This window comes from Bacillus rossius, chromosome 2, assembly GCF_032445375.1.
Source record: "Bacillus rossius redtenbacheri isolate Brsri chromosome 2, Brsri_v3, whole genome shotgun sequence".
Taxonomy (NCBI): Eukaryota; Metazoa; Arthropoda; class Insecta; order Phasmatodea; family Bacillidae; genus Bacillus; species Bacillus rossius.
Window position 1 is genome coordinate 74,670,883 of NC_086331.1, and position 874,808 is coordinate 75,545,690.

General features: G+C 37.6%; 2 protein-coding genes across 3 annotated transcripts in view; both read right to left on the reverse strand.

Annotated features, from left to right (window-relative positions):
* LOC134529379 (tyrosine-protein phosphatase 99A-like) overlaps positions 1 to 86,359 on the reverse strand; it is a 242,332-nt gene extending 155,973 nt beyond the window's left edge. The window contains exons 1-2 of one of the 2 annotated variants that reach the window (XM_063363375.1): positions 85,917 to 86,359; positions 25,802 to 25,996 (exon numbers count right to left, since the gene is read on the reverse strand). In XM_063363375.1, coding sequence (XP_063219445.1) covers positions 25,802 to 25,996; positions 85,917 to 86,040 — 319 coding nt within the window. In that variant the 5' untranslated portion in view covers positions 86,041 to 86,359. The remainder of the gene's footprint in view (positions 1 to 25,801; positions 25,997 to 85,916) is intronic. The other variant, XM_063363376.1, reaches the window with a different exon arrangement.
* Positions 86,360 to 178,357: 91,998 nt separating this feature from the next.
* LOC134528907 (protein sidekick-2-like) lies at positions 178,358 to 674,330 on the reverse strand. The gene is made up of 8 exons (XM_063362572.1): positions 674,327 to 674,330; positions 673,375 to 673,674; positions 474,713 to 474,836; positions 442,101 to 442,282; positions 386,150 to 386,337; positions 242,569 to 242,683; positions 239,067 to 239,259; positions 178,358 to 178,436 (listed from the first exon to the last, which is right to left on the reverse strand). The coding sequence occupies exons 1-8, from the start codon at positions 674,328 to 674,330 to the stop codon at positions 178,358 to 178,360; spliced, it is 1,185 nt and encodes a 394-aa protein (XP_063218642.1).
* Between the last annotated feature and the right edge of the window lie 200,478 nt (positions 674,331 to 874,808).

Consider the following 874,808-nt stretch of genomic DNA (forward strand, 5'->3'; position numbering starts at 1 on the left):
GACATATCCTTGGCCACCATACTGCTGGGTGCACACCAGGTATAGCCCCCGTCACCAATCTGATTGAGGTACACCAGGTATAGCTCTGACCACCATGCTGATGGGCCTGCACCAGGTATAGCCCCAGCCACCACGCTGCTGAGAGCATACCCAGTATAGCCCCACCCACTACTCTGATAGGTACCCACCCAGTATAGCCTCCGCCACACCGCAGATTAACGAACACCTGTTATAGCCCCAACAACCACACTGATAGGTAGAGGTACTCGTATTTCGTTAATGACGAAATCGCAAAATTTTACTAACGATTTTGGAACTACATTCTAAGCACTTACAAATGTGTTTCCAAACGCCTATTTTGATTTTACAGCATTTCGTTTTCACGAAATAACTGGTGATGGCGCGAAATTCATTACTATTCGCGATATTCTTGTTGTTTCACGAAATATCCGCGAAATGTCAGAATTTTAACGCGATATGAATATTAAGTTTCACAATAATACTTTTGCAGCAAAACATATTTGTTTAATAAACAAAAACATTGTCAGCCATCTTTATTATGAGATACGCCATAGATAAGTTGAAGCAAAATAAATACCAAAGACTCGGCCTGAAAGCGGCAACCATTTATCAGCGTTCCTAGCGGGATGTGGATGAAGATAGCCGTTTGGCCATATTCGTTTCCGTTGCAGAGATACATATCTCTGTTCCGTTGTTGTATTGCTTGTAAATAATAACAGAGAGGTTATGGGATTTTAACGTCGAAATACGCCGGTCATGTGAAATGACCAAATGAGGTTTGAAAAGATCCTACGTTCCATGTAAATAGTTAAATGTGAACGAAAATAGGTAGTTGTGGTTTGTATTGTTTGAAGTTTACTTGATACGTCACAATGCCTATGGTCGTATCAGTGTTTGAACGAGCTAAAGAATACGAGCATGAAGGATTCATTGTTTTTTAATAAAGAAAAGCGGATAATGATGTGTAAATTTTGCAATACGGCAATAGATTGTAAAAGGAAAATACTTGTGAAAAACACTGCAAACAGCGAGCATCTTATTTAGAGAAGAAAAAAGTCAAACATTACCATCAGGTTGTGGAGTCAAAAGGCAAGTGACACTCGAGGATAATATTTTTCTCCATAAACGAGCAAAGGAAATTAAAGTCAAATTTGCAAGCGTTACAGTGCGTGCATTTGTTTCTGCAAATATTCCCCTAGAGAAGCTAGATCACCCAGCTATGAGGGAATGGTTAAATGAATACATGAAAGGTAAGTCAAGGAAATGTGTTACAGTTCAAACGTCCTAATAAAAACAATTTGATGGGAAAGAGGCCGGAAAATGTGTAGTAAAACAAAATTATATTTAATTTAAAAAAAACTTTTGAGCCTGAAATTTTACATGTACTATAATCATTGAAATTAACTAATTTTTTAGGGAACCCTTTCTTACATGTTTACCAAACTATTTAGCCAAAGTGGCCAATTCTCCTGACAGGAAAACATTAATTCTATAAAGTTTTGTGCAGGAACATAGCATAGGCCTATTTAATACTCAAAATGTTTAAATACATAAACACAGACTGTAAAATTCTAGACACTATTTGTGATGTAAAATTTAAGTACAGTAGAGCACCCCTCAACCGGAATCATTGGGGGGAGGTCTATTCCGGTTATGGGAAAATTCCGGGTAAGGGGAGTTGCGGTAGAGCCAGCCTCCGGGCCCGTTGATTCAAGCAAGCTGGCAGGCACGTGTTTCTTATCTCTGTGGGTGGGTGTGTGCGTGAGCAAAGAGAACAAGAAGAGGGTTCGGGGGAGGTAGTAGGACTACAGCTGCAGTGTTGTGTTACTTCTGTGTTGACGTGCTAGTGATTCACACTTCCGGAGAGTGTATAGTCACTGCCACACACAGTTTACATTTCACATACACAAGAATACCACTTCAAGCATCTCGTTTAAAAACACAGAGATAGAGAAATACAGGTAAATGTAGACTGTTAAACCATATATTAACGTATAAATATGTACATAATACATATTTGTACACTAAATTATTGTCCACAAACTGAAAGCAACACACGTTGGAAGTAAATGTTACTCGCTATCACGTGTGTCAGCGTGTGTAGTGGGAGTCGGTGTACATACTCTTGGGCCGGCCGGAATTTTCCGTTTACTTGACATAGTGAAACAATAAAACTACTTATAGCATAAACATCTTTATAGTAATTCACGTCCAACGCGAAAACCAGCTGTGTATTTACGCAATGTGCGGGAAAGGTGGCTATAATTATCTCTCTGACAGACATGCGCGCGCACGCCTAAAAGACATGTACAGTCAGGCAAAAACGCCTCGTTCCAGTGCAGAAATGTTTTGGAGATGTTTTGTAAAGTTTTAATACTTTTTGGAAAATTAGTTCTGGATATCGGGAGTTCTGTTTGTGGGAATTACGGTTGAGGGGTGCTCTACTGTAATGTGTATATAATCTACTAGATAACATTTCTACTTCTGTAAGGCTTATGCAGGAATCTAGTGATTGCTGTATCAAGTATCATGTACAACTTTGTGTGTGTATCATGAAATTAAATAATTAGTAGAACAAATGAACTCATTTTACAAAAACAAAAAAATTTTTTTATCGAAATATACCACCGAAATACTTTTTTTTTTTACCAAAATATAGCACCAAAATCCTATAGTTTATTTACCGAAATCAGGCAGTTTTATTTACCATTTTTCATGGGCTCTACTGATAGCCACTCACCAGCTACAGCTCTGGCACCACGTTGATGGCTGTGAACCAGGTATAGCCCCGGGAACTACAATGATAGGTGCGCACCAGATATGACCCCTAGCCACCCTGCTGATGGGTGCACACCAGGTACATGCCCAGTCACCATGCAGATATAAGCCCACCAGGTATAGCCCCGGTTACAATGTTGATGGGTGCGCACAAAGTATAGCCTCAGCCACCACGCTGAAGAATGCACTAAGTAATAGATAGCCCTGTCACTACACTGACAGGCGTGCACCAGTTATAACCCTCGCCGCAATGCAGAATGGCACACAGCAGGTATAGCCTCGACCACCTTGCTGAATTACGCGCACCTGGTAATAGCCCCGGCGACTAAAATGATAGGCGCGCTCCAGGTAAGGTCCCGGCCACCATGCTGATAGATGCATATCATGTACAACCCCAGCCACTATGCTGATAGAAATGCACCAGGTACAGCCCTGGCCAGCATGCTGATACATGCACACTAGGTTAAGCGCGGCCTTCAAGCCGATAGAAGCACACCACGTATAGTCCTGGCCTCCAAAATGATATGCACGCACCATATATAGCCCTGGCCACCATGCTGATAAGCATGCACAAAGTACACCAATCCCTCACTTAGCATGAGTAATGTGTTCCTAAAAATGTTTGTGTTATTCAAAATCATGTATTCTGAAGCATTAGTCTCCATAAATAGTAAGGCTAATTTACTTAATGTTTTCCGAAATTTCTATATGTAATATAAATGCATAGAATAACAATCAACAATAAATATGTCACACAATTTATCTTTACAAGCCTACCATAGAATACTTTGTATGACAAATACGACACCGCGTAACGGGTAATAGATGGTTGTGTACCTACTTATCATCAGTCTGCTGGTTAGGTTGCCCGCCCGGGTGTGACCAACTCATGTCACGACCTTTCAACGAACTTTCCAAACCATCCTTTACTGGCAGTGAAACCAATACTACTGTCCAAATGTTTTCATCTAAATTTTTCAAAAATTAAAGTACTTATTCATGTATCAGCACTTGGTTCATACCAATCCTGTCAGACGCATGATTTATTTTTCATTGCACAATTCATTTAACAAACTTTTCCATGTAAATCATCTGTTCATTTATGTTCCAGTATCTAATGTCAAATATAATCCCGCTAGTACAATCAACAGCATCAGACTTATATAAAATTTGATAGAGTCCTTATTTTGTATGTTTGTGCGCACAGTGGACTTGCTTAAAACAAATTTCCAACCAACTAAGTGAGGCATTCATAACATTCTGCACATCGTAACACTTCTACTTTTGTCTCAAATACTTGAACGTAATGCATTATGCTCTCACTTGGAAGCCATGATTCCAATATGATTCCAACTGAAGGATCTTGTGCGTGTACAGTTACTGGCAGACAAATGAGCAGACGTTGCTTTGTGTTGTGCGAATTCCCTGCAAATGGCTAGACTGAAGTTCATCACGGCCCTGTCTGTAGCTGTGCGACAACGGTACAGCCCGGCGGCACACGCGCAAACTTAACATTTAGTCCTTTACACTCAATAGCAGCAACTGAACTTGCTATAGCTAATGTTTGTACTACAGTCGATAGCATAGTCAGACTTGAGCGTGCATCTCTTCCCCCCTCATATAGCTAACTGTATGCCACGGTAGATCTGTTGTTTACTGAGTTGAAGCAGACTTTATGACATCATGCTCGAGTTTTTTAAAATTAACATTGTGCTAAATGAATTCGCACAATTTGAAGATGTGCTAAGTGACGGATTGGTGTATTACCCTTGTCACCACTCTGATGGGCGTGCATTAGGTAGAGCCCTGACCACCACGCTGATGAGCGCAGAGAACATGTATAGCTCCTATCACCATGCTTATGAACATTTAGCAAGCATAGCTCCAGCATAAAATACTGATGAGCGTACACTAAATATAACCCCAGATACCACACCGATGGGGACACACCAGTTATATCCCCGGCCACCACGCTGTTAGGTGCGCACTTGGTACAGCCTCAAACCACATGCTCATGGGCATGCACCAGTTATAGCCCCTGTCACCAAGGGGATAGGAAGGTGCACATCAGGTGTAGCCCCCAGACATTACGCTGATGGGTATGCACCAGGTATTGCCCCTGTCACCACGCTCATGGATGCACACCTGGCCATCATGCTGATGGGTGCACACCAAGTATAGCCCTCACCTCCATGCTGATGAGCATGCAAAAAGTATTACACCTTTCCCCATGCTGATGGGCATGCATTAGGTAGAGCCCTGGTCACCACACTGATGAATGCACAACAGGTATATCTCCTATCATCAAACTAATGGGCATTTACCAGGTACAGCCCTGGTCACCACACTGATGGGTGTGCACCAATTATAACTCTGGCTACCACCCTGATGGGTGTACACTAAATATAGCCCCAGCCACCACACCGATGGGTGCGCACCAGATATATCCAAGGCCACCAGGCTTATAGGTGTGCACCAGATATAGCCCCGGTCACCACGCTGATAGGAGCGCACCAGGTATAGCCTCGGTCACCATGCTGATGGGTTTGCACAAGTTGTAGCCCCCGCCACCACACTCATAGGTGCGCACCAGGAATATCCCCGGCCACCACGCTCATGGGAACGCACCAGGAATAGCCCCAGATTAAAATGCTGATTAACACCCCTCAGGTATAACCCCTGTCCCCACACTCACCGAAGCATGCCAGTATAGCCCCAGCCATGTGTGCACCATGCATATGGGCACGCAACAGGTGTAGCCCCAGCCACCATGCTAATGTGCGTGCACCAGGTTTTCCCTAGCCACCAAGCAAGCTGTTTGCATGCACCTAGTATAGCCCCCTGGACCAAGCTGCTGGGCACACACCATGTATAGCCCTGGCCACCATGCTGATTGGCATGCACCAGATATAGGCCCGATCACCATGCTAATGGGCCCACACCAGGTATAGTCCTGATCACCATGCTGATGGGCCAGCAGCAGGTGGAGACCCTACCACCATGCTGAAGGATGTGCACCAGGCATAGCCCCAGCCAAAACACTGATGGGGGTGCACCATGTATAGTCCCAGCCACCAAACTGCTGGGTGCGCACCTGGCATAGCCCCAGCCACAATGCTGTTCATTTTGTGTTCTGCAATTTGCTAAGAGTGAATCTGTAATGCCAGTTCAATGAGCATTTAAATTAAACTTTAATTATAATCCCCCATGTAGCTATGTATATGCAATTTGAAACAACTGGATGTATTTGTAAAGGGAAAATCCCGGGACAACCAAAAGTGTCTATACAGGATGTTGACCGTGTCAGAGCATCTTACCTGCGTATTACTAAGAAATCTGTTCGGAAAGCAAGACTTTATCTTCAGTTGCCAAAGACGAACATGTGGAAGGTTTTAAGAACACATTTACACATTCATTCATACTGGTTAAAGTTGCTACAAGCTTTAAAGCAAGATGACTATGGTGTACAGTGTAACTTTTCAAATTAAGTGTTCGAGCAGAAAGATGACTTTCTTGATTGTATGGTTTTTAGCGATGAGTCAATTTTTCATCTAAGTTGGAATAAATATTCATAATGTTCATATCTGGAGGTCAGAACTTTGTCATGAACTTGTAGAACACCTAAGAGATTCCACAATATTAAACACTTCTGCCCAGTGTCCCGATGAACCATTCTGTTTCAGTGAAGCTACCGTAACAGGGGTGGCTCATCTGGATATGTTGAAAGAATAGCTCTTTCTCCAATTACTAGAGGGTGATCCTGTACACTTTATTTGGCAATAGGATGTAGCCCCTCCCCAATAGGAATACATTTGTAGGAGAGTGGTTGAACGTTGAAGTCCCTAACCGTTGGATTGGTTGTAATGGTCGAGATTACAGAGCTCTTATTCGCTGGCCTCCACGCTCACCTGGCATAATGCCATGCGATTTATAAAAGATTGTGTCTACGTTCCATCGCTACCAAATGATTTGCCAGAGGTAGGTCACAGAATCGAAGAGGCTTATTGCTTCTATTACTTCAGACTTGTTAACCAAAGTGTGGGACGAATTGGACTTCAGGTTGGATGTGTGCCATATAACTAAAGGTGCACATATGAAACATTTGTAAGAAAAATGTTTGATAATCTTTAATTTTGTATACAATTTGTTGTAAATAGTCTAAATTAAACTATTATAATACACCACTGAAACTGAGACATTCTTTTATGGACATATTGTATATTAAATTATATTCTCTGTACGTCGAAATAGACAGTATGTTATAAAACCTAAGAAAATTTGATTTAAACATAATTAGTAAAATGAGTTACTAACATTTTTATCATGCTTTTCAAGAGTGAACTGAAATTACTTAATATTATATGTTCATTTAAAACCAACAATTTTTATTAAAGATATTGTAGCGTCGGGGTCGCCGCAACTTTTAAACACAGCGCGTCAGCGCGGGCGTTGGCACTTTGTCCACTCCTTCCTTCCCCCTCCTAGTGTATGCTTGCTTGCTCCTCGCCTCCTCTCCTCCGGTTGGCGCATGCGCGCAGTGCCGCACCTAATCTATTTAACCTTTTAAGGACGGATACCGGCACGGGTCCTGAATTTATTCGTATAACGAAGTAAAGTGTGCTATACATCTTGTATGATGTTATCTATGGTTTGGCCCTAGAATAAAAATACCGGAACATTGTTTCGGTTATTTACATCTTCTCTACACATGTTAATCTATGGCTATTGTTTGGATCCCGAACGTGGTGTGTTGGTAAATAAACACAGTGGAGTAATTATATTTTCGTTGCTGTTGTGGAATATTCCATAGTTGACGAAACATGTTTTAGTGTAAGTTATACTTATTTTACAGCCATAAAAACATTTTCCCGTGGGAAAGACTTGTAATTCCACACATGTTTATTTTTGTAATTTATTGCTGTCACGAGTAAATAAAAATGTCACGTAGGACACTGCGGCCAAAAAAAAAACAAATCTCAGCGAAGAAATTTGTGTAAATGAAGACAGTGAAAGTGACTATTTCCTGAGTGAAAGTGAATGTAGCGAGACTTTTCGGAAGAAGAAACAGATGCTGAATCGGAATTGGAGGATTGGGCGGCTGGAAAAGGTGACTGCAGTCGACGGCCTGCAGGCAGACCTATGGAAAATAATGTATTTACATGGAAAGAAGGTAACTTTGTGCCCACTGTACATGCTTTTGATAATAAAATGTCTGGAATTTTGGATGACAATGTCACTGAAAATACATGCTGTCCGGAATTCTTTGAATTATTTATTTCCCCAGATATGTTAGGTAAAATAGCTGCGGAAACTAACCGGTATGCAATGGAAAATATTCCGAATATCGGTGATCCAGGAACTAGCAAACAAAAGCCATGGACTGATACAGACTTTGAGGAAATGTATGTTTTTCTTGCAGTTACGTTCCTGTTCACAAGACAGAAAAAACTCTCTATAAAAGAGTACTGGTACACTGATCCTCTCATACACACACCAATATTTGGTAACACTTTATCTCGTGACAGGTATATTCTGTTACTGAGATATTTGCATTTTTGTTTCAATTAACTGCAGCCAGTTGGAGATAGACTTTATAAAATTCAGATGGTTATCAATGACTTGAAAAGAAATATGCGTGAGGTTTATTACCCATTTCAGAACCAGGTAATTGATGAAGAACTTGTACTTTTCAAAGGTCGGCTATCATTTCAACAGTACATTCCCAGTAAAAAACATAGATTCGGCATAAAACTTTTTGTGTTATGTGATTGTGAAACAGGGTTCATCATAGACTTCATTATTTATACAGGTCAAAGCACAAACATCACCCTTTTAGATACGCTAGGTACTTCAGGGTCAGTAGTGTCAACAATGATGGCTCCATTTCTAAATAAAGGGCACACACTGTTTGTTGACAACTGGTATACCAGTCCACAGTTGTTCCAGTTTCTGCATGAAAATAAGACCAATGCTTGTGGCACTGTGCGAAAGAGCAGAAAACACATGCCGAAAGTTACCAAGAAGCTAAAGAAGGGAGAGCATGAGGCTATGCAATCACAGAACATTTTGTTTGTACGTTGGTTTGACAGAAGAGAAGTTACTTTACTGACCACAATGCATAATAATGAAATGAAGAATATGGGAAAGAAGGACAGATCAACAGGAAATGATATTCTAAAACCAAGCTGTGTTCTAGAATATAACATGAACATGGGGGGCATTGACAAATGTGACATGTTGCTTAGTTCTGTCCAGCCAGTGAGAAAAAGTACAAAATGGTACAAAAAATTATTTTTTCATTTTGTAGACTTTGCATTGTTGAATGCATATGCACTTTACAAAATGAAAACAGGAAACAATTTGAGTCTGGCAGACTTTCAACTCAAAGTTGTCTCAGAACTCTTGGAGAAGTATGCGAAACCATCTGAGAGGACAAAGCGAGGTAGGCCATCACTGCGAGAAGCACCGACAAGACTTTTGGGGCAGCATTTTCTAGAGACAATACCACCCACTGAAAAGAAAATGCACCCTACCAAGCCATGCAGAGTTTGCTCACAAACACGATATGGGCAGAAGAAGCGAAAGGAGACGCGGTACCTGTGTGAACAATGTGCTGTTCCCCTGTGTCTGATACCATGTTTTAAGAAATATCACACACTCTCAAAGTTTTAAAATCAAAGACAGTAAATAAATTTCAACAGTAAATTAATTTTTGTATAAAAATAGCAAATTCCAAAAAAAAAAAAAAAAAAAAATTTTTAATTTTTTGTTGCCAAATTTAGTCTAATACATGTTTTTGTCACATGCCATAATCAGTACTTAAGGCTGTTAGGCCCAAATTTATTTATAGCATATTATTTTGTTTTTATGTTGGCCTTATACATACAAGATTCTGTGCAAAACCGATTTGCGCTATAACTTATAGTTTTCTCATAACTGGCACTCAAAGTTAAAAAATATGGCATTTCTTGTAGAGATTATTTCAGTAGCCGTTCAATGTAATTTATGAAATTTTGGTAATTTGCGAGTTCATTATGCATACTATTGAGTGATGTATTTTAAATTTTTTTTAAAAAATAATTTATTCGTGTACTTGAGCCAGAAAATGAGAAAATTTAAGTTGTTTCTAGATCCAAAAATATTTGTTTAAAATATATAAAAATACCATTACGAAATACTAATCTCAATATACTTTCATCTAAAATAACAAAAATGTGACTTTCACTATATGAAAGCTGTGAGCCTCTACGAAAGAAATGTAACCCCTGGAATTCCAAAATATATTGAATGCAACCCGCAACACTAGTGGTGCCGCGTTGTCTCGCTCGTCTTTTCCCTCTTCTCGGAAAGAGCACGCGGACTTGGCCCGGTGTTGCCAGGTACCTGTCCCGTCTCTGAGTATCCTCTCTACCTGCTGCTAGACCGGCTGGCTTTCTTCCATCCCCATGGCAGTGTTAAACGAGTTTACAGGTGTAGTGGTCAGTGGTTTATAGCTTGCGGTTTAATATGTCAAATGTATTAGTGTAGTTAAAATAATTGAACTGCTATACAATAGTGATTTTTGCTGGTGCGATGGCACCGCAAAAATTAAGAAACGGCAGTACATAGTACAGATTTTTTAAAAAAGTATACCCCTGTTTTTGCTACAACCCCTTTTAGCAATATTTGATTTTATCAAAAAATGTTTCAGGCAAATTTTTGGATAATAATTATAATTTTTGCAAACAATTTTATTGGTTTTCATAGCGTATCTACTAATGAAGTTATGAATATTTTTTCCTATAACACTAATTCTTTTTCACGCCTTGCAGTTATGGTTGTATTAGAAATGTATATAGTAAAAAAAATATTTTTGGTATTACTGCTACGTGTTATCATATGTTAAAACAGATGCGTTATTTATTATATTATGGGAGTAACTGCGATTTTTTTTTTTCAAAAAATATTCCCCATTTCTAACCAGTTAGTCAAATTTTGCCCGTAACTAACTCGACCGAGATTTTCCATTACTATATTTTATATATGTTAGGAAGTAATTTGTGCAAATATACGGTAGTTATTGTTTGTGTATGTGTATATATACATGTATACACATTTTTACTTGATGATGGTTATGTTATTTTCGGGATCATAAAACGATTAAAAAAATTTCCGAAAGCCGCTCCAGGGGAACGGCTGCAATAAGTAGGTAGCTTTTTTTTAAATGTAGGCTCTACCCAAAACTGGCAATTATTACAAATGTGTAGGTGTGATAATGTAAAATGTTATAAATAACGATATGGGTTCTTAAAATGATTCTTGTTTAATCAGAATTCCAATGAAAAATAATATCTCCTGAAATTCGTAATGTGTTGAGAGATTTGGCAACAGCGCGCTCCATGTAAGTCGTGTACTGCAATCTAAGAGTGGGACGGAATTAAGTATGTGAGTATACTGAAGCCTTTGCCAGTTTTTCATTTACTGCATCAGCGTTTTCCATTTTCACACAATAATGTAGTTTTCTAGGTTATTGAGTGAAAAATGTGTTATTAGCTTATAGGTGTTCGGGGTGTGTCCAGATTACTGCGAAACAATAACATATGTAACTTAAATGTAGGCGTGTTTAAGGTGTAACGACCTAAAATAAATTCGCAACATTTTTTTGTCTCCTAATTCATTACAGACGTAGCCTATGCTTTCCATAGGAGTCACACACAATGTTGGTTATTTGTAAATGTTGTGAATCAGTTGCATACGTGTCGGGCATTAACAATTTCCAACCGAAATAACTTAGTATAATTTGAATTTAATTAATGAATTTCTACACAGCATGCCAAATTCATAAAAATCTTTAATTTTCTATTCATGTTTGCTCAATTTACAGCAGCTAAATTTAGAAATATTTTACCGTAGGACTTACTATTATATAAAAAATTACAATTAGTGTGTCTTTTTGATTATTCAATCGAATAATAGGCTATTGTGTGAATTGTTCCTGTGTTTATGAAATTGTATCTAAAAGGATGAATGTACATAAATATGTGTACATGTGTATACATGTTAAGGCGCACTTAATTACATTTGCCAATTTAGCAGTATCAACAATTCTATGATAATAATGTGTTTTAATAATTAGATACATTATATTAAAAAAGGTGTTTTTAATATTACATAAAAAGGTATTTTTGCCTCAGCATATTTATATCATTTGTTTGTTTCCATGAGTTTTTTCATTGTAACCATGATTTTTTTTTAATTTAACTGGAAAATAGGCAAAAACCTTGAATGGGATATGCCTCTATGACACTGCATTGTCTATTAATTCACTTTTTTATTACTTTTAGCATGCCATATGAATTCAGAAGCAAAAGATAACCTGTGCTAAATTTTAATACAATGAAATAATGCAATAAAACTATTTTTATTTGATATATTTTATTACTAGTTATGGATTGCAGAGAATAATTAAATCAATTTTGAAGATGTATAATTATTTAATTTAGGTACCAATCGTTTCTCAAGGTGCTAATGCATTTTTGCCATATATATTTATAATCTAAATGCTTCATACAATTTGAAAGTATTCATATAATTTCAGATGAACATTACATTCTGCATTGTTGAAGCGTCAAACAACTACAGCTTGATATTGATTGTTAATGCATGGTAACCTCTTTTATAAAAATCTGCTAAATAATTTGCAAAACTTATTTAAGATAGTATTGTATTAAAAAACGATTTAACTTTATCTGCTTCCTAATGTATAAAAGATATATTCGTGAAGATCTAAACTTGTATTCTCAATGCTGCAGACATACTGAATAAATCAATTTTATGTGTACAATGCTTAGTATGATTTTTTTTTTTAGATACAATGATACGGGAAAATTGCAAAAGGTTAATGTTAATACAAAACTTATTTCACGAAGCGATTAAAAGACTTGTTTAAAAACACATTTAAAACTATATATATATTTCCGTGCCATGTTTTACCCAGTTACGAATACCTGGCGTTTTTAATTTCTGACTTCGTTTATTCATAAAGAAAATGGCAGTTATTTACGTAACCATTAAATAACCATACATATGTAGTAGTAAACATTATCTGGGGGATACATTTACATTACATGTTTAGACAATAACCGTAGCTTAGGCTGGTATTTATAGTCGTCCCTTGAGCAATGTATTGAGACCATCTTGGCAAAGACAGTCTTGTTTCTCAAGATGGTGATTTCCACCTCCGTGTTTCATAGTCCCTGAATAAGATGAGCTTCATGAAGACTGCATGCTCAAGCAAACGCTTGTTTCACATACTTCCTGCTTGACGAAGAAATATCTTAAGACAGCCGAAAACACACGAGCATACACGAATCTTGCCAACTGGACTCGTTTGTCAAAAATTCTGCTACTTATCTCACAGAGAACTGAAATCTTAGAATCCGATGTTTTGAGATAAGATACCGCATATACTTATTAGATTGATAAAATATCAGATTTAAATACACAGTAAAATGAAATATTAAAATTAAGGTAGAAAAATTTTATGCTTAGAAAGTTAACATTAAGTTTGAACGAATCTGATATTGTAAGCTACGTGTACATAGTAAGAAATCTAGAATCTTTTAAAACCCTTTTTATTATTTGAATCTTTAGCAGTAATTGTCCTTAACATTAAAATTGCTTTCAAACAAATATTTAGGACAGTGTTCAGTGTTTTTGCAATAAAATGTAATGTATTTGACTATAATGAGTTAATTTTGTGTTTTTAACACTTATTTCCACCTCTTGCAGTGAAGACTGGACGTATAAAATAAATTATTTTCAACAAAAGTTTAATTTCTTAAACTCTTATTTCCACCTCTTGCAGTGAAGATTGGGCATATATTTTCTGTTCCAGCCCCACTTGGTTATTCTTGCAGTAATGTTTCGTCTTAACAGAAATTATTTCAGAAGAACTTTTTATATATTGTTTGAAGATTTACAATAACTTGACAGAAATTTAAGTAAATACGTTATGATTTTTTTTGTCTTTTAATAGCTGTTTTCCACCTCTTGCAGTTAATATTAGAAACATAGATTATGAAAATTTATTTGGTATTACTCTTACGAAATCTAACATCACACAGATGCAATACTGGTTTTATTAAGGGAGTTATAGAAAAATCTGAATTTTCAAAAACCTTTCCTCCGATATATCACCTCTGTAACAGCTAAAATAGACAGTTTTTCCCCATTATTTAAAATAGGTAATTTATTATCTCCCACTCAACCCTCGACAATTGTTTTAATGCAAATGCACATGCCATTATAAACTTAAATCTAAAGTGGAAGAAAACCATCTAATTTTTTTATTTAGGCAAACAGGCATGTAGTTAGTCCGTATGGAGTGTTCGTTTATTTATCAGTAATATATAACATTCATTTCCTTATATATTATAATTAATTTTTATAGTTCAAGTTACTTGGCATAGTATAATTTATTCTTGTTATAAGTACAACATTTGACACAAAGCTAAACAGACCATTTTACTGAGCTATTATTTAAATATAATATTATAATAATTGGATACAAAAAATAATTTTTTAATCTGTTTCTTAAAACTGTGTATTATTCACTAATATTTATTTTAATTTTTTTGATAGTGTCGAGATTTGAAACATCTCAACCAGCTCAGCAAATAACTGCTCTATCAATCGAGCTACCGATGCTGTCATAAATTTTTGATAGAGATAATAATAATATCAGTATGTGCCATTATATTTTCTTATTGTTTTTAATTGATTTTAGTCATCATGAATATAGATTACATATTTCTGACAGTGATTTATACATCAACATCATTAAATGCATCGTCTTCCACATTCATAGTAGGTACACGTTCTGCTATCAGTATGTAAATAAACAGGTCTGTTTAGAACTATAATATGTAATCAACATTCACAAACAAACCCTAGAATTATTTAAAACACATATCAAATTAATACGGCACTTCATACAGTATTTATATAAGTTTAAAAATACGAGGTTTACAAGAAGCAGCCATTTTCTTCACTGCACTCTGAACAAGCAATTGCTTGAGATATGTCTGCAGTGGTCTTGGCCAAGACGGTCTTATTTGTGTTCATAAGCAATGTCTCAGTGACTATGAAACATGCTCCTGCGATGGTGTTCTCAAGCAACAACTATGAGACAGGAAAATGCTCTCTCAGAAACAAGAAATATGGGACAACCATAAGATCGTCTTCATCAAGACTGTCTTGTTTTTGATCACTTGAGACAATCTCAAGAAACATCTATAGCACACAAACATTTAAAAACGAATGCATAAAGAATTTCTTGACGAAGGAATTGCTCAAGACATAAATATGAATACCACCCTTAGACACTCAGTACATAAGTGGTGGTGAACCACATTAAAAAATTAATAAAAGGATTGGATATCACACATAAAGATCAAGTCATTATAGATTATTTATGGCGTATGTGAAAGCACACTATAACCTCTAGGGCTTTTGATAAAATTACAGCGTATTTTAATAAGCCTCTGAGGCTACCTTGTTTAAGAAATTTATTTTTTTGAAATTCAAACGACAGTTTCTAAACAAATGGAAGATGTTGTCTTTTTCAGGATATTATTTTACCCTCTTTGCGCTCTAAATAACCTATCAGCTATTAAACCTACCTTTTACCCTAAAATTATATTATTCAGTATTCAGATATTCCTAGTAGTCAAATATAAGAACAAACATTCCTCTTTCGAGGCACCCCAAAGAATAAGCATGACTTGTTCTTACAAAAACTACTCATTACAAACTGCAAATGTAGTGAGACATCATAAGTTTTGGTTTTGCTATTTTTCTTGGTTGTTTTAACAATGGATTTGGCCCCCAGCATTAGTAACATAAATGTGTATATTGGACAAAACTTTAACTGTCAAAATATTTGAAAATAGTTTCTTTACTAAAAAGTAGGAAAATAGTAGTAGGCCTACACATGTAGAATATCCATAAGTTAGTTTGGGTTCAATAATGCAATGTAGCCTAACAGGAGTAATTTTGTGACCTCAAAATATTTGTGCAGTTTCTCATTCTGTGTATTTTGAGGTGCTTACTTATAAATAAATTTTAAAATTGTGTGTTAAGGCTTAGCTGAACATATTTGAAATCCCTGCTTACTATCTGATCTTGTTTTAAATCATTCTGCTCAACGGCGAAACTTACGTACTGAGACATGTCCATACACTATTGCGGAGAAATGTTAAAATATTGCAAACTTTAAAATGTTTCTGACATATTAATTATTATTACTCTTGTTCACATAGAGCAAATATACCGATTACAGGAGCAAGCAATTTAAATATTATACTTTATATAAGACGATATGACGTTATTGCACTAAACTATACTACTCCGCTCTCATTGCCAACTTGACCGGATGTTTACTAAATAAGTTTACGTTATATGCATTTATGGGCAGGAGTTATTTAAAGGGTGAATTTCAAAAATGTTAATTAATGGTCTGCCATCACAAAAACATTACTTGCCTATAACTGTGTAGCTTAAAATTTATTTTAAACCAATATTTTTATAGCATGTGCATATGATTTATCTGTAGGCCTGTAAGTATATTAATCAAATTATATAACCACTTTCTGCTGTATAATTATTTACAGAAACCTCTAAAATATATTTTATTTAAAAAATACTGCTGTGTGTCTTGATTATAACTCAAACCACTTTCAAGAGCCATGTCACCAAAAATAAATTAAAAACTTATTTGATTGAAATACTAACTAAATGCGTGGCTAAAGTATTTTGTTAGATAACATTCATTCATTATCTTTAAAAATGAGATTTGAATCGTTGGCCAATAAAATATCTTACCGAAGGCCATTTATTAAATTAACGAATCTTGACGATTTGCTCCTAATTTGCGTTCTTTAATTATTCACTTTAGCAAATTATTGCGTTTAACTATACTAAAGAGTAAAACCATTTTCTTATTGCTTAGGTACATGTTTATCACTCTTCCACAAGCTGTTGCGCTTCACACTGAAAGCCACTGTCTGGCTTGTCTAGCAGCAAAAGGAAACGCAGGTAGCTGAAGTCTTCGAACAGAAGGCAGGGATGATTGACCGCACTTCCAAGAATGCCCCTCCTGCTAGGTTTACGTTTGGCAACATGGCATCCCGCCCCTTTCATGCTACGGGACTCCGGAGATTATCTTCCACGGGAATGCCCGAGCCTAATAGAAAGAGAGGTCCCAAGCAGGACAGAGACGGAGATAAGACCGACCTTTTCTACCTGAACAATACCACTAGCGCAGACACTCGGAATTCTCCAACAGTGGAGCGGGTCGGGTGCCGTTAAAGGGTTAAACGGCTGTCAAAGTGTAGTTCGGTCTTGTCTTGGTAAATTTCTTGGCTAGTCTCTTTCGGCAGCTCGAGTAGCTGCATTGTCTTTGTAATCCAGCATGTAGTCAGTTAGGCTTAATTTGTACGACGTGCGAGAGTGACCTCAGGGGGGAAATGAAAGTGTTGTTTGGCTTTGCGAGTGAGGCGGTGGCCCTTGCCCTAATGTAAGCTTATGTAAATTCTTGTCTGTTTTGTTTAAATTCCCTTTCGGTCGCCACCTAGAAAATTATGTTTGGATTTACTTGAATAATTTAACTTCACTTTCACTTTTCTTTGTAATTGTTCTCCCCTGAGACGTCGACGTACGTAAAACGCCACATTATTTATTTATTTTAGAATGTAACTTACGCATGTAACGCACATTATGTAGTAGGTTTTCCCTACATAACGACTTTGTTGTAATTTTGCTGTTTTCAACGCGTCTACCTTGTGACGCCCCCTTTTGATGGTCCGTAATGGGACAGTGCACTGTTTGGCCGGCGTAACTCGTAACTTGTTCTCTATATTGTGTGGCCTTGATAATGGCTCGTTCACTTGACATTTGGCTGTGTTTATTATCAATTTAATGGATTTTGGATATTTTGATAACCTAATTGGTTTTTCTGTCTCACATGTCCATTAATCAATTTTTTGTGGCCTAATAAAATGCCAAGTTAATAATGTGAAATAATTATGTTATTATGTCATCAAATACCATTCCTCAATCCTTGCCATGCTATGGCCTCCCTCCTCGTATCCTAGCATTAGGCTTTCAACTGCGCAACTCTGCTAGGGATTGAGAAGGTTAACGTGTATTTGTTCTTTTTTTGCATGTACCATGGGGACTCCGGCAACCGGTTGGATATACTGTTTGCGGAGAGACGACCTAATCCAGGTCCTAACCGAGGAAGCTGTTCCGTCCGAGGAGGACGCAACTGTAGCTACCCTTCGTGGTTTGCTCGTTCAGCACGTGCGAGGTGCCTGGGAATTGTCAGAAGAGGCAACGTCTCGGCAAGTCCCCACCCCCGCTAATCCTGTTTTGTCTAATTCTAGATTTAATGAAAGGTTTTCTTTTAACTTCTCCCTCATCTTGAATGTTGTGAACCGCGTGCGGTTCTGGATTTTTTGATTGCGGCTGCACGCTTAGATGGGTTAAAACTAGTCTCTGAGGCGGAGCTTCTGAAAGCTCTCTTAAGCCTCTGTGGTGCGGCGTTTCTGCCACTGCGCACTGACGTCATAAGTCGGAATTTAACTTTTGCGCAGTTCAAGACGTCTGTGTTAAAGTTCGCCTGTCCGCCACGTGTCTTGGAAACGTGTAAACGTGAGCAAGTATTCAGGTTTCAGAAGCCTGATGAGCCCTTATTACAGTTCATTAATTCTGTTGCAGCCTTTGCTGAGGTGCTGGAGTTGAACCTCCCTGAGGCTGAATTAACACAAACTATAGTAGGCAACGTGTCACTGCTGGTGTTACAGTATAGCGCTATGCTAAGCCCTCCTTCCAGTCTGAGTGCTCTCCGCAAGTGGAGCTCAGACGTGGAAAATAGATTGTTAGCAGTTCAAATGTTTCAGGAGGATTTTCATTCCATGCCTACGCCAGGTAGTTTTGCTTCGAATTCTAAAATCAAATCTCCTAATTTTCAGCCCGCTTTGCATGTCAGTTCTGAACCCTATCGCGCTATGCGCGCAACGCGACACGTTGAGTGCACGGCTAGTGTTAGTGATCCTTCTGCCGCGGCGAGTCTTGCCGCCGGCAAATGCGCACGGCCCATTCTCTAATTGTCCCAAGTGTGCCAACTGCTGTACCTTCGGCCACGCGGTGTCTGAGTGCACGCAGCCCGCCGTGAGCCGCGAACAGCGAAAATGTTTCCGTTGTAAACGCACAGGGCATTACAGAAATCAATGTCTGGGAAACGGGCCCTGACAGGGCGTGCGAGTGGTCGCCACAGTCGTCGCATGAGGAAAGCCGCTCATCATTTGTTCAATAATTTTGTACACGTTCGTCTGTTTGGCTAAATTATTCCGGCCTTAATAGATTCTGGTGCTACCCGTTCTTTAATCAGGTCTGAATTATTCAATGCATGTTGCATCAAATCTCAGCATTTGCTAAGCCGTGTAAGTACTGGCTCTGACGTAAAAATTTGTGTCGCCAATGGCGTGATTGTTACGTCAGACGTTGAAGTTGAACTTCACTTAAAAATCGCGAGTTTTTCATGGAATTGACGATTTAATGTTGTTCCGGGGTTATGTCACCCGCTCATTCTAGGATTAGATTTTCTGGGGAAAACTCGATGTTTGTTAGACATCGCTAATCAGGAACTAGTATTCGGCTTTCATCCTTCAAAGAAAATTAAACTCATTCATCAGGACTCCACTCCTATCGTCATGTCGTGCGCCGACAATTCTGACGTCATTAATAGATTTTTAGGTGACAACACTGTTTTGTTGCATAGTGCTGCTGGCTCTAAGAAATTCAAAAAAGCCCATGTTGGGCATCTAAAGAAATTTAATGTGTAATCTTGATGGTCTGCTGCTGTTCTGGCGTTCGCGCCTGGCTTTGTTTTTTTTTTTTTTTTTTTTCAGTTTCGTTGATTCTGTTCCCCCCCACCCTTTCCCGTCGCGGACGCCAAGCCTACAAGAGGATTCGCGCTGCTGTGGACCTGACACTCCTTAGCCTGCCCGCTCCGTCGTGATCGCTGGTGCCCGTCCCGTTGGCGGCGCTGCGTCTACGAGGCCGCCCGCCTCTTTTGCCGCCTGAGTTCTTGACTGCATCATTGCGAGCCATCCGGAACGTCGCGTACGCATGTTGCTGTGCGGCCCTTCGCAGGCTCTAAGGGCAGGTGCCCGCCCTGAGGAGCCTTCTTCGAGTCGCCGCGGTATGCTCGATGCTGTGCCTGGCTGAGCGATCAGCCGTCTACTCTGCGGTGCTGGCGTGCCGACGCGCTGGCGTGCGACCCTCGTCCCGCTCGTCTGGAGCCACGACACAGGCCGTGAACGAGTCCGCTCGACACACGCGGTCGCAATGGAAGTCCTCGCCCCTCTGAGCAAGCAACTCGCTCGACAGGGGTGCGAGGTGAAGAGCCGAGTCAGCCAGGCGCCTGTTCGCAAGCAGCTTTGGGGACGCCTAATGTTGCTGTGCCCGGAGGCGCGTCGGCCTGTCGACATACGAACTTTGGTGCTCGAATCCACGTATGAACATGAACTTTCTTGGGACGTCCCGCAAATTCGAGATTAATCTTCAGCGCTGAAGATGCCATCTGGTCAATGTAATTGGACTTTGTAATCATTCAAGAAACTTTGGCCTATGTATTTGGCGTATTTAATCACGTGTATTTTGGACTGTATGTGTACATGTTTGAAAATTATTAGTTTGGACTGGCAGTCAAACCTTTTCGTGGACACTTCAAGTATTTTTGTAACCTATTTGACATTGGAATTGACATTGTGGTGGTGCTTGCGAGGGTGGCGGTCACGGTTGTTCCAGGGCAGGTGAGTTGTAGCGTCGGGGTCGCCGCAACTTTTAAACACAGCGCGTCAGCGCGGGCGTTGGCACTTTGTCCACTCCTTCCTTCCCCCTCCTAGTGTATGCTTGCTTGCTCCTCGCCTCCCCTCCTCCGGTTGGTGCATGCGCGCAGTGCCGCACCTAATCTATTTAAACGGCTGTCAAAGTGTAATTCGGTCTTGTCTTGGTAAATTTGTTGGCTAGTCTCTTTCGGCAGCTCGAGTAGCTGCATTGTCTTTGTAATCCAGCATGTAGTCAGTTAGGCTTAATTTGTACGACGTGCGAGAGTGACCTCGGGGGGGAAATGAAAGTGTTGTTTGGCTTTGCGAGTGAGGCGGTGGCCCTTGCCCTAATGTAAGCTTATGTAAATTCTTGTCTGTTTTGTTTAAATTCCCTTTCGGTCGCCACCTAGAAAATTATGTTTGGATTTACTTGAATAATTTAACTTCACTTTCACTTTTCTTTGTAATTGTTCTCCCCTGAGACGTCGACGTACGTAAAACACCACATTATTTATTTATTTTAGAATGTAACTTACGCATGTAACGTGCATTATGTAGTAGGTTTTCCCTACATAACGACTTTGTTGTAATTTTGCTGTTTTCAACGCGTCTACCTTGTGACGCCCCCTTTTGATGGTCCGTAATGGGACCGTGCACTGTTTCGCCGGCGTAACTCGTAACTTGTTCTCTATATTGTGTGGCCTTGATAATGGCTCGTTCACTTGACATTTGGCTGTGTTTATTATAAATTTAATGGATTTTGGATATTTTGTTAACCTAATTGGTTTTCCTGTCTCACGTGTTCATTAATCAATTTTTTGTGGCCTAATAAAACGCCAAGTTAATAATGTGAAATAATTATGTTATTATGTCATCAAATACCATTCCTCAATGCTTGCCATGCTATGGCCTCCCTCCTCGTATCTTAGCATTAGGCTTTCAATTTGTAAGAATAATAAATTTCAAATCCTAGTCATCAGCAAATTAACATAATAAATAAATATAGTCAAAATGCTTCTAAATGATGAATATTTTTACACTCTTTACAAATTTAAAACAAAATGGTTTCATTCAATCTGATAGAATAATAGTTTTTATAAAATATGTGAATTGTTCTAATTCACTTCTTATTAAAATTGATGAAGTATTCAGTAAAATCATAAATGAATATTTCTTACATGAGTATTTTCAGGGTATGTTTTAAAACAAATTATTATAAGAGATGGCAAGTGAAAGACCATTCTGCCAGCCAATATTATTTATTTGGTTTTGTACATGCCTACCAACAGCTAACAAGACTGTAATGGTAAACACCATACAAAATACAATTACATAAACAATGACAATGTCACAAACATGAATACAGACAGAGAGGGGGACACAATTTCCAAACAGACTATCTACTGGACAACTTAAGATAAATAAAAACTAAACAAAGTACTTGTTATTGAGAGGATACTCATTTTTTTTTTTAACTTATCTTATTACCTAATATTGGCAAAAAATTGTTATTTTATTAAATTGGATAACGATTCCATACATAACATTTTATTATTTAATTTACAAAGGTTCCTTACTACTATTAAAAGATGGAATCTGAATGCCTGTGGTTTCAAGAACATAATGATGATTTAAGTTATATTTAAAGCAAATACAAACAAATATTGCATCTAATCTTTCCCTTCCAGTTGAAATAGAACCTAGAAGGGAATCTAAATCTACATTATCATCATTATTCTTTTTGACTTAAGAATCTGAGTAATTTATTTGGACTTTATCAAGATTTCTAATAGGGTCAGTTGGGGTGGATATGATACAAAAAACCAAACCTTTTGAATATTATTTTAACTAAGAGCACTACAACACTGAGAAAAATTACGCACATTTCTTAGGGCTTTAGAAACCTAACCCTAACTTAATAAAAATTTAGATTAATTAGTTAGATTGATAAAAAATAAATTTAGTGTATAATATTCACCCTGCGATTGGGGGGAATTTGATACACAGGTGGGGTGAATGAGATACATCATTATATCCTACTTCCTAGCAACGCTATCAGTGTGGTGGGGTGCGTGTGAGACAGGTCAAATACATGTGTATCACCCACAAAAAATTTCATGACAATCAGTTTAGTGGTCCTCGAGTTCTGACATAAAATATTAAGTCATGTTACAGAGTGAATATTTTTCCTCTATATTAAAGAAGCATACATTTTGTCACAGTACATAAATGCGACTAGTGACTAGTCAAACAATTTATACACGTACTGTCCAATTATTGAACGATCTTCTCAGTCAACAACAAATTGAAGAAATACTGTGGTCCTAATAAGGATTTTCTCTCTATTTATAATAAATACAACAATAGCAAAGGAATAAAAGCAGCTAACTACAAACTAAAATAGGGAATGCTTAGAAATACACAGTTCTACATGTGATGTTAAATTATTCATATTACTCTAAAACATAAACATAGGAGCCTACATAGAACAATAAGTTGTACAAATTGGAGTATAACAATTTGTTTATGTTCAGGTTTACCAACATACAGAAATAGCTTTAAGGTAAAAAAAAAAAAAAACAAAAAAAAACAAGGTTGTAATGACAACGTACCTTTCAAATTCAGCAGTGGAAAATAGAAATAGTATAAGCACTTTTTTATAAAAGTACCTAAAATTATGGTATCACATTCACCCCATGCTGTGTATCACATTAACCCCATGTTCTGTATCATATTCACCCCAAAACTTTAGGCAGCAATAGGAACTAAGATATAAATGTTAGACTATCTTTCTAAGCATTAAAACATAGAGGATACTTTCCTGCACCATTTAAAACTATAATTTTGAAGCTATGCTCTATGCACACAAAGATATACAAAAGTTGCTGGACATGACATGAAAATTTTTTGGTCGAATTATTTCTTGCTTGAGACTTTTTCATTTCCTATCAAATGTAGCTAAAGGTTTATAACATTCATTATGGAATGGGGACGTATAAATAAGAGGCAAGCAAATGTATTTTCTTCAAATTTTTTGTATAGCAAAAAGTAAATTTTTTTTTAATGTATCATTTCACCCCAAGTTTTACACTGTATCACTTTCACCCCACCCAACCCTATACTATTAATGCTATTCCAAATTATAGATCCCTATTGAAGTCTTCTTACCTGAGCTATACAGAGAAACAGTAAGGAATCAGGATTAGATGCATTATAAGTAATAAACTTGATGAGGCCAAGTGTTGTATTAGAATTAGATACTTGTGATTCAATATGAAAGTGAAAGAATAACTTAGTCTAATAAGACAACTAGATCTTAAAAATATTGAGATTTCACAATTGACTGTTTTCTATTTTATATGCCAAATAAAGGGGGTGAATTTTTCTGGAGAAAGTTATCATAGGAGTTCTGTCATAGTTAAGATTTACAAAGGTTTAAACTACACAATTTTACAAATGTAAAAATATAACTTTGAAGTAAGGTCAATAATGAAAAGAAGTAATTTTTCTAGTGAATTTAAACCATTTGCAAACTATGTGCCCGTAGAGTAAAAATAATGCATAGAAATTAAACAATAGATTTAAAATGAACACCTAAAATTTAAAGTAAAATAACAAAGCATAGTACCAAAAAATTTATCAATTTTCTTTTATAACAGTAAAAGACAATGACTTAACTTAAAATAAACATGGACACTAGTATCAGGAGCGTATTCAGAATTTCGTTTCGGAGAGGATAGAATCACTTTGCCCGCTGTTTGTTCAATTCTTTCCATTTGTTGATGAGAATGACCAATTTTTTAGGATTTCAAGGGTGTGGAAGGGGGGGGGGGGAATCCCCCACCCCATGCCCCCTGTGTACGGCACTGACTAGTATTTATATTGTTTTTTGCCCCGTTTTATTCTGTAAAAAACTGTTTACTAAAAAGTTCATAATTTATACTTGTACCAATGTTTAACTAGTGAAGTTTCACCAGTTCAGCTGGGCTTGCTTGCTACTCTACACTTGCAAAAGCAGTCAGAGGATGCTGAGTTCATAACAACCAATCACAAGCAAGCATCAAGGTAATAGTTTCTATGTGACATGTAATCAAATGCAAGCTATGTTCCAGTGGCTGTCATGGCTGTATTTTACACAGCTTCAAAATTCATCCGAATAAAATGGGGTGTGGCTGTGTCATGGACACAAGTGTTGTACGTGAATACGTGTACGTAACAGGTAATATTTTCTATACAAAATATAAAATACACTATTTTATTTATGTTATAATCATGTTTGAACTCTAAGAAGTCGCGTATGGGCAAACATGATATATTTTTGATTAAATATTCTTTTTATTTTAACACCACATATATTCACTGTACAACTATTTTACACTGTTTTATATATGCAATAGATAGATTTTGATGAGAGCTGACGATTGAAACTCAAACGAACGTCGTAGCTTCTCCATGTAAAAAGTTATACTAAATGTAAATCTCGAAATGCAGCAGAACGACCTCAGAATGACGGTGCTTCCCCCTACACCGCACACGACGCATCACAGTCCTCACTTAACGTAACGAATTCTTTGATCCTTTAGCTATCCAGTGGTGTAATTAAATTTTGGTTTTGGATGATGATGATAGATATGTAGCTGCAAAACCAAACTATATCCTCCGATTTTGTTATCATTGGTTTTTTGAGTTGCTTCCCATTATGGAAGCAATTTTAAAGACGTAGTCATGCCAAAATCCACCAATGTTGGTTAAACAATCACTGTCTGTCATGGCCATACGTGCCACTAACATATTGCAATGTTTAGTGCCCATTACATCTGTAAGTGTGAGACTGCAAGTTAGATGTATGTATTTGACACTTAAAACTATTTTACACCTGAATTAGCCATTAAAGGACTTGTGAAACACAAAAATAATTAATATACATATTTATATTTCAATAAATTATGATTAATGATGGCATGAAACTGAAAAATTTACATCAACAACCAACTGTGATAAATCTGTGGATTGGATAAACGAATCACAAAACTGGAGGGTTCTACTGTAATTACTACACAGATAAATCATAAAATAGTAACCACCAAACACAAGCTTAACATACACATCAGAAGAGTTAGAGTACTCACTCAAATCAGAAAGAACATATTCAATTTCAGATTTCCCACTTGCATTTACAGTCTTGACATCTGTGGTGTTGGCATGTATGAAATATAGGTGATAACCCAGAATTTTGCCATTTGGGTGTTCTGGCTCACTCCAAGACAACTCTATTGTGGTTGATGTAGCACGCAAAACAGTCACATTTACCGGTTGGCTTGGAACTGAAAATAAAACACAGCAGTATTAACTAAATTTTCATGCAATAAAAACTTTTTTCTTACCATCAAAAACTGAACATGTAAAAATTTTTTTTTTCAGTAAAAAGGATGTCATCAAAAACAATGTTTTAATAATAATCTGTAGATAGCAAAAGAAATTTAAAAAAAAAAAAATTCATGAAATTAAACTGGTGACAACTGCTAACAGCTAAAATGATGTTATTAATTTAATTTGGTAACATTTCTACTAACAACTGGTTCAAGATAAAAAAAAAAGATATAATGTGAATGGAATGAGTAATGAAATCTTGCTCTACAATGTTGGTGGCTAAGTATTGAAGTTACTCTTTGAAAAGATAACTTTTCTAATATCCATAATATGCAAAAATTCCTAACAACACTGTTTGATTCACTTTGATGTTAGGCAGAGCACACAAAGGAATGAGTGACATTCGTGAATACCAATCAAGCACAGGATTATTTTGAAACTGTAATGAAAGTTACATCAATCTATTTGCACCTATTCTAGGTATATAGCACACAGGCAAATGCAATCTCGTGCTGTTCAAAAACGTTACTTGTGAAAGACACTGCTTGATTTTAGACTGCATAGTGGAGTTACAACATTTTTATGTTATTTACAAAAAAATTCAGTTCTTGTTAAAACAAGGCTGTAAACAAAAAAAAACTTGCTGTGATATGACTTTTCAAAATGATCCATGTTTATAAACAAACCGGAAAATTTTTTATTTCATAAATCTCCAGTTGCATTATACAACTGCAATTTTTTTTCATCATTAGTTACTTAGTTGTGATGTGATGTATAAGCCCTTTGAAATGGCCTAGTAAGTACAAATAAACATGATCAGAAAATGTTCTACAGTAAGCAAATAATTTATAACAATATTTTAAGTAAAACTTCTAGGTTTTTTTATGACAAAACAAGGTCAGCGCTAATAGTAAAACTGTATATTAGTACGAGCTTGTAAATGTCCATTACACTACACACTGATATCGAACATTAAAAAGGTATGTATAAAGAGGTAAAAAAATGACATATCTACAGAACCAAAAAATTTCACAAATATAACGATGAGGTTAAAAACATTTATTTATCAAAAGATAAATACATGTAAACTAATGACTATAATTTTGAAGAAAAAATGCCAAAGAGTACCCACAATGACCAAATCAAAATTATTTTATCAAAGTTAAGTAATATCTAAAATTATTGTAAATTTATTATATAGTAGATTTTTCTATCTTTAAATTTATGACAAATTATATCTGACTAGTTGTCAGAAAAATTAATCGGAAGTGATCTAAAGAAAACATTTAAGCCAAGCCATGTGCAATACCAAGGGAACTGCTGCAACTAAAGCTCTACCCACACAGGCTGGCCCTTCAGACATGCAGGTTAAAGACGTAAAACCCCTTAGCTACCCTACAACTAATCCATTTTCACAGAACTTGAAGGAAATGGTGTACGATGGTGGCAGTATATTCACGCCCCTACGTGATTGTAATTATTTTAAACTTTATTTGGGCTTAACTTCTTTTCAACATCAAGGTCTTACAACTACTCCACATTACTTAATTTGTACTATTATGGAGAACTAGACTCTGCAACTTGCAAATCCAACTATAACATGCGAATGGACCCATTAGTATATAAAACATTCAGTGGGCCACACAATTGGCAAGGCCGAGGATAAGATAGCTGTACAAGAAACCTGCCTCCAAGAACACCACCACTCCTTCCTTCTTCAGCAGAGGAAGAGCCAAGTCCAACCCAACATGGAAAACTCCTGAAACTGGCTACAATGGCAAGAAGTGGAGAATTTCCACTAAAATGTAGCAATCTGAATTCGAGACTTTTCCTGACCTAAATCGAAAACATTTTTGACTAATGTCTACTTTGTAATGTCACACAAAAAAGTTCAGTTAGTTTTTTAACAAATACAGATTTAGGAAAATTAATTTTGAAAATTGTTGGTTTAGCTTATCACTTAATTCAGATTTGCCTAAAGTTATTCTCTCGCATACAAACTTTATATTTTTATACAGATAATCTGAAGACAGTTTTTCCAAACAAAACCATATATTTCAAGTTGTATTTCTAAGTTCAGTTAAAAATGTATTTACTAGCTTATTTCAGAAACAACATAAGTCACTGAAACCTAATTCTTCAAGCAGTACAAAAATATGATTATAGTGTAATTGTTGCATGAACATTACATTTTGTACGTATTCTTGTTCATAATTGAAACTTAGCTGTACTTGTGTTAGAAGAAATAACAATTCTAGGTTACCTTTTTTAAATTAATAAATGCAATTGACTTATGTTGTATCTGTAATAAAATATAGTTTTCATGACCATCTACAAGCTCCTAGTAATAGGGAGACTGATGTTTCTATTGTTTCCATCTGTGCGCCTACATACGTACAGAAGTTGAATTAACTAAAACCGACAAAATAGTTTCTGAAATAACCTATTGATTTCAATAATCCATGACTTGAACTATTTTCACAATTCCTGAATCTTTATTAACCATGCTTAAAATAGTATACTTAGTTCCAGAGGCCCAAACTACCCTTATAGCCACCCCCATCTTAAGCATGGACTAAAAGCAAGACAAAAATGAAGGTCTTCTTGAAACCAATATCCTATGCACCATGGGCGTAGATCCCGGGGGGGCCAGGGGAGCCCGGGCCCCCCCTGGAATTAATGGGCCCCTCCTTGGGGGGGCCCACTTCGTGATTTTAAAGTTAATGGTGTACACAACATATATATATATATATATATCAGATTATTATTTACAACGACGACAGACACTTTGACATGCTTTACATTCCTTCCTTCGAGTTCCGTAGTTATTTTCCCTTACCCCTTCTACGAAAGCCATGGTATGGAGGTTTCCAGTGAGAACTTTGAAACCCTTAATTCCTAGAAACCGTTCATTCCAAAGGACGAAGCTAGGGTAGGGTTCCGTTAGCATTTCCTCCCCATTGTTACCCACACTACCTTGTCCTCTGAAACGACAGTATTATAGATTTCAGTTAGTCTGTTTTTAAAGTGGTTTTGTTCTCGTGTGCGCCAGTCTTCTGCTTTCTTGGCAAACATCAACATGGATAAGTTCGTGACGTGGAAGAAACGGAAAACAGAATCTGATTCTCACCTGGTAAGCTTGATTGTTTTATAAGTAGTGACTATTATTTAGGTAATATATTTTATTTAAGTGATTATGTAACGTTATTTTTTCCAGTAAATAAACAACTTAATACTTTAACAGTAATTATAGCAGAATTTAGTTTATTTACGAACTGAAACTTATATACCATTTTCTGCAATTTTTTAGCTCATCTTCATTCTGTAAGGCTAGCTGCTCTGTACGTTACATGTGAATATGAATAATTTTTTTCCTCGTCATTATGGAATTTAAAATCACTCCCCTTTTATTATCAATCGATAATTTTCACAATTCATGGCCGATAATCACTTTATAACATTTGTTATTTGATAACTGCAACACTGCACGAGTAAACAGAAGTAAGAGTGAGAAAGAAGTATTTAAACGTTACACATCCGTATTTAAGTTAATAAGGAAGCAAACGCGTCTCTTTAATAACTAATCAAGCGGCATATTTTAACTAAATAATTCACTGCCAAAATACTGATTATACTAAATATAAGCCGAGAAATGTATGTGGTTCAATTAGCTGTAGGATAAATTTCATAGTTCTATCTCAGAGATTTTTCATTTGTGTCATTAAGTTTTTTTCTTTTTTACCTGGTTGATGCCTTTACTAAATAAAATAGTCTTTAAGGGTTTTAATATGATTCAATCGTTCATTTGATGTTGATCCGTTTATTAGCTTTGGCGCTTTGGGTTTTTAGGGTGCATCAAAAACTGTGAACAAAGAATTTCACGAACAGCATTTGAATCGCAGTAATTATGTGCTGTGGCATAAAAAACCCGACAAAGTGCGAGTCGAACTCGCGCACGAAGGGTTCCGTCCCATTATCTATAAAAACGGCAAAAAAAAAATCATGTCTGTTGTATGGGAGCCCCACTTAAATATTTATTTTATTCTGTTTTAGTATTTCTTGTTATAGCGGCAACAGAAATACATCATTTGTGAAATTTTATTCTGTTTTCACGTTTGTTGTATGGGAGCCCACCTAAAATATTTGTTTTATTTTAATTTAATAATTTATTTTTAAATTGAAATTAGAATAACACTTTTGGAAAATGGTAATGTATGGGTGGGGTGTTATCTATTTGCATTATATTCACGTATATTATTTTTATAGATTTTTTCATGGATATTTTATGTATTTAGGTTAGCAAATTTTTCGAACATGTTTGAGAGATCACTTCTTATAGTCATTAATTAATAATTACTAAAACATATGTTGTTCTGCTTTATTGTTAATATCACTTATGTAAAAATAAAGTGTATAACATACGAGCCTATCATCCAGAGAAGACTTGTTTCGGTTGACCTCTAGCGCAAAATTCTTAAACCACAGAATTCACGGGCCCCCCCTGGAAATCCTACAGATTTGCGCCCATGCTATGCACCAGTTGATTGTAATATGAAGTGTTTTCAATTCCTACAGATAAAGTATAGCCACAATGATCAATGTCTAAAAACTCATCATCATCATTAACAAAAAACACTAATTTGAAGCACAAGTACCTCGTAGAAAACTGTTTATGGTGACCAAAATAGAAAAGATCCTAATAAAGATTCAAAAAAGCAGCTGATTGGGCATATGACTTTCAAGCCTTCTTGAAAATACAATTTTCTAAATGACCAACTTTGATAAAATCTGTGAAAGTGCAGTGCTAAGTGAACATTTGTCTTTTTCTACTTGTTACCATGTGAATTGTTCTAATACTGCACCATTATTTGACTATTTAGCTGAATACATGATCGGTTGCCCATATCCTTAAAACATTTTTTAATTAATAAATACAACTGACTGTACTTTACTTCTTACAACAATTTTTCATAATTTGTAATGCTTTTTATTGTACAATTTACCTGGACTTCATGGCCATTCCCTTTCTTATTAAATATTATTGAATCCAGTACAACTTTAATATATTTTTTTTTGCAGAGCAATCAAAGAATTGTAAGTTCAATAAAAAACAGAATTTTGTGACTAACTAATATTCATTAATATTTAATTGCTGCACAAAAAAAGTCATTTTAAATGTATGAAATCTCACAAAATTGTTTTTTTTATTTCAACTAGATTCTCGAAAACTCTACGGTCTTAAATATCACTGACATAATCTAACTACAACTTTCACTTTAGTAAGCATTGCCTAGCCGTGCAAAGTACATTTTGGCAAATAACTTAGTATTAATGTCAGATGCTTAGTAAAATTTACTTTCTTAATTTATCTCACTTATAATTTTTATCAGTAGCAACTTTCAAAATTTACCAAATTCTTTAAATCACTTAAATTAAAACACATTACAAAATAATACTACAATTCTAATTTAAGATGGAACAGTAATTTAAAGAACAGACTTTAAATAGAAATAAAGTAGGCCTATATCAGTGGTGATCATAGCATGCAGGGCACACCTACTTACTTGCATTATTTCAGCTCTAATTAGTCTCTTTTGTTAATTAAATTATTAAACAGTAATTATCCAGGAGAAGGGCAATCCCAAAAAAAAAAAAAAAAACAATTAGAATCAGAAAGTTGACTGTATTCTACTTTACAATACTGAGAGATTATTATTTCAAAAGAGTCATATTAAAAAATTTAAATACAGGTATCTCATAATATACTAAACCAAGTGGACTATATTCTACTTCACAATACCGACAAAATATTTCCCAATGCTTCCTTTTAAAACATTAAACACTGGTATCACAAAATAGACATGACCGGGTGGTACTGTATTAACTATACGATACAGAGAAATTATTTCAAAATGTCTCACATTCTAAAAATTAAACATCAGTATTGAATAATAAACTTAACTGGGTGGGGCTGTATTCTACTTCACAATACTGAGAAAATATTTCAAAATGCCTCAATTTAAAAAAAATAAATAAATACTGGTATTGCAAAAAAAGGCTACACCAAATGGGACTGTAGTCTACTTTAAGATACCAAGATAAATTATGTGGAAAATTCTCATTTTCATTCAATTAACTACCAGTTAGCAAAATAAACTAGATGGGGTTGGCATATATTCTATTTCACAATACCGAGAATATTTATTCACGAAAATTCTCTTTAACAACACATTGAATACTGGTATCCCAAAACAAACTTAGACCAAGTAGAATTTTAATTTGCTTTATGATACCCAACAACTATAATAATTTAACAAAATTAAGCATGCAAACATTTTTTTATTAGCCTACCTACCCTCACCAAACTTTCACTTTGTTGTTATCATTTTAACAATAGCAAAACTAACATTTTGGAAAACAAACCTTTTTGCAATAACTAATAACTTTTATGATTGACATAACCAAATAATTTTTTTCTCAATATTCCCAATACTTATCATATTCCCCAAGTGAATACGCGAAAAATCCTGCCTTTACATTACTCTGACACTAACCTAAATTTTTCCACACTTATCCCATTTTACGTAGCATTTTATTTGTTTCAACAGACCTCCATCACACGATACATAGTTCCTTCCATAATATATTTTATTATTTATAAAGTAGCTGAAATAACCTAATCAACTTTTCACTTCTTTTAAATTATTACAACATATACTCAAATAACGTATTATATAGCAAATTTCACCTACTCCTCTCAAATCTTATTCACTCACACACTTATTTCTTACAAACACCGGAATGTCCATTTCAGACTTAATTTGTTTTGGACTTTTTTTTGTCCAAACTTTTTTTCCTTTAAACCTATTCCAACATACTGTATTTAATTTTAACACACATTTGTTACGCCCTTTTCCTCTAGTTTTCTTAACACTTTACTAATCATTAAACAAAATACACATCACAGCTCCTGACGTTTCCAACTTTTAACATTTCTTTTCATTATCTATACAACAAATATTACACTTCACATGATCACAACCATCTCTATTACTCAGTACACACTTACCTTTCTTGGCTTTACAACAATTATCTTTCACTGTTGATATTTCCCTCGTAGATATTCAGTGTACGTCAAAATATTTCTCAATTTAACAACACATTTAAACTTTTTCTCCTTCCTCTCCATACTAAATTTTCCTCTTCACATTTTATCACTTAGTGTCACAAAACCACACTATTTATTTTCTACCAAACCCGTTTAATTTACATAACACTACTTACATCTAAGAAGTTCCATGAGAATGTGGACATGGTGGAAAAAAATTACAAGTTTAGTTATTAACAAACTTAAAACCAATTCTGAAAGCTAAAACTTTGTACTTTTTAATTCAACATCACTTTTATTCTTAGAAAAGTGTTGGAATTAAAAAAAAATTCATATAGAAACACAGAAAAAAAAATTATTTTTAGGTTTGAAATGCGCAGATTTTTTAACTATTAAAAATAATTCATTAAAGGTCCATACAAAGATTAAATATTTATGAGAAACATTACAATTATCTTGATTCAACACAAGCCAATAGGTTAAAACAAATTTTTTAATAAATAATGTTTCTAAAATACTTATGTTCAAACGGCTGCATTCTGTCATTCCGTTACAGGAAAAACACATTTTTTCCCATGAAAACCAACAGAAATTTTAAGCAAAGTTCAAAATAGGCAAGTAAATATAGTTTAGTGTATAAAGAAATACACCTATAGCAAACACTTAGAAATTCATTTCAAAAGCACATTTTTAATATGGTAACGGAATGACACAAAATGGTAACAGAATGACATAAAATGGTAACGGAATGACCATAGGCCTACTACTTTGTTACATTTTTATTTTGTTGTTTATTATATAGTTAATTGTTTGAGACATAATTGTTTGCTCTACTGGTACCAATGTTAGACATGGCAAATGTACACAATGATCCAAGAAAAGGCGGGAAAACCGTTTTAACAAGAAAACTTTAGACAATCAGCTAGGTACTTAGCACTCAGAACCTAGAGAGAATTCAGAGAAAGCAAGTAAGTATTTACTTACATTTCAATAAATAACAAAATATAAAGCTCATTTACTTATTCTGAAAGCAGGAAATTCTTTTTATTTACTGGTAAGGTAAGTGCAACGGTACTCGTCACTGCTCCAATGGTCGTCACTAGCAACTTCAAATGTAAATAATAGAGAAATAGCTCAATATATCACCAACTTAAATATTGACAAAAATTTGGTCGACTTTCTAGCTGAAATTACCACAATAGTTTTCGGAACAAATACTATTTTCAATCAAAAAAAGTCTGTGCATCAAAAGTTCGTAGAGCAGTGAAGATAAATAGGGGAATTCCTAAACTAAAACACTAAGGAGGTAAGTGCACATTTTTACTTCTAATTCTGTAATTTTTCATGTTTATTCGTGATGTTTTGTGCTGAATGTGTTGGTTAAATGTTCTTGAAGAGGTGAAAGTGTTTATTTAAAAAAATTCGTTTTCTTTGTATTATTTAGTTAGGGTGACGAAAACTGGATCAATAAAAACCTTGTATTGCTAGTGTTCGTCATACCTGACGAGCACTGGTACATTTAATATTTTATTTAAAGTTGTGCTAAGTTACACCCAAGAGATCTTAAATAATATTGGTTCTTTGTTGTTGATAGGCAAAGTACATTATTATGATCAGATCCAGTAGTCGTCACCTATGACGACTTCCGAAGCATGTGTATGACGACTTCTGGGTCGGATATTACATTACTTTATTGATTGCAGAAATTGTGTAGGCATTGTTGTTTACATTAATTTAGGGGTCATTCGATATATATTTTGACATTAATAAGTAAATTAAAAATTATGTGTCTCATTCTTAAATTACAGGGCAAAATGCCAAAACGGAAAATACTGTTGTATGAAGAGTCAGCCATGGAAGCTGCTCTTAAAGATGTAGCAAATTGTATGAGTATAAAACGAGCAGCGGAAAAAAATAGTGTGCCAAGAAACACATTGTCCGATAAACACAAAGGCAAATCGCCCTTGGGTAGGAAGATGGGCCCCGATTCATTTTTAAATTTTACTTCTGATACCGCATAACATGCTATGTTATGTTGCAGCAACGAATTGAGTCGTATTGCGTACGCGTACAGTATGACGTCGCGTAAATAATAATAAATAGAATATAAACAATTAACAATATTTGATAATTAAACAGTTTCTGTTAACCAAGAAACAATTAAATCTCATTAGAGCGGCTTTATTATATTATCTCTTTTAAGATAAGAACAAAAAAACAGTGAAAATACGCGATAGTGAAAAACAAAAAACATACATATTTCTAATTTGTAAAAAAATACTTTGTTACGTTGTATCTGTTCCAATCTAAAACTTTGTCTACACACATAATACCTTTAATAAACAGTAAAAAAAACTTGGACGAGGAATTTCCAAATTATACTTTACATAATAAACAAACATCGTTCTTTGTAACATAAATTCATCGACTATGCGTGCGCATGCGTAAAACATACGAAAAATGCGAGTAACAAAATGCAGCCATGTGTAACGTTTCGTTACTCGTTACTAGACGGCGCACCCGTTACTCAGTACCGAATACATACGGTTTGCTACAGCTATATATATTTTCATGTTAGTTGTGCTGTCCCTCTTTGTTCCATGAGTGCTGTAAGTAAATTCAAAATTTAATGAGGATTTTTCATTATATTACTAAACAATCTTTATGAATTGCCATTTTGATGTTTAAAATATAGTACCAAATAAAATTTGAAGCCCAAATAGGGGCGACTGAAAAGTATCCAATCGGAATGGTTACCATTCCGTAAATTATACATCCTCATGTGCCCAGAGCAATCCGGAATGGTTACCATTCAGGATTTACTGGCAAATATCGTTTAATTGCAAAACCTGAAAAGTATCCACTGTATGAATGGTTACCATTCCGGCTTTTACTGCAAATGTGCTGCTAGAAAAAATCCGGAAAAGTGTCCGCAGTGTGAATGGTTACCATTCCGGATTGGATAGTTTTCAGTGTTCGTTTGCAAAATACGGAAAAGTATCCGCTGTCGGAATGGTAACCATTCCAGTTTTGTGTGCGCAGATATAAAAAGGGGCGACTGAAAATTATCCAATCGGAATGGTTACCATTCCGTAAATTATACATCCTCGTGTGCCCAGAGCATTCCGGAATGTTTACCATTCAGGATTTACTGGCAAATATTGTTTAATTGCAAAACCTGAAAAGTATCCACTGTATGAATGGTTACCATTCCGGCTTTTACTGCAAATGTGCTGCTAGAAAAAATCCGGAAAAGTGTCCGCAGTGTGAATGGTTACCATTCCGGATTGGATAGTTTTCCGTGTTCGTCTGCAAAATACGGAAAAGTATCCGCTGTCGGAATGGTAACCATTCAGGTTTTCCTTGCCAATGCACTTAATTTAAAAATACGGAAAAGTTCCCGCAGTGTGAATGGTTACCATTCCGGGTTTATTTGACAATGCACTTACTTTAAAAATCCTGAAAAATGCCCGCAGCCTGAATGGTTACCATTCCCGTTTTCGCCGCTGTTGCACGTCTCATAATAATCCTGAAAACTATCCATTCGGAAAAGTATCCGCTAAGGGCGTGCAGTTGACTCATTTACCCGTTGCTAGATGGCAGCAGTGTTATCTGTACACGAGAGATGGCATGCACAAAATATTTGTATATGAATTTATGATCAATTATAATATATTTTCTTTTAGAAAGATTTACTACCCATATCTGTGTTGCGAATAACTGGTTAATGTCAACTGAAAAGAAATATTTAGTGTGAACAATATGTTTTGTAAAATATCTCTAAAAATGTCTTTTAATTAACGGGACTGGACTTGTCATTATCCTAAAAACACGCAATTAAAAACACTGTACGTATTTTAAATTTAATTTTTTATATTTCAGAAACAATATGCCTACTGCCAAATTATACTTGAGTGTTCATGAATACAAAAATATCTAAACTAATGGAGTTCTTAAAATCAATTTTGTTTGGGCAAAGGCAGAAAGTACATAAGTGATAATAGCTGTATCCGAATAGTGGCCTAATGGATCCCTTATCTAAGGGATCCATAGATAGTGCATCGTAATGGAAGTGGCCATCTTTGAGTTGTATCCGAATTCTCACAAAGGATGTCGATGCATCCTCTCATGCGTCCATTAGTTCGAGATTTTAAGGGACGCGATTCTCACATCCACTGATATGTCCATACATCCCTTAGCTTTGTTATTGTGACCATAACCCTTTGAAAACGAGAGTGTGATACGATATAGTTAATAAAAATGGATTTTGAACTTGAAGATAATCACGTAAAATGTAACTATGGTACTTATAAATACTTATACTATAAGTATATGTTACATAATTCACATAAACAGTAAATTAATTTTATTTGTAGGAACAAGTGCCCGATTCAAATTTTCTTCTATATTTTAATTCCCAACAATAATTTAAATCATCTGAAATTGTTTAGAAATTTGAATGTTCATTTACGTTTTACTTGCCCACCTTTAGATGTCATGAATATAAAAGGCCAATCCACATTAGTACAATGACAAACCAACAGGCAGTGCTAGCTGTATAACTATTCGGATATCGTACATACTCTAGAATGAACCTTTAAATTGTGGGTGCATTTGTTTTGGGATTTAGGGACGTGAATTTAATGGACGCATCCCTAGGTATTCGGATACAGCTAATATTTTGTTCATCAATGTAATAACAGTGCTAGCACACACAAATTTGAGCATGTAAACTATTGTTTACTTAACAACGAATTTTTTAAAATTTCATTTGAAGGCTAGGTAACAGAAAAAACTCAATAACAACTTGCTCATCAACACAAATATATTTTTGACGTGACGTCTTATAAATTGATGAACGCCGGCTGCACGCACGAAAAAGTATTGTCCCGTTACGCTTATTGTCCCATTATGCCCATTGTCCCGTTACGCTCATTGTACGCTTGCGCCGCATCTATCTTTCTTCCACTCGATTGGAACAACCATCGATTTGACTTTTTCGAGGCACATTAAACTTGAAACACTCCCATTTTTTTCCTACTATTCCTATCATCGTCCTATCCTTAACAGAATAACACAGATTGGAAGAAGTTAAATAGCAAATATGTATAAAAGTTATAGTTAAATTAATCTGTTCGTTAAAGTAATAAATATATTTGAATTAATGAGTGCACATAAAAGTAAATTTATCAAATAAAATTGTAGATTTCATTTCACTCCTTTGTATCCATACAAAATAGTGATAATTCAATAAAAATGATTCAATTTTATTCATAAAAGTATGCAATCATTTCATTAATGTTTTGTTATGACGTCACATTAAAAACTATCGTCCGTAAATCGATCTTACAGACAACCAATTTTTTTAGTTTAGTCCTACATTGTAACATTTGGAACTGGTCTGAACCTGGGTCCGGAATGAGTTTATCGGCAGTCTTGTCACCAAGGTTGTCTGTGCTGTGGAATCTGGGTTTAAGGCTTGCCATTAACACTGAGAATCCTACTAGCCCACTAATACTATAAATGCAAATGTGAGTTGGTTTGTTTGTTATACTTTTACGCCTTAACTACTCAACCGATAAACATCAATTTTTCTTACACGTTGTCAGAGGTGCAGTAAATGACATAGGATACCCGTCATCAAGAAATAAATTATAGTTTAAAAAACAAAAAAGAACTTTAATAGCAAATCTAACAAATATATCGCTGGACGTAGTTATTTTTTTTTTAGTTTATATTTTCACGTTGCGTAATGAAAAAAATTCAATAGCACTACATATTTTAATTTGCTTTTGACGTTAGCACTGCTTCCAAATTAATTGTCATCAGATTTATGTGTCTAAAATCTTGGAAAGTAGCCTTAATTACTAATACTTATTGCCAGATATTGGTAGGTCAAACAAGTCTTCAGGATTAGTTAAAAAAATTATTATTTTAATTTTTGATACACCCGCGCCCAACTTTCACCTCCTCTGGTGTTTATTTTCGTAAATATGTTTTCGGAAAACTACAAAAATATAATATTACTTTTTTTTTTATCCATCTTGTGTATGTATTCCTTTGCAAACTTTTAAAATGTACCATCTTATTAGTATGATCAATTACTTATTTAATTAAAATTTTAAAAAAATTAAATTCTTCTACAAATGATCACAACGGAATTGGTAACTTAACTGACGTTTCACTTAACTAATGTTTGCTTTAATAGGTGAATGTGGGGACACAGGGAATGGTTACTTGTCATAATAAACATAATGAACAGTTTAATATTGTAATTAGATCTTTGTATAAATTTCATTTTCAAGAAGTAATGTGAAAATAAACAATATAGATTAATATCAGTGGGTTTTTAAATCTTTGTTTTATCTTATAACACTAATTTCTTAACGTTTAATAAAATATTCTCAAACCTTTGGCGGATGTCTTCTAATTTCGTTATTACTATATTTCAGCGTGTTTTCACAATCAATCCACTTGCTTGATTTTTTTTTGTTTGCCGGTAAGTTACTGAACAGAGTTCAAAGTTTGTGGCACACAACGGAACAGTTAAAATTCTTTCACGAAAGTTGAATATAATAATGCCACGAAAACGATAAAAATATGAACGCGTTTTGAAAACTGGCTTGACTTCTGCTAGTTCATAATATTTTAGGTGTATGGTAAATAAATATTGACAGTTCGTTGGTGTCGTTCCCTTAAAAACATTTGGAAATTTAAAATGACCTGAAATATATCTGTAACTTGTGGTTAGATTAGACATTTTTCCTTTCGTAAATATGTCCACCCAGGGATTATGGCAACGTCGCTGTTAGTTACCTCTACCATCCTTACTATATTACCAGTTTCTACAGTGCGACTAGTTGCCTAGACCCCACCTTGCGAATTGTCATTTCCGGCTGTTGGAAGGAGGTGCCAGCGACGTTCGACCATACGAATTTAAACCACGCCTCAGTTATTTGTAGCAGCCAACCGAAGGCCAGTCGCACCCCTCAGCAACAACCTCAACCACCAACCAACTCTTCTTATTCAATGGCATTTCCACTTGCAAAATGCCGAAATATCATCGGTTTCTCACTTATTCCGATCAATGGAATTAAAGATTACATTTAATGTTCATATTAAGGTGTTGCGCCTTGTTAGGGACTTGTTGTTCTTTTATCCATACAAGTTCTTTGACGATACAACAAGCCCATTTTTTTTTAAATTTATGTGGGGTGAACAAATTCCCATTTTCGCTGCTGGTGCACATCTCTTAATAATCCTGAAAACTATCCTGTGATGGGTGCAGTTGACTCATTTACCCGTCGCTAGATGCAGCAGTGTTAACTGTACACGAGAGATCGCTTGTGCAAGTCAGTTGCATATGAATTTATAATCAAATGTAATTTATTTGCTTTTAGAAATCCATAATCCAGTGAAGTATCAAAACCGTTGCATGACTTTTTCTCTCCCTACCTCCACCCCCCTCCCCAATGGGTTTTAAATAAACAAGAAGTCAGCATCTCACACAGACCTGTGATTTCACACGAACATTGTTTGCATTTCGGAGATACCTGGATGGGGATGAGTCACGTAATTGTTGCACTAATTCGCTGCCAGCCTCGTGTTTAAAGTGTTGGCGAATAAGGGGATTGGGAGGGGGGAGTGAAAACAAGGTGGGGTGAACTTGCTGGCTAGCACAAAATGACTGTTTAGTGTTTGCAGACCAGCTAAGACTAAATCTGCAATGTTATTATTTAGCATTAACACATCCTCGTATACCAAAATCACAATAACATAAAACTTCAATAAATCACAATAAGAATTACTTAACACGTGAAGTAACAATGTACGTAATAGTATTATATCGATTTAAAGTGATTCGCCTATTGCTTAGAAATGGCTAAGTTATATATATATAATGGTTTATTGTACATTTTTAATTATCTGTTAGGGTGATTCTTTGTTATGGCTGCCGTTATCTATCTCGGTCTCTGCAAGGCCCGTTCTACAATTCCACGGATGCGGAACACGGATCACGTAAGCCGAAACGTAAAGTAGCCTGTGTTTATTCCACAGTGGGACGTATCCGGTCACAGAAACATACGGATTCACGGAAGAAATCTCGTCAACTCCCAACTATTGCGTGCCCGAGAATCCGTATATAACCAATAGGAAGCAAGTATTTCGGCACCATTTTGGTTTAGAAGAAAACGGTGGAGATAAAGAACTGAACAAAATAAGTTTTCGGAACTTTATCTTTTTTTTTAAATATTAATAACTAATAAGGTATAAACATTATAAACATAAAGTAATATGCATGGTTTTTGATGTATTTTGTAATCGTAAAAGCATTAACATATTAATTAAATATTATATATAATTATAAAACAATAAACAAATATCAGAAGCACGTTGAATATTTTATAAAACGTAGGATTTGTTTGTTTTCAAAAACAATTATCTTTGGTTTTTCAAAGGTTGCCATTCATTACTTTTGTGTTGTAGAAAACAAATTTTTGTCCCAGCCGTCTAGTTTGCTCCGCTTACGTGTTCCGTGTCGAAGCTTTTACGTGTCTGTGTCATTGTAGAACACGCCTAAGAACGAATCGGGCTACGCCACGTGTTTCGTATTTCAACATGTATGCTCATCTACGAGGCATTTACGGCCACATCAGTATCGTGACACCTGATGTAGTAATGAAGGGATGGCGGAATGGAAGAACCGAATCTATTCAGTAGTTAACAGCAGCCTATACTACTTTTGCTAAAAAGAAAAGTCGGGAGTGACCCAAAAGTTAATCGCACTCCATTTTTTTTTTTGCAATAAAGTGAACGGTATGACCGTTTGTGTTTCAAAGTTAAGTAATTCTAAGCGCCTAATTATAGTATCATTATTATAGACCCACTGTTTATGATAGTAATGTGTAAGAAATGCTGAATGTAAATTATTTAATTTGAGAAAAAACGGCACAATTGAGGTAAATGTGGTTAATTTTTGCGTGCGAGGTATTGGGACGAGGGAGCGATAAGGCGACACGGTTATACGCACCAAGTGTACCTTCGCCTCAACACGCAAGGCTCTGAACTTAGTGTTTTTTCAATGTGTTGTTCTTGCCTAATATGTGACTTTCAGTAGCAACCAAATAATAAAATATTTATTTATTTGTCTTTGGAATGGCGATGTTAAGGCATAGCCTTCTCTTAATATGTATAAAAGTTCAATGCAAGACAATTAAGTAGTTTAATGTATATCTTATTGATATATTTTGAAATAGGGCTGTCTGAAAACACAGTTTTTGACTGTTTGAGGACTCTGAAACTTTATTTATAATACGCGTGATGTCTTGAAAGTAGGTCTACATACTCGTTCTCGTATGAAGTACACAAGTTGTTGACAATAGGTAGAATGGTCTCGTAAAGAAAACGTGTATTTCGTACACATTTCTGTACACAAACGTACTTTAAAAAAGAAAATTAAAAGGACTGAACAAAAATGAGTAATTAAATACCCTGGGCGCTTGTTCAACTATAATACTGAGCTGGGAAAACCATAGAAATGACATACAACAAATGTTAATTCACTAATAAATATGAAAGGTTTATTTTATTGATTAAATAAATCAAAAGTACAATCAGTCTCCAGTTAATAAATATGAATAAATTAAGCTCAAATATTAACTAACTAATGTTGATCACAATCTATAGAACAGCTTGTAGAAAGTCAATATATTTCAGAAAACAAAAAAAATTAAATTAATTATTTAATTTATTAAAATATGTCAGAGTCTAATTGTTAATATTATAAATGTTCCGGTTAGCTCAAGCATGAGATCCAAGCACTCAGGACCTCTAGACCTGTGTGAATAAGACTGTTTGTGTTGTAGAAAATTTTTTTTATTAAAGTTAATGTTTACTCAATGCACATCACTTATTTACCATCGGATAGTCAAAGTTTACTGTCTCAGCGTTACGATTACTGCAAAAATACGTTGGCGTCCCTAGTGATTAACCACGACAGCCATACCTGGTTGATAGTAGAAAGTTGCCAGTTATATTACCGTCGTAACTCACGGTAAAATGCGTCCCGCAACTTGACTTAAATTGTTGTGGTAACTCACGTTTTTCTCTTCGGAAAAACGTATAATTCGTAGTAAAATCACTTAATAATAGTCCGCCAAACTATTATATTCCCAGCGGGAGTTATCTTGAAACACACGTGGCGTCATTTAATCACTCTTTTTGACGTGACAACGTCTAATAAATCGATGAACGCTGGCTGCACGCACGAAAAAGTGTCCCGTAACACACATTGTCCCGCTACGGATGTCCCACTACGGATGTGTCCTGTTATGCTCATTGTACATATGCGTGGCATCTCTCTTCTACTCGATTGGAACGACCATAGATTTGACTTTTCAATCAAGTTTTTGTCATTTGAATTATTAATATTATGTAATTTAACGATCGTCCACCGATTTTCAGCACAATCGGTACTGTTATTTAAAAGTAATGTTGCATATTCAAATACGTTTTTAACAAACAATGGTGTTTTACAGTTACACATAATAATTCAAATTACACCCGGGATCTTTTCCACAATGTTTTAAAAAATATTGTAATACATTATAAATAAGTTTGGTGTATTTGGGATGCGTATTTATTATAAAACCGTGTTATAAAAACGAAATAATAATATTCCCCTACCGTGCTTTCATCTACTGTGACGGATGCGAACCGAATGAATCGCGATATCTATCCACTATCGCGGGAACCAGGCACTACTTAATACATATTTTCCTTTGTTCATCGCGATGGGCGTTATTATTAATGAATTATAAATAAAATTTCGTGGCCGGGGCCACAATTTTATATCATTTTGAGCACTGGAAGAAATAAAAACAAAAATATTCTCGACGGATTTTAATCTCTGGTTTTCATTGCTTATTACAACAACAATTTCAGCAATAAAGGTAAATTATGTTTGCATTTTAAAAATCTGATTGCTAGTAGAATTTCAAGTATTTATTCTTTTATTATTAAGAAAAGTAGCATCTATCGGCGATTGCAGTGATAATAGGTTAGATATTTGATTACACTTTATTTATATGAAAACTTGTTCATAATTAAATTTAAACAAAAAGTTAATATGGTTTTCATTGCTTATTTCAACAACAATTTTGGCAATAAAGGTTAAATATTCTTGCATTTTAAAAATCTGATTACTAGACTAATTTCAAGTATTTATTCTTTTATTATTAAAAAAATTAGCATCTGTCGGCGAGTGCAGTAATAATAGGTTATATTAAAATTGACTAAAGAATTTTGGTGATTTATATAATTTATGATAGATATTTGATTACAATTTATTTATATGAAAACTTGTTCATAATTATATTTAAACTTTATAGCTGAATGCCAGTTTTTAAAATTAATTACAAGTCATTTACATGTGAGCTGTTTCGTCGACTGTTTATAAAGTGAAGTGAAAACTTACTGTGGTTTTCATTGCTTATTACAACAACAATTTCAGCAATAAAGTTTAATTATTCTTGCATTTTAAATATCTGATTACTAGTATAATTACAAGTATTTATTCTTTAATTATTAAAATAAAAATGATTAAATTTTATTCATTAAAGTATGCAATAATTTCATCAATGTGTTGTTATGACGTCAGGTTAAACTATCGTCCGTAAACCGACTTTACAGACAACCAATTTTTAGAAGTCGCCACACTGAGAATTACAGCATATATTTAATCATTTAATTCATACATAATTACTAGGTTATTAGATATATCAAATTACATTTTCACTTTGAAAACGCAATAAACAAGCTACTCGGCTAAAGGAAATGTGCATATATGAACAAAAGCTAATGGTTATACTGAAGTCCAGCCAAAAGTGTGATAATTTTGCCGCACAGAAACATGATATTTAGGATTTACAGAGCCAATTATTACTCAACTAATCTTCAAGAATAATTGCTATCATACAAACTGCTATGCTAAATAAATCTCATTGATGCACAGAGCAGCTTTGTTTACTACTGCAAATGGCTATTGATTATTGACACTGTAGAATCTTGTGGTAAAAATATAACACTGAATATTATTTTTCAGCAATGGTAATTATTTATGTCAAAGGCAAAAAAAAAAATTATCAGATTAGCATTAAATTACGCAGGGCTGTTGAACGTATTACAAGAACAGCAGGCCGCACATACATCATGTCTGCCAACATTACACAAGAAGTACGAAAATTTGAGCACGGGCCTTTTAGTCACGTGTAAATTTTGAATTCCCGCGGTAATGTGGTCTGGCATGTACGTCATACGCGATTGACCAATAACAACAAAATAGCGGGATGAAAGGACCTAGTTATATAGGCCTTAATTAATTACCGAAATATTATTACTAACTTTCTGCCTTTGCCCAAACAAAATTGATTTTAAGAACTCCATTAGTGTAGATATTTTTGTATTCATGAACACTCAAGTATAATTTGGCAGTAGGCATATTATTTCTGAAATATAAAAAATTAAATTTAAAATACGTACAGTGTTTTTAATTGCGTGTTTTTAGGATAATGACAAGTCCAGTCCCGTTAATTAAAAGACATTTTTAGAGATATTTTACAAAACATATTGTTCACACTAAATATTTCTTTTCAGTTGACATTAACCAGTTATTCGCAACACAGATATGGGTAGTAAATCTTTCTAAAAGAAAATATATTATAATTGATCATAAATTCATATACAAATATTTTGTGCATGCCATCTCTCGTGTACAGATAACACTGCTGCCATCTAGCAACGGGTAAATGAGTCAACTGCACGCCCTTAGCGGATACTTTTCCGAATGGATAGTTTTCAGGATTATTATGAGACGTGCAACAGCGGCGAAAACGGGAATGGTAACCATTCAGGCTGCGGGCATTTTTCAGGATTTTTAAAGTACGTGCATTGTCAAATAAACCCGGAATGGTAACCATTCACACTGCGGGAACTTTTCCGTATTTTTAAATTAAGTGCATTGGCAAGGAAAACCTGAATGGTTACCATTCCGACAGCGGATACTTTTCCGTATTTTGCAGACGAACACGGAAAACTATCCAATCCGGAATGGTAACCATTCACACTGCGGACACTTTTCCGGATTTTTTCTAGCAGCACATTTGCAGTAAAAGCTGGAATGGTAACCATTCATACAGTGGATACTTTTCAGGTTTTGCAATTAAACGATATTTGCCAGTAAATCCTGAATGGTAACCATTCCGGAATGCTCTGGGCACATGAGGATGTATAATTTACGGAATGGTAACCATTCCGATTGGATAATTTTCAGTCGCCCCCTTTTATATCTGCGCACACAAAACTGGAATGGTTACCATTCCGACAGCGGATACTTTTCCGTATTTTGCAGATGAACACGGAAAACTATCCAATCCGGAATGGTAACCATTCACACTGCGGACACTTTTCCGGATTTTTTCTAGCAGCACATTTGCAGTAAAAGCCGGAATGTTAACCATTCATACAGTGGATACTTTTCAGCATTTTCAATTAAACGATATTTGCCAGTAAATCCTGAATGGTAACCATTCCGGATTGCTCTGGGCACATGAGGATGTATAATTTACGGAATGGTAACCATTCCGATTGGATACATTTCAGCCCCCCCCCCCCCCCCCCCCAAATAGTACAATATTATCATTCTGGATCCATGAATTAAAACTAATGCAGCCGAAATCGCACATGACGACTACTGGCACAAACATGTGACGAACACTGGCAAATTTGAAAATTTGCATGATGACTACTGGCTCGAAATCACCCTTTTTTAAAAATTATAAATCTACAAAAATAATTTGTTTTTATCGAAGAGTGTTTGATAGCATTGTAGAGTAAAGTTTGTTTAAAAACCAACATGTAGGGGGCAGTAATACACCTACGAGGTTATGTACAAATTTTTTTTTTTCTAAAACTCTTCTTAGCATGACGACTACTGGTACATTTACCTTAATTGCCATATAACCTCAATGTTTATTTTCAAGTATCCTAATAAACTTTATTTCCTTGTTGCAGAGGGTGCCCTGCCTCTCACAGCAGCTGAGAAGTTGAAGCAGTACCGGCAACAGTTGAAGGAGAAAGGCTTGGGTGATGAAATGAAGAAAAAAAGATAAGGAAAGAAAAAACCAAAAACGCTGAAATTTGACTTCTGCTCAGCTGAAGGTGCTGAGAAAAAAAGAGAGAATTAATCAGAAGAAATGTAGAAGTAAGCTGGCAAACATAGTTGAAGAAACTATTAATGATCCCCACAACAGTAGTGCTACCAGTCATTATAAATCTAGGGCAACATTATAGAAAGCTGTTAAACATGATTCTACTCATTTACCTAATAGTCCAAGTAAGTGCAAAAATGTTGTATCCAAGCTTGCTCATGGACTTTTGATTAACATATCTTACAGGAGAAATAAAATTGAATGTTTACAACTGGGTACAGAAGAATCTGTTACTACATTTTATGTTCGAGATGACATTTCATGGCAATCTCTAGGAATGAAATATTATGCAATTGTTAATGCTAAAACTGGTGAAAAAAGTAAAGTTCAAAAGAGGTTCATGATCATGACTTCAAAAGAAGTTTATGCCAATGTAGCATTGCAGGAAAGTGCCTTTCCCAATTTTTCTTAAGTTTTTATGAATAATATGTTTTAACAGTAATACAGCATTTAAGTTGTTTAAATAATTTTCAGGCATCATAACCTAACTGTGGTACATGTGGTAAATCATCTAAACTTACAATTGATCTTTTCAAATAACTTTAATGATAATATTTTACCATTTATAATTGTTTTCCAGATTAATATTTATGTTTGCTGTTGTTTTATGAATGTTCTCTCTCAATTAATTACCGTTTCTTATATTTGTGTATTGTTAAAGCCTATTTGCTTTATTATGAAACAGCCATGTAACTGTAAATTTACCGAATTATACCTAAATAATTATGTTTTTGAGTTTTTTAAAATGGTTTTTAAGCTTTAAATATTTTGTTTATATGCGCAAATGCACTGTAACGTATTTTTCTTTTGTAATCTTGTTCGTGGGATGATGCAATCATGAGAGACAGTTGCATGGCAGTTAGAGTGAGAAAGAAAGGGACACAGTGACACCGAGGTGATAAAACGATAATGATGCATCCGGTGTAAGGCAGAGACAGAGCAACTAGCGTGAGAAAATATTTTGGGAGTCCCCGATTTTGATGTGGATTTGAAGAGACAGATCAAGGGAAGCCCCGGGTTATGTGTGTATATAGGGTTTTTTCATGTATTGTAATTTGTTCTGTGATTGGCTGGTGTTGGAGGGAGTGTTTGATACGTGATGTGATTGGCCGAAAGTTACGTCATGGTGCAATCCTTGGTCTCTCCTGAGACCCGTGTGTCGTTTTGGTATTTTAGTCATCTACTGCACAGCGGCTTAGGAGGTGGATAGTTGAGTAGGTGGCTCAAAACATTATGATATTATGAAGACTGAAAGAGTCAATTTCGCGGATGTGGTCCGGGCGTCACCGGTTTATAATCAAACTTATTTTTTTTTTTTTTTTTTTTACATAAATTAGAATTTAGTGACTACAGTCGTCGGTAATCGCCCAAAACATGACAGTAAAATTCGTCATTGTTTCCGAGGACATTGTCTTTCGGCATTGTACCGAAAAGTTGAGTGCAACTGCAGGACTTAACTTCGAACTGTTTTAATATTCAATTTTCGGTCAGTCAGTGTATGATTCAAATTAATGAAGCTTATTCGTTATGAGTAAGGAAAATACTGTTTCAACTTGTAAATGTTGTGGTCGCAAGATGGCGGCAAATGTCTCGTGAATTCGTAAGGTATAAATAAATAAACAGTGAAAAACATTTTTGTGTACGAGAGACATCATTGAAATTCAACATCGCCCATACTAATATTCTGAGGGAAACATAACCTCACTTTTTCAGCATCCGAGTATGCAAGTGTATCCTGTAAGTTATCCTTCAAAGACTAAAACGTGAAATATCTGAGCTAGTCCGGGGGTCTTTGGAGTGTAAGAATTGGCACCCACACGTGGGGCATGAATTTAACATGCTCTGAGAAGAAAAATTGAAAAAATTACGAAGAAAAATTTGGAACAAAATTCGGCAAGTGAGAAACATTTTTGGAACATGGAACTACTGTGAACTATGATCGTCGGCTGTGTTGTTTGCCGCCTGGCTGAGTGAACGAGAGAAGTTTCTGCACTTCGCCGAGATTTCGTGAACTTCGAGTTGAACGAGTGAACACCGGCAGCGGGTTCTAGGTATCCAGTACCCAGTACGAGATCACCACGGGACAGGTGCGTTGCTGACTTCGCAGTACTTCCAGAGCTTCGCGTCGCAACGAGGTATGGGACACCGATTCATAGGAAAATCAGCAAGGTTTTTTAAATTGAGAAAATTTCTAAGTAAGTATTTATAAATATATATATATTTTTTGAGGTTAGGTACATGTTTTTTGTTTTGAAGGGAAAAATTGTAAGAAAATGAGTAGCACTGCAAGTAGTAGCGAATTTTTGGGTTTTTCTGAAAACGCAGAAAAACGGGAAGCATGCCGATCTTAAATATGGAATTGTTAGAGGGAGAAAATTTGTCAAACCCTCAAGAAAATATGGATTTTTCATGTCTCCCGGGAGTTCCTGGAAACTTAGAACATCCTGCAGAACAAGTTCAAAATAAAGTCATGGGGGGGTCAGACGTGGCGAGCCTTTCTATGTTGGAAAGATTAATGGAAATGACAAAAAATTTGGGAAATCAAATTGCACAAACTGCACTATGGGCCTATGATTGGCTGGAGGTTGCAGTTGAGAGTTCACTGCGCCGACCAAAAGAAAAAATAAGAAAAGTGGCTGGTAGCCTAACTCAAGGGGCATCAGAGGTCACTCACGCTCTGAAAGCAGCGTGCTCCGTTAGGACACAGGCGAAACAGACTTAGGGCGGAATTCATAGTGGTGATATAAGCAATACTTGAAAAAAGTACTGCTTATATGCATGCTTAAGTATGGCATTAAATTCATAGCGAACAAAAAGAGCACTGCTTATTAGGACTACTTCAAGTAATACTTCACGAAGCACTGCGTCAAATAAGTACTGCTCAATACGAATTCACAATCATGAAATAAGTTTGCCTTGTTTCGCAAGTATTCATAATCAAATAAGCCATGCTTATTCATTGATATAAGTAATACTTCATGAAGTCGGCTATCTAGGTGACTCAAGTACTGGTACGGATTTGTTTGTTGTAAGGAATAGGTTATGTAAGGTATTAATTCCCGTTAATTTTTCCATATATTAAATTAAAATTGAGAGAGTAAACAAATTAAATTTGGTAAAAAGAAACGAAACAAATAGTTGCCGCTTAGTTTTGTAAACAATACAGGCTACGTACATAACCTCTTCTGCAGCTAGTGTATTGTTTCACTACCACGTGGTTAACTTCACCCGCGCCATCTAGTAACGAGTAACGAAACGTTACACACGGCTGCATCTCGCTAGGTACTCACATTTTTCGTATGTTTTATGCATGCGCGCGCTATTCAATGAATTTACGTTACCGTACAAAGAACGATGTTTGTTTATTAAGTTAAGTATAATTTGGAAATTCGTCGTCCAAGTTTTTTACTGTTTATTAAAAGTATTGTGTGTGTAGACAAAGTTTGAGATTGGAACAGAAACAACGTAAGAAAGTATTTTTTACAAATTAGAAATATGTATGTTTTTGTTTATTATTATTGCGTATTTAAGGTTTTTAGTAGATAATATGAAAAAGCCGCTCTAATGAGATTTTATTGATTCTTGGTTAACAAAAACAGTTAATTATCAAATATTGTTAATTGTTTATATTCTATTTATTATTATTTACGCGACGTCATACATTACGCGGCATACAGTACAGTACAGTGCTGCAACATAACATAGCATATGCGGTATCAGAAGTAACGAGTAACGTAACGATACGATAATGAGTATAAATTGTTATAGTAACGAATACATACAGGTACGCTTTTTTTCGTTACTTTTACACCTCTATATAGATCACAGATACAAGATGGCCAACATAATTTAACAACACAAACATTAAAAACATATTTATGTAATTGTAAATTCGTTTTTAATACATGTTCATATTTGTGTTATTCAAGTTCACTATCAAATAAAGTATAAATATCATCTTACGTATTAATTTCATTATTTTAATCGCATATATGGTTTGAAACGTGGGCATTTTTATTTTCAAACAGGTAAACTATGTATTTACAGCAGTATATTTGCTTGCGTTACGTTGGCACAAAATTCGTCCTTTACTTTTTGAGATACTTCATGAAGTACAGCATGGCCAATATAAGTAGTGCTTGTTCAAGTATTACTTCGTCAAGTATAGGTTTATGAATTCATTGCTGGAATAAGTACTACTTGAAGAATAAGCACTACTTTATAAAGTATTACTTATTCGCCAAACAAGCCTTCGACTATGAATCCCGCCCTTAGGGTTAGTTCACTAAAGTCCCTCAAGAGGGACTAGCTTAAGCCTGGCCCTAATGGGACCAACGGGATCACCCTCTGTCAGGCTAAAAGGGAAATAGAGAGAGGTATGATGGCAGCCGGTAGAGGTCTCGCTACAGCGCTGAAATAAAGTAAAGTAGTTGGCATCTTCGCCAAGGCAGGCCTTTCGCCGGCCAGCGAGATCATCCTTGATTCCGGCCGGGGTTGGGTGAGTAAATTACCTGTAAGTATTTTACACGTAATTTACATGTAAAATACGTATGTAATGTAAAAACAATTTTCTTCATGGTGTAATTAACTAACATTAAAATTAATGGTTTGAGACAAAAAAGAACATTACTTCAATTATTATTTCTGTTAAGGTTTTACATACTAAACAACACATTTAGTGCAAATTGAATTCAGTCATTCATATACAAACACAACTTAGTACTCTTCAGACATATATTTCACTATCTAATATCTACACATACTACATGATTGTTTAAATTATGTTAATCAGTTTTAAATGTGTTTATGAAAAGGTGTTTTTTTCCACCTTTAACTTTTACTTGTTTGATCAGTGTTATGCTATGCTAAATCTCTTTCCTTGATATGATAATACGGAATTTCTCACTACACCTCACTCTATGCATCAATTACAGTTGTTTTCTGAATAACTTCTGATGGTAAACTATTTTAACTTTTGTAAACACAACACAATAATGATAAGTAATAAGTTACTTGAATTCAAAATAGCTTCTTTTATGGTAATAACAATATTTTTAAAATTCCAACATTCACTAATTATAAATTAACGAAGCGACCACTTCACTACATTAACTAAGGGTAGTCAATAATCATCACATGCTTGATCTATCATTTTAAGAGAGTAAATAAACCTGCACTAGTTTTTTTTGATTTCTCAAATGAAAGGCGATTCCTGTTGGCATTATGGACAAACGACCAGTTGTAAAAAACTCTCTCCAATTGCGCAGATGATGCTGGAATGTTTAGTACTTTGTTAGCCATATCTGCTAGTTGCTTATGGTGCCTCATTGCAAAAAACCAAAATGTTTTTGGAGATTTAATGCCTTTGTTGATAAGTTCACCAAATATTCCAGCCTTTTCCCGACACTGTTGAAAACTTGAGAGACCTTCTGCATCCAAAGTTTTCTGTATGAAGCCTTCCACTTGGTTGTGGTGTTCTTCATTAAGATTCTGACCTTGATACTGTGGTGAAGTACATTTGCTGACATGCTGTATATATTTAGAGATTGTTTTCTCCGCTTCTCAAGATGATGATGTTTGCCATTATGGCCATCAGGTAACTGTAGTGACATCCACATTTTTACTGCATCAACAACACTGCTGTCTGACTTTTGACAAGCATTAATGAGCTGGCTTACAGGATCCAAGAGCGCAATTGTATCATTTACTTGTGAAAGAAAATATTCATCAAATAAAAGACATTTCACTTGTGGTAAAATTTTGGCTAATTCATCGCTAGCTGCCAATTTACGCATTGCTGTAATGTTGCTTTTCAGAGAAGCACAGGCATCTCGTTGAGAGCACCAGCAAGTGTCCACTGCAAGACAAACTCTAGAACCACTAAAAGATAAAAGTTGGTGCTGCTGATCTGGATGTTTGAATGTTTTCAGAACTTCATTTACCTTTGAAGACACTTTTTTGGTAGAAGGTACTTAGCCAACAGATTTGCAATGTGAGAGTTACAGGCAGAATGCCATAATTGATGGCATTTGCTCATATTAACCATGTTGCTGGCATTATCAGACACAGTACAATATATATGTGTGTTATACAGTCTCTTAGCTTTTTCAGATGCCTCTTCTACAATTTCACATAGTTTTTTTCCTGTCTCTGACTCACCTGAAAGATCAAAAGCCTCCAAAAACCAACTTTTTGGTTTTCCAGTACTTGCATTGACATTGTGTAGCATTGTAACAACATTTTTAGTATTATTGGATTAATTTTTCCACCCATCAATGAATAAAACAGAGTCAGGCTCAACATGTTTATGTTTAGATTCTTCCTTGTACACGTCATCAAGTAGTCTGTTAGAAATTACTTTTTGCCCAGGGGATTGGTAGGCAGGGTGCAATTTCTGCAGCATACCTGCCAACTTTGGCCAGTCCAAAAGCGGGAGGTTTTTTAATGGAGGGGGGGAGGGAGGGAGGGGGCAGGAAAAATTTGTTTATTTTGTAAATTTTGAAAATTATTTTAAGAGTAAACCAGCATGATTAGCACAAGCAATGGGCAAATTGTGTTCTAAAATAAAATACGTTAACAAACACTCTGCTTTTGTCACACTATCTTCTTTCCGACTTGTGTCACGAAAAACGTCTAATTTCTGATTTGATGCCATAGCATTGACGGCATGTTTCTTCGTATTTATATGCTTCAAAACAATGCATACAAAATACTCATCAAGCAACTGCTTCCACAAAATAATATTTTTATGAATACACCGTTGAATAAATTCGGAGACTGTACTATAATGCTACCTTTACACTTCGTCTGTGAGCACAGACGCGAACAAAGGCGAATTTGTTCGGGGACGAACAAACAATTCACACATAGCTGGCTGACAAGCCGAAGAGAATTTGGGCACGAATGTAAACAGTGTTATCATTTACTCATTATTAATCCACTCCGTCTTTATTTCAAACCAACACCACCGAAAATACAGTTTACAATGTTGACAAAACACGCCATCTTGGAAAACAAATGAAACCTTTTTCTGGTTGGCTAATAAACACCAATGACAAACGTGTACCAAAACAGCTCCCATAATTATCGTAAATAACGTTTCTTTCTTAGATGTACGCTTAACCAAGCGTTTTAGCCGACAATTGTAGGCATTTAGGCTATTAAAATAACTACACGTTATGGTACGAACCGTAGTTACTATACGATTGTACGGAATAATGGTACAAACATATTAATTCTATAAATTTATTGCATTAAAAACTTCAAGAGAAACAGAACCAAAAATCGGGAGATTTGAATGACAAATCGGGAGGGCGGGAGAAAGGGTACAAAATTGGGAGTCTCCCGACTAAAGCGGGAGGGTTGGCAGGTCTGCTGCAGCATGTCCTTAAAATGCATACTATCCACAACAGTAAATGGAATGTTGCAACCAAAAACAAATTTAGCAACAGCTAAGTCAATTTTTTTTTATTCCGAAGGATTCATAGTGTCAATATAACTTGTTATTGTATCTCCAGATGTTGAGCTGAGGGAGCGATTTGTAGGTTGGCTAGCAGAACCAGTAGACTCCTTATCCAAGTCAGTATGTGATGTTGAACTGTCACAACAGCTGGTTTGTAGGTCCTCCTGCTGCAAAGGATTGTCCACCATCTCTTCATCTTCGACTGACATCTCGAGTGTACAGCGGGGCCGGGAACATTCTGCGAGTGTTTGCTCTTGTGGATTTTTTCTACAAAAGATTCTTCTATGAGCTTTGAAACGCTCCTTTGCAGTGTTTTTACTATCACTTCACAGAAGCAACATTTAGCACTATTTTTATTTTCAACTTTTATATGAACAAAACTAAGTTCTCCATATATGTTATGAAGTGGTCTGCCACCACGATTCATTATTAGAAGTTATAATAAATCTCAGATTCTCACCACAGAAGGACTTGTCTTGCTAACATAACATCTGCTACATTACTGAATCTGTTTCTTGTTAGCCAAATTTGGTCTCGAAGAGGAAGTGTGTCTCACTGTCACTGTAATATGATATGGTTGGGAACTCTGGTGATATGTGAGTGTGACATCCATACTCGCCTCTTGCCTTTCCATGTAGTGAAAAGACAACAATGTTCCTAGAATACACATGATACATTACTTGCCTTCCACAATCATATCAATTGCATGCTGACATCAAGCTTTGGCCACCACTTGTGTAGAAAGACTTATATTCTACATTAACAGGCTCCAGGCCACATTTAATAATATTATTAAAAATATAAAATAGCAACAAAGGTTTTTTTTTACGTATTTTACCTTTTTTACATTAATTACGTGTTTTTTTACGTGTATTTTACATGTGTAGAAAACAATTTTTTACACGTCAAGTCCCAACCCTGATTCCGGTATGCAAGAAGGCCGGGTTAAAGACCCTGGTCAGTGCCCTCTGTGTAGTTCGTGGAAAAGATGGACTTGGGGGGGGGGGGGGGGGGGAATCTGCTAGTTCGTGAGAAATTTCTTAGGGCGGGCGCCCATATGTGCCCAACAGCCTTGGAACATTAGAATGGGGTATGACTGGAGCTGCTAACCTAAGCTGAACTCTGGGAAGAGGGCTACCCTGGGAGGACGCTGAGCAAAGCACTTTCAGTCACGAAGCCAGACACAGTTATTTGTCATGTTCATGGCCTGAGGTGGGAAGAAAAATTATGTCTTATTACTTGCCTGGCAAAATCACACCTGGCTCTGGGTTGTAGAGTTGGGAAAACATAGCAGGACTTTAGCAAAAAAAAAAATCTGGATGAACAATGGGCTAACAAAGTTTATATCTCTACTAATATTATAAAGCTGAAGAGTTAGTTAGTTAGTTTGTTTGAACGTGCTAATCTAAGAAACCACTGGTCCGATTTCAAAAATTATTTCAGTGTTGGATAGTACATTTATCGAGGAAGGCAATAGGCTATATTATATTATCAATAACATTAGGGATCCTTACTAAAAGTCCAATTTAGAATCAAATGCGTTGGAGGGGGTTAGATACAACATGCAGTACACGTACAAAGTGTGTGTTGACAATGCCGCAGGCGCTAGAAGTTTATTTCCTATTGCCTATTAACATTGTTGCCACGCACTAGATGCCTTATCATTCTTAATTTTCCCATACAAGTAAAAAACACCCGTGTGATATTAACAACGAAGCAATCAGTACCCTCATATAGAATACATAGAGATAGTGTGAGGTATATATGTAGATATAAAGAGATAAATGGGTGATTCTACAATTATAGGATATTTCTGTATACCTAAAAATAAAAATGTCAAATACGTTTTAAAATTTCCAAAAAAATAATTTTAATACTTTAAGAGGTACATCATTATGGCATGGTATCAGCAAAGCTTAAATATTTTTATATGTTTTTGTTTTCATTTTTGTATACTTTCACAACCATGTAAATGACATGTGGGCATGTTAATGACATTCATGAGCATGTGAATGATCAGATAAACAGCAAATACAAAATTAAATGCAATTTGATTGATTAATATAAAATGTTTTAATTATACTCTGAAACAAACTCTTGCTAGGATTACTTTGAAATTTAGCATAAGTTTTTTACACTTTCACAAATTTTAAATTTAGTTTAACACTTAGGGTCTTCGCAGTACTTCACTACAGAGTTTATCAATTTTTGATTTTTCAGGCACTTTGAATTTGGTTGATGATGCTGGAATAGGTGGTTTGATCATGCACAAAATTCCTTCTCTTGGGTGGTAGTTAACAAAAGTATTTTTTCAGAACATCTGGTGCTGCTGCCAAGTTCAATATTTTGTGACACTTCATGATCTATCTGCAAACTTTCTTCCCTTGAATGGTGAGAGACAGTGTCTAAATCACTTTCTGGAGGTGAATCTTGAAAAATTTCTTGCAAACCTTGCTTTTTCTTTCTGTATGCAGCTGTTTCTTTTCCAGTTTTTGCATTTGTTCCTCAGCTCTCTATGAGACATGTCCTTTACAAATTTAACCAACACCTTTTTCTTTATTTTTTATGTACCCCTTCTTCTCTTTTGATTTATGTTGTTCATTTTTTGTGCATCTTCCCTCAACTACTTTCTTCTCTCCCTTTCTTTCAATTTTCTTCTTTCTTTCTTTGTCATTTTCTGTGAGCTTTTTTTCAGGCATGTTTTCCACGTCCTGAAAAAAAGTTTAGTTTAGTGTATTGCATCCAATATAAAGTACATGAGTGATAGGACAAGTAAGAATTGATTACAAATTTTTTTTATGATTAATAATGAACAAAATTATTTTTATTTGCACAGGTAAATCAAATGGCATTTGTAATCAGTTGTCATAAGAGGAAGGTTTACTCATTATTTGTAAATTAAAATACTGTTCACTTTTAACTTTATATACACTGTACACATAAAATCTTAAAATTGATATAAAACTGAAATAAGGCATTACATCCTTGACTCATCAACACATGCACACACACACAAAGCCATTTTTACACTTTATAGTACATAATAGTAGGCTACAATTGTGAAAATGTCATTCGCATAGCTTATAGGTCATTCACATGCCCAAATTTGAGGCATGTGGATGACATAGCCAACCAGCCATGTGAATGACAAAATGGTTGTTTAATGCTTCTACACAAGCCAGTTTATAAGGCAACTATGTAAAAATTTGGCCAAATGCCTTCAACTGGATGGTTTACCCAGAAGTATTATCCAAATTCAGTTATATTTCATATTTAGCTATTAAAATAAACCATGTTAATGATAGTAAATAAAAGCTCTCACCTTCAAAATGGATTAAAGTTGGTAGTTAAACACACAGTTCTTGAAATACAGTCAGCAACAACTTGCGCTAGTTAAGAAGAGACATCCATGTTGGTTTTCAGGCAGTGTAACCAGACATAACAAATTTCCTTTCTTAGAAAAAAATAAATCTTCTTTTCAGACATGTTAATGACCAAAAATCCCTAGGACAATCACTATATTAATTTTAAAATAGTTTTTTGCCCTTTCATAGTTTGTTTAGTTAATATTTTCTTATAGCATCATTTTAAATGAAAATAAATAATAATATTAACAGAAAACAGATAATTTCCAGTAGAAATCTGTGAGAATGTGAAAAATTACGTGAATGGGACAGGACATGTGAATGACATTTTAGGAATTTAAATAAATTTTTTTTAATAAATAAATATATTTTGGAGAAATAAATTTTTGAAAAAGTCAGTATAAACTAAAACCTAACTGTGGGGGAAAACCAATCTTATAACATTGTGTAATGGAGGCTTAAATTACTTTAAGACATGAATATTCCCATATTTGTAGAATCACCCAAATACAGATAGAGAGATACATAGATATATAGGACTATAGATGTAGATAGAGATAAATATATATTTAGAGACATGGATAGTTTATTTGTATATGTGTAACTACTTCAAACATATTACAAAACAAAACTGAATGAGGCATTGCAATGCATGCCGAGCATTAGCTAGATAATGGAATCATTTCAATATTAGTAATCCCTTATTTTTCAGTTTTTTTTTTCTATATTGCTTTATAGAGTCTAGATTACTTACAGACCAGGTAAATAACTATAAACTGGCAGAACGTCTGTCGGGATCTGAAAGTGATATAAATTATTTTGCACACTTGACATTCAAATTAAGACAATTACTAACTACATCTGATCTCTAAAAAGTTCCCCTTCGCCCTGTGTTCAGCCCGGGCAACGCTGGGTACTGCAGCTAGTTAGGGAATATAAGTGAAAATAAATTTGTGAAAATTACTTCAAATTTGTGACACAGTACCTATCTTAGTATGTTAATGAAACAACTTCTAAACATATAATTTTTTGTTTTGAGGATTATGCTGGCATAATTATTTGCTAAAATGGTGTGTACACAAGTAGTGAATAAAGGTTCTGGTAAATACACCTATCCCTCACATAGCACATTATCAGATTGCGCAGATTCATTTAGCAGGATGTGAATTTTATTGTCCCCATCTTGAATAGCACATCTGTAAATTTCAGTTAGTACGAAATCTCATTAGGCAAAAAAAAAAAAGTTGGGCACGACGCCACGAAGTCTGTTTCAACTTCTGTAAATAACAGATGTGCCGTGGCATACAGTTAGCCAAACAAGGGGGGAACAGATAGGCGCGCAGGTATGTCTACGCTATTGGCTGTTGTACAAACATCAGCTATGGCAAATTAAGTTGCGGCTATGGAGTGTAAAGGACCAAATGTTTTTACATCCGCGCGTAAACCGCCGTGCAGTACCATTGTCACCTGGCCTCAAACCAGGCCGTAAACTCAGTCTAGCCAGTGGCAGGGAATTCAAACAAAAGCAACGTCTGCCCATTCAGCTGCCGGTAACTGTACGTGCTTGATCACTCAAAATGCATTGTGTTCAAGAATTTGAGACAAAACTAGAAGTATTACGGCACTCAGATTGTCATGAAGGCCATGCTTATGTTAGTCACACTTTAGTTTTAATCAAGTCAACTGTGCGCACAATCGTTCGAAATAAGGACTCTTACCAAAAGTTTATATAAGGCTGATGCTGCTGGTTGTACTAGCGGGAATATATCTGACATTATATACCGGAACAGAAATGAACAGATAATTCACGTGGGAAGGTTGTTAAATGAAAGTTGCAATGAAAAAAATAATCATTGGTCTGACAGGATTGGTGTGAACCAGGTGGTGATATGCGAATAAGCACTTTAATTTTTGAAAAATTTAAATGTAACTATTTGGACAGAAATATCGGTTTCACTGTCAGTAAAGGATGGTTTGGAAAGGTACGCGACGTGAGTTGAAGGTCACGCCCGGGCGGGCAAGTCAGCCATCCGACTGAAGATAAAGTACATAACCATGTATCTCCCGTTACGCTGTGTCGTATTTGTCATACAAAGTGCGATGGGAGGCATATGAAGATAATTGGTGTGACATATTTATAGTTAAATGGTATTCAATGCATTTATATTACGTAAAGTATATTTTCCTACATGATTTTGGAACACATTAAATGAATTAGCCTTGCTATTTATGAAAACTAATGCTTCAGAATACGCGATTTCGAATAACACGAGCATTTTTAGGAATGAATTAGTCGTGCTAAGTGAGGGATAGGTGTACTGGCAGACTGCTTAGTTGAGTATGCAGTTGCTGTTCACTGTGCTACCGCTCTCCAGCCCTTTCCATATTTTTGATGAGTAAAGTGTGAGAGTTTCACTGTTTCTAAACTGAGAGCTCATAGTATTTAAGGTTCCTTTTTATTTTTCTGCAATTGTGCTGAGATATTATATTGGTGCTTCTATAACAAGTATAACTTTTTATATATCTAGTCTGTTTTTCTTATTATGAGCTTGTATTACAGCCTTGTTCATTTTTTTACATTTAAACAGCACATTAAATCTAACTTGCCTCAGCCTAGTTGTTTACGTTGTGACTACCTTAGCCCTTTATTCCCCCTGTGGTAAGTGGAAAGCGAGGTGGTACCAAGAAATTGGCTGCGGGAGTTGAGGGAAACCAGGAGAGCCATATAGCCAGCTCTGAATTTAAAATCTCACTAGTTTTATCTTCATTGCAGAACGTGCCGCAGTTAATCTCTTACGAGCCTACGACACCACTAAAGTTTATTGTGGGAGCTAACAAAATAAAGTGAAGCTACCTTTAGCAATCTGACATTGAGTTGATACAAGGGCTACCGTTTAGGTGCTCAGGTGTTGCTCTTGAGGCGTTGTTGGATGGGTTATTTCGCGGTGAGAATTGGGAGGCTATTAATGGTAGGTTATGGGTGATTTTGTGTCCTGCAAGAGAAAGAAGATTTTAAGTCTGATGTCTTAGACGTTTTCAGAACTGAGGGGAGCGCATGGTGGAATTTATACAGAATTTACGGGATGTGCTTCCACGTTCGGAAAGGAATATACTGACGACCAATTCATTAAGTTGGTATTGGAGAGTATGGTGCCTGATATCAAGCAAGAGTGTTCGTTTTTGCGATGCCCTAAGAGTCTTGAAGAGTTAAAAACTTTGGCCTTAGAGGTAGTTAATCTTGTGTACACTTGCCATCTTTTACATGCAAAGGTGTCAGTCAGATGACCTAAATAAAGGTCCTGCTGAGAAGTCCTGTAGTAAAATTCCTGTTCACAGTAACTTTTCGAAGGATAGGAAGAAAACAGTAACGTGTTTCAAGTGTCACAAGCTAGGACACATTGCTACCAAATGTCATAAATGTGGGAAATTTGGCCATACATATAGCCAGTGCCTGGAAAAACCTTCTAGCAGGAGTAGTGCGGGTAACAGTGGGGATGGCGAAGGAAATACCACTATAGGGAGCCAAGTATCAGTCATCAAATACAGAGGACCAGGTAAAAACTATAATAGTTTTTGGGTGAAGACTATCATAGATGATAAAATAACACTAACTATGGTGGACACAGAATCCTCCAGTAGTTTTACTAGGCAGAATTTTGGTAGCCTCTTGGTTCAGCTTAGGTTAGCAGCTCCAGTCATATGGGCGCCCGCCCTAAGACATTTCTCACGAGCTAGCAGATTCCCCCAACCCCCCCAAGTCCATCTTTTCCACGAACTACACAGAGGGCACTGACCAGGGTCTTTAACCCGGCCTTCTTGCATGCCGGAATCAGGGTTGGGACTTGACGTGTAAAAAATTGTTTTCTACACGACATGAAAATACATGTAAAAAACCACGTAATTAATGTAAAAAAAGGTAAAATACGTAAAAAAAAACCTTTGTTGCTATTCTATATTTTTAATAATATTATTAAATGTGGCCTGGAGCCTGTTAATGTAAGGTAATTTCTACACTTTATAGAAATAGATTTATTTATTTTATTCACGCTTAACATTTTCATCATTTTAAATTATGGTTCGCTTATTCTATGCAATTGTGTGTGGTTTGAAAAGTATTTTGCTTTGTCTATGATTATGATTTTATCTTTGGTCATAAACCTTAAATTTTATTTTAATTCATTTTTTTCTCTGCATTTGTAAAGAATAGGAGTTTTCATTACTTAATTTCTGGACAAACAGTTCATGTTTTGTCAAAATTTAGAGAATCGCGTTGTTATTAACAAGATAGAGAAAAAAGGTTCTTTTAGAATGTTCGTCAGTAAGCACGTTTTTAAGTTAGATTCTCAAAATATCTACTACAAGAAATATGACAATATTAAATATTTCAAGCTGGATTGCTGAAAATTAGAGAAGATTTATTGATATTTGCAAGAAATTAAGTGGATTTATATAAAATTATTTACGAAGAATTACCAGTTATTATCAACAAGTCCTGAACCATTAGTTGCTGATATCGACGTGTAGAAAATAACTTACCAGGAATATATAATTTTGAGGATAATCTAAAATTGACCTGCGAAAGAATAATCGACAAATCCAATGAAGGTTTGATGTCCGAGTCTACTTCTGTCCTGGCCAACAATGACTGACTGAAGGAAGGTGTGGAAGAACGTTTCGACTCGACGATGGAGTATCCAGAAAAGGACGATCTGTGAGCCAGTCTGACGACCAGCCCCAGGAGACCGTTCGAGAGGAGTGCCCGAAGGACTGTTTCTACCAGTAACGGGAGTGATGGAGGTCGCTGTCCGATGATCACGCCGTGCAGTGGTCACCGAGTATTGCCTACTTTCCTTGGTGTGGTTTGCTGAAACCGAGGTTGGTTTGTCCCAGTCCCGTCACGTCGCTGTATAAACTTTCGTCGTTACGTTCAAGATTTCTATCCACGTTAATAAACAATCATTCATTCAAAGATACTTAAAGAATTGAAAGTTTAACTAAAATTGTAACTCCTATTCTGCATACATACTAACTTGACTAATTTAATTTATCGTATATTATACCGGGATCCCAGTATTAGTTTTAGACGTAGTACATGATTGGAATTCATTTTGGAGTGAGTCACTATTGAGTAGGATGTTTACCCTGGTGTAGTATGTTATCAATGAAACCCAGAGGTTTGCTCACCGTCTGATTACTAAACGGCACACACTCATATATAATTGATTTTAGCTTATTGTAACTTTCAACATGAACTAAACTTAAAAGTAGAGATAATTTTTAGTTTTTTTGATCTGAAGTAACTGATTTACAACTTTGCCTAAATATTAATTTTAGGAACTTGATTACCACTTTGCACTTGGATTGATAAGTAACTAAAACCCCTGAAAGAATTCCAAATATCTTAGATTAGCAAATAATTTTACTTATACTATAGTGTGACTTATTAATTCTGTGAATCGAATATGTTGTATGATTGTTATGTCAACGATACAACAACACTTTGATAATACACTACCATTTGTTACAGATATCACATACTATTATTTACCACAGATAAAATAGTTACACTAAGAAATATTTTCAGTTTGGATTCTAGTAGGGTTAATTCACACTTTTCAATTCGTTCATCCTGGCAGGACACAACAGATGTTAGGAAATTGATAATAAATAATTAAAAATTTCTGTTTGACACATTAGTGGGTTCCGTCCACACCGAGAAAGGCCAGAACTTAAGAACCGGTTGATGGTGCACAAGGGTATTAAATTGCAGATGGCTAATGGTGTAAGCAGTCAGGTCAAGGTTTCAATGCTCCTCCATTTCAAAATTTGTAAATTCTCCTGGAACAGGAAGTTCAGGGTTTTGCCTGAGCTCATCAACAAAATGGTGTTAGGGCTGGATTTTTTTAGAGGAAACCAGAGCAGTATTGGATTGCACTGACCGTAAGTTAATGTTTGGATTCCAAAAACAATTAATTTTACATTTACTTCATACATCTGGAAATGGCTTTGTCATCAAATGAGCCCACATCTCAGCAGTTAAAAAATTTATACCATCTTAGAAACTTAGCTCATTTGGTTGGTTTTCTTTTGATAAGCATGCAACTTATTGTTTTTAGAGTTCTTACCTACACATTTACTACAGATCTCCCAACAAAAATTATACCAGTCGACTGCTATTTGTCTTGCAACTCCCAAATCATGCATTCTCAATATATGGCATGCTTTCACCCCCACATATACGTCTCCTTTATTATCAAGTGTGATTTCTCAAACCAACTGCCTTTCCTTACGCTATCTAGGCCACTTATTATCCCTCATACCTGCAAATCATAGTGTCCTCGGTGCACTTCTCTAGCACTGTCCCCATTTGCATGTCTCTTCCACAACTTACGCATACGGGTGATTCCATGAAATTCAGGCAAATCTATGTCCGTGGCACTTTTCACCCTATTAAATTATTATTTTAATTATATAATTTTATTATTAATATATCTAGGTAATAGGAAGAAGTGTATTTTCTTTTATAAGCCTCAGTTTGTTTGAAATAATAATATATTGCACTTCTAAAATCCTTTCTAATGACCCAGAATGTCTGTGCCTAGCTGTGTCTGTGCACTGAAATAATGTATTTGGGCTTTAATTTAGTTGATATACTTTTATTTTTTTTACTTCTGTTTGAAATTAAAATATATACATCTAATTACATCCATTTAATACAATTAAAAAAATCACATTTCCTTAAGTCAAATTACTTAATGTCCGCGAATCTATGCGTCAGACCCTAGCCGCTTACGGATTTAAAAATTATGCGGTTTAACCTGCGAATGAGTGAATGTAAATCAGTTGATTTTAAAGTAAGACATGAAGTTATCTGCAAAAGCCACTGTCTTTGTGTTAGCCATTTTATAAATAAGTGCAATCACGGTGGATGTTGTGCAAGCACATGTTCCAGTCACTGTGTCAGTCCCTAAGTAAATAATTTTATTTTTACATAACAGGAGATTGTTTTTAATCAATTATTATTTACTGGTGCTTTGTCAGTCCTGTTCGGTAGATGACATCAGATATTGTGGTATTAATTATCGAACAGCGTATTCCTTAGTTTTACTCCGAATCATCAGACCCTGAACTGTCAGGCCCTTGCCACAAATGTGACCAGGAAATGACGGTGTGGTCAGGGACTGACATCCATGTCCAATTAGTGAAAATAAATTCTAATAATGTCATGTTTATACGTGCTCCTGGTGCACTGCATGAAAACTGTACAGGAATAAATTTTTCTGCTATTGAGGATGCCGAAATCAAGAAAGTGAATAACCTGATCAAGGAGAATTAAAGTGAAATGAATTATTTTAAAGGAACACTCCTGATGCATCAAGTAACGGGTGACATATATAGTCTAAACAAACTAATTATGAAATAATTGAGCTGTTTCTTTAATAAAACGTGTGATTGTTACAAATTAGGCACTCTGAAATACAAAAACCAATCAAATCACCTTCAAGTATATGATGTTTTTTACAAATTCTTAAGAAGATATACCTTTACTAAACCTATATAAAAGAGTAACTAAAATTGCACAAGCAGACACTAGTAAGGATCAGAGAGATAAACTGGAAGTGACTTATGGCAGCGGTAATTACATTTTAGTCAAATTGTTGTTGAAAAACAAAGAATACCGTTATGCTGCAATTTGCTTAAGTTAAGATGACAAAGAAAGAGAATTGATGGTAACGTTTCTTAAAGTATGTAATGAAGAAGGAAAACTCTTTAAATTAGATGATGACGATGTTGCCAATGTACCTTACCGAAGATGTGATTGATAAACTGCCAATTCCAAGTTTGATTGTCAAAGGTGATTGGGTGTATTACAATTTAAAAAGGATTTTAATGTTTTCAAAATATGAGATTTATATTTTGATATTATATCTAATATTGTTACTAATTAGGTAAAATAAAACTGCAAAGTACAAATAATAGTCTTATTAGTTTGTATTGCAAATTACTATTTTTTATACTATCTACATATTAAGAATGTTGATTTTTGTTTTATTTTTCTATGGATCCATAGAGCATCTTTAAAATGTTATATTCTACCATGTAAAGATAAGTATTAATTAAAATGTAAGGGCAAGCTTAGCTGTAAAAACCTAAGACTGTTGTAAGGGTTTGATTAACTTACTTCAGACAATTATGCCCATAAATGTCTGATTACACTAAGAAAGCAGCATTATTATGCAATATTTTTGTAATAAATAGATAATGTGAGATTGTTTTAACATGTGCTACAAATAAAATTGAAACAACATGTACATACATACTATTTTATTACAAAAGCAAAATTTTTTGTCAGTCCCTACATGCGTACATTTAAAAAAATTCTAAATTTCTCATAAAATCCTACATAAATTTACTGGACCTTTTCAATAAACATAGCAAATGTATCACCCATTACATACACTAATGGGAAAATCCAATGGAATTTCAAATATAGTTAAAACAAATTATTTCAAAAAGTTACCCTAATTTTATGGAATCATCAATACATATTTTATTGCCACTATTACCAATTCCTCGGCATACTTCAGCTTTCTGTACTCCTATTACACACCCATTAGGTAAGCCAAATTAACAGCGACCCCTGAACTCACATTTTGCCTACCATCACCTGCACCAGTGCTACTTCCAGTACTGCTACTGCTCGAAATCTCATGCCTCCACCTAATGCTTCTAACAAAACTTGTACTCGCAAATCCATTATTAAGAATAATAGATTTGGATTACCTTTCCTTTTTATAAACAAATCACCTTCCCCACCCTTCTTTAATTTCCCTTCCCCTACAATTCCCTTATGTCAACACATTCATACTTCTTCGAAGCTTTATATTTATACCATTTGCACTATTTAACATTTCCGACTTACCTATAATACTAAATTATTTTCATCTCACTTTCTAATTCTTCACTTCACATTTCATAATTCAAAATAACCTACATTGCAGCATTCCCGCTTAAACTTACAAAAATACCCCTCACATCAAAAACAAACGAATACACTAACAACAGAACAATAACCTCCAGTTCTACCAACTCATTAACTTTCATACCCAACTCGCTACCATTAAAACAATAACATTCAGTTCTACCAACTCAATAACTTCCATACTCTATTTCCAATCTCTTTGCCCTACTAATGACATCATTAATTTTTCCCTCCGTTATTATCTAACAATAGGAATCTGGTATCGCAAAATAGACTTCACCCACATGTTCTTAGAAGGATATGGTTTCCGCCATGTTAACCTGGAACAAGATATTTGCATGTCATTTGAAAATTGGATTTTGTAAGCAATTGTATGTCGTCGTAAAGGTGAGTTATTTTATATTATAATACTTCTAAAGAAAGCTTCATTTTAAAAAATTAATTTTTTTTTTTAATTTACAGCAGTTTTACGAATTATTCTTTAAGAGGGTGTTACGATAATTAAATTAGTTTACTATTATTTCACAGTTTCAACTAATGGCTAGGTTAGATATTGACAAATACTCTGATATCATGATATGTTTGCTTGGGTTGGATAAGCTACATTAACCCTTATCCGGAGACGTGGGGTCTCCGTGACCCCAGCAAAACTTTAACTTGCTGCCATCTATGTGCAGTTCAAGGCACTTGCTTGTGGTACCATCTACCTTTCGCTTGGATATCACATAGTCTCCTCCTGCAGTGTCAGATTTGTTTACGCTGTCTGGCGCTAGATATCAGGTCGCAAAGATAATTTGGGGTCGTAGTGGTACCACGTCACCAGTTATGTTTCTATCTCAGAAGTGATAAAATGGCTTCTAAACGAACATGTGTACGTGTGGGCGATCCAGATTATGACGAAACTATTTCTAAGTGGTTGAAAGATATTTTTAGTAACTTAAGTGATCAAAGTGTGTGTGGAAAAGCAATGTGTGATGATTAAGAGCAAACAGTGACTTTTCGTACAAATTTAATTTTTTCAAACAATGTTCGACTAACATATTTTATGTAAAAATGCCATTTTCAAAATATGTAAGTATGCATGTGCTTTCTAGTTGGCTAGATTATATATTTTGTTGTGGTTTAAGCATTGGTTATGCAAGGAAAAAATTTTGGGGGGAAAAAAGTAATTTCTTTTTTTGGGAAAATTTATCTGTTGTAGATTTTATGAAAAAGTCTTATTATTCATAGAAGTTTTCTATATTTTGTTTTGTCACTATATCTATATTGAATAGCAAATAAAACTTTTAGGCTACCATCTGCTTATTTTTTTTTTAAAAGCAATTATTACAAATAGGCATTTTTAGATTTATTTGAGCAAGCACCAATGGAAAAAATTGTATTTTATAATTGGTAAATAATTATTTACTAATTTATTTTTTAATTTAATTAATAAGTATAAAAAATGCATTAAATAATTTTACATGGAACAAAAATAATTTCTAATCAGTTAATTTCTACAAAACATTTTGGGGTCTGAGGGGCACCACGTCACCAGATATGTCAAATATTTTCACGTCTCCGGCTAAGGGTTAAAAACAATTAAAAATAAAGTAGACAGTTGGTTAGGTTAGGTTACCAACAGTAAAAATACTGTAAAACCATTTGAACAGTTTGTTAATAATCACCAATAAAAAACCAAAACCAACCGTTCACATGGTTTTAGAGTATTTTTAATTTAACAAGATAACCAAACTTAACTAACTAACAATTCACACAATTGCACAGTATTTTTTTTTATGAAGATAGCCTAACCTAACCAACTGTTCAGATTTTATAGAATTTTTAAAATGAGCTATGTTTTAATTATACTGAACTTATTTTAAGACATGAGAGCAAGATTGTGATTGTCTAAAAACCTTTCTACTCAGTGATCATGCTGTCTTTCAGAAAGTGTCATATTAATTACACTGCAAACTAAGCTGTTACAGTGGATTCTAACTTAGAGTGCATTTGTTAAGTATTCAGAAGTGTTTCAATAAATGCTAAAATATGTTTTATTTTATTAAATTATCCAATTTTGACGTGACGTCTAATAAATCGATGAACGCCGGCTGCACGCACGAAAAAGGATGACTCGTCCCGTTGCGCACATTGTCCCGTTACGCTCATTGTACGCTTGCGCCGCAATTATCTCTCTTCCACTCGATTGGAACAACCATCGATTTGACTTTTTCGAGGCACATTAAACTTGAAACACTCCCATTCGTTTCCTACTTTTCCTATCATCGTCCTATCCTTAACAGAATAACACAGATTGGAAGAAGTTAAATAGCAAACATGTATAAAAGTTATAGTTAAAATAATCTCTTTGCTAAAGTAATAAACATATTGAATTAATGAGTGCAAATAAAAGTAAATTTATCAATTAAATTGTAGATTTAATTTAACTCTTTCTTTGTATCCATACAAAATAGTGATAATTCAATAAAAATGATTCAATTTTATTCATAAAACTATGTAATCATTTCATCAATGTTTTGTTATGACATTGTCACGTTAAACTATTGTCCGTAAACAGACTTTACAGACAACCAATTTTTTTTAGTATGTTTAAAAGTTCAAAGAAGAGTTTCTTATTGTATTGTGTATTTTTAAGTTTGTTTTAGTGTTTATATAGTGTAGTTTTAATATTATTTATACCTTCTTTTGTGTAATGGTTTCATTTTGTGGGTTATCGACATTGCATTTTGTTGTTTCAAACTTTCAAGTGTTTTCTATTTAAGAGTTTTAACTGCTGAGTTTGGAGCCATTTTCTCTATATGGAATAATTGAGAGAAGAGTATTTAACACAATAAAAAATACACGCAATATATGGTGGAATGAATAATTTACACATTATTATTATTATTATTATTGTGAACGGGATGAGTTATTTAACTGTTTTTTTTGTCTTTATATAGTTTCTTTGGTCTAGGTTGTGTTAAATTTCTGTGAAGGGTCTAGATAATTTTTTGTTACATTAATAATTAATTTCAGAGTTTGATGTACAATATTATGTAAAATTCACTATTTCAAGAATATCACACTAAATGAACCGTTTTAATGTTCGTCTGTGCAGAAGCGCTGATGCCACCATGTTTGAGTCCCTACTGTGCTTGCACACAGCTTGCGTTAATATTGACAGGGACCTTGAAAACAGAACGTGCTGCAATTACAGTACAAAATTATAGTTTTTTTGTTCCAGCTGGATTTCGGGAACTTGGTAGTGGAAGTGTGCAAAAATTGAGTGGTTTAGCAAATTGAAAATGAGTAAATATTTATGGAACATAATTACATTTACTGTAAATTACCTATTAAAACAAATTAAGTAATTTTCCAATAAATATTTTTTAAACTTTTAATGGCTTCTAACCCTAAAATAAATTTCCCTTGGCTTCAAGGCTCTGCCCACTAGCCAGTATCTCAGAATCCAGTACAGAATTTAAAACACTGCTATAAATAGAGGAACATCATGTCCATTCTAGAATGTGGTACCAGCAATTGCAGAAGGTTAATTCACGGAAAAAAAAAATGGCAAGGGAAGTGAATGACATCATAAGAGTACACGAACAAGAGAATATATTTTAGGGCTTTTTCAGAACTTGATATCTGTGTACTTGTGCATAAATTAGTATCAATGTTAAGGAGGAAATTGATGTTTGATTCTTTTTGAAGTTTGTAAGAGAAATGGAACAGCAGCCAACGAACTAGTGGAAATTGTATAAAAGCAACTGTAAAATTAAATTAAAGCAAAAATGTTATTTAGGTGAGTTAAATACAAGTAATTAATATATGTAATAGTATAAGTGTAATGTAAAAAAAATTATACAGTATAAAGTAATGTAAATATTCTAATATCGCAGCTTGTAAGAAAGACATTTGAACTTGACGGGGGGCAGGGGGGGGGGGGGGGCATGATGCTTTATAGAATTTTTGAAAGAAGTAAGTAAATTGTATGAATCGAAAGATAGTCATTTAAATAAGAGTTGAAAGAAATATGTAAGATATTGAATTTTAAATGATAGGTTTTTTTTTCCACAAGAAAGAAGAATTTATTTTTGTGGGAAAAAATAATAATTTTTTGCAGGAGTTTTGAACATAGTTACCAGTTATTTTGACAGGTTAATAAGTGATGAACGGTTTCAGTTAGGGTTAATAAGTTTATGTTAAGTATGCAAGGATGTAGAAAAGTACTTAAACTTAAAAAGGTTTTCATGTGTGGTGTGCGAAAATGCAAGATACAAATAGAGTTTAATAAGCTTCAATATGAAAGGAGATAGCTGAAGAGTGTGGATGTAAAAAGAGTGTTACAAATAGTCAAAAAAATAGTAAAAAATATTTGGTCAACTCTTTGGTCTAGTCTAGTTGACAATAACGATATTTAAAAATGTGTGAAAAAAATAGAAACATGTTTTTATTGGTATTGTACAGTCCCAACCGATGTACTCTATTTGGCGATACCAATGTTGAAATTTTTAAATCTGTGAAAAATTTAGAAAAATATTTTTCTGAGTATCATGAAATAGACATAGCCGGTGTACATAGTCATACCCGGTGTACTCTATTTGGTAATACTGGTATTTGAATCATAAAATGTGGAAAAATAGTTGAAATATTTATTTCTTGGTATTATGAAATAGAGGGGTCATTCCATGTCAAGTGGTCTAAATTTGAGAAAATTGTTTTTGTGACCATCTTCAATCTTGATGAAATTTGGGGTAAGTCAATACCATTACTTAGGAGGATCTTACACAAAATTTCAGTTTGATTGGCAGTATAGTCTGCGTTCTAGAGGCTCCTGCACAAAGATGGTCGTTGCAACACCAGCGTGCACCTGAATAAAATGGCAAGTTTGAAATGCTATTGTGGCACAACTACAGCAGCTAGCATCCTGAAAATTGGTAACCTAGGAGAACTTTTTGTGCTCTACACAATGGTAAGAGTATCACTCCTTTATTGCTAGCACCTCCCAAAGTTGGCCAAAATATTCATTACCTTAAATTTAAAACTGACTTTTGCTGTCCATAACTTTACAACAGTGTTGCCTGAATCACTGTGCTTCTGCTAGCTAATCAAGACCATAGCTGCTGTAGGTTTTCCAAAAGAGCAGCTTCTAAGCTTATTATATTTTGCAGATATTTGCCTCTAAACTAGGGATTTTTGTTTTACCCACTGAATTTTACCCTTTTTTAAACTGACATAGCACAAAACTATCTTCTCTGATTAAGTTCTTTCTGGCATGGTTAGAAAGAGCAGCCTTTTTGCTTTAAGAATCATCTTGATTCATTTTTGTGTCTCAATGTTTAAGGTAAGAACATTTACTTTAAAAATTGCCCTTTTTTAGATACCTGACATAGAACGCTGTGACAAAATCAGCATTAAAGATAGTGAATTTCCAACCACTTAAATTATTTGTACTCCTTAAAATGATGAGGTATTAATATACAAGCAAATTTTAATATAAAAGCATAAGAAAACTATTTTTTTTATTATTGATCATGTAATAATTGACTAGATGTGATACTACACATAAATATAAAATGGTTAAGGCAAGAAAATTTTCTTGAAAAATACCTATTGTTTGAAACGACAAATTGGGGTATTTGATGGATCTGACCAGTTAGAAAACAATTATCTAAGACTTAACATATATTAAGAATTATATTACAATTTGACGGTGTACTAAAATATTGTGTTCAATTTCATTTACAGACTGTGTTCAAGACTTCTTCCTGTGATGGCATTAGATCTTTCTATTGAAAGTTTGCAGAAATTCACCATAGGTAATAATGATGATTCACTTTGTCATAATGTATCATTCCATTCACATAAGGCTGGTATAAAATTTGTACGTGAACTGAAAACTGAAGATCAGATCCTTTTGAGTTGACGATGTGGATTAGAATTTTAGAATCATCAACTGTGTGTCTGCATCATGAAGCACTGCTGCTTACAAATTTCACATTGATGCAGAAATCATGTTGCAACCCTTTTGGAAAGCTAAACCATTTTGAAAAAAAGAGTCTGGAACCCATTGATGTAAAAACAGCAGACTACTTGACAAGTCTAACCAAAAACCATGTAAAGCCAGGCCAAAAACTATGCCCATCCTGCAGAAAGGAAGTGGCAAGCCACAAAGAATCAGCTGCATCTCCATCTTCTACTTCGGATTCAGATGATGAAACTGTAATTTCAGAAAAGGTGAATACAAGTCAAACAGCCATTGGTATTTCTCCTGTAAAAATCTCACGACTGATATCATCACAAGATAATATTACATATGCAAAGAAAAAGCTGGATCAAGTGAAAACAACACTTACAATGCGAATTTCTACCCCTGGTCATCTTCACAGCAATGAGATTATAGAGCCAAGTACAAGCATGCAATGTGAAAATTGTTCAGAATACTACACACTTTTAGAAGGGCTAAAGCAAAAGATGAAACTGGCAAGTACAAGTTATCAAGAAAAACTACAATAATTGACTCTAGTTCCAGCAAAGTGGTCTATTAAAAATATAGCAGAAGAATTTGATGTTTCTGAAAGAATGGTGAAGAAAGCAAGGCAGCTGAAAGAAGGTGGTCTGTTGGCAATGCCTGGAAAAAAACAGGGAAAGAAGCTATTGGATGAAATAAAACAAAGAGTACTTGCATTTTAAGAAGATGATGAATTTACTCGATTGTGCCCTGGAAAGAAGGACTATGTTTCAGTAAGGCTCTCAGAAGATACTAAAGTTCAAGTGCAAAAGCGACTGATCCTTTGTAACTTGAAGGAATTGTATGCAGAATACCGAACCCGATATGGATCTGAAATAGGATTTTCTAAATTTTGTGAGCTTAGGCCAAAATGGTGCATTACTGTCAGTGCATCCGGGACACACTCAGTTTGTGTATGTACCATTCATCAAAATGTGAAGCTAATGCTGCAAGCCAATCCCATTAAAGACGACTACAAGTGCCTCATCAGTAAGACAGTTTGCAGCTTGGATTCAAAAGATTGCATGCTTCATCGTTGTGAAGAATGTCCACAGAATGAAGAATTGGTAAAATTTTTGCAAAAGTATTTGGAAGACAACGACCGTGAAGACACAATTCTATACAAGCAGTGGGTGCACACTGATAGGGATACATTGAAATCCAAACAGGACACTAAATTGAAGATTTCATTGAAGCCTTAGTCAGCAAAATTCTGAAACTTTCTTCCCATCACTACATTGCTAAATTTCAAAGTCACCAACTTAAAGCCACAAAAGAAAATTTGAAATCTGGTGAATTAGTTATATTGATGGATTTTGCCGAAATTATTCCTTTATTGTACAAGATGCAGTTCAAGGTTTTCATTGGGAAAACAGCCAAGCTACATTGCATCCCTTTGTAGTGTACTACAAGAATGCCAACCAATTGCAAAGCATTAGCTTTTCTATTATCAGTGATCGCCTGCAGGATGACACAATCGCTGTGCATGTCTTTTTATGCAAGCTAATAGATTATCTAAAGAACATTGTTGGTGAAATAGTGCACATATACTACTTCAGTGATGGCTCTGCTGCACAATACAAGAATTACAAGAATTTTATGAATTTGTGCCATCATGAAAACGATTTTAATTGTACTGCCGAGTGGAACTTTTTTGGCACAAGCCATGGGAAGTCACCTTGTGATGGCATTGGTGGAACTATTAAGCGATCAGCAGCATGTCCCAGCCTTCAACATCCTGTCAACAACCAAATTTTGACAGCACAAGATCTGTTTAGCTATTATGTGCAGCAGATCAAAGGGATCAAGTGATTTTTTATTTCCAAAGAAGAAATTGAAGCAGTTTCCTTACAACAAGAACAAAGGTTTAAAGACGGCCGTACAGTAGCAGGAACCAGGGAAAACCATCACTTTGAGCCCATTAATGAAGCTACAATTCGTGTTAGCAGTTTCAAATGATTCCTCTTCATCATTTTTAGCCCATTTGAACCCATCTGCTGTAGTCAACCCACCAACCCTATCAATTGCAAGTCTTCAGCCTGGCTAATATGTTGCCTGTATTTATGAAAACAAATGGTGGATTGGCAACATTTGTGAAATTTCATTTGAAGAGCATGATGTTCTTATCAACTTCATGCATCCTTATGGAATTGCAAGATCATTTTACTGGGCTCCTAGAAGAGACACCTGCTGGATACCAAAACAGCATATTATTGCCAACATTCCAGCTCCTAATGCTACAGCAATGGGAAGGCAGTACACTTTAACAGAAATGATGCTGTCAAGCAATGAAGATAAATTCCAATCAATTGTAAAACAATAATTCCATCCGCGTTTTCCCATTGGTCATTTCATTATTCTTTACTTGAACAGTGCATCACTCTGGCTTGGCAACCATTAACCCACCACTGGCTTGGGATCCATGGCAAGAAACCCCTGGTGGGCTAGGGAACCCATGGTAAAGAGACCCACCCGTGGCTGGCCTAGCCTGGCTATCGGGCATGACCCCTAGGCGATGAGGATATCAATTCATGCTTTCGTTGAGAGAAGCATATCTTTTAGAGCATGAACTGGTAGTGGTTCAGCCACCATGTACCAACGCAAGGATTTAATGTTTATAGTATAAACAATTTCCCTTCACGTCTAGTCAATTATTACATGATCAATAATAAAAAACTAGTTTGCTTATGCTTTTATATTAAAATTTGCTTGTATATTAATACCTCATCATTTTAAGGAGTACAAATAATTTAAGTGGTTGGAAATTCACTATCTTTGATGCTGATTTTGTCGCAGCCTTCTATGTCAGGTAGCCAAAAAAGGGCAATTTTTAAAGTAAATGTTCTTACCTTAAAAATTGAGACACAAAGATGAAACAAGATGATTCTTAAAGCAAAAGGGCTGCTCTTTCTAACCATGCCAGAAAGAACTCAATCAGAGAAGATAGTTTTGTGCTATGTCAGTTTAAAAAAGGGTAAAATTCAGTGGGTAAAACAAAAATCCCTAGTTTTGAGGCAAATATCTGCAAAATCTAATAAGCTTAGAAGCTGCTCTTTTGGCAAACTGACAGCAGCTATGGTCTTAATTAGATAGCAGAAGCACAGGCATTCAGGCAACACTGTTGTAAAGTTATGGACAGCAAAATTCAGCTCTAAATTTAAGGTAATGAATATTTTTGCCAACTTTGGGAGGTGCTAGCAATAAAGGAGTGATACTCTTACCATTGTGTAGAGCACAAAAAGTTCTCCTAGGTTACCAATTTTCAGGATGCTAGCTGCTGAAGTTGTGCCACAATAGCATTTCAAACTTGCCATTTTTTTTATTCAGGTGCACGCTGGTGTTGCAACGACCATCTTTGTGCAGGAGCCTCTAGAACCCAGACTATACTGCCAGTCAAACTGAAATTTTGTGTAAGATCCTCCTAAGTAATGGTATTGACTTACCCCAAATTTCATCAAGATTGAAGATGGTCACAAAAAAATGTTTAGACCACCTGACATGGAATGACCCAGAGTAGTCAACCCCACTCCATTCTAGTTCGCGATACTTGTATTTAATAATGGACAAAAATGTGAAATTAATTAATTGTTGGTTAATAAATCTAAATTCTAGTTAAAGATATTAGAAAAGAGCAAGGGGGGTATTCCAACATAACAAACGTTTCGGTTTCACACAGTTTGCAGCATGAAAATATTTTCTGGAAAAAACAATTTCAAATCTGTGTGTCATTCCAAGATGTATAGGATAGTTAATACATAAGATTATAATATTAACAAAATTACCTTGAGCTGGCAGGTGTAATAGGATACACTTTGATGTAATGTAACAAATGTTTCAAGAAATGACACACATTGTAATTGTAGAAAAGTTTTCTCAAATCTCTGTTCTCTTTTTATTTCATGCTATCGAAAAAATTAGATTTTAATTATAGAAAACTATGAGAACAATTGTACGTAATGATTGTTTCTATTTTACATATACACACTGAAAAAAAAAAAATTCAAACAGAATGTAACAAACAGTACAGCTCTGTAACAAACGTTACACAGTCAAATAAAACCTTCTTCACTCAACCTGTACAGCAAAAGTTTTCTTAAAAATGAACTTTCCTCGCACTTCCTGTGTCTTACGCAATTTGCACAATACCAAATCTGCAGAAATATCATCGAGATCATCATTTTGTGGATACACGAAATATGTGTTCTTTCCTTCTCTCCGTCGCATGAATTGCACTTTCAATGTGTTGTTCATATTATTAAGATTACATGTCCAACGTAGTTCTGTCCAGTTTTTGGATAATGAACCATTACATAATCACCAACTGCTAGTTCTGCAGATTCTGTATTCACATCAGTTACAGTGGATGTAGATGTGCTTCCATTGTCAGTGTCATGAAAGATATGACACTGTTTGAATGGTTTATCATCACCTGTATTTGACAAGAGTATAGCTGTGTGTGGAACTGCAACCTTTACACACCGGGCTTGCTGTATTCCTACTGCTGGCAAAACATGTTCCCATTTTTCTTCATACTTGGCTGCTATAACTTCAATGTGACTGAAAGAAACGTAAAAACAGTGTATGTTCTTAGTGTTACATCTTGCAACATCGTAAAACTGTTCAGCATTTTAGACAGTTGCATTACCTTGTGGAACTATCCTCCATACAATGCGCTTGAGGGTACCTCCAACCCCATCATGTGGACCCTTGCCATGATATGACTCTTGATAGTTCCACTCGACATTGCATCCTACAATATTTGTTAAAGTACACATATATGACAGTACCTTTCGATTCTTGAAATGTTGAGCTGCACCATCAGTCCAAAAATAAATTTTAGTAATGGATGAGCACATTAATGAGGACAAATAATTCATTAGCACTTGATTGAAAGCTGCAACTTCAGTGGTACGATGGTTCCGAGTATCACTGTTGACTGCTAGACATACAGTTTTAATATCACTGTTTTCAGAGCACCGGAAGTAACACACTGCAGTGTATATTGTAGTTGAAGTTTCGGGTGAAAAATGGTTCCAATGTACTGCCATAACTTCGCTCTGGAATTTTGCTGTGTAGTTCTCTGCAAAATCTGATAGGAAAATGAGTTGTCCTGGCTCTAGTGAATCCTTTTGCTGCTGTTGTTCCTTCCACTGTCTTCTTTTATTATAAATGTGGCCAGTAAGTTGATTAAGTTCATACTTGAATACTGAAGACAATTCATTTATTGTTAGTACTTTTTCGACTAGATGCCCACCTTCCCACTGCTTGATACGGACTTCATGACAGTCATCATCAATTTTCTTTGCCATTAGAGCTGCAATGTCACCACATCCTTCACATCTCCTCTTCATGCAATTTTTATCTTCTACGTTGCATACAGTTTCCTTCAGCAGTTCTGTGGTAGTTCTCGGTTTCTCATTTGTTTTCCGTGGTGTTGAGGAAATCAGCAGCTGCATATTTTCACAGTATGGACAACAGCACACACACTGATCTTTATCAGAAACCAACTTAACATGCTTTGGTCTCATTGCACAGAACATTGATAGGCCTATCTTTGCATCAGGATTGTGTCCTTGAAAAAATGCAAACGCCTCTTTTAAATTATACATGAGAAGCCTCTTTTGCTTGTGCTCCTTCTTTCCGTCTTCATGCACTGTAACAAAATCTTTCTTCCCTGGAAGAAGCCGTGAAATATCATCAGAGTTGTAAAATTCTTGAACTTTTGATGTAGTTTCTTCAGTTATTGCCAAGGAAGAGTGTCTGCTTTGTTTGACTGGCAGCAGTGGTACATGGAATGATTCAGCAAGTCGTTTCACAACAGCGGTTCGTTTTGTAGGGCTGTTAGGCAAGTTTCTTTGTGCTCTTTTGACTGCTTTTCCAAAAGAATTCATACTCTTATATGGTGCACATACAGCAGTCTGCCCTGAAGTACACAAGTTTAAAAGTAATGCTTATTTTCTGTTTCGAAACTTCTGCACTCTTTTCCGAGTAGCCTCCCTTTCTGCTGCTTTCTGTGATTTGGATTTTGGTTGTTTTCTAACTTTCTTCATAATGTTTCGACATTTTTCTAATCTTTTTGCATTTCTGTCTGGACCCATCCGTGCTCTGTACTCCCGCATTCTCTGTGCAGCTGATTTTGGTGCTTTATTTTCCATTCTGAAAACACACGCGCACACAGTGGTTTATCTTAATTATTTTACTATAATATCAGGTCCAAACAAACTATGCAAGCTACACTATGGTGCTACAAGTTTAACACTACTGCTTCCAAGTATCCATTTATAAACAAACAAAACTACAAAATGCAAAAGATCGCTAACTTTGAAATTGTTGTATTTTGTCTTGCATTCAACACCTAATTGTAAACAAATACAACCTGGAAACTATTTACTAAATAATTTCTAATCCTGGCCTAAGTCAATACTTAAATATTTTAGCCATTTAAGTCATACAAGTGTAACAAACGTTACAGTAATATTATGTAACGTTTGTTACTATATATGTAATGTTTGTTATGCAATTTTGGCATATAACTACACAATTGAGAGGGGTGAACCACCATCAGTTGTTAGTATACATAATAAGGGCAGATAATATGAAGTATCTTTTGTAAATGTACATTTGTTTTCATATAGCATTGTCAAACATAAGTTTTTTGTAACAAACTTTACATAACTAAACACTTATCTTTTACAGTAAATATTTATTTCCAGTAGGTTGTATTATTGTAAATTTTTGTATATATACACGTACTAAAGAAATTAGTTTCAAAACTGAAATAACATTTGGTTTTACAACATTAATATTTATGGACATAAAAGCAAAACAACAATGTACTGATACTAACCTTGTCAACTGTGGTGCATCCATCTTGTACTATGCATGCTGGGAAAAAACATATGCTGGTTCTATATTGAAGAAAAAATATTTTTTTATTTAAAGGCATACAGTTAAGAATCTTTTGGTGTGCAGTTACAATTATTTTCATTATTTTTAAACATTTCTCATTTTGTCCCTTTTTTCATGGAATGACCCTTGGGTCAAGTTCAAAATACCATACCGGCCTTACTATTGGTCAGAAATAAAGAAGGCGAAATGTATGATGGCATGGAAGTTGGCCAATGATAACAAACTGTATTGCAGAATGATGGAATATAGTGTGTGTATTATTGGCAACAGCAAAATCCCAAGAAGCGCCAATATTTAGTTGTGCCGTGAAAAAAATGTTAGTGTTAGTTTATGAGGGATCGTAGAATGAGAAGGCATGAATTAATAAGTAGAATTAATGATGTTTATGAAGTGAAAAAAATAAGTACACAATAAGTAAAGAGTAAGTAGGTACTAAGAAATTTAATGGAGATGTGTGGAAATAAGTCATGAGAGAAGAGCAAGGATGTGTTTATTTATATTAATATAACAGTGCAGTGTTGAGAAATAATGTACAATTGTAGTAAAGAGGAAAGAGACAGTTTGTGTTTCGTGATACAGAAAAAATCAATGGCGGAATGGCAAAATTTTTAGCCATAAATTTGATATCCACAAGAGAAATGTTGACCATAAATGATTATTGCCATATGGCCAATACAGGTATATGGTGTTTAAAGGCTGTTAAATGTTTGCTATTTGCAGTTGCGTTTTATGTGCCTTTGTTTTGATATGTTAGGCGAGAGGTGTGTTGTTTGCAAAGTTTGGTAAATAGTTTATTTGGTTACGTGAATTATTAAATGTAATAGGTAATGTAAAAAAGGCTCTTTTACTATAGGATAGTTTTGCAACTGTTGAAATGATAAAAACAAAGCAAAAGATTTGGTGAGGGTAGGTCAGCTAATATACACACACACATATATATATATACATACATATATATATATATATGTGTGTGTGTGTGTGTTTGTGTGTATGTGTGTAAAACATTGTGATATGGTAGAGATATTGATGAAGTCTGAAACAAAGTTGTGCTGAAGTAATTACGACTTGTACGTTCTCACGGCATAAGTGCGAGAATGGGTGTTTTGGATTGGGAAGATTGACATATGCTTGTTTTGCAAAAGATATTGTTGATGAGAAAAGTAAATTAGTGTAAGGAATGTATTTTTGAAAACGTGTTCTATAATAAAATTATAATATGTATCTGTCAAATATAATAAACCTGGCAGGATTAAAGTGTATAATATGATACCGTAGGAAATATATCATTGGTATAGTGTTCTATACTTGAATAGGTATGACTGAAGTATAGAACACAATACGGTGGGAAATATTAATTCAATATTGTGTCCTAAACTAGAATAGGTAGGGCTATTGTATAGAATACGATAACCGAGAGTTAGTTTGATAGAGAAACATGGATTGTGCAAAACTAGCATGTGAATGTTCCCCACCCAAAACCCCCATATTCCTGTGCTTGTCCTGTAAGAATATAGGGGTGGTAATGACCTCAGCACCACCACGTTTGGGATGTCATCGGGATCTAGACTACTCCCAAGAGTAATTATAAAAAAACAACATAAGTGAAAAATAGGGATTACAATGTTCCCCGCCCAAAAACCCAATCTTCCCACACTTATTCCGAAAGAATGTAGCAGTGGTAATGATGTAGACGATGCAATCTTAGTGACGTAATGAATAATGGTATGGCGTTGCAATCTACAATAGTCCGAGAACATCAGTAGTGCTCAAAAATACCATTTTAGGGGAAAAAAATGTTTTTAAAGTGTTTTCACTACACTAGGAGGTAATACTCAAGACATCGTAGCTTTTTAAAAAGGATAGAAAAAATCGGAAAACATGGTTTTCACAAACTGCAAATATCCCTAAATTTACTCTGAAAAGATGGTTTTGTTCTTCCAACTAGTTTGTGAAATTATTAAATTTTTATATCTTACAATACCTGTGCTTTAACACTGTTGCCGCAATTCATTGTTTACCTGCGAAAAATAGTAATATATGTGTTTCTTATACTTCAGACATTCCTGAATTAACCTTGAAAGGAAGGTTTCATAATTCCTACTGGTTTGTGAAAAAATAACAATTTACAGATTACATTACAATAGGCTACTTATGTATTCACACAATCGCCGGCATTCATTGTTTACCCATGTGAGTTTTTTAAAATTATTTTTTGGAGAACTTTAGTCAATGTAAATGTTGTAATAATGAAATTCATTTAAATAATGACTGTATTGCAATTGTAATGAATTTTTAAAGCTTATATTTCATGTTTGTTGTTTTATTAGAAAAAGTATTGTATTACAAAATTTTTGTTTTGTTACATACCAGATCTAGTAAATGAAAGTCCCTGATTTTTCCAGGTTTTCCAGGTCTAAAACTTAATTTTTCCAGGTTTTCTTTAACACAATTACGACATTCCATGAAACTGAAAAAACTGCATAACAGTACATTGACGGGTTTCAAAGTATTTCAACTTACTTAAATTAGTAAAAATATTACCTTCTTCCAGACATGGCCAAAGTGACTCAATTGATGGCAAATAAAACATGCTGCTACAAATATTTCACACACTTTCTTTTGCAAAAAACATTAGTAAGAGGAAGCTCCCGTCAATTTCGCAGTGACTCAACTTTTGCGTCTATTGCACTTACTTCAGAACAAGCCAAATCCAACACTCGAGCCTTCTTAAACTGCAATGCCTTGATCTCCTCTTCAACTCTTCTTTTTTCTGACTTCTTCTTGTCTTCTTCCTTTTCTTTTTGTTTTGTTTGCAGGGCTTCCTTACGCCTACAACTGGCATTTCTTACATACTGTAACATGGACTTGGTGATATCAACATGCTCTACACCTCCAGAACATTGAACACAGTCGTACACTTGTCTTTGTGCAATCAGTGTTTCTTCCTGCAAGTTTTCAGTCAGCAGATTAGAATTTACTGAAAATCCTCTTTCCAATGATGCATTTCCATGGGAAAGTAACATCATCATCCTCACAAACTTTAGAAGGCCTGTTTTAGCAGCTATTGTATGTGCCTTAAGAATGAGCATCCACAAGTGATCAAGGCACCCGTCTTATCAAAAAAAGACGAGAACAGTGCTTCAGAATCTTGCGAGGAACATACCAACTGATATGATCACTCAATGTTATCAGCTTCTTGTCCTGATAGCCACCTGTTTCGAAGACAACATTCTAAACTGTACTTCACACGCTGTTTCCTCACACTCGAATTTAAAGCCACAGACGGACATAAGCAGGAAATTCCCTTGGTAAGTTTGTACTTCAGGGGACTTTTGTCTTGAAGTTTTTTTACCATAACCTTTGGACAAGTCCTAACATCAATTTTCAGTAACAGGACAGACTTTTGTGGTACTTTCTCTTTCTTGATGGCATGGCATACTGCATAACCCAACATGATATTGTTAGCAGTCAATATATTTTCCTGGTTATCTACATCCAATCGAGACACATTGCGTTTCTCGTTTCTCCCTAAAGCTCTTCAGTACCTCTGATTTCACAAACTTTCCTGCCAAAGCTAATAAAATGTCTACCAGTGAATCATACATACAGAAAAGGTGCCATGGGTGATTCACTTTGGAACATTGTAAGAAAAAATTTAGGTCTGATGCCAAAGAGTGGAAGAATGTAAATTTTACTTCTAGAAGATTATCTTCAAGAGCACTTTTCACTACATTGAAAGACAGATGAAATAGAAACTTCACTAACAAATTTCTTTAGGTGGGGTAACGTTTTCATGGCACGCTCAGCAACTGCAGTATTTTCTAACCATCTGATTGCACAAAATATCTTGGGTAAAAGCTCTGATCTAGTTATTCTAATGTAATATGCCCTCCTTGCAGGTACATGCTTAAACAAAAAGTAACTGTGCCTCAAAAAACTAACAACGTCCCATTGTGTAGCAGAAATTCCAGTTTTGAAAGCACCATGGACCGTATAAAGCCCACAGCAACCAATTTCTAGCAATGATGGCGAATCTTCTCCAAAAGTGACTGTGATATGTATTTTCAAAGCTAACAAAAATGCCCAGTTTACGTTGAGGGCATTCATAGATACTTAAAATTAAATGCACCTGTCGGTGTAATCCAAACGCGGGAAGCACATGCCGCAGCACGTCACGTCAGCAAGATAACAGACCAGCTTGAACAGTTTGTATCACGTGATTTAACGTCACTTCCGAATCCGATGGTAAATAAAAGAAAATGGACGTGGGAACTGTTCGTTATTTGCCATTCAAAAATAAAAATGGGAGGGGATACACTTGATGCTACGTCAATGCAAGCTGTTCAATAAACAAAAAAAGTATTGCCAACTACAACCTACAAAACAAAAATTCCCTGATTTTTGAAAAAATTCCCTGATTTTTGAAAAAATTCCCTGATTTTTGAAAAAATTCCCTGATTTTTCCCTGATTACAATATTCCCAGATTTTTCCAGGTTTTCCAGGTTTTCCAGGGTCAGTAGACACCCTGTACATTGCATTTAAAGTACCTACAAACTATTTTGAGTCACGTTGTAATGGGCGAGTATAATAGGATGCAAAAATTAATTAGAATAGGATTAATTGTTAACGTTGTTCATTTTCTGTGAACAATACGTGCTGTAGACTTAAGTAGCTGACACATTGAATTTTGCAGTCTTTCCTGATGGCTTGATCGTGTGGTACATGATGCTTACTGTTTTAATTCAGTACATCGGAAGATTCTGCACATTAAAGAAATTGTGAAATAAGAAAGAATTTTGCTTGTAGATTTTAAAAAAAAATTCTTTTTTTTTGACTTACAAACATAATTCAATATTATATGACAATATATTTTTTTATGTAAAGGAACTTCCAACATAATGAATTAAAACAGCAAGCATCATGTACCACAGAATCAAGCCATAATGATTATATCATCAGGATATTTCGACATACTGAACAGAAAACAGCAAGTATCATGTACCACATGATCAAGCTGACAGGATCATGCAATCAGGATCCAGGGATAAACTTCTATATACGAAACAAATAAATTAGCACATTTTTTATTCTCCATAGTTGACTACTGTTAGCTGAACAAAGATATACACGATCGTGGGTAAACAATGAATGACAGCAGCAGTGTCAAAACACAGGTATTGTAATGTAAGCTTTAAACTGTTATTTTACATGAACCAGTAGGAATTGAAAAACCATCCCTTCAGGGTAAATCTAGGGACGTGTAAAATGTGTGAAAACCCTGTTTACCAAATTTTTTTTCTTTTAGTTCTAAAAAGCCGCGAGTCCAAGTATTACCAACTAGGAAATTACAAAACTAAAAAATGAGGCTCTACATCAGAATTACCCCCATTATACCCCTCCCAACTCAACATTTTTAAAAATAGTCGAAGTAGTAAAACATACTTTTTCTGGTTAATAAAGTACTTAAAAATAACTAGGTATTAGGAATTTTTTACCAGAACAGCCCTACACTCCACAATAACCCAACTTGTATTTACCAACTTCCATGTGAATCAAAGGCTATCATTAAGTATGATAAAAACAACAAAGAACGTGTCCTATGCACTTTTGAAGGAAATTAATTGAGCAAACATATTATCTTTCAAGAGACTACCAAGCAACTATAAGCCTAAGTGGAATATTAATCTAAAATATAAAACAATATATTTATATATAGGTACGACTACCTAACAATGTTAAAAACAAAGAGACTTTCAAACGTATTCGTAAATAACGTCTACTTACTTGTCTCAGGTTCTGCATTAATGTGCGGCTGAAGTAGAAAGCACATAACTACACCCGCTGAGATGTTGACTACAATGAATTTCATTTTTTTCGTTTGAACGAAGTAATCTTTAATTGATTTCATACCCAAGTCTTACTACACTGAGTTCTGTCCACAATATTCCAAATAAATATATTGTAAACAATGACATTTTCTCACCAACACACAAATGAAACTGCAAAATATAATTTATTTCTTAAGATCAATAAATTGCTTTCCGAAATACGTTTTATACGAGAAACACGTTTGTTTAAAGCTAAAATTCCACACCCGCATTATTTCAATAAACACAAAGTCCAGCTTCTACGCCGGTGGGAAGGTCTATGTACACAATAAGTGCCAACAAAACAGAATACTATGGGGCCATGACACTTTTAACAGAAAACCATAGAAAACAAAACTTAACGTGGTAGACGGCAAGAACATATCGACAACCAAATGGTTAATTTCACCACACTGTCATTAAACTAAACTTTACTAATATAGTAATAAAGTAAACTAAAAATGATTTAACAACTGTTAAGTTTTTCTCTTCACCCCGCATTTCTTGTGTTTCTCTAAATTAAGGTACCGTCAAACGGGGCTGCTTTGGTCCAACACGTAAATAACTTATTATTTTGTGTACAAAACAATCAATACAAGATAAATAATTTTTGGGCTTGAAAAATAGTTTTTACTTATTCTTAGCCAAAACACACATGATATATGGTATTGAAATATGGGGCAATTGTAGTAATAGTATTAAAATTTTTAGATTGCAAAAAAAGCCATACGTATTATATGTTTAGCTGATACAAGAGCCTCATGTAAACCTTTATTTACTGAGTTGAATATATTGATAGGTTGCTCTTATTTGTAAAAGCTAATATACATCATTTTGTATAATCTGAACATACTGGAACATATATCACAAGATATAACTATAAACTGAAACCAAAATTCCACAACACAACTTTATTTTCAAAAGGAGTGCAACATAGAGGTATAACACTAGATATTTAATAAACTACCTAAAGAAATTATATAACTACAAAATTTTAATGAATTTAAAAAAGTTGTTAGAGAATACATCAAAGGAAAAAATATTTATTTAGTTGGTGAAATAAACTCTTTGTAATGATTATGTAAATAATATGTAATTTGCTATATAATTGATAGGACATCCTATAAATGATTCAGAGTATATTAAATGATAATGATGCCGCCGTCGGTGCTCCCTCTGAGAGCACAAGCCGCTATGTGTCCTCAACACCTGAGCCACTGCTAGTGCAACGAACACGCCCGCGCGTGTGTCTTAGTGCAGCGCCTTGAACAGTGTGACGTCAGTCACGGCCAGCTAAATGCCCAAAGCGCCCGGCCGGGTGTGGCAATGCGCATCAGATGTCTAGTGCACATGTGAATCAATTATTAAACAGAAACTAAAACTTTTAATAAGTATAAAAATTGTCTTTAATTAATTAATGGTTGTGTCAAATATTTCCGCTCACAAAACTGGCCGGCATCGCCTTCCCGCGCTCCGTCGTTTTCCCGCGGGTTTTTCTCCCCTCCCTGGCCTGGTTGCCAGGGAGAGTCGGCAGTCGCCATCCAGCACTCGCCAGGGCCGGCAGCCCCGCGCACGGGGAGCATCCAACTTTCACGCCAATATCCACGTTTAGCATCAATACGTAATTATCTCCGAATCATCTTTCTACAGCTCGCCGGTCGGCCCTAACCGGCCGTACGAATTGTCGTGCGGTCCATAGTTAAAGTGTGCGACCCGAATACGGGTCTTTTAACGTACTACGTAATTATTGTGTTTCAAGGCAGCCCTCCGTGGTGCCTGCGCCTCACGCCTTAAGATCTCCCCACTGGGAGTTAGAACTTTGCCCACGCAGGGTGGCATTGCGCCAAACGCGTAACTTAATTTACGAATGCCTCAATCCCTGGGACGTGGAACGGACGTGAACGAGAGACCACGCCAGGTCCCGTCGCGCCTGTTCCCAGTTTAAACGTGGCACACGCCACTGCGAGAACCAGTCTCGCATCACGTGACCATCATAAGTCCAGGAGCCGAATCCATTCCGAGCCCGGGATGCGCTCATAATTATTTAGTGTTAATTGCCATGTTAAGATTAGTGTGTACCATCATCATTCATCCGTGCATAATTCAGTGTTATTTGTAAACCAGCGTAAACATTAGCGGATCCATATCTCAAGTGTATTATGGACTATCACGTGTCAGGCACCAGTCTTGCCGCGTCACGACCCGCCGTCACTGTAACTCAGGTTAGCCTGCACCCCTCGCTGGGGTAGTCTTCGGAACACCGTGAGACGTTAATCAGTGCTGCCATACGAGGGCCGTGTGGGCGGAGTGAAGGTTGACGACGATACGGCCAGCCGCGTGACAGTGCCTTGTGCGACTAGAAGTGCTGTAACGTGTGTTACCGAAATAAAATAATCAAAGTCACGTGTGTATTTTACTAATAGGGCATCCTGGGAGGCCATAACAGCCCGGGGGCCCTTTGTCGACACATCCCTGCCTGCAGCCACGAGGTCAGGAACCCCGCCCTTGAGACTAAATTTCCTTGCTAACATTTTAATTAACATAATTTCAGGACAGGCAGCGGGGACGGCGTCAATAAATAAGTAATGTTTGTTGTATTGTGTAAATTGTGAAAATTGTAAAATTTGTAAAATTTGTGATTATTTGTTGAGAGTGTAAATTAGCAAAATTCATTATAATTGTAAACTTGATTATTTTATCGAAATTTTAACTTTGTTTAATTTTTGTTTATAATGTGACAAGGCCTATGCCCCTTGATCTGTTGGCTCATGTGGGGATCTGCAGGTGGATAAAAAAAAAATACTCTGAGGGTAATTCAGTAGTTTGAAGTAAATTTAATTTTTTGTTATTGGCAACACTGGAGTTTTTTTACACATTTGTTTGCATGTGAAGATTTTTATCCTACAGCTTTCTCCTGTGTAGCAATTTTGAGAAGAGTGTAAAATAAGGTAATTGTCAATATATAACCTTTAGTAGGTAACCTGTTACCAATGCTTGATCATAGTTTTTCCTGAATTTTTGTGTTTTGACTGTAAATTTAAAAGTTTTCACAAGTATAACCTAAAAAATAGGTTTTCGGGGTTACTTTGTGCCAGGCCTAGTTTGGATCAAAGTAACCCCAGCTCATAGGCGTACCCAGGGGGGGGGGGGGGGTTGGGGGTTGAAACCCCCCCCCCTTCCCCGAAAAGTCTTGGCGACCATTCCCGTCTCAACTGCAACTCTGGAGAGGACATTTTCTTGCTTAAGAAGATTAAAATCCTATCTGCGGAACACCATATCTCAGGACAGACTGAATGGATTGGCCTTACTGAATGTCCACTACAACATCCACATCGACCCGGAGAATGTGGTTACGGAATTTGCCAAAAAAAATAAAAATAATAATAATAATAGAAGAATTCTTCTGTAAAATGTTTGGAGGCTTAAAAAAGTTTATTATAAACAATTATTTTTTGGTGTTTATGGAGTTTTTCTTAAAAAACAGAAGCCCCCTTCCCCAACCCCCCCCCCTCCCTCCCTAGAAATATCTGGAAGAACCCCCCCCCCCCCCCCCCCCGAAAAAAAATCCTGGGTACGCCTATGCCCCAGCTACTTACAAATAATTTTTTTTTTACCACGAAATCTTTTAAGACATGTTTTTAATAACTTTCTTCAAATGTTACTGTTGTAAAATATTATTTTAGTCGTTTTTGTTCCAGCTGCTGATAACAACATGGCAAGAAATTACAAAAGCAAGGCAGGTTCGAGAAAATATGCCGATTACAATGCTGAGACCTTGCAAGCTTGTTTAACGGACATAAGAAGTGGAGTAAGAACACATAGAGATTCAAGTCAGTATTATAATATACCTAGAAGCACAAATATAAATAACCTTAAAACAAATGAGGTGAAAAGCATGGCCATCCCACAGTGTTTTCTTATGAAGAATGTTCATTTGAGGCTCTCTCCCAATAACAAGCTGTGGCATCTCTCCCAAAATCTAAGGAAAGACGCCATACTACACCAAAGTGTGTTAACAGTGATGATATATCAAAATATACTACCATAGTATGTTCCAACAACGGAACAAACACATACAACTATAATATTGAGATATATTTTAATTTTTGTTTAATAAATGCAAAATAACAAACAGATAATCAAATATTTCAAAGCTAAAAACAATACTTACGAGTGAATAAACGCCAGCGCAGTTCTTACTCGTTCACAGAAGCGCCTCTGACTGCGAGAGGATTACTGTACCATCTGTCGGGATACTATGGAAGCAATGACCGCACCATCTAGTGAGTGAACTGAGAACTACGCTGAGTGTGGCATCACTCCCAGTGTGGCGTCTATCCCGCATTTACCCTATTTGTATTAAATAACCTGTAACTTAAAAAAAATGTTTAAAAAATGACAAGATTTGAGCCACAGATATAATTGCTAATTGTTCTCTGTGTCCGAAAGATAACACCCTAAAGCCACGTCCAGACGATGCGATTTTTCGTGCAACTTGCGCTGTGCGCTCTTGCCTCTAGCGCATGCAATATTGCACGATGAATATTGCAAGATGCACATGCGTGAAGAGGCAATGCTCTCTCCCGTCTACACGCTGCGCTGGACGCAAGGTGTGCAGTTGAAATAATGCCCATCGATAGTGCGGTGGTATCTGCAGTTTGTGTTACAAATGTAGCAGTGTCTCGTTCAAGAAGAATAAGACTATGACAAGAAGAGTTATTTTAAAGCAGACAAAAGAACATGTTGCGAGAGCTTCAATGGGACAGAGAAGTGCTGTTTAGTAACTTTACGCGAATGTCGCGACAGGACTTTGACATACTGTTAGAATTAGTGAGACCATTGATCTGTAAGCAAGACACCGTAATGTGAGAAGCGATTCCTACAGAAACGCGGCTTCTTCTGAGAATGAGATTTCTAGCCACGATATATTCTTACCACGGCCTGAAATATTTGTTTAAAATGTCAGTGCAGAGCATCAGTGTCACTGTACCAGTAACTGTTAAGTGCATCACACATGTTTTGAGGGAGTACATAAAGGTAAGTCACTCAAAAATACAATGAAATACATTAGTTATTGATATATTTATTCGGTGAATGCAACCGAGACAACAATGTTACGATTTTAAATATAATACACTATATATAAAAATAAAGTAGGGATACAAAATATAAGAATACCGGAATGCATTCAATAAATTTATGAACATATTACTCAGGCACAACCACATTGCTACCACTGCTGTTGCCGAAACCATAAACTGCTTCGTCATGATTAGGCACACGCAGCTCTATATATTGCTCTGACGATGAAGAACCCGTGCAACTTGTGCTTGGCAGGTAATTTAGTAGTTGGAATGGAGAGACGACTGATTGAACAACATCCTGTGACTCGATCTCAAAGAGAATGTTAGTGATACGGTTGTATGCAATGTTTTGTAATCGAGTAGATGGTAGGTTCCGTATCTTGTGAACAACAAAGTCTGTACTTGACAACTCATCTCCCCCTCCTTCAGTGGCGTAGCCAGGATTTGTGTATGGGGGGTGTTAAGAAGCATGGTGCCCCCCCCCCCCCCGAATTAAAGCAGGGGGTCCGGGGGTCCTCCCCCGGGAAAATTTGGATTTTAAGGTGTAAGATAGTGCTATTTTAGTAGTTTTCGGTACTTAAATTTAAATATTGTAATGGTAAAAATTTTATTAATTTTAATATGAAATTTGTTTGAGTGATGAATAAGAAATTAATTAAAGATTTGGTGCTAAGGGTTGGGGGGGTGTTTGAACCCCTAACCCCCCCCCCCCCCTGGCTACGCCCCTGCCCTCCTTCAGTATTGGAGATTTCACATAAACAATTTTTTCACTGTTGGGAAATATAAATAATGTGGCTGACACAAGGGTTTTCTAAGAGGATTCACCCTTAATTTACAACAGGACTTGGTACGATTTTATTATACTTGTGTAATGTTATTTAATTATTCGTTTCCTGTGTGTACTGTGTGTACTGTATGTTCAGTGCGTTTTTTTTTGTTAAATGTGTGACGTTTCGTTAAATGCGCGTATTAAAATTTGTAGTATATCTTTTTTTTTTAATAGTCTATAACCTCTTTGTCTTGATAAAACATTTTTCAGGGAATCTTGGTCTTCTTGGAAGCGTTAAACATGTTATGTTGGTTTAATTCAATATAATTAGCTGACGTCGAAAAAGGTCATGCGGTTCGGAAAAGCCTGGTCTATATGTCTGACATTGTTCATGACCCGGTCTCGCGGTCCGAAGACTCTTGGTCTATATGTATGTATGGCTTTGTACATGGACGTTTTAGACTATTTAGAGGTTATTCTAAGTATCAAAAAACTAGACTTTTATGTTAGGCTTATCGACAACGTATTTAATTCGTAGGACAGGTATATTGTCTTGAGTTGTTTTTCGTAGAGTTAATGATTAATAAACACCGAGAAAGGTAACGGAAAACCGAATATAAAATTTATTTAATATTTAGTTACACTTGTCACTGACCGAGAAACAAACCAAGGACAGGAAACCATCGATTTAATATGTAAATTAATGAGTGATGTTTTTCGGTGATTTTTGGGATCAAACAGAATTTCTAGCATTAAAATTACGGATTTTCGAGATGGTGGACATGATGTCATACTAGTTTACAATATATCTACCTTGACATAAGTGGCGTGGGGTCAGTCTGCCAGCGGTTTCCATGGAGGAAGGAAAGGTGGCTGTTTTTTTTTGCCCTCGTAGGGTCCGAACCAAAGACTCCTATCTCCATGTCGTTAGTGTATGTTTTTAAAATATTTTTTATTAAAGCTTTATTAATGATTTTTGTTATAAATTTAATTTTTTTTCATTAAAATAGTATAACAAAGATTTTCAAGATGGTGGCCGTAACAAAAGGTGCAACGATCTAGAATACAATATGGTGGTCGTAACGTAAAGTGTATCGATGACATCATACTCAACCAAATGGAGTGCGTAAACACACGCAACATTTATGGAATCCAATATGCCGGCCGTAACGATATGTGCAACGGTGTTTTTTTAAGATTTTTATTAATATTTAATTAATTTTTTTACATATTTAAAACAATTTTCCGAATTTCTAGCATTAAAATTACGGATTTTAAAGTTGGCGGTCGTAACTGAAATTGCAAAGGTGATGTCATAAATGTTGACGTCAGAGGTTTATTGGAGGCCTTAAACATGGATGCTTAAGCCTCAATATGGACATTTCTAGTCGCTGGTATTTTAAAGGACTAAAAACGGTAAATTTTCCCTTGAAAGTGGAATTTTTCCCTCGAAAATAGATTTTTTTTAAAATTTTTATAATTTTTTTTGGTGGAATTTTTTTCTAAAAATTGTAAATTTTGGTGAATTTTGGACAAATTTTGGCTAATTTTGAAGGTTCAAGGTCATGGTCAAGGTCGGAAGTCAAGGTCAAGGTGATCTTAGATGGCCGCCGTGACGTTACTATCCAGGATGTCGTCGACAATCTTCAATCCACACCCTGAACCCTTTGCCAGTTCCGCCATTAACACACTACTGATGATGTTTGAATCAATTCGATTTTACTGTTTAGAAATGTCAAACACCATTAACGGAGCCTTGTTTTTAAAACTGTTGGGACTCAAAATGGTGACTGTCCACTGAAACTTAGCATATGTACATTTTATATGCGTGAAGAAATCTGCCGTGTTCAAAGTATGTGTTTGTTTTCACGCATGGGTAGTTTTCGCTGTTTAAATATATTTTTCTTTACATTACGTATTTGACAATTATCGAACACGGAGTGGCTTACTTCTGCACTGAGTTTTCTCCCAGTCTGAAGCCCGACGATGATGTATATTGGTTTTTCCGTAGCAAAGCTGGACTTTACTATCCAGTTAATATGCTGACTTTGAGGGAAGCCAGCCGGGCGAGCATGGTTCTCTTTTTCGCCCGTCATAGGGATGACGCGTCATCAGTATGACGCTTCGCTACTAAAAGCGAGCATGGATCTTTTTTCGCCTTCTGGAAGACGCCTTAGTTACGACATGCCCGTCATACGTAAGGCGCAATGGCTTGTCAGTCGTAGACCCGTCATAGCCGTCATAACCCCGCCATACAGCCGACTACGTGTGTAACTTTCATTTAATACTGGGAAATAATTCTTTCAAATGAGTTAAATAATATATTTTCGTGATATTTAAGGTTTTGCCTCAATTCTATTTACTCAGAAATTACGTATGTGAAATATACGATGTATCTAAAAAAAAAAGTTATGTTTTTCTCTGAACAAACTTCGAAACAATTTGTTTCCGATAATAATCACGCCGCATAAATAAACAGTGTCTATGTTTCGTGTGGATAAGACACATTGATTCTTTTTTCTCGTTATTTTTAACTGCACAATACTCAGTTTAACAAAATATATCATACTAAAAAAACTGCCAATCTGCCTACTTTTGTCATATCACTTAATAAAAAAAGAAAGGTCAGGACAAAATAACGTAATATTTCAACTAGATAGAAGATAACATCACATTAGTTAATTATTCTGTATAAAAGTTAAGTGTAAAACACCTATAAGCGTGTGGCTTATTAAACTTCTAAAAACAACTCATTTCCCCTTCAGCTTCCATACGTGTAATAAAAAGAAATCACTTGTAAAAATAAAATACATGCATTGATAAGGTTGAAAATACACAAGAATGCCGCTGATAAATACATAGTAGTCTGATGGTTATTTTAAACTTTCGTTTTATCGCATTTTAAACACAAAGCATTTCCTCCAAACATTTAGTGACTTTTAGGTTAGGCCTACTCCCCACCCTCGTTGGTGGCTAGGTTTGCTCCTGCTGTATCGCACATTGAAACGTCTTTTATTCACCTAAGATTCGCTCAAATACTTTCAGTATGATAAAATGGTAACGATGTAGGAATAATAGTGTTTCACGTAGAATTGAGAGGTTTCGTGTTTATAGTTCATACGAAAATTGTAATTTGTGAGAGGAGCGGCTTATGTGAAAAGAAAGTAATTAATTCCGTTAAAGGGTATTTTTAGTTCCTCTACTCTTCTGGTAGTTATAAAATGCAGACACAATACTGTCAACTACAGTTTACTTAATAAATTATATTCAGGCATTTAATTAACAACACCGACTTCGTGTTATATTGTTTCAAGCTTGCAAGTTGCTAAATATATAATATTATCAGCGTATTCACCCAATACATATGCTACGGTACAAAATAGTGTGAATAAAACTTGCAGTGCAATAGAAAATATGCTATAAACAAGTCTAAGGATAATGTAATTAAATATAATAGTAGTATTTCTTGAACAGTGGGACGTATAGCACACAGAGTTGTTTCGGTACCTTCAAATCGGCAAATTAACTTTAACGGTGACGAAAATTACCAAATAATGATTAAATCAGATCTAGTATTGTAATGTTTCACGTCGAGTCACAAAAGTGTATTAAATTTTTTTTTTTCATCATATGATTTAAAGTAATAATAACTGACCATTGAAAACAAAATTAATAATAACGGGCAACACGTTTCACAAGATCGCTAAATAATATTTTCATATTAAAAACTACAAACTTTCACAGTTTCTAATGCACTCCTTAACCTTCTTATATACTATTTAATAATCATAAACGACTTTGCTATGTAAAATGATTTTATTATAAGTTATTTTGAGACTGAGACGTACGGGTGTTTTACTGAGCAAAAAATAGTCTATAAAACATATTTACGGAAAACCAACAGGCGTACAATGAAAAATTATATAAATATTGAATATAGTTGTGGAAAATATATAATTCGATAGACACATCATGCCTAAGTTTTACGAATGTCCACAATCTTGTTTTCGTGTAGGTAGTTTTCTATTGGCTGTAAATTGCTAGCAGATACACCAACTGCCAAATAAAACACATCCTTTCTATAAACTCACTGCCAACATCTGCATATTATCGATTGCCAACCCGTCGTAGGTAAGGCGCCTTAGAGATGACGGGAGAGATATGACGATGGGATCCGTGCTCGCATTTTCACGCGGCCGTCATAACTCCGCCGTCATACCGGCGACGCGTCGTCGCTATGACGGTGGCGAGGAAAAGAACCATGCTCGACCCACTGGATACATTTTCAGGCTCCAGGACCGGAATGGCACGTCAATGTTCATGCCATTTTCTACATTAGTCAGCGTCAGCTTCTTGATACGTTCGAACATGCTGTCTTGGACTTGAGGCATTCTCCACTAGATATACTCCGATGTTAGCGAGACATCATGTGGGTTTTATTCAGCAGCGACAACTGCATCAATGTGAATGATGGCTTGAAGAAGTACGAGCTGTTGTTTCGAATTAATGATTATATGCTTGTAGTCTTCGGCGAATCTGAGAAGCATGGACAGCTGAACACAAACTTCGAATTTTCCTTCGGCATATTCATCCTCGAGACCCCAACCTGCCATCTTTGCGGTAGACAGTTTGTTCGGCGTCAGTAAAATGTATTTTTTCATAGCGAATGTAATGCCTACATCTCTCTTCTGGTCTACACCGACGTCATTGAGTACATATGTAATGCGATCGATTAGGTGAATAATACCAGTGCTGGATATTGTCGTGGTTGTCGGATGATTGCAATCTGCCTTTGTCAGCGTACCTCTTATACATAGAAATGACTTCGAAGGTAGAGTACAGATATTTTTATGCTGTACAGCAATGGGTACTTTAGAAAGTAGCGTGTACGACCCGAGCAGGAAAGACTGGTACTCATGCAGTTCCATTTTCGTAATTATATCATCAAAAATTACAGATTCTGCCACGTTGAGGATTCTATTGTTCATATTTATTCAGCACTTGTCCAATACTGAGAAAAAAAATTATGCTGTCAGGTATTAATTCCCCTTCATCTGGTAGAGAACTGGTCTTTTGCATGCCAATGCGATTGTTTTTTAAAACTTTCCAGTGTCACAAACTTAAGTTACTGCCCATCGCTACAAGTGCAGACGTAAAGTAATTTCTCCGTCTTAAAAATTTATTACATGACCTCGCTGGTCAACGATTCTGAAGACGACTTCGTGTGCAATTTTAACGATGACTCGGACGTAAATTTCTTTGTGGTACTTCAACCACTTTATATCCTGGCGGGACCATTGGCGAAAACTTATGTAGTATGTTGTTTATTATTCTGTTGCGATACGTTCCACTTGCCAAAATGCAGTTTATTCGTATGACATTTACGGGCAATATGTTTACTGCTTGCGTAGATTGGTACGTTTTTCCTGCATCGTAAATATTTGGTTCGAATATATGTAATGATACTCCGCGAGTCCCATACACAATTCTCCTTATAACTCCAAACGGGAAATGGACCAGCCGCAGCTCCGAACTATGACCCGTCAACGTAAGTGTTATTGACATGACTGACTTATTTTCATAACTGAACAGATATTTTGTATTCTTTTAAGAAGAAAGTGAAGGCACAAGTGTCAATTGTTTGTTTGGTTAGGCGACTCATCTGTTTCGTAATTATAGTACAGTGTAGTAGATCGGCCCAGGTACCGTCTAAGTTAAGGCGGAAGTCTCAAATTACTGAAAATGTCGTGTTTCTCAGCCTTTTTGCCTGACTTTACGTTTGATACCCAGTGCGTGTTAAGAACTGTCGAAGTATCTAAATTAATAACGGCACTCTTACGAGTATTAGCCTTGCTAGGTAAAGTGTCTCGCATAAACAAACATCGGAAATTACATATTTTCAGTTTTCGAGCATATCCTACTTTATTAAATCTCTATTTGTGAGCAGAAATTTCGGGATTGAACTTAAGAATTTTTCACTAGTTTCTTCTTCATGCCTTGGCATATTTTGTGGGGTCGTAAGTAGTAGTATAGAATAGGGCATACTGGCACTGGGTCCGGGGCGTGGTACCGGTGCCAAGCCACATCTCTGAATGTGATGTCATGGCGGCCATCTTGGATGAGCATAACGGGACACAGCGTTACGGGACGAGTAGTACCGTGACCTTGACCTTGACCTTCGACCCTCAAAAATTGCCAAAAGTTGTCAAAATTGGGCAAAATTTGCCCAAAATTCCTCAAAATTCGCCAAAATTTTCATTTTTGTGGAAAAAAAATCCGCCAAAAAATCTCAAAAAATTCCACAAATAAAAAAATATGATTTCGAAAATCCTCAAAAGCCGTTTTGCCTTAGAAAGAACCCATATTCCTAAAAACGGCTTAAGCATCCATGTCTAAAACCTCCGATAAGCCATTTCTATGAATAAGGATACCATGACCACCATCATGGATTATGTCGTCACCGTTGCAATTTCCGTTACGTCCGCCATCTTTAAAATCTTTATTTATTATCCCATTTTTAATGAAAACAAAATTAAAATTAAAAAAATTCAATTACTAAATATTTAGTAATAAAAAATATTAAAAAAAACAAACATTTACGACATGGAGCTCGGAGTCCTCGGTTCGAACACGGTGAGGGCAAAAAAAAAAAAAAAAATTGCGTCCGATTCTTCCCTTATGGTGGCTGCAGGCAGACTGACCCCCACCACTTATGTCAAAGTATATATCGTCACCTTGTATGACGACATGTCCGCCATCTTGAAAATCCGCAATTTTTATGTTATAAAATCGGGAATATTTTAAAAAGCTTTTAAAAAATTAATTAATTGAATTTAAAAAAAATCTTTTAAATACCATTGCACTTTTAGTTACGGCCGCCATCTTGGATTATATAAATGTTGCATGTTTCGATAAGCCCCGCCATCTTGGTTGAGTACGATGCCATCCTTACACTTTACGTTACGACCGCCATGTTGGATCCCATTAATGTTGCAATTATCGTTATGGTCACCATCTTTAAAATCTTTATTAATTATCCGATTTTAATGTAAAAAATCCAAAAATTCATAAAGAAATTCACTCATTACAGTAATGATTGATTTAAAACTTGGGTTCGAAACCGTTAGGAGCAAAAAAAAAAATAAAATTTTTTTTCGAAAGATCCTTTTCCGTGGAAGCTACCGAAACTGACCTCACACCACCAATAACAAGGTATATATCGTCAGCTGGTATGACACTATGTCCATCATCTGGTTTTCGTCCGCTGGAGACCGCCATCTTGTTTCCATATGCTGGAAGACACCATCTTGTGTGTGTACTCGCCTTACCATCATTACCATCATGCTAGTTTTATTCTAACCCGCTAGAGATGCAGTAATAATTTATTTATTACTACTGAGGTGCCCACCATATTAAAATTTGGTCATCATCTTGGATTCGTGTAATAATTTAGCTAGAAATTTGGGATGAAATCCAAAATTCATTAAATAAATCACTCATTAATTAAAATATTGATTAGATCTGTTCCCGTCCTTGGTTCGATTCTTCACCAGTGACAGTTGTAACTAAATATTAAATAAATTTTAGATTCTGTTTTCCATTACCTTTCGTGGAATTTATTAATCATTCACTCTACGAAAAACAACTCCAGACAATATACATGACCATCGAATTAAATACAGTACCGCTATGCCTTACATGTAAGTCTAATTTTTCGATAATCTGAATAACCTATAAGCCTTTCATGTACAAAGGCATCCATACACATAGACCAAGTGTCTCCGGACCATGAGACCGGCTCATAAACAATATAAGACGTATAGGCTAGTCATTTCCGGACCTCATCACCTTCTTCGTCTTTAGCTAATTACAGTCAATTAGACCATCGTGAAATTTTTATACATACTAAAGGACCAAGTGACATTGAAAAATATTTTAGTAACACCAAGAGGTTTTCAACTAGTGAATATTCAGTCACTGCATTTTTCACTACGCGCAATCAACAAAAAAGGAAGCACCATCAACGAAAAGTCAGCTCATTTTGGACGCACCGTCAATAAAAAGGAAGCAATTTCTACAAAACGAAAGCTCATTTAACGAAAAGGAGGTACATTCTCACGTACATGCAACTCGGTAGGATGCGATAGTCAATGTTAAGTTAGGATATAATGTCTCCATCAGTCTATGAATCTATCACTTTGCAGTTGCATAATTCATTGGCTCCAATAATCATTGGTTCCAATATTCATTGGCTCCAATATTCATTGGCTCCAATAGTCATTGGCTCCATCAGTCATTGGCTCCAATATTCATTGGCTTCCAATAGTAATTGGCTCCATCAGTCATTGGCTCCATTATTCAAAGACTCCAATAGTCAATGGCTCCTACAGTCATTGGCTCCAACTGCATTTTGTATCAACAGTTCCAATGATATTTGGCTAGAATGCTACGAGTCTAAGAGACTATGAGGCCACAAGGCTACGTGTCTAAAAGGATATAGCTGGTTACGAGTAATACCAACATGGCTGCGCGACTGCATGGCTGAAAGACCGCGTGGCTACGAAACTACGTGTCTTTGAAGCTACAAGGATACAAGTCTACTCGGTTCCAAAACTTCCATCAGCTCCAACACGCAATGCACGCAATGTACGGGCAATACATGCAATTTACGTGCGATAAATGTAATGATCACACAGTATACACAGGAAACGAAATGAAGAAAAAGTGCACATAGGAAAAAACGAAATATATACACAGTACACACAGGAAACGGAACGTACACACAGTACACACAGGAAACGAATTGTACACACAGGAAACGGAACGAACACACAGGAAAGGGAATGAACACACATACAGTAGCGGAAACACAGGCTTAGTTGGAAATCAGAACACAAGAAATAAAACATACTTATTTTAAAATATAAATATTTCATTTATTTTTTAATAGTACACACATAACAGATAAACAAATGATTATTGTATGTAGCCAGCTTTCCGCAGTTCTTTAAGTATGGACGATACTTCCTCGATATGTGAGAAGTTTCCTCTACGAACAGATGCCACCAACAGTCTTAGCTGGTCAACCATTATGATTGGATCTTTCCATGATGTGTAACCAATCTCTTCTACCACCATATTCCTTGCACGTTTATAATAAATATTATGATCTCTGGTGTCTTCTGTTTTAACACCAACGTCAGGGTGACTTTCATCATCGAGCAAGCTATCATCATAAGCCTGATCAGATTTATTTATTATAACACATCGTTTCCATCGTTTCGGTCTCAGTACACCATCACAGTCTTCGATCTTGTTTGCTTTAGATGCTTCAGCACAGTCTTCGATCACGTCGCCAGTTTCAGAGTCACTGTAGCAATCTCCGTAGAAGGCATCGTCTTCACCCAGATTTCCGTAAGAACTCGATATCGTTGATGTCGAAGTGTCTTCATCGTCTTCATGCTTCCTTTTTAGGAGTCAATCATTTTTACAAAGTATTGAGGATCTACTGAATATAGGCTTGAATGTATTCTCACTTTTCACGGTGTTGATACTTCCATTAGTTTCAGTCTTCCCGAAGCCATCATCATCCTTCAATTTATGTTCTTCGTCACGATCGGGTGAGCTAAGACCATCACGCTCAGGATAAGGAAAATTATTGTCGTGATGCAGATCACTCTTCTTTAGTCTAGTGGATCCATCGATGTACTCTATGCCGTAAGTAGGCTTGGCTTTACATGTTCTACCATGTCTTTTTAAGCTGTCAATTCGTGGTAACAACCTGCTACATCGATTACAGCTTAACATTTTGCGCAGTGGGTTTTTAGCACAATCATTCTTCTCATGACAAAATCCTTGCCACAGTATCTACAGCGGCTTTCTTCCGATTCAGCTACAGATAACAAACCATGATCCATGGTAGCTTCCGTGACTAATGTTAGATACAAACTGTCAGTTTTTCCAATTGGAACCATTTCTTAAATATAATTTTTTAAATATTTCATCAGCGAGATTTAAGTTATCTAATGCAAAGCAAATTGATGCAAGTAGTTCTGGCTGTCATCAACAGATGTCGACACATTTTGCTTGCAGGTAAATATTATTTATTTTATGCGGGATGCGGAATGCTCACTAACGATCGCAAAAGAAGGATGGCTTCACTAAGAACCAAGGAGAAGGAAGTACGTCTTGCTTATTAGTGATTTTTTACTTAATGAGTCATGTCATTTTATTCAGAGTTCAATTTAATTAATTGAATTTCTGTTAATAAATCATCACTTGTAATATTTTTATCAGGTAGAATTCAAAGGAAAACACCATTACTCAGTCATATATAATAATAAGCTCTGAGACATCGGATAATCACTAATAAGCAAGACGAAATTCTTTCTCCTTGGTGCTTAGCGAAACCATCCTTCTTTTGCGATCGTCAGTGAGCATCCCGCATCCCGCATAAAATAAATAATATTAACCTGCAAGCAAAATGTGTCGACATCTGTTGATGACAGCCAGAACTACTTGCATCAATTTGCTTTGCATTAGATAACTTAAATCTCGCTGATGAAATATTTAAAAAATTATATTTAAGAAATGGTTCCATTTGGAAAAACTGACAGTTTGTATCTAACATTAGTCACAGAAGCTACCAAGGATCATGGTTTGTTATCTGTTGCTGAGTCGGAAGAAAGCTGCTGTAGATACTGTGGCAAGGATTTTGTCATGAGAAGAATGATTGTGCTAAAAACCCACTACGCTAAATGTTAAGCTGTAATCGATGTAGCAGGTTGTTAACACGAATTGACAGCTTAAAATAAATATACTTAGTTTAAAAAACTAAAGAAACATGCTTTTAAAGATTATCAAACTAAAAAGTAAAAAATAATTTTAAAATTTAATTTATGACAATAGTATATAAGCAATACTAGTATAAATGAGAAAAAAGCTTGAGGCGCTTTGTGCCATATTTTTTGTATATTAAGCGCCCCATGCTTTTTTCTCATTTATACTAGTATTGCTTATATACTATTGTCATAAATTAAATTTTAAAATTATTTTTTACTTTTTAGTTTGATAATCTTTAAAAGCATGTTTATTTAGTTTTTTAAACTATATTTATTTTTAACTTTTTAGTTTGATATTCTTTAAAAGCATGTTTTTTTAGTTTTTTAAACTATATTAATGTATAATTATCATAGGGAAATGAGTTGCCGACACTACCTATTACCATCTGAGATAACTATTTGGAGTTGCAACGTCACAAAGAAATAGTAAAGTCTCTCCGAATCATTTACAGTTAGATGTATGGATATAATCTTAGAATTTACCGGAAAAAAAAAGAAACTTCTTTTGTTATTCGGCGTGGCCGGGAGTAGAACCCACGATCGCTGAATCCGAAAACTGACGTCACAGAAGTCGCGCGCCTTAGACCGCTCGGCTAACGAACATAATGAAATTGGTGGGACATTTCACAGTGATGAGCCACTCACTCTTAGTCGAAAGAGTTACAGACGGACAGACAAACATACAGGTGAAGCTAATATAAAGCATGTAAAGACATGGTAGAACATGTAAAGCCAAGCCTACTTACGGCATAGAGTACATCGATGGATCCACTAGACTAAAGAAGAGTGATCTGCATCACGACAATAATTTTCCTTATCCTGAGCATGATGGTCTTAGCTCACCCGATCGTGACGAAGAACATAAATTGAAGGATGATGATGACTTCGGGAAGACTGAAACTAATGGAAGTATCAACACCGTGAAAAGTGAGAATACATTCAAGCCTATATTCAGTAGATCCTAAATGCTTTGTAAAAATAATTGACTCCTAAAAAGAAAGCATGAAGACGATGAAGACACTTCGACATCAACGATATCGAGTTCTTACGGAAATCTAGGTGAAGACGATGCCTTCTACGGAGATTGCTACAGTGACTCTGAAACTGGCGACGTGATCGAAGACTGTACTGAAGCATCTAGAGCAAACAAGATCGAAGACTGTGATGGTGTACTGAGACCGAAACGATGGAAACGATGTGTTATAATAAATAAATCTGATCAGGCTTGTGATGATAGCTTGCTCGATGATGAAAGTTACCCTGAGGTTGGTGTTAAAACGGAAGACACCAGAGATCATAATATTTATTTTAAACATGCAAGGAAGATGGTGGTGGAAGAGATTGGTTACACATCATGAAAAGATACAAACATATTGGTTGACCGGCTAAGACTTTTAGTGGCATCTGTTCGTAGAGGAAACTACTCACATATCGAGTAAGTATCGTCCATACTTAAAGAACTGCGGAAAGCTGGCTACATACAATAATCATTTGTTTAACTGTCATGTGTGTACTATTGAAAAATAAATGAATTATTTATATTTAAAAAAAAGTATGTTTTATTTCTTATACTCTGATTTCCAACTAAGCCTGTGTTTCCGCTACTGCATGTGTGTTCATTCCGTTTCCTGTGTGTTCGACAGTTTCCTGTGTATTCGTTCCGTGTCCTGTGTGTACAGTGTGTACGTTCCGTTTCCTGTGTGTACGTTCCATTTCCTGTGTGTACTGTGTGTACGTTCCGTTTCCTGTGTGTACTGTGTGTACGTTCTGTTTCCTGTGTGTACTGTGTGTACATTCAGTTTTTTCCTGTGTGTACTATTTCTTCATTTCGTTTCCTGTGTATACTGTGTGATCATTACATTTATCGCACGTAAATTGCATGTATTGCACGTACATTGCTTGAATTGCGTGTTGGAGCTGATGGAGCTTTTGGAACCGAGTAGACTTGTATCCTTGTAGCTCAAAGACACGTAGTTTCGTAGCCACGCGGTCTTTTAGCCATGCAGTCGCGCAGCCATTTAGGGATTACTCGTAAGCAGCTATATCCTTTTAGACACGTAGCCTTGTGGCCCCATAGTCTCTTATACTCGTAGCATTCTAGCCAAATATCATTGGAGCTGTTGAGACAAAAGGCAGTTGGAGCCAATGACTGTAGGAGCCAATGACTTTTGGAGCCAATGACTTTTGGAGTCAAAAGACTGATGGAGGCAATGACTGATGGAGCCAATGACTATTGGAGTCTTTGAATATTCGAGCCAATGACTGATGGAGCCAATGACTATTGGTAGCCAATGAATATTGGAGCCAATGACTGATGAAGCCAATGACTATTGAAGCCAATGAATATTGCAGCCAATGAATTATGGAATTGCAAACTGATAGATTCATAGACTGATGGAGACATTATATCCTAACTTAACATTGACTATCGCATCCTACCGAAGTGCATGTACGTGAGAAGGTACCTCCTTTTCGGTTAATGAGCTTTCGTTTTGTAGAATGTGCTTCCTTTTTATTGATGGTGCGTCCAAAATGAGCTGCCTTTTCATTGATGGTGCTACCTTTTTTGTTGATTGCGCGTAGTGAAATATGCAGTGACTGAATAATTACTAGTTCATAACCTCTTGGTGTTACTAAAATATTTTTCAATGTCACTTGGTCCTATAGTATGTATAAAAATTTCACGATGGTCTAGTTGACTATAATTAGCTAAAGACGAAGAAGGTGATGCGGTCCGGAAATGATTAGCCTATATGTTTGATATTGTTTATGAGCCGGTCTCATGGTCCGGAGACACTTGGTCTATGTGTATGGATGCTTTTGTACATGAACGGCTTATAGGTTATTCAGATTATCGAAAAATTAGACTTACATGTAAGGCATAGCGGTACTGTATTTAATTCGATGGTCAGGTATATTGTCTTGAGTTTTTTTTGTACAGTGAATGTTTAATTAATTTCACGAAAGGTAATGAAAAACAGAATCTAAAATTTATTTAATATTTAGTTACAACTGTCACTGGTCAAGAATCGAACCAAGGACAGGAACTGATCGGATCGATATGTTTATTAATGAGTGTGCCGGAAATTTGGTTTTTCGACATCTTTTTTTACATTTTATTATAATTTTAAATTATTTTTGTAAATTTTATTTGCTCTATAATTTGGTTTCTAAAGGATGATTTACTCTTTGTTAGGCTTGTGTACCCCCCTTAGTAAAACTTTGTGCCACTAGTCTGAAGCAACTTTCCCAGAGACGTATCTGATATTTTGCAGATCTAATACTTTGCTGGCTGCCAGTTTGACATTTCCCTCGCTTACAGGCACGTCCCAGGCCTGTAACGTTACTTCACTTCATGACTAAAACTGCATACAGCAGCTCTGGACGAGCTGATACCATTTCTCAGAGGCGAGCTGACCACAGCCTTTACCGTCACACATAGGTATTAGGTTCTCTCCTCGAAAAGTACATCATGGATGCTTGTTCCCAGAATCGTTGCGTTTTCTGCCCCCCCCCCTTACTCCACCCCCCTTTCCGTTCTAAGAATTCGCCTAAGACCAATGACCGGCCATAAACCCTAGCAGACAGTGACCGTCTTCAAGGACGCCTCGCATAAAAAATGTGTGTGCCAAGATGGACCACCCCACGACATATCGCGGCAGAAACAGTAACTTATTATCTTGGCCGCCAGAGTGTAGCACCTGACTGCCCCTTTAACCCTTGGTTTAAGCAGACGCCTTGGGCGAGTTGATTCTTTTTTATTTCAGACACCCCTCAACAGGTAGCGCTAAGGTCGGCCAGTGCTACCAACTTCGAGACATCAGTCAGAGTTTTTTTATGACGCCCACTCGTGGAACTTCGGAACCTTTCGGTCCGAACTCCCAGTCCCCCCCCCCCCCCCTCCACTTTTGATAGAACAGTTACTTTTAATTACGAGACACGGTTCTTCGAGAGACACTTCGCGTCGCGACTGCAGACGGACCATTTTGCGATTATCGGCGAGTCGACGAGACACTGCAAGACTTCCATCCGGCCGCAACCGACTATGTAGTCGCTTATATAAGGGATGCTATCCCTGTAATTTTTTAAAGTAGTTTAGTCCGTCTGGTTAGTACAAGAGGAATAGTTATTTTTCTTTTAAATTTATTTCTTTTGAAATGAAGAAAACGACCCCGCCCAGCAGCGCATTCGTGGGATCCCGTTCCTGGCTGGCGACGCATCGGTAAACAGAAGCCAACTTCCCTGTCTGGTGAGTGACGATCCACGACTTTCCTCAACCTCCCCTTAACTTTTCCGGGCATTTTCTGCCCTGTATACTGTCTGTGTACAAGTTCTGATCAGTTTTGATTCGGACTGTTCCAGACAGGGTCCAAGAGCCGGACGCCGAATTGGCATTTTCATCTCCCTTCCTCAACAGGACACAACCGCCATGGCATCATGTACCCGCGTGAGCTCCGGGGAACCAAGCCCCGACCTCCGGCGCCACTGTATTGTTCAACCTTTGTTTGAACTTTCCTAAATTACGACATCAAACTAAGTTTATCATACAAACATAATTTGTGGACTTTAAGTACATACCTCAACTGGGATGGTTTCAATATATTTGTATTTTTTAATTGGTTTATGTATTTTTAGTAAATAAAACTTTTTTAATTACATGTACGGCCAGCCCATGATTTTTTTTAATATACCTGAGAGCTGTTTAATAATGTAATTAATATTGTACACTAATATTTTCTTCTATCTGTTATAAATTACCTTTAATAAATTTGACGTGATTATATTCAGACAGAATCACACCTTGTTTCTGTTCATTACTAATAACATTGTGAAACCTAAAGATCCACCCAGGAAAACAAAAATGGTAATCAGACCGTGGTTTGCTGCCAAAAAAATGGTAGTAGAGCATGGTTTATATTTTATTTGTGTGATTTCGTCTCTTAACAATCCCAGTAAAAATAACATAAAGTAAATGAAATTTTTAGATCTTTGATTTTTTATAGAAATATTTGAGCAAGAATCTTTATATTTTTTTAGCGCGAATATAAGTAACATTAATTTTCATTTCTTTCAAGCAATATTAATCTAACTTTCATGCAAGACGTCACCTAGCACCCTACAGCTGTCCCTCCCGCGGCATGTCCTCAGATGTGACATACACAAGGTCACAGACACCCCTCCCCCCTTTCACCATACCCGACGGCAGAGGGCTGCGGCGTCTGTTGACAGCTGTAATCTTGCCACGCATGCGTGATAGCACGCAGCCTTATACTCCCCCTCTTCACCCGTCCTTCACCTGAAAGGACATTACCCTTTTCGTCGGCGGAAAGGCAAAATATTATAAGTACACGACCCACTGATTATGCAGAGTCAGGGCGCAACCAAATAGTTTAAGTGTTAATTTAAGTTTAAGTTAAGAGTGTTTTGTGCATTGCATGTCAACCTAGAGTAAGAGTTATAGGTTCTAAGAAATTTTAAAATAAGTTAAAAATGATCACTCCGGAGTATCTCCTTAAGGACGAGATAATTTATGAGCTCACACTCCGGGGACAACCTACCTCAGGAGATGTCCAAGAGCTCAGGAAATGACTCAGAGCTGTTTGCCAGAAACAAGTACACCCAATTGCTTGGAATGTACATTTGGACCCGCTAGAGGAGTTCAATATTGTCTGTGGTAAATTCCAAGACATAAGCGCTTATGTTAATGATGTGCACAACGAAACAAATAAAACAAACATATAAAGAATCACCACACGACTTAACCACGTTGCCACTAAATTCCACAACCTGTCCATATTATCAGGAGGTAAATTGAATGGTGTCTACACCAAAGAAATTGACAAATGCCAACAACAGATACCTGACCTCACACATAAGTTGAGTGAAAAACTCATCACCATACAGGACCCACTCTTCGAGATGCCTGGTACAAGTACACAGCCTGAAGCAACACCGACAGAAATACCGGGACTACAGACCAAGGTCACTCTGGTATCTCCATTACCAGTATCGTCCCCGCCTCCGCCTTCATCGCCGCCACCTGTTTCCTTTACATCAATCCTGTTTTCTGCAATCACTACTATTGGCTACCCATCCACCCACATGTGGTTTCCCTCCGCCTCTATCGCGAGGCCGATACCCCAGCCAGTCACCAAGGTCACCTACACTCGACCTATTCCCGAAGTTATCGCGCACCCCTCTCACCTCACCCAACCAATGTACCTCCCACCAAACATGGTGGGAATGTTTAACCCATACCTCCAGTTCCAGTCAGCATTTTCATCCTTCCAGACCACCCCAGAACTCCACACTCCCTCTGCGGCCGTTGGCACGCAAATCTCACCCCTACCTCAGGTAAGTGCATCTAGCACCGCGACTTCTCTTGCATAGTCCACCGCCATGACAGCTATTCCCCAACCAGACCCACAAATTCCCCAAGTCAGCCCTTCAACCTCGTACCTCCCTCTGGCACCTGCAGCACCACTCCCTCCACACAACCCTAATCCTGCACCAAATCACCCTCCACCACCACCTGGCCAAGGTCAAGAAACCCATTTCTACAGTAAAATCGCCCACCCAGCAAAAAGACTACTCAGCAATCTCCCGGAAACCAATTGATTGGATCCTAAAAAACTGATTGAGTTTTTGCGACAGTTACTCAAACTACACCAAAAATGCAACCTACCAGACATAGAATTGTTTGAGATAGTTTTTCCCCTTACCCACCCACCTCTCAGTGAACGAACCTCATTGGCAATAGAAAATAACCTAACCTTTGATCATTACCATGCTGACATATTAGATTTTTTTTATTCTGGCGCGCATGCTCACACACCTGCGACTAGATTGGTACAACAGGCTTCAACAGAAAGACGAACCATTAAGTAAATACATTGCTGACATTAAGGAAGCCGCTCGAGTCCTTCGATTAGGCGCCTCAGAGTGCGAAATCGTTTCCAATATCCTAGATGGAATTAGCCCTGCAGAAAGATCGCGAGCAGTTTTTAGAGCAGACCACATACATTTGCGGAGCTGGACCGTTTGTGTATACATGCCACTAATGTAGAATTCGCCGACTACCAAAGGAATCGTTACCCGAGTTCCCTTGATCGACACCCCATTCTGTCAGTATCACAACCTCAACTGAGAAAAGATAACATGAGCACAATTCACAAAACTAAACAAAATGATTACAGTCACCATCAGAGTGGATATAATCATAATCAGCAACAGATGCCATTTTGTAAATTCTGTAAAAGAACCGGGCATGTGATTGAACAATGCCGCACTAAGTACAGACAGAAAAATTACTACAACAACAATCACAACAACAACAACAAAAAAAACGAGTAACGAGGTGGCCAGAAAGCATTTTCTCTGTGCCACCTAAACAAAAATCATATCCAGATAATTCATGCAATACAGTCACTACTCCACATGCACCGAGTAGATACAATAACAGATTTAATTACCACCCAAAGAGTAATCACGACATACAACAACAAAAATACACAAAAAATTCAAATAGGTCACAAAAGTCAAACAAGTCTCGTAGAAGGAAAAAACGCAATATGTACACAAATTCAAATAAGGTAAAAAATTCTACCGACCCTAGGACACATTGTGAAAATTGCATAAATCCAAAAAATTCAGGCAAGAGGACATGTCATAATATCTTTGCAGGTATACCAACAGTAATACATTATGCGAGCACTTTAATTGGCAAACACGAAATTCCAGGACTGATTGATACAGGCTCAGTCCGAAGTTTTATTTCAGCAAATCTTTTCATGTTTTTCAAAGGGAGAAATTGGTTCAGGAAATTAAACCAGTAAAAATACAATGTTTCACCTCATCAGAGCAACCATTTAAGGTTATCCAAGTAGCCATCATTAAAGTTAAAATTGAGTCATTTACCTGGATGTTTCCATTTTTAGTTGCACAGGATTTAGCTACTGATCTAATTTTTGGATCAGATTTCATTTCTAAAACAGGCTTAGTAATTGATTTGCGAGCAAGAAATTTCAAGTTCAAATTTAATAAATCTGTTGTTATCCCATTTTTATCTAAAATCCAGCATCAGAGTAATGTAAATGCAACACATACCGAAGCTGAGGATGAGTGTGAGTTATCCTTGACTCACCTCGACACATCGCAAAGAAACGCAGTGTAAAATCTATGTCATAACTTCCCAGATGTCTTGACAAAAAAACTAGGTCGCACTCACTTAGTGCAATATGATATAAAACTTTTGGATAAATCCCCAGTCAGATGTCACCCGTATCAATTATTGGGTCCCAAAATGGAAATCATTTGCGAACACATACAAGACCTATTGGACAAGGATGTTATTGAACCATGGACTTCCAGTTTTTCCTCTCCAGCATTTTTGGTCCCCAAAGGTCAATGTCACCGCTTAGTTGTGGATTTTCAAAAAATTAACAAACAGATAGACATAGAAATGGTACCATTACCTGATTTGAATTCAGCTTGCCATTGGTTTAGCAAAGCCAAATATTTTAGCGTTTTTGATCTTAATTCAGCTTACCATCAAATACCATTAACACCAAAATCAAAACACATCACCGGCTTTTGCGTGCCCTGGAAGTTGTATCATTATAAGTAGTTCCATTTGGACTAGCCACAGGCGCACAGGTACTGACTCGTCTCCTAGACCAAGTTTTCGGCGATTTAAAATTTAAATTTTTATTTAATTACCTTGAAGACGTTGTTGTGTATTCCGAATCTTTTGAAAACCACCTAGCTCATTTGTCTGAAGTTCTCACCCGGCTGCGTAAAGCAGGACTTACAGTAAACACGAAGAAGGTTAAATTCGCAGTTTCTGAAATTTCTTTCCTAGGACACATAATTTCCAGTAGAGGAGTAACAATTGACCCAAGCCGCACTCAAGCCATCGCAGATTTCCAACCTCCAAAAGATCCAAAAGGAATTTCTAGATTTATTGGAATGGCTAATTTCTATGCCAAATTCGTCCCAAATTTTGCAGAACATGCAGCCCCTTTAAATGCTCTTCGGAAGAAAAACACATCATTCAATTGGGGTCCTGAACAAGACATATCTTTTAGTTATTTGAAACAAGCTATAGCCAGCCCACCTGTTCTTCGAATGGCGGATTTCACTAAACCATTCATACTACAGACAGATGCATCGAGTGTCGCCATTGGTGCAGTACTATCACAAGAGTTCGATGGCCACAGGCAACCAATAGCTTTCGCCTCTCGCACCCTAACTGATCAAGAAAAAAAATCGTCCTCAGTTTATGAACTCGAGGGCCTAGCAGTTGTTTTCGGAATCGACAAGTTTCGGCAATACCTTGAACACAGGGAATTTTTGAGACCGACAATCAGGCCCTTGCTTGGCTTTTGGCTCACCCCAAGCAACTAGGAAAACTAGGCAGGTAGATAGCAAAAATTTCCTCACTTAAATTCACTATTCAACATATCAGAGGTACGCAGAATATTGTAGCAGATGCTCTTTCTCGAATGTTCGAGAATCCCTCCAAATCTAATCTTCAGGAGGAACCCTCAGTTTCATGTAATGCTCTACTCACTGATTTTCCTTTAGCGTTTTCAGACTTACAGTGTCACCAAAATTCAGATCCTTTCATTTCAGATATTATTCAGCAAATAAAATCAGGTACACCGCCAAAATATTGCAAGATTTCAAAAGGTCTCCTGTATCGACGAACAGCACAATGCAAAACTTACAGAATAGCCCTTCCTCAGAATTTAAGAGAAATGGTTTTAGAATATTATCACAGCTCACCCATTGGAGCACACCTGGGCACATACAAAACAATTGACGGCATACACCGCCATTTTATTTGGGATGGAATGCATAAAGATATTGCTGAGAAGGTAAAATTATGTAAATTATGCGCCCTGAGTAAACCAGCACAGAAAACACAATTTGGATTTTTAACATCAGATGTGGCCGAAAGGCCTATGCAAAAATTATTTATAGATTTTGTTGGCCCCTTCCCCCGTTCTAAAACTGGACACACCATGCTTCTCGTAGCTATTGATGCATTTTCTAAATTTGTATGGCTCATTCCCCTCCGGCGAGCCACCGCAGAAATCACAATACGATCATTACAAAATAATATTTTTAAAATATCAGGCTTACCTTCAATAATTGTGTCAGATAACGCATCACTATTTACATCCAGACTTTTTTCAAGAATATGTGCTTTTCCCATGGCATACAGCATGTAACCACTTCTCCCTAATATCCACAGCCTTCACATGCGGAGCGTTTTAATAGGAACCTCCGAACCGCTTTAATAGCGTATCATGCGAACTCGCAGGATAAATGGGACACTGATTTGGTCTGGTTACAAATGGCTTTCAACTATGCCCGACATGAGGGACACAAAACCACACCATTTGAAATCATGTTCACGTATAAACCCAATAATACACTTTCTAATCTCTGGTCACTACAACAGCTTCTCCCAGATAATACTCGCAACATAAAAGAGGTCTGGAGAAGAGCTCAGCATAACCTGAACTTAGCCCATGCGGCAAGCAGGCAGAGATATAATAAAAAACGTTCGCCTAATCCATATAGAGTAGGTGATATGGTGTTGTGCAGATCATACCCACTAAGTAAGGCGATCGACAAGCGATCAGCCAAACTTGCTTATCGTTGGAATGGCCCGTGGCAAATCCAGCGCTTTTTAACCCCAGTAACGGTCGCACTAGCCGACCCAAGTTCTGGTACGTACATAACGCGCGCGCACATTTCTCATCTAAAGAAGGTGCACCCCGACTTATATTAGGTGCATCCCTCTACTCCTATTCGAGGAGTCTTAAACAAAGCTTCGGCATGCCATCTGCAACACGCAGTGTTGACAGATAAAAAAATCCTAGGTTCTAATTATATGTAATAAAAATCCATGGTACTAGTTTGTAAGAGTGTTTACATTTCAGATGTTTAGTATTAAGAATGTTTTAGGATAAGAAATTATCTTTAAGTGGCGCAACTTAATACACAAGAACACTTAGCATGTAAGGTACACTTAGTACATAAGAGCACTTAGAATGTAAGAACACTTAGTATATAAGAGCAATTAGTTTTTAAAGTTGTTTTGAATGACCATGTTACCTAGTAAGTTCATCAGGTATTGTAAGTAGTTTAACTAAGTCGATTCTGGTACAAGGTAAGTATGCCAGGTTTCAATTATTTCATGTTCGGTGTTGGTTGCTTACCCTGGCTCCGCGTTTCAGTGGGGGAGTATGTGCCGGAAATTTGGTATTTCGACACTTTTTTTACATTTTATTATAATTTTAAATTATTTTTGTAAATTTTATTTGCTCTATATTTTGGTTTCTAAAGGATGATTTACTCTTTGTTAGGCTGGTGTACCCCCCTTAGTTAAACTTTGTGCCAGTAGTCTGAAGCACCTTTCCCAGAGACGTATCTGATATTTTGCAGATCTAATACTTTGCTGGCAGCCAGTTTGACATTTCACTCGCTTACAGGCACGTCCCAGGCCTGTAACGTTACTTCACTTCATGACTAAAACTGCATACAGCAGCTCTGGACGAGCTGTTACCATTTCTCAAAGGCGAGCTGACCATAGCCTTTACAGTCACGAATACATATTAGGTTCTCTCCTCGAAAAGCACGTCATGGATGCTTGTTCCCAGCGTCGTTGCGTTTTCTGCCCCCCCTTACTCCACCCCCCTTTCCGTTCTAAGAATTCGCCTAAGACCAATGACCGGCCATAAACCCTAGCAGACAGCGACCGTCTCCAAGGACGCCTCGCATAAAAAATGTGTGTGCCAAGATGGACCACCCCACGACATCTCGCGGCAGAAACAGTAACTTATTGTCTTGGCCGCCAGAGTGTAGCACCTGACTGCCCCTTTAACCCTTGGTTTAAGCAGACACCTTGGGTGAGTTGATTCTTTTTTATTTCAGACACCCCTCAACAGGTAGCGCTAAGGTCGGCCAGTGCTACCAACTTCGAGACATCAGTCAGAGTTTTTTTATGACGCCCACTCGTGGAACTTCGGAACCTTTCGGTCCGGACTTCCAGTCTCCCCCCCCCCCCCCCAACTTTTGATAGAACAGTTACTTTTAATTACGAGACGCGGTTCTTCGAGAGACACTTCGCTTCGGGACTGCAGACGGACGACCATTTTGCGATTATCGGCGAGTCGACGAGACACTGCAAGACTTCCATCCGGCCGCAACCGACTATGTAGTCGCTTATATAAGGGATACTATCCCTGTAATTTTTTTTAAGTAGTTTAGTCCGTCTGCTTAGTACAAGAGGAATAGTTATTTTTCTTTTAAATTTATTTCTTTTGAAATTAAGAAAACTTCCGCGCCCAGCCGCGTATTCGCGGTATCCAGTTCCTGGCTGGCGACGCATCGGTAAACAGAAGCCAACTTCCCTGTCTGGTGAGTGACGATCCACGACTTTCCTCAACCTCCCCTTAACTTTTCCGGGCATTTTCTGCCCTGTATACTGTCTGTGTACAAGTTCTGATCAGTTTTGATTCGGACTGTTCCAGACAGGGTCCAAGAGCCGGACGCCGAATTGGCATTTTCATCTCCCTTCCTCAACAGGACACAAGCGCCCTGGCATCATGTTCCCGCGTGAGCTCCGGGGAACGAAGCCCCGACCTCCGGCGCCACTGTATTGTTCAACCTTTGTTTGAACTTTCCTAAATTACGCCGTCAATTAAAGTTAATCATACAAACATAATTTGTGGACTTTAAGTACATACCTCAACTGGGATAGTTTCAATATATTTGTATTTTTTTATTGGTTTATGTATTTTTAGTAAATGAAACTTTTTATAATTTCATGTACGGCCGGCCCATAATTTTTTTTTCTGAATATACCTGAGAGCTGTTTAAGAATGTAATTAATATTGTACGTTAATATTTTCTTCTATCTGTTATAAACTAACTTTAATAAATTTGACGTGATTATATTCAGATGGAATCACACCTTGTTTCTGTTCATTACTAATAACATTGTGAAACCTAAAGATCCACCCAGCCAAACAAAAATGGTATTCAGACCGTGGTTTGCTGCTACATGAGTGATTTATTTAATGAATTTTGGATTTTATCCCAAATTTCTAGCTAAATTATTACACGAATCCAAGATGATGACCAAATTTCAAGATGGTGGGCACCTCAGTAGTAATTAATAAATGATTACTGCATCTCTAGCGGGTTAGAATAAAACTAGCATAATGGTAATGATGGTAAGGCGAGTACACACACAAGATGGTGTCCTCCAGCATACGGAAACAAGATGGCGGTCTCCAGCGGACGAAAAAAAGATGGTGGACATAGTGTCATACCAGCTGACGATATATACCTTATTATTGGTGGTGTGAGGTCAGTCTAGGTACCTTCCACGGAAAAGGATCTTTAGATTTTTTTTTGATTTTTTTTTGCTCCTAACGGTTTCGAACCAAGTTTCGAATCAATCATTTCTTTGATAAGTGAATTTTTTAATTAATTTTTGGATTTTTTACATTAAAATCGGATAACTAATAAAGAGTTTTAAGATGGTGACCATAACGATATTTGCAACATTAATGGGATCCAATATGGCGATCGTAACGTAAAGTGTAAGGATGGCATCGTACTCAACCAAGATGGCGGGGCATATCGAATCATACAACATTCATATAATCCAAGATGGCGGCCGTAACTAAAAGTGCAATGGTATTTAAAAGATTTTTATTTTTAATTCAATTAATTAATTTTTTAAAAGCTTTTTAAAATTTTCCCGATTTTCTAATTTAAAAATTGCGGATTTTCAAGATGGCGGACATGTCGTCATACTATGTGACGATATATACTTTGACATAAGTGGTGGGGGTCAGTCTGCCTGCAGCCACCATAAGGGATGGATCGGATGCCATTTTTATTTTTTTTGACCTCACCGGGTTCGAACGGACTCAGAGCTCCATGTCGTGAATGTTTGTTTTTTTTTTTAAATATTTTTACTAAATTTTTAATAATTGAATATTTTTATAATTTTTAATTTTTTTTCATTAAAATTCGGATAATAAATAAAGATTTTAAAGATGTCGGACATAATGGAAATCGCAACGCTGACGACATAATCCAAGATGGTGGTCATGGTATCCTTATTCATAGAAATGGCTTATCGGAGGCTTTTGACATGGATGCTTAAGCCTTTTTTAGGAATTTGGTTTCTTTCTAAGGCAAAATGGCTTTTGAGGATTTTCGAAATCATAATTTTTGATTTGTGGAATTTTTTTGAGATTTTTTGGCGGAATTTGTTTCCACAAAAATGAAAATTTTGGCGAACTTTGAGGTATTTTGGGCAAATTTTGCCCAATTTTGACAACTTTTGGGCAATTTTTGAGGGTCGAAGGTCAAGGCCAATGTCACGGTACTACTCGTCCCGTTACGCTGTGTCCCATTACTCTCATCCAAGATGGCCGCCGTGACGTCACATTCAGAGATGTGGCACCACGCCCCGGGACCCAGTGCCAGTATGCCCTATTCTATACTACTGTAAGTAAAGTCCTTTGTCGTTTATTTTATCCATAGCAATATCTTCCATGCTGGTATTGTGTCTTTGTGCTTCCTTTAACTACTTGCTCTTGTTCTTAAAAGTGTTGACTGCCCGCACTTTACCACTTGTTACTTCATTTCATTCCAAATACCTACTGTGAAATAAAAAAAAATTGAAATTTTATTGGCTCTACAATATGACATAACTGTTGCGCATGAATATATATTTAGCTTGCTTTGGCTGTTATTATGTTTGTGGAAGAAAGATGACAGTTACTCAACAGTGTTAATTCACACTCAAACTTGAAAGTTTAAGACCTCGATGGCGGCATTACCATCTGTAACAGCGAACTTGATGAAATCTGTACCATTATCAATAAATTTTTTTTTTTAGCCCGGTCTGACCTTCACCTACAACAGCAACTAAGTCGAGGACTCTGACTGCAGCGACATCGATGACAACCGCCGATCCCGATGACAACAGCTGCGGATATTTCAGCGTCAATGACGCTGGCAAATCAGGAGATTCCAATTAAAGGTGTATTGTCATCACAGACAGCACTAGAGGAGAATTTAATGTGTGTAGTGTCTTTAGCAGCAGTTAAATCAATAACCAAGGAGACAGCAACTGATGGTGTTCCATCACCCTACTGTAGGTATTATGATAACATAAAAAAAATTGAAAATTCGTGGTTACACAATACAAGATTGTAATAATATATCTGAACACATTGAATATCAGTGTTACAGGTATTGTTTTCAGTTCAAACAAAAGGCACATCAGGAATTGGGACAGACTGGTAGCGCATTCGTTGGAATCAAACTGTTTATTCTTCGTCAAGAAGTATGTGCATATGTGCAATGCAAGGCATCATAAAATATACCACTGTATTTTTTAACGAAACTAAGAACTCTGAACTGTATGAAAACTATTGTAAACAACTGTAATGTGTAACTTCCCTGAAAATATATATCAAGACATGTAAATGAACTGCTTTGTACTCTAGGAAGACTGTAAAAATAAATAAGAGTTATTTTACATATGTTTCCTCGCAAAAATTACATAACATTTTTTATTTCTAATTTTGTTGTTTTGGTTCCCGAACCTGTAATTTTTCGGAACTTTAAGTTAAATTATATATATTTTTTTACCTAAAATTACATTTTTTGTATTGATAAAGGATATAACAGAGGTGATCATCAATCATCATTTTTAACAAGTGAACTTTTGATTATTTCTGGATTTTTTTTTCCGAATTTCTAGCTTACAAATTACAGAATTTCAAGATGGCGGCCAAATTTCACGATGGCGAACGCCACATTAATAAATGAATACTGCATCCTAGCGGGTAAAGTTTAAACTAATATTATGGCAATGCCATCTACCAGACGAAAACCAAATGGCCAACATGACATCATACAGGCTGATGTAAAATCTGCCTTGGCAGTAGTGGTGGGAGGTCAGACTGCCGGTGACTTCCAGAGAGGAAGTACCCGTCACCTTTTTAAATTTAATTAGCTCGCCAGGCTCCAACACAGTAACGTTTATAAATTTTAATATTAAAAATTTAATTGAATAATTTTTATATAAACTTACAAAATTTTTCTATTAAAATCAGACAATAAAATATGGATTTTAAATATGGTGGATGATTTACAAAATTACAGAATTATATTTTTAATTAAAAAAAATTCCCATCAAAATTTAATAATATTTACGGATTTTAAAAATGGTGGCCTTAATAAATGTGCAACGTTTCTAGAATCAAAGATGGTGACCATAACAAAAATTGCAATGTTAGAGAGTGGAGCACTCAATTCCAAGCTGGTAGAACATTCTAGAAACCAAGATGGCAGTAAAACAAAATGGCGAATCCAAAATGGCTGCCATGTTCAATGTCAATGTCAAAAAGGAATTTTAAGGTCATACAAGATGGCCGTGACCTTATAATCCAAATTGTCGTTTACTCCTACGGCTCCTTAAGGACACTGGCCCCGGAGACCCCAATATATATTACTCACCATCTTTGTTTCCACTGTTTGTTTCTAGAGAGTGCCATCATCGCTCTGTTTCGTGCACGTAAGTTTGGTATTCCATTACCTACCAATGTTGTTATAATCCCTATCGACATATAAAATTTAATTTTTTATATAAAATAAATTGGAAGCACGGTGATTCGAACCATGACAGCTCAGACCATTGATTTAGGAAACATATGCCTTTAACCACACGTTCATCGAATCATTTTCCAGACTGAGGATTAAATAACGGATATAAAATTAACACATATTAGGACTTGTCTTTATTGTTAGTTTGAAGAAATAATAGTATTACCTGCTAGAGGGTTCTGCCATCATCTTGTTTTCCATAGTTGTTACACGAATTGCCAGTATGCTGTCCACACATCGTCTGATAAGGAGCACTGTGGCCAACTTGTTTTCAGTACTCTCTACTAGGAGTGCTAGTAAACACAACTTCTGCCAGAGTGCACAGTCGCTATATTGGTCCAAATTTTACCCACAAGAAAAAATAACTATTGATTGGCAATACGCTCGCAATCTTGATGGCCGTCTTGGCTGCCACATTAAAAGTCTAAAATTATTTAGCTATAAATTCGGGAAAAATTCCAAAATTGATCGAAAAATCACTCATTAATATACTGATTTTTTTCGATCGATTCATATAGTTGGTTCGATACTAGACAGATACAAAATTAATTAAATATCAAATAAATTCAAAACGTGACAGGTTAAAGAAATAAATCAGCACATTTTCACAAACATTATGTAATATGCAAGTTATAATATCCTACAATAATATACGTGAAACATAAATTGAACATTATATATGCATCTACTTCAGTAATGGGTCGAAATGACTAATTCTCATCTCCAGTCTGTCCACCGAAGTTAGCATCCAGCCAGATACTTTTCCTATGTATCTTTTTCTTCCTAACAGAGATTCTCGGTACTAGTGTGTAAAACAGATTGTTCTGTATTTTTAGAATTGTAAGTGGCATTATGAATTGTCTAAACAACATCTTAATAGCACACTTCTTCAATTAGTCCCTAAGTGACTCAGGTTTACTGTGTATGAGTCAAGCCATAAAATATTTTTTTTTAGAGATCCGTGTGTCGTTACTTCATCTGCAAGCTGGTTATTTATTTTCATCTTGATATCGTCAAAAAAGTACAAATGTCTTTAGATAAACCTAAGTAATTTAAATAAAAAAAGCATTTAAACCTTCCACATAATTAAGATATAGCCAGGTATAATCCATTATTATTTAACTGTTATCTACCGAGCACAGTCTTGGACCGGCGCGTCCATATAGGCGAACTAGGCAACCGCCTAGGGCGCCAAGTAGATGGGGGCGGCGCAGCACGACACATAACAGCTGATATAAAATGTTTAACGATTATTGAAACTAGATGAAAATGGATTTTTGTAACAGTTTGGAATGTTTATATTGATATAAGTAATTATTTAAAGTCCACGGTGACCTGTTTATGATTTGTAATAAGTAAAAAAGTAAAAAAAAAAACACAAGCCTGCTTAGATTTGATTGTTGACAAAATCTTAGGCTTACGTGATGTATTTTGAGGCAAGGAAAATGTTTTTGGGGTTTCCGGCCCGGGGGGGGGGGGGGGGGGGGGGGGGGAGAATGGGGGCAATTAAGGTTTTTCGCCTAGGGTGCCAATTTACCTTGCACCGGCCCTGTGTATGCATACTCCAACCTAAACCGAGGAGACAAAATGTCCGCAGCTAGTTCCACAGTAGGCAAACAGACTTTACATTTACAGTTTTTGGCATGTAGTCTCAAACTGTCAATACGAGTAAACCAAAGATTACACTTATCACAGCGACACTTCTTGCGAGAAGGTGTTTTCGCACATTTATTCCTCTTGTGCCTTCTTTTGAATCATGAACAAAAGCAAACGACATATCAAAGTAGCTGCAAGTATGTCTATTCGACGAAGACGAAACTTTCAGACCCGAACCAGAATACCGTTGTAACTGCTGTTTTACCAATTCCCGATATACTATTAAGCGCATCAATACAACGCTGTTGGACAGAAACATTTTACTTTCTTCCATGCAGCACATCCTTTCAATGTCTTCAAGTGTTTTTTTTTTCATATTATCTTCTTTGACTTGTAGCATTTCTCACAACCAAACTTTTTGCGAGGATGATTATTAGCCCAATCTCTCTTCTCGTGTCGACAGAAATTACAATTGTTATAGAACATCTTTCCACAGAGGTGACATCGATGCTGGGAAGACACCGTTGCACCTTCAGTGGACAGCACTGAAACTAGTGATACTGAATTCATTGAAATCTCCTTTGCTAGCGAAATATCATTCATCGAGGATCCTCTGCAGACAGCAATAAAGTCTGTTCTGCTGGTGGAACCACACCTGTTGAAGTCTTCTCTAGTGCCGCCAATGACGACGATACACTTTCCATCGGGATCTGCTTTGCTGTCATCGTCGCTGCCATCAAAATCTCTTGTGATGATGGTTCAACATTCCATCAACTTCTGCATCAGGGGCGAATATTCCATGGAACCAAGGGAACCATTGGTTCCCTACTGCTGACAAATAAATAAAATAAATATATTACTACTTGTCTACTGTCGGAAATAATTCAACTCGTATTTTTTGAACAGCTCGCCCTCACACTTTGTGTGGGCGCGTTCGCGCGTTGAACTTCAGCTATCGCTTCATCTCTCACGCCTCTCTTTCTCTCTCTGCCTTCCCTGCTCCCACATCCCCCCCCCCCCCAGGGATACAATTGCTTTCTGCGCCTTCATTGGTGGCCGACTCCTCTCCGCCTTCGCCTTCGGGTGTTTCCGTGAGCACTCGGCTTCGGCTTCCGACCTGGGGAACCAAGCCAGACGGCTGGTTCCATCGCGTGACGCATGGCGTATTCTCTAGAGAAATTGTGTGCTTCGCGTTGCGTAAAATAACTCGCCTGACAGCCTGAAAGCAGATTTACTACATTAAGAATACGTACTTTATAATACTTAATTACGTCACAAGTTTTTGGTGAAGAGTTTCATCAAATTCAAAAGTGGCCACATAGCTACAGCATTGTTGAACTCACTCATTGCGGTAGGCTTGGCCAAGGGAACCAACAGTCTATTCTGCGGGCCCTGGCCATGGAGGGGATTTTAAGGGGAGTGCGGTGGGACGAGGCTGTCGCAGTAGGGGAGGGAGCGGCAGGAAACAGACGCGCTTGTGACTGCGTGGTAGAAAATTTTAGAGGTGTAAAAGTAACGAAAAAAGCGTATCCGTATTTATTCGTTACTATATCAATTAGTACTCGTTACTATCGTATCGTTACGTTACTCGTTACTTCTGATACCGCATAACATGCTATGTTATGTTGCAGCAACGAATCGAGTCGTATTGCGTACGCGTACAGGATGACGTCGCGTAAATAATAATAAATAGATTATATACAATTAACAGTATTTGATAATTAACAGTTTTTGTTAGCCAAGAAACAATTAAATCTCATTAGAGCGGCTTTATTATATTATCTCTTTTAAGATAAGAACAAAAAAAAACGTGAAAATACGCGATACTAAAAAACAAAAACATACATATTTCTCATTTGTAAAAAATACTTTCTTATGTTGTTTTTGTTCCAATCTCAAACTTTGTCTACACACACAATACCTTTAATAAACAGTAAAAAAACTTGAACGACGAATTTCCAAATTATACTTTACTTAATAAACAAACGTCGTTCTTTGTAACGTAAATTCATCGAATATGCGCGCGCATGCGTAAAACATACGAAAACTGCGAGTAACGAGATGCAGTCGTGTGTAATGTTTCGTTACTCGGTACTAGATGTCGCACCCGTTACTCAGTACCGAGTACATACGGTTTGCTACAGCTCTAGAAAATTTACTTGTTTCATCTTTTGGTGCTAAAAGTTTCGAACAAAAACGAGTTTTAATTTTGCAAGGTAGACCTACAGACATATCGTGTATGGTAACAAATGCTAAATCAAGCGGTGTGCATTGCAAAAGACACTTCAAATCTAATAAGCGAAATAGCCTAACAAAATGACCATACATGCTCATGCTTGAAAGTGACTACCAAAATCATAATTTCGTGAATTTTGATATAGGTATGCTGGTGATGTGTTTCCGAGCGTATCTTTCACTGTTTCACTGATTAAAATATCTTGCTTCGTGTAACGACGATTGCTCAAGTTTTAGTCATACCAGCTTTTTAATTTTATTATAATATAGGAAATGTTGACTTAACATTTTGAAGAGAAACTCTTAGGCCTAGCTTTCATCGACACTTAAAATTGTTTTGCTGCGAAAGCCGCCTTATTAGTCGAGGCAACAAAAGAAAAATAGATGAAAACATACTAATAGACCCATTGGTCGGTGGTGAACGAGAGGTGGGATGGCTGTTTAAAGGTACAATTCATAGCTTTTGCTTAAGTATTTTCCAAACTATGGGTTTTAACAAAAAAAAAAACATTTTGATACAAAATTAAAGAGCATAAAATTTCCTACAAAAGAGATACGTTAAACCGCTTAAATAGCACCAATTTGCACCTTAAAATCAAATTTTTCCGGGGGAGGACCCCCGGACCCCCCCCCCCCACCATAATAGGGGGTGACAGTGAACATACTTGGTTCCCCCACTTTGAAATTCACCCTTCGCCACTGTTCTGCATAGTTGTTGTCATTATCATGGAGGTCTATGCCATCAATGGTAAAACTTCCAACATGTTCGACACCAAATATGGTAAAGATACAATTGCTTTTACTATAATATGTGCATACTTAATTTATATGTCAGATGATACAACTAGGTGATTCTTACACCTTCATAGCTAGTAACAAACTAACGATCACCAATGCCAGTGTCGTGCTTATATACTTACCGTTTCTAATATAACATACGAGGCAAAACAAAAACCTTTTTCATTTATACATGAATAAAAAAAATAATACATTTTGTATTAATTTGTAGAATATAATATTTGTATTTACCATAAAATAAAGATTAACCAATCATATTTGAACAGAAAGTCCCATAGTGATCAAAACTAAATCCATGTTGTACATGTTAAAGGACCAATAATCTCAGAAAAATGCTACTTTAACAAGACGAAGAGGTGTCAGTCCTGAGTACAGACTTGGTGATGTACAATAAACGAAAAAGACTTACATTTTGACGAACATTCGACAAAAAACAAATTTGGAAGCACATTATATCAGGAAGCACATTTAGAAGCAAACTAAAATAAGAAGTACCCTTAAACAAAGAGAGTACAAAAAAGGAGCACCCCACAAAAAGAAAGCACAACTGGTAGGACACTCAAAATAGAAAGGAAATTTGTAAGCAAATTTGACAAGAAGGAAGCACATTTGGAAGCACATTAAAAAATAAAGCACATTTTAAAGCACATTAAAAAATAAGCATATTAAAATAAAATTTTACTCAGTAAGAAACGATTGCTTCGGCAGGATACGATCCCATCAGAATATGGTTGGATACTATAGCTCCAACAGTCTTTGGCTCCAACTGTCTTTGGCTCCACCTGATCCAAGTATCTTTTGGCTAAAAATTATTTGGCTCCAACTACGTATACTAGCTACAAACGCTCCAACTTCTCCAATAGCTCCAAATGCTTCAAATTCAAACTGTTACAATTACACCATCATTTTGGCTCCAACTGCTCCAGTTGCATTTTTAATACATCTGGATACAAGGTTTCAGTGCTAAAATACTACGTGGCTACAATAAAATAAGGCTACAATACTACAAGTCTACAATAACACGAGGCTATAAGCAGGGCCGCAACTAGGGGAGGGCAAGCGGGGCATACACCCCGGGCGCAAAGCTGTGGGGGCGCCAAAATCGCTTTCATTGTAATTCCTACTACCTCTGGTAACTGGTAAATTTTTTTTGCATCGAAGTTACAGTAGCACAGAAACTGTTACATGTAGGTATGGAAAATGCTTAAATAGCACCATTTTTCCGTGGGAGGACCCCCGCTTTATTGGTGTGGTATGAGCAAAAAAAGAGGGGGGGGGGGGGGGGCGCATGAATCCATTCATGCCCCGGGTGCCAGAGACTCTAGTTGCAGCCCTGGCTATAAGACTATGAGGCTACAAAACTACGAAGCTACAAGGATATGAGGCTACGAGGCTATGCGGCTTAGAGGCTACGACGCTACATGGCTCCATCTGGTTACAATAGCTCCATTGTAATTTTTGATACATCTGGCTTCAAAGCTACATTGCTAAAATGATACGAGGCTACAGTACTACGAGACTACAAGACTACGAGACAAGATCACGAAGCTACAAGGATATGAGGCTACGAGACTATATGTCTCCAACTGGTTACAATACATTGTATTATAAACTCGTATTGTAGCCTCGTAGTCTTTTAGCCTCGTAGCCAGATTTAGCCAAATACAATTGGAGCATTTCTAGCCAAAATGCAATTAAAGCATTTGGAGCTAAATTGTCATTGGAGCAATTGGAACAGTTCGAGCAATTGAAGCAGATGGAGCTATTTGAGCAGGTGTTGCTTTTGTAGCTATGAATTAAACTAAGCATAATAAATTATTTTTGGTACTAAGAAAATAAATACGAAAATTACCAAACCACAATTTTTCCAGTTTGCGAAATTCAAACCCTATGTTGGTAAAAAAGGTAGGTGTGTTTGTAAAACAAATAAAACCCTAGATTTCAAATTAAATTGGAATTAGAAGTCAGAATCTTAGTATAAATAACGTAAATAATTAATTATGTAACGTATTTTTACCATTCTTCAATATTCGAATCCAATAACAGTAAAACGGGAACACGTTGGTTTTTATTGCAGTAAATCATATATCCAAGCAAATTAAGACTAAGATACGAAAATGAGAAAGAATAATGTACAAAATTATGATTTAATATCATCTTTTAACATTTACCATTTTTCTATATCCGACCACAAAAGGTGTAAAAAGCAGTAACTTTTTTACTATAAAAGTCATATCTCTGAAACTAATCACCAGGCCGTAAGTTATGTGGTATGATTTATAAACATGCAAAATTGCCCACTCTATTTATTACAATTTGTTGAAGTTCTATTTTTAAAAGGTGAACTATTTTAAATATGGTTTTAAAATAAAACATATTTTCTATCAATTCAAACTTAAGATGTTGGAAATAATAAATAAACATATGTTTAGCTTACTTCTCTTATTCAACGTTCTCGGAATTATCATCTTTTGATATGTAACAGTGGTTAATATAATTTGAAGAATAAAAAAAGTTAATAAAACCAATAAAACGTTATTAGCAACATATATTCAAACTTAATATAAATATTAAGTTTACTATAGTTATTTTGGAATTCATATCTGCGGTGAAAAAAAAAAAAAAAATAACCTCATGAGTTTGGTTTTTGTTTGGTAAACGGATATTGCCATATATTTAGATCTGAATTTTTACATTTGTGTTCGTGTGGGAAAAGGACAGGTGAAAAACTAAAATTTTATTTAAGTAATGCAACCTAAGTTTTAACTAATATACTGGATACTAAATTTTATTTCATACTCTTCAATACATATTATAAAAGAAAGTCCTCCCGCCACATCTGTCTTGTCTGTCTCAAAAACTACCGAACGGATTTTCATACTATTTTCACCAATGGACGGTATGTTTCATGAGGAAGGTTCAGGTGCACAATTCATTATGGTTTTGTGTAAATTGGCTGTGTGGAAATAATTTAATGCAAGATTGCTGTCTGGTAGACATACAACCTGTGAGTGTAATTTCTCTAGGGCCACCAAACCGTTACTTTTATTTCTATCACTAACCCTTCAACGGCGGTTATCTCAACTACAAAAAGAGAAAACAAATCCAGCTAAGCGGATTATTATCAGGTATGATGATAATTGAATATGTAAACCAGGACCGTTAAATTTTTAGTCAAGCGGTAAATCACGCGTTTACATTAAGTAAACTGAATTTCGAAGTGAGTGGACTCATTACGCGTTGTCTATCTTAGAGTATTACACAATCAACGAAAAGGAATCAAAATCGGAAGCACAATCAACGAAAAGGAAGCATAATCGGAAGTACATTGGACAAAGAGGAAGCACAATCAACGAAAAGGAAGCACAATTGGAAGCACAATCATAGAAAAGGAAGCACAATAGGAAGCACATTCGACAAAGAGGAAGCAAAATCAAAGAAAAGGAAGCACAATCGAAAGCACATTCGACAAAGAAGAAGCACAATTGGATGCACAATCAAAGAAAAGGAAGAATATTCAAGAAAAGGAAGCACATTCGACAAAAAGGAAGCATAAACAACAAACAATATGTACATTATGAACGTAAATGCAACAAAAAAGGAAGCACATTTTACGAAAAGGATACGTTCTAAGCAGTAAGATACGATAATACAGTATTGTCTACGCACATTTAAAAAGAAGGACTTACATTGTGCAAAAATTCAAATCAGTAGGATGCGATCATCAATTTACGTTATGATATAATGCCTCCAACAGTCATTGTCTCCAAAGCTCATTATCTCCAACAGTTATTGACTCCAACTATCAGTGGCGGATCCAGGATTTTGGTTTGGGAGGGGCTTGACCCAGTTGAGGCTAGGCTTTATCAAGGCAAACACTAAAACAATAGTGGATCCAGATGCTTTTGGAGGGGGCTTGAGCCCCTTAACCCCCCCCCCCCCCCTCTGGATCTGCTACTGCCAACTATCATTGGCTCCATCAGTCTTTGGCTCCATCAGTCGTTCGCATTTTCCCATGATGCACGAAGACATGAGCGAAGCAAACGTGTACAGAATCCTTCTCGCACGAAGTTAATAAAAATAAAGAACATTCGTAAAAAAAGAAAGCACATTTGGAAGTGCATCCGACAAAAATGAAGTTCATTTAATGAAAAAGACGCAGCTTTCGACGAAAATTCATCTCAGTAGGATACGATCTCATCGCAGGGAAACGATATCGTTGCAGGGATACGGTGCAAGGATACTATCTTATCCAAATGATGCAAACGCAGGGATACGTCGCAGGAATACGATCTCGTCGAAGGGATTCAATAAAGGGATACAATGTCATCACAAGGAAACGATCTCACGTAGGGCTCTGTAGCAGAGATACCATCTCAATGGAGGGGTACAATATCATCAGAGATATACAAACTCAACAGCAGAATACGATATTATTGACTTGACTACGTGCTATTAATGAAAAGGCGTCCATACACGAACAATTAACTCAAAATACGATCCTATCAGTTTGATAAGGTCACCAATATACAGTAGGCTCTAACTGCTCTAACTGTCTTTAGCTCCTACTGCTTCAACGACATTTGGTTACAAGACTACCAGGTTACATGGCTACGAGGCTACATGGCTACGTGGCTACATGGGAACAAGACTGCGAGGCTACGGGACTACAAGACTACGAGGCTACGAGACCACGAGGCTACATGGCTACATGGCAACAATAGCTACTTTGTTTCGAAACTTTAATTATACGAGGCTACGAGACCACGAGGATACCAGGCTGCAAGTCTACGAGACTACGAGAACACGAGGCTACTAGGCTACAAGTGAACGAGGCTCGAGACTACTTATCTCTAATGGTCTTTGACCTCATTCATTCGCGAGAGTTAATTTAATCATGCAAAAGAACTTGTTGCAAGAAAGTTTTATAGGAATGGGGCACCACAGGCTGAAGCTGGAGCATGGTGCGTGGTGCCGATGTTCACTATCTGGGATTGTGATGTCACGGCGACCATCTTGGATGACCTTGACCTTGAAGTTTACATTGAACTTGCTTTTGACTTCCATCCTGACCCTGGCGGCCATTTTTATCCACCACCTTGAATTCTGCAAACATTTCATCGAACACCCCTATCCATGAATGTTATAACTTTCGATATGGTCGCAATATTGGCTTCTTATAACATGTCCACCATCATAGATCTGACGTCTCGGCCACATTTTTGGATTCCGACAACAGTCGCCATCTTGTTGTATGCTGGAGGCCACCATCTTGGATGATGGCGTGACTGCCATCTTGGTTTTTTCTATTCTGCTGGAGGCCGCCATCTTGGATAACGGCATATTTTTTTCTGATTTTTGTTCCTAGAATCGCTGCACATAATGTCGATGCTCTATTACTTGCCAATGTTTTTGTGGTCCTTATCGAATCAATAAATTTTATTTACTTTTTACAAAATACATTGGAAGTATTGTGATTCGAACCATGATAGTTATGACCTCAGGGATGGAAAAAATCGCCATTAACCAGATGGCCATTGAGCCAATTACCACACTAACAATTAATTAAAGTAGAAAGAAAAAAACACACACATATTCGTACTTGTAATTTTTCTAATTTTAAGGAAGAATAAATACCTGTTAGAGAACGAGCCACCATATTTATTTTGTTTAAAACATGCTACCATGAGCGCTAGTTAACACCACCTACGAGAGAGTGCTGCCACCATCTTGTTTCCAGTAATCGATACCATGAGTGCTAGCGTACACAAAGCCTGCCAGAGTGTGTTACCGTCATATTAGTTTAATTATTATCTACTAGAATCAAGGAGTCATGTATGCAAAGACAGTCAACTGCCACGGTATTCACCATCTTGAAATTGGGGTGCCATCTTGGAAATCTGTAATTATTAAGCTAGAAATTCGGCCAAAATTCTAAAAATAATTTTAAAAAATCGCATTTGAAAATAATAATTGATTCGATAGATACCTGTCCTTGGTTTGATACCTGGTCAATGCAAATAGGTAATGTTATGTAAAAGATATTTATTCAATAAATTTGGCAACAAATCCTAAAAGCAGCTTAGGTTCCTAGGTTTCCAGCCTCCAGTAAGTTGTTGATGACATATTGGCTGCCATCTTGAAAATTCGTAATAATTAACCTAGAAATTTGGGAAAAATTCTAAAAATCATCAAAAAAATCTTCTACTAATGTAAGATTGACTCGATAGATTTCCGTACTTTTTTTATTCTCAGCTAATGAATAAGAGTAACTTAAGCTTAAAATAAATTTTAAATTTTGTTTCCTATTACATTTCGTTGTGTTTATTAAACATTCTTTCTACGAAAAACGACTCTATACAAGATAACGACTTGTTCTAGAACTCTATTCTTGCTGAACATAGGAGAAATTCACAAACTGATGGCATTTTTTTGTAATTCTTTTTATTTATTTTTATAATATTTTTTTTTATTATTCACTTATCTTGATTTAGGAATTTGTGCGTTAGTTTTCTCCGTATGCTCCTGATTATTTCTGTCAGTATTTTGTTGGTTTTTTCCACGTGTTTCTGATTATTCATGTCATTATTTGGTGGTTTAATCAATGTATTTCTGATTATTCCTATTGCTATTTTATTGATTTTTCTCAGTGTGCTTCTGGTCATTCCTGACTAGACTTCTGTTGTTTTCCTCCATATACTTCTGGTTATTTCTGAGAAAACAATATCTGCATAAAAAATTTACTTAATGGGACAAGCAATTTTATTAAGAGTTTGGTTTGATTCGCGAATTACGGTTACTATATCAGCACTTACAACATTTTTATCAGGCGGAATTAAAACAAAAAAAGTATCCATCGCGCAGTCAAATAAATTGCCTTGAGATGGCTGATAATTACTGTTATGAAAGACCAACTGCCTTTCCTTGATGTCTAGCAAGGTCCCCTTCTCTTGCGATCGTGAGCATCCCGCATCCTACATAAATGAGCGACTGTCTGTACAACATATCAACAAAAGAGATTAATTACTCAGGTGACTACTAAACCTTGAGAAAACTGAGAAACACTGACATGCGAGATGAATTTTTTTCTCCTAGATGTCTAGCGAAGACATTCTTCTCTTGCGATCATGAGTGAGCATCCTGCATCCGTCATGAAAAATAAATAATATTTACCTCCTTGCAACATGTGGCGAAATATGTTATTGAAAAGCGGAACTACATGCTAAAAGTTCTTTTTCATGAGATAAATTAACTATCGCAACTAAATGGAGTCAAAGATAGAGATATGTAAGTAGTATACAAATGCATGTCCTGGCACACGGGTTCTGGGTGAGGAGAGTGTACGCGGCCATCTTGGATATGTGACGTCATGGTGGCCATCTTGCATAACCTTGACCTTGAACCTTGACCTTGACCTTTGACCTTCAAAATTTGTCCAAATTCCCCAAAATTCGCCCAAAATTCGCCAAAATTCGCCAAAATATCCAATTATTTTAAAACAAAATCCCGTCAAAAATTCTCAAAAAATTCCACAATTCAAAAATTAGGATTTAGAAAACCTCAAAATACTTTTTGCGTTAGACAGAATACAATGTCCTAAAAGAGGCTTAAGCATCCATGTCCAAAGCCTCTGATAAGCCTCTGACATAATCTAGGATTATGACCGCCACCTTGGATTATGATGTCATCGTTGCAATTTCCTTACCACCGCCATCTTGGAAATCCGTAATTTTTATGTTAGAAAATCGGGAAATTTTTTATAATTTATAAAAAATTATCAATTGAATTGAATAATAAAAAATTAATAAAAAATATTTTAAAAAATTATAAAAAATGTACACTTACATCATGGAGCTCGGAGTCTCGGTTCGAACCCATTGAGGGTAAAAAAATAAGAATGACGACCGAACCTTCCTCCACTGAAGCTGCTGGCAGACTAATCTCCCACCACTTATGCCAAAGTATATATATATCGTCAACAAATATGACGTTACGACCGCCATCTTGAAAATTTATATTTGTTATCCGATTTTAATGAAAAAAGTTTTAAAATTTATAAAAAAGATATTAAATTTTTTATTTAAAATAATTTAAAAATACCATTGCATGTTTAGTTACGGTCGCCATCTTGTAAATCCGTAATTTCAATGATAGAAATTCCGAAAAAAATCCAAAAAAAATTAAAAAAAATGTTTTTTTCAAACTTTTAGTTATTTAAACGATTTCGGTTCTAGGTTCAATTTCCGGCGAGGTAAACCAGTAATTTATTAATATATTTAAAAAATTCTCATTAAAAAGTAACAAAAACCTCTTACACGACACCCGACATTTCGAATTATGTCACAACTGTATCAATTAACGTTACAGAAGCCATCTTGAAAATCTTTATTTATCATCCGATTTTAATGAGAAAAGTTCAAAATTCATCAAAAAATTTACTTATTAGAATACTGATTGATTAGATCAATTCATGTCCTTGGTTCTAAACCGGTAAGGGCAAAAATTTAAAAAAAACGACAGATCCTTCCTCCACAGAAGCTACCTAGACTGACCTCACACCACCAAAACCAAGGTATATATCGTCAACTGGTATGATGTAATGTTTGCCATCTTGTCTTCGTCCGCTGGAGGCCGCCATCTTGTTTTCGTCTGCTAGAGTGTACTGACGCCATGTTAGAATAGTTTTCTGTATAATACCTTTGACCTCGACTGTTGGCATTAAACTTTGACCTTGACCTTTTTTATTATTTTTTTATTTTTATTATTTTAAATTTTTTTCTGATTTTTATATCAGATAAATATGTGTGGCGTATTTCTCCGTGTGCTCTCGATTATTATTGTCAATATTTTGATGGTTTTCTCTGTGTGCTCCTGATTATTCCTGTGGTTTCTCCTAGTGCTTCTGGTTGTTTCTGAGAAACCGATCTATGCATGAAGGATTTTTTACTTAATGAGCCATGTCATTTAATTCAGAGTTAAATTTAATGAATTGAATTTCTACTCATAAATCATCACTTGTAATATTTTTATCAGGTGGAATTCAAACGAAAATACCTTTACTTAGTAACATATAATAATAATATACTCTGAGACATCTTAGAAACACAAACAGGAATGACGAACTTCCTTCTCCTTTCTTGGTGTCTAGCAAAGCCATTCTTCTTTTGCGATCGTCAGTGAGCATCCGGCATCCCACATAAAATAACTAAATAATATTTACCTGTAGCAACATGTGGTGTCATCTGTTGACAAGAATCGACACTACTTTAAACAGGTTATTTTGCAGGTCACGCTTCAGAGCTGTGGGAGGTTCATTTACCGCCTCTGGATTTAGACGGAGAATGGTGTATCGGACTTGTAGATTTTCAAACGTATAATACCATACCGAATATCGACGAGGAAAATTGTAAGATCTGCTTCCTGAAAAGCGATAGGACCGCTCATGAAATACAGTTACCTGTTGGCTCTTACGAAATTGACGACATTGCAAATTACATCAGGGATATGTTACCACAGGATGTAGACTTTCAACTGTGTGGAAATCCAAACACTCAAAAAAGCATTCTAACATGCAGTGAAAATGTCGACTTTACGAAACCTGGCACCATAGGTACGATGCTCGGATTCGAACCAAAGGTGTATGATACTGGAAGAATGTACGAATCTACGCGTGCAGTAAACATCTTGACTGTGAATATCATATGAATAAACTGCAATTTGGCAAGTGAAACGTATCTCAACGGGAGACTAAGCAACATGCTGCACGAGTTTTCGCCGATGGTCCCGCCAGTATATAAACTGTTCGAGGTACCGCAAAGTATCATTTACATTCCAGTCGTCGTGAAATGCGCTCACGAAGTCGTCGTCAAAATCGTTGACCAGCGAGGGCGATTGGTGAATTTTAGAGACAAAGAAATTATATTATGTCTGCACTTGAAGCGATGGGCCTAAAGTTTGTAAAACCGAACAGTTATAAAAGAAATCGCATTGGTGTGAATAAGAACAGTTCTCTACCAGGCATCGGCGCATTAACACCTGATAGCAAAAAGTATTTTCTTAGTATTGGACAAGTGCCGAATAAATATGGAAGACGAAATCTTGAACGTGGAAGATCAGGTCATTTTTGATGACAGCATTACGAAGATGGAATTGCACGAGTACCAGCCTTTCCTGCTCGGACCGTACGCATTGCTGTACAGCACCAAGATATCTGTACTTTACCTTCGCAGTCATTTCTACGTATAAGAGGCACGCTGACAAAAGTGGATGGTACGCATCCGTCAACGACGTCAATATCCTGCAATGGTATTCTTCACCTAATCGACCGCATTACATATGTACTCAATGGTGTAGAGGTAGACCAGACGAGAGATGTAGGCATAACATCTGCTATGAAAATTACCTTTCGCTCACGCCAAATGAACTGTCTGCTGAAAAGATGGCTGGTTGGGCTCTTGAGGATGAATATAAGCTTCCGGTTTATGCCGAAGGAAAGTTCGAAGTATGTGTTCCTCTGTCCATGCTTCTTGGATTCGCTGAGGACTACAAGCATATAATCATTAATTCGAAACAAGAGATCGTACTGCTTCTAGCCAACACGCACATTAATGCAATTGTCGCTGCTGCAGAAAACCCTCAAGATGTCTCGCTAACACTACAGTCTATCGAGTGGATGCTACCCCACATCCAAGTAAGCACCGTTGAACGAGTCAAGATGTTGAAGAACATAGAAAATGGCAAGTGCTTCGATGTTCCATTCCGATCCTGGAGCCTGGAAACTTATCCTGGCTTGCCTCATAGTCAACGTATCCATTGGATAGTAAAGTCCAGCTTCGCTACGGAAAAACCAAGATACATCATCGTCGGGCTTCAGACCGGAAGACAGCTCAATGCAGGAGTAAGTCGCTCCGTATTCGATAACTGTCAAATACGTAATGTAAAAATATTTTTAAACAGTGAAAGCTATCCATATGTTGATATGAACATGGACTTTGAAAGTGGAAAATTTCGTCTCGCATATCAAATGCACGCCAAGTTTCAGCAAGTATACTATGGGGGGAGACAGTCGCCGATAATGAGTCCCGACAGTTTCAAGAACAAGGCTCCGTTAATGGTGTTTGACATTTCCAAACAGGATGATCGAATAAATTCAAGCATCGACTGTAGGATCGAGATATCGACTAGCCGAAATGTTCCACAAAACACCTATGCTTTCGGTCTGAAACTTCACGATCGGCTTGCATCGTACAATTGTCGAGACAAACTTGTGAAAATTCTGACATAAATACTGTTTCGTTTGCGATATTAATTTAGTTACGACCGAGCATTGCTAGTGACAAGATGTACTGCAACCTGCAAGGTTTCCAGAGCCAAAATGGATTCGTGCTCAAGGAAATTAGCGTCACCTCCGGAGACAAGACTCGAATCCCGTACGTTCCGACCTCCGTATCCCTGGAAATTATTAGACGAAAAAAGTAAACGCACTAATGAATGGCTATGTAAATACTCCGATGGCCTGGAGTGGGAAGAAGGTAAAATTCCGTACCACCAAGTAAAAAACACAATTGAAAATTAATTATTTAAAAACGAAATAATTTACGTTGCGGGACCTGAGCAGAAGAAATGACTGAGCAAGTTGTGTGATGCGTCAGTTGAAATTGTAGACCTACAGACCGACTACGGCTGTCCTTCCCTGCGCAAGCTTAGTGCAATATACAAGTTTGAACGTGTCTGTGCCTGTACAAACTCGCAGTTAATGCAGAAATGGGACACACAGTGTTAGTAGGAGCCTGCATATAGAAAAGGCGTACATTCGTACGTGCCTTCAGTTGTCGTTCGACCTGCAAGAAGATGTTTACGTTTCATCCTGCTAACGTGTACGTGAGCGTAAGACCTAGCTTCAGCAGTGTCGAGTACAGCTACGGGGATGCCGGGTATCTACGTACATATACAGAAACCTGTGATGGAGGCGCTCAGCATTGGCGGTTTGTGCACTTTCCTGTGTCCTACGTACCGACTCAGCAGCTATTAATTGTTGCGAACCTGGAAACTGTTCCGTCTATCACATGAGACCACACACAATCCTTCCTGCTAGCATCGCTGAGGTAGTCGCCTCGTCTACACGTGCAACACCAAACATGGGCGTGTTGCAACCTGTTGCGACCTGTGATGATTCTACGCAGACGTCCAAACGGCGTGCGTCTCGTCGTCGAAGTTCAGGCAGTGAATCTGCCCCAACTAACACTGCATTAAAGCCAAGGCACAGACGTGGTCACGGACGTCATCGACCATGTCTCACTAGAGTTGTCGATGGCGCAGAAGATGACCAGCTGGAAACCTGTGTTCTTGATCCCGTGACCTGCGAACCAGTTGGAACCGGAGTCGACGAGGCAGTTGGAACCGGAGTCAACGAACCAGTTGGAACCGGAGTCAACGAGGCAGTTCGTGCGTCATTAAAGACTTTGCTTACGAAAATGCTTAATTCGATAACCTTATATGCATTTATGTAATTTTTATAAATAAATGTTTAAAACTTGAACTTGTGTGTTTTTATTTCTATAATTTTTAGGTACCTAAGGAAAATTATTTTTAAATACAGACAATATTTTTATTCATGTAGTATACCAGTAGACCGCGGGTATATAAGCGAGGTTCAGACGACTGGGCCCTCAGTCCACCTCTGGCCGCGGTGCAGTACGGACCGGCTCTCTTCAGTAAGTTTCGTGAGATTTAGTTACTGCTCCAATGTCGACCGGGATAGACTGTTTACAGTCAGCAGCGGGGACCTCGATGGTAGCAACGTTGATGGAGTCGGAGATCCCGATACTGGCTGCCAAGGAGACAACGATATGTGCTGTTCCACCATCAGCTGAAGTTTCAACATCAGCATTGAATACTTCAATTAAAGAAGAGCGTTCATCACGTCAGTGCATATACTGTGGTGCGTCATTCATTACCACTTCAAGCGCGCGCAGACATGAAAGAAGTAGTTGTATGAATAATTTACTGAAAAGAACAGAGTTTCAATGTAACACGTGTGACAAACAATTTGTACGACATGATAACTTGAAATGACAGCATCTTATAACCTGCAGGAGGTATCCGACAATCTCTCGAAAGACATATAAGTGCGACATATGCAATAAGGTTTTTTGCATTGTAACAGTCTGGATAGTCACAATATTATGTGCATAGGAAAAGAAACAAGTGCTAGTATGCTTCCATACCATCAGACATCCTCATTTATTGCTTTGCCTGAGACAATAGTCAACAAAAGAGCAGTAGTCAATTGCCAAAACTGGAAGGATCAGTTTTGTTTTTAATAGAGTATTTTGGCAAGGTTTGTCGAGGGAAGTAATCAAAACAGTGTTGATAAGAGGTATTATGCTTTGGCGAATAAGTTCAACTTTGATGGTCTGTACTATCCGCCACCATTAAATCAGATATATATTTTTGAGAAAAATATCCCTGAAGTTTCAGTTGATGTTTATGCGCTAAATGAGGACAATAAGTCCGATTCGGTTAACCCAGCAAGAAAGAAAAAATCATTTCGATTTGTTTCTTGTGACAAATGAAAGCGGTGCTGCACACTACTGCTACATCAAAAACTTCTCCCGACTTGTGAGACCTCAGGTTACAAAACATGGACGTAAGATTTATGTGTGTAAAATGTGCTTTAAGTATTTCGCTAATCAACCTCGAAAATCAGGACTAACAGCTATACAGAGTCTTGAGCGGCACCAAATAAAATGTGAAAATAAATCTTGAGCAGAATTTGTTGAGGTTAATCAAGACTTTAGTAATTTGTCTGTTTTTTTGTACTTGTAGAAGTGTAGAATTAGGGTAATTAAATTTTTGTTTTTTAAAAGAACTTGTGGTGTTTTTAGTTTCTCAAACCTGTCACTTTTGTCGTATTTTATTTAATTAATGTTGTTTTGTATCACCCAGGGATCGTATCGATTCAATATGTAAATTAATGAGTGATTTTTTCGGTGTATTATGGAATTTTCCCCGTTTTTCTAGGTCAATAAATACAAATTTCTGAGATGGCGGACAAAACGGCTTACTTGAGGCTGGTAGTAGAGGATTTTAAGCCTCTTTTAGGATTTTGAACATGATTTATTGACATTATTATTTTTACATAAAATTAAATTTTTTGGCATCGTCCAGGGATCGAACCAAGGACAGGAATCAATATAATCAATCAGTGAATTAATAAGTGATTTTTAATAAATTTTGAACTTTTTTTCATTAAAATCGGATAATAAATAAAGATTTTCAAGGTGGCGACCGTAACGAAACATGCAACATTAATAGGAACCAATATGGCGGTTCTGTCTTGAACAGGTGATGATATTATTACTTAGAATTAAAAAAAATTACAATTCCGAATATGCATGTTATTTTTATATATACCTTATTTAATTCTCAGTCTGGCAAATATCTCGATGGCCGTGCGGTTAAAGGCGTATGTTTTCCAACCTAGAGATCAGAGCTGCGATGGTTCGAATCACAGCGCTTATTATGTATTTTGCATAAAAAATTAAATTTAATATGCAGATAAGGACCATAATAGCTATGGTAGGTAATGGAACCTCGACCTTATGTGATGAGACAGAGAAATGCTGGCGCTCTCTAGGAACAAACAGCAGAAACAAAGTCAGCGGTATCCAAGATGGCGGCCTCCAGCAGAACAAAAAAAATCAAGAGTGATGCTGGTACTCTGTAGGAACAAACAGCAGAAACGAAGTTGAAGGTATCCAAGATAGCGGCCTCCAGCGGAACAGAAAAAAATCAATATGGCGGCCATGATGAAAATTTTATCATGAGTGAGTGGGGTGCTCGATGACAAGATGGCGGATCCAAAATGGCCGCCAGGGTCATGGTCAAGGTCACGGTCAAAGGTCAAGGTCACGGTCATCCATGATGGCCGCCGTGACGTCAGAGAAATCGGCCGGTTCCACGGCACCGGCACCACACCCTGAACCCTGTCCCAGGAGGAACTAAACTATACTACTAAACAGTATTCGTCAAGGTTTCCTGTGCAGCCAGCACTGAAGTCATTAAGCTCTATTCTGCTGGTGGTATTATGACTGTTGAAGACTCCTCCAGTGTTGTCGTCGTTGTCAACGGAATCTGCTCCATCACCGTCGACGCTGACGTCAGGTTTCACGTAGTCGATGGTACAACCTCCATCGAGTTCGCCGTTAAAGCCGGTAAAGATGCCATATAGTTCACAAGAACTTGTAATTACGCAACTTATGCACCAGATGAAACAAACTAGGTGATCCTTACACCGTCGACGACAGTAACAAACTGAGCGACCTGATGTCTAGGACTCGCTTATATACATGCACCCGATGGGACAATATGCTAGTCAAATCAAGAACCATATACTATAGTACACGAGTCAAAACAACATTAAAATCAGAAGCCCATATGATCGAAAAATTGGATGCGGTGTGATACGTTTTCATCTCAGGAATTAGATCTCACCAATATATACGCTAAGCTCCAAGAGCTCCAATTCGCGCCATCAGTTCCATCTACATTTGGCTCCAATGCTCCAATGGCCCATAAGGTTCAAGTGTTCCAAGAGCTCCAAAGCTCAATTCACACCAACACGCGATGTTCACGCAATTGACACGCAATGTACGCGCAATACACGCAATGTACGCGAATTTTCAAGATGGCGGACATAAGAAACGTATCTACTAAAATCTGTTTTATGTAGAACATAGGTTGCTTTTAGGATTTTGATTATGATTTATTGATATTATTCTTTAAAACATATAATTAAAAAAAATGCATCGTCCAGGGATCGAACCAAGGACTGGAACTAATCGAATGGATCAATAAATTAACGAATGAATTATTTTATGATTTTTGGGAATTTCATCGAAATTCTAGGTCAATAATTACACAATTCCAAGATGGGGGATGTGACATTCTAGGTGGCGATATATACCTTGGCATTAGTGGTGGGAGGTCAGTCTGCCGGTGGCTTCCATGAAAGAAGGATGTATCGTATTTTATTTATTTTTGACCTCGCCGGGTTCGAAGAAAGGGTTTGGGTGCATTTTTAAAAATATTTTATTAAAATTCGAATAATTAATTAATTTTATTAATTTTAGAATTATTTCATTAAAATCGGGTAATAAATAAAGATTTTCAAGTAGGCGTCCGTAACGATAATTGCAACAATATAGAATCCAAGATGGTGTCCATAACGAAACGTACAACGATTATGTCATACAGGTCCAAGATGACGGGCGTAACGAAATGTGCAACATTTCTAGATCCAAGATGGCTACCAGAAAAAACGTGCAACAGTTTTTTTTAAATAATAGTTTATTCAATTTTGATTAATTAATTTTTTTATAAATTTTAGAATTTTTTATTATAATCGGATAATTATTACTGATTTTCAATATGGCGGACATGTCTTCATACAAGTTTATATATATATACATATATATACACATATATACATATATATATGAAGACTGCCATGCCAAAACGTTGTAAGTGCCATTGACTAAAATGTTCAGGAGAAGGAAAAATGTGATGCACTCCCACTATGGCACTTACAACGTTTTGAGATTCACATAACATAATTTGCCACTTGGAGCGCCACAATCGTCACCAATTTTTAACACATGAAAAAGCATGGCACTTACAACCTATTTTTACAGGAATACACATTTCGCCCGGTTTGGCACTTACAACGTTTTGGCATGGCAGTCTTCATATACACACACACACACACACACACACACACATATATATATATATATATATATATATATATATATACACTGGTATAAGTAGTGGGAGGTCAGTCTGCCGGTGGCTTCCATGGAGGAAGGACCTGACGTCATTTTTTTTATTTTTGCTTTCTCTGGGTTTGAACCGAGGACTCTGAGCTCCAAGGCGTAAGTGCATGGTTTAAATAATATTTAATTAAAATTTGATTAATTATTTTTTTATAAATTTTAGAATTTTTTCATTAAAATCGGATAATAAATATAGATTTTCAAGATGGCGGCCGTAACGGAAATTGTAACGATGACGTCATAATCCAATTGGTCATGATATCATATTTCCTAAAAACGGCATATAGGAGGCTGTAGAAATGGATGCTAGAGCCATTTTTAGGAATTTGTATTCTTTCTAAGACAAAAAGCATTTTGAGGTTTTAGAAATCCTAATTGTCGAATTAGGAATTTTTTTTGAGAATATATAGAGAATTTTTTTTACAGAAAACTGTATATTTTGGCGGATTTTGGAGAATTGTTGGCCAATTTTGGTAAAATTTGGCCAATTTTGGCAAAATTTTGAAGGTCAAAGGTCAAGGTCATCCAAGATGGCCGCTTTGACGTAAAAATCCAAGATGGCGGTTGGCACCAAGTCCCACGCGCCGGCGCCAGTGCCCGGAGCCCCTTTTCTATACAACTAATAGCTTATTTCAAGATGTGCCTGGCTACAGACTGGATGTGCCTAACCATCAACTGGATGTGTCTAGCCAACAACTTAATTTATATGACCTCCAAATTGATGTGTATGGTTAATCCACTGCCGTGTAGAAATACCCTGAAAACACATGTCAGTAGGTAAAGGACTTGCTTCGCCTTTTTAGAAGACTGGTGAAACGCTAATAATTTACTTTTTTTTTTACTTGGATAAATTATGTAACAAATATTTAATTTGTAATTTTGTTATTTTTTCTTCAACCTGTCCTTTTTTGGGTAATATATATTACCATATATATATATATATATATATATATATATATAAATAACACATTTTTGTATCAGACAAGGATCGAACCAAGCACGAAAATCGACGGAGTTAATCATAATTGAATAAGCAATTTTGTTGATTATTTTTAAATAGTTTCCCAAATTTTTAGGTCAAATATTATGAATTTCGAAAATCATCAGTTTACTGGAGGCTGATAGTTAAAAAATGTAAGCCCATTTTAAGAATTTTTCTCCATATTAAATTATAGATAGAAATATATTTTTGACCTGAAATTAAATTTTTGTATCAGTCGAGGATCGAAGTAAGAACATGAATCGATCGAACCAGGCATTAAAATAATGGAATAATATTTTGATATTATAATAAATTTTCACGTATTTATATTTTAATAACTAAGGATTTTCAAGATTGTGGCCACGACAATTGACAAATTGGCGGATATCGTGACAGTGTACAGTGTGTTTTTAAGTAGGCCTATACTGCACTCTAGTGGATATAATTCAAGCAAAGGAATCGCTTCGCCTTCTACGAATACTGTATACATCGAAAAACACTTTTATTTTGCTTGTTTTTTTGTTCTTGTAGGATTTATGTAGTAATAATTAATTTTATTTGTAATTTTGTGCTTTGTTTTTTTCGAACCTGTCACTACAATGCTAAATTTTAAAAATAAATACTTTGTACCTAAATTTTTATTTTTTGAAGTAAGCAAGGAACAAACAAAGTATAGTAATCGATCGAATTATTCATTATTTAAACTTTTTATCTTTTGATAATTTTTGTAATTTCCCCCAAATTTCTAGCTAAAAAATTACGAATTTACAAGATGGTGTCCAAGATGGCATCATCAGCTTACTGGTTGTTTTTGGATGAGGAATTTTAGCCGATTTTAGGATTTTTCACCATAATTTATTAAAAAAAGTATTTTTTGCCTAAAATTAACTATTTTTTCAGCGAGCAACGACCGAACCAAGGACGGGAATCGATGGAATGAACAGCAGTTGGTAGATGAGTAATTTGACCCAATTTTAGGATTTTTCACCATCTTTTATTAAATAAGTTTTTTCCCTAAAACTAACTATTTTTGCATGAAGCAGAGATCGAACCAAGGACAGAAATCAATTGAACCAATAATTATTTTAATAAGCTATTTTTTGAGGATTTTTAGAATTTTTTCCGAATTCATAATTAAACAATAACAGATTATCAGAATGGCTGATTTCGAGATGGCGGATGTGGAGTCATCTAAAATGTCCACCGACGTCATCATAGTCAACAAGCGGCGGACACGCCAGAAAATGACTGATTCCCCACGATTGGCAAGTCAACAAGCCATCAAGCCTTCAAGCCGTAGTCCGATAAGAATAACCGAACAAACATTTCTATACTATACCAGCATTTTTTAAAAAAGTCAAGATTTAATTTATTCACCTATTCTTGCTATGTTGAGATGTTGAAGGTAATATGAGACATATTCCCTCACATTCGTAGTTTGAGAGAGATTTTTTATTTGACAACCACATGAAGACAAAGCAGCAGTATAATAAGTATACATTGTATCCTTGGTACTACATTTGAGAAGAACAAAATCTGGACAAACTATGACACAGACTGTAACTGCACGCACTGGTAACACCGGATGGACAATCGGACGACCATTCACAAAAACTGTGTGACAACATCGGATGGCCTTTTGGATGACGATTCATGGCAAGGTTGTGACAAAGATTAAAAGAAAATTTAATTCACATGTAAATTTTTATCATACAACACATCTTCTGGCCACTGTTCCGATTATAATGTGGGACTTCCGGAACCGACTCTTTTATCGGTGAATGATGACGACCGTAGATTTTCTAGGATCAGTGTGTGTGTGTGGTGCAATATACATGCATGCCCATTTAATCCATATGCGGTATTGGAAGAGGATATGTTTACTGTGGCCGTTATAATTGTGATAAATTATTCGCCCGCACAATGTTCTTATCGCATTTCAGAACACGAAAATTTTCGTATCCGCCAAATAGCAACTATCGCTTTTTTGCGATACAAATTCACCCCCTCCCATTCTCATTTAAGAAAATAGTTGGCTTCAGGTAAATTTGATCATATGGAAGCAGACGTGGAATTAAAACGGAAAAGTGATCACTTGTCACCGTTTATGTTGATAAACATTTTTGTTCAACGAATAACAATCTTCGTCACTAAGTTGAAATACATTGTCTCGGCTATAATATTCATGATTAATATTTTTGCTTTTACTTATCCGTGCTATAAAGTAAAAGACTTAAGCTTATTCAATAACAGTTTTCTAAAACTATCTTGAACATATTAAAGTTGTTTTCAAATTTACGTAATATCCTACATGTAATACACACATATACAACAATGACTTAACAAGTGTCTAGAATAAGCACAGAGTAGATGTATATCAGAGAAACTATTAGACAACAAATAGAACAAACGTTAATATTCCACAGAATTGATACCTGTCATGCGCAAAGTAGAAATTTATTATGCTATTATGCTTAAGCACCTCATTAAATAGTTCATGAAAAGCACAGGAAGCTGCTCGGACAACAAAATGTGAGTAGAAGTAAATCCAAGGCGAACGAACACAAGGGCAAACATTAAACAAATTTAATTACTTTCAAAAAGAAGTAGAATCAAGTGTATCAGGTGGTGATTCAGTTAAATAGATAAAATGTAGTTTATTTCAAATATTTTACTGTTTATTTGGCAATATAGTTTTTATTATTTTCTTTTTATGGTGGTTTGGTACATGTAAATTTTTGTGCTTAATAGTGTTATAATGGAACTATATATTTTAACAGTATTATAGAACCAATAACTGATTAAATAATAAATTGGACCTGGTTAGTTTCAATAATTAAAATATTATACACAGCAAAGTTACTGGGGCCCCGGCCATCAATACTATCGTTTACAAATAAATTATTAAGTGAACCTGAAATACAAATTTTAAATTTTTCTTTGACTAACTAAAATATCTCATAATCAAGTTTTAACAAAAAAAAATTAAAATTTTATTTGGATGTTTTATGGTTGAAATACTACCTTAAACATTTGTTGTACAATCAGTGCGGGACTATGTATTATTTAGGTAACAATTTCTGATTTAACGTTATCAGATATCGGTGATTGTTCGCTGGCACTGACTAGAAGCGAGTAGAAGAGTTGGTGGCTCAAATGTTAGCCAACTATAAATTCTGTGTCAAAATTAAAATGAAAAATTAAATTTTAGATCAAAAATAAATCGGTGCCGATAATCCCAGATTTGCGGCTCACACCCCCCTCTGAAAGGCGGAGCCAGGGTAAGTGACCGAACAAGAGAGAGGAATTATAAGTGAAGTACCTACTTACTCTCTAGACGAATATCCTAGCTAAACTGCCCCATATGAAAAATTACATAACAGGCTAACATGGGTGGTAATGTTTTACTAACAAGCTTAATAACTAAGCGGTGCCTCTTAAAACAAAACATTTTAACATAAAACACCTTAGTGTAAACATCTTAGTGCTAGCCATCTTAAAAACTAATACCACACGTTTTCAATACTTATAATTAGGACCTATGAATTTTTTTATGTTGTCAAAACTAAGTGTTGAGGATGGCATGCCAAAGTTTTGAGTGAAACTCTTTGGAAAGGAGAGAAGAAGAAGGCACATATTTCATGTTAGGGTGCACTTTCTTCTGGTGGGAAGTGTGTACACGTGTAACATAGGCACCAGAATAGGGTTGGCAGATATGACAGTTACTGGTGTTAAATAGCATTGGATTTGCCAAGGACCACTCAAACGATAACCGAGATTGGCTGATTGCTTACTATCGATCGCCTTGCTTTGTGTGTGTGCTCTTTACAAAATCATATCACCTACCCTGTAGGGATTGGGTGAACGTCTCTTATTATACTTTCTCCTGCTCACCTCATGGGCTAAGTTCAGGTTTTCCGTTGAGCTCTCCTCCAGTCTTCTTTTACGTTGTGAGGGTCTTCAGGTAGTACCTAATGTAAGCACCAGAGATTTGAAAGTGGATTGTTGGGTTTGTACATGAACACGAGTTCCAATGGTGTGGTTTTATGACCTTCATGCCTGGCATAATTTAAAGCCATCTGTAACCAGAGTTCGAATGATAGGCTATTAAAGCATCGGAAGTTCCTTTTGAAATGCTTGGAGTGCGAAGGCTGTCGATAGTATGGGTAGGTGGTTACATGTTGAATACCGTGGGAAAAACACATGTTCTTGAAAACTCTTGATGCAAACTGTGTCATTTTATCTGACACTATTTTTGAAAGCAATCTGATATTTTAAAAACCTGATTTTGCAATGTTTGTATGGTTGTTATGTGGTGGCTCTCCTGAGCCACACAAATTTAAAAAAGCCATCGATACAGAAAATAAGCCTGGAGTGTTAAGTTTTGGAACATGGGAAGGGTCCCACCAAATCTATAAATAATTTTTGCATGAGCCTTTCGGCCACATCAGAAGTTAAAAATCCAAATAGTGTTTTTTGAGCTGGTTTACTCAAATCACATAATTTTCATAATTTTACTCTTTCAATAATGTCTCTGTGAATACCGTCCCCGATCAAGTTTATGCACATGCCTTCTATCATTTTGTAAATACTCAAATGAGCTCCAATAGGTGAGGTATATAGTACTGAAAAACCACGTCCCTTTGATTTTGAGGAAGGACTATTCTGAAAGTTTTGCATTGTTGTGTTCGTCTATACAGGAATCCTATTGAAAGCATGCAATATTTTGGCACTGAACCTGATTTTATTTGGTTTATAATATCCAAAAGGTGTGGGTTTGAATTTTGATGAAACTGCCAGTCTAAAAATGTTAAAGGAAAAGCAGTGAGGTGGGTGGGGCATTAAATTGGAGAAACTTTTGTAGATTAGAGTTGGAGGGGTTCTAGAACATTCGAGAAAGAGCATCTGCCACGATATTTTGCAAACCTCATATATGTTGAATTGAAAAATTTAAGAGAATAAATTTTAATGATCCATCTGCCAAGTTTACTTAGCTGCTTGGGGTGGGCTAAAAGCCAATCAAGGGCCTGATTGTCTTTCTCTAATAGAAATTCCTTGTGTTCAAGGCACTGGCGTAACTTACCTATTCCAAAAATGACTGCAAGAAACTCGAGTTCGTAAACAGACAAAGAATTCCTCTCTTGATGAGTTAGATTACGAGAGGCAAAGGCCATTATTTGTCTGTGACTATCTTACTCTAGGACAGGACAGCACCATTGGCAACACTCAAGGCACCAGTATGTAGAATGAATGGTTTAGTGAAGTCGACCATTCAAAGTGCAGGTGGACTTGGTATTGCTTCTTTTAAATAATATAATGCTTTGTTTTATTTCTGACCCCAATTAAAAGGCGTGTTTTTTTTTCGGAGGGCATTTAAAGGGGCTGCATGCTATGCAAAATTAGGAATAAATTTTGAATAGAAATTGGCCATGCCAATAAACCTTGCAGTGCTTTTTGGGTCTTTCAGTGGTTGGAAATTTACTATGGCTTGTGTGCGAGATTGGTCAATCGTTACTCCTCTACTAGAAAAAAGGCCCAGAAAATAAATTTTGGAAACTGAAATTTGAGTAGCCCATTTCCTAACACCACTATGTCCAAAAAAATAAAAAAATGGGATGTCACTGCTATAGACTCGTGCAGGTTCAAATACTCATTCTGACAAGAAAATACTGCGTTGAAATCCACATTCTCCATGTGTAAAATATGACAGAAATATGACACTATTTCCAAAAACCTCTTTGTCCTCTCGAGTCCATTTTCAAACACCATTTTGTTCAACATAAAATGTGTTTCCAAACAACAATTTGTCCAATACAACACCATATACAATCAACACAGAGTATTCCAAAACTAGCTTTGTCCATTCTCGTGCACGAGAATATAGTTATAGCAGTAATTTGTGCTGCAGCAGGATATTGATTTCGAAATGTATTTGTTTCCATGATGTTGTCATTTATAAATATTATTTTCAAACATTGGTGACCCTAAATTAATTTATGAAGAAGAATGATCTTGTTTTTATTGAGGTTTCATCGTTGTGTTAACAGGTTGTGTGTATGTTGGCGGTTTTCTGTTGTAAAACATTATAAATCGTAAAATGGGAGAACACATATTAAAGGAAAGGCAAATTACACCAGCCATGCCAAACAGAGGGAGGAAGAAGCAGCGAGATACATACAATTGGCACAAAAACATTTTTAAGCGACGAAGGTAAGAGGGGTAGTCAGATTTTTATGAATGTACATATTTTCTTCATGAAAGTATACATGTAGTATTTCTATACCACTTATAAATAGTTTATAAATTACCATTAAAGGTATATGAAAATATTACAGACAAATTTTAATTTTGTTACAGGCATGTTTCGAAGAAGCCACCATCACTGCCAACATGCTGTCATCGCTCATCTGCTGCCCTACAGTGTAGAAAATTAAATCTCCAGAATGTAAGACGTTTTCATCAGAGATTCTACTCCACGAGTAGCAAAGTGGAACAGGACAACTCCATCCTCAAATACTGCACTGCGGAAACACAAAAACGGGAAAGGATCAGAGGGGAAGGTAAGAAGTATAAGAAAAAACAGGTATCCACCAAGATCTTTGTTCCATGTTTTAGAACACAGTCAGGTACATAATTAATAAGGGTATGTCAAAAGGCTTTTGTGTCGATTCTGGGTGTAAGCAAAGATAGAGTGAAGAGAATAAACAAATATTATATAACTACAGGAAAATCCCCTGAGGAAAAAACGAGGGGGAGTTAAAAGGTCTGCAAAATACCAATTCATAAAAGATGCTGTTCGTAAATACATCTCCTCATTGAAATCTGTTGAATCAGACTACTGTAGATCACAGACCTCCAAGTTATATTACTTACCAAGACACTTATCTATAAAGAAACTGTGGAGGGGATACAATTCACTGCAGAGTGAGCAAGGTGTAGCCCTGAAGGTCCCTTACGAGTTCTTCAGGGTAATAATTGCAACTGAATTCAATATTAACTTCAAAACACCTTCTTCTGATAAGTTTTCTTATTGTCTTGAATTAGGAACAAAAATTAAGTTGGCCACTACACAAGATGAAAAGAAATCCCTGATATTTGAAATCAGAGCCCATAAATTGAGAGCATCTGCTTTCTTCGAGTCTCTCCGGCGTGAAGAAGAGGACCAATTAACATTGTCATTTGACTGTCAAAATAATATGGTGTTATCCAAGCTTCCTGATCAAGCTACCTATTATAGTAGACAACTGTACCTCTACAATCTTACTATATGTAAGGGAACATCGACATCGAAACAAGATAAAAGTAACAGTATCATATACACATGGCTCGAAAATGAGGGTGCATAGGGGTCAAATCAGATTGCATCAGCTGTCTGTTATATATTACAAAACACTGACATGGAAGGGATCACCACAGTTCGCCTCTTTGCTGACGGCTGTGGTGGTCAGAATAAGAACTCCATCCTTATTGGAATGGTTTGTAAGTGGCTTACACTGGCTGTACCTTACGTTAAAAAGGTTATCATAACCTTCCCAGTTCCTGGTCATTCATATATACCTACAGACAGGATTTTTGGTCGTATCGAGTAAGATGTAAGAATGATTGAGACTATTGTGAGGGCTGAACAGTATGTATAGAAATTCGCAAAGAATGGTACAATGATCAAACCTGGGAATTCATACGGATTCTCTTTTTACAACTGGAAATAATCTGTGTGCAACATTGTTAAGCCAACAAAAGCATGGCATTTTCAGTTTGCCAAAAGCAAAAGATTTATAGTTACACGTTCATGTACGCATCGTTGTAACATATCAGTGAGAGGTGAACCATTCTATAAGACAGACGTTGGAAATGCCAGTGGGATATGCAAAAGAGGCATGAGAGCAGAAAATATAGTATCTGAACTTCTAGTTGATGATGTCAAAATTAAGCCTTGCAAATTAAATAACATTGACAAACTCCTCTCAAAACACAATGGAAAAGGCTGGAAAAACAATGCTGAGCTGGATTTTTATGCACGCTTGCTGGACAATGGTGCTGTTGTGGACAGCGACCCAATTGAAGGTAATAGCGATGATAACACAGATAATGAAACAATGGACTTTAATGAAGGACTGAGTAAATAAAATGCATTTTTGTGTCTAAACATCAGTGTACATATTTTTTTTTCAGTGTGAAATGGTGAAATTGTGTATGTTTTTGCAGTATTTGAACTTATCTGCATGTAATTTTAATTCTAGTTCAATAGACAAAGGTGTCATCAGTTAAAACTGAACATTAGAAGTCAATGACAGTGATGAAACACAGTGACATTATACAAATGGATTTACAGTCTGCTGAAAGAGGGTTCATTATTAAATGTATTATTTGTAATAAACATTGTTGCCACATTTTGTTTACTAATTATTTACAATTAGAAAAACAAACAACATTAAATCACTATTGCGTAGTTCATTTTCAAACAGAGCTTTGTCCAAGTACTATAGTTCCATAACTCATTTTGTCCTAAAATGATTTCCAAAAGTAGCTTTGTCCAAACTTTGGCCCTTAATAACTTAAAAACTATAGGGTTTACACTTATATTCTTTAATTGGATCCACCTGAAGGGCGACATGAACATCTGAGATCATTTATGGTATCCACAAACCATTAGTTTTGTGTGACAGTGTTTTTGCTCTTTATCTCAAAATGTGTTTTGATGGACATAGTGGTGTTTGGAAATGGGCTACTCATTTTTCCTTTTTTTGGATTTCCAGATAGCTCTGCTTTATGCAGTTGGTTGAGGACTTCAGACTAGTAAGCAATATATTCTTTTAGAAATTCTTAATTAACAACCACATCAAAAGGTAGTGAAATACAAATTAAAATTATAAATCACTGAAAACCTGGTCGAGTAGATGGATTAAAACTTGTGCACCTATGGCTACGCCAAAAGGAGCTACCTAGTATTGATTCAAATTTCATTGTACACAAAACTTGGTGATGCGTTTTGACTCAGGTGTGTTATTTGATGATATACAGAATTGAGATCAAAAACACTAAAAAATTGGGATTTGCTAAACCAATGACAAGCTAAATCTCAATCTGGTAATGGAATAATATCTATCTCTATCTGGTGGTTGACCTTTCTATAATCCATGACTACCTGGACCTTGACCTTGACCTTTCGGCACCAAAAACGCAGGAGATGCAACATAGGAGGTTGATGGTTCAATCACATCATTGGCAACATACTTTGTATGTGTTTATGCATCATTTGCATCTTGGGTCCTAATATTTGATAAGGATGACATCCGACTGTGGATTTATCCAAAAGATTTATCTCATATTGCGCTAAATGTGTGCATCATAGCTTTTTTGTCGAAATATCTGGAAAACTGTGACAAAAATTTGAATTGATTTTATTTGTTTTGTGTTGAGGTGGTCCAAGAACAACTCATTTCCATCCTCAACTCCAGTCTGAGTTGCATTAACATTACTCTGATACTTTACTTCAAGAGACAAAAAATTTGAAATTTCTCACCTGCAAATCAATTACCAAACCTGTTCTGGCTATTAAATTGTACCCAAAAATTAAATTGGATCCAAAATTGAGATAAGTTGATATGTCCTGTGATACTAGAAATGGAAAAGTTCAGGAAAACAAAACAATTTTAATTTTAATAAAGGCAACACTGTTCACTTTTATTGGTTGCTCTAACATGGTAAAGCATTGTATATTTATTGTTTTAGTTTTCTGAACTAACTTGTCTTGATGTAAACCCTGAAGATGTCCTAAAATAAAGCAGAGTACTGAGCCAGTATCAATCAGTCCTGGAATTTTTAAATTACCAATTAAGGTGTTGGCATAGGACAAAATTGTGGGTACCTTTGCAAAAATATTTTGACAGGTCCTCTTGCCAGGTATTTTGGGATTAATGTAGCTTTTGCAATGTTGTGTGGATACTATAGAATTTTTTTCTCTATCCAAGATTTTTTCCTAATTTTAGGATTGCGACCCTTTAAATGCCTTTACATTTTTTTGTGTAATTTTTGGTTTTCTGTTTTTAGATTTTGTGCAAAATTCATTGGAGTTATGTCTTTTTGGTTTCCAAAACTTTAGTTAGAATTTGTGAACTTGTTGCTTGTTGGTTCAGATGAAAATTTGAATGAGTAATTAGCTTGTGTGTTCACATTAGGTGGCCCAGAAAATCTTTTTTGGGCCCACCTCCTCACTGTTTTTTTTTGTTGTGAATAGTTATTTTTTCTGTTTTTACTCCAACACTCTTCCAGTGTAGGTATGGCCTTATCTGTAACAGTAGGCACCTACAATAAGGTTTTTGCATATGTTTGTAAAGAGACTTGGCAGGCTGGTAATTGTTAGGCCAATTTTGACATTGTGGTTGTATGTGGTTAGACTTATTTTCCTTACCTACTTTAGGGTTCTTTTGGGCAGTGGGAATTGGTTGTCGGTTTTGCTGGAAATCCGCGATCTCAGCATTGGTAGTGAACATAAAGACCTGGTAAAGTTCTGCGAAATTTTATGGTCTTGGCTGGAACACTGCATGTTAGCGCTCTGCTGGATTTATGCCATCAACAATTGTGGAAACTATCTCTCTCTCGGATACGCCGAGGCTGAGAACTTGGGCGGCCTCTTTTATATCTGAAATATAATGTGGCTTTTTTGTTGCAGTCTGTTATACCAATCTAGCCTCAGGTTCTTGAGGATACAGGCTGGAATAAAAAAACTCAATACATCAGCATGATACTGGTTGAAGGTTAGATTATTCTCTATTGCCATGGAGGTTCCTTCACTCAGTGGTGGTTGTATTAGGAATTATTAGTCGAAAAATTGTTTATCAGGTATGTTACCTTTTTGGTGCAATTTAAGCAGGTGATGTAAAAATGAAATCAGTTTTGTTTGTTATAATTCATTGATCTCGAAGGAAACCTGTTTTGATAACCTTTCCACTGGGTGGGAAATTTTTCCATTTACCTAATATTCATATCCTTGGGCTTCAGGAGTTGGGATCTGGGTTTTCACAAGGGTGGGATCAACATTCTGTGTCTGTGAGGGATGGGAGTGGTTTCGTGGGAGGTAGACTGCAGGGGCCAATGGGATGTAGGTGATTGAAGGAATCACCTGTGTTAGCTACAGATCTGACCGAAAAATAGGTGAAAAGGTCACTGACTATGGCACAATAGCTGCCAAGGCAGATGGGAAGGCCTGAGGTAGGGGTGAGCCTTCAGTACCAAAGGCCAAGGGGTGGTTTGGATCGATAAGAAGGCTGACTGAAATTGATGGTAGGGGTTGTAGGTAGCTGCAGAGGTGAGAGGAAGGTATGTTGTTTGGGAGGGGAAAGGGGTATGAGATGAGCTCGGGAATGGGGCGAGTGTAGGTTACTTTTATGGCTGGATGGGGACTGGTGCCATGACAGTCGCAGAGGAGAACAACATATGGGACGATAGGTAGGTAAGAGTAGGGAATGACAGGGTGTTCGGGAATTGGATTAAGGGAAGGGAAATTGGTAGGGGTGTTTAAAGCTGAAGAGGTGGTGATAGTCATAAGGGTGAAGCAAGGGTGGTGTTAGATGGCAGTACCTGTGGGTTTGTTTTTGAGACCTTTGGGTGTGGTGCACTTGATTAGTTTAACAATATCATGTTCGTTGCAGGAATTTGCCCCTGGGCACTGTTAATCTGAACTGCAGGATTGAGAAGTGCCTGCACTAGTGAGACGAGCTTGGTTCTCAAACTGTGAGGCCTGGAATTTGCTGTTGGCAGTTTTTTAATAGTCTTCTTGTAAATAACATTAAATTTATTGTTAGATAACACAATGGAGTTAGTAATCCTAGCGGCAACATGGGCAAGTCATGTAAGAATGCGTAATATGTTGGCTTTATTCATCTCTTTGTCGAAACTATTAGTGTAGCTGACGATATCAAGGAACTTACTGCAAGCAATGTTAAATTCTTCCAGAGGGTCCAATGTAAAATTCGCCAGTGATGGCCAGATCTACTCATGACAGACAGCCCTGAATCATTTTTTCAATGTCTAAGAATCACCTGAGGAAGGTTACCCACAAAGAGACAGCTTATATGCCGCCTCATCTTTTAAAAGATACTCTGGAGTAATCATTATAATAATGAGGATATATACCTTTAAACACAACAATGAAACTTAACTGACAAATATAGCTGTCAGAATATGCTAAGAATTAAGGTTAACCCTTAACTTTAGACTTAATCACTATACACAGGAACAGACTTAACTTAAAAATATTCTAGTAATTTCATATCACAAGCAATTTTAGGAAGTTCGTCGGACCCTGAGTCACACCAATCAGCGGCAGAAGTAATTATGACTCGTTTAACTCGCTCGGAGCACGAGGGAGAATGTCCGCGGAGCCGATAACCAGTAGAGAAGAGGAAGGGGGCGTGGGCATGTCACTGCCATCGGCGCGCGCGCGTGATTATGTGTGATGGCTTTGGGACGAGAGTAAGGTCGTATGTGGATCCTTTACTTGTGGTTGGGTGCGAGAAGGGAAAGATGAAAGGAAGGGGTGTAGAGAAGCAAGTATACACGATAAGACACGTCGCGTGGTGGTGAGCAGAGATGCCGGGGGTCAAATAACTGCTTAGGACATAGCAGCCAACAACAGAAGTCAAGTTGGTGCCACTGATCCCAAAATGTCAGCACCCTATGGGCATGGAGGTGAGTGTGTGTACACACCTTTAAACTGGAAAATATCTGCCAACACGAAGCACCATGCTGTCCAAAAAAATACCTAAAAGGTTTTTCCCCAATTTTAGTAAGTGGGAAAATTTTTGATAAACAAAACTTAATGTCGCGAAATGAAACTATTGTGCACCAGTTCGCAGTGTACATCTTTTTCATACAGAGTGAACTTAAATTTTAACTTACAAACAAAATAAAAAATAGCTTAAATTCCTATAGAAACAAAAGTAGTAATATAAACCAGGGTATGCTTATAAACAAGCCACACATTGCCACTATATGTTACACCCCTTATGTTCTCTTAATTACACCATCAAATAGTTCATGATAAGCCCAGGAAGCTGCTAGGGCAAAAAAAGTGAGTACAAGTAAACCTGAGGCGAACACAAGGGCATACGTTAAACAAATTTAAATATTCTCAAAAAGAGGAGAATAAGATGTATCAGGTGGTGATTCAGTTAAATAAATAAAATGTGGTTTATTTCAAATATTTTCCTGTTTATTTGGCAATATAATTTTTATTATTTTCTTTTGATAGTGGTTTGGTAAATTTTCGTTTTTCGCTTAACAGTATTAGAATAAAACTATGTTTTAATAGTATAAGAGCACCAATAACTGATTAAATAATAAATTGGATAGCATTAGTTTCAAAATTACAAAATTACACACAGCAAAGTTACTGGGGCCCCGGCCATCAAACCTTTTGTTTACAAACAGATTATTAATTGAACCTAAAATACAAATTTTTTACTTTTCTTTGATCAACTAAAATATCTCATAATTAAGCTTTCACAAAAATATAACGTTTAAATTGTTTTTGATATATCATGGTTGACACACTGCCTTAAAACATTTGTTGTCCAACCAGTGGGGGCTATGTATGATTTAGGTAACAATTTCTGATTTAACATTATGAGAATTATATCGGTGATTGTTCGCTGGCACTGACTAGAAGCGAGTAGAAGAGATGGTGGCTCAACTGTTAGCCAGATGGAGAGATGTGTGGAATTAATATCAATTAAATAAAGATGAGGATGTAAACTAGTAGCTTAATTAAGCGATGGGCTGGAGAGCCAGCGATAGACCCTGAACTCTTGGACCATCTTTTTGACTCCACATTCTGGGGGTGGAATGATAAAAATCACTCCCTCTGGAGATGCACTAATGCTCTCGGGAGCGACGCGCGCGTCATACTAACGATTACCTAGTAAAAAAAATAACACAATAATCAACTAAGAAATAAATAGGATAGGAACCACTCCCGGACTCCATGGGACCACATGCCTTAAGCGAGTCGGCCAGTCACCACGAGACTGATTCGCGAAAGTTTTCACGGGCCAGAAGCATCGAAAGGAACCGACCATGGTGATGTCAGAAGGACCAATCAATTGTCCCTTGGGCTGCATGTAGTTAAAACTCGTGCTAGGAACTCGGAGGCCTGGGAAGCGGGGGAACTGGCCTCTGATTGGCTGGAGGTTGCGGCCGAGAGATCGCTCCGACGAGCAAAAAATAAAAATAAGTGGTTGGTAACCTATCTTAAGAGGCATTGGAGGTAACTCTTGTGCTCCGAAAGCAGTGCGTTCTGTCGAGACACAGGCAAAAGAGACTAGGGGGTTGGTTCTCAAAAGTACCACGATGGGAGGGTGTAGTTGACTCTCGTAAGCTTGGTGCTTATGGGCTCAACTGGGCTGCGCTCTGATGGGCTTAAAGGGAGAGAGAGCGGTGTAGCAGTGGCTGCTAGAGGCATCGCTACCCGCAGAACTAAAGTATAGTAGTTGGTGTCTTCGCCACAAGATGGTGAAGGCAGACCTTTCGCCGACCAGCGAGATGTCCTAGATTTCGGCTTGCTTGGAGCCGAGGTTAAGGGCCGGTAAGTGCTCTCGATGAAGTTCATGGAAAGGCATGATGGCTTGGAAAAAAATGGGGGGGGGGGGGAAGGGGGTAATCTGCTGTCTCAAGTGGTCTTGACCGGAGCCCATATTGTGCCCAGCAGGTCGGAAACTTCAAACAGGACCATGACAAGAGCTTCTCACCTAAAGCCAGCTCTCGGAATGGAACTGCCCTGGGAGCATGCTGAGGAAGGCACTAGGGACCACGATGTTAGACAAAGTTACAAGAAGTGGTCGTGTCCCGAGTGGAAACAAATCAGTCGAGCTGCTTGCGCCACGAAGGGTTTGTAAACTCTCAATTTAGGTGCTGGGAACCTCTCGATGGATTTTCGCGGTGGAAAAAGATTTAATGGGATAGAAAAATAAGATAACTAAGTTTACATTAAGCTATAAATTCTCTGTCAAAATTAAAATACAAAATGAAGTTATAGGTTAAAAATAAATCGGTGCCGATAATACCAAATTTGTGGCACAATGATATGTATTAGATTCTAATTATTTATAAGTAGTTTCTTTAAATGCTACCATTATTAATTTTTTGAAGTGATACAATTATAAGAACTACGGTTTTATGAACATGTATGAAAAATGTATATTTTAATGATAAGTGGAGTAGGATAATTAATTCCAAAGAGATACGAGTTTTCAAGACCAAGTTTTAGCTTTATAGTATAGGCATAAACAAAAATTATTCTCAAACGCTCTTGCAATTAAATATTGTTTCTATGCCATATATATTTCTACGGGCAATAAAACTGTAAGGTGAAAATCAAGACTCTTCAACGTACATTGTAAAAATGGCTAGATGTTTAAATATGTAGAATAGAAGTAACATGACAGCCTTGGTTTATGTGTTAGATAACAATCTCAAAAAAATAATATGTGTTGTATACGCTATTGTGTAAAACTTTTATAAAATTTTTTTTATCATGACTAACAGTGCACAGTGTAAATAACTTAAAAAAGAGCCGTGCATTGATGCTGCTGAGCTAAAGAGTAGTGTCGTTTGAATGGAAAATACATAAAAACACAAGTTGTACATCGAAAATTATAACTGTGTTCAACTAAAGAAGGAACTGTACAGCAAGTACTAGCACCCATCTGATAAAGCAGTAATATGGTCTTACCTTTGTTGGCACAACGATGAAACGGAAGATTGAACTGGGAGTGACTTGGAACCAGGTCATTAATACAACTAGCTGGCTGATCTGTTCCTTATGCTCTATGATTCCAGATGTATTGAACCCAATCTAAAAAGTGTAGGCTACTAACATGACCTTGGCTAGCATTAAAAATTGCGAATATTGTGAATAGTTGATAACTATACAAACATAGTGAGTATAAATTATTTTTAATCGTTTGTCATTATCTCATCTCGATTGATATTTATATTTATTTTCTTAACTCTATGTGAATAAAAATTTTTCGAAGCAACTAAAAAAAATTAAGTTAGACAAAAATTATTTGTTCGAAAATGTTCTTGACAATTATTGCTCAGATACTTAATAATGGGGATTAAAATATTCATTAATGGTAAAATTACTTTACATATTTAACACAGCAACATACCCCAAATATATGTATTCAAACTTCAGCAAACACAACCGTTATGAAAGGGCCTCTGGGTTTATTAAGACAATATCTTGTTACAGAAACACCACACACTTCACAACTCGCGGCCCAACTAACTGACTCATTTCATCAAGAATCTACAACAAAATAACATTTTTTTCTTATATTACATAGCATACTCAGTACAATAATTCATAGTAGTTTTTTTTATCTTCCTCTTCTGATATGGAGGTCCGCCGTGATCTTTATCACCAAGGCGTCACGGTCGTGTCGCGAAGACCTTTTCTTCGAGACAAAACTTCCGGCATGACTCACTTTGTGATCTCCGTGCCGGTGATGAAGGGGCTGGGAGCCCAGAATAATCCTGGAAGATCTATATACTTGAGCACCTGCTAATGACCAGGAATCTTTAAACCATTATTCTAGCTTTGTTCTGGTGCTAGCCACGAGGGCTGCCTTGATGCCACGAATATGTGGATGCAAATAGTGTTTCGAGCAAAATAAAGTGGATTTCATTTGTGTGTTTCGATAAATTATTTAATTTTTATTAAAAAAATTCCATTAATGATCTATGTATAGCTTAAAATTATTAAATGTATATTAAGTTAGAAATATTACTTTTCAAGCGATCTTCTTAAACAAAAAACCATTTACGATACGTACCCAAATATTATTAACTGACGAATTTTTGAAAATTTCTTCTCACAGCGTTACACAGGCTATTGTATAGCTGTCAAAAGCTTTAACCATTTTTAACGTTGTATTAAAAAAAAATTCGGAATCAAAATTCTTCAATTTATAATAAATACACTTTAATCAACATTATCATTGATAAAAATTGGTTAAGTGTAATGAAGAAACTATTCTTTAGCATTTTTGTGCTACAAACTATAATTTATGAACATATGTACATGATATACTATATAAAGTGTCTCCTATCATACAAAAATGTGTCAGAGTTTTGAAATGGTTAAATTCCTCAGTGTTTAACAGTGAAAAAATTGAATAGTAAGCTGTTGTCAGATTTTTTCCTGTTATTTCTAGAATTTTAATCAATCAGTACTCATTTAAAAGTTCTTTTGTTGTACATAGATATATTAAAAAAAACCCTGCGTTACACATATTAAGTCATTTCGAATCAATTGTTAATAGTTTTTTTCAGATTGAAAGAATTTTTAGGAAGTAATATGATTATCTTCATATTAAAAATTACTCAGTTACAAAAATATACTCTTGTTCTAAATATCAATGAGTAAGTAATACATTAACTGTGACACGCTATAAAATCAAAAGTGGGAAATACGTGTCCACATAGCTACAAATTTCAAATGAAAAAGTATATAACTGGCACATATATGACTATTAAAAAACTCAGTATTTCTTGCGTAAGAAAAACATAAATCATTTGCAATCCTCTATTTAATTATTTACTCAATATAAAATATTTATAACAGTATTTTAAAGTTTTTTTTGAAAATATTATTTAGCACTATATTGAAAGTATGGACACTGTACCACTGTATACATATTGAGGGAATAAATATTATTTGGCATATTCAAATAAAATATTTGACAGTTGAAAAAATATTATTTTTCTTAATGGTTTTCAGTAACTGGTCGTTTGGTTATGCTGGCACTATTTTCTTCAAAAAAACACCGATTAAAAAAAGTTTAGAAATATCAGTTTCATGTATAGTTGCTTGAAGGAACAGTGCAATGCTTCACCCCCCCCCCCCCCCAAATTGTTACGTTTTCCAATAACACGAAAATCCGATTTTTTGAAAGCTCCTGTCTCCCAAATGAAAAATTTTAACGACTTACTCATGATCATATACGGCGAAAAACGCCAACTTTCATCCTGCAGAATTCTCATACTTAAATAACTTTCCATCAAGAAGTATACTGATACTAAGAGTTTTTCAAATTAGCCTATATCCTTACTTTCCAAATTTAAAGTCAACATATTCGCATTAAAGTGGTTACTGTACCCTCAGTATAAACAGCCGAGTTAGCCAACAAAGTTTAAATCTTATCAAATGGCTATAGTAGTATAATTTGGGCTCCTGTGCCTGGGGAATTAGTGTGGAGCGTGTGTTCTACCGCCATATTGTATTTCTGACATCACGGAGGCCATGCATGTCCTTAACCTTAAACCTTGAACTTGACACCAGCGGCCACTTTGTATCCGCTATTTTTTTTCGCCAACTTGAACTCTGACATCACGTCGGCCATCTTGGATGACCCTGACCTTCAAAAATTTCTGAAATTCCTTAAAAAATGACTCTAAATTCTTAGAAATATCCCTAATTCAAGGGAAACATTCCAGTTTTGAGGGGAATTTTCCCATTTATTTTTCAAAAGTTCAAAAATTTGAAATTCGGAATGCCTCGAAAGACTTTTGCCCTTGAAAGAACCAAATGTACTAAAATCGGCTTAAAACTCCTAAAAGCAAGCCGCGCTAAGCCGCTGACCTTGTCTTTGACCTTAAAATTGTAATTAATTTAGTTTTGAAAACATTATTATTCCGAATAAAAGACCAAAATATTAAAAAATTGTTCACCTGAATAGTTTATTTACAAATTCGATATTAGTCTTCGGTTCGATTCCCAGCGAGAGTAAACATAAACATGTAATAAATAATTAAAGTATTAAAAATTTATTAATTACAATTAAAATAAATTTTAATTAAAATCTTGCCTACGTCCCACCCACCACCTTGGATTTAGAACTTCTACGATTTTAAAATTCATCCGCTATCATGATAATCCGTATTTTTTAATTTATAAAATTAGGAACAATTTTAAATATTTACAAAAAAAATTCATTTAAATTTTTATAAAAATTTGCACTTAGGCTATAGCGTCCTCGGTTTGAACCCGGCGAGGTCATTCGATTAATAATGGCGGCGGATCCTTCCCTCCTTCACACAATCCACCGGTTTGGAGACTGGAGGAAGGAGACTGACCTCACACCACTAATTCCAAGGTAAATATTACTTCGACCTGTATTAAGTCATGGCGGCTATGTTGTTTTCTTCTGCTGGAGGCTGCCATTTTGGATAACAACATATTGTTTTCGTTTGCTTGAGGGCGTTACCGCCAAATTAGTTTAATTTTCACCCGCTAGAGTGAAGTATTACCAGGCAGCAAACTGTTGGGATCTCCGTCATCTTGTCGGCCGTCCTGGCCGCCATTTTGAAATTCTGTAAATATGTAGCTAGAAATTCGGGAAAAAATTGAAAAAAAATATTCATCAAATAATCATATTTAAAGTAGTAATTAATTAAGTTTTAAATCAGTAATTGATTCGATCGCATTGATTAAATATAATTGCATTAAAATTACAATAAAAGAGACAGGTTGGAGACAAAACACAACCATATTACAAATAAATTATTTATTGAGTAAATTCTACTCTACTACAGGAACAATTGCGAAAGTTAGCAATCTATCAAACCTTTAGTTCTGCATTGGTCTGAACTGATTATTTCTCAACTCCAGTTGGTTCACTGAAGACACAGACCAGCCAGATACTTTACTGATATATTATTTCTCTTCCAAACAGAGTTTATCGATACTGTGTTTAACAGATTGCTTTACATAATCAGAACTGTAAATATGAGTATTCATAGTCTTGAAAGCACACTTCTTCACTTGGTCCCCAAACGGATTTGGTTTACAATATATGCAGTCCAGCCACAAGTTATATTTTAAAGGTCCTTACGTTGCTACTTCATCAGTAAAATTTTTGATAATATTCATCTTAATACTGTCACGAAAAGTACAAATTTCTTTCAACTCGCTAAGTGTTTTTAAATAATAGAAGTTTGATGGGAGTTTAGATGGCCAATTACTCCACTTTAGCATGTAAACAATAAACAAATGTTGCACTCCAGCAAATGAAAACTAAAATCGTGGATCCAATATGACTGCCTTGTCTTCATAATGGCAGAAATAATATGTTTATTTTTATTAGTCAGTCTGTTTAGTGACATTGTTTTTATAAAGCTGCTGTTTATTTTTAAAAGTACAGTCGCCAAGAATCAAACCGAGGACTGAAGGTCCACGACATGAGTTCTTCATTTAAGTATTTTAATAATTTTTTCTAAATAGTTTGTACTTATTATTAATATTTTATAAATAGTTTAATATTTTTTAGTAAAATAATTATAATTTTTTTATTTTTATGAACAAATGTGTTATTGGTGTTATAGGCTATTCGAGTTATATTTCAGTTGCACGAGTCTTAAGCCACTTTGCGGACTTATCAACCCTTCGACATTTTTTGTGGATCCAAACGGGAAATTGTTCTCTCAAAACGGGTATTTTTTCCTACAAAATAGGGACGTTTATTATGAGGAATTTTTGAGTCGTTTTTGGGAAATATTGTGAAAAATCTCCCTAAAAAATATTGGTTGTCTGTAAAGTCGGTTTACGGACGATAGTTTAACATGACAACGTCATAACAAAACATTGATGAAATGATTGCATACTTTTATGAACAAAATTTAATAATTTTAATGAATTATCACTATTTTGTATGGATACAAAGGAGTGAAATGAAATCTACAATTTAATTGATAAATTTACTTTTATTTGCACTCATTAATTCAAATATGTTTATTACTTTAACGAAGAGATTATTTTAACTATAACTTTTATACATGTTTGCTATTTAACTTCTTCCAATCTGTGTTATTCTGTTAAGGATAGGACGATGATAGGAAAAGTAGGAAACGAATGGGAGTGTTTCAAGTTTAATGTGCCTCGAAAAAGTCAAATTGATGGTTGTTCCAATCGAGTGGAAGAGAGATAGATGCGGCGCAAGCGTACAATGAGCGTAACGGGACACAGCGTTACGGGACAATTTGCGTTACGGGACACTTTTTCGTGCGTGCAGCCGGCGTTCATCGATTTATTAGACGTCGTCACGTCAAAATCCAAGATCTCGGTCAGTCATTGACCCTATTTACTATCCATAGCCTGTAGCCTGCGATAGAAAGAAAAGTTACACGTTACTTAAAATTAAATCATTTTCGTTAAACCAACAAAGAAAGGAGGTCAGCTGCCAAATATAAAACTGAAATTGTATTCGATCTTAGAAACATTTTGTCATAATTGAATTTATTTTTCATAAAAATTATCATGATTATTTAAAAAAAAAGAACCATATGTTCATAAAAACGAATATAACCAATTAAAGTTTCCATGGTCAAAACCTATTTCTCAGTAACATATCTCAATTTTTGTACAACTTGTAACCTGAAAGCAGCTGACAACGAACTAAATCAAATTCTAATGAGATTCATTTAATGGGCAGAGATTTTTGTCACATCCATATAATATAAACACAATTGTCATTGCACATTTTATTTTAACCTATATTCATGTAAGGTAATTATCGCAAAAAACCAAAATGCATAGCAAAAAGTTTCAGCCCCTGAAAATTTATAGTACTTATCGTAGCAACACATCTAATTGAGACAAATTATTTCAGTTACAATCCGCATATAAAGCTAGGCGATATAGCATATATTTTTAAAGAATTTAACGATCAATTTGAAAGTATGAGTTTGTTCTTTACTGTTCATAGAAATACCAGGAACAAATTTTTGAATATTCCAGATATTGTATCTAGAAATAATGTGCAAAATTGTAAAGGATAATTTTTTCAGAAAACAGTACTAGCTAAAGATGAAAATTAAAACTCTGAATCTGCATCTAATTTCATAAATTACACTATTTACTTTAATTCGATTATATTTTCAAAACTGTATCAACTTTCAATATTAGGTGTAGGCTGACAGTATTCGTAAAAAATTTGACTCTTTGACCGGGTGAGAAATTCGTCATCAATTTGGATTTTATCAGAAACTTTGCTTCGATGATTAATTTAATTTAATTAGAACTAATTTACACTGATGTGTAAACATCAGTTTTTCAGTTATTGGTTTTAAGCTGAAGGCTTTTTTCTGGCAGCTAGTAAGTAATTTTTAATATATGTAAGTGACCGTAAAATGCACATTTATGGCATCATTAATTTAAATTAATCATAGGTACAGTGATTTAGTGGCAAATGCATTGGTAGAGGTTGAGGGGAAATACTTCTCCCCTCCGCAAAAATCCATAAAAACCTTTAATTCCCATCAACAAATGGAAGGAATTTGAAAGCACACAGCGGGTAGAGTGGTTATGATCCTTCCCGCGAAATTAAATTCTGCGTATTCTCCTGCAATGTTTGGTTGGATATCGCAGGCCATAGAGGCAGGCGTATTCAGGTGTGTGAGACATAATCATATTAAGAAGCACTAAAATACACATTATCTGATTCTTGGTTTCAAACTCAAATATTTTATAATAAGCATTACCTCTGAAAAATTTCTCAATGATCACAACTCCCTGTGTAACTGGTGGGATGCAGGCAACGCACATAGCTGTAAATAACAGCCACTCCGGCACCAGAAGTCAGGTTGAAGAGCCCAACATCATCTTGGATTTGCGGTGGCATGGCCACCGTCATGACCTTGAAGATATAGCCTTGTTAAGAATAATTTCACCTTTTTTAAAATAAAGTTTTATATTATCAATTATATATTTAAATGCTTAGACACACTGAAAGAGATGTCAGTACAGACTCTACCAACTTTACCTGATCTACGGTCATATTATATAAGAAAAAAATTTAATAAAAATTAAGATATCTTAATGAAATACTAAAATTATTAAGTTAAAACCCAATTACGCCATGGAGTGCAGAGGTTCTGGGATCGATTCTTGATGTGTGCACTTCTATAAAGGTCAAAGTGTTATCTTCCACCATGATGACACCAGGCAGACTAACCATACCCACTGCTGCTGAGACGTGCCAACCCCTGACATAGTGACATCACGGCTGCCATACGTGTTTCCCTGGTATGCTAGAGCGGGCTAGGGTTCGCAGCTGTCTTGTTTCGCTTATTACACGTTAGACTGAAACCTGTTTAGTCACCCTACAAATTGACATATATGAAATTTTCTGCCATTTTTTCGTCCAGTTTGTTTGGGAAACTAAATAAAAAAAATAGGAATGAAATATTAAAAATGATAAGAACTCATTTTCAAAAATATTTTTTTTTGAATTAATTAATCCCCACATTTGGTATCTCTTGACCATTTAAATTATGCAATTTAGTCCATACATGTGTTTAAAAAGTATTTTTTTAAATGGTTATTGGTTTAAAATATTCTATTACTAATCAAAATATATTTATACTACAAATAAAGATCGCAGGCTTTCGCGCCAATGTCTGGAGTTGCTTGGCTTCTGGGATGTAGCCGCTTCGAAGGCAATGGCCTACAACTCGGAAGCCAAGCAATTCCTTATGCAATAAAAGTTGAGGTCTTGGGAGTCAGACTAGTTGAGATCACAAAGGAAATATATGCTCATATTTAAACTGCCACATCGCTGAGCAGTCTCATCATCCTATCTACAAGCAAGGTCTCTAAAATTAGGAAGTAATTTTTTTAAAGTAGGGTTATTACTGCCTACCACGAGGCCTACCATAGATCCATACTAAGTACTCTTACTGTCCCACATCCTGTATGCTTTACGCCTATCATAGTATCATACTCACAAGGGAAGGGTCCGAGTCGGGGCTCACTGATTTGGCTTAAACTGTGCGAGTAGTAGCAGAAAGGTGCTCTTTCAACGTCGTAAAATATCTAGCTTCACTGGGCCCTAGCAAGGGAGTAAATTTTTTTTTAAATATTTCACAGTAGAGTTTGATGTACATTTTGCGCAACTTATCCAGTCAGCTGCGTCGCGCAGTCGTCAAGCGCATTGTCTAGAATCATATAAGCTTGGGTTTGTTACCCACTGATACCTTTCCTTTTTATTTTCAATTTTAATTTTTTCTCACTTTATTGAACTATTAATTAAAATTTAAAGTTTTATATTTAAAATGCATATATTAATTTTAGTAAATGTTACTGCAATTTAGTTAAAAAATATCTAAATATAAATTGTTTTAAATTATAATTTTTAATTGCATTGTATTATTGCATGGCTTGTGATTTTAATTTTGTCCTAATGGCAACGTTTAACAAAGTTTTATTGTCATTATATCCCCATTGATACTCTTTCTTTATTCTCTTTCGTGCGTTCAGAGCAAAATACTCTGGTAGCTGTTTCCAATACTCTACAGTTGGCCATTACTATACCTTTTTTCCTACAGTTTGTAACAATCTCTACAGTTTTGAACAGCGTCTCGCCACGTGGCTGCAGTGATTTATTATAAACGTATTATTTCATGGATAATGGAAAACAATTTATCGTTTCTTCTGATAATAAATAAAAAGCAGCGTAGATAATTACTTGCTATAATATCCGTAAATGTTTATTTTACACAAAATCACATTCAACTGTGTCATTTAACTGTTAAAATATATTTTAATTCTGTTATTAAAATATTAATACAGTGAGGAATAAGAAAAAGGAAAAAAAAAATACCTGTAAGTACCACAATGCAATTAACCATTGTGCCACGCTATGAATTAATAATTCCAAAAATAATATACCTCAAACTCTGCTTCAAAAATATTTAAAGAACTACTTCTCGCTTCCTAGGGACCAATGAGGTCAAATATTATATAGTACGTTGAAAGGAGCACCTATTTGATTCTACTCACCTAGTTTAAGCCAAATCGTGAGCCCCGACTAGGACCATCCCCTTGTATTTCTTCTACCTACTATGAGACCAATTGGACGGTGTTATGTAAAAATGGTTCAACCCACAAACATTTTCAACTGAGTAAATTGAGCTCAAAGTCGAACACACAATAACCGGTATCGTGGCAGTGCGTTGAATGTTTGGTCGCAAGATGGCACAGTAGCAAGGAATGTCGGTTAAAAAAAATTAGCTCAATTAAAAGTGTCATTTTACCTACAGAATTATTTCAATAACTTTTTTTCTTTTTGTTGGTTAACTCATTTTTGCATAACACCATCCAATTAAAAGTTCTTGTTCTTGTGAGCCAAGAGTTTCCGATGCGTATTTATGAGTCAAGATTCTCCATAGAGTCATACTCAGTATTGATTCTGCCTGCTATAAACCGTATTAGTACCTACTAGTTCTCCTGTTTATGAGTCAAGAGACCCCGAAACTTGAAGTTTAGCTACGTTAACTGTGACAGTCAATTTTCTATAAACGAAAATTTTCAAAATACCTGTCAAAACACGCAGGAAAAAACTTTTCCCGATAAGTGAAGGATATTGATGCCATCTTGGTTTGGAGACTTGCTATGACGCATCAATGAGTGCAAATGTCATGAACTCAACGACGACATTATCGGCAAGATATCCTTGTAACTTCTGTGGTAAGGCATTTGTTTGCATTCGCTCGAGATGTAAAAAGACACGAGAAAAGAGAGTGTGGGAAGAAGCCACCATCAGGGCATTTCGCTGTGACGAGTGCCATCTGTTGCTAATACTTGCTGATAGTTTTCGGGGGAATAGGGGAAAAAAATGAGGGCTAGTTTCGCATTCCTACTACTGAACAGCTAGTTCTTCGTTCTGTACACATGTACCGACTCGAAGAGTAGGAATTATCTGGTGCCTTGGCCTCGCCCCAGTGTGCAACACGACCTACAACTTTTCTCGGCGTGTTCTTCCTGGTTTTATTTTTAACTACCGTTTTTGCTTTTTTTTGTTAATAACGGATGGTTATTTTGAAAGTCAAATGGAGTTTTGGTAAAAACGTTGTGTTATTGAAGCTGTGTTCAGACAGTAGCTGCATAGGAGCGTGATTCCGGCGTGCGGCAGGCTCAGCCCGGCTGGCGTTCGGCCGCGCGCGTCCGGTTAAGCCTGGTGGTGACGAAAACTGCGCTATCGAAAACGGTTGGTAGACTAGGTTAGCGGGCAAGAGCACAGTCTGCTGTGGTAGCGCATTCTTGCGTAGGCTGTTGCCTAGTCGCACCGCACCTTTCTCCTTCTTCTTGTTTTAGACTGGGTTGATAAACTATGCTAGGAATGCAACAGCGCATCATGCAACCAACACAAATAAAAAAACACAAACTTACAAAGCACACAAGTTTCAAGATGTCACCAAACCCTTTTGATTAAAATTTTGAATAGTAGAAAATATATTCTAATCCCCGGAATTTTTTTTAATAATTCATATTTATCACAAAAACAAAAGAAATTTTGGATAATTAAACTTTAAACAATTATTTTCAAAAATTGTGTAATATTTTAACAATTGTAAACATAATATGTAGTTTAATGTATATACCACCGTCTTTAGAATTTTTTGGAATACTTATCTTCAACTTGACCGTCGAAAAGGCAAGATCAAATGCAAGAAAGTTGCATGTTTAAGAAAATTGCTTTGCACTATTGCGCTTTGTGTATTTTTAAAAACTGTATTGGTGGGAGCAAGGGGGTTCTGAAACAGGGGCTTATGTGGGGAGAACGATTAAGTAACAGTGTAGATAAACAAAGTCCCCAGAATTGGGGGTCAGTGACATAAGTCAACAAGCTGTTTGTTTACAAAAATGTGTCATATGGGTACTCAAAAGACTCGTGGAATGGAGGGGATGACAATGGTGATGTTATATGCTGGCGGCGGCCTTGGTTCCGAAACTTGAAGGCAGGTGGCGCCATTGGTATTTATTTAGTACAAAAATGTTGCGTCGGGTGATCCCCGAACCCGGAGATACAAACGTGTCGAGGTTGACAGGCAGAGACCTTAGGCAAATTTTTAAAATGAAAATTATTTTAGCTGCGTTGAGAGATTTTTGGTAGGGGCAAAACTTATGGGTTCGAGTCACTGAAATGCTAGCGACGTATTGCGCCAGACTGGCGACGCGCAGCGGCCTGTGTACATGTATACGCATATACAAACAAATACATTGTATGTACTCGACTGTATCATGTGCGCGTTTGACTCTTTTGGATGGGTAAAATCTTGTGAGTTCGTGTCACCTACATGCTGTAGTAGCAGTAATATAAGTTAAATTTACAACATGAAAAGTTTAATTTGTGTATACTGGGCTTTGACCAGTGAACACATGACCTAGGTCGGACTTCACTGGTAAGTCATAGCTAGGTAATAAAATTGTATGTAATTTGGACATACCACTGACATATTTTGTGACTAAAAACTGATCTAAGGATAAATTATATCATGCTGACATCATACTGATATAATACCAAAATTATTTTCTTATGTACATTTTACTTAGAAATGATGCCATATTACACATTTAAAAACTAAGTTTTAAGTTACCACTTCTGTCGACCGTCCCCATTTATGCCAATTATTTTTTAGGTTTAGTTTATCTAGAACTTATTACTGGTAAATACACTTTACAGAATGAGGTAGAGAAAACATTTACAAATAGGTTAAATTATCTCACATTAAAACTAAAACTACCAATACAAAAGTTCAAAATAGGGAAAGGTAATGGCAGTACCTCCTTTTTAAAGTGTTGTTTTTGACCAGAGCCGACCTGAAATGTCGAAACTGGGAGATGAAGTCCAGCATTAAATAGCCTAAGGGTCTGGAGTTGTGAGCACGTAATTAATCATGTTTGTCATCAGCCACACTGCAGCTCTACTCTTCACAGAAGGAAATGCCATTATGTCAAAGTAGCACATATTGTCTGCGCATACATCTCTCGGTGGTATACCTAGAAGTATTCCAAATGTTCATTGATAACACTCCCACAATGGGCGCGAGAAAGAGTAGTCATCATACACTCGATGTAAAGCCATGTCATAGCAGCCACAGAGTTCACACTGGTTGTCCTGGGTTAGATTGATTCGTTTCCTTCGATATTTGATGGAAGTCAGGTCATTTACGAAAGCAAATATTGTGGCATGGAGATGAGTGACTAATTATGGATAGGTAATATTATTCCATATTTCTGTCCACTGCTGTGAGAGTATCTTTGTCTTGATTTTCGGTATGGTGGTTATTGTCCGATGAAAATCATAGATTTGACTAGTTGACACTTTCTTTTCATTTGTGAGTTCTAAAATGGCGGATCTCAGAATTTCGGCGACTGCCCTGAAGTGTCGAGAGACCCTCTACATTGCGCCCCCTGCTTCCCATGCTTCGGTGTAGAGGGCTGATTAATGTCCATCCTTTAAGATGAGCTGTATGATGGACTTCTGGAATAAAGCTATTGCTTTCTGCTTATGTTCTATGAGCCCGAGACCCCCTTTAACGACAGGCATCATTAGTTGATCCCTGCTGACTTTGAAAAGGTAGCCTTTCCAAATGAAACATCCTATGTACTGCCTGATACGAGCTGCTACTGCTTCTGGCATTGGAAACACCTGTGCCATGAACCATAACTGGGACAGTGAGTAAGAAAGTGTTTATAATGTATATTTTCTGAATAGTGTCTAGATGTCTGAGGTGTTATTCGAGCATACCACCATGTACATTCTGAACAACTTTGTCTCAATAGTATTGAATTTGTTGCTCAATTCGGTATTGAAGATTATTCCAACTGATTTACCGGATCTGTGGGTGTGAAGGGAAGTGGCGGAGAGATTATGTCAGGTTATGCTTTCAAGTTAATTAGTTTTCTTTTTGTAAAGTTACATTTTACCTTCATTGCTTGATGATAGGCGCATAGGCTATAATGAGCAGCTGTTATTTCCTGTGCACTATACATAATGATTGTTACATCGTCTGCATAGTCAATGGCATTAATACTCAGGCCTGAGAGAATGGCATTGAACTTCCTTATAAGGGACTCAAATTATAACAAAAAGCACCATAAAGAGTAGGTATCCTTGTCTGACCGATGTTAGGATTTGAAATTGGTTGCAGTATCTGCCATTGATAGACATCCTCTAAGTTAGGTTCCCACCGAACATATTGTTACGACCTGGGGAGAACTGAGTTCATAAGGGATAGTCCAATTAAATTTTATTACAGTTTTATATATTACTAATATTTACATTGCTAAATAATAATTGTACTTAATAATGTCCGATAAACAAATCCTAGCACTTAAAAATGTTTGTTAGCAAGTCATTCAATGTCTGTCAAGTTACACAGTTCGCACTAATCATTGCAGTTAGGCTCAAAAGTGGTTCGCCCCTTACCTCGCGCCTATCCACATGCACAGTCTCGCGCCTCTCGGTCGCACACTCTCGATCCTGCCTATCTGCATCGTGCCACTCTCGAGGAGTTTCCTTCATCCTGTCCGCCGATGTCACACTTCCCTTCACTCACAGAAATTTCCAGACTCTTGGAACTCGCTCGGAAATGTCGCGGAACTCCCGCGGAGGCCGGCATCACTGCTTAAGTACCTGTGGCGCCCTTCTCTAACCGACGAGAGTTGCTGTGAAGAGTCGTGTCATCACGGGCCGACCCGATGCCCGAAACGTCCAGAAAGGTGGTGTTTATTAATGCCACAACGCGCGGCAGCCCGCGGAATTCTCAAGCACCGAGGAAGGATTAAGCAGAGAAAGGGGGAGGGGTGGTGAGGTAGAGCCACACTAATGCACGCATGATCTCAGACTACCGCTGGAGGGCCTGCTCAAGTATGTGGCATGCATCGCGGCTCTGCTTCCCAGTTCGTAACACTGCCTACTCCTTAAACCTGTTCGTCCCAAACAGGTAACACTGTGATGTTGTTGACCAAGCTGCAAAGCCATCCTACAAGTGTACTAGATATGGCCCACTTCTTGGCTGATGTAACATCGTGGCTGTCCTCCAACTCTTCGGGACCGTAGATCCGCTTTGCGATTACTATGGGTCTCGCTCTTCAGCGCTAGCTGTCATGTCGCTTCCCTTTCTCTCTGGGCAATTTCCCATTCTGGGCATCTCCATTAAACATGCCCTTCGCGCCACACAGAACACCAAAAGGCGACTTCCTGCTTTCTTAACCTGCGAATTGTCACCCTCCTTAATCCTACTGTCGCATCGATGTCCTTCCTCCTTCGGTTTACTCATCAGATTCAGGCAGTCATGCTGGTCATTACCTCATTCTCGAAGCGCGAAAAACTATGGGTGACTTCTTGTTTGTTGGATCAGTAGATTCTTCTCTAGTCCAAATCATTCCTTGACAGAATTGTCATTCCCTCTTGGATTTCCTACCCCGATTGACACACTCGCGCCAGATGTGACCTAGTTCTTTGCAGACGAAGCACCACTGTCGTCCCATTGTTCCCGAGTATAATCTCTTTGTTAGTACTCGAGTGGCCATTCGCTTGGTGGTACGGTTCTATCACAGCCTGTCTAGCACTAATACTCATGTTTCTTGAGGCAATGCAGGCACCTTCAATTTCCAGGATGTGAAAAAGAGCATCGCGGATATTTTTGTGACGCGCCAAACTAAAAGTTTACCGAACTTCCTCATCTCTGAGTCCGTCTATAAAAGCACTGGTGGCTAGCTGCTGGTGGAACTCGGTTGGTGCTTATGGGTAGGCGAGGTGCACAAGTGCTCGATGTTGGCTTCGAATTCTTGGAGTGTTTCTGAAGATCTCTCTTGATGCATCTTGAAGGCTGTTCTATACACCTCGCCTATGTGTCAGTCGGCATACCTCAACTCAAGGACCTCTACTAATACTCCATAGTCCTTCTGGTCTGGTACTGGTATAGTCTAGTGTAGAACCTCGCAGGGCCAAGATAAGTGCTGTAGCCTCTTCTTCCTCGTCCCAATCATTCACTTCAGCAGCTGCCTCGAACTACCACCTGTAGAAAGCCCACGATGATCGGCCATTAAAGTTGGGTGGCTTGAATTTTGGATGACCAGTTGAGCCTTCCAGCTTCATGTCTCCAGAAGAATTACTCCATTTCGTAGCAGATGTAGCTTCCTTGATAATCCTAGGCACTTTTTAGTTACAGCTGATACTCGCTGTTCGAGTTGAACTAGCCATTGCTAAACAAACACTGAACTTTCTCTTCCAACTGAATACTCACTTCATCCATCTTATTCTTTAATTCTTCTTGAGCAGCCACGATTTCATTATGCATAGCTTCCTGACCCCTCTTCATCGCCTCTTGGTTCTTCTTCATGTCTTCGATCTCGATCTTCATGGCATTCTTAATCTCTTCTTGGCAGTTCTTCATTTCGCTCTCCATATATTTTTGACTATTATCAATTTTATCCTCCATTTTCCCTCTTGGCCCTTTTTTTTTAACTCGGCTAGGGAAGCCAATATGTTGTTCAGTTCGTCAGCAGCCATCTTTTTTGTCCACAAACACTACCAGTCTGTCACTATCACTACTGTCCTAAGATCTTCAGTGTAATTTGACATACAAGCGAACCTAAACTTCTGTTGAAAACTAACACTAAAACTTTACTAAAACTACACTCAAACAAACTACAGTTTCTAACACTAATTTTAATACAAAAAATCTTAATTCTAATTACTTTTTAATTTTCTATTAACTATTTGTAAATTATTTAATAAGGGCTTCCCAAAGTCTGACACCAAAATATTACGATTTATAATGTGGGGAGAAATGGGTTCGTAAGGGATAGGCCAATGAAGTTTTATTGCAATTTTATTAATTACTTATATTTATTAATAATAAATAATTGTACTTATAATGTCCATTCCAAATCATTAGCACGTAAAAATGTTTATTTTCAAATCACTCAATGTCTGTCAAGTTCCGCAGTTCGCACTTCTCACTGGAGCTAGGCTCAACAGTGTTGCGCCCCTTACTTCGTGCCTGTCCACATACACAGTATTGTGCCACTCAGTCGCACTCTCTCTGTTCCGTTGCTCTGCATTGCGCCACTCTCGAGGGGGTCTCTCATCCTCTTCGTTGATGTCGCACTTACCTTCACTCGCGGAGCTCTCCGAACTCTCGGAACTCGCTCGGAACTCACTCGGAACTCGCTCGGAACTCGCTCGGAGCTCGGCACTCACGCAGCACTCAGCAGATCTCACGCGGCAACCATCACGGAACTCCATCACCGAACTGTCGCGGAGGCCGGCGTCACTGATTAAGTACTTTGCGCCCTTCTCGAACCGACGAGAGTGGATGTGACGAGTCGCGTCATCCCAGGCTGACCCGATGCCCGTAAAGTACAGTAAGGCGGTGTTTATTCACGCCATTGCGTGCAGCGGCCCGCGAAATTTCCAAGGATGCTCAACGATAGATAACAGTTCCGAGGAAGGATAATTCGGTGTAAAGGGGGAGGGGTGGTGAGGTAGAGCCGCACTAATGCGAACTGACATCAAACTGCTGACAGCTGGAGGGCCCGCTCAGGTATGTGGTACGCGTTGCGGCTCTGCTTCCCAGTTCGTAACAATATGTAAAATTGCTAATACTGTTTGTGGGAAGCATTGTTGCTCAAACAACCTGTCCAGGAATGTCCAGTTCATCCTGTCAATGACTTTCTCTAGATAAATTTTCAGCAGAACATTTTATGTGCCATTATTTTTACAGCCTAAAGTGTAGTGGTGCCATTTGTAATGTATGTTCCTTCCACTGTACAGTGTTGATCAGGACCGATGGCATTCGACAGCTGGTTTTTAATATGATTAGCATACACCCATGCAATTAGCTTTTAGTCAGTGCAAAGAAGTGTGATGGGCCTGTAGTTGGATATCTCAAACAGTTTATTCAGCTTGGGAATTCTCTCCGGTTGTATACACCCAGGCATATTCATTGGATATTTGTTTGTGCCATTTTGCAGAATTCTCCTTGAATTGTCGACCAATAATGCAAGAGTTTTTGCTTTCAGAGCACGTCGAATGATGTGTGTGATTCTTCCTATGAGGTTCGGCCTCTAGTCTGTGCTGTGCTTCGTCACTGAGTCTGCTGTTGTAACTATAGAGAAATGTTGTTCCAGTATCCTAGTCAATGTCATGATGAACATAAAGCTCCTTATATGTTCTCGTAAATGCCTCTATTAGTCTTGTGGAGTCGGTTATTACCATACCATTCTCATTCGTTATCAAGGTTATTTGCCTTTTGGTTCGCATCTTCCACTACCGCATAAGGGAATGGATGCTAATCCATTTTTATTGGAGGAAACATTGTTTTTTTATTAAAGTCAAGTAAAATCTCCATATTAGCTCGATGGATGGAGGATGGCCATTATTTTGTCTTTAACTCGATGGGATTTCTCCCTCACATTGATACCAGCACCGATTGTGTGCTTAATTTTTGCAGTGCCTTTTCAAACAATTATAGAATAGAGTCCTATTCCCATCTACATCGTATACTATGGTTCTTAAATAGTTTTGCGATGCCTAATTTGACACAACTTTCCAACCAATCTGCCATGTTCATGTACCTGTGCTGCTGTCTCAACCATTGTGGCCAGTGACTATGAAACTTATCGTCCACTTCTGTTTGCTCCAGCAATAGTGTCTGTAGTTTCCAATAATTCCTTACTGTAGTTGGTGATACTTCTGCGGCCGCCACTGTGCATACTACCATGGTATGATCTGTAACAGCTACTGGTACCACATCATAGGTTCTTACATTGTTATGCTGTGTTCATGACAAATAAAACCTATGCAAGAGTGAACTAGATGTGTATGCATGAAATATGTAATGTGGTTTTCGTATATTAATGATATCGACCAAGTATTCCCCAAAAAGCTTTTTATAAAGCAACCTATAGAACAAGATTGAACAAACTTTGAATCATATTACCTCTATTGCTGTAACAAGTTCTTGCAGTGCAATATTTAAATGATAATGGCCACCCATGTGATAGACGGGTTTATTTATGCAATTGAAATCCCCATCCCGAATGAGAACCATGCCATAATTTCGTATAAAAAGAAGAATTTCGTTTCTAAAAAATTCTTTCTGCTCCGATATGTTTTGGGTAACTGACGACCATATACATGCATGCACTGTCCGATAACTCTTTGTCCAGACACACTTGAAGGATTTAGGGCTATGAGCATGCCAGAGATTATTTTTCCGGATGCATATTCCTTGATGTGTATGAGCTCTAAATGTTTATTTTTGACAATAATAGTTTCTCTACAATAAGTTCTAATGTTGGGGTTATCATTGTATTGATCGAAATATGTTAGCTGACCTAAGTCACATGCTTGTAGAAATAGTACATATATTGCTTGAGCACATACCATGCCATATAGTGCATGCATTTTATATGGAGTTACAATTGTGCAAATGTTAACGAATACAATCATAAAAACTTTTGTCATTCACAATAGTCTCCTTATGATTTGCTATTTCTCTACTTCCTAAAAGCTTTTTTGTGCTGTTATTGGCTTCCTTGTACTGCTCCATCACTACTTTGACGATTTGAAGTGAATGTTCACAGGCTGTCTGGTGTGATGTTTTCACGACCTGTTGGGCTGCGACTAAATTATGTCCTTATGCTTGCTAGGGGGGCTTCTCTGCCAAATGACTTTTTCCTTGGGTTAGACTTGCTTGTGTATATCTGTTGGGAGAATTCGGACACATATCCATCCTCTAATTCAGCTTGTTTGTCTAGTTGTGGTTCAGGAGCATCCATTTCCTGTTGTGTTTTTCCAAGATGTGGTGTTGCATTTGCTGAAAACAAATTGTTTACTGTGACCATCTCAAGTGTTCTTCCATCCTGTCGTCTAAAGTCGGCATTTGTACTGGCATCTTTAGTGATACCCCAGATGTGGTAAGCCTGTTCTGCATCTCGCTCAGTTCTGCAGCATGACTGCTCTGTGCTCTGCCCTGCAGTGTCTATGCCCATATTCCCGGTGCTGCTGCCCACTCCGGCAGAAAAGTGGGGCAGGCCACTCAGTGGTGGCCCCCCTGCAAACAGTTGCTGTAGGTCTGTGTTTGGCCACTGTAGACTCAAAATTGGTGCCCATTGATTTTCATCTGTGAAAATACATGTTTTACAATGCCATTTTCACAATCCGAACCCCTATCTTGTCTTGAACTGTAGACTCCCCACATTTCATCTATTAACAAGGTTATTTTCCCATAAGTCATAAGGGAGTATACAGTAACTTCATTAGCTACTTCAATTGGAATGTTGACTCATGGACAGTTTTATAGTTAACCAGAATTAGTTCGATGTCTACACTTACTGTCTCACAATTAGCATTGTGGATCTGGAATTTACCACCAGTAGCTCTTATTATTCTTTTAAAGTGAATAATTTATGTTTACTTTTAAAAAATTGCACCTTCGTCACCCATCCACCTGGACAGCAATCAACTCGTCATCTTCAAAGCCCAGTTTCTCACCCAGCCAGCAAAACAGATCCACAGCGAGTGGTTTGGTGTGACATTTAACTAAGAGTGTGTGAATACGTGGTGCTGGTTTGCGTATTTCCATAGTGATATGATGGAATAAATGAAGTTTGTGAAGCGAACAATACTTGTAGGGCCGCACGACTCTTAACCTGCTCTTCCACACACAGTATAAGTAACAACGCACCAGACAAGTCACAAAGCACATGTCCGCTCACCTCGCGAGTTCGGAGTGGACTAAGCTACTTGGCTCTTAGATAAGTTGTAGAGTAGAGAAATAAATAAGGAATATATGTTTTCAAAGAATGTCTTCAAAATAATAGTACAAGTGATGTATGGTAGGGAGTGCCACATATGAAATGTCAAACACAGTTTTCCAGAGGGTGCCATCTTTAATACCAATCCAGGCTTTTAGTAGGTGCCATAGTCGGAAATTTCAAATGGCCATGTATTCTGCTAGAGGGTGCCACATTCAAAGTTCAAAATTTGTTACCCCGAGGGCACCACATTTTAAAATTCAAATACTATGTTGCAGAGACTGCCAACATCTTTAGTGAAAACGTTGTCTGCTAGGAAGCGTCATCTTGGATGTGCTTTTCAGCTGCTAGGACTCGTTCCCATCCATACATAGAGTGCACAAGCAATGCGCTATATTCCTTCGCCATCTTGGATAAAAATTAACGCTATATTGGATGGATAGTTGTAAGCCTAATGTAGTTAAGGACTCGTTCCTTTACATGCAAAGAATGCAGAAGCAATGTGCTATATCCTCCAACAATTTGGATTCAATTCTATGCCATCTTGGATGGAGAGGTGGAAGCATAATTCACCTAAGGACTCGTTCCTTTACATGCACAGATCGTACAAGCAATGTACTACATGCCCTGTGATCATACATTGAAAGGGATGCCTTCTTGGATGGAGAGATGTAAGCATAAAATGGCAAAGGATATGTTCTTACATGTATGAGAAGCATGCATAATAGATTTCCTTGTTAACATCCTTATGAATATGCTTAGTGTTACACATATATATTCATATCTATTTTAAATTATATAAGCATAGTATTAGATATTGTAGTATATATGCTTATAAGTGAGCAGGGTTGTAAGAAGCATAGTATCTTTACTAAAATTGCGGCATTGCTGGTGCTAGTCACTCTTTGTTTTCCTTGCACCTGGCATGAAGTTCTCTTGCGCGATCGCACCCGGTGGGTTGCGGTAGTTCTCCCTGCAGGCATCCGAGCGCAGCAGGAGCTGGTGTTTGCCGCGTGGTTGTTGCGCTGGGCCGCTGCTCAGGTAATGCCAGGGGTCGAGGGCTGTAGCAGAACGTTTTGTTCTTTGAGCAGGTGTAGTTGATGCTCTGGTTTTCCATAGTGGGAGCCCAAAGTTGGTAGTATTTTTTTAGCTGTATTTATTTATTCTGTTGACTTTTTGAGAATTGTTAATTATGGTTTATGCTCATGAATGTTTGTTCTTGAACTTTTCTGAAGTAGAAGGAATAAGCCTGGATAAATATATAACGAGTGTGGGTGGAACCGTGTTTGATAATGGTGTTGCTGCATGCGATGTACACTATGCAGAAGATGGATAAAATTTTTGGATTTGAGTGTCACCACTATGTTCGCTACGCAGGATGGAAATAAAGATCATAATGGCCCTTGCTAGAGGAATTACTAGATACTTTTTCTAGTTGTTATTACGTTCTGCTGCTACGGATTTATACGCATTATTGATGCAGCGGAATTAGACGAGGATTGGTTTAGAGGATCGTTCTGTCAAAAGGGGGGACGTGGTGCTTTCCTATGTACTAGAACACAAGAGCATGGTTTGCCTCTCGTGGACTATACTACAACATGAGGCAGTAGATCACTGATGGAGAGTTGTCCTTTTGGCGAACATCTTCACTTCGCTGTGTTTATGAAGCAGCTTGGACAATAATTTACCACACGCAGTGGCGTTCATTTCGTGGCAGTGTTGGAGTTTGCTGATCAAATGAACCTGGGCTATGGGACCGGGTCGCAGCTGGTCTGTTTGCCGTGAATGAGCTGAGCCAGCAGGTGGGATGAGAGATTTCTCCTATAGATGGTCTTGTGGTGTCATTCGTCGTCTGATTCTGTATTTTTTGAATTTCTTGCTACTTTCTTTCTGCTTCTGGGATAGTTTAAGTCGAAGACAGTACTTTTGCAAGTGGAATCGTAAGAAAATGTTTGCTGGCAAATTGCTGAGTTTTGGCCAGCGTTACTGTCGGTGAAGGGCACCACAATAATGTCTGCATAAAATAAATTGTTATTAATTTGGTGAAAATTATTTCTCTAAGAGAACCATTTCATATTTTTATTTAAGATAGAAAATGGTATGTTATACTTGTGTTTTATAGAAGTATTTACAGAGAAAAATATAAGTTATAATTTTTAATAGAGGGATTGTGTAATACAATCATCAATATATGCCGGAAGTTATTCAATCTTCATAAGTGAAACTATTAATTTTTATAGTATCCTATCAAATACAGAGTAAATAAAAGTGATATTTTATTGGTAAGAAATCCAAGTGGGTGATTATATATGTAACCCAATTTTTATACTTTGCATATGATTTTTTGAAAGTTAGTGGACCAATCCCTAACGCTAGGGATTTTATGGTTTGGAAATGTGGTTATGCAAATGGTATATTTTGTACATATTACGATAAAAAATTATATTTATCTCCTGTGATCTTTATACTAAATATATATAATCTTAATTATTTATAGGTATTAATCGGGGGGCACGGCAGTGCCCCCGCCTAGTCGAGCGCGAAGCAAACACTGCCGTACCATCCTTTACTGGAACCATTTCGCCGCATTTTCAGGCCCTTATTTGAAAACCTCTGGATAAGACCAGAACGCAGAAATTTTCGTCATCCAGTAAGATATAAAATCACATACTTAAAATGATATTTCAAGTCTGTAGGTCATTTAGTTCCGAAGTTAAGCGAAAGCAAAGTTTCGCATTTATGACACTCACTCACTCACTCATGATCATCAGAATAGAACTAGTACTTCCCATAAATTCAGAGAGCTGAAATTTGGTACAGAGTTAGGGTTTAATGGCCACATAAAGGGAAAACTATAAAAACTAGGATAATCGAAGATCTGGAGTACCTGGTGACCCTTATTTGAAAACACAGGAGCCTAACCAAACTATTAAAGATCGACATACCTCCTTTACAAAAAATATTGAACTTTGTTTGCCTCTTCATTTAAAGTCAAAAATCGAAGGTCTGAAGTATCTGATGAAGAACCTTCAGCTTGTCTCAGCTGTATTAGAGATATGGTAATGCCCCCTTCTACTATTGGTACATAAAAACATCGATTGTCATTGCAAAGATCCAGCGTAGTGGGACACATCTTCTAATTTAATCTAGCCTATTGCTTCCCACTGCTGGGCGAATGCCTTCCCTTCTGCTTTTAATACGCATATAAATAAAATTAAAGGAAAACTCTGGATAAGACTAGACTGGCTTTTATACTAATACTTACAAGTTTACAAGAAGAAATTGTCGAACGGTTAACTTTATTCTACTCGAACATTACACAAATTAAATAAACAAATTACACTAAAATATTAATTAATTTCGCTCAAAATTTGTTCAAAATATAATTCATTTGACTAAGAGTGGCGGTGATACCCGCACACGTCGCTAGATGGCACTGACTGTAATTTAAAACGCGCTTACGTTTGTTTTTCCGATAACCTTATATGGCGAAGTGGCAACCGGCCGCGTTACAGTCGTTTACGACATTATTCTACTGCGCTTGAAAACGTTTGATAGGGATTAGGAGGGATTATTTGCATTTCTTTGCTTTCGCTTATTATTTCGTGAGGTTTGCTAAGGCTAATTAGCATGTTGTTATTATAACAATTTGAAGATTTGAATAGGTTAGGAAATTTATAATTAGTGACGGATTACTAATTATTACTTAATTATTAGATTTAAAAGTACTTTTAATTGAATACTTTATTTAATTGTTAGTTATTTAGTACTCTTAGTTTTCTAGGTTTAATTTACAGTTAGGCAGTACTTCGAATCGCGTTCGTGTTTATAAGTAAGTACTTTTCTAGTATTCTAGGTTTAGTTTATTTAGGTAGATATTACTTGGTTTCGTTTAAAAATATCATTAATATTGCTGTATTTCAGTACTAGGTAGGTAAAACCTTTGGTACAAAGTTCATTGATAATTAATTATATTGACACTTGTCTAATAATTAAGAGTTAACGTTTTGTTTATAGTTTGTATAGATTGAGTAGGCTGAGTATAATATTATCTTTGAGTTTTTTTATTAAGACGAATAGAAGTCTTAAAGATATAGGTTATTATTGTTTTAGTCTAAATATTATCTGTATTTCTGATTTGTTGTCCATATACTATAGGTCGTTGAGTTTATTTGTGTTTGATTTCGCAAGATAATATCGTAAAAAAATGTCGATAATATTAAAAGACGACGATGAACTTAGTGGCTACCAAGTAGTTGATATGCCCAAAGACGGGTCTTGTCTCTTCCATTCAATATCTTTCTTGGTGTATGGTAGAACTGACTCAACTTGCAGTATCATATCTGCTATAGTTGCATACGTTGCTGAACATTGGGACGAAATGCAAGTGTACACGTGTGATGCTGATGGTGACGTATACACGAGCGCGCAATCCTACACGAACGATATGATGAAACCCACTACCTACGGCTCAGCTTCTGAGCTTATGGCTGCTGGAAAAATCTTTACCTTCACTTTTGAAGTGTATGATAACGGTATACTAAGAGGTTCCTTTGGCGATACTGGCCAAAAAAAAGTGTTTACGTTTTACCGGTAGTTACTTAAGCGCCCACTAGGCGTAAATACCGCGCCGATCTTTCAGAAATTAAACCGTCTAAACCGTCTAAAAGAATAAATAATGAACGCGAATGGGCAATACGAAAAACTGTTGCTACTGTACGAGAATCAGAACCGGAAAAAAAGAAAAGAAATATTTGTAATAATAAAAAAATTCTTTTAAAAAGAAAAAAAAAATGTCAAATAAGAAAATCTAATAAAATAAATCAATATGCCCACGTTTCTACAAAAATAAGTAAAATCCCACCAAAAACATTCTGTAAAAAAATTAGCCAAGTTTCGATGGAGCTGCTTGTTTATCTCTAAAAAGTAATGAAATATAGACAAAGTCGTGCCAAGTCTAAGGTTCCTTACTGCGATTTCTTTATTATTATAGTTAATGTTGTGTGACTTGGCCGTTCAAGGGTACACAAGGGTACAAAACCAGGTGCTCCATGACACAATTGCACCAATCTGTCGCCAGAACCGCTACCCATTGACGATGGAAAATTGCCACTTGGAAAACATTGATTCAATAACCAGTCAATTGAAGGCTTGATAAAGCTGCGTATTTCAATAATAATTATGTGTAGGCGAGCCTGAAACAAACAGTATAAAAATTATTTCCAGTACAGACAGACTTATAAACATTTATAGAAGTCCGTCTGTACGTCTATTTTATGTTAGATCGGTGGTCGATTTGACGCTCCAAAAAGAAGAGAGCAGAAGTCAGCATTATCAATGCTGAATGCATGTGTTGCACTATCAACAACAGCCTAAAATGAGACACGAGCGTCCAATTACCAATACCAGTATGGGCCATTATCTCGCTTAACAAACAGATATAACATTACGTGTAAACAAAATTAACTTGTACCCACTAACGTATAAAGAATGTTCAATGGCCAAGTCACACAACATTAACTATAGTAATAAAGAAATCGCAGTAAGGAACTTTAGACTTGGCACGACTTTGTCTAGATTTCATTACTTTTTAGAGATAAACAAGCAGCTCCATCGAGACTTGGCTAATTTTTTTACAGAATGTTTTTGGTGGGTTATACTATTTTTAAAACATAGCTAATTATCGTATGTTCTTATGCGAAGATATGCCATGGATCACTGTACTTAGTAGTATTTGTAAATATATTTTTGCATTATACATCTAAAAGACTGTGGAACATTGAATAGAAACTTATAATGACATCTTTGTGAGTCTATGTGCTGCTTCATACATTAGGACAATGGCAAATCTTGTTAATTTGAAAAAAATGGGGTTGATTCTTGAAGTGATATGATTCAATTGGATGAGCTGATTATTTTTGGGGGAATATATTTATTGCAGCAGGCATTGTTTGGTAATAGTACACTGTACATGGTGTAATTGAGTGTATTGTGACGTAGCGGAGAACACATGCCTCTAATAAATTGTATTTAAAACCCAGAGGTGTTTATTCCAAGGCAATTTGATGAATTTTACCAAAGAGAGAAAATAAATGATGGAATGTTTTCAACTCTGTACACAGAATCATTTTTTAAATAATAATAAATTGTCAATCCTGAGAACCTTGTCAACCTTGCTGAGTAAGATACTTAACACTAACATACATATTCTAGTCCCTTTTTATATACAACCTTCTTGTCTAGGTGAAGCTGGAGCTCCGGTTACCAGAGCTAGGAGGAGGTGGTTACAAAATAAATGTAGCATAATGTCCTAAAGTGATAGTTTTATTTGTAGATAAAATTTAGAAATAAATAAGTATATCTCATTAATCATAGTTCCGTCCTGATTAAACACGCATATGCCTATAGTACTAGCCAATCTTTGTTTATTAATGTTCCTATAGTAATAAATAAAATAAAGACAGGCATACAAGTGTGTAGTGGTAGCTATTATGTGACAGTCCTGACAGTCATACATTATTATAAAAAAAAATGGTCTATTGAAATACATGTGTGTATAGGTAAAATGCTAGGTCTGGCTTATTGTGTTTATTAAATACTTGTTAAAATTTTGTTCGATAATTTTTCATGATGTTATAAGAAAGGAGAGTGTTTGTTCTCAGTTATAGACATAGCATTGGAAATTATTAATTAAAATAAAAAAATTAATTTGAATAAATTATTCTTATGAGGATAAATACTGGAATATTAAGTAACTTAGCTATCACCTTCAGTTATTACTAATAAATGTACACAAAAATATATTCTAAAATTGTTGTGTAAACAATCTCTTCTTCCCAAAATGGTGGAAGGCTCTCTTGTGTGTGTAAGCTGTAAAAATTATAAATCTTGTTCCTGAAATTATGTGGGCAAAATCCATTCCTTTATAATTTTTATTTTATTCTTATAGTGTTTGATTCATTTTTCCTCGGTTGATGCATTAGACTGGCCCGCAACGATTCGATGGCCTGTTGTGGAAGTTCCCATGTGGCGGGCAGCTGGTTTGAATTTTAAGTATAAAACTGTTTCTTTTTATAGACTCTGTACTGGCAAAACACCGCGTCAACTGTTCACAATGCCGCGCTAGCGCCCTTGCACAACGCTGCCGGCAGCAGCATTTGCCGCCAGGAGGGAGAAAGCTGTGTTCATTCTATTTCTGGTGTGTCACAACACAGTACTCATCAGCATGCAAACCAGAACATAATATCTTGCAGATAGCTTTACAATTGTCGGATAGAATTACAATAATTTATAGAGCTGTAGCAAACCGTATGTTTTCGGTACTGAGTAACGGGTGCGCAATCTAGTACCGAGTCTCGAAACGTTACACACGAATGCATTTCGTTACTCGCATTTTTCGTAGTATGGAACAGTTCACTAGTTCTACACTTTATCTATTAAATAAAATTAAATTTAGAATGACTTAAACACAAGTCTGGTTAATAATACGGAAAAGAGAAAAAATGCACCTTACGCAGTTTGGTATGTAATGTATAAGTATGTTTTCTACAAATTACGAATGTTGCGACGCCACGACGTCATACTACACGCGTACGCAATATGACTCGATTCGTTGCTTTATCATAACATTGCATACTATCTGGTATCAGAAGTAACGAGTAACGTAACGATACGATAGTAACGAGTACTAATATTGTTATAGTAACGAATACATACGGGTAGGCCTACACTTTTTTTCGTTACTTTTACACCTGCACTAATTTAGAATGGGTTGCATCATCGTTAAAAATCCCTGGATTTAATCCATGTCTTTGCCAAAACAGGAGAACCTTTCCAAGACACGAAGAAACATATGTACACCACACTTTCGATGAATAAATGAACTTAATACAGATTATCTTAAATACCTCATGAGTCCAATGCTCTATAATCCCTTTATCGAATATTGCCTTGTGTTTTGAAATACCAACATGGTATCCTACACAAGATTAAGGTCTTATAAAATCAATTTAAATGACTAATTTGTAAACAGTTTGTAGCAAAGAATTATCCTTATTTGTTCGAAGCCATACAAATTCTGCAGTGGAACCTATTTTGTAGACACATAGAACTTTCGGCATACGTTTAAGCCACTTATAACTTCCTTCAGCTTGAAATTCACAATAAAGCAAATGCTTTGGCAAACTATGAAATCGATACAAAACAGAGAATTTAACCTCACTTTTGCTAAAGTAGTGATTGAAAGCATACATATGAACTGATGCTTTAAATGTCTTATTATAAAATTATGCTCCTGCATCATTTTTAATAATTTTAAATTACCCTGCCTCTTTCAGATTACATTTCATGGTTGCGCTGACTAGCAATTTTGTCTTTTGTTTAACTGGAACTGCATATGCTCATTTGCTGTACACATCTATACCCGGCAGGATATACTTGAAACCATTGTTCACTTTACTGTATGATAGCATTTCACTAAGTCAATCTGTAGCAGATCATGGAGGCCAAAAGTTAACAATTTTCTACGAGGAAATTTTCTACAAAACCCGAGATGCAGTTCATTAGCAATCCTGAGCTGAGCGCTGCTATTTTGCAATGTATCCTCATTCCTAAATCTTCAAGGATCGATAAGATGTTGCTGCTGTGTCCAGTATGGCCGGCAGCTCGCGATGATATTAGTAACCTGAGTCGAGCAATCATTTCATTTGGGTTATCCCAATTGATGTATTGCAAATCCAACGTTCTTTTGTAACGATCCACTCTTGTTGCTGTGAGTCAATATGTGGAAACAATCTCTCAGTAATAGCGAATTTTGCATGTGAGAAGCGTTTATAGAGATTCATCATAATATTATTCTTTTTAAAATAAGAATTTGTAGTTTTGAGTAGATGCGCTTATTATTTTAAGGTTGACTTTGAGTATGTATGCTGTTATCGATGGTACAACAATTATAATAATCCAGGGGCAGGTTGTATTAATTAATTTTTGATGCAGATTATATTTTCATTATGTAAAAATAACCTTGCATCCCCTAGAAACTAATGGTTGTTGTGCTTATAGAGACCATTGGTCCCATCCCCTTGGAAAAGGCTGTAGCTCTTTAAATTAGAATGCACTTCGTCTTAAGGATCACCTTCATGTGGAACACCACGATGCTTAGTAGAACTTGCACCCAGTATCAGTGAATCATCACTGTCAGCCGTTTCTAAATTCAGGTTCAAAGTAGCAGATTCCGAGGGCTCTTTATTCAGACATGTTCGTTAACACTACTCGCGATAGGCTTCATGACCAATGAAGCTGCTCCAAGCATATCCAAACGTGAAATAACAGACTGGCATATATGTTTATTAATTGCCTCATCCTCCATTCGCGATTGCTTTGCCAATATATGTATTTGGGATGTATAACATGGTATAATGCATTCATTCACCATGGCAGACATAACTGAAATTCACCTTGTATCATAAAGCCTTTTTTATACAATGTCCACAATACATACTGAGATATAGGTACTGAAAGTTTGTTAGTTTCGATGGCCGAAGGATCTAGAAGTAGAGGGTGGTGGTGGATTCGGCATTGTAGATGGTGGTTTTGGAGGTGTATGTTTCCTAGCATTAGGCTGCATGGTCAACACACTGACAGAAATCAATCCATCAAGACCACTATTTACAATACCAATAGTTTAAGCCAACTGAGAATCCTGCTGTGCGATATCGGTGCTAATAGAGGATAGTATCTGTAACACCTCTGCCAAGTTACTGTTTAATGCAACTTTTACTTTTTCTACGATCAAATCCTTAAATAAATAAAGCTTCTTCTCCAGGAACGAAGTATTAATATCACCCAACTTTGTCAGCAGGCCCAAAATTAGAGCATAAAAGTTTATTCATTGACCGCTGTTCCTTCGCTTCCACATTTTGTACAAACTCGAGAAGTCCAACCTGCACATCTCTTATGATATTTAATGTTACATTAAGCTCTATAAACTGATGCATCACCTCATCTGACAACACACACTGCCTTGGTGGAAGCTCCCAAGACTGAGTGAGTCGACATAATGTTTACTTGCATCATCCCCAGAATCCCAAGGACTGCCCAGATATTTTAAAATCATTATACTTAAGTCACAATTCCCATAAATATAGCATGTTTTACACAAGTCATGCTGATGTATCAGAGGACCACACGTGAATTTTGACATGTAGTTCATCCTTCAGTGATTCACAACAATGAAATGATCGAAACCTCAAAAGTACCTGAATTTTTGTAAAGGACAATCCTTTACGATAATGAGAAATCGCTGCTGATCTTCCCAACATAATGAACACATATCTTTGAATTCTTGAAATCCAATGTAACTTTTGATATGATCATCGTAAGCATGATGTAAATTAAGTAAATCCATGCTATAAAGCACTATTTGTTTAAATTATCTCGAAGAAGATGTTTAGCTATTCTGCTCAATGATTGACCTAGGTAAAAGCTATCGATATTTGTATGTCGGCCCATAGAAAAATAACGTTATACAGTGCCTTGTTTTTCACACATAATCACCGAATTACTCCTGGCTTTGCTAGTAGGCACCACGTGTGAATTTTCTGTAATGGAAAGCATTCTAAGCATTTCACAGCTCTGAGAGCTGCAGCCAAGCATTCATACTTTGGCTGTAGCAATGTTTTTGAATACAAATACAAAGTCTCATAGTGAATACCATTTGGTTCCCCCAGGAAACTCATTAGTAGGGTAGGGCGGGGCTAGTTGAGCACTTTTTCACTTGAGCAGTTATAGCGCCTCAACGATAAGTATTACTGGCTTGTTATGCATACTGAAGAATTACGAATTTATCCGTTTGCAAAAGTGTCCATAGTAATTTATTTCTTACAAGTCGAATTTAAGAGCAACAGCTGTTTAAATGCAGAAAGTCAAGTATGCTCAACGTACCCCATAGGTGAGGTAAGTTGAGCAAGTATATGGGGCAAATTGAGCACTTAGAAGTCTAGCCAAATGATGGATTGAATGTTTACTAGACATGAAATAATATTTCTGTTTGATAATCAACTTTTATTTATAGTCTTTTAGTGACAAAACAACTAAATTAAAAGTAATTTTCTTTGAATAATAAACTGAAAATTGAATCAAAAAAATATCAACGTATCTTAAGCTTAACTTTGGAATTAGTTTCAGTCTTTCTGATCAAATTCAGACTTGAATATTTATATAATTATCAATAAAGCTTATCTTAATAAGAAAATATTAATATATAAAATAACATATAAATGAGATATAGGAAACTTAATCGTCGTTGTCACTGTTGCAATTGTAACAAGTTTTTCTTTAAAGAGTCCTCTTGCGTGGGAGAAAATACTTGCCTCGGTGTTGCATAACCCATGGATGAATCACCACCTTCGTTTAATTTCTTCAAAAATCTGGTCAAAGTCATCTGTTTCATACCGAATTCTTTTGCGGCGGCATTCACGCTTTTTCCCTCATCGTTGACCGCCTTTGCAGCATCATTTAAGTTTTGAGTAGAGTAAGAAACATTAATATGCTGTTACGTGTTATGCGTGTAAGAAGGAGAAATTAGGAGCAGAGTTAATTATTAACATTATTAATAAATTATAATTAGAGTTTCACATGCCAAGAAATAATTTCTGCAGTCCGGAATCGAAACTAGCTAAACAACTAGCAAGTAGCGATTAGAGTATGAATTCTCTTGATGAGGCATATCAACTCAATGATATCAGCTATTCTCAAAGTGATAATCTAAGTGATAGACGTTTAGCCAGTGGTATATTAGCGCACAAGGCAGCACAAATAGCAATGAATACAAGAACAAAATCTGGTGAAAACATCGTAGTTTGGAGTGTCAATAAAATAAAAATAGTTAAACATAAGATAGGTGCCAGTTTCAGATATAAATCAGCAAAAAAACCTGCAAAAAGGTCGACCAATGCCCTTCATCTTACCGACGCTGGCAGCGGTATGGAGTTTAATTAGTGGAGCTGCTGGCATAGCTAAGACTGTGAAACGGTCTGAGTGGCCAAGTGTATAAGAAGGAGAAGTGGTAGAAAATGGAAGCGAAGATATTGAATATCCTGTAAGCCCGCCCTCTGACCACCACTGATATTAAGTTAGCAACTAAAGAAAATATATTCCTCAGTTTAGAAATGTGTTTATGAAAGCTAAATTATCTATAACATACCATACCATAATGAGTGCAGTATTAGTAATTTAGATATATTTACCAGACCTGGAACACACTGGACAGCACACAGTCAAAGCTGAATGCAACATAATATATCCATAGTTTTGGGACCTGCCACCTCCTTTATAATTGCAATACTCTCTACACAAAAGTAAAATAAAATAAAATTATGACAGAGAGAAAAAGTTAAATTCATAGAACTGTGGCCAATTGTGCATAAAGTTGCTTGTCTCTGTATAAGAAGCACAAGCCTTAACAAAGACCGCACAGTCTTGATCTTACTACCAATTTGAAGAAAAAAATCCATAGTGCCTCGCAACATATCCTGAAGTATACACTTTGTTGGAAACTAACCTGGATATATCTTTCATACTAATACTTACTGGAAACCTTTCAGAACTTTGTTCGATGCATTTGCCTCTGATAGATGTAAGTGATGGGTCATGGCAGCTAGCCCTTATTGATTTTACCATTTACAATATTATATCCCGAACGTGGACCAGAGCAACCAATTCTTCAGATACATTTTAAAGATTGAAGAGGCCTCGATTTCTGGACATTGAAATGTATTTTAAACAACACCTACCTGAAAATGTGACATTCTCTTTGAAAGTAATTCAAACACTGTACTCTGCAAAGCAATGCATAGATTGATTTTAGTGGCAGCCACACCCTGGCCCCAATGCTAGGTTTTGAACAAAAAATTTATGAAGCAAACCAAATTCGCAATTCAAGTCAGCTGGTAAATATTTTCCCGATATACATTATTTTAATTACAGCGAATATTAATGGTCACTGTTTCATTAATGGGAAAACAAACAGCACCATACGCGAGTTTTCGCTGAATGTTCCTCCAATGTTCAAGCTCAGTAATGAGCCACAAACCCTCATTTACAGTCCAATCACCATGCAACAAATACAAGAGTTGTTAATCAGGGTGGCTGTCCAGAATGGTAAACTAATTAATTTGACATTTGAAAAAAAAAATATTGGGACTAAGGTATTTTGGTTTGCATAAATGTTCAGGAGTAAGCAAGCTTAACATCTGAAATGTAAGATTTCTTAAAAAATATATGTTTTAAAGTATTTACAAATGTAATATCGTATTCTTGACATCAAGCAGTCACCACAGTTAACAATCACATTAAAAATATGAAACGCATACATACAAACCATAAAAAGCCGGGCCATACAGGCCAAACTCTGAGCTTTGCACAGCAATACCAAATTCTAATGTGTATACACACATATCCAAGTAATTTCGGTGAATTTGAGGTGCTTTCACGAAAGCAAATGAGAAAAAAATCAGATAATGTAAAAATTTTAAATAAAACTATTTTACATATGATTAATCGAATATTGTTAGAACTTAATTGTGTAATGGTTAATGAGTTTCATGAGTTTGGACTTGTGACAACAGTGAAAAATTACTTAACATTAACACATGGTGAATAACACATAAGAAGATGTCAGGATTGTGTCCCAATGACGATTTCAGTTCAGTTTGCATCTTACAGTACAAGGAGAGTTCGAAATCTGTTTCCTTTGAAACAGTTACTGGGCTTTGCAGAATATTATATACAAATATTAATACATTGTTAACAGGTGCTTGTTATAGTTATTGCAAATAGTGATATTAATATTATTAGGTACACGAGTAATCAGCTACAACAAGAGACATTAAGCCTGCACTCCATTTACTGGATTTTCCTGCATGTAACTGTGTGTCCAGCCCAGCACACAAATCTGTTGAAAATGTTTGTATAAAATACGCAATATAGAAATTGCTTTAAAATTGTGAGGACAGAAGTATACCCAAGTTTACTGCACACACAGAGTATCAGATGGACAGTAAAATCAAACTTCTCCAGCAAACACCCTCATTATATAATAGTGGCATTACAAACTGCCAAATTATATCTACATTTTATAATTATCATCAGTAGTATATATTGGCCGGTCCGACGCCTGTGTTCACGGGTGAAGATTGAGGATGGTGTCAGTGACCGACCTCTCTGACGTCACGACGGCCATATTGTATGACCATAACCTTTAAAATTGACTCATATTGACTCAAAATTCCTAAAAATGTCCTATTTTCTCAGAAAAAAATCCCGTTTCGAAGGAAAATTTCCTGTTTTTGTCCTTAAAAATGCCATCGACTTCGAAATTCCTAAAAACTACTTAAATTCCACAGTGCTCTAAGCCGTACCTTGTCAATTAGGATGTTATGGCCACCTTCTTGGATTACGTCTTCAAAGTTGCAAATTCCATTACGCCCCGCCATCCTTTTCTATGATTGTGCTTCCGATTGTGCTTCCTTTTCGTTGATTGTGCTTCTGATTGTGCACCTCTTTGACGAATGTGCTTCCGATTGTGCTTCCGATTGCGTGTATATAAGCAAGTCTCAGACGAAATGACTTTCAGTTTGTTACTGGCTGTCTAGTTTGTCTCATCTGGCGCATAAGTCCCGTTCTTACCAGTTCTTGTGATCTTGATGACATCTTTACCATCTTTATTGTCGAACTCGATAGAAGTTATATCATAGACTACGGAAACCCTGACGTCAGCGACGACTATTTTGGTGCAGATCCCATTGGCAACATCGACGACAACACTAGAGGAGACTTCAACAGTCGTGTTACCGCCAGCAGAAGAGAGCTTAATGACTTCAGTGCTGGCTGCTCAGTGTGGTTTTATTATCAATGAACTAAGCATTGCCAAACTCTGAGGGTAATGTAATAGGTCAACTTCATCCCAAGGTTTTTTATTTTTTATTTTGGAGGTCCCGATTGCCTAATGGCCTTGGGACAATCAGAGAGCAGTTATCCCCCCCCAAACTTGGCTTAGTTTCACCCATTTTGTCCCCTCCTTTTCGGGAATCCTGCAGTCGTCTTTACTATGCTTCTAAGCTTGCTCTAAGGAGGAGTTACCACGCTATGCTTGACACAGTCTGGGACATCATCTGGGCTACTCCCAATATCATATTCACCTTTCGTGTCGATGAAACCGCCAACAGTCTTGTCAATGAGGATGTAATCTCGGTACAAAGAGATTTATTTCTATCCTTTATTTTCTATTTGATATGTAGTATTTAGTAACGCCATGGTTGATCATAGTCAATCATTCTTCCATGGCTGTGTTCATCATTCCGTGCTTCTGCTGTGAATGTGGCCATCCTCTTGGTTTAGTTCCCGTTTCATTCCCACATGGTGATAAGCAGTACTCAGTTTCTCTTTTCCTTTAACATTTACCTCAATCTTTCCTGTTTAATTTCTTTTCTCTGTTTATGAACTTTTACAGATTTCACTGTTGATCTTCTGTTCCACAGGGGTTCGCAGTGGGGGAAACAGTATCTAGTCTTTGCGATGGACCTCTTTCTCAGTTCCCTCTTTGATCTCTGAAAATTTCTTCCGCCACCCTCATGTTTCTATGCTCAGCAGCGAGTCACCCCACATGCATATGCAAGTAGACAAATGAACTGAATTGTATAGAAAGATACTATGTTTTAAATGAAGAAATTCTACCCTAAAAATTTAATTTGTTACTTGTATTCCCTTAGTAATTTCTGAAAAAGCATATTGTGAAGTGTTATAATTAAAATTTGTATTTCAAATTTTGACAATGCTTTAACACAAAGTTCCTATGATTGTAAACTTTTGAGTAATTTTAGAATGGCCAGCCGAGTAGTTTCTTTGTCATTTACCTGTCTGATTATATATACATATTGCTTATTGATAAAAAAAATTGTCATCTATGAGCATGTTATAACCAAAAGGCTTTCAGTGTTCATAATTGCCTTATGTTCTTTATGTGTGTGATGACCCAGCGGACACCATTTTGCTAAAATGAAAATAATATTCCCTAGATTAAAGGAAGTATTTACAAGCCATTTTCTCTGACTTTTTATTGTAGTTAAGTTCCAACGATCCACCTTGCTCTTACCAATAAGATGTGGGTGTCATACGTAAAAAAATTTATTGTGCCTTTTTGGCTTCTGCCTCTACTGAGTTGTATTGTATGTTTCCATATGTAAATGCCTTCATATATATTAATTTAAATAAAACCAAAGGGGACATCATATTTCCAGATGATATACAGTTTGAGTTAGCTTAGAGGAAAGGAGATTTCCATAATGTTTTTTTATAATCCATGGAATTATTTCAGACAGTCTTGGTACCTCTAAATGAAGCTTTCCATAATGTTATGTTTGGCCAGAATGTGAGTGATCTGGACCAGCGTCGGACTGGCCATATAGTCGAGGTGGCATTTGCCACCCGGGCCCCAGCCCGCGCGGGCCCCCCACGGGCCTGGCTTGCGGGGCTTGCGGCAACCGTAGGATAGGCTGGGTCCCAGCTCTTGCGACCTGAATGTAAAACTAGATCAGATAGTTAGTTCATTAGAGAGAAATGAAATAGAAAATTTCGAAAAATGTTTGAACCTGAGCAAGCCACCCCCTGAAACTAGTTTTGAATTTTTTTATGAACTGCAATAACGTTTGATCGAATCAACTTATTTAGATGTGTATCATGATAGCGTAATGAATTACATTTTACATTGTTTCATGTATATTAAAAAAAACGAAATTTAAATTCTATATGTTCTTAAAAACTCGATAGATTTGGTACTGCAACATTTAAAAATAACAATTAACGAACGTAACGTATTTATTCACTCTCATATCATATTTTTGATGAAACGGAACGCATTACGCAAGTAAAGAATCTTGTGGTTGGGGAATCCCCGACGTGCGCTCCTGGCTCCTGGCATCGTATTCCATTGTTTTGCCGGTTTTTATTGCCGTTATCGCCAATACTCTAGTTAGTGAAAGTTCATAATATTACGTATTTTTGGAATTTATTGATGGTTTTTTATGTTTTGATGTGTGATGCGTGTACTTTGTTTTAACTCTCCTTATATTATGTTAAACACTTAATACATCAAAAAACTGAATTGTCCATTACAATGGAAAAGGTAAGTTGCATATTATTTTAATTGCCTTCTGAAAAAAGTTACTTTGGGGCCTTTGTACATGTCTAATATTAAATATGTATTACTTATTCAAATTGATATACTTAATGGTTTCAGTCACATTCAGCGGCATATAAATACAAATCTGGTTCCGAGAAACAGAAAAATAAAAGAAAGATCGAATTACAAACAGCGGCTTCGAATCCAAAGCCATCCAGGCTTTCCCTCACGTCTACATCTCAAGAGCTTGAAGATCCTCAAAATCGGAGCGAAACGCAACCAGGTTAATACAGTTAATGCAGTTGTTTTCTTTTCTAATGTAACAAATATTTACATATTTGCTAGTTTTACCTGTAGTTTCACTTTTTAATTCCTTTTTTATATTCAAAAATTTGTCAAAATTACCTGTTTCAAGCCAAAGTTACGTCTTTTTATATAATTTTTCAGTTGTTTGAATTTTAAGCTACAGGTAGGTACGGAATATTTTAGAGAATTCTCAATTTTTAGAAATCTTAATGTATTATATACAAAAGTCCTGGCTGATTAACTCATTAATGCTCAGCCCAAACCCTCAGACCTAGATAGCTGAATTTTTGTAATGAGGCTCCCTTTACTCGTATTGTTGTAGAGGAAAAAAGGCGGATTTTTATTAAATTTCCGAAACCATGCAACAGATTTCATGAATTTTTGTGAATGTGTATAGCTATCAAATATGTATATACAATTTTTTTTATAGGACCCTCATCATCATCATCATCAATATTTGAGTCAGACGAAAAATTGGATTCAGTTTCGCATGCAAGTACTTCAGAACTGAGCATGGCAGCGGCAGCTGTACGGATACTAATCACGCAGGAAACAGCATCACAAGAAAGAAATGCATGCATTTCTAATCTTAAAGACACAATTACTTCAATTTCTAACGATACCGGAGCTAGTGCAAATATCGATAGCGTAGCGCTAAAGCCACTTACATTTACAGACGATGATTACAAGTGAAATTCACAAACTTTCTGAATTTGCTCTACCAAGAAAAAATGCTACGACTGCTGAGAAATTAAATTTAATATATGTTCACCCTATCCAACCTTCAAGTGATAAAAACAGTTTGCCTTTTGATGGAAATCGGGTTTACTACCGAAAGTTACCAACAGGAACTTTAATTCGACGAGGATCTGTCTCTTATTCTCTTGAATTAAATATGCTATTTTGTACTGCCTGCATGTGTTTTGCATCTGACGACACAAAAAAAAAGGAGGAGGAAGAAGTCCATTTATTGATGGTGTTACTCCATCCAAAAAATATATTTATGAGCAACTCGTCAAACACGAGGAAAGCCACAGTCATCAGTTAGCCGTGGTCGCCTTGCTTACAGCAAAAAAAAGGGGGAATGTGGAACAACATCTCACACGAAAGAATATGTAAGATATTTCCAATAGGCGTCTGGTCCTAAAAAGAATAATTGATATAATACTATTTATATACAAACAAGGCATTGCTTATTGTGGAAAAAGTGAGGCCTTGTACTCATTAACGGATATCGCTGACGACAACCAGAAACAGAATCACGGAAATATTTTAAATTTAGTTGTACTGTTGTCGAAGTATGTTCCAGTTCTTAAGGCCTACATATCCGAGGCAATTACTGAAAGTTAAAAAAAGAAAAGACTCAGGAAAAGGTAAGGGTCGAGGTAGGCTTGTTACCTTTTTGTCAAAAACCACTATAAATAAATTAATAAATATATGTGCACGTCAAGTTAAACAAGAAGTCGTTATAGAAATCCAGGCGGTGAAATCTTTTAGCCTCAATGTGGATTCTTGTCAGGATGTTGGTGTTGTTGACCAGGCTGCAATTTGCGTACGCAATGTTAAGAATGGGATCCCACAAGAACGGATGCTCAGCATGGTCCCTGTCCGGAAATCAACAGGAGATTACCGAGCTATTGTAAGCAATGAAGTAGCCCAGTTAGGCTTAGATTTGCAAGATCTTATTAGCGTGTCATTTGATGGCGCCGGAAATATGGCAGGCAGGTATAATGGTCTTCAAGCAAAACTGAAGGACGAAGTGCCAAAATTAATTTTCACACATAGTTATGCACATGTTTTAAACTAAGTGCCAGGAGGCGCGACGTCAACCTGTACTGAAGCAAAGAATTTGTTTGGGCTCTTGGAGTCCACCAGTGTATTCATTCATGAATCATTTAAGCGCACATCTCTATGGGTGGACGAAATTTCAGAATTAACAGCTGGACAAGACAAATTGAGACGATTACAGAATATTGGAAAAACGAGATGGTAGGCTAAAGACAAAGACTTTACCACTATTATGGAGAAAACTCGATACGTCGCGTTAATAAAAACTTTATAAGTGCGATATCTTCGAGCACGGAGTTCGAGCCAAAGGTTTAGTTTCTAGCAAAGGCATTGATGGATTCCTTTTTGAAATTTGAAACTATACTGATAGCCTTCGCATTCAAGAAAATGTTTGACCTATCAATCCCAGTAAGCCAATATCTCCAAACCCCTACATTGGATTATCTTAAAGCTTGGGGATTCATCATATGTTTAGATATTAATTTACGATTATATTTAGATACTTTTGATGATGTTTTCAAAGCTGCAAATTTATTTTTACCCGACGTTCAAGACTTGATGCACGCGGCAAACATTGATCTCGACATACAATCCACGTTGCCGTTACGAATAATTTCTAAAAAAAACCGAAGAAACATGATGAGTTATGCCAAGATGAAGCAACATTATTGGCTACAGACCCAAAGAGATTCTATTCTATTTCTGTCTACAAAGTCATTATTAATACAGCTTTAGTTAAAATAAACGAGAAATTCACCTGCAACGAAGATTTAATGAAAGTTTCAGCTTCTTTGGACCCGAAAAACTTCAATAAAATCAACGAAAATGGGATTCGTAATGACGCACTAAGTCTCTCGCATCAATTGCAAATGTCGATCGAGAGTTGCTGTCAAAAAAATGAAATCTTTTGCAAATAATTTTAATGAACTGTCTAAAAATGAGCACATTTCACCTAGGCAACATAAGCAAGACTCAGATTTACAAAGTGAAGAAGAAGACGACGAAGATGTTTTAGACTTAGACCAAATGGACGCCATGTGTTTTTCCAGAAGTGGTTTGGACGTCTGTCAAAGGTGCATACCATGTGCATGAAAACTTTTATCACAGTATAACATGCATATTAGCACGTACACCACCTTATATGTTGCATATTGTGTAATTCTCACAATTTCATTCACGGAAGTGACTCGTGAGAGACGATTTTCAGCGTTGAAGCGCATTAAAACGAGACTTCGCTCTCTATTGGAGCTGAAAGTTCTACTCTTTAAAAAAAAAAAAGTTGATTGGCTAGCTTTATATAGTATTTTTTATACTTATTATTTTATTTTATTATTGATTGATATATCCAACATCTTATATTTAATATACATGTTTGAATTGTGTTATACACAATACAAAAGCCAATAATAGGACATCATTGCCAAAGTAACCAAGCACTCAATGGTTGCTATTTTATGTAAGTGTAATTTAAAAACAAAACAATATTTAAAGGTATGTAGTAGGTAATGTACATGTGTATTAAATAATAGGAAAAAATAAAAACCTACAGTCCATTAATGTTAGAGGAGAGACTATATATTTAATATCAGTCTCTTGTGTCAAACAATTTACAAAGAATGCCTTTCTTAAATGTGTGTTTTATATAATTAATAATTATTGGAATATCTGTAAGGTTACTATACTTTGACCTTGAACTGAGCTCGAGTTATATGAAACTCGCCTATTAAGGGAGGTCCTTTTATACTGGTAGTGGGTAACCTGATGTGCTATCGTCCGTACCTAATAATTTATTACATCGTTGATAATTAAGTTTTATATTTTGTTTATCTCAATTTGTGTATCTCAGTATTTTCCGATAGTATCCCATCTACCATCATCTAGTCTCGGGCCCCGGGCTTGTGGTCAGCCACCCGGGCCCTTCCGGCCCAGTCCGACCCTGATCTGGACTATACATTCTTGGGACTATAAATTCTTGGGATATAATCCATTGTACCACGTCGAAAAAATATACACTTAGCTATCTTATGGTTGATTCTTGTTAGCTGTGTGATATATTCGAGTCATTTTGTTCCATTGGTTAACAGTATGATTCATTATATCCTTCTCATTATATAACTGCTCACTCGCTCGCATGGGACGATTTTCTCAGTAAAACCGATGCACGATAATATACCTCTTCCTAGAGTCTGCCATGTGGAGGTATGAAAAATGTAAGTTTTCGCCTTGCAAAAAACAATTCTATTTATATTTCCAATAATGACCTAAGCCTACCATCATTTCACATCTGTTATTTCAATGTAAATGCATCGTATGCTCACACAATATTGGACAAACATTTTTTTAACTATTTACAATAGGTACCCAGGGATGAAAATGCAAGTTGGGATTTCAGCATGATACATAGATTTTTACATCTTATTGTATTGAAGTGGATTTGACCTTTCCCGATGATTGTCATGACCAGCTAACAGATGTACTTCTGGCCCTAGGAATGAAATACTGCCAAATGGCCATATGAATAAACTACTTTTATGTCTCATGCTAAAGAAATGTTGTGTTTTCCATGCTTAGACACTGCACCACTACATTCGGTATTGAGCTATCCTTGACACTTTTAATCTCATCTTACATTGTGAACAGTCCACCTAGATGGTGAAGTACATACATTTTAATTGCGAACATCGCGCCCAGGCTGTGAATCCCTCCAAAAAGATAGTTCTTTAAATTATCTCTAATGCAGTTGATAGGAAAAGTCATAAGGCCAATGGTGTCAAGGCCAATGTACTGCGATCATTCCTGTTTCCTTAATACCTGGGTTGTTTGCTTCAAAATTCCTGGCTATTTGGCATTCAGTATCATTCACCAATGCAAGGCCACACTGTGTTTACAGAGCAAATGAACAATGAAGCACTTTTTTCAGGAGATGATAAGAATTGGCTTTATAAAGATGGTGTCAGCACTTTGCCTTGGGGGCATAAAACTTTTCGATCTACTTCAGCTCGTACCTCGCCTCATCCCCCTAAATATTAGATGCTGCTCTGAGCAGAGTTGTAGGGAAAAGAACCGCACTCCACACATCCTCCTTTTCTTGGAGTGTCCACCAGGGTCGAATGCACATGTCATCGTTCCATTGCCTCCCCAAATCAAATCTCGAGGATGGTTGTTGGAAAATATTAGCAACCTCTTGCTCAACTTTCTCAGTTGAATCAGCCATGAAACATGCACCACTGATCTTTGAATAGAGATACAAGTGTTGTAATGGTTCGGTTTTGTTTATGTTTAAATTCCACTTTAGTTTAAAATTGTCAATAACATATTAATTTTTTTAATCAGTAGATAAACTGTTTTATTAAATTTAGCAGTAGCTTAGTTGTTAAAATCACTTTAGATTTTTAATTTTAATTTATAGCTACAGTGTTTTTCTAAATTATAGATGTTTGCAATAGCAAAACGGATTTATTAAATTGTTTTAAACACTTTTTAATATTAAAAGTATATAGTAGTCAAAAGTATTTTATTAAATTCACCAATAGCTATCTTGCTTTATTATATTCTCATATTTTTCATTAACCATCCAGTTTTTCAAATTGTTTTAAACAATACCAAGTATAAATTCTATATTCTAACACTTCTAGTGAATTATGTGAATGGAAGCTTTAATTTTGTGACAATTCACAGTTCCATAATGGAGAAGATTATCAATCACCTGGTGCCCTCATTCTTCGAGGATAAGTTGCAGGAAGCAATTTCTCACTGGATACATCTGTCCAATTCCTCAGTCGGTTACAATAACAGCTTTGTACTTGAGATGCCATGCCCACTGTCCAACCAAATTGTCTAAGGCACTCAACTATGAGAACATTATAAATTATAATATATATTTTATATTATAAAATATAAATTATAAATGAATGGATATTGCCTACCTAATTTAAAAAAAACTAGCTTTATATGTATTTTTTCATACAGCATACACACTGCAGAGAGTCTTCCACTGGTTTGGGATGAAGGGATTGTCAACACAATACTATTACTATATACTTTTGAGAAAACTTATTACATAACTAAATGTGATAGCTTAATTACTTAATCTTGCAGTCTTTCTCCTTATAAGAACATGATATTTAATTCTGCTTTATATTTTAATTTCTAAATTAAAATGCTACGCTTAAAACTGGGAACTAGCACTCTTATTACTTATAACACTATGAAAACTTATCTAACAGCATACTAAAAAGTATTTAATATTCATAATATGCCAGATATAACAGTCTACTAATAAGTTTACCTAAAATAATCGGTGTTTTTTTAATAACAAGGTATTACTGTTACAGAAAAGTGATCAATAATGACTCACAAAAATGAGAAGGCACAAGTGTCCACAAATTGTTTGGTTAGGCAAATGTTCGGTTTTGTAATTGTAGTACAGAGTTGTCCCACACAGATACCGTCTATGTTGTGACAGAGGTCTTTAAGTACCGAAACATTCGAAGTACTCGGATTTTTCCCCGGACTTAATGTAAACTACCCAGTGTGTGCTATGACTGGTAGATGCATCTAAATTAATAATAGCACACTCGCGAGTCTTTGGCTTGCTAGGTAAAGGTCTCGTATAAACACACCTCGGAGACTACGTATTTTTAGTTTTCAAAAGTACTTAATTTAATCTATATTGATGAGCAGACATTTTAGTAGAGAACTTACGATTTTTTAATCATTTATTTCTCATGCCTCGACTAATTTGTGGGGTCATGAGTAAAGTCTTGTGCCGTTTTTTTCCATGGCAATGGTTTCATGCTGGCACTGATTCTTCGTGCTTCCTTCAGCTGCTTTCACACCTTTTTAGAAGTGTTGACTGCCCACACTTTACCATTCGTAGCACCGATGAGGCCGCCTAGTGTGCATTTTTCCGGTAAAAGTATTGGTAGAAATACACCAGTAATCTTCTTATTGAGAGTATGACTTTTTTGATTGTTTTTTTTTTACTTGGTCTTCCAGAGCCTTGTTCGAAGAGCACCTATTTCTAATTTGGTCTGGCCTTCATGATTTTTTATACGAATCAAGCCGCGATTTTCTCTCTAAAACCTGCATATGGCGGTTTACTTATCTCTTCGGCTTCCTTTGCCAATATCTCATCAGCTAGGTACCTTGATTCCAAGTACTTTCTGAGGGAATAGGCAATATCGTACTGCTTGCACTTCTTGTCAAAATAATTAATGCCCACATCGCCTGAAGCTAGTCGTTTAGTTAGTCTCATTCCTGGACAACAAAAACTGTATCCTGGATTGTGTAGCTCGAAAGACAGATTCTGTATCACCGAGTTTACGAGTCCCACGCCGATCGGTTTTTTGTTCTTACCTCTTCGAGGCATTATACGCAACTGAGCCTGAAGAATAAATGTGTTTGTTTTTATACCATTTTGCCAGTATCATGCAAGATGTCAAGTAAGATGTGTCTTGGCCCATGTGGATCACGCAAAACCTTCTATTGAGTTTGTTGGAATAACCAAACGGCCTTCAGTTCAAACATATGTACCTCTATTCCAAGATGTTTAAACAGACAGAGTACCAGCTTCTAGCTACGATTCTACGATCGGTGGATGGCCTGAATTATTTTACACTAGCTGCAGTACCCAGCGTTGCCCGCGCTGAACACAGGGTGAAGGGGAACTGTTTAGAGATCAGATGTAGTTAGTAATTGTCTTCTTTATTTGAATGTCAAGTGTGCAAAATAATTTATATCACTTTCAGATCCCGACAGACGTTGTTCTGCCAGTTTATAGTTATTTACTTGGTCTGTATATAATCTAGACTCTATAAAGCATTATAGAAAAAAAAGTGAAAAATAAGGGATTACTAATATTGAAAAGATTCCATTATCTAGCTAATGCTCGGCATGCATTGCAATGCCTTATTCAGTTTTGTTTTGTAATATGTTTGAAGTAGTTACACATATACAAATAATCTATCTATGTCTCTAAATATATATTTATCTCTATCTATATCTATAGTCCTATATATCTATGTATCTCTCTATTTGTATTTATCTCTTTATATCTACATATATACCACACACTATCTCTATGTATTCTATATGAGGGTACTGATTGCTTCGTTGCTAATATCACACGGGTGTTTTTTACTTGTATGGGAAAATTAAGAATGATAAGGCATCTAGTGCGTGGCAACAAAGTTAATAGGCAATAGGAAATAAACTTCTAGCACCTGCGGCATTGTCAACACACACTTCGTACGTGTACTGCATGTTGTATCTAACCCCCTCCAACGCAACTGATTCTAAATTGGACTTTTAGTAAGGATCCCTAATGTTTTTGATAATATAATATAGCCTATAGCCTTCCTCGATAAATGTACTATCCAACACTGAAATAATTTTTCAAATCGGACCAGTGATTCCTGAGATTAGCGCGTTCAAACAAACAAACAAACAAACTCTTCAGCTTTATAATATTAGTATAGATTTAATGATAATACAGATTTGGTGCCTTTTAGTGAAGCAAGAGCCAATTCAGTGATGGTTTTCGACGATTTCGTTTGCAAAAAGCACGGCATAATTCAAAATTAATTATTCATGAGCAGACATGCCAAAGTAGACTGCATTTACCTGTGTCAGGTGTACACTCGTATAACGAAATATTTACTATGTGATAACGCAAACATCATATTACTTTTTTGCATGGACGATTTTAATTTCTGTCATGCTTAACACGATCACATTAACACCGAAATGACTTTGCAGGAATTCAAATACATGTGCTCCTTGTGCTGAAAATACGAGCACAAATTTTTGGTTAGTCAAAGGCTAACATTTATAGAATGGTAGGTATAGACAAGGTTTCGTTCAGTTTATCATCAAACATGAGTCACAGCATTTTGAAATTTGGCATAGCAGTTGTGACTTACATACTGTTCTCGAGTCTCACTAAACCGATAACAGGAAATACATTTTTCTACCTGCTCAAAAAGTATAAAGCATGAAAAATAATTAATAGAGTACCTGGTTGGCATCAATCTGCGCCTGAAAGTTTAGGATTCTCAAATTCGTGACATTATATAAATATTCGATGCACAAACATGCGAAGATTTGAGGTCTTTTCAAAGTAGCCTGAATGCATCACTAATTCACTTGAAAATGAAAACAGATCTTGCTAACCACAGGGAAGAAGTTTCTGCAGATGAATAAAAAATATAAAAGGAAGTCTTGCAATATGTTTTCGTCCAGTACATGTCAGACCAGGCCAGTGAAATTCATCATGCTATGCAATATGTTCGTGAAAAATATCTACATGCTAGAAGAGCCAGACTTTACATGTAATGGAAAATGAGATATTTAAACCAAACAGTAGTCATAAGGACAAACTTAAAAATAAGAAAGAACCACCCATCACTGTGAAGACAGAAGTTGATGAAGAGATGCCAACTGTAAAGAAGAGGAAATATGTGCCAGATCGAGAAGAATAGGACTTTACGAATAGAGAGTCTATGCACAAGAAAAAAAATACGGAAATGTGGACACCAAGTTACTTGAGATCTTTCACGAGTCGGAATGATGACAAGACCTATGGAGAGAACAAACAAATAGTAGATGGTTCCTCGGTGCTAAATAAATATACTTTTTTTTTACCAGAAAATATCATATGGGTACAAGAGTACAAAACATACAGGACTACAAGTCTGTACGAATGGCTGTTTAATCCTAAAGGTTATTCGAACAAAGTTTTGCAGGAGTACAAGAAACTTCTAGAACTATCTCATGTGCAATTCATGATAATCATCCAGAAAGTGACATATTTAAAGACAAAGATCATGAAAAAATCTACATGCTCACCGATCTCTTCAGTTAACTAGCAGTATAGGATAAAAGTTTAAAAACATAGAAAGTTGTCAGAACTTTGACTAGTGTATTGGGACGACCAAAAAGAATAGGTTGACAGGTTAAGAATTTTATTTGCTTCGCATAGTGCAGTAAACTATTTGCACATTAACGAAATAGTCTCCATACTCGAAGAATTAAGGGAAGCTGGCTACATTCATTGAGTCGAACCAGAATCGCTCGCAAACTTCACGCTCTTGCAAGACGAAAATACCTTCGGCGCAAAGTCGTAGTGCTGGGAATTTATTATATATTCCAGGCAAACCTTGTTGAAATGATACCATATTTCTGAATTAATAAAGGTTTCAAGTAAATGTTGATAGTCATCGATGTGTATAGCAAGTTTGCTTGGGCCAGACCTATGAAATCGAAGAATACAATCGACACAATCAAGGCCATGACAGATATTCTTTGTTATAGACTTGTACTGTCTCACCTGAAATGTATCTCGGCAAAAAAAATCTATAATGGTAGCTTTAAGGCTTGGACGAAGAAGTTTAGCATTAAACACTACTCAACATTTAGTAATGTCAAAGCCCCTGTTGTCAAAAGGTTCAGCCGAACATTGCGCACCAAGATATGTCTACAGTTCACTGCTAACGGAAATTACAAGTGGTTGGATATCTTGCCGAAACTAATAAGCGAATACAATTCCACGGTTCATTCTACCACGAAAATGAAGCCCAAAAAGTAAAGTACAATCATTTGCATTGAACAGTGTTTTACAACACAAAGAAGAAAAATCTATGAAAGACTATGCTAACATCGATGACATTTTGATAGAATAAATCATAATTTAAATCAGCTTTTTTGATGATTTCTGGAATTTTTTCCAAATTTCTATGTTAAAAATTAAAGACTTTCAAGATGACGGACAAGATGGCGGGGTGCTCTGGCAAATAATAATACTGCTCTCTGGTGGGCAAAAATTAAACTAATATGGCAGCAGTACCCTCTTGCAGATAGAAACAATATGTCAGCAGCGACTTTCAGCAGACGAAAGCAAAATGGCCACCATGATGTCATATTGGCTAATGTAATATTCTGCTTGACATTAGTGGTGGGAAGTCAGCATGCATGTAGCTTCTGTGGAGGAATAATCTGACGCCATTTTTAACCGATTTTCCTTGCCTGGTTTGCACCGAGGACATTAACGTAAATTTTACTACCAAAATTTTATGAAGTAAATTTTCTATGATATTTAATTTTTTTAACATTTAATTAGGATAATAATTACGTATATTAAATATAGTGGATGATTTTCAAAATGGTGTAATGATTTTTTTAAATTAATTTTATTAATTTTATTTAAAACATTTTTTGCGATTTTTCTGCTGAAAAATTATGCATTTTTAAAATTGTTGCCTAACGAAAAGTGCAATGTTTGAGAGTGAGGTATTTAATTCTTAGGTGGTGGAAAGATTTAGATTTTAAAATTGCGGAAAGTTCTAGAATTAAAAATGGTGCATAAAAAATAACCTTCGGGCTCAAGGTCAAAGGTAAAGGTCACGGTTTACCAATATGGCCAATGTGACATCATAATCCATGATTGCTACAGTAACGAAAAGCACAATAGGGACATTATCATCCAAGATGGCCACCATGGTGTCAGAATTTAGTATGGCGTACAACGACATCTCGCACCTTCGCACCTTAAACTGGACCCATGTCCCTACCAAAGTATACTACTGGCGCCCTCTGGGATACAAATTTTGAACTTTAAATTTTGTTTGCTCTAGCAGACGACATGGCCATTCAAAATGGCCGACTATGGCGCCTACTGAGAGCCTAGGCTGGAGTTATAGATGGCACTCTCTGGGAAACTGTTTTTTATCTTTTTCATGTGGCATTTCCTACCATACATCACTAGTAATATTGACGTTAAGACATACTTTGAAAGCATAAAATCCGCATTTATTTATCTACTCTACAACTGATCTGATTGCCAAGTGGCTAAAGTCTCTGCCTGTCTCCATTGACATGTTTCCGTATCCGGTTTCGGGGTCACCAGCCACAAGATATGTGCACAAAATAAATACCACTGTTGCCACTTGCCTTCAAGCTTCGGAGCAGATTACATCATCATAATCATCCCCTCCACTCCACGATTCGTTTGAGTAACCATATGGCTCATGTTTACCAACAACCTCTTTACTTATGTCACTGCCCCCCATTTCTTGGAGCTTTATCTACACTGTTGGTTTCATAGTTACCCTCAGTAGCCACTGTTTCATAACGCCCACGTTCCCATTCTACCTGGTTCTCTAAAATGTGATTTCTGATTATTTTGTGTCTTGCATTTCTTAGGTAGCTTATAAACCTGACCTTAGTAGTTGTAGCGCGCAAACGCATTTGGCGCTGCTACAATTTTAAAGTGGGATCTCTAAATATTTTCGAGGACGGACTACCCTCAGAAGATAGGAAGATGTAGCCAACCATAAACTAAGTATTTTGCTACGTCTCTTATGTTGGTTTAAAAAATAAGTGTAGACGTGACCACCATGACCAGTATAATTTCTGACACAGCATTTCCATCTCCATCGTAGAATTATTTTGCTCTTTATTTTTCCTTTTTTTCTGTTTTTGTTTCTTCGAATGGCTGGATGCCAGTTTTGAGTACTTAATGAAATTTGTCTACTTATGACAGTAAAATAAAGCGTATTCGGGCTTTCGTAAGCAAGGGACTAGCTTGCCTTGTGTGATGATATACATTTTAGAGTTTGATGGAATGAAATAGATTTGTTTGCCTGTTTTTAAGCCAAAAGAATTCAGTAAGTTTTAAAATTAATAAATATTATTATTATTAGTCCTCAAAATATTATTACGAACGCCAGAGACCAGACCGCGATGCCAGGTTTGGAGCTGGCTTGCGGCCCCGCACGGCCAATGACGTCACATGCCATCCATTGACTTCAGGCATGCTACGCGTGCCTGGCTGTATTACAAGGGGTCGTCGCTACTCCATCCCCCCCCCCCCCCAAGCATCAGCGCTGTTATCTAACCCTGAGCGGCCTTGGGAATTCCGCAGGCCACCGCGTGAACCATCGATGCTATTCTCGACGTTTCGGGCGTCAGGTTGGCGCGGGATGACGCGACTCGCCCCAGCCGACTCGTCAGTTCTAGAAGTGCGCCACATACTACTTAAGCAGAGACGCCGGCCTCCGCGGGGGAGTTCTTGGGCGGCAAGAGTTCCGCGACAGTTTGTGGCGAGAGTGCTGTGCGTGCGGTGAGAGTTCGGTGACGGAATTTGGTGACAGAGTCCCGCGACGGAGCACCCCGATGAGTTCCGCGAGGAGTGCGGCGTGAGTTTGGCGACAGTTCTGAGCGTATTCCGAGAGAAGGGAAGTGCAACATCGGTCAAGAGGGGGAGAAACCCTCCCCCTTCCCCCCTGAGAGTGGCGCGACGTGGAGTTCGACTGGATCGTGAGAGTGTGCGACTGAGTGGCGCGAGACTGTGTGTGTGGACAGGTGCGTGGTAGGGGCGAACCAGAGTTGACCCTAGCTGCAGTGCGGAGTGCGAACTGCGGAACTTGACAGACATTGAGTGACTTGAGAATAAACATTTTTAAGTACAATTATTTATTATTTTTGTAAATATCAGTGTTTAATAAAACTGTTATAAAAACTTAATTGGGATATCCCTTACGAACCCAGTTCTCCTCACTTTATTAAATCGTAACAATATTATGGTTATTTTTATTGAAGAAGTTATTCATTCCTTCGGTTATTTGATGATTACGAAGAGGGTTTCACTGGTTTTTAAGTTTTTATTGATTTATTTGAGTAAACTATATGTTAAGCACCTTGCTATCCACTTTAATGAAAGACCCAGGTCCCCCCTCATGTTTACACAACGTTGCTAGTTGTTAGGCATCTAAAAAAAGACGGAGGCTTTAGGCATTGTGTGCCATTTACGAGCTGTGGTCTTGTAATGGTCATCTGAGTAATGTTCGATCAAGGAACATCAAGCAATCATCCCATTTCAATTTATTACATTTTATCTCATCTTCATTTCGCTGTCACCGACTTACACGCATCCCCATTTATTCACCCTGCATATATAATAAATAAAAATTAAGTCTTCCTTGCATACTTTTTATTGCATGGGTGTCTGAAACATACATCTATTATTAAAAAAGCCTTTATTGACCAGAAAAAGTACTTTTTTATGCTAAGGATATCGTAATTCAGCTTTCAGTGGTGTTAGAAAAAGACGACTGTTAAAAGTATATGATAAGCCTGGGATGTACTTATGGCAAGCATGGGCAATTTCACTAAGAGCCGAGCAGAATCTCATGAAAATACTTTTTGTACCATGTTGAAGAGTTTGTAAATCACAGCACTGAATACATCTGTTGGAAAGACGAATAATACCAGGGTTAAATGTAGTGTACGGAAACTTAGCCAAGTGTGTATTTTTCAATTAAGAAAAAAACAGGCTAAGCTCAAAAAATACCAGTCTTGTTTGCCTACTTCTATACACTTAACAAGTCTTGTAATGAGTTGGTGGTTGGCTTATGATAGCCTGACATTGCATGAAACTCTAAGCAGAAAAAGGTCTTCAAAATTAGTTTAGTTGCAATTTGGATTCCCGATATATTTCGTCAATTTTCAAGAAATTGGAGCCGAAGTCATACTAGTTGTATATATTGGCCGGTCCGGGGACTAGATTTTGGCTGAGAATGGAGGGTGGGATTTGCCATTATGGATTCCGACATCACAGCAACATAATACTTAGATGACATTTACCTTGGCCTTTGACCTTTACATTCAAAATTTGCCAAATTTTGACAAACAAATCCTCAAAGTTTGAAAAAATTTGTCTAAATAATTTGCCAAAAACCTGCAAAAATGTCCTGTTTTTAGGAAAAATTTTTTTGCCATAAATTCACAAAAAATTAAAAAACAATTTTTTCTCTTATTTTGAGGGAAAAATTTCCTTATGAGGGAAAATTTACCGTTTTAGTCCTCAAACATGCTAACGGCTTGGAAATTCCCCAAAGTAAATTCCCCGGCGAGAAGCCGTTCTAAGCCCAAAAGGTCATGACCTCGATCATTAGTATGTTACGCTATGTTGAATTATGATAAATGCGTTGCAAATATCGTTAAGGTCGCCATCTTGAAAATCCTCAGTTTTTATGCTAGAAAATCGAAAAATATTTAAAAATTTATAAAATATAGTTGATAAGAAATTTAAATAAAAATCATTCTCCACCTTGGATTATGAAATCACGGCTACATATTGAAAATTATTATCGAAAAAAAATTCGGAAAAAGTTTTAAATTTATAAAAATTTTGAATCAAATTATAATAAAATTTTAATTTTAAAACGCATTAACGTCATGAAGTCCAGTTCAAAAATGGTGAGAACAAAATAAAAAAGACAACAGATCATTCCTCCACGGAAGTCACTGAAGACTGACTTTCCATCACTAATGCTGTAACGCCCCTCCCTCGTGTCTTGCAAAAGGTATTTAAGTTCCTTATCAGAATCAGGAAACACTTTAAATTGGCAATCTGATTTACATGAAATTGCTGGAATCGAACTGGTCAAAAAAGAATAACAGAGGTGCACGAGAGAGAGAGTATACAAGAAATTTCATACAGCCCCTGAATGGCTTGCAAGGAGCTGGAGGATCGTTTGGTTATGAGCTTAAATAAATGTCAAGATTTGGGTTGCTAGGATTATTTTTGATTTATTAAATTAAATCATTCAAATTCTTTTCTTTTAGTTTGCTGGTTGAATTGTTATAAACAACATTATTTCTTAAAACACAGCAAAAAATGTTAAGTTGGCCCGGGCCCTACACAGAATTATACCAGTTATAAATTAAAGTTAAATCCTTCCTTAAAAACAATATAAAATACATTTATAAATACAAAACAAAAACTAAATTTAAATTGTCTCCCAGCTGGAACTTGTTAATTTTATTTGGGGCATGTTGCCGGTGGAAGGTGGGAAATTCTCTGCCCAGTTGCCCGGGACGAAGTTAAGACCAGAATGGTGGTATTCCAGTTGATGACCGGCTAATGGGGCTGAATAATGGAGGCTTGGCCTGCACTCCTGGAGCCGTCAGGTTGGTGGAATCTTGGCGGTACTCTTGAACCCGCCTACAGACCAAACCAATCAAAGAAATTAGGGCTGATCTGTAGGCGATTAAGGGAGGGGTGTAATTCGCCCTCGTGTAGGGGTGGAATCAAAAAGGGGCAGTGGTGAACACTTACCGAAGCGGGGAGAACTCAGCCGTCTCGGTACCGGGTTGGTGCCCGTCACGCGAAGATGCGATCGTTCGCGGAAACCATGTTCTTGAAGCTTAATAAATACAAAAGAATTTACAAATTTTTTTAACTGCTCTGGGCAGACTACCGACGATAAATGTAAGACTAAAGTAATAAGGCCAGGGTGCCTTTAATGAAGGTAACTACATTCTGCAGGCGGATGACGGAATTCAGCGAAATGCGTGTGAGGTGCAGATCAGCGGAGAAACCCACCCGTCTGCTATGTTAAAAAGCTGCCCAGAGAATCCTCCTTGATCATGAGGACTTCCTAATTAAAAGCGGGGGTTGTGCCCTTTGGGTCCAGGTGGAGGGGGATTATTTGATCACTCGAACCCTCAAGCGCATGGTCGACTCCAGCGAGTTGCCTCGCAAAAGGGGGGGGGGGGGGGGGGTTACAGTGCAGCGCTCTAGCGGTGGTCCGGGGGAAGGACATATGGTTAGTTGGTGCGAGCTGTCACTTCTGGGGCGCCCAAAAGTTTTTTGAAAGGCCTCCCCAAAATGGCGGACGTTTGGGGGGGGGGGGGGGGGGAGCCTTGAGCGGGAGCAGTGACCGCAAGGGGTTTATGACCGCTCGGGGTCACCTCAGGCAGGGTTATAGGCGCGGGGAGAGGAGAAATTTCCACTTGGGCGATTGAAATTCGCGGCGAACGAAACGCTGCTACGTGTCTGCTCCGGCTTGAAGACTGCTGATGGCCATACTTCCACGAAGTCCGTTGGGAGCGACGCCAGTGCTCGCCACAGCTTTTCTAGTCACGAAATCGTGTAGGGTTTTGAGACGCCGGGCCTGACTGGAGCCGGTAATAATAGGAGATGGCTGCTTAACGCAGCTTCGGCGAGCTTGAGAGCTGAAGGTGAGAAGGGGGAGAGGGGTGGAAAGGAAAGAACACGCTACAAAAAGAATTGACCCGGCCGTACACTGGGCTGAAAAAGGCCGTAGACCAATGAATTTAAGTTTAGTTTTTTTTTTTTAAATTAAAAAACTCAATTATTTAACCCTTAGCCGGAGACGTGAAAATATTTGACATATCTGGTGACGTGGTGCCCCTCAGACCCCAAAATGTTTTGTAGAAGTTAACTGATTAGAAATTATTTTTGTTCCATGTAAAATTATTTAATGCATTTTTTATACTTATTAATTAAATTAAAAAATAAATTAGTAAATAATTATTTACCAATTATAAAATACAATTTTTTCCATTGGTGCTTGCTCAAATAAATCTAAAAATGCCTATTTGTAATAATTGCTTTTTAAAAAAAAATAAGCAGATGGTGGCCTAAAAGTTTTATTTGCTATTCAATATAGATATAGTGACAAAACAAAATCTAGAAAACTTCTATGAATAATAAGACTTTTTCATAAAATCTACAACAGATAAATTTTCCCAAAAAAAGAAATTACTTTTTTCCCCTCCAAATATTTTCCTTGCATAACCAATGCTTAAACCACAACAATATATATAATCGAGCTAACTAGAAAGCACATGCATACTTATGTATTTTGAAAATGCCATTTTTACATAAAATATATTAGCCGAACATTGTTTGAAAAAATTAAATTTGTACGAAAAGTCACATTTGTTTGCTCTGCAATCATCACACATTGCTTTTCCACACACACTTTGATAACTTAAGTCACTAAAAATATCTTTCAACCACTTAGAAATAGTTTCGTCATAATCTGGATCGCCCACACGTACACATGTTCGTTTAGAAGCCTTTTTATCACTTCTGAGATAGAAACATAACTGGTGACGTGGTGCCACTACGACCCCAAGTTATCTTTTCGACCTGATATCTAGCTCCAGACAGCGTAAACAAATCTGACACTACAGGAGGAGACTATGTGATATCCAAGCGAAAGGTAGATGGTACCACAAGCAAGTGCCTTGTACTGCACATAGATGGCAGCAAGTTAAAGTTTTGCTGGGGTCACGGAGACCCCACGTCTCCGGATAAGGGTTAATAAAAAAATGGTGCCTATAATGCACATGATTGGCACAATGATAAGATATATATATATATATATATATATCGCCGGATAGTAAGTCACATCCACCATCTTGTTTTCGTCTGCTGGTGGCTGCTATATTGTTTTCGTCTGCTGGAGGCTGCTATATTGTTTTCGTCTGCTGGAGGATGCCATCTTGTTTTCGTCAGCTGGAGGCCGCCATATTTATTTCTTCTGCTAGAGTGTGCTGCTGCTATCTTATTTTCGTCTGCTAGAGTTCACTGCAACCATATTAGTATAATTTTCACCCAATAGAGTGCAGTTATTATTAATTATCAGAGCGCCCACCATTTGTCACCTGTCTTGGGAGTCTTCTTGGAACTAGATTAATATTAAGCTAGAAATTCGGAATAAATTTCAAAATACATAAATAAAATCAGCAATAAACAAAGTGATTGACTTTTTTGAACAGAGTGCTTGGTTAAAACCTTGCCCGATGTAATTAAAGGTTAAAAATACTCTTATTTAATAAAATATGGCGTAAAGTCCGAAAAGCAACTTAGGAACCTAGTCTAACAGCCTCCAGTAAGTCGATGATGACATATTGGCTTCCATATTTGAAACCCACAATTTTTGTTAATAAATATTTGGTAAACATAACCAAAAATATTTTAAAAATGTCATTAAAATACTTATTTATTATAACAATGTCCTTCCTCGGTACGATACTTGGTTAAAACAAAAAAAATAATTGAATACATCAACAATTTAACATAAAAAATACAGGTTAGAAAAATACAATTTACCTATAACATAATTTCAAATCTACTACAGGAACACTAGAGAAAGTAAGCAAACTAATAAACAATTAGTTCTGCTTTAGCTTGAACTGACTAATCCTTAGCTCCAACCGGTTCACTGAAGACAGAGACCAGCCAGATTTATATCCTAAATAGTCTTTTTGTTTCCGAAATATTTTATCGATACTTTGTTTAACAAACTGCTTCACATCGTCGGAATTATAAATGGGAGTATTTACTGTCTTAAACGCACATTTCTTCACTTGGCCCTCGAATGGAAATGGTTTGCCATATACACAGGCCAACAACAAACTTTACTTTAAAGATCCGTACGTTAATACTTCATCTGTAAGCTGAATAAGTTCTGGTTGATATCATTAATAAAAGTTCAAAATTATTTTGATTCAACAAATGTATTTATATAATAGTGGACTTTCAACGTTCCACGAAATGCTGATTTCACCAAGTGCGATCCATTGTCATTTACCTGCAATGGACCAAGCACAGTCTCAGGCTTAGAATCTGGTCCAGTCCTCATCTCATTCGGTTGCTGAACATATGTTTTGGTGCTTCTCCAATCAAAAGCGACGAGTTGAAATGTCTGCAGGTAGTTCAACAGTAGGGACAAATAGTAAATACATGTCAGCCAAACATTGTATTTATCGTCGTGATTTTTCATACGAGAAGGATTCTTTACACCATTGATCTTCTCATGTCTTAGTACATCATGGGAAAATACGAACGACATATCACAGTATCTGCAATGATGTCTAGTCGATGAAGACGGACCATTCAGACACAAACCAGATTCTGATATTATTGCAGTTGAATCAATCCACAGTGTACTCTTAAGCACATCGATGCATCTTTATTGCAGCGAAATTTTATTTTCTGCCGTGCACCTCGACCTCTGCAAGTCATCAAGTGCGTTTTCTTATTATATTTTCTGGCAAACTGCCTATGGCATTTCTCACAGCCAAAAATTTTGCGAAGTGGATTCTTAGCACATTTTCTCTTCTCGTGTCAACGAGCATTACTGTTGTTTGAGTAAATCTTGTCACAGTAACGACATCGATGCTGGGAAGTCCTGTTGCAGCCAGAACTGCAGGTATTAAAGTTGCTTCTGATGGTGGAACCAAACCTGTTGAAGTCTTCGCTAATGTTGTCGGTAGCTATGATAAACATTCCATCGAGTTCTGCGTCGACATCGGCGTCTATGCCATCTATGTCTGCGTTGATGTCGACCTGTTGACATCAGGGTCCCAGATGTGAAATGTACACAGTCTATCAAGGTCTGCGCAGTTGTTGTCGTAAATGCCAACGTTTAACACATCACCGTCGTTGTCGCTGCCAACTGGTTCGTCTCCGTCGTTGGTAAACTGACCAACGAGCTCGACCTTATAACAGCAACTAAATAACATCTAACGTACTAAGGAGAGAGACGATTCACACTGCGCAGCTGCAGAGGAGGACTGAATGACTATTGACCTGGGATTCGCTTACATATCTTTGACCGACGGTATAATGTGCAAGTCAAAACACGAAATATTTACTTTAATACGCAAGCCAAAACAAAATTCTTAAAATATTGAACATAAGAAATGGACACATAATATACACATAGTCATTACAAGAAATGAACACTTAACGAACATGCAATGATCTTGCAATATTCACACCGAACACGCAATGAAAACGCAATTAACACACCGAACATGAAATGAATTTGCAATGTAAACATCGAAAACCTAATATACACACAGGACATGCATTTAACTAAATGGACGTAATTTGAACGAAATTCGATAAAAAGGAAGCACATTTAACTAAAAAGGACCCACATTAAACTTAAAGGACATACATGTGCAGGAACATTTTAATCAGTGGGGATACGATCACTTCGCAGATATACGATCTGGTTAAAGGGATACAATTTGGTTACAGGGATACGATCTCGTGGCAGGGATACTATCTGGTCACAGGGATACGATCGGTCGCAAGATGCGGTGAGACAATGCCACAAACAGTCTTTGACTCCAAAAGTATTTGGCCCCAACAGTTATCGCCTCCAGCTGTCTTAGGCATAACTGCTCCATCAACATTTGGCTACTGGACTACGAGGCTCCAACTAGCTACTAGTCTATGAGACTATAAGTCTGTAAGGTTACGAGTGTACACGGCAATAAAAGCTACTTGGCTACAAAGCTACAAGTCTACGAGGTTAAAATGTCTTCAAGTCTACGAGACTACTGGGCTACAGGGCTACAAGGCTGCAAATAGCTACTAGACTAAGAGGCTACGAGATTACATGGCTATTACGGTCTTTGTCTTTATTTAAGCTGCGTTTGTTAATTTATCTCATGCGAAAGAATTTTTTCCAAGTATTTATGGTTTTTCAAGAAAAGATTTCGCCACATATTGCATGGATATAAATACTATTTATTTTTCGTGTGTGATGTATGATGCTCACTTGCGATCGCAAGAGGTGGGCTTCGCTAGCATCAAGGAAAAATAAGGTTGTTTTGCATGATAGTGATTCTCAGCCATCTTAAGGAATATTATTTTACTGAGTAATGATTAATTTTTGTTTGAATGTCAATTGATAAAATGATTGTAAGTGATGGTTTCGTGACAGAAATTTACTAATTAAATGTAACTACAAATAAAATTTAATGTCACTTTAAGTAAAAAATTGTTGATGCAGAGATAGATTTATCAGAAATAACCAGAAGTACACGAAGAACATAAGCAGAAGTTGCGCCAGGAATAACCAGGAGCACACGAATAAAACTAACAGAAGTGTCGCAATGAATAACCAGATGAACTTGGAGAAACCAACAAAATATTTGCAGGAATAATCAAGCGCGCATAGAGGAAACCAAACAAATATTAAGATGATTAATCAGGAGCATACGGTAAAAACTAAAGCACATTTTCCTAAATAAAGTACAACGAATCACTATATATACATATATACACAAAAAGAAATTCCAAAAAATTCTGGCTTATGCTTGAACTCTATCCTTGCTGAACAAAGGAGAAGTTCACAAACTGGCAGAAACAGTTTTTGTAATTTTTATAATTTATTTGTTTGGGGAAGTTTCTGTTAGTTTTCTCCGTGTTATTCTGGTTATTTCTGATAAATTTATTTCTGCATGAAAATCTTTTACTTAATGAGCGATGCAATTTTATTCTAAAATACATTTAATTAGTGCATTTCTGTTACTAAACCAGGAATACTATAATTTCATCAGGTGGCTATCAAACAAAAATAAGAATTGCTCAGTCACATAATATGCATTCAGAAGGCTGTGAATCACTATTATACAAGACGAACTTCCTTCTTCTTGATATCTAGCGGAGCCTACATTCTCTTGCGATCGTGAGTAAGCATACCTGTTCCCACGTGAAAAAAAAATTGCCTCCAAGCATTATGTGGCGACATTTGTTGTTTGAGAGCAGAACTACTTGAAACAAGTTATTTTGCATGAGATAAATTAATTCACGCATCTGACCAAGAGAGTAAGAGCCATGTGGTTTCGTAGCATTGTAGACTTGTAGCCTAGTAGCCTCGTAGTCTCGTAGCTAGTTGATGCCTAGTAGCCCTGTAGCCTCGAAGTCTCGTAATATCATAGCGTAGAAGTCTCGTATACGTGGAGCCATTTTTAGCCTTGTAGAATTGTACCTTCGTAGACATGTAGCATATGTTGCCATGTAGCCTCATTCCCTGCAGACTTATAGTCTCATAGACTTGTAGCTAGTTGGAGCCTCGTAGTCTAGTAGTCATATGTTGATGGAGCAGTTATGCCTAAGATAGCTCGAGGAGATAACTGTTGGAGCCAAAGAATTTTGAAGTCAAAGACTGTTTGTGGCATTGTCTCATACCGCATTTTGCGACCGAACGTATCCCTATAACTATATCGTATCCCTACAACGAGATTTTATCACTGTAACCAGAATGTATCCCTGTAACCAGATCGTATATCTGCGATGAGATTATCCTTGTGTCAAGAACGAATCCCCGCTGATTTGAATGTTTGTGCACATGTTAGCCCTTTTCGTTAATAGTGCTTCCTTTTTGTCGAATTTACGTCCAAATGTGCCTTCTTTTGTTGTTAAATGTGCTCCTTTATTGTCGATTTTTCATTCAAATGTGCATCCTTTTCGTTAAATGTGTGTCCTGTGTGAAAATTGCGTGTTCGGTGTGTACATTGAATGTTCATTGCATGTTCGGTGTGTACATTGCATGTCCAATGCATGTTCCTTACATGTTCATTGCCTGTAATGTGTGTGTATTACTTGTCTATTTATTTTGTTGAATGTGCTATATTTTAGAATGTTGTTTAGGCTCGCATATTAAATTAAATATTTCGTGTTTTGACTAGCACATTATTCCGTTGGTCAAAGATATATAAGCGAATCCCAGATGAATAGTCATTCAGTCCTCCTCTACAGATATGCATTGCGAATCGTCTCTCTCCTTAGTACATTAGATGATATTTAGTTGCTGTTATAAGGTCGAGCTCGATGGTCAGTTTACCAACGACAGAGACGATACTGTTGGCAGCGACAACGACGGTGATGTGTTATCCGTTGGCATTTACGACCACAACTGCACAGACCTTGATAGACTGTGTAAATTTTACATCTGGGACCCTGATGTCAACAGGTCGACATCAACGCAGACATAGATGGCATAGACGCCGATGTCGACGCAGAACTCGATGGAATGTTTATAATATCTACTGACAACATTAGAGAAGACTTCAACAGGTGTGGTTCCACCATCGAAGCGACTTTAATACCTGGAGTACTGGCTGAAACAGGACTTCCCAACATCGATTTCGTTACTGTGACAAGATTTACTCAAACAACAGTAATGCCCGTTGACACGAGAAGAGAAAATGTGCTAAGAATCCACTTCGCAAAATTTTTGACTGTGAGAAATGTCATAGGCAGTTATCCAGAAAATGTAATAAGAAAACGCACTTTAACCCTTTGAGGCACACAGAAATATATTAAAAATAAATTAGAATCTATTGTGTAACTTTTAGCAGACGTGACGGAAGGAAAAATTAAAGCAGCCAATGTTGCCTGTTCTTGTAAGGATCGCCAGATAGCAGCACAAGGCTTACTCACGCGAGATATTTCGGCAATACCACTGAAACATTGCGAATAGTAACCTTTTTTCAAAGTGGTATTATAGAAATACCACTACAAAACAAAGAGTTAAGACATGCAGAGGTCGAGGTGCATGGCAGAAAATAAAATTTCGCTTCAATAAAGATTCATCGATGTGCATAAGAGTACACTTGGGATTGGTTCAACTTCAATAACATCAGCATCTGGTTTGTGTCTGAATGGTCCGTCTTCATCGACTAGATATCCTTTAAACTACTGTGATATGTCGTTCGATTTTCCCATGATGCACTAAGACATGAGAGGAGCAAATGTGTAAAGAATCCTTCTCGTATGAAAGATCACGACGATAAGTAAAAGTTTGGCTGACATGTATTGACTATTTGCGACAGAATGCGAAAAACTGTAAAGGTGAATTCATTGTCCCTACTGTTGAACTACCTGCAGACATTTCAACTCGTCGCTTTTGATTGGAGACTCATATGTGTACAAGCCACTAACACATATGTTCAGAAACCGAATGAGATGAGGACTGGACCAGATTCTAAGCCTGAGACTGTGCTTGGTCCATTACAGGTAAATTATAATGGATCGTACTTGGTGAAATCAGCATTTCGTGGAATGTTGAAAGTCTACTATTATATAAATACATTTGTTGAGTCAAAATAAATTTGAACTTTTATTAATGATATCAACCAGAACTTATTTAGCTTACAGATTAAGTATTAACGCACGTATATTTAAAGTACAGTTTGTGGTTGGACTGTGTATATAGCAAACCATTTCCATTCGAGGGCCAAGTGAAGAAAGGAGCGTTCAAGACAGTAAATACTCCCATTTATAATTCCGACGATGTGAAGCAGTTTGTTAAACAAAGTATCGATAAAATCTTTCGTTAACAAAAAACTATGAAGGATGTGGATCTGGTTGGTCTCTGTCTTCAGTGAACCGATTGGAGCTAAGGATTAGTCAGTTCAAGCCAAAGCATAACTAAATGTTTATTAGTTTGATAACTTTCGAAATTGTTTTCCTGTATTAGAGTAACAATTATGTATAAAATTGTATTTGAAAAAAAGTGTTGTTTTTTTACACACCAATCATGTTTATGTTAAATTGATGTGATATTTTATTATTTTCATGTTTTTGCATTTAACAAGTATTTAACTGTGAACATTTATCGTAATAAATAAATTAGCACATTGATAAGATGTTTTCAAATATTTTTTGAATGTTTTCCTAATTTTTTGGTCCAATATTGTGGATATCTAAGATGCTAGTCAATTTTTCTTTATCGAGTTGCTGGAGGCTTGTAGACTATGAACCTAAGATGCTTTTAGCACTTTCCACCATAATTTATTTAATAAGAGTATTTTAACCTAAAATAACATTTTTTCGATCAAGCAATAATTGAACTTTGCACTGTAATCAATCTCATTAATTAATTAATTGCTGTTTTTTATGTATTTTGGAATTTTACCTGAATTTTATGCTTAATAAATACAGATTTCTGAGATAGTGGCCAAAACAGCCGAACAATGGCGGGCCAATAAATAATTACTGCACACTATCGCGTAAAAATTAAACCAATTTAGTGGCAGCAGACTCTAGCAGACGAAACAATATGAGTAGTATATAATAGGGGTTCCGGAAACTGGGTTCTGGGTGTGGAGCTGTGTGTCCGATCCGCCATCTTGGATTGTGACGTCACGGCGGCCATCTTGGATGGTTGTGACCTTGACCTTTGACCTTGACCTTGAATTTGATCCTCAAAAATCGCCAAAATCCGCCAAAATTGGGCAAAATTTGCCCAAAATTCCTCAAAAATCGCCAAAATTTCCATTTCTGTGGAAAAAAGTCCCACCAAAAAATCTCAAAAAATCCCACAAATTAAAAATTTCTCTTTTCGAGGGAAAAATTTCCCGTTTCGAGGGAAAATTTCGCGTTTTTAGTCCTTAAAAATCCCAGCGGCTAGAAATGTCCATATGTAGGCTTAAGCATCCATGTCGACAGCCTCCGATAAGCCTCTGACGTCATCATGGATTATGACGTCACCGTTGCAATTTTCGTTACGGTCGCCATCTTTAACTTTTTTATTTATTATCCGATTTTAATGAAAAAAAATACAGAAAAAAATATTTAAAAAAAATAAAATTAATAAAAAAATAAAAAATAACAAAAATTAATAAATTTCTGGCTTGTACAAGAACTTTATCTTTGCTCAACAATGATAAGTTTACAAGCTAGCAGAAACTGTTTATGCATTTTTGTTATTTTTTTATTTTTTTTATTAATTTTATTTTTTTAAAATATTTTTTTATGTAATTTTATGATATCAAAGAAAACATGTGGTGGTTTTCTCCGAGTACTTCTGATTAATCTGGTCAATATTATGATGGTTTTCTCCGTGTGCTCCTGATTATTCTTGCCAATATTATGATGGTTTTCTCCGTGTGCACCTGATTATTCTTGTCAATATTTTGATGGTTTTTCCCGTGTTCTTGCAATCATTCCTGTGGTTTCTTCAAGTGTTTCTGACTATTCTGAGAAACCGCTCTCTGCATGGATTTTGTTTTGTCTAATGAGACATGTCATTTTATTTGGAGTTACATTTAATTCGATAATTTCTGCTACTAAATCAAAACTTGCAATATTTTTATCAGGTGGAATTAAAAAATATCATTACTCAGTCAAATTAATATTACACCATGAGAAATATGTAGAGCACCAACATGCAAGACGAACTTCCTTTTCCTTGGAGTCTAGCGAAGCCATCCTTCTTTTGCGATCGTTAGTGAGCATCCCGCATCCCGCATAAAAGAACTAAATATTATTTACCTGAAAGCAACATGTGGCGACATCTGTTGTTGAAAAGCAGAACTACATGCATAAAGTTCATTTGCATGAGATATATTGTCTCTCGCTGATGAAATATTTAAGAAATTATATTTAAGAAATGGTTCCAATTGGAGAAAACTGACAGTTTGTATCTAACGTTAGTCACAGAAGCTACCATGGATCATGGTTTGTTATCTGCAGCTGAATCGGAAGGAAGCCGCTGTAGATACTGTGGCAAGGATTTTGTCATGAGAAGGAATGCTAGACGTCATGAGAAGAATAATTGTGCTAGAAACCCACTACGCAACATGTTAAGCTGTAATCGATGTAGCAGGTTGTTAACACGAATTGACAGCTTAAAAAGACATGGTAGAACATGTAAAGTCAAGACTACTTATGGCATAGAGGACATCGATGGATCCACTAGACTAAAGAAGAGTGATCTGCATTACGACAATAATTTTCCTTGTCCTGAGCGTGATGGTATTAGCTCACCCGATCGTGAGGAAGAACATAAATTAAAGGATGCTAATGGCTTCGGGAAGACTGAAACTAATGGAAGTATCAACACCGTGAAAAGTGAGAATACATTCAAGCCTATATTCAGTAGATCCTCCCTTCTTTGTAAAAATGATGGACTCCTAAAAAGGAAGCATGAAGACGATGAAGACACTTAGACATCATCGATAGCGAATTCATACGGTAATCTGGGTGAAGAGGATGTCTTCTACAGTGATTGTTACAGTGACTCTGAGGCTGTTGACAAAGGCATAGACTGTGATGAAGCACCTACAGCTGACAAGATCGAAGAATGTGGCGATGTCCTGAGACCGAAACGATGGAAACGTTGCGTTATAATAAATAAATCTGATAATGCTTATTATAATCACTGGGACGATTGTGATATAAAAAGTATTTCTAATATACAAGCAAGTAAGATGGTGGTAGAAGAGATTGATTACACATCATGGAAAGATCCAAACATATTGGTTGACCGGCTAAGACTTCTACATGGCTCGCTTTGTGCAGGAAACTATCCGTGCATCAAAGAAATATCCTTCATACTCAAATAACTGAGGAAAGCTGGCTACATACAATAATGGCTTCTTTTACTTGTATTTGTGTAATGTTGAGAAGTAATAAAATATTGAAAGTAAAAATTTAATGTTTTTATTTCTTGTATTCTCATTTCCAACTAAGCCTGTGTGTGTGTTTCCGCTACTGTATGTGTGATCATTACGTTTCCTGTGTGTACTGTGTGTACGTTCCGTTTCCTGTGTGTACTGTGTGTACGTTCCGTTTTCTGTGTGTACTGTGTGTACGTTCCGTTTTCTGTACTCTGTGTGTACTGTGTGTACGTTCCGTTTTCTGTGTGTACTGTGTGTACGTTCCGTTTCCTGTGTGTACTGTGTGTACGTTCAGTTTCCTGTGTGTACTGTGTGTACGTTCCGTTTCCTGTGTGTACTGTGTGTCCGTTTAGTTTCCTGTGTGTACTGTGTGTACGTTCCGTTTCCTGTGTGTACTGTGTGTACGTTCCGTTTCCTGTGTGTACTGTTGATAGAATCAATAGACTGATGGAACCAATGAATATTGGAGCCAATGAATATTGGAGCCAATGACAAATGTGCGGCCTTTTCGATGATGGTGCTGCCTTTTTCGTTGTCGGTGCTTCCAAATGTGCTGCCTTTTCGTTGTCGGTGCTTCCATATGTGCTTCCTTTTTTTTGTTGATGGTGCTTCCAAATGTGCTTCCTTTTTTTTTGTTGATGGTGCTTCTATTTTTTTAATGTTGTTTTGACTCTAGTATTTTTTAGTAAATTGTTCTTGATTTGACTAGCGTATTATTATAGTAAATGGTTCTTGATTTGACTAGCGTATTATTCCATCCGGTGCATGTATATAAGCGAGTCCTAGACAGCAGGACGCTCAGTTTGTTACTGACGTCGACGGTGTATGGATCACCTAGTTTGTTTCTTCTGGTGCATAAGTTGCGTAATTACCTGTACTTGCGAACTCGATGGCATCTTTACCGACTTTAACGTCGAACTCGATGGAGGTTGTACCATCGACTACGGGAACCTTGACGACAGCTACGACGGAGAAGGAGCAGATCCCGTGTGCAACGACGATGTCAACATTGGAGGAGATTTCAACAGAGGTGATACCACCAAAAGAAGAGACTTTAATGCCGGTAGTGCTGGCTGTACAGGAACCCTCGACGAACGCTGTTTCGCCCTCGATGGAGACTTCAATGGATGGCGAATCGTCAACAACTAACGAACATCGATGTCGTTACTGTGACAAGATTTTCTCAAACATCAGCAATGCTCGTCGACACGAGAAGAGAGAATGTGCCAAGAACCTATATCGTAAAATGTTTGGTTGTATTAAGTGTCGCAAGCAATTTAAAAGAAATGCTAATTTGAAGCATCACTTGGAGTCATGTAAAGGTCCTGCAGTGCGGCAGAAAGTAAAGGTTTCTATACAACAACGATGCATTGATGTGCATAAGAGTATGCCTGGAAATGGTACAGTTGCAGTAACAGCGACATATGGTTCGGGTTTGTCTTCAACTAGGCATCCTTGTGGCTACTGCGACATGACGTTTGCATTTGCACATGATGTACGGAGACATGAGAGGAGTAAATGTACGAAGAATCCTTCACGCATGAAGTTTCGCTGTGACGAGTGTCATAAATGGTTTACTCGAATTGATAATTTGCGTCGACATGTGATAAACTGTAAAGGTGAAGTTCGTGCGCCTACTGCTGAACTACCTGCAGCAATTACGACTCCTGAGTTTAGATTGGTGGCTCGTGAGCGTACAAGTAAAAAAACCGATGTGCAGCAACCGATTGCTGTGGCATCTGAACATGAAAATAAACCTAAGACTGTGATCGGAGCATTACAAGTGAACGATAATGGCTTCTACTTGGCACAGTCTGCATTTCGTGGAACATTGAAAGACTACTATTATCCAAGTACGTTAAGTGAGTCTAAGGACATTTGTAATTTTCTTGATGATATCAGACAGGACATAATCAATCAGCTTACTGATGACGTAGCAACAAACGGACCTTTGAAATATAACTTGTGGTTGGACTGTATATATGGAAAGCCTTATCCGTTCGATGACAAAGTGAAGAAGTGTGCATTCAAGACATCGGCTGCAGTAATTTACAGTTCTAACGATGTCAAGCAAACTGTTAAACAAGGTATCCAGAAACTCTGTCAAGAAGAGGAGGACTATGTCTGTAAAGGATCTGGTTGGACTCTTTCTAGTATAAACCGATTGGAGCTAAGAATTAGTCATTTCACGCCTATGCGGACCTAAATGTTTGTAAGATTGCCAACCTTCGCAGATGATCCTGTAGTAAAATAGAAATTATGTAATAAATATTATGTTTGTAAAAGAACTTGTAGTGTTTTTATTTTCGAACCTGTAAATTTTTAGGTATTTTTACATAAAAATTAAGATTATTTGTATCGCCTAGGGATCGAACCAAGGACTGGAGCGGATCCAATCAATATGTAAATTAATGAGTGATTTATTTAATGAATTTTGAACTTTTTCCCGAATTTCTAGCTAAATAATTACGGATTTTCAAGATGACGGCCAAATTTCAAGATGGCGGGCACCTTAGTAATAAATGATTACTGCACTCTAGCGGGTAAGAATTAAACTAACATGTCGTCAGCGCACTCTAGCCACCGATACAATGATGATGGCTTCCAGCATCGAAGACAAGATGGCGGACATGACGTTATACTAAATGACGATATATATGCTTTGAAAAAAAGTGGTGGGAGTCAGTCTGCCTGCATCCACCATTGAGGAAGGAGCCTGTCGCCATTTTTAATTATTTTTTTGCACTCGCCGGGGTTCGAACCGAGGACTCCGAACTCCGTGTCGTAAATGTTTGTTTTTTATAGGAAATTTATTAAAATTTTGTTAATTGAATTTTTTTATAAATTTTAAAATTTTTTTCATTAAAATCGGATAATAAATAAAAAAGTTAAAGATGGCGACCGTAACTAAAATTGCAACGGTGACGTCATAATCCATGATGACGTCAGAGGCTTATCGGAGGCTGTCGATATGTTTCCTAAGCCTACATATGGACATTTCTAGCCGCTGGGATTTTTAAGGACTAAAAACGCGAAATTTTCCCTCGAAACGGGAAATTTTTCCCTCGAAAAGAGAAATTTTTAATTTGTGGGATTTTTTGAGATTTTTTGGTGGGACTTTTTTCCACAGAAATGGAAATTTTGGCGATTTTTGAGGAATTTTGGGCAAATTTTGCCCAATTTTGGCGGATTTTGGCGATTTTTGAGGATCAAATTCAAGGTCAAGGTCAAAGGTCAAGGTCACAACCATCCAAGATGGCCGCCGTGACGTCGCAATCCAAGATGGCGGATCGGACACACAGCTCCACACCCAGAACCCAGTTTCCGGAACCCCTTTTATATACTACTAATATGACATCAGTGCACATTAGTTGACGAAAGCCAGATGGCGGCCTCCAGCAGATAAAAACACGATGGCTGCCTTCAGCTGACGAAAATATGAGCAGCCTGCAGCAGACGAAACCAATAGCAGCCTCCCGCAGACGATAACAAGATGGCTGACATTACATCATACTACTCAGAAATATATATATTTTATATATATACCTTATCATTAGTTGTGGGAGGTTAGACTGTCGGTAGCTTCCGTGGAGGAAGGATCTGTTATCATATTTATTTTTTCCTCACCAGGTTTGAACTTTAGACACCATGACGTAAGTGTTTTTTTAATTAAAATTGTATTAAATAGTTTTTTATTAATTTATTAATTTTTTCGATTTTGTAGTATAAAAAATACGGATTTTCAATATGGCGACCGTAACAATAATTTCAACGGTTACGTCATAATTCAATATGGCGACCGTGACATGTTAATGGTCGAGGTCATGACCTCGTTTGCTTAGAGCGGCTTGTCGCAGAGATTTAAGCCACTTTGGGGATTTTTCAAGCCATTGGCATTTTTGAGGACTAAAATGGCTAATTTTCCCTCAAAACGAGAATTTTACCTTTGAAATAGGGAAAAGTTTCATTTTTAAAATTTTCTCAGATTTTATGGCGGAATTATTTTCCTAAAACTGGAAATTTTAGCGGATTTTGTCAACATTTTGGTAAATTTTTAGGTCATTGTCAAAATAGTAAAAGGTCAAGGTTATCAAATATGGCAGCCATGATGTCAGATTCCAAGATGGCTGATCCCATCATCCATCCTTATCCAGAAGCCAGTACTCGGACCGGCCAATATATACTAATCATACTACCTCGAAGAGTTGGACAACATACATCGAAGTAACCCTGCTTATAATGTATCTTTGTCCTTTGCCAAGCGGTGGAACTTCCTGCTTTGCTTTAATTCGTGGGTAGACTACGTAGAAATAAGCAAGCGTTTAAGGACAACAATAAATCGTTTAATAATGTCTTGAATGTATGAACGTTTAGTAAAGTAGCATTTAAATAAAAATAAATAGCCTTTAATAATATAATGATTTAATTTATTACAACTAGTATTTGTAGGGCTTGTGAAGCAATAATTCCAGTTGAGGGAAATTGTGTTTTTGGTATTTCTAAGTCCAGTTGTTTCAGAGGCTCTTCACACATATGTTTGTTTTTTAATTTGGCCATGCCATATGTCGTATGGTTTATATTATTTTATTTTACTAAGAGTAATATTTACTCTTACCCAGCATGAACACTGAAGGCTCCATGGTTCGGAAACCCTTATCAGCCAATCAATTGTTATATCCATTAAAGTAAGCGTAAAGCGCATCATGTATGGCTGAACAGCATGCCTTTGATTCGGAGACTTTCATCCTATATGCTTGTAATTTTCTTTATAGTAAACCTGAAACGTACTGAATATGGCCATGTATTTTTCTCTTGGGTAGGCGAGTTTCGTTTCCGAAGGCAACAGAGTTTGGAGAATCTTGGCCTTTGTGATTAGATATTGTCCACCAAGGAACTGCAAAAATTGTGTATTTTGCATTGCATACTGACACAACCGTAACTCATTTACATTAGGTTACGAAAGTGATAATCCCATTACTTGAAACTTTATTGGTTTGCATGATGGTCACGTGATCTAGATGGTGGACTAACAAACAAACACAAGGTCATGAGTTCGATACTCATCTAATTCATCCATACTGTTAGAATTGTGTACTAGATAAATTAAAGGTGATAAAATTGAAAATAGTTTGAAACTACATTTCGTTTATTTACAACTTCAAACCACAATAAAATAAAATAATTTTTCATGTAGTACATATTAACATATTCATTGTTAATTTAAGTTTACTCAACGATGGGGTAATTAAACCGATAGATGTGTAAGAATACACACGCATGCATATATAAATGTATACATCACCGAGTAAAAGTACACCAAAAATAAAATTATGACATATTAACCGTACCATAGCAATTGTACTTTTACGCTTTTGATAGTATTTTTATTTTAACACAAGAGTAAAAATACACCATCACATGTATGTGTAGAACTACACTATTGTCGGTGGAGACTCTGCTGCCGTTAGTGTAAAACTAAACAATTATTTTATAATGATGTTATTTCAGTAAATTGCACCATATATCATAAAGCGTGACACGTATGGACCTATGGTGTGCATAATGCTTATCGGGTGTGGCTCTATGGTAGGCAAATGACATAATAATTTAATAAGGTTGGTGCCTTGTGTAGATTCAGTGTAGTTAATGACAATGATCAGTTTCATCGGCAATGTGGCAGTAGAAATAAGATTTACACATTTTCATTGTTGATCTGATCTAAAATTGAAACAAGACCTCGACTGTTGTGGCATAGGTAAATATCGTATTTCATTAACAGTTACGATTTTTAAATTATTACATAAAAGGTTTTCTGGATAACAATTTTATTGACTTTTAAATTTTTTGCAATTTTTCCCCCCGAATTTTGATTTTAATGTTTATAGGTATTCATGGTGGCCTACACAATGGTAGACAAAATGCCACAACAAAGTGCAAGTTAGCGATAAGTAAAAAAGATAGTGGTGGACACTAGCACGCTTTAGAATATGATAAGTGAAACATACATGTTAGCTAATGTAGCAGCCGTGACGTCACGATTACTAGGGTAGGCGTATTTGCCTCAGTAGTAATGGTTGGGGGTGGTCTGCTTGGTGTTATTATCGTTTAAGGTTGCTATGTAATATTTTTATGAGTGCACCCATCAAAAATCTAAATAAGTACCGCAGTTATCCTGCTTATAAGTTTTTTCATATTCAATACATTTAAAGATCCACATTTTAAAAATTAAATTTAGAGCGAATACAATTGAAATTTTTTTCAATTATGTTTACTGTTGAATCAACTTAAAGGTTGTGGTAAAAGTCATAACTAAAGATGGAGCCTTTTGAGGATTCTGTTTCTTTAAAGGATTTTGGTTCCCTAGAGAAAACTTAAAGATGAACTTTTTTTCACCGTGGAAAGGAGGAACTTTTACACCCCAAAAATTGAAACCTTGATGTTATAAAAATTAATTTAGGATATTTTGAGGGGTTTAGAGTCATTTTTGGAAAACAATGTTAAATTTTGAATGTCAAGATAGCGGCCGTGATAATAAAAATACAAGATGGCGGTCAGCACCTCAACCTGAATCCTGCTGCCGGTGCGGCTATTACATACTACCAACATTTGCTTGTGAATTAAATGGTATGAACTATTTATTTACTGCGAAAAATAGGCATTTAATAAACATTTAAAATGAGAAATTTTTATATGTGTGTAACATAATTTAAAATTACCTATTGCTGACACAAAAATTACATAATACCTAATACTAGATGGTAATAGTAGCAATAATAAAAAAGTATAAAAAACGTTATTGCAAGTTAAATTATTTTAGTAGTATACAAATGGGCATCATGCGCCTGGCTTCTGGCTAAGGATGGAGATTTTCATAGTTCCTCCGAGCGCAGAGATTCTCGTGAGGTGTCTGTGTCCACCATTTTGGATTGTGACGACACGGCGGCCACATAGAATGACCTTGACCTTGAGATTTAATTTAACATCTTACCTTGACCTTAAAAAATTGGCCCAAATTTCCCCAAAATTAGCAAAAATCTGCAAAATTTCCAGTTTTTTGGGGAAAAATCCACCAATAATACTCAAAAAATTTGAAAAAAAAAAGACTCTATTTTGAGGGAAAAATTCCCGTTTCGAGGGAAAATTTCCAGTTGTATTGCTAAAACTGTCAAAAATTCGTAATTCAAAATACCTCAGAAGAAACAACCAACATTCCCCAAAGAGGCTTAAATTTCCTGACGACAAGGCCCCCTTTAAGTTTCTGGAGGCCATTTTGGATGACTTTTACCCTGAATTTGACCGTAAAATTCAATAATTTATTTAGGATCAAAAATTTAAAAAAATTTAAAAAATATAAAAATACTGCCTACATCAAATGTCCAGTTACTTTATCGATTTAGAATCTTGGTTCCATTCCCAGAGAGAGTAAACATGTAATTTAAAAAAAATCTTAATAAAATAAAAAATAAAAATTTATTACGTTACAACCGCCATCTTGAATTATGATTTTACGTTTGTAATTTTAGTAACAGCCGCCATATTGAGAATCTGTTATTATTTAGCTATAAATTCGGGAAAATTCTATAATTCATAAAAAATGCGTTTATTTTACTGATTGATTCGATCGATTCATGTCCTTTGTTCGATACTTATTCGATGCAATAATTAATTTTACTTAAAAAATAATAATTACAATACTTATTGTGGAAAGTCCTAAAGAAGCTTAAATTCCTCATCTACCAGCCTCCAGTAAAAATATGATAACCTATTGCCGACATATTTAAATCTCAAAATAATTACACAAGAAAATCAGGAAAAATCCCAAAACTCATCAAAAAAAAAATTATTAAAATAATTAATCATTCGATTAATATCCATCCTTGGTTCGATTCTCGACCAGTGATAAGAGTAACTTAAACTTAAAAAAATAAATTATGTTTCCTATTACACTTCGTGAAGTTTGTTAAACATTCTCTCTACGAAAAAAAAATACCCTATACATGATACCTGGCCCACGATATCAATACGTTGTCGCTTTGCCTACCATGGAAGTCTATTTTTTTTTCAATGCATGAAATTCATTCCAACCAGTTAATGTACAGTGCTATACAAAAGCCAAGCTACTTCGGTCCACTAGACCAGGTAATTTACAGTGTCAAAAGTAAAGACCAGACGTCTCCAAACCACAAAACCTTCTTTTTCGTCGATAGATAATAGATCGAAATTCAAGCAGTCAAAAAGTCTTGGAACTGTCAGACCTAAAGTATCGATAAAATAAATTACAAGTCATTATACCAAGAGAACATGTTTTTCGCTTGCTGTCGAACTAAGAATCCCTGAATAATATTTTATCAAGACCAGGAGGTTTTGAACCAGTAAATATGCAGAGCTACTACAGATTTGACTACGAAAATTCAACGAAAAAACAAAAATTCAACAAAAAAAACACAGAATACTCACAATGGACACAAAGTATAATGTTACGATTTACCGCGGGTTCGTAAAGGATAGCCCATTTAAAGATTATATTAGACTACACAGTTTTATTGATGGCCACTACACTTATAATTAATCTTCTAAAATGGCAATTAATCAATTGCACTTAAAAAATGTTGCTTCCCCCAGTCACTCGTTTCCCACAATCCACACAACTCGCTGGGCCGCACCTCTGGCGCAACTCTCGCCGCAGCAACCCTCATGGATCTCCACCGCGGGACTCCGTCACCGCACTCCGCCGCTTCCGTCGTAGCTCCCTTCACCGAGGATCCAATCGACGCCTCGCTCGGAACTTCGCTTGGAACTCCGCCGCGCCCGCGACACTATCGCTCGGAACTGAACTCTTCACCCTGGAACCTTCGCCCAGGGACTTCACCACTCTATCGCCCGGAAACTCCGCTGCGGGAGAACTCCTGACTCCACTGAACTCGCTCACTCCCTGCCCTGGAACCTTCGTCCAAGGACTTCGCCACTCTGCCGCACCCGCGGCACTATCGCCCCGGAAGCTCCGCCGCGGGAAGGCTCCCGCCTGAACTCTCTCTCCGAACTCCCTTTCTGAGGCCGACGTCCTCTTTTTATATGTCAGCCACCATTTCTGGAACTCACGAGCGCGGCTGGGGCCAGTCGCGTCATTCCGCGCCGACACGACGGCAGAAATCTCTCGAAACACGTGTCGGCGGCTCGCGTAACTCCGCAGCTGTCAGGTTTCGGATGTAAAACTAACAGCGCCGCGCGGGGAGCTGAGGGCTGGAGGAAGGGGAAGCGGCGACCCAGGCGCGCACTGCACATCTCATGTTACGGTGGCATGTGATGCATCCCAGCTAGCTCTGCACCTGCGCGTGACGTGGCCTTGCTCACGTTCGTAACAATACACACAGTACCACAATAAATGTACAGTACACACAGTAAACACACTACACACAGTACACACACAGGACACGCAATAGACAAACAGTACTCACAAAGAACACACAATGGACACACAGTACACTAAATGAACTTACAGAACACACACAGTCCACACAATGTATTTAAAGTACACACAGTACTCGCAATGGACACAGTACACAAAATTAACACACAGTACATACAATGAACACACAGTACACACAATGAACACACAGAACACACACAGTACTCACACATGACATGCAAATGACACACAGTACACACACAGGACATGCAATAAACAAACAATACATACTGGACACACAGTACACACAATGAACCCACAAAACACAAACAGTACATACACAGGACATGCAATGGACACTTAATACACACACAAGACACGCAATGAATGCACAGTACACACAATGGACATGCAATGGACACGCAATGGATACACAGTACACACAATTAATACACACAACACCCACACTGGACACGCATTTCACTAAAAGAGAGTACATTTGAACGATAATTCAACTTGGTGTGATACGACCTCATCTGTAGGATACCATTCCATCAGTATAATACGATAATACAGACATAATTAAGGACATTTAACGGAAAGGACGTGCATTTCCAGTAGGATGCGATCGCCAATTTAAGATATTATATAATGCACCAACAGTCTATGGCTCCAACAGTATTTTGGCTCCAAACGTCATTGGCTCCAACAGTAATAGGCTCCAACAGTCTTCGGCTCTAAAAATTCTTGGGCTCCAAAAGTCATTGGCTCCAGCAGTCCTTGGCACCAAAATGACTTTTGCTCCAAACGTCATTGGCTTCAAAAGTAATTGGCTCCAGCTGTATTTGGCTTCAGCTTTCTTAGGCACAGCTGCTATTTGGCTACGTGAATAGGAGGCTACGAGGCTACGAGACTACAGGATTACAAGACTTCAAGGCTTTAAGACTACTAGGCTACAAGTCTACGAGGCAACAAGTAAACAAGTCTACAAGTCTATGAGGCTACGAAACTTCTTGGCTCGAACTGTCTTTGACTAAATCAGCTGCGAGAGTTAATTTATCTCATGTAAAAGAACTTGTTCTAAGTACCCCCGATTCATGCCAACAGATGTCACCAAGTGTTGTGTTTGAGGTAAAAATTATTTTTTTCTTTTATGAGGGATGCGGAATGCTCACTAACGAACGCAAGAGAAGGAAGGCTTCGCTAGACAACAAAAGAAGGAAGTTCGTACTGCATGTTAGTGCTTCTCAGACGTCTCAAGGCATATTATTCGACTGAGTAATGGATGATTTATGTTTGAATTCCAACTGATAAATATATTTTAAGTGATAGTTTGGTAGCAGAAATTAACAATTTAAACGTTACTTTGAATAAAATTGCGTGACTCGTTTAATAAAAATATTCTTTGTGTACATATTGAATCCCCAGAACTAACCCGAAGCACTCGAAGAATAACAGCAAAAGTTTCGACAGGAATAATAAGGATCACACGGAGAAATATAGCACACATTTTCCTTAATTTCAGAAAATCACAAAAAAAATTAAGATAAAACAAAAATACAGAATAATAAAAATGTTAAAAAAATTATGTAAATAATAAAAAAATAACAATTCTGATTGAACTAGAACTCCATCGTTGCTCAACAAAGGAGAAGTTCGCCAGCTTACAGAAGTTTATTTTGTTATTTTTTATTATTTTTTTAAATTTTTATTAGAATTTTCATAAATATTTTTATTGTGTCTACTATTCGGTAAATTTTTACTTTATTTTAATTTTTTTCGTCGATTTTCTGATATGAAGGCAAACACATGTTAGTTTTCTCCTTGTGCTACTGATTAGTCCTGCCAATATTATTACGGTATTACTCGTGTGCTCATTATTCCTGTCTAGACTTCTGCTGATGTTTTACGAGTGCTTCTGGTTATTTCTGAGAAATAAATCTCTGCACAAAAAGTATTTAACAAGTTCTTTTTTAGGAGATAAATTAACTCTAGCAGCTGAATGTAGTCAAAGACAGTTTGAGTCAATTAGTCTCGTGGCCACGTAGACTTGTAAACTTGTAGCCTCGTAGACTTAAATCCTAGTAGTCTTTAAGCCTTGAAGGCTTGTAGTCCTGTAGTCTCGTAGCCTCGTAGCCTCGTAGCCAGTTAAAATCTTGTAGTCCTGTAGTCTCGTAGCTTCGTAGCCTCCTAATCTCGTAGCCAAATAGCAGCTATGCCTAAGACAGCTGGAGCCATAGACAGCTGGAGCCAATTATTTTTGGAGCCAAACACCGTTGGAACCAAAATACGTTTTAGGAGCCAAACATCGTTGGAACCAAAATACGTTTTTGGAGCCAAATACTTTTGAAGCCATTGTATTTTGGAGCAAAAGATAGTTGGAGTAAAATACATTTATAGAAATCAAAGAATGTTGGAGCCAATGACTGTTGGAGCCAAAATACTATTTCGAGCCAAATACATTTTTAGCCAAATACTTTTTGGAGCCAAATAACTTTGGAGCCAAAGACTTTTTGGAGCCAAAGACTGCTGGAGCCAATGTCTGTTAGAGCCAAAATAATTTTTGGAGCCAAATACTTTTGGAGCCAAACACTTTTTGAAGCCAAAGACTAATAGAGCTTAAGACTGTTGGAGAAAATGACTGTTGGAACCAATGACTGTTGGAGCCAATGACTTTTGGAACCAAAAGACTGTAGGAGTCATAGACTGTTGGAGACAATGACTATTGGAGCCAATGACTTTTGGAACTAAAAACTGTTGGATTCATAAATTATTGGAGGCATTATATAGTATTTTAAATTACCGATCGCATCCTCTGAGTGGATTGTTCGTGGAAATGTATGTCTTTTTTTTAAATGTTCGTAGTCAAGTCTGTATTATCGTATGCTACTGATGAGATCGTATCATACTGATGATATCGTACCACACCAAGTTAAGTTTACATACAAATGTACTTTCTTTTATAAAATGCGTGTCTTGTGTGTGTCCGTTGTGTGTGTTCATTGTGTGTACTGTGTGCCCATTGCGTGTCCATTGCATGTCTAGTGTGTGTACTGTGCATTCATTGCGTGTCCTGTGTTGTACTGAGTGTCTATTGCGTGTCCTGTGTGTGTATTGTGTATCCATTGCGTGTACAGCATTTCCGTTGTGTGTCCAGTGTGTACTGTGTGTGTACTGTATGTTCAGTGTGTGTACTGTGTGTGTATTGTGTGCGGAATTTCTGTTCAGTGTGCGTACTATTTGACCATTGTGTGTCCAGTGGGTGTACTGTATGTTTACTGTGTGTACTGTGTGTGTACTCTTTGTACTGTGTGTACTGTGTGTTCAGTGTATGTACTTAAGTACTGTGTGTAGTGTGTACTGTGTGTGTTCTGTGTGTGTTCTGTGAGTTCATTGTGTGCACTGATTTTTTGTTGAATGTGTGTACTGTGTTACTCTTTTTGTGTGTACTGTATGTCCATTGTGTATATTGTGTGTTCTTTTTTGTTGAATGTGTGTCGGTTCGTGGAATGTTCTTAGTCAAATATTTAGTAGATCTGAATATTTACTCGTTCAAAACCTCTTTGTCTTGAAAAAAATGTTTTTCAGGGATTCTTGGTCGTGCAGTAAGCGCAAAACATTATCCCTTGGTATAATTGCGTGCAATTTATTTTATCTATACTTTAGGTCTGACAGTTTGAAGACTTTTTCTTGATTGCTTGAAGATTTTTATATTCGCTATCGACGAAAAATAAGGTATTGTTGTTCGGAGAAGTCTGGTCATTACATCTGATACTGCACACGACCTGGTCTAGTGGACCAAAGATGCTTGGCCTATTTGTATAGCATTGTACATGAACAGGTTGCAACGCATTTCATGCATTGAAAAAATAGACTTTCATGGTAGGCATAGCGACAACGTATTTATTTCGGTGGACAGGTGTCAGGTATAGAGTCATTTTTCGTAGAGAATGATTAAAAATCCCACGAAGTGTAATAGGAAAAATATTTAAAATTTATTTTAAGATTTAGTTACTTTTATCACTGGTGGAGAATTTAACCAAGGATGGATATCAATTAAATCATTCATTATTTTAATAAGTAATTTTTTGATGATTTTTGGAATTTTTCCTGAATTTCTAGGTAAATAATTAGAGATAATATGAAGACGGCGGTCATATCGGCCTACTAGAGGCTGTTATGAGAAACTTAAATTATTTTAGGATTTTCAATATGATTTATTAAATAAGTATTTTTTTGTTTAATTTTTTTTGCATTGATAAAATATCGAACCATGAACAGAAATCCTACGATTCAATTAGTAAATTAATAAGTGAATTTTTAATGAATTTTAGATTGTTTCCCGATTTTCTAAGTTTAATGTTTTTGAATGTTCAAAATGGTGGCCAATATTTTATCATCTGCTTACTGGAGGCTGGTAGATGAGGAATTGAAGCTATTTTTAGGACTTTCCCCAATATATATTGAAATTATTATTTTTTACATAAAATTATTATTTTTGCCTCTAATAAGTATCGATCCAAGGATTGGAATCGATCGAATCAATCATTATATTAATCGTATATTTTTTTATTAATAACAGAATTTCCCCGAATTTCTAGCTAAATAATTACAGATATTCAAGATGGCGACCGCAACGAAAATTTCAACTGTGACATAATTTAAGTTGGCGGATGTGACGTAAGAATTTTTTTATTTTAATTTAATTTTTATTACGCATATTTTAAATTTTTCTATTATAAAGTACATATTTACTCATGCCGGGAATCGAACTAAGTATCGAAATAGATAACGTAACTGAACATTTGAAGTAGGCATTTTTTAATTTTTTTTCTTTTTTTCAAAATATTTTGTTTAAAATTAAATATTTGAATTTTAAGGTCAAATTCAAGGTCAAGGTTATCAAAGTTGGCAGTCAGAGGCTTAGGGGCGTCTTGTCGTCAGGAAATTTAAGCCTCTTTGTGGAATATTGGTTCTTTCTAAGGTTTTCTGAGAATTTTTGAATTCCGAATTTTTGAAATATCTAGGAATAAAGCGGAAAATTTTTCCTCAAGACGGGAATTTTTCCCTCAAAATTGATATTTATATTTTTCAAATTTTTTGAGAATTTTGGTGGAAATTATTTTTCAAAAAACTGGAAATTTGGCAGATTTTTACTAATTTTGAGCGAATTTGGGATAATTTTGAAGGTCAAGGTAAAATATTAAAGTAAAGGTCAAGGTCAAGGTCATCCTATATGGCCACCGTGTCGTCACAATCCAAGATGGTTGTCACCGAGCTGACACCTCACGAAAATCTCTGCGCTCGGAAGAGCTATGACAATCTCAATCTTCAGCCAGAAGCCAGGCGCAGGATCCCCATTCATATACTATTGATTTTCGATATTAAAAGTGGACCTAACATATAATTCTACTATTTTTGATCAAATCTATAAATGACATCAATTGAAATGGTGTTTTGTTTTAATGATTTTGAATTGGCAATAATGAGTCTAAGTTAGTAGATATGTCTCCGATATTTTTACACGTTTGGTCGTGAGACTTTCTTAAGACAATGTTTAAAATTGCACAAAAAACATAATTTTTTAAAAGAATATTGTAACATACATTGGCGGACGTATATAGGGGTGGTATGGGAATAAAATATATCCTTCCCTAAATTTATGAAAAAAAATTGCAAAGTTATTAGTTAAAATGGTATGTCACTGTGTGAGAAGTCAGATCACCCACGGCTGCTACTGTAGGCCCATAAGTCTGTGTGTAAGCGTCAATATTAATGTAACTATTATTAATAAACATATTTAAAATTTAAATTTTTCGTATTTTTCTAACCACGCTTCCTAACTAAACCGCAAAAATTACTTTAACCGCCACTGGTTACAGAAATATGATTTTTGGCTGATAAGTTGAATGTCATGGGATTTTTTTGCAGCGAATGTAGGACAATTGCTCAGTTCTTGGGATAGGTCAAAAGTTATTAATATTCTATATGTAGCAATAGATAACTCTAAGCTCAAGAAGGAGAAAAATCTATTTTCGCGTGTGAATGTTAGAATATTTATATTTTGTTTGCTTGTATCGAGGTAAAAAGTAAACCAATAGGCATAGGTTGTTAAAAAATAAAGAAAAAGAGTTGTAATTCCATTTTTACATATTCTTTGATTGGAAATCTTACAAAGAACGTCTATAAAAAATAAACCACCTGGCATTGAGACGTTAAGACGCGTGATCGGCTACCTTCAGAACTCCTCTGAATACCTATATATATAATATCGAGATGTGTTTAAAAAGAAAAACCGAACTTCTGCACTATAACATCTTTATAGTTCATTGTAAAACATGTAAAGCATTGTCCACCTCAAAGTAGTCCCCTCCACTTTCAATACAACGTTCTCAAAGTTTCTTCCAATTTTAGAAAGCCTCCTTCCTGGAACGCACTTTCTGGGATGGCGCACAGGTCTCTTGTCGAATTGTATTGGATTTCCTCTATGGTTTGGAAGCGACGTCCTTTCAACGTGGTTTTAAGTTTAAGATACAGATAAACGTCTGCCGAGGCTCGGTCCAGAGAATAGGGTGGGTGGAGCACAACGGGAGTGTTGCCAGATAGCTGCGGACAAGGAGAGACGCGTGAGCAGGTGCACTGTCATGATGCAACATCCAATTCTGGTTTTCTCATAACTAAGGCATACCTCAAACGCGCTTGGATTCCCTGGTAGACTTTCTTATTTACCATATGACCACTAAGGAAAAAAATCCTGATGAAAAATGCCTTTGCAGTCAAAAAACACAATCAACATCAGCTTGATCTTTGACCGACTCATGCGTGCCTTATTTGGACTAGGTGACCCTTTTCCCTTCCACTGAGACGACTGCACCTTCGTTTCAACTTCATAGCCATAAACCCACGTCTCGTCGCCTGTTGTGATGTTCTCAAGGAATTTTTCATTGGCATTGGTAGTGTCAGGCAGTTCCTGGCTGATTTCAATACGGGGTGGTTTATGATCGTCAGCCAACAAACGCGGCACGAACTCTTTCAACATGTTCATCATCTGTTGATGTGGAAGGTCGTCCAGGTCTGGGATCGTCACCGACCGACATTCTGCCGTGTTCAAAACGCTTAAACCACTCATAGCACTGAGTGCGTTTCATTCAGTTCTTCTCTTATGCTTGGCTAAGCAACTGAAATGTCTGTGTAAATGTTTTGACAAGTATGAAGCAAAATTTCACACTCACATTGTTATTCAATCTCTTTCATTGTCACTTTGGCACTAATCCGACGACCGACTTTTGCATGTGTTTACTTCAGCGGCTGTAACTCGCCAACCAACGGTCAAAGCGAAATGCGGCAAATAGCAGTTTGTGAATAAATCTGCCACTAGTTGCGCTCAGTAGCCGAAGCGCGGTTCCTCTGCCGGTTAGCGCGTTATTTCAAGAGCTCTATTTCATTTTGAACACACCTCGTGTACATATATATATATATAAACGTATATTCCGGGTAATGCTAGAAGAAGAAATAAACCTAGCTTTACCCAGATTAACTTAGCATTATCCAAGTTGGTTTGTGCTACATATATACATATAGAGCACTACCACCTCCTAGCTCTCAGTTGATTTTCAACCCTTAAAAATTATTGCTGCAATGCAGAGCCAAAGGTCGGTACATAATAGGATGCCAATCTACTTGATGTATTAAAATTTTATATAATTATAAGACTCTGTGTGTTTGGTTGATTATTTATTAATATTTGTTTAAGAAATATTTTGCTATAAAATGAAATTTTTATTACACCAGTGCTTAAAATCTGGGACTATAGTTTAAGGTTTTATTTATTTTAAGAAATCAGATTAAAAGTATATGATTTTAGGTAGCGTTATATTATTTATTTTATCAAACAGTAGTATTTTTCAAATATAAAACCATACGATTGAATATATTTTCCTACATACGTTTATACTAATTTTTATTTTATTACTAGCTGCCCGACCCGGCTTCGCACGGCTATACTAATGAAAAAAAATTAATCCACATCTTCCATTTACAGAAATGGTAAATAAAAAAAATTCAGTGAAAATTTATTACAATGCTGTATAATGTACCGGAGAGAAAATGAATAGCACCGATGGTTTCCCGGCTCGTGCACGCAACGTACAACTGATGTACCCGTACTTCGCTACGGCAGTCTACAGGCAGATCACTCTTGCGCCGCTCATTATACATGCCCCTCCTTGTGGGTACGCCACTGCCGCGCGATGCCCGTTGCCATGGAGACGCAGAAGGCATGAACAATGCAAAATCCTGTTCTCATGCAGACAAAGTACCCACTGTTGCCTAGTTTCAACCACCCATGGGATTTAATTTTTGGATAATGTCATCCTGCGTAACATAAGGAACATTACTGCGAAGTTTCAAGTCTGTAAAATATATACCTATACTTGAAAAAAAGGAAATTTTTTGGTATTTATAGTACCCGAAAAATTTCAACGGTGATGAGGACTGCACTAACAATGAAATAGTCGTTGCCATAGAGACGAATGAAGCATCATCAAAGCAACAGCCGTTGCCATGGTGATTTCCTACCAAAAACTGGAAATTTTGATATATTACGCCCCTGAAATTCCCCTTGGGATCGGATTTCCGCAGAATCCGTTCTTAGTGAGAGTCTACATCACAAAATGAGTAACTTTGCTAAATTTCAAGTCAATCGGGTGTATAGTTTTAGAGATCTCGTGATGAGTGAGTCAGTGAGTGGTATTTCGCTTAATAAACTTTTAGCGCCTGCGGCATTGTCAACACACACTACGTACGTGTACTGCATGTTGTATCTAACCCCCTCCAACGCATTTGATTCTAAATTGGACTTTTAGTAAGGATCCCTAATGTTATTGATAATCTAATATAGCTTATAGCCTTCCTCGATAAATGTACTATCCAACACTGAAAGAATGTTTCAAATCGGACCAGTGGTTCCTGAGATTAGCGCGTTCAAACAAACAAACAAACTCTTCAGCTTTATAATATAAGTATAGATTTTCTTCTTTTTGGTGCTAGTGTTAATCTCGGAGGCACAACTTTAAAAGAAATAAAATGTATTGTTTTAAAATATTTCAGAAGTTCAGAATTGTTTCAATTTTTTCTAAACTACAGGCAGCGTGTAATTAAAATAAACATTACAGAAATAGATATGGTGGTCACAAGCCTTACATGGCCAGCTGGGCAGGTCAATGGCTAGATCTGATCGAATAACGCCACTCAAATTATTAATTATAAACTTGTTTTCTATCGCTTTGTAACCGTTATAAACGAAGAAATTTTACTGACGAAACATTACATTACACAATATCGCCTGGTTTAACATAAAATTTAACTTATTAAGTATTTTAAATATTAGGTACATATTGGTGATAATTAAAAAAATTTTCTACGACTTTTAAGTGTATGCATGTTTACTTTTGGGTAAATCAAGTATGACGAATATTTTAAGTTTCGAGTTGCTGTTGGTGAACACAAAATGGACGGCGGATGCCTGACAAATGCCCAAGAAGCAACAGGGGATGACGAAGGTCAAGGCCAGTGAAAGACAAGGTTGTGTCATTGAGGCAGAAATGTCATATGGCCGTTCGAGTATTTCCGTAAAATGACGTATTTGCTAGACCTTTGTATGTTAATAAAGGAGACTAATTACATGGGAATTAAATGCAGTTATAGTTTGTATTGGAGGTAAATTGACTAAGACGCGATGTACTGGTAGTATTCAATAATAAACTTGTCAAACGATTACAACTGACAGATTACAGCACACATTTTGTACGATAGACTACCGAAAAAAATGATGCAATGGAATTATATGCAATTTAGATTGTATTATAATTCCATTAACGTATCTTACGTTTGATTATTTGAAAGAAAAAGGCGATACAATATACTTCAGAGAAAAATTTGAATATTTGTTCAAAATAATGTCTGTTTTGTTTTAACAAACTTGTAGGCAAGTTAACAAATATCAATTTAAATAATTATTCAGCACTGGTTAATGTATAATGCGACAGCGATCCAGAAAATTTCCAACCTTTTGCAAAACATTTTTATTAAAACATGATAATTTTCAAACAGGAGTGTTGTGGTACTGCCGACATCGCACGTTAAAATGAATAAAATGGTCACATGAAGCTAGAGAACGTGCAATGACAGCTCGACAGCGGCATGAGACGACCGGGTGCTCGTGGACCGTGGACGGTGGCGGAGGCAGCTAGGCGTGGCAACAACACAACGACAGCACGTGCTCCAGTTGACGAGAAGCTCGCGGCCAGCGACTCCCCCGCCACGTCACAACAACACACCACATGCCGCAGACGCAGGCCTACACTAAACACTGCGGGCATGCAACATGTAGTGTAGAAGCCATCTTACCGCCTTCATCTGTCATTACCAGGACAGTTGTGCTGGGACCAGGTCCTTCCGGGTTGAAAACCTGGAGAGACACCCGGTACTGGGTGTATGTCTCCAGATTCGTAATGGTGTGGCTCTGCGAATAAAATATTTCAACACTCGTTTGAAATCCACAGTCTTCCACCCAGCCATTCACTTGAAGGGTACAATCTCAGCTAGTCTATCGTCTCATTCCATTAATTCTCGTGGAGGTTTTTCTAGCTGCGTTTGGTAAATGGTAAACGTTTTCACTAACGTTCACGTGCTTTAAAAATAGTTTGATAACAAAAAATATTTTAAACAAATTTATTATTCAAAACACATCGGAAGCCAGACCACTTATGGTAGTCAGGAAAATGTTTATGTTATGGTGGGTTGCATGCCAGTAACTGGACAGTTTTATATTTCGCAGAGCATTAGTATAAATACTGAAGGAAAAATGAAAAAAAAAGATATATATGAGCGAGTCTTTCAGTACTCGTCGTCAGTGATGTGTAAACATCTAACCTCGGTAACGAGCGAATGTATGTGTTCTAGTGTTGTTCATGTTGCAAATAAATTTATAATACAACCATGGACATGAAAAATTTACATAGAATTCTTTAAAATAATGCCGAGCGTGGTAATTAATTTGATAAATAAAATATTAGCTCTTTAATTACCAAAATTTCTGGATGCGCATCACACACGTGATTTCAGCACCCGCCGCTAGAATACGCTGCCTGAATCGCAAACGTTGCTTGCCACCATCAAACGCAGATATCAGCCACGAATGAGATAAATGATTATTCTCCAAAACTAGTAATGGCAGGTATGTTTCCGATTAAATAACTGGTTATTTGAATGGTTAACGTCATCAGTTAATCGGCATGAAGGTCTGTTTTCAAACATTCACTATTACAGTTATAAAGAGCGACTAAAAATCATTACAGCCATGAATATTAAGGCGTGATTTTAATACTGGCATTGTGGTTTTCCTTATTTTCATTCAAAAGAAAATAATATTTTGTTACGTTTACAGATATAATTATACATAATTTGATCCCAGCTCCTCATTTATTTGCATAATTATGTCATACTTTATAATGCCTTAATAAATGACACATTTTACATAATTAAGCTCATATTCCGCTTAATTTTGACGGCTATAAAAAAACTTAAAACTCTTAAAACCAAACAGTTACGATATAATGAATAATTGCCCCTTCCTTATAACTGTAAAATAAATAACAATTGTTTAAAATGTGGATCGCGAGCAAAGAACAGTTTATGTCGACCGCGTGCACAGAACAGTATATGTTGAACGCGAGCACAGACATTTTTCCGTCAACTGCGAGCACAAAACTGTCTACGTCTATAGCGAGCAGAGAACTCTGGTATAAAAATGTACTTTAAAGATTTGCTTATATTTAAAGAATTTAAAAACTTCTTAATAACTTAAAGAATTAAAAAATGTCAACTACTAAAGAATTATTTTATAACCGAGAACTGTGTAAAAGGAAAACAAGGTAAAGAGAGATTCCTTCGGAAAATAATTGTTCCTGTTTGAGAATCGATTCTATCAATAGCAAGAACTGGTTATTCGCTAATGAAATGCACATTTCGTAATAATAAGCGGTGTAAGTAACAGTTTTTATTTGCTCGCTAGATAGGGCGATGTATGCTACTGTACAATTCAGAATTAGATTCACTTTATTCGATAACCGGTTATCAGAGACCCAGAAACGTAACGAAACGGTCATTGTTTCATAAGCGTTGTGTATACCGGCTATTGTAAATTCCGCTTATCTCTAATAGCAGCACGAAACAATTGGAAATTTAGACAATTAGGAACGCTCCAATAAAACCCCGGCTTTGACCTGATTTTCGACAAGTAATTTTATTAAAATTTTGCCAATCTTGTTAAAATTCATGAAACTCCGGCATTAGACCTGATTTTTCTTGTTAAAATTCACTAACAGTTAATGATATAAAGTTTCCGCACTAGTTAAAAGATATAAATCAATGGCATTACTAAAATGTCAACAAGAAACATTATAAACTACATTTCATGACACTTAATTTATGTTTGTTTATTTATTTTTGCTAACACGACTAAAATATTTCTGTAAAAACATCCTACAAACAAGCCTTTACCTTTTTGAAATGATTTAAAATTATTATTGTATGATGAATTTTAGTTTAAATGTTAATGAAAAATTCTCATTGACGAGATATTAACCATATCCCTGAAATTTACCCACTGTGCTATTACGCCAATTGGAAATTAGAGAACTTTATGTGATATAATGAATTTCATGCAAGTCTTTATGTATATTTAAAATTAAGATTACTTTTTACTTTGACTATACTTGTTTACTAAATATATTGCAGGAAGGTTTCAAAATCTTAAAGTTTCATTTGGCACACCAATACATTGCTATGTACCTTAATGTTTACGAAAGTGACTTACTACGTGTTTGCGTTCTACACGTAAGTCCACCATATTTGTGTCACATTTCCGTTCATAAACTTCCGTTTAATTTTTCACGTTATTACTCCTATAAATGTCGTATACCGATAGCTTCGATGTTTACACATAAAAACATTTCCTTTAATAATTATAACAGATTATTATTTCTCTAATATTTTTTTTGTTTAAAGCCTGCTTGGAACCCAAGTCCGAACAGCCTAAAAACGGCACTACGTGAAACATGAAAACATATTTTCAAGGAAGGTAGGATACATTCTGTAACGTACTATTAGTGACAAATGTGAAATAATCACTCAAACCTACCTAAAACAAACCAAGAAAAATGTTAATAGGTATAGTAAAATATATATTGTTTAAAAAAAATTATTTCAACCATTAAAGCTGATATAAAATACATTAAAAATCATTGTAATTAAGGGTCACCGAAAATACATAATGCTTATAAAGGCGTGCAAAATCAAGAAGTCAATAAGGTGATAACAAACAGTGATCAAACAGTGCTAGTGAACACAGCATAACAATTATGTTAAGGATTGAAGGAAAAAATATATAAATGTTAGTACTGATTCGGCCATTAAATTAAAACAAAAAACTAACAGCCACATAATGTGCTGACGATAAAAAATATATATTTTACAAACAATAAAAAAGTATCGTTAAGGAGCTAAACAAAAAATTATTGTGTTGAACAAGAAACATACTAAGACCATACTCATACGTACAAAATGCTAATGCGAACTGAATCCAAAGCACAACTGACGCGTAAATAAAAGAGTATACACGACGGTGATTTTACATTAATGGCACACAGACTATAGTTATAAGAATCCAATAACAATATACTTTTTACCATAGTGCACCCAGGTACACAGAAAACGGCAAATATACAAGTGCACAGGAATAGACCTAAAACCCTATACTTAAAATACACAATTTATACAGCCCCGTAAAATGTATGCACACTATTAACATACGCTACTACTAAAAGCTATATTAAACTGCAACAGAAGCTCAAATAAGGGGCAGAGAATAAATGCAATGCAAAAACAGGGACTAAGTGCCACAAATTCCACATTAAAAGGAACAAGGATAGATCCAAAATAGAAAAATACATTAAAGACGGCATTGGCACTGCTCGAGAGCTAAAAACGGCCGAACAGTACATAATTTAAATCATACACGAGACTGATGACGCGTCAGGTAAGAGACGGGCATCAGAAAACAGATAATTAATCTGCCATAAAAACCAAGTACGGCTCTCATATGGCTGAAAAAGTATAAAGAAACAAACTGCAAAAACCAGATAAAATAAATTTGTAAAACTAAATTGTAACCAATATTTACAAATAAATGCCAACGACTTGAATGTGAAGCAGACAAGGCAAAAAAATTCCACGTATGTACAAGAAGCACATTCACAAAATTACAAAAGTGCCAATACTCGACATAATACTGACTTTAGCAAGGCATATAATACGAAAGAGCCTTTTAGTAATTTGTTGAATAAATTTCATTTAGGCCTGTAACGATCCGCAGCCAAAATTTATACTTAAGATTTTTATTAATTTGCGAACATTTCTGTAATGAAACAAACGACCCTAATGCCAAAGCGAGCAGTCGAAGAAGAGGGCTGAAATAAGTAATACTGCATTAAGACTGAGGCCTCAGATGCAAAGCTATTTAAGTCTTAAGGAAGCTCTAGCTGTGCATGCGCGATAACATTAGAGAAAAAGGAAAACATCACTAACAATAAAAATAATAAGATTGCCAAGGAGAGGATGGTAAAGGGAAGGGAGGGAGATTGGCGTACGCCCGATTTCTTAAATAGCAGAAATCGCTACAAATTCCCCTCCCCCGAACACAAAACCGTCCATGCCCTGGAAACAGACAATGATTTAAAAAAGGGGGTGTTGTCTGTAAAGTCGGTTTACGGACGATAATTTTACGTGATAACGTCATAAGAAATCATTGATGAAAAATTGCATACTTTTTAATTTTCAAATATTTATTACAGTTTTTGCAAATTTAATTTAAATAATTTGTTTAAATATAATAACGAACAATTAGTTACATAAATAAACTGAAATAAAATATATGTCAATAAATTGTTAATTTGAAATGACGAAATTGGACTAATAAATAAATTTTTTTAAATTGCTGCTTTTAAAAAGTCCGCCTTAACCTGTTTGATATTATAGAAGATTTTCTCTCACGGTGGTTGGCCGGTTCTTGCACGCTCGGCTCAGGCGGAACGTGACAATGTGTCATGCTTTCTCGTGCGTGCAGCCGGCGTTCATCGATTTATAAGACGTTATCACGTCAAAAAAAAAACACAGTGCGTGAAATATCAATGAAAAATTTTTTAGTGCTGAAGAGTAGACTTCCCTCGCTCATACACGAGGTCTTTGGACGAAGATGATGATTTTGCACGAACAGTGGGGAGAGTCTCCGGTCAGAGTTCAGCCGACGAACATGTGAAAGCTCTGGCGCGAGGAAGACAAAAAAAAAAAACGCACCTGGGTGTGTGGCTACTCACTCTGCTCATGTGCAAGGCAGGCAGTAGGAATGCAGGGGCAAAGTTTTCAAAAATGGCAGGCGGCCGAGGAGTCACGTGTTTTTGTGTGCACCAAAGCTGGTGCAACCATTCCAGCAGCCGTTGAGCGTGCTAACAAGGGTTGTCAGATGGTGGTGGCAGGCAGTTTCCCAGGCTCTTAGAAACATTATGACAGGGGGAGGGCAAGCTCCCTACTGCAGTGCTTAACCAGGCAAGTTCGAACAATCGACTGCGCCGAACTGGAATCAGACAGGAGCTCTTCTCCCAGGCAAAGTGACGTTCACGAGGCGGCAACGATCAGGTTCGTACAAGGACTTCAGTCCAGAGGTAGAGGCGCCAGTCTCAAAAATGCATAGGAAATTAAAGATTTTGGCTAGCAGGGCAGGTCCAGCCCCGAAGTTGGTAACAGCGAATCCAAGACAGATAACAGAGGCAGGTCCGGCTAAAGGAGGAGTGAGCACGGTTTTCTCAGGCATGAAGTACTAGGCAGACTGCTGATCAGAGGTGTGTGCGAAGTAAATTATTTGGTAAAGAATGATGCAACACAAAACCGTGATGTCGTGGAGACCCCGACGAGATGTCTTCTGAGTTTCTGGTAGCAGGCATCGGGAAGGGTAAAGAATGGAAGCATATGAAGCTTTAAGCAAAGGGAACAAGCGTAAACTCCCAAAAATAAAGACAACAAAACTGAAAAATATCTAAAACAATACTTATTAAGGTTGGTAATGTGGGGTTTTGTATGTTTCCCCTCTAAAATTCACCCTCTAAAGGAGCTCTGTATTTAACTCCAACACCTAATAATTTTGAACAGGTTATAGAAGGGGACAACTGCTTTATACTCAGTTGTCAGCCAAAGAAGGTTAAGTGAAACCATGGCACATATTTAAATAGTTTACAAAGAAATCATGTGACTTCCTGGAAGCATTGTATTTATGGACCACAACATCACGAGCCTTTTTCAGATTACAGGTAACATCCCCCGGACTGAATCCAAGGAAGGCCCTCAAGCTATATACTTTAACGTCATTTATGTAGTTTAAGATTTACTTAACAGCACTAAAAACATTGTCTAGTACCCTTCTTAAATCCTGATAGCCAAAACTTATGCCCATAAGGATCCAATTGAATTGGAATTGTCCCCAAAGAGTAGAGAATGCAGTAAAATTGCGGGAGTCATAATGGAGGAGGCACTGATAGAAGCTATCAATCAGTTCCATTACTGAAAATATCTTAGTTTTTCTTAGTTGTTGCTGTGCACTCTATATGGTAAGGAGTGAAAACAACTTCACTACGAATCTCATAATTTATAATTTTACAAATGTATACCATCCTGAATTACAAGGAGTCATTTTTCAAAACTAAGAACATAGGGGTACTGTTCTCTTAAACTAAAGGGATCATTTTACTGGTCTTCAACAGCTTGTCAACTATTGCTCTCAAAATTTGAAGTTTAGGCGGAGATGCCTTAAAGTATTTCGCACATGTGGGAACCTTATTTTTCAGGTAAAACCTGTGCGGTAATATGTCACATTTACCAATGTTTTCGTGATAATATGTGGGAAATAACGGATAAGAATGGCCATAGCTTTAGCCCTGGCATTGAAGGTCAAATCAAAATCACATGTCATGACAATAGGCGCACTCGATTAGTGGGCCAGTAAGACTTTGATGGCAGGAGCAGAGCTAAAACATAGCTTATGAGCTCCAAAGTCCAATACACAGCTTGTATTCACCAAGATATCAAGGACTGAAATGAAGTATATCTGGGGAGCAACAGTACATCTCCAGTTACAGAAAAACCTAGTAATTTTATATGGAGAACTGCAGAAGTAGTGGAAAGCAATATTTCGCCATTAGCAACACATTTGATCACCTCGCGGACTGCTCAACACACCCTGGATCACAGTGGGAAATTTCTCAAAAAATACTGGAATATAAGTATTACTTATAAGTTATCTGGTGGCCCACGGGACAACTAAAGTGGGATACACACAGCCTAGAACATAGCCAGGAACAAAACTAACAAAAATTTGAAGGAGGGGCTTTGAGAAATTTCAGATTTTGACAGCCACTTATACTTCCAGTAGATACTGGTTTTCCAGACAGCAGTATTGGTAGTGACCTATCCTCTTACATCTTAAACATTTTTGTCTGGGAAATATCCACTCAAAAATTATGCCAGTGTTTCACTACATGCCCGAATGTGGAGCAGTTAGCGCACCTATGAAATGTGCCACACATATCCAGTACATTAACCTGTCCAGGACAGCTCATGGTCTCTCAAGGTATTATTATTTCTCTAAGAATTGTTTTTGTTTGAAACCTGCTTGGAACCCAAGTCCCAGCAGCATTCAAATGAGTTTAGACAAAACATAAAAAAATTATCATCATGAAAGGTGGAATCCTTTCGGTTATGGATTATGAGTGACTAGTGTAAGTTGATTACTAAAACATACCTAACACAGGCCAACAAAAACTATATATTAATAGGTAAGGTAAAATACCAAATTTAATTCAGCCATAAATGCTCTCGATATAAGCTAAATGATATATAATTGTGAAAAAGGGGAACCGAAAAAACAATGCCTACAAAAGCATGCAAACTCAAGCACTTTACAATATGACAAACCACGGTGATAAAACAGTACTAGTGAACAGAGCATAAAAATTTATTTTAAGGATTGAAGAAAAAATATATACACATTAGTAGTGAATCTACTGTTAAATAATATTACCAATAAACAACAGTACATAATGTGTGAAGTAAATACATAGAATATGCAGACAATAAAAACCTATCTTTAAAGAACTCAACAGTGAAATATCGTGGTGAACAAGGAACATACTCGCACATACTAATGCTAATGAGAGCTTAATCCTACGAAAATTGACACATTTATAAAAAAAACATATATATACTGGTAACTTCACATCATTGGCACACAAAATATAACTACCTGAATCCAATAACAATATACATATTACCATAGTGCAACCAGGTATAAATAAGATGGTTTGGGAATAGACAACAATCTAGCCGTAGAATACACAATTTATACAGCCCTACAAAACGCATGCACACTGTCAACATACACTCTACTACGAAACGTCATAGGCATTACACCGGAAGCTCAAATAAGGGGCAGAGAATAAAGGCACTGCAAAAATAGGAATTAGGGTGCCACAACTTGCACTTTACGATAAGTAAGGTTATTAAAAAAATAGCGAAATATATCATAGGCTGCCAGCGAAAATTCTAAAATATAAAAAGACTGCAGTGGTGAATATTCAAAACTAAAATCGACCAAACAGTGCCTACTTTAGGGCATTATTGAGACTCATGACGTGTTAGACAAGAGATGGGTTACTCTGCACACAAGAAAACTGGGCACCAGAAAACAGAAAACTTAGGTGTCATTAAAATCAAGTAAAATACTTATAGAGTTGCAAGACTAGATTGAAACAAACTGCAAAAACCAGATAAAATAAATTGGTAAACCTAGAGTGTAACTAATATTTACAACTAAATGCCTACTACTCTAACATGAAGCAACATACAGAAAACTACGAACGTGCCAATACTCAAAATACTACCAAGGCATATAATAACACAGAGCCTGAAACAGCGAATAATTGAATAAATTAAAAAAAAGGACGTTAACACCTCTGTAATAATCTGCAACCAAACGTTTTACACATAAGTTTTTTAAATATTTGCGGACATGTAGATTGTGGAACAAAAGTCCTTAATGCCAAAGCGAACAGTCAAAGTAGAAGTCTGAACTCAGTAAGATGGATGTAAGACTGAGTATTAAATGTAAGGCTATTTAATACATAAGGAAACACTGGCTGCACATGCGCGAAGACACGAGAAGAGTGGGAAAAATCACAAAAATAAGTGATGCCGCCTAGGAGAGTAGTAGTAGGGTAAGGAAGGGAGATTAGCATGCGTCCAATGTCTTGAATCGGTCGTGCTAGCCGACATCTCTCATTTCCTACACATCATTGAGGCTGGCACACTCCACCTTTGGACTGCTGCCTTTGCACGAACCTATGCGTTGCCGCCTCGCAAACATTGCTTTGCCTGGTTGAATCACTCCTGTTTGGTTCTGGTTCGGCGCAATCGATTGTAAGAGCTGACTTGTTATGCACTGTGGTAGGGCACTAGCCATTGGCCTGTACTGACGTTCCTGAGTGCCTGGGTAGCTGTCTGCTACCGCCGCCTGACGCACCTTGACAGAATGCTCATCGGCTGCCAGAATGGTTGCGCTAGCCTCGGTGTACCCAGGGACCCGCCTGCCATCATTGAAGACTTCGCCCCTTTGTTTCTACCACCTGCTGTGCAAGTGAGCAGAGTGAGTAGCCGCATACCCAGGGGCGAAATTTTTTCGTCGTCCTCGCTCCAGACCTTTCACCTGTTCGTCGGCTGAACTATGACCTGAAACTCTCCCCGCTGTTCGTGCGGAGTCATCGTCTTCGTCCAACGACCTCGCGTAAGAGCGGGGTAAGCCTATTATTCAATGCTGAAGACTTGTCTGATTGATATTTCATGTACTGTCTTTTTTTGTATCTCATCTATTCTCCCACTCTGAAAATTTATGACTGTCAGCGATAAGTACCTTTCCAGGACATGGGCTGTTTTATGTGAGGGGATTTTTAGTAATTTCTGTTATTCAAGTCTTTGGGTGCATGCCAAACACCTTTACTTCTCCTCCTCCACCAATCCTTGGCAACATCACGTATTTTCAAAGTGACTTTTCAACCATTTCTGAAGTCGTCGTGCATGCGCAGGCAGTGTTTCCACATGTCTTAAATGGCCGTGCACCTGAGACCTCAGACTTACTTTGGTCGTACTTATTTCAACCTTCTACTTCAATTGCTCGCTTTGGTATTAAGGACGTATGTTGTATGACCGACATGTACGCAAATAAAAAAAACCATAAGTGTAAATATTTGGCTGCGGATAGGTACAGGGGTGTTAGCGCCCTAAATGAAATTTATTCAACAATTAGCTATATCAGGCTTTTTCTAATTATATGCCTTATTAAGTCAGTAGTATGTCGAGTATTGGCACTTTCGTAGTTAAGTGAATATGATTCTTGAATTTTGCAGTATATTACCTTGTCCGATTAACGTTCGAGTCGTTGGCGTTTGATTGTAAATATTGGTACAATTTAGGTTTACCAAATAATTTGATCTGTTTTTTTTTTCAGTTTTTTCCGTCCAGTGTTACAACCATTTGAGTATTCTACTTAGTTTTTCATGGCACTTTAGTTTTCTGTTGTCTGGTGCCCAGTTTTCTTGTGTGCATAGTAACCCATCTCTTGTCTAACACGTGATGAGTCTCATTTATGCCTTAAATTATGCAAAGTTTGGTCGATTTTATTTTCCGAGAATCTCCACTGTGGTCTTTAATATATTTTTAATTTTTTGATAATTTCCTGTCTTATTTTAATAAGCAATTTATGGCACCTTATTCCCTGTTTTTGCTATGCGTTTATTCTTTGTTCTATATTTAAGCTTTTTGTAATGCCTATAGCTTTCTGTTGTTATGTATGTTAAGAGTGTGCATACAATATGTGGAGTTTTTCAAAGGTTTTGGTTTATTCCCATGCACATATGTTTGCCACATTCTATCTATATTAATTATGTACGTTTCTCATTGCACAATGATTAAATGTATGTTGTTTTAAATATTTATATTCTGTGTGCCATTGATATGAAGCCTACACATGCCTTTATTTACGCCTCATTTATGCGTTAGATTTTAATGTTGAGCTCCTGGGTGATATGTTTTTATTGTCTGTATAGTATATTTTTCTTCAGAACAAAATATACTGTTAGTTTTTGGTCTTATTTTTGAATGGCAAAACATTACGAATATTCATATATTTTAAAATTCTTAACATAATTATTTATGCTGTGTTCTCTTGAACTGGTCGTTCACTGTTTGTTGTCATCTTGTGACTGCTTGATTTTGCACGCATTTTAAAGCATTTTTTTCGGCAATCCTCGTTTGCAATGAAATGTCACTTGGCTTATATCAACAAGTGCATTAATGGTTGAAATAAATTTGGTAAATCAATTGATATTTTACTTTACTTAGAAATACTTGTTTGTTTTCCTGTGCTAGGTAGGTTTTAGTGATTAACCCACAATAGTTATCCATGAACCGTAACAGAATAGATCCCACCTTTTTAAATGATACGTTTTTATGCTTCGCCTAGAGCCGTTTGAAGGCTGTTCGGTCTTGGGCTTCAAGCAGGCTGCACATTTACTAAGCTTTACGACACGTAAGGTAAGGCAAAATATGTAGCTTTGTTATGATGGACAGCTGAAGGAGAAACTTCTTTCTAACAAAAAGTTGCATTGTCGAATGCCCAAAAATTAACAACCAAAAAAACAGTGTTTTATCTCCCAAGCAGTTACTGTGCTTTTATAAAAAGAAAGAATTTAATTTATGTAATTTTTTTCTTGTAAAACGGGGATTTTTCGATATAATTCGGCGAATAAGTGAGCTAACATGTTTTTAATATTAAGCACAAAGATTTTGTAGAGTGTAATGTATTTGCAGCTTATAAGACATGCATTTGTTTTGGATATATTCGATGGCAATTTTTTTTTCTAATTCAGTAATCCTATGAACTGAAAAATCTTGCTGAAGGAGGTCTATTTGTGGAGCATAGAAATATATACAAAAACTCTCAAAGGAAAAAGCAAGAAAAAAATTGTTTTAAATTTAAGTGACTTGCCACCGAATCATATTGAAATGAATTTCCAATAGTTTGGCTAAGCCTTGTCCAGTTTTTCAGATTATTTAAAAATATTTTGGTTCAGTAACATACCCGATATTGACGACCACAGTTTCTATGATGCAAACATAAATTCAACTCTTTCATACAATGTTTTAGTAATACCAACTGTGTAACCCAATTCAAATGATAATGAGAATAATTTTTTCTATGATGACGGAAGACTAATTAACCAAGTTATTATTAATATAAACACTATGTTTATATTGAGATAGAATTGAGAAAAGTTAATTATTTTATATGGTGTACCTTTAAACAATTATAAAAAAAAATGTTTTCTTCGCTTTAGTTTCCCAACGATAAGTAATCGATGTTTGCTCAATGTACTTAATTGGGAACACTAATAGTAGTATGTAAATGGGCATCCGGGCACAGGCTTCAGGCTGTGGTGCCTGTGGTGCCGACCGCCATATTGGATTGTGACGTCACGGCGGCCATCTTGGATGAGTGTAACGGGACAAGTTTGACCTTGACCTTTGACCTTGACCCCGGCAGCCATTTTGGATCCGCCATCTTGGATCCGCCATTTTGGATGACGTAATTGTGTTCTCGGAAATTCCGGCATTTTGTTTTCCACCATTTTGAATTATGACGTCACCGTTGCAGTTTCCGTTACGGCCGCCATCTTTAAAATCATTATTTTTTATCCGATTTTAATGAAATTTTTTTAAAAATTATAAAAAAAATTAAATAATAAAATTTTAATAAAATATTAATAAAAATCATACATTATCGACACGGAGTTCGGAGTCCTCGGTTCGACCCCCAGTGAGGGCAAAAAAAATTAAATATGGCGACAGGCTCCTTCCCTCGTGGTGGATGCTGGCAGACTGACTCCCACCACTTTTTTTCAAAGCATATATAACATCTTCTAGTATGACATCATGACCGCCATCTTGTCTTCGATGCTGGAAGCCATCATCATCATTGTATCGTCGGCGAGAGTGCGCTGAACATGTTAGTTTAATTCTTATCCGATAGAGTGCAGTAATCATTTATTATTATTGCTGTGACAACCGCCATCTTGTCATTTAGCCGCCATCTTGAAAATCCATAATTATTTAGCTAGAAATTTGGGAAAAGTTCCAAAATTCATTAAATAAATCACTTATTAATTTACATATTGATTCGATGGATTCCCATCCTCGGTTCGATACCCGATAGATGCAATAATGTTTAATTTTATGTAAAAGAAATAATAATTTCCATAAACCATGTTCAAAATTCATTAAATCAATTTGTAATCTATATACTGATTGATTAGATCGACTAAGGTCCTTGGTTCAATCCCAGGATGATACAAAACACATTTAATTTTAAAAAAGTATCACTAAAGTGTAAGGTTTGAGAAATTAAAAACACCACAAGTTCTATTTAAAAAAAATTTATTACATAAATTCCACACTACTACAAGTACAAAAAAATACACAGGCAAATTACTAAAGTCTTGGTTATGATTTATTTCCGCATTTAATCTTGTGCTGTTCAAGACACTGTATAGCTGTGAGTCCCGATTTTCGAGGTCGATTAGCAAAATACTTAAAGCAAATCTTACACATATAAATCTTATGTTGATGTTTTGTAACCTGGGGTCTCACAAGTCGGGAGAAGTTTTTGATGTAGCAGTAGTGTGCAGAACCGCTTTCATTTGTCACAAGCAACAAATCGAAATTATTTTTTCTTTCTTGTTTGGTTACCCGAATCGGACACACTTTATTATCCTCATTTAGCGCATACACATTAACTGAGACTTCAGGGTTATTTTTCTCAAAAACTTTTATCTGATTTAACGGTGGCGGATAGCACAGTCCATCGAAGTTGTACTTATTCTCAAAAGCATAATACCTCTTATCAACACGGTTTTGATGACTTCCCTCGACAAATCTTGCCAAAATACTCCATTTAAAACAAAACTGATCCTTCAAGTTTTGGCAATTGACTACTGCTCTTTTGTTGACTATCGCCTCAGGTAAGGCAATAAATGATGATGTCTGATGGTATGGAAGCATACTATCACTTGATTCGTTTCCTATGCACATAATCTTGTGACTGTCCAGACTGTTACAATGCGAAAAAACCTTATCGCATTTGTCGCACTTATATGTCTCTCGAGAGATTATCAGAGACCTACTGCAGGTTTTTGATGCACCACAATATTTGCATTGATGCGATGTACGCTCTTCATTAATTGATGTCTGGAATGCAGATGATAAAACGTCACCTGATGGTGGAACAGCACGTATCGTTGTCTCCTCTGCAGCAGGTATCGGGATCTTCACAGCTGTCGACACCTCAGCCATTGAGCTCTCCGCTGCCGTGGTCTCCTCTGCAAACGGTATCGGGATCTCCAACTCCATCATCGTTGCTGCCATCGAGGTCCCCGCTGCTGTCGGTAAACATTCTGTTCCGGTCGACATAACTAAATCTCACGAAACTTAATGGAGAGAGCACGTCCGTACTGCACCGCGGCCAGAGGTGAACTGCGGGTCCAGTCGTCTGAACCTCGCTTATATACCCGTGGTCTACTGGTATACTACATGAGTCAAAATATTGTCCGTATTTAAAAATTTTTTATTAGGTACCTAAAAATTGTAGAAATAAAAAACACACGAGTTCAAGTTTTACACATTTATTTATAAAAAGTACACAAATACATATTAGGTTAAGGATTCAAGCATTTTCACAAGCAAAGTCTTTAATGCCGCACGAACTGACTCGTCGACTCCGGTTCCAACTGGTTCGTTGACTCCGGTTCCAACTGGTTCGCCGGTCACGCGATCAGGAACACAGGTTTCCAGCTGGTAATCTTCTGCAACGTCGACAACTCCGACAAGACATGGTCGGTGACGTCTGTGACCACGTCTACGCCTGGGCTTTGGCTCAGTGCCAGTTGGGACAGATTCACTGCCTGAACTGCGACGACTAGACGCACACCGTTTGGACGTCTGCGTAGAAGCATCACAGGTCGCAACAGGTTGCAACCCGTCCATGTTTGGTGTTGCACATGCAGACGAGGCGACTACCTCAGCGATGCTAGCAGGAAGGATTGTGTGTGGTCTCATGTGATAGACAGCACAGTTTGCAGGTTCGCAACAATCTACCAGCTGCTGAGTCGGTTCGTAGGACACAGGAAAGTGCGCAAACCGCCAATGCTGAGCGCCTCCATCACAGGTTTCTGTATATGTATGTAGATACCCGGAATCCCAGTAGCTGTACTCAACACTGCTGAAGATAGGTCTTGCGCTCACGTACACGTTAGCAGGATGAAACGTAAACATCTTCTTGCAGGTCGAACGACAACTGAAGGCACGTACGTAGGTACGACATTTATATATGCAGGCTCCTAATAACACTGTGTGTGCCATTTCTGCATTAACTGCGAGTTTGTACAGGCACAGACACGTTCAAACTTGTCACATGGCTGCACGTCGTATATTGCACTAAGCTTGCGCAGGGAAGGACAACCGTAGTCGGTCTGTATATCTACGATTTCAGCTGATCCGTCGTCACACAACTTGCTCAGCCATTTCTTCTGTTCAGGTCCGGCAACGTAGATTATTTCGTTTTGAACTAGTAAATCTTCAGTAGTGTTTTTCACTTGGTGGTATGGAATTTTTCTTCGTCCCACTCTAGTCCGTGATAATATTTACATAGCCATTCATTCGACCGTTTACTTTTTTCGTCTAGTAGTTTCCACGGATACGGAGGTCGGAAAGTGCGTGTTCGAGTCATGTCTCCGTAGGTGACGCTAATTTCCTTGAGTACGAATCCATTTTGACTCTGGAAACCTTGCAGGTTGCAGTACATCATGTCGCTAGCAATGCTCGGTCGTAACTAAATTATTACCGAAAACGAAACAGTATTTATGTCAGAATTTTCACAAGTTTGTCTCGACAATTGTACGAAGCAAGACGATCGTGAAGTATCAGACAAAAAGCATAGGTGTTTGGCGAAATATTTCCGCTAGTCGTTATCTCGATCCTACAGTCGATGATGTTTGAATTTATTCGATCATCCTGTTTGGAAACGTCAAACACCATTAACGGAGCCTTGTTCTTGAAACTGCCTGGACTCAGTATCGGTGACTGTCTCCGCCCATAGTAAGCTTGCTGAAACTTGGCGTACATTTGATATGCTAGAAGATATCTTCCACTTTCAAAGTCCATGTTAATGTCAACGTACGGATAGCTTTCGCTGTTTAAAAATATTTTTACATTACGTATTTGACAGTTATCGAATACGGAGCGACTCACTCCTGCATTGAGCTGTCTTCCGGTCTGAAGCCCGACGATGATGTATCTTGGTTTTTCCGTAGCGAAGCTAGACTTTACTATCCAATTGATACGCTGACTATGAAGCAAGCCGGGATAAGTTTCCAGGCTCCAGGATCGGAATGGCACATCGAAGTTCTTGCCATTCTCTGTGTTCTTCAACATCTTGACTCGTTCAACGGTGCTCACTTGGATGTGGGGCAGCATTCACTCGATAGACTGTAGTGTTAGCGAGACATCTTGAGGGTTTTCTGCAGCGGCGACAATTGCATTAATGTACGTGTTGGCTAGAAGCAGTACGAGCTCTTGTTTCGAATTAATGATTATATGCTTGTAGTCCTCAGCGAATCCGAGAAGCATGGACAGAGGAACACAAACTTCGAACTTCCCTTCGGCATAAACCGGAAGCTTATATTCATCCTCGAGAGCCCAACCGGCCATCTTTGCAGCAGACAGTTCATTTGGCGTGAGCGAAAGGTAATTTTTCATAGCAGATGTTATGCCTACATCTCTCGTCTGGTCTACCTCGACGCCATTGAGTGCATATGTAATGCGCTCGATTAGGTGAAGAATACCATTGCAGGATATTGACGTCGTTGTCGGGTGCGTACCATCCGCTTTTGTCAGCGTGCCTCTTATACGTAGAAATGACTGCGAAGGTAAAGTACAAATATCTTGGTGCTGTACAGCAATGCGTACTTCCGATGGTAGTGCGTACGGTCCGAGCAGGAAAGGCTGGTACTCGTGCAATTCCATTTTCGTAATGCTGTCTTCAAAAATGACCGAATCTTCCACGTTGAGGATTTCGTCTTCCATATTTATTCGGCACTTGTCCAATACTGAGAAGATACTTTATGTTGTCAGGTGTTAATGCACCGATGTCTGGTAGAGAACTGTTCTTATTCACGACAATACGATTTCTTTTATAACTGTTTGGTGTTACGAACTTTATGCCCATCGCTTCAAGTGCAGACGTAATGTAATTTCTTCGTCTTGAAAATTCACCAATCGTCCTCGCTGGTCAACGATTCTGACGACGACTTCGTGTACGCACTTCACGACGACTGGAACGTAAATGATACTTTGCGGTACCTCGACCAGTTTATATCCTGGCGGGACCATCGGCGAAAACTCGTGCAGCATGTTGCTTAGTCTTCCGTTGAGATACGTTCCACTTGCCAAATTACAGTTTATTCTTATGACGTTCACAGGCAAAATGTTTACTGCGCGCGTAGATTCGTACGTTCTTCATGTATCATACACCTTTGATTCGAATCCGAGCATCGTACCTATGGTGCCAGGTTTCGTAAAGTCGACATTTTCACTGCATGTTAGAATGCTTTTTTGAGTGTTTGGATTTCCACGCAGTTGAAAGTCTACATCCTGTGGTAACATATCCCTGATGTAATTTGCAATGTCGTCAATTTCGTAAGAACCAACAGGTAACCGTATTTTATGAGCGGTCCCATCGCTTTTCAGGAAGCAGATCTTGCAGTTTTCCTCGTCGATATTAGGTATGGCATTATACGTTTGAAAATCTACGAGTCCGATACACCATTCTCCGTCTAAATCCAGAGGCGGGAAATGAATCGCCCGCAGCTCAGATGCGTGACCTGTCAAGGTAAGTGTTATCGACATGACTAATAAATTATCGTCACTGTACAACCTTTAAGTAGCAATTTTTATTTGTCAGCTAATTTTTGTTTGTTAAAAAGCGAAGACACAAGTGTCCGCAATTTGTTTGATTAGGCCTCTGTTCCGTTTCGTAATTGTAAAACATCGTAGTGGTCCGGCCCCGGTACAACCTTAGTTCTGGCGGAGGCCGTAAATTTCCAAAACTATCGTAGTACTCGGCCATGTTTCCAGTCTTTACATAGGCTACCCAGTGCGTGCCTCGACCCGCCGACGTGTCTAAATTAATTATGGCGCAGTCACGTGTCTCGCATAAACACGCAGCGGAAATTTGGTATTTTCAGTTTGCGTGCGTACTTTATTAAATCTACGTTGGTGAGCAGTCGTTTCGGCAGCGAACTTAGGAATTTTTTCATTCGTTTCTTTTTCATGCCACGACCTGTCTTGTGAGGTTGCAAGTAGAGTCCTGCGCCGTTTTTTTTACCGATGGCAATGGCTTCCATGCTGGCATTGTGTCGCTGTGCTTCTTTTAACTGCTTGCGCTCATTCTTCAAAGTGTTGACTGCCCGCACTATACCGCTCGTTGCACCGATGAGGCCGCCGAGAGCACCCAATGCAGGCAAAATCAAAGGAAGAAATCCTCCTATAATCTTCTTGTCGAGAGTCTGTATTTTTTGCTTGGCTTTTTGCAAGCCTGCACCAGTCTTGCGTTTGGTATTGCGTGAGTTAGTCTTTGACTTGATGGAGCTGGTTCGACGAGCACCCAGTCCTAATTTCGTCTTTGCCTTCATGATTTTGGAAACGCCCCACGCTGCGGTTTTCTCTCCTAGTCCCGCGTTCGACGATTTGCTTATTTACTCGGCTTCCTGTGCCAATATCTCGTCGGCCCGGTGCCTAGATTCCAGATCCTTGCTTAATGAATATGCGATATCGTGCTGCTTGCACTTTTCGTCGAGAGAATTAATGCCCACGTCACCGCGAGCTAACCTTTTCGCTAGTTTAGTGCCGGGGCCGCAAAATCTGTAGCCGGGAATGTGAAGCTCGAATGGTAGATTGTTTATCAGCGAGTTCACGAGTCCCGCGCCAATGTGTTGTTTGTTCTTACCTCTTCGAGTCATTACGTACAACTGACCTAATATTAATAAATACGATTGCTCTTATAGAATTCACGGCAGTACGATGCAGGTCGTCAAGCAAGACGTGTGTTTGCCAGTGTGCATTACGCAGGACGATGAAACTTCCGCCGTACGTTGCATCATAGCGGGACCGTCAAACTGTGGCAAGACGTGTGTTTTACTGAGTTTACTGGAGGAGCCAAACGGTCTTCGGTTCGAGAACGTTTACTTGTATTCCAAGTCGTTGCAACAGCCAAAGTACCAGCGCTTGGCCGCTGTTCTTCGCTCGGTGGATGGTCTGGAGTATTTCCCGTTTAGCGATAATACCGATGTGGTGTCTACCGACGAAGCAAAGCCTAATTCCGTGTTTGTGTTCGATGATGTGGCTTGTGAGAAACAAGGCATAATACAAGAGTACTTTTCCATGGGCAGACACGCCAAGGTAGACTGCGTTTACCTGTGTCAGACGTACAGTCGTATTCCAAAACATCTCCTACGAGACAACGCAAATGTCATAGTTTTGTTTCGCATGGACGAACTTAATTTACGCCACGCTTACGACGATCACGTAAACACTGACATGTCATTTCAGGAATTTAAAGACATGTGCTCCTTGTGTTGGAAAGAAGAACACGGATTCCTAGTAATAGTCAAAGACTGGCCTCTATATAAGGGCAGGTACAGACGAGGTTTCGATCAGTTTATCGCCAAACATGAGTCATAGCATTTCGAAATTCGGTCGTAGCAGTCGAGACTTACGTACTGCTCTCAAGTCTCATGACGACGTTATCCGCAAATACATTTAGCTACTGGCTCAGAAAGTAGACGGGGTGAAAAAGGAATTACTTGAGCACCTCGTAGCCATAGACCAGCGTGTGGAAGCTTCGGATTCTCGCATTCGCGACATGATCGAAGTATCGAATGCACAAAGACGTGACGATCTGAGGACTTTTAAAAGTAGTCTGAAAGCATCACTATGTCACTTGTCAACAAATTCAGATTTTACCAAACACAAGAAAGAAGTTTCTGCGAACGAATAAAAAAGTATAAAAGGAGGTCTTGCAATAAGTTTTCAGCCAGTACAATGTCGGACTTGGCCAGTGACCTTCATCGAGCTATACAGTCTGTTTGCGACAAATATTTACTTGCTAGACGAACCAGACTTGCACGTGAGATGGAAAATGAGGAGATATTTAAACCAATCACTAGTCGCCTCGACGAACTTAAAAATAAGGAAGAACCAGCCATCATTGTGAAGACAGAAGTTGAAGATGAAATGCCAACTGTAAAGAAGAGAAAGTATGAACCAGATAAAGAAGAAGAGGACTTAACAAGTACAGAGTTCATGCACAAGAAAAAAATACCGAAAAAGGGACATAAAGTTAATGCAATGGTCCGACCATACCTGATATCGTTTACGAGCCGGAATAATGACACGACCTACGGAGTGTACCGAAAACATAATAAGTGGTTCCTCGGTGCTAAAGAAATAGACTTTCAACCAGGAAATATCGTGCGCGTAGAAGCGTTCAAAACACGCGGGACTCCGGGTCTGTACGAATTGCTGTTTCGCAGGGAGCCTAAAGGATATTCTCACAAAGACTTACAAGAGTACAAAAAACTGCTAGAGCTAACCAATGCACATTTTCGCGATAACGATCCAAATAGTGGTGTATATAAAGACGTAGATCATGAAAAAATCGACATTTTCGCTAATCTCTTCAGTGAACTAACAATACATGGTGAAGGTTTAAAAAAGCTAGAAAGTGGTCAGAAATTTGACTATGTATATTGGGACGACCCTAATGAATTAGTTGATCGCCTTAGAATTCTACATGCTTCGCTTAGCGTAGGAAACTATTCGCACATCAACGAAATAGTCTCCATACTTGAAGAACTGAGGGAAGCCGGCTACATACAATGAGTCGAACCGGAATCGCTTGCGAACTTCATGCTCCTGCTAGACGGAAATACCTTCGTCGCAAAGTCATAGTTCGTGGAATTGACGATTTATTCCAGGCGGACCTTGTTGAGATGATACCGTATTCCCGATTGAATAAAGGTTTCAAGTACATGTTGACAGTCATCGATGTTTATAGCAAGTTCGCTTGGGCTAGACATGTCAAATCAAAGACTGCAACTGACGTAGCCAAGGCCATGAACAATATTTTGCGTGATGGACGTGTACTGTTGCACCTGCAAACGGACCTCGGGAAAGAATTCTACAATGCGACCTTTAAGGCTTTGATGAAGAAGTATGGCATCAAACACTACTCTACATTTAGTAACGTCAAAGCCTCCGTTGTCGAAAGGTTTAACAGAACTTTGCATTCCAAGATGTGGCGACAGTTCACGGCTAACGGAAATTACAAGTGGCTTGACATCTTGCCGAAACTAATAAGCGAGTATAATTCCACTGTGCATTCTACCACGAAAATGAAGCCAAAGGACGTAAAGGAAAATCGCCTGCTTCAAACAGTGTTTTCCAACACGAAGAAGAAAGATCCACGAAAGCGTAAACCTAACGTCGGCGACATTGTGCGAATCTCCAAGCAGAAAGGTATCTTCGAGAAAGGTTTCACTGCGAACTGGAGTCCCGAACTTTTCCGTGTGACACATGTTCGTGAATCAGAGCCTAGGACCTACTACCTCGAAGATTTGGACCACAAACCTATCCATGGCGGCTTCTATGCCGAAGAGATTCAGCCTACGTTGTATCCCGATACGTACTTGGTGGAGAAGATTATAAAACGAAGAAATGGACTGTCTTACGTCAAGTGGTGGGGCTTTCCACCTCGCTTTAATTCGTGGGTGGCAGATGCAGACGTCGAGAAATCCACAAAACTTTAATAATTTGTCTGTGTATTTTTTTTGTACTTGTAGTAGTGTAGTATGTATGTAATAAAAGTTTTTTTTAAAAGAACTTGCGGTGTTTTTATTTTCTCAAACCTGTCACTTTTGTGGTACTTTTTTTAAATATTAAAGTTGTTTTTTTTATCGACCAGGGATCGAACCAAGAACCGTAGTCCATCTATTCAATCAGTATATTTATTGTCAATTTATTTAATGAATTTTGGAACTTTTCCCGAATTTCTAGCTAAATAATTACGGATTTTCAAGATGGCGGCCAAATTTCAAGATGGCGGGTGTCACAGTAATAAATGATTACTGCACTCTAGCGGATAAGAACTAAACTAACATGGCGTCAGCGCACTCTCGCCGACGAAAACAAGATGGTGGTTTCCAGCAACGAAGACAAGATGGCGGACATGACGTCATACTAGGTGACGATATATATGCTTTAAGAAAAGTGGTGGGAGTCAGTCTGCCTGCAGCCACCATTGAGGAAGGTGCCTGTCGCTATTTTTAATTTTTTTTGCACTCGTCGGGTTCGAACCGAGGACTCCGAGCTCCGTGTCGTTAATGTATATTGTTTATAAATAATTTATTAAAATTTTACTATATATTTTTTTTATAATTTAAAAAAAATTCATTAAAATTGGATAATAAATAAAAAAGTTAAAGATGGCGACCGTAACGAAAATTGCAACGGTGACGTCATCATCCAATATGGCGGAAAACACAATGGCGGAATTTTCGAGAACACACAATTACGTCATCCAAAATGGCGGATACAAGATGGCGGATCCAAAATGGCCGTCGGGGTCAAGGTCAAGGGTCAAGGTCACACCATCCAAGATGGCCGCCGTGACGTCACAATCCAATATGGCGGTCGGCACCACAGGCACCACAGCCTGAAGCCTGTGCCCGGACGCCCATTTACATACTACTACTAATACTTATTATTCTCTTTAACTACCAGAAAAAAAAGAGTCTGCTTGCAACAACCACTTGACAACACATCACTCGCAGGTGACTATCACACATGCCAGAAAGTGACACTTTAGAGCAGCATATACCACCCTTTTTCGTATCATGTCTTCTAACATTTAAATTGTTGAATTTTTCAGCTCACTATAGTATTTATATGATAGCCGGAGCTGACACAGGGTTCAGGGTGCGGTGCCTGTGCTGACCGACCTCTAATGTCACGGTGGCCATATTGGATGATTATGAAACCATTACACTTTTATTTACGGTGACATATTGAATTCTGACGTCTCTGTGGCCATCTAGGATGACCTCGACATTGACCTCGACCGCAATATTCAATTCTATAAATTTCCGCCATTTTTTCTCCACCATTTTGGATTCTAGTACATTCGGCGATCTTGGTTTCTAGAATATTGCAGTTTTCGTTACACCCACCATATAATATGTTGATGATGTCCCTGTTACGTTTTCTTTACGGCCGCCATCTTGAAATTCCGTAATATTAAAGATAGAAAATAGGGAAAAATTTTAAAATTCATAAAATTATTTCATTATAAAAAAAATATTATTCCGCCATATTGAAATTCATATATTTGCACTAGAAATTCAGGACAACTTTAAAAATAAAAAAATATTTAAATATAATTTCATTAATTTGTTGGTGACCTTTGGCCAACACAATAACATTTGACCTTGAACACAAAATTTGACCTTGACATAAACCTTTGACCTTGACCATGGCTTTGACTTTGAACTCTAACCTCAGATACAACTTGAATTTAACCATCTTGGAACTGAGAACTCCGATCCCAGAATGTTTCAATTTTCATTACGGCTGCCATATTAAAAATCCGTAAGTACTGTCCAATTATAATGGAAAAATTTTAATATGTATAAAATTATTAATACATTGGTATAATAATATTAACAAGAAGGTACTAGTTGTGAACCCAGTGAAGTCAATCGATTAAAAATGTCAAATGATCCTTCCTCCACAAAAGCCACTGGCAGACTGACCTCCCACCACTAATGCCAAGGCAGATATTACGACAGTTGGTATGATATCATGGTGGTCAACATGTTTTCGTCTGCTGGAGGCTGATGCCAACATATTGTTTTCGTCTGATAAAGGAAACTGCCGCAATATTAGTTCAATTTTGACCTCATGGAGTGTAGAAGTCATTTTTACTGTGGCATCCACCAAATTAGCATTTGGCAGCCATCTAGGAAATTTTTAATTACTAAGCTATAAATTCTAAGAAAATTCCAAAAATCATCAGAAGAAGGCACCCGTTAAAATAATGATTGATTCGACCACCTTAGTTCGAACCTTGATGGAAACAAAGTTATTATTGTAGGGGAAACTCACTTATTTAATAAATCATATACATAATCCTTAAAGTGGCTTAAATTTCTCATCTACTAGCCTACAGTAAGACGAAAATAACATAATTAATGTCTTCTTGGAACTTCCCATTAAGTGACTTAAAAAGTAAAAAAAAATTCAAAATTCATTACAAAAATTGCCTGTTAAAAACAAATTATTGATTCATGTCCACGGTTTGATACCAGACAGTATAGAGTAAATTAAATTGATTTATTATATATTAAACAGTCTAAGGTCTGGGATTCAATAACTTAATGACAACAATATTATATAAAACATAAGAACAAAGGAGTAAGCATACCTGACAAGTGCCAGCCACTCTAGTAGTAAGGACCACGTGTTCTTTAGCTACCCATCAACTCTGTATTTATTTTCTTGCCTCATTAAAAAAAATTCCAATCCATTGGAAGTTAAAAGTAATTAAGTACGACTAGTTAAGTTCTAAATTCGAACACGTTAACCACATAGTTTATAAACATTTCTCAAGGTTAAAGACAGAGGCCGTCCGGAATAGAATTGTCTGCAAGCGCACTGGGAAAGATTCGCAAGCTTTCAGAGTGTCAGGTGACCGAAAATCTTGCCTCAAGACACACGGCACGCAGGGCATTGCTTCCTCGCTCTCCCACTAACAGTAAAAAGGCTTTTAAATCAAAACCAAGTACATAAAAAGTTCTTGTTAGAATCAATTCAAAGTACAAAAAAACAAACAGAACGAGAGTAAAAAAACGAGCATACGTATGTAACATTTGCGCCCCCCCAAAAAAATTAATGTACATACGAGAGTCTAACCCAGGCCATGTACCACAAAAAAAATATCGCCACGTGTTATAAGCTAAAATAAATTTTCATACTGGCCAAGCATATCCAAACCACGAGTCATGTTTCGACGAAAAACTTAAACAGGTCATGTTCAATGTCAGGCGCTTAGACAAGGCATCAACGAACCACGAGGAGTAACATGGCATTACTACAGTATTATTGATACACATTTTTAAAAAGTAGCCCATTTAGGTGCACATTTAAAAGGAGGAAGTCTTTTAGAAAGCACATTTAAAAGAAGTAGGCACATGTCGAAAAAAAATTTAAAAGAAGGAAGGACATTTGTAAGCAGATTTAAAAGAAGGAAGTACATTTAGAAGCACATTTGACAAAAAGGAAGCACAATTTAAAGCTCATTCGTCAAAAAGGTAGGACATTTGGAAGCACATTAAGAAAGGAAGCACATACAAAAAAAAATGAAGCACATTTTGGAGCAACGTAGTTACAAATCAGAATTCGAGAAATTAAAAAAAAAATATTTGAAATATAAAATAAAATTTAGTTTTTAAATTTTATTCAAATGAAGGTAAAACAAGCCATTATTGTATGTATCCAGCTTCTATCAGTTCTTTGAGTATGAAGACTACTTCATTGAGGTGCGAGTAGTTTCCTGCCCCTATCGAAGCCATCAGTAGTCTCAGACAATCGAAAAATATGTTAGGATATTTCAATGATGTATTATTGATCTATTATGTTGCTGTCATCTTCCTGGAATGTTTGTTAATAATTTTTTTTGGTTCACAATCATCCCAGTGATCATCATAAGCTTTATCGGGATTTTTTTATTTAATCAAAACATCTTTATCTTTTGGTGTCAGGACTACATCGATCTTGACAGCTTTAGGTGTGTCATCAAGTGTTTGGTCTTGTCACCATTCTCAGAGTCATCGTCGCCATCATCGTAGAAGCTAGCATCTTCACCAGGTTTACTGTAAGAGTTCGAAATCGATGACGTCGAAGCTTCTTCATCGTCTACAAGTTTCTAGGAGGGTATACTTGTGATGTACTTGAATGTATTTGCACTTTTCGTGGTAATGATACTTACAATTTCATCATTCTTCCTTAAATAATGTATGTTCCACAACTTAAGTTTTCGGGCGAGATCAGGAGAGTTAGGAACATAATAATATTGAAGATAAGGAAAATTATTATCGTTATGAAGCAAATTTCTCTTTAGAATAGTAGCTCCATCGTTGTCATGTATCTTGTAAGTGAATTCGGCTTTACAAGTTCTACAGTGTATTTTTAAGCTTCCTCTTTGCATAAACGACTTGCTACTCCGAACAAAACTTATAATTTTGCGTAGTGAGTTTTTAAAACAGTAATTCTTCTCGTGTTTTATAGCATTCTTTCTCAGGACAAACTCGTTGCTGCAGTATCTACAGCAGTGTCCTTTTGATAAAACTGCAGGATCAATGTTAGTTTCTGCAACTAATTCCAGTTGCCAACTGAGGGTTTTAAATTTGATCTTTTACTTAAGTAAAATTTTTTAATATTTCTTCAGCGAGAGCTAATTTACAATTTTGAAAGACTCCTGGCGAAATAATTCTGCGTTTCAACGACAGATGTTACTACGTGGTGTATTGAGGTAAATTCTGTTTATTTTTTATGTTGGATGCGAGATGCTCGCTCACGATCACAAGAGAAGGTGGGCTTCGCTAGACATCAAGGAGAAGGAAGTTCGTCTTTCATGATAGCCTTTCTCAGACATCTTAAGACTTAGTATTTGACTGAGGAATCAATTTTTTTTTGTAGTCGAACTGATAGTGTTTATCAGCTGTCCCATGGAAAATAATCGTCTGAGTAATGTACTAAGTAATGTACTGCCTGTTATCAAACCGTGGACATGAATCAATAAATATTTTAACAGGCGATATTTTTAATGAATTTTGGACTTTTTAAATTTTATAAGTGTGCTCCTGATTATTTCTTACTATATTTTGATGGTTTTCTCCATGTGCTCCTGCTTATTCCTGTGGTTTCTTCAAGTGCTTCTGGTCATTCCTGTGGTTTCTTCACGTGCGTCTGGTTAATTCTGAGAAATAGATCTCTAGATATTTTTTTTTTTACTTAAAGAGGCATGAAATTTTATTTATAAGTTACATTTAAATTGTGAATTTCTGCCACCAAATTATCTAACTAAATATTTTTTATCAGTTGGAATTCAAAAAAGTAACATCTATTATTCAGTCAAATAATATGCCTTGAGACATCTGAGAAGCACTAACATGCAAGAAGAACTTCCTTTTCCTTGATGTCTAGTGAAGCATAACTTCTTTTGCGATTTATATTGAGAATCCCGCATCCCACATAAAATAAATAAACAATATTTACCTAAATGCAACACGTGACACCATTTGTTGTTTAAAAGCAGAAATACTTGCATCATGTTTCTTGTATGAGAGAAATATCTCTTGCTGATGAAAAATTAAAAAATTCTTTTTAAGTAATTGTTCCAATTGACAACTTAAATTTCATCTGTCATTAGTCGCAGAAGCTAACCTGTATCCTGGTTCGTGGTCTGTAGCTGTATCAAAACGACATCGACATAGATACTGCAGTAAGGAGTTTACCTTGTGAGAAAATGCTAAACGACATGAGAGAAGCGAGTGTATTTTGGTTCCATACCAAAAAACATTTAGTTGCAGTCAGTAACAGAAATCCTTTGGTGGAAGATATTTCTTGAATAGACATTGCAAGACCATTACAACTAAAGTGACTAAAGATAACAAAGACTTGGATACAACACCGAGGAAGAGGAACGATGGCAAAATATTAGAGAACTGTAATGATTACGGATGATGTCAAAATGCTATTGCTAAAAATATTAACCTAGATCAAGATAGTAATTTAAATTAATAACTAATGGAGAAAGTATTAATTTCATGAGACATGAAAAGGTATTTACACCAAATTCTAGTCGTCTCCATGAAAATACGAACAAAGGAAAACGTCCTGAATCTGACAATGACGAAGATTGTGATGAAACATCTGAAGCTGACATGATTGCAGACTATGATGACACATCTGAGGCTGACATGATCTAGGACTGTGCTGACGTACCTGAAGCTCATAAGTTTGAAGACTGTGATGAAGCGATGAGATCAAAATGTTGGAAACGTGGTGTTAAAATAAATTATTTTGACCAAGCTTGCGATGATCACTGGGTCGTTGACGAATGTGATCAAGAGGCTGGTGTTAAAACGGAAGACTCAAGAGATCTTAATAATAATTATTATAAACATGCAAGGAAAATGACAGCAGAAGAGATTAATTAAGCATCATGGGAATATCCTAACATATTAGTTGACAGGTTAAGACTTATACTTGCTTCACTTTGTGCAGAAAACTATTCGCACATCAAAGAAGTATCCTTCATACTCAAAGACCTGAGGGAAGCTGGCTACATACAATAATATCTTATATTACTTGCATGTATATAAAATTGAAAAAAAATATATATATTGGATTTAAAAAGTGACTGTTTCAATTCTTGAAAACTGATTTCCACCGAATGCCGAGTTTTTGTAATACAATTTCAAACAGTTGCTCCGTATTGCTTGCACGGTTCAGCGTTCCTACCCCTCCTTTCCCCTCCCCTCGCCATCTTTCCCCTCCCTCTCCAACTTCCCCTTCCTACCCCTTCTCTTCCTCCCTTCCCCACCGCCTCACCAGCGCCCTCCGACGAGTGGTTTACCGGGCCTATATATACTCGGCTCCTAGCTTATTCGTGGCAGTCTCTCGGTAGTCTGACTCGAAGGCTGTCACTGTGGGGGTGGCGCTGCGTTCTGGTATGTACTCTGCTGTGAAACTTATCTTCTGTATTTAGTATGCTCTAATATTCTTGCCTGCGCGTTGTGGCCGCGCCTTCACCTTTGTATTTTTGCCATGATATGTAATGTTTCGTAATTGCTATCTATGTTGGACCCTTCAGGTCATTGTTTGAATTTAGTTTCTTTTACTCACGCCGAGTACTACCTGTAGCTTTGCGTAATATTTCTGCAGTTGTATATGGGCATGCCACGATGGCATTCGACACTTCTTGTCAAGCCGCATTATAATCCTTTCTTGATTTTGCCTTCAGCCTAGCAGCCCATATTACATGTGCTATTTCTAATGCTTCGCCACCACGCCCGCTTTACTTTCACATTGTTTTAAATTGTTTTAATTTGTATGATTGATTGTATATATTCGTTGTGGTTTCCCGTGGGAGCGCACGAGCAGCGCATGATTATAATAAATAATTTATATAACCTTGTTAATATGTTTTCGCTCGAAAGGCAATTTTCTATGAATAAATATTGTTTTTTCGTAATCCCTTTTTATATTTTTTCCATAGCACCTGCTGTCCACTGCCGATGGGGTTTACTGTAAAACCCCCCTCCCCCCCCCATCAATGCTTTCGGTCTTAGTCGTAGCTTAAGGCGACTACAAATTTCTTAGTTAATGATGTAAAAATCATTACCATTGACAGCCAAAATGGAGAGTAATAATAGACATACAATTGATCAGGCCAAGTTCGATCATAAATGTAATTGAAATCATTTGGAGCTCAATGTAGATGGAGCAGTTGCAGCACTTGGAGAATTGGAGCTCTTGGAGCAATTGTGTATTTAGAGCTGTTGGAACAATTTAGTATTGGAACTTTGGTGCACTTAAAGCAATTGGAGTACTTGGAGCATTCGAGCATTGACGTTTGGAGCCAATGGCTGTAAGAGCAATTTGAGCAGTTGGTCAATTGGAGCAAATAGAGCAGTTGGAGCTGTTGAAGCATTGGAGCAATTTGAGCACTTGGAGCTGTTGGAGCAGTTGGAGCTGTTGGAGCAATTGGAGTTGTGGGAGCAATTGAAGCATTGAAGCATTGACCTTTTAGCAATGACTGTTGAAGTCAAAGGCAGTTGGACTTAAGACTGTTGGAGCCAAAGACAGTTGGAGCCCAATGCAGTTGGAGGCAAAGACATTTGTACTTTTATTGAAGATATCAGGCAGAATATTATCAATAAGCTTACTGATGAAATACCAAAATACATGTCTTTAAAATATAACTTGTGACTTAACTGTGTAATTGGTAAACCATATCCGTTCGAGTACAAAGTGAAGGAGTGTGCATTCAAGACAGTGAATACTCCCATTTAAAATTCCGTCGATGTGAAGCAATTTGTTAAACACAGTACCGAGAAAATCTGTCGGGAAGAAAAAAAATACTATGTAGGCTAAATATCTGGCTGACCTCTGTCTCCAGTAAACCAATTTGAGTTAAGAATTAGTCATTTCAAGCCAATGCAGAACTAAATGTTTATAAGATTTCTAACTTTCGCAAGTGTTCCTGTTGTATAGGATCTTTGTAATAAATTTTATGTTTGTAAAGGAACTTGAATTGTTTTATTTCTCGAACCTGTCACTTTTGTGATATTTTAAGAAAAATTATTATTTCTTTTGCATTGACATAGGATCGAACCAATGGCAGAAATCTATCGAATCAATCAGTAAACGAATGAGTTATTATTTGATGAATTTTGGTATTTTCCCCAATTTATAGCTAAATTATTACGAAATTCGAAGATAGTGGGCACCACAGTAATAATAAATGAGTACTGCATTCTAGCGGGTAATAAAATTAAACTAACATGACGGCAGTGCACTCTAGCAGACGAAAATAATATGGAGGCCTCCAACAGATGAAAACACGATGGTGGACATGACGTCATTCTAGCTGACGTTATATATACCTTGGCATTAATGGTGGGAGGTCAGTCTGCCGGTAGCTTCCGTGGGGGAAGGATCTGTCGCCGTCTATTATTATTGCCCTAACCGGGTTAGAACCCAGGACGTAAATGCATTTTCCAAAAATTATTTTTTATTGCAATTTCATCAATTTTTTTTTAACTTTTAAATTTTTTCCCATAAAAATCTATTAATAACTACGGATTTTCAATATGGTGGCTGAAACGAAAATTTCAGCAATTATATCACAATTCAAGATAGCGTGTGACTTAAAATTTTTTACCGCTTTTTTATTTTTATTAAGGTTTTTTGTAGTTTATTTTTAATAAATTACATGTTTATTCTCACCGGGAATCGAACCAAGTACCTAAATAGATGAAGTAACTAAATATTTGAAGTAAGCAATTTTTTTATATCTTGTGGAATTTTTTTCGAATAATAAGTCAAAAATTAAAGAATTTGAATATTATGTTCAAGGTCAAGGTCAAGGTCCTGATATCAGCGGCTTAGAGAGGCTTGATGCTAAGGAATTTAAGCTTTTTTTTTTAGGAATTCGTGTTATTTCTAAGGCAACAGCCTTTTGAGGTTTTCGAATTCCTTTTTTTTTTTTTAGGAATAAAACGGGACATTTTCCCTCATAACAGGAATATTTCCCTCGAAATCGGGAAATTTTTAGTAATTTTATGTCATTTATGTCAGTTTTGAGGAATTTTGAAGGTCAAGGACATCAAAGATCCCGCCGTGACATCACAATCCAAGATGGCGGTAATCGGCTCCGGCTCCACACCCAGAACCAAATCCCAGCTTCAGCTATTAAACACTACTGACGTTTCATGTTTCCTTTTGGGAAATATTTATTTTTAATCAATCCTATTCTATTAAATAGAATACAATATATGAAGGGCTTCGTGCAGTATAGTGACAAGCCACACTTTTATGAAAAGTGAGTTTTTATTATTTTTAGAGCCAGGGTTGCTGTATATATCGTGTGTGCAAAATGTTAGTAAATATCTCAATAGATAGCAGCAGTACCTCAAAATCATCTTAATGCTCAACTGCCATTTTCATGTGTTTCTCTTCTATAACATAATAAGCCACAGTTAAAGATGGCTGACATCAGTGAACACATGCCACAATGTAGCTCAAGAAAACGTGTTTCTGAGGTAAGTTAGGACAGTGACGATGTAAGTAATTGTTCCGTTTTTTAATGATAGTAATGCGGATGAAACCTACAAAACAGAGGATGACAAATCTGCAAGTAATTCATCTGATGTAAGTATTAATTGTAATTTGTGGCTTATCATACTCTTGCTTCCAATGGTATTTACGTACTGTCACATTTAATAATATGCCAAAATATTAATACAATCATGAATACAATTGCGAATTTTATCCCTATGACTAGATAATAAGTTTTATTTACATAAGTATGTTGTAAATTTTGTTATATTGTCTGGATAATTAATAAACTTGTATATAAATATCCCCGGTGTGAAAAGAAGTGTGGCATATCATTATCTTGCTGGTATGTTTACATTAGCACAGCATTATCACACAACAATATTAGTATTTATTATTAAATTTTTATATAAAAAATAGGAAAGAGTGCTGTTGCTTAGGAGTCTTCAATCGGCAGTTGGCAGTAGCCAATATATTGATTGCAACGAGCAGTCGTCAAGTTATTGATGTAAATGAAAGTTTAAAGGCAAAAATATTAAGGTTTAAAAAATCGATGTTGACGAGATGTAAAGTCCACTTACCTTACCAAAATAAGAACTGGCCAGTAGTGGCTCTTTGGAATCAACTCATCAAAGAACAACGCCTTAAGGAAATTCATCATTATTTTCTTATAGCTGGACACACACATATGCCATCTGACAGAGATTTTGCTTTAATAGAGAAGTGCCACAGGAAGGTTTCTCAAATATTTTCACCAACAGAATGACTCGATATAATAAAAAAAGCAAACAGAAAGAAACCCTTGAAAGTGATAAGTATGTCACAAGTTGATTTTGTTAGTATGGATAGTCTTTTAAAAAATATAAGGAAATCTAAGGAAACAAAATGTAGCCAGGTAGTAAAATTTTCTTCCGCGCTTGCATTCAAGTTCACTTCTGAAAAAACTAACTAGCTTCTTCATTAAGCATGCAGTGAATGAACACTACAAAGAGGTGAATTTGTGCAAGGTTGGCAGCCCTACGGGAAAAAAAATTGTTATCTGCTGAGGAAATATACAGCACCACTGAAAATTAACAAGAAGAAGTTGGATGATGTGCGAAGCCTTCTTCGGTTTGTTCCTTCTGTCCACCACAACTTCTATAATGGACTTCAACCTGATAGTTCTACGGATGTTGACGCAGATGTGGAACTGTTGACTTAAACTTTGTTATGTAAAAACAATATACTACTGTATTTTAATTGCTATTTCCACTTACTGCCTATTTGGTATTGCTGTTTGTTCGCGTAATTTAAGTTAAATAAGTCGCACTAATGTTATAGTAACTGATCAGACATTTTCCATATGCACCACATGTGTTTATCACATATATAATTTGATAATTAAAGCAAGGCAACAATATGACATGCCTCACATACATGTGCATTATCACAGTATTATTTATCTACATTGAGCAACTTATGAGATGAGCAATAAAGTGATAAGCCACAAATATTTACACAAATGAAAGTTAAAAAATACTACTGGTCTCAATTTACACCATTGGTGATAATACAAGTGGCCAATATGCTTTCTAATAATTAAGTTAGATAATCATAAATCCTCACATTAAATAAAGCAATAACAAGAATTATAGAATTTGGTAAAAGTTTAAAATGGCTATATCTCTGTTTGTGCATGATGTGGCTTGTCACTATACTGCACGAAGCCCTTCATATGTACTAAAAGAGTTCAATGTACACTACATATTCCATTGGTGCACTGAAATATTTTTGTACTTTTACAAGAATTGCCTTTGGAAACACTGTTGTCAATTTTTTTTTTTGGAAAACTATATAGTGGAGCTTTTTAAAATCTATCTTGTGAAAAATTCAAATTATTTTTAGAGTGTGAACTTTTATTGGTTTTGGAACTACAGTCGCTAACTGTAAGTTCCGGAAACATGATATTTCTGGTGCTCTTCAGTCCACTCATACGCACAAACGAACACACACACACACACACCTACACGGCAATATGCCAGTTCCGAAGCCAGGAAGTTATTTCCCTTGTCTTCTAAGAAAGGCAACATTGGAAAAACCCAACACGTAGCCGAATAACTGCGCAGCTCAGGAAGCCCGACGGGCGCCACTTTGACGGCCAATCAGAACTCTGGATGATGCTGGCGCTAACTGTAAGTTCCAGGAACATGATTTTTTCTGGCACCCTTCAGTCCTCAAACACACACGGCAATATGCCAGTTACAAAGCTTCCTACTGTCGGTGTGGTTGAATTTTTAAGTCCTCGTGTATTTAAGTGTTGTTGCATACATTAACGAAAACATGCATAAGTTTGTTACTAAAATTAAGAAGCATAAATGTGAGGAAGAATCAACAAATTTACAATTAAATGAATATGAAAGTAATGTAAAAGTACGAACTCAGTGCATTGTGTTCCTGAAACTGAAAGTGCTGGCTCTTGTGTTACTTTTAGTGACGCAGATAAGAATATGTTTCCAAATCAGCCACTTAAACTGCAGAGAACTTTCCTGTTCAAACCCTGAAAGGACGAACCCTGCAGTTTCAGATTTCGTGGTTCAAAGACACCAAATGGATAAGTATTGAACAAAACGTGAGTGGTATTATTTGTTTATACTGCAATATATATTGCCATTTAAATCCAGACAAAATACTTGTGAAGAAAAGGGAGAATTCCTTTACAACAAACGGTTAAAAGAATTGGAAGAACGCTCTGGAAAGATTTCGTGTTCACGAAAAATCTGATTCTCATAAACAAGCTGTTTTAAGTTATCTTCAGTTAAGTCAGCCTATAAAAATGCAAGTAAGTTCTGTTAAACAAGAACAGAAAATAGCTAACAAATGCCTTCAAAAAATATTTAGCTCTATTAGATTTTTAGGGAGACAATGTTTGGCAATAATGGGTGGATGAACAAACAGAGAGAGATAAGTTTACTTCAGGAGAAATTAAGAATGGGATGCTTAATATGATGGCAAATGAAATTGTTAGGTGTGTTTGTATCAGTGTTCGTTCACAAGATATTCCAATATTTTCTGTTTTATGCAACGGTACCCGCGAGAAATTAATTATATGCATTCGCTGGGTAGACGCGGATCTTGAACCACATGAAAGTTTTCTAGGTCTTTACAGCACAGCTGACACAACAGGTAGGGCTATAGAATCTGTTATATCGGATGGATTAACTTGACTTATTCTACCCGTCAGTATGATTCGGGGACAGACATACGATGGCGCTGCCAATATGAGTGGTATATATAATTGAGTGCAATCGTTAATTAAAACGAGGCAGCCATTAGCACTATTTGTACATTGTGGTGCTCACTGTGTGAATATTGTGATAGGGAAAGTTGAGAAGTCTCTGCCTGTTCTAAAAATGCAATGCAATGGGCTCATAAATTAGGTGTCTTGTACTCTCAGTCATTTAAAGTTCAAGAAAGGTTTATTTCTGTAGTTGAATCTAAATCTGAAGGTACAATAGGTAATGCCAGTAAATTAAAAACACTCTGCCCTACAATATGGTTGTACAGAGGTATTCAAATTCTATAAATGGTAGATACATATGATATCATACTAGAAACATTACAATAAATTTCTGAAACTAAAAAGCAGCTTACAAGTTCTTCTGGTCTATTGGCCCACTTAGAATGCGGCACAACCATATTTGGTCTATTATAAGGGCAGAAAATAATTGGCATGCTAGAGATTCTCAATAACTAATTTTAAAGTTGGGTACAAATTGTTTCGGGATTGATTAAGGATGTTGAAATTGTTTCAGAAATTATTCAAAACATTCGCAACAAAGAAAGTTTTGAGAAAATAATGCAAGCAGCGAATGACAAAATAGAACAATACAATTTGAATCCCATTTCATTGTCAAGAATGAAGAGAATACCAAGAAATAACACAGGATCGGGAGAACATTGGGTTCCTGAAGACAGGAAAGAATATTTTGCCATGATTGATGCAGCCCTGAAAGATTTAGACTCGATATTTGCTCAGTCCGATCTCTTGCGCCTTCGGCAATTAGAAGATACATTGTTATCAAGTATGGACGAACAAAACCTTATAAATCTACTGCAGCCTACTTGAACCAAAAGTTCAAACTGACTACAAATTGACGAAGATTATTGCGCAAAATGGGCGCGCACGGAATAAATAAGTATTCCCCTTCAGTTAGGGGAAATGGCAGAGAGCTTAAGTGTTTTTAAAGTGTTTAGCGAAGATCATCATTTTAATCATACAAATATTATTAACAAAATATTTAACAAACAGAGCAGTATCTTGTAGCTGCTGACGATTAGAATAGAGATATCAGGTAAATACATTAGGCAAGCCACCAGAAATAATTAGTTCGCGATAGTACGTCCATGAAAGGAAAATTATCTAACAAGTGTGTTAGTATCAAAACGTACAAGCATAACAACTTGATTTGAATAGTACAAAAAAACCGGTGTAGTGAAACCAAGGCGTGATTGCACATAGAAAGTGCGAAGAATCGCCAGGTTAAGCGGGCTAATTAATAACCGTCAATGAGAAAACACAGGGTGCATTAAAAGTTATGTAGTAATACGGGCTACAAATGCCATAGTAAGTATAAACAATATGTCATATAGTTTGGCAATTTACAGAGGCTACGAATACGTTACAATGAGTACAAAAAGTTACATAAATAGAAACGAGACGCGTCACTAAAAACCTAACGGGTGGTTCGGTGTAGTGGGCGGGTGGCATACATTCGGCCCAAACACGATATAGGTTCGCACAAAAGACAAGTTAAAGTTACAGAACAACGAGACAAACAAAGTTAAGCAAAAATAATTACGTGCCCACAAAAACAAGCGAAGAAACCTATATCGGTGTGGCATGAGACGATGGTAACATTACAAGGGAGCAAAATAAATTTTTTTATCAACGTGGTGATGCAAACCACAGTAAAACGCAACTGGCAGCATGACATGACACAAAATGACAGCCCAAATCAAAGAGCCCAAATAAAGTAATGGCTCATGCAAAATTACGCAGTGGCGAAACAAGCTGAAAACTAAATGGCTTAGTAAATGTGTTACAATCCGAGGAACAGCATGATTCAAAAATGATTAAATAGCCTAATGTTATCATCTGCCACACACATCAAGATTTGCTGGACCTTCTCAACCTGGACGAATTATCAGACAGATTTATTGCAGCCAGTGACCGCCGCAGGACAATCTTCGGTCCAATCAGCATTCCAAAATAGGTAAATAAAGTGATATAGGTTCAGACAATTCAGTAGTGTATGTCAGTACATGTAAGATTTTTTTGAGTTGAATGGTGCTCTTAGTTTATTATCTGAGTTCATAATTCAATTTATGAATGCTGTAACATAACTTGCCCCCTCCCCCTTTTTTTTTTAATTTATGACGTGCGATGGCTTGAACCTTCTAAAACCGTGCTTAGCTGCTATAAGACGTACATTGTTAGTTACAGTGTAAGTCTTTATTTGTATCATTTGGTTAAACATAATCGAATATTTCTCCAACTGGCTTCATTAAACGTAGCTTTGCAGCCATGTAGCCTGGGTACAGTGCAGTCGTGTAGGCTTCATATGGTTACAAATGTAACCTTGTAGACTTCATCTGACTGCAAATGTAGCCTTGTAGGCTCAATCTGGCTGAAAAGTAGACTTGTAGGCTCCTTTTGGCTACAAATTTGGTCTGCGGGAGAAGCCGGTGTAAAGAAAACGATGATTGATCTGCACCTAAGCTGACGTTGAATATGCAGCTAAGATCAGCAGTTTTAAAGATTTTTACTTTTAAAATTTTCTCATTTACCACGAATTGTCGCATTAAGAAAAATGTGGTTCAAATTGAAACTTGGCGGAGGCACTAGCATTTAAATAAATTCCTTTTTTTATGTCCCCCCCCCCAAACTTTATGTGCGAAAGACGCCCATGCTATAAGTCATTGCTGGAGTGAAACTATAAATTGATCTGACCATAACTGCAATTTTAAAGACTTTCATTTTGTAAAGACTGATTTAAGAATTTATAAATTTATACATTTATTCTTTTTAAATTAGTGTTAAGTGACTTTTTTTTATTAAATTCAGTCCATAGTTCTAAAACATTTAAACTTCTCCCACAAAATGTTCTGTATCGGATGACGAAACTTTTGATCTAGTCGGTACTGATTTAACGCCTCGCAGCTGGTTGACTCTACAGAGTGGGTCTGTAATTTTAAGTCTACGTTTCCCCCTGTGCTTAAATAATTTAACAAAACTGTGCTGAAGTAAAACAAAAACCACCAAGTTACTTTTCAAATGGAATTTTTGAGTTATATACTTATCTACCTAAAATAATTTATTTAATAAACATATTGCCCTTTTTAATTTTACATCCCATGCAAATCCACCTCGTTACATTTGGTGGAGGCACCAGGCAGGTTTCAATATATGGGTGACCTTTACCAATTCTTTAAATTAGATTTACAACTTTATTCTCTTCACATAGTAGGATGTGTACGTGTTTATGTAGATGAATTATTTCAGATATTTTTAGGGTTACAGAAGATTTTTTACATTGAGTTTACATATTTAAGTGTTCACACGATCGTTTGGATGAAATGTTTACCTGCTAATGAGGTTGATTTCTTTGAATTTTATTGGATGTTTACCTGGAATTTATTAGGAGAGAAAAACTGTTTATTGAATACTTGGAAAGTTTGAACAGACTACTGATTTTATTCAATTTTAATTGCTAACGGGAGACTATGTTAATGTTGAAGTTTTAGGTGGATGTAGTTCGACAAATGGAAATCAAGTAATTATACGATTTCATGTAGCTTTTATTTACATATATTATAAGTTTAATTTAAGTAACTGTATTTAGGTTTAAGGTAAATTTTTAATCCTTAAGTTAAAAGAGTCAATATTTAAAATTATTTTAGTTTTTAAAGTGCAAATTTTTTCTTACTGCTTGTAGAAGATGTTAGTTTTATGGATTAAGGTTGTTGATAATAAAGTGAAATGGAAGTGGAAATTTAAAAAGGGGAATAGACTTTAATATTGTCCATTTAAAAGGGCCTTTGATTGCAGAGAACATAGTTATTATATTTTAAAGAAAAATTTTAGAGTTATTTCAGACGCTAATATTCGTGGACGCTCGGTATAAGTTGAATGGGACGTGCTGCTTTATAGCGGCATGCAGACGTATCGAAGGAGTTGTTTTCCCAGCAAGAGACAGTTGCGTGGTCTGGGGCTCGATTCTGAAATGCACACTGCGAGTAGGCGGTAGTTGTGAGTGTTGTCGGGCTTCCAGCCTGCGGGCCGTGTCACCTCATTCTCTAATACTATCGACAAGCCACAGGCGTTCTTTAAAAACCAGAGTGTAATTTTGCAAACTCCCCAGTGGTAGGCTATGCCTATGACCGTGCCTGCTATTTAATTAGTTCATGTGTGTGGCCAGTGATTGTAGCCTCGTGCACAGGAGCTTGGAAATTGACGAACGGTTGTCATGAGCGACGAGCTGCGGTTGAACTCCCCCTGTGGATTGTCGTTAGTATTTGAGAAAACCACAATCGGCCCACGGGCGGGAGTAACCATCATCGCTACCTCCAAACCAAAGTCACCATCATGGTGGACGCACATGCTGCAACATAAAACTATATTATTCCAATTTGTAAACATCAAGGGGTGCACCAATCGTATTGGTGAGCTAAATAAAAAAAATTTGTTGTCTGTAAAGTCGGTTTACGGACGATAGTTTAATGTGACGTAATAACAAAACATTGATGAAATGATTGCATACTGTTATGAATAAAGTTGAATCATATTTATTTTAATAATAAAAGAATAAATACTTGAAATTATACTAGTAATCAGATTTTTAAAATGCAAGAATAATTAACCTTTATTACCGAAATTGTTGTTGTAATAAGCAATGAAAACCACATTAACTTTTCACTTCACTTTATAAACAGTCGACGAAAGAGTTCACGAGTAGATGACTTGTAATTAATTTTAAAAACTGGCGTTTAGCTATAAAGTTTAAATATAATTATGAACAAGTTTTCATATAAATAAATTATAATCAAATATCTATCATCAATTATATGAATCACCATAATTTTTTAGTCAATTGTAACATAACCTATTATTACTGCAATCGCCGACAGCGTAACGGAACACAGCGTAACGGAACAATGAGCGTAACGGGACACAGCGTAACGGAACAATGTGCGTAACGGGACACTTTTTAGTGCGTACAGCCGGCGTTCATAGATTTATTAGACGTTGTCACGTCAAAATTTTTAGTATCAAAATTATTCTCGAATACAAAGTGTAAATCTAAAAAAATCATAGAAAGAGTTAATCGCAACTTCAAAAATACGTTAGAATTTTCATTACTTTACTGATAACAAACAATTTGTTTGCACTTTCTGATTTGTCTTTCAGTCGGGCGCGAGCAGCCAAGGCGTTTGCCTCGTGCTGCAGGAGCGGGTTCCGGCGGAGTTTCGCGCGGTCGAGTGCCGCGGTACGCGACGAGGCGATGTCTGTCACGCGAAAAAATACGCTACGCGTAACCTTTACGTCACGAACAAGTGCCATTCATATTCACCAATGGCTAGAAAATATATTACGTGTAACTGAAGATGCCATTGAGGCGCTACAACTTGACGGTTATTTGAACTGTGTCTTTGTGAAGTTTATGTCTAGTATGCGCGCGGACAAAGTATTACAAGTGACGGGGGGATCTTCACAGCTGCTGGCGTCATCATGTGAAGTCATCCAGGTGAAGATAGAAAGAGAATTATCGAACCAAAAGTAAGTCCATGTTGGGAATCAACCGGTTGAAATTGATAAACTTCGTATCAGTGAAAATTTGGTGACGTATGGCATAGTAATCTCTCTACAGGACGAATACTGGAATAGGAATACACATACAGGGTGAAGACAGGCGTTCGGCTAGTTAAAATGGCTTTACAAAAGGACATTCCGTCTACATGCAAATCAACCGTCACCGAGCTTTCGTGACGTATGAAGATCAACAGAAAACCTGCAGTGTGTGTGTGTGACGAGGCAGGGCATTTCCGGGCATACTGCCCTCAGTTGACGAGAATGAAGCAGCGCCATCTTAGGCCTTGGAAACTGCAGAGAGACAAAACTAACAACGCAGAAGAGGTGGTAAACACATACCATCACGTGGCTGGAACCCCGTATGATTTAAATGAATGTCCTATGCTTCCACAGGTCGGCACTGAACCTATATAGCCACACATACAGCGGGCAGTAGCATCGGAAGAAGAAAATGTTCACACGTCTGCCGGCTGCTGTAAAGAACAGGATTAGCTCAGACACGCCTACACCCTTTGACTGAAGAAACGACACGGAGGAAGACACGACAACAACCAGCATGGAAACCACACGCCAACCGGAATCAAGAGTGGGCGACGACTTGGCGCACGAGACGAATGCCACAGCCGCCAGTGAGTGTCGCGGTGGCGCCGTGTCGGCAAGCTCACTGGAAGTGTCAACACATGATGCAAGTAGCCATACACCGGGCGAGGCAGGTCCGCAGTGTGTTCTGGGGTGGGAAACTGCCAGCCTTATATCGCAGCCAGCGCACAGTGAGAACACACTGCCGCGACGAAGTGGACACTCGGACTCGTCGCGCGCGGAGCAACTGGAGACCAGACCGACAGCCCCACGGAACCAGTCAGACAGCACCTTGAGCTGACTTCAAACATGTGCGACAAGAAGATGGCGCCACCTGCTGCAATGCACCAAGAAGTGTCACTGGGGACGGCGGTGACGTCACTCCGGGGACCGGCCCCGGACCGAGGAGCGGCAGCGCAGCTGGTCTCAGGGGCCGATAGTGGCCTCCCGGATACGAGCCGACAACAGCCGGACAGGGATATGGCTGGTAGGAGTGGTGAGGAGGGGACCAGCGACTGGCTGAGCGGCCAACATCGCGGCAGTCAAAAAGTAAGAGCGAGTGCTAGCCGTCCTTGGAGCCCTCGTGCGAGCTGGCTGAATTCCCTGGAAATAGCGAAACGGGCCATTGATACTGTGAAAATTCGTAAAAGTAATAAGAAAAATAAAATAATATAATAGCAGCTCATAATATAGCAACTCTTAACTTAGCCCGAGTTTCAGTGAGAGCTAAAGTTGTCTAATTAGAAATAATTATGAACCAGAATGCGATCGACATTTTGCTCATTGAAGAAATTGTACCAGAAATAGTCAATTAATTCCGCAACTACAATTTGTATGAAAATATTAGTTCAAATGCAGTGGGGACTGAAATTGATACGAACCCGGAATTGAACTGGAATAGCTACACCGTCATCCTAACAACTATACAATGTCTGGAGATTTACGGGACTTCAGAATTATAAACTTTTATGCCCTCTTATGGTCGCAAGGAAGGCGGGAACTGGATTTGCTGTAAAACACAAACATTTTGCAGTTCCTACAATGTGCTAATCAACGCGTTGTGCTCGGAGGGGACTTATAATTGTATTATAGACCACCGAGATCACGTCGGCGGAGTTTACCCTGTTAATATGCCGCTGCAAAATTTAGTTAGAAAACTACATCTAGAATACATCATCACTGTCTTGCACAAATCATCCCACTATACCTTTGCCACCACAAACAGTATGATTGGGCTTGGCAGGTTTTACGTTTGGGAAAGCCATAAAACAGACGTAGATTTATATTTTGTACTTCCCATGTCTATAATTGATCTTCTCATGGTTATCATTAAAAATAAAGCATTCAATAAGGTCTGGCACAGAGGGAAAGGATTATGGAAATTAAATACGAAGCTTTTGTATGACCCTGGAATTAAAGATGACTTCCGGAGAAGCTGGGACACATGGCGAAACTGGCAGATTAGATACGCAAATATCTGGCATTGCATTCAGCCAAACATGAGACGTTTCTTTCAGATTCACACGAGAAACATAGCGGAGCAAAATCGTAGGACTCTTTATTTTCACGAGAAAATTTTTAATGAGTTGAAAGAAAAAATAGATCAAGGACACGAGATATTAGATGAAATGCGAAAAGTGAAGTGGAAAATTATGAATATGCAGTGTCAGAACTTAAATGACAGGAAAATACTTTTGAATGATCTGTCAATAGCCCAACGCGAGAAAAAGAGTCCTTATATGAGTATTAAAGAACAACTCAGGCACCGTCAGTCTCTCATAAGGCAAATATGTGACACTGACGGAAATGTTCATGAAGACCAACACACAATTGCGAAAGCTTTGCATACCCACTATTCAATTATGTTCAAAAAAGGAAGATACACACAATCAACTTATTCCCCAAGCTTTGCGACACTGCGGAAAGCATCTTAGTCACGAACAACAGCGACACCTAAAACTACCGGTAACCATAGTAGAAATTGCGGGAATAGTAAAAACACTACCTCTTAGGAAATCACCAGGGACAAATGGTTTTGGGTATGAAATCTACACCCAATATTGGGACATTATTAGTAATGAATTTTGTGACATAGTACGTTGGGTTCTGCAAATGAATGAATTGAGTGCTACACAAAAAGAAGGTCTTATTGTTTAAGGAAAAAGACGCGATCCTCAGCTCAAGTAACAGACTATAGGCCGATAACTTTGGTAGCAACGGACTACAAAATCATCATGCGTGTACTCGCCAAACGTCTTAGGAGGATCATGTCTAGTGTAATTGCGCCCAGTCAAAACTGTGCGATACCCGGCCGCATAATTATTCACAGCCTCAGTGCGCTCAGGTACGAGAAGGTACTCGTGATAACTAAAAGAAAAACACAACCATTATGCATTTAGACTTTGATAAAGCATTTGACTGAATAAGCCACGAGTTTATGTCAGCAGTTATGCATCATATGGATTTTCCGGAAGTTTTAATTAACAGGATCCAAATGACATTTATGGGAGCTGGGTCACGTGTACAAATTAATGGGTTTTGAATTGCTCCTACTGAAATCAACCGATCTGTCCGGCAAGGATGTCCGTTATTCGTGATCTTGTTTGCTATTGGGTTAGAGTATGGCTTAAAATGTACGCTGTAAAAAAATATTATTCATGACAATGTAAAGCCCAATTCATAATAATACTGGCACCGTGCAGACAATACATTTTATAGTGCAGAGTATAAAACATCATTACAAACAAAAATTGGTTGACAATGTAATCATAAGTGGCAATAAAACAGTAGCATAACAAGAGAGAAATTTATTTAAAATAATGAAAGAAAACAATAAAGAGAAAATGAATAGATATTTGAAATAGAAAATAATAAATTAATATATAATTAAAAAGGTAAACGCAACTATTAAAATGCTACTTTTAACAATGTTATGATAGAAATACATTTGATTAATGCATGTTATAGTTTAAATAGATAAGTTAAATATTTACTTTGACGACATTGTAAGTAAAAGTAAAATTATTTACAAAATAAAAGTGAGAATAAAATTATGTTATGGTGTATATAAATATTAGATACAGAAAGGTTATGAGCTAGATGCAAGACGTATTCAAAAATCACAAATATTCATTGAAAAATTATTAAATATGTAAAATAAAACTATGCATATGTATATGCATATTTAATTTTAAGTGTACAATACATGTGCTAGCAGGAAAAAATATATATTAGGGATCTAACTTTACTTATTGAAGGTGTAATACAGTTGTAAATAATAATGATCAAATATGTCATGTGTTTCAAATAAAATTTAAATGGTATAAAACACACACAAAAAAGGAAATTATGTGTTATATGAATGCTAAAATTACTATAGATTCAGGTGAGAGACGAACTTGTCATATTTAAGTAAGTGAACTCTCAAAGTGAAAGTTATGTCATGTTTGTCATTCAATATTTTCTGAATGCTCCTTCAATATTTATTGATAGCTAGTTCTACATTTATTTTCCACAAATACAACTCTATTTTAAAATGCAAAAATAATTATTTATTTGGCTTAAATTATTTTTTCATCTAAGGATATAATCGATAGAATTATTTGCATGTCAAGTCAGTGGGTGTGACAATTCTCTTATAGGTTCATGTATTTCAAAATTATCTGTTTTCATTATTTAAATCGGTGCATACCAGCATTCTATTTTATCAACCCTCCGCACACACATCCATCCCCTTTCTCTTATCACCCTTATGTACACATCCGGGCTTCGGACCACTCAGGAGAGCAACAGACAACACTTCTTTAATATAATATCCTGTGAATGCGGGCACTACTTTCAAGACAGCATAGGATGTATGTTTATATTGTCAAGTGCATCCGGTATAACTCCCCTCTGAGACCACTCCAATTTTTTTATTAATCATCTATAAATACTTCCAGCCACACTCTCGCTTCCCAATGGGGGACACCCTCTCTTTTTATCTATCTTTCAACATACCACAGGCATTGCCCAGAAAGCTCATTTTATTTTATATTATTATATCTAAAAAAACATCGCGCATTCCAGAGCAGCACATGAGAGAAATCTTTGACGATATCACCATTACCAATGAAAATTTTGAGATGACCGAAAGTTCGTCGTTAAGGCGATGGTGGTAATTATTTTTAAGATTGACACGACCAAATTTAAGGGCATGTGGACCAGGCTAGACTCTTGCATCCAGGGCAAAACTTGCTCCGCCTAGTTCGACCAAACACAAAGTCATGGCCCGCTCTAAGCATAGAGAATGCTGTCGTTAATTACATGGTGACTAAACCACTACTTCAAGGCGTTCTTCACACCTCAGTCTCTAAGGAGGTCACCACGTGGTTAACAAAATGGGCATGTGTTTCGGTAAATATTTTTATTTGACATGGCATTGTACACCATCAACAAAGACTAATAGCTAATTACATTAATATCAAGGCACTGCGACACGCAATATGAATACTTGGGACATCCATGCCATGCCATGTTGTCAGTCATTTTTTTTCTGTGGAGCATGTACGTGATACATTTGTGCACTCTGGTGGTCAGAAGCTAATTGGGAGAGGGATGGTGTCAGTTGGCCAGATGCAGCACACTGGCGCCAGTATTGTGGCCATTAAATATTAATTTATAATGGCACCACCCAAGGGTTAGTAATTAAGAGTCATGAATTTAAATAACATACAATTATTTAACATGAAAACCCTTAATAATACATTAAAATAAATTAGCACACAAGTACACATTACCGGCAATCAGGCGCACACACAATCACATCTTAAAAGGTGGTTTAAATAAGAAATAGTTTCCGGCCAGAGAGACTGAGGGTGATGAAGGGACACGCCAGATCTGTAGGAGGAGCGCAGCCATTGTTCGATGTCTATGTCAACTATGATTTTCGGGCTTGTTATTTGGTAAAAATAATGTGGATTTATTCACAATATAATTACAGAGAGTCAATCTACAGACCTAACTCTTACGAAAATGGAGAGAATTTAGGCATACATAAAATATTATGAGTTAAATGAAAATGGTGATTTACATTAAATATTAAATGATTTTAGGACCAATGTTTGCGCATTACATTTTTTAAGTATCATGAAAAAGAAAAGTTTTTTTTATCAGTCATAATTACATAAAATACATTAATGCTAACATGTCAAGTATTAAAGGAAGTACACATTTAAACTGACATTGTAAATTTGAAACTGGAATTAGAATTTTTTCTCTTAAAAAGAACACATGTTGCACAATAAATGTTTTTGTTTATTTTAAAACACACACTAGACGATGTAAAAAATAAACATTGTAGGTATGTACTGAGCTAATAAAATCATTTTTTTAACGAAAAAAAAATCGACGAGGGTGATCTGAGCACCTGCCTCGAAGCTGCGTTCAGCATTTTCACTCACTGCGCCAAGGTGGTTGAGGTCCCCGGCTTGTATTAATACCTGCTGGAGTCGGAAATATCTTTTGCTCACACTCAGTATATTGCTTTGATATATATTTCAATGGTTTAAACCATACAGACCAAAAAATATATACGGTTTAATTGAAAGTTTAAACTAATTTACATGTTATACAGTCGGCACAGTTAATTATTTTATTTTCGTAGTAAATTTTTTAAAAATGTTTTGTTTTTTACATAACTGTAATTATATATATTTTTTTATATCTACCAGCCTGTACGTCAATGTGTTGCAGTGAAAAATTTTGCTTCGTTTAGCAGATGTGATTGCACCATTCACCACACAAAAAAAAGAGTTTTGGAGGGTTTATCTTGAGGTGGTCTCCACATCAGACACGTATGAGGGTTATTAAGAAAGCGTTTTCTTCCTGTGCACCATTCGAAATAATTATTTTCATACTCTCTTCGTCGATATTTATTGAGATTGTCAACAGCGAGGGACACTTTACAAGAAGGCATAGATTTATTAGACAGTTTACATCCTCATAGTGAAACCAGTTTAAGCGCCTGGCAGTTTTGCAATGTTAACATGCCATTGCGCAAGAAAATATGTATTTTCTTGACACATTTTAAAATATGCGAATCTGAAGGTACTCTCAATGATTACACATTCATTGGAAGCTTACTTAAAATTTGACACAATTCTCGCTTAGTGCGTATTTAAAAGAAGCATGCTTTGATGTTGTAAAACTAAGTTGTGCACTTTATTTTATCAGGCCTAGGATCAGAGTGTAGTGAAGAGTAAAAAAAAAAATATTGGGTGTACAGATTTCCGGTTTAGCTACCACATTTAAAGCAAAATTCTAATTCTTCACAGTTCATTTCAAATGGTCGAAGGCCATATTTAAACCAATGTGTACGGTTGCATAAGAAACAGACCTGCTGCCTCACGCCGCACCGTGAAGACTTCTCACTGTAATCAGGTGGCCAACACGATGGCACTCAACATAACTTGTTGATGGTTTTTAGCTCTGGAATTCTAAGAATGTAGTCTGATGGCTGTAGGATTCTGAGCATACAGTTTATACATAGAGCTGCTGCAGGGCATATCCCATGACATACGCCCCTCGTCCATGATGGTTCAGAGCACCTGGCCATTGCGCTCTTCTTCCTATGAGATCACCATGTCAGAGATTTTTGCCGCAGCTGGCAGGTTACAGAACCATAGTAAGGTAAGAGCTTTATCGTCATCGCCACTGCTGCGTACTTGAGCACTTCTATGGAAGTCGGAAACACTGTGCCCAGGCACAGTAAGTGAACTGCACATTCATCGCAAGTGCAGGTTAGCATTGAGAAGCTGCAGTTTTGTTTGGGTCAGTCTGAAGTCCTCTGCAGTCTGCAGTCCACAACAGCACACATGCAGTTGGTAAAGCCTTTTTGGCATTTGTAATCTTACTCAGTGGTAGCTTGTACACACATGCGAATAGTGTCTGAATATATCAATCATTCCTGACATTAATTAAAAAAATTAAAATCTAACTACTTCTGTACTAGCACAATTATAAAGGCTACCGATCAACTGGCTTTACCAGAAAGCATCGAGACATCTCAAATATGGTTATTATATAATTAAAGTTGATTAAATGCAATAAATATGGCCACAGGTGCATTCAAGATGGCAGTTTTTGGAATTTTGTTACAGTGCTCCAGCAGCCAACACCTCACCAGTGAGGCATTGAGCACATAGGATAACAGACGGGTGCTTTGTTTCTTAAGAGTTAATATATATTTTTTTAATTTTAATACAGCCGTATTCTTCTTGAAAGTCTACAATTCGTATGTGTTGAGGGCAGTTTTTATTAATCAATATTTTTGTTCGGCCCCTGCAGCAGTTACAGATCTATTTAGGTGTCTGGCCAAGATGGTGGGTGACTAAGCATTGGTGGAGTTCATCTTGCTATCGCAAACTATGGAACTGTTTTTTGAGCCATACATTATTTATCGATGTTTCCAGGAGAGATGCTTCCATTCAAAAGGTTGTGAAAATAATCGGACAAATCAACTCCCTGTGAGCTAATCTTTTTTTTTTTTTGGAAATTATATCCTTGATTACTAAAATATTTACGTCGCAGTGATAAAATCTTTGTTTTTACTCGGCTAAAACAGTAAGATTGACTATTGCAACTATCACAATCAACTATTGAAGTTTCTCTGTTGCAAAGCTTGGTTTTATAGATTAGTTAGTATTCTGTGCCTGTGACAAGTTTGAATATGTTTCAAAAGACTATGATCTGGATGATAAATCTATATTCTAACCTTTGGCAACCATCTAAGCAGCATTACATATTGTGTTGGGTTAACAGTTGTGTAAGAGACGAGCCAATCACAGGAGTTAAGAGTGAGTGTCACTTATATGTGAGTTCTCAAATCTACAATGACATTAGTGTACGTAGTTGGCTATGCTATAAATAGTTATTTCTTCAAATTGACGATAATATGCTAATAGACTTTCACGAATCAGAGTAGCTGACTTAACAGAATACAGATTTCTAATAGTCTATCTACAGTAATGGGCAGGCTGTAGTTTTCTATGAGATTGCATCCCTTCATTTTACATTAGGTTTTTCATCACAGTACAAGAAAGATAATTTTTCATCATTATGCAATACCTAAATCCAAGTTTTCATAATTTTTAACACCGTGGAACTTATAAACTTTAATAATTTGTTTGTAAAATACATTTTTATATATTTTACATTATCCTTCAGCTTAATTAAATTCTTCCCAAAAATGCCAGTTAGATTTAGAGATTAACCAAAATAAATCCATATTATGAATTATAATTCTTATTAGATTTTTGTTAGTGACCAAGAGCCCGTACAGTTTTGTCCCTATTAATTTTAACCCCTCCCCCCCCACAAGCACCAAGATTTCAGATATATGTTAAATGATTGGGAATGACACGGTGTGATTAAGCATACCATTTCTTTGTATGCTTTGCCAGTTCTCGTTGTAAAAAAAAAGCCTAGTTTTGTTTTGTTTGTGTTTGTGTTGGACTATCAGCTGCTCAACTTTAAGGTAAAGGCAGACCCATATTTCTACTTCTCTATATAAGGGTATTATTCTAGTATCTGAGTCGTGGGAAATACTTTACCAATTTTCGACCTGAATTCTGTGTTCCATCAGTATACCTTGGAGGAATACAGTAAACACTACACTGGGTTCGTGACTCCCTGGGGTCATTAACAATGAGAAAGGGGCATCAACTTTGGTGGCCAGTGTTTATCAAGGATCTTGCATTCACTCCGGGAATAATTCAATTTCGACTTAGTTGTGTTTTTTATAAATGAAATCCATTTCAACATACACATTTGAAGTGCATCTGCAGCATGTGCTCAAAGTAATGGAGAAATTGCGTAGTGCTGGATTCTCTGTCAATCAAGAGATGATTGTGTGGACTAGTGGGCAGATAAAGTTTCTTGACTTTATAGTATCAAATGGATCCTGAGGAGATCACCCAAAATGTTTATTGCGTGCCATCCAAAAATGTGAAATTGGTAATGCATTTTTTGAATGTGAGGTTATTTTTCTAAGTTTATTCCCAACTATGCAGAGAGCTGTGTATTGCTGAATCAATTGAAAAGAAAGGCCATAGTCTTTGAGTGGTGAGAAAAACAACAGGAAACATTCCAAAATTTAGAGCATACCATTTCGCACCTGCCAGTACTTCTCTACCGAATTTTAATGAGAGGTTTGTTTCGCAGGTCGATGTCAGTAACCTATTAGTGGGGGTACTGCTTTTACAAGGATAAAAGGGTCAGAGTAAGCCACATCCTGAATAGTGGTGAATATAAGTACATCATGTACAAAAAGGAAGTGCTAACATGAATTTTGGGGGTGGAGCGATTCTCTTGTTATCTGGAGCATGCAGATTTTGACTAAATGACAAATAACAAGGCCCTCAAATGGCTTTTTTTTATCCATGCCAATTTGGCAAACTGGGACACTGGATAATGCACTAAACACTTTTTTGTTTCAAAATAATACCCCTCAGATGCAAGGAAATCTGTGTTGCCGACACTCTATTGCACATGTATAACCCTGCAGAATTTGAGGTGATAAATGAGAGCAAAGAAAGTGTAAAATCCGAAGAAATGTGTACCACAATTCACCCAATCCCAAAATCTTTCATCAATATCGCCCAATGGCAAAGTGATGACCCCGAAGCGAAGCAATCTGAGATAAAATAAGAATGGGAAAATCCAAAAAAAATAAATAAATTAATGGTTTTTAAAGGAGTCATTCAACAGATCCATACAAAAGGTAATAGATCTGTCTGGGTGCCCAAGTCAGTGGAAAATGTGATCTTATAATATTTTCATGATTTCCCAGTGGAAGTCACATGGGTTGTGCTAAAGCAGAGCTCAAATTATAAAACAAAATTGCAGGGTATGCATGAGGATATCTAAAAGTATGTCATGAAGTACAAAGATTATCATTTGCCCAAACAACCGAGAAACTCTAAGATGGGCATGTACTTGGTTCTGACTTCCAAAAATTGCATGGGAGAGAGTGTATATGTCTATTTTTGGTCCCCTCCTACATTTTAGCAAAGAATGTAACAGTATCTTGATATTGGTGGGTGGATTTTTCCATATTTTTCGTTCTCATGCATCTACGAGACTTGAAGACAAATTCCATCTGTTTCAAACTTAAAAAATGAGATATACAGAGTCTTTTGTAGCCTTGAAGTTCTGATTCTAGAAAATGCCTCATTTTTTACTTTGTAAAGTATGAATATTCCCTTTTTCCATTGAGGGATTAATCAGGTATACAAGCCTGTATTACCCATGCCTAAAATTATTAGGGCATAGTTACCAATTAGTTAAGGTAGCACCAACCATTTCCCACCATAAAAAACAGAGGGAATGGGACACTGAGTTGCCAACACTCTAGGTGGATTGGAATTCAGTGCCTCATGGAGCAACTGGAAAATCACCTAGAATTGTGATGTTTTGTTGGGAGTTGTACCGCTGGAGAGCTTTCTCCCAGATTTCTTCGATGAGTCAGGAAAAAAGTAGGAAGAGGTTTAAAAAGAGAATTAGTAGGCTCTTGTGAGAGCGCATGACATCATGGAAAAGAATTCCAACAAAATAGATCAGCATCTAACATCGCTAAGTGTGACCTTGAAGTTTATCGAAAAGTTATCCAGAGTAAGAAAGTTGATTTTATTTCTAGTAAATTGAGTCCAGTTTTTGATGGTCCATATCAGGTATATTCCTTTTTGATTAATATCATGTTCAATTTTGTAGATCATGAGAAAGAGCATGTCACCACGGAAGCCCATATTTCTGCAGTCAAAAGGAATTATTCCATCTTAAGAAATTTCTTGTTTCTCGATCATCAATTGCTCCCTGAGTGACATATATTCTAAATTCCATTGCGATTCTTATCTTGTAGGTTTTTGATAGTTATGATGCTTCTTCTGGGGTTAATTCCTTTTGTTTGGGTGTGATAGTTTTTGAGTACGGATTTCATGGTTCTTCAATGTATGTCAATGGTTGTGATGTTTGTGAGTATGCTTTTCAGTGGTGCTGATCGATCTGTAAGTATCTCCTGTTTCTTATGCTTATAAGAGTTTTAGCATGGTGGCTGTGACGAGACTATGCTTTGTCACTTTGTTTGGCATTTGTTAGCGTGTTTTCCATGCTAGCTAATTGCGGCAGGATGCAGATAGCGCTTATCTGTTCTTATGCTTGCCAGTGCCCGGTTTCCATGTATGTCAATGTTTGTAAAGTTGTATGAGAGTATGCTTTTCAGTGGTACTAACTAATCTGTGAGCATCTTTTTTCTGTTTCGACTGCCTAAGGAATTTTTAGGCATATTGGCTGTGACAATGCTATGCCTCACTGCAATGTTTTACATTTTTTGGTGGGTTTTCCATGCTAGTTTATTGTGGCAGGAAGCAGGCAGCACATACTAGGTGTAAGCTGTTGCTTTGCTCATAATTTGATTTGTCTATAGCTTGGGAGCACTAACCCTAGGCATGAGTCGGGCATATAGTTTATTGTGGTGGCCGATAGTAATGCCACTTGAAGAACGTGGGTATTTAGCGACTGGCAGCAGAAGTGATTGGACATCGAGCATTAAATCAATGCAGCTAGATCATAAGTCAAGCAAATTGTTTCGAAAAATCTTTTATCGATGATGCTGATTTTGAACATAATTTTAGTTACTGTTGATGGGATCCAAAGATTTGTTGAGTGAAAAATCCTGCAGAGTGCTTCGCGCAGCTACAATTAACAGCTACATTTGTTATATTATATTGTAATTTGTGGCTTTTAGGAAGTCCGGCATTGCAGCGTTAAAAATATAGGCAAGGCAAGACAGGTTGACGTTGCTGTGAGCCTCAACCATCATGGCAGCTGTGTCCAATTACTCAATCACTGTCAGTAGCTGACCAAGTAAACCCAATACATCAATTGTAAGTATTCGTAATTATTTTATTTATTGGTGTGTGGGTCAGTAGGTGTATTATATTTAATTGCACAATAATAAAGAAACATAAGCTGAGACAAGTAAATGAGGCCTTAAAAATTAATTTTTTTTGAGATAAATAAATTAACTGATGCATCAGATTTCAAACAAAACCATGAAATAGTTTCATTAAGAATAAATTTTTTTTTGGTTGAGGCATGGACATATCAGTATATTTTTAAGTTGTTTTAGTCTTAGTTTCTTTTGAAATGTAACTAGTTTAGCTAATAACTTATAAGAAGTGGTTATTAAGTGGGAAAGGTAGAACTTTGGACACCCCTATGAATACCATGCTTGGACTCGGTGGTGTGTTTCGAGCGAGCGCCGCATGGCTGCACGACGGTAAGTCAAGTGGACAGCGCAGGCGGTGGCCGGGACTTTATCATGAGCGGTGGAGCCGGCCGGTCATGTCGCCCGAGGGCAGCCACAGGAAGTGCTGTGGGCGGTCGTGGACATGGATGTCTGGCCTAGGGCAGGCCCAAGTAACACGGCTCCGAGAGGGCAGCCTACGCCGGCAAGAACTTCATAAAGTTAGTTTGTTCCATGGCGCCCTACCGATAGTTTCTTCTGGCCAAAAATTTCAGGCGAAAAACTTTTGTTGTTTGAGACATAGTTTTGTTTGGTTTATCTGACAGTTAAACTGTGATGAATGAATGTGAGTAGGCTGGCGAGTAGGACGAGGAAATAGTTTGTAGGTGCAGCACTATTATCTGAGTGCACGCATTTCGTAGCCTCCGCACGCTGTTGTTTGGTTTGGTGACGCAGACATTAACTTTGCTACTGTATTTTGGTGTAGCCCCTTCGTTGTGACTATGTGTATTTTAGATACGGAACTTTCATTAGTATGAGAGAACCTTGCTGAATATTGTAATAAATACGGTGCATCTAGGCGCCCCAGTATACTCAGTGAAATAAATTTTGAGAGCTGTGGCGAAACGGCATTTTTATTCCCGCTGTTATGTTGATACAAGAATCACGTAAGGACTAGTATGACTGTGCACTGTAGTGTACTAGCACTGCGTGAGTGACTGTGTGCACCGGGGTCAAAACTTGAGCCACACGCTGTACACCCCTGAAGGGCATCGTCGCCGTGGAGCCATGGAGTTTAATGCTACCACATCGCAGCGCACCCGCACATGAGCTGTTGGCGGGCTAGGACTCATATTTGCAAGTCGTATGTGTTTGTTATGCTGCGGGTTGACTGTTAATTGCATCCAAGAACTTGTTTTGGAATTTAAAACAAGAGTTTAGATAACTTTGATTTAGTTTAGTACATGCATTTAGATATAAACATTTGGAGACTTAAATATTTTTAATTGTTTTGTATGATGTTAAGAAATTTTTTGTAGTACAATGCTGTTGTAGAAGTTGTGGTACTATGTCTTTTCGCAGTATTTTATATATTTTATCTTCTATGTTAATGTTTGCAAGCCATGGCAGAAATGTGATGAGTATTTATGAGTTTAGTTTGATCAGTAAAATTTGGATGTCAGAAGCATTTTTGGTAATTAAAGCACCACAAGTTTATTTACTTTTTTTTAAATATATTTTTGGTAGAAGTTTAGTAAGCCTGCTCCTCCACAAATCTTTACAGTTTGGTTTTGACTCGGCTAGTTCTGGTTTGACTCAAACCGAAAACTCACTACAGTCAGGTAGGGGCAGAAGAAGATGTGAGTCGTTGAGTCAAGGGGCCGACATTACTCCTAGCTGGGTGGTTTGTTTGCCGTGCCTCCCTAAGACCAGGGGGGAGGGGGGTGGTTTACATTGTTTAATTTTAAAAAAATACTGCTCGGGAACATTGCACAACAAGGTTGCGGGGAATATCTTCTTCTGGTATTCTACATTTTTGTGCAGTTGTAGGATTACTTATGTTGTTCGCAGCAATATATATATATATATAGTTTATGACAGTTATGAAGTATAATCTCGGTACCCAGTAATAGTGGTCATTGTAAGTGCAAAACCTATGAGAGGCTGGGTAAATCAAACATAATGAAATTTTAGAATGGACGAGATAAGATTTTGCTGCATTTTTAATGGATGTGTCCTTCATGGGCAACATAACTAGATACTGGATGAAACACCATAGTCTTGGTGGAATTATAACTGTGGTAAAAAGGTTTTTAATAATACCTTGTAATATTGTACGAGTACCTAGGGTGAAAGTATATACTTTCCATGCATATGAAATATAAAATAATCTAAGAATATGTGAATTGTTAATATTTTATATAGATACATTGAATACCATGTTTTTACATAATTAAGTAGTACTTTACGTTGCTATGATAAGATGAGCATCCATTTTTGATATGCATTTAAGTTAAAGTGAATCAATGGGACCTGTACGATAGTGGTTTGGAAGTGTTAGTTATCATTTAAATGTGAGATTTTTGTGGTGTATACCAAAGGGATTGTGAACCAATTACACACAGATGAGATGATTCAAATAAATGATGAATATAATGAATTAAATTCAAATGTTCCTGTACTGTGGGCTGCAAGTTTAATGTTTGATGAGGCAGTTCAGCACTCGAACTTATGTTTAGTCCGTAATAACATATGATATTGAAAAGCATGTTTGTTCAGCAGCAGACACAATAATGTACTACAATTTCTATAGTAAGACAATGTTCCCTTTAAATAAAAGCCATGATTTAGATTTGATGATTAGTAATAAATTATTGTACATTTCACTCTGTGAAGTTGACTTTTTAAAAATTATATTAATAGTCTGGTGCATTGTTTGCCTTTTTGCTTGTTAAATTCACCTTTCTTGAATAGGATGAACAATTATCTTAACTCTTACTTATCTTACTACCTAGACTATTTCCTAAGAAAATACTTTTTTGTTTGGCTGAAAACACGATAGTTACAGGCTGGTAGCAGACCATTGTTTTGATTCATTGGCTTCTTGGTTATGGGTCTAGCACACTACGACTGTTCCTCTTTGCCTCTAATTACCTTACTTCCAGGCAAATAAAAAGAGAGGATCGAGTAGACAAAAGTAGTTACTTAGTAAAAAGAATAGGTAGTAAGGTAAGTAAGACATAAAATTACGTCCTTTAAAAAAGGCGAACTTTACAACAAAATAGGCAACATGAGTAGTATGTATTGGCCGGTCCGAGCGCTTGTGCCGGTGCGAGGTGTGAGGTAGGGTAAATGAGCGACATACCTCTAACGTCACGATGACCATCTTGAATGACATTTACCTTGACTTTTGACTTTGACGGCCATTTTGGATCCGCCATTTTGAATTCCGACATCGAACTCCCCACTCTCTAGCATTGCAATTTTCGTTAAGGCCTCCATTTTGAAAATCTGAATTTATTGTCCTATTTTTATGAGTAAATTTTAAAATTAAACAATTTTATTATACAGTTTTAATAAAAAATTACGGAGTCATATGTTCGAACCCGGTAAGGATATACCTTATCATGTGGTGCCTGCTGCCAGACTGACCCCCACCACTTTTTTCCATAGCATATATGAAATAAACATCCCTCTTCCCATTTTTTTCTCCAAGCCACACACCTCCCCCCCCCCTCCCACAACGGTCCACTCGTCAAAGTTTATGCCATAAATCCGGCTCACTAACCCAGGGATATTCAGATTGCTACAGTTCCTCGCCCTTCACCAATCATGTACCTGGAAAAAAATAGTTATCCACAGTGGCCTTGAGCTTTGACCTTTACCTTGAGCTTTGACATTGGCCTTTGACATTGACCTATGACCTTGACATTTTAACTAGACCTAGACCTTGAAATTTTAACTTGAACTTTGAAATAGATGTTAGAACTCGATTATCGACATCTAATCCGCCATCTTGTATTATACCATCAAGATATTGCACTTTTCGTTACGGTAACATCGCCATCGACTGCGTCACTTCATGACATTGCATTTTTCGCTACGTTGACGTAATCAACAGCCAGACATTTTGATGTTGCACCTACCTTTATGGTAGAACATTACATCTTAAGAATTTTGAATTAAGTCATGTCAACCATTTGGTTTTCGTCTGCTTTGTGTTTTCATCTAGGATTACGATGTCACAGCCACCATCTTGTTTTAGTTTGCTGGAGCCCATCATATTGGATTCCTGCATCACAGTCACTTTCTTTGATTCTGACGACATAGCCCCCATAATTGTTTCGTTTGCTTAAGGTCACCATCTTGAATGACTTTGTGTCCATCACCTTTGATTTCAGTACCAGCTACAATGAGTGTTAGCGAACACATCGTCCATTTGAGTGGGCTATCACTATATGGGTTTTATTTTTACCTGCTGGAGTGCAGTAGTATTAATTTCCACGACATTCGCAGTAGTATTAATTTCCACGCCATCCGCCATCTTATCACTCGTCTATCACCATATTGAAATTATGTAATTAATAATCTAAATTTCGGCAAGAAAACACTTAAAATAACTAAAAAAAATTACCTATTAATATATTGATTTATTAGATCGATTTTCGTCCTCGTTTCCAGACTTTATCAAAGCAAAAATTAATTCATTCTCTTAAAAATTTAATTAATCATCCTCACTTTAAACAAAGACTCCTACCGACTGAAAAAACATGTTACTCAATAACATTATGCCTACAATGAAGGCTGTATTCGATGTACCTTATTAATACTATAATTTCAAATATTAGAATATAGGATAAGTGTCTCCGAACCTCGAAGCCATATCATGTACAATGATAGAAATATAGAACAAGCATATCCGAACCTCTAGTACGTTTCTTTCAATATTTGACATTCATTGCAAACAAGCCATGAGCAATGCGAGGCATATAGACCAAGTGTATCAAACACATCAGAACTTCGCCGAATCCTGTCATATCTTTCAAAACAATAATGACTTATTTCAAGCAGACAAAACAAGAGACTCCGAACTACCGTACTTAAAGTTGGATATAAACAATTACAAGCATAAATACCAACTAACTAAGCATGTCTTACACTAACCATAAGAACAAGAATCCCGGAGATATATTATAACTAGAACGAGAGAGTCTGTACCATAAAATCTTCAGTTCCGGCTAAAGAATTGACGACACTTATTTTACGAAAATGAGACACATTTGATCAAACATTAAGCTCGATAAGATACGAACGACATAATACATTGGGTTACGATAGGATGTAACATAATACAATAGCATCTGACTCTAACATCATTTGCCATCAGTGAAAGTTTTTACAACATTGAGTTTAAACTGTAATATATATATATATATATGTTAACTATAAGAACCAGCTATGCTAATATTTTCCATGCCACAGGAATGCTTTTGATACAATTTTTTAAATTTAGCTATGTAAGAATTCTATTAAGTAAGTCGTATTTATTTTATCTTTAAAATTAGTTGTACAAGTTTTCTAAAAAAATAAACATCAGACCAAATAAATTGTAATTTAAATTCTACAAATTTCGCACTTCCTATTCCATGTTTCGTTGAAGATGATAAATATTTTGCAATTTTGTGAACCAAAAAAATGTCTTAGCCTGTCGATCAATCCATTGGGATTGCCTCTCAATGTGCAATATGTATCTTCCGCTTATTCCATCATCTTTAAGATATGTTATTAATATTCAGAGATTCTCCAAGTATCATCACTATCACCAGCCTCAAAGTCATCATCATGAAATTCATCAAATCGTAGCTAACAGAATCAAGATCATGAACACTATGATTTATTTTATCATGTCGTTTCCATGTGACTGTTGTCAGAGATTTACCACAGTCTTGGCAGCTATACATTATTCGATATTGTCCTCAAATACATGACTACTCCATTCTCATTTTCTGTAAAACCTAGTGTTTCCACTAATATTTAATTCTTCACCACGTACCACAAGAAATTAAATCGATGAAATATATAGGAAATAAAACAACTAATTACTATTAATTTAATATTGGTAAATCTATCATATTAAATTTCGCCTGCAATTCTGTGCCGCGTTTCCTCGACAGCAAGAGTCTTAAAACTTTTCATTGAAATCCATGTAGTGTTCTTCAAGTGTGTGATAATTAATTACCAGTTACAAGCAAAAATCCGTTCTGATACTAACATTTGCTCACTAGATAACAAAAACAATTCCTGCACAGGACCTTACATGTTTCATTAAATTATCGCTTAGTCCAATCTGTTTACCATATTTAGTATTTTTTCAAAGGACTCTCTGCTCAAGATTTTCTTATCCTTATCCCCGAAAACAAACATAATTATAATAAGGAACAGCTAGTTAAGAGATAGCACACAAACTAAGTGCTAGTCACTCATACGCTAAGGGCCATGTGTTGAGCACCTACATCAGGCATAGAAGCAACAGTTTTTTTTCCCTGCCCAATGTAAAAAAATAACTTCCAATACACGTGAAGTTAAAATTATTCACGTACGAATATTCAAAGTACCTTAATTTAAGCTCGTTAAACACAATGTTTTTTTAAAAATTCTCAATGCTCGAGACAGAGGCTGCTCGATCGAGGCACGCATACCGACGCTTGCTAATGAAAACTGACAATACGCGCAGTATTTGAAAGCTTGAAGAATGCCGAGGCAACCAGATATTCCCTCGAGACATACAGCACGCCCATCTCTCTACACGTAAAACACCGGGGAAATTATCGTAATCCAGCAAATGTGAAGTACTTGCTAGATCAATTCAAAGTACGCAACACTGAACCACAGCAGAAAAAAACCCACGAATTTATAACTTTCAACAAATAAAATGAGTAGAACATATACCAGAGCTGACACAATGTAAGTTATAAACTGGAAAAAAATTACCGCGAGCTACCTTCCGCCATAATACATTTCTCATGTACCCAATATTCTTTTTAGGAATCAGTGATGAAGTGGTAACATGGACGGGAGTCACTTGTCAAGTATGTCGTATCCGACAGAAGCAAACACCAGGTCATTTACTAGTTTAGAAAATTGGTAAACGTAATGATTTTAATGTCGGCACAGTAATGTACAATTATACATGACAAGTTAAATTATATTATTTGAATTTTAATGAGTCGCAAAATAATACACAGAAATAAATCTACCAGCTTCGCTCTAATGCAATGAGATTACCTGAGCCAGCTTCGTGGTATATTCATCAAACGAGCGCACACAAATTATAGGCTAAACACACGTACATATTCATTTAAGGAAACAATTTCTCCTCATACACGATTCCCATAAAAATATTAAAGCATGCAGATGACATATTGAGGCCAAAAATGATGTTCTAGGTCCTACAGAATATTTGTTAAAAAAAAAAATTCAACAAACGAGACGAAATAAACATTACAGATTTAACTTAATTGAGGAGTAGGTTAGGAGATATAATTTAATTTCTTTCAGGCATAATTATATTTTAATTCACACATACATACAGTCAAATCTGGAAATTTCACATATAATTTATATACAGTTTAAAATCTATGATACATACATCTTCTATTCAAAAATTACTTTAAGTTCGTTTAAAGAGTGAAACAAACAACTATTTATTACAGATCCTGATAAAACTGTTCAGGAATGTTACGCTTTAGAGCCCGCAGGTGTTGATGTCAGGTCCCTACCTTTACAAACTTTATAATATTGTTTCAAGTAAAATTTTCGTGTAACATGTTCACCGCACTTTACACAAATAAATTTTGCACTGTCAAGATAGCTTCTAAAGCCTTTATTGTCATGGATTCGTGAACATCGTCGTTGAACAGCGGCATTGAATCAACAGCGAACAATCATATTCCGAAGCTTTAGCTGTAGTTTGCAAAGTCGTCACCCCCGCTTAAGATGTCACAGCAGCTTATTTCAATAAGTATTTATAAGCCTTATCATATGATGATTTAGTTGTTAGAAATGTTGGAAATCCTTCAATATTACCATAAATTCCTCGATGTACAGCTTGCAAATGAACGTTGCTTCTACAGTGTTTAGTCAAATTTCTTTTCTGTGTGAAATTCACATCTCTTTTGTCACTCATAAATAACGCATGATTATCGCTCCTTCAGTGGGATCTAACATACTTGACTAGCGACTCCCGTCCATGTTACCACTTCATCACTGATTCCTAAAAAGAATATTGGGTACATGAGAAATATGTTTTGTCGGAAGGTGGCTCGCGGTAAAATTTTTACAGTTTATAACTTACATTGTGTCAGCTTTCACAGTATGGTATTAAGTTAGACTCTGGTGAATGTTCTACTCATTTTATTTGTTGAAAGTTATAAATTCGTAGGCCTTTTTCAGTACTGGTTCAAATCTGCGTACTTTGAGTGATTCCAGCATGTACTTTACATTTGCTGGATTATGATTATTCCACGTCTTTCTTGCATTTGGTCGATATTTAAATATTTTGTCACATTAACTACACAGATGACACGTCGGTAGATTCTGGGTCATCACAGGCTCGGAAAGTATGGTACTTCCAATGTAAAACTGCTGAAGCTCAATAAACGAGTTCCAGACTGTCGCATGAACTGGAGATTTCACAGTTGTCGATGACAGTACATTTGTACGGGATAATGAAGCAGCTGAACTAGTGAAGTCTAATGCATGAGCTGGACATTGTTCAAAAAATGTTTTATTCACCAAAGCTGATGTAATTGCAAGTATCAAGGTCTCCTCTGCTATAGGTAAAGTAGGCATTGAAGTTTCTTGCAGAGACGAGGCAACAATTACAACCAACATCGGGATCTCTAGATATGTTGGCTCCGATGCCATCAGGACCTCTGGAGCTGTCCTCGTCGCTGACATCGGGCTCTACGTCGTCGATGTAGCTGCCATCAGGGTAACCGGTGACAATACTAGATCTTTCACCAAAATCTATGTAGCTTTTGGCTTCGCCACCATCGGAATCTCTGCCACTGTCAACGTCACCGACATCGAGGTCCTCTTTAAAGATGTTATAGATGCCATCGAGTTTACAAGAATACCTGACTTAATGTCAGACGAGCCAAACTTGATATCCTCAAACCGACATAATCAGTCAAAACTGAGAGGTGTGCTACCTAGGCAATGCTTTTATACTCACAGTAACTGGTATAATATGTAAGTCAAAACAGCAACAATTTTATTTTTGTATAGAGAATTTTTTTATGAATTTCAAGCAAAGTTAAATTGAATTTATGTTGAAACATCTAATCACACAGTTTAAATACCCAATACATTTAACCTTACTAGAGAACGAAGATTCTTAGCCAAGGGACCCATTTAGTTCCAAATGCAAATCAGACAAGTCAAATGATATTTTAAATACACACATTACTACGATATGTTACCATTTACCATACTAGGACCAAAACAAGAAATTATACCTGCCATCCCCAACTCAGGAGGCCTTCAAGTGTTATATACCTAGAGTCAAGACATGAGCTATATCGAAAAATATGGAACCAAAATTTACAAAAACCCGAGGCTATCAGTATCGATCCTTGCTACGACTAATAACAAAAGTCTCCGAATCAAAAACCATACCCTACATTTATAAGAAACGTTTTTCTGTTTGTCATACTACACATCGATAAATACTTCCGTAAATAGCCCAAAATCTTATCAGGTGACCAACATTCGTTTACATACATACAGTATACCACACACACACACATATATATATATATACATATATATATATATCAACTCATATACATTCTACAGTCGTCTTCAAACACATATTCATTAGTCTACTTGAATGCACTCAGACTAAACACATCACTAAATTAACTCAAATAAAAAAACCTTCATTTGTTTACATTCAGGCAATCATTGCCATAATGGTTGCTAATTATACATGTCTGACAGTAGATGTATTCAGAATATTTTACACTTATATAGAACCTAAAGTCTCTGAACCACCGAACCTTCAAAACCTAGCAACACATGCCCGATTCTGAAAAAAAAAGTAATTCGAAGCTCATGTACCATGAATGAAACTCAATTGGACACTCATTTCCCATCATCGACACTCAATCCAACGGTCAATTTCCGTCATTGGCATTCAATTAAATGATAATTTTCTATCATCGACACTCAATACGACACTCTTTTACATCACTGACCCTCAATTGAATGCTCAATTTTTATTATTGACAATCAATTCGACACTCATTTTCCATCATATACACTGAATCAAATGGTCATTTTTATTCATCTACACTCAATTAAACACTCATTTCCCGAAATAAACACTCAATTCGACACTTATATTCCACAATCGAAACTTAATTCGACGATTAACCAAGCACATCCAGATGTTGGCTAGATGCCTTCAGTCAGTGGTCAGGCATGAAATCAGCGGCCAGGATCATTCAGATTGTGGCCAGGCATGTCAATTCGGCAGCTAATCATATCCAATTGGTGTTCAGACACATCCAGATGTCGACTAGACACCACCAGTCAGTGATATGCACATCAGCTGGTTGGCCAGGCACATCTAGTCGACAGTCAGACAAATCCAGTTTTTGGCTAGACACCTTCAGTCAGTGGCCAGACACATTCATTGTGTGACCAGCCACGTATTTATGTAAGCTATTCATGTCAAGTTGGTTGCCATGCACATCCGTCGTTTGGCCAGACACGCACGGCCAGTCGGTTGGAAAGGATATCACGCCCAACTGATGTCCAGGTGTGCCAAGTCGGTTACAAGAAACATCAATTCTGTGTTTAGGAATGCATGTCTAGAAGGTAGTCAGCCACATCCAATTGGTAGCCAGGCGCATTCAGTAGATAGTCAGACACATCCCGTCAGTAGCCAAGACGTATTTTTTCGTTATTCGGCGAACATTTTAAACAGTTCATGTACAGAAACATGCGCATAGGCCAAGCATCTCCAAACCAAAAGGTATTACTCATCGTTCCGAGACCAACATTTCAAACAGGTATTGTTTAAAGTCATGCGTATAGTCCAGTCGTCTCCGTAACACAAGCTCAATCATGTCCTGAGTACAGACTTATAGATGCTCATTTGCCATAATATAGGAAGCACATTCGTCAAAAAGGAAGCACATTTATAAAAGGAAGCACATTTAGAAGCACATTTTTACAAAAATTTAACTTTGTAGGATACATTCTCATCACAGGAATACGATCACATAAGTAAGATATGGTTGCTTGCAAGATGCAGTATGATACAATGCCTTCAACTGTCTTTGACTCCAACAGTCTTTGACTCCCAAGCTCCAATGTTCCGAAGCTACAATTGTTCCAATGATCCCAGTGCTCCAACAGTATTTGACTCCAACAGTCTTTGAATCCAAAGCTCCAACTGTTCCAATGTTCCAATACTCAAAATGATCCAATGCTCCAATGCCCCAACGCATCATTGCCCCAATTTGCTCTGACTGCTCCAATTCCTAAAAACTCCATTCAGCAGCGAAAGTAAATTTACCTTATAGTAGAAACCTGTCGCAGTAGTTCCTAGTCCCGCCAACATATTTCACCACATATTGTGTTGAGATAAATATTATTTATTTTTCATGTGGGATACGGAATGCTCCCTCACGATCCCAAGTGGAGGGCTTTGATAGAGCTCAAGGGGAAGGGAAAACTTCTTGCATAATAGTATTTCTTATCTCTCACAATACATTGTAATCGACTCAGTAAGGTATCTTTTATTCGATGTGTTGTACCTGTACAGACAGTAACTGTTTTTTTTGTTGGATCTGGGATGCTCTCTCACGATCGCAAGAGATTGAGGGCTTCGCTATATATCAAGGGAAAGGGAAAACGTCTCACATTATAGCGTTTCTCAGCTGTTTCAAGGCATAGTAATCGACTGAGAACTTAATCTCTTTGTTTGATATGCAGTACAGGAAGTCACGGGTTTTATGTAGGATGCAGTTTGTTCCCTCACGCTGGCAAGAGAAGGAGGGTTTCTCTAGAGCTCAAAGGAAAGGGACATTTAGACGACTATATATTAATATGCCGTGCATTTTAATATACTTAGCATATAGCTATGCTAGTCATATTATATCAAATATGCTTAGCATATATCTGTTACCGATATGCATACAATGTTTATAGCTATGTTAGGCATATTAAAATATTAATTATGCAAGCATACATCTATCTAAATGTATTCAATGAACTGGTTTTACAAAAATCCGATTGGGTTTCTCCGTGTGCTGATTATCTGTGGCGAGACTTCTGTTGATTTTTTCTGTGTACGCCTGTTATTCATGCCAATATTTTTTGGACTTCTAGGTTGTGTTACTGATTATTGCTGAGAAAAATTTTACTGCATGCATATGATTTTTTTTTCGGAGGAGACATGCAATTGTACATTTAATTTTGTTTGATTGCTGAAATCCTGTAATTAAATCAACACTGAAAAGATTTTTTAGTTTGTGGAATTCGAAAAAAAAAATAGATTTATTACTGAGTCGATTACTCTGCCTTGAGATGGCTGAGAATAACTATAAAGGGAGATGAATTTCCATTTGCAACTGTAACTTATAATACGCAAAAAAAATTTACTAGTCTTACATCGTGGTTAATCGATCAAAAAAAAATCATCGAGACTCTTTGTATTGCATCAACACGCTCTTAGGGCGGGATTCATAGTCGAAGGCTTGTTTGGCGAATAAGTAATACTTTATAAAGTAGTGCTTATTCTTCAAGTAGTACTTATTCCAGCAATGAATTCATAAACCTATACTTGACGAAGTAATACTTTAACAAGCACTAGGGGAAGGCGGGGCAAGATGGGGTGGTTAAGGGATTTCGTAATATATTTAATAAATTATTTAGCAGAATATGTTTTATTATGTATACATGTTAACATTGTCTTGTTTTCTTTCAAACGCATTGGTCAAAATGCTTATAACTTTTTACATTAACGGAAAAATTTCGTTTTCTCAGAGAGTGGCAAATGCCCCATCTTACCCCGACCCCCGGGGTAAGATGGGGTGGTTGTTGGGGTAAGATGGGGTATGAGTAAAAAGTTTTAAATGTGAAAGGCTTACATGTAATAATTAAAGTTTCAACATAATAATGAGTTATTATACATAATTACATAAAAACATTAGGTATTATCGCTCACAAGAACTTTAAAAGTACCTATTAAGTTTGAAACCTTAAAGCAATAAAGTTTTGAAACAAACCATTGCCATTAAACACACGCTTATAAGAAAGATTTTCATTTTCTTGCTAATAAAGTTTAGATTTTACTAAAGTGAACCATTTAGTTTTGCTTACAATGTTCACAGACAAAACTGACTTCATCATCTTCATCTTCCTCTCCGGCACATGAGCAGTGTGCCCATCTGTAGCAGTGTCTACATGACACCCATCCTTCATTAGACTGAGTATAAAAGTAGCCGCAGTACAAACATTCTGTATCACAATTTCCTTCACTGTCTGAGCTATCCACATCCTTTTCCGATGAAACATTTTTAGATTTTATTTTTCCTGCTCTTCTCTTGGCCTTAATCCCCTTACACTTTTTTGGCAAATTTTTCTTCAGTTTTTTGTCAGATAGTGTTTTCTTCTGTACTGTCTCATTTTGCAGTTTGCCCTTCCCTGAAAGTTTGTCTTCGAGTTCTCTTTTATAAGGAGAACTTGTAATTATCGCTGTTTTGCCTTTTCGACATCCTACCTTCCTAACGTTTCTTTTTCCTACATGAGGAATGGGCAATATTCGATCTGGAGAAGTGGTGAAAACACTCATCTTCCCTGAGTCACTGAGGATGGAGTCGTCTTGGTGGCTCGAAGGCACAAGATGATGTGAACATCCAGGTTCGTTGTTGACTTGAGACCTACCAGGGTCAGCTGTTGTTGCCTCGCTGAGTGCACATTCATTACTGACAGTAGGATAGGTGTGGTCAGTAGTGTTTGATGCATGAAAAGCTGAGTCAGGAAAAATATCTGAATCAAAAGGATAAATTCCTGTCGCCTTGAAGCTGTTTATGGCATTGCTCATTGTTGCAGCTCTAATGAAGGCTTTTCCTAGAATCTCAGCAATCTGAAACATAGTGACCGCCTTTCCTGGGTGCGATCTTAACCAGTTTGTTGTCTCTTGGTCATAATATGTGCTAAGAGGTTTCATAACTCCAACATCAAGGGGTTGTAGTCTGTGGGTGCAGTGAGGTGGAAAACACATTATAACCACCCCACATTCTCTGGCTTTATCGAGAATGTTTAAGTTTTGAACATGAGTTGAATGCCCATCCAGCAGGAGGAGAACTGGACGTTCCTTTGATGCACCTGAAAACTGCACAAAACTCTCAAACCAACTTTCAAAAATATCTTTCTGCATCCAGCCAGAAATGTGGCACTGCGCCCACATTCCAGGAGAGAAACCGTTTAGCAGTTCGGACTTCATCCTTTGCCTTGGGTACACCAGAATGGGTGGCATAAATGTGCCGGCAGCATTCATGCATAATTCAACAGAAACTGTTTTCCCTCTGTCAGCTGAAGTCAATGCTCCAACCTGCTTTTTTCCTCTAGTAGCAATAATTTTAGATGTCGATTTGGGAACAGCTGAAATTCCAGTCTCGTCACAATTGTAAATTCGGTCTGGTGTAAAGCTGTAGCTGTCATAAAGTTCTCCCAGCAACTTATAAAACTGCGAAATATTTTCTTTGTTGAATGCTGTAGCACGAGCTATCGATGTAGGCTCGGGCTTCCGAATCGACAGATCAGGATTCCTTCTCAAAAAACCGGCCAGCCAATCTGCACCTGCTTCCTGCTTTTCTTTATTAAAATTATGTTTCTTATTATTTTTTTCAGCTAGCTGAAAAGCCAATTTTTTCAAATCATTTGTTCTGAGACCAAATAGCCGACTTTCCATGTGCTTTACATAAGTTGCCAGCTCCTTTTCTTCGTCCATGGTAAATACGGTGGTCATGGGACCTAACTTTTCTCTCACGCTTTCCACATCTGTCATCTCATTCTGCTCATTTTCTGTTCGATGTTTTCGTACCTTACGTTCCAGTGTGGTTTGTGGAACATCGAATATTGAAGCAGCCTTGTAGTAACCCATTCTTCCGCTCAGAACTTCATTCACTGCTTTCATCATAGAATCATCTGACCAAGCTCCTCTGTCACTGGTTCGTTTATAACAGCGAACCATTTCTGGAAAATAAAAATAAATACATTCAATTCACTGGAAAATTCCGAGTTTATAAACAGAACTATGAACATTTAAAGAGATACATTTCTTATTAATCTACTTTTGAATTTTGGATGATTTACATGTAATAATTAAATTTAAAACACAATAATCAGTTACGATATGTAATTACATAAATTGTCGGAAGACTACAAACATAAAAAAAATGCTTGCATGGATTTTAAAATTATAAATTTAGAAACCAATGAACAATTAAAATTTCAAATATACCTAAACATTATAAAAGAACAACAGTTTGTAATAAAAACCCTCATTTTCATATTAATAAAGTTTCATTTACAAGAGTGATCCATTTAGTGTCACGCGCAATGTTCACAAACAAAATTTATCTTCAGGATTAATTTTTTATTTATGTAGGTCAATACTGGCATCTTACCCCGGGCATTCGTCCCCGTCTTGCCCCAAACCACGCCTTATAGGTTATACCGACTTAGATTAGTACCAACGAACGATAAAATTATAGTAAATACTGCATTTAAATCCATAAAAGGAGCACTATTGATGGTATGATAAATTTTATTTAGATATATTAAAGCAACTTACCGTTGGATGATAGTAAAATGCTGAAAATTACATCAACGTCGGCGAATAATGCAAACTTGTATGTGTGTCATGAACAACTGAAGAGAAAATGGCTCCAACGCTGGTATTGCTCTCTACGATTACTTTGATTTAGTTCCAACTGTCACCGCTAGATTGCAACAGCTGGCAGGTTTGGAAGTGCCACTACCCCGTCTTACCCCATATCACCATCTTGCCCCGCCTTCCCCTACTTATATTGACCATGCTGTACTTGATGAAGTATCTCAAAAAGTAAAGGACGAATTTTGTGCCAACGTAACGCAAGCAAATATACTGCTGTAAATACATAGTTTACCAGTTTGAAAATAAAAATGCCCACGTTTAAAACCATATATGCGATTAAAATAATGAAATTAATACGTAAGATGATATTTATACTTTATTTGATAGTGAACTTGAATAACATAAATATGAACATGTATTAAAAACGAATTTACGACTACATAAATATGTTTTTAATGTTTGTGTTGTTAAATATTGTTGGCGATCTTGTGTCTGTGATCTATATAGAGGTGTAAAAGTAACGAAAAAAAGCGTACCCGTATGTATTCGTTACTATAACAATTTATACTCGTTATTATCGTATCGTTACGTAACTCGTTACTTCTGATACCGCATATGCTATGTTATGTTGCAGCAACGAATCGAGTCGTATTGCGTACGCGTACTGTACGCCGCGTACAGTATGACGTCGCGTAAATAATAATAAATAGAATATAAACAATTAACAATATTTGATAATTAACTGTTTTTGTTAACCAAGAAACAATAAAATCTCATTAGAGCGGCTTTTTTATATTATCTCTTTTACGATAAGAACAAAAAACGTGAAAATACGCGATGATAAAAAACAAAAACATACATATTTATAATTTGTAAAAAATACTTTCTTTCGTTGTTTCTGTTCCAATCTCAAACTTTGTCTACACACACAATAACTTTAATAAACAGTAAAAAACTTGGACGACGAATTTCCAAATTACACTTTGCTTAATAAACAAACATCGTTCTTTGTAACGTAAATTCATCGAATATGCGCGCGCATGCGTAAAACATACGAAAAATGCGAGTAACGAGATGTAGCCGTGTGTAACGTTTCGTTACTCGGTACTAGATGGCGCACCCGTTACTCAGTACCGAAAACATACGGTTTGCTACAGCTCTAGATCTATAAGTGGGTGAAGTTAACCACGTGGTAGCGAAACAACACGCTAGCTGCATAAGAGGTTATGTAAGCTTGTATAGTTTACGAAACTAAGCGGCAACTATTTGTTTAGTTTCTTTTCCCCAAATTGAATTTGTTTACTCTCTCAATTTTAAATTAATATATGGAAAAATTAACGGGAATTAATACCTTACATAACCTATTCCTTACAACAAACAAATCCGTACCAGTACCTGAGTTACCTAGATAGCCGACTTCATGAAGTATTACTTATATCAATGAATAAGCATGGCTTATTTGATTATGAATACTTGCGAAACAAGGCAAACTTATTTCATGACTGTGAATTCGTATTGAGCAGTACTTATTTGACGCAGTGCTTCGTGAAGTATTACTTGAAGTAGTCCTAATTAGCAGTGCTCTTTTTGTTCGCTATGAATTTAATGCCATACTTAAGCATGCATATAAGCAGTACTTTTTTCAAGTATTGCTTATATCACCACTATGAATTCCGCCCTTAGTCCCCTCACCAGTCGCTAAATGTTCACGCCAATCAAGTGGCGTTCCTATCGGCCACCGCCATAAGCTACCAGCTCAACTCGTGCCGTACGCTGGTGCTCCCAAGTGAGACCCAGCCTTAACAATAACGAGCAGGGCGCTATCACGCATCCAGAATGCACTGCCTGCCACCCGCCTCAATAAGCTAGCACGGAAAACACGCCATTAAACGCAAAACAATGTAGCGAGGCGTAGCTTCGACACAGAAAAATTTATATTATATTTTGCAGCTTAAATTTTTTTACTTTTGTTTATTAACGATTTTGAAAAGGATATGTATATAAATATATATATATATATATATATATATATATATGACACTAAGACACTTACACATGAACTGCACGAAGAAGTACACAAATTTGGATTTATTAAAATTAATATCTTTTATACTTCAAGATGTCTTTCTCAACTTAAGGAAGATGAGCGAAAGAGAAAAAGAGAGATTTAACAGTTTTGAGTTTATACATTTTTTAATGTCAAACAATTTACCATAACTTTTTTTGCGACATCATTCCCGCACTCAACCCAACATTTCCACCTACATGCTACATACAAGTGAAGTTACGTTCTCCAGTGTCATTTATAGTACCACAAATACTAGGGTGGAGTTTGGAAAAGGTGTGAAGAGGGTGGGGAAGGTTCGTCATTAATCAGGGTGAATGGTAGGAGAAATTTTTCTAATTAATTCTGGGATGAATGTGAGGGCTTGGAGTGTGTACCATAATTTTTAACAACGAAAAACCCTTATACGCCAAAAGGAAAGAGGTGCCACTTTGCCTAAGAGTAGGTGGATGCTGCAGTTGAATAGGCTATAAGGTATACTATAATTTGTATCAAGGATGCACCATAATTATCTCAGAGGAGAGGGATGAAAGGTGAAACCATCTCAATGTTTCTGCGAAGTAGGGGAAGGTGCGTTGTTGGGGAGGGGAAGGATGGGGAGTTGTAATCACCCAAAGGCAAGTGTCACGCTATGCATTTGTCCCACTGCAGCTAATCCGAATGTGCTTTGCCTGAATGATCTGAACGAGTCATACTGTTCTCAACGAAGGACACGAAGATGCCACTCCACTTCTTTAATAAGTACTAGAAACAACGAAAGTGAAGAGATTAGAAACTGCTGGATCAAAGCTAAAAAATAACTAAAAAAAACTATTGATGTGTTTGTAGACAGAGTCAATTTTGCAGAGGGAGTCAATAAAGTAATTATAAATCAGTTGTTTTCGATGTGATAAAAACTTGTCTTTAAGCTATTCAACCTAATCTTTAATTTTTATTTAATACAAGATAAACCTATTGAAATGAATTGACAACACTATTCTCAATGTTAATACACACATTATAAATCATGTTTCGTAGTATTCCGAATCCTTGGTAACTATAACATAAAAATGAAACCAAATATATGTTATATTAATTTTGTTTACATGGAAACGGTACACGCTGATATTTTATTAATCTTTAAACATCCTCAAATTGATACGTATTCGATTTTCATTCTTGCTTATGATAATTTGAATTTTATATATTTAACAAAATACAAACATCTGTACAATAAGAAGGTTGCAGTATGTGACAGTATTACAAAGACTGCAAAATAACATTGGAAAAAAAATAATACACCTTTCATAAAATAATACCAATGAAATATTGAAGACACACCAAATAAAATAATATTAATTTTATTGGCATTTGACAAATACCCAATACATATCAATCTAAATGTAGAAAATGACACTAACAATGTAGTAAAACTAACTAATCTCTATACATAAGTAACCGAAAATGAATTTAAAACTTTAATAATCGTAAACTTTGCCTGTTCCTTTTTGCTTGTACAATAAACTGTGTAAATTATTATGATAATGAAACAATTTTTATAATTGTGGATGTTTATGATTTCGTAAAAGTTAAGATGTAAGAAGGTTTTGACCAGCGACAACTTAACACAGTATATCATAGTAATTGAAGCTGTACTTTGTCAGAGAATTTATACTGTGTCCTGGACAAGAGGCGTCTTTGTCTAGGGAAGACAAAAATTATTCGTGGACAAAAACGGAATGTTAAAAATGTGAGTGGAGTCCATGTGCGACAGAAGTGGAACATCTTGCTTATTAGTTAAATATAGAGATAAATTACAATTTTTTTTTAATAGAACAAGAGATAATAATTGAGAATAGTAAGGGCGCGGGTATGATCTCAAATTAAATAACACTTTTCCACATAAATAAAAAAATTGTGGATTTTTTGAACAAAAATTGTACTAAAATACTTGTCTCAAACATTAAAACCAAATTTGATTTTAAATAATTCTTAAACTTGAAGCTTACCGATAATTAGTGAGATTATGCAAGTAGTACCATATCATAGGGCATTCTGCGGCAGGCGGCAGGCGGTGGATTGATGATTGTTTGTCCGCCATCTTGGATTGTGACGTCACGGTGGCCATCTTTGACTCAAAATTCCTCAAAATTCCTCAAAATTGACTCAAAATGACTCAAAATTTCCCGTTTTCGAGGGAAAATTTCCCATTTTATTCCTCAAAAATCCCAGCGGCTGAAAATTCCTAAAACTGGCTTAAGCATCCTTAACTCAAGCCAGCGTTAAGCCAGTTTTAGGATTATGACGTCACCGTTTCAATTTCCGTTACGACCGCCATCTTGAAAATCCGCAATTTTTGTTAGAAAATCGGGAAAAATTTTAAAAATCATTAAAAAAATTAAATAATCGTATTAAATAAAAATCTTAAAAACCACTGTTGCAGTTATCGTTACGGTCGCCATCTTGGATTATATAAATGTTGCATATTTCGTTACACACGCCATCTTGGTTGAGTACCATGTCATTCTTACACTTTACTTTACGACCACCATATTGGAACCTATTAATGTTGCAATTATCGTTATGGTCGCCATCTTGAAATTCAGACGCCATCTTGGAAATCAGTATTTTTTATGTTAGAAAATCGGGAAAAATTCCTAAATTCATCAAAAAATTAACTTAATAGAATTATGATTGATTATATCGATTCCCGTCCTTGGTTCGAAACCGGTGAGGGCAAAAAATCAAAAAAAAAATCAGATCCTTCCTCCACAGAAGCCACCTACAGACTGACCTACAACCACCAATAACAAGGTATTTACCATCAGCTGGTATGACATCATGTCATCCATCTTGTCTTTGTCCGCTGGAGGCCACCATCTTGTTTTCGTCTGCTAGAGTGTGCTGGCGACATGTTAGTATAATGTTCTGTTCTCCATACCTTTATCCTCTACTGTTGGCATTAAACTTTGACCTTGACCTTGAACTTTGACCTTGACCTTGAACTCTCACCTTGACCTTGAAATTTGACCTTGAACTTTGACCTTGAACTTGAACTTTGACCATGGCCTTGAAATTTGACCATGACCTTGATCTTTGACTTTGACATTGACGTCATCATGGATCCGTCATTGTGTGTTCAGTACATGCTACCAGGAGCTACCACATGCTAGCGGTCATTGCCACCATCATGTTTTCGTCTGCTGGAGGACATCTTGTGTGTACTTGTCTTTCCATCATGCTAGTTTTATTATAACCTGCTACAGTGCAATAATCATTTATTATTACTGAGGTGCCCGCCATCTTGAAATTTGGTCGCCATCTTGAAATCTTGTAATTATTTAGCTAGAAATGCGGGGTGAATTTCAAAAGTCTCCGAAAAAATCAATTATTAATTTACAAATTGAATCGATTGATTCCTGTCCACGGATCGATTCCTGACCAGTGAAAGTTTTAACTAATTATTAAATAAATTTTATATTCTGTTTTCCATTACCTTTCGTGGCGTTTATTAATCATTCACTCTACGAAAAACAACTCAAGTCAATATACCTGACCAACGAATTAATACAGTGCCGATTAGTCTATTATGAAAGTCTAATTTTTCAATAATCTGAATAACCTATAAGCCGTTTATGTACAAAGCCACACATATAGATCAATTGCCTTCAGTCCATGAAACCGAGTCATGTCATTATCAGACGTATCGGCTAGTCATTTCAGGACCGCATGTCCTTCGTCGTTAGCTAATTAAATTCAATTAATCCATCGTGACATTTTTATACATTCTAAACGACCAAGTATCCTTGAAAAATATTTTAGTAACACCAAGAGGTTTTAAACTAGTAAATATGAAATCACTACATTTTGTACTACGCGCAATCAACAAAAAGGAAGCACCGACAAAGAAAAGGCAGCACCATCAACGAAAAGGAAGCACCGTCAACGAAAAGGCAGCACATTAGAAAGCACCGACAGTAGTATATAATAGCCGGTACTAGATCAGGGTTCAGGGTGTGGATTGAGATTGTCGGTCCGCCATCTTGGATTCTGACGTCATGGCGTCCATCTTGGATGGTTTTGACCTTGACCTTAGAATTTGACCTTGAATTTGATCCCAAAAAATCGCCAAAATCCGCCAAAATTGGGCAAAATTTGCCCAAAATTCCTCAAAAATGGCCAAAATTTCCATTTCTGTGGAAAAAAGTTCCGCCCAAAAAATCTCAAAAAATTCCACAAATTAAAAATTTCTCTTTTCGAGGGAAAAATTTCCCGTTTCGAGGGAAAAATTCCCGTTTTTTTGTCCTTAAAAATCCCAGCGGCTGAAAATTCCTAAAACTGGCTTAAGCATCCTTAACTCAAGCCTCAGTTAAGCCATTTCTAGGAATAAGGATACCATGACCGCCATCTTGGATTATGTCGTCACCGTTGCAATTTTCGTTACGGTCGCCATCTTTAACTTATTTTATTTATTATCCGATTTTAATAAAAAAAATTAAAATTTATAAAAAAAATTCAAATAATAAAAATTTAATAAAAATATTTAAAAAGCATACTTTTTCGACACGGAGCTCGGAGTCCTCGGTTCGAACCCGACGAGTGCAAAAAAATTACGACCGATCCTTCCCTCGTGGTGGGTGCTGGCAGACTGACTCCCACCACTTTTTATCATCATCTAGTATGACGTCATGGCCGCCATCTTGTCTTCGATGCTGGAAGCCATCATCATTGTATCGTCGGCTAGAGTGCGCCGATGACATGTTAGTTTAATTCGTATCCGCTAGAGTGCAGTAATCATTTATTACTGTGACATCCGCCATCTTGTCATTTGGCCGCCATCTTGAAAATCCGTAATTATTTAGCTAGAAATTCGGGAAAAGTTCCAAAATTCATTAAATAAATCACTCATTAATTAACATATTGATTCGATCGATTCCCGTCCTCGGTTCGATACCCGATCGTTGCAATAATGTTTAATCTTATGTAAAAAAAAATAATTTAAATAAACCATGTTCAAAATTCGTAAAGAGACTCTAAATTCACTACGACCACCATCCTATCAGAAATCAAGACCACCATATTGGAAATGCGTAATTTTAATGCTAGAGGACCCGGGAAAAAGTTCAGAAATCATTAAAAAAATTTCCGATCAATATACTGATTAATTAGATCGACTAAGGTCCTTGGTACGATCTAGGATGATGCAAAAAAAATTAAATATAACATCAATTTAACATAATAGTAACAGGTTCGAGGAATTAAACACCGCAAGTTCTTTTACAAACATAATATTTATTACATAATTTCTATTCTACTACAGGATCACTTACGAAAGCCAGCAATCTTATAATCATTTAGTTCCTTAGTTCCACAGCGGTGTGAAATGACTAATTCTTAGCTCCAATCGGTTTATACTAGACAGAGTCCAGCCAGAACCTTTACAGACATAGTCCACCTCTTCTTGACAGAGTTTCTTGATACCGTTTTTAACAGTTTGCTTCACATCGTTAGAACTGTAAATTACTGCAGCCGATGTCTTGAATGCACACTTCTTCACTTCGTCATCGAACGGATATGGCTTTCCATATATACAGTCCAACCACAAGTTATATTTAAAAGGTCCGTTTGTTGCTACATCATCAGTAAGCTGATTGATTATCTTCTGTCTGATATCGTCAAGAAAATTACAAATGTCCTTCGACTCACCGAACATATTTAGATAATAGTAGTCTTTCAACGTTCCACGAAATGCAGACTGCGCCAAGTAGCAGCCATTATCGTTCACTTGTAATGGTCCGAACACAGTCTTAGCTTTAGATCCATGTTCAGACGTCATAACAATCGGTTGATGGGCACCTGTTTTTTTGGTTGTACGCTTTCGTGTCTCCAATCTAAAGCGAGGAGTCGAAATGTCGGCAGGTAGTTCAGCAGTAGGAGCACAGACTCCACCTTTACATTTTTTCGCATGATGTTGCAAACTGTCAATTCGAGTAAACCATTTAAGGCACTCATCACATCGAAACTTCATGCGAGAAGGATTCTTCGCGCATTTGCTCCGCTCATGTCTTCGTGCATCATGGGAAAATGCGAACGACGTATCACAGTAGCTGCAAGGATACCGTGGTGATGAAGACGATCCTTTCAGACCCGATCCAGATACAGGCGTTGCAACAGTAGTACCATTTCCAGGCATTCTCTTATGCACATCGATGCATCGTTGTTGCGCCGAAACCTTTACTTTCTGCCGCACAGCAGGACCTTTGCATGCCTTCATGTGCGTTTTCATATTATCTTTTCTGGCAAACTGCTTATGACATTTCTCACAAACAAACATTTTACGATATATGTTCTTGGCACATTCGCTCCTCTCGTGTCGCCGAGCATTGCTGTTGTTTGAGAAAATCTTGTCACAGTAACAGCACCGATGTTCGCTAGTTGTCAAATCAGCATCCATTGAAGTCTCCATCGAGGTCGTATCGTCGATCGTCGTGGTTTCCTGCACATCCAGCTCAGTAGTCATTAAGCTATCTTCTGCTGGTGGTATCACATCTGTTGAAATCTCCTCCAATGTTGACGTCGTCGTCGTTGCCAACGGGATCTGCTCCACCATTGTCGTCGCTGTCGTCAAGGTTCCCGTAGACGATGGTACAACGTCCATCGAGTTCGGCGTTAAAGTCGGTAAATATGCCATCGAGTTCTCAAGAACAGGTAATTACGCGACTTATGCACCAGATGAAATAATCTAGGCGATCCTTACACCGTCGACGACAGTAACAAACTGAGCGACCTGCTGTCTAGGACTCGCTTATATACATGCACCGGATGGAATAATACGCAAGTCAAATCAAGAACCATTTACTATAATACCAGAGTCAAAACAACATTAAAAATAGAAGGACCATCAACGAAAAGGCAGCACATTTGGAAACACCGACAACGAAAAGGCAGCACCGACAACGAAAAGGCAGCACATTTGGAAGCACCGACAACGAAAATGCAGCACCGACAACGAAAAGGCAGCACATTTGGAAGCACCGACAACGAAAAGGCAGCACCGACAACGAAAAGGCAGCACATTTGGAAGCAGCGACAAAGAAAAGGCAGCACCGCCAACGAAAAGGAAGCACATTTGGAAGCACCGACAAAGAAAAGGCAGCACCGCCAACGAAAAGAAAGCACATTTGGAAGCACCGACAACGAAAAGGCATCACCGCCAAAGAAAAGACAGCACATTTGGAAGCACCGACAAAGAAAAGGCAGCACCGCCAACGAAAAGGAAGCACATTTGGAAGCACCGACAACGAAAAGGCAGCACCATCGACGAAAAGGAAGCACATTAATTGGTCATTGACTCCAATATTCATTGGCTCCAATATTCATTGGCTCCAATATTCATTGGCTCCAATATTCATTGGCTCCAATATTCATTGACTCCAATATCCATGAGCTCCAATATCAAATGGCTCGAATTGCTCCAAAAGGTTCCATCAGCCTTTTGGCCCCAACAGTCTTTTGGCTCCGATAGTCATTGGCTACAATATTCATTGGCTCCAATAATCATTGACTGCAATATTCATTGGTTCCAATATTCATTGGCGCTAATATTCATTGGCTCCAATATTCAATGACTCCAATATTCATTGACTCCAATATTCATTGGCTCCATCAGTCATTGACACCTACAGTCTTTTGGTTCCAAAAGTCTTTTGGCTCCAAATATATTAGGCTAGAATTCTTCGAGTTTAAGAGACTATGAGACCACATGGCTACGAGTCTAAAATGATCTAGCTGGTTACGAGTTATACATGGCTTGCGAGGCTACAGAGCTACGAAGTTTCTAGTACACAGGTTTACATGACATGGATAATCAGATGCACTCGGAGAAAACCACCACACGTTTTCTTTGAGTGCATCTGATTATCCATGTCAATATTATGATGGTTTTCTCCGTGTGCTCCTGATTATTTCTGCTTTCAATTTAAATTTTTTCAATTTAAATTTTTTTATTAATTTATTTTTTCTGTATTTATATGATAACAAAGAAACGTGAGATGGATTTCTCCGTGTGCTCCCTATTATTTTTGTTGATATTATGATTGATTTCTCCGTGTACTCCTGATTATTCCTGTGGTTTCTTCAAGTGCTTCTGTCTATTATGAGAAACCGCTCTCTGCATGACGGATTTTTTACCTAATGAGTCATGACGTGTTATTTAGAGTTACATTTAATTCGAGAATATCTGTTACTAAATCAGCACTTGCAATTTTTTTTTACCAGGTGGAAATAAAAATTAAGCAACCATTACTCAGTCAAATAATATGTCATGAGACATCCGTGGAGCACTAACATGTAAGACGAACTTCCTTCTCCTTGATGTCTAGCGAAGCCATCCTTGTTTAGCGATCGATAGTGAGCTTCCCGCATACCACATAAAACAACTAAATAAATTATGACTCAACACAACACGTAGCGACATCTCATGCTAATAATCGAGATCACATGTAACAATTTCTTTTGTATGAGGTAACTTAATTCTTGCAGATGAAATATTAAAAATTAAATTTAAGTAATGTATCTAATTTAATTAATTCAGTTTGCATCTGACCATAGTCTCAGTAACTAATATGAATCCTGATTCGGTGACTGTTGCTGTATCGAAAGGACACAGGTGTAAGTTTTGCAGCAAAGAATTTATCTTGAGAATGAATGGAAGACAACACGAGAAGAATGACTGTGATAAAAATCCACTACGTAATATGATAAGTTGTGTTCGATGTAGCAAGTCGTTTACGCGGAGAGAGAGCTTAAAAAGACATGACAGAACTTGTAACGCCAAGCCTGTGTACAAGCTAGAGGACAACGATGGCTCTACTAGACTAAGGAAGAGTGATCTGCATTACGACAATAATTTTCCTTGTCTTGGGAGAGATTATGATCGTGGCTCTTCCGATCTCGACAAAGAACTTAAATTGAAGGACGATTATGATTTATGGAAGAATAAAGACAATGGAAGATCTTTAATGTTAAAAGTGAGAATACATTCCAGCCGAATTCAAGTAGATCTTTCCTACTTTGTAAAAATGATGGACTCCTAAAAAGGAAGCATGAAGACGATGAAGACGCTTCGACATCATTGACATCGAATTCTTACGGTAATCTGGGTGAAGATGATGCCTTCTACGGTGATTGCTACAGCGACTCTGCGGCTGTTGACAAAGGTATAGACTGTGATGAAGCAACTAAAGCAGGCAAGATCGAAGACTGTGGTGGTGTCCTGAGATCGAAACGATGGAAACATCGTGATATATTAAATAAATCGGATCAAGCTTGTGATGATCATTGTCTCGATAATGATAGTTACCCTGAGGATGGAGTTAAAACGGAAGACACCAGAGAAAATAATATTTATAATAATCAAACAAGTAAGATGGTGGTAGAAGAGACTGATTACACTTCATGGAACGATCCAAACATATTGGTTGACCGGCTAAGACTTCTACATGACTCGCTTTGTGCAGGAAACTAATCGTGCATCAAAGAAATATCATTCATACTCAAAGAACTGAGGAAAGCTGGCTACATACAATAATGGCTTGTTTTACTTGTATTTGTATAATGTAAAGAAATAAATAATTGGAATTATAAAAATTTAATGTTTTATTTTTCTTGTATTCAGATTTCTAACTAAGACTAAGTTCTCGTAACTTGTGCTTCGAAATGTGCTTCCTTTTCGTTGATGGTGCGGCCTTTTCGTTGATGGTGCTTCCTTTTCGTTGTCGGTGCTTTCAAATGTGCTGCCTTTTCGTTGGCGGTGCTGCCTTTTCGTTGTCGGTGCTTCCAAATGAGCTGCCTTTTCTTTGGCGGTGCTGACTTTTCGTTGTCGGTGCTACCAAATGTGCTGGCTTTTCATTGATGGTGCTGCCTTTTCGATGACGGTGCTTCCAAAATGTGCTACCTTTTCGTTGTCGGTGCTTCCAAATGTGCTGCTTTTCGTTGACGGTGCTTTCAAATGTGCTGCCTTTTCGTTGACGGTGCTTTCAAATGCGCTGCCTTTTCGTTGACGGTGCTGCCTTTTCTTTGTCGGTGCTTCCAAATGTGCTGCCTTTTCGTTGACGGTGCTTCCAAATGTGGTGCCTTTTTCGATGCTGGTGCTGCCTTTTCGTTGTCGGTGCTTCCAAATGTGCTGCCTTTTCGTTGGCGGTGCTGCCTTTTCGTTGGTGGTGCTGCCTTTTCGTTGTCGGTGCTTCCAAATGTGCTGCCTTTTCGTTGGCGGTGCTGCCTTTTCGTTGTCGGTGCTTCCAAATGTGCTTCCTTTTCGATGCCGGTGTTGCCTTTTCGTTGGCGGTGCTGCCTTTTCGTTGACGGTGCTTCCAAATGTGCTTCCTTTTCGATGCCGGTGCTGCCTTTTCGTTGTCGGTGCTTCCAAATGTGCTTCTTTTTCGTTGGAGGTGCTGCCTTTTCCTTGTCTGTGCTTCCAAATGTGCTTCCTTTTCGTTGGTGGTGCTGCCTTTTCTTTGTCGGTGCTTCCTAATGTGCTGCCTTTTCGTTGACGGTGCTTCCTTTTCGTTGATGATGCTGCCTTTTCTTTGTCGGTGCTTCCTTTTTGTTGATTGCGCGTAGTACAAAATGTAGTGATTTAATATTTACTAGTTTAAAACATCTTGGTGTTACTAAAATATTTTTCAAGGATACTTGGTCCTTTAGAATGTATAAAAATGTCACGATGGATTAATTGAATTTAATTAGCTAACGACGAAGGACATGCGGTCCTGAAATGACTAGCCTATACGTCTGATAATGACATGACTCGGTCTCATGGACTGAAGGCAATTGATCTATATGTGTGGCTTTGTACATGAACGGCTTATAGGTAGAGACCGGAAAAATTCGCGAATTCAATGACCTTCAGGATAGACTCCAAGATCCTCTATGTACTCGGACAAATTACATTTGCTCATTGGCTACTGACTCGTGACAACTATTAACTAGAATGCTTTTGATTCGATACTTCTTTCGTTGAGGATTATTCATTGACTCTGATTCCTTCAGAGAACCGGTGGTCCAATTACTGAAGCAGCAAAAGGTTAAATACATTTGGATTCTAGCATATTGCGAAATGAAACCGCGAATTTTTCCGGTCTCTACTTATAGGTTATTCAGATTATTGAAAAATTAGACTTTCATAATAGACTAATCGGAACTGTATTAATTCGTTGGTCAGGTATATTGACTTGAGTTGTTTTTCGTAATGTGAATGATTAATAAACGCCACGAAAGGTAATGGAAAACAGAATATAAAATTTATTTAATAATTAGTTAAAACTTTCACTGGTCAGGAATCGATCCGTGGACAGGAATCCATCGATTCAATTTGTAAATTAATAATTGATTTTTTCGGAGACTTTTGGAATTCACCCCGCATTTCTAGCTAAATAATTACAAGATTTCAAGATGGCGACCAAATTTCAAGATGGCGGGCACCTCAGTAATAATAAATGATTATTGCACTGTAGCAGGTTATAATAAAACTAGCATGATGGAAAGACAAGTACACACAAGATGTCCTCCAGCAGACGAAAACATGATGGTAGCAAAGACCGCTAGCATGTGGTAGCTCCTGGTAGCATGTACTGAACACACAATGACGGATCCATGATGACGTCAAGGTCAAAGTCAAAGATCAAGGTCATGGTCAAATTTCAATGCCATGGTCAAAGTTCAAGGTCAAATTTCAAGGTGAAGGTCAAAGTTCAAGGTCAAAGTTCAAGGTCAAGGTCAAAGATCAAGGTAAAGGTCAAAGTTCAAGGACAAGGTCAAAGTTTAATGCCAACAGTAGAGGATAAAGGTATGGAGAACAGAACATTATACTAACATGTCGCCAGCACACTCTAGCAGACGAAAACAAGATGGTGGCCTCCAGCGGACAAAGACAAGATGGCTGACATGACGTCATACCAGCTGATGGTAAATACCTTGTTATTGGTGGTTGTAGGTCAGTCTGTAGGTGGCTTCTGTGGAGGAAGGATCTGATTTTTGTTTTGATTTTTTGCCCTCACCGGTTTCGAACCAAGGACGGGAATCGATATAATCAATCAGAATTCTATTAAGTTAATTTTTTGATGAACTTAGGAATTTTTCCCGATTTTCTATCATAAAAAATACTGATTTCCAAGATGGCGTCTAAATTTCAAGATGGCGACCATAACGATAATTGCAACATTAATAGGTTCCAATATGGTGGTCGTAAAGTAAAGTGTAAGAATGACATGGTACTCAACCAAGATGGCGTATGTAACGAAATATGCAACATTTATATAATCCAAGATGGCGACCGTAACGATAACTGCAACAGTGGTTTTTAAGATTTTTATTTAATACGATTATTTAATTTTTTTAATGATTTTTAAAATTTTTCCCGATTTTCTAACATAAAAATTGCGGATTTTCAAGATGGCGGTCGTAACGGAAATTGCAACGGTGACGTCATAATCCTAAAACTGGCTTAACGCTGGCTTGAGTTAAGGATGCTTAAGCCGGTTTTAGGAATTTTCAGCCGCTGGGATTTTTGAGGAATAAAATGGGAAATTTTCCCTCGGATCGGGAATTTTTCCCTCGAAAACGGGAAATTTTCCCTCGAAAACGGGAAATTTTGAGTCATTTTGAGTCAATTTTGAGGAATTTTGAGGAATTTTGAGTCAAAGATGGCCGCCGTGACGTCACAATCCAAGATGGCGGACAGACAATCATCAATCCACCGCCTGCCGCCTGCCGCAGAATGCCCTATTTATATACTACTTATGCAGCTTAACTAATTGTCTAAAGGGACATGTGTAGTCTGATGTAGGTATTCGTCACGTGAAAGTGACAAAATTGCATATGAATAGGTCCTAGCTCAATGATAATTTGTTGAGCCACAGTCACACACAGTTGCACACCGATCAAGAAATATTCACGCCTCTTAGTGGAACTCAGCATATTTAAACACTCGTGACCTCATAAATATAATACGGTGTGTGATTTAGTTCTACAAATAATAATTCGTGACAAATAATACACCTGTAAAAATAAAATTTGAAAATCATTATATCAGCAGAAAGATTTAGTTACACAAATAAAACATTTCTCACATAACACTGTTTAAAAAAACTGATTTACACAAATAGTTAAATTAATAATACATACATGGAAGAACAATATTTTCTTTCGAATATGGCCCGTGGCATGGTGCACAACCGTAAGCTCGAACCCCGTTGTGTTGCCCTCTGCCCAAATACTCGGGGTGGCGTCAGGCGAAGGCAGGTCCCTACCGCCACTACCCACCTATCCCTGAAGCATGACAGGGTTCAACCTCAGTCGCACGCCACCACATGGTGCCCGCTCAAGGCTGCTCCAACGATCACCGACCGCGCCAACGGCCCCGGAGTGGGGATAGCGTTACGTCCATCCCCAAGAAACAAGTGCGCAAGTGCGCGAGTGCGCAAGAGCACAAGAGCACAAGAGCGCAAGAGCGCAAGAGCACAAGAGAGCAAGAGAGCTATAGAGTAAGAGCGCAAGAGATCAACAGTGCAAGAACGCAAGAGAGAATAAGAGCGCAAGAGCGCTAGTATGCTGCATCATTTCTACCTTTCCCTGCCATATACTCTATCGGTTTCCCAACCACGTACCTAACTATTCCCCTCCTCTCCCGGTTCCCCCTCCACATCCTAGCTGTTTCCCCTCATGCGATCGAATTTTCGTAATGCTCGAAAATTGTTTTCCCTCAGCAAAGGCGTTTCACTTCAAAAAACGTCCATAGCATTTTGTGGCAAAATATTTTTTCCACCGCTTTTCCGAGAGTGCAAAATGCATGTCTTTTAGTAATGCATTGAGTAAATTTAGCAACATTGAACTTGTTAACAATATTGACCCAAAAAACCATGGAGTTGAAACTGGTTACCACTGCGGTACAAGCGTAGTGTGACAGCGCCCATTTAACTACACGAGTCTTCACTTATCTCCGGCAAGCCAGTTGCCCCTAGGCGTCGCTACACTACGTGGCTGTGTACGGTAGCTTCGGCAGTCCCGCACGTGTGTGAAAGATGTCATATCAGCGTTCCATGAAACAAGGTCGGTTTTACCACTGCGGGAGAAATGCGTAGTGTGACACCAGCCTAATGCTCTCTGGGAATTATGGAAGTGTTATGGGAAGTGGCGCAAAATTTGGAGAGGGATGATGGTGTATTGTTATTTTTACCAAAATATGGGTACAGTATCCCCAGGGTGTACCGTAGGGTACCTAACCTTTTAACACGCTACCCCTACGGTGTACTTTAATTTCTAATAAAACGTATTGTAATTATTGAGTGTAAACCGAAAAAAAAAGGCTCGTTCCCCCTGCTTTCCTTACCATGAAAAGGGAATAAGAATTTTAGAAAACGATCGTAAAGTGGTTTCGCAAGTAGGATATAGTAAATGACAATGAATTTGTAGTCATGCCAGTAACATACAAACAGAATAAAAATATTTAAATATTATATTAGTTTTAATTTCTGTTAGAAATGGTTTTGAAGAGAAAGAAAAAGTATACATTAAATTTTATACAAGTATGCCAGAAGATAGTGACGATTTAGTTTCCAAGAAACGCATGTTATTATCTTGGGGGTAAATTATATCATGACATAACAACATCTGTAGCTCTAGAAGAAGCAAATAAAATATGAATTTGAGGAGGCTAAAGACACATGCACTGTGTCGCTCTAGATATAAGAAGTTTCACTATCGATGAGAGGACGTAGTTTGTATAAAAATGAATTTCGCCAAGTCGAACACGAAAGTATTTCCAGTTATTAGAGCTACGGAGAAAAATTGGCGCAAGTAATATAACTTATTAACGAAAAAACATTTTAGCCATTACTATAGAAAACAATAATTTACACTAAAACTGCAAGTGTTTGGTAACACGTGATGGCTAGAAAACCTTAACGTTGGACTATGAATGAAACATTTTTTTTGTTTCTGTACAACATTAAATTTTTGGCTAGTATCGTAAATCCTGAAATGACAACATGCTCGGCCGTTGAAAGAAACCAAGTGTAAAGGGGCAAATAATGTTGTCGGGACACCTAACTTTTTTTTTAATGTACAACTATTCTAACATTTAAGATAACATCTTAAAACCCTTAAATATTACCGTGGTAATAACTGCAAATGTTATATGCGTGTATCGCATAAATTGGAAGGTTTTCTATAAATAATATTAAAAATAGAGTCGTAATTTCGTAGTAATATTAAGGCAAAACCAAACATTAAAAATAAATCTCAAAGCAACCCCCTTCCTTTCCCGGCAGACCGGGCACCGGGGATGTTTCCCCTGTACTCTTCCCTTCTCCATTAACTTTCACCCTTCCTTCGCCACCCCCCCCCCCCCCCCTTCCCACATTCCTCGCCGAAACATCACTAAAACGGCAGCCCTGTTCACATGAAATTATGAAATCAATAAACAAGAAGTTTTAAAATTAACAACTAAGAGGCGTCGACAGAAAATGCACTGAAAAAAAAATTCCTTACTCGAACGCCTGTTAATAAATTTAACTCGAACTTCGTTATCAAAACTGACAAAATGACCGCCAGTTTAAAATTACATATGAAATATTACTTGCTGATAAAGGCAAAATAAAATTTAATTGTCAAGAAAAAAGTTATAATAAATAACCCATTCACAATTCCGGGAAAAACTTTTTTAACTGGTATACAAAAGATAAAATAATTGCTTATGATATTGTCACGTGCACCTAGCCGGTGCCACCGCCATTTCTGTCACGATCCACCTTCAGAGGGGGGGGCGAGAATCGTAGCTCTTTACATAGAAACAACTCGCTTGGCATCAACTAGTCTTAACTTCATAAAATACTTTACTGTACCTAGGATCATAGGTTCGTCATCCCGTACAGGATGTCTGGTGAGAGCTGAACTAAGGAGATTTTGCAAAATAACATAATACTTAATTAAAATTATTTTATTCTTAAAGTCAAATACTCAACATCATTTTAAAGAACATTTAAATAGCGGGATTACAATTTAAAACAATAATCTCTTTACTTCCTTAACGATTGAACGACCTTACAAGAGAGAGAATGAGAGAACTTCACTAAACACTTCCCTAGTCCTTCCGAATACCTCAAATCATAATTAATACTTAAAATTAAAACAAAGATAAGTCCATACTCACATTTTCCGAAAAGCCTTTCTTGATCGATTACTTAAAACTAACGTAGGGGCCTCTCCTGCCCTTAAAATCCGAACGAACATTACATTTTAAAAAATTATAACTAAACGACTAGTGACAAGGGCCATTGCCTCCGCCCGAAAGCTTGAAGATGACTACATTATGACCTAACTTAAATTAAACGACTCGTGGCCTCTGGCGTCGGCCATAGCTTCCGCCCGAAAGCTTGAATTCCTACATCACGAACGAACTAACAACTCGTGACCACAGGTGAGACGCATAGCCTCCGCCTGAGTGAGCCTGAATTCCTACATCACGAACGAACTAACAACTCGTGACCACAGGTGAGACGCATAGCCTCCGCCTGAGTGAGCCCCGAGTCACCACTCACTTGCGCTTAAATTCGCGCGCCCTGCCGCGCCTACCATAACAAAAGCTCGTTATTGAAGTCAAATTTACTAAACAACTAACTAGAACATCTGGGAAGACTACCCCCCCTCTACCCCAATGTGCAGGCCACACCGCGCGGCTTGTTACGACAGCGCGCCCCAGTAACTGCGGCCCGTGGCTGCGCCAGCGCGCGGCCAAACAAACAAACAAAATTCTGCAAGCCCGCAGCGCGCCGCGCCGGCCCCGTGCCCCAATTACATGGTCACGCCACTTGCGCTGACGAGTGAACAGAGCAGCCAGCCCAGAGTCCCGTCAGTAAAGTCCCTAAATTTGATTTCAACAACCCTGCAAAATTTCAACCCGCGACATAACCCTCCCCTCACAGAGCTCGAGCCCCATCGAGCTACCTCAAAATTACAAATTGTCTTTTTCCATTAAACCATAACTATAAATTCCTCATTTCACAAAAATAATAATTTTCTTAGTTCCTTGCTGTCTGAACATACATCTAGATTCTGCATAAGATTTATTTTAAAACAACAAGTATTCATAAAATTAAATGTAAAACTTTTATCTGGTTTGTTCTCACAGGAACCTTCAGAGGCTCGAGTTCTCAATTCTAAAAAAAATTGTTCTGTTAGTGAAGCTCTCTTTACAAATTAAATTACTGTTCTTAGTTTCTCAGTATTCGTTAAACAATGTGCAAATTCTTGATAATTATTATTATTTTTTTTTTCAGTTTCCGTTTATTACCATACTTCTTTCGTTCTTCAAAAAAAATTAAGTGTCCTTACAGTGTTTCAATTAATTAAACTCTTATCTCGTGAAGGTTGGTGCAACTCCTCGAAGTCAGTGTTGTCGAGAAGAGTAGCTCCCTGGGCTGGCCATCAGCAAACACCACTCAACTCCAACAGCTACTGGACTGGCTTCCAGGGCAGCTCACAACTTCTCCCCACATCTGCTTCGGAGTTGTGCCATCCTCATCACGAACAGATTACAATTCTGAAACATCATCAACAGGCATTACCATCACGCCTGACAAATACAAAACTAACTACTAAACTGCAATCGATGGGCAAGGATGCAAACACACAAAAAAATAAAATTAATTAATTCAACTGCTAACATAAAGTATCCCACCCTTAGCATAATCTAATCAGGCAAATAATTTGATAGGAAAAACTTAAGGAAGGGAAACATGACCTCCAATGATTTTCCCTAACTCTTGAGTCTTGATCTTCTCTATACAGCAAATAGTCCCCACGAAGTAACTGGGTTGAAGGTCAGTTCACATGACCCACCCATAACCTCTTCTACTCTTCTTTTCTTCTGGGGGCAACCACAATGCCCACCAATCTCTCTCCATGGTGCCGAACCAGCTATCCCATGAGAGTAAACAACGTAGTCAATAGAAGCGCAGAGGGGAAACACCAATCTCTGGCTTGTCGAGTCATAAAACTGCTTTATCTTCTTCTTCTTCTGAGTAAAAATATCTGACTAACCTTGCTTCTATTCTTCCAAACAGTAAAAGTTCATCAGGTATCTTCATGAAAGAAACATTCTAACTAATAATTCTTCATTTTTCTTCTTCTTTATTTCTGTTAGTTGTAATAGAAGGCCATGTTAGGGAGGTTATAGGGAAAAAGAGTGGCCAATTCCCACCCCATCACCCACCTAGATCATGACTAATTAACTTTTAAATTTTCTATTTCAAACCAATAAAAAAAACATTTTTTTATTCAAACTTTTAAATTATAATTACTTTTACTTCATAACCTCAAAAGCTAATCAATAATTCTAAATGAAATTGTGATTTACTGCATCCTTGTTCCATCCGATCTGTTTGTTTATAACCTTTCTTGTAAAGTATAAAATTTTCAAACATTACTAATTAAAAAAAAAAATTAAATTCTGGTGTCCTTTGAGTTACAATTAACTTTACTATTTCTTAGCTTGAAATAATTTAAGTTTTCAGAACTATTTCATTGTCTAATTCACAACACTTAAAAATCAACTCAAAACAACAAATCATCAAAATCAATAAGATCATCTGACCTACCTATCAGTACTGTGAACTTGAACTGTTCGTACACATTTATAATAAGCTATTGTATTTAAATTCCAACCTAAATAAGGTTTAAAAAAAACTACTAATCCCTCTGTACATTAAGAAAATTAACTTTAAAAATTAAACTTAAGGTATTAGTTCTTTTTGACAGCTACCACAACTCACTAGTTCCATCACATTACTATAACCTAAAAAGTTCTGTAAATAATGTTTATAACAAAAAAAAAACTCCAGTTACTGTCTTCCATAAAAAAAAATAAAACTTTACATGACCTTATTAATCTCCACTTGTAAGTCCATGGCTGCCAGCTTTCTCTTCTCTTGAATCTTCAGTCTTGGCTCTTGTTTCAGTGATCTTGTATCTTGTCTCTCGAACTCTTGTCATCTTGTAAACTGGACTGCTGCTCAGCTCATCTTAAGGAATCTGTAACAGTTTCAAAAATACATGTTAATTTAAATTACATAATTCCTGTTCTTTGGTCCTAAAAAAAAATTGTATTATTAGTACACATTACCCTGAAACAACATTATTATTCATTGTTTATTACTTAAAAAAAATGCTTTACCATAAAATCCTTTTTTGTTCTTTTCATTAGGCCTATTTATTTTCCTTCTTCTTAATTAAATTCTGCTTCAAATGTTAATCCTAACTTAAGACCTACCATCTATTTATTATTCATTACCTACATTATTTATGTTACCCTAAAATTCCCATAAGTTTCTAATACTTCCTATCAAAGACATTCTCTCTAAAAAAAAATTTACTTGTGACTCTTAACTTAACAAACTTAAAAAAAACTTTTACACTAGACTTAACTTATTATTCATTCTTAGTTACTAAATTTCTATTTGTAAACTTTAGTACTTACAAACAAAAACTGCCTATTTCTCTCTACCTCTTAATCTCTTTCAATTATTACAATAATAATGTTACCTTGCATCTTTAAACTTTCTTCTTTTCAATTAAATTAGACATCTCATAACAATAAAAATTCTGCCTATACTCTTCTTATGGGTGTACAAACCAACAACAAAATTTCAAATTCTCAAGTTTCCTTATATTTAAATTATGCAATGCACATAACCTCTGTGGTGCCTGTACCCTTTTAGGCCTACCACCTTCTCCTCTCACAGCATGACAACTCTTATTCCTCGGGGTCTGTATTCACTGTTACAAATCAAATATCTCAAAAAAAATTAAAAACAAATTTATTATTTTAAGAAAACAAAAATTTACATTGAATTTACTATGGAGCCTGGAAATCTTAATGTCTCACAGCAGCTAACATGACTAAATCCCATGGAACCCCAGGTTTACATAACCTGTGCCCAAAAATTTAAGCATACCAGGCTTTCTCTGCACTGGTTTTACAGCATCACACACTATTTAGGGCCCCTGATCTGCCATCAGTCCCAAGGAGTTTTCCCACAACCCCTCTCTACACAAGCGCCTACCGCATTCCTCTCAATTGGCTATCGGTTTTACGGCATTCTTTTGGGATCCGACCATCAAGTTAGGGCTAATCGAACATTAAACCTCCATACTTCCAAACTAATGTAAATCAATTAAATTTTCTCTGTAAATTCTAAAAATCAAAAAAAAATTATTCCAACATGCCAAAGAAACTTCCAAAAAAAATTCATAATCTTATCTTCAAACCATTAAAATAAAAATAAATAGATTACTCTGTTTTCTCCTTAATAACTGTAAACTGTCAACAAATATCATGTCGTAAATTTTAACTATGCTTACTGACTCTTAATCAAAAAATCTCATTTGTCCTAATTAATAAACAACCGATTTCCTTAAAATCTCACTGTATCTCTCACACTCAAACTTCACTGGCTGAATATCTCAATAAATTCAAAAACAATTATCTAAACTCTTAAAGAAACTCCTCCCCAATTATTCAAATTACTTCACCTTATTTTATTTCATTACTTAAAACACCTTACTCAAAAAAAATTAATTAATTATCTAGCTATCTTCCATTATTATTTATTTACCGAACAAAACTTTCTCCTAAATTAATTTAGTAAAATTCAATTTCACATTAGGCAAGTACACTAACTCTCTACAGCAATGTTTCTCATTTCCCTCCTTCCTAACTGAATCCAATCTTACTTAACCTCCAGGGAATTTACCTCACAAAATAACCAAAAATTTCACTGTAGTGCCTATCTGCTATAGGCCCACTACACAGGGGGCTCTAACCCCACCAACAAACTTCATTGAAATGGTACCCTATCCCATACAGGATAGCCACTTCGGTACTACCATGGGGAACTCCTGCCCCAAACTACTCACAACTCTCAGGATTCTCCTGACCCTTAATTCCGTAGTCAGCCCATCTCCTATGGTCTGCGCTACAATTCCCTTTCTTCCCAGGGACACAACGCCTCACCTTAGGGTCCCTCGCCCTAATGAAAACATTAATTTTGTCTCTCTGTTCTTTTGGAGTAAATTCCCTCTACACACAAAATCTAGCCTTCCCAGTTTTCTTAATGCTTATCGATTTTATAGTGTACCTCCTTAATAATGTTTACAAATCCCAAAAAAATATTTTTAAAACCGAGGTAGAATTTAACTAACAAAAACATAAACAACTTACAACGAAACACTTCTAGCCTATACATCATACACTTCTTAAATTAAATTACTTACATACTGAAAGTTCCTCTTCTCCTAAAACACACTTAAATTTAAATTTATTTAACCAATAGTCTATTTTCTTATCGCTAAGTTACCGTACAGCTGATCAAAACAAGGTCACGGCCTGTCCACGTCTCCGTATGAGCCCGTGACGTCACCGAATTCCATCAGGTGCGCCAACCCTCGCTTGCGGTTCCTCCGTTCTCCGCTAGGTCTCAGCACCTCCCCGTCACGTGTTCACTCTGCCACGTCCACTGACGTGTCGTTCTGAAACAACTCTCAACATTTTTCTAATTAAAACAAAACATCACTATAAATTCTATAACTCTCTTTTACATAAACTCTCGTTTTCTTTTTAATTCCTTTCTAACGTTTATCCTTCCCTCGACTGATTTAATTCGTACGTCTCGTCTCCTACGCGCACGAAAACAAAACAAACTTCTCTTGAAAATAATTCCTATTTACGACAAAAAACTTTATTTTAAATTATAATTCTCTTAACCTACAATCTTAAAATGAACTTCAATTAAATTAAACCACTTGCATTATCTCTAATAAGCATTTAACTTATAACGTATTCTCCTCACGTAATAATCCCCGATATAAATCTACAATAAATTCAACGACTTAAAACAACTTATCACTATAAACTTTATCCTTACAAGTATACTCAAATAAACATCTGTTACGTCAAAAAAAAAATCTCAAAGACTTCCTCCACTATAGACTAAAATTCCGTAATCCTCTCCTCAAGTAAACTCTTAATAACCTGCTATCAGAAGCTGAAACTAACTTAATAATAAACATAAAAATCTACCTCTCTCTCTCTCCAGAAATAGAACCTATCCGGCGAACTCTACCATTTCTGTCACGTGCACCTAGCCGGTGCCACCGCCATTTCTGTCACGATCCACCTTCAGAGGGGGGGGCGAGAATCGTAGCTCTTTACATAGAAACAACTCGCTTGGCATCAACTAGTCTTAACTTCATAAAATACTTTACTGTACCTAGGATCATAGGTTCGTCATCCCGTACAGGATGTCTGGTGAGAGCTGAACTAAGGAGATTTTGCAAAATAACATAATACTTAATTAAAATTATTTTATTCTTAAAGTCAAATACTCAACATCATTTTAAAGAACATTTAAATAGCGGGATTACAATTTAAAACAATAATCTCTTTACTTCCTTAACGATTGAACGACCTTACAAGAGAGAGAATGAGAGAACTTCACTAAACACTTCCCTAGTCCTTCCGAATACCTCAAATCATAATTAATACTTAAAATTAAAACAAAGATAAGTCCATACTCACATTTTCCGAAAAGCCTTTCTTGATCGATTACTTAAAACTAACGTAGGGGCCTCTCCTGCCCTTAAAATCCGAACGAACATTACATTTTAAAAAATTATAACTAAACGACTAGTGACAAGGGCCATTGCCTCCGCCCGAAAGCTTGAAGATGACTACATTATGACCTAACTTAAATTAAACGACTCGTGGCCTCTGGCGTCGGCCATAGCTTCCGCCCGAAAGCTTGAATTCCTACATCACGAACGAACTAACAACTCGTGACCACAGGTGAGACGCATAGCCTCCGCCTGAGTGAGCCTGAATTCCTACATCACGAACGAACTAACAACTCGTGACCACAGGTGAGACGCATAGCCTCCGCCTGAGTGAGCCCCGAGTCACCACTCACTTGCGCTTAAATTCGCGCGCCCTGCCGCGCCTACCATAACAAAAGCTCGTTATTGAAGTCAAATTTACTAAACAACTAACTAGAACATCTGGGAAGACTACCCCCCCTCTACCCCAATGTGCAGGCCACACCGCGCGGCTTGTTACGACAGCGCGCCCCAGTAACTGCGGCCCGTGGCTGCGCCAGCGCGCGGCCAAACAAACAAACAAAATTCTGCAAGCCCGCAGCGCGCCGCGCCGGCCCCGTGCCCCAATTACATGGTCACGCCACTTGCGCTGACGAGTGAACAGAGCAGCCAGCCCAGAGTCCCGTCAGTAAAGTCCCTAAATTTGATTTCAACAACCCTGCAAAATTTCAACCCGCGACAATATCACCGTATTTTATTTCAGTAATAAATACTTGTAATTTATTTTATTTTATATATTTTAATGAAAAATTATACTTAGTTATTTTAAAATACCTTTGTGAAATCTGCTAAGAATTATTTATAAAATATATGCATTGGAGCAAAATTATTTAAACAACAAAAAAATTTAAATATAAAAAATGAATCAAAATTTAAAAAAATAATTTAAATATTAGAACAATTGCGGTAATGTTTATTATTAACCCTTCTAGTTAACTGGTTTGCACCAAAATTGGAATATGTAATTTTTAAGTCATAAAAATAAATTTTCGCTGAAGAATAGTTTAGGCTTACTAGCACGTTACAAATTCCCCCGTTACAATTTTGGTATTTAGTTCAAAAGTAAGCATAACATCTGAATATGATTGAACAAATGTTAAATTTATTCTTATAAAAGAATAAATACATAATTTTGTACACGAACATTTTATATGTTTAGGCCTCGATATTTATTTGAATAATTATATTTAACATATGTCTACTAGCAGTGTGAAGCCATATAAAAAAGGTTTTCACATAAAGGCTAAAACATATTTTAGAGTTCAAGCGTTTAGTTACAGTAGTCAACAAATTTGAATTAAAATATATTGTCACGCCTCTAGATTTGTTTGTTTGATGTGACTGAGAGTCGATCATTTCATATTGTTTCTTCGCGGACTACTGCGTGACGTGCGATACAACAAGGCTATTGAACCCAGTTTGTTGATTCGCAGAAAGCAACAGAGAGAGGTAGCGTGATCGATCCGCCGACTGGCAGGTTGACAACGAAGGCTATTGCAACGAATTACGGGACCTTTTTGAGAACAATTTTTATTTTTTTTTTTATTTGGGAGTGGAGAGGGAGATAGCCGGGCGGTTAGATGAATCGCGTGGAGGAAGGATCGGGTTCAAAGTCGAAAGGAGCAATTTGACACGGCAGCGAAAATATAACTATATATATATATATATATATATATATATATATATATATATATATATATGTGTGTGTGTGTGTGTGTGTGTGTGTGTGTTTGCGTGTGTACGTGTTATTTTTTACCCCCGTACTTATCTACAATATATATGTTAGTCACTGCTGTAACAGAAAAATGGTCTGGTTAGGCTCGTAGTTCAAAAATTAACCATTTTTACAAGAAACATAAAATAATTTTAAGTGCTTTATAATATATGCCACAGCATATATGTAGCACTTTTTAATTAGTAGTACATTTGTGTCGGTCCAAGGACTGGTGATGGTGTTCATATGGAGGATGGGGTCCGCCATCATGGATTGTGACATACCTAATGGCGCCATCTTGGATGACTAAAACCTCAACCTCGGACCTTGACACCGGCTGCCATCTTAGATCTACCATCTTTGACTCCGCCATTTTAAATTATGATGTCATCGTTGCAATTTTTGTTACGGCCGCCATCTTAAAAATGATTGTCAGAAAATTTTGGAAAAATTTAAAATTTATATAATACAATTTTAATAATGAAAACTTCAGCTATTTTGAAAATTTACCATCATGTTGAAAATCCATAATTTTTATCCAAAAATTGAGAAAAATTTGAACTAAACAAATTTTAATAAAATTTTAATTAAAACGCAATAATATCGTGAAATATTTTTCTCAAAGTTCTATTAAACCTACCGACAACATATGCTTTGACTCTACTAAATGTAGAGTAGTGTTTGATGCCAAACATCTTCATAAAAAACCTTGAAGGTCGCATTGTAGAATTCTTTGCCAAGATCTGATTGTGGGTGCGATTGTACATGCTCATGATATTAGGAAAGAGAGAAGGTAAAGGCGCGCGCATCTTTCCCCTTCCCTGAGCCAGGCACGTGACGTCACGTGGAAACATCGTCTCCCGCCGAGCCGGGAAGGGAGTGCTGAGCGACTGCGGATACTTCCTCGCTGCTCTGTGGCTTGCTCGAGTCTTTGCGGCGGGAAAATGTCACATTGTGCTGTGTTAGGGTGTAACAATGCCAGAAGGAACACTACAGATGGCATCAAGTTTTTTCGTTACCCTACAGAAGAAAAAACTGCCAAGAAGTGGGTCGTTTCATGCAGGAGGTCAGATTTTATAAACACTAAAACAGGTAACTATAGCCAAACAATGTATCAGACACCATTTAAAATATTCGTTTTCTTGTTTTTTAATAATGATATATTTCCTTTCCAACAATTCAGCACGTATATGTTCAGTTCATTTCGCAAGTGATGCGTTTTACAAAACTCTTCGGCAGAAATTGCTGAGTTACTCACCAGTACATTCGATGAAAATACGGAAAGATGCGGTTCCGAGTTTGCTGTTGCCTAACAATGAAGACACAATGCCCAGCACAAGTGAAAGGGTTGTAAGGCAGAATATAAGAGTTAAAAATAATATCGTGCGAGATATGCTACTGGAATCAAGCAGATCAAGGTGAGTTCAATTTCCAAATATGAATTAACCTAGTTTCTTTGCCAATTTTTGTAAGACATTAAGAGAAGGTTTTTAACTCTTGTAAACCTATGTGTGTAGGTCTATTAAGATAATTACATAATAGATAACTTAGTGTTTTGGCGAGAGAGTAAAACATTTAATCATAACCAGTACATTCTGTTGTAATGAATTGCGACTACACTGTAGTTGCTGATTATACGAGGCATGAAAATACACCGTGTCCCATTGTTTTCTACAATAATAAATTGTTTGAATGGAGAATAATTTAAATGAGTTTATCGTGTAGCACAGTGTTATGCAAAGTCAATTTCATTTGTTATCACTGTTGCAGTCCACCATCGAAGAAGCGACGGGAATGCGAGACTTCTGTAATATCTCATATTACAGGTAGCGAGGCACCTGTGATATCAGAGGAGACTACGAAGAAATTGCATCTGCGCATCAAAGAACTGGAGAAGCAGGCAGCACAAGTAATTGTTGAAAAGGAACATGTCGAGAGACATAATGTAACCTTGCACGGAGAGGTCGAGGCATTAAAGAGGTGTAATGTGAAAGAACGTCAAAGTAAAATTCATGATATTCTATCACGTTTTTTTACACCAGGGCAAATTCATTACATATTGCGTCCTGAATGTCGCATTAGTTGGTCACCAGAGGATATAGCATCAGCAATATCGCTTAAAAGTGTAAGTTCAAAAGCATATAGGTATTTACACAACAAGTTAAAGTATCCATTGCCCGACATTAGTACTTTCCGAAGATGGGCTAGGCAGTTTAATTGTGATCCTGGCATTTTACTTGACGTTACGGCCCTCATGCGAGCAAAAGCCAATGAACTCACTGATTTTGGAAAAATCACAGTGTTGTCTTTTGATGAAGTGAAAATTTCCAGTGAGATATGTGTTGACAGAGCGAAAGGACAAACTGTAGGCCCCTAAAAATATGCGCAAGTTGTCATGGCACATGGCTTGCTCGGTAAATGGAAGAAGTCAATATACTATGATTTCGATCAGTCCATGTCCGAGCATATATTATAAGAAATTATACTTAAAGTACAAGAATGTGGTTTCCAGGTTGAAGCAATAGTAAGCGACATGGGTGGAGGAAACAGAGCGTTATGGAAACCGCTAGGAATTAATACTAAAAATAATAGTTTCTCGAACCCCAGTGACAGCAGTACAAAAATTTTCGTATTTGCAGATGTTCCACACCTACTGAAGTTGGCAATAAATCACTTTTTAGATAAGGGATTTGTTACAAATAGTGGCGGGAAAGTAGATACAATATTTGTTGAGCAATTGCCAGAGAAATCAGTGCACAATTTGAAATTAGCGCATAAGTTAACACAACATCATTTAGAGGCGAAAGGCAGTGGCCGGCAAAAAGTTAAAACGGCAGTTCAGCTCTTATCGAATAGCGTATCTCAAGTTTTAGGTTACTTAAAGGAAAATAATTTAGGGACAGAGATTCCACCGCCACAGCGAATTTTTGTAAAATTTTCAATGACTGGTTCGATGTAATGAATTCATCACAGCCTGATAATGCTTATGGCTCACATAAAAACCAGCAGGACAAAGTTTTACATGAAATGACAAAGCTCATGGAAACTATCAGGGCAAAATGAGTTAAGAATAAATTGCCTTTCCAAGAAGGTATACAAATTTGTAATAAATCCATACACGATTTATTTCACTATTTAAATTAATTTTTACGTTTTCGATATGTGACTACAATTAAGCTGAATTAGGACATCCTAGAATTTTTTTCTTATATAAGAGGCATAGGACACCAGAATAATCATCCGAATCCAGTTGACTTCAAATATAGAGTGCGAAACTATATTCTGGGTAAACACTCTGCAGCAGTATTTTCTACCAAAACAAACACGGAAGACAAAATTTACGAGACATGCTTAATACATTCATCTGCTGGAATTACGAACTTCGACGTAGCGGAACCGACACAATTACTGTTACATAAGGAAATGAATTTAACCTGCAAGTTACAGAACACAGTCAGAGTAAATACTTGAACTGATTCGCTGGTTACATACATGACTGAAGTAGAACTACCAAGCGAGGATATAACTTCAAGCGAAGGGTTAAAATACATCGCGGGTTATGTGGCATTTCGTTTCAAAACTAAGTATCCTGAGCTTGGTATACTTTCATTAGAATCAGATAGCAGTAGCTGGATTAGTTACCTTTCATATGGTGGCCTTCTTATTTCGAGTTCCGAACTTATGAATGCCATCAAAATTTCGGGAGATAGATTTATTGCCATGCATGGCGAGTATGTTTGCAAGGGTATTAAAGTTTTTGAAACACTCACTAATGATATCATGAATGCAATTGATGGGAAAGTGCCACGAGAAGTGATACACTGTTTCGTCAGAACTAGGACTTACATTAGGGTTAGACAGCTGAACATGAAAGAAAAAAACTCAGAAGACGAAAAAAGGAAACATTAGAAATAAAATGAAGAAAACTACCACATAATCATGATGGTATACTAAGATAAGTTTAAGTTAACCGTGTCCATGGTGGAAATATGGTGTACAGTGCACAATGCCTAGTGTTATTGTTTCGTTTGTACAGTTATGACGATCAAGCATAACATATAGTAACATACTAAGACAGATAGTTTGTTAGCTCCATTGTGTAATTGAGGTGGGTCTTTAATAACTTTGTCATTTATATTAAATGATTTTACTTTATTTATATTTTAAATTTATATGTATCAATTTTAAAATGTATTGTGTAAAGTTGTATTGTGACTGTCGCCTATCTAAGTTTTTGTAGTGATTTGTATATAAAAAATTGTGCCATTATTATTTTGTCTCTGTTTAATTTTAATGAACTAGTTAACTTGTTTTTTTTTTTTTGTGAAATCTTGGATCAAAACAGTTTAAATATAACAATTTTCAATAAACAACTTGCACAAACAATAATAAATTTTGTACGCGACTAAATAATTTTAATTGTATTCCCTTAAATCTCTTTAACAATTTAACTATTAGTGTGATTATTAGATTATTATTTGCATTATAAAACACATCACACTATTTTTGACTATTTTGTACATTAACTAGAGTTTAAGCATGGAGGTATGAAGTAGAGTAGTAGTCATGTAGAATAATTGCCGTGTTATTAGCTGAAGCCAAAAACCGTGGCTACCAAAACAGTGGCGTTGTCATAAGAAAAGCATTGGAAATGGCATTGTTGTTATGATAGCCAGAATAGCCTCGGCAGATAGGCAAAAGTGACATTACTTTATGGACTATATGCCTCATCCTCCTCTTATTCTTATCTCCATATGTTTAAGACTACAAAAAATTGTTATCTTTAAATATTTGTGCAATGGGAGTGCATAACTTGATGTAAGCTTTTGGACGTACGCCATTGCTAAGCACATGTATGTCTGTAGATGAAAACTACAAAAAACCAAAAGACAAAAAACACAAAAAAAAGCAAAAAAATTGCTGTTGTCAACATGATATATACACCACATTATATTCCATAACAGGAATACGGTCAACAAACTAAGAAAAATAAAGAAAAATGGCCAAAGAGAACGAGCACAATAATATTTAACCCAGAAAAAATTTAGCACAACAGTTGAGACGAGACAAAAACACACCAAAACGAGAAGACGAAACAAACACAATAGTTTTCCAAAACAGTAACAAGCGACGTTTCGGGAACTGCTATCTGCTCCCGTCCTCAGGATGAGATGCACATGGTACGAAAACACAGGTGCGCCTGAGTAGGGGCTGGTTAAATTGAGGGTACATCAAGCTTACATCAAGTCACAAAATTATTGTCTGTGCTGACCGGCGAAATTTACCGTGTCAAGCAGGCGGGTGAGTTAGTCCGTTTTTATCCGAATCCGAGCGCCCTGCATTCCACATGACGTCTTGCGCAGTAGCCCAAGATTCCAAACCGCTAATGCCTGCCCCTTGGTACATGCCCATTACGCAAAAGTCTCTCATAACTAGAGACCGGAAAAATTCGCGAATTCAATGACCTTCAGGATAGACTCCAAGATCCTCTATGTACTCGGACAAATTACATTTGCTCATTGGCTACTGACTCGTGACAACTATTAACTAGAATGCTTTTGATTCGATACTTCTTTCGTTGAGGATTATTCATTGACTCTGATTCCTTCAGAGAACCGGTGGTCCAATTACTGAAGCAGGAAAAGGTTAAATACATTTGGATTCTAGCATATTGCGAAATGAAACCGCGAATTTTTCCGGTCTCTACATATAACATTGGTTACGTTAATTGCGTTCTTAGATTTCACAGGTCTGGCCCAAGCGAACTTGCTATAGGTACACATCATTGACTGTCAACATGTAATTGATACCTTTATTCAATCGGAAACATGGTATCTTCTAAACAAGGTCCACATGGAATAAATCATCAAGTCAACACACTGCGACTTTGCGACGAAGTTATTTTGATCTTAAAAGAAGCGTGAAGGTCGCGAACGATTCCAGTTCGACTCATTGTATATAGCTGGCTTTTCTCAGTTGTATAAGTATGAAGACTATTTTGTTGATGTGCTAATAGTTTCCTGCACTTAGCGAAACATTTAGAAGTCTTAACCAGTCGACCAATTCATTTGGGTCGTCCCAATACACATAGTCAAAGATCCGACCACTTTCTAGCTTTTTAAAACCCTCACCATGTACAGCTAGTTCACTGAAGTATCGGTGGGAATGTTGATTTTTTCATGATCTTCGGTCTTATATATGCATTTTTCCAGATCGTTATAGCAAGAATGGGCTGAAGTAAGCTCTAGCAGTTTTTTGCACTGTTGTAAATCTTCGTGAGAATAACCTTTAGGTCCACGGCGAAAGAGCGATTCTTACAGACCTGGAGTCCCATATGTTTTGTTTTCTTCTACGTGCACAATATTTCCTGGTAAAAATTATATTTCTTTAGCACCGAGGAACAACTTATTATGTTTTCTGAACACTCTATAAGTCATGTTATATTCCAACTCGTAAAAAATTCAGGTATGTTCGCACCTTTGCATTAACTTGGTATCTGCATTTTCGTAATTTTTTCTTGTGCATAGACTCTGTATTCGTAAATACCTCTTCTTCTGGAGCTGGTTCATATTTCCTCTTCTTTGCAGTAGGCATTTCGTCATCAACTTCTGTCTCCACCGTGATGTCTGAATCTTCCTTATTTCTAAGTTCATCTAAATGACTAGTAATTGTTTTAAATATTTCTTCACTTTCCATCTTATGTGCAAGTCTGGTTCTTCTTGCAAGTAGGTATTTTTCACGAACAGACTGAATAGCACGATGAAGGTCACTGGCCAAGTCTGACATTGTACTGGCTGAATATATTTTGCAAGACTTCCAGTAATACTTTTTATTCGTCCACAAAAACTCCCCCCACCCTTGTGGTTTGCAAATTCTCTTTTTGTTATCAAGCGAAATAGTGATGCATTCAGGCTACTTTGAAAAGCTCTGAAATCGTAGCGTCTCTGTGCATTGATATCTTGATATATTCGCGCATTTGAGAATCCGAAGCCTCTACTCGCTGGTCTATGGCTAGCAGGTAGTCTAAAAATTTGTTTTTAGTTTTTTCTACTTTCTGACCAAGAGCGAAATATATCTGTGTATATCGGCATCGTGCTACTTGATAACAGTATGCAGTTCGGTAGAACAACTGTTGCGACCGAATTTAGAAATGCTATGAATCATGTTTGATGATAAACTGATCCGAACCTTGTCAATACCTGTCTTTATATAGAGGCCAGTCCTTAACTATAACTAAGAATCTTTGCTCATATTTCCAGCATAAGGAACATAAGTGTTAAAATGAATGGAAATACATGTCTATATTTATGGGATAGTCATAAGCGTGGCATAAATTAAGTTCGTCCATGAGGAAAAGTACTACGGCATTCGCATTTTCAGGTAGAAAGTGTTTAGGAATTCGACTGTACGTCTGACACAGGTAAACAAGTCTTATTTTGCGTGTCTGCCCATGGAAAATTACTCTTGTATTATGCCTTGCTTCTCGCACACGACGTCATAAAAAATAATAACGGAATTGGCTCTTGCTTCACTAGGAGGTACCACATATGCATTATCATTAAACAGAAATAAATCTAGGCCTTCCACCGATCATAGAATCGTAGCTAGGAGCTGGTACTTTGGCTGTTTCAACATCTTCGAATAGAGGTAAACATTTTTAAACGTAAGACCGTTTGGTTCTCCCAGAAAATTCAGAAGAATGTATGTTTTGCCGCATTTAGATGGGCCTACCATAATGCATTGTACAGTATAAGGCAATAACCAGCCGTGCCGCAATTCGCATGCACTGACTTCATCGTCCCGCGTAATGCGTACGGGAAAACACACTTCTTGCTTGACGACTTGCATTGTACTGGCAAAATTGTATAAAAGTAAACACATTTATACTTTCGGTTCAGTTGTGCGTAATGACTCGAAGAGGTAAGAACAAAAATCACATCGGTGCAGGACTTTTGAACTCGCTGATAAACAATCTGCCTTTCTAGCTACACATTCCAGGCTACAGGTTTTGTGGTCCAGGAACGAAACTAGCCAAAAGACTAGCTTGAGATGCCGTGAGCATTACTTCTCTGGACGAAAAGTGCAAACAGCACAATATTGCCTTCTCCCTCAGCAAGTATCGCCAATCAAGACACAGAGCTGACGAGATATTCAGGAAGCAGAAAATATTAGTCATTGGCCTGACACGGGAATAGGAAAAATAATGGCGGCATGGGATGTATCCAAAATCATAAAGGCCAAGACTAAATTAGCATTGGGTACTCGCCGAGCCAGGCTTTGCAATCACAAGTGTAATACTGGTGTAGGCGTGCAAAATGGCAAGAAAAAAAAGACAGACACTCGAAAATAAGATTTTTGGTGGATTTCTAGCGCTACATTTACCTGCATTGTGTGCTCTCGGTGGCCTCATCGGTGATACGACTGGTATAGTGCGGGCATCTAACACTTCGAAGAAAGAAAGCAAGCACAAAAACACAATGCCAGCATGGAAGCCATTTATATGGATAAAAAAATGGCACAGGAATCTACTTGCAACCTCACAAATTAGGTCGAGGCATGAGAAAGAAAAGAGTGAAAAAATTGTAAGTTCTCTGCCGAAACATCCGCTCACCAATAAAGATTTAATTAGGTATGCTCGCCAACTGAAAATACCACATTTCACAGGAGTTTGCAAGCTAGATAATTTACCTGGAAAGCCAAATTCTCGTAAGTGTGCCATTATTAATTTAGATGCGTCGACTACTACTGCCGAGTACTACGACAGTTTCGGCAATTTGAGACTTCCACCAGAACTACGACAGTATTGTCATGGGATAACGCTGTGCTAAAATTACGAAACCGAACAGTTGCCTAATTAAATACTTCGGTCACTTGTGCCTTCGCTATTTAACTAAAAATAAAATTGTGGCTAAATTTTTTGCTTATAAAATAAATGTACAGGTATGAAAATACATCAGTAATGTCCATTACACTTACATTTGAAAGGTCACGCATCAGAGTTGCAGTTGGTCCATTTGCCGCTTCTGGATTTAGATGGTGAATGGTGATTTGGACTCGTAGATTTTCAAAAGTATAATACCATAGCGAATATCGATGAAAATAACTGCAAGATCTGCTTCTTGAAAAGTAATGGTACAGCTCAAGATATACAGTTAGTTACCTGTTTTCTCTAACGAAATTGACAACTTTCAAATTACAAGTTTATGGGATTCCATTCTAACATTCAGTGAAAATGTCGACTTTACGAAACCTGGGACCACAGGTACTATGGTAGGATTTTAACCAAACGAGTATGATGCAGGAAAAATGTTCGAATCTATGATCACAGTAAACATATTGTCCATGCAAGTCATTAGAATGAATTGTAATTCGGCAAGTGGAACATATCTCAATAAAAGACTAAACCACATGCTAAACAAGTTTTCGCCAATGGTCCCACCAGGATATAAACTGGTTGAAGTGCTGCAAAGTATCACTTGCTTTCCAGTCATCGTGAAGTGCGCACACGAAGTCGTCATTACACTTCGTCCACACCTTAAGCAATGGGCATAAAATTTGTGACACCAAGCAGTTATAAAAGAAATCACATGGGAGTGAAAAATACCAGTTTTATACCAGATAACAGTGCATTAACAATTGACACAGTAAAGTTTCATCTTAGTGTAGGAAAAATGCCAAGCAAATATGGAAGACGAAATCTTCAACGTGAAATATCCAGTTATTATTGACGATAGAATTATGAAAATGGAACAGCACGGGTACCAGCTTTTCCTGCTTTGGCCATACGCACTACATTCAGAAGTACGCATTGCTGTACAACAACATAATATCTGTACTTCACCTACGCAGTTATTCTACATATAAGAGACACGCTGGCAAAAACAGATGGCACGCTTCCCACATCGACGACAATATCCTTCAATGGTATCCTTCACTTAATCGACCGCGTTACATATGTTCTCAATGGCATTGAGGTAGACCAGACAAGAGATATGATAATAAAATATGCTATGAATAATAACCATTCGCTCACATCAAATGAATTGTCTGTTGCAAAGATGGCTGGCTGGGCCTTCTAGGTAAAATATAAGCTACCTGTTTATGCCGAAGGAAAATCGAAGTTTGTGTTCCTCTGTCCACGCTTCTTGGATTTTCTGAAGACTAGAAGCATATAATCATTAATTCAAAAAATTTATTTTAACTACTTCTAGCCAACACGCACATAAATGCAATTCTCACTGCTGCAGCAAATCCACAGGATGTCTCGATAACACTACAGTCTGTCGAGTGAATGCTGTCTCATGTCCAAGTCAGCATGGTTGAAAATATCAAGATGCTGAAGACTGTAGAAAATGAAAAAAAAAAAAAAAATTGATGTACCATTCCGATCTTGGAGCCTGGAAACATATCCTGGCTGGCCTCAAAGTCAGTGCATCAATTGGATGGTAAAGTTCGCTACAGAAAAACCAAGATACATCATCGTCAGGCTTCAGACTTGAAGACAGCTCAATGCAGGAGTTAACTTCTTTGTATTCGATAACTGCCAAATGCATAATTTAAAAATATTTTTTAACATTGAAAGCTACCCATATGTTGTCATGAACATGGACTCTGAAAATGGAAGATTTCTTCTCGCATATCAAATATATAATAAGTTTAAGCAAATATACTATGGCCGCGGACAGTCTCCGATACTGAGTACCAAAAGTTTCAAGAACAAGGCTCCGTTAATGGTGTTTGGCGTTTCCAAACAGGACAATTGAATACATTCAAACATTATCGACTATAGGATCAGGATATCGACGAGCGGAAATATTCCACCAAACACTTATTTTTTTTTGTCTGATACTTTACGATCGCATTGCATCGTACCGTTCCTGAGACAATTTTGTGAAAAATCTGTCATAAATATTGTTACGAACACAGTCAGGATAGTGACATGCGCCAGGTTCGGAGCTGGCTGGCAGCCCTGCACGACCACGGGCACCACGCGACGTGTCATGTACCGTCAACTGACGTAAGGCGTGCCAGGCCACTGGCGTCATGAGCTGTGTAACGTCCTACCACTGACATAAAGCATGTTACGCAAGCCTGGCAAGATTACAAAGATCGTCGCTACCCCCTCCCCTCTCCGTAGCACACGCTTTGGGATTACCGCGGGCTGCCACGTGGAGTGGCGAGAATGGGCACCACCCTTCTGGACTGTTCGTGTGTCGGGTCGGCCCGGAATAACATGACTCATCACAGCCCCTCTCTTAGTTTCTGGAAATATGACCCACGAGTACTCAAGTAGCGACGCCGGCCTCCACAGAAGTTCCGTCCGAGTCGGGAGATCCAAGAGGTCCGCAAAGCAAAGGGAAGTGTGACATCGGCGAAGAGGTTGAGAGACCCCCACCCCCTGAGTTTGGCGTGACGCGGAGTTCGACTAGATTGTGAAAGTGCGGCGACTGTGTGGTGCAAGATTTCGTGTGTGGACAGGCGCGCGGTAAGGGGCGAACCACTGTTGAGCTCCAGTGAGGAGTGCGAACTGCTGAACTTGACAGACATTGAGTGACTTGAGAATAAACATTGTTTTAAGTGCCAGTGATTTGTGAACGGACATTTTTAAGTACTATTATTATTGATTATTTATGTAAATATTCGTAATTAATAAAACTGTAATAAAACTTAATTCGGCTATCCCTTACGATCCCATTTCTCCCCACCTAGGTCATAACATTTTGGTGTCAGAAGTGGGATAGCCCTAATGAAATGATTAACGAATAGTTAATAGCAAATTAATAAAATTAAAAATAATTACTTCCCTTTTTTACCCCTTCAGGTATGCAGTTATCATTAGTTCATTAATACAACTCCTAATGCATTTACATGAACTTCCACTGAACTGCTCATTAAAATAAAAGAACATTACCATCCTTCCTCTTCCACTTAGTTTGGCCAAAGAACTCAAACCTTCTTTCACCGCAAGTGTTTGTCGCTGTATTGCCAAGATTGTTTTTTGTCTGTATGTTCTGTTCTTGTTACAACTGTCTCGTTGTTATCAGCCTATTGTTTTGCTGTGCTGCGATATTTTTTCCGACTAATTCCTACCCCGGAATTATCTCTGTGTTGACTATGTATTTAACATTTGACATCGGCTGATTTCGGCTGGTTTTCTGTGTGTTTGTTTTTTAGTTTATCATGTACATTCTTGCGGTGTCTCTATGACACACAGTTAAAAACAACAATGGCGTATGTCCATGAATATTTTAAATTCTTGTTGGTAACCATGTTAACCATGACGAACCCGTGGTCGCTGTTTGTGATCCATGCATTGGAATCATAAAACCTTTTCTAGGATCATAATTCTTGTGTCCATAGACGATCATAAATAGTATTAATGTTAAAAAGTTAGCAGAGCAACAGATTATATTATAAAATATTCCATCCAGTTGACTTCATGACCACTACGTTACATTATTGCAGCGTATTTAAACGTTTACATGTAATAGGCTGAGGTAAAGATCAAAATGAATTTTAGGACAATTGAAAGGCTATATTACTAAATGAAATTTTTTCAAATAATTTTGTAACACATTATTAAATAAGACAGTTGCATTACCTTTAAACCTAACACTTTTTCAGTTTTATAAGCCATTTAATATTTCCTATTTTTTCAGAATGTTAAAAATTAAACGTGGCAGCTAATTATGCATAATGCTTACCATACCTTTATATATTCAAATAATATAAATATAGGTAATATTGTAAAGTGAATCCTCCAAAAATTTCCAATACTATTACAGTGTTTAACAAAAATATAAAATATGTACCTGAAACAACTCCTTAAGAAAAGTATAAGATCAACTGAAAACATGTTTATGTGTAGTAAAAAAATGCATACAAAGTCTTACGTTTTATTCATACATAACCACCAGGGCAGGAATTGTAAAAGTTGTAGGTAATACACTAACATAGTTTTTTTTAGTGTATGTTATACGTGTGAAATTCTTATCTCCCGATATACAGGGTGTCCGTGATAGACCACACTTTTTTTTTTTGGATCAGATAGAGAATAAATTTCCGAGACAGGAAGTCTTTGCCGATTTTTGATCCGACCCATAGGTAATTAGTAATTAATTAAAACAGTTAGAAGAGTGGGGGGACTGTGCTTACAGGGAGGGAGAGAGAAAGAGAGAGAGAGAGAGAGAGAGAGAGAGAAGCGCGAAGTACTACTGTCTCCATGGGCGCAAATCTGTAGGATTTCCAGGGGGGGCCCGTGAATTCTGTGGTTTAAGAATTTTGCGCTAGAGGTCAACCGAAACAAGTCTTCTCTGGATGATAAGCTCGTATGTTATACACTTTATTTTTACGTAAGTGATATTAACAATAAAGCAGAGCAACATATGTTTTAGTAATTATTAATTAATGACTATAAGAAATGATCTCTCAAACATGTTTGAATAATTTGCTAACCTAAATACATAAAATATCCATGAAAAAATCTATTAAAATAATATACGTGAATATAACGCTGTCCGTCCGTCTGTCTGTCCGTCTGCCACCAGGCTGTATCTCATGAACCGTGATAGTTAGACACAAATACTAAAAACATAGTAAAATAAATATTTAAGGAGGCTCCCATGCAACCAACGTGATTTTTTTGTTCGTTTTTGCTTGATATTGAAAACGGCAACAGGTAGACGCTTGAAATATTCACAGAATATTTAGTTATATATTCACTTTAAAATAAATGATTAGATTAAAATAAAACAAATTTTTAAGGGGGCTCCCATACAACAAACGTGAAAACAGAATAAAATTTCACAAATGATGTATTTCTGTTGCCGCTATAACAAGAAATTCTAAAACAGAATAAAATAAATATTTAAGAGGGGCTCCCAATCCCATACAACAGACATGATTTTTTTTTTTGCCGTTTTTATAGATAATGGTACGGAACCCTTCGTGCGCGAGTTCGACTCGCACTTTGTCGGGTTTTTTTATGCCACATCACATAATTACTGCGATTCAAATGCTGTTCGTGAAATTCTTTGTTCACAGTTTTTGATGCGCCCTAAAAACCCAAAGCTCCAAAGCTAATAAACGGATCAACATCAAATGAACGATCGAATCATATTAAAACCCTTAAAGACTATTTTATTTAGTAAAGGAATCAACCAGGTAAAAAAGAAAAAAAAACTTAATGACACAAATGAAAAATCTCGTAGATAGAACTATGAAATATATCCTACAGCTAATTGAACCACATACATTTCTCGGCTTATTTTTAGTATAATCAGTATTTTGGCAGTGAATATTATTTAGTTAAAATATACCGCTTGATTAGTTATTAAAGAGACGCGTTTGCTTCCTTATTAACTTAAATACGGATGTGTAACGTTTAAATACTTCTTTCTCAATCTTACTTTTGTTTACTCGTGCAGTGTTGCAGTTATCAAATAACAAATGTTATAAAGTGATTATCGGCCATGAATTGTGAAAATTATCGTTTGATAATAAAAGGGGAGTGATTTTAAATTCCATATTGACGAGGAAAAAAATTATTCCCTGTATATTCACATGTAACGTACAGAGCAGCTAGCCTTACAGAATGGAGATGAGCTAAAAAAAATTCCAGTAATGGTATATAAGTTTCAGTTCGTAAATAAACTAAATTCTGCTATAATTACTGTTAAAGTATTAAGTTGTTTATTTACTGGAAAAATAACCTTACATAATCACTTAAATAAAATATATTACCTAAATAATAGTCACTACTTATAAAACAATCAAGCTTACCAGGTGAGAATCAGATTCTGTTTTCCGTTTCTTCCGCGTCACGAAATTATCCATGTTGATGTTTGCCAAGAAAGCAGAAGAATGGCGCACACGAGAGCAAAACCACTTTAAAAACAGACTACCTGAAACCTATAATACTGTCGTTTCAGAGGACAAGGTAGTGTGGGTATCAATGGGGAGGAAATGCTAACGGAACCCTACCCTAGCTTCGTCCTTTGGAATGAACTGTTTCTAAGAAATAAGGGTTTCAAAGTTCTCACTGGAAAACTCCATACCATGGCTTTCGCAGAAGGGGTAGGGGAAAATAACTACGGAACTCAAAGGTAGGAATATAAAGCATGTCAAAGTGTCTGTCGTCGTTGTAAATAATAATCAGATATATATGCTGTGTACACCATTAACTTTAAAATCACGAAGTGGGCCCCCCCAAGGAGGGGCCCATTAATTCCAGGGGGGGCCCGGGCCCCCCTGGCCCCCCCGGGATCTACGCCCATGACTGTCTCTAACGGCGCGCCAAGAGTATAAGGCCCGGTGCACACGTGCGGAAATTGTCCGCGCGGTGCCGCTGCGGCGCCGGAGATGCGTTCTCTGAAGGCTTGACTGATAAGAAATAATGCACACTCAACTACGGCACCGCAGCGGCACCGCACGTCCATTGCACGTCCGCTGTGCTTACATTTTTGTCCGTATCTCCCACAGGAACGCTGCGGCGCCGCACGTCCAACTACATTCCTTAGTATATTGGTGTCAATCGAGCAGTGCACACGTGCGGTCGATTGCCGCAAAGTGAGATGGCAGCATCACGTGAATTTGAAGACATATTAGATGTTGAACTCTTCATCGCAGAAGTTAAAAGTTATCCAGAGATATGGAACGTAGCCGTTGAAGAATACCATGACCGTAATAAAAAAAGAAGTGCGTGGATCAACATCTGCCGTAAATTTTGCGAATCGTTTGACGAAAAGGATGACAAGGAAAAAAACGAAATATGTAAGTATACATTATACTTTATTTTAATGAATGCCTATAAGCTAATCTATATAAATACAGATAAGAAAGAAGTGTTTTAATAAACTCACAGTATTTCAGAACAGGCTGTATGATTAAATACATTTACAGATGTGAAACATGTGAGTGAATTTTTAACGTTAATGTACGTACATAATGTTAGGATACATGCTAATGAAATATTATGCGCTAACAATAATTCATCAAATGACTGGACACTCATACGGAAATAATTATGAAATTTTTCTGCATTGCCTTTCAGGTCTGAAAAACATTTTACAAATCTGCCTCTCAAGAGTCTTGAGTCGGTGAACGGATGCACCCAATGTTTTTTAGTTGTATCCAATAAACATTTGTATACTAGGTACACAAAGAATACCCGTTTACGTTTGTACAGATCCATCTCGTTAGTCGGCATCGTTCAGACTGTGCGGTATTTGTTCGTACTGTGTGAATGTGTTTCTGCGGCAACGTTGCGGCGCCGCAGCGGCGCCGCGCGGACAATGTCCGCATGTGTGCACCGGGCCTATGGGAGCAAGTAGAGTAAGCGAGCATGTGTGTGTGTGCGTATACAGAAGACTAACAGCAATAAACAAATTGCTCGAACTAATGTTAGAAACAATTGACGTTTACTCAGACACACATACACGCACACACATTATATCGGGATATAATAATTTATATATATATATCGGGATATAAGAATTTATTTATGTATATATTAAATTGATACTAACACAATTAATTCCATTTCCCTCCAATATGAAGTAGAAGTGGACTGATCGTCACTTCAGTACCTCGAACGCCACGCGCGCGCTCGTTCCTGGCTTCCCCTTTCCCCTTCTCCGTCCTTTTTCATTCTGTCTGCTGTGACGTAATCCCCCCCCCCCCCTCTCCATTGTTTGCTTAGCGATCGTGGCGCCGCCACGTAGTTTGTGCCGTGCTCGGCTCTTGGTGCTCTCGCGTGGTCTTTCGCCAGCTACCTTCCTCGGATGCGGTGCAACTGCTGCTTCTCGTGATGACTCTCCGTTACCGGTAGTGTACTTGACTTGATTGTGCTGTCCGCGTGGTGGCCGTGGGTTATAAGCTAAAGATAAATGGTGCCTTCTCATGTGAACCTTTTTATTAGTATGGATTGTTTGGCTGCCACTATCTAAATTTAACCTGTATTTTTGTCCTTGCCTTGAGAAGCACCGTGCACTACGGATCGCCCCTATTAGATTGGGCCTCGGGGCCGTCATGGCAAGTTGACCATGCTTCTAATTTTTGCCGTTCTTGTCCGGCCTTCCGCCATGTTCCCCGCCTGCCACTGAGAATCCGCTCACGGTCGTGGACGGTTTTGTCAGACCTGATTCGTTTGTTGTTATTTTAATTTAGTCTCGGATCTCAGTGGGCTGAGTGGCGTTGTTTGACCGTGCGGCCGCGGTCCGAGGGGGTAGCACGACCCGCGCGTGGATCGTTTCTTTGGATTGTTTTTACTATATGTTTTTGGGTATTACATCCGCCTATTGTAGAGCTGATTTTTGGCGATTTTCATATTTTATGAGGACGTTAATTTTGCTTATATTTAAATTTGCTTTAACCCTATGTCAATTGATTGCAAAGATTATTGTAGACTCATATGTATGCTAGTGAATAAAGGGAAAATATGTGGGTTCCCCGACTGCTACTCTTGATGTGTGGTTGCATCAGCCTTATTGATAGAAAAAAATATATATTAATATTCGCTATTTCTGTTTTGCTGATTCTGGTGTTTACTGCCTTTGGGACACCTGCCCGCACACACCCGTCCTCTTGCATCCTCCCCTACCAAAAGGGGACCCATTCGTCTGCAGGTTGTGTTGTGGGGCGGCTTCCAGTTAGCACGCCGCCACAAAGTGAATTTAGAAAAAAGTTAAACACGCGCTTCTTTGTTTCGAGTGTATATTTGAACAATTTTTTTTTCATTTCTCGTTATATTGGATTTGGACATATGCATGGATTGACTTTAAAAAATCGATCCTTTTTCATGGAAAAAAAGAGTAAAAGAATTTTAAAATTTTTGAAACAGTAGCATCTTTTTTATATTGTAGATTACTCTTAGCAAATTACTTATCTTTTGTTTTGATAAATACTTAAAAAACCAAACTTACATTTTTTCCAGCTCTCCTCCCTTTTCCCATTTGTTTAAAATTATATTAAAAAAGGCCCATTTTCAGTTTTACAGTTAAATATGTTTAAAAATTTTCATATCTCTCTTAATAAGGACTTAACAATAAAACATGCTAAAACATAGAGAAGGTGATTTTTTTGTGTGTTAAGCTATGACCATATTCTTACTTCTTTAGTAGCTTTTGGCTTCTGAAGACTGTTTATCAATAACTTTCACCCTTATGTTCGATATGTATTATTGTTTGTGGTTCAATTGATAATGTATACACCGAACTCTTTTACTAATAATTGAATTAATTCACCCTTGATTTGAACCATAATACATGTAAGTATACTGATGATCAAAATATAGTTCAATCATTTTAAACGTAACACATTTAACAGTTTGAAATAGCAAATATGTGGAAAAGCTATAGATTAAACCAGAAAGAAAACGTTATTAGTATAAATAAGCTATATTTTTGGGCTAACATTATTTAATTAATTTCTCGTTTAAGTTATGGGTTTTAAGGTATGTATTAAAAATTACGAAATACATCAGTAGTTGTTATTTTGAGCGGGTATGTGTCGTTATGCCTAAAGGCGTTTTGCCTAATTTTAGGCAAAACGCCGTTTAGCAAAATGCCGTTAGACAAAACGCCGTTAGGCATAACACCGTTACGCTAATCGCCTTTAGGCAATTCGCCGTTAGGCAAATCGGCGTTAGGCAAAACGCCGTTAGGCATATCGCGGTTAGGCAAAATGCCGTCAGGAGAATTTCAGTTCAAATTTCTATCCGAAAATACAAAACCCATTGAATTCCATCACGTGGTTTACATTCTGTTCTTCATTTTACATTTCAGGTAATCACGCTTGGTTTAGCCATTCCATTGAGCTCAACAGAATCATCATAAGTTAACCATTTAAATATAGTTAAGGCTGCCACCTCCCTGGAAACTATATTTTTCAAGTTGTTCGTCGTGAGAAATCATTAACAAAATTAACTCTTAAGGGTTCTTGTTCGACACCACGGGCACCCCTTTCAAACCTGGCACCTGGGTCAGGCTGCCTCCCTTGCCAGAACTTCCTAGATCCGTCCTTGAACTTACCATTTCAGACGAAAGAAAAGTTCCTATACAGATGTTTATGCCATCATGTGGAAGATTTTTTAACCATCAGCGAGAACGGCAGAAAATGCTGCTAGCTTGTTTGCATCTACGAACTCTAGTATAACATTTTAGAACTACAACACACAAAGATGCTCTCTTGTGAGCAAAAGTGAAACCTTCGAACAGTTTTTTTTTATTAAAGCAAGAGTATGCGCTTATTTAGGATAACACAAAAATTATTAAAAAGTAATTTAATAGTATTTTATGACGAATGATTTAATTGATGAAAAATATCGGAAAAACCGCCCTTAGGCAAAACACCATTAAGCAAATCGCCGTTAGGCAAAATGCCGTTAGGCAAATCGCCATTAGGCAAAACGCCATTGGCCAAATTGTAGTTAGGAAAAACACCGTTAGGTAATTCGCCATTAGACAAAACGCCATTAGGCAATTCGCCATTAGGCAATTCGCCATTAGGCAATTCGCCATTAGGCAAAATGCTGTTAGGCTAAACGAGGTTTTGTCATCATAGTAACATTTTAGGCAAAACACCGTAAGGCAAATCGCTGTTAGGCAAAACGCCGTTTGGCAAATCGGATTTCGGCAAAATGCCGTTAGGAAAATCACAGTCAGGCAGAACTCCGTTAGGGAAAACGCCGTCAGGCAGAACTCCGGTAGGGAAAACGCCATTAGGCAAATTGCCTTTTGGCAAATAGCCGTTAGGCAATTCGACGTTAGGCAAAACGCCTTTAGGCGAAATGACTTTAGGCAAATCGCCGTAGTGAATTCATGTTTAGGCAAACCGCCTTTAGGCAAATCGCCTATTACTCTTTTGAGCAAGTCAATATTATCTTTGAATATATATACTGTATAGAAGTCGCGAGTGGATAGGATTTACTCTACGTTTTTCAGATGCGTATGATGAGCAGCTTGGGAACTTCGCCGCTGCAGTGCGCTGCCGTAATGCCCTGTATCGTCTTAGTTCTTATTTACACGTTAGAGCGCAGCTCTGTTGCCCGCTGTCATTCCCCGCACCCCTCACCTATCATTCACTGCAGCTCACGGTCGTTCAGCGGGAGGGGGAAGGGGTGTTTGAAGAGTTTGACACTTGTCCGCTAGGGACCACCACAAGTCGATGCCCTAGAGATGGTGGCGATTGCGGCGGTGAATTAACCAACTACCTCAAAACCGTATTAGAAATTTTAACCTGGGCTGGCGACTTCTATACAGTATACATATTCAAAGATATTATCGTTAGTATTGTTAAGAAGACTGGAGACAAGGCCGTGACGCACACTAGTTGCTTGAGATACCTGGCGGCCTCGCATAGTCCCTGACGTCACATACATACCTTCGGGGATTAAAGCAGCCCAGCCTCACCACACTCCTGCCCCGGTTCCCTCCTTCTTCGGCGCTGTTTTCTATCCCTTAACAGCCTGGGAATTCCGCATAGAGTGTCGGGAAGCGCGTTTATTCTCGATGCTTCGAGCATCGGATTGGCCAAAAATGACATGACACTTCACAACCACTCCAGTCGGCTTCAGAATGACTGCTAAGGGTATAAAAGCGGCGAAGCCGGCCTCCGCGGGAGTTCCGAGGGTGCCAACACGCAAGTGGAGTGAAGTGCGACTTTGGCGAGGAGGACGAGAGACACTCCTCTCCTTTTTTGAGCGGCGCAGCGAGACCGTGTGAGTGCGATTGAGTGGCACGAGACTGTGTGTGCGGGCAGGTTGAGGTAAGGGCAAACTACTGTTGAGCCTAGCTCCAATAAAGAGTATGAACTGTGGACTGGATATATATTTTATGATTTGTGAACATACATTTTTAAGTGCGAGTTATTTGTGAACCGACATTAAGTGTGGTGTTTTAATTAGTAATGTAAATACTAGTAGTAAATAAAAGTAGATGTATTTGGTTTGTATGAGGACACCGGAGGACGGAGGGGGATTAGGGATTATGTCACTTCCTTCGACCATGCACACACGAAAAAGTGTCCCGTCACGTTCATCAGCCATGTACGCACGAAAAAATGTCCCGTTACAGTAGTTGGAAATAGGGGGTTCAAGGCCAGGCGGAGGATCCAGGATCCGACCTTGAACATTGACCTTGACCTTTAACTATGACCTTGAACATTGAATTTGACCTTGAACATTGACTTTGACCTTGAACATTGACTTTGACCTTGAACATTGACCTTTAACCTTGAACCTTGACCTTGACCTTTAACTATGACCTTGAAGCTTGACTTTGACCTTCAACATTGACTTTGACCTTGAACATTGACCTTGACCTTGACATTTGACCTTGACCTTGACCCTTGACCTTGAAATATGACCTTGAACATTGGCCTTGACCTTGAAATTTGGCCCTGACATTGCAATTCGACCCTAACCTTTAGCCGTACGACCCTCGATGTTGCCAACATGATGACGTCATCTAATCCGTATGATATCCATATGCTAACCTAACCTAACCTAACCTAACCTAACCTAACCTAACCTTACCTAATCCATATGCTAATCTATGCTAACCTAACCTAACCCATGCCAATCTATGCTAATCCATGCCAATCTATGCTAATCAGTATGCAAATATATGCTAATCTGTATGCCAATCTATGCTAATTCGTATGCCAATCTATGCTAATCTGTATGCTAATCCATGCTAATCCATGCTAATCCATCCGCCATTTTGTATTTCTAGAAATTTCCACCAACTTCGAATCGTGACGTCACCGTTGCACTTTTCGTCACGGCCGCCATCTTGGATTCGAATTTTTTTTGAACTTCAACTTTTTGAAATTCGATGTAAACATCAGCCGACATCTTTTGCCTTCCTTAATGCATACCTAAGGCGCCACATTTGAAATTAAAATTATTATACAGCCGTCATCTTTAATTCCAGCACAGACTACCAGATGGCGCCAAATTAAAAAATTAGTTGTCAGAGGCGCCGCCATCTTGGTTCTCAAGTTGGCTGGTAGATGCCGCTAGTATCGCGCGCCAAATTCAAAATTAGTTGCCAGAGGCGCCGCCATCTTGGTTCTCAAGTTGGCTGGTAGATGGCGCCACCATCGCCATATTTTAGTTCATATAATCGAAACCAGATGACACCACCGTCGCCATCTTTAGTTCCTAGTGTTGCTACCAGAGGGTGCCACCGTCGCCATCTTTAATTCTAAAAGTTACCGCCTGAGCGCGCCACCGTCGCCATCTTTAATTCTTAAATTTACTGCTGGATGGCGCCAAGTGTTATGTAGTCAGTCGAGACAGGTCGGGAACGAGTCGAGACAAGTCTAGACAGTCGAGACAAGTCGGGGGACAAGACGAGACAAGTCGGTAGCCTGTATTCACCAAGTTCTACGTTGCCGTCACTGCCACCAGGGTATCTGACAAGTCCTAATTAATATACTCATACACATCCTACCTCTATGACTTCTACAAACAGACTGATTGTCTGCGTATAATTACAATTTACCATTCTCTAAGACATTTATAAGTATCAGTACCTTGGGGGATATAGGTTATAAGAATTAAAAAATAATAAGTAATGTGTAGGTAAAATCTTATATATTAAATTAAGAACATAAACTGAAACAGAAACTATACAACCAAAACAGAAACTATACAACAAAAAAAGAAACTATACGACAAAAACGGAAACTATTAAAACAAAAAAAAACAGAAACTATACACCAAAAATGGAAACTATACAACAAAATGAAAACTATAAAAAAATTGAAACTATACGACGAATGGAAACAACAACCAAACTGCCAAACTATTTACAACAAAAACTATTTACAGAAAAAAAATTATTCATCGCCTCCGATATAGCCGTGGGGGACCGTGCGGATACCGTCTTCACAGATTAAACGTTTGTCGTCCTCCCACGTTATGGCTAGCTTATTGCTGTATTAGCTGTACAGCACATGCTCTCTCGACCGTATGGCTCTAACACCTGTCCTCCTTGTGTGGTGGTCTTGCAGGGCATCCAGGTAATCACCGAATGTGATGCGGTTTTTGACCACACAACGCTGGATGCCCTTAGCCTTCTTCTCGACCTTGCCACCGCACCTGTATGCATAGATTTTGGCCCGCAGACTGACAAACTCGCTCATTACTTCTCCCCCACATTCATCTTTGAATTTGCCAACAACTTTCTTGTTGATGGGGGAGAAGCATGGGTGGTCAGGAGGGTAGCAGCTGGTGTCGAATTCAGACATGAACTTAGGGTCCGCTCTTAGATCATGGTAGAAGTCCTGTGTCTGAATCTCATACACAAAGCTGTCTGTATCCATATATGCCAGATGAATATTTTCCTGATATTTCGGTTTCATATTATTATAGTGGAAGTCGTACATAAGTGTTTTTGATAGATCAAGTACTGCGAGTCCAGCATAGATCGGCTTGTCGAAAATGATGGTCTCATGGTTCAGGTGGACAAGACTCAAGTTTGGCTCATACATTGTGCGGTCCTTGAAGGACGGACGACACACCAACTTCTTAAAACGCTTCTCGGAGCACACCAACTCCATTTTGAGCCTCCGTCTCTTGTTCTCCATTAGTTTGCCAAATGTCGAGTTCACAGCGAGCTTGAAGAACTCCTTCTCGAACTCGTTGTCTGCTGCTTTGCGCTTGTTGGTGTTCAGCCGAATATAGGGCTCCAACCATGCCGACTGCTCAAACTGAAGAACTTTATGTATACTTATGATTTTTAGACCATGCGATACTGCTTGCTGTAGGTTTTTGTAGTGAACGATGTAGTGCTCTTTATTTTCCAGCGTTGTCATCAGCTTTGATTGCTTTGAGCCGGGCGGACACTGATTTACGGGAAGAAAGGGCAGGTCTTTGTGACTTTCGTGGAGTTCGAGAGGGTATTCCACATCACACTCGATAATGTAGCCTGTGGGTGAATTTTCCGGAATAGACATGACATCAATTGATGTGTCTGTCTATTGAAAATGACGAATGGGGAGCGGCAGAGACATCGCCCACCCGTACAAGTTGTTTGCATCAATGTACTCCAGGAATGTGGATGGCTTGGAAGCATCATGTGTTTCTGGTACGTAGGCATTATTGGCTACGCAATGACGTTTAATGCTTTGCGCTACACCACCGCGAATACCAGCCTCCACAAACATATACATGTCATAATCTGTGAGTAGCTCTAGCTGTACACCTGTGGTTCTAAGCATCGCGTCGAAAGCGAACCCAGGACAAGAAATGTTGTGAGACGGATCTAAACTATATGTTTCCAAGCAAAGACTGCGGAAATTCTCGAATACGTCCGCCAAAATCAGAACATCCGTCTTTAGGTACAAGTCAGCGTACTCCCCTAAGGTAGCACACTCTAACTTGTCCCAGACATTTTGTGCGTGAGCGTAATCTGCCTCGGAAATACCAGAATCAGTCAGAATATTAAAGAACTCATCGATGGATGGAAGACTAGTATCGTCTAGTCGAGCAAAAGAATCAACGAAGTCGTAGGGGAAGACTCCCTTGCGGGTAACCAACTCCAACTCATCAGGAGCGAAAAACTCAGCAGTACTTATAAACTTGTCTGCAGGCAAGAACTCGGCGAGCGAAGCGAGACCCCGACTCATAAAACGGAACGTATCGACAAACAGAATGCTGAACTTATCATGTAACTTCTTGGAAAAAGTTATCAGCTTCTCCTCTGAATTCGGAATGATGAAGATGTCTTTACTATCATACCCCAACTTCCTGATAATGAAGTTCTGATCGTATGCCAGGTTGCGGAAGAACACAATCATCTTTTTTGGTCTGCGTCTGAGAAGGTTGCAGTCATTACATGCAGGCCCAATAAATTCACCGGTGAAGTGATTGTGGTCACAAACTTTCTTTACAGCCCCTCCAAACTTTCCCCCACAGTAGCAACAACACCTTGCTTGCAGAAAAGCAGTGTTTTGTGCATGTGTGAGCAGAGTCATAGTAACATATGTAGAAAATATTTTCTGTACATCATGTCCAATCTCCACAATGCGGGATATGAATTTATCTTTTGCGTCACACCCCCTGTATATTTCAGGCTGTGAAGGAAGTGAAGAAGTTAGGTGTGCAGGAATGACGGAGTTATCTGCTTTCACATAAATGCAGTAGCTGTATGCTTTATGCTTTTGGTACTGCAGTGTGTATGGCTCATCAGGATTCGGGTGACATGTATGGATTTTCTCCAGAATAGCTTCAAAGTCGCAATACACCACGATGGGCATCTTATCACTGTGATGGAAGTTTTTGAACTTCAGAACAGGTGGCTGGCCGTTTTCATCAAGCTGTGGCATCTGCATCCTAACAGCAGCATGTTGTTTGCAGAGCTCACTGTGTTTTACCAAACACTGAAGACCAGTGAGCCCGCTAACCCTATCCCGATCATCGTAATGCTTGAAGCATCTTTTGCAAACATGAATAGCATCATGATGTGTAGTGATTTGGAACCGAACCAGGGCAGAAAATTTTTTAATGAATGTGAAATGGGACGAATTGTCATTGACCAAGAGCAGCAGATCGAAATGATGTTCTTTCTCTTCAGGAGCGACTCATGCAGGAACAACATTCAGATTTTCGTCGATACTGTAAATGTTGATGGAGACTCCGGGGTTCTGTTTTTCAAACAGAGGTATTTGCTTGATTGGAGTAGGGAAGTCAATGTTGTTGAAGTTGAATTTATCTTCCAAGTCGTGGTAGCGCTGGTTCACACGTTCAGGATGCTCACCTTCCACATACTTGACAAGAATTGACCACTTAAAGCACATGTGGTCTTCAAGATTTTGCGGATTGATCACTGCGTATTTGTCTTTGATGCATGTAGGTAATTCGATGTAGGAGCTGGCACGGAGTGGATCGAGCTTGTTTATTCGTAGATGAAGTCGCTTAACGGCCGACAAAGTCCATCCGGACCCCTTCCCCATGTAGTCTTCCTCCTCCTTGCAGATCTTAGAGATGGACACGGTAACTGCCTCCTCCACCTCATGAACTGCGTAGAGGGGAACATTCATGGTTTTGAAGGCCCTCTTGTCTTCGCTGGCATCCGTAGGTTTTTCGTAGTCGCACTCGAGCACGATATTGAATTTGAGAGGTCCGTTCTCTTCAACCTCCTCTATGAGCTGGCTTATTATATTTGTCTTGATGGAGTTCAGGTATGAGCAGATATCCTTGGCAGTACTTCATGTGTTTTCTGCCACGTATGTCTTCAAGTTGCCCTTGAAACCTACTTCAGCAGTGATGAAGCCGTAGGTATTGACCAAACCCATGCCGGTCACCACCTTTGTTCGGCTGGTCGAAGGCTTGGGCTTAACTGCAGGCTTAACTGCTGCCATCCTCTGCTTCTTTGTCGGAGGCGGAGCAGGACCCTTACATACCTTGATGTGGGCTTTCAAATTATCTGCTCTGGCGAACTCCTTAGCGCAGTTGTCGCAGGAATGTGCTATGCAGTTTGGGTTGAGGCCACAAGCAGACTTCTCATGACGTCTAGCAAAATCAGTGCGGGTGAAGACCTTATCGCAGAAACTGCACCGCATGCCTGATGTCGTGACGACAGCTCCAGCACATGTTGACAGGTGCTGCTGCATCTTGTCGCTGCGTGCGACCATCTTGCCACATAGGTGGCACTGCTGGAAGTCACGCTGCTGGTTCTCGGCACACAGGCGCTCATGTCGGTAGCGGTTGTGGGCCAGCGAAAACACGGCAGGACAGAAACAGCATTTCTGCACGGTAGATGCCATCACAGCAATCTTCAGACTGGTCTTGATGTACGGAACAGGCGAAGGAAGTTCGACGTACGGAGAACTATAACAAACGAATAAAGAAAACAATGTAGCTAGATGTTACACGAAAAAGTTGCAAACATAACCTCAAAACTCTAACCCTCAATCTTATTAACACAAACTGTTAGCAATGTTACTAAATAAAAAATTTGCAAACATAACCTCAAAACTCTAGCCCTCAAGCTTACTAACCTAAACTGTTAGCAATGTAACTAAATAAAAAAGTTACAAACATAACCTCATAGCTGCTCCTTCATGTACAATCCAAAAAATGGTATAATATTTAAAGTACTGGTAAAAGTTAAAGCTGAAAAAGTATTCAATGATATCTAAAAATGATTGATTACATAACCTCAAAACTACTCTAATGCACATCCCAAAAATGCTAGAATATTTAAAGTACTGTTAAAAGTTTAAGCTAAACAATTCCTGTTTACCCACACATAAGTGTACAGAGAAAAAACTAGCTATCTTATAACCTACAAAAAAGCTGAGAAACATAAAAATATTAACGAAACATGTAGCATACCTCAAAAACCGATGAAGTGGAGCTGCAGAAGATGATGTAGCGTTGGCGGTAGGAATCGTGGTAGCAGCGAAACACACACGAACTAACTTACTCAAACTCTAAGAACACACTAAAGCTCCGACAGCTAATCCAGTCCTTTTATAAGCAGTTCTGCTTTTCAACAACAGATGACACCAGGTGTTGTGTTGAGTCATAATTTATTTAGTTCTTTTATGTGGTATGCGGGATGCTCACTAACGTTCGCAAAACAAGGATGGCTTCGCTAGACATCAAGGAGAAGGAAGTTTGTCTTTCATGTTAATGCTTCTCAGCTGTCTCAAAGCATATTATTTGTCTGAGTAAAGTTATTATTTTTTAAATCCACCTGATAAAAATACTGTATGTTCTGATTTATTGACAGAATTTCACTGATTAAATGTAACTCTGAATAAAAATGACATGACTCAGTAAGTAAAAAATTCTTCATGCAGAGATAGAACTCTAACAAATAATCAGGAGCACTCGGTGAAAACCATCAGATGTCTAGCCAGGAATAATCAGAAACACTTGGAGAAAGCCATCAATATAATATCAAGATTAATCAGAAGCACTCGGAGAAATCCATCAGATGTCTAGTTAGGTATATTCAGAAGCACACGGAGTAAACCGCCATAATATTGTCAAGAATAATCGCAAGCTCACGGAGTAAACCACCATAATATTGTCAAGAATAATCAGGAGCACATGGAGAAAACCACCATAATATTAACAATAATAATCGGAAGCACACGGAGAAAATCATCATAATATTGACAAGAATAATCGGAAGCACACGGAGAAAACCACCACAAGTTTTCTTTGATATCATAAAAATACAGAAAAAAATATTTAATAAATAACAAAAAAAATCAATAAAAATTTTTAAATGACAAAATAAAATACAAAAATACATAAAATTCTGGCTTGTACTAGAACTATATCTTTGCTCAACAATGAGAAGTTCACAAGCTAGCAGAATCTGTTTATGTATTTTTGTATTTTATTTTGTCATTTAAAATTTTTTATAACTTTTTTTTGTTATTTATTAAATATTTTTTTCTGTATTTTTATGATATCAAAGAAAACTTGTGGTGGTTTTCTCCGTGTGCTTCCGATTATTCTTGTCAATATTATGATGATTTTCTCCGTGTGCTTCCGATTATTATTGTTAATATTATGGTGGTTTTCTCCGTGTGCTCCTGATTATTCTTGACAATATTATGGTGGTTTACTCCGTGAGCTTGCGATTATTCTTGACAATATTATGGCGGTTTACTCCGTGTGCTTCTGAATATACCTAACTAGACATCTGATGGATTTCTCCGAGTGCTTCTGATTAATCTTGATATTATATTGATGGCTTTCTCCAAGTGTTTCTGATTATTCCTGGCTAGACATCTGATGGTTTTCACCGAGTGCTTCTGATTATTTGTTAGAGATCTATCTCTGCATGAAGAATTTTTTACTTACTGAGTCATGTCATTTTTATTCAGAGTTACATTTAATCAGTGAAATTCTGTCAATAAATCAGAAAATACAGTATTTTTATCAGGTGGATTTAAAAAATAATAACTTTACTCAGACAAATAATATGCTTTGAGACAGCTGAGAAGCATTAAAATGAAAGACAAACTTCCTTCTCCTTGATGTCTAGCGAAGCCATCCTTGTTTTGCGAACGTTAGTGAGCATCCCGCATACCACATAAAAGAACTAAATAAATTATGACTCAACACAACACCTGGTGTCATCTGTTGTTGAAAAGCAGAACTGCTTATAAAAGGACTGGATTAGCTGTCGGAGCTTCAGTGTGTTCTTAGAGTTTGAGTAAGTTAGTTCGTGTGTGAGTTTCGCTGCTACCACGATTCCTACCGCCAACGCTACATCATCTTCTGCAGCTCCACTTCATCGGTTTTTGAGGTATGCTACATGTTTCGTTAATATTTTTATGTTTCTCAGCTTTTTTGTAGGTTATAAGATAGCTAGTTTTTTCTCTGTACACTTATGTGTGGGTAAACAGGAATTGTTTAGCTTAAACTTTTAACAGTACTTTAAATATTCTAGCATTTTTGGGATGTGCATTAGAGTAGTTTTGAGGTTATGTAATCAATCATTTTTAGTTAACATTGAATACTTTTTCAGCTTTAACTTTTACCAGTACTTTAAATATTATACCATTTTTTGGATTGTACATGAAGGAGCAGCTATGAGGTTATGTTTGTAACTTTTTTATTTAGTTACATTGCTAACAGTTTAGGTTAGTAAGCTTGAGGGCTAGAGTTTTGAGGTTATGTTTGCAAATTTTTTATTTAGTAACATTGCTAACAGTTTGGGTTAATAAGATTGAGGGTTAGAGTTTTGAGGTTATGTTTGCAACTTTTTCGTGTAACATCTAGCTACATTGTTTTCTTTATTCGTTTGTTATAGTTCTCCGTACGTCGAGCTTCCTTCGCCTGTTCCGTACATCAAGACCAGTCTGCAGATTGCTGTGATGGCATCTACCGTGCAGAAATGCTGTTTCTGTCCTGCCGTGTTTTCGCTGGCCCACAACCGCTACCGACATGAGCGCCTGTGTGCCGAGAACCAGCAGCGTGACTTCCAGCAGTGCCACCTATGTGGCAAGATGGTCGCACGCAGCGACAAGATGCAGCAGCACCTGTCAACATGTGCTGGAGCTGTCGTCACGACATCAGGCATGCGGTGCAGTTTCTGCTATAAGGTCTTCGCCCGCGCTGATTTTGCTAGACGTCATGAGAAGTCTGCTTGTGGCCTCAACCCAAACTGCATAGCACATTCCTGCGACAACTGCGCTAAGGAGTTCGCCAGAGCAGATAATTTGAAAGCCCACATCAAGGTATGTAAGGGTCCATCTCCGCCTCCGACAAAGAAGCAGAGGATGGCAGCAGTTAAGCCTGCAGTTACGCCCAAGCCTTCGACCAGCCGAACAAAGGTGGTGACCGGCATGGGTTTGGTCAATACCTACGGCTTCATCACTGCTGAAGTAGGTTTCAAGGGCAACTTGAAGACATACGTGGCAGAAAACACATCAAGTACTGCCAAGGATATCTGCTCATACCTGAACTCCATCAAGACAAATATAATAAGCCAGCTCATAGAGGAGGTTGAAGAGAACGGACCTCTCAAATTCAATATCGTGCTCGAGTGCGACTACGAAAAGCCTACGGATGCCAGCGAAGACAAGAGGGCCTTCAAAACCATGAATGTTCCCCTCTACGCAGTTCATGAGGTGGAGGAGGCAGTTACCGAGTCCATCTCTAAGATCTGCAAAGAGGAGGAAGACTACATGGGGAAGGGGTCCGGATGGACTTTGTCGGCCGTTAAGCGACTTCAACTACGAATAAACAAGCTCGATCCACTCCGTGCCAGCTCCTACATCGAATTACCTACATTTATCAAAGACAAATACGCAGTGATCAATCCGCAAAATCTTGAAGACCACATGTGCTTTAAGTGGTCAATTCTTGTCAAGTATGTGGAAGGTGAGCATCCTGAACGTGTGAACCAGCGCTACCACGACTTGGAAGATAAATTCAACTTCAACAACATTGACTTCCCTACTCCAATCAAGCAAATACCTCTGTTTGAAAAACAGAACCCCGGAGTCTCCATCAACATTTACAGTATCGACGAAAATCTGAATGTTGTTCCTGCATGAGTCGCTCCTGAAGAGAAAGAACATCATTTCGATCTGCTGCTCTTGGTCAATGACAATTCGTCCCATTTCACATTCATTAAAAAATTTTCTGCCCTGGTTCGGTTCCAAATCACTACACATCATGATGCTATTCATGTTTGCAAAAGATGCTTCAAGCATTACGATGATCGGGATAGGGTTAGCGGGCTCACTGGTCTTCAGTGTTTGGTAAAACACAGTGAGCTCTGCAAACAACATGCTGCTGTTAGGATGCAGATGCCACAGCTTGATGAAAACGGCCAGCCACCTGTTCTGAAGTTCAAAAACTTCCATCACAGTGATAAGATGCCCATCGTGGTGTATTGCGACTTTGAAGCTATTCTGGAGAAAATCCATACATGTCACCCGAATCCTGATGAGCCATACACACTGCAGTACCAAAAGCATAAAGCATACAGCTACTGCATTTATGTGAAAGCAGATAACTCCGTCATTCCTGCACACCTAACTTCTTCACTTCCTTCACAGCCTGAAATATACAGGGGGTGTGACGCAGAAGATAAATTCATATCCCGCATTGTGGAGATTGGACATGATGTACAGAAAATATTTTCTACATATGTTACTATGACTCCGCTCACACATGCACAAAACACTGCTTTTCTGCAAGCAAGATGTTGTTGCTACTGTGGGGGAAAGTTTGGAGGGGCTGTAAAGAAAGTTCGTGACCACAATCACTTCACCGGTGAATTTATTGGGCCTGCATGTAATGACTGCAACCTTCTCAGACGCAGACCAAAAAAGATGATTGTGTTCGTCCGCAACCTGGCATACGATCAGAACTTCATTATCAGGAAGTTGGGGTATGATAGTAAAGACATCTTCATCATTCCGAATTCAGAGGAGAAGCTGATAACTTTTTCCAAGAAGTTACATGATAAGTTCAGCATTCAGTTTGTCGATACGTTCCGTTTTATGAGTCGGGGTCTCGCTTCGCTCGCCGAGTTCTTGCCTGCAGACAAGTTTATAAGTACTGCTGAGTTTTTCGCTCCTGATGAGTTGGAGTTGGTTACCCGCAAGGGAGTCTTCCCCTACGACTTCGTTGATTCTTTTGCTCGACTAGACGATACTAGTCTTCCATCCATCGATGAGTTCTTTAATATTCTGACTGATTCTGGTATTTCCGAGGCAGATTACGCTCACGCACAAAATGTCTGGGACAAGTTAGAGTGTGCTACCTTAGGGGAGTACACTGACTTGTACCTAAAGACGGATGTTCTGATTTTGGCGGACGTATTCGAGAATTTCCGCAGTCTTTGCTTGGAAACATATAGTTTAGATCCGTCTCACAACATTTCTTGTCCTGGGTTCGCTTTCGACGCGATGCTTCGAACCACAGGTGTACAGCTAGAGCTACTCACAGATTATGACATGTATATGTTTGTGGAGGCTGGTATTCGCGGTGGTGTAGCGCAAAGCATTAAACGTCATTGTGTAGCCAATAATGCCTACGTACCAGAAACACATGATGCTTCCAAGCCATCCACATTCCTGGAGTACATTGATGTAAACAACTTGTACGGGTGGGCGATGTCTCTGCCGCTCCCCATTCGTCATTTCCAATGGACAGACACATAAATTGATGTCATGTCTATTCCGGAAAATTCACCCACAGGCTACATTATCGAGTGTGATGTGGAGTACCTTTCGAACTCCACGAAAGTCACAAAGACCTGCCATTTCTTTCCGTAAATCAGTGTCCACCCGGCTCAAAGCAATCAAAGCTGATGACAACGCTGGAAAATAAATAGCACTACATCGTTCACTACAAAAACCTACAGCAAGCAGTATCGCATGGTCTAAAAATCATAAGTATACATAAAGTTTTTCAGTTTGAGCAGTCGGCATGGTTGGAGCCCTATATTCGGCTGAACACCAACAAGCGCAAAGCAGCAGCCAACGAGTTCGAGAAGGAGTTCTTCAAGCTCGCTGTGAACTCGACATTTTGCAAACTAATGGAGAACAAGAGACGGAGGCTCAAAATGGAGTTGGTGTGCTCCGAGAAGCGTTTTAAGAAGTTGGTGTGTCGTCCGTCCTTCAAGGACCGCACAATGTATGAGCCAAACTTGAGTCTTGTCCACCTGAACCATGAGACCATCATTTTCGACAAGCCGATCTATGCTGGACTCGCAGTACTTGATCTATCAAAAACACTCATGTACGACTTCCACTATAATACTATGAAACCGAAATATCAGGAAAATATTCATCTGGCATATATGGATACAGACAGCTTTGTGTATGAGATTCAGACACAGGACTTCTACCATGATCTAAGAGCGGACCCTAAGTTCATGTCTGAATTCGACACCAGCTGCTACCCTCCTGACCACCCATGCTTCTCCCCCATCAACAAGAAAGTTGTTGGCAAATTCAAAGATGAATGTGGGGGAGAAGTAATGAGCGAGTTTGTCAGTCTGCGGGCCAAACTCTATGCATACAGGTGCGGTGGCAAGGTCAAGAAGAAGGCTAAGGGCATCCAGCGTTGTGTGGTCAAAAACCGCATCACAAACGGTGATTACCTGGATGCCCTGCAAGACCACCACACAAGGAGGACAGGTGTTAGAGCCATACGGTCGAGAGAGCATGTGCTGTACAGCGAATACAGCAATAAGCTAGCCATAACGTGGGAGGACGACAAACGTTTAATCTGTGAAGACGGTATCCGCACGGTCCCCCACGGCTATATCGGAGGCGATGAATAATTTTTTTTCTGTAAATAGTTTTTGTTGTAAATAGTTTGGCAGTTTGGTTGTTGTTTCCATTCGTCGTGTAGTTTCAATTTTTTTATAGTTTTCATTTTGTTGTATAGTTTCCATTTTTGGTGTATAGTTTCTGTTTTTTTTTGTTTTAATAGTTTCCGTTTTTGTCGTATAGTTTCTTTTTTTGTTGTATAGTTTCTGTTTTGGTTGTATAGTTTCTGTTTCAGTTTATGTTCTTAATTTAATATATAAGATTTTACCTACACATTACTTATTATTTTTTAATTCTTATAACCTATATCCCCCAAGGTACTGATACTTATAAATGTCTTAGAGAATGGTAAATTGTAATTATACGCAGACAATCAGTCTGTTTGTAGAAGTCATAGAGGTAGGATGTGTATGAGTATATTAATTAGGACTTGTCAGATACCCTGGTGGCAGTGACGGCAATGGAGAACTTGGTGAATACAGGCTACCGACTTGTCTCGTCTTGTCCCCCGACTTGTCTCGACTGTGTAGACTTGTCTCGACTCGTTCCCGACCTGTCTCGACTGACTACATAACACTTGGCGCCATCCGGCAGTAAATTTAAGAATTAAAGATGGCGACGGTGGCGCGCTCCGGCGGTAACTTTAAGAATTAAAGATGGCGACGGTGGCACTCTCTGGTAGCAACACTAGGAACTAAAGATGGCGACGGTGGCGTCATCTGGTTTCGATTATATGAACTAAAATATGGCGATGGTGGCGCCATCTACCAGCCAACTTGAGAACCAAGATGGCGGCGCCCCTGGCAACTAATTTTGAATTTGGCGCGCGATACTAGTGGCATCTACCAGCCAACTTGAGAACCAAGATGGCGGCGCCTCTGACAACTAATTTTTTAATTTGGCGCCATCTGGTAGTCTGTGCTGGAATTAAAGATGACGGCTGTATAATAATTTTAATTTCAAATGTGGCGCCTTAGGTATGCATTAAGGAAGGCAAAAGATGACGGCTGATGTTTACATCGAATTTCGAAAAGTTGAAGTTCAAAAAAAATTCGAATCCAAGATGGCGGCCGTGACGAAAAGTGCAACGGTGACGTCACGATTCGAAGTTGGTGGAAATTTCTAGAAATACAAAATGGCGGATGGATTAGCATGGATTAGCATGGATTAGCATACAGATTAGCATAGATTGGCATACGAATTAGCATAGATTGGCATACAGATTAGCATAGATTGGCATACTGATTAGCATAGATTGGCATGGATTAGCATAGATTGGCATGGGTTAGGTTAGGTTAGCATAGATTAGCATATGGATTAGGTTAGGTTAGGTTAGGTTAGGTTAGGTTAGGTTAGGTTAGGTTAGGTTAGGTTAGGTTAGCATATGGATATCATACTGATTAGATCATGTCATCAGGTTGGCAACATCGAGGGTCGTAAGGCTAAAGGTTAGGGTCGAATTTCAATATCAGGGCCAAATTTCAAGGTCAAGGCCAATGTTCAAGGTCAAATTTCAAGGTCAAGGTCAAAGTTCAAGGTCAAGGTCAAGGTTAAATGTCAAGGTCAAGGTCAAAGGTCAAGGTCAATGTTGAAGGTTAAAGTCAATGTTCAAGGTCAAAGTCAATGTTCAAGGTCATAGTTAAAGGCCAAGGTCACGGTTCAAGGTTAAAGGTCAATGTTCAAGGTCAAAGTCAATGTTCAGGGTCAAAGTCAATGTTCAAGGTCATAGTTAAAGGTCAAGGTCAATGTTCAAGGTCGGATCCTGGATCCTCCGCCTGGCCTTGAACCCCCTATTTCCAACTACTGTAACGGGACATTTTTTCGTGCGTACATGGCTGATGAACGTGACGGGACACTTTTTCGTGTGTGCATGGTCGAATGAAGTGACATAATCCCTAATCCCCCTTCGTCCTCTGGTGTCCTCATACGAACCAAATACATCTACTAATAAATCTGTATAAATCTTTATTGGGCTATCCTTACGAACCGGTTTTTCCCACTCGTAACAGTATTTTCATAAACTTTACTAGCTTGAAGTAGCTTGGCTTCTGGGTTGTAGACGAGTCCTTGGCAAATAATTCACCGACGTTTCGGTCAACATTGCAGTCACCATCATCAGGGAGCAGTTACCTACTGGAATTATTTACCAGCTTGAATTTTTGCAATGGGATTCTACTTATTTGGAGAAGTTCCTACTATTTTTAATTCACAGTGTACATGATCATCCCGATGGTCACTCATCGGAATTTTACAAATTGAACGCTGACGCCAAGTTTCGTTCAGGTCTCGTACTCCAGTACCAGGGTCTCGTTGCATGATATTACTAATATTATTAGTAGACTTTATAAGTTACAAGTAACTTATAAATTGCCAGTATTTTTTTCGTAATAGAAAACAATTTTCTAATAATATTGATAGAAGTCTACAAGTGCATTTTACAAGATACAACAAATTTCCAATCATTCAATTGTTGTATTTATGTTTTGCCAGTTTTATTTTGAGGATAAGGTTTTTAATAGTTGTGTGAAGTGTGTAGTTGTGTTTTGGTTAATTGAGGATGGGAAAGCGCGATGAACAACGTAAAACGAAACTCTGTATCCTACAAAAATGTTAAAGAAAAACGAGATTAATTGATTGGTGCATTTAGCAACGCACTTACAAAGCAAGATAAAGTGCAAGTATTAAAAGAAACACATTCATACACGCACGCATTAGGCGTAATTCCATCATCCAAAGATTGGACATTTTTGAGGGAGTTTGGTTGCCAAATTTGTGGAAAGCTACAGTGGTAAACACAATCATTTAATGTGCTCAATAATTAAGTCACTAAACTATTATGTTTTCAAAGAATTCTAATTGCAAAAAAACACAACCTATCCTATTCTAACATGGCTTTGCTACCGGCAGAAGACAAATAATAAGTCCTAAAATTGATTAAAAAAATTGTGTATATGTGAGATTTATTTATTACTTAATGCGGTATTGGTTTAATTATTTATTAACTGTTTAGTTATAAAATTGGTATTATTAAGTTGCTATAAAAGAAATTTTCTTATTTCACGGCTATTCCATATGAAAAAATTCCGAAAAAAAAGTTTTATTTTTCATGCACTAACGACTTACCTCGATTTATCTCAAAAACGGTGTTTCAAAATTTCTTATGGTTTCTGAGAACCACATGATCGGCAACGCAATCAAAGCACAAAATGCACAGGCTGACATATTGTTTCGTAAGACACGAGGTTCATTCATGTTTTAGGTCATTTGGCACTAACATAATGAAACATGAACGAAGCACCACACACATAAATACAGTTAAAATAATAATCACATTTTCTGTCAAAGAATGCTTCTTGATTTACTCTTGGTGAAACAATGGGTATTAAAGATCCATCAGTCACACCATTAATGTGAGAAAAATTTTGTTTGGTAGAAACGACTATGTCAGTATTCTGTTTATGTCCGGGAAGCGTTATTCGAAAGTGCACAAGGAACTAGAGATTGTTTGTCAGCCAATCAGAGACGCGCCTAACTTCACGCCAGCCACGCACACGTCAGACGCCATGCACACATGCATGCACACACTCCTTTCTCCTCTTTTCAAGAACGCTGGGCAGATGTCGCGAAAGGAAGGAGTTTAAAATTACTCGGGTTTTGTTTGGCTTAGCGGCTGGTGTCACACTCGAGCCAATCTTAACAAATGCATTGTTGGAGCAGTAAAAAGTTGAAGGGTACTTGTTGCAGATCTGCAAATAACCTCCAACCCACGCATGAATAAACTATAAAAAAGTACCCTCACAAAATATGTACCTGAAAACAAATGACAATGTCCTAAGCTGGATTAGGAATGGCTACTAGAGGTGTGTTATTGTAGGTATAAGCAAAGTTAAATTTTATCTTGACGTCATCTTTACTATCCTTTCAACTGCAAATAGGTACATTATAAACAGGTACAAAATAGTTTCTTTCACAAAATACATAGTTGAATAATTCTGATATAATACTGATAATACTGTATAATACTGATCCCTGTAACTAAAAACCATAACTTGCACAAATTTATAAGCATAACATTAAACTATTATAGTTTACAGTATAAAGTCCCGCAATCGGACTCTCGCAAACCAAAACTAGCTAGCAGTGAATGTCAAAAAGAGAAAGAGTCAAATAGATACAGCACATTATGCCACAAACGGCCTAACTTGTTAACGTAGACCAGACTAATATATAACTGGCACAGCATGATACAGTTACTACAAAAAAAAAAGAGAAAAGAATTGAAAAATTAATTAACCACAAAACCGTACGTACCACGAGACTACTCGACATGGTTACCCTACTGCAGAATGCCAAACGTAATTTCCAAGTGGCAAGCCGAAACAAATAATTTAGAAGAAATATCAATAAGCTACATAACGATCACCTGACGTTAAGAACAGGGCCACAACCTGTTGGTGCCCAAGCACACAAACCCAAGTTCCGCGAAGAAGCTTACCATGTCGAGAGCTCGCCAGCACCGTACCCCTCACAGACTTAAAAGGTTACAAAAGGAACTACATGCTGCTCGAATGCAAAGTGACCCGACACTGTCGGTGGCTACAGCCTCGAGACCTAGCACCTAAAATCCTCGAAAGCAGCGCCCCAGAAGGGGAACCGCGCAAGAGCAGTAAGCCAGAAGGGTGGGGGATCAATTACCAATGGGCCGGAGAAGGAATCGTGACGTTATTAAAGGGGAAAGAAGGGGGAATGGGTAGGAGGGGTGACAACTACGCCACGCCGAAGTCGAAGTACATGACGTTGTCATTACAAAGTGTTTAGCGAAATTCACGTGAAATTAATGAACATTCATTCAGTTAAAAACACCACTTATAATTTATTATGAGGGAAGGGAATATTCTGTATGCTGTACTAGAAGTTAACGATGTCAAGCCTCGATGCAAAAATATAATTTGATGACTAGGCGTAACGAAAAATTATATTTTACACGTATCCCTACAATTGTGCATAATACCCAAAACATTCAGTAAATTTTACAAACATTTGCAACAGTGTATCGAAGTTTAGAAAACAGCCATATTTTCTCGCGAATACATGCATCTCAGTCAACTGCCTAATGCCAAGGCAGATATTACGTCAGTCAGTATGATGTCATGACAACCATCTTGTTTTCGCTTGGTGGAGCCTGCCATCTTCGACCCGATATATTGTTTTCGTCTGTTATATTGCACGGCTGCCATATTAGTTTAAATTTTTACCTCTAGAGTGCAGAAATCATTTATTACTCTACGGACCGCCATATTGTCATTTGGGCGACATCTTGAAAGTCTCTAATTATTAATATAGAAATTAGGGCAACCTCCAAAAATTAGTAAAAAAAATACTTGTTTAAATAATGATTGATTCTAAGGATTTCTGTCCTTGGTATAATCTTTGCTTGGTGCAATAAAAGATAATCAATTAAAATTACCCAAAAAACGCTAGGTTCAAGAAAAATCACAAAATTACAAGAACAAATATATATTACAGAAATTCTATAAGTACAAAGAACAAACAATGTACTAACGTTTATCGATGTATATAGTCTTCTTATAAGGCAAAGATCGTCCTTTGCATGCTTTGACATGTGTCAAGGCTCTGTTAATGGTGTTTGATATTCCAAACCAGATGATCGAATAAATTCGAACATCATCGATTGTAGGATCGAGATATCGACGAGTGGAAATATTCCACCAAACACCTATGGTTTTTGTCTGATACTTCACGATCGGCTTGCATCCTACAATTGTCGAAACAATCTTGTGAAAATTCTGTCATAAATACCCTTTGTGAGATTTATTTAATTACGACCTAGCATTGTTAGCGTCAGGTTTTCAGAGCCAACAAGTATTTGTGCTCAAGGAAATTCCCGTTACCTACGAGGATGATGGCAGGGCTCGAACTCGCACCTTCTGACCTCCTTACCCCTGCAAATTATTGAATTAATAAAGTAAATGCTCGAATGAATGGTTATACAAATATTAACATGATCTGTAATGGAATAAAGTGAAAAACACAACTGAAGATTTATTATTATAAAAATAAATTATTTACTTTGCTGGATCTGAGCAGAAGAAATGGCTAAGCAAGTTGTGTGAAGCATCAGTTGAAATAATTGTCGATCTGCAGACTGACTAAGGCTGTCTTTCCCTTCGCAAGCTTAGTGCAATGTATGGCGAGCAGCCACACGACAAGTTTGAACGAGTATGTGCCTGTACAAACTCGCAGCCAATGCGGAAATGGCACTCGCAATGTGAGTAGGAGTCTGCACATATAAAAATCGTACAACCTTTCGTGCCTTTAGTTGTCGTCCAACCTGCAAGAAGATGTTCTCGTTTCATCCTGCCAACGTGTACATGAGCTAAGACATAACTTGAGGAGTGTCGAGTACAGATACTGGGATGCTGGGTATCTGCGCATATATACGGAAACATGTGATGGCTGCCTTCAGCACTGGCGGTTTTTGCACTATCCTGTGTCTTACGAACCAACTCAGCAGCTGCTAGATTGCTGCAAATCTGGAAACTGTGCCGTCTATCACACGAGACCGCACACAATCCTCCTGGCCAGCATCGTCGAGGTAGTAGCCTCGTCTGCACGCGCAACACCAAACATGGACGAGTTGCAACATGTTGGGACCTGCGATGCATCTACACAGACGTCCAAACGACATGCGTCTCGTCTAGTTGTCAGTGAACCTGTCTCAACTAGCACTGAGCAAAGCCAATTCGCAACCGTGGTTACAGACGTTGTCGTCCATGTCTCGCCGAAGTAGTCGTTTTCGAAGATGTCCAGTCAGAAACCTGTGCTCCTGAGCCCATGACCTGTGAATCAATTGGAACCGGAATCGATGAACCAGTGTAAACCGGAGTCGACGAAACAGTACTCCGAGTCGATGAGACATTTCGTGCAGCGTTAAAGGTTTTGCTTACGAAAAAGCTTAATGACTTAATCTAATATGCAATTGTGTAATTTTTCTAAATAAATGTGTAAAACTTGAACTTGTATGTTTTTCTTTCTGGAATTTTAAAGTACCTGAATTTAACCCAATAAAAATTATTTTTTTAAAATAAAGTTAATATTTTGACTCATGCAGTATACCAGTAGGTCGCGGTTATATAATTGAGGTCCAGACGACAGAACCCTTAGTCCACCTCTGGCCGTGGTGCAGTACGGATCGGTTCTCTTCAGTAAGTTTCGTGAGATTTATTTGCTGTTCCAATGTCGACCTTGATGGACGATCTACCATCGACATCAGGGATCCAGATGGCACAGGCGATGACAGCAGCTACGCCGACGACAGCGGAGAGCTCAATGGCAGCGGTGCCGGCAGCCGTGGAGATCGCGTCATCGGTACTATCAACTACAGGCATTTCGATGCAAGCTGTGATACCTATATATATATATTTGTGCTGTTACATCGGTTGAAGTTTCGCAAGCAACTTCCGAGACTTCAATGGATGGTGGACTTTAATCGCGTCAGTGCAAATACTATGGTTCATAATTTACAAAACCAGCAGGTACTCGTAGACGTGAAAGAATTGTGTGTCCAAATAATGTACTGCAAATAACACCGTTTAAATACATCAAAAGGGATAATGTAGTTAAACGTTAAACGTTTTAATGTACTGCAAATAACACAGTTTAAATACATCAAAAGGGATAAAGTAGTTAAACGTCCTGATAGCTTATACTGACATTATTATATCTGTACTGGATCTGTTATGTGCAGGCAAGAACCTGTTTGCAAATATTGTGGTAAAACCTTTGTGCATGCACAGCATGCTAGATGTCATGAAAATGGGAACTTCTCACTTAAAACATCGTTACGTTCGTCACTGTGCGATCGGTGTGGGGTCATACACCGTTGATTTGACTGTTTGGTAGTCCATTACAAAAACTGGGAAGGTAGAAACTTAAATTTCATTGGCTCTTCAATTTCACATAACTGCCCTTAAAAGCATGTATACATCGATAAACGCTAAAGACTTTAGTAATTTGGTTTATTTGTACTTGTAGTAGTGTATATATTATGTAATAAAATTTATGTTTGTAAAAGAACTTAAGGTATTTTATTTCTTGGAGCTGTTTTTTTGTTATTATTTTTTTAAAAAATTACCCTTTTTGCTTTGACCGAGGGTCGAATCAAGGACAGGAATCCATAGATTCCATCAGTAAATTAATGAGTGATTTTTTTGATGAATTTTGGAATTTGTTTCCGAATTTATAGGTTATTTACTACGAATATTCAAGATGGCGTTCAGTTTATGTCATCGTCGGCTTACTAGAGGCAGGTAGTAGAGTAATTTAAGCTTCTTTTAGGACTTTCCACCATATTTATTGAAATTAATATTTTTTACATAAAATTAATTTTTTTTTCATTCATAAAGTCTCAAACCAAGGATAGGATCTGATCGAATCAATCAGTATATTAATTGCAATAGTTTTATGAATTTTGTGATTTCTCCCAAATTTATAGACACATAATTAAGAATTTCCAAAATGGCATCCAAATTTCAAGATGGCGGGTGCCACAATAATAATAAATGATTACTGCACTCTAGTGGGTAAAAGTTAAACTAACATGGAAGCAGTGCATTCTAGCATACGAAAACAATATGCCGGCCCCCAGCACACGAAAACCAGATGGCGGACATAACGTCATACAAGCTGGTGATATATATATATACCTTACCATTAGTGGTGGGAGGTCAGTCTGCCGGAGCATTCTGGGGAGAAAGGATCCGTCGCCATTTTTAATCGAATGACCTCACCGGGTTCGAACCGAGGACTTCATGATGTAAGTGCTTTTTTAAAACAATATTTTTTTAAATATTGATTAATTACATTTTTTATAAATTTTAATTTTTTCCCATTAAAATCTAATAATAATTACGGATTTTCAAGAGGCAGCCGTAACGAAAATTGCAACGTTGACTTCATAATTCATAATGTCGGCAATGGCATTCTAATTGTCAAGGTCGTGACCTCGGAGGCTTAGGGAGGCTTGTAATTGCGGACTATTAAGCCTCTTTCCGGACTTCTTAAGCCATTGAAATTTTTTATTACTAAAACGGGAAATTTTTCCTCAGAACGGGAATTTTTATTTGAAATAGATTTTTTTTTTTTTTTAATTTTTTAAAGTGTTTCAAATTTTGGCAAATTTTTAAGGTCAAGGTCAAGATCAAGGTCAAAGGTCAAAGTAATTTAAGTTGGTCACCGTGATGTCACATTCCAAAATGGTGGTCGGCACCTGGCACCACAGCCAGGAAGCCGGGAGGAACCAAAATATACTACTGTTACCTTAATTATCAATCAAATTTTTTGAAACCTGTTCTAAACCTCCTAAATATTATCTCAAATGTTGGTCCAAAACAATTTTTTTATCATCAGTGTTTGTAGGTCAAAAATTTCATAACTACCTTAGTTATTGTATGAAATTCTATCGATATATTCAATTCTGAATGCATTGAATTAAAAACATTCAAAATATTTTTGCTGTGTGGGATATAAGAATATTTTCAATATATTATTTTGGAATGAGGGGAATATGTATAATTATATTTAAATTAATATCTAAAAATGTTCCAGTAGTTTCTAAAAAATTCCATAAGTATCCAGAACGTTCCACAAGAAAATGCTATTTCGAAATCTGCACACGTAGGCTGAAGAAATATTTTTTTATTACTGCTTTGTTTGTTGTTTTATAAACAAGCTTCGACTGAAAAATGCCTGATATCTGCAAAAGTGCATACGCATATAAAATAACTCTTTATAGTCACATACAATAATTAATGCTTAAATGGCACTTATTAATAATCAGCCATGCAACTAATATTACCATATATCAAAGTATTTTTGTGTGTACTTCACTCGACAGGTCAAGTTGTTAATCTAATAATCCGCCAGCTTATTCGGTACATTATAAGTATTTGTTCGAACATTGTATAGTTATGAAATTCCAAACGGTTTTTTAAAATACACATATTAGTTAACAAGAGCTACATGAAATAAAAACCAATTTAGATGAAGTAAGTTATTAAATGTTATTAACATAGTTTACGTTTTTTATTCTGACAGTAAAATTTAACAGTTTAATTTTTTCAGTTACTTTATCCTGACCCTGAATGATTTGATTTACAGTTTTGATTAGTTTGACATACTAAAATATAAATACCACAAATAAATAATGCATGAAATTTAAAATACGTTTTATAGTGCACTCTTCATCACAAATTGAAATCACATACTGGTATGTGTGTGTGTGTATATATATATATATATATATATATATATATATATATATATATATATATATATATATATATATAGGTATATATTTTTATAAAGTACAGTAGTCTGTCTTCGAAATGTACCTAATTACTAAAGGCTATTAAATACTTTAGTATGATGGTTTCTCTTGAAACTTATGTAAAATTTATATTATACTAGATAATGCCCGGCATGCGTTGCAATGCCTCAATCAATTTTTTTTTGTAATTTTTTAAACGTATACTAAACATCTCTCTTCATCTCTCTAATTCTCTATCTCTCTATGTATATCTCTATAACTCTCTCTATCTTTCTATTTATATCTCTATCTCTATATATATCTTTCTAGCGGACCCGACAGACATTGTCCTGCCCAAATGTACTTTTTGTGAGATATGGATATGGCGGTAAGTATTTCTACGCTGGACATTTTGTATTTTCTCATTATGCCCTTCTCTTGGGCACGCCACTGCCGTTACCAAAAACCTTTCCCATGGTTACGCAGAAGGCAACAACAATGCAAAAGCCCATTGCCATGGAGGCTAATTATCAACAATGCTTAGTTTTTTTGCTTTTAAAGCGTGTTATTTTTTAGTTTTTCTTAACTCAGAATCGAGATCAAATATCCAATTGTGAATCTAAACCATCCTCGAATCCCCGTGAACTCACACACAAAATTTCATCAAAATCGCGTACAAACAGATAGACAGTAAAAGTACTGTTTTATTATAGTAAGATAGATAGATTATTCTTACATGTTCGCATCCATGCAGTATATGAAAAATCAGCATGCATAGCCCCACACCTATAACTATACGTATCTGCTGCCCACGACTTTTTCCGCATGGAATTTTGTATTATCTTGCACCATTTAGAAATTTAAACATTATAACATAACAGTTGATACAGTTGTAGTAGTTTTCTTATGTTCAAAAATGATAATTTTTCTCATCTCTATTTCAGTCTTTGCAATAAAAATATGTTACTACCTAAATTTTGAGTAAATATGTTTCTACTTTCAAATGTAATGACGGGAAGACACTTCATAAAATGTATTTGTAAACCACACTTACTGTTTTTTCCGTCTTGAGCTAGAATGTAAAGATTGTCTGCATTACTGACCCGCGAGCAAGCTACATACATTTCAGAGAGAGAGAGAGAGTGAGAGAAAGACACCTATTGAATGTCTATCTAACTAAATTTTTTATGAGAGCATATTTTCATTAAATAAATCATGAAATCATTCAACGATAAAAGCTGTTTATTTAACTAAGCGGACGGGTTCGCTCCAAGGAGAAAATTGACGCGGCGAGACCTCGCGGACATAGAGAAATGACACACACTCACTATTTGTGTGGCTATGAAACATGATTTTTTTCTGCAATTTAAAATGTAATATACAAAAAGGGTATTGAAAATTGAAACAAATATGGCGACACTATAAACTGTCAGGATCTTTATTTTTTTCTTACTCTCTACTTAGTTCCTTACAATAGCAAAACTTAATGGCTTCTAATAATGCGTTGCAATTTTTGCTTTTAAAGCGTGTTTTTTTTAGTTTTTCTTAACTCAGAATCGAGATAAAATATCCAATTGTGAATCTAAACCATCCTCACTATTTGTGTGGCTATGAAAAATGATTTTTTTCTGCAATTTAAATTGTAATATACAAAAAGGGTATTGAAAATTGAAACAAATATGGCGACACTATAAACTGTCAGGATCTTTATTTTTTTCTTACTCTCTACTTAGTTCCTTACAATAGCAAAACTTAATGGCTTCTAATAATGCGTTGCAATTTTTGCTTTCAAAGCGTGTTTTTTTAGTTTTTCTTAACTCAGAATCGAGATAAAATATCCAATTGTGAATCTAAACCATCCTCGAATCCCCGTGAACTCACACACAAAATTTCATCAAAATCGGTCCAGCCGTCTAGGAGGAGTTCAGTGACATACACACGCACACAAGAAATATATATATAAAGATAGTAACTATGTAATGCAATATTATTTGTTTGAAAATTGTGATAAATAATGTTATTTTGACAACAATAATCGAAGCAAAAATTCTTAGTATTTTTTTCTATTTTATTTTTTGTTTTTCAATATGGCTTTTAAGACTAATTTTTGTGACAGATAATGTTATATGTAAGGGCATGAAAATCACATTTTTATTATTGAAAATGGGTAAATGAAATAAAATAAGTAAATATAGTGAATGAGGAAATAATCTGTTGGAATGATTCGAACTGCTGTGTTGTGTGTTTATGTAGCTTCAAATTCTGTGCAATATGTGTGCAACTGTGCTATTCATATGATGTTAAGGTGATACTGCGAATGTAGCCTAAGCTTTAATTGTTTTAACTTCCACGATTGTAGTAATACATGTAAAAGAGGAACTTCCTGTTCGTCTATGAAATGTTCAAATTTTAGGACTTCTGGGGACTATGGACATTTGTAGAAGCTTCAGATAATATTCTATGCATTATGTTAAAGTTTCGTGTCAATCTGTATATCTGTATTTATTTAGTTGCAAAAGGTACCGTAATATTTGTCTGCAAGTCATTTTGTCACTATTTCGTCACTTGGGCCGCGACCGTGCTGCCATCTGTGATCATTCGTGGCAACCAACTGTAGGAGATGTGTTCCAGCAACTGTAAATCGAGTTTTAACAAGTTTGTCAATATAGATAACTCCGTACAATTATATAGTTTGAGGCTTGCCATTGTAAACTACAAGTGAAAACTATTTATAACCCCTTCAATTATATATTATATTAAAAAATATTTATATTGCGGGTCGAGCGTTAGTCCCCTGCTCGACGTGCGTGCGTGCGTAGCGTCAGGCACAGGCGTTGCTTGGGTGAAGTCACGCGCTTCTCTGATTGGCTGACGCGTCCCAATCTCTCGCTCCATGTGTACTTCCGAAATACGCTTCCCGCGTATAACAAAACATACTACTTAATGTCTTCAGACCATGTAACTATTTCATTAAATCATTAATTTTTTTACAACATACGCCACTTTAGCACCTGTTTTACAAACATTAGACTTGTGTACACCATGCATGTCTGCCGCCGTATGGAAATAAGCTCCAATACCTAATTGCAGTGCATTTTTATTTTTCAGAAGATAAAGTACCACCCTTTCATGTAAGAAGCTGCAATCTCAATACAATTTTTGTATCAGTAATTCCACTTTATTGGGCCTCATCCGGAATCCATCATTGCACTCGTCATTATTTTCAAAATCAAAATTCACTCTTAACCAATAATATTTACTTCTCCTATTCATACGCACCGCCCTCTGCCGATACCGCATTCGAAAGCCATCTTCTTCATCACTGGAATAATCTAGCCACAAATTTTGCAATGTAACATTAGTTCAAGATAGAAAAAAAGCCAATAACCTCACTTGTATCTTGTATCCTGAAAATATAAGGAAACTGACACACTTACAGAAAATATATTGGTTTGAACTTATTACGTTTACATACTTGTAGAAAACAATCAATTAATCAACATGTACTAATAAAATTTGTTAAGATTTTTGGTTTTATATCTTGTAACTTGCAGATTTGTATTTTTTTTAATTGTGCAACACAACTCTACAAGTTACAAGTACTAGTATTAATATAACTAACTCGTAATTTATACTGCAACAGGCCCGTGATCACTTATAGCACACCTGGGCAGTGTTGGTCCTAGACTTGGTGAGGAACTTCGCCTTTTACTCGTACGAGACCTTTCCCGGAAAATAAATTCTTTAAAACTATATTATAAGCCAATATAGAACATAATTTTGACGATGATTTTGCTAATTTATTTTAAGAAATGTCTTTATTTTACAAGTGCTTGAGGGCCGGCACGGGGCTAGCCTTGAAGCCGCCCCTGCACCTGGATAACGGTCAGTTCAACGTCATTCTGTTCACATTCCTTAACTGTTAGGGTTGACGTTACCAGACTTTTGGAGATTCCCGCAACTTCCAGTAACTGAACTTGGGGGTGAAACCAGCTCTGCTTGCCACGGCACGACGTGAACCAGAATCCACGGGTGCCACACACAGGGTGAGAGAAAGAGAGGCGCGGAAGAAACTCACGTCTACGTTTGCGTCTCGGATGTAGATCTCCTTGACGGACTCGTGCCGCTGCTCGCGCGGCCGGTACTCGATGCGGTAGCCGAGGAACTCGCCGTGGATGGAGTCGCGCGCCGGGGCGCGCCAGCTCAGGTAGATGGACGTGGCACTGGTGTTGTGCGCTGTCGTGATAGTGGGCCGGCCGTCCGGCACTGCAACAGCGGCGCGCACATAACTACGTCAGTGGCTTTACTTAGGGCGGGATTCATAGTCGAAGGCTTGTTTGGCGAATAAGTAATACTTTATAAAGTAGTGCTTATTCTTAAAGTAGTACTTATTCCAGAAATGAATTCATAAACCTATACTTGACGAAGTAATACTTTAACAAGCACTACTTATATTGGCCATGCTGGGGGCGACTGAATTGTCTCGACCCGGCGTAGTGACTATTCCGGAATCACTAAGTAAAAGAACGGATTTCCATCGAACGGAATAGTGACTATTCCGTCTACGAAATAAATTCTGAAAGGTGACTCGGATTTGTACCGACACGGAATAGTGTATATTCTGCACAATCGTAGGAATGACGGAATTGTGTCGAAACGGCGTAGTGACTATTCTGTTTATCTACAAATAGCACACGGAAAAGTGTCGAAATATTTTAGGTGAATTCCAGTGACTAACCTGTACACCAGAACCATACCTATCCGGAATTCTGTCGAAACTGATATTTTAAAACTAGTTCATATAAAATGACGGTAGATTGCAGGCTTATCCTGTTTGAGCAATGCTGCTACCTGGCAGTGAAACTAAAAGCTATGAGTTTGACTTGAAGTTGAAATACTATCCACGGTGTATCGTAAGGGTCGCAAAAAACATCAAAATCAAAGTTTTCATAATAGGATTATAAATGCCATTAACATAATCTTAGTATCAGGTTTATTTCCACGTAATTTAAATACAAAAAAAAGTCACATACCTATAGATGAAATAATAATTGGTTCATAAATAATAAAATGGCAGTTAATGTTAGGAAAACCTTTTATACATGATTATATTAAAATATAATTATACATCAGCAAATCTGGATATAAATTTGAACTATTATTAAATCCAAAAAGTACACATACAACAAATAAATTGGGCTTAAATATTGACTGTACTTTAATTAAATTATTGTTCTGTACATGTTGTATACAAAAATCTAAAATATTCCCTGTACCCGTACTTATATTTTAAAACATATATAATTTTTTTTAGTTAAATTCGTATTTTTTAATTTTGATATGCACTCTCATTGGTTGCCATTTGTAACGTTTCCTTGCATTGTGGAAGCAGCAGATGCGACAATGAAATGTCAGGGAGATCCTTCTCCGTTTACGTTTTCGGTGTCTCCGTTTTCGTGCCATTGTAGAACGGGCCTGAGAGTGTATTTCAAGATATATAAATAATAATAATTTTATTTTTTTTTAAATCTAAGAACGGGCAGAATTTGCAAATATATAAAATTAACGACAAATTAATAAATAACACTAAAAATGTTAGTTTTTTCAAACAGATGTTAACGTATTTAGAACATAAACAAACATGGCTTCCACCACATCCAAATACTTGGCGTCTATTGGTCGCATGGAGCAACGTAAACGGAAGAGCTCAGCATTGCCGAGCTAATCCGTGCGGGTCCGTCTCCGTCTGCGTGCCGTTGTGGAAACTCTGTTCCGTGAGATCCGTCTCCGTTTACGTGATCCGCCTCCGTTTCCGTGCCATTGTAGAACGGGCCTTAAAAAGAACCGTATAATTATGTTTTTTACAACTGACTTTCTGAATTATGAACATGACTTTTGTTGCCTTATTTTGGATGTCAGGTGCCACAGGAATGAAATTAATTATGAAATGAGAATTGAAATCGTTAGAGTTAATACATTTTTCGCAGTTGGAGCTTTGTTTGCAATAACATTATTTCTTAAATCACGCCTTATTTGAGCCGTGAGCCGGCTGGTGTAAGCAATTTAGCATTGCGTACATCTTGGATACAACTGTTTCTTAGAACATGCTGGGATTCAAAAACTGTATTTGACACTTCATCGTCGCGTTTAATAGCTCCCTTATATTTTCTGAAAGCAGTATCCCCTCGAGCCATCAATAACAAGATGCCGGTGTCATCTGTGCAGACGGAGGACGCACCACACGCCGGGTTTATAAGAATAACTAGACCACTTTGTTAAGCAAATCAGTTTTATCAAAAATGTTGATATTTCTGTAGCTAGAAACTTAGGTGCGCGAATGGAAAAGCATGGTAAATAAATTGTGGCGTGATATACCCGGTGCAGGGAGATACCCATGGCACACAACTTTGTTAGAATTAGAGGTGATGATTAGGTTGTGACCACCGTTATCTCCACTAACCACAGCGTTAAGCGGAAAGGGAGGTAGTAGGGCAGTCTGATGGAAAGAAAGAATCCTAGGTCGAAGTAAAGTGAATTTACTACCTGTACTTGTTCACAAAATTAATACTGTACTCATCAACAATTACATTGACCGCTTCCACAGCAAATTTACACTGATCACTAAATATTAGTAGGAACATTCATAAAAGTAATCAATTATTCACTTTAATAAATCCATTACTTTTACCAAAAATAATATCGCACAAATATTAAATGAAAGTATGGAGGGGTTGAAGATGGTAGTCGCAGGCCACACCACATGCCTCAGACTGAGTCAATTAATACCAACTCACAATTATTAATAACCAGACTCCAAATACAGCACAGGTGATGCCAGAATAACTTTGTACTCCCCCCCAAGAATACAAATATAATAAGGCGCATACATACAGTACAGGCTGTGTAAAATACTTGCAATAATAAATACTTCACATAATTAGTAAAACATCAACTTAAAATCACTAATTACCACAAATGTACCAGCATGTATCTTAACAGAACTAATTTTAACATTACTTCCTTCAGATAACCAAATCTTTAGAGTGTGTATACATAATGGAATATAAAAAAAATAAATTGCTTCAGGTACATGTTATAAAGAACAGTTAACTGTTAATAATACAAGGTAAGATACTTTAAAACTTGTAAACGAACGACGTATGCGTATATAAATCTCTCTCAAAGTTCAATATACTTTTACATCAATATTTTATACACACATGTTGTACCCGCCTCAAGGTATAATATAACCCTCTTCTTTTTCACTACAAAAAAAATGTAGGAACACATCAAAATGCCTGCAATATGCACCATCGAAAAATCCATCGATAATATATCTTTCTGATTATTTAATTTTCCTCAATGAAAAAAAATTAACTTTCTCTCTAGTAGCGCTCTCAAATTAAAATATGTTACTGTATCTTACACCATATAGTCAACGCTCACCAACAGCCAAACTTGAAAATGATAATAAATTACTGAAAATATAAATGGCTGACTGTGACACTTTTCATTTAACTTGCGGGTAGTCTTAGCAGGTTCACTCACATCTTGAACTCCAAAATCGGGGAAGTTCTAAAACTAAATGCAGAAAACTTACTTTGCTCCCCAACATCGATCATCATGAGTAAAGGAAAACTGCTCAAATCCTCGTCGACAGTAAACGAAAACGCTTACATAAAGCAGGTCTCCAAAACATGCTTCAAAAAAAAGCAACCTGGCCGATAATGCAGCAGTGCCAGACCAAGCGGAACTTCCTGGTTTAATGCGGTAACCGTCCACCACGATAAATTACATTAAACTCGTCACGTTTGCTGTAATCGGAATTGAAGTACAACCAGGCACCAACCCGTTTCACTGCAATAGCTAGCAGCACGAACTCGTTGCAAACACTACTCGTAAACCGTCATGCTTAATATTGCTATAGTATTCTCTGCAATAGCTATTAGCATGCACTCGTCGCAAACACCACTCGTAAATCGTATTGCTTAATACTGCCATAGTATACAGTGGCTCAACTCCACTCGTTGAAGTTACATCGTCGACAGACCGCCCCAAAAACCGCAACATTTTCAATTACAACTCGCCATACAGACACAAACCTCACAAAAAATTACTTCCCTAGCCCTACCAACAGCTGGCTACGGCAAACAAAAATTTCTCCATCGTGGCGCTATCAGCGCGCAGCATACAGAGACCTCCTACGACAAATCAGAGAACTACGAGGCAAGGCTAGTTCAAAACCACCTCACCAGAATGTGTAAGCATTCACATAACCAGCGCGGTCACAAAGAAAACAAATATGTGACGAGCGAAGCTAACGTCACAGCGTCAAGCCACTAACTATCCAGATAGTAAAATAGACTTGAATCGAGCTTGAATCAAGCATGCCATGACAAGCCTACAAGTTTGAATCAAGCTTGTCATGACAAGTGTGTTAGCTTGAATCAAGTTTGATTAAAGCTAACTAGTTTACACTTAATAAGCTTGCAGCAGCAAGCCTGCCATGACAAGCTTGCAGCAAGCTTGCATTAATGTGATTGAATCAAGCTTGCAGCAGGATTGCCGCTACAAGCTTGCAGCTGGTTGCCATGACAAGCTTGCAGCAGGCTTGCCTTGACAAAATTGCAGCTGGCTTATCATGACAAGTTTGCAGCAAGCTTGCCGCGACAAGCTTTAGCTGGTTTGCCATGACATGTTTGCTGCTGGTTTGCCATGACAAGCTTGCAGCTGGTTTGCCATGACAAGCTTGCAGTTGGTTTGCCGTGACAAGCTTGCAGCAGGCTTATTGCCTTGACAAGCTCGCAGCTGGTTTGCCATGACCAGCTTGCAGCAAACTTGCCATGACAAGCTGTCAGTGGCTTGCCACTAGATGTCATCAGATGCTTGCTATGCAGCAAGCTAGTAGTGATGTGCTTGCAACAAGCTTATAACAAGTGTGCTTTCATATGCTTGTAGTAGGTAAGTCTGACTGAAATTATTATACTATCAAATTGGTTTTGCTGCAAATTTGCATAAAATTTCAAGACTGCCATTAGTTGTCTGAAGAATAAAATAAATTTTATACAATCAGTGCAACACTGCTGCTGATACAGGCGGAAGAACACATAATGCTTATATTGTTCTGTCAATAATCATTATTGTACATCATTCTACAAAAAGCCAGCTGCAAGTAGGTAGAGTTGACTATGCTTAATAAAATAACATACCGAATGTTTACCGCTGTAGACCTTGTGCGTATCACCGAAAATTTGCATTTAAGTCCTAGATGACAGCGACTTACATCAGTCTATTAAAATGCTACCCATTTGTACTGTTTTTAATTTAGACTGTCCATAAAATTACCAAAATAATCTTGAGACTCTAATACATCCATTAATGTTGTAAAAAGCATAAATGGTTAATATATTAAAGACTAGCCGAACCCGCCCACTTCACTGGACGTGAAATAAGGTAACTGCATTGAAGGCAAATAATTAAGTAATGACTGTTATATGCAAGACCCCATTAAAATTCGTATAGTAGTTGTGTAGAACACCGCGTACAAACAGAGAGACAGACAAAAAAAGAACTACTGTTTTACTATAGTAAAATAGATAGATTATTCTAACATGTTCGCATCCATGCAGTATATGAAAAATCAGCATACATAGCCCTATACCTATAACTTACGTAGCTGCTGCCCACGACTTTTTCCGCATGGAATTTTGTATTATCTTGCACCATTTAGTAATTTAAACATTATAACATAACAGTTCATATAGTTATAGTAGTTTTCTTATGTTCACAAATGATAATTTTTCTCACCTCTATTTCAGTCTTTGCAATAAAAATATGTTACTACCTAAATTTTGGGTAAATATGTTTCTACTTTTAAATGTAATGTCGGGAAGACACTTCATAATATTTCTTTGTAAACCACATTGACTGTTTTCCCGTCTTGATCTAGAAAAACCGCGAGCAAGCCACATGCATCTGGCCGTGGGAAAAACAATAAGACCTTAAGTCTACACCAGCTGCCTTAAGGCTCTGACCCTGAGACTTATTTATTGTCATCGCGAAACAAACTGCTATTGAAAACTGTGTGCGCTTGAACCCGAACGGGAAGTTATTCGGTATGATCGGTATGCGTGGTATGAAAACAGTTTCACCTGAGCCACATCCAGTAAGAATCTCAGCTTCGATTATATTTCATTGTAGAGCAGTTACTTTAAGTCGAGTTCCATTGCACAATTTTGGGGGAGTAAGGTTCCTCAGAAGCATTATTGGAACACCGACTTTGAGAACAATTTTGTGAACAGGAAGACCACTTGCACTGAGAGAACTCAAAAACTCAACTGGATAATTAGTGGTGTCGTCCTGATAAATGACGCTGTTAAACGATGTGTAAACCACTTCAGCCCCATTCAATTCGTTTAAAAATTTTTCATTGATTGCAGCAGCTTGGTCATTTCTTGGAGTGAGTATGGCATGTTCACATAACCACGTATGTTCCTGATGTTGTATGTTTGACAGATCCCCGAATACCGAACATATGAGTTCGTCTTCCGAAGATACGACTCTTCCAAGTATTTCTGGAAGCGCCACCTGACCGTGTTGCTCAGGGAGGGCACCTTCTCCAACTTGAAATAGAACACCGAAAAATTCTTCCGCATGAGAATTACCACCCAGCTGTGCTCTCATGTTAATTGTTAATTGCAGTTTTTTTATTTGAGGCCAGAGGTAAGAATTCTTCAGTGAAGCTTTGATTTCATCGGCTCTAGTCCCTCGACTTACAACTGGTAGAGTTTGCCGAAAATCTCCAGAAAAGAGTAGTGTGACATTCCCCATTGGCCTTTCATCGCGCCTAATGTCCCGTAGTGTCCTGTCCACAGCTTCAACTGCTCTTTTATTCGCCATCGTGCATTCATCCCAAACAATTAGAGAGCAATCTTGTAACACTTTTGCCATATCACAATTTCTTGTTATCGAACATGTTGGGGTTTTATTAGTGTCTAAATCGATTGGAATTTTTAACTTAGCATGAGCTGTTTTTCTACCAGGGAGTAAAGTAGCTGCAATTCCTGATGAAGCCACTGCCAGGGCAATCTTACCTTGTCACCTGATCTCAGCGAGAATTGCTGTTGTCACGAAGGTTTTTCCAGTACCACTGGGGGCGTCCAAGAAAAATAGCTTCCCTTCATTATGAAGTACACTTCGTGTGACTGTTTGAAATATATCCATTTGTTCTAGATTGAAACGACCACACTGGCCATTTACTGTGGTGGTCAATGCTGCAGTATTGTAGCTAGTCTCAGCAACATATTCGCGATTGAGGCGTGGTTGATAGGGTAGAATTTGGGGAACAGGAAGGCCATATTCACTTACGGAGTTTACCCCAATCGAAAACACAATATCTTGAATGGAACAAAGGCAACTATTAATTGCTCTTTCGTCATTCGTATCAATTTCCTTGTCTGAATTGTGTTGTAGGAGGCGTATGAAGTCTTCAGAAAGATATGTCTTGTATTTTTGGCATAATGCCAAAGGATCTGAAACACCACAGAACACCAACATCACAGCGAACAAATGACGCATGTGTTTGGGACTATCGCTGACACAGGCCTCTTCAAGAGTTTCGTCCCAATGTTGGTCTCCTTCAAGCAAATGGAGTGCCCTGCAAGCTGCTTGAAATGTTGCATGCTCTTCGCCATTGACTTTTTTCAAAAAGGTAAATGAAGTGGGCCCTCGAACAGAATGCAACAACATGCGCAAGTAATAGCATTCGCCATTGTTGGGGTGAACTGTGTACACTCGCCCTAAATCAGCATCTCTACACACTCCTGGAAATCCCTCCACCAGCTGACCATGTCGTCGACGATTGAAAACACGTCTTCGCTTGTCAAAAGTGTAATGAGATGGTACTTCTTCGTATGTTAGCGTTTTTGCAAAGTCATCTTCTTGACACAGCTTGAAAAAAGCCAAAAGTGAGGTTTGCCTAGGATTTTCCACATGGTCTCTTACATTTCCAGGGTCAAAATATATGCGCTGACCATTTTGCAGATGAACATCCAGATGCATGACCGTGGGATGTCGCTCGTGTATAGAGAATCTTAGTATTCGCCATATGGCTTCAGAGGTACTTATGTAGCGTCCGGTTTGGTACCTGGTAACTTCGTCTCGGTCGGTTCTTTGCAGAGCAAATGCCGCTTGGTCGCTCCCTTTGTTTACATATTTACAAATGTACTTTATTGCTGAAACACTGTTGCAAATTTCCACATTAATGTGTACACAAAATGCTTTAGGCACTGGGTCCTCTTTGGGATCAGGAAATTCGGCACTTATAAAATTGTCGATATCAATGGGACGTATTTTTTTATGCAACCAGAGGATATGTGCGTGAGGAAGGCCGCGTTTCTGCCATTCGACACTGTAAGGTAGTGGAGGGTAAGTGTGCGCAGGCGGGAAAGTGTGCGCAGTGATGTTTTCCAGTAATTGGTAACACTGGTGCAGCAACTGACATGCTAGTATTGTAGCGAGTTGGGAAAGAAGCAAGAAGAATGAACAGCGAAGATTCCTAATCGAATTCTGCGATTTGTACAGGTAATATACTAGTTTTCACCGTACATAATGTAATATTTTGGTATGTTAATATAAGGGCTTAAGCCTTTGAAAATAATTCAATCGTGTTCTCGCAGTTGTCGCGTAAAAACTGACAGGCGTAGCTTACGTTTGCTGTAGCTCACTTGTGAAAATGTTCCTTCTTATGCCATCTAGAGGGATTTTTATGAACTAGTGTTGCAGGCGTGCAAGTGTGCGCACCATTATTGTTAATGCGCACACTTACCCGCCTGCGTACACTTTGCCTCTCGTTCCCGAAAAATACATTCAATTAGTTTATTATTAGTATTTTGCTATTACATAATTCCTGTATTGGAATCATAGGTTCATATTATTATTTTTTTCCAGTTGTAGAAGTTGAAGAATTGGAGGATAAAATAACAGGAGAAGAATCAAAGACGCTAGAAAGACACAAACGTGTCAAAAATATAAATCATTCCAATTGCTGCGGTACTTCGTCAGGACCAACTATCTCAGTCACAGCGATTTATCCCTTGCCCAAAGCTCAAAAGCAAACCAAAAGGAAAAGAATTGGGCAGAAATCTGAGATTTTAACTGCAACACCTTACAAAAATTTGCTCTTAGAAAAAAGAAACTTAAAGAAGAGGAAGAAAAGAAAAAAAAATTGAAAATGTGAAAGCAAGAGCTGAAAGAAAGATAATCAAGTCAAACACTCAGTTGTTGAAAAACTACAAAGAAGAGAAATGTGAAATATCGAAGTTACTTTCAGCCAAACGCAAACTAACATTCAATACGAGAAGTGCGTCCGATCAGCAATCTCCTTCACAAGACTTCATCTGCCCTGGATGTGATGAATAATGCAGTGATGAGGACTGGGTGCAATGTTGTGAGTGTAGTGAATGGTGGCATGAACTTTGCTCATCTTATGAAGGGTGCGGAGTTTTTTATTGTGATTATTGTTTAAAGAATATGTGATGATTTTGACTATGTGTGAGTAGTGTGTGTAGGGAATAGTAGCATCAGATTTATTTGTTGCATAAAAAGAAATTCTAAATGTTTTAATTATCAAAATAATATTTTACATTTATGTATAAATGTATAAATGTTCGTCCAGTACGATTTTATGTGTAAAAGTGAATACAGTGGGTACAGAAATATAAAGTATACAATGTACAACTGATAAGAATTATGCGCACACTTACCCGACATGCTGCGCACACTTACCCACCCACAGAGGGTAAGTGTGTGCAAATGCCGACTTTTACCATTTTGCTCATCAAAAGAGAATCTCCTGCTGTACAATTACTTGGGCTCTCCAGGACATTCTCCAATAATTGTTCTATCATCCTGTATTATCAATTTTCTTCAAATGCGTATTGGTAAATATTTTTGCCAAATATTCCACTAATTGCGCACACTTACCCTCCACTACCTTACATAAAACACAATGCTGACCCAAAAACATTTTCTTTAGTGAGTAAATCCACCAATAATTTCAATTTTAAATGGAATACTCTCGCGACCACATCATGACGATCGTAAGAAGCTTGACCTGTCAAAAGTGCTTGTATGATTTCAGGCCATTTTGGGTTTGTGGTAAACGTGATGAATAGATCTGGGCGGCCATATTTTCGGACATAGCAGAATGCATCTTGCGTACGCTCGTGCATATAACGTGGCCCGCCTGTGAAGCTGGATGGAAGGATCACTAAACGGCCGAGATTCTCTAAGTCAGCACCTTGTTGCATAGCATCTCGTAAATGCACATATTCTTCAGCGCGCAATTGTTTTTGGTTGGTCCATATGTACACTAAGCGCTCCGTCTCGATTTTAACATACATATCGACAATAAACTGACTGAACAACCCCCGAAATCATTGCAAGTAGACAAAGCTATCGTGTCTTACTTGCAGAAGAAAAGCATAAAACTGTTGCGCTGATACTTTTTTATTCAAATTGGGCTCTCTTGTGTTGGAATTAAATTGAGGTATCCCAAAGTTGTATCCATTTTCGCCATGGCAATACATTAATGGGTACTGCAATGTGCCATAAGCCTGGTGTGTTTCGCAGATGCGTTGAAAGCGATCATCTCGAGTGCGCAACACGATATCACGACGTTCACATTCTTTATCTACTAAAATAGCTGCAACCTCATTTGTGACTGGAGCATTGTATCTACCACGATGTTCGGTAGTAGGTCGGTTGTCTGCGTTAATGACAAATTTGTAATCATTGTTTTTTTCCTGGTGGAATAGATTTCAATGCGGATTTAAAACTTAACACATATAGATTCACTTGATGCAGCATATTTTGAAGAATAGTGATAAGGGGACCATTTAACTGTGGAAAATTTTGGTTCCTAATATTTGCCTGTTCTTTATAGTCTGACACAAAATATATCAGAAGAAACTTTAGCTCATTTTCAGGCAGCAGCGAACCTATAAGTTGGCAAACCTGACCCTGAAACTTGAAAGTAGGCATGAAATTTCCCTCTGATATTTGTTTTACTCCAAAGGATGTCATTTGAAAGGCACTATTGAATGCTCGAACATTATCTAAAAAGTGTCGTGATTGTGGATGGTCACCATTTAGTAGTGCCTTCAATAATCTCAGGGGGGTTGTTAAAAATTTCGATATTCACTTTTCCATTAGAGCAACACATCCCACTTGTTTCTTTTTGCCACTTCATAGCTTTACAAAATGTCCAGATAACAATCATTCCCCCGATTGAAGCAAAGGTAGCATAGTTAATCATTTCTGTATAAGTAAATGCACTCTTTTCTTTATCAACCCAAGGAAGGACTTCATGCTCCGTAACTGCTTCTTGGGTATCATCAGAGTCTTCATATGGAAAGGAAATTCTATTTAGAGAGTACCGTAATTGATCAACATTCAAGTGGCGCTCACAGTCAGTGCTCAACCTGCATTCTCTTTCTGTGAAAGTCTCGGAGGCGCGAGACAACCTATGGCGCTCACAGCCAACTGTCAGTCGAGATTCGCGTTTTGTAACTGTTTCCGAAGTGCGAGACAACCTGTGGCGTTCACGGTCAGTGCTCAACCTGCATTCTCTTTCAGTGAAAGTCTCGGAGGCGCGAGACAACCTATGGCGCTCACAGCCAACTGTCAGTCGAGATTCGCGTTTTGTAACTGTTTCCAAAGTGCGAGACAACCTGTGGCGTTCACGGTCAGTGCTCAACCTGCATTCTCTTTCAGTGAAAGTCTCGGAGGCGCGAGACAACCTATGGCGCTCACAGCCAACTGTCAGTCGAGATTCGCGTTTTGTAACTGTTTCCAAAGTGCGAGACAACCTGTGGCGTTCACGGTCAGTGCTCAACCTGCATTCTCTTTCAGTGAAAGTCTCGGAGGCGCGAGACAACCTATGGCGCTCACAGCCAACTGTCAGTCGAGATTCGCGTTTTGTAACTGTTTCCAAAGTGCGAGACAACCTGTGGCGTTCACGGTCAGTGCTCAACCTGCATTCTCTTTCAGTGAAAGTCTCGGAGGCGCGAGACAACCTATGGCGCTCACAGCCAACTGTCAGTCGAGATTCGCGTTTTGTAACTGTTTCCGAAGTGCAAGACAACCTGTGGCGTTCACGGTCAGTGCTCAACCTGCATTCTCTTTCTGTGAAAGTCTCGGAGGCGCGAGACAACCTATGGCGCTCACAGCCAACTGTCAGTCGAGATTCGCGTTTTGTAACTGTTTCCGAAGTGCAAGACAACCTGTGGCGTTCACGGTCAGTGCTCAACCTGCATTCTCTTTCAGTGAAAGTCTCGGAGGCGCGAGACAACCTATGGCGCTCACAGCCAACTGTCAGTCGAGATTCGCGTTTTGTAACTGTTTCCAAAGTGCGAGACAACCTGTGGCGTTCACGGTCAGTGCTCAACCTGCATTCTCTTTCAGTGAAAGTCTCGGAGGCGCGAGACGATGACTGACATTCCCACTGAGAGCTTAGTCGTTCGTTTCTTTCTTCATTAGTTTCTTGTGATCTAATAGTTTTCAATCTTTTTGCTGCTATAGTATTAGAAGATAGATTAGACCTTTTTCGAGTCATTTTTTTTACAAACCTGTAAAACAAACAAAACATATGTAAAGCCATGTAATGTTTAAAAATATATTACATTAAATCCAGAAAAAATTAACAAAACTACAAAGATAAATTTGTAACCATCCACAATTATAGCAAGATTCAGAAGGTATATAGTTTATTGGTGAGATATTATTAAAGTTATTCTCAACATTTACTCGGCAGCTATGCAGATTTCAAGTTTTAAAACAAAAGATAAAAACTTAAACATAATGTTTTGGTTCTATCGAATTGGAAAATAGATAATGTGTAATATTATTGGTGAATATTATACAATGTAACCTACTTTACGTACTCATTCATTTCAGCTATTAAGTATTTCTTATCTTTGCTGGCAGTTTGAAGAGATGGAAACCAACCCGAAAACAAACACAATAATAAAACACAAACTTGCAACTAAACACAACCTTACATATTGTAACAATTCCCAGAAAACACGCAACCACAACAAACAAAGATCTTGATATGAATAAAGGAAATAAATTTGTAACGATTCATAGATTGATTTTCAGAGAGAGAGAGCGAGAGAGACACCTATTGAATGTCTATAAAACTAACTTTTTTATGAGAGCAGATTGTCATGAAATAAATCATGAAATCATTCAACGATAAAAGCTGTTTATTTAATCAAGCGGACGGGTTCGCCCCAAGGAGAATATTGCAGCGAGACCTCGTGGACATAGAGAAATGATACACACTCACTATTTATGTGTCTGTGAAACATGATTTTTTTCTGCAATTTAAATTGTAATATACAAAAAGGGTATTGAAAATTGAAACAAATATGGCGACACTACAAACTGTCAGGATCTTTATTTTTTCTTACTCTCTACTTAGTTCCTTACAATAGCAAAACTTAATGGCTTCATATAATGATTATATTGTATGTCATAAAATTAAGATTTCTTTTCTTTCCTTGAGCCAATTTTGATGAAATAAAGCTTATACTTCTTTCTCTGCTACGTTCAAGTTAACTTGAAAACTCCATTAAAATTCGTATAGTAGTTTTGTAGAACACCGCGTACAAACAGACAGACAGAAAAAAAACTACTGTTTTATTATAGTATAGATATTATATTAAGCGATTCATTCAGGACATATTTTTTTTTTATCTTTGCCACCCAGATAAAAATACGATTTACACCAATTTGAAGAGTCCAATGTGAAAAATGTCCATATAAATGTTTTTTCTTATAACTTCAGTTTTAAGACAGTATATTTATAAAGAGTCTAACGTAATTAGTTGGCTCATTAAAGCGGCCCGAGCGTTGCAGTGTACTGCGGCCGTACTGATCTCTCACGGCCACCGCCGCGCCGGCGCGGCATTGCGACACACTGCGTACTGCGACACTCATTCAACTTGGTATTATTTAGGGATTACTTAAAACATAGCTAATTCATATGATAGGGTGTATTTATGTTACATGTATTGAGATATGCATTTTTTTCTTATATGAATTTTTTTTTATACAATAAGAGCCCGTCTACAATAGTTCGAACCTATGCGTGATCCGTGTCCTTATCCGAATGTGAGTGACGTCACATTGTCTCACCGAAAACTGCCCTGTCCACAATTGAAGGGTTTCTGGCAAAAACAACTAATGTCAAAAAAATGAAATTTTCAGGAGAAACAAATAACTTTCTAAATGTGATTCTATGTTAAAATTACATCTGGGTACTTTTCCATACACGTGTATACAAGAAAGAAATAGTTTGTTGAAGTTTCTAATGTTGAAATATTATAATTAGCCTTTTTAAAATTATATAGTTTCTGACGTTGGTTGTTTCTGCCCACAATTTTCATGGGGGAAAAATCCATACCTTAAATTTATCAGATAATGCAGCAGAGATTCTATTTGTACATGTATATTTGAGACAATGGCAATATCTCAGTTTATTTAACAAAATTTGTTGATAGACAATTTTAATTTTATGTATTTCTGATAGTTTCCTTGTTTTTGGTTTTTACATCACTCATGATTGAAAACTGAAAGAGAAAATAGCACAGTAATGTGATGGTTCACTAAAAAGTCTTCACTCGATGCATCCATCACTGTTGTCATCTTCATCTATATCAATATCGCTACTAATACATTCTGGACTCTCTTCCAGCTGTGTGTAAAACATCCTGATTTCTGGCCTCTGAAGGAATGCACACAATCGTTTTAAGTCCTGCATCTTCTCTGGTGAAAGATAAATTGGACCTCCATACAATGGGGTTAGTTCTATACTTTCAGGAAGCACAGTTTTGTTACGAATGTGGCACTTATCCCAGTGGCCAAAGTATGTATTCCTTTTCAAAAGATAGGGGCAGTTATCTACGATTTCCATCAGGCGAAGATTTCTGAGAGTCAGGGATGGTCTTGGAATTTTTAAGAAGTAAGGAGCTTGTGCAAGTTTGAAATCATAAAGCATTTCCTGGGTCACAACGACGACATCAAATGGAGATGGTCGGCTGCGACAGCTATTGATTATTTCATTCCAGTAATTTGGTACTTCTGGTGAAGTAGTTCTCTTTTTATTCTCATTCAGTGCAAAGTCTTGATCATTTGGAAGAAAGGAGTGGCCTCTCATCGGAAAAATGTGAGTTAATTTTTTGAAGAGATGGAGGCAGTGAACTAGTATGTATTGGAAATAGACCATCGTATGATTTTTATTCTGTCCAGAGCATCCATTACTCAGTAGAACTAGATGATCAGCAGTGATGGTTTTGCTATTAAAAAATTGTAACAAAACGGACGTTACTTCATTTGCTCCCTTCCTTCCTACTGTTTCTGTATAAACATACATCGTAGCTCAGTCATCAGCTAAATCGTGTACGCCAAATACATAATACCATAGTTGCCTAGAGAAGAATACATCACTGGTACGTATGTGGGGCAATGGCAGGTTCTGCACGAAGTCAAACGACATAACCATGCAAGTCCCTTCTATAGCAGCTTGCTGTATGCTCTCTTCATTTCAAAATATTTATCGGCCTTCCTCTGATGCAACTCTTTCTTCTGCATTAGTATGTTCTTTTCTATTTGTAAATGTAATGCATCACATGTACAACACAAACCTCTAAATGCCCAGAACACAACATGGCAGAAATGCTGTCATAGAACATACAGGGTATAGAAGTGGTTCTTCCTAGCCTGATTTGAAAACTTATTACCTACAGCACTGTGGTATTAGTTTTCCAAACTAAACATTTCTTAGCGGGAATTTTGAAAGTAATTTATTTTTTTCCATTATTATTTATTAGTATGGAAGAGTAAATAATGTAAATAGTTTAATTTCCGGATTTAACAAAATCCATAAATTGCACTATGCACACTAATGAATAATGATAGTTTTTATATGTAAAGGATAATTTATATGTACTTTATAGCAAATAATGTTGTTAATATTATTTTAAATGTTAATCATGACTGTTTATAGCTTGTAAGCAAAAACAACCATTGTCATGTGACTATGGCTTTTCTTACTGGAAAGCCAGTTGACATTGGTTGTTTTTGCAGAAGTACCAACATTTCATGCACCTGTATCTTAGTGACTATGGATGTTTTTTGTGGAATATGAAATGTCCATAGTAAAATGACACAAATTTTATTCCCATCCTACTAATAACTCAATTTTGGCATTTTTTTGACATTGGTTGTTTTTGCCAGAAACCCTTCAATTGCGATGTCCGATGTCCGAATGTATTGATTTCAAAAGTTGTCACCAGAGTGCAGTAAATGTGCCAAACCAAATGTTTTTGTTTATTGTTTTGATACTTTGTAGTTTGAGATTGAACTTATGAAAGTTATGTAAGTTATAAGTGACTTACAACACTTTCCATTTCCTTCAATAACAAAAACAAACACCAAGTTTTCAAACGGGAACCGGAAATTCAAATATCGTGAGTGTTCTGTTCTTTTTCTGTGTCCGAAGTATACAGGTTGGGACAAAAAGTTCAAATTGACGAATGTATTTGGACCAGGTAGGTTCGGACCTTCGCCCACTAAACGCATGACGTCAGAGGGTCACGTGGACCAATCAGCGACAAGTGTCCTTCGGACACAGTTTAGGACATTGCTATTGTAGACGCGCCATAAAATTAACAATAAAAGATTTCTACTTGGAATTTGTAAATGAAAAACTCTAGAGAACCTCTGGTTTTATATCTGCATGGATTTATTCTGTTACAAAAATGTTATTATTTAAAATTATTTTTGTAGCAACAAATTATTTTTATATCTGATACATCGTTTTATTTTCGATCAGAACAATGCAAAATTTTAATGTAGCCTGCAATCGAAAATATTAAAAATTATATATTTACTTCTTTAAAATCAGTTCACTACATAAAAATTAAATAAAACGATACATCGTAAATGTATTCTGAGTTTCTTTTCTCACTTTTATAACATAATTCCTATAATAATAGGTTTTTTTTTCCAGAAAATAAATTTAACACGAGTTGTGTTGTAAAGCTGTGTTGTAAAATGTATAGGTAGCATTACATATTTAGTTTTTTTTATAAGTTAATGTATTTGAGTGCTGCGCCTAGCTGACGTCGTTGGATTGCTAGTGGCAAAGAGCGGTGGTGGATGTTTTTGCAAGAGTTTGACCGTATTTTATGACCCCACCTGTGAGAGGGTGTTCGTCCCAGAAATCCTTACGGTTAAGGAAACTAGTCATTCTCTGTAGTCACGTACGGGTGTGCTACTCGCGCAATATCGTCAAATATCACAACTTTCCGGGACGTTCGGTCATTTCTCGGTTAGCTATGGTTTCACCATAGTAAACGGAACAAAATATTGTCTGTAGTGATTTCATATTCCTATTACCGTAGCAGTATGGCGTTTGATGAAAAACCAAGTTTGCTGTATACTGAGAGCCTACTTAAAAAAAGTATTTATGGAGTTATTAAATTATTTACGAAAAACAATTTTGTGGATCGTTTGGGAAATTATCATTTAGGACTTAACTGCTCGTTATTGGTGTGATCACAAGGGTTACATCGGTAAACTTTTGACATGTTACTAAGAAACGTTCATTCTACAACTGTACAAAGTTTCTTCTTTGGGATCATTTTCAATGTATTGAAACCTTTGTTTCTTAACAGCGAAATTCGTCCCGACCCGAGCCAACCTCGGCAACCTCGCAGTAGTACACACTACGCGGCTCGGATCACTTCGGCGGTCAGACAAATTGTACCAGACTCTCAAAAAATAAATTAATAAAAAAATTTAAAATAAAAACAAAAAATACATAAAATTCTGGCTTGTAGCCTACTAGAACTCTATCTTTGCTCAACAATGATAAGTTTACAAGCTAGCAGAATCTATTTATGTATTTTTTGTTTTTATTTTAAATTTTTTTATTAATTTTTTTTATTTCTAAATATTTTTTTTCTGTAATTTTATGATATCAAAGAAAACGTGTCGTTTTTCTCCGTGTGCTCCTGATTATTCTTGCCAATATTATGATGGTTTTCTCCGTGTGCTCCTGATAATTCTTATATATATTTTGATGGTTAATCCGTGTGCTTGTGATCATTCCTGTGGTTTCGGTCAAAGTCACACCAATGAGGAGCCAATGACTGTAGGAGCCAATGACAGATGGAGTCACTAGACTGATGGAATCAATAGACTGATGGAATCAATGAATAATGGAGCCAATGAATATTGGAGCCAATGAATATTGGAGCCAATGACAAATGTGCGGCCTTTTTCATGATGATGGTGCTGCCTTTTCGTTGTCGGTGCTTCCAAATGCGCTGCCTTTTCGTTGTCGGTGCTTCCAAATGTGCTGCCTTTTCGTTGCCGGTGCTTCCAAATGTGCTGCCGTTTCGTTGTCGGTGCTTCCAAATGTGCTGCCTTTTCGTTGTCGGTGCTTCCAAATGTGCTGCGTTTTCGTTGTCGGTGCTTCCAAATGTGCTGCCTTTTCGTTGTCGGTGCTTCCAAATGTGCTGCCTTTTCGTTGTCGGTGCTTCCAAATGTGCTGCCTTTTCGTTGTCGGTGCTTCCAAATGTGCTGCCTTTTCGTTGTCGGTGCTTCCAAATGTGCTGCCGTTTCGTTGTCGGTGCTTCCAAATGTGCTGCCGTTTCGTTGTCGGTGCTTCCAAATGTGCTGCCGTTTCGTTGTCGGTGCTTCCAAATGTGCTGCCGTTTCGTTGTCGGTGCTTCCAAATGTGCTGCCGTTTCGTTGTCGGTGCTTCCAAATGTGCTGCCGTTTCGTTGTCGGTGCTTCCAAATGTGCTGCCTTTTCGTTGTCGGTGCTTCCAAATGTGCTGCCGTTTCGTTGTCGGTGCTTCCAAATGTGCTGCCTTTTCGTTGTCGGTGCTTCCAAATGTGCTGCCATTTCGTTGTCGGTGCTTCCAAATGTGCTGCCTTTTCGTTGTCGGTGCTTCCAAATGTGCTGTCTTTTCGTTGTCGGTGCTTCCAAATGTGCTGCCGTTTCGTTGTCGGTGCTTCCAAATGTGCTGCCTTTTCGTTGATGGTCCTTCTATTTTAATGTTGTTTTGACTCTAGTATTATTGTAAATGGTTCTTGATTTGACTAGCGTTTTATTCCATACGGTGCATGTATATAAGCGAGTCCTAGACAACAGGACGCTCAGTTTGTTACTGACGTCGTCGGTGTAAGGATCACCTAGTTTGTTTCTTCTGGTGCATTAATCATGTAATTACCTGTTCTTGCGAACTCGATGGCATCTTTACCGACTTTAACGACGAACTCGATGGAGGTTGTACCATCGTCTACGGGAACCTTGACGACAGCTACGACGGAGAAGGAGCAGATTCCGTTGACAACGTCGATGTCAACACTGGAGGAGATTTCAACAGATGTGATACCACCAGCAGAAGATAGCTTAATGACTACTGAGCTGGATGTGCAGGAAACCACGACGATCGACGATACGACCTCGATGGAGACTTCAATGGATGCTGATTTGACAACTAGCGAACATCGGTGCTGTTATTGCGACAAGATTTTCTCAAACAGCAGCAATGCTCGGCGACACGAGAGGAGCGAATGTGTCAAGAACCTATATCGTAAAATGTTTGTTTGTGAGAAATGTCATAAGCAGTTTGCCAGAAAAGATAATATGAAAACGCACATGAAGGCATGCAAAGGCCCTGCTGTTCGGCAGAAAGTAAAGGTTTCGTCGCAACAACGATGCATCGATGTGCATAAGAGAATGCCTGGAAATGGTACTACTGTTGTAACGCCTGTATCTGGATCGGGTCTGAAAGGATCGTCTTCATCACCACGGTATCCTTGCAGCTACTGTGATACGTCGTTCGCATTTTCCCATGATGCACGAAGACATGAGCGGAGCAAATGCACGAAGAATCCATCTCGCATGAAGTTTCGATGTGATGAGTGTCATGAATGGTTTACTCGAATTGATAATTTGCGACGACATGCGAAAAACTGTAAAGGTGAAGTCCGTGTGCCTACTGCTGAACTACCTGCAGAAATTTCGACTCCTCGGTTTAGGTTGAAGGCTCGTGAGCGTACAAGCAAGAAAACCGATGTGCAGCAACCGATTGGTATGATGTCTGAACAGGAAAATAAACCTAAGACTGTGTTCGGAGCATTACAAGTGAACGATAATGGCTTCTACTTGGCGCAGTCTGCATTTCGTGGAACATTGAAGGACTATTATTATTTAAATACGTTAGGTGAGTCGAAAGACATTTGTAATTTTCTTGATGATATCAGAGAGGACATAATCAATCAGCTTACTGATGATGTAGCAACAAACGGACCTTTGAAATATAACTTGTGGTTGGACTGTATATATGGAAAGCCATATCCGTTCGATGACAAAGTGAAGAAGTGTGCATTCAAGACATCGGCTGCAGTAATTTACAGTTCTAACGATGTGAAGCAAACTGTTAAAAACGGTATCCAGAAACTCTGTCAAGAAGAGGTGGACTATGTCTGTAAAGGTTCTGGCTGGACTCTGTCTAGTATAAACCGATTGGAGCTAAGAATTAGTCATTTCACACCGCTGCGGAACTAAATGATTATAAGATTGCTGGCTTTCTCAAATGATCCTGTAGTAGAATAGAAATTATGTAATAAATATTATGTTTGTAAAAGAACTTGCAGTGTTTAATTCCTCGAACCTGTTACTATTATGTTAAATTGATGTTATATTTAATTTTTTTTGCATCATCCAAGATCGAACCGAGGACGGGAATCGATCGAATCAATATGTAAATTAATGAGTGATTTATTTAATGAATTTTGAAAGTTTTCCCGAATTTCTAGCTAAATAATTACGGATTTTCAAGATGGCGGCCAAATGACAAGATGGCGGGTGTCACAGTAATAAATTATAACTGCACTCTAGCGGATACGAATTAAACTAACATGTCATCGGCGCACTCTAGCCGACGATACAATGATGATGGCTTCCAGCATCGAAGACAAGATGGCGGACATGACATCATACTACCTGACGATATATATGCTTTGAAAAAAAAGTGGTGGGAGTCAGTATGTCTGCGTCCACTGTGAGGGAAGGATCGGTCATCATTTTTAATTTTTTTGCACTCGTCGGGTTCGAACCGAGGACTCCGAGCTCCGTGTCGTAAATGTTTTTTTTTTAAATATTTTTTATTAAAAATATTATTTAATTTTTTTATAATTTTAAAATTTTTTTCATTAAAATCGGATAATAAATTTAAAGATGGCGGCCGTAACGGAAATTGCAATGGTGACATCATAATTCAAAATGGCGGATAACACAATGCCGGAATGTTCGAGAAAACGAAATGACGTCATCCAAGATGGTGGATCCAAGATGGCCGTCGGGGTCAAGGTCAAAGGTCAAGGTCACATCCTGATAGAGGCTTAACTGAGGCTTGAGTTAAGGATGCTTAAGCCTCTATCAGGACATTTCTAGCCGTTGGGATTTTTAAGGACTAAATCGGGAAATTTTCCCTCGAAACGGGAATTTTTCCCTCGAAAACGGGAATTTTTTTTCTTAAAACGGGAAATTTTGAGTCATTTTGAGTCATTTTTGAGGAATTTTGAGGAATTTTTGCCGCCGTGACGTCACAAATCCAAGATGGCGGACGACAATCTTCAATCCACCGCCTGAGGCCTGTTTCCGGACTGGCCAAACTATACTACTCACATGTTGCTAGAAAACGTGATGTTACTACTGTTTCAAATTTCAGTTTGGAGCAAATTTTACAAAGATTAAAATTCTTCGATTACGTGGGAGTGGAAGTGGCCCCAGCGCTTGAGGCTGTGGCTCTGTCGCAGTGCGTAGACGACATTGATACGCTCGGAAGGCTCTAGTGATCCAATAAGTTAAGATAGACCTTTAAGAGATATGTCGCTGTAAAGCCTAAGAATTATACAACAACTTTTGTTTAAGAAATATTTTCGTAAGACGCTTTATTTTTAACTGAATAATAATTTTATTTCCTTGACTGATGTAAAAAAAAACTTATTTCATTACTGAAACAATTTTTTTCTTACCTTTTATACTAACACTTAGAACTTTATTCATTATAAATGTGTTTAGAAGTGTCTATTCAGGCTTATCTGAACACTTTTGAACGCCCTGCTAACTATCATATTATTTATCTTGTTTGGTATCCTTCCGCCCAGCGGTCAAATTAACGCTGTCAAGGGCCTAAAACTCGTGCCCAAGCGTCTATTACGGGAAATGTGAACACATTACAACTTTTAAAAATTAACTACACACTAATTCTTACGCAAGTTTACATAAAGCAGTCATACACCGATTAGAGGTGTCACCAATTTATGACATTTTTTTACACATAACAACTTTAGCGCGTTCGTTAACAATTTTAGCGGGTATTTACCAGGTGATTTTTAATTTATATTGAACGCATTTATGGGCAGAAAATATCTCTCAAGTGTTCAATTAAAAAGTGTTTATATAGAGTGTGACTTCACTGTATGCAGTCACATATACCTTTACCTGTAACTATTTTTAAATGGAGTTTAAATAGGATATAATTAATATCCATATGGTTTATATATAATACTCGCTGCAGTATTCAACGTTTCCCAGGCTGAACCCAGGGTGATATATTGTCCGCGAGTTAAAACGAAATGATACTATATGAGAGTGTGGTTGACATAGAGAAATAACACACAATTGCTGTTTGTATGTCTATGAGCCGTTGTCCTATAAAAAAACTTTTAATTTGAAAAAAACAAACAAATATTTAGGTCATTAATTGAGATAGAAACTATCATATCCCTCAAGTTGGACTAAGTTACGTATATGTGCAAAATTTCATTGAAATCGATTAAGTAGGTTTGGAGATTAGCGTGGACGAAGATCGTGACACGGGATTTTTATGTATAAAGATATATCAATAAAAATATACAGCATTCCAGCTGTATATTTATATTCAAAATCACAACGACTAAAATTATGTTATTTAAAAAATTCTGCTGTCTGAATATGCTTGCTCATATCAGCCTCAAGGGCAATATAATATTTTATAGTTATTATAAATCAAAATAACTGAATAATTATGTAACTAAAGACCAAAATTTTCAAACAGCTTTCAATCGATCTTAAAAGTTCTATTTTGAATGTAGTGCAATAAAATGTCTCATAGAAAACTCAATTATTAAATTAATAAATTATTGTCTTCTTATTTTTCTGAGACATTTGCCCAGAATTTACTTACGTTAGAATGTGGAGCCATAACTATAATTTAATTTAGTACTACAACCATTTTCTTATTGCTTACATGAAATAACCTTTGGCAGACCACGGCCATCACTGTTTTCAAACCACGTTATTGCGCACTGCTTCACAAGAAAAAGTCAGCTATAACTCTGCCACATTAACAGAGGCAGCGCACTGCAAATGTGACCCCACCCAATCAATATTTACAAGAACAATATAATATTAAGAAATAAACTCTTAAGTAGGTTTTTTTACAAATGTGAACTGATTTATTTCTATACAGAGTGTATCAAAATTCATGTTACAACGATTGAGGGTAGAAAGCTCTTATTATTTGCAACCATTTTTGCCAATAAACATGTTGCCGGAAACGCGTAGTTAAGCCCCTGTAGCCCCAGAAAGAGTCAGCGTAGGCAACCCGTTGGGCTTTGTGCGAGACAGACGATGCTGTGGTGAATTACGTGTTTACGACGCCGGGCAGCGCTTGAGAGGACTGTACGATGTCGAATGCTGACCCCCGCCCCTTTTTACTTCCGTTGGTGGCGCCCTCACTTCTTTTCTTCCGTTCGTACCGTGCCATAGCACTGCGCAGCGTGACATCGCAGTGTCACAGTGTGTTTTGATATCACTGGTGGTCTGTCGTTAACTGTTCTGTCGTACAAGCAAACTCGTGGTGTCATTTCTTTCGCTGTGGTTCTGAAAAGGGCGACGTTTTAGTGGAGCTCAATGGAGTACACGTTTAGTGAGAACACGGACATGCTGCTTGTTTACGGGGAAGCTAGACAAAATGGACGAGCCGACCGTCGTCTGTACGAAGAACGATATCCGGGTCGTAGGATTCCAGCTCACACCATGTTTGCAAGACTTACTCAGCGCATGCGTGATACTGGTACATGTGCCGTCACAAGACCAAATGCTGGTGCTCCATGCAGGGTTCGTACTCCCAGTTTTGAAGATGTACTTCAAAGATTTGAGGAGAGTCCGGATACAAGCACAAGGGCAGAAGGTTCCGATATGGACGCTGACAAAATGGCTGTTTGGCGAGCTCTTCATGAGCAACTCTTGTACCCGTACCACCTTCAAAAAGTGCGACACATGGGTCTGGCGGACTATCCTCTTCGCATGAACTTTTCTCGTTGGTACATTCGAAGAGTATTGAGGAACCCCGAGTTAGCGGTTTTATTCAGCGATGAAGCCAAGTTCACTCAAGACGCTATTCTCAATTCGCACAACAGTCATGTTTGGAATGATGTCAATCCGCATGCAATGTGTTTTACAGCTCGCCAGGAACGTTTTTCAGTTAATGTGTGGGCCGGTATTGTTGACGGCGTACTCATCGGGCCTTTTTTCTTCCGCCACGACTTACCGGCGCCGGATACCTCCACTTCCTTCAGAACGAACTACCAGGTCTTCTTGAAGAGGTTACATTGCATGTCCGACGTGTGATGTGGTACCAACATGACGGGGCACCACCTCATTTTTCCCTGCAAGTGCGAGAGTATTTAAACCAAACATTTCCAAACCGATGGATTGGACGAGCGGGCCCTGTCGCATGACCGCCAAGGTCACCGGACCTAACCCCGTAAGATTTCTTTCTGTGGGGTTACGTAAAAGGGTTTATCTACGCTACGCCAGTAGAAACGGTAGAAGAGCTTACACAGCGAATCATTGAAGCGTTCGAAATCATAAGGTTGACTCCACACATGCTCCAGCGTATCCGTGAAAACATGATTCGCCGTTGCCACCTCTGTGTCGCTCAAAGTGGGCGTGTTTTTGAGCCGTTGCTTTAGGCTATCACGTTGTTAAAATGTATGCAACGATTTCAATGTTGTGAAACAAAGCCGAAGCTGTCATTGATTTCAGAGTGAAATTAAAATCTGTGCCACGATTAAAAAGGTTATTTCTCTACTCGAACGCCCGCACATCCACAACATAACACTCTGCAACGGGTTGCCTACACTGACTCTTTCTGGGGCTACAGGGGCTTAACAACGCGTATCCGGCAACATGTTTATTGGCAAAAATTGTTGCAAATAATAAGAGCTTTCTACCCTCAAGCGTTGTAACATGAATTTTGATACATTCTGTATATGGAAGGGCCACGGGGTGTTGCGCTTCGTCCCGGAAGCCATAGCCTGCCTTTGAATTCGTAAGCATCGTCTGCAGTTTGAAGTGCATTTCGATTTGGAACCGCTGTAGACAGATAATTTAAAATAAAATTTTTTATTCTTGGTAAAATATATATGCACCTATTTGAGATACCAGACGTTTGGGATAAGTTACAATTGAACCTTAAATGTGCAATATTACAGCTCGTAACCTATAATTCTTACTCAAATCAGAAACGAAGGTATTTAACTTAAATATAAAAGATAAACTAGTTTTGAAATAATATCATCTAATCCAGGCCTTCATAAAATGGCATTATAGTTAAAATTATATATATATAATTATATTTATGAAGGCATGAATGACAAGCGAATTTAATCAGAAACACATAAGAATAATCAATATCCAAAATTTAAAACAAAATATTTTTTCCAAAAATTTATTTATTTTTTGTAGGTACAATTTTATTCTAGGTATCTTCTCATTTCTTACACGAAAAGAATAATTCTGTATTTCCAACTCCTTTTGCAATACATCATAACCTATTTTCCCAGCGAAATATTTTTTGCGCCAACACCTTCTACTGTGCTCTGATTGGCGCTTCTCTTATGTATTAAGAAAAAATATAATGTTAAGTCTTGTGTCATCATATGGTTCGCACACGACCCGTCAAAATTCCTACACGACAATCATAAACCGTTCCACTAGTATACATAGTCATATGTTAAGTGCACGACTTATTCTTAATTCATAAGTCTTAGCTTTCAATCGTAAACTAGCGCAAACATGCAGATTTCTCCAACAGTGGAGCGAACCCGGGGCCGTTAACATGAGAAACATACAGCTGGTTTAAATATTAATATTTTTGAAGAAACTTTTTTTTGCAAATAACTTCAGATAAAGGCAGTTAACACACATTGAGCCTACCCCACACAAAACCATCAAATAGGCCTATACATCAGGAGAAACCTAAATGTTAGACACTACAACTGAAACAAATGTTTTCATCATAGTAGGCTATTTGTTTGTACTATTTTCGAATTCCTCAAAATTGAGAAAATCTTCTCTTCCAACGATGGTCTTTGTAAAAAAAAAACCTCGCTTTATATATTAGACAGAAAATAAATAACTATAAACACACATATACCTTACTATAATTTTATCGTATTGCAAAAATAATGTTTTGAATTGATAGTAATTAAGTAAGCATCAGACAAATAACAATAAAAATTTCTTCTAAAAAACCGACTTTCCGCCTTATTTTCAACTCATTAAAATACCAAGAAACGAACTAAAAAGCTGAACAAAACTTGCTGCCTACTCTTGCAAATTTGTTTTAAAATCTGCGTTTTTCAACTAATAAGTATATATTAGCAACTTAAATATTACACAATTATTTTAAAATCGTTCTTAAAAAATTGGTTGTCTGTAAAGTCAGTTTACGGACGATAGTTTAACGTGGCAACGTCATAAAAACATTGATGAAATGATTGCATACTTTTATGAATAAAATTGAATCATTTTTATTTTAATAATAAAAGAATAAATACTTGAAATATTACTAGTAATCAGATGTTTAAAATGCAGGAATAATTAACCTTTATTGCCGAAATTGTTGTTGTAATAAGCAATGAAAACCACATTAACTTTTCACTTCTCTTTATAAACAGTCGACGAAACGGTTCACGTGTAGATGTAAGTTGTGTGCTGCCGTTGTCTTTCTTCTCCTCGGACGCATAGGCCAATCGAGTGGAAGAGAGATAGATGCGGCGCAAGCGTACAATGAGCGTAACGGGACACAGCGTAAAGGAACAATGTGCGTAACGGGACACTTTTTCGTGCGTGCAGCCGGCGTTCATCGATTTATTAGACGTTGTCACGTCAAAATTAATTAAATAAATCTGTGGCAACATAAAAATTGCATACATTTAAATATCTTTCTTAAAATTGTTTAGAAATTAGTTGAATTATAAAATATTGCTGCTATATAAAATGCAAGAGAATCGGCAAATTAATTTAAATTTTAAATATAAATCTATCAACATAAATTTCACATAAGTTAGCTAAATTTTGAATTCATTAAAATTTCAGTACTGGACATGATGTGGCAGTGGCGAACCCAGGGGGGGGGGGGGGGGGTTGGGGGTTTAAATCCCCTCCGAAAATGTGAGAAAAAAAATCTAGATTGGAAAAAGTAAAAACATTCCCAGTCCCAGCAAAACAGGTACAATGGTCTATGGGCAGTGCTCAATCTACCAAACTTTGTGAGATGTTTTCACGTCAGTGTATAGGTAGGGGAGGGTGGGGCACAGTGAAACAGAAATTATGTTTTTCATTACATGAATTTTTTATTGAAGACTGTAAGTAAAATGTATATACAGATCATACGAGAGTAGTTTTCTCTTTCACATACTATAGGTACAAAATTTTTAAAATCAATTTGTATAGTCCAAAATTTAGTTTAAATTATCTTCCACGTTTGTTTCACTGTACCCCATACCTGGGGCACAGTGAAACACACCATGGGGCACACTGAAACATACTCTCTCTTTACAGCGACATTTTACCAGCTGATGCTTTAAACTATTTCAGTATGTTGTCCACAAATACTATTTTTTTTTAAATAGGATAACAGACCAATATTAATAAAACAGAGCTTCACTTGTAATCAAAACAGACAAAATGATTAATATAAATCGTGAATAAATGTACTATCTTCATAATTGTCCACAACAATGGTTTATTACTAACTAAGCCCATATTAAGTGAAGTAAAATCAATTCCGAAAGTTATATAACCTTGCTGTCGCATCGTTTTACCACCACAAATTGATGCAGGGAGAAGCATCTTTATTTGCCTGTGATGCACTGTTGCCACATCTTCAACTTGTGGTTTCATGAATGTGTTTGCCTTCTTAGAACTTGCTCTGAAGAAACTCACTTCGTATTCATCGTCACTGTCCTAATCTCGCTCAAATTCTTCGAAAGCATCTGGCTTTAGTGATGATAGCATATTCTCTACAAATTCTAATTCATTGTCTAAATCAACTAGCACCATAGCTTCAGTACCACCATCGCTAGATTCAAAATCCTCATTTTCTCCTTCGCAAATAATTTCCTCTTCACTATTTTAGGCTTGGCAATGTTTTTTTTTTTTTTTTCGTTTGTGCTCGTGCCTTAAGTTCTGGTGTGCTAGTAGCAATAATACTTTTTCCTTTCTTGCGGCCTTTCTTCTCATTTTTCCTTTTACTAGCTTTAGGATAACCACGTACAAGCTCAGGGCTGAAATTAAATGTTGTCCTCGTGTCTTGGATAGGATGTGATTCAGACGATGCTTCTTCATGTGCATAGAGCGTGGTTCAGACAGATTTTTTACTGCTTCGATATGATTTGATTCATTGTCATGCCTACTAGTTGACTGCCCTTGTTCAACTGCTTGAACTGCTTGGATAAGATGTGATTCTTTATCATGCCTACTAGTCGACGCTCCTTGTCCTTCGATTGTTGGCTGTGGGTCTTGTTCCAGGGGTGCTTCATAAGGTCGGTCAGTAACAAAACTGCAAGCAAAGTCTGCTTCAGTAAATACGTACCTGTTGTAAGGGAAAATGCCTGTTGTACGAAAAGCAGCAGTTATAATTGCTGGCGTCATTGCCTTTTGATGAGCTACACTCACTGCACCAGCAACATTGTAGATGGAGAAGGTTTGGTCAGTGTGTTGCATTAGCCAGTTGTCAACAGCAACATTATAAAATGTTTTAAATGCTTTGAAAACCCACACATCTAGAGGTTGCTACTTGTTTGTGGAGTGTGGGAGGAATGTGAGCACTGAGACACCATTAGGCTATTCTTTGCTAACTCTAGAACTCCAATAGACAAGTGGCTCTCGTGGTTGTCATAGAATAGCAGTGTTGGAGCTTGTTTCGAGCTTTTAGTATGCTGTATGAAGTGCTGCATAAATCGAAAGAGTTTTATAGAGGAATTTTTTTTATCTTACATAATATATTTCTAAGTGCTGATTAAGGGGGCACACTGAAACGTTTCACTGTACCCCATCCAGGCATGTTTCAGTGTGCCCCATAGGTAGCGAAAGTGAAAACTAGGTTGTGACATTGAAAAAAAAATCACAAGATATACATTTAACTCACTTGTTTTTTAGACAGTACTTAGAAGATTCCGCTAAAATTAACAGATATTAAAAATTCACTCACAATTATTTTTAATAACAAATAATGTAAACATTGGCAAAATTACTTTTACTGCAAAAATATGCTACAGATAACGAACGAAGTATCCTCCTTATGGCAGCCATGTTGAAACTAGTTTAACATGTACAAGGCAACAACAGAACTTGCCACTAGGAGCGCCAGATGTGTTCGTGCCAACTGTCCAAAATTATCGCGTTTGTTTCAGTCTGCCCCATGTTCCACTGTGCCCCACCCTACAAATTAGTTTGTGTTATATAAAAACTAAGAATTGTTTCTGCGCTACGTTTATCTAAATTTTTTCATAATTTTGAACTGTATTTTTTGCAGTTTTAACTAGACATTATATGTGTGAATTTTATACCCTTTGTTTTTACTCGTAGAGTTAACTTAATTTGTGTGTATGAATGCAGTAAAAAGCAAACCATTATTGTCAGTGATTTAATTTGCACAGAATGTGGACTTAAATGCATGCTATGATTCTCATGGTATTAAAATAATACTGATTTTGAGCGGACGAGACTCTGGGTTTGATAAAGGTATCTTTGTTTGATTCTTGTCTAAAACAAAATTTGATACCATACTAAAAATTATTCTTTTTTCTACCAGCAGTATATTTAATAATTAGATACAAAAACTTCTTAAATAGCACCAATTTTCACCTAGAAATCCTAATTTTTCCGGGAGAGGACCCCCAGACCCCCCTATTTATTTTTGAAACAGGTGTTCCTTCATAAAAAAAACTTCAACCCCCCCCCCTTCCCCTACAAAAATTCCTGGGTGCGTCTCTGTGATGTGGTAACATGTTTTATAATATTTTGCAGAATTAAAAAAAGCTGAACCTATAATCAGCTTAATGTTACAATAATAGCGTTACCGTATGAATTCTACTCATCTTGTTAGTAAATATAATACAATATCAGAATATCTTTATTGAAACAGGGCTCGCGCGTCTACCACTAATAAATATAAGTCAGTTTTATAATTATCACATCACCATGTGCGGGACACTACAAATATGTGCAACATTTTATTATACAGCATAATACATGCCGTACGTGATCTAGAACTCCTGTCGATCTGTGTCAACCGATTATAATTCAAGTTTTTGGTCTGGTATTGTGGAACAGGAGATTGGCAGTTTTGATGTTTCAGAGACAGTTATTTTTTATATTTAAAAGAAAAATTTATTCTGTATTACACAGAAAATAAAGAAACATAGTCAGTGTATGAATTGACAACTTATGCATTTAAAAAGTGCAGGCATAAAATAAATCATGTGTGCAAATAGAAACCGAGATACACAATAAATTATAAAATTATAAATGGAAAAGGGTATACTGGCGCAATCTGCTCAGTGGTAATTCGCAATGAGCTTAGTTATGAGTAACATGACAGATGGCGTTGCTAAACTACGCGAACACTGCACTCTAACGTCGTTATGTAGGTACTACTTGAAAAATTCAGATTCGAATAAAATCCGGATCGGACCATGTTTGACCAAACTACAGTACCAACATGAATTCCATCGAAACAAATTCGACACTTTTCCGCATACAACTAACCCGACTTCCACCATACCCAGAATCTTCACTACACGGAAATGTGTCGAACCGGAATAGTGACTATACCGGGTCGGCACAAGTCCGTGCCAACTTGTGAGATTTAAATCTTGTATGGAATAGAGACTATTCCGCCTAAAAAATGGCAAAACACGGATTTGTGTCTTACCGGACTATTCCGTTTTTGCCATTATATAGGCGGAATAGTCACTATTTTTTTCTACACAAATCCGCGTCCCCGCCATGCTGTACTTGATGAAGTATCTCAAAAAGTAAAGGACGAATTCTGTGTCAACGTAACGCAAGCAAATATACTGCTGTAAATACATAGTTTACCGGTTTGAAAATAAAAATGCCCACGTTTCAAACCATATATGCGATTAAAATAATGAAATTAATACATAAGATGATATTTATACTTTATTTGATAGTGAACTTGAATAACATAAATATAAACATGTGTTAAAAACGAATTTACAACAACATAAATATGTTTTTAATGTTTGTGTTGTTAAATTAGGTTGGCCATCTTGTGTCTGTGATCTATATAGAAGTGTAAAAGTAACGAAAAAAAGCGTACCCGTATGTATTCGTTACTATAGAAATTTGTACTCGTTACTATCGTATCGTTAAGTTACTCGTTACTTCTGATACCGCATATGCTATGTTATGTTGCAGCAACGAATCGAGTCGTATTGCGTACGCGTACTGTACGCGGCGTACAGTATGACGTCGCGTAAATAATAATAAATATAATATAAACAATTAACAATATTTGATAATTAACAGTTTTTGTTAACGAAGAAACAATAAAATCTCATTAGAGCGGCTTTTTTATATTATCTCTTTTAAGATAAGAACAAAAAAACGTGAAAATACGCGATAATAAAAAACAAAAACATACATATTTCTAATTTGTAAAAAATACTTTCTAACGCTGTTTCTGTTCCAACCTCAAACTTTGTCTACACATACAATACATTCAATTAACAGTAAAAAACTTGGACGACGAATTTCCAAATTATAGTTTACTTAATAAACAAACATCGTTCTTTGTAACGTTAATTCATCTAATATGCGCGCGCATGCGTAAAACATACGAAAAATGCGAGTAACGAGATGCAGCCGTGTGTAACGTTTCGTTACTCGGTACTAGATGGCGCACCCGTTACTCAGTACCGAATACATACGGATTGCTACAGCTCTAGATCTATAAGTGGGTGAAGTTAACCACGTGGTAGCGAAACAACACGCTAGCTGCAGAAGAGGTTATGTAAGCCTGTATTGTTTACGAAACTAAGCGGCAACTATTTTTTTCGTTTCTTTTCCCCAAATTGAATTTGTTTACTCTCTCAATTTTAATTTAATATATGGAAAAATTAACGGGAATTAATACCTTACATAACCTATTCCTTACAAAAAACAAATCCGTACCAGTACTTGAGTCACCTAGATAGCCGACTTCATGAAGTATTACTTATATCAATGAATAAGCATGGCTTATTTGATTATGAATACTTGCGAAACAAGGCAAACTTATTTCATGATTGTGAATTCGTATTGAGCAGTACTTATTTGACGCAGTGCTTCGTGAAGTATTACTTGAAGTAGTCCTAATAAGCAGTGCTCTTTTTGTTCGCTATGAATTTAATGCCATACTTAAGCATGCATATAAGCAGTACTCTTTTCAAGTATTGCTTATATCACCACTATGAATTCCGCCCTGTGAAATATCCCTGTTTTATTATTGTATTTAAATTTTTCTTTAATTTTTAGATCTGGTGTGGTTATAATAGAGGGGTAAGTGACAATTGTTGGCAGATAAATGTACCTCCGAGCGCAGGGTGCAGGGTAAAGAGCCATAGCCGACCAACCTCTGACGTCACGGTGGCCATCTTGGCTGAGAACGTAACCGTTACATTTTTCGTTACGTTCGCCATATTTAATTATGATGTCACGACGGCCATCATGAATGAACTTGACTTAGATCTCGGCCGCCATATTGGATTCTAGAACATTGAACTTTTAGTTATTGATGCCATCTTGAAAATCCGTAATTATTATCCAATTCATATGGGAAAATTTTAAAAATGTATAAAAAATTAATAAAATTTTCAAAAAAGAACGTGCAATATTTTAAAAATCATCCGCCAACTTGAAAATCTATTAATGTTTACCCTATAAATTGGAGAAAAATTTCAAAATGTAGAAAAAAATTATTTAAATACGATTTTATTTTGACACTTGACCGTTGAACATGTATTCTGACCTTGACCTTTGAACTTGAACTTTTAACTTGACCTTTGAAATTGACCTTGGCATTTACATTTGATATTTGACATTGACCTTGACATTGACATTGAAATTTGACCTTGATATCGAAATTTTACATTGGCATTTACTTAAAACTTGACTAATACTTTATCTGGACCTTTGAAATTGAACTAGACCTGTAACGTTGACCTTGACTTCATCTAGACCTTTGACCTTGATTTAGACAGTAACATTGACCTTAAACTCGAACTTTGACATTGACCTTGATCTTTGACCTCGGATGCCATTTGGAATTTAACCATATTTGTATCGTGTCCTCCAATTTCCGGATTTGGCAAATTTCGTTGCAGCTGCCAAGTTGAAAATCCGTAATTATTATCCGATTTTAATGGTAAACGATTATAAATTTAAAAAAATTAGTAAAATTTAATAAAAAAAACATCACAGAGACCTTGGTAAACCGGGTGATTTAATTCAATTAAAAATAGCGTCGGATCATTCCTCCACAGAAGCCACCTGTAGACTGACCTCCCATTACTAATACCAAGGCAGATATTACGTCAACCAGTATGATGTCACAGCGGCCATCTTGTTTTCGTTTGTTAGTGACCGCCATAATGTATCTGACATACTGTTTTCGTCTGCTAAAGTGTGCTACTGCCATATTAGGTTAATTTTTACATTCTAGAGTGCAGTTATTATTTATTGCCAGGGCGACCCGCCATCTAGTTGGCCATCTGGCCACCATCTTAAATATATATAATTTTAAGCTAGAAAATCAGGAAAAAATAAAAAAAAACATCAAAAACTTACCCATTAAGAATAATGATTCATTCAACCGATTACTCTGCTCATACTTACATTATGCAAAAATATATATTCTAGGTAAAACTACTTATTTAATAAATCATGTTCAAAATCATAACACCGGCTTAACATCCTAATTTACCAGCCTCCAAAAACCAGATATGGCACTCATTTTGGAAATTTATATTTATTTACCTGCAAAATCAGGATAAAATACCAAAAATTCATTAAAAAAATCACTTTTTAAAATAATTATACAGTCAATAAATTCATATCGGCGGTTTGATTCCAGGCAGTACAAATTGCATTAAATTTATTTATAAAATATTTATCAGTATAAGGTCTGAGATACAAAACTAATAAACATCAATATTAGATTAAACAGAATGACAGAAAATAAGTTAGCTTACACCAAGTGCCAGTCACTCATGTAGTAAGGACCATGTGATCAATACCCACCTGCCAAATTTGTATTTTTTTCTTGCCATGCATATAAAAATGACTTCCAATACATATGAAGTCAAAAATAATAACGTACATCTAGTCAAAAGACCTAAGTTTTAGCTCGTTAACCAAAAAGTTTTTTTAAAAATGCTCGACGCTAGATACAGAGGCTGCCTGAGCGAGGCCCTTCTGTCGTGCGTGCCACGCCCTGAAAGAAATTTGCAAGCTAGCAGAAGTGTCGGGTGGCCGTCCATCTGACCGCTCGCTCGAGTCAAGCGATGCTCCGATCATCACTACAATATGTAAAAATTTGGTAGAAAAAATAACCCAGTACATGAAAAGTACTTGTTGGAATAGCTTAAAAGTTCGAAAAACGTACCAAGAGTACAACACTAGTCTACAAAGTAACTTTTTCGCACGGAAACATTTTGTAGTGCAAATACCAGATACCACCCCAGACCATATGCCACATAAACACAAATTTTAACAAAAAAAACCGACTTATAAAAACTATTCCGAAACAAATTAATATGCACTAAAAAGTAAAAAAAAATGCGTATTCTTCTACAACTTAATAATAAACTTACCTTTTCTACTCATAAATATGTAGGTACGATCTATGTGTTTACCACGCAAGAAGGTAGGTAGGTACCTACCCACTTCAAATCTAACTCAACACATACCTATGAATAACAATGATAAAAATATTTTTTAGAGTTCTAACATGAAAATTATTAGACTACTTTAAAGTCAATCAATTTATTAAGATAAAATAATGTTTTTAAAATTATTGTAATTTTTGGAGGCGGTGTCAGCCAAGGTAGGTTTGTAACTACATACATAGTTATAGGAAGGGACCGGAAAAATTCGCTGTTTCAATGGACTTCAGGATAGACTGCACATTCCCCTGTACGCTCGGGCAAATAACGCAAGTTCATTGGCTGCTGACTTGTAAGTCGTCTCAGCTGGTTTGTTAGTGATTCGATCCTTCTTTGGTTGAGGGTTTATAATTGGTTGAGATTTGTCCAGATGAACAGTAAGCCAATAGCAAAATCATCCAAAAGATATATTTATTTGAATTTTAGCCTATCGCTGAAAGAATCGGCGAATTTTTCCGGTCTCTAGTTATAGGTGAGATGTGCGCGACTTGACGAGGCGAGAGGCGAGAGCGGGAACTGTCAAGTGGACACGCCGGGCACGCGCCGCGCCAGTCAAGAGAAAGAAGCGATACGAGTCACTTGATTACGAACCGTTTAAGATTATTTTCTCGTTCTATATCCGCACAGTCCTTCTTACGGTAATTCCTTGTGTTTAATTTTGGCTATATTTTCGAATCACCGTTTGCTACATTGTCTCAGCATAGTGTCGTATTAAAGTTCGTTTGTTTGGTTTAATTAGGTATTGGTATTTATGTCGTTTCAAGGTCTCATATATTGTCACAGTATATTGTCGTAAAAAAGTTATTTTGTAAATGGGTTTAATTAGGTATTGGTATTCTGTCACAGTACTCACAGTATATTGTCGTTCGTATAAAAGTTAATTTGTAAAAAGAAATATTTATGAAAGTATTCTCGTATTATTATTGCTAGGTATATTGTATTTTTTCCTTGGGTGACACCGACTCCAAAATAAAAATAATTGTAACTAAATTATATTATCGTAATAATTTGATTGACTTTTAAGTAGTCTAATACATTTCATTTTACTTAAAATACATAAATTCATTTATGTTTTCTGGCCTATTTATAAAGGCATACTTCTGCCTAATTTCTGCTCTCGTGTTTTCAGTCAATGTGTTTTTCAATTGTTTATCGGACATTTCTAACCCCAGGACATTGGTGGATTCAGTTATATATTGCACAAATTCAAATGTACTTCACCTTCCTTTTAAACCTGTAACCAAATCCCTAACCAAACATTGCTGTATCATCTTGGGACATAGAGTATGCCACAAAATGTCATTAACATCATCCTAAATCACATTTTCCTGAATACTCCATAATTCTATTCCTCTGGCCACACCTTCACAACTGCCGGAAACACATTACATTAATCCCACACCATCCTAAAAAAACCTTTTGTTCACAAATCTTGTCCACGCCTCAGCAAAATTGAAAGATATTTTTAGCATTTCCATCACAAAGCCTAAGTATTTCCGTTAACTGTTTAATTTTTTATTATTCATATAATAGGTACTACTCAAATATTTAATATGCGATAATAATTTGAATTTCAGCAATTCATCATCTCCCTAACTCCACTACAAACCCAGACGCATTCAGATTCCAAATCAATTCTGTCCTTTGAAAAATTTAAACTAAGTTCACAGCCATTATCACAAAAAAAAAAGCCAAATTACCACTTGCCCAATGCGAATGCACGCAGACTGACATAGTTTGCGGGACCTCCTCTCTGGCAGAGCCAAACAATACAATCTTAGAACCCAGCAGCTTTGCAAATTACAGAAAGTTAAAATATTCAAATTTATTTCAAAATGCATATCTACGCATGAACCAAACCTAGGTGCTAAGGTAAAAATTCAAGTTATCAGAAAATTTCAAAAATTACTACTTTGGATTGGGCATTAGTAGTAGTGTTTGGTATGTTCTCGCAGAGTGTATTTGTTAAGGGACTACGATTTTGGATGGTAGTTTCTTGTAGTCGCTTACCAATCGTAAGGATTCGGTCATGTGCGTTTGTGTTCGCCTTTCGTGGTTTATGATCAGGACCTCAGAGGTAATTTTTACAAATCCACATCCACCATTTTGGAATCCACAATTTTTGAAAATCTGTAATTATTAAGCTAGAAATCTGGAAAAATCTAAAAATCATCAAAAAAATTAGCTTATTAAAAAACTTATTGTTTCAACTAATTTTTCTGTCCATGGTCCTAACATTGCTCTAAGGAAAAAGAACAACTAATTTTAGGCAAAAATACTAACTTAATAAAATATGGTGAAAAATCATCCTTGGTAAATGCAAAATGTTTATTTAAGAAAAAAAATTAACTAATAAAAAATGGCGAAACAAATACAACAATTGCCTATATTCCTCATCAACCAGCTGCCAGTAATATACTGATGCCATCTTAGCTACAATCTTGAAATGTCGTAATTATTAACCTAGAAATCCGGAAACATAGACCAAAATTCATTTAAAAAAAACATTTACTATTTACTGATTGATCGATAGATTCATGTTTTTTGTTCGATACTTGACTGATGCAAGAATTTAATTTTATAAAAAAATTATAATTTAATATGGTGAAAAAATCCTTAAAGCTGCTTAAATTCCTTACCTAACAGCCTCCCGTAAACCGATGATGACATAATACGCTCCATATTTGAAATTAGTAGAGGAAAGGATACAAATATGGAATACCACGATATCTTATGAAGTAGGTGGTACACTCTCTCGGTGGCGTTGTGAATCACGACGGCCGCACCAGCGCTGCTCGTGCGAGGAAGCACAGCATTCTCCTGATTACAATTTTTTTGTAAGGTGCCATTTGTATTTTTAAAGAAATTGAAACTTTTGCAGGTATATACGGATAATTTAATTACAATATTATTGTAAGTTATTAGGATATGTGTAATAATATGTATCGTAAATTACATGGATGAGTCTTACTAAACATGTACCCTACCTAATTATAGTTTTATAAAATCACAGTTGTGCCTCTTTTGTCATTACAAGTATTTCAAAATGGCTAGGTGACTAATATGGAATACTAGGAGGGTTAAAAAATGGAATACTATTCCATATTTGTGACCTGATGTTCTATATTATGTTTGTGAAGTTATGGCGCGGGGAAATATAAAAAAGAGGAGAAAAGAAAGCATTGGAATGCATAAATAATTAAAAATATAAAATGAAAAAAAATAAAAAAATACATAAAATTCTGGCTTGTACTAGAACTCTATCTTGGCTCATCAATGAGAAGTTCACAAGCTAGCAGAATTTGTTTATGTATTTTTCGTAATTTTTTTCATTTTAAATTTTTTATTATTTACTTTTATTTATTAAATATTTTTTCTGTTATTTTATGATATCAAAGAAAAGTGTAATGGTTTTCTCCGTGTGCTCCCGATTATTCTTGTCAATACGTTTGCTCCTGATTATTCTTGTCAATATGATGATGGTTTCCTCTGTGTGCTCCTGATTACTCTTGTGGTATCTTCAAGTGCTTGTGTCTATTCTAATAAACTGCTCTCTGCATGAAGGATATTTTACCTAATGAGACATGACATTTTATTTGGTGTTACATTTAATTCGTGAATTTCTGCTACTAAATCAGCACTTTCAATTTATTTTTACCAGGTGGGATTCAAAAAATAAACAACCATTACTCAGTCAAATAATATACCATGAGACATCTGTAAAGCACTAACATGCAAGACGAACTTCCTTCTCCTTGGTGTCTAGCAAAGCCATCCTTCTTTTGCGATCGTTAGTGAGCAAACCGGATCGCACATAAAAGAACTGAATAATAAAAAACCTGTAAGCAACAAGTGGTGTCAACCGTTGACAATAATCGACACAACTTTAAACAGTTTATTTTGCATGAGACAAATTAACTCTCACCACTGAATCGATATATTGTAGTCAGTTAGAGTCATGTAGTCTCGTAGCCACGTAGTCTCGTATCCTGGAAGCTTCGTAGTCCTGTAGCCTCGCAGTCTCGTAACCTTGTGTTCTGGAAGCTTTGTAGCTGTTGAAGCTTTTGAGCTTTGGAGCATTTTGAGCTGTTGGAGCATTTGGATCTGTTGGAGCTGTTGGCACATTTGGAGCTGTTGGATCTTTGGAACAATTTGGAGCTCTTGGAGCTGTTGGAGCTATGAACCTTTGAAGCATTTGGAGAATTTGGAGCTGTTGGAGCATTTTGAGCATTTGTAGCTTTTGGAGCATTGAAGCTTTTGGAGCATTTGGAGCTGTTGGAGCATTGATGCTTTTGGAGCATTTGGAGGTGATGGAACATTTGAGCATTTGGAGCTGTTGGATCATTTGGAGGTGATGGAGCTTTTAAGCATTTGTAGCGGTTGGAGCTGATGGAGTCAATGACTTATGGAGCTGATGGAGCTAATGACTATTGGAGCCAATAACTTATGGAACTAATAACTGATGCATTCATAGACTGATGGAGACATTATATACTAACTTAATATTGACGATAGCATCCTACCGAGTTGAATGTACGTGAGAATGTACCTCCTTTTCGTTAAATGAGCTTTCGTATAGTAGAATGTGCTTCCTTTTTATTGACGGAGCATCCAAAATGTGCTTCCTTGTTGATGATTGTGCTGCCTTTTTGTTGATGGTGCTTCCAAAAAAGCTGCCTTTTTGTTGATGTTGCTTCCAAAATATGCTGCCTTTTGATTATGCTTCCGAAATGAGATTTCTTTTGGTTGATGGTGCTTCCAAAATGTGCTGTATTTTTGTTGCTGGTGCTTCCAAAATGTGCTGCCTTTTTCGTTGAATGGGCTTCTATTTTTAATTATGTTTTCAATCTAGTATTATAGTAAAAGGTTCTTGATTTGACTAGCGTATTATTCCATCCGGTGCATGTATAAAAGCGAGTCCTAGACAGCAGGTCGCTCAGTTTTTACTGACGTCGACGGTGTAAGGATCACCTAGTTTGTTTCTTCTGGTGCATAAGTCGTGTCAATTACCTGTTCTTGAGACCTCGATGGCATCTTTACCGTATTTAACGTCAAAATGGATGGAGGTTGTACCATCGACTACGTGAACCATGTCGTCAGCGACGACGACGGTGGAGCAGATCCCGTTGGCAACGTCGACGTCAACACTGGAGGAGACTTCAACTGTCGAGATACCACCAGCAGAAGAGACTTTAATTCCAGTAGTGCTGGCTGTACAGGAAACCTCGACGAACACTGTTTTTCCCTCGATGGAGACTTCCATGGATGGCGAATCGACAACAACTAATGAACATCAATGTCTTTACCGTGACAAGATTTTCTCAAACATCAGCAGTGCTCGTTGACACTAGAAGAGAGAATGTGCTAAGAATTCTCCTCGCAACATGTTTGGTTGTGAGAAATGTCATAAGCATTTTTCCAGAAAAGATAATATGAAAACGCACTTGAAGACATGTAAAGGTGCTGCTGTGTGGCAGAAAGTAAAGGTTTATATACAACAACGTTCATTGATGTTCATAAGAGTATGCCTGGAAATGGTACAACTGTGGCAACGCCAGTAACTGTACCAGGTCTGAAAGGCTCGTCTTCATCACCACGATATCCTTGCAGCTACTGTGAAAAGTCGTTCGCATTTTCCCATGATGCACGATGACTTGAGTGGAGTAAATGCAAAAATAATCCTCGCATGAAGTTTCGCTGTGATAAGTGCCTTAAATGGTTTACTCGAATTGACAGTTTGCGACATCATGCGAAAAAATGTAAAGGTGAAGTCTGTGCGCATGCGGCTGAACTACCTCCAGACATTTCGACTCCTCGCTTTAGCTTGGAGACACGCAAGCGTTAAAGCAAGAAAACCGATGTGCAGCAACCGATTGCTATGACGTCTGAACATGAAAATAAACCTAAGACTGTGTTCGAAGCATTACAAGTGAACGATAGTGGCTTATACTTGGCACAGTCTGCATTTCGTGGAACATTGAAAGACTACTATTATATAAATACGTTTAGTGAGTCGAAAGATATTTGTAATTTTCTTGACATCAGACAGAACATAATCAATTAGCTTATTGATGACGTAACAACAAACGGACCTTTGAAATATAACTTGTGGTTGGACTGTATATATGGAAAACCATATCCGTTCGATGTAAAAGTGAAGAAGTGTGCATTCAAGACATCGGCTGCAGTAATTTACAGTTCTGACTATGTGAAGCAAACTGTTAAACACGGTATCCGGGAACTCTGTCAAGAAGAGGAGGACTGTGTCAGCAAAGGTTCTGGTTGGTCTCTGTCTAGTATAAACCGATTGGAGCTAAGAATTAGTCATTTCACGTCTATGCAGGGCTAAATATTTATAAGATTGCTGGCTTTCGCAATTGTTCCTTTAGTAGAATATAAATTATCTAATAAATATTATGTTTGTCATAGAACTTGCGGTGTTTTATTCCTCGAACCTGATACTTTTCTGGTATTTTAATTAAATTTTTTTTTGTATCGGCCAGGGATCGAACCAAGGAGAAGATTCGATCGAATCAATAAGTATTTTATTTCAAATTTATTTAATGAATTTTGTTTTTTTTTTTCCGTATTTCTAGCTAAATATTTATACGATTTCAAGATGGCACCCAAATCTTCGGATGGTAATGATGTTAAGACGAGTACACACACAAGATGGTGACAATGTCCTCTAGCAGGTGGTGGCTCCTGGTAGTGTGTACTGAACACAAAATGTCGGATTCATGATGGTCGTCAAGGTCAAAGTCAAATTTCAAGATCAAGATCAAGATCAAGGTCAAATTTCAAGGTCAAGGTCAAGGTCAAATTTCAATGCCAACAGTCGAGGTCATAGGTATGGTGACCAGAAAATTGTACTAACATGTCATCAGCACACTCTAGCAGACGAAAACAATATGTCCAGTGGACGAAGACAAGATGGCGGACATGACATCATACCAGCTGACGACATATACCTTGCTTTGGTAGTGTGAGGTCAGTCTAGGTAGCTTCCATGGAGGAAGGATCAGTCGTTTACTCTTGCCGGAAATCGAACCAAGGACTGAAATGGTTTAAATAGCTAAACATTTTAAGTAGACGACTTTTAAAATATTTTTTGTAATTTTTTTCGGAATTTATAGCATTAAAATATTGGATTTTCAAGATGGCGGACATAAAGATAATTGCAACTTTAATAGGACCCAATATGGCGGTCGTAACGTAAAGTGTAACGACGACTTCGTACTCAACCAAGATGGCGGGCGTAACGAAAAGGGCAACATTTATATAATCCAAGATGGCGAGCTTAACGATGAGTGCAACAGTGGTTTTCAAGTAATATTTTATTAAATTTTTATTATTCTTTTCGATTGATTAATTTTTTCAAGATTTTTAAATATTTCCCCGATTTTCTTACATACAAATTACGGATTTTCAAGATGGCAGACATGATGTCATACTAGGTGACGATATACATACTTTGACATAAGTGGTGGGGGTCAGTCTGCCAACAGCCACCGTGAGGGAAGGGTTAGATGCCATTTTTATTTTATTTTTTGCCCTCACCGGGTTCGAACCGAGGACACTGTACTCAATGACATAAGTAGACATTTAATTTTTTTAAATAATTTTTTATTAAATTTTTATTAATTAATTTTTTTTTTAATTTTACAATTTTTCCCGATTTTCTAACATGAAAATTACGGATTTTCAAAATGGCGACCGTAACGGGAATTGCAACGTTGACGTCATATCCCAAGAAAGCGGCCATGGTTTCCTTATTCCTAGAAATGGCTTATGGGAAGTTTCAGACATGGATGCTTAGCCATTTTTAGGATTTTGAGTTTTTTCAAAGGCGAAAAGTATTTTGAGGTTTTTCGAAATCATAATTTTTGAATTGTGGAGTTTTTTGAGAATTTTTAGCGGAATTGTTTAAAAATAATGGAAATTTTGTCTAATTTAGAAGAATTTTGGGTTAATTTTGGAAAATTTTGGCAAAATTTGGCAAATTTTGATGGTCAAAGATCAAGGTCAAGGTCAAGTTCAAGTTCAAGATCACGGGAATCCAAGATGACCGCCGTGACGTCACAATCCAAGATGGCGGTTGGCACCTCAGTCACCTCACCCTGGAGCCGGGCGCCGGACCGGCTATTAAATACTGCTATTATGTTTCGGGTTTTTCTTTGGCAACTTCACAATTCAGTTCTCTTGACGGAGGAACGAAGCACAAACAAAGTGTCTAGATGTGTATCAATTTGTAAGAAAAAGTCTGTCACTTATTTGTATAGTTCAGCTAAGCCACTACTTGTACATAATTTGATGGCTACTGGCATAGATTTTAATTGAAAGGATTCTATTGTCATTTTGAGTACAATTTTTTCAACTTACCTTCAAATATTAAAAATAAATTTTTTTCTCAGATTATCGTGAAACTTAAGTACATAGGGTTTTGGTCCTGCGATAGGAGACATGTTAACTACTGTAATTTGAAACCAATTTCTACGCCCTTGATTGTTCTGACCCAGAATTATTTTTTTCATGTTTTTACAGCATAATAGTACGGAAAAATAATCTTTGTTTCCCAGGAATTGGATTAATATTATTTCCTTATGGTAATATGTAATACTTGGCCGTTATGTATAATCACTCTTGCCATTAAACATGGCGATTCCTAGGTCCATTTAAAAGAAAACTTAAGGTACTCTCTATACCGCAAGAAACTAATACAGACATTTCTGCAAAGGAAAAATTTTCCGTTTCCAAGGTGTAACGGGATTGATGGTAGATTTTGTCTGGAGAATATTTGACACAGGAGAGGGTATTAACATTTATTGGGATACAAACAAATTTCTTAAAATTTTTTGTTGAAAAAAATTAACAACGTATTCGATCACAATGTGCAATGTTGAAGAAAAACCTGAAAAACCTGGGATAGCACTGTAACTTCAATACTGGGCATCGTCATATACATATAACATTATGTACATACAAGCGTGGTGAATATGTGTCAAAAATCGTGGATAATGGCATAGCAGTCCCAACTAAGTGAAACTATAATAGTTGGCCGCTGACAGAAGGGGTAACTAAACACACCGTTAATATAACTGCAGAGTTATCTTGATCTTGTTCATGCACCTGAGGTTACAAATAATACTAGATACAGTAAAGAAAATAATCATCCTTCAGACATCAGAAAAATAGTAAAATGCTACAATTGCAAACTTCAAGGCCACATTTAATGTAACACAATCCACATTCACAGTTACAACTACATTAAGTGTGTAAACAGGAACACACACCAAAATAATGCCGAACTAGTAATTATGTTACATGTTACACATGTGGGCAGAAGGGCCATAAAAATTCCATTGATTGTATTCAAAACAGAACGAACAAAGTTGGCGTGCAGAGAAAGGGCTGTCATTATTTATAGTTCAGGCGGCGACAAGCTTGTAAGAAACTATCTCGATATTTATCTAAACAATGCTTTTAAATTGTACCAATGCAACGAGTAGTTTTGTCAGCCAGCAATTTGTAAGTTCATTAGTTACAAAAAAAATCATAAAAGTAAAACCCAAAGTCTTCCTGGATTTAAAATTTCAATGGCAACTGGAAATACACTTCAGGTCTGCACTCAAATACTGTTGCACTATAAAATATATCGATATTATTGGACGGCAAGCTTCTTGATCGTGCTTAATTTGATCAACAACATTTTTTAGGGTTGGTACATGTTGTCTCGTACTTTACTGTTGCTCTATAAATGAAAAGTTTTGCATGGAAATTTTCCCCAAGCCACGGGTAGAGACAATTTTACAATATTTAGGCAACATAAATATTAAACTACATAAAACTCGAATGCAGCCATTTACCACTGTGTCCTAATACCTAACAACATTAAGTATACTGGGTTCATAATGCCGCGAGGCCAATAAAAATGGAATAGAATACCATTTGAAGTTAATTTTCGGGCATAAAATGAAGTCGCGTATTTTGAGGGAAATGTTTGAGGATCTCTAATACCATTTTGAAGTCATCTTTCTTGCACAATATTTGTGTCTTTTCCGAGACATTTGATGAACATTTACAACATGTGAGCAATGTGTTAAATCGCATCCGGGAACCCAGTTTTATGGCAATACAACATAAGATCCACTGGGTGAATCAAGAAATCACATTCTTGGATTTTTTTTTTTCTGACATCCATCGATAATGAACCTCGAGAAAATTTCAACCTTCGTGAATTTTACAGTTCCCAAAAAAATAAATTTATTTATGCATTATTTGAGGCTACTGGTGGTACTTTTCACAATTAATAATAGTTAAGGCATTACATTGAGCCCCCTTAAACATGCTTAAGAAAAAAGTGACTCATTTAGTTGCGGTGCTAAAAATCCAAATTGTTTGATAGACTGAGACTGGTATTACTAAGTGCAATAAACCATTTGCCCACAAACGAAATAGTTTTCATACTTAAAAACTGAAGGAAGCAGGCTGAGCTGAACTGGAATCGCACGTTAACTTCACGCTACTGCAAGACCGAAATACCGTCGTTACAAAGTCATAGTGGGTGTACTTTATCATTTATTCCAGGCAGACCTTTTTGAAATGTTAAATCATATTTTAAATCAATATACGTTGACACTCATTGGCGTGTATAGCAAGTTTTCTTCAGACAGACTTTGAAATCAAAGAAACCGAAGAATGATGTAAACCAGGCCATGGCAGACATTTTGTGCGAAGGGAGCATTTTTTTGCAACTACAAACATAAATCTGCAAAGAAACCTACAATGCGACTTTCAGAGAGTTTATAAAGAAATATAGCATCAAATGCTGCTCTTTATTTAGTAATGTCAAACCTTTTGTAGACGATAGTTTTAACAGAACTTTGCGCACTCTGCGATGTGGTAACAAGTCCATGACTAATGGAACATGTGTTTTATATATCTTGCTTAGTTTTAAAGTTAGTAAAAGTTCACCATACATTCTACCACGAAAATTATACTAAAATACATAAAGGACAATAGCCTGTATTAGATTGTGATTCCCAACATGCAGAAGAAAAATCTATGTAATTTCATAGCTAACGTTGATGTCAATGTGTGGATCTCCAAGCAGAAAGGTATATTCGAGAAAGGTTTCACTGTTAATTAGAGTCCGAAAATTTTATGTGACCTACGTTCTTGAATCGGAGCCTAAAACCTACTACCTCGAAGATTTGCATCACAAGCCTATTCACCTTAGCTTCTGTGACGAACAGATCCAGCCTACGAAGTATTCCAAAATGTACTTGGTGGAGAATGTTCTTAAACGAAGAAATGTATGATTCATGTCAAATGGTGGGGTTTCCAGTCTCACTTTAATACGTGGGTAGCATGTTAGTAGTGTAGGATAGCCGGTCAGGCGCCAGGCGCCAGGCGCTGGTGCCAGTGCCGAATCAATGACCTATTGCTTTGACGTCACGGCGGCCATATTGGATGAGCTTAACCTTGACCTTTGACCTTCAAAATTTGCCAACATTTGTCAAAATTTGCCCAAAACCTTCAAAATTCGCCAAAATGTCCAGTTTAAAAAAACTTACAAAAAAATTGTTAACTCAAAAATTTCTCTTTTTTCGAGGGAAAAATTCTCGTTTGCTTCCTAAAAAATTCAAAAATTAGGATTTCGAAAAACCTCAAAAGACTTTTGCCTTAGAAACAACACAAAATCCTAAAGGAGGCTTAAGGATCCATGTCTAAAGCCTCCGATAAGCCTCTGACGTCATCTAGGATTATGACATCACCGTTAAAATTTCCGTTACGGCCACCATCCTATAAATATTTATTTATTATCCAATTATAATAAAAAATTCTTAAATTAAATAAATTTAATTAATTAAAATTTAATAAAATATTACTTAAAAACCACCGTTGCTAATATCGTTACGGTCGTCATCTTAGATTCTATAAATGTTACATGTGTTTACACCTGCCATCTTGGTTGAGTATGATGTCATCGCTACACTTTTTGTTACGACTGCCATATTGGATTATAGATCGTTGCACTTTTCGTTACGGCTGCCATCTTGAAAAACCATAATTTTTATGATAGAAATTTGGAAAAAATTTCCAAAATTGTAATAAAATGTTATTAATCAAATTTTAATAAAATACTATTTAAAAATGCACACTCACCTTGATGTCCTCGGTTCGAACCCGGTAATAGAAAAACTAATAAATAATGTCGATAGATTCTTCCTCCACGGAAGCCACCTGAACACTGACTCCCACCACCACCAATACCAAGGTATATATCATTAGCTGGTATGACGTCACATATGTTATATTGTTTTCGTCTGCTGGAGGCCTCCATCTTTTTTTCGGCTCCTAGAGTGTGGCCCAATCATGTTAGTTTAATTTTTACCTGCTAGAGTGCAGAAATAATTTATTATTACTGTGGCACCCGCCATCATGACATTTGGGCACCATCTTGGTAATTTGTAATTATTTAGCTAGAAATTAGGCAACAATTCCAAAAATTCATTAAATAAATTTGCAATTAATATACTTATTGATTCGACCGATTCCTGTCCTTGGTTCGACCCCTTGACGATAGAAAAAATAATAATTTTATGTAAAAATAATAATGTCAATAAATCATGTTCAAAATTCTTATAGAGGCTTAAAATCTTCTTCTACCAGCCTCCAGTAAGCCATTATGACCCCCATCTTCGAAATTTGTATTTATTGGCCTAGAAATTCGGAAAAAATTCCCAAAATTCACTGAAAAAATCACTCATTTATTTGCATAATGCATCGATGGGGTTTGATTCTCGGTCAGTGACAAGTGTAACTAAATATTAAATAAATTTTATATTCTGTTTTCCATTAACATTCGCTAGTTTTTCGATACTTAGAATAACTGTAAAACGTTCATGTACAAAACCGTACATACATATAGACCAAGCGCCTTCAGACCACGTGACCGGGTCATGAACAATGTCAGACATATAGACCAGTCTTTTCCGAACCGCGTGACCTTCTTCGACGTCAGGTAATTATATTCAATTAAACCAACGTAACATATTTTACGCTTACAAGAAGACCAAGAATCCCTGAAAAATGATTTATCAAGACAAAGAGGTTTTGAACTAGTAAACATTCAGAGATACTACAGATTAGAATACGTGCATTTAACAAAACGCCACATATTCAAGAAAAGAACACAGAACATACAGTACACATACTACACACTGGAAATGGAAAGAACACACAGTACACACAGTACACACAGGAAACGGAATGTACACACAGTAAACACAGGAAGCGGCATGAACAAACAGTACACACAGGAAACGGAATTATCACACAGTACCCACAGTACACACAGGAAACGGAATGAACACACAGTACACACAGAAAACGGAACGAACACACAGCACACCGGAAATGGAATTAATATTTTATTAAAATTTAATTAATTAAATTTTTTTATAAATATTAATTTTTTTCATTAAAATCAGATAATAAATCAAGATTTTCAAGATGGCGGACTTGACGTCATACTAGCTGGCGATATATATACCTTGACATATGTGGTGGTAGGTCAGTCGGTCGGCGGCTTCCATGGTGAAAGGATAGGTTGCTATTTTTATTATTTTTTTTTTTTTGCTTTCGTCTGGTTCGAAACTAGGACTCCGAGCTCCATGTCGTAGGTTTAATTTTTTTTAAATAATTTATTACTAAAATTGAATGAATTAATTTTTTTATGATTTTTAAAATTTTGTTATTAAAATCGGATAATAAATAATGATTTTCATGATGGCGCCCGTAACGGAAATTGCAACGGTGACGTCATATTCCATGATGACGTTAGAGACTTATCGGAGGCTGTAGACATGGATGCTTAAGCCTCTATATGGACATTTCTAGCCGCTTGTATTTTTAAGGACTAAAAACTCTAAATTTTCCCTTGAAACGGGAACTTTTCCCTCGCAAACGGGAATTTTTTATTTATTTTGAGTCATTTTTGAGGAATTTTGAGGTGTTTTTTTGTCCAAAATGGCCGCCGTGACGTCACACTCCAAAATGTGGTTCGGCTCATCGGCTCAAACCCTTAAACCCTGGCGCCGGTCCGTCATTTACATAATACTCCTGTGCAATATAGTATTCTTGTGACAAAATCGTATTCCTGTGACGAGACATTATCCCTGTGATGAGATAATATCCCTGTTATTACATCGTACCCCTCCGATGAAATCTTATCATACCAAATTCAGTTGTTCTTCCTGTTTTGATTGTTCTTCCAAATGTGATTACTTTTTGTCAAATTAATGTCCAGTGTGTGTATCGTGTTTCTTTTGCGTGACCTGTGAGTGTTCTCTGTTTCCATTGTGTACTGTGAGTCCATTGCATGTCCTGTGTGTGTACTGTGTGTTTATAACGTGTTCATTGTATGTCCTGTGTTTGTACGGTGTGTCAAGTGTATGTGCTGTGTGTCAAGTGTGTACGGTTGTCCATTGCGTTTCCATCGTGTGCCCTGTGTGTGTACTGTATGTCCATTGTGTCCTGTGTGAGGATTGTGTGTTTGTAGAATGTTTATTCCGTGTCAATTGTGTAAATTGTGGGTTCATTGAGTTTTCATTGTGTTTACTGTGTGTCTATTGCGTGTCCTGTGTGTGTATTTTGTGTACATTTATTTTGTCAATTGTACTTCCATTTTCGCTTCCTATTCATTGATAGTGTTACCGATAAAATTTTTTGCTTCCTTTTTGACGTGGCAACGTCTAATAAATCGATGAACGCCGGCTGCACGCACAAAAAAGTGTCCCGTTACGCACATTTTTCCGTTACGCTGTGTCCCGTTGCGCTCATTGTTCCGTTACGCTGTGTCCCGTTACGCTCATTGTACGCTTGCGCCGCACCGACAGAAGTGAAAACTTAAAACTTTGTTTATAAATGTGTAATATGAAATAATTTCAACGTCAAATGTACGTAAGAAAATGAATCTGATTACTAGTATAATTTCAAGTATTTATTCTTTTATTATTAAAATAAAAAAGTAGCATCTTTCGGCGAGTGCAGGAATAATAGGTTATGTTACAATTGACTAAAATGTATGGTGATTCATATAATTGATGATAGATATTTGATTACAGTTTATTTATATGAAAACTTGTTCATAATTGCATTTAAACTTTATAGCTAAACGCCAGTTTTTAAAATTAATTACAAGTCATCTACACGTGCAATGTTTGGTCAACTGTTTATAAAGTGAAGTGAAAAGTTAATGTGGTTTTTATTGCTTATTACAACAACAATTTCGGCAATGAAGGTTAATTATTCTTGTATTTTAAAAATCTGATTACTAGTATAATTTCAAGTATTTATTCTTTTATTATTAAAATAAAAATTATTCAATTTTATTCATAAAAATATGCAATCATTTCATCAATGTTTTGTTATGACGTCACGTTAAACTATCGTCCGTAAACCGACTTTACAGACAACCAATTTTTTAATGTGTATCGATAAGTCTGTAGTCGGGAACCTTGTAGTTCGGAGATGCCTGATTTAAACGCCTGACATTGAACACGGCATGTTAAATATATTGGTAGAGTATTGTCGAACATTATTTTTCGCTCGCAGACGCTTGTCCTATACATATGATTTTGTAAATTAACTGTTTAAAATTGTCGCTGATTATCGTCGAAAATCAGCTATTGGCTACTGGCTGGATGTTTCTGACAACCTACTGGATGCGCCTGGCTACATAAGTGTTGTGGCTGGCCACTAACTGGACGTGACGTGATAGCCTTTCCGTGCGTATCTGGCCAACTGACAGATATGCATGGTCACCGACTGGGCGTACATTGCCACCAACTTGACGTGTTAGCTTGACCAACCGACTGGATATACCTGGTCACCGACTGGAGGTGGCTGGTTAATCGACTGTCATGTGGAGATGCCCTGAACATACATGTTCAGGCGGGCATGCGTGGTTTTGCCTAAAGGCGTTTTGCCTAATTTTAGGCAAAACTCCGTGTAGCAAAACGCCGTTAGGCAAAATGCCTTTAAGCAAATCGCCTTTAGGCAAATAGCCGTTAGGCAATTTGACGTTAGGCAAAACGCCTTTAGGCGAAATGACTTTAGGCAAATCGCCGTAATGAATTCATGTTTAGGCAAACCGCTTTTAGGCAAATCGCCTGTTACTCGTTCAGGCATGTAAAAGACTCGCTTCGCCTTCTAAGAAGGCTGTAGGCATTGAGAAACGGTTGTAATTTATTTTTCTTGTAATAATAGAATTTCAGTAATTAATTGTTTATTTGTAATATTGTTGTTTTATTACTGGAACCGGTATTCTTTGTGTTATTTTTAATTAAGTAATATATACTTTTCATCGAGTAAGGATCTAACCAAGGACGGATATAAATCGAATCAATCATTATTTTAACAAGATATTTTTTTATGAATTTTTACTTTTTCCCGAATTTCTAGCTCAATAATTACGGATTTTTAAGAGAGTGGCAAAGATGTCTGACAAGAGGGCGGTCGTTCTGGCAATAAATTATTCCTGCACTCTAATGGGTAAAATTTAAACTAACATGGTGGCAGTGCCAATGGTCTCTTAAAGACGAAAAATAATTTTTGATCCAAGATGGCGGACTTGACACCATACTGTTTGGCCTTTATATAACTTTAGCATTTGTGGTGGGAGGTCATTTTACTGGGTGGCTCCCGTGGAGAAAGGTACCTACACAATTTTTTATTTTTTTTTTTTGCTTTCGTCATGTTTAAATCGAGGAATCCTTGCCGAAAGTGTGTTTTTTAAATAAATTTGTATTATAATTTTATTTATTATTTTTTTTTATGAATTTTATAATTTTCCTGATATTCTAGTTTCATAATTATGGATTTGCAAAATGACTGGCCTAACGAAAATTAAAACGATGGGGTTTGGAGAGTTCGATTCCAAGATGGCGGGGGTGACGTAAGTAAATATTTATTAAAATTTTATATGAATATTCATTTAGAATTTTTAAAAAATTTTATTCATAAGTTACATGTTTACTCTCACAGCGAATTGAACTGAGGACTGAGATAGTTTTGATTACTAAACATTTTAAGTAAGAATTTTTTTATAATTTTTGGATTTTTTGGGGGGAATATTTTTGGTTGAAAATAAAAGATTAGATACAATTTGATCGTCAAGGTCAAGGTCATGCATGACCTTTGATGGGACATCTGAGGATTTTTGCCACTCTCCGAGGAATATTTCCCCTCTATGAGGAATATTACGCTTCTCCGAGGAATTATGCCCCTCTCCGATGAATTTTGGACTATCCAGACCAGATGTTTTGGGAAACATTTATAAAGGAAAATGTTTCCTAAAAAAGTCAATTTTCCCCTCTAAATAGAGAAATTACTAGGAATTTTGAGGAATTTTTAGTTAATATGACCGCCGTGACGTCAGAGTGGTCGGTCATTGACGCCATCCCCAATCCTCGCACCGGCACCAAGCGCAGGAACCCCATTACTATAGAACTTGTGCAGAATGAGGGTTTTAACCAAGACTGCAATCGATGAAGTCAATCGAATTATTAAAAGTAATTTTTAATATTTTCTAACATACCTGCTCGATCATTTCGGTTGATAATTTTGAATTTCAAATGACAATTAATATGGCCTACAAGATGTTGACTGCAATGATACCAACAAACTGATGATTAACACTAGTGGACTCTAGCGGGTAACATTTGAAGCAAGATGGTGACCTATACTATTGTACTCTAGTAAACGAAAAACAGTCCAAGATGGTTGCCAATTTGGCTCCCATGGCTACATAATAGTAAGAACAATATGTGATTTGATATAAGTAGAAGTGGTAGTAGTAGTGGGGTCAGTCAGCTTGTGTGCATCGTGTAGGAAGTATATGTTGTAATTTTTTACAGGCACTTCCATTGGGGATCGAACATAGTATTTTCAAAGTCCATAGTGTGAGAGTTATTTAATGAAATATTAAATACAAAATTTTAATATAAAATTATATTTAATATTTACTAAAGAGCCCTCACTTTGATTGGAACTGGGAAATATAAAGATCATAATTTGTGAAATAAAATTATTAAATAATTTGTAAATATTTATAGAATTTTTAAAATCGGTGTTTAAATTAGTCTCGGGGCGAGATTAAATGTCACCAGTGGCCAAGGTCGTGTCCTAGAGGCCTGAATTTTTAATTTTGGGTAATACTTAGCCTCTTGTGGGAAATTTCATGCATCCAAACCTTTTGGAGAGTAAAACTGGAAATTGTCTTTTTAACTGGGAACATTTCTTTTAAAATAGTAATTTTGGGTGATTTTTGGGGACTTTTGAAGATAAAAGACACAGGAATCCAAGATCGTGGGCAGGCCCACACCGCATCCTACGCCTACGCCAAAGTATACATAAGCATACTACTAAAAAAATTGGATGACGTTAAACTTTAAAATATTACATATGATATTTAAAAAAAAATTCTTAGAGAAGGAAATAATGATTTCGAACTATTGTGTAATATAATGTAAACCAAATAAACCATCGTTAAGCAAATTAATAGTTATATTAAAATTAAATATTGATGCATTAACATTTGTTAAAAGAATTTGTTGTCAAAATCTAGAATGAATTTTTCGATTGTTATGGTATCGTGTCTATTGCGCTACCGAATATTCACATAACTTAAAAGTTTCCTTAAATTTTTTTAAGGAAAACGAATAAATTATTACTCCATGTTAGTTAAACGACCTTTTGGGCATTTCAATATGGAAAGTAACGACGGACGAATATAAGTCTAATTTCGCGTCCCTATTTTTATTGGAGGAGTATAACCTACTACATTTTGGAACGGATAGTCATGTTATCAGGTAACCTGAGTTTCGATTAATTTTTTTTTAATCAGATAGGTCACCCATCCACAGTTTGAGGACGGAGTTTGTCGCTTCTGAATTGGTGTGCAGCCGCGAACGTCCGGACAGGCCCTTTATCAGGACGGACGCAGATTCGGATTTGAGAGTGTGAAAGAAAATCATTGTGTTTTGTGTATACAAAAGGACGTGTTGGCCGAGGGGCTCTTTTGTGCTACACTAATGAAAAGCTGGGAAAGCCGCTTGCACGGGATAGGAGATAAGCTTCTGTCATTGAGGCAGATGGCCGCCATCGTGTACAGCACGCATTAAAAGTTTAGGACCATTAGTAAATTTTTGTCAAATACTCTCGTGAAATTAAATTGTAGTGAATCCCATGCAATAAATGTTTATGTTCTTACTGACGAAACAAATATTATTTAGTTTTGAACTCATTATGATAATTTACAATTCGCCAATTTTTTAAATAGAAATATTCGATAGCATGGTAATGGTACATTGTATTTTGTGTTCATATTTAATGGCATACTAGTTTACACAATAGTTGACGCTATAGTTTTGATGAAATAATTGTAAAGTTTTAAATATAAACGCCATTAATTTAATTACATATTTTTGTAAAGCTTTTAAATAAAGTAATTAAGTATTACGGTACTGTTCTGGTTTCAATAGTTTATACACACAAATACTTGGTTTGACCATAATAACATATTAAAAACATGTTACATTTTTTTTCCCGTTTGTTGAAGCCAAGGGAAATAATTTGAAAAAATTGCTAAATGAAACTTAAATTTGGTACGAATGGTAAATGATTGCATTTACGCAATATTAAGTAAACTGCTATTTCATAGAATTGGAATTTTGGTAAAAGATAAATAAAGTGTACTTTTTAATTTTTTTCAATAGGAATCTTAATGGTAAATATGATGCCAAATTATGCGGCTGCGATGTAAGTGTAAAATGTTTTTTCGGAAGGCTTTGTGAAGATAGCTGCATAAATGACATTTTGCTCCTTATTCCATAACTGCGTCCATAATGTAATGAATTATGCTGAAGGGTAAATGATATCTTTAAATATTCAAATTTTACCTTCGTTATGGTAGAAAACAAACATCAGGAGATATACAAAGGCCATGACATAGTGCGTATTGCCAGTATTATTTCAGTTGCAATCATCCCCAAAAATTAATTCAGTAATAAACAGCAATTACTTTATAAGGAAAACTATTTGTAGCTGTCAGCCACTATTGACTTCAGGCATGCCAATGCATCATATAATATGTTATAACGCAGTTAAACTTTGAATATAAAATTATAGAAAAATAACGACTTAAAATTGGATGAAATAAAGGTGGCGTATTTTGGTTTCTATCTCTACTCTTAACGTATCATCATAATCGTTGTAATCATATAAATGAAAGTTTGGTGAGATGTAAATGAAGAATTCATGGAATGAGTGGGTGGAACTTCCGCAATGTTTCACTTTTGCGAAAAAATCCGGGACTCGAACCGGGATCGTCTTGGAAGGAGGCTAGTGATCAGACCATTTTTTTTTAAGGTTTTCCATTGATATGTTTTTTTTTTTACCAAAGAGCAAATTATGACTTTTTTCATCAGATTAACGTATTAGTTAGTTTTTTTTCGTTTTACAGTTTACTCGCTGGGTGTTAATAGTCGTGACTTGGCCAGACGAATACAAATGCGCATCCATGGCTTACCCGGGAACCGAACCCAGAAGCCCCGGCAGCGCAAACCGCGGAGGCCGCAAGGGACTCACCTTCGCGCAGCGTGACCATGTAGTAGGACTCCTTGCTGGCGCGGCTCGGGCCCATGGCGTTCACCGCCAGCACGCGGAAGCTGTACACAGTGTAGGGCAGCAGGCCGCCCACTTGATGGCTCGTCTCGTTCGCTTCCGTCACGATGGCGTTCTTTTGGTCCCAGTCGCCTTCCTCCCCGACCCTGCGCACACAGGTCCGCGCTCTTCAACATTCTCTCCAACTCAACACGAGGCCACTGGAACCATGTTTATCTACAGATACGCATTGAATTTTTTTTTCAGAATTCGTACTCTTGAAGAATGATCTTTGTATACTAGCATAGACCTCAAATAATGCTTTACTTCACGGTAACCAATCATTTTTTCCAACCACGAGAAGGTTTTTCATGTATACAAGGAAAGACATCTCATTAGTACAAAGATCAAGTTTTCTGGAAGTACGAAGAACAGTTTATTGGTCATGAAGGTCTGTTTTCAACCATTCGCTATTCCAATTGCAAAGAGCTATCAAAAACCCATCACATCCCTTAAAATTATATCGTAATAGCTGCCCGACCCGGCTTCGCACGGCTATACTAATGGAAAAAAATTAAGCCACCTCCCATTTACAGTAATGGTAAATAAAAAAAATTCAGTGTAAATTTATTACAATGTTGTATAATGTACCCGAGAGAAAATGAATAGCACCGATGGTTTCCCGACTCTTGCACGCAACGTACAACTAATGTACCCGTACTTCGCTACGGCAGTCTACAGGCAGATCACTCTTGCACCGCCCATTATACATGCCCCTCCTTGTGGGTACGCCACTGCCGCGTGATGCCCGTTGCCATGGAGACGCAGAAGGCATGAACAATGCAAAATCCTGTTCTGATGCAGACAAAGTACCCACTGTTGCCTGGTCTTAACCACCCATGGGATCTAATTTTCGGAAAATGTCATCCTGCGTAACATAAGGAACATTACTGTGAAGTTTCAAGTCTGTAAAATATATATACTTGAAAAAAAGGCAATAAAAACAAATTAAACACAGAGAGATGAAAAAAACAACAATAGTTTAGGTTTGCGATTTAAAGTGATAAAAAGTATTTAAATACTAATTGAACTCTTATGAGGGTACTGATTGCTTCGTTGTTAATATCACACGGGTGTTTTTTACTTGTATGGGAAAATTAAGAATGATAAGGCATCTAGTGCGTGGCAACAATGTTAATAGGCAATAGGAAATGAACTTCTAGCGCCTGCGGCATTGTCAACACACACTTCGTACGTGTACTGCATGTTGTATCTAACCCCCTCCAACGCATTTGATTCTAAATTGGACTTTTAGTAAGGATCCCTAATGTTATTGATAATATAATATAGCCTATAGCCTTCCTCGATAAATGTACTATCCAACACTGAAAGAATTTTTCAAATCGGATCAGTGGCTCCTGAGATTAGCGCGTTCAAACAAACAAACAAACAAACTCTTCAGCATTATAATATTAGTATAGATTTAAATGCTGGTATTGTAAATTCCTTTTAATCATTCAAAGGAAAATAATATTTTTTTTTACTCTTGCAGATGTAATTATGTACGTATAATTTTATTCAAGCACCCTGTGCCAAATTAAGAAGAAATTTCTACTGACTGAAGGAACCACACATTCCAAAAATTAAGCTCATATTCCGCTTAACTAAACGCACACATGTAATAATATTAATATTTTATATGTTAAAACTAAACAATGATCATACAATCAATAACTGCCACTTCATTATAGTTGTCAAAAAAACTGAGATTTGACTGAAATGTCGATTGCAAGCACAGAACTGTTTCTGTCGATCGCATGCACAGAACTGTTTACGTTGATCGTGAGCAGAAAACTCTGGTATAAAAAGTTATTTTGAAGATTTGCTATTTATTACTTGAAGAACTATAAAACATCTTAACCACGAACCTGTAAATATCAACAACTAAAAGATTATTTGTAAATGAGAACTGTGTGAAGGCAAAGAACGTTATAGACAGTTTCGTCCAGAAATAGTTGTTGTGTGAGAATCGATACTTTTGATAACAAGAACTGGTATTTCGCTAATAAAATGCACATATCGCGATATCTAGCAGCAGCAAAAGGGTTTAAGTAACAGTATTTTATTTACTCGCTAGATCGGGAGATCTTTGCTTTCGTACAGTTGACTATTATATTCTCTTCTTTTCAAAAAAACAGGCTATCAGATACCCAGAAACGTAATAAAACATTTATTGTTTCATAACCATTGTATATATCGATTATCGTAAATACCATACATTTATAATAGCAGCACGAAACAAACTGAAATTTTAAACTGTTAGAAACGGCTCCAATAAAACCCTGGCTTTGGACCTGAATTTCATATATTACCAATCTGATATTTAAATAATGGTTCCAATTTAAAACTATCAGTAAATATCTGCTATTAGTCTCAGTAAATAATATGGATCTCTGTTCGATGTCTGCCACTGAATCGGAAGGACACAGGTGTAAGTTTGGTAGCAAGAAATTGATCATGAGAAAGATTGATTGTGTTAAAAATCCGCTACATGAATGTTGTGTTCGTTGTAGCAAGTCGTTTACGCGATGAGAGAGCTTAAAAAGACACGACAGAACTTGTAACGCCAAGCCTGCTTACAAGCTAGAGGACCACGATGGAACTATTTTTCTAAAGCAGAGTGTTCTGCATTACGACAAATATTTCCTTGTCTTGTACGAGATTATGTTCATCGCTCTACCGATCTCGACAAAGAACTTAAATTGATGGACGTTGATGATTTATGGAAGAATGAAGACAATGGAAGTATTCTTAACATGAAAAGTGAGAATACATTTGCGCCGTATTAAAGTAAAACCTTCGTACTTTGTAAAAATGATGGACTTTTAAAAATGAAGCTTGAAAACTTTGAAGAATCTAGGAAGTCAACAATTTCGATCTCTTACAGTAATCTGGGTGAAGACGCTGACTTTTACGACGATGGCGACAGCGACTCTGAGGTTGGTGAAAAAACCGAAGTCTGTGATGAAGCACCTAAAGGTAGCAAGAACGAAAGGTGTGATGATGCCCTGAGACCGAAACGATGGAAACAGCATGATAAAATAAATAATTCTGATTAAGCTTATAACTAAGACTGGGAAGATAGTAATCTTAAAAATATTAATAACAGACATTCCAGGAAGATGACGATAACAGAAGAGATTGCAAATATGCGATACGAAGATTTTAACATATTGGTAAATCGCCTGAGACTGTTGGGGACATATTTGCGTAGAGGAAACTACTAGCATATCGAAGAATTAGCATCCATACTCAAAGAACTGAGGGAAGCTGGTTACATGCAATAATCACTTGTTTAACTTTCATGAGTATAATATTGAAAAAAGAAATCCATTTTTTAGATTTAAAAATGTACTGTTTTATTCCTTGAAATCAGATTTCTAAGACTGAGATCTCGTAAAACAGCTTTTTTTATTGTGCTTCCAAATCTGCTTTGTTTTTTATTCTGCTTCCTTTTAGATGACAGTGCTTCCTTTTTATTGATTGTGCTTCCAAATGCGCTTGCTTTTCGTTGATTGTGCTTCCAAATGTGCTTCCTTTTTGTTAATTGTGCTTCCTTTTCGTTGATTGAAGTAGTGTATAATAGGGGATCCGGGCACAGGCTCCAGGCGGAGGATTGCTCTGACGTCACGGCGGCCATCTTATGACCTTGACCTTTACCTTGACATTCAAAATATGTATGTCCAAATTTGCCCCAAAATTCGCCAAAATTTCCAGTATTTTTTTAAAAATTCCGCCAAAAATTCTCAAAAAAATTGATCATCCAAAAATTAGGAATTCGAAAAACCTCAAAAGAAGCCTTAGAAAGAATGCAAAATTCTAAAAGCGGCTAGAAATTCCTAAGAGCAAGCCGCTCTAAGCTGTCGAGGTCATGACCTTCAAAATTAGAATTCCATGACAACCATTTGGAATTATGACATAACCGTTGCACTTTTCGTTACGGCCCCCATCTTGAAAACATTTATTCATTTTCCATTTTTTATGAAAAAAATTTAAAATTTATAAAAAAATTAATTCATAAAATTTTAGTAAAGCATTATTTAAAAAACGCACTTATGTCATGTAGCTCGGAGTCCTCTGTTCAAACCTGGTGAGGGAAACAAAATAAAAAATTGAAGCCATCGGCAGATTGATCTACCCCCACTTATGTCAATGTATATATATCGTCAGCTAGTATGATGTAATGTCCGCTATCTTAAAAATCCGTTATTTTAATGCTATAAATGCGGAAATATTTTTAAAAACATTCTAAAAAATTAATTAATCAAATTATAATAAGAATAATTAAAAAAACGCACTAACGACATGAAGCTCGGAGTCCTCGATTCGAACCCAGCGAGAGCTAAAATATAAAAAATGGTGACCGATCCTTCCTCCACGGAAGCCGCCGGCAGACTGACCTCCCACCACTTATGTCAAGGTATATTTATCGCCAGCTAGTATGACGTAATGTCCGCCATCCTGTTTTCGTCTGCTGGAGGCCACCATCTTGTTTTCGTATGCTAGAGCATGATACCACCATGCTAGTTTAAGTTTTAGCTGCTAGAGTGCAGTAATCATTTATTATTACTGAGACAACTGACATCTTGACATATGGGTGCCATTTTGGAAAGTCGTAATTATTCAGCTAGAAATTCGGGAAAAATTCCAAAATTTATTAAATAAATTTTTAATTAATATACTTATTGATTAAATCAGTTACTATCCTCCGTTCGATCCCTGGGCGATGCAAACAGTTTTAATTTTATGTAAAAATAACAATTTCAATAAATCATGTTCGAAGTCATAAAAGAAGCTTAGTTTCCTAGCCAACCAACATCCTAAGAGTCGTTATGTCCGTCATATTGAAAATTCGTAATAATTAACCTAGAAATTCAGAAAAAATTAAAAAATTCAAAAAATAATTTATTAATTAACGGACTAATTAAATCGATTAAGGTCCTTGGTTCGATCCCTGGGCGAAACATAAAAAAACTTTAATTAAAAATACCACAAATGTTACAGTTTCGAGAAATAAAACCCCTTATGTTCTTTTACAAAATACAGTTCATTACATAATTTATATTCTACTATAGGATCACTTGCGAAGGTTAGCAATCTTATAAACATTTAGGCCTGCATAGGCGTAAAATGATTAATCCTTAGCTCCAATCGGTTTATACTACACAGAGACCAGCCAGAACCTTTACTGATATGGTCCTCCTTTTCTTGACAGAGTTTCTGGACACCATGTTTAACCGTTTGCTTCACATCGTCAGAACCGTAAATAACTGCAGCCGATATCTTGAATGCGCACTTCTTTGTCATCGAACGGATATGGCTTTCCATATATGCTGTCCAACCACAATTTATATTTTAATGGACCGTTTGTTGCTAAGTCATTAGTAAGTTGATTTATTATGTCCTGTCTGATATCATCAAGAAAAGTACAAATGTCCTTCGGCTCACTTAACGTATTTAGATAATAGTAGTCTTTCAATGTTCCACGAAATGCAGACTGTGCCAAGTAGAAGCCATTATTATTCACATGTAAAGCACCGAACATAGTCTTGGGTTTAGTTTCATGTCCAGACGTCAAAGTAATCGATAGCTGCTGATCTGTTTTTTTGGCTGTAGGCTTACGAGTCTCCAATCTACAGCGAGGAGTCGAAATTTCTGAAGGTAGTTCAACAGTTGACACACGGACTTCACCTTTACATTTTTTCGCATGTCGTCGCAAACTGTCAATAAATGTTAACCAAACATGACACTCATCGCAGCGAAACTTTATACGAGAAGGATTCTTCTTGCATTTACTCCGTTCATGTCTTCGTGCTACATGGGAAAATGCGAACGACCTATCGCAGTAGCTGCAAAGGTACCGTGATGATGAAGACGAGCCTTTCAGACCCGATCCAAATACTGACGTTGCTGTAGTTGTGCCAATTCTCGACATACTATTTTAAACATCAATGCATCGTTGTTGCAGCGAAACCCGTACCTTCTGCCGCACAGCACGATCTTTGCATGTCTTCATGTGCGTTTTCATATTATCTTTTCTGGCAAAATGCTTATGACATTTCTCACAGCCAAACATTTTGCGAGGAGGATTCTTAGCATATTCTCTCTTCCCGTGTCAACGAGCATTGCTGCTGTTTGAGAAAATCTTGTCGCAGTAACGACACCGATGTTTGTTAGTTGTTGACGAATCACCAACCATTGTAGTCTCCATCGAGGGCGAAACATCTTTCATAGTGGTTTCCTGTGCAGCCAGCGCTGAAGTCAATAAGCTCGCTTCTGATAACGGTACAAAGACTATTGAAGTCTTCTCTAGTGTTGACGGCGACGTTGCCAATGGGATCTGCAAAGCCATCGTCGCTGACGTCGATGGTACAACCTCCATCGAGTTCGACGTTAAAGACCGTATAGATGCCATCGAGTTCGCAAGAACAGGTAATTACGCAACTTATGCACCTGATGACACAAACTAGGTGATCCTTACTCCGTCGACGACAGTAACAACCTAAAAGTCCCGCAATTTTTTTTTTCAGGCTACACACCCTTCACGCTGAAGTCAGTCTCGCACAACCAAAGTGATTGCGAGCCCTCCTACCCGTCTGAGGACTCGCTTATATACCCACAACCGTCAGAATAATATGCTAGTCAAAACAATTTACATTAATACACGAGTCAGAACATTATATAAAAAAGAAGCTCTCGCAAAAAAGGTAGCAAATTTGATAGCAAATTCGACAAAATAATTGAACACCCAATGCACGCGCTTAACACGCAATGATTACGCAAAGTTCACGCAAGGTACACGCAATACAAGCAATTGACACGCAATGTACACGCAATGACTATGCATCGTTCACGCAGGTCAAGCATTTAATGAAAAGGACATTTGGTCGAAATACTACAAAATTTAAGCGCATTTAACGAAAAGGAGGTGCATTTTTATGTACATTCAACTTAGTAGGATGCGATCATCAATGTTAAGTTAGGATATAATGCCACCAACAGTCATTTGACTCCAACAGTGTTTTGGCTCCAACAATCAATGACGTCAAATGTATTTGACTCCAAATAGTCTTAGGCCTAGCCGCTTTTTAACTACAAGACTAGGAGTCTACGAAGATACGAGACTACAGGACTACTTGATTACATGAGTACTTGACTACGAAGCTACAAGTCTACAAGGCTCCAATTGCTGCATATGTCTTTGGCTAAATTTTCTCTTTGGCTCCAACTGCTCCAGCAGCATTATGTTATACGATTACAAGGCTACTTCGTTACGTAGCTACAAGTCTACGAGGCTCCAAGACATCATGACTACTCGACTACGAGTTTACAAGGTTATGAGACTACTTGACAACGAGTCTACCAGGTTACGATAATGCAAGGCTACAGAACTACGAAGCTTCCAAAACACAAGGTTACATGATTGCGAGGCTACAGGACTATGAAGTATCCAGGACACAAGGCTACATGGCTACGAGACTACTTGGCTCTAACTGTCTTGGACTTCTTTTAGCTGCGAGAGTTTATTTATCTCATGCAAATGAACTTGTTGTAAGTAGTCCCGATTCTTGTAAACAGATGACGCCAAGTGTTTCTTGCAGGCAAATATTATTTTGTTCTTTTATGTGGGATGCGGGATGCTCACTAACGATCGCAAAAGAAGGATGGCTTCGCTAGACACCAAAGGAAAGGAAGTTCGTCCTGTATGTTAGTGCTTCTCAGATGTTTCATGGCATTATATTTGACTGAGTAATGGATTTTTTTTTAAATTCTACTGATAAAAATATTGTAATACACAACACCGGGCTACATGGCTATGTAACTGCGAGGCTACAGGACTACGAAACTTCCATAACACAGGGCTACGTGTCTACGGGACTGCTAGGTTGCGAGAATACTTGGCTCCAACTGACTACAATAGCTCCATTTAGTGGTGAGAGTTAATTTATCTCATGCAAAATAACTTGTTTAAAGTAGTGTCGATTCTTGCCAACAGACGTCACATCTTACATGTAGGTAAATATTAGTAGTATGTTTGGTGGCGCCGGCACCAGGCTTCAGGCTGTGGTTTGTGGCGGTTTCTGCTGCCTTGGAACCTACATCTCCGATCGATGACATCATGGCGACCATCTTGGATGACCTAGAAATTGACCTTGGCGGCCATCTTGGATCCGCCATCTTTAAATCGAGCACCCTCTCACTAATGATGAAATTTTCGTAACGGCCGCCATATTGATTTTTTTCTGTTCCGCTGAAGGTCGCCATCTTGGATACCGTCAACTTTGTTTCTGCTGTTTGTTCCTAGAGAGCGCCAGCATCCCTCTTGATTTTTTCTGTTCTGCTGGAGGCCGCCATCTTGGATACCATCGACTTTGTTTCTGCTGTTTGTTCCTAGAGAGCGCCAGCGACACTCTGTCTCATCACATAAGGTCGAATTTCCATTACCTACCAGAGCTATTATGGTCCTTATCGACATATTAAATTTAATATTTTATGCAGAATACAGTGCTGTGATTCGAACAATCGCAGCTCTGACCTCTAGGTTGGAAAACATATGTCTTTAACCGCAAGACCATCGAGACAGTAACCAGACTGAGAATTAAATAAGGTATATATAAAAATAACATGCATATTCGGACTTGTAATTTTTTTAATTTTAAGTAATAATAGCATCACCTTTTCGAGACAGAACCGTCATCTTGTATTAAGACGTATTTGTTGCAATTATCGTTATGGGCGACATCTTGAAAATATTTATTTATTATCCGATTTTAATGAAAAAAGTTCAAAATTCATTAAAAAATAACTTATTAATATACGGATTTGTTAGATTGATTCCCGTCCTTGGTTAGAAACCGGTAAGAGCAAAAAATAAAAAACAACAGATCCTTCCTCCACGGAAGCCACCTACAGACTGACCTCCCACCACCAATACCAAGGTATATATCGTCAGCTGGTATGATGTCATGTCCGCCATCTTGTCTTCGACTGCTGGAGGCCATCATCTTGTTTTCGTCTGCTAGAGTGCGCTGACGCCATGATAGTATAATGTTTTGTTCACCATATCTTTTATCTCTACTGCTGGCATTGAACTCTGACCTTGACCTTGGACTTTGACCTTGAAATTTGACTGTGACCTTGAGTACCATCTCAGATCCGCCATTTTGTGTTCAGTACTCGCTACCAGGAACGATAGTTAACATATATTACCTGCTAGAGGACATTGCCATCATCTTGTTTTCATCTGATGGAGGACTCCATCTTGTGTGTGTGTACTTGTCTGATAGAGTGCATTACCATCATACTTGTTTAAGTTTTACCCGCTAGAGTGCATTAATCATTTATTATTAATGTGACACCCGCCATATTATCAATTGGGTGCCATCTTGGTAATTTGTAATTATTTAGCTATAAATTCTGGAAAAATTCCAAAATTGATTAAATAAATTTTCGATTAATATACTTATTGATTCTATCGATTCTTGTTTTTGGTCTGATCCCTGGTAGATACAAAAATATTTAATTTTATATAAAAAATAATAACTTCAATAAATCATGTTCAAAATCCTAAAAGAGGCTTAAAATCCTCTACTACCAGCCTCCAGTAAGCCATTATGACTGCCATCTTGAAAATGTGTATTTATTGACATATAAATTCGGAAAAACAATCCAAAATCCACCGAAAAATTCACTTATTATTTTACATATTGAATGGATGGATTCCTGTCCTCGGTTTGATTCTTGACCAGTGTCAAGTGTAAATAAATATTAAATAAATTTTATATTCTGTTTTCCATTACCTTTCTCAGAGTTAATTGAACATTCACTCTACGAAAAACAACTCAAGACAATATACCTGTCCGACGAATTAAATACATTGCCGATAAGCCTAACATAAATGTCTAGTTTTTCAATACTTAGAAAAACCTCTAAAACGTTCATGTACAAAGCCATACACACATATAGACCAAACGTCTTCGGACCACGAGACCGGGTCATAAACAATGTCAGACGTATAGACCAGTCATTTCCGAACCTCACGACCTTCTTCATCGACAGCTAATTTTATTCTATTAAACCAACCTAACATGTTTAATGCTTACAAGAGAACCAAGAATCCCATCAAAAAGGAAACACAATTTGGAAGCACCATCAAAAAAAAGGAAGCACAATCAACAAAAAGGAAGCACATTTTGGTAGCACTATCAACAAAAAGGTAGCACATTTGGAAGCACAATCAAAAAGGCAGCACATTTGGAAGCACAATGAACAAAAAGGAAGCACAATCGGAAGCACATTCGACATAGAGGAAGCACAATCAACCAAAAGGAAGCACAATCAACCAAAGGAAGCACATTTAACGAAAAGTACGCGCGTTTGGAAGCACAATCAAAAAAACAGCACATTTGGAAGCACAATCAACAAAAAGGAAGCACCATCGGAAGCACATTCGACATAGAGGAAGCACAATCAACCAAAGGAAGTTGTGTTACGGGAACTAACTTTTAGTTAGAAATCAGAATGCAAGAAAGAAAACATTAAAGTTTGACTTTAAATATTTAATTAATTTCTCAAAATTATACAAATGTAAGTAAAACAAGCCATTATTATATGTAGCCAGTTTCCCTCAGTTCTTTGAGTATGAAGGATATTTCTTTGATGCACGAATAGTTTACTGCACAAAGAAAACCATGTAGAAGTCTTAGCCGGTCAACCAATATGTTTGGATCTTTCCATGATGTGTAATCAATCTCTTCTGCTACCATCTTCCTTGCATGTTTATTATAAATACTTTTAATATCACTATCGTCCCAGTAATCATGACAAGCTTTATCAAATTTATTTATTATAACGCGATGTTTCCATCGTTTCGGTCTCAGGAAATTGTCACAGTCTTCAATCTTGTCAGCTTTAGGCGCTTCATCACATTCTATGCCTTTGTCAACAGCCTCAGAGTCACTGTAGCCATCACCGTAGAAGGCATCGTCTTCACCCAGATTACCGTAAGAATTCGATATCGATGATGTCGAAGTTTCTTCCTCGTCTTCATGCTTCCTTTTTAGGAGTCCATCATTTTTACAAAGTAGGAAGACCTACTTGAATTCGGCTTGAATGTATTCTCACTTTTCACTTTAAGGATTCTTCCATTATTTTCATTCTTCCATAAATCATCAACATCCTTTAATTTAAGTTCTTTGTCGAGATCGGAATAGCCACGAACATAATTTCTCCCAAGGCAAGGAAAATGATTGTCGTAATGCAGATCACTTTTCCTTAGTCTAGTAGATCCATCGTTGCTCTCTAGCTTGTACGCAGTCTTGGCGTTAAAAGTTCTGTCATGTCTTTTTAAGCTCTCTATTCGCGTAAACGACTTGCTACATCGAACAAAACTTATCATATGGCGTAGTGGATTTTTAACACAGTAATTCTTTCTCAAGATAAATTCTTTGCTGCAAAACTTAGACCTGTGTCCTTTCGATACAGCGACAGACACGGAATCAGGATTCATAATAGTTGCTGAGACTAATGCAAGATGCAAACTGAGAGTTTTAACCCTTTATAGGTTAGTGGTTACCATACTAACCACTAACGTTTAAGGTCAATATCTCCTAAATGGCTCATACATATTGGACGCTACTGCTGCCTTTCTAGTGCGCATTGATCCCTTGGCAGCAGTTGTAAGCAATGTTTTTCCATTTAGGTGGTTACAACATTGACCACCACTTGTTCAGGGCAGCCATTTTGAGGATATTTTGTCGCATACTTGTCAAACTTGTATTTGTTTCGTGAGTTTGTTCTACTCTGAGCTTGTGCTTATAGTTTGTGCGTTATATTTATAATGTATGCTGTTGAAAAATAATTTGTCGGCATTTCTCTTTATTCAAATTTTTTTTCCACTCATAAAATTGGCCAGTTTGAGTATATATGTATGTAAATATGTTATTTATTTATTTATTTTATGGTTTGATGTTGGTAGAGTTAACCATCAGCTGATTAAGGTAGATTAATTATAAACATATTTATGCATAAGCACATAATATATTTACAATGAAGTGCTAAGATGATATTTATCCTTTTTTGCAACTAATTGCATAGTTTTTGGAAGTGGTCACTAAATGAACCACCATCGCCTTGGAGACTGGACAGATCAGAAAGGTTATGTAGCCTTTTGACATACTCTGGACTTATGTGTTGAGGAACTGAAAGATGTAATTGGTATTCTTATTATTATGGGATTTCATTCTCTGCCAAGCCTCAGAATGTACTAGTCCGTTGATCCAAATTTCCGTGTGTCTAGATTAGCTGACATATTACCTTTGAAAAGATTCTTGGAAATAATTCGGTTTATCCATTTGAATGACAATTTTGCTATGCCAAGTAAATATCAACCAAACTTTAAAAGACTTTATAAACTAAGACCTCTAATTGTCCATTTTAATTATATTTTCAAAAAAAATTCAATCCTAGTCGGTTTTCGTTTGTGGATGAAAGCATGATAGGGTTCAAAGGAAGATATAGTCTGAAACAGTATCTTACAATGAAACCAGTAAAGTGGGGTTTCAAAGTGTGGGTAATAGCCTGCGCAGTTTCAGGTTATATGATCAGTTTTGAAGTCTACCAAGGCAAACGTATTGGGCCAGCTGATGGTACTCTTGGTGAGAGGACAGTCTTATCTCTTGCAAGGAGTTTTGAAATGCTTGGATATTGCATATTTTTCGACATGTTATTTTGCTCTATAACTCTTTATCACAAAACTACTGCAAAGGAGATTATTTGCTTGTGGAACAATTATGCAAACACGAAAGCACGTTCCTAAGCATTTGCTCAAAGAAGACAAAGCCCTCAAATTTTGAGAATCTGATTATGTGGTCAGCGGTGAGATTTCTATTACTAAATGGAAGGACATAGGGATAAAATCTGTTGTTGTGATTAGCAACATGCACAGTCCAGAAGACTTGAGCACTGTTGAAACAAGAGATAAGCATGGAGTAAGAGAAACTGTGACTTGTCCTAAATGAATTAGCGATTATAATATGTACATGGGAGGTGTCGACAAGTTCTATCAGCTAATGCAATTCTATTCCATTTCATGGAAGTCAAGAAGATGGTGGATGAAAATATTTTACTACTTTCTGGATGCTGCTATAGTGAATTCTTATATTCTCTATAAAGAAACCATTAAGTTGAACAATACGAAAGAGGAACCTGTCTCACACCTGTCTTTTAGAAGTATGTTAGGAAACCAGCTTATTGGAGACTTCACCTGTAAAAAAAAGAGAGAGGCTGAAATCTCTCCTGTTGTCATCAACAAGTCCAAGTTTTCTCGCAACAAATTGTCTGGTGAACCAAAACTACAACTCAAGAACGTCGGTGACCATGTACCGGTAAAAGGAACCATGAGAAGATGTGCCCACTGCAGCACCAAGAGAAAACCAAAAAGAAGTTCACTTCTGTGCAGGTCTTGCTCAGTAGCCCTCTGCAGGGATTGTTTTGCCCCTTTTCATGGACAGTGAAGTGAATGAAGCTGTTAGAGAAGAAGATGGGCTGGAAGAGAAAACAAAGACAATGCTTCTTTTTTGTCTTTTTCCATACAATTGAGCATAGTAAAGGATAAAATTGCCGTAAATACAGTTAATAAATGATGTACAATACAAAGATATTGAGTTAATGTGTAAATATAGTGGAGAGAAAACAGAGTAGGAAAAACTGTATTTTTGTACCAAAACAGAAAATTATAATGAATTGAGTTGATGTTTTGTTATTTTTTGTAATGAAAAGTAATTGTAAATTGTAAAAAAAAATCAGTTGAAAAATTCTGTATAGTAACAACATTTTCTTAGGGTTTTTTGATTATGTAAGACATTTGCCATCTGTCTTTGTACTGAGAGAAAGCAGAGAAGACAAAATTGTTGTTTTGTGTACACATATAACACGCAATAACTATTTATGACTTTTTAAAATACTTCCTGTGAATGTAAATGCAGTTTAATTCAACATGTTTTATGAAACATATTTGTTTAGGTATTTTCAGTTGTAGTATATGTTTATTTCTTGTTATATTGGCAGCGTGAATAAAAGTAAAAATGGAAGAAAAAAGACAAATTTATTATTGTGTAAAAAATCTAAAAATGATAATATTGTCGTTACTTTGTTGTGCTTTTGTTTGTAATATTTTATGTCAACTAGACAAGTTGCATTGTTGTAAATAAATATTTTGGTTATAATGCACATTTGCGATTTGTGGTTATAGCGAAATGAAAAGAAGGTAAAAACGCAATGTTTTTTGGTAACTGTTTTTAAATTAGATCCATTACTTAAATAGAATTACAATAGATACAAATAGATACAAAAGAACATGTTGCAAGTTGTCCCGATTCTTGTCAACAGATGACGCCACGAGTTGCTTGAAGGTTAATATAATTTAGTTCTTTTATGCAGGATGTGAAATGGTCACTAACGATCGCAATAGAAGGAAGGCTTCGCTAGACAACAAGGAGAAGGAAGCTCGTCTTGCATGTTAGTGCTTCTCAGTTGTTTCATGGCATATTATTTGACTGAGGAATTTATGTTTCGTTTTTAATTTCAAATGATAACAAATGTTGTGAGACACAACACAAGGTTTCGAGGCTTCGAGAATACATGGCTCCAACTGGCTAAAATAGCTCCAGCTAGCGACGAGAGTTAAGTTATCTCATACATAATAACTTGTTACAAGTAGTCCCGATTATTAGCATGAGATGTCTTCTCGTGTTGTTTTGAGTTATAATTTATTTATTTATTTTATGTGGGATGCAAGATGCTCACTAACGATCGCATAAGAAGGATGGCTTCGCTAGACACCAAGGACAAGGAAGTTCGTCCTTCGTGATAGAGTTTCTCATCCGTCTTATCACATATTATCGGATTGAGTAATAATTGTTATTAATTCCACCTAATAAAAATATTGCAAATGCTGATTAGTAGCAGAATTTCACTAATTAAATGTAAGTCGGAAGAAAATGTAATGACTCGTTAAGTAAAAAATCCTTCATGCAGAGATATGTTTCTCAGAAATAACCAGAAGCAATTGAAAAACCCACAGGAATAATCGAGAGCACACGGAGAAAACTATCACACGTTTTTCTTAGTAACAGAAAATAACAGAAAAAAATTAAAAATAAAAACAAAAAATATTTAAAAAATTAAAAAAAAAAACTGGCTTGTACTAGGACTCTATTCTTTCTCGACAACGGAGAAGTACACAAGCTGGCAGAAGCTGTTTTTTTTTTGCTTGACATGTCATAGTAGGGTAGACTGGGTAAGATTGTGCCAGGGTACGGTCATGACATTCGTCATTCGTTGTATTGGCGAAACTATAAGGAATACGGGGGCGGGTGCAAGGGAAGAGAGGAGCGGCGTGCCTGTCCGCACGTGTTTCACAGTATTGCGTCAGTCGGCGGGCGACGTAGCGGCTTGCAGAGTACCACATTACTATTTTTCCATGAAAAGTAAGTTTATTTGTTTGATTTCTTTGTGTGGTTGTGGTTTTATTAATACAGATAGAGTGATAAGTGTTTTTTTTCTCGTAAAAACTTAAACATGAATGGTTAAATAGCAGTGAATACTTTGAACGTAGGTTATCCGGTATAGTCATGGCAATTGTTTTTTTTTTTTTTGCGAATGAATGCAATGGCTACGGTTGTGCCATGTTTTCTGGGTACATGTGTGACATAAGTAAACAATTTTTTTTTTTTTTGCTTTTAGATGGATTAAATGCCAAGGAAAATGTAAGTTTTGGTCCCACTTTGAGTGCACAGATGGTAGTCGCCATTACATTTGTCATAACTGTGAAGAGTCTGACTAGATCTCAGTAGGTTACTTTTTTAGAAGTAAGAACTTCCTTAGATTGTATTGATTTTGTTTTTGTTGTTGGATGTTTACTTATACAATTGTTTATTTAAGCTCTTATACAGCTGATTATAATTTTAGTTAACTATTGGCTGATTAATATGAAGACTGTTAATAATTAAAAATGATATAGAGCCTTATTATTTATAAGTAATACAAATGTTACTTTGTTTCCCTATTTTACCACAAAATTATTGTATGGCATTTATTACGTGCCTTATATGTGATTTTAGACTATTTATGTGTATTTTAATCTTAAGATGACATAACGTTTAGTAACCTATTGGCTGATTAATGTGAAGACTGTTAATAATTAAAGATGCTTCAAAATTGATGCAAATCTTTCTTTGTTACCGACGTATTTCATCACAAAATGATTGTATGGCATTTTTTACGTGCAATAAAGCTGATTATAGACCATTTATGTGTATTTTTTAACCTGTCACTTTTGACCCCAGGCACTGTCACAACCGTCCTTGGGGTGGGGACGATTGTGACATTATCTTCTTTTTTTAAATGACTCCTCAAAGTTAACTTTTGCACTTATAGACAAAATTGTAGTAATTATATGTAGGCAAATGTCCATTTCAATTTCAAACACACCTTACTTCCAGCTAACTGGAATACTTACGAAATTATGGGCGAACAAATGAAAATTGGCAAAACCGTACCCAGTCTCCCCTACTGGCGAAATTACATAAATTCAAACACATGTATACCTTTAGCTCAGTTGTGCACAATGTCTCGCAGAGGTGAGAACAAAAAACATATTGGCACAGGTCTTGTAAACTCGCAGATAAATAATCAGCCTTTTGAGCTAAACATCCCAGGGTACAGATTCTACGATCCAGTGTCGAAACTAGTCAACATGAACATAAATTCTCTTGACGAAAAATGCAAGTAGAATTATATTGTGTATTCCCTCGGCAAGGACCTCGAATCAGTCACAGGGCTGACGATATACTGGCACAGAAAGCCAAATCTATAAGTAAATCACCGGATGTAGGACTAGGAGAACAAATCGGGGCATGGGGTGTATCAAATTATATGAAGGCCAAGACTAAATAAGGAAACAGTACTAATCGGAATCGAGCAAGCAAGAGCAAAGCTAAGGCCTACTTGCGCAAAACGTTTGCAGGTGACTCTCAATAACTACTAGAGTATTTGTACCATAGCTCTTGCTGACACTGGGTCTCCTATTCTGGCTTATCGGTGCTACAAGAGGTCTAGTGCGGGCTGTCAAATCTTTAAAGAAGTAGGGCAAGCTTTGGAGGAAGAACAAAGACACAATACCAAATTGGAAGCCATTGGCATGAGAAAGAAGTGAGTGACCAAATCCTAAGTTATCTGCCGAAACGCCCGCTCACCAATATATATTTAATTAGTTTCGCCTGTAAAATAAAGATACGACATTTCCGAGCCGTGTTAATGCGAGGCAAATTACCTAGAATGCCAAATGACTCGGAAGGGTTAACATGTTTTTAATTTGGACACTATAGCAGGCCATGACATGCATTGAGTGGCATACACAAAGTCTGGAAGAAATGGCTAGTACTATAGCAGTTTCGGTCATTTAAGGCCTCCACCAGAACATAGACGGTATCTATGCGGGACTACGCTGTCCTACAATGAGGAAACCTAATAGTCACCTAACCAAACCAACTGGTCACTTATGCCTGAGGTCTGCTTGTTCAAAAAAAATAAAATACTTTTGCAATATTGAAAAATGTTTAGTCATGAACTTAATACTTATTCATACAGAATATTTTTCGGAACTGCGGTCAGTCCATTTCACAACTCTAGAGATGGATTATGTATAATGTATTTAAATCAATGATTTTCAAACATATTGTCACGATCCACTTTCAGAGGGGGGAGAGAATCGTAGCTCTTTACATAGAAACAACTCGCTTGGCATCAACTAGTCTTAACTTCATAAAATACTTTACTGTACCTAGGATCATAGGTTCGTCATCCCGTACAGGATGTCTGGTGAGAGCTGAACTAAGGAGATTTTGCAAAATAACATAATACTTAATTAAAATTATTTTATTCTTAAAGTCAAATACTCAACATCATTTTAAAGAACATTTAAATAGCGGGATTACAATTTAAAACAATAATCTCTTTACTTCTTTAACGATTGAACGACCTTACAAGAGAGAGAATGAGAGAACTTCACTAAACACTTCCCTAGTCCTTCCGAATACCTCAAATCATAATTAATACTTAAAATTAAAACAAAGATAAGTCCATACTCACATTTTCCGAAAAGCCTTTCTTGATCGATTACTTAAAACTAACGTAGGGGCCTCTCCTGCCCTTAAAATCCGAACGAACATTACATTTTAAAAATTATAACTAAACGACTAGTGACGAAGGCCATTGCCTCCGCCCGAAAGCTTGAAGATGACTACATTATGACCTAACTTAAATTAAACGACTCGTGGCCTCTGGCGTCGGCCATAGCTTCTGCCCGAAAGCTTGAATTCCTACATCACGAACGAACTAACAACTCGTGACCACAGGTGAGACGCATAGCCTCCGCCTGAGTGAGCCCCGAGTCACCAATCACTTGCGCTTAAATTCGCGCGCCCTGCCGCGCCTAGCATAACAAAAGCTCGTTATTGAAGTCAAATTTACTAAACAACTAACTAGAACATCTGGGAAGACTACCCCCCCTCTACCCCGATGTGCAGGCCACACCGCGCGGCTTGTTACGACAGCGCGCCCCAGTAACTGCGGCCCGTGGCTGCGCCAGCGCGCGGCCAAACAAACAAACAAAATTCTGCAAGCCCGCAGCGCGCCGCGCCGGCCCCGTGCCCCAATTACATGGTCACGCCACTTGCGCTGACGAGTGAACAGAGCAGCCAGCCCAGAGTCCCGTCAGTAAAGTCCCTAAATTTGATTTCAACAACCCTGCAAAATTTCAACCCGCGACAATATAATACTTTATCGAATATCGATAAAGATAACATTAAGATATGCTTCCTGAATATTAATGGGGCCGCTCAAAAATGTAGTTGCCTGTTGATGCTTAAAAAATTGAGAACATTGCAAATTACATTAAAGAAAATTTACCACCAGATGTAAACTTTGAACTTAATTGAAATCCAAACACCCAAAAAAGCATTTATACATACAGTGAAAATGTCGAATTTACGAAATCAGGGACCATAGGTACCATGCTAGGATTCTAGTCAAAGATGTATGCTGCTGGAAAAACATATAAATCTACTTGCCCGTTAATGTTGTAATTATAAACTGCAAATTGAAAAGTGGAAAGTATATTAACAGAAGACTAAAAACATGCTACACGAGTTTTCGTCAAAGGCTCCTTTAGGATATGAATGGTTAAAGTGCTGAAAAGTATCATTTATGTTCCAGCTATCGTTAAAAGTGCACACAAAGTCGTCATCTGAAATGTTGACTAGTGAGGACAATTGGTAAATATTTGCAGAAAAGAAATCACACTTTGTACTTGAAATGATTGGCATAAAGTTTGTAACACCGGATGGTTATAAAATAGAGCTCATTGGCGTGCATAAGACCAGTTCTGTACCAGATAATGTCTTCGTTATCTCAACAGCTTTGTAGCCAAGCGATTTTTTTCGATTAACATTATTCTTTTTCATCGCCTCAGGTGTCCATAGGATATCTTTGAATGAAATGTTTAAACTAGGTTCTGTGCCATCACAGGATACAAGAGAAGAGTCAATTGAATCACTTGTTCCCGACGATGAGTCTTCTAAATACCTTAGTTTGTCAGCTATTTTTCGAGTTTTCTCTTTTACCTGCCCATGCTTGCTCTCTTTTGGGTTAACTGGGGCTGCAGACTGTGATCCTTGTGCTGTTTCATCTGGGTTTTCTATTCTGGTAAGTTCTGAAGGAGTGTAAGCACTCTCGTGGATAACAGTAGGGTCAAATGGGTAAATGCCAGTTGCAGAAAACCCACTTGCTACATTACTAGGCGTAGCAGCTTTGGTCCAAACCTTACTAAATATTTTCCCAAAAATACTTTTGGTTATTGTGCGGTCTTGAATGTTTGTCTGCTTTGACCAATGTAGTGACACTTCATCATCCCAAAATGTTTCATGAGGACCGAAAACAGATTTATCAAAAGGCTGCAGCTAATGTATTGTGTTGCTTGGTAAGCAGAATAGTGTGATTCCGTAGGCTTCAGCAGCTTCCACAATGCATATGTCCAAGTGTGATGATGCACCATCAAAGATAAGCAAAATGTTACCTTGTGGTTTGAATTTCGCAAATTATTTTGAAAATATTTTTTACAAAATAGTTTTTTAATTTAACCTTTTAAGAAGGTTTTTAAAAATGTTTATTCTACAATAAATAATCGTTTTAGTGTTTTACAAAAAGCTTTAGTGCTGCAACAATGAGATAAAAATTTCAGAAAACTGATGTTCCAAATAAGGCCCGCGGGCCTTATTTGGTTCTTCAAAGTGGGCCTTATTTGGAGTTTGTGGCAAACACACACTTTCTTTAAGTGTTTTACTCACAGTTTAATACACAACAAGAGTTCAGAATATATAACCATACTAACATATTCTATAAACTACGGGCTTTAAAATGGTACATAGATACTTTGTGTCAGTAACATTACCTTAATGTGAAGTCGTTTTTCACGATTCGTCGAAATTAGTAACCACAGCCAATACGAATTCCTTGCTGGTCTCTAATGCGTGTAAAATGGCGAACAGTTCGCGTCCCAACAAGTAGTACCTGCACTGACCTCTAGATGCCAGAGGCTGTCCGCAGCATGTCTCGTCCGGTGAAAACCTCTTTGCTATCCTAGTAAACTCAATGACGGGCCTTATTTGGACCCGGGCCTTATTTGGTCAAGGTACCTTATTAGTAATCTCTTATTTTTCAGATTTTTTCTATATTGCTTTATAAAGTCTAAATTACATACAGACCAGGTAAATAAATATAAACTGGCAGAACAACGTCTGTCGAAATCTGAAAGGGATATAAATTAATTTTCACACTTGAAATTCAAATTAAGAAGACAATTAATAACTCTACCCTGTGTTCAGCCCGGGCAACGCCGGGTATTGCAGCTAGTATCAAATATATGCCAAGTATCAGCAAGCGTACTATGGTTGCGGACATTCGCCGATACAAAGTCACAACAGTTTTAAGTACAAGGCTCTTCAAATGCTGTTTAACTTTTCCAAATAGTCAGATATAATAAATTCAAACATAATCGACGTGAGATCAAGCTATTGACAAGAGGAAATATTCCCACAAACATATATGCTTTCCATTGCAAATATTACCGTGACCTTAAGTGGGTTGAAGGTAAAACTTCATACCATTAAATAAAAAAAACACTCTTGACGATTTGCTACTGGCATAATTTAATTCGCTCAGCTGAGCAGAAGAATTGCTAAGAAAATTTTGTTTTGTAGGTGCTGAAACTGTATACGTGCAGGCCGATTACAACTGTCCTTCCCTGTACAAGCTTTGTGTAATATATGGTGAACAACCTCAGGTTTGTGACAAAATTTAACGAGAATTTGGTTGGTGCAATTCGCAGCTAAAAATAAAATGGTACTCCGAGTGTGAGTAGAACTTGTTTGAGCCCATTTATATAAATGTTTGCAACTGTTCGCACCTTTAGTTGTCATCTGTTCTGCAAAAATAATTTTCCTTCCATCCTAACAACGTGTACATTAGGTTGAGACCTAGCTTCAGCAGTGTTGAGTACAGCTACTAGGATGCTGGATATCTGCACACATATAAGGAATCCTGTGATGGAGGCGCTCAGCACTGGGGGTTTTCACATTTTTCTCTGTCATACGAACTGACTCAGCAGTTGCTAGATTGCTGTGGACCTGGAAACTAGTCCATCTATCACATGAAACTGCACACGAACATTTCAGCGAGCATCGAAGATGTAATGTTTTTGTCTGTATGTGCAACATCAAACTGTACAGGTCAAGACTTAGTGCAACATTTTACGACCTGCGATGCATCTACACAGATGCACAAAAGACTTAAATCTCGATGTTGCTCAGACAGTGTTTCTGTCCCAACAAGCACCGAGTCAAAGTCATATCGTAACAGTAGTCACAGATGACATCGTCCATGTCTCACAGAGGTAGTCATCACCGAGAGTATTACAGAAGATGACCGGTCGGATACCTGTGATCCTGAGCCAGAGAACAGAAAACCAGTTGAAAATGGATTTGATGAAGCTGTAACCGAAGTCAACGATGCAGTAGCTGGATTTGATGAGGCAGTCCATGTAGCATGCCTGTGAATATGATAGACTTTAAGTGTTTTAATTCTATAGTTTTAAGGTACCTGCAGTTTTACCTAATATAATATATATTTTATAAACAAAATTAAACTGGCTGTTGTTTTGACTCACATTATATACCATCAACTGTAGGTATAAATGTGAGGTCCATACTACAGGACCCACAGTCCTCCTCTGACTCTGGTGCAGTGTGTGTCATTTAGTTAACTAGTGTAGTGTGTAAGTCACATATCAACCTATTATTGTGAACTCGATAGCACCTTTACCATGATCAATGCAGACCTTGATAGAAGGCCCACCATCAACAGTGCTAACCCTGATGGGAGCAAAGCTTGTGGCAAAGGAACGTCCCAGTGGAAGGTCTAACATCGTTGTCGGAGACCCTGATAGCAGCGAAGACGATGGCGATGCAGATCCTGACGACGATGATGCCGGCAACAACCCAGAACTCGAAGGAATTCGTACTATTGACATCGGGGACCCTCATGACAGCGATGACGATGGTGAAGCATATCTCAATGACAAATATGCTGACAGCTAAAGAGATCCTGGGGGTGGCTGCATATACTGCTCCAGCACTTCAGAAGATCTCAGTGAATACACGTTCGACAGCAACAAGACGATGGTTGTCAATGTGCCAGAAACAACAATAAAGGGAGCAGCAACTGATTGAGTTCCATCACAAACCTGTGTCTACTGTGACAACATCAAAAATTTGAAAATTCGCGAGCATTTAATACACTATTGTTTTCCTGATTTTGACAAATAACTTAAGTTGAAGGACGTTAACGGTTTAAGTAAGACTAAAACCAATGGAAGTATCATCACCATGAAAATTAAGAATACATTCAAGCCCATATAAATTATATACTTCATACTTTGGAATATAAATTGAACTTAAAAAGGAAGCATTAAACGATGAAGAAGCTTCGACATCAAAACCTACAAACTCTTACAGTAATTCGGGTGAATATGCTTACTTCTACGATAATGGCTACAGTGACTCTGAACGTGGTGATTAGACCAAACACTGTGATGAAGCAACTAAAGCTGGCAAGATCAGAAACTGATATCTAGCCGTGAGACCAAAACAATGGAAATGACATTATAAAATAAATTATTCTGATCAATTTTACGATGATCACTAGGATGATAGTGATATTAAAAATAATAATAACGAACATTCCAGGAAGATGACGATAGCAGAAGAGATTCATTATATTGTGGCGGAGACCCTCGGACTCCGTCAAGATCTCCAAAATGTCACTCAAAATAAAAAGAATAAATTAACATCTTAAGATTTAAAAAAAAAAAACATTTAAGGGGGGGGGGGGTGGGGAAATGTTGCAGTAGAGCTAGTACAGGGACGTCTAACCTCCTTGGGACAGGGGGTGTAGGGTGTTGACTGAAAAAAAAGTATTATTTATACCACATCGTTTCAGGTTTATTTCCGGTAAACTATGGCCAACACATAAATAAATAAATAAATTCAACCTACTATTTTCACAATAAATAAATACTTCTTGGAAATAAATAAACAATAATTTATCCTATTCTTAGTATGAGTATTAACTTTTAGAATGAAATGATTAATGTTTACAAACACCTCGACCCATCCTCCACTCCAGCTAAATTAACGAAAGGAATTTAACATTTCTGGATACCAAACTGCCTGCTCTCCTGGAAAGAAACAAAAAGTTAAGCCATCCTAGCACGATTAAAATTACACCCACATGCTTTATATTACTGAATTGTAAACCCTATCTTAAAAAATTAATTATAAGTTTGCCTTTACTTACAACACATTCTCCGAATGGCAGCACGCAGCTACCAGCCAGGGAGGCTCCGACAGTCCTCAAACACCTCACGGAGAGGAACCACCCCGGGCTCACCCTGGGTGGCCCATTTATTAATTCTCCCCTACATCGATAACGATCTACGTGGATGCGAAACGTGGTCAAACGACGCTCTACCCTCTCCAACGCCAATGCCAGACTGGCATTCCTTCCGCCAGATTGCGACACAGCCACCAGCGCGACAGGCGAGCGCGCCTGCGCGAAACAGCAACGTAACGAAAATAAACGAGGCCGGCAAGTGCTCCCGGAGATTCCTGGCCGAGGTGTCGTAACCCACCTGCTCTCAGCTGGTCAGGCATCGAGCTGCAATCACGCCACCTGTCCCAGAAAAACCGAGAATGTTCGCAAACTACCGCGCCGCGAAGAAAAAGAACAACACCCGAGGGTTGCAAGCAAGCATCAGGCGGGCTCACAAAGCACCACTGCGCAAAACCAAATTTAATAATTTTTTTCATGTACAATTTTACAGCGTGACAATATGCCATAAGAAGATCCTAAAATATTTGTTGATCGCCTGAGACTACTGATGGCATCGATTAGTGCAGGAAACTACTCGCACCTCAACGAAGTAGCCTACATGCCCAAATAACTGAGGAAAGCTGGCTACATACAATAATGACTTGTTTTACCATTTGTATAAAATAAAAAATATATATATATTATAGTTTGGATTTCAATAATTAGTATTTGATTACTCGATTTCGGATTTATAACTAAGACTGAGTTCTCGCGACTGTGTGTCAAATGTGTGCATTGCATGTTCACTGCATGTCGGTGTTTGTGCATTGCATGTCAGGTGTGTATTGCATGTCCATTGCATGTCCAAACTGTGTATTGCATGTTTATTGCATGTCATGTTTGTGTATTGAGTGTCCAGTGCATGTACAGTGTGTGTAATGTGGGTTCATTGCAAGTCATGCATGTATTGTCTGTTCATTGCATGGTCTGTGTGTATTACATATCCAGAGATTACTATGTGTCCATTGTGTTTCCTGTGTATGTATTGCATGTAGATTGTGTGTCATGTGTGTGTATTGTGTGTCCAGTGTGAAATTTGTGACCATTGCATGTGTTGTGTGCGTACTGTGTGTTTTATGATGTAATGTGTGTGAAATTTGTGTTCTTTGCTTGCCATGTGTGTATTGTATACCCAGTGTTTATTGTCTGTCAATTGTGTGCTCTGTATGTATTGCATGTCCATTGCATATCCAGTATGTGTATTGCTTGTCCATTACCTTTCCAGTGTGTGTATTTCGTGTCCAGTGTGTGCTTTGTGTGTATTTCGTGTCCAGTGTGTGCATTGTGTGACCAGTGTGTGTATTGTGGGGTCTTTTTTTGAATGTGTGTCCTTACGTTAAATGTTCGTTGTCAAGTCTGTAGTCAGCTCTGAATATTAAGTAGTTCAAAACCCTTGGTTTTGATTAAATATTTGTCAGGATTCTTCGTCCTTTAGTATGCATAAAACTTGTTTTTCTGGGATAATTGCGTGTAATTGAATTTATTGACACTTTAGGTATGGCAGTTTGGAGACTTTGTCTTGACTGCTTTAATATGTTATATTTGTTTGAATATACAGCAAGAATCGACGAAGAAATCCTTGTGGTTCAGAGACATCTGTTCTATATGCATGATATTGTACAAGTTGGAGATAAAGGTGTGGACCGGTTTTAAAAGGCTGTTTTAAAAAATGGAGTTGATGTACTTGTGAACACCTCCACTTCTGACTGAGGGGGATATTTCTGCTGTGGTGGAAGGGATATTAGGTAAATATTCCGAACTATAGACTTTGGAGCTGTGTGAGCGAATAGATGTGTGAATAGAGAATTTGATGGATAGTATGGAAAGTACTGCGGCGCGGGCAATTGTGAAAGGGGTTCGGTAACGCCCTATTGAATAGCATTGTTTTTGCGAGGGGAAAAGATGGTGTGTAGGAGCGTGTTTTTTATTAAAAAGTTCTAAATATCATTCATATTTTATTTACTTCGAATTTCTGGCTCGATTTAAAAAAATATATACTATTTTCATGTGATATGAAGTGCATCTCGCAGAGGAGAGTGCTTCATCGGCGACGCCACTCGAACGAATGTATAACGGTCGAATGGAAAGATGGCAAAGAGAATAGGGGTGGGGATAGGTACTTAGTGTAGCATGCTGTATGCTAGTTGTGAGGGAAAGGGGAGAGGAAGAAATGACACAGTAGTGATGCTTTGGAAATCTCGTGTGCCTGGGTTTGTCTACTCTTCAGTTTTCGTAACGGCTAACAACTGACTCTACCACATTTATTTAATTAAATTTAAAGTATCTACAATTTATTTATTCATGTAGAATAGAGTTATTCATTTGTGCATTTTACTTTATTAGTATCATTTATTTTTATGTGAATAGTGTGACTGAAAATGTAAAGAAGACGTATTGAATTAAGAGGCTATCTTTATAAGTATGTAATTAATTTTTTTATATAAACTCTGTGTTTTGAAATGTCAAAAGCACTTATAGACTTGTGAGATAGACTTTATAAGCGTAATTTAAGTTCGACTGGAGTATTTTTTTTTTTGTAGTTACAAATTATTCAGCTGGAGATCTTGATTTAACGTCACGTCTAAAAATAATAAAAAGGTAGACGCAGATAAGAGATGATATCAAAGGGAATTTGGGAATAAACCGCCAAAACAGGGCAAAAAAATGCCAGTAAACGGATGCGAGAATACAGGGCACGGAAAAATAATACCTTTTTTTATTTGAGATCATACCTGCATCCTTAATTTTCTTAATTATTAATTACTTTCCAATAAAAATACTAATAATATATCTCTATTTATACCAAACAAATAAGGAGTTTCCCTTCTGTCACGCGTGGACTCCACGCAAAAATTATTTTTATCCGAAAGGTTGGTTTTCGCACGTCCAGGTTTTCGCAAGCCTAAAATCAAAGTTTGGTTATGTTAGGTCACCCACATTTAAAAATACTCTTAAATCCGGAAAAAGCATGCAACCACCGAACATATTGGCGGTTTTTTTTTTCGCCCACAAAGTTGTCCGAGCGAGACGTGAAGTTGCAGGAGCGAGCGGCGAAATATGTATGTGTTTGGGACTGATCAGAAGTTAGTGAAATGAAGGCTTCCCATGGCTCGACATGAGAGCGCGAAGCCTCACATCACCATCAAGCGGAAAGTGCACTCCGACGATAGAATGAATAGAGCGGTAGATAGTGTTTCGTTTCTGCGCACCGTGTAACCGTATAGGCAAATCATTGGTTACCCTTATGCTGGCAATGGTAAAATCCGAGCGCCAATGTGAAAAATATTCTATTTTCCAGGTGTGTGGCATTTGATAGTTTTCGTTGGGGGTCTGTACTCATTTTTTCTGGTGATGGGGAATATCCGAATGCAAAATTAAATAATGAGTTTTCAAACCATTTCGATTTACAGGATGAGTTGTTTATACTATCTAATTGAAAAAAGAAATCTTTATATATTTTTGCTGCTAATTTGTCAAGCAAACATGGCTTGTTTTTGCAGGTAACGTAGAGGTTGGCGATAATATTTTTCGTCTGTACAGTTCAGTCAGAATTTTTCTTTTATATTTACAGGTTAAATTAGTATAACACAAATACTAGATAATGGTGTATTATATTAAATAATCAAAATAAATTCCATACTTCATAAAACCTGACCTTCAAATTATTTGTAACTCAACATAAATTTTTGTGCAATTCGAATTTTGTTTTTACGCTTTTAGTGGAGAAATATTTTCTATGATGTCAAATGCAGAATTTGCTGTCTGACCTATTTAACTTAAATATTTCAATTACACCAGTTCTAATTAGACAAATGAAATCCAAACAAATGTTCCATCGGTAATTGATGTCACAGGTCATGTGAACAAATCAAATGCCATAGGTCCGGCTGCACCATCAGCTCCAACGGAGGAGATATAAGAGTCTGCTATTTGTGGCATGTGCTTTATATGGACGCGATGAAATTTTCAGCATGTGTTTTTCTTCGCAGGCAAGTTTTCCCTACAGCACACTTCAAAATCCTTCAGCGTGTATCAAGTTTTCCGGAGATATCATAAAAGGTTTCAGTTATTTCGCGCTAAATGTTACGTTTCATTAAGAACTTCTGGTTCATCGAGAATAATTGCCGATATTCTAAACTGTTATTGTAAAATAAGTATATGATGGATTTACGCGTGTAGCGTCTTAAAGTATTTATAAAAGTTTAAGGTTTTAGAACTAGCTGAACTGGAACTGGCTGTCTACATAGTCATCAGAACTTGATATCCGCGCATTTATTACACGCCTCACTTGCGGGACCGGCTTGTATGTACACCCTCTGTAACACAGTCTCGGTCGTTAAATGCATCACGCTTTTGTAGCAAGGGTTGCAAGATCGATCGCAAAACCCCAACATGAATCAAGTTCGTGAGTTACGAGTCGGTATCAAAGATGTTCGAAGCCCACTTCAACCCTATGTGCATAACCATTCGACGCAAAACCGTACTTTACTTTTCAAAATAATACAAAGAACACTTACAAACAACATAATTTGTTTTTAATCTATCATTATAACCGCAATAAGTAGAATACATTATTATTGTGCTTTTTTTAATTCTGCTTTTTGCCACAGAAAAAACATTGCCTTCGAATTCCTCAGAAACCATTGACATTATTTCAAAATACATCCCAGTTATAAAAGAGATCTAATCTCGTCGCTAGGAGTTAGTACAAATATTTAGAGTGAAAATAAAAATGGGGCTTGGTATATTAAACCGTTTCATTATATCTGAAGAAATAATTATTCCAAGACTTAAATTACGCAGATCACCATTACACTATCTATGTATCAAATTACTTTATTAACAGTTTCTTGATTTTTCTCACCAGAAAACTCATTGCACTATTCACATTACACACATCATGAAACCTGCAAACGTAAAATATATATGATTCGATTCAGCATTTGTTGATAAATATTAAAAAACCAAAACTTTTTATTGCTATCGTCCACATGTTTAAAACCAATTAGAAGACGCAACGAAATTCCAGTGAGGAGTTGAACCTGCGTTGGTTCGAGACTCATCTCTCGCAAGACATAAATTTACTTGCAACAAGTCTGTCCAGTAGTTCGGAGCCATCTATAATCTTGGATATCCCGTTACATTTAGCCTAGGTGAGTGGTGTGACGCTAACACTCAACTTTAAACCTTTGTGGCTTTTATTTATTATTTTTTAATATGTGCTTATAATATTAACCGTTTTGTGCAATACAGTTTTTCAGAGGACGGCGCACAATTTAACATAGAAAGGGATCTTATCTTAAGTTACTATAACAAATTCATTAGAGAGAACATTATGTGTTAGTCGTTTACACAATATCACGCCGACATCTCTCCACGGCAGTCCGGATTTCCTGACAAATACTACTTAAGATATTTGGTAACTGAGAGACGTAGTAAACGCTGCCGAATTTGAGTGAGTCTCCTCGTACTGAGACCATCAAAATATCTATACGCCAGGATCTACATCGTTTTTTATAGTCAAATTGTACATATCTCCATAACCCATATATATTAAGTTGTGAATTATTTTGGCAAAATTTTTATGTTTTGTCTACATACCCCAACGATTTTTTAAACCAATTTTATAAGTTGTGACATTTAACAATTCCCATAGATAGTAACTTTTTAAATGAAAGACATTTAAAAGTTTTACAGCTATAAAATATTAGTTCATTATATTAACCCATGTCACGTGAGAATATCATCTTTACAAATACGTCGTTAAATTAATTTCTTAAGAACAAAAACTTAAAAAAAATTAAACAGAGAGTATGTTACAACTCATTTACTTTAGCGAAGGCTTTTAAAATTCCCTCTCTATAGCAGCAACTATGTTATTCCTGTAAATGCCCAATAGTGATTTAAAAACAAAATCACTAACCACGTAACACTCAACGTTCAGCTGACAATAATTTAATACATTATTTGTTTTTTGCGGATATGTGTACCTATTAATGGAATATTGCTACCTTACAAACAAAAACTATGCAATTGGTTTGCTTCAAAATATTTTCCTTTACTGTGGAGAGGGTTTACCCCAACAACATTCTTGTGCATAGCCTTGTAAACAAATGTTCTTGTAATATTTTAATCTTTGTTTATTTCAGATGGCCAGCCTACGAAAAATACTAAAACCTTGTTCTGCAATTGAAAGTTTCTTAAGAAATATTTGACTCTGGAACAATCAAACATCTCACAGTCCTAAACAACATAATGGTTTGTATTTTCGTGTTAACTTCCAAGCAAATTTTTCAGGATATGTATGTAAACATTAAGAACAGAGATGTCAATTTTAATAACAGCAACGGCCAGGGAACATTTGTATGTTATCCTTGCACTCTCTACTTACTGTATAATATTGGAGTACGATACATGAGACAGCTAATGAATATGTTGTATGAATTTACAAACATGCGATAAGGTATCCATTCACGTGTGACATCGACAGCAGAAAAGTGCTGCGGTGGTTGATGCATAAAAAAGTCAAATTCCCGTAACAGTTCCGAGAAAACGCTACTGCTTGCAAACGTTTATCAGCTACCGGCTCCATTTCAACAAACAACAATGGTACTATGCATTGTTAATTTAATTTCATGTTAGTCGACAATTCATGTGCGTTGTATTTACTACAAGAAAAAGGTTAAAATTGTTTCACTAATTCAAGTGATAATGAAAACGTTTTATTTTTGTATGTATCTCATTTATAAGATTCTCAGTACCATAAAAAATGAAAAAAACATTAATCTATGTGTATACAAATAATGTAAACAATGCCTAAATTTATAAATTGCATAGTAAAGATTTGCTATAAACTGTTTATCAGCAGCTACAGCGTATAAAACCTCAAAATTTATAACTCAAAAGAGGGCCGATACAACACAGATTGAGTAAAATTTATTTCTTTTATTCATTTTTTCATTTTCAATTATCTTAAAGGTACTAAAGGTTTTAGTTTTATAAATTGTGTGACTAAGATTCGGTTTCTGAGAAATGTTTATTTGTGCATCAAGAGAATACAAAAAAAAAAAAAGACTGTTGGTTAAAAAATATATTTAAATTCTATTCAACTGTTAAAAATTATTAAGTGTATTAAAGGAAAGTAACTTCTCCATGAATATAAGTGTCGCACTTAAGAGGCCACTCCAGTGTTTCAAGTGCACTACGCAACCCGCGTTAACCTTATAAGATTCAATGCTATTTTCATTTTTCTTATAACTAATTAACTAATATAGATTTCGAAATGATGCTTGCATGATATGTAAGACAACGATGCTCTTATCAAAGCCCCTTTCTTCAAAAACGTGCTTAAATTATGGTTTTATACTAATATTTCCTAATATTAATAAGTGTATTGTCTAGGTTTGAACAATAATTTATGCACGTTTTTCAAGAAAGGGGCTTTGATAAGAGCATCGTTTTCTTACATATCAAGCAAGCATCATTTCGAAATCTATATTAGTTAATTAGTTATAAGAAAAATGAAAATAGCATTGAATCTTATGAGGTTAACGCGGGTTACGTAGTGCCCCTGAAACACTGAAGTGGCCTCTTAAGTGCAAGAAAGTAAGAAACTTTGTTCTTGAGGGGCTCATATTTTTTGTTTGTAATATCAATGGTGTTACTCACCTTTTGAAGGCTTTCGTAACATCCTTCTCAAACTTGTCAGCCATAATTTAACAATTAAAATTTGTGGAGCTTGATAATCCGCTGACATGTATGTCATAGTACATCTTTTCGCAACGCAGTTAGTGAGATTTGTCACATTTTCCTACGGGAATCGGCTTTAAAATATATTGGGGTTATATGTGTCACTTTTCCTTAATATTTTGGTAGTTTTTGCGATCGATGTGCCTGGCCATGAGATAGTCGAGATGAGCAGACTACATAAATGTCTTGAGTGAGAATTTTTCCTCCCCTACCTGGTGCTATCTTCATCGAAAATAGACAATCAGGCAATCAGTTTACCAAAATATACTTTTAGGATGCAGCATGTGTAGTATGAACTTCAGTACAATGGCCACTTCCAACGTTTTATTTTTGGGACATTATTATTCGACTTATAAGAAAAGCGTCATTTTAAAAAGGAAAAATACTTTATTCTTTTCTAAATAATATCACCTTGTAACTATCATTGTAGTTTTTGTAACCTTAAAATATAGTTTAATGAAAACATTATTTAATTTTACCATTATATGAAATAAGTAATTGTTATACTCAAAACTGTTGTCTACACCATAAACATTGTTTTTTTACAGCAAAGTCTAAAGAAATATTTTGTATGGCTATACAAGTCGGCAGAAATTTTTGTACCATTTAACTTGTACTACAGTCTGGAGCACCATTGAGCGTAAGGGCTTAGTTGTTTTCCTGACATGTGTCTTGGTTTTGGTTAACCTAACCAAGACAGAGGAGGTATGGCAGAAATCCGGCTGTTTTGCGGGCCTACTGACCTGACTTGAATGATGTAGTGCATGATGGGGCTGTTGTGCGTGTCCTGTGGGGGTGCCCAGGACAGGTTGACCGCTCTGGACGTGAAGCCCATGATGAGTGGCCGGCCGGGTGGGTCGGGAACATCTGCCAACACCATGTCATCAGTTATGTCAACTTTTTAATTAACTCTGTTTTATATCATGTCAAAACGAGATAAGTAGTGAAGACCTGCAAAATATATGTTTTATTTCCTAAAGCCATACTATGAGTTTGCCGGTACTAATTTTGAAAGACGTTCACATAAGACCATGCGAAGTTTTACATCTCTTGAAGAACAAGAAACTTTAGGAACTACATAAAAATATCCATACTACTCAACTATTTGCAATCCGAACAGAGAATCAGCTGCCAATGAACAGAATACACTGACTTATTTAAGTACAAGTGAATGGAGTTGAAACTAGTACAACAGAATGAAAATATTTTGTCAGGTCTGTAGTCAGGTAAGACAATTCTAAGTGCCAAAACTATTAAAGGCTGCAGGTTAATATCCAGAAAACGTATGGCACTTTAGGTCAAAATACCCACCAAATAATAGTTTAATTACAAGTTGGTTGAATCATATGAGTTAAACAGTATATAGATTAAAATTAAAAATTTTGAAGCTCCTTTGATAGACTGCTTGGCTAATGGATGGCCACCTTATGTGGTAAATGATGTTTTTGTGTAAATTTAAGTAATCAATTACAGAGTATCCTACCACATCAGGTGAACCAGCCATTTCACTGCTAGAAAAATTCATTTCCACTTGAAAAAGAATAAGAAAATAAAAAAAATTATATCGTGCAAGGAAACAAAAGTAATTTGATGACTTAAAACAATGTATGTATATAGCTTACATCACTGCTGTTTACATGGGATGTCATGGAAAAAAAATTAAAAATTGACAAAAAAGATAAATATATAACACAAATATGTAAAATACCTAGACATTATAGTGTATCTCGGGGAAATATTTTTTCTAAATAAATTTTCCACAGAATTCTCTTTGATACACAAAGTTATGTTTCTTACAACACTTCTGAAGGCAGCATTAAGGTTTAAACATACAAAAACTTAATTAAAATACAATATCCATGGCAAGGTTAACATATAAAAGATACTGGAACATAATGTGTAGAGTGTCTCGACAAAGAAAATTTTTATTTGATTAATTTATTTCTACTGAATTCTCCATGCTCTCTAGGCTATAAACTTCAGTTGATATGGTTATATTCCCCTTATGTTTATTTATTTATGTATGATGTCCATTCTTGAAACTTTTCCATGATATTTAGTGTAAACCAGCAATGGCGTACGTACATGAAATTATTATTAAATCAATAATCCAAAATGTAAAAAAAATTGCTCACCAATTCCTTTGCCCTGGGTCAGTAATAACAATCCCAGCACCCTGGGAGGAGCTAAATTTAACAAATGCTGCACATACATGAACCAAAATTTAAGTGAAATTGTAATCAAGGGACTAGCTCTCGTATCTAGAAGGGTGCTAGTAAAATTATATCAAGCAGTAATTAAATCTGTAAACACTTAAGAAGCTAAATAGAAGAATCCGGAATGGCATTGGCATTAAGATAAACAAAATATCTTTTAACAATTCACTATAAGCATCATAAAGTATATTCAACATCTCTTACAGGGAAAACCTAGCATGGCCTTGAGTTGTTTAGCAAAATAAATACTATAACAGAGCTTAACCTAATAAAAATTTATAAAAAATGTAGCAAACAAAATGTACTAAACAAATTACATACAATGAATTATGGCTACCCTTTACAAATTTTAATAAACATTAAAGCCAGGGCTTACATTATTAAATGACTCATTTCAGTGAATACAAATATATGCGAGTGCAATGATTTTTTTTCATCCAAAAAGATACATAAAAAGGTCTCGTAAGATACAGTGGCTAATTGTTGATACATCCACACTTAGATTCGGAGGATTTTAAACATTCTTATTAACAGTCTTGCGAATCCAAAACCAACAACAGTGTTCTGCTTTCACTTGTAATTTTGAACATACCAAGGGGCTTTGCATTTTTGCGGTAAAATTCTTTCCATTAAACTGGCGGAAATGTAATGTTTCCCACTTGCGGACTTATAAACAATGTGCCAACACATACTTGTACGTCAGTAGCATGTAGTGGGTTTCTTCTTTCGAGTGTGTTAAAACTATAACACACTCCAGTAGCACAGAACGTGGCCGGCCATCAACTGTACCCCTAACTTAGGGTGCAAGTACAGGAACCCCTAGGCCTCACTCATAACCAACGACAACGACATTATGCATTCGTCGTTAGAAATCATACGGACACGTACTATGCGGTACGTGTGACATTATCAGAAAACACGTCACATTCGCATAACCCTGGTTATACTTTTATTCCGTGGAGCGCGCCGGTCGTCAGCACACTCACACTTCAAGTCATTTTTCTCTGTAAATAACTTCGTGCGGAAGCACACATAACTATCTTCTGGCCAAAACACACACGAAATAAAAAAGTTCTAGAACTCGTTTACGCTTACCTGCCTATTACTTAGATAGCCATAATAAAATATTAAGCTATAAAAGTATCTAGCTAAAAATTATCATAATATCTATAATTAAATAGCGTAACGATTTATTATTATAATGAAAAATAAATAATATTTCGTTGTGTGGAAAAACTACTAGGTTCGTAAATGGATAACCCATTTAATGCTTTTACTAAACAGATTTATTTATTGCCACTATTTACGTCACTAACAAATAATATTCTAAAATGGAAAATAATTAATTACACTTAAAAATGTTGCTTTCCCAGTCACTCGATTCTTACACACCGCACACCTCGCTGGGCCGCACCTCTGGCGCAACTCTCACCGCAGCACCCCTCGTGGACCTCCGCCGCGGGACTCCGTCGCCGCACTCCGCCGCCGCCGTCGCACTACCCTTCGCCGAGGTTCCGCTCGACGCTTCGCTCGGAACTTCACTCGGGACTCTCGCTGCACCCGCGGCACTCTCGCGCAGAATCTCTCGCCCCGGAACTCCGCCACGCCCGCGACACTATCGCCCGGAACTGAACTCTTCGCCCTGGAACCTTCGTCCAGGGACTTCGCCGCTCTGCCGCACGCGCGACACTATCGTCTGGAAACTCCGCCGCGGGAAAACTCCCGACTCCACTGAACTGAACGCGGAGGCCGGCGTCCCGGGCTTATATAGGCCCAGCGCCCTTCTAGAATTCACAAGCGCGGTTGGGGCCTGTCGCGTCATTCCGCGCCGACCCGACGGGAGAAATCTTTAGACACGCGTCAGCAGCTGCCAGGTGGCGCGCGAAACACCCCAGCTGCGAGGTGTCAAATAACGCCACAAAGGCAGAGCGTCGCTAGGGTAGCGGAGGGAAGGAGGGGGGAAGCGATGATCCTTGTAATCTACCAGACGCGCGCGGCACGTCTCACGTTGCGGCGGCCACGTGTCAGCCAGCTCTGCACCTACGCGCCGCGGCCCTGCTTACGTTCGTAACATTAGTTACAACATACTAAATACAATATAAATTCTACTAAACCTGATATGTTCTCCGAAATTCTAGACCATTTATGGTCGTACAAACTTAACAGTCATTTCCTTTAGGCTTGTTTCCAAAAACTTTGTCATTTACAAAAAGAAACTATATATTTAACATAAAAAATTACTCAACTTAATAGGCTAAAAAATAAGAATTGAGCCACAAGTTTAAAAATTACTAACATAACTAGACAACATACTTAAATTTTAAAACCAGCACGAAACCAGATGTTATAATCCATTTTTTTAAATTAAGTTAAAAAAGACTTTTCCAGTGTGTGTTTCACCTATCAAAATATTACTAAGAGTATAAAGTGAGGAACTGGGTTCGTAAGGGATAGCATAATTAAGTTTTATTACAATTTTATTAAATACTAATATTTACATTTCTTATAAATAATGTTACTTAAAAATATCTGATCAACGATTACTTGCATATAAAAATGACTAGCTGCAGTACCCAGCTTTGCCCGGGCTGAACGCCGGGTGATATATTTTCCGCGAGTTACAGCAAAATGGATAGCGATATGTCCAGTGTGGTGGACATTAATAAATGACACATAATTACTGTTTGTGAATCTGTGACCTATGGTTTTCTGTTTACCCATGGCGATCGATTGAAAGGTTTAGAATTTGATGCGCTACAGCGCCATCTAGCGGCGAGTTACAAAAAAAATGGATAGCATAATAACCTTCTCCATGATAAAAACACTTCGATGTGCCAACATTCATGGCGATCGGTCAAACGGTGTAAGAGTTTATCGACGTCATATATGCTAACATCCAATTATATATATATTCTTATTTTGCGGAAAGTGTATGTCCAGGACCTCGAATGGTTTGGAACACTCCATCTCGAAAGAATATATATTTAAAAATCCTGAATTAGTAGAAATTTTGGGGCTTTGTTCCCAGAGGGGGGCGAGGGGTTCGAGGACCCTGAATGGCTTGAAAACACTTAAAATCGAAAGAGAAAGATTTTTAAAATTGTTTAAACTTTCGAAACTTTGGGGCTTTAACCACCTGGGGGGGGAGGTGATGTTGAGGACCCCGAATGGCTCGGAAACACTCCAAATCGAAAGAGATATAAAGGAATATAAGTAGTATAGGAATGGGCATACCGGCACAGGGTCCAGGGGCGTGAAGCTGGAGCCGGGTCAATGACCGATTGCACTGACGTCACGGCGGCCACCTTGAATGAGCGTAACGGGACACATCGTAACGGGACAAAATGTAAAGGGACACAGCGTAATGGGAAAAGTAGATCACGGCGGCCATTTTGGATCCACCATCTTGGATCCGCTATTTTGGATTACGTAATTGTGTTCTCGAACATTCCGGCGTTGTGTTTTCCGCCATATTGGATTATGATGTCACCGTTGCAAATTTTGTTACGGTCGCCATCTTTTACTTTTTTATTTATCATCCGATTTTAAAGAAAAAAATTAAAAAATTAATAAAAAAATTAAAATGATAAAAATTTAATAAAAAATATTTAAAAATCATACATTAACGACACGGAGCTCAGAGTCCTCGGTTCGAAACCGACGAGTGCAAAAAAAATTAAAAACGGCAACATGCTCCTTCCTCACAGTGGCTGCAGGAAGACTAACCCCCACCACTTTTTACCATTCATGTATACCATCAGGTAGAATGACGTCATGTCCGCCATCTTGTCTTTGTTTGCTAATAGCCATCATTACGTTATCGTTGGCTAGAGTGCGCTGATGACATGTTAGTTTAAGTCTTACCCGCTAGAGTGCAGTAATCATTTATTACTGTGACACCCGCCATCTTGAAATGTGGGCGCTATCTTGGAAATCTGTAATTTTAATGCTAGAGATGCGGGAAAATGTTCAAAATTCACTAAAAAATTTGTAATCTATATACTGATTGATTAGATCGACTAAGGTCCTAGGTTCGATCCCTAGCCGATACAAACCAAATTTAATTTAAAAAAAATACCACTAAAGTGTAAGGTTCGAGAAAATAAAAAACACTGCAAGTTCTTTTAAAAAAACTTTTATTACATAAATACTACACTACTACAAGTACAAAAAAAATACACAGTCAAATTACTAAAGTTTTGAGGATTCCTCGATTTCTGCATCAGCCACCCACGAATTAAAGCGAGGTGGAAAGCCCCACCACTTGACGTAAGACCGTCCTTATCTTCGTTTTATAATCTTCTCTACCAAGTATGTATCGGGATACAGCGTAGGCTGAATCTCTTCGGCATAGAAGCCGCCATGGATAGGTTTGTGGTCTAAATTTTCGAGGTAGTAGGTCCTAGGCTCCGATTCACGAACATGTGTCACACGGAAAAGTTCGGGACTCCAATTCGCCGTGAAACCTTTCTCGAAGATACCTTTCTGCTTGGAGATTCGCACAATGACACCGACGTTAGCTTTACGCTTTCGTGGATCTTTCTTCTTCGTGTTGGAAAACACTGTTTGGAGCAGGCGATTGTCCGTTACGTCCTTTGGCTTCATTTTCGTTGTAGAATGCACCGTGAAATTACACTCGCTTATTAGTTTCGGCAAGATGTCAAGCCAATTGTAATTTCCGTTAGCCATGAACCGCCGCCACATCTTGGAACGCAAAGTTCTGTTAAACCTTTCGACAACGGAGGCTTTGACGTTACTAAATGTAGAGTAGTGTTGATGCCATACTTCGTCATCAAAGCCTTGAAGGTTGCATTGTAGAATTCTTTCCCGAGGTCCGTTTGCAGGTGCGACGGTACACGTCCATTACGCAAAATATTGTTCATGGCCTTGGCTACTTCAGTTGCAGTCTTTGATTTTACAGGTATAGCCCAAGCGAAGTTGCTATAAACATCGATGACTGTCAACATGTACTTGAAACCTTTATTCAATCGGGAATATGGTATCATATCAACAAGGTCCGCCTGGAATAAATCAACAATTCTACGAACTATGACTTTGAGACGAAGGTATTTTCGTCTAGCAGGAGCATGAAGTTCGTGAGCGATTCCGGTTCGACTCATTGTATGTAGCCGGCTTCCCTCAGTTCTTCAAGTATGGAGACTATTTCGTTGATGTGCGAATAGTTTCCTACACTAAGCGAAGCATGTAGAGTTATAAGACGATCAACTAATTCATTGGGGTCGTCCCAATATACGTAGTCAAATATCTGGCCACTTTCTAGCTTTTTTATACCTTCGCCATGTATTGTTATTTCACTGAAGAGATTAGCGAGAAAGTCGATTTTTTCATGACCTTCGTCTTTATATACACCACTATCTGGATCGTTATCGCGAAAATGTGCATTGGTTAGCTCTAGCAGTTTTTTGTACTCTTGTAAGTCTTTGTGAGAATATCCTTTAGGCTCCCTGCAAAACAGCAATTCGTACAGACCCGGAGTCCCGCGCGTTTTGAACGCTTCTACGCGCACGATATTTCCTGGTAGAAAGTCTATTTCTTTAGCACCGAGGAACCACTTATTATGTTTTCTGTACACTCCGTAGGTCGTGTCATTATTCCGGCTCGTAAACGATATCAGGTATGGTCGGACCATTGCATTAACTTGATGTCACTTTTTCGGTATTTTCTTCTTGTGCATGGACTCTGTACTTGTTAAGTCCTCTTCTTCTCGATCTGGTTCATAATTTCTCTTCTTTACAGTTGCCATTTCATCTTCAACTTATGTCTTCACAATGATGGCTGGTTCTCCCTTGTTTTTAAGTTCGTCGAGGCGACTAGTTATTGGTTTAAATATCTCCTCATTTTCCATCTCACGTGCAAGTCTGGTTCGTCTAGCAAGTAGGTAAATATTTTTCACGAACAGACTGTATAGCTCGATAATTGTCACTGGCCAGGTCCGACATTGTACTGGCTGGAAACATATTGCAAGACCTTCTTTTATACTTTTTTATTCGTTCGCAGAAACTTCTTTCTTGTGTTTGGCTAAATCTGAATTTGTTGACAAGTGAGATAGTGATGCTTTAAGACTACTTTGAAAAGTTCTCAAATCGTCACGTCTTTGTGCATTCGATACATCGATCATGTCGCGAATGCGAGAATCCGAGGCTTCCACACGCTGGTCGATGGCAACAAGATACTCTAGTAATTCCTTTTTCACACTTTCTACTTTTTGAGCCAGTAGCGAAATGTATTTGCGGATATCGTCGTCATGAGACTTGAGAGCAGAACGTAAGTCTCGACTGCTGCGTCCAAATTTGGAAATGCTATGACTCATGTTTGACGATAAACTAATCGAAACCTCGTCTGTACCTGCCCTTATATAGAGGCCAGTCTTTCACTATATTTAGGAATCCGTGTTCGTGTTTCCAACACAAGGAGCACATGTCTTTAAATTCCGGGAATGTCATGTCGGTGTTTACGTGATCATCATAAGCGTGACGTAAATTAAGTTCGTCCATGCGAAAAAGCACTATGACATTCGCGTTGTCTCGTAGGAGATGTTTTGGAATACGACTGTATGTCTGACACAGGTAAACGCAGTCCACCTTGGCGTGTCTGCCCATGGAAAAGTACTCTTGTATTATGCCTTGCTTCTCGCACATTACATCGTCGAAAACAAACACGGAATGGGCTTTTGTTTCGCTTGGAGGTACAACATCTGTATTATCGCTAAACGGAAAATACTCCAGACCATCCACCGAGCGTAGAACAGTAGCTAGGCGCTGGTACTTTGGCTGTTGCAACGACTTGGAATACAAGTAAACGTTCTCGAACCGAAGACTTTTTGGTTCCTCCAGTAAACTCAGCAGAACGCACGTTTTGCCGCAGTTGGACGGACCCGCCATTATGCAACGTATGGCAGAAGGCAACAGTAAGCCATGTCGTGATTCACGCGCACTTAATACATCGTCTTGCGTAATGTGCACGGGTAAACACACTTCTTGCTTGGCGACTTGCATTGTACTGACGAAATTGTATAAAATTAAACACATTTATACTTTCTGGTCAGTTGTGCATAATGACTCGAAGAGGTAAGAACAAAAAACACATCGGTGCAGGACTCGTGAACTCGCTGATAAACAATCTGCCATTCGAGCTACACATTCCCGGCTACAGATTCTGCGGCCCCAGCACTAAACTAGCGAAAAGGTTAGCTCGCGGTGACGTGGGCATTAATTCTCTCGACGAAAAGTGCAAGCAGCACGATATCGCCTACTCGCTCAGCAAGGATCTGGAATCCAGGCACCGGGCCGACGAGATATTGGCACAGGAAGCCGAAGATATAAGTAAATCGTCGAACGCAGGACTAGGAAAAAAAATCGCAGTGTGGGGCGTATCTAAAATCATGAAGGCAAAGACGAAATTAGGACTGGGTGCTCGTCGAGCCAGCTCCATCAAGTCGAAGACTAACTCACGCAAGACCAAACGCAAGACTGGTGCAGGCGTTCAAAAAGCCAAGCAAAAATTACAGAATCTCTACAAGAAGATTATAGGAGGTTTTCTTCCTTTGATTTTGCCTGCATTGGGTGCTCTCGGCGGCCTCATCGGTGCAACGAGCGGTATAGTGCGGGCAGTCAACACTTCGAAGAATGAGCGCAAGCAGTTAAAAGAAGCACAGCGACACAATGCCAGCATTGAAGCCATTGCCATGGGTAAAAAAAACGGCGCAGGACTCTACTTGCAACCTCACAAATCAGGTCGAGGCACGAGGAAGAAACGAATGAAAAAATCCTAAGTTCTTTGCCGAAACGTCCGCTCACCAATATAGATTTAATAAAGTACGCTCGAAAACTGAAAATACCATATTTCCGTGGCGTGTTTATGGGAGACACTTTGCCCAGCAAGCCAAAAACGTACGAACGTGCCATCATTAATTTAGACACGTCGGCGGGTCGCGGCACGCACTGGGTGGCCTATGTAAAGTCTGGAAAAATGGCCGAGTACTACGATAGTTTTGGAAATTTACGGCCTCCGCCTGAACTTAGGTGGTACCTGGGCCGGTCCACTACGTTGTTTTACAATTACGAAACGGAACAGAGGCCTAATCAAACAAACTGCGGACACTTGTGTCTTCGCTTTTTAACAAACCAAAATTTAACCGCCAAAACAATTGGTACTTAAAGGTTGTGAAGTGACGATAATTTGTTAGTCATGTCGATACCACTTACATTGACAGGTCGCGCATCTGAGCTGCGGGCGGTTCATTTCCCGCCTCTGGATTTAGACGGAGAATGGTGTATCGGACTCGTAGATTTTCAAACGTATAATGCCATACCTAATATCGACGAGGAAAATGGCAAGATCTGCTTCCTGAAAAGCGATGGGACCGCTCATGAAATACAGTTACTTGTTGGCTCTTACGAAATTGACGACATTGCAAAGTACATCAGGGATATGTTACCACAGGATGTAGACTTTCAACTGCGTGGAAATCCAAACACTCAAAAAAGCATTCTAACATGCAGTGAAAATGTCGACTTTACGAAACCTGGGACCAAAGGTACGATGCTTGGATTCGAATCAAAGGTGTATGATACAGGAATAACGTACGAATCTACGCGCGCAGTACACATTTTGCCTGTGAATGTCATAAGAATAAACTGTAATTTGGCAAGTGGAACATATCTCAACGGAAGACTAAGCAACATGCTGCACGAGTTTTCGCCGATGGTCCCGCCAGGATATAAACTGGTAGAAGTACCGCAAAGTATCATTTACGTTCCAGTCGTCGTAAAGTGCGCACACGAAGTCGTCGTCAGAATCGTTGACCAGCGAGGATGATTGGTGAATTTTCAAGACGAATAAATTACATTATGTCTGCACTTGAAGCGATAGGCATAAAGTTCGTAACTACGAACAGTTATAAAAGAAATCGTATTGGCGTTAATAAGAACAGTTCTCTACCAGACATCGGTGCATTAACACCTGACAGCATAAATTATCTTCTTAGTATTGGACAAGTGCCGAATAAATATGGAAGACGAAATCCTCAATGTGGAAGATCCGGTCATTTTTGATGACAGCATTACGAAAATGGAATTGCACGAGTACCAGCCTTTCCTGCTCGGACCGTAAGCAACAACCATCGGAAGTACGCATTGTTGTACAGCACCAAGATATTTGTACTTTACCTTCGCAGTCATTTCTACGTATAAGAGGCACGCTGACAAAAGCGGATGGTACGCATCCGACAACGACGTCAATATCCTGCAATGGTATTCTTCACCTAATCGAGTGCATTACTTATGTACTAAATGGCGTCGAGGTAGACCAGATGAGAGATGTAGGCATAACATCTGCTATGAAAAATTACCTTTCGCTCACGCCAAATGAACTGTCTGCTGCAAAGATGGCCGGTTGGGCTCTCGAGGATGAATATAAGCTTCCGGTTTATGCCGAAGGGAAGTTCGAAGTTTGTGTTCCTCTGTCCATGCTTCTTGGATTCGCTGAGGACTACAAGCATATAATCATTAATTCGAAACAAGAGCTCGTACTGCTTCTAGCCAACACGCACATTAATGCAATTGTCGCCGCTGCAGAAAACCCTCATGATGTCTCTCTAACACTACAGTCTATCGAATGGATGCTGCCCCACATCCAAGTGAGCACCGTTGAACGAGTCAAGATGTTGAAGAACATAGAAAATGGCAAGATCTTCGATGTGCCATTCCGATCCTGGAGCCTGGAAACTTATCCTGGCTTGCCTCATAGTCAGCGTATCAATTGGATAGTAAAGTCCAGCTTCGCTACGGAAAAACCAAGATACATCATCGTCGGGCTTCAGACCGGTAGACAGCTCAATGCAGGAGTAAGTCGCTCCGTATTCGATAACTGTCAAATACGCAATGTAAAAATATTTTTAAACAGCGAAAGTTTTCCGTACATTGACATGAATATGGACTTTGAAAGTGGAAGATTTCTTCTCGCATATCAAATGTACGCCAAGTTTCAGCAAGCTTACTATGGGCGGAGACTGTCACCGATACTGAGTCCCGACAGTTTCAAGAACAAGGCTCCGTTAATGGTGTTTGACGTTTCCAAACAGGATGATCGTATAAATTCAAACATCATCGACTGTAGGATCGAGATAACGACTAGTGGAAATATTCTGCCAAACACCTATGCTTCTTGTCTGATACTTCAAGATCGGCTTGCATCGTACAATTGTCGAGACAAACTTGTGAAAATTCTGACATAAATACCGTTTAGTTTTCTATGATAATTTAATTACGACCGAGCATTGCTAGCGACAAGATGTACTGCAACCTGCAAGGTTTCCAGAGTCAAAATGGATCCGTGCTCAAGGAAATTAGCGTCACCTCTGGAGACAAGACTCGAACACGCACTTTCCGACCTCCGTATCCTTGGAAACTACTAGACGAAAAAAGTAAACGGTCGAATGAATTGCTATGTAAATATTATCACGGACTAGAGTGGGACAAAGGAAAGATTCCGTACCACCAAGTGAAAAACACTATTGAAGATTTACTAGTTCAAAACGAAATAATCTACGTTACCGGACCTGAACAGAAGAAATGGCTGAGCAAGTTGTGTGATGCGTCAGTTGTAATTGTAGACCTACAGACCGACTACGGCTGTCCTTCCCTGCGCAAGCTTAGTGCAATATACGACGTGCAACCACGTGACAAGTTTGAACGTGACTGTGCCTGTACAAACTCGCAGTTAATGCAGAAATGGCACACACAATGTTAGTAGGAGCCTGCATATATAAATGGCGTACATACATACGTGCCTTCAGTTGTCGTTCCACCCGCAAGAAGATGTTTACGTTTCATCCTGCTAACGTGTACGTGAGCGTAAGACCTAGCTTCAGCAGTGTCGAGTACAGCTACTGGGATTCCGGGTATCTACGTACATATACAGAAACCTGTGATGGAGGCGCTCAGCATTTGCGGTTAGCGCACTTTCCTGTGTCCTACGAACCGACTCAGCAGCTAGTAGATTGTTGCGAACCTGGAAACTGTGCCGTCTATCACATGAGACCACATACAATCCTTCCTGCCAGCATCGCTGAGGTAGTCGCCTCGTATGCACATGCAACACCAAACATGGACGTGTTGCAACATGTTGCGACCTTTGATGCTTCTACGCAGACGTCCAAACGGTGTGCGTCTCGTCGTCGCAGTTCAGGCAGTGAATCTGTCCCAACTAGCACTGAGCCTAAGCCCAGGCGTAGACGTGGACACAGACGTCACTGACCATGTTTTGTCGTAGTTGTCAACCTGGAAACCTGTGTTCCTGATCGCGTGACCGGCGAACCAGTTGGAACCAGAGTCAACGAACCAGTTGGAACCGGAGTCGACGAGTCAGTTTGTGCGGCATTAAAGACTTTGCTTGTGAAAATGCTTGATTCCTTAACCTAATATGTATTTGTGTACTTTTTATAAACTTGAACTCGTGTGTTTTTTATTTCTACAATTTTTAGGTACCTAATAAAAAAAATTTTAATACAGACAATATTTTGACTCATGTAGTATACCAGTAGACCACGGGTATATAAGCGAGGTTCAGACGACTGGACCCGCAGTTCACCTCTGGCCGCGGTGCAGTACGGACGTGCTCTCTCCAGTAAGTATCGTGCGATTTAGTTATGTCGACCGGAATAGAATGTTTACCGACAGCAGCGGGGACCTCGATGGCAGCAACGATGATGGAGTCGGAGATCTCGATACCATTTGTAGAGGAGATCACGGCAGCGGAGAGTTCAATGGCTGAGGTGTCGACAGCTGTGGAGATCCCGATACCTGCTGCAGAGGAGACAAAGATACGTGCTGTTCCACCATCAGCTGACGTTTCATCATCTGCATTCCAGACATCATTTAATGAAGAGCGTACATCGCATCAATGCAAATATTGTGGTGCATCAATAACCTGCTGTAGGTCTCTGACAATCTCTCGAGAGACATATAAGTGCGACAAATGCGATAAGGTTTTTTCGCATTGTAACAGTCTGGATAGTCACAAGATTATGTGCATAGGAAAAGAATGAAGTAATAGTATGCTTTTCATACCATCAGACATCATCATTTATTGCCTTACCTGAGGCGATAGTCAACAAAAGAGCTGTAGTGAATTGCCAAAACTTGAAGGACCAGTTTTTTTTTAAATGGAGTATTTTGGCAAGATTTGTCGAGGGAAGTCATCAAAACCGTGTTGATAAGAGTTATCATGCTTTGGAGAATAAGTACAACTTCGATGGACTGTGCTATCCGCCACCGTTAAATCAAATAAAAGTTTTTGAGAAAAATAACCCTGAAATCTCAGTTAATGTGTATGCGCTAAATGAGGATAATAAGGTTTGTCCGATTCGGGTAACCAAACAAGAAAGAAAAAATCATTTCGATATGTTGCTTGTGACAAATGAAAGCGGTGCTGCACACAACTGCTACATCAAAAACTTCTCCCGACTTGTGAGACCCCAGGTTACAAAACATCAACATAAGATTTATATGTGTAAGATGTGCTTTAAGTATTTCGCTAATCGACCTCGAAAATCAGGACTTATAGCTATACAGTGTCTTAAACAGCACAAGATTAAATGCGGAAATAAACCTTAACCAAGTTTTTAGTACTTTGTCTTAAGTGTTTTTTTGTGTACTTGTAGTAGTGTAGTATTTATGTAATAAAAGTTTTTTTAAAAGAACTTGCGGTGTTTTTTATTTTCTCGAACCTTACACTTAAGTGGTATTTTTTTTAAATTAAATTTGGTTTGTATCGGCTAGGGATCAAACCTAGGACCTTAGTCGATCTAATCAATCAGTATATAGATTACAAATTTATTTAATGAATTTTGAACTTTTTCCCGCATCTCTAGCATTAAAATTACAGATTTCCAAGATGGCGCACAAATTTCAAGATAGCGGGTGTCACAGTACTAAAATGATTACTGCACTCTAGCGGGTAAGAATTAAACTAACATGTCATCAGCGCACTCTAGCCAACGATAACATAATGACGGCTACCAGCAAACAAAGACAAGATGGCGGACATGACATCATACTTCCTGATGGTATATATGAATGGTAAAAAGTGGTGGGGGTCAGTCTGCCTGCAGCCACTGTGAGGAAGGAGCTTGTCGCCGTTTTTAATTTTTTTTGCACTCGTCGGGTTCGAACCGAGGACTCTGAGCTCCGTGTCGTTAATGTATGATTTTAAAATATTTTTTATTAAATTTTTATCATTTTAATTTTTTTTATAAATTTTAAAAATTTTTTCATTAAAATCGGATAATAAATAAAAAAGTTAAAGATGGCGACCGTAACAAAATTTGCATCGGTGACGTCATAATCCAATATGGCGGAAAACACAACGCCGGAATGTTCGAGAACACAATTACGTAATCCATGATGGCGGATCCAAGATGGCGGATCCAAAATGGCCGCCGTGATCTACTTGTCCCGTTACGCTGTGTCCCATTACACCGAGTCCCATTACGCTGTGTCCCGTTACGCTCATCCAAGATGGCCGCCGTGACGTCAGAGCAATCGGTCATTGACCCGGCTCCAGCTCCACGCCCCTGGACCCTGTGCCAGTATGCCCATTCCTATACTACTAATATAAGCATAGAAAAGAGAAAGAATGTAGGTAATTACTGTACTCATATCTACCATAGTAACAATATTGACAAATAGAAAGCTTATTACCTACCTCTGAATAATTATCTAAATAAATTAATAAATAACTGTATGATTAAGAATTTACGTACATACATAATATTAAACTTCAAACTATACACACCAAAAAAAAACTAAGGATGTTTGTGAAACTATTTTTTATTTGTCATAATGTTTAAAAGATTTAAAGGATTTGTTTACATGTAAAACTGTGGTGGCAATATTCTGCTTATCCAAAGGAGTATAGAAATTAATAGAGATATCACTACCTGTATACACCACAAATCTTTGAATTAAGTAAAAAAAAAAAAGTCCAAAATTAAACAAAAAGTATTAATAACAACTAATTTGACAAACAATTTATACAACTGGAATGACAATGTTTACATCCACCTGAAATTTAATAGAAGTAGGAAGGTAAGAATATATATAAGAAATTAAATGAAATTAAAACATACATAAATAAAATTATCTCACACTCAACCAAACATAATGTTTAATATGAAATAAAGGAAGATGGCAATTACACGTAACTAATATAATTAATAAAAAAAATCAACTTTCCTGAAAAAGTAAAAATCAAATTTTTCAACAATATATAACATAATTGATAACAATTTCTGGTCTTCGGTCTCAGCAGCCCTAAGACTCTTGACGCTCAGCAGATAAATTATAAACACTAAACCAAACTCCTTGCAAATAAGTAGGAACTGTAAAAAAAATAACAATATTGACAAATAGAAAACATTAGTTGGCCCTACCAACCTATGAATAAATTTTGAAGAAATTTATAAGTTTAAGAATTTATGTACCTACATAATAATAAACTTGAAACTAACCACACAATAAAAACTTAAGAATATTAGTGAAACTAATTTTTTTATTTGTCATAATACCTAAAATACGTATGTTTCCAAAATGAAACAAACTATAAATAATGACCAATTTGACAAAAAAAATTGTACAACTCGAATGACATTGAAAACACACGGGAAATTTAAAAGAATTATGAGTGCCCTAGGTAGGGAGAAAAAAAATATATAGAAGAAATTAAATTTAAAAAATGGGTGCGTGTACTTAGGTACGCGCATGAGAAGTTATACTTCTTTGGCATCATTAAAAAATAGTTATTAATTGCATGCAAAAATATTGCGTGGAGTCCCTCCGCGTGGAAGAAGTGAAACTTCGTAATGTGGAAATGAAAATAGCAAGGGGTAGAAACTGATTTTTAGTGAAATCATATTGTATCACTTGATGTAAGTTTTTGGACATACGCCATTGCTAAGAACTTTTTCTGTTTGAAGAAAAACTAATAAATAAAATAAATAAATAAAAATACTCAAAAAAAAGACAAAAAACACACAAAATTAAGCAAACAATTGCTGTTGTCAACAAGGATATGAACACCACAAAATATTCCGAAACAGGAATATGGTCAGCAAACAAACAAAGAAAAACAAAGAAAAATGTACTAAGAGAACGAAAAAATCCCCACAAATGATGACAACACAAAAATATTGAAACCCAAAATAATTCAGCACAACAGTTGAAGCGAGACAAAAAACATGACAAAACGAAAAGACAAACAAACACAATAGTTTTACCTAAACAGAAACAAGCGACGTTTCGGGAACTGCTATCTGCTCCCGTCCTCAGGCAGAGACGCACATGGTACGGAAACACAGGTGACAGAGACCTATTGAATGTCTATAAAACTAACTTTTTTGTGAGAGCAGATTTTCATGAAATAAGTCATGAAATCATTCAACGATAAAAGCTTTTTATTTAACTAAGCGGACGGGTTCGCCCCAAGGAGAAAATTGACGCGGCGAGACCTCGTGGACATAGAGAAATAACACACACTCACTATATATGTGTCTATGAATCATGATTTTTTTCTGCAATTTAAATTGCAATATTCAAAAACTGTATTGAAAATTGAAACAAATATGGCGACACTACAAACTGTCAAGATATTTATTTTTTTTCTTACTCTCTACTTAGTTCCTCACAATAGCAAAACGTAACGTAATGGCTTGAAAGCTATTGCTCGGCAGACATAGAGGAATGACACTAACAGTTTGTATATCTATGACACACATTACATAAAATTAAGATATATTTTTTAACCCATTTAAAATTTATTTTTTTTAGACAAAAGATAGCCTATGTCCATCCCCAGGATATAATCTATCTCCTTGACAAATTTCATTACGATCCGTTCAGCCGTTCAGCCGGGAAAAGGTAACAAACAAACAAACTGACAAACAGACAGACAGACAGACAGAGTTACTTTCGCATTTATAATATTAGTAAGGATTATTCGCAAGTCAATCAATATCTGTCCAGTTCCACAGTTCGCACTCCTCGATTGAGCTGGGCTCGACAGTGATTCGCCCCTTACGTAGCGCTTTTCCACACACACACAACCTCGCACCACTCAGTCACACTTTCACGGTCCTGTTGCTCCTCGTCGCTCCGAATCTTAGGGGGCCTCTCACCCCCTTATCACCGATGTCGTACATCCCTTCACTCGCGGAACTCTCCGAACTCTCGTAACTCCCGCAAAGACCATCATCGTCGCTTATATACCCATGGCGTCCTTCTCGAAGGGACGAAAGCGGCTGTGACGTGTCTTGTCATCCCAGGCGGACCCGACGCCCGAAACAGCCAGAACTGCGGTGGCTATTCACGTCACTCCTCGCGGCGGCCTCTGAAAGCCCGGTATTCTTAGGCCATTAAAGATGACAATAGCCTGTGGTGGAATGGTGCGCGGGGAGCAGAAGGGGTGGTTAGCGAGGACCCTTGTAATCTGGCCAGGAATGCGTGGCATGTCTTACTTCAATGGTGGGCGCATGAATTCAGTGGCTGTGCGTGGCCACGCGTCGCAGTTGTGTCTGCATTTGTAATAATATTATTTAAGCAGTAAAAACCCTTAGTATAAAAATGACCTACATCGAAAGGAAATATCTAAAAGACTAAGTGAAGAAAAGGCAAAAGTATACAATAAATTTAAATTGCGAAGCCTTAAATTATAAACACTCAAAATAACAAAGAACTTAGTCTAGACATAATAGAAAAACACTAAACAAAATATAATAATTTTTCACTCGCTAAAGTTCTCAAAATAAACTATAAACTAAACCATAAAATAAAACAAAAATTTAAATTTAACCACAATACATCATAGCAAACATTTAAAATAGGCATTTAGTTGGCTAACATGCACTTGATGTACTGGGCCCTTACTTTACTCCGCGCCATTTCCAAAAAACTGTGTTGTCTCTGCCTCAGACCTCGGACTGTTCACCTAAAACTTCTCCAGGTCAACTCCCCAAACATTAAAGAGGTGGTGGCACAGGTCTCTGCCCAAAAAAATCTTTAGCTGGGGTAAAGTGGATAGAGCTATGAAGTATCATGTTAAAAGCTAAAAAAAAAAGTTTGAACTCTCATCCTATTTAAGTTAGTCCCTTAAGTGTAAAATAGTTAAGACTTTTTTAATGTTTTGGTTCAGACTTTCCACCACATTCGGCTTAGGGTAATATGAGCTAGTAGTAATGTGTTAAATCCCCATAATAAAAAAGTATTCTGAAAACTACTACTAATGAAGTAAGTGGCATTGTCCGATACAAGATCCTCAGGACTACCGCACATGACCCATACCTTCTCCACTATTGCCTTGATGATTTGCACACTCTTCATTTCATGCAGAGACAACAATATGCAAAACCATCAACCAATACCAACAAAAAATTATCTTCTTTATTAGAACTACGCTGCGGGCCAAATACATCACTCCAATGGCTGACTATTTTTTTCTACTGCGTACAAACCCACTTTGCTGTTTCCCAGTTGCTAAGCACATTGACATAAATCATAATCTCCGACATTTTTAGCTTCATCATCCCTCAATTTCGACCAAAACATTCTCCGAAACCTTTCCTAAGGTCTTAACGATATCTCCATGGGACACATCACGAAGTTGTGGAAATGCCTAAACAACATATTAGGCAAAGTTTCCACGACATACGTTTGCCTTACATGGTCCTTAACTATGTACAGAGCTAGTTAGTATTACTAGCTCAAAATATTCGTACCTTGGTTCTTATAATTTGCTAAAAATCTTACACTTTCCTCATCCTTATCTTGCCATTCTTTGATGCTCGTAAATTTTCCAGGAAAATTTTCCAGAACATTACAACTTAACACATCCTCTAAATTCAACTCTCCCTCTCCTTCCTTTCCAATCGGCCTCATCCCCCTCTAGCCTTCTCTTAAGCAAACTCCTGCCGATCGTACATCCGAGATAATGCATCTGCTATTGCGTTTTCGCTTCCTTTAAAAATTTTTATTTTGAATTTAAATCTGGATGGATGTATCCACTTTCCGATTTCCCCTTACTTTCATGGATGGGAGAACCACAACATAAGGACTGGTTTTCGGTCTAGAATTCAAAATTCTGTAAGCTTACAGAACTTTTCAAATCTCTCTAAAGCATAAAGACAGACTAAGGCTACTTTTTCATAGAAACTTTAAAGGTGCTAATAGTTATTATTTAAGGTCATACTAGGAAACATAATCGTCTGCAATCCCAAATCCTCTTCTTGTAGAAGAACGGCACCTAGTGCTAAAGTAGTATAGAATATTATGTCCGAGCGCTGGGTTCTGGGTGTCCTGCTTGGTGCTTACCGCCATCTTGTAATGTGACATAATTTTTTGACTTAAAATGACTCTAAACTGACTCAAAATGACTAAAAATTTCCCATTTTTCCGGGAATAATTTCACTTTTGAGAGAAAATTTCCCGTTTTTGTCCTTAATAATGCCATCAGTTTAAGAATTCCTAAAAACGCCTTAATTTCCATATCCACAGCCCCCGATAAGCCGTTTTTAGGAACAATGATGCCATGAACGCCCTTTTGGATTATGATGTCATCGTTGCAATTTCAGTCACGGCCGCCATCTTAAAATTCTGTAATTTTTATGCTATAAAATTGGGGGAAAAATTTTAATTCATAAAAAAATTAGTCAATTATAATAAAATATTATTTTTGAAAAACGTTCTTACATCATGGAGTCCTCGGTTCGAACCCGGCTAGAGCAAAAACAAATTAGTCAGGTCCTTCCGCCACAGAAGCCGCCGGCAGACTGACCTCCCACCACTAATTCCAAGGTATATATCGACAGTTAGTATGACGTCATGTCCGCCATCTTGAAAATCTGTAATTATTATCCGATTTTAATGAAAATTTTTTAACATTATAAAAATATAATTAAAATTTATATAAACAACCGTTACAATTTCCGTTTAAACCGCCATCGCGGATTATAGAAATGTTACATTTTTCGTTATGCTCCGCCATCTTGAAAATTTGTAATTTTTAATTTAAAACTTGGAAAAAATAACACTTTAAAATTTTATTTATTTAAAATTTAATTAAATATTATTAAAATCATGCACTTATGTCCTCGGTTCGTACCCGGTGAGGACAAAAATGAAAAAAATGGCAACAGATACTTCCTCCACAGAAGCCACAGGCAGACATACCTCCCACCACTAATACCAGGGTATATATTTATTACAAAGCTATTATGAGGCCACGTCCGCCATCTTGTGTTCGTCTGCTAGAGTGCACTACCACCATGTTAATTTAATTTTTGTCCGCTAAAGTGCTGTATTTGTATATTATTACTGAGGCGTTCGCTATCTTGAAATTTGGGCACCATCTTGGAATTGTGTAATTATTGACCTAAGAAAATCGGGAAAAATTACAAAATCATTAAATAAATCTGTTATTCATTTACTGATTCATTATATCGATTCCTCTCCTTGGTTCGATCCCTAGGTGATGCAATAATTTTTAAATTTATATAAAAATAGTAATAAAAATAAATCATGTTCAAAATTCTAAAAGCAACATAGGCTCATAGTATACCAGCCATCAGTAAGTCTTTGTGTCAGCCATCTTGAAAATCCGTGATTAATTATACAGAAATTCGGGAATGATTCCAAAATTCATCAAAAAATCACTAATAAATTTACTGATTGAATATATACTTTTTCTGATACTTGATCATTAATTTAAATAAAATATCACAGGTTCGGAAATAAACACCGCAAGTTCTTTTACAAATATAATTTTATGACATAATTTCTATTCTACTACAGATACACTTGCGAAAGTTAACAATCTAATAGAAATTTTGTTCTGCATCGGCGTGAAAAGACTAATTCTCAGCTCTAATCGGTTTGTACTAGATAGAGACCAGCTAGATCCTTTACTGACATAGTATCCCTCTACTTGACAGAGTTTCTGGACACCGTGTTTAACAGTCTGCTTCATACCGTTAGCACTATAATTACAGCAGCCGATGTCTTGAAAGCACTATTATATACTTTGTCCTCTTACAGATATGGCTTACCATATTCACAGTCCAACCACAAGTTTTATTTCAAAGGACCATTTGTTGCTACGTCATCAGAAAGCTGATTGATAATTTTCTGCCTGATATCTTTAAGAAGATTACAGATGTATTTCGACTCATTAAACGTATTTAGATATTAGTAGTAGTCTTTCAATGTTCCACGAAATGCAAACTGTGCCATGTAGAATCCATTATCATTCACCTGAAATGCACCGATTACAGTCTCGGGCTTAGTTTCATGGCATCATAGCAATTGGTTTCTGAACATCTGTTTTTGTGCTTGTACGCTCACGAGTCTCCAACCTAAACCAAGGAGTGAAAACGTCTGCTGGTAGTTTAAAAGTAGGCACACGGATTTCACATTTACATTTTTTCGCATGCCGTCGCAAACTGTCAATATGTGTAAACCAAACATGGCACTCATCGCATCGAAACTTGATGCTAGAAGGATTCTTCGTACATTTACTCCTCTCGTGTCTCCGTACATCGTGAGCAAATACAAACAACATATCACAGTAACTGCTAGGAAACCGCAGTGATGAAGACGAGCCTTTCAGACCCTAACCCGATACTAACGTTGTTGCAGTTGTACCAATTCCTGGCATACTCTTTTGAACATCAATGCATCGCTGTTGCAGAGAAACCTTTATTATATGTCGTACAGCACGACCTTTGCATGTCTTCGTGTGCCTTTTAATATTATATTTTCTGGCAAACTGCTTAGGACATTTCTCACAACCAATCATTTTTGCGAGTAGGATTCTTAGCTCATTCTCTCGTCTCATGTGGAGTAACATTACTGTTGTCCAAGAAAATCCTTTCACAGTAATGGCACAGATTCTGGGAAGTCGCTGCTGCAGCCAGCACTACCGGCATTAAAGTCTCTTCTGCTGGTGATACCACAACTGTTGAAGTCTTCTCTAATGTTGACGATGACGATGACACACATTCCATCGAATTCTACGTCGACGCCGTCACGGCCATCGTGGTCTTCGTTGTCGTTAAGGTTTCAGCTGCTAACGACGTCTCTGCTGTCAGGTTCTGCACTGCTGGTGGTAAACCATCCACCAAGGGCGTCGCCATAGTCGTCGTGACCATCGAGGCTGTCGTTAAAGATGTTAAAGATTCCATCTAGTTCACAAGGCTATCGGAATTATGTATCAGACCAGTCAAACTAGGTGATCCTTACACCGTCGTAGTCAGTAACAAACTGAAAGTCCTGTCGCCTAGGACTCGCTTATGTACCCACAACCAGTCGAATAGTATGTCAGTCAATACAAAAACCATTTACATTGAAACACTAGTCAAAACAACATTCAAAAAAGGCAGCACATATGAAAGCAAATTTGACAAAAAAATGGGCACACAATACACGCACTGGACACGCAATGTGTGCCTGGAAATTCAATGTACACACAATATACACGCTATGACCGCGCAATGTACACACTAGATACGCGATGTACACGCAATGACCACGCAATGTAAGCACCAAACACGCATTGCACACACCAACACACGCAATGGACATGCAATGACCACGGAAAGTATGCACTGGACACGCAATGTGCACGTAATGACCATGCAATGTACACAGCAAACACGTTATGTACGCACTGGACACGCAATTAACACACAATGTACACACACAATGTACATGCAATGACCACGCAATGCATGCAATGATCACGCATTGTACACGCAATGATCACGCAAAGTAAGCACTGGACACATAATGTACGCACTGTAAACGTAATGTACACGCAAAGGCCACGCAATGTTCACACCCAACACATAATGCATGCACTGGACACGCAATGTACACATAATGACCGAGCAATGAACACACCAAAAACGCAATGTATACATAGGGCACGCATTTAACGAAAAGGACATTGACATTTGGACATAAATTCGACATAAGGGAAGCACATTTAATGAAAAGTATGCACATTTAGATGAAAAGTAGACAAAAAGGAAGCACATTCAAGAAAAGGAAGCACATCCGGAAGCATACTCGACAAAAAGGACGCACATTTTGAACGTAAATTCAACAAAAAAAAGGAAGCACATATAAAGAAAAGGATGTACATTTTCACAAACATTCAACTCAGTAGGATGCAATCACCAATTATACATAGGATATAATGCCTCCAAAATAAATTTGCTTCAACAGTCATTGGCTTCAATATTCTTTAGCCCCAGCAGTCATTGACTCCAACATTAATTGTCTCCAACAGTCATTGGCTCCAAAATTCATTGGCTCCATCAATCTTTTGGCTCCAATAGTCATTGGCTCTAACAGTCATTGACTCCAATAGTCATTGGTTTCAATATTATTTTGCTCCAAAAAGTCTTAGGTCTAGCTGCTATTTTGCCATTAGACTAGGAGGCTAAGAAGCTACGAGACTACATAACTACAAGACTATTTAGCTTCAACTGGCTACGAGGCTGCAAGTCTACAAGGCTACTAGACTATATAGCTACAAGTCTACGAAGCTACAAGTTTACAAGACTACATGGCTCTTAAGTGTATTTGGCTCCATTCAGCGGCGAGTTTTAATTTATCTCATGCAAGAGAACTTGTTGTAAGTAGTACCGATTCTTGCTAACAGATGTCATATCGTGTTGTGTTGAGGTGAAAATATTTATTTCTCTTATGCGGGATGTGGGATGTTCACTAACGATCGCAAGAGAAGGTGGCTTCGCCAGACACCAAGGAGAAGGAAGTTCGTCTTGCTTTCTAGTGCTTCTCAACTGTCTCAAAGCATATTATTTGACTTAGTAATGGATGTTTCTTTTTTGAATTCCAACTAATAAAAATATATTTTTATTTAGGGAATTTGGTAACATAAATCCACAATTTAAATATAACTCAAAATAAAAATACATGCCTCATTAAGTAAATCATTTTTCATGCAGAGATATATTTTTCATGAACCAAAGGAATAATCAGGAGAACATGGAGAAAACCATTAAATTATTTACAGAAATAATCAGGAGCACACTGAGAAAACTAACACACGTTTTCCTTAATATCAGAAAATCACAGAAAAAGAATTTATAAAATAAAATTTACTGAAAGTAGCAAATATAAAAAAAATTAATGATAAATTACAACAAATTCTGCCAGATCGTGTACTTCTCCGTTGTTTAGCAAGGTTAGAGTTCAAGAACAAGCTGGCAAAATCTGTGTTTGCAATTTTTTTTTTTCATTTAAAAATTTTCATTCGAATTTTTATTTTTAATATTTTATTTTTATTTTTTCTGATATTAAGGAAAACACGTGTTAGTTTTCTCCATGTGCTCCTGATTATTCCTGTCAACATTGATGGTATTCTGCGAGTGCTTCTGGTTATTCCTGTCGAGATTCATGCTGATGTTCTCCGAGTGCTCCTGGTTATTTCTGAGAAATCGAACTCTGCAAGAAATTTTTTTTTACTTAAGAGTCACGTCATTTTATTTTGAGTTACATTTAAAATGTGAATTTTTGCTTCCAAATTATCAGATGGAATTGAAACAAAAAATAAACAATTATTTATCATTAAAATAATATGCTTCGAGACAGCTAAGAAGCACAATATGAGGAACGAACTTCCTCCTCCTTGGTGTCTATAGATCCATCCTTCTCTTGCGATCGTAAGTGAGCATCGATCATCCCACACAAAGGAAATAAATATTATTACCTCAACACAACATAAGACGACATCTGTTGACAAGAATCGGTACTACTTGCAACAAGTTCTTTTGCACGAGATAAATTAACTCTCGCCGCTCAATAGAACCAAAGACAGTTAAGAGCCATGTAGTCATGTAGTCCTGTGGTCTCGTAGGTTCGTAGTATCCTAGTCTTGTAGCCAAATAGCAGCTAGGTCTAAGACTATTTGGAGCGAATGACTTGATGCCAATGACTATTGGATCCAATGAATATTTGAGCCGAAAGACTGTTGGTAACAATTATTATTGGAGCCAATGACTTTTGGAACCAATGACTATTGGAGCCAATTTCTATTGGAGCCAATGACTATTGGAGCCAATGACTGCTGGAGCTAATGATTATTGGAGCCAATGACTGTTGGAGCCAATCACTATTGGCTCCAATGAATATTGGTGCCTAAGATTGTTGGAACCAATGACTATTGGAGCCAATTACTGTTGGAGCTAATGACTATTGGAGAAAAAAGACTGTTGAAGCCATAGAATATTGGAGCAATGACTGTTGGAGCATTTGAAGCTTTGGAGCACTTGGAGCAATTGGAGCACTTGGAGCTGATGTAGCAATTGGAGCCATTTAAGCTGTTGTAGCAATAATTGGAGTGTTTAGAGCTTTGGAGCATCTAGAGCTGTTGGTCAATTAGAGCAATTCGATCATTGAAGAATTAGGAGCAAATGGATTTTTAGAGCCTATCGCATATGTAGAGATCGTATTCTTAGGATGAGATCGTATCACACCACGTCGAATTATCGTCTAAGTGTGCTTTCTTTTTGGCGACGAATGAGAATCGATAAGTCTGTACCCAGGACATGATTTGCCTCATGGTTCTAAGACGAGTGGTTTATATTGGCGTGACATTGAACTTGACCTGTATAAAATATTGATCGCATATCGTATATCACCTCTTGGTTTGGAGATTCTTGACCTATGCGTATGGTTTTCTACATGAAATGGATTAAAATGTTTACCGAGTACCGACGATAAATATATTTTGGCTACTGACTGGATGTGTTTGACCACCTACTGGATGCGCTTGGCTACCAACTAGACATGACTTGTCACCATATATCGTACGTACCTGAATGCTGTATAGACATCCTTGGCTACCGAATGGGCATGTTTGGTCACCTACTGGACATTCCTGACCGACGAATACATGCCTGGCCACCAACTAATCGAGCCTTGTGACTGACTGGACATGCGTAGTTGATAACTGGGCACTTCGGCCAAAAACTGACTGCACCTCGACGCCAATTACGAGCCTGGCTACTGAATAGAAAGGCTTAGCTACCAACTAGATATGTTTTGTCACCTCATGGATGTGCTTTCTGGCTACTTAATATACATTCCTGGTCACAGACTGGAGGTAGTCTAACCAAAAACTACTAGCTGTTTTGGGCTACCGACTGGATGTGCCTGACCATTAACTGATCGTGTTAGCCTGACCACAATCTGGAAGTGCCTAACCACCAACTGGACTTGTCTAACCAACAAACTGATTATAGTTGTACGCTAAATACATGCCTGGCCACAGAATATACATGCTTGGCCACCAACTACACGCGACTTGTCACCTACTGGATGTGCCTGAACGTCAAATACAGGCCTGGTTACGGACTGAATGTGCCTAACCACCGAATGGGTGTGCCTGGCCGCCTATTACGTGCCTGGCTACTGAATAGACATGCGTGGTTAATCAACTGTTATACATAACTGACTCGAAAACATAAGTCAAGGCATGCAAAAGACTCGCTTCACCTTTTAAGAAGACTGTATAAATCGAGAAATGCTAGTAATTTACTGGTTTGTATTTTTAGAATGTATGTAATTAATTTTATGTTTGTAAAGGAACCTGTCACTTTTGTGGTATCTTTACATGAAATTACCTTTTGTCCATGACAAAGGATCGAACCAATGACAGGAATAGATTGAATCAATCAGAAAATTAATTGCAGATTTTAGTAATGAATTTTGGAAATTTTCCCGAATTTCTAGCTTTATAAATAAACATTTCCAAGATGGCACCTAAATTTAAAGATGGCCGGCGCCTCAGGAATAATAAAAGAATATTGCACTGTAACAGATAAAAATTAAATTAAATAGGTGGTAGCACACTTTAACATATGAAAACAAAATGGTGTCCTCGAACAAACGAAAACAAGATGGCGGACATGATGCCATACTAGCTGGCGGATTATACACCTTGGAATTAGTGGTGGGAGTTCAGTTGGTCAGTGGCTTTCTTGGAGGTAGGATCTATCGTAATTTTTTATTTTTGACCTTACCGGGTTCAAACCAAGGATGTTAAGTGCATGTTTTAAATAATATTTTACAAACATATGATTTAATAATTATTTTAAAATTTAAACATTATTTCTAAATTTCTAGCATAATATGTACCGATTTGAAGCAGTTGGCACCTTTTCCTTGCACGGCCTGGCACTCCTTTCCCTCCTTTCCCCTCTTCTCCCTCTTCACCTATCTCCAAGTAGGTCTTGCCCTTCCAACTTCCCCTTCCATCCCCTTAGTTTTCCACCCGGCCTCTTCACCAGCGCTCCATAGCGGGTAGTGCGGCCTTGGTATAAGTACCGCCCCGCTTGGGCTGTGTGCTCACTGTTGTGGATTCTTTCAACCTCGTGAGAGTCATTCGGCTGGCTGGGCTCTCCATGTGGTACTTACTCGGCGATGATGATTAATCTTCCAGATTCTTGCTTGCGCGTGGTGGGTGCGCCGCAATCCTTTTGACCCTTAACGTAAATAGTTACCATTCGCTTGGAGCCTTCAGCTCAAAGATGGATCATTAGTTACTTCTTTGCTTTTCACGCCGAGTACGCTCAGTACCTTTAGCATGTTATAACGCCGTTCACTAGGAGCCTAGTCACTATGTCGTCTACTTTGCTACCATTGTTTTATCTTTCTTGTTATGGCGACGCGTCGCTGTTGTTTGCCTTGTACGGCTTTGTGTTTTAAATGTATTTATCGTCCCTTTATTGCCGTGGGTTGTACTTACCCAAATCATTAAAAATTTTATTGCATTGATAGCTTATCGTAGTACTCTTTTGGCTTGTATTAATTTGGCAATAAAGAAAATAGTTCCTTTATCGGCTATAACGTCACTGGTCCGCAGTGCTTGTATGCGAATCAAGGATTCTGATTTACCTATGTTTGCCACTTCATGTATTTGCGTTCATTCATATGCATACTTGTATTTATTGTGTTTGATACTAAATATTATAATTGAATTTATACTCACGGACTAAAGAAGATTATATTTTTGGTACTCATGTGTTTAACACTACTTAGAACTTGCCTTCATTCCTAACTTTAGGAACCCGATCATTTTTTCTGTGTTTGAGATACGCACTTGGTGGAGTTAGGTCGAGGCCCCTCCACCCAGCTTCAACACTGCACAACTCTGCTACGGCAGTTCTAACGTGTTGTCTTTGTTTTGTTTTGCATGGTCATGGCCACCCCTGGAGTGAGTTTGGTGTATCGCCTCCATCGCGATGAGTTTTTGCGCTACATGGAAAAAAACGAACTTCCAGCTGACGTGGGCGATACCGTGGCCGACATGTGTGCTCGCCTCGTGCGCTTCTTGCGCGATGCCAGCGACATGCCGTCTGGTGGCGACGGGGCGCCGGATAATAACTCCTTTACCCAGAAGCTTTTTTTTTAATATCCTTAAATCCCTTCCCGTGTTGTGTGGTAGTGATCCCAAGGGGGTTATTAGTTTTTTCCTTGAGGTCGAAAATCTGTCCAAATTAAATTTTGTGTCTGCCGACGCATTTTGAATGCGTTACTGAGTAAGTGTAGTGATGTGTATGTTAGCTGTCTCACTGAGGCTATTGTTCAGAAAATGACTTTCCATGAATTTAAGCAGTCTGTTCTTCGTACTGTTTGTTCCCTCGTGTTTTTAACACCTGTAAACGCGAGCTTATCTTCCGATTTCAGCGGCCTGATGAGTCTGTTACCCAATATATCGACTCTGTTGTCGCTTATGCCGACGTCCTGGAGATAGGAACCCCCGAGTCGGAACTTGTTCATCTTATTCTAGGTAACTTCTCGGCACACGTTCTTGTGTTGTGCGGTGTGTTAGCTCCCACTTCCACCGTAGATGGTTTGTGTGCCTGGGGCTGCGAGGTAGAGGCTCGTTTAGAGGCTGCCTCAAAATACGAGGCGGTATTTTCTGCTCCCGTGCCTCCTGTGTCGCGTGCCCGTGACACCGGGCTTCATGAAGTGATGTTTATATCTAGTATGGGCACTCGAGAAGCTCAAGTCATTGATTCTCGCGCCGCTAGTATTTCTCAGGGCTGTTTCTCCTCTAGCCCCCTTCGCTACGATTCGCTTGTACAGCAAGCATTGACGCGTTGTCAAGCTGGTCCGCGCTCTCGCGCCTCGGCCCGCGGCGCATGTAGTGTAGCCGCTCCCGCTGCCCACTCGGCACGTGTCTCTGTTCACGCTGCGCAGCAGGTTCAGCCTGTCCCTCAATACACGCGCGGGCATTGCGCCAACCATTGTGTCTTTGGACACGTTACTGGGGATTGTTACAAGCCTCATGTCAACCCTAATAACCGTCGGTGTTTTCTATGTAGAAAGGTGGGACATTACAGGGCTAATTGTCCGGAAAACTCCGAGTAGCGGGATGGAAAAGAGGCAGTTTCCGCTGGTTCATCAAGAAAGCCTCTTCTCCTGTTTATTTACATTTCTTATATGTTTCTATTCACGAGTGCCTTTTTCCCGCTCTCATTGAATCTGGAGCCACGAGCTCTGTCATCAGTGACGAATTTCTTCAAAATTTGACCAAAATGTTCCCTAAATTTTCCTTTCACATCTTTACCGAGGAGCAGATTAGTATTTGTGTTGCGAATGGCGAGTGCCTTCGCGCTAGTAAATTTGTTGTCATACATTTCAAAGTGAAGCACTTTTCCTGGAATTTGAAATTTATCATTGTTCCCGGTATTTACCCTAATTTTATTTTGGGTTTAGATTTCCTTAGTAAAACACATATTCTTGACGTAGGTCGGCATGAGCTTCGTTTCGACTTTTCCCCCTCGGTTAGAGTTCCCTTAAGGTTTCAGTCTGAATGGTCTGTTGTATTTTAATGTCGTGGCACCGACGACTCCGTGCAAGAGCGCGCCATCGCCGACCTTATATCTAGATTTTATGATGTTATTACATCTAAACTCGGAAAATGTGATCTTTTTCCCTAAAAATTTCATCTAATAGATGAGCTTCCTGTCCGCAAAAGTACCATAAAGTGTCGCCCCCTAAACTTCAGGCCATGCGAGACATTGTCAATAGGCTATTATGGCAGGCATAATTTCTCCATCAACTTCAGATTATAGTACTCCAACTTTCCTTGTACGTAAGAAAGATGGCGTAAGCTGGCGTATGGTTCAGAACTGAATTCCATTGAACCATAAGATATCTAAAGACAACGTATACCGTTTTCCTACAGTCGAAAGCATTTTTCAGCGTTTAGGCAAGGCCAGGTATTTTTCTGTCATCGATTTAAATCAGAGTTTCCATCAGGGTTTATTTGATCCTAGTTGCTGCAAATACACTGCCTTCTCTACTCCCTTCGGCCATTTTGAATTCAATCGCATCCCTATGGGAGTTAGATTTGGTAGTCAGGCTATGATCCGTATTCTCGACCACATTCTACAAGATCTTAAATATAATTATGTGTTCAACTATGTTGACGATATCATTGTTTACAATTTCGCCGCCTAATGCGCCCCGTTGAACGCTCTTAGAAGAAAGGATGCCACTTTTGTTTCTGGATCTGAACAGGAAGAATGGTTTCAGGCCCTGATGGCATGCATGATGACCCCTCCGGTCTTAATTCTTCCTGACTTCAGTAAACAGTTTGCCGTTCAGGTCGATGCCTCTTCCTTGGTGCTAGAAGCCATGCTGGGCCACTTAGAAGATGGAAAAATTAGACCTATTGCCTTTGCTTGCCGCTCGCTATCTAACTCTGAACGATGCCTAGGGGTCTATGAGAAAGTGGCCTTGGCTTGTCTCTTTGCTCTTGAAAAATTCGAGACTTACTTAGATACCAGTGAGTTCGATTTGTTTATAGATAACCGTGCTCTTAGTTGGCTTTTTAATCATCCCCATCAACTTGGCAAACTTGATCGCTGAATCCTGAGACCTTCAAATTTCAGTTTGTTATTCATTATGTCCTAGGCAAGGAAAATAATATCGCAGATTCTCTTTCTCGCATTTTCTGCTCCGACGAATTTGAATCCATGAAATCTGTTCCACCTGTTGCAATTAATGTCTTTGCTACCTCTCTGTTTTTTCCAGAGTCTTACTTTAATTTCAGGGATTGTCAGACTCAGGATCCTTTTTTCAGTCAGTACGTAGGGATCTTAAGGACAAGAAGTCAGTTCTGTATATCGATGAGCAGGGCATGCTCTATTTCGTAGGAACATCCGTCAGAGCTCGTAAAGCAGTAGTTCCGGCCATATTAACCCTGAAGTGGTCGCGCGTTTGACACATGTCACCTACGCCACTTTGTTTACTCGGAATTCCCCACTCCTCCAACATATCTTCCCACACCCTTCAGTACCTTTCAGGCTTTACTACTTGAAGCACTCTCTTTGTTCTCGGATCAGTTGGATCACAAGTGGAGAAGTTAAAGTACATTCTAAAGTGCTAGTTGATTGCTGTCCCCCATGCGACCTTGCATGCTACATTGAGAGGTGAGACTTTTCATATTTGAGAATTTTTTTTTAATTTTTACCATTATATTATATTTATCCGCATAAAATAAGCTGTAATTTTTATTTTTTATCATGTACAGTGTGTCTTTATGTTTTTTTAAATCATAATGCTACATGATGTTTACTCTATAAAAAAACTTGTCAGTTGTAAATATCTTATTTGTTCAATTATTTTTCTAACAGACTATGTCACTAACAAAGAGAAGAAAACCGGAAACATCAACTGATGTAAATGTGTGGCTGCAGTGGCTGAAAGAAGTGTCCAGTGATGATGATACTTGCAATGCGGAATCTACATCAGAATACAGTGATCACCTTACCAAAAGTGATCATAATAGTGAGTCTGAACAGTCAGTTGATGAAGATGACGAGCACGATGATGGTAAGTCACATTTTTCATGTTATTATTTAGGCAAAGATGGTAAGACAAAATGGCTGAAGGCACTACCTAAAAAAAAAATGTTAGAACCCAGTCAGAAAACATTATCACTTACCTGCCAGGACCTAAAGGAATAGCATCAAAAATTGACTGTGAGTACCAGTTACTAGATTTATTTTTAGACAACAATGTCTACAAAATTATTGTACAGTCCACCAATGTTTACATACATATTATGAATACTAGATATGAAAGAGATAGAAATGCAAGAAATACGGATGAAACTGAAATAAGAGCATTATTTGGGCTGCTATTATTGATAGGAAGTTACAAATGTTCACGAACCAATATCCATAAACTCTGAGACAACTCAAAGGGAAACGGATTAGAGTCATGTTATCTCTCTATGAGTGAGCAAAGGTTCCGATTTCTTCTACGGTGCCTCCGCTTTGATAACATACATGACAGAGCTTCTCGAAAGGAAATTGACAAGTTAGCAGAAGTTAGGGAAGTATTTGAAAATGCCAAAAAAAATTTTTCCAAGCATATGATCCCTAGCGAATATGTTACTATTGATGAACAGTTACTTTCCTTCCGAGGTATATACCAGTTTAGACAGTACCTGCCTAAAAAACCAGCAATATATGGCATCAAAACTTTTGCTTTAGTAGATGCAAAAATGGCCTATACATTCAACTTGGAAACGTATGTGGGGATTCAGCCAGAGGGACGACTCCGGCAGAGTAATTCACCCACAGACATAGTACTTAGGTTGGTCGAACCTATCAAAGGCTCTTACAGAAATGTATCTGGAGACAATTGGTTCAGCAGTATCCCATTGGTATTGGCACTTTCAGAAACTATGGGACTCACATATGTTGGTACACTACGAAAAAACAAAAGCGAAATTCCCAAAGATTTCTTACCAAATAAAGAGCGTAATGTATATTCAACATTATTTGGTTTTCAAGAAAACATGACACTGCTATCATACTGTCCAAAAAGAAATCAAGCTGTCCTGCGTGTATCATCTCTGCATCATGATGCCAGCATAGATAAAGAAACATGTGAACTGAAAAAGCCTGAAATTGTATCATTTTATAATATGACGAAAATTGGCGTCGATTTACTAGACCAACTAATTTAAAATTATGATGTTTCAAGAAACACACGCAGATGGCCCATTGTTGTCTTTTTCAATTTACTGAACATTTCTGCACAGAATGCATTTGTCATATTCCAAGCAAATTCTCAAAATAAACTAAGAAGAAACGAATTTCTGGCAAGTTTGGCGTGGAGGATGGTAAAACCACAAATTCAACATAGGTTGACAGTGACACAACTACCAATCGAACTACGGCGACGTGCATGTGACCATCTCGGCATCCAACAGTCGGATCCAGTCTCAGCAACAGCGAGAGAGGGTTTCCGTGGTCGCTGCGTTGCATGTGGACGTCAGTGGGACAAAACAACTCGAAAATGGTGCCAAAAATGTAATAAGTGGATGTGCTTCGATCATTTGAAGAATGTATGTGCAAATTGCTTTTGAAGTGTTTTCAGTCAAATGTGTGATGTTTCAAGAAAGACGCAGAGGTGGCCAACGATGGTCTTTTTCACTGTGTAAAAATTTCTCCAGTGCTGCCTTTAGCATAATCCAAGAATATTTGCAAAACAAAGGATACATGACCCAATTATTTTATGTTTTATATGCTTTATATATTCTATTTTATGTAGTATATAATTGTAATAGTTAAGTTTTTAAATAAATAATATTGTTGTGCTTTAGTTTATTAATAACACATTGAAAGTAATAAATGAATGTAAAATATAAATTGAAGATAGTTAAACAAAACAAAAGTTAAATGCAAGTCCACAGCGACACAAATACCTATTGAAATTGGGCGACATAATATGTGCCATCTTATCCTCTTCAGTTAGATATAATATGAGCAACAGGAAAAGAGGCCTCCAGAGAATATTACTCTGCATATTGAAGTCGGAGCGACAGCAAAAACTTTGAAAATAGTGCCAAAAATGTAAAAAGGGGCTAAGTGTAGATTATTTTAAGAATATTTTTGGAAAATTCTTTAAAAAATTTGTTTGCTATCTAATTTTAATTAAAATATTTTTTTCTCACTGCATTTTGATTTATAAATGTATAGAACATGTACTGTTGATGTATTAATTCGTTCATATGTTTAAATATGTAATGTAATTCCGGGTGACAACTGTCAACCATGCGACCTATGATGTAACATAAAGGAACGCGACTACCCCAGGGTTAAGGGCCATGATTCTCACTTACTTTCATTCTTCTCCCTTAGGGGGCCATCTGGAAATTGACAAGACCCAGCACAGAATCTCTGCACATTTTTTCTGGCCAGAGCTCATAAACGATGTCTGTCAATTTGTCCGTACTTGCGTCGATTGTCAGATTGGAAAGCCTCCTCGTAACTCCAGAGTGGGCCTTTATGCTGCTGACCTTCCGGTTGCCCCATGGCATGTTTTGCACATAGATATATTTGGTTCTCTCACCCGCTCTAGGAATGGAAATATTTGTCTTTTGGTAATTTTAGATATTTTCACTAAGTTTGTCATCCTTCTTCCTCTTAAAAAATATGAGGGCAACTACTATTGTTAAAGTTCTTACAGATCAGGTTTTTAAGCTTTTTGGTCCTCCATTCATTAAAGTTTCAGACAACGCTCCCTATTTTCAATCCAATGTTTATAAGAATTTTTGGTTTGAATGGGCAGTTAAACCAGTCTTTAGTTCAGCTTATTTTCCTCAGGGTAACATGGTGGAGCGTGTCAATAAGGTCCTTAAGAGCATCTTAATTTCTTTTTATCGCTCTGACCAAACGTTGTGGGACACCAACCTTGCCTATATACACATTTGGTTTGAATTCTGCCCTTCACTCCGTCTCTGGATTCCCTCCTTCCGTTCCCTTCTTGGGCCGCGAGCTCACTCTTCCACTCATGAACCAGTGGGGACTGCCCCCCCCCCCCCCCCCCCACCCCGACACCAGCCTTGACAGTACTCAGTTAGAATGTGTGCTTCATCTTGTTGACTGCAATCTTGTTAAGGCCCGTCAGGCTGTTGCAGATGCCTACAATAAGAACAGCATGGGAACCTCGTGTTGTGTTGAGCTTTTGCACTTCCTTGCTTAGCAAATAAATTAAATGTAAAGCTCCTTCCTCGTTTTGAAGGACCTTATATCGTGGATAGGGTCCTGGGCACAAACACTTTGTTTTTAAAGTCTAATAAATATAAACGTAAGTTTCGTAAGGCCCATGTGTTCCAGGTTAGCGCATTTGTCAGCTAGGTTATTTTCCCTTTTTTGGGCCTTGATATAATGATATTTATACATATATTTGTTTTGGAATTTGTGTTCGGTGGTCAACCACCCTCTTTCATTTTTCTGAGGTTCATTGTTTGGCTTTACTTGTGTGTGGTGTTGCGGCTTTCCCTTTTTTTCCCAGTCTTCGCGCGCTTCCCCCTCCCCTGTACCCCTCGCTGGCCGTGCTCGACTTCTCCCAGCGTTCTTCTGGATCACTGCCTTGGCCACGCCGAGAGACATCTCTACGGGGCACCGTCGTCATCGCCTCCTCCTGCTCGGTGCCGCCTACCCGTGAAAGCCACTTCTTCTGCTTCAATCCAGCCTGATGGGCCGCTGCCCAGCGTGGTAGTTCGGCTGCGGTGTTATCCACCTGGGACTCCTGAGTGCAGCCACGTTGATTCCTGCTGAGCACTCTCTGCTCCATCGTGAGTCCGCAGGCGCCCTGTAGCCCTTGCCTTGTGGGACTCCCGCTCCTAGGCTGTCCATTGGCTATTCGTCCTGCTTTGGACTCATCGTGACCTGCTGGAGTCCCCTCCCATCTTTGGGTGGTTGCGACTCGCAGGTCCCATCCTACCTACAGTTCTGGGACTTGCACTGCCCTCATCTCTCCGAACGTTGATTCGTCGCTTCATGCCTGCCTGCATTTCAGAAGACTACGTTACGTCGCTCGCCTGACCGCCACGGCGATCTTGAACTTTCCTACATCGCATCTTCAAGAAGATCTTGCTCCTTCTCTGATCTGTGGCTCTCTGGGCAGGGACACTTTAGGGAGGGGGGTTGTAGCAGTTGGCACCTTTTCGTTTTTAAAATTTTCCTAACCTAAGTTAAAACTAAGTGTGTAAGGGAGGGGTCTAGGTAGGGAAGACTCTAAGTGCGTCTCAGGGCAAGCCCTATACACTCTAAACATGCGGGTTTTTAACCATGCAGAAAAGGTCACGTGCATCATGTGCTAGGAGGGGATTGGCCAGCCATGGCAGACGTTTTCGCCATGACTAACTCCCCTCACTCTTAATTCTAGACTAAAACTAGATAAGTTGGGCCCAGGTAAAACCTCCATAGACAGAGGGAAAACCCTGGGCACATACATGCGGGATGCAAAGGTCATGCATTATTACAATCAGGTGGATTACAGGAATAGAAGGATGGTCCTGGAAGAAGAGTGGGGCGTGGTAGAAGTTCTACTTTGCAAGGGGTGGGGCACTTGGACTTTTAGTCCGCATTGGTTTGGTCAGGTCTGGTCTTTTGGGGGCGGCTTATGCCGTTTCCCGTGGCACCTTTTCCTTGCACAACCTAGCACTCCTTTCCCTCCTTTACCCTCTTCACCCTCTTCACCTATCTCCAAATAGGTCTACCCCTTCCAACTTCCCCTTCCTTCCCCTTAGTTTTCCACCCGGCCTCTTCACCAGCGCTCCATAGCGGGCCTTGGTATAAGTACCGTCCCGCTTGGGCTGTGTGCTCACTGTTGTGGATTCTTTCAACCTCGTGACAGTCATTCGGCTGGCTGGGCTCTCCATGTGGTACTTACTCGGCGATGATGATTAATCTTCCAGATTCTTGCTTGCGCGTGGTGGGTGCGCCGCAATCCTGTTTGGCCCTTAATGTAAATAGTTACCATTCGCTTGGAGCCTTCAGCTCAATGATGGGTCATTAGTTACTTCTTTGCTTTTCACGCCGAGTACGCTCAGTACCTTTAGCATGTTATAACGCCGTTCACTAAGAGCCTAGCCACTATGTCGTCTACTTTACTACCATTGTTTTATCTTTCTTGTTATGGCGACGCGTCGCTGTTGTTTGCCTTGTACGGCTTTATGTTTTAAATGTATTTATTGTCTCTTTATTGCCGTGGGCTGTACTTACCCAGATCATTAAAATTTTTATTGCATTGAAAGATTATCTTTGTACTCTTTTGGCTTGTATTAATTTGGCAATAAAGAAAATAGTTCCTTTCTCGGCTTAATGTCACTGATCCGCAGTGCTTGTATGCAAATCAAGCATTCTGATTTACCTATGTTTGCCACTTAATGTATCTGCGTGCATTCATATGCATACTTGTATTTATTGTGTTTGATACTTAATATTATAATTGCATTTATACTCACGGAATAAAGAAGCTTATATTTTTGGTACTCATGTGTTCAACACTACTTAGAACTTGCCTTCATTCCTAATTTTAGGAACCCGATCATTTTCTCTTTGTTTGTGATATGCGCTTGGTGGAGTTAGTTCGAGGCCCCTCCACCTAGCTTCAGTTTTTCAAGATGGCGGGCGTAACGACATTTGCAACAATTTTAGAATCCAAGATGGCGACTGTAACGCAATGTCTAATGGTGTTTGTAAATATTTTTAATTAAAGTTTGATTAATTAATTAATATTTATGTTTTTTAGAATTTTTTCATTAATATTGGATAATAATTACAGATTTCCAAGATGCCGGCCATAACGGAATTTTAAACGGTGGCGTCATTTTCCAAGATGGCTGTCATGGTATCCTAATTGAAGTGTGGCTTAGAGCGGCTAGTCGTTAAAGAAATAAAGCCTTTTTAGGAATTTTCTATCAAAAATGGAATTTTTCCACCAAAATAGAGTTTTTTTTTTATTTTTCAAATTTTTTGTGATTTTTGTCGGAATTTTTTCTAAGAAGACTAGAAATTTTGGTGTATTTGGGCAAATTTTAGGCAAATTTTGGGTCATTTATGGCAAATTTTGAAGGTTAAGGTCGAGGTCAAATGCCAAGGTCAAGTTCATTCAAGATGGCTGCCGTGACGTCAGAGAGGTCGATCTCTGACCCGCTCTCGGCTCCACAAACTTAAGCCTGCGCTCGGACAGGCCAATATATACTACTTTGGATGTAACTTAACTATGTACATCTGAAATTTTGCTCCTTCATGGCTCTGATGGATTGACATCAAGGAACTCTGTCTCACAAATACCAACTAGTTTCCCTGATTTTGTTGGGTCATCATTACGTTCTGTGATACTATGGCTCTGAATAGTCACTTCAACTGCCATATTTTATCCTTGGCACGCTTTTCCTAACGAGTGACTTGCCTTATTAATAAAGTTAGGAATTCACACTGGTGTGTTTTCCATATTGAACTTAAAACTACGTTTATTCCTATCTTCTCTCTGTGATGAATTAAACACTCGTGTATTTTTACCTGACTTTCATTTGTGAATAGTTAGGGTAAAACCGCCGTAATTGGACCACCGCTTAAAATGGAACACGGCTGTAGCGAGGAGGCATATTAAGTGATCTGCCATCTGTCGGCCTACGCGTGAAGCTAGTGTGCCGTGGAAGTAGGAGGGACAAAGGAAACTGTCCACGCATTATGTTTGTAGTCGTGGTCCGTGAGTGTTTAGATTTCAGGAAGTTGATGTTATTTTCATTGTAATTGCGTAGCAAAGTGTAAAATGCAATACAGCATGCACGGTGAGTTTGTGCCCATATGTTTTAAGAGTTATTTAGGTGTATAGTTTGAGTGTATTGCACAGAAGGTTGGATGAAAACGTGTTTGAGATCAACAACAGAGTTCAAAATATGGCTGATATGCTTAAATTGGACCAACAGTATTTTCCTATATTGGACCAGTGGTCCATTTTAAGCATATTGCATAATTGTTTCGTCCAAATATCGTGCCACAGATTATCCTACACTGTGCAGGTTTATGTTTGCTAAATCACTTATCGACTGTCCCAAAAGGAACTAAGGAACGAATATTCAATTTGCATGAGATGAAATTTATGCAATTTTTTAAAACTCAATAATTCTGTAATTTATCTACATAGTTGGCTGCAGTTTCCGATATTTTTTTATACATTCATGAGTCTTTTTGTATGGAGAGAGATTACTTGTTATACTACACCTGTCGTTATGCGAAATTACTTTTTGCAAGAATAGTTTTTTTTCAAATTCTCTAACTGTTCATCATGGCATGTCAGTATCTAGTTAGGGACATGTAAATTTCGCGATTTTTTAAGGACAAGTTAAATTTGCAAAACGTGTACTTTTAAGTTTAATTTTGCAATTTGCCTATAGATTTTGAGGCTCACTTTGCAGTTTTCTGAACCAATACAATATCCAACATAAGAAAGAGCATATTATGTTCGATTTTTTTTGGCTGGGTCATAATGGGAATACATTGAGTATGTAGCCAATATGAATGTTAGAGTTTCTTCATTTTGGTAGTGTAGATTTTAGCCAAGAGTTCATTAAACTCGCGAAAATTTCATGTCCTTGTCAATAGTTATGTTTATTCTATTTACTCTAAATAGTATTTTGTTATTTTAGGTATGCTGAAACGCAAGAGGTATGGCTTATGGGAGGAGGAAATGATGGAGAGGGCTTTAGCTGCTTATCGTAATGGTGACATGGGTCTAAACGAAGCAGCGAAAACATATCAAGTCCCGAAAGATACTCTGAGTAGGCATTTAAATGGAAACAATGTTAATGCAATTGAGCATAAGCAACATTTTGGTCGATGCGCTGATTTGCCTAAAGAAATAGAAGATGATTTAGTTAAACATGTATTGTTTCTCGAAGAACGATTTTTTTTGGTCTAACCCGCATTGATCTTCGCCAGTTAGCATACCAGCTTGCAGAAGCTAACGTAATCAACCATAGGTTTAACAGAGACAAGGAGATGGCTGGAGATAAATGGCATTACGGTTTCCTTGCTCGTCACCCAGAAATATCATTGCGCCAACCTGAGGCAACATCAATGGCCAGAGCGAAGGGATTTTCTAAAGACCAAGTCATGCAACTTTTTGATGTTTTGACATCTATTTTTGACAAAAATCAGCTTGATGGAACTGATATTTACAATATGGATGAAACAGCTCTATCAACAGTTCAAAAGCCACAGAAAGTTTAAGCTAAACGAGGAAAGCATCAGGTGGGTGCTATAACAAGCTGCGAAAGAGGCACGAACACAACCGGAATTTGCTGCATCAATGCTGTTGGCATGTTTGTTCCACTTATGCTTGTTTTAAAAAGATTGTGATTTAAATATGAACTTACTCGTGGTGCTCCTGTCGGGTGTCAAATTGCCTGCACTGAAAGTGGGTGGATAAATAGTGAGGTTTTTCTAAAGTGGCTTGAACACTTCGTTGCAACAACAGGTCCAATGCCAGACAAAAAGGTTCTTCTAATTCTGGATGGTCACACTACCCACACGAAAAATCTTGACGCAATTGAATTTGCCAGGAAGAACGGCGTGATTTTACTTTCCTTGCCAGCTCACACAACACACTGTCTTCAACCATTAGATGTTAGTTTCTTTAAGCCACTTTCTGTTTATTATAATCAAGCAAGTGACAAATGGTTAAGATCACATCCAGGGAAACTATCACCCAGTTCCAAGTCAGCGAAATATTTGGTGAAGCTTATGGTAGGGCAGCATCTGTAGCAAAAGCTACCAATGGCTTCTCTAAAACTGGGATTTGGCCAGTTGATTTAAATATTTTCGAAGACAGTGATTTTGTTAATACGGTAGGAAACACAGAATATGAAAATGTAGAAGAAACCCTATCTGAAGCAATAATGTATTCAATACTAGACCGTGAGGCCTGCATGAATCCTCCTCCTAGCGTCACTGAACGGGAAGTCGTTTCTCCACGCAGTGGCAAGTTTACGAAAGCTGGGGAAATATCACCACTCCCATCATTAAGCCAAGGCAGTTCTGGGAATGCACGGAAGAGGAAGCCTTCAGGTGCAGCGGTACTTACAAGTTCGCCGTACAAGAACGATTTACTTACTAAGAAACTTCGCGATACGCTGAGTTGTTCAAGGGACATAACCGTTGAGTCATGTGAAACATATTCCGATGCATCCTGGTTTTGTGGAATTTGTGCTACAGTTGAAGAACGTGAAATGATTCAGTGCATGCGTTGCAAAAAATGGACTCATGTGGACTGTGCTTAAGTCAAGCCACGTGCTTAAAAGTACTTTTGTTATAACTGTCCATAAGAACATTCACTTTTGTTTATTAATATGCAAGAAATAAGGTACATACGTTTTGGTCCAATATAAGAATACTATAGTCCAATTTAGGGCAAGCTATTCCTTAATCGGAACAAACACATTTTGAGAAACTTAATTTTTTTATAGATAATTAATGTTAAAACACCATGTGTTTATTATCTACACGTTGCTAACACATTAGCGATCAACATATTTTTTTATGCGGTATGGTATTTGTTTTTGTATTTTGTAGCATTAAACAAATTAGACTGGTCCAATATAGGCTGTCTTACCCTACCTTGTTGGTGCTTTCTGGTTTTCTGTTTGTCCCCTATGTTCCTGTTTGCACTGATTACATTCTATTCCTCTGTGTATATCGACTGATTGATTAGCTGTATTCGCCTGACTAGCATCGTGGCATTCTGTTTGGTCGCCATTTCATGCAATTTTACAATTATTACTGTAATTACTCTTTATTATACCAGCTTCTCTGGATTATTTTATTCCGTAGTTATTAACCTGTGGCGTACTTGATGTTCCCGTGCTGTCATTATTTCGCTGGTACCAAGTTTGAAATATTATCTTTCCTACGTTCACTCGTATCTTTTGGTTTGCTAGTTCACTCCAATTTCTCCATCCTATCGTACGCTAACAATTGTTCCTTAAAATCTAATATGGTTCGTAATTCCCTGCCTGTCAGTTGCATCTGATACTTTATCGGTAACTAAGCTAAAATTAAGGCAATAATTTCTCCGTCCTTCATATTGCTGTCCATGTACCTCATATGCTCGTACATGTCACTAGTATGTGATTCCAAACTCCTACCCTTTTATGTTTAAATTGTTCTGCGTGTAACTGTATCCTCAATTCACACTGTATACGTGCGTTTCAAAACTGCTGCAAAAACGAATTCTGAAAAAACCTCGTTTTCCGTTACTTTTTGGTTATAATTCCAACCAATAATATGCAATTATTTCAAACAATTCCAAGCACACTTCAGCTTATCCGACATGAAAATGCTCTTCATATAATCGCAAAAATATTTTCTGATTCTCATTACTATTGCCAGGATATGTGAGATGTTACGACACACCTGCAGCACACGTGCGGGCTGGCCTCGCTGAGACGTCAGCGCAACAGCGGCGTCAGCGCGAAATACTGGGACAGCGCTTCGGAACGAGGTTGGCCACCGTTACGAAAAGCAACGGGTGGAGAGGGGGTAGGAACCAGGACTGTCGACGATGCCGCGGACCTTAGTTCTCAAATACGGCAGCCACGCCCGGTGGGGGTGGCCGTGCCGAGACGGAACCCGGTGCGCGTCGCGTGTGTCTCACCACCGCTTCCCGCCTCGCCGAGAGGTCTGCCGCGAGCGCGAACCAAGATAGCGGAGGTAAGAGACTCACAGGTGTGGTAGCGAGGCACCTAGATTGACTTAAGTATATTTTATAGACTATAACTCAACGGGTGACGGCGTTGACTATTGTGATAAATTGTAGTAAATTGAAGTGGAACTAAAGTTAATGACGAGACCTTATTTTATAACTTCTTATTCACTTCAAGTCCCCAAGTAAGAAAGAAGGTAATAAGACCTTCAATAAGACGCAGCGACATAACAGGGAACATTACCTAACCATTTTCTTGCTGGATGTGTATCGCTATAAAAGGATCAATCGTCATTTGCATTATCTACAGTGCTAGCAGTATTTGTTTTTTTGGGGCGAATTTCTGTTGAACACAGTATAATAACCTCTTCCTGATTAACTGCTCTTTGTAATAATATGTCAGTATTCCTGGAATTACATACTGCATGCACTGTGCTGTATAATTTCTTTCTCTAATTCGGTAATTTTAGTACCTAATTGTTCTTGAGTATCGTGCATTGTTTGTAACCTGATTTCTGTATGTTTAGCAACATTTTCTAACGTTTCTATTCTATCATGCACAACTGTGAAATTCCATTGGTTTTTCCCTCTGAGACATAGTCAAATATTCACAAATCTGGATATTTTTGTTCGACATCCTATTCAAAACAGTGTTTACTACTTCTACAATGCTATTTAGGATTCTTGCGTGTTATAATTTCTCCTGCTGTTCCTTTCTTTCTTTCTCCTGTTCATTTCTTTTGCGTTCTAACTTCTCCTGCTGTAAAATCCTTAACAACCTTTCGAAACTCAGTACCGTGTCTGTGTCTACCTGATTTTAATGTGGAATCTCAACGACTCTTATGATTGTCTCGCTGTCCTGATCGTCATCGAACATTTCTTCATGTCTATCTACCATTGTTTCTGTCATATCTCTCTGAGGTTGGCCTAGATCGGTCTTTGTTTACCTTAACAAAAAATGTGTACTCCTAGGACATGTTCTAATCTTGATTCATGTGCTGTTCTTACTCGTTACTGACACTTATTGTATTGAACTTGTAAATATTTTTAACCCCACGTTGGGCGCCATTTTATCTAATATATTTAGTATTAAACTGTAAGCTGTAGAAATGATTTAACCTTTATCAGTGGTATTGTCTTAAACAAAGAAACTTGTGTATTTACTTTTAAACGAAAAAAAAAAAATCTTACAGATAATAAGAGTCTCCACATATTCCAGTGTACCCGGGTGCCATATTTATGTCTGAATAAATAAACAAATAAATAATTTAGAACAAAATTTAAATATCATTATTATTTAAAATTTCAAATCATAAGCATGATGTTACAAAAGGTATTGAGAATGTCAAAGTTATCATCTCCATTGAAACTTAAGACCAAAACAATAATTGACAGTAAAAAAGGAATTACATCATTCGCAGAGATCTCAGTTTTGTATTTTAATATTAGTTAATAATTACTTTCCTAAACAAAATGACCCTACTGTGTGTGACACTATATTTAACTTGATTTTAGTCACCAGTATAACTTGACCACCGTTTAGCATACAAGTTATATTCAAAACAAAACGTTATTTTTTCTCAAAATTAAGCACTCCGCAAAAAATATATATGTTGTGTACATGTTAAACTTTGAAAGTATTTGAATTCTGTATTTATTATATAATAACTTGACATAGTTAACACTAATACGTTACGAAATGATAAAATCAATCAAAACATGGTGAAATCAAATATCAACTACTTAACCAAACCAACCAAAATAACTATTTTCAACTGTAATGCTCAAATACTAACACAAACCAATATTTAATCTTAAAATGAACAAATAGTTAAAAATTGTTTCTAACTAAAATGTGCATTGTTAAAATACGTCTTACTTGTTCGAAGAATGAATACAACTTTTATTCTACATCATGTTCAACACGATGTCCTTGTAGTATCGGCTATGGTAAATCAAAATGCCCCTCTGACGTCTACTATCTGGTCAGGATACCTCAGCAAACAGACGTCATTCGCCCTGGACGAACTGGTCGGCGAGATAGGCTGATGCATTCCTTTTTCCTTCTTTCCTTGGTTTAGACCTCGGAATGATGACCTGTAGACTGCGGTAGATCTACTTCCTTCGGATTGCTTTTCTTGTTATTCCCTTTGGAATTAATGGTTATTCCAAAATATTATTCGTTATTCCAAAATATTTACGAGTATTCTTCTACGCATCTCGCACTGGATATACATTGGTTGATTTCTTGATTATAATTGCTATATACTTCTTCTATAACAGTCATGTAGCTGTAATGTCGAAGAAATTTAGGTATCTATTGTTGAAAATGTTAATTTTTACTCAACAAAATGCACACGCTGCCAATGTAAGTCGGTTCTTGCGAAACATAAATTTTATTTAAACTTCTTGATGTATTGATTTGTCTAAAATAATATTATTGTCAGTTTGTTTCTAAATCTATTATTTAAAATTCCTCAATTTTATTTTGTTATCACTACCCTTGCCAAGGGCTAGTAATAACCGCTCAGGTACCCTGGTAAACTAAAGTGGCGCACACATAAACAAAAAAATTCAAGTGCTGCACTAATAAAATTAAGTAGCTCGCGTGTATTAAAAGGGTGCCAAAAACATTATACTTAAAAGCAATGAAAATTATAAAAAAATCTTAGCAGAAAATTAGGGAGTACTGATAGGAGACAGTATTTAAAGAAAAATTGAAAATTATGTTTTCGGCAATTTACTAAAGAAAACCTGCCTTGCTGTTATAAGAAAAAATATACATGGGCATTTGTTTCTATGAAAAAAAAACATACATGTAAAACGGCCTTAGTCTATTAAAATAGCGGTAGTTTAGCATTCATTTAAAGATTACGAATAAATATTTAAAGATTACAACAAATGTAAACATAAGGACTATTTACATTTTGGCTACCTTTTAAAAATACTAGATATTAAAATGTCTGCCCGGGCATTAACTGTCATATTTATTTTAACTGTTTATGAGTGCAAACAATGTTCCAAATACGTTAAACAGGCCCACAAAACGAGGGCGACAATTTTTGATAGCATTTTATGCTTAAGATTGGTGCATGGAAAATATTAAAACGAAACTTTTTTAATAGTATACATTTATTGTTTGTCTTTCTTTTTAAGTGAAAAATAAACAGAAGTTATTTTTTAAATAATTTGTTTACTAAGTTATTTTTTTATTTATTTTCTTTACAAATTTACAGTAAAATGAGAAAACCTAAAAAATGTTAATATTATGTTTAGTTCACGTGATGATTGTACAAATAAACAACCAAACTAAGATACAGAAAAAAAAAGGTTTTGTTGTTAAATTTGCAGTTAAGTTCTGAAAATTTCCATGGCTCATTGATGGTCTATTGTAGAAGATATTTATCAAAAGAATTTCAATGAAATGGCATATTTCACTAGACCAAATTCAATTAGTTCGCAGCCTAGTTCGGTGACAAAAATGGATTTAAATTCATATGCGACAGCCGTTTAATATAATCACAAAATGAGAATACCTAAAAATCATACATCTGCCAAACGAAAATGTGTATTTACTCAGCCAGATTGCGACTATGAACCCAAAGCTACCGAAACCGATATTTCTGCAGAAGAAATTGAAATGAAGAAAATAAGATTCTCGATGCGGCTGGAAAATTCAGTTAATTCTGAAGATCTGTGTCATGAACTGTAAAGAAAAACTTTGGGCCAACATTATCATGTTGTGTAGAGGGAAGCTTAGACTAAATAGACTAACAGCATCTTAATTTTTAAAATTTTTCCAACTAAAAACATACACATGTTGCCACAAAGTAGTGGTTACAATAGTAATCCACAAAAAAATCAACATAGAAGTAATAAGGTAGGGAAGAATGCATTAAAGTACCACAATTATAGTGTACGAAAAGAAGGTCCAAGAAAAATGTAATGTTGTGGACTCTTTGTTCATCCATCTCATGCTTATCTCCAAGCAAGTCCTCATGAAATAATTGAAAACAGCACTATCATAAAAGTTAAATGTCTGTCTTCTAGTAATAACATGAAAGTAAAAAAAAAAACTCGTCAGAGAAATCTAAACGTGAGGCTTCCAAATTAAAATCGATAGCTGTTCAGACTAAAATATAATGCAAAATATTGGACAACAAAAGAACACACACATTTCTCTATCAGATCCAATGACAAATAAACATAATGTTACGAACGTGAGCAAGGCCGGGACACGTGCAGGTGCAGAGCTGGCTGGCGGCCGCCGCAACATGAGATGCGCCGCGCGCGCCTGGAAGATTGCAAGGATTGTCGCTTTCCCCTCTCCTTCCCGCAACGCCCCACGCGACGCCCTGCCTTTGACACGTAACTGATACCTGGCAGTTGCGGAGTCTCGCGCGCAACCTGGCAGCTGCCGACACGTGTTTCAAGAGATTTCTGCCGTCGGGTCGGCGCGGAATGACGCGACTGGCCCCAGCCGCGCTCAAGAATTCGAGAAGGCGCCTGGGCTGACATAAAAGCCGGAGGACGCCGGCCTCAGAGTCAGTCGGAGTTCAGAGTCAAACTTCAGTCGGGAGTTCTCCCGCGGCGGAGTTTCCGGGGCGATAGTGCCGCGGGTGCGGCAGAGTGGCGAAGTCCTTGGACGAAGGTTCCAGGGCAGGGAGTGAGTCAGTTCATTGGAGTCGGGAGTTTTCCCGTGGCGGAGTTTCCTGGCGATAGAGCGGCGAAGTCCCTGGACGAAGGTTCCAGGGCGGAGAGTTCAGTTCTGGGCGTTAGTGTCGCGGGCGCGGCGGAGTTCTGAGCGAGGCATCGAGCGGATCCTCGGCTAAGGCAAGTGCGTCGGCGGCGGCTGAGATCCACGGGAGGTGTTGCGGCGATAGTTGCGCCAGAGGTGCGGCCCAGCGAGGTGTGTGGATTGTAAGAAATGAGTTACTGGGGAAGCAACTTTTTTTAAGTGCAATTGATTATTTGCCATTTTAGAAGATTATTTGTAAGGGACATAAGTAGTGGAAATAAATAAAACTGTAGTGTAATAAAATCTTTAATCGGGCAATCCTTCACGAACCCTGTAAATCGTAACAATATATTTTTAAGAGATAACATTGTTTCATACGTTTATTTTGTGACTTCGATACAGAATATGTCCACTTTCAATGCGACAACAATTTTTGGAGAAAACATGCTTCAGAGGTTAGAACGGTTTTACTTCAACTGTGTTCTACCCAAGATTGTTGACCCGAGGCACTTACGAGGACCAGGGTCATATATAGATAGGTAAGGCAAACTTCCCATCCTTGGCCTTGGCGTATCTCGTCCGCTTAGTGAAGCTCGCGGTGGCCTGCGAACTAACGGCGCTTGTAGTAGTTCAGCCCGTTTTTAATATTGTGCTAAATGGAAGTTTCGTATATTATATAATATAATAACTAATTTTGTTTCAACTTGGCAGAAATTTTTTCCATATTAGTATTGTTTTTCGTTTGTTCGGGTGCTTGGTAAGTGTCTAATCCGTACCAATGCCTTAAAATTTATCCACATTTCTCACTTAAGCTGAAATTGTGTGAGAGAAAGCCTGGCTCTTGTATTGTGCCCGGTTGTAATGAAGGTTACGGATAAAAACAGTCATGTTTCTACCAATACTAAAATTTTATATCTCATACATAGTATAAAATGGATTTCCTTGTGGGTTCATTATTGTTATTATTAAATCTATGTTAAGATTCTTATATGTATAACTCAATGTGTAAAGTAATCCATTACATGTGTTAGCTTTCCTTGCACGGGTGAAAATTTTGCAATATCCATACGTGAAGGTGAAAATATATTAAAGTTCTACAAAAAAGTTTTTAATTTCAAACATAATCAAGTAATTTCTCAAAATTAATTTTAAATTGAAAATCAGATTCTGCGCACCAAACATAGCTTGAAAATGACGATATTAAAATATCATTCATTCAAAAAAGATAAAAAAAATTCAATTAATTATATTACCTAAACGTTTTACTAGATATTAACGAAGCTTTAAAATATACACGCTAAAATTAGGATAATTATATGGTTGCCTTTAGGTTATGACAGAGCTTTAAACAAGAATTACTAGATCTAAAAAATCGCATTTTAAGAATTACATTTGATTGGAGATTAAAATTTATACTAAATGAATATTTTTTATTTAAATATGCAATTAACATTTAAAACATACTTAATCATGGGAGATTCCAGTTAGTTTGGAATCCGCATGCTCAATACTCAACTTTTAACTGATAATTGTGGCAAAGTTACAAGTTATTTATATGCATTTAACCACTACAGAGCATCCAACTAAATAAAAAATCCCAGACACTGGCCGAAGTTTAAAACGAAACACAGTTTTAAAAAACATGCCCATATTTATAAGACACTCCCATTTAATACAATGTTAATGATGGGTTCAACTACTACTATCGCCGTTAGATCTCAGGCCGCCGCGAGCTTCACTAAGCGGACGGCCAATGAAGGTAAGTTGCCAGACCTATCTATATAACCGTGTCGTAAACTGAGGTACTGAGAGCCAGAGTCGCTACACACATAGAAGAAGCAAAATCAACGAAAAGTAACAAATGAAGTGAAAACATTGTTACACGTTTTTGTCCTTTAATCATGTTAGTAGATATTATTGTTAATATATAATATGTTGCATTGGAAAATTGAAAACATAATTTAGAGAAGGGAATGAACACTAATAGTACATATTTCTTTTGTTACTTCATCATGTTTTTCTACGTACCTTAATGTTATCGTGGTTTAATTTCTTTAAGTTAAAAATAACAGCTTGAAAATAAGACCATTCTATTTTTAAAAAAAATAAAATGCAGAGAAACAGAAACGTACATTTTGTAGTGATGTTATGAGGCTTGGTCTCTACATGTAATGCTCCACGCTAAATAAAAAGACTTTTGAAAAATAAGAACTAAATTTTATCTTAATTTAAATGCCGGTGAGTTTTATTTTAATGTATTAACGTAATAACTGCACTGAAATTTGTAAAGGTTTAATTGTGGTATGCTGAGATTGAAAATTTCAACTTTGTGTTGTGAAATAAGTAAATATCCATTTACTATGAAAAGAGTGCATTCTTTCCTGAAAGTACGACGTGGGCCGAATCAACAACAAAAAAATGTATTTACGCTTCAAAATTAAATGTTTATATTATAGTAAGTATAAGTCCCTAAATTCTTGCAGGGGATGTTTTCAGAAGTAAAAAACACATTTGTATGAAAACAATTAATATTTGGAACCAAGAATAATAAAAAAAAACATTAACCTTTCGTTTGTACAAAACTTTAGGCCACCTAAAATTACATCACCTGTCGCACAGAAACAGTTTATCTAAAACAAACCTTACGTTACCGGAATTTAATCACTAATAAAATTAGGAAGGTCTATGCTGAATCCGCACAAACAGCCGGTTCCATTAGTAGATACAATAAATACCTTCAATATTATTTAATACATATAACTTTAAACAATGTCAAATTCTTCTTAAAATACAAATTGATTATGCAAGAGATACTGCAATGAGTTAAGAAATTTTTAGGTATGCAGGTATTCACTTTATATTTAGGTTAATACAATATATGTGCTTTCATTTTTAATTCTTAGTAATATATGGCTGTATATGTATACACATAAGTTTTGTACCTGTTATTAAAAATTAAATCTCTTACTGTAACCTGTGAATGTAAATGCTGTGTAAGATTAAACAAATCACATTTGTTTTGCACAATGAATTTGTCGTACTCCATTTCTTTGTATTGATTAAAGTTCCTACTTATTGTAGAGGTAAATGTGCTAAAAAAAGGTAAATTATCCTTTCCCTTTTATTTAATCGTCAATTGCCTTAGCACAAATTAATATAACAGCAAAATTCATTATGAGATATCCTCTCAATAGTCACCACCTTATAGTCAAGGCCACGGACTCGCCCACGATGTCAGAGCTAGTGAGTACCTCAAACACGGCGCGGGGACTCGAACAGGAAGTCACTGCTGGTCACCGGTCTGTATTAACAACTTTATTTAATGAATTTATTGCAGAATTTAGGCATGGAAAAGCTCACAGTTTCAATCATGTTTCACGATGTGGTATGGTACAGCAACAAGTCGAATCGACCGTCTAAACATGATCCAGCTTCTCGAAATATAATCTCAAAGGTGATCTTAGCCGTGGGTAGTCGACACCAGGACTCTTCCCTCTGCCACAACCCCCTCCACCCCCCCTTCCCGGGGACGGAAGCAAAGGACTGATGAAAAAGAAAAAAGAAATCTGATAGCTTTCATCTCCTCCGCTCTCGGAAGAACCGTATCGGTTGTGCGAGGGAGTGAGAGCGAGATAGAACCTGCTAGTCCCTCATAGATGGCAGGCCGCGCAGGGAGCATCATCTCAACCTTCCCGTCCAAAGGCCATCACGCCACTGACGCGCTGGACCTCCTGACCTCCCTACACAGTAACGGCGACCTACAGAGGCATCCAGCCAGACACTTTAGTGATAAACTGTTCCCAATTTCATTTTTTTTTTCGGTGCTGTGACCGTTTTTTTAACGTGCACCAGTCGCCGTAAGTCACTTACGGGGGAGATTTTGAACCATGTTAACAACGGCGTTGCGAATCCAAAATTCAACACCAAAAAGCGTTTCTTACAGGTATGTTTCCACAGACGCAAATTCTTGTGAGCTGACACGGTAAACACTGTAATGTGTTCCTAGTGGTGTACATCCAAGGGCTATCCAACTCTTACATTTTGAACCGTATCTACAGACCGGTTCTTCAAATGTAGCACGGGCATGCTCAACCCCCAATCGCACAAAAAATGACAAGACGCAAATCCACGCACTCGTAGACATTCACGAACCGCAACCACGCAACCACGAAATCGTGCAAAAACATTCTTTTATCTTTTTTTTTTAAAAAAAGCATGCTTGCCAACAAAAAGGTGACACTCCGTCACCCGGTTTAACGTAAATTTGTAACACGTCCAACATAACGCACTCTCTCTCCTGCCGGCACGTGGGTAACTGCCAACCTTGCCACGTAAGCGCGGAAGCACACGTGACCACATCACCGTTAGCACACTCTTAATGAAAATAGTTCTCGCACACTTATATGATAAGTCTACCTATAATTAAGGTCAACCAAATAATAAAATGTAATACAAATCTCTAGCTAGAAATAAATATAAAATAATACTTTAAAAATATTTACAACATATTAGCTACAATATAAATAGTGATAAACCAGATCTTTCTCGTTGCTTCCAGATCGTTTGAGGTATTGCCAATTTAACAGTTACGTCATTGGGACTTGTTTATAAACAAATCGTCCGATATAAAAATACATTTCGAACTAAACATAGAAAATAATCATAACTTAAAGGGCCAAAAAAAATATGAATTACAACAAAACTGCTATAAACATCAACGTGAATATAATTAATAATTAAACTTTAAAACGAAAAATGAAACCAGGGGTTTCACTTTGGTAACACCAGTAATATGCTAGCTTATTAAAGAATTAAAAAAAAATCCTTTTAATCTGTAACATAAATTAGCTTCTAGCTGGCAATAGTCATCAAATTCAACTTATTTTTCAAAAGATATTTCAAGTTCAGTCCGATTTAATGTTCCAAATATAACATAAGAAAGATTAATCGAAAACACAGCAAGTTTAATATATATCTATATAAAAAAATTGGTTGTCTGTAAAGTCGGTTTACGGACGATAGTTTAACGTGACAACGTCATAACAAAACATTGTTGAAATGATTGCATACTTAATGAATAAAATTGAATCATTTTTATTTTAATAATAAAATAATAATAACTTTTCACTTCACTTTATAAACAGTCGAGTGGAAGAGAGATAGATGCGGCACAAGCGTACAATGAGCGTAACGGGACACAGCGTAACTGAATAATGTGCGTAACGGGACACTTTTTCGTGCGTGCAGCCGGCGTTCATTGATTTATTAGACGTTGTCACGTCAAAAATAGATTATTTGATATGAATATCATTGCTCTGTTTGCTGATATTCCAAAGACTATCAAAAATTTTTAGACATCAAAGCAAGGAGGACGATTATTAAACTAAATAAAATCATAACATAAATGTCCATAGACACCTGTTACAAATTTAAGTTATCTTATACAATATATATGTATATATACAGATATATATAATACTAAGGCGCACAACTGCTACCTTCTATAAGATACATAATCACACTGCAACTTATCGATTGCAGAGAAGCGAATATATCTGTATATAACACAATTCAAAGACACGTGATTTGGAACGTGTACTTTTTCGTTAGTTATTTGAAGCTTTGGTGTTGATTATGTTTCATTCGTGATTATCGCAAGCTGTGAGTAAGAACTATTTTTAGTACTTACAAACAATGTGCCACCTTAATGTTATTGTTCACATGATTCTAAATTAGCTGAGAGTTATTTACGGTAAGAAATGATTTTAGAAAAATAATTACCTTGTATATTTTTCTCTTAAAGGGAATTAAAATATTTGTGAGTTGTATAAAAAATTAATGGCATCCTTAATGCATGTGTCATCTTAGGTTTTTTTTGTATATTTGTGAGCTGTATAAAAATAAGGGAGTAGTGCATGATAGCCGGTCCAAGACCTGGTGCTAGTGCGAGGAGCTGGAGCCGATATTCAACATCTTGGATTCTGACGCCATTTGGATGACCTTGAAATTAACCTTTTACCGTGACCTTCAAAATTTGCTGAAAATTCCAAAATAAATAATTTAAAATTAATCATAATTCAAAAAAATTTCCAGTTTTTAGGAAACATTCCACCAAAAATCTGGAAATACCAGAAATTAACAATTTCTTTATTCTAGGGGAAAATTCCCCGTTTTACTCCCCAACAAATGTCACAGGCTAGAAATTTTCCAATAGAGTTTCAAAACCCTCATTTACTACCCTTAAATAAGCTTCTGGATGGGAGATTTGACCTTGAACTTGGACTCTATCTTGGATGACATCACCGCAGACATCTTGAAAATCCGTAATTATTGAGCTAGAAATTATGGAAAAATTTTAAATATTTAAAAAAATGTATCTAATAAAATTTTGATAAAAAGTATGTATGTCATGGAGCTCAGAGTCCTCGGTTTAAACCTGGTGAGATTATTCTATTAAAAATGTTATCCGATCCTTCCTCCACGGAATTCACAGGCTGACTGACCTTCCACCACTAATGCCAAGGAATATATTATGTCATTGCGAATGACATCATGGCAACTATATAGAACTATATTGAATCCAATATGGCGGCCGTAACGAAAAGTGTAACGATGACATCGTACTCAACTAAGTTGGCGGGTGTAACGAAACATGCAGCATTTATAGAATCCAATATGGCGGCCGTAACGAGTTTTGCAACGGTGTTTTTTAAAGATTTTTTCCAAAATTTAATTATTTTTTTTAAAAAATTCTAAAAATTTTCCCGAATTTTTAGTATTGAAATTACGGATTTTCAAGATTTCGGACATGATATACCAAATATCGTTATATATACCTTGGTATTAGTGGTGGGAGGTCAGCCTGCCAACGGCTTCTGTGGAGGAAGGATCGGTCGCCAAATTTTTTTGCCCTCACCGGGTTGGAACCGAGGTCTCCGAGCTCCATGTCATAGGTGCGTTTTTAAAATAATTTTTATTAAAATTAATTAATTTTTTTATAATTTTTAAAATGGTTTTCAAAAAAATCGGATAATAAATAAAGATTTTCAAGGTGGCGGCCGTAAAGGAAATTGCAACGGTGACGTCATAATTCAAAATGGTTGCCATGGCATCCTAATTTTCAAGGTCGTGACCACGTTGGCTTAGAGCGGCTAGTTCTTAGGACTTTTAAGCCGCTTTCAGGATTTTGTGTTCTTTCTAATGCATAATGAATTTTGAGGTTTTTCAAAATCCTAATTTTTGAATCATCAATTTTTTTTTAATTTTTTGCCGGAATTTTTTTCCAAACCACTGGAAATTTAGGCGAATTTTGGGTAATTTTGGTCAAATTTTGGCAAATATTGAAGGTTAAGGTCATGGTCAAGGTCCAATTTCCAGGTCAAGGTCATCCAAGATGGCCGCCGTGATATTAGAATCCAAGATGGTGTCGACATTCATCAATCCACACCCTGAACCCTGTCCCCGGATGCCCTATTATATACTACTCTTGTCTGTCTTTTAAGTTAACTTGGGTTTACAAGTATTGTCGTGTCTTTTTAAGCTATCTCTTCGCTTAAATTATTGCTTCACCGAACACAACTTTCATTTTGCATAGTGCATTTTTAACACAATAATTCCTCTCGTGTTTTATGACTTTTTTTCTCAGAACAAATTCCTTGCTGCAGTTATTACACCTGTGTCCTTTCGATAATGCTACAGACATCGAACTGGGATTCAAATTAGCTTCTGCGAATAATACCAGATCTAAATTGAGAGTTTAAAAATGTAAAAATTATTTAAATATAATCTTTAATATCTCGCCAGTGAGAGTTAATTTAGCTCATAAAATAAACACGTGTTGTGTAGAGGAAAATATTATTTATTTTTTATGTGTATTATGGAATGTTCTCTCTAGGTCACAATAGAAGGATGTATTTGCTATAAATCAAGGAGAAGGAAGTTCGTCTTGCATGTTTTACACAAACAGCTGTCTCATGGCACAGTTATCGACCCATTTGTGTATTATATTTTGCTTGAATAGCATTATAAAAAATATTGTAAGTTCTGACTTGGTAACAGGAATTCGCCAATTAAACTAAATAGTATCATGTCCTACTTTGAAAAAAAAAATTTATGCAATGTATGTTTTCTCATAAATAACCTGAAGCACACAGAGAGTACCAGCATAATTCTTGCCATAAATAACGTAGAGCACAAGGAGAACCCTAACAGCAGTCTTGACAGGTGTATATACGGAGAAAACCAACAGAAGTCTTAAATTTCCAGCTCAGTGAATGTTAATTTTAGATATATGCTTGCTATTTAATATAATAAATTGCCTAGAATTTTTTGCTAATGCATATTAGTAACAGACATATGTAATGAATATTATTATGCAAGGCATACTATATTTATATTAATCATATAAATGTAACATTGTTTGAGCTTCATTTTTCAAGACTTCTGTTGGCGTTCACTGTGCGCTCCTGGTTATTACTGGTTAGAATCATGTTGGTGTTCTCCGTGTGCACCCCGTTATTTATGGTAAGAATGCTGTTGGTGCTCTCTGTGTGCTTCAGGTTGTTTCTGAAAAAACACTCTTTGCATGCATTTTTAATGGGACATGCAATTATATTCAAAGTTTCGTTCGATTAGCGAATTACTGTTACCAAATCAGTAAATTATAATGAAAATTAGAGCGAAATAGGATATGAGACTGCTGAGAAACACAATCATGCAAGAAAAAACTTTCTTCTTTCCTGATGTCTAGTGAAGCCCTCCTTCTCTTGCGACCGTGCGAGAGAATTCCTCATTCCACATAAAAAATTAATAAGATTTTCATTAACACAAAACATAACACCATCTGTTAGCAGAAATAGGAATTAATTGAAACAAGTTTCTTGTATGAAATAAATTAACTCTCGTGGACGAAATTTTAAAAATTCTATTTGAGTACTTGTTACATTTTAAAACTCTCAGTTTAGAACTGGTGTTAGTCGCAGAAGCTAACACGGATGCCGGTTCAATGTTTGTGGCGTTATCGAAAGGACACAAACGTAATTTCTGACGAATAACTGTATTAAAAATCCACTACACAAAATGATAATTTGTTTTCGGCGAGGCAAGTTGTTTACCCGAAGGGAGAGCTTAAAATGACATGGAAAATTTTGTAAAGCCAAGTCAACTTACAAGATAGACAAGATAAAGGGAAACGATGGAGCTACTATTCAAAAGACTAATATGTTGCCTGACGAAAATTATTTACTTTATCTCGAACGTGATTATATCTACTGTTTGTTGACAAAGAACTTGAATTGCTAATGGATAAAGGAAACCTAAATACATGGAAAGTATGCTATCCGTGAAATGTGAGCATATATTTAAACTGATTTCAAGTAGATCCTCCATAACTTCGGAAAACTGATGGACAGTTAGAAAGGATGCTTGAAGGTGAAGAAGAATTCCCCGTCGAAGATTTCGAAATCTCACAGTATTATAAATGAAGATGGAGATTATAATTAATATGCCTACCTACGATGTTGGTGATAGTGACTTTTAAGCATGTTTTAAAAACTGATGTCTTATAAATGATGAACTTAAAAATATAAATAGTAAACATGACAGGAAGATGACAACAACCAGAAGATATTGATTACAAATCAAGAGAAGATTCTAAAATATTGGTCGATTAGTGGTAAAAAAGTTTAACACATCAACGAAGTAGCCTCCATACTTAAAGAAATGAGGGAAGCTAGCTAAATAAATTATTGTTTGTTTCACATGCCTATACATGCAAATCAAAAATAAAATAAAATTATTATTTAAACAATTATTTATTTATTCCTAAAATCTGATTTTTAGTACTTATTTCTCGTATTACAGCTTTCTTCTTTAAATGTACTTCCAAGTTTGCTTCATTTTGGTCGATTGTGCTTCCTTTTTTGTGTGTACTTCCAAATTAGCTTCCATTATTTTAATGTGCTTCAAAATGTGCTTCATTTTTTTTAGTATACTTTCAAATGAGATTATTTTTTTAATGTGCCTCCAAATGTGCTTTCTTTTTGCCAAATGTGCTTCCTTTTTCGAATGTGCATCAAATTGAGCTTCCTTTTTTAAATGTTCTTTCAAATGTGCTTTATTTTTGTGAATGTACTTCCATATGTGTTTTCTTCTAGTTGGCAATGTAGTATTAAAAATGTGCACCTAATACAGCATTAATTGTAGGCGTAGTGTTGCCTGGTAATAATTTTTTTTTCGAACAGCAGTCTTTTATATAGTCAGTTTTCTTAGTAAAAGTGATTAATAAATTTTAAGAAAGGTAATAAAAAAATATTTTAGAGTTTAAAGTACTTTTTCCCCTGGACCAAGCATTCGAACAAGTACTGAAACTGTTCGACATAATCACTATTTTAGTAATAGATTTTTTTTTTTAAATTTCAGAATTTGTTACGAATTTCTAGGTTAATTATCACGAATTTCCAACTGGTGGTCAATATTTCATCATAGGCTTACTGGAGTTTGGTAGATGAAGAATTGAAACCTATTTATTAAGACTTTTCACCATATGTTATTCAATAAAATATATATTAAAATAAATATTTTATTAAATTTTACTTAAAATAAACTTTTTGCATCCTGCAAGGATTGAACTAAGGATTAGAATCGATCGAGCCATAAGTTAATTAATAGCTGATTTTTTAATAACTTGTGGATAGTTTTCTCAATTTCTAGCTTATCAATTGTAAAAGTTCGAAATTGAGGCCAAGACGACCGACATTATAGTGGATTTCAGGACATTTGACTGTTTGGTAATATTGCACTTTAACGGGTATGAATTAAACTAACATGATAGCAGAGCCCTCTTGCAGATGGGAAAAATATAGTGCAACCAAGATGGCCGCCATGTCATACTGGCTGACATAATATATTCCTTGGCATTAGTGGTAGGAGGTCAGTCTGCATGTGGCTTCCGTGAAGGGAGGGATCAGTCTACAAATTTAATCGATTAACCTCACTGGGTTTTAACCGAGGACTTAGAGCTAAATGATGCAAGTAGGTTTATATTAAAATGTTATTATATAACAGTAGTATAGGATAGCCGGTACTGGATCTGGCGCCGGCGCGTGGATTGTGATTGTCGGTCCGCCATCTTGGATTCTGACGTCACGGCGGCCATCTTGGATTGTGACGTCAAGGCGGCAATATTGGATAAGCGTAACGGGACACAGCGTAACGGGACATAACGTAACGGGACAAGTAGATCACGGCGGCCATAATGGATCCGCCATCTTGGATCCGCCATTTTGGATGACGTCATTGTGCTCTAGAAAATTCCGGTGATGTGTTTTCCGCCATATTGGATGATGACGTCACCGTTGCAATTTTTGTTACGGCCGCCATCTTGAAATTTGGACGCCATCTTGAAAATCTTTAATTACTATCCGATTTTAATGAAAAAAATTCCAAAATTCATCAAAAAATTAACTTATTCGAATTCTGATTGATTATATCGATCACCGTCCTCGGTTCGAACCCGGTGAGTCCAAAAAAAACTAAAAATGGCGACAGGCTCCTTCCTCAATGGTCGATGCAGGCAGACTGACTCCTACCACTTTTTTTCAAAACATATATATCGTCAGCTGGTATGACGACATGTCCACCATCTTGTCTTCATCCGCTGGAGACCACTATCTTGTTTTCGTCTGCTAGAGTGTGCCGATAACATGTAGTATAATTATCTGGTCACCATACTTTTGTCCTCAACTGTCGACATTGAACATTGACCTTGACCTTTGTACTTGACCTTGAACTTTGACATTGACCTTGAACTTTGACCTTGACCTTGAACTTTGACCTTGACCTTGAAATTTGACCTTGAAATTTGACCTTGACCTTGAAATTTGACCTTGTCCTTGAAATTTGACCTTGACCTTGTAATTTGACCTTGACTTTGAAATTTGACCTTGACCTTGAACTTTGACCTTGCCCTTGAACTTTGACATTGACCTTGAACTTTGACCATGACCTTGAAATTTGACCTTTACCTTCAAATTTGACCTTGACCTTTAAATTTGACTTTGTCCTTGTCGACCATCATGGATACGACATTTTATGTTCAGTACATGCTACCAGGAGCGACCACATGCTGGAGTACACCATCTTGTGCGTGTACTTGTATTATAGAGTACATTTCCATCTGGTTAATTTTATTCTAACCCGCTACAGTACAGTAATCATTTATTATGGAGGTGCCCCCCGCCATCTTGAAATTCGGCCGCCATCTTGAAATCATGTAATAATGTAGTTAGAAAAGCGGGAAAAAATCCAAAATTCATCAAAAAATCACTCATTAACTTACATATTGATTCGATCCGCTCCAGTCCTTGGTTCGATACTCAAACGATGCAATAATGTTTAATTTTTGGAAAAAAATAATAATTTCAATAAACCATGTTCAACATTCTTAAAGAGACTTTAAATCCTCTACTACCATCATCCTATCCGACATAAAGACCATCATCTTGGAATTTTCGTAATAATTAAACTAAAAATTCAGGAAAAGGTTAAAAATTCATTAAATAAATTTGCAAACAATATACTGATTAATTAGGTCGTCTAAGGTCCTTGGCACGATCCTGGACGAAGCTAAAATAAATTTAATTTAAATACCAGGAAAGTGTAAGGTTCGAGAAATAAAACACCACAAAGTCGTTTACAAACATAATATTTATTACACAATTTCTATCCTACTACAGAATCACTTGTGAAAGCCAGCAAACTTATAAATATTTAGCATTGCATAGACGTGCAACGACTACTTCTTAGCTCCAAATGCTCCAGCAGCTCCAAATGCTCCAACAGCCTCCAAATGGCTCCAACAGCTCCAAATGCTCCAACTACCTTTTCTTTCAACAGCTCCAAAGATATTGGGCCACAATGCTACGAGTCTAAGAGACTACGAGGCTACAAGGCTACGAGTCTAAAAGGATCTAGCTGGTTCCGAGTTATACATGGCTGAGAGACTGCATGACTAAAAGACCGCACGGCTACGAAACTACATGTCTATGAAGCTACATGGATACAAGTCTACTCGGCTCCAACACGCTATGTACACACAGTACACACAGGAAAACGTAATGTACACACAGGAAAACGGAATTTACACACAGGAAAACGAAAAGTACAAACAGGAAAACGAAATGTACAAACAGGAAAACGAAATGTACAAACAGGAAAACGAAATGTACAAACAGGAAAACGAAATGTACACACAGGAAATCGGAATGTACAAACAGGAAAACGAAATGTACAAACAGGAAAACGAAATGTACAAACAGGAAAACGAAATGTACAAACAGGAAAACGAAATGTACACACAGGAAAACGAAATGTACACACAGGAAAACGAAATGTACAAACAGGAAAACGAAATGTACACACAGGAAATCGGAACGTACACACAGTACACACAGGAAACGGAATGATCACACATACAGTAGCGGAAACACAGACTTATTTGGAAATCAGGATACAAGAAATAAATCATACTTTTTTAAAATATAAATAATTCATTTTATTTTTCATTAGTACACACATGACAGTTAATCAAATGATTATTGTATGTAGCCAGCGTTCCGAAGCTCTTTAAGTATGGTCGATACTTCCACGATATGCGAGTAGTTTCCTCTACGAACAGATGCCACCATCAGTCTTAGCCGGTCAACCAATATGTTTGGATCTTTCCATGATGTGGAATCAATCTCTTCTGCCACCATCTTCCTTGCACGTTTATTATAAATATTATGATCTCTGCTGTCCTCCGTTTTAACACCAACCTCAGGGTTACTTTCATCAACGAGCCAGTGATCATCACAAGCTTGATCAGATTTATTTATTATATCACGACGTTTCCATCGCTTCGGTCTCAGGACACCACCACATTCATCGGTCTTGTCAGCTTTAGGTTCTGCATCACAGTCTTCGATCACGTCGCCAGCTTCATAGTCACTGTAGCAATCACCGTAGAAGGCATCGTCTTCACCCAGATTACCGTATAAGAACTCGTTATCGTCGATGTCGAAGTGTCTGCATCGCCTTCATGCTACCTTTTTAGGAGTCCATTATTTTTACAAAGTATGGAGTATCTGCCAAATATAGGCTTGAGTGTATTTTCACTTTTCAAGGTGTTGATACTTCCATTAGTTTCAGTCTTCCCGAAACCATCAGCATCCTTCAATATTTGTTTCTCGTCACGATCGGCGTGCTACGGCTTCCATCATTTCTATATTAATAATATTATTTGTCTTAAAATCTCCGCGTCCGTGTCACTATCACAGACGTAAAGACATCATCTTCGTAGCTGTCATCAATATTGCCATGAGCTGCATCAATATCACTCATTTTATGATATCGTTTCCACATTTCAGTTGTCAGTGATTTACCCGCAATCTATGATCTTGTGAGCTCCATTCTCATTTTCTGTAAAAGCTAGTGTGTACAGTTATATTATTTAATCCTTCAACCCATCATCCCAAACCCAATTAAATCATCTTAGTATATAGAAAAAAATCATCAAAGTTCCTTTCATTTAATCATAGGAACCGCTTCATCCCTTTCACCTTTAGTAGGTATAGTTTCTTGAGCCCAAGAGTCTTTCATTATATACCATGCAGTGTTCTTCAAGAGATCTGGTATACCACCATTTCCACATACATATCCATACTATCATTAATTTGTTTACACAAAAAAAAACCTTCACGTTATTTTTACACGTTTTATTAAATTACCACTTCGACTAAAATAATTACCACACATAGTAATTTCTACAAAGGACACTTTGTCCAAGACATTTTAACTCGCATCTGTCTGAAAACAACCATGTCCCATCTATATCAAAAAGTAAACGAGGGTTAGTGGAGATAGGTCAAACAAGTGCTAGTCACTCATAGGGTAAGAACCATGTGTTCGATACCTATCTCAGTCATTGTAGCATCTATGTATTTTTCTGACCTCATGTAGAAAATATGTTCCAATGCATACGAATTTAAACTTATTCACGTGCGACTAGTCAAAAGTACATAAATTCAAGCACGCCAACCGCAAAAAAATTCTCAAGGATAGAGGCAGAGACTTCTCGATCGAGACACGCCTACCATCACCTGCAAAACAACATTGACCTCTCGCGCGGGAATTGCAAGCTGGCAGAATGCTGCGACACTCATATGTTTTGCTCAAGACATGCATACATCACGTCGCTAGCCTTCCAACTCATTACATGTAAAACTCCAGTGAAATCGTAATCAAGCTCATGTAAAGTACTTGACGGAACCACTTCAAAGTATACATCACTGAACCAGAGCAGAAAATCAGCCTACGAATGTATATCCTGCTACCTACAAAAATAAATGTGTAGCACATATACGAGAGGAGTCGATTCCTACATACCATACTCAATACTCTGATAATTATAAGCAGAAAAATATTTTAAATCAAGACCTTAGCCAGTATACATTCATTTTCCCATGTTGTAAAAATTCATGTTAGTAATCAGCAACGAAGGAGTGAGTAACTTGGACGAAGAAACGCTTTCCAAGTATCCGGAATCTTACTGATACAGCCCATCCAGTGCACCAGCATACCCCGAAGTGTGGTCAATTTATAAACATTCTTTTATTTTTTAATATCACCTCCGTAGTGTACACCAATATATGACAGGTTACGATTTAAGACCATAAATTTCCCACAAGCCTGTTAGTTTTATTTCGGGAAGTAATAAATTATTTCTCAAAAATAATAAATCAAGTTCTTAGTCAGATTTGCTCTAATGCTACGGTATTACCTGTACCAGCACTTTACCAAAACATCTCCCATAAAAAATCTGAAGAATGCAGATGACATACACAGTCAAAAATAATTTCAGCAAAAAAAAAAACAGTCTTCATCATTATTGGTAAAACAAAATAATTCACACAAACAAGATAAAACGGACATTACAAACCCGACCTAAATTACGTGTCACATGTAGTGTATTACATTAAGATAAACGATGTAGGTTAGGGAAAAATAAATAAAAAATTCTTTAATTCTATAATTTATTTAAAATTGTACATTTATACACAATAAAATCTGACATGGTATAAATATCGTATACATTTCTCAGTCCGTGCGACATTCATTTTTATTAAAATAAATTATTATAGTTCGTATTAAGAATGACAAAATACAAATAATTCATACAGATCACGATACATCAGTTCAGGAGTGTAACACCTTAGAGGGCCTGAAATTATGCTAGAGACCTTCCTTTACAAAATTCATAATGTTTTTTCAAGTAAAATTTTCGTGTAACCTGTATACCGCACTTCTCACACAGAAATTTTACACGATCAAGATTTCTTCTGCAGCCATGCTTTTCATGGATGCGTGTACTTCGTAGTCGTTCAAATCGTTTACCACAGTAGCACCACTGATACAGATATTCATCGCAATTACCATCGCTTCCCCGCTGTACAACCTGCAAATGAACTTTGCTTTTACAATGCCTAATCAAATTACTTTTGTTTGTGAAATGTACACCACACGGGTCACACGGAAATGTCACACGATTAGCGTTTCTTCTACAGACATGATTTTCATGTCTTCTTGCATGTTGTCGGTATTTAAAACTTTTGTCACAGTACGTACACAGATGTCTCGTCGTTAGACCTTGAGTTACCGACGGCTCGGAAAGTATCTTACTTTCAATGTGCACTGCTGTTGTAGGCGACGAAGTCCCGTATGTTGCATGAGCTGGAGATTTCCCAGTCGACATTGACAGATCATCTGTACTGGATGCCAAAGAATCTGATGTATACACGACTGTTGCAGAAGCTGGGAATTGCTCACAAAATGTTGTATTTACCAAATGCGGTGTAGCTGCAGGTATCGGAGTCTCCTCTGCGTTCGATAATGCACACATTGAAGTCTCTTGAAGTGAAGAGACAGTAGATACAGCCATCATCGGGATCTCTGGAGATGGTAGCCACGTTACCATCGGAATCTCTGGAGCTACCCTCATCGTTGTCATCGAGATCTGCTTCGTCATCATCACCTCAGTCGTCAGGGACCCCGGTGAAGACGCGAGACCCTCCGTCAAGATCTATGCAGTCGTTGACCCCGCCACCATTGGGATTTGTACCGATGTCGACGTTGCTACCATTGAGTTCGGATACACATCAATATTCATATACAAGACTTATATGCAGACGAGCCAATCCATCAGATCTGCACTGCACTACTACAAGAGGTAGACTGAGGGACCTGCTGTCTAAGTCTCGCTTAAATAACCATGTTCGCTTGTATAATAACCAAGTCAATACATCATCCATTGTTATTACTTAAAAAAAAATTAGGAATTTCAAGGAATGTGAATTTAAATTATATATACAATCAACTAATCACACATCCTACATACACGGTTAATTTAGACTTAATAGAGGAGCAAGAGTCTGTAATTAATGGAACTTTCACAACACAAACAAAATTTAAAGTAGGTACCCAAATTTAAATATTATTATGTAGAGCTACACATAACATCCAACTGACTCCAAATGACTACAACACATGATTAAAATAATTTATACGATACCAGGCTAGGTCCAAAGTCAATTTTTTTTGTACCTCTCATCTACAGTTCAGAGAACCTTTAGTGTTGATAAAGCTACAGCCAAGACATGTCCAGTACCATACATCTTCAAAGCCTTCAAAGTCGATCCTTGTTAAGCCTTACGACAAAAGTCTCCGAAACAAGAGACCTACTCTACAAGTTTACTGGACATTTTAAGCTTGTCATAGCACACATCGATAAAAATCTTCGTAAATAACCCAAAATATTATCATACCACTAACATTCGATTTATGCACATACAGTAGGTCACCAACATATTGGTCAACACATGACCATTCTACATTAAGCTCCTCACTTACTTATATCAGCCTAATCGACTACACTCAGCACACATAAACTAAAAGTAGTCAAATAACATCCTATTATTTATTTACATTTGAATATTTAACAGCATGCCGACTGCTAATTAAATAAGCCTGACAGTGAACATGTTAGCAAAGTTTACGTTTATATAGGACCAGGAATCCATTGAACCTTCAGAACCTAGCTACACATACACAGTGCTGGATGCAAGGAATTCTACACTCATTTGTCATCACTGACACTCATATTACATCATAGGCACTTGAGTCAACACTCATTTTCCATCATTAACATTCACACAAACGCAAATTAACCACCATCGGCACTCAATTCAACACTCACTTTCCATAATCTAAACTCAATTCGGCCCTCATTTTCCATAGTCTACACTCAATTCAACACTCATTTTCCATCATCGACACTCAATTCGACACTCATTTTCCATCATCGTCACTCAATTCCTCACTCATTTTCCATCATCGACACTCAATTCGACACTCATTTTCCATCAACTACACTCAATTCGACACTCATTTTCCATCATAGACACTCAATTCGACACTCATTTTCCATAATCAACACTCAATTCGACACTAATTTTCCATCGTTGACACTCAATTCAACACTCATTTTCCGTCATCGATACTTAATTCTACATACTCCTTCCTTCTTCGACACTCATTTTCCATCATCTACATACAGTAAAATGGAAACTTTCCACACACACACAGAGATATATATTAATATATTCATACTAAACTCAATTCTTTAAAGTAGCAAACACATGAACTTTATTAGGGCATGAATAACGACACATTTTAATAACAATTTTTAAAACTATATTTATATAAAAAAAAAAAGTATAAAAATCCGTCAGTCAATAAACATTACTTACTTATTATATATACCCTGAAATTCTAAGTTCATCAAGAATACCCCTCGTTTCTTTGATAACTGATAAAATTTCGTCATCTTGCGAAACAAGTAAAAGTCGCAACCTGTTCACCAACACGTTCGGGTCTTTCCACGATATATAATCAATTTCACTTGATGACACCATCTTCTTCGATTGTTTGCTGAACATATTCTGAAAATCGTTGTAATAATGATTATGATAATTTGTATCATCATCATCACTGCTGTCCACATCTTTATCAAACACACTGACATCTTCATCTTGCATATCCCAGTATTTCGAATTTTTTGACATTGGAGTACCGTCATTGGCATCAAGCTTACTTGCTTATTTTCCAAAAAAAATATTCCAATGTCCGTAGAAGTCTACTATAAGACGTCTTGTCACTTTTTCTGGAGATGTTACTTTCATTATCTTCTACCTTACTTATATCTCCAACACCATTTAAGATATATCCTTTCTCAAGACCTGGAGAGATTTTAACACAATCGCTTTTAAGACTAGGTCGATCAATTTCATTGTAAGACATACTGTCCCCGAGCATATCGTCTCCATCTATGTACTTTATTTCCTGAACAAGCTTGGCTTTACAAGTTTTATAGTGTCTTTTTAAATTCTCTCTTCGTGTCATCCGCCTACCACACTTGCCACAACTTAGTATTTGACGGAATGGACTTTTAACACAATCGTTCTTTTCATGTCTACGAGCATTATAGCTTTTATCAAAGTATTTGCTACAGTATGTACAATGTCCTTCAGATCGAGATCGATATTTGAGTATCGTACCTTCACTAGACTGTACGTACTCCATAATGGTTGAATAGCCACTAAAAGTATTATTTAGGTACTTCGTATTTTTATGTATGAACATTCATCAATTATTTACGAAAAAAGATTTTTTTTCTCATTTTGACTAAAAAAACTCTTGTTCCACGTAGTTTTACTACCCACCTTCATATTTCCTCATATGTTATGTTGTAAAAGCAGCCAAAGTTGGTTGTAGGCTACGGAATGCTCACTCACGATCTGTTGAAAAAGGTGTGCTTCCCTAGATCTCAAGAGGAAGAACATTGACCTTATTTAAAAATTAGTGAATAATATCATGGCCTAGCAAGAATCACAAGATAATCGATTCACATATTAGCAACCATTATGTATCAGTTGTCTGTATATGCAGTCTCTGTTTTCTGTATAAGTAGACAATGTTTCGTGTGGGATGCGGGATGCTCCCTAACGATCGCAACAGAAGGAGGGCTTCGCTAGAACTCAAGGAGAAGGGAAATCTTCGTGTGTGATAGCTTTTCCCATTTGTTTCAAGACATAGTAATCGTATGATTAATGAACTTTGGTTTTTGTGTGATTTCCACCTGTTAAAATTATTTTTTAAGTGTTGATTTGATAATATGACTTCGGAAATTTATACGAAACTCTGAATAAAATTACCTGTCTTAGACACCAAGGACAATACAGTTTGTCTTTCATGTTAATGCTTCTCAGCTGTCTCAAAGCATATTATTTGTCTGAGTAAAGTTATTATTTTTTAAATCCACCTTGATAAAAATATTGTAAGTGCTGATTTATGACAGAATTTCAATGATTAAGTGTAACTCTGAATAGAAATGACATGACTCAGTAAGTAAAAAATTCTTCATGCAGAGATAGATCTCTCACAAATAATCTGAAGCACTCGGTGAAAACCATCAGATGTCTAGTTAGGTATAATAAGAAACACTTGGAGAAAGCCATCAATATAATAACAAGAATAATCTGAAGCACTCGGAGAAATCCATCAGATGTCTAGTTAGGTATAATCAGAAGCACCCGGAGAAAACCATCATAATATTGTCAAGAATAATCAGGAACACACGGAGAAAACCACCATAATATTGACAAGAATAATCAGGAGCACACGGAGAAAACCACCATAATATTAACAATAATAATCCGAAGCACACGGAGAAAACCACCATAATATTGACAAGAATAATTGGAAGCACACGGAGAAAACCACCATTATATTGACAAGAATAATCGGAAGCACACAGAGAAAACCACCACAAGTTTTCTTTGATATCATAAAAATAGAGAAAAAAAATATTTAAAAATAAAAATAAATTAATACAAAAATTTAAATGACAAAAATATAAAAAAAATTAAACAGATTCTGGCTTGTACTAGAACTATATCTTTGCTCAATAATGAGAAGTTCACAAGCTAGCAGAATCTGTTTATTATTTTTTTTTTTTTTTGTCATTTAAATTTTTGTATTAATTTATTTTTATTTTTAAATAATTTTTTTTCTCTATTTTTATGATATCAAAGAAAACTTGTGGTGGTTTTCTTTGTGTGCTTCCGATTATTCTTGTCAATATTATGGTGGTTTTCTCCGTGTGCTTCCGATTATTCTTGTCAATATTATGGTGGTTTTCTCCGTGTGCTTCGGATTATTATTGTTAATATTATGGTGGTTTTCTCCGTGTGCTCCTGATTATTCTTGTCAATATTATGGTGGTTTTCTCCGTGTGTTCCTGATTATTCTTGACAATATTATGATGGTTTTCTCCGGGTGCTTCTGATTATACCTAACTAGACATCTGATGGATTTCTCCGAGTGCTTCAGATTATTCTTGTTATTATATTGATGGCTTTCTCCAAGTGTTTCTTATTATACCTAACTAGACATCTGATGGTTTTCACCGAGTGCTTCAGATTATTTGTGAGAGATCTATCTCTGCATGAAGAATTTTTTACTTACTGAGTCATGTCATTTCTATTCAGAGTTACACTTAATCATTGAAATTCTGTCATAAATCAGCACTTACAATATTTTTATCAAGGTGGATTTAAAAAACAATAACTTTACTCAGACAAATAATATGCTTTGAGACAGCTGAGAAGCATTAACATGAAAGACAAACTGTATTGTCCTTGGTGTCTAAGACAGGTAATTTTATTCAGAGTTTCGTATAAATTTCCGAAGTCATATTATCAAATCAACACTTAAAAAATAATTTTAACAGGTGGAAATCACACAAAAACTAAAGTTCATTAATCATACGATTACTATGTCTTGAAACAAATGGGAAAAGCTATCACACACGAAGATTTCCCTTCCCCTTATGTTCTAGCGAAGCCCTCCTTCTGTTGCGATCGTTAGGGGGAACATCCCGCATCCCACACGAAACATTGTCTACTTATACAGAAAACAGAGACTGCATATACAGACAACTGATACATGATGGTTGCTAATATGTGAATAGATTATCTTGTGATTCTTGCTAGGCCATGATATTATTCACTGATTTTTAAATAAGGTCAATGTTCTTCCTCTTGAGATCTAGGGAAGCACACCTTTTTCAACAGATCGTGAGTGAGCATTCCGTAGCCTACAACCAACTTTGGCTGCTTTTACAACATAACATATGAGGAAATATGAAGGTGGGTAGTAAAACTACGTGGAACATGAGTTTTTTAGTCAAAATGAGAAAAAAAATCTTTTTTCGTAAATAATTGATGAATGTTCATACATAAAAATACGAAGTACCTAAATAATACTTTTAGTGGCTATTCAACCATTATGGAGTACGTACAGTCTAGTGAAGGTACGATACTCAAATATCGATCTCGATCTGAAGGACATTGTACATACTGTAGCAAATACTTTGATAAAAGCTATAATGCTCGTAGACATGAAAAGAACGATTGTGTTAAAAGTCCATTCCGTCAAATACTAAGTTGTGGCAAGTGTGGTAGGCGGATGACACGAAGAGAGAATTTAAAAAGACACTATAAAACTTGTAAAGCCAAGCTTGTTCAGGAAATAAAGTACATAGATGGAGACGATATGCTCGGGGACAGTATGTCTTACAATGAAATTGATCGACCTAGTCTTAAAAGCGATTGTGTTAAAATCTCTCCAGGTCTTGAGAAAGGATATATCTTAAATGGTGTTGGAGATATAAGTAAGGTAGAAGATAATGAAAGTAACATCTCTAGAAAAAGTGACAAGACGTCTTATAGTAGACTTCTACGGACATTGGAATATTTTTTTTGGAAAATAAGCAAGTAAGCTTGATGCCAATGACGGTACTCCAATGTCAAAAAATTCGAAATACTGGGATATGCAAGATGAAGATGTCAGTGTGTTTGATAAAGATGTGGACAGCAGTGATGATGATGATACAAATTATCATAATCATTATTACAACGATTTTCAGAATATGTTCAGCAAACAATCGAAGAAGATGGTGTCATCAAGTGAAATTGATTATATATCGTGGAAAGACCCGAACGTGTTGGTGAACAGGTTGCGACTTTTACTTGTTTCGCAAGATGACGAAATTTTATCAGTTATCAAAGAAACGTGGGGTATTCTTGATGAACTTAGAATTTCAGGGTATATATAATAAGTAAGTAATGTTTATTGACTGACAGATTTTTATACTTTTTTTTTTTTATATAAATATAATTTTAAAAATTGTTATTAAAATGTGTCGTTATTCATGCCCTAATAAAGTTCATGTGTTTGCTACTTTAAAGAATTGAGTTTAGTATGAATATATTAATATATATCTCTGTGTGTGTGTGGAAAGTTTCCATTTTACTGTATGTAGATGATGGAAAATGAGTGTCGAAGAAGGAAGGAGTATGTAGAATTAAGTATCGATGACGGAAAATGAGTGTTGAATTGAGTGTCAACGATGGAAAATGAGTGTCGAATTGAGTGTTGATTATGGAAAATGAGTGTCGAATTGAGTGTCTATGATGGAAAATGAGTGTCGAATTGAGTGTAGTTGATGGAAAATGAGTGTCGAATTGAGTGTCGATGATGGAAAATGAGTGAGGAATTGAGTGACGATGATGGAAAATGAGTGTCGAATTGAGTGTTATCTTTAAAAGATTTGTGCAATGGGAGTGCATGACTTGATGTAAGTTTTTGGACATACGCCATTGCTAAGAACTTTTTCTGTTTGAAGAAAAACTAATAAATAAAATAAATAAATAAAAATACTCAATAAAAGACAAAAAACACACAAAATTAAGCAAACAATTGCTGTTGTCAACAAGGATATGAACACCACAAAATATTCCGAAACAGGAATATGGTCAGCAAACAAACAAAGAAAAACAAAGAAAAATGTACTAAGAGAACGAAAAAATCCCCACAAATGATGACAACACAAAAAAAAAACAAAAAAATATATATATATATATTGAAACCCCAAATAATTCAGCACAACAGTTGAAGCGAGACAAAAAACATGACAAAACGAAAAGACAAACAAATACAATAGTTTTACCTAAACAGAAACAAGCGACGTTTCGGGAACTGCTATCTGCTCCCGTCCTCAGGCAGAGACGCACATGGTACGGAAACACAGGTGCGACTGAGAAGGGGCCGCCGTTTCCTCATATGCTCGGCCGGGAGCGTGTGACAGCGATACCGGGAACTATTACGTTCCCATAACTCGCTATGTGGTCGCCAATATAAATAGTGCAACCCCGTCACTTTGATCGAATCATTGGAAACGTCGGCGGGGCGCGATGTGTGTGATTTTAAGATTAAAGGTGGCTCACGGTCCAGAAGAAGTAAAATAGCTGTCGCATGTTGCTTGGCTCTATTTTTAATAGTGTAGGTGTCAGGCGGGGGGAGGTCACCCTTTCCCCTCAGTTAGTTGGCTAACTGATGCATGAGAGTGTCGTGATGTCTGTATTTAGAGGCGTGTGGAGTGTGCGCAAAAATGGCCTAATTAATTTCGTTGTGTGAGTGTAGTGTATAGCTCCAAGGCCGCACATACCCGGCTGACCAAGCAGGCATATCATCGTGTAAGTTTACCGATGTGTAGGAGAAATTACATAGATTAGTAAACACCTGGCCGCCTTAAGGACCGAACTATTGCGTTCCAGTATAGTTCGGTCAAAGTTAGGCTAAACCAGTATTGCTGTAGTTAGCCCCCAGGCTGTTGTCTAAACCTGAAAAATAGAGAGTGAAATTAGTAAATGAATGTCATCCTATTCTATTATTGTTCGAGCAGAGAGATGCCCTCGTCCAGTTTTTTTTTTTTTTTTTTTTTGTCGCAATTCAAAAACCCATGCCTTCCGAAACGCGGCCGGCACTGGAGGTGAAGCCTGCCAGGCGGGTCTCGCCCTTCAGGCATACGGAGTCAGCCCTAACACACAGGCAGTGGACCGCTGCATGGGTCAAAACCTACACCTGCATGCTTCGGACCATTTCGAATTAGCAAGAAAATGAAAGTTACATTAATGAATTAATTAATAATGGCTGGGGAAAACAACTAGCAAGGACTAGTGGAGGAGGTGGGGGAAGGAAAGATTTGGTAATTAAAGGAATTTGGGCCTGCGGTCGAGTTGTCGCTGGTTTATAATTAGAGCCCCGCTGGGTCAAAGGTAGTGTTGACGCAATAAAATAGAGCCCCGCTGGGCCAAAAGTAGTGTTGACGCAATATTTACGAGTCCTGGGCATGTCAATCATTGGCTAGTCCAATGTTGATTATTTGCACCGCAGGACGTAGACAGGCACATCAGGGCCAGAGAGAAACGTCTGCTATGTTTGCTAAGTTGCCCTGCGTACATGGGATGTGTGGATTCTAGTATAACCTGGCTTAGGCAAGTCGCGGTTTTTTAAACTGTCGCTGTGCAGCTGGGTCGTAGTCCGGAAGTGAATTCATATAAGTATTGGCATGTTCAGGGAGCTGGCCATAAAAAGACCTGTTTTGCCGTTTTATATATTCCTCTACATATTCTACTTTGAGTAGCTGGTGTACTTCTAGTGTGCTGGTGTACCAGCCGCAATCTGCAATGGCTCTAAGAAATTTATTTTGAGTGACCTGTACTTTATCGATATGGCATTTTGCTGCATAGCCCCAGATTTCGCAAGCATATAATAATTGAGGGCGAACTATTTGTAAATACAGCTGTAATTTTTTCTTTCTAGGAAATTGGGGGGCCTTAAACATTGAGTATAGGCTGCGCAAAGTGCCTCGCGCAAACTGTGTCACCTTAGTGGTGTGAACTTTCCAGGTGAGCCTGGTATCTAGAGTTAAACCTAAATATCTAGCCGATTTAACAAATGGTATGGCTTGATTAAAAATTTTTAATTCGCGGTCGGGGGCGGTGTATTTTTTAGTTAAAATTAAAGTTGTGGACTTGGCTCCATTTATTTTAATGCGCCAGCGGGTGTACCATTGTTCGAGTGAGGTAAGCTGCCTCTGAACTTTGGTTAAAGCAAACTTCAAATTCGGGGATTGATATATTATTGCAGTGTCGTCTGCATATAATTGCACGTGGGCATGTTCCCGCGGGATGTCGGCTGTGTAAACATTATAGAAAAAGGGTGAGAGTGGGGACCCCTGCGGCACACCTGCTGTCAGCTCCCGAGTGGATGATTTCGCCCCCTCTATTGATACAAAAAATTTTCGACGCCATAAATAGTGGGCCACCAGATGAATATACGTGTCTGGAAAGTTAAATGTAATTAATTTTTGAATTAAGCCAGGTATCCAAACTTTGTCGAAAGCTTTTTCCGCGTCTAGCATCGTTGCGACAGTAAATTTCGCTCGTGAGTTAAAACCGTCAGTGGCCTCTTCAATGAGCTTAATTAGGGGGTGAGAGGTAGAGTGGCCCCTTCTAAAACCAAATTGGTTATCTGGAATGACTTCGTGTTCGTCCGAATGGTGTTGAAGTCGTTTGAGTAAAATTTTTTCGAAAATTTTACTCATGTTATTTAGGAGGCTAATAGGTCGCCTGTTTTGTGGTAGTGACGCATTTTTTCCCGGTTTCGGAATGGTGATAACTTTAGCTAGTTTCCATGACGCTGGGTAGGATTTAAGAATAAAAATAGCATTTATTATTTTAAGAAAGTATTGTATAGCCTGAAATGATAATTTCTTTAAAGTATCAAAATTTATTCCGTCAGGTCCGCCTGCTTTATTTTTTGGTCGCGAGTGAATAGCTTCTAAGAGCTCTTTAATTGTTACGAGTTCCGGCTCGGCTTGTGGAACGATTTGTAAATAGTTATTAACAGCTACTGTCGTGGTCCTAGTAAACTGAGGCTCGTTTATGTCCTCGTTTGGTGAAAATTGTTTTTCAAAAATGTCTGCTATAGCATTTGCTTTATCTATCGCGTCATATTTAATGCCCGCGTTTGTAACAATGGCCGGTGTGGAGATAAATTTATTTTTCCCTCGTAAATTGCGTGTGAGCCGCCACATTTGCCGAGGTTGAGTTGCGCACTCTGTTATTAAGTTTCCGTATTTTTCTATTTTTAAATCTTTAAGTTTTCGCGAGACTTGAGCTTTAAGGCGATTGTATTCAGTCCTAGCTTGCGGTGTTCTCGTTCGTTGATAAGTGTTGCGCGCCTGCCGTTTTAAAACGATTAGCATGTCTACATCTGGGTAATTTATTCGCGTAAATTCTCTTTTATTCACGATTTTCGTGTGTTTTTTGCGCACGTCTGTAATTGTGTCGGTGAAAAGTTTTACGTGAGTTTCGAGCTCATCTGCTGTGTCTATCGCTGGAGTTTCTGTAAAAGTTAATTCCAGGTCTTCGCGAAATTTGTCCCAGTCGGGAATACCAAAAGTGCGGCTAAATATCGCTGCGCAAAATTGAGCATTAAAAGTTAATTGAATAAGTACCGGAAAATGGTCTGAGTCAAGCTCATATAATTTTTCTGAAATAACCTGCGCACCTGGTATGTTTGTAAGAGCTATATCTAATATGTCAGGCATGCCACCATTCGTTGGATAGCAAGTTGGCGAGCCTGGAGCAAAAATTTCGTAATTATTTGCTACCGAATGATCTAATAATTTTCTGCCTGCTGGGTTAGTATTTTTGCATCCCCAGTCTTCGTTTTTGCTGTTTAAATCGCCTGCGATGAAAAAGTGTTGCTGTGGATTAATTAATTTATTTAAATCCCTAGAAAGTAGTGGCTTATCTGGGGGTTTATATACTGCCGACATGCAGACATGCGCATTTTTATTACGAATATTTATGCTGGTGGCCTCTAGGTGCTCTAAGCCAGTTATTTCTATCGGATGGTGATGAATCCCGTGTTTAATTAATATGGCTGTGCCGCCCCCACGAGTGGCGCGGTCAGTGCGGTAAGTGGTGTAACCACAAATATTAAATCGATGATGCGGTGATAGGTGAGTCTCGGTAATGAATGCCACATCAATCCCATATATTACAAGGCACTGTTCCAACTCGTACGACCGAAGGCGGAGACCACATGCATTAAAGTTTAGGAGTTGTAGTGTTTTCCCCATGTTTACTGCCATTTACTGGAGCACTGTCGCGAGTGCTTCCAATAGAATGGTTTGGCGGTATTTAATGCTCTCGGTGGAGCGGATGCGTGCGTAATACGGTTCGAGTGCCTTCACTAAATTCCAATAATCGCACATGCGCAAGATCTCTGCGAGTTCCGCGAGGCTAGTGATATTATTATTTGGCTGTGCTTCTGGCGCGGTTTCTGTTCTATGCTGCTGGCTCTTCTCGACGCGAGCCTGCACGATTTCCGTTGCCGTGCGCCGCGGTGCGCTTACGCCTGACGTAGCTGCCGCGTATGACGTGGAAGCTACTGCCTGTGTTTGATTTATGCCCGGTTGGCTGGCCTGCTCGCTGGGCCGTGCGTTTCGCGGACTGCGCTCTGTTGTTGTTGTTGTTGCCCGGTGCACGTGTTCCCTGGTGGGCGCGGGGGGAGGGGGAAAACTTTCCCGCGTCGGTGCGGCCGGCTGTGCTCGCGAGGCTGTGCGCGCAGCTTTCTGTGCTGCCTGTTCCGCGGCGGCCTGTCTCCGCGACTCTACGATCTTCAAAAACGCGGGGCACTGTCGCCAGGCCGCGGTGTGGCCTGTCTCTTTACAGTTCGAGCACACCTTTGGTGCCTCCTCTGGGACTGGGCATTCGCTGCGGGGATGCGAACCCGCGCACCTGATGCATTTAGGTACTTCTGAACAGTTTCCGGTGGTGTGTCCGAAGGAACTACACCTCTTACAGAGCGGGACGTCTTCCGCGCGAGTCGTGTACCGCTCAATCTTTATACCACTTGTGTAGTATAGTTGTTTGACGGCGTAGATGTCGTGCGCGCTAGGTGCCACGCACACCACGAATGACGGTGTTGGCTCGAAAAACTCTTGCCCTGAGTTGCGGTCTGTTAGCCGCCGACTGAGCTGTTTGATGAAATTTACTTTAAACCCGAGCGCGGTGAGCTCCTCAGAAATCGCATCAACCGGCGTGAATTTACTCAAATTCTTTATCACTACTTTTTCCCCTCGCTCGCTGGGCTGGGAGAAAGTGTGGAAAGGCACATCGTTTGCCTTAAACCAAGCGGTCGCTTTGTCTTGGTCCAATTTGCCATCAAAAGTTATGCGCACTTCTTGACGCTTCGTCAGCGTCATTCGGTTTTTGATGCCGAGTCGCGCGAAGGCAGGGCCCAAGCTGCCGATTGTCTGACTGTTGCGGATTACGAATGGTACGCGTTTGTAGCGCGGAGCCTCGTCAGTCGGTGTTCGTTGTTGCGGTGTCGGTACCGCTTGTGACGCATCGCTATTACGCCTGCGTTGTCTACGCTCAACAGTGGTGAAGCCACTGTTGTCGTCCTCGGTTGTGGTGGGCTGGAGCCCTGACGGTTTTTTAGACTGAACAGAGTGTTCAGTCTCTGAGTCGCTGCCCTCATGCGTGCGCTTCGTCGCGGTGCCGACCTCCATCTCCTCGTCGCTACTACTCATCGCAAGTAGGTGCCCCGCCTTGAAAAAAGCAGGGCACACAACAGGCGTATCGTCCGACCTAACTAGCGTGGTATTCCTATCTGTTCGCCGCGTCCTAGCTACCTATCGAACCTAGCACCTTACGCACTGGCCACTGACCTGAGCTTCCTTTTTAGGAACGCCAGGCTAGGCAAAGAGAGAGGCTGACCCTTCTCCGACCAGCACGCGGTAAAGAAAATGAGAAGGGGCTGGAAAATGAGGGTATTTATCAGAGAAAGGGCTACATCTTGCTCAGCCAATGACAGACGAGCTGTCTCCCCATCGGCTGTGCACCATGTAGTTAAAGCGGATTGGTTATGGTGGGTTGAGTATTGGCTATTGTTTTGTGCTGCAGTGATGTTTCTCTCTTTATCAAAGGGATCCACATATTTTTTAATTCAATGCTCTGCTGGCTGAAAATATTTTTATTGCTAATAATGAAGGCTGATTCTTTGATTTTCCTTTTTATTTTATCGGATTCCTGTATGAGTGGTGTGGAGTCTTCCCAGAGAATTTTGTGGCTATTTTCCCATGTATGTTCAGCAAGTCTGGATTTTAGGGTTTCACCCTTCTTGCAGTTGTTTTTGTGTTCTTTGATTCGGGTGGATAGAGCTCTGCCAGTTTCACCTATGTACATGTGGCCACATTCACAGGGGATTTGATACACACAGTTGTGGGTTTGTAATTTTTCTGTGGCTGGTTTCACCTTGGTAACAATACTTTTAATAGTAGATTTAGAACGGAATGCTGTTTGAAGTCCATATTTATTTCCTAGGCGTCTTATTTTTTCTGAAAGCCCTTGAACATACGGAATAACTAGGGTTCCTGCAGGTTTCTCAGTTTCTGTGGATTTGAGTGTTTTGTTGGATTTCAAATGCTGTTTGATGGTGTTGACAGGGTAACCATTGGCTATGAGTTCTTTTTTTATATGATTGTGTTCAACCGCAATGGATTTCTCATCAGAACAAATAATCTCAGCTCGGTTGGTTAGTGTGTGAATTATGCCAGTTTTTGTTGTTTTGGGATGGTTGGATGCAAAATTAAGGTATTGGCCTGTGTGCGTAGGTTTCCTGTATACTTTTGTTTCCAGGCTGTTGTTTTTTCTGCTGACTAGTACATCCAGGAAAGGAATGCTACCTTTGGTTTCTTTTTCATATGTGAATATTATTGATGGCCTCAGAGAGTTGAGGTGGTTCACAAATTCCTCCAAAGTTTCAGGTCCATGTTGCCAGACAGTGAAGGTATCATCCACATAACGGAGCCAGATTTTAGGAGGCCTATTACTTTTGCTAAGTGCTTCTTGCTCAAAGTTTTCCATAAATATATTGGCCATAAATGGTGAAAGAGAAGAGCCCATTGCCAAGCCATCGGTCTGTTTGTAGAAAATATCCTTGAACTGGAAATATGTTGTGGTGACACAGAGGGTAATCATTTCCATGATGGATGGGATTGGTATTATAGTTCTGTCCTTTAGGGTTGGATCAGCTTCCAATTTGGCCTTGACAATGCTGAGTGTTTCGGCTACTGGCACATTAGTGAAGAGGCTTTGGACATCAAAACTCACCAGGGTATCGTTGTTTTCTATTTTCAGTGTTTTGACTATAGAAATAAAATGATTAGAATCTTTGACAAATGTATCTGTCTGTCCTGCTAGTGGCTCAACAATTTTCAGGAGATATTTTGATAGTTTCTGGCATGGGGAATTACAACAACTGATGATCGGGCGCAGAGGCATGTAGGGTTTATGAATCTTTGGAAGACCGTAAATGTGGGGTGCTTTACTGCTGTGTGGTGTCAGTTCTGATCTAGTTTTTTCTGGGATGTGATTCTGATGTTTTTTTAGAGTTTGGTACACTTTTCTTTCAATGCTGTCTGTGGGGTCTTTTACCAGTTTTGTATATTGATCTGTGGTGATCAAATCAGTAATTTTTTGCTCATAGTCTGGTTTGTCAAGTATGACTGTAGCACGACCCTTATCGGCTGGGAGGATTACAATGGTATGGTCGGATTTCAGAGTTTTGATGGCCTTGAGTTCATCAGGCGGCAGATTCGGTTTAGGCGGACCAGCTGAAGTGATTGCTGTACGCACATTCCAACGAAATTCATCTTGTTTGGCGGCAGGAAGTTTGTATATTGCACTATCAACAGATGAAACTATGTCAAGTGCAGGAATGTGTCGTGGAGCAATGCTGAAATTGAGGCCTTTTTGCAAAACATTTTCCTCGCTATTGGACAGCTTTCTTGAAGATGAATTAACAACAGTGTTGATGTTCTGTGTTGTGGGATGTGTTTTTGTATTCATCATACTCGTCAGTTTGGCTAATTTATCTTTTTGCTTCTCTTTGCACTGTAGAGACCTCTTTTGGACAAGATTCGTGATGGACTGATAGATGCGACTGAAATCTTTAGTATTGAGGGTAGACTGAATTTCAAGCTGTAGTGCCGAAATTTCATTGTTCAAATGTGATTTTTGGCAGTGATATGCGGCAATTCTTTCACTTAGAAGCTTTTGGCTGGCTTTCCGGGTTATTTGTTGAGCCTGTTTGCTGTTGACCGGGGATTTTATTGTGAGTCCTCTAGGAATGACTCCCTTACTGCGACATTTCCAGAGAAAAGTCAAGTTATTCGAACATTGTGATAAATCAATTAATTTCTTTTCCAACTTCCTCAGAGAAATATGCATACCGGGTCCATACCGGGCATTAATGTTATCTTTAAAAGATTTGTGCAATGGGAGTGCATGACTTGATGTAAGTTTTTGGACATACGCCATTGCTAAGAACTTTTTCTGTATGAAGAAAAACTAATAAATAAAATAAATAAATAAAAATACTCAAAAAAAGACAAAAAACACACAAAATTAAGCAAACAATTGCTGTTGTCAACAAGGATATGAACACCACAAAATATTCCGAAACAGGAATATGGTCAGCAAACAAACAAAGAAAAACAAAGAAAAATGTACTAAGAGAACGAAAAAATCCCCACAAATGATGACAACACAAAAAAAATATATATATATATATATATTGAAACCCAAAATAATTCAGCACAACAGTTGAAGCGAGACAAAAAACATGACAAAACGAAAAGACAAACAAATACAATAGTTTTACCTAAACAGAAACAAGCGACGTTTCGGGAACTGCTATCTGCTCCCGTCCTCAGGCAGAGACGCACATGGTACGGAAACACAGGTGCGACTGAGAAGGGGCTGGAAAATAAGGGTATTTATCAGAGAAAGGGCTACATCTTGCTCAGCCAATGACAGACGAGCTGTCCCCCCATCGGCTGTGCACCATGTAGTTAAAGCGGATTGGTTATGGTGGGTTGAGTATTGGCTATTGTTTTGTGCTGCAGTGATGTTTCTCTCTTTATCAAAGGGATCCACATATTTTTTAATTCAATGCTCTGCTGGCTGAAAATATTTTTATTGCTAATAATGAAGGCTGATTCTTTGATTTTCCTTTTTATTTTATCGGATTCCTGTATGAGTGGTGTGGAGTCTTCCCAGAGAATTTTGTGGCTATTTTCCCATGTATGTTCAGCAAGTCTGGATTTTAGGGTTTCACCCTTCTTGCAGTTGTTTTTGTGTTCTTTGATTCGGGTGGATATAGCTCTGCCAGTTTCACCTATGTACATGTGGCCACATTCACAGGGGATTTGATACACACAGTTGTGGGTTTGTAATTTTTCTGTGGCTGGTTTCACCTTGGTAACAATACTTTTAATAGTAGATTTAGAACGGAATGCTGTTTGAAGTCCATATTTATTTCCTAGGCGTCTTATTTTTTCTGAAAGCCCTTGAACATACGGAATAACTAGGGTTCCTGCAGGTTTCTCAGTTTCTGTGGATTTGAGTGTTTTGTTGGATTTCAAATGCTGTTTGATGGTGTTGACAGGGTAACCATTGGCTATGAGTTCTTTTTTTATATGATTGTGTTCAACCGCAATGGATTTCTCATCAGAACAAATAATCTCAGCTCGGTTGGTTAGTGTGTGAATTATGCCAGTTTTTGTTGTTTTGGGATGGTTGGATGCAAAATTAAGGTATTGGCCTGTGTGCGTAGGTTTCCTGTATACTTTTGTTTCCAGGCTGTTGTTTTTTCTGCTGACTAGTACATCCAGGAAAGGAATGCTACCTTTGGTTTCTTTTTCATATGTGAATATTATTGATGGCCTCAGAGAGTTGAGGTGGTTCACAAATTCCTCCAAAGTTTCAGGTCCATGTTGCCAGACAGTGAAGGTATCATCCACATAACGGAGCCAGATTTTAGGAGGGCTATTACTTTTGCTAAGTGCTTCTTGCTCAAAGTTTTCCATAAATATATTGGCCATAAATGGTGAAAGAGAAGAGCCCATTGCCATGCCATCGGTCTGTTTGTAGAAAATATCCTTGAACTGGAAATATGTTGTGGTGACACAGAGGGTAATCATTTCCATGATGGATGGGATTGGTATTATAGTTCTGTCCTTTAGGGTTGGATCAGCTTTCAATTTGGCCTTGACAATGCTGAGTGTTTCGGCTACTGGCACATTAGTGAAGAGGCTTTGGACATCAAAACTCACCAGGGTATCGTTGTTTTCTATTTTCAGTGTTTTGACTATAGACATAAAATGATTAGAATCTTTGACAAATGTATCTGTCTGTCCTGCTAGTGGCTCAACAATTTTCAGGAGATATTTTGATAGTTTCTGGCATGGGGAATTACAACAACTGATGATCGGGCGCAGAGGCATGTAGGGTTTATGAATCTTTGGAAGATTGTAAATGTGGGGTGCTTTACTTCTGTGTGGTGTCAGTTCTGATCTAGTTTTTTCTGGGATGTGATTCTGATGTTTTTTTAGATTTTGGTACACTTTTCTTTCAATGCTGTCTGTGGGGTCTTTTACCAGTTTTGTATATTGATCTGTGGTGATCAAATCAGTAATTTTTTGCTCATAGTCACATCACAATGTTCGAATAACTTGACTTTTCTCTGGAAATGTCGCAGTAAGGGAGTCATTCCTAGAGGACTCACAATAAAATCCCCGGTCAACAGCAAACAGGCTCAACAAATAACCCGGAAAGCCAGCCAAAAGCTTCTAAGTGAATGAATTGCCGCATATCACTGCCAAAAATCACATTTGAACAATGAAATTTCGGCACTACAGCTTGAAATTCAGTCTACCCTGAATACTAAAGATTTCAATCGCATCTATCAGTCCATCACGAATCTTGTCCAAAAGAGGTCTCTACAGTGCAAAGAGAAGCAAAAAGATAAATTAGCCAAACTGACGAGTATGATGAATACAAAAACACATCCCACAACACAGAACATCAACACTGTTGTTAATTCATCTTCAAGAAAGCTGTCCAATAGCGAGGAAAATGTTTTGCAAAAAGGCCTCAATTTCAGCATTGCTCCACGACACATTCCTGCACTTGACATAGTTTCATCTGTTGAGAGTGCAATATACAAACTTCCTGCCGCCAAACAAGATGAATTTCGTTGGAATGTGCGTACAGCAATCACTTCAGCTGGTCCGCCTAAACCGAATCTGCCGCCTGATGAACTCAAGGCCATCAAAACTCTGAAATCCGACCATACCATTGTAATCCTCCCAGCCGATAAGGGTCGTGCTACAGTCATACTTGACAAACCAGACTATGAGCAAAAAATTACTGATTTGATCACCACAGATCAATATACAAAACTGGTAAAAGACCCCACAGACAGCATTGAAAGAAAAGTGTACCAAACTCTAAAAAAACATCAGAATCACATCCCAGAAAAAACTAGATCAGAACTGACACCACACAGCAGTAAAGCACCCCACATTTACGGTCTTCCAAAGATTCATAAACCCTACATGCCTCTGCGCCCGATCATCAGTTGTTGTAATTCCCCATGCCAGAAACTATCAAAATATCTCCTGAAAATTGTTGAGCCACTAGCAGGACAGACAGATACATTTGTCAAAGATTCTAATCATTTTATTTCTATAGTCAAAACACTGAAAATAGAAAACAACGATACCCTGGTGAGTTTTGATGTCCAAAGCCTCTTCACTAATGTGCCAGTAGCCGAAACACTCAGCATTGTCAAGGCCAAATTGGAAGCTGATCCAACCCTAAAGGACAGAACTATAATACCAATCCCATCCATCATGGAAATGATTACCCTCTGTGTCACCACAACATATTTCCAGTTCAAGGATATTTTCTACAAACAGACCGATGGCATGGCAATGGGCTCTTCTCTTTCACCATTTATGGCCAATATATTTATGGAAAACTTTGAGCAAGAAGCACTTAGCAAAAGTAATAGCCCTCCTAAAATCTGGCTCCGTTATGTGGATGATACCTTCACTGTCTGGCAACATGGACCTGAAACTTTGGAGGAATTTGTGAACCACCTCAACTCTCTGAGGCCATCAATAATATTCACATATGAAAAAGAAACCAAAGGTAGCATTCCTTTCCTGGATGTACTAGTCAGCAGAAAAAACAACAGCCTGGAAACAAAAGTATACAGGAAACCTACGCACACAGGCCAATACCTTAATTTTGCATCCAACCATCCCAAAACAACAAAAACTGGCATAATTCACACACTAACCAACCGAGCTGAGATTATTTGTTCTGATGAGAAATCCATTGCGGTTGAACACAATCATATAAAAAAAGAACTCATAGCCAATGGTTACCCTGTCAACACCATCAAACAGCATTTGAAATCCAACAAAACACTCAAATCCACAGAAACTGAGAAACCTGCAGGAACCCTAGTTATTCCGTATGTTCAAGGGCTTTCAGAAAAAATAAGACGCCTAGGAAATAAATATGGACTTCAAACAGCATTCCGTTCTAAATCTACTATTAAAAGTATTGTTACCAAGGTGAAACCAGCCACAGAAAAATTACAAACCCACAACGGTGTGTATCAAATCCCCTGTGAATGTGGCCACATGTACATAGGTGAAACTGGCAGAGCTCTATCCACCCGAATCAAAGAACACAAAAACAACTGCAAGAAGGGTGAAACCCTAAAATCCAGACTTGCTGAACATACATGGGAAAATAGCCACAAAATTCTCTGGGAAGACTCCACACCACTCATACAGGAATCCGATAAAATAAAAAGGAAAATCAAAGAATCAGCCTTCATTATTAGCAATAAAAATATTTTCAGCCAGCAGAGCATAGAATTAAAAAATATGTGGATCCCTTTGATAAAGAGAGAAACATCCCTGCAGCACAAAACAATAGCCAATACTCAACCCACCATAACCAATCCGCTTTAACTACATGGTGCACAGCCAATGGGGAGACAGCTCGTCTGTCATTGGCTGAGCAAGATGTAGCCCTTTCTCTGATAAATACCCTCATTTTCCAGCCCCTTCTCAGTCGCACCTGTGTTTCCGTACCATGTGCGTCTCTGCCTGAGGACGGGAGCAGATAGCAGTTCCCGAAACGTCGCTTGTTTCTGTTTAGGTAAAACTATTGTATTTGTTTGTCTTTTCGTTTTGTCATGTTTTTTGTCTCGCTTCAACTGTTGTGCTGAATTATTTTGGGTTTCAATATATATATATATATTTTTTTTTTGTGTTGTCATCATTTGTGGGGATTTTTTCGTTCTCTTAGTACATTTTTCTTTGTTTTTCTTTGTTTGTTTGCTGACCATATTCCTGTTTCGGAATATTTTGTGGTGTTCATATCCTTGTTGACAACAGCAATTGTTTGCTTAATTTTGTGTGTTTTTTGTCTTTTTTTTTGAGTATTTTTATTTATTTATTTTATTTATTAGTTTTTCTTCAAACAGAAAAAGTTCTTAGCAATGGCGTATGTCCAAAAACTTACATCAAGTCATGCACTCCCATTGCACAAATCTTTTAAAGATAACATCAATTCCCGGTATGGACCCGGTATGCATATTTCTCTGAGGAAGTTGGAAAAGAAATTAATTGATTTATCACAATGTTCGAATAACTTGACTTTTCTCTGGAAATGTCGCAGTAAGGGAGTCATTCCTAGAGGACTCACAATAAAATCCCCGGTCAACAGCAAACAGGCTCAACAAATAACCCGGAAAGCCAGCCAAAAGCTTCTAAGTGAATGAATTGCCGCATATCACTGCCAAAAATCACATTTGAACAATGAAATTTCGGCACTACAGCTTGAAATTCAGTCTACCCTCAATACTAAAGATTTCAATCGCATCTATCAGTCCATCACGAATCTTGTCCAAAAGAGGTCTCTACAGTGCAAAGAGAAGCAAAAAGATAAATTAGCCAAACTGACGAGTATGATGAATACAAAAACACATCCCACAACACAGAACATCAACACTGTTGTTAATTCATCTTCAAGAAAGCTGTCCAATAGCGAGGAAAATGTTTTGCAAAAAGGCCTCAATTTCAGCATTGCTCCACGACACATTCCTGCACTTGACATAGTTTCATCTGTTGAGAGTGCAATATACAAACTTCCTGCCGCCAAACAAGATGAATTTCGTTGGAATGTGCGTACAGCAATCACTTCAGCTGGTCCGCCTAAACCGAATCTGCCGCCTGATGAACTCAAGGCCATCAAAACTCTGAAATCCGACCATACCATTGTAATCCTCCCAGCCGATAAGGGTCGTGCTACAGTCATACTTGACAAACCAGACTATGAGCAAAAAATTACTGATTTGATCACCACAGATCAATATACAAAACTGGTAAAAGACCCCACAGACAGCATTGAAAGAAAAGTGTACCAAACTCTAAAAAAACATCAGAATCACATCCCAGAAAAAACTAGATCAGAACTGACACCACACAGCAGTAAAGCACCCCACATTTACGGTCTTCCAAAGATTCATAAACCCTACATGCCTCTGCGCCCGATCATCAGTTGTTGTAATTCCCCATGCCAGAAACTATCAAAATATCTCCTGAAAATTGTTGAGCCACTAGCAGGACAGACAGATACATTTGTCAAAGATTCTAATCATTTTATTTCTATAGTCAAAACACTGAAAATAGAAAACAACGATACCCTGGTGAGTTTTGATGTCCAAAGCCTCTTCACTAATGTGCCAGTAGCCGAAACACTCAGCATTGTCAAGGCCAAATTGGAAGCTGATCCAACCCTAAAGGACAGAACTATAATACCAATCCCATCCATCATGGAAATGATTACCCTCTGTGTCACCACAACATATTTCCAGTTCAAGGATATTTTCTACAAACAGACCGATGGCTTGGCAATGGGCTCTTCTCTTTCACCATTTATGGCCAATATATTTATGGAAAACTTTGAGCAAGAAGCACTTAGCAAAAGTAATAGGCCTCCTAAAATCTGGCTCCGTTATGTGGATGATACCTTCACTGTCTGGCAACATGGACCTGAAACTTTGGAGGAATTTGTGAACCACCTCAACTCTCTGAGGCCATCAATAATATTCACATATGAAAAAGAAACCAAAGGTAGCATTCCTTTCCTGGATGTACTAGTCAGCAGAAAAAACAACAGCCTGGAAACAAAAGTATACAGGAAACCTACGCACACAGGCCAATACCTTAATTTTGCATCCAACCATCCCAAAACAACAAAAACTGGCATAATTCACACACTAACCAACCGAGCTGAGATTATTTGTTCTGATGAGAAATCCATTGCGGTTGAACACAATCATATAAAAAAAGAACTCATAGCCAATGGTTACCCTGTCAACACCATCAAACAGCATTTGAAATCCAACAAAACACTCAAATCCACAGAAACTGAGAAACCTGCAGGAACCCTAGTTATTCCGTATGTTCAAGGGCTTTCAGAAAAAATAAGACGCCTAGGAAATAAATATGGACTTCAAACAGCATTCCGTTCTAAATCTACTATTAAAAGTATTGTTACCAAGGTGAAACCAGCCACAGAAAAATTACAAACCCACAACTGTGTGTATCAAATCCCCTGTGAATGTGGCCACATGTACATAGGTGAAACTGGCAGAGCTCTATCCACCCGAATCAAAGAACACAAAAACAACTGCAAGAAGGGTGAAACCCTAAAATCCAGACTTGCTGAACATACATGGGAAAATAGCCACAAAATTCTCTGGGAAGACTCCACACCACTCATACAGGAATCCGATAAAATAAAAAGTAAAATCAAAGAATCAGCCTTCATTATTAGCAATAAAAATATTTTCAGCCAGCAGAGCATTGAATTAAAAAATATGTGGATCCCTTTGATAAAGAGAGAAATATCCCTGCAGCACAAAACAATAGCCAATACTCAACCCACCATAACCAATCCGCTTTAACTACATGGTGCACAGCCAATGGGGAGACAGCTCGTCTGTCATTGGCTGAGCAAGATGTAGCCCTTTCTCTGATAAATACCCTCATTTTCCAGCGTAAAACTATTGTATTTGTTTGTCTTTTCGTTTTGTCATGTTTTTTGTCTCGCTTCAACTGTTGTGCTGAATTATTTTGGGTTTCAATATATATATATATATATTTTTTTTTTTGTGTTGTCATCATTTGTGGGGATTTTTTCGTTCTCTTAGTACATTTTTCTTTGTTTTTCTTTGTTTGTTTGCTGACCATATTCCTGTTTCGGAATATTTTGTGGTGTTCATATCCTTGTTGACAACAGCAATTGTTTGCTTAATTTTGTGTGTTTTTTGTCTTTTTTTGAGTATTTTTATTTATTTATTTTATTTATTAGTTTTTTTTTTTTTCTTCAAACAGAAAAAGTTCTTAGCAATGGCGTATGTCCAAATACTTACAACAAGTCGAATTGAGTGTCGATGATGGAAAATGAGTGTTGAATTGAGTGTAGACTATGGAAAATGAGGGCCGAATTGAGTTTAGATTATGGAAAGTGAGTGTTGAATTGAGTGCCGATGGTGGTTAATTTGCGTTTGTGTGAATGTTAATGATGGAAAATGAGTGTTGACTCAAGTGCCTATGATGTAATATGAGTGTCAGTGATGACAAATGAGTGTAGAATTCCTTGCATCCAGCACTGTGTATGTGTAGCTAGGTTCTGAAGGTTCAATGGATTCCTGGTCCTATATAAACGTAAACTTTGCTAACATGTTCACTGTCAGGCTTATTTAATTAGCAGTCGGCATGCTGTTAAATATTCAAATGTAAATAAATAATAGGATGTTATTTGACTACTTTTAGTTTATGTGTGCTGAGTGTAGTCGATTAGGCTGATATAAGTAAGTGAGGAGCTTAATGTAGAATGGTCATGTGTTGACCAATATGTTGGTGACCTACTGTATGTGCATAAATCGAATGTTAGTGGTATGATAATATTTTGGGTTATTTACGAAGATTTTTATCGATGTGTGCTATGACAAGCTTAAAATGTCCAGTAAACTTGTAGAGTAGGTCTCTTGTTTCGGAGACTTTTGTCGTAAGGCTTAACAAGGATCGACTTTGAAGGCTTTGAAGATGTATGGTACTGGACATGTCTTGGCTGTAGCTATATCAACACTGAAGGTTCTCTGAACTGTAGATGAGAGGTACAAAAAAAATTGACTTTGGACCTAGCCTGGTATCGTATAAATTATTTTAATCATGTGTTGTCATTTGGAGTCAGTTGGATGTTATGTGTAGCTCTACATAATAATATTAAAATTTGGGTACCTACTTTAAATTTTGTTTGTGTTGTGAAAGTTCCATTGATTACAGACTCTTGCTCCTCTATTAAGTCTAAATTAACCGTGTATGTAGGATGTGTGATTAGTTGATTGTATATATAATTTAAATTCACATTCCTTGAAATTCCTAATTTTTTTTAAGTAATAACAATGGATGATGTATTGACTTGGTTATTATACAAGCGAACATGGTTATTTAAGCGAGACTTAGACAGCAGGTCCTTCAGTCTACCTCTTGTAGTAGTGCAGTGCAGATCTGATGGATTGGCTCGTCTGCATATAAGTCTTGTATATGAATATTGATGTGTATCCGAACTCAATGGTAGCAACGTCGACATCGGTACAAATCCCAATGGTGGCGGGGTCAACGACTGCATAGATCTTGACGGAGGGTCTCGCGTCTTCACCGGGGTCCCTGACGACTGAGGTGATGATGACGAAGCAGATCTCGATGACAACGATGAGGGTAGCTCCAGAGATTCCGATGGTAACGTGGCTACCATCTCCAGAGATCCCGATGATGGCTGTATCTACTGTCTCTTCACTTCAAGAGACTTCAATGTGTGCATTATCGAACGCAGAGGAGACTCCGATACCTGCAGCTACACCGCATTTGGTAAATACAACATTTTGTGAGCAATTCCCAGCTTCTGCCTCAGTCGTGTATACATCAGATTCTTTGGCATCCAGTACAGATGATCTGTCAATGTCGACTGGGAAATCTCCAGCTCATGCAACATACGGGACTTCGTCGCCTACAACAGCAGTGCACATTGAAAGTAAGATACTTTCCGAGCCGTCGGTAACTCAAGGTCTAACGACGAGACATCTGTGTACGTACTGTGACAAAAGTTTTAAATACCGACAACATGCAAGAAGACATGAAAATCATGTCTGTAGAAGAAACGCTAATCGTGTGACATTTCCGTGTGACCCGTGTGGTGTACATTTCACAAACAAAAGTAATTTTATTAGGCATTGTAAAAGCAAAGTTCATTTGCAGGTTGTACAGCGGGGAAGCGATGGTAATTGCGATGAATATCTGTATCAGTGGTGCTACTGTGGTAAACGATTTGAACGACTACGAAGTACACGCATCCATGAAAAGCATGGCTGCAGAAGAAATCTTGATCGTGTAAAATTTCTGTGTGAGAAGTGCGGTATACAGGTTACACGAAAATTTTACTTGAAAAAACATTATGAATTTTGTAAAGGAAGGTCTCTAGCATAATTTCAGGCCCTCTAAGGTGTTACACTCCTGAACTGATGTATCGTGATCTGTATGAATTATTTGTATTTTGTCATTCTTAATACGAACTATAATAATTTATTTTAATAAAAATGAATGTCGCACGGACTGAGAAATGTATACGATATTTATACCATGTCAGATTTTATTGTGTATAAATGTACAATTTTAAATAAATTATAGAATTAAAGAATTTTTTATTTATTTTTCCCTAACCTACATCGTTTATCTTAATGTTATACACTACATGTGACACGTAATTTAGGTCGGGTTTGTAATGTCCGTTTTGTCTTGTTTGTGTGAATTATTTTGTTTTACCAATAATGATGAAGAATGTTTTTTTTTTTTGCTGAAATTATTTTTGACTGTGTATGTCATCTGCATTCTTAAGATTTTTTATGGGAGATATTTTGGTAAAGTGCTGGTACAGGTAATACCGTAGCATTAGAGCAAATCTGACTAAGAACTTGATTTATTATTTTTGAGAAATAATTTATTGCTTCCCGAAATAAAACTAACAGGCTTGTGGGAAATTTATGGTCTTAAATCGTAACCTGTCATATATTGGTGTACACTACGGAGGTGATATTAAAAAATTAAAGAATGTTTATCAATTGACGACACTTCGGGGTATGCTGGTGCACTGGATGGGCTGTATCAGTAAGATTCCGGATACTTGGAAAACGTTTCTTCGTCCAAGTTACTCACTCCTTCGTTGCTGATTACTAACATGAATTTTTACAACATGGGAAAATGAATGTATACTGGCTAAGGTCTTGATTTAAAATATTTTTCTGCTTATAATTATCAGAGTATTGAGTATGGTATGTAGGAATCGACTCCTCTCGTATATGTGCTACACATTTATTTTTGTAGGTAGCAGGATATACATTCGTAGGCTGATTTTCTGCTCTGGTTCAGTGATGTATACTTTGAAGTGGTTCCGTCAAGTACTTTACATGAGCTTGATTACGATTTCACTGGAGTTTTACATGTAATGAGTTGAAAGGCTAGCGACGTGATGTATGCATGTCTTGAGCAAAACATATGAGTGTCGCAGCATTCTGCCAGCTTGCAATTCCCGCGCGAGAGGTCAATGTTCATTTGCAGGTGATGGTAGGCGTGTCTCGATCGAGAAGTCTCTGCCTCTATCCTTGAGAATTTTTTTGCGGTGGCGTGCTTGAATTTATGTACTTTTGACTAGTCGCACGTGAATAAGTTTAAATTCGTATGCATTGGAACATATTTTCTACATGAGGTCAGAAAAATACATAGATGCTACAATGACTGAGATAGGTATCGAACACATGGTTCTTACCCTATGAGTGACTAGCACTTGTTTGACCTATCTCCACTAACCCTCGTTTACTTTGTGATATAGATGGGAGTAGTATATAATAGGGGCTCCGGAAACAGGATTCAGGATGTGGTGCCTGTGGTGCCGACAGCCATCTTGGATTTGTGACGTCACGGCGGCAAAAATTCCTCAAAATTCCTCAAAAATGACTCAAAATTACTCAAAAATTCCCGTTTTAAGAAAAAATTTCCCGTTTTCGAGGGAAAAATTCCCATTTCGAGGGAAAATTTCCCGTTTTATTCCTCAAAAATCCCAACGGCTAGAAATGTCCTGATAGAGGCTTAAGCATCCTTAACTCAAGCCTCAGTTAAGCCTCTATCAGGATGTGACCTTGACCTTTGACCTTGACCCCGACGGCCATCTTGGATCCACCATCTTGGATGACATCATTTCGTTTTCTCGAACATTCCGGTGATGTGTTTTCCGCCATTTTGAATTATGACGTCACCGTTGCAATTTCCGTTACGGCCGCCATCTTTAACTTTTTTATTCATTATCCGATTTTAATGAAAAAAATTTAAAAATTATAAAAAAATTTAAATATTAAAATTTTAATAAAATACTTATAAAAAATATATTTTTACGACACGGAGGTCAGAGTCCTCGGTTCAAACCCGACGAGTGCAAAAAAATAAAAATGGCGACCGATCCTTCCCCCGCGGTGGCTGCAGGCATACTGACTCCCTCCACTTTTTTTTTCAAAGCATATATATATCGTCAGGTAGTATGACGTCATGTCCGCCATCTTGTCCTCGTCTGCTGGAAGCCATCATCAGTGTATCGTCGGCGAGAGTGCGCTGACGCCATGTTAGTTTAATTCTTATCCGCTAGAGTGCAGTAATCATTTATTATTGCTGTGACACCCGACATCTTGTCATTTGGCTGCCATCTTGAAAATCCATAATTATTTAGCTAGAAATTCGGGAAAAATTCCAAAATGCATTAAATAAATTTGTAATCTATATACTGATCGATTAGGTCGACTAAGGTCCTTGGTACGATCTAGGACGATGCAAAAAAATTAAATATAACATCAATTTAACATAATAGTAACAGGTTCGAGGAATTAAACACCACAAGTTCTTTTACAAACATAATATTTATTACATAATGTCTATTCTACTACAGGATCATTTGCGAAAGCCAGCAATCTTATAATCATTTAGTTCCGCAGCGGTGTGAAATGACTAATTCTTAGCTCCAATCGGTTTATACTAGACAGAGTCCAGCCAGAACCTTTACAGACATAGTCCACCTCTTCTTGACAGAGTTTCTGGATACCGTTTTTAACAGTTTGCTTCACATCGTTAGAACTGTAAATTACTGCAGCCGATGTCTTGAATGCACACTTCTTCACTTTGTCATCGAACGGATATGGCTTTCCATATATACAGTCCAACCACAAGTTATATTTCAAAGGTCCGTTTGTTGCTACATCATCAGTAAGCTGATTGATTATCTTCTGTCTGATATCGTCAAGAAAATTACAAATGTCTTTCGACTCACCTAACGTATTTAGATAATAGTAGTCTTTCAACCAGTGGCGTAGCCAGGATTTGTGTATGGGGGGTGTTAAGAAGCATGCCTTTCCCCCCCGTATTAAAGCGGGGGGTCCGGGGGTCCTCCCCCGGAAAAATTTGGATTTTAAGGTGTAAAATAGTGCTATTTTTAGCAGTTTTTGGTTCTTAAATTTAAATATTGTAATGGTAAAATTTTTATTAATTTTAATATGAAATTTGTTTCAGTGATGAATAAGAAATTAATTAAAGATTTGGAGCTAAGGGGGGGGGGGGGGGTTTGAACCCCTAAAACCCCCCCTGGCTACGCCCCTGCTTTCAACGTTCCACGAAATGCAGACTGCGCCAAGTAGAAGCCATTATCGTTCACTTGTAATGCTCCGAACACAGTCTTAGGTTTAGTTCCATGTTCAGACGTCATAACAATCGGTTGCTGGGCATCTGTTCTTTTGGTTGTACGCTTTCGTGTCTCCAATCTAAAGCGAGGAGTCGAAATGTCGGCAGGCACAGACTCCACCTTTACATTTTTTCGCATGATGTCGTAAACTGTCAATTCGAGTAAACCATTTAAGGCACTCATCACATCGAAACTTCATGCGAGAAGGATTCTTCGTACATTTGCTCCGCTCATGTCTTCGTGCATCATGGGAAAATGCGAACGACGTATCACAGTAGCTGCAAGGATACCGTGGTGATGAAGACGATCCTTTCAGACCCGATCCAGATCCAGACGTTGCAACAGTAGTACCATTTCCAGGCATTCTCTTATGCACATCGATGCATCGTTGTTGCGACGAAACCTTTACTTTCTGCCGCACAGCAGGACCTTTGCATGCCTTCATGTGCGTTTTCATATTATCTTTTCTGGCAAACTGATTATGACATTTCTCACAAACAAACATTTTACGATATAGGTTCTTGTCACATTCGCTCCTCTCGTGTCGTCGAGCATTGCTGCTGTTTGAGAAAATCTTGTCACAGTAACAACACCGATGTTCGTTAGTTGTTGTCGATTCGGCATCCATTGAAGCCTCCATCGAGGGCGAAACGAAGTTCGTCGAGTTTTCCTGCACAGCCAGCACTACCGGCATTAAAGTCTCTTCTGCTGGTGGTATCGCGTCTGATGAAGTCTCCTCCAGTGTTGTCGCCGTGGTTGTCAACGGAATCTGCTCCTTCTCCGTCGTAGCTGTCGTCAAGGTTCCCGTAGTCGACGGTACAACCTCCATCGAGTTCGACGTTAAAAACGGTAAAGATGCCATCGAGGTCTCAAGAACAGATAATTGACACGACTTATGCACCAGAAGAAACAAACTAGACGATCCTTACACCGCCGACGTCAGTAACAAACTGAGCGATCTACTGTCTAGGACTCGCTTATATACATGCACCGTATGGAATAATACGCTAGTCAAATCAAGAACCATGTACAATAATACTAGAGTCAAATCTACAAAATTAAAAAAGAGGATCATTTTATCGAAAAAAATTCGATCTCTCCAATATACGCCAGGCTCCAAGAGCTACAATTCACGTCATCAGATCCATCTACATTTTGCTCCTATGCTTCAATTGACCATTAGCTGCAAGTTCTCCAACAGCTCCATCAGCTCCAACACGTAATGTACGCAATGTACGCGCAATACATGCAATTTACGTACAATAAATGTAATGATCACACAGTACACACAGGAAACGGAACGTACACACAGTACACACAGAAAACGGAACGTACACACAGGAAACTGAACGTACACACAGTACACAGGAAACAGAACGTACACACAGTACACACAGGAAACGGAATGTACACACAGTACACACAGGAAACGGAACGTACACGCAATTTACGCAAAGTACACGCAATGTACGCAATGTACACAATATATATGCAATGTACACACAATGACTACGCTTCGTTCGCGCAGGACAAGCATTTAATGAAAACGAAGCACGTTTGGACGGAAATTCTATAAAACGAAAGCTCATCTAACGAAAAGGAGGCACATTCTCTCGTTCATTCAACTTGGTAGGATACGATCGTCATTGATAAGTTAGGATATAATCTCTCCAACAGTCTATGAATACAACAGTTTATATTTCCATTAGCCATCGACTCCAACAGTCATTGGCTCCAACAGTCATTGGCTCCAACAGTCATTGCCTCCAACAGTCATTGGCTCCAACAGCCCCAAATGCTTAACACAGCTCCAAATGGCTCCAAATGCTTGGCAGCTCCAAATGCTCCAAATGGCTCCAAATGCTCCAAACAGCCTCCAAATTCTTGACAGCTCCAAAAGGCTCCAAATGCTTAACACAACTCCAAAAAAAGGCTCCAAATGCTCCAATAGCCTCCAAATGCTTGACAGCTCCAAATGTCTCCAGCAGCTCCAAATGCTCCAACAGCTCCAAAAAAAAGGCTCCAAATGCTTAACACAGCTCCAAATGGCTCCAAATGCTTGACAGCTCCAAATGCATAACACAGCTCCAAATGGCTCCAAATGCTCCAAACGGCCTCCAAATGCATAACACAGCTCCAAATGGCTCCAAATGCTCCAAACGGCCTCCAAATGCTTGACAGCTCCAAATGTCTCCAGCAGCTCCAAATGCTCCAACAGCTCCAAAAAAAGGCTCCAAATGCTCCAACAGCCTCCAAATGCTTAATACAGCTCCAAATGGCTCCAAATGCTTGGCAGCTCCAAATGCTCCAAATGGCTCCAAATGCTCCAAACAGCCTCCAAATGCTTGACAGCTCCAAAAGGCTCCAAATGCTTAACACAGCTCCAAATGCTTCAAAAGGCTCCAATTATCGCATCTGTCTTCGTCGGCATTTTCTCTTTTGCTCCCACTGCTCCAACAGCATTATGTTATATGATTCCATGGATACTTTGTTACGTAGCTACAGGTCTACGAGGTTCCAATGCATCATGTTTACGAAGCTTCCAGAACACAAGGTTACGAGACTGCGAGGCTACAGGACTACGAAGCTTCCAGGACACGAGGCTACATGGCTACGAGACTACATGACTCTAACTGATTACAATAGCACCACTCAGTGGTGAGAGTTAGGTTATCTAATGCAAAGCAAATTGATGCAAGTAGTTCTGGCTGTCATCAACAGATGTAGCCACGTGTTGCTTGCAGGTGAATATTAATTAGTTATTTTATGTGGGATGCGGGATGCTCACTAACGATCGCAAAAGAAGGAGGGCTTCGCTAGACACCAAGGAGAAGGAAGTTCGTCCATCCTGTTAGTGCTTCTTAGATTTCTCAGAGATTATTTGACTGAATAATGATATTTTTTTTTTTTTAAATTTCCACCTGATAAAAATTTACAAGTGCTGATTTATTGGCAGAATTTCAATAATTAAATGCAACCTTGAATAAAAAATGACATGACTCATTAAGTAAAAAATTCTTCATGCAGAGATCAATTCCTCATCAGTAACCAGAAGCACTCGGAGAAAACCATAAGATGTCTAGTCAGGAATAATCAGGAGGACACGGAGAAAACCATCATAAAATTAGCAAGAATAATCAGCAGCACACGGAGAAAACCAACAAAATATTAACAAGAATAATCAGGAGCACACGGAGAAAACCACCAAAATATTGACAAGAATAATCAGGAGCACACGGAGAAAACCGCCGAAAGTTTTCTTTGATATCATAAAATTTCAGGAAAAAATAGTAATAATAAATTTAAAAAAATGAAATAAAAAAAATACATAAAATTCTGGCTTGTACTAGAACTCTATCTTTGTTCAACAATGAGAAGTTCACAAGCTAGCAGAATCTGTTTATGTATTTTTTTTATTTTATTTTTTTTAAATTTATTATTACTATTTTTTCCTGAAATTTTATGATATCAAAGAAAACTTTCGGCGGTTTTCTCCGTGTGCTCCTGATTATTCTTGTCAATATTTTGGTGGTTTTCTCCGTGTGCTCCTGATTATTCTTGTTAATATTTTGTTGGTTTTCTCCGTGTGCTGCTGATTATTCTTGCTAATTTTATGATGGTTTTCTCCGTGTCCTCCTGATTATTCCTGACTAGACATCTGATGGTTTTCTCCGAGTGCTTCTGGTTACTGATGAGGAATTGATCTCTGCATGAAGAATTTTTTACTTAATGAGTCATGTCATTTTTTATTCAAGGTTGCATTTAATTATTGAAATTCTGCCAATAAATCAGCACTTGTAAATTTTTATCAGGTGGAAATTTAAAAAAAAAAATATATCATTATTCAGTCAAATAATCTCTGAGAAATCTAAGAAGCACTAACAGGATGGACGAACTTCCTTCTCCTTGGTGTCTAGCGAAGCCCTCCTTCTTTTGCGATCGTTAGTGAGCATCCCGCATCCCACATAAAATATCTAATTAATATTCACCTGCAAGCAACACGTGGCTACATCTGTTGATGACAGCCAGAACTACTTGCATCAATTTGCTTTGCATTAGATAACCTAACTCTCACCACTGAGTGGTGCTATTGTAATCAGTTAGAGTCATGTAGTCTCGTAGCCATGTAGCCTCGTGTCCTGGAAGCTTCGTAGTCCTGTAGCCTCGCAGTCTCGTAACCTTGTGTTCTGGAAGCTTCGTAAACATGATGCATTGGAACCTCGTAGACCTGTAGCTACGTAACAAAGTATCCATGGAATCATATAACATAATGCTGTTGGAGCAGTGGGAGCAAAAGAGAAAATGCCGACGAAGACAGATGCGATAATTGGAGCCTTTTGAAGCATTTGGAGCTGTGTTAAGCATTTGGAGCCTTTTGGAGCTGTCAAGCATTTGGAGGCTGTTTGGAGCATTTGGAGCCATTTGGAGCATTTGGAGCTGCCAAGCATTTGGAGCCATTTGGAGCTGTGTTAAGCATTTGGAGGCTGTTGGAGCATTTGGAGCCTTTTTTTGGAGCTGTTGGAGCATTTGGAGCTGCTGGAGACATTTGGAGCTGTCAAGCATTTGGAGGCCGTTTGGAGCATTTGGAGCCATTTGGAGCTGTGTTATGCATTTGGAGGCCGTTTGGAGCATTTGGAGCCATTTGGAGCTGTGTTATGCATTTGGAGCTGTCAAGCATTTGGAGCCATTTGGAGCTGTGTTAAGCATTTGGAGGCTGTTGGAGCCAATGACTGTTGGAGGCAATGACTGTTGGAGCCAATGACTGTTGGAGCCAATGACTGTTGGAGTCGATGGCTAATGGAAATATAAACTGTTGGATTCATAGACTGTTGGAGAGATTATATCCTAACTTATCATTGACAATCGTATCCTACCAAGTTGAATGAACGAGAGAATGTGCCTCCTTTTCGTTAAATGAGCTTTCGTTTTATAGAATTTCCGTCCAAACGTGCTTCGTTTTCATTAAATGCTTGTCCTGCGCGAACGAAGCGTAGTCATTGTGTGTACATTGCATATATATTGTGTACATTGCGTACATTGCGTGTACTTTGCGTAAATTGCGTGTATGTTCCGTTTCCTGTGTGTACTGTGTGTACGTTCTGTTTCCTGTGTACTGTGTGTACGTTCAGTTTCCTGTGTGTACGTTCCGTTTTCTGTGTGTACTGTGTGTATGTTCCGTTTCCTGTGTGTACTGTGTGATCATTACATTTATTGTACGTAAATTGCATGTATTGCGCGTACATTGCGTACATTACGTGTTGGAGCTGATGGAGCTGTTGGAGAACTTGCAGCTAATGGTCAATTGAAGCATAGGAGCAAAATGTAGATGGATCTGATGACGTGAATTGTAGCTCTTGGAGCCTGGCGTATATTGGAGAGATCGAATTTTTTTCGATAAAATGATCCTCTTTTTTAATTTTGTAGATTTGACTCTAGTATTATTGTACATGGTTCTTGATTTGACTAGCGTATTATTCCATACGGTGCATGTATATAAGCGAGTCCTAGACAGTAGATCGCTCAGTTTGTTACTGACGTCGGCGGTGTAAGGATCGTCTAGTTTGTTTCTTCTGGTGCATAAGTCGTGTCAATTATCTGTTCTTGAGACCTCGATGGCATCTTTACCGTCTTTAACGTCGAACTCGATGGAGGTTGTACCGTCGACTACGGGAACCTTGACGACAGCTACGACGGAGAAGGAGCAGATTCCGTTGACAACCACGGCGACAACACTGGAGGAGACTTCATCAGACGCGATACCACCAGCAGAAGAGACTTTAATGCCGGTAGTGCTGGCTGTGCAGGAAAACTCGACGAACTTCGTTTCGCCCTCGATGGAGGCTTCAATGGATGCCGAATCGACAACAACTAACGAACATCGGTGTTGTTACTGTGACAAGATTTTCTCAAACAGCAGCAATGCTCGACGACACGAGAGGAGCGAATGTGACAAGAACCTATATCGTAAAATGTTTGTTTGTGAGAAATGTCATAATCAGTTTGCCAGAAAAGATAATATGAAAACGCACATGAAGGCATGCAAAGGTCCTGCTGTGCGGCAGAAAGTAAAGGTTTCGTCGCAACAACGATGCATCGATGTGCATAAGAGAATGCCTGGAAATGGTACTACTGTTGCAACGTCTGGATCTGGATCGGGTCTGAAAGGATCGTCTTCATCACCACGGTATCCTTGCAGCTACTGTGATACGTCGTTCGCATTTTCCCATGATGCACGAAGACATGAGCGGAGCAAATGTACGAAGAATCCTTCTCGCATGAAGTTTCGATGTGATGAGTGCCTTAAATGGTTTACTCGAATTGACAGTTTACGACATCATGCGAAAAAATGTAAAGGTGGAGTCTGTGCCTGCCGACATTTCGACTCCTCGCTTTAGATTGGAGACACGAAAGCGTACAACCAAAAGAACAGATGCCCAGCAACCGATTGTTATGACGTCTGAACATGGAACTAAACCTAAGACTGTGTTCGGAGCATTACAAGTGAACGATAATGGCTTCTACTTGGCGCAGTCTGCATTTCGTGGAACGTTGAAAGACTACTATTATCTAAATACGTTAGGTGAGTCGAAAGACATTTGTAATTTTCTTGACGATATCAGACAGAAGATAATCAATCAGCTTACTGATGATGTAGCAACAAACGGACCTTTGAAATATAACTTGTGGTTGGACTGTATATATGGAAAGCCATATCCGTTCGATGACAAAGTGAAGAAGTGTGCATTCAAGACATCGGCTGCAGTAATGTACAGTTCTAACGATGTGAAGCAAACTGTTAAAAACGGTATCCAGAAACTCTGTCAAGAAGAGGTGGACTATGTCTGTAAAGGTTCTGGCTGGACTCTGTCTAGTATAAACCGATTGGAGCTAAGAATTAGTCATTTCACACCGCTGTGGAACTAAATGATTATAAGATTGCTGGCTTTCGCAAATGATCCTGTAGTAGAATAGACATTATGTAATAAATATTATGTTTGTAAAAGAACTTGTGGTGTTTAATTCCTCGAACCTGTTACTATTATGTTAAATTGATGTTATATTTAATTTTTTTGCATCGTCCTAGATCGTACCAAGGACCTTAGTCGACCTAATCGATCAGTATATAGATTACAAATTTATTTAATGCATTTTGGAATTTTTCCCGAATTTCTAGCTAAATAATTATGGATTTTCAAGATGGCAGCCAAATGACAAGATGTCGGGTGTCACAGCAATATTAAATGATTACTGCACTCTAGCGGATAAGAATTAAACTAACATGGCGTCAGCGCACTCTCGCCGACGATACAATGATGATGGCTTCCAGCAGACGAGGACAAGATGGCGGACATGACGTCATACTACCTGAAGATATATATATGCTTTGAAAAAAAAAGTGGAGGGAGTCAGTATGCCTGCAGCCACCGCGGGGGAAGGATCGGTCGCCATTTTTATTTTTTTGCACTCGTCGGGTTTGAACCGAGGACTCTGACCTCCGTGTCGTAAAAATATATTTTTTATAAGTATTTTATTAAAATTTTAATATTTAAATTTTTTTATAATTTTTAAATTTTTTTCATTAAAATCGGATAATGAATAAAAAAGTTAAAGATGGCGGCCGTAACGGAAATTGCAACGGTGACGTCATAATTCAAAATGGCGGAAAACACATCACCGGAATGTTCGAGAAAACGAAATGATGTCATCCAAGATGGTGGATCCAAGATGGCCGTCGGGGTCAAGGTCAAAGGTCAAGGTCACATCCTGATAGAGGCTTAACTGAGGTTTGAGTTAAGGATGCTTAAGCCTCTATCAGGACATTTCTAGCCGTTGGGATTTTTGAGGAATAAAACGGGAAATTTTCCCTCGAAATGGGAATTTTTCCCTCGAAAACGAGAAATTTTTTCTTAAAACGGGAATTTTTGAGTCATTTTGAGTCATTTTTGAGGAATTTTGAGGAATTTTTGCCGCCGTGACGTCACAAATCCAAGATGGCTGTCGGCACCACAGGCACCACATCCTGAATCCTGTTTCCGGAGCCCCTATTATATACTACTGATGGGACATGGTTGTTTTCAGACAGATGCGAGTTAAAATGTCTTGGACAAAGTGTCCTTTGTAGAAATTACTATGTGTGGTAATTATTTTAGTCGAAGTGGTAATTTAATAAAACGTGTAAAAATAACGTGAAGGTTTTTTTTTGTGTAAACAAATTAATGATAGTATGGATATGTATGTAGAAATGGTGGTATACCACATCTCTTGAAGAACACTGCATGGTATATAATGAAAGACTCTTGGGCTCAAGAAACTATACCTACTAAAGGTGAAAGGGATGAAGCGGTTCCTATGATTAAATGAAAGGAACTTTGATGATTTTTTTCTATATACTAAGATGATTTAATTGGGTTTGGGATGATGGGTTGAAGGATTAAATAATATAACTGTACACACTAGCTTTTACAGAAAATGAGAATGGAGCTCACAAGATCATAGATTGCGGGTAAATCACTGACAACTGAAATGTGGAAACGATATCATAAAATGAGTGATATTGATGCAGCTCATGGCAATATTGATGACAGCTACGAAGATGATGTCTTTACGTCTGTGATAGTGACACGGACGCGGAGATTTTAAGACAAATAATATTATTAATATAGAAATGACGGAAGCCGTAGCACGCCGATCGTGACGAGAAACAAATATTGAAGGATGCTGATGGTTTCGGGAAGACTGAAACTAATGGAAGTATCAACACCTTGAAAAGTGAAAATACACTCAAGCCTATATTAGGCAGATACTCCATACTTTGTAAAAATAATGGACTCCTAAAAAGGAAGCATGAAGGCGATGCAGACACTTCAACATCGACGATAACGAGTTCTTATACGGTATTCTGGGTGAAGACGATGCCTTCTACGGTGATTGCTACAGTGACTCTGAAGCTGGCGACGTGATCGAAGACTGTGATGCAGAACCTAAAGCTGACAAGACCGATGAATGTGGTGGTGTCCTGAGACCGAAGCGATGGAAACGTCGTGATATAATAAATAAATCTGATCAAGCTTGTGATGATCACTGGCTCGTTGATGAAAGTAACCCTGAGGTTGGTGTTAAAACGGAGGACAGCAGAGATCATAATATTTATAATAAACGTGCAAGGAAGATGGTGGCAGAAGAGATTGATTCCACAACATGGAAAGATCCAAACATATTGGTTGACCGGCTAAGACTGATGGTGGCATCTGTTCGTAGAGGAAACTACTCGCATATCGTGGAAGTATCGACCATACTTAAAGAGCTTCGGAACGCTGGCTACATACAATAATCATTTGATTAACTGTCATGTGTGTACTAATGAAAAATAAAATGAATTATTTATATTTTAAAAAAGTATGATTTATTTCTTGTATCCTGATTTCCAAATAAGTCTGTGTTTCCGCTACTGTATGTGTGATCATTCCGTTTCCTGTGTGTACTGTGTGTACGTTCCGATTTCCTGTGTGTACATTTCGTTTTCCTGTTTGTACATTTCGTTTTCCTGTGTGTACATTTCGTTTTCCTGTGTGTACATTTCGTTTTCCTGTTTGTACATTTCGTTTTCCTGCTTGTACATTTCGTTTTCCTGTTTGTACATTTCGTTTTCCTGTTTGTACATTCCGATTTCCTGTGTGTACATTTCGTTTTCTTGTTTGTACATTTCGTTTTCCTGTTTGTACATTTCGTTTTCCTGTTTGTACATTTCGTTTTCCTGTGTGTACTTTTCGTTTTCCTGTGTGTAAATTCCGTTTTCCTGTGTGTACATTACGTTTTCCTGTGTGTACTGTGTGTACATAGCGTGTTGGAGCCGAGTAGACTTGTATCCATGTAGCTTCATAGACATGTAGTTTCGTAGCCGTGCGGTCTTTTAGTCATGCAGTCTCTCAGCCATGTATAACTCGGAACCAGCTAGATCCTTTTAGACTCGTAGCCTTGTAGCCTCGTAGTCTCTTAGACTCGTAGCATTGTGGCCCAATATCATTGGAGCTGTTGAAAGAAAAGGTAGTTGGAGCATTTGGAGCTGTTGGAGCCATTTGAAGGCTGTTGGAGCATTTGGAGGCTGTTGGAGCATTTGGAGCTGCTGGAGCATTTGGAGCTAAGAAGTAGTCGTTGCACGTCTATGCAATGCTAAATATTTATAAGTTTGCTGGCTTTCACAAGTGATTCTGTAGTAGGATAGAAATTGTGTAATAAATATTATGTTTGTAAACGACTTTGTGGTGTTTTATTTCTCGAACCTTACACTTTCCTGGTATTTAAATTAAATTTATTTTAGCTTCGTCCAGGATCGTGCCAAGGACCTTAGACGACCTAATTAATCAGTATATTGTTTGCAAATTTATTTAATGAATTTTTAACTTTTTCCTGAATTTTTAGTTTAATTATTACGAAAATTCCAAGATGATGGTCTTTATGTCGGATAGGATGATGGTAGTAGAGAATTTAAAGTCTCTTTAAGAATGTTGAACATGGTTTATTGAAATTATTATTTTTTTCCATAAAATTAAACATTATTGCATCGTTCGAGTATCGAACCAAGGACTGGAGCGGATCGAATCAATATGTAAGTTAATGAGTGATTTTTTTGATGAATTTTGGATTTTTTCCCGCTTTTCTAGCTACATTATTACATGATTTTAAGATGGCGGCCGAATTTCAAGATGGCGGGGGGCACCTCCATAATAAATGATTACTGTACTGTAGCGGGTTAGAATAAAATTAACCAGATGGAAATGTACTCTATAATACAAGTACACGCACAAGATGGTGTACTCCAGCATGTGGTCGCTCCTGGTAGCATGTACTGAACATGAAATGTCGTATCCATGATGGTCGACAAGGACAAAGTCAAATTTAAAGGTCAAGGTCAAATTTCAAGGTCAAGGTCAACTTTCAAGGTCAAGGTCAAAGTTCAAGGTCAAGGTCAAAGTTCAAGGGCAAGGTCTAAGTTCAAGGTCAAAGGTCAAGGTCAAAGTTCAAGGTCAAGGTCAAATTTCAAGGTCAAGGTCAAATTTCTAGGTCAAGGTCAAATTTCAAGGTCAAGGTCAAAGTTCAAGATCAAGGTCAAATTTCAAGGTCAAGGTCAAATTTCAAGGTCAAGGTCAAATTTCAAGGTCATGGTCAAATTTCAAGGTCAAGGTCAAATGTCAAGTTCAAGGTCAAATTTCTAGGTCAAGGTCAAAGTTTAAGGTCAAGGTAAAAGTTCAAGGTCAAGGACAAAGGTCAAGGTCAAGGTCAAATTTCAAGTTCAATGTCAAAGGTCAAGGTCAAATTTCAAGGTCAAGGTCAAATTTCAAGGTCAAGGTCAAAGTTCAAGGTCAAGGTCAAAGTTCAAGGTCAAGGTCAAAGTTCAAGGTCAAGGTCAAGGTCAAAGTTCAAGGTCAAGGACAAAGGTCAAGGTCAATATTCAATGTCGACAGTTGAGGACAAAAGTATGGTGACCAGATAATTATACTACATGTTATCGGCACACTCTAGCAGACGAAAACAAGATGGTGGTTTCCAGCGGATGAAGACAAGATGGTGGACATGTCGTCATACCAGCTGACGATATATATGTTTTGAAAAAAAGTGGTAGGAGTCAGTCTGCTTGCATCCACCATTGAGGAAGGAGCCTGTCGCCATTTTTAGTTTTTTTTGGACTCACCGGGTTCGAACCGAGGACGGTGATCGATATAATCAATCAGAATTCGAATAAGTTAATTTTTTGATGAATTTTGGAATTTTTTTCATTAAAATCGGATAGTAATTAAAGATTTTCAAGATGGCGTCCAAATTTCAAGATGGCGGCCGTAAAAAAAATTGCAACAGTGACGTCATCATCCAATATGGCGGTAAACACATCACCGGAATTTTCTAGAACACAATGACGTCATCCAAAATGGCAGATCCAAGATGGCGGATCCAAAATGGCCGCCGTGATCTACTTGTCCCGTTACGTTATGTCCCGTTACGCTGTGTCCCGTTACGCTTATCCAATATTGCCGCCTTGACGTCACAATCCAAGATGGCCGCCGTGACGTCAGAATCCAAGATGGCGGACCGACAATCACAATCCACGCGCCGGCGCCAGATCCAGTACCGGCTATCCTATACTACTTATAACTTTTTTTAAATTAAAAATATTTTCCCAAATTTCTAGCTTAATATTTATGAATTTTCAAGATGGATACCGTAATGTCATACAAGATGGCTGAAGTGCCATCATCTAAGATGGCGTCAATGGTTGCAACTAATTTCACGACTAGATAGCTTAAAACATCATTATGATATGTGTACGTATTCTGTTAAGTGCAAGCAGGAACCTGTTTGCAAATACTTTGGCAAAATCTTTATGCTAGCACAGCATGCTAGATGTCATTAAAACTGGAACTGTACAATGAACGCGTCGTTACGTTTGTCACAATGCAAACGGTGTGGTGTGCTATACCAACGCCCTGAATATTTGACAGTCCATTCCAAGTACTGTAAATATACAAACTGAAATGAATTGGTTACAAAGCGTCACATGACTGTTGCATATCAAAATATAACTAGTTTGCCTTGGGTGTGACTCATAGTTCGTCTTTGTTTAAGAAAGAGTGAGAACAGCTATTCAACATTGTTGCTCGGACTTGAAAGTTGAATACCTAGATCGTAGCATTAAAATCTTTAATTATGAACTCGATTACATCTGCACCATCGACATCGGTAACCCTGATGGCAACGACGACGATGGTGACGGAGATCCCATTGGCATCGGTGTTGACAATGACGAAGGCGATGATGCAGACTCTTTTGGCAGCGGCGTAAGCATTCACACCTACTGTTCCAACATAGCTTGAGATTTAAATGCTTGCAGTGTCTTCTGCAGCAGCGAAATCAATAACAAAGGAGGCAGTATCTGACGGTATTCCATCACCCAAATGTACACACTGTGACAGTATTAAAATTTGAAGATTCGCGATTACGAAATAAACGATTGTAATAATAAATCTGAGTGCATTAAATAATAGTGCAACACGTGTTGTTTCCAAATTATATGCTGTAAAAGATTAAAAAGACATACGAGGAAGTGTCATGAAGTGGTTGCGCATTTATCGGGACCAAAATGTATCTTCCGTGGCAAGACGTTGTGGCACGTGTTCAGTGCGAGGCATAATTAAATGTATCACCATCCTCTCAATTGAAACTGAGAACTCTGTACTGTGTGCTGAATGTGTTAATCAACTGTCATGTGTAGATGCCCTGAAATTACATTTCAAGGTAAAATAGGACTTGCTTCGTACTCTTATAAGACTGTATAAATCCAGAATATTTAGTATTTTGCTTTTAATGGTTATAATAGAAATTATCTAATACATTTTTTATTTGTAATTTTGTTGTTTTATTCCTCGGACCTGTTAATTTTCTGGTATATTTAAATAAATTAACTTTTCTGTATTGATCAAGGATAAAACCGGCGATCGATATCGATTAAATTAGCCGTTATTTTAATAGCTGATTTTTTTTGACGAATTTTAGATTTTTTCCCGAATTTCTAGCTTAGTAATTAAGGGCTTTCAAGATGAAAACCAAAGTTAAAGATTGTGACCATAACGAAAATTGCAATTTTCGGGGATTGGGGCGCTTGATGTCATGATGGTGGTATCCAAGATGTTGACTGAGTTTAAGGTCAAGTTCAAGATCAAAGTTCAATTTTAAATCTCAAGGTTAAGGTCAACATTAAGGTAAAAACCAAATTTTAAGGTCAAAGTTCAAGGTCAAATGTCAAGGTAAAAACTTAAGGTAAATTTTAAATGGTGAAAACCAATAACAAAGTTCAAGGTCAAATTTGAAGGTAAAATTTCTAGGTCAAATGTCAAGGTCAAGATCGAATGTCAAAGTCAAATATTAAAGATTGAGGTTAAATTTTAAAGTCAGGGTCATCAAAGATGGCCACCGTGACATCATACTATCTGAACATAATTAGTGGTATTAGTGGTTGAATGGTAGTCTGCTGGTGGCTCCTGTGGAGGGAGGATCCGTGGGCATTTTTTTAATCGAATGACCTCGCCGGTTTCTAACCGTGGACTCCGAAATCCATGAAGTTAGTGCGTTTTTCAATTAAAATTTTATAAATTAATTTTGTATAAATTTTACACTTTTCCGCGATTTTAGTTTGTAAATATAGGATTTTAACATGGCGGAGATTAAATTTTTTATTAATTAAGTTTTTATTAATTTAAATGTTTTTCAATTATTTAGATAAAAAAGTTTGATTTTCAAGATGGCAATCGTCACAAAAATTGCATCGGTTACACTACACTTCAAAATGGCGGTCATGCCATCCTATGACCTAAGAGGTTTAGGGGGCTTGCTTTTAGGAGTCTTAAGCTGCTTTTAGGAATTTTCATTTTTTAAAGCAAAATTTTTGAGGTCTTTAAATGTCAAATTGATTGTAATTATTTTTTTGGAGTTTTGATCCTTTGATATGTAATTTAAGAATTTTCCAATAAAACATTTTTTTGGCGGAATCTTTTCTTAAAAACTAGAAATTTTTGCGAACTTCTGCGAATTTTTTGGTAATTTTTGAGTAATTTTTGGCTAACTTTGAAGGTAAAGGTGTAAGGTCAAGGTCATTAAAGATTGCCGCTGTGACTTAACAATCCAATATGGTGGAAATCGGCTTTAGCTCCACGTTCCGACTCCAGCTGCTGAAACTACATCACTATACTACTTTTTGTTAATATCTAAGAAAAAATAATTTCCCAATTGTAAACCAGTCACTTGAACACTTTAACACCTGCAAGAGTCACAAATGATGAAATAATATATTATATTTAAAAAAAATAAAAACAGAGTTTGAAATCTGGATGACCGTTACGGTAACCTTGACTGCGGTGTTGGGGAGGGGAGGGAGCTTCAGCGCGCACGCGCAGAGAGCGTATTCCGAGACTTTCACTTCGCATACCACTCTGACTGAAAAAACTGACAAGTCCACTGCGTGCTACCGTGACGTGTTTCATGTTTATAGCTAAGCAGAGAATAGTAAACTGAATACGTACTAAACGTAAGCTCTCAACAAGTTCGAAGTATTGGTTACATCTTCTGATTTATAAAATACTAGTTATTAATTGTAACGTGTTCTCTCGCGACGTTTTTTTCCCCCACGTGCTGAATGTAAAAATGCCGCCTTACGGTTTCTAAAATTAAACAGAAAAAAACTTCATTTGCAGGCGCGAGAGGGAGTGTTTAATGTGTTAAATTTTATGGAAAATGAAGCTTGGAATGGTGTGATGTCGTTATCTATTCCTCTTGAACAAGTGCAATTGCGAACGGTCCAAGCAACGGTAGTTTATCGTGCTACTGTACAACGTATTTCAGGTAATGATTTTTTATTTATATTAATCACTGATAGTAGTATAGAATAGTATTTCCTAGATCTGGCGCTGGCGCGTGGTGCCGGTGCCGGTGTCCGCCATCTTGGATTTGTGACGTCACGGCGGCAAAAATTCCTCAAAATTCCTCAAAAATGACTCAAAATGACTCAAAATTTCCCGTTTTAAGAAAAAATTTCCCGTTTTCGAGGGAAAAATTCCCGTTTCGAGGGAAAATTTCCCGATTTAGTCCTTAAAAATCCCAACGGCTAGAAATGTCCTGATAGAGGCTTAAGCATCCTTAACTCAAGCCTCAGTTAAGCCTCTATCAGGATGTGACCTTGACCTTTGACCTTTGACCTTGACCCCGACGGCCATCTTGGATCCACCATCTTGGATGACGTCATTTCGTTTTCTCGAACATTCCGTCATTGTGTTATCGGCCATATTGGATGATGACGTCACCGTTGCAATTTACGTTACGACCGCCATCTTTAACTTTTTTATTTATTATCCGATTTTAATGAAATTTTTTTTAAAAATTATAAAAAAAATTAAATAATAAAATTTTTAATAAAATATTTAAAAAACAAACATTTACAACACGGAGCTCGGAGTCCTCGGTTCAAACCCGGTGAGGCAAAAAAAAAAATTAAAAATGGCGACCGATCCTCCTCCCGTGGTGACTTTTGGCAGACTGACTCCCACCACTTTTCTTAAAGCATATATATATCGTCACCTAGTATGACGTCATGTCCGCCATCTTGTCTTCGATGCTGGAAGCCATCATCATCATTGTATCGTCGACGAGAGTGCGCTGACACCATGTTAGTTTAGTTCGTATCCGCTAGAGTGCAGTAATCATTTATTATTACTGTGACACCCGCCATCTTGAAATATGGCCGCCATCTTGAAAATCCGTAATTATTTAGCTAGAAATTCGGGAAAAATTCCAAAATTCATTAAATAAATCACTCGTTAACTTACATATTGATTCGATCCGCTCCAGTCCTTGGTTCGATCCCTGAATGATGCAAAACATTTAATTTTATATAAAAAATAATAATTTCAATAAACCATGTTCAAAATTCTTAAAGAGACTTTAAATCCTCTACTACCATCATCCTATCAGACACCAAGACCACCATATTGGAAATTCGTAATTGTAATGCTAGAGATTCGGGAAAAAGTTCAAAATTCATTAAATAAATTTGTAATCTATATACTGATTGATTAGATCGACTAAGGTCCTTGGTTCGATCCCTGGCCGATACAAAACAACTTTAATTTTAAAAAAGTACCAGAAAAGTGTAAGGTTCGGAAAATAAAACACCTCAAAGTCTTTTACAAACATAATATTTATTACACAATTTCTATCCTACTACAGAATCACTTGCGAAAGACAGCAATCTTATAAACATTTAGCCCTGCATAGACGTGCAACGACTACTTCTTAGCTCCAAATGGCTCCCAAAGCTCCAACAGCCTCCAAATGCTTAACACAGCTCCAAATGGCTCCAAATGCTCCAAACGGCTCCAAATGCTCCAAATGTCTCCAGCAGCTCCAAATGCTTGACAGCTCCAAATGCTTCAAAAGGCTCCAAATGCTCCAACAGCTCCAAAAAAAGGCTCCAAATGCTCCAATAGCCTCCAAATGCTTAACACAGCTCCAAATGGCTCCAAATGCTCCAAACGGCCTCCAAATGCTTGACAGCCTCCAAATGCTTAACACAGCTCTAAATGGCTCCAAATGCTCCAAACGGCCTCCAAATGCTTGACAGCTCCAAATGTCTCCAGCAGCTCCAAATGCTCCAACAGCTCCAAAAAAAGGCTCCAAATGCTCCAACAGCCTCCAAATGCTTAACACAGCTCCAAATGGCTCCAAATGCTTGACAGCTCCAAATGCATAACACAGCTCCAAATGGCTCCAAATGCTCCAACAGCTCCAAAAAAAGGCTCCAAATGCTCCAATAGCCTCCAAATGCTTAACACAGCTCCAAATGGCTCCAAATGCTCCAAACGGCCTCCAAATGCTTGACAGCCTCCAAATGCTTAACACAGCTCTAAATGGCTCCAAATGCTCCAAACGGCCTCCAAATGCTTGACAGCTCCAAATGTCTCCAGCAGCTCCAAATGCTCCAACAGCTCCAAAAAAAGGCTCCAAATGCTCCAACAGCCTCCAAATGCTTAACACAGCTCCAAATGGCTCCAAATGCTTGACAGCTCCAAATGCATAACACAGCTCCAAATGGCTCCAAATGCTCCAAACGGCCTCCAAATGCTTGACAGCTCCAAATGTCTCCAGCAGCTCCAAATGCTCCAACAGCTCCAAAAAAAGGCTCCAAAAGCTCCAACAGCCTCCAAATGCTTAACACAGTTCCAAATGGCTCCAAATGCTCCAAACGGCCTCCAAATGCTTGACAGCTCCAAATGTTTCCAGCAGCTCCAAATGCTCCAAATGCTTGACAGCTCCAAATGCTTCAAAAGGCTCCAAATGCTCCAAATGCTCCAAACGGCCTCCAAATGGCTCCAACAGCTCCAACAGCCTCCAAATGCTTGACAGCTCCAAATGTTTCCAGCAGCTCCAAATGCTCCAAATGGCTCCAACAGCCTCCAAATGCTTAACACAGCTCTAAATGGCTCCAACAGCTCCAAAAGACTCCAAATGCTTCAAAAGGCTCCAATTGCTCCAAGAGCTCCATCTTCAATTGGTTCCAACTGATTCCTATTACTTTTATCGAACTTGGCATGATTACTAACATGTTTTTATCAGTATACATTTTGACTGGCAGTGGTAACGTTTTTTTACACCTTTAAGTTATAAGTTTTATTTAGAAATCAGATTTCGATAAATGATAGCTTCCATCTGGAAAGAAAATATAATAATTTATCTTCAAGTTTATACACATACATTTAATTTAATCCATTATTGTATGTAGCCAGCTTCCCTCAGTTCTTTGAGTATGAAGGATATTTCTTTAATGTTCGAATAGTTTCCTGCACAAAGCGATCCATGTAGTAGTCGTAGCCTGTTAACCAATATGTTAGGATCTTCCCATGAGGTATAATCAATCTCTTCTGCTGCCTTCATCATCCTTGCATGTTTATAATAAATATTATCTCTGGTGTTTATCGTTTTAACACCAACCACAAGGTCACTTTCGTCATCTTGCCAGTGATTATCACAAGCTTGATCAGAATAATTTATTTTATTACGCCGTTTCCATCGTTTTGGTCTCAAACCACCATCACAGTCTTCGCTCTTGCATGCTTTTGGTGCTTCAGTACAGTACTCAATCATGTCAGCCTCAGATGTGTCACCACAATCTTCAATCATGCCAGCTTCTGATGTGTCACCACAGTCTTCAATCATGTCAGCACCACAAACTTGATCAGGATAATTTATTTTATTACGTCGTTTCCATCGTTTTGGTCTCAGACTGCCATCACAGTCTTCGATCTTGCCTGCTTTAGGTGTTTCAGTACAGTACTCAATCATGTCAGCCTCAGATGTGTCACCACAATCTTCAATCATGCCAGCCTCAGATGATTCATCAAAGTCTTCGACCTTGTAAGCTTCAGGTGGTTCTCCATCTTTCACATTTTCATGGAGACGACTAGATATTGGAGTAAATATATTTTCATTTCTAATGTGGTTACAACTTCCTTCGTTTGTTTTAAATTTTAAATTATTATCTTGATCTAGATCAGTAATTTTAGCATTAGCTTTTTCGCCTTCGTTCCTCTTCCGCGATGTTGTAGCCCAGTCTTCGTTATCTTTATTCATCTTAATTGTACAGGTCTTGTAATGTCTATCCAAGTAATATCTTCTACCAAAGGATTTCTGACACTGACTGCAATGAAATGGTTTTTGACAAGGACCCAAATTACACTCGCTTCTCTCATGTCGTTTAGCATTCTTTCTCAAGGTAAACACCTTGCTACAGTATCTACAGTGATGACGTTTTGATACAGCAACAAATCCCGTTTCAGGATTCATATTAGTTATTGAGACTAATGCCAGATGCAAACTAAGAGTTTTAAATAAGATATGTTACTTAAATAGAATTTTTTAATTATTTCATCAGCGAGAATTAATTTATCTCATTCAAAGGTACTTGTTGCAAGTAGTTCTGCTTTTCAACAACAGATGTCGCCACATGTTACTTGCAGGTAAATAATATTTAGTTCTTTTATGCGGAATGCGGGATGCTCACTAACGATCGCAAAAGAAGGATGGCTTCGGTAGACTCCAAGGAGAAGGAAGTTCGTCCATCCTGTTAGTGCTTCTTAGATTTCTCAGAGATTATTTGACTGAGTAATGATATTTTTTTTTTTAAATTTCCACCTGATAAAAATATTACAAGTGCTGATTTATTGGCAGAATTTCAATAATTAAATGCGACCTTGAATAAAAAATGACATGACTCATTAAGTAAAAAATTCTTCATGCAGAGATCAATTCCTCATCAGTAACCAGAAGCACCCAGAGAAAACCATCAAAATATTGTCAAGAATAATCAGGAGCACACGGAGAAACTACCATAATATTGTCAAGAATAAACGGGAGCACACGGAGAAATCCACCATAATATTGACAAGAATAATCAGGAGCACACGGAGAAAACCACAGCAAGTTTTCTTTGATATCATAAAATTTCAGGAAAAAAATAATACTAAAAATAAAAATAAATTAATAAAAAATTAAAAAAAAATAAAATAAAAAAATACATAAAATTCTGGCTTGTACTAGAACTCTATCTTTGTTCAACAATGAGAAGTTCACAAGCTAGCAGAATATATTTATGTATTTTTTTTATTTTATTTTTTTTTAATTTTTTATTAATTTATTTTTATTTTTAGTATTATTTTTTTCCTGAAATTTTATGATATCAAAGAAAACTTGCTGTGGTTTTCTCCGTGTGCTCCTGATTATTCTTGTCAATATTATGGTGGATTTCTCCGTGTGCTCCCGTTTATTCTTGACAATATTATGGTAGTTTTCTCCGTGTGCTCCTGATTATTCTTGACAATATTTTGATGGTTTTCTCTGGGTGCTTCTGGTTACTGATGAGGAATTGATCTCTGCATGAAGAATTTTTTACTTAATGAGTCATGTCATTTTTTATTCAAGGTCGCATTTAATTATTGAAATTCTGCCAATAAATCAGCACTTGTAATATTTTTATCAGGTGGAAATTTAAAAAAAAAATATCATTACTCAGTCAAATAATCTCTGAGAAATCTAAGAAGCACTAACAGGATGGACGAACTTCCTTCTCCTTGGAGTCTAGCGAAGCCATCCTTCTTTTGCGATCGTTAGTGAGCATCCCGCATCCCGCATAAAAGAACTAAATATTATTTACTTGCAAGTAACATGTGGCGACATCTGTTGTTGAAAAGCAGAACTACTTGCAACAAGTACCTTTGAATGAGATAAATTAATTCTCGCTGATGAAATAATTAAAAAATTCTATTTAAGTAACATATCTTATTTAAAACTCTTAGTTTGCATCTGGCATTAGTCTCAATAACTAATATGAATCCTGAAACGGGATTTGTTGCTGTATCAAAACGTCATCACTGTAGATACTGTAGCAAGGTGTTTACCTTGAGAAAGAATGCTAAACGACATGAGAGAAGCGAGTGTAATTTGGGTCCTTGTCAAAAACCATTTCATTGCAGTCAGTGTCAGAAATCCTTTGGTAGAAGATATTACTTGGATAGACATTACAAGACCTGTACAATTAAGATGAATAAAGATAACGAAGACTGGGCTACAACATCGCGGAAGAGGAACGAAGGCGAAAAAGCTAATGCTAAAATTACTGATCTAGATCAAGATAATAATTTAAAATTTAAAACAAACGAAGGAAGTTGTAACCACATTAGAAATGAAAATATATTTACTCCAATATCTAGTCGTCTCCATGAAAATGTGAAAGATGGAGAACCACCTGAAGCTTACAAGGTCGAAGACTTTGATGAATCATCTGAGGCTGGCATGATTGAAGATTGTGGTGACACATCTGAGGCTGACATGATTGAGTACTGTACTGAAACACCTAAAGCAGGCAAGATCGAAGACTGTGATGGCAGTCTGAGACCAAAACGATGGAAACGACGTAATAAAATAAATTATCCTGATCAAGTTTGTGGTGCTGACATGATTGAAGACTGTGGTGACACATCAGAAGCTGGCATGATTGAAGATTGTGGTGACACATCTGAGGCTGACATGATTGAGTACTGTACTGAAGCACCAAAAGCATGCAAGAGCGAAGACTGTGATGGTGGTTTGAGACCAAAACGATGGAAACGGCGTAATAAAATAAATTATTCTGATCAAGCTTGTGATAATCACTGGCAAGATGACGAAAGTGACCTTGTGGTTGGTGTTAAAACGATAAACACCAGAGATAATATTTATTATAAACATGCAAGGATGATGAAGGCAGCAGAAGAGATTGATTATACCTCATGGGAAGATCCTAACATATTGGTTAACAGGCTACGACTACTACATGGATCGCTTTGTGCAGGAAACTATTCGAACATTAAAGAAATATCCTTCATACTCAAAGAACTGAGGGAAGCTGGCTACATACAATAATGGATTAAATTAAATGTATGTGTATAAACTTGAAGATAAATTATTATATTTTCTTTCCAGATGGAAGCTATCATTTATCGAAATCTGATTTCTAAATAAAACTTATAACTTAAAGGTGTAAAAAAACGTTACCACTGCCAGTCAAAATGTATACTGATAAAAACATGTTAGTAATCATGCCAAGTTCGATAAAAGTAATAGGAATCAGTTGGAACCAATTGAAGATGGAGCTCTTGGAGCAATTGGAGCCTTTTGAAGCATTTGGAGTCTTTTGGAGCTGTTGGAGCCATTTAGAGCTGTGTTAAGCATTTGGAGGCTGTTGGAGCCATTTGGAGCATTTGGAGCTGCTGGAAACATTTGGAGCTGTCAAGCATTTGGAGGCTGTTGGAGCTGTTGGAGCCATTTGGAGGCCGTTTGGAGCATTTGGAGCATTTGGAGCCTTTTGAAGCATTTGGAGCTGTCAAGCATTTGGAGCATTTGGAGCTGCTGGAAACATTTGGAGCTGTCAAGCATTTGGAGGCCGTTTGGAGCATTTGGAGCCATTTGGAACTGTGTTAAGCATTTGGAGGCTGTTGGAGCTTTTGGAGCCTTTTTTTGGAGCTGTTGGAGCATTTGGAGCTGCTGGAGACATTTGGAGCTGTCAAGCATTTGGAGGCCGTTTGGAGCATTTGGAGCCATTTGGAGCTGTGTTATGCATTTGGAGCTGTCAAGCATTTGGAGCCATTTGGAGCTGTGTTAAGCATTTGGAGGATGTTGGAGCATTTGGAGCCTTTTTTTGGAGCTGTTGGAGCATTTGGAGCTGCTGGAGACATTTGGAGCTGTCAAGCATTTGGAGGCCGTTTGGAGCATTTGGAGCCATTTAGAGCTGTGTTAAGCATTTGGAGGCTGTCAAGCATTTGGAGGCCGTTTGGAGCATTTGGAGCCATTTGGAGCTGTGTTAAGCATTTGGAGGCTATTGGAGCATTTGGAGCCTTTTTTTGGAGCTGTTGGAGCATTTGGAGCCATTTGGAGCTGTGTTATGCATTTGGAGCTGTCAAGCATTTGGAGCCATTTGGAGCTGTGTTAAGCATTTGGAGGCTGTTGGAGCATTTGGAGCCTTTTTTTGGAGCTGTTGGAGCATTTGGAGCTGCTGGAGACATTTGGAGCTGTCAAGCATTTGGAGGCCGTTTGGAGCATTTGGAGCCATTTAGAGCTGTGTTAAGCATTTGGAGGCTGTCAAGCATTTGGAGGCCGTTTGGAGCATTTGGAGCCATTTGGAGCTGTGTTAAGCATTTGGAGGCTATTGGAGCATTTGGAGCCTTTTTTTGGAGCTGTTGGAGCATTTGGAGCCTTTTGAAGCATTTGGAGCTGTCAAGCATTTGGAGCTGCTGGAGACATTTGGAGCATTTGGAGCCGTTTGGAGCATTTGGAGCCATTTGGAGCTGTGTTAAGCATTTGGAGGCTGTTGGAGCTTTGGGAGCCATTTGGAGCTAAGAAGTAGTCGTTGCACGTCTATGCAGGGCTAAATGTTTATAAGATTGCTGTCTTTCGCAAGTGATTCTGTAGTAGGATAGAAATTGTGTAATAAATATTATGTTTGTAAAAGACTTTGAGGTGTTTTATTTTTCGAACCTTACACTTTTCTGGTACTTTTTTAAAATTAAAGTTGTTTTGTATCGGCCAGGGATCGAACCAAGGACCTTAGTCGATCTAATCAATCAGTATATAGATTACAAATTTATTTAATGAATTTTGAACTTTTTCCCGAATCTCTAGCATTACAATTACGAATTTCCAATATGGTGGTCTTGGTGTCTGATAGGATGATGGTAGTAGAGGATTTAAAGTCTCTTTAAGAATTTTGAACATGGTTTATTGAAATTATTATTTTTTATATAAAATTAAATGTTTTGCATCATTCAGGGATCGAACCAAGGACTGGAGCGGATCGAATCAATATGTAAGTTAACGAGTGATTTATTTAATGAATTTTGGAATTTTTCCCGAATTTCTAGCTAAATAATTACGGATTTTCAAGATGGCGGCCATATTTCAAGATGGCGGGTGTCACAGTAATAATAAATGATTACTGCACTCTAGCGGATACGAACTAAACTAACATGGTGTCAGCGCACTCTCGTCGACGATACAATGATGATGATGGCTTCCAGCATCGAAGACAAGATGGCGGACATGACGTCATACTAGGTGACGATATATATATGCTTTAAGAAAAGTGGTGGGAGTCAGTCTGCCAAAAGTCACCACGGGAGGAGGATCGGTCGCCATTTTTAATTTTTTTTTTGCCTCACCGGGTTTGAACCGAGGACTCCGAGCTCCGTGTTGTAAATGTTTGTTTTTTAAATATTTTATTAAAAATTTTATTATTTAATTTTTTTTATAATTTTTAAAAAAAATTTCATTAAAATCGGATAATAAATAAAAAAGTTAAAGATGGCGGTCGTAACGTAAATTGCAACGGTGACGTCATCATCCAATATGGCCGATAACACAATGACGGAATGTTCGAGAAAACGAAATGACGTCATCCAAGATGGTGGATCTAAGATGGCCGTCGGGGTCAAGGTCAAAGGTCAAAGGTCAAGGTCACATCCTGATAGAGGCTTAACTGAGGCTTGAGTTAAGGATGCTTAAGCCTCTATCAGGACATTTCTAGCCGTTGGGATTTTTAAGGACTAAATCGGGAAATTTTCCCTCGAAACGGGAATTTTTCCCTCGAAAACGGGAAATTTTTTCTTAAAACGGGAAATTTTGAGTCTTTTTGAGTCATTTTTGAGGAATTTTGAGGAATTTTTGCCGCCGTGACGTCACAAATCCAAGATGGCGGACACCGGCACCGGCACCACGCGCCAGCGCCAGATCTAGGAAATACTATTCTATACTACTACTGATCAACTTTTAGACTTTTTTAATTGTTTAACTTTCACGAAATGAAAAATTATAAAGCGCATACATTTTGCATAATTAGCTGCCAAAGTTACATTTTTAACGTTTTTGGGTTGTACAAATAAGGAGAATTTAATTTATTGCAGAACTGAAATTTTTTAGGTTTAACTGTAATGCCACTGGCTACTTCATTATATGGTTTGCATTTCTATCACAAAAACTCATTTCATGTTTCTTGGCTGTCAAAATCGTAACAAATTTGAGAATTTTGAAATGCCAGGTAAAATTAATTAATATTTTCTGGAAAAAAATTCAAACCATTTTTTGAAGTAGCCAGTGGCATTGCAGTTAAACACAAAAAAGTTTCAGTTCTGCAATAAATTAAATTCTCCTTCTTTGTACAACCCAAACACGTTGAAAATATAACTATGGCAGCTAATTATGCAAAAAGTATGCGCTGTATATATTGTTTTATTTCGTGAAAGTTAAACAATTGAAAAAATCTACAAGTTTATCTGAAATTACTGTAAATATAAAACCTTGACTTCAAATTGGAGGCACCCGATTAAGAAAGAATGTCAACACATTAACGAAGATGGTGAAGGATCGTTTAAGACGCCTTACAAGAAAAGAAAAAAATCTTCGAAATGCGAACTGGATGGGTTTGACGAAGGAATAGTTCGAAGGATAATTTATAACATTTATATCACAGAAAAATGTGCGCCAACAGTGCCAAAGCTTAGGGAGAAATAGAAGATGGAGAAAGGGTTTCAAAGTTGCGATAGCACCCTTCGTAAAATTTTGAAAAAGTTATGCTTTTAGTGTCGTAAAACTAAATATCACCGCCTCATTCTTAAAGGAAAGCATGATATCAAGCAGAAAATAATTAACTATATACAGACCATTATGCGTTTCAGAAGTGAAAACAGGAATATAATCTATCTAGATTAATCGTATGTGTTATCCTCGCATGTGGAAAAAAAAAAAAGCTGGGCAGATGAAACATTAAACGGTGTCCTTCGGCCAGTAACGAAAGGGCTACGCCTAATTATGATACATTCTGGCGGTAAAGATGGATTCGTGCCAAACGCCCTCGTTATGTGGAAATCACATCAAGTTACTGGTGACTACCACAACCAAATGAACCAGACCAATTACGAAAAGTGGATTAGGAAAATAACTCGTACCGATCATGCCAACTAACAGCGTCGTGGTATTGGATAATGCACCCTATCACAATTTCCACGTAAACAAACCGCCAACATTTTCGTCAACAAAAAGTGACATGAAAAATTGGCTACGAGAAAACACAATTTTATTTACTGAAGTCATGCTGAAGCCAACATTGTACGAACTTATTAAGACAAATAAGCCACGACACATAGTGTATTCCGTCGACCAAATTCTTGGAAGTTTTGGTTACACACCGCTCCGACTACCACCCTGTCATCCCAACTTGAATTCCATTGAAGGTATTTGGGGTAAAATTAAGGGTATTGTTGTATCACAAAATGTGTCCTTCAAAATAGATGACGTGAAAAGACTTTGCGAAAAACAATTTAACAGCATGGAAAAAGAAGACTGGATTCCATTTTGTAATTATGTTGCAAAAGTAGAGCAGGAGTATTACAGCCGGGATGTTCGTTTACGACATTGAAATCGACAAAATAATTATTACACTTTGCAGTGTCGACAGTAGCAGTGAAGATTCGAACTCTACCGAAGATGAAATGGAAGGAATTGGAATTCTTGAGAAGAGCGAGTAAATTGGTGAATTTGTTGTTACTAATCAATAATAGACTGTAAGTTAATGTTTTTGGGTTGTGTATACTAATCATTTTATAAATTGAAGAAATCGGAAGTTCTCAATATTTTTTGTAAATTGGTGAATTTAGTAATTTAGTGTCTAGACTCGATGTTTTTGGTTTGTGTATACTACGCCAGCTTGTTCCCCTTTCCCCTGCAGGCTTTCTGAACGTTCTTGACGTCACCCGAGCTTCAAGTTATCCTGCGGGCAGTGTAACTGCACAGCAATTTACGGGGAAAAATTTCTTTTCTTCAAAAAATCGTAGTACACTTATACTTGTATTCGTTATTTATTTTAGGTTTATTTCGCTTGATGGACGGGAAATTATTAAAAATAACGCAGCTGCCTAAATATTTGTGGTAAAACATGTGAACATTGCTATGGTTACGCTACGGAAGTCACTGCTGTTCTACAAATATATTTTAGGTTTTTAATTAATCTAAATAATTAAAATACAACAAATTATCTCATTACTAACATAAATAACACGCAAAGTAGAAACACACAAATAAAATTTTGTATTTTACTTTAACAATTTAAAACCAAATATTATTCAGTAATTTTGGTTTCCATCTTGAAAATCCATAATTTTAAAGCAAGATAATCGGGATGAATTTTAAAATTTATAAAAAAATCTAAATATATTTTAAAATATTTTAATAAAAATGCACTTACGACTTTGAGTCCCCGGTTTAAAAAAGTTCCATGGATCCTTCTTTCATGGAAGGCACCAGTAGACTAACCTCCCACCACTAATGCCAAGGCAGATAGTACGTAAGCCATTATGAAGTCATGTCAGCCATATTAATTTTGTCTTCTGAAGGCCACCATCTCGTATCCAAAATATACTTTCCGTTTGCTAGAAGTTGTTGCCACAATATTAGTTTACTTTTTACCCACTAGGTTGCAGGAATCATTTATTGCCAAGGCGCCCGCCATCTAGTTAGCCATCTCGGCCAACATCTTTAAATTGTGTAATTTATAAGCTAGGAATTCGGGAAAAAATCCAAAAAATTAAAAAAAAAAATCGCTTGTTGAAATAATGATTGTTTCGATTTATTTATGTCCACTGATTGATAAACAGGCAAAACAGAGTTAATTAAATTTATTAATTATATAATATACAGTCTAAGGTCCAGAATACAATAACTAAAAAACATCAATATCACATTAAACAGCAGAACAGAGGAGGAGTTAGCACACACCAAGTGTCACTCATGTGGTAAGTACCCTGTGATCGATACCCACCCGCCAACATTGTGTTTTTTCTTGCCTTGAGTAAAAAATAACATCCAATGTATGTGAAGTCTTGAAAATCAAGCTCAGTGAATGAATTTAGATATATGCTTGGATATTTGATATTATAATATGCCTAGCATAGCTATATATTTTATGCTTAAGCATATTTGTTACACATATATGCTAAGCATATTATTATACGAGCAAACTAAATAAATAAATATATTATTCGTGTAAAAGTTAAATTCATTGAACTAGATTTATAAGACTTCTGTTGTTTTTCTCCGAGTGCTCCCGATTTTTTCTGGCGATATTGCTGTTGGGGCTCTCCGTGTGCTCCTGATTATTTTTGTTGAATTTTTTTGGTTTTATAAAATTAATTCTGATCATTCCTGCTGTGTCTTCTGTTGGTTTTCTCGATGTGCTTCTGGGTATTTCTGAAAAAAATATTTTTGCTTGAAAAATTTTTTACTTGATGAGACATGCAATTTTATTCAAAGTTTCATTTGATTAGTGAATTTCTGTTGCTAAATAAATTCTTAAAATAATATTATTAAGTTGAATTCAAATAAAATTAATATTCATTACTGAGTCAAATAATATGCCTTGAGATGGCTGAGAATAATTCTCACGCAAGACGAAATTCCTTTTCCTTGATGTCTAGCGAAGCCATCCTTTTCTTGCGATCGTGAGTGAACATCTTGCATCCCACATGAAAAATAAATATTATTTACCTCCTTGTAACATGTAGTGACATATGTTGTTGAAAAGCAGAACTTCTTGGCCATGAGTCTTTCAAAATTTGATAATTAGCTCTCGCTTAGGATTACTCAAATTCGCATTTAAGTATTTTCTTCTAATAAAAATCAAAGTATGCATCTGGGATTAGTCGCAGAAGATAATATGGATCATAATTAACTGCCTGTAGCTGTATGAAAGGGAAACCTCTCTAGTTACTGCAAGGAGTTTGTCCTGAAAAATAATGCTTGCCAACATGAGAAGAATGATAGTAGTATATAAAATAGGTTCCGAGCCCAGGGTTCCAGGAGAAGAGAGCTGGTCCTGTATATTGGATCGTGAAGTCACAGTGGGCATCTTGAATGACCCTGACCTTGACCTACAGAATTTGATAAAAATTGGGGCATGTGTCGTTTTGCCTAAAGGTGTTTTGCCTAATTTTAGGCAAAACGCCGTTTAGGCAAATCGCCGTTAGGCAAAACGCCGTTGGCCAAATATGAGTTAGGCAAAACGCCATTAGGTTAGGTAAGGTTAGGTTAGGTTAGCTTAGCTTAGGTTAGGTTAGCTTAGGTTAGCTTAGGTTAGGTTAGCTTAGGTTAGCTTAGCTTAGGTTAGGTTAGGTTAGGCTAGGTTAGGTTAGGTTAGGTTAGGCAAAACGCTGTTAAGCAAATCGCCATTAGCAAAATGGCATTAGGCAATTCGCCGCTAGGCAAAACGAGGTTTTGTCATCATAGTAACATTTTAGGCAAAATGCCGTTAGGCAAATCGTCGTTAGGCAAAACGCTGCTAGGCAAATCGGAGTTAGGCAAAACGCCGTTAGGCATAACGCCGTTAGGCAAATCGCCATCAGGCAGAACTCCGTTAGGCAAAATGCCTTTAGGCGAAATGACTTTAGGGAAATCGCCGTAACGAATTCATGTTTAGGCAAACCGGCGTTAGGCAAATCGCCTGTTACTCAAAAATTGCAATAAAAAATATTCAAAATCCCCCAAAGTTTGCAAAAAATCCGCCAAAATCCCCTAAAATTTCCAGTTTTTAGGGGGGAAATATTCCGATGAATATTCTGGAAAAAATGAGAAAAATTAAAATTTCCCTATAACAATACAAAAATTCACGTTTTGAGGGGAAATTTCCCGTTTTATTCTCAAAAATGCCAGTGGCTTGAAAAGTCCGCAAAGGGGCGTGAATACCGCATCTACAAGCCGTCATTAGCCACTGAGGTAATTTCCTTGACAATTAAATGCCCCGGTCATTTTTGATTGTTATGTAATATTTACAAATTTCTTTACTGCCACCATATTGAAAATCCGTTAGTAATAAGGTAGAAATTAAGGGAAAATTTTCAAGTTAATAAAAATTTTACTATCTTGGAATATGGCATTACGGCCGTCAGCTTGAAAAATCATAATAATTATTCTAGAAATATAGAACTAACTTTTAAATTTACAAAAAAAATCAAGAAATCAAATATGAATAAAATTTTAATAAAAAACATACATCATGGAATCCTCAGTTCTAACCCAGTGAGGGCAAAAATAAAAATGGCGATGGATACTGCCTCCACGGAAGCCACCGACAGACTGGCATCCCACCACTAAAGCCAATCTATATATTGCATCAGCCAGTATGATGTCTCGTCCGCCATCTTGTTTTTATCTTCTGGAGGCTGCCATCTTGGATACGACATGTTTTCGTCAGTTAGACTGTGCTACCACCATGCCAATTTAATTTTTCCCTGCTAGAGTGCAGTAATTATTTATTTCCAGGGAGTCCACCGTATTGTTTGCCATATTAGCTGCCATCTTGGAAAATATATTTATTAAGCTATAGATTCGGAAAAAATTCCAAAATTCATAAAAAAATCACTTGCAAAATTGATGATTGTTTTGAACGATCATTGTCCTTGGTTCGATCCATTATCTATACAAAAAAAATAATTAAATATACCAAAATAAAGGAAAGTTCAGAAAAAAATAACTTCGTTACAAATAAAAAATTACTATAGAATTTACAATCTACTAAAAGTCCAAAAAACTAATTAGTAGCATTACTCGATTCCTACAGTCTTCTTAGAGTACGAAGCAAGTCCTTTACATGTCTTGACATTTCTTTTTAGGGCAGTTCCACATTACAATTGATAACTATATTTTTCACACAGATGTCCACAGTTTCGTTAAAAAGATAGTGATATATTTCATGATGCCTTGCCGGTTTTATGCATACAAATGTCTTGCCACAGAAGATACAGCTTGATTCTGGTACATGTACAACCAGTCATTCACAATTCCTGATGTGGTCTTTTATCTTTCATAGGATATAAAATGACTACGTCACATGTTGCACTGATATATAATGTGCTTTTAGTTATTATTACAATCAGTAGTGTGTAAATGGCGGTTCGGCGCCAGGGTTCCAGGAGAGGAGCTGAGGAGTCGACCGCCATATTGGATCCCGACATCATGGCGGCTGTCTTGGACGATCTTGACCTTTAAACTTTACCTCGACCTTGACCTTCAAAATTTGCCAAAAATTACCCCAAAATTCGCCAAAATCCGCCAAAATTTACAGTTTTTTGAAGAAAAAAAATCTTAAAAAATTATAAAAATAAAAATTTCTCTATTTCGCGGGAAAAATTCCCGTTTTGAGAGAAAATTTTCCGAAATAGTCCTCAAAAATGCCAATTGCTTCGATATTCCTAAAAACTGCTTAAATTCCTTAACGCCTAGCCGCTCTAATCCGCACCTTCTCAACAAGGATTCCACGACCGACATCTTGGATTATGACTTAACAGTTGCAATTTCCGTCTGGCATTAGTTAAGTAAGGTGTAATATTTCTGTGTTTTTGACTTAAATTCGGCATACCACCAAAATTCCTAATTCAAAAATCAAAACACATCACAGGATTTTGCATACGATGGAATTTATATCATTACTAGGTCGTACCTTTCGGGTTAGCAACCAGTGCACATGTGATAGCTCATTTGCTCGACCAAGTAATGGGAGATGTCAAATTTAAGTGTATTTTCAATTATTTGGATGATATAGTAGTTAATTCAGAACGTTTTGAGGAGCACATAGCCTATCTCACGGAGGTACTTAAGAGAAGGCGCAATGCTGGCTTGATGGTGAACATAAAAAATGTAAAGTTCACAGTCAAGGAAATATCATTCTTAGGTCATTAAGTTTCTAACAAGGAAAGTAATCATTGACCCAGACCATACCCAGGCCATCATGGAGTTTAAGCCTCCAAAATATGCTAAAGAATTCACTCGTTTTATAGGAATGGCAAATTTTACTCTAAATATATTATAACACAATTTTGCTAAACATGCAGCCCCTCTAAATTCATTAAACAAAAAAATGTGCAATTTTATTGGGTACCTGAACAGTAATTAGCTTTCCTATTTCTTAAACATGCGATTGTCAGTCCTCCAGTATTATGTATGGCATATTTGACCAAATCTTTTTCCTACAAACTGATGAATTTAGCTTAGCCATTGGAGCGGTATCGTCCCAGGAACTCGAAGGTGTCGACAACCTATAGCTTTCGCCTCGCGAACACTCACCCATCAGGAAAGAAAAGCCTCATATTTATACAAACTTTATTTTCCGCTGTTGCATTTGGCATCGGCAAATTTAGACACTTTTTGGAACACAGAGAATTTCTTCTATAAACTGATATCCAAACCCTTGCATGGATTTTAGCACATCCTAAACAGTTAGGAAAACTGGGACGTTAGATTGCCAAGATTTCTTCCCTCATATTTCAAATACAACATATTCGAGGTTCACAAAACTTTTTGGTGGACACCGTTTCTCGAATGTTTGAGAAATCCTCGTATGAAATTCTTCCACATGCCCCTAAACATGTTGCCACATGCTTCTCACAGAATTCCCTTTGGCATTTCAAGACCTTCAGTCTCACAATCAATCAGAAGAGTAGATTTCCAATATTATTGCCCAGGGTAAAGCACGTTCACCTCACAAGCTTTCGAAAGGAGTTTTTGTATCGACGAACTCGGCAGACGATATCATTAAAAATATTACTTCCTCAAAATTTAAGAATGATTTTCCACTATTGCCACACATCCCTTCTTGGTGCACACTTGGGCATTTACAAAACTATACGAAACTTATGGCATTTTATTTGGGACAGCATGCACCATAACATTCTGGAACATATCAAACTGTGCAAACTCTGCCCCCTCAGAAAACTAGCCCAAAATACCCAGTTGGGATGCCTGTCTTCTGAGATTGCTGCCCACCCAATGCAGAAGATTTTTATTGATTTTGTAGACCCTTTCCCTCATTCAAAGAATGGACACACCATGCTCTTAGTGTTCATTGATGCATTTTCGAAATTTGGTTTGCTCATTCCTTCGAGAAAAGCTGTATTAACTACCACAATTTTCAGCTCCAAAACCAAATTTTCAAGAATGCTGGCTTACAGTCCATAATCGACCCCAATAACAGACCCTTTTTTACCTTGAAACCATTTAAAAACCTGTGTTTCTCCCTTGGCATCCAACATGTAACCACATCACTCTATTACCATAAACAGTCACATGCAAAACCTTTCAACGTGAATCTCCATTCTGCGCTCATAGCCTATTATGCCCATGCACAGGATATGTGGGATACAAATTTGGTGTAGTTACAGATGGTATTCAATTATGCCTGCCATTAAGGACACAAAACCAACCCATTCCAACTCATATTCACGTATCAGACAAATACACATATCTCCTATATGTGGTCCCTACAAGACATTTTGCCCGATGATCCAAAAGGCATACATGAGATTTGGAAGAGAGCTTAAAAATAATCTTAATCTAGCTCATGAAGCTAATAGGCACAGGTATAATAAGAAAAATTCTCATAACCCTTACAGGGTAGGTGTCATTGTGATGAGCAGAGTGCATCCTTAGAGCAAGGCAATTGACAAGAGGTTAGCCTAGCTCATGTATTGCTGGATTGGTCCCTTACAGTTCGAGCATTTTTGCCACCAGTTAAAGTGACTTTGGCGGACCCAAGTTCTGGTGAGTATGTGACAAGGGCTCACATCTCCCACTTAAAGAAAACACACCCTAATATAAAGTAGGTGCACTCTTGTTTGGTCCTTCACAAGGGAGTCTTTCTAAGCTTCGGCATGCCTAAACATCATGAAGAGGTTTACCCAACCAGAAATCCTAGGTATAAAATGATTTTCATACAAAACCATGGTAGTAAATATATGTATGCTAGCAATCATTGTCTTAGATTTGTGTGGCACCACTCTAGTTTATATGTTTATGAACAAGAGTTTGTTTTATTTTTTTCCCATATAAGTTAGGGTTATCTTGTTTGTAACTAGGTTAGAGGTTAGCTACCTATCTAAGTGTTAAGGGTACAGGTAATGACTCCAGGCTCCGCCTTTTAGCAGTGGAGTATTGCCGCGAAATTCAGACATTTCTCTCGACACCATAATTATTTAAACATTTTGTTCTTTGATCATTATATTGAGGCCCTTACTTAATGTTTTAAACATTTGTATCCTAAGGGGACAGTTATATTTAAACTTTAGCCTGGGGGTCTGACCACAGGTACCTGCCAGAGCTTTCTTCTTCCCAAGCTGTGTTTGCAGCACGATTCCTGTTCCTCCCATCTTCCTGCAGGTCCTGGAGTGTAATTTCTCCTATCATTGCCACCAGCAGCACGCTCCTGCACTTGAGCGCCTGCAACCGTCTGCACTTGGAGCACGGGCACGGCTTAGGCTCTGCAAATTTTGTCAAAGCGCGTGTATCATCTGTTGGTCTGCCAGAGCACACCAGGGACACCAGGCACACCCTTCACGACGTATGTTTTTTGCTGTACTTCTCGGAAGCCAGATCTGGCAAATAGCCAGATCGCCTCCTCAGCATCTCCCCCTCATGGGTCTCCAACCTTTACCCAAATTAGCCCCCGCCCGCAGCTCCATCATACGTTAACTCTCGGTGCCCTCTAGAACTAAATATAAGAATGCTACCTCCGCTTTGTCCTGTCAGGCAGTGCCCTTCCCTAGACCTCGTCTTCCAGTGGTAGGATATACCACGGCATCTCTCAGCACCACCTAGCAGCATGTTTGCCAACTATGATCGGCGCAACTAAGTTTATTGCGTCATATCTGCCACCAAGCGCCACAGCACGGATGGTCCTCCGATAAACACCCCCTCCTTTTTTTGGCCTACATTCTGGCAATGCATGTATATCTAGCCCTCCGGACTGCTTTCAACTCCAGGTGGAATGTTACAAAAGGCCCGAAACTTCTCTCGGTCCTCGGCCAGATCTTAGAGTGAATCCTCCGAACCTTCGCTGTAATCAAATGTGACGCCGCACTCGTCTAAAATCCTTTTCGTGTATCAGTGCTCAATGAAACATTTCAATACGAAATGTAGTCCTAAAACTAATGGATGGACTTCCAAAGCTCTGTTTATCTTTAATTATGTAATTTTAGTATACTGGTATTTGCTATTTTTTCTTTCGATATTCTACTCACATGTCATGCTACATGGCTGAGCATGGACTTTGTTGTGTTTCACAATCTTCTCATCATGTCTTAATCACTCGTTTGGCTATCCACATAATTGGTATGTGAAATGTCTTTTTTATAACCCCGACATCCCTTTAAATTTAGTTTAGTTGCGACTTGTGAGTCGTAGCAATTTGAATTTTGTCTTCGTGCTAATCACACTGAATTATTTGTGACGCAGTGGGTCCAAGTTTCGGCCTAATTCAATGGTCTCTCCGGTATCCTGACTTTTTGAGGGATTCTCGTGTCAGCGCATCCTTGTGATGTTTCCTCCCAGGAGCATTCCAACACATCTGCTGAACGTCCATTTTTAACTGAAGCATCTACTTTCAGTAATATATATATATACACACTTTACCATTGAAGCACTGAAATTCTTAAGAACACCAAAAAAACCATATACCAAATATATTTTGTGTATTGTTGTAAAACCATAATGTTAAATGAGCGTTTTTTTTTATTTTTGTTGTAAATGAATTTTCTGTACTCTGAAAATATGAAAAAAAAAAATATCTCTTCTGACCAGTACAATATAATGTAACAAATATAATTGTAGTTTCTTTCTTTATTCACAGACTCTGGTCATAAGTAATGCTCCGATCCACTGAGTATTAATAATGTTTAACACATTACTTTTAAATAATTGTCACATGTCTCTCAAATCTCCGTAACTCGGCATGTTTTCAAACACTATAAAAATACGATTCAATAATGAGAAATGACATAACATCAAAGATTTCGAATTCCTACAGTAATCCAGGTGAATATGTTGACTTTTACGATGACCATGACAGTAACTGTGAAGCTGGTGACAAGACCAAACACTCTGATGAAGCACCTAAAGAAGACTGTGATTCAGCCCTCAGACAAAAATATTGGAAACAACGTGATAAAATAAATTATTCTAATCAAAGATTACAATGATGACTAGACGATAGTGATCTTAAAAATTGTAATAACAAACATTCCAGAAAATTGATATTATCAGACAGAAGTTATGGATTATACATCATGGAAGATTCTAACATATTGGTCGATCGTCTGAGACTACTGATGGCATCGATTAGTGGAGGAAACTACACGAACCTCAACGAAGTAGCCTTCATACTTAAAGAACTGAGAAAAGCTGGCTACATTCAAAAATAACTTGTTTTATCTGCATTTGTATAAAATTAAAAAAAAATTGTTTTGGATTCCAAAAAACATTGTTTTAGTTCTCGTAATTCGATTTGGAGCTAACGCTGTTTTCTTGCAATGCTACTTCCGTTTTTTAATGTGCTTCCTTTTTTTCATGTGCTTCAAAATGTTTTTCCTTTTTTTTTAATGTGCTTCCAAATGTGCTTTCATTTTTTAATGTGCCTGCTTTTTTTTAATGTTCTCCTAGATTTGCATCCACATGTGCGTTCGTTTTTTGAATGTGCTTCCTTTTTTAACTTGCATCAACTAGACTATAGTAATACCGTGATTAACTTCGTGGTTCAAAAATGCCTGGTCCAAACACTTGAAATTTTACATGGCCTGTTTAAAATTTTCGTCGATTATCATTAAAAAAATATCTCTTGGTTCGGAGACACTTGCCCTAAGCGCATAAGTTTTTACTTACATGATCTGGTCTCTTGTTTCGAAGACACTTGGTCTATACAAATAACATTGAACATGACCTGTTTATTATGTTCCTCGGAATATACATTGTGGTTCCGAATCGTTTGACCTGTAAGAAGATTGGTCGTATATTTTTATTCGTGGCAATGTCTTATTTGTGGCAAATGGTCTTGGTTCAACTCCGGTATATGCATTAGAAAATTTTTCGGGGCAAGAAAGGTTTCTTTGGAAGACTTGGTGTTCTACTGTCGTTCCGTTTTCTTGCACTATGAAGCCATTCCAACAAGTACTTTCCATGTACTGGGTTATTATTTTTAACATGTTTTTACGTGACTCGAGCGAGCTTCTGGAGAGCTACCCGATGCTTCTGCTAGCTTGCAACTCTCGCGCGGATGTCCATTTGCAGGGGCCGGTAGACGTGCCTCATCCAGGCAGCCTCTGTCTCTAGCCTTGAGAATTTCTTTAAAAGTTTTGTGGTTAACGAGTTTGAATTTAGGTACCCTGACTAGTCGTAATTGAATACTTTTAACTTCACATGTACTGGAAATTATTTTTTCAATGCAAAGCAAGAAAAAAAATCAATGTTAGTGGGTGGGTATAGATCACATGATCCTTACCACATGAGTGGCACTTGATGTGTGCTAACTCCTTCTCTGTTCTGCTTTTTCTTTGTGATATTGATGTTTTTTAGTTATTGTATCCTGGACCTTAGATTGATTAGTAAATTTAATTAACCCTGTTTTTCCTGTTATCAAACAGTGGACATAAATAAATCGAATCAATCATTATTTCAAAATGCGATTTTTTTGATAATTTTTTGGTGATTTTTTCTGAATTTATAGCTTAAAAATAATTGGTTTTTTCAAGATGGTGGCCAATATAGCAAACTTGATGATGGTCTACATGGCAATAAATGGTTCCTGCACTCTAGTGAGTAAAATTTAAACCAATATGGCAGCAGCGCCCTCTAGCATACAAAAACCATATATCGGATCCAAGATGGAGGCCTCTTGTAGACTAAATTAAAATGGCCGCCATGTAGTCATAATGGCTAAAGTAATATCTGCCTTGGCATTAATGGTGGGAGGTCAGTCTGCCGGTGGCTTCCGTGGAGGAAGGATCCATCGTCATTTTTTGCCCCCACTGTTTGCTATCCTAGGACTCAAAGACGTAAGTGTGTTTTTATTAAAATTTTATTAAAATCGTATTTAATTTTTTTCCGATTTTCTAGCTTAAAATTATGGATTTTTAATTAGGAGACCATAACAAAAAAGGCAACGATGTTGTCAAACATGTCCAAGTTGGCGGGTGTAGTGAAAAGTGCAACGTTCGGTGATTGGGAAATTCGATTTCAATATGGTAGAATTCAAGATGGTGGTCGTAATTAAAATACCAACGTTCTAGAACCCAAGATTGCGACTGTAATGATAACTGCAACATTCGGAGATTGGGACGTTCTTTTTCAAGATAGCAGAATTTAAGATGGCGGCCGTATTGAAAATTGCATCGATGGCGTCATGATCCTGGCTTAGCGGCTTGATTTTTTATTTTATTTTTAAGGACGCTCGAGTCGCTTTTAGGACATTTAAAGCCGTCGGCATTTTTTGTTATTAAAACGAGAAATTTATCTTTGATACGGAAATTTTTTTCTCTCGAGATACAATTTTTTTAATTTTTTAATTTTTTATCTGATTTGTTGGAGGAATTGTTCTAAAAACTGTAAATTTTGGCGACCCTAGGCAATTTTTGAGTAATTTTTTGGAAATTTTAGAAAATTGTGAAGGTCAAAGGTCAAATGTCAAGGTTATCCAAGTTGGCAGGCGTGACGTCAAGGTGGTCGGTAATTTACCTGCACCCTAAACCTCAGCCTGAAGCCTGTCCCAAACTCGCCATTATGTAACTACTCTCGTTGTCCTGCATTTTCCTCAGAAACACCGTGAAGCACGTATCGCGCAGTAATTAACATTTCCAATATCCAATATGTATTTCTTAAGCACACTTTGCATATCCCATACCTATTTTCAGAAGAAGTTCGTACTTAGCCCTAGTGAATTTTTATTTTTAGGCTAGCTATTTTTCTCGGTGCACCGCCAATTTATCTAAAGGAATACAGAATGTTCATACATTGGTTGTAACAAGCAGAGAGGTTAGCAGTAGATTCCAAAAATGCATTTTACTAGCGCGAACTTGCTAAACTAAACAAAGTGAAAAATAGTAAGGAAAATAATTAGGTATCGAGTTCCGAATAACAATCAACACATGCTGAAGTTTCTATTACATGCAAAATGTTCAATTAGGTAATGTTCGTTAACCAAAATTTCTTGGAATACTAATTATTGGCTATATAGTAAAAAAAATCTTAGTGAAGAATGATTTTTAATCATACTTTTGCTACATTCAATTTATTCTTAAGTCAAAATATGATATAATAGTTTCATATTCACATAAAAAGTTATTTTTTGATGAGCTTAAAATAAACATGTACATCATATATATCATTACTTGTACTTTATTAACGATCCAGTAATAAGAAATTATTATGAAAATTTGTGTTAATTTATGTAGTATTTAATGAATGATCTTGGGCTTATATGTACACACTTAATTTGCTGGCACAGAAAAAGCGGCGAGTTGATTACCCAAATATTCAGCTTCACGCTGCAATAGTACGTCCAACGAGTCACTGGACCGAGACGCAGTGCGAATGTCAGGACGGTGCTCGACTTGGGGAATGAAGGCAAAGAGTCACCACGATCATCTTCCGAGAACTGGCCAGCGAGCAGGCTACTAGAGTGTCTACGCCTTGCCAAGTACGTCGTCACCCACAAAAGCCGCGACCAGGAGTCACCACGACCAAAGAAGAGTGCGGCTGTAATTTGCACCCACTGTGTTCGAAGGGTGATTACTAAAATGATAGTGCGGAACAACGACAATTAGTTGCACGGAATTTAAGAAACGTCTTCTTTTAATGACAGTTCAAAGAATAATATTTTCGTAGGCTTTAATAAAGCTTATACCTAAATATTTGTAAATATAATCTAAATTGTAAAAAAGTATTTTAATATACATGTTATTGCTGAATAATTTATTTATAGATATATGTTGATAATGCGTTTTAAATTAATTGTTGTATTCATTTATGAATGTTATAAATATTTTTATAAGTGTTTTGATATAAGTATGTTGTGATAGAATATTTCAGAGGCTTGAAAAATTAATTAAGTATTCTTTCACTCTAGAAATATTTGCATCAAATTAATAAGTATTGTAAAAAAAACTATTTCTGTTATTTTATTTTATTAACTTTGTATGTTGCAGCAAATTACAGGCTTAAGAGAATGCGTGTTCTTCAAAATTATAGTAATTGAAATAGAGAATATGTACGTTTATTTTGTTTTGTGAAATATAAGTTGAAAATAAACCATTATTTACGCTTAACACTTTTCTCACTCGTTATTCAAAAACAACGTCTGGTGTTGCAACTTCAACGGTACAGCACTGGGCAAGAACCAGACGACAAGCAATAGGCTTCATATGCGGAGATTGGTGTGTCGGGGACTGTCGCGGCGCGGACGAGTGAGTAGTGCGGGACAGTGTGGTGGGGCAGAGGTGCGAGGTCACAAAATTATTGGCCTATAAGTTGACTAAGAATTGGGTCTAAACTGGCAGCAGATGTAATACTGAAGCGACTTAACGTTCATATCAGAGAAAAGTATGTTTTTCGAATGAGCAATTCCCTTTTTCGTAGCTCGCAATCAACTGCCCGTTAAAATATCGTTATGACAGAGCTGCTTTCTTTTGTAATAGTTATATTTTTGCAACGTTTAATGATATAGAAACAACCTTTCATAGAGCATTACACGTAGGATTAACATATTGTTACGAATATAATGGGAGCACGGCTGCGAGGTGGACCAGTGGAACTTCACGCGGTCATCTGGCCTGTAGGCCCGGGTGAGGCGCGGCCCATTGACGCAACAAATACCTTGGCGGATTAGCGGCCTGCTCTCACTTTCTTCCTTTCCCCGCTACCTCCTGTAGGGGAGCCTTGTCATCGACCATGAGCAATCCATTTGGAGGGTTCTGCGGACTCCCGGGGGCCGCCCGTGCAATGGCACTGTCATGGGAGCTGATGACGCGATACGCCTAAGGATGCAAGACCATTCCATAATGGGGGCTGAGGGGTATAAAAGCGGTGATACCAGCCTCCGAGCGAGTGGGAGTTCCAGCTGCGCCGTGGAAGAGGACAGACATGTCTCGAAGCAGCTCCTGCAGTCTAGCCTATTAAGCCGTTGATAGCACTCCTCAGTGCTATCACAGCTGAAAGCGAGACCACTCTTGAAAGGTGCCTGTGTGCCTCGTGCGCACATGCGGTTACAGTTATTTCAGGAAAGGTATTGTATTGATGGCAGACAAACTCAGCAACACCCGTTGTGTTGGAACCCCTGTAGCCCAGCCACTAACCCGGCTAACTAGTCCCGGGGGAGTGGTCGGTGGGTGAACCTGAGCCTTGGGAATGACTGAACAAGTGAACAAGCGACATGGACGAAAGCCCCTCAGGCAGTGTCGACCAGCCTGGTTGGACCACAGCCAAAAACAAGAGGGCAAAGCGTGCCCACAGCGACCAAAATGCGGACAGCGATGACGAGGGGGTCCCGCTCCTTACCACGCCACCCAAGCGCCTCCAGCGCCCGCGACCAAGGCTCCCAAAGTGAAGCCACTATTCGTGTTCCTGGATGCAGGACACCAATACCCGATGGTTTATCACGCCATCAAATCAGCTCTGGCAGAGAAGTTTGTCTGCCAGAACCGCGGCCGTGACGAGCTGATCATACACACAGCCAGTATCACTGACGATCACCTAGCCATCAAGGCCCTAGAGGCCATAGGATACCAGCATTCTGTCCTTCAGCGGGACTAAATGCCACCACACTCCCCCAAGACGTCCTGCAACAGGAGTTCCACGCAGCTAATATTCCAGTGCAGAACTGTTGGTTCCTTGAGAACCGACAGCGTCGCTGGTTATCGAGGTACCGCAGAGCTGCGACTCAGAGCGGATCCTCGCCTTGAAAGAGTTCGCCGGCAAGGCCATCCGTGTGGACAACTACAGTCGCCCCTCTGTCCCTAGTCAGTGCAGCAAATGCCAGTGGTTTAATCACGTTAGCAAGGTCTGCAGGGCCGCCCCCTTCTGCAGGTGGTACAATGGCACGCACCGCGCCCCCGACTGTCCTCTGGCCGGGCAACAGGAGCACAAAAAGTGTGCTCTCTGCAAATAACAGCACTGCGCCAACTAAAAGGGCTGCAGTGCCTACAAAAAAGAAAGCCGCAGGCACATAAATCCCCCCCCCCCCCCTCATGTTAGTAAGGAACGCGAACAACAGTCTCGTCGCGACATGCTCGCGAACCAGTGAGCTGCAAGACAGTCCGCTCACAACAACCAGGCCCCTCAGGCTACTTCGGTCCACCGAGGCTGAATCCCTGGGGACCGCCAAGGTAACCCCGCCTCCAACCTTCGGCCAGTAAATTGCCCAGCCAGGTGACAAAAGGTTCGCGCCCCTGCAGCAGCACCTGAGTCCAGCAACAATGAACTGGACTACCCGGTGCTTGCAAACAATCCCTGGCAGCGCAGGCCAAGGCAGAAGCAACCAAAACAGCCCAAGAAAAATTTGACTGGCCACAAAAATGGCTATGGCAGGCCCTAACAACTTGCCTCAGCTGCCCCAGCTGCCCCAGCTGCCCCGACCCAGCAAAGACCCCCACACGCCCCGCAGCGAGCGGCGTTAGTCGCCGTGGAGACCATGGCTGTTGACGCAGCCCTAGTGTAGGCAACTCCCCTACCCACACCCGCCACCAACACGCAGGTGCCACAGCTGGAGAATGTTCAATACATCCTCCAGAGCAATAATGCCATAAGTGCCAACGCCTGAATACAAAATGCCATCGGCCCACTGTGCCAGCTGATGGTTATTTGGCTCGATCTAGCCAAATCCATGGCCGACAAGATCCGTGCTAGCATGGATTGTCTCTGTGCGCTTGCCGACACCATTCATGGAGACAACTAATTTGGCCCTAAGTTGCAACACAACCCATGCCAGTAGTCTTAACTTACATTCCCTTTTATTCTGGAATGCATTCGGTATCAAAAATAAATTACCGGAATTTATAAACCACCTGGATAAACATAAAATAAAAATAGCTGCGATAAGCGAAACGCACTTAGCACCGACAGACATATTAACAATTATAAATTATGTCATTTACAGGCGTGACCAAACCACGAGAGGCAGTGGAGTAGACTTGGCATGTACATTAGGTTCACACCTCAATTAAACATCGATACTCCCCTAGGCATATAATACCGTTAGGGCGTGGTCTTGGTTAGGAGAAAGATGGGTCTTTTACATGTCAGACACTGTTACCAGTGCCTAACATGGGTTCCAAGAACAGGGAAATAGATTCGCCATTTACAATCTCGGTATGTTACTGGAGAGCGCCCGGCTAGGTCGAGAGGTTGAGGAGATCCATTCCAACTTCGGCCCCACCGACCCGCCCCCATCTCCGCCGTAAACCCCCAGGCCTCCCACAGAGCCAGCCCCCTCTTAGGGATCTGAGTAGCACCGACATGGAACCATACCTCTCACATCCCTGGGACCCCTCGGTCACCCAGTTATCTGTGATCCAGCTGAGGCCTATCCAACCTCTACTAGCTCAGAAGGCTAGTACCCGAGCTTAAGTAGCTCAACACTTCCACTCGTCAGCAGGGCGGGGACCCCTCAGAGTGTTCTCCAAGCATAGGAGAACCACTACCACCATGTTTCCTACTCCAATCCTGATCCTGAGAAATTAGAGGAAATCTCAGCAGGGAATTATCACAGTAAAGGATCAGTCCCATGGCACCCTTCATCTTCAGGTATAGTGCTTTCCCGGGCAGCCTCATGGCGGCAGAGCACCCCCGAATCCGGACATGGATGTCCTTGGGTACTTCAATATCAGCATATCTCCCGTCCGAAGGTTACAGCTGTGCCAGAGCCCGGGTAGGTAAGGTAACACCAAACCAAAGATTTCCTTAATTACCACCCCTTAGATGATCCACCGCCCAAAGGTTACAGCCTTGCCAGAGCCCGGATGCCCGGACTGGGAGTCAACCCCCGCCTCGCTACCGCCCTTCGCTATTTCATATGCATCATGGATTCTTCACGTTGAATCCGATGCTTTGAGACACCACCTAGGGTTTGGGAGTCCAAAACCCCCCAGTGGACTTTCTGCAGGAGCAAGGCGTAGTCACCCACCCACAGCTTAATAATCCACCAGAATTCCTGTTCCGACATACCGAGGAAGTCTGAGGAGTGGGCACCCCCGGCATTTCCCATATTTGTTTAAACACTGGTGCCACGAGAAGGCTATGGGTTGCCGTAAGCGGGAGAGGCTATATATTCGCATCACACACCCTTTTTGAATCTTGCTGAGAGCATCACTCAGATACTAGAGCCGACTACAGCTCCGACACATCATAGATCCGCTCTTCATCCCTTAGAGTCGACGGGAAACCCTATGGGACACAAGACCCCTAAGCCAGCTGGCAACCTGGCAGTCCATACCAGCGTTAGGCACTCTGCTTGCAAGCTCCCAGACTTTCAAAATTTAGAAGCAATTGGAATAAATTTAACTATGAACCACCAACAAATAAAACTAATATCAATGTGTGCGACCCCAGGTAGGTCCCTCAGTGTGGCGGATCTGGATGCCCTGTATGGGGCAGCCCCGAGCTTCCTCTCTGTAGATGACATAAACGCGAAACACATAGAGTGGAACTGCAGGCGCGCCACAGCGAATGGTATGCTCCTTTATACCCACCAGCTAAATAAAAACTATCATGTTCATGCTCCATCCGAGCCTACACATGACTTAAGCAGATCCAATAACTGGTCCGATATACTAGATATCCCTCTACACGGGATTCGAACTCGAGGTTGTACAAGACATGTTGTCGAACCATTTCCCATTTCACTTGATCTTCGACGACGCAACTCTAGACTCAAAACCCCCGCGTAAAATTAGGGATTACAAGAACACGGACTGGCAACGTTTTAAAAACTATTTAACGATAAATCTCCCTGGCATGGCCAAAATTAGCATAGAAAATAGCGAAAACATAAATTCCGCCACAAGTTCATCCCAGAAAATGAGGCTAGGTTAGCGCATGACAAACTGCCAGAGTACATCCGCAGTTGGATTTCACAAAAAAAAAAAAATAGCCAGTCATGGAGACTTTCAACAGAAGTGAAAACTTAAACTTTGTTTTTAAATGTGTCATATGACATCATTTCTACGTCAAATGTACGTAAGAAAATGATTAGGGTATTATATTAGTACGATGTCAGCATCATATAATTTATCCTTCCATCATTTTTTAGTCACAACATATGTTAGTGGTATGTAAAAATTACGTAAAAATTCATTACCTAGCTATGACTTACCAGTGATTTCAGAACTAGGTCATGTATTCAATGTATTCGCGTGGTCAAATTAACATCACTTACTGCTACTACAGCATGTCGGTGATGCGACCTCACAAAACTTTACCCTTGTACACAGGCCGCTGCGCGTCGCCAGTCTGGCGCAACACGTCACGAGCATGTCGGTGACGCGAAACAATAAGTTTTGCCCCTACCAAAAATCGCTCAACGCGGCTAAAGAAATTTTCACTTCAAAAAGACTGCGGCGCAAATATACACGGTGTCGTATGCATCAGACGAAACGCCGAATAAACGAACTACAAACAGTAATATCGAACGAAATTTCACTCTGGCGAAGAATCCAGTCGGAAGCGAAATTCTCAAGCCTCAAATTCCACGACTGTAGTGCTTGGACAATGCCGAAGCGACTTTTAAACAAATCGGATAAAATCATGCTCCTCCAAAAAAACAATGGCGTAGCTTTCCAGTCCCTCTACAAGGCACAAGCTTTCGCTGATGTCTTGGAAATAGCCTTTCAGCCAAACATGCAGCCTTCTGACAGGTAATTCAAAGCGCAAATTTACCACGAACTTCGTGTAGAATTGCGACAACCCACAGTCTCCGAACCCTTGGGAACCCTAGCACAGAAAGTCAAGCGAGCTATCAGAAAAATGAAGCCACACAAAGCCCTTGGGAATGACATCATACAGGCTGTCGTTCTCAAACAACTCCCGGACAAGGCCCTAAAATATTTAGCTGAATGCATAAATGCAATTCTCAGACAAAATATTTCCCCCTCCAGTTGAAGTAAGTTAAAGTTATAGTCTTCCACAAGCCGCGTAAAGATAAATCATTACCCCAGAACTACAGAACAATCAGGTTATTAAGTACTGTGTCGAAAGTTGCAGAGAGTATTTTACTACATCGACTCAATCGACACTTTCACAATAACAACCTACTGCCTAATGAACAGTTCGGCTTTCGCAGTACTCATTCGACAGTATACCAGCTAGTACGTCTCACAGAAGAGATGACAAATAAGAGCAGGAGTGTCACAGGGTAGTATCTTAGGCCTTATACTCTTCAATATATATGTCAGTGACATGCCACACCCCGCACACCGCCTAGTAAAGCTGTGCTGCTATGCAGAAGAAATGGTGCTGTATAGCAGGTCCCATCTAGCCACAAACCGGCTACAAGTCACACTCACCGAGTTTCAACAGTGGTATACGACCTGGTGAATCAAAGTGAACACAACTAAGTCTGAAGTATTCTCATAAGACTCTGAATTGCTGCAACATACAGAGTTCATAGAATAAAATATCATAAATTAATTTTTTTTACAATTCTTATTAATGTGATGCATATGATATTTCTAGAGTGAAAGAATACTCAATTTGCGAGTAAACACTGAGGTCGGTTCCATCTGGTCCTAATGTTCTTTCACTTTATTTCCCAACACAATTATGTTGTCCAGGTATTCTAGGCATATTTTCCAAGTCAATATTTGCAGAAAAACCTCTCAAAAGTGGCAGGAGCATTACATAACCCGAATGGTATCACAGTTTACTGGAACAGCTCACTCTCTGTTTTGAAAGCAGTCTTCTTTTTATACTCGGGTGCAGTTCCACTTGCCTGTAACCACTTTTTAGGCCGGTGTAGAGAACCATCTGTTGCCAGAGAGTGTATCAAGTGTGTCATCGATACGTGGGAAGGGGTAGCTGTCCTTTTTGGTGATATCATTCACATTCCAGTAGTCCACACAGAAACTCAGTTGACCATCCTCCTTCGTCACTAAAACGACTGGGGAAACCCAAGGGCTCGCTGATGATTCTATTAAACCACCCTCCATCATAGCCGATATCAACTTCCCTGCTTCTTCCTGCTTTGTCAGAGGCAGCCACCATGGTGCTTGTCGGATTATCTCTGCATCACCTTTGTTGATATGATGGTATACCAGGCTTGTTATCCCAAGGTCAGTATCCCCTAAGGAAAATACATTCTGGTTGCATACAATAAATTCTGTTACTTCTTCTAGTCCTCCATCTGTTATATAATTTTTTTCATCACCTTAGTAGATATACTAGATTTGGGTTCAGTGGTTGCATATCACATCTAATAGGCGAGGAAAACTCACACTGGTATACCCAAGAGACTGGTTTGCAGCTAGCTATTGGGTCTCTTTGTTTAAGATCCCTTGTTCGAGAATCGAAGTTGGCCACCCTGACTGGTACTACCTCGCCGAACCTTGCAATGCTTCGGGAGATCAGGAGTGTCTTTAATCTTAGTGTCATATCTGGATCTATCAGGTAGCATATGCTGACCCTACGGTCTACTCTTATCCTATCTGCTATTATCTGCTCATGGTTTTCTGGAATTGAAACAGATTAGCTAACTTCCACTTTTATTACAGGAACTTGCAATTGATCAGGGGTAAACAAGGCAACCTCTTCATCTTTAATAAGAATTGCCTGACCTTCCATGTCAATAACGAATCCGTATCGGTTCATGCTGTCCACTCATAAAAAATACCTCATCAGTGATATCAGCAACAAGAAAGGTTTGTGTGAATCTCCAATTTAAAATCTGTACCTCCAAATCCAGGGGTCCATGCGCAGGTGAAGTGTCTCCGGTGGCTGTTATGAGTCTGTTTGGAATAGCTGTTCTCTTCAGACTTTTCCTACTTAGTGTATTTGTGAAGACTAGATGCCGATGCCCCTTTATCAACGGTAAGTAAACACTGACTGTCATTGTCCCATCCATTAAGCAACAACTGTCATGGCATCTAATATGTACGGATACAGGAAAAATCTTAGGGGCTACCATTTCAGTGTACAGCTGGCATGCGACACCCCTTACACCAGGTACTGCTCGTTCCCCTGTTGTTCTTCCTGCTTCTCTCCTTGTTGCGATTTCTTCCTGCATGTTGGGTAGTCCCACTGGATGTGTCCTGGTTCATTGTAGACGAAGCACCGCGGGCATCCTTTAGCTTTTCTGACCTGGTTATTTGGTGTGTCATTTAACAATTCCTTTAATGACCTGAGAATATCTAATTAGTTAGTGGTGTTTCTGGCATTTGATTCATCGTAGGGCTCCAGTCCAGCTCTCTTTGTCCTGATGCTTGTGTTTCTTGAGGCAAGGAGTGCTTTCTCGATTTCCTGGGTATGTACCAAAACCTCGCAGCTTTTTTTTGTGCCAGACCAAACGAAGAGTTTGCTGAACCTCCGAATCTGTGAGTCCATCTATAAACACACTGGTGGCTAGCTGCTGGCGGAACTCTATTGGTGCTTCTGTGTAGGCAAGGTGTAAGAGTCGCTCAATGTCGGCTTCAAATTCTTGGAGTGTTTCTGAAGATCGTTGTTAACATGTTTTTAGGACCATTCTATGCACCTCGCCCATTTTTCGGTCACTATACTTCAGCTCAATGGCCTCTACTAATACTCCATAGTCTTTCTAGTCTGGGACTGGTATGTCTGCAGTAGCTCTAGTGGAGACAAGTGCTGTAGCCTTTTATTCTTCGCCCCAACCATTTACTTCTGCAGCTGCCTCAAAATGTATTCTGTACACAGTCCACGAAGATTGAAAATAAAGTTGGGTGGCTTGAATTTTGAGTAACCGCTGGAAGTGCCCGGTATCTTAACATCCTCGGAGGAACTCTTAAGGTTCGTAACAGCAGAGGTATTTTGTTCAGCTGTCGGCACTCCTTGGTTACAGCTTCTACACGCCATGCAGTGTCCTGGACAAGCTGAATTTCGTTTCTTTTCGGCTATTATCAGTTTTATTCTTTATTTGTTCTTGGCTATTCTTCATTTAACTCATTTCAGCTTGTCCCTTTTTCATTTCCTCCTGGCCCCTTTTCATTGCACTCATATCATTTTTTAACTTGGCTAGGAAAGCCATTACATTCTTAACTCGTCAGCAGCCATCTTTCTTGTCCACATTCAGGACCAGTCTGTCACTATGACTACTTTCTTACGATCTACAATTTTATTTGACCTACGAGCTAACCTAAACTTCTGAGAACTAACTTTAACTTTGCTACACCTACAATAAAACTAACTACAGTTCCTAACAGTCTTTTTAAAACAAAATATCTACATTCTAATTAATTTTCTTTATTCTTTATTAACTTTCGTACATTATTTAATTAAGTCTTACCCATTTCTGACACCAAAATGTTGCGACCTATTGTTTGGGAACTGGGTTCATATGGGATAGCCCAATAACATTTTATTACAATTTTTATTAATTACTAATATTTACATTGCTAGTAAATAATTGCACTTAAAATGATCGATCACCAATTTACCTCGTACCTGTCCACCCACATAGTCTCGCGCCACTCTCGAAGGGGTATCTCACCCTCTTCGCCGATAAATCACTTCCCTTCACTCGCAGAACCCTCCAAACACTCAAAACTCGCTCGGAACTCCCGCGGAGGCCAGCGTCGCTGCTTAGTTGCCTGTGGCGCCCTTCTTGAACCGTCAAGAGCGGCCATGACGAGTCACGTTATCCTGGGCCAAAACGACGACCGAAACATCGAGAATGGCGAGATTTATTCGTGCCATTCCGTGCGGCGGCATCTGTAATCCCGGAATTCCCAGATCACTACAGGTGATAATAGCCCGAGGCGGGATGAGGCGCGTTGAGTGGAGGGGGGAGGAGTTAGCGAGTATCCTTGTTATCCGGCCAGGCAAGCGTGGCATGCATTACGTCAATGGACGGCGCATGACGGGACCACGGGCCAGACTCGCTGGAAGGCCCGCTCAGGTACCTGGCACGCGTCCCGGCCTTGCCTCCTAGCACACATGTAACAATATTTATAAAAAAACACTAAATATATTTTAAAGTATAATATACCTAATTTTTGATACAAAACTTGATGCTGTGGTCGTTTGTATGCACTGCGTGTTTTTTCCCAGTTAAATTCATATATACATATATAACAAATGCATCACATATTTCATTTTTCCCAAACTTTGAAACATTTTCTTATCGCCATGGTGAAGACTCGCAAATGGAATGCGATTATATGACCGACAAGATGGAAAGGAGTTGGAAGTTTCGCGGAAAGAATTTGAATATTATTTCCCAGACAAATGATGAGATCGGCTGCTGCCTTCTGTCTAGATCGCGTTTGATTGCGTCACGTGGTATCAACCTTGTAATTTGGTTATTGGTTTTTTGACTTTCAAGAAGTCTCAGATTACCAATGATCCAATTCTAACGTGATTTAAATGTAAATTGTTATGCATTACAGCGGGGCATCAAATTATTACCTAGGTACTCGATTTTGTTTGCACGTCTCTTTGCTTTACGCCATGATGAGGTCATGTTCGCGATTATAGGTACTAAACAACTATCGACTTGTGAATCCCTTGCGCCTGTCTACATGCTTTGTTGAAGCTACAAAGTAAAAATTATGCGTAAAATGGTGAAAACTCGTACCTAGAGTTTGTGTAATTTTACACAAATGTTTCTAGAAATTCAAATTGTGCTGCTGGGTTTGCTAAAAATACGAGAATATACTACTTTAATTTCAATAAAAAACAAAATAAGCTACACTTTTGTTGTCTTTACTTCGTAAAATTTTTAATATGTAATATTTAAAATATGTTAAATACGTAAATTGTTAAATTAATAAATGACCCATTTTTGTCCATTCATTGTATGGTTTAAACATGCCTAATTCATTGTAAAAGTTCATAATATGTGTAAAAGAAAATTTAGGGTTAAAGAACTGAAAAAAATGTATTTTCCTATTCAATTAGACAAAATACTATTTAATTTACATTATTTAAAGAAAGTGTCGTTCCTTTATTTTAAGATTTATTAGCGATGGTAAAAAATTGTTATAATAGTCAGTTATAATATTTTTGTGGGTTCGGCACTCCACTAGTTCACTCAAATTATAAAATGTGTTTACTTAATTAATATAAGATTAATATCGTTGTACAGTTTTAACTGTTTTTTCAAAGCTGACAAAAAAAAATTGAAGTAGTTTAAACAAAAATTTTAAATATAAGTGTAAATTTACTGAATGATGAAGTAAGAATAGCTGGTATTCGTGGTAAATTTACACTTGCATGTACATACAAAGTTAGCTATATAGAACTGAGTGACATTTTACCAACAGCTATTGCATATTTATCCGACCATAGCAGTCGTAGTCTTATACTTTTCATATAATTTTTAATTGAGCACAATAGTAAAACTACACAAACATTTTTTTTGTGGTGGTGGGGGGGGGGGGGGGTAAAAATAGACATACATCGATGTAAATAATCACCTTTTATACAGTGTATATCCAGACATTCACACAGATGGTGAAGTAATTAAAAAGCCATCCTCTTTTCTCAATTTTACCAATCCTTTTCTCCCGCTATATCATTCCTTTCTTGCTCGTTACTCGTGGAATGCGGTACGTAGCACTGCTTGTTGAGATGGCGTAATCGCAGGCTCACCGGCCCGCTGTCAGCTGCTTTGATCACACGATCAATGGGAAAGATCCCAATTCTGTGTCCTGTGCCATGTTAACTACTTTGCAGTCAGTTTGAAAGCATCGAAAAGTTTTAAACATTCAAAATGTTTTAAATAATGTAAAGGTTTGAAACAATCTTAAGGTTTTAAACAATCATAAAATTTTTAAACTATCGAAAGGTTTCAAAAAATCAAAAAGGTTTATAACAATCGAAAAGTTGTAAACAATTCAAAAGTTTTTAACAATCGAAAGGTTTTTAACAATCAAAAGTTTTAAAGAATCAAAAGGTTTTTTACAATCCAAAAGTTTTAAAAATCTAATGCTTTGAAACAATCGAAATGTTTTAATAAATTGAAAACTTTGAGCAATATAAAAGTTTTAACAAAAATAGATGTTTTAAAATATTGTAAGATTTCGAACACTCGAAAGAAACGTCGTCCATACAGTTGCTGAGTAACAAGCGTGTTTAAAGTTAGAATACAATGCGGGAGTTACAGAGTACTAAATGATTTGAGACTTGCATAATATTTACTTTGAATATTTTCTTTTAAAACTTTCTACATGATAAATGAACGATCGTTTGAACAAAATCAGTATTATAAACCACAAAGTTAAACTACAAACTACAGGCAAGAAATTTTTTGACGAAATACACGCTAGTAGATGCGTCTTACGCAGTTATTCTGAAATGATTTTTTTTATGCGTAACATCTTACCTCTCGGTATACGACATTTGGTGGGAGTAATTTCGTGAATGCGACGGAAATATTTAACATGATGTAGGGAGAAGCGGACGCCATTCAATTTTTCGGTGCGAGCTAGAGTCAGCGCTTGTGCTGCAGCTTGTCAGCGAGCTCAAAGGTTTCTCATGGCGTTTGAAAAGAGAAGGGCAGAAAGATAAAGAAGACACGGCTATTTACCGTTCGTTCCGCTAACAGTTGTCTTGAACAGCGTGACACAATGCCATGAGGCTTTTCTAATACGTTTTAAATTCGTTGTGAAATGATAAATGTATTCTAACAAATATAAATTAAATAATTTTAAATGGGTTAAGTCAAATTACGTGTAGTGTTAATACATAGTTTGTGATACGGATTCATTACTGAAAGTTGTTTGAATAAGGTGTATATTAATAAATAAATACTGTAATTGATATTATAATATCGATTTTAATTTGAGGTTCATTTCTTTCAATGCCGTGTTAATTATTCGTTTCGAAATTGGTATATAACAAAGACAACTAATAAATTATTAAACAAATACTTTCCTTGGTAATAATAATTTCCTTTATCTGTAAGATTATGATATATATTTTTTTAATTTGAGATAGTCAGTGTCAAGTCTGAACAAGTTGGTACTTGTCATTCGGCTTCAAGAGCCAGAAGAGTAAGGTCGTGTTTACCGTATCTGTCACGCATCATGGAAAGAGATCCGGACTTTACGCGGATTCGTCTAGCCTCGGGGTGGAATTCAAAGTCATAGGTGTGCCCAACCAATAATTGCTTTCCCAATTGTTGATTTCTTAGCGAGAAAATTATTATCCCTGTGATTGGCGCTATCTTTTTCGCTCCTAGCTGGCCATCGTTTTCTCACGGTCGTAGAAGGGCGTGTCCAATTATCTGCGTTCATGTCATGAACACAGTGAGAGAGTGTGAAGGTTTGCATTCGAACTTAACGACAAAATTAATGCGCGATATTTACGTACCCGGAGTCGGGTATCTCTATTCATGGATTTCGAACAACGCGCATTAACAATAAATTTTGTTTGTGAAACGGAGACCAGAAAAATGGGTCGTGCTAAATTGACAACGTTTTGACACGATTCCCGACATTGAGAGGGCCACTAAGGAGCAGAAGAAGGTCCTTCCGAAAAACCTTCCAGAAATGCTTCCAATCATGTAATCACCATTCGAATAGGTGATCATCGCTAGCCAAGGAGAGTATTTAGAAGAAGATTAGTTAAAATTGTATGAAAACTTATTAATTTTTTTGTAATGAAACTATTCATCGTAATTTTTGATCACAACCCGTAAATGTTCAAAAAATATTAATCAAACTAAGGTTAATCTGAACATTATTAAATAAAAATACTTATAAAAACTTTAAATAAATGATTTTAAATATTGTACTGAACAATTAAAGAGTTTGTCAAAGGAATGCATAACAAGTTGGTATTTACAAGTGCTAATTGCAACTCTAATAATTTAAACCGTTAGATAAAATACAATTAATTTTTAAGAAAATATGGTCCAATAACTTTGTAATAGTTCAAACAAATTATAGTTAATATTCTTTTCTTAGTAATTAAACATTATGATAATGGAAATCAATGAAATCGTAAGTAACTGAAAACTAATTTTGATGTAAGGAAAACATTATTTGGAACTATGATAGAAGTTAATTTTTTGCTTGAATTGTGATAGAAAAATTTTCTGTGTCCAAAACAAAATTTTAGACAAACGTAAGGCGACTAGCGAATTACACAAGGCTGAATTTGACAACATGACACCGTGACTCGCAAGACTTCCGAACCAGTGGAGCAACACGTCCAGACTGGCTTGCAGGACGTGTGATGCGCTCTCTCTCTCTGGTGAGCCGCTCGGCGGAGCGGACATGTGCATTTCGCCGAGATCCCGCCGCGTCTGGACAACAAGCGATATTATTCCTAGCCAAAGATAATCTTAAGTGTGTTTGGGAGGGATCCAGTTTATGGGAGGACCTAAGCATGTCTCAGGCCGAAGCCTATACACATTAACATGCTGGGTTTAAACCATGTGGTAGTGGTCACGTGCATCATGTGCTACTGGGACTTATAGGTCAGCCATGGCAGCGAATGGCGCCATGACTCACACCGCTTCTACATCCTAGCCAAAAGCTAGCTAATGTTTCCCAGGGAAAACCTGCATAAACACTGGGAAAACGCTGATCCGGGTCATGCGGAAATCAATTAACATGCATTAAAGTAAGCAATAACACTACTGGATTATGGGAAAAAGGTCCAGGTGAGAAGAGTTGGGTGGAGATGAAAAATTCCTAACATGCAGGAGTTGGGCGCTTGGACCTTTGGCCCACAATAATTTGTTGGGATCATCTGGGTTATATTTACCAGGGGAACATGCACCCCCAGGAGCGGGCGACTACACTCGTCGACCTCCCCAAGCTGCCCAGTCAGCTAGGTACCTGTAAAAAAATTGGGGTGCTGTAAATATTCCCTTCCCATAGCGCCGGAGCCGCGGCTAGGCCAGTAGGACAGCCTCGGTACTAGCAATATTTACAGTGTCAGGAGGTGGCAAGGCAAGCCCTGCAAGCGGGTAGACCAACTGATTCGCCGGCAGCTAAGGCCTGGCTCGATGGCCAAGAGCATAAGTGCTCTCGGCGGTGGGCAGACGATCGACTAAACCGGCTCGAACTGCGGGCGCACGAGGATCCAGGCAGCGAAGCGATGCTCCATTGTCGTCTTCCTTCTGCCATTTAACAGCAGTGTACATTTCAAGCCAGGGTGGAGAGAAGTTCTCGTGAAGCCTCGCTGCCCAAACTCCTCGAGTCGGTTAGTAGCACGCCGCTCGGGTCTACTACTGCCAGCCAGACAGTAGCCCCAGCCAAAGTCCCCTGAAGCTGTTCGTTTCCGTTGTGCGCGCAGCATTCCGCAGCCCCGCAATTTCCAGCCCGCAGTTCGCTACACTTCGCATCTTGTGCACTTAGAGATCCCCTGCGTTGCCTTCGCCGACGAAACTGCTTCCTGCTGCGCACCGATCTTCATACGGGCTGCCTTTCACCGCCGATTGCCAGAGTAACGACCCCGCCATTCCGGCCAGTAGTCCACGGACTGATATTGGTTATTCACAGTCACTCCAGCGAGATTGCCACTCTCGTGCTGGGATTCCCGTATCCGCCACCAGCGGGACGCGGTCGATAGCAGATGGCACTGCTAAGTCGCCCCCAGTTAGCCCACAAATAACCCACGCACTGCCAGCTTTCAGTAACCCAAAATGTCGCAGGTCACATCCCGGCCAGCAGCCTGCAGGAGAGATGCGTACACCCCGAGAGACGATACCCGACGACGGAAAGCCTGATATTAAATGACCCCGATCAGTCCCGAACATATCGGAAGTTTGCCGCTCACTCGTGTAAAAAAAAAGTTTAACCGACTCCGAGTGGCGACAGGTCAAGGAGGTAACCTGTTCAGGGCGTACGTGCATTATAACATGTAATAACCAAGTGCCTAGTTTGTAAGTTTGTTTGTTTTCTTCCTTCTTTGGTTTTGTATTCTGCTGGAAGCTGGGTGGATGGTTAGTGTAGTCACTCACCACCAGGGGCTCTAGCGTCCCGGGTTATTAGAATACTGAAGTGAAATAAAGAACGAAAGTGGACCTAGTGTCCAAGTGCCCTAATCCCTGCATTTTAGACTATTTTATGCCCCAACCAACTCATCATTCAGAAAGACCTCTGTCTCCAGTATTATCCTACACTTAATGCATGCAAACTGCACACTTCATGGTTGTGCCCAGAGTTTTCCCTGTGTCTATGCAGGTTTTACCTGGGCCCAACTTGGGATAGTTTTAAGTAAGTTTTTCTAATTTAGAGTTACTCATGCCTTCAATAGTTGCCATGGATGGCTAATCCATGAACAAGCACACGATGCAAGCGACGCTCTTTCTGCATGGTCAATACCAGCATGACTAAACGTATATGATTTGGCCTGAAACACACCCGGATCTTGCCTAAAAATAAACTTATGTTTATTAAGGTTTCTAATAATAAATTTTAAAAACACCATTTTGTGATAACTTAGATATTTTCACGATTTTAGAGTGTTTTAAGGTTCCTAACCCAACCCAAACAATTTTTCATTATAGTAGTGATTACATGAACGATATAAATTATACCCTCCCGAAAAAAAATAAAGCATTAACTCTCAATTTCTTTTTTGTTTAAAAGATAAAACCTAGCCGATATTTAACTTTATGACAAACAAGAATTTTAATAATAATATGAGGATGCATGTATACGTATTTTTCGGGCATCTGATTCGATCGAGGCAAATATATCACAGGTTTCTGTTTTCAGGCACACGTGCAGTCTTGCGCGCCTGAGAGGCTGGACGACCCGGAAACATCTCTCGGCCAAGAATTCCACAAGGCGACTTTCAAAATTTTATTTATAGTTACGGAATCACTCATAATTCCTTGTTTATTTTTGTCAAAAAATTCCGTAGTGAAAAAGTTCAAGAGAATGTTACGTCACACGATGTGCTGAGAGTTTGCAGCTAAAGAAAACATAAATTGTTGGATATTTGGCGGAACTTAATTACACAGAAAATAATTATCTCTACTTTTACAAAAGATTCATTTGGAAACTAGTTGCCAATAAATAGTTTTTAATGCTACAAGAAAAATATTGTAACTCTGCAGAACCCACGGCTATGGTTATTTTTGAATATATGAAACACGTTTCGACAACGTGCTTATTCGCGATAGATTATTTGTTGTATATGCCGAAGACATCCAGCCTACGATGAAACTCAATAAATAATTTGTAAGGAATATTCACATACTAAGAAATAAACGATCCTATGCCCAATAGCGAGTTTTAATATTTCATTTTGATTCGAGGAAAGCATAATTGAAAATTGAGAAATGCTCAAAGTAGTAGACCTTGCTTCCTCCCGGCTCTAGTGCCGATACGACGATTGAGGTCCGCCATTTTTATTGTGTTGTCACAACGGCCATCTTGGATAACCATGACCATAAAAATTCCACAAAACCAAATATAATTTCTTATTTTAGAGGAAAATTTCCTGTTTGAGAAAAAATTAGCCATTTAGGCTCCTAAAAATGTCGGTGGTTTTAAATGTCCCCAAACTACCTTAATGTTTCCCCTCTACCTGCCACCAGTAAGACACCAAGCAGGGGAGAGGGGACTTATGTATTTGGGCTCGAAATCTCTTTTTCGAACCCATGGAGGTAAATGCAATAAAAATTAACAATTAAAATAAAAAATCACCTAAATTATTCTGAAAATAAAATAAAATAAATGTTTTAAATGTAATAAAGATTATTGGAAAATCCCTAATGTCACTTAATCCGAAGTCGTTTATTCAAATCAGATGAGTTCAATATATTTTTATCAAACTTAATAAATACAAATAAATTAAACATATAAACAAATTACATTATAAACACATAATTTGTTTTGGCGGTAATAGTTTTGTTTCTCGGTGTAAGAATTTAAAATTAATATGTTAAAATATCCTGCCTCCATGAAGAATAACAGCAGAATAACCACCAGCATTAAAACTAAGGCATATATTACTCCCACTTGTGTGATGTCACGACAGTCGTAATGGATGCTACTATGTTGAATTCTCTTGTCATCTGATAGAGTGGCCAAGTTTTAGATTGGATTTTTTGTTTTCCGATAGAGCGCAATAATACCAATTACCATGATGTCAGGCATCATATAGTGCTTCATGTTGTCAGCCATCTTTGTTGACATCTTGGAATTATTTAAAATTTATCCGAAAATCCTGGAATAAATAATAAAAGTAAACATTTTTTAAATAAATTGATTGATGTTATCGATAATCATCCTCGATTCAGTCTTTTTTCAATGTCAAATATAATTTTTACTTCAAAATATTTATTTTTGATTTATTTCAATGTCTCAAAAACAGCTTAAATTCCCTCAAGTAGTCAACAGCAAGCCATCGATGCCATTATGATTAGTGTATTAAAAATGTATATTATCAAAAATAAATTTGGTAAAGTTACAAAAATCATCTAAAGAGATTGATCAGATTCCACATCGCGGAAAGATTCACAAATATTAGTACACATGTTAACCTCTACTTGCTTCACAAAATGACGAAATCTTAACTATTACCAAAGAAACATGTTCTATACTTCATAAACTAAAGTATGCAGGCTACATACAATGATTGACTTACATAACCTGCATGCGCATTAAAATTTAAAAAAAAATCATATTTTTGAATTTTTAAAAAAATATTATTTATCTCTCATAATCTAACTTTTAGACAAAGGTTTTAAAAAACTGTTGTCAATAACAAACAAAGTAAATAGTAATGTGGAAGCTCTTCTCTTCGAGCCATTGGAACTAGTTGGCGCCACTGAAGCGATTGAAGCTAGTTGGAGCCAATAGAACCATCGGAGCCAATTTAAGCATGCATTGACCTGGAACCAATTGTAGCCAAATGCAATTGGTACCTGTATGAGCAATTGGAACTTTGAGGTATTTAAAAGTTCTTGTAGTTATATTCGATTGGAACCAATTAAGGAAATTGGAGTTATTTGGAGGCACTGAAGTTGGTTTGAACCTTTGGAACAATTGGAGCCAGTGGGTTACATTGAAGCTAGTTGGAGACAAAGTCGGAATCCAGTTGGAGCAACTAAAGTTATTAGTAGCCAATTGGTGGAATTAAACCCAGCTAAAATAGTTGTAAGAATTCGAGCTATTTGAAGCCAATGGAGAAATTGAAGTTATTAGAGCAATTGTAGTCAGCTGAAGCCATTGGAACCAGTTGGAACCAAATGCGACTGGAGAAATTGGAACTAGCTGAAGCAATGTTCGACTAGCCGTTTGGAGCCATAGGAGGTAGTTGAAGCCAAAGTTGATTTGTACCATTTGGAGAAATGGGAGCCACTGTAGCCAATTAGCGGTATTGCAACTGGCTGGAGACATTATAGTTAGTTTGAGCCAATTGAGTAATTGTAGGCAAATGGATGTATTGTATAATACAACTGGAGTAATTACAGCTAGAGAGAGCACTGTTAGAATGACTAGTTGGAATAGTTGAAGCTTGTTGGAGCCAAAGTCATTTGGAAACACTTGGAGCAATTAAAGCCATTGTATAAATAGACAGCATTAAAAAAACTAGTTGAAAAATTGGAGCAATTGGAACTTCTTTAAACAATGATATGATATGACCGATGAAGAATACAAATTATTCTTTGGTGTTGGTTCTATAAATAGAAAATTTTTGGTCTATATGCTTTCAATACCCATTATACTTAGTATGTATTCGTAAACTAAACCAGGTAATTCCCATTCTGTATGTTTGTCAGTTTGAAGACTCTCGTTCTATGTGTTCGAAATTGGTTATGTAATGTTTGAAAGGTAAGCCAACTATCGAATGAAAAAACTTCATTAGCTAGGTGTGAATAAACAGTACCTATGTAGAAATTGGTACTGGCTTAGAGACCAGGGTGTGGATTGCGATTAATGGATACGCCGTCTTGCATGATGCCACGACTGACATCTTGTATGACGTCCTTGACGTCCTTGACCTTGACCTTTGACATACACCTTAACCCTAGCATGGCCCCAGCTGCCATCTTGAATTCCACCTTCTTGTATTCTAGAGCACCCCATAATTTGTAATTCTGCCAGCGTGTTTTCCAGAACATTCCATAATATTGGATTCTGTAACTTTCCATCATCTTGAATGACATTATGGCGTGGGTGGCATCTTGAACATCTTTACATCTGGGTCGAAATAACAGAATTTTTTAAACAATATAAAAACAAAATTGATAAAAATGTATTATGTATGAAACATATCAACAAATGTTTGTGTAAGCGACATATGTGTGCGTCGAGTATTGTCGCTTGGAGGCAGGCTAGCCACGCTGCTTGCCGCCTGGTGGCAGGCTACCCGCCTGTAATTGTCTCCAGTTGGCCGGCCACCCGCTACTTCTACCATCGCCGCGCGAGCTCGTCTCCACTGCGCCGGCCATGACGTCATCACCCGTGACCAAGTGGTGACTACTGCATAGAGCATTCTGGAAATAAATGTACGTTACCAGGCTTGCGGCTGTAAATAGGGGACCCCAGCAAGCCACAGCGCAGAGATGGAAGAGAATCGACCGACCAGCACGACAGAGCAGGCTTCACACCGCACCGACTGCAGCCTGAATCGCTACCGCGCAACGTCACGCTGCCAGACGAAGGGCCGGTGAAAATTCAGCTGGACTTAACCAACGACGAGTGGTTAGACATCATATGTTATTCTGCAAAACGGACTTGTCCCATCTCCAGCGGGGACGGCCACAGAACAGGGAACGAGTACGGAGGTGTCGAAGAGGTAACGAACGGAGCCTGGATGTGCAACGTTGCAAATATCTCCCCACGCGCGGGAATTCAAATTCTTCCTGCCCGCAGCGACAGACGAGTCTCGTTCTTCCAGCCTCTGCCTCTAGCCTTGAGAATTTTTTTTTCAAAACTTTCTGGTTAACACGCTTGAATTTAGGTATGCAGGGTAAAGGTACGTGACTTTTCTTAATTTTATGTGTAGGTATATATATATATACACGATTTCCTACACTATTCAGAAACATATTTTTAAGTTGCTTCTATACTTGTGGTAGGTATCGAACACATGGTCCTTACTACATGAGAGATAAGCACTTTGTGTCTGGCTATAATTTTTCTTCACAGTCCTGCTATTTCATGTGATATTGATTTTTTTTAGATATTATATCCAGGGCCTTAGACTGTTTAATATATAATTAATCATTTTAATTAACTCAGTACTCCCTGGTATCAAACCGTGGACTTGAATCGATCGAATCAATCAATATGTTAATAAGCGATATTTCAAATAATTTTTGAAATGTTTCCGAAATTTTAGCTAAATTATCACAGAATTTCAAGAAGGCGGTCAATATGTCATCATCGGTTTACTGGAGGCTGGCAGGTAAAGCATTTAAGCCCCCTTTAGGAACTTTCACCATATTTAATTGAATTAATAATTTTGGTGTACAATTAATTATTTTCCACCAAGTAAGAATTGAATAGAGGACAGGTATCCATCGAATCGGTCAGTAAATCAATTATTGCTATTTTTGTAAATTGTAATTATTTCCGAATTTCTAGTTTAATAATTACAGTATTTCAACCAAACGGTTGCCATGATGTCATACTGGTTGACGTAGTATCAACCTTGGGATTAGTGGTGTGGGGTTAGTCTGTTGTTAGCCTCCGTGGAAGATGTATTGGTCGTCCTTTTTTTGTCCTTACCGGGTTCAAACCGAAATTCCATGAAGTTTGTACTTTTTTAAAATTGCATTAAAATTGTAATTAATTTGTTATGATTAGTTTAATTTTTATCAATTTAATTTGGTAAGTATTTGTGAATTTTCAATATGGCAGCCATAACTAAGATTGCAACGGTGACGTAATCAAAAATGGTTGGCTGAGGTGAAGGTCAAGCAAGGTCAAAGCTTCCCTCCAAAAGCTCACTGGAGGCTTGTAAATGGTGAATGTAACCCTCTTTAAGGACTTTTGAAGCCTCTGGTATTTTTTGGGAAATAAAACAGGAAATATTTCCTCAAAAAGGAATTTTCCCTTGAAATAGGGAATTTTTAATTTTTCTAATTTTTGACGAAATTTGTTTCCCTCAAATCTGTAAATTTTGGTGTGCTTTAACGAATCTTTGGCAAATTTGGTCAACTTTATGTTTATTTTTAGCAAAATTCAAAAATTTTGAAGGTCATCCAAGGTGGCCGACGTGACGTCAAAATCCCAGATAGCGGACCATATCCTTTCTTACCCTGAACCCTGTGCCAGTACTGCCATTTGCATACTAGTAAGGTGCAACGCAAATACAGCATTCAACGCTTATATAAACCAATACAAACATGAAAAAATTTTAACAGTAGTGCATCAACAAACGATGAACGAATAATAAGTGTAAGTTTTTGACTTGTGCCAATGCAACAACGATGTGACATCACAACCTGAGTGATTGTTTTTGGAAAGAGCCAGAATTGGTGATTTGGGACCAGCGTTCTTTATGTAGAGCATTAAGTTGTTGAGGTAAAGTCTTGCTTCGGACACGTATAAAGAAGAAATATTTCTGTACTTTTATATAATATTCCTTTTTGGAAACCAGTTGTTAAGTAATTGGTCGTAATAATAAAAGAAAGTTAATGTAAATTTGTACAACATATTGCTATGGTTATATTTGAATATTTTAAATACACTTTTCTAGATAATACTAAGTATTACTTACGAAAATTGGCACACAATCTCATATATTTTTATGTTTCATTTAAGCATATTTTTTTAACCAATGGAAAAAATAATTGAATATTCAGAAGTTTGACTTTCTTTTGTTTTACCAAGCTTATATACATGCGCAGTTAATAGTGGAAAGCAATTCAGGGAACGGTTTACAAGTAACTCTAACAACGCATAAATGCCCGGGTAAGAATCCGAACCCAGTATTACTGCAAACACTATTTTTTAGTGATAAAGTAATTTCGTGTAAATGTACAAGTTTTCAATATCAATAAGTTTACATGAATATTTCTGTTCTATTTACAAAAAAAAAGTTATAGTATTGGCTTTAAGAAAGAACATCGCTCCGAACGAGGTGTTAAGTCTTAAATAAAAATAGAAAATATGTTATTATTTCTTCATACATCGATTTTTGTGTCTCGCTAGGATTTTATGATTAAAAAATGATGTTGATATTCAAGAAATTGCTAGTCTTCTAATTCTAGTTCTGGTAATTCGTGACGTGTTAAATTACCCATTCTCCAATGACAACAATTCGTTCAAATGTGTAATAATGGTATGAATTCAAGCGTGTTTTCAAGTAACAAAGCGAATTATCATGTCTCCATAAATCACTATTGCTTGAGCTATAGTTTCATGCGGTGTGATATTAACTATTGTAATGAAACGGGTTAGGTAATCAATTGATTTAATCTCGAACTAGAGCCAAAGTTTAGTTAGGTAGTAAGTAGGTGCAAGCATCATATCACTTTGTTAATTAGTTCACTCTAACGGTTCGAGGAGGCAGGCCTGTCTGATGCAGCTTGCGTTATCCTCTCAAAACAGTTAATTGCCAGACGCTGTGTTGTGTAAGCTTGCTAGGTAATAAGATTGGAACGTTGATAGCGTCATTAAGGATAGTTATGTTAGCTGGTGTTCCCCCTTTATACGCCACCCTATTAGAAAAAAACTATACAATTAACAGTTGTCGCTTTCTTTAAAAATACATTATGATGTAAAGAAACACATTATTATGTACAGGTTGTTTACATATTTTATTTTTAAAATTTAATATAATTTCACGGCGGGGAAAACCCTATAATAGGCTATGTGGTCTTCACATTTCCCTTCCTCTCTCACCAGTCCGGGTATTTTTACGCTCCTATGCGTGTTTTATTGAAGAAAAGTATTTTTTGTGTCCATGCGTTATTTTAACTATTTTTAGCTTTTGAGTAAAGTCTCATTTCTTCCATGCACTGCTCACTATTTTTTATCTTGCGGCATTGAAAATTTTAAGCAATTTTGATATTATTGTGTCTAGTTGCGCATTAAGTCTCACAAATTATTAATTTCAAACAATACTCTTTTGACCTGATGAATTTTTCTTTTAATAATATTATTTTTGGTTAGATTAGCGATGAGGTAGCATCATTTTGACTTGCTTCTGGAAAATAGTTTATTTATCCGATAACTGCTTTACAGTATCAAGAAAATAGCTGTCTGAATCCTTACACAGGGATTGGAGGGCTGAATGCTGAAAAATAAATAACTCTCGTATTAATTCAAATGTACATATTTTATTCAAAGAACGTTATTACGAGTCATATACAAAGAAAATTTTTCCTTAAATTGAAGATTTCATTTCTTTTACACTCTTCTTATTAAAATCAAAAAATTACATTCCTAAATGAATAGCATATTTATAATTGGAAATAAATAATAATTAAAAAGAATAAATAGAAAAGTACCATTTAACTTTATGATGTCAAAAACCACAATCGTTCAGACTAAGAATTGTTTTAATAAACTTAATTGCATTTTCAAGATCCTTTTTAGATAAGGTATCTAATTCCACTACCTGACTATGATCGACGTCACGTTGCGCAGTACAACAAGTCCACAAGTACTTCGATTGAAAAGACTTAACCTAGCAAGAAAGAATTAAAAAATACTTTAACATCACTATAATCCTAACATATCCAACCAACGTAACTTTTTCAAATTCTTTATCTTGTCGATTACCAAGATCTTGACAGCGCACGTTTTCATTTATTTCCCAAAAGTTTGTTTTTCAAATAAAATAAAAATAAAAATTGGTATTATACTTAGGTTCATCCCCAAACAATCATTTATAAATTTTATTAGTAAATTACCAGATACTTTCATTAAAAGACAAAAAAATTGTCTTCGACGGTCATATTTCACAAATGTTTAATCATCCATTTTTTAAGTTTACTTCTACCTCCCTATGGCCAATGTCTTTAAATTAGGTACTATAGAATTTTATTTTTATCTTTTCAACACACACATCCCGAGGCGTGTTAACTATTAAAGTTTTGGTTTCAAAAGCACAATACCGTCACGCCGTCTTATAACTTTATAAGTGTGCGCTCACGCACAACCTCGTTGCCGGGCAGGATGACAATTTCCAAGATAAACAGAAGCTCTGAGGCTTTCTCCCAACCGCTTTCAAATAATCCTCTCGTCCCCAAATAAACAAGGGAAAAATTTTCTGATGGAAAAATTAGCGACCGTTTAAAAAACAACCCGGTTTACACAACACGTAACTGGCCGAGCGGTGTTCGCACTGCCACTGCCACCGAGCTTACATAGTTCAAACAATGGCACGCCAACACTCTCCCGTGAAGACTGTCGCCTGCGTGTTACGGGTGCGCAGGGCAAACAGAAGCATCCCTCAGATGTTAAAAAAAAAAACTCTGCTTGCACCAGATTAACCAAGCTTGCGACATTACGCGTCATCACCTGGCCACACCAAGACACAGTCACGTCAAGTACCGAGGCAAACATAACGCAACACTACATTTTCTCCAGCTCAGCAGAGACCCACATAGCAGCTTAAAAGTGACCCAACCTGCGCCCAACCTAAGCTAAGTATCAGAGTGAGAAAAGAAACAAAAAAAATTTATATTTTGAAAAATTTTAACTACGCGACAACAAGAATTTAATAAATTGTCACAAAGAAGAACCGAAGTATAAAGTTTTCTCATCAATGACACCCACGGTTCTGTTAATTTAGTGTTTCGTTCGCTGTGAATTCCCGGAGCGACATAAAACTTTGGCAGCTTACTTGGCATGAAAGGCACGTCCACGCCTGACGCTGTTTGACCCATCGTCGTTAGGACTGTGCGACTCCCGGGAAGTGAAGTCAATAGTCACGATCATTCACGTGTCGATGTACCTAAGTGCGGCGTGTCCACCTCATAGATATCCTAACGTTCTCGACGTATCTATTGGTCTCAACGTGTAAGCCTTGACATATTCGAGCTCGAGGTGTCGCTCTCTGTGTCGACCACAATGTGTCGATCTTGAAGTGTCGTTCTCGATACCACAATGCTTAGATGCTCATTAAGATTGTTTTAGTGACGTTTAATTTTACTTAACTAATTCACTACTTACAGAAACCGAAATTATATTATTTAAAAAAAATTAACATATCGTCTGAAAATATTATTCCTAACATCCTATCCTTGAGATCTTTGATGTGAAATGTGCCAAATTCCAAAATACTTAGTGCAGACCTATCGGAGTACCTAAAATTTCAATATCTTAAACGACTTGTTATACGGCTAGTAAACTGAAGCTCTAGATGGTTTATATAAGACATGGTAAACAGTAAAGTTCTTGGAAATTACCATAGAATAAAGCTTATTCAGAGCGAACTCAGCTTTTTTTGGGTTAACTCCAACCATTTATGAGAGGACCTTTTTTTTTTTGTAACAAAATGGGGAAAATGACGCCACCTCCAGCCGTAATTAATCCTGGGGGGAGGGTTTTACATATAACTAGTTACCCCGTTCCAATTTTTTTCTTCACTCAACATATTAATATTAAAACAATACTTTTCTGCAAGAAACGTTTTACAGTTACATAGAAACAAATCTTGCTTGAATAGTAGATGACCGACATGTTTTCGGAGGCCCGAAGGCCAACGCACCCGCCTTCCGCCCCTCCCAAATGTGCGCCCTTTAAGGGTAGATTGGGAGTCTGCTTACAGATCTGTATAGTCCAGAGCCCCTTCCTACTGAAGCTACCAGATCCAGAAAACATGTCCCCTCCACCACTACGGTACCCATAGTGGCTTCATAGGAACCTGTAGACTGAAATCCCCACATGGGGCTAAATGCAGATAAGGGTTCTAGTCAGGTGCTTTCACAGTCCAGCAAAACCAACACCATGAGTTATATATATATATACATCTACTATATGTCCTTTACATGCCATTATATATTGATAATGTGTCCACTACATGTACATTATATATTGATTATATTCTTTTATATTGATTATATATCCATTATATACCCTTATACAAATTGCCGGACATGCTTCAGCACACTGCTACCCATCAGTCATCCAGGTATTTCCATAATTAAGGACTATCCACTGGGGCCAGGTCCCCCATAAGGGCCCTGACTAACCAGTAGTTAGTCAATTGATCCTGGTGCGTGCCTTATCCAGGAATACATATGCCAAGTATCTGTGTAGTAGTTGAATACTACTCCGCTAACAGCTGCAAGGAAGAACTGCTCACGGAGCCAGTGGCTCGGTTTCGTCTGCCACTTGAAGTCTCGCTATGACTCTCCGAGCAAATTCACGGAAGAGAACCCAGCTCTCTCTCCGCGCCACCACATTTGCAAGGTCGTAGTCACACCCAATCAGACCCAGGTGGAACTTCAGCTGTTCACGAAGATCCTCAACTTTTTCACAGTTATGCAGTACATGTCTGACATCATCCACTGTGTGGCAGTGCCCACACAGCGGATTCTCTGCTAGACCAAATTGGTGTAGTTTGGCCTTGAAGTTACCATGCCCAGTAAGAAGTTGAACCGTGGCTCGCGTCAGTTCTATATGCTTGCACTGAAGCCGATCTTGTACATTCGGGAAGATCTCATAGGTATGCCTACCTTTTTCACTAGCTTCCCATTTGCGCTGCCACTGCCCCATGGTCACTTCCCTGAGCCTTATATGGTCCTCTGGCCTGAGGGTGCCCGCAGCTTTCAGGGCAGCAAGCTGCCCTTTTTCAGCCACGAGCAGATCCAGTGGGATCGCCCCAGCGATAACCTGCAGAGCGTCATTGGATACAGTACGGTAGGCCCCGGTAAACGCAATAAGGGCAGCACGCTGCGCCGACTGCAGTTTCCTCCTCATGTGTACTAATCCTGAACGATGCCACCATGCGACTGCGCCATAAGTCATGATTGGGATGAACACCCCCCTGTACAGACATGCCAGCGTAGGCGACGATAGACCCCGGTTGGTCGGGGACAATCCTCGGAGGCGATGAAACATCACCACAGCCTTTTGGGAAACGTACTCCAAATGCTTAGCAAATAAGAGCCGATCATCCAGTAAGACTCCCAGATACTTATGAGTGGTGGTAAATTTCAGGCGCTCACCCTCCAGGCTCACATGTGGGTAGTGAGCCCAGGCTCCGCTAAACTTGCCCTTTAGCATCATGCATCTGGACTTTCCCGATGAGAACCGAAGTTTCACCGAGTCGGCCCAGGATGAAATCTGCCCCAATATCTCATTACATCGCCACTCAAGAGCAGCCCTGGAACCACCTGAAACGAGAATAAGTCCATCATCAGCATACCCAAAGATCTCGCAACCCTCAGGCAGCCGGATCCGGAGGAATCCATCGAACAGTATGTTACACAACAAGGGTCCAAGCACGGAGCCCTGGGGGCAGCCCTTTGACAAAGTCTTTTCTACTTCCGCATTCCACAATTCCACCACAGCTATGCGGTTGCGAAAGTAGTCACACAACAAGGAGTAGAGGTTCTGAGGACACTCCAGCTCTCTCAGCCGGCTGAGGATCCCTGGCCACCACGCTGTGTCAAAGACACTGGCGATGTCCAGGAATATCCCCATCTGGTATTTTTCCGTACATCGCTCCACACTGCTGAGGAGGTCATGCAGAGCGGTTTCCGTTCCAACACCAGATCGAAAGCCGTACTGACAGATGTGCAGTCCCCCCACTTGCTCAAGGTGGTGGGTGAGCCGCCTGTTAACTAACTTTTCGAGGACTTTCCCCAGGACTGGCAGTAGTGTGAGAGGCCGGTATGACTTCGCATTAGCCGGGTCCTTCTCATCACCTTTGTAGAGGGCTCGAAGGATGCCCTTTTTCCAGGTCTTCGGAAATTTTCCCTCAGCGAGGGATTAGTTGTATAACTACAATAGATGTTCTGAAATCCTGGGGTAGACCCTCTTAAGTATTTCTGACGTTATTTTATCGTGACCAGGGGCTTTTCTGTTTTTCATCTTGTTGACTGCATCCGTAAGCTCTTCCCTGTTAAAGGGAGGAGTGTCCTCCGCATGATATGGTTCTAAGATGTTCATTCTGGTATGCGTATGTGAGTTGCTCTCCCCGACAAGGGAGTCGTCAGGGAGAAGCATTCCCATCTTCTCAGCCGAGCTCTCCACTATATCCGTGCTGAACTGATTATCTATGTTCAATCCATGCATCGCACCGGCCACTCGAAGTAGATGACCGACAGTTGTTCGTGTGCAAATGTTCGAAATAATGCGTTGAAGTGACGAGTGAACAGCCCTCCACCCCTCCGACGCCCTTCACATCGCACGCCCTCTTCCTATTTCCTCTTTTGTTTCGCTTTACCTTCTGCGATTGGCACCCCTGTAGTGCAGGAACGGGCAAGCCAAGATTGTTGTTCCAATCCTCGAATCCTGCGGTTAGAATTCGGAAGTATTCGAGCACTAGAGATTATTCTGAATGCAACTGCAATAACTTTTCACTCAATGTAATTTATAGTTGGTATAATTAGCTAACCTGTTAAATTTCAAAAGACATATTTTAAAGCACCAGAAATATAAAGAAACTCGTAGTTTCAACTCTCTGATGGTTGAAACATTATTCCCACCTTGCAACCCCTTTGATTTAATTTTCATTAAAAAAATTTCAATAAGTCTTAAGTAGTATATAATATTTCCTCCGAGAACAAGAGTCGAAGTGAGGTGCCTGGTACCAGTCCACCATTTTAGCATGTGACATCTGGTGGCTATTTTTGATGACCTTGAGCTTGACCCTGGCTGCCATCTTGAATCCACTATCATGGATTCCACCATTTTGAATTATAACATCACATTTGCCATTTTGTTTTCCACCATTTTTTATGTTAACATTGAGCCATTTTGAATTATGATGTAACCAATGCAATTTTCGTTATGGCCGCCATCTTGAAAATCCGTAAGTAAATTTGTTAACAAAACTGCTTAATGCATTGGCATAACATATATTGGTGTTTTATTTTTAAATTTGTGAAACTTGAAGTTTGTGCATTTTTATTTCTAGAGTTTTCAAGTGCCTACATTTTAACCTATTAAATAATAATTAAAGAAAGCCGTAGTTTTGAATCACGTAGTAATTTAGCAACCATGGATAAATAAGCAAGTTCCAGATGACAGGAACCTCAGTCCTCCTCTGACCGTGGCGCAATGCTGATCGGCTCTCTTCAATACATTTCGTAAGATTTAGTTGCTGTTCCAATGTTGGCTTTGATGGATAGTCTACCATTGACGATGCACACCCTAATGACAACGTCGCCAATGATTATGGACATACCAAAGTCATCTGTACCATAATATGCAGAGGTTGCAGCTGTGGTTTCACCAGCAGAAGAGAAATCGGCAGGTGCTGTTCCATAGCTTGAAGTTTCGTCAGCAACCTCGGAGATTTCTACGTACGATGGACGTTTATCGCACCTGTGCAAATACTGTGATGCATCATCCTCCACAACTTCAAATGTCCGTCGGCATGAAAGAAGAGAATGTACAAACAATACACAAAACGTAGGGTAGCCCGGGGCTATATCGATCATTTCAGATTCAAACCCGAAATTCTGTTAAACAAACAATATATGTTATTTTTATATTGAAGGACATGACACACAGATATCTTAGCTACACATTAATATACTTTAAAGAGTTTCCAAAGCAATCCTAATGGGAAATAAAAATTTAAAACTTAATGTGTGTAAAGTACAAAATTTTTCACATGTGCGGGGTAATTCCGATCACAGTTGGGGCTATTGCCGATCACTGACAGTAACATGTTTTTCAGGTGCATTTTCCACAGATAAATTGTTTTTTACCAGCAGCACCTACACAAATCACGCGAAACCACTTTTTTCATTTCTGGCACCGTATCCAGTCACCTTTTGATGCACTCTGTTTGGAAAAATATCCTAAACTACAGAAGTCACAGGGAACATTTTCCTCGTCCTCGTCCGAGATCTCAATGGAAGACTCTTCATCACTAATAGAGAATATTTTTTTGATGACTTTCTTCTTTTTTGGCCTAGACGACATACTGGCTGTAGGTGTACTTTTCTCTCTTGAAAACTTCTTTTTCTTTTTTTCAACTGCCTGTTTGACTCCTTCGTCAGATGTTAGGTGGCGTGGTCCAGGTTTCTTTCTTGTCTGTTTTCTAGTCTCACATTTCTGAGGTGTTGGCATTATTTCTGCAAAGGGTGACTCTTGTTTTCCAGCAGGAGACATTGTTTGAATGGATTCATTTGAGGTTTCTGGGGTATGTGGAATTGACAAAATACAAAAACACAAATCAAGCAATTTGCTTAGTTTGATTTTTTGTCTTTTGTGTCTTTTGTAGTTTTCTTCTACAGACATACATGTGCTTATCAATGGCGTATGTCCAAAAGCTTACATCAATTCATAAAACATTCAAAGAGACATTAATTCAGGTAGGCCATAAAAAAATTGTTTCAAACAAAATGACATTAACATTTTTTTTCAAAAGTAGCCTAATTAACGAATGAGAAGCTATGGCACGGCCATTTATATTGTTTGTCACAGCAACAATAAGATGGAATTAACTGAAAGTCTCTTAACACAAGACGAGTGGTTTTACCAAGCAATAGTTTATGCTGATCCTAAACCAATAGGTACCTATTAGCATTACGTAGGTTTAATCAGATTTTATAGAGCATAATTTTTAACTGTATATTTTACTGGTTATATTTTACATGGTTGCTTACTTAAATAATCGTTTCGTTGGTTAGTTTCGGCAACATTTTGCATACTGTTAATGATAATGACAACTGAATATTTTTTCTGAACTAAATATTAAGAAAACGTTTCCTCAGCTCAGGCAGGGTTCGAACCCAAGCCGTATAGATTCCGAGCCGCGCATTAATACCATTTCACCACCTTAACAACTATTACTACATTAACATTAAATGTAAATATTAACATTTTTGTTTAAAGAAAGCAATTATTTATCAAAATAGAAACAAAAATAGATCATGTTGCATTACTTTAACAAACATTGGAGCAAAACTTAATTTTCCAGCAGATTTGATATGGTTTTTTTTCTGTTTACTTAACACATTTTTATTGACTTCATATGAGTTCTGCCACAATTCTACGATTTTTCAAATTAATTAATAAGTATAATCAAGTGATTAGTCTAGTCTCAGTATTAGTGATCGAAATAGCCCCGAATGTAACCAAATTCGAATAAATTAGCCACCCTACAACCACTCAGAATTATGACAAAACTATAATGTACGATAAAACGGAAGTCTTGCAAGTAAACACACCTGATTAACCCACGACGAAAAATTAGGTCGTTTAAGAGTTATGCCTTAATTTGTATAGCTATAAAGTTTAATTTGGCTAAATTTTTCAGTTGTGGTACATACCTTCACCGAATAAATCCAACGTCGCAGCCGAATCTATGTAGCAATCGCAGACACATTACAATAAACTTCTTCCGCGACCCTTACCTAACAACTGTACACAACATGGCAAAGCCAATGCGCAAGATATGTGCGCAGTGTGACAAAACACTTGGTGTGTTCGGAATAGCCCCATGTTCGAAATAGCCCCGGGCTACCCTACTGTTTTAGTGCAGCAAATGCAATACACTAATTTCACGACTAGATGGCTTGAAACGCCATTACGAAATCTGCTCTGGAAAAGTTAAGTGCAAGCAAAATGAATATTTTTTTTGTGTTGACTCAAGTATTATATCAAAAACTGCGAGTATATAAGTGATGCCCAGACGATAAGAACTTCAGTCTACCTTTGGCTGTGGTGCAGTGCGGATTGGCTGGTTGGACTTGTTTGTCATAATAGTCCAGTATCTGGTTATTCTTATGAACTCGGTAGCAGTATAGGAAAGTATTTCCGAGCCCTGGCTTCTGGCTGATGATTAAGGATTGCCATAGTTACTCCGAGCGCAGAGATTCTCGTAGGATTTAGAGCTGTTGGCCAATTAGAGCATCAGAGCTCTTGTAGAAATTGTATCTTTGGAGCTGTTGGATCAATTGAAAAAATGGAACACTTGGAACTTTGGAGCACTTGGAGATGTTTGAGCAATTGAAGCATTGGAGCATTGATTGACCTTTGGAGCCAATGACTGTTGGAGCCAAAGAAAGTTGGAGCCAATGACTTTTGGAGCCAAAGACAGTTGGAGCTAAAGACTGTTGGATCCCAAGACAATTGTACTATTATTGACGATATCAAGCAGAATATTATAAATCAGCTTATTGATGAAGTATCAACGTACGGGCCTTTAAAATATAACTTGTGGCTGGACTGGTTGTATGGTAAACCGAATTCGTTCGAGGACCAAGTGAACAAGTGCGCATACACGACAGTGAATACTACCATCTACAATTCGGATTATGTGAGGCGGTCTGTTAAATACAGTATCGACAAATTCTGTCAGGAAGAAAAGACTATGTAGGAAATGGCTCCGGCTGGTCTCTGTCTTCGGTAAACCTTTTGGAGCTGAGAATTTATCAGTTAAAACCAATGCAGAACTAAATGTGTATTAAAGTGTTAACTTTAGCAAGTGTTCTTGCAGAAATGTAGTATATATATAATAAATTATGTTTAAAATAGTGATGTTTTATTTCTTGAATGTGTCACTTTTATGGAATTTTAAATTAAATTTGTATTTTTTAAATTTACCGGGGATGTTGATTGAATAAATTAGTACATTAGGCCTAATTAGTATTTTTTTAATGAATATTGAATTTTTTTCATAATATATAAATCTTAATTTCTAATTTTCAAGGTTGTTGTCAATATATGTGATCATTGACCTAATGTAGGCTGGTTGACTAGGAACCTAAACTGATTTTACAACATATTATCAAATTTATTAAAATTATTTTTTTTACTAAAATTGAATTTTTTTTGACAGTTGAGTATCGAACCAAGGACAGAAACCTATCTAAAAAATAATTATAATAATGAGTAATTTTTGATGTTTTTTGGAGTTTTTTCCGAATTTATAGGTCAATAAACACAAATTTACATCACGGTGGCCATCACATTATCATCTGCTTACTGGAGGCTGGTATATAAGGAACTTGAGCTGCTTTTATGTTTTCGAAAATTATTTATTGAAAAAGAGTGTTTTGTACCAAAACTTACCTTTTTTGCATTGATCAAGTATTGAATCAAGGAAAGGAATCGATCGATTGAATCGGTAAATTAATAAATAATTTTTTGGTGGTTTTTGGAATTTTTCCCGAATTTCTAGGTTAATTATTACGAATTTTCAAGATGGCATCTAAATTTCAAGATAGTGGATGCCACATAAATAACAAATGAGTACTGCAATTTAGTGGGTAAAAATTAAACTAACATGTTGGTAGCACACTCTAGCAGACGAAAACAAGATGGTGGCCTTCAGCAGACGAAAACAAGATGGCGGACATGATGTTATACTATAGCCCGTTCCACTCTTAGATTGCAGTACACGGCTTATGGCGCGCGCTGTTGCCAAATCTCTAACACATTACGAATTTCAGGAGATGTGTGTCTTTGTAATTCGGATCGAACAAGAAGCATTTTAAGAAATCATATCGTAATTTATAATATTTTATACTATTACACATATAAATTTGTAATAATGCCACGTTTATATGTAAATTTAAAATAAAAACTACCTATTGTAGACGAAAATTCCTTATAGTTTTCTTTTGTGTTCTAAAAATCCCATATATATATATATAATATCACATTTTCATGGGCCCGATAAGTGCCGTATTTTTGGACAAGTCATGTCCAAAATGATAAATAAAATACGGTAATGGAAATTCTCGGTCGAGTAAGTTATGTGAAAAATCCGAACAATTGGGTAGAAATAGGGAAGTTTTTTTGAAAAAACAGAAAAATCGCAACAACTCCCATAATATGAATAATATCGTATCCGTTTTAACGTATGATAACTCGGAGTACCTAATGCCAAAAAATGTTTTCTAAATAAATTTTTGATACGACCAGCCATAGCTGCATGGGTTCGAAAAAAATTTTCACCGGACAAAAAAAAACGTAACTGCCTTAGTAGACACATTATCAAATCTGTTTAAATTGTTTGTAAATATCATAATTATTTTCCAAAACTTTGTCTAAAACAATGTTTGATAAGATGCTTGATGCTGAGAAGGATAGAAAAATAATTTTGTACCATGATCGCTATTAAATTCCTTCGTATTTATTTCATACATTTTACTTATTATGTTCAAGTTTCGATTAAAATATTTTTGTAGCAACCATTACTGCAAGGGGAAGAAAAAAATATGGGTTTAAGGATATAAAAATCCCTTTTTGTTCTAATGTAAAGAAATATAGGAATCATCAAAATCTTCCTGCGCCTTTAGGATGTGCCGATAAGGATTTTTTTTTTAAACTTTAACTAACAACAAGAATCTGTTCACACACATTTCATTCATAGTAATTTATACTATAAATGTAACGTTAACTTGATGAAGAAATTAATAACATCACATACCTTTTAATCACTATCACTACCGCTGACCAACGTTGATACCCCTGCCATAAGAGTAGCACAAAGCTGACCAGAAGAATGGGGTTGGGGCGATGGAGATGACTGGGATGAATTGGATGAGGCTAAACTTATCAAAAACCTTTCCTCGTCATCTTGAAGTTCGTCAGCTCTCCACAGCTATTCTTCCATGTTTTTCCCAGTTTGTACATAATTTTTCCAGTTTTCTTTTGATACGTGGTCATAACCCTTTGTTATTAAGGACTCCATATCATGTTCCTTGAAAGTTGTGTTATGCAGTCTTACGAACGATTTCACTTGGGCCCATACCATTTCAATAGGGTTTAGCTCGCAATGATACGGGGGCAAGCGAAGTACAGTTCAACCTACGCATTTGGCTATTTCTTGTACTTGTGCCTTTCTCGTCCTACTATGTGTAGCAATTCCCGCTTAATCATACTGGCATCATAAGGGATGCTTTTCTCCGTGAGCCACTGTCTTATATCCCCCGCATGCCAACGTTGCACGGGAATAGGTTCACACATCCTGCTATGGTATGACGCATTATCCAAAATAATAACAGGTCCCTCTGGAGTGTTTGGCAAAAGTTGTTCGGCAAACCACTTCATACCCATCTGAAGTAATTTCATCATGAGCATCAGCTGTGTTCTTTTTGCACAAGAAAGTAAGGACAGCATTTTGAACAAAACCGTCCTCATTACCTGCATGCACTAATGCAAAACGTGCACCTCGTTCTGTAGGAGGTTTAAGGCATGAACTAAGGCCTTCAATGGCTGCCTGCCGAGCGCTCTTCACTGTTGTATCTTTTCATGCCTTTTCCACACTGAGCCCCACATTTACCCAAGATTCATCTGTATAGATAACTGGTTTTTCTAATTCCCTAAATCTTTTTACTTCTCTCAAGTAGGTATGCCGCCACCGAATTATGTCGTTACGTTCTATGAATGCTTCCTTGTTTCCTCTTCTTAAATACTCAAACCCATTGTCATGAAGTAACATATGCAAGGTGGTACGAGAGAAATCTGGCAGTGATTCGTCACTATTCACTTTTGCTAAAATGACATTTAAAGTGGGAGGAATGTTAGCAAACAAAAAAAGTGTGAACGAACCGACGTAGCCCACTCTGCACAATGCCATCGTAAGTTTGTTTTTGGCAATTTTTCTGTTTGTCTTTCCTTTTTGATTTTACCTTACCAGGCGTACTTAGGGTACCATGTCGCTGCAGTTCCGTCCTTATGTTGTAAATGGTTCGTTCGGAACAGCCGGTTGCTTTGGAAGCTTCCCTAATTGCATTGCACACACTCATATGTTTTGAAAAATACTCAAATACCTACATTCAACACAATCTTGCACTCCCTCCCGCGTAGCCTACCGATATAATTTATTTTCGTTGTTCTATCTTACATATTTTATATGTACGTAATACAAATAAACGTAGAAAATAAAATCACGTATGTTAATACATAATTTGTCAAAATTATAACTGTAACGAGTCACCGGACACAATGCGTTGCTTCGTCGCGAGACGCGATACTAACTGGCAGGCTGGTTTTCAGAAATGCGTGTCTAAGGAAATACATGGTTGACTAAGGAAGCCATGTATAGGAAATTTCTTGCAGGAAAGAACCCCACTTATCTAAACACACGACCCTGTTTCCTCTTACGATGGCAGCTTGTGAGAGAAGCCTCTATTGTAGCGCGCTCTTGTACTGATAAGACACATCTTTAACAGCTATTTCCACGGAAACTGTAGAAGCAATAGAGATGGAGCTGCTATTAAAAACTAATTCAATTAATTTTGAACATTTTTCACGCTTTCGTCCCCCATCTATCTTTAATAGAAAAAAATGTTTCCGCTGGTCAACGTTTTGATGTGTCAGTTTGTGAGAAAATACATTTCATTATATTAAAAAAATTATTTATGTGAAACCTGTACAGTTTTTGTATTAACATTTGTTCGGTGGCGTCCTAATGCATTATTTTATCAATAAAAAAATCTGAATCACATGTAGGGTTTTTTTTATGTGAAACATCTCGGAATACTTTAAAACAGTTCGCAGTGAATAAATTATGTTTTTTAATTTTTTCGGACACTCCAAATATTGTTAAGTATTCAAAATAAGCATTGCCTGATGCGTATTTCGATGCTATACATTATGGAAAAAAAATTGGTCCAAAAATTAAAATTTTAATTTTGTTTGATATTTGGCAACAACGCACGAAGAAACAAGGACAGCGCTAACGGCAATCGGCGTGTGTTAGAGAGAGAGAGAATGCGCCCATTTACTTCCACACTGCAATATAAGAGTGGGATGCTCTATAGCTGGCAATACCTTGGCATTAGTGGTGGGTGGTCAGTCTACGGACGGCTTCCGTGGAGGAATGATCCGTCGCCATTTTTAACTTTTGCACTCACCAGGTTTAGAAATGAGGACTCCGAGGTCTATGAAGCAAGTGCTTTTTTAAGTAATATTTTATCAAAATTTCATTAATTAAATAATTTATAAATTTTAAAATTATTTACATTAAAATTTAATAATTACGATTTTCAAAATGGCGGCCGTAAAAAAATGGCAGAGTTCTAGAGTCCAATATAACGGCTGTAACTAAAAGTCCAACGATGACGTCATACACATCTAAGATAGCGGGCGTAACGAAAAGTGCAACATTTCTATTAATTAAGATGTGGCCATAACTAAATTTGCATCGACGATTTCTTAAATCAATATGGTGAAATTTATTAATTATTATTTTATTATTTTTTTTATAATTTTCAAATTTTTCCCGATATTCTAGCATAAAAATTTCGGATTTCCAAGATGATTACCGTAACGATAATTACAGCGGTTATGTCTTAAGTCAAGATGACGTGTGTGATCTAAAAACATTTAATTATGTTTTTTTTTTAATTTTAATAATTTTTTTTAAATTTTTTTAGTAATAAATTACATGTTTGCTCTCGCCAAGAATCGAACCAAGGATCGAAATCGATAAAGTAACTAAACATTTGAAGCAGGCGATTTTTATTATAAATTTTAATATTTTTTTTTGGAATTAAAAGGTCAAAAATTAAATAATTTGTATTTGACGGTTAAGGTCAAGGTCAAGGTCATCCAAGATGGCCGCCAGAGTCTAAGGGATGACTTGTAGATGCGGACTTTAAGCATCTTTGCGGAATTTTAGTTCTTTCTAAGGCAATGTTTTTTTGAGGTTTTTCGAATTTCTAAGCATTGAATTTTTGAGGAATAAATCGGAAAATATTTCCTTAATAACGGGAATTTTTGCCTTGAAATCGAGACTTTTATTTTTTTAAATTTTTGGAGATTTTTTGGCGGAATTTTTATTAAAAAAATTGGTATTTTTGGCGGATTTTTGCAAATTTAGGCAATTTTTGAAGGCCAAGTTCATGGTCATACAAAATTCCTGCCGTGTGTTCACAATCACAGATGGCGGACTACGAAAGCCAGAAGCCAGAGCTCGGAAATACTTTCCTATACTACTCTCAATGACATCATTACCATCATTATCGTCGAACTAGATGGAATCCCTACCATCAACAGCGCAGACCTTGATGGCACGTTGGTTAAAGCTCCAGGGATCCCAATGTTACCGACGGCGGCATCGACGATGCAGATCCTGTTGGTAACAGCATCAACAGTTGCACCTACTGTTCTAGCAGAGCAGGAGATTTTATTGACTGCAGTGTTTTCAGCAGAGCAGACCTTGAAGACTTCCGTGGTTGACATTTCACAAATGTTGCAACAGTAGTCAACAGTGCCTGTGACGTCGATAAAGGAAGCCGCCACTGGCGGTGTTCCATCGCCTAACTGTACGTAGTGTTATAACATAAAAACTGGAAAATTCGTGATTAGGTATTACGCGGTTGTTATAATAAGTTTGAACGCATTTAATATTAGTGCAATTGGTGTTGTAGTCAGTTTATACGCTACAGAAGATTAAAAAGGATTATGTGGTTTTGCAAAGGTGGTTGAATATTTATCAAAATCATGCTGTATATTCTGTGGCAAAAAAATTAGCAAATATTCCGAGAGTAAAATATTATGAAATATATCACTGTCCTTTTAATAAAATAGAAAATTCTTTGCTGTGAGAAAAATGTGGTAACCATTGAGTCAACCTGATAAATTGAAATTACATGTCAAGGTATGCACAAATCTTCCTTCAAATTCTAAGAAGACTGTATAGATCGAGAAATTTTAAAGACTTAAGTATTTTTTTTTGTATTTGTACTAGTGAATAATTTATGTAAAAAAATAGGTTTGTAAAAGTACATGTGGTAATTTATTAATATAACCTGTCTCTTTTATGGTATTTTTAATAAAATTATCTTTGTTGCATTGACCAAAGATCGAACCAAGTACAGGAACTCATCGATTAAATCAGTAAATTAATAAGTTATTTTTTGATGATTTTTGGATTTTTTTCCGAATTTCTAGCTAAATAATTACAAATTACCTAGATGGTGTTCAAAATGTTATAATCAGCTTACTGGAAACTGGTAATAGAGGCATTTAATCCTCTTTTAGAACTTTTCACTAAATGTATTGAAATTAATAGTTTTATATTATATTTAAATTTTTTGCTGCCATCAAGTATCAAGCCAAGGCAGAAACCACTTATATTAGGCAATGTATTAACTACATATATTTAAAATGGATATTGTAAATTTTTCGAATTACTAGCTTAATAATTGAAGATTTTTAAGATGGCGGCCAAATGTCAAGATGGCTGATGTCACAGTAATAAATGAATGTGGGTAAAAATTAAACTATTATGTCAGCAGTGTCTTTTAGCATTGAAAACAATATATCGAATCCAAAATAGTGGCCTCTCACAGACGAAAACAAAATAGCGGACGTAACGTCATACTATCTGGCGATATATATAATTTCCATTAGTGGTGGGAGGCCAGACTGCCAGTGGCTTCCATGGAGAAAGGATTCGTCGCCATTTTTAATATGTTCTCACTGGGTTCGGACTGAAGACTGCGAGTTGCATGATGTGTGTTTACTAATTATTTTTTTATAAAAAATTGATTAATATTTTTTATAATTTGTAATTTTTCCATTTAAATCGTTTAATATTTTTGAAAATTGCAATGGTAATGTCATAAATAATAATGGTGGAATCCAAGATGGTGGATTCAAGATGGCCGAATGGTCAAGTTCAAGGTCAAGGTCATCTAAGTTGGTAACCATGATGCCACAATCCAAGTAGGCGAACCAGCACCTGGCATCTCATTCCGAATCCTATCCTCGGAAGAACTTTAATATACTACTGCCTTAGGCGATATAAACATAGTAATGACTCCTATAGTCATTTTGATTTCCACCACATTAAAATCCAACAATTTGATTTCAAGAACTCTCTGCTATTTAGTTTTCTGCAATCTTAAATATTCATGCCACTTAAACCATTTTGGATCATGACATCAAATCAGACATTTTGGGTTCCAACATTTTTATTACGATCATATTACCATCATATTAAAAATAAGTAATAATTATTCGCAAAAGTTTTGTAAAAATTTTGAATTTATAAAAATAATATTCAATAACAATTATTAAAAATAATTAATAAAAAAGATGCACTACATTTTGAAGTCCTGGGTTCAAAACCCTAAGAAGCATATGTATATTAAAAAAAGTTACTGGCCCCTCCTCAATGTCTTCAATCATACTGCCCCCTCCCCCCAAAAAAAATTAATATCAAGAAATATATTACAAATGAACTATTATAATGTTACGGTTGTCATCTTAATCGTAATCATGTTTTCATCGTCCAGATTTCCCTACTGCCACCATGTTAGTTTAGTTTTTACCCACTAGAATGCAGTAGTATAATTTATTACAAGATAGTTAACAATAATTGTTTCATTCCCTTTCTTGTTAGACATCTTGAAAATCTGAAATTAAAACCTAGAAATTCAGAAAACAATTAATTCTAAAAAAGTCATCTAATAATCACTTTATTATTTTGTAATTAATTCAAGCTAATCGTATCCTTAATTCCATCCTTGATCAATACAAAAAGCTCATTTGGGTTTAAATTTACTTGTTTTATTAAATATGGTGTACTATTCTATGTACGTTTAAATTCCTAATCTACCAGCCTCGAGTAAGCCGCTCAGGCCATATTTACCACCAACTAATATATCTGTATTAGCCTAAAAATTCAAGAAAATTTTCACAAATTATCAAAGAAATCGCCTATTAATGAATTGATCTATTCGATTGAGTCCTGTTCTTATTTAGTGTTAAACTTGAATTAAGGTAAATAAATAAATAAATAATTAAAGACCATTTCCATTTAATATTTTACCATTAATGTGACAGGAGTAGTATACAAATGTATGTCCTGGCACACGGGTTTTGGGCGAGGAGCGAGGAGCTGACCGATCTCTGACGTCACGTCCATCTCTGACGTCACGGCGGCCATCTTGACCTTGAACTTTTACTTTGACCTTCAAAATTTGCCAAAATTTTCCCAAAATTAGCTAAAATTTCCATTTTTTTTGGGAAAAAACCCCCGACAAAAATTCTCAGAAAATTCCACAATTCAAAAATTAGGATATCAACAACCTCAAAATACTTTTTGCCTTAGAAATAATATAAAGTCCTAAAAGGGGCTTAAGCATCCAGGTTTAAAGCCTCTAATTAGTCTCTGACGTCATCTAGAATTATGACCCCCATTTTTGATTATGACGTCATCGTTGCGATTTCCGTTACGGCCGCCATCATGAAAATCAGTAATTTTTATTTTAGAAAATCGGGGAAAAATTATAATTTGTAAAAAAATTAATCAATCTAATTGAATAATAAAAATTTAATACATAATTATTTTAAAAAAATATAAAAATTTACACTTACGTCACGGAGCTCGGAGTCCTCGGTTCGAACCCAGTGAGACCAAACAAATAAAAATGACGACCAATTTTTCCTCCACAGAAGCCGCTGGCTATATGACCTACCACCACTTATGCCAAAGTTTATGTATCGTCAACTAGTATTAAGAAACGACCGTCATCTTGAAAACCTAGATTTTTTATCCGATTTTAATGAAAAATGTTTCAAAATTAAAAAAATATCAAAATTTGATAAAAAAAATATTTTAACGAATACCGTTGCGTGTTTCGTTATGGCCGCCATCTTGAAATTCCGTAACATCAATGCTAAAAATTCCGAAAAATAATTCCAAAAAATAATTTTAAAATTGCCAACTTAAATGTTTAGTTATTTAATCGATTTCGGTCCTCGGTTCAATTTCCGGCAAGAGTAAACCAGTAATTTATTAAAGTATTAAAAAAATTCTCAATTAAAATAAATAATAACATCTTACGTCACAAACAACATTTTTAATTATGTCTGCACTGTATCAATTATCGTTGCGGACGCCATATTGAAAATCTCTATTTATTATTCGATTTTATGGAAAAAAGTTCAAAATTCATTTAAAAAATTTACTTATTAAAACACTGATTGATTAGATCGATTACCGTTCTTAGTTAGAAACTGGTAAGAGCATAAAATAAAAAATTGAGCCAGTTCCTTCCTCCACGGAAGCCACATAGACTGACCTCCCACCACCAATACCAAAGTATATATCGTCAACTGGAATGACGTAATGTCCGCCACCTTGTCTTCGTCCGCAGTATGCCGCCATCTGATTTTCCTCTGCAAGAGTGTGCTGACACCATGTTAGTAAAATTTCTGTTTACCATAACTTTGACCTCGATTGATGAAATTGAAATTTGACCTTGACCTTGAACTTTGGTCCTTGACCTTAAACTTTGAACTACCCCTGAAATTTGACCTTTACCTTAAAAATTGACCTTGATTTTGAAATTTGACCTTGACCTTTAACTTTGACATTGACCTTGATATTTGACTTTTACCTTGACGACCATCATGAATTCGTAATTAATTATTTAGCTAGAGATTCAGGAAAAAATCCAAAATTCATTAAAACCTTCTCTAAGTAAAGTAATGATTTATGCAAAACTTGGTTCAATCCCTAGAAAATATAAAATTAATTTAATGTAACATCAATTTAGCATAAAAGTGACAGGTTCGAAAATAAAACAGCGCAAGTTCTTTTACAAAATACATTTTATTACATATCTTTTATTCCACTACGGAAACACTTCCGAACGTTAAAAATTTCATAAACATTTAGTTCCGAATCGGTGTGAAATGACTAATTCTAAGCTCCAATCGGTTTATACTAAACAGAGACAAACCAGAACCTTTACTGACGTAGTCCTCCTCTTCTTGACAGATATTCTGGATACTGTATTTAACAGTTTGCTTCACATAGTTCGAACTGGAAATTACGGCAGTTGATGTCTTGAATGCACAATTCTTCACTTTGTAATCGAACGGATATGGTTTGCCATATACACAGTCAAGCCACAAGTTATATTTTAAACGACCACTTGTTGCTACGTCATCAGTAAGCTGATTGATTATGTACTGCCTAATATCCTCAAGAAATTTACAAATGTCTTTTAACTCACTTATCATATTAAGATAACAGTAGTCTTTCAATGTTCCACAAAAAGCAGACTGAGCTAAGTAGATGCCATTATCATTCACCTGAAATGCACCGAACACGGTCTTAGGTTTATTTCCATGTACAGATGCCATAGCTGCACATCTGTTTTTTTTTTGTTTGTACGCTCACGAGTCTTCAACCTAAACTGAGGAGTCGTAATTTCTGCGGGTAGTTCAACGGTAAGCACACGGACTTCACCATTACAGTTTTTCGCATGTCGACGCAAATTATTAATTCGAGTAAACCATTCATGACACTCATCGCAGCGAAACTTCATGCGCGAAAGATTCTTCGTACATTTACTCCTCTCATGTATTCGTACATCATGGGGAAATGCGAACGACATATTACATTAGCTGCAAGGATACCGCGGTGATGAAGACGAGCCTTTCAGACCTTATCCAGATACTGACGTTGGCGCAGTTGTGCCATTTCCAGGCATACTCTTATGAACATCAATGCAACATTGTTGTATAGAAACCTTTACTTTCTGCCGCACAGCAGGACCTTTACATGTCTTCATTTTGCAAAGATGATAATTAACACATTCTCTCTTCTCGTGTCAACGAGCATTGCTGATGTTTGAGAAAATCTTGTCACAGAAACTGCACCGATGTTCGTTAGTTGTTGACGAATCACCATCCATTGAAGTCTCCATCGAGGATGACGAAAGAGCGTTCGCCGAGGTTTCCTGTGCAGTCGGCACTGAAGTCATTAGGCTCTCTTCAGCTGGTGGTACCACGACTGTTGAAGTCTCCTCCAATGTTGACGTCAGCGTTACCGTTGTCGATGGTACAAGCTCCATCGAGATCGACGTTAAAGACGGTAAATATGTCATCAAAATTCACCAGATGAAACAAACTAGGTGAACCTTACATCGTCGACGTAGTAACTATCTGAGCAACATGCTGTCTAGGACTCGCTTATATATATGAACCCGATGGAATAATATTGAGTCAAATCAAGAACCATTTACTATAATACACGAGTAAAAACAACGTTAAAAATAGAAGCCCATATGATCGAAAAAAATTTTCGATGCTGTGTGATACGTTCTCGTCTCAGTAATTCGATCTCACCAATGTACGCTAGGCGCCGTAAGCTCCATTTCGCACCACCAGGCCCATATACTTTTGGCTCCAATGCTCCAATTGCCCATCAGCTTCAAGTGCTACATCTGCACCATTTGCTCCAACACATAATGTTTACGCATTATACAAGGAATGAACGCACAGTACACACAGTGCACACAGTAAACGGACCGAACACGATATATTCACGCAATTGACGCGCAATACACGCATTGTACACAAAATGTAAGCAATGAAAACACAATGTTCACGCAGTTCAAGCATTTAATGAAAAGGAAGCACAATTGGAAGCACAATCATGGGAAAAGGACGCACAATTGGAAGCACAAATACAGAAAAGGACATACAATCGAAAGCACAATCACCGAAAAGGAAGTACAATCATCGAAAAGGAAGCACATTTGGATGAACAATCACAAAAAGGAACCACAATCGGAAGCACATTGAACAGAAAAGAATCACATCCAATGAAAAAAACGCACATATTCACGAACATTCAGCTCAGTAGGTTGCGTTCGTTAATTTTATCTTAGGATTCATTGGCTCCTCCGTCAGTCATTGGCTCCAACAAAAAGAAATGGATTAAAAATACAAAAAGTGGTTCTAGCAGCTTGTGAACTTCTTATTCGTTGAGAAAGGATAGAATTCTTGTATAAGCAAGAAATTTTGTATTTTTTAATTCATTTTTTATTTTGTTTTTTTATTTTTATTTTTTTAAATTTTATTATTATTATATTTTTTCTGTGATCTTTCTTTTAATAGGTAAACTTATGATAGTTGTCTCAGTGTGCTCCTGATTGTTTTTTTTTTTTTGAAAAAATTTTTTATATAGATGGTTTTATCAGAGTGTTCTTCATTATTCCTGCTTAGAGATCTGATGGTTTTCTCCAAGTTCTTCTGATTATTCCTGGCTAGACATCAGATGATTTTTTCCGAGTGCTCCTGATTATTTATAAGAACTTCGATCTTTGCATGAAGGGTTTTTTACTTAATGAGTCATACTATTTTATTCAGAGTTACATTTAATTAGTGAATTTCTGCTCCTACTAAATCAGCACTTATAATATTTTTATCAGGTGGAATAAAAAAATATATCATTACTCAGTCCAATAATACATATGTCATTAGATGGACGAGAAACACTACAACGAAGGACGAACTTCCTTGTACTTGGTGTCTAGCGAAGCCTTACTTCTTTTGCTATCTTTAGTGAGCATCCCGCATCCCACATAAAAAATATATATATACATTTACCTCAATACATGTGACGCCATCTGTTGGCAGGAATAGGCACTAATTGCAACAAGTTCTTTTGCATGAGATAAGTTAACTCTCGTTGATTAATGAAGTCCAAGACAGTTAGATCCAATTAGTCTCGTAGCCACGTAGCCTTGTGTCTTGGATGCTTCGTAGTCCTATAGCCTCGAGATAACGTAACCTTGCGTTCTGGATGCTTCGTAGTCGTATAGCCTCGCGATCATGTAACCTTGTAGACTCGTAGTCGCGTAGTCTCGAAACCACATGGCTCGTAGTTGCGTAGTCATGATGCCTTGGAGCCTCGTAGACTTGTAGCTACGTAACCAAGTAGCCTTGTAATCATATAACATAATGCTATTAGAGCTGTTGGAGCCATGTATCTTCGAAGCCTCGTAGCCTTGTAGTCAAATAGCATTAGGCCTAAGACTATTTGGAGTTGAAACTTTTGACGTCATTGGTTGTTGGTGCCAAAACACTGTTGGAGCCAATGACTAATGGAGGAGACAACGAATCCTAAGATAAAATTAACGAACGCAACCTACTGAGTTGAATGTTCGTGAACATGTGCGTTTTTGTCGTTGGATGTGATTCTTTTCTGTTCAATGTGCTTCCGATTGTGGTTCCTTTTTGTGACTGTGCTTCCAAATGTGCTTCCTTTTGGAGATTGTGCTTTCAAATATGCTTCCTTTTCGATGGTTGTATTTCCTTTTCGGTGATTGTGCTTTCGATTGTATGCCCTTCTCTGTATTTGTGCTTCCGATTGTGCGTCCTTTTCTATGATTGTGCTTCCAATTGTGCTTCCCTTTCATTAAATGCTTGAACTCCATGAACATTGAGTTTTCATTGCTTACATTTTGTGTACAATGCGTGTATTGCGCATCAATTGCGTGAATATTTCGTGTTAGATCCGTTTACTGTATGCACTGTGTGTACTGTGCGTTCATTCCGTGTATAATGCGTAAACATTATGTGTTGGAGCAAATGGTGAAGATGTAGCACTTGATGTTAATGGGCAATTGGAGCATTGGAGCAAAATGTATATGGGCCTGGTGGTGTGAAATGGAGCTTATGAAGCCTAGCGTACATTTGTGAGATCGAATTACTGAGACGATAACGTATCACACCGCATCGAAATTTTTTTTTCCATCATATGGGCTTCTATTTTTAACGTTGTTTTGACTTGTGTATTATAGTAAATGGTTCTTGATTTGACTAGCATATTATTCCATCGGGTGCATGTATATAAGCGAGTCCTAGACAGCAGGTCGCTCAGTTTGTTACTGACGTAAATGGTGTAAGGTTCACCTGGTTTGTTTCATCTGGTACATAAGTCACGAAATACCAGTTCTTGTGAATTAGGGGGCATCTTTACCGTCTTTAACGTCGAACTCGATTGAGCTTGTACCATCGACAACGGGAACGCTGACGTCAACACTGGAGGAGACTTCAACAGTCGTGGTACCACCAGCTGAAGAGAGCTTAATTACTTCAGTGCTGACTGCACTGGAAACCTTGCGAACACTGTTTCGTCCTCGATGGAGTCTTCAATGGATAGTGATTCGTCAACAACTAACGAACATCGGTGCCATTACTGTGGCAAGATTTTCTCAAACTTCAGCAATGATCGTCGACACGAGAAGAGTGAATGTGCTAAGAATCATCCTCGCAATATGTAAGGCTGTGTGAAATGTCATAAGCAGTTTGCCAGAAAATTAATATGTAAACGCACATTAAGACATGTAAAGGTCCTTCTGCAAGGCAGAGAGTAAAGGTTTCTATACAACAATGTTGCATTGATGTTTATAAGAGTATGCCTGGAAATGGTACAACTGCGCCAACGTCAGTATCTGGATCGGGTTTGAAAGGCTCGTCTTCATCACCGCGGTATCCTTGCAGCTACTGTGATATGTCGTTCGCATTTTCCCATGATGAATGAAGACATAAGAGGAGTAAATGTATGAAGAATCTTTCTCGCATGAAGTTTCGCTGCGATAAGTGTCATGAATGGTTGTGCCGTTTCAGTGCCAATTTCAGGCACAAATGTACGAATTTAAATTTAATTTTTAATTTTTAAAGAAGAAAACCAAATAATAAATTTGTAATTTTTATTTTATTAAATTTTGTTTCCATTACTGTACACTCCGACGTAATCTTGTGCAACCCAGTGCACCTGCGCTTGTTCGCAGGCTTCAAACAGATACTGTTTGCTGACGATTTGCGATCGCAGCATCCCGGCCGCGGTTCGCGTCACGCCTTCCCTATGTAACGGGACGACTTTCGCGTTAGCGAACGCTACCCCAACCCCACTGCTAGCAACTTTCATTTCTCGGAGGCAAGCATACGTAAGGGTTTTGCAAGCACGCCTCTGGACCAAGTTACAGCCAGCGGCGACGCCTCGAGACAGTTCACATGACGCCTTTCCCAGGCGACTTAGCAAATTTAAATCCCCCTTCCCTCATCACCCACCGGTGGCTTCACGGGAACTTCAACCCGGAGCATCGACCCCCAGTGAACCCAGGCGGGGACATTGCCTTCCCGAGGACATTCCCACTTGTCAAACAGAGCCCTCAGCGAAGTCTAGCGGCGGGAAAAATCCCTAACCTTGCTCTGAGCACTGGTCGCGAGCGCGCCCACTGCACTCTAGCGGACGTTACTGTGACCCTCCAGACAGGTTCTCATCTTGGCCACCAGAGTGCAATACTCATCCCTCCCATAAGAGACAGCTTGTCACAATCGACCTTGACAGCAGTCGCAGTGCGATTGCGATTTTAGTTCGCCTAAGACTCGCATGAAAGCGCAGCAAACAGGTTGCAGTCTGCTTCGCCCCTTCGGGCATCTCCGGATAGCTTCGGGCAATCACCACCACCCCCTTCTTTGGCTGGGGGCAGTTGCTTACTTTAATTAGGCGCCCCGACGCCATTTCTAAAAGATTCGGCGGGCAGCATCTGGTCTGTGCGGACCACGCCTCGCGATCCGCGAGAGTCAATCTCTGTTGTTCGACCAAGACTCAACACTACGTCATGTAGTCGCCAACGTCAAGGCATAGAGGCCTCAATCTTCTTAGTTTTAAATTTTGCTGCCCGCAATAGTTTTTTTTGTTAATCTAAATTTATTTCATTTTCTCTAACCATGATTATCGAGAACTTCCGTGCCGCGAGCTGCTTTCCCTGCTCCTGGAGGCAGCCGACATGAACTTCACCCCACTGTTTTGGGTAAGTGGTCGTCATCCCTACCCCCCCCCCCTTTTTTTTGCCATTCACTGGGCATAGTCTTGCCCGGGCTTAGCCGCCTGTTAAACAGTCTAAGTAATTTGGGACTTTGGTTGCAGGTGGGGTTCAAGTTGAGTTCCAAGTTGAGTTCCAAGTTGAGGTCCTAGTTGAGGTCCAAGTTTAGCTCCAAATTCAGCCTCCAAGTTTAGCTCCAAAATCAGCCTCCAAGTTGAGCTCCAAGTTCCAAAATTAGCTGCAAGCTGCAAGCTCCACTCCAAGTTTAATCAACCGAAACCTCCGGTGCCAGGACACAGGACATAATTAAATCTCAATGTAAATTTTTTTTGAGCCTGCGAGCTAACTTAAAACCAGTATTAAATTCCAGAGGTATTATGGTGTTACTTATATATGTATTTTGTTGCCTTGGGGCTCCCTCCATTTTGTAATCACGATGTTTTAATACCAATGTAATTAAAAGATAAAATCAAAAGTAAATTAGTTAAGTAAAAGGGCACTTATATAAATCAAACCACCAGTCTTGTTATTTCATTGGTATTCATCCCCCGATCCACATAGCCTACTTGAGTTGCTAGGAGGTTATAAATAAAATTCTTTTATACGACGTCTGGGCACCTCTGTGTTTATTGTTGTTATTGTTTTGTTTTCTGGGCTGACGCTTCCAAGGCCTTAATTTAATTATTCACTTTGAGTGTTTACCTGCAGCCCAGCATTCGTAATAAAAATGGTAGCAGAGCATGGTTTCTTACTAAAAATGGTAGCAATTAGCATGGTTTTATCTTTGCTACAACTTGGTAGTATTTAACATGGTTTTGTTTATATGTATACCGAAATAATAATTTTAATTTTTAATTTGAAATTTCATTTTTAAATTTGAAACATAATGTAATATATAACTAAATGGTTTTTCGAGTTTCTTTAGACTCAGATTGTATGACATATTGTTGTTAGTCCTAAAACTGGCACCCCCTTCTTTATTCTTAAATTCATTTAAGTTAAAATTCTGTTTTCCCTTTGACCGACGGTCGCGTATTCTTCTCCACGCGGCCCAAGGCCGGCTCCAGGCCTCGTCTCACAGCTGTTGGCCTTATCACTAAGACGTGCTCAACCATTGTAAACAACACCCCCTCCCCCTCCGCATCTTATCTCTCACGGCACGCGTTGTCGCGTCGAGTTCAGTTCACCGCCCTGTGCGTCCTGCACGACCTTCGCAGACCACTGTCTGCCTGCCGTGGCCTTGTTCTTGTCTTTTCTCGAGCAGCAGAAGTACCAAATTAATGTTGACTAAACTAATATATTTTTCATTATTTTGGGCACATACTTCCCGACCTGCTGTGGTACTGATGATATAATTAAACTAAGCTAATTTAAGAGTGTCTTATGTATAGAGTTTAAGGTAATTTTAAACAATAAGTTTAAGTTCTGCGTGGGTTAGTTTTGAACAACTCACACAAAAAATTTAGTTTATTTGTTTTGTATTTGTAAGATTGTACCAATTTCAAAGAAAAGTAATTGCAATCATGCCCACCCCGGAGTACCTCCTCCGTGACGAGTTAACATACGAACTCAAGTTTCGAGGCTTATCAGACCTCGGCGACTTGGCCACGCTCCGAAAAAGACTCCGAGCTGCTTGCGCCGAGGAAATACAACCACACATTACGCACCTCATAAACCTAGACCCGTTGAGTGAGTTTAATTGTGTTTGTAGCAAGTTCTCTGACCTACACAGTTACATCACTTATGTCGGAGAGGAAACAAACAGAAACAACATTCTCCGTACGCTAACTCGCTTGACACATATCGGCACGAGGTTTACTAACCTCAAGATAGTAGCCGCAAATAAATTAAATGGAATCTACCAAACTGAGATTGACAAATGTAGGCAGCAGATCCCTGCCCTATGTTTCAAACTGCGGAGTAAGTTGGACACACTTGATCAAACATCCCTAGAACCTATAACTGCAGCTGCAGGAGCAGAGTTTCACACTCAAGTACCGCAACCTCCAAAACAAATGGAAACCGGAGGTAGCCCAGTCCCTACACCCCCTACTTTACCCTCCTCCCCTCCATCTCCACCAGTAACACCACGCCGTGAGACATTTCCTGTCATCACCGCAACAGCCATTAACGAGCAGTTTTCTTCCGCGAGTGTCATGGCGACTGGTGATCACCAGAGCACCAAGGTCACCTACACCCATCCCAGCCAATCGTTCGCAGCTCACCCTTTCTATCGCCCCAAACCCATATACCTCCCCTCCACCTCACACGCCATTTTCAACCCCTATCGGCAATTCAGGTCCACCTTTTCATTCCTTCAAACCTCCCCGGAAACCCACCCCATCTCCTCGGCCATTGGAAGGTCAGCTTCGCCGCTGATAAATTTCACTTCCGACCTGGCAGTAACTTTGCCACATAACTTATCCGTGCCACCCGGTGACCGAGTAGAGTCACAACTGCCATACATCAGCCCCGCCACCTCATACCTGCCATTGGCCCCGCAGGTATATCAGACTCAAAATCATCCACAACCTCAACCAGCTCCACCTCCACCCCCTAATCCAGCACCGAACCCGGTACCTGTATTCTCTAACTCAAATCAAGCAGTTGGAGGTAGTTTGTATGCTAAGATTCCACATCCCGTGGAAAGGCTCTTAGCTAATTTTAAGGAAACCACAGGATTGGAACCCAGAAATCTAATCGAGTTTCTCAAACATTTATTTAGGGTCAAACAAAAGGCTAATCTTCCGGACAGGGAACTGCTGGAAATCATTTTTCCCTTCACACAACCACCCTTGAGCGAGCGATTTACGCTCGCGATTGAAAAAAATTATTCATTTGATCAATTTCACGAAGATATACTAAATTATTTTATTCCAGCCCGTTTGATGACCAACATCAAGTTGGAATGGTACAACAGGCTACAACAAAGAAATGAAGCCTTACCTAATTACATAGCAGACATCAAACTAGCCGCTCAAATTCTTCGGTTGCGAGTGTCTGAGAGTGAGATAGTCTCTAACATACTTGATGGAATTAACCCTCAATAAAGATCGCGGGCAGTTTTTCAGGCCCGACCACAAAATTTAGCCGAGCTTGATCGCTTGTGCATCTCCAACACAAATGTAGAATACGCAGACCACCAGCGAAATCGAGAAGCTAATGTCTACGCCCACAACAATACCAGAATAACAGAAAATAAACAGCAGTATTATAACAAAAATTCGCAACAAAAAAACAGCAATGAACAAGTCGCTAAGCCTCAAAATAAAGATGAACGGATACCTGTCTGCAGGTACTGCAAAAAACCCGGGCACTACATTGAACAGTGTCGTGCAAAAAACTATCGCCCAAACTATCAAAATTCGCGAGACTCAAAAAACGTATAAATCGCTGGCCAGAAAAAATTCTTTCTGAGCCAGCCGCCCAAACAACAGTTAGAAATTTTTCCCTTCACACCGGCCCTAAAGCAAAATTCGACCAAAAACTTCAACAAAACACAGCTTCCCCACACAGAGAAAAAAATAAACTAAGAAAACAAAAACAAAGGCGAGCTAAGAAAAACAAAGCTCGTCAAGTCAATCAAATGGAACATTGCAACACTGTTAGGCCTATGTGCAAAAGATGTAATTGTCCGCGAACTACAGACAAAAGAACGTGTCATAATATTTTAGCTAATCTACCGACAGTTCTACCCTATGCCAACACAACCGTAGGAAAACAAGAAATCCCAGGACTAATTGACACGGGATTAGTGCGCTCGTTCGTGTCGGGCAAGTTCTTCAGAAAATTACAAGATAATATCATTCACAAAACACAGCCCATAGATTTATACAGTGTTTCACAGCGGCTGATAAGCCTTTGAAAGTAAAGTTTGCAGTTATTGTTAAAATTAAAATTGATTTGTTTTCGTGGACTTTTCCATTTTTGGTAGCTGATGATTTGGCCACTGATTTAATATTTGGTTCTGATTTTATTGCAAAAACTGGCATTATAATTGATTTACAAGCACGTAAATTTCATTTCCAATTTAATAAGCAAATTTTAATTTCCTTTGTATCCCCCGACACGCAGAGTCAGACTCATGTCAACACCCTCCAGTCAGTTTCGAACGGGGAAAACAACGTTTCACTTGCCCATCTCAGTCACGGACAAAGAAAAGAAATAGAAAATTTGTGTCACAGTTTTTCAGACGTTTTAAGTGAGAAATTAGAACGCACTCACTTAACTCAATATGAAATAAAACTTTTGGACAAAACCCCAGTTCGGTGTCATCCATACCCTCTGTTAGGACCAAAAATGCAGGTAATGCGTGAACACATACAAAAACTCTTAGAAAAAGACGTCATTGAGCCTTCAGCCTCAAATTTCGCTTCCCCAGCCTTCTTGGTACCTAAGTATCAAGGTCAAGGTCACCGCGTCGTTGTTGACTTTCATAAGGTGAACCAACAAATTGAAGTAGCAATGACGCCATTACCAGATCTAAATTCAGCATGTCACTGGTTCAGTAAAGCCAAATTTTTCACTGTGTTTGACCTTAATTCGGCTTACCACCAAATACCACTAACCCCAGAGTCAAAACACGTCCCGGATTCTGCGTGCCATGGAATCTCTACCAATACAAAGTAGTACCCTTTGGTCTAGCCACTGGCGCACAAGTGTTAACACGGCTTCTAGATCAAATTTTCGGCGATCTAAAATTCAAGTCCGTTTTCAATTATTTGGACGACATTGTCGTTTATTCAGAAACTTTTGAAGAGCACCTCGCTCATTTGCATGAAGTCCTTAAACGACCACGCCATGCCGGCCTAACGGTCAATACCAAAAAGGTAAAATTTGCGGTACAAGAAATTTCTTTCTTAGGACATCTAATATCTAATAGGGGAGTAACCATAGACCCAAGCCGAACACAGGCGATCAAGGATTTTCAGCCCCCTAAAGATGCTAAAGGCATCGCCAGATTTATCGGCATGACAAATTTTTATTCTAAATTCATACCTAATTTAACTGAGCATGCAGCACCATTGAATGCTCTACGTAAGAAAAATTCAGTCTTCAATTGGGGTCCAGAACAAGACAAAGCATTTTCTTTCCTCAAACAAGCGATAATTAGCCCTCCGGTGCTCCGAATGGCAGATTTCAGTAAGCCGTTCATTCTTCAGACCGACGCCTCCAGCGTAGCCATAGGCGCAGTTCTCTCACAAGAGTTTGATGGTTGTAGGCAGCCTATAGCTTTCGCCTCCCGCACCTTAACGCACCAAGAGAGAAAAGCCTCTTCGGTGTATGAACTTGAGTGCCTTGCTGTAGTTTTCGGCATAGACAAGTTCCGGCCATATTTGGAACATAAAGAATTTCTGCTGGAAACCGATAATCAGGCCCTTGCTTGGCTTTTGGCTCACCCCAAGCAATTAGGTAAATTAGGACGCTGGATTGTCAAGATTGCTTCTCTTAACTTTAAAATTCAACATATTAAAGGTTCACAAAACATCGTGGCTGACACCCTTTCTCGAATGTTCGAGTCACCTTCCAATTCCTATATTCAGGAACAAATTCCTATTGCCTGCCACGCATTGCTCACAAATTTTCCGCTAGCCTTTTCGGATTTACGATCCCACCAAAATTCGGACCCGCAACTGTCTGACATAATTGCGCAAATAAACTCAGGTTCACCCCCAAAATACCACAAACTATCTAAGGGAATTCTTTATCGAAGGACTCAGCGATGTAAGAATTTTAAAATAGCCTTACCTCAAAATCTCAGGGACATTAGTTTTCAATATTATCACTCATCACCTTTAGGCGCACATTTAGGCATTTTCAAAACTATTGAAAACATCCGCAAGAATTTCATCTGGGATGGAATGAATAAAGACATAACCCAGAGGGTCAAACTATGCAAGTTGTGCAATTTGAGCAAACCTGCCCAGAAAACACAATTCGGATTTTTGAGTTCCGATGTGGCCGAAAGGCCCATGCAAAAACTTTTCATTGATTTTGTGGGACCCTTCCCAAGGTCAAAAGACGGAAACTCGATGCTTCTAGTATGCGTAGATGCATTTTCAAAATTTGTGTGGCTAATCCCTGTTAGAAGAGCCACGGCCGAAATCACCATTCGAGCCCTTCAAAATTATATTTTCAAAATTTCCGGGGTACCTTCCATCATTGTTTCCGATAACGCCACAAACTTCAAATCGACAATTTTCAAAAACATGTGCTATTCACACGGGATTCAGCACGTGACCACGACTCCCTACTACCCCCAGCCTTCACATGCGGAGCGTTTCAACCGAAACCTCCGGTCTGCCTTAATAGCATTCCATGCGAACTCGCAGGATAGGTGGGATTCCAATCTCGTGTGGTTGCAAATGGCTTTCAATTCCGCCAGACATGAAAGTCACAAAACAACACCGTTTGAACTCATGTTTACATACCAGCCCAACACCCCACTCTCTAATCAATGGACGTTAAAAGAGTTACTACCAGACGACCCCAGGAACATTGAGGAAGTCTGGAGTAGAGCTCGTAAAAACCTGAACTTAACCCACGAGGCAAGCAGGCAACAATATAACAAAAGACGTTATCCCAATCCCTACAAAGTAGGCGATTTAGTGTTGTGCAGAGCACACACACTCAGCAAGGCGATCGACAAGAGATCAGCCAAGCTTTCGTATCGTTGGAATGGCCCCTGGCAGATACAACGATACCTCACGCCAGTCACGGTCGCTTTAGCCGACCCCACCTCCGGCGAATATCGCGCGCGCGCACACATATCTCAGCTGAATAAAGTGCACCCGAACCTAAAGTACGGGCACTCTTCACTGTTTTCCTTCTGCAAGGAACAGCGCCAATTCTTCGGCATGCCAAACTCAACAGACAGTGTTGTTATCAAAAACCCTAGGTCATAATTATAAGTAATAGAAAAAACCATGGTACTAGTTTATAAGATGTTTAAGTTAAGGAGTATTCAATTAAGATGTCTAGTTTTAAGTGGTGCCACTTATTCAATAAGTTATCTGTAAGTTTTAACTCTATTTAAACGTGAAAAAATTCTTATAGGTTGTAAGTAGTTTACTACAGTAGATCCTGGTACAGGGTAAGTCACTTATGTTTTTGGTGACTCAAGTTGGCCACCCTGACTCCGTCTTTCAGGGGGGAAGTATGTTCCGTTTCAGTGCCACTTTCAGGCACAAATGTACGAATTTAAATTTAATTTTTAATTTTAAAGAAGAAAACCAAATAATAAATTTGTAATTTTTATTTTATTAAATTTTGTTTCCATTACTGTACACTCCGACGTAATCTTGTGCAACCCAGTGCACCTGCGCTTGTTCGCTGGCTTCAAACAGATACTGTTTGCTGACGATTTGCGATCGCAGCATCCCGGCCGCGGTTCGCGTCACGCCTTCCCTATGTAACGGAACGACTTTCGCGTTAGCGAACGCTACCCCAACCCCACTGCTAGCAACTTTCATTTCTCGGAGGCAAGCATATGTAAGGGTTTTGCAAGCACGCCTCTGGACCAAGTTACAGCCAGCGGCGACGCCTCGAGACAGTTCACATGACGCCTTTCCCAGGCGACTTAGCAAATTTAAACCCCCCTTCCCTCATCACCCACCGGTGGCTTCACGGGAACTACAACCCGGAGCATCGACCCCCAGTGAACCCAGGCGGGGACATTGCCTCCCCGAGGACATTCCCACTTGTCAAACAGAGCCCTCAGCGAAGTCTAGCGGCGGGAAAAATCCCTAACCTTGCTCTGAGCGCTGGCCGCGAGCGCGCCCACTGCACTCTAGCGGACGTTACTGTGACCCTCCAGACAGGTTCTCGTCTTGGCCGCCAGAGTGCAATACTCATCCCTCCCATAAGAGACAGCTTGTCACAATCGACCTTGACAGCAGTCGCAGTGCGATTGCGATTTTAGTTCGCCTAAGACTCGCGTGAGAGCGCAGCAAACAGGTTTCAGTCTGCTTCGCCCCTTCGGGCATCTCCGGACACCTTCGGGCAATTACCACCACCCCCTTCTTTGGCTGGGGGCAGTTGCTTACTTTAATTAGGCGCCCCGACGCCATTTCTAAAAGATTCGGCGGGCAGCATCTGGTCTGTGCGGACCACGCGTCGCGATCCGCGAGAGTCAATCTCTGTTGTTCGACCAAGACTCAACACTACGTCATGTAGTCGCCAACGTCAAGGTATAGAGGCCTCAATTTTCTTAGTTTTAAATTTTGTTGCCCGCAATAGTTTTAATTTTGTTAATCTAAATTTATTTCATTTTCTCTAACCATGATTATCGAGAACTTCCGTGCCGCGAGCTGCTTTCCCTGCTCCTGGAGGCAGCCGACATGAACTTCACCCCACTGTTTTGGGTAAGTGGTCGTCATCCCTACCCCCCCCCCCCTTTTTTGCCTTTCACTGGGCATAGTCTTGCCCAGGCTTAGCCGCCTGTTAACCAGTCTAAGTAATTTGGGACTTTGGTTGCAGGCGGGGTCCAAGTTGAGTTCCAAGTTGAGTTCCAAGTTAAGTTCCAAGTTGAGTTCCAAGTTGAGGTCCTAGTTGAGGTCCAAGTTTAGCTCCAAATTCAGCCTCCAAGTTTAGCTCCAAAATCAGCCTCTAAGTTGAGCTCCAAGTTCCAAAATTAGCTGCAAGCTGCAAGCTCCACTCCAAGTTTAATCAACCGAAACCTCCGGTGCCAGGACACAGGACATAATTAAATCTCAATGTAAATTTTTTTTGAGCCTGTGAGCTAACTTAAAACCAGTATTAAATTCCAGAGGTATTATGGTGTTACTTATATATGTATTTTGTTGCCCCGGGGCTCCCTTCATTTTGAAATGACGATGTTTTAATACCAATGTAATTAAAAGATAAAATCAAAAGTAAATTAGTTAAGTAAAAGGGCACTTATATAAATCAAACCACCAGTCTTGTTATTTCATTAGTATTCATCCCCCGATCCACATAGCCTACTAGAGTTGCTAGGAGGTTATAAATAAAATTCTTTTATACGACATCTGGGCACCTCTATGATTATTGTTGTTATTGTTTTGTTTTCTCGGCTGACGCTTCCAAGGCCTTAATTTAATTATTCACTTTGAGTGTTTACCTGCAGCCCAGCGTTCCTCCTCGATGGAGTCTTAAATGGATGGTGATTCGTCAACAACTAACGAACATCGGTGCCGTTACTGTGGCAAGAGTTTCTCAAATTTCAGCAATGATCGTCGACACGAGAAGAGTGAATGTGCTAAGAATCATCCTCGCAATATGTAAGGCTGTGAGAAATGTTATAAGCAGTTTGCCAGAAAAGTAATATGTAAACGCACATTAAGACATGTAAAGGTCCTTCTGTAAGGCAGAAAGTAAAGGTTTCTATACAACAATGTTGCATTGATGTTTATAAGAGTATGCCTGGAAATGGTACAACTGCGCCAACGTCAGTATCTGGATCGGGTCTGAAAGGCTCGTGTTCATCACCGCGGTATCCTTGCAGCTACTGTGATATGTCGTTCGCATTTTTTCATGATGAACGAAGACATGAGAGGAGTAAATGTATGAAGAATCTTTCTCGCATGAAGTTTCGCTGCGATAAGTGTCATGAATGGTTTACTCGAATTGATAATTTGCGTCGACATGCGAAAAACTGTAATGGTGAAGTCCGTGTGCTTACTGTTGAACTACCCGCAGAAATTACGACTTCTCAGTTTAGGTTGAAGACTCGTGAGCGTACAAACAAAAAAAAACAGATGTGCAGCTATGGCATCTGTACATGGAAATAAACCTTAGACTGTGTTCGGTGCATTACAGGTGAATGGTAATGGCATCTACTTAGCTCAGTCTGCTTTTCGTGGAACATTGAAAGACTACTATTATTTAAATACGATAAGTGAGTTAAAAGACATTTTTAAATTTCTTGAGGATATTAGGCAGTACATAATCAATCAGCATACTGATGACGTAGCAACAAGTGGTCGTTTAAAATATAACTTGTGGCTTGACTGTGTGTATGGCAAACCATATCCGTTCGATGACAAAGTGAAGAAGTGTGCATTCAAGACATCGACTGCAGTAATTTCCAGTTCGAACGATGTGAAGCAAACTGTTAAACACGGTATCCAGAAAATCTGTCAAGAAGAGGAGGACTATGTCAGTAAAGGTTCTGGTTGGTCTCTGTCTAGTATAAACCGATTGGAGCTTAGATTTAGTCATTTCACACCGATTCGGAACTAAATGTTTATGAAATGTTTAACGTTCGGAAGTGTTTCTGTAGTAGAATAGAAGATATGTAATAAAATGTATTTTGTAAAAGAACTTGTGCTGTTTTATTTTCGAACCTGTCACTTTTATGCTAAATTGATGTTACATTAAATTAATTTTATATTTTCTAGGGATTGAACCAAATTTTGCATAAATCATCACTTTACTTAGAGAAGGTTTAAATGAATTTTGGATTTTTTCCTGAATCTCTAGCTAAATAATTACACGATTCCAAGATGGCGCCAACATTTCCTAATGGTGGGCACCTCAGTAAAAATAAATGATTACTGCACTCTAGCGGGTTAGAATAAAACTATCATGATGGTAATGCACTCTATAAGACGAATACACACACAAGATGGTGTCCTCCAGCAGACGAAAACAAGATGGTGGCAATGTCCTCTAGCAGTTGGTATCTCCTATGGCATGTACTGGACAGAAAATGTCGGATCCATGATGGTCGTCAAGGTCAAAGTAAAATACAAGGTTAATGCCAATGTGTTACGCAGTTTCGCACTTTTCAAGGTCAGGGTCAAATTTCAAGGTGAAGGTCAATTTTCAAGGTCAAGGTCAAAGTTCATGCTAACAGTCTAGGACAAAGTTATGATGAACAGAAAATTATACTTACATTGCATCAGAACACTCCAGCAGACGAAAACAATATGGCGTCATCTAATGGACGAAGACAAGGTGGCGGACATGACATCACACCAGTTGACAATATATACCTTGGTATTGGTGGTGTGAGGTCTTTATATGTGGATTCCATGGAGGAAGGATCTGCCTTTTTTATTTTTTGCTCTTACCGGTTTCGTATGAAGGACGGGAATCGATCTTACCAATCGGTATTCCAATAAGTTATTTTTTGGAACTTTTTTTCATTAAAATCGGATAATAAATTAAGATTTTCAAGATGGCGTCCATAACGATAATTGATACAGTGGTGACATAATTAACAATATAGTGTGTGACGTAAGATGTTTTATTACATTTAATTGAGAATTTTTTTATACATTATTTAATTACTGGTTTACTATAGCCAGAAATAGGACCGAGGACCGAAATCGTTTAAATACATAAACATTTGAAGTAGGCAACTTAGAAATTTTTTTGGAATTTTTTTCAAAATTTACAGCATTTAAATTACGGATTTTCAAGATGGCGGCCATAGCGAAACACGCAACGGTATTTGTTAATATATTTTTAATAAATCTTTATTAATTTTTTTTTTTTATTTTAAAACTTTTTTCATTAAAATCGGATATTAAATATAGATTTTCAAGCTGGCGGTCGTTACTTTATACTAGTTGAAGATATATATATATATACACTTTGGCATAAGTGGTGGGAGGTCAGTCCGCCAGCGGCTTCCGTGGAGGAAGGATCGGTCGTCATTTTTATTTTTTTGCCCTCACCGGGTTCTAACCGAGGACTCTGAGCTCCGTGATGTTAGTGTACATTTTATGATATGTTTTATTTAATTTTTATTATTCAATTCGATTTATTAATTTTTTTTATAAATTATAATTTTTCCCCGATTTTCTACCATCAAAATTACGGATTTTTATGATGGCGGCCGTAACGGAAATTGCAACGATGACGTCATAATCCAAAATGGGGGTCATAATCCTAGATGACTTCAGAGGCTAATCACAGGCTTTAGACCTGGATGCTTAAGCCTCTTTTAGGACTTTGTATTCTTTCTAAGGCAATAAATTTTTTTGACGTTTTCGAAATCCTAATTTTTGAATTGTGGAATATTTTGAGAATTTTTGACAAATGACAATGTATCTATTCCTTTTTGGTTTACCAGACCGCAACAATACAACAAAACTAGTGGAAAAAGCAAATTAATTCTGAAGTTACAGCTACTGATGTATTTTGGTGATATAAGTAGTCTTAGATTTCATATGACTTTCTGTTGCATCAACACGATGTTCAGATATCATAAACGCCATCCTGTCAAATCTTAAAGTACCTCAGTTATTGAGACAAGCACTGGTTTCGATAGACTGTATGCATTTAAAACATCATCCGTGAAACCTCTTGTGGGTATGCCACCCATCAATTTAAAATACCTATTTGCGGTGTGTTTAATAATAATGTCTGCGGATTATGTACCACTGCAGAACTTATTAGTGCATAAAATGGTGCAGTATCCAGTTTCAAATTCTTCTTATTGTGACTGGGTCATTTGAAAGGGTAGGTGAAACATCTGCCCCAAACATGTATGTCATGCTTGTAAGTAATGAAGGTGTCAATTAGATAAAAAGTATGAGATCCTAAGTTTCACAACCTTCAGATACCACTTTCAATCACCTTTTCTCTCTGACACCATACGTTTTGAGAATAACAGTTATCAATTTTAAGTACTGAATACATAACTTGGATGTAGCTCCACACTCTTTATACTTCTTAAATTCTGGTTTGAATTTCGTTGTGAAATTAAAAATATTGGTGTTAGAGTAAATAATTTATTTAATAGAGGGTGATTACCAAAGTATTTTTAAGGTTTTCAATTCCTTCCTTCATTTTTGGAGCCGTGACATGTCACCAAAAGTCGTATATTACAAGACAATATCCACCAAATGGGCGTTAAGACAAGTGTGAGTTGAAGAGTGAGAAGGAGAAGGAAAGCTGGATAACAAAAATGGAACAGGAATCCCAAAACCAGGGACGTTCCTACCTATTTGAAAGGCCCTAATTTAGAAAGAGCTTCAAAATTAATTTTCACGTTTCAAAACTTCAGCGACATGCCTTGGAAAATACAAATTTTAATTCATGTGTTATGTAGGTACTACTATTTATTTAATTTTTGCCTAGAAAATATTTTTTAGCCACAATATATTGATAATTTTCTCAAATTCACCAAAATAAGGTCATAACCTTTACAACAATGACTCTGTCGTCTTGTAAGTAGTGATATTCCGTTTAGAAAGAAGCAAACTATTTAAAAAAAAGATACATCACTCTACCTATGTTGCGTAAATTGTCTCTCCTTAATTTGGGCGGACTCTGCAGATCTAGATTTCTACTGCGAAGCCAACGTTATGACCAAAGTTTCATGAATGTACAAAAAGGTTTTGTTTATTTGGTTGATTTGGGTGTATTTTTTATGTACTAACTGGGAATAATAGAGTCCCAATAGTGAAATAGCTGCTACGACACGCGGTGATTAACACACATAATTAATTATACTAAGATTTTCTAAACATAATTTGTATGTCCTACATGAAATTGTTGTTTACTAACCAAGAAGGCTTTCGAAAGGGCATAAAAATATTTTCTTTTATAAGTGGGTACTGATACGTACTCTTGAGTCAGCTGACTTGAGAGTAAGGAAATTGATCGTGTGTATCTTGCCATGAAAATATTTTCTTTTGTCTGGATAGCAACATAGATACGAATATAGTTCTGTCATTTGGAGTTGTTCTGCATAGAGACCAGCAAAATTATGGTAAAATCATATACTCCACTTAATTGTAGTTTATTAAGTCGTTGTCTTCTGTTCATTGGATACTGCCTTCTGCACGAATTGCGTGGGATACTGTAGTCTAAATATTTGATGTTGTTTTCGGTCTTTTGTCATTCAGGACGGGCCATACTACCCATAATACTAAGATAATGTCGTTTAAATGGGTAATTGTAAGGGCCTCGTATTTTTCGCGAAACTATCTGAACGCTTATTGGACTGAAATAAGTATACCCACACAAGCAGTTACTGCGTTGTAACTGGTGACTGTCTACAAAAGATACGAATGCCTTATTTGACCAGGCAATTAATTCAGGACGCATTTGATTTCATACTAAATGGCAATAGTAAGCATGCACCTGATAGAAACTCAACTAATTACTAAACACAGGCGATGCTACAAAGTTTTAACTCTCAACTAGTCTTGAAATCTTTTCGCGAAAAAGAAAATTCTTTTAGTTATTATATGTATTCTTGCGTGGCTTTAAATAACAACGCGAATTTAGCAGATCAGGAGTGCTTTTCGATGTTTCGAGCTGAGCTCATGTCATGTTACTCGTCTCATGTTTGAATGTTCTTAAAGGTATCACCAGTGGTAACCAAATCCCAAAAGTTATAGTTAATAAACACTAACAACCGTACGAAATGTTTTACGAACACAGGAGACCAAGTGCTCATGGTTCGATCTCAAGACAACGCACTTAAGTGAATGTTAAAATAAAGTATTTAACACAGCTACACCAGCACTTCCCAATGGTGTAAGCGATAACTATGTGTGATGTTAGCCAAGCTGGCCGACGTCTGCTGTATGCTGCCCGGCAGCAAGAAATATTTAAAAAATGAGGGCAGATAATTGAAATTGAAACAGTTGGACCATAATATGTTTTTTAATGTTTATTAATGTTCACAGAAAAGTTATTGAGAGAACGGTTTACAAAAACCTGAAACTAATGTAGGTACTGGGACACGCAAATCAATAATGGCTGGGCAATAATTCAAACCCAATATAACTTTGAACATTTATTTGTTACGATGAGTGACGAACGCTAGGGAAGTTAATAAAGGATGGGGTGGGGATATCAACCCCCGAATTCATGAACAATTAGCTAAATATCAGTGAAGACCATATGTTACCCTGTGATAATCCACGTCGTTTACAGCTACTACTATAGGCCCTTACGCCAGCGTGAAAGTGTAAATAGTAAAGTAAAATTTTGTGAATACATGTCGCACCCTGAGTACAAGACTATCGTTACTCAAAAAATTGAGTTTATGAAATATTTCTACCATAAGCAGGAAAATATCATTATCTAGGCACTGCAAGACTATCGCAATATTAAATTTACTTTTACGGGACTTATGGCAAATAATGTAGTGTTGCACTCTGGAAAACATTATATAAGAATATGTTCAAGACTATGGCATCTGAGTTGTGATAGTATTGCACTGATTTTTGAGTTACGATAGTCTTGTACTCAGGGTGCGATGTGTTCTTATTTTAAATTGTTTTGTCTTTGTTGGCGATAGAGTTGCTATGGTGTGAATGTGCGAGTGTAGGACCAGGAGAGCGGCGGGCCCGAGGGCTGACCTTGCACGACGAGCCGCACCAGCGCCTCGGGCTGCGGCCGGTTGTTGACGAGGCAGCTGTAGACGCCGCTGTCGCCCGACTCCACGGGCCGGATGCGCAGCGCGAACGAGCCGGGCTCCAGCGACAGGCGGCGGCGGTGCTCCCACACAGTCGTGCTCTCGCCGGCGTACTCGACCAGGCGCGCGCGCGCCCGCCACTCCAGCGTGAACACGAGCGAGTGCTCCGACACGCCCGGGCAGGCCAGCGTCACGTTGGCGCCCGCCTGCGTCACGGCCGTCTCCACGGGCGCCGACGCCGCCTCTGCAAGCACAAGGCTCGGTCGTTGGGCGCAGTGTCATAACAAACATTCCATTGGGTTAACACCAACTAAGCACAGCACTTTATTGTTGGGTATAGTGTGACCGGTTGACATTCATATATTAATCATCGTTTGTATGTAACACAGTTGTTGATATTTTAATAAACAGTAATTTCATAACAAACATTTTATTTGGTGAACCACAATTTAGCACAGCGCTTGGTCGTTGGGGACAATGTGACCTGACAACATTCATATATTAATCATCGTTTGTATGTAACATACTTTATATTTCAATATACATTAATTTAATAAAAAAATATTCCATTGGTGAGACTCAAGTAATATTATCATGTCGTTGAGCACAGTGCGACCTGGGGACAATCCTAAATTATTCAAAGTTTTTGTGTAAAATACCAGGCGTGTCCGGAAAGTAAGTACCGTTTGGTGACTGAAAAAATAAACTCACGAATAAAATGTTTTATTGAAAGTTTTGTTTTATTACATATCCACATCACATTTTTACATAGTCGCCATTCTGTTCCAAGCATTTTTCTCAACACTCTACCAGTTTATTTAACCCTTGTGCATAGAAGTTCGCCGGCTGGAAATGGAACGGACACCTCGGCCATAGGCACCATGGACTTCGAATACGCATTGCGTTTAGCCTAAGTACAGGCGCTTAGTAAACATCTCCTGAAAGATTTAAATTAATCTCCCTACTCGAGTCTAAAAATGATGGCTACCGTTTTTGACGTGACAACATCTATTAAATCGATGTACGCCGGCTGCACGCACGAAAAAGTGTCCCGTAACGCACATTGTCCCACTACGATGTGTGCCGTTACGCTCATTGTACGCTTGCGCCGCATCTCTTTTTCACTCGATTGGAACAACCATCGATTTGACTTTTCAATCATGTTTTCGTCGTTTGAATGATTAATATTATGTAATTTAACGATCGTCCAGCGATTTTCAGCACAATCGGTACGGTTATTTAAAAGTAATGTTGAATTTTCAAATACGTTTTTGTACGAAAAATGGTGTTTTACAAATACACATAATAATTCAAATTACACCCGGAATATTTTGCACAATGTTTTAAAAATATTGTAACACATTATAAATAAGTTTGGTGTATTTGTAATGCAAATTTGTTATAAAATCGTATTATAAAATCGAAATGATATTATTCCCCTACGGTGCTGCCATCTACGGTGACGGACGCGAACCAAACTAATCGTGCAATCTATCCGCTTCCGCGGCAACCAGGCACTCGTTAATACATATTTTCCTTTGTTTATTTCGAGGGGCGTTATTGTTAAGGAATTATAATTAAAATTTCTGGCCCGGGGCCACAATTGCATATCATTTTGAGCACTGGAAGACATAAAAACGTAAAATATTCTCGACGAAAATTAATGTCGGCCCCAGCGCACCACGAGCGTCTGGGTTGGAGATTAAAGCCGAAATTCTTTCTTTAACTTACTAATACTTATTTTATTAACTGCAAGGGCATTTTTATTAAATTCTACTTTTAATTTCACGACGAGCAAACTTCGTCGTTAAATATGTAATTGCAAAAAAACGTAAAACATTCTCGACGATCTTGAAGTTAAATAGCAAACATGTAAAACATTTATAGTTAAAATAATCTCTTCGTTAAAGTAATAAACATATTTTAATTAATGAGTGCAAATAAAAGTAAATTTATCAATTAAATTGTAGATTTCATTTCACTCCTTCTTTGTATCCATTCAAAATAGTGATAATTCAATAAAAATTATTCCATTTTATTCATAAAAGTATGCAATCAATTCATCAATATTTTGTTATGACGTCACGTTAAACTATCGTCCGTAAACCGACTTTACAGACAACCAATTTTTTTTGGGACAAAAAGTTCTTCATTCTGTTTGATTTAATGAAACGTCAGTCAACATTTACAGCGAAATGTACAAAATACAATTGTCAACTGGATGAATTTCCAGGCAGCGTAAATAAATTGGGTTAAATAAATTGATAGAGCGTTGCGAAAAGTGCTTGGAACTGAATTGCGACTATGTGAAAATGTGATGTAGATATGCAGTAAACTGAAACTTGCAATAAAACTTTTTTTTTCACGAGTAATTTTTTATGACCAAACGTTTCGGACACACCTGGTATTTTATGACATTTCAAAGAGCAGTAATTTCACAACAAACATGCAATTAGGTGAACCACAATTAAACACAGCAATTGGTCGATGGATACAGTGTGACCTACCGAAATTCCTAAATTATTAAACGTTTAAATGTTGTTACGGGTACCTGCGTACCCGTTTCCCGAAAAGAGAATCTCCGTCAGTGACGTAGTCAGCCCGAAGTTGCTTGGTCGCGCGAGTTTGAAGTGTGCGGACTTTGGTCATGAAGCAGTGGTGCCACTCGGCCACGATCGGGAGAGAGGCGACTTGGCTGGAAGTAGTGGAAGTCCGCCATCTTGTCTGGGAGTGTCTAGAATATTCGATTATAATCTGATCAAGAGATTTTTCCGTATAAATAGGGCTGCCTGAGCTTACAACCTGAACCGAGTGAGGGGAGCCACCGAGGAGTTGGTGTCCGTGCTCGATCTCCGACCTACGACCGCACCAGCATCGCCGCCGAGAGACTGCAATGTCAACAAGAACCGCTGTCGCCGCCACCCGAGAATATTCAAGTGCGAGTTGGCTTGGCAAGACAGCTTGGATTACTATAAGCCTTCACGGGACTTTAACTGTCGTGGAGCAGAGAGAGGATTCGTACTTAGGTATTGGTCGATAGTTTGGATCCGCAAAGCCGTGTAATGAAGCAGTGGTTATAACGAGGTGGAACGAGATGGCGAGTTGTGGCTGTATGCGTGGGCTTAGGCGATAAGCGCTGCGCGACCAATTAGTTGGGACTTAGACATACAAAAATTCTGTACTACTGGAGCCTGACTCGTTGGCCTGGACGAGTTTCTCTTGAGATCGGACGAGGTTCACGAGTGCCCGTCGCTTAGGGGATTTTCACTACAGGCGGATCCATTCGTGTCCGAATTGCAAGGAAAAGAGGCTGCTGCTATCGGCGTCCTGGCCTTGGTAGTCCCTGACTGACAACTGCCGCGGCTGGGGAGAAGACAAACCTCGAGCAACGCAGCGAGGGCGCGCCAAGGCCCCGAGGCTTCGAGGTGTGACGAGTCGAAGAACAGGAGGCAGGCGAGTGCTTGCCTGACTTTTTGGCCGCATATTCAGCGGTGTTAAAATTACTAGAAGAGTGGGGCGATTAAATGGATGCTAATATCACCCCCTCTTGAAGTTAACATAGTTTATAAACACACACTTGAAGCTGACGTTTAGTCTGGTAATCTGTACTTTTAATATTGATGCTTGTTTTTAAAATGAGAGTTTAAATGCAAGACCATTGTAAAAATATAAATAATATTTTTGGTATATTTTGGTATTAATATTTTCGATATTGTCTTTTAGTAGGGATGCCAATTTTAGTTCATTAGGCCTGTTAACTGTTTAGGTTTAAGCAATAAACACTGAACGAACCAAGCTGTGTAATAGTGGTAAAGCCTTGAGATGCCAGTGTTGCGTTAATAGTTATTTTGTGCTAAGAATTTTATTGAACGGTAATTTTTGTGATAGTTATTTGCTGTTATGTAACAACAGCGTACGGAGTAAATTTAAAGCCCGTTTTGCAACACACACACACACACAACACACTGTTAAGAGTATTTCTTTACTCATGTCAAACACAAAATTAATAGTTGTGTATTTTATGTCTACACAACAGTGGTGTGGTGCGTAGAGGCTCATTTGTGTAGGAAGGCATTAATCATTTTGCGTAGAAGAGTTCACTGATTGTTTTTTAAATTGTCATGTGATTTAATTACAAATAAACCTATCATGCCTCTGAACCACATGCATCTCGCTCGCAAACGTTATTAAGCCACTGTAGTGCATTTCCTATCATTCCGGGTAGGTGTTCTAAAAATTGAGATTAATGTAACATAGTTTAGGACATTTCAATGAGCAGCAATTTCATAGTAAAAATTCCATTCGGTGAACCACAATTTGGCACAGCACCTTGTGATTGGGCACAGTGTGACCTGCCGACATTCCTAAAATATTCAACATTAGTATATAACATAATTTATGATATTTTAATGAGTAATTATTTCATAACAAAAATTCCATTGGGTGAACCACAAATAAGCACAACACTAGGTCGTTGGAAACAGTGTGACCTGCCGACATTCCAAAATTAAGTTTTGCATGTTATATAGTTTATGTAACTTCAATGAGCTACAATTTCATAACAAACTTTCCAATGAGAGAACCAAGATTTTTTTATTGATTCGGCAGTTAGTCAAAGACATAACTATGATAAAAGGCAGCGCAGATGAGCATGTGCCCTAGAACCGAATTTTGGGTAAGGGGGGATGAAACTGGGAAAGTAGTTTTTACTACTGATATTTACTTGATTATCGTAGCATTGGAACAAAAAAAATGTTGGAGTCCAAATGAACTGAACTATTTGGTTTGATATATATATATATATATATATATATATATATATATATATATATATATATATATATATATATGGGTGTGTGTGTACCATCTAATTCGCAATGTTACAGTTATACATCACACTGAAATATGGTACAAATGTAATTTAGATTGTACGTCTGGCAACATTGCCGTTGAAAAAATGGAGAGAACAACTCACCCGACTTTAGAATGTTGCAATAGTGCTTACCCCTGCCCCGCTCCGACCAGGCGCCAAGGGTCTGAACTATCTTTAGCTGACCGCAACTACATTCCAGTAGGGGTATTAGCCCGGGAATATGTTTTTAAGTTTGCAGTATTTCCGTTCCGTCAGTTATGACAGTTGTGCCGTTTGCGACTATACAGTCTTGTAAACTGTTTAAAAGGTGTTAAATTTCATTTTTAATCATAAAACATGTAAAAAAATGGTCTGCTGCAGAATTCAAAAGAAGTGCTTAAAAATGAGAAAAAGAACCACATCACTCTTCAATTTTATCATCTTGGCTTAACGTCTAACACATGAAGAAAAAAAGGTATGTTACTGACGAACTATTTTTAATAACTTAAGTAACAAATTTTTTAAAAGTTAGTAGTGCATATGTAAATTACGGTCCTGGGACAGGTATAGGAGTGTTGATAGGGAATGTCCGATCACATATTGGATTGTGATGTCACGGCAGCCATCTTGGATGAACTTGTCCTTTGCCTTTTACCTTGACCTTAAACCTTGAATCCGCCATCTTGGATTTTGCCATTTTATTTTTTTAGAAAAATTCCGCCATTTTGTTTTCTAGAACTTTCCGCCATTTTGAGTTGTGATATCAGAATTTCAATTTTGGTATGGACACCCTCTTAAAAATCCGTATTTTTTATGCTATAAATCGGGAAAAATTTATAAATTTATAAAAAAATTAAAAAACAAAAATTTTAATAATAAACATTACACCATTTAGAATTTAGGATGTTGTGCCCGCAATGTTAAATAAAAAATTATTATCATATTTAAGGGAAAATTTTTAGTTATTAAAAAAAATTTAATTTAAAATGCACTTACATCATGGATTCATCGGTTCGAACTCAGCTACAGCAAAAACTACAATAATAAACGGCATACGTGATAGGGCCTATATATATCGCCAGATAGCATGATGTCATGTCCGCCATTTTTTCGTCTGTTTGGAGGTTGACATCTTGTTTTCGGATGCTGGAGGCCGCCATTAGGTTTTCGCCTGCTAGAGTACGCTACCACCATTTTAGTTAGATTTTTACCCGCTAAAGTGCAAGAATCATTTACTGCCAAAGTTCCCGCCATCTTGATGGCCGTATTGACCGTCATCTTGGATATCAATAATTATTTACATAGAAATTCGGAAAAATTACCAAAAAAAAAATTTTATTAAAATAATAATTAATACAATCGATATTCGTACTACGTTCGATTATCGAGCAGAAATAAGAGTAACTAAAATTTTAAATTCTGTTTCCCACTACCTTTCGTGGAGTTTATTTATCATTCACTCTACGAAAAAGACTCTATATAAGATACCTGTCCGACGAAATAAATTAGTTGTCGGTGTGCCTACCATGGAATTTTTTTTTTTCAATGAAATAAATATATTACAACCAGTTCATGTAGAATGCTATACATATAAGCGAATTGTCTTCAGTCCACGAGACCAGGTAATGTACAATGTCAGATGTATAGGCCAGACGCCTCCGTACCACAAGACCTTATTCGACAATAGTTTATATAACATATTTCAAGCAATTAAGACAAAGTCTTCGAAGTGTAATTCCAAAAGTATCGATAAAATCAACAACAAGGAATTAGACCAACAGTACATACTTTACACTTAATAAAGGAACAAGTATATCTAAAAAAAAAAATTATAAAGTCCAAGATGGGTTGAACCAGAAAATTTTCAGAGCTACTACAGATTTGACTACACACATTTAACGAAACGACACAGATCCACAAAAAAAGAATACACAATACACACTGGACACATTTTACACCCACAGTACACGCAATGGATACACAGTACACCCACAGGACACGCAATGCACACACAGTACACAAAAACACTCAATTAACACACAGTACACACATAGTGCACACAATAAACACCCAGCACACACTGGACATGCAATGAACACACAGTAAACACACAATGAACACACAATACACATACACTAGACACACAATGGACATATAGTACACACACTTAACATGTAATGAACACACTAAACGCACTCAACGAACACACAATACATGCAATGTACACACGGTACACACACTGGACACACTCTAATATACATAATAAACAAACAATACATGCAATGGACACACATTATACACACTGGACACACAGTAAAACACTATATACATAATGAACACACAGTACATACTCAATGAAAACTCAGTACACCTAAAGTACATGCAATGGACAAACTGGAGACACATAATACACACTCTGGACACGCAAAGGAAACAAAGTACACCCACACTAATAGTATAGGAAAGTATTTCCCGAGGCAGGCTTCAGGCTGAGGATTGAGATTGTCATGGTTCCTCCGAGCGCAGAGATTTTCGTGAGGTGTGGTGTCCGACAACTTTATTTGTTATGAAACGGTGACCATATTGGATGACCTTGACCTTTGTATGTTTGTCAGTTCTAGATGATCATTCTTTTCACAAGTCCATCCAAACTTTGGAATTCTGTAAGCAAAATTCAATCAGCATCATTTGCCTGCCCAGTTACACGACACACAGACTCCAGCCTTTGGACCGGTCTTTTTTATAAACCTTTGAAAACATTTTACATTTAAGTGTGCAACAAATTTTGTTCAGCAACATGGTGGGGAAAGAAAAATATCATAATTTAACTTTAGGGGAATTTTCGAGTTTGCATGGTCACGGGCAGCTAAGTCTAGGATTTCTGAGAGTGGTTTCACGTCTACAGGGATTTATCCTTTAAATAGATATACATTTCAAAAGCATAAATATTTGCCATCTTTAGCCTGCGAGCCAGTATCACTGCCTTAAGCTAGATCTGAGTGTCTATTTCAAGGTACTTCTAGTGCAGGCCTAGAAACCATGAACAAACCTAGTACTATTTGCTTTCCTAGCCCTAGCAGACGTACAATAAGTTTCCATGATCTCTTGCGTACTACAGTTAAACAAGTACAAGTAAGAAAACTAACAGCAAGGAAACTAAAAGATTAATTATTTACTTTTCCAGAATTCATTACTGAAGGAAAGTCTAGAAAGTAAGGTAAGGACAGAAAGGCGACTGTGGAACACATGTCTAAAGCATGTCAAAATGAACAACAATCGAAGAAAACTTACACCAAGAGAAAGATTGACAGGCGTAGTTCTGAACCCGCAGATAAAGAAGACTATTCAGCATGCTGTTTCTGTAACCTTAAGTATTCAGATCCACGATCTATCGCCAAAGGAGACTGGATACAGTGTCAAGAAGGCAAAATATGGTATCACGATCTTTGTGTCAGGCAGAAGGGAAAAAAGTCATTTGTCTGTGGCAGATGTTTCACATAAACTGACAATGTTAAACAGGGAAAATTTAATTTACTAACTTTGTTATAAACATTTTACTGTTATTATTACTTGTATTACATTTTGTAAATGATATTGTAATTATCTGCAATTTTTTGCTTCATATACCTAAACATAAAGAATGAAAAACTTTATTTGTTTTTCCCATTATGAATCTATATTTACTGATTTTTTTTTTCAAATTACATCTTCTTGTAATCGTAGTTTCTTTGTGTCTTGGTTTACTTTTGTAGGTTAACATGTTTTAATTTTTTATTTGCTAACTGGAGCATATATTTTTGTAAAATTTCATATTGAGAATTTTATGACAAAACTCTATTTTTGTTGGTAAAAATTTATCTGTTAGAGCAAATTTTCGACCAATGATTTTTAAATTTTTCCCATTATTTATATTTATTTTCTAGTGTTCTAGTGCTGTCTTTTATATATGGCCACGTTTCTTGGAAAATATTCGTACAAAAATTTGTTTTGTGGGTGTAAACTGTAGTAAACTAATCAAACTTTCTTCTGATCATATTATTATTTTGATATTTTCTTACTTTAGTGTTCTCAATTGTTTTTTGTTTTTTTTTTCATTTTGTAACCCGATTCAGACCATGTTACCTTACATAAAAAATGTATATATAGCATACTGGTTTAGTTGCCAGGATTTTAAAAAATTTGGAAATTTGAAAAATGTAAAATAATTTATAAAAAGACCTAAAAAATAAAAAAAACAATATTTCACATTTATTTATCAAAAGTTTTTATTGTAAGAATTTCCAATTGTTTATAAAACCATAGATAAATAACGGTTGCCGAACACACTAACTTATTATGTAGCCATTTTTTCCCGTTAACACTAGTCTAATTTACAGCAATACAGGAAATTCGCCATTAGCCTACACTGAAATCGCATACCCAGACTTATTATTTGATCAGAATTTTCAATTTCTTTTGATTTGTTTTGTGGATGACAGCATTAGAAGTAAGGTGGATTCTAAAGAACATTAAGTTCAAGAGGAATGTGTAACCAGGACAAGATTGAGACAGCATGAAGCCAGCACGAAGAACTTCAAATTTAAGCAATTAAAGTCACGTACAAAGATGATTTCAAACCATGCACTGTATTTCAGCAGCATTTTGTGTTTCTTGCTGGAACATCAAAGCCATATTTTTTTCGTTTTCTACAATTATGACAAAGGATCTTCCCCAAGGTGTGTCTGCTATTTATTTGATTTCTAAGACCCGGGGAAGTGGCCTGCAGCCTTTTCGGATTCAGACAGGTACTTTTTAGTATCTGGATTATTAAACAATGGGAAGGTAGAGCCCGGCATAAGTAAAACCTCAAGAGATGGGAGAAAATAAATCAAAGACTAGTTTGCCTGATGGCAAGGAAAGTTGCACTCAAAGGAAAAAGTTGAATGAAAGGATTCGTAAGCATGAAAATTTACTTAAACACAAAAGTAGATTTCATCATAAAAGCATTAGAATAAACCTTAAATAAATATATGTAGGATCAAATATCATAAGACGAAACACCCTGGGGAAGAGTTTTGTATGTAATAATTGACTTTATTATACATTAAGCAAAATAAGGACGTTCATTCCGAGGTTTTGACGAATACCTGGACGTTTTAAACATAGCAGCATTCTGCAATTCATATTTTAAATTTTGCGCATAGAAACGTCACAGTCTTCTACCCCTTCATCCTTCTTCCCACCTGATTACTAACATGCTTTGACGTGTACGTTTTTTTCCCCAAATAGTCATGTTCCCCCCTTGTGGTTTGCGACTGCGCAGTGGTGCTAGCGCAGCACGTTTAAGCACTCAGAGACTTCTCATTCGGTCTATTTGCATTTTAGCTTTCATCGGGTAAAGATGGGCCTTTGAGTAACGTACGTAGACGACTCCAGATGACAATGTAAGATGTATTTTGTACGGGGTTGAGAGACAGGCGGTGGACTTATAATTAATTATTTTTAAGTACTTATTTCTTCTTAAATACATTTCGGCCGTCACCTGCAGAAAATTCTGTTTTTGACTTTAAGATATTTGAATTACGCTCTTTGAACGGCCATGTGGGGCCGTCCCATGGTTGCATATAAGGCGGTTATACTCATGATTGTTACGTTTATTTAAGCCACTACGCAAACAATATATTTTTAATAGCTAATTTTAGGCGTTTTTGTAAAATCACGTTTGCTACGTTTTTGTCTGTTGCACCCGACGCCTGCTTGTTTCATGTAGACCTGCTTTGTTTTAATTTTCCGTGGAGCGCATGTAACGAACTTTATCCCGTACATATTGAAATATATATTTGTTAAATAGTTTGATATATTTATTTATGTATTTGTCCGATATTAATTGGATGTTTATAGTAGGACACTCAGACACGTCTGTCACGATTTTCCATTAATGATTAGACATTTAGAATTTGTTAGCGCCTTTTTTATTATTCCATGATATATTAATTTTACTCGGTTATGTGTGCGAGATTCAGTTATTTATTTTTAACTTTGTGTTTAACTCTGTGTCTATTTAAATACTGTGTGCAGTGATATTAACTGATGTTTATTCACGGGAGTATTCACATGATTATAACACACTTTAATTTAAGTCCTTTAATCTTGTGGGCAGACGTTGAGACTTAATAACTTGTTAATTTATTTGTAAAAGCCTCTACTTTGCAGTTGGAATCAATTGGGCCACTGTTTTTATTTCTTGAGGAGCCTAAATGATTTAACTTAATAAAACTGCTATGTTAGCATCATCACAAGCAAATATAAATAAGCAAACACATAAAATTCACGGTATTATTATGGGATAAGTAATATTTAGGGCAATGTACTTTTCACGAAAATACTTTCAGACAAGCTGTGTGTTAAAACTTTACAGTTTTGTCTATGTTTCGTTATTGGCTTAGTTTATTTCATGCTTATCTCCTGTCAGCACACCAATCAAAGTCATCCAGTGCAGACGCAAACGCGTCCTGAATGGCCCGGCCAATCAGGGCAATGGCTCCCTTGCTGAAGACCACCAATTACCAGGAAACCATCACTAGAACGGGTGTACCATATTAGATTCTAATGATTTATGAGATTATTGCGCGAAAAATACATGCGTATAGTTATTTTTTAAGCACTTGTGCATTTGTGCTTCGTCTGTTATTGGCTCAAAATTATATGTAAGCAAGTGAGAAACGCTCAAAAAGTAATTATCAAATATTATAGTCCACTTTGTTAAGAAGCTAATTTCGGGGATTCATTTCGTTCCAGTGTGGACTTAACTTTCTTGTATGTAAACAATTCGTTTAGATTACTAATGGGATAATAACTAGATAACGTCTTTTAGCGGGTTACACGTTACTGGGTTACCAATTATTCTCGTTTAAAACTGGCTCAGGGTCGTCAAAAAACTGCTAAGTGCACTCTAGTTCAATCATCAACGTGCTTCAAGTCTACTTTTGTACCCAATGACTTCTACCTAAAGGCATGGTTTTATCATTTATGCAGGACACAACCACTTAAGAAACGCAAGAAAGATAATAACCATGTTTTCAAAAACCCCTTAACAAATTACAAGATGCAAAAATGCAAGGAAATTGTCGGAAAACTTTCAACTTCTTGCATTTCCGCCTGCGTTTCCGCCTTTTATATTTGATAGTGCCGCAGCATAATGTATTCCATGAGATTTGTTTGTAAAAGGAAGGTGAGACTATGTGGACTGGAGCGTAGTAGTGTGAAATGCCGAATTACGTTGTTTGGGTATTATGACATCATAAATATAAGAAACACTAAATGTGGCATCTATTTATTAAATAATAATAATTCCTTCCGAAGTGCATACATGCAAAATATGCATAGAATAATTTATGTTGTGTATTAGCCGAAGAACAGAATTTGTCTTTATTAATTTTTAACTTCTACCATTTGCGATTTATGTAAACGTTTACTCCATGACGCATATGTATAGGTATAAATTTATTTCATGAATAATTACCATAAATTTTATCTCCAATGAATGTAGTAAATAATATACTATATGTATTGTTTGTATTTTAAAATTAAAGCCTTTAATATATACTGATTTCGGTTGGTTAATTTTTGTGCTTCTTTCCATTCCCGATTTAATAATGGAGTGTTGAAAGTTTGAAGTGATTCTTTACCATTCTACCACCATTAGAAGTTGTCTTTATGTGGATCCACTGCCTTCCACCAAAATAATACGACTTTCTACAGATTGTAAGCTGTGTATTATGTGGTGAGTCAAAAGTAATTAATATGTTGTTAATCCACCAACTTTTGAAAAACTGTTACATTGTTGCAAACAAAGAGGATAATCAGTTTTAAATTATTTGTTTACTATTATTGAACTCGGAATTTGGAGTGTATAGCAGCTACAAGACTGAAATACAAAATGGCACAAAGACTTTAACAAAAATTGACTCATACATCGATCACGGATCGGAAAAAAAAAAACATTTTGAAGATGTAAAACGATCTGAAGCTTAGAATAATTTAAAAGCCAGTACCATAAACGTCAAGGCAAATTTCACATTACGATCATAAACCCGCATATCATAAAAATATTTTTTTTAATGATGAGAGAGAGAAAAGCAAAGAATTAGTGTATTGCATAACAACAAGTCAAAGGGGCAATCATCTTTAATTAACTTCAAATTGTCTAACAGTGATATATTAAAATTGTGTTTATGTGACTGAACAGATCATTGTAATACTATGCAAAGAATAATAAATATCACAAATATTGCTGGTACAATGTAGAGGTTAATGTTATTTAAAAAAATTAAAATGGAATGGAATCTATTAACTCAGTATTGGCGAATAAATTTAAATTTAATATACATTTAAGTTTATTATAAATATTTTGGATTTCACATCTGCGGTAAAAATAAATATAAAATGTATGAATTTAGACTTTGTTTGGTTAACGTAGGCCTATATAGCCAAATTTCCTTAATTCTGAATTTGTATATTTGGAATTTTGTTTAAATAATACTTAACGTAACTAAGAATCAACTTATACATTGGATAATAAATTTGATTTTCTTACTCTTCATTTCAAATAAAAATATGATTTTTTCAAATAACTTAAAAAATTATAGGTGTTTGCAAATATGTGAAATTATTAAATTATTCTAAGCAGAGCTTTAACCATATTAAATAAAAGAGTTATTATAAATTATTGCATTAACAATACAATGACATAGGTGGGTTTTTAAAAAAATTTTGAATTTTTTTTCCTAATGAAATTATTATGAGATAAGTTTGATTTCATCAAGGTAAAATATAACCTCAAAAACCATAAAACAGAAGTTTTAAAATCACATACTTAAACTATGCTAAAAATTATAAAGGCCTACGCATAAGTACGCATAAGTTATCACTCTAAAACTATTTGTTTATGAATTAATTTTTTTACAAAACTGACCATTTATTGCGAATATTTATTTAGTAAAAAAGGTTTGGAATCAATCACATACTCTTAATTCAGTGGTAAGAATTTAGCAATAATCTTAAATTTGCGCGAGCGAAGTCGCGGGTAATTAGCTAGTTGAGAATAAAGAAAATAACGTACACAGAAATTTCCAGTTTGTCTGTGGTTTATTACAGGTGATGACTTTTAAATGTAAGAAAAAGAATGATATTTACATTATTTATGACGTAAAACAATTAAGCTTACTACTTGAAACAACAGGAAGTTATAAAAAGGGGTCGGTAGGGAGTTGTATGGTTACATTCTTACTTTAAATCAACTGACATTAGCAAACTGCATAAAAACACAATAACAAAAAGATACTTATAAAAATAATTATAACTATACAAGTATTCTTGATGTATTTAAAATTTTGGAAGAACAACATAAACTCGCATAATATAATTGCGAGCGATTTACGTTACATGTTCGTAGAACCTTATCTCTCTGCCAGCTCCAAGGAGAAGAAGATTGTTATGCAGAGATGAATGATGAAAATGAGCCCAAAAGTAAATGGACTCGGAAACCGTGGGCTACATGGGTCTGCGTGAGCATGGAGAATATGGCTGCAGGCCCATCCAAGGAGGTGAGCAAGGGGTAAATTTGGACCCACAGTACACAGACAAAATAAGCATGCGTAGTGAGTTGAAAAGGAAATTAAGACAAAAATAAGCAAAAATTAAACCTGAAATTATTACCAAAAAAAGAAAGGCAATCTCACTTAACATCTGCAGTGGGTAAAACTGAATAAAGCATTACTGCGCGGCAGAGACGCACACCCGATACCAAAACAGACAAAACTTAAAGAAGTGATATGAATAACATGTAAATGTCCCTCTGTAATTGATAACCTATTTATTGTCTTGGAATGCGTGCTACTTTTTACTACCAATACAGAGGTAGAGAGACACGTTACGATAACAATTGAATGCATCGAAGTCTTAATAATGACCAGGGTTTACTGTTAAATAAATAAAAACAAAGAGTCTTTATATTTATACTTTATAATTTACTGTTCTTTTATCTTGGAGTTTTTTTTTGTATTTTAAAATAACAACGATTTATAATAAGGGCCACTTGTACATTATGTCTTTAATGAAAGAAATGATGGTTATAAATCGTTGATTTATATACATCCTCAGCACAAAAGTCGATATGATGCAGAAACGAATCGAAAGCAAGGAAACCGGTGAAGCCGTTGAAATCATGAATAAAGTTAAACCTATTGCATACCAAATATAGCAGCATAATAAACATCAAATATTAACAAAAAACGATAAAAGGCCGAAAAATTCCTAAAAAAGGGGGCTGAAGCAGTTAAAAAATATATATTCCACTTACCAATAATGTGGGTAGAAGTCATGTCATCAGGAGATGACCAGGAGAAGTTTCAGCACTCAAGTATCAATACTCAATTTACATGGTACAACACACGTGAAGACAAAAAATTAAATAAAAATTACCAGCAAAGAAACTATATAATGGTGAGAAGAAACTTTCGGGAAACTATCCTATACTACATGTGCGACTACATGTGTTTCTAAAATCCGTCACTGGTCCTTGAAGAATTCACCTCAGACTAGTGCGGTGGTTGTATCTGGTCCCGACGATGGTTAAAAGATTCTCTCTGGCGTCAAGCCGAGTGCCGGGGCTGGGTGGCAAATGCAGTAACAGTGGGAGGGAAGTTCAATACTGGGAGTATTAGGCCTCGGCGAGGGGGTGTGTGACAAAATTTAACAAAGAAATAGTTCGCAGAAGGTTAATAGTGAGAAGGCCTAGACTCTGCCGAGTAGCGAAAAAGTTTTTGCTCAGGAAGGGGGGAAGGCCTGTTTGTACTAACAAAGTACAGTGCTGGAAGGTCACCCGGGAGATGGAAAGAGGGCATGAAGTGAAGATGGCGCGGCTAGAGGAGTAGCGAACTATAGGACCCCACACTTATATGTTCTTATATAGTTGTCAAGAGACCGGTAAATAGCGCAGTGAGCTCAGGAATAGTCATATGACTAGGGAAGGGAGTGCATAAGGTGGCTCTCTCTGGTGGCAAAAATCATAATTACCAGGGGCCTGAATTTAGTTCCTAAAGTGGTCCACAGACCGCGCATGGAAGAAACGCGATGAGTGCTGGCATAGGCTTGGGTCGTCTGCAATTGGAGGGGGAAAGGCGAGGGTCTTGTGCCAGATGCTCGATTAGGAGAGAGGGATTTTGTCTTATCCCAGCACTGGGTTCTTAGAACCACTGGTTGAGGAGGAGGATAGGCAAGCAAAAAAAGATGGTGCCATGTGAAGTAGTGCCACAAGGCATTCTGTTAGCAACGCACGTGAGTGGCGAGAGCCGAGAGAACACGCGGGGGCGAGCACTGGTGCTATCGGAGGGTCGAGCCTCGAAGCGCGATTCACCTAAGAAGTGCTATGTGATGGCACGCAAGGGCGCGGCACCCAAGCTATGCCCAGAGAGTGTTAGTGAATAAGTTACTGGTCACTGCAGGAAATGCAAGTGCCGGGATGGGAGTTAGTCTCTGGTACACTGCGGAAAGAGAAGAAGGCTGACAGGTTTGCGACTAAAATAAAAAGGAACCACGAAAATATAGAAATTCCCAAATAAATTACTTAAAGCTTAACATTACCAATAAGTGAAATATTTACCCTTTAAAACAATTTAAAAAAATAGTTCAATAAACTCTAAATAAGTTGCACATACTCCCCTGCCGAAAAGCAGAAAAAAATGTCAATCACCTGAACTCTAAACCCTAGGTTAGGAGGTTACCTTTTTACTGTGAACCCAAGATAATCCAAAAGCATACATGGAAAGAGTAAAGAAAATTCATGTACACGAACTCATGAACTTAAATAGTGTTACTTAAAACAAACAATTATTTATGCGAGCATAATTATAACTAGCACCGTGGTTTTGTGTGAACTTAAAATTAACCTAGATTTCAGTGGTTTATTAATATCTTTGTGATGATGAGGCATGCCACAGTTAATAAGGACTCCTGTGCCACTGTACCTGGCATCGAAAAATGCTGGACCTGTAAGGGTCAATTGACACACCAGGGCTCTACATATTTAAATTTGATAAAATATAAGGTTATGCTGGGTAAACTGTGTACACCACTGTAATTTTTCTATGTAAAAATGAGGTAACCTGTACATTTTGAATATATATATTGAAGCAGTTCAGCACTGTACAGCATTCCTTCCCACCTCTCCACCTTTCCCCACCCTCTTCTACTTCCCCTTCCTACCCCCTCTCTTCCTCCCTTCCCCGCCGCCTCACCAGCGCTCTCTGACGAGTGTTTTACCGGAACTGTATACACTCCCTCTCCTAGCTTATTCTTCGCAGTCTCTCGGTCTCCTGACTCGAAGGCTGTCACTGCGGGGGTGGCGCTGCGTTCTGGTATGTACTCGGCTGTGAAACGTAGCGTCTGTATTTAAGTATGAAGTATTATTATTGCCTGCGCATTGTGGCCGCTCCTTAATTTTTGTATTTTTGCTATGTATTGTAATGTTTCGTAATTGCTATCAATGTTGGACCCTTCAGGTCATTTTGATTTGAGTTTCTTTTGCTCACGCCATGTACTGCCCGTAGCTTTGCGTAATATTTCTGCGGTTGTTTATGGGCATGCCACGATGGCATTGGACACTTTTTGTCAAGCCCCATTATAATATCTTTCTAGCTTTTTTTGCTTTCAGCCTAGCGGCCCATATTACTTGTTTGCTACTTCCAACGCTTCGCCACCATGCCGGCTTTACTCTTGCATTGTTTTAAATTGTATGAATGATTGTATTTATTAGTTTTCGCATCCCACGGGAGCGCATGATTATTATAAATTGCTAACCTGTAATTATCTCATGTAATGTATGTCATATGTTCGATTTTCGCTCTGGAAGCATAGAGGTTTATTTCCATACATTTAATATGTCGGTACTTCGTGCTGTGTGTCCGCTGCGCGTCATGGATGCGTGTAAGCGCAATTTGATTTTCAGGTTTTAGCGTTCTAATGAGTCAGTCACTCATTATATTGATGAGGTTGTCACCTATGCCGATGTTTTGGAAATTTACATCGCTGAGCCTGAGTTAGTACAGCTTATTTTAGGTAACTTTGCGCCCCATGTGCTCATCCACTGTGGCATGTTAGCTCCATCTACCACCCTTGATGCCTTGCGTGCTTGGGGTAGTGAGGTAGTGGCGCGGTTATTAGCGGTGTCTAAATACGAGGCTCATTTCTTGCCTCCCCCCAGGTCTACGTCCGCATCACATGTTCGTGACAGGAGATTTCACAGCTTAGAGGTTACATCAGACTTTCGTGGCGGTGACGCACACGATGCTGACTCTAGTGTTTTACGCACGTATGAAGATAATAGTCTTCAGCATTCTTCTTTTTCGCCTCGCTTTCATGACAGCTCACGTGCGCGGCGTTCGCCTCCACGTAGGTTTGACAGCGGCTCACATCCCCGCTTCCCTGCGGGCGGCGCGGCTAGTGTAATTCCTCCCGGTGGCCGTCAGTCTGCCCCGCCTCTTGAGACTATGCAGCCGCGTGGGCGCTTGGGCGGCGCGGCTAGTGTAATGTCTCCTGGTTGCCGTCAGTCCGCCCCGCCTCCTAGGACTACGCAGCAGCGTGGGCGTTTGACTGGGGGCGCTGTTGTCAGTTCCGCGCAGCAATTACAGGTTGTTCCAACATACACTCGCGCTCGTTGCGCAAACTTTTGTGTGTTTGGACATGTGATTGAGGACTGTGATCAGGCACGCGATGATGTTAATGCTCGTAGATGTTTTTCTTGTAAGGGATTGGGTCATTACCGAAGTAATTGTCCGGGAAAATGGCCCTTGACACGTCGAAAAGAGGTCGTTTCTGTCGGTTCTATAGAAAAGCCTCTAGCTCTGTTTTTCTGAATTTTTTGTCCGTGTGTATTCACGATCGTTGTTTTTCGGCCCTAATTGATACCGGTGCTACATGCTCGGCTATTAGTGAGACATTTCTTCAGAATTTAATTGAAACATTTCCTAAGTTTTCTTTTCGTGTATTTTCTGAAAACCAGATTAATATTTGTGTGGCGAATGGCGAGTAACTTCGCGCAAATAAGTTCGTGGTTATTCAGTTTAAGATTAAGCATTTTTCCTGTAATCGGAAGTTTATTGTTGTTCCTGGTCTTTCACCTAATTTTATTTTGGGTTTATATTTTTTGAGAAAGACACGCTGTGTCCTGGATGTGGGCCAGCATGAGCTCCGATTTGACTTTCTCCTTCTGTAAAGATTCCCTTAAGATCGAAGCCTAGTAATTCCGTTATTTTTGAGTGTCAAGATGGCTATAGCATTTCTTAAAGGCAGGCTATCGCCGACTTAGTTCACACCATTTCCAATGTTATCACCTCTAAATTAGGAAACTGTGACGTTTTGCCCTATAAGTTCTACTTAAAGGATGAAGTTCCCGTCCGCGCTAAATATCTTAAGGTTTCATCCCCTAAACTTCAGGCCATGCGTGACATCGTGGATAAGCTCTTAGCCGCTGGTGTCATTTCTCCTTCTACATCTGATTTTTGCAGTCCTACTTTTTTAGTGCGTATAAAAGACGGTGCGAGCTGGCGTATGGTAGATAATTACATTCCCTTGAACCATAAACCCGAATATTCTTGCCAATATTTTGATGATTTGTTCAATGTGCTTGCGATTATTCCTGTGGTTTCTTCAAGTGCTTCTGGTTATTTCTGAAAAACCGATCTATCCATGAAGGAGTTTTATTCTTAATGAGACATGACATTTTTATTCAAGGTTACATTTAATTAGTGAATTTCTGCTACTAAATCAACACTTGCAATATTTTTATCAGGTGCATTGCTACATGTATCAGGTACATTGCTAAAGATGATGTTTATCAGTCTGCCCTTCAACATCTAGGTAAGGCCAGATATTTTTCTGTTATTGACTTGAATCAAAGTTTTCACCAGTGCCTTTTAGATCCTAGTTGCCGCAAATATACCACATTTTCAACTCCTTTTGGCCATTTTGAATTTAATTGTGTGCCTATGGGTGTTAGTTTTGGCAGTCAGGCTATGAGCCGGATCCTCGATCATGTGTTATCTGATCTCAAGTATGATTATGTGTTTAATTATGTCGATGACATCATTGTTTATAGTAACACCTTTGAGGATCACATTACTCACTTGACTGAAGTCCTTTCTCCTTTACAAGGGGATAATCTCACTGTTAACCCCAAGAAGGTTACATTAGGAAAAACGACTGTTAAATTCTTGGGTTATGTTATTTCACAAGGTACCCTCCTTATGGATCCTGACAAGATTGCCCCTATCATCAGGTTTCCTAGGCCTGTAAATTTAAAGGGAGTCCAGCATTTTTTGGGAATGTTAGGTTATTTCTCCAGGTTCATTAATAAATCTGCCTCTTTATCTGCTCCTTTAAATGTCTTACGTAAGATGGATTCCGTTTTTGAGTGGGGCCCCGAACAAGAGAAATCTTTTCATGCGCTGAAGTCTTGTATGGCTTCACTCCCAGTTCTCATTCTACCCGATTTTAATAAACGGTTTGCCGTTCAGGTTGATGCATCGCACATTGCACTTGGAGCCGTCCTAGAACACCTAGAGGGAGGTCAGATTAGGCCCATTGCCTATGCTAGTCGCTCGCTATCGAGGTCTGAGCAGCCTTTAGGTGTCTACGAGAAGGAGGCCTTGGTTTGCCTATTCGGGCTAGAAAAATTCGAAAGTTATCTCGATGCTCGGGAGTTTGATTTATTTACCGATAATCGAGCCCTTAGTTGGCTCTTTAATCATCCTCATCAGCTGGGTAAGCTGGGTCGTTGGATTTTGAGGTTATCACGATTTCAGTTTGTCATTCATCATATTCCAGGTAAAGATAATGTTATTGCCGAATCTCTTTCCCGCATGTTTTGCACCGATGAATTTGAGCATTTGGAACCCCGCTCATCTGATGCTATTAAATTTATTACTGCTTTTAAATTTTTTCCTGAATCTTACTTTAATATCAAGGAATGTCTGACTCAGGATCCCATCTGCCAGCAGGTACTTAGAGATCTTCATGATAAGAAGGCTGTTTCGTATGTTGAGGAGAGTGGTATGCTGTATTTTACAGGAACTTCTGGCAGAGCCCAAAATGCTGTTGTTCCAGCTGTCTTGAGGCCTATGGTGTTATCCTATTTTCATGCATCTCTCTTAGGTGGTCATCTAGGAATAGATAAAACTTTTCGCAGAATTTCAGCGCACCTGTTTTGGCCCGAGCTTCATGCTGATGTTCGGAAGTTTGTTCGATCTTGTCTCGATTGCCAGATTTCTAAGCCGCCTCAAAATTCTAAGGTCGGTCTGTATGCTGCTGATCCTCCTGTAGCATGTCTTACACATTGATATTTTCGGTCCTCTTACACGTTCTAAGAAGGGTAATGTATGTTTGCTTGTTGTTTTGGATATTTTTACAAAATTTGTCATTTTATTACCTCTTAGAAACATGAAGGCTGCTACTATCGTTAAGGTGCTTAAGGAACAGGTTTTCAAGTTGTTTGGTCCTCCATGTATGATTGTTTCTGACACTTCCCCGTATTTTCAGTCTACTATCTAAAAGAATTTTCTTTTTGAATGGGCCGTTAAGCCTTTTTATAGCTCAGCTTATTTTCCGCAGGCAACATGGTAGAGAGGCAAAATAAGGTTCTCAAAAGCATCCTGATTTCTTTCTACCGGTCTGATCAGACTCTTTGGGATTCAGACATTGAGTATACCAATGTCGGATTAATTCTGCTCTTCATTATGCTACTGGGTTTCCACTCTCGATCCCGTTCCTAGGCTGTGATCATACTGTTCCTTTACTGAACCAGTGGGGCTTGCCGTCCCTCGACACCAGCCTGGACGCCCAGGCAGTGGAACGTGTACTTGACACGGTTTCCTGTAATGTTCATAAGGCCCATAAGGCCATTTCTGACAATTATAATGAGACTAGAGCTCCTCATGGTTTTAAGATTGGGGATTAATTCCTTTGCAGGGTGTTTAAATTGCCCAAGTTGGCTGATCAGTTAAATGTGAAGTTACTTCCTCCTATTTATGGGTTTGTTGTAAGCTTTTTGGCAGTATTGTACCTTTAATATGAGATTAGCCTATTGGACTGTTGTTAAGTGTTTCTGTTCCTAGAAACTTATGTTTGAAACTTGTGTTTGCAGCTTGTCTTTTGTTGGATTTGTGCGTGGTGTTGCGGATCTTTTTCTTTTTTTTAGTTTGGCGTGGCGTCCTTTTTCTCTGTTACGCTTGCTTGCTGTGCCCGACTTTCGCCAGCGATCTTCAGCTTCATCTCACCGAGAGACGTCTCTTTGGGGCCTTCCGTTCGTCACCTCCCCCCTACTGGTGGTACCTGCCTATGAGAGCCCATCGTGCTACCGCCCATCGTTCTACCATGAGCTTGCCTGGCGGCTTCCTGCTTGCGTGGAGGCTCGATGCTGTTTCGCTGCTTCTGGGTCTTGGAGAGCGGCCGTGTTGATTCCGGCTGAGTGCTTCCTGCACCGCCGTGAGTCCATGGCTGCCCCTAGCCCTTGTTTCACGGGTCATGGACATCGTAGCTGATCCCTTCGTCAGCCTGCTAAGGCACTGCGACTTGGTGCTCCCTGCTGGAGTCCCCTCCCATGCCTAAGTGGTGGCGACTCGCGGGGCTGCCCTGCTCCGAGCCCTTGTTCTGGGCTGATCAACGTTTTCATCTATGGAATTCTTCCTCCGTATCAGCCGCTGGCTGTCGTCTACCGCTGTTCTGAAGACCTGTTCTTCAGCGTCCTTCGACCTGCGTAGCATATGACTACGTTCGAAGCCATCTTGTTGATCGCTGCGGCGATCCTGAAGCTTGCTGTTTGATGCTGTCACCAGTCTCCGATTTCAACGTCATGATCTTTCTTTATTGTGTGGATATTCTGGCTCTCAGGGCAGGGACACTTTAAGGAGGGGGTTGAAGCAGTTCCGCACTGTACAGCATTCCTTCCCCTCCTTTCCCTTCCCCTCTCCTCCTTTCCCCTCCCTCTTCTACTTCCCCTTCCTACCCCCTCTCTTCCTCCCTTCCCCCCCCGCCTCACCATGCGCTCTCTGACGAGTGTTTTACCGGGCCTATATATACTCCCGCTCCTAGCTTATTCTTCACAGTCTCTCGGTCTCCTGACTCGAAGGCTGTCACTGCGGGGGTGGCGCTGCGTTCTGGTATGTACTCGGCTGTGAAACGTAGCTTCTGTATTTAAGTATGAAGTATTATTATTGCCTGCGCATTGTGGCCGCGCCTTAATTTTTATATTTTTGCTATGTATTGTAATGTTTCGTAATTGCTATTAGTGTTGGACCCTTCAGGTCATTTTGATTTGAGTTTCTTTTGCTCACGCCATGTACTACCCGTAGCTTTGCGTAATATTTCTGCGGTTGTATATGGGCATGCCACGATGGCATTGGACACTTTTTGTCAAGCCCCATTATAATTTCTTTCTAGCTTTTTTTGCTTTCAGCCTAGCGGCCCATATTACTTGTTTGCTACTTCCAACGCTTCGCCACCATGCCCGCTTTACTCTTGCATTGTTTAAAATTGTATGAATGATTGTATTTATTAGTTTTCGCATCCCACGGGAGCGCATGAGGAGCGCAAGATTATTATAAATTGCTAACCTGTAATTATCTCATGTAATGTATGTCATATGCTCCATTTTCGCTCTAGAGGCATTTTATGAATAAAAGTATTGTATTTTTTTAGATATTGTATCTTATTTATGCTAAAGCACCAGCTTCTAACTGTCGTTGGGTTTTAATGTAAAAACCCCCTCCCTTCTTTGTCTTTGTCAGTGGTACTCTAGGCGGCTACTATATATATATATATATATATATATATATATATATATATATATATATATATATAAAGGCTTAAAGTTTATTTATATTTCGCTTAAGGCATTAAGACATATTAAAGTGTAACACCAAAAGTGAGAGATAGGCCCTATTGTTATATTTTTTCTTGTGTTGTTCTGTTTGATTTAATCACATTGATGGCAAATGTCTAGTCTGACAAACAAGTATTTATTTAACCACATACTAACACATGTTTAAGATGCCAAATCGACATTTGCCTTTTAAGAAGAGATTCTGTTTAAAAGCAATATTAATTTCGAATTACGATATTGCTGGCCAGCACGCATTCATTATTGAAAAATTAAAAAAAAATTACAATAGTAACAAAATGACTAATTAAAGCTTGGGTGCAAATTTTAGTCCAAAATTTTAAAATTATTTTTGATACAATATTATTCAGGTCGTTAATGTTAAATAGAATATCTTGACTTTTATTTATTATTTAGTTTAAACATGTCGAGATTGCAAATGTATAGAACATATTTGTAGGAACAATTACATCTATAATTATTGTGCCACTTAGCTACTCCATTCGCGTTTATCGTATCAGCCATTAACGTCTTCCGTCAGCGGGACCGAGGATTTGTGTGAAGAGATAACCAGATCATCCTGCGAGGTGGATGGGACTGGAGACAGAAGTTTAGTTTTGGGCCAGGGACTGGGACCAACTATACAAAGAGACAAGAGAGAACGGAGATAAAAGCGGACAATGGGAGATACAGGATAGAACAATTGACTCGTAAAACCTGGAAAAATTATAAGAGAGGACAGCTGGATGACATTACCGCAGTGGTGGGTAGAAAAGAAAAACCAGTGCATCTTGCCGAACATGGAAAACAACACTGTACACAACAAAAAAAATAAAACAATAGCTCTCTACATGAAGCTCAGAAGTAGAAAATAAAAGAGAAAGAAAAATGTAAGGAAACGAATCCCTTCAGTTAGAGCTAAATCTTTCGGATAAAAGTTTTAAAGCACTTGTGCACTGATGGAAATGTCTAGCCCAGAGACTTAGTAGCGATACGGCCATTCACATTTAAAAAACTGTTCCTGATTATATGGTGACTACCTAACATAAATCCTCTTCACAAGAGAACCAGGTGGGTGTGGGTGTGGGTGTGGAGGGAGCACCCATTATGGGGGCAAGGAGTTGGTGCTCCATGTGAGAAGTCATGGAAATAACATCCCTTAGTATTAATTACTAACCTGTCGGTATATGGCATCCAGGGCTTAGGGTTATACATAGCGTGGGCGAGTGTAATTCAGACTCGCTCACCAGATTTCCAACAATGGAAGCATGATGACCGCGGGCCGGATTTAAGGACATCCCCAGGGAGGGAGAATTCTGGGGACTAAAGCGTGGGTGACTAGGGCCCTGAAGATGAAGAAAGAAAAACACTCAGCACAACACTGGGTTCGTAGAACAATAGGATGGGCGGGAGAGCTGACATTGCACTACACTGGCTGCTTTCAGGCATATCGGACGCATCGCAACTCTACTCTGGAGTCTTAGCAGGCATGCCTAATGGTACGGGAGGAAGGCACGGTGGTGTGACTGAAAACGTGGTTCCTGCACGGGTCACCTGAGTATGTACGTTGAGGACAGGTCGAGAAAATATAACCTGCTGCTAACCCAGCATGCGAATATGTCCGTCCGCTTAGCACTGAAGCACTAGCTGGGGACTACCGACTGGGTAAAGTTTAAATTGAGAGGGCCCAAAAAAGAAACAGTGGAAAATAATTTTCCTTCTGAGACACTTAATGCTCGTGAAACTCTTGAATAAATGAAAAGAGTAAAACTGTGCTGAGAAGTCACTGATTTGCGGCACATACTCTGCCGCTGAAATGTGGAGCATAGGGTCTAGTCAAGAGGGAAATATATATTAAAAATTGAATACTGTTAAAATTTAAATATATGTTTTACAGAAAATTAAATCAATCGATATAGCTAAGGATAGAATAAAGAAAGTTAATCTCAGATGTAGGACATGGCGTAGATTAGCAAAAACGGGCAAGATGATGGAGGCCGAAAATCAATGAGAAAGAAATGGAACTGTGTTCTTTGAGATGTTAGTGAAAAATCGGTAATGCACACCCCAGAAAACATAATCTCTGGGTATGAAACCTCTGTACTTACATGAGTCTTTCCAGAAATTAACCAGAGAACGACATAGGGAACTTAGCCCAAATTTTCTGGAACTGGAGAAGGCCAAAGGAAATTTGACGCTTGCTCAAAAAGTTAAGTGGAACCTCGGACCTAGAAGGTACATTTATTAGCCTTAACATATGATCGTGAAAGGAGATTAGTTTACCAAGCTGGAACAGAGAAATCTATGAGGGAATTTCTTATAGCTAGATTGGTTAAGAAACTCTTAAAGATCAACATTTTAAAGGGTAACACATAAATAACCTTTAGCCGTCTGAAAGTCCAAAACTCCAAACAATATAAAATAAAATCATAATTATGATGGCAAAAGTGACTACTAACTTTGGGGTGAGTGCAAAAGAAAAACGTGATATGTTGATATTTTTTGTAGATACCTACATTTACAAGCTACTGTGCTCAAATTTAGTGTATGTAGCTGTACAGCAACTATTAAAAATTAATGTTGACAAAAATGTTAAATTCAGAAAAGTATATAAAAACAGAATTGTTAAAGTTTAAATTGAAATTTAATGATAATAATTAAAGAAAAACAATAATTACAAATATATAATTTTTTTACCTTGAACATTTTATATTAAATCGAAGTTAATATGAAAGGAGTGACTGACATGGTATGTTATCATGTCTTATTAAATTAACTGAAAGTCAAAGAGATAATAAAGTGTTAACTGTTATTAAACCAAAAAAAGTAACTATACAATCAGAGAACCTTTGCCGAGGAAACCTCGACAAAAGCGAAAGGAGAAGGAACTAGTGAAACTATGTCAACATTAATTACATGTACTCTAACAAAAGAGAAAATTAGTTAACGGTTTAGAAAATGTAAGAAAAATTCTACCTTGACAAGATAAATTTATTTTAAGAAAACCTTTTGCCAAATGCACGAATGAATACACCTATTTGAGTGTGTAGAAAAAAGAGAAATAACATTATTATGTTTACACTGACTGTAGACAAACCATAACTATTGGGATATATTCTGTCATTAGTAAAATTAGGATATCCTATATGGATTTTTACGTAATGGCTGACCCTAAGAAATTTTAATAAAAATTAAAATAAATATATTACCAAGATTATTCTTAAAATATGAATAAATGTTTTAAATTCAGAAAATATGTAAATAGCTTAAGACGTAGAATGTACAAAAGTCTGGTAGTAACCTACCTAGACAAAAACAAAGGTATCATATCTTATGTTAATTTAAGTTGCCTTAAAATCTTAAATTCTAAACAATTTTTTTATCTGTACTGAAACTTTAAATCATGTGAAAAATAATAACACAGAATACAATGCGAAACAAAAGTAAGTGGCAAATGCGAATGCATACGCACTTGTTACAAACACGAGGCACATGGACAGACCACGTGGGAGTAGCCGATAGGGAAGGGAGTTCTCGCAAGGTTAACGGCCCTGACGCGAGCGTAGTGTTGCAGCGCGTAGGCGCTGAATGCAGCTCCAAGCTGACTGCTGGGAGGAAGGGAAAACGCAGATAAAACCACGACAACAGTGCCCGAGAGGACACATATATGAAAAACGTTTTAACTTCTTCTGGAATATCAGCTATAAAAGTCTTTCAAAGGAAGGTAAAAAGTTACTGTGAATTTTCAAACAAAATAAGTTAACTTAACTTTGGTAAAATATATTAGTTTTTCTATTAAATGTTATGTTTTTAAATAACCCCCCAAAATAGAAAAATTATCTGGTCAAAAATGTTATGCAGTAAGAAATTGCAGTGTGGTGAGACAAACGTTACCACGGCTCTAAGACCACGTGGAAAGTGAGCGTTCAGTTACAAACACATGGAGGGAGTGCGGCCAGGAGAAGACACGCAGATTTATCGCGCCGGCGCCGGCCCAAGTCACGGCAGCTGGTCGCCCGCAAAGGGTGGGCGATGATTTTGAAAGGAGGGGGGAGAGGTTCTTGACGTCACGAGACTCAGGAGGTTGGTATGCCTAGATATTATCGCACGCAATGAAAGACCACGACCCGGATACCAGCCCTAAACAAAACGTTGGGGATGGGGGAAGGTGGGAATTTTTGATGATTAATGGTAGCCCTGTAAAAATGGCGGCACTCATAGGACAGGAGCCGAAAAGGGGAAAAAATAGCAGACAATCAAGACGACAGCGTAAAAACAACCAAATGGTAAAAAAAATAACACCCATGTAACCGTGAAATTATTACAAAATTATGTAACGAATAGACGACAGAGGCCTACGAGAAAAATAAGGCGGGAAAAAAATTTCTAATGGAGTGCATGATTCTCTTGACTAAACTAAAGCTATAAGCAATTCCTTAAAGTCGCAAATTAGTGGTAAGTGAGAACAATGAGTGGGATAAAATAATAAGTGGGTAACTGCTGTAATATAAAGAACAGTTGGCATGAAACATATAAGCAAATTACAAATGTGTTAAATTACAGATAAATTGAGCTTATGAAAAAGTCTATAAAACTTTACATAAATAAAAATACTTTACTATTAAGGTCACTAGTTAACAAAGTAAGCTTGCTCTATATATTTTTGAAAATCAGCGATGATGACAAAATATACCACGCTAAATGCTATCAGATTTACACACTCAAGCTCAACTTGATTAGTTTTTTTTTTTTACAAAATTGATTCCATGATCTATATTTCTATTCTATACTCTATGACCAACCATCCTATAGTCAATTGTTACAAACCTGCCTTTCCCCTGTGAGAAAAGGTATCAAAAAAATGTTTTATGTAGTCTATGACTAATCATAGTGGTTTAAACTGCAAAAAAAAATACGTGTAATAAATGATTCTTTTACTAAATCTGTAACTATGGCTCCTCGGAGTTGCAAAAATAATCCAAATGTATTTTTCTATATTTTCGGACAATATACAATAGTTAAGCAAAGATTAAAAATAATATACTTTGTAAAAAAATTGCGTATTATCCTTACTTCGGAATGATGTTATGTTACCAAGAGAAACAGTGGGTTCCGCATACAGTATGCCGACTATGTGTAGAAGTGTTAAGTCAGTGGACTTATGGTAAATCAAAATCATTGTCATTTGGTATTTCTATGTTGTGGTGGGAACAAAAAAATCATACAAATTATTGTTATTTTTGTTTGACCAATGTAACAGTATATAATTCTAAAACCGCGCCAAAATTGTGTATCCTGATGTTTTGTCTGTAACAAAACCAGTTCCACATAGACCCGAATTACCCATACCAGTTCCTACTAAAACTAACAGCTTCGAAACGCCTTTATCACAAAACTCAGAACAAAGTGATCATCTGCAAAGCAGTGGTGGAAATTGTTTACCCTACAAATGACCCTCGACCTTTAAAACAGCAAGAACTGAATGATTTGGTACGGGATCTTGGATTACCTTAGGACGCAGAACTTCTCGGTTATCGACTAAAAGAAAATAATTTATTAGATGCTGCAACTTCATTTTACTGGTATCGAAGCAGAGAACAAGAATTCGTGGAGTATTTTAAGAAAGAGGATAATTTAGTATTTTGCTGTGATATTGGCGGTTTAATAGAAAAATTCAATATCTAATACAATACACAATAATGGCGACTCTTCATAGATTCTTCAAAAAAAAGCTTAAAGGCTGTCCTTTTGCATATAGGCAATAAATTTGCATCGATACCTGTAGCTTAATCAGTTTATCTTAAACAAACTTACGAAAACTTGAAAACTTTTTGGAGAAAATAAAATACACCGAACACAAATGGTTAGTTTGCGGTGACTTAAAAATCATATGCATGCTTATTGGTCAACAGCAAGGCTACACATAATTCCCCTGTTATATTTTTTAATGGTACAGTAGAGCAAGAAATTTTAATTGAAAAAAAACTGATTGGAAAATTAGAATGGAATTGAAAGTTGTAGTAAAAAAGTCATCAATCCGAGCTTGATGGATCCCGAAAAAACATTTCTTCCACCACTTCACATCAAAATTGGTTTGATCAAACAGTTCGTAAAGGCATTACCGCAAGATTGAAATACTTTCAAGTATCTTTGTTCATGTTTCCCTAGCTTATCTGGTGCGAAGTTGAAAGAGGGAATATTTACGGGACCTGATATCAGGAAACTAATTAGGGATACAGAATTTGAAAAAGTGATGACAACCTTGGAACGAAATGCCTGGCATGGCTTTAAAAATGTCGTATCTAAGTTTCTAGGCAACAAAAAAGATCCTGCGTATAAAAATATTGTCCAGGAAATGTTAAACGCCTATAAAAATTTAGGCTGTAATAGAGTCTGAAAATTAATTTTTTGAAGTCTCACATTGATTGTTTCTCTAAAAATCTAGGCGACTACAGTGAAGAACAAGGTGAACGGTTTCATCAGGACATAAAAGAGATGGAAAGAAGATATCAAGGCTGGTGGGACGTTAATATGATGGTGCACTATTGCTGGATGATACACAGAGATGAAATAAAATATCATAAACGAAAACCAACAAAACGCAGCTATTTTTTTTTTCAAAAAGAAAACGTTATTATTGTTTTCTTCATGTATACCTTAATGTTGTATTTTAATAGTTAAAGACTCAATAAAACTTTATAAAATATTCTAAAATGATTCTCATTTATTTTATTAAATTTTTGTTATTTTTCGTATTCAAATACTATATCATCTAAACCTGATAAATGTGACGTGGTACATATCATATGAATATCGTTTTATATTACTTTTAAGACAATTAAAACAAATATTAACTATTTAACAAAAAAACTTTTCAAAAAGCTTTTCGCAGACCTGTGTAATCTATTATGATTAGAAATGGATTCATTTTATGTTTTTGGTTGGGCATGTTTAAATTCCATCTGTATCCTCACCAGATTGATGTCCCGCGTATCCTTGGTTTACGCATGATACACTATGAGTGCATAACGGAGGTTTTTGTTGAAACGCTCTGCGTGCGATGCCATTAGTAAACACAAGTTTTTGAATAATTTTGATATAAATTGTGAACCATTTCAATAGACAGTTATTAACGGTAAGTCAGATTTCTTGAATATATAGTTTCATATCTTAAATGATGGTGTCTTCTGTAGCTTTCCTGAAGGGAATTAGCCAAATAAACTTTGAGAATGCATCTATGCATATTAGAACCATAGTATGCCCAGGTTTGAAACGTGTAATTCGTCCTATAAAATAAATAAACATTGTTTGCATTCAGTGATCGTCTACATAAATCGAAAAATATCCAAACTGGGTGTTTTGGGTTGGTTTGCTGAGGGCACAGAGTTTCCACAGCTTCACACATTCAGCAAAATTGTGATTCATGGTATCCCAAATGAAATGATGGCGTATACATAAAATAATTTTGTAGGTGCCCAAATGATGACATAAGGGAGATGTGCAGTAATACTGGAAGATCATATCACTTAAAATTTGGGGTAAATCAATTTAAAAATGTTTTGACTGTTGCATCTTAAAATTAAAAAAAAAATCATTCTGAAAATTTGTAAAAGTTTGTAGCAGAACCTTATTTGACTCGATCAGTGATATCGCATATGTATGGGTCCGAATGTGGGTGAGACTTAAGGTCTTGAAATGCCAAGGGAAAATCGGGGAGCAGAACACGACACAAATTTAGAAGGTAATCTGAAAGAGTTTTGTAGTTGGAGTAGGTGTCGTCATACATTCGAGAAAGTGAGTCAGCCACTATATTTTGGAACCATGTATGCACTAAATTTTATATTTGAGGGAGAAAATTTTGGCAATCCAACATCAAAGTTTTCCAAACTGCTTGGGATGTCCAAAAAGCCAAGCAAGTGATAGGTTATCAGTTTCCAGAAGAAATTCTCTATGATCTAATAACTGTCGGAATTTAACGATAGTGAAACTACTGCCAAAAATTCTAACTCCTATATTGATGAGGCTTATCTTTCCTGATGGGTGATAGGTCATCAGGCAAATGCTATGGGTAATCGGCAATCTACAAATTTCTGGGACAATACTGCTCCAACTGCTATGTAGATACATTGATTTGTAGAAAAATGGATTGGTAATATCTGCCATTTGAAGAACTGGATGAATGGCTATGACTTTTTTTAAAAAATGGAATGCTTTTTCCTGTTAAGGTCTCTAGGGAAATTGTGCATTTTTCTTGTGCAAAGCGCTTAGTGAAGCTGCATCTTAAGCAAAATTTTGTATGTAATGAGAATAAAAGTTTTCCATGCATTTGAAGGCTTGAACTCCATGTTGGACCTTGTATGTTCAGTATCAATGGTTTTGCCTTTACTGGAGACCAAATGGAGTAAAAGAGTTATTTCCTGAACTACATATTTTACTACCTTAGGATTCACTCTCAGACATATACTACATATTCTGTTTAGTACTTCTGTGAGTTTGGCAGAATGATCCTCAAATTTTTCGGTATAAAAACAATGTCCAAATAGATAAAAACATACTTAAATTTGATGTCTCCCAGTACTTAAGAAAGCAATCGAGTCGTGACTGCTCTAGTTGCCAGCCCGAATGCTTTAATATTGTATCTTCAGTCCATTGAGTGGATGCTGCCTCACGTCCAAGTGAGTACGGTTGAATGTTTCAAGATGCTGAAGAATGTATAAACAAGCAAGAACATTGACGACCATTCAGTTCTTGGATCCTGGAAAATTATCCTGGCTTTTATCAAAGTAAGTGTTTTAACTGTATAGTAAAATATAGCTTTTCTAAACAAAAACCAAGATACATCATATTCGTGCTTCAGACTGGAAGACAGCTCAATGCAGGAGTAGATGCTCTGGGTGCGAAAACTACTAAGTACATAATAAAATAATATTTTTAAACAGTGATAGCTACCCATGCATTGACATGAAAATGAATTTTGAAAATTGAAGATCTCTTCTCGCATATCAAATGTATGCCGAATTTCAGTAATCGTACTATGGTCGCGGAAGTCACCGAAACTGAGTCACGACAGTTTCAAGAAGATGGCTCCGTTAATGGTTATTACCATGCCCAGTAACTGGGTGGGTTTTTCTAAACCTCAAAACAATAGAAGAGGCGCGTCTATGTTCAAGTACAATTTTATTCATGAATGAGCTCAATATATAATATATAACCCAGTCACAAAGTATAATATATGGCTCTTGCTTCACATAAATTTTGATTGTATTCATTGCCTAGTGCACCGAGATCTCTCCAAGATAATACTGTAAAAAAAAGAAACAAACTATAAGAGTATAGGTTATAAAATAAGAATACAAATAAACAACATACACTTGATTTTTATTTTCTTATTGTGCACCGCAAATATTTTATTAACTGGTTACTTATCATGCTAAACAACTTATCCTTCTCAACATATATTTTGTCAAAAGTAACATTATAATATATTACAATCAAATTCAAAAGGCAGAATGAAACCTTTAAAATTTACCAAGGCCAAAACTCAAGCTGTTTCAGCAACGATTATTGTTTAAAATTAATTTAAAGCAGCTTATTACTTGTCAAATACAAGTTGACAATCACATTAAACTACTACTCAAATTATTATTTTAAAAATTTAACAATCCATCAATTCATTAGCATAAGATAACATACATAGGTTTATCCTCTTCACTGGTATTTTTTTTTTAAATATTATTTGAAGTACATAAGTTATAATATAAATCGCAACTTGTACGAGATATGCAATAACGTATAGATACTCGTGAAAGTCACCTAAGAAAAGCCGGTGAGTGTATATCGTCACTCGTAATCATCTACTCTAAATTCTTAGTAAATGCCGATGCTTGCCTTGTGATCCCAACTCCCCAGGCGAGTTCCCAAGGCTTAATCGGGGCGGGGAGTCACCAGCGATGTTACTCGCTGTTCTGGAGTCTGCACAGCTGGTGTTGGTAGCGAATGGACGTTTCTTTGGCAAACTTCCTGAAGACTCGCTTCGGGTTGTACCACGGTGTCTTCTTTCTGGTATAGTTAACTGCGGGTATGTCACACGCGAGCGAGCAGTTTGCATCGGCACCCTTGAAATTTCATCACAAACTTGAGTTATCGTACATTAACGGCGAGCACATGGTTACCCAAGTAATCAAGGAGTACATTACACTCGTTCATCTCGCTCAAGCCGTAATATGTTTCTCCATATGCAATTGTAAACACAATTTCATAGTTTTCCATTTCACCAAAACCATGTCATTTCCATTTTTTCATTTTCATGCAGAAGGGATTCCAGCATAGCGGTTTTCTCAAAACCGTAACCGTAACACTGCTAACGTAAGCAACGTAAGTGGACTAGCCTCCTCATCCCGGGCCTGAAAAGTTTAAGTAAGAAGTAAGAAATGACACAAAAACTGCCACACCGACCACCGACTAGCTAAACGACCGGAGATGCCAATTGCCATAACATGCCATCCACTCATTTTGTAAAGTCAAAATGTGGTTGCTTTTCGAAAATTCACTAGTATAACAGCGACTCGTTAAAAGTTAAAGTCCATCCCGGACTTAGAATATTTTCCATCTGGTGCTGTTGGGCTATAACCTAAAAATATTCCATCACCAACTTGACTTGTTTGCGTAAACTATAAGTGTATTTTAAAATAACCTTTTGACTGTCTTACAATTTATGATGTTGCGGCAACAAAGGGCAACATGACAATTTTGAAGAGGTGGAGCATCGGGGTGGCGGTACGTGGTTCTACCGAAGAGAGTGTCTTCAGGCTACTCCTCGGAGGCGGAGTGCGCAAGAATCTCTGAGTAGAGGCCCCATTTTATATACAATTTATGCGAATCTCAAATGATCTAAAATGTTTTGGGTAGGCGACCAGCAAAGATAACCGACTTCCTATGACATCACTATGATGTCTCTTTAATGTCACTTCTGGAACTGGAGTTGTTTTTACACTGTGAAACTTCTTTTGCTGCCGTACGGCGGGTGGCCTAAACCTCAAAATTCATCCAAAATGCCAGTAGTCTTCCTCTCAGGCTTCAAGGTTGCTAAGCATATCATCGCCGTGACATCAATCAGTCTGTGAAATATATTAGTGGGACGCACTTTACCCCAACACATAGTTTTTGACATTTCCCAAGAGGAGGATCGAATAAATTAAAACATCTCGACTGTAGGATCGAGATATGGACTAGAGCAGTAGCGGCCGGTGATGTTAAATTATGGGTGTTCACACACTCATTCATACACACATGCAAACACATGTGCACTCATAAAGAAAAAAAAGATGACCTCCTACCTTACTGCATTCTTGAAGCCTGTTTTGGTGCCAGATTATCTGTGTTGGTGCGGCACCGTAGTTACTGCTTATCTTGGAGTCGTGAAAAATATATTTCGTTTATTACACAAACTCATGTCTATATTTGTAGCCTAAATTAAAACAACGAAGCCTATTGAGCAGACTAAATGTTTTTTAAGAGATTTTAAATTGTAATTCAAAATGGTAGATCGCTGATCAAGCCTCACATAAATAATAAAAAATTATGTTTGATGTTCTTGATTTTTCAAATTTGTGGCTGGGCTTAAGCTTATCAAAGTGTTGCACCTGAAAGCAATGTGAAGCTAAAAAATATAATTTTACAAACATTCTAGATGATTTGAGATTCGCATAAATTGTATATAAAATGGGGCCTCTACTCAGAGATCCTTGCGCACTCCGCCTCCGAGGACTAGCCTGAATACACTCTCTTCGGTAGAACCACGTGCCGCCGCCCCGATGCTCCACCTCTTCAAAATTGTCATGTTGCCCTTTGTTGCCGCAACATCATAAATTGTAAGACAGTCAAAAGGTTATTTTAAAATACACTTATAGTTTACGCAAACAAGTCAAGTTGGTGATGGAATATTTTTAGGTTATAGCCCAGCAGCACCAGATGGAAAATATTCTAAGTCCGGGATGGACTTTAACTTTTAACGAGTCGCTGTTATACTAGTGAATTTTCGAAAAGCTACCACATTTTGACTTTACAAAATGAGTGTATGGCATGTTATGGCAATTGGCATCTCCGGTCGTTTAGCTAGTCGGTGGTCGGTGTGGCAGTTTTTGTGTCATTTTTTACTTCTTACTTAAACTTTTCAGGCCCGGGATGAGGAGGCTTGTCCACTTACGTTGCTTACGTAAGCAGTGTTACTGTTACGGTTTTGAGAAAACCGCTATGCTGGAATCCCTTCTGCATGAAAATGAAAAAATGGAAATGACATGGTTTTGGTGAAATGGAAAACTATGAAATTGTGTTTACAATTGCATATGGAGATAAATATTACGGCTTGAGCGAGATGAACGAGTGTACTGTACACCTTGATTACCGGGGTAACTATGTGCTCGCGGTTAATGTACGATAACTCAAGTTTGTGATGAAATTTCAAGGGTGCCGATGCAAACTGCTCGCTCGCTTGTGACATACCCGCAGTTAACTATACCAGAAAGAAAACATTGCGGTACAACCCGAAGCGAGTCTTCAGGAAGTTTGCCAAATAAACGTACACTTGCTACCAACACCATATGTGCAGACCCCAGAACAGCGAGTAACATCGCTGGTGACTCCCCGTCCCGATTAAGCCTTGGTAACTCGCCTGGGGAGTTGGGATCACAAGGCAAGCATCGGCATTTACTAAGAATTTAGAGTAGATGATTACGAGTGACGATATACACTCGCCGGCTTTGTTGCTGAAACAGCTGGAGTTTTGGCCTTGGTAAATTTTAAAGGTTTCATTCTGCCTTTTGAATTTGATTGTAATATATTATAATGTTACTTTTGACAAAATATATGTTGATGTGTATAAGTTGTTAAGCATGATAAATAACCAGTTGATAAAATATTTGCGGTGCACAAGAAGAAAATAAAAATCAAGTGTATTTTATTTAATTGTATTCTTATTTTATAACCTAAAATCTCATAGTTTGTTTATTTTTTTACAATATTATCTTGGAGAGATCTCGGTGCACTAGGCAATGAATACAATCAAAATATATGTGAAGCAAGATCCATATATTATACTTTGTGTCTGGGTTATATATTATATATTGAGCTCATTCATTAATAAAATTGTACTTGAACATAGACGCGCCTCTTCTATTGTTTTGAGATTTAGAAAAACCCACCCAGTTACTGGGCATGGTAATAACCATTAACGGAGCCATCTTCTTGAAACTGTCGTGACTCAGTTTCGGTGACTTTCGCGACCATGTACGATTACTGAAATTCGGCATACATTTGATATGCGAGAAGAGATCTTCAATTTTCAAAATTCATGTTAATGTCAAAGCATGGGTAGCTTTCACTATTTAAATATATATTCTTTATTATGTACTTAGTAGTTTACGCACCCAGTGCATCTCACTCCTGCATTGAGCTATCTTCCAGTCTGAAGCACGAATATGATGTATCTTGGTTTTTGTTCAGCAAAGCTGCATTTTACTATACAGTTTAAACACTTACTTTGATAAGAGCCAGGATAAGTTTCCAGGCTCCAAGAACTGAATGGTCGTCAATGTTCTTGCTTGTTTATACATTCTTCAGCATCTTGAAACATTCAACCGTACTCACTTGGACGTAAGGCAGCATCCACTCAATGGACTGTAGTGTTAGCGAAACATTCTGGGGATTTTCTGCAGCAGCGACAATTACATTAATTTGCGTGTTGGATAGAAGCAGTACGAGCTCTTGTTTCGAATTAATGGTTATATGCTTGTAGTATTCAGCGAATCAAAGAAGCATGGAAACATAGGAAAACCTACTCTTAATCTTCCATCGGGTTAATCAGATAGCTTGTAGTCATCCTTCAGACCCCAGCCGGCCATCTTTGCAGCAGACAGTTTATTCTGCGTGAGCGAAAGGTAATTTTTATTGCGGATTTTATGTCCACATCTCTCGTCTAGTCTATCTCGACGCCAATGTGTATATATTTCATGCGCTCGATTAGATGAAGATTACCATTGCAGAATATTGTCGTCTTTGTCAGATGCGTGCCATCAGCCTTTGTCAGCTTACCCCTTATAATAACTGCGTGGGTAAAGTACAGATATCTTTGCTCTGTACAGAGATGCGTACTTAAGAAGGTAGCACGTACTGCACTAACAGTAAATGCTGGTATTGGTGCAGTTCCATTTTCGTAATGCTGTCATCAAAAATGATCGGCTTTTCCAAATTGAGAATTTTTTCTTTTATATTTATTCGGCGTTTGTCCAATACTAAAGAAAGAAACTTAACGCTATCAGCTGTTAATGCCCTGACTTCTGTTAGAGAACTGGTATTTGCACGTCAATACGATTTCTTTTATATGTGTCAGGTCTCACAAACTTTATGTCCATTGCTTCAAGTACAAATGTAATGTAATTTATTTATCTCGAAGATTCACCAAGCGTCTTTGCTGGTTAACGATTCTGACGACAATTTAGTGTGTCTTTTAACTACGACTGGAACGTAAAAGAAACTTTGCAGTACTTCAACCAGTTTATATCCTGGTGGAACCATTGGCGAAAACTCGTGTAGCATGTTGTTTAGTCTTCCGTTTAGATGCGTCTTCCTTGCTTAATTGCAGATTATTCGTATTTCATTCTGAGGCAATATGTTTACTGCACGCATATATTATTGTTTTTCGCAGGAAATATTTGGTTAGAATCCGAGCATCATGCCTATGGTCCCAGATTTCATAAATTCGGCATTTTCACTGCATGCTAGAATGATTTTTTTTAAATTTGTGTTTCCTCGCAGTTGAAAGCAAACATCCTGTGGTAACTTTTCTTCGACGTAATTTGCAATGTCGTCAATTTTGTAAGATCCAACAGACAACTAACTATATTAATTGAGTAGTCCCATTAGTTTTCATGAATCAGATCTTGCAGTTATCTTCGTCGATATTCGGTATGGCATTGTACGTTTAAAAATCTGCAGTCCGATACACCATTCTCCTTCCAACTCCAGAGGCGGGGAATTGACTGGCTGCAGCTCCAAAGTGTGACCTGTCAACGTGTTATCGACATGACTTTCTTAGTTTCATAACTGTGGAGTCATTAAATACAAAAACAAATATTTTTTTGTTAAAAACCGAAGGCACGAGTGACAGCAGTTTATTTGGTTAGGCAAAAGTTCAGTTTCGTAATTGTAGCACAGCGTTGTCCTACGCAAGTAATGTTGTAGTTCTGCCGGAGGTCTCAAATCACCGAAATTATCGTAGTACTCAGCCGGTTTTCCAGACTGTATGTATGCTACCCAGTGCGTACCATAGCCCGTAGACACGTTAAAATTCATAATGACACACTCACGAGTCATTGGTTCGCCAGGTAAAATGTCTCACATAAATCTCCTCGGAAATATGTTATTTTCAGTTTTCGAGCATTTTAAAATAAATCTATTTTGGTAAGCGTATGTTTTGACAAAGAACTGAGGATTTTTTCACTCATTTCTTTCTCATTACTCAACTTAATATATGGGGCCAAAAGTAAAGTCCTGTAATTTTTTTTACCCATGGCAATGGATTTCATGCAATGTGCCTTCGTGCTTACTCCAACTGCTTGCGTTCATTCTTTGAAGTGTTGACTGCCCGCACTATACCACTCGTAGCAACGATAAGGTTACCGAGAGCACCCAATACCGGTAAAAGTAGCGGTAGAATTGGGCCAGAAATTTTTTGGCGAAATCTGTCTTTTTTGCTTGGCTTTTAAAACCCTGCACCAATCTTGCACTTTGTCTTGCGGTTCCTGGCTAGAACAGTACCCATTCCTCCGTTAATTTTTTTCTTTCATGATTTTGGATCCGCCCCACATCGTGATTATTTTTCCTTGTCCTGCGCTCAACGATTTACTAATGATTAGGCTTCCTATGTCAGTACCTCGTCAGCTCGGTGCCTTGAGTCCAGATCCTGGCTGAGGGAATATGCATTATCGTGCTGCTTGCACTTCTCGCCAAGAGAATTTATGCCCATAAGTAGTATATGAATGGGCGTCCGGAAACAGGATTCAGGTTGTGGTGTGTGGTGGGGTCAATGACCGACCGACCTCTGACGTCACGGCGGCCATCTTGGATGAACCTGACCTTGACCTCTGACCTTAACCTTGACCCCGGCGGCCATTTTGGATCCGCCATCTTGGATCCGCCATTTTGGATGACGTCATTTTGTTTTCTCGAACTTTCCTCCATTTTGTTTTCCGCCATTTTGAATTATGACGTCACCGTTGCAATTTCCGTTACGTCCGCCATCTTTAACTTTTTTATTTATTATCCGATTTTAATGAAATTTTTTTTAAAATTTATAAAAAAATTAAATTAATAAAATTTTAATATATTTTTTTTAAAAAAATTGTAATTTTTAGACACGGAGTTCGGAGTCCTCGGTTCGAACCCGACGAGGTCAAAAAAAAATTAAAAATGGCGACAGGCTCCTTCCTCAATGGCGGCTGTAGGCAGACTGACTTACCCCCACCACTTTTTTCAAAGCATATATATCGTCACCTAGTATGACGTCATGTCCGCCATCTTGTCTTCGATGTTGGAAGCCATCATCATTGTATCGTCGGCTAGAGTGCGCTGACGCCATGTTAGTTTAACTCTTACCCGCTAGAATGCAGTAATCATTTATTACTAAGGTGCCCGCCATCTTGAAATTTGGCCGCCATCTTGAAAATCCGTAATTATTTAGCTAGAAATTCGGGAAAAGTTCCAAAATTTATTAAATAAATTTGCAATCAATATACTGATTGACTCGGTCAGTTCCAATCCTTGGTTCGACCCCTGGCCGATACAAAAAAATTAAATATAACATCAATTTAACATAATAGTAACAGGTTCGAGGAATTAAACACCGCAAGTTCTTTTACAAACAGAATATTTATTACATATTTTCTATTCTACTACAGGATCACTTACGAAAGCTAGCAAATTTATAATCAATCATTTAGTTCCGCATCGGTGTGAAATGACTTATTCTTAGCTCCAATCGGTTTATACTAGACAGAGTCCAACCAGATCCTTTACTGACATAGTTCTCCTCTTCTTGACAGAGTTTCTGGATACCGTGTTTAACAGTTTGCTTCACATCGTTAGAACTGTAAATTACTGTAGCCGATGTCTTGAATGCACACTTTTTCACTTTGTCATCTAACGGATATGGCTTTCCATATAGACAGTCCAACCACAAGTTATATTTTAATGGTCCGTTTGTTGCTACGTCATCAGTAAGCTGATTGATTATGTCCTGTCTGATATCATCAAGAAAAGTACAAATATCCTTCGACTCACCGAACGTATTTAGATAATAGTAGTCTTTCAACGTTCCACGAAATGCAGTCTGCGCCAATTAGAAGCCATTATCGTTCACTTGTAATGCTCCGAACACAGTCTTAGGTTTAGGTCCATGTTCAGTCATCATAGCAATCGGTTGCTGCGCATCTGTTTTTTTGATTGTACGCTCACGAGCCTTCAATCTAAAGCGAGGAGTCGAAATGTCTGCAGGTAGTTCAGCAGTAGGCACACGGACTTCACCTTTACATATTTTCGCATGTCGTCGCAAACTATCAATTCGAGTAAACCATTCATGACAATCATCACATCGAAACTTTATACGAGAAGGATTCTTTTTGCATTTGCTCCGCTCATGTCTTCGTGCATCATGGGAAAATGTGAACGACATATCACAGTAGCTGCAAGGATACCGTGCCGATGTAGACGAACCTTTCAGACCCGATCCAGATATGGACGTTGCAACAGTAGTACCATTTCCAGGCATACTCTTATGAACATCGACGCATCGCTGTTGCACCGAAACCTTTACTTTCTGCCGCACAGCAGGACCTTTACATGTCTTCATGTGCGTTTTCATATTATCTTTTCTGGCAAACTGCTTATGACATTTCTCACAAACAAACATTTTACGATATAGGTTCTTGGCACATTCTCTCTTCTCATGCCGTCGAGCATTGCTGCTGTTTGAGAAAATCTTGTCACAGTAACAGCACCGATGTTCGTTAGTTGTTGTCGATTCGGCATCCATTGAAGTCTCCATCGAGGGCGAAACGAAGTTCGTCGAGTTTTCCTGCACAGCCAGCACTACCGGGATTAAAGTCTCTTCTGCTGGTGGTATCACGTCTGTTGAAATCTCCTCCAGTGTTGTCGACGTGGTTGTCAACGGAATCTGCTCCTTCTCCGTCGTAGCTGTCGTAAAGGTTCCCGTAGACGATGGTACAACCTCCATCGAGTTCGACGTTAAAGTCGGTAAAGATGCCATCGAGTTCGCAAGAACAGGTAATTACGTGATTAATGCACCAGAAGAAATAAACTAGGTGATCCTTACACCGCCGACGTCAGTAACAAACTGAGCGCCCTGCTGTCTAGGACTCGCTTATATACATGCACCGTATGGAATAATACGCTAGTCAAATCAAGAAACATCTACAATAATACTAGAGTCAAAACAACATTAAAAATAGAAGGACCATCAACAAAAAGGAAGCACATTCTGGAAGCACAATAAAAAAAAGGCAGCACATTTGGAAGCACCGACAACGAAAAGGCAGCACATTTGGAAGCACCGACATCTAAAAGACAGCACCGCCATCGAAAAGGCAGCACATTTTGGAAGCACCGACAACGAAAAGGCAGCACCGTCATCGTAAAGGCACGGACCGCAAGTCCGGGTCATGTCAATATCAGACATATAGATCATGAACACAGTACACACAGGAAACGGATCGTACACACAGTACACACAGGAAACGAAACGTACACACAGTACACACAGGAAACGGAACGTACACACAGTACACACAGGTAACGGAACGTACACACAGTACACACAGGAAACGGAACGTACACACAGTACACACAGAAAACGGAACGTACACACAGTACACACAGAAAACGGAACGTACACACAGTACACACAGAAAACGGAACGTACACACAGTACACACAGAAAACGGAACGTACACACAGTACACACAGAAAACGGAATGTACACACAGTACACACATCTATACGTGTTTAGGGCCCTATTCGAGGACCCCATTTGTTACCCTTAAATAGAGGACCTGAATACACAAACACTAACATAGCTTCCGAGGACAATTACTTTAGCAAGCATATCAGAGGACCTGTCAGACTGAGGACCTTTACACAAGGTGTGTCTGGTGCTTTATCCGAGGACTGTAAAGTTTTACAGTTAACTGCAGGACTAGCAAAATCAGTATACATGTTTCAACAAGACAGGGTTCCTGGTAGTCGTGTAGTCGAACCAGTGGTCCTTGCTTAGGTGATACGGAGTCGATTCTCGGGGTTCTTCCGTTCTCTTCCCTCGATAATCCCGCTGCTGCTTCATTTACATTTGACTTCGCTTCATCGTTACTAAATAACTTACCTATATTTTATAATTTCCGTAAAAGTTTTTTGTTGATAAAAACAACTCATCCGAATTTGTGTAAACATACAAAAACACATATATATTATAACTGAATTACAACATATATTTCGTTCCAAAAACTTCATTTATTTAAATGATATTCACGAAAAAGTTGTTATGGTAATTAATTTTTCTATTAATTGATTTTTTTAACTATGTATTACAACTCAATATTTGTAAGAGAACCCGTAGAACACAGTTTTTCAGTTCTATATGTTCCAATTCCGATATTAAAAAAATGTTTTATTTGAAGACATCAATTCTGCTGGTATTTAACGAAGGTTTCAACCAACCTAAATAATAAAACTAGATAAAACTAGTGATTTAAGAACAAAAAGTAAGACCTATATCCTACTTATCGTATTAAAGGAAAAATTTAATTTTCATACATATTAACATAGAAATCTCAACATATAAACTAATTAAAAAAAAACAAATAAATTCTCAACAAAATGTTTAAACAACAGTGCTATCAATAATAAGAGTGATACAATTAGAAAAATGTATTCAGTTACATTTTATTACAATTTATAAAATTAAGATATAATAAGTTTTTGGTAAGAGAATAAATACTTTCCGAAATTCTTGTCCATTACGATTGTTATTACTTTCACGAAGAAACTGAATTACGAAATTAAATAAGAACTATATCATACGAAAAACAATGGACATTAAATTGTTTAGAATGATGTTTCATGTTTAATATGAGGACCGCATGGTTATATTTACACACCAGTTTAAATTCAATTCTTAACCGAAGACAGTGTATTGCACCAATCAATCTAAGGACTTTTACACAGTTTGATATATACTATTCCATATTTAATAAGAGGACCGCTTGGTCATTTACACATCAGTTTAAGCTCAATATTTAAACGATGACTGTGTATTGTACCACTCAATCTAAGGACTTTAACACAGTTGGATATATTGTTCCATGTTTAATAAGATGACCCCATGGTCATTTACACACCAGTTTAAAATCAATACTTAACCGAGGACTGTGTATTGTACCACTCAATCTAAGGACCTTTACATAGTTTTATATGTTTTCCATGTTAAATAAGAGGACATCATGGTTTTATTTACACGCCAGTTTAAACTAAATACTTAACTGAGGACTGTGTATTGTACCACTCAATCTAAGGACCTTTACACAGTTTCCAGGGTGGAGAATATACCACCCTGTTGTTGTTTTTGTGTTTCTGGCACCACTTCCCCCCACCCCCATCCACACCGCTCTGCCCGCTCCCCAACATGCGCCATCGCAACTTGCAATTCGTGGAAACGTGCGACTCTACACAAAATCAGCTCAACACGTGTGTCTTCTCCAGTGCTGACAACTTCTTCGTCGCTCAGTGGCGGATCCAGCTTCAAGTTTAGGGAGGGACCGATGACCCAATACCTCCTACTTTAATTGTGCGTCCGAAAATTTGGAAAACTAACAGCTTCTCAAGAGGCTATTTGAACACATGTATGACGTCACGTAAACTAAACAAGTATCACAAAAAATTAAAAAGTATTAAATTAAAATATTGAACCAAATTCTAAAGGTAAGATGCGGCAGGGAGCCTTTTATATTTTTTCACACTTCAGTTTTTCCATAGTTTTTTTTTTCTTTCAATGTGAAGTAGAGGAAAATCATAAAACGTTACCTGGTCCTAATCATCACAGTGAAGCGATATTTATTTCCAAACCTGGCCTTCCAACGTGCGCCAACGTACCACAAAAACTCATACAGTCCCCTAAACTTTGTATTTTGAAATACCTAGATTCCTAATCTACCAATTTCTAAAAATACCAAATAAATATTAGAATAAATGTACTTATAAACAAAGTCTTCATCATCAGCTTACATAAATTAATTTTTACATGTGAGATTTTTATAATAATCACATACCAAATTGTATTTTTGTCGCCATAATTTTATTAGTTTAGACATTTCTCTTGCTTCAAAAGGTTGAACCTTTGTTGTTTTTTTTTAAATTGAGAATGTTATATTTTTTTGTGCATTTTCCATTTGCATCTCCTAAATGAAAAAAATTATAGTTTCCTTTTTTTTAATTTACTCCATTGTATAATATATTCTCCTACAAAATACTAACAAATCACAGACAATACTTTAAAGGTTCTGTCATTATGTAGATGAAAAGAGACATAGATAGATACGTCAATTTCTTCAATACCAACTGGAGACTGTTCAGTCTTGAAAAGAAAGACGTATGCTCATATGTTTAAAGACAGAGAACACTTATGAAACTGATTATACGGTAGAAAATTTTTGTATTTATACATATTTAATGCACGTATGTATATCTGTACAGTAAGTTTAGGCTAAGGTTATTCTTCGAATAACTTGTTTCTGCTTTGATCGAAAACTTTTGAGGACGAGATACATTCCGGTAATGGTATTTATGTTTTTATAGTACTTCATGAAAGTTGTTTAATTCTATGTGAGTGAAATGTACAAATGAAATATACGAAACATATAAAGAATATCAACTTGAAAGTGTTAAAAATAATAATAAAGTTTTATAAAAAACTATGTGATTATCACCATTTGTGGCCTTATGTGTTCTTATTTTATTAGCATGCCACTGTTTTAAATAAGTAATGAAGATGGGGTCGGTGAACGTTAGTTTAAATGTTTTGCATAACATATCAGGATATATGCAAGGAGGTTGGGCAAAGGGGCATTAGTTCAGGTGGCTTGTCAAATTGTGTGGGTTGGGGAGAAGTGGGTGGAACTTTGTGTATAAATGTTGTTTATTTATTTATACACAAATAAAAAAATATATTTTATATTGCATTACAACAAAAGATAGGGTACAAATCGGGTAAACTTTCGGCACCGGAATAGTGAAATAAAAAACACATGCCAATCCTAAATACCGAAATATGATGTAAATATTGGTAAATTACGTATTTTGTGATGTCATTTCTGTAATAATATTTACATGAAGCGCTCAGTTTATCAGTGAAAACCGCCTACCACAAACAAATTTTAAGTTCTTACTTCCAAGAACCGTTAATGAAAGTAGCATTTTTCGTGGCTAGTCAGGAAAAATGTATATCAGGTGAGACATAATATACCTAGTTTCCTTGAAACGTGTTTATGTCTACTCGAAGCGTTGAAACCGTAAACATTTCAAGCGTTGGAGTAGAACGAGGGAAGGGGGAAGGTGGGTGGGAGAGAGGGAGAGAGGGAGGGAGAGAGGGAGGGAGGGAGGGAGGGAGGGAGGGAGGAAGGCAGGCAGGGAGGTAATGAGGTAATCTCAACCCATTCTTAACCAAGTGCAACGTTGCCAAATTAGCGCAGTAGCTGTGTGTGGGATAGCTCACTTGAATTTTTCCAACGTTGCCTGAAACTGGTATCAATATACACGCCAAAAAAATAAGAGATATATTGTATGTGAGCTTGGAAAGTAAGAGAAATTAGAAAGGGAAAAAAGATTAACTGTTACTAAAATACTATGTACTCGCAATGATAATTAACTTTTTTCCCTTGTTTTAATACATCTATAATGATGAGGTGGAAAGAACATGACATACGACGTGTGAAAACATGATAGCGATAAATAAATAATATGTTTGTTCGTATTTATTTATTCATAAAGAAACACAAATCTACGCATTAAAATCAAAAATGTTTTTTTTTTTTTTTTTAAACACTTTTGTATTTATTTACTTACCCAGGTACCGAAATGGATGACTCTGAGTTAAGCTCAACAACTATAAAATAAACTACCTTGAAAACCCCAACTTGTAAAAGTGTTAATTCACAACTCAAATAGTTAGGGTTTCTATTTTCGCGACAGAATGGTCAGTTCTTAAAACCAGCATTTATTTATAGTCACAGAAAATGGCATCGAATAAAGAAAATCTGAAAGTAGAACTGGAATAGGATATTTTTCATAGTACAGGTAACTAGAGATGATATTTTATTATATTTTTGATATATGTTTACAGAAATGACTTAACAGCTGTCTGTAAAAGTGCATAAAATTTAATTGCGATACCCACCTTTTGTAATTATCGTTTTTTAAACAGCATGTTAAAGACTTAAGTAGATAATATAATGTACCAATGTAAGAACGCAATGAGAAATAGGTCACACAAAATTTATACCTACGCGTGAGATAAAAATGTATAAGGCCGTAGTTTCATTTTTGACTGAAGTCAATCGATAGTTAACTTAACAAAACTAGTTTTCCGTCTGCTTTAAAATAAATGTGTTGTTTTCTTATTATAAGCTTATCTCATTCCTATTTTTTATGACCTGAAGATTGAAAAACATTTGTTTAGATAAAAGTCAACTTGTTACTGGTTGTAAGGTTCACACGCTGTGAAAAATTCTGTTTGACGTTTTGACCAAGTCATGATTAAAAATAATCTACTAATAATCGTATCCAAAAATTTTCCAGTAACAATAACATAATAAGTCTAAATAATAAATCAATTCTGATCAGATAGTTTACTTAGATTTGAAACTAGGACTAAATTATCATATAATAATAAAAATATTTTAGTTACAGCTGCGGAATAACACTACCATTGTAAAATGAAAAAAAAAATATGCTAAGCAATGGAGCCTTTTAATAGAATACATGTTTCATAATTTTGTTAAGTATATTCTTAAACTTCAAATACTACGAAAGGTCTATTGCATGACTAATCATTTAGCTTTTTCCAACCGTGTGTACACATAACACTACATACATAACACACATACGCACACTTCGTCCACAGTAACATGAATGGTATTGGAATTATTTCAATTTATTGTAACAGATTTTGGAAGTAATTTATAACACCAATAATATTATGTTCATTTTAGTTCAACCATTTTAAACTGCACAGTATGAATAGTTTACAATTTTCATTTGTTTATTTATTTTATATTGTTACGTAAAATAAATCATAAATAATATTAATTTTATTTACAAATTTAACTAAATATCTACATATAACGCGTGTGCTACGTAGTTTTGGTGACGGTTACTTACGAAGTTCATAAAAATCAGAGTCGCTAAAATTTTTAAATAGTTAAAAGTTCTTAAAATGTAACTTATATTATATTTTTTATTTCAAAGACTTTTTAGATGACTTGCAAACTTTCACATATATTACACAAAGATAAGAGCGTTTTCAGGTGACACTGTAACAGCCTGGAGGGGAACCAAACGTGGAAAGGAAAATGTGATTTGTCGCTTGCTGTCAGACATGGCGTGAGTAAATTTGCGAATTATGGTTAGCTGGTAAAATGTGCTCTATACAAAACACTGACTGGCGAATGCGATTAAAATTGAGTACATGCACAAAAACCTATGCGAATGACTTGCGCGTTTCACACTCTTAGTGTTTAACGTCGTGAAATTTATGTGAAAAAATTGAAAAAGAAAGTTTGATTTTTGTGCTTCAAAGATTACACACAATCCCTTACAAATTAATAGCTATAATTCATCCCAACCTATTTAAACAGAGGCATAATACAAAACCTCACTCTATTGACGTGGAATCCAACCCATGCCCAGGACGGATCTAGGGCTTTCCTTCAACGGGGTCAAAAATGTGTTTGCGCTTCCCACTCACAATGTATTACAGACCAACAGCAAAATTATTAATTTGCGTCCGTGTACATTATAGTCCTAGTATAAAATTAAAGTTAACATTCGTCCAACCCGTGTACTTGAATTTCATTTCACAGGTTTTAGTATAAAAAAAAATTTGGTTTGATGAAGCACGGACTGGATAAAAATTAGTAATTTTCCTAAGAAATGTGGTGAATGTAGCCGACGCTCGGTGGGTTTACTTGGGGCTCTCTCGTGTTTTATCACCCCTTTAGGAAAATATATTTTAAACAGATAATAACAATTTTGTCACTATTTATTACATACAGCAAGCACTACGCGGCTTTCACAAGGGACTTCCAGAAAAAAAATCTGTCGCTCTCATCCCCACCCTGCTTTTCCTCCCGCGGATCAAAACAACTGCATTCCATGGTGAACACACCACAGATTGCACAAGTCACTGGTGATGTTCTGGCTTGCGATGCTCGAGCCGATCCCCCAAGAGAGACTTCACTCCTCACAGCACCGAGTCGGCACATAAGTCACACAAGTGATTCAAAGCCCACTATCGCCAGGCTCAGGCTTACACGCTATATTAATTCTTCCCCCCCCCCCCCCCCCCCCCGTAGCATTTTTCATTTTCTCTCAATAAGTATTGGTCAATAGGTAGTACTGCTAATTGAATATTATATTTCTTTTGCGTGTGTTGTTCTGTCACAGATATGTCCAAATGATATTTATAAAGTGTAATATAACGGGCGTAAAATGTTGCGTAAGTGTTAATTATTAGCAGTTTCGCAACTGTCTACACTCATTTTGTTGTAGCAGAACTACAAATGCAAAAGAGTTCTAAAGATAAAATCTACAGAAATAGCCCTTATAGTAGAGAAATGTCGTAAAAATGAAGTCATCAACATATGCAGGCCGTGCTCGGCTTGGCTTCAAGGTCACAGGTTGTGGAGTTAAGACGGGTCCTGTTGTTTTTCTGTAATATAAGTTTATTGTGTTGGTTGGGGGAGGGGAGTGGAGAGGTTTGTAAGCTGTCACCAGCTACCTACCCAGTAGCAAGATAGGCACACATAGTCTAGCCGTGGTTTTACTTCGCTCCTGACTGTGCGACCGGCCGAACCAACAGCAATTAGATACGGCACGCGGCAGAAGCGCCACGAACTCTTCGGCTGTGCACTTGATTTGCGCTGTAGGATGCAGCAAGCCTTAATCTTTACATTTAATGACCAATCCCCAGGTGCTTAGTCGATGCAGACAATAAACGCATTTATCCTTAATACTTGATCTATTATTTGCAATAAACGATTTGTTCATCTCCAACTTAAAGGCGTATATAATACTTGGAAAGCACTAATAACCATCAGTTGTATATTTTTGGGTTATATTTTCGTGATAAACCTTCAGCCGAAGTTTGTTGTTTGAATTTTTACTCATACTGGATAGCATCAGTTCTTCTTCATTGCACTAACGGCACAGATATCCATGAACTAAAATCCTCTCTCTATTAATAGACGTAATTGTGTCAATGAAGAAAAATTTCCTTGAATACACCAGCAATATTCTCCAAAAATAAAACACTTACATAGGTTGGTTACTAAATGAGATTTTCTCCATGGTATCTCGGCTTCCTACATATAAAGAAGAATATTATAACAAAGTCATACATTACAAATAAATAGTAAAAATAATTAATATGGCTTAGGAAAATATTACCTATTATAGATAATATCAACACATGTAATAAATAATTTCTTTCGTTTCACAATCATAATCCTTGATTTATCTTCTCTTTGAAAATTTTATTTTTTACTTCCAAAATTTTCCTTGGCCCTGTATATGATTTTACTTATCTTTGTAAATGATCAAATCTATAGGGAACAGTCGGTTAAATTACTCGTTTCCTTCGTTTATGCGAAGTGGAAATGAGCAGAAATACCGGCCTTCCTAATTAAAATCACTGTGGTTAAGTATCAAACGGTACATTGTGTGTACCTATTTTTGTTAGAATCTGCTTTTTTAACAGTTTAACTATAAAAATGCGAGTAATTAAAAGCACGTTTTTAAATATTACTATTAAAGTAAATAATTTTATGATAAGCGGGGGTGAATATGTCAACAGCACTTAACAGATCAATATAGTTGCTAAGTTATTTAAATGCACTGTATTTATTTCAGTAACATACTTATTTTCTAGTACACGTTTTAGTCCAATTACTTATAGCGTGAGTGTAATAAATACTATTCATTATTAAATTATTTGTTAGGGGCTAGTGTTATAAACCAAAAGGTTATGCAAGTTTTGTTTCCAACAGTTAACCGTATTAACACGTCCGTGTACCACAACATTCTCTAGTGAGAAGTTAAAAACATAAATTTCAACAACAAATATGTTTATTGGTTTAAATTTTTTAATGGCTTTTAAGAAGATAAGTTTATTACATTCTTTACGATTGGTATATTTCGTGTCCATTTGCTGGCTATAAACAAGAGCGAATATAATAACAAATAAGTAATTTATAGACAATATTCCATTATGATTTTATAAATTATAATTTTTTTCTAAACAATTATTATTTATAAATTAACTTAAAGAGAGGTAAATAATAATTTTAAAATACATTCCTAAGAACTACAGCAGAAAATTTAAATGTGTAAGTGAAACACATTTCTCAAACATGCATGTTATTCGGAAAGTCTTGGTTTTGCACCACGCGCGCAACGCGTTAGAAGAAGACGTAAGAGGATGACCTTGCGAAAGCGTTGGTAACCTTCCAGGAAGGAGTTAGCAACGCAGCCGGCCTACGCCTCCTCTCCTCCTGCTGAGACTGTGCCCAGACGCGTGCTGGAGCCTCGGGCCCTCTATGTCTCCATTAGAAATGTGCTTGCTGTGTTTATTCTGTGTTTTGACTGTTAAGTTGATTAAATGACTAGTCTGGAACCTATACTATTTGGAAATTCTTCATTTTTAAATATAAAATAAATATTTACGCCATTCCTCTACAAAGCTCTTGAAACTCTCAGTTTTTTTAATCACAATGGTGATAACGGTGCGAAGATTTATTTTGCATATGGATACCTGTCCGGCAGCCGGTCTGGATTCGAATTATTCAACCATGCGACTTCGAAATCTTCTTAAGAGGATAGGAAAAGTAGCAACGTGCATTACTGACGAAAATATAAATACAAAAATAGAATTTGAGCGACCTCAAAAAATACAACGGGGTTTGTTATGTCGTCTAAATATTTTCACTATGGTGACCTGAAGTACAGAGAAAGTAAAAAAAGACAATATTTAGTTTTAACATTTTTAACATTCTTCATTAAAAAATGGGCTTTAAAATAAAATTATATGGAAAGAAAAAATTGATTGTAAAGTTATAAAAATCAGTTAAGTTAAACCTCTACAATAACCAAATAAAAGAAAGAAAGAAATTCATTACTATTTTCGTTTTCAATGTCTAAATTAATGTGAAAATGATTTAAAATTATTATTTTGTTAAGATATTTAGTAATTATATTGCTTTTTCTTTTATGATTTCAATAATTTTACAGTCATGTTTATTTCATAGATTGTATTTTTTTCTAGGGTTTCACAAGCCATTATTTTATTTTAAAAAGATTCCACTAAAAATAACAATACACTCTATTATTTCAGGAAATACAGGTCTCCATAATGAAAAGATCTCGTCACCCAGATTATATATATAGATAGATAGGTAGATAGATAGATAAGATAGTAAGATAGATAGATAGATAGATAGATAGATAGTTTCTCAAAGATGTTTTTGGTCAGTTCGCCATATCTTCCTTACAACTTCAAAATTAATGATTTAATAACGTAAATAGACAATTTACAAAAATTAATGTTTTGAATTAAATTATTATAAAAACATGTTTATAAAAGCCTTATTTTGGTCACAAGTCTACGGCATTTTTGAGATTGCCATAGCTATATAAATAATCTTACATGCATGACAGCTGTTGAAGCGAATTAACCGAAGTAAGTTCCACATACTTTTATAACTTAATTTAAAACATAGGTTCTTTTGCTATAAAATACGTAAAGAGGTTGGCAAAAATGTGTTTAGTTCAAGTCCTACAAACTTTCATGGAAGTTACTTAGTTATATATTTGAGTTCATATTATTATTATACGCAAACACAAGTATCTATAGGTGTAATTTTGCAGAACTACAGAGCGTTGTCTATGTCATTAACATTAAACTAGGTCAAAGTTATTCTGTTTATTTTACCATGGCGTGAAAGTGAGAATTTCTCAAGAATATCTGAATAACTGTTTATTTATCCTTACATATACATTTATTATCTCAAAGGCGGCCATATTGTGTTTTTGCTACGTATGGCCACATGTGACACAACGCTAAGGCGGAAGAATACTTTGTGATCCTTACGGTGTTCCCGAGCCGTGATAAAACAGTCTGCGTTTGAACTTCACTGTGAGAAACGATAGCAACAATATTCACTGAAATACCATTTGCAAGTTTCATAAAAATTATAATTTGTCATCATTATAAAACTATTGCAATTAGTGTTGTACGTTTTCTCGTAAAAATACATATTTATAATCAAATTCCCATGAACGTAATGAAACACGCAGTAAAATATTTTCGGGGCGGTAAATTAATCTTAAGAAATATTTTGTTCAATAATAAACTTTTTTGCCAACAAATATATTTGTTTAATGAAACAACGTAGGTTACGTAAATTATTTTTATTTATTATCTAGGTATGAGCAGTATGATGGAGGAGGGGGGGAGGAAGCAAATTGCCAGAAGTATTAAAAAACATTGGTTAAGTCAAAGCGTTCAGAATCATAAAAAAAGACTTTATTTGATGCCCCTGACTTTTTACTTACTGACATCGGCGATAAAGTAAACGTGTATAGACGGTTGCAGTGAATGTCCGAAAATATTCGTGTATGGACTGCACTACACGAATCTGAAATAACAACTAAGAAGGCAAAATTCGTTTGTAAAACAGCGTTTTATACATTCCAGGAAAACGCAAATTTCAGCTCTTGTATTCAAATGGTTGCAACTTTTATGTTTAACCGCATCCAGTAGGCTAAATTGAACAAACTTAAAACGTCCACACACCATTTGGGTGTATATATACATATATATACATATGTATAACATATAAAATCACTGTTCGTACAACGTACAAGTCCTCGTTTACCACCAGAAAATGCAAGGCCCTCTGATAGCAGTGTAAATACCAACGTGTGTGTGAAGCTATAGGTCCGCACTTCATATGGGTATATTTATATCATATTAACACACTGTGCCTACAAGTCCTCGTTTAACACCAGAATATGCAAGGTCCTCCGATTGCAGTGTAAATACCAACGTGTGTTTGAAGCCATAGGTCCGCACTTCATATGGGTATATTTATATCATATTAACACACTGTGCCTACAAGTCCTCGTTTAACACCAGAATATGCAAGGTCTTCTGATTGCAGTTTAAATACCAACGTGTGTTTGAAGCCATAGGTCCTCTTTTCATATGGGTATATTTATATCATCTAACACACTATACTTACAAGTTCTTCGTTTAACACCAGAAAATGCAAGGTCTTCTGATTACAGTGTAAATGCCTTTGTGTGTTTGAAGCTATAGGTGCGCATTTCACATGGGTACATATATATATATATATTTATATATATATAATTATATATATATAAATATTTGGTTTGACACCGACTTTAAACCGATTAGTAGGTAGCACCTACCAATTATAATATTCTATTAAAATTATAGGTAATAATTATGTTTGGACAAGAACTGTCACATTGAAATTTATTGTATTGTTTATACAATTTTATTGTTTATACAATTACAATGTGAAAATTCGTGTCCAAACATATTACCTATAATTTTAAAAATAAAAATTTTAATTTTAATTATTTATTTTTCGATTTCTAGTACCTATAGTATTTTTTTGTGTTTTATTAGGTCCGTTTGGTTTTTTAAAAATATTATTTTTATGTTTTAATCTTCATGTACGAAGGCTTAGGGTAATTATTACTTTCAAATAAAATTAAAAATACATATTTCTAATAATACATATTCCTACATATTACTACTAAGAAGTTTATGAATTGAATGTAAGATAAAGGCTGTAAAGTAACGAGTAATAAAGAATTAATTGTTCATGTAGCACAGCTTACATGTATACGCCTGAAATGGCACCCAGTTAAGGTCCTCGGATCATGCGTCTGTGGCTTCGTAATGTGTGAAATGAGAGACGTCCACCACGTCCTCGCAACCAGCGTTAGACACTACGGAGATGTGTATTAGATGTGTGTAAACTCGAGCGAAATGTCCTCGTTTGGAGCGTTGAGAAACATGGGATACACAACGTGTGTAAAGGAGTGTAAGTGACAACGATACTAGCGCGACGTGGTGGTAACACACACACACTACATACTTGATTCTCTACGGTCTATCCGAGGACCTCAAAAAAAAATTTAAAAATCATGTTTTCACACACTAGGTTGACAGAACAGCGTGAATCCGAGGTCTTTTAATCCGAGGACCTGGGGGAGGTCCTCGGATTGCCAAAGGTCCTCGGATCCACGCTGAAATATCATGCGCAAGTCCTCGGATGATACCCTAAGTCCACACAGGAAACTGAACGTACACACAGGACACACAGGAAACGGAACGTACACACAGTACACACAGAAAACGGATGGCATCAACAGTCTTTTGGCTCCAATATTCATTGTCTCCAATATTCGTAGGCTCCAGTATTCGTTGGCTCCAATATTCGTTGACTACAATTTTCGTAGGCTCCAATATTCATTGTCTCCAATATTCGTTGGCTACAATTTTTGTAGGCTCCAATATTCGTTGGCTCCAATATTCGTTGACTACAATTTTCGTAGGCTCCAATATTCATTGTCTCCAATATTCGTTGGCTCCAATATTCGTAGGCTCCAATATTCGTTGGCTCCAATATTCTTTGTCTCCAATATTCGTTGTCTCCAATATTCATTAGCTCCAATTTTCGTTTGCTCCAATATTCTTTGACTCCAATATTCGTTGGCTCCAATAATCATTGGCTCCAATATTCACAGGCTCCAATATCAATTGGCTCCAATTGCTCCAAATGCTCCAACAGGCTCCAAAAGGCTCCATCAGTCTTTTGGCTCCAATTTTCATTGGCTCCAATATTCATTGACTCCAATATTTATTGGCTCCAATATTCATTGGCTCCAATTTTCATTGGCTCCAATATTCATTAACTCCAATATTCATTGACTCCAATATTTATTGGCTCCAATATTCATTGGCTCCAATTTTCATTGGCTCCAATATTCATTGACTCCAATATTTATTGGCTCCAATATTCATTGGCTCCAATTTTCATTGGTTCCAATATTCATTAACTCCAATATTCATTGACTACAATATTTATTGGCTCCAATATTCATTGGCTCCAATAGTCATTGGCTCCAATAGACATTGGCTACAATAGACATTGACTCCAATAGTCATTGGCTTCAATATTCATTGGCTCCGACAGTATTTTGACTCCAAAAGTCATTGGCTTCTAAAGTCATAGGCTCCAACTGCTTTTTGTCTCATCAGCGCCAAATATATTTGGCTAGAATGCTACGGGTCTAAGAGACTATGAACCGCAAGACTACAAGTCTAAAAGGATCTAGCTGGTTACGAGTTATACATGCCTGCGAGGCTACAGAGCTACGAAGCTTCTAGAACTCAAGTTTAAGTGACCGCGAGGATACAGGACTACAAGTCTGCATGAGTACTTGACTACGAAGCTACTAATCTACAAGGCTCCAATTGCCGCATCTGTCTTCGTCGGAAATTTCTCTTTTGATCCATCTGCTCCAACAGCATTATGTTATAAGAATTACAAGGCTACTTTATTACGTAGCATCAAGTCGTTTGTACAGGCAGAGACACGTTCAAACTTGTCACATGGCTGCATGTCGTATATTGCACTAAGCTTGCGCAGGGAAGGACAGCCGTAGTCGGTCTGTATATCTACGATTTCAGCTGCTCCAACGTCGCACAGTTCTCGTAGCCATTTCTTCTGTTCGGGTCCGGCAACGTAGATTATTTCGTTTTGAACTAGTAAATCTCCAATAGTGTTTTTCACTTGGTGGTACGGAATTTTTCCTTCGTCCCACTCTAGTCAGTGATATTATTTACATAACCATTCGTTCGACCGTTTACTTTTTTCGTCTAGTAGTTTCCACGGATACGGAGGTCGGAAGCTGCGGGTTCGAGTCTTGTCTCCAGAGGTGACGCTAATTTCCTTGAGCACGAATCCATTTTGACTCGGGAAACCTTGCAGGTTGCAGTACATCTTGTCGCTAGCAATGCTCGGTCGTAACTAAATTATTATCGAAAACGAAACAGTATTTATGTCAGATTTTTCACAAGTTTGTCTCGACAATTGTACGAAGCAAGCCGATCGTGAAGTATCAGACAAAAAGCATAGGTGTTTGGTGGAATATTTCCGCTAGTCGTTATCTCGATCCTACAGTCGATGATGTTTGAATTTATTCGATCATCCTGTTTGGAAACGTCAAACACCATTAACGGTGTCTTGTTCCTGAAACTGTCGGGACTCAGTATCGGTGACTGACTCCGCCCATAGTAAGCTTGCTGAAACTTGGCATACATTTGATATGCTAGAAGGAATCTTCCACTTTCAAAGTCCATGTTCATGTCAACGTACGGATAACTTTCGCTGTTTAAAAATATTTTTACATTACGTATTTGACAGTTATCGAATACGGAGCGACTTACTCCTGCATTGAGCTGTCTTCCGGTCTGAAGCCCGACGATGATGTATCTTGGTTTTTCCGTAGCGAAGCTGGACTTTACTATCCAATTGATACGTTGACTATGAGGCAAGCCAGGATAAGTTTCCAGGCTCCAGGATCGGAATGGCACATCGAAATTCTTGCCATTTTCTATGTTCTTCAACATCTTGACTCGTTCAACGGTGCTTACTTGGATGTGGGGCAGCATCCACTCGATAGACTGTAGTGTTAGCGAGACATCTTGAGGGTTTTCTGCAGCGGCGACAATTGCATTAATGTGCGTGTTGGCTAGAAGCAGTACGAGCTCTTGTTTCGAATTAATGATTATATGCTTGTAGTCCTCAGCGAATCCAAGAAGCATGGACAGAGGGACACAAACTTCGAACTTCCCTTCGGCATAAACCGGAAGCTTATATTCATCCTCGAGAGCCCAACCGGCCATCTTTGCAGCAGACAGTTCATTTGGCGTGAGCGAAAGGTAATTTTTCATAGCAGATGTTATGCCTACATCTCTCGTCTGGTCTACCTCGACACCATTGAGTACATAAGTAATGCGTTCGATTAGGTGAAGAATACCATTGCAGGATATTGACGTCGTTGTCGGATGCGTACCATCCGCTTTTGTAAGCGTGCCTCTTATACGTAGAAATGACTGCGAAGGTAAAGTACAAATATCTTGGTGCTGTACTGCAATGCGTACTTCCGATGGTAGTGCGTACTGTCCGAGCAGGAAAGGCTGGTACTCGTGCAATTCCATTTTCGTAATGCTGTCATCAAAAATGACCGGATCTTCCACGTTGAGGATTTCGTCTTCCATATTTATTCGGCACTTGTCCAATACTGAGAAGATACTTTATGTTGTCAGGTGTTAATGCACCGATGTCTGGTAGAGAACTGTTCTTGTTCACGCCAATACGATTTCTTTTATAACTGTTCGGTGTTACGAACTTTATGCCCATTGCTTCAAGTGCAGACGTAATGTAATTTCTTCGTCTTGAAAATTCACCAATCGTCCTCGCTGGTCAACGATTCGGACGACGACTTCGTGTGCGCACTTCACGACGACTGGAACGTAAATGATACTTTGCGGTACTTCGACCAGTTTATATCCTGGCGGGACCATCGGCGAAAACTCGTGCAGCATGTTGCTTAGTCTTCCGTTGAGATACGTTCCACTTGCCAAATTACAGTTTATTCTTATGACATTCACAGGCAAAATGTTTACTGCGCGTGTAGATTCGTACGTTCTTCCCGTATCATAAACCTTTGATTCGAATCCGAGCATCGTACCTATGGTGCCAGGTTTCGTAAAGTCGACATTTTCACTGCATGTTAGAATGCTTTTTTGAGTGTTTGGATTTCCACGCAGTTGAAAGTCTACATCCTGTGGTAACATATCCCTGATGTAATTTGCAATGTCGTCAATTTCGTAAGAGCCAACAGGTAACCGTATTTCATGAGCGGTCCCATCACTTTTCAGGAAGCAGATCTTGCAATTTTCTTCGTCGATATTAGGTATGGCATTATACGTTTGAAAATCTACGAGTCCGATACACCATTCTCCGTCTAAATCCAGAGGCGGGAAATGAACCGCCCGCAGCTCAGATGCGTGACCTGTCAGGGTAAGTGATATCGACATGACTAATAAATTAACATCACTGCACAACCTTTAAGTAGCAATTTTTATTTGTCAGCTAATTTTTGTTTGTTAAAAAGCGAAGACACAAGTGTCCGCAGTTTGTTTGATTAGGCTTCTGTTCCGTTTCGTAATTGTAAAACAACGTAGTGGACCGGCCCAGGTACTGTCGCAGTTCGGGCGGAGGGCGTAAATTTCCAAAACTGTCGTAGTAAGTTGCTTTTTTTCCAGACTTTATGTACGCCACCCAGTGCGTGCCGCGACCCGCCGACGTGTATAAATTAATTATGGCACACTCACGTGTCTTTGGCTTGCTGGGCAAAGTGTCTCGCATAAACACGCCGCGGAAATTTGGTATTTTCAGTTTGCGTGCGTACTTTATTAAATCTACGTTGGTGAGCGGTCGTTTCGGTAGGCAACTTAGGATTTTCTCTTTACACGTTTCTTTCTCATGCCTCGTCCTGTCTTGTGAGGATGCAAGTACAGTCCTGCGCCGTTTTTTTTACCGATGGCAATGGCTTCCATGCTGGCATTGTGTCGCTGTGCTTCTTTTAACTGCTTGCGCTCATTCTTCGAAGTGTTGACTGCCCGCACTATACCGCTCGTTGCACCGATAAGGCCTCCGAGAGCACTCAATGCAGGCAAAAGCAAAGGAAGAAATCCTCCTATAATCTTCTTGTCGAGAGTCTGTAGTTTTTGCTTGGCTTTTTGCACGCCTGCACCGATCTTGCGCTTCTTGGTCTTGCGTGAGTTAGTCTTTGACTTGATGTAGCTGGTTCGACGAGCACCCAGTCCTAATTTCGTCTTTGCCTTCATGATCTTAGATACGCCCCACGCTGTGATTTTCTCTCCTAGTCCCGCGTTCGACGATTTACTTATATCTTCGGCTTCCTGTGCCAATATCTCGTCGGCCCGGTGCCTGGATTCCAGATCCTTGCTTAATGAATATGCGATATCGTGCTGCTTGCACTTTTCGTCGAGAGAATTAATGCCCACGTCACCGCGAGCTAACCTTTTCGCTAGTTTCGTGCCGGGGCCGCAAAATCTTTAGCCGGGAATGTGTAGCTCGAATGGTAGATTGTTTATCAGAGAGTTCACGAGTCCTGCGCCGATGTGTTTTTTGTTCTTACCTCTTCGAGTCATTACGCACAACTGACCAGAAAGTATAAATGTGTTTGATTTTATACAATTACTTTAGTACAATGCAGGTCGTCAAGCAAGACGTGTGTTTGCCCGTGCGCATTACGCAAGACGATGTATTTAGTGCGCGTGAATCACGACATGGCTTACTGTTGCCTTCTGCCGTACGTTGCATAATGGCGGGTCCGTCCAACTGCGGTAAAACGTGTGTTTTACTGAGTTTACTGGAGGAACCAAATGGTCTTCGGTTCGAGAACGTTTACTTGTATTCCAAGTCGTTGCAACAGCCAAAGTACCAGCGCCTAGCAACTGTTCTACGATCTGTGGATGGTCTGGAGTATTTTCCGTTTAGCGATAATACCGATGTTGTACCTCCAAGCGAAGCAAAAGCCAATTCCGTGTTTGTTTTCGACGATGTAATGTGCGAGAAACAAGGCATAATACAAGAGTACTTTTCCATGGGCAGACACGCCAAGGTAGACTGCGTTTACCTGTGTCAGACGTACAGTCGTATTCCAAAACATCTCCTACGAGACAACGCAAATGTCATAGTTTTGTTTCGCATGGACGAACTTAATTTACGCCACGCTTATGATGATCACGTAAACACCGACATGACATTCCAGGAATTCAAAGACATGTGCTCCTTGTGTTGGAAAGAAGAACACGGATTCCTAGTTATAGTCAAAGACTGGCCTCTATATAAGGGCAGGTACAGACGAGGTTTCGATCAGTTTATCACCAAACATGAGTCATAGCATTTCGAAATTCGGTCGTAGCAGTCGAGACTTACGTACTGCTCTCAAGTCTCATGACGACGTTATCCGCAAATACATTTCGCTACTGGCTCAAAAAATAGACGGGGTGAAAAAGGAATTACTTGAGTACCTCGTAGCCATAGACCAGCGCGTGGAAGCTTCGGATTCTCGCATTCGCGACATGATCGAAGTTTCGAATGCACAAAGACGGGACGATCTGAGGACTTTTCAAAGTAGTCTGAAAGCATCACTATCTCAATCGTCAACAAATTCAGATTTGGCCAAACACAAGAAAGAAGTTTCTGCGAACGAATAAAAAAGTATAAAAGGAGGTCTTGCAATAAGTTTTCAGCCAGTACAATGTCGGACCTGGCCAGTGACCTTCATCGAGCTATACAGTCTGTTCGCGAAAAATATTTACTTGCTAGACGAACCAGACTTGCACGTGAGAGATGGAAAATGAGGAGATATTTAAACCAATCACTAGTCGGCTCGACGAACTTAAAAACAAGGAAGAACCAGCCTTCATTGTGAAGACAGAAGTTGAAGATGAAATGCCGACTGTAAAGAAGAGAAAGTATGAACCAGATCGAGAAGAAGAGGACTTAACAAGTACAGAGTCCATGCACAAGAAAAAAATACCGAAAAAGGGACATCAAGTTAATGCAATGGTCCGACCATACCTGATATCGTTTACGAGCCGGAATAATGACACGACCTACGGAGTGTACAGAAAACATAATAAATGGTTCCTCGGTGCTAAAGAAATAGACTTTCTACCAGGAAATATCGTGCGCGTAGCAGAGTTCAAAACGCGCGGGACTCCGGGTCTGTACGAATTGCTGTTTCGCAGGGAGCCTAAAGGATATTCTCACAACGACTTACAAGAGTACAAAAAACGGCTAGAGCTAACCAATGCACATTTTCGCGATAACGATCCAGATAGTGGTGTATATAAAGACGTAGATCATGAAAAAATGGACATTCTCGCTAATCTCTTCAGTGAACTAACAATACATGGCGAAGGTTTAAAAAAGCTAGAAAGTGGTCAGACATTTGACTATGTATATTGGGACGACCCTAATGTATTAGTTGATCGCCTTAGAATTCTACATACATCGCTTAGTGTAGGAAACTATTCGCACATCAACGAAATAGTCTCCATACTTGAAGAACTGAAGGAAGCCGGCTACATACAATGAGTCGAACCGGAATCGCTCGCGAACTTCATGCTCCTGCTAGACGGAAATACCTTCGTCGCAAAGTCATAGTTCGTGGAATTGATGATTTATTCCAGGCGGACCTTGTTCAGATGATACCGTATTCCCGATTGAATAAAGGTTTCAAGTACATGTTGACAGTCATCGATGTTTATAGCAAGTTCGCTTGGGCTAGACCTGTAAAATCAAAGACTGCAACTGATGTAGCCAAGGCCATGAACAATATTTTGCGTGATGGACGTGTACCGTCGCACCTGCAAACGGACCTCGGGAAAGAATTCTACAATGCAACCTTCAAGGCTTTGATGAAGAAGTATGGCATCAAACACTACTCTACATTTAGTAACGTCAAAGCCTCCGTTGTCGAAAGGTTTAACAGAACTTTGCGTTCCAAGATGTGGCGGCAGTTCACGGCTAACGGAAATTACAAGTGGCTTGACATCTTGCCGAAACTAATAAGCGAGTATAATTCCACTGTGCATTCTACCACGAAAATGAAGCCAAAGGACGTAAAGAATAATCGCCTGCTTCAAACAGTTTTTCCCAACACGAAGAAGAAAGATCCACGAAAGCGTAAAGCTAACGTCGGCGACATTGTGCGAATCTCCAAGCAGAAAGGTATCTTCGAGAAAGGTTTCACTGCGAACTGGAGTCCCGAACTTTTCCGTGTGACACATGTTCGTGAATCAGAGCCTAGGACCTACTACCTCGAAGATTTGGACCACAAACCTATCCGTGGCGGCTTCTATGCCGAAGAGATTCAGCCTACGTTGTATCCTGATATGTACTTGGTGAAGAAGATTATAAAACGAAGAAATGGACTGTCCTACGTCAAGTGGTGGGGCTTTCCACCTCGCTTCAATTCGTGGGTGGCAGATGCAGACATCGAGAAATCCACAAGGCTTTAGTAATTTGTCTGTGTATTATTTTTTGTACTTGTAGTAGATTAGAATGTATGTAATAAAAGTTTTTAAAAGTACTTGCGGTGTTTTTTATTTTCTCAATCCTGTCACTTTTTTAGTATTTTTTTTTAAATTAAAGTTGTATTGTATCATCCAGGGATCGAACCAAGGAGCTTAGTCGATTTAATCAGTCAGTATATAGATTACAAATTTTTTTAATGAATTTTGAACTTTTTCCCGAATCTCTTGCATTAAAATAACGAATTTCCAATATGTTGGTCTTGATGGCTTATAGGATGATGGTAGTAGAGGATTTAAAGTCTCTTTAAGAATGTTGAACATGGTTTATTGATGTTATTGTTTTTTTTTCATAAAATTAAACATTATTGCATCGATTGGGTATCGAACCGAGGACAGGAATCCATCGAATCAATATGTAAATTAATGAGTGATTTATTTAATGAATTTTGGAACTTTTCCCGAATTTCTAGCTAAATAATTACGGATTTTCAAGATGGCGGCCAAATGACAAGATGGCGGGTGTCACAGCAATAATAAATGATTACTGCACTCTATCGGATAAGAACTAAACTAACATGGCGTGAGCGCACTCTCGCCGACGATACATTGATGATGGCTTCCAGCATCAAAGACAAGATGGCGGACATGACGTCATACTAGATAACGATCTATATGCTTTGAAAAAAAGTGGTGGGGGTAAGTCAGTCTACCAGCAGCCGTCATTGAGGAAGGAGCCTGTCGCCATTTTTAATTTTTTTTGACCTCGTCGGGTTCGAACCGAGGACTCCGAACTCCGTGTCTAAAAAGTACAATTTTTAAAAAAAATATATTAAAATTTTATTAATTGAATTTTTTTATAAATTTTAAAAATTTTTTCATTAAAATCGGATAATAAATAAAAAAGTTAAAGATGGCGGACGTAACGGAAATTGCAACGGTGACGTCATAATTCAAAATGGCGGAAATCAAAATGGTGGAAAGTTCGAGAAAACAAAATGACGTCATCCAAGATGGCGGATCCAAGATGGCGGATCCAAAATGGCCGCCGGGGTCAAGGTCAAGGTCAAAGGTCAAGTTCAAGGTCATCCAAGATGGCCGCCGTGATGTCAGAGGTCGGTCGGTCATTGACCCCACCACACACCACAACCTGAATCCTGTGCCAGAAGCCCCATTCCTATACTACTCCCATATCGCCTCGAGCTATTAGTCTTTCAGGTAGTTTCGTTCCTGGGCCACAGAATCTGTAACCTGGAATGTGTACCTCGAAAGGCAGATTGTTTATCAGCGAGTTCACGAGTCATGGACTGATGTGTTTTTTGTTCTGAACTCTTCGGGGCATTAGGCTTAACTGACCCGTAACAATGCATGTGTTTGTTTTTATACAATTTCGCCAGTACAATGCAAGTTGTCAAACAAAAAGTTTGTTTGTCTGGTTGCATTGCACAAGATTACGAAGCCAGTGCGCGTGAATCGCGGAATGGATCATTATTGCCTTCTACCATACCATGCGCTGTGTGCAGGCCGATCCAACTGCAAGAATACATGTGTTCCACTGAGTTTGCTGGAAGAACCAACCGGTCTTCGGTTTGAAAATGTGTACCTCTATTCCAAGTCTCTACAACAGCCAAAGTACCAGCGTCTGGCTATGATTTTACGATCTGTGGGTGGCCTTGAATTTGTTTCCGTTTGCTTTAAATGCCCATGGTGTGCCTCCTAGCAAAGCCTTAACCAATTATGTGTTTGTTTTAGACGACATCGTGTGCGAGAAGCAATGAAAAATGCAAGAGTACTTTACTATGGGAAGACAAGCCAATGTAGACTGCATTTACCTGTGTCAGACATAAAGCCGAAATCCGAAGCATCTGCTGAGTGACAATGCGTTTGTAATAGTACGATTTTGCATGGAAGAACTTAATTTACGTCACGCTTTTGACGATCATGTAAACACAAACATGAAGTTTCAGGGATTCAAAGATATGTACTCCTTCTGCTGAAAAAACTAGCATGTATTCCTAGTTCTAGTCAAAGACTAGCCTCTATATAAAGGCAGATAGAGACAAGGTTTTGATCAGTTTATTATCAAACATGAGTGATAGCATTTCGAAATTTGGTCGTAGCAGTCGCACTACCGAACTATATACTGTTCTCGAGTCTCACGACACCGATATTGTAGTAAACATTTTGAATGACGATTAAGTACACGAATCCATGGAAATCATGGCTGTAGAAGCAATCTTTACTTTGTAAAATTTTTGTTTGAAAAGTGTGATGTACCGTTTACATAAAAATTGTACTTGAAAAATCATTATAAATTTTTTTAAGGTAGGATTCTGACATCAAACATCTGTGGTCCTCTAATGTGTCACATTCCTGAATAGTTGTTTCGAGATGTTTATAAACTAGTGCTATTTTTTTTACTCTAAAAACTAACTCAAAATAATTTTCAAAGAAATAATTTTATATCAAGGGCTGAGAACTATACACGAAATATATATACAAGTGTCAGATTTTACTATATGTAAATGCCTGATTTAAAATAAAACATAACATTGAAATAATTTAATTTATTTCTCATATTCCATATCTCCATTAGTCTTATTGTAATAATTTGCAGGTGTCATGTAACCAACCATTAAATGTAGTCTGTAATGTACATTTAACCTTAATTTTAGGTATTTTTTACAATTATGCTGTATGACCTACATGCTAACATCAATTTTTTGCCTAAAAATGTCATCTGTACGCTTTAAATTTTTATTATGGGAGTCGCTTATGTGAAGAAACTGGTTACCGTAAATGAATATGTGCGAGTGTTCGGTTTATAAACTGTTTGAGTAAGTGATGAATATGCTATGAAGCTGGTGCTGTGTTGGCACAGGTAATATCACAGAATTAGAGCAAAGCTGATAGGAACTTGTCAAAGTACTTCTTGTAAAATAATTTATTACACGTAGAAACAAAATTAGCATTCTAGTTTCTGCCATTACGATTGTAAGCTGACATATATCATTATACACTATTCTGTCCATATTAAAGATAAAAATTTAAACCATTTAGCCAACCCACTAACCTACTGAATCATCCAGTGCTCTCGATGGATTGTAGATATCAGTGGGATTCAAATTACTTGGTAAATAAATATTGATCCAAGTTACTCCTACGTCACTGATTACTAACAAGAATATTAAGTACACGAAAAATGTGTCATTCTAGAAGGTGGATTATTGTAAATTTTTCTTGATAATTTTCAAACTTACGGCTTTTATAGTATACAACCTGGGTTCGAATCGGGTATATGCACTACAAAGTTTTTGGTTGCATGTTGTTTTTTACTCTTGTACCGTTTTTAGAACTTTGAAGTGATTCCAAAAAGTACTTTACATTTGTCGGGTTATGATTTCAACGGAGTTTTTACTGTTAGTGAAATGGCCGAGAAGCGGTATACTTCGTGCATAAGCGATAAGCTGGCCTTCACGTCATTTCTGCAAGCCTGTAACTCTGGAGTACGTGGTCAAAGTCTCCCTGCTCTCAGCGACAGACGAGGTGCAAGGGACATACGTCCAGCCTCGTGAATATTTTTAAAAATGTTCTGGTAAACGAGTTGGATTTTTGGTACTATGTCTAGTCGTACGCAAATACTTTTAACTTTATATGTATTTGTATACAATTTCCTACACAAGGAAAGAAAAAAATACAAAATTCTTGGTTTGCCTGAGTTGAGTATCGAACCCATTGCCCTTATCACATAAGTGACTAGAACTTGGTGTGTGTGCTATCACTTTCCTACTCTAACCAGCTATTTTCTTGTCATAATAAAGGGTCTAGGTTATTTCAGAGATAGTAAAAAATATATTGTGCATAGAATTACTTGTAGAAAATACTAAGCGTAGTGGTCAATTTTGTTGAGGTGATAATTTAATAAAACACATAAATTCATGTGATGGTAGGGACCTATTTTGCCTAGTGAGAAAAACGTCGGTGATACGACGAATCTGTGTGGAATTGGTATTTAATCATCACACTTGAAGAACTAGATTGCATTTAATGAATGATATTAAGATTGTAGAGTGAAATAAATGGAAACAAGACATTGTACTAATGGCAGGAAATAATGATGAGTTTCCTAGCATTAAATAAATAGTATTATTTTTTTTCCTATATTATTCGTTGATTATTTTTTTTGTGATGTGGGTAAAACAGATCATGGTAATTTTGCTGTTATTTATTATGATTAAGATTATTATAACACACATGTTAAGGAGATGGAAGCAACAGCAGAAGAGAAATATTGCAAACCGAGAGACAGTCCCAATGGATTGGTGGACATGCTAAGACTTCAATTTAGTTCTTAAAATGTTGAAATTGTATCCATCATAAAAGTAATTTTGACAAAGATTTGCGAGATTTATATAATAAATACTACAATTCACTTTGTCTGAAGTCAATTTGTTAGAAAATATATAATATAATTAAAAATTTAATGAGTTTGACTTATTTAATATATTTATTCCATAAATACTTTAAAGTATTTCGCACCTAAACCGTTCATAGAGTGAATAAAACCTTTGAATACCTGGTTTTATCGAGTTAGCATATGTATTTTTTAGTTCAAACTACACGTTGTAAAAGTTCAGTGACATAAATGATGCGTGTTATCAAATATTATTCCTTCTTGTAACTGTGTTGATTTAAAGACTATAAAGATTTTGAGGATAGTATGATCAACAGGATGTAATTATGCTATTGGTTTGATATTCAGCTTAAATGAAATTAGTGGAATACATTCCTTAGTTGATCTCGGTAGGATATATCGAAAACATGGAACAGTGAGATTTTCAGCTTTGTTGGTCTTGATAGGATACCTTAGAAACTGGGACATTAGAAAATTCTGCTTTGTGGGTCTCGGTAGGATACAACGAGAAAATCATCGATGGGATACGAAAAGTAGCATACGATTAGCAGGATACGTTTAGTAGGTTAAGTCAGGTTGGAATGATTGAATTAATGGTAAGTGTTATATGTTAATACGATCAAAATGTGTTCAAAATTGGTTCAGTGGTCTCGTCTTACGTTTTTAATATGTGCTTTATTAAGCTAATGCATAATATGTATGGCCATATAAAACTCTTTGGTGGAATATGATTGGTGTATAGTAGTATATGAATGGGGCTCCGGAAACAGGCCTCAGGCGGTGGAGCCGAGAGCCGGCTCCGCCATATTGGATTGTGACGTCACGGCGGCCATCTTGGATGGTTGTGACCTTGACCTTTGACCTTGACCTTAAATTTGATCCTCAAAAATCGCCAAAATCCGCCAAAATTGGGCAAAATTTGCCCAAAATTCCTCAAAAATCGCCAAAATTTCCATTTCTGTGGAAAAAAGTTCCGCCAAAAAATCTCAAAAAATTCCACAAATTAAAAATTTCTCATTTCGAGGGAAAAATTTCCCGTTTCGAGGGAAAAATTCCCGTTTTTAGTCCTTAAAAATCCCAGCGGCTGAAAATTCCTAAAACTGGCTTAAGCATCCTTAACTCAAGCCTCAGTTAAGCCATTTCTAGGAATAAGGATACCATGACCGCCATCTTGGATTATGTCGTCACCGTTGCAATTTTCGTTACGGTCGCCATCTTTAACTTTTTTACTATCCGATTTTAATAAAAAAAATTAAAATTTATTAAAAAAATTCAAATAATAAAAATTTAATAAAAATATTTAAAAAGCATACTTTTTCGACACAGAGCTCGGAGTCCTCGGTTCGAACCCGACGAATGCAAAAAAATAAAAATGACGACCGATCCTTCCCTCGTGGTGGGTGCTGGCAGACTGACTCCCACCACTTTTTATCATCATCTAGTATGACGTCATGGCCGCCATCTTGTCTTCGATGCTGGAAGCCATCATCATTGTATCGTCGGCTAGAGTGCGCCGATGACATGTTAGTTTAATTCGTATCCGCTAGAGTGCAGTAATAATTAATTACTGTGACACCCGCCATCTTGTCATTTGGCCGCCATCTTGAAAATCCGTAATTATTTAGCTAGAAATTCGGGAAAAGTTCCAAAATTCATTAAATAAATCACTCATTAATTTACATATTGATTCGATCGATTCCCGTCCTCGGTTCGATACCCGATCGTTGCAATAATGTTTAATCTTATGTAAAAAAAATAATTTAAATAAACCATGTTCAACATTCGTAAAGAGACTCTAAATCATCTACGACCACCATCCTATCAGACATCAAGACCACCATATTGGAAATGTGTAATTTTAATGCTAGAGATCCGGGAAATAGTTCAGAAATCATTAAATAAATTTCCAATCAATGTACTGATTAATTGGATCGACTAAGGTCCTTGGTTCGATCCCTGGCCGATACAAAACAACTTTAATTTAAAAAATACTAAAAAAGTGTTAGGTTTGAGAAAATAAAAACACCACAAGTTCTTTTAAAAAAAATTATTACATAAATTCAATACACTACTACAAGTACAAAAAAATACACAGACAAATTACTAAAGTTTTGTGGATTTCTCGACATCTGCATCTGCCACCCACGAATTAAAGCGAGGTGGAAAGCCCCACCACTTGACGTAGGACCGTCCATTTCTTCGTTTTATAATCTTCTCCACCAAGTACGTATCGGGATACAACGTAGGCTGAATCTCTTCGGCATAGAAGCCTCCATGGATAGGTTTGTGGTCCAAATCTTCGAGGTAGTAGGTCCTAGGCTCTGATTCACGAACATGTGTCACACGGAAAAGTTCGGGACTCCAGTTTGCAGTGAAACCTTTCTCGAAGATACCTTTCTGCTTGGAGATTCGCACAATGTCACCGACGTTAGCTTTACGCTTTCGTGGATCTTTCTTCTTCGTGTTGGAAAACACTGTTTGAAGCAGGCGATTATTCTTTACGTCCTTTGGCTTCATTTTCGTGGTAGAATGCACAGTGGAATTATACTCGCTTATTAGTTTCGGCAAGATGTCAAGCCACTTGTAATTTCCGTTAGCCGTGAACTGCCGCCACATCTTGGAACGCAAAGTTCTGTTAAACCTTTCGATAACGGAGGCCTTGACGTTACTAAATGTAGAGTAGTGTTTGATGCCATACTTCTTCATCAAAGCCTTGAAGGTTGCATTGTAGAATTCTTTCCCGAGGTCCGTTTGCAGGTGCGACGGTACACGTCCATCACGCAAAATATTCTTCATGGCCTTGGTTACGTCAGTTGCAGTCTTTGATTTTACAGGTCTAGCCCAAGCGAACTTGCTATAAACATCGATGACTGTCAACATGTACTTGAAACCCTTATTCAATCGGGAATACGGTATCATCTCAACAAGGTCCGCCTGGAATAAATCATCAATTCCACGAACTATGACTTTGCGACGAAGGTATTTTCGTCTAGCAGGAGCATGAAGTTCGCGAGCGATTCCGGTTCGACTCATTGTATGTAGCCGGCTTCCTTCAGTTCTTCAAGTATGGAGACTATTTCGTTGATGTGCGAATAGTTTCCTACACTAAGCGAAGCATGTAGAATTCTAAGGCGATCAACTAATTCATTAGGGTCGTCCCAATATACATAGTCAAATGTCTGACCACTTTCTAGCCTTTTTAAACCTTCTCCGTGTATTGTTAGTTCACTGAAGAGATTAGCGAGAATGTCCATTTTTTCATGATCTACATCTTTATATACACCACTATCTGGATCGTTATCGCGAAAATGTGCATTGGTTAGCTCTAGCAGTTTTTTGTACTCTTGTAAGTCGTTGTGAGAATTTCCTTTAGGTTCCCTGCTAAACAGCAATTCGTACAGACCCGGAGTCCCGCGCGTTTTGAACTCTGCTACGCTCACGATGTTTCCTGGTAGAAAGTCTATTTCTTTAGCACCGAGGAACCACTTATTATGTTTTCTGTACACTCCGTAGGTCGTGTCATTATTCCGGCTCGTAAACGATGTCAGGTATGGTCGGACCATTGCATTAACTTGATGTCCCTTTTTCGGTATTTTTTTCTTGTGCATGGACTCTGTACTTGTTAAGTCCTCTTCTTCTCGATCTGGTTCATACTTTCTCTTCTTTACAGTCGGCATTTCATCTTCAACTTCTGTCTTCACAATGAAGGCTGGTTCTTCCTTGTTTTTAAGTTCGTCGAGGCGACTAGTGATTGGTTTAAATATCTCCTCATTTTCCATCTCACGTGCAAGTCTGGTTCGTCTAGCAAGTAAATATTTTTCGCGAACAGACTGTATAGCTCGATGAAGGTCACTGGCCAGGTCCGACATTGTACTGGCTGAAAACTTATTGCAAGACCTTTTTATATACTTTTTTTATTCGTTCGCAGAAACTTCTTTCTTGTGTTTGGCCAAATCTGAATTTGTTGACGATTGAGATAGTGATGCTTTCAGACTACTTTGAAAAGTCCTCAGATCGTCCCGTCTTTGTGCATTCGATACTTCGATCATGTCGCGAATGCGAGAATCCGAAGCTTCCACGCGCTGGTCTATGGCTACGAGGTACTCAAGAAATTCCTTTTTCACCCCGTCTACTTTTTGAGCCAGTAGCGAAATGTATTTGCGGATAACGTCGTCATGAGACTTGAGAGCAGTACCTAAGTCTTGACTGCTACGGCCGAATTTCGAAATGCTATGACTCATGTTTGGCGATAAACTGATCGAAACCTCGTCTGTACCTGCCCTTATATAGAGGCCAGTCTTTGACTATAACTAGGAATCCGTGTTCTTCTTTCCAACACAAGGAGCACATGTCTTTGAATTCCTGGAATGTCATGTCGGTGTTTACGTGATCATCATAAGCGTGGCGTAAATTAAGTTCGTCCATGCGAAACAAAACTATGACATTCGCATTGTCTCGTAGGAGATGTTTTGGAATACGACCGTACGTCTGACACAGGTAAACGCAGTCTACCTTGGCGTGTCTGCCCATGGAAAAGTACTCTTGTATTATGCCTTGTTCCTCGCACATTACATCGTCGAACACAAACACGGAATTAGGCTTTGCTTCGTTTGGAGGTACAACATCGGTATTATCGCTAAACGGAAAATACTCCAGACCCTCCACCGAGCGAAGAACAGCGGCCAAGCGCTGGTACTTTGGCTGTTGCAACGACTTGGAATACAAGTAAACGTTCTCGAACCGAAGACCGTTTGGTTCCTCCAGTAAACTCAGTAAAACACACGTCTTGCCACATTTTGACGGACCCGCCATTATGCATCGTACAGCAGAAGGCAACAGTAAGCCATGTCGTGATTCACGCGCACTAAATACATCGTCTTGCGTAATGCGCACGGGCAAACGCACGTCTTGCTTGACGACCTGCATTGTACTAAAGTAATTGTATAAGAGCAATCGTATTTATTGATTTTAGGTCAGTTGCATGTAATGTCTCGAAGAGGTAAGAACAAAAAACACATCGGCGCGGGACTCGTAAACTCGCTGATAAACAACCTACCATTCGAGCTACACATTCCCGGCTACAGATTTTGCGGCCCCGGAACTAAACTAGCGAAAAGGTTAGCTCGCGGTGACGTGGGCATTAATTCTCTGGACGAAAAGTGCAAGCAGCACGATATCGCATATTCAATAAGCAAGGATCTGGAATATAGGCACCGTGCCGACGAGATATTGGCACAGGAAGCCGAAGATATAAGTAAATCGTCGAACGCGGGACTTGGAGAGAAAATCGCAGCGTGGGGCGTTTCCAAAATCATGAAGGCAAAGACGAAATTAGGACTGGGCGCTCGTCGAGCCGGCTCCATCAAGTCAAAGACTAACTCGCGCAAGACCAAACGCAAGACTGGTGCAGGTGTGCAAAAAGCCAAGCAAAAATTACAGACTCTCGACAAGAAGATTATAGGAGGATTTCTTCCTTTGCTTTTGCCTGCATTGGGTGTTCTCGGTGGCCTCATCGGTGCAACGAGCGGTATAGTGCGGGCAGTCAACACTTCGAAGAATGAACGCAAGCAGTTAAAAGAAGCACAGCGACACAATGCCAGCATGGAAGCCATTGCCATCGGTAAAAAAAACGGCGCAGGACTGTACTTACGGCCGCACAAATCAGGCCGAGGCATGAAAAAGAAACGAGTAAAGAGAAAATCCTAAGTTCCCTACCGAAACGACCGCTCACCAACGTAGATTTAATAAAGTACGCACGCAAACTTAAAATACCAAACTTCCGTGGCGTGTTTATGCGAGACACTTTGCCCAGCAAGCCAAAAACGCACGAACGTGCCATCATTAATTTAGACACGTCGGCGGGTCGCGGCACGCACTGGGTGGCCTATGTAAAGACTGGAAACATGGCCGAGTACTACGATAGTTTTGGAAATTTACGGCCTCCGTCCGAACTGCGACAGTACCTGGGTCGGACCACTACGTTGTTTTACAATTACGAAACGGAACAGAGGCCAAATCAAACAAACTGCGGACACTTGTGTCTTCGCTTTTTAACAAACAAAAATTAGCTGACCAATAAAAATTGCTACTTAAAGGTTGTGCAGTGACGATTATTTATTAGTCATGTCGATAACACTTACCTTGACAGGTCACGCATCTGAGCTGCGGGCGGTTCATTTCCCGCCTCTGGATTTAGACGGAGAATGGTGTATCGGACTCGTAGATTTTCATACGTATAATGCCATACCAAACATCGACGAGGAAAACTGCAAGATATGCTTCCTGAAAAGCGATGGGACCGCTCATGAAATACGGTTACCTGTTGGCTCTTACGAAATAGATGACATTGCAAATTACATCAGGGATATGTTACCACAGGATGTAGACTTTCAACTGCGTGGAAATCCAAACACTCAAAAAAGCATTCTAACATGCAGTGAAAATGTCGACTTTACGAAACCTGGGACCATAGGTACGATGCTCGGATTCGAATCAAAGGTGTATGGTACAGGAAGAACGTACGAATCTACGCGCGCAGTAAACATTTTGCCTGTGAATGTCATAAGAATAAACTGTAATTTGGCAAGTGTAACGTATCTCAACGGAAGACTAAGCAACATGCTGCATGAGTTTTCGCCGATGGTCCCGCCAGGATATAAACTGGTAGAAGTACCGCAAAGTTTCATTTACGTTCCAGTCGTCGTGAAGTGCGCACACGAAGTCGTCGTCCGAATCGTTGACCAGCGAGGACGATTGGTGAATTTTCAAGACGAAGAAATTACATTACGTCTGCACTTGAAGCGATGGGCATAAAGTTCGTAACACCGAACAGTTATAAAAGAAATCGTATTGTCGTGAATAAGAACAGTTCTCTACCAGACATCGGTGCATTAACACCTGACAACATAAAGTATCTTCTCAGTATTGGACAAGTGCCGAATAAATATGGAAGACGAAATCCTCAACGTGGAAGATCCGGTCATTTTTGATGACAGCATTACGAAAATGGAATTGCACGAGTACCAGCCTTTCCTGCTCGGACCGTACGCACTACCATCGGAAGTACGCATTGCTGTACAGCACCAAGATATTTGTACTTTACCTTCGCAGTCATTTCTACGTATAAGAGGCACGCTGACAAAAGCGGATGGTACGCACCCGACAACGACATCAATATCCTGCAATGGTATTCTTCACCTAATTGAGCGCATTACATATTTACTCAATGGCGTCGAGATAGACCAGACGAGAGATGTAGGCATAACATCTGCTATGAAAAATTACCTTTCGCTCACGCCAAATGAACTGTCTGCTGCAAAGATGGCCGGTTGGGCTCTCGAGGATGAATATAAGCTTCCGGTTTATGCCGAAGGGAAGTTCGAAGTTTGTGTTCCTCTGTCCATGCTTCTCGGATTCGCTGAGGACTACAAGCATATAATCATTAATTCGAAACAAGAGCTCGTACTGCTTCTAGCCAACACGCACATTAATGCAATTGTCGCCGCTGCAGAAAACCCTCAAGATGTCTCGCTAACACTACAGTATATCGAGTGGATGCTGCCCCACATCCAAGTGAGCACCGTTGAGCGAGTCAAGATGTTGAAGAACATAGAAAATGGCAAGAACTTCGATGTGCCATTCCGATCCTGGAGCCTGGAAACTTATCCTGGCTTGCCTCATAGTCAGCGTATCAATTGGATAGTAAAGTCCAGCTTCGCTACAGAAAAACCATGATACATCATCATCGGTCTTCAGGCCGGAAGACAGCTCAATGCAGGAGTAAGTCGCTCCGTATTCGATAACTGTCAAATACGTAATGTAAAAATATTTTTAAACAGCGAAAGTTATCCGTACGTTGACATGAACATGGATTTTGAAAGTGGAACATTTCTTCTCGCATATCAAATGTATGCCAAGTTTCAGCAAGCTTACTACGGGCGGATACAGTCACCGATACTGAGTCCCGACAGTTTCAAGAACAAGGCACCGTTAATGGTGTTTGACGTTTCCAAACAGGATGATCGTATAAATTCAAACATCATCGACTGTAGGATCGAGATAACGACTAGCGGAAATATTCCGCCAAACACCTATGCTTTTTGTCTGATACTTCACGATCGGCTTGCATCGTACAATTGTCGAGACAAACTTGTGAAAATTCTGACATAAATACCGTTTCGTTTTCTATGATAATTTAGTTACGACCGAGCATTGCTAGCGACAAGATTTACTGCAACCTGCAAGGTTTCCAGAGCCAAAACGGATTCGTGCTCAAGGAAATTGGCGTCACTCACGACGGCTGGACTCGAACACGCACTTTCCGACCTCCGTATCCGTGGAAACTACTAGACGAAAAAAGTAAACGGTCGAATGAATGGCTATGTAAATATTATCATGGACTAGAGTGGGACGAAGGAAAAATTCTGTACCACCAAGTGAAAAACACTATTGAAGATTTACTACTGCAAAACGAAATAATCTACGTCGCCGGACCTGAACAGAAGAAATGGCTACGAGAACTGTGTGACGTCGGAGCAGCTGAAATCGTAGATATACAGACCGACTACGGTTGTCCTTCCCTGCGCAAGCTTAGTGCAATATACGCCGTGCAGCTACGTGACAAGTTTGAACGTGTCTGTGCCTGTACAAACTCGCAGCTAATGCAGAAATGGCACTCACAGTGTTAGTAGGAGTCTGCATATATAAACGTCATACCTACGTACGTGTCTTCAGTTGACGTTCGACCTGCAATAAGATGTTTACGTTTCATCCTGCTAACGTGTACGTGTGCGCAAGACCTAGCTTCAGCAGTGTCGAGTACAGCTACTGGGATTCCGGGTATCTACGTACATATACAGAAACCTGTGATGGAGGCGCTCAGCATTGGCGGTTTGCGCACTTTCCTGTGTCCTACGAACCGACCCAGCAGCTGGTAGATTGTTGCGAACCTGGAAACTGTGCCGTCTATCACATGAGACCACACACAATCCTTCCTGCTAGCATCGCTGAGGTAGTCGCCTCGTCTTCACGTGCAACACCAAACATGGCCGTGTTGCAACCTGTTGCGACCTGTGATGCTTCTACGCAGACGTCCAAACGGTGTGTGTCTCGTCGTCGAAGTTCAGGCAGTGAATCTGTCCCAACTAGCACTGAGCCTAAGCCCAGGCGTAGACGTGGTCACAGACGTCACCGACCATGTCTTGTCGGAGTTGTCGACGTTGCAGAAGATGACCAGCTGGAAACCTGTGTTCCTGATCCCGTGGCCTGCGAACCAGTTGGAACCGGAGTCGACGAGGCAGTTGGAACCGGTGTTCCTGATCCCGTGGCCTGCGAACCAGTTGGAACCGGAGTCGACGAGGCAGTTGGAACCGGTGTTGACGCACCAGATGGAACCGGAGTCGACGAGTCAGTTCGTGCGGCATTAAAGACTTTGCTTGTGAAAATGCTTAATTCCTTAACCTAATGTGTATTTGTGTATGTTTTATAAATAAATGTGTAAAACTTGAACTCGTGTGTTTTTTATTTCTACAATTTTTAGGTACCTAATAAAAAAATAATTTTAAATACAGACGATATTTTGACTCATGTAGCATACCAGTTTTGCACATACTGTTAGTCTGACAGTTCGTCGCTTTTATCGAATGTGTTCGAAAGAGCTTTTTTTGTAAGCATATAACATGTTGAGCATATCCGTGCAGTAGGTCTTACGGTTTAAAGATGTATGGACTGTAGGCCTGACATTTGACATGATCTGTTTTAAAGGTATGACAATTGTCAAAAAAGAATGTCTCGTGGTTCGGATACGCTTAATCCATTTGTCTGATATTGTGCATGACTTAGTTTAAATGACTTCCAAGTATCAAAAAAGAAGGCCTACTGATTTGGAGATACTTGGTCTATAGGTTTGTAATTGTCACTCTAGTAATCAAAAGTTGCAATGCATATGGACTCCAATTTAGGTATAATTATGTTGAGTAACATATTTTTTGAGTTGGGTAGTTGTCTTGTAAACAGTCCTTGTTTGCATTGCGGATTAATAAGTAAATAAGTAAATATTTTATAGCCCAAATTTCTGTTTTTAATCCAGCAGGATCGGACCAAGTACTGTAATGGAATTAATTAATCTATTGATAGATTATTATATTTTAAACTAATTTTTGGATTTTTTTTCTGAAATTCTAGGTTAATAATTACAGAATTTCAAGATGGTGCAGAATATTGCACTGGCGGCTCTCTGGAAGCTTGCAGATGGGGAATTTAAATCGAATTGTGTACATTTGGCAATAATTTATTTAATAAAAAAATTTAACATAAAATTATCATTTTTTGCATCAATTTATAATAGATCTGAGGGGTGAAATCGATCTAATCAATCGCTTTATTAATAATTAATGGTTTTATTGATTTATAGAATTTGTTACGAATTTCAAGGTTAATGATTAAAGATTTTTCAAGATGGCGGCTAATATTCCCGACCAGATGGCGAATGGCTTGGTAATAAACACTACTGAAATAAGTGTGTAAAAATAAACTATATGTTGCCTGCACCCTCTAGCAGAAGTGCTCCTAGTAGCAAGTACTGAAAACCAAAATTGTGTCAGCGCACTCTATCTGGCCATGTAAGAAATATGAGAAACTAACGCTCCTAGTAACATGTACTTAAAATAAATATAATGGCCCAGGTCAACTGGTGGTTATATTATTCCTTCATATAAAAATATAATTACAAGTCTGAATATGTGTGTATTTCTTATAAACTTTATTTAATTCTCAGTCTAGTCATTGTATAGTTGACTTGTGGTCAAAAGCGTATGTTAACAATACCAAAAGTCCGAGTGGTATTGGTTTTATTCACCCTGATTCCAATTTATTTTGTATAAAAATTGAATTTAATATGACAATAAGGGTAATGACTACACTGATACGTACCATGGAACATCGACCTTATGTGCATGAGGCAGAGCTATGCTGGTACACTCTATGAACAAACAGCCGAAACAGAGAGGGCGATATCAAAGATGGCGACCTCCAGTAAAAAAAAACAATATTACTGCTGTGACATAATACAAAAATTGCTGTCTCCAGCAGATGAAAACAATATGACGGTTGCGATGTCATAATCCCACATGGCGACCTTCATTGCTTCTTCTTTAAACTACTGGTGTGATGCGAGGAACTTTTGCAAATTGAAGGCTCCCGGATCATTGTGTCGGTATTTATAACCTAAGAGGTGAATAAGGGGGTATAGGGTTCAGTATAAAACGTGAGAATTTTGGAATGGTGAGGGCGAAGGAGAATGCCATTTGTAAGAAAAAGGCATAAGTGAGGGGAAGGGGGAATTTGAAATTAAACTAAATAATTTTTGGGAAATTTGTTAGGTGGGGTTGGGGTTTCTAGAAAAAAAACGGCTGGGGTTGGATGGTGTGTATGTTTATGTATGCATTGGTATTATAGGCCAGGGGTTCAGTCTGACAGAAGCCACCATGCAAGAAGGATCCATCGCCTAATTTGTCCCTACTCGGTTTAGAACTGAGGACTCCAAACACCATGTAGTTATTGGATTTTTAATTAATTTTTGTCAAAATTAAATTGAATTTTTTTTTAATTTTTAAATTTTTATATTATAAAATAATTTACGTTTTTAATTATGGCGGCCGTGACAAAAATTGCAACAGTGACATCATGATTCAAAATGGCAGAAAACCAATTTACATTAAAATTTCTATTAAAATATTATTAAAATCTTATTGAAATAATTTTTTAATAATTTTTTAAATTTTCCTTGTTTTTCTAGCTTCAAAACTACAGATTTTCAAGATGGCGCCGTAACTAAATTTGCAATGGTGAAATCATCATTTAAATCTCCTGCATCTAAAATGGCAGTACATTTTTATTAATTTTTTATCTAAATAATTTGTTATAATTTTAAATTTTTTTCCATAATTTGAAGATAATAATTACAGATATCCAAGAGGGTGGCCGTAACGAATATTAAAACGGTGACTTCATAGTTAAAAGTGTCGAAATTAAAAATGGTGGTAATTTCTAGAAAACCAAATGGCGGATGTGTTGCAATAATCCAAGATGGCTTAATCCTAGAAAGCTGCTGTGGAATCATTCAAGATGGCGGATGGGGTCCAATCAAGTTAAAGGTGAAGGTCAATGTTATCCAAGATGACCACTGTGATGTCAGAATCCAAAATGACGACCGACAATCCCAATTATCGTTTCGCACTAGGGCTCGGACCGGCTATTATACACTAATTCCGTGCATTTGCAGGCTTAAGATTGTACTCGTATTAACTGAGTATGACGCTTAACCATTATCACCTTCTAAAAAAATTGCAAAATATTATTGGATTTTGTTGAATATAGGTTTGTTACATCTTGAAAAATATTATTTATCGAATTCTTTAAGGCATTTAAAATTAAATCTTAATGTTATCGTCTATCATCTGCATTTAGATGTTCTTACTGTCCTAGAAGATTGTGCTTTTCATGTGAGTAGCAAAGGTGTTGCTGAGAAAATTCAATTTTCCTTTTTTATCAAAATTTAATATTATTAACAATGGCTTTTTCGTTAAAGAATTAAACCAGGTAGCTTTCATTATGAAATTTTTTTAAACCTTACTTGTTACTGAAAATACCGTTTTATTATATCATGCGATTCATGATTTCGTTTTATCCAATGATTGATATGTGGTGGTTGAAAGAGACAATTTAAATTAACCAGCTGATATAAATGCTTCAATTTCATGGATGTCTCTGACGCAACACACTTTCAGTGACACTCATTAAAATTATTATCATTAAATTAAAACGTGACATGCCGTCGTATAATTGGTTATTGCCAGTAACTTTCTCAATCAAATCTAAATAAAATCTGAATATTAATAACAGGGATTACATGTTTAATAAAACACAGTCTCAATTAAATGACTTCATAGTTAAACTGATAATTTGATACAAGAGTGAATACAAATTATCAAACAATTTACATAGATCTTGTTAGGTAAACATAATTTAAAAAAAGTTAATCGGTGTGCCGCTGAAATAAAATGTTTATCTGGTGAATGTCGTTGCAGTTAATACCACCAAATATAAATGATTCTACAGTAAATTCCAATTAAGAGAGCCTCAATTATTTCACGTATTAATTTCGCTCCAGGCTGAAACGTGGGTGTTTAGACCGCAAACTGATAACACTAAATATTAGCTTTAATTACAAAATACAGCAAAGTGGCATTAATATACGGGAGACAAGCTCTAATGGAATGATCCACACTGCAATTTGGCACATCATTTATTTACCTTTGGCACACAGAAGCGTACGATAGTGAACTGTCACTTGCATGAGATGACAAAATAAATTAGGGCCCCTTACCATTAAAATATTACACATTAAATTAAAAACTTTACAAAAATATAAAAAATATATGTCCACAAGAATTAAGTTCAAGCCATACTTTAAAAATAATAGTAAGTCCAACTCTTATTTTATGGTGAGCTCGGATTGCAGCTCAAATTTCTTATCAACAAGTTTTGATCATGCAGTCTTTCCGTCTGCCCTGTGCGATGGATTCTTAGTTCATGCAGCCACTATCAGAACTAAACAGAAATTATAATAGGTGCATGGCGAGCGGGGCATCGACGCGCAATAATGTATCTTGCCAATCCAATGTAGAGTGGGAAGTGTTCGCTCCGAGGATGCAGTCTAGTTGAGAGACAGTCGCAATACACATTGCAAGTCGGTTCGCAGGCTCTGCCGCTGGGCCCTCATCGTTGTCTCCAGGAGCTGCCAGCTTGTGAACTTATCCTTGGTTGAGCAAGGATAGAGTTCTAGCACAAGCTAGAACAGTTTTTTTTTTAAATTTTTTTTGTTTTTATTGTATTAATTATTATTAAATTATTTTTTATATTATTTTTATTTTTATAATTTTTGTAAATTGATTACTGATCTAAATTTTGGAAAACGTACGTTAGTTTCTCCATGGGCTCCTGATTATTTCTTCCACTATATTGATTGTTTTCTCCGAGTGCTCATGATTATTCCTGGCTAAACCTCTGTCATTGTTCTCCGGGTGATTCTGGTTATTAATTAAAAATCGCAAATTGCATGAAACATTTTTAGTTAGTAAATAATGCAATTTTATTCATAGTTGCATTTGATTAGTGAATTTCTGTTACTAAATCAGCAATATTTTATCAGGTGAAATTCAAACAAAATTATCATAACTCAGTCAAATAATATGTGTTAAGACGGCTGAGAAACATTATAATGCAAGATAAACTTCCTTCTAGTAGTGTACAATAGTTTCTCCTGCGCCAGGCTTCAGCCTTGTGGTGCCGGTGCCGGGTTCCGCCATCTTTGATTGTGACGCCACGGAAGCATTCTTGGATGACCTTGACCTTTGACCTTGACCATGAACTTGACCATAAAATTAGAAATAAGGTGCTAAAATGACCCAAATTTTGCCTAAAATTCACCAAAACTTACAGTTTTTTGAAGAAAAAAAATTCTGCCAAAAAATTTTAAAAAAAATTTAAAAGTAAAATATTTTCTCTATTCTGAGAGGAAAATTCCCGTTTCGATGAAAAATTTCCCGTTTTAGTCCTCAAATATGCCAACGGCTTCAAATTTTTTAAATCGACTTAAATTCCTTAACCACTAATCGCTATAAGCCACACCTTGACAATAAGTAAGTCATGGCCACCATATTAAATTAAGACGTAACTGTTGCAATTTTCGTTGCGGCCACCATTTTGAAAATTGGCAATTTGTATGCTAGAAAATCGGGAAAAAATGTAAATTTTATAAAAAAAATTTGTTAATAAAATTTTAATAACATATAATTAAAATAACCTGTTGCGCATTTCGTTACGGTCCCCATCTTGGAATCTAAAAATTTTGCACACTTTATTACGCACGTCGTCATGGACATATATGACATAATCGTGCACGTTTCGTCACGGACACCATATAAGATTCTAAATAGTTGCTCATATCGTTACGCCTGCCATTTTAAAAATCCGTAATTATTATAAGATTTTAATGGAAAAAATTTAAAATGTATAAAAAAATAATTAATGAAATTGCAATAAAATATTATCTTAAAAATGCTCTTACATCCTCGGTTCGAACCCAGGTGAGAGCAATAATAATAATTGGGGCCGATCCTTCCCCCACGGAAGCCGCCGTCAAACTGACCTCCCACCACTAATGCCAAGGTATTTATGTATCGTCAACTAGTATGACCTCATATCCGCCATCTTGTTTTCGTCTGCTGGAGACATCCATCTTATTTTCGCCTACTATAGTGCACAGCTGCCATGTTAGTTAAATTTTTACCTGATAGAGTGCAGTTATCATTTATTATTACTGTGACACCCGCCATATTGACATTTGAGCACCATCTGGTAAATCTGTAATTATTTAGCTATAAATTAGGGAAAAATTCCAAAAATCATCATAATATCACTCATTAATATAATGATTGATCGGATCGATATCCGTCCTAGATTCGATAATTGATAAATCCAAAATAATTTAAATTTATGTAAAAAATATTCTTATTTAATAAATCATGTTCAATATCCTAAAAGCAGCTTAGTTTCCTTAACAATTGGCCTCCAGAAAGCCATTATGACCACCATTTGGAAAGTCAATTATTTAGCTATAAATTCAGGGAAAAAGAAACACTTTTTTACAAATACAATTTATTTCACAGATACTATACTACTACAGGAACACTTGCTAAAGTTAGCAATCTCATAAACATTTAGTTCTGCATTGGCTTGAACTGACTAATTCTTAGCTCAAAACGGTTTACTGAAAACAGAGACCAGCCATATACTTTGCCTACTTAGTCTTTTTCTTTCCGACAGAGTTTCTAGATACCATTTTTAACTGACTGCTTCTAATCGTCGGAATTGTAAATGAGAGTATTCATTGTCTTGAATGCACACTTCTTCACATTTCCTTGGACGAATATGGTTTTCCATATACACAGTCCAACTACAAGTTATATTTTTAAGGTCCGTATGTAGCTACTTCAACAATAAGCTGAATTATAATGTTCTCCTTGATGTCGTCAAGAAAAGTACACATGTCATTGGTTCTATCAGTATTAAGCTTCAACTGTCTATGGCTCCAACAGTCATTGGCTCCATAGGTCAATGATCCAATGCTTATATTGCTCCAATTGTTCAAAGAGCTCTAATGCTCCAATTGTTCCAACAGGCCAACATATCCAGGTGCATCAAAGCTCCAAATTCTCCAACACCCATTGGCTCCAAAAGTCAATGTTCCAAGGCTCCAAGAGCTCCAACAGCTCCAACTGCTCCAATTGCTCTTAGTATTCCAATGCTCTAATTGCTCCAACAGCTCCAAGTGCTGCAATGCTCCAATTGTTCCAAAAGTTCAAAAATCTACAGTTTCTGTAAGACCTTCAATGCTAATATTGCTGCAACTGCTCCATCTACATTGAGCTCCAAATGATTTAAATTACTAATTTTTATCAAACCTGGCCTGATTACTGGTTTGACTATTATTACTCTCTATTTTCCCGGTCAATAGTGATGATGTTTACATATTTAATTTGAAATCGTATTACGAATACTTGGCATTGGATACAAATCAAATTTTGAGAAATGAAACAATCACTTTGGAAATCCAAATCCTTAATATATTGGCAGAAATAATCAGGAGAACACGAAGGAAACCATCACACGTTTTTCTTAATCCATATCAGCAAATCAGTGATAATAATTTTATAAATAAAAATTAAATAATTAAAAGTTAGAAATTAAAAAGTAATATTAAAAATACAATAATATTTTAAAAAATGGTTGCGTGTACTTATGTACGAGCATGAGAAGTTTTACTTCTTAAGCATCATTAAAAGATAGTATCTAATTGCATGCAAATAATTGATTACAATAAAATAATAAAAGGGCTGGAAAAAGATAGTCAACACAGTCAGTAAAGTACAGTTGAAAATTGAGAAATTTAATTATTTAAATTTAGAGAATAATAATTATATATATCATTATTTGTACTATATATTATAGGATTCTTAATTTAAAATATTTATTATTGATTATTTAATATTTTAAAAACAATAAATAAATTTAATAATAAATTAAAAATTTTAAATAAGTTTATTCATTTCTAAATATTTATTATTTTCTTAATTTAATATTCACTTTTCATTATTTATTAAAATGTTTTAATTGAATTTGTGCATTTATATTTATAAATATATATATTATTTATTCAATTTAATAATAAATATTAACAATTAATATTTTAATTTAATGTTAGATTTTAATTTTTATCACAATTTTTTAAAATGTTTTATTAAATTTATTTCATTATTTTGTAAATATTAAATAACCAAAAATAAATATTTAACATTAATATTTTAATAATATTTAGTAATAATTATATTAAATAACAATTTTCTAATTTATATCAATAAATAATACATACGGATAGTTAAACTCATGTATATTGGAGCACTTGAAAATATATAAAGGCACAATTTTACTGAATATAATTTATTAGCACATATAAATAATTTTCACTTGTATGAAACTAAAACACGTATTGTGAATGTAGAAACTATAAACATGTGGATAAATATTATAAATATGAAAACAGTGATCAGAGGCGATGAGTGTGCCAACATGCGCGACTAATAGAGGTTCTATTTCTATTTTGTTGGTAGCTTTTTTTTTTCGAGACTTAATGAGTGGTTTAGCGGACAGTTTTAACCTGTTAATTTTGTGTTACAGTGATGCGCGCGCATCTTAAAATTTCACTCTCATCATTTTTTCATAACGTGCCTAAAGAAGTATAACTTCAAAAAATAATAAAAAATAACAGCTTATGTCAGCTTGGGAACTTAGCCTTTGTTGAGCAAGGATAGAGTTCTAGTAAAAGCCAGAATTTTCGAAATTTTTGAAGTTATACTTCTTTAGGCGCGTTATGATAAAATGATGAGAGTGAAATTTTAAGATGCGCGCGCATCAATGTAACACAAAATTAACAAGTTGAAGCTGACCGCTAAACCGCTCATTAAGTCTCAAAAAAAAGTTACCAGCAAAATAGAAATAGAACCTCTATTAGTCGCGCATGTCGGCACACTCGTTGCCTCTGATCACAGTTTTCATATTTATAATATTTATCCACATGTTTCTAGTTTCTACATTAACAACACGTGTTTTAGTTTCATACAAGTGCGAATTATTTATATGTGTAATAAATTATATTCAGTAAAATTGTGCCTTTATACATTTTCAAGTGCTCCAATAAAATTGAGGTTAACTATCCGTATGTATTATTTATTGATATAAATTAAAAAAATTATTATTTAATGTAATTAATACTAAATATTAATAAACTTTTAATTTTAAATATTTATTATTGGTTATTTAATATTTACAAAATAAATAAATGTAATAAAACATTTAATAAAAAATTTGTGATAAATATTAAAATGTAACATCAAATTAAAATATTAATTGATAATATTTATTATTATTTTGAATAAATAATAAATATTTAAAAAATAAAAATAATGCAAAAAATTAACTAAAACGTTTTAATAAATAATGAAAAGTGAATATTTAATTAAGAAAATAATAAATATTTAAAAATGAATAAACTTATTTTAAAATTTTGAATTTATTATTCTATTTGTTTATTGTTTTTAAAATATTAAAAAATCAATAATAAATATTTTAATTAAGAATCTTATAATATTTAGTACAAATTATGTCATATATATTTATTATTCTCTAAATTTTAATTATTTAATTTTTCAAATTCAAGCAAAATTTATTGAGTGTGTTGACTATCTTTTTCCATTTTTTTTCTTATTTTATTGTAATTAATTATTTGCATGCAATTAAAAACTATTTTTTCATTATACCAAATAAGAATAACTTCTCATGCGCGTAATATGTAGCTATACGCACCCATTTTTTAAAATATTATTGTTATTTTTAATATTATTTCATAATTTCTAATTTTTAATTATTTTATTTTTATTTATAAAATTATGATCACTGATTTGCTGATATAGATCAAGGAAAACGTGTGATAGTTTTCTCCGAGTGCTCTTCATTATTCCTGGCTAGACATCTGTTGATGTACTCAGAGTGCTTCTGGTTATTTGCGAGAAATTTATCTCTGCATGAAATATTGTTTACATAATGAGTCATGCAATTTTATTCAGAGTTAAATTTAACTAGTAAATTTCTGCAACTTAATAAGCACTTACAATATTTTTGTCAGGTGGAATTCAAACAAAAATATCATTACTCCTTACAATAATATGTGTTAAGACGTCTGAGAAACACTATGATGCAAGAAGAACTTCTTTTTACTTGATGTCTAGCAAAGACCTCCTCTTGAGAACGATAGAGAGCATCCCGCATCCCACATAAATAAGAATAATATTTGCTACTACGCATAATGTGTTGCCATCTGTTGTTATAAAGTAGAACTACTTGCAACCACTTTCTTGTATGAAATAAATAACTCACACTTTTTGGAAATTAAAAAAAAATTATTTAAGTAATTGTTCCAATTGAAAACTCTCAATTTGCATCTGGTATTAGTCGCAGAAGCTGGAATGTATCCTGGTTCGTTGTCTGTAGCTGTATCAAAACGGCATCTCTGTAGATACTGAAGCAAAGAGTTTACCTTGGGAATAAAGGCTAAACGACATGAGAGAAGCGAGTGTATTTTGGGTCCTTGTCAAAAATCATTTAGTTGCAGTCAGTGTCAGAAATCCTTTGGTAGAAGATATTTCTTGAGTAGACATTGCAAGAACTGTACAACTAAGATGACGAAAGATAACGAATACTGGTGTACAATACAGAGGAAGAGGAACGAAGGCAAAATATTAGACGCCTAAAATAATTACAAAGAATGTAAAAACTGCTATTGCTAAAAATATTATCCTAGATCAAGATTAAAATTTTAAAATTTAAACCTAATTAAGAAAGTAGCAACTTCATGAGAAATGAAAAGTTATTATCACCAAATTCTAGTCGTCTTCATGAAAATGTGAACAACGGAGAACGACTCGAAGCTGACAAGTACGAAGACGGTGATGAAACATCTGAAGCTGACATGATCGAAAACTATTATGACACAACTAAGGCCGACATGATCGACTGTGAAGACGTAACTAAATATTACAAGTCCGAAGACTGTGATGGATCAATGAGACCGAAACGTTGGAACAGAGGTGTTAAAATAAATTATTCTGACCAAGCTTGCGATGATCACTGTGTCGTTGACGAAAGTGGCCATTAGGCTGGTGTTATGACGGAAGGCTCCAGAGATCTTAATACTAATATTTATTATAAACATCAGAAGAGATCCATTTTGGTTGACAGGCTTAGACTTCTACATGCTTCACTTTGTGCAGGAAACTATTCGCACACCAAAGAAGTATCCTTCATACTCAAAGAACTGAGGGAAGCTGGCTACATACAATAATGTCTTGTATTAATTGAATGTGTATAAAATTGAAGAAATAAATAATATTTTGTATTCCAAAAATGATTGTTCCATTTCTCGATAACTGATTTCTATCGAATGCCAAAGACCAAGGTCAGGGTAAAATTTCAAGGTCAAGGTCATCCAAGATGGCCGCCGTGACGTCAAAATCCAAGATGGCGGTCGGCACCTCGGCACCTCACCCTGAACCCTTGTCCTCGGACCGGCTATTACATACTACTGAAACTTATTCAGTAGAAGGAAGCACATTTGAAATCACATAAAAAATAACGCTGTATTACGAGAACTCCATATTTGTTAGAAGCAGAAATCTAGGAATAAAAAAAAATCATTTCACAAGTCAAAATTTAATTTATTTTTTAATTTTAGACAAATACAGGTAAAACAAGATATCATTGTATTTAGCAAGCTTCCCTCAGTTCTTTGAGTATAAAAAATACTTCGTTGAGGTGCGAATAGTTTTTCTGGCCTAAGCGAAGCCATCAGTAGTCTTAGACAATAGACTAATATGTTAGAATCTTCCCATAATGTGCTATCAATCTCTTCTGCTACTGTCATCTTCCTGGAATGTTTATTATTAATATTATTATGATCACTATGGTCCCAGTGATCATGGTAAGCTTTAGAAGAATAATTTATTTTATCGCATCGTTTCCATCGTTTTGGTCTTAGGGCTTCGATCTTGACAGCTCTAGGTGCTTCATCACAGTGTTTGGTCTTGTCATCAGCCCCAAAGCCACTCTCGCCATCATCACAGAAGTCAGCGCCTTTACCAAAATTACCGTAAGAATTCTTAATTGATGACGTCGCAGCTTCTTTATCATATACAAGCTCCCTGGAGTATCTACTTTGAATGGGCTTGAATGTAATCTCACTTTTCATGCTAATGATATTTTGAATGTCTTGAGTCTTCCTTAATTCATCAACGTACTGCAACTTTAGTTGTTTGTCGAAATCAGGAGAGCCAAAACCATGATTATGTTCAAAATAAAGAAAATTAATATCGTCATGCAGTACATTATTCTTTAGAATAGTAGCTCCATTGTTGTGCTGTTTCGTGAAAGGGAGCTAGACATTACAAGTAATGCCATGTATTTTTAAGTTTTCACTTCGCGTAAACGAGTTGCTACACCGAACACAACTTATCATTTGGCATAGTGAGTTTTTAACACAGTCATTCTTCTCGTGTTGCTTAGCATTCTTTCTTAGTACAAACTCTTTGATGCAGTATCTACAGCAATGTATTTGTGATAGATGTAAAGGCAACGAAACAGAATCCATTTTAGCTTCTGCAGACTAATTACAGATGCGTACTGTATTTTTGAAACAGATATTAAATTAAGTATTTGAGTAAACCATCAGCGAAAATAATTTTCTATTTTGAAAGAATTATAACCAAATAGTTTTACTTTTCATCAACAGTTGTCATCACATGTTGTGTGGAGGTAAATATTACTTATTTTAAATTTGGGCTGCAGGTTGCTCACTCACGATCGTTGTAGAAAAAGCGTTTCGCTAGACATCAAGGAGAAGGAAATTCGTCTCGCTTGTCAATTTTTCTCGGCTGTCTCAAGTCATAGTAATCATCTTAGTAATAAATATCTTCTTTGACATGTTGTACAGGCAGTTGCTCTTTCATGTGGGATGCGGGGTGTTCACTCGCGATCGCAAGAGGAGGACTTTTCTAGACACGAAGGAGAAGGAAATTCGTCTTGCATGATAGTGATTCTCAGTCATCTTAAGGCATATTATTTGACTGAGTAATTTTTTTCAGTTCCACCTAATAATAATATTTTAATTTCCTATTTATTAACAGAAATTCACTAATTCAATAAACCTCTGAAAACAATTGAATGGCCCATTAGGTAAAAAATGTTTCAAGCAGAGATTGATTTCTCAGCAATAACCAGAAGCACTCGGGGAAAATCAACAGAAGTCTCACCAGGAGTAACCAGGAGCACACGGAAAAAACCAAAAGAAGCGTCGCCATGAATGACCAGAATAAGTTGGAGAAACCAACAAAATATTGGCAGGAATAATCAGCAGCACATGGGGAAAACCAACAAAATATAAAGATGAATAATCAGTAGCACATAGAGAAAACCATCAAAATATTGGCAGGAATCATCAAGAGCACACAGAGAAAACTGTAGCACATTTTCCTAAATCAAGATCAATTAATCACAATTAAAACAATAATATGGAATAACAAAAAGTCGAGAAAGTTAAAAATTAACAACTAAATAAATTAGAAAAGATTAAATAATTAAAAATATTTACAAATTTGCCACGACCTGAAGAAACGTCTAAATTAATAATTGCATGCTGAAGTGTCTTTGGCTTGCTAGGTAAAGTGTTTTGCATAAAAACACATTAGAAATTTGGTTTTTTCAGTTTTCGAGCATTCTTCACTCAATCTACATTGGTGAGCGGACGTTTCGACAGGAAACTTAATTTTTGTCACTCGTTTATTTCTCATGCCTCGGGCTGCTTTGCATGTTCGTAAGTTAAGTCCTGCATCATTTTTTTTTACCCATGACATTGGCTTCAATTTTGGTATTGTGTCATTGTGCTTCCTTTAATTGTTTCTGCTGGTTCTTGGAAGTGTTGACTGCCCTAGCTATGTTCGCAGCAGTGGCAACAATTCTTCCCAGTGTTCCTAAAGCAGGTAAATTCAGGGGAAGGAAACCACAATTTTTTTTTCTTTCGAGGACCAGGTTTTCGGTTGCTCTTGCGTGAATTAGTCTTTGACTTGTTGAGCTTGGTTCGTCGTGTACCCATTCCTAATTATTTTTTTGCCTTCATGATTTTGAATATGCCCCACGCCGCGATTCTTTCTCCTAGTCCTGAGTTCGACGATTTACTTATATCTTTGGCTTCCTGTGTCAGTATCTCGTCAGCTAGGTGTCTTAATTCCAAGTTCTTGCTTAAGTCATAGGCCATGTCGTGTTGCTTGCACGTTGCACGTTGCTTCGGGCAAGACGTTTGCCTAGTTTTGTTCCTGGATCACAGAACCTGTAGCATGGAATATGCAGCGCGAAAGATAGATTATAAATCAGCGATTTCACGAGTATTTGGACGGACTAGCTCGTAAAAATCATCATAGTATACAAAGCTTAAACAATAAATAGACTTATTTTACACAATTAAGTCAGTACAATGCAATTCGTCAAGCAATAAGTGTGTTTGCCCATGCACATATGCAAGACAACACAATCAGTGCGCGTGAATCACGCCATGGCTCGTTATTGTCATCTACCGTACTATGCATTATAGCAGGCCTGTCCAACTGCTGCAAAACGTGCGTTTTACTGAGTTTATTCAAGGAGACATCAATGGTGTTAAATTTCGAGAATGTGTACCTTTATTCCAAGTCCCTGCAACATCCAAAGTACCAGTGTCTATCAACGGTTCTACTGTTAGTGAAAGGCCTGGAGTATTTTCATTTTACCGATAATGCACTTGTCCTGCCTCCTAACGATGCAAGAGCCAATTCAGAAATTGTTTTTGACGATGTTGTGTGCGAGAAGCAAGGCATAATACAAGAGTACTTTTCCATAGGCGGACACGCAAAAGAAGACTGCATTTACCTGTGTCACACATACAGTTGTAAACTGAAACATCTCTTTCTTGGCAACGTGAACATCATAGTACTTTTCCGCATAGATTAACTGAATTTACATCATGCGTACGACGTTCATTTAAAAACCGAAATGACTTTCCAGAAATTCAAAGACATGTGTTCCTTTTACTGGAAAAACGGGTATGGATTCATACATATATAGTCAATGACTGGCCTCTTTATAAGGGCAGGTACATATAAGGTTTCGATCCTTTTATCGTCAAACATGAGTTATAGCATCTCGAAATTCGATCTTAGCAGGCTTGACTTGCATACGGTTCACGAGTCTCACGACACCGATATCTGGAAATACAAGTTGCTACTGGTTAAAAAAAGTATAAAGTACGAAAACGAATTACTATATTACCGGTTAGCATTGACGAGTGCTTGGAGGCCTCGGATTTTCAAACTCGCAAAATGATCAAAGTATCGAATGCGCAAAGACGCGAAGACCTAAGGTCGCTTCAGACCAAACTTAATTCTCGCATCGTGACGAAAGGCGCTTCCCAGTGACGACGGATGAAAAAACCGATGTACCTAAAGAACTGCACGAGGTGATCGAAGCCATTCGTGCAAAGTCCTTGCTCGCAAAGCCGCATAGATTAGCCGACGAAGTTCGTAGAGAAGAGGAATGGAAATCCTTGAGTGCACGTCTGGATAGTTTCATAGCCAGGAGGGGCGAAGACAAGCGGGAAAAACATTTTAACATCGAAATCAACAAGAGTTACAGCCTACGCCCGCAGCGAAACCTAAGCAAAGTCTCGAACAAACGAAACATACCAGCATGACTTCTAGCATGGAAGAAGTACAGCTATAGCAGATTTCTCAGGAAGAAAGTTCGTGACACAGGATCCGACTACGACCACTGGTCAACGAATACCTCGCCTTGTATGCATCTGCAACAAGTGACACGAATTATGATGTGCATAAATGCAGGAATAAATAGGTGTTTTTTTTCGAAGGAAATGCATTTGTTGCCTGGTGATAATTTCGAATGTGGTGAAGACATTATTAAACTAACTCGTGGTCTGTGTAAACTGTTGTTTTGAAAAAAAAACCACGAAGGTATTTGGAGAAGGACTTGCGAAAATATCATAAACCACTAAAAGGTACACACGCAGTTTTTGCAATCAACGACCCGAGGTTACGGAAATTTAAGGACTATGATCATGAAAAATATCAAAATATAGATACGTTTTTTTTTTTATTCAGAAATCGTGGGGGCTGAACCACATAAATTCGATACTGGTAAAAAATTATCATGTTAATTGGGAAAACCCCAATGAATTATACTTTTGATGAACTCTAAGTGTGCTGGGAACTATGCGCACACTAATGAGATTGTGTCCATTATCGAAGAATTACAGGAAGTGGGGAACACTGAATAACAATCTCGGCAAAGTATGCTATAGCGACCGAATTGCATTAAAATGCAATAATAATTAAACTCTGGATGAAAATTGGCAGTCTGATTTAGTTGAAATGATTAAATATTCACGAGCTAACAAGGGCACTTATTCCAAATTTATTTGAACTAGGCCCTTGAAACAAAAGACTGCGAGCAATTTTACGAATCAATGGCCGATATTTTGAAGCAAAAACGTAGAGCGTTATTATTATTTTAGATTGACAGGGGGAAAGATTATTTTAATGTATCATTGAAAGCATTGATAAAAAAGTACGGCATAAAAAACTACTCTTTGTTTAGTGGCGTCAAGGCATCGATAGCTGAATGTGCGATTCGTACAGTTAAGAATAAACTGTATAGACATTTTAAAGCAAATGGAACTTACAAAGTGGTTAGATATCTAGCCGAAATTAATAAGCGAGTACAATACCACTGTGAATTCTACTACGAAAATGAAGCCAAAAAGTCATAATGAACAATCGCTTCGAAGCATGTACTGTAATACTAAGAGACTGGATTTGCGAAAGAAAAAGGCTAGTGTTGGTGATGATGTACGAATCTCAAAAAATCGAAGAATGTTTCATAGGCCCTATAAGAGAAATTGGACAAGTGAATTATTTCGTGTTTATAGAAAAAGACATGACTATCCTCAAAAGTATTTATGGAAGACTTGAAAGTGGAAAATATTTGAGGGTGCTTTTACCAATAGGAAATATAAAAAACCATGTCTCAAGATATTTTTCTCGTTGAAAATGTTTTAAATGCATTAACGGTAAGCCTTGATTCATCGACTCTTCCATGGACATGAGTTTGTTTCGTGGATTGATGAAAAAGTTATTTTGGAACACTAACTTTTTTTACTTGTTTGTAAAATCATGCAAATAAAATTGTATACGCAATTGAAAAGAGTTTTTATTTCTTTAACATGACTGGTGGAGCGTTTTGTGGAGTAGCAGCGCTCCATGTGACTGCTGGCGAACGAGTGACGGCTGGCCTCTGAGACAAAGCTCCGGCGGGCAGCGAACGTGCGAAAGCACTTTGTCCCCTCCCCTTCTCAGCCCACGCAAGCAAACGCCTGTGCTCCGTTTACCATCAGCTGGCGGAGTGATATGTGAGCCATCACCTGTCGGGGTGATCTAGCCGTGTCCTCTCTCTGCACTGACCAGTTATAATGAAAGCTTTAGGTACTGTAAATATTTTATTGAAAAGTTTCTCTACCAGTATTTTTAACACTGTTCCAAGCGTGCTGGGAGGCAAGCCCGCGATGCGAGCCAGGTACCTGAGGGGGCCTTTCAGCGAGTCTCGCCAGTGGCCCTGCACGTGTGCTGACGTCAGCATGCCACGTGTGCCCGAGCGGACTACAAGGGTCTGGCAAACCATCTCCCTCCACTCCCCGCTTAGTGTCAAACCTCGGACTGTTGTCACTGACATTATAAGCGGCCTGGGAATTCTACGGGTTTCCCGGGGCCGCCGCGAAGAGTGGTGCGAATAAACTCCGCCTTTATGGACATATTGGCCGTCGGGTCGGCTCGGGATGACAAAACATGTCACAGCCCCTCTCGTCCATTCGCGAAGGAGGCCATGGGCATATAAGTGACGACGCCGGCCGCCGCAGGAGCTCCGCGAGTGAAGGGAAGTGCGACATACATAGGTACAGATAAACAGACCAAAATTTTAAAAACCTATATTTTTGAGTTCACGATAATGTTACTAGCCATTGTCAATAGTTTGTTCATTATTTCATCCAACGTACAAACATTTTACCTCGAAAAATTGTCTTATTAGTATAGATAGATCGATTTATGCATTTATTTATTCTCCAACTTGGTTTGTTAGCCCAGTGGTTAAAGGCGTACGGTTTTCAGTTGAACTTTTAAAAGATAAGTACAATCGAGCGTGATTGAAACTTTAATGTGTGACTACGTTTTTTTGTTTAAAATATGGTGACCCCAGGCAGACCAAAACAAGATTGCTGACATCATTTCACAGGTCAAAAAAAAAGGGTGAGTTCGAGGTCAAGACCTCTGATTGAGCATCTAAGGAATATTGTCTCGTTTAGAAGAATGCTGCCACTTTCACAAGAAATTTGGATCCTCTCAGTATTTTGAACGGGAAAATGTAAAATCTTTTCTTGAAAAGTGAATTTTCCCCTCGAAATAAGGAAATTTTTAGTGATTTTGAAGATTTTTTAGTTAATTTTGAGGATAAATGGGAAATTTTAACACCATTATGGAACCCTGTGCTATCAATATACTAACGTCCTCGTATTAACTTTCACTAGAATTGAAATTATCTAACACGAATTGCTTTAAAACGTTGACAAACAAGGCTATACAAGATTTCATAACCTTAAAACACGTATTAACTGCGTCTGCCCTGACACACATTAATTTTATGTTCAATGATGTACTCAAACATTTCTACAGCGCAGATTCAGCAAACGATCTATTCCTACACTTAGTGTATGGTATCGTACCTTGTGTCTCCTGTTTCGCCCTATGTGCGATTTATCAGAAACAGACAAGTACAGTGAGTGTGAATATTCCATTAATAATGGTTGGCATAGATTGTCGAGGAGGAGAAAACTAAGATTTATTGACCCCGACTCAGACACCAGAATAATCCGTGTTAATGCAAATCCAATTTTTTTTTCTGTTTTAAAAGTAACATTTTGGTTTGCTAGTTTGGGTGGGTAATATATCAACGTGCATCAAGTAGATTGCATCTCAATTTAAGGGGTAGCTAGGTTGGTTCAGGAAATTCTAAAATACTCGTAAACTTTCGCTAAATTGTGATTTTTATTTTAAACTCGAAGTGGCACAAGCGAGTGTTGAATTTCTAATACTTTCGAACTATTCGTGTGAAAGACTCGTGGCCGCAGATCGTAGGCTTCCCGTTGAGAAAACGAGTCGAGTAGGTCAGTCTGGCTGGCTGGCTGTGCACGCACTCGAAGATGATAAGTTCAGCCGGGTGTACGACGAACAATCTGCATCATCGGGGCGTGAATGGTCAGCTCCGTGTGTCGGGACACGGGCCCTAGCAAATGATTTTGGTCAGCGACTTTTGGGTTAGTAATTTCCGTCGTTGGTGGCAGCGCTGTATGATCGGAAATCCGCAAATTGTGTGGCAAAAAATAAAAAGATTGCTAGGTTTCTGGCTTTTGATAGAGCACTGTCCGTGCTGAACAAAGAGAAGTTCACCACCTGGCAGAAGCTGTTTTTTTGTATTTTTTATTTTTTATATGTTTTATTTGTAAATTTTAATGTGATTCACTGATCTTGATTTAAGAAAACGTGCGTTAGTTTTCTCTCTGTGCTCCTGATGATTCCTGGAAATATTTTGATGGTCTTCCCCGTGTGCTCCTGATTATTCAACTTAATATTTTGTTTTTCTCCATGTGCTCCTGATTATTCCTGCTAATGTTTTGTTGGTTTCTCCAAGTTCTTCTAGTCATTCATGGAGATGTTTCTGTCTATTTTCTCAGTGTTCTCATGGTTATTCCTAGAAAGACTTCTGCTGATGTACTCTGACTGCGTCTGGTTATTTCTGAGAAAGCAATCTCTGCATGAAACGTTATTTACTTAATGAGCTAAGCAAATTTATTCAGAGATACATTTAATCAGAGAATTTAGGTTAATAAGTTAGCACTTACAATAATATTATCAGGTGGAATACAAACAAAAAAATAATTACTCAGTCCAATAATATGCCTTAAGACGGCTGAGAATCGCTATCATGCAAGACGAACATCATTCTCATTGGTTTCTAGCGAAGCCCTTCTCTTGCGATCGTGAGTAAGCAACCTGCATCCCACATTAAAAATAAATACTATTTACCTCCACATAATCTGTTGTTGAAAATCAGAACTACTTCGCCATGGGTCCTTCAAAATAGAAAAATAACTCTCGCTGATGGATCACTCAAATTCGTGTTTAAGTATTTGTTTCTAGTTAAAAATCTCAGTTTGCATCTACCATCAGTCGCAGAAGCTAACACGTATCCTTGTTCGTTGCCTGCAGCTGTATTGGGAGGACACCACTGTAGATAATGCAGCAAGGATTTTTCCCGAGAAGCAATGCTAGATGTCACGAGAAAAATGATTGTGTTTAAAACTCACTAAGTAAAAATTTAAGCTCTGATAGGTGTAGCAGGTTGTTTACATGAATTGATAGCTTAAGACATGGCATAAATTGTAAAGCCAAGACCAATTACGATATTGAGTACATAGATAAAGCCACACTAAGGAAGTGTGTGCTGCATGACGACAATAATATTCCTTATCTTGAATGTGGGTATGTTCATAGCACTCCTTATCTTGACAAATAACTTAAATTAAAGGATACTGACGGGTTAAGGAAGACTATAACCGATGGAAATATCATTACCATGAAAATTGAGAAAAAATTTCATCCCGTATCAAGTAGATTCACAATACTTTAACAAAGGAAGCTTTTAGACGATGAAGAAGCTTCGATGTCAACGATATCTAATTCTTACAGTAATCCAGGTGAAGATGCTGTCTTCTACGATGATGGTGACTGTAACTCTGAAGCAGGTGACAAGTAAAAACACTTTGATGAAGCATCTAAAGCTGGCAAGATATACGACTGTGATAAAGACATGCTAAAATAAATTATTCTGATCAAGCTTACAATGATCACTGGGACGATAGTGAACTTAAAAATATTAGTAACAAACATTGTAGTAATATTATGATAGCATAATAGATTGATTATATACATGATGGGAAGACCCTAACATATTGATCGATCGTCTGAGACTACTGATGGCTTCGCTTAGGGCAGAAAAACTATTCGCACCTCAACGAAGTAGCCTTTATACTCAAAGAACTGAGTAAAGCTGGCTACATACAATAATGACTTGTTTAAAATTCATTTTTATAAAATTAATAATTAAATTATATTTTGGCTTCCAAAAATGATTGTTTTATTCGTGATTACTGTGTGTTCATTGCGTGTTTAATTTGTGTTCATTGCGTGTTCATTGTGTGTACTGTGTGTCCACTGTGTGTGCTGTATTCCCATTGCATTTCCTGTGTGTATTACGTGTGTGTCCAGTGTGTGCCTTGTGTATTCAGTGTGTGACCAGTGTGTGCATTGCGTGTCCGTTGCAGGTCCAGTGTGTGTATTGCATGTACATTGCCTCTCCTGTTTGTGTATCGCGTGTCTATGGTGTGTTCTGTGTGTGTATTGTGTGTTATTTTCTTTTGTTAAATGTGTGTAATTTCGTTAAATATATTTAGTCAAGACTTAAGTCAGGTAAAGAATGATCTCGGGTTTCAGAGACATCTAGTCTATACTCCTGACATTGAACATGACCTGGCTTGTGGTCCGAATACACTTGGCCTATACATATAGCAATGTACAGGAATTGTTTTGAAGGTATTCCATTCATCGAAAAATTAGACTTCCATAGTAGACACGACGACAACATATTTATTTCATGGGACAGGTATCTGTTATATAATCTTTTTCGTAGAGATAATTATTGATAAAATCCACGAAATGTAATAGGAAACTGAATTAATTTAATTTTAAGCTTTAGTTACTCTTATCACTGGTCGAGAATCCAACCAAGGACGGAAACCAATCATTATTTTAATAAAAATTTTTTATGATTTTTCAAATATTTTCTTAATTTATATTTTAATAAATATTACTTTACAAGATGGTGGTGGTATCGGCTTACTGGAGTCTGGTAGACGAGGAACTTAAATTGATTTTAGAATTTTTAACATGATTTATTATAGAAGTTTTTATTATACTAACGAAATTTTGCATTCGTCAAGGATATACCCAAGCACCGTAATAAATAGAATCAATCAGTATATTAATAGGCGATTTTTTATGTGAATTGTGAAATTTTTTCCGTATTTCTAGCTTTATAATTACGAATTTTAAAATGGCTGCTAAGACAGCTGACAAGATGGCGGGTGCCATGAAAATCATTTAATGATTACTGCACACTAGCAGGAAACTCACTCTAGCAGATGGCTCAAGGAACAAAAACCATATACAATGATGATGGAATTCAAGATGTTGGCCACCAGCAAAACGGAAAAAAACTAAATGGCGGCCGTAGCATTCCAAGATTGCGGTCTCCAGAAGATGAAAAAAATATGGCGCACAAGACATCAGAATCTAAAAAAGTGACATGAGATCCAAGATGGCGGACATGTTATTAGGATTCAAGATGACGGCCATAGCGAAAATTGCAACTTTCTAGAATCCAAGATGGCGTGCGTAAGGAAAATTGCAACATTAGTTAGTGGGAGACACTATTTTAAAATGACGGAATTCAATATGGTGTCCGTGGTCAAGGTCATTAAAGATGGCCGCCGTGACGTCACAATTTAAGATAGTGGACATCGGCACCAGCACCTTGCTCCAGCTCCAGTAGCAAGAATCCCTTTTATATACTAACATCATTAATAATTTTCCTAAACAATATAAATCAGTGAAATTTGTTATGTACGCCCGTAGGCAAACAGAGTCTTTCTCGGATAATTTTAATGTTTTTGTTCCGATAGTTTTCAGCATCTTCGGATAGTTGGCTAAGCATTTTATTTTGCATAAGATTTTAATTTTGGACCGTGGATTAAAAGTTTGTGCACAAAGGTATGAATATAAAACCACGGATAAAGTTCGAAAAGTAGACGCGCAGTTTTTACCGCATTGTCTCTCGTCGGGCACATAGGCATAGCTTACAGCGGAAAAAAATGTGTGCTTAGAGTTCACGTGTGACAGAAGTGAAACTTCTTGCTTATTAGGTTTAGATGGAGAATAATTGTTCGTATTTTTTATTGAACAAGAGGTAATAATTGAGAATAGTAAGGATGTGGGTGTTGACTATCACAAAAACTGGGTGAATTTGAAAAATTCATAAATTTAGAAAACGTGCGCTAAGCTAAAAAAACATTTATGCAATACCTTATCAGTACAAAACGCTGAATAAAAAACATAAAAAAAATCAAAGTTATGCTCTTCCTTGACAATAATTACCTACTAGCCAAGTCTATTTACGATCACATCATATTATGGGTGGTGTAACGCAAAGAATGTTTACATTATTGCCTAAGCACCAAAAAACATTATTATACACAAAATCAACAAGGAATATATGGAATTGAGAATATAGATTCTCGAAATATTTTTAAACATAGTATTCTATGTGGATGGTACTTATATATATTAACAGTTACCTTTTAAAACATTAAAAAATAAGTACATTTATTAAAAAAACAGCTTGGATGTTACTTAATCTAAAATTAAAATTATTATGTTTGAAAAAAATAATAATATATTAAATAAATTACAACATTTAACTTTAAATTATTTCCTTTTAAATGCTTCTTTTCAGTCTCTGAGGACACACACATACCAATGGCTAACATGATTTATGCGATAATCAAAAATCACCAAACGTTTATCATCAAAGAGTGTTACTGGAAAAATGTTTACTTAAGAATGTATCTGAGAGTCTCGATGTAAGCACCACGAAAATCTATGTTTTACATAAAACACGCCAGCACGTGCCTGCTTTACAGTTCCTCAAGTAGTGAGAGCGAGTCCAGAGTCTTCCCCGTTTTAACGTCTGCCAGTTCCTCCTATTGCTACGTTGCGTGAGGACCACCTTCTATGCAGACGTAAACATAGGCATCTAAATTTCAAACACAATATTACTTTCGTAACACCTCGGTCACACACACCCATGGTCATGTACAGCGAAGCGTACGAAAAATCCATAGAGTGTAGCTTCTCCACACTCATGTTCTTCCTGGGACGAGTGCCTCGCAAGACCGGAATCAATGGTAAACACAGCGTGTGTAACTTGGAATTTCACTCAAAGGACCATATTTCCATTAATACTCTCACGTTCTTAGTCTAATGCAACATAGCGACTTTCACAATACGTAATTGTAATACCTGTTACGTAACATACGTATATTTAGGTATGCCCACAGTTTCTCGTGAAAATAACAAAATCCAATCCAGGGTGATAGCTTCCCAATGCCTCCGACCACCGGCAAGCTCTACGACATCAACCACTTTTTGATGTACATACTTCGTCAAAGTCCCTACATAAAAACGTATACGTAAATTCCCGAGTCGTGCTGTCTGGTTACAAAAATAAAAGTCCAAACCAGACTTAGAATATTACCCAACTGTTCCTGCAGCGTTCCCTTTTGAAAATATACTATCATTTGCAGATGTCGGCGAAATATTCTATCACCAAACTTAACTTAGATTGTGGCGGTCATACCAATTCTATAGTTCCAGCGATGACGGGCAGCATGACGCTGTGTGGCGAGTCGAAGCATCGGGGCTGCATAGGCACCATCTTCTTCCGGTGGGCGACTGTGACTGCTCCTCGAAATCGGGCCCTTAAATACAGTCTTGAGCGATTATCGAGAACGCCTAGAACATTCTCCTATAAACTTCTGGTTGTTCGCAACAATAACGGACTTCCGATGACGTCATATCCGCTGTTGATGTTGAAGTTTTTTTTTTTTTTTTTTTTGCTGTGACATGTTCATCTTGGGTGCACGATGAGTTACCTATACCACAGGCTTCAGGCTTTTGGAGCACTGAGTGTTGCCTACACCACAGGCTTCAGGCTTCCGGGGCTCCGAGTGTTGCCTACACCACAGGCTTCAGGCTTCCGGAGCACCGAGTGTTGCCTACACCACAGGCTTCAGGCTTCCGGAGCTCCGAGTGTTGCCTACAGCACAGGCTTCAGGTTTCCGGAGCTCCGAGTGTTGCCTACACCACAGGCTTCAGGCTTCCGGAGCTCCGAGTGTTGCCTACACCACAGGCTTCAGGCTTCCGGAGCTCCGAGTGTTGCCTACACCACAGGCTTCAGGCTTCCGGAGCTCCGAGTGTTGCCTACACCACAGGCTTCAGGCTTCCGGAGCTCCGAGTGTTGCCTACACCACAGGCTTCAGGCTTCCAGAGCTCCGAGTGTTGCCTACACCACAGGCTTCAGGCTTCCGGAGCTCCGAGTGTTGCCTACACCACAGGCTTCAGGCTTCCGGAGCTCCGAGTGTTGCCTACACCGCAGGATTTAGCATCGTTAAGGCTGTAACTAGTGGCACATTAGGTGACACTTCCAAACAAGTTAGGGAGGGGGGTAATTTACTTCGCACCATAACAAAGGTATAATCTCAAATAAAAAAAAAAACCTATACTCCTGCATCCGTTCACTGACACTTTTTGGCACCTCTTTTCGGGGTTTGTCCCCACGTTGCCTTTCATAATTCTGTATCTCTTATCTGCTTCTGAGTTTTTGAAGTGAAACTTCTTTGGGCGAGATGGGAGTACAAATTCAAGGCCGAATTTTAATGCAACGTTTTCGTGAAACATTGTTGTGGAACGATTTCTGGTGCTAAACGGTTATTTTAAGCACTTTTGTATATCAATATTGTTAAACAGTGTTATATGAGTATTGTTTTAGCTGTGTACCGACATGTTTTTTGCTGGTATAATGCTTTTCACGCTTTAGTTTGACAGGGTAATTATTTGTTTATTATTATAAATTTATTAATTAAATCCAACACCGTATTATAATTATGAGCCCACGACCGTGTCTATATGTTGAGTCATACTAAGAATATACTAGTCTTAAAAACGTTTTAAACAAATCCCGTACGTAGAATATTAAATGTATTTAATTTCACTTTGTGGCAATATGCTTATAATGTAAAGAATTACTGCGACGTAGGTCCATGGAGTTTATTTCCGCGTCGCAGAGCAGAGGGTATGATACTCATTGTTTATTCATTCGACGGCAGAACATTATTAATGCCTATGAATACATTGCGGTATGTCTATCTATAATATTGACAAAATATGTTGCACTATAACTCAATGATAAGGTGTAATTTGCAAAACAACAAAATCAGTCTAGGAAAATGCTCGATCACATCTAATCTATACATTATAAAAAATAAATTTTTGAAATAATTTATTTTAATCAATCGTAGCTTTGATACTTACAACAAAAAAATTCTTAATGTTTGAGTAATTCACGTTGAGTTATATTTATTGTTAATTAATCAATATTGATTGATCAATAATTATTCATATCATGACCTGTTATTTTTAAGTGGTAATAATTTTGTTAATTAATATTTACTTATCTATATTTGAAACTAATAAATAATAATTACAAATGTTAGGATTCTTAAATACTTGAAAAAGTATTGAAATCCCAAATTCCCGCTCTGTGTTATCTTGTTATTAAATTATATAAATGGTTTGGCTGAGTAATACTCTGTTATATTAAAAATGTGGTTCAATATTGTACATAAAATTTTATTTAATTTTTAAAATATGTATCAATTGTAGTTTTAATTTGTTAATGCTAGAGTTGGGATCCAGAAAATATTAATATAACATTTTACGGGGTGAATATTTCAACAATGAGTAATATTTATTGTTAATTAATGAGCAGTTACTTTGAAATGATAAATATATTTTTAATTCAGGTTTATTGATATAAATTGTCTTCTTTCTTTCTCGCTACGTTTTACTTATTACGATATAGTTACGAGTCGAGGTTAAAATGGCCAAATAACTCTCACTTCTATCATATGTAATGATTTACACGATCTTTATTTTTATTACCTTAAACATGATATTAAGTCACAATCACATCCTGAATAAAATGAAAGAACAAAAAACACTCCAATCGAACATAAATAACACATAAAATCTATCTTACAAGTCTATAAGTACGCTTGACATTTAAAATTACAGCGTTCACATAACAAAAATAAATTACACTTATAAAGCTAAACTCTTAAGTCCATACGTCTTTTTTAAATCTTCAATTACAATATTCACATATAAATGAATGATGCTTATAAAGTTAAATGCCTAAATCATTATTTTTTTCCAAACGAATAAATAATTTATACATACTTAAAAAAATAATATGGTAGCATAAATATTTAGCCGTTATGAAAACTGAGGAGTAGAAACACATAAGCAGCGTTACGAAAATGTATTCTATAGCATAACTTCTGCGTCATTTCTGCCTCCCCCCTGCTGTCTCCCCTTTCGGCCGTTACAACTAGCTTATAGCATGGTACGCTACATACCTATATATTCCCCCTTGCCGTCTTCCCATTTGACTGTTTGTGCATTCGTTGGAGTGGCGTCGCCGCTAACACACTCTCATTTTCTACCGGTTCCCCCACCACGTACCTAATTATTCCCCTCATGCGATCAGAATTTACGTAACAATCAAAAACTGTAGCCCCCTCAGCAAAAAAGTTTTACTTGAAAAAATATTTAGAGATATTAATGGCTTGTGGTAATTGAAATGAGTGATTTTTGGAAATCGAAGGAGTCAGATCGAGACTTAACCGTGTTCTTAGTGCGATTCCAGTGTTACACAAGTGTGCCACCTCGCTCACTCGATAAATTTACTTGAAAATGTAACTTAGGAAGCACTCAATATTGTCTGGAGACAATAACGTAAGACGACAGCTTTGTTAACCATCCTCTGATATTGAAGACATTATTTGTGAAAAAATAAACCAAATATTTTTGTTCGTACGTAGCATTCACCGCCGGTGGATGACAAACTCCGCATGTCACATTCTTCAAACATATGATTGGACTGAAGCTCGCCCGAAACGACGCAACTCATCGCTTCGCGTCACGCGACCGTGAAAGGCGCTCGACTCTGAGTTGTAAACAGCTTTGATGTGCCGTTTGATGTGACGGGCTGGGTTCTTAACCCCTCCTTCCACTTTCCTGCTTCCCCCTCCTCCAGCCCGAAGGCTCAACTATCGTCGCGCCGGGAGTCCTGGCAACCAGTTTCCAGGAGATCCGCAAGCAGCGGGGAGGAGTACTCCTGAACGTGTGGCTGCGGGGTTGAACATGTTGATTTATCTGACAGCCACGTCTGGAGGATACGACCACAATCACGCTTTAAATATTTCCACATACTATCAACTAAATTACTGGAATTAACCAAATAACACTTTACAATTTATTTATATTTATTTACTTGCATTTTTCTATTATATAATTATTACTTTTAAATATTAAAACAAAAATTAAAAACAAATAAATAATATTAAAACCATTTAAATATACTACATGATAATATTTTGTATTATTTATTATATTTTAATTTATACTGGTATATGTTTCTGTATTTTTTTTAACAAATTTTACAACAAAGTTGCTTGTTTAGCATACGCATAATATACTTAGTTATAAAAATATTGGTAGATATTTATTTATAAGTTAAACGTTTTATAAAGGATGGGTAATGGTATATCAAAAAACAAAATACATACTCTTGCAACTAGTTTATTTGGTGTACGTGAGGATTCACGTGGTTTCGGTTCCATAAGTTGGTACTTGTCACGAGCTCTCAGACAAATACATTCTACAGCATGTTGGCGAACTCCTCCCAGGTGAAACTTAGAAATACTTGCATCATTGCTGAAGAACACACATGTTACGCCAGCGAACACCAACTGCTATGGCGTGATTCATTTGTAGTCAACGCTCTTCAATAATACACGTTCGAAGTACAGCCATTTCAGATTTGCGAACTTGCCTGATTACCGTACGTCAATATAGTTTTTATTGTAGGTTTTAAAGAAAACATAACACCCATACAGTTCTATGATATTAAAAACAATTTGTAAATCAGCTTTTCTTTTGCAATAAAAATTACACGAGGGAGTTTTTGTTTCAAAAAAGGCTTTGATATAACGTTGCGACCCTGATTCCCACCAGAAAAATTACAAATGCGGGCTGAATGAGTGGTGCTGGATTACCAAATGTGACGAACCGAATAATGAAGTATTAAAAATCACTGACTAGCTGCCTGTAGCGGAGAAGAAGTGTTGCTTTCTTCCAGGCCTTGTATAATTTAGCTGAAAATATTTCATGTGGTGTATTTCAAAACGGTACGTTCTAGGAGTCAATAATTAATTAAGTAAAATGGAAGGAACAGAATGCAATTGGGTACAAAATATTATATTGATAAATAGGTAGAGATATTTTAAAACGTTTATGTGAGAAAATATTCATAGAATCATACAATATTCCCAAAATTGTTGTTAAAATTTAAACAGTTTTCGATATTTTTAAAATAAAATTTCGTAAATGTAATTTTAATATTCAAATAACACCCTTCTGAATGGAGATTTATAATATAAAATGTTTACAAATTTATATTTCGGGTGTGTTTTTGATCAAACTGTATACGACAGGAAATCACTTTATTTATACAATTACAATTTATTTCAGTTTGGATGTAATGATGATAATAGAATGTAAAATAATATAAATTTTGAATCAACAAAAAAATTGTTGTAACAATTTTTATCATAACTGTTTTAACGTTGCTTATCATTATTATAGGTAATTATTAATAATATATATGACCAATGGTAAAGTATATGTCTAAGTACTAAAGAAAAACAATTTTCCTAAGTTTTTATTGGTGCTGAATAACTAAAATTTTTGATGAGTTATAAATTTTTTTAACTTAAATGAAAATAATTCTTAAATAACTAATTTCCACCTACAAATATGAGACCTTTCTACATACAAATATGAGATCTTGTTTAATAATTTGTGCAGAAGATGCTTTTATGTTTGGTAGATAATCTTCCCCAAAAGTGTGTGGATAAAACTTTCTGTAACGAAGTCGGCCTTATATAATTAATAAGTAGCTGACTTAGAGTAAGAACACTTATAAAGAAGACTCTTTTTACATTTATTTTATTTTGTTTCACCAGATGTCGATGCTTATTGGTAGGGCCATTTTGATACGCCATTGTTCCGTGTATAAAAAATCAAGATGTTGGTTACAAAAGCTAGGTACAGCGGGGCTTTACCAGCACTCTATGTTCTTAGAAAAATAATAAATATGAATTAATTTTATTTCAAATGGTATTTTTAAAGTTATGAAGTGACTTGAAATTCACTCTCCACATAACGCAGAACTACTTAAAATAATATTTGGTATGAAAATCCTTTGAATAAATACTGCTACGAAAGCACTTGGTGGTCATTTACAATAAAGTTTCAGCAAAATATTTTTTTCCAATTTATGTTCAGCTTATTATTTAATAATTTTGTGCATCTTATTGGCTAGGCTGGGAAAGCCACGTAGTTAAATGGAATGTCATTATGTGGCTAAAAATAAAAACATCAATGAAGCTAGGTGTTTGGTATAATTATTTATATTTTAGCGCTTAACGAGCAGAATAAAAATAATACAAATAATGAAGACACGTGGTTTTAATTAAAACAGTTAAAACTACAGTTATAAGTACCAGTTATGTGTAGCATTTAAAATAAGCAGTTGTGATATTTCGGAAATAAACACTATTATGTTCCTTGAGAAAAAAACTTTTATCAGTATTCAGAACATTAAGATCAAAGGTAAAGTTTAAAACAAAACAAAAATATGTGACATTGACTTCTTTCTTCCAGTTTTAAACATTCGTAAACAAAAATATTTTCTTACAAGGGCAGATCTGGGAAAATAAATTAAAACTTTGCTTGCATTTGTTTAGAAGTTTGGAAATTGAGTTGTTTCAAGTTTCCTTATCGATTACCGTGAAACTATTATCTTTGCAAACAAACAGCAAAGTTTGCACCAATCACAGTACAACAAGGTGTAGCCACTTTTTAGCCTTGAAGCTTGTGGCTTCCCGAGAGGAGAAAAAAGAGAAAGGGCTTATTAGAGCGAACACTAAAACAGTGGTGTGAAAAACAGAAGAAAAAATTATTGAAAATTTTACAAACTCAACCAAACGCACACTCATATACGCTTCATGGCATTGAAAGCAACGCGCGGTTACCGAGAGTACTCCGTAAATAAAAAAAATAAAAAAATAAATGTCCAATTAGCAAATGGCAAAATTAACAAGAACAAAATATCAAAGCGGTTCTCATCGTGCAACAATTGTTAGGCAACAGCAAAGAGAATATATTAAATTACAATACAAAAAATACCAATTACCGCATATTTTATACATATATATAATATATATTTATATATACACCAAATACCGCATGAAGTTGAGCCTAACAACAATTTGTTAATTGTGGCTAGGCAATAACAAACTATTTTACTATAAGAATATTTACAAAATAATTACAATAAAACTAACTCTAAAACAATAAGCTTTCAAAAACATTAAAACTACTGCACATAATTGCAGCTCGTGTCAATTCTTTATCAAACTAACTGTTTATCAAACTGTCGTTCTTGGTATGCTCGGTGGTAAACAAAAGTGACACTGAAATCAAGCCCCTCGGTTATTCATGCGATGACTCATACCACACTCGCCTTAGAGATCATAGTTCGTGAGGGTCCACTCCAGGGTCCTACTTCAGCGAGTCGTCTTGTAGTTGTGATGGCTGCCGTATAGCGAACTCCTCCCCAAAGACGCTCAACAGACTTCTCTGGCAATGACCGGGTGTAGAACACTAGGCTCCGAAGACGACTTCAATAGCTGGGCGAAAAAGCAGCCACACCTCGCTCTTCCGACTCGTCGGCTTTCGTGACCTGTCACACTCGTAAAGGAGAATTATTATCCAGACAACGTCTCCACGATGCTTGCAATGGTAAGCTATGTCGGTGACCTATACTAGTCCTATTTCAGTATTTCCGAACACCAAAGTCCACAGCAATGTTTGTGAGTCGAAGTCGGGTTATTGTCGCTCTACCTTTATATGTCTACCATTGCCCGAGTCACACACACTAAGTCCTCTTAATAGCCTCCAACGACATGAGCCCTTCTAGCAGCAATGCTCTCTGCAACTCGCCCACTCGCACTTGCTCAACAAGTATAAAAAACGAAGTCGTTTGTAAGTATTTTAATTCCTTGGGGACAACTTGATCTTACCCATAGGTCGTACATCAGCTGAGCGGCTTCGACGAGTCTCTGAACGAGTTACCTCTTCCGCGGCTATCTCCAGTTGGAACCTCAGTGCTGATCGGGCTAAGTTCTAACTCACTTAAAAATGTTGAAGTCCAGCTTTCTCCTTTCTGAGGATAAGTTCAATGCGCAGGTCGTTGTGACGTCGGGAAGAGTGATGTTCCGTGATGATTACTTTGTGACGGGCAGCGTGACGGTAGGATGATGTAGTCAGTGGTGAGAGCTTCCTCCTCGGGTTTCCGAATACTCTGAAGGCTTTAGGCCAAATCTGGCCCTTATATACTCCTTCGGCTGGTACTGACTTCGTGGGAGAACCCTTCAGAAACACGGAGGGTGGAGAGGTGGTGATGTCAGGTAACTAGTCACGTGGTTCCCCCCCTCCACTTCCGCGTCTCAGGCGTGCTTTGGAGTCGCTGAGTGTGAAGGATATTTGAGGGGTAGGCAACTAAAAGAGCATCGCTGTTCTGCCGATGTTGTCACATATAGGGGCCAACCCACAAACATTGTTACGATTTGTATTACTCGTACATTGCGGGCGGAAAACCAACTGCAACAAGCTTTTTAAATAAATATTTATCTTTCTGTTTCTCGTAAACAGTTTGACTTAAATTTCGTGCAACTACATACTAAAGAAACAGTCTGGTTTCCTTAGATATAAACTAACTAGTGTTACACACTGGCTGTACATTGGTGTAACGTAAAATTCTCCCTGGAAACATTTTGGGAAACTGTGGATCTTAAGTTTGAAAATAATACATAACAACAATGCAGTTTCGTCTATGACTGTGCTTCTATTTATTTTTCTATCATAGTAAATTGAACAAAAGTAAACAAAACATCATCTTGATAATTATAAATTGTATTTGTACACGATGTAATTACTTAAATATGGAATTTGACTAATACATTAGAAGTTACTATTTATAATATTGGTTAATACACTTAAAAGTTAAAATTTTATAATAGAGCCGGCCCATGCCAAATTATTAAGAGGTGTCTTACACCATAATTTTTAATAACAATAAATAATCCCAGAGTAATAATTATTAGCACCTAGCATAATTCAATTCCTGCAGTGGCCACTTTAGTTATCACATATATATCACAATTAACTGACACTTAGAAATTAAGTAGCACTGGCACGCTGTAGAAATCGAAGGGAATTTGGGGGTCTTATAGCGGAAAATTGGTGATCGGGAGTGATACATCATACTGTAGGCAGGCGGCCAGATGGCGCCTCAGTAATTTCCAGTTACCGAAGACGAGGAAGAGCATTTGGTCGCAATTTCGGCGCCCGCTCTGGGATACCAATTCTTGGATACTGATGTTTGGATACCGATTCTGGGATTCCCGTTCTTAGATACAAATTCCTGAATACTGATTCTGGAATACCGATTCTTGAACCCTGTCTGTGAACAAGCCAACACCAAAAGATTAGACCTGCTTCACAGCCAGTCGTAAAACGGGAAAAAATGCCCACAAAAACGGGGATCGTCGAGGAAGAGAAAGAGGGTGTTTAAAACTCACCAAAACAGGGTGTTATCCTTGCGCTCAGGAGGGATCCCGCCGGGATGCGCGCGAGATCCTGACCGAAAAAAGCGCGGTGGATGCGGAAGGACTCATAATAAAGATTTATTAAAATTTATTAAAATTAAAAATTTCTACATTGAAACACAGACTGTCTAATTACTAACTAACAACTTAGGGAAAACATCCCTTGATGAGACGACTACATCCTTGTGGACGTGTCGTAACTGAATCTTGCTAAGGTCTGGCCGAGAAAACGAAGTAGTCAGTCCGACGTCGCGCCAAGAAGTCCCTATGGGAAGGAGGGGTGTCGGTGTGATGCTTGATTAAAACAGGCGCTTGATTTAGAAAGGAAGGGGGGTGGATACTTTGGCTTCAGGTCCGAAAGGTTCCGAAGACTTCCGAGTGAGGGATCGAGAAGTACTGACTTCGATATCTCGACGCTGGTGTTAGTGCCCCAACGCAGCGCAATCTACTGGGGAGTGGCCGAACTGAGAAGAATTAGACTCGTACATTCGCACGAGACTACTTCAAAAGCATGGGGCTTATGGAGGAGTCTGGTGGAGCTCTCTCGTTGCTCGGGAAAGAACGAAAGGCAGATGTTTGTTGCGTGAGTCACCAGGGGGCAGGCTGAGCTTGATAACCGCTCGGAGTAGTTGATAATTTTGCCACTAGAGGTCAGAGGCGGTACGTTTGAACACTCGTGTCCAGACCTTGAGATAGGCCATCGTGGTTAAGCACTGCTCAATGCTCTGGGCGGTGATTCTTGGAAAAGAGTGTAGGGGGGAATGCTGGTCGTGAGAAATGTCTTACCTGGAGTCCCTATACGTGCTCGGGAGCCCTGGAATCGTATCACAGAGCATGACAATAAGTGCTCACCTCAGTTGAGCTCTGAGAAACTGGCTGCCTTGTGAAGCTGCAGCCACAAGCAGTCCTGATCAGTGACCAGACGTGCGCCGAAGCGAGGATACGAAGAGTTTGAATTCTGCCCTTGCAGGGGGTTGGTCAAAATAAGATACGGTGCTGGGAACAAAATGGGAATTCGCCTGACAAAGATTAAGTGGGAGTGTACATTGAGTGGAAAAAGTTTAAGTTTTAGGTTCAAAATTACTGACAAAATAATAAATAAAAAATTCAAATTTACAATTGTGCCGAAAAATGCTAATTGTCAGCACACTAGATACATGTATTAAACTTTAGTAGTATAGTAAAGTATTTCTGAACCCTGGAGCCAGATCGTGGTGTCGGTGGCGGTGTAAGTTGCAGTGGAACCTATATGTTGTATGACGACCCTGTGGCCACCTTGGAATGTCTTGAACTTGACTATAGACCTTAATCTTAACTCTGGTGGCCATCTTGGATTCTACCATCTTGAAATTGAGTGACAACATCATTGCACTTTACGTTATTTTAGAAACTTCCATCATTTTAAATTGTAACTTCATATCTGCCAACTTGAAAAAAGTCACAATAGCTATCTTGTTTTCATCTGCTGGAGGCCGCCATTTTTATCTGACATCACAGCTATTTTATCGATTCTGATTTTACAGCCACCATCTGGTTTTCGTCTGCTGGAGGCTGCCATCTTGAGTGACATCACATTCGACATATAGTTTTAGTGTACTGGAAGTCACCATCTTGGATTCTGACATCACAGTCGCCATCTTATTTTCGTCTCCTGGAGGTCTCTAATTTGGAAACCGCCATCTTTGTTTCTGCTGTTTGAATCTAGAGTGCACCAGCGTCAATCTGAACATGCACATAAGATCGATGTTCGTTTACCTACTAATGTTGTTATTAAATTATAATTTTAATACAAAATAAATTGTAAGCGAGGTGATTCAAACCATGACAGCTTGGACCTCTGGGTTGGAAAACATATGCCTTTCACAGCACCGCTATCGAGACATTTACTTAACTGACAATTAAAGAAGGTATATATAAAAAAAACACATATTCGAAATTGTATATATTTTTTTTAATTTGAAGAAATGCAAGGATCACCTGTTGGAGGTCGAACCGACATATTGGTTTTCAATACTTGCTTATAGGAGCATAAATGTCACGTAGTGAACTCATTGTCTGCTTTAGGGCGAAGCTACCATCTTGTTTACAGTACTTGATACTAGGAGCGCTATTAGCACATCTGTAGAGATCGCTGCCGCCATATTGGTTTAAAATTTTACCAGTTAAGTTGCAGAATTATTAACTACCGTGACATCATCCACATTGTAAACAATCTTGGCCACTATCTTTAAAATCTGTATAATTAACCTATAAATTCTAGAAAAATTACAAAAAAAAAATCAACAAATTAACCTTTTAATTTACAGATTGGCACGATCGATATTACTCCTTGGTCCGATTCATATTTTAGCTTATAGTTAGTTAAATAAATATTCCAAAAATTCCTAAAAGCAATTGAAATTTCTTATCTGCCAGACTCCAGTAAATTGATGAATTAAATTGGCCGCATCTTGAAAATCTGTAATTATTTAAGCTAGAAAGACGGGAAAATATCCAAAAAATTATCACAAAAATCATATTATTTTACTAATTTATTAGCTCAATTCCTGTTCTTGGTCCAATTCTTGGTCAATGCTATGAATAATTATAGCTTTAAATAAATATTTAAATAATTTTTTCCATTACCTTTCGTCGAGTTCAGTACGAGCAAGGATTCTGTACAAGACAACTGTCCGATGAAATAAATATGTTACTCGCTGTAAAAATACCTACCATAGATGCCTTCTTTTTCGATACTTGTAATACCTTTCAGACAGGTCATGTACTATGTTAGACATGTAGGCCAAACATCTCCGAATCACGAGACATAATTTTCTATACTTGAAATACTTTTCAATCAAGTAATTTCCAATGACAAGCAGACAAGAGTCTCCAAACCACGAGACCAATCCAAGTCCAATATCATTCGTATAGACCAATCATTTCCGAACCACGAGAATTTCTTCTATTTTACATCTTGTTATATATTTAAAACAAATATGACATATTTCAAGTAGACGAGTTAAGAGTTTTGTAACTGTCAGACTTAAATTATGGATATAATCACCTACAGTAAAATAGACCAACTAACTGATCATGTTTTACGCTTACTATAGGACCAACAATCACTGAAAAAAGCTTTACACATACTACAAAACCAAGATGTGCTTACCAATTTAATCCCACTACAGCTATTGCTTAGCACATTTAATGAAAAATACTCACATAAGCACATTTTGAAACATATTTGACTAAAATGAAAAACATTTGGAACCACATTCGAATAAAAGGAAGCACATTTGGAAGCACCGCATACATTAAACGAATAGGACATACATTTGTACTTACAGTCATCTCGGTAGGATACAATAACATGAAAAGGAATCCGATCCCATCAAAGGTTTACAGTCCCATCAGTAGGAAAACGAGCTCATAAAAGCAAAACGATCCAATCAGTAGTATATGATCAAATGTATACGGTAGAATGCTATCTCATCGGTGGGGGTACTATCTTATAAAAGAGACACGATCACACCAGTAGGATACGATCGACATGATACAGTAGGACATGACACTATCAGTAGTATACGATAAACAGGATACAATAGGATACGATTCCACCAGTAGGATAAGATCGTAGGGTATTATAGGATACGATAACATCAGTAGAATACGATCGACAGGATATGGTCGGTTAAGATTCCACCATTAGGATCGTTAGGATTCGATCACATGATACTATAGGTTCCAGCTCCATCTGGCTACAATGTGCCAATATAATTATTTGCCAACTAATTTCAATTATGTTTTGCTCATAATTGCCCCGATTGCTGGAATGACTTTATTATAACTCACATTTTGTTTGTCAGTGGTGACGGTTTTTACAAAATTTAATAAATCTTTAAACTAGAAGTTTTATTATGAGAACTCGGTCTTAGTTATAAATATGATATAGAGAAATAAAACAATCATTTTTGAAATAAAAAATATAATTTATTTTTTTAATTTTATACACTTAAGGTAAAAAAAAATCATTATTGTATGAAACCAACTTCGCTCACTTCTTTGAGTATGGAGGTTACTTCATTGATGTACGAATAGTTTCCTGCACATAAGCGAAGCCAGCAGCAGTCTCATACGATCGACCAATAAGTTAGGATCTTTCCCTACAGTGCAATCAATCTCTTCTGAAGCTTCCATCTTCCTTACGTGTTTATTAGTGATATTTTTGAGACCTCTGAAGTCTTCTTTTTTAAAACTAGCCTTAAGTTACTATTGTCATTGTCCCAGTGATCATCACAATCTTAATCAGAATAATTTAATTTAACGGGTTATTTCCGTCTATCAGCACCTTATCACAATCTTCTCTCTTGATGGCTTTAAATTCTTCTATATTGTTCTCATTTTCGGTAAAGATGTGGTTGTTGTCATGGTTTCCAGTATTATTATTTCATCCTTCAAGTTGCGTGAAATATTATTTCATTTCAATGCAGGTGATGCAGATATGCAAGTGTGATGATTTATAACAGTTCCACATACATTCGGATCAACACTGACTTTTTCTCAGTACACGATAAAACTATACCTTTTTTTCCAGTTTTCAAGTGTTTTTTTTTTTAATTATCAGTTCGTCCAAACTGAAAGTTGCACTTACAATAACTTAGCCTTTACTGCAAAGGGATCTTTGCATAATTGCCTTTCTCATGAAGTTGGGCATTGTTTATTTTAGTGAACTACATGCCACATATGTATGGAAATGTTGAAGTTACTGCTTTGGGAACCATGCTGTTCTTGATATATCATCAAAATCTGCTTCCATATTTCTAAAAGATAATTATCGAACCAGTGTCCAATACTCTAATTTAAATTTTTTTTTTCCATAATATTGTCACGTGGCACCTAGCCGGTGCCACCACCATTTCTGTCACGATTCACCTTCAGAGGGGGGGGGCGAGAATCGTAGCTCTTTACATAGAAACAACTCGCTTGGCATCAACTAGTCTTAACTTCATAAAATACTTTACTGTACCTAGGATCATAGGTTCGTCATCCCGTACAGGATGTCTGGTGAGAGCTGAACTAAGGAGATTTTGCAAAATAACATAATACTTAATTAAAATTATTTTATTCTTAAAGTCAAATACTCAACATCATTTTAAAGAACATTTAAATAGCGGGATTACAATTTAAAACAATAATCTCTTTACTTCCTTAACGATTGAACGACCTTACAAGAGAGAGAATGAGAGAACTTCACTAAACACTTCCCTAGTCCTTCCGAATACCTCAAATCATAATTAATACTTAAAATTAAAACAAAGATAAGTCCATACTCACATTTTCCGAAAAGCCTTTCTTGATCGATTACTTAAAACTAACGTAGGGGCCTCTCCTGCCCTTAAAATCCGAACGAACATTACATTTTAAAAATTATAACTAAACGACTAGTGACGAAGGCCATTGCCTCCGCCCGAAAGCTTGAAGATGACTACATTATGACCTAACTTAAATTAAACGACTCGTGGCCTCTGGCGTCGGCCATAGCTTCTGCCCGAAAGCTTGAATTCCTACATCACGAACGAACTAACAACTCGTGACCACAGGTGAGACGCATAGCCTCCGCCTGAGTGAGCCCCGAGTCACCACTCACTTGCGCTTAAATTCGCGCGCCCTGCCGCGCCTACCATAACAAAAGCTCGTTATTGAAGTCAAATTTACTAAACAACTAACTAGAACATCTGGGAAGACTACCCCCCCTCTACCCCAATGTGCAGGCCACACCGCGCGGCTTGTTACGACAGCGCGCCCCAGTAACTGCGGCCCGTGGCTGCGCCAGCGTGCGGCCAAACAAACAAACAAAATTCTGCAAGCCCGCAGCGCGCCGCGCCGGCCCCGTGCCCCAATTACATGGTCACGCCACTTGCGCTGACGAGTGAACAGAGCAGCCAGCCCAGAGTCCCGTCAGTAAAGTCCCTAAATTTGATTTCAACAACCCTGCAAAATTTCAACCCGCGACATAACCCTCCCCTCACAGAGCTCGAGCCCCATCGAGCTACCTCAAAATTACAAATTGTCTTTTTCCATTAAACCATAACTATAAATTCCTCATTTCACAAAAATAATAATTTTCTTAGTTCCTTGCTGTCTGAACATACATCTAGATTCTGCATAAGATTTATTTTAAAACAACAAGTATTCATAAAATTAAAGGTAAAACTTTTATCTGGTTTGTTCTCACAGGAACCTTCAGAGGCTCGAGTTCTCAATTCAAAAAAAATTGTTCTGTTAGTGAAGCTCTCTTTACAAATTAAATTACTGTTCTTAGTTTCTCAGTATTCGTTAAACAATGTGCAAATTCTTGATAATTATTATTATTTTTTTTTTTTCGGTTTCCGTTTATTACCATACTTCTTTCGTTCTTCAAAAAAAATTAAGTGTCCTTACAGTGTTTCAATTAATTAAACTCTTATCTCGTGAAGGTTGGTGCAACTCCTCGAAGTCAGTGTTGTCGAGAAGAGTAGCTCCCTGGGCTGGCCATCAGCAAACACCACTCAACTCCAACAGCTACTGGACTGGCTTCCAGGGCAGCTCACAACTTCTCCCCACATCTGCTTCGGAGTTGTGCCATCCTCATCACGAACAGATTACAATTCTGAAACATCATCAACAGGCATTACCATCACGCCTGACAAATACAAAACTAACTACTAAACTGCAATCGATGGGCAAGGATGCAAACACACAAAAAAATAAAATTAATTAATTCAACTGCTAACATAAAGTATCCCACCCTTAGCATAATCTAATCAGGCAAATAATTTGATAGGAAAAACTTAAGGAAGGGAAACATGACCTCCAATGATTTTCCCTAACTCTTGAGTCTTGATCTTCTCTATACAGCAAATAGTCCCCACGAAGTAACTGGGTTGAAGGTCAGTTCACATGACCCACCCATAACCTCTTCTACTCTTCTTTTCTTCTGGGGGCAACCACAATGCCCACCAATCTCTCTCCATGGTGCCGAACCAGCTATCCCATGAGAGTAAACAACGTAGTCAATAGAAGCGCAGAGGGGAAACACCAATCTCTGGCTTGTCGAGTCATAAAACTGCTTTATCTTCTTCTTCTTCTGAGTAAAAATATCTGACTAACCTTGCTTCTATTCTTCCAAACAGTAAAAGTTCATCAGGTATCTTCATGAAAGAAACATTCTAACTAATAATTCTTCATTTTTCTTCTTCTTTATTTCTGTTAGTTGTAATAGAAGGCCATGTTAGGGAGGTTATAGGGAAAAAGAGTGGCCAATTCCCACCCCATCACCCACCTAGATCATGACTAATTAACTTTTAAACTTTCTATTTCAAACAAATTAAAAAAAAAACATTTTTTTTTATTCAAACTTTTAAACTATAATTACTTTTACTTCATAACCTCAAAAGCTAATCAATAATTCTAAATGAAATTGTGATTTACTGCATCCTTGTTCCATCCGATCTGTTTGTTTATAACCTTTCTTGTAAAGTATAAAATTTTCAAACATTACTAATTCAAAAAAAAATTAAATTCTGGTGTCCTTTGAGTTACAATTAACTTTACTATTTCTTAGCTTGAAATAATTTAAGTTTTCAGAACTATTTCATTGTCTAATTCACAACACTTAAAAATCAACTCAAAACAACAAATCATCAAAATCAATAAGATCATCTGACCTACCTATCAGTACTGTGAACTTGAACTGTTCGTACACATTTATAATAAGCTATTGTATTTAAATTCCAACCTAAATAAGGTTTAAAAAAAACTACTAATCCCTCTGTAAATTAAGAAAATTAACTTTAAAAATTAAACTTAAGGTATTAGTTCTTTTTGACAGCTACCACAACTCACTAGTTCCATTACATTACTATAACCTAAAAAGTTCTGTAAATAATGTTTATAACAAAAAAAACTCCAGTTACTGTCTTCCATAAAAAAATAAAACTTTACATGACCTTATTAATCTCCACTTGTAAGTCCATGGCTGCCAGCTTTCTCTTCTCTTGAATCTTCAGTCTTGGCTCTTGTTTCAGTGATCTTGTATCTTGTCTCTCGAACTCTTGTCATCTTGTAAACTGGACTGCTGCTCAGCTCATCTTAAGGAATCTGTAACAGTTTCAAAAATACATGTTAATTTAAATTACATAATTCCTGTTCTTTGGTCCTAAAAAAAACAATTGTATTATTAGTACACATTACCCTGAAACAACATTATTATTCATTGTTTATTACTTAAAAAAAATGCTTTACCATAAAATCCTTTTTTGTTCTTTTCATTAGGCCTATTTATTTTCCTTCTTCTTAATTAAATTCTGCTTCAAATGTTAATCCTAACTTAAGACCTACCATCTATTTATTATTCATTACCTACATTATTTATGTTACCCTAAAATTCCCATAAGTTTCTAATACTTCCTATCAAAGACATTCTCTCTAAAAAAAAATTTACTTGTGACTCTTAACTTAACAAACTTAAAAAAAACTTTTACACTAGACTTAACTTATTATTCATTCTTAGTTACTAAATTTCTATATGTAAACTTTAGTACTTACAAACAAAAACTGCCTATTTCTCTCTACCTCTTAATCTCTTTCAATTATTACAATAATAATGTTACCTTGCATCTTTAAACTTTCTTCTTTTCAATTAAATTAGACATCTCATAACAATAAAAATTCTGCCTATACTCTTCTTATGGGTGTCCAACCCAACAACAAAATTTCAAATTCTCAAGTTTCCTTATATTTAAATTATGCAATACAAATAACCTCTGTGGTGCCTGTACCCTTTTAGGCCTACCACCTTCTCCTCTCACAGCATGACAACTCTTATTCCTCGGGGTCTGTATTCACTGTTACAAATCAAATATCTCAAAAAAAATTAAAAACAAATTTATTATTTTAAGAAAACAAAAATTTACATTGAATTTACTATGGAGCCTGGAAATCTTAATGTCTCACAGCAGCTAACATGACTAAATCCCATGGAACCCCAGGTTTACATAACCTGTGCCCAAAAATTTAAGCATACCAGGCTTTCTCTGCACTGGTTTTACAGCATCACACACTATTTAGGGCCCCTGATCTGCCATCAGTCCCAAAGAGTTTTCCCACAACCCCTCTCTACACAAGCACCTACCGCATTCCTCTCAATTGGCTATCGGTTTTACGGCATTCTTTTGAGATCCGACCATCAAGTTAGGGCTAATCGAACACTAAACCTCCATACTTCCAAACTAATGTAAATCAATTAAATTTTCTCTGTAATTTCTTAAAATCCAAATAAAAATTATTCAAACATGCCCAAGAAACTTTCAAAAAAAAAATTCATAATCTTATCTTCAAACCCTTAAAATAAAAATAAATAGATTACTCTGTTTTCTCCTTAATAACTGTAAACTGTCAACAAATATTATGTCGTAAATTTTAACTATGCTTACTGACTCTTAATCATAAAATCTCATTTGTCCTAATTAATAAACAACCGATTTCCTTAAAATCTCACTGTATCTCTCACACTCAAACTTCACTGGCTGAATATCTCAATAAATTCAAAAACAATTATCTAAACTCTTAAAGAAACTCCTCCCCAATTATTCAAATTACTTCACCTTATTTTATTTCATTACTTAAAACACCTTACTCAAAAAAATTAATTAATTCCCTTCCATTATTATTTGACCAGAAAAAACTTTCTCATTAATTAATTTATTAAAATTCAATTTCACATTAGGCAAGTACACTAACTCTCTACAGCAATGTTTCTCATTTCCCTCCTTCCTAACTGAATCCAATCTTACTTAACCTCCAGGGAATTTACCTCACAAAATAACCAAAAATTTCACTGTAGTGCCTATCTGCTATAGGCCCACTACACAGGGGGCTCTAACCCCACCAACAAACTTCATTGAAATGGTACCCTATCCCATACAGGATAGCCACTTCGGTACTACCATGGGGAACTCCTGCCCCAAACTACTCACAACTCTCAGGATTCTCCTGACCCTTAATTCCGTAGTCAGCCCATCTCCTATGGTCTGCGCTACAATTCCCTTTCTTCCCAGGGACACAACGCCTCACCTTAGGGTCCCTCGCCCTAATGAAAACATTAATTTTGTCTCTCTGTTCTTTTGGAGTAAATTCCCTCTACACACAAAATCTAGCCTTCCCAGTTTTCTCAATGCTTATCGATTTTATAGTGTACCTCCTTAATAATGTTTACAAATCCCAAAAAAATATTTTTAAAACCGAGGTAGAATTTAACTAACAAAAACATAAACAACTTACAACGAAACACTTCTAGCCTATACATCATACACTTCTTAAAATAAATTACTTACATACTGAAAGTTCCTCTTCTTCTAAAACACACTTAAATTTAAATTTATTTAACCAATAGTCTATTTTCTTATCGCTAAGTTACCGTACAGCTGATCAAAACAAGGTCACGGCCTGTCCACGTCTCCGTATGAGCCCGTGACGTCACCGAATTCCATCAGGTGCGCCAACCCTCGCTTGCGGTTCCTCCGTTCTCCGCTAGGTCTCAGCACCTCCCCGTCACGTGTTCACTCTGCCACGTCCACTAACGTGTCGTTCTGAAACAACTCTCAACATTTTTCTAATTAAAACAAAACATCACTATAAATTCTATAACTCTCTTTTACATAAACTCTCGTTTTCTCTTTAATTCCTTTCTAACGTTTATCCTTCCCTCGACTGATTTAATTCGTACGTCTCGTCTCCTACGCGCACGAAAACAAAACAAACTTCTCTTGAAAATAATTCCTATTTACGACAAAAAACTTTATTTTAAATTATAATTCTCTTAACCTACAATCTTAAAATGAACTTCAATTAAATTAAACCACTTGCATTATCTCTAATAAGCATTTAACTTATAACGTATTCTCCTCACGTAATAATCCCCGATATAAATCTACAATAAATTCAACGACTTAAAACAACTTATCACTATAAACTTTATCCTTACAAGTATCCTCAAATAAACATCTGTTACGTCAAAAAAAAAATCTCAAAGACTTCCTCCACTATAGACTAAAATTCCGTAATCCTCTCCTCAAGTAAACTCTTAATAACCTGCTATCAGAAGCTGAAACTAACTTAATAATAAACATAAAAATCTACCTCTCTCTCTCTCCAGAAATAGAACCTACCCGGCGCCTCCACCATTTCTGTCACGTGGCACCTAGCCGGTGCCACCACCATTTCTGTCACGATTCACCTTCAGAGGGGGGGGGCGAGAATCGTAGCTCTTTACATAGAAACAACTCGCTTGGCATCAACTAGTCTTAACTTCATAAAATACTTTACTGTACCTAGGATCATAGGTTCGTCATCCCGTACAGGATGTCTGGTGAGAGCTGAACTAAGGAGATTTTGCAAAATAACATAATACTTAATTAAAATTATTTTATTCTTAAAGTCAAATACTCAACATCATTTTAAAGAACATTTAAATAGCGGGATTACAATTTAAAACAATAATCTCTTTACTTCCTTAACGATTGAACGACCTTACAAGAGAGAGAATGAGAGAACTTCACTAAACACTTCCCTAGTCCTTCCGAATACCTCAAATCATAATTAATACTTAAAATTAAAACAAAGATAAGTCCATACTCACATTTTCCGAAAAGCCTTTCTTGATCGATTACTTAAAACTAACGTAGGGGCCTCTCCTGCCCTTAAAATCCGAACGAACATTACATTTTAAAAATTATAACTAAACGACTAGTGACGAAGGCCATTGCCTCCGCCCGAAAGCTTGAAGATGACTACATTATGACCTAACTTAAATTAAACGACTCGTGGCCTCTGGCGTCGGCCATAGCTTCTGCCCGAAAGCTTGAATTCCTACATCACGAACGAACTAACAACTCGTGACCACAGGTGAGACGCATAGCCTCCGCCTGAGTGAGCCCCGAGTCACCACTCACTTGCGCTTAAATTCGCGCGCCCTGCCGCGCCTACCATAACAAAAGCTCGTTATTGAAGTCAAATTTACTAAACAACTAACTAGAACATCTGGGAAGACTACCCCCCCTCTACCCCAATGTGCAGGCCACACCGCGCGGCTTGTTACGACAGCGCGCCCCAGTAACTGCGGCCCGTGGCTGCGCCAGCGTGCGGCCAAACAAACAAACAAAATTCTGCAAGCCCGCAGCGCGCCGCGCCGGCCCCGTGCCCCAATTACATGGTCACGCCACTTGCGCTGACGAGTGAACAGAGCAGCCAGCCCAGAGTCCCGTCAGTAAAGTCCCTAAATTTGATTTCAACAACCCTGCAAAATTTCAACCCGCGACAATATTATCGCTCTCATATGAGCACATTTTAATATTTAGTCAACGGAAATTTATTTATCTTACACAAGAAACTTATTGCAAGTTTTTACGATTATTGCTAACATATGTTGCTACATGTTGTGTTGAGTTGTGTTGTTATTGTTTATGTGGGATGTGGGATGCCCTCTCACGCTCGCAACAGATGGAGGGTTTCGCTAAACATCAAGGGGAAGGATAATCGTCTTACATGGCAGTGTTTCTCAGCTATTAAAAGATATATAAATCGACTAAGTAATTAATATTTCTGTTATAATTACACCTTATTCAGATGTTACTAGCTTTTATTTGATTATAGGAATTCACAAACTAAACGAAACTCTGAATTCCACATCATGCCTAATATCGAAAAAATAAATAAATTAAATGATTGTTTTACCAGAAATAACAAGAAGCACACGGTAAAACACCTACATAAGTCTTGCCAGGAATTACCAGAAACAAATAGAGAATTTCCACAATAAAATGTTTTCAGGAATAACCAGGAGCACACGGAGAACACAATCAAGAGTCTTGCCAAACATGGAGAAAAACAACTGATGAATTAAAAATGTTCAGCTCAGTGAATATTACTTTTAGACGATTAATATGTAGTATGCATAGCATAGTAATATGTTAAGCATATATATGTTACAAATATGCATATGCATAAAAATATATATGCTAAGAATGTTTTATTGATTATGCAAGCATACATCTTTCCAACCAATGCTTAAAACGATATTTTTTGCTATTTTATTATTTAACTGACTTGTTCAGTAAAAGAGAATTTTTTTTATGCTTTATTACTTACTGAAACGTTTTGAGCACTGTGATATATATTACTTATATTCTTAATAATGGAAATTTTTAACTTGCATTATAATTTTTAGTATAAAATAAATTTACTAGTTCCTTTCAAATTGATATTTACAAATTTTTATTGAATGCAATATACTACATTTAATAAACTATTTGAATATCATTGAGTATATGATCATTTTATAATACGTTTGAATACACCCCCCGTAAGATACAATGGCTAGTGCTTCACATAAAAGAGAGTAATTTCCATCGATATTAATGTGAAGAGAAGAGATAATAAGTGATTTTAATATTGGTTTTGCTAAGTTCAGATACGAAAATCGACTTTCGATATAAGGTTCCAAATTTTAATAAGAAAGTTATTCAAATAGGTTAAATACTTTTTTTTTAATAATCATTCAAAATTGTTTATTTTTATTATGGAAATAAAATAAAGGCCAATGTATAAGAGAAAAAAACAATTATAGAATACTTATGCTCATTTAGAGATGTTTTACACTTTAATAATTAGGTCTTTAATGCATTTTATATTTATATTTTCTTGAGAATCAAACTCATGTAAGAAAATTTAGTTATTAATTACTTTAAAACATTAATAACATATTTATATGCGCATTAACTTCCGTGGCGTAGTTATTTGAAATGAAAACCCGCTTCGGTGAAGAGTTTTTGGATTATAACATTTTTTTACCTTAGTTTATCCCGTTCAATCGGTTATTAAAATAATTATTTATAAAATTGCATTAAATTTTTTATAATATAATAGATCCAATTATTTAATAATGGAAATAGGACTGACACCTTCTTTTAGATTATAAATATAAACTTTATTTTTACTGTATCCCATTTTCCACAACGAAATTTTAATCTCATTGTGAAGTATATTCAATAAAGAATATATTTTGCACTTATTTAAGTAACCCATTTACGAGAAAATTTTGGTTTCGTGAATCAAGAAAATGTGTTTAGCCTAATCTTGGGATTTTAGATACTTTGTGTTCTCAAAAACATTGTAAGTACAATTATTTTATTTAACAAACCCCTCTTTACATAGCTGCATACACAACCCATCGCAGCGTGATAAGCAAAACACATTCACGTTTCATGTTATTCATAATATTTTCTTTACTTCATTTAAGTCACTTATAATGAATAAAAATATCACCAAAATGTATGTTTATCAATTAATTTAACTGTACTCCAATTCACCTCAAAAAATTCTCATGATTTTTTTTCTTATATACATGTGTGTGTGTGTTTATACAACACTATCTGTGATCAAGAACGTTTAGTTCAAATATTCCTAAGAAATAATGTAAAGCATTAAAACATAATTTCTAATATTTTTTTTCAACATTTACTTGGCAATGCTGTGATATATATGGTTTATTACGCCATGAATAGAACAAAAAAGTATGTAAGTTTGTTAAGATGAAATGAAGAAAATATTTATTAAACTTTTTGATAAATAGACTCTGCTGATATCAAACGCGTTCAAAAATGATTATTCTGTTTAATTTAAGAACAAGAAGATGTTATGGGTTAGCTCATTGTAAGCCCACTGAAATTTTATTCGTAAATACAGGACTACGCTTATAATTTAGGTAAACGTAGGGCTTTAAGTAGAGCGATAATGCACAGAACGGCTTAAAGCGGTGGGTCGTAAAAAAAAATTACGTGGAATTCCTAACCACTTGTGTACGAACATTTTGCTCGTAAATTAATATGAGTCATACTGAGGTTTGTGTTATCGATCTTTTTCTCTACACGTGAGTTAAGAAAACGAAAGTTTGCATACTCGGCCACTGAGAAATTATTAATTTTAATTTAATTTTAAGTATTTGTCCATGTCCTTCTTGCAATAAGATATTGGATTGTAAACTTATAAAAGTAAATTATAATAATAATTTCAATATAACACATACTCTTATGGGACATACGAATTATATAAATGCTTTTTTCAAAAATTTATATTAATTTAACACAACCATATTTTATATTAAATTTTTCCCCCTTCTCAAATACTACATTAACATTATTTTTAAACGTAAATTAGCTTTATGATAATAAATATTCATCCATAACGAGAAAAACTAATCTACTGAACGATAAAAATTCTGCTGTGATAATTTTGATGTTTTAACTTCAACAAGAAATTCATTTTATAAGAAATTTTAAACTTCGAAATTTATAACGCCTACATATTAATAAATTTAAATGTATTTTCATGCCATCCGGTCTATATGACATACACAGAAGCTTCGTGTATTTATAAAAATCTATTAAACCTTATAAAAAATATAATTTAACTGTGATTGTATTGGTTAAATATTTTTTTAAAAATAAAATTTGTTATTTATGCATAACTAGTAGCCTATTACAATAGTTAATGAATAAATTCAATTTTAAATATTTATACTTCTGGAAAGTCAATGCTTTAAATAAGCACTACCTTTTTCAACCAAAACATATTATTAAAATGTTTAAACTTTTTATTCATTTATATTTAAAGCTACTGAAAAAACGGATACAATAATTTACTCATTGTCAAAAGTGAGTCACGAAATACAAGACAACACAACGTATTTACACAATAAGAAATTAAAAAAAAAAAACAATATAGCACAGTCCTAGTAAACAAAGATGAACTGAACAGTTGAATATACATTTGGAAATGGCTACCTGATAGAAAGCACTATGTCTGCAGCCTGCAAATATTCGCAAGATAAAAAAACAAACAAATATTGTCAGTAAAATAACAATGTTTAAAGGTATGGGAAACAAACAAAAAAAGACGACCTTGCCTAAAATGGGACTAAAAAATAACAAAAAGTAAATATTAATACATAACGCAATGATAAATAATCTCTTACACAAACAACACACATATTTTTAAATAAATAAATATTGCGATAGCGACAACAAAATAATTTACGTTTCAAGGCTTGGAATTGTATTCCGATTTTCTAAATTGTTACGTTGTAATTGACTGAAAATGAGATGACGAGTATGTGTGGCAAATTAACCATTTTATAAAATACCCCTTATGTATTTTAGTTAAAAGATAATTCTTTCTTTCTTGATTACGTATTATTGTTAAATCAAAGTGTTTTTTTTTTGCAAATGTTTCATCTCAGACACTCTGTCTGATATAATAAGACTACATAGAAGCATTTATGTTGGCTGAATGTTATTAGTTGCTTCAAGAGAATCCAATTTTTAAGGTTCATGTAACAGTTTTAGATAATGGTAATCTAGCTCCATAAGATGTAAGTTTAAGCAAACAAATATGATACTTAGCTATATGCATGGGCATGAAAGTGAAATGATGCTTAATATGTATCGAATTTAAGATTTTTAAATATTTGTTTTATTAACTGTACCTTATTGTTTGTACCCTGTCATTGCAATCGGATAAACAATCTTTGCAAGTCAGTTCCCTGGTGAATTTTATAATACTGACATGTAAAGTATTATTTATAATATGAAGCATAAGGAAGGTATAAAACTGGCAACGGTACTTCTTATTTGTCAGAATGTTTGTTTAGAATAGAATAAAATATTTCCTTGTAAAATTTATGGAATATAGCTTTACTATTTACATTGTTCGTTACACTGCTTACCGAGCATTAAATATTTTATTCATAAAAAATATATTTTAAGTTTTCTTTTTTGCCATTGTGAACGAAAGAATTATTTAATATAAAATTTCAAGTTATACTTATAAATACGAATCGAACCATCACACTTAACCGATTGGGACATACATTTAAATTCGAGCTGTATAAACATACTTCCCCTAATTTTATAACACATTGCCATAGCATAAAATTTCATTAAGGACAACAGTTTAAGGACTTTTGCGTTCACAGCAGATGCCAACAAAAGAAATATTTGATTGTGTAACAAATGTTGTCCTACAGCTCGATGGGGACTGTGTTATGCCCCGAGTAGACATGTTGAATAGCAGGGACGCTCGGCTAGGTTGCCTGCACACGCACGGGACGATACCGCGGACAGTCCGTGTTGACAAATAGACCCACTCCCCCCTCCCCTTTTATCACTCCTCAAACCAACCAAACTCCATTTCATTTTCAGACCCACAGAAAGAACATTTACTTCGATCGCATCGACAAATAATGTAAATGTTGTCTTAAACAAGTAAAAAAACACTTTGAAATAAAATTTTTTTAATCACCTAAAAAAGTCTATTTTCTCAGCTTATCGAGTTAAAAGTTTGAACACTCGATTTTTCCAGATACAGTTGTAATTTTTATTAAATCTATGCTAATGGAAGGAAAAAACACCGAAACGAAAGCTGTAGTGTTTGATTACATTCTTTAAAGGGGAAATTAATTTCTACCTCAAATGTTACTCCGAAAAGGAGTTAATTACTTTCAAGTTGTACGCTGAAAATATAATTTGAATAACCTTCGGTTAAAAATAGGTAATGACCAGAAACGTACGATTTTATGAAAATTAAAACTGGAGTTAAGTATGTCATGATGACTTTACCTACGCTTTACTTATTGTTTATTTAATTCGCAGTAGGCGGACGCCACTCGAAGTGCGAAGGAGATTCCCACTTGTATCGGCGACTGCTAGCTGATCAAAGCTAGAGTCATGCTCAGCTGTGGCGCGGGGTGTATCCTTTCTCGCCATTTGTGGGCGGGCTGGCCACCGCACAGCGCACAGGCGCACAAGTAGCCTTGAGGCACTCGCTAGGCTCGCTTATGCTTGTGGCTCCTTTAGTCTGTTTACCCCGGGCTCAGCGTGGACGATTATGCATAGCGCTATTTGTTTGGTGTGAGGAACTAATGACAAATCAATAGGCTATGCATGCTGGTGAAACAAATCAGCGGTCATCACGGGAGTAAATAAGGTTGTTGTGGTGACCCGACTCACCAAACAGCCGTCCAGGGAGAGCCAGCGCGATGCGCAGGACGAGCCATGAGGTGCCGAGCCAGGCGCGCGCTGCAACCGCGTGCGAGCGCGACATTGCCGCCGAGGGAGCAGTCAGTTGGGTTGCGCGCGCGGCAGCCACGCTGGCCACACTGGCATGTTTCCCCTTGCGCGCCCGCAACCCGCACAGCGTCGCGTGTGCCCGCCCAGCCGCGCCGCCGGCTCCGCACTGCCATCTAGCGGCCGAGCGGCGGAACTAGCGCCGCTCGCACTCTCCCTTAAGTGCGCCTGCGCGCCCCACGCAATCCATACACCCTCCGACCCCTAAACCCTTTCCTGCTCGCGCACTTCCCTTTCTTTCTAAGAGGCGCAAAATGGTCCAATCGATTCTCCAGCTGTAACACTGGGCTAAATCACAGGTGCGCGCGGTCGCCACGCTGCAAACAGCGCTCGGGAAGTTATGCCAGCGCATGGCCCCGGGCCGGGAAACAACCACACGACCGGCGGCAACTGGAGAGAAGACGCGATGTTTTTAAGCGCAAACAACATTAACAGTTATTTTAGTGTTGAGCACTGTATCCAGTTATGAGGAGGGGGTATAAAGACACTCTCGTACAAAGTTGAGAGGAAAGAATAAATCGTGGAGGTTAAGTTGTGCAAAAAGAGAGTAAGTCTGAGTTTGCAACAGCGAGAGTGAGATAATGCACAAGAAATAACAAAACAAATGTTATTTTACAATTGACAGTTTAAAGAACATTTCGTTGCGTGGTTTTGCAATTAGAGCAACGAGTAATCAGCAGGAGGCATTTGATTGCGTCTTGCAAGTTTTTGCTTTCGCATGACCGAATATTTACTGTCCTTCCTGTTCATAGTAGCGCGATTATTGAAAATACCAGAAACTGTAAATTACGTTATTCAAAATAAATGTAATACATTTGAAGGAATATAATAAATTAATGACTCATTGAAAAGCTAAATGCCTGCGTTTTAATATGATTTATGATCTCTCCTACTAATTTTATTCAGATGTTTATTGGAATCAGCATACCATAGAAAGTTTTAATCGGTTTCTCAATTTGTAGGAACTTTAAATATCTTCATAGATTACATAATTATATATACTGTAATCTGGTAGTAACAAATTTTGGTCCACCACAAACTACGAACGTCTAAAAAAAAGGGTAAAATTCTAAATTTGGTCTAATAATAAATTAATTTTTTAAAACTATATATGTAAGTTTAAATTAGAACTGTAAGAAAATAAACAATTTTTTATTATTATTCAAATGATATAACATGTTAAATCTCTTTGCTTCGGTGAAATGCATAGACGCGTATATTTCTGATCAGTCAATCTCTAACAGATTATTTGCTTGTACTACTGAGTTTGCTATTCAAAAGATTTAATTTATATATATATCTATATATTAAAAAATGTAATGTTTATAAGCTATGATATTTCTCCTTAAACACTTAAATATCTTGGAGAGCTTGATTCTACATCGTCAAAATTCTAGCTTAATTTAAACATTATTTTTCATTGTAAATTTTCTTCGAGGAACAATTTCCTGGCTAAAGCGAGAAGGCTTAGTGATAGGACGGGTTCGCACGCCTGAGCACGCGGGGTCGAATCCGAACCGGGCATGTTAGTTATGGTTCCCATAGTTTCCCTAAGTAAATCCAGGAGTGCTGGCATGGTTTCTTTCTAAAGGCCAGTAATGCCCAACAATACTGCTTTGAATAACTTTCTCAAGTTATACTTCTTTAGGTGCGTTGAGAGTGAAATTTTAAAAAGCGGCGGAAATGCGATGAATTGCTTGCGCACAGTGAACTTAAGTTTCACGTGATCAAATATAAAGCGCTTGCGTGTTTCTGCTTTACCCACGAACAGAAGTCGTCCAGACAGCCTACCACATGTGGCGGCATTTGACTGTACATATTCGCTTAAATGATCTTCGGTGGACGTGTCAAGGGTATCGCTGTGTCAAATAATCTTTGTGAGTGCGAGACTGTTCTGGACTACATTAAATAAACTTAAATAGTCACAAAAAATGCAAATTAATAAATACGTTTTAATCATGGGATTACAACATTAATAGCCAAATATTTCTCGCATAATATTAATTTTACTATTTAACTCAGTGGACGACCTCCGTAGCGCAGTTGGATGCTCGCCGGCTTGCGGTGTGAGGGGCCTATGTTCGAGTCTCCTGTAAGTCTTAGATGTGAATCTATACGTGTCCATATAACTCACAACTCTTACCACCGTCAATAAAATTGTCAAAATACAAATCACACTGTCATGTGTTAGTCATTGAAGGGGAATAGTTAGCGCGTTGACAATAAGGAATTACCACAATGTCAATCATTTCTAAATTTAAAAAAAAGAGGTTGAGTGGGTGGTTTCTATCGTCAAGTTTCCAGGCTGAAATCCCACAATGGCGAAATTTCTGTATTTATTTCTTCTCATATAACTCATTAACTACTAACTCATAACTTACTTCATATAATTTCGGTGCATGACTGATATTTTATCATTGTAAAATTATTTTATTAATTCCAAACGTATTTGCTTTAGAAATAGATAATGTATTATCAGTTCTATGTAGAATTTAAATAATAAAATATTTATTCATTATGAAATTTCTAAAGGGATAATGCGTTTTTTTAGCATAGGTAGTGTAGGCCCAAATTAAAATTACTTTTTAATGTATTTAAGATATATTTTTTCTTTAATAAAATTACTACTTACCTCTTTTTCTTTTAATGACGTAATCAATTTAAAAGATTATAAAACACGCGTCTAATATATTCGCTTTTATTACGATTGTGCAATCGTTAAAACTACACTTTCATTTTTTATGGTTATAGAAATTCTCAACATTTTTCAACAATTTCACCTAACTATAGATTTTTCCATTGCTCTTAGAGGCATGTTACGTTTGAATTGAGAAGAATTTATGCTTAGTATATTAAATAAAATAGAAAATTACCAAATTTTTCACCCTCCTCCTCCTTTTTGACAGGGATGCCTTTGTAAAAATTCAGACCTACAGATTCAGAAAAAATAACGATATTCGTTACCCCAATAAAACCATACTCATCCCGTTTTAACTACCTGAGGTGTGAAATCCAAAATAGTTATAATGCATTACAATTAATATTTACTTAAAATTTATCTTGCTGAAAGTATTTCATACTGGTTAAGTGAGTTCCTAATTTTTTTTAAGGTTTTGTACTCTTGTTACAACTAACTAATAGAGGTGATTTTTCGAAAAACAATGTAGCTGTATGATAAGTTCTTAGCTAAAAATATATTTTTTAATCATTGCTAATAGGTACCTCCAATTAAGTTTGATATTGTTTGTATTATCACTTTTATTATTAGTTTCACTGTAACTATACAATCTTATTAAAAAAAACTTTCCACCTCCTAAGAAGTATAATTATAACAGGTAGGTAGTTAAAAAGAAAAGTAAAATTTGTATTTTTTAAATCATCATAATATCTTACATCCATCTTGATAAGCTTCAAAGATATGATTATTAAAATTAAAAAAACTTAATATCTTTCCACCCTTTTTGTGGTTAAATATCCAAAAATGATAAAAAAGATATACAATTCAAATTATATTTTACAGTTTATATCTGCTCAGTTTCTTACCTCCCGCTAAATTCGTTTCAATATATGGTTTATTTTTATAAAAATTTAACTATATACTTTCGTTTCACTACCTTTCAAGTCAAATTTAAAAAAAACTGTACAAACACCCTAATTTACTTCTTATCTAAGTTGTTCATGCTCAGTTTCTAAACTCCAAATTATTTTTCTTTGTATAAAGTTAGAGTTCCCCTTTTAAAACTGCTTCTTCGCCCTCTTTGCAGTTGAATCTCACGAAAATATTAATCATGAAATGTATCTTATTTTTAAATTTATTATCCTTGCTATGTTTCTTACCTCCCGCATGATTTTATATATTATTTTTGTGTTTAAAATATTATCCTTTTTTTATCCCTTTAAAGATAAAATTAAAATTAATGAAAAATTACAGTTTGAAACTTTTTGTGTAAGTTTTTATTATTCTTAGTTTCTAACCTTTAAATGTTGTAGATTCGGAAGCATGCTCATTTTTATTAAAACCAATCTTAGCCCTTTTATACCCTTAGGGGTAGAATCTCGTAAAATGGTTAAAAGCAAAGGATTGTTATTATTTATTATTTTTTTCAGATATTTTATGCTCTACTTTATTATTATTTTTAAATATTTTTTTTAAAAGAATTAAAACCTTTCAATTTTTTCCCACTTACAGAAAAATTTCTATTTATGAAAAAAAAAAATAACAGTACGTCACATTTCATGCAAGTTGTTCTTAGATTGTTATTTTTTATTCTTATGGTCTGGGGTGTATTTATTATTTCTTTATGAAACCAAACTTACTTCTTTTATACAGGTGTTGAATTCCGGAAAATTGTAAAATTGTGGTTGGTATTTTTGATATGTGTTATTATTGATACACAATAAATTTTGTTAAGCTTTATTAGCTTCGGAGCTATAAAAATTTATTTAAAAACCATATTTACCTATTGTTCACCCTGTGGGGTGGTGTAATTCGGTTATTATATATAGCCAAGTTTTTAAATTATTCAATTAGGTACCTTACTTATAATAAAGGCTTGATTATTTCCGAAAAACACACAAAAAAACCAAAAAAATATTCAAAAAATTCCAACAGACAAAAAAAAGGAAATTCAAGACTTCATTTTTTTAATTAAAAATACTTTAAATAGCCGTTTTGTTAGTTTATTTCATAATATCATCCAAAATACTGTTTTTACATTAAGCGTTTTATTATAATTATTTATTTTTTTGCATTTTAACACGAGTTTAAGAAAATTATATTATTACTTGTTATGTCTAATTTATTTATATAAGTACATAGCTCAGCCAATTGGTTTGATTATTTTACACTAGGTAGGCCTACAATAATTATGTTTGCATATAATAAAAATACATTTTATAAACACAATTAACGTGAGTGAATAGGAATATGTGTATAAATGTATATGAATACATAGGTACATCTATAAATACGAGATTATATTTTTTTTTTAAATCTACATTTTTTATTCCAAGTTCTATTCCGATCTTCAAAAACACGACGAATGTTACTATCGACATAATATTTCTAAAACCACCCTCATTTCCCTTTTACACACATTAGAGCGTATATAATACTACTTGGTAAAATTTTGCACATCTGTCATTCTAAATAAGAGGAGCATTACCGCCAACATATTAATTTCTGAGATTTAGCAAAAAAAAAAAAAAGGTACCATATTCTCCTTTCCGACCACATAAAACTGAATTTAGATAACTCTTGTTGAAATTTTGCTAAAATGACGAATACTGTAAAATGAAAATTACTGTCTACATCTGTTTCGAAAAAAAGGAAGATCATTGTCCGCATAGGATTTCTAAAAAAAAACACCCTCATAGGCCTTCCCTTTTCCCCCTGCCCTTTTTAAAGTGAACGTTGCTATTATTGATAAAATTGTGTACATTTGAAAAACTTGCTATCTACATGTAATATTTACAAAAGAGTAGTAAGAATGATTTTAGACAAACCTCTCCATCCTATATTCCCAACCCTAAAAAAAAGATTTTTTTTACTTTGAGATGAAAATCTTTACACATGATATTCAAAATTAGACAAAATTTATTGTATACAACTGATTTCGAGAAAAAACAAGTACTCCTATCCTCCATCCATCAATATTGTTTGGATTTCTTAAATAAAACATTTTATTTTTATATTATAATTACTATATCTAAAAATGTAGTGTTTTTACTCTACTTAAAGCCCGAGAAATAAGGGTAATTTAGGTTATATGTTCATATACTTAAATTTAACTCTATGTCCATTATGTTGTTAAATAATATTTTTCATTTTTACAATAGTTGTGTTATCTAATTTTGATAGTTTTAGGTAATTATTAATTTCAATATAATGAAGTGTATTATATCAAAATGAAGTAAAATTTCTAACGTGGGTAAATAAGTACATCCATGGTTTATTTTTAAATTTAATCTGATAGCCATACACATGCACTAGATGTAAACTATGATAGTCCCAAGAGGAGTCGTCAGCATTCCTGTTCTTTCCCTCTTCCCCTTCTCCCACGAATGGTACCACCACCCTCCTTCACATCTTCCCCTTCCCCTTCTCCAGCGTGGCGCATGCGGGCATGCGCATTAGGCCTTTAAATTTGACAATACATTCTGATGTATTTTAATTTCTCCTTCTTAAACGAATTTGTTCAGCACACTCTATAGACAAGTGTATCCTTTGAGTACTACTTCAGGTAACCCATTGCAACACGCGATATATAGCTATGTTCGTTCGCATGTGGTGAACATGCATCTAACGTAAATGTTAATTGCCCCAAGTTGGGTGGTATATATTTGTGATTTTGGTCGTCCACATTCCCTAATTATGTTTCAGTTAATTTGCATTTGTGCCCTAGAGGCTTTAGATCTAGTGTAAATGTTTGCTGATGTTTGATGACATGACGAACCTGGGTGCGTAGCTTTATAAGCGATTAATAATATCTGGAATCAAACACAATTAGGACTATGTCCTTTACTGTCCGTCAATTTGTTTAAACTTAACCATTGGGCAGGTGTCTATATCGGTTTTTGCAATTTTTGTAATAAAGAGTCTTACAGTGCCCTGGAGATCGATTCTGAAATGCATTATCCTATTCTTGTGGTAAGTCCCATTAATGATAGCAGTATCGGTAATCTAAAATGCCAAAAATCACGGGTAGTCGACATAACGACTCCAGCCTATTTTTTCGTAGCCCCCGAGCGCTGCGGACTATTAGGCGGTACAACTACTGTCCAATGCTGGGAAATTGCTTTGTCTTTCCTGAGATACCTACGAGCCAAAGCTGTCAAGATGCCAGATTCGCGCGTGTAGCAGCATGCACCCATAAATGTTTGCGATTATGGACATTGGGAAAAATACAAACCGTAATAGAGTCACAGTTGAAAATGCCACAGTGAAACTACCTTGGAAAATATTTTGTTAACTTAAATAATTGTAATATGAAATAAACGCAACTTTAAGAACTCGTGATTAAAACAAGCTTTATTACATTTATAAGGTAACTTTTCAAAAAGTCAGATAATGTGTGTCTGCAGCACAACTATAAAGTGCATATTGCCAATGAACAAAACATGAAGACCAACAAGACGTGTTTCAAACCATGTAATTGAATTTTATATTTTAATTTTTTATATAATTTATTATTGCATTATAGGTATACCCTTTACCTTAAGCAAAAATGTTATTATTAGTTGTAGATATATTTTTCTTTTATTGTTGTAAAAACTTTTACTACATTACTGACGGCTTGTTCTCATATTACATACTAGTTAGGCCTACAGACATGTTTAAATATTGATTTAAAAATTAACAATAAAAAGGTTTAATTAAAAATAATATGAATTAATATTAACTTTGTTACTAAAATAAATTTGCAAGGAATGTAATATTAACATAGTATTATTGTTTAAACGAATAATTCATAGATATGGGAGGTGTTTTTCTTTCACTTAAGATTTTAGTTTATGATAAGGACTTCACTTATCTTAACTTTTGCCGTTTTATAGGTTATTACTTTAAAAATAATGATTTATTACTATTTCTCAAAAAGCTTAATAAATTAAACAATACATTAAAACATTTATACAAAATAACCTATTATAAAGGTATGAATCGTTGGCAATTTGAACTATTAAGATGAACACATTTATTGCTGTGAACATGGACTAACCCTATGAATTAAATGCATGCTATTTTGCAATTAGATATTTATCACAAGTTTCCTACGTTAAATCAAACGCAAATTCTCTTGTTTACTTCTGAAAATAATATAAGATACAATTCTAAATTGGCCAATCAAAAAAGAAAAATTTATCACATTTAGTCCAAAACTGGACATAATTTTTTTTCAATCGATGGCACTTAAGTTACATTATCTTTGCAAGTGATGCATAGAAGAAAATTAAAAAAATAAATTCCTCGGGTAAAATTATTTAAGCGTAAATGGCTCTACATTTTGGTGTATTGTCAGTATATAGTTTAATTGACAGCAATTACTTAATATACAGCCACTTAAAACATCAAATTTAATTTTAAAAAAATAAATTTATACAAACATCAAACAATACGTTTCTTCATTTCGGCCCCCGTGTGTCAGTAAAATAATTATTGCTGTGTCTAAAATGAGATTTTATTTAATGCGGTACAACATGAATGAATGAAATTTTCCAGTGCACAGTTCAGCAGCGATGTCTTCATGTTTTTAAGAACACTTAAGCTACGTCCACACAGGAGGCTATGCTCGCTATGTTCGCGATGATCGCTACGCAAATAAAATAAAGCCAGCTGCATCTCAGGTATCACTGGCCACAAAAAACGGGTTCGCTATGTTTGCTATTTTCGCTATGTTGGCGACGTCGCCAGGTATTTCGTTCTAAGCTATTTTTCTAAAACGTCGCTGACTTCAAGCATGCGCAGATAAAATAAAATCCTGTTTTCGCGCGCCCGTACTTCTGCCTTTGCTTCTTATGAAGTTTAATTTCTCTCAGTATTGTACTTTTAAAGTCATGTCAACGGAAAATTTATTGAAAGATTACGAAAATATCCGTGTTTATCGAATAAATCGTTTGAAGATATGCAGGACAATGCTTGGGATTTGATTCCAATAGAATGCTATCAAGCTGAGTTGAATTTATACTAAAATAATAAATGAATTTGGATCCGTCTTCACAAGCGACTGCTCATTTAATTATAAAATTAATTAAATTATGTTGTTTTTCTATTAAATTCAATAACCCATTTATTTTTACGTTTACATATTGTAAGAGCCAGCAGAATATCATCATCGTCGGAATCATCACTCGAATGTCACGGCATGCGTCTCTCCGACGTCGCGATCTTGACTATACTGTCTAGCACTTGGCGCAGCGAACATAGCGAACATCGCAAACATAACGAACATTGCGTAGCTTTCTGTGTGGCCTCGGCTTTAATCTTAAAGAAAACTTTACTCAATAAATATTTTTAAATTTAAACTAATAAGATTTCTTATTTCACAAATTAAATCTTCCGTGTTATACCATCTATGCAAAAATTAATTACACAAAGTAAAAAAAGTACAATAAAATAAATTGTCTACCATAATTCAATATCAGAGTTTACAGAATAATATTTGTATTAACATAAATTTGTGGTTTATCGACCAGCAAAGCCACTTTAGGTTGCGAATAAGCCCGCCTTACAGGATAGTAGTATATAAAAGGGGTCCGGCACATGGCGCTGGCGCGGGGTGCCTGGTGCTAGTCCACCATCTTGGATTGTGACATAACGGCGGCCATCTTCGATGACCTAGACCTTGAACTTTGACCTGGACCCTTGACCTTCAAAATTTGCCAAATATTGTCCAAAATTCCTCCAAATTCGCAAACATTTCCACTTTTTTAGAAAAAAATTACGCCAATATATCTTTAAAAATTGAAAAATAAAAAAATTCTCTTTTAGAGGGAAAAATTCCCGTTTAGAGCGAAAACTTCTTGTTTTTAGTCAGTAAAAATACCAGAGGCTAGAAATGTCCATATATAGGATTAAGCATCCATGTCTTCAGCCACAGATAAGCCTCTGACGTCATCATGGATTATGACGTCACCGTTGGAATTAACGTTACGGCCGCCATCTTGACAATCTATATTTATAATTCGATTTTCTAAAAAAATTTCTAAAATTTCTAAAAAATTTAATAATTAAATTTTGATTTAAAATATTTAAAAAATACCGTTGCAAGTTCCGTTACGGCCGCCATATTGAAAATCCGTAATTTTTATGTCAGAAATACGGGAAAATTTTTAAAACTCATAAAAAATAATCTATTGAATTGGATAGTAAAATTTTTATAAAAATTAAAAAAAAAATGTAAAAAAATGTACACTTTTATCATGGCGATCAGAGTCCTCGGGTCGAACCCGACGAGGTCAAAGAAAAAATATGGCAACAGGTCCTTCCTCCACGGAAGCTATCGGCAGACTGACCTCCCACTACTTATGTCAAGGTATATTAATTTTCAGCAAGTATGACGTCATTTCCGTCATCTTAGAAATCTTTATTTAGTATTATAATTAAATGACATTTTTTTAATTCATGCAAAAAAATTAATTAATGTTTATTAAAATTTCTTAAAAAAACACCGTTGCACATATCGTAACGACCACCATCTTAATGGGAAAAAAATTATGTTTCTTAATGCCCGCCATCTTGGATGACTATGACATCATCGCTAACCTTTATGTTACGTCTGCCATATTGGATTATAGAATGTTGCACTTTTCGTTTCGGACACCATCTTGAAAAACTGTAATTTATGCTAGAACTTTGGAAAAAATTATAATAAAAATTTATTTTTCAAAATTTCTATAAAATAATATTTTAAAAACGCACTTACACATTGCAGTCGTCGGTTCGAACCTGGTAAGAGCAAAAATAAAATAATCGTTGACAGATCCTTCCTCCACGGTAGCCTAAGGCAGACTAAACTCCCACCACAAATACCAAGGTATATATCGTAAGCTGGTATGACGACATGTCCGCCATCTTGTCTTCGTCCGCTGGAAGCCACCATCTTGTTTTCGTCTGCTAGAGTGTGCTGACATCATGTTAGTTTAATTCTTACCCGCTAGAGTGCAGTAATCATTTATTATTAATGTGACACTCGCCATATTGTCTTTTAGGCGCCATCTTGGAATTGTGTTATTATTTAGCTATAAATACGGGAAAAATGCCAAAATTCACGAAAAAAAATTTGCAATCAATATACAGATTGATTCGATCAAGAAATTTTTTTTTTTAATTTTATGTAAAAAAATATCAATTTCAATAAATTATGTTCTAAATTCTTAAAGAGGCTTAAATTCCTCTACTACCATTTTTCAGTAAGCTTTTATGACCGCTATCTTGGAAATTTGTCATAATTAACTTGTAAATTCGGTGAAAAGTTCAAAATTCATCAAAAAAACTCATTCATTTGCATATTGACTTGAAACTTGGTTCGGTCAATGGACGATATAAAATTAATTTAATATAACATCAATATAGCGTAATATTGACAGGTTCGAGAAACAAAACACCTCAATTTTATTTACAAACGCAATATTTATTATATAATTTCTATTCTACTACAGGATCACCTGCGAAGGTTAGCAGTATTGTAAACATTTAAATGTGCATAGGCGTGAAATGAGTAAATCTTAGCTCCAATCAGTTTATACTAGACAGAGACCAGCCAGAAATTTTACTGAAATAGTCCTCCTCTTCTTAACAGAGTTTCTGGACACCGTGTTAAACAGTTTGCTTCACATCGTGAGAACTGTAAATTACTGCAGCCGATGTCTTGAATGCACACTTCTTAACTTTGTCATCGAACGGATATGAGTAGTATAGGATAGCTTCTGCTAGCTTGTGAACTTCTCATTGTTGAACAAAGATAGAGTTCTAGTACAAGCCAGAATTTTATGTATTTTTTTTATTTTATTTTTAATGTTTTATTAATTTATTTTTATTTTTAAATATTTTTTTCCCTGAAATTTTATCATATCAAAGAAAACTTGTGTCGTTTTTCTCTGTGTGCTTCTGATTATTTTTGTCAATATTATGGTGGTTTTCTCCGTGTGCTCCCGATTATATTTGTTAATATTTTGATGGTTAATCCGTGTGCTTGCGATCATTCCTGTGGTTTTGGTCAAAGTTCAAGGTCACACTCATCCAAGATGACCGCCGTCACGTCGCAATCCAAAATGGCGGACCGTGAGAAATCTGAGAAGCACTAGCAGGAAGGACGAACTTCCTTCTCCTTGGAGACTATCGTAGCTAACCTTCTTATGCGATCGATAGTGAGCATCCCGCATCCTGCATAAAAGAAATAATTATTATTTACCTGCAAGCAACACGTGATGCCATCTGATGTTGAAAGGCGTAACTACTTGCAGCAAGTACCTTTGCATAAGATAAATTAACTCTCACCACTGAATAGAGCTATTGTAGTCAGTTAGAAACATGAAGATTCGAAACCACGCGGTCAATTAGTCATGCAGTCTCGTAACCATGCGTTCTGGAAGCTTCGTAGTCCTATAGCCTCGCGATAACGTAACCTTGAAAACTTGTTATCGCATAGTCTCGTAACTTCATGGGTCGTAGTCTCGTAGACTTGAAGCTACGTAAGCAAGCAGCCTTGTAATCTTATAACATAATGCTGATGGAGCAGTTGGAGCAAAAGAGAAAATTCCTTCGAAGACAGATGCGGCAACTGGAGCCTTGTAGACGAGTAGCTTCGTAGTCAAGTACTCATGCAGACTTGTAGTCCTCTATCCTCGCAGTCACGTTAACTTGTGTACTAAAAGCTTCGTAGCTCTGTAGCCTCGCAAGCCATGTATAACTCGTAACCAGCTAGATTATTTTAGACTCGTAGCCTTGTGGCCTCATAGTCTCTTAGAATCGTAGAATTCTAGCCAAATATATTTGGAGTTCGTGATACAAAAGACAGTTGGAGCCAATGACTGTAGGAGTCAATGACTGATGGAGTGACTAGACTGATGTAATCAATAGACTGATGGAACCAATGAATAATGGAACCAATGAATAATGGAGCCAATGAATATTGAAGCCAATGAATATTGGAGCCAATGACAAATGTACGGCCTTTTCGTTGTCGGTGCTTCCAAATGTGCTGCCTTTTCGTTGTCGGTGCTTCCAAATGTGCTACCTTTTCGTTGACGGTGCTTCCAAATGTGCTGCCTTTTCGTTGTTGGTGCTTCCAAATGTGCTGCCTTTTCGTTGTCGGTGCTTCCAAATGTGCTGCCTTTTCGTTGTCGGTGCTTCCAAATGTGCTGGCTTTTCGTTGTCGGTGCTTCCAAATGTGCTGCCTTTTCATTGTCGGTGCTTCCAAATGTGCTGCCTTTTCGATGTTGGTGCTTCCAAATGTGCTGCCTTTTCGTTGTCGGTGCTTCCAAATGTGCTGCCTTTTCGTTGTCGGTGCTTCCAAATGTGCTGTCTTTTCGTTGTCGGTGCTTCCAAATGTGCTGCCTTTTCGTTGTCGGTGCTTCCAAATGTGCTGTCTTTTCGTTGATGGTGCTTCCAAATGTGCTGCCTTTTCGTTGTCGGTGCTTCCAATTGTGCTGCCTTTTCGTTGACGGTGCTTCCAAATGTGCTGCCTTTTCGTTGACGGTGCTTCCAAATGTGCTGCCTTTTCGTTGTCGGTGCTTCCAAATGTGCTGCCTTTTCGTTGTCGGTGCTTCCAAATGTGCTGCCTTTTCGTTGTCGGTGCTTCCAAATGTGCTGCCTTTTCGTTGTCGGTGCTTCCAAATGTGCTGCCTTTTCGTTGTCGGTGCTTCCAAAAGTGCTGCCTTTTCGTTGTCGGTGCTTCCAAATGTGCTGCCTTTTCGTTGATGGTTCTTCCTAATGTGCTGCCTTTTCGTTGATGGTGCTTCCAAATGTGCTTCCCTTTTCGTTGATGGTGCTGCCTTTTTGATGATGGCGCTTCCATAATGTGCTTCCTTTTTGTTGATGGTGCTTCTATTTTTAATGTTGTTTTGACTCCTCGTATTTTAGTAAATTGATCTTGATTTGACTAGTGTATTATTCCAACCGGTTCATGTATATAAACGAGTCCTGGACAGCAGGACGCTCTGTTTGTTACTGCCGTCGACGGTGTACGGATCACCTAGTTTGTTTCTTCTGGTGCATAAGTCGTTTAATTGCCTGTTCTTGAGACTTCGATGGCATATTTACCGACTTTAACGACGAACTCGAAGGAGGTTGTACCATCGACTGCGGTAACCATGACGTCAGCGCCGACGATGTTGGAGCAGATCCCGTTGGCAACGTCGATGACAACACTGGAGGAGACTTCGATATGTGCTGATCCACCATCAGCTGAAGTTTCATCAGCATTGAATACTTCAATTAATGAAGAGCGTACTTCGCATCAGTGCAAATACTGTGGCGCATCGTTTACTATCACCTCAAATGCTCGCAGACATGAAAGAAGCGGTTGTTCTAATACTGTTCAAAGAATACAATTTCAGTGCAATAAGTGCCATAAACTAATTTCACGTCTCGATAGCTTACATCGTCATTATAAAAAAGGCTCCAAGAGGTATAATGAACATGGTTATTGTTTTGACTCATGTGATGTATCGGCTAATGAGAATATATAAGTGAGATCCTGGTGATATGAACTTTAGTCCGTCTCTGGCTGCGGTGATGAACGGATCGAATAGACATTTAAAGTCATGTAAAACGCTTAGTCCGTAAAATAAGAAGACTGTTTGGATCGAGAAATCCACAATACTTTAGTTATTAGTCTGTGTTTTTTTTTACTTGTAGTTGTGTTGAGTTTATGCAATAAAAAGGATTTTAAAAGAACTGGTGGTATTTTTTATTTTTTCAAACCTGTCGCTTTTGTGGTAATTTTTTGATTAAAGTTGATTTTTATCACCCAGGGATCGAACCTAGTATCGATTCTATAGGTAGATTAATGATTGATTTTTTAATAAAAAATATGGATCAATAAATTTAAATATTCAAGATGACGGTCGTACTGGTTTATAGGATGATGGCTGATTTGGAAACTATGCTTCTTTTAGGACTTTGATCCTTATTTATTAAAATTATTATTTTTTATATAAAATTAAATGTTTTGTATCGTCTAGGGATCAAACCAAGGACGGAAATCCAGCGAATCAATATGTAAATTAATGAGTTAATTTTTAAATGAATTTTGAAATTTTGCCCGCATTTATAGCATAAAAATTACGGATTTCCAAGATGGCGCCCAAATTTCAAGATGGCGGGCACCTTAGTAATAATCAATTATTACTGCACTCTAGCGGGTTAGAATAAAATTATCCAGATGGAAATGTACTCTATAATACAAGTACACACACAAGATGGTGTACTCCAGCAGGCGGTAGCTCCTGGTAGCATGTACTGAACATAAAATGTTGGATCCATGATGGACGACAAGAACAAAGTCAAATTTCAATGACAAAGTCAAATTTTTTAGGTCAAGGACAAATTTCAAGGACAAGGTCAAAGTTCAAGGTCAAGGTCAAATTTCAAGGTCAAGGTCAAATTTCAAGGTGAAGGTCATATTTCAAGGTCAAGGTCAAAGTTCAAGATCAAGGTCAAAGGCCAAGGTCAATTTTCAATGTCAACAGATGTGGACAAAAGTATGGTGACCAGATAATTATACTAACATGGTATCGGCACACTGTAGCAGACGAAAACAAGATGGTGGTCTCCAGCGGATGAAGACAAGATGTCGGACATGACGTCATACCAGTTGACGATATATACCTTGGTATTGTTGGTGGTAGATCAGTCTAGGTAGCTTTCATGGAGGAAGGATCGACCGTTTACTCTCGCCGGGAATCGAACCAAGGATGTACATCGATATAATCAAAAAGAATTCAAATAAGTTAATTTTTTGATGAATTTTGGAATTTTTTTCATTAAAATCGGATAATAAATAAAAAAGTTAAAGATGATGACCGTAACGGAAATTGCAACGGTGACGTCATCATCCAAAATGGCGGAAAACACATCGCCGGAATGTTCGAGAACACACAATTACGTCATCCAAAATGGCGGATTCAAGATGGCGGGTGTAACGAAATATGCAACATTTATATAATCCAAGATGGCGACCGTAACGATAACTGCAACAGTGGTTTTTAAGATATTTATTATTTATTCGATTAAATAATTTTTTTAATGATTTTTTTAATTTTCCCCGATTTTCTAACATAAAAATTACGGATTATAAAGATGGCAGGCGTAACGGAAACTGCAACGGTGACGTCATCATCCATGATGAGGCTTATCTGAGGCTGTAGACATGGATGCTTAAGCCTACATATGGACATTTCTAACTGCTGGAATTTTTACGGAATAAAACGGGAAATTTTCCCTCGAAAACGGGAATTTTTTTTTTAAACAGGAATTTTTGAGTCATTTTGAGTCATTTTTGAGGAATTTTGAGGAATTTTGAGTCAAAAATGGCCGCCGTGATGTCACAATCCAAGATGGCGGATCCAAGATGGCGGATCCAAAATGGCCGCCGGGGTCAAGGTCAAGGTCAAAGGTCAAGGTCATCCAAGATGGCCGCCGTGACGTCACAATCCAAGATGGCGGTCGGCTCCCGGGTCCACAGCCAGAAGCCAGTTTCAGAACCGGCTATCCTATACTACTGATAATTATGGCTTTCCATATATGCAGTCCAACCACTATTTATATTTTAATGGACCGTTTGTTGCTACGTCATCAGTAAGTTGATTTATTATGTCCTGTCTGATATCATCAAGAAAAGTACAAATGTCCTTTGACTCACTTATCGTACTTAGATAATAGTAGTCTTTCAATGTTCCACGAAATGCAGACTGTGCCAAGTAGAAGCCATTATAATTCACCTGTAAAGCACCGAACATAGTCTTGGGTTTAGTTTCATGTCCAGACATCATAGCAATCGGTTGCTGCACATCTGTTTTTTTTTTTTTTTTGCTTGTACGCTCACGAGTCTCCAATATAAACAGTGGAGTCGAAATTTCTACCGGTAGTTCAACAGTAGGCACACGGACTTCACCTTTACAGTATTTCGCATGTCGACGCAAATTATCAATCCGAGTAAACCATTTATGGCACTCATCGCAGCGAAACTTCATGCGAGAAGGATTCTTCGTACATTTACTCCTCTCATGTCTCCGTACATCATGTGCAAATGCAAACGTCATATCACAGTACCACAAGGATGCCAAGTTGAAGACGAACCCGTACCAGATGTCGTTATAATTGCGTTTGTACCATTTCCAGGCATACTCTTATGCTCATCAATCATTCGCTGTTTACTTTCTGCCGCACTGCAGGGCCTTTACATTTCTCCAAGTTATTCTTCAGAATAGAATTTCTTGTAAATTGCTTGCGATACTTTTTACAGCCAAACATTTTACGATAAAGGTTCTTAGCACATTCTCTCTTCTCGTGTCGTCGATCATTGCTGATGTTTGAGAAAATCTTGTCACAATAACAAAATCGATGTACGTTAGTTTTTGACGATTCGCCAACCATAGAAGTCTCCATCGAGGGCGAAACAACATTTATCGAGGTTTCCTGTACAGCCAGCACTACCGGCATTAAAGTCTCTTCTGCTAGTGGTACCACGACTGTTGAAGTCTCCTCCAGTGTTGACGTCAGGGTTCCCGTAGTCGACGGTACAACCTCCATCGAGTTCAACGTTTAAGACGGTAAAGATGCCATCGAGTTCACAAGAACAGGTAATTACGCGACTTATGCACCAGATGAAACAAACTAGGTGATCCTTACACCGTCGACGACAGTAACAAACTGAGCGACCTGCTGTCTAGGACTCGCTTATATACATGCACCCAATGGAATAATATACTAGACAAATCAAGATACATTTACTATTATACACGAGTCAAAACATTCAACGAAAAAGGAAGCACAATTGGAAGCACATTCGACAAAGGGGAAGAACAATCACAAAAAAGGAAACACAATCGGAAGCACAATCATCGAAAAGGAAGCATATTTGGAAGCACAATCAACGAAAAGATGTTTAGTCAGAAGCACATTCAACAAAACAGGAAGCACATTAAACAAAATAGGAAGCACATTTGGAAGCACAATCAACGAAAGGAAGCACTATTGGAAGCACATTCAACAAACAGGAAGCAAATCTAATGAAAAGGACGTACATTTTCACGAACATTCAACTCAGTAGGTTGCGTTCGTTAGTTTTACGTTAGGATACAATGCTTCTATCAGTCATTGGCTCCAAAAGTCATTGGCTCCAACAATAAATGACGTCAAAATTATTCGACTCCAAATAGTCTTAGGCCTAGCGCTATTTGACTACAAGACTGGAAGGCTACAAAGATTCGAGACTACAGGACTTCATGTCTTTATTAGTACTTGACCACGAAGCTACAAGTCTACAAGGCTCCAATTGCTACATCTGTCTTCGGCGGAAATTTTTCTTTGGCTCCAACTGCTCCAACGACATTATGTTATAAGATTACAAGACTACTTGGCAGACCTAAATGTTTGTAATATTGCAAACATTCGCAGGTGATCCTGTAGTAGAATATAAATTAAGTAATAAATATTGCGTTTGTTAAAAAAATTGCGGTGTTTTATTTTTCGAACCTGCCACAATTATGCTATATTGATGTTATATTAAATTAATTTTGTATTGTTTATTTATTTATTCAATTTTTGTTCTGTATATCCCATATGGAGGTAAGAACTCCGGGATATAGAACAAGTCAATTAATACAAATATAAACATATATACAAACAAACTGTACAACCACAAAAACTTAATATTACACAGTACTTTTACATTTCAAAAGTAAGAAAGAGAGATTAAAAAAAAACAAAAAAAAACATGGGTACATAAAAAAGAACATGGGTACACAAGAAATTGTATGAACTGAAGTCTAAACCTCAGAGTGAAGAGTTAGTTTACAAAACTCAAAATTTTTCTCGTTTTGTGATGTATTTAAATAAAATTTACTAGAGTTTAGTTTTCTTATCTGTTATTAGGTCGAAGAATTCTATCAGAGAGTAGGAAGGATGTTCTAACAGAACTTGTTTAATTGTTCTTTTGAATATAGGTAAATCGGTTATATTTGTGACATTTTGTGGCAATAAGTTGTAAATTTTTATGCCTATGTAATTTGTGCCCTTTTCATACTGACTGGTATTATGACCTGTTATCCTCAATTTATTGGAGTTTCTTGTGTTATATAAATGAATATAAAGATTTTTTTGTAAATAGCGTTTCTCCTTATGTATGAATGAATAATAGTATTTTTAGTATATACTCGTTAGATTTTAAGTTTTCTGAATTTTTGTTTACAGTGAGCTGACATTTTGTCATGTGTCATTATACGAATAGATCTTTTTTGTAATTTTAGAATTGTTTCAATTCCCACAGAGTTTCCCCAGATTTCTATATTATATGTCATTATAGAGTGGAAGTGAGCGTAGTAGACAGTTTTTAATGTTTCAATACAAACTATGTCTGTCAGTTTTCTTAGTACACAGCAGGATACACTTAGCCTGCTAGCGACAGAGTTAATATGGTCTTTATACTTTAGCTCTTCATCTATGTTCACACCCAGGAATTTAACATTTGATGTTCTAGTTATGATATTACTGTTAAACTTTAATTCAAACTTTTTTCTACTGGATTATGTCTGTTCCTTTTTTTTTATACAATTTGTTTGAGAGGTATTTAGTAGTACTTTATTTGCTTCCAACCAGTGATTTAGATGGCCAAGGATTAAATTTGATGTGGATACGAGGTTGTCTACATTTTTACCTTTCACTAGTATTGAGGTGTCATCAGCAAATAGCACTGTGCTGGCTTGTGGGACGTTTAAAGAGAGGTCATTAATATACACTAAGAACAAAAGAGGTCCTAGGTTACTACCTTGAGGGACTCCATATTTAATGACTTTCCAGTCTGAGAACACTGTTTTATTGTTTGATTTTATTTCCACTCTCTGTTTGCGGTTGTGCAAATATGAATACATTAGAATGTATGAAATATTAATACATGTCCAGAGATCGAACCATGTTTCGAGTCAATATGTAAATTAATGAGTTTTTTTGATGAATTTTGAATTTTTCACCGAATTTCTAAGTTAATTATGACAAATTTCCAAGATGGCGGTCATAAATGCTTACTGAAGGCTGGTAGTAGAGGAATTTAAGCCTCTTTAAGAATTTTAAACATAATTTATTGAAATTGATATTTTTACATAAAATAAAAAAATTATTGTTTGATCAAGTATCGAACCAAGGACAGGAACTGATCGAATCAATCTGTAAATTGATTGAAAATTTTTTTTCGTGAATTTTGGAATTTTTCCCGCATTTCTGGCTAAATAATAACGCAATTCCAAGATGTCGCCCAAATGACAATATGTCGAGTGTCACAGTAATAATAAATGACAACTGCACTCTAGTGGGTAAGAATTAAACTAACATGATGTCAGCGCACTCTAGCAGACGAAAACAAGATGGTGGCTTCCAGCAGACGAAGACAATATGGCGGACATATAATGATACCAGCTTACGATATATATCTTGGTATTGGTGGTGGGAGGTTAGTCTGACTTAGGCTACCGTGGAGGAAGGATCTGTCGGCGATTATTTTATTTTTGCTCTTACCAGGTTCGAACCGAGGACTGCAATGTGTAAGTGCGTTTTTAAAATATTATTATATTAAAATTTTCATTAATAATTTTTTATTATAATTTTCTCCAAGGACGGAAATCGATATAATCAATCAGTATTATAATAAGTTAATTTTTTGATGAATTTTGGAAGTTTTCCCGATTTTCTAACATAAAAATTACGCATTTTCCCAAATGGCGTCTAAATTTCAAGATGGTGACCATAAAGATAATTGCAACATTAATAGGATCCAATATGGCGGTCGTAACGTAAAGTGTAAGTATGGCATCGTACTCAATGGAGATGGCTGGACGAAACATGCATCATATATATAATCCAAGATGGCGACCATAACGATCAGTGCAATAGTGTTTTTTAAGATTTTTTATTATTTAATTCGATTAATTAATTTTATTATGATTTTTAAAATTTTTCCCGATTATATAACATAAAAATTGCGGATTTTAAAGATGGCGACAGTAACGATAATTGCAACGGTGACCTCATAATCCATGATGGCGGTTCTGTCTCGAACAGGCAGTGCTATTATTACTTAAAATTAAAACAAAATTTGAAGTCCGAATATGCATGTTATTTTTTTATATACCTACCTTATTTAATTCTCAGTCTGGTAAATGTCTCGATAGCCGAGCGGTTAAAGGCGTATGTTTTCCAACCTAGCGATCAGAGCTGCGCTGGTTCGAATTACAGCGCTTCCAATGTATTTTGCAAAAAAATTAAATTTAATATGTCGATAAGGATCATAATAGCTATGGTAGGTAATGGAACATCGACCTTATGTGATGAGACAGAGCGACTCTGGCGCTATCTAGTAACAAACAACAGAAACAAAGTCGATGGTATCCAAGATGGTGGCCTCCAGTGAAACAGAAAAAATCAATATGGCGACAGAGACGAAAATTTCATCATAATGAGTGGGGCACTCGATTTAAAGATGGCGGATCCAAGAAGACCGCCGTGATCTACTTGTCCCGTTACGCTGTGTCCCGTTACGCTCTTCCAAGATGGCGTATCCAAAATGGCCGCCGGGGTCAAGGTCAAGGTCACACCCATCCCAGATGGCAGCCGTGACGTCACAATCCAAGCTGGTGGTTCGGCACCAGGCCTCACAGCCTGAAGCCTGGCGCAGTAGCCCCCAATATACACTACTGTAGTGCACTATAGCAGACGAAAACTATTTGGCGACCCCCACCAGACGATAAAAAAATGGTGAATCCAAGATGACTGTCATGACTTCATGTTGGCTGATGTAATATCTGCCTTGAAAATAGTGGTGGAAGGTCAGTCTAACGGTGGCTTCAGTGAAGGAAGAATCCGTCACCATTTTTATCGAAATACCTGGCCCATTTCGAACCGAGGACTACATGGCTTAAGTACTTTTAAGTAAAAATTTAATTACGTAATTTTTAATGAATTTAAACATTTTTTCTATAATTGTTTATAAAATTTACTGATTTTCAAGATAGTGGACGAATTTGAAAATGGCGGAATAGTTTTATTGAAATTTGATTAAATTCATTTTTAAGAATTTTAATTTTTTTTTTAATTTTTTGCATAAAAACTACAAATGTTCTTGATGCCGGTCCTGAAATTACTTTCCAAAATGACGTTTGGTTCTAGTATACAATATGGCGGCTGTAAAAAATATTATTATTAAATTTTATCAAAATTTTAATTAATTTTTTAAATTATTTTATTAATAAATTACATACTTACACTTGACGGGAATCAAACCGTAAACCTAAATGGCTTAAGTAACTAAATGTTTGAAATAAATAATGTTTTATTTTTTTTATTTTTTTGGATTTTTTTTTGGAATATTAAATTTAAGAATTGGAAATTTATGGTTAGGGTCAATGTCGTGAATTTGGCGACTTAAGGTGGCTTTCCCAGGGGATTTTAAGCTGCGTTTGCATTTTTGAGGTATAAAATGGGAATTTTTGGCTCCAAATGGTAATTTTTCTGTCGAAATAGGAAAATTTCTAGATTTTTTGAGTCACTTTTGAGGAATTTTGAGGAAATGTGACACCAAGATGGCGGACATCGACATCGACACCACACCCTGGACCCTGCGCCAGCTCCGGCTATTATATACTACTTGCATGTAATGTTATAGATATGACATAATAAACCTAAATGTAATGAGACACTACTCCCATTAAATTATTTTTTCATGAAATTTCTGGATTTTTACAAAAGCATAGCCAGAAAATGAAATATTATTAAGACACAAATTGTACAGAATATTTTTTTTTTGTATATTAAGACACATTTGTTCCATTTTAGGCAAGTAAGTTGTAGAAGAAAAAATAGCAAACATCCATTTCCCAAGTTACATAATATTATATACGACAGTTGAATTGTTCGAGTACTTTCAGTATTTGGTCAAATTACAGAAATTGTTATTTTCTGTTCATATATGTAGCTGCTTACTTCGACAACTATGGAGGCTGTTTTTCTGTTTGCACATTATGAATCTTGTATTTCAAGAACGGAATTCATACTTCTCCACTGATATAAAATTTGTGCCCTCTTTTATACATATGGGGATCACAGACGATATGCCAGAAATTAAATATCCTGGGTAGTATATAAAAGGGGCTCCGGCACCTTGAACTGGCGCGTGGTGCCCGGTGCTAGTCCGCCATCTTGGATTATGACGTCACGGCGGCCATCTTGGATGACCTTTAAATTAAAAATTAGCCAAAATTTGTCAAAAAATTTTTAAAATTAACCAAAATTTCAAATTTTTTTAGAAAAAAATTACGCCAAAAAATCTTACAAAATTGAAAAATAAAAAAATTCTCTTTTCGAGGGAAAAATTCCCGTTTCGAGCGAAAATTTCCCGTTTTCAGTCTATAAAAATACCAGCGGCTAGAAATGTCAATATATAGGATTAAGCATCCATGTCTACAGCCTCATATACCTAAGCCTCTGACGTCATAATGGATTAGGACGTCACCGTTGAAATTTACGTTATGGTCGCTAACTTGAAAATCTATATTTATTATCCGATTTAAATGAAAATATTTCTTAAATTTCCAAAAACAAATTAAATAATTAAATTTTAATTAAAAAATTAAAAAATACCGTTGCAATTTCCGTTACGGTCGCCATATTGAAAATCCATAATTTTTATTTTATAAAATCGGGAAAAATTTTAAAAATCATAAAAAAATTACACTATCGAATTGAATAATAAAATTTAATAAAAAAATTATTTTAAAAAATTATAAAAATGTACACTTACATCATGGAGCTCGGAGTCCTCGATTCGAACCCGACAAGGTCAAAAAAATATGGCGACAGGTCCTTCCTCCACGGAAGCTATCGGCAAACTGACCTCCCACTACTTATGTCAAGTTATATATCGTCAGCTTGTATGATGTCATATCCTTCATCTTGGAAATCTTTATTTATTATCCTAATTAAATATATATATTAATTTATGCAAAAAAAATTAATTAATGTTTAATAAAAAATCTTAAAAAACACCATTGCACATATCGTTACGACCACCATCTTAATTTTAAAAAAAAATCACGTTTCTTTATGCCCGCCATCTTGGATTACTATGACATCATAGCTTACCTTTATTTTATGTCCGCCATATTGGATTCTAGAATGTAGCAATTTTCGTACGGACACCATCTTGAAAAACTGTAATTTATGCTAGAAATTTGGAAAAAATTATAATAAAAAATTTATTAATGAAAATTTTAATAAAATAATATTTTAAAAACGCACTTACACATTGCAGTCCTCGGTTCGAATCAGCTAAGAGAAAAAAAAAATCAACAGATCCTTCCTACACAGAAGCCACCTACAGACTGACCTACCTCCACCAATAACAAGGTATACATCGTCAGCTGGTATGACGTCATATCCGCCATCTTGTCTTGGTCCGCTGGAGACCACCATCTTGTTTTCGTCTGCTAGAGTGTGCAGGTGACATGTTAGTATAATTTTCTGTTCACCATACCTTTAACCTCGACTGTTGGCATTGAACTTTGACCTTGACCTTGAACTTTGACATTGACCTTGAACTTTTCCTTGACCTTGACCTTGAAATTTGACCTTGATCTTGAACTTTGACCTTGATCTTGAAATTTGTCCTTGGCCTTGATCTTTGACTTTGACCTTGACGACCATCATGGATCCGTCATTTTATGTTCAGTACATGCTACCAGAAGCTACCACCTGCTAGTGGTCATTGCCACCATCATGTTTTCGTCTGCTGGAGGACACCATATTGTGTGTACTCGTCTTACCATCATGCTAGTTTTATTCTAACCTGCTACAGTGCAGTAATTATTATTACTGAGGTGCCCGACAACTTGAACTTGGGCGCCATCTTGAAATCATGTATTTATTTAGCTAGAAATGCGGGAAATATTCCAAAAGTCTCCGAAAAAATCAATTATTAATATACAAATTGAATCAATGGATTCCTGTCCACGGTTCGATTCTTGACCAGTGACAGTTAGTTGTAACTAATTATTAAATAAATTTTAGGTTCTGTTTTCCATTACCTTTCGCGGAGTTTATTAATCATTCACTCTACGAAAATCAACTCAAGACAATATCCCTGACCAACGAATTAAATACAGTGCCGATGAGCCTAACATGAAAGTCTAATTTTTCATTAATCTGAATAACATATAAGCCGTTCATGTACAAAGCCACACATACAGGCCAATTGTCTTCAGACCATGAGACCGAGTCATGACAAAATCAGACGTATAGGCTAGTCATTTCAGGTCCGCATGACCTTCTTCGACGTTAGCTAATTATATTCAATTAGTCCATCGTGACATTTTGTATACATACTAAAAGACCAAGTGACCTTGAAAAATATTTTAGTAACACCAAGAGGTTTTGAACTAGTAAATATTCAGTCACTACATTTTGTACTACGCGCAATCAACAAAAAGGAAGCACTGGCAACGAAAAGACAGCACATTTGGAAGCACCGTCAACGAAAAGGCAGCACCGTCATCGAAAAGGCAGCACATTTGCAAGCACCGCCAACGAAAAGGCAGCAAATTTGGAAGCACCGACAACGAAAAGGCAGCACCGTCATCGAAAAGGCAGCACATTTGGAAGCACCGACAACGAAAAGGCAGCACCGCCAACGAAAAGGCAGCTCATTTGGAAGCACCGCCAACCGCCAAGATGGCGGTTCTGTCTCGAACAGGTAGTGCTAATATTACTTAAAATTAAAACAAAATTTCAAGTCCGAATATGCATGTTATTTTTTATATACCTACCTTATTTAATTCTCAGTCTGGTAAATGTCTCGATAGCCGAGCGGTTAAATGCGTATGTTTTCCAACCTAGCGATCAGAGCTGCGCTGGTTCGAATCGCAGCGCTTCCAATGTATTTAGCATAAAAAATTAAAGTTAATATGTCGATAAGGATCATAATAGCTGTGGTAGGTAATGGAACATCGACCTTATGTGATGAGACAGAGCGACTCTGGTGCTATCTAGGAACAAACAACAGAAACAAAGTCGACGGTATCCAAGATGGCGGCCTCCAGTGGAACAGAAAAAATCAAGAGCGCCGCTGGTGCTATCTAGGAACAAACAACAGAAACAAAGTCGAAGGTATCCAAGATGGCGGCCTCCAGTGTAACAGAAAAAAATCAAGAGCGACGCTGGCGCTATCTAGGAACAAACAAAAACAAAGCGACCGTATCCAAGATGGCGGCCTCCAGCGGAACAGAAAAAATCAATATGGCGACAGAGACGAAAATTTCATCATAATGAGTGGGGCGCTCGATTTAAAGATGGCGGATCCAAGATGACCGCCGTGATCTACTTGTTCCGTTACGCTGTGTCCCGTTACGCTCATCCAAGATGGCGGATACAAAATGGCCGCCGGGGTCAAGGTCAAGGTCAAAGGTCTAGGTCACACCCATCCAAGATGGCAGCCGTGACGTCATAATCCAATATGGTGGCTCGGCACCAGGCACCATAGCCTGAAGCCTGGCGCAGTAGCACCCAATATACACTACTCACTACCGACATATTAGTTTAAATTTTATCTGCTAGAGTGGATTAACATCATACAGTCAATTGTCGTGACATTCACCTTCTTGTCAGTCGTCTTGGCCGCAATATTGAAAATTCGTAATAATTAACCTAGAAATTCGGGAAAAGTTCTAAAAAAAATACCTTATTGAAATAATGATTGACTCGTTAGATATCCATCGTTGGTTCGATCCTTGACTGATGTGTAAAATATAATTCAATTTTAAATTACCAAAAAATTTCATTTTCTATAAAAAAAACAACAAAATTATAAAATAAAAAATATTACATAAATTCTATAAGTACAAACAAGGAAATTACTAGCGTTTCTCGATTCATACAGTCATCTTGGAAAACGAAGCGAGTCCTTTGCATGACTTTAAATGTTTTTACAGGAATGTTCTAAATGCCAGTCGATAAACCAGGCACGTCAGATATGTTGGCCAGACCCATCTAGCAGGTTGGCCAGGCAAACCCAGTCGGTGGCCAGTCACATCCAGTTAGTTGTCTAGAACGTCAGATTGGTTGGCCAGACACGCAAGTCCAATCGGTTGGTCAGTCTAGCACCTCAAGTTAGTGGCAAAGTACGCCCAATCGGTTGCTAGGCACATCTATTCCGTAACCAGGAATGCACATCCAGTAAGTGACAATACACATCCAGTTGGTGGTCAGGCATGTATATTTAGTGGCCAGGCACATAATTGGCGGCCAGGAACATTTAGTTTGTAGGTTGACATGTCCAGTCAGCGGCCAGGCACATCCAGTCTAGGATAGACATGCCAAGTTGTTGGTTAGGCACTTCCAGTTTGTGGTCTGACTAACACGACCAGTTTTTACCAGGCACATCCAGTCGGTAGCCAGACACATTTATTTGTTAAACAGTCACCTCCAGCCAGTGGTCAGACACATCCAGTAGGTGAACACCAACGTCTTTATTGGTCACCCATGTCAAGTTGGTGGCCATGCACATCAGTTGGTTGTTCAGACACACACTTTTAGTCGGTTGGTAAGGTTAACACATCCCGTTGGTGGCAAGGCACCCCAAGTCAGTGGCCAGACACGTCTATGCAGTAGCCAGGAACCCATGTCCAGTAGGTGGCCAGCCATATCCAGTTGGTAGTCAGGCGCATCCAGTAGGTGGTCGGACACATGCTCTTAGTAGCTAAGAGGTTTTTTCGTCGATAATCAGTAAACATTTCAAACAGTTCATGTAAAAATCTTGTGCATAGGCCAAGCGTCTCGAAACAAAGAGAAATTTTTCACCGATACTCGCCCAACATTTTAAATAGATAGTGTTCAATGTCAGGCGTATAGACCAGACATCTCCGAACCACGAAGCTCATCATATCCTGAGTACAGACTTGTTGATGCTCATTCGTCAAAAAGGATGCACAGTCGAAAGAACGCACGTACTGCAAAAATGAAGAACATAACGAAGAACACTCGAAAAAAATGTAGCGAATTCGACAAAAAGGAAGCACATATGGAAGCACATAAGTAAACATTTTAGGAAGCACATTCTAACAAAAAAACACATCGGGAAGTACAGTCAGTAAAAAGGAAGAATATTTGACAAATAAGGAAGCACATAAGGAAGAAAGTTAAAAAAAGGAAACACATTAAGGAGCACATTTAAGAAAGAGAAAGCACATCGGGAAGCACACTCGATAAAAATGAAGCTCATTGGACAAAAGGAAAGCACATTTGTAAGGACATTAAAAAAGGAATTACATTTCTGAACACATTAAAAAAGGAAGAACATTTAACGAAAAGGACTCACATTTGGACGAAAATTCAACTTGGTAAACTACAGTCTTATCACAGAGATACGATATCATCAGAGATATACGATCACATGAGAGAAGTAGAATCACATCAGTAGGATACGATCCGATTAGCAGGATACGATACTACAGACTTGATTGTGTTGCATTTAAAGTAAAAAACATACATTTACATGGCGGAACATTCTAGATAACAAAATGGCGGATCCAAGATGATGGATACAATATGGTGGATCCAAAATGGCTGCCGGGTAAAATGTCAAAGTCAAAGGTCAAGGTTAAGGTCGTCCAAGATGGCCACCGTGACGTCAGAGAGGTCGATAATTGAACCCATCCTCTTCCTGAGCCAGAAGCCAGTCCCAGTAGGCCCCAAACTATACTACTAAGATTAAAGCCTTTTGTGTTGTCCTCTGCCTAAATACACCCTAAAGTCGGGCTGGCGTCAGGCTGTGACGGTTCTATACCACCGTGATCCGCCAATCCCTGCAGAATTTCAGGGTTGAACCTGAGCCGCATGCCATCATGTGGAGCCTGCTCAAGGCTGCTTTAGCGATTACCGACCGGGCCAACAGCCCTGGAGTGGGTATAGCGCGACGTCCCCCTCCAAAAAACAACCGCGCACATGAAAGTGCGCAAGTGCACATGTGCGTGAGAGCGCAAGAGAACAAGAGATCAATAGTGCAAGAGCGCAAGAGCACAAGAGAGCAAGAGCGCAAGAGCGTAAGAGAGCAAGAGAGCAAGAGAGCAAGAGTGCAGTAATTCGAGAGAGCAAGAAAGCAAGACCACAAGAGCACGAAAGAGCGAGAGAGAAAGAGCACAAGAACGCACGTATGCTGCGTCATTTGTACCTTTCTTTGTCGTCTTCTCTATCGGTTCCCTCACCATGTACCTAACTATTCCCCTCCTCTCCCAGTAGCCCCCCCCCCCCTCCTTTTCATTCATAGCTATTTCCCCTCATGCAAAAGGAATTTTCGTAAGGCTCTAAAATTGTTGCCCCCTCAGCAAAAACGTTTCACTTCAAAATTTTTAGTATGAATTCACAAAATAACTAACAATTCCAAAATAATAATAATGAACATAGTATATATTCATATTCAGTTTGATTATAATGAGTGGTTTTACCCATTACTATGGTGTCGTGAGCACCGTTAACGCCACGGTGATGACAACCATGACGTCCCTATGCTTGCCAAGGCAGGATGATTCTGCCGTGGGATGAAAGTGAAACGGACATCGCAGAAATCCAGTTCTGAACCCAGGGAGTAGGTCTGAGAAATCCCCTCCCAGGCCTGTAATCGAATCTGCAACTCTTGGCCCTCCAGCCAGACACACTAGCCACTAGACCAAATGATTTATGTAACATCGTCATAGATATCCAGATAGTTACTTACGCATACGATACTGCAATTTTTTTTATTTACTTATGAAAATTGGCCTCTTGGTTATATAACAGTTTAAATTGAACTAAAGAAATTAAATATAAATTAGGTGATGATTTTCTTTCTTTAATTATATATAGAATCAAATACATTACTTTCTCTGAAACCATTTCGAGTCATTCAAACAAAAATGAAGTTAAATTTTATGTATGTAATAAAAATAGCAGTGACTACGAAACATGTACTGTCACAGAAAGAGTACAGGATATAAAATACTAAGGTATAGTGCATAAATCTTTTAAAAAATGGGACAAACGTGTTAATTATGTGCAAATCCAAATTTTAGAAATTGTGTATAAATTCGTTGTTGAACTAAGGCTAAATTATTTGTTGAAAGAATTAGAACAGGTAACTTTGGTATTTTTAAGTCTTTTCTGCAGTACGGCATTCTGGCCTGTGAAGGAATGAGCTTAAAGTAAATTTAACCACATTACAATTCCAAAATGAATTTTACCAGTCATTGAAAAAAACAAATTACCCATTCAAAGAAAAATTCCAAACTTCTAAAAAGTTTTTTTATATTAAATCATTGTATATTATGATTTCAAAAACGAGTTTGTTTAGAAGTGACAAATTAAGTTAAATTATGCATCTCATAGTAATCATACACGGCACAGATGGAACAATAATTTTCCTATTTCTGTATTTCATAAAATAATTTCACAGAGACCTTTAGAATATTTTTTTTCTAAAAATTTAAATTATCTTCTTGAAAAATTTCAAACAAATATAATTCAACCATAAAAATCCATGGCAGTTTAATTTAACTAACAAAGAGATTTATTTAGTTTTTAAGTAAGGCTTTATATTTTGTTGTAGCTTATGTATATGCACATTTTCGTTTGAATCTAAATATTTGACTTTTTAATATATTTTTGAACAATGCTTAATATTTTATTTGAATAAATTTAACTATTTGACTTTCAACATTAAATAAAAATAATTTTAAACAGTAATTTTTATTTATTTATAAACCTATTAATTTCTTACATTTGTATACTATGTTAATATTATTCAAAATACCACATGACGATTAAACATACTTGAAACACTAACACACTAACTTTCTTTTATGAGTGATAAATTTTCGGTTTATTCAGTGAATTTTTTTGTGTAGTAAAAATATATAAATATACTTATAATCTAAATTTTAGGAAAACAGAAATCGTATTTTTGATTATTTATATGAGACGACAGTGGCTTCTTAAGACTCAGACGACTTATTCTACATACACGCAAACAAAGACATGTAATACACCATATTATTTGTGACAACATTTCTTCATTGAAGGAAACCTCTACGGGAACCTGTCGATATAACGCCGCGAGCCCGTATTGCCAGTTGGACATCTCTGCGATAGGCCCAGTATCTCTGGTTCGTATAGTTGCGTGTTGACCACCTGTAATGGCGACACAGGCAAGAATAGCACTGTCCTTGATGCACTGGGGATGTTGTCCATCGACGCAGCGAGGGCGAAAAGCCCGGCGGCGGGGAGTCGTCCCCCGTTGAGGATATGGGAGGACGGCCCAGCGATCACCAAGCAAACATCTCGTAGGCAACTGGCGAGAGCAAGACGATCGTCATGTCGGCCGGTGTTCTGCCGAACGACAAACAGCAAATTTTTCACGGGTCCCTGGAGACAGTGAGGCGAACATCGTGCCAGCCTGTCTCCTGGCAGAGGGGTCCACTTAGAATAACTTGCGGGTTCCTTGCAAGAGTTAGGGGAATAACATGCCCGCCCGTGTTCTGGCCGAAGGATCCACTGCGATCAACTCTCGGGACTCTGGCGTGAGTGAGGTGAACAACATGCAGACTGGTTTTCTGGTAGAAGACACTATAAAGATTAACTCATGGGTTCCTGGAGAAAGTGAGGCGAACATCTTGCCAGCCATTTTTCTGGCGGAAGGCTACACCCCGTTCAACTGGTGGGTCCCTGACGAGAGTGAGGCAGACATTGTGCCAGCCAGTGTTCTGGCAAAGGGCACCACCACGATCAAATAGAGGATCCTTGGCTAGAGTTAAGCGAACAACGTGTCAGCCAATTTCCTGGCAGAGGGGTCCACCTCGAATAACTCACAGGTTGTTTGCGAGAGTGAGGTGAACATCGTGCCAGCCGGTATCCTGACAGAGGGCACCATCGCGATCAAATCGTGAATCCCTGGATAGAGTGAGGCGAACAACATGTCAGCTAGTGTCCTGGCAAAGGTTCCACTACGATCAACTCACATATCCCTGGTAAGAGTGAGGTGAACATCATGCCAACCGGTGTTCTGGCCAAGAGCTCCACGGCGAACAACTCGCGGGTTCCTGGCGAGAGTGAGGCGAACATCGTAACAGCTCCTCCGCCATCAACTTTCGGGTACCTGGCGAAAACGAGGCTTTCATCTTGCCAGCAGATGTTCTTGCAGAGATCTCCACCGCAAACAACTCGTGAGCCTGTGGCCTGAGTTAGGTTAACCTTGTGCTGGCAGGTGTTCTGGCCAAGCGGTCAACCACATACAACGCGCGGGCTCCTGGTGAGAGAAATGTGCACATCTCTTCAACCGATGTTCTTTTACAGTTAGAACTGATGCAAACAACTCACGAGTCATTGGCATAAGTGATTTATTGGTTTTGCCTGTTGGTGTTCTTGCTGAGCTGGGTGTCTCCTACTGGACTTGCGTCAATCCTCAGCTTAACCCAACACTGAATTCGTAATTAAATGTGCCACAGAATTTTTAGTTGTTTTGCGATACATAACGAAGCATGGAAGTAATTTTATGCTGATTTCTGTTGGCACTTGCAGTGCTACTACGTTCGTTGTTGTTTTGCAGGTTGGCGTGTGGTGTGGATATAGTTCTGATTCTTATTCTTGAAGTACAACTGTAACGGAAATAAACTATTCCGAAAAAGGGATTGGAAATTTCTCCTCCTCAGTGCGAGTCAATGTGTTGCAAAAATAGTTTCAATAAAAGGGGAAGAAGGAAATTCCGACTCCATGAGTAAAAAAAGGTGTGTGTACTTATGTAGGCCTAAGCCGTTATTAGTTAGACTTCCTTTGATTCAAGACATTGAAATGGTTTGAAATTTACTGTAACAAAAATTAATCTTTAAATACTCAGTACTCAATATTAATATATCATGTGTATAAAATTACTTATTGAATTGAGAGAAGTAACATAAATAAATTTTGATTAATATATATTTGCTGAATGTGAAATCTAATTTATTTTTTTAATTAATTATTAAAAGTAGTATATACAGTAAAGGGCCTCCGAAAACTGGGTTCTGGACGTGGTTTGTAGTGGGGTCAATGATCGACCGACATCTGATGTCACGGCGGCCATTTTTGTGTCAAATTTGATAAAAATTACTAAAAAAATGCTCAAAATGACCCAAAATTCCTAAAAACAATTCCCTATTTGGAGGAAATCATTACCATTTTTTGGAAAATTTTCCCATTTTTTCACCTCAAATATTTAAAAATTCGGAATTCAAAATGCCTCAAATAACTTTTGCCTTTGAAAGAAACCAAATTCCTAAAAGCATCTTAAAATACCCATCGACAAGCCTCCCTAAGCTACCGTGGACATGACCTTGACCTTGACCTTAAATTTAAAATCATTTAATTTTGAAACCAAAAATTTAAAAAAAAATTGCTCACTTCTAATGTTTAGTTTCTCAATACACCCCAGTCCACGGTTCGGTTTCTGGCGAGAAAAAGCATATAATTTTTAATAAAAAAGTTAAAAAATATATAAATTTAAATTTAAATAAATATTTAATAAAAAAAATTTGTCACACTCACCATCTTTGATAGTAGAACGTGTCAAACTTCGTTACTCCCAATATATTTGAAATTCGTAATTATTATTCGATTTTAACGGGATAAATTTTAAAATTAATAAACAAATTACTTAATACAAGTTTTTTTAAACAAACTTTCATCATGGAGTCATTCGTTCGAAACCAGTGAGAGCAAAAAAAAATAGCCATAGATCTTTCTTCCATGGAAGCTAATGGCAGGCTGTTCTCCCACCACTAAATGCCAAGGTATATATTAAGACTTATTGTATGACATAATGACGGCCACTGTATATTCGCCTGCTGGAGGTGGCCATCTTGGATCCGACATATTGTTTACATCTGATAAAGTTTGTTACTAACATACGTGTTTAAAATTTTACCCGTTGGATTGCATGAAACATTTATTACTGTGGCGTCCACCATCTTGAGATTGGGAAGTCATCTTGAAATTCTCAAATTATTAAGCAAGAAATTCGAAATATATTCCAAAAATCATCAAAGATAATCACTTGTTAAATAATGATGGATTCGAACGATATCCATCCTTGGTTTGATCATTGATAAATACGAAAAAGTTTGTTTAATTATATTACCAGAAAAATTAACAGGTTCTGAAATTAAATCAATAAGGTACAAACAAAATCGTTATTGCAGAATTTTATTCTACTACAAGAAAAGTACAAGCATGTAACGATTTATACAGTCTTCTTAGAAGGCTAAGCGAGTACTTTGCATGACTTCAAATGTGTTTTCAGAGCATTTCCACACGTAAGTCGATTAACCAAACATGTCCAGTTGGTGGTTAGGCACTTCCAGTTTGAGGTCAGACTAACATGACAAGTTGGTGGCCAAGCACATCTAGTCGGTGACCAGAATCTTCCGCTTGTTGGCTATACATTTCCAGGCAGTGACCAGACACATCAGTCAGTTGGTCAGACATGCACGACCAATCGATTGGAAATGCTATCTCGTCCAGATAGTGGCAAGATACGCCAAGACGGTGGCCAGACACATCTATTCAGTTGTCAGGAACGCATGTCCAGAAGGTGGTCAGACATCCATTCAGTAGCCAAGAGGTATTTTTCGTCAATATTCGAAGTAGTATAGGATAGCCGGTCCTGAAACTGGGTCCGGGGCGAGGTGCGAGATGCCGAGCCACATCTCTGACGTCACGTCCATCTCTGACGTCACGGCGGCCATCTTGGATGAGCGTAACGGGACACCGCGTAACGGGACAAGTAGGACATTGACCTTTGACCCTCAAAATTTGCCAAAATTGGGCAAAAATTGCCCAAAATCCCTCAAAAATCGCCAAAATTTACATTTCTGTGGAAAAAAATTCCGCCAAAAAATCTCAGAAAATTCCACAATTCAAAAATTAGGATTTCGAAAATCCTCAAAAGTCGTTTTGCCCTAGAAAGAACCCAAATTCTTAGAAACGGCTTTAGCATCCATGTCTACAGCCTCCGGTAAGCCATTTCTAGGAATAAGGATACCATGTCCGCCATCTTGCATTATGACGTCACCGTTGCAATTTTCGTTACGGTGCCATCTTTAAAATCTTTATTTATTATCCAATTTTAATAAAAAATTTAAAATTTATAAAAAAATTCATTTGATAAAATTTTTAATAAAATATTAAAAAAAAAACAAGCATTTACGACACGGAGCACAGAGTCCGCGGTTCGAACCTGGCGAAGACAAAAAAATTAAAAAATGGCGACCGATCCAACCCTCACAGTGGCTGCTGGCATACTGACTCCCACCACTTTTTTCAAAGCATATATATCGCCAGTGAGCATGACGTCACGTCCGCCATCTTGAAAATCCGTAATTTTAATGCTAGAGATTCGGGAAAAAATTTAAAAATCATTAAAAAATTAATCAACCTAATTAAATAATAAAAAAAATCCTTAAAACCACCGTTGCACTTTTCGTAACGACCACCATCTTGAAATCACCTGCTGGAGGTCACCATCTTGTTTTCGTCCGCTAGAGTGTGCTGATACCATGTTAGTAGAATTATCTGGTCACCACACCTTTGTCCTCAACTGCCGACATTGAACTTTGACCTTGACCTAGAACTTTGACCTTGACCTTGAAATTAGTCCTTGACCTTGAAATTTTAACTTTGACCTTGTCCTTGAAATTTGACCTTGACTTTGAAATTTGACCTTGACCTTGAAATTGAAATTTGAATTTACCTTGAAATTTGACCTTTACCTTGAAATTTGACCTTGACCTTGAAATTGAAATTTGACTTTGTCCTTGAAATTTGACTTTGTCCTTGTCGACCATCATGGATCCGACATTTTATGTTCAGTACATGCTACCAGAAGCTACCACCTGCTGGAGAACGCCATCTTGTGTGTGTGTACTTGTATTATAGAGTACATTTCCATCTGGATAATTTTATTCTAACCCGCTACAGTGCAGTAATCAGTTATTACCGAGGTGCCCCCCGCCATCTTGAAATTTGGGCGTCATCTTGAAATCATGTAATAATGTAGCTGGAAAAGCGGGAAAAAATCCAAACTTCATCAAAAAAATCACTCATTAACTTACATATTGATTCGATCCGATCCAGTCCTTGGTTCGATACTTGATCGATGCAATAATGTTTAATTTTATGAAAAAAATAATAATTTCAATAAACCACGTTCAACATTCTTAAAGAGATTTTTAACACTCTACTACCATTAACCTATCAGACATCAAGACCAACACCTTGGAATATTTGTAATAATTGACCTAGAAATTCAGGAAAAAGTTAAAAATTCATTAAATAAATTTGCAAACAATATACTGATTAATTAGGTCGACTAAGGTCCTTGGCACGATCTTGGGCGAAGCTAAAACAACTTTAATTTTAAAAAAGTACCAGAAAAGTGTAAGGTTCGAGAAATAAAACACCACAAAGTCTTTTACAAACATAATATTTATTACACAATTTCTATCCTACTACAGAATCACTTGCGAAAGCCAGCAATCTTATAAACATTTAGCCCTGCATAGACGTGCAACGACTACTTCTTAGCTCCAACAGCTCCAAATGCTCCAAATGGCACCAACAGCTCCAAATGGCTCCAAATGCTCCAAACGGCCTCAAAATGGCTCCAACAGCTCCAACAACTCCAAATGCTCCAACTGCCTTTTCTTTCAACAGCTCCAATTATATTGGGCTACAATGATGCTACGAGTCTAAAAGGATATAGCTGGTTCCGAGTTATACATGGCTGCGAGACTGCATGACTAAGGGCGCGGTTACACGGGAGTCTGAACTACTTCAGGTGAACATGTTCAGCTGTTGAGTGCGGTTACACACAGTCTGAACATGTTTCGTTCGAGGCCATTTCTCATTTAACTTAAACAGGTTGGCAAAGTAGTTCAGATCGACATATCTTCTACATTAGCCTCTGATTGGCTGTTTAGAATATAAACAGTTCTTTCCAGAAATTCAAGATGGAAAGTGTTCCTGGCACAAGTTAGAATAATATTTTACCGAATGCAAAAAAAAAATATCAAAAGGTAATTATATACTTTTTTAAAATTGATGCTGACCTTAATTATCTTAAAACTTAACACTCTCGCTCAAACAATAATAAAAAATAAGTTTAAATTGTTTTACTGTGCATGTTGTTTGAATTCCCGATTTGTAAAAAAGTGTTGAGCAATATGAAAACACATTCAATTTCTGCTGATAATACTGTATAAACCAGTGTGAAAATCCCGCGTTTTCTGGATACAAAATAGAGATCAACAACAGACATTCGTTGACAGTAGACAATCGGTTTTAGAGCTGAACACACTTTTCAGCAACTACCGTGTAACCGTACACTTTCGCGTTTGTAAACGTGTTTACTTAAACATGTTCACCTGAAGTAGTTCAGAGTCCCGTGTAACCACGCCCTAAAAGACCGCATGGCTACGAAACTACATGTCTATGAAGCTACAAGGATACAAGTCTACTCGGCTCCAACACGCAATGTACGCAATGTACGCGCAATACATGCAATTTACACGCAATAAATGTAATGATTACACAGTACACACAGGAAACGGAACGTACACACAGTACACACACAGGAAACGGAACGTACACACAGTACACACAGGAAACGGAACTTACACACAGTACACACAGGAAACGGATTGTACACACAGTACACACAGGAAACGGAACGCACACACAGTACACACACAGGAAACGGAACGTACACACAGTACACACAGGAAACGGAACGTACACACAGTACACACAGGAAACGGAACGTACACACAGTACACACAGGAAACTGATCCTACACACAGTACACACAGGTGACTGAACCTACACACAGTACACACAGGAAACGGAACGTACACACAGTACACACAGGAAACGGAACGTACACACAGTACACACACAGGAAACGGAACGTACACACAGTACACACAGGAAACGGAACTTACACACAGTACACACAGGAAACGGAACGTACACACAAAACACACAGGAAACGTAATGATCACACATACAGTAGCGGAAACACACACACACAGGCTTAGTTGGAAATCAGAATACAATAAATAAAAACATTAAATTTTTACTTTCAATATTTTATTACTTCTCAACATTACACAAATACAAGTAAAAGAAGCCATTATTGTATGTAGCCAGCTTTCCTCAGTTCTTTGAGTATGAAGGATATTTCTTTGATGCACGGATAGTTTCCTGCACAAAGCGAGCCATGTAGAAGTCTTAGCCGGTCAACCAATATGTTTGGATCTTTCCATGATGTGTAATCAATCTCTTCTACCACCTTCTTACTTGCTTGTTTATTATAAATACTTTTAATATCACAATCGTCCCAGTGATCATAATAAGCATTATCAGATTTATTTATTATAACACGACGTTTCCATCGTTTCGGTCTCAGGACATCGCCACATTCTTCGATCTTGTCAGCTCTAGGTGCTTCATCACAGTCTATGCCTTTGTAAACAGCCTCAGAGTCACTGTAACAATCACTGTAGAAGACATCCTCTTCACCCAGATTACCGTATGAATTCGCTATCGATGATGTCGAAGTGTCTTCATCGTCTTCATGCTTCCTTTTTAGGAGTCCATCATTTTTACAGAGTAGGAAAGATCTACTTGAATTCGGCTGGAATGTATTCTCACTTTTCACGTTAAGGATTATTCCATTGTCTTCATTCTTCCATAAATCAACATCATCCTTTAATTTAAGTTTTTTGTCGAGATCGGATGAGCCGCGAACATAATCTCTCCCAAGACAAGGAAAATTATTGACGTAATGCAGATCACTCTTCTTTAGTCTAGTGGATCCATCAGTGTCCTCTATGCCGTAAGTAGTCTTGACTTTACATGTTCTACCATGTCTTTTTAAGCTGTCAATTCGTGTTAACAACCTGCTACAACGATTACAGCTTAACATGTTGCGTAGTGGGTTTCTAGCACAATCATTCGTCTCATGACGTCTAGCATTCCTTCTCATGACAAAATCCTTGCCACAGTATCTACAGCGGCTTCCTTCCGATTCAGCTGCAGATAACAAACCATGATCCATGGTAGCTTCTGTGACTAATGTTAGATACAAACTGTCAGTTTTCTCCAATTGGAACCATTTCTTAAATATAATTTTTTAAATATTTCATCAGCGAGAGTTAAGTTATCTAATGCCAAGCAAATTGATGCAAGTAGTTCTGGCTGTCATAAACAGATGTCGCCACGTGTTGCTTGCAGGTAAATAATATCTATTTCATTAATGCGGGATGCGGAATGCTCACTATCGATCGCAAAGGAAGATTGGCTTCGCTAGACTCCAAGGAGAAGGAAGTTCGTCCTTCCTGTTAGTGCTTCTTAGATTTCTCAGAGATTATTATTATTCGACTGAGTAATGATTATTTTTTAAATTTCCACCTGATAAAAATATTACAAGTGTTGATTAAGTAGCAGAAGTTCACTAATTAAATCCAACCTTGAATAAAAATGACATGCCTCATTAAGTAAAAAAATCCTTCATGCAGAGATCAATTTCTAATCAGTAACCAGAAGCACTCGGAGAAAACCATCAGATGTCTAGCCAGGAATAACCAGAAGCACTTGGAGAAAACCATCAAATTATTAACAAGAATAATCAGGAGCACACGGAGAAAACGTAATGACAAGAATGATCGGGAGCACACAAAGAAAATTATACACATATTAAAAAGAATATTCATGAGCAAACATAACTACAAGAATAATCGGGAGCACACGGAGAAAACCACCACACGTTTTCTTTGATATCATAAAATTACAGGATAAAATATTTTATAAATAGCAAATAAATAATAAAAAATTGAAAATGTAAAAAAAAATACAAAAATACATAAACAGATTCTGCTAGCTTGTGAACTTCTCATTGTTGAGCAAAGATAGAGTTCTAGTACAAGCCAGAATTTTATGTGTGTACTGTGTGTACGTTCAGTTTCCTGTGTGTACTGTGTGTACATTCCGTTTCCTGTGTGTACTGTGTGTACGTTCCGTTTCCTGTGTGTACTGTGTGTACGTTCCGTTTCCTGTGTGTACTGTGTGTACGTTCCGTTTCCTGTGTGTACTGTGTGTACGTTCCGTTTCCTGTGTGTGTACTGTGTGTACGTTCCGTTTCCTGTGTGTACTGTGTAATCATTACATTTATTGCGTGTAAATTGCATGCATTGTGCGTACATTGCGTACATTGCGTGTTGGAGCCGAGTAAACTTGTATCCTTGTAGCTTCATAGACATGTAGTTTCGTAGCCATGCGGTCTTTTAGTCATGCAGTCTCGCAGCCATGTATAACTCGGAACCAGCTAGAGCCTTTTAGACTCGTAGCCTTGTAGCCTCGTAGTCTCTAAGACTCGTAGCATTGTAGCCCAATTTCATTGGAGCTGTTGAAAGAAAAGGCAGTTGGAGCATTTGGAGTTGTTGGAGCTGTTGGAGCCATTTTGAGGCCGTTTGGAGCATTTAAAGCTATTTGGAGCTGTTGGAGCCATTTGGAGCATTTGGAGCTGTTGGAGCTAAGAAGTAGTCGTTGCACGTCTATGCAGGGCTAAATGTTTATAAGATTGCTGGCTTTCGCAAGTGATTCTGTAGTAGGATAGAAATTGTGTAATAAATATTATGTTTGTAAAAGACTTTGTGGTGTTTTATTTCTCGAACCTTACACTTTTCTGGTACTTTTTTAAAATTAAAGTTGTTTTAGCTTCGCCCAGGATCGTGCCAAGGACCTTAGTCGACCTAATTAATCAGTATATTGTTTGCAAATTTATTTAATGAATTTTTAACTTTTTCCTGAATTTCTAGGTCAATTATTACAAATATTCCAAGGTGTTGGTCTTGATGTCTGATAGGTTGATGGTAGTAGAGGGTTTAAAATCTCTTTAAGAATGTTGAACGTGGTTTATTGAAATTATTATTTTTTTCATAAAATTAAACATTATTGCATTGATCGAGTATCGAACCAAGGACTGGGACGGATCGAATCAATATGTAAGTTAATGAGTGATTTTTTTGATGAAGTTTGGATTTTTCCCCGCTTTTCCAGCTACATTATTACACGATTTCAAGATGACGCCCAAATTTCAAGATGGCGGGGGGCACCTCGGTAATAACTGACTACCGCACTGTAGCGGGTTAGAATAAAATTATCCAGATGGAAATGTACTCTATAATACAAGTACACACACACAAGATGGCGTTCTCCAGCAGGTGGTAGCTCCTGGTAGCATGTACTGAACATAAAATGTCGGATCCATGATGATCGACAAGGACAAAGTCAAATTTCAAGGACGAAGTCAAATTTCAAGGTCAAGGTCAAATTTCAAGGTCAAGGTCAAATTTCATGGTCAAGGTCAAAGTTCAAGGTCAAGGTCAAAGTTCAATGTCGGCAGTTGAGGACAAAGGTGTGGTGACCAGATAATTCTACTAACATGGTATCAGCACACTCTAGCGGACGAAAACAAGACGGTGACCTCCAGCAGGTGATTTCAAGATGGCGGTCGTCACGAAAAGTGCAACGATGGTTTTAAGGATTTTTTTATTATTTAATCAGGTTGATTAATTTTTTAATGAATTTTAAATTTTTTCCTGAATCTCTAGCATTAAAATTACGGATTTTCAAGATGGCGGACGTGACATCATGCTCACTGGCGATATATATGCTTTGAAAAAAGTGGTGGGAGTCAGTATGCCAGCAGCCACTGTGAGGGTTGGATCGGTCGCCATTTTTTAATTTTTTTGCCTTCGCCGGGTTCGAACCGCGGACTCCGTGCTCTGTTCGTAAATGCTTGTTTTTTTAAAATATTTTATTAAAAATTTTATTAAACGAATTTTTTTATAAATTTTAATTTTTTATTAAAATTGGATAATAAATAAAGATTTTAAAGATGGCGACCGTAACTAAAATTGCAACGGTGACGTCATAATGCAAGATGGCGGTCATGGTATCCTTATTCCTAGAAATGGCTTACCGGAGGCTGTAGACATGGATGCTTAAGCCGTTTTTAGGAATTTGGGTTCTTTCTAGGGCAAAACGACTTTTGAGGATTTTCGAAATCCTAATTTTTGAATTGTGGAATTTTCTGAGATTTTTTGGCGGAATTTTTTTCCACAGAAATGTAAATTTTGGCGATTTTTGAGGGATTTTGGGCAATTTTTGCCCAATTTTGGCAAATTTTGAGGGTCAAAGGTCAATGTCCTACTTGTCCCGTTATGCGGTGTCCCGTTACGCTCATCCAAGATGGCCGCCGTGACGTCAGAGTTGGACGTGACGTCAGAGATGTGGCTCGGCACCTCGCACCTCGCCCCGGACCCAGTTTCAGGACCGGCTAACCTATACTACTATTCGACAAAAATTTGAAACACGTCATTTAAAAATCATGCGCATAAGGCCAAGCATCTCTGAAACAAGAGGTGGTAATCGTCGATACGCGATCATCATTTTAAACAGTTCCTGTACAAAATCATAAGCATAGGCCAAGCATCTCAGAAATAAGAGGTATTATTGCGACTTACATTTTAAATAGGCCATGTTCAATGCTAGGAATATAACAGTCGTCTCCAAACCACGAAGCCAATTATTTACTTGGTACATACTTATCGATGCTCAGTCATCGTCAAAAAGTAAGCATATTTAACAAAAACAACACACATTTGTACGAATATTCAACTTGGTAGAATAAGATCTCACCACAGGGCTACGATCTCATCAGAGGAATACAAACTCTTTGCAGAAATACGGTCCCGTTGCAGGGCTACGGTGCAGGGATACGATCACGTCGCGGAGATACAGCACAGGGAAACAATCTCATCGCAAGTATGCGATATCATCGCAAGGATACGATCTTGTCATAGCGTTACGGTGCAGGGATACGATCTCACCGCAGGGAGACGACAAAGGGATACAATCTTATCGCAGGGATACGATCTTATCGGAGGGATACTACGTAGGTTTACGAACACGTACTACTGAATTGCATGTTCGTGAAATGTACTTTTCGTTAAATTTGTGAAGACAAGACTGTAGTATCATATTCAACTGATGGAAGGATTTAATCTTATGAGATCGTATTTTACCAAGTGAATGTTCGTCCAAATGTGCGTCCTTTTCGTTAATTTTTTTTTTCCATTTTTTTTACTTGCTTCCAAATGTGCTTCCTATTTTCGAAAATGCTTCTGGTCAAGTTCGATCAAAAATGCAATTAAAATCAGCTGGAGATAAATAAAGATGGAGTAGTTGGAGCACTTAGAGCAATTGGAGCAATTGGAGCACTTGGACCAATTGGAGCAGTTGGAGCAAATGGTTTACAGCTGATGGAGCAATTGAAACAGTTGTGGCTGTTGCAGCGAATTGGAGCATTTGGAGTATTGGAGCACTTGGAACTGTTGAACAATTTGAGCAATTTTAGCATTGGAGTTCTTGGAGCAAATGGTGGTTAGAAGCACTTAGAGCGACTAAAGCATTGGATGAATTGAAGCAGTTGGAGCTGTTGGAGCAATTAAAGATTTGAAGATTTTGGAGCATTGATGCAGTTGGAGCCTACCGTATATTGGCGACATCGTATTCCTGTGACAAAGTCGTTTCGCACCATATCGAATTTTCGTCCATATGTGCTTCCTTTTTTAATGAGCTTGCTTTTTTAATGTTCTTTCTTTATTTACTAATGTGCTTTTGTTTTAGAAACTGCTTCATTTTCGTCGATGAATGAGCATAAATAAGTTTGTGCTCAGGACATGATTGGCCTCATGGTTCGGTGGCGACTGTTATATTGTCGTGACATTGAACATGACCTGTTTAAAATGATGGTCGCATATTGGTGAATGAAACCTCTTGGTTCGGAGACGCTTGGTCTATGCATATGATTTTTTACATGGACTGTTTAAAATATTCGTCGATTATCGACGAAAAAATGCCCCTTGACTACTGATTGGATGTGTTTTACTACCTACTGGATGCGCCTAGCTACCAACGAGACATGAGTAGTGTGTAATAGCCGGTCCCGAAACTGGCTTCTGGCTGTGGATTGTGATTGTCGGTCCGCCATCTTAGATTGTGACGTCACGGCGGCCATCTTGGATGAGCGTCATGGGACACAGTGCAACGGGACATAAGTGTAACGGGACATGACGTAACGGGATATGATGGGACACGGCGTAACGGGACACGGCGTTACGGGACACGGCAAAACGAGAAAAGTAGTATCGTAACCTTGACCTTTGACCTTGACCCCAGTGGCCATTTTGGATCCGCCATTTTGGATCTGCCATTTTGGATGACGACATTTTGTTTTCTCGAACATTCCGGCATTTTGTTTTCCGACATTTTGAATTATGACGTCACCGTTGCAATTTCCGTTACGGCCGCCATATTTAACATTTTTATTTATTATCCCATTTTAATGAAAAAAATTAAAATTTATAAAAAATTCAATTAATAAAATTTTAATAAAATCTTTTTAAAACATAAACATTTACGGCACGGAGCTCGGAGTTCTCGGTTCGAACCCGGTGAGGGCAAAAAAATGGCGGCCGATCCTTCCCTCACAGAAGCCACCTACAGACTGACTCCACCACTTTTTTCCATGCTAATATATCATCAGGTAGTATGACAACATGTCCGCCATCTTGAAAATCCGCAATTTTTATGTAAGAAAATCGGGAAAATTTTTAAAAATCATTAAAAAAATTAATCAATCGGATTAAATAATAAAAATCTTAAAAACCACCGTTGCACTTTTCGTTACGGCCGCCATCTTGTAAATTCGTAAAACAATTCCGCTAGAGATTCGAGAAAAATTCCAAAATTCATCAAAAAATTCACTCATTATATAAATTATTGATTTGAAACTTGGTTCGATCACTGGTCGGTAAAAAACAACTTTAATTTTAAAAAATACCACAATAGTGACAGGTTTGATAAAATAAAAAACACCGCAAGTACTTTTATAAATTTGTATTACATAAATTCTAACCTTCTACAAGTACAAAAAACACAGAAAAAGTACTAAAGTCTTGTGGATTTCTCGATTTCTGCATCTGCCACCCACGAATTAAAGTGGGGTGGAAAGCCCCACCACTTGACGTAGGACCGTCCATTTCTTTGTTTTATAATCTTCTCCACCAAGTACGTATCGAGATACAACGTAGGCTGAATCTCTTCGTAATAGAAGCCGCCATGGATAGGTTTGTGGTCCAAATCTTCGTGGTAGTAGGTCCTAGGCTTTGATTCACGAACATGTGTCACACGGAAAAGTTCGGGACTCCAGTTCGCAGTGAAACCTTTCTCGAAAATACCTTTCTGCTTGGAGATTCGCACAATGTCACCGACATTAGCTTTAAGCTTTCGTGGATCTTTCTTCTTTGTGTTGGTAAACACTGTTCGAAGCAGACGATTGTCCTTTACATCGTTTGGCTTCATTTTCGTGGTAGAATGGATCGTGAAATTATACTCGCTTATTAGATTCGACAATATGTCAAGCCACTTGTAATTTCCGTTAGCCGTGAACTGTCGCCACATCTTGGAATGCAAAGTTCTGTTAAAACAACGGAGGCTTTCATGTTACTAAATGTAGAATAGTGGTTGATGCCATACTTCTTCATCAAGGCCTTGAATGTTGCATTGTAGAATTCTTTCCCGAGGTCCATTTGCAGGTGCGACGGTACACGACCATCACGCAAAATACTGTCTATGGCCTTGGCTACTTCAGTTGCAGTCTTTGATTTTACAGGTATAGCCCAAGCGAACTTGCTATAAACATCGATGACCGTAAACATGGAAACTACTTGAAACCTTTATTCAATCGGGAATACGGTATCATCTCAACAAGGTCCGCCTGGAATAAATCATCAATTCCACGAACTATAACCTTGCGACGAAGTTATTTTCGTCTAGCAGGAGCATTAAGTTCGTGAGCGATTCCGGTTCGACTCATTGTATGTAGCCGGCTTCCCTCAATTCTTCAAGTATGGAGACTATTTCGTTGATGTGCGAATAGTTTCTTACACTAAGCGAAGCATGTATAATTCTAAGGCGATCAACTAATTAATTGGGGTCGCCCCAATAAACATGGTCAAATATCTGACCACTTTCTAGCTTTCTTAAACCTTCTCCATGTATTGTTAGTTCACTGAAGAGTTTAGCGAGGAAGTCGATTTTTTCATGATCTTCGTCTTTATATTACACCACTATCTGGATCGTTATCGCGAAAATGTGCATTGGTTAGCTCTAGCAGTTTTTTGTACTCTTGTAAGTCTTTGTGAGAATATCGTTTAGGCTCCCTGCGAAACAACAATTCCTACAGACTCGGAGTCCCGCGCGTTTTGAACTCTTCTATGCGCACGATATTTCCTGGTAGAAAGTCTATTTCTTTAGCACTTAGGAACCACTTATTATGTTTTCTGTACACTCCGTAGGTCGTGTCATTATTCTGACTTGTAAACGATATCAGGTATGGTCGGACCATTGCATTAACTTGGTGTCCCTTTTTCGGTAGTTTTTCTTGTGCATGGACTCTTCTTCTCTATCTGGTTCATACTTTCACTTCAAAATACATTTGGCATTTCATCTTCAACTTCTGTCTTCACATTGAAGGCTGGTTCTTCCTAATTTTTAAGTTCATCGAGACGACTAGTGATTGGTTTAAATATCTCCTCATTTTCCATCTCACGTACAAGTCTGGTTCGTCTAGCAAGTAAATATTTTTCACGAACAGACTGTATAGCTCGATGAAGGTCACTGGCCAGGTCCGACATTGTACTGGCTGAAAATTTATTGCAAGACCTCCTTTATAATTTTTTATTCGTCCGCAGAAACTTCTTTCTTGAGTTTGGCAAAATCAGAATTTGTTGTCAAGTGAGATAGTGTTGCTTTCAGACTACTTTGAAAAGACCACAAATCGTCACGTCTCTGTGCATTCGATACTTCGATCATGTCGCGAATGCGAGAATCCGACGCTTCCACGCGCTGGTCGATGGCAACTAGATACTCTATTATTTCGTCTTTTGCGCGTTTTATTTCTTGGCCGAGTAGCGAAATGTATTTGCGGATAACGTCGTCATGTAACTTGAGAGCAGTACATAAGTCTCGACAGCTACGACCAAATTTCGAAAAGCTATGTTTCATGTTTGACGATAAACTGATCGAAACCTCGTCTGTACCTGCCCTTATATAGAGGCCAGTCCTTTACGATGACTAAGAATCCGTGCTCGTCTTTTCAACACAAAGAGCACATGTCTTTGAATTCCTGAAACGTCATGTCGGTGTTTATGTGGTTGTCGTAGGCGTGTCGTAAATTAAGTTCGTCCATGTGAAACAAAACTATAACATTCGCATTATCTCGTAGGAGATGTTTTGGAATACGACTGTACGTCTGACACAGGTAAACGCAGTCTACTTTGAAGTGTCTGCCCATGGAAAAGTACTCTTGTATTATGCCTTGCTTCTCACACATTACATCGTCGAAAACAAACACGGAATTAGGCTTTGTTTCGCTTGGAGGTACCACATCATTATTATCATCAAACGGAAAATACTCCAGACCATCCACCGAGCGTAGAACAGTGGCCAAGCGCTTATATTTTGGCGTTTGCAACGACTTGGAATACAAGGAAACGTTCTCGAACCGAAGACTGTTTGGCTCCTCTAATAAACTCAGTAGAACACACGTTTTGCAGCAGTTGGACGGACCCGCCATTATGCATCGTACGGCAGAAGGCAACAGTAAGCCATGTCGTGATTCACGACCGCTAGTTTCATCGTCCTGCGTAATGCGCACGGGCAAACAAACATCTTGCTTGACTACCTCCATCGCTACTGACAAAAATTGTATAAAAGAAGTGTATTTATACTTTCTGGTCAGTTGTATGTAATGAATCGAAGAGGTAAGAACAAAAAACACATCGGTGCAGGACTCGTAAACTCGCTGATAAACATTTTGCCATTCGAGCTACACATTCCCGGCTACAGATTCTGCGGCCCCGGCACGAAACTTGCCAAGAGACTAGCTCGCGGTGAAGTGGGCATTAATTCTCTGGACGAAAAGTGCAAACAACACGATATTGCATACTCACTCAGAAAGTGGAATCCAGGCACCGGGCCGACGAGATATTGGCACAGAAAGCCGAATAAATAAGCAAATCTCCGGACGCGGGACTAAGAGAGAAAATTGCGGCCTGGGGCGTATATAAAATATTGAAGACAAAGACCAAATTAGGAATGGGTGCTCGTCGATCCAGCTCCATCAAGTCAAAAACTAACTCACGCAAGACCAAACGCAGACTGGAGCAGGCGTACAAAAAGCTAAGCAAAAATTACAGACTCTTATTATAAGATTATAGGAGGATTTCTTCCTTTGCTATTTTTGCCTGCATTGGGTGCTCTCGGCGGCCTCATCAGTGCAACGAGCCATGGCGTAGCAAGGATTTGTGTTTGGGGGGGGGGGGGGGTTAAGAAGCATGGTCCCCCCCGCTAGTAAAGCGGTGGTCCGGGAGTGCACCCCAGGAAAAAAATTTTGATTTTAAGGTGTAAAAGAGTGCTATTTTAGCAGTTTTCGGTACTTAACTTTAAATATTGTAATCGTAAAAATATTATTAATTTTTTTATAAAAAAAAATTCTTTGAGTGATGAAGTAAGAAATTAATTAAAGATATTTTTATCAATCCAAGTGCCTTGTTTACGTCCACTCAAAATCATAAATCATGCTCGAAGCTCGAGAATACAATAAAAAATAAAGTAATAAAAAGGGTTGGGTTTCGGCAGAACTAATCTATTTCTGGAAACAATAAGCTTTAGCTTGAAGAGTTTAATGACACCATGTCGTTGTCTCAATTCTATACACACACAGCGATCCTTACACTTTTGGAAGCCCAGTCAACACCTGCTTATAACTACCGCGCTGTTTAAATACAGATGGTATAAGATATTTGAAAGCTTGGGACCAGTCACGGCGTCACAACCTTATAGCTTCTGCTCGTGACAGGGGTAGGGGAAGGGAAGGAGAATCGGTAGGGCTTGCTTACTCTTTCCCTCCAATGCAGTGGCCGGTGATAGCAGTAAGACACCCAGGCTTTTAGCTAACGTGCTTTCAGTTAAGAAAAAATAATTGGGGCTAAGGGGGGGGGGGGTTAGAACCCCTAACCCCCCCCCCTGGTTACGCCCCTGCAACGAGCGGTAAGTGCGGGCAGACAACACTTAGAAGAATGAGCGCAAGCAGTTAAAAGAAGCACGTAGACATAATGCAAGCATGGAAGCCATTGCCATTAGTAAAAAAACGGCGCAGGAATGTACTTACGTCCTCAAAAGGCAGGCCAAGGCATGAGAAAGAAACAAATGAAAAAATCCTAAGTTCTCTGCCGAAACGACCGCTCACCAATATAGATTAAATAAAGTATGCACGCAAACTGAAAATACCAAATTTCCGCGGCGCGTTTATGCGATACAATTTGCCCAGCAAACCAAAAACCAACGAACGCGCCATCATTAATTTAGACACTTCAGCAGGTCGCGGCATGCACTGGGTGGCTTATGTAAAGACTGGAAAAATGGCTGAGTATTACGACAGTTTCGGTAATTTGAGACCTCCGCCTGAACTGCGTCAGTAGCTGGGCCGGACCACTTCATTGTTCTACAATTACGAAACGGAACCGAAGCCTAAACAAACAAACTGCGGACACTTGTGTATTCGCTTTTTGACTAAAAAAATTTAGCTGAAAAAAACAATTGCTACTTAAAGGTTGTGCAGTGATTAAAATTTATTATTCATGTCGATAACACTTACCTTGACAAGTCACGCATCTGAGCTTCGGGCGGTTCATTTCCCACCTTTGGATTTTGACGGAGAATGGTGTATCGGACTCGTAGATTTTCAAACGTATAATGCCATACCGAATATCGACGAAGAAAACTGCAGGGTCTGCTTCCTGAAAAGCGATGGGACCGCTAATGAAATACAGTTACCTGTTTGCTCTTACGAAATTGACGACATTGCAAATTACATCAGGGATATGTTACCACAGGATGTAGACTTTCAACTGCATGGAAATCCAAACACTCAAAAAAACATTCTAACATGCAGTGAAATTGTCGACTTTACAAAACCTGGGACCATAGGTTCGATGCTCGTATTCGAATCAAAGGTGTATGATGCAGGAAGAACGTATGAATCTACACGCGCAGTAAACTTTTTGCCTGTGAATGTCATAAGAATAAACTGAACTTTGGCAAGTGGAACGTATCTCAACGGAAGACTAAACAACATGCTGCACGAGTTTTCGCCGATGGTCCAGCCAGGATATAAACTGGTCGAAGTACCGCAAAGTATCACTTACGTTCCAGTCGTCGTGAAGTGCGCACACGAAGTCGTCAGAATCGTTGACCAGCGAGGACGATTGGTGAATTTTCAAGACGAATAAATTACATTACGTCTGCACTTGAAGCGATAGGCATAAAGTTCGTAAAACCGAACAGTTATAAAATAAATCGCATTGACGTGAATAAGAACAGTTCTCTACCAGACCTCGGTGCATTATCACCTGACAGCATAAAGTATATTCTAAGTATTGGACAAGTGCCGAATAAATATGGAAGACGAAATCCTCAACGTGGAAGATCCTGTCATTTTTGATGACAGCATTACGAAAATGGAATTGCACGAGTACCAGCCTTTCCTGTTCGGACCGTACGCACTACCATCAGATGTACGCATTGCCGTACAGCACCAAGATATTTGTACTTTACCTTCGTAGTCATTTCTACGTATAAGAGACACGCTGACAAAAGCGGATGGTACGCATCCGACAACAACGTCAATATCCTGCAATGGTATTCTTCACCTAATCGAGCGCATTACATATGTACTCAATGGCGTCGAGGTAGACCAGACGAGAGACGTAGGCATAACATCTGCTATGAAAAATCACCTTTCGCTCACGCCAAATGAACTGTCTGCTGCAAAGATGGCCGGTTGGGCTCTCATGGATGAATATAAGCTTCCAGTTTATGATAAAGGGTAGTTTGAGGTTTGTGTTCCTCTGTCCATGCTTCTTGGATTCGCTGAGGACTACAAGCATATAATCATTAATTTGAAACAAGAGCTCGTACTGCTTCTAGCCAACACGCACAGTAATGCAATTGTCGCCGCTGCAGAAAACCCTCAAGATTTCTCGCTAACACTACAGTCTATCGAGTGGATACTGACCCACATCCAAGTGAGCACCGTTGAACGAGTCAAGATGTTGAAGAACATAGAAAATGGCAAGAACATCGATGTGCCATCCCGATCCTGGAGCCTGGAAACTTATCCTGGCTTGCCTCATAGTCAGTGTATCAATTGGATAGTAAAGTCCAGCTTCGCTACGGAAAAACCAAGATACATCATCGTCGGGCTTCAGAGCGGAAGACAGCTCAATGCAGGAGTAAGTCGCTCCTTATTCGATAACTGTCAAATACGTAATGTAAAAATATTTTTTAACAGCTAAAGCTATCCGTACGTTGACATGAACATGGACTTTCAAAGTGGAAGATTTATTCTCGCATATCAAATGTATGCCAAGTTTCAGCAAGGTTACTATGGCCGGAGACAGTCACCATACTGAGTCCCGACAGTTTCAAGAACAAGGCTCCTTTAATGGTGTTTGACGTTTCCAAACAGGATGATCGAATAAATTAAAACATCATCGACTGTAGAATCGAGATATTGACTAGCGGAAATATTCCACCAAACACCTATACTTTTTGTCTGATACTTACAATCGGCTTGCATCTTACAATTGTGGAGACAAACTTGTGAAAAATCTGACTTAAATACTGATTAGTTTTCGATTATAATTCAGGTACGACCGAGCATTGCTAGCAACAAGATGTACTGCAACCTGCAAGGTTTCCAGAGCCAAAACGGCTTTGTTCTCAAATAAATTAGCGTCACCTTCGGAGACGAGACTCGAACTCGCAGCTTCCGACCTCCGTATCCTTGGAAACTACTAGACGAAAAAAGTAAACGTACGAATGAATGGTTATGTAAATACTACCATGGCCTAGAGTGGGACGAAGGAAAAATCCCATACCACCAAGTGAAAAACACATTGCAAGATTTACTAGTTCAAAACGAAACAATATACGTTGCCGGACCTGAACAGAGGAAATGGCTACGTGATCTGTGTGTTGCTCCTGTTGAAATCGTAGATTTGCAGGATGAATATGGCTGTCCTTCCCTGTGCAAGCTCAGTGCAAAATACGACGTGCAGCCACGTGACAAGTTTGAACGTGTCTGTGCCTGTACAAACTCGAAGATCATGCAGAAATGGCACACACAGTGTTAGTAGGAGCCTGCATATATAAATGTCGTACATCCGTTCGTGCCTTCAGTTGTCGTTCTACCTGTAAGAATATGATTACGTTTCATCCTGCTAACGTGTACGTGAGCATACGACCTAGCTTCAGCAGTGTCGAGTACAGCTACTGGGATGCCAGGTATCTACGTACATATACAGAAACCTGTGATGGAGGCGCTCAGTTTTGGCAGTTTGCGCACTTTCCTGTGTCCTACGAACCGACTCAGCAGCTATTAGATTGTTGCGAACCTGGAAACTGTGCCGTCTATCACATGAGACAGCACACAATCCTTCCTGCTAGCTGAGGTAGTCACCTCGTCTGCACGTGCAACACCAAACATGAGCGTGTTGCAACCTGTTGCGACCTGTGATGGTACTACGCAGACGTCCGAACGACGAGCGTCTCGTCGTCGAAGTTCAGGCAGTGAATCTGTCCCAACTAGCACTAGGCCAAAGCCCAGGCGCAGACGTGGTCACAGACGCCATCGACCATGTCTCGCTAGAGATGACGACATCGCAGAAGATGGCTAGCTGTAAACCTGTGTTCCTGATCCTGTGACCTGCAAACCAGTTGTAACCGGAGTCGACGAGGCAGTTCGTGCGGCATTAAAGACTCTGCTTGAGAAAATGCTTAATTCCTTAACCTAGCATGCATTTGTTTAATTTTTATAAATAAATGTGTAAAACTTGAACACTTTTTTTTTTTTTTATTTCTATAATGTTTAGGTACCTAATAAAAAATTAATTTTAAATACAGACAATATTTTGACTCATGTAGTATTCTAGTAGACCGCGGGTATATAAGCGAGGTTCAGACGAGTGGTCCCTCAGTCCACCTCTGTTCGCGGTGCAGTACGGACCGGTTCTCTTCAGTAAGTTTCACGAGATTTAGTTACTGATCCAATGTCGACCGGAATAGACTGTTTACAGTCAGCGATGGGGACCTCGATGACAGCAACGATGATGGTGTCGGAGATTCCGATACCGGCTGCAGAGGAGACCACGACAGCGGAGAGCTCAATGGCTGCAGTGTCGACAGCTGCGGAGATTCCGATACCGACTCTGGAGGAGACTTCAATTAATAAAGAGCATTCATTGCGTCAGTGCAAATACTGTGGCGTTTCATTTACTATCACTTCAAGCGCTCGCAGACATGAAAGAAGCATTTGTCCGAATAATTTAATCAAAAGAATACAATTTCAGTGCAATAAGTGCGGTAAACTAATTTCACATCTCGATAGCTTACATCGTCCTTATAATAAATGCTCCGAGAAAGTTAAATGCAAGTATAATGAACATGGTTATTGTTTTGACTCATGTGTTGAACCAGCTAATGAGAATATAAAAGTGAGACCCTGGTGATATGAACTTCAGTCCGTCTCTGGCTGTGGTGATGAACGGATCGGATAGTCAGACTTGACTATCGTATTAGACCAGTATCTAGCTATTCTTGAGAACTCGATGGCATCATTACCAGTATCAACACCGACCTGGATCGAAGGTCTACCATCATCAGTGCAGAGCACGATTACAACGACGTCTACAGCTACGCCTGCTCTCTCAGCACAGCATGAGATTTCGACGCGTGGAACATCTTCCGCAGAGCAGACCTCAAAGGCTTCAGAAGTTAACATGTCAGCAGTGTTACAATGGTTGTCAACAGTTCCAGTGTCATTGATGAAGGAAGGAGCAACCAACTGTGTTCCATTACCCAACTGTACGTACTGTGAGAAGATAAAAAACTTGAAATTACAGGATTATGTAATACACAATTGCAATAATAACTCTGAACGCATCAAATATCAGTGCAACATGTGTTTAAGCAAGTTTATACAATATGGAAGATTAAAACGACACCTCAGGAATTGTGATAGACTGGGTGTACAATCATCAGAATCAAGCTGTATATTTTGTAACAAAACATCAGCAACTATTCAAAGTGCAAAACAACATGAAATATATAACTGTCCTTTTAATGAAGTCGATGATTCGGCTTTGTGTGAAAATTGTGGTGTACCAACATGTCGACCTGATAGACTGAATAGACATTTAAAGTCATGTAAAGGGCTTAGTCCACACAATAAGAAGACTGTCTGAATCGAGAAATCGACAAGACTTTAGTACTTTGTGTTTTTTTTTTGTATTTGTAGTAGTGTAGAATTTATGTTATATTTTTTTTTTTTGTTTTTTAAAAGAAATTGCAGTGTTTTTTATTTTCTCAAACCTGCCACTTTAGTGGTATTTTTTAAAATTAAAGTTGTTGTGTATCACCCAGGGATCGAACCAAGGACAGTTATCGATTGAACCAATCAGTATATTAATAAGTTATTTTTTTGATGATTTTTGGAATTTTTCCGAAATCTCTAACATTAAAATTACGTATTTTCAATATGGCGGCCATAACGAAAAGTGCAACGGTGTTTTTAAAGATTTTTATTATTAAATTCGGTTGATTAATATTTTTAATGATTTTTAAATTTTTTCCCGATTTTCTAACATAAAAATTACGGATATTCAAGATGGCGGGCATGACGTCATACTACCTGTTGATATATAAGCATGGTAAACAGTGGTGGGGGTCAGTCGGCCTGCAGCCACAGTGAGGGAAGGATTGGTCGCCATTTTTAATTTTTTTTGCACTCATCGGGTTCGAACCGAGGACTCCGAGCTCTGTGTCGTAAATGTATTTTATATTTTTTTATTAAAATTTTTTTAATATTTTTTTTATAAATTTTAGAATTTTATTATGAATTTTTTAAAAATTTTATTTCTTTTATTAAAATCGGATAATAAATAATAAAGTTAAAGATGGCGTGCGTAACGGAAATTGCAATGGTGACTTCATAATTCAAAATGATGGAAAACAAAATGCCGGAATGTTCGAGAAAAGAAAATGACGTAATCCAAGATGGCGGATCCAAGATGGCGGATCCAAAATGACCACCGGGGCAAAGGTCAAGGTCAGAGGTCAAGGTCACAATCATCCAAGATGGCCGCCGTGACGTCACAATCCAAGATGGCGGACCGACAATCACAATCCACACCCTGAAGCCAGGCGCAGGAGCCCCCAACATATACTACTGACATAACTTGCACACTTAATGGTCGTACGTTCCTGAACGCTGAATAGACATTCCTGGCTACTGACTGGGCGCGTATTGCCACCTACTGCACGTGCCTGACCGCCGAATACATGGCTGGCCACCAACTGGTCGTGCTTTGTTCCTGACTGAACATTTCTAGCTGATAACTAGACAGTTGGTCACAAACTGAATGCACCTGGACGCCGATAACGTGCCTGGCTACTGAATAGAAAGGCTTAACTACCAATTGGATACATCTTGTCACCTACTGGATGTGTCATTCTGGCCACTGAGTATACGTGTCGGGCCAAAGACTAGAGGAGTCTAGCCAACAACTACTGGAAGTGCTGAACCACCGACTGGATGTGCCTGACCACTAACTGATCGTGTTAGCCTGACCTCAATCTGGAAGTACCTAACCACCAACTGGACGTATCTAGCCAACAGTCTGAATATGGTTGTACGCCAAATACATACCTGACCACTGAATATAGCCTACATGCCTGGCCACCGAACGGACGCGCCTTAGCAACTACTGGATGTGCCTGACCGTCAAATACGTGCCTGGCCACGGACTGAATGTAACTAACCACTGACTGGATGTGCCTGGCCGCCTATTACGTGTCTGGCTACTGAATAGACATATCTAGTTAATCAACTGTTAATGTATAACTGACTCGAAAACACATGTCAAGGTTTGCAAAGAATTCGCTTCGCTTTCTAAGACTAAAGACTAAAGACTAAGACTAAAGAAATCGAGAAACGCTAGTCATGTACTTATTTTTATTTGTGGAATTTATATAATACATTTTTTGTTTGAACTTGTATTGATTTTTCTCGAACGTGTTACCTTCAATAAAATATTATTTAAATTAGTAATCTTTTACCTGAAATAATATTGATTTGCATCAATCAAGGAGAACCAAATACGGAAATCTATCGTGTCAATCATTGTTTTAATTAGTGTTTTTTTTTATGAATTTTGGGATGTATCCCAAATTTAAAGCTCAAAAATTACAGATTTCCAAAATGGAGTCTAAATGTAAAAGTGGCGGGTGCTACAGTAATAATAAATTATTTCTGCACTCTAAAGGGTAAAAATTAAACTAACATGATGGTAACGTTCTCTAGCAGATGGCATGTGTACTACATGACACTAGCGCTCCTTGTATCGATTACTGAAAACATGATGGCGAAATGAGGTCATACTATCTGACGATATATCCTTTTGCATTAGTGGTGGGTGATCAGTCTGCCGGTATTTTCCGTGGAGGTAGGATCTATCGTAATTTTTTAAAATATTTTTAACCTGACCGGGTTCGAAACAAGGACTCCGAGCTCCATGACGTTAATGTGTGTTTTATATTTTTATTCTATTAAATTATGATTTTGTTTATAATTTTAACTTTTTTTCCAAATTTCTAACATAAAACTTACGTATTTACAATATGGCGATCGTGACGTCATAATACAAGATGGTAGATTGTTTTGATATATATTTTTTAACAATTTTAATTTTTTTAGTAATTTATCGGATAATAACTATGGATTTTAAAGTTGGCGGCCGTAACGAAAAGTACAGGGTTTAGGAATGCAAGATGGTGATCGTGAAGAAACTCGCAAAGATTATGTCATACGTGTCCAAGGTGTTAGGCATAACGAAACAAGCAACGTTTCTAGGCTCCAAGATGGCGATCATGACGAAATGTGCAACAGTGTTTTAAAATAATTTTATTAAAATTTTATTAATTAAATTGTTTTATGGATTTTAAATTGTTTCCTGATTTATTAGAATAAAAGTTATGGAATTTCAAGATTGCGGCCGTAAAGATAATCCCAGCGGTTTGGTCAAAATTGAAGATGGCCGGTGTGACATAAATTATTATATTTTTTTTTAGTTTATTAATAATATTTTTTTGTTTACTCTCGCTGGGAATAGAACAAAGGACCAATATTTATCATGTTTGAAATAAACAATTTTAATTTTCTTTTTTGTATTTTTTGTTCGAAAATTAAAGAAATGGAATTTTATGGTCAAGGTCAACGTCCTTGTATCAATGGCTTATGGTGGCTTGCTTTTTGGAGTTTTAAGCCATTATTAATAATTTGTGTTCTTTCTAAGGCAAAAGTATTTTGAGGTTTTTGGAATTCCGAATTTTTGAATTTTCGAGGAATAAATCGGGAAAATATTTTCTCGTAACGGGACTTTTTCCATTGAAATAGTGAAATTTTTAATTTTTAAAATTTCTTGATAATTTATGAAGGAATTTTTTCCAAAAAAAACTGGAAATTTTGGCAAATTTTGGGCAAATTTTAGCAAAATTTTCGTTATTTTTGGAAAATTTTGAAGGTCGAGGACAAGGTAAAAGGTCAAGGTCAAAGTCATCCAAGATGGCCGCCGAGACGTCACAATCCAAGATGGCGGTGTGCACCAAGCACCATAGCCTGAAGTCTGTGCCAGAAAATCCTATTTTACACTACTATCGATCGTCTGGGCAAGGAACTACTACTAGCCCCTCAACGAAGTAGCTTCCATACTCAAGGAACTGAGGGAAGCTGGCTACATATAATAATCACTTGTTTCACCTGAATGTGTATAAAATTAAAAAAATAAAAATAATCTGTATTTCCAAAATTTATTGTTTTTTTTTTATCTTTATCTGATTTCTAGCTAAGACTGAGTTCTTTTAGTCTTCTACAAGTCATAACCTGTCAGTATTATTCCTGCAATGATGTCATATCCCTGAAATGATATCGTATCCCTGTGCTTTATCCCTGTGGCCAGATCGTATCCCTGTGCCGTATCCCTGCGATTATATAGTTTCCCTGTGAATTATACCTGCGACAAGATCGTATCCCTGTGGCGATGCCGTATCCATCTGACGTATAACTGCGACATGATCGTACCCGGCGTAGTATCCCTCCGATGAGATCGTATCTCTGCGATGAGATCGTATCCCTGTGTCGTATTCCTGCGGCGAGATCGTATCTCTGCTTCGTATCCCTGCGACAAGATTGTGTCTCTGCGATGATATTGTATCCCTGCACCCTATCCCTGTCGTATTCCTGCGCCGTAGACCTGCGATGAGAATGTATCCTCGCGATGAGTTCGTATCCCTTTGATAAAATCGTATCTCTGTGACGAGATCGTATCCCTGTGACGAGACCATATCCTACCAAGTTGAATTTTCGTACAAATGTGTGTTCTTTTCAGTAATGTGCTTTGTTTTTGACGATGACTGAGCACCGATAAGTGTGTACTCAGGACGCGAAAACACGATGGCTGTCATGACGTCATACTGTTCGGCGGTGGTGGGAGTTCAGCCTGCCATAGGTTTCCATGAAGAAAGTATCCGTAATTTTTTTTTGCCTTCGTCGGGTTCAAACCTAGGACTCCAAGAGGTAAGTACATTTTTAAATAAAATTGTATTAAATATTTTTTTTGTTAATTTTAAACATTTTTACGCAGAAATCGGATAATAATTACTGTATACAATGAAGGTGGACGTAACGAAGATTGCAATATTTGACTGTGGGTTTATAAACTATCTCACTATTAATTTATTTTACACCAAACTGAGAGTCTGAATAAACAATTTTTATTTTTCAAAGCTATTTTAGTCCATGCTAAGAAAATGTTTTCCTAATTATTTCAGAAAAGCAGCTATGGAGATGGCCTGTAATCGGCGACATTATTTTAATAAACTGTTATTAAGATACGCATAAGCATTAAATAATACATGATAATACTTGATTTAAGAGGCCCTTGAATACAAAAACCTACTGATTATTTAATTATTTAACTAATATAAGGCAAACATAGAAACAAAAATCTATGATTATTAAAATTTCATTGCTGTCCTTATTCTACTTAAGACTCTCATGAAAATGTCTTTAGGTTTAATTTTATTTTGTAGTGCGGTGGTATGATACATTTTAACCATTTAAATTGGATGCATTCGTAAATAATTTTAAATGTAAAGGTAAAATTCGTTTTATGAAACAGTATGAAGAATGGGCTCTGCAGATAGTAACCTATATCACCTTAAACATTATAACTGCACAGAATTTCAGTGTTATTTCATGAAAATTTTTTTTTCGCAATTTTCCTTAAAGTTTGAAATTTTTTGGGGGGTATTGAAATTAATATGACAACTGTAATTGCTATCGCTGGCTGAGTGTATTATTTCAGTCAAGTAAATCTAATACTCTTTTATTTAATTATTTTTTATTTATTAAATAAATGGGCAAATGGAAATTGTGATAATTTATGACTTTAAGGTATTTTGTCAATGTAGATTCCAAATCCCAAAACATTTTTTTGCCTAATGGTGCTGTACAGTTAAACAAATTATAAACTCTCTATTATAAAATATGTTAATGGAATTACAAGAAATAGTGCCGAATATGCCCTTGTTGCTTGTTGCTCGATTCCAAAGGCGAGGACCAGGTTACCACAGTTAATACTACTGAACTTTTCATGACAATGTGCTTCTACGATGGTTTACCATTGCCTCCTGAAGGATGGCGATGGAGGGAAAACACAACACACAGTGAAGGAACCAGAAAGGAAATGTTTCAACATTACTCGACCCAGCCGCGAATTGAGCCAGAGAGTTTGGACATACCAGCCAGAATTTCTTACTGACAGATTAAAAGGTCGCACGGTATGTTCCTTGTTTACACTTTGTCATCAATCTGTTTCTTTTTACAATTTAGTTGCAGACAATGAAAACAGAGCATCATGTAATGTGCCACTTTTTTATTTTCAGGGTACCAGTACTTATATTTTTTTATATAATTCAAAATTTTTACACTATATTAATTCTAGATTTTTTTATTGTCGATCAGATTTTAATTATTTAATATTCTCTACTTGAATATTTTCCTAGCCACAAATTTCTAAATCTCTCTATCAGGTACCACAGACATTATTTCTGTCACATGCACTGTGAGACAACGCAGAAGTTCTCGTATATCGCGTGTGTCAGATCATGCAGCTCACCTTTATCGCATTGCGGACTGCACAGCTGCTCTTGCAGCACCCTCTTGCATGTCTTGTCTTGCGCTGCGAGAACGGCTCCCAGCACTTCGATATTGTCTCCCTCTACGTACTCCCCACCCAGTGGCCTGTCTCCCGTCCTCTTCCCGTTGGTGCACTATAACGTAGTCCACATCCGCATGTGAAATTAGTACCCATTTGTGGTCCAGTTGGATTCCTCTGCTGGTCAGTATTTCCCCTCTTGCCTTCCTGACACTCTCGGCTCCTTAAGCCTCTAAGCAAGGAACTAACTTCCCTTCGTACTTGTGCCTATTCCGGGCAAGTTAAACATTTTGTTGTTCCCGCACAAGAGATGCAATTTTTTTCCGGGCGGTCACCTCTACACTTAGTTGTTCTAAGTTTCTTGTGAACGGTAAATTCCTTCGGGATGTTGTTCTTAAACGAATGGAAGGGTCTTCACTGATTTTGCTACTTTTTATAACATGAAGTGTAATGCACCTTTATTCCCTAGATTATTGTTTATCAAAATTGACATCTCTGCAGTCGTCCAGTTGTACCCACAGTATCGCTTAGTGGAAGCTATTATTTTTAAATTGTATTCCCAATAATTTTTTTCACGTATGAGTTGTTTGCGTGTCTTTTATTTTTGTGCTTAACTCTTCTAGGTTCATTGTGCAGTGAGTGTCATCTTCCCCCATCGTTTTCGGACACATCTGTACGACTTCTTTCTTACAGTTTTGACATCTCCGTCAGTTTGTGTTTCGATGGGTGGTTCTCCCCAATGTTCTGCTCTGTGCTTCCAGAGCCAATCAGCAACTAGCTTGCAATATTATCAACCATAAATAAGCTGAGACATATTTTTTCTATGATAAGCTTTATCAAAAGAATATAAATATCTATGGTTTTATTAGATTTTAACCTTTGCCAAAATTTAAAATTTCTGTGTTAAACGATTATAATAATTATTGTTAAAGGGAACCTCTTTTTTAAATATAAGTCTGTTTATATCAACAGTTACGAAGTCCAGAAAGTTATGTTAAAAGTAAATACCTTGCTTCGTCAAGAAATATTTATCAGTTTATTTTTTATTTTTTAAGTGTTGAAATTATTTAAAAGAATTATGAAACAATAGGTAAACCATAGTCTACTATCTAAAAGATATTTTTTTTTTAGTTTAAAGTTCCCTACATATCTAGTAACTCCGTAATAATAGTATGACAGTCTATCAAAGGCGTTCCAGCCTTTGTAAAAGGTTGTTTTGAAAGTATAGTCAGTAAAATTTTGCATAATTAATGAGGCATGCTTCCAACTTATCAAAGTTATGACTTATACCTTAAGTATTAAATATATATATTTATTTCAGGAAGCAAAACTATTTAAAAAAATAAGAAAATAACAATAGCAACTACAGAAAATTTCATTAAATTTAATTACAAGAAGTATGAAGTAAGTTAATAGCCGCATTAGATATATTTAGACTATTTTGTTATAGCAAATGCAATTAGGACCTCTCAGATGTTTTTCAGTGTGTGGTTTCTTTCTTAGGATGAACTGCAATTTTTCAGACGGTACCATAGCTTTGGTTTATTAGTGTTTTTGTGATGTTTCATACCTTGCATATCAACAAATATTTTTCTATGTAATTAATTTAAGAGAATTTCTTAAGTATACAAATTAACGACGCAAACCAGTAGAATTTCATAACATTAAAAATTATTATCTACTTATACTTGCCAAACATTCTCATAAATCTATCCAAAATATTTTGCCTTTATTTTACTGTATCTCTTGGTTATTTGTATTCGTGTGTAATTGAGACACTGAGCAACACTTGTTTGACGGCTTAATTTCTTTGTTGAGCTTCTGTCTTTTTCCTAAATAATATATTGCAGAAAAATTTTTAAATTTTTTAAATTCTATCTAACATTAGGGCCTTTCACTGCTGCCTCTTCCTCAAATATTTCAATGTTTTATCTTGGCAGTGTTTAAAATTTACATGATTTCCTGTCACAGGGAGCCAGTGCGCTAATGTTTTGTTAGTCTCTCCTCCTTTTTCGGGCTCTTCCTTCAGCTGCGCGGGCTGAGTTACATCACATGCTCTTCTGTACGATTTTTTCGGTGTGCCACTTCCGCCTCCGTTTTATCAGGTGCCAGCGCTGCCAATTTATAAAAGTGTTCAGCCGCTCGTACTTTCCGGTGCTTGGCAACGTTTTTGGTGTTTGTAAACACATGCGCAGAGCACACATGTATCAAGTGCAGAAATATTTTACAGTAGTTGATGTCCTCTGATACTCTTACAGCTTAAAAAGCAGTTAAATGTCAAGGCAACTGATGTTTTTATTTTATGAATTACATTAATATTAATTACAATATTAATATTAGACAGCTTTTTAATCCAAATAAAATACAATACATATTTAAAATATTCATATGACTACTTAACAAATGTAACTATAACTGCATGATACGTGCAACCCGCCTTAATATATATCCAGGAAAAAATTATATTATTATTAATTTTTAGCATGCATTTTAACTGATATTGGTGTGTATGTTAACACAATATTCACCGTCAGTATGCTATATTTTATTTTATGAGCGTCAATTATGTGTTTACTTTATACATTTAGCCTAGAAATAGGTAAATTATATGTTATTTTTGTTTAACAGTCACCTCGTCGATTCTATTGCAAGCCCATTACCCCTGCTTTTCCAGAAGTAATTGAAGAGTTTTCTTTATGCACTGTGATCGTGTTTTGGTTTGGTTCTCCCTTACTCCTAGCAGTCAGCTGTCAGCTTCAAATTGTCCGGCTGGACGGCTAGCTGACTATATTTCGGTGCCTGTGCGTGCTACCATATAACGCTCACGTCAGGGTCACCAAACTGGTGGACCCACTCATCTCATCTGGCTCCTCCCAAGTGTCTATCCGCATGACTCATGTTTGTTAACAAAGAATCCATGCATTTGCAATTACCACTGACATTTATCTACTACACCACGCAGTACATTTTTCTTAGTGACGTCGTACCTAACGTGAGACTTCAAGCCTGGTCCCCAACACGCTACCAGTAGCCGGCCTCGCCTGCGGAACTCTCCCACCAGCCGGTGGCCATGGTCCAGATAAGCAACCCTCCATAGAGTAGATAACTTTAACCCTTTTTAAAAATACAATTACAAACCTAAAGAATTATAAAAACTTTAATCATTACGATATGTTAACAATATTTAATCAAGACAGATTTGCCACATAATATTTAGTTAATTTTAGCTTATTCTATTGAGGGGTTTTGTTGGTTATGGCGAGAGGTGATGCTGCTTCCTTCCCTTGCGCAAGCCCCTTTCAACAGTCTTCATCAGGCCACGACCGGGGTGGACGTGCTGTTCCGTGGGGTGCCTACTCTTTGGTGCTACTAAGATCTATTTTTGGTAGATATAGTTTCATCAAACCTAAACAATTTCTTTTAGTTCCCCACGCATCTCTGAGTCATTTTTCGGCGTAGGACCTAAACCAGCTTATGTCAATTTCACCTCGTCGCTTGACATGCTGCCGCGAGATTAAGCAATCTACGGGACTGGCCAACTCTAGTAAACATAAGTTTTATTAATTCAGTTGCGCATATATCTGCCGACATCAAGTCAAGTGTATTTTGTCTTTAACATAGATTTATGGCTCGTGCGGCAGAGACTTATCCACATAAAAAAACCTTTTTATTGTTTTAATAAACAAGACCTATGTTAGGACAAGTCTATCCATGTTTTATTGTGAATGTTACGAGTCAAGTACCTTCATGTTTCCAGTGAATTTGTTATTTGACCATGTGTAATTGGTACATCGGGGAATGAAATTTTCGTATATTACAAATATTTCATAATCTTTACTTGTATTCAATACTCTATATAGTTATGCATGAGCATAGGAAGTGTGCAGCAGTGTAGCAGCTAGCCCACCAACATTTTCTCTAAATCCAACGAGCCTAATATAACGTGCTGGGACTGACCATCAACATAGCCAAATTTGGTAAGACACCAAGAACTAGCCTGGTTCCATCAGAGACACTTAACACCTTTCATTTTCAAGCCAGCCACCACTAGGACCACCCTGGGTTTCCAACCCGAGACACAGATTATGTCATTTTGCGCCTACGACAGGGCGTCGCGATGCCACTGACATTGGCGGATTTTAAGCGCCTCAATCACTGCCTCCAGAGGAACAGCAGACAGGATGCAGCCGCCCAACAGTCCCCGTAGTACTGGTCCCGATGCAACCACCAAAATTTCAAAGCCCTACAATGCCACCCAGAATGCATACTCCACCAGGGTTCGCTAACTTACCAACACTCAACCCTTAGGTATGGCACCCAAGAGACGTCCGAACGAGAGGCGGCACAGTAAGAGTTCCAACGCGAAGCCACGTGACGCCCCCTCCAACAAAGGCGCAATGTGTCAAACCTAAACCCGAATCAAACCTGCACAAAAAAATGAGGAAGTACCGACATTTACTGCGGAAACTGGGGTGCTACCTAACCCAATGCCCAAGACGCTGAAGATGAAGCGTGACGCCTGGTGTTGGTCAGCGAAACTGTTGACAGCTCCAAGAACAAAAGCCTTTCACTCCATTCCAGGGAAGTGGCCACGTGAGAAGCTCAGCAACAAACAACTGTCACATGAAATCCAATAGCAATGACGACCAACGCCACATCTAGGGGCGCCCCGACGCCCAGAACGAGAACCCTTAACCCGCCCAGCAGGAAGGTAAGTCGGAAATTACCGTAGGCAGACATCGTCTAAGATGCCAACACGTATTATACAAGTGATCCCTGTGTTGGCGTCGCGAAGACTGCTTACTGCTCCCGCGTGCGTCTGCTGTAACACACATTCAATCGCGCAGCTGTGGACCAAAAAAGCCCGCCGTCTGGCGTAAAGCAGGCCGAAAACCCAACGAATAACTTACACTTCACCACAACTTGCTGTGCCCGTATCGAGACACGAGTAAATAGGGCGACAGCCCACCCTAGCTGACATCATCGCAGGGAGAGGCAACTGTCCAAAGAAAACATCGAAATGTTAGTGACTACAGACATTGTAATTGCCTTCCCTATGTAATGAAACAAAACAGACTTTGGATTGGGCCAGCCCCCGAGGCGCTCAAGGATAGCAGTGCCCAGCGCAGTCATGTGTCTGAAAACACCTATCACCGCTCCCTCTCGAAAGTACAATGTTCAGTGTGCTTCTGGGTGAGTGAGCTGACATCACCAATTAGTATCACAATGCCATTCACTGAGACGATGGAATGATAGAGACTCCAATCTGATACACCTGAACCTTCCTCGTGACTTTGCAGGCGCAACGATGCCGCCCCTCAGCACATCTACCACAGCAGACGTAGATGCGGCACACACACGTGCCACAGGAGGCGTAACAATGCCGTTCCTTGACCCGACTGCCACTACTGTCACTGAGGCGTCGCACACATGCGCCACAGGAGGCGTCACAATGCCATTCGTTGGCTCGACTGCTACTGCTGTCGCTGAGGTGGTATGCACACACGTGCCATAGGAGTCGTCACAATGCCGTTCCTTGACCCGACTACCACTACTGTCACTGAGGCGGCATGTACACATGCACCACAGGAGGTGTCAGAATGCCGTTCCTTGATCCAACTTCCTCTTCCATCACTGAGGTGGCGCACAGACGCGCCACAGCAGTCGTCACAATGTCTTTCCTTGACCCGACTGCCACCACTGTCACTGAGGCGTCGCACACATGCGCCACAGGAGGCGTCACAATGCCATTCCTTGGCTCGACTGCTACTGCTGTCGCTGAGGTGGTATGCACACACGTGCCATAGGAGTCGTCACAATGCCGTTCCTTGACCCGACTACCACTACTGTCACTGAGGCGGCATGTACACATGCACCACAGGAGGTGTCAGAATGCCGTTCCTTGATCCAACTTCCACTTCTATCACTGAGGCGGCGCACAGACGCGCCACAGCAGTCGTCACAATGCCGTTCCTTGACCCGACTACCACTACTGTCACTGAGGCGGCATGTACACATGCACCACAGGAGGTGTCAGAATGCCGTTCCTTGATCCAACTTCCACTTCTATCACTGAGGCGGCGCACAGACGCGCCACAGCAGTCGTCACAATGCCGTTCCTTGACCCGACTGCCACTACTGTCACTGAGGCGTCGCACACATGCGCCACAGGAGGCATCACAATGCCATTCCTTGGCTCGACTGCTACTGCTGTCGCTGAGGTGGTATGCACACACGTGCCATAGGAGTCGTCACAATGCCGTTCCTTGACCCGACTGCCACTACTGTCGCTGAGGCGGCATGCATAAATGTCACTACAGGCGCCAATGCTGTCCCTAGGCCTGGCTGCCACTGATCTATCTGAAGCGCTTGCACTCATTTAACCATAAGCATCTCAGGCCAATCGATGACAGCATACTTTGGCATGCGTCATGAGACAATAGCCTGGCAGCATTGCGTGGCCCCTATCAGCTGCGGCCACCACTGCCACCACACTGTCCGGACCTACTTTCCATGCTGAGGGTGTGTTTACGCCACATTTGTTACCAATTTGTGGGGTTAGACCGGGCTGGTTCCGGGAGGTGGGGAAAACATTTGACGTCGTACCTCTCGCGAGGCCTGAATCCCAGTCACCGACCCACTACCAGTTGTCACCCCTGCCTGAGGAACTCATCCACCGGCCTGCAGCCATGGTCCAGATAAGAAACCCTCCCTACTGTTGCAATATTCAAACCTTTCATGAAATACAATAAAAAACTTAAATAATAATGTATTAAATCAAAATGATGAAAAGGCATTATTTTATTAAAGCAATTGTGCCACACAATATAAAGTAAACTTAAACTTATTCTATTTACTGTTTTATTGTGGGTTTTGTGCGAGGTAATGCTGTCTTCCTCCCCTGAGATACCCACTTGTGGCAGTCTTTCATCAGGCCTCGACCTGGGAGGGATTCTCCGTGGGGAGCCTACATATTTGTGCTACTGAGAGGTAAGTCTGTTAAATATAATTTCATCAAACCTAAACATTTTATGTTATATCATTATGCGACACCGGATCATTTTGCGTTTCCGAGCCTGACCCGACTATCGTTAATTTCACCTTGCAGCATGACATGTAGCCTTGGGTTTAAGCAATCTATGAGACTGGCAGGGCCGGCGCGTGCATATAGGCGAACTAGGCAACTGCCTAGAGCGCCAAGTAGCGGGGGGGCGGCGCAGCACGACACATAACAGCTGATATAATATGTTGAACGATTATTGAAACTAGATGAAAATGTAATTTTTGTAACAGTTTGGAATGTTTATATTGATATAAGTAATTATTTAAAGTCCACGGTGACCTGTTTATGATTTGTAATAAGTAATGAAGTAAAAAAAACACAAGCCTGCTTACATTTGATGTTGACAAAATCTTAGGCTTACGCGATGTATTTTGAGGCAAGGCAATTTTTTTTTGGGATGTCCGGTTGAGGGGGGGGGGGGGGGGCATTAAGGTTTTTCGCCTAGGGCACCAATTTACCTTCCACCAGCCCTGGAGACTGGCAGACTCTAGAAAACATTACTTTTATTAATTCAGCCGCACCTATATCTGCCGGCTTCATGTATAGTTTCTTTAACGTAGATTCGTTGCTCGTGCAGCAGAGCCTGATCTGCAGTTAAACAAACAGTTCTTTTTTTAATAAAAAAGACTTATTTTAGGAGATAACAGTAGTATATAATAGTTCCTCCAGCGCCAGGGTTCAGGGTATGGTGCTTGGTGCTGGTACGCCATCTTGGATTGTGACGTCATTTTTGGACTTAAAAATCCTCAAAATGACTAAATGACTCAAAATTGCTAAAATAAATTCCGTTTTCGCGGAAAAAACTCCCGTTTTGAGGGAATTTCCCCGTTTTTGTGCTTAAAAATGCCAATTTTCAGTAAGGCGGCCAAATTTCAAGATGGAGGCAAAATGTCAATATGACAAATACTGTGATAGTTGAATGTCTGTTAATAAATAACACTTCACTCTAACGGTTAAGAATCAAAATATTTGGTGGCAACAAACAGTACCATTTACACTAGGTACACTCTCACACTATCTCTTAAGTTGCAGTTTATTTTGCATCCTTGTAATAAGGTTATTTTATTTTGTTTGGAGTCTTGTGACTTCCAGATGACAATTAGTTTATATTTTTGTTTGTTCTAAAGTATAACTAAGGACATGATTAGTCATTGTCCCATGAAGTCTTAAAATTGTCAGTTGGTTTCCTTCTCCACCACTCACCTTTGGATGACCACTGTTCAGATCCCGTCTTAGGGAGTGTTAATCCTGGTGTCTGCTATGCAATATAGGACTAATAACTTAAATATAATTGTGTATCTAAATTTATTATCACATTTTTTTAATTTTTAATTTATTAACATCGAGGTTCTAACATGAATAATAAAATATTTTTTAGCTAAGTGTAAACAGCATTACAGAGTTTTATTATTGTACCAGTCACAGTGGTTATACTTTAAATTTCTAAATATTTTTTATAATCTTTTGAGGGTCATTATTTCGTTTGATGTTTTGATCTGCTGGGGTTTCTTCTGGCCCCAGCTAGCTACCTTTATAGATATCTCTTTTCCAGCCAGTTGGACTGATCACTCCTCAGAGTGTAAACAACATTATCGTATGTCAAGCAAATAATCTTAATTCAGGGACCAAAGCTTTCAGTTCAATTTTTTGAGCATGCATTAACTTTTCATTTTGTCTTCGCCAGTTTCAGGACCTGTAGCTAAGTCCCTATGCCCCACATTAAGTGAATTTTATGGCACCAATATATACTTTTTATGATTAAATGTTTTAACAATAAAATAATTCTAAGGGGATTTCATTTTACTGTCGATCAAAATTTCATTCTCAAATTTATTTAATTAATATTTTCTAAAGGTCTCCTAATTTATAAATCCCTCAGCTACCACAGGTATTTTAGCCCATGCAACTTTTGTAACATTCACAGTGACATGCCAGTGTGCCTCGCATTTCGCGTAGTGACAGTCCATGGATCTCACCTTTATCGTATTGGTGCTGTACAGCTACTTAGAATAGATTAATTTGCAGTGCCGTCTCGCACATTTTGTCTTGCATTACAAGATGGCGTATCGCCATTTATTGCGGTGACAGAAAAGTTCCTAGAAACTCTGACATTTCCTTCCCCTACCATTTTCCCACCACGATAGAAGCCTGCATCTTCCCCACGGTGTAACCAAACTTGGTCACCTCGACATGCCCGGCCACTAACATTACGCGCCGTCCACTGATGTAAGACATGCAACGCGTGCCTGGCCGGATTACAACGGTCCTCACAGACTACTTCCCTCCTTCCGTACCACAAGCACCGTCCCGCCTCAGACCATTGTCAATGACCCTTTTAGTTGCCTGGGAGTTCTGCGGGTTTCCCGAGGCAGCCACGTGGAGTGGCGCGAATAAACACCGCCTTTCTGGACTTTTCGGGCGTCGGGTCGGCCCAAGGTGATGCGACACGTCCCCCTCTCCCAGGCGATTCCGGAAAGTCTGCCAAGAGTATAAAAGCAGCGACGCTCCTTCGCGAGCAGCGGAGAGTGTTTACCCCTCGGGGAGTAATACTGGTGATACCCGTGCAATCAGCTAGAGGTGAAGGCAAGTAGCCCTTGCTAAGCGAAATGGATCTATCGGGAGGCGATATCTGCGAGTGAAGGCCTGGCCAGCCTGTCGGGTGCGACAAGCGATATTTGGGGACTGTACTGCGGCGCGGTGTGGGTGAATGTGCTAAGGAAGCGGACAGAGGCGGAAAGAAGAGCGAGCCACTGTCGAGTCAAGCTCCAATGGAACGTGTTAATATTTGAATGACCAGTGTGTTGTCGACAGATATTTTTGTGCATTAATTAAATGTCATGGTGTAGACATTAGTAGTAACTAAAACTCAACCAATTAATGGGGCTATATCTTACGAACACAGTTTTTTCCCCACATTATACTCGTAATATAAACTGGAACTCTCGCATTAACAATAGGGCTATAAGTTCTCTACTGGCTATAAGGTTAAATTCATGTAAGTTTACATGCCGCCTCTTGAGCTACACAACTTCCGGTTGATTTCTTGTTGCTTTCTTCTTTGCCTCTCCAACCCTGGGTTTTACATGTGTCTACGAAGGTTTCCCCTGGGCCCAACTTAACTAATTACATTCTAAAGTTTAATATAGGGGAGTTAGTCATGGCCCAACTTAATGTCATGGATGACCAATTCCCGATCAAAGCACATGATGCATGTGACCCTTCTTGCATGGTTTATACCCAGCATGATTAGGTGTCTTTCCTAACTCAGACCCCTCCCAAAAAATACACTTCTTTTTATTTTTGCTAGACAAACAAAGAAAAATTTGTAAGTCGGCGAGTGTCTCAGCGACGTTCTTTAGGTAAGTTATAGCAGACTGTTCAGGTATATTTTTTTGATGTTGGTAAGTTGTGGCCACACCTTAAGTTTGTAGTTAGATTTTGTAATTTTTTTCTTCTAAATTCTTGTTTCAGCTGAAACTTGTTTATTTATTTTTGGCTAACTTGTGTGCTGGCCCCGCGCCTTCGTTTTGCTCGGCATGACCCTCCCTGCGGTTCCTTCTGGAAGTATTCAAAAAGTTTTGAATTTAAAGGAATCTTTTATCTTTTATGCTCGTCTGCCACTCAAATGATTTTTCCCTATATGTATATACATATGTTAAGTGAGACGAATTAACCATAGCCTATTTTTCAGGGTTTAATTTTGTTCTAATAATTGTTACAGGTGGTTTTGAAGCCTGTAACAATCTTCCTTCCCGCCCAGACTTGTACGTGTATACCACCTGTAAGCAGACTTCCCGCTAAACACGGAATCTTCTGTGTTTTTTTTTCTCTTTCATGAGTGTTCAGGCTTCACTGCTACACTCCACTTCAGCCCGCGTGGCCGGAAAGCGCCGACCACTAGCACCCGATCTCTTCCGAACGGGGCTTCCGAAGATTATTCTCAGCTGTTCTGGAAGCCGAAGTTCGTTGGGCTCGGGCGAGTATATGTTCCCGTCTGGAAGCTAGGGGGGTGCGTAGTCGTCTACCAGAGTCCAGCAGTATACCACCAAATAACACCATCCACTGTGACTACGCCGTCCAAACTTATGCACGCAAGGAGGTCGTCGTGCTGCCCGAGTGAAACTCCAGCCGATGCCGGGCTTTAGCATCTGCAGCGGTAAGCGGAATTAACGTACCAAGTTCAGCTGGAGTTGGCACCTGACGAGGAGAAGCAGACAGATAGTCGTCCAGACAAAAGTAACTTGTCAAGGGAGAACAAGTCCGTACTCGCTGTGATAGTCAACTCGCTGGGCGAGTAATACCTGAAAACTCGCTCAGTGAAATCTGAAGGGGTTAGTTCTATAGAACAGCTCAAGGTATGTCAACGTTCTCGCCGGTGGTCACATATTTCACTCGCTGGGCGAGTAAGTAACGAGCGAGTATAGGGCGAGTGAGTTCACGACGCGGCGAGCAACAATGACCCATGTACATGTGGGTCAGGAGTTAATGAACTCGGACAGCCTAGACAAGTGTTGTATTAGCCGATATGTAAACAACGAATTAGACTCTTGCGACACGAGAGATCGTGTCTAAGTCATCACCAAGGTCGCTGGAGGGCAAAGGAGGCGAATCCGGAAGTGAAAGTCTGTGACTGACTTAAACTTTGGAGTGTTCCAAGGAAAGTGTTGGATCAACTGTACAGCAGTCTTGAGTGGAGGTCATCCTCCAGGGCTTCGTGGTGTGTCTTGAATCATATCGTCCGAAGTTCTCGTCATCGAAGTTCAGACGTCCGTCGCTGGCCGCCGTGTTCTTCAGTGACGACGTCTTGGTGCACTTCAGCGTGGGAGTGTTACCACAGTAAACACCCTAGTACAGTGGGGTTATCTACAACAATTTTTTTTCTGTCGTCACTCTAAAGACATATTGTGCGAAATGCATAGTTTGCCTATCAGTATTTCCAAGTTGTAAATAATTAACAGTAGTCAATTTGCTTAGGAGTTAGTTTCTGAGACATGTAAATATTTTGAAGCTACAGGTTTGAATAGCT

Coding starts and splice junctions, on each gene's coding strand:
- LOC134528907 (XM_063362572.1), bottom strand. Junction 242,684..386,149: donor TCCGAGACGCAAACGTAGAC/GTGAGTTTCTTC, acceptor TTTTATTCGCAG/AGCCACACCATTACGAATCT. Junction 239,260..242,568: donor GGTAATGACAGATGAAGGCG/GTAAGATGGCTT, acceptor TGAACACGGCAG/AATGTCGGTCGGTGACGATC.